The sequence below is a fragment of the Equus przewalskii genome, chromosome 1 (assembly GCF_037783145.1).
Source record: "Equus przewalskii isolate Varuska chromosome 1, EquPr2, whole genome shotgun sequence".
Taxonomy (NCBI): Eukaryota; Metazoa; Chordata; class Mammalia; order Perissodactyla; family Equidae; genus Equus; species Equus przewalskii.
In genome coordinates, this window is record NC_091831.1 from 44,206,312 (window position 1) to 45,312,412 (window position 1,106,101).

The 1,106,101-nt window shown below is 35.2% G+C and overlaps 1 protein-coding gene and 1 non-coding gene across 4 annotated transcripts; both read right to left on the reverse strand.

The window, feature by feature from the left end:
- Nucleotides 1–16,608: 16,608 nt before the first annotated feature.
- PCDH15 (protocadherin related 15) lies at nucleotides 16,609–970,833 on the reverse strand. Of its 3 annotated transcripts, XM_070611305.1 has the most exons (36): nucleotides 884,247–884,385; nucleotides 754,340–754,458; nucleotides 630,635–630,649; nucleotides 630,051–630,116; nucleotides 499,199–499,359; nucleotides 477,097–477,252; nucleotides 452,286–452,405; nucleotides 440,386–440,496; nucleotides 428,358–428,528; nucleotides 352,639–352,747; nucleotides 334,379–334,491; nucleotides 315,373–315,579; nucleotides 306,556–306,690; nucleotides 304,900–305,049; nucleotides 292,538–292,731; nucleotides 279,620–279,752; nucleotides 258,065–258,144; nucleotides 246,747–246,840; nucleotides 235,911–236,039; nucleotides 189,425–189,730; nucleotides 186,574–186,798; nucleotides 175,858–175,974; nucleotides 155,682–155,822; nucleotides 153,811–153,923; nucleotides 126,953–127,062; nucleotides 124,843–124,983; nucleotides 98,852–98,979; nucleotides 70,209–70,424; nucleotides 67,205–67,293; nucleotides 47,996–48,172; nucleotides 39,389–39,607; nucleotides 37,167–37,175; nucleotides 35,841–35,993; nucleotides 33,379–33,384; nucleotides 18,607–18,715; nucleotides 16,609–17,578 (listed from the first exon to the last, which is right to left on the reverse strand). In XM_070611305.1, the coding sequence occupies exons 2-36, from the start codon at nucleotides 754,428–754,430 to the stop codon at nucleotides 16,715–16,717; spliced, it is 5,358 nt and encodes a 1,785-aa protein (XP_070467406.1). In that variant the 5' UTR covers nucleotides 754,431–754,458; nucleotides 884,247–884,385; the 3' UTR covers nucleotides 16,609–16,714. The 3 variants fall into 3 exon arrangements, with proteins under 3 accessions (XP_070467406.1, XP_070467391.1, XP_070467397.1); XM_070611290.1 differs by lacking the exons at nucleotides 16,609–17,578; nucleotides 18,607–18,715; nucleotides 33,379–33,384; nucleotides 884,247–884,385 and adding an exon at nucleotides 970,783–970,833 and having other exon boundaries at nucleotides 35,841–39,607; XM_070611296.1 differs by lacking the exons at nucleotides 16,609–17,578; nucleotides 18,607–18,715; nucleotides 33,379–33,384; nucleotides 630,635–630,649 and having other exon boundaries at nucleotides 35,841–39,607; nucleotides 884,247–884,629.
- On the reverse strand, nucleotides 21,372–21,509 carry LOC139078619 (U4 spliceosomal RNA). Its single transcript, XR_011531638.1, has one exon. It is a non-coding gene; the product is annotated as a U4 spliceosomal RNA (small nuclear RNA).
- Nucleotides 970,834–1,106,101: the final 135,268 nt, after the last annotated feature.

Below are 1,106,101 nucleotides of genomic sequence, written 5' to 3' on the forward strand. Positions count from 1 at the left end.
AATATCTTCAGCGTCACTAATAATAACTTATCTTGGGTCATTAACCAGAGCATCTCTGAGCCAAAGATCTCTGCTACTTCCATCGATATAACAGACTAGTCTTATTCATTAAAAGGGATTCAGAACTGGGGCTGGCCCCGTGGCCAAGTGGTTACGTTCGCGCGCTCCGCTGCAGGCGGTCCAGTGTTTCGTTAGTTCGAATCCTGGGCGCGGACATGGCACTGCTCATCAGACCACGCTGAGGCAGCATCCCACATGCCACAACTAGAAGAACCCACAACGAAGAATACACAACTATGTACCGGGGGGCTTTGGGGAGAAAAAGGAAAAAATAAAATCTTTAAAAAAAAAAAAAAAGGATTCAAAACTGTCTTTTATAAATTTGTCATTAGGGTAAATAAATATTTAATAAGATTAGATTCTGCTTTAAAAGAATAACTACTGTCTTTTTTGTTAGTTGTAAAGGAGGCAATAGTAACAATATTTACATTTTCTGGGCTCTCTGAGAAACGTTTTCCACTGATTCCCTCAAAAGGTGACAGCATAGATCATTAAATACTCAAAATCTAGAGAGTTTCTGAAGATTTCCAAGGGAAAAAAATAAGTGTGTGTCTGTGCGTCTCTATTTTAATCAATGGAGATTTTAAATGAAGGGATATAATCACGGGCATTCATTTCCTCATTTGAATGTCCTCAGTTCTGGAATTGCAGAAATGAAAACTTTGAGATCAGAAATACTGTTAAACACATACAAGGCAGATGGTTTGCTTTGAAGTACTTTCCTCAAAATTTTCCAAGTCTCCCTCTGGCACCCAGGCCTAACAGTGCATTTCTGGCAGGAAACCTTAAGCCTGAACCAGAAACCAGCTGGGCCAGGACCCCATTTCTCCCTTTCAGGGAACATTCTGATCTTACATCGTCTACATCAATGGGGTTGACCAGATACCCCAAAGAACTCTGGGATTCAAACCCATGTAGATTGTTCCCATGGGTCATACTTTATTTCTTTTGAAAAATCTCATGATGTTGGGTACATAGAGTAGTGACTAACAGGTTGATGTGAGTAATTCATATTGTTTAGTAGATAGGGCTCCCATACTAAATGTGTTCTTGGAGCATGCTATACACACCCTAGGGATACCTCTGTTTGACGTAACTAAGACCTAATCACTTAAAAAAAATTTTTGTTAAACTAAGGCCCCAACAAACTAAATATATCACCCAAGGTCATACGGCAAAAAAAGAGCCTAGAACTAGACTTTGGTCTCTTGACCTCAGTTGATATTCTTCCCACCAGGCCACACTGAGTAATGTTTATGTCTCTCACTCTTACAGATAACTAAAGGCACATCTTTAGGAAAAATAATAAATTTCAGATGTATTATGAAACATTTTTAAGATTAGAATAAAGTTTAGGACAATGTTTGTTGGACTTAAGCATGGGGAAAACTTCTGTAGCAAGCACAGAAAATCATGTGGGGAAATAAATATATAACAATTATATCTTTAAATTGTAGGATGGGAGTTCCTAAGCAAAATCAAAAGGCATGCTGTACATTGGAATAAGTATTAACAACACAACCTTTGCAAAGATTTGACATTCTTAACAAACAAAATTTATTTTTAACAATACAAGAAAGAGATCTAACATAAAATTGGGCAAAGTATATAAAGAGGAACAGCACAGATGAAATAATGTAAATTGCCAATGACAACATGAAAAAATGCTCAATCTCATTAATAAACAGGGAAATGTAATCTAAAACCATGAAATATTTTTTTATCTTCTATCAGATTGACAAAACTTTCAGTTTGGTAATGTCAAATTTTGGAAGTTAAAGAATTAGAATTCTCAGGCACTCGTGATGTGGAGAGGGGTGATGCATTCACCAAATAAATCAGTAGAGTCGATACAGGAATAAATACAGTATCATTTCTATTTTGTTATAGGAATGAGATAATCAAGGCTTCATCCAAAAAAATCCTGTTGTTCACTGTTGCGAACAGATAAATCCAGATAATTCAAAAACATTAAAAATATTAGCATCGAATCAAAGCTCCTCCTATTATGCATGACAATTTCTTTCTAAGTCTTATTGTTCTTTTTGCCAGTATAAGAACACTATTTTCATATTATTTAGACTGCTTTGAATTTTTTGCGAAAAATGGAAATTTGTTTCAATTGTTTATGTTTTTTCTAAGTTATTTTTTATGATTTGTTTGTCCCTGTTCGCGTGTTTAGCACCTTCTAAATTAGTCATGCTAGATATTTCATTAAATGCCAGGTTTTTCTCTCTTCCAGATCATAAATTAGAATATTAAATAAGTTCACTTTCAAAACAATGTTCCCTGGGCACCCATTAGCATCTTTGGTCTATGAAAGTTAAACTATAATGAATAAAATTATAAACAAGATTTCTTTTATTTTTTTTGTTCAGACCAATGACCAAAATAAAAAATCTCAAGGATTCTGTTCACCACATTTAACATAAAGAAACATAAATAGAGGGCCGGCTCCGTGGCCGAGTGGTTAAGTTCATGTGCTCCGCTGCAGTGGCCCAGCATTCGGATCCTGGGCGCGGACATGGCACTGCTTGTCAGGCCACGTTGAGGCATGTCCCACATCCCACAACTAGAAGGACCTGCAACTAAAATATACAATTATGTAAGGGGCGGGGGAGGGGGTGATTGGCAACAGTTATTAGCTCAGGTGCCAATCTTTAAAAAAAAAAAAACAAAAACATAAATGTAAAAAATATAAATATACGATCAGACTTTTCCCCTCAAAATTATATATGTATATATACGTATGGCTAGAAACCTACCATCTGTAACTTACTATCAATCTGCCCTCTAGGGTGCTGGTGAAAGCTATTCTCAGGGAGATGTCTCACCGGAAGTACCTCCAACAGGTAAAAAAATGTCCTAAGGGGAATGCAAGGCTTTGATTGCTCTTTACGCAGGGCCATTTCTCAAGGTTGTGTTTGCAGTGGGCAACTATGGCAGGTGCTCAGGAAAATTGGCTGATTTCCTTATCAACAATCTAGCCCTATGCCTGATGTGTTTCGATTGAATTTGAAAATCACTGAAGTATACCACTCCACTGGCCATTCTAATTAATCTGATTGACAAAGGACAGGAACAAATATGTCATATAGCACTTAACTAAGGCAATTAACAGGATTTCAAGTAGAATTATGAAGCCAATCTGCAGTTTTACCTAAATTTATGTCCCCCAGGTTACTGGACACAGACAACTGTGAGTAAGTCCCACAGAGGACCAATACTTCTCATTTAAGACAGCCAAGATATAGTCTGAGCCTAGGCCACTATCTCTTATCTGTGCAAAGGAATTTAGATTGACCTTCTGATCTTTGGTGTCAATGACAATAATAAGGGGGCAATAGATGGGCTAAAATGAACCTCAGTCCTAATGGAGATATTCTGTGGCCAACACTTGCCCACAGAGAAACACATAAACTGAAAGGGAAAAATTAACTTTGGGATTTGTTGTAAAATTTTATTTGGACCACCAGCACACTAGTTTGGTGAAGAAATATGTGCACTATCATCAAGAAGTTGCAGAGTTGATTGTCATGGTATTAGGAAGAGCAGAATAATTTAGGACCAGCCATGTCCACTTTTTTTCTATTTTATGGCACATAGGAAGGGTTGACTGACCCAGCAGGAGTTTGGAATTCCAGATGCAGCTGCAGTTTGATTTAGGCAATAGTTTCCGTCTCAGGCTGCTTGTAACTTCTGGGATCTAATTCCAGGTACCAGGGATGTTTCTCTTCCACTATGACTGCAAAATTGGTGTGTTCCATTCTACCACCTATAATATCAACTTTTCTGTAATCACCTCCTCTTTGCATCCAGGCTTTCAACAGGAAGTGTCAAGTGCAAGAGGAACAGGGGCGTTTTTAATCAGATGGTTCAATAGGAATTAAATTTGAATCGTTCTGGCTCCTTTTGGTCATGCTGCCACCTGGAGAGTACCAGGCTGGCCTGGGGTTACTTTTACGGGTAAGAAAAAAGTGTTAAGTCCAAGAACTGTCAAGGCAAAATCTCAAAATTTAAAATACATTTATGTAGTTCCCCATCTCTTTTGTTCTGTTCCTTACTCAGAAAGCAACCAAGAAGAGATGACCCTTTGAGGAAAAACAGACACACTTAGTGACCAAACTGTCTTTTCAAAGTATGTGGACCAAAAGGAGCTGAGGGAAGTAGAATTAGAAATATTTTTATGTTGATTTTTGAGTTTGCCATCCCAATATGCCAAACAATTCCAGATGTCTGTGAGTGGTAGGGAGCATAGAATGTCCATTGAATATCTTGACTGTTGGATAGTCTTTGTGAGAAAAAGTACAACATTGTCAGATTGTGAATGGTTCAGAAAATCAGAAACATGACATTGACGAGTTTCAAGGCCCACAGTGCTGTGTCTGGAATAGACTGATAGGGCTAGAGTAGTAGCACTGTAACCTGAAAAATGTCAATAGTGGAGACATCCCATTTATAGCCCTGAGAGGGAGGTTAAAAATCTGATATGATCAATGTATCAGGAATGGGGAAGTTCACTCCCCAGGCCCTGTATTCTTACAGCAAGACAAATGCAGCAACTTTTGGCAGGAGTCAAGTTTGACTTGCAGTGATGGCTTCTGTATCAGGATTACAGCTCATCAGGAAATGGAACCATAACATGGAAATCTACTTGAGTGAGCCAGACAATCCCATCAACAGATATGATTCATTTCCCTAATTTGAGGCCACAACTAGAGGTGTGTTTCATCTGCCAACCTATAACCTCCTTACCCCAGTCAGTAATAATATAACAAGTCTTTTCAAGGGGAGTATTACTCCGGGCTGTGAGCATGATCTTGAGTTCTGCCCCCTGGACTGAGTGACCACATTCATTTTCAGTTCTGTGTAGCTGGTAGTGATTTTGAACAGCTGCAGCAGCCCAGTGGGAACAATTGGCTCTCAGCATACCCAAGCTTAGGTGAACCAGACCCCACATTTGGGGGAATCTCTGTGTGTTGAAAGCCTCATTGAGCTCGGGGTGGAGGGGGGCATAAAGTTTCTCCCAAGAGAAACTGTTTAAAACTAAGGTGGTGTGTGGCCATATTAGTGGAATATATCCATTTCATTTGACTAGCAAGGACTACGGATCCTTGCTAGTCATTAAGTCTGAGTGGAAACATCAGGCCAGGAAGTCCCAGGGCATTCATGCATCAGACATTCAGCTATGAAAAAAAAGGATATACTAGGGACCTCTCTTAGGCAGGCAACACTGCTGTGCTGTGAGATAACCTCTCTAAGTACTCAGGCAGCCACCAAGTCTTCAATTAAAGCTGTTGTTTTCTTTTCTCTTCTGGGATTCTCTATAGTTATTGTTAGACCACAGGGGAGAGGGCAGGGATCACTTCTCTACAGGCAGCAGTCTCTAAACAGAAGCATCTCCTCTGACCCTTTATGAATATTTACAGTAGAAACATGTAAGCTGTTAATACCAATTATACACTTCTACACAATAATATGTTGAATTAACCTAGAGGTCCTCATCCACTCATCAGTTGGATTCAGCCACTACATATCCCCTAGAAGTCTCTGCAACATTTGTCTTCTGCCCCATTCTTCCTTACAACACTCTAGCCTTGCCATGCTGACCTATTACAAGGCCCACTAAAGTTAGATTCTGTTGCCTTCTCATCCCTTCCACATCCTTGAACAGAACTGTGGGAATATCTGTGCATATTCCATACAGTGTGGGATTAAGAGTGGACTACCAGGAGGTAAACACAGGCCTCTGGCTACTGCCACAGGTAATGATTTTACTCCGACGAGCTTGTCCATGTTGGCATGAACCATCCTGCCTCCATGAAAAAGTTCCCAACGTCTCAAGCAAGAAGCTAGACCGGAAACTCTTGTCTTCTAACTTGCTTCACTATTCAGTGACTTGTGGGCAAGGGTGGGAAAGGCGAAGGGAAATTGTGATATGGACATTTCACCATCTTCTCACAATCCATCCGGGGCTGGAATAAATAGATTTTCTGTTTTCTCTTCCTGTCTAGGCAGAACTGATCCCTATGTCTATCCTTTTCGTTCTTGAAGTGATTTTTCCCCCCTCCACACTTCCGTTTGTTTCACTTACTTAGCATCTACAATATGCCTGTGTTGTTCTAAAGGCTTTATGAAAATTGGCTCATTTAATCCTCTCAACCCACAAGATAAGTACTGCTGTTGCTTCTACTTAACAGATAAAGGGTTTAGATTCATAGCGGCACAGCTAGGATTCAAACCAATGCAGTCTAGCTGAAGTCTAAGTTATGCTTCTTCTCTATCAGATGGTTAGGTGTATTGACTGAGCAACATGAATTGCACAGGAATGAAATATCCACTAATTTAATATTTTCAAAATTTTATTCATGCTACTTTTGTCTTGAGTATGAAAATGAATGCGAGGATCTGGGAAGACTACTTAAGTCCTACAGATGATGAGAGATTAAATAGAAGAGAAAAACCACATTATAAGAGCAGGTGATACTAATTTAAACAGGAAAAGGAAGAGTGAGGAATAATAATATTGTTAGTGGTCCTTGGGTTTAACAATAGAAAGGTCTATTTGTGTGTTCATTGGCAAACTGAAGTTTGAACCCGGGCTTTCTATGTTAAAATTTTCTGCTTTATCACTCATAATCTTTTCCTTATAAATCTTGTCTTTCATTCTTAAATACAAAACTTCTTAAGTAATCGCTCCTGTTCAGATATTTTTAAGAGGTTGCCCACTCTCTATATGATGAGATGGAAATAGGTTATTTGATGATCTAGTTCTTGCCTGGCATCTAGCCTTATCTTTCCGTTTCCTGACCCCACCCCGCTCTATTGCATTTTATTAAAATGTGAAATAGAATTATTGATAGTTTTTTGAATATATAATTTAATTCTCTTATATTTCTGGCCTTTGCAAGAATGGTCTTCTGTTTGACTGGCGTCCTCCTGTATTCTCTTGGTCTCTCCTCTTCTCCATTGTATGCAAACACTTGATGTCTATTTAATCATTTTCTATTCTCCTTCAGGCATGTCTGTAAAGACTTTTTGACTTTCAGAGGCAGTTTCTGCTGCCTTTCTTGAGAGTGAAAGTAGGTGCTCTTAATAATCGCTCTAGTGCAAAACAGGTAAACCAGATCCACACCAGCGTGTGAGAGCCAATTGCTAAATTTTTAGGAATTTGGCAATCTGGTTATTAAGCCGTGAGTAGATGACTTTGGTAGGAGTATTTATGTCACAGAAATGTGAAAACACACCATATCATTTTGATTTGCTTTTATTTATTTTTTCTAGAGAGTTAGTTTACCAGGACATCATTGAAAATAACACTAATTATGCCCACCTTAATGTCCAAATATATGAGTATGAAATTCTGATATACTGGATACAATTAGGGTAAATAAGTCAAGCAATTAAGAGGACAGCATACTCTTCATATTTTTACCTATTTTGTAAAAGTCCGTTTCACTGGTCTAAAAAAATGTTCCCTAAATTCAGGCTCAAGCTTCAAGGGGGATAAACAATCTGTATTCTGAAGAAATAAAGAAATAGTCTGCATTTACATATGCCATCAGTGAACAGCACAGCTATAGAGCTGTGGAAATTGCAGACCCTTACAACCCAGCCTTTGATTAATGACTTAATTAAAATGGGATTAATATAAAACTGTTGGCAAGAAAGAATGCTAACGAAAGTAGAAAATACTCTGGCAATCTACCCTTCCAGGACTCATTGCGGGAAACATTGATAACAGGGTGACAGAATCAGTGACTTAAACATTTGAAGATCTCCTGGAAGAAAGGCTAATGTTTGGGAGCCATGCAAGGGAAAATTGAGAAAGAAAGAAATAAAATTGAATGACTACAACACAGCCAATATACGATACGGTGTACTTTTTATAAAGACTCCTAGGAAAAATTTCTCTCACGTCTTCGTAACAAGCAAAGCTGATTTCTCTTCAATAATTGTTTTTTAACTTTATGCATGCTATGAATCTTGTAACTAATTCTACTTTCGTTTTTCATCTGAGAGCTGGGGGAGATTAGGGCTAAATTTGTGGCCTAAATAACTAATGTATAGAACCATGGGACACATAAATCTGGGTGTTAATGTAAGCACTATATTTACTCTTCCTTTATCTTGTTTCCCTTTTTCTCATTCTTTCAGCCTTATTTCACCTCTTGTAATCTATTCATTTTTGTAAATTACCATAAAGCCTTTTTGTTCTGAAATGGGATATATATAATAAATAACACAGGCAGGGGATGGGCATAGCAGTTGGTTCTGTAAAGCACAGTTGCACTTACTCCAAGGTTTGCTTGTTTCAAGGTAATCTTGTGCCCATTATTTCAGCTTCTATTCAAAATGGCCCTAGGACTCTTACATCCAAACTCATTTTGTAGGCATAGAAACTGAACCAGGGAGTTTGGGATTTGACCAATGTAATATAGTAACAAAGGCATCACTAAACCAAAATTTATGCTTCAAGTTCCCTTTTAGATACAAACATTGGGAAACGACTAGATAATGATGTGTTGATGGCTTAGGACCCAAATTGTTTCAGCCCTAAGGTCAAGACAGAGGGTTCTTTGAGTAAATTTGTCTCTCAGTACCAAGGACCTGATATAAACCTAATAAGGTTATTTGGATATGTATTTCCAGGCTATACTTAGTGATCACCAAGCAAGTTATGGTTATGATATCTCAATTATACATGATAGCATAAGTAAGCCTTTAAAGGTTAATTTTAAAGGCATACAGTATACATGCCTCACTTTTAAAAGACATACATTTGTTGCATCAGGCATATAGATCTTCAGTCTCCCCTTTTCTTCCAAAAAAACCTGTCTTAATACTATATGAATGAGTACCTGTACTTCTGGAAAAAACAAGTAGTGGTTGATATTGATGATGAATTCAAAAGTATAAATAAAATTATGTGACATGTGAGAGTCTATAAAAGTGATATTTTGATATTAATATATTGTTATATATATATAAGTTTAAATATGTCTATGTAACCAAAGTAACAATTTAAATATGAGTAGACATTGGCTCATACTATTTATAAATAAATATATTCAAGCTGGCTAAAATTTCACTTTCTCTCCTCCTTGTACTATGACTGATAATTTTATAGAGTTAGAAAATTCAATATCCTTTAAAGGAGCTGGCAAAGATAAAGAAATCTGATGGGGAATAGACAGTAAAGAGAGGAAGGATGTAGAGTCGCAGATATTACATTTTTCAAACCATCTTTTGTCATTACTCATTTATGTAAATCATCCTGTTGAGGTTAAGGAGAAAGCTTGAGGTTTCTATGCTAAATTTAGGCTGATTTTGACAAAAACTTAGTCTCTTCCACAACAAATTCAAAAGAGCCATTGTTAATTTAGTGATTATCCTACACGAAAGGAGTATTTAGGGTAAGTATTTAGAGTAAAATGGGACATATTGCAGATGAGATTTCTCAGTATTCTCTCGCATGCATACCTGGGAAACTACTGACCAGTCCTCTTGCATTGTATGATGCTCTTTAATTTTTTTTTTTTTTAATTATACAGAAGCTAAAGGGAGAGGAGAAAAAAAATTTATAGGTTTCTTTTGTCCTATAAACACATACCTTTTCAGTAGCATGGGGAAAATGCATTTTCTAATAACTTAGAATATCTGCTATGTGGGATATGTCGGTCAAATTTACACTGGCACATAGGCAGTAAAATATTAGAATCTGGCCATATTTGTGAAAAAAATATAAAAGAAGCTTCCTAATCTTTTATTCCCTATGTATAGCATTATAGAGATGGCAAAATACATTCAGATTAAATATCCAACTTTATCTTGTGACAGGGCTAGAATAAACCTATTCTGTTTGATGAAATATTTTTCTCAACTGCTGTTGTTTATGTAAGGAGGTGTGTGGGCACTGGAAATACAGGGATAAATAAAATTCTGTTCTATGATACGAAGAGCAGAAGGGCAAAAGGCCAAGAATTCTGTCTGTATTCAAGATAAGTCTTTTGGAGAACTTATCCTTCCCAATCTTGATTGTTTGACACAAAAGACAATGGAAATTATTATATAATCAGCTGCATTATAGGGGTAAAGAAAGCTGCATTGTGATCAGGGAAATATGAGCATATTTCATTTGCTAGATAGATGGATGGATGGCTGGGTGAATAGATAGATAGGTATAAATATACAAACTATGACTCTCTCAAACATTCGACTGAGTCATAGAAGACAATGTAACTTCATGTTGACTCTGCTTCTTCATATATCAGCATTTGTATGAACATAACTGATTATATATGAACATCTCAGTGTTTATGTGATTATAATTTTTTTAATAAATGAACAGGCAGTATGTTAGAAAACACTGTCCACTTTTCTTAGAACTTGGTGCATGTGTACTTGACTGAAATGTATAACAAAGGGAGAGAGCTTTAAAATACACTTCTTTTCTCCACATTGTTCTAAGATAAGAGCTTGCAGAGCAAGCTTTTCTTTGTATTATCAAACTGAAACACCATACACATAAATGGGTTACTGATCTTTATCCCCACCTGACAGAATAATGAGAAATCATTTTTTGAATGGAAATTTATTTTTGAAACATTGTGTAGTGAGTAACAATGCATTTCAACTTAAATTTTCTAATTCATATTCTTCATACAGTAACATAATATTTGTTAAAGAAAAACAGGTGTTTAGACAAGGAAATTGGGAAAGCAGTGAATGTGTTGATAATTTTCCAAACTATAGACAATGTTCAAGTCTTCCATTTATGTGCTTAACTTACCATAAATTTAAAATAGATTGCAATGAAAAACGTATCCGTCTAAAAGAGCAAAGATTGTTGTAAAGACTGAGGTCAACAGATGCAAAAACAAGAGGAAAAAAAGTAGAACCAAGGAATTCATGTTATCATTTGAGAAGCGGGAGAAACTATCAATAAAAAATAGAGGTCCTAATATTATTTTGAACATACCCCTCAGCCTTATCGCTGTGTTATTTGCAGGCACCAATGGGCATCTGCCCTGAGAATAGATTATTAGCACTTTCTGCCTATTTTAGTAATTAATTGAAGTGGTATATAAGCCCCATTTATGGTATAAAGTGCAGAAAGTGAAGCAGAACAGGAGAAAAAGCAAGGCTCAAGAAATAAAAGAAAACGTTTTCCCTCAAGGATCAATATTCAATTTTTTTCTGGCTCTATGATCATAAATGCAATTAATGATGTTTTAATAGTAGCTATCATACCCCATTTGGAAGAACCACTTAGGATAAATAACATGTTTTAACATCCCTGTCAACAATGTCGTCTAATAACATGAAAGATACATCACATATAAAATTCAAGGCAAACTTTTTTTCTGGATTTAAAACGATGCTTTTGGCCAACCTCCAGATATAATTCTATGACAACTCTTAGAGTCTGTAATTACTGAAAAAGAGAAGTCTAGAGAGAGAGATTAGCATCTGTGATTTGATAGAATTGAGTCACAAATGTCCTATGTCACACTGACTATATTTTTTCATTCTTCCTCCCCTTGCCCTTCATGCCAGGAGACCCTCTCCTGAAATCAACAAGTTTAGCAATATAGTCATATTAGTCAGATCTCATCTTAATCAGCCAAGATCTGCTGTTTCTTCTACCTGATTGAAAGGTGGTGCTCATTAAGAACAACAACAAAAAAATTGCTATGCCTATCTAGGAAAAATAATTACTGATTTCTTCATAAACGTTTACTTAGAAACATCATTTATATGAAGTATTCTTAAGATTAAACATGCTTGGATATCTCCCCTGGTTCCACAGTTTTAATCCTGAGTCAGAGTTTTATAGAATAGTGAAAGTCCCATCAAAGTAACTATTCAGCTGGTCCAGATTTATGTGGTTAGTGATACTTCTGCTGCTGTGCATTCTTTACCCTGAAATATACTGACTAAATATTTGATTTGGTTGCTCTGTGTAAGTACTGTTTATCTTTATGCCATCTCCATTAACTTATAGACAGATCAACTTCAGGATTGTGTTTACTGAAATGACCAACAGGAAATTGCTAAAATATGTCTGCTAAGTAGCTTGTATATTTTGCATATTTCCTTGTAGAAACTGAACTTAAAATGCAGTGACATCTCATATATCAGGGCTTTAGTCTTCTGCCAACTTCAGCTTTCTAGAACGGTGCTGAGATCCCAATAGTGACCAAAAAATCTTGTGAGCATCATAAAGCTTTTGCTTAAATCCACATATCTGATTCCTATCTGATGTTTAATGATTTTTCAATAACAGCAAGCAAAACAAACAAAGACACAAACTTTCTCATCAAGAGATTAGAAGTAAACTGGAAGATAAATTTCAAAGAGAGGCACAGTGACGAAATTAGTTAATTATCACAGTCTGAAATTGGAGAAAGAAAAAAAGATATAAAGTTGTATGCAGAAAGAATATTATGGGATGCTAGCTGAGATGAGCCTAGGACATCAGGAAAATATGAAATTATATTTAGTGATCTCTGATTGAGAAAGTAGGAAAATATAGTATGCTTAATCTAACTTCTATCCAAAATATTTTATACTAAAAACAATTGCTTTGGTCCTTCAAGGAGAAAGCCCTGGAGTTCAATGGTATAGATAATTACTTCTCAATTTAATATGTATACAAACCACCTTGGGATCTGCTGAAAATGTGGATTCTTGTTTAGTAGACTTGGGGGTGTGGGCAGGATTCTATGCTTCTAACAAGCTCCCAGCTAATGCTGATAGTTTTCCTAGCAAGGGTACAGAATGCATTAATTTCCAATAGTGTAGGATAAATGAGATGTTGCTGTATTTGATCTCAAATACTTTTTGAAATCTGAAATTAAAATATACGACTCACATAAATTGGCAAGTTTTTGTTACACACTGTTCATTCACCTTTGAAATAAGGAAATAGTATTATAATTAAGTACTTTAAAAATATGAAACATGAGAGGGTAATAAATAATAGCTGTGCATTATTCAATCTTTCAACCACTAATAAGCATGCATGAGAGAATTTTATTGAAATCTGAACTTGGTCAAAACTGTGCAAAATTTGAGGTGAGCTTTATCTACATCATGCTAAGTCCTATTCAATAAAATTCTGAATTCTCTTAAATTATTTTCTCTCATCCTTTTTACATCTGGAGAATATGCAATACACAAGGCAAGTTTTGAGATTTATTTTTGAGAAGATATTTTGTTTTTGCTTCTGTTAATGATGAGACACTGTGCTTTCTTCAATGGTGAAAAATCAAGACAGTCTTCTTTGATAAAAAATGCTCAGGTGAGGGGCTGGCCCCGTGGTCGAGTGGTTAAGTTCGCGCGCTCCGCTGCAGGCGGCCCAGTGTTTCGTTGGTTCGAATCCTGGGTGCGGACATGGCACTGCTCATCAAACCATGCTGAAGCAGCGTCCCACATGCCACAACTAGAAGGACCCACAACAAAGAATATACAACTATGTACTGGGGGGCTTTGGGGAGAAAAAGGAAAAAAATAAAATCTTTAAAAAAAAAAAAAAGCTCAGGTGATCATTTTCGAGTTCTGAACTTTATGCACATAAATATTATGTGCATTAAAAAATTTTATAAATAAACTGGAGCTGGGAGAAGTGAAATACTATAATACACTTGAAGCTATGGATTTATAGCCTATATAGGCATTTCACATGTTATATAAATTCTTGACCCTGCCAATTCCTTTATACTGAGTTTATAAAATATTCATGTCCAGTGACATTAATGTGACACTTCTCTGATCTGACTATCTTTTCCACACATACTTGTGGTTCTAGATGCATTATTGCCTGTTTGAACTTTTCCCACCTCAGTAAGCTTTTGCTGAGGGTGAGATTTCTATGATGCTCCAAACAAATATTTAACTTCAAATGGCTGAACTAAATTATTATGTTTGGTATGGATAGAGTGTGTGTGTATGTGTGTGTGTGTGTGTGTGTGTGTGCTTGCGTATGTGCAGCCACAGGGGAAATTGTAAGTGATATTTATAAAAGAAAGATATTTAAAAATTTGAGAAACTCTATATTGGACAATAAGGAAAACAGGCTCATGATTCTAAATAATTTACAGAAGATTCCCACGTTTACTTACACTTTGCAATTCTATATTTCATTTAAAAAATCAGGATGGTACGGACAGCAACTGTATAAACCCATTACCTGAAAAATTCTCTAATATAAATTTTTTCCCATTTTTTATGAAAGTAAATTACATGTATCGAAAAAAGTTCTGTGAAGCTAGAGATGAAGAGTAAACTATGTTAATCAACAAAATATAAAGGATTACTTAGTAAACTATTTCTTGTTTATTAAAATGAAAAAATTTCAACATCCAACAAAACAGTTAAATGTTTAAATGTGTTATTTAGTGAATTGAGAGTCTGTCCAAAAAGATTTTTGGGAAGGACAATTTGTTGATACAAATATGAGTGCAAATTTGCTTCTTTTTAAACTTTAAAGCATGTTGTTCAAAGATTTAACTTGTGTGCATGATATAAATTCCATACATTGTTTTCTCAGTGACAATAAAAAGCTCAGTTTATTAAAAACTGACGTAAAAATTAAAATAACTTTTTAAAAAATCGGTCACAGTTTTGTCATTGGTATATGGAGGTTGTTCCAGGGCCCCATCCAAAGCTCCTCCTCATCCGACTGCGTGTGGTCACCATGGAATTCCAGAGTCTCCTTGATGTTCTTACTGTCAGCCATGGACTCCTGTTCAACTGTGCTTTTCAGTCTGTTCTCCATTGACTTCACTGCTGTACTGTCAGTCCCCACAGGGCAAGGGGCAAATGTCACCAGAGTTGGTCTTGTGTTCATTTTCTCAGTAGAAAATGGCCCCTTCGATAACGTGTTCAGGGGAACATTCTCTTCATGTGTCACTGCCAACTTGTCTAGTTTCTTAAAGTGCCTCCCCAGTCGAACAGGGGAAGTAACTTTTAAGTTATCAGTGAGGCAGGCACGACGGGTTCTCACCACAGAACCATTCTGTGCAATATATATATTGCCATTGATATTGCTGTGGATGTTAGGATTGTGAAGACGGTATCTCTGACATTCAGGAGCACTGTCTTCTCCAGTTGAGCTAGTTTCATACTCTCGATCAACAACTAACTTGATCATTCTTTTTCTTGCCCACTGTCAAAATAAAAATAACAATAGGTGAGTCATTATCAAAGGAATTAAAAGGGCAAAGATTACACTGCTTGCGAAATTCAAAACCTTTGATAGAAAGCCATCAAAGGTAAATAACTCAAGAGTGGAAGAGGGAAGCAACTCTTTATTAACGTCAGTTTATTTTCCACCAATTCTTCATTGATTTTAGACCTCAATATCTTCTGGAGAAAGGGTTGCTGAGTTAAGAAGGAGACATTTCAGAAAGTACTTGTATTCTTTTAGATCAAATTACTGCTCTACATGAAAAAAAAAAGCATATTATTTATATTTAACCAAGGATCTGACCCATTGTTTCACAGTTGTTGCACTCTTCAGGAAAGTTAAGGAATGTCCAGCATTAGCACATTCTGTTCATACTAATATTTCCATTCCCAATATTTTAAAGATATTTTTAAGCCCACATTATTCTAATTCCTAAATAATCCTCCATTGTTAACGAACCTTTCTGTGTAATTTAATGCATTTTTTACTTGAAATATTCTGGTTTTCTAGGTCATCCCACTTGGATATATGTCAACTTATAAAAACATCTTCCCATCCTGCATAATTTATTTAGTAGTACAGAAAGTTGAAAACTCATTATTGTTAACTTTCCTTTAGTAAGCAACTGGAACACAATGGACATTTTCACAAAGTTATTTTTCGTTTATCAATGCACGTCAGAAATGGCAAAGAGAAGAGGTCAAACACTTCTAAGTTATTTTAAAAATAATATTACATTTTAGAGATATGTGAACTACCACTGCATTGTAGTAAGTAAACCATGCTTTTTGATTTCCAGATACATATTTCAAAATTATTATGTTTACTTACCCAGAAGAATATTTTATAACTCTTACAGTTCAATTTTTTTCTAAATTCACTTGAACTCATATCCAAAATAGAAAATAAAGGTATAATTTTTAATTTTGAAAAATGTATTTCATTTAACCCTTAAGATTTGAGAGTGCCAGCTACAAACTGCTTGAACATGTTCATGATATTTTTGCTAATACCTTTGCCAGCTGAAATGTACATATATGCAAAAGTAGACTTTTAGAGATCTCATTTGTTGCAGCTTGTCCTAAGGATGTATTTTGTAAAGATGATATAAAAACCACATATAAATTCATATAGTCTATTCTAATAGGCAGGGCATCATGGATAATACATAATGCCACACTGCATTAAAAAATCCCACCAGAAAATATTAAATATTGATTAACTGATTGCATGTCTTCTAAATTACTAATATAGGAAAGACTAGTCAGTTTTACCCTAACATATTCTAATATACAAATTCATTTAGATAGCATATATATTCACTTTTCTGGCATGCTCCTAATCTTAGATCAAAATCAGGATCAATTTCCTCCCCTTCAAGTGTCATTTCATAGAGCACACAGAAGGCACTGCACACAGGAGCACTCGTCACAGCAAAACCCCCACCTACTGTGATCTCTTTTAAAGTGCTGTGTTGTAACCTTCCGAGCTTGCTCTTGGAGACTTCTTGTGCTTGGCATTCTTGCTTGTGTCATACTCTGGTACCCGAAAGCCCCATGGACCTCCAGACTGACTTTCACTACTACTGCTACTACTGCCTGATTCTGACTCTTCCTCACTTTCTACACTCCTTTCCACTGAAGCTGATTCTGCACTGCCCTCCTCAGTGATGTCTGGAGATTCCAGGTCTCTTGGTTCTTCCACGGGAGCCAGCTCACTTGCCTCTCCTTCTGCTGGGTGTTCTTCTTCTTCATCCACCTGCGGTTCTTCTTCTGGTTCTTCAGGTGGCTCTTCTTTTCTCCCTTTGACTTCTTTGACCTCTTCAGCGACGGGCCTTCTTCTTGCAAGAAAAATGTTTTTCCTTGCCTTTTCTCCTTCTGACTCTGTGGATTCAGATTCTTCCGATTCAGGGGTAGAACTTTCTTCCTCCTCAGAGGGTGTCTCTGACTCAGACTCCTCTTCCGTCGTCTCAGACTCGCTGAACTCAGATTCTTCTTCACTGTATTCAGTATAGTCGCTTGAGGATTCCTCCTCTGATTCCACAGTGCTTTCTGTAGCTTCATCTTGGTCCAGAGTTAGTTTCAAATAATCTTTATCTTCTTCCTCGAGGCGTCTTTGCCACTCTTCCCCCTCAAGGTCAATGACGCCTCTTCTATCAGCTAGGCCTCTAACTTTCTTAAAAATCATGGGGAATATTCTGGCTCTCTTCCATGTTGTGTACGTAGGCTCGGCTGCTGGTGGCTTTTCAATAGTGACAACTACTTCTTCCTCCTCACTAGGCTCTCTAATTTCAACTTTTGGTTTTTTAATTTTCTTTGCCTTTTCCTGAAAATCATGAAAATGCAATTGAAGTGTCAGCTGAGAGATGGTTATGATGTGACCTTGTCCCACATAAGTTAAGCATGAATGAAACTGTGGGATCACAGCTTCATGCAAGTTATATGACCAGTTTCAGAGAACCCATCTGTTCTCTGCTGTTTAGAGCAGTGGTCTAACATACAGACAGAAGGTGATTAAGGTAGTGAATTATTTTATTTGGGTTTGTACTTTATAACACCAAAACCCAATGCTTTCTCATATTTTTCTTATTCAAAATTTATTTTGTATCTTAGATCAAAGGAGAAAGAAATAATCACTACTTCTTCCCTTTCTGAGTCCCATTTCTCAACTTTGATTAATAGTTTTATGTATTTTTTTAACAATATTTTAAATAATCAGGGAATTATGATAGCTTATCTGAATAGCTTATGTGAAATTTGACTATTTTCTTAATTTTGAACAGGGTAAAGCTACAGTGACATTTACTTGAGTTTTGTTTTTGGATAAATGTTCAAAGCAAATATTGCAGGCAAAGTAAAAGAATTTGATATAAATGACTCATGCTAATTTAAACATAAATGACAAAATTTCATTAAAAATATTAGTGGTAATATTTCATTTTTCTGTAGATAATTGAAAGATGGAGACTATAGTTTTTCACGAGTTTTAGGTATGCTAGACAATATGGAAACAAAAGTAACTGTTGTTTTCCAAAATACTTTTTAATATTTTTGATTATATTATTATCTTTATGGAGTAAAATGTAGGATTTTTAAAAATATCAATTTTATTGTGGCTTTATTGCAGGTGTTTGACATTTTATAGAAGAAAATAAATTAAAATTATATAAAAGTTAATTTTCTTCTATAGACAAGGCAATAAAATGGTCTACATTATCAAATTTCTATGGGAAATAAATTCTAAGTGAATAAGATTTCTGTTTTTTGAAGTATTTTGTAGCCTTCTATTCAAATAGGGCTAAAAAATTATATTCTTGGAATACTCAGCTTACATAAGAAAATTACAGTAATTACCTCTTCCTCTTCATATTCCTCCTCAGCTTCACCAAGCACCTCACCATATTCCTCGTGTCCAGCTGGTGGTAACAGACGACGGCGACTTCCATACTGAGGCATTTCATACCTGTAACAGAAACTTACAACTGTAAAAACTCTTTCGTGTGGTCCTTGTAACCACGACTGATTTCTGTTTTCTTCTTTTTCTTCATCATTCAATCAACAGATATTTATACAGCACCTATTGGGCTCCCTGTAAACTAGCTACAAAACCACAGGGTAAGAGCTACAACCTGATGACCAATGATTTTTGCCATAATGGTACCCTGGAATAACAATAAAAAGAGTCCAGTTATTACAGATTTAAGTTTTTGGAGAGACTAGAGTGAAAAGAAAGGCATATTGTTACTTAATTGAAGAATTTAGAGTACAAAATAGGTTCTTTCTAAAATTTTAATAGCTTATTCAGAACATAAAGTCTCTATCTTTATAGGAAAGACCTGCTTTGAATATGATCTGTAATGCTCTTACATTCCTCTACTGTATTTTTAGAAAGCAGTTAACTTATGTGTGTAGAAGTGACTTTTGAAATGCTTATTACTGGATTCTAAAGTATATTTTCTTAATTTCTCTTGGGCAAATCAGAAGGCTGACTGGTTAGATAAAATGTTGAACATCTCATGGGAAAGAAATGGCGAATTCAGGAATTGAGCAAATATGTTTGACTCTTGTTTCTCATTTAAATAATTTTGAGTAATTTTTACTGCATTTTTAGAATTGTAGTCAATATCAATATAGAACATCAAAGTAGAACTCAATATAGAAAAATGGTTAAAACTTGATTGACACTGAAATTAGGTACATAATTCATTTTCAAAGATGAAACTGATGAAATGACATTTATAAAACAAATGCTAGTAATAATATCATTTAATAACTCTTTATTTCATTAAAATATCAAGATACTGAATAAAAAATCTAAAGATGTACCCATGCTCATAACTGTAATAATCTTGTCCATATTCCTGGCCAGGATCAATTCCAGACTCCATGGATAACTCCTATTGTTCAAAAAGAGAAACCGCATTTGAAAGAAATTCTTATCACATTTCAGCTCAAAGTCATATTTCCAGACCTAGAATTCGATGACTCTCAAGACACTCCTGCCAAAATAACTTTAATTACAAATGTTAGCTGAACATATTCAAATTTTTTTTTTTTTGGCTGTAACTATTTTGCAAGAAATAAATTTACATTATTAGAACTGAGGGAGTCGCAAAAGTAAATTTTTTCTAATGGTAAATCTGTTAAAGATTACAGATGAGCATATTACTTGTTCTCGGATAACTTTTAAAACTATCAATAGGCAGTTAATATTTCACTCTATTCTAGCATACTATTAACAGACTTTAGCCCTGAGGCTAAAATTATAACATTACTTTCAACCTTGTTTCATCTTCCTGAAAAACAGTTTTCTAATACCCAGAGCACTTCTGTTCATCAAAACTACTCTTATGAAAGGATCTGATAACAATCATTTATCCTAATAAAAATTATGTTATGTTATGTGATATATCCCAAGGATGTTTACATTTTAAACATACTGCTAATTCTCGATTTAATTTTTTTTTTTTTAAAAAAGAAATTTGTCAGAACAGGGGTGCTTTCAAGGTTTACAGTTCTAAATTCTAGACAATAGTGATTTTTGTCATTCTACTCATAGAAGGATGTTTTTCCTTAAGCATACATAGGAAACTGGTTTTTAAATAACTATTAAATTTAATTTCATTATTTTTCTCTTTTTAATTTTATTTTAACATTTAAGTAGGCTGAACTGCAAAGGTTAACCAAATTAATTTGGCTTGAAGTAAGAAAAGGGAAGGAGGAAAAATATAGATATCCACAGGAAAATGGTTATCTATTTCTAAGATCATCTATTATTTATAAGAATTAGTTTTGTTGATCCAGGTACAGTAACGAGTCAGAAAAACAATGTCCTTAGGGGGCTCAAATGTATCATTTAAAAAGTGTGCAAGTTCACAGTCTGCATGGCAGATAAGGACAAAGACCCTCACTTGTGCTTTGACTGGCAAAAATCATTTTAAAAAACTTGAATTACCATAGTTGCCAAAATCCTAGTCAGAAAATGTTATCAAAAGTCTGGATTTTGATTTGAAAAATAAAAAGATAGCAAGACTGGGCTCGTATTTTTCCATGTCATGAACTTAGTTGGTGGTACTACTCCTCAGAGTAATCATATTTTCTCCTGGGTATTACTGTGTCCTCAACCACGTTGTTTTCCATCTATTCTCATAGTCATCATAGCATCTCCCATCTGCTCTTTTTTTACATCTAATAAACTCTATTCATTTACATGACTTCCCTCGATATTTCTTTAAATTTGCAATCCCTCTACTCTGCTAACGCACTATCTGATGACCTTGCAGTTTGGCATGCTTTGGCAGGGACATGGAGCCACTGGAACTCTCACACACTTCTGGAGAGATAATAAATCAGCAAACTCGTTGGAAAATTTTTGGCAGTAATACTAAAGTCAAATATATACATATCCTTTCACAGAAATTCAATACAGTGGAGTTTATATGCCCAACATAAATGTGCACAATTGTGCACCAAATTGTGTACATCATTTGTAGCCAAAAACTGGAACCAAGGAAAAGTCCCTGAGATAAACACACTACTACATCATACAACAACAGAAATGAATCTGTCAAACAGAAAGATGAGCAAAAAAAGTCAGGGACAAATGAAACATCTGATTCTATATTATTCTATTTATACAAACTTCAAAAACACACAAACTAATATGTGTGTTAGAATCCAGGTTTAAAGTTTTCAGTTCACAATAATTGTGCCTTGGATAAACCTCATTGGCTCCAATATTGCCACTGTGCAACAAATGCCTAAATTTAGAAAGAAGCAGTCCTGTCATTTGTGACAGCATGGTTGGAACTTGAAGGTATTACGCTAAGCGAAACAAGTCAGACGGAGAAAGACAAATACTGCATGGTATCACTTACAATGGAATCGAAAAAATATAAAAATAAAAAGTCAAACATAGAAACACAGAGTAGATAAAAATGGTTTTCAGGGGCTGGGAGAAATAGGGAGAGGTCAGAAAAAGGGTAAAAACTTTAGCTATAAGATGAGTAAGGCCTGAGGATCTAATGTATAACATGGTGACTACAGTTAATAACACAGTATTATATAGTTGAAATCTCCTAAGAAAGTAAAACTTAAATGTTTTCACCAAAAAAACATGAATATGTGAGGTGATAGGTGTTCTAATTAGACGAGGGGAATCTTTCACAATGTATATGTCTATCAAACTTGCCACAATGCACACTTTAAATATCTTACAATTTTATTTATTAATTATACCTCAATAAAGCTGAAATTGAAAAATATATATATATTGCATTAAATATGTATCTGGGGGGAAAAAAGGAAGACACGTGAGTGGTTAGGAAAAGGAGAAATAATATCTGAGTGTTGACGTGAAGGGCTTCTGGAGAGCTAGCAAGGCAAGTGCCCTTTAAAAATTCACCCAGCTGCACAGAATGATTTATACACATTAATGTCTGTAGTTTTATTTCAACAAAAAATGTTTATTATAGGAAAGGGGGTGGGAACTGAGGTCAAGAGACCAATAAGAAATTGGGACAAAGATAAAGTCTAAATTTAAGTTATTCAAACTAAATACCTTAATGTAATTATACTGGTTTAAATGAAGCAAATAGATCTCAGAACCAATACTTTTAAACTGCTTGGCCAATGCATGTTTAATCTAATGCATACAGGGACTGAGAAAAGGCTGCCAAATGATTTTGAAGTTGAAATGTAAATGTCCATCAACAGAAGAATGGATAAAGAAAATGTGGTACATACATACAATGGAATATTATACAGCCTTAAACAAGAAAGAAGTCCTGCCATATGCCACAACATGGATGAACCTTGAGAAGATTATGCTAAGTGAAATAAGCCAGCCACAGAAGGACATATCATGTTGCATGATTCTACTTACACGAAGCATCTAAAATAATCAATCCCATAGAAGCAGAAAGTAGAATGATGGTTGCCAGGAGATGGAGAGAGGGGGAAGCAAGATGAAAAATTTCTAGAGACCTGCTGTGCAGCATTGTGCTTAGAGTTCACAATACTGTACTACACACTTAAAAATTTGTTAAGAGGAAAGATTTCAAGTTATATGTTCTCACAACAGTTAAAAACAAAAATGGTTTTGAAATTGAATTCTAATAACTTTTAGCAATAATAAAAAACGAATATTTATGGAAACACAATGCAACCTAGTGGATTTCAGAGTTTAAAAGTTAGAATCAAATAATTTTCTTTATAGACATATTCTTTTTTCATAAAGGCAGGACAAAGTTCAGCTCTTGTGAACTACAATATGTATCTGGCATTAGATGACTTAAAAATCATAAGAAAAGGATAGAAGCAACTGGAAAGGAACCAGTAAACTTGATGCTTAACTCAGTCAGTCATGTTGCGGTCTGAGTTGGGCAGGGAGAGGTAGGAGCTAGTAGAAGGGAATAATCTGAAGGGTCCCACTTGGATTCTCATACCACCCACTACTGAAGGGCAGGGAATCATCCTTTCAGGAAAAAAAAAAAAAAAATTGTTTTTGAGGAAGGATGTGATAACCGTTAAGATCCCTGAGTCGGCCTGAACGGATAGTATGGGCCAGCTGGCCCTTTTTGCTGCCCCAGGCAGTCCCTTGTTGCCCTTAGCAGGTGAATCCTAGATTTAGAAAATCATGCTAAGTAACATCCTAAAAAGTGATTTTATGGGCAGATCAAACATTTAATGTTATTTTCAAAATCCATTGTCCCCAACCACACAGAGAAGACATAGAATTAATTTAGTATCTTATTGACCAAAGCATAAATATTTATATTGATGCAAACCAAACCAACAATGACTACCATTTACCTAATTTCTTTTTATTACATTCCACTTGCTGAGCTAGGAGCTGATAGGTTTAATATTACTGCCAACATTCCACAGAGGATGAAATTGATGCTCAGCAGGCTGCGTGTTTTGACTAAGGGTTTGCATCTAGGAATTGGCATTTGGACTTTTGAGTTATCTGATTCAATAGTCTATGGAGATGTCTCCATGGAAATTTTTGCTAAAAATTTACAAAAGTTGAATATTCCTGCCACTCAACCTCCAGATTTTAGGAAATAAATTCTAACCACAAAATGCCTCTCTTTAGCAAAGTTAAGATTCTGTGGTTAAGAAAGAGGAATAATTTTTTGTAAGTGGAGCTTGTAAAATAATAAATTTGTCAAAGGAAAAAGACATTTAAAGTTAACATTACTTTTTAAATTTTTAAATTTAGGCAGTATATAAACATGATAAGTGCAAATGAAATGCAGTCATTATATAACTCTGAATATCTTTTTCTCATTGCAGAAGAAAATGTCATGGACATTTGAAATAGACACATGCCCAAAGCCAGTATTTTGAATCACATGAAATGATTAAATAGCCCAATTTCTACTTTTTGTTATTTGAGCACTGATGTCAGCATCCTTTCTTCAAACTTTTCCTAATCTAAATCTGATCTCAGGAACAGTTCTGATGAATCTAGGTTCATTAAGACAAGTGACTGATCAGGTTCACGGACTGATTTATTCAAGGATATCCTATTTTTAACAGGAGCAAAGTTCTTATTTGTCTCATTCCCAGAGAGTGAAGCTAAAAATTTGGAATTTTAGCCACCAGCAAACAGTAGGGAAGAGATTTGCATGCCTGTTTATTTATTTAGTTTAGTTTAAAATCCCTTTTCTCTCTCGTAAAATTATGCCATGTTGGCCGCCACCCACTCTGCTACACGTAAGATGAACTTTAAAGTCACACGAGTTATTGTGAAGACTCAGGTTAAAAAGAGAAAGGAAATTGATACCTCTGGTTTAAGAAGAGAAGGTCTCAGTAGTTGTTGTTGCTGCCAAAGGAAATTAAAATAGAAAAAGATTTAGAAAATAATTCAGGTGGAAAAAAGTAGATCATGATTGAAAAGAGAGAAAAAAAGGCGACTGGTTAAAACTGGTTACTTTGAGATTATGACTTATTATTCATGTGATAGCTACCAACAGCTTTAAATAATATTTTGACTAATTATTTACATTGAAACCTAAAATATTAAAGAATTAATCTGTTTTAATTGCATCATTGTTTTAATTAACATCAAAGTTAACCTTAATAAATAAAAATCTATAAATAATTTTTTGGATTAAGCTTCATAATGCAAAGAGTCATTTATGGTTCTAAAAGCACCGTAAGTGTCACACAATTCTCTATAACAAGTTTAACCTTGTTTTATATTATCCCTCTTTTTTTCTCCCCAATCACATCAAATGTAATCAGGTTCGTTAGGAAGAACGGGTGAGCGCACAAAATAATGATACAGTTGTAACATATTCGTCATATTTAAGACTTCCTCCTCATTTTTCTTTTTATCAAAATGTGGATTGCTTGCACTAAAGAATTAAGCGTGTTTTCAGAAACTTTTTTTGTATTTAAGGAAATTGTTCTTCCTCAGATTTTACAGGCATCAGTGCCCACTTCACCCATATTTATCTTCAGGAAACAGTCTCTATTGGTCTCTTTCATGATAAGTTATTTTAACCAGATGGAAACAAGATACACAACTCAAATTTTAGGTTATCAACTCTTTGGGGGGCAAGTAGTTACATAACACAAATGAAAAAGTAAGCATTGGGAAGGTTGACAGAGAAGTTCTAGAAGATAATCCCACCAATGAACCAACTGTTTGAAATGGCCAGCAGAACAACTATTTGACCAAAGGGATAGATTTTCCATGACACAGCTGTTAATAAGTTAATCTAGTTAAGGTATTCATTTGAAGGGGGGGAAAGTTGAAGTTAGAGATATTCTGATTCACTCTGTTAGCTATTATAATTACTGCTGAAAACCAGTTATTTTTAAAGGCATTCATCTTGATTTCCAAATAATTTGGGACTTAACGCGTTGTAAACTATCAGCCAATTAGGTCATATTCTTATTTCATTCTCTTGACTGAGAAGCTGTATGCTAAACTGTACTAGCTTCTCAGCGACTTCATGGATGACACCACTTACAATATGGCTAGCCCAATATGTTGGCCGGGATGCCCAATATGTTGACTGAAAGTCAAATTAACACAATAAAAAAACCAAAGCTTTCTAGTGGTCCAACTTTTTTTTTAACTCTTTAATGTTGTCTTAAGCTCTAATATGAGGTAAGATCCCTGGACTGATAAAAAAGTATAAAAGTTAAGTAATCTTACAGTTTCTAAATTGGGTTTATAGCCTTAGAAAAATAAATTTGGGAGAATGTCACAACATTGAGTAACAGTAATTCAGGAAAAATAAGTTTATCCTTGAAAAGGTAGATCCTTTGTTCACCTGTTGCATAACAGACTTCACACCCCCAAACAAAGAAGCAAGAAATAGGAAAGAAAATAAATAGCATAGCACACGTATAAGATCTTTTGAAATAAAGGAAAATACCTTAGTTTTGAAAAAATGTAAATCAGTCCTGCCTATAATGCAAATATTTTCCTAGTAAGCTTGACATAACATAACACCATAAAGCCCTTACCTCGGATGCATAACCTCTCCTGCAAGGCAGAAATGAAGAAATCAATATTAAACATCTTGGATTTTCAGCGTCAATAAAATTATAGATAAAGGTGTTTAAAGAAATCTGAGAAAAACTGAGAAGGTCATTTTTACCAAAAGTTGTCTCAGTGAGAAATATACTTTGTGGCAGTACTAAGACAGGAGAATCAAGGTTTCATGCCTGCATTACTAAAAATAATGGTCACCCCAACACTCATTCCATATGAACCCCAAACCATACAAATCTATTTTATCTCAATGGTATGTAATAAAATGCTTTGATTATGTTATGATCAATTGGGACAAAAAATATTCTATATCATCTCTGCCCTACACAAGTCTTGATACATATAACATACTCATTTTGGGAAAATATGTGTTACATACGTGAAAAACATATCGGCACAGGGAAAAAATTCTCTCCACGACTAGAAGATATTCTTCCAAACGTTTGTAAGGCCTTTTTTCAGTTTGTGTCAATTTATTTTAAAAATAATGAATGCAAAATTTTGATTAGCTTTTAAGGGTCAATAACATTATTAGACACGAAGTGAAAATGCTTTTAGATATACAACAGGCAAACATTCAATATTATATCAAGATTGAAAAAGCACATGGACTACAAGTTGGTGAAACATTTGACTGTACTTGAGAGGGAAAAAAGTATAGAATGTTTTCAACGTTGAATGTCACTAATTATGAAGACCTTTTATTTATTATTCATTAAAAAATTGACCTAAAGTATTAAAACTGTGGTGTGGATCATGCTATACGAAATTAATGGACATCTGTGACGAAGATTTATTGTGAAGAGTTACATATACTTTCACACTCCAACCAAACAATCTTGGTGGAAAATTTCTTTAAAAAATTACAAGGCCTTCTCAAGATAAGTCTACTTATCTGCAAGCATCTTAAGTGGTTAAGGCATTGTTGATGGAAACGGTTGGTAATAACGGTAATGTAATGCATACTTAATCTTATCTGCAATTTATTACTTGAAATGGTTCTGTGGTGAGTTTTTCAGAGTTCTTATATGGTTCTGTCAATAGTTATGGGAATGATAATTCTTCTAGAGTATTTAGAAATGTAGACATTTTTAACTTTCACTTAATGTATCCTACAGAGATAAAGTAGAGAAAGCTCATATTCAGGTTTTAATAATGACAATTGAGTCACACACATAACATAAAATGTCCAACTGAAGTTAGATTTTAATTTCTTGGGTATTTAAACTGCCTCTTTTCATTAGCAATATTTTACAAAAATGTGGAAAATAAAATATCAACAGATGCACTATACTGTTTCCATTAACTTTTTGTTATTTGTTTTCGGTTTTTTTCTGTTTTAGCTCAAAGGCAAAAAGTGACTTTGAAGAGGTACACAGCAGAGTCAACATGTATAATTATCCATGTGCTTTCAATTAACATGACTTTCTGTTAGTCCTTATCAAAGCAGTCATATAATGATGTATATTTTACATAATTTATATCCAAGATGTAAAAATTATTTATTTTATACCATTTGTATGTATCACAGTTTACTTTTAAAAATAAGGAAAATGAATGGTAACCCGTTTACGTCTTTTAAGAAAGTATCTAATAACTTCTTATGCATTAATTGGAACCTAATAAATGCAGAAGAAAAAAAGGTGTTCCTTTTCTAGAGGCCAGATGCCAGGTTGTAGGGTCTTAGGGGTTGAGGGGAGGAATAATATTTTGGCTTGTGTACTCAAAGAATATTTGCAGGTCTCATATAGAAGATACTCAAGTTGACTTTTATGATGATGCTGGGAATCTCTAAATATAATGTGTCAGTAAAAGACTAGATTAAATATAAAACATGGGTATGGATATTTCATTTTAAAAGTTTAAAATGCACATAAAGTGTTGGGGTTACACAAATATTATAAAAATGTTATAGAAAAGGGCAGTGTAACAATTAGTAAGGCTATAGGTATCTACACAAAATTGTTGTTTGGATTTCTTATAACATTTCTTTGGTAATTATTTAGAGATTTCATTTTCAAGAAATTCTAAGGAATTATCAGGGAATTTCTTTCACATTTCGAAGAAGTTGATAGAAAGTAGCTTAAAAAAAACACACACTCATATTAGAGGCTTACACAATTGTCAATAATACCTTGTCAGAGTCCGTCAAATAGCACAAGTTCTCATGCATATGACCAGAAGCCAACAAAAACTCCAAATGAAGTTTTTCAGTGAAAGAGAGAAAAAAATCACATTCAAGAACCCCAAGAAAGAAATGACTCTTGATTTGGATGAAAAGACTCTAAAGTGGAGGAGCCAATGACAATAATTAAATTTACACATTGCTTTTTTATCTGATATTGCTAATTAGGGACACCAGACCAAATTCTTGAAGAAATGTCACATAATTTAAGAGCTGAACTAAACCTTTGAAATGATCTGTTGAAGTCCCCTGAGCCTTTATTAATATGCCTAGAATAGTAATTATCAAGCAAGACTTTTGCCTATATTTTGGAATTGTGCTTTTTTCTGTGCAGACATATCTTCTAAAATATTAAAACTGCAGAGCAAAAGAAATATGTAAAATTGTATTCAAAGTGAAGATTTCCAGTAAATAAAAATTATTCCATGTGTTAGATGGGAAAAGCAAAGTAATTACTTGGCGGTTAAGTGTAGCTTTCATTAAGAAGCTAGGAAGATAAGAGTCAGCTTAGCTGATGCCTTTGAGAATTTAAAAAGTTGAGCTCTAAGATACAGAACAATTACAACAATAGAAATTGCCTCCTAGAATACAAATTTTTATCTTCTTTGCCTGAAATAAAGAGTAAAGGTGTATATAAAACTGGTGACAGTTCACCAAATATATTCTTTCTTGATTTTTACCAAAGTTTTTATATTTCATTTATATACTAATGGCTAAATTTGGATGATTTATTCATAGTAATTAAAAATAACTAGGAATGAAGTCAGTAATGCACTTTTCTAAAATTTTAATGGACAAGTATTTTATATTACAGAAAATATTCATAATTTTCATCAAATGAAATAGCAGTAACTGAATTCATATGAGATAAACATTTGTAAACATTTACTTAACCTTCTTTTGATGAAACTGATTAGATTTCTTTTATTAAACTGGAGATGAATATTTTCTTGGAAGGATAATTGAATGATAAAATTATAATTAAGGAGATGATACAGTAATGTGGACAAGCAAAACTAAACAGCACTTTCGACATCTTTGGGAAGAATGAAATTTCTTATGAAAGTCAACAACTCAAGATTTATTTTCATTAGAAAGAAGGGAAGGGAAAGCACAATGGGAAAAAATAGATTAAAACAGCAATTGAAAAAAGTCAAAGATTTATCAAATGTATAAGCATACTAGTAAGATAAAAGCAAGCCAGAGTAAAGGATGTTCTGTAAGAAAACAGATAAATACATCTCATAGCACCTGGGGTTTATTTTGGAATCATCTTGTCTGTCATCTCCTACATTTCTAGACACATAACATTTTACTTTATGGTACTTCTTCTGATCAAATACATAGGCATCAAGGAAATAACAGAACCTATGATATTATTTTTAGCTTATTTGTAACAGTTTGCTTTTTTCCTGGAACACTCATATAAAACTATGATCAAAAAGTTAATGTAAAAGTTACTGCATTAACATGAGAAATAAATCATTGGTTTAAACTGGATGTCTAACTTTCATGCCCATATATTCCCAGAAAAATAGATTGAAATTACTTACTTTTTAAATAAATGTAGACAAATAATGCTACTTCGTAGTTAAGAAAATTAAGGTAAATCTATAATATGAGTTAGTAATGATGAAGTTAATAATCTTTTAAATTAAAAATGAGGAAAAAACAGTATTGCATTGAGTTTCGGGTAAAAGAATGGAATCTTCTTCAATGTTCGAATTTGCCTTCACGTGAAGACTACAGTTAACAAAAGAATTGTTCAGTTAAAAGAGGAAAAGCAACATTAAAGTGAAGTAGATTGACTGTGAGACTGTTTTTCAATTCCCTCGACAATATTGTGCAAATTCTCCTGGTTTTGCTTAGATGCCATTTCCATATTTGTTACCTCTGAAGGGCAACTGGTTTGAAGTTTTGAGATGTGCGTTGGTGGATAGTTTTTTTCTATTCGACTGTACATGTTAGCTACGGACTTTTCAAGTTCTGCTAAATTTTTAATATGCCTGAGGATGCCTTTCGGTTCTCTTTGAGGATCGGCATTACACGCTGTTGTTGGTGGTGATAACCCTATCACAGAGGACTTCATTTCCTCGGCTGGTATTACGTTGACAGTGGATTTAACAGCTGGCACACAAACACACTTAGTGGATGGAACTGAAGTTGAAGGAGGTAGTGGAGAAGGAAAAGGAGGAGGTGGTGGAGGAAGAGAGGGAAGTGAAGGTAGAAGAAGTAGAGGAGGAGAAGAAGTAGGGGGAGGAGAAGGGGGAAATGAGAGCGGGAGAAGTGGAGGGGGAGGAGGAGGAATAGGAGGAGGAGAAGGAGGACAGGAAAGAGCAAAAGGAGTAAAGACAAGAGGAGGAGCAGGAGGAGGAGGAGGAGGAGAGATGTTTGGTGGATGGGGAAGATTTTCGAAAACGTTCCTTTTGGTTTCACCAGTCAGCGTACAAGTGGCTGTCTCTCCCCTAAAGAGTGGAGAATTTAAGATGCAAGGCATTGAAGGAGAAAGTTCCAAGGAACAGTCAGCAGGAGAAATGACGTTAGGTTCTGATTTGAGTTCCACACTTCTTGAAACAGTTGGCAAAGTAGAAAATGAGGAGTGAGACCAAGGAGAGGAAAATGAAGAGTCTGAAGACAGAGATTTCAGCTGTTCTGTTCCCGGTATAATCAGTGATTCACCTTGCCTTATTTCCTCTTTCTCGGTCAAATTTATATCTTCATCTGTAAGCACGGGATTACTGCTACCTCTTCTGTTTGGATAGGTTCCACTGCTTTCATTTTCAGCTCTCTGCCTGTCGTTTCGTTGTTGCTCCAGATCTATGGTTTCTGGTCTATTGGGAAGTTCCCAAAGTCGTCTCCTAGGTAAGCAGACTGGCTGATTCCACATCCTCTGAACCTTTTCTCTTGGGCCCCTCAAAGACTCATTCGTGGCTTGTGTTTTGGGTAAAGGTGAGTCTACAAAATCCGTCTTTAGTGAAAAGTCTGAATTTGTTGATCTTTCATCTATATTTTCCTTATAAAGGGTATTGTGAGTACTTAAGGCGTCCTCATCAGATATCAATGTGAGTTTTCTTGCAGACGTGGGTTGGTTATTCTTAAGTGATCCATCTATGAGAGCCTGCTTGTGAGCCTCAATAGTATTGGAAGAAAAGGGCATCACAACGTGCTGATGTTTCCTGTCTTCCGAGACTGACTTATTTCCCCTGCTTTGTTGGAAATGGTAGAGAAGGAAAAGACTTGAAAGAAAAGAAGATAATGAAATGTAAGGAAACAGGCCGTGACATAGCTTTCAAGAGAAAGATGTTTTCATGGCTCTCATTACTACTTCAAAATATAAAAGGCCAAATAATACTAATCTATCAAAGCAAGACATTACTTTCATGCCCCTGTTCTCAAAAACGCAGGGCAGGAAAAGCTTGAAAGCTGTGAGTAGCATGAGAAATTTTCATTTTTTAAAAAATGTGTCAATCTGTACACTGATTTTTTTTCAGTTAGTTTGATACAGCGAAGTATCCATGACCACACATGGCACTTCCCTTAAGTATAAATCACTATTCTCCAAATTGTGCCAGCATTTTGGCTAATGGATTCATATCCTTTGCATTGGTTGAGGATGCTCAGAGCTGACTGTTTTGGGGAAAGGATCCTTAGCTGTATCTGATTCAGTAGCTGTCCACTATCTCTCATCTCAGTAACTCTGTCCTGGAGCTAAAAGTACTCTCCTAACTGAGCTAAAGCTTGCAAGAGAATACAGAAAGAGCTTCTCTATTCTCCAGATTAAGAGAATTAAAGCCCCCAACGACAGACGGGAGAATTTCTCTCCTAGAGTTTAAAATCACAATTGAGAAATTGAATTTCTGCTAGAATCTTGACAGAGATAATTTTCTTCTATTTCAATTTTATGCCTAATCAGTTTTAAAATATTATAAATATTACAAAGAGGAAGAGGGGCTGTTGGTGTTTCTTTTGAACGTGATCTGGATCAAATTATAGTCAAGACTCACTTTAGTGAAAAGGTGTATGTTAATATCACATAGTTGTGATATCCTTGAAAGATTTGCTCATACGTGGACACTGAGTCATAGTGGCTGTGAGTCATAAATAAAACAGATTAAGGCAAAGAGCACAAATAAGTGCTTCTAATGAAAGCATTGGGACCTCTCCCCCAGAAACGTTGGGGGACTTGTGGTTTTGAATAGTCTCTCATTAGACTTTGCTCTCAAGCTCAAACAGAATAACAGATTTATTATTATTATTGCTTAATATTTACCCACAGAGCATGAAATAAAAGAGAAATATGTTGAATAAAAATTTAACAGCCACATTGAAAAGTTAGGAATGACCAGGGAGGCAAGAAAACAATACATAAAGCCAAAGTTGTTATTGTGTCATTTTGGCAAAGATGTAAACTGCACGAGAGAATTCTCACAGGGCAACCTAGGGTATCAGGACCACCTGAGTAATTCAGAAAGTGCAGGCCGTTTGGATTAAACGGACAGCAAACACTTACTTTTCCTGATCTTGAAAAGTCATTTTTTTTAAAACAAGCTTGACATTATATAGCAGTTGTTTTTGTGTAGATCTGTTCTTGGTTTAATTTGTCTTGGAAAGAATTATCTATATAATGATACCACATCCCTTTTGACTGAAATATATCTATAAATATTTTTAACAAATTAAAAAGAAGTTCGAAACGCCTCTTGGTAGGCACAGGTGCTCTCACTGCGAACATTTGTTTAAACTCACGCGATTTCAAGATATCAAAAGAGAATGAAGTGTGGAAGATATAACCTTCTTTTTAAAAGGAAATGACTCCAAAATAAAAGATGAAGAGTATCGTATACAGAGTAAAAAAGCACTTAATCTATGCTATTGCATCTTTCGTTTCTAATGCCCTTGTATTAGAATGATATTATTTACTTACTTATGCCTACGTATCCACAGGTGAGAAAGAGAAAACATGTGATAGAAAAAAAAAGTTTTAACTATAGTTAATTTGAGATGATTATGAAAATACTAACAGGAAGTCTCTTTAAACACTTAATATGTATATCCAAAAAAGAAAATTCATGTTTTTATATTTTCTTTGTATTTATTCATAAGAATAATATATAATGTTTTAGATTAAATCATATGACATTTATTTGGTTGTCTTACCACATAAAATTATACTTACCTATCTATTTCCTATACATAGGTAAAATTCACCTCTATTAAACAGGGATAATTTCAATCCCAAAACAGAAATTTTAAATGAGATTCTAAGAATTGCTTCTACGTCTTAACAGAAAAATTGGTTCACACTGATTTATAAAGAAGATGTAAGTATCGTTTGGAAGAAAGAAAGTAAATATACAAGTACTATGATGATTATTACAGAGAATTGTTAAGTTCACATGAAGTAAATAATTATTTCATGAAGCTTAATTTTCAAAATAACCTTTGATTTTTTTTTAATTTTAAAAAACATTTGACAACAATTTATTTGGAGCTAGTTCATTTTCTAGTAACTTACAATTAGAATCCCTGTAAAAAGGTTTTGAATAGATTAAGTTAAACATTTGCTAAAGATAAGTAAATGTGTAGAACTTAAAATACTTCAATAAACACATATTAGAATTCCAAAACCTCGACCAAGTCTACCACGATATTTCAAAATATAAATAGTCCTTAAGTGTTGCTATTTGAAAATTATCAGCATCAGACTACACTGATTCCAGATGATTTTGCAGTATACTTGCTTTTGTTAAAGAAAATGAATATATAGCCCTCACTAATTTCATGAAAAACACACAACTTTACATATAAATCTTTTTTAGTTTATACACATTTTTGCTGGAAAGCGGTGGTTAACATAATCAGTGAGAATCAAATGATATTGGCTCAATTCCTACATTCACCAAGAATTCAAAAAAACACCATCATTTTCAACTTATAAAAAAATGAAAACAAGCTATATTTAAAACATGAATGCTGTATTATATTATTATTTTAGAAATAGAATGTCAAGCAGTAAGTTCAATTTTAGCATTAAAATATATAACATTAAAATCAGTTTTAACATTTTTAAAACTATTCTTAACATAACCTGGTATAATAGTATTAATATAGCAAATAATATTGATAAATACGTTTAAAACCAGTTTTCCTATTAAAAGGTAAATTTCATAATTTTTGAGGCTTGCTTTATTCCTACTAGTAAATGCTACAAGTGTAACACATTAGAACAATGTGTTTTAGTCCCTCGACTCCACCAAATTCCAGTTAATAAAAGGTTTACTGAATTTAAGTTAGTCATATTCAAAATTTTATAATATCCTTGGTTGTTTTACTTGTTTTTTTTTAAAGATTGGCACCTGAGCTAACAACTGTTGCCAATCTTCTTTTCTTTTTCTGCGTTTTTCTCCCCAAATCCCCCCAGCACACAGTTGTATATTTTTAGTTGTGGGTCCTCCTAGTTGTGGCATGTGGGACGCCACCTCAACATGGCCTGATGAGCGATGCCATGTCTGCACAGGATCCTAACTGGCACAACCCTGGGCCATCGAAGTGGAGCGCCTGAACTTAATTAACCGCTCACCACAGGCCAGCCCCAACACTTTATATCCAGAAATAGTTACTCTTGAATCTTAAAAATATACACAAGTTAAATATCTCCAAAAGGAATCAGATTTTGAGGGCAGCATCATAGACACAGCTGTGAAGTCTTTTAATAATAATTTAAAAGTCTCTTTCAAACATGATGATTTAATGTTGCTTAGAGATTCCAAATAGTATCAGAGAAATACTAAGCCATCACAGCAGTCTCTTTTGAGGTGAGTATAACGAAAAGAACATTCTCTAAGTGGCTGGGTAGTTAACATTTAATTCTTTATTTTCATTCAGATTTTAATTACTCTTTTGTGACATCCTAAAATAATATCTTAAGACAGTCTATGATTTTGGACCATGAATTGGTTTTTGATTGCCAAGTAGGAGTTGGCTTTTGATACCAAATCAGGAATTACTATTTCATGATTGTGCTTTGTTCTCCTCATTTCCTGGAGGAAAAAAAAAATTCAGAATCTATTTTTAATTGTGGGAAAAAAATATCTGCATGATTCTGAAGGTTTAGAATTTAATATAATATTTAAGATATTCTATGCAAATGTGCCCTCAAATCGAATATTTCCTTCTCTTACTAGTTTTTTTTAATCTTCTTTTTTTTTTTTTGTTTGGTTTTGGTTATCACTTTTCAATTTAACTTTTCTTAGATTCTCATCTTAACAATTTCCTGTTTAAAAAGTGTAATAAAAGTAACTGGCTGTAAATTGTACTTCCACATCAGGGTGAAATTCAATACTCACCACACATTTACTTCTAAAAGTCCCCAGATGGTCTACTTACATTGTGCTGTCCCCAAGTTCTTCATAGAGATGCACACCTGGAGGTGGCGGGGGTGGTGGGGGGGCGGCCACGGGTGCGGGGGCAGGCGCTGCTGGTTTAGCCGCGGGCATGGCGGACTGGATTCGTGCTGTCTTGGTGCACTCAGCCTGGCGTCTTTGGTAAAGTAAGGATGTTTGGGAAAACTCATTTTATAAATCACATGCTTGTCAATAGGCTACCTTTTAATAATAATGTACAGTTAAGGAAACAATGTTTAAAAAAATCTTTTACACAAGTATTTGAACTTATAAACTGATGGAATTACAAAAGCATCCCCAAAGGGTATCATTTCCTGGTACTCGGTTCCCCATAGTTCTTTAAAATATTTACCCCTTGAATAACAGGTAGAATTCATTAGAAATATTTGCAGATTTAAATGATAATAGGATAAAATACAGTTTTCCTGGGCTGGCCAGTGGTGCAGCGGTTAAGTGCACACGTTCCAATTCGGCCGCCCTGGGATTCACTGGTTCAGATCCCGGGTGCGGACATGGCACCGCTTGGCACACCATGCTGTGGGAGGCGTCCCACGTATAAAGTAGAGGAAGATGGGCACGGATGTTAGCTCAGGGCCAGTCTTCCTCAGCAAAAAGCGGAGGATTGGCAGCAGATGTTAGCTCAGGGCTCATCTTCCTCCAAAAAACAAAAAACAGTTTTCTTAAAAAGATATACTATTTTATAAAACATAGTATAAATAATAATAGTTTCAAAGGGAGAAGGGAAAACATGTATAAAAATGTGATTGATAGTTGGTAGTTGTTTAATGGGTCTCTTTCATAATGTGAGGCATACAGAAGATAATTTGCCTTTATCATTCATCTTCCATCTATTCAAAGCTATTTTATTTAAAGGTGATTTGAAACATTTTTGACATTAGTTTACAGAGGCTGTGTACATTTAGGAGTGAGATTTGGTTGTCTTTCATTTCCTTTGGATTCCTAGAAGTGTCTGTGATTCTTGCATCAGAGATAGGATCCTCTTTTTGACTCTCCTGGATCTTGATTGTTAATTCCTTCCTTAAAACCAAGATCTCAAAAGGTAGAAGCTACCAGGCAAACCGCCTTTTTCACATTGCCTCTCCTTGTATCCAATTGTGTAAAACCAGCTCAATTCTATACACGCTAAACCACAAGGGAATTTGAACTAAAAAGTCTATGCCTACTGCAAATACAAAACAGATGAATAATGCATGGGCCTGCGCAGGTTGACTACTTTATCAGTATTACCCAGAGTTTCTCTTTTCACATTACATAAAATCATGTACAGAATATTAGTAATTATACTTACACTTTAAACCTGTTTGGGAAAGCAATGAGTAAGAAAAAAAGAGAAAGCTACATTAGAAATATTGCATTCATAATATTTTAGCATCTGATTTATTCTAAATTATGAATAATTTACTGGTTAAACACATAATGACATAGACTTAATGACACAGTAGGAAAACTAAGTATTTCAACTCGTAAGTAAAAACGGTGGGCATTTTATTATTACTGTCACAGTCACACAAGCTGTTAAAACATTCATTACAGGAAAACAAAGACATGAACTAAATGGAATAAGAAAGACTGGATTAAAACATGGATATGGGAATTTCAACCCTCTATCATGGATAGAGAAATGGAATATTAAAGATGATTCGATCTTTATCATTGGCTTCTTGGTTTACTGAGCTTGAAGAATATTAAAGGAATGGAGTCAGGCAGCAAGCTCTCGGCCTCACTTTGAAGCTGAAACTGGAATTGGAAGGTGCCACTCCTAGGTAGTGAATTCATGACACTTTTTTTCATGTTTGTTTCTTAGTTTTGCATGCATAGTGAATTTCAAAGATATATCTTAATATAAAGAATAACCATCCATTTCAATCTTACTTACAAGCAGCATATGAGGGTACAAAACTTAGATTTTTATATATTAGAATTTTACTTTGAAACATGGGCAGTGCAAAACTCATTTTGTTTAATTCTGTTAATCCATCAAAAGCAGCAACTAAAATTAATTCACAGAGTATTGAGCTGATTACTGAACTAAAAAATAAATAATGCATCCACAAAATGTTCAAATATTAAGCATCTTCATTCTTTTTGTTAAATTTCAAGCCACTGAGTATAACATCCAGGGTGCTTCGGTTTTGATAATTGCATTAGGAGCCAAATGTAAGAAGTTTTCTCACTGATATTATTGCTAGCAGGATATAATAAAGCTGTTTTGGGAAATAGTGGGATGAATAAGAATAATATAGATCAGATTTAACATGAAAATTAATATTGGGTTGATGACAATAATTTAAAACAATTTGTCCAGTATTGTTTGTTCATTGGCTTTAGATTTGATATATCAATTGATTTTTTAAGGATATTCTGGACTGTAATATATCAACCTAGATGTTATATTTGCAACTTCACATTGCTTATGTGATGGAAAATATTCCTACAGCATTTTCATGCAGAGCGTAATTTTTAACTTTCAGGTTGGAATTACCTTACTTTAATTCAAAAGAAAATTTTCAGTGTTAGGGAACAAAGATAACAGTATAAGAATACATAAGGACTATTTTAGTCCTTTCCCTATAGATATTTTAAATGATGAATAGCAGTTCTACCATTATTCCTTACTATTTGTTATGTCAGTAGTTTACGTGATTTATGATTCCGTCTGTTATTTATTTTCATCTTATGGCACCCTTGAGCTACCTCTCTTCTTAACCTATTCCCCAATTTTTTCACCAATCATTGTCAATAGGGGTACACTTAAAATGTATAGCCCTCTATCACAAAGGTGCCCCATACCTCAAGTCAAATAAGGAATAGCTGAGTAGCCTACATCAAATGTAGATGTTTAAAATAGTTATAATTACTTGACTACTTTGAAAGGCCTAAATAAGAATAATACAAATATTTTAAATGGACGGATTTGCCTATAGGAACCAGGAAAACTTAAGGCATGTGCAGCCAAAATATGCTGTCAGATGTTACGATATAGGTTCTAGTGAAGCTGCCCAAGAAGGAAGAAGCCATATAGAAAATTACATATGGCGTGCTATAATTTTTAAATGATTTTGCCAATGCTGATCATCTGCACAGAGATAAATTTAACAACATAGATAAAAAAAACTATCATGACAATGCAGTTCTGTTACAGACCTGCCTTGGGAACTGGCCGAAATGAGTATCTGCATATGACATTCTATTACCTTTCCCCCAAGATGCCCATTACTGTCTCTCCCGAGGCTCTTAAACCTGACGAAGAGCATAAACAAAGCCACAGGAGCTAACCTAATATTCCCATTGGATGAGATTGTATTAAGAGCACAGGAACACTGAGCCATTCATGAAAAAATGTACTGGAAGTTTGTATTGTTTCTCCTTAAAGGAAACTCATTTGGCACAAGAAAGATACTGCCATCTCAGAACAGTTGCACCAGCAATATTTTACAACTACAAAGCCATGTTACCAGAGATGGTTCCCTATTGAGAAACTACCCACGTTTAGCATCCATGAATACTTACTGTCTGTAGCTGACCAGAACCACCAAGATGGCAGGAATACAGCAGAGGATGATGATGAAGGCCAGAGCCAGTAAGGCCCCTTCTGTGTAGCCTAGACTTTCTCCTCGCTTTTTAATACTGGTCACTGCCTCTGGAGTCCGGATCTCCAGAATGCGTCCTCCTTCGCCATAATACGGCTGAAAGTCTTTGTTGATATCCAGCAGTTTGCCATCCAGAAATCTTTATTGGTAGATAAATAGTAAAATCAATCATGTTAGCAGAGAAAGGTCTTTTTTTAAATAAAATCTTTTTGATAATATCTTTTAATATTTTCTTCAATTGAAACACAAGCTGAGACAGAAGTCTTACAATAAATAAGAAAAGCATACATAAAAAGCAAGAGCAATTAAAAGACTAATTACATGCCCCAAAAGTATCAATAATAATGATCCTTAATATGCTTTCAGTTTTGAGAAAAGTAATTACGAATATCATGAACTTAATAGCACTATGTTGAGATTATTTACATTATCAAGTTATTCAGGTGGAATAAAAATACAATATTCTAAATTATATAGCATAATTTAGAATTATATTCCTGCATTTTATCTCCTTGGGTCCTCAGAATAATCCTGTAAAGCAGAATATTACGACACTGAGTTACTGCAGACCACAAAGCTACTTGGTTATGGAAACAAATCTGAGACAGCAACTCAAGCCTTCAGACTCAAAGTCTCTATTTGTGTTCCACCAGACCATCTTAATGTCGACACTTTCAAACCTCAAACCAAAATAACGTTTTATGGGCAAGGGATGAACAAATTAAAAGGTATTTTCTCTTAGAAAGAGAAAACCGAATACATGATACAGTTGGCAAATCAGTGTAGGCAGCCGGGATGACAAGAATTGGTGGTCAGTTTATCCAGTAGTTCTTGCAAACCCTTCCTCTAAATCCTGCAATTCCAGTCATGGGCATTGCATTGGGGAGAAGAATCAAGAAATAACTGTTACTAATTTTATTAGAATGAACAATTTTGTTACATATTTTATGCTGTGATTAACACGTAATTATTTTTTCAAAATTCCTTGGGAATGTTTGAACAATTCCTTACAAATCCTACAATATTGATGCAACAATTATGTTCTTAAAACCACAAAACCAGAACGTGTCTTAGGTACTTTTCGAATTTTTAAAGATTTTTAGCTATAAAGGTCAAATGTCTTGCTATAGAAAATTGGAAAACACAAAATAGTTCAAAAGCAAAGTTACTCAGAGACCCACAATGCAAAGACAACCACTGCTAACATTTTGGTGTCTGCAAGACTAATCTTTTTTTTTTTTGCTATTGATAAATAGTTTATATATTTGTGATTTTACAGCATACATAAAGTAAAAAGGATTATTTTAGAAATTTATTTACTAATATAAAAATACCATATAAATGTTGGAAATATGGAAAACACAAATAAATGTGAAAGAAAAAATTAAAATGGCCCCAAATTTCATCATTAAATGATAACCAATGATGCCACGCTTGTGCATCTTAGAGTCTATTTTATGCTTTTTAATACTTTTTATTCTAATTTTCCAAGTGCATGATGACTTTAAATCTAGTTAACACACTGTTCATAGCTTATAGCTTCCATATAGAAAAAAATACAGAAGCGCCTAATAGATATGAATTCCACTGGGTGGTGTATTTGTCTTGCAGTTGAAGAAACCTAATGGCTCAGATAATTCAATTTTAGTTTTAAAGCTACAAACCTTCTAACTTAAGTTTCCATAGTAGAAGGCAATTAGAATGCTTTTCCTCTTTTTACAAATATCCCTTTGTTGATGAAAAATATACTTTTTATAGCAATTTTCCTAGGTCATTTTTAGAAGTGTTAATAAATACAATAAAGGTTTAACCATTTTTCCAAGTCCCAGAATAAAACAGTAAAACTTTTTGTTTGAATTGTTTATCAGACAAAGAAAGAAATTCCAAACGACGTAGATTGTGTTATGTCACAAGAAATATATTATTAGAAACTGGGAAGGATTAGAAACAGAGGAAGACCATTAATTGCAGGAAAAAATTTACCCCTGTTGTGAAGAATCCACTTGATTGATCACAATTCTATTGGATTCATGCATTTGATATCCAAACTACCTAAAGGAAAATTTGTTAGTCTTTTTACACTATAATGGCTCCATCACATTACAATGGCTCCATTATATGCATTTCAGTAGATTTTTTAATTTAGGTAAATGTCATAAGTATCTGTTTACTAGAAGAGTTGATCCCTTTTGTACGTATACCTGATCCAGAATATCTTTCTTTTTGTTTTACACGTGCACAACAATTTGCCTAGGTAAAATTTCTTGTCATAACATTTTTCCTTAAAGTATTATGGATTTGATTCTATCACCTTTCGGCATTTTATCATGCAGGTAAAATGTGTAAGCCTTATCTAATTTTTGTTCTTTTATAATTGTCATTTTTATTTCTGTTTCAGTGGTTTTAAAACATATTGAGATACTTTTCCAGGACACATGATAACCTTTTCATTGATTTTGCCTGTAATGGAATGAAATCGTTTTTTATGTTTTTTTTTTCTGCTTTATCTCCCCAAACCACCCCTGTACACAGTTGTATATCTTAGTTGCAGGTCCTTCATTTTCTGTTTTTATTTCTGTGATAACTGCTACAATTTTTTACCTCAGAGAGACCTGCTATTATTGGGTTGTATCTTGATCGTCCTCTAAATATAGTTTTATCTCTTTCATAATCTTTTCTCTTTTTGTTCATTTTCTTAATACGCTATGAGCTTCTTATGTGTATCCTTCATGCTGCCAATTTATTTTTCAGATGTTTTCTCAATTCAGGCAAGGTTGAATCCAGACATTCAGTGGGTTTTAGGGAGATTTTCTCCCTGAGATGGAACAATTGGTCTGAAGAACCTTCAGGCTTTTGCTTTATGCTTTTTGTAATTTCAGAACTGAGAAGTCTACTGTCTCCTAACATCCATGGAGTCCTTGAAGAAGAAATCTAATTGGTGATCCCTGAAATGTGTGCTAACCCACACTCAGTCAGTGTGAGCAGAGGAATGACATACTCCAATTGGCCTGAGGGGGGAGGCACTTCAAAGTGCACCACCATGTTGGAGAGTGTCAACTATTACCATTCTCTCATGGAGTTCTTTTACCAGAATCAGGGGAAGGATTCAGGGCATGTAAAACGCACCCTCCATTTCACTGTCCCCTACTGTCTTGCTTTCTACTAAAAATGTTAAACTGTTTTCCGTAGGAAAATATTTCCAGAGATGTATTGTACCTCTGAGTCATCAGGATGTTATTTCCTTTCCTTTGTTTTTCAGTATTTTTACTGATCCCATTTTCCCCATGCTTACTTATCCTAGAAAGGAGGTAGATCCGTCAGATTCAATGAAGACATGCGATTTTCTCTTTATTCTCATCCACAATTTACTTAGCTGCTGGTTGAAAACCCTTGTTAAGTCTAAGGGCGTGGTGCACAGATCCCTTCCGAATATCTAGCCAACGTTAATTGATTTCTGCTCTGTTTTCCTGAAATGAAATAAATTCCTACACCAATTCCATGTGTTCTGATTTACTCAACTGATGGAGCACATGCGAACACATATTCCTGCCTCCATTAACTTGTGATGAATACAAGTTTCAAAGTACAATGTGTAACCAGCAGTTTACTCCATTTTACCTTGATGATTTTGCTGTTGCCATGTGCACATGGATGTGGAAATAAAGGGGAGGGTGAGCAGGAGAAGGTTACTCTGTAGTTCATAAAACCCCACAACCAGATGTTAGAGTGGCAGCTGCCTGTTTTCCTGGTAGGCACACAGTCTGGGTCTCTGCCCCAGGTTTACAGAGTGGGCAATGGTTGACACACCTGCCTGCATCCATTTCACTTAGAAAAGGTTGTTTTGCTTAATAAAGCAAATCAAGGGTGGACCTCTATTTCCTCTATACAGTTCCACAATTACTTTAACTAGATTCTAATAATTAGTTTTCCATTTTGAATTTTCAGTATTCTGAATTTTTATGTTTTTTTCTGGACTTAAGAAGTTGAAAGAAGCTTTACCATAGCTTGGTAGTCAGATTCCATTTTAAAGTATAAGTGTATTTTTAAATGCTGTATCTTTAAAAGCAGTTTGTAAAGTATTCAGGCTTTCTCTACTTTCTTCTTCATCTCTCATTTACCATCAGGATCAACAAATGTTGAACAGGTTGGACATATAAGAAAGGTGCACAAGGTAAAATTGTATTTGGTTTTCAAAAAATTTAATTAGGTTTTAGTTTAAAGTAATATGGTCTGTTTCTGTTTAGGATGAAGATGTTTCTGTTTAGGATGCCACACTTAATGACAAAAAATTTAGGTAATGTTAAAATCATGAATTTCTTGTGAGCAAAAAACCAAATTCCAAAGAATGACAATTTCATCCACAGTGAGATAAGACCATGCATTGTTTCACCTTTCTCAGATCAAAGTAAAGGCGACATAAGATCAAACAAAAGAAATCAGTTAATATTTTAATATATACATATTTTTGTGTGTGAGGAAGATTGGCCCTGAGCTAACATATGTTCTAATCTTCCTCTACTTTGCATATGGGACACCACCACAGCATGGCTTGATGAGTGGTGTGTAGGTCTGTGCTGCAGATCTGAACCTGCAAACCATGGGCCACTGAAGTGTGACACATGAACTTAATCACTATGCCACCAGGCTAGCCCCAAAATATTTGAGCAAATTTTTAAAAGCTAAGGGTGTACCAGCATGTAAGGTTAGAACAAGACATCCACAAACACACGGCCGGCGGGGGGCAGAGGTTGCACTCAGTCGCAGACTCTTTTCCATGGATCTCCATAAGAGATTGGGAACAAGGTAGGAGGCAAGAGAGAAATCTCCTTCATAGTGCAGGGACATAGGAAGTAACCAGCTAAGGCTGGGGCACTCCCCAATTCCCTGGATCTGAATCTCATACGAAGCATACAAAGCAAGAGCCTTAAGCCATAGAGAGGAGAAAGACAAAGTATTCCCATCCTTAGGGCCCCGGTGAAGGTCCTCTGCTTCTGGGGAGATGTATAAGCAAAAATCCACTGCTCCTGTGTTTTGGGAGCAAGAGCCTGCTTGGGCCTAAGACTCTGCACCAGTGGAAAGTAGAGGTCTACTGCTAGGTAGGGACTGTTGGGGAGAGACAGGGAACTCTCTTAAACCCAAGTCCTAAAACCAATATGAAGTGGAGTATGGCTGCCATGGGAAGGAGGGGAAGAAAAGCTGAAAAAGCCCACCCCAAGTCCTAGGCAGACTGGAGGGACAAGGAGAACAGAGCATTCCCTAACCCCTCGCTGCATTCCCACCGTGAGAGCAGAACCAAGCAACAAGCAAGAGCAGGCTACCACTGGGGGAAGAAAAGAGAATAGAGAGAAACCCCTTCCATGGTATAGACATGCAGGGACTGCTGAAAAGAGAAAGAACACAGCAGAATCACAGACAGAGATAACGCAGGTTTTAGAACCATCAGACAGGGACTTTGATGCAACTCTGATTAACCCTTCACAGAATCTAGTGTAAAGTGCAACACATGCTTGAACTGATGGGGGAATTCAGTAGAGTGGTAGAAACTACAAGAAAAAATAAAATAGAAATGCTGGTATTTAAAATACGCATCTAAAGATGAAGAATTCTTTCAATGAGCTTATCAGTAGGCTAAGAAGGTGAATCAGGGAACTTGAAAACAGGACAACAGAAATTATATAAAGCACAAAGAGAAAAGAGTGTGGGGCAGGGGTAGGGGAGAACAGGAACAGAGCATCCAACAGATATGAGACAAAATGAATTTTGGGGCCAGCCCCATGGCCGAGTGGTTGAGTTTGTGTGCTCCACTTCGATGGCCCAGGGCTTCGCTGGTTCGGATCCTGGGTGCAGACATGGCATCGCTCATCAGGCCATGCTGAGGCGGCATCCCACATGCCACAACCAGAAGGACCCACAACTAAAATATACAACTATGTGCTGGGAGGATTTGGGGAGAAAAAGCAGAAAAAAAGAAAAGAAGATTGGCAACAGTTGTTAGCTCAGGTGCCAATCCTTAAAAAACAAAAAAATGAATTTTAATTTGTGCCCCAGAAAGGAAATAAAGAGAAAATAGAGTGTAAGAAATATTTGAAGAGATAATGTTTGAGACTATTTCAGAAATAAAAACAATAACAACAACAAAGAAACAAATAAAACATGCAGATCCAAGAAGCTCAAAGAGGCGCAAGGAGAATCATATCAGGATAAAAGTAATATATATTTATTGCAGAAAATCTAAGCAATTCAGATAATGAAAAATAAGAAAAGTCAAAATACCTAAAAAACTTGTGGTACAAAATAATTAATATGTCGTTAAAGTCATTCCAGTCTTGTCTACACATTTATAAGCTTTCAAAGTTTTTTTGATGTATTTAACTCAACTTTTTTTTAATCAAAGTGAACTCCCTGGAGGAAACATTTTTTTTTTCTCCTAATTCTTTGGCCTGAGAATGTAAACATCCTCAGAAGCTTAGGTTTTAGGATAAGGAGAAAGTGGGAAAATAATCCTGTTTCCATTGATCTGGGCATTAGTCAATAATCTTAATGTTCTGGTATATTCTGTGTTAAAAACTAAACTTTTATTGACTTTCATAACTACAGAATAGATAATATCTGTGCTTTATCAGCCTTGGATTATGAAATATATCTATATATTTTCATTATAAAATATTTCAAGAAACTATTCTAGGGTTTAAAGTACACCAACATTTCTCAGCTACTAGTCCAAGATGAAGACTGCTAAGCAAAATTTTAATATTTCATGGCTATTCCATCCTCTCCTCAACGTAAAAAGTTGATTTATAGTTGTTCTTTATTTTTTCCCTTCCTTCCTGGCTACAATAGTTATTCAACTGAATTTTGAACTTTACTCTTCTCAATACCATCTAGGTTAGGAAAGTTTTGTTTAGAATAAGGATGTTTATCTTGCACTTCATCGAGTCATTTGAAACTCAATTGGCTTCAGTTTCCAATTCTTTTATTCTAAAATGTTTACCAGTATAATTCAAATTATAATCATCATCATTTTACTCTTTAAAGCCAGGCTAACAGCCTAAAAATATAGATGTTTTTACATTTAAGAAAAATACTCTAAATTCAAATTATCATCAAATTTAAAAATGAAACCAATGTTTGTAAAAACACAGAACACAGATGGATTTATACAAAGATGAAAAATGTTAATAATGACAAGTAATAAAGAATATTTGAATTACTTATAAAGTATATTCCTAAGTAAAATTTTTTAAATTATTAAAATATATAAATATTGGCTAGGTAGATCTAAATGCTGCTTTATTGGGATGCTGATTATAGAGCCCAAGAGGAAGCCATTGCTTCAGTCATCTCTATTTACCCACAATGATTAATATGCTATCTTGCATATGGTCCAAATATCTATTAAATATAAATTGATGAATAACTACTTAATAATCATGGCTCTTTTAAAAATAACTTGAAATTAAACCACTATTTCATTGCTGCTAAAATAAGAACAGTGAAATTTTGTTGATCAACAGATTTAAAGTAAAACTAAATTCAGAATTTATGTATTTTAATAAATAAATGAATAAATAGAAATTTACTAAATAAATGCATACATACATATATAGATATACTGCATATGTAAATTTGTATATGCATGTACTTATCTGCAGCTTAGTATATATAGACAAAAACTAAATCCTGGAATTATGGATTTTGGTATATATGTGTGTGTAAGCTATCTGAATATATAAGCTATTTATAATATATATAAATATAATTAAATATCAATATATATATTTAACTAAAAATGTGTTTCCATTTAGATAGGAATTGCATTCCAAGAATCTGTTGAACGCTAGGTGTCACTAGAGTAAAGCAGAAACTATCAACATTTAAAAAAAAGTATTAAGCTATGCTAGAGTAATTTCCAAGGGAGAATGTGTAGTGGCATTTTGTTTAAAATTCTGTATTTTCTTTATTTTTAGGATTTCTAACTCAAACACACACCAGGACGAAATATCACCTAGGGTGTGGACTTAGACAGAAGTCATTATCCCCTCTGACCCCAAGCCCAAGTCAAGGGAAAAATCAAATACTGATTTTTGCTGATTCAATATTCCTGGAAGAAAGCTGGATTTATTCTCAAAATTCAAGCCTATGGGCATCTTTGCAGGCAAACTGCCACTTTAAGAAGGAATCTGTGCTTTCCTTTCAAACAGCCAGGGCCTTGGAGCACGAGTGGGAGCTGACGAGCAGTGATCTCAATAAACTGCTCCTTGCTCTTAAGTATAATGGACACTCTGATACCATAAGGAGAACAGACCCTTTGAATAAATAAAGTCACTCTACTCCATGCTTGGACCTCAAAACTTCTAGATGTGAGGACCCTAGGTATCATCTCTTAGATTTTTTACTTTTGTTACCCTTCCAACAACAATTTGGTGGATTTTAACTTTAAGTATTTATATTCATAGCCCTAAATCAGAATTATCTGTGGGTGGTATGGTAACCAGACAGCTGTTACAGATAAAAAAAAAATACTTACTTAAAAAGCTCATTTCTGTCAATGGCTCTGTTGGTTTGGGGGTCGATTGCATAGACAGTCAAGTCACATTTGGTGTAATCTTCTAGAGAAAAGGCATCTCCATGCCGGCGAGCACCGATGGACTCCACCACAACCTTGGCACCAGGAATTTGCTCCTGAACATAGCGATCCAAAATCCTATAAATCAAATAAAGAACAAACATGACATTCTGATGGGCTTGCTGGGGGAAAAAAAAATCACCCTCAACTTGAAATGACATTTAGTAAATGAAAAATGATGACAGCCTGGTTTTTGCTAATGTTTACTGCATATGAACCCCTGAAAAAAGTCTATTTTTTTTAGCACTTAACTCCCAATGATGCTGGAAGCTGAATAAGGTAGAAAGAGGTCATCAACCATGTCCTATTTAAGTCTAGACTTTTTGAATTTATGATACTGTTTGAGCTTTTACATGCCTCATGGGAAATGCCAAATGTGTTGTACAAATAAAGCTGTCTATGCTTTATAGGAGCCGTGGGGTCTTAGAACTCTTGAGTTCATATGGTTGATGTTATAAATTACACTCTACTAGATTTTGTGATACATGGTGCATTGATATATGCCAAGGTGCGGATCTAGGATACTCGTCTTTCAAAGGGTATAGAGACTCTTAGAGCATTATAGCAATGGGAGAATGTGGAGATATTTTGCTATGGCAGGCTTACCAGGTAAGATAAAAATGTTTCACACAAATCTCAGAAGCTATTTAGGTGAATAGGAGCAACGAAAACATATTATTTGGGATAGAATCAGTAATATTCAATAGAAAAGAAAGAGATAATGTTAACCTATAGGTAACTTTCTGGAAAATACAGTACTTTTTTAAATTTCATAATGATTTTTATTGAGAATACAAATTATTGCCGTATAAGTATTTATCTGTATTATCACAAACAGCAATTTCCTTAAATATCTTTTTCCTTATTAAAAACTCTATTATTAATCCTTGAAGATTAATATTAAAATGCATATTATTAAATACTTATTGACATTTAAATGTAAGTGAACTAATTTTAATAATTATACATGGCAAATATTTTAAAATATATTTATAGAGTCAATGCTCCTTTTGGAGTCCATGCTGTGAGCCATTTTTGGGGAGAAAGGGGTTACATATTTTAAAGTCTTTTGATACATCAGGAAATAACTTTTACTTCAGATGCCAAAATTGAGCTCTGCTGTGTTAAAAAATGTTGCCTTAAGAGTCTGGCATGTGCCTCGTTTGTCCTTGTTAAAATGATAAACAGAATACTAAACTTTGGAGGACATGGCTGTACCACTGAACACAAGTCTATTGTGTGCACACCAGGGGACACGGCCAATGACAATGAAGTGTTTTGTTTGTTTGCTTTTAAATTTGCATAGACCAGCATAGTTTAAGGCTCTCTTATTGAAGTACTATTCATTCTTCTCTTCTTCTTTCACCACTCCACACCCACTGATTTCTCTGCCTTACAGTACCTTTTTTGATGAGATCCTTGCTGTAGAATAAAGAAAAGAAGATGGAAAAAACAGAAGGAGGAGTAAGTCCACTCAGCAAAGACCAGTTGGTAGTTGAATGCGGCCTCCCTGGGAACCCAAGAGCACGGCTGTACTAGGAGACTTGGACTGTCTAATATCATTCAGCCTGTTTTAGGATTCTTTTCCTGAGAGATTTATGCTCACTTAACAAAAATGAGAGGCCTCAGAGTCAAACGGCATTATACTCTTGACATTTTGTAGGAGGCACAAACAGTAATAACATAGTGGTGAAGAGCAAGGAGGCTTGGCTTCAGTTTTCAACTCCTTAACTTATCAACTGCATAAACTTAGGCCAGTAATTTTGAGCTCTCAAAGTCTCAGTGTCCTTAACTGAAAAATGAGGAAGTCATGTACTGCATGGAATCGTTGTGTGCATTATGAGCTAAAGCTTTTGCTCAACTTCCCACGGTTTTTAGCACATAGTAACTGTCCCATAAAATATGACTAGGGTTATTATTAATTTGGCTTAAATGTTTGCATTAATAAGCTCCTTCTCTGCCTCCAATTCATGCACGACATTTAACGAATTTGTGGAATTAGTAAGAATTTGTTTCTCACTAGTGCTGTTAGTTCACAAACCAAAAACAAACAAGCAAATCCAAGTACATTGTTAAATATATTGCAGAAGGTGCCTATATGTCCCCAAACCGCAGTTTAACAAATTACAACTGCTGGAGTGCATTTACATATTGATTAAATACGTTCCAGGGAAATCCTTCATATATGCATAGATAAACTATATGTTCTCCTACAATGAAGAAACCTGTCTATTGAGCTTGTGTCTTTTTCTATATTTCTGTGCAATATTGCAGAATCATATGCGACTAAAAAATTGATATGGAATGAAATATAACTGTACTAATTCCTTTGTCATAGCAAAGAATCATAAATCAATGAAGTCTAAAAATGAGTTATGTCATTTAAAAATGTGACAATGTCTTCTCCCTGAATATTTCTTCTTAAATGTTGACAGATCTTTGGGAATAAAATATCTCTTATGATAAAGAGAAAGTATGTCCAAGTTTGAATTCCTTCTGTATCTTTTTCTGATAAAAAGGCAATTCTGATTAAATTTTATGTAAAACTAAATTTAATACTTTTAAAATCAGAAAATATTTTGTAAAAATCTATCTTTCCATTCATCATCTATATCTGTGTATCTAAGCATTTGTACAATGTCTATCTCTATCTCCATTACATACATGTGAATTTCATCGAGAATAGAGTTTTAGCCCTTGATCTTCAAATTCATATAGGTACAAGGTTGCTTCCTAAAACTTTGTTGAGACTTCAGATTTTTGAAAATATAGCTAGCTGGTCACGGCCCTTGAATTGACTCACGTAAGTTAATACCAATGCTTAAATTGCCCTTACATTCAGTTTTTACTTTAAATTATTATTCATGCCAAGCCAATTCATACATACATTTTGGAATCAAATGTCACGAGAATTTACTGCATATAAATTCACCAAGAACGAAACGTGCCTCTCCAGCCAAAAGCATTTGTGTGAGACCCTGACATTGTCAATTTATGTTACTATATTCTTTGGTTTAAAGCTTTTAATTAGTAAAAAAATTGTTCTGTAATTATATATTTATAATTTATATTATATATGTTAGAGAAAACATCTACAATGATGTTTAATCTATAATATCTGTATCCTACAGATCATCAAGGGAGACGTCTGTAATGATGTTTATATAACATCAATATTGCTTAGGTCCAAGTGGTTGATTTTGAGTTTACCATAAAAAGTTTATAAAATTTTTCTTCTTTATACATTGTTGCTTGAATTTCTTATAATGGGCATAACAAAGAATATAGTCATATTTTTAAAAACTCTTTAACTCCTTATTTCCTCTTTCCCATCCTAAAAATAGAATCTTTATGTAAATCTCTATTTTCAGAGTTTGAAAGTGTAGAAAATTAAGTTGGACTCATAGTTGTCTAATAAAGTTACAGCAAAACTCAGGAGAGTGTCAAGTGGGAACATTTTCATTCACCCATTCATTTATTCACACAACAGATATTTACTGAATGTATACCATGGACCAGGGCTTGCTCTGGACACTCGGAAGACATCAGTAAACAGGATAAAGATCTCTGATATCATAGAACTTGCATTCTAATCGAGAAAGACAGGCAAGGTCATAAAATGATAAAATTGGTAAGAGTTTTCAGGAAAAGTATCACTTAGAAGTTGATATTTGAGCAGACTTTGAGGAGATGATGAGTGACGTGGATATTCTCAGGAAGACTGTTCCAGAAAGAGGAAATTGCTAACTGGTTGTCCAAAAGCCCTGATGCAGAAGTGTGTGGCTGCAGCAGAACAGGTTGAGGCAGATCACACAGGGAATTTTAAGACTTGTAAGGGCATTGCCTTTTGTTCTGAGTAAAATAAGGACCCCTTGCTGGATTTTAAACATTGAAGTAATGTGATTTACTTTACATTTAAAAGAAGCACACTGGCCACTATCATAAGAACAAGCTGAAGTAGAATCAGGACAACTAATTAGTAAAGACTTTAAGGAGATGAGGGTTTTATTAAATGATCAATCTACTCAACGATTTGGAGAAAGAGAAGACACAACATAATCCTTGATTATCAGCCATATATGAATCGTATAATCAAGTTCTATCGTATGCATTGTCATTATGCCTGATTAAATATGTATCCATATGCAAGAGGCATACATTTTATAAAACAAAGAAATGAAATGTTTAACTGGAAACATACTTACATTAATTAAAGCTTGACCTAGATAAGTGCTGGCCTCTTGTGGTTCTTCATTTTGAAAGAGGTCAATTTTTATAGATCATTCTTTGTTTAAAGAAAACATAAAGGAGCGACTAAAGCTTAGAGATCAATTTCTGTTGCTTCATTATCTTTCTTGAGGTGTGCATCTAGGCACAAATGGTTTTTCTAAGAGGGTAACATCTTTTCAGAGTTCAGGTTGCTTTTTGCTATTGCCTTTTGTATTGAGTTTGGAGCACAGAGTCCTTCTCTGCTTAGTCTCAATTACCTTGAACTATCTGAATTGTTTCTTTGTGAAGTCCAGTGTTTTGTACATGAGGAAAAGTTTTATTGGTAGCAGCGGTATCCAGGGTATTATACAATATGGTATTAAGCCTGGTTAACATTTCAAGAAAAGTAGAGATTATGCACGACCACTAGGTACTATAAGTACTGTTTGATGATACTTTGATTTATAATGTGGGGAAAAATGCACTCTCATGCAAAAATAAAAATAATAACAATAGAGAAGCATTTATTGACTACAATATTATGTGAAAGACCCTGAAGGACCGAGAATTTTCCACTCTAGACCACACATGTCCTAGTCCCCACAGGCATTCCTCCCCTACTACCTCTTGCACACAACTTTGGTCCCTATCTGCTCCCCTGCACCCCTCTTGATGACCCAGACTATCCAAACAGGCTTTTAATCCATAAGAACAGTCCTTTTGTTCTCAAAACTAGCTGAACTTCAGCCAATCATCTCCTGCTAATGCCCTGTGAAACACTCCTCTCTCCTTCCCAAGGTCTTTGGGAGACCTCCTCCTGTGCCTGACATTTTCAAATGAAAGCTTCCACTAATAGTACTCTCACTGATTTTCTTCTACAATGTTTAGTCACATTCCCTTCCCCTCACATTGGCTTTAGAGAAGAATTATTTTGAAGATGTATGTCATACAAAAATTTTAAAAAAGGAAATCTAGGGTTCTGTTTTGGATCATGATGAGGATCGGGCCTATATTTTATAACATCATAATTGCCAAGTGGTTTAATACCTGACATAAACTGCATAATGTTTTGGGACCTCCAATGGACACAAAACAAGGAAATACATATACATACAGATGTATTATAAAACAAAACAAGGAAATACATATTATACATACTAAAGCATATTGACTAATTACGTTCCTGGAAATATAAAATTTGGGTTCAGACAATACTCCTTTTACACTTGACAGTGTTGAATTTTACCTAAACCCCGAGATCCTGGAAAAGAGTGGTGGTTCAGAAGTCCCTCCACCCTGTTGTGTTCCAGGAAACTGCCGACTGCAAAGAACCGTCCTTCCCCTATGGCTTAGAGAAGACTCACAAAGACTCATGGATGTCCCTCTGTTTACCTGGGACAAAGCGAGACACAGATTCTGCAAATTCCCATTTTTTGCCTCATAAGTGATTAGCTAACTTTGACCCAGAACTTTGACCCACCCTTAGCCTGAGACAGCATGCAAGCCCTTCTAAAATGCCCCTCCCAGAAGAGACTGACGTCTGGGCAAAACATCCTTTGATCCACTGCCTGGTCATCCCACTCCCCCACAGCTGGTTCTTCGCAGGCTTGTTTACTCCTCCCTATAAAAGGAAGGACTTTTTCTGCCTAAACTTTGAGTGCTGGCAGATCTCTTGGTCAGCGAGTGCTTCCTATTACAAGTCCCCCTCCTTCTAGTGCATTAATTGCCTTCCTCCCTATTAGAATAATCCTTTTAAATAAAGTTCTTTTTCTTCTTCCTTTTGTTTTTTTAAGATTGGAACCTGAGCTAGCAACTGTTGCCAATCTTTTTTTTTTTCTGCTTTTTCTCCCTAAGTCCCCCCAGTATACAGTTGTATATTTTAGTTGTGGGTGCTTCTAGTTGTGGCATGTGGGACACCACCTCAGCGTGGCCTGACAAGCGGTGCCATGTCGGCGCCCAGGATCCGAACCAGCGAAACCCTTGGCTGCTGAAGCAGAGCTCATGAACTTAACCACTCGGCCACGGGGCCCGCCCCAAGTTCTTTTTCTTCTAAATCTAGATTTGTTTTTATTTGACCCATGGTTCATCTAAGTAGCTAAAGGAAATTGCTTCTCATGCTCCTATGTAGTCTTATTAAATGAACCTGTATTACCAGCCAAAGCAGGTGATATGAAAATAATTTTTAGTAAACTGTGCATGAAACAAAAACTTATTTGTGATTCCCTTTCCTTAATTTCCTATTTCCACTGGGAAACAGCCAGGAGGCCTCAAAATTTCCAGTTGCATTTGTTGCTTTTTGCTCAGTTAATATGTGTGAATTTTGGTCAACATTGCTTAATTATAATTAAAAACTGCTCAAATAAACTGTAAAATAATAAATAATCTCTAAAAGTTTTTTTCTACCACTAAAAATGACAAATAATAACAAGCAGGGCTTAACGAAGTTCCCCCATTCCCCATTTTGCTAATGAAATGTCACCCTGTGGACTGTCTACTCATTGGTGAATGGAAACTACATTACTCTTTTGATGAATTATTTCCATTGTGGATTAAATTACACACTTGGGACTGTGCTACTTATACCACAAGAATTGTATTTAATCCTCATTAGATCCAAGGAAAGAAGTCATTGATAAAAAAAGGCGTTGATATCTCCCTTTCACAAGTGGACTTTCTTGCTTTTTGGCTGCAAAGCATTCATGTTCTCTCCCTGAAAACACCCTGATTTTGAGGAATTAGCCTCATCTCCAACAGTCACATCTGGTAGGACTTTAATCAGTGGTCCTGTCCTCCTGTCATCCATGCCAAACCAGACTGAATGTGACTCAGACCAAGCCAATTTCTCTGGAATTTGGTTATTGAGTCAGACACAAGCGTTTAGAATGGTTGGAACTCATCCACTGGAGGTCCTACATCCTCATCAGACTGAATTTGCATATTCACCTCTTCCTGCAAATCAGGCTTCCCAGGCCTCTGCAGCAACCCTTGTTCTTGATTATTTCCCAGCCTGTTTTTCCATCCTCTTACTGATATTGTCAGCTCCCAACAGCCTTCCAATAAAGTCCCCTTTGCTGAAGTTAGCCTCAGTTGATTTCTAGCACATTAGAACTAGTATTATGCATGTTTCATTTTAACGTCCAGGGGTACCAAAGTATGAGTCATTTTTCTAATTCTCTCTTGGTAGCAATATCCACCTTATCGTCCCAGTCTAGGACTCATTGGCCTAGGAGACCTTCTGTAATTCTATTGATCACATATTTTGCATTCTTCTTAAAGTTGGAAGGTTGCTTATGATAAGTTTGATAATAATTTGTAGTATGAAAAAAATCCATTTAAATTTGTCCTGAATCTAAATTCTTGGGAGCAATAGATCAATCTGAAATACAAGTAGTATGATCAAATATATCACAGAAGGTTATTTGATTATGACAAACTTTCTCAAAACAAAGAACTGTCTTTGATCTTCTAAGAAGTGAATGTAGAGCAAATGAATTAGTGTAATAATTATAATCATTAAACAAAAATTAAATTCTCATTTAGGGTTTATTATTCTACTTTAAGTGATCTGTAACATATTCATAATATTTAATAATATGTTACTATGTCATCTTTAGACAAAGTTTCAAAAAGTCTAAACTTCTAGGGAAATATGTTATAATTAGCATATATTAACACATACATTTTATATGTATATAGTATATACTATTATGTTAATATATTAACATATTTCTAATGTTAATATATTTATATATACGTAAATGTTTATATGTGTTATATATGTGTTTATATGTTACATATGTTACATGTTTATATATACATATTTCATATACGAATATATTCATATGAACATGTTTTACTGTGCTACCACATGATAACTAATTAATTTAAGCTTAAACTAGTTTCTAAATTAAACTAGCAATAGTTTATCTAAATAGCTTTATTATAATAAATGTTGGAAAGCATATTTAACTGAAACTTTTTCTGCGCAGAGAACACTTTTTTATAAATCACAAACTAAGGGTACCAATAAAGAACTGCCTCAGCTAATTAATTTATTCTCAAACCAAGTTATTTTTGGTAGATGTCCCTAATTTTTAATTTACAACATCACTTTAACCAGTTACTATACGCCCATCTTCGAATAGTTTCAACCAGTAATTCTGTTATAAAAATTCAGTGCAGAGGTTTTATTGAGATAGTTTTGTAGCTGAGACAGCTGTTTGCTTATGGATGATTTAACTTCTCTTTTTCACACTAAAATTATTAAAGCAGCCATCTGCTTAGTTACCTATCTGAGGGAATGAGCCAAGCTGAAATTACCATTTGAGGAGACTTTCCGGCCTTGTGTGCTACAGCAGCTCACTGTCAAGAACAGACGGGTTGGATTTTTAGTTAGGTTTGCCCCCAAGAAGCATCATAAAGAGGGAGTGATTAGGATTCCAGCCTGCTGCAGGCCCACAGATGTAGATTCAAATGGAACCTCCACCACTTGCTATCCATGTCTTTGTGGACGTTTCTCAACCTCTCAAAGTTTTAGGGAACTCATCTGTACAATGGGCAGAGTAATCAGACCTACCACAAAGGGTCTCTGTGAGAAGTTAAGTAGATAGCACAAAACCCAACAAAGAAAAAAGCACCACAAATGTTAGCTATTTGCAGTGATAGTTATAGAAACTCCTCAGGTTTCAAGATTGTAAGTCCTACTTAGCCTTTTGTTGAGGTAAAAGGTTTATGTATAACTGGTAATGCAGGGAGTTCCAACTCAGGAACTTGTCAATATTTTTTCAAAAGCCTGATTAAAGAATCAATAGGCATTGCAGCTGGCCGGAGGGATATGCAATACAGGCTTTCCTGATCTCCTGAACTTATTTCCTCTGTTAATGCAGACCTGTGCAGACTCCACCCAGACCATACCTCAGTAACGCTCCAGGTGTCATGGACCATATTGTTCACGACATTAGGAGTTATCCTCTCTAGGGTGTCGCACAGGATAAAAACATGTTCATCCAATCTGGCAGTTGACTCAGAAATAATTCTGCCTTTTGAATTTTGTAACTGATGCTTTTCTTTTTTGTTTGTTCGTTTGTTTGCTTGTGTCACCTTGGCCCTGATGAAATGATGATGAAATGACAGAAACCAAGTTTGTGACCACTCTCCAGGGACTCTGCAGGGCTTTGTAGCATCTCAATTACTAGTCTCACTCTGACTTCTTCTGAAATTTCTTTCTATTCTCTTTGCTTTATTTTTCTGACTCATGTTAAATGTATTTTACCTTGCTTTATTGTATGAATCACTATATACTGCCTTAAATTCTCTTTGAATAAGGTGGAACATCAAAAAAGAATTAAATTTAGCCTCTAATACAACTTAGATATAAATGAAAATATCTAAAAATACCATTTCTGTTGCTGCTGATACAAATGGAATTTTCTTATATAAACATGTGGTTGAATTTATTTCTCATGTTAAAAAAACAGCAGCCCAGACAGAGGTAAATTGTGTCTAAATTGGAGAAAGTTAAGAAAAGAACAATCAATGCGATCAAAAGAATACAAGAATTGGCTCTTGTTGATCAGATATCTGAATTGAGTGGCTACACAAGGAAATGGTATATTTATCTTGTACCATGGGTTGGAGAGAATTATAAAAAATAATAAGCTTTTCTATTTGGCAAAACTTCTGGACTATAAGACATAAAATAATATGATAGAAGAAGTTTGAGAGAAATAAATGCTCCTATGTATTTTGGAAATCTTTATAAAGCAACTGTGATTCAAAGGTTTTAATGGAACCATATATCATGACCTTATTTTTACCCTGCAACTGCTTTCTAGTTATTTTCTATTTGGTGCAAGCAAAAGCTCTGAAAAATAAAGTGAACTTAATGATGTGATATTTGGGAAAAGTAAATCAGAGATTATAACACTCTACCTTTTCTTTTGCTTTGTTCTTCATTTTCTTCATCTATGTTTCTAAAGATTTTTTTGATGAAAAGTTAAGTGTAATAGGAAGCTATAAAATGCCTTTTTTTCACTGTTTTTATTAATGGATCTCACATTTGCAACATGAATAATCACTTCCCTTTCAAATCACAAGATAGAATATATCTGTATATATTAACTTGTTCCTCCATTACATGCTAGTAAGTACTTACTCAAATTCTTTAAAAATATATAGCACAAATCATAAGTTGAAATAAGAATATTAGAACCAATATATGGGTACCTTCATTATAATTGCCTCTTATGAAATAAGTTGATTTTTCTTTTCCATAATCGATCTCAATTTATTCTTCAAGTTGCTATTTTCTTGAACAGAATGCTTGCTCCAACAGTACTTTATTCTTTAATGCTTACACTGTTCTCACAGCGCAAACACAGGCAATGTGAGAATGTCTCTACCTGCTCAAACACTCAAAAAATAGTGTTTTTCATTGGTCTTTGATCAAAGTATATTTTCAAGTAAGGAAGATCCTACTTATCTCATCTTGAAAGCAACGGCAATAGTTCAAATATTTCAAACATTATTTTTAAGTAAAAGCAAAATTAAAGCATCCTCAATGGAATTATAGGAAGTAGTTTGTTTGGTTTTGGCTTTGTTTTCATTGTTTCCAAAAGTCTGAGTACCAAAAAAAGCAAAAAAGAGAAATAATCTTGATTCTGACAAGACATACCATCTAAACGTAACAGCTAAGCTCCATTCTTTTTTTTTTTTAATATGTTGCTGAGAAAGATAGATGAGGGGCACAATTATGTATTTACATTTTTCTGTATCATATGACTAAACGGAAAATATTAACTGAGGAAGTTGATTTATTATCCTTCAATACTTTTTTATTTCTCCCAATAGAAACTGGTATATTTTGACTGTAAGCGTTCAGATATTTGTTAATTAATGAATGATGAGTATTATGACCATTAAAATAGGAAACAAACCTATTGAAGGCAAGTACACCAGCATAGATGACTCTTTACTGAATCAACATACAATGGAATCTTAAGAAAAAGTAAAATATAGCTGAAAGGTCATTTGATTTTGGTTAGTTCTGTATATAGGAACATACATGTAAATTTGGGAAATCCAAGTGATGGAAAATAAGAAAAGAAAAAATTAATATATGTGAAAGATATTATCAGAGACAAAATACTAATTATTGTGAATTTGAGCCATTTTGACAGAAGTTTAATCCTTAGTGTAAACAATTTATTCTTACTGTGCTAGGATAGCATACCTTCAAATAACAAGTAAAAATTCGTTAAAAATGAGACTCTGTGAGCCTCTAAAATAGAACAACAGAAAGTGAGAGTCATGGAACATCCTGCTTTGTAACTACTGTTCCATGTTGACACGTTGGGAATAATTTAAAATTCTGCCATATGACACTAAAAACTAATTGGATTTTAAATTTCGACTTTTTTCCACATTTCAAGGAATTAAGCATTAAAGATACTACTGCAATGTGCATGAGTATCGATATCAAAAACTATTTTGTAAAAGTCTAATTGCATTCTGCACTATCTTCAGTTGTGTAAAGAACTATGACTACTTATAACAGAAGTTGAAAATAAGTATTTCTTCTTGCAAAGAGAAGGGGTAACTTCTCCTTCTCTACCAAAATAAATCCCAAAACTATTTCAGAAAAATAGCAGGTGAATTACCTTTGTATTGAAACAATGAATCACCATGACTTTGAATAAAACCAAATCACATTTATCTTTTGTTTAAAGAATCATGAATTATACTTTGACTATTAAAAAGCAGGATTTCATTTTATATTGACATTGGGTTTTATTTTTATGACAAGTGTAGCTGCTCCTGACGCAGGAAGGGTTAATAATCACTGGAAAAGGCTTGCCAACAAACTGTGACCTGGAGGTGAGAAGGCCGGTTAGCCAATGACGGGTAAGACTTCCAGGGGGAGGCAACCTAAGCCAGGCATCAGTCGCCCGGGGGGCACAGATGGAGACACGATATCGATATTGGGAGCAGGAGGAGCCGTTGCCTAGGAGGCCTTGCCTGCTCCGAGATAAAAATATACGAGCACAGCAATAACATGATAATATCAAAACAGAGGCCAAGGGAGGGCTCCTTGAGAAATCACTAAGAATTCTTGGCATTCGCTAATTACTTCATCCAGAACACTTGTGTATGTTTAACAGGTGTGAGCTATGTATATATTGAAACGCTGGTTATAATAAACTCAGAGTGGCCATCAGCCCTCTCCGCATCTATCCTGATGTGTACATTGGATTGCAACGCCGACAACAAGTGTCAAAATATTTTACAGATATTATGAGCCTATTACACAAAACATTATTTTCAAAAGTTGTATTATGGAAATGTCTGTGTTTCATTATCAGATAAAATTTAGATCATTTATGATCACTCTCTGTTGATAACCTTTTCAGCTTCAACTTCATCTTTGTGATAAGTACACTTAAAGGAAATTGGTATGTGATTGGCAATACTTACAGCAATTTAATTTAGAATACAGCAGACAAAAAAGACTATACAACTAAAGAAACTCTCAGATACCATAATATATTTCATATGTTCCAGCTTGGCTTATGTATATATGTATATGTGCGTATATATATATATATATATATATTTTAACAGATATTCACTAGTTTCATAGGATAGGAGCATACCTGATGTATATCATATACTCAGTTTATGTGGACATAAACGAGAAAAAAGAAAAGAACTTAAGTGTAGGGCTAATAAAGTGCCTGTGGGGAGGAGATAATGGAGTTTTAACCCATTGCCAAGTTGAGAAATCAGTAGGATGATGGTGAGAGAAGAACCCGACATCCAGGGCATTTATCGATGTGAATCAAATATTGCTAAATAAAATCAATCCTCCCCAAGAAGAGAATACTATTACTTTCACATGTATAATTTTATCAATTTACTCAGTTGCCAAGTAAGGCAAACACTATTTTTGTTTTGTCCATCTGCTCAGACACAAAATCTAGGAGTCATTATTATGTCTTCCCTTTTCTTATACAGCCAATCCATAACAAATTCTGCAGGGTGTACCTTCAAAATATATCCTTAATCTAATCACCTCTCCCTATGTCCACCGCAAACACCAGTCCAAGCCACAGTGATGTCATTCCTGGACTATTGCTATAGAATCATAACTGGTCACCTGCTCTCCAGTCAACAACCTTTTAAAACAGAAGCCAGAAGGTTATTTCTTTGCATGAAATTTCTAAGGCTACACTGTCCGAAAGAAATATAATGCAAGTCACATATGCAAGTTCAAATTTTCTAGTACCCACATTAAAAAATTAAAAGTAAAAATGGTGAGATTAATTTTAATATATTTAACTCAATATATCCAAAAATGGTCATTTCAATATATAATCCATATAAAAATATTAATGAAATACTTTCCTTTTGTTTTTTTGTATTAAGTATTTGAAATCTGGTGTATATTCTATGCTTACAACACCTCTCACTTGGACCTGCCACATTTCAAGCACTCAATAACCTCATGTGGCTAGTGAGTACTATATTGGACAGTTCTAAAGACTTTGTATCTTATACAGAATAAAATGTTAAATCCTTCAAGTACGAGGTCCTATATAACTCATTTCCCTTATTGATATGACAAATATGCTCTTACATCTGAGTTTTCATATCTGCAGTTTCCTCTTTCTTGGATAACTTCCTCAAGCCCTTCTCCCACTCCTGCAACATCATCATAGCCACATGACTTTCTCCATCATTTCTTTCAAGTTTCTATTTAGATTTCAGATCATTAGACAGGCCTTTCTCAAACATTCTATATGAAATAGTGCCTCTCTTCCATGATCTCATATTATGTCTCCTATTTGTCTTTATTGCAATTATTGCTACCTAACATCGTATTATACGTTAACTTATTACTATCATTTTATTTGCTGTTTCCCTCAATAGAATGTAAGCTCCATGGGAAGAGGGGGTTTGCTTTGTTCACTGCTAAATCTCCAGCGCTTACCACCAGGAAGGACTCTTTATTTAATGAATAAATCTCCACCTTCAGGACATGGATATTAGGACTCACAGAGTTTAATTAACTGGCCCAAGACCTCCTAGCTAGTCATTGATGGTCTGGGGCTAGAGCCTAGGTCTTCTCAATTCAAAAGGAACAACAGCCTTCCTGGGGATAAAAAGTTAATATATTGCTTAGAAATTTCATGTGAGATTTTTCCCAAAGTGGTTTCTTATGGGAATTTGAATAGAATAAATAAGCATTGTAACTTTTTTCAATTTAGAAAATCTAATATTCTAAATTAAGAGTGACGAGTTAAAGTCCACAGGCTAAATCCAGCCTACTACCTGTTTTTTGAAATAAAATTTTATTTATAAATTTTTATTTATAAATGTTATAAAGTATGTTATTATTAAAATTGCTAATTTAAAATTATTATTTTTAAATTTTAAATTATTAATAACATTTAAATATTATAATAAAAATAATTTAGTAAAACATTTAAATATTATTAAAAATTATAAAATATTATTTTTAAATTTATTATTAAAATATTAATATCTGCTCCTTTACAGAAAGTTCCCTAACCCCTCCAACTCTAAAAAAAAAAGAGAAGGTAAAAATGATCAAAGATAATGTGCTTATTGATTTGCCTTTCAACTTAACCTTTCTTCTCAATATAAAGTCTTTATTACACTGATTTAAGAAAATATAAATGTTGGCATTTATTGTTTACTGTTTCATAGAGTCTATTCCCAAGACAAGTCATAATTCTCCTCTAGAAATACATATCTTCATTAGATTTCTAAGTGTGTTTTGCAATCATTCCAGGAGGTATAAGTTAACTTCACAGACATATTTCAAATATTATATAAATATTTCATGGAGATGGGCTCTTCCACACCAAAGCAATAACTGCTTCAATAAAGTTCTACTATCACTGAATTTTCATATTGTATTTAGAAAGTAAGAGAAATGTTTGAGCAACTCTGAGACTGAAATTATCATTTCCGATTCATATCGTAACACAGAATTTCTAAATTCTTTAATTTATACTTTTCAAAAATACCATTTCTTCAGATTCTTAAGGATTTGAATTTTAGAATCTCAAATTTCTTTTATTCGTTTGGGCTTCATGGTGAAGTGGAAGGAGAAAGGAAGAAGACGTTATTTACAAACATTTCTCAGCTGCCTCTTTAAACACTATTGCCAATCATTTGTTGGTTACAGTAAAGTGTCCCTATCCTTATGTTCACAGCTGTTTCTCCTCCTCCTTAATCTCAAGAATTTATAAGAGAAGCACAAGACTCACAAAGAGATAAACGCTAAAGTCAACCTAAAATACTTTGGAACATAGTTATGCAAGGCCACCTGTAAGTGGCAGAAATTCCCATTGGAATTTGCTGAATATATCAATATAATTTAAAAAGAATGTGCTTCATTACAAAGGTTGCATTGGTTAAATTCATAAGAATAAAATAGCAAAAGTAATTTAAAAAATTCAGTAGAGTCATTTTAGCCAATTCCAGGGGAGTGGGGAGTAATCATTACCATCACTTTGGCAGCTGACATGTGCTATGAGCATTCTATTTTTCAGACACTGGCTCTTAGCCATCAAAGGATACTAACTCTCTTTCTAAAACTCTCAAACCCTCCCCACTGTGAAATGGATATATTAGGTCATTAAATTTTTCTTTCATCAACTCTCCCAGTTTGTACTGGTTTCGTGCTTACCAAGGAAACTTTGGATTATGATCTGGTCTCATATATGGGTCTGCCTAAAGGAAAAAATAAAAGTGATGATCATAAGGAATTCAAGTTTTCTACCTCATAGGGTAAGGATGTCTCATGGGAAATATATAAAATGGCTTTGATGATGATGTGATTTGTCATCTGAGAATGTCTATAGGAAACGAATGGGCTGGTTAGTCTGGCCACTGGTACAATACATTCTTATTTTTAATTAACAAATTGGTACTTTGCTGTCTAGCTCGGTTATGTGTGTATTTTTATTATTCAACCCTGGACATTAAGAGTGAGTGCTTGGGGCTTCATGATGCTGAGTCAGGTCTAACAGTCCTTATCAATACCACTTCTGTCTACTAAAGTAGCTTTTAAAGAGGGGTCAGAAAGGCTACACACTGTATGATTCCAACTGTATGACATTCAGGAAAAGGTAAAACTATGGAGACAGTAAAAATGGATTAGTCTGGAAGGGAGAGATGAATAGGGGGAGCATAGATGAATTTTAGAGCAGCAAAACTACTCTACGTAATACCACCATGATGGATATATGTCATTATACATTAGTCTAAACCCACAGAGTGTAGAACACCAAAAGTGAACCTTCATGTAAATTATGAACTTTAGGTGATTATGATGTGAAAATGTAGGTTCATCAATTGTAACGTGTGTCACTCTGGTGCAAGATGTTGATCGTGAGGGAACCTATGTATGTGGGGGAGAAGAGGATATATGGGAATTGCCTGTATCTTCTGCTCAGTTTTTCTGTGAACATAAAACTGCTCTAAAAAATAAAGTTCAGGGGCCTGCCCAGTGGCAAAGCGGTTAAGTTTGCATGTTTAGCTTCCACAGCCCGGGGTTTGCCGGTTCAGATCCCGGATGCACTCATGGCATTGCTTGGCAAGCCATGCTGTGGTAGGCGTCCCAGGTATAAAGTGGAGGAAGATGAGCATGGATGTTAGCTCAGGGCCAGTCTTCCTTAGCAAAAAGAGGATTGGCAGCAGATGTTAGCTCAGGGCTGATTTTCCTCAAAAAAAAAAAATAATAAAACATAAAGAATAAATAAGTCCATCTTTTAATAAAAGGATCAGAAATTTTTGTGCTTAATAATCTTTAAATTAACACAGATTTTTAAAAATCTTCAAAAAGGAATCAGACATGTGCCTGCTATGCTTACTGCACTAGCAATTTATATTTAATTATATCACAAACAACACAAGATTGACATCCTTATTTCAATTCTCAAGACAAGGAAGTGTGGCCTTCAACGGTAAATATCTTGCCCAGAGGTCATACAGCTATAACAGGATTCAGACTTGTCTGTCTGAATCCATAATCTGAGGTCCATTACTAAACCATGCTCTTTGAATAGAATGAGCAAAAACTCTGGCATCTCTCTGCCGTACCCTTCTGACTTTGGGTCACTAACTTCATTTATATAGAATATCTTATTATTCACTGAATGTTCATCATTTCCATCGTCTGAGATGGCTTGTACTATTTAGTTCTCACAACAATCCTATGACATAAGTTTTAATAGCTCTCCTCAACAAATGGTGAAACTGTCCGGGAAACTTTAAATTATTTGCCCAAGCTGGTGTTTCAAGACCAACGTTATATGAAATCAAAGCTCCTTTCACAGTGTTGTATTTCTTTCAAGACTTGAAAGTTGCCTGATTTTTCTCATTCATATCTTCATATCCACTTAAGAGGAACAAATCATATAAATTACTGTGAAATTACTTTTAAGTTGCCATGTTTTTTTCAGTTTTCATACATTTTGTCTCATTATGAAAAAAAGGCATCATGATTTTGTGTGTATAAAATTTTCATTCAATAAAATGCATAGAGTGCCTACTATATAACTGGAATTATAGCAGTAAAAAACAGATTTCCTAGACTCATGGAGTTTATATTCTAGTTGGAAATTGACATGACATGTAGTAAAAATATTAGAAAATGCTTTGAAGAAAAATAGAGCAGAATAAAGGCTTAGAGGTTGAAGAGAGCATCACCTGTTTTGGGTACTGTAATCAGAAAAAGCCTGCCTCAACAGACAACATTAAAGCAGCTAAGAGACAGGCATAATTCTAACGTTTTTCAGGTATAATCAGCTATTATTTTGATTAAGGTTAAGTGTATATAAACTGTCTTTACAGAAGTAAACAAGACACTCTATGATTGATATTCTCTGCATAAATGTTGATAATCACTTCCCATAGGGCATTTTATGTGACACCCAAAGGTTAAATTTGTGAAATATCAAGAAATAATTGTGACAAAGTAATATGCTTTTATTACAGGAGAATCACTCATGCCTTAATCAGTGTCTATTGTATTTTATTTGACACATAATTACTAAAAGGTTAGCTATCTGATTATCTGAAGCTTCTTCTGGAAACTTAGAAGTAGAAGATATTTTGCTAGAGGCAAATTGACAGCAATAATTGACGTCTGTCAACCTGAACTCAATAGAAAGCGCAGAATAACAAATACATACCAATATAAAAATTATGAAATGACGGCAAGCTGGGTTAGAGTAGTTAAGAGTGAAATAGTAAAGACATTTTGATAATCCCTGATAGCTTTCAGAATATTAGAGAACTACAGCTTAAAAAGTAATCACCACTTTGTCTGAGTCAACAGTAACACATTCAGCCATGTTCAGTGCACACTGCTCAAAAGGCAAAGTGGCATGGAACATATTCTAGAAAAACTAAAATACATATTGTTTAAAATTAGTTATCTCTGTTTTTAAAAATAATAAGCTTTAGACATCGAGACACATCACTTTGAGAAACAGCATTCCCTGAACAAGCTAGATTGCTGAGATAATGAACTTTTTAAATGATTTGGGGCCACAAAATCAAGATATATGCTCAAATAATGAAAATTATGGTTTATTTCTTATATGCTGCATTTTGAGGTTATGTTGATGCAACAAAAAAAGCACTCCGCATGATAAGATCTCATATCTAATCTTCATCCCTGTTTGAAGGTACTCTCAGAATCTGCTTATTTCAAACGAAGCTAGGAAAAGGCTAAGCTAAATTATTTTTAAGACAGTGTATTAATATATATATTTAATATGAATATTGCAATGATTAAAATGACCTAATCCAATAAAAATTATAGCCATATGAAAATAAATATATAAGTAAACAAAAATCCATTACTCTGTAAGTTCTTCGATCTTTTTTTCCACTAGAGTAGGGGGCACGTTAGAAACAATGACTTGCATATCCAGCTGATTGACCACAGAGACCTGAAAGAAGAGAAACAGAATTCATTTGGCTTTTACTAATTAGCATTTCTATAATCAAAAAATAACATTTTATTTCTTCCCTGGTATGTATAGACACAGTGGTTTCCTATCTTTAAATTTAGGAATAAATGATATTTTTAGTGACACAATCTCCACTAGATGTTGGGGCACGTTGGGAATGGAAAACTATTTGTTATTTACTTAGAAGTTACAAAACTTAAGTGACTTTGACTGTTGTTGGTTTTGTGTTTGTTTTCCTGGTTATTTACTAAGGTATGAAAGAAGGTATTTTTGTTTGTTTTCTAATTGGGTTAAGAACACTCAGGAAAAACTGGCTTTTAGATTTTCTAAGTCTCCAGGGATCATTTATTCATTATGACAAAGAATCTGGGATATTACTAGTTAGAATACTTCATTCCATGGGATCATCACATATAGCCTTCATGTCTGCTTTAGCCAACTTTATGTTTGTGTAGATAAAGAGAAATACACATGTAAACTTACATGTGGGGCTAAGATGAGCTAATTTAACAGCTGCTGAAGAGTCCGTCCTATTAAGTTAACATTTACAGAGTTCCTTCCATGTTCTTATTTAGAAAAATGGAAGAAAAATAATAGCATTTATTATCTGCTTACAACATACCATTTACCTTTTTTCTCAATACTCTCTAGGCTTTAACTCATTTAATTCTAACAACTGCCATATCAGGTAGTTATGACTATCATTCCAATTTTTAAATAAGAAAACTAATAAAACAAAGAGACACCAAATAACTTGGTTCCAATTTAAGTGCAGGCTGTCCAACTCCAGAACATGTGCTCTTTCCTATTACCCAAAACTGATATAAAAAATGTAAAGTCAAGTCATATATTGTTCTGCACATACATCACACAGTATTAAAATTGTGAAAATGCATATGCACCAGGACCATGAATCGAATACTCTGGATTAGCTATACTAGCATCATACAACTGAATATAATTTATATTAGGAAATAATTTCGTGATGACATGTAGATATAGGTTCCTTGTTTTCTACATATAGTTGCCCACAGCTGCCTGAAATTCCAATGTCTTCAGGGCAGGCAAGTAACCTAAACGAACGACTGTGGAGAAGGACAACAGAAAAGAATACAAACAAAAGCCACTGCTTGAGAAGGCAGCAGCATAAGTAGTAGTCTTAGGTTTCATCTAAATTAAAAATCTTATCTTCACTCACTCATACTAAAAACTTTTCAATGATCTCCCATTATTTTTAGGAAGAAGTTCCAATATTTTTAATATGGCCCATGGCTTTTATATGAACTGCCTAGTTCCATCTCCAGTCCTGGCTCTCATTCACTTTTCCTCTCCCACTCTTTCAAGCTGATTAAATACAGATCAGTTATCCAGACCTGTATCATTTCTTTTTCTTCTTGGTCCTGGCACATGTTTTTCCTTCTGCACAGTCTTATTTCTCTTCATATCTCCATTCTCTTGACTGAAAGGATTTCAGATCTTATCATAAATATCATTTTGTTAGGAAAATTTCCTTGTGTATATGTTATGATTTATAAATATATCACACTATGATTACTTTGAATTGAATCTTTCTAAATATATTTTGGATAATTTTAAAAGTATACTTTTTAATTTCCATACAATGGTTTATAGAGTCCAAATAAGAAATCCATAACCTTCACATTGCCTAAGTACATAGTACATATATAATATGAATACTTATATTTTCTTTGTGTTACTATAACACTTAAATTATAATTAATGTAGTGACCTTATTGTTTAACCTTAAAGTACCACAATGTGCATATCTTAACTAACAGGAAGAAAAATGACATTATTTTATATAAGGTTTACAGATTTTAACTTGATCAAAATTCTATGTCAACCTTAATATTTTCTATGTCAAAAGCTTCTTGGCTTAGATTGGCCTTTTTAAATTCCATTGCAGCTTTACTCTTATAAATGAGGATGTTCATGTCTTCATGCCCACCGCAATCATGGAGATTTGTCTTCACCGTTATTTAAGAAGAAAAATATTTGATCATTGATGTTTGCGTATATATAAAGGTTAAACTTGTCCAGAGAACTAAGTGAAGAGAACTGTGAAAAATGAAGACTTAATAAGACGTAAACAGCAAAAGAAAAATTATACTTGATTCTGTCTTTATGTGACAAATATTTCCAATAATAATTATACTTAGATTTTTCATTAGATGCATCAGCGAAAAGTCCAAATAATCCTCACTTCCAAGTTGTTGGAGCTTCCATGGGATAGATGCATTGGTGTTGAATATTTTGAATAGACATTAATATCAAATTATCCCTAGGAACAATCTACCACTGAGCTTGTGTACAGCCTATGAAAAGGTCAGGACAGAAAAGTGATATTATTGGGTGAAGTCAAATATAACTTAGTCAGGGATCACCAATGTCATCAATAGGGATTTTGGTCAAACAAGGGAGTCACGTCTATTGGAACATTAATTTGCTCCACAACACTTTCTTTTGTTTTGTTAATTACAAAAGTCCTTAAAGTAACTTAAACAAAAATTTCTTCCATTTTAATTTCTCCAGCACAACTCTGTGAAGCCTTTTAAAATCTTAAGAGGCTCCAGTCAATTCTCTATTAAAAATGAGATCTGCAAACCAAATAGAAATCCAGTGCTTATGGCGCTCTATCATAATCATGTATAAAAACATATTATCATGTGTTTTTCAAACATCAAAAAAAAACCCATAAAGCTATATTTTTAATATCCTAAATCATAGCTATTAACAACCTAGATAAAAATTAATCACATATATGTTTTAGAAAACCTATTTCAAATAAATTGAAAAGTTCTCTGAGCTGAAAACACTGACACTGGGTGATAGTGCATAGGTCTACCCCCTTATCTGAAGTCTTAGCTACTCACAAGTACATCTGCTTTGCCACTTAGTCCCTTCCCATAGTCGTCAGTTGCAATGACTTGAAACTTGAAGTAGGACCTCCTCATATTATGGAAGAGCATAGCAGTTTTGATAAGCCCTGTATATGTTTCCACCACAAATCCTTCTTTTCCCTCTTTAATTGGTGGTATTATGAGTCTGTATGCCATGGCACTATAATTGCCGGTATCTTTATCAGTAGCCTAGGAGAGAAAAAAACACAGAGTATAAATAAGCAGGAAGAAAATAACCTTTTATTTCCGTTTGTAAGACTGATGTTTCTTGTGTAATAATAACACAATAAAACCCTCCTAAAAGTCTATTTTTCGGGATATCATTATGTAGATTTATAGACTTTGTGTCCACAGGTTGAATGGTTGTTATTAGAATGATAATGACTACTGAACTGTGAATACAAAGGACATAGACACTACTGCTAATAGTGAAGTCCAGTCAATGAATCAAGTGTTTTGATGGGCATGTCTGATGGGTTCCGCTCTGGGATGTGATCCAAATTGGTTTAAGGAGGCGGTGGTTCTTTACCTAACCATTCTCTTGTATAATAAGCATAATATGTGGTTGTGTTTTTGATCTAATCTATTTCCTAAAGGGAAAAAAATAAAATAATGAACTAAAATATCTCAGATGGCAATAAGATAAAGTTCAAAGCTTTTAACCAATAAATCTAAAGATGCACAAAAATATTCTAATTAGCTAATGCCATATAATAATTAGAAAGGGTTAGAATACTAATCCAGCTTCAATTTTCATAATTCTATTTCTAGATTAACCACATTTGTTCCCGGTTGAAGGTTCTTAGGATCTACATGTTAAGATTTCTTAACATTTACAATTTAAAAAGGTAAACAGTTGTTCAGAATACATTTTTTGTTTTTTTTTTTAATAAAGCTGTGAACATGATAGATTAGCCTGGCTTCATGGCTTCTTCTTCAGGGATATTTTTCAGAATGCCAATTTAAGAATTATTTCACAGTGACATATCTGGAAGAGGATTGGTGGATAGAAGAATTTTAGTGAATTTATACAAGGCTATAGATACACCTGATTCATAATACTAGATATGTAAGTTTTATATTATTATTATTTTCATTATCTTGCTATTCTTACTTTTACCAAAGATATTATTATTATCATGTATCAAGCGTTTAAGATTTGCCATTACAATGCTAAGAATTCTAGAAAAAATCTTATTTAATAAAAGTCAAACTCTGAGGAATGTATTAATCTAATTACGTAATTTATTGCTATCCAGTAGAACTTTCTGCAATGATAAAAATGCTTAAATGTGCTTTGTCCAATACAGTAGCCACTAGCCACATATGACTATTGAACATTTGAACTGAAGCTAATGTGACTAAGAAACTGAAATTTCAGTTTTAGTTAAATTTAAATAGCCAAAGGCTAAATAGTAAGTGGTAAGGTAGGGATATAAATAATGACAAAGTAGTAAATAATAGCAAATGTGTAGTAAGTTTCAGCATGAGCTTGACTCTCCAGCTTCAAATTCTATGTAGTGCTTAACCATTTAAAACATTTCAGAATAAGTCTATGCACCTGTTAGACAAGGTAACTTAAAGTAAAAAACTAGATATTTCACTTCAGGATAAAATGTTTCTTAAACTTTCTAAGTTAAAATTCTCAGCTTTAGAATAAGACAAGCTCCAGCTAACAGCTCATCTCTTCAGATGGTCTGTATGGTTTACATAATGGCAGAGCTTAATTTTCATGTTAGAGGAAAAGTAATTCGATTTCAACATGAAGACACATTATCACTAAAAAGAAAAAAAGAACAAAGAAAAAAATAGTTATCAAAGTGTGTCCTTTTAAGCTTTGAACCAAGGAGTCACGCAGCAAAGTGTAGCATAAGAAATAAAAAGCATGTTCCCAACTAAAATTAAAATCAGAGTTTGAATCAAGGAATCAAAGACATTTCATTTACATACTATGAGCACATTTGGAATTAACACCAAATCAGTCAAAGATTTGGTTGAAAATATCCTTTAACTTATGATTAACATGAGCATTTTCCCTGAAATAAACTTTTTACCGTTAATGCAAACTTTATTGAGGTATAACAGACATGCACAAAAAAATGTACAAATCATAAGTACATAGCTCCATAAAATCTTGCAAAATAGACACACTTGTGACCAGCATGTGCATCAAGAAATAAAACACTGGTGGTGTAGCAGTTAAGCTCACACACTTGGCTTCAGCAGCCTGGGGTTACGGGTTCAGATCCCAGGTGTGGAGGTACACAACACCTATCAAGCCATGCTGTGGCAAGAGTCCCACATATAAAATAGAGGAAGATGGGTACAAATGTTAGCTCAGGCTGATCTTCCTCAGTAAGAAGAGGAGGATTGGTGGCAGATGTTAGCTCAGGGCTAAGCTTCCTCAAAAAAATAAAATAAAACATTACCAGCATCCCAGAATGTCCTTCACGCTCTTCCACTCATACTCAGCTCCCCAGGGAAACCACTAGCCTAATTCTGACACCACTGATAGGTTATGCCTATTTTTAAAGTTCACACTGATGGGATCATGATACGTGTTCTGTTTTCTGTCTGACTTCCTTTGCTCAATTTTGTGTCATGAGATTCCAAACCCTTATATTTTAAAATAAACTCTTTAACAAAATACAATCACATTTAGGAAAGAAAAGGCAGTTACAATAAAACCCTTGTGATTGCTTGGTACATTAAGTTTCTTTGCACAGTTCTTACTGATTAACTTCCAATTTCAATAAACAAGTAATTTCACTTTACACTATTCCTAATTTGTTAAATTATGATAATCACAAAGTAGCCATATTTTAACAGTTTTAGATGCTTTTTAAACATCCCTTTTCTGAAACAAATAATCATTTAATGCAAAAGTTTGGGTATGGAATTAGTAATTATAACTCAGAAAAATCTATTTTCTTCTATGATTTTTCATAGCACCTTTGGAGCATCATGTCTACTGGTCCTTTTTTTCAGAAATATAAAACTCTACTGTCACATATATGTTGTCAGTAACGACTCCACTTTAAATTTCTATTTCTTTTAGTGGGCTTGATCCTCTTTGGAATCTCAAAGATCTCATTTCAGAAAACACTCATTGAGGATAGTTGACAGAATCATTAGCATCCTTTCAAATCTCCCCCCTCTCTCCTAAGTATACATAGTTGAATACTAGTAAGCTAAACAGTGAATGATACAAATTCCAATTGGTACTGTACTGATGAGCAATTTAAAGGATTTTCAAGTTCAATTTTGGGTCTATTCAATTTTCATCAAACATGATTTAAGACCAAAGCTTATTTATAAAGTGTGACTCTGACGAAAGCTGAGTATATTCATTCACAATTAACAACTGAATGTTCTTTTTATGAAATCAATTACAAGATATGATATATCTAACTACATGCCAAGTCACACCAAAAATACTGATGAAAACATTAAGAGCACAATTTTACATCTGGTTCAAGATGTGGAAAGCAACCAGGAGTTTCAGCAAAGAGTTGTATCTCTTTGCTTCCTACTTTTTTTATTTGTTTAGGTCACATTGGTTTATAACATTATATAAATTTCAGGCATACATAATTATATTTTGACTTCTGTATAGACTACATCATGTTCACCACCAAAAGTCTAGTTTATCACTAATTATTAGGGAAATGCAAATAAAAACTACAATGGTGATATCACCTCACACCTGTCAGAATGGCTATTATTAAAAGGACAAGAAATAACAAGTGTTGGAGAGGATGTGGAGAAAAGGGAACTCTCATACACTGCTAGTGAGAAGGCAAATGGGTGAAGCCACTATGGAAAACAGTATGGCAATTTCTCAAAAATTCAAAATAGAAATACTGTATGAAACAGCTATTCCTCTTCAGGGTATTTATCCAAAGAACATGAAGACACTAACTTGAAAAGATACATGCACCCCTATGTTCATTTCAGCAATATTCACAATAGCCAAGACTTGGAAGCAACCTCAGTGCCCACCAACAGAAGAAAAGATAAAGATGTGGTATATATATATACAATGCAATAGTACTCAGCCATAATGAAGACAAAATCGTGCCATTTGTGACAACATGGATGGACCTTGAGAGTATTATGCTAAGAGAAATAAGTCAGATGGAGAAAGACAATTATTCCTTCCTACTTTTAACAATTTTTTCTTTCTTGAGGAAGATTAGCCCTGAGCTAACATCTGCTGCCAACCCGCCTCTTTTTGCTGAGGAAGACTGGCCCTGAGGTAACATCCGTGTCCATCTTCCTCTAATTTACATGTGGGAAGTCTACCACAGCATGGTATCAATTTAACCATCAACCTACTCCTGGGTGACTGAAGAGTGATGAAAGAAATTAAATAATCAGGCAGACTATTGTTGCTATGAGTCCATGGTCTCTGAGTTCAACTGTGCCTTTGATTTATTTGGAAAATCTATGTTATATGTGTGAGTTTTCTACCTCACTCTAAAATTCACCCTTTTCTTCAAATCACATATTTTTTTCCAGAGTCTCCTCCAGAGATGAGGAAGCTTTAATTTACATAAAAATTGATGCTATCAAGTGTGAAGTCTCTCAACTACTCATCCTATAACTTAAAAAGTACCTGTATCTGCACTTACTCTTACTGTCTTTCTTCATATCTCAGAGGAGCAACTGACTCTTCTCTCTCATTGAAGGTACTTATGCTTTGATCTGAATTCCTCCCATATCTTCTGCATTTAACACTTCATCGGCTCTATTTATGTCTGTTCTTTTAAGCTTTACCTCTACAGACTATAAGACATCTGTCTCTCTCATTAAAACAAAATGAGACTTTTCTTTTACTGTATACCCACTTCTAACACTATTCCCACAACTTCTATGCCTATTTGTCACAGTTTAGTTCCTCAGAAAATTTTTCTACAATCAGTCTCCAATTTCTTACCTCACAGTCACCCCTTAACGGCAGCTAGAATTCTGTCCCTATCATGCCACCGAAGCTACTAGAGTCAGAGACTGAGTCTGGTTCATTCTCTGCAACTCCCAGTCCAGTGCTCTTTGAACCTCAAAGCCCATTTACATTATTTATATAATGTTATTGCTGCTGCTGCAAGCTAACGTTTATTGAACTCTTACAATTTTCCAAGTGCTATGTAAATACTTTATAAATATCATCTCATGACATCCTTTCCATTGCCTAAATTTTCTTGATATTATTTTATAGGTGAAGAAATGGAGGCACAAGAGAGATTAGTGACTTGCTCACAATCACAAAGATAGTTGATAGCACAATGTAGGTCTCATTCTAAAACCTGTACTATAACCATCATATTCAATATGTCAGACTAAGCACCAGGACTAACATCTCAGTGAAAATAACAGCAAATTCCAGATAAACAATCTTAAGAATTCTTCATAAATATATCAGGGAGATCAAAAGCAAACATTAAATATGCAATTTGAAAACTAAGTGAAGGCAAGAATACAAAAATCTTAGTGCTGATGGTGGTTCACTTAGACGGCTTTTTGATCATCTAGGTGAACCTAAAATTTAATTTATAAGATCTCGAGTGGCTCAGAGAGTAGGAGGCAAGAGCCAAGGCCCACTCATGGAAGTGGTCTAATAAGACTTCCCTCCTCAGAAACCTAAATTCTCACTGTAGGGTAAAGGAGAAATTCATCTCTCCTTTCCAGCCATGAGGGCCACCACCACCCCAACACTGCATAGACAACTGCCTGGCTTAATACTTGGTGTTGAGTGCAGTAGGGAAAAAACTTCCTTGAGAATCCATAACCAAACACAAACTCTCATTGGTGTTTGCAGCCTTTATTTACAGACCACCAATTTGCCTAACTCAGGGAGAAACTCCAATAATTTTGAATCTGTAAATGCAATGGTCCTGGATTCTACCTGAATGAATAGAAAAGCTACAACCTGAGAATTTGAGAAAAGTGATCTTTAATTGATAATGGCATAGCCTTCTGACAGAGCAAGTATTTTTCCAAAAAAGCCACCTTCAAACTATGCCTCAAATAATTCTAACGAATGAAGTTCCAAGAATGATGAAAAGTTAGAGTAAAATAATTCTCAAAATGAAAACAAAACAAAATATAACAAAAAAGAGTCTGTTGAGGGGCCAGCCTGGTGGTGTAGCAGTTAAGTTTGCACGTTCTACTTCAGCATCCTAGGGTTTGCTGGTTTGGATCCTGGGCGAGGACCTACACACCACTTGACAAGCCATGCTGTGGCAGCATCCTACATACAAAATAGAGGAAGACTGGCACAGATATTTGCTCAGTGACAATCTTCCTCAAGCAAAAAGAGGAAGATTGGCAACAGATGTTAGCTCAGGGCCCATCTTCCTCACCCTCCTCCCCCAAAAAAGAGTCTATTGAGTTAAAAAAGCAAAATCATACCCACAAAGGCCTTAGAATTTGAATTAACAGACATAGAGTATAAAACAAATACGTTTCAGTAAATAATAGAGATATTAAAAAATATGAAGAAAGAGACTAGTTGAACACAAATAAATGTATCTTCTAGGTGTGAAAAATATAAATGAAATTAAAAACTCAGAGATGAAGTTGTTAGCAGATTAGGCACAGCTGATGAGAGAATTAGTGAACTGAATGATAAGGCAAAAAGAATCATCCAGAATACTTCACAGAGCAACAAAGATGAAAAATCAAAAAACATGTTTGAGATATACAATTAAGAGTGAGAAGGTTTAGCAAACCATCAGAGTTTCAAGAAAAATAGGAGAAAGAATGGAACAGAATTTTTTCAGAACTGATTAAAGATAACTATCCACAGGGGCTGGCCCCATGGCCAAGTGGTTAAGTTTGGCGCTCTGCTTCGGCAGCCCAGGGTTTCACCAGTTCAGTTGCTGAGCACAGACCTAGCACCACTCATCAAGCCATGCTGAGGTGGTAACCCACATAACAGAACTAGGAGGACCCACAACTAGAACATACAATTATGTACTGGGGGGCTTTGAGGAGAAGAAGAAGAACAAAGGTTCCCAGCAGATGTTAGCTCAATCTTTAAGATTGTTAGGCCAATCTTTAAGAAAAAAAAAGATAGCTATCCAAAGATTGAAGCCCAATAAACTACAAACATGGTAAATAACAAGTAACCAAACCTAGAACCCACACATCACATAGAAACTGCGAAACGTCCACATCCCACCCCAGCCCAAAAGCAGTCTTGGAAACAGTAGACTGACAATTGACTTCTTAACAGCAACATTGCATGGCAGATGGTAGGGGAATTATATCTTCAAAGTGCAGAGAGATAATAACTGTGCCTTTAGAATTCTAGTCCTAATGAAAATGTCTTCCAAAGCCAAGAGTGAAATGAACACTTTTTCAGACAATCACTGAAAAGATACCCACGAAAAATTCCAAATTGATTATTTTAAGTGAAAGGAATGTGATTCCAGATGGAAGATCCAAGATTTAGGAAGAAATGGAAAAGCAAAGAAAGTATTAGCGTGCACTCTACAACACAACAATTACATTGTTTTATGTGGTTAAAAAAAGATAGAGTAAAATATCCAACCACAATAATATATAAATTGGAATGGAAGTGACTGGTGTTAAATGTTCTAAGTCTCTAAAGAATGTTCAGGATGGAGAGGACATTGATATTTGTAGGACTGTGTATGTTAAAATTTCTAAGGTAATCCTTATTTGTATATAACTTCTCAAATATGCTAGAGACACACAGGGTAAAAAAAAAAATATATCCATCCAAAAGAATGCTTTAAAAGGAGAGAAAAAGAAATATAGGGGGGAAAAATGAAACAGGATAAATGAAAACCGAAATAAAAGGATAGGGATAGAATCTATTATATCTGTAATTACCACAAACATAAATCAATCTTCCACGTAGACTTTATATCCATTATCTCAAGTATATAAAGGTTATTCACACTAGATAGAACACACTCTACTTTACTATATAAAATATCCTCCCTATAAGAAGGAAAGTGATTGGAAACGTAAGCCAAAATTCATTTATATTTTAATTTAGATCTCATTTTCAGGTAGAATTTTGGCTTTCTGGCTTTTTGACGGGAAGGAAAGAATGATCTGACATTTTAAACTTCTAACAGTGTTATAAATTAGTCCTTGACGCATACTGTGTTGCTGAGAAAAACCGGTTTGAAAGGAAATTATTTGCCTAAAATGTCACTAGTCAAATTAAGCATGAATAAAGCAAAACAGTGATGTGGTATTTTTTACATAAATAAACTATTATGAAGATAGCCTGCATTGTTTTCTTAAAATTTGGGGAAAATTCATAGAGATAGTCTATGAAAGGGAAAAAGTAAATAAAAGTTATAAATCTCTTCCTTCATTTCTTAAAGAGACATCTAACAAACTTAGTTAAATTAATGCCTAAAAATTAAAACTGACTCATCATGGAAACTCTAAATAAATAAAATTTACTAAAGAATCAGTGTCATTTTACCTATTCTGTCAATTTCTTTATAATCAAAAATTTATACTGGGGTCTTGACATAGTCATCATTATGTGAAAGAGGTTACCCTGGAAGATTTGATTCACTGACTTGTGAATTTCTCTTAGTGAGCAAAATCAAGAAAGGTATGTGTAGAGTTGTTTTAAAGAAATGAAAGTCAGAAGTGACTACTGTAATTATAGTTGCTGCAATTATATTTTTAAATGAAAGTTAAGACACAGGCAACCACTTACACATTTCTAAGGCCTCATCTGGAAATTTTAATGCACGCAGGTGCCCAACATTAAGAGAAAATCACCAAATAATTGCCTATCTCATAGAGGGGAGTAGGTGAGCCCACTGATTTTCTAACAGCCTAAATAACTGTTGCCCTCTGTTGCCTAAATGAATACTATGGATGCAGAAATATTAGTGGAATAATTAGTGTTGTCCTAAGAGCTTCCAAAGCCCATTAAAGTGTAATAATGCTAACTTTAACTTTAGCTTCTCAGTTAGACCCCAATTTTAACATGTAACAGCACTGAAGACTTGAAAGAGAGTGCAAAAACACTTAAATCTCACATTTCTACCTACCAACGTCAGCATGTCAAGCTATGTTTGCAGGAGGCAAAAAGAAGAGCTTTGTCTTCTTCAACTACTTTAATTTGCTCTTCTCTTTTAGGAACTACAAAGAAACCATCATTTTAAAGCTCTTAAAGACAATACATACAACATATGATAAAACATGAATAAGGAAAATGTCATGTAGCTTGATCTATTTATAAGATTATTCAAAGCTTCAGCAAAAACAAAAAAGAGAGGAAACATTTTAAATAAGAGCTTAGTGTTTGATTTTTTCATACGATTGTCAAGAAGGGACCACAGTTCAATATTAAGAATTCCTAATTTCAATACGTCTATTTACTATTTACATTGTTAAGTAAAAGTCTACTGTAACTCAGAGACATTCTAATGAATAAAATAAAACTTGGTGTAGAAACAATTTAACAATGGTATGTAAAGACATGCAACACAGTTGAATTACAAAGACTTTTACAGGGCTTTTATTATTATTTTATTCTATGTAGTTAGAATTTGCCAAGGTTTACTCTTAATTTAAAGAGTGGTGCCAAATATGACGGAATAACATCATTTGAAAAATTAAAGAAAGAAACTGAACTGAAAATAACAAAATCTTCCTTTTATTGTTTTTTAAATTAACTCACTGAAACATTCTGTATTACGGAAGGCATGTGAGTTCAAAATAAGCAAGACTTGCATTTATGTGCTAATCAAAGCATTTTTTTTTTTGTAGTTTTATTTTCTTTGCCTTGTAGAATATTTTGGAAAATAAACATTATTATTTCAAAAAGTCATTGTTTTGATCTTTTCCTCATTATTGATAATATAATGACTGATCATACATTCGTCAATCTTGCTTTGAAATGAACTCTGAAGTCGTCTGTCCTAATTTTTCATTGATGTGGAAGAGAAAGAAACTGTGCTCTACTCAATAGATGTAGTAACAAAACGAAACACATAAACAATTTGCGCCCTCTTTTGAGAGAGGAAACTCCTTTTCTTTTTTTAAGATATTACTTTTCCTTTTTCTCCCCAAAGCCCCCCGGTAGATAGTTGTGTATCTTTAGTTGTGGGTCCTTCCAGTTGTGGCATGTGGGATGACGCCTCAGTGTGGCCTGACCAGTGTTGCCATATCCACGCCCAGGATCCAAACCAGCGAAACCCTAGGCCATGGAAGCGGAGCGCAAGAACCCAATCACTTGGCCATGGGGCCGGCCCCCCCAGGAAACTGGTTTTTAATGTTGATTTTGAATCACAAAATTTTCTGGATTTTTACTGAAAACTTACTTGTTATTAAAATGTTTAAGAAATTTGTACTTTTGCAATAATTCTGTAGTTAGCCTAAATCCTTCAGCTTTCAAAGCAAATTAAATGATGTATTCATTATTTCAAACTCTCTGGTTCTTCCTTAGTTATCTTCAATAATCTAAACCAAATTTAGTTTCTTCTTCTCAAATCCCACTCTCTTGTGCCTCTTTTGGCTGCTCTATGTGCTTCTCTTTCTGTATTCTCTTTGCGTGGTAAGGGCATCACTACCTATGGAATGAATTGAGCTAAAAATCTCAGTATCTTCTCCAACTATTTTATCTCACCCCATGCCTCCTAATTTCCAGTCCATCAGCAAGCCTTCTACATTCTACCTCTGCAATACTTCTCAGTTCTGTGACTGTCTATGAAGCTGGCAGTCCAATTTCAGGCTCTCATGTTTCATTTTTGACTCCAGCAATAGCTTAAAAACCACTGATAGCTCCCATCCGCCAGAAGCTGAACATTAAGACAAGTCCATGAAATGTTCTCAGTCTGATCCCAGTTTACCATTTCAACTTCTTGCCCTACATTTACTCTATTGATATTTCCCCAAAACCACATTACCCAGTTTTTTCTGAACAATCTATGTTCTTTCATGATTCTAATTTGCACACATGGTTTCTTCTCCTTTAACATGTCCCTTGTCTGCTAGACCAAATGATGTGCACTCTTGGACTATACTATGGCACACACACCACACACATGTTGAATAGATGCAATGTTGAATAAAACAATCAAACCTCAGCTTACATTCCTCTAATTCTCTGAAGGCTGTCTTGACTCCCCTAGGGAGTACTGCTTCCACCTGCATGTTTCCAGTAGTATATTTTATATATTTTTCACTATAGCATTTACCTTGGCATATTACAACATTTATATGTCTCCATTACACATAAAATTTGTTTCTGTTCACATTTTTTCACTGTAGCATCATGTCCAGTAAGCAGTCAAATAATGTTTGGCTTAAATGTCAGTAGAAGAATATCAGAATGGTTTAGAAATCAATATTTACAATTGACAGATGTGAGCACAGTTCTACCACTTATAAGATATGTGAGTTTGGGAAAATAATTCTCTAGGGCTTAGTTCCTCAACTATAACAATGAGGAAAATAGGACATGCTGAATAGGCTGGCTGTGAATATTCACTGAAGTGTAAAATGAAGCGCCTGGCACAAAGTAAACAATCAAGATTAGTTATTATTGTTACTATACCGTTGTCATCTTCTCTATAAATACTTTGTAGCTGCAGAGCTAATCTCTTTTGTTTCTTGTCACTTACTGTAGAGTTAAAGGCACACTACTTTCTACATTTTGTACTTGGCTGTAAATTCATGGGAGCAGGACTAGTTCTAACTCATTTTTATATCTCAAAAGACTCACTGGCCAGTGCCTGCATATAGAATGTAGTTAGGAAATATTGTTGAGGAATCAATCTGCTACTTAATATATTTCTGCATGTCTTTTTAACGAATGCTGTATTTTTTACTGACAGCAAAGCAAAAATATCTAAATAGGGAATTTTTGTAGTTATATTACTGTAATAAGATGCTTATCAGAGATCAAACTTGCCATTTTTGAAAAGTTCTATCAAGAAACAGCCAGAATACTTAAGAACGCAAATCAAATATCTGACATGTATATTACATATAACAAAAGCTGCATAGTTTATAACCAACATGTATCTCAGAATTACATGGCCACAGACTTAACTCATGGGCCCAAAACTTATAATAGAGAAGACGATTTTATTTTAATATATTTAATTGTACAAGTTATTTGACCTTGAGATAAACCAATATTTTAAGAATACAAGATTTATGAAGTAAGGTTAATCTTATATTTGTTTTTTATTTGGATTATTTTAAATTTTCTGATCTTTTATATTTTTTGTCACTTGGTATCCAGATTGACCAGAAAACTCTATTTAAAAATGAAAATGAAAATTTAAAGTGGAATATATAACATGTTTTTTAAAAAATCCCCTTTGAACATAAACTTTTTTTCCCCATCTTTGGATTATTTAATACAGTGTGTCCTTCATTTGTTGATGAATTTGTACCACCATTCTCCATAAAAAGATTTGAATATATTTCCATTTAAACATCCTCACATATATTTTTGAAACTTTAAAGCAAAGTTAATGTTAAAAGATTAATGGCATGTTCCATTATTGAAAAAGATTTAGAATATGAATAATGTATAAGGAGCCCACTTATCCTTCAATTGCTGTTTAATAGAAAATCAGGGGAAACAAATAGCAAGATGTTTGAAAATTAAATCTGAATGTTGAACTCTCCATACATTCTCTCTGATAAGTTTTATTGTCTATCCAATAAGAAATTAACAAGCACAAACAAAAAGCTTTACTAGAAAAAGCAAAACCTTTCCATTGCTTTTATAGGAAAAAGAGTATGTCTAGGAAAAATAGAATTCAATTTATAAACCTTTTACTTGGGAAAATAAATTGAGAACTTTCAAAAATATATTGAATATAAAGTGCTATAATGAAACTAAGGATTACCACAAGAAAAGCCTTTAAAGTGACACTAATTGTAAAGAAGGCTATATTTACAGATAGGAATGGTGCTATTTGTACATGGGAAATAATATGTGTCACCTTGAATAAACAACACATTCAACAAAAAAAGTTCCTCTCCACAATATCCTTCATTTAACTTGGTATTGTTTTAGAACTCTCTCTATATATCTACACCTACACACAAACACACACACATGCACACACCCCCTGTATATTTATACACACATATATATGCAAACATGCATATATACAGACATACATATATACACTTATTCTTTCTATTTTATAACATAATGTATTTTATGTCTACATGCACCATCTAACAAATTTGTTAAAAGGAAACAATTGTAACACTAAACTAAAATTCCTGTGAAATAGTCTTTTGTTGGATGAAATTCTAAAAAGAGTTGGACCCAAAACAATATGCTGTAAAACAGAGTGGCCAACATTACAATTCCATTTTGAGAAAATTTGCTAAAACATTAATATTCCCAATTACTGGTTTTTAGAAATATTTTTATTTTTTGAGAACCATGGATGGAACTGTAACAATTTATGAATCTATTTTTGCAAAATTAAAATGTTTTAGTTTTTCCCTCTGTTTCCTTCTTAAAAATTCATAAATAATTTTCATCTAATTATTCTTGCTCTGTTATTTGTAAGGATGAAAAGTTATAGTAAGTTGAATAGCCAATAGTCTTTGATAATGTGCCTAATATATAAAGCATTTATTATGTCTTGCTTATTAGAAAAGTATAAGAAAGCTAAAATTAACAAAGGAATATTAAAAACTCTATAATTATAGTCATTTATAGCCATTATTGATATCTTTATATATGTCTTTTTATGTTTACAATATATATACAAAGTATATATACATATACTTTCTATAACCAAGATCATACCATCCTTATGGCTTTATAAGCTACTATTTTCAGTCATTAACCAACCACTGGAAATTTTGTTTATTTCAAACAAAAGAGAGTATATTTCTATTTCAAACACTACACAATAGAAAAAGTAGAATTAAAAATATAATCAAGTAAAATTATTTTTAAAAATAGAAATATTCTTAAAAGGATGAATAAAATCTCTAAGCTCTAAAAGCACCCCACAGAACACCATAGCATTTATATTTAATAAAATTGCTAGTTTTTGTTTGGTTTGTTTTGGCCAAAAAAATAACATTGCACGTTATCTTTACCCCAATTGCCACTGGCCAACCTGCTCTAATGTAAATAGCTCTTCAGCCAATGACAACCTGGCACTGAAAATGATCAGGATGATTAAATGCAGGTTGAGCGTCAGTACTGAAAAAGAATAATGAATAGAAGGTTATATTCAAGAAAGATCTGGGAAAACATAAGGGATAATCTGAGTGTGTACCCAGTGTCTTGCATTGGGCTAAGCACTTTATGAATAAAGGATCATTTAATTTTCGTAACTCTGGTAGGTAGATCGAACAAAGGCCATTCTGTAAATGCCATTCCCTAACCGTGGAAGACTGGGTAAATGACCCCAAATCACACAGTTGGTGAGCAGAATCTGTAATCTTTGACTCCCAGGCTCACACAGGGTTTGCCAGTAAACTGGCTGTACTGAGAGGAGTATGTGGCAGGCTGAAGATTATTCCAGGGCTCCTTGCGTCAGAGAGAGATGACACCTGTACTGAACTGATAGATTTCATTAAAAATCGCAATTTAATATTTGTAATTTTCTCTCCTTCTGTGCAGATACTATCAGAGTCCAGTGGGAATTAAATTAAAACAAGGAGCTTCATCTCGACATCTCTCTTTTAGGACAAAGCAGAACACAAACACTGGTAGGAACCCGAGTTGTTTATAACTTTATCCTAGTGGTGCTGCTCCATTAAATGACATGTTGAAAGAGAATTCAATGTTTTAATTGCATTTAGTGCTAATTAGACCCTTATATTGTAGGTGAGACACGCATTTTCATTGTGTTCTTTTCCTTTTCTCATTAGTTATCGCTAATTTTCAGGATGATTATTAACATAACACAACGTTAATATGCTCAGGAGGTGCCAGAGAAGATTATGTGTCATGCTGCGATTCATTAAAGCCAGAGAAAGGACTGCTTCATTTTTCAATTTTTTAACAGATAATTCATTTTATAATCTTGAAAGATAAATTTTCTGCTGTTCAGAGCTTTCTATTAATACTTTTTCTTTGAAAAATGGCAATTCAACCGTACCTATCTACCAGGGGGAAATTTAAGGGATATCTTTAACATTCTTAAATTGCTTGCCTTTTCCAGCGTGGAATTATTTCTTCATATGGCTTCAGCACCTTCGTCCTGAAAAAGCCTATTTAAGAAATTTTACTGACTTCTTGATTATTTTTGTATTTTATTTAAGAGAACTTCAAGATTTTCTCCCACTTCTCAGACATATATTAATTGTTAGAAGATAACCTCACCCAATTTTATGGTTTTTCTGTGGTATGATGTGATGAAGACCAAAAATCCCCTTATGCCCTTTTTAAAAAATAGTCTTCTGAAAATTGTTCTCTGGATGAGTTGATACTGGTACTACCTGAAGGCTGAAATTTTTCCTAGCTGTGCTATTCGGGTTTGTTGCTCAGAACCTCACACCCAACAGAGATTATTTATTCCTTAAATTTGCTGTGACTTCCTGAAAGGAAAATACCAAGCCATTGATAATTAGTGAAATTATGCAAATATCAAGTCATTCATAACTATTAAAGAAAATATATACAAGAATACTTCATAACACAGTGTTAAGATCATACTCATTTAGAACATATAGATACGTCCCATAAATATTAATCTGATCATTGCTGATATATGAGAAATGACTACCTCATTTAAAATATGCAAGTTGAAAAAGATACATTGATTATTTCCCAATGGAATAATATTTTAGGAACAATAGTACACTAAAGTGTATTTCAAAGATAGAACTTACGTAGTCGTTACACATTAAGGAAATGTCAGCATTCTATACTGAAGAAAAACTACTATTCTATACTGATGCTAAAGGTGAGTTCTAGAAATGTTGGCTCACTATTTGGTTTCAAGGGCAACAGCAAAATGCCTGAGCATCTAATAGAATTGCGTTTTTGATAACTTATATGCACTATGCGTGCTGAATTGAGACTACTTTGAGAGTGAGATTACTAGGTAAAAAGAACTACTCAGATAAAATAACTAACAATGACTGCGAACTTTTATTGAGAGATTTCAAGGAGCCAGGCACTATGCTCAGTGCTTTATATGCATTTTTTTCATTTATATTCATAACAAATTTATTTGATGGTATTCTCATCACTTTACAGGCCTGATGCTTACAGAAATTAAGGAAACTGTCCGAGGTTATGCAGCCCAGGACTGTTAAAGGATAAAAATCCAGGTTGTCTTTGTCATTATGCTTTTGGAAAAGAAAGATAAATTTAAATATTAAAACTTTATATTTTGGCCTTTATGTTTTGTATTCATTAACCTTATGTTTCATGATCTTGGGATTTAACATATTTATAACATTTGATTAAACTTTAACCAATATTGCCTTAAATGAAAAGCTCCCCAGTTCCCTTAGTAATTCCTGTCATGGCAGAAGGAGCAGGGGCTACTATTCATTTTCTGCCTAGAGAGGGGCCTTTTCCCCGACTTTGGTCTCAGCCTCATCCCACTCTCTAACTTTAGCTCTAATCCAGAGGAGTAAACCCACAAAGAGCCCCTCCCTCAAAAGTGGACTCAGTATCACCTGGCCTTGCCCTATTGAGCTGTTACTTAATCCCTAGGTGAGAGTGTTCGGAGCTGCCCCCAGGGCTTACTAGGTCTGGAAGGCACATTGTTCTCCTGAGATGCCTGTTCTCTGCTGAGTGCAGAAATCCTTCTTCCACTGGCTCTTCTAAGACTTCAATCTGTGCCCTTTCACTTATTCTTCCTGCCCAGCTTGGATTCCTCATCAATGCCCTATATCTTAAACCAACAGTGAGGCCTTTGCCTGTGCTCATGTGTCCTGTAAGGACTTATCAATCTGTTTCTGACGTGTGGACTTGATTACACAGTTTTCAGGTCCAAATCTCATCTCTCTGGCTTAAAATTCTGGGTTCTGAAACCAAGAACTGGATAAACTCAAGTTCTCGTTCATACTAACTTGCGTTCTCTCTACCAATCCCATCTTCCAGCCAACCTACTGTATTTGATTACCAGCATCTCTCAGTCACTGCCACCCATACTATAGTGTTCCATCTTCCCCAAACATACTTTTTTGCTAGAAATCATAAAAAAAAAATGTGGCACTGTTTCACCAAGCATTAAAAATAGATAATTCCTAAATATTAACTAAACTGAAGACTAACAAGAAAAATATGAACCCCTCCCCTTTTATCAGATAATTATTTTATCTTCCAAGAAGAACACCTTAAAATTACCAGAAAGCTAAATAAGCTTCTTCCTTTCATCTTTATGAATTTAGAGCTTTTTAAACATTTTTTTAAAACTTTATTTTTCGAATGATGTCTCTACATTTAACCAGCAGCTAGATCAAGAAATAAAGCGCTATCAGTCTCTCCCTAAGAATAACAACAATTTTGATCGGATTTGTCTTTCTTGTTTTCGATCTCTACATAAACGAACTTAGGAAATTTGTATTTTTTGTCTGAATTCTTTTGCTCATATTATATTTCTGAGATCCCTCCATGTCATTGCATGTAGCAATAATTTATCTGTTTTCATTAGTCTATAGAACTCTATCATATAGATATACTACAGTTAATATATGTACTATTGCTGGACATTTAGGTTGTTTTCAGCTTTTTAAAATTTTTTTACATTTTTTTTTTGAGGAATATTAGCCCTGAGCTAACATCTGCTGCCAATCCTTCTCCTTTTTTTTTTTTTTTTTTTTTGCTGAGGAAGATTGGCCCTGAGCTAAGATCCGTGCCCATCTTCCTCCACTTTACATGTGGGGTGCCAGCCACAGCATGGCTTGCCAAGTGGTGCCATGTCTGCATCCGGGATATGAACTGGTGAAACCCAGGTTGCCGAAGCAGAACGAGTGAACATAACCCCTGCACCACCATGCTGGCCCCTGTTTTCAGCTTTTTGGTATTACAAATAGTGAACATATCTACAAATAGTGGATTTTTGTACATATTTTGTATGTACATGTATACGTATGCATTTCAGTTGACTAAATACTTAGCAGTAGACATTCTGAGTCAAGGGCTATGCATATGTTCACACTTAATAGATGATGTCAAACTGTTTTCCAAAATGCTGTACTAATTTATACCCCACCAGCAATATCTGAGAACTCCAGTTGTTTCAAAATTTGGTTTTGTCTGTCTTTTGTATTTCAGCCATAGTGATGAATATGTGGTGGTTTCTTATGGTTTATTTTGTAATTCCTTAGTAGTTCATAAAGTTGAATGCCTCTTTATATACTTTTTTGCCAATTTTTATATCCTCTTCATGTAGTGCTTATTCCAATCTTATTTTTTCAGGTTTTTTGTTTTGTTTTGTTTTCATTCATCAATTTGTTAGAGTTTTTTATATAGTTGGGATTGGAAATCTTTGATATTAGCTTGCAACATATCTTTGGGTCTATTGGTTTTAGGTGGTAATAAAGTCTTTAAAATTACTATGAACCTCATTGACTTTGTCTTTTTATAGTTTACTGGGATCATAAAAGATCATGACTATCTAGGAAAGAAATCCCGGGCACAAATAAAATGAAGCACTATAAAAAAGAGATTTAAGTTTACAAAAACTAGTAGAGCTACCACATAAAGTTTCAGGAATCTCCAGTTTAAAGTTTTATTGTTCCAGTTTATTAGAATGTATTTTTGTGAATCCAGCCATTGCTGCTCCTGTTTTTGAATAATTAGAAAAAAGTCTTTTTAGAATTCTCGGATGTACAGTGACTTAGGAGCTAACCGATATAAATTATATTTTCTTTGTGTACATAATCTTTCCCTAGGCCTGCTGGTTTTCATTAATGTAAATTAATTGGAACCACTAGAGAAAGCCATCCATTGTTTATAACTTACTTGGAACTAAATTTTCTTCCTAACACATTTTTTAAAAATCTAGTAGTTTACTCTGTTTACTTTTAATAGGCAATTCAAAGTTAAAATGTATTTGTAGAAATATGAATAAAAACATTTTTAAAAGCTCACTTTACCATTTTCACTTGGATTGGTGTTATAGGTCTGCTGTGTCAGGTCAGCACAACACAAAGTTAAATGGAGGTTTAAGAAATTACAGGACATTTTCAAGCAAAAGTAATTCTTATTTGCCTGAATTATCTTTGCAATTGTGTTTTGCCATGCATTTCAGGAGAACTCTGAGATTTTTAAACTGAGTGTCAATATCCCTACAAGATGATGGAAGGTACCATCCTGGAAGCATAATGTGAAAGCATATACACAGTCACCCCTGCTCTACGACATAGAAAATTGTCTACGAGAAAATGCAAGCTTGACTCAAAAGATAATATTCTACATCCATACCCTGGATTGTTACACATTTAATCATCTGAAAGACATGCAGCCATTAAATAAATTCTAATCCCTCTAGAGTATGATCAGACTTCGAAATATATGAGCCACCAATGAATTTAGGAAAGGCAAAATGATTTGGTCATTCACCAAATACACTACTTTCGCTTCATGTATTATGTCCAACGGATTAACACAAGATGTCCTCAAAGTTTCTACTTTAAAGTAAATTTCCAGCTATGAGAGCCAATTTCCATCTACTTTTAGGGATCCAAACTTTCCTCATTCTTCAGACATTTATAGTCTGGAAAGAATAGTCCTGTTTCTATTTTAAGTAACAAAAATTAAGGTAATTCTTAATTAAGTTACAATCAAACCAACAATGTAAATTGAGTTACTATTATGTGAATGAGATGATTTTAATTCTCCCTTCAGTGACAATAAAAAGACTGATCTGTGTACAGAAGAGGAAGAGAAAGAGTAAAACTTACATATGCAGAATTATTTTATCTGGACACTGCAACGGTGGCTACAAAAACAGATGTGGTCTTCTCCATTTACACTAATAACAACAAAACTTTAATTTTGCACTTATCTGGACCAATAAGGATAAATGTTATGTATCAAAAACTCGTGATGGTACTTCACATCTCTCAACTTGTAGAGGGGAAAATTGCAGGCTTAGAATGCATAGACTCTTAGAGTATTTAGTAAGCGTTTGTTTGCATATACCCCGCAGAATTTCAAAATAGATATGAAATCTTTTCCAAAAATACATAAGATATAATAATACAAAAATAGTTAAAGGGAAAGATGACAGAGAATAAAAGTGGAATATCTCAAGGAAACCAGAGAGAAAATGAGCATGCCACATGTGTATTGCATTCATCTTCTAAAATTGCTAAAGATGGATCAAATATTTGACTTTGAGGGTCCTGCAGACAAACCAAAAGGAAAACATTATTAACTACAACATAATCTGTGACCATATAACGAAAATATACCAGTGGTTAGGATATAACAATTTTCTTGACGTTTGGTTTCTCCAGTGGGGTTAAATGAATGGGAAACTGTAACAGATGCAGAACATTCATAAGGATATCATCAAATCTAAGCTCCTAATTTTGACAAGAAGGGAAATCCCAGGGAAATGATAGATTCTGTTACTCTCAGTGTTGTAATCAGGTCCGAGAGAGTTTAACTGAAAGAGTATTTTACTTATCTGAAAATCAATAATGCACTCAAATATTACATGGAGAGTCTTGATTAAACAGGTTAAAAGGCAAGGCAATATGAAAAAATAAACAAAATTTTAAACAAACACCAATTTGAGATGTTAAGTCCAATATAGCTATAATATCATTAACTTTGCGGGGAAGCATGACACCTGCTTACACGAAGTTTAATTCTTGTAGAGAAAACAGGTACATAGATATATGATATGACAGTATATGTCATATACTATATATGTCATAAACACAGTATAATGTATTTAAGTGCTATTGGCACATAGTAATTCAGTTATGTGGTCATAGCCAAGAAGGCAATGAACCCTCAGGCATCTGTGTGCATTCATTTTGTTCAAAGTACAAACCATGTGAGGTCAGAAGCCATGCTAATTATGAAGGAAACCAGTAGTAAGTAAGATTTGCTAAGAAACACCACTCTCTGGAAACAATGCGAAGTGTTTGTATAAAGCTGGATTTCCCATAGATGGCAAAGAGGAATCACTGTTAGTACTTAATGATACTTTAACTGAACTGATACTAGTTTGCATCGCTATTGTGAAGAGCAACTAGGGAGAAAATCGTCATAAAATAATGCACTAGCTTCAAGTGACATAAACCACAAAAACTGCAAGACATAAACGGTGCTTTGGGTTGCAGAATTAAGTAACCTAGACCCTTTGACCTTTAAAATGTAGCTCTCAAATATAAGAGCTCTCTTACGGCACTCGGCATTTCTTTTTCCCATGCCATTATTTTCTTAAGGTAAATAACATACAAATCATCGGAAATGGTTAAAGACGTTAAAGGACGCCTAGTTTTAAAGCAATATTCGTGTAAGAGAACACAACTGTGGCCCAGAGTGATGAAGTGTAACGGACCATAGAGAGTTAAGAGCAGATCTGGGACTGAATCCAAGTGATTTGACCCCCAGCCCACTGCTCTGCCACCTGGGAGGCAGTAGAGTATTGTCTCTAGCCAGAGTGCCTGGCTATGAATGCTGGCTTCACTACTGACTAGCTGTACACTTTGGGCAGGGCATGTACCGTTTCTGTGACTCAGTGTTCTTATCTTCAAACTGAGAAGAACAATGGTAGCTACCTCATGGGGTTTCTGAGGGGAATAAGTGAGTCAATTGCTTAGAAGTGTTTAGAGTACCTAGCATAGTGTAAACAGGACGTAAGGCTTTGTTGTTAATACCACTTCTTCCATGAGCCAGGCATGAGTCTGGCCTAGCAAAAGACAGTACACTGGGGAAACACACACTAAACCCTCATGAATGTGCTGGAATTGTTTTTCATCAGATCCACATGAGCAGGCATAGGACTTGGGACCAGGAGCCCTCAGAAGCCCTAACCTCTGTCTAGAAGCAAATTATAATGCTCTCTGCATGGTTAACCTTGCATATTTCTATACTTTTTGCCACCAAGGAAATCTGTGCCTCCTAACCATGGCTGTGGCTTATTCGTCTCAACAGTATCATTTTGCTAAAACCCCTTGCCACCATTTCATGCTTATTTAGAAAATGTAATAATGAATTAGAGATTTGAGAGTGAGAACTCTCCCTTTCTTGATGCTTTTTCAAGATATTATTTTCTTTTCTTCCATACATTTCTTATATCTGGCTCTTTAATAACTCAAAGACGCGATGGTCATAATCTTTTTGACTTTCAGTAGACATCAAGTCAACATGTTAATTCAATTTTTCTGACACTGAGTTTTTCATATCTGCAACTTGCAGAGAGAGGGATTAATCCTTACTGAATTAACTTCTGGAAAATATCTTTATAATTCAGAGATTTTAAACTAATCTTTATCATATTTAACCTCTCCCTGTGTTTGCATTAAATTAGTCTTTTAGCTGCAGTTAAAAAGACATGAAATAAACTGAAAAAATTAATTAATAAATTGAAAAAGCTTTCTAAAACCAGATCTGACTTGTTACCTTAATAGAGAGGATCATAATTCACAGAGGCCAACTCAATTTGAAAAGCAATTAGTTATCTTGTTAATTACTTCCTAATTTTTCTTAGAAACTGAATACGTTCTCTTATTTTCTGCCAACCTTCTACTTTTGCCAAGAGCCTAACTCTAAACTTCCCATGGGAAGCAACAGGATGTAGACATTCCAAGAAAAAGCCTTGATTGGAGGTAAATCTAACTTTGAATTCTGACTTCACTGGATTGGCTAAGCGATACCTGGAAAGGTCCTCAATCTTACTAATCTTCCTTTTTTCCAACAATACAATAAGGAATAATTGCACCTAACTCGTAAGTAAGTGTTTTATTTATTTATTCATTTGTTTTATTTGTTTGCTTGTTTATTCATTTAAATAAATTCTGTAGGCTAAAATAAATAAAGGGTTTTTCACAGTTCTCAGAAAAATAACAGACAAATAGATGGCAGCTACTGTTATTAATGAGGAATATTCATTGATTAATATTCCCAAAGGCCCAAGAGGAACAAAAATACTAATGTTCAAAGGTCTAGCTTAATCTTCATTACCTCATGCAGAAAATTATGAGTAATAGGACAAATATTTATGACTTTCAAGCTTGCTTTAATTGGCTAAATAGTTGCTGTTTTAAAGTTCTTTCTATATTCTAGACACTGTTTTTGCATTTTTAAAAAATATATGTTGCAAATATTTGCTTTTAGCTTATTGCTCGTCTTTTAGTCATTTATAGGATCTTTTGTCATAGTACTCTGTTATACTGATGCGACAAACTGTATCAGTCATTTTTCATTAGCTTAGGACATTTCAGTTAGTGATAGTCAACTAATGGCCTAACCAGAAAGAAAGGTAGATGAGAATTTTCTGGGTTTTTTTTTCCACATACAAGGTACTGTAGATTCTGATGTGTCCTCTTTGTAGGCTGAGAAGGGGTGATAGAGCCCACAGTGAGCATCACTGCCAAACTATTGAAACTGGCCCTGATGTCACTGATGATGTGTTAGGGAATAAAATGTTAAAAACCACAGTTACGTAATCAAGAAAAATAAAGAAACTAACATAAATCTTTACTTCTGAATCTGAATGTAAGATTCACTTTCAAATCAACTTAAGAGGAATAATAGCTTTGAAAAGAAGAGTTTTCATGTTCTACCAATATTGGGAATGCCTCCTCCACTTCGGGTTTTTTGTTTTTTTTTTTTTTTTTACCATGTAAATTGTACATCACATAAAATTTACCATTTTAACCATTTTAATGGTATAATTTAGTCCCACTAAGTACATTCACATTGCTTGGCAACCATCATCACCATTCATTTCTAGAGCTGTTTCATCTTCCCAAATGGAAATTCTGTAATGATTGAACAACAACTCTCCAATCCCTCCACCCTGTAGCCCCAGCAATCACTATTCTACTTTCTGTCTCTATGAATTTGACTACTCTAGGAACCTCATACAAGTGGAATCATACAATATTTGTCCTTCTGTTTTGGCTTATTTTACTTAGCATAACGTCCTCAAGGTTTATTCATGATGTAGCATATGTCAAAATTTCCTTCTTTTTTTAAAGACTGAATAACATTCTGTTGGATGTATATACCACACTTTCGTCATCCCTTCATCCGTTAGTGGACGTATGAGTTGTTTCAACCTTTTAGCCGTTGTGAGTAATATGATGAACATTGATGTAAAAATATCTATTTGCATCCCTACTTCCAATTATTTTGAGTATATACTAAGGGTGACACTTTTAACTGATGTTAATTCTTGTATTAAAGACTGAAGAGAAAAATTACCATTTGATTTTCTTCCCCCTCTTTCTGCAATGAAAATGACTGGTTGCTTGTGAGCAGTGGAAATCAATTTGGTGGAACCAGTTGTGACACAGATATCAGCATTGAACCATAGTAAATGTAGCAGATATTCCCAAGTTAATTTTTGGTTCTGTTTCCTTTTGACAAAATCCAAGAATTACTTTAACATGACATGAACATGCAAATTGTGGAACCAGAAACCAAATATCTACATGTCTGTATAAATAAAAGTCTTATTTATTTATATCTTTTTGGTCTAGTTTACTAGAATTTAACTCTATAAGGGCACAGGGATAATCTATTTTGTTTGCCTCTGTATTTTCAGCACATACTAGGAACACAATAAATATTTTCTTAAAAAATGAACTTTGAACAAGTCCCTAAGCACATTTGATACTCCACTTCAGAGCATATATATAACTTCCTTTACTATCACTTATATTGGATAATTAATTGAAATGATGCTGTCATTGTATTGCTTTTCCCTAACAAATTTTTTAATAATGCCCTTAATCCACTATCCATATTTTAAGCCAGTAAGTATAGTTTTATTCATTGATATTTCAAAGTCTCACCTTTGTCAGTCAATTCTATAATATATTTCCTCTTCCCCTTCCTACGTACAACACAATTTTTTAATTTAAAATTTATCATTATGCATTTTATAATGAACTAAAATAATTAATTTGTATGTATGGTAGATGACATATTACATTACCCCAATATTATATAGTAAGTGATATAAAAGCCTCTTTCACAATTGTGGGCTGCTTTCCCATTATTTGAATCATCTTTCCATCAAGCACCAGAGCTTGACCGGCCCTGATTCAGTGCTGTTTCCAATAACATTTTCGCTACCCTAAGTATGAATTGAGAAAAACTGCTTAACTTGCTTTCATTCTAATTAAATTTGGAAAGAAGATTCCAGGCTTCAAGGCTAAAGGCAGCACTTGAAAATGTTCACCGTTCAAGATTTATGACTCCCATCACCTCCTAAGGTCCCCACCTCCTGTCACTGTTCCACAAACACACCCTGCACTTGGTTTCTTCTAAGTCCTGGCTCACTCTGCCTCCTCTACTTAGACCATCCTTCTCATCTGAGCTTCACTTTGAGAAAATCTAACCACCTTCAGTGCCACTCAAATTCTTCATCCTCCGGGAAACCTTTCATATTCTTTCACTAACTGAAATGTCTCCCTCCTTTGAATCTGAATGGCGATTTGTGCTTTCTTAATTGAACTGATTATTATAGCATATACTTGCATCAATTCATTGCTAAACTTTCTCTCGCTCTGTGTGTGTTGTCTCTCCCCTCTAACCTACATAGAATATTACATTGCACGACATTGGTTTCCCTAGGTGATAGCTGATAGATCGAAGGGGCTGAGTACTTCTGGAGAAACACTCAATCCCATCCTGTTTACCTCATTAGAGGAAGCCCATGTGTTCACTCCAAGACATCTCTCACCACCCAGATACTTCTTCCCATGCAGCTCTTTACACTCCCTAATATGACTCAGTTTCCCATCTCATCATTACCTCTAAATGCCAAACTTTCCAGAGGAGCCCCTGGAATTCATACCATCATCAGCAATATCTCCTAAATATTCAAACTTCCCTCTAAACGTTACCTTTACTTTCTGATTCCTACCCCTCTACACCTCTCCCCGACAGAAGACACTGCTTTCTGCAGCTACTTCAAACAGTGGCTCCCATACTTTACACAGCACAGAGACTAGGTAGGTAGGTGGCAGGTATCGTTCTGTCTCTGAATTGGTGTGTCTAGAATAGTATTCTGTCTCCTTTGCCACCTTCTCCCAATTCCTCTGAAATAAATGCCATCATATGACTACATCACTCACTAAATTCTCTTACTACAGTTATCTATAGACCCCTTGAATAATCCCTCTCATTAACAGACTACTTTAGCATCTGGCTTATTGGGTTTTTTTCTCCACTACTACAACATACTCTTATTATCATAAGTGGTCACGTTAAAAATCCACAGGGACATTCTATTTGTAGGAGCATTTGGTAGTTGATCACGCTCTCTCTTACCAGTCTTGTTCTTCACATGGCGCCCAGACTGTGGATTTGCCTAGTATTTCAGCTACCTCCTGGCAGCCACTTCTCAGTACCCTTTGATGGATCCTCTTCCTGGTCTCTAAGTGTTGAGTTCTCAAGACTTAGTGTTTGGACTGTTTTTTTAATCAACATCCATTTTCTAGGTGATTTCATCCTGGCCTGTGATTTCTTTCCTGAATCCAGATCAGCATCTGCAATTGTCTTGCCAAGAACTATGCTTGTATACTGAAAAAGCCTCACACACATAAAATCTCCAAAAATGAACTCTTGATTCCTGCTACACAGTATCTGGGGGAGGGATGGGGTTCAATCCAGAACAAAAACCTCAGAGTCATTTTTGATTTTTTCTAATGCCCCACACAGAATCCATCAGCAAATCCTTCGGCTGTCGTTTGACTCCCTTCTCAGCATCTCCCCAGCCTACCGTGATGCTCTAAGCCACTATCAAATCATGCCTGGAAAGTAATGCATCAAGTTCTGTTCTCACTCTTGTCTGAAAACACTGTTTTCACACTCACCCCCAACCCTGCACAACATCCTTCTAGAACAATCCTTTTATATTGGGTTATGCCTCACCTCTGGAAAAAAGCATTTAAAGACTTTCTTTTTAGCACATCTAGAATAAATCCTATATTCTAGTCCAGGGCTACATTTCCAATCTCCTCTCCAGTCAGTCTTCTACAGTCACAATGGCCTCTAAGCTCCCTCTAGTTTTAGGGTCTTTATATTGGAATACCCAGAATGCTCCTTACCTACCTGGAATCCACAAGTCTTGCTCTTGACTAAATGAATTTACATTAAACAGCTACTGATTTTCTCGAACTACCATTTGTTTCTTTCACTAGTTTGTATTACTAGGGTGATAACTTTAGTTTTCTTATTAGTTGGATTGTTTTTTGAATTGCTCTATGTCCAACTTCTAAAACAGTGTGCACTACAAGTATTCCAAAATATTTACAGACTAAATCAATGAACTGACCCAATCAATAGTTAGTGGGACTAAAACATAAAACAAGATAAAAATCAGCTCCGAAGGCCTGTTACTTGAAAATCATAATCCAAACAGGATATAATATGATTGACTTAAATTTGTGGACCACTTTTAGCTGTAACTGGTGATTTAGATCAGGAGTCAGTATTTGGCACTGTGGAAGAGCTATTTTGCAAGCACAACTCACATGCTTTATTTGCTTGGTTGATTTTTCTCTTTCTTACTTAGGGTATTTAACGTGATCAAACTAGATGTAAGAAGAGTTTTAATCATGGTTCTCCTGGTAAGAGGGAAAGAAAGACAATAGCTCATGTGCAAAACTACAGGCGATCAACAGCTGGATTTGTTCAGGAAATTTAGGTTTCACATGAGTATGTTAATAGCTATTAAAAAAATCGATTATTAAAATACTTTCAGAAAAATAACTCTGTAATTGAGAATCTATAAGGCTCTAGCCTCTAAACGTTTCCCAAACTGCAACGCAATATATAAATTTATTTCTTAGTAATAAAACTTGCAACTTTATGTACTGCCAGTCCTTTAAAAAATCTTTAAACATATTTGATAATAACTAACTAGAGGAACATTGAAAATTATCAACTTTCATCTTAGATATTGTATTTTGTTAATTCTTAGTAGGTTAGCAATTTTTTTGACATATCCATTTTTTTAACTTTTAGTAAAGTACTAAAATTAGTAGAGTTTTTCACATTTGTTTAACTAGCATTTGGAATTCTTTAAATTATTGCAGAAAAAAATAGAGAATTTGGTTACATTATTTCTTCTAGCAGAAAACGCTAATTTTATATTTGCCATTAGAAAGTCCATTTTGAGAATCTTTGGAGTTATTCTGAATTAAACCTATTGGATGCATAAAAATCTACTAGGAAAACACATTTTAATATCTTATTCAATCTAAAACATCATACATATTTTATTCCTACTTCTGTAGAAAAGAAAAAGCACAAAATGTTGCTTAGTATTCACCTCATAATTAATCTATATTTAGTTTGGCTAATTAAATGCATATATCTCCAAGTTTCAGACTATTGTTCAAACAACATGAATAACTACTCAGTCAAGGCAAACTACATGGTTATAGTTTATCCGCAAAATCTGAGCTTTTGCATTTACTTTAGTTCTGCATCTTAATAAATTTTCTCATACCTTGACTCTGAGCACAGAAGCAAACATCCTTGCATCTTCAGATACACCTCCAATGTAGAATTTTTTCTGAAATACTGGGGGATGATCATTTTCATCCTGAATCTCAATATATACTTTAGCTGTATTGCCTGGAGGATAAAAAATAAAATATTTTTTATTGGTGGTCATTCATTAGAAAAAAATGCACTGAAGTAAACACTTATTGAACTTTTTTTTTGAAACAATGGAAATAGCATAAATCAGAAGGTCATCCCTAAAAATGGCATGCCTAATATCCCAAAACCCACAGAAGACTAAGAATGATACTTCTGGCATAATAATGTTAAGCTTCTGCTATTTCTTTTAATTACAAAGTCATGGTGATTCATTTTGGCTGACTTGATAGGCACTAAAGTATTGTGTTCTGCTAATTTTAATGAAACAACTCAACTGTTCATGTTCACCAACACTTTACACACATTACCAATTACACCAAAGTGACACAAATATATAAACACCTTTTGTGATCATAGAAACTACCATAAATTAAAAAAAATATATATTTTATTCTTAAGCATAAAACTAGCAAAGATGTTCTCTTAGCTTAAAATGTACTATAATATTTTTATTTTAAGATTAACAGTAAGCAATGGTTGGGTGAGATGCTTAATTCCACAAAAGGGAAACAAGCTTTGTCATGCCTTAGAGGCTATGAATCATTCACTGAAAAAGATGTAGCTGGAGAGATAATTGTTGTATGACTCATAAATTCTGGGTTTTGTAATTTAAGCCATACTAAATGTACCACACAGAAAACGTTTCATCATCAAATGTTGGATTTCACCCTCTCAATCATTACACCTTTAATGAGAAATGCAGCACTTGTCACTAGTCCAAGAATGACCCTTTACAAAGTTGTAAAAGTAAATTACAAACCACATAAAATGAGGAATAAGTAATTCATCATTTTGCAAAAAGTAGATTCAAATAACATAAGTATTCTAATATATTACCTAAGTGAACTTCTCTCATACATTTCAATTAGGATCAAATATATGGCAATTGATCTACAAACTATTTATCAGGGACACCTTAATTTTGTTGCTTTATGGTATCCCCAGCTCTAACTAATGAACACCAACCCACTAGCTCAGTAGGGACACCAAGGGTGTACAATATGTCTGTGTTGATTGAATACATGCAAGAATAACCTGCATTGTCTTAGTAAGAACTTAGAAACAGGCTGCTCTCTGCTTCCTCTGGAAAAGGTCAGAGAGACAAGAGCATTAGCTCTAAGATTTTACCCTATCCTGCAGCTACTTATTTAGTTTCCTCTGATCTGTCTCTTTCCCATCATTCCTGAAGTGGAAGAGGAAAAACGTGCCAGGTCAACAGAGAAGGGGACCAGCAGGGAAGTAGGGCTAATGGCAGATTACACCTCTCTATCCAACGGTGCCAGAGCTCCAAATTGCACCCTGGTCAGCCACCAACAATCAGAGGTCATCCAAAATGAAACCCATTTTTATCTTAGTAGCACACCATTTTTATCTCTGGAATCAAAAGAGCTATGAGCTCTAAATTTAGTATTTTTTAAGAAAAGGAATCCTAGACTATAATATCACTTTTCCGACAACTTTTTTATGTTCTTAATTGATGACCACATCAGTTATGGCCCCTATTTGCAATATTGGAAAATGTAAAGGTTGATTTTCAACTCACTGTAAAGGAATAGATTTATGCTCTGAAACTTACCTACCTTCCTCCTGGCACTTTAGAAAATGATGCCAGAAGGTTAGGCCCAGGCAAAAATGTGTTATGCCATTAGGAACAATTTGTAGTTTAGCAAATCTTTTACAAAGCTAATATTTCCATAGGTATTGAGAAAAAAATGTGAGAATCAGTGCTGCAATTTAAGGCAATGCTTAGACGTTATATAAAAATATTATAAGTATATATTTTATAAACTCCAGAGAGACTGCAGTAAAATAATTCTTTAAAATATGAATTTAGCATTTATTAAAAATCTCTAAAATTTACATTGGAAACATCTAGATAAATATCTATTTACACTATTGATATTCAATGAGTGTAAAGCTTCTATAAAATAATTTATCCAACTTCAATAATTGAACTAAAGTTTTTCAAGTCTTTCTTTTATAAAATACTCATCTTACAAATATCATTATTACAATATAAAATACCATATTTTCATATCAATTGTGCTTAAGTCCATATTTATTATGAGACTGATATAGAATTTAACCATGTTCAATTTAGTGCTTTAAAGAAATCACAAAATAAATTATGACAATATTTCCATGACATAAATTATATTGGGAGAGTATGATTATAGAAGACCAATCACAGTACTTAAATATGTATTTAATAATTTTTTATTTTAATTTTCACCTGCCAAGTTTGGCTATCTTTAACTTTATACAATAATATTAATAAGAATAAATATACATATATTTAACATATCTAATGATCTCAGTTTTTAATTGGTTGCTCTTCTTGCCTCTAACTTCTTTGCAATATGAGTTCATGTTAGTTTCTCCTCTTGATTTTTTAAATATTTGCCTACCAACTCTGTAGCATAATCAAATAGTATTGGAATTAGGTCATAAATTTGCACTGCTGAACTACATAATTTCTAACTAATCTGCCAGAAAAAGAAATGGAAAGAAAATAGTGCAATTATTTTATGTATACTCAGTTATATAATGCTACTGCGTTCCATTTAAATCTCATCCTGGTCTATTTTTATACCAAATAACTTCATAATATTCACTACTGCCTTACTGCATTTTGTAAGTTTGAGTTTTTTGAATCACAATTTTATTGAAAATAGAAAAAAAGAAACACAAAAGTGTAGTTAATAGTATGCATAATTCTTTTTTGCATCTACATGAACTAATTAAAAATGTTTTTCATTTTAATCACTTTGTCCAAATTCAAAACCATGAACATAAATAATTTATTTTAATAGTTCCTTATTTCTCTTTAAAAGTTGAAGAATTTAAACACAAGTCAACCTCTTCACGTGTTCTATGTCTAGCTAAAATTCAATATTGGTAGCTAACAATTATTGAACGGTATGTGGCAGAAGAATTCAATGCTGTGAGATGAAACTAATATTGTAACGATTATTATTCTCATTTTTACAGAAGAGTAAAATGAGAAACAGAGAGGTTAAGTTACTTGTCCATATTTCCTTGGAATACATGGTATGGCTGAGATTTGAACCCATTATCTGACCACAGAACCCAAACACTTACATATGCCTACTGTAGCCTCTAACTCCTTAGGAAAAATGTAAATTTGTGTACCTTAACACGAGTGAAAAGAAGTTTTAGACTTTTTTGCAAGCATGACTTTAAAGATTACAATCATAAACATCTTGACTTTAACTTTTCATAAGGAGTCTATTTACCGTGCAGTCACCTCCATCTCGGAGACCTCTTCACTGACTCCTCCCCCACCCCAGTCATTTCAATCCCACTGCTGTTTTTATTTTCTACACAGTCCTTACCTCTCTCTGAAATTACTTTAGTTGAATGTTTATTATGTGACTCCTCAATTAGAATATGAAGCACTTGACAGCCTGTTCTATATCATGTTTTTATTGAATAAGTAAACAAAAAAATACATTAACTGATTCATAAATCTTAATATTTAGCTTTTGCTGTTGATGATGTCAACCTAGTCATCCCTCTTAAGATAATACATTTTATGAGTTTGCAGTTCACTGTGTGAAACAGAAGTCCTTTTATTTGCCCTGCATTTACCCATATCCACTTAAGAAATGTCCTCAGTTGTCAGTCATCCGATTTGGTCAGAAAATAAAAGACTATCTTAAAGATACAGTAGCTAAAGCAGAAAATGAAGGGCAGGGGGACAAGAAGAATGAACCTGGAGGGCATTAGGCTAAGTGAAATAATTCAGACAAAGAAACACAAATACTGTACGATTTCACTTACATGTGGAATATAAAAAATTAGAACTTGTAGAAACAGAGAGTAGAATGGTGGTTGCTAGGGGCTGGGAGCATGGAAAATGAGGAGATGTTGGTCAGAGACACAAACTTTCAGTTATAAGATGAATTAAGTCTTTGAGGATCTAACATACACCATGATGACTAGAGTTAAAAATACTGTGTTGTATACTTGAAATCTGTTAAGAGAGTAAATCTTAAATGTTCTCACCACACACACACACAAACGGTAACATGTGAGTTGAGGGATGTGATAACTAACTTGATTGTGGTAATCATTTTACAATATATATATGTATTTTCAAATCACCATATTGCATACCTTAAATAGATGCAATTTTATTTGTCAATTATACCTGAATAAAGTTGGGGGAAAAATTGCAATGTGTCTAATCAAAGAATGTAAAATAAATGTTGGCTGGTCAAAACCAAAACAACATGTACTCATATAGCCTAATCACTAGAATAGTATTTACTTCGATGTTTTGATTCATTAACACACAACATGCGTGACACTGTAGATTTTCTTGGCTCACCCACTTTCCCTGTGTGAAAGGGCTAAGGACTGTATTGTGATCTTTCACCAAATTTGAGTTTTGATTATTTCAAAGGCAAAAACTTGGAGGAAAATCTGATTTAAATTCTCTAAGAGAATCTACTTATTATCTCCTTAAGTATTCGAAGAATCTTTGGGTCTTTTTAGGTCCATAGCATATTCTTTATTTAAGGTAGTTATAAAGTTCATAACAACAACAACAAAAAGATGCAGGGCAAGAGAGGGGGCAAGCAGTGTTGACAAAATGGATAAGAGAACATTGCAAAAGAAAGGACACAAGTGCTTGATGTTCTGGTATCATCCTAAGTCTTCCTTCTGTTTGGGTAAGACAATATAAGCTTTCGAAGGAGATCCACAGGAGATGAAGGAAATTACAAGGTGGACTGTGTTTTTATTACTGTTATACAGTCTTTATGGTCTAAAGCACTAAATGGATTTTTTGAATTGTATCATTATGATGGTAAATGGTTTATATATTCTCCAATGAGTCTTGCAGAGGACTTTCAAGATGCTTGGAACATCAGACTTACATTTGTTACTTTGCTGATGCCAAGAGATTAAAGTTCGTTCTTCACTAAAACACACAGACACACCCACAAATATCTTTTTATGCTGTTTTTCCTTTAATACTATTTTTGCATATGCTCTACTGGCAAATTAATTCTTTTGAAGCCCTGTGACTTCCTCACAGTAAGTGTTTAACAATATTGAATTAGACTGAAATTGCTACCACATCCTCACCTGGTGCCCACTTAAATAAAAATGAATCCCTCTATTTTATCCCCATAAATTAAATAAGATAACGTATTTTAAGCCCTTAAAAATCACAGAGCCAAACAACTACATGTCGTTAAGCACACCTCTCTTAAAGATAACAGATTTTTTTAAAGTTTAATACTAGGAAAATATTGATTCTGAAACCATTTCATAATTCTATGGACTATTTGGAATTACCTTGAAGATTCTTGGTATTTATACTATTGTTAATTTATTCTCTGTTCCTTTGCCCTAGTTTACATATCTGATAAATGACTAGTTGTATAAAGCAATGTTTAGAATAGAAGGATCATCTAAATAAACACTTAATCTGATCTTACTAAGGGGTATAGACAGTTATTCACTAAGAAAAAAAAGTAGGATTTGAAAGAAAAGAAAAAATATGCTAGAAATATGTTATAGTGTGTTTATTAGATAGAATTAGCAGAAATATATTTACATGATGTTTTGAAAAATGAATTACTAATTATGTTAGAACGGGAAAAGTCCTTTCTTCCTATTTCTCAGCTTTTCACTCTGCAGGAATTGTATTTAGTTATATTTATACACACTATCTATTTTCAGTAGCTAGGAAGCCCAGAGAGATCCAATTTTTTGAGGTTCATTTTAATAGTTTCCTAATTTTGCTTTGACATTGACTTAATTAGCTTTTGCATGATTTTAATTGCTTGCATCCAAAACATACATTTTGTGTATATGTTTGCTGAAGGTTAATAACTAAATTAAGGATATAACTGCATGCAACTATTGGCTTCAAAAACTGACACTCAGATTAGCATAATATATACTTGATTTTCACCCCTAAGTCTTTTAGTGAAGAAAATGATAACATTGGCAATTTTACTACTACAGCGATGAGATAACTGTAAGAATAATATTCTAAATATTAATTACTGTTTGGCTTTGTGTCCATATTAAGATATTTTTCCATTGGGAAAATTTAATGAACTGAGTTTCTCTGTAGATGGTAACCATCAAAATAAAAGCTAAGACCACAACATGTTTCTTTTCATTGGTATTGCTGGCATTTTGTGCCATTCTTGTGAGACCAAACCGATGCTTCTAGAGGCTTTTGCAACAGGATGATTATTATTTTTTTTTTTAAAGATTTTATTTTTTTCCTTTTTCTCCCCAAAGCCCCCCAGTACATAGTTGTATATTCTTCGTTGTGGGTGCTTCTAGTTGTGGCATGTGGGATGCCGCCTCAGTGTGGTTTGATGAGCAGTGCCATGTCCGCGCCCAGGATTCGAACCAACGAAACACTGGGCCGCCTGCAGCGGAGCGCGTGAACTTAACCACTTGGCCACGGGGCCAGCCCCCCATATTACTTTTAACTCAGTCTGTTTCCATCCAGAATAAACAGACACTATTTTAATTCATTTGTATCTATTAGACACCAACTCTCTACACAAAGCAGCTTAACACAGGATCCACTGGGACAAAGCAAACTGCTGTAGCTATAAACTGGGGAATAAAATATTTACGCACAAGTTGTGGAAGCAGAGGCTGGGTCAAATACCAGCAATATCCCGTGTACACTGTGTTACCTTTCATAGGGTACTTACATTTTCTGAGCTAAAGTTTCTCATCAATAACATGGTAGTAAACATAAATAATTAACTAGAACGAGCAGATACATGTAAAATCTTAAATGCTAAATGGTGGTTTCACTATTTCAAACATGACTCAGAGCTTCTTGACTCTCAAGGTGGGAGGGAGAAAGCATTAGCAACATTATTATTATTATTATTATTTATTATTATCATTATCAGAAGGAGGGATAACAGCAATGCCATGAAATTAAGAAAAATCTTAGCACGGAATTATTTCAAAAAATTGTTTCATATGGGATATTATATAGGAAATATCAAATAGTGTAGTAGAAAATACAGTTTTTTACTGCAAATAGAAGAATTTAAATAGTAATGAAATACTATTGGCAAACATAGTAAACGTGCCTCATTAAATAGCCATACTTTTGTTTAAATAACAAGACTATGAATTAACAGAAAATTCATTTTAAAAAGTCAACAGTCTTTGAGAAAAACAGACAGTGTACAATATTTAATGTAAAAATATTCTGCTGACACTACAAGCCTAAAAGAAGCATTTTATCCTAAAATGCAGAGCCATAGCTGTGAAAAAATAGTTTGAATAGACATTAAATGAACTCTGTAATTTTTGACATATACTTAAAAGCTAAAGTATATTTTTAAGCCCAAAGCTCTTTTATTTAAATAGAAGTAATGATTGATAAATTTGGTAACATATATAATAAATGAGCAAAAAAATCAAGCCAACAAACCAAAAGATTGTGTCTTGGAAATGTAAGTCACCAAGAACTTGAAAAGGTGCATTGACTGTAGTGACTAATGTCACATAGGCAGTCTTGTATTTTCATACATGCCCCTAAACATAAACACACACATGTGCAATCAGAAAGAAATGTTTTGGGGCCAGCCCGGTGGTGCAGTAGTTAAGTTTGCACGTTCCGCTTCTGCGGCCCGACGTTCGCCAGTTCAGATCTCGGGTGAGGACATGGCATTGCATGGCAAGCCATGCTGTGGTAGGCATCCCACATGTAAAGTGGAGGAAGATGGGCATGGATGTTAGCTCAGGGCCAGTCTTCCTCAGCAAAAAGAAGAGGATTGGCAGCAGATGTTAGCTCAGGGCTAATCTTCCTCAAAAAAACAAAAAAAAAAAAAGAGAAAAGAAAGAAATGTGCCTTTTTTCCTCGAGATTATAAAGGAGTTGCATCTGAAAAGGTATAGAAGAATTTATCAAGAAGACTTTAATAAGCCTGCTATGGTTTACCCTCTTTTAATGCAAGGGAAGGAGGGGCATTACTCCTTTTTTGAATAGCTTCTCTGCATTGGTTCCTGTACTAGCTGCTTTGTTTACAATATCTCTTTAAAACCTTTTAAATAATCCATGAAATAGATATTGTCACTTCTAGTTCTCAGATAAAGAAACGAGACTTAATGAGATTAAGTCAACTAGTATAAGGCTTTATATCCTGACATGGCTAAAATTCATACCCAGGTCTCTCACCATAACGCAAATAACATCTGTAATAAAAACATGGTTACTCTCCATTAGGGACTAGAGACCATTTTCTCCCAGTTTCTAGATTACAAACAAACAAATAGTAGAAACCAAATAAAAGATTTCTGAATGAAAAGATGTCTATTTCAAAGAACAGACTATTACAGTACTCCTTCTATATTTGGTTATAAGACTAATGGCTAATGTTTGGAAGGATTTATAAATGCCTATGGAATTGCTGAAGGAGGAGAAAAACAGCACTTTAAAAAATACGATAAAACATTTAATAGCAATGCAAATGAAAGCCTTTGCTCTTTAATGCCAAGATAACATGGGCATCAGGTAAGTTTCCAATTGCTTCTCTAAGTTAGTGGCTTAAAAGGATACAAATGTATTATCTTATGGTTCTGTAGGTCAGACTGGGTCTCACTGGGCTAAAATTAAGATGTAGGCAAGCCTGCATCATTTTCTGGAGGCTTTAGGAGTATATCTGTTTTCTTGTCTTTTCCAGCTTCTAGAAGTGGTCTGCCTGCATTTTTTGGCTCATGGTCCCCTTCCATCTTCAAAGCTAGCAATGGACAATCAAGTCTTTCTCATGCTGCATCCCTCTGACACTGACAATCCTGCCTTCTTTGACTTAAAAGGATGCTTATAGTAACATTGAGCCTGTCCAGATAATCCAGGATAATTGATCCATCTGAAATTCTTAATTTAATTACATCTGGGAAGTACCTTTTTCCATGTAAAGTAACATTCATGAACTCCAGAGAATAAGACATGGACATCTCTTGGGGGAAAGAGCATTATTCTGCCTACAAAAGCCATATTAGCACTTTTGTTAAAAAATGTAAAAATCAGAGAAGACACTATATTTATGAAATGGAAAAGTTTTAGGGTGCTTTCAGTCAACCACATTCAGGTCCTAATATAACTTTGAAAAGGTAAAATAGGATTTTCTTGTCTGCCCACTATCCCTTCCTCCCTTATTTTGGACTAAGAACTCCATCTTTTCCCCCTTGGGTTACTCTACCTCCATATTCCCTGTGCTCTTAGTGGAACTGTCAACCACAGTGCTCTGCACTCCACCAGTGGCCAAGGGTCCATGTCTCAACCCGGGGTGATCAGATTCTCTCTCTCAGACACTTGACCCTTGAGCTGATTGCTGGTTGCTTGAAGGTGCATGACCTCAGCTGTGTTGATGGCACTGCCCCAAAAAAGCACTGTTTTGAGTTTCTGATCAAGATTGCTGAAGTTTCTCTCTTTGTTTATCCTTCCTTAGATCCTATTCAGCTTTTTCTTTGATTGTACAAACCACCAAGAATTCTGCTGGTAAGCTCTTTTTAGTATAAGTCAAGCAGAGGTGGTTCCTGTTGCTTCCAACTAAATAATCATTTCAAGTGCTGTTGGGAAGGACCGATTTAGTCCACATCAGACAATGGGGACCATATCTCCCTACCTACCTTGAGTTTGGATTTGCCCTCTCAAGGTATCAAAAGACATTATAAAATGCCAAGTTTTCATTTACTGTTGCAAAACTTAAGTATTATATTTTAGCATATTTTCCCCTTTGTCATCATGAATGATTACATTATTTTGACTTGTTTTTGGGGAGAAATGTCTGTATTTTTGTATATATATTATCTGGTTGCCAATCAAGATAGGGGTACTCAAATCTAAAGATTCCAAAGGACGGTATGACTGCTTTTATAACATGTCACAACCTACAACCATTGGTTACACAAAGAACTTAGAGAGAAACACATAGGATCACATATACACTAATTCAGAGTAGATGAAGCACTTTTAGTATGGCGTCGCTATATTTTTAAGTGTCACTCAAACGTATCACAGCTAGTAATAATAATAATAATAAAATAATAGTAATAATTATTATAGTTTTATTTATTGGATGTTTCCAATGCTCTAAGTACTTTACAGACATCATTTTGATTAACATTCTCCAAAACCCCAAACCTTATAGCAATACTTACCTTGATATTATGATGAAGATTCTAGAGCTCAGAGAGGTTAGCAAAGATCAAGGATATGTATGGAACCCAGGCCTATCTGATACCAAAGTCAAGGACCTTAAACAATTTATTGCATTAAATTTTTAGGTATCTGCCGTTTCTCTGCTATTCTATTAAGGTAATTTTGAATCTGAGCTGTGTCACTAGTAAATCATCTGAGTTATAACATTTTTCTTAATAAATATTTTTTACAAAACTTCCCTTTACCTCTTGTTCTTTGATCTCATAGATATCTTACCATTTATGGAATATCATCTAATAGGAATCTTTCACCAGTGAAATTGAGCTGCTGGACTGTTTAAAGGATCTAACTGTCTTGTGCATTTTAATAAGACATAAACATAGCAATCTCTATCAAGGAATCTTGATGGCAAGCATATGCTATAAATAACTGGTAACAGACTTTCAAAGTTGAAAGTGACAGCATTTAAAATAATGATTTCCTTTACATTATTTGTCTGTAATTATTTTTAAAATATTACAGAGGGGACTAATTAGGTACAATATAGCAAGAAGGAGAAAAACAGGAACACGATTGATTAATTGAACTTATAATAGTTCCTGGGGATAAAAAATGGATTCGCTTCAGAAGAAGAATTGGCTACTAGACTTCAGTTTTGAATAATGATTAGAAAGAATGACAAGCTAAATTTATGTTTCTTATCTCTAAAACATAAAATGCTCAGTTTCTGCTTTTGAATTAATATACTATGTAAATTAAGCTGAAATGAATGCCTCATAAAAATATAAAAATTAATAAAATCGGGGAATGTTGGAGAATACACTACTTTTAATTTTGTGTTTATTATGTAGATAAAACCAAGAAATCCTTTACCTACTACAACCTCCCTGCTTTCTTCTACATACAAGTCTTCTCTATTTATTTGACATTAACTGTAGTTAATGTGTGGCCCTACTAAGTGTCATTCAACTTATTTTCTTTAGCCGTACATTTTCCTGAACGTCTGTAACATTTGATGTTTTCCCCATCCTCTGTCTTTCTTAAAACCCCTCCTCTCCTTTGGCACCAGGCCATCATTACACAAATTTTCTTCCTCTTTTCCATGGCCTCTCCAATGGCTGTTCCTTTCTCTCACTCACTAAATGAAGGGCTTCCCTCAAACTCAACCTTTTGCTCTTCTCTCCTGCCAGTATCTCAGACGGACAAGGCCCGATGGTCCTGCAGGCTCATTAATTCTTTTGGTTCGGCAGATTAACAAGTAACCAGGACTTTGGATCTGGGTTAGCTCAATGGATCCAAACCGCCTCTCTCTGATACAAGCTGCTTAGCTTCATCATCTCCTCTGCTTTAGGACATATTTCCTAAACCGTGAAGCTCTCATTGTTACAGTCATTGAAGTTTTCCTTAGCCTCATCTCCAAATTTCCTTTAAATATGTAGAGTAGCACGATTTTGAGTCCCTCACTTTTACCTCCTATTATGGTGTATTCAGGAATGTGCAAATTAATTTCTTCTCTCTGTGGTTTTTGGAAGCTTGAGAGATGTTTTTTTTCTTTGACTCCTTTCTGCTTCATTTATCCAATTAAATCTTTTTTTACATTTATACCATGTGATGTTATTGACCCTTTGCGTAACAATCCCTTGGCTTAAATAGTCATTCTATATGACTTCTGCCAAAATCTATATGCCCAGTCTTGAACAGCCTTCAAAAGTTCAGTTCCTTATTTCCAGTTACTTTCTCGATTTAATCCATGTTACCCAAGATCAAAAGTATAGAATTATCCTTGATTTATTTCTTTCTCTTCATGGCCAGTCATGAAGTCTTATCAACTTTTCTTTTGCTTATGTCCTACATTTTCCCCATCTTGCTGGCTGTGATGGTTAATTTTACATGTCAACTTGACTAAACTAAGGGAAGTCCAGATAGCTGGCAAAACACTATTTCTGAGTGTGTCTGTGTGAGTGTTTTGGTACTTGAATCAGTAGACTGAGTAAAGAAGATCACCCTCACCAATGTGCTTGGTTATCATCCAATTTGTTGAAGGCTTGGATAGTACAAAAAGGCGAAGGAAAGGCAAATTGACTCCCTGCTAGAGCTGGATCATCCATTTTCTTCTGCCCTCAGATCCCAGTGCTCCTGGTTGTTGGGCCTTCAGACTCAGACTGGGACTCACACCATGACCGTTGGTTTTCCTGGTTCTCAAGCATTTGGATTTGGACTGGAACCACACAGCCAACTTTCCTGGGCCTCCCTCCTACAGACAGCTGATCATGGGACTTCTCAGTCTCCATAAGAAATCTTTCTTCTATATATCTCTCCATAGACTCTATCAGTTCTGTTTCTCCAGAGAACCCTAAGATACTGGCCCAATACAAGTTTAGGTCTACGCTACTCTTTTAACATTCATTCTGTCTCTCTCCAAGTCACCCTACATGCTGAGCTAACTTTTGTCATGTTATTTCTCTGCCTAAAAATAATCCACAAGCACTTTATCTCTGTATCCGTATTTTAAATAGCTCTGAAAAAACACAAAACAAAAACACACAGGGAGCATCCTAAGCATTCAGATTTTCATTTTCTATTTCCAGATATCTGAATTCAGTAGGTTTGGGAAAAAGCAATACAGAAAACATTTTTTGAAAAGCATCTCAAGTGACTATCATCAGGTAGTTCAAAGATCATATTTCGAGAAATACTGCTTTGTGATGTTTCTTTTACTTATCTGCTTCCAATTTCTTTTCTTCATTAATTCTTCATTACCACTATGCTACTCATTGTCCTCTGAACTCCCCTTGTAAATTCCTTTCTCCAGGCTTTTCCTTCTAATTTTCTCCCTCAATCCTTTCTCCTTCCTTCTTCCACCTCCCCTAATCAGAATGCATTAACCTAAACAAAACCAGTTATTGCTTCAACTTAAGTTTTCATTTCCCATCTCAGTGAAGAAACTATTTAGTCCATTGCAGCCATTATTCTCTTTAAACTCAAACCATGCGTGTCTATGTTTCTCTTACATCAATTAGTCATGTACTTCTTTGGTGTTACTACTTATTTTTATACTTAAGCTTCATAGTTTCTCCACTAGAATATAAACTCCTTGAGGATAATGAGCTCATCTTGTAGATACTTATCCCCTTATAGCACTGAGAAAAATGCTTATGCCTATCAAGTACTCAATACATTTGCTAAATATACAGTTTATCATGATCCCTGTAGCATGAATATAATGTTTCAGGAGCCATGTGACAGGAAATAGAATCATGTTACTGTGTTTCAAAAATAAAATGAGCATAGTTGTTGCAAGTAAAATAATAACTGAAAAAGTATTAGTCTGTTTGAAAGTTTATATGATGTATGTATATGTTTGTATATATATATACATACATTCACATATATACACACACACACACACAACCACATATATAATAATTGCTTGGTTTTCTTTGTTCTTACATATTTCTCCATGTATCCATTAGTACAACTTAGGATATTATTCTTAAAAATAAGATATATATATCTTCCCTGCATAATTAAATATGAAATACAGTCCGAGTGTTCACGTGTCTTACATAAATTATCTTGACCCTGCATAATCGTAATTAGGAATACCAGCATTAGTCAAAGAGTAATAACAATTACAAGAGGACTCACAAAGCCTTCACCAATACATGCAATCAAAGATAATAAGAGAGATCTGATCTCACAGTCAGAACAGCACAATCCCAGCATCCCACGCTGCCCGTATATTTACCACTTTTATCTTGGAATGCACTAGATTCTGTTATTTGCCCATATATCTAGCATTTTATTATCACTTCACTTGTTAACTCATAAAATGTCTGTAAATGCGATGCAATTCACAGTCACTGAGAATTATAAAATTACGATTCTATTAATTAATCCAGGTCAGAATTACATACATTTTGGCCAAAGTCAATCATAACAAGAGCTAACAGTAAGTATAACATGGTTTTTTAATATAAATAATAAATGTCCAAAAGTGAAAGTTGGGTAGAACGACAGATCACACAAGAGCATTGCTTTGATGGCACATTAGACCATGGCATCAAACAGAATTTACTAGGCAAATTCTCTATTGTATGGCAAAAAAAACAATCACTATTTTTCACTGAAATAGTTTTTCTCCACCCCCAGGCTGTTATCTATACTATCCTCTCCTTCAGGAGCCATCTCAAATTTTATCTTCTCTGAGGTCACCCACACAGTACATGTGTTCCTGTGATGGGAACAGGATCAATACAAAATTGGATATCACAACTTTGCTTTTGAGAACTCACAGACAAGATGTGTTTGTTCCCCGTAAGACAGGGACAATGGATGATTAAGGAAAGTGTAAAAAGAGGAGAGCCTTGTATTAGGAGTTTATCTGGAAAACAATGAAGAAAGACATTTTTAGGCAGAAGGAATAGTGCGAGCAAAAAGAGCAAGAGGTAATTATTCCTTGAGATTAAGTGAAAATAACTCAATCAATATGGAAATTGAGAAACGCAGTGACCTAGAAAATGCTAAGCAGGATTGAGAACCCCACTGAAGCAGAGACAAAGAAAACTTCTGAAGATTCATCCTATTTAAGTTCCTTCTATGTGGTACTTTTTCCCGTATTTCTTTCTATTATTTAAACATAATGCTGAAATTTATTTTTGTCCAATTAATGGGAAACATTTTTTTTTTAACCAACAAGTTCAGCTGCTTGTTTAAGGCTGGTCAAAATAGAATATATCACTAAGAGAAATGAATGTTCACCTTCCATTCGTTATAAGAGGTAACAATAAAGAAAGTTAATCTAACGGCTATACTGAATCTTCAGTGAAATATTAAAAAGACTAGTGCTGGCTAACTTTACAGTGAAGACCTGACTTTGATTATATAACAACAGACTGGAGATGGCCAATGAATGCACTCATAAATGATATTAAGAATTAATGTATTTAGGGGCCGGCCCCACGACTGAGTGGTTAGGTTCTTACTCTCTGCTTTGGCGGCCCAGGGTTTTCCCAGTTTGGATCCTGGGTGAGGACATGGCACCACTTGTCAAGCCATGCTGAGATGGCACCCCGCATGCCACAACTAGAAGGACCACAACTACAAAAGTATACAACTACGTACTGGGAGGTTTTGGGGAAATGAAGGAAAAATAAAATCTTTTTTAAAAAAGAATTAATGTATTTAGCAGAAAATTCTGATAATTTACCTTCATATTTTTAAAGGCTACAGTGAATTTTATGCGTAAGTTATTCAGATAGCAGCTTCATTTTCCTTTTCTGGGAAAGTTGATATCTATAATGTATGTGATTTAACAAATTTCACTTCTGTGCATAGTTTCATGTGCTTAGTTTGCCTCTATTGAAATGGGAGTTTTCTGAAGCAAAGGGCATAGGGTATCTATTGCATAGCTCTGGGGCTTCATTATTAATGAAATGATTGCTGCCCTCAAAAACAAAATATAAGGTGGCAAAAACATTCGTGAATCACTACATGATCTCTATTTTGAATCCCAATTTAAATGCAGACTAAAAAAGCTAAGAAAAAATAAATCATTAACTCTGTTAATTAAACAGAAATTCCCAAGAATGAAAAAAATTATCTCTTTTGGCTTTAGGCCCCAGGACTTAGCCTTAGTTGTAAGTTAAGGAGAACCACTTTATTCTTTCTTAGACTTAAATATTTTCATTTTGATTGCACATGAAAGCAATATAAAGTATTTTCCTCACGAAATATGATTTTTTCCTTCATATTACATATGAAGAAATATATAGTATAATCTATACTCTAATTTTAAAAGTTCATCACACATCATTGTCGTCAGTTCAACACATCAATTTTGGGGTCAATGAAAGAACATTGCCTCAATGTACTTGGTTTCAGAAATATATTAATAAAATTCTTAAGCCATTTAAAAATTACATTTCCAAGCAAAGATATTTTTCACAATTGAATTGTTTTCTTGAACAGATAAATTATTTCATTGAAAATGTAATTATTTCAACTATGTATTTATATAAGATGCCTAGAATGTTTGGAACAAATGAACCATAAAGAACATTAAGGTATTGGTTTTCATAAAGAAGTCTCCAAGTTTGAAAGTAATCGAGTATGATAGAGTTTCTAAAACTGTGGCCATATATTTATCATGCAAATATAAGGCCTTGAACATACACGTGATTGTAGGACTGAAAATGTAACATGTGACGTGCTGCACTGTTGTTACCTAGGTTCTAGGAGGAATGCCTTTGTAAGTCAGTTAATCATGAGTAAAAGGAGTCATTAGTATTATTTGTCACAGACCTTCTGTTTGGACCTAGAAAAGCCAAGAAAATGAAATGTATTATAAGCTTGTACCCTAAAGCAAAACCATAAGATGAAATCAATAGTGTTTGAGTTGTTGTTTTCTCACCAGTTTAAGGTTTATCTTAATTGCCCTGTCATTTATTCCTCACAGAAAGGCTAATTATTAAATCAAAACACAATGATATATTTATAGAATCCTATGGTTTTTTCTTTTACATTTAAAGATAATTATAATTTTACCATAAAAAAATTGTACTTCGATTGTGAAATTCCATAAATTAAACTGAGCTATAAAGATATATATTATTGCTTTTGTTCTCCATAAAAATAAAAGAAAGTCAATGACTCTGTGGATGTTTTCCTTGACACAGGCTCCTTGAAGCCTCTTTGGGACCAATAACATTTTACCCTGAACACAGGAGAAACTGAGTTGGTCTGGGGTGATAGAGATCACAGGAACAAAAGAAGACTCATAATTTTGAAATAACATATTAGAAACATTAATGCATTCACATTGTCATTCATTCATAAAATGAAGATAATTATTTGATTAAAAATAATGATCAATATGGGAGCCACGGAAGAAAATATGGACACCTGCCAGAATGGGACCAGCAGAAGAGAAATAAAAACTAGAAATCTGGAGAACCAGAGAGTTTGTGATGAAGGAAAACTGAGAAATCAACATTACTTTCCAGCTGTATTGGAGGGTGAAAAATCTTCCAAAGCTTTTCAGAGTCCTTACAATATCAAGTTCTGTGAGGGAGCTCCTGGGCGCATTCCCATGATTAAAAACAGTTTACCAGCTCTGTCTGTCATAATGACTACCTAAATTACAGCAATGAAAAGGCTGGAAGTCTGCTATGGTATAGGGAGTATTGGTGGTACATGTGCTTCATATTTGTATACTGTTATTCTGATATTCAAATCCCTTCACTATCTGGCCTTAACTTTCCGGATTCACTCATTCATTGGACAAATCTTTATTGAGTATATTTATGTGCTAAGCATTTTAGGCTTTTGGGATGTGTCAATAAACCTAACAGACAAAATCTCCTGCCCTCATGCAGCTTAAATTCATTACAAATGTTTCTACTACATTCTGCTCTCCAGCCATGCTGAAACAGTATGCTTAATCTGGACAGATGGAATATAATTATAAAAGTCTGGTTTTTCTTTTCTACTATCCCTTTTATCCTACTGATTTGAGATGGTCTTTTTTCTTGCTGTTGAATGAAAGCTCAAGAAATCCAATCACTTCTTTAAAAAAACCAAGCGATCCTAGTTAATAGAAAGTAATAGATATATCGTAATAAGTTTTAAAATAAAAGACTCTCTAATTCAATGTATTAAACAATATTTCAAATTTCATTTAAAGGTAAAACTCTTTCTCCCTTCCAAGCTAAGATATACTCCTGGAAAGTCTCCTGCCTTTGGAGAAGAGGTTGAAAGAGACTTTTTTCTTTATTAATCACCTCCTCACCCCTTTACTAGCAGCTGATTTTTTAACATTCAGTCTGCCATCATCTGGTGTTGGAGATTGAGGAGGAAAGATTGGTAAGGTTGGTAGGAAAATTCCAACTTAAATATTACTATTGTGGAATGGTTAAATGCTCTTTGGGGTAGACCTGTGTTTAGAGCAGACATTGTCAATGGGGCACGTTCAGCGCTGGTGTGCTCTCCTGCAGTAACTTGATTTTGGAAGTGCATTTAAATTAATCCCATTTGTCACCTTAGTAGAAATTCAGCAGTCCATCTCCAGCTTTTGTTTTTTGCTTTTCATCACTCCTGCAGGTGACCCTACTGAACAGGATTATGAAAACTATCATTCACATGTGTCCCAAATCCGGACCTTGGGTAACATTCAGTGGCTCTTTGACTGCATAATTCCGAGCACGGGCTTACCTCAATGTAGCTGTAACTCCCCTCTGCTCCAAACATCAAAATAGCTTGTCAGCTCTATACTTTTCCCTCTAGATTTATATAACAGGTCTCAGACACAAATTCACTACGCTTCCTGAAACATAGGGACACAATGCTCTCACTCCAGTTGCCAACATTAAACTTGACATGGAAGGGTATATATTCCCACAACACCCCTTTTCTGGGTATGAGCGTGTTGTGGAAGAGAATGCAAGCACAACTTTACAACGTTTTTTCCCCAAAACAATACTTCACACAAAATCCTTTCTAAATCTCTATTCACTGGACCTTTTTTATGCTCTTTGGGAACAAGGGTTTTTTAGAGCAGTTAACTATTGTACTGTTTTCTTTTGTTTTTTAAAAATATCTTTGATAATCTGTCTCTACTTCTTGCACATCTCTTTGCAATCTTAGGTCTATTGTATCTTGGTAACTTTGTCAAAACTTCCAATTTAATGCTTATTTTTTCATCCTTTCTAATATATGCTTACTATGTTTGGAATTGCCCTTTCAAACTGTTTCTACTCATTCTTCAGGATACAGCTCAAGTGCCAACTCATTTGAAAAGTTTTCTCTAGTCACTCATATATTAGTTTTCACTCTTCTGTGCTATACTGCACTGTGTACCAACACCAGCCAGCTCTGTAGGTGCTGGACCAATAGTCAGTGATGTGCTAAGCCTAGAATTTGTTGAAAAGAAAAAAACAAAACAAGGGATATATCATGTTTGTGACTTATTGGGATATTTTTTATTTTCACTAGTTTTATTTTAGCAGTAGGCTAATGAACCAGTAGACGAAAATTACTTTATCTTTCTCTTTATGTCTCTTTTTCAATTCTTGGGAAAATTTGTTCTTCAAAAATGCTTTCCGTTAATTTAGATTATTTTATTCACCATTCATTCCTTCATTGATATGATTTATATTTATTATATAACCCACTACTTCCAAGTATGATTAATGAAGTTTAAAAGACAAAAGCTAGTAGTTAAGAAAGGGGGAAAAAAATGTATCTAGAGGCCCTGAATGAAAAATCTAAAGCACTTGAGTGAACACTGAATCCTAAACTTGTTAACAGCCAACACAGTATGAAAACCCAGGAGGGCTACATAGCTCCTGTTCTCTCAAATTCATCTATGGTGACAAAATTTCACTGATTCAACAAGCATTTCAAATATCCTTGCTTTAAAATACGTATTTAGGGATTTGAGGAAGATGATTAAGGTTACAATGCAATGTTTGAATCTTCCAGAATCTCCTCTCATTACAAAGATTTGGATATCCAAATATTGGGAGACAGTATACCATGGGCCCCTTGCACTCCTACACATCTTGCTGAGGGTGCCAGAGTTGCAGTGCCCTGATCACATTTTTCACCAGGGACACAGGACTGTTTACGCAGCTGGCAGTTCTGACAAGTGAGATAATGTCTTGCAGGAATGCATCACGGAGTCCAGCAAATTCCCTGATCTCTCTTCTGACAGAGACTTGCTATAAAAGTGGCAGAATCTCTAAACTCAGAGTTCCTCTCCTGTGGTACGCTCCACTCATGTGCAGGTTTTACCTGGTCCAACATTTTGCCTATGAAGTTTAGAGCTTAGGGAGCCGCAGGGCTATGCTGATCCTTCTGCTAACACTTTTGTTGTGAATAATAGGTCCTTCTTCTCTGACTCAGTACTTTTTCTGTCTTTTATCAACATCCATGGAACTTTGGCAGGGCTAAATTATTAACCTGTGATAGTTATTTCTGTGGGAGTTCTCCTGCTTTTCTTCCTCACTACCAAATTTATTTAAGTAGGATAATATCCTAGGATCAAACCAAATGCTACAGATAACATCTACAACTAAATAAAGCAACAAGCTAACATCCAAATCAGAGAATATGAGTAGTTGTGGAAAACAAACGACAGAAACAAGATCTCTGCGTTATCAGCAAGTGTGATGATAATTGCTTTTGAGGAAGTTCAGGGAAGACTAAAAGTTTCTATTGGTCCTGAAAGCTAGTGAGCCTCAAAGTTGTCAACATGAACTAAATGGAGAAGTAACTAAGCTAATTGAAAGAAGTAGCAGGACAAAACTCCACACTAAGGAGAGAACACTGAGAACAGACTAGAAATGGAGCAAGACAGGCAAAATAGGGGCAAAGGAAAGAAAATTTCTCCAATTAAAGTTGGAGTGCAGAAAAAAGCAGGCAGATCTCTAAAAGTAGAAGGGTAAACTCTTTAACACAATGAAAAGAACTGAAACAGATAGTCTAGAGCTATGAATTAGAAAAGCTATCCTAGCCCACCTTCTTTTTTGAAAAGTATGGAAAAACTAATTTCACTTAAATATAAAAGACAGAAAAAGATCATGCTCAAAGCCACAAGGTAAAAAGAGATTAGCAAACAAAATAATGGCCCTAAAAAAATGAAGGCATTTGTTTTAAAAAGGTGAAAACTACGGCTTAGTATTTTGAAACAAACTAAAATAATTTATGAAAAAAAAGAGAAGCCATGGAAGAAAAACACACATCAGAATTAGAAAAATCCATAAATGAAAATTTAAAAAAATCCGAACCCTTCTTGCGGGACATTTGGTCCCATCCAAAACATCATAAGACATTTGGCCCACAAGACTTTTGTTCCATTAGACATTTGGTCCACACCAAAACATCCTTGACATTTAGTCCTGTCCAAAATGTCCATTAGCATATTTAGTCCCTGCCAAACAGTTTTGGACAGGATCCAATATCAAGGACCTTTTGGCATGGACAAAATGTTTCCATGGATGTTTCGGACAAAACCAAATATCAATAACCTTTTGGCATGGACCAAATATCTAGTGGACATTTTGGACAGGACCAAATGGTCCTGCAGATGTCAAAGACCTTTTGGAGTGGACCTCATGTCTCTGTGGAAGTTTTGGACAGGGCTAAATGTGACCAGATATCAAGGACCTTTAGGTGTGAATCAAATGTCTAATGGACCAAATGGCTTATAGAAATTTTGGACAGGACTAAATGTCAAGGACCTTTTGTAGTGGACCAACTGTGCTATGGATGTTTTGGAAATGACCAAATATCTGTAACCATCTAAATGAAGAAAGATATTAAAAGAGGTTAGAGAGAATGTGATACAGAAAATAGAAGAAAAAGATTTATTACTCATATGATAGGAGTTTCCTATGACAAAGAAAAAATTAATAAAACAGAAAAAATAATAAAATCTAGAATTCAAAAAAACTTTCCTGAAATAAGACTTGAATGAGGGGCCAATCCTGTGGCCGAGTGGTTAAGTTCCCGTGCTCCCTAGGGTTTCACCCGTTTGGATCCTGCGGGTGTGGCACCACTCATCAGGCCATGCTGAGGTGGCATCCCACATAGTATAACCAGAGGCACTGACAACTAGAATACACAACTATGTACTGGGGGGCTTTGGGGAGAAGAAGAAGAAGAAAAACAAAAAGATTGGCAATAGTTGTTAGCTCAGGTGCCAATCTTTAAGAAAAAAAAAAAACTTGAATGGATATGCCACATATATGCAGAAAATGACCCAGAACAGCCAACACAGAGATGCATAATGTATGTTTTATAATATATAATACATATAATATAAAACTATTGGACTTTAAAGAAAAAGAGTAAATTCTTTGGAAATTCAAAATAAGAGCAACACCCATTGGAACAGAAAACCGATTTGTCATTACGCTTTTTGACAGTAATCCTTCATGGAAGAAGAAAATTGAGCAAAATGTTTAAGTCAAAGAAAGAAAATATGAGTCAAGGCTTTTATATCTAGCCAAATTTATCTTCAATTATAAGGGCCTCAGAGAAACTTTACTTAATGCACAAGAACATAGGAAATGATGTTTCTCTGAGTCTGCTCTGAGGACTCTGCTAGAAGACAAGCTACACATAACTAAATAACTGATTACCTTACTGGTATTAACAGGGATAAAGCAATATTACTTCCAATCAGACGTGTGGGAAAAGGAAGTAGATGAAGCAGAAGCAACGCTCACAGTAGGAAATATACAAACAATAGCCAAAAAAGGGAGGCTAGGTGTATTATGTAAAGTAAAAGTAGGCCTTACAACAAGCGTCAGCAATCTACAGCCCCTCAGTCAAGTCCAGCCCTTGGCCTGTTTTAGCAAGAAAAATTTTATTGGAGCACAGCCACATCCATTTGTTTACCTGTTGGAATATAACCCACACTTTTGTTTACATATCCTCTCTCCTTCCTACAGTAGAGTTTCAATAGAAACCCAGTGGCCCAGAACACCAAAAAGATATTGATCTTAGTAGTCACATTTTGAGTATGATAGAGGATCAACTTATTTTAAAAACAAGTGAATAAAAGAACATTTTTTTTTCCTGCCTTTCCTGTAGGAGCAGAACCTCAGGGTAACCAAATATCTGATACAGGGAAGTCTCTCTTTACAGAAATATTTTGGCTAACAAATATACGAGAAAGGAAAGGAAGGAACTAATAGATAGGAAATGGCTATCCGAGGCTGCATCTCTCACAAAAGGAAGAGCCTCAAAGGGACTTGTGCCCCATTCAAGAGGCAGTGAATATCAACTGCGATTTAGTTTTTCTTAAAAAACCTGGATCTATTCAAGACTCGGGATCTAATTACCAATTTATAGGAAATAAAGGGGACAGGGTAAAATATGCAATGAGAAACTTGGGTCTTGAACAAATAATATCAAGGTGAATAAAAATGAGTGACAGCGGTAAAGCTTATAGATTAAAAGAGACTTCAAAGACTCACCAACCACTTGCAATGTATGAACTTTATTTGGATTTTGATGTGAACAAATTTTTAACACAAATATTGGTTGGATATTTGTTGATATTGAGGAATTTCTGTTAATTTGGGGGGAGTAATAATTGCATTGTGATTAAGTTTTAAGGGTCTTTATATTTAAGAGATACATACTGAAAAATTTCCATATGAAATGTTATGTCTCTGTCCTGATTCAGATTAATGGAATGAGGAAGTAATTGGGAGCAGAGATGAAAGATTTCCCAGGACTTGATAATACTGATTTTGGGTAGTTGATATGTGGACGTTCATTATAACAGCCTGTGTAATTTTATTTGTGCTGGAAATGTTCCATACAAAAATTCTAAAATGTTTTAAATACTGCTGGTGTCAGATTTTGGAAATGAGTTTTAAAACTTTTCTATTTTCATTATTAATTTACATTTAAATATTAAATCCAGTTGCAGTATAGCTGTAAAACTTACTTTGAAAGTTGGCTTCATTAATAAATTCTTGGTAAAGAAACCACAATAAAATACTTCTTTAATGAATTAAATTTATTCTCTGTACTCCTTTATTCATATGATGTGTGGTAGAGCTAAAGACCATTGGGCCACTAATTCTGAAAAAGGGACGAACCTTTAAGCAATTAATTCACCTCAATTTACATAACGGTCTTATTATTTGCATGTATAATGAACTAGGGATTGATTACAACCCATTAACAGTCATTAATAAGTGAAACTGTGTTAGAAATACATGGGTTTGTATTTCACACACAAGAGGCAAAAGGTAGTTATGAAATGATAGTAACAATATTCAAAGAATCAGGCATTAAACAAACTAACATTCAGCTTCTAGACATCACCCATTTCTGAGAGGATAATTCATGAATTTCCTATTTGGTCACCTCTACATACATAACGGGGCACATATAAGTATACACGTGTCCATTAGCTAAACTTTTATTAGCCTTAGATTTACATATAAGCAACAGTCAATGGGAGTTAGTTATATTATATTTACATATGAGAACTCAATATATCTCTATTCCTAGAAATCAGAGCTATTTCCTGAAAAGTGCCAAGTTCTACAACCTACATATTTAGCAAAATTTCCTTCTTAAATCTAACTCTTCCTTTGTTTCAAAGAAAGATGACAAATTTTCAATTAACTTTCACATTTATTTTTATTTGCAAAAAGTAGTTTACATTATGTAATTTGGACCTTCTCTAGCCTTCTGACTCCTGGTCTAGTCAATTAGATTTACAATTCAGAGCATCCTCTATATTTTATAAAAATATAATTGCCTGTAGTTTAAAGATTTCACAGACTCAAAGAACTGTTCTGCTATTTTTAAACAATTCAATTATGCAAGTGATGCATAATCATTGAAGACAACTTAATTCCTTTAATGCCAAAGATACACTGTATATAATCTGATTTTTTCAAATGATTTGGTTGTACCTGTACAAGCAACTGTGCACTCCTCGACACTAGACCTTGAGATTTGAAGTAAATGAAAAGGAGTGGTTTATTTTTACGATCATTAATTGCTGAACTGATAAAGAATATTCTATAATGCATCTTCCATCTTTTCTTCCCATCTTGCTCTCCTTTCTCCCACACTGCCTGGGCTCTATCGTTCTGGCATGAACATGTGTACCTTGCTCTCGCTCTCACACTTTCTTCTGTTTTGCTATCCCCCTTCTAAGATGCTGACTGATGGAGTGCTGAGATAGGCTGTCCAGGGATGGTCCCAGAGTAAAAGACGAATGTTTCAGATCCCGCTTCCCACTTCTCAGTCTATCTGCACCTCTATTCTACTAATGGTTACAATTAAATCTAATTTTCCTGAGTCTTCCAGATTCTAAAAAGTTGATGTGATTACAAAAAAAGTGATGGATTGCTTAAAGTGCAAAGGAGTATTACTACAATAGATGGGAAAGAATAGCATTTACCCCATTATTGATAACATCTCTCAGAATCTGTGCTGGCCCCCTTTACAAATTGGCTTTTATTTGCTTCCCTGTGTGGGTAAACTATATCACACTGAAATGTTGGAAAAAGATTTTGGAGTCAAGATGTGAGCTTGAATCTCCAACTTTTCATTTACTGACAGTGTCATTTTTAAAAAATCACTTCATTTTTTCTTATCATGTCTTTGTAAAATAAAGATAAAAATTCCCATCACCCAGAAATGGCTGTGAATTAAATATAATGCAACATATAGATTACGACAAGTGTTAGTCACTCATTTTGAGATGTTTTCCTCTGCTTTAAGAAAATACATAGGTACCAGAAGCCACATAATTCAGGGAATGTCTAGCGATCATGCACCCATTAACAATACACAGTCCAGAGAGTTAGCCGGAACCTCTCTGTGGAATTAAGAATGAGATTTATTATCTAACACACACAGGTGACAGTATTCTACAATATTGTATACAAAGTTTGGAAATAGTGTGCTACTGTCATGACATTTCAGAGATATGAAATCACTCCCTGATTGCCATATATCAGATATTAAAAAGAATGGGCAAACATCTCTGAGTATTAATAATCCTCCTACCTTTTACACTGACAACTTTATTTTGACATATGTATTTCATTAGAAAATGAGCAGAAACATCATAAAATTCTTTTAAAACCTTTAAGTAAGATAACCTACTTTTCGAAGGAACTCGGAGATTAGCGAGGACCACTTCCAGGGAATCAGCTTGGACTCGAAGTACATAGCTTGTCCTTGTTTCATAATCCAGAGGGGCGTTTACATAGATGACTCCAGTGATGTTATTAATTCCAAACATATCTAGAATTAAAATACAATTCCTTGGTCATTTTCTTCCCACTATAGGGAAAAATCTCTTTAAAAAGCACTGTGATTTGAAAAACATCTATTTGTAATAAGAGTAATGCATAAAAGTTACAAAAAGCTGGCTTTTGGAAACTATGTTCCAGCTCTTTGGCAACTATGTTCCAGAAATTATCAATATCAGCGTTTCCTTAAGTGCATGCCTTGAAGCTCCAGTTTTTTTGAGATACTCCCAGAAATCAATGTTTCTTTGGTCAACAACATTTGGGAAGCAATACATGCTATATCCCTCACTACAGATTCAGATGGTCCTCTTTCATACCAAAGGCTTTCAGAAATTCTGTTTTGAAGAAACCCATTTAATTTAGTTTAACCAAGTATTTTAAGATCTTAATGGATTATTACACTTTTTATTTAATGTATCTTATTATTTTGTAGATTTGGTGTTCTGCTAAGAACATTTCAGAGAAAAACAGATAATTTAATATGTTGGTTATCTAGAAAATATAATTTAATATTCTAAATATCTTAAAATATTTTGTCCTGTCTATTTTTTAAAATAAGTTTGCTGATATATATTCGAATGAAGAGCAAGGGACATTGGTAAACTTCATAATATCCCACCTCTTGCACACTCTTTATCTTTTCCTCTCTTTACTTTTCTCCATAGCATGTATTACTACCTAAATACTACATATTTACCAGTTGAATAATTTTTATTGTCTATCTCCTCTTATTGGAGGATTAAGTTCTACGAAGGCAAGGATCTGTGTTATTCACTGCTCTATGCCTAGTGGCTGGAAGAGTACATAATACATAATAGATGCTCAATAGATATTTCTTGTCTGAATTAATAAATATCTGTTGAAATATTTAATAAATGAATGAGTGCAAAAATAGTCATTGTCGGGGAGAGAGGGTAATAAGTGGAGCCACTTTGCTATCTCCAAGGAAAAACAACAGACAGGATCACAGAAATAAAGTAGCAGAACAGACTGAGAAATCACAGCTTCAGTCAGATTTCGGAAGTCCAAGGAGAAAGGAAGTTTTGTAATATTTAGGGAGGAGGCACAGCAGCACAGAAGAAAAGAAGAAGAAAGCAGTAAAAAAAAGCACAATGTTGAGAACTTGCTTCGGGGGCAGTAATTTCTAGTAATGGTTAGTTATCGAAATACTTGAAAAAGGCCTTCATAATTTCCTTGCAAACTTCTTAACAGCATTAATATTCATTCACTTATTAAATATGTAATATTCATTTATTTATCAAATATATATTAACTATTTTTGGACTGCCTACAATATGCCAGACCATCCAGCTTATCAAAAGGGAAAGACAGAGGACAAGTAACCTGTGGATAATGGGAGAAACAAAGAATGTGCGAGAAAGATTGAGCTATGGACTTACTCCTAGAGACTAGCAAACCGTTCTATTCTCAGGGGAAAATGATCGGTAGACAAATCTCATATTATTTATTTACTTACAACTGTTAATTGTATGTCTAATTTAACTGTTTGAGAAATCATATTATACGACATACGTGGCTTTTATCACAGATGTGTCTCTTTGGGCACTCATCATTTATGATTCTAATATTTCTTCAGGATTAGCTCAGGTATGACATGGAATAAGGGTCATGGATGGTACAGGGAAGGGACTAGTATAATTATGACCAAAAGCTAAAAAAGTATGATGCACTAATTTTGAAGAAATGTCATTAAAATCTCCCTAAATGAATAGGAAGAGAAGCTTTCCAGAATTGGATATCTAGTATTTCCTAAGGGGAAAGAAATCACTTTTGTTAATATAATTGGATATTTAATCAGATTTGGCACCTAGTTAACAATTACATTTCAGTTAGACAGGTTATTATTAGAGGAATAGAGTAAACAATAATTCAATATGAAATTCATTCCAAATCTCAGTTTAGTGGTTTATGGTGAAAACACAGACTAAACAGCTGCTTACCTTCTTCATTTCCTGAAACAATGGAGTACACAATGCTCTGATTGATGGCCGCCGCGGAAATGACACCAACCATAGTCCCTCTGGTGGCAAGTTCACTTACTGGAGGAGGTCTGAAGGTTTAGAGCAAATGATTAATTTTTTATTTTCCATATTTTGCCATGACAGACTTTTGAATTTAATAACAGGATGAGTTAGTTTATGTGTGTACATCTTTATTTGAATAATACTATTTTCTGAAGTTTTTAAGGAAGTACCAACCTTCAGACTCCAGCTCTAACAAATTATGTTCAAAATCATGCAAATGCTCTGTTAAGAATGTCTTGTCACCTGCCTTGTTTTTCGTTTAAGATGGAACACACTGCTATTTTATTATGTTCCAAATGTCATACAAAATTTTCCTCACTTGTCTCTAAAGCATCTTCTGGACTGAAGGTAATAAATGGATACAATTTTCTACTTCAACTTGCTAATGTTAAATGTTGGTTGTGTTGTTGATGTATGTACATAAAAATGTACGTTTTTGTTGTTGATGAGGTACATAAAAATATGTTCTTGATGATGTGCATAAAAAATGTTTACCATATTTAAGCAAATTGCTTCCAAATGTCTTTTTCTAGTCTTTATTCTTGCTCTATTGTAAAGTTCTAACTGTACTAAAAGTATTTGAATGAATGGCACCACAAAATTCACATTTCTTTTGAATTCATTTATTTTGCTTAACTGTAGCCACATTATGTCCCCAGTACTATGATATTCACTTAATTTCAAAAATATATTTTCAACAACACGTTATCTCATTCTCAAAATCTCAATTTTATTGTACAATATTCGTCACTGTAGCTAGGCCATTATAACTTTATCTTCATAAATTAATGCAAAAAATCTCACTTTTATAATTCACTGATGTTTATATCATCCAGCTCCAATAGATCTATAATTAAATATAAGGTTTAAAAAATATCTCTGAGTCTTTTCATAGTCTAGTCAATCTATCTAACCCAACTGATTTCTACAAGATTTGCCTCTTTTCTCAAACTGATAATATAAATCTTATTGTCATTTCTTTCACATGGTCTTTTTCTTTCAATACTTACTCTTTTAATATTATCTCTCATTTTTTTCTTCATCCTCTCAGTTCTTCTAAACTAGATTACACTGTGGAATTATATTGTGCCTTCACTGAAGTCTTTTATAACAAATCCTGAGCTACAAATATAGTCTGAAAACTTAATTACATACAACCCTTCATAAACGTCTTGTCCAAATTGCTATGTTCTTTGCCACTGTAGTCCATATACTTAAATGACTAAGTTACCTAAATGTAAAGTAATGTATCTTACAGATGCTCCAGCACCTAATGGTGGTCCATATATTCATTGCATGGTCAATAACTATTTCCTGATAAAGAATAAGAACTAATGTATAGAATTTTTAATGAAAATTATAAAGTATGTATGTACTTTACTCCCCTGCATCTTTTCTGCTTTCTCTTGTTAACAGCATCCAGATATTGCTTTAGATAACCACACCTCCTCCATTCTCAGTCTAAGTGGTGAGTAGAGCTGGCCCAATCCCCAGGGTATTTGGAAAGGCATATTAACTATCACTGGCCAATGAGGACAATTTATCTTTTCTCAGTGTTCACGTGTGGTACATGTTTCCTACATAGCCAATGAAAATATTGCCCAGGAATTTTACTGTAACTATTAGAAAAAAAGACGTTTTTTTTTTTTTGGCTAGAATTTTAATGTTTGTACCTTATGAGAAGGTTCTTGTTGTTAATGACACCAACATAAATGAAATGACTAAGGTTGAAAATAGATCCCCTACACTTTGCCTAATATTCTAGATGCTGCTATACGTGAAGCTGGTAGGCTCATCATTTCACTTACTGAAAAAACAAATTCTCTTCTTTTTCTCCTTTATCTAGGATTTCTATCACTTCCAATCAAAAGAGTACCAACTAATTTAAAAAAATGTAGATTAGAAAATGATACAATTGTCTATGTAGTCGCTTCTTAAGTAAGGTGTCTGAGATAACACAATTACATTTTATAAACATTTATTTAGTCATTGTCATAGTATTAGTTCAGTGAAATAAAGATGCCTTGAACTGAACTGGTAAGCTTGAACTGAAAATAACAGTAGTCAACCACAAAAAGAAAAACACTTACAGAAGTGACACTAAGCTTGATTTTAATGGACTATTTTTTATTATGAATAGATACATTTCTGTACTATATATTAGATTATAAATTGACATTAAGACAATTTGCTATTTGTCACATTGCTTAATGGCTCTCCATGGTGATTGTGAAATAAAAAACCTGGAAACAGTTAATATCAGAAAGCTATGGAAATACAATAGTCTCTAAAATCCTCAATGATCTCTCCCTTCTGGTATTCTTACCCTGTGTATTCCTCTCCTCTTGCAAGAGGGCTAAATAATGACTTGTTTCTAACCAATAGGATTCAGCAAAGTAGGTGGAATGTCACCTTGGTGATTACGTTACTTAAGATTATAACTTGTAACTTTCTTCTTTCTCGTAGACTCTAAGCATCTCCCTTGCTGGATTTAATGAAGTAAGTGGACATACGGAATTGTCCACGTGGCAAGATACTGGAGGTGATATCTGACCAACAGCAAGGAACTGAGGCCCTCAGTCCAACATCCCACAAGTAACTGAATCCTACCAACAACCACATGAGCTTGGAAGTGGACCCTTCTCTAGTCAAGCCCCAGATAAGACTCTAGCCCTAGCTAACAACTTGATTCAAACCTGGGTGAAACTATGAAATAAAGGACACAGGTAACCAATTTCTGACTTACAGAAACCTCAAGATGATACAGGTGTTGTTTTAACTCATTAAGTTTGTGTTAATATTGTTATGTTGCAATAGACAACTAATATACATGGCTTGAATGTTAAGAGCAATGAACTCACAGATCAAATGACATACAATTTGTTTGATGTAAGAAAACATCCGTTAGTCATATTCTCGGATAATTTTCATAAACTGAATTTCTTTTTGTGGAAGTAGGTATCGCTTAAATTGTTTACTTGTCTATCTTTTTACTATACGAGATAAGAACTAAATTTTACACTTTTCATAGTTAATTTGTTTCTCAATCCTCATAAAGTACAGAAATACGAAGTCTGCAGCTAACGTACCTTCAGCTTTTACATTAGAAAAATGCCATCTTTTTTTTTTTTTTTAGATTTTATTTTTTCCTTTTTCTCCCTAAAGCCCCCCGGTACATAGTTGTATATTCTTCGTTGTGGGTCCTTCTAGTTGTGGCATGTGGGACGCTGCCTCAGCGTGGTTTGATGAGCAGCGTCATGTCCGCGCCCAGGATTCGAACCAACGAAACACTGGGCCGCCTGCAGCGGAGCGTGCGAACTTAACCACTTGGCCATGGGGCCAGCCCCGAAAAATGCCATCTTTTATTTCAAACTTCAAAAATAATATTTTATGGCTATTTCTGTACAATCAGGATGGAAATGATTAATACTGGGAAAAGTAGCTGGCATGATTTAAGAAGGAATTTAAATCCTATGCAGACCACTAAAAGCATTTAAAATTCTATTTGTTAGTAAATGTTTAAACAGATTTACTTCTACAAAATATCTCCTCATTAACCTTTGTCTTAATTGTTCCAACACAGTTTCTACCACAATCAAAACATGCTATAAAAATGCAATTTTCTCCTGGCTAGAATGAAAGGAAACTCTATGATAATGAGCATTAGATTACAAAATTTCAATTCTTTCCTATTTATTTCCAGGCAGGACTCTTATTATTTTTGTTTTATGCTGTGGAAAGTATCAGTTAAATGATTGGGGAAAATTATATATCCCTTTTGGAGTCACATATAACTTGCATACAAAATGAAGGAGTTGGTATAATAAATCAGGATCCATAAAATCAGATGACAGAGAAGACAGAAAGATAACAAAATTGAATAAAATGGGCTGGTCATAAACTAATGGGAAAAGAATGGAAGTAAAGAACTGGACCCTGCATGCTCTATTTAATAAGGGTCACTACCATGCAATAATGCAAGTCTACTGTGATTTTAAAATGGAAAAAAGAAATTCAAATTTTTTGTGAAGTCTATGAGCTTTTACATTTTTGCAGCCAATGGGAATTTATTTTTTAAAGCAGCATCTGACTCAATTTGATTAATGGGCTGACAGTTTATGATTTTTAGAGTAAACTATCCGTAAGGTACTTTCCAGTTCTACTATTCTGAGTCTGATATAATGTGGTTCATCATTCCCTCTCTCCTTTCTGTTGAGTACAATCAAAATCTACTGATTAATTTCAGAAGCAAAGAATTATGGCCAAATCAAGGATTCCGCAAAAGTCTTTTCATTTTTTTTACAAATCTTTCTTTTGCTATTAATTAATATAGTTACAATTCACCTATTTTATAATAACAATGCATCATTATCCCTCTTCCAATTTGACTTTTTAACATCTAATTCAAAACAAATAGTTGTTGGCTGTCTGAAATTCAAGAATTCTACATTTTAAAGCTAGCTTCACTGCCGATAAAATTGAAAAGAAGCACTCTTGCAATAAAAGACACTTGAAGGAGATAGGGCTCCATAGGGGAACTCTACAGCTCTCCTGATGAAGCATAAGCGTCAAGGGATCAACTGGGTTTCCATTCCCCAGAAAAGGATTGATAAAAGAAATGATTTTGTTTTTAACAGATAACAACTTTGAACATTGGAGAGACGGATAGTTTCATATTTTTCAAATGCCTTTGGGAAGGGCCTTCACCAGAGGTTCTTTTACAAGGCTTGATCTGAATTGGGTTTGATGCCCATGTGTCCCGACATATCTCTGATGGCAGCAGAGGCTCCTATTTATCCCCCAAGGGCAACACTTTGGGCGGTAGTCTGACATTTTAAACAAAACCCATACATTTCGACTAAAATTCCCAAATCACCTAAACTACTACGTAAACAGAGCCTAAATAATATTTCAATTAAAAAAAGTCAGTTAAGATAGATATCAAATTTAAGTTTTGTTAGTTCATTATCTTACTATTTGCATTGTTCTCACCACCTCTAAATTTTACATGTAAAACAGCAGCATATTTTTGTTTTAGTTAATAGACTTTGTTTTAGAGCAGTTTTAGGTTTACAGAAAAATTAAGCAGAAGGTATGGAGTTCCCATATGGACCCCCCCAACCCTAGTTTTGCCTATTATTAACATCTTGCATTAGTGTGTTCCGTTTGTTACAAATGATGAACCAATATTGATACACAATTAACGGAAGTCCATAGTTTACGTGAGGCTTCATTCTCTGTGTTGCATAAGTTCGATGGGTTTGGACAGATGTATATTATCATATATCCACCATTACAGTATCACACAGAATAGTTTCAGTGACCTAAAAATCTCCTGGTCTTCCCCTATTCATCCCTCCCTTCCCCTGAAACCCTGGAAACCACTGAGTTTTCACTGTCTGTATAGTTTTGCCTTTCCCAGAATGTCATATAGTTGGAAGCACACAGTGTGTACACTTTAGACTAGCTTCTTTCCTTAGCAATATGTGCTTAAACTTCCCCCATGTGTTTTTGTGGCTTGATACTTTTTATTGCTGAATCATAGTACATTGTATGGATGTACCACCAACAGCTGCATTTCGGTAAGAAGAAAATTGATCAAAATAACTCCAGATTTGTTGTTTAGAACTACATTTTTGCAGATAAGGCAAGTGTGACCCAGAAAAGTTAGCTGCTGCAGAATATATACGCAAAATACGTACAACATAATTTTCTTATAGATGTATAAACTTATTCATAGATATCTGTTTAACATTTCAAATTGATGTTTTTAATATATGGATTGCAATAAATCCCTCTCAATTAAATACTTTTTAACACACCTGAGTCATCTGAATAACGAGTATACTAAAATAACAGAATTTGCAGTTTCCAAATGTTAGACCCAGTTTTTACAGTATAAATATAGATGAAACAATTAGTCTACAATTTAAAATCTACTTTTATTGCTGGGTTCAAGAAGTAACGATAAAAGTAGATGTTATATGTGTTGCATAAAGCTCCTAATTATTTTAAATGCCGTGCAGTTTAGGATATAAAAGTGTTTGTAAATAGATGCTATAAAATTTCACTGGGATTCAATCTGGCTCTACTGCTTTCTTTCTACTGAGAGACAAATCTAATTTATTTTGACATGTTTGAATTCAATATATTTGCAAATCAGTACCAATTAAGGAACTGTTTTTATATCTACTATGAGGGAATTTAATGAAAATGAGAAGGAAAAAAACACCCACTGGAACTCCTATTATTTGTAACCTTGGAGTAATTGCATCAGGGTGATCTAATTTTACATATTTAACTGAGAAAAGCAGTTTAAAAAGTACATGAATCAGGAGAGAGATGCCAGCTTTCCCAGAATTCTTAGATAGATTGCAGCTAAGAAAGTTAATAAAGGACCAAATGGTTAGACCTTGTTTCTTCACATATCTTCCAAAGTGTGCTTGCTGTTGTTAAGAGTTTTGCTTCTATTCAGATTCATGAAGTGACCTCATCTTGAAGACAAGAAAACTGAAGTGTTGAGCAAACAATTTCTCAAGTTGAGAGACCTACTTGAAAGCTAAATTTACTATCTAGAGAGTGTGTGTGTGTGTGAGTGTGTGTGTGTTTCATTTATTGTTTTCATTTATAGAGTTTATCTAATCTCTCTAACTTTAAAATCTTAAGAATTAGCTGAACTTATTAAGAACTTATTTAAATTTTCAGACTTTCTGGATCATGCTTAAAGATTCTGATTTAGTAGGTCGACGGGGTCAGACCAGGAATATCATTTGTAAAAAGTTCCCACGTGATTCAGATGCTGGTACTTTGAAAATCATAATGCACTTCTCTCTTCTGGTTGCCTTCCTCCTTCTTCTCTTTCCTTCCTCACTCTACTCATCCAGCTTTAGCCCTAAAACTTAGAGCGATGGATATCGTTTCAACAGACTAGAATTAAGCTAAGAGCACTCTCCTCTGATTCTAATAGATGTGAGTTTGAATTCTGGCTCTCTTACTTACTACTTGTGTGACCTTGGGAAAATTCTTAACATCCCTGATCTTATTTCTTAATCTGTAAAATGGGGACATTATTTACTTTAGAAGATTTTCGAGTGTACTAAAGGACACAATGTGTACCAAAAGCTTTACTTACACCTGGCATATAGCAGGTACTCCATAAATTATGGCTATTATAATACATTATTTTATAAGCTCTACTTCTAGAAGTTTAGCTTAAATATAATATGCAAGTTTGTCTCATAAACAGTAGGAACAATGACAATTAAAACTTGAATACTTTTAGTAAGTAATATCTATCCTGGCTGATGTTGTAGATTATATCTTATCCACTCTGATTTTCCCTTTCTAGTTCTCAATCATACATCAATTTTACATCTGAAATGGGGATAATATTTTCCTTTTTACTATTTTTACAACTTTAAATCCATGGACTTTTTTTGGCTTTATTCAAAAACAACGACCATGGGGTAGGATTGGTACAGGTAGAGGTTGGCTCTGAGACTTAAAAACAACAAGAAGAAATTCACTCAAAATCCAATTTTTTAATCATGGTGGTTTACTCATATGTTCCATAAATATTTATTGAGCACATACCATGTGCTTGGCGTCCACTAAGCAATAAAGATTCAAAGACAGGAGAGAGGAAGTGGATTGTTCACTCATGGAGCTTATAGCCTCGTAGACAACGCAGACAGTTGTGTAAACAATTATAGTAAAATGCGGTAATTGCATTAATACCAGATCCCTGGTTGAAAGGTCAGTAGTAAACATGGTATGCACTATTTATATTTTATGTTTCCCAAATACCTACAAACTAACTGTGAGTGGAATCGGGGGCTGCATAATTTGAAGGAATGGCTAGACCAGGCATATTCATTTCTGGCTGATTGATTTACTTAATAAAAGCAGGCTACCACGTAGGTATTTATATACTTTGTAATGATCTCTGAGAAAACAGTTTTTTATTTTGGCTCATTTACCTATATAAGAGTGGTTCCTTTTTTCCTTTATAGATGAATTTGTACATTTGGGCTTTCTGAAGGGCATAACAGTAAACTTTTTAAGCAGGATCTCCAATACTTTTATTTGTTATTTTCTATTGACTAGACTAGACTAGATTTTACACCTTTAGTTATGAAATAAAGATAAGAAATCACCATAGACTCTTAAAATATATTTCTATAGTCATACAAATAACATCAAAAAAGAGAAAAAAAGATACTTAGATAGAGCATTTGATATTTCAATTCAATCCTGCTTTAACAATTAAATGAATGTATTACCTCAAAAAGAGCATAATAAAAATAGACATTCAAGGTCTGACAGAATTTTTAGAAAAAAAAAGAGATAATTTTTTCATTGTGTTATTCATACCATAGAAAGATAGTAAACACTTACAATCATGCCATCTAGAAAGGACGATGTATAGTCAGTATTCAATATCTTCAGATAGGTAAATTCATCACTATTTTAAGGAGTACTTCATTTCTATTTAAATTTTTGCTAAAGAAGTTGCAACTAATACATTATTTCTAGATTTAGTTTTTATTATGATGAGGAAAACCATAAGCAAAATTCTTCCCCTGAACAATCACTAGATTGTTAAGCCAAAAACAATGAAGCAATAAAAAGGAAAAAAATAGTTTTCTGTTTTTCTTTAAATGTTTTAAATAATTAAATACTTCAAGCATAATTAAAATAAGGAAGTTACTATAAGATACATATCTGTCTCCAGATTTAACTGATTTTAAATATATTTTGTATTTAGTTAAAAAAATCATGGAAACCATCAACAAAACGAAAAGGCAATGTATGGAATGGGAGAAAATTTTTGCAAATCATATATCCTATAGGGGCTTAATATCCAAAATATATAGGGATGCATACAACTCTAGCAAAAAGCCAAGCAATTTGATTAAACAATGGGCAGAGGAACTGAATAGACATTTTTCCAAAGAAAATGTACAGATGGCCAACAGGTACATGAAAAGGTGCTCAAGCTCACTAGTCATCAGAAAAATGCAAATCAAAGCTGTAACGAGATATCATCTTACACATGTTAGAATGGCCACCATCAAAAAGAGAAGAGTTAACAAGTGTTGACAAAGATGTGGATAAAAGGGAACCTTTGTACACTATTGGTAGGAATATAAACTGGTGCAGCCATGATGGAAAAGAGTATGGAGGTTCCTCAAAAAATCGAACATAGAGCTACCATATGATCCAGTAATTCCACTTCTGGGTATATATCCGAGGGAAATGAAATGACTAACTAAAAGAGACATCTGCATCCCCTGTTCATTGAAGCACTATTTACAATAGCCAAGACATGGAAACACCCTAAGTGTCTAGTGATGGATGAATAGATAAAGAAAATATGGTCTATCTATCTATCTATAGACGTATTATATAATGGAATATATATATTATTCAGCCACAAAAGAGAAGGAAATCCCACCATTTGTGACAACATGAATGGACCTTGAGGGCACTATGTTAAGTGAAATAAGTCAGGGAGAGAAAGACAAACACTGTATGATATGATATCACTTATATGTGAAATCTAAAAAAAACCCAAACTCATAGAAACAGAAAACAGAGTGGTGGCTGCCAGAGGTGGAGGGTGCGGGGTGGGGGAACTGGGTGAAGGTGGTTAAAAGATATAAACTTCTAGTTATATGATAAATAACTTCCAGGGATGTAATGTACAGCATGGTAACTATAGCTCATGATACTATATCGTGTATTTGGAAGTAGCTAAGAGAGCAGATCTTAAAAGTTTCAATCACAAGAAAAAGTTATAGCTATAGGAGCTGATGGATGTTAACTAAACTTGTAGTAATCATTTCATGATACATATATATATAGATAATCATTATGTTGTACACTTTAAACCAATACAATACTGTATGTCAATTATATCTCAATAAAACTAGAAAAAAATTACATCTAGATCTCCCCTACCTAGTTCCTTTATCCATTCTCCATCCCTAGTTATTAAACTTTGAAAACAGCTAAAAAAGCCCAAGAGGTTGTTTTAACAAACAAAAGCGAGTATTGAAATTTCTCCATAAATATGATAATTTATTATTTAGAATCCATCAGCTAAAGATTTTAAATGTTGTTTTACCAAAGGCAGATTCACTGTGCTTACTATACCTGATTGGCAATTTAAACATGATAATTTGAGAAATGAAAATAAATAAATAAGATAATCATGTAAAACCCCTTAATCCTGGAATCAATTTTTTAAAAATTTGAGGTGTTATAAAATTAGAAATAAATTGTGACAAGATCTTGAAGAGATTTAAAAAAAATCATTATGTCATCATGCATAAGAAGATATTTTTCTCAATGAAATATTTGCATAAGATATTTTACTTTTCTAAGCTATCTGTTCTTCCAATTTTGTTGAAGAAGATAAGAGACGATTGGCATAATGTGATAGATTAAAATTAGACAAAATTTCCTTGCACTTCCTCCTATCCAGAGGTGGAGTTTATTTTCCATCCCCTTGTATCTAGGTTATTTCTGCGATTATTTTTAACCAATAGAATGAGATGAAAATGACATTGTAGCTTCGATGAAAGTGAAGGCTTGTAGCTTCAGCTCTCATATACATGGGAAGAATGTTGCTCTGAAACTGCAGGTGAAGAATTCCAGGGTAGCAAATTTGAGTATGAAAAACCACAGGGAAAAGCACATGAAGAGAAAGGCCAGGCCATCCTCATCATTCCAGCTGCAGGATAATGCCCAGGTCCTTGCAACTCAGAGTATCTTCAGAAAACATAAATTGTTTGTGTCTTAGTCATTATGTTTCAGGATAAGCAATAGACAGAGAAATTGACTTTTAGAAGTGGTGTGCTGTCATAGCAAAGATCTGAAACACATAGCATTTGTTTGGGGACTGACTGGCAGGCAACGTCTAGGAAATGAGCAAGCAGGCTATTAATGGAAGGTGGAGGAAGGGAGGACAAACCATTAGTGAAGGCTGTAAAAGTGATGAGAAAATAGTCATTCAAGGCTAGAAAGATGGCAACCTTTGTTTTGAAGCTGCAAAACAATTAGCAAAATTGTCACCTATGGTAACTTCAAAGAGAGGAGATGAGCTTGTGAACTAATGAACTTGTGGATATGGTTAAGCAGATTTCTAGACAGAATGTTGAAAAGGTCTACTGGCTTCTTCTAGCTGAACATAAGGAAGTATGAAAAAAAAAAGGAGCAATGGTTAGGAGTGTCTATTGCGGCTCTCCTGTTCCTGTTCTATCATTGTATTTTTAGGCAGACTTCCCTTTTCTTAGAGTGTTTACTTTCAAAAACTCACAATTGTAAATTCTTTCTCTGCCCCTTGGAGATATAAATCTTTTAAAAAGCCTCTTGCCAACTTTACAAGCCCAGGAAGATGTTTCTCAAGGACCCAAGAGCCATGACTTTGACACATGAAGGAAAATACATTCCCATCTCCTGGTTTCTGTGGGAGAGTAGGAGCCTAACTTTGGTAGGTATCCTGCTTCAGTTGTAAAACTTCCTCCATCCATGAAGATAGGAGAAAGTTTACTTTTCCTTTGGGTAAAGCCAATTAGCAAACACAGATGGCCTATGATTCCCCACCCCAGCTCCTTTTTTTAAAATTATTTTATTGAGGTCATATTGTTTTATAACATTGAGTAATTTCAAGTGTAAATTGTTATATATTGCTTTCTGTATAGACTGCATCATGCTCGGCACCAATAGTCTAGTTTTTATCTGTCACCAAAGATATGTGCACCTTTAGCCCTTTTGCCCACCCCAGCCACCTTCCCCTCTGGTAACCACTAATCTGTTCTCTTTATCCATGTGTTTGTTTATCTTCCACATGTGAGTGAAATCATATGGTGTTTGTCTTTCCTGTCTGGCTTATCTCGCCTAACATAATACACTCAAGGTCCATCCACGTTTTTGCAAATGGGACAATTTTGTATTTTTTAGGGGTTAGTAATATTCCATTGTACATATATATACACACCCCACATCTTCTTTATCCATTCATCAGTTGATGGGTACTTGAGTTGCTTCCACATCTTGGCTATTGCGAATAATGCTGCAATGAACATAAGAGTGCATAAATCTCTTGGTATTGTTGATTTCATATTCTTTGGATAAATCTCCAGTAGTGGGATAGCTGGATCATATAGTATTTCTATTTTTAACTTTTCAAGAAATCTCTATACTGTTTTCCGTAGTGGCTAGGCCCCATCTCTCCAGCCCTTTGTTTCAGCCGAGTTGACTCAGACACTCTCCTATTGAAATAGCTTTGAATGAGTTCTTTCTTTCCTGTTTAAATTTGCCTGGTGCACTTTTTGCTGTGACAATAGTGTAAGTGGCAGCAGAAATACTGCCCAGCTAATCCACAGAATCATGAGAAATAGTAAATTACTGTTGTTTTAACTTATTAAATTTGGAAAGAGAGTTTTGTGGCGAAAGACAACTGGAAAAATCCTGCATTGAATAAAAACTCTGGTCATATATACCAGTCCAGTGGTCATCAAGCGTTTATAGGATACCTATCATGAGCAAAGCCCCGTATTTAGAGGTACCAATGATGATGTGATTCAGCTTACATGTGACAGTCCGTTTACGCTCATTTCCTTAGCTTAATTATTATAGAGTGCCCTCCTTGACTCCTGCTTTAGACAATAAATTACATAGTCTTGACTACATTAGACACTATGTGGATATAGTAAAGCAGAAAATTTAGCCCTCTCACTTAAGAAATTTATATTTTATTTAGTGAGACAAAATACATACATAATCAGAAGTTTAGTTCCTTCTGTTTTGAATTACACATCGTTGGCATTAATACACTAATTCCAGCTTTCCTTTGTTTGTGATTGTCTGATACATCTTTCCTATCACTTTATTTGTGGGCGTGTGATTTGGGCTTAAATATATTGTTTAATGACATAGAACCATGTGTGACAATAAATAGAATAAATAAAAATAAATATGCAGAAATGCAGTGCAGTATTAGAAGAGGGTGAAGTAAATGATGCAGCTATTAAGCACCAGAGGAATGGGGAGATGAATGACCACCATTATAAATTGGTGATAAAAATGCCATGATTGTGAATCAACACTTAAATTGCGTAAAAATCTATTTTCCGTACAGAATGTGGAAGAACAGAGTGACCTTCTACTCACATTGCTTGTCTTTTGAACACCATTCAATGTCCTCAAATTTCTCTGTGATAATGAAGAGTCTTTAAGATGGCTTATGAGTACCTTCACAACCTGACTCTACCTATCTCTCCAGACTCATCACCAACCAACAACTTTCTCCCAGACATCTCTATGCTCTATATTGACTTTGAACTCAGAACATTCTACAGTTCTCCTCCCTCTGAGCCTTTGTGTATGCTACTCTCTCTAACTCATACAATCTTCCCCTGACTAATTCTTTTGGTCCCTCTTTAGGTTTCCACTTTAATACTCCTTTGTCTGGGGGACTGTCTTATGGGTCTCATCCATTTCTTTCCTCCACCACTGTTCCTATTCTAGGCCAAGCTGTCACTGTTCTTTGCTTAAAATACTAGTTTTCTTTTAACCAATTCATACTCATCCACTTTGACTCATTTCCCATCTGACTTCCAGAGAGTAGTCAGTCATCTTTTTAAAGTTCACGTCTACTTACATCTCTATCAGTCTAAGCTTCCTCAGCCCACTACATGCTTACCAGATTTCAATGGCTTCCCAGTGTTCATAGAATAAAACTCAAATCTTTAATATGCCCCAAATTTCTGCCTCATCTTACAGTACTTTGCCCTCATTCTCTCTTCTTTAGCCAAACCGACCTTCTTCAAATTCTTGGAATGGGTCTTCTTCCTTTCCAATTTAAGATTTTTATGCACTCAATTTCCTCTCAATTCCTGAGCCCACTATTCCTTCACCCACAAGGCTAATTACTATTCATTCATATGTCAACTCCTACCATTTCCTGAGAAATTTTCTCGGATATCCCCCAATGCTATGGTTGTGTACTTTGTTATAAGAGCTCATAGAACCATGTTCCTTTCTTTGATATCACTTATCAGTTTGTAATTATAATCTGATTCCTCTGACCATTTGATTAATTTCTGTCTACTACATAGATTATAAGGTCTCTGAGGGTAGGACAGTGTATATGTTGTTCAGCGTTATTATTTCCAGAGCACTATAAGTTCTCAATAATTATTCATTGACAGGATGAGGAAAGGAACAAATACCATTTGAATATAGCAGTCATTTTACCTCATTTGTAAATGTTTTCAATGTTTGTCTTCTCCAATACATTGTAGACTTTAGACAGACCACGTCTGCCCTATTAACCATTCTATTTTATACTCTGTACATAGCATTGTATCTGGATAAACAATGTGTGTTGCAGAAATTAGTGGACAAAGATGCTGGATGAATTAGTAAAATTCAAGGAGAAATAATTTTAATTTTCTCACTTCTTCTAGCTCATCCTATCCTCAACTGAAATCACAGCTCACAGAACATTCTGGGAACTTTGGGAAATAGGCAAGTAAAATATAGCATCAGTGAGATAGAAATAGTCTTCACAAACAATTCTGTGAGGGGCACTTCTCTCTCCTGGCTATGTTCATGCTGGACATCAGGAACTTGACTCTAACATGTGGGAATACATCTCTATATGACAATAGTTGAAGGAGTTAATTTGTTTATGAAGATGATTAGAAGATGATATCAAGAATAACAAATTCATATTTGGTAATGAGAACAATATACCTTTAACCATCACACATATATTCAAGGCATTATTATTTAAATTAACATTCAAATTCAGTAGAAATCCATTTTCCACATTGCAATTAGAGTGATATCTCCCTAAGATTTTTTTTTTTTTTCATCCAGAAACTAGTGATGATCCATTAACCAACGAGGGTAGAGAAATGGACCTGTGACATTTTTGTTTGCTTAACATCTATATTTTCTTCCTCATATCCAAATTTGCTTTTTTGACAGTTACTGTCTCCCACTTCTCTTGTATTGATAACATGGTAAACTTGTGTCTTTCTTCCAATCACGGATGCCGAAGGCTTTTTATCTCATTCCCTGGGGGCAGCCACAGGATTTAGGTAATTAGGATGACATCTTTCCTTTCTGTGTATAAGCTCCTTAAGAACTAGGACTACATTTTAAAAACATTTGCATGCCAAATACCTGACATAAACCTATTAAATAATAGTATTACAACTCCTTTTTAAGCATGTTCTCTGTACTACGTACTTCACAAAACTCTTTGTCTCATATATAAAGTAATTATTGTATCCTTAGACAAGCTGGCCTCAGGGAGCTTAAGCAACTTGCCCAAATTCAACCAACAAATAAGTGATATAGCCTGGATTCAAACCTTAGGATTCTATCATGTTATTTTGCCTCAAAAAAAGTTTGCATCAACTATTAATAAAACAAAAGTGATGCGCCCTCTTACATGTTGCACTTGAACTAAAATTTTCTATACGTATAATGCACTGAAAGAAGAATGGAATCTATCATAACACTCTTTGTATTGGAAAAACTTATTTTAAATTCTAAACAGTAAATTTAAAATGAACTGTTCGAACTCGAGTCCCTTGTTGCTGGAAGACTTGCTTCACTCTGTTATATGAGCAAATGTAAAACTATACGTCACCTTGAAGTTGTGAAGGAGAAATTAAATTCCATGTGGATACAGAGGAAGCCTATGAAAGCTGTAATGAAGTATTGTCAGAGTCATTCTTTTAATAGTTAACGAGGCAAAATCTACTATCTTTGAGACAAAATTTTAGTAGTGCCATAAAAAGACAGGAAAGGTTATCTTCAGATAACCTAAGTTCTCATATTGGACAATAAATCTAAATTAAAATAGAAAACAAGTGATCTTCTCTGTATGTGGGTTTATTTTATATTATATTAATAGTTTACAGACAAGCTTTCCTTTCTTTTTCATTCTTGGAAATCAAAACGAATAGTTCTCCCTAAATTATTGTACTTACTGATTAAAAATCTTTTCTCAAAATCCTCAAGTCCAAACTTGCATGGTTTAAAGAATGATGGCAATGTTCCTCAGTGTAATTTCAATTCTCTTGAACAATGAGATAGTAACTAGAACTTCTCACTCACCATTTCCTTGGCCATTGTGATAACATTGTTTTCATTATTCATAGTATCTAAAAATGGCTTTCTGAATTTTAAATTACACTTTTTCTCTGTATTTGCATATCAGGAGGTGAACTATTAATCCTTTATAGTTCTTATAAAATCTACTCTATTTTTATACTTCAGTATTCAGTATAAAGTCTCTTGAGGAAACTCATTTTAAATATAAATTGCATAAAATTTTGGCATTGTCATTTAATACAAGATTAATTCACATTAATCAGCAAAGTATCAATTTTTTAGTATGACAGGAAAACTGAGAAGATTATTTTCTTCATTCACGGGTATTTGAATTTTTTTAATGTCAAGATATTTATACATATAATATCCTTATTTTGGATTTAATATATTAAATTTGAATAATACTGGAAATTGACTCAATATTTTTCTGAGTTAGCAAAATATCAACTTGTTCAAGAGGTTAATAAAATGCCTTAGAAACGTTTGCTCCTTCTCTTTTCTACATATACAAACATAAATTTTGAATTTCTGTCTAATGGAAATGACATTTTAAAATACATGAATTCTTAAAAATGAATATAAATGTGGCATTAAATCATGCAAAGTTTAGTAATCAATGTTGAGACAATTCCATTTTAAATAAATGCCAAAGGTATATCTATATTGGTAGCATATTTGTTTGGAAAATTTGTAAATAATTCTCTTTTCAAACTTTGATAAGTTGTGTAAGATACTGCATTTCCCACTCAAAATCAATATTCATATTTAGACTCTATGATCCATCCAAGGCGTGTTGACCTTTCCATGATATTTACCTCTAAAACTGATGACAAGTTAATCCCAGTGCCTTTAAGTTTTAGTCCATCAGCCTGAGATGAAGGTCAAACGTCATTCTTCCGAATCCTAATTCACTTGACCTACAGGAGTCTATCTATTCTCAAGTAACAGTAAGTGTTGGAACTACTATTAGGATTTTGATGTTTGTGTCTGGATTAAATGAAAGATACATAAAATGTATTTTCTGACTATGACAGCATAACTATTTTCCAGAAGATCCAAGTAGATAATTGACTGAAAACCTCTTATCGGACATATACACGTGGCATCAATGAGAGTGTGCCTCACAGATCTCCAACTGTAGGAAGCACTTGACTGAGGTCCCAGTGGCTGTGCTCTGAAGTCTATTGCTGTGTTTATATGAAGGTCATGCTTCCTAGTGGCTGCTTGCAGATAATGACTGAGAAAAGCAGAGATGCTAAGGCAGGTCCTTTTCTAGGGGACACAGCACTTCTCTGACATCTGACTATGGATGGAGGATACTCTGATCATCACACAGAACCTTACTTAAATGACACAGCAGTCACTTAAATAACACAATAGGCTAGAAGGTTTCTATACAAGCTTCTCTTCCTCGTCTTCCCTTGGGGTCAGAATGCCTGTGGTCCGAAGCTTCTCCTAGCCTTACCCTGCTTCCTCCTCGTTTCTCTCACAAGTATTTCCCTTGATAAAAGTCTTGCTTTTGGAATTTCATCTTGATGTCTAATTATTAGAGGATGGACCTGAACTAACATAGAACATTAGGGGAATTAAAGTCAAAAAGAAATATTAGTATTTTGAAAGACGTAAATTCAAAATATTCATGAACATTTAGAAAAACAGTTCTAGGGGAAATAAAGATGAAGAAATTTAAGATATTAATGTAAAACTTTAATATACATTAAAATAGGTATTTATATACTGATATATTAAAATAAAGATGAATAAATTGAATAGATTTAATATGTATTTATGTGGAGACAAAAATTTTTTAAAAAACCTTGACAGTTATAAATTACCATTATTTAAATATCGTAAAAATGTAGAAGAGTTTGCCGTATGTTGCAGGATGTATTAAACTAGCATGAGACTGGAATTTACATTACTTTCAGGTCAGCAGCTACACAGTTACTATCACTCCTTTCTTCCACGTTAGCGGCAGACTACCAGGTATGCAGAGTTCTTTTTCCCAGTAAGCATAATCCTTGTCAAGATACTTGCTCATAATTGATAGGACAGCATTATTTGTCACCTGTCTTAGGTAAGGAGTTTAGTTTAGTTTCAATGGAAGGATAGCAGAATATGTCACCCCAAAATATGACTGTAGGAGTTCAGGACATGCCACCTCAAAATATGCCACTTTGGTTTATTGATTATTTTGAGCTGTAGACAGTTACAAAACAAACTATCAGATTTCCCATCTATTCTTCCAAGGGCCCGTTCATCTTTCCTAAAAACCATTTACCCTCCTCTAAGAGGCCTACCTCCCCCTTCCCCTGTCCCTGTTAAGATGATATTTAATCCTGAATTCTAAAGCCATATCTTTGAGTTACTCATTTTCCCTGGGTATCTCCCATGTGTACACGAGGTATACAAGTTAGTAAACTTCTGTTTGTTTTTCTGCTGTTAACCTGTCTTTTATTACAGGGGGCTCGGCTAAGCACTCAGAAGGGTACAGGGAGAATTACTTGTCCTCCCCTACACAGTCACACCACTTGAAAGAGGGAGTGAATGCTAAAATTGATGAAGACTCAGAGAAAAATGCATAGAAAATAATTTAAAAGAATATAGTACATAAAAATAATCTCAGCATAAGGAATGACTTCCCAACATTCACAGTTATCCAAAGATTGAAGAGGTGAGTTCTTTGCTGTAAGTTTTTTAAAATAGCCTAGTCAACTTTGTGGCAAGGGTATGAGAGAAATTGAGTATTAAATGATCTGATTAAATGATCTCTATGGTCTGTTTCATCAATTAGATGATATGACTTTCAGAACAGAATTTTTCTGAGTAGGATTAACCTATTTTTCTCTACTTCCAATGAAAATCAAATTGTGGAAAATGGTTTAAATTAAGATATGAGACTACATATGGATATAGAGAAACTTCTTAATTGCCTGAATGTTAATAACTCAAAATTTATGATTATTTATTTGAGGTATGGGCTATTACTTGGACTTAATTCATTGCAAAAAACTTTTTAAAAATGAGGCCAGCTGGAGATGATTTTGTGAAGGAAGAGGTGTTTCAACAACAAAGAATAAAGAAATGCTATTAACTCTAAGAATTTCATTCTAGGAAAGGGGGGAAGAAAGAATAAAGAATGATGATTTGGGGCATGTAAACTCTACGATACTGAAATTACTGATATTTCCTTGTTTGTCAAAAAGAGAAACTGAAAGAGCCAAATAAAACAGGAATGAGGTATGAAACTAGAAATTTGTTATAATTTTTAAATGTTTGGCTGTGTTTATGCTTCTAAATATGAATGTTTATTTACAATTGTAAAAATGACTATTATATATTCTGAAGGGTTATAAACTTTTCAAAAGTTTTAAGAACTCAGTGTTTTCTGGAAAACGTACATGTTCATCTAATGACAAAGAGATGTTGCAGACGATGTCTTGATCTTCTATTTAACCTAATTAATTGACTCAGCGACAGGTTTCTTTGAAGAGGTCATGAAATTAATAAAATGAGTCAGTTTCAAGTATTACAATTGCCATAGGGACCAAAGAGAATCAAGAGCGTACTTATCTTAAGAATTACTGTAAATGTGGCCATTATAAAAATAAACATATATCTGTATGGGGCAAATTGCTTTTCCATTATGAGAGTCTTCCTTCCCTTAAAAATTACTTGAAGCTAGCCCATTAGGAAACAACCTCAGTTCACAGGATTTGAAGAAAGACAAAATCAAATCTTTTTCCAACACATATAAAATATCCCAACAAAGTGAGTTATAAACGAGAAAATAACATGAGAAATTTCTCTTCTATTCTTGACAAGCTAAATTATTTCACTTAATATAGGGTAGTCTTTGTAGAAACCTTTGAATAATTCTACGAACTTATTTATTTTCCAAGAATGATCAGCAGAAGGTAAGGACGTTTTTAAATATGAAAAGGAAACAGAGGCATAACATAATTAAGCATGTGAAAAGAGGGTTTGGCTATTTGTTATATTGTTATAACAAACAAGATTTGTTTGTTATATTGTTATATAATAATTTAACAATTTTTGTTATATTGTTATTTTTACATTGGTCAGCTAACCTACTAATTATCTGCCATCAAAAATGTAGCTGGCAACGTGGTAGGTTTTTCCTTCAGTAAATATTGAAGTATTTACTATGATGTTTATTATTTGTTGGTTCCTATTTGTACTTTTATAATTTTAGACGAGATAATGATAGGTCTACTGTTACATTCCAGCAACTGAGCAAATACCAGTAGCTCAGAATTGAAATGTTTTTAATTTTGTGAAAAGAATAACAGATTTTGTTTCTCTGTTTAGGTAGAATTGGTACATTGGAAAGTGTTTCACCAAATTGTCAATGCCATCTCTCAAATCTTTTTGATGGTCTCCACAAAGCTGGTTTATAGGTCACAACTCTCATTTACACTCTGCCATAACGTTTCTTTTTCCTTTTTTTTTTAAAGATTTTATTTTTCCTTTTTCTCCCCAATCCTCCTGTACATAGTTATATATTTCAGTTGTGGGTCCTTCTAGTTGTGGCATGAGGGACACCGCCTCAGCATGGCTTGATGAGTGGTGCCATGTCCACACCCAGGATCTGAACCCATGAAACCCTGGGCCCCTGAAGCAGAACGTGCAAACTTAATCACTCGGCCACGGGGCCGGCCCCTATAACGTTTCTTTTTCACTTTCCTTTTCTTTTACTTTTGTGATCAAGACAATTAGAGTTCTCAGGAAAATGAAAAAAGCAATTAGTTGTAATCAAATATGCAAACTTTAGCTTGAAGTCCAGAAAGGCTTGGTTTGAACTGTGCGATATTAATACTTGATGAGCTGAAATCACTAGAAATAATTTAAAACATTCAAAAATGTTCATCTAATGTTGGTCTGAATTCAAAGAAAAAATATTCATTCTCTTACTATTTTAAGAAGTATATAATCTATTTCGGTAATACATATTTAAAAATAAAAATGTTTATATATTCTTACATTATTAGTTCATGTACCTGATATCGTACATTCTTAACAGAAACCAAGTCATTTCAAAATGACCACAGAAATTAAAATCTATAACTTGTCTCAAATTAAAGTGCTAGTTCTCTACCAGCACCACTGGCCTTTTTTCTTCAGTAAAAGAGGTGGAACTGGGACATAGCTGCCTAGCTAGCAAGGAAAGCACTCCTCTGTCCTTTCATAGGTAAGTGTGGACATTTTCACGGATTTTCAAGACGAAAGTTCAGCTCATGTGAAATTTGCATTTCTCATCTCACTTGGTTCAGGAAATCTCTGGATGTGGACTTGTGCCCTTTTTCCCTTTCCATAAGCTAAAACGGCAATCACTGGAGTGATTTTGAAACAGGATGTGAAGGATGGAAAACTGTAGATTGGCCCGGGTGCCTTAACGACAAGGACGAACTGTGTGAAGACAAGCGACCACTACTGCTAACCTGAAACACTCACTCTAGACTGTCATGCAAGCCAAACTACATGCTTTTTTTTGTTCTTTGAACCAGTAAAATTTAAGGATTTCTTTTTATGGCAGCCTAACTTACCCTAACAAATCTTATTTTTTTTCCCTGAGATTTAAAGATTTAATGGCTGGCCATGCCAAAAGTAAGATAAGATAATTGGGTTGAGGGAGGGGGGTCAGGTTAAGAAGTCAGTTCAAAATTCTAAAATAAATGAACATTTTAACTTTAGAACCTCTCTTTAACACCTAGTCATTTGTTGAAAATTAATTTTTCATAAGGAATTCAAAAGTCAGTATTGGAATGTAGACCTTCCTGAGATGTAAAAACAATATGTACCTCAGCTTGCAATGCTGCTTATCTTGGATTACTGCTTTCCATTTATAAACCACGGGCCTCCTCCTCCCCACACCCTACAAAGAACAGAAATCTTGAATTATCATTTTGCATGCCCCCAATGTTTGATCACATAAAATAGAAGTTTTTCCACCAGGAACAATTCTGTAGGGGAAGTGAAATTTTACCACTGTGCCGCTGGGCTGGCCACTGCATCTGCTGCTTCTTAAGTGCCTTTAGCTCAAAACAATCCTTATGTCAAAGTGGTATATTTTTGGGGAGCATATTCTGCCATCCTTCAATTCCTATGCAAGGAATCATCCTGATAATCAAGGATCAATAACATTGTTTAACATCTCCGGGAGTTATGTGAATCCAGCTGAGGCAGTAAATGAATTTGAAAAAAATAAGAGAGAGAAGAGATAGATGAGGTTTGCAGCATTATTCTATAATATATATACTTTTTTCTGTTAAGGAGAGAAACTGTTTTGGCCTTTGCAGAAATCTGAAATGGTGTAGGCATTTTGCCAAAGTTAGTAGTTGAACACATAAAAAGAAAACAGCATCCAAGAATAAAAATATTCCGCCATGAATACTGCTTTAAAAATGACAAACCGAGGGGGCTGCCCAGTGGCGCAGTGGTTAAGTTCATGCAGTCCACTTCGGCAGACCTAGGTTCGCTGGTTCAGATCCCAGGTGCAGACCTACCCACCTCTTACCAAGCCATGCTGTGGCAGGCATCCCACATAAAATAGAGGAAGATGGGCACAGATGTTAGCTCAGGGCCAATCTTCCTCAGCAAAAAGAGGAGTGGTGGCAGATGGCAGCTCAGGGCTGATCTTCCGCAAAAAACAAAACAAAAAATGATAAACTAAGAAATATTGCAATACAAATAAGAAAAGTTTTTAAATGATTAATATATTATGTGATTAGTTGTTTCATTCCAATAAAATGTTGACCAATTATATTAGTTGAAACAGTACTAGCTAATATGAGGGCGGGCAATGTAGTCTAGCTGTATGCCCGGGAAGAAGAGGAAAGGATTTAGGAGGCATCCAGAAACCTCTGCTATGTACTTCCCCCCAAATTTTCAAAACCATGGAGAAAATTAATGAAGAAGATAATCATCAGCCTTAGGTTTTCTCAATAGTTAATTCCATGTTTTATGTATAATATAAGCCTACATAAACATTTCAATCAATTATTTGCATTTAATAAAAAAGTAGTGTCTTCCGACAATATTTGACATGACATTTTTATTATCCAAGTATTCTGGGTGTCTGATAGAAAACAAAACAAACTTGTTCGGTACCCAAGTACTACTGAATCCATTATGGCAATTATACTGGTTCTTACATAGGAATCTCTTCATAAACTGTAGGATGCACCAAGATTACCAAATTGCCTTTATGTGTCAGAATAACATATGAACTGGGATAGTCAAGGGCACTATTTACAATTGTTGGAGCTGTTCTTCTAGAAGGTCAAAAATTCTTCTGCGTGTGCTCATGAGACTCCCTCTTAATTTTAGCACCAAATAATTGGACAGATTTTCTTTTCTAAGTTAACAACTTTATTAATAGAATCTATTTGCAGTTAGTAGTTCTATGCAGAGAAGGAAGAAATGATAAATTATTCGTTGAACAAAACGTTTTTATTTTTAAAAAGCGGCATTAAACAAAGATACATAAAAAAGGAAAACTAAATGAGCATTAGTTAAACAAAGAGAACTATGACCTTGGCCTTAAAGCCACAATATTTTAGTTAAAAGAGTTAACGAGGATTGTGATAGAGAAGTCTGGAGACATACTACTATTAATAAAGAAATGAGCTCCAAATTAAAGTCCAGAGAAACAGGCCACCATTTTTTGAGTTTATTTGAAAGGCAAGGGTTATGCACCACATCACTGTCTGCTTCTCTTGGGGCTTCCAAGAAGTCATTAGGGGTAAGTTCGGGAGCACAACGATGGTCATTTTGTTGGGCTGACCCCTGAGGGATTTTTGAGCCCATCTTAAATAGTAAGTACATTTTTTGTGAGCCTCTGATCTAGGTAAGTTAGTGAGAAACATACGTGAGTTTACATCCGTCTCATTTCTTGAGAAGACCAAAATTAACACATTCAGAGAAGTCTCAAAAAGCAGAAAACTGTATGTCCCATAGAAAAGAATTGGAGTCCATAGGCTACCATGTCAACAAAAAAGGAACAGAATTGGTAATAATGGACATGAGAAAAAGAATGGTCTTTTAAATGGGTTGACCAAGAATATTTATTGTTTCGCATATAATTTACATCTCAACGGTTTATTATGCATTATGTAGGATTTTATGGTAATTATATTACATAATTTAATTTAGTACTTCAATATTATAAAGATGACTTTTTATAAGAGGAGAAAAATATTTGGTTCGGCGTGGAACATGTTTCCAGATGCGTCACCTACCTCCTCCTTCAGTATCTTAGCCCTTGCTCTAGCTTAAAATTCTTAAGTAGTTCTTAGAAATTATGAAAGCAATCAAATCCAAATTCTAGAATGTGATTAAGAGTTCTACTGAATGAAATCTTCATTTTTCTTGAGCCTCAACTAGTATCATTCTTTAGCTTCCAGTTTGTCTCTAGATAGACTGAACTACTAAAATATTCTGAAATTCAATACATTCTCTTGTGGGGACCTGAGATTGGCCACCCCAAGATATGTCTCTTTGGCATCAGGATTATTTGAGGCTCATTGCTTTTGATAAACTGGGACAGGCAAGGAGGCTCTGAGGAATGGAACTTGCCCTTTGTTAGGACACATTTACATTTGTAAGGTAAATCTCTATCTGTAAAAGGTGGCTCCCTCTCTGTACCAGGAAGAAGAAAGGAGATGACCTTCTCTCCAAAAACTCTTAATCAATACCAAAGGCAAGGACTTAAATCTGCATTTTATTGTGCTAGTCTGGTAACCTCCTGTAACTGACTTCCCTCCCCCTCCCAACGTTGGCATTTCTTAAAGATTAAGCATCTTTCTTTAGGCTAGGAACTGATTGCTGAGCTCACCTGTGACCACTCAGCTCCAGACAATCGACTTGCCTCCTGCTACGCCCTCCGAGATAGCAGACCACTACCTGCTGTGTCCATCAAGCTCTGTGCTGACGGGGCAATCTTGTGACTCTTGTGGGAGGGACATTTCAATCACATGTGAAACACCCCGTTTTGGGGTATATAACCACTGTGTGCACCCCACTTCTTCGGTGCCCTTTCTTCCTTTGGGAAGAAAGGCCCCGGGCCATGGTTCCTCATAAAGCTTTGTTTAATTTTCTCTTGTTATTCTGTCTCATGTGAATTTAATTCGTTCTCCGGCCAGACGAACCCACATTTGGGGAGAGGAAATGTCCTCCTCCCCTACACTCTCATATCCCTTATTTCTCTCTCTGTATATGTTGATTCTTTGGCATGGAACATCTTTTCAAATTTTTATGGAGAGGCTAAACTCTTATCTTTCCTTCATGATCAGCTTAAAATTATGCTGATCGTGTTCAGAAACAGTTAACAGTCTCTCCAGCACGCTTCCTCAGTGCTGTGAACTTCTATTATTGCGTTTTCACAGTGTATTGTATTTTTCATGTACTTACTTGTTTTCACTTCATGGTTGTGAGCCTCTGGAATGCAATGACTCACTGCCATTTAATGCTGTGTCCAGAATAAGTAAATAGTAATTATACATTGTATAGTGAACCTCCTTCAAATGTTTGTGAGAAAACCATCTCCTACGGGTCCTAACATACTATTGAAAGTAACTTAATGTTTGAATTCAATGGAGACAAAAACATCATGAAAGAAAATGCTATTATATTTCCAGGAGAGCATTATAAGTCTTTCTATCACTTATATCCAATCATGAAGCAATCATGAAATACAGTAATTTTAATTTCATTATTCTTTCAATCAATTCATCACGTCCTAAGGATGGCGATATCTCTCACACACACGCACACACACATGCCACGGACTGGATTATGTCCTTCTAAAATTCATATATTGAAACCCTAACCCTCAATGGGATGATATTTGGAGATGGGCCTTTGGGAGGTAATTAGGCTTAGATGAGGTCATGAGGGTGAGGTCCTTATCTTGGGATTAGTGGCAAGATGAGAGACAGCAGAAAGCTTTCCCTCACTTTCCTCTATGTGAGGACACAGTGAGAAGGCAGCCGTCTACAAGCCAGGAGGAGACCCTTCCCCAGAGCCCGATTATGCTGGTAACCTGATCTTACACAGCCAGCTTCCAAACTGTGAGAAAACAAATGCCTGTTGTTTAAGCCATCCAGTCTGTGGTATTGTGTTCTGGCAGCCTGACCTGACTAAAACAGTATATATATACTAACTCTATAGCTATAAGAAAATATTACACACATAAACACACACACTCTCTTGCACTGATTATATGGAAAATATTATTTCAGATGCACACGAAAATTAGATGATACAATGTATCTGGCAATAACAAGAAACTAAATGTGTACTTCTCATCACTGAGATCATTAACCAGTTGCAATTTAAATCCAAAAATATAATATTTTTCAAAGCATGCTTTAATTATTATTAAAGGATCCATTATTCATCAACGCATTACTAAAACTGATATTTTTATACTAAATTGTACTTTTAACTATATCAACTTTTAAAATAAATATAACGTTATATTAATTTAGAAATGCTCAAACTAGAATTAGAAGCTCACGTCATTGATAAATTCATATCACATCAATTTCAAGAGGTCAAAACAAAACAAAATGAAAACCTATATATATTACTAAACCTGATAGAATCAATACCTATATTCCTCTTGTGTGAAGCGTGGGATTTCTCCAGGATGTAAGACAAGAATTTTCACTGTGGCACTGCTGGACATCACAGGCTCACCGTCATCAAAAGCAACCACCACCAACTTAGAAAGCAATAAAAATTCATGTTAAAGATTATTAACAAGAAGAAAAATAAAAGCATAATTTTTCTCTGTATACTTTTAATCACGGGATTGCCTGCTTCCAGGAGGGGGAGCAATGACCATTTTCCTCACTGCCTACTAGGTAGCAGACCCTGTGCTAGGAAATGCTACGTGTGGTCTCATTTAATCTTCACAACAAGCCTGTCAGGTGGATGTTATTATTTTCCCTTGCCAAATGAAAAAACTCAAAGAAATTGAGTTACTAACTCTATGATAAAAAAACTACCAGTAAAACAAGTATACGATACTATATCTCTCCAATTATAAACTCTTTTCTCTTCCACAATCCTACTGGTGCCTACAGTAAAAACATGTGCCTTTATAAGCACCAATACTTATTGAAAAAGTGTTAAAGTCAGTCCTGTCCATAGCAAAAAGCTAATTATCTTGCTTAAAAGAAGAAATTAATTTTTCCAGTGAATTAACAGTCTGTAAGATTATAGGGTAGAAATACCTTGCTCTGGAGGATAAAATTGGAAATCTTTATAGCTTAACACACTTTGATATACGCTTTCTTAAAAACAATTAAAATATATAAAACCAAGTTCACACTGTAAAGCAGAAATTGTTCAAATGAGGTAAACTAAAGAAAAGCTGTAGTCTTAAGACGTGACAGCTATGTATTATTTATTACTAAAATAGCTCTTATAATTGATCATTTTCTTTGATAACCTATATGTCAAGAAAAATTCTAATGTCTATTTTAAGAAATGTTAAGTGTTTTCAAAACTATGTGTTTCTCTGAAATGTATGTAATTTGGAAGCTGCAGGTTAATAATCTAACTAATTCGAACTAGATCATGGAACCATAACCAAGGATCATCCTGAGAGCCACGATTTACCTTTGGGTTAATGCTTTACAAACAGAACATTTATTCCAAACAATAGTAAAATTATGTAAGACATAGTACCTATTGGTATTCACAAAGTTAACTGATGTGGTATTTGCCCAGTGTAGGGCAAAGGGCTTCATTCACAGTGACAAACACTTTTCTAAGTAACTACAGAAAATGGAAACACTCAACATTAAATAAAATAAATTACTTATGATAATAATGAAAGATGGTTTTATTTCAAATATTCTGGAAGTATAACATAGCATGACCATGTAAACTTCCCATCCAGTAATTCTGCCTCTAGGTACTTATCTTAAGGAAAAAAGTCAGCAAGTGGCAAATGATATTTGCACAAGGAGTTTCATGATAACAAAGATTATTATAACCAAAAAAATGGACACAGCCTAATTATCCAACAATAAGATATTAGACAAAAAATCCCCATAATAGTAAATTCATACAATAGAACATGATACAACCATTAAAATAATAGTATTAATAGTATTTATTGTCATGGCAATAAATTATTCAGTTAAAAAAGCAGTATGAACAATATGATCATGTTATTTTAAAACATATATTTATGTACTTGTATTTGCATGGAATATTATCAAATGGATAGAGATTAAAATGGTAAATTCCGGCTACCTCCAAGAAGTGAAATATCAAGGGTTTTTTTTTTCTTTTTACTTAAGTGTTTTACTTAAGTATTTTCTAAGTGTTTATGCAGTAAAAATATACTTTTTTGAAATTTTAAAAAATTAAAAAGAAAAATGGAAAGAAGTATGGTCATCTGTTAAACAAAACCCGCAATCAAAAGTTAAACATCAAATAGACAACATAAGGAAAACACTTCACTGACCTTAAAAATTGTTGTAGGTTCTTCATTAAGATTGACTCGAGTTATTACTTTACCAGAATCTTCTTCTACATCAAAAATACTGGCAGGATAAGGAAATTGGACATCATCTACTCTATACCTCACACGACTTGCAGGTAATCCCTAAAATGAAATTATATATTATTTAATTCACTCTCACAAAATGAATACAAACTGTAGTGACAATGTTATACTGATTTCTAAGATGGCCTTTTAGAAGGGAAAAATCATACTTCAACATTTCACACTTTCAGGTTTGAAATGTAGCAGAATCTTTATTTCTTTAGGATAACTTAATATAAATCAATGAAGTGTCTTTCCTACATGTTATTTTAAATTATTTATGTGAAAGAACAAATTAATGGTTGCCTTGGGTATCTTCTCTTTCACTTTCCCTTACTTATATGAATCTCACCTTCCACCTTAAACACCATGTCTGCTTAATATTTTATCTTCTGAGATGATTATAAGCTTTCTTTTATTATACATGTTTGAACTCTGTGATACTCAGAGAATGATAAAGTGTGGAGGATTGTGGTAAAGCGGAGGAATAGATATGAAAGTGAAGGAAACAAAAATTATTTACCACCTGCTCTGTTTACCATGCTAGGTTTTTTCATAAATAATTTAAATTAATCCTCACAATTCTTTAGGATAACATTACTAATAATGACGATAGTAATAATAGTAAAATCATGATAGGTAACCCTTGTTGAATGCTTATTACGTGCCAGAACCACACTATAGATGATAGATGTGTACTCTATCACTCATTTTTTAGTTAATGAACTTGAAGCTCATAAGGAATTAAAGAATGTTGAAGTATCCCAGACACAAACCAATAAGCTGGAATATCAAGCAAAAGATTCATTTTTAAAGAAAGAAATATTTGACAATTTAAAAAAGAGACTATAATGAGAATAGTCAAAATTCATTGGATGTCTTTACTTAGAGTTTAGATTGGTTTCATTTTGAATTACATAGGGTAACACTGGGGTGAGAACTATGATCTTTTCAGTGCTTAAGGCCTGAAAAATTTCTTAAGCCAGTCCTAGAAGTCAAATAAATAATTCAGACACAGAGCTGGTATGTGGTACAGCTTGGCTTCAAACCCAAACTGACACTATATTACACCACTAAACTCTTTACAGATAAACACCTCTATTTGGCATCATTCTGATATGGGAGAAGTAAGGACATTATCCCCGTAGGCTGTGGATTTGGTTGGACTCTAAGGCTACTTTGGTGTAAGGATGGTTCTAAGAACATTGTTCTTTGCGTCGTTGATCTTCTTTGTGACTGTCCTTGAATGGAATCTGTTGTTCATGTTGGTTCCTGAATCACATTTGGACTACAGGTCAAATATGTTAGCCTTTAGGACTTGTATAATTCCCTAATAAGTATCTGGAAGTCCAACCCTTTCATACAATACACATCACAGTTGATTACTACCTCCTTGAACACATTCCTCATTTAACTTTTTTCGCTCTTCTGCCTTTGCTTCTTCCTATCTGGCTGCTCTATCTTAGACTGTGCTTGTTCCCACTCTTTCTGGAGTGTTCCAAGGCTCTATCACAGACACTTATTTTCTCTACCTCTATGCTAGGCCTCTAAAATCTCTTCCAGTTCCATGCCTTTGAATATCTTCTATTCCTTCACAATTCCCAAATTTAAATTTCTGGCTAAATTCTCATCCTTTAAATTCCAAAGTAGTATATACAATTGTCAATTTAGACATTCTATTTTCAACTAAAAAAACCCACAACAAGAATCCTGATTTCCTCTCCCAAACTTGTACCTTTTCCACAAAAGGCCCAATCTTTCACCAAGTTGGTCTCTCTGAAAGCCTAGGAATGACCATAGACGCCTTCTCTTGCTGTCATACTCCACAACCAAATTACTATCAAGTCCCTCCGTAAGACCTCAATGAAAGCATGCCCTTATGTAGACAGATCACTTTTCATCTCTTCCATCCGCTTATTACCTTCAGTGGACTCTTAATTGACTCTCTGCTCTTATTCTATTAAAGTTATCTCTTAAAAATATAAACCATCTCCTAAATACTGTTCAAATTCCCAATTATTTTCCATCACACACAAAAATTAAATCCAAACTCCTTACTAGGGGCTATCATATGCTGATGACATCTGGTTTCTGCTTACCTATCCAACTTCATCTCCTTGCTCACTCCTCTTTCACCACATTGTCCCTGTTCCTACTTCGTTGCCTTGGCCTTTTGCCTGACATGCTCTTCTGCCAGATTTCCAGCTACTAAATTTAACCTCCTCTTCACCAAGCCCTCTAACTCATCATTCTAATGTATGTCTCTTCAGCAACACTACATGGAATCATAACATACATTCTATGTGTTTACTTTTTTATTGTTTGTCTCCCACACAAGAATATAAGCGTCACAAGGGTAGGGGCTCTATGTGAACACCTTGAATGGTACCTGACCCACATAGGCACCCAAGGAGTATTTGAATGAATGCCTGAGTTAGTGAATGAATAACCATGCATCAAGGATGCCCGGACACTCCAATTGATATTTAAAATATTTACATATTTCAAGATTTTGGAAATATCAAACATTGTAGAAATCTTGAAAGAATGGTAAGAAACTGTCAGCTCTGGGATAAATATTTACATATGAACAACTGATTTCCCCTAGCCATGGGTGGCCATTTCAGCCACTGAGTGTAGAAAAGAGGCATATTTATTAGAATACTCTTTTTCTATTTGGACAGAATCAGACCTATTATAATCACACACAATGGCAATTTTGCTTGCATTTTCACAATAATGATAATGACAGGAGTTGTTAGATATCAATTTGAGTGTCTTACTACATATCAGGCAATGTGAATTATCTGTATTCTCATATTTATACTTACAAGAAATCCAGAAGTTGGTATGAATAGTATCCATACTTTACAGATGAGAAAATCAAGGCTTTAAGAATTAACTCATTTCCTGAAATTTCCTCAGTTAGTAAATGGGAGAGTTATTACCTGACCAAACTTGCTTCATACTAAAACACGGATCTTTAAATATTAAACCAACTTAATATTTACCTATGCTATCTCAAAGGCAATAGTCCCTTAACATGACCATACATGGCAATACAATTGAGCAAAAGGACTTGGGAAAGATGCTTTAGGACTGAAGGCCCTAGTAAATCTTGTCCTAGTACACTGCCCAGGAAGGTATGTAGTATATGTTCCATGCCACCTTGGCGTGAAGAGGTGCATGATGAAAGAGCAAAATTACAGCATAAACTGTATCAAGAACAAATTTTAGAGTTTCCGTGAGCATCAGTATCCATTCAGTCTATCTATTCAGTAACATAGTTCTAAAATTCTTATGACTATCACAGAACAGATAGCAAGAAACTTGACATATGTTAATTATACCTAGCATGCTGTCTTTAATAAAGCCAAGGTATTTATGGTACATTTAATTGATAAAATAAAAATAGGTTAACTTTTGGTATTGTGGGTTGTTCTCTCTCAAATGCCTAAAACATTTTGGCATTCAGAACATCTTAGAAACTTCCCAGAAGATTGTTACAGATAAGATTGTATGTATATGAACATAAATATTATATGTTAACTTTATCAATAAGCTTTTTATTTTATGATTTGTTATTCTACAGATTACTACCACATAAAGAAAGTGTGGCCCTGATACAACGTTGTTAGCCCACAAGAGACATTATAATTCTTTTCTTTATCACCCTTGTTATCAATGCATCACATTTTATTTTCTATTACATGTTACAATAACTAAACACCTGAAATGCTTTAGATTTGTCTTTGAGTAAATTCAAAAGGTTTTCTCTCTCTCTCTCTCTTCTCCCATCCTTGTTTTCTTCCCTCCCTCTATTTTTTCCTTCCTTTTCCTCTTTCTTCCTCTTTCACTCCCTCCCCTCTCCTCTCTACCCCTTCCCACTCCTCCCTTTATCCGTCGTTTCCTTTCTTCCTTTCTTTCCAAAATCTTTCTTAAATAGTCTTGCTTTTATAGTTAAATAATTAAGCTATATAATAGGTGAAGATAATTGGCTTTGGGAAATAGCTTCAATTAACATACCTAACATTGTCCCTGGGACATTTAAAACATGAATCAGGTCAAATGCAAGGTTTTTAAGCAGTCATAAAAATTAAAATTACTATGGCTTTAATCTGGAAAACAATGTCATCGTGAAATCCAGAAGTTCACGAACACTAAAAAAAAAGTATCATTATAAACTTCATTTAAAATTACTGCTTATTAAATATCCTTTAATACTTGATTCCATTAAAAATTTAAGAGATATGATCAAAGTATTCTAATCTAAAAAATTCACTCATTAATTATATTTTAAAAACTAAAATAAAATAGTTCATCGAGTTTATGAATTATACATTTTAATGACTGTGATATGACATGAATATTCAATATTTATCACTAGATAAATATTAATTTAACAAATATTTGTTTATTTTAAGTTGTACTAGAAATAGAGAGATTCTTCTTTATTCTTACACTTTCCCAATGAGTTGCTATTCCTCCCCGTTGTATACATTACTTAGTTAGTCATATTTTTTAAAAAAATAAACCAAGCTATAAAAATATACTTAAATTGAGATGAAAATATTTAATTATTACTTTCTACATCAATTATATTGTGTCTCTTATATATGTATTTATATGTTTATTAAGAGAGATTTTTTGGGTCATCAATATTGAAGGAAGAGCTATCCTTTTAGAAAGAAATCAATCTTTAAAATTTTATTACTATGGCAGTAGATTCTTTTTCTACAAAATTTCTAAATTATAATAAAATCACTCTAATACTAACACTAAAAGAAGTTTACAAAAATTGTTTTCTTAAAGTTCATACCAAACTGAAACTAGGCTGTGGTTTGATTTGCAAATAATAAAAAAATGACTTGTTGATGCTACACTCTGATCAACCAAATGTAGTGGTCTTTATTTAGGACCAGAGAAATGTTGGGAGGTCCTTAGTTAGCTCCTTGTCTTCAGACACTACCACTACTAAACCTTAGCATTCAGATAAATTTTTAAAAGATATTAGCAAAGAAAATTCATAACCATTGTAAGAAACCCATTGTAGCATTTGCGGACTTGGGCAATTAGAAAGTATCTTCCTCATCAAAATACCTGCTAAAAACAAATCTCATTTTTTTCCTCAGCAGTGATGGAACACAGTGTCTCCTTTTCTACAGGACAATATAACTCTTCATAGTTTTGAAGACCAGTGTTTTACCCCTTAGCCTTGCTATATTAGGATAGATATTTCTAATTGTTTTCATATCATCCTAGGCATTGTTGTCTTGCTTTTATATCTTTTCTCCAGACCCTTTTAACTTACCATAGTTGTTTTGGAAATGTATTCAAACTGTGGATTCAAAAGAATAAAACAATATTGTTTTAGGTCACCATCAAAGAAAACAAATACTTTAGATATCCACTTAGTGGAATCTATTTAATTTTATTCTTTAGTTCAATTGGCTAGATTACAATGCCTCTCCTTAGCACAGGTTTTTTAATCTAATGAGGTAAAATGTATTTTGCCATTTCAGGCAATGTAAAATTTCAAAAGGAAACTATAAAATAGACTTTAATCCAACATTTTAGTGGAAAGTTAATAGGTAATCTCATAAAATGTATGTAATAGCACATAAAAAAACTATTTGAACAATTTTGGATTTTGCTCTATATACTTAGCCATGATGAAGAGGCATTATCCAAGGAAAAAATTTCAGAAAGAATTAACCAAGACATAAACATTGATTTAATAGGAAGTGATGAAATTGTCTGCAAAGATTCTATCTAGGCAGGGGTGGCAAAGATGGAATTTTTCATCAGCTTGCCTCTTTGGGTCTTTCAAAGGGTAAATACAATGTTTCTTCTTTAAAATTTTATGGAAACTGAGGACATGTGAGAAGCATAGCACGCCAGCTTTTTTGAAGCTTCCTCATTTACCATGACAGTTATTTCTATAAATTCAGCCTACCTCATCAACTGAAGCAAGTGTTACTTCAGATAACTATGATTTAATTAAAAAGACTAATGACTTGCTGGTACAGTAATCCTTCTTAAAGTGAACTTCCATTCACTAAAACCTCCTTTGATATTTTTCCTGAATTTTCAAAGTAGTGACACACTCTCCTTAAGAGGGATGTATTTTCCTGAAAAAAAATGTTTAAAATAGAACCATAATATCACCAGAAGTGTAATCAATCAAAGGGTGCTGAAAACTTTGACTTGGCATCAGATAGACAATGGAAATTAACCACAATTTAGAACAAATCCCAGAAGACTTTTTGTTTTGCCATTGGACAAAATTAATTTAATTTAGTTAGAAAAATGGCATCATGGAACTTCATGAAAATAAATTTATTTCATATATAGCATATTTTTAAGAGAGAAATTTAAAAATTATATAAAATATTAGCAATTGATTCCTAACACATCAAATTATTTATTCCCTAACACTTATCTTGCCCATATGTTTTAATATGGCATATGGCATATTAAATTTGATATTTAATATGAATAAATTTATATTAAATATCATCATATGTGAGATTCATTATATGTGGGACCCATTCATTCCTTTATTCATTCATATGTTCATTCATTTAACATGTTTACTAACTGGACACTGCTGAGTCCTGAGAGTATGAAAATGAACAAACTCACAGCCGAGGCGGGGAGACAGAGTTCATCTCTTATCCCTTCCTTCTTGATGTCCATCAACAATAATTCAGTCAGATTGGCCTGTTAAAATACCAGGTTCACTCCTGCTCAGCACTTTTCATTTGTTGTTCACTCTGCCTGCAACATTCCTGCATGGTGCATCCTTTCTAACACCCAAGTCTCAAATGACACCTCCTCTGCTTATACCTACCCATAGAGCACACTGAGTCAATCCTTATTTTATTTTCTTTATAGTATGTATCCTTATCTGAATTTATGTTACATATTTACTTGTTTAAGGGGCTTGCAGCCTATCTCTGTCCCTTGATTGTGAACTCCATTAGAGCAGATATTTTTTTGGCTTGCCATTACTTCAGAGGTCAATAATAATTTTTTAAGTGAATACTTAGAATATGATCAAAGCTTATGTATATGTGTATGCTGAATGCCAGCATACACAACTCTAGGGGGCATTCTTATATAGATGTGAATGGCTATGTGTGTAATGCCCCATAGTTGAAAATATGTATAATTGTATTCCTCTTTGCAGTAGCCATATGTACATTTTTTGAGAGCAGAAAGTCAAATTTACATCAGTGATTTTTGCTTGGGAAAGAGGCTTCATAAAAGAGACGATAATAGAACTCATGAAAATACAGCTCCCAAAATGTAGAAGATAGGAAGAGAAGAAATATTTTTTCAAAAAGATTCCTGAGTACAGTATTGGAGAAAAGAAACCATCTATCATCATGAAAATCCCTCCATTTTTTTCTAGACTGGCTAAATGTGAAGCACTATCTCTTCCCTACTTCCTGGCCTCTGTCTTTATATTCTATGTTACTTCCTTAATTATATTTAATACATTCTGTTGTTAAGCCAATTCTTTAAAATAACAACACAATCCTCTGGATTTTTCTAATACATAAATCCTTAGATAATCTATATTAATAGGATATAGATGATATTTTCTTATACTGACTACACTGCATAATGTGTTAAATCTGAGTCATATAATGGGTTAACCTATACTTGAACAAGATTGAGATTTCTGAGTAATAATTCTGGTAATTGCAAGAATCATAGCTACATAGGTAATTTTCTATATGGTTTAGAGGACTTTTAAGAATTTATTTATCACAAAATGTGGCAAAATTGTTGGCAAGTTTTCAATTTAAGACTCACCAGTATCTGTTCATAGCTCCTTATCCATAGCTACTCATATTCAACCCTCAAGATGATAGGCAGTGAGGAGAAAGACAGATATACTTCTATACTTATGGGCCTCATAAGTGGTCAGTTGGGGAGACAAAAGGTACACAGGTAAACACAATTATCTACTAACATTTCTGATAAATGCTATAAAGGAGAAGCATGGGTAGCACTAAATGAAGGTGCTAGAACTAGAGCACGGATCTTTGGATTTATAGCCAAGGTGACTTTCTACCTCACTGTGTAGGCACTTGCACATGAACTCTGTCTCCCCCAGTCGGCTGTGAGTTTGTTCATTTATGATGTGCCTTAAAACTTATTTTGATTTATTGAGGCTGTAGCAATTGTGTTATATGTGGAGTCCATACTGGTATATCATTTGAGTATTAAAATGACAAATTAAAATTTAATTTATGTGTTAAGATTTTGGACATTCTATCTTAAACTCAACAGGGTAAAAGTAGATATGTATCATTATGAAGTGACATAAGTTAACGATGTCTATTTAAACAAAATACCTTGCTAATTTTTGGTAAGAACCTTATTAAAATACCTACATATTTATTTTGGGGGGGAATTATAAAGACACTATTAGCACAGTGTTTTCATGAAAACTTTATTCTCAAATCTTACAATGGATGACATCAAATACACAAAGGGCACTAAAATTACTTCCTGAGTCCAGGCACTAGTTTATACTTGATGAGGATATAAACACTGTACCAAACCCGAGGCAAACTTAGACGTTTGCCATCACCCTGAAAGCAAGGATGAAGAGGAGGAAATATTAACTAACATCTCTACTGACATTGGCTAAGTGCTTTCATTCCTCCTTACACTCGAGTACCAGTCCAGGGAAATGGTCTTATCATTCTTATATGGAAGCAAGGTTTCAAGAAATTAAGTAACTGCTGTACAATACCATTGTTCCTAGTTAAACACAAACACCAACACCAGTGACATTAGTCAATAGCTTTGAGGGACTCTGCGGATGTTTGCCAACCCTAAGTGCCCTCAGGAAGGACATAATTTATGACATCTATTAATAAATGAATGAATTCATTAGTTTGTTCATATATTAGGCTTCTTTCCAAATACGAATTGAGGTAGGATGTGACTTATTTAAATACTGTGTGGTTTCCAAACTGAGAAAGGCTTGATTTTAACTTTGTAATGCCCTTTTATCTATTAAATTTGACATGTGGAAGACTCAAGAAATATTAGTATGAGACAAACTACTGGTATAGTCATTTATTCAGTACATATATAGTAATATGGTGATATAGTAATACTCTGAACCAGGCAATTTTTCTAGATGATGAGAACATGACAGACATGATATCCTATCACAATGGTACTTAGATGAGATTTTTTAAATCAAAAAGTAACATATTTCTATACGATAACAAGGCGAGTATAATTAATGTAGCAGAATAAATGTAAATTTATATCAAGAAAATAGAACCTTAAGATTTCAATTATTTTCTTTAGTACTCAGCGCATTTTTTTACTTTTGATTTCCATTCTTACAGTGAGTGTAAAACACAATATGTTTTGACTTAATGATGGTGAGAATGTAATTAATTGCTACAGAAGGTAATTGCAGATTTGTATGAAGGATGTTCTAAACTTGCAAACATAGGGAATTTCAATGAGATTATAATGGACCAAAATAATTAAGTCCTTAATATCAGGGGATATTTGGATTTAGTCATTTTTCTTAAATACATAATCATGAAGAAATTACTTACTCAGACCCCTATAACTTTCTTCATAATAATGGCAATCACTTTATATCAGGGAATACTAAACCTATTATTATCATTACACCAAATATTAAGTAATTTGTTTTCAAGTACACAAAGATTTTTCTCCCTGATGTGATTTCCAAAATTCTTCCTCCCGACATCTTTGAAAGCAACTAATGGGATTTATTTTGTAACAGTGTCATTCACGAAATCTTCCAAATATGATTTAGCATTAAGGATTACTGCAAAGTCATTTGTAGTGTTCTTTGCAGTCATAATGATTTAGTCATTTTTTTTAGTGGATCTAACTGCATTCTAAATTATCCTTAAAAGAGACTAGGAATAACTGCAGGTCAAAATCTCCATGCAACCACTGAGAAGTTCATGTGCTTTTCTTTCTTCCTCTCCGCCTCTCCTCTTTTTAACAACTGGAGTGACTACTATGTTGTGACACTACAGTGAGTCAAAACTCTTATAGGCAAGGTCCTTATGCCAGACGACACTGACTTAATATAATGCCTGTGTATAGTTCAGTTTCTACAGATATGGTATTAACATAACTATACATATCCTAAGAAATGTTTGCTTTAAGATTATTTACCACTAAGTCTTTTGGGAAATATGTTTTTCAAAGGTAAACGCAACTCAATCCCCTAAAGACATCACATAACAAATAACACATTCCTTGTAAAATTTCTTCACTTAGTTACATTTTTTAAATTTATGAAGCTAACAGTTGGCACACATTCAGCTTCCCTCACAAAAACCAGTTCACAAAACCAAAAGAACTCAAAAGTGGGATGAACCTGAATGAGAGCTACTCCTTAGTGATACTGCCCCCTCTGCCCTAAAGCCTTCCATTTTTCTTAGGATGAAACAAGAAATCTTGACACTATCTTCAGGGCCTACCAGACTCCAAAGGATCTGACTCAGATTTACCTCTCTAGTCTCCTAGCAAAATTGCATCCTTTTGGCTGTTAAAACTTTGTTTTCTTCCTCCCACTTGAGAGCATAATTCTGCCATGCCTCTTTGCCTCAGTCGCGTCTCCTTGTCTCTCAGACCTCAGCTCGTTTTGAGTCGCTTCCTCCAGAACCTTTCTTGACTCTCCAGACAAAATCAGGCTCCCTCTTGTCTGCTTTTACAGCACCTTAAAGATTTATTTTCAAGAGCTTTGCACAGTTTGCCATTTCTATTTACTTGATTGAATTTGGATCAATATCTATCTCCTTAAGTTTGAAATTCTAAGGCTAGGAAGTGTGACAATTTTAATTCTTAATACTTAACTCAGTACTCTTAAATAATATTGGATGCACACACATAATAAATATTGAGGGATTTTTATTTCGTTTGGAGCACAGGGACAGAGATTTGTGTTAAATATTATTCCTAGTTTATGGAACATTGTGATCAATGGATCTGGTGAGTATAGTTACTTCTCATTTCTTTATCTCCTTTCATCCTCACACCTGGCTCCTACCTCCTTTGTCCGTCAAAGGCAACCATTTTAATACATTTAAAGAATATTTTTAACTAGACTGTTGTACATTGTATTATTGTTCAGCAACTACTCCTTTTTCCTCTATTTTTTGCCCCATTGATTTTGGGCTTGGCCATATGACTTGCTTTGGTCAGGTCAACAGAATGTGAGAGACTGTGACACACAACCAAAAGCCTTACATGTGATGGTGTGGTTAGCAAGTTCTCTTGTGATCCTGTCTTTCAGTGTGAAGAACAGGTCTGCTTAGTCATGGATCCCTGAAGAAGGAGACATGTGCAGTAGACATGAGCCCAACCTTCCGCCTGAAACCAAGGCCAGCCAACCTCTAGCTGCCTCAAAGACCCATGAACTAAAATATAAACCTTTGTTAGAATGAATTGGTGATATTTTGGTATTGTTTACTATGTAGCACTTTGGTAGGAAAATTTAATTGATGCTATTGGGTGCATTTTTGCTTTTTGTGTTTTTTTAAACTTTATGTAATGGTATTATTTTCTTTTATTATTTTCATTGAGTATTAGGTTCTTACATTTCATTCTCATTGCTATTTGTTCATAAAATCCTGCTGTGCTAGAAGTTCACAGGACACTTCTCACTTCCCACTTCTAGTATATAATCAAAACAATTGAAATTAGAATCTTGAAGAGACATTTGCGCTTTCAGGTTCTTTGAAGCATTACTCACAATAGCCAAGATGAGGAAATAACCTAAATGTCCATCAGTGGATAAAGAAAATGTGGTATATACATACAATGGAATATTATCCAGGCTTAAAAAAGGATAAAATCTTGCCATTTGCAACAACATGGATGAACCTTGAGGATATTATGCTAAGTGAAATAAGTCAGTCACAGAAGGACAAATACTGCATGATTCCACTTATATGAGGTGTCTAAAACAGTCAAACTCATAGATGCAGAAAATAGAATTGTGGTTGCTTGGGGAAGGGGGAAATGGAGAGTTGCTGTTCAAGGGGTATAACATTTCAGTTATGTTATTTTGTTCTCATTTTACAAATCTAAGAACTGAGAGACAAAGCAATTAAGTGAATTGCCCAAGGCCACAGGCCTAGTCAGTAGGAGGTTTAGAAGTTGAAACCAGCCAATTTCACTCTAGAGCTCTTACGCTTGAAGCCAATTAAAACTTTCTTGGGTTGATGAACTATGTGAGTTTGCAGATTGAAAGGGGCCATCATACATCAGACATAATTAATACTGAGAAAAACTCTAAATATATATTAGTGACAACATTTCATTTTAAGAATCAAAAAACAAAAACATCCCCTAAAAATTGAGAAAATTAATATAGCCTCATGCTTGTACAATGTTAAATACCAGAATAGTGGAAAAGCATATGTGTAGTTTTAAAGGGCAAAGTTTGAACCCAAGACTCTAATAGTCTGCCAAGCTGTATGTTACATGTATAAGCAAAAGAAAATTTCATGTGTATAAGAACTCACAAGGTAGATATCTTTCTAAAAATATTTAAGACATATGAATAAACCAAGGGACACAACAAAATGAAGAACTTAAAAATGGATGGTTCGGATGTGAAAGGAACGACATAAATCATGTATAGGCTTAAATACAGACATAAGTATAAGTAAACAAGTCCAGGAAATATAATTAAAATGGTACAAAAAATTTTTATAGGAAGTGCACATAAGTAACTCTTCAAAGAAAATGCAATAAAAATAAACTAATAGGGTCAAAAACACAACATTGACCAATATATAAAAGTAATAGCCCAAAATAACTCAGACATATGAAAAATAAAAGGTTAAGCAAGCTGCCGGAGAGCAGAGGCCAATTTACCATGAAGGATACCCATGAGTTTCTAGTCAACAGAACTACAGTATTTAGCTGGATTTCATTCTCCTTGCCCTGTCTGTAAAAAAAAATCCTTTACCATTTAATTTCCTTCCCTTCACTGAACATGTCTTCTTTCCAGTTGAACCACGTCACAAGCAGAATTTTCTTCTATGCTCTCGGTCTTTCCTTTCTCTGGCTCTTTCCACTCTTCAGCTCCTGGCTCATCCTCAAAAGGGCATAACCTGAGGACTTATTTCCAAGCTTTTCTTTTACCTGATTATGATTTCTCCCTTGGAGAATGTATATACTTTCATAGTTTCAACTTCTATTCATGTGGCTCCTACTCCATGTTTTTTTCCTGAGCCCTCACTCCCGTATTTTCTGCCTGATCCATCTCTGGCCCTCTCAATGTAGCCAAAGGATCCTGGCATTAGATCAAAGCTGCTTAGGCAACCCCGTATCAGCCTCAAGTCTTCCTCATGGCATTGTTGACCTTGCAAAGGAATCTTGGCCCCATCCTGCCATCTACCTTCAGCCTCCTCTCAGACTAGGTGTTATGTACACCTTAGTTCGATGAACCTATAGCTCTGGGCAAGGGATAAACTTCCTGCCAGCCCTGGCACTGTAGTTCCTGGAACGATCTAGTGAGCATTACTCCTTCACTAGCTACGTCCTGACTTAGTTCACTCAGCCTCCATGTCTGGGGGAGGGAATCAGTCAACTATCATTCTGAAGGTGATCGCACTTAGATGTTTTAGAATCATTTAAAGTTTAATTTGATCTTATTATTTTCTCCTTAAAACAGCGTTCTTTTCTGTCTACCTTATTTCTATCAACTAATATCATGAATATGCTTATCACTCCAGTTAGAAACTCTTGATTCACTTTTGATTGTGCTTTTATTATGTTATCTTCAACCTCTTGCCCAATCACTTTTAATTCTTCCACTTCAATGGCTTTTAAGTATTTCTATTTTCTCCATTTCCGTTGTCCACTTTGTTTTGATCATACTTAAATTAAAGCAATAGCTGCTAACTACTCTCCTGGCTTTCGGTTATTATCTCTTCCAATGAATATTGTATATCACAGCAAGTTAATTGTCCTAATATGTAGCTTTGATGTTGTCACTGCCTATTTGTAAGTCCTTAGTAAGCTTCCATTTTCTTAATTGAAAATTAAGATTAATTCTAATTAAATTTCTCCCATTATATAATAAAATGGAATTCATAAAACCATATTTGCCACATTTCCTATCTACAAATGAGTTTCCAAATACAGTCCTAAGGTATTCTTTTAAATAGCTAACACTTACTGAATCAGACAGAGTTCAAATCACATTACACAAATACATGAACATATGATGAAGGCTCTTGACTTGTAATTTTTGGATACATTTCTCTGCCAGTTTTTTCTGCTCTCACTTAAGTCAATCCTCTAACACTTTTTAAAGTTGGATTCCTGACCAGAACAGGCTCAGACCACACAAGAACACATTTATTTCTCCATTCTCTGAATAACTACAGCATTTCTTGGCATCTTTCATATGCACTATTGTGGCTTTTTCTCTGTCTTTATCTTGTCATATTCGTATCTGTTAAGTCTACAATATACATTTTCATATTGATTTATTCATCCAATAAGCATTATGAAGTGTCTATGTTGTGCCAGGCACATGTTTGAATGTAGGTCTACTGCCTAAGTATTGTCACCATTCAAGAATATGGAAGAACCGTGACGTGGATAACAACAAGACTAAGAGTTACAGTGGCCTGGCCTTGAGGGTGTTGAGGCCAAGAATCCAGATCATGAGAAGCCAAGATATTCATTCAGAGAGTCTCTTCCCTTTTTCTCTGGCAAGAAATTCAAAATAAAGCACATCATTTAAGCCATAAGAGAGGCCTATGGGTGAGCCCCAGAGTCTGTTACATTTCTCTCAATTATATAAATATTATATAAATACATATATATATATATAACACACACATATACATATCCTGTTATATTTTACTCAATTCCCTTGGAAATCACTCTTGTTGAAGTGTCTTGGGATCCTAATCCTATGAGGTTTATGGTCAAAAAAAAAATGGTGTAAGTCATTGATGTATCGCTGGGTGAACACTTTTGTAAAAGCTAAAAAGCTCCTAAATTTTATAGACATTTCCATTTACAATGAAAAAAAATGCCCCCTTTCACCCTGGTAAGCATGGCAGTTTCTTAATTAGAAGAGCAACACTTCCATCTGAAACAGTTAAAGCTAATATTGATCTCAAGTAATGTTAACAATATAATGCTCTTGAAAAGAATCTATAAACCACAAAAAAGAAAGTGACACAGATTCTTAAAACACTTAGATAAGCTTTTTCTAGACATTAATCATGTATAAACTTCCTCATAAAACCTTCCCTTTTGTACTCATTTACACTTTCAAATCTAATTATAGCCCATTGTCATTTTAAAGATCAAATCCCAACTGTTTCATGGTGTGCTTTCTTTCCAATTAAGTATTTGAGACCAAAGAGACTCAGGCTGCAGCTACATCATCTCAATTTTCACAAGCTGACATGCATCAGGAAAATACTTCTTGATTATTTCCCTAACAGCTTTGATGTGAAGGAAAAAAAACCCCACTGAGCTGGGTACATTGCCCCCACATGCTCTGGGGTCAGCAAATGTGGCTAGTAGGCACAGATGTTTAAAACCAGAGTTTCTGCTACACTGCTAGCAATAACCTAAATCAATATAGCATAACAACACAAGCCGGTATGTGGTGAGTGATGAAAAATAGCTGTGTAGATGGAAAATGATACAGAACAGCCATGTTATCTGGAGATAAAAATATAATCTTATAACACACCTGGGCCGGAAGTTTTAACGCTTGCACACAAAGCAAGCAAGCAAGAAACCAAGGATAAAAGCAATTTTTGCTTTAACTCTACTGTCATGCCCTCTGCTAATAGGTTGCAACAGAATGACTATTTGGAGGGTTAAGCATTCTGAGAAGATTGCCATAATTGCCTGGCCTTATTTGGTGATGTCATGACATTTATAATAAAACATAAGGTATGCATCACACAAAAGGAGAACTGATCCTTTTTTTTTTTTTTGCTTTCTAGAGATCAACAAAAGTGCCCTTGACTGATTGAGAAGGGTTTTAAAGTTACCTGTGAAAACACTTTAAAAATAACTCCTCAGGCAGCTTGTCTGAACTCTGAAATGTTAGTATAGCTCTCAATATCCCAACAGAGGGGGAAAAAAAAAAAACCTCACACCTGCACTTATTGTCCTCTTTAAAAAATAAATTCTGAAAAAAGTGTGGTGCGAATGCTCACTGATTTTTAAAGCCAATTACTATGGAGAACTTACGGGATCTTTTTTATGGAGCATATCAAACCCTAAAACAAAGGTACTCAATGTCTAAATAATTCTCACTATTACATGCAAATAAGAAAGTTTGTCAAAATTGCTATTACTAAATATGGTCCAATTACTGATTTACTTTAAATGAGAAGCCTATAAATTCCTAAAACGCATTCAATACAAAGAATGATACAACAATGAGAAGGTAAGCCTTCAGGGGTCCCTCATATTTCACATTCTTGGAAATGAGCAAACTGTGAATTCCATTTATTTATTTATTTCTCTCAATTGTTCTAATGTCCACATGCCCACAAAGGATATCATTCTGTCAGACATTTACCCTATCCACAAAGAGAACTCTTGTATCATGGGGTTTGGCCTGCAGTTTTAGAAAGAATAAAAATATGCAAATAGAAATCACACTTGCAGTTTTGTTTTGTGAAAGTCTGGAGTGAGAAGTCTCTGGTGAGCAGAGAGAAAAGGTTAGCAATTTTTAATATCCAAAATGATCAGTCATTCACTATTCACATCTCCGGTGAACTACATAATGTCAATGATGTCACAAAAGCAAGGCAGAGAAAAAAAGTCCTAACAGATTTAATTCAGTGGGAAAAAAAATGCCTAGAAGAATTTTTTCGTCTCCCTCTAGAGCACTTTAGTTTTGCACATCATACATTTTATAATTCTTAATTTATATTCAGTAACGATGCTCTCTCTGGCTTTAAGACCTTACCCAGTTTCTCCATCTGATGCTTCAAAGGATTTTGTTGTTGCTATTTTCTAGTTTAAAAACGAGTGGTTCTCACTTCATTCAAAAGAAACATGATGCCTTGAAGAAGATGTGGCCAACTTCTCGTGGTGGAAATTATTATTTCTGAATAGTAACAATACCTGCTTTATGAGGGTACAGAAGCGGTGCTAAGCATTATATACCCATACCCCAATTCATTCTCACAGCCCTCAAATGGCCAAACTTAGGCTTGGAGATATTGTGAAATTTTCCCAGAGTTACAAATAACTAAATTTCTGAAGATCTGGCACATTTTGTCAATCTTGAAGAGCAGAGAAATAACCATTAATTTACTAATTTATTCAATTATTCAACAAATGCTCCCTAACAGACTACTAAGTACCAACTATAGAGTTAGATGTGGGAATATAAACTGGAACAAGTTTGATTCCTGTCCTTAAGGACTTTACCTTCTAGTTTGGAAGAGAAACCATGAAATAAACATGGTGTTACCACAGATACTTACAGGCCCAAGAAGTGGAACTCACACAGGAGCCCTGAAGGACATGAAATTGAAGCTATCTTCTTCTAATTAACAAATGTTTATACTAATAACAGAGTAGAAAACATGAGGTAAGCCCCACCAAAAAATACTTATTTTGTATTTACGGCACCAACATAAAATAATAAAAGTAAAAATCAATCATAATATTTTTGAAAATTGGGTAATATAATATTTATCTTCTGAAAATTTTCATGGAATTGAGCTTTTCATTTTGGATTGGTGTAGGTACAGCCAAATTGTGATGATGCTAATTTAAGGGATCCTATTTGCTGTAATAGTTGGAAACCTCAATGCTGAATATTAGTTATACCAAAAAATAACTAGTGATTCAAGAATCAAAACTGAATCTGATAAAATATATATTCAGTAACTGAAATAAGCATCTTCATGTTTGCCATTGAATGACTGGCATCCACCTTTCATCTACTGAAAACTCTGCATTAGATATTAAATGTTAAAAACTGCTACTGGGAATGCAAGCCTAAGCACTTCTTCCAAAGAAATTTGGAGTTTGAGCCTGGTAAATTTCCATAAAAGAGCTTCAGGGTGTAAAATCAGGGCCCTCTCTCCAGATAAACACTCTACAGAAGTAATTGAACTTCTTTATAGAACAGACAACAGACAAAGACAACTTCTCTCACATTGGTGGAGTGATCTGAACGTCAAACCAAATACCAAGGTCACAGGTACAAAAAGGTGAAGCACGGATTTTGCCATCCATGCTAAGACTTTGATTTCTGTCCCATATAGTTGAAGAGTAGGCCTATTTTTAGTCTCTCATCATTAATGCCATTACACTTAACACTATCTTAAATTCTGCGCTAATGAAAATTTCTCAGAAATACGAGTGTTTTAAGATGCTGGGTTTGCTTAAGCTCATTTAGTACAGTGTGTTATCATTTCTATGCACAGTTCTCTTTTTCCTATAAGATTGTCAGTTTCTGTAGAGCAAAATCTGGTTCACACAATGATCAACCTGGAGCTGGTGCTCAAAATGTATGGCCTGAATAGAACTGAATACGTATCCCTAATTTCAAAGTATTTTGTACCTTTCATAGTTTACTTAAAAAGCAGACAAGCTACCAATTTCACATTCGCTGCCTCTATTGGTGTGTTCAAGGCTATGAAATTTTGCCTATCACATTTCCCAAGATGCAATAAATCAGTTTCAAAGACATTTTAACGCACTCAAGAAAAGAAGCTTCTGAGGGAAAGGTCATTGCTTTCATGTTAACATTATTATTTTTCAAGACCGTATAGTCACAAAAGACTTTCTATGGCTTGTCATAATTGAGACTGAAAAATTTTATGACTGCCATTCACCTTTTATTAAATAAATAGCATTACATAAATACAATTATATTAGCAATACAAAATAGAACTTCTAAATCACTTATAAAACTCAGGTCTTTTTCTATTCTCTCACTTTCCTAAAATGGTTTATTTAATACTTTTAATATTTTTCTAGAATATATCAGCCACTGACTTAGAGTGTGAGCTCGCTCAAAGTAAAAGTTTAAATCTTCATCATTTGACTATCATGAGAATAAATAACTAATATTTACAAAGCACTCAAGTTATTTACAGAAGGCATTTTTATATAAATACTATTACTTCTACATGCTATTTTTAATACTTTAAGATAACAACATTAAGAAAAATTTACTCACTTCTGCTATAACAATGTTTCCAGTGAAAATCCTCTAACTTGAAAGCCAATTTGGGATATCTCAAAAGAGGTAAAATTCTGAATAATAAAGGAATCTATTAAATATGTCCTTAAAGCAATATTAAGATTTTAGTTTACTAAAATTAATACATTCAATACATTCAATATAAGCATTGTCATATGTTGACTTAGAATTTGCTAACAAAATAGCCATATATGAATAAAATGGAAAACACATAAAGGTAAAATCTTTTTTTTTTTTTTTCAAGATTGGCACCTGAGCTAACAACTGTTGCCAATCTTTTTTATTCTGCTTTATTTCCCCCAAATCCCCCTTAGTACATAGTTGTATATCTTAGTTGCAGGTCCTTCTAGTTGTGGCATGTGGGACGCCACCTCAGTGTGGCTTGATGAGCGGTGCCATGTTCATGCCTAGGATCCAAACTGGCAAAACCCTGGGACACCGCAGTGGAGCACGTGAACTTAACTACCCACCACAGGGCTGGCCCCCTAAAATCTACTTCGATTAAACTAAGCTTACACTGTTCTATAAAGAACGCAAATGATACTGATACCAAATGGAGACAATACCTTCTACGCAGATTTATCATTAGTGCTGGATAAATTGGTGAATAGTTAATTCTGAATTCTAGTATAACAAAAAGCAAATCCCTAATTGTCTAAGTTCAATAATCATCTGAAATACTGTCCCTACCTGGGGATACAACAGGCAAGAGTACACAAAATGCATCGAGCAAATCGAGTGAAACTCCCAGACTGTGTCGTCTTAGGAACTGGGCCATTTATGAGTGTCAAAGGTTTTCCTCACCACAGTTCAGAGTATTAATCAATGTCTTCTACTTACAGGAGGGTCTGCATCCTCAGCATAAACGGTTGTGATAGGCGTACCCTTGACAGCATCTGGAGCCACCATCCCTTTGTAGATTCGTTTACTAAATACTGGAGGATAATCATTCATATCCTGTAAAACACAATTAAGAGTTTAGTGCTTCACTTGAAACCGGGTTAACCGCACAGTTACTAGAACAGCTCCATCTCTTCATATCACACAACCCATTTGCCACTGTCAGACTTCCGTCCTCTCAATTCCATTACTCTCACGTCAGAATGGCACCCAAGAGGAGATTTTGAGTTCCTATAAAATATTAATGTGTGTGATCTCAATTGAAGGCCATTCCACTTGAGTAAACAGTTTGTCACTCCCCTACCCCACCAAATACACCTTTTAGATACTAGAGTGATGCTTAAAATTTTCTCTGAAGATACTTCTAATAGTATGATACAGTTTTGAACTTTGAAAACAAGAAAGAATAAATTTTATAAAAAGTGCCATTCTATGAGACAGGCATAGAAGATGTCTTTTGTTGTTGTTGTTTTTAAAAAGCTTTTTAAAGTTTCTGTTGCAGCCGAAAATTCTTTATATACTTAGCAAATGATATGATTAGAGCATTTCAAATGCAAACTGTGAAATATCCTTTGCTCCCATCTTACATTTTCACAAATGGAAAATGGTTTAAGGATGTTTTCCCTATAGCACAATAGTGTGCTAGGATTAGATGTTCTTATAGACAGAAAACAATGTTAATTTACTTAAGGATTTTTTCAAAATAATTTCTATACATCTTTTTAATTTTCACAAGGCAGTGATATAAGTGCATTGTTATTCATGTAGTGTCACTCATTAAACAAATATTTATCAAATTCCTCCCACTTTTATGACCCAATGCTACCCACTGAGGATACTGTGATGACTCAAGAAAAAGAAGTCCCTGACTTCATGTCACTTAACTGTCATTTGACAGATAAAGAGACCGATTCTGCAGATGGGTTAGTGACTTTGCCTAAATTAATCTACTTGTTTGGAAGAGCCAAACAAATAAATCTGATCACCTAAGAGTAAGACCATTTTTTTCTCAATCATTTTATCTTTTAAGAAGAAGAGTACATCATTATTTTTTTCCTCAAAAATAATGCTCTTTAACATGGCTGATTCATATTTCTTTTGTTTTCAAGATTGGCACCTGAGCTAACAATTGTTGCCAATCTTTTTTGGCTTTTTCTCCAGTACTGATTCATATTTCTTAAATTTATTTATTTTAAAATAACCATAACACCCTGCATTGTTTTGGGCCAAGTATATTTGAATCCAAGGCTAAATTTGATGATTATCTTACTCTCCAAGTCATCTTTTTCTCACTTGCTATTAAAAACAAAAGATAAAAATTATTCTGCATAGTCTTTGATAGTTGCTCTGATACAACAATTTTCCTGCACAATATGAATGGGAAACACACTAATTAACTGATTATAAAACCTCTTTTTGCAAAGAGTTCAGGATAATTATCTATTACAATCAAACAGAGCTCACTTTTATGTTCATAATACAGTTGACTTCTGAGTTACGAACATGAAAAACCCTGCAGACTCTAATAAGAATTAGGAAGTGTTGAACTACGAGCAAAACTGAAAAATAAAAAATATCATTTCTTCTGTCTTGATATATAGTATTCACAACCTCCTCTGTAAAAACAGAAGGCTTTCTTTATAAATTATGAGCTTTTGAATCTAAACAAGTAAATGAACCAAGGAAGCACTGGTTTTCTATAATGAGGGCAGCATTGCGTATTGATCTTGAGGTTCCAGACAGGGCGTAAATATATAAAACGCTTGCATGCACACTTCCTCTTGCTCTTTTCAAGAGTGCCAATTAATTTAACGAGTGAATCTCGTAACCGAAGGGGTAGAAATCCTCTTGTACCCTAAATTGTAACTTAGGTTAGGAAAGGAGCCCAATCGTCTCCTGTGTATGAGTTTCCAGTGTCATAAACTCATTATCTCAATATGTTCCTATAAATTTTCTTCTTCTTTTTTCCCCTCAACGGACATTTAAAACCTTAATGTTACAAGGTACTTTTGGTTTTTTTGCAGGGAAAGATTCCGCCTGAGCTAACATCTGTTGCCAATCTTCCTCTTTTTTCCCCCTCTCTAAAGCCCCTGGTGAGTGGCTATACACCTTAGTTGTAAGTCCTTCTAGTTCTTCTATGTGAGCCACTGTCACAGCATGGCAACTGACAGACAGGTGGTGTGGTTCCGTGACCAGAAAACGAACCCAGGCCACCAAAGCAGTAAGAGTGATGAACTTTGACCACTAGACCTTCAGGGCTGGCTCACAGGGTACTTTTTGCATAATCTGATTCTTCAGGAAAAAAATGTGTGACTTTCCAGTGATCTCAATACAGCTGTTAACAGTGCAGAGTACAGCGACCTTTTCTTGCTGGAAACTATTCACTGGATTCACCTTCTAATTGAATGCACAATGGACGTTTTTATCATCTAGCCTCACAAACTGATTAGATACAAACCTAAGGCTGTAAATAACTGAAGACTATCAAGAGATTGGTATCATCCCCTTTAGTTTGCTTGCCATTGACAGGATGAAGAATAAATCAATACACTTATTGCAGCAGTATTTCTTTTTATGATACAATGTACATATTTTGGGATTAGAATCCTTTACTGTGGCTAAAATATGCAGCCAGTGCATATAGTTCTTGCACAATGCATTATTTCAAATGGGAAAATTTATTGAAATGCAATGCCAACGAGCATAATCAATAGTTCATTATATTTATGCTCCGGGGATGTCTGAAGAAAAACATACATAAATTTGCTTCTGTACGAACGCTCTATTATGCAGCAAATTAAGGATAAGCGCCACGGTCCCATTATTCCACTAGAGGGCAGTATTGGCAAAAAGAAATTTCCTTTTCTGTCCTCTTGTTAACAATTTTATCAAGACCCATAATAGTTTGCTTTCTGCGGTTATAATTTTTGTTGGTCGGAATAAAAATTACTTTTCATGTTTCTAAAGAGTATTCTGAATTTTACCATGGTTCTCAACCATGCTTTTCTCAGGAAAAAAAATGGTGTGCCAGTAAACTTGGAATTTGTTTCCATGTACCATGAAAATAAAAGCACACCTGAAGGTACAGTTAGCTAGGAGGAAGAAAATGAGTTTCATTTATTTATTTTCTAAATTAAAGTGTAAAATAATCACAGAAACCATTTCTACTTTGCAGACCACAGATTTAAAAACCTTTTTTAATGAGCATACTAGGAAAACAGGAACGTGCTGACGAGATTACAAATTAATAGCAAGTTCTCCATAAAACGTAAAGGGAAAGAGATAATGAAAATTTTGATTTTCTGGAATCATGGGTAAAAACTTTTCTGGATAAGAGGCTTTTTTTGTGATAAAAGAGAACTAACTGGTTATACTCTGATCATCTGTGAAAAAATAATGAAAATGTACAGAATGCTGGCCCTGGTCTTAAACAGTCACACGTGCTCCATGGGGAGACACAGACGTGGGTGCCAGTGAGTGGAATGACTTCCGTTACGACTAGAGTACAGTCTCTAGCGTTAGCACTGTCCACGAAGAACTGTTTCGCTGCCCTGTGCTCCAAAATCTCTTGAGGTTTATGGAGCTGATAACTCGTCTTCCTGGCAGAGTACCCAGTTGATTTCTCCCCTGCCTGTTACGAGTTCTGTTTTCCATTACCAGACACCCAGTTGCTGTTTCTTGTATAATCCACCTGTTTGGTCCCTCTCAGTTTCTCTGCTTGTCGCTTTTTCTTTTCTAAATTCTCTCCCTTGTCTTGCGGTTTTGCACATAGGATCAAAAAGGCCCCATCCCTAACCAAACAAATCTTTCTTTGTCTATTTTGCATGAGGCTCTCAATTAAACATCTCATTTTTTTCTGGATCAAAACCTATACTAGAAGCTTCCTTCTTAGCTGCCTAAATTTGTTTTTATTTTGTTTGAGTTTTATTTCTGAGCTGGGATTCTTGGGAGCAAGTATATCCCTGACGTAGAGGTGATCAAAGTCACACTTTGCCACAAGTAGCAAAATGTACACCACGGCTCCAGCATCACAAATATCGATGGAGCTCCTGCTGTGCATTAGGCTGTCCTTTAGATGCTGGGGGTATGCTTACCACCAAGAAAGGCAGAGTGCCTGCTGGTATTGAGCTTACAGCTTAGTGTGGAAAGCAAAAATTAAACAAATAATATTGAGTGTGATGGATGTTATGAAAGAGGAAGTACAAGGATATGACAACAGCATATAGCGAGGAGTTTAACTAAATTTAACATAAGATGCATCTCTGTTATCTGAGAAAATGCCCCATCACTCACGCACTCTGGCAGGTAAAACAGTCCCTCAAGATTGATGGCTGTGTTGTGGGAGGATGACACTGCACAATGTTGACAAACCCAGTGATTTAATACATCATTCCATTCCTATCCGGTCTTCCTGTTTGGGAATGGTAATGTGGGGAGAAAGGAGCTGATAAGTTTTTGGAATTTTTCCTGAGTCTTGACACTGTAGTCAATTGGGAGAACATGTGCATATTCTGAGCTAGAATCTTTGCGCAGATTCTGTCTAACCATATCACCCTATTTCAGACTTTCTTACACTTGCATAATAATTATATTTGTGCATGCATGTGTGTGCATATGGTTTATTTTTACTGTATGTCAGGCATTATTCTAAGTGTGTTAAATTTAGACAAATTAGTTTGTCTAAAATATGTTAGCTATTATTATTACTATTATTTTAAATATAAGGAAACTGAAACTTAGAGAGATTAAGTTGCTCATGGATATCCAGCTAATAAAGGATAAAGCTATGATTTAATTCTGGTAGGTCAGATCCCGAAGGAATCATTCTGATATTTACAGGTGAGGAGAAATGGAACTGGTAAAGTCATCAAAAGATTATGTATAAGATGGCTTGAATAGGATTTTTCACTAAAAACTCCACACACAACGTTTTAAAGATCTCTGTCCAAAAATATTTTACATTTTTAAAATTCTTTCAACTAGTTACTACACTTTTATCTTGACAACCTAGTGAGCATCTAAACATTGCATCATGTTAATTTACTTCCCTGAAGATAATTTTTATAATTATTTATAAAGCTGTTTTTTTTAGGTAAAAAGAGAGAAACTTATAGCAGTTGTACTTGTACATTTAAAACAATAACTTATTCCATAATTAACTTCACCAATAGCTATTTTCACTAAAACCTGAAAAAGATTTCCCCACATTTCATTCTTTGGAAAATTCGTCCTATCAGAAGCTTTATAAACAAAAAGAATCCCATAATGAATTTTAGGAAATGTGGGAAGTTATATTCTATTTTCTTGAGATTCACAGTGTACACTAGCATATTGAAGGCTCCTATATGAAGCCCTGCAGTGTAGAAATCTGTTTACTTGTGCATATCTCAGTGTTTCCCAAATCTGTTTCTTTACGAACTTCTTTGTCTGTGAGACACTCATCACCATCTTGTGGAGCTGGCGCTCTCTGAAATACAGCCTGAGAGAACCTGAAAATGTTGAAATATTGAAGGCATAAACTATCACTGTTTGGAATGTTGTATGACTTTGGTGACTTCAAGTTTTCAGAGAATATATTGAGAATTCCAATGCATTGAGAGTCCCCCCTCCAACCCCCATCCATGGCAGCCAGTTCATCAGGGTGGAGATAGGAGCTACAGAGACAACGCGACTGAGAATAGTGATAGTGCTTAGAAGAAACTGGTATCCACAGGGCACATCAGCATGCGTTGCCCCACTGGGAGGCAGTTCAATCTGGAGATCTGTGGCAATAGTAAGCCTGGTCTCGTGTGCTTTGGCAAGCAGGGGAGAATGTGATAATCACTGAAGCGTAAAAGACTTAATCATGTATACAGGTAAGCCACTTTCCTGGGACTCCCAGAAATCAGTAGTGATATTTGGGGAGCCACGAGAGAGACCCATAGAAATATAAATTATTACTGCTTATGAGATACTATTTTTAACTCTGGACATGGATAATTTCATTTGTTTCCCCTAGTTTGGTTCTTTTTATTTTTTGTGCATAAGAAAGATTGGCCCTGAGCGAATATCTGTTGTCAACCTTCCTCTTTTTGCTTGAAGAAGATTGTCGCTGAGCTAACATTTGGGCCAATCTTCCTCTCTTTTGCATGTGGGACACCACCACAGCATGGATTGATTAGCAGTGGGTAGGTCTACACCCGGGATCCAAACCCGTGAACCCTGGACCACCAAAGTGGAGGGTGCAAATTTAACCACTATGCCACCGGGCCAGCTCCTCTAGTTTCGTTCTTTAAAGGAAACATGTTATATCTTAGGCATAAAACTCTAGAATAGCAGGGTATATTGATACTTAGGAAACTATCTGACTCAGCCTCATGACAAGCTATTCCTGATGTATCCACACTCTTTAAACCTGGCAGTGAATACATTAGAAAGAACACACCAGTGAGAACATGACAATGCAGAACAGAATTGAGGGAAATATTTGAAGGTCATAGTCCAAAACAAGTGTTTTCCCTAAGGGAAAAATCAGCAAATTGTAAAAAAATAATCATCACTCCGTTAGATCATACTTCCCTTAGCTGGTTCATTGAAATCATCTTTTATTCAATTTCCTCCCTCCAGAGCCAGTGAAGGAAGGATGCTGTAAATCTTGAAATGTCCAGTGTTTCTGATTTGTTTGAGTCCAGGACTACTTCTTGGTCTCTCAAACCACAAGTAACATCAAGGCTTCATTTGGTGTCTGACTAAGGCTCTGTTTGGTCTCTGACCAAAACAAAACCAAGATTCTACCAATACTGTCACCATGGAGCATCAATGGCACATCACTGCCCATCAAGTGTCCATGATATGGCAAATGCTGCCTTGGTACTGGGCATTGAGTTGCTATCTAAAAATGTCATCCTCTTTCCTATATTCTATGGAGGAAGCATGTATTGTCTTCCTGGAGGAGGAAACTCCTCTTAAAGATGAAAATGCTAGCTCCATCTTCCAGAACACACTGTATTTCCCATCAACCTCAGTCCTTGTGGATGTTCTATCACTTCTGATCGTTCCACCTATCCCTACCTACTCCCATACCTGCACCTCTAAGATAAGCAAACACAACCAGGGCTAAATCCAGACTCCTTCCTTCCCAGAGGCATCTCCCTGATTCTCTCCTACTCCTATGCAGCCATTCTATCTAAAATTACAATCAGCAGAACGACTTAAGTCATCTGCCTATCTTAGACAAGCCCTTTACAAAGTCCTGTCCATGCTGCCCAGTATCATATATCCATTTACATATTTCAACTTTTTTGACAGTATTCAGTGTTGGGCTTACTATAGAAAACAGACCTTTTCTTTCCATGTATTTTCTGTATTCTATATTACAACTCAGTTTGTAAGGGCAGGTTTTTCTCTGGATTTTATGCTTTAAACTGTTTAGAATTTTATTTTTATTTTCCAGGGATTTACCTACATCATCTAGTTTACTATTATCACAGATTCAATTCTTCTAGATATTCAATAAATGTACAATGAAAACAGCCTTGTTTATCACTGTTCTACAAAGACTTTGCAACAAAAATACATATTATTTTTATGATCATCATTGGTGTTGTTTCAGATCCCTGAAATTTGACACCAAGAAAGCTCTTTGCAGGTGTCTGTGATAAAATTCTATTTTCTTTGTACTGTGAAAATATTTCTCCTTCTAAATATTACTTCAATTTTCCCATTCTCACTTCAATTTTAAATAAGTTGAATGGGCTAGACATTAAGTGCTTGATATTTCTTTTTCTCTTGCGTACAAAAGAAATTGTTTCTGTTCATTTTCAAAGAGAGATCTTCAAGATGCTTTCCCTGTGGTGACTGTTTTGGGCAGAAATATCTCTTAGCAAATACCATGCAATTATGTTATCAGCAAGACAGTTTGTCAGTGCTGCAAGTAAACAGACCAATAGCAGAAAATTTACAAGCTTGGGAAAGATCTGCATTTGTGGAGAAATGAGAATTGTACTCCATTCTTTGCTTCAAAACAAACAAGCATGATATTTTTATGCACCCAATAGTATACAATAGAGTTTTAAAGTTCTATTTGTGATAACCTCACCCTGAGTGATCAGCAGGAAGGAATTCAAGTGTCAGCCTGTGTTTGGGGAAATAGTCTGCAAATCTTGTTATGCTTATATCATCTTGAAAAACAAAAAAAACAACTGGTATTGAAATGTCTAGAATTAAATATTCATTATGTTTTGTTTTTAAATGTACAATAAATCAGAAATAATTTTGTATAAGTCAGGAAGACTGGACCAATGAATTAGTTTGACTTGTCTAAATAAGACAAAGCAATGAGACAACAAAAATCAGATCAACACTGTCCTATTTCTGAAGAAAGAATGAGCTCATCAGTAACTCCTTCCCACAGGCTGGTGAGTGCTACCCCTATATCAAAATAAAGAGGTGGTCAGGGAACATGAAGTGCATTTTAAGAGACTCGAGTCCCAGATAGAGAATGAAGATTATTTAATCCACATCTTACTTGTTTAGATGATATTTTTGACTCCAATTTGACTCCAGTGATTTCTCCTATCAAAAAACATCCAAGAAAACAAACCTAAACTGAATCCAGAGCAGCTGAGTCAAAGTCTAGGAGGGTTTATAACTCTCCATTACCAACCACATCCATCCTGAGAAAGAAGGCTGTTCCATTTGAGTATCCATCTCTGGCTCTGAGAAGACTAGGGGCAAGGTCATTAGCGGCAAGTCTTTTCTTCCCTTATCATCCAAATGGTCAGCAATTGGACCATTTTTTTAAATTTTAAATGTTTTTAGTGTTCAATTCCACCAAACCGTATGGTAGGCAAGGGTCAATCAGAGTAAGATGTCCTAAACTTTTCACCTGGTCCAGAAGCTATTTTGCTATAGTTAGTCCATTTAGATCAGACTCATCTTAGTCTTTTTCATCTTTTTTACTTATCATGACATCTTCATAACCACCAATATTATCATCTTCTAAAATGTTTTTGTAAACAGATTTCCAAATTTCTAAATGTCCCCTAACAGGCCCTTGGTGTTTTTGTGTTCTCCCTTGATTCTTCCCTAGCCTATTAGAAAATCATCGTCTCAGGAAGAGAGATACAAACAAAAAAGCAGGTTACCCAAGAAAAGGTTTTGACTGTTCCAGCTCCTACTCTCAAAGAGGACTTAATGCTGAATAAAACTTTACCTTCCTGAAATATACATTTCCCACTCCCTGAAATTGATAAATTTCTTAGGGTAGAGAGACACTAAAGGGAAGAAGTAGGAACAGAGTTATTGTGGACCCCTGGGAAAGAAGGAATTCAGACCCTAATAAAACTCTGCAGACAGCTTTAGTGCATCTGAGAATGGAAGGGACTTATGTTCCTCTTTCCAAGGTAGTTTAGAGGAGACGGCAGGACTCCAGGGAAAAAATGGCACCATGCGTATACTGGCAGATAAGCCTAGGTCAAGTGTAGAGAAAAGGCAGTAGAATAATCCCTGTGTCCTACTTTGGTCGCAGGATTATCTAAAAATAAATAAACAGACCCAAAGATCTTACAGGCAATAACATTACAGCATTCACCTACATGATAAATACAGTTATGCTAATTACATACTGATGAAATCTTTAACAATCTTCTACATTTTCTATCAATATTTTACTGTCTGAGAAAACTAATAGCATTTATTATTTTTCAGTTAAGTAATCAAATGAAAACTCAAGAAAAGTGATGATTTCTTATTCCATCATTTACACACTGCAGTGCCCTATAAAAATGAGCATTGTGGAAAAGTTTACCAACACATTGTGTACCTTATAACCTTGTGTACGTATTGCCGTCTACTGAAAACACCTTTCAAGAATTGGAGTAATCTCCAGAAAGCTAACTTTCTCTAATTCTAGGGAGAAATGCGTATATGATGCTTTCCCAATGGAAAAGGTACTCCTTTGGAAAGAAGTAGAGGAATCTGAAAGTCAAATGACCTTTATATACACTAATATTTGGGAACTGATGAATCTTTCCTCATGTCTTCTTTTAAGAGTATACTTAAAAATCACTGGAAACCCAAAAGGTTGAAGATGCCATGCTCTTTCAGGCAATCATTTGCACAGGGTATTATAATGAATGACACAGCACATCTAGAGAGGTTAACAAAGTCCCCTAAGTCATAGAACTTGAAAATGGCTGACACAGAACTTTCCCTCAGTTCCATCTGATTCCAAAGCTTATTTCATTCCAGAATCTTGGGTTCCAAACTAAACTTATTAGTTCTGAGGCCTTAGAACTCTTAATCTTTTTTTTTTTCTTTTTTAAATCAAAGGGTTTGGCTGAAGTTATTACCCATAGTGCTGTGGAATTTGGAATAAACTGTAGTCTGGAGAAATTATGACTTGATTGAAATCACAGAGCTAATGGCAGACAGGCAGCCACAGTGTTTGAACTCTTATTTAGTGCTTCTTTCAAATCTACCTTTTACAGTCGAACAATATAGTTATTTCTCAAGCAAACCTTCATAAATACTTCACATCCAAAAATCTATGTTTTGGGTCTGGCTCCACTGTGTTGTTATGAATTGTTGCCCCCAAATATTATGGATATAGTATAAAAACCAGAAGTTACAAGTAGAGAGTAAAGTAGGCAACCAGCAGTCATCTATATTCCTTACCTTTACTATCACTGTGACAGTAGCAATACCAGGTGGCATTGTCCCATAAATATCAAAGGCCTCCACTAGAAAAGTGATACTTGCTTCCTGGTCTGGAAATGACTCATAGTCCAAACTCCTTAAAAGGGAGAGCTCTCCTGTAAATGGATGCAGTGCAAAAAAGTGCTTCACTTCTGGACTTCTTATCCGATAAGACACATTTGCTCCAAGGTCAACATCTTTGGCCTGTAACAAGTGAAACAGAAGAATGGTTATATCAGGTGTTACCAAACTAGAGGAATGCAGGACTCCTAGAAGTCATGTTTCAGCGCCTAGGACAGCCTGAATTTAAGGAGGACCAAAAGACATGTTTCAGAGAAAAGTACTTTTATTAAGTAATTTACCAGAGAGAAGGAGGAGGAGAGAGAGAAAGAGAAAAAGAGACAGAGACAGAGACCTACGAGATTTTGTCATTGTTGATCCTATTACTAGATTTATTTTACCTGAAAAATCACTTATTAAGAGAATCATACCACAGTAAAGAAAATAAATATTGTCATAAATGATTGCTTACTATTTCCTGCTGATTGTATAACCTTGAAAAATGTTTTAAATAAAAATAAATTTTATTGAGTGCTTCCCATAAACATGGTAGATTATTAAAGAACTATAAGAAATCTAAGGAAACATAAGTAGTAATTTCTTCTCATACGCATCTTATAATACAGCTCTAGAGATCACTCTATTGTAACTCCCTCCATTTAACTAATATTTATTGAGTAGTTACTATGCATGAGGTGCTGTAAGGATGCACAAGTTGAATCTAGACACAATTCTTGTCCTGGTAACTGTCTCAAAGAAGAAACATAACACAGATACCAAAATAGAAGGAAAAAAAGTGAGAGGTCAGCTGAAAGCTGTTCAGAATTGAGAGCGAAGCCGTCTAGCCGAGGGACAGGTTTTATGGAAGTCTTCTAGAATGACTGTTGTTTTCAGTGGTTCAGAGTGGCAAAGGCAACTCTGGTAGAAGACACAGAATGGAGCAAGAGTGGAATGGGGAAGACCAGGCTTTGCTAATGTGCGTGCAGAATGCAAACATCTCCTATGTCAACTTTAGTCTTGGCTCCTTCCAATCAATTATCGACATCACAGCTAGAAAGATATTATTAAAGTATAGATTTTACTATGTCATTTTCCTGCCTAAAATCCTGTTGTCTATTCCATTTTGGATCAAGCCCAGTCTCCTTAATACGGGGAGAAGGACCCATACATTTTCCAGCCCTTCAGTCCCTCACTCTCTCCTCTCCTCCACGATTTTGAGCAGGTTCTTTCCACTGCCTTAATAATGTTTCCTCCTCAGTGCTTGAATAACCCTTCCTTGCCCTCAGTTCATAGTTTAGAAAGTAACTTTCTCCAGGAAACGTTCTCTTTGTTCTGAAGATTAGGTTAGAAGCTCTACCTGTGATCTCCTAGGCCCATTGCCTTGAGGACCTCTGTTTTCATTACCAATTTACTTGTCTGTTTGCTACTCTAGACTGAAAATGTCACGAAGGCAGGAAATCTGTCCTGTTCAAGTTTGAATCTCCAAGGTCTAGCAGAGGACTTAGCTTACAATTAACACTGAAAATATGCTCGTTGAATGAAAGAATGAATGCATGAACAGATAAACAGAAGAATCAATGACAACATAATGGCCCTCTCCCTGGTCAGCATCTGCTGCTTTTAGATTTATTAATGTTTATTGCCTAAACATTTATTGAGCTGAATTATTAAATAAATACAATTTCTTAAAATCCATGCTAACAAAATTCAAGTTGTGGATTGCAGGTCAAGGAAGAACTAGAATTTTTTTTTTTTTTTTGAGGAAGATCAGCCCTGAGCTAACATCTGCTGCCAATCCTCCTCTTTGTGCACAGGAAGACTGGCTCTGAACTAACATCCGTGCCCATCTTCCTTTATTTTATATGTGTGATGACTGCCACAGCATGGCTTGACAAGCCGTGCATAGATCCGCACCCGGCCAACACAGGGCCGCCGAGTCAGAAAGTGTGCACTTAACTGCTGCACCACCAGGCCAGCCTCCAGAATTTTTTTTTTTCCAAAATATACTTCGTTGACCACGTGTATCAGAATTAAAGGGATGGTTGCTTAAAATGCAGATTTCAGGGCCAACCTAACTTAATGAATCAGAATGTTCAGAGTTTCTGATAATACTACAGCTGAGAACTGAAAAAAGAGGTTTGGATATAGAAACACTACTAAAAAGGAGAGCTAGACCTACGAAAAAATGCCAGTTGTGTATTGAAAGTAAAAAAAAAAATTACAAAATGATAGGCACAGGGATATCCTACTTTTGTAAAATATACGGAAAATCTATACACATGTATATGTAATATATATATACACATATGTATATATGCACACACCCACATACCTACATATTTAAATGTACGTAAATATTTATTTGATCATTTGTGTGAGAATAAAGATAAATGTGACAGAACACACATAAAAATTTACTTCGGAGGTACGAAGTGGGAGATTATTGACTTTTTCTTTATAACTACTGTATTGTCAATTTTAATAAGTATATAGCATTACTTTTTAAAATTAAAAATCTATTAAGTGTTATTTAATTTCCTACAAGTGCAACTTTCCTTCTCTTAATTTTTGGTGTATCACTGAAGTAGGGTTGTTAGATAAAATACAATATGTAGTATTTAAGAGATACTTATATTAAAAATTTACTCAGTTCACCTGAAATTGAAATTTAACTAGGCATGTTGTTTTTTACTTGCTAAATCTGGCAACCTTGTCCTAATGACTAATCTTATAATGTAGAATTTATGAAATTAATGCTTCTTCCACATACCTCTATTTGAAGGAAGGTAGTCCCAGCTGGCAGATTCTCTTCAACGACAACACTATATGTTGAATTGGTGAACACAGGACTATTATCGTCAATATCCAAAACCTTGATGGCCAGGGTGAGAGTTGAATGGCGAGGGTGTACCGCTCCATCGGTGGCCACAACCACAAGTTCATAGTAGTCCCTTACTTCTCTGTTAAGCTTCACTGCTGTGTAAATGCTCCCATTAGATGTGATGCGAAAAAGATTATTGAAGTTACCCAAACTGTAGTGCACTTGGCCATTTATTCCAGCATCAGGATCTGTTGCCTAAATGAAATTAGAAACAAAGAAATTCATATTGTACATTTTGTTACGCTTTTTCACATTGAGTTTTGTTATGTTGCCCTGCTGGAAGGGACTAGTTAATGAATTACGGCTGAAATATTTCTGACTGAATATTCTTTTTTCGCTAGAGAGAAAATTAAAAAGATAATGATAATGTAATGCAAAAGTCTAAAATAAGAAAAAAACATAGTTTAATTAATATTCTTCATTAAAAATAGGCATAACACAAATTGATATCATTAGCAATATTACATTATGACAGAAAACTTACATTAAAAAATATTGAATTTTCCAGTATTATTTCTTTCACAGATTTTGAATTCTAAAATTAAAAAACATATTTAATTTATAATTAGTTTAACACAACCTACTAAGTGACAACTTAAGATTCTATAGTTTTTTTTGTTTGTTTTAAAGATTTGCATCTGAGCTAACATGTTATCAATCTTCTTCTTATTATTGTTTTTTCTTCCTCTTCCTCTCCCTAAAGCCCCCCAGCACAGAGTTGTATATTCTAGTTGTAGGTCCTTCTGGCTATGCTATGTGTGACGCCACCTCAGAATGGCCTGATGAGCGATGCCATGTACACGCTGAAGATCCTAACTGGTGAAACCCTGGACGGCCGAAGCAGAGCACGCAAACTTAACCACTTGGCCATGGGGCCAGCCCCTCTGCAATTTTTTTTATTCAAGCACTTTATATATATATTACCTCATTTAATCCTCACAATGTTCTTATGACTAAATATAATTGGTCCCATTTTACAAATGAAAAAATAGTGGCTTAGGGAATTTTTTAAAAAATTTAATTAAGTTTTTAATTGAGGTAACATTGGTTTAACATCATATAAATTTCAGGTATACACCATTATATTTTGTCTTCTGTGTAGACTACATCATGTTCACCACCCAAAGACTAATTACCATCCATCACCACACACGTGTCCAGTCACCCCTTTCTCCTTCTCCCTCCCCTCTTCCCCTTTGGTAACCACCAATCTAATCTCTGTCATCTATGTGTTTGTTTGTTATTGGTTTTATCTTCTAGTTATGAGTGAGGTCATACAGTATTTGACTTTCTCCTTCTGACTTATTTCACTTAGCATAATACTCTCGAGGTCCATGCATGTTGTCACAAATGGCAAGACTTCATCTGTTTTTATAGCTTATTAGTATTCCATTGTGAATATATACCGCATCTTCTCTATCCATTCATCCCTTAATGGGTAGTTAGGTTGTTTCCAAGTCTTGGCTATTGTGAATAATGCTGCAATGAACATAGGGGTGCATGTATCTTTATGCATTCATGTTTTCATGTCTTTGAATAAATACCCAGCAGTGGAATAGCTGGATCATGTGGTAGTTCTATTCTTTATTGTTTGAGGACTCTCCATACTGTTTTCCATAGTGGCTGCACCAGTTCACATTCCCACCAGCAGTGTATGAGGGTTCTCTTTGCTCCATATCCTCTCCAACACCTGTCATTTCTTGTCTTGTTAATTGTAGACATTCTGATGGATAGAAGGTGATATCTCATTGTAGTTTTTATTTGCATTTCCCTAATAATTAGTGGTGTTGACATCTTTTTATGTGCCAGTTGTATCTGTATATCCTCTTTGGAAAAATGGTTATTCTGATCTTATGCCCATTTTTTAATTGGGTTGCTTTTTTTGTTGTTAAGATGTATGAGTTCTTTATATATTTTGGATATTAACCTCGTATCAGATATATGGTTGCAAATATCTTCTCCCAATTGTTATGCCGTCTTTTCATTTTGTCGATGGTGTCTTTTGCTGTGCAGAAGCTTTTTAGTTTGATGTAATTCCTTTTGTTTATTTTTTCTATTGTTTCCCTTGCCTAGTCAGACACGGTACTTTAAAATATGCTCCTAAGACTGATGTCGAAGAGCCTATGTTTTCTTCTAGAAGTTTAATGATTGCAGGTCTTACATTCAAGTCTTTAATCCATTTTGAGTTAATTTTTGTGTATAGTGTAAGATAGTGGTCTAGTTTCATTCTTTTGCGTGTGGCAGTCCAGTTTTCCCAACACCATTTGTTGAAGAGATTTCCCATTCTCCCTTGTATGTTCCTGGCTCCCTTGTTGAAAATTAGCTAGCCATAGATGTGTGGGTTTATTTCTGAGCTCTCAGATCTGTTCCATTGATCTGGTGCGTCTGTTTTTGTGCCAGCATCATGCTGTTTTGGTTACTATAACTTTGTAGTATATTTTGAAATCAGGGAGTGTGATACCTCCAGCTTTGCTCTTTTTTCTCGGGATTCCTTTGGCCAATTGGGGTCTTTTGTTGTTCTCTGTTTTTCAAATTGTATTTGAATTCCTCAAATTCTCTAAATTTTAGGATTCTTTGTTCTATTTCTGTGAAAAATGTTGTTGGAACTTTGAATCTGTAGATTGTTTTAGGAAGTATGGACATTTTAACTATGTCAATTCTTCTAATCCAAGATCACAGAATATCTTTCCATTTCTTTGTGTCTTTTTCCATTGCTTTCAACAAGGTTTTATAGTTTTCAGTGTACAGGTCTTTCACTTCTTTAGTTAAATTTATTCTTATGTATTTTATTCTTTTTGTTGCAATTATAAATGGGATAGTATTCTTAATTTCTCTTTCTGTTACTTCGTTCTTAGTGTATAGAAATGCAACTGATTTTTGCATATTGATTTTGTATCCTGCAAGTTTACTGTATTCATTGATTACTTCTAGTTTTTTGGTGGATTCTTTAGGGTTTTATATATATAAAATCCCATCATCTGCAAATAGTGACTGTTTTACTTCTTCCTTTCCAATGTGGACCCCTTTTATTTCTTTTTCTTCTCTGATTGCTCTGGCAAGGACTTCCAATACCATGTGAAATAAGAGTAGCAAAAGTGGGCATCTTTGCCTGGTTCCTGTTCTTCAAAAGATAGCTTTCAGTTTTTCTCCATTGAGTTTATTAGTTGTGGGTTTATCACATATGGCTTTATTATGTTGAGTTATTTTCCTTCTATATCCATTTTATCCAGAGTTTTTATCACAAATAGATGCTGCATTTTGTCAAATGCTTTCTCTGTGTCTATTGAGATGACCACGTGATTTTTTTCTTCATTTTGTTAATGTGGTGTATCACATTGATTGATTTGTGGATGTTGAACCATCCCTGCATCCCTGGAATAAATCTCACTTGATCATAGTGTATGATTTTTTAATGTATTTTTGTATTAGATTTGCAAATATTTTGTTGAGGATTTTTGCATTAAAGTGCATCAGTAATGTTGGCCTATAGTTTTCTTTTTTTGTGCTGTCCTTGTCTGGTATGGGTTTCAGGATAATGTTGGCTTCATAGAATGAGTTAGGAAGCTTCCCTTCCTCTTCAATTTTTTGGAAGAGCTTGAGAAAGATAGATATTAAGTCTTCTTTGAATGTTAGGTAGAATTCACCTCGGAAGCTGTCTGGTCCTGGACTCTTATTTTTTGGAAGGTTTTTGATTACTGTTTCAATCTCCTTACTGGTGATTGGTCTATTCAAATTCTCTATTTCTTCTTGATTCAGTTTTGGAGGTTGTATGATTCTAAGAATTTATCCATTTCTTCTAGATTATCCAATTTGTTGGTGTGTAGCTTTTCATAGTATTGTCTTATAGTCTTTTGTGTTTCTGAGGTGTCCATTGTAATTTTTCCTCTTTTATTCCTGATTTTATTTGAACCTTCTCTCTTTTATTCTTGGTGAGTGTAGCTGAAGGTTTGTCAATTTTGTTTATTTTCTCAAAGAATCAGCTTTTAGTTTCATTGGTTTTTTTCTGTTGTGTTTGCAGTCTCCGTTTCACTTATTTCCACTCCGATTTTTGTTATTTCCTTCCTTCTACTGATTTCGGGCTTTGTTTGTTCTGCTTTTTCTAGTTCCCTTAGGTTCACTGTTAGATTGTTGATTTGAGATTTTTTTTGTTTGTTGAGGTAGGCCTGTATTTTTTTGTTGCTATAAACTTTCATTTTAGTACCACTTTTGCGGTGTCCCACAAATTTTGTCATGTCAAATTTTCAATTTCATTTGTCTCCAGATAGTTTTTTATTTCTCCGTTGATTTCTTCATTGGCCCAGTAGCTGTTCCGTAGTATTTTCTTTAATCACCACATATTTGTGACTTTTCCAGTTTTTCTTCTTGTAATTGATTTCTAGTTTCATATCTCTGAGGTCAGAAAAGATGCTTTGTATTATTTCAATCTTTTTTACTTTATTGAGACTTGTTTTGTGGCCTAATATGGGATCTATCCTGGAGCATGTTCCATGTGCATTCAAAAAGAATGTGTATTCTGTGGGTTTTCGATGGAATGTTCTGTATAGATCTAAGTCCCTCTGGTCTAATGTGTCATTTAAGGCCAATGTTTCCTTATTGATCTTCTGTTGGATGATGTATCCATTGATGTAAGTGGAGTGTTAAAGTCCCCTACTATTACTGTGTTACTGTCTATTTCTCCTTTTATGTCTGTTAATAACTGTTTTCTATCTTTAGCTGCTGCTATGTTGTGTGCATAGATATTTACATGTTGCATCCTCTTGTTGGATTATTCCCTTCATCATTATGTAGTGCCCTTCTTCGACTCTTATTACAGTTTTGTTTTAAAGTCTATTTTGTCTGATATATGTATTGCTACCCCAGCTTTCTTTTCTTTGCCGTTTGCATGGAGTATCTCTTTCCATCTCTTCACTTTCAGTTTGTGAGTGTCTTTAGGTCTGAAGTGTGTCTCTTGTATGCAGCATATATATGGGTCTTGTCTTTTTATTCAATCAGCCACTCTATGTCTTTTGATTGGAGCATTTAGTCCATTAACATTTAAAGTAGCTATTGATAAGTATGTTCTTAATTCCATCTTGCTACTTTTTTTCTGGGTGTTTTAGTAGTGCTTTGTACTTTTCTTCTTCTTTTTCTCTCTTCCCTTGTGGTTTGATGGCTTTCTTTATTATTATGTTTGGATTCCTTTCTCTTAATTTTTTGTTTATTTATTATGGGTTTCTGGTTTGTAATTACCATGACCTACATGGTAAGCATATACAATAACATACGCAAACAGTAATCTATCTGAAGGTGATGGTCTCTTAAGTGTGACTTCTTCCTAAAAATTCTGCTCTTTAACTCCCCTCTCCTCACATTTTATGTTTTTGATATCATATATAACCTCTTTTGTGCTTTTGTGTGTGTGTATCTGCTATCTTCTATCACGGAAATCAATAATTTCAGTACTTTTGTCTCTGACCTTCATATTAGCTTTACAGGTGGTTGATCTGCTACCTTTACTATATATTTGCCTTTAACAGTGTTTTTTCTTCTTTTTTGCTTAGGAAGATTGAGCCTGAGTTGACATCTGTTACCAATCTTCTTCTTTGTATGTGAGTCACTGCCACAGCATGGCTACTGACAGATGAATGATATAGGTCTGTGCTTGGGAACTGAAGTCGGGCAGCCAAAAGGAGTGCCCCAAACTTAACCACTAGGTTAGCCCTTTTTTTTTTTTTTTTGATAATGTTCTTATTCCTATTTGTGTTTTTTTCTTTTTCACTCAAATAAATCCACTTAACATTTCTTGAAAGCCTGGCTTATTGATGATAAGCTTTTTTTGTTTTTTCTTGTCTGGGAAACTCTTTCTCTCTCTTCCCATTCTGAATGATAACCTTGCTGGGTAGAGTATTCTTGACTATAGGTTTTTTCCTTTCAGCACTTTAAATATATCACGCCTCTCCCTTCTAGCCTGTAAGGTTTCTGCTGAGAAGTCAGCTGATAGCCTCATGGGGTTTCCTGTGTATGTAACTTATTGCCTTTCTTTTGTAGTTTTTAGGATTCTCTCTTTATCTTTAATTCTTGACATTTTAATTATGTGTTTTGGTGTGGGCCTCTTCAAGTTGATCTTGCTTGGTGTTCTCTGTGCTTCCTGTACCTGGATGTCTGTTTCCTTCTTTAGGTTAGGAAAGATTTTAGCTATCATTTCTTAAAATAGATTCTCTGCCCCTTTGTCCTTCTTTTACCCTGGGACACCTATAATACAGATGTTAGTGTTCTTGATGTTGTCCCAGAGGTCTTTTAGGCTGTCATCATTCTTTTTCTTTTTTGTGTTCAACATGGGTGATTTCCTCTAGTCTGTCTTTCCTCCTGCTCACTGATCCATTTTTCTGTATCATCTACTCTGCTCTTGAGTCCCTCTGGTGAATTTTTCATTTCCATTATTGTATTCTTCAGTTCTGATTGGTTCTTTTTTATATTTTCCAGTTCCTTCTTGAAGTTCTCACAGTGTTCATCTATTCTTCTCCCAAGATCAGTGAGCATCCTTATGACTATTAGTTTGTACTCCTTATCAGGTAGATTGTTTATCTCTGCTTTGTTTAGTTCTTTTGCTGAAGATTTTTTCTTTTCCTTTATTTGGAACATATTCTTTTGTCTCCTCCTTTTGCCGTTCTCTGTGCTTATATCTATGTATTTAGTAGATCAGCTACATCTTCCAATCTTGGAGAAGTTGCCTCATGTAAGAAATGCCTTATGAGGCCCAGCAATCTGCTTACCTCTAGTCACCAGTTCCAATTGTTCCAGGAATGTCCCCTGTGTGGGCTACATGTGTCCTTCTGTTGCATCAAGGTTGCTCTTACTACAGTTGCATGGAAAGGTGTCTGCGATCGTGGCTGGCTGGTTATAAGCCTCAGCTGCATGCAGCTGCTATGGTCCTTTTAGTCACTTTATTAGGTGGGGGGAGCCCTAGAACATTGGCTGCAATGGCACATATCTGCTGCCATTTTGCTTTTAAATGAGTAGGCCCTCAGTCTGACTGGTTTCTAGGCTCAGGGGCTCACAACTGCTTTAGTCCTGTGGCCTCTGAGGCTGTTATCAGCTTTCTCAGGAGTGCAGTATGGAGGAACCAGCCCTAAGCACACAATTGTTTCAGGTGTTGGAAGGTGGAGCAGATCCCTTATGTGGCTTAAGATTGCTCCTGGCTGTGAAGCACCACAACAGAATGTGGCTTTTTCTTTATTTCTTTCTTTTATTTTTTGAGGAAGATTAGCTCTGAGCTAACATCTGCCACCAATTCTCCTCTTTTTGCTGAGAAAGACTGGCCCTGAGTTAACATCCATGCCCATCTTCCTCCACCTTATATGTGGGACATCTACCACAGTATGGCTTGCCAAGCAGTGCCATGTCTGCACCTGGGATCTGAACTGGTGAACCCTGGGCCGCTGATGCAGAAGGTGTGAACTTAACCACTGCACCACCAGGCCAACACCCAGAATGTGGCTTTTCCCTCTCTAGAAAGAATTTTCTGCCTCTTCCACTTCAGTCAGCACTGTCTCTTGTTGTGGGGGTTCTTTTTACCCAGTTTCCAGTTCCCTCTCATGGGTAATTATTCGAAGGGTAGTTGTAAATTTGTTGTGTCCGTGGGAGGAGGGGCGTTCAGAGCTCTCCTACACTGCCATCTTCCTAGTAATCCTCTGTCTATGGAATTTAATTTTCTTGCTTAGAGTTACACAAGAAATAAACATCTCAGTGCTCCAGTTCTTAATATAATGTTTCAAATATAAAACTCCTTGATAAATATTTGTGGAATTAATGAAATGTTAGAATAAATTAATGCATGGAACTGAAATTTAAAACTAAATCTTCTCCCAAACCCAAATGGGAGTAAAAGTACAGTCACTGTAAAGCACTCACAAGGGGACATTTAATATTAGAATACAATCTCCACATGATAATTGGGAACTGTTAATGTTATAATAATAACACATTAACTGAAAATTTTAAGTCATATAAAATCACTTTGCATCAAATAAAATGCAAATTTTGAGTGAATATTCTTCTAATGGAGTGTATGAGATTTAATCTTATCTAAAATTCAATTGTGATATAAATTATGACCTCTCAGTATCAAATACTGTGCACTTTGTGTTAAATAGTTCTGCATTATTGTCCTTCAAAGAAACTGGAATAAACTTTAGGAGTCATAACATGCTATATAATTATGCCCCAAAATGTCGCTAAGGAAAGAAAGGACAACAAGATACCTGACTGCCTTATGAGCCAGGGATACAATAATCACTTAATATCCACAAAGCCTGGAATACAACATGATGTATTTTAATGGCACACATGCAGACATATATCCAGCTTTACAAACACTGGTGAAGCATGTGGAGTGGGGCTGCTGAATGCTTGTGTCTTGTTTGAAATTATAAAGCCCAAGAGGTGAAAGTCAAGTTTGTGACTGTGCTCCTTCTGTTTATCCTAATGCCAGACAGTTCAGCAAGATTTGTCCCTTTGACTCATCAAAACACAAATGCCCCTGGGTGGTTATTACCTCTCCAGGCTTAAACCTGAGAAAAGATGGAAGAGGAATTACAGGAAAGCCTGAAGGGGGAAAAGAAAATACTGTAAAAAGAGTTGAAGAATTTCCATGGACATATTTTCTTCTACTTTTACATTGTGCCTAGATTTGGCCTGACAAATTTATTGACAAATGAGTCAGTTGGTCATCTTAGTAGAAAGAAACAAATGTCAACACTGCCCTCTCCCCTGAAAAAGAAAAAAACAATATATTTTTTGGTCTGAAATCACTGATTGAACAAATAGAAAAATTTAATCCAATAATGTGATATACATATGTCTTATTTCATAGCACTGACAGTCTTGAAAATTTCAGTGACATTTTCTCTCTGTGGGAATTCTTAAGATCACAAAACCAATTATTTATATAATCAGTAATTTAAGTGATTCTTCTTCAAGTTATGTTTTTCTTCATCCATATAATGGAAGATTTATTTTCATAGAATGATTCAATTTGACTAATGTGGCTGTATGTGTGTGTGTACATACATGTGTGCATGTGTGTGTAGATGTTGTGTATGTATTGTTATATCCATTTCCAGCTGCTTAACTGATATTTTCACTGGGATACCTCATACATATCTACATTAGTTTTCTACCGCTGCCATAACCATGAATTTAGCAGTTGACACAACACAAGTTTATTAATTTAGAGCTCTGTAGGTCAGAAGTTCGACACAGGTCTCACCAGAATAGAACCAAGGTGTAGGCGGGGCTATGTTCCTTTCTGGAGACAATAGGGGAAGATTCGTTTTCTTGTTCATTTGAGTTGTTGACAGAATTCCGTTCCTTGAGGTTGTAGGATTAAGATCCCCATCTCCTTTTTGGTTGTCATGTGAGGCCCATTCCCAGCTTCTAGAAGACACCCACATTCCTTGACTCATGGCACATTTCCTCCATCTTCAAAGCCAGTGATGGTGGGTCAAGTCCCTCTCACACTTTTTGAATCTCTCCTCCTTGTTCTTCTATTTCATTTCTCTGACCCACTCTTCTGGCATCCTCTCCCACTTTCAAGGACTTGTATGATCACATTGGACCCACCTGTACGATCCAGGCTAACCTTCCCATGTGAACCTTAATCACATCTACAAAGTTCCTTTTGCCATGTAAGGTAACATATTCACGAGTAGGATGTATTCGGGGGGCTATTATTCTGTCTACCACAGCATCAGAAGCTTAACAGGCCCCTGACTGAACTCTCAATTACTTCTGTGTCCAAATCTTTTCACCTCAAATCTTCCCTATTTCAGTAAATGGCCTATCAACCTAATAGATTAATACAGAAGGTATTTCCAAGATCTCCTCCCTTTACCCTCTAGTTAGTCATTCATTCAATAATTTGAGAAAAGCTTATTTAATTCTATGTATGAGGCTCAGCTCCAGGCTGTGAGATTTGTGATGTATTGAGTAACAAGGTCCAAGACATAATGGCATTTACAGAAAAATCTCTATCTATAAATAATGTGGTATTTCCACTTTTATACAATATCTCAGTCCTAACCACCTTGATCTCAGCCACCATCAACTGTGGCTTATGTTACTAAATTACTTCTTAATTATTTTCTTTCCGTCATTTCTCTTCAGAGAGAGCTTTTATAAAAGAGAAAGTAATGACCTCAGTCCTCTGCTTAACATCCTTCAATGATTTCCATTGCCTTGGGCAATAGTCAAACCTTTAACAAAGCAAAGAGTTCCACATTAAATTCTGCTTTCACTGTGCTCCAGAATATTGCAAACCTCTCCAACCTCCAAACTTCTCCAAAAACCTCTACCTGGAGGGCTTCCGCTATTGTTTATCAGGCTAATACTCACTCATCTTTCAAGTGCCAATTTAAATATCACTTCCTCAAAGCAGTCTTCTCTGACTCCTGAAATGTAAATTAGATCCTCCTGTTTTACATGCCAATAGATTCGTACACCTGTTAGTTATACGACTTTTTTGTTTTGTTTTGTTTTTGTTTTTTTGGAGGAAGATTAGCCCTCAGCTAACTACTGCCAGTCCTCCTCTTTTTGCTGAGGAAGCCTGGCTCTGAGCTAACATCCGTGTCCATCTTCCTCTAGTTTATACGTGGGACGCCTACCACAGCATGGCTGCCAAGCAGTGCCATGTCCGCACCCGGGATCCGAACCAGCGAACCCCGGGCCGCCGAGAAGCGGAACGTGCGAACTTAACCGCTGCGCCACCGGGCCGGCCCCAGTTATACGACTTTTAATAAATTTTAATTACATATTTATCAGTGTGATTATTTGTTTAATACTTGTCTCCCTTTTTATGATGTTATCCATGAGAGTACAGTTTTTGGTTTTTGTTTTTGTTTTTACTGAATGTTCAGTGTCCAGTATAGTGTCTGGCACATAGTAGGCATGCATTAAATATTTAAATGCAGAAATGAATTACATATATCAACGTATATCAGTGAATGTATTGGTACTGCTATGTACTATTGAATTCCTAAAATTGTTGTATTCATTATGTATCTATTGGTTGGTTTTATTCTGGTTTATATCTCTTGCTTTGTCATCCTCTGAGATTTTGGTAAAGAATCTCACAAAAAACACTGTGAAATTATTAGAATTGCATCTAGGACTCAGACCATCTTGGTGAAACTACTGATTCCAGGTCTATGCTGAAAAACAGCATTTTTTAAAAGTACATAGTGGTATTTTATCATGACCTAAACAAGGGTATGATAACAAGTAAATATTCGTGTACTTTTAATATTCTAGTAGAATGACAAAAAGGCTCTATGTAGGTTAAGACGGCAATTGACCTTTATACACAAAAAGAGATTGCTACATTATAGAAGTGCAGATTAGTTGCAGTGTCTCTAGACTGAAATATATATTTTGATGTCATTAACTCTGGCATATCACTTCTTCTCCTTAGGTCTCAGGTGTCTCAAATATAAAATAAAATACATGAAGTAGCATAGCAGTTTTGAATCTCTTTTCCCACCATTATACATGTCTGAGATGAAATTCACAAACATGGCACAGATCATCAACTACAACATGAATAAGATAGACCACAGCTATTGTATAATTCTTTGTAGTCTAGCTGCAATGCCATTTTTCTGTTTCACTGAATAAAATATATACAAATGTAAGTGAATGGGCATTATTATAGACATAACCTCATAACTAATATTAGAAAAATGTAAATGCATACCTCTATTGGTAGTGAATGACTTGGGAAAGACTTCAAATTTGATTATAACAACCCATGTTTGCAAACTGCTGAGCTCAGGTTTCTGAGGACACTTGCTCTAACAAGAGACTGAAATACGAAAACAAACCTCAGTTTCAGAATGAACCACCTATAGTGCTTGCTTCATGTTGGTATTTCCCAGACTGCTACGTTAACCATATCTTCCCTTGGGAACTTCCCAATGTACTTCAGCTCAGAGAAGTGCTGTATTAAAAAATCCTCTTTACTTAGGGTTATTGAATGGGAACTTCTTCTTTCATGCTTCATTTTGCCAAGAGAAAGGACATTTTAACAATACAACTGTCCTGTTTCTGCTCTCTCACTCACTCATGATTGCTGAATTTGGTAGAAGGAATAGGGTAAATAATTTGCCTCTTTTACAAGGATGTCTTATGATTTGCTTTTCTAGCTGTGTAAGCTCTTCTCCTAAGGGTGAGACAAACAATTCCAGTCTCACCCCTAGGGGAAGAGTGGTGTGGGCAGGTGAGTTTTATTGAGGGGTGCAGCATTATATGACCCATCTGGCTCTCACACTAAGCCTCTTTCCTTCCAATGTCAGTTTCACCCATCTGCCAGAATCCTGTGTCTATCTCTGAATTGGTTTTGAGCGTGGGTGAGGCATAGGATATTTGTTATTATCGTGATTTTTTTTTGTGGTGGTAATATTGGTTTATAACATTATATAAATTTCAGGTGTATATCATTATATTTCGATTCTTGTGTAGTTTACATCATGTTCACCACCCAAAGCCTAATTGCAATCCATCACCACACACGTGTGCCTGATCACCCCTTTCACCCTCCTCCCTCCCCGCTTCCCCTCTGGTAACCACCAATCCAATCTCTGTTGCCATGTGTGTGTTTGTCATTGTTTTTATCTTCTATGTATGAGTGAGATCATATGGTATTTGACTTTCTCCCTCTGACTGATTTCACTTAATGTAATACCCTCAAGGTCCATAGGATGTTAGTTACTGAGATCCTCAAACTCCAGGGCTGTTTTATACCACAGTTTCCAGATGAATTATTGAAAAGTCTTTCATTGCTGTTTGCTTAGCAGAATCCGTACTAATATCTTGAGGGACATACAGCATATGAAGTTCTGCTATACTTCACTGAGCAATGCCAGAATCAAGGCCTCCTTTTAATAGTCTGTCCATGATATTTTTCACACAATAGTTCCACTTTGTACTTTTTGTTTTTCATGACACATCACTTGAAAATGACTATCTTAGGTTCATACAACAAATGGCGCCTACTCTCAACCATGTTGGGGTTCCTAAAAGGACCTAGAATAAATGGTAGAGAAAAGATAACCAGAAAAATATACGCTTTGAACAGGGCCAATGAGGGATTGGGTTTTGTTTGTTTGTTTGTTTTTAGAAGAAGATTAACCCTGAGCTAACATCTGCTGCCAATCCTCCTCTTTTTGCTGAGGAAGCCTGGCCCTGAGCTAACATCCATGCCCATCTTCCACTACTTTATATGTGGGATGCCTACCACAGCATGGCATGCCAAAGGGTGCCATGTCTGCACCCGGGATCCGAACCGGCGAACCTCGGCCGCCGAAGGGGAACATGTGAAGTTAACCGCTGCACTGCCGGGCCAGCCCCAAGGGCTTGTTTTTAAAAATGTTTTAAACTGATAGAAAAGACTATGGAGAGAGAATACAGTATGGTGTTTTAGTTACGACTTTGATAAACCAACTACATTTCATGGAATGTTAGTTCATGTCCCTTATGATACTGGGATATTTTCTAAGGGAAAAAAGTAAGAGAAGGTAGAGAGAGAAGGAGAGGTCTGTGTTTAAATAAATAAAGTTGAGACATTGAGATTAAAGAAAATTTTAAATGTTTCATTACTTCAGAACTTCTCAAGTGTCACTAATATTTTAATGAGCAAGGCGAAATTCTCAAGGGGGATATCGTGTGCATCAGATTTAGAAATCCTGGGTAATAGAAATAGAGCCTTCTTTCATGTTGATCAAACTAAAGAAAGAAGCCCAACCTCCTGTGCCTGATTTAATTCCAGCCTAAGTTTTCAGTGTTCTCCTACTAGTCACTCTCCTGTGTACACTCTCTACTCAAGTTTAATCAACTTTCTACATTTCCCTAGGGTTTAGCATAAACTTTTTCACATTTTCTTCCAAACCTTGCCATGATGATTCCTTGTCCACCTCCCAAATTCCAACCATTCATCCATTATTCAAATCCCAACTCCAATTCCATCTCTTCTAGGAAAATTTCTAGTATTTAGAGATTTATTTTATTTTATTTATTTTTTGGTGAGGAAGATTGGCCCTGAGCTAATATCTGTTGCCAATCTTCCTCTTTTTCTTTTTTTTGCTTGAGGAACATTGTCACTGAACTGACATCTGTGCCAATCTTCCTCTATTTTATGTGGGATGCTGCCACAGTGTGGCTTGAGGAGCCGTGCTAGGTCTGTGCCTGTGATCTGAACCTGTGAACCCCAGGCTGCCAAAGCAGAGCATGCAAACTTAACCACTATGCCACCAGGCTGGCCCCTAGAGAGAGGCTATTTTATGAACCAGAATTTTACACTTGACGAATGCTTCCTTGTATTGCTCTTAGTTTACACTCTTTTTCCACAAACATAAGTCCTTTGGAACAGGACTGCATCTCACAACTCTTCATATATCGAAATTTTTAAATATACAGCAATCTTTATTACTCATTGGGATGACTTGTTGAGAGAAAATATCCAAACACATACTCAAAAGGTGGACTGAAAATAAACATTAGATGGGGCATTCTCATCAATAAAGTTTTATAATTTTAAGTTGGCTTAAGTATAAAATGTAAATAATATGTTCAAACTCAAGTACACACATACACACACACACACACATTTTGATGTGATTTACCACAACTTAATTAATTGAACGCCTAGCTTCCATGAAAGGAAGTGTATTGGATGCTCATGGAAGAAAAGATTGTGATATTCTGTATGAAAATACTCTAAAATTTTTAAGGTAACTCAGACACACATTTAACAGAGACAAAAAACTAGGATGTTCATAAAATGCAGGGGTATTTCCTTCCTTTGCTATCTCCTAATTAATTGAGGAGCACAAATAAGGTCATTTAAGTTAAGTGACATGGGCTGACTATCCAAGGTAGTTTCATCTATTTACTATTATAGTTGAATGTGTAGATGTTAGACAAGGTAAGCAAACATAAAGTCCCTTATTATCAGCAGTATTGTCAAGAAGTCTGCAATGATGTTTATTATCTAGCCAAGAAACTCAGTGTGTGATGCTGTAATAAAACCATTTATCTGCTTAGAAATCAATTAAAAGTTATTTAAAATTGTTAATAAGAAAAATCACACATCTCTTCTCCCCTTATACTACATCAAAGCGATAAATAGTAATAGCTGCACCTTAATAATCATCTCTCCACGGTTAACACATTTTGTAATATACACCTTACTATGGGGCCTGATTTGTGGCTACTTATTTGTGCACGCATATTGCTGGGAAATTTCCCACCGATAGTCTGCGTCAAATAAACACTGCCGCACTGTCCAAAGCTTTGAATATTTGTCTAAAAAACTTCTGGAAAATCTTAATCATTAAAATCAAAATTAGAGTAGATTAAAGAGAATCAAATCATTACTTAAGAAAGAAATCATGAGGCTGGCCTGGTGGCACAGCACTTAAGTTCGCACATTCTGCTTCTCTGCGGCCCAGGATTCGCCGGTTTGGATCCTGGGTGCGGACACGGCACTGCTTGGCAAAAGCCATGCTGTGGCAGGCGTCCCACATATAAAGTGGAGGAAGATGGGCACGATGTCAGCTCAGGGCTAATCTTCCTCCAAAAAAAAAAAAAAAAAGAAACCAGATCATGGACAAGGGCATTTATTGAACAAAAATTTATTGAATATTTGTTGAGTACCATTTTATAGCACTCACTTGAAAAGGAAGCAGGAAATATGTTTCGTACACATTATATTCATCCCTTTTATTCCCTCATTATCCTTTTAGAGTGGTCTAGTTTACATTCTTTGCCGTCAATAAAATTGGAAGGTCATTACCGGGATACCTACACTGGGGGCTACAAATTCTGTAGCCATCTAAAAGCATGTCTGTATGGGTGGAATGTATTGGGATAAAACAGCAAAGAAGGGGCTGACATCTGCACCTTTTCCATGGAGAAGTCTCTGGGTAGATCACTTGTGCATTTTTTCAATGATTAATTGCAATTTGAAATATGTTTTACGCTCATATCCATTCAGATTCATTATTGAGATACAAAATCATTTCCGTTTATTCTCACAAAAATCAAGTACACACAAAGAACTTTGAGGACGAAAACAATATATAGCCATTAGAAAAGTGTGAACCACCACATAGCACCTAATTAGCCCGATGTGAAGTTGAGAGGAAGCGTAGCTCTACTTTTTGCTTGTCCTTTACGGCAATTTTGCGAGGCTGTGCACTCTTTCTCACCTTCAAGAGGGAACCATAAAAGTTGTTGAGCGGGAAGGTCAGAGGAGAAGTTGGGCAGCGTATGTTTAATGACACTACTAATGGAAATACATTGTTCTAATTATCCACCAACTCCGAGGAGATATATAATGGTTGTTGTTTATATTTCTTTAAAGAAGCTGAGCTATTTCAAGGGCTGTGATTATCAGTGTAAAAGGAGAGAAGCAATTTACCAACTCAAGATGCTGGTAAATTTTTCCTCTCTCCACACAAATGCTTCATATTCATTATTGAAAAATGGCAAATAGGCTTAATGGCTAGAAGGTAACAAGTGTGCTTGAGCTCAAATCACTAAAAACATAACCAGACTGAATAGTTTTTCATAAAATATTGGCACTCAAATATTTAATCCCTAGGAATTTAGGAAACCCATGTATAAACTAGGGACTTCTTTTTTTTTCTTAAAGATTGGCACCTGAGCTAACAACTGTTGCCAATCTTCTTTTTTCTTTTCTTTTCTTCTTCTTCTCCCCAAAGCGCCCCACATCCCCAGTACATAGTTGTATATTTTAGTTGTGAGTGCCTCTCATTGTGCTATGTAGGATGCCACCTCAGCATGACCTGACGAGCAGTGTCATGTCCACGCCCAGGACTCCAAGCAGCAAAACCCTGGGCTACCGAAGTGGAGCACGCAAACTTAACCACTTTGCTACGGGGCCAGCCCCAACTAGGGATTTCTTAAGGGCTTAAGATCTAGGTTAGAAGCCCAGCTCTTTCCCAAGCTAACTCTATGGCCTTGGGTGCGTCAATCACTCTAGGTTGCCACCCTTCATCTTTAAAATGATGGTGATAATGGGTATTTAACTCACTACCCCCTTGACAATTGAACACACTTATCAACCTGCTTGGGTCATATTAAGTAAGCAATAAAAAATAGCTTTGTTTATTGTTATTGAGGTTTTCAATATCTACTTAGAAACTATTAAAAAAAACTCAGTTCTGTCCTAAAGCTCTTAAAGACTATTTTTTGGCAGAACAAATCAGCCTATCTTTATTTGACTTATTTATACATCCCATTTTCCTTAGGATCATGTTTAACCTGGTATCATGAGTCTACTAGGTTCTATTAACTTTGTGTTGTCAAGAATTTCTGAGAATTTTGGTGTCTGTATTAATTAAAGAATTCATTTGTGAAAGATCATCAAGCCTGCCCACACAGTGTTTTTAGCACAACGAATAAAAATATAAGGAAAACTCACATGATCAGTCGATAAATAACACAAATGAAAGAGTACTTTCGTTATTACAAGGAAAAATGCTGAATATTTAAGGCCTTTGATGCATAAATTCAGGTAGTATTAAACACACGATAGAGGAATTTCTATGAAAAAGTCCATCTGATGATTTTGCGGGATATTGCCACACGAGAAATGTTTGCGATGTCTGGCCTGAAAAAAATCAGTTATATTTTTGAAAAATAAAAGTTTATTTCTTTTTAAAGTAGAAGAGAAGAGACAATAACTCCCCATTTCATTTTAAAGTAATTTCATCATGGATTGGGAAAGAAATGTGTACGTCAATGGGTGAGTGATCACGACCTGATCGTAAATTGTGAGGCTCTTAAAATCATTATAGTGAGAGCTGAAAAGGGTATAAGAGCTATTTCACACTAAACATTTCCTTACTTGTCATAACTACTGCAAGTCTTCCTTCCAAATCTGTAAAGATAAATTCTACCCAGAGAAATCTGTAAATAGTATTTTCTCAGAAAAATGGTTTGACAGCTGCCCATATTTTTCTCCAAAGTCACGTCTCTTTTAGCATTCTTAAATTCTTTCCACTCTGCCATGGAGCAAACCTCAATCAAACTGTATTTAAGGGCTTGGATATTTCTCTGGGATTCTTTCCCTGGCTCCCCCAAGCAAAGACAGCTGTCCTTTCCCTGAGACTTCCTGTCATTCTGTTTTTATTTAGCTCTGTCACATAACTGACTGCTTACTTGCTTGTCTCCTACACTACACTTCGCACAACTTGAGGACAAAAAAAAAAAAATGCATTGCTCATAGCAGACTTTCTAATGCTTACTCTTCATAAGTGTTGAATGAATATTTGCTAAACAAACGCTGAAGTAAAGAGTTCCTTTTATCAAGTAATAGGTGCCTTGCTTGAATGTTTTCTTGAATCTACCAGTAGCCAAAGCAATTATTCCTAATTACACAATTACATTTTATCCTAACATTCAAGGCTCTACGTGATCTTGTTCTAACCTGTCTACCACAACTAACTCTCTGACACAAACTCTATGTGGTAGTCTAAATAGTTTATTTATAGTTATCAGTCAGCTTTTGAACAACTCCAAATCTCAGTGGTTTGCCATCACTGAAGTTTATTTCTTGCCCACACAGCATCCATGGTGAATTCCCCGCAGCTCTGCTCTGTATTGCCTTTACTTCGGGAAGGAGGCTGAAGGAACAGCCTCTATTAGAAGAGGTTGCTCATGTGACTGATGGAAAAAAAGAGATGAGATAACTAAGCCACAGTTCCTAATGCTTCAACTTGGACGTACACTCCCGCTTCATTGGTCAAGGCAAACTTTACATGACCAAGGTTAATGCGCTGGTGGGGAAGTAGCATCTTCTCACAGTGTAAGACAGCCAAAAATTAGAAACAATAATATAATTTACCATCCTCATTGTCCTTGAAACACACCCTGCTCTCTCTCACCTTCCCTGATAGTCCTCTGTTTTTAAATCCTATCTAATTCTCCAAAACCTACCTCCAGTTTCACTCATCTTTTTTCTGAGAAGTCTCTTCTTTCCATCTAACCTTCTGATTCCTCTTGTGCTTAGCACAAACCACTTTCTAGTGTTATTTATGTATGTTGTGCAATTAAATATTAGTCTTAAAAGTCATAGCTCACTTATCTATTATATAATGGGAGGCACCACTAGGGAAAAGAATCTGTGAACTGTTTGGCAAGAGAAGGTACAATGTATGAGAAGTGGGAAGTTGGGGCAGGCATGGAAATAAGGAAGAGAAGTAACAAAGATAGACAGCAAGCAAATGGAAAAACCTATCTTCCTAGAGTTAGCTGATATTCAAGACAAATGAACTGAGAGTATCAAATTAAGCAAGCCAGTTTAAGCAGCTACAACATAGCCTACAGTTCTCTTAACGATAGAATGTAAATTAACTCCAGGTGATTAAAAAGTAAGCATTAGGAAGAAGCCACGTAGCCTTGCACTAAAAATGTTTACATATTCATTTGTCACATAAGAGTAAACACTCAGAGATTAGGACTTCGATGCTTCCAGAAAAGCATTATTGTCAGGTTCATATTAACATAAAAAACCAAAATAATGTTTCATGTTCGTTAATGTCTTTATATAGTTCTATAGTGAGGGTATCTTTTCCCTTTCTCAAATATTCCCTATTGTACTAGAAGGGTACAGAAAAATCTGGGAGGACTCATTTTATGATTTTCATATTTTTCCCCCTATTGCTTTGCATTTTATAATTCTGCATTGTGGGGTTTGGTGTGTAATATACTATTTTGTGTGATGGTGGTAAGTCATGTATTGGAATTATATTTTGTTTTCTCACCTCTTCTTACTTTTACTTCTCCAACATCTTCAGTCTCATCTTTTTCTATGGACAAACCTGTTTAGCCCTGAATTAAGGACATTTTGCCAAACTAACCAACCATGTTGGTTCATGCCTGCCTTATTCGATCATGCAATCCTCCCCCTAGTTCTCAAACTGATTATTCTTCAGCCTACCTGTCACCTCTCTCAGAAGCATCTGAGTAAGTTAAAAGCCTCATTCCTATGCTCCTGAAACTGAGTGTACATTCCTTTACCAAAGGCCTTAGTACTTTGTTTTTTTCTTTTCTTTTTTTGCAGGGGAAGATTTCCCCAGAGCTAACATCCGTTGCCAATCTTCTTCTTTTATCCCCCTCCTCCAAAGCCCAAGTACATGGTTGTAAATCCTAGTTGTGAGTCCTTCCAGTTATCCTATTTCCTCGATGGAGAAATGAACCCGGGGAGCCGAAGTGGTGAGAGCATCCAACTTTAACCACCAGGTCATCAGGGCTGGCTCCTTATGACTTTTTTTTATAGCCCCCATGAAAGTAAGAGCTTTTTAAGGGAAGCCTGGCTTGTTCAGATCTGTACCATGCCTGTTATTCGCACTGATGGTAGTAGATACTCAAAATTTTCTGCAAAAATTTCATCTGAAGCTATTCGCATTTTACAGTTTACATATCATTCCTACCCAAACCACCCAATCACATGAAGCAATTAAAACAGTCATTTAGTATTTGTAGTCTTTTATTAAAAGTTGATATTTTTTCCTTTTATTAGATGAGATGTAACACATTTTCCTTTTTAGATGAAAATTAAGTGAGCAATCATATCAAGAATTGCTTATCCCTGAATTTTGGTACTTACGTTATTGTTCTCTTGCTTGCTTTTATTTCATTTTAAGTCATCTAGAGTCCTTTAAGGAAATGCATTTCTAGTTCAGTTTGAAAATAAGCATTGTACACACATCTTTGAGTTTTTATGGAATTGAATACAGTAGTTTTATTTTTTCAACACTTTATTCCAGTGTTACTCAAACTTGTTTTCATTATAACCCCCCTAAAGAGGCTTTTAAGATATTTCTTCTTCCTAATTGCACCTGCATGAAATTTTACTACCACAGATACACTGCATATCTGTTTATGTACATACTGTTTACCAGTGTTTTACATACAAAAAGAGTAAGTCTTTTCTTGCCTCTCAAGAACTGATTCTTTCCATTTTGGGATTGATATGCCCTGTTGAAAATGAATACTCTAGTCAAAAGGAAGGTCTCTGTAAGTTGCTAATATACCACTAAAAAACATTTTAATGCAAGCATTGTTCCTTCAAAACTCATTACAATGGCATCACTTTCTAAAACATTCGCCCAAGTTATTATATAGGATAACTCTTGTAGGCTATCTTTGGAGTTGCAGTTAATAGTCATACTTTTTAAGGAATGAAGTAAGAAAAATACCATCACCATGGATTGCATTTTATGTAATAATCTGCTTGGCTCAGGCATTGCTCTTTTGTTTGTGATTACCTTGTCTGTCAAGTTCTGACACTAAGTCTTTTTTTTAAAGTACTTTAAATAGTTTCCTCTATGCTTATTGAAGATGTGATATTTTGCTTATCAGATGTCTTTATGATCCTCTCCACTAATCTCGTTTTCATTTTATCCAATATTCTTTTTGAAGTAAATATAAAGATGCCCACGGATTTCCCTAAACAGCCAATAATAATTTATGCCCTGAGTATTGTCTTTTTATCTGTCACAGAGCTTTACATTGATACATCATGTTCCCTCACAAATGATTTGCTTGTATCAGTGCTGGAAGGAAATAATGACTGGAAACTGGAAAAAATGTGACAACCAGGCTGGAATCTCTGGAAATTCTCCATAATTACATTTTCTGTAGAATATTCAAAATTAGATTATCAGCTCCATATCTAAGGCAAAAGAAATAAAAATGCCTTTGGCTGGTATGGTATCTATTTAATGAGAAAAAAGTATCTCCTAATTCCCAAATACTATGGATAATGCCTTTTACTGGATATAAGCACACATTGTTTCCCGAATAACAACCATAAAATGAAAAGAGCTTTCTCCATTTTATATACATAGTCACAATCTTATCCTATTCACCTACCCTGATAAAGTCACTCAGGCAGAGCAGGATACAGATTCTGATCCATTGGTTTTATTTTGTCATCTGTCATTTCTTGAGCTAGGCCTAAAATCTATTAGTTTTTAGTTATGTTTCATTCCCCTACATTCAATCTGAGATGTCACCAAATTGGTTGACTTAAAAATGCATGTTTTGGGGGCTGGCCCCGTGGCCAAGTGGTTAAGTTTGCACACTCTGCTTTGGTAGCCCATGGTTTCAGAACCTGGGCACGGACCTAGCACCGCTCATCAAGCCATGCTGAGGCAGCATCCCAAGTAGTATAACCAGATGGACCTACAACTAGAATGTAGACAACTATGTACTGGGGAGCTTTGCAGAGAAGAAGGAAAGAAAAAGAAGATTGGCAATAGACATTGGCTCAGGTGCCGATCTTTAAAAAAAAAAGTATACTTTATATTCATTCCTCTGCCAACAATGCACTGAAGTAACTGAAGATAATATTTTCTACTGTCTTGTCTAACACATTCATTTAAATTAGGAGAATAGAATTAATTGAAAGGAATAGTTGCTCTTTCCTTATTTACTGCCTAGCACTGCATTCATGTGTAGAGGAAGGGAGTTAAGATGTACAAAATGTAGAACTTCATTTTGAATCCGAAGTTTTGGATTCCAATTCTGTTGCTCTCTTCCTTTCCAGCTGCCTTCCTTCCACTGTACTTTCAGAGCACATCCTTGTGTGCCAATGATCGTATGAACAGTTGGTAACTATTTTAGAATGATTACCATGCAGCAGGCATCATGCAAGGTGCTGTCTATTTGCTTCCTTTAATTTTGGTGTAACATGGTACCACTATTCACCCTAATATTAGAAAACTATGTAAATTTTTGAAAGTTACAGATTTCTAAATAACTCAGATATTTCATCAACATTCTTAAGTATTTCTGGTTAAATAAGAGAAAACTAAGTCCAAGTGGAGATTTAAAAAGTGGAGGAAAACTTCTTTTGGACATACATTCTTTTATTGTTAACATATTCTCAATAAGAAGGGCATTTTAATATGACCTGTTCAAGCAGAAATTTTCCCTAGAATAATGAGATTTATTCTAGAGAATTATGCTGATTATTAGGAACAGTCTAGTCAATATAACAAAGTGATATAAAAGAACTGGAGTTTGGCATAAGAAAATAGATAAAATTCAGAAGTTAAAATAAAATGTATTACTCTGAGAAACTGAAACTCTATAATCTATCTACCAAGAATCTTTGCAGATAATAAAGAAGAAAGTTACTGACTTATTTCAAACTTCGAGTCTGAAGAATCTAAATGGAGACCGAAGCTACTGTCCAACATGACAAGTTTGAACCACTTTGATTTGGTCTGCCCAGAGGAAGCATTACTCTTGCTACTTTCATAAAGACTGATTGCTTTTGACAGAAATCTGTCTGTGCAGACTTGGATGAGTATGATACGGAGGAGTCATAAAATCATTAGAGAAGACTGTAGGCTCAGAGGAGCGCCTCATAAAAATGTTCAGATAGAAAGAATAAGATGGTGAAAAAGAGACTGCATTCGCTATATATCCACATCGTGAATTATGATACCCAGAGGGAATATTTCCAGTCCTGAGTTTCAGAATCTCAATGAACGAATCCTTTGGAGATATCATAAACTAAATAGTGAGAAAACAAGCCAAAGAAATATTGCTTGCTTTTATTTATTTATTTTGTAGACTGAACTCAGATTTAAAAAAAAAAAAAAAAGCTTTCCATCTTTGATTCTTGTATGACATGAGGAAAAACACTGTGTTATATAAGAGTCTTTGCACGCTGGCTTCCCTGAAGCAGACAATGAGACAGAAATGGGTTGCAAGTGGTTTATTGGGGTGTACCTTTGGGATCAATACGTGTGGAAAGCAGAAGGAAAAAGCAGAATTGGATTAAGAGAGAAATCTAACTCTGTGGGGCCAACAACACTGGCCAACTCCAAAAGGAGAGCTGGAATTAGAAACACATACTAGAGTTACTCTGAACTGAGCTAAAATGGCCAGGCCTTCACACTCGAGCATAAATCAGAATATGGGCTACATTAAGAAGGCTCTGACTTTAGGCAAGGCATCTCCTCACAACTGAGGGAATCCTTGAAGTGGCTGACAGCTGAAGGATGTCTGCCTGCATCACTTGCAGAAGCTAGAACATAACATCCTTCCTGGAAGTGGGATCTGAGTGGCACATCTCAGTCTCCTCTGATGAGGATTATTTTAGACTGGTTACTTTTAAAACTGCAGACGGGAAGGAGGCTCTGAAAAGCAGAATTTACTTACCCTTTGTTAAGAGACATTTACATTGTAAAGGAAATCTCCATCTGTAAAGGTGTCTCCCTCTCTGTACCAGGAAGGAGGGATGACTTTATCTCTAGAAACTCATCAATGTGAAAGGCAAGGACTCAAGTCTGCATAATAACCTAACTCTTGTTTACTGTACTTGGGTGTTAATCTCCCATGATCGACTCCCCCTCCATCTCCAACATCTTCCTTTGTCTTTAGCTAAAAATAATATTTAAGGTGGTGGCTTCAGCCATTTACTTAATTCGGTTTGATTCTTATCTAAAAATTATAGGACCACTCAATAACCAGACCCCACCTGCACTAATATCATTTTAGCAACTTATTTTACATATTCTTTCCTTTGTCTTGTAAAGAGATAATTCACATACCTATGCCTTAAATTTAGCCCTACCCTCAACCCATGTTTCTAGCAGCTCTTACTGCCATGGGTACTGTCCCCATGCTATTCCACACTATTCTCTGAATAAAAGAGCACTACTGCCAGACCTTGAAAGTCCAAGAAATCTTTCTTTCGACTCCTCGGCTCGCTGAGCCTGCATCATCCTCCACTATATCTTTATTGCCTTTTCATTAGACTATAATCTCCTTGTTAACAGAATATAATGAATCATACACACACACATGCATATGCGCCTATTAGAATCATTACAACATCAATCATTCATTGTTCCCAAATGAAATAATCAGCTACAGAGCTACAGTACGGCCTCAAAATAACAAAATCTACGGTTTGATTGTCCTGACCCAAACTAAAAATGGTGTGTTTCTACCCCTGTGCCTAGAGATGTGGCTCATATTTTCTTTCTGCATTTAATTCTCATTTAAGAGCAGAAATCCTAGATATGGTGAGCTTTACATCTTTTCTATTTTTTAGAAAAGCAAGACAGGTTATTATTATTCACATTTTATAATTAATAATATTGCAAAAAAGCTAAGAAACTTGTTCAGGTTCCTGCAGCTAGCAAATAAGAGAACTTGCATTTGAATTTATGACATTAATATGCCATCTATTTGTGATGATTATTAAGGGAGGGGACTGTTATAATTGGTGTAGCATTATAAATTATTCTAGCTGCATGATAGATTGGAGCCCAGAGATATGCAGTAAGATGATCTGGAAAGAATTTGAAATTCACTCTGAGATAGTGAATTTATTTTCTTCTTTTAATTATGGAAATTAAGACCATATCACGGAAATCCACACTTTGAAGATTATTATTACATAGCATCTCAGAATTTACGTGTATTCAATTAGAAAAATAAAAACCTAGGTTACAGAAAATTGTCAGTGGTTCCCCTCATATTCTTCCTTTCTCTGCTGCAAGCTAGTCTGAAGGGATATCAGAGGGGAAGAAAATACTTCAGTAAAATAGCATGTCATCTCGGGAAACACAGTGTACAATGTACCCAGAGATATGAATTTCACTGATTACTTTGAAATACGGAGGTAATCATTTCAAAATAAATCTATAAACCATCCAACACCTATTCCTATCTTCTCCTTTCTCCTGCTACTGAAATTGGAGAGAATTTCCATCAATGGAGTCAATTCCCTCTCACGTTCCCAGGGGCTATGCTTTTGGGTAGATGCTGCGGCATCTTCTACATCTCTCTTTACGGAATCTGTTTCATCTGTTTCCAGCAGCCTTCAAACCTTCTGAAGAAATTATCATTACAGGCACACATACAAAAGAATGAAGAAATAAAAGAGAATCACTTCATACTACATCTGTTGTCTTCCTACAATGCCTTCACATCCCAATCTTCCAGGAGGAAAAAAAAGACCAACATACATCATTTCCATGGCTGCACTCATTCCTTAATGAGTTCTTTAGTTATTTTTTCCCATGATGCCAAACTGTTTTAGCCTTGGAATTTTCTTCGACTTCAATTAGTCTTCACAGCGATCTACTTACTCTTCAGAGCTCCACTTACATAGCTCTCTCTCGCGGGGGACTTTCCTGGGCCTCTCCACATACAGGAGGACCCCTGTTAAACTCGGAGTACTCTCTTGCTTCACTCACAGTGCTCATGACAATTTTTACTTTTGTATCTAATGGTGCATTTATTTATTAATGTCTGACACTTCAGTGTTCTGTGAGGTTCATAAGAACAGAGACCCTTTGGTTTGTTCCAGCATTGTGAGTCCAGTGCTCCACACAAAATAGATACTTTATAAATATTCATTTGAAGAGTGGAAAAATGAAAGATAAAAAGGATCATAATTATCTAACATATTGATGCAATTTATATTAAGCAGAAAAACATATGACAAATGCTACCATTTTCTCTTTTATAACTGAGAAAGAATCCAACTCTTCAGGGGAAGCAAAGCAAGACATTATTTAGACTATAATCAGAAACACTTGTAAATGTTGGCTTTGTGTTGGTTGAGGAACAATATTCTGGTCGAGATATTCTTGCAGTTTCTAGATTTTCATTTTAGCATAGTGCAGTTAAGAGAATACTAAACTTTCGGCTTGAAAAGTCCACTTTTTTATTCCCAGTTCCTTTGCTCATTAGCTGTGTTACAGCTACCACTCATTTACTTCTATCTGAGATGCCATGCCAGTAAAGTGGTAAAATAATTTAGGTCTTAAAGTGCTTTATGAACACTTAATCTGCTACAATCACTGTTTGCAATTAATCTGCAAATTTTGAAAAGGGAGCCCTTCACTTAATTGACGGGTACTAAAGTTGTTACATTGCTCTTTGTTCTTCATATCAGAACTGTTATTTTCATCATTTATTTTACCAGCATGCACTAAAACCTGCAATATTTGCCAGGTGCTATGCTTGGTGCTATATATACAGAAGAGTAAGACATATTTCCTAATACAGCCACTTAATTGTTCTTAAAAATGTCACAATTACTTATTTAAAAAATAAGCTAAAATATGACGCATTATGTCAAGACTTCGCTATATTCCGTTACTAAATATGTTCTGTGAATAAAGTTGGATGTTGAGTAAACATGCTAATAAAGTGCTACGTGCCAATTAGACATAATCACGTATAAGTGTGAACATATACATAGTAACTGATATTTGTTTAGCACTTTCTAGTTTATAAGCTGCTTTTGTGTACATTCTCTCTTTTAATCACCTCAAAACTAGAAGGAAGTTATTATAATCACCTTCACTTTACTGATGGGAAAACCAATGTTAAAAGAACTTGAATAAATTGACCAACTTGTACAGCTAGTAAGTAGCAGAAATAAAACTCCAACCCAGATTTTTCCTATTTTAAAACTTTTGCTTTTCCTAATTCATCACTCCCCCTACTTTCTCTCTTGCTCTGTTTATTATAGTGATATATGCTAATCTATATGATAACTAATATGCTAAGAAATATACAATACCATAGCATACATGTCTTAAATCTCACCCTTCATGCCAATCTGCTCTGATGACCTAAAATTAACTTCATTGAAAACTGACATGAACATGAAGAAAAAATTATAAACTTTGCTCAACTAGTAAGATAGATACTGGTCTCAGACATAAAGTAAAATTAATCTTTATCTGTCTCAAAAAGAACACTACAGCATCTAGAATAAACCAAGATCATCTTCTCTTCCTTGCCATTATTGGTTTTACTTAAGTAGATGCTTTATAAAAGCAGGCTTGTCACCATATAATACCAGGTTCAGAGAGATGATGGAAAAACACGGCCATTAGACTAACAGTCACATTTCAAATGTGGATTTCGAATTCTGTGTAAAATTGTCCCTGCCTCACACACAGAATGTAGTTTTGTCTAGTTATATAATGGCAGGCTTCAGAAAAGCTGAGTGTGTCAATATGTAAAGATTTGGATGCCAGTACTTGCTCTAAAATTTAAGCAATGTTCTGCTGTTGGAGGAAACTTTTAACTAGGCATTTTGGGATTTCACACAAATCGAAATAGGCAAGAAATCTATTTAAAGAAGCCCTAAAGTAGAGGTACACACTTAATACTAAACATTGTTTGAAATTAGAAAGCCTACCCTTGAGAATAATAAAGGAGGAAAAAACACTGCAGGGGTAAAGACACAGGAAATCCTTTTTGCCTCTCAGGAAAGCATGTTATAAAAAGAGCATTTTCTCAATGGAGCACTTTTCTAAAACATATTGTACAGACACAGAAACAATGCTATTTTTATCAAATAAAACCAAATGAACAAAAATAAATAAAAACATATTTATATAATCTTTAAATGCTGAGAGTTCAATAAAATTAGTTTCCACTTTTCTCTGATCCCATAGCACTTTGCACATGCTGGTCTCAGCACTTTTTACATTACATTGTATACAATTATTTGCATTTATTCTTCTGCTATAGAATGTAAATTCTAAAAGAGCATAGAATGTGCCTTGTCCACATGAATGCTTTAGTGTTGAACTGAGATTCCATTTCAGAAAATATTAACTGAACTTTTTGAACATGGTTCTTTTTCCCACTCCTACATTAGAAAGAACATATTGATGCACAAAAATACAAAACAATTGTTTAAATTTGATATGACTAAATTATACACGATTTCATTCACTCATTTATTCACACATATTGTTGAATTGGAGCTGGACAGCATTTTAGGGGCTGGGGCTGTAAAGAAGGGCAGGAGCAAAGTGCTCTTTGATCTATTGTCACTTGAAGCATGGCAGGAAAAGGTAGATATTAAACAATAATTGCCTTTTAAAAAATTACTGGAATAATAAACTCCAGTAATAAAGTAAAGATGCATTGCACAATTACAGCATATAGTAGCTTCTAACCTGCCCTCCTGAAAATTACACTCTAATGGAGAAGATAAAGGTAAAAAAGTCACGCAAAAGGCAGTTCATACCATAGATGGCTGAATGAAGATTAAAATAAATCTCAAGGTAGATCTCAAATTTCAAGCGTAAAAATGTTACTGCTGTTGCCGCTACTATTGTTATCACATTAGCTATTAGAGTTCTTGTTATGCTTGGGGGATTGTGAACTCTCTTCTTCAAGCTTAGGGGACTCTATGAACTACAACTACTCTCTCCATTTTGTAAATGAGGAGACAGATTCAGGGAGATCAGATAATTTGCCCCAAGTCATAGAGTTGCTAAGTGATAGAGCTGGAATTTGAACCTCAGACTGTCCAATGTCAAGGTCAGTGCTCTTATGCAGAATACTACCCTAACACTCCGAAGGTAAACACAGGTTCTTTAGGATTTCACAGCTTGATGCAACTGATTCTGCCACTTGGCACTCAGTCTTGGTAAATAATTCACCTCTTAGAGTCTGTAGGTGTAGAGATAATATTGGTAGCTACCATACCAGATTTTGTGAGTATTGAATGAGGTAAAACACAGAAAGCACTTGGAACAGCATCTGGCATATAGCAAACAATCAAAAATGTTAGTTAATAATGCTAATATTATTTTAAATTTTTTTATAACAAATGTCTTCCTACATTCTCAACTATGGCTAAATGCCCACAAATCTGTGTAGAATCTAGAAAATCTCTCAAAAATTCATTTAGCACTCATTTATTGTCATCTGTTTATTTTAAATAAATCCTAACAAGGTCCCAGGTATTCTCAACAACTCTTATTTCAAAAGCTGACAGTAAGCCACACACAGGACAAATAAAATTGCAAAATATATGATTATTATTCTAAAATATTTTCTATAAATATTTTTATGTATAGTATCTCTTTAAAATAAAAATTGAAAGTACCAAGTGATCCATATTAAATCTGTGGAAGATTTTATGCACTTGTGAATTATTCTTGAGCTCATGGGATTTGTGATTTCTAATTGAGTGGCTATCAAAAAGAAAAATCATAAAAGCAAACTTGCTTAGAAAAGTCAACTAAATTTATGTCACCAATGAAACTTTGTTGAGCTATGTTGAGTCATTAAGTTCTTCCTGTGAATAATGTTATTTCAATCCACTAATATTGATTTTTAGTCTCTTCAGGACTGGGAGCAGCTGCAATGTTTAGTGAGACCATAAATTGAATGTAAAGTTTTCTAGGTATGAATATTTCTACCTGGATTAGATGTCCCATTAGTTTGAGGAGGGTATGGTGAAATCATCCAGGATTTCAGAAGTAAAGGTAGATATCTTATCTTTTTTGGAATTATTTAAAAAATTCCTTATTTGAAAGGACAAAGAAGAACCTGCTCATTGGGATCTTCTCGTCTTTCTATTGTTTCTATTTTACCTTTGTGTCTCTATCCCTACCCCCCCCAAGTCTTCACCTTTGTGCTTACTCCATTCCTCCGATCAGCATTCAACTTTCCACTGCTCAAGAGAGAAGTCCTGTGAAGCAGAAATTGTTCAGTACCATGCAGTCTGATGAAGAGTGCAAATAAATGAAAGTGAAGCAATTCATAAATAACCAATTTTGTGGTAATTTCATTTTATTGTTCTATGTTTAATTTTTATCTACAATGAAATGGTAAGAAGTACCTGGTGTCGATAAATTTCTCCAAATGTGTATTTAGTAATCCCACGATTCTGCTGGTTTCCCTTAATTTCACTACTTTTTCCTGTTTATTATGTTCCTTTTATATCCCATGGAATGTTGATTGTATAATTAAATAATAAGAAAATTCAAAGACAGAGAAATAGATGATACCCTACTGCATAGCTCTAGCTATAAAGATAATGGCCAGGTGGTAAACAATCCCAGCTACATTCTGGGCTTCCAGAGAAAAAGACTAAATTCAGCTCCAAAGGGACATAAGTTTGAAACTTGTTGGGCTGCACAATATGGCATTTTTTTCTTTAATAACCTGGATTTGACTAGTCAGCTATTTGGAATTTCCTATAAAATTTAAATTATTTTGTTATGAACATAATAAGCTCAATAACATTGACATCTCATGCCATTTTAAACTACCTGTTTTATCAGCAGTAATTAGAGATTTTTCCCCTTCGTGGATCTTATATTAAGTTCTAAAAGTGAGTTACACACTTATTGAGGGAATCTTTTCACAATGTATACACATATCAATCATGTTGTATACTTTAAATACTGTCCCGTTTTATGTGTTATTTATACTTCAATAAGGATGAAAAAAAAGTGAGTTAAACATAGATCCTTCCAGCCTGCTTTATAGTACTAACATCTAAACTATTCTCTTAGATGATTTTGGTCAATTTGTTCATTATACATATGTTTGGTATTTTAAAAATAAACTTTTCTAGGTATTTTATGGTAAATTGTATTTTGAAATTTGGTTTATGAAAATCTCTTTGTCTTACTCAAAATGGCAATGTCAGAGATTCCCTAGAAAATACTGGAATTATATTTTTTCTTTTAAAAATTAAATTAATATATTGATAGAGATAAAATACATGAGCAAAATCAGATTTTCCTTTGTATATATGAGTTTTATCATTACAATGGCATATTATGACTCAAGTATAAAAAATAAATGGTATTACTGTAATACAATCTCATATAATGGGATTAACAGGATGAGACATAATTTAGATACTTAACACAGAGTATACCATGAAGATCTGTGAGAATATTCTTACTGGGCACTGGAAAAGTAGATAGATTTCTCTATGTGACGTAGTTGGAAGGACACTAAACTTGAAAATGAAAGATCTTAGTTTGAGCCCTCATTCTAACATGCCACGTGGTCTTTGGTTCTCATTCTCCTAATTCTTAAAATTAAAAAATCATTCTAGAGAAGTTATTTGAATGCTGCTTTCCACCTTTAAGATTTTTTTTTAAAGATTTTTTTTTTTATTTTTTCCTTTTTCTCCCCAAAGCCCCCCGGTACATAGTTGTATATCCTTCGTTGTGGGTCCTTCCAGTTGTGGCATGTGAGATGCTGCCTCAGCGTGGTCTGATGAGCAGAGCCATGTCTGCGCCCAGGATTCGAACCAACGAAACACTGGGCCGCCTGCAGCGGAGCGCGCGATCTTAACCACTCGGCCACAGGGTCAGCCCCACCACCTTTAAGATTTTATACTTTTAAAATTTATTTTAGTTGCTATATTTATATTAACACCAAACTAATGATGATATAGCTCAGATAATTTCTTCAGGGAACAGTAGCCAGTCTTGATAGATAAAAGTTAGACGTGATTTTCTGCAGCATAAGCAACAGTTGTTTGTCAAAAATATAACATATAGGGGTAGGCCTGGTAGTGCAGCGGTTAAGTGCGCACATTCTGCTTTGGAGGCCCTGGGTTCACCGGTTCGGATCCCGGGTGCGGACATGGCACTGCTTGGCAAGCCATACTGTGGCAGGCGTCCCACATATAAAGTGAAGGAAGATGGGCACAGATGTTGGCTCAGGGCCAGCCTTCCTCAACAAAAAGAGGAGGATTGGCAGCAGATGTTAGCTCAGGGCTAATCTTCCTCAAAAAAATTAAATGAATAACACATAAATATAAATATATGTACATTTAAGTAAAATACACTACTATGAACGGACTTACTAAAAGCTGCCTTAAATTCCTCATTAGTCACTAGGACACACCATAAAAGTTAGTTTTCATGATTGGACTTTTTTCTCTGAAAGGATCAGAGTGAAATATGATCGAAACATATGTACAACTGAAAATAAGTATAAAAGTAAATTAAATTTAAAGCAACATTATATATATTTATTTGGCTTAAGGGAATTTCTTTTTATTTTTTTAAAGAATGTTTTCACATCCTTATCCACAAAAATTTGTCTTTACTTCTCAACTGGATAAGGTGAGGAGTGAAGGTTTTCAACATAGGCAGTGCAGTGTGGCAGAAAAATATAATTGGCTTTGGGAGTAGGAACAATCAAATTCAAATAGTAGTTGGATCAATAAATAAATGCCTGAAATGGGAAAGTCACATAACTTTTCCGACCCTTGATTACCTTATCAGTAAAATACACAATATTATTGGTGTGACTTCCCTTGCAGTACTCTAAGAAAAAATGTACTAATGAATATTCATTTATTCATCCACATTTATATTTTAAATTTTTTTGTCAATTGTGGTACACATGCAAATAGATGGCAACCATAGTAAAAATAACAAACAAAACATTTTAAAGTAACAGGATTTTTGTGATCACTTTGCAACAATATACTTTACAATACATATGTAGATTTTTTCTCCTGCATAATTAAGTAAGGATTTAAAGTTACTTTCAACAACTCAAAAATAGTTTTTGGACAATTTTATAAAATCCTCTTTAACAACTTCTACCAGAATGACCTCTCAGAAAGGAAATAAATTTTTCCCCAGAGGAAAATACATCGATTTGCTACTCCTTGGATTAAAAATGAGGAATAGAAGCTATAAATGTTTGCAAAAGTCTAGACAAAATACAATTATTAAAGTGTTGTATAGTTAAAAAATAAATATATACATATTTATTTTTTTTCTCCTTTCAGGGAAGAAGAAGTAAGAAAAGGGATGGAGAAAAGTCACAAAGATGGGCTTACTGAGGGCTATGTGTGATACAGGTTGAGAAGAGAATGAAAAATCATCAGTACTGGGATACTCAGCAGAATCTGAAGACCAGTGTTGAACAATAAGAAGCTATTTGTATTTCCTGAATGCTCCTACCTTCTCTAATTGTCCTAGCATAATCCACTCTCTGATGAATAACTTGTGTAAATAGATTCTAGTGGAAATAAAAAAGGGATTAAGTTAAGTTGAATTATTGTGTTCAGTTTTCCACTTTCTCCGTTATTCACTTTTTCATCCCATTCCATTTGCCAAGTGACATTGTAGTAACTCCCATTAGAGTAGACTTTAAATTTACATATGTGATTAGGCATAGTGTCTTGCATTCCTGACCTTCATGATGAAAACACCTTCAAGGTAGGTGCCAGGGCAAAGAGAATGAGAGACTTGTGAAGCAGGCCTCAACCCCAGCTATCGCCTGGAGCCACACCCATCTGAGATTAACCAAACCCACTTGAACCCCTACCTACCTACAGACCAGAGAGTGAGAAAAATGAATATTCACTGTGGTGTGTCATGAAGACTTTGATGTTACATGTTACAAAGCATTATTGCAATAAAATTGACCGCTGCAGGGATTAAATTTTACACATACAATTTCAGGGTATGAAAGAGAGAGAGTATTCACTGAAGTAGGAACTTAGAGACGGAACCAGCCCGTGAGAACATAACTTCCTCCAATAGGCCAACTCCAACCAGAGATCTTAGATTTCATTCAGTTTTGTTTATGTATCAAGAGCCCTAGTGGCCCCAAGTGACATATAAAAAATATATATACATGTTATCTGTGAAAAATATATCATTTTGTTCAGAAATTCCTATTTATTGGTGTGGCTTTGAAGTTTATCTGAAATCTATGTGTTGTAAAACAGAGTCCCCAATTGATAACGCTCTTCTGTGGTAAGTGGGAGGTCCTTGAAAGAAGGACATGAAACCTTGCATTATCTTTTCTCGAGGCAAATCAAGAATTGTTTAGGCAGTGGAGATTTTTTAAAAAAGATAGACTGACCTAGAGTGAATCAGAAATTCGCCTAACAACGTCAATGAATTATGTGTTTTTCTTTTAAAGCAGAGAGTAAATGTTTAGTAGTAGAAAAGAAAAAAAGGCATTATAAATCTCTTCCTTCAGAAAGAATATAGGTAGTCCAATATGTAATATCGGACATTAAAATGCTAATAAATCCTCTGGTTAAGATCTCTGAAACTTGAATGAAGGGGTGAATCACATGAAGAGTTAGAGATGGAATGTTCTAGGCAGAGGTACAATCTTCTTAAATGTATTAAGACTTGTTTTGTGACCTAATATGTGATGTATCCTGGAGAATATTCCACGTGCCCGCAAGAAGTATGTGTGTCCTGCTGCTTTCGGGTGGAATATTCTGTATATATCTGTTAGGACCAGTTGGTCTATAGCATCGTTCAAGTCTGCTGTTTCCTTGTTGATTTTCTGTCTAGATGTTCTATCCATTATTGAAAGTGGGGTATTGAAATCTCCTACTGTCACACTCATACGTCACTTAGCAACAGGGATACCTTCTGAGAAATGCATCGTTAGGTGATTTCATCATTGTGTGAAAATCACAGTGTGTACCTACACAAATCTAGACGGTATAGCCTACCATACACCTAAGCTATATGGCATAGCCTATTGCTCCTAGGCTACAGGTCTGTACAGCACGTTACTATACTGCATACTGTAGGCAACTGTGACACAATGGTAAGTATTTGTGTATCTAAGCATAGCTAAACATACGAATGGTACAGTAAAAAATATGGTATAAAAGATGGTACACTTGTGTAGGGCGTCTACCATGAATGGAACCTGCAGGACAGGAAGTTGCTCTAGGTGAGCCATGAATGAGCGGTGAGTGAATGTGAAGGCCTAGGACATCACTGTCATTACTGTAGACTTTATAAACACTGTAAGCTTAGGCTACACTAAATTTATAAAAAAAATAATTTTCTTTCTTCAATAATAAATTAACCTTAGCTTACTGAAATTGTTTTACTTTATAAACTTTTTGACTCTTATGTAATAACATTTAGCTTAAAACACAAACACATCGTACAGCTGTACAAAATTATTTTCTTTCTTTAATATCCTTATTCTCTAAGTTTTCTCCTGTTTTTAAATTTATTTATTTATTTTTTCCTTCTTAAACTTTTTTGTTAAAAACTAAGACACAAACACACACATTAGCCTAGGCCTACGCAGGGCCAGGATCACCAATATCACTGTCTTCTACCTCCCTCACTTGTCCCATTGGAAGGTCTTCAGGGGCAGTAACACGCATGGAGCTGCCATCTCTTATGATAACAACGCCTTCTTCTGGAATACCCCCTGAAGGACCTGCCTGAAGCTCTTCTTGAGAGGGTGTCACTCTTTTCAGAAATATATCCATGGTGGGTTTGCTTGGTTTGTTTCTTTTTTTCATCATAGATTTACTTGTAAGGAGATAATGCGTCATGAACATTTCTCTCTATTAATGGAAAACTTTCAGTTTTGGGGTCCATATTTTCAAATTTTTTAAGGAGCTTGTTGACGTCTTCAAAAACTTCTGTTATACCCTTCACTGTGAATTTTCTTGGGGGTTCTTTTTCTTTTTTTTCTCCTATGGTATCCTTTGCTCTTGCGTCTTCTTCAGTTATGCGTTCCTGTTCCAGTTCCAACTCCTCCTTAGTCAATTCCTCAGAACCACCTCTAGGAGCTCCTCAATGTCATCCTCATCCACACCCAGGTTAAAGTTGTTTGCCATCTAAAGCACTCCCTTGTTGATTTTTGCAATCTCCTCATCCTTAAAAAAGCCTTTGAAGTCATGGAGGAACCTCTTGAGTGTTTTCTTCCAGATGCCATTCATACACCCCATGGTGACATCACCCCAAGACCAAGACTTGATGTAGTCAAAGATGCGGTAATCCTTCCAGAATTGCATCAGTGTCTTCTCAGTGTCTTCCCCAGTTGCAGCAATAGCCTGGGTAAAGATCCTCCTCAGATATTAAGCCTTAAAAGCTGCTATAACTCCCTGATCCATTGCTTGGATCAAAGAGGTAGTATTTGCAGGAATTAACACCACTTTGATATTGGGGTGAAGATCACCAATAAAAAGATGATGTTTGGGAACATTATTGACAATAAGCAAAATCTTGAGAGGTATGTTATTCTCCAAACAGTACTTACCTACTCTGCTGGCATAGTAACAAAGGAGGGCATCTGGGAAGAGGAGCTGAGTTTTCCATGACTTCTTATTACTTCTGTAGGCTACTGGCAGTGTGTGCTTACTGGTATACTTGAAGACCTTGGAGTTCTCCCTGTGCCCTATCACAAAGAGTCTCAATTTATAGCCTATAACATTGTCCCCAAGCAGGACTGTTATCCTGTCCTTAAAAACCTTGAAACCTGGCATTGACTTGGTCTCCTTATGTATGAAAGTCGTTTTCAGGCATCTGTTTCCAGAATAGGGAGGTTTCATCCATATTGAATATTTGCTCTGGGCAGTAATTCTCCTCCACAATCAGCTTATCTAGAGTTTCCAAAAATTCTTCAGCTGCCTTCACATCAGCACTCACAGACTCACCACCACCTTTTGCATTATCTACTGAATAACTATTCTTGAATCTTTTAATCCACCCGGAATTAGCAGTAAATTCATCATAGTAGGGTCCAGCCTTTTCTTTCAACATCACAAACAAACTTTGTGCTTTGGCCACGATTGTCATGGTGCTGAGAAGGATGCGCTTCTGTGTCTGGTTTTCAATCCAGGTCATTAGAAGTTTCTCCATGTTTGATATAGGGTCTTCTCAAAATTTTGTTAGTCATGTTGCCTTCAGAAGCAGACCCTTTAAGACCTTTAGTCACTTTTCTCTAGTTCCTCAAAATTGTAGCTATGGTGGAATGGGACTGCTTGACAGGAGAAGAATAACCATCACTGATTTTCCACCTTCATAGTCCTTAATCACGTTTAGTTTTGTTTCTAGGTCAATCACTCGACGTGACCTCTTACTGGCAACATTGGTAGTGGATTCTGTATGCTTAGGGGCCATGACGAACAAAATGACATCGGATTAAATCACGTGCAAGAGAAAATGAGGCAATCAAGAGATGCACTGAACGCAGATAAGTACGAGGCTGCTGCCATCATAACACAGTGCACTGTTTTATAAATTTTTTTAATATAAGTAGAGTGTACTCTAAAATAGCAATAAAAAGTATAGAATAGTAAATACATAAACAAGTGATTTAATCATTTATTGTCCTTATCAAGTATTATGTACTGTACATAATACTTATTAATAGTAGAATATGAAAAGAAATTGTTGCATAGCCACATACAGAAAATAAAATACATGAATAAACAGAAATATGGTTGAATCTTCACAAGATAAAGATGAAGGAAAGAAGGTAAATATGAAAGCAAACATACTTTACAATTCTGTTTATATACATTAAAAAAAGACAAAACTAAACTATACTATTTATGGATACTTATTTAATTGGGAAACCTACAATAGAAAGCAAGAAACTATCACAGTGGTTAATTGTAGGTGGAGGAAATTGGTCACAACTGGGAAGAAGAATGTGGAGCGCTTTCCTGGTGATGCATTATATACCTGAGTTTTACTTACATTTCTGTTTACTTTATAACAATTTATTTAACTGTGCATTTATGTTTAAATCACGTTCTATATATTACAGATGTTTCTCAAAGTTTAGAAGGCAAGATTTAGTCTTAATGAAAGGCTTCAGAAACAGTTGGAATCCTTCCTGCAAAACCTAAAGTTAATTGCCCCAGTTAGGCAGTAAAGTCAAAGTAAGTAATTGTGGTGAGCTATAACATTTGTTGAGAAAGATACCTGAATCCATCTAAAGTGAATAAGCCATGAATTCTCATCTGTCTATGAAACAGGAGGCAAATTTTTATAAAGTTGGATCTCATCAATAAGTAATATAGCATTAAAAGGCACAGCAAAATGAATGGAACGGGAGTTTGGGAGGCAAAAATAGTTGGTATTTCTTCTTAGACAAATGTTAAATAATTTAAATAGTGTATATATTTTAAATGGGTGAATGGGAAACACAACTCCAAATATGGGATCCAGTAGGCTGCTGGCATGTCTGCTACAGTTTTCCTCCACGTAATCTTCTTACACCTGGGAATATCCTTCATTATTTGTTTCCCTGTCTTATGGATGGTAAATATTTTGCCCTTTACCAACATAAATTTTAATTGTTCTTTGCATTAATGCTGCTTTTTAAGTCAACTCTATGTGTACTATTTTACATGCTAAAATTCTAAAAGTATCTATCTAAAACATAGATAACCAACATCGAAAAATTTTCTCTGTTTATCAAGAGAACTTATTTACTTGTGGGTATGTGAGTAAGGTAAGTCAAATACGTACATTCAGATGTGGACATTTATTATATCTCTTTTCTTTCTACTACATTTATGAATCTTCGGTATAAAAATTTACTTTTTGATACTTTTAATTCATTAAGTCTAGCTTAATTTAACATGTTAAAGAGCCAAGTACTGGGCTGGGTAATGAGATTTTTAAGATCAATATGATACAGTCTCTGCATTCAAGAAATTTGGATAAACAGGTAACTTCAGTGGACATTAGTAAGTACTATCAAAAAGTTGTACACAGTATAATATGGGACCATGAGTAGGGGACACTTAGGACATAGAAAATTTCAGAAAAGGTTTTCTGGAAGAGATTATATATGACTAGAATTTTCAAGGATGTGTTATTTAGATAAAGAATGGAGAAAGAAGAAATCAAGGCGGGAGGCATGAGCCGAGGCAGAAACATAAGACCATTATGAGAACATGTATTAGTAATTACATTCAGGTTATTATTACTGGAGGCAAGCTTGTAAAAGTAGTAGTGGGAAATGTGCCTTGTTTGCTGCACTGAGGAATATCTCCTACAATTGAACTATGTTTGTTAGAGACATCATTCCAGCACCTACACTGAGGTGTCAAGACTAGTGTCAAGATGACCAATTAAGAGGCTGTAACAATAGTTCAGGTGAGAAATAATGAGAGCCTCACTGTGATTGTTTGGAGAGAGAAGGAGGGAATTTGAGAACAATTTGAAACATATAAAATTATCAAGATTGGTGATTGACTGGATATGGACAGTGAGGGAGAAAGGGGAAACTGTGGGATATCTCCCCAACATTTGTGTTGGGGAATGATTAACTAAGATTCAAAATTCAGAAAAAGGAAACTTTTCTGGGGAAAATGAAGTTTCAGTATTAAACACCTTGAATTTGAGGTGCCTATAGGACATTCAAGTGGGCTTGTTTTATAGATAAATATCTATTTGAAGCTGTAGGCTAAAGGAGCAGAAGGGGCTAAAGATATAGCTGTGGGAGACATCAGCATTCAAATATAATTATAACTGTGGGCTTTAATGTAAAAGGAATTTTCCAAAAGGAATGTGTAGAATCAGAAGAACGACAGAGAAGATACTTCCACATCGAAAGTTCATTCTGGAGATGATTGGTACATTTATTACCTTGATTGTGGTGATGGTAACACAGGTGTATACACATGTCCAAACTCAAACACACCAAACTATATAAATTAATTATGTGCAGTTTTTTTGTATACCAACTATACCTTACTTAATAAAGCAAGAAAAAAGGAATAATACATTATTTTATTTATTTATGTTTTTGGTGAGGAAGATTGGTCCTGAGCTAACACCTGTGCCAATCTTCCTCTATTTTATGTGGGACACCGCCACAGCATGGTTTGATAAGTGGTGCTAGGTCCATACCTGTGATCAGAACCTGCAAACCCCAGGCCACCTAAGTCGAGTTCTTGAACTTAACCACTACGCCTTCAGGCTGGCCCCAGAATAATACATTCTTTTTTAATAGTTTAAGGAGCAAAAAGATAAAGGGAAGGCAGAGTTCTAACATAAAAACCAGGAGCAAGTAGGTAGTAGAGTCTCAAGAAGACGAGAGATCCATTTCAAATGCAGCAGTGAAGTTATTCAGATAAACATGACATTTAGCAAGAAAGAGGTCATTGGTGACCATGGGATTGGGGCTGGATGTCATTCATTGTACATCTGGGATTATACAACTATGAATATTTATACACACATACACACAAATGCATGCACATGTCCACATATTCATTATAGTAGCTGATAGTAAGACCAAAAGTTGCTGAAAGGGTAGGCGCCAAGCAAATATTGTAAAAATACATGCACAGAATTTTCTAACGTATTTTTAAACTCTTAATTGAACATCTGAAAGTTTCACCAAGTTTCAAAAACATTCACGAGCAACAGAAAAATCTCCTTTCTAAATATTCTTAGGTAGCAGCATTAAAATGGACGTTATCAATTTGTCAAATTGTGTGGGCTTTTTTCTCTGCTCGACTGAGTCCAGTGTTTGCATTATATAGTTCAACTTGACAAGAGAACACATGAAATTCCCCGCTTGTGGCCCACTTAAAAAAGAAGTATTATAGTTTTAGACACTATTGAGTGTCACAGTGCGCTACAAAAAATAAATAAAACACCATAAAGCTCCCACCTCCATTTCATTTTTAGAACCCCTCACAGGGAGACGACAACTACATTAATCAGAGACAGACCACTGAGGTTCAGATTTATTTGGCTTAGTATTAAATCGTATAGTTGAAGGAAATATCAATTTCTTTTTAGAATGACACCGTCACCATCCTACTAAACACTGCCATGTACTAATGATTTTAAAACTGCTTTAAGGGTTTAAAACTGAATCTCTACCACTTCATTTCAGCTAAGATTTAGCATGCAGGTCTCATATTGGGAAAATATTTGTTTCAGGTTAAATAAATTAAACCTCTTTTGTTTTAGAACTGGAAGAACATTTTGTTGACTCAGGGCTCTATTTTTGTTACTTAGAGCTAAAAGAAGTCAGTTCAGCATAAGAATTTCTATAAGGCGTTAATTGGAAGTTTGCCAGGAAGAGGCTTGAGGCTCACTCTATATTGTACACAACTCTAAGAACCTTGTCTAAACTTAACAGGCTATGTTGTTTCCAAGTATGCCTGCTCTGATGCATCTGTGCCCGCCCTCATGCCTAGGGCTACTCTGACAAACAGAGATGAAGAATTCCAGCCCCTAAGAAACTCCTCAACTAGATGCTAGACACCCTTCAAATGAGCTCCAAGGCTTTCTTTCTCCACTGCCCTCCCCTCAACCTCCACTCATTCCAAATTAGCCCACACAGCGGTGTGCTGAAGCCCCTGCTGAGGAGGCAGGTGTGCCAACGTAAAAACACCATCTCATTCTCCCGCATGCTAAATTCTATTAGACAAGTACAAAGAAATTCTCTTTGTGACCCTGAATGGAAGACGATGTTTGCTTAAACAGATCTCCCTTTATCTTCTTCTCACTCCCCAGCCCAGATTCAAGATTGAACCCATCAGACATTAGTTGGGGAAACAAATGGAAATGACAGACATCATATTGGACTAAGTGTCATCATTCCCCACTTTTGAAGACCCAAGGTTCATAATGGGACCAAACTCATCTGCTGGACTCTTACTCATTAGGATGAATTGTTCTCAGCAGGTGCTTCAGTCCCAGGAATAAATAGGATCTGGGAGACACATCCAAGCAGTTTACCAAACTTGTTTAAAATAACATAATCCCAACAATAAAACCAGCTTTACCCTCAACTATTTACCTTATTTAATAATAAGTAAATATATACATACATAATTTATATATATGATATATAATATCTATGTATATATCATATATATATCTTCTCTACTGCATAATCTCTCTCTCTCTTTCATGTTCTGCTTGGTATCTGCATACTCAGAGATTTGGGATCAACTGAGAGTTTGTCAGTAGCTGGTGTGAGGTCTCTTCTATCTGAGACCCACTTTGAAGATAAACTGTCGGTATGCTTGTGGTCCAGAGTCAGAATATGCATACAGACCCTCCAGATTCTATCTCCTGTGAAGTGCTGTAAACCTTACACTGACACGTACAGTCTTTGTACCAGCATCTACTTCATCAGGCCTTTCTGGTCTTCCCCATCTGAACTCAATATGTTTTTAATGAATTTTCCAGAACTCCTCTAAACACATCTTCCATTATCGTCAGACTGTTGACTTGTTCTCAAATTGCCTCTTCAGCTCAATTCTTTCTTGTATCACTTCCACCTGGTATCTTTATTTCCTTTTTATTTCAACCTCGAATCTCACTAATTTGTTAAGGCTCTGTAGATTGATACATTTTTCCATGAACCCTGACATAGCTACCTTAGTCCTTTGCGGTGCTTCTCATTCCTTTTAGTAAATAATCAGTATGACACATTTGACACTTGACACAGCGACACAGAGTCCATTCTTACTGTGTTTCCTAGGTTTTATACATCTATTCTCCCGACTACACTGCTACTGCAAGTGCTTTGAGGCTATAGAGAATATCTTCAAACTCATGTGTGCTATACTATCCCTGTGCAGAGTAAGTTCTTCATTAAAAAATTACTGGTTGTAGTTTATCTTTTAATATGGCAACAAAACTTTTTTTCTCTGTGTAATCCATTAATATAGCTTCAGAAGCATTCCCTCTTTAACAAAGTTTGATACTACAACACTACCTTAATGAATAAAAAGTAAATAAAACTTCCCTCAGCATTTAAAACCAAATATTGGACTATTTATACTAAAACATCATTAGAACAAAACTCAAAGTCAGTAACTCAAATTCAGTGCAATAACTAACCATGCATATCTTGGTTTTAAGTGTGTCTTAATAGTTTTTGGTGATAATTAAAATTAAATTTTATAAGCGGAGCATGAGTCATTTAGTGAAATTAATGTATTACATAATTATCATTAGGTAGCAACAGGAGACCATTATGATGCATCAAAATTCCGTTCTACAGACATTATAACTTCTCAGGAACTGTAGAGTCAGTTGGATGCACCTGCTTTGGATGTTTTCATCTTCCTTTGTACTTTCAAACTCATTTTCGTTTTTATGAAAATATGTTACTGCCTAAAGCCCAGGAAAATTACTGACAAATTATGAGTGCTAAGGTCTATATTTCAGTTCTTAATGCTGAAATAAATTATGGAGACCATTTTTTATCAATTTTAAGAACCAGAGACAGAAAAAAAACTTAACGCTGAAATTTTTTCCAAGACAAAGAATCACTAGGAAAAGTGCCAAAAGCAAGTTAAGAGAAAGGAAAAATAAAATCAACTGAAAATTAATCATCATATTAATGGTTAATTATGTCTTATTAGCTGTATATTCCATATGGGCTTTATCTCTCCAATGATAAGTAAATTCAGAAGAATAATTTTCCTAATTGATTTCAATACTTGCTTATTTTATCTGAATAGTTGATAGATATGATTAAACAGATTTTTCAGTTTTCATCAGTGTGGCATCCTAGAATGACAACTGTAATGTAATTTAATTATCATTGTGATTAGACTATTATATTAGTTCAAGCCTCATATGTCTGGGTTATTATAATTGCCTTGTAATTCAGCTTTTTGGATTTAGAATCTCTTATTACGATCTACTCAGGACTAATCTTTATAAAATAAAAATTTATGTTGCCACACCTCCGACCCTCCAGGGTCCCCCCAGCACCTTCTACAACATGGCATAGAGAAATGTTTAAGATGTGGCACGTCTTATTTACTCTAATTATGACACGTCATGTGCTCTCATTTGTCTATGCTTTTATTCATGCAATTACTTTTCTCTAGACAGCTACCAACCCCTCCCAATTTCCTTCTCACTGGTATTCATCCTTCATGAGTCAACTTCAGCATCAACCCCTTTTCTGTGTTCTCTGCACATGCCCATTTTATAGACTTTATCATCTTGTTTGCTTTTGCTTAGTGTAATTGAAACCATCAGTGTCCCAGACACATCCCTCAGAGCATGTATCTTCTCTAGCCAACTTCCTGCTGGTATCTGCAGTCTGACTGAATGCCCTTATATAAAAATTCCAGAGAGCTGGCTGCTCGCTTGTGCTGGAGGCAGGAAGAGCCAAAAATGTACCCCCATCCATAGCATCGATGACCAAGAACTCTCAGGATTTTGCATATGAATTTGCCAGTTCCATCGCTTCTCAGGATCAATAATTCTGGGGCGTGTGTTTTGTACCATTTCCTAGAATTTGCCCTTGGGTTAAGCTCCAGTTCTCCTAGCGATAGCTGGTTTAGTAGCAATCCCTTCAATGGCTGCCTTCTCTTCTCTGCACCTCTTCCTTCCCTCCCTGTTAGTATTACTTGAACTTCTCAAAAAACTATTTATGCCTGAATCTTTTGTCTATAGATATTTTTCTTATTGAATCCACAGTAGAACTTTTGACACCAGAGATATTATGTGGGGTTCTGGAGTCGAATGGCTTTCTGGCCACATAGCATCAAGGCCACCTGGCATGTTGTATCAGCACAATTACCAAGACACTCCCTGTGGTGAATTGGGAGGGCATAAAGGCATGAGGGCATGTATGCCTTATGCAATCTCTCCAGTGTTTGAGAGAGGTAGCGACAACGATAATAATAAAGACTATGGAGTTGGTGGCTGTTGTAAGTATTGGCAAGGCTCTGAGAGAAAACTGGTGAGTTCAAACCAGCCAATCAAAATCTCAGGGCGTGGTGTGAATGTCAGAAAGCCTCTATGACAGCATTGAAAGAAACCCTCCTCTTTGCCAGCCTGAGAGAAAATTGGACTGAAAACCAGGCCTTTTGTCTGATTGTAAGAGTAGCTGAATTGTAGAGAAGACTTACTTCAAAGCACCAGTAAATCTCCTATTCAAAACTCAAAGCCTTAACGGGGAAAGGGTAGGATCCTGAAACCTGGACTTGGGACACCTCGGTGACTCACTCCTCCTAGTGGAGGATTCTTTTCTTGCCGAGAGATCACATAGATGCCTCATCTGAGGTAGATACTTCAAAATATGTGTACTTCCTCAAAACTTGCCCTCATCTTGCGGCATCTAGACCATTAACTATGTTCAAGACCAAGCATGGCCCAACTGAAGAAGCACTGCCTCTGTTTTAAGAAAAATGGAACTATTCACCAAAAGAAGGACAGAAATTGGCTAATATGTCCAGTTAGTAATCAGGAGAACATTCCCGGAATGAGTGTTGAGTATGCTGGACAAGGGATCTGTGTGAAATATAAGGTACGTAGTTGATGCTAAAGGTATATTCATACAACCAAATGAATTTACATCTAAACATATGTATTTTGAGGTATGCATTTCCAAATTCATATTTCATGACATAGCTAATTACAGATTTCTCTACAAATACTTTATTATAGTTCCAAAAAAATATATATATATATATTAACAAGAAAAGAATACTCTCAAGTGAATCAATGTTTAAATTATATGATGGTCATAAAATGGAAATCCACAAGCTTAATAAGTTAAATCCAAATGGACCCTATTAGATTTACTAAAAAAATCTTGAAGAGTATCCAGCACAGTTACTGAGAATGAATGCACTTTATTACCATCTTGTCTTACACCCAAGTGATCTCACCAATTGCTTTCAAATAACTCTGATGCTCTATCATTTAACACATTGCGTTAGCTGAATATCTTTTCAAAATTAAAATATAAAAAATGTATTCACTTTTACAAAACACATTTCAGATATATATTTTCCACTTACCCTTACTTGACCCACAAAGGCATTCGCTTCTTCTTCCACCACAGATAGATTTCTAGGCAGATAGGGATCAAACACCGGAGCGTTGTCATTGACATCTGTCACCACCACGTTTACTGTGGCGGTTGAGGTCTTAAAGAAAAAATAAAAGATTAAATGTGAGAGGAGTTATTTTATTTTGATGTCATTTAATCGGTCATCTGGCATTTGTCTATCTGCGTCTCATTCCTATTCCTATTCCTTAACTTTCCAAAACAGAAAAAAAAAAAAAAGGAAGCTTACAATTTTCAAACACTTCATAAAACAGACAGAAAAAGCAAATGATGATATTAAAGGGCAAACATCATCTTGAAAATGTCAAGTAAGTCCTGGAGGCTTACTTTAGAAAGTGATTTTATCTTTAACTTGTTCACATTTTATGGGTGGCAAGCTTTTGTTTATACACACATGAACCCCTTTTTCTCTGAAATGCAACATTTCTGTAGTTTTTACTGTTTACATTTTTCACTGTTTAAAAATAAAACTAGTACATTATAAAATAGCATGGTATGTCAGATGGATATTTTCAGGTAGGCAAATGCTGTCAGAAAATACTACATTAGTAATTTTCTAGCTTCACATCTAAACCAAGAGTTTGAGGACCATACACCACTAATTAAATGCTGACCTTATGATTACACAGCATAAGGAAATGGGAGGCAGGTAAAGCTACCGGTAGAACATGCTACCTGGTTAAAAAGACAATCCCTGGTCTGGGGCAACCAGAGAATATTATGTAGGTCAATGACTTTTGCACAATTAAGGAAGGTCTTCATACGTGACTCAAGCTGGAAACTGCTATCTCTAATCAAAGTCTGAGTACAGCACAGTCTCTCCACCTAGCTCTGTCACAGTGTGGGGCAGATCACAGAAGGTTGTGACCAAAATTAGAGAAAAAAAAGAACCCTAGGATGAAAAATGAAAAATCCATTATGCTATGATATTAAATATTTAATAACACACAAATAAAAAGGAGGAAAAAGCATCAAATTGTCGTGAGACAATTACTCAACTTTTGTTTTAAAAAATACAGACACAATTTGTCTTAATCTGTAAGGGATGTGGGGTGAGAGGCTAAAAAGCTGAGCATAAAGAAGTGACTAAGAGGGTGAATCTGAAGTTATTTTGCAGCAGTCATGGGGTCAAGGGGTCAAAAACTGGATTTCCTGGCTACCCAGGAGGAGAGGCCCTGAGGAACGCCCCATCCTTTCTGTTGGGATCACTGAAGTCCTATACTCTATGAGTAATGGTGCTTGAAGTCTAGACCAGCCCTTACTCAGATTAAAACCCAACATTCATACTCTGATTGGATTAAGGTGATCTGCCCCTATTTTAACTGAAGCAAAAGTAAATCCTCTTTTGGGCAATATAACTTTATCCCAAGCCTTTGTAATTTTTTTCATATACAATGACCAGCAGTCATTAAAAAACTACCATGCATAGTAGGGAATTCTTGGGTATCGATACTGGCTTATTTCTTTATTTGTGTACTGGCTATCAGTGGGCTTATGCTGCAAAAATTCATATAGCTTATTCATTATGATGTGTGCATATTTCTATATTTAAAAGTCAAATAAAAATTTTATTTAAAGACATGTGTAAGGCAACCAGAACAGTATTGTAGAGTGAAAACTTGGAAACAACCTAAATGTCCACCAGTAGTATTTGGTTACACAGATTGTTTTTTATGCAGACAATAGAATAATATATAGTACCAAGAGGGAACAAACTACTGTATTGTGTAAAGTAATGATATGGATGAATTTCATGAACATAAGGTTGAGTGTAAGAAGTCAGAAATTAGTTTACAAAATAGTACATACCATATGATTCTAAGTATGTAAATTTCAAAGATTGGCACAATCTCTCCACTGGGAAAAAATCATGATGGTTGTCACATTTGTGAAGAAAGTGGAGTAGGGACTGGCATGATCATACAGCTGTGCTTCCAGGGTGCTAATTAATTTCTGTTTCTTGTTCTGAGCAGTGATTACACAGGAGTGTTCACTGCGAAAATTTATTAAGTTGCAAATTATGGTTTGTGCACTCTTCTGTGTACGCATGTCCACAAAATAATTTATTTTAAAAGATGCATGCACACAAACATATACTTGTGTGTAGATATATGCGGATATGCATAAATTCAAAGGCTATCTGATTAGATGAAACACAGATAATTTTATTTTCTCCTTTTAACTTTTATATGTTTTCCAACTTTTCTCCAAGAAGGTCATATTGCTTCTTTTAACAAAATGCAGTTTAACAAATGTTATTTCTTTATCAGTTGTGTTAGAGTTAAAACCACTAAAAAGATGTGTTTTTACAGTAGCAACAGTTCCCTGTTTGCCTGAGGGTGAACAAGACATTAAAATTGACAGCCTGGAGCCAAAATCTAAGAGTAAAGAGTAGTCACGGTAAAGTTTGCTAACTTTCCTTCAAATTGCCTGATCCTCTTTTTGTCAGCCTATCTGTATTTTCCTGTCAATCCATTGTACTGCTTTTTATCCTATTCTTGAAAATTCCCATTTCTGACACTATGGAAAGGGTTGTTTTCAGACTATTCTGGGTTCTCAGTCAAAGACTGTGGACCGTAACTGATTAATGCAGAAAAGAATGGATCACTAAGTAAACTAAGGAGTTAAATAACATGTTCACCATTTTTGTGCTAATAGGGGCTGAAATTCACAGAACATGTAGATGTCTATCTCCATATTTTAGTGAATTTTATATAGAGTGAATAGTTTCCATGTCTCTAGCAGAAATGTAAAGTAACAAACAAATAAAAATAATATTTTATTAATAATAAGTAATAATTTCCAGCTTATATATTTCTTGAAAAATGGTCTGAAGACCACTTGTGTCAGAATCACTTGGTTAATCATTAAAAATGCAGATTTCTGAGCTACACATTAGACCTGTTGACTTTATTCTTTTAAATCTATTGAAATAGTTATAAGTTAGTTAGTTGTAAAACATAATCATGTAAATATTTTTGGCTGGGTTCAGAAAGGTGGCAACAATATGCTTTAATACCCTGCATCTGTGCCCTACAGAATGTTGATGTCTCTTATTAAGGATAGATTTTCATTCAGCTAAGTTTAAATATTAGGAAATCAACTCAGATCATTTTAAGTAAAGTAGATGAAAAGAACAATACATCAACTAACATATTTTCACAATTAATTTTAAAAATCAATTATTATGCCAATTAAATAAAAAAGATAAGATACCCAACTAATAAACCTAATAAATGAAAAGCTATCTGTTTCCTATTAAGGGAATTTGCCTTATAGCTTATTTTCTCAAAAGTTATATCAACTTACAATTCCACTAGCTGGAAATATTTGTGTTTTAGTAGTAGGATAAATTATCACTTTTGTGGGCATTACCTATTTTAATTATAATATGTCACATATTTTATTTTGTTTTATATCGTAGATGAATGCACAACATATATTCCAGTCTCAACAATGCAGGTAGATATTTCTGTTGTAGCAAGCAATTTTAATTCACATGTATTTTCAGAAACTGATATGGCTCTGAAATACACTAATATAGCATCTTTGGTTTGGTGTAGTATAAAAAATGTGAGATGTAAAGACAGTCAAAAAATGATGCACCTCCATCTACACAAAGCGTTTTTTTTTTTTTAAGATTTTTTTTTTTAATTTTTTCCTTTTTCTCCCCAAAGCCCCCAGGTACATAGTTGTGTATTCTTCGTTGTGGGTTCTTCTAGTTGTGGCATGTGGGACGCTGCCTCAGCGTGGTCTGATGAGCAGTGCCATGTCAGCGCCCAGGATTCGAACCAACGAAACACTGGGCAGCCTGCTGCGGAGTGTGCAAACTTAACCACTCGGCCACGGGGCCAGCCCCTACACAAAGGGTTTTTTAATTCATGAGAATATACTGTAATTAAAAGTATTTTATAATCCTTTTTTGTTTTATATTATGGACTCTGTTGAATCTATCAAGCTAATTTCTTAAATTATTGGAAACTTGGTTTAACTAGAAGATATTTAGGATGTTAAAATTGTATTCATTCTCCAGTTGCTGAAGATAAAATCATGATGATGATTTTCTATTGCTATGAGTCTACACAAAATTGCATACTCATAAACTGTCAAACAGAAAAATGTGTGCTATATACTACACAGCTGAGGAACAGAAAATGGAATGACAGTTGCCTTTTTTTGGTGTTAATGTGAAAATGTATCCAGAGATATATATACAGATTCTTTTAAAAAATTTCTGTAAACAGGTAACATTCAAACTAATGTTTATTAATACCTCTAAAATTCCTTCAATAAAAATGGGGAGTCTGGGACAATGAGGATGTGTTGTTTAGGACTTGGTCATTTTTCTTTTAGGCCGAAAGGACAAGGAAAATGCATGTACTCTGTAATGGGCATACTCTTTAAGCAATATTAATCTAAAACATTTTTGTTCGTAGCTACAAATCATCCTGTAGCTGCAAGAGCCAATTCAGCCTGATTCAGATCATAGAGTTCTTTTTCATGACATAGAGAGGATGCCCCTCCTACCAGTAAGGCTGACGTGGGATGCTTTCTTCTCTTCTGAGAAAAAAAGCAGTATAAAATGTAGAGTGTCTTCCAGAAAGGCAGAGAAAGGGATGTTCTTCCTATTCTGGATTATTGGAAGGAGACAGGAAGACAATGAGGAGACATGCAAAGGTTCTCCTCTTCGCACCCCCCCCATTATTTTGGGTCACATCTTAAGAGAGGGGTCATTGTAAAACCAGTTTGAGGAAAGTGGTGATAGCTATCGAGAAAGTAAGAGAACTTTGGGTAAAACAGGGGCAGAGCTTTGTGGAGCATGTAAATCTCCAGAGGTTCCATGGAAGATCACATCAATAGGATACGACAGCAAATATGCAGCAATGGCAGAGAGAGTTGGCCAAAGAGAGAACCCTGGTTTTTCTGTGGTAGCTCAGGGATCCTAAATTTCCCGAAGACTCTGAGGTACTGAAAGATTGCTATGTGAGAAGGTCTTGGGTGAAGGTAAAGGACCTTGATGGTCAAAGTGAATTCAACATCAGCACTCAGCAATAATGCACACCACTAAATATTCAAAAGGTCAGTAAAGAACCAGACAGAATTCAGAAGCCAGCAGTCTAGAGACCAAACCAGACACACTACACAAAACAGAGACCAGCAGGCATGGAGATCGATGGGCTGCTTGCCCTCCCCCCAGCACCAAGGACTAGGAAACACATCCTACATCTACACAATTTGAGAATAAGGGAAGAAAGGAAGAGCACTATTGGCAGTTTAATTAGTGAATGAGTATTTACCCTGAAAAGATTGTTTAAAACAGAAGAGGTTGAGATACTGTTTTAAGAAAAATGACCAAACCAGCCTCTCCCCACCCCTAGCCCAGACACACATTACTGTCGAGTGGGACTCATGTAGATAATTAGGCCTACAAGACTGGGACTCATGAAGATGATTAGATTAGGCATAAAAAATAACGAAGTTTTTTTATTCTGTGCCCATCTGAGTGTAGTGTGTGGAGATTATACAGTATAATATATTAGTACGACATATAATATAAATAAAATATGTTATATAATGTAAACATAATAGAAAGCAGTAGAGCACTATAGATCATCTCACAATTAAAAAAAAAAATTACAGAAGATTAATTCAGAAAACACTAAAATATCAGCATCTTATTCCCAACAAACAAGAAATATAAATTTGTTTCTCAAAGAGAATGAACAAGTAGCTCATTCTCTTTTAAAAATATATGGCCATTTCTTTTTATAAAATTACATACACAAATAAATCTGTCACATTTTTCCCCTCAAAATACTGAGAAATAAATAAATAGACAAATAAATACAATTTTACTATTCTATAACTATCTGTATTGTATTCTAAAATTTTATTAAACCAACTATATTGAAGTTCAAAATTATTTGAATTTCACATACAATTCTTGCATATATATACATTTTCCCTTCTGCCAATGTTTCCTAAGTTTTGACAAAATAGTTAAATGTTCAACTTATAGATTCTAATTGTCTATTTATATTGTCATATCTAAAAGAAATTTAGGGAATAATGCTGGTTCAAGGACAAAGCAAAGATGCTAAGCTTACTGCCAATCTGAAATTGTAAAGCATTATACAAGCGTTCACTGAAAAAGCCATAACTGAGTAATTCAAGATTGTAATTCAAGAACATCTAGCAAGAATATATAGCAAACACTGTGATAGAATCAAGTTATCTACCACATCTTTTAAGAAGTAAAACAATATTGCTTAACACATAGAATTTGGTCAGAAATATCCTTACTACAGAACAACTTCATACTTTGAATAGGAATGCTTGCCATTTGGGAAATGACAACTGATAAATTTGTTTTAAAAAATAAACAAAAATCTTGATTATTATTTGCATATTTATATCTTTCACTGTGATTTGCATATTTATATCTTGCTGTGCTATTGGTAGATCAATATAACCACAATCCACAAGCCCTACTGACTAGTTATCTTTCACCTTGCTGTGGCTACTCATGGATAATAACACGTAAGAGGAAATCTGCTAGGTGTGGTTTCTGAAAAGCTTTGGTTCCCCGTAGAAAAGAGGGCAGACTTTTCTGGCATTGATCTTCACACTTTGCTCTTCTGGAATGGAGAGCAGATGCCTAGAGTTTCAGTAACCATATTGGGACCATTAGGTAACGAGAATGAAGATGAAAATAAATACGCTGTAAATGGTAGATCAGAAAACAGAGAGCAGGCACCCTGATGGCCTCTTTGAGCCCCTGCACACTCCCTTTCCTGTCCACATCTACACTTCTTTTTATTTTATACAAATAAACCCTGCTTTGTTTAAGCTCCTGTTGTTTGGGCAAAACAAAGCATAGCCATATTCTTAAAGGCTAATGCTGCCATTGATTATTGGATTTCAGTGCATGTCACCCCAAAATATGCTGCTTTGCTACATTTTGAGAGTTAAACTGTCTTGAAAAAAATCAAATACAGGAAAAACACTCCTAGCCTTTCTTCTTTTTCTTAAAATCAAGAGAAGAAATCCCTATGTGAAAGATGTCTTTCCTGTATCAGAAGGAAAGTAACATTCTTACCATTAAGGACAAGAAGTTAAGACTGAGATAATTCTATAAATCAGATCTTTTTTAATTTGTTTCATCCTTTAGCCTTAGTCACTTTTCCATAATTGCCTCTCTTTGCTCAAACTAATATAAAAGCAAGTAGGTTTCCCCATCTTTGTGGGTCTTCATTTCCTTATGGAGGCTACCACATTATGTAATTTACTTTAAGTATATTTGTATGCTTTCTCCTGCTAATCTGTGTTTGTCAGTTTAATTTTCAGACCCAGCCAGGGACCCTAAGAGGGTTGGGGAAAACTTTTTCCTCCTTAACATTGTTAATCGTATTATATCCATAAACATAATAAACTTTGCCCAGATTTTCCAATAAAATGCCTTTTTAGCTCAGATCTGTTGGACATAGTTTAGCTTAGAGGTAAATAAAGTTACAAGAAAACTTCTAAACAGAGGAAGTCAAGTGTACATTCCTTCAAAAGGAAAAAAATGCACTTGAAAGCTATCTTATATTCTATTACTATAAATAAGTAAAATGTAACTGCTTAAAAAACTAACTTATGATACATAAAATTTTTAATGTCCATTTCAGCTAAAATGTGAAATATTAGAATAAAGAATGGTAGGGACTTTCTTAAGGAATTTACATCTTCATAAATTTGCAAGTAATTCAAATAAATGTAAATAATTATTAAAATCTAGAAAATGTGATTTTATCTTTATTCATGATAGATGAAGAAAATTAAATACTTATAATTATGCATTATATGAGATATTTAACTTACATGTGTAGATTTTTACAACTATTACTGACAAAGTGAATGTGGAAAAGGGAAAATATGTAAGAACATCAAGTAAGATTTCTTCAATATTGTCTACAAAAAATTAGCAATGACCAATAGAATATTAGCTCTCTTCTACCCCAACCCCATTCCTGGGGAGGTGGTTTTTCATGATGAGATTTTCAAATTTTATCTTCACAATTTGTTTTATACAAATTGCTGGTAATCATTTTGATGTAAGAAAACTTATTCACCTGGGGTCTGTGCTCATTAAATATCTTTCTTGAAAGTCATAATTAGTGAAGTTAAAGGTTAATTTTACTATAACTATAAAAAGAACATAATTTAAATGTTTAGATAAGAAAACTGCTATCAAAATGTGAGAATATTATTATTTTATAGTTACTTTCTTCAGGAACCCACTCTATGTGTCCACATACAAGTTCATCCCTAAAATTATATAAATAATAAAATTAACCAAAGAAACTTTTGTTTGAAATCTAAATGTTTCTTTCTCCACTGATATTCTCAATACGAACTTTCAAAAAATAAAACAAATTTACTTAAAGGGATCAGAATTTTAAAGCTGAATGAGACCTTATTGAACATAAACATGAAAAAATAGGGAAACTAGAATGTTAAGTGAACTGGACAAGGGGAATTGAAATACACAAGTAAATAACTGAAAAAAATGCTCTAGACTAACTAAACCACTAATTTTAACCCAGAATTTTTCATTTTTTGATGTGGGCAAAATCATAATTAGTAGATTGAGACTATGTCAGATAACTTAATATGCTATTACTTTTCCATCTGTTCTCTTGTCTAAGAAATTTTATTTTATTTTATTTATTTTATTTTTTTGAGGAAGATCAGCCCTGAGCTAACATCTGCCACCAATTCTCCTCTTTTCGCTGAGGGAGACTGGCCCTGAGCTAACATCCATGCCCATCTTCCTCTGCTTTATATGTGGGATGCCTGCCACAGTATGGCCTGACAAACAGTGCCATGTCCACACCTGGGATCCGAACCGGCGAACCCTGGGCCACCGAATCCGAACGTGCGAACTTAACCACTGTACCACCTGCCCGGCCCTAGAAACTTTATTTTTAAGGTCAGACTTAAAATATCCTAGCTAATATTACTGCCATTAATTTCTGATTTATAGTGCGACATATCTCAATGCTATATATTATGTTTTCTTTTTTGTTTTCTCCTAGTGGTTGACCTGAATGTTCCTTATTAATTTGACTTCATTCTAATTATGTTCCTTACTCTATGTCGAATAATTCCTGTTTCTCCTTAGAATTTTCCCACTTAGTTATTTCTTCAAGTTACCCACTAAACTTTCATCATAAGTCAAATTCTTCAATTATTTTCTTCTTGAGACTTTCACTGATTTCTTTACATATATCTAACATAGGCACACTATATTAATCAAGGGCATTGAAAATATAAAAAATAATCTTAGATTTTACTTTTCTTCACTTGTCTAATATCTAAATGCCTTTTTTGCAGCTACTATTTACTAAAACTCTTGTGTATATTTTATTTTTATACATAGCTGCTTATTTAACGTTTGAAAAATAGCAAATAGCTTATTATAGACAGATTATAATTCTCCAGTTTAATTAATTATTCCTATCTATTGTTCTAATTTTTAATTAAGATGATAAAACTGTCCAGCTGCCAATTTTATATGTTTTTTTTTTTTAAGATTTTATTTTTTTCCTTTTTCTCCCCAAAGCCCCCCAGTACACAGTTGTATACTCTTTGCTGTGGGTCCCTCCAGCTGTGGCATGTGGGATGCTGCCCCAGCGTGGCCCGATGAGCAGTGCCATGTCTGCGCCCAGGATTCGAACCAACGAAACACTGGGCCGCCTGCAGCGGAGCGCGCGAACTTAACCACTCGGCCACGGGGCCAGCCCCCAATTTTATATGTTTTTAATCATGGTAAAATTATCTCAGCAGTTCTCCTCAGGTAAGTGTGAGAAAAGCATTATATGCCCCCAACCAATCTGTCATACAAATCAAAGAAGTCAGGTCAAGTAAACTGGAGATATGTTGCTATTTGAATTGGGTGAGCCTTGCTTATACACCCATGCTGAATTTGAAATTATTTCCAGAGAACAGTACTGAGATAGCCCATAAGGACTTGACTAAAGAAAAAACTACCCTGTAATATAGAGATGGTGAAAAAAACAGTCTAATGGCATGTTACCAATTGAAATGTTACAATGCTTAAAAATCAGAATGGCGGTGGTTGTGGGCTAGGTGTTTTGAAGAACACAATCAAATGATTTTAAAACACACCAGAACGACTAAACAATTTATTTATTCTTAAAACTGATTTCTAGGTGCAGAGGAAATAAAATTTATCTTGTCTAGAATTATGGGCCCATTTGAACCACTTCGATCATCAAGAATTAGTCAGCATTCTGAGTGCTGCTTACAAATAACCTGTGAACTCAATCAACTTAGTTTCCTGAGTACTTCACGGTCTGTATTCACAAATTCCTTCTGCACTCCCACAAAAGTGGCATTAAAGGAAATAGGTTCCAACATAGTAAAACTGCCAGAACGCATTTGAGTGCTGTGCTGATCGTGGACACAATGGAAATCTCCTTAGATTAAGTTAGATTTCACTTTCCCCATAAATTAAGCAAGAATGCCAATCACAACTATCTATTCTGTCAAGTCATAGTTGCAACACCATAACAGATTTAGAGTATAGGTTCATCTATTGAAAGATCGTATTGGAGAAATGAGCACTGCTCTGAGTAATTTAAGAAGTTGCTCCAGGTGAAAAACATATTAATTCAAGATTTCATGATTGCAATAAATTGCTTTAGAGTGTAAGACTACAAGTCTTGCTCAGTTTCTTCAAGATTATTTTTAAAAACCCATTCCCAGGGAGGGTACTCACCCCATCTGGCCTGCCGTCTGAAGCCGTGACGATCAGAATGTAGCGATCGGTGCTTTCCCTGTCCAGTGCTTTCCCCAAGGTCAGAATCCCAGTACTAGTGACAGAGAAAACAAAAAACAATTAAGACACAAAAAGATACTATGTCACAGGGAATCTGTCTACTATTGTGAACTCCTTTAGTTAGCATTTTCCCCTTCAGCAAACGTAGCTTGAGTCTTATTTAAGATGTACAGTTCCAGGATTCATGTTAGGGATTGAAAAAGGCTATTAAGGCTATTGAGCTTCCACGGGGCCGGCTCCATGGCCGAGTGGTTAAGTTCCCGCGCTCCGCTGAGCGGCCCAGGGGTCAGGATCCTGGGCACGGACATGGCGCCGCTCGTCAGGCCACTTTGAGGTGGTGTCCCACATCCCACAACTAGAAGGACATGCAACTAAGATATACAACTGTGTACAGGGGGGGTTTGGGGAGATAAAGCAGAAAGAAAAAAAATAATAATTGGCAACAGTTGATAGCCCAGGTGCCAATCTTTAAAAAAAAAAAAATAAGAACTCTTTAAAAAGAAAAAGAAAAAAAAAAAAAAGGCTGTTGAGCGTCTTAGTAATAATGAAAAATTGCCAAACTGAATGAGACAACTTAGTTGATTCTCAAGGCTCCAGGAAAAAAACAAAAACTATGCTTAATTCATTTCAGGAAGAAATATATTTATCTTGTTTGTGACTATTTCAAAGGTAAAAGACTCCATTATTCTTTATTCTCAAAGTCTCATAATCCTTTGAGTTAAGGAATGGTTTCTTATAACTAATCTACATCACCATTACCTTTCATTATCGCATATATCTTCATCATGAAAATGTAAACATCTAAATTCCAACTTTGACAAACACTAGCAATTATAATTTATTTTTTCAACTTAATTTCAAAATAATTGAGGTTTATTGAAGAAAATTAGGAAATATACAGTGGAATATTAACATATTTATAGGTCTTATGGTTATTTTTGTAATTTTTTAAATTTTCTATTATAATCATATTTAAATACATTATAATTGTTTCCAAGAGAGGAACCAAGCTGCACGTTTTGCATTCTATTTAAGAAAATACAATTTTGTGAGCATTCACTCTCTCATATTATAATTTATAAAAACAAAATTCTTTTGTCAATACACTAACAATTTTGCCATTTTACTATTCTTTGGAAATTTAGGTGTTTCTTAATTTATTATGCATAATGGGAGATAAAGAGCCTTTGGACAAATTCTCATACTTAGAATATTTTTAATACTACTCCTTACCTTTTCACTGTTCAGAATAAATGCTTCTAGGTATTCAAAGCTTTATTCGCCAATATAATTAGTTTTATAACAGTTCGCTCACTTATAATGCTCTCTAAAACAAAGTCTACATTTATATCTTAGATATTACCATCAGACATTGTACGTGACATTTTAATTGAGGCCTAACATGCATTTACTATAGAGGAGAGGTTATATTAATATAATAAAACATTAAAATATTTATCAATTTTAAAAACATAATTTGTTTCTGATTGATAAAAGGCTTTTTTAAAAATTTTTTTAGGAAGATTGACCCTGAACTAATGTCTGTGGCCAATCTTCCTCTTTTTGCTTGAGGAAGATTGTTGCTGAGCTAACATCTGTGCCAATCTTCCTCTACTTTATGGAGGATGCTGCCACAGCATGGTTTGATAATTGGTGGGATCCGTGCCTGGGATCTGAACCTGTGAACCCTGTGCTAATGAAGTGGAGCGCATGAACTTAACCACTATGGCACCGGGCTAGCCCCAAAAGGCTTTTATTTTTAATACAAGTGCTTTTATTGTTATAGTGGAATTTAAGAAATTCACACCACATATGGTAGTTGAGTACAGAATAAAATACCAATGAATCAAAATGAGAGTCACAGTTACTCTATTTGTTTTATTTTGTTGCTTTTGTCGATATGGATTTTAAAAAAGTTCTAGACATACGGTATGACTATGAAAAACTGACCTTGCTTCTTGTACATCTTAAACTGTTTTGTCAAAGTAACTGAAAACCAATTCCCAGTTAAGTTCATCACAATCAGGTTTGGATCAACTTCCCATAGTGCAGATGGTTCAGATAATCTCAAGCTAAGATGCCATTCAAAGAGAAAGGAAGACATTTATTGCTTCTGAGACTCATGCACAAGTAACTTAAGAAATAGAAAATTTGAAAACCTAGCCATAGTGCAAGAAGAAGAAGGAAGAAAATTGAGTTATTGTTTTCTATTTTTCCCCCTGAGTGTAAGGTTCAAGACTTTTTATTCTTTCTTGTACATTAAATTAGAAAATCACTATAAATTTATATAGTATTCCCATTTAGAGCCATATTATACATTAACAGCTAATTTTTCCCAGTCTGTTGATTATGATGAAGATAGTTCTTTGCTTAAGATAGCATGTGCCTTGTGTCTCAATGTGGTAGGCAACTGTACAGGATATTTGGAGAAGGAGAAAGATAGAAAGAATAGGTAGTGTTTTTTGGTATTCATAGTCGAAAGACCAGTTTATGGGTATCCACAAGCATCCTTCCAGAAATAACTAGCAAGGAAGACTCTTACTACCTGCTGGACGGAAGCTATCAGACCAGGATATACTGGGCTGCATTTAGGAATGCAGTAAATTTTGTAACTAATTATATTAAAAATACATAAGGATAATTTCTGGGCCGGTCCTGTGGCTGAGTGGTTAGAGTTCGCACGCTCCGCTTCAGCGGCCCAGGGTTTCTCTGGTTCAGATCCTGGGCGAGGGCAGACATGGCACTGCTTGTCAGGCCACACTGAGGTGGCATCCCACGTGCCACAAATAGAAGGACCCACAACTAAAATATACAACTATACACTGGGGGGATTTGGGGAGAAAAAGCAGAAAAAAAAAGATTGGCAACGATTGTTAGCTTAGGTGCCAATCTTTAAAAAAAAAACCCAATAATTTCTAAGTGCTATTTAATCATCAAGGGCTCCTTAAATGTTACATGATTAAAAATACATTTCACAGGGGAGATGTCAAAGAAAATGGTGAGGTAGGCAGCTCGAAGAGATGATCTCTTCACAGAAACATCAAAAAATGAATCAGGAAAAATCAGAACCAACTTTAATAGAATTCTGGAAAATAGTCAAAGGTTGACAGCAAACAAGAGAAGGCAGCATCAAGAAGAATGCAACTTAAAAATGGTAGTCAAAGCTGACCCCATGGCCAAGTGCTTAAGTTCCTGCACCCTGCTTTGGTAGCCCAGGGTTTCGCCAGTTTGGATTCTCGGCGAGGACATAGAACTGCTCATCAGGCCACGCGCTGAGGTAGCGTCCCACATGGCACAACTAGAAGGACCCACAACTAGAATATACAACTATGTCTCGGGAGGTTCTAGGGAGAAGAAGAAAAAAGAAAGACTGGCAACAGATGTTAGCTCAGGTGCCAATCTTAAAAACAAAAAACAAAAAAAAATCCCCAAATGGTAGTAAAGCTTTGTGGCATTTTCACTTGTCCTTGCCCCACCGCTCCTTGGTTTGGAGTGGCCTTGCAAATGGCAGTCAACATTCCCAGTGTGACACCCTGGTCCCTATTTCGGGAAAGAGCAGAATTACCTTTAGTCACAAAAATTGTGTTTGTCTATTTCAGCTGGTCTGGAGGAATTATACATGCTGCTTGACTTTGTTTTGCCTAACTCAGAGCTCACTCAAGGCAGAAAAGCAGTGGGTATTCCTGGAAGACATTGTAAGGCAGGGAACAAGTGGCAGCCACCGGAGGCAAAAAGATTACAAGTGAGGCATACAATAGGGCACCAAAGGCCTGAAGAGAAAAGCTAAGTAGAGAGTTTGTTGGGAAATTGGAGCATTCAAAAGTGCCCATTTATACTGGGGAATACAGACTAATGGAATAGAATTGAGAGTCCAGAAATAAACACATACATCTGTGGCCAATTGATTTTCAATAAGAATGCCTGGAACATCCAATAGGGAAAGAATAGTCTCTTCAACAAATGGTGAAGGGGCAATTGGAGATCTACATGCAAAAGAATGAATTGGACTATCTCACAGCCTACATGAAAATTAACTCAAAATGGATTGACAATCTAAATATAAGAACTGAAACCATAAAACTCTTAGACAAAAACAGGGGGGTAAATCTTCATAACCTTAGATTTAATCATGGATTTTTAGATATGACACCAAAAGCATGAGCAGCAAATTGAAAATAAATATATTAGACTTCAACAAAGTTAAAAACTTTTGTGCATCAAAGAACATTATCAATAAAGTGAAAAAACAAACCTACAGAATGAGAGAAAACAGTCGCAAACCATACATCTGGTAAGAGTCTGGTTTCCAAAATATATAAGGGATCCACAATAAAAAGACAGACAACTCAATTAAAAAATAGGCAAAGGACTTGAATACAGTCATGGTCACTTGATGGGGATACATTCTGAGAAATACATCATTAGGCAATTTCATCATTGTGTAAATGTCATAGAGCAGACTGAAGGGGAAAAAAATTTGCCATCTCAAAACGTGTCACCTTAACATGAGGATTATTTTAGGCTGATTATTTATAAGAAACAAAAGGACTCAGAAGTTTTTCTTCTTACCTCCCCTGGACTGTCTAAAAGAATTTAGATTAAAAACCCTGTCTCAGGGCCGGCCCTGTGGCAGAGTGGTTAAGTTCGCACGCTCCCACGTGGCGGCCCAGGGTTTCGCCGGTTCAGATCCTGGGCACGGACATGGCGCTGCTCATCAAGCCATGCTGAGGCGGCATCCCACATGCCACAACTGGAAGAACCCACAACTAAAAATATACAACTATGTACCAGGGGGCTTTGGGGAGAAAAAGAAAAAACAAAATCTTAAAAAAAAAAAGAAAAGAAAATGAAAAGTGAACTCTAAAAAATAAACAAACAAATGAATTAATTAAAAAAAATGAAAACCCTGTCTCAGGAAGTGGGATAGCACCTTAGCATCACATGAACTAGGTGTAGACAGGGAAGAACCTAGAAAAGCCTGTTTGTTGGGCTTCCCTCTGTATTGTTCTATTTCTGTGTGGCCAAACACTTACGTTCCAAACTTCTGCTTCTTTTCACCTACTTGTGAATTGCCTTCCTTCTGTTTGAAGTCCCTGACTCTCCCCGTCCCCAGCATCTTCTTTTGTCTGTAGCTGACGATGGTTTTTAGGGTGAGGGCTTCAGCCATTTTGGAAAGTTACTTGTTTTCCTGGGTTTCTCCCATGTAGACATGTTATTCGACTGTTTTTTCTCTCCTGCTAATCTGTCTCACGTCAATTTAATACTTAGATCACCCAGAAGAACCTAGAAGTGTAGAGAAAAATTTCTTCCTCCCCTACAGTACTTCACAAACCCAGATGGTATAGCCTACTACACACCTCGGCTATATGGTAGTAACCAATGGGACCACCATCGTACATGCAGTCCATCGTTGACTGAAATGTTGTTACACGGCACATGATTGCAGATATTTCTCCAAAGAAGATATACGAATGGCCAAGAAGCACAGGAAAAGATGCTTAACATCATCAGCGATCAGGGAAATACAAATCAAAACTACAATGCAGTACCACTTCACACCCACTAGGACGGCTATAGCTAGACAAAACAAAACAAAACAAATGGGAAAATAACAAATGTTGGTGAAGAAGCAGAGGAATTGGACCCCTTGCTGGTGGGAATGTAAAACGGTTCAAGCACTATGGAAAACAGTTCGGCAGTTCCTCAAAAAGTAAACATAGAATTACAACATGACATAGCAATTCCAGTTCTGGGTATATATTCAAAAGAATTGAAAATGGGTACTTAAATACATGTACATCTGTGTTCATAGTAGCAACATTCACAATAGGCATACACAGAAAAACAGCCCAAATGTCCACCAATTTCTGAGAGGATAAACAAATTGTTGTATATATACGCAAAGGGAAATTTGCAGCTATAAAAATAAACTAGTTACTGACACCTGCTACAACATGGGTGAACTTCCAAACATTAGGCTAAGTGAAAAAAGCCAGGCACAAAATGTCACATATTGTATGACTCCCTTTGTATGAACTATCCAGAATAAATAAATCCATAGAGACAGAACACAGATTGTTCGTTTCCAGGGGCTGAGGGGAAGGGCAGGTGAGCAAGTGCTTAGTGGGTTTGGGTTTCCTTTTAAAGTGATGAAGATATTTTAGAACTAGAGTTGGTAGTTGTACAAGATTATGAGTCTACTAAACACCACTGTTTACTTTAAAAACGGTTATTTGATATTATGCGAATTTCATGTGAATTACGTTAATTATATTGCGCAGAATTCCCTCACCAAACCTGAAGGCTGTATTTGGAAATGTACTATGCTTGACAAAATCAAGCTCTTTTAGACAATGCGTTGGTTTGCATAACCAAAAAATGGTGTTCAAAGGTTGTTTAAACCATGTGAACAGAAAATAGTAGAGGGGAGCTACTTCCAAACCAACCTGCTAGCATTTAAACCTGCTTCTATTAGTACCCATTTCCCCAAATTGCATTGTTTATTAGGAAATGTTGCAGAAGCATCATTATAGACAGAGAGATTCTCTCACAGGATCCATGCTTTGTATTCTATGCTTCTTTTAAACTTTTTCAATGTGTTCTAGTTGTGATTTAACATCATTTATACTTAAAAGTGTCTGAGACACTTGAGATTTATCATGTTGCTTTTGGGTATCATGTTTCAGACCTTATAATGAATTTTAGAGGGGTTAGGGTATACTTTAGAACATGCGATTGCTTCAAGTTTGACATGGTGTTCCATGCTAAATGGTAATTAGTGATTAATAAACACAGACCAGGAGAATGAATTTGGCAAGGGTAGCAGTTCAGGGAAAAGATGGTGGCACACTGAACTAAGGTGGTAGAAAGAAGGTGTAAGGATAGTTTGATTTGAGTGTGTATTTTGAAAGTAGAGCTGACAGAAAAGAAAATGCATATCATTTTTCTTATACGTTATTTAATCTTCGAAGTTATAAAGTTCAAACTGATGTGAAAAACAATGAAGCTTTAAATTCAAGCTTTAAATTGAAAATAAATTTAGTCACATAGAAAGAAATGAAAATACCAGTGAAGATAAAAAATTTTCAAATAAAATTTTAACAAGGGGCAGAAATAACTCTGGAGGTTCTCTTGTTTAGCACTTAGCCTTTGCGTCATATCACATACCCTCTGCTACAAGGATGCCAACCCATAAGAATTCCCCAACCTCCTGCAGTAAATAACTTAAATATTTGGCCATGAAACTTATAGAAGTTTCTTTACATCTTATTTAAATGTTTACTTATATGTGAATACTTGCTGAATAAATGTTTGTTGAATAAATATTTGCTGAATCATATGCGACTAACCACACAGATTCTGAGAAAAATTATTAAAATAATGCATTATACTACAGAACCATACAGATCTGGCTATTTAATACATGGTATTGAATGATTTTCATAGTGGCTGGATTTTTAAGGAACAAGGCCTTTTTTTTAAAGAGTTTCTTGGCCATATGCCCAATCCAATTTATTAAAATGTATATAACAATTCAATACTTTATAAATTTATATTAGCATTGAATTGATTATTCATTACTATCAATATTTTTTTAAAGAATTACACAAAATTTTTGGCATATTTTTATTTTAAAAAAGGTAAAGTAATGATATTGAAATGATTATTGGTAAGATTTGCATCATAGTATAAAGTAATATAATACTTAGAACAATAAACTTTGTTTTAAGAAGGAAAACATAACCAAAAGTTCTATTTGTATGAATTGAACAGCCTGAGAAAGGAAAACTTTATTTCTTTTCTATTATTTTCTGAAAGAGTACCTAAATTATTCGAATCCTGAAAACTTACAGAAAAGTGGTGGTGCTAATTTGCACAAGTATCCCAGAAGTTTCAAAGAAGGAAGGGATTGATGTTTCAGTTTTTCCCCATCTCAACTGTGTTGAAATAATATTGCTAATTGTCTAGGCTAGCCTATAAACGTCAATGAGAACAACACCAATGAGGTGGCTGAAATAAAGCGACCATAGGATAGAAGGGAATGGGCCCAGTGTGCTGGACCCTGATTCAAGAATGATCATCAAGAGAGACCATGCAAGAATCACAGGCACCCGCTCTACTCTAGCTGTCGTTGAAGCAGTTTGCATTTAAGGAGATGGCCTTCCGAATTGACTTAAGACCTGAAATATTAAGAATCGCGGTTAATTTAGACAAAGAGGATGCTGCATTGACATTTTTCACACCTTAAGAAACTCTGTGACCTAGCCAGTTGTCTCTTTGGTTTCAAAAGCAGAGATGAGAGAAGTAATAAATACTTGCTAGGTAGAAGCAGAAGTGGAGAATTTCTTTGGTAAAACCGCTGGCTTATTATATCTCACAACCAGCAGTTGTAAAATCTTGCAGCATCAAGAGAAAACCTAATAAACACAGGAATGGAAATCCTTCACAGAGAGTAAGACCTGGGCTTCCTGCTTACCTGGGCAGGTGAAAGCTTCACTGTTGTCTTTTATTTAACAACTTTATTAACATATAATTCATATATCATCAAATTCATCCATTTAAAGTGCAATTAAATGAATTTTAGTATATTTGGAGCATTGTTCAATCATCACCACAGCCAATTTTAGAACGTTTTCATCACTGTATCCATTAGCAATCACTCCCCATTCTCCTCCACTCTCAGCCTCAGGCAACCATTAGTCTACTTTGTGTCTCTGTAGATTTACCTATTCTGGGCATTTCATATGAACGGAATCAGACCATATGTGGTCTTTTGTGAAGGACTTCTTTCACTTAGCAATAATGTTTTCAAGGTTGATCCATGTGGTAGCATATTTCAGTATTTCTCTTCTACTGATATATAATATTCCATTGTATGGATATACATTTTGTTAATCCGTTTATCTGTAGCTGGACATTTGGGTTGTTTCCACGTTTTGCTATTGTAAACAACTTGTTAGGAACACTCTTGCACAGCTATTTATGTAGATGTATATTTTCACTTATTTTGAGTACATACAAGTGGAATTACTGGGTTATACGGTAATTCTATGTTTAACATTTAGAAGAAATGACAAATTGTTTTCCAGAGTGCATATTTTGCATTCCCACCAGAAATATATGAGGATTCTCATAGCTCCTCCTCCTCACCCATACCTGTTATTTCCTTTCTTTTTCATTATAGCCTTTCTAAGTGGGTGTGAAGTGGTATCATTTTTATGATTTTAATTTGTATTTCCCTAATAACTAGTGATCATGAGCATATCTCCTTGTGCTTATTGGCCATTCATATATCTTATGCAGAGAAATATCTACTGGAATTCTTGTCCATTTTTATTTGGATTATTTTTCTGGTTCTTTTGAGTTGTAATAGCTCTTTATATTCTTGATATATGTTCCTTATCATATACATCATTTAAAAATATTTTCTTTCAGTCTGTTGGCTGCCTTTCACTTCCTTGATGGTGTCCTGTGAAGCACATTTTTTTCAAATTTTGATGAAATCCAACTTATCAAACTTCTCATTAATCATTTGTGCTTTTTGTGTCATATCTAAGAAAGTATTGCCTAACCCAAAACAAGAAGATTTACTTTTGTATTCCATCTAAGAATTATATAGTTTTATCTCATATTTAGGTCTATGATGCTCTTTGAGTTAATTTTCATGAATGTTATGAGGTAAAGATCCAACTTCATTCTTTTGTATGGTGTCTCAGCTTCATTTGTTGAAAAGATTATTCTTTCCCAATTGGATTGTCTTAGGCCTTTTGTTGGAAAGCAATTGACCTTATATGTTAGGGGTCATTTCTGGACTCTTAAGTTGATCTTGGTAATCTATACATTTATTCTCATACCAGGACCACACAGTCCCTTTAGACTCTTAAAGTGTCCCTTTAAGAAAGTTTTCTATCTTTAAGGATAATTGTAAATTGTAGCTAATTTATGATTTCTACATACCTATGAGGAAAAATTCAAAACAGTTAAAACTTTCGTTTTTTTTTTTAAGATTCACACCTCAGCTAATACCTGTTGCCAATCTTCTTTTTTTTCCTCCTTCTTCTTCTTCTCCCCCAAACCCCTCAGTACATAGTTGTATATTCTAGTTGGAGATCCTTCTAGTTGTGCTATGTGGGATGCCAACTCAGCATGGGCTGATGAGCAGTGCCATGTCTCTGCCCAGGTTCCGAACCAGTAAACCCTGGGCCACTGAAGCGGAGCGTGCGAACTTAACTACTCGGCCACAGGGCCGCCCTGGAACTTTTCATTTTTTAAATGGACGTTTATTCATCTGTGAAATCTAAAAGTCTGGGAAATCCTGTTTGCAGCCATACTAACTCATGGTTTCAACATCTTATTCAATGTAAAATCGCAGGAGTTCCTTACTAGACCAAGTAGCCACACACAGTTCCCTTGATTTGGCATTATGGACCAGCTGTTCCCGAGACTGAAGCAATGCCTAACTCACTTGTCAAATTTTTCATTTTATAATCATGGGCTGAGTTTAGATTTCTTTTCTCTCAGGGAGTAAAACCACTCATGACCACACAGAAAACATCAGAAAGGCAGCAATCACAGCTCTTTAGCAACCAGCCACATGTGACAGTAGAACAGCTACTTTGCTATTGCCCAGGGGGAGCAAATGACCCCTCTGCTCACCTCAATGCAGTCTTTAATGCCTGCTCCAGGTTTTCTCGATAGTTGTGATTAACATTATCTCTGATATGTTCAGAGAAGTAAGTAGAATGACACTGATATTGTGCTCAAGGAGGCTCAGCACGGACATGTAATATTTTTATGTTAGCCTTTTTAGAATATACCCACATTACTCCAAAACTGAAGGATGGCCTTTGGTGGTACTTTAAATGTGTTGAAATTACACTTTGTCTTACAAAATTCCCCTCAAATGAACAATTGAGTGCCAAGTTACTCTTTATAGAAATGGCCTTGTTACTATGAGTAGCTGACAACTTTAAAGAGATCTAATTAATCCCAGGTTATGCCTGCAAATGGGATGTTTCCACCTCAGTGGATTTTACCTGGTAAAAATGTTTAAAATAAATAAATAGTCTCCAGGGGAAGATTTCTGGATTCAGAATTATCCCTCCCAGCTCTCATTAACGTTCAGAGAAAAGAAAAGTAAAATAAAACTACAAACAGCTGAAAGCTTCTGATTAGAAGTCTCTTCTCTTGCTACCAGTACAGTGTTTAACATTTAAAAAAGGAAAAAAAAATCAATTTAGAAATCATTTTTAACTTACTTTTCTGAAAGATTAAAAACTCGCTGAGGATCTCCATTCTCAATGGCATATGTTATGGGGTCTCCCTCTCGATCAGTTGCCTTCAGAGAGAAAATATAATTCAATTATCAAGTAATTGATATGGCTCCTATTCAGAATAGTGTAATATAGAAGCTTGACACTAATAGCACAGAATATCCATGATGTTCTTAAAAAATAAAGCTTAAAAAATAGGCTGATGGCAAGATGTAAAATTAAGAATTTTATATCTGATCTCAGCATTTCTGTCATTTTAGCTCATCTGGATGTAGTAACAGTGAATAAGACTAATATCTTCTGAATGTGCACATAGACTTACCTTGTAGGGAAATATAGCAATGGTTTCCCTAAAGCTTATGTATTTGATTTTACGAGTCTATCTCTACAATTTAAACAAATGTGTTAAACTTTACATAAATGTATAGAGTGTCAAGAAAGTATTTAATGCTCTTATTTTTTCTTTTTCTACTCATAATATATCAAATCATTAAAGCTATTCGATTAAGAATCCTCAATTTGGAGCCAGAAAGCCTTAATTCTAAATGGGGCTCCACTTACAAATTGTGTGATTATTTTTCAGTTTCTTCACTTGTAAAATGAGAACTAAAATTTTACAAAAGTTAATCAATGTTTGGAGGTTTCATTGAAATAATCTATGGCCAGGCACACAGACTAACATCTGTCACATTGTAAGTTTCCAACATTAACCTTTTCTTCTCCCTCCTTCATTCAAGTCAGAGAAGACAAAAACTATAGCTTTTGACTTTTGAGTTCTGAGTTTCTCATACCCACAATAAACACATACACTCTATTTTGTGGAAGTGGAGTATGGAGTTTGACCTTCTAACACATCCAATAATTTCCTTTTCCAATGAGCTATTAAGTTGCCTTATGGGAGACATAAGCAAAGAAAGAAATCTGGATGATACATAAAAGGAATGTGAAAAGAATCCGGCTAAGCATGTCAGTAGGGAGAGGTGCAATATCTGAGAAAGGGCTAGAGGAATTTCATATTTAGGTCACTGGTCTGCCAGAGATTCCAACCTCTCTGACTAACAGGCATTGGTCTGGAGTTGGCAGGACCTAAGAAAGGGATGGATGTGTGAGATGGATGTGGACAATAACTACTCCAGCCGTAGAGTCCAAGTGTGAAATCCCATGTCCAGACCCGTAAGGAGGGGCACAGTTTCTACTGGTAGACCAGATGGCTTTGGCATATGGTATAACATAGAACAGCCCTCTCAGCGACCACAATGGATGGATAGCAACAAGCCTCTCTTGGACTACACAAACCCCAGAGTCCAGGGACAACTGAATAATAACACATAATATTTACTAAGTGCCAGGTTCTGTGGGAGAAGCTTTGCAGGATTATTTAATCTGTGCCTCATAAAAGTATTTCCTCCATGAAACACTTCTTTCACATGGCTTCCACAATATCATATTCTCCTGTTTTTAATTCTACCTTATCGGCTACTTCTCATTTTCCTTTGCTGATTTCTCCTCATCTATAAGACATATTTCCATTGGAGTGCTCCAAAGGTTTATTCTTGGACTTCACTCACTTAGTCACTTCATTGAATTGTATAGCTTTAAAACTATCTGTATGCTGAAGACTCTCATACTAATATTTCTAAGCCAGCAGTTTCCTCTGAATTTCGGACATATCAAATTGTTTACTTGAATCTCCAATTAGATGAATCATAAGCATCCCCAATTTAAAATGTTGAAGCTCCCAAATCTTGATCTTTCCCCGACACTTACCCTCCTCAAGAAAACAGCAAACTGCTGCTTTCGGGGTTCATTATCTCGTTCAATAGTGACCACTACATCCCCTACTTGCTCAGACCTCCTATCTTGACCTGAACTGCTCATTCTTACTTCTCAATGCAAACCATCAGCAAATCCCATCGAATCCATCTTTAAAATATTTGCAGCATCTGCTGCATCTCTACTCCTTTCCTAATACCGTCTTCTCCATGGGTTCATAGCCATTTTACAATGGCCCTGCTTTCTCCCTTGCACCCTCACTATAGTCAGGTTTTTTTTGTTTTGGTTTTGCTGAGGAAAACTCGTCCTGAGCTAATATCTGTTGCCAATTTTCCTCTTTCTTTTTCTTTTTTTTTTAACGTGAGCTGCAGCCACAGCATGGCCACTAACAGACAAATGGTGCCGTTCTGTGCCCGGGAACCAAACCTGGGCTGATGAAGCAGAACACACCAAACTTTAACCACTAGGCCATCAGGGCTGGCCCTAGTAATTTTCAATTAAGCAGACAAAGTGTTTTTTTCAGGTCAAGATTTTACTTCTTTTAGGTAATGCTATTGCATTGTTACATACACACACTCACATACACACACAAACTAAAATAAAATGGAAATAAATAAAATAGTAAAATAGAATGAAATAATAAACCACCCTGGGTAATATCTTCCATTGAAATATTCCATTAATATCTAAATCTAAAATTTTAAATTTTATCAAATTAATTATCATGGAAGTCTAAGAGTAGAGAATAAGAAACAAAAGAATTTTTTAAAAAACACAATGGGATTGATAATAGATGCTTGATATTTTCCCATTGTTTTCTGTTCTTTGCCAGGTAAGTGTTATCAAAAAGGATAAAATGGAACTATAAATAATGATACTCAGTTAACTTTTTTGAAGAAACAGAATTATGCTCTATCTGGAGACTGTATTTTATCACTAAAAAGCTCACTCTAAACTTTTTCTGTTTTTCTCTTTCAATCAATCATTTTTACCTGTCATATTGTTACAGATATTATCAATTTCCTTTTGCCTGTTCATCGGTATGTGGTGGTGGTGGTTGTTTCTTGAAAGACAATTTATTGTCTTATGTTTTCATAACAGCCAGAAGAAACAGATTCTGAGGCAAGATAGCTTTGTGTAAATAATTTTAAGTCTGGATTAATGTTGAACCTTTCTTCTAATGCATCAGATCTACTCGAATATTTAATATTATTACTGTAGGATGAGAGCACTGTGAGTATTGTATCATTTTATTTATATGTCATTATTTTTTATATTACTAAACATAAAATTCCAAGAGGAATTCCTAGAAGATTCTCAATTTTTCCAGCCAAATGAATTACTTTCAATCCCTGAGCTACCTTGAAATATTTCCCTAGTTTTCTTTGACCATTTAAATACCTCAGGACTTCAGGGGTTGTGAGAGCCAATAATTTGCCAACTCCTTTCTTATATGAGGTTGTACCCATAATGGACCCAGGATTTAGAAGGAAATCCTTATTTGATTGTTTTCTTCCTTTTATCCTCTTAGTCAATCCTTTGCCATTGTCTCAGGATCTGTGACAAATGGTGTGGTAATTAGGGAGGATTCATAATTTCTCAGTCAACTAAGCAAGGGGGAGTGGTGCTATGCTATCTAGATCAGAGTTCTGAAATCTACCCATGACATGTGTTAGCACTTGTACAAACACCAGATATCTCTATTTGCCAATATCTAAAGGGAGAAATAATGCATAAAAGGAATAACTGAAAAAATCAACAGAAGCAGTGATTCTTGGAAGTATTAAGATTTGATCACATGCGCATATGTGCCCTAAAACATATTTCTAAAAACATCTTAAAATTTTTTTTTCCTACATAAGAGTCTAGCAAATCTTCTTTAAATGATGGGTAGAAATTTATATATGATAGCAAATAGTGAATACTTAAGTTAATATTTATTTACTATATGTCAGAAACTATACTTGCATGCCTTGTCGCATTTAAGCCTCATAGTAATCTCATAGGTAGGTGGGAAATGCAAAAGACTTCCATTTTATTACTTACTGTCACCATTCCAATTAGACTTCTCTATAATTTACTTAATCGGAAGATATATCTTTTTTATCTAGAGGTAATAGTAACCGTTTCATCTTAAAAAAGGAAAGTGTAGTGTTATTTAGTATTTTCCATAATATAACAGATAGGAATTACACATCCTTAGTACAAAAACATTTCCCATGCCTTTACTTTGGATCAAGTCCAATCCGAGCCCATCGGTCCGAGAGAAGAATGGAGCAGGCATCTTCCTTGGGCTTAACGAAGGTTACTGGCTGGGCTCTGGAGCCAGCCACCTGGCTCTAGCTCTGGCTGTGCCATCTCTTAGGCAGATATCTAACTACAAAATGAAGTTAATAATAATAACACCTACAGTACTCATTAATTTAACAGGTATGTACTGAACATCTACACTGTGTTAAGCGCTGGGACTTCAACAATGAATAACAAAGACAAAAATTCTTCCTTTGTGCAGCTTACATTGCAGTAGGGGGAGACAGAGAAAAAAATTAATTAAAATACTGAGTTTTAAGATCCATATATACAATAATTCAGAAAGGACATATAGGGAGGGCAGGAGGAGGGTTTGTACTTATCTAGGTTATCAGAAAAGCTATCAGGAAGTGAAAATTTGGCAAACAACTTCTAAAAGGTAGAAAGCAACTAGTCTTTCTAGTCTGCTCAACCAGATTACTTGCCACATCTAAATACGAGTCACTCATTTTTCAGAAGCACCAATATGGACACAAACATATTTATCTAAATAAGCAATGTGTTTAGATACTGGAATATAGGAATTTTGAAAAAGAAAAGTCTTCTCTAAACTAATATTCTGTTCATGTTACAGATGAACACAGCTATCAGATACCATCTGGGACAGTGTACTTTATGTACGCAGAATGACTCTACACATTTCGCAGGACATTAAGACGAAGTATCTTCCCTTAGGGATTCTAAAACAGATAAAAATCAACGGATTTAGATGATCTTTTCATTTGTCACTTAGGCAAACAAGTCTGATTTATGTTATTAAACTACTTGAGAGCAAGAGCTGAAGCTTTCAATTCAGCACAGCAACGTTTCCAAAAATGTTGGTGTACACTCCTGGTGTTAAATTGTTGGCCCTTTAACAAAACGTTAATGATGATGAATACATTTCAATATGAATGGATGCATACTTTTTTATGTCAAGTAGTGTGGTTTTTTTCATTTATGATTCTGATATAAAATTTCCTTTTCGAGATAAGTTCATTTAAGTAAAAATGTTTATTCAATTTTCTAAAAAATATAAAGTAAATAATATGATAAATAATATGTAAATATAACATCTGAAACTTGGAAATGCAGCTAATCTAGATTGACACTGTAATACATGAGCCTACCTGAAGACCTTTAATCCTGCCCATTTATTATACTATATTTCGCTACTTCATTCACTCTCGCTCTTTCTTACGTGATTATTGAACATTTTCTCCTCAGGTCTCAACTCATCCTACCCCATCATTATTCTCAGCTGGTGATCCTGATTACTGTTTCACTGAGAAAATCAGAGCAGTTTTCCACAAGCTCCCCAGATGTCATATTTATGCCTTGCTGTAACCACACACTCTTTCTTCCTAGTACTGATAATGTACTGTCTGAACTTCTAGTTAGGGCAAAATTTTGGGGAAGAGTTTTGCATTCTACTTTTTCTCATTGTTTTTGTCTTGTTCTCTGTTAAAACCACTTCAGTTCAGTCATGTTTCCAACCTTTTTAACATCACTGGTAAATTTCATATTAGTCAAATCACTGATCAGTTCACAATCCTTGTTTTGGTTTGTTTCTTTCTTTGTTTGGTTTGATTGTTTTTAATTTAATCTGTCAGTAGCACTAGACACAGTTGATGTCTCTCTTCTCCTTGATACACTTTCCTCCCTAGGCTTTCAGGACATATGTTTTTCTGGGTCTCCATTCCTCCTCTTTGGATGTCTTCTACATTCTCTCCCTTAAGAATTTCATCCAATCTCAACTCTTAGGTTCACTTACAGATCATCACAATAAGCGAATACATAATGCTTAAATGCTCAAGACTTCAAATGCATATTTCTAGCCCATGGTTCTTCCCCAAGCTTATACCAAACTGCCCACTCATCAATAGCTCTAATTAGATGTCAAAAGACATTTCAAATTTACTATGTCTAAAATTGAATTACTCCTCCTGTGACATTCTTTTTTATTCTGGTTAATGAAAATTCAGTCCTTCCAGTTGTTCAGGCTATATCTTAGTAGCCATTCTTAACTTCTATCTTCTCTCCCATATCTAATCATCAACAAATCCTATAGCTTCTACCTATAAAATGCAACGAGATTGAAGCCACTTCTCAGCATTTCCAGGAATATCACTCCAGGCCTAGTCTGGACTACTGAAATACCACCTGAACTAATTTCCATAATTTCTCACATGCCTCCACCATAGACCATTCTCAATAGAGAATCTATAATGATTCTTTTAAATTGTCAGTTTATTCATGGCACTGTTGTACTCAAATTCTTTCATTAGTACCTAATTTCACTCAGAGTAGTTATCGCTGTACCTCCCCCATTACTGGATGACTGTATTTCTATGATTTTCCTCCTCTCTTACCTTCCTTGAGTCCCGCTAGTATCTGCTCATGCTTGAACACACCAGGTGGGCCTGAACATCAGAGCCTTGCACTTGCACCTGAAACATTCTTCCGAGATACCCACATGGCTCACCCTTTCACTTCTCCAACTCTTTGCTAATGTCGCCTCAGTGAAAGCATCACTGATCAAATTGCAATCTCCTCTTCATTTTCCCTCCTGTATTTTTTCCACTTGGCATTTATCACTTTCTAAGTCTACATAACTCACTTACATATTTTGTTAATTTTCTTCTCCTCCTAGTAGAATGTAAGCTCCATGAAGGCAGATCTGTTGTCTATTTTGTTACTGATATGCCTTAGCTCTTAGACTTTGGACCTGCTGTTGCACTTTCTGTGACTGAGAGGATAAATTTAGTGCCATGAAGGAAGTACAGTGATCTAGTTTTGTGCTTCAATCAACTATATTTACAGTAAAAAAAAAAAAACCCAAACAAACTTGTTTTGAACTTCATCTTACATGCTCTCCGTGTGTGTCTCAATTTTTTCCAAACTTGGGACAGAAAAGAGAGAGGGGTGTCTGTTTGTGTGTGTATATGTGTGTGTGTGCATGGGTGTGTATGTTAGTTTTATTCTACATCTTAGGAATAAATATCCTATGTCAAAACACATTCTGAAGGGGTATTAGCAAGCATTTGATTAGGGCCAACTAATTTCTCAGTTATCTTTATCTATAACTAACAGAGGATTTGCTTATTGCATTAATAAATGTTTCTCATGAGCAAACTTGGTGAAATGAGCTGTTCAAGATAATGTGGATTATATGAACAAGTGTAAGAAACCAGGGATTCCTTTGTCATTTGGAATGGTGCCTGAAAGTTGATTCCACAAGAGTATCGGTTGAACTTAATGATTCAGAGGTTCTTATTGCCTGACGCTAACTAGAACACTGAGTTCTGACTCTGAAACTTTTCATTCAAAATCACCCAGCACATGCTGGCTACATTAAAAGGACTGTAGTGACAATCAAGTTTGGCTGTCCTTTCTAATCATTTATTTATCAAAATCAAAATGAACTACTTTTATTTGGGGGCAGATGGTGGGGAATAACTCTGTTGCAAAGCTGTGTTAACTTTTATTGCTGGATAATTCTGCTTCTATCTTTGAAACGTATGTTATTTTAATCTGGAGCTTTTTTAAAAACATCTTTTTTTCTTTTGTGTGAATGGAGATCACAGAAATGAAGACTTTTTTTCCTCTATTTCCTTTTCAAAACTGCTACAAGATTTTGAAATTTACGTAAAATAAAAAGTATTGAAAACCGGAATAAGAGACATGTAATTGAACTCTTCGGTTTTCTTAAGTAATTATTGCAATGCAAACATTCTTTGTTTTTTTTTTTATAATCTAAAATAAATTGTTTTCTTAGCTCCAAATCAACTAATTCCTCGTAGCTCAGTGCAGAATCACCATAGGCACTTCTCAACATCAATTGGATCTCCTGTTGTTTTCTCTAGAAGACTGACACTTATTAGCTGTTTATGGAGTATACCTCGGTAACACTGTTTTTGTTCCTATTTATTGAAATCTCAGGGAAATAACTGCATTTGCATACTTAAGCTTTAATCAACAATATTTGCCAGTATGTGAAGCAATAAACAGCTTCCAGGCACGCAATAAACTCTGAGTTTATTTACAAAACAGCACAGAGAATCATTTATTGTGAAGTTACTAAAGGTAATACTGATTACTGCTATTAAAATACCAGTAGCTATCAAGCAGTTGCCCAAGAAATACTCTACATTCAAACTCAGATTCCAAAGGAGTCTTTCTTTTATTTAACTTTTAGAAAGAGCAGAATGGTTTAATTCTAGTCAATTAAAAAGGAAAAAAAAAACAAGAAACAACAGAAACTCTTTTGGTCAAGCAGGTTTAGAAATTGTAAGCTTTTCTTTGGATCATACAATAGTCTTCTGGCATGAAATAAATAAAAATCATGACTTCCTACTATAGTTATAAACTTTTGTTGAAGGATCTTTTATAAGAAGGAGTTGATAAAAGTATTTCTCCATCATTTCTACAAAATTCGACTAAAAGACACCAAGGTGTATCTGTTGATTATCATCTAAAAAACTAGAAATAGTCCTCCATGGGTTTAAGAGATAGGATAGGAAAAAAAAAAAGTAAAGACTAGAAACACAGCAATAATTAAGCAATAAAGGTCAATTTGAATTGTCTCTTGCCCAGATCTCAAAAATATGGCTTTATTGCTAATACAATTCCCCAGTGGTCGCCCATAAAACTCCATTAAAGATAAAGATCTGATGTTCTACCTTACTGCTATGGTGACTTTACTCCTCTGAGCAAGGGTGTTTTAGTTTTAGTACTACTTGGGGTGGGTAATCCTGCTTTAACCTACCCCTCCCTCACCCCCACCTTAGTTTAGTTTTATTTTGATTATTTTGGAATTTCCAGGGGACATGTATTACATTTCATCATTTGCGTATCTTTTCTTTTAGAAAGCTCTCTATCCATCCATAGCTCTTCACCTCATCTTGAGGCTGCATAGACCCCAAGTCTTTATTTCAGATTTAATCGAGAACAAGATGGTTTTTATCAACTATGTGTCCTAATTACTGAAGCTATCTGAAAATAAAGTCTACACAGAGCTAAGCAATAGAACCAGGGTGAAAAATGCCATGCACTGATGACATTTTTTGAAACCTCAGTTCCAGTCTTTCTTGAAATCAGATCCACTTGACACACAAAGGTTCTTTAATGATTATATAGCAGATTCCAGGCACTGTTCTAATTAATGAGGATACAATCATGAATAAAACAAAGTCTCTGTCATTGTGGACCAAATATAATATTTGACATAGTGATATAATAAACAAGTAAGGGTGCACATGTGAAAACAAATGGAGCAAAGTGGATATGGATCACAGGACACGGGGTATTGTTATTTTTTATGAGGTGGTCATGTAGGACCATTTTGCTGAGGGGAATTAAGATGAGAGGATGAGAAGCATGAGATGATGTCATGTAGGTATCCGAAGGACAGTTGCTTTTATCTTGGGTGATTGGGGAAGCCATTGGAGGATTTTCACAAAGAAGTAAAGTTATCTTCAGTAATTTTTAAAGAACTACTCTGTTGTGTGAGCAATAGACCATAAAGGGAAGGGAGTAAAATCCAGTAGAAATCTATTGCAATAATCTAGGCAGAAGGTGATGATGGCTAGGCTCAGAGTGAAAGCAGTAGGTGTGGTAAGAAATAGTGACATCTTGGAAATACTTGGGGACCAAACAGACTCGTTGGTTGATTGGAAATGAGGATGGGGCTATGGAGAAAGAGAAAGGTCAGAGATGACTTGAAGGGTTTTGGCTTGAGAATTTGGACAAATGAGGTGGCAATTTACTGAGTAGGGGAAAATGCAGGACCAGCTGTTTTGCTTTGGGTGTGGGGGAAGTAAGTACCAGGTGTTGAGATACATCAATTTTGAAATGCTGTGATAACACAGTGCTGTGCTTCCCAAATTCCCCTTCAAGGAATGAAGAAATTATTTCCCTATATGTTGGAAATGTCACCTGCTGAGAGGCTTCAGCCACCGGTCCTATTAGAAGAATGCCTCATCTGAGACAGCTCCCTTGCTGAGGTCAAGCTGTTTTCTGAGGCAGCTTGCATCTGACACATTGATGCAGGCATATAAAGGGCCTACTTCCTTGTAACAACCTTCCAACTCTAAAGGGCTGTCTCAGCTCTAGAACTTTCCATGGGGTCTGCTGAAGCTTTTATTGGGACTGCTTTGAAGCTCAACTTTTCCTTAAATTTAATCCTGTTTCCTTTCTTTCCTTTCTACAGAAGCTGATTCCCAAAACACTCCCTAATAAATATTCTGCAACTGAATCTATATCTCAAAGTCTGCTTCTCTGGAAATTCAACCTAAGACAGCTGCTTATTTAATATCCAAGAGTAAATATTGATCTTCCAGTTGGACACGGGTCTAGAGATTTAGGGTGGTAAGCTAAGCTGGAGATATGAATTAGAAGTTACGAGCATATAACAACTTAAACTCATTAGACCAGATGAAACAATCTTAGGCGTGAACATAAATAGGAAAAGAAGCTTGATCCTTGGGGCATTTCAAGCTTTAATAGTTGGGGAAAGGAGGAGGAACCATCAAAATAGACTGAGACAGAGCAGACAGAGAGGCTGGGGAAAAACCCCAGGAGACTGTCATGTATTGGAAGTCAAATAAATTTTTAAATAAGGAACGAATTGTCAATTCTATCACATCTTGCTTAAGGAGAGAGTAAGATGAGGAATGAATTTGTCAAAGGAATGAGTATTGGGACCACAAATAGAACCGCATCAAAGGATGGATGTGATTGAAATCCAGATTATAGTGGAGTCAAGAGAGAATAGGAGGGAAAATGACCAAGATTTTCTCCAGGCAAGTAGAGATAACATATTTGAGTAGGTTCTACAGTGAAGGGAAGTGCAGAAATGGGTAAGTAGTTAGGGTGGTTTATGGCATCAAGGGCATTTTGTTGTTTTTGATGCTTTGTCTTTAATTGGGAGAGACCATAGCAGATTTTCATGCTGAAGGAAATGATCAGATAGAGCAAGAAATGCTTATGATGCAGGAAAGTAAGAGGGTAATTCTGTAGCCATGTGTTTGAGCAGGCCAGAGTGGACAGGATCCAGGAGAGTGCTATCAGGGTCAGTGCAAATGACTCACACTTAAAAAGTGTTGTGTTTGCATTTGGCACTGGACCTGCAAACTATGCTGCTGGTCCTGACTGCTATTCAAAGTGTGGTTCATAGAGCAATGTCATTCTGCAAAATGGTTATTATGGATCATGAGGATATAAAAAATTTAGAGTAAATTTAGAGTAAAATTTAGAGTAATCTAGAAAATTTAAAGTGATTTGACAGGGTGATTTTATATCTATTGAATCTAATAGGAAAAAATGGGCATATATTTTTTGTCTTTTGCATTGCGTTTTTCTAGTAATTCATTTAAATGCCTCCTTCTACAGAGGTTTGAGAAGCATAGATCTAGTGTGCAAGTGAAGGGAATGATTTAGATAAGAACAAGGAGTGTTAATTTTTAATCACAGAATTAGAAACAAAACATATGATTACAGGTGCAGAGAGACTGATAGATGTAGTGATGGCAGGCTGGAAAAGTCTTCATCCAAGAGTTTGATGAAAATATGGAGCAGGAGAGGTGCCAAGACAAAGCTATTCTTCTTGCCAGTGAATCCCTGCCTCTAGGCTGAATATAAATCACGAATCGCCATCTGTGTTCACCTATCCCACCAGCCACGGCACCTCTTCTGTACGCTCAGTGACAGCAGAAGAGAAAGTTTCATCTTATTAATTTATTTAAGGTCCTTAATTATTTTTTAAAAAACTTGAGAATATGGCTTTATTTCTTGTACTCTATTAAGTTTTCTAACCTACTAGTCCTAAGCGGCAAAGATCATTTTCACCCATTTCCTATGTGCCCTACTTCTTGCTAGAGCAAAAGTCAGAGTAGAAGTAAAGTCAAACTCCCTTAAAAATGTGCAATTAAGTCGTAGCCTACAAATCTTCTGAGGCAAAATCTCACATTTTTTTTTTATCATGTTTATTTCCGTCTTTAAGAAAGAAGGGTCAAAGAAAACACGATTTAGGAGATAACTGTTTTAAATGTCTGATACATTTCTCCTTTCTCTAATCTTCCTGACACTTCTCTGGCCTTATGGTTATGAGCACACTGTTGTCCACAGAAGATTTACATGGGGCTAACTTATTCCTTGGGAAGAGAAAGATATGTACATGAATACATAAAAAATATGTTTTCCTCACTTTTGACAGCTTTATATACCTAGAGATAAAAAATCATCCCTAGACAGTACACATCCCACAGTGTCAAGGGCATCATACATTTTTTGAAACTTAGATCTATCAGAACATCTGCTTTACAGGAGAAAAGTCACACTACAAATTACAAATTTTGGCAAGAAGCAGATGCTTGGCATTGTAAGCCCTCTCTCTCTCAAATTATCTATCTCTCTCTCTATCCTTCATACAAAATATAAATTATACTTTGGAACCAGGTAACATATCAGTGTTCAATATATTTCAGCGTCCTTATGTACATTCACAGTGACATTCTTTTGAGATAATGCTGATGATGAAAGAACCATCTGAAGTCTAGTGCAAGGAAAGATGAGAAAATTTGCTTTCCACCACTTGAACTGAAAATAAAAAGGAAAATGAATGAGACTTTCATTTCTCACACTTATCAAAATCAGGGTAATCTACTAAGTAGAGTAAGTCATATATTATGAAACTGAAGGGAAAATAGTCATCTTTTAGTACAATATGCAATGTTAATCTATGCAGTAACACATTAAAAAATCAGAATGCTCACAGAAAATCTTCTTTGATGACAGAAGAACAAATCTCCAAGTGACATATCTAAAGTGATCCCGTGACATAAATGACATTGCAAATTCTATGACACGTGGCTGATGATTCATGTGCATTGTACCTGCGCCAGCTGTGAAACCTTCATGAATCATAAACTCTTATCATCCTCAGGAGAAAAAATATATCCTATTTTACAAGAAATATTCATCAAAAGAGAAAAAAAAGAAAGAGAAGAAAGAACTCCAAAAACCTTTAGAACATTTGAAAAATGTCAGAAAAACAAATTAGCACCTCTGACAGGACCTAGTTACACAGAGGGACAGGCTATGCGACAGTTTGCATTTCATTAAAACTATTCTGGAAATGGATCAATTCTGTAGTGAGATCAAGGCAGCAGAGAGTTTTATTCAAGACTAAAAATAATAATTCCTTGAGGCACATAGTTTAAATTCTACAGCTTTTTGAAACTACTTAAAAAATGAGAAGAATGGATAAAGATGAGAAGAAATGTATGTTGCAAGTTGACCAAAGTACCATCTTATACTTACACCCAAGTCATTTCATTTTTAAAATGCCTGTTTTTTCTTAGGTAACCAGAGGTGGCAATAGCCAACCTCTTGGGCTGCTTCTCAGCATTTTCTATGTTCTCCTGCTGTGTGTGTCTGAGCTGTTTTACTTGCTACAGCAGTTTTCAGCAAGGAGAAGTCAGGGAAAGGAAAAAGGTTCAAACTGCCAGGACCAGTCAGCTCACTTATAAATGGAACCAGAAGTTCAAAGCAGTGGCTAAATTAAGTTTTCCTACTCTCAGTGGACATTATCTGTATACTATTTTTGATCACTTTTGTAAAGGATCGAGAAGCAACCAAAAGAAAATAAAATCAAGGCAAATCAAGCAGATCTTAGAAAGAAAAGAATGATTGGCCTTGCAGCCAGATCTGCTCCGCTATTGAAGAGATCGCTCAACTGAGGAAAACTGAAGGGACTAAGCAAATCTCAGTCCTTAGGAAAGGCAGAATAGAACAATGGTTCCAGATAGACTCCAGGGTCAGACAGCTTGATTTGGAATCCCCACTCTGCAACAGGGTTCTATATGATATTGAAAAATTTACTTCACTGCTTTGTTGGGAGTATATAAAATGAGGAAGCTTTCAAGTACTTGGGGTAGTTCCTGGCTTATAGTAGCATTCAATTAAAATTAGATGTTGAGGGAGCACACTTTTTTGACATTGGTCTTAGCAGTATATTTTCAGGCACCATGTCCGACCGGGCAAGGGAAACAAAAGAAAAAATAAACAAATGAGACTACATCAAACTAAAAAGCTTCCACACAGCAAAGGAAACCATCAATAAAATGAAAAGACAACCTAACAATTGGGAGAAGATATTTGCAAACCACATATCGGATAAGGGGTTAATATCCAAAATATATAAAGAACTCATACATCTCAACAACAAACATGACAACAATCCAATTAAAAATGGGCAAAAGATCTGACCAGAGATTTCTCCAAACAAGATATATAGATGACCAACAGGTACATGAAAATAAGTTCAACATGATTAACTATCAGGGAAATGCAAATCAAAACTACAATGAGATATCACCTCACTCCCTTCGGAATGGCTGTAATTAACAAGACAGGAAACAATTGTTGGAGAGGATGTGGAGAGAAGGGAACTCTCCTACACTGCTGGTGGGAGTGCAAACTGGTGCATCCACTATGGAAAGCAGTATGGAGTATCCTCAGAAAATTAAGAGTAGATCTATCATATGATCCAGCAATTCCACTGCTGAGTATTTATCCAAAGAACTTGAAAACACAAATGTGTAAAGATACGTACACCCCTATGTTCATCGCAGCCTTATTCACGATAGCCAAGACTTGGAAGCAACATACGTGCCCATCAAGGGACGAATGGATGAAGAAGATGTGGTATATATACACAATGGAATACTACTCAGCCATAAGAAATGATGAAATGCAGCCATTTGTGATAACATGGATGGACCTTGAGGGTATTATGCTAAGTGAAATAAGTCAGAGGGAGAAAGTCAAATACCACATGATCTCACTCACAAGTAGGAGATAAAAACAACAAACAAACACACAGCAACAGAGATTAGATTGATGGTTACCAGAGGGGAAGGGGGAAGGGAGGAGAGGGAAAGGGATAATTAGGCTCACATGTATGGTGATGGATTACAATTAGTTTTTGGTTGGTGAACACGATGTAATCTACACAGAATTCGAAATATATTATGATGTACGTCTGAAAGTTATATAATGCTATAATCCAATGTTACTGCTGTAAAAATTAAAATTAAAAAATAAATAAAATTAGATATTGATGCTATTAATATTGATCTCTTAGTCATCTAACTCTTGGGCTTCCAAAGTGTCACTCTGTTCTCTAAATTGTAAGTGATCATTGCTTCTCAAGAAAAGAGCTAGTAAAATCATAAACTAGGTGAATATATTCTTTGGCATTTTACCTTCCTACTCATTATTCCAAATGCCCAGAACATTCTTGTTCACTTTTAAAATCTAAATCTTAGCATGAGTTAATAGAAAAACAAGAATAGTAATGTTCCTCTTGGAGAAAAGGAATAAAAATAACTACCATTAGTTAAGCATTTTCTTTTTCATTTCAGGCACTGAGTTATACAATTTACATGCTATTTCATTTTTTTTAAGTTAATTTTTATTGAGTTTATGATAGTTTACAATCTTGTGAAATTTCAGTTGTACATTATTGTCTATCAGTCGTGTTGTAGGTGCACCCTTCACCCTTTGTGCCCACCCTCCACCCCCTCTTTCCCCTGGTAGCCACTAATCTGTTCTCTTTTTTCTCATGTTTAAATTCCTCATATGAGTGGAGTCATACAGAGATTGTCCTTCTCTATCTGGCTTATTTCACTTAACATAATACCCTCAAGGTCCATCCATGTTGAGGTGAATGGGACAACTTTATTCCTTTTTATGGCTGAGTAGTATTCCATTGTTTATATATTTATCATATCTTCTTTATCCAATCATCAGTTGATGGGCACTTAGGTTGCTTCCATGTCTTGGCTATTGCAAATAATGCTGCAATGAACATAGGGGTGCATGGGACTTTTGGAATTGCTGACTTCAAGCTCTTTGGATAGATACCCAGTAGTGTGATGGCTGGGTCATATGGTATTTCTATTCTTTGAGGTAGGAGCTTGGAATTTCATATCTTTTTTTACTCAACTCTACCCAGGTTATAGTCTATATTTCATTCTATATCTTCCATGAGAGAGAGGAAAAATGTCAATTAGTATTTCCTTAACTGCTTCTTTCTGGGACCATTGAAATAAGTCATATCTTCCCTCAACCTTTGGTAGCTTTCATCCTCATATAACATCATAAAATTAGCCTTTGGAAAACACAAAACTAATGTAATATAAAACATACCCACCCACCCCCAAACATGGAAAATATAAAATTTAATAGTTTTTCTCCAGCCTCAACTAAAAAAATGGGTTATAGTAGACAGAGTCTTGATTTAGGAATCAAGGGGAAAAAATACACTCTGGCTTACAAACCTTGATGTTTCTGAGTTTTGGTTTCCTTATTTGCCAGATAGTAAAGATAATGGTACCTGCCTATTTATTAGAGTCAGGATGATGACCAAATGAAATGATGCATTACACGTATGTTGAAGAGATGTAACTTTTTTAGCAGTCTAAGGTAGCTGACTTTCAATAATGCATCAAAACTTATATAGGAAATATTAGAAACAAAATCAAATAAATGAGAAATATTATAGTAGAGGAAGACCAATAGTTTGAATTAAGATGATCTGTTAAACACTCTGAGTTATCAAATTCTACTGAACTAAACCCCAATTTTTTTATTTATGATTTTGTTTATTACTAGAAACAATAGATGTAACACAGGATTAAATTAAAAGTTAACTTAATTAAATTAATTTATTGCTAAAAATTAACTAATTGCTGATAATCAAATTAATTAATTTAAAAGTTAAATCTTCAAATTAAAAGTTAATTGTTCTGACAATTAAAAGATTAATTTTAATCTTCCATCTTTGAGAATGAATTTTGTGAAATGTGCACTAATCAGCTATTTCTATAGAGATTGCTTATCAGTAAGCTGTTTATAGGGGAATATATATGTTCTGTTTGTGTAGAAAGTGAAACAGTCAGTGTTCTGCGTTTGGAGGGGTGACGGGAGGGTAATTAACAGGTGGAGACTTTTGAATGTTGAACAATGGTTATCAGCTAGACTATAAAGTGGCCACAGGGAGGCAGCAACTTGAGTAGGGTAAAGAACAGATGGCGGAGGACTTGCAGGGGCACTTCAAGTACATGGGAGTGGAATAGGCATAGTGGGTGAGCATATACACATTTAACTGGACTGTTTACGTTTCTGTCTTTTGTCTACAATTTATTAGCACAGTGAGCTTAGAAAAGGAGCCACCTACTTTTATATGGCTCTGTTTCCTATTTGTAAAATTACAATGATAGTAGCTCCAATTACATTGGGTTTTTATAACAAATAAATGTGGAAACTTACACATGTGCTAAAGAATATATTTACATATTTTATGTAAAATTAAATATATACAAATTTTTAATATTCAAAGTAAGTACTTTGAAAATAGTGGCAGTCTCTTTGCAGGTAAAATAAGACATCCCTGCCCCCACTGACATTTTTCCATGTGACTTTTGGAAACATTTGCCTGTGTGAAGACTATACATTCTTGACCTATGAACTCAGGGGCAGCAATGTGAATTACTTTGGCCAATGAAAAAAATATATGAGTAGATATTACACGCATCACTTCTGGGTAACAACAACAAACTAGGTTTTACTTCGCTTTGTTTTCCACAGCAAACATTGCCCTCAGTCACTATCAGTAAAGTTCTGGATAGAGGCTGTTTCATCAGCTTAGGTTGTGGAGTGACGACTGAATATAACACGGTGACTGCCAACTTGTGATGGGCATTGAATGTGAAATTTGTCAACAAAAACCTAGCTATCTTAACTGATACATAGGTTGGTACTTAAAACTGAAGTGTGCCACAACAAACACTCAAAAAATAAATAGCATTGGCTTCAAGAGAGTGGAAGGTGGTGAAGCCACTTACTGAATCCCGTAAGGAAGAGAAACCATGCTAGCCAGTGATGAATCAGTTAGCAAAGCTGTGGCCTGCAATAACCTGGAAGGCAAATGATGTACCAAAGGACCTCATAGTTCTTGACATCAGACATAGTCATGTGATTAGAGTGTGCTTCCCATGTGAGGATTATATATCACTATGGTGATTAACCCAGAGGCAGCCCTGTGACTTGGTTTGGTGAGTGAAATGTGGGCAGAAGGTTGTATATCACTTCTGGGAGAAGCATTAAGAGCTAGTTTATGGTTTATTATGACTTTCTTTTCCCTCTGTAAGAACAAAATCATTGCCCCAGATAGAGCCTGCTCCATCATTCTGAAGTGGAGTGAAAATGATGAAGAACAGAGCTGGAACTGATCCACAATGGAAATAGAGTGTGAGTAAGAAATAAACTTTTTCAGTTATTAATCATTGAAATTTTGAGTTTGAGTGTGCATGCATAATATAATCACCTATCCTTACTGATACAATAATTAAATAACTTAAAGCCTGTCTGTCTAATTAAGTGCCACATAAGTGTTAGCTCTTAATATGACATGAAGACGAGGATGACAGTTATGTTACTAGATTTCATGTGTAAGAAATGAGGATTATATTAATGGTGATAGGAGTGGGTCAAACAGTCAATGGGAACGTGAGCCATAGGAAGGTTAATTTGGAAGGAAATAATTTGCTTGTGAGGATAAGAGAAAGCTGAGATGTATTGTGTTTGAGTATAGCACATAGTTCTCTTTGGCAGCACTGGCTCATCTTTAGAGAGATGAAAGTAGATCAAAATTGCAGAGGGACAAAGACAGAGGAAGCTGGTGGAATCAAGATATTTTAGTGCTTTAAATCCTTGAGGAAATTGGCTCCACATCCAATGGTGTACTGGTGAAAGCTTAACAATTGGCTCTGCAGCGGGGGTGGAGGGCATACTGAATTGCTGTGTTTGTCAATTTCTGTGGCATAAATACACCCACCACGACAGATTTCAAACTAACAATGTGACATGTGAACATGGACTTGGGGAGAGATGCACACAGCTGGCTCCAGTGCATGGTCTGGCTCCAGCACAACACTCTAACAGGTTTCACTTGCAGGACAGAATTATATAGAATCACGTTTTACAGCAAGATCTGACCAAGTCCGAAAGAAAAAAAGATCCACCTAATACTAACCCTGATCAGCATAAGAAGCTTGAAAAAGCAGAAGTCTGGGTAACATTTTTCTCTTCTGAATACTGTCAATACGCAGCCAGGCAAAAAGCCTTAATACACTGAGGAAAATCACAGCCTCAAACAACTTTTTGGTGGAATGAAAGGAATATGCTTAAAAGAGGAAGAGGAAGGGGAAAAACAAAGATTGTTGTCTGAAAATAAACCACTTTGATCTCAGGCAAAACAGATTATTTCAAAGCCAGTCTGCTGTAATCTTTGAAAACATATTTCCCCACAAATTCTGTCTTTCTAAATTGATCAGTGAGTCAGCAGTGGATAGTGCCATGTATGAAAAAGATGAGGATGCAGCCAGAAGTACCTCTAATGCATTCTGTTATTAGAAGTCCTTGGAAGAGTAATTTGATGGAAGCTTTTCAACTTTTAGGTCACTAGTTTAAATTCAGTCTCAGTTGATCATGAACAAAAGTGGATGGTTGGTGGCCTATGAAAAAATGCCTTGATGGTGTCACCCTTGTTCTTTCTAATGGAGACTGCCACTGCAATTGCCACCCTTTCTTTCGCTTCCACCAGAAGCACACAGGGTGAATAGAAATGTCTTTTCAAGTATTTTTCTCAGCTTTTGTCCTAGAGAAATTTGATATGTGAAAAAGGCCAATTCCTTTTCATCTTTAACTCACAGGTAGAATTATTCTCCTATAATATGGTTCCTAGATTTTTCTGAGATTTATTGAAATGAAACCTGAGCCATCTTACAAGTAAAATTATGTCTCACTTCGTAGAAAGTTAAATTATATAAAGGCACATTCTTCAGGAATATTTAAACGTAAAACAAGTGAAATTTCTTGGCCCGAATCTTACAAATCTAAGATTTAATTTTCTTTTCTTCTTGTTTAAGCAAATATATTCCCAATATATGTGAAGAAAAGATTTTCATTATTCCATTAAATATGCTTGTCTTAATATTTGTTTTTTCATATTTTATCATTTTAATGATTTAACTAGCTGTTTTCTCCTCCTGTAGGTTTTTTTTCCTTTCTTTTATTTTGTCCATTAAAATCTCCCAAATTTCTTTATTACTAATATTTATACTTTCGTATGATTTTGTTTACCAATGTTTTAATAGTAACGGAACAACAGAAGCAGCCTCTCTCTAGTTACCTGGAGAAAAGCAACACTATAGATACCAGAGCAGAGGGCCAGAGAAGTTTCTGGTAATACCAACAAAATTTTTGGCAGCCTCAGACAGTAAGTGGGACATAAGGAAATGAGCGTTATTTTGGAAATGATGAGAATTCAGTCAACTGATCTTAGGCCTCACTTACTTTCTATGGGTTCACTTTCCACATCTGGATAATGAAGTTGATGTGTTTCATGTGATTTACCTCCTTTCCACTACAAACATTCTACGGAATCGTCACTTTTACATCATCAGGATTTGAGTGAGAGGGTGTCAGTATTCAAATTAGATTTGAACGAGATGTAGCTATGCCTGTGTCACCTCATTTGATGGTAGAGATCGATGCTTGGATTTGCTAAATCATTACAATAAAATTTCTCCTAACCTTCAAGGTCAGCTTCCTGAATTCTCATATCAGCAATTCCTGCCATGCCCCTATAATACCAAGAGAAGAGAAATTCTCTGTCCTCTGAACATCCAGAGATAAAATAATATGCCATGTTATGGTCCTCATGATTTTTACAGCAAATGACAGTTATCTGTACTTGTAGTCCAACTTGAAGCTGTAGGTTCAGTTGAAGATGTAGCCTCTTCTGGCCAATGTGCTTTTGTCAGGAATATATAAATAGTGAAAACCAAGCTATCATCCTGCAAGTAGCTCCATGAATCTGGAACTGCAAATGGAAATACCAGCTAAACCTACTCTCTTCTTCTAAACGAATAAATTGAAGCGGAGCCATTACAAGATTTGCCCATGGCCACAGAATGAAATTGCCTCAGAATTAGAGTGCTGTACCATCAGCCAGTGAATCTAAAGATATTTTATCTACACAATACTGTGGCAAAAATAAATCCTGCCAGGGCAAAGAAATCCAAGACACAAAATAATAGTCAGCAGCAGACTCTTTGGATACAAAGTACAAAATATTCAAGTGCCTGTTTACAATCCCTTCATTGTCTCCGGTAATGATTGCAGCTAGGCCCTGCCAGCTAACGTTAGTTCTTCAACTGTAGCAATCAATACAATAGATTGGCTGTGGAAACCCTCTATCCATGTTATCTGTGCTTTCGTTTCCAGATGGAATTTGGTTCACTAGAGTATAAGCAGACATGTGAGTTTTTTTTCCCCATGCACAAATATAAACCCATTAGCCTTCAAGGTTGTCGCTATAGAACATTATATATATACTAAGGGGCATACCTGTAGATTTAATAAAACAGCACCAATCCTCATGGCTTCACTGATTTCAAGGCTGTACATCAGCTGTGGGAATCGGGGAGGGCTCTGATTATTTGGAGGAAGCACTTCAATGTACACAGTGCAGATGGAGTGCCTGCAGACAGAGAGAAGCGAACGAGATGGGTAAAACTCGACATCACGTTTAATGACAGACTCCATTTGGTATTTGTTTGTTGGGTTTACCAGAGAGTATATTTTGCATTCTTATAGCAAATAACAAAATAATTCAGAATGAAAGCATGGAAAAATAAAAGCTACCACCAAAATACAACGTTTTTATGAAATTATCCTAGTGAAAGAAAAGGAAATGCCTCAGGTATTGATTTTTCCTACTTAGATTAATGGTGTGAATTAAAAAAGAATAACTGTACAAATAAAGCTAATAAATTAAGTTGCCTCGACTTCTGACCTTATTTTTCAGTGCTTCTCTAATAGCAAAAAACATTCTATAAATATCTGGTAATATGCACTGTCCTTGGGGCTCTCTTCCTATTAAACCAGCAGAGGGAGTATTGATTAAAATAACACACAAAATAAAATGTAGGCTGTGTTTTATTAGTTCTGTTGCTGACATCAATGGCTTAATGCAAATGCATATCAGAGTCAGGATCATAAAGTAATCATTGTGTAAAATAGTTGCAAACAAAACTGTTTTTAAACCTTCCTTAAAGAGTATAATATGAAAAGCTAGAAATGAGATTTAATTAAAGCCTTACATTGATAGGGAATTTTTCTGAAGATAAAACTCTATTATTATAAGGACAAAAACATTAGCATTGATATAATCGACTTTTTTTGTTATCTCTAAACTCAGAGATTTCTTTATAGAGCAAAAGCTGAAGAAGCAAGAAGTTCAAGGTTTGTACAGAAGAAACCTGCTAAAATATGTTAATGAGATCTAGTAATTTACACAGTTATTCTTCTATAAAAACACACCACCACTGCCTGAGTTGTATGATTTAAATTTATTTGAACAAAATTATAATTTTTTATTCAAAACACATTTGTTATAATTTCTACTTGGGGTCTAGAATTTTCTCTAAGGAGCCCAAAACTCTTTTTATTACATGCTTCAATTAAAAGACATGGTCACCAAAAACATTTTTCTGAGATTATTGTACTAAAATATTCTATTTTTTGAGAAACTTTGAAGGGAAATACAGGTCACGGGTGCTTAAAATAGATTTTTTAGCCTATCACCTTATAATATTCCAGAGTCCAAGTTGTTTCTGAAGATATCTTCAGTAGACTAGATACCTATAGAATATTAAGCATCTCAAAAAGAATTTTTTATTTACATTTATCACGTTATTGTTCCAAAGTAATCCCAGTTTAAATTAACATCTCTTAGACTTTCATAATCAGGTAAAATATCTGTTTTCATTCTTGTCTCTTACTCTACTACTTTATTACTAAAATTTGCCAGTAAAATTAATCAAATTCTAATTGCTTTACTTTTCTTTTCAAAATATACACATATTTTTTACGACGAAGTCTCTAAAGGTAAGATGTTTAAAGTCGTTTAAAATGGATGACAAAATGTTGCTTATAAACTTATGGGTATTAATCATATGGCTAGATGTAAAAGAAAGAATAGTGGAAAGAAAGATATCGGGAAGTTACAAAATTGAACGTGCATTGCAGAGTCCCACTTCTCATACTGTGGGAACAAAGGGATTGTCATTCTGAAGTAGACTTATTATCCTCCCAGACAGTGATCTGGCTCCAAGAGCAGCCCCAAGATGTACACTTGCCCTAATATTAAATATTAATATTAGTGCCTGTTATTTATCAAGTTATTTAAACATTTCATAAATCTGCTCCTTTTTCCTGCCAGCACATTCTCTATGCATAAGTCCCATAACATTTACCCTCTATTATATTAGTAATAACTCTAGCTAAGTGATGTCAAGCACAGGATTTGTAACCACACATTCGTGGGTTAGAATTCTGATGCTGCCACTGTGTTTTGGGCAAATTACTTCTTTCAACTTCACTATTTTCATCTGATAAACGAGAACAATAACATCCAAGGTTAGGATAAGGATTAAATAAGATCAAACATATATACGTGTGTATGTGTGTATATATACACCTAAAAAAACATATTTACCAGTTATTATTGATAATTGTTCAAAATAAGGCTTCTTAGTCTAGTCTATAGAATGGAGTAAAGAAGCTTGCACTTGCCTTATTCATGTCCCTTGTAATATTTTAGACATATAATTGCATCATTTGACTTTTCTAGACTAAATACCTATAGGCGTGTACCCCTTCCCTCTCCCCAGAGTGGGGTGTGGTAGTATGAGGGTTTGGACATGTTGGATCAGAATCTTTTGGTGTAGGGCACAAGAATCTATGTTTTTCCATAGATATTCAAGGTTTTACTTACACACGGTAGATTTTGAAAACCACTGCCCCAGGAGCTCGCGGCGAATGTAACATGTAGACTCACCTGCTTCTTTAGTTAGTAGCCAGGAGATTCCTGTACAAACTGACCTCAAGCTGTCCTCAGTAATCCCCTAGGCAGGCGAGTCTCTCACTGATTAACATTTTTTTGACCTAGAACACAGTGTACTCCAAATTCAAAACTTCCTTTCAAAAAGTGAGGCCCTTCCTGCCTTCGATAGTCTTTAGAGCTTCAGCTCCCTGTTCTGGAATACGTTATAAAATCTTTCCTGGAAGATGAGTCTCTTTCTGCTCATGAGAGTATAGTTTACACTAAACTTTTACTTTATGTATTTCCTTATTCTTCTCGCTTTGACCATTTTCCCACTTGAGGACTAAACTGTTTACATCCACAATGCTACAGTAGGAACTAACTCAGGTGAAGCTTGTGTATCTCACACAGAGAAGAAAACTTTAAAATTCCAAGAAAAAAAAAAAAAGAACCTTATTCCCCAAGGCAGAAGACAGTGAACAAATGTGGTCCAATACCACCGTCTCCTTCACCCGTCCTTGCTCCTTTCCACAGTATTTCAAATGCTAGAATTGCTAATTATGGTTTTCCCCCTCCCTTGGACGTGGATCTTAGAGTTATTTGAGGAAGATCATACTTCAAGCTCTAGCATTTTTCATCTTCAACATCCTGACAATTCCCTGTAATGTATTTAAATAAGCACCGACCTTATTGAGGGCTATTGCCTTTTAAAATGCTATCTCCTTTTTATCCCTGATGTCAGCATGGTGTCAGAGTTAGCCTTCCTAAAACTGAATACCAACAGTATTAACAATAAAATGATAGCATTAATGCTATAATAAATAGCAGTAATTCAACGGCATCAGTTAAGCACATAATAAAACCAGACAGTCACTTGATAAATAATATTTTATTTGAACATTTTATATTTCCATTTTATAGCTAGTCTTAAAGGCATAAAACTGAGCATATATATAATACAAATTTTATTTTTGTAGTATAGCCAGTATGATGTAGATAAATCTCTATTTCTAAAAATGAAAATCACAAAGCTTTTCTCTTTCTTATTTGGTAATGAAGGTCACAATAGAGCCTGAGAGCTGATTTTCTCAGATAATCTTATGATTTTAAAAGACTCTAAAAACCATCTAATTTAACTCTCTCGTCTTACAAAAGAGGATTAGAAAATGAGATTAAGTGACTGAATCAACAATGTTACAAAGTTAATTAGCAACAGCACATAAACTAAAAGGCAAGGCTTCTGAATTCCAAGTTGGCCTACCCTTTCTCCCCACATCCTACAAGAACAAATTTGGGAAGTAAATTGGAGATTTTTTAGTCATCTGTGGTGTGTGTTTCTGTGCGTGAGTATAAAACATCCTCGGTTTGTAATGAAGGATTTTCTCTTTCAGGAAGTCATAAATTATTTCATGTCTTGGACTCAGGCTATGATATCACAATTAATTTTAATTATTTAAACCATGAATGAAAATTCATCCATAGCATTTTTGTCCTATAAGAACAAAATAAAATATGAATAAGGAAGAAGTTGTGAAGATAGACTTAAGGGACTTTAATTTTGGAAATGATATAACTACAGAAAGGTAAAAAGTCAAATTTTTTGGATGTGGCAATAGTACTCAGTAGTAATGAGATGACCTAGCTGACATTTACAGAATTGTACAATCTGTATTGTAATTTTCTATTAAATGTGTCAACATACGCTACAAGGTGTCTATTTGTAACTCTACATTTCTACCTTGTAGTTCTAAGATGAAGGTTATAGGTATTTGTATTGCTTTCACTAGTAGTCTTGAAAACAGAGAAATTACTTTCTTTTTTCTCTTGTCTCCCACCAATATTGTGCTAGAAAAGCTATATTTACAATGTTCACAGGTTCTCTTTTACTATTTTGGAAGTATATACAAGAGTCTACAGGAGCTGAGATTTTAGATTTAAAACCAACATAGGAAGTCAGAGAAACTTCTCAGGGGAAGTTAGAGAGAGAGAGTTTGAAAATGCAAGATGTACTTAGGTATAAAAACTATAGACATTACAGACAAAGGGAAACACTTGTGCAAATTCAACAATAAACAAGAAAACTGTAACTTTTGTACGACTAAAGAGAAGGGTATAAATACAGCAATGGTAGGAGTTCAGACTAGAGAGGTGAGCAAGGACCAGATCATTCAGGGGCTCGTGTGCTATACTTGTTGATTTAAAAACTTCATCTTGACAACAATGGGGACTGGTTAAGCAGGATATCATTAAGCTGGTTAACCACATGCTCAGGTGTGCCAAGTAATATGTAGTTCTCACAACACACCAGGCTTTGTCATTTCTCTGTTTCTTTGCTTGGATAGCCCATTATCATTCCCGCCCAAGTTAACCTGCACTTGTCATTATCTACTATTGCATCTCCAGATTTACCTGTGCCTCCATATGGGGCCATGAGGGCAGAGATCTCAGCTTGTCTTAAATTTTCAGTTCTTCCCCAAGAGGCTAGGAATTGTGGAAACTCAATATTTTTTGTTAAAGTGATTACCTCCATCAATTTTTACTAATGTTAAATATATTACGTGAAGGCATTTTAAAGAATATCTATTCACAATGGAAAAATAATTTCATTTGAGAATGGACGATTTAATCTGTGTTAGAAACAGCTTTGGATTCCACCAAAACAACTGGGATCAAAAAAGTATGCCATGCCATGCATTCATAATTTTATTGTAATTTTATTAAAAGATATTTGGGGGCAGGGACTGCCTTTTATTCTCTGTATCTCCATAAAAGCTAATAGTAGTACTATATTCATATTAAGATTAAATAAATATTTACTTAATTTAATTCAATTAAATAAGCATAAGGAGACCTAGATACACCAATAAATAAATACTATTTAAAAATACCTTATTACTTTTTTAGGCTTTTTGTTTTTATCTGTACTCTTGTGCTTATCAAAGACTAAAACATAACCCAAAGCAAAAATACTATAGACTATTGCGCCTCTTACGCTCTGAAACTTTAGCTAGTTTATTCAATTCGAATAACAAATACATAAATAGTTAATTCATATCACCCTTATTTTGAGAGTCAATGTTATTTACATTTGTGGATTAAAGGCCAATCTAAAAGAATAAGATAGAAAATTGCCATTTTTAATGTCACTATTTAATTAGGTTTATATGTCACTGTTGCTGGTTGGGTCAATTTGCAAAATATAGTGTAATCTACACTTTTATGGTCATAATTTTGAAATAACAAAGGAATACTGAAAGCAAAGCCTCACAACTCTTTAGTTCATTCATCAAGTCAATTTGAAGGATTAATTTTCTTCCAGAAAATAGCAAATTTCTTTATCCTACAGGGAATATGACATTCATCCCAGCAGGTAGAATGGAGGTACATGGATTTAATTCTCTGCAGGTCCCACCTGATGTTTGACCAAACATTATAAGGTGATCTTTTAGTGCCCAAATCATTGCCTATAAAGACAGCAATGAGGCTAGGTCAACCATATGCCTAGTGTCACTGAAAAGACCTGTACATTTGGATTCTGAAGATGGCACTTTGTTTCCTGGAATAGAATACAATTTTACTCAAGTAAAAATCTATTATTGTACCGATTATTGCAGGCAACAGCTTATCTAGGCAAATTAATGACCTGACTTGCAAAGAGGAACAGAGTAAGAAGTGGATTATAAAATCTCATTCATTAAACCATAAAGAGGTTAAATCACATCAATCATAATATATAAGCAACTATAGATTAGATCAGATCTATTGAGCATGGAAATACCCTAAATAAAAAAAGTAACACAATAAATTGTTGACTATTAAAGAGCTTTAATAAAAGATAAAATGATTAAAAACAAAAGGTGCCTTTATTCTTATAATTAGCATCATTAGTATTGCTATTAATCAATTATAGTATTTTTTTCTCCAGAACAATAACTACAAAAGGTTATGGTTATGGTACAGAGCAGAGGATAAAGTTTTAGAATCCAACTGTCCTGTGTTCAAGTTATGGTTCTACCACTTTTTATTGGGTGGGTAGGTGTGTAGGCAAGATGAGAGTTAGCCAAGTCAATTACCCTCTTTTGGACTCAGATTTCCAGTCTGCAAAAATAAATACAGTTATGCAAAAATCACAATGTTGTTAAGACCAGAAATTATGTATATAAAGTAGCTTACATTGTGTCTGGCCCTTGGGCATGATCAATAAATAGCATCAATCATCTTTAACTTCTCTTTAGAATAACCCAGAAAGGATGAAGCTATTATTGAAAATCCATTCAAACTTTGACTCAAATATTTTTATACAGTAACTATTCAATATATAAAAGTATTCTATGTGTTACTTCACAAGAAACAGCCCTTAACTGCCTTCTCACACTCAGTTATATACATCCATTTACTTTTTGGATGTATGAACTATAGCCACATACAACTAAATGCGTCCAAAGTGGAACTCATCTCCTTTACCCAAACCATGTGTGCAATCTTGACATCATCGACACACAGTTAACTCAGACAAAGGGAAGACCTGGGAGATTCTTTTACTTTTTCTTTTCTTTCTTTTTTTTTGAGGAAGATCAGCCCTGAGCTAACATCTGCCACCAATCCTCCTCCTTTTGCTGAGGAAGATTGGCCCTGAGCTAACATCTATGCCCATCTTCCTCTACTTTATTTGAGAGATGCCTGCCACAGCATGGCTTGACAAGCTCTGCATAGGTCCATGCCTGGGATCTGAACTGGCGAACCCCAGGCCACTGAAGTGGAGCACGTGAACTTAACCACTGTGCCACCAGGCCAGCCCCTCTTTTGCTTTTTTTTTGACAATTCCTTTTCTCTATTCTTCCTAAAGTGCCCAGTTCAAGCCATCAACAACATTTTCCCTGGACTCTTCCACTGGTGATGTTCTGCTTGATTTCTCTACAATTTTGTCTGTCTCACATCTGTCTTCCACAGAACATCAGGGTGATTTTCAAGAAATGCCAATCATCTCACATGACTTTCTTTAAAGAACTTTAAAGTCCTTCCACGAATTTCATCCATTGACTGGAGAAGCCCACGCTTCTTAACAAAACAAACTAAATTTTCCATGATGTGGCCCTTAACTCTCCCGGCCTCCTTGAACCACAGTTTACACACTAGTCACACACTGACTGGCTCGTAATTATCCATAAACTCCAAGCGATTTCAGACCTCTCAGTCTGTACAAATAATGTGACGTACTTTTTTCATCTGGTCAACTTCTCATTCTCCTAAACTCACCTGTTTAGGAGGCCATCTAAGTACTCGCTCATTATGACAAGTGCTCTCATCAATGTCTCAGAAACTCGAGAATTTACCTCAAGCCTAAATTAACCATGCTCAATTGAATTTACTTATGTATAGTCTTACTTTCCAATCTTTCCTGTAATTTTTCTCTTCGGCCTAGAATTGACAGTACTATGTTTGTCTCCGTATTTCCAGAATATAGTAAATAGAGTTACATAATAAATAAGTGGTTTGTTGGACTGAACAGAAAATTTACTTTCACAGACACCAATTTTTGACTTATTAGTGACAAAGTTAGACAGAATTGGTGTATGAGGGAAGGCAGAACAATTTCAAATCTGCCTCCTCATTTTGGGGTCTCCTTAAAGATACTGAGTTTTTCATCACACTATCTTGTATTCCAATTCATTTATTTAAAAAACAAAAAAGATGCTTGTTAAGAACCTAGAAAAATGAACGAAAAAAGATGTTTGTTAAGAACCTAGGCCGTTCCAGAAATTGTTCCAGCTTCTGGAGACATGAAACAACCAAAGTACAATGAATCTTGCCCTTGTGAGCTAAAACTGTTGTGGGGAGGAGGCAAGGCAAACGATAAACTTCATACCCTAAATGAAAATACGTAAGAGCGTAGTCCTTAGTGATAAGTGCAGTGGATAAAAATAATGCCAGGAAAGGGGTATGAAATTACTGAGAGGCTGTTACAATTGTAAACAGTTCGTCAGAGCAGCCTTCCAAAGAAGGTGATGATTGGGCAATGACTAGAAGGAAATGAGGCCATGGAGAAATCTGAGGAAGGAGCCATCCAGCCTGAGAGACGAAAGTCAAGTTTAAAGGTTTGAAGATAATTGCAAGCCTCGGGGCAGATAGGAGACTGACTAGTGTGACGACTGGAGTGGACTAAGAGAAGCAGAGTTAAGCAGGAGATGACATTAATATGAAGAGGTGACTCAAGGGAGTGTCCTGAGGCTGGTGGCAGCTGGCAAACTGTGCTGGGCTCCGCTGGCCTTTTTAATGATTCTGCCTTTTACTTGGAGTCAGATGTGAAACCACAGGAGATCTTGAGCAAAAAGAAAGAGTTGTTTTCTATGTTATTAGAATCACTCAGGCTACTGTAGGGAGAAGAGACTGAAGGGGGGCATGGGCAGAAGTCTAATTAGAAGAGGAACGCTCTGGACTAGAGAGAACAACAGCTTGGACTGGGATGTTACTAACAAGAGTGATTGCAATTGTTGGTTTTCTAAATATGTTTTTGGGGTAGAGCTTAGAGGAGTTGCTCAAGATTATATTTGGAGTTTGAGATAAGGGAGACATTGCGGCTGGCTCCAAGGGTGTTTGGCCAGAGCAACTGCAAGAGTAGAGACACCTTAAACCACATGTTGGATATTGAAGCCACCAAGAATTTTCACAAAAGTACTATTGAAGTGAATGCCAGACAGGCAGGAACTAAATTTTTCCAGAGTGACCTGAAGGTCTGTAAACGACCATGAGAGAAGAGGTGAGAGAGAAGAGATGATGGGGAGGGACGTGTCATCGTAGATGACAGTAACAAAGATGGGTAGTGGATAGTACACTGTTACGATATAAGATTCAAAGGGGGAATATTAAGGAGAAGGAGGAAGAATAGTCTAGAAACATCACTGAGGAAACAGGAGTCCACCTACCACATCTCCGTGATTAATGATAAGAAAGGTGTGGAGAAAAAAATCCCCCCTGTGGGTGTGCAGCAGGGGAGACACAGCCTTTTCTCTGCTCTGGGGGAGGCTAAAAGGAAATTTTAAAAACTGGTTTTGTTATAGTTCTCCTGTGAAATTGCTTGACCCTGGTATAGTTTTGGGTAGTAGCTCTTTGAGAACTTTCTCTATTTCCTCTGTAAAATCGATCTCTTAAGATTTCTTAACCTTTGGGATCAATTTTGGTAAATTATATCTTCTTGAAAAATTATCCATTTCACTGTTTTCAATTTTTGCATATGTTAAATAAAAGTTGTTTCTTGTGATCCTTTTAATTTCTTCTGTATTATTTCCCTGTTAGAATTTATTATGTAAAGTTGCACTTTCTCCCTTTTTGATTAGGTTAGCTGGTGGTTTATCCATTTAATTATGTTTTTATGATTCTTTTCAGAGAACCAAATTTGGATTTATTTATTGTTTTTAGAGATGTTTATAACTCAATAATACTTGCTGTTACACTTGTTAATTCTTTTTGTGTTTCTCTGTATTTTTTTGTATCTTATAAGGTATAACAATGATGTAAAATTTTCACAAAAATTTCTCAGAAAGAAAAGCACACAGTACTTCCACTAAACAAAATAACAAACAATCAGGCAGTTTATTTCAAGATTAAAACATCATGGCTTAGTGGGATTCATATCAAGAATGCAAAATATATTTATTTAGGAACTATATTAAGATTAATTATCATACCATTAGCATAAGAAGAAAAGTCATTACTATCTTCATAGATGATGGATATTTATTTGACCTGAATAAACCATCATTTTTATTTTTAAAAGTCAGTCAAACAAGAATAGATAGATATTTTTTAAACATAATAAGTTTTGTTTAAAAAACCATAAACCAATATAATGGGAAAACATGAGAGGAATTTCCACTTGAATTAAAAACAAGCAACCATTTTCATTGGACGGACTAGCAAATAAAATTAAAAGAAGGAAAGAAAATGGAAATAAGGATATAACATTATCACTATTTGTAAAATAGTTTCCTGGATAATATAGGAGAATCAACTGAAAACTACAAAAACATAAGAGAATTAAATAAGAACCTCGGTTAAAATTAATATAAAGAGATTAATACTTTTCATATGTGGAAACATCAACTAGATAGAAGAATAAGGAAAAAGGATTCTATTTATAATAATAATAAAAGGATATAGAAATAGACCAACAAAGAAATGTATAGGACTTGTATATAGAAGATACTTAAAAAATAGAAGCTACTAAAGGATGCAAAAAAAGAATGGACAAATGAAGAGACAGAAAGTTATTTGACAGAAAAATTCAACATCCAAAATATGCAGTTTAACCCTAAGTAACTAATTTATAAATTTAATGTGTTCCTAATAAAAATATAACTAAACAAATCTGAACTAGTTTATATAAATAAAAGAAAAAATTAATAGAAGGAGTAACTAGGAAATTTTTTAGGGCAAAACAGCATTGAGGTGTTAGCATTACTACATTATAAAGCACAGTTGAAAACCTTAACAATTAAAATTGTGTAACAATAGCTCATGAAAAGATACAAGAACTAATGGACTAGAGGAGAAAGTCTAGAATCGAACGTTCAAATTCCTAAGAAAATGTGTGATATAATAAATGTAACATCCCACATCACTGAGAAAAAGATGAACTATCCAACATATTATGTGGGGAAAATAGCATAGTTGTCTGAAAAAAATACTGCTGCATGGATAACCTCTTACTGTACAGTAGGATAAATCTCAAATGCGACAAAGATATAATATGAATATAATATAATGAATATAATATAATATGAATATAATGAAATGAAATATACAATATGAATCCACAAAATCACTAGTAGAAAACATAGAATAATTTTAATCTAGGTTTAACACATCAATAGAGAGATGGACAAAGAGTATGAACACACAATTTACAGAAAAAGTAAGAGAATTGGCTCTTAAATGTAGGAAATATACTGAAACACTCATTAGCAAATGGATAAAAAATAGATGCTATTTTTTTACCTATCATATTGGCAAAAATCCAAATGCCTGACATGACACACAGCTAGGGAGATTGTGTAGAATTAGCCATTCTCAGACTTGGCAGTTGGAATTGAAAATTGTTAAAAGCCCCATAGAATACAACTTGACAGTTATCTCTAAAACTTACAATTGCATATACCATTTGGTCTCAGTTTGAGAATTTACTCTTTTGATATACTTGCACACATTCAAATTGATGCATTTTCAATGTTATTTATTTCTTAATTGGCAGTAAAAGAGAAACTGAAGTTTTTATTTTTCCCCAAAGATCGGCACCTGGGCTAACAACTGTTGCCAATCTTTTTTTTTTCCCCTGCTTTATCTCCCCAAACCCCCCCTCCTCGCTGCCCCCCCGCGCGCCGTACACAGTTGTATATCTTAGTTGCAGGTCCTTCTAGTTGCGGGATGTGGGATGCCACCTCAACGTAGCCTGATGAGCAGTGCCATGTCCGTGCCCAGGATCCAAACCCTGGACCGCTGCAGTGGAGCCCGTGAACTTAACCACTTGGCGACGGAGCCGCCCCGAAACTGAAGTTTAAAAGTCCATGAATAGTGGATTTCTTAAGCAGTATTACATACATATGAAGAATATTATATAGTTGTGAAAAAGGTTTTGAGGGAATTATCCAGTATTCATACGCAAAAATATCCCCAGGATACGTTTTGAGGGGGAAAAAAAACTCCAGCAAGATGCAGGAATGTATTAATATGCATTCACCTTTACTTGAAACGCATACTGAAAATAAGCAAGAAATTAATAAAAGGGATATCTCAGGTGGGGGACCAGAAAAACGCAGTTGTAATAGTAGGAAGTCTTGCTTTTTACTCTCTCTCTCTCTACCTGTCTCCTGTCTATATATTTGAATATGTAAATACATAGATATGTGTGTATATATATAGAATATATAGATATATTCTATAGATAAATGATAAATTCTATAATAAATTCTACAGATTATATATATATATTTGTATACCGGTATATATATGTTTATATATGTATATACTTTTATCTAGAGACAGAATATATATACCTATTTAAATAATTACCCAGACACTGAGAGGTGGCTTCAAAACCCTGAGATCTTACCTGTTTCTGCCACGTCTGACCCTCACTATCAGCAACCTTGCTTTTAAGTAATAAATTGGATACATGCCTCTGATATTCCTCAGTCTTAGAACAGAGACCTGCATCTTTCACATTTGTGAAATCCTAATTATTTTGTGGCTTAATCTTGTCTTTATTGTCCTTTTCCCACAATTTAAACAAACAAGAATATGCAGTTCCTGAGAATCCTGTCTCTCGGATTTTCTGATCTAATTTACACGTTTATAGAATAAAAGAATGCTTGCTGCGCTTCTTAAATTTAATCATGGGGTTAAAGGGAGGGACGAAAAGACGCGTTGGTTCTGGTATCAATTACCTTCTCTCTGCAGGAGGAGCGTTATCCGCTGCTTGGACCGTGAGGGCGTAAGTCCGCCCCACTATCAGTTCCACCCCCGGAGCGATGGTGATGAGGCCTGTTGTTTTATTGATGATGAAGTCTCCCTGCGCCCCGACCAGGATTTCGTATGTGATCTCCCCGTTTGACCCTTCGTCTGCGTCGACTGCAGTGAGCTGGAATTGAAAATCACAACATCAGTCCTCTGGGGACTCAACTTCCCACCATTGCGTCATTTCTCCCCCAACAAAAGGAGCTTACTTTCAAAGACAAAAAATAAGTAAAGAAAGTTCTCTTGGCATTTATCCTCATGTTTTCTTGGACTGAGGCTACTGTGTTCCGTTGTGATACTGACGCAATCACATCAAGAAGGATTGTTTTTCTATTTCTTGTGAGAGTGATAAAAAAAAAATGGAGGGATCTTGAAGACGATCTTTATTTAATTTAATAAAGAAAAAAAGAGGAAAGCCCTAACAGCAAACCTAATATTCCTATAGGAAACTTAATTTTATTCTCTATGCTACCTGCTGTTCTTGATATATAAACACATCTTACTAGAGGCTGAGGCCTGAAAAAATGAAATAGGTGTTTTCCGTTCTTACGCGCCCATCTTTTCTTTCGCTCTCATTCTTTTCATTCATAATATTTTCCTTCCTGTCTCCCAGAGACGCTCTTGTCCTCGAGTCCTCTTTATTTAAACTTGGCTTCAGGAAAGGTTCTTATAATCTTGTTTGCTCTGATTTATAAAGGACTGATAAGGCCTACATTATTACCTTTTCAAAATCAAACAAATGCATCTACAATTGTAGAATATCTAATGAAAAAATTAGAATATTGAGCCCAAGAAATATTTTTTAAGGAAAGGGAATCAACTCAGAGTCCCTGGAATAATACCACACAAGCATCTATAAGGCTAATTTGCACAAATTTATAATCATTTTGGAGCACCTGGTACCCAAGAGTTAAAGACTATATCTGGTTTATTATGTGTGAAAAGAGAATGACCATTATTAATTTCATAAAGTAAAATTAAGGTAATAATGATTTAATAAATACGTTAAATAAGGCTCCTTGACTTTCTGATATATATAAATTCACTTAAGTGGGAAAAAACAAACAAAAAATAGATTTTATTGGGAAATTCTATAATATCCATTTTATAAACATTTACAGAATTTTCTGTTTCCGTCATCCCAGAAATGACAGATGGAGAAAAGAAAGGTGACCTCAGTTTACACGAAAAAGGAAAACAATTAAAAGTTTCTTTTTGAATAAAGAAAACCACATGATTATAATAAATGAAACTGTAGGGAAATATTTCTCCTTTATTGACATTTTCTTATGTATTTCTGATCCCTGAGTTTCACTCCTACAAAGTAATAGTTCTTTATTATTCACAGCCTCCTTTGGGTGGCTACTGGACATTCTGGTGTACCTTCTTAGATAAAACGTGAGTGTGCACATTTACCTTGAAACTCGAATTCAATTTCAGGAATGCCATGTTAATTAATGGCCCATGCAAAGGCTCATGTTTACCATCCTGATGAAATATAAACAAAGTACTTTACACATCCCATCATGCTTAAGGGGATACACTGTTCATATTCTAGTCCTATTTTTATTATCCACTGCATTTAGAGTGATAATATGTGTAGAAATAGCATCAACAAAAATAATTGAGAGGAAAAAAGGAAACTTGAGAAAGTGACATTAATTCAGCTAAGCCTGAGATTGGGTATTTGGGGTGGACAGATGTGGCTGCCAGAAGGGAAAGCATTTCATAAAATGACTCTGGGACTTACATGAGAATGACAGACATAGTCCTAAAGGCAAAGGAGAAGGAAACTATTTGCAGAAACAGTCAAAATGAATGATGTATTTTTATGGAGAACTATCCAAACAGACAAACTCATTTTCTTTTGTGTGTGGATAAAATTAGAAAATGAGAGGATAGGGATAGCCGAGGAGATATCAATTTTGATTATAGTAAATCATTTAACACAACGTCTCACGAAATCTTAATTAAAACTTAGCTCAAATTGGATTCAATATTAACATTCTTCTTGGGACTTAAATTGGCTAAAGGAATTTAATGATGAATGGCAATGCATCAAGTTCAGAAGTGTTGGGGAGCGTGCTTCAGGGATGCAGGTATTATGGCTGGTCTTATTTAACATTTTCATAAATGATGTTGGAAGGGAGGATAAGCCAGAGGATAATTAAATTGAAGACAGCACCCATCTGGGAGGTGCTGTAAATACCAAACATTACTGCAAAGGGAAGGGCATAGAAATACCCCCCAAACTGCAGAGCCGGCCAATCACAGAAAAGCGACTATATTCGAGAAACACAACCAGCTCCACAGAAACCATTAGCAAGTAGGAAATTTAACAAATAAGCCAAAAGTGAATTCTAGATTCAGGTTACTTAAATAGCTTTATACTATTTTTCAGTCTTTTGGTACTCAATAATAAAATAGTGGGTTAAGAATCAACATTATTGCATCACCACACATGCAAACAAAAATACTTTGAAGCAATTATTGGTGGTCAGAGATAAGAAAAGGGAGCTGAGACAGGGACTCTGCATGCCAAGAAAATGGTAACATCTTCCTCGAAAGACCCTGAAACTAAACTATGGTGGGGATTTAATCCAATTACAATTCAATGATTCTGTGATCAGTGGTCTATGAGACGGAGGTATATGAAGCCCCATCCTAATTCAGAGGGGAAATCTACCTCTTAAATAAAAAGAGAATGGAGAGAAGGCTTTAGTTTACATGGAGAAGCCAAAGTGTGCCGTATAAGTTATCAGATGAAAGTAAAATAAAATCTATGATTTCTGTTTTACTTAAATGTTATGATATTTAAATGGTAAGAAACAGTAAATTGTTTGCCTTTCTTTCCTGTAATGTGCTACAGTCCTTTTCAGGAAGCTTAATCTTACCCTCCCACAGTTCCTTCCTCTCACTGTTCTGATATGTACATATTCCAGGAATCCTTATCAGTCACATCTCACTCTCACAAAAAAAAAAAAATTCTGATTTGCCCATAGTATTTCCTTTGTATTCTGGCTGCAGTTTACTTCTCTCTTCAATCTCCCTTTCCTGTGTCTGAGAAATTGACAAATATGGTTTGATGCAAAAAAACAAATGTAAAGAATATTGGATCGTAAACTGAACCAGAAAATTCAAATTGGAGTCTCAAAAATGAAGCAGGGATAGAATAAAAGTCATAGCTGATGAGAAATAATCACCAGACCTAAACTACAATACAAAAGTGTGAACATAGCATATTTATATAAATATGTTTTCACTGAAAATGAATTATGGCTAAATTGATGATGAATAAGTGTGTTACTTGTTTGGCATTTGTGCCTCCTGTGTATTCCTGGGCCCTTGTTTCTAGTAAGAGGCCTTTTTGTTCCTTTGGGAAGCTATCTATCCCCTTCACTCCCATGTTTGCGTGGCTCTGAGCCTTAGCTCCGGCTATGGGAGTGAGGTTCAGGTCTGGACACTGGTTCAAGAATTGGCAGGTTATCTAAGTTCCTTTAGTCAGGGTAACTCCTAGAACTACAGGAAAAGAGTAGTTCTTATTTCCTCTGGGTCTAGATTAGTGAATTTACATCTGATGTTTTTGCTGATCTTCTTGTCTGCATTGGGTCTGCCTAAGACTGAGGAGCGAAGGATACAATACCAGGAAATATGGAGAGAATATCATTGATAACACTGTTTCCAGTTATGCCTGAGCAAATTTACCATTGACTTTTCCTGATATATGAGCCCTAAATATACCTTTTTTAAAAAAAGCTAGGTTAGGGGCTGGCCCAGTGGTGTAGTGGTCATGTTCAGACGCTCAGCTTGGGTGGCCTGGGGCTCGCAGATTTGGATCCTGGGTGCAGATCAGCACACGACTCATAAGCCATGCCGTGGCATTGTTCCACACACAAACTAGAGGAAGATTGGCACAGATGTTAGCTCAGCGACCATCTTCCTCTAGCAAAAAAGAGCAGGATTGGCAATGGATGTTAGCTCAGGACCAATCTTCTTCACCAAAAAAAATAATAATCAATAAATTTAGAAAGCTAATTTAATTTGAAAATATGTTGCTTCAACCAAAAGAATCCTAAATATTATAGGAAAAGAATTTTATGATTAATTATTTTTCTTGGCTTGCTTTATGACTATTTTTTCTTCTAGGATTATTGTACATTGAGATTCTGGTATGTGGTGCCCCGTGGTCATTAATACATCAAACCGTCTTTGATTCAACATATGGTTATTCATTATAGTGGACAAAAGTCATGTTATGAAAGTGATAGAGTATGTAGAAGTGGTAGAAGTATGTAACAAGTAATAAAAAATATATATACACAGATAAATAACATGCAGATATTTTTCCTGTAATAATAGTTGGACTTTTAAACAAAGTAATTGTCTATTGTAAAATTAAGCACTTTTCAAAATACTTATTTCTCAGAAAGTCTTTTTTAATCTCTTTATTATTCAAGTTAACTATTCAAACTTGGCAAACAGGAAAAAATATAGCTACTTGAGTAAAGTTCTCTTTGTCTACATGTTTAACTTCCACATATGAGTGGAGTCACACAGAGATTGTCTTTCTCTATCTGGCTTGTTTCACCTAACATAATACCCTCAAGGTCCAACTCTGTTGTTGTGAATGGGATGATTTTATCCTTTTTTATGGCTGAGTAGTATTCCATTGTGTATATATACACCATATCTTCTTTATCCAATCATCAGTCGATGGGCACTTAGGTTGCTTCCATGTCTTGGCTATTGTGAATAATGCTGCAATGAACATAGGGGTGCATGGGTCTCTTTCAATTGCTGATTTCAATTTCTTTGGATAGATACCCAGTAGTGGGATAGGTGGGTCATATGGCAGTTCTATTTTTAAATTTTTGAGAAAACTCCATACTATTTTCCATAGTAGCTGCACCAGTTTGCATTCCCACCAACAGTGTATGAGGGTTCCTTTTTCTAAGTATGGGAGTTATTAATCTGATTTCAAATTTAAAAAAGCCCTTTGTCTGCTGAATGAGAAGATAGAGAGAGGAGAGAATAAAATCTAAAGAAGGGTATTGCAGTTGTCTAAGTAACAGCTGATGGTGGCTCTTACTAGGATGGTGGCAGTGGGAAGAAAATCAAGTAGATGTATTCAATAAGTATATGAGGAGAAATTAGTAAGACTTGGTAACAGATTGGGAAGCGGGAGTAAATGAGAATGTGGCAAGAATAACTCTCTGGTGTCCAGCTTGAATAACTAAATGGAGGGTGTTGTTATTTTCTTAGCTGAGGAATATCATCCGTTTGAACAAAATATAGATGATGTAACAAAACTTCAAATTCACTTAATGTCTGCAAGATGATTGGGTACCCTATATAAATTAAGAATAATAATTTTGGTTATATGTTTTGATTCTAAAGCAAATGTTTAGGTAAGAAATTGTAGTGTGGTCTTTAGCAAAATTAAATTGTTTCAAATATCAAAAACAAAATTATGTACAAATGTAAAAATTTACATTTTTGTAAGCTTTGCTCAGCAAATCTTTATCTGGTATTTGCTGAAATACTAAATCTCACCAAGACCTTAAATAAATATAACCATCAAACTTTAATTATGATATCACAAACACACCACAGAGAGCAATATCATTAATTGATGTAAAATAAATTGTCAAAAGGTATTAAAATACTGTACAGGCTTATCCTAATTTTAGTCATAATATTGGAAATTATTTTAAGAACTTTTAATATATAATTTTATATGTAATGTTTGTGCATCTACCACAGAGTACTAAATAACGCACATAACACAGAGAGATATACTCAGATAAGGCAGTAAAGGATATTAATAATCATAAATCTTTTATATAACTCATGAGACTGGTTCAATAATAATAATAATAACTAGATAACATTTATACCAGACTATCATTTGCAAAGTGCACATGTGGTAGTAGTTCATATAACCAATTTAATACTCATGACACCCTTGTGAAGCTGGTACTATCATCACCATTTTAAAGATTAGAAAATTGAAGCATAGAAGGCTAAACTATTTGTCCAAAGTCACATGAAGGTACACAGTGGCAGAAGTGGGCAAAACTTGCTGGTCTGGCTCTAGATTCTATCGTATTTAAATGGATTCAACGTCAACTCTGCCACTTGTAAACTTCATGAATTTGGACAAATTATTTATCAATGTATTAACTCAAATTCTTTATAAAATTAAGCAGTGAAAAAGAAATATTTTCAAAGTAATTCCTAGCTGTAAGATTCAATGAACTTTGACAGACACAACTAAGAGAAATGTATCAGGAACGTTTCCAGTGTAAGGTATTTTTCCATAGCAAGAGCGTTAAAGGGGTAGGCGGCTGAAGCTGTGAAGTTACAAAGCATTTTGAGAAGTGGCTGTGGGAGATAACTCTCTATGTATAACAGAGAGAATTCTTAAGCCAAACAGACACATTTCTAGAATGAGACTTTTTAAAACTGATTGCGAGCACATTAATGGAGGGAATAAATTCAACGGATATTTGGTGACTCCATACTGTGTGGAAGTCATTATGCTGACCACTGGTGGTTAGAGATTGTTAAGAGTTTCTGTCCTAAAGGAATTTATAGTTTAGTAGGCTAGACAGACATAAAAGCTGACCTTAATGCAAGGCAGAGTAAAATGTACGATAGACAGGGTTACTAGCTGGATCTGTGGGAGTCTGGTGGAAAGAACAATGAATTCTGACTTGTTAGCAAAATAAAGCCTTTATTAAAAAAGTAACATTTGAACTGTGTACTACAGAATGAAAAAAGGTGTAATGTGGACCAAAACTTAAAACTTGAGAGAGACGTCAATAGGCATAGAACAGGAAAGATATTCCATGCTAAAATTAAACAAAAAAAACCCCCTGTATATGATCTCAGAGTTGAGATCCTCCATGGAGAAATGTTGCAGGAGATGACAAAATATTTGAACTATTGCATAAATCTTCTTGATTGCATGTGCGGAGACTGCACTCTTCTTTGGGTGGGTTTTCCGGAAGAATGGGGACCTGTTCTGAATCTTGCTTCAGAATAGTCATTTTGTAGCAGGTGGTGGAGAAGCTGCAGAAACAGGGTTGTCAGAGTCTACTGTAGTAGTCTAACTTACGGCAGTGCATAGGCACGGAAAAGGAAATGACGACAGACAGATACAGTCTGAAATGGCAATTTCAGAAACTGGATGACCATCTAGATGCATGGTGAAGGAGGGAGAAAAGAAACATGATTCTGAGGTTGCTAGCCTGAAGCCTGTGTAATCTAAGATTAATTGGGCCCTTCACAATATAAGGCCTCCATAGAGGACAGGATATATGTGTTTGAGGCTGTGTGTGTGTGCTTCTGTATTAGAAGGAAGATAAATAATTAGTTCATTTATCTTGGAAGATGTCCAGTTTGAAGTGCCTGTCAAAAATTTACATTGCCATGTGCAACAGATACCTGGAATGTCAGCCTAATGCTCAGGTCATCACAGGGCATTTAACTTTGGGAGACTCAAGGATACATAGAGGTGATGCTTGAACACTTGGTAAAAGATGAAACAGAAGAGAACCAAACAGTGAGAACTTAACAAGGAGGCAGCAACAAAGTCCCTCAGTCACCAGAGAGGTAGGATGAGAACCAGGCAAGTTTTCCATGAAAGGGTAAAATTGAGAGTTTTACATAGATTAAGGACTGGGAAATGCTTCTGCATTTGACAATAAGAGACAGACTCAGATTTATGATTTTACATGATTTTAGTGGTATGATGTGAGGGAAAGTCAGATTATACAACTATTTATTTTAATAAAATTAATGAAATGATATATAATTATAAATAATAACAAGAAATTAATAAATTCTCTAAACTTATCAACCAATCCAAGTGCCTGAATATACCAGAGTGGGATAGCAACATAAAGGTTCATGTAGGGGAAGTGTTTAGGGCAGGGTGTGGGGAGATTTAAGAATGTTTATAGGCCAATGGGAAAGAACCAGTCGAGAGGAAGAGATTATTGTAGTGAAAGAAACTGGAAAGAAATGGAATAATTAGTGGAGCACAGGTGAAAGTGAGGATAAGAGTGAACTTTAAAGCATAAGAAGCATCACAGAAGAAAGTAAGAAGATTGAAGAATGAGAAAAATGGAAAGAGATGGGGTGACACCCAAAGCACTCAGCTCCATATGGGACGCCATCTTCATGAATTCAGAATTCCAATCTTCAGAGGTATAAAAATATTGTCGCAGTTTAAGGCAGTTCTTCTCAAAATTGGCTGCATATTAGAGCTGCTTTGTTCTATTAAATAAAATCTCTCCAAGTGACTCTACTATGAATGGCCAGATCATTTACATGAAACATCTCAGGGTGGAGTCCATGCATCGATCCTTTTAAAAGTTCCTCAAGTGGAACTCTGATATTCAATTAGGATTAAGAATCATTGATTTAAGACAATTGTAAAAGTTTAGGAATAGCATCTATGGAGTACAGACTGGATAGTTAACTACTGATATTAAAATCTACATCTTCAAAATATTAAACTGTGTATCAAAATCTATATCTTTAATATAGAGCAATTGGTGTTTCAAGAAAACTAGCAATGTGTGAAATAAGACCTTAAGACAATAGAGTATGATATCCATTAGTGTAAACCTGTAAGATTTCATTGATGGCCTACAAAAAGGTCTCTCATGCAGCACAAAATATGCTGCATATACTGAAAAAAAATCATTGTCACTCATGCCAGTAATTTCTCCCTAAACCCAAAATGTGCTAAGTATCTGATTACACTTCATTTCTAGTTATGAAAGACGCAGATGCTGTTCTACGCAGTGCTCGTTTTAGGGTGGTTCATGAACCATGTACATCAAATCACTCTCATCCTTTTCATAATAATCAAGCATAAGAGATGTAGATAAAGTCAGAAGACCAATTTATAACTGAGAACTTTTAAGCCGGACCTAGTGACTCACATCGTTATGACCAACCTATGCACTTCTCATAGGCAAGGATAGCTACCTCGTAACAAAAAGATACTGGGCTCAAATAATTAAGTACGTACTTAGATTGAGCCAAGATAGTCTCAAACCACACTGAAAATGATAGATAAAAAATGATCTCATTATGATACTTAAAATCAGTTATCCAAGGCTGTCCTTGCTGGAGAGTTCTCATCGTCACCTTTGTTTCTAATACTGTCACTCTTTTTGACATCAGATTACTAACCAAAAATAAACTAACTGATTTTCTGTTGGGATAATGGGGAAAGGCAGAGTTGATGAGGTCTTAAGGGTGGGTGGAGCATAAGAACCTATTTTGTGACCCTTAAAATCCAGTTGAAGATCACAGTTCTGAATCATTTGCTTTGTTTTAAAATTTTTCTCTCAATGGGAAATCTATTTCCTTTGATTTTTAGGCCCTCGGAAGATGTTTTACAGCTATACCACTCTTTTACCACATACCAGGAATAACATCAAAAATACTAATTATAAAGCTTTATTTCTTGGTATGTAAATAATTTAAAAAACAAAAGGCATATAAACACAAACAACAATCTATCTTCATAATCCTCATAGTTCAGGGAAATATATAAAATATGAATCTTTAAAGGCAAGTCAAGATCTGTTTTATAAAGAGATACATAAGGGAAATTAACTTTTGTAGACTGCAAATGCCAGAAATAAGCTCTTGATCCCCTAAGGCAAATGTTTTTTGAGATACGATTCCACCACATAATTGCTATCGTTTTCTTAGTTACACTTTCCAGTTCCCTGCTGGCTATTTTCCTGTATAAACTTACTTTTATTTCCAATTATGTTATTATAGAGATGGGAATCAGGTCTAATTAAATAAGATCATGACAATAATTGTCATTCCTTTATCTGTACAAACTATAATTTTACTCTTTATGAAAGAGTGCCTTGGTAAAGATAAATAGCTCTCCAGGTTCATGAACTGACTAGAAATAAAGGCCGTTATGTTTCTACCTTCCTATTCATTCATATCAACTTGTCTGCGTGTTTTCCTTTCATCCTCAAATCAACATTTATGAAGCATCTACTACTATGATTACAGATGCTACGGGTACAGAAATAAACTAATTACAATTCTTCTCTCAAGACAAATGGGTAAAAAGGTGCATTTCATCAATATGACAAGTGCCATAACCAAGATATGAATACAATGTATGTTGGCTGTTTGAAACATTTTCCCCCACTACCACCTACACAGCAGAGCATGCTCACACATGAGATGCACTTTGAGGTGCATTCCAGTGCCCAGGCTATGATCTCACCCCTTTCTATATCACTCAAGAAAGCATATTTTAATCCATAAGTAAAATAAAACAGGGATAGTACTGAATTATTTCCAATTTATAGTAACAATTATATCATGCACAGTTGGTAATAATTCATCCTCTCAATAAATATTTACTGCGTGGTTGGTATATCTGGCATGTGCTGGCATTACAGTGGCAAACAAGACAGTCGCTGATCTCTTAGAGTTTTCCATTTGGGGTAGTGGTAAGAAGAAGATAAGATAACTTCAGATGGTCCTAGTGGCTATGACAGTGAGGAGGAAAGGGTGAGTTACAGAGAAAGAAAGTGTGAGTGGAGGCTACTGACTAGTGTCAAAGCTGTTAGCCATGTTTTCTCTGAGGAAGTGACATTTTGAGCTGGGTCTTATATGATGAAAGTGAGTCAACCTTGTAAAATCTGGGATAAGAAGAGTGTTCTTGGTGAACAGAAAATAGCATACAAAAGCCCTGAGGCATTATTAAAGTTTCTTCCCAAACAGCTCACACTGAGAAGGACACACCACTGTATCACAGTATCTTGGCTACAAACTCCTGTGTTTACTGGTGGGTTGCAAGAACAGAAACTATTAAGGAAGAATTACTAGGAACTACCACCTGAAAACTACTAAAGAACGCTTTCTTAGAAGGAAAAGAATCTAAAGGATAAAAGAAAGTAATCAAGCCATAAACAGAAGACAAAGAGATCAAATTAGAGGAGATAATTAGAGAAAATGAGAAAGAGTAAGGCACATTCAGGTAACTGGAAGTAGTTCAATAGGACTGAAGCATATGTATAGGAATAGAGGGCCCAACATGGAGCTGGAGAGGAAAACAAGAAGCATGATGCGAAGATGTGAGTATGTTGTTGAGGCGTTTGGACTGCTGTTTTAATATTCTGAACTATTTATCTGATAGTAAAATATAGAGATACATACATTTATTTATTAATATTTATTACATATGATACTATTATATACTATTATCTATTAGTATATATCATATACAACATATTGTTATATAATATATAATATATGAAATTTAGTAACAATTTGGAGGCATTCAAATACTCTACAAAGTAGAGAAAATCATGGCCTTCTTGGCCTGAGAGTATCTTAAATGTATTACCTCTAACTCTCAGATTTAGAGAAAAATCTAGATCAGTAATCTTTACATGGCTGGGCAACTGAAACGGTTGGGGTTTGGGTTTTTGATATCGATTACCTAAGTATTGCTCATAGAGCTTCAGATCCAGGAAGGCTGAAGTGAATCCTGGTCATCTTATTTCTAAACAGCTCCCTAGATGATTTAAATGTGCAGTCAGTTTAGAAAATACCAGAGTCAGCTACACTTTAGACGAAAATCCTCAAGAAAGAATATTACTTGTTTATGATTTATATGCAGAATACCAAAAAAGATTTTGAGATAATTTACAATTTATTTAAATGCAGTAAGTACAGTTAATGGTAAAAATAAGACTAATCAAAGATGAAGATTTTGCCAGATTTCTGTGCTTTCAAAGATACCATCTACTATCTAATCTTAATTTTCCCTGTTGTGATGATTCCGTTTTACATCTAGGCAACCGATGTCTAATGGTATTATCTGCCAATTTATTAATGCAGTCCTTTGATTCATCACCAAAAGAAATTTAACGCATTTCTACAATAGTTCAAAATAATTTGAAATTTTAAACTACATGTCTAATACTTGAAATTTCAGTATATTAAATATATTCCTTATGTTACATTTTTAAAAGTCAAGTATAAATAGGTCAAAGAGCTGTGTTTACATCTAATAACTAGTTAATTCTACTTTAAAGTGTATATAAATATACTTTTATTTGGAAAGTAAACATAAATTTAAAGCTGTTTAAGCTAAATTATGCCATTCAATAAATCTGAAATTCATTTTCATTTCCTGAGCAATTTCTTAACCAATTTCTTAATGCAGTTGTTAATGCCCATGGAAATAATTGCTTTGAATATATCCTCAGATTATATGGGTATTTACCTGTATGACACTGTCCCCGGGGCTCATGTCTGTATAAACATAGACATCATAAGATATTTCAGGGAACGTTGGAGTGTTATCATTTGCATCCATCACCCGAATATTGACAATAACTGGCTCGCTTTCTTGCACACCATCAAATGCTGTTATCTTTGGAGGTAGAAAAATACATTTAGTAGAGAGTCATGCAAACATAAGCAGTACAGAATTCATCCTTACAATTTAAGAAGGTTCTTATAAGTAATTGACAGTTTAAAAAGAGTGCTAAAATGTTTGTTGATAAAAGGAAGTGATAAAACTGGATTAGTACATATAATCAAAGTGTTTGAATGTGCTAAGAGGCAATTATGGAGGATTCTGTTTTATTTTTAATGTCTTCAATTCCAAGCACATTTTAAATAAGCAGGTATGCAAAATGTCTTAGAAGCTTGAAGTGATTCTTAGGAGTTGACTACTATTTAACCTTTAAAAAATTACTAAAAAATATTTTCCACTTTTGCATATTTTGTATACAATACAATAGCTGCTTTTATAGCCACGTGCTTATATCAGTCAAGAAAGGTGACCTAGATATCTAATATCTTTTTCTAGCAATTCACAAGATGGCAATTTTTAAAGGACTCACTGGCGTTAGTTAATAGTGATGTTTTAATTACATGGTTAACATTTTAAGAAGGTCTGACAAAATCAGTCCTACAACATTACTACTCTTTTTTTGAATGACTTCCGAAATCCACTCGGTATCCAAGTTTTATCACTTTAGGTTTTCTGGAAGCTCTAGTTCTGCTGTGTAAGTTTCTCCAGAAAGAACTCCTATATTAGTCCCATCACCTGTACTTTTCCATCAGCTCATTTTTCTCTTATACCTGAATAAAATCTAGTTCAGGAATTTGGATAATAGATAGAACTTCCTTTTTATCTATATTCACCTCTCAAACCTCTAGTAATGCATATATATATATCTCATAATTACTATTTACAATCACAGCTTTAATAGTCTTCTTTCTTTTTTCTTGATTAATCTAAGCTAAGCTTTCTCCATCTCCATACTATTGACATTTTGAGCCAGCTAATTCTTTCTTGTGGGAGGCTGTCCTGGTATTATAGGATGTTCAGAAGCATCCTTGGTGTCTACCCACCACATGCCAATAGCACCCTCTCATAGTAGTGGCAACCCAAAACGTCTCCAGACAGTGCCAAATGTCTCCAGGGGAAGGACAGAATGAGTGTGGGGGGTGGGATGGGGATCATCTCCATTTAAGAACCGCTGGCCTAACCCTAGGACAAAATTAAAAATGAAATAAAAATCAATAAATAAAATAAAGGTTAGGAAATAACTCTTGACTTTGCAGCTTCTAGTTTATAATATCTTAATTGAAATCAATCATGAGTGCATGGTGAAACATGAAATTCCTGGTTTCTTGTTTCCATCTCAAAAGTTATTTTTCTTCTGTCAGAAAGAATGGTAACAGCTATACAAACTTAAGAACAGAAACGGGAGAAATACACGTGAGAAACATTTTATTACTGGTATTCTCTATGATATTATCTGAAAATATTGCATTTTTTTCTCTCACATCATTGATCTCTTCAATTTTAAACAGACATCTCCTTATTACATACACATATACATATATATATATGAAATCTCTTTACCGAAAAGGTGTAAGTTTGCTGGTCTTCCCTGTCCACGGGCTGAAGTAAGGTGAGGTAGCGAGTGACACCAGTCTGTGTGACGGTGAAGACTGAGGTGTAATCATTTAGAAACAGGTGAAGCTCTGGATCTTTCGTCTTTGAAAAAAGAATGCCATTATTTAAAATCTTGAATAAATAATGCAGCTATTAGTCCATTACCTGGACAGTAATTTTTCAAATTTATTACAAAATATACATAATGGTATTAAGAATATCTAAAAAAAAGAGATTTAACTAGATATTTACTGATAATTGAGCTAAACTATCCAAAGACAATGACTCATTCTGTGGGAAACAAAATACTGAAATAAGTACTAGTATAATTAATCTTAATAAAAGGAAAAAGAGTAGGAAGAAGGATAGGATAGAAGACAATTTAATTGACTATATTCTTATTGATTATTTAATATAAATATTTTCCAGAACCTCACTAGGCTCAAGATATAAAAAGTAAGTGCAAGAAAAGGAAATTGAAGCCCACAATTTTAGATTTTAGCTGTAGGATTTTACAATTACTTCATTTGCAGTAATAAACTGCACATATGTATATTATTATCCTATTCTCACATTTAATGTAAAATAGAAATAAAATTAGTTATGTATAATTCATTACCTATAAATATCATGCATGCTCTTTCTTATTTTAATGCTGTAAAGATTCTCTAAAGGGAAACATAATATTTATGTTAATTAAAATATTTCATATGATTAGATTGAAAATATATGAATTGACTGCATGTGCCTAAGAGTCTAGAAAAAAATAATATATACATAAAAAGGAAGTAATTGCAAAAGTTTAAAACAGAGGTAATTAACTAAGCATTGGAAACCCTTCACTATTTTATTGCCATTGCTGAAAGACAAGACATGAATCTCTGCAATTCAGAGAAGGAACAGAGACACAAAGTGAGGAGGCTTGGATTGGTGTCTGCGAAGTGGAATAGGAAGGAAGTGGAGCAAATAAAAAGGAAAAATTGAGAGAGAGTGGATACCAAGAAGGCTATAAAAAAATAATAGAGATGATACAGGGAGATAAGGTGTTATTATAGATTGTGGCACCTTTTAAAATATTACGCATAGTATGGTGGGAAATGTAATTTAATATAATAGATTACTTTTCTAGTATGGTGTCAAGAGTTGAGGGCAAAGTAGAGAGTCTGGAATTGTTAAATATGTTAATTTGGATAAAAACTAGAATTCACATTTTAAAAATTTCTATGTAAACGTGAGAAAGTTGAAATGCACACTATTATATTAAAAGGTGGGCATGGTTTGAGCCACAAGATAATCTGTCCATCTTTTTAAAGCTTCAATACGTATATATTTCAAATAACTTTGAATTGAATGGTTTCACTTGAACCTGATACAAATTCTGTATTCATAGTATCTCGTATCAGGGTAGCTTCTAAGTCCATGATTTTGATATAAGATCAGTGTGCTACATTTATCTTGGAACAATAAAAAATTAATACTATAGATAATAATTTCCATTGATCTATTTATTGTAAAATAATCAAAGTTGTTAAGAGTTGTAAGAAGTCAAGAGGCTTAACACTAATGTTTTCAAACAGGCAACTTCATTTCAGTGTCATGACCCCAATTGCTCAGCGTGGCTAGGAAGCAGAATATTTTGATTAATCAAATATGTTAGCTAATAAAAAGTTAAATTATTTATTTTAAAAAGTAAATTCAAACATACATGCAACTAAACATATTTTGAGCCACATTTTGAGGATTCTGATGTTGTTATACTTTAGAGTCAATTGTAATAAAATTCAATTATTATTTTTAAATCACCAAAAGTGTTTATTAGCATGCAGTTTCAATTAACAAAAAAACTAAACAAATATGAGTATCTGCCATCTTTTAGTGTTTATTCTTGATTTTACCTATCAAGGTAAAATTACTAGGTTTCTAAGTTCATATTTTTTTTCTGTTCTCTGAGTGTGCCAACAATGGTGCCAACAAACACAGCTTCCTTGACTCTTCCCTTTACAACACTAGTAGTCTAAGGTAATCAAGTTTTGCTATGTGACTTAGTTACCAAATATTTACTTCTTTCCCTTTGTTCAAATCCTTCAGTCCTTCTCTACTTCCTTTATAACTAATCCTCCTCAATTTGTTTTCTTCCTTTCAACCATAGCCTCTGTTAGTAAATTAGTTAGGTATATTCATTCACGTACTCATCACTTGTAAGAACTTTTTTTATGTCAGGTATCGTGACAGTGCAATACTGCAATAAGTGCTGGGCTGTGAACCAGCGTACATATATGTGACTGTAGTATAATATGGTTGTGTCACAAACAACACTGTGAATTTAAGAATTTATGAAAGCCACGAGATTTTCATTGTCAAATGCTTCCATTTGAAGATAATATACACACCAGGACTTCAGAAACAGACTCTCTCAAATTTGATAACCAGAAACATTAAAGACCTTTTGCTAATTTAATTATCTCCACTTCAAATTCTCTTCTAATAACTAGCTAGAGATTAAAACGACATTTCCCAGAACTACAAATTATTTGTTTTATATGCAAAAGATAATGTAATACGTAAAGCTAGCATTGAACATGGCATATTATAGCTTATTCTAATCTGTCCTGCACAGTCAATCTCTAATTAAAATATAACTTTTGAAGTTTATGAATATTTAAAATAGTAACCTTTTATATCTATACACAGCATACATAGATGCAATTGGTGAATTTCTAGGTATTTCTTTAAGTACAAAAAGTTAAGAAGGGAAATTTGGAAATATTCAGCCAATTATCACTCAAAGTTTAATACTTGAGATTTATCTGCAAAGATCATACTAGTTTCAGGTGTGGCATATTTTGAATGTAAATAGAAAATGTTCTGGCTTATTATTCTGATAGGGACAGTAGATTTTATATAGTCTTTGTGTCTATAAATTTATTTAAAATAAATATTAGTTTTCTAAATCAATACGTACATAGAGGGCTGATTAATAAACCTTCTTTTTCCCCCGACATAAGGTAATATTATTTTATTCTAAAGTATACATTCAGTATACATCAAAAGTTTATCACTTCATTGATTTGTGTATTATATTCTGAAAGCATAAAATAAACTCTGATATTCACTTATAGCACAGAAAACTTGAATGTGAAAGTAAAACACATATACAAATGCAAAAGCAAACAAACATATGAATGTAAAATTTAAAAATCCCATCATATAGAAGAAAAACATTCAAATATGATCGTTTATTGGATTTGAAATCAATTTGGGGTTTCCAATGGGAATCAAAATTGCTATCACACACAATATGCATCCTCATATATATACACATACAACACTAAAATGTATATATATTTGCACATAAATATGTATGCATACTTATGTACATACATATAAATTATAAAGCATAATGGGAAAAGTGATGAAAGTTTAACCTCATCTGACAATTTGAATTAGTTGACAGTAGTTGTCTGAAGTAGCTTGTTCAAAATGGTTAGACCTCAAGCTTAGAATCTTTCAGAAATAATGTGGTGATGAATTACTAATGTTTGCCATGGACTAAATAAACTTGTAATAATTAAGATATCTTTGTTTAAGTTCATATGCAATTTGGATATAAATTTAAATTATATCTTTATATACATATATATTTAAACTAGTTGTTGATGTCTTTCTAAGTGATAATTAAGTAACTGCCTACTTATTAAAGTAGAAAAGAAAAAGAACAAGGCAATGAACCACAGCAAGTAACAAAAAGAGCAAACACAAAATTAAAACCTAGTACCTACAGGAACTCCACCAGGTGGAACCTATATGCAAATTAAACAATTAAAAAAGTAAATATAAAGAAGGACAAATATACATATGGCATACAATATACACTAATAACAAGCAAAAAATAAAACATTTTCCAGTACATTTAAACTAACAACCCTTCCCTAGATGTACTTTTTTCTTAGTATTATGACACATTATAACAAACATTGCATAACTTCTGTTGATTATTATCCCCTGTCATTTTTTACAACTAGAATTCAATAATCAACTTTTTAGTGAGTCTGCCTGAAAACCTGGTGATTTCAGACATGCCTCTTAAAAGCCTTGTGCCTTACTGCTCTACCTATATTCTGGACTATTTTGAAACTATGAGGCAAGAGTACTTGAAAAAACATAAATGTGACTGATATATATGTAATATATAGTATGTATGTTGACATCTGTATATCTATAGAAAAGGAACATTAGTACAAATATTTTTGTTTACTTTTTTTCAGTTTCACTGTGATCCTTAAGATTCCTTCTGACTTGAAATCCACCTTGTTAATAACACCACAACTCACCAATCCTTTCTAATATTTCTTAAAACACTGTCTCCCTTTCCACTGAATTGAAGGAAGAAACACAACTTAATTTTTGGACAAATAGAGCCATGTCTGTCCTCTTCTTGGCATTTGCCCTCTGGCATAACTGTTCCTGAAGCAACTCAGGAGAACCAACTCTGCAGTGACAACTGCTCTTCTCATGCCTGATGTTTAATCTCCATTTCTGTTGCTAACACCAGTATGAGGTGATCTGTCTCTGTCTGTATTCTTAAATCCTTTATGCCTATGCTGATTAATTTCACTAAACCTGACACTCAAAAACAGCAAGAATTTACCATGTAGTAAAATCCTTATCTTTGAACTGAAAGGGCCTTAAAGTTTCCTTTTGTTGACACAGATCTTTACTTTCAAAACTAAAGAGTACCTGGCCTGGAAAAAGAGATGATTCAGAAGTGCATAAATCTATCTTCAAATATATTAATGACTATTTCATAGATTGATTTTGTGTGCTGGCAAAAGGAAGATATAAGGAATAACGGCTGTTTTAAGAAGGCTGATTTCAACTCAGTATGATGAAGAACTTTCTAGGAATTAGTTGTTCGACCATGGAATTGGTCATATTGTGAAATCGTTAATTCAATATCATTAGAATTTTTAATGCACATGTTAAATATGCTCATTCCTTTACTCATGTGTAAATTTGTTGATTTATGAAACAGTTACTAGAACTTACTAAGTTCTGGGAACTCTCAGTTCTTCAGGATTTAAAAGTTACTGAGATGTATGACCAATTCTCAAGGGATTTAAATTCAATGAGGGAGAAAGACACTCACTACAATGATGGAAGTATAATTTTAGGGAAATGTACCAAGGAGAAACATGCAACTCAACCGAGAGAATGAAAACTCTGGAAAAGATTCTTGAATGAGGGAATATCTGAGCTGAATTCTAAACACTGAGCATAAGTTATCCAAGTCAGCTTGTGTTATGGAAGACAAAATATTTCAAAATATAAAAAATGTAACAAACAAAGGTAATTCGATAAGAAGCAGCTTGGCATAGGCAGGAAAATACAAGCAGTTTCTAAATGTAATAGGTGAAGCAGGAAGCTTCAGAAAATGACGTTATCAGGTACCAAGTAATAGAAAGACATGCATATGAGCCTGAATTTCCTTCCATGGAAAAATTGAAGTCACAAAAGTATATTAAGCAGAAATGTGATATAGTCAGATTTAAGCTTTTGAAGAAATTGTTCCAGTGGCTGAGTGAAAAAATGGATTTGAATTGAAAAAACTGGAGGCAAGCAGATCAGGAGGCAATTCTGATAAAAGACAAAGAGGGTGGTGATTGTAAGGATTGAGAGGAGAAAAGAGAGTCAAGAAATATTCAGAGGGCCAAATAGGAAGAACTTGAAGATTTATTAGTTGTTGTGAGGAAACAAAAGTCAAGAATGACTCCTAGGTTTCAAGCTTGAGTGGCACAATGAAGTATTACACCAATTTCTGAGGAGTCGGTTTTAAGACAACATTTCACATAGCAGAGAAAGTTGAATTAAATTGTATTTATTATTGTATGGACTTATTTAAATTATAGATATATAAAGCTATATGTGATATTTTAGAAATCTTAGTCACTAGAGGATTAGATATACTTGTTCACTTTCTAAGAATCTAATGACAATCACCCACTGCAGATAATTTTAGGAAGACAATGGGCCTAAGTATTAAACAAATGGCCAGACACACATCATTTAATTACTTGATAGTTTTATAAAACATAGTAATTATGCCATTCTCCATGTATATGGCATCATTTAAGAGAAATTTTCTCTCCTTGCCCGTCTCCTTCAGCCCCAAGTGAAGGAGCAGGCCAAGGCAGCAATGATTGCTACCATATGCCTTTTAGGATCATAGATGATTGAATGAAAGGGGGCAGATGGTGAACGTGAGGCTCACAGTGTCATACAGCTGTCACACGGCAGAACCAAGAGTCAACCCCAGGGCTGTCTAACCCCAAAGCACAAGCTCCTAAGAACCACAACATGCTGTCCCACCCTTTGGAAATATTCAGAGCATTTAATAGCCTAACTGGAATTGTAAATCTCCAAGAGCAGAATTCTAAGTAGTGTTTCCCAAAGGTTTTAGACCCAAGGGCTCTTAACCCACCCTACCTCAACAGTACATTAGAAGTCCCACTGTTTTACACAAAGTCCCTTAGAACACAATTTTAACATTTGTAATTTTAAAGTGAATGGCAATCCAGACCAGTAAGCTTGTACACAAGCAAGCACAGGGCTTAATATGCAGCCATTAAATAATATAAATACCCCAAGCAAGTACAAATACACAAATTTTGCTATTATGAAAAAAATAACAACTCCATTTTTTTTTCTTCAGGATTTTGCTTTTGCTAACCACTGTGTTCATAAAGGTGTGACTTAAATTATTAAAAATTTCCAAATTAACTAGTCACTGCTTAAAGTATGATTATGCATTCAAATTAAAAAATGAGATAAAATCTACTCCAATATTTGTGGGACACCTCCAGGCCTACAACATATATTTGCTTAGCCTGGATAAAACTTATTAAGGTGGCTCCGCGAATTTCCCAGTGAGGATTCGCTAAACGAAGACTTTACCTGTGACTCATGAAATTCATTAAACTTCAGGGGGTCCCTAAACCCCTTGAACTGGGATGTGAAATTGTGTATGTATATGCAATTTTCTAGGAAGAAAGTCTATAGGATTTATCAGCTGATTTAGTTAGACTACAGTCAGACTATATAAAACGGGCTGTCTAGACTAATGCTCACAACAAGGACTTTGTTTCCCATAGACCTTGGCTCAAGGTCCAGTTCCACCATCTACTAATTCTCTGATCATAGTAAGACATTTAAAATAGCTCCCATTTCCCCTTCTGCAATATGGGAAACTGCATCTATTATGTTTGCTGTGAGATTTAAGAGAATTAATTCAAGATAAAGCATTTAGTACATTGTTTGGCAGTTACTAAGAACTCAATTACAGTTAGCTCTTGTTAAAACATATGATGAAAGAAAATGAGAGAGACTAAGGGCAAAAAGGTGGGATGATAGAACAAAAGAAAGCAGAGAGAGATATCAAGAGTAAAATAAAACGTCTGGTGAGAAGTAGAGTGCACACAGGATAGTCACAGCCTCTGCTAAGGGTTTCAAAATTTTTCGAGAAAGAGAAAGAAAAAGTCTGAAAGTGCCCTCTTAATTTATTAAACTGGTGACAAAGCTCCATGAAATGAGATTTTAGGGATATTTTAGAGTTGTGCTATCCAATTAGTGACATGTGACCATTTAAATATAAATTAATTAAAATTAAGCAAACTGCTAAAATTATGTTTTCAGTCTAGTTACATTTCAAGTGCTCCATAGCCACATATGGCTAGTGGCTACTGTATTGGACAGCATAGCTACAGAACATTTCTGTCATCACAGAAAGATTTATTGAAGAGAAAGAAATTGCTGAATCAGGACTTGTTGAGTTGCAAGTGACAGAAATCAAACTCAAAGTATGTTAAAAAAAAGATATTTGGGGAAATACTATGGTAGGTCACAGAATCAGAGGAAAATCTTTAGGAATCAGTATAGCTCTGGGGATTTAATAACCTAAAACACAGGAACTCAGGAGGACTCTTCTCTGCATGTCTCCATCAGGCTTCATTCTCTCCCACTGATAATGGGCTTTCTCCGTGATTTCAGCAGGCTTGGCTACAATGGCTTCAAATACATTTCCACTTCTTTAATACGTGATGCTAAAGTCTTCAAGCTCTATTTTTTCTTCCTTTCAATTCCTGAGAGGACTCTGACTGCCCTGGTATAGATTTTCTGTCCACTCTTCATAGCAATCACTCTAGCTAAGGAGGTAAAATACTCTGATCTACGCAACCTGGACTGCTTCCGACTCGTAGCTAGTGTCAGGATCAGAAAAACAGAGGACAGTGATGTGTGGAGTGGAGGAGTGTTCACATCAGCACAGCCACTGGCAGAAGTGTGAGTGGATTGGCTGCCCCAAATGTGTTTTCTTTAAAAATATACCGTCAGAAAAGTCCCCCAATTCACACTCTGGGGCTGCCTTCATGATTTTTTATATTCATTGTGTAATGTCATTATTTTCTCTGTCAGCAACTATATAAACAGTTTTCAACCCATATTAATAAAAAAAGTTGCTCTTTTAGTTTAGGAAATTACAAGTGAAGCATTCATTTCCTTTCTTATGCTGAATGTCTGTAAACTGAAAAAGAATAGTTGAGGAATTCAAACATACTTTTTAAAATAATATCATTGATACAAAATTAATTATGACACCAAAACTCTCATTTATACTGACTTTGTTCTCTATTCTATAGCTCATGTAACCAGGTCTCAGTAAAATTTCCTATTGACATAACTATAACAAGAGATGTATTAACAAAACAAGAGCAAAATTTATATTTAACTTACATCTTCTATATCCTTGTCCAGAGCTACAATTCTTAAAGGGGTGGTCAAATTTAGACTGTCAGAAATGGTTGCTCCCACGGGGGCAGATTCCAGGATATAGCCTTGATAACTGGGCACTGTGAAATATGGACTCTGATTGTTTTCATCTAGTATTTCAATATGTAGACTGGCAAAGGCGGGAAGAGGATGGCCATTGTCTTGTTCAGCCTGGAAAAGAAAAGAAAAAAGCTTTGAAAATTATATGTTATGAGATTCTTTTGGGGTGTCACTTTCCACACCATATATGGAGATTCTCTTTTGAACTGGTCTCATTACAGAAAGAAATGCTTTTTTTTTTTATTGGCACCTGTGCTAACATCTGTTGCCAATGTATTTTTTTTTCTTCTTCTCCCCAAAGCACCCCAGTACATAGTTGTATACTCTAGTTGCAGGTCCTTCTGGTTGTGCTGTGTGGGACACTGTCTCATCATGGTTTGATGAGTGGTGCTAGGTCCACACCCAGGACCGGAACCAATGAAGCCCTGGGTCAGCAAAGAGAAGTGTGCAAATTTAATTACTCAGCCACTGGCCGGCCCTGAAAGAAATGCTTTAAATTTAAAAGGCCCTTAGAAAATATAAAAGAGGAAATGGAAATTCAGAGAGCCTTCATTAATTGCTTGGTCTCGTCCTCAAACTCAGTGTATATTTCAAAGTAATAATAATAATCATCACTGCAATGTATTATTTTATCATTGCATATTGTTAGAGATAACCATGCTTAAAGATAGAAAATTGAGAAGTGAAGACATTTGAGTGAATTGCTGAAAAAATATTTAATTGAAAGAGAAAAAGATTCAACACTCAAAGTATTATACTTATTTGTGTCTCTTCCACATCTTTTCATTCCACACTAATGATTAAATCCCCAAATGAGTCATAATTCTGTATAAAATTAAAGGATAAAGGCTAGACAGATAGATAATTTCAATTAAATAATTTTAGTAGCTGTGGAATTTTAAATATTATTTGACCACAAATATCTTATTCAAAATTAATATGTACGCATTTGGAATATGTTTGTTTTCTTCTTTTTTTCCCTCTTCGGTTTAAAAAAATGATGACAATTTATATTTGTAATACATTTTCTTAGGAAATATCCACATGGGTCATGTTGTAAGTGGAGAAAAACCAACCTGTGACTTTCTGTTTTTTAAAAATGGTGTCTTACAATATAGCAATCCACAAAATTTAATTAAGGGACAATTTTATCACAATGGACATCTAGAAAATCTCCTCCAGACTTTAGGAGAAACCATTGATATAACTCGATAGTATATACATTTATTGAAATAGATTCAAATTCTCTGTCATAAAATTTTATTGATATTTTTCTTCACTGTTGGAATAGTTATATTTTGAAATCCACTCAAAGTAAAAGTTAGATGGTTTATGTCAAACCCCTGATGCTTTCTTGGGTGAAATACAGTGGCATTTTGGCCATGAAGGTTTATAATTAGTTCAGATAGAAATCTCGGATTGTTCAATCTGGAGGCAAGAACTTGGGCCTCTAGAAGATAGTTTTCCACTTTCTGGTAATTGTAATTCAGTGTCTTCTTCAATTGAGACGATAGGTGATAAATCACAGTGATGCTTGGAAGTGCTGGTGACTTTGCAGCAAGAAAAATCATTCATATTTTTATTAATATTGAAGATATTTTGAAATATCATTTATGCCAATTACTAATATTAAACTATAATAATGAACAACCCTGTTGTGAAATAATATTTTATAAAGCATTAATAGAAACTATCTTTGTTTTTAAATATTTTGATAACTCTATTTCAAGATATTAAATTTCCCTTGTAACGGTATGTAGTTTTTCTTATGCATTTGAATTTTCATTTGGGAGCAGATTGCCAAACTGATCCATGGCACAAAATACGTATGAGCCCCTGTTCTGCACTAAGGAGAATAATGTGTGGCTTTTTCTGGGATTATGTGTCTTTCACACATAACCACATGTGCTTCTGACGCCATCAGTGTGGATAGACTCTTTGTGCATAATGGGTTGTGATTATTTCTACTGAGCCATGGATGTTCTTCTAGGAGTTCCTTCTATGACACACAGCAGGATTTCTAGACAGAGCTGACCAGGGTGAGAGGTGCAGTCTGTGACTAGAAAACGTCGCCTTCCCACTGGATGAAACTAATTGGTCCATATGGGGTTCCAACCCAATAACTTTGATCTGATTAAAGCAGGAGCAGTTCATACACACAAATCACTCTGAACAGGAAATTTTCTCTCTCCTTTTATTTTGTATCTAATTATTCTAAAATGCCATTATGTCATATCCTGGACATACTAATAATATTATCAAACATCTCAAATTTTATTATTTGTCCCCCTTCCCCAATAAACACACACACAGTTTATGGACAGTGAGGGGAAAACAAGAAGTAAATTGTATAACAATGAAAGAAGCTTATATTTTACATTCAGCTCATATGTTGCTAACTTTTACTGCCAGCTGTGAAGCCAGGAAAACATATATTATTTGCATGATGGAAACAAAGTGATCCAACAAAAAGAGAAAGAAAATTCAAATTAAATCTCTGGAAACAATCTATTTCACTATATCTTTAAAAATAACTTGTAAAGTCTCTGTTATCGCCCTAGCATTAGTTTGTTGCCAATATGACTCATATTTTTGGATTGCTGCCGCATATTTTGTCCTATTTGAGGTGTTCCAGATGTGCTAACCAGGTATCTGTCTCCCAGGTTCACAGTCTATGCTATTTTGCCTCTCTAAATGTGAAAACATACATTTTTATATTGATGGAGAAACAAACAGAATAGTTTGATGTTCAAGGCCACACCACATCTCAGTAACAGACAGATGAGGGCCCAGACTCAGGTTTCCTGATTTATGAGAAGCTACACAGGGAAATTCACCACATGTTTCTCTAATTTAGAGAAGGCAAATGAATATCCAAATGTAAGACCCATGGGAGAAATTAGTGGCAGGAATGAATATTAAAAATATAGATACTCCAGATTGAATCAGAGTTAAAATATGGCACTAAAAACAAATTAATGCAATTATACTTTATTCTCTAACAGGTTCATGCATCAAAGCTTTCATCTAATCCTCTCTTCTTCTACATAACATAGAGAGGAATTCTCAAAAATCTGACCTATTCTGTTCCCCTGTAATCACTAGTGAATGAGGCGAGAAGTATAAAAAGTAGGTCAAGTGAAACAAGACAGTATTTCAAAAAATCATTTAATTCCAAAAGATAACCTTACTTATATCTATAAAATCTGTAGATACATGTTAAACATTAGATTTAAAAGCCAGGTTTTGTTTTGAGAATTTCTGGGCATGAGTCCTATTTTCAGTAATGAGACCAAAGTAAAACTAAAGCCAAAATAGCAGAAGTATCAAAAATACACTATTTAGTTACTTTGGAGGGAAAAATATTGAAAGAGACAAACCACTCCATTTTCAGTATTAAAACAAGCAAATATTGATAATCTCTTAGCTCCTTGCACCAGAGGACTGAGAATACAGAATAACTTTGGTCCAGCTGGCTGGTGGCAAGCAATTTAACAAATTTCCCAATCTCTAATATGAACCCTTCCTTGTGGATATGATAATTTAGGGGAAAAAAAGAAAATGGGGAAAGATCACCAAGACGTTTAAATAAATTCTGGGAAAGAGGAAGGAAATTATTTTTTCCTAGAAAGTCACCAATTATTTATTGTGTCTGTAGTGCCCATTTCTTACATATTATGTATTCACTTTTGTCTATACTTACTCTTCCCAATTTTTCCTAAGCCCACTTCAGCCAGGTTTTTACCCCCACCACTCAAATACAGCCTTTCTCAGCAAAATCACCAGTGACTCCTACATTGCTCAAAGTAATATTTATTCTCGGTCCTCATCTTGCTTGACCTATCATCAGCATTGAAAACATTATTCACTAGGGTTTCAAGACAACACTCTCTTTTTGTTTTCTTCCGATATTACTATCCATTTCTTCTCATTATCATTTGCTGCTTTCTTCTTTTTTCCTCAATTTAAAATGAGAGTACCTCAGGAGTCAGGTCTTAGCCGTATTCTCTTCTTTGTACTCACTTCTTTGCTGATCTTGTCTAATCTCATGGCTTTAAAAATGTCGGTAACGTAATGACTCTCAATTTATATCTCCATCCTGGCCCTCTGAATTCCAGAATCTATATCCACTGTGCACATAACTCTCCTTAATTAATATCTATTGCAATAGTTATTTATTATAGCTATTATTTAACTATAATAGTTATTACTTAATAACTATTAACATGTTTATTAGATACTCAATATCTGGTAAACATTTCAAATGCAACCTCTGCAAAAATGAAATTCTCCTCTCCCCCCTTATAAACCTGCTCCAGAAACAGTCTTTCCCACTTTAACAGCAGCTCTATTCTTCCAGTTGCTCAGGCCAAGAATCTTGGAGTCACCTTTACTCCTGATTCTTTCACACCTCACATCTAATCTCTGAGGAAGCTTTATTGACTAAAACTTCAAAATATACGCAAGATCTAACTACGTCTCACTTCGTCTGCTGTTACCACCCTGATCCAACCTACCATGAGCTGTCACTTAAATTATTTTAACTTCTCTGTCAGCTTCTACCCTTGCCAATAGCCCATCCTCATAATTGCAGCCCAGTGATTTTGTTAAATAATAGCCAGATCATGTCACTTGTCTCATTAAAACCCCTCAATGATTTCCAATTTGTTTCAGGCTCTACAGGATCTGACCTCTTATTACTTTTATCACATTACTCTCCTTCTCACTAAATATGCTGTGGCCATCCTATATGTTGCTCCACTAAAATCAGGCACATTCTTGCCACAGAAGCTTTGCACTGGCTAATCCCTCTACCTCAAATGCTTTTTCCATAGATGTCCACATGGATCAAATGGTTTTCTCCACAAGACCTACATTGCCTACCTCATTTAACTTACATCCGCCATGCTGACATTTCCAATGTACTCTGCTATTTTTATAGCACTTAACATTTAAAATTTATTTATTATATTTGTCATTTATTGTCAGGATGATTCCACCAGAATAGAACTTTCAAGAAATCAAGGCTATGTGACTGTTTTGTTAATATCGATTTCCGGAGCTTATTCTAGTAGCTAACATAGTGTAAGCTGTTAATGAATATTGAACGACCGGATGCCCTTTCGGTAAGGAAGCCACATGTTACTGCAAAGCCAACAATGATATGAGAGGCGGCTTAGAGCAGTGTTTGTCTCCCCGTCTACATCCAACCAACTTCACAACCCTCCACAGGCCCATTACCCTCCCTGAGTCACAGTAAATGGCAATTTGCAAGATGTCTTATTAATCGTTTGACAATTATATGACACGATATATTCAAAATATTTACAAAAATGCCTTGAAAGAAAATGCCTTGCTCAATAACTGTTAGTTGTATAACTGTTATTAAAAATAATTTAGAGAAAATCTCCAGCTTCAAGTGATAGATGGGGAAAAAGTGAAAAACTTTTTTAAAAAATAATAATTTTACTTTCCATCTTCTCATTTCATATATATCAAATATTCCATGTCAGCGAACTTGAGATGAAAAAAAAAAGTCCTATTAACGTTATGAATTTTGGTCTTTTTTTAAAAGTTAAAATTAAATTTTGCAACTAAAATGTTAAGGTAAAGGGGCTGGCCCCGTGGCCGAGTGGTTAAATTCGCGCACTCTGCTGCAGGCAGCCCAGTGTTTCGTTGGTTCAAGTCCTGGGCGCAGACATGGCACTGCTCATCAAACCACGCTGAGGCAGCGTCCCACATGCCACAACTAGAAGGACCCACAACGAAGAATATACAACTATGTACCGGGGGGCTTTGGGGAGAAAAAGGAAAAAAATAAAATCTTTAAAAAAAGAATTTAAGGTAAAATCACTTTTTAATCTTGAGAATTCTGATAATTTTACATTTTGCTATATTTATACATATTTAAAAGTAAAAATGGAATCATATTGCATGCAAAGCAAATTCTCTTGCTCTATGCTATACACCTAAACCTTTACTGTAAACAGTGTCTGGGCATCATTCTCCACTAGACTTAAATTCCATGAGAGTAAACACTGCAAATTCACCTGTTTCATTCATTGCTCAATGTTTAGTCAGTCCCTGGTATATGGGGTGAATTTTGAGTATTTTCAATTTCGATAGGCCATGTGCATCTTTGCTTTACATTAAATATTTTCTACAAATAAAATGAAATATGCCATGATGTTAATCTCCATTTGATAGATATTTATAGAGAGTTTTTGGACATTAAAATGAAATAGAAATGAATTTATGTGCGTATATAACATGAACATCTTAAGTTATAGAATGTCTGTATTTGTGCATTTTAAAGGTTTCTCAGATGTGACCAAGCTTACCTACAGATAATTGGTACTGATGCACATTCCTGCTAGTGATATAAAGCCATATAAAGGGCCTCACCCTATCCTCCTCACTCACCAATTGTGGTTCCCTTTCTATAGGGACAAGTGCTGTGAATAAGTTGATCTATAATCTTCCAGAAGTTTTCTATGCCTATATACAATATTTATGTACATAAGCCAATACCTATTTTTAGATTTGGGGGAGTGTTTTTTAAATGGGCAGTGGCTTAAACAAAGATATGTTTGTTCTGATTTACTTTGTTTTTCACTTAACACATGGTTTAGACACATTTTCTTGTCAGACAGCTAAATTGAGGACTTTAGCAAGGTTCTGACTGAATGCACTTTTATAGTGCATTAACACACTTTATTTGCCAATTTTCTTGTCTATCTCTCTTGCTAAATTGCAGGCTTTAATCTCTAGTTCTTAGGATGTGCTTGACCAATTTTCACAAACATCAGATACTTTAGGAAGAAAGGCAGAGAGAGAGGAAGGGAGGGGAGGAGAGAAGGAAGGAGCAAAGTACAGATGGAAGGAGGAGGAAAGGAAAAGAAATGGCAAAGCCATTTCTCTATACATCAAGTTATTGACAAGTAACTCTCAAAAATCATGGCAGCCACATAGGGCAATGGTTCTCAAACCTTAGTGTGCATAAGAACCAGCTGGAAAGCCTGTTATAATGTAGGTTTCCACATCCTACCTACAAAGATCCTGGTTCATATATTTGTAATACAGACAAGGACTCTCCGTTTTTATCAAACTCTCTCAGGTGGTGATAATGTGAGTACTTTGAGAGATATCCATCTGGGTCTGGCTACTTTCTTTATGCTTGGGCTATGCCCAAACTTGAATTTCTAGGAAATCTTTCTTTTTAGCTCTATTGGTGAGCAAAGACGACCAGCAAGGCTCCAGGATAATATATGTCCAAAAGACACTGCTGTCATGTCAGCAGACTTACATAGATTCTGGTAATTGATGCTACATATAATAATACAATTATCAAATGTGCAAGTTGAGTGCCACTAAAATTGTCATCGGACTGTAGCATAACAAAGGATTGCCTGTATATAAGTATGAATATTCCATAAATAATAAATTCAGTCCCAGTTACTTTTCATATGTCTTGGTCTAATTCTCTTGATAGTCTATTGTCCTTACTTAATTAATAAGAATTTAGTTATGCATTAATCTAATATGTATGTATGTGTGTATATATATGTACATACATATTTTTAAGTTGCTCTCAAATGAAAGAGTCTTCCAAGTTTTCTAGGAAAACCTAAGAAGTGGGAATATTGACAAAACCTTCCATCCAGTCCTCCACCTGGAGACACGGGGAGGGTCTCTGACTAGGTTAGTTGACTTAGTTAGGGTTCTGAGACTTAGGGGTATTCATCTGTCTATATGGGCCTATAAATTTTATCTCACATTTCTTCATACCTCAGTGAAAAAAAGACTAAATGTTTTGGTGTGTAATGGAAAAGTACTACCGGGGAAACCTCTATTTAACCTTTAAGGGAAAACTTCTTCAACTGCAGTCCTTTGAAAACCTTGATTCCAAAAAAAAATTCAAAGGAGGCATAATTCACTGTATCCGAAAGCAGATTGTTTAGTAGCAGCAATATAATCTTGGGTGGAAGCATCTATTTTTTTACTTCACTGTTTTTATTATTGTAAAGTAACGAAAAAGGAACTGTAGATTGAAAATGGGGCAAAGGGGGAGAATTTGATATATACAAGGTTTTTAGTACCTCGTCAGTGCGTAATGCATAAGGAATGTACACTGGAAACAGATCATGAAAAAGTTCTGAGTGGTAGTAGGACATTAGTGTTACCAGGGACCGTAAAGACAGATGTAAGGCTAGTGTGTAATTCAGATTCCTCTTCTTCCTCTGTCCTTTTTTGGACACCACACCCCTTACTATCCTCCTCTTCAGGAAAGCCTTCAATACACCAGGGAGGAAATGTCTCAAGCTTACCTCTCCTAGCAAAGTACAAGCTGCTTATTTACCTTCATAAGAGTCTGACTCTGAAACATTGGCAGGTCTATGCAGCTATCCAGGATTCACACAGATCCTTTTATCCCTTTATTTCTAATTCTAACTTCATCTCCCAAGTAGACAATGAGGAGTGCTTGTTTTCATGAATTTTGCTGGAGAACTAAATTTATATTTCCATTTCCTCTTTTTGATTAGAAATTACATTCATTTAACATTTTTCCTAATCAATTTAGATTGTTAAAATAGATTGTTAACCTTTCAACCACTTGATTTATTTATTACTTTTATTACTGTTAACAACAATATTATTAGTTTAAAACTTTAAATAGTCAGGCATTTAGACATGTTTGTCTTGGGATGCAAACATGAATTACTTGGACTTTTATTTGAAAGCAAATGTTTATAAAAGTCGAAAAATTTTCTTGTACAAAGACAATACATTGTTATTGCATTCTTTCACAAGTGTCAAGTGTATGGTTGTGGAACAGATGCCTCCTAAGTTAGTCACAGTGTTTTAAAAAGTGCATAAAACTCTTAAGATTTGGATTAAAAATATGAAAATTTAATCCAATTATAAAATTTTTGAAAAAAGACAAAAAGTAAACATACAGTGGTAGTCCTTGGACATGTGTGAGGGGTAGTTACCAGGAGAGGGTGACGGGTCATCTGGGATGTTTGTAGTATCATTTTTTAGATATATCTGGGTGATCCACTTTATAAAAACTCATCAAGGTGTACACTTTTCTGTATGTAAGCAGCATTTCAATAAAAATGTTACTAAAAACAATTTTATGAACTCAGTGGCCCAAAATGTGCACACAGGTGACTCCTCCCTCTCCTACCACTGTAAACTAGTTTTTGGGAACTCCAGTCCAAATGCTACAGTTTAAAAGGCTGATCTAGGAAGTGACTTGAAAACCCAACATTATTAAGATAGTTTTGCATTACAGATGCTTGCCTCTTCAAGTATATATTCACTAAAGCCAGACTCCAAAAGTAGACTCAGTCTTTTTTTGAGAAGAAGAAGTTTAGCCCTGAGTTCACATCTGCCACAAATCTTCCTCTTTTTGCTGAGGAAGACTGGCCCTCAGCTAACATCGGTGCCCATCTCCCTTTACTTTATATGTGGGACGCCTGCCACAGATGGCTTGACAAACAGTGCAAAGGTCCACACCGGGGATCCGAACTGGTGAACCCTGGGCTGCTGAAGTTGAACTTGTGAACTTAACCGCTACAGCACCAGCCGGGCCCTAGACTCAATCCTTTGTACTTTTTCTACCCGTATTTCTCAAACACTGTTGCTGGGAGCCGTGGCTACATCATTTGATCGGCTGTTTGACAGGGTCCAGCTGATTAACGCTGAGGGGTGCAGGGTCGCCCCTTGGTGAAGAATACCGGCCGGCCCCTCACATAGTTCTGAAACCTGTGCTGCTTCTAATTGCCCTTCATTCCTTTTCCTTTCTTAACCTCCAGTTTTCACTCCTTTGGGTGGCTGCTTGGGAGGCACTACCTCCTGGGAAAATTAGATATCGTAAGAGAATGTGACCACCTGCAGGTAACTTTCAAGATATTTTTCAGTTAATTATTGGAGGAGCACACAGTCCTATTTGAGACAATCAGAAAGGAATCCTGCCCAGATAAGATGTCGAATTAGGTTTATGGCCTTTGTCTGGTTAATGTTTCCTTCTCCCTCCAGTTCTTTGTCTAAATATACATATGCATCGTCCTTCTAAGTTTGCTGGTTAATTGGATGATCAAGAAGTATCTATGTATTATTCTTGACCTTCTGCTTTCTGTTAAAATGTTATAGAGGTTTTCTCCTAAAAGCAATAAATAATAAATAATTGGTGAGTAGAAGGGCCGAGGGGTGCAAGAATGCCCCTCGGTGAAGGATGGCCGGCCGACACCCCTGATATTTTCTGAATTATATGCATGCTTTCTATCAAGGTTATGTGTATACTTATTTCTCTTTTTTATTCTTGAAGATATATAGTTTAGCTTAGCTTTTCAGCCCTTTACTTTACTAACAATATGATACTTTCTCCGGCAGTGTACTTAAGGGACTGTTAGCTCTACAATCTAAAAGACAAAGGAATGCTTCCACCCCCTAAAGGGTGCGAAAATGTAAAGATGTTTAACTGCTCGCTGAGAATGCAGATAGCCCTGGGGATAAGACACCCTGGAGTCGCCTTTTGTTCCCATTAACCATCTACACTAATGGCGTAAATGATTGAGGGAGGCAGGGATGGCTCCACCAGGATGTAACCAGACAGACTGCTGTCCTGTCCGGAGGCCTGGACCTTCTCTCTTTGATTTAACTTTACCATGAATTACAACAGACGCCTAGGTACCTATCTCCTTTAGCTTAGAGACAACAAACACTAGTTAATTGCAGAGAAGACGATCATTAACCTTATGCTCTATAGAATGGAATGCTAATAAATATTCTTGTGCTCGTTTTTTACTTCCTTATCTCTCTGAGAATATTTGTAAAACTATTTCTGTACTAATCCTGAAAAATATATAAACGACACTTGTGCACAGTAAAGTCGGACTTGCTAACACCAACCCAAGTCTCACATCCCCTTTATTTTCCCCCTCCCTCATCGCGCCGACGCCGTCCATCCCTCAGGAACCTGGACTCTGCCAGGGCGGGACCCCGGCACACTGTGATTTCTAAAGCTGTTTCTTGTCTTTTGTCTTAGTAGCACCTGAAGGAATTGTTAGGATAGATTCCTGGAGGCTCACTCAGGATCTCTGATGTGGATTTATTTCTTTATTTGTCTGTTTCCTTAATTGTCATCTTAACTGTACCCTGCCTTTCCAGGTTCTCAAGTGATTTTAATGTATAGTTAGCTCTCAAACTTTAGTGCCCTGAAAATCACACAGGCATCTTGATTCAGTGGGTGGAGCCTTGAAATCTAGCTTTCAAAAACAAGCACATCACAGGATCCCGCTATGTCCAATCCATAGTCCTTTGGGAATTAGTTGGGCCTGGCATTTTGGCTTCTCTCACACAGGCTTGTAGGCAGCTGTTCCACACACAAAAAGCCTAGATTGAGCAGCTTACGCTAACTCTGCTGTAGTCTACTATGCAAGTGATTGTTTCTATTTTTCACCTTTAAGCAAAGTCTCAAATTTCAACTTGGACCTGAGGTTTGGAAATGAAAGTGGAAGAACCTCACTTTTGCGAGAGAGTTCTCGTAGGATCCTGCCTGGCTCACAAAAGCTCTACAAGGGCTTTAGGACTTGGCAAGAGGTTACATTTCCTTGTTTTTTATGTACATACGTTTTTCTTTTGGAATGTCCTAAGGAGAGATGGCTGTGGCGGGCTTGTGTTCCCTGAGTCAAAGATCCTACTAATATTACAAACTAATTAATGATTAAAAATAAGTTTATTCCCTCCTTCTTGACCCTACTTATAAAGTCATATTACCTTAAAACTTATAGGAGCTTCTCTTATTTAAACTTTAATACTCTAAAAATTAAAGAATGCATAGAGTTTGACAGCAACTCTATTTCTGACAGTTACTAAAAATATTTGAGAATTTACAAAACCATGCAAAAATTTATCAGATAAAATACAAAGAATTTTTTTTTTATATTATATAACTGATTTGTTTGTAATGTCATAAATACACCAAAGAGTATAGTCTTGGTTGGAAATAAATACCTTTTCTGTTTGACAAAAAGAAAAGATATCTTCACTAGACAGAATATAGACAACATGTTCCCAAAAAGGGTTTATATTATAATGACAAAATAACATTGACACACTTCCCACCTAGGGAATATTTTTAATAAAATACAGTGTATGTTTTCTTCACTTGAAGTAAGAATATGTCCATTCTGTTTATAATTTATTGTAATGAAAACATGAATTCTCAAAGCTCTTGTATACCTTTCAATAATAAAAATCTTTCTCATTGCTTAGAGTTTGAGATATGAATGGACACTAGAATGACTAAAGCAATTTTGAATGATTTAAGGAAGAAAAATCCAGTAGCTCTGGGGAAGACCACAGATTTAGAAAACTCCTGCTAATCATAGATAGGTCAGACTATTTGGTTGCTGCTTTTAATATGGCAATTATCTTGGCTATCAATAGCAAAGCCAGCCAGAAACAAAATTATAAGAGTGATGAAGTAGTAACTTCTTTCTGGAATGCTTCTAACTTATGATTTATTCCCCTATTTTGCCCTGCTTGTCATCTCCCCAACCAGCAAAGCTGTCTTGGCCTATGTTGGGTTCTGATCTCGTTCTCACAGAGTTTTCTCTCAACCAGGAGAAAACTCCATGAGAGTGCCTTATGTGAATTGGTTGACTGGAATAGTCCATCCTGGAATATTTGAATTTCAGAAAATCATCAATACGCCCAAAAAATCAATCTTCAGAATCTAGAAGGTGGTGAGAGTGAGAGTTTAAGTTTTCTCCTGTGTACCATGCTCTTCTTGGGAAAAAAAAAAAAAAAAAAACCAACAGTGAGTAGACCTCTCTAGCTTAAAAGTTTTAGATACATCCTTTTAGTTTTAGTTTGTCATGCTACAATCAAGAAGCTTATGAAGGAAGATAACTTGGGAACAATGATGCAGGAGGGCTAAGGCAGTTGATGTGTGAAGGGTGTGTAGTAGGAAGACGCAGCCAGGACTGCTCAGAAAGTGGCTCTCATTTGAACATTTTACAACATTTGGACTTTCTGTGCACTCTCACAACGACCTTTGCAGACAAGAGGGCCTTGCCAAAATCAAGGTACTGTGACAAGAATGGATAAATTGCTTTTCGTCTCCGAAGCAGTTGCAGGTCACCTTGTGAAGAAGGAAAGAGGCCAAGTAAAATATCACCTCTGTGTGTCTTTTGTCGCCTCCCTCATTTGGATAGCCACTATGTCAACTGCTAATTTCTATTTCTGTTCTGACTAACCCATCTGGGTGAACACAACATGAAATAAGAGGACACCATACATTCTTTCTTGTTTTAATTTCTGTAATCAGCATACTACTCAATTAATCCAGCTTAGTACTTAGAACTTTTAGAAATGTGGACTACCAGGAGGAAATAAAAGGATATCGTGTTCTTTTTGAGGAAAAAGAATAATGTTTTATGTGGCAACCTACCAAATTTTTTAAAAAATGGAATACAAAATTAAAAATAAAAGATGAACATTGGGCAAATGTGTCAAACATGTCAACGGATTTCTGAAAGTGTATTATTTTTAAGAAATCCATGGAGGGATTGCTATTTCATTACTAATAGGAACTAATGCCTGAAGTTTCTGTAGGATAATTCTCTTTAAAATGTATAAACGACTTTCACTCTTAATGGGCTCAAACTTCCTCACCTTAGACATCTTGCTATTGCGCCAGGGGAAACAAGCTTATTCTTTACTGATCTGCTGAACTAAGATGTAGGGTATGAGTGTGTTTCATTCTTTCAACAAGAATCCAGAAGAATAGGGAGAGGAGCACATGGCTAGAATATTTCCAGAATTATGAAAGTATGTCATCCATAGCATTTGTCTTGTTTCCTGTGGCAGGACAACATCAGCTCTGATTTTTTGTTTTTTTTTTCTTCTCCTAACCCTGGCTCACTGAAGACTTCTGTTCAATCTTTCCCGAAAAGAATCTCCATGCCTTTATTCTTTCCTCTTTGTTTCTCTTTTTTGATAAACTGATGATACACTACAGCAGAAAGAATAGTAACTTATTCTTCACAATCTGCTTAACAGATTTAATGAATTTTGATAGTTCTTTCATTTTCATGGGAGATGCCATTCTTTTTATTTTGAGAAGTGATGACTGATCGTCTGTGACTTGCTACCCAATCTGTCTGCTCCTGACACCCGTGGTTTTTAAAATTGACAAAGTTCTCTGTTGGAAATTCATGTAGGGGGCAAATTGTCAAGTGGCTTGGAGGCAATACAGAGCAGCGTGATCTACTTTTTTTGTTTTAGCAATACTCTGTTAGCAATTGGGGAGATGGGCAGGATGTAAGGAGAAGGGGTTAAGCTTTGAGAGATCATGGTGTGAGATGGCGGGTCATGAGGATGAGAACTAGAGAATTGCAGTGGGCATGGAGAGTTGGGGAGATATTCAAGAGAAATTCCAGAGGTATCTGGATAGGACTTGAAAAGTGACTGAATGGGGACCTATGGGACCAGGCACATAAGAGGAACTGGAAGTTCCCAGCTTGGGTGACAGGCTGATTGTAATATTACTAATCAAAAAAAGAAGTCTTGGCATTTTAAAAGGATGTATATAGTTTACTACAATCTTAATTTGGCACAATTGCATAATACTGGGAGTAGTTATCCAGACAGTAATTGGAAATACAGATGTAGAAATCAGAAGGAAAAGAAGTCCAAAAGCATGGTTTCGATATTTGTGATGTTCTCGAGACAGAGACTTCATACATTTCTGTCTCCTTAACACCAAGCAGTATGTCAGGCACTTAATAAGAAGTGAGAAAGGATTTGGCAAAGTGAAAACTAGCCAATGCCATATGCCTTAAAAACAGTGAATGTGAGTTTTCTATTGAATCTCCATGATGTAAAGGATAATTGATACCATTATTCAAATAGAGGCAAAACATTTTCTAGGGTTGAGGTATTAGAAATTCACGTGTATGGTCAAAGGTTACAGTGGCTGTTCTCCTAGGCTTCAGACATTCTCGGATGCTGTGGTCCTCTGGCTCTCAATCACTAAAGCAAAGTAACTTGCCAGGAGAACTGGCACACCAGCACTAATACTTAAGCTCACCAGTCCCAATTCTGTGGCTCATTTTCTGTGTTAAAAATATATCTTTTCTTTAGAAGGTTTTTTTTAATACAGTCATAAATAGTTTTAAACTATGCCTTAACGTGGGTCTGGACTTTCTTCCAGGGGTTGAGTTTATTTGAGAAGCTCATTGCATCATAATTCTGGATAGAGACACAAGATAAAATTATATCAAATACATACACCTTTATAGGTATGTATTTAAATATGGTGAATATGTAGGTACCAAAATCCAGCAGCCTTAAAAGATTTATTGTGCCCAGGAGAAAACCATTACAACAAATATTTATTGAACATCTTCTGTGCACTGTTTATGGACAGGGAAAAGACCTTGGGCCACAATATAAAGAAATATGTTACAATCTGCCCATCTGTAAAGGTCAGGAGAAAATAAACAGGGTAATTCAATATAGGGTAATCAGAGCCACTACAGAGACAAGCAGGATGCAAGGAGGGGCTTCCAACCAGTGGCCATGCCTTTCCAGAGGAGTTTCTTCTTAGCACATGAGGCATCAAGGTGAATTACTGAAGCATCAATTGAATTAGACTGTTCATAAGAAAAGGGAGTGGTTCAGGAAAAAGGACAGCATGGGCAAATGCCCGGAGGCTAGAAAGAACATGGTGAGTTTAGGGCACTGCAAGTGGTTCAGTATGGCAGGCTGCAAGACAGTAAAGGTAGGTCAATGAGTAACAACAGGAAAATCAGAGAGATCATGATTCAACGATGTCTGTGACGTCATTGTGACCCTTGCTACTAGTTGTTAATCAAGGGGATTTAGAAGAAAAACACAATTACGTTTAGCAACTGAGAGACAGTGAATTATTAATAATTTATCCATTTAAACTTTGTATAGATGCTCAGAGTGTAAATATGCCAACTAACAATCTTTTTAAAAATACTGCATTTATAATAATGAAGGTGAATTTTCTGGGTTTTGTTATAGACACTCCATGCATGAACTAATTCATTATTATCTAGAATCTAAAATGTGCTTTCTTCTTTCTAGCTCATAGTTATTTTTTGCTTTATAACTGTGGTGATCACATAACTTTACATCCAAACTAGGATATTTTTGAGAGTGGAAGAGGTATTGTGAATAATTATACAAGGACAACAGGCATACAAATGAACTGCTCTGGACAAATAAAATGAATGAGTCTTATTCAAAATGTATATTTCATTCTAAAGTATGCTTAAATGATTGCAATTATTTAAAATTTGGAATAGTGTTTTGAAGTGGAACATCCTTTTCTCTTTTAATTGAAAGTGTTTTAATCCTTTAATATTCTAAAGTTAGTGAACTACTCCATTTTGTCTTCCTAGTTCCACCTTTACATTTTTATTTGTCAGTGTATTGAATAAATCGCTGGCAGAAAGAAATGACATGAAGATGAGAAATCTCTAACTTGTGGCACTCACCAGTTGGTCACTGTGCATCTAGCTTTTTGAAGCAGGTCTTCTTCAAAGTCTAGGAGAAGATACTTCATTTTATGTTATTTTTCCTTAGCTTCCATAACAGAAATTGGGATCAAGTCTAATAAAAACTTTCATGGTCATTGAAAAATGAAACATTATTAAAATCAGAAAAAGAGAAGAAGTTGAAAGACTTAGTACAGAGGAGAACCGTGAGATTGTAGCATTTCACTGGATCCCTACACAAAGCCACGATACTCAGCTTTCTTCAAGCAGGTGGCACATTATTATTCTTACAGATTGATGCCGTTGCTTATTATCCCCTTGACTGAACACCAAACACAGTAATTTGAATCTAATAATGTCTGTAAAAACTTCCATTAATAATATAAAATGGTATTAAAACACAAAAAAATGATCTGTGTCTTGTGTTTTGTTTCTATAATTGATGGACTAAGTTTCACTGTAACCAGGTACACCAGGACAACTGACTTTGATAATAAAGAAAAATAATTGATTTCAGGTTTCATATGAGGCAGTTTGGAAACAGCGCTTTGTTGAGTTTCTTAACTCCTGCAGAGAGCAGCACCATGGGGCTCCAGGTAGATCGACAGCAGACAATGGATAAACATTTTTGAGTTTTATATAGTCTCCTGATAATTAAAATGAAATAGTCAATGCAAGAAGATGAATCTTGTGCCTGACCATTTTACACAACTGGTGAAGGAGTCTTTCTTTGTCGAATGACTCCCAAACCCCTAATGAATGAAATCCAAGGAAATTTCGATGTCACAAAAGGCTCTCTCCATGGTCTGGCTCTATGCCTCATTTCCCAGTTAACTACTGGTAGCCTGCTCCCTCATGCCTCCAAGATTTTACCTCTGCTCTTCCTCTCGTTCAAATATATTCCCCACTTTTATTCATTGTCCAAACCCTTCCAATATGGCAACATTTAGTTTGGAGTAGTCTCCAGAAAATCTTTCCTGAGTCCCCAGATTAATTTAAACGACCCTATTCTATGCTTCCTTAGCACTTTTCACGTTTCTTCCTGTTAGCAGTTGATGTGTTATATTTGATTTATCAACTTATATGACTTCTAGACTACAAGTTCTCCAAGAACAAAAGACCACTAAATAAACACTGAATCCAGAATGTATAATATAATTGGTGCTAACAAAATGTGTCCTAATTTGAGCTAAAATTAAATGCATCTACATATTATTTTCTGAAGTTGCGCCGGCAGATAGTTAAACCAGACAACCATTTCTAAGCAACTGAATCTTGATGAAGTGAAAAGAATATGCCTTTAGCTTAGGTAAACCTAAATTTGAGTCTCAATTCTGCTGCTTATTAGTGATGTAATTGTGAGCCAATCACATATTCTATTTGAGTGTTAGTTTCAACATTTTCACCAATGAGCATACCACTAAGGTTGTGGCTATAATTCAATGAAAAGTGTATATAAAACACCTTGCACAATGTACATCTCAGTGAGCTTCTTTATTTTATTTCCTTTTCCTTGAGCACTCTGATATTTTAAAAGAATGCCATAGACCTGCTTTTTTATAGCTATTTCTTTTGTTTGTGAAGATATGAAAAAGTCATACAATACACACAGCATTTACTTTGTGTCCTTGCTTTTTTATGTCAATTCTTTTACTTACTCACATCTCTATGTGATAAATTCCTACACTTCCTTCACTGCCTAGTTCAAATCTTACTTTCTCAATAAAGTCTGTTAGAATGAAGTGACAGATCATCTGAGTTTCCAAAGTACCTTTTAAATGATTTCATTTTAATATATTAGATATTATTAAACCAACATTGTAATGACCAATGGATTCTCCGAGCTTTGAAAATTTTTCCAGTCTAGGATCATCTTTCAAAATAAAGAAAATAATGAGACATACGTTAAAAAGTTTCTAGACAAGTGATATCATTTCTTTTTATGTTAGAGCAACAGCATTTAAAAAATAATACATTATTAAAATAAAAAAGTATAAATCCATGCACATTTTAAATATATTCACTGGTTAAGCTTTTGTGGTCAAAAATTAATTCCTTTTATTAAAAATTTAATGTTAGAATATGTAAAAAAAGCATAGTATATAGAATTACATAATTTGACCATGGCATCTGTTACATATAAGACTATACTGTTTTTAAATTGCATCATAATATAAAAAGTTACTTTGAAGAAAAGTGACACAATGTATTAAAACCGATGCACTTCACTTTTTTTAATGAAAAATTGACGAATTGCCATCCAAATTAATTTTAATTTTTATAAGATAAAAGTGCCTACAGTAGCCTCTAAAGATTTGTTTGATTAGTAGATTATAAACACAAGGAAACAAGAAATTAGTTTAATTTACCTTAATAACCAAATCAAATTTCTGGTGAAAGTCTCTGTTTACGGGCTCCAGGAGACTGAGTTCTGCAGTCCTGGGATGCATGTGGAAAAATCGTGGGTAATCTTCAGGAGTCCCTGAAAGACATTAAGATTTCAGCACATAATTGAGAACAATAAGTAATATGTGTATCTGTTCTATCTATTTCCCTTCATTAACTGAGGAACAAAATCACAATTTCATTAGTAAATTAAGTTTCAAAATTATGCAGTCTAGGGAAAGCAGAGGCAAATGTGGTATATAATTAATTTGCTTATGGGTAAGAGGATGGAAAATATTTCTTGTTTGGTTGATTTTCCAAATATCATTTATTAAGAGAGCTCTTTAATTAATTTGAAACTTCATCACATGAAAAGAGACATTAAGGGTAAAGAGAGCAAATTTTGAATTATAAAATTATATTTTAATCATGAATAAATCTTAATTATAGCTTGCATGGTTTTTCAACATATTTTGTAATAAACTTCGACCAGTAATTTGTACAAAATATCAAGATGCTTGGAAATTAAAATGAGCATACTCTGTTCCAGCTTGGCAAATATTTTTCTTATGATAAATTTCCAGCTAATTACATTAATCATATTAAATAAAAATATTTTGATGATACTCTTAATGTCCGGGGAGGATAGTCCCTAAATACAGGCATTTTAGTGGGTTGAAATATATTTCTTCTTGCAAAAATTTCCTCCAATTGTATCATCTTCCTTTGTTTATTGCAACATTCTTTTTCCCAAAGTGAAGAAACAGTAGAAGTCAAATCATATAACTGTAGAGTATATGCATTCGGCAAACAATAACCATAAGAATAAAATAATATGGCTTCCAATTATGGAAGCCAACTGTGGGCTAAATGCTTTATATAAGTAATCATCAATCATCAATAACTACCATTCCCATTTTACAGAGGAAGTATTGGGAGTTTTGAGAGATTAAATGATTTGTCCAAGGTCAAAAAGACAATGTAAGACAGAGCTCACATTCAAATCCTAGTTGTCAGAAGTCAAACACATCCAAAAATGGGTTAATTGCTACTACTTTTTTGCTTCAACTCTGAGACTAGAAGGGAAATTCTCCTGGGCATTACATGAGACAAAAAAAAAAAACAAAAAACCCCAAAATTGTGCACCAGTAAAATAGACTTGAAAATCCAGAAATAGTCAAAATTGCACATAAAATTTGGCATATGACAAAGGAATTATCTCAAAACAGTAGGAGAAAATGGGATTTTTGAATAGGAGCTTTTACTAAATAGGAGAGTCATACAGAAAATAATAAAATTGTATCCATTCTTTATACAGTACATTAGAGTAAATGCCAAATGGAGAAGATATTCATGAATAATAAACAGTAAAACAATGCAGGGGCTAGTAATAGATGAAAATGTGAATGAATTATACTCTAATGTGTAAGCGAGCATATTTTTCCTAATTATGGCTCAAAATCAAGAAGCAATAAGGAAAAAGAGAGATAAATTTGATGACGTTACAAAATTGCATGGCAAGACACAATAAACAAAGTAAAACCATAAAGAACAAACTAGGGAAAATATTTGCAATTTATATCAGAGATAAAGGTTCCTATTCCTAACATACGGGGATTTACAAATTAGAAAAGAAAAAATTCAGCAGTACATTAAAAAATGTTCAGGTTGGGCCAGCCCCGTGGCCAAGTGTTTAAGTTTGTATTCTCTGCTTTCGCAGCCCAGGATTTCACTGGTTCGGATCCTGGGTGCGGACATGGCACCACTCATCAGGCCATGTGGAGTTAGTGTCCCACATAGTACAACCAGAGGAACTCACAACTGGAATATACAACTATGTACTGGGGGCTTTGGAGAGAAGAAAAAAAAAGGTTCAGGCTAAAGAATGAATAGATAGTTCACAGAAAGAGAAAGGTGAATGACTCTTGACCATATACAAAGACAGCCTTTATATGTAAGAAGAAAAATTCAAATTAAAACCACACTGTGATTCAATTTCTCTCCTTTTAGATTAGCACTGGTCCAAGGTGGACACCATACTCTATTGGTGAGCCTGTTAGAGAACATGTACTTCCAGACATTGCTGGCATTATTAAAGGAGTGTTATAAATCCCATTATGGGGAGTTAGGCATAAGATATCAAAATCATATGAGTATTGGGGGATTCTGGTGAGGTGGCAGAGTAGGAAGCACCAGGAATCTGTTTTTACCTAGACAACAATTATATTGGCAAAATCTGTTTGCTGTAACTATTTTGGAACTCTGGAGTCTACCAAAGTCTTGCAACTTCAGAGGAAGTGTTGGACAATAAACTGTGATTAATTTCAGTCAATTATAGCTCTTAGCACGGTAGCAACTACTCATACTCCACCCCTCAGCCCTTTGGCAGGTAGCTGTGCACATGTTCCTAGAGCAGTTTGCACACTATTTGCGTGAGCCTGGGTGGGTCAAAAGGACTCTGCCCTCCAAATATCAGATATCTGTGCTCTGATGGGTGATTGCTGCTTTTGATTACAGAGGTACAGGCAGCCATTGTTGTTGTGCCTCCCCTATTGTTGCAAGCCCCTTCCCCTAGGCTGAAGTAACTGCCAAGGAATTGAAAGGACCAGCACCCTTTCCCCACTTTCATTTTTCTCCTTTTTTTCTTTTTGGAAGCCAGACATTAAAGACTAGGACATTCAAAAGCAACTATGTATATATATATATTTGCAATCTACATCAAAGATGTAAACTGTATCTAAATTATATTTATATATAAATATACATATATATAGTTACAAATATATATACATGGCGGAAATTAGAAAGCATGCCTAGGGAAAGGTATAGACTCAGAAAACACTTGAGAAGACCTTAAGTTTAGACTTCAGACTAATCCTCAGCACAGGGATAGACTACAACAGTAAGCAAAAATAAAAATAAACAAAAAAAAAAAAACCCCAGGAAAACCTGAGAAAGTGGGGGAATCTGATTTCCAGAGTTCCCTCATTATTAGATTCAGATGTCCAATTTTCAGTTAAAAAACACACAAGCTGCAAAAAGAAAGAGGAAAGTATGGCATTCCATGGGGGAAAAAAAAATCAACAGAAACTGACCCTGAAAAACACCTGATGGATGACCTACTAGACAAAGACTTTAAAACAACTGTCTTAAAGATGCTTAAAGAACTAAAGGAAGATGTAGAGAAAACTAAGAAAATGATGTATGAACAAAATGAAAATATCAATAAAGAGATACGAAATCTAAAAAGAAACCATAAAGAAATTCTGGAGCTGAAAAGTAGAATAACTGAAATGAAAAATTCACTACAGAGGTTCAAAGGCAGATTTGAGCATGCAGAAGAAAGACTCAACGAACATGAAGAGAAGGCAATAAAATTATTGAGTCTGAGGAACAGAAAAGGGATTGAAAAAAGTGAATAGCCCCTAATGTATCTGTGGAACACTATCAAGCTGACCAACATACACATTGTGAGAGTCCCAGATGGAGAAGAGATAGAGAAAGGGGAAGAGAGAATACTTGAATAAATAATGGCTGAAAACTTCCCAAGTCTGATGAAAGGCATAAATATATACATCCAAGAAGCTCAATGAAATCCAGGTAAGATGCATTCAGAGATTCACATAAATACCCATAATAATCAGACTCAAAAGACAAACACAAAGAGAGAATCTTGAAAGCAGCCAGAGTAACTTGACCCATAACATACAAGGAATCCTCAATAATATTAATAGCATATTTCTTATCAGAAACTTTGGAGGTCAGAAGGCAATGAGCCAATATATTCAATGCACTGAAAGAAAATATCTGTCAAAAAAGAATCTTATATCTGGCAAAACTGTCCTTCAAAAGTGGTAGAGAAATTAAGACATTCCAGGATAAACAAAAGCTAAGAGAATTTGTTATCACTAGACCTGTCCTGCAAGAAATGCTTAAGGGAGTCCTGCAGATTGAAATGAAAGGATACTAGACAGCAATTCAAAGCAGGAGGAAGAAATAATGATCTCAGTAAAGGTAAATACAATGGCAATTATAAAGGGTAGTGTTATAGTAACAGCAATTTGTACTCCACTTTGTGTTTTTCTACATAATTTAAGAGACTAATGCATTTAAAAGAATTATTAGTTTATATTTTCAGGCATGCAATGTATAAACATATAGTTTTGTGACATCAGCAACTGAAAAGGGTGGGACTTGAGTTGTAAAGGAGTAGAGTTTTTTTTTTAAGCTGATGTAAATTAAATATTTCGCTACAAAAGAGCAAACACAAAAGAAGATAGTAATACAGGAAATGAGGAATAAAAAGCTATAAGACATATGGAAAACAAATAGCAACATGATGGAAGTAAGTCCCTCCTTGTCAATAATTACTTTAAGTGTAAATGGATTAAACTTTACAATCAAAGACAGAGACTGGCAAAATGGATAGAAAATGTGATCCAACCATATGCTTCTACAACACTCACTTTACATCTAAAGACATGAATAGATTGAAAGTAAAAGGCTAACATATACTACAATATGGAGGAAACTTGAGGATATTATACTAAGTGAAATAAGCCAGTCATAAGAAGACAAATACTACATGATTTCACTTATATGCAGTACTTAGAGCAGTCAAAATCACAGAAACAGAAAATAGAATGGTGGTTGCCAGAGGTTGTGGGAAAGGGCAGGGGGCGCAGGGGAATTATTGTTTAATGGTTAGACAATTTTAGCTTTATAAGGTAAAAAAGAGTTCTGGATCCAACATTATGAATGTATTTAATACCACTGAACTGTACACTTAAAAATGGTTAATATGGTAAATTTTACATTATGTATATTTTACTACAATAGAAAAATTGGGAAAAATCATATTAGAATTTACTTTTTGACCAAGAAATCCCTCTACTAGGAAATTTTCACTTTATAATAATAAAAAATAAGCAATCTGTTGCAGGAGAGCATAGCAACATTATTGCAAGGCTTTAAGCTTAGCAAGAACAAATTACAAAATGGGTGACTGAGAAATATGCAACTTCCTGATTCTCATAAATTACTGTGTTAGATTGTTTGTGCTTTGGAATCAAAGGCCGGAAGGTAGTATCTTATCAAACATGAAGGCAAGGGGCTTAAGAATGCTGGGCCCTTGCAGGAATGGAAGGCCATCTGCACAACTTGCCAGATTGTTTGTTCCCAGGATACTTCCTCAGAGAATGGCCTTGTGTAGGGCCGGGGTACAATGAAGGGGGGAAGACTAGAACTGCTGAGCTTTGACTTGCATATTCCTGCTGGCATGAGTTCCTGCTATGCTTGTACTTCTTGGCCTGCAAATAAATACGTGGCAATCAGAGGGATGTCACCTCAGTCCTAGAGGCTGATGGTCGCCTATCCCATTAAATAATATAGAGTGTGTTGTGTCTATTATATACATGTGTTCTGTACATTAATTCCATCCGCCCCTTCAGCTGGCTGCCTAGGTGGTCTCGGCATCAGCCATCACCGTAATATAGATCAATAGTGGTCTGGTTCAATAAATGGTGACACATCTGCAGTGGATGATAATTCAGTTGTGAAAATGAATGATGACTATCTTTGCCCATTACTATGGAGTCATCTTTAGACATATCAAATGAAAAAGCAATTTGAAGAAAAGGACATATGGTATGCAAACTTGTAAAAAAAGAGGATATACACACACACAAAAATATAAAAGAACATATATAAGAATATTAGAAAAACAAAGGTAAATCATAACATTAAAAAATTGTTGCAAAAAGAAAGAGGCCGGCCTCATAGCCCAGCAGTTAAGTTCATGCACTCCGCTTCAGCAGCCCAGAGTTTTACCAGTTCAGATCCTCGGTGTGGACCTAGCATCACCCATCAAGCCATGCTCAGACAGCATCCCACATAGCAGAGCCAGAAGGACCTACAAGTAGAATATACAACTATGTACTGGGAGGCTTTGGGGAGAAGAAGAAGAAAAAAAGAAATAAGATTGGCAACAGATGTTAGCTCAGGGCCAATCTTTAAAAAAAAAAAAAAATTTGTTACATATGACAGTGAGAGAAGAGGAGTAAGTTAAGGGAATAGGCATTGAAACTAAATTTAATTAACTATACCACTATGTTTTTATTTTGGAGCCATATAAATATATCATTATGAGACATTAAATTTAAAGACATCTGAAAAAATAAAATAAATCAATATAAATGTTTATTTAGTTGGTGACATAAATGCAAACTGAAAAGAACTATCTCAGATACCTTTAAAAGATAGTAACTAGAGATCGCATCCTTAGTGTAATATACCTTTAGAACAATAGAAATTACAAAAAAAGTATTAAACTGTCTATAATAATCATAGTGTTGGTGTTGTTATTCTATGATTATTATGGGAGCATTTTGCACTAAATGAAATGAGTAATTCTGTGGTATCCTAATTCTATCATTCTCAATATTGAAAACTGGATTTGTGTCATAGAATACTGGATTGGCAAAGAAATTTAGGAAAACATATGGCTATTCCTCAAATTTTGACATCATGGACATGTAAAAATATATGCTCAGTCTTAATCAAATGTTATTGATGAATACACCTATAATTTCCTTTGGGAGAACAAAAGCAATTATAACATACAACTTATCTCCACACGATTTCAGTGAAAACCTTCAAGTGACTCCTGAATGTTAAATCTCGTGTAGAAGTCAAGTTATGACTGAAGTACAAAAATGTTTCCCAAGAACAAAGTACACGTCTAAGTTCAAGGACTGTACAGATTCACTTAATTTTCTCATTTAGATAATGTGATATTTATTCAATTTAGCGAAGCTACTCTTAATTCATCTAAAAATGTTGCTTCTTCCACAATACTTCCAAAGCTCTGGGTTTTCCCCATCTAGTTCTTGTCTTCATTTTAATCTCAGGGATAATTGTTTTAAAATTCTACTTCTCTGATATTCAACTCATCTGCTATCCCTCACATAACTAAAGTTTTGTCAAAATTTTTTATTTTAACCATGTTTCCTTTATGCTTTAAAAGTACATTTTTTGTAGCAAATTATCCCTAGGTTCAAATCTATATGATAGATACCACCTCTAATTTATTATTCTCTTCCATTTGTTTTAAATTTATCATTTTGCCCTTAGCTATTGAATTTTCTTTTATAATTCTAACTGAAAACAGTAAACCCCTTTTGTCCCAATTCCACATTTTCCAAATCACCTCAGTTCTAAATCCATTCCTTTTGCAAACTACCTTTTAAGCTATTTCTGATGAATAATAAACTCCATTTTCTTATCCAAAATATTGCTAATAACTCTATAATCCCCCCTCCAAAACAAATTACCAAATTCCCCTCTTCTTGTCTCTCAAGAAAACCAAATTAATATATTAGTAGCCAATTTCTCAACTTGGGAAAATTCTACAAAGATTTGCCTGGGTTGTTATTCTTATGCAGTTTTATCGCAGTGCTTCTATGAGTGTAGTTCTTGGCCCATCTGCATCAGAAAGACCAAGATCTTAGCCCAGATCTTCTGAATCACAATCTCTGAAAAGGAAGGTCAGGAATGGACACTTTGGATAATCTCAGGTGATTTGAAGGTTTGAGAAGCACCACTTTAGGGTATATGAAGCGTTCATATCTGTTTTTGTTGTTGTTTTTTGCTGAGGAAGATTCGCCCTGAGCTAAACATCTGTTACCAATCTTCCTCTTTTTGTATGTGAGCCACCACCACAGCATGGCCACTGAAGAGTTGTGTGGGTCCATGCCCAGGAACTCAACATGGGCTGCCGAACTTAACCACTAGGCCACCAGGGCTGGCCCCATATCTATTTTGCAGACATAAGAGCAAGTACAAAAACCAGAAACTGAATTTTTGCTAATGGTGCCACATTTTTCTGACTATGCAGGTTCAAATCCCCAAATTCCTTTCAAACAATTCTCCATACATTGTTCAAGTGATTCTTCCCTTCGTCATTGTCATTCTCTGCTATGCTTTTTTGTTTGTATGGTCCTACTCTCTTTCCTATTCAGAGCCTTGTCCTTTCATACTTGTACCACTGTGATAGCCTCCTAAATTTTCTGACATTTCATTCACTTATAATCAGTGAAGTAAATTTCCTAGAATGCCACTTCAATTTCCCAGTATCTAGACAAAATTTTACATAGTGTTTACTGACATGATCCCCAAGGTGGGATTGAGGGAAAAACATGCCAAATTTCTATTTTTTATTTAGTAGTGCAATTTACATACAATAAAATGCACAGATAAGTTTCAATGTTTTTGGACAATTGTATAGACCCATGTAATCACCACCCCTATTAAAACTTTAATTTTAGATTTATTTTACCTCCCAAAAATACAAAAACAAGCTTAATGAATATTTAAATTCAGACTGACACTTGCTGTTCTTGGTATGTTTGTAGGGACATAGGCGAGGAGTCTAGAAGGAAGCATGGCAATTACCGTACAGTGTGGCAGGTTTAACAGAAGCCCTCTCTCTTGTCTGTTCGCTTTCACCACACTGCTGTGGATTTTGGTTTTCATTTGGCCACTTAAAGTGACTGTTGTTTTGTAGTATTCATTTTTCACCAAACTAATATTCACAAAAATGAGTGAATAGCTTAAAAATATTTCTTCAAATGAACCTGAGATTAAGATAATGCTTATGATGCATGCAAAAGTGAAGATCAAAAAGGGACGAGACACTCACTTCCCATGCTCCTAGCATAAGGGCTTAATCAGTCTGTTATTAGGTCAAACCATGAAGATCCAAGCAGACCTGAAATGGAGTCAGACTGACCATTTTTAAACAATTAATAGAATTATTTGAAATGTGGACTTATATTCTATATAATTAAAAATAATCAGGGCTCCATGCAATTATTAAGTATGGACATTTTAACTAAAGATAATAATCTTTATTGAATAATTTTTAAATAGTAGAGGGCTCACTCAAACATATTTTTTCCTCCCCCCGAGGGCTTTATTTTTTTAAGGTACACTTTTTTTTGGTGAGGAAGATTGGCCCTGAGCTAACATCTGTTGCCAATCTTCCTCTTTTTTTTTTTTTTTTTTTACCTCTCTCCAAAGCACCAGTACCTAATTGTATATCCTAGTTGTAACTCATTCTAGTTCTTCCATGTGGGATGCCGCCATAGCATGGCTTGACGAGCAGTGTGTATGTCTGCGCCTGGCGTACAAACTGGTGAACGCTGGGTCTCTAAAGCAGAGCATGCAAACTTAAGCACTCAGCCGTGGGGCTGGCCTCCTCAAACATACTTTTAACTCATGGGATGAGAGATCAAAAAAGTTATGTCTTCAATTTAAAATGCAACTGTCTTCCGCTAACATACACATGAATTACTGGCAGTAAATCAGAGATAGCTACAGATGTTTTTGTTTCCCATTAAGAAGCAGAGTCTACTTTCCCTCTCCCTGAATCTTGTGCTGGCTTTGACCAATAGATGATAATGGAAATGAAACTGTTCCAGTTCTGGGACAAATCTTTGAGAAAACTGGTAGCTTTCAGTTTTACACTCTTAGAAGCCAACAACCAATGCTGTAAATCAGGTAAGGCCAGTGGAGAGAAGGGATGAGTAATCAACTTGGATGTCTATTCCTGTCTACTCCCAGCTGAACATAGATATTTGAAGAAACTCAACTATATCACATAAAGCAGAAGAATTGCCCGGTTGATCCCAATCAACCCACAGAAATATGAGAAATAATAAATAATTGCCATTTTAGATCACTAATCTTTTGTGTGGTTTGTTGCACAGCAACAAACATCTAAAATACTACCCACTGTCTCTACAACTTCATGTTTCGACGTTTCGACAAATTTTGGTTCATTTCCACAAAGTTACACTGTGACTTTGTTATCTTTCCCACTGGCTGTGATGTGCTAATGACTGGAGCAACATAGTAAACCAAGAATTGGGGATGGTGAAGCCACTCCACAAACCCATGAACATAAATTTGGGGTCTGTTACTTGAGAAAGAAATAGACTTCTATTTGATTCAAGCCACTGTGTTTTGGAGGGTTCTTGTAAAAACATTTCAGCTTGTACCTTTACTAATAAATACCGTATCCATCCCATTACTACTGATAACGTATTCATCTTTGAATTCAGTCTAGGCTCTCATTTTTAGGGAAATCTATTTTTCCTTATTATTCTGAGGCTTATTATTCTATACTATGTGATCCTTATGGTGGAAAAGACAAAAAGTTCAATATGATTGGAAATGAATCTTTTGGAACAATTTTCAGGGGAAGTGATAAACATATTAATGATATTGACACTCAGTAGATATGACTTGCACAGTGGGAGAAACAACCTCTGAATAATGTGTGTCATGAAATCAAACTTCTCTCAGGCCTAAAAGACAATAATGATAATAATAATAACAATAATAATAAAATACAATACCCTAGCTTCTTAGCCAGTAATAAGTTTCTGATAAAAGAAATATAGGGGTGGGCCTGGTGGCGCAGCTGTTAAGTTTGCACGTTCTGCTTCTTGGCGGCCGGGGGTTCAATGGTTCTGATCCTGGGTGAGGACATGGCACCGCTTGGCAAAAAGTCATGCTGTGGTAGGCGTCCCACGTATAAAGTAGAGGAAGATGGGCATGGATGTTAGCTGAGGGCCAGTCTTCCTCAGCAAAAAGTGGAGGATTCACAGTACTTAGCTCATGGCTAATCTTCCTCAAAAAGAAGAGAGAAAAATAACCCTAAAAATCCAAAAAGGAAAAGAAAAAAAGAATTTCAGAATTGGTGGAGGTTATTCAAAATTAGAATCAACATTTTGGAGACTAGAAAGGCATGAAAGAAATGCACCTAATAGACTATATATGAGGTTACTTAATGTTTGAAAGGCCAGGATGTGGAAAAGGAGGCAGTTATAAGCTGTGTAGCACTGGGAAAACAAAACAAGAAAAGAAAAAGAAAACGAAGAATCTAGATTCTCCCTCTGGTATTTATGAAATCTGATATATACAATAGAAGGAATTTGGAGCCCAGAGCATTCCTTCTTTAATTTGAAATATGCATTCAAGTCAGTATCTTCCTCACGACTTTTCCAACATCAGTAAACTATACACCTGACCATTAAAATACTAATATTTAATAATACTTATCAGAGTTAACACATATTTGTAAAAGAAAATGTAAACCCAAGATTTCTGGCTCTAGCAGCTCCATTTTTTTTTTCAAAGATTGGCACCTGAGCTAACATCTGTAGCAAATCTTGTTTTTTTTTTTCCTCCTCCTTCTTCTCCCCAAAGCCACCAGGTACATAGTTGTATATTCTAGTTGTGAGTGCCTCTAGCTCTGCTATGTGGGATGCCGCCTCAGCATGACCTGATGAGCAGTGCCACGTCTGCACCCAGGATCCAAACCCATGAAACCCTGGTCCACCTAAGTCAAGTGTGGGAACTTAACCACTTGGCCAAAGAGCCAGCCCCTAAAGGCTCTATTCTTAACCAGTGTATGACACTAAGTCTTTAGTTGCTAGAATATTCACAATATTATCATAATCATCAAACTTACTTTAAACAGTAAGGGAAAGTAGTTATTAATTATGCTTTAATATTTATATTTTACTTGGTAACATACATCTTGTCTATGAGTTATATTTAATACATTTTACTTGTCACCCAGTAAGTGCTCAGGTCAGAGTACCTAGCATTACAAGATACTAATATTACAGGCTAATATTATAAGCTAAAAGTCAGTAGACCTTTTTACATTATTAGAAGTAAATAGATATTCTATCATGTCTTTGTTAATGATGCTGCTGGAGCAGAGCTTGATAGCTGTTAACATAATTTTACATGAAAAAATGGCCAGACTCAATAACATAATTAAGATCAGGAAACTCATATGCACATACTATTAAGAAGTCAACAGGTTATGCCTGTCTTGGCATTTTTGTCTCTTGCGTGCATAAATTCCCTAGGGCCTCTTTGATCATCATTTCTGGATTACCTTCTCTGTCATTTGTCTACCAGACACTGATATTTCATATCCAGCATCCAACTTAACATAGATTTGATCAAGGATTCCACTAAAAGTACTCATTATCTTTATAAAAATCAAGAGAGTCACAGTTTTCCACTGGACTCTAGAGGAAAAGATGCACTTGTTTTTTAATAGTTTTTAATTGTCTTTTGTCCTTCTCAAAATACACAATAACCTATAATTCATAACATGCCTATGCCATAGAATGTGCAATGATTAGAGTATGACTTAGGGAAGTCACTCATTATCCCTGCAAGGTGAAAAGATACTACAGAAATGAAAGCTGAAAATTGAAGTGATGTAATTAAGTGCTCAATCTTCCCTTATCATTATTTAATATTTTACATTACAGTAATGTGGAACACAATCTCAAAAGATATCTGGATAAAGGATATTTTAATATAAAGGTATTCCCCTCAATTTAAGAACAAGTGTTAAGATTCTGTAGGTTGAATGAATTTGACTTTAAAATGGTTGAGGAAAAGCCAACTGAGAACTCTCAAATTGACGTAGACTTTTCTTGCATAACTTTCTGTAATTCTTAACTCTCTAGATGGAAGATCGGCTCTTGTCCTTCTGTAAACAAATGCACATTATCTTGGATTTACAAGACTAGCTGCCATTTTCACATTCTCAAAAGCCACTTTTAAAGCTCAGTCATTTTTTCACAATGGCATTGCCAAGTAATTTTGAAAAATTACTCTTTTGGAAATTATTACCAATATGAAAGCTTATCATAGGATTTTATCAATACCTCATACATTATTCTTTCCATTGAGAAACAGAATGGAGAAGAAAACTGAACACAAATTTGTCTTGAAAAATGGACAGACTTCAAAATCAGGATCTTTACTATTAGGTTATAACAGTAAAATACATATAATAATTTCTCCTTAACTCTTAGACAAGGACCATTTTTAGCATCATGGGCTTCTGTTATATAATTATTTTGAAAAAGCAAAGATTGTTTTATGAAGAAATATTATAAATTTATCATTTTAAAAAAATATGTACACTGCATCTTCTCCATAACGTTTAATAGACAGTAGTTAATGATGGTGAACTAATGATATATTTACAAAAGTTTTACTTGTATTTTAATGTTCCCTAGGAATCAATCATCAATTCATCCATAAACATGCAATAAACACAGTTAAGAGCTATTACTCTCATAATTTAAATAAGACACTGGAATAAATCAATGTGCCTGTACCCATAACATAAACAATTGTATGTCAAGTAGGATGATTAGCCATAAGCTGAGGGACTAGGGATGGTGGAGGTAAGACCCGATGGAAAGAATGCATTTAATCTCCAAAATTAATCCAACATCTCAATTTTCTGTTGTGTTCAAAGGAAATCACTGGCAATATTTACCTCAGAAATGGAGGAAAGGAGACCCTCCCATCCACTCTCTAACTCTCAATTTTTTCCATAATGCCCAAAGAAAAATGGTATGATAAGGAAGATCAAAGAATTTTAATAATTTTTTTTCTTATCAAGTGTGGATTTTTAAGTTTTATATTTTTCTCTCCATTAAAACATACCTGAGTCATAAAGATATTATGTGTTAATCAGTTAAACATATGCAGTTTTATAGAGGTAAAGAAATTATGGCAGCAGTAAAATAGATACATAATATTAAAAAAGTAACATCAAAAGTCAGTGGAACATCTTTTAGTATTAGAAGTAAATACGTATTTTATCTTACCTGTGTTAATTAACTTAGCGCTGGAACAATGCTTGATAACTGTTAATATGATTTTCCCATACACTAGTTCAATATATCCCTACAAATTGTGAGCAAGGCTAAGTGAAACTCTAATGTCATGCATCACATGGCACTTCGATGGTTCAAAAAGGCAGAATACCACTGTCTTTCTCCTATTCTCTGGCTAAGATCTTCAAATTGGGATGGTTCTGAATGACGTATACATACTTTGGTTTTTTTTTACAAAAAGGCAGAATACCACTGTCTTTCTCCTATTCTCTGGCTAAGATCTTCAAATTGGGATGGTTCTGAATGACGTATACATACTTTGGTTTTTTTTTACACACTTGGAAGCAAGAAATCTGGCTTTTTTTGAGCAGCACTTTGTGCATGTTGGATTACATCTTTAGCCCTCAATAACTCCATCTTAGACTTATCTTTCTGCTTTGCAGAAACTCAAGATCACCACAGATGAAAGCTTAAAGCCTTCTCAGGTGTTTTCTGAGAATATACACAGCACTATTCCTGCTATTGTCCTTCTAGATTCCTAGAAATATGTCAAAAATTTTATAGAGACTCTAATCCCTAATTTTCTTTTTAAGCGTTTTGGCTAACCTACTGCTTGTCCCAACTGTTATCCACCACTTCACTCTGTGACAAAGTTAAAACACTTGCCTGCAATTGTTTTTGATAAATGCACCCCAAGAAGAATGCTTTTTGCTCTGGTTGAGATCTGAGTAGCATTTTATGTGAGCTCTTGAGGGAATCACCAGCCAGGTCACATGACAATTCTTTGGAAATGAGGCTTTGAAAGAGTTCCAGTTTTGTTCTGCCCCTTCCAATGGCTGCCAAGCTACCTTGGAAATGTAGGCTGTCATTTTTTAATGCTGCTGCTGAACAAAAGAGCAGGCAATGACACTCAGGAAAGTGAAAAATGCCACAAAGCTCAAAGAAAAGAAGTTATTATAAGATTCAGCTGTTTTTCTTGAAAAAATACTCCCTGGATTGCTGTAAGCCTTGGTCAACTCTGCAATTAATGATCAGAGTTCAGTTTGACTTTTTTACCATTCTTTTCATTGGTTTTATAGAAGGGCACATTTTCAGATGTCCTTACTGGACTATTGTCAATGACTTCACCTGGGATACATCCTTTAAGTACTAAAACTTTTATCTAACCTTATATCTACTATGATTTTGTCATACTGAGTATGCCAATCTTGAGAGACTTCCTTGAAGATATAACTGATTTTACTGTACTGAGAATAACAATCTTGAGGGGCTTCCTTAACGTTATAACTCAATGTTTGTGAAATCATGAGTACCCAAATAAAAATAATTCAGTCCATTTAAGTTTATGTCTGTTTGATGGAAAATTTTGGTTCACCAGAAAATTCTATTTCGTATTTATCAGTTGAGATTTTATTGTGATCTTTTTTCCCTTCAGTATATGCTCCAACTTACACCTAAATTTCATCCTCCTAATAGTTAGACATGAAAGGAACATTGGTCGGATTGGTTGGGCAGATCATCAGTTTTACTCACCTCCCCCTAAAAAGTCACCCCATTTGGGGGTAAAGCAATTTTCCATTTAAAACAGGAGCCAATTTTGGGTTTTTTGGTTTTGCTTATACTGTGAGTATCTTTACTCAGATTATCCCTGTGAATCCCAGCCCCCACAGATATGATGATATCATTTTTCAGCAAAGAAAGCCAATGGACACACCAAAGAAAATAATGGATCAAGGTGACATAGGGTTGGCTTAGGTTGCTGGAGGTGATCAATAGCAGTGACAATAACTCCACCATTGATGATAGTGATGGTAGGACCAGTGAAGAAGTTGGCAGCAGTCCTTGGATGATCTTTTTATATACATCAGCATCCACATCCTCGTATGTAGTAAATAGACTATCAAAAAGTGTGAGAGCAGCAGAGCTCTCCACATGATAACTGAGAAAACTAGCTCTAAGGAACATATGCATTCAGAATTATTTTATTCAATTAAGGAAAACAAATAGCTCTAGCAAAGGAAATAAAGTCAGCCCCATGGAAATCCTATTTGGGTGTGGGGGTGGGAGTTGTGCTTCTATTCACACCAGACTTCTGTGACTTGGGAAACATGCTTTGTTTTTCTTCCTAATGGTAATAACAACATCAATTAACATTCATTGAACGCTAACTTTTTTCCAGGCACTATTACATATTTACATATATTAGATCAAATCCTCAAAACCCTTTTATAGAAAGGTTTATTTTGATCAACCTCACTTTAAAGAAGTGAAATCTGAGCAGAGAGGTTAACAACTTGCCTAACATTATTATGACCAGTAAGTGTTAAAGTCAGGATTTGAACATGGACAGTACAATTTCAGAGGCCATACTCTCAACCTCTACAATGCTTTGTTTTCTAGAAATGTAAACACTAGGAAAGAATATCATTTTATTTAATTTAGCTATGAAAGCAAAGTTAGCATTAGAGGTTATATCTATCATCCTAAAGTTGGAGCTTAACATTATGCTGTCTTTTTCTACTCTAATTCCTGCATTGGCTCCCCATTTCACTGAGTAAAAGACAAAGTACATCAACAGTATACAAGACTCTAGATTTTCTGACTCCTTCTTACATGCTCTTTCTACATCCCCCACACTTACTCCTCTCCAATGCTACTGGCCTCTTTGATGTTTCTGAAACCCACCAAGCAAGCTCAGCTTTTATTTCTGCCTAGAAACTCTTCCTTCGGACATCAACATGGCTAAATCTTTCAACTTCTGCAAGACTTTGCTCAAAACTCACCTTTTCAATGGGGCATATCCCCATCATCCTATTTAATACTGCAACTTAGACTGCAACACCCCTTCTGTACTTCCAGTCCCACTCATCCAGCTCTATTTTTCCCATAGCACTGACCACCAACTATTTATAATGAGTGCATTTCTTTATTTATTTGTTATATTAATTGTTTATTGCCTCTCTCTGCTGCCAGAAAATCAGCTCTACAAAGTGAGAAATCACCTTGCCCACAGAGTAGGTGCTCATTTATTGAAAAGAAAGAATAAATGTAATTTTTAAAAGTGAAAGAAACTTAGGAATACCAATGGTTATCAGCCCACTCTGAGCAGCATGCTTCCCCAAGACTGTCTTTAAATTTCATCCTTTGGACTTTGCACATACTGAATCATCTATATAGATAATTTCTCTCCAGTTTTCTACCTAGAAACTCTAGTCTTTCTCTCAAAATAACTCCTCCTCAGCAATTCTCTTAGAAATTCTTAGCCTTCTTCTCCCATGAGGCCATATGATATGTGGCTTGTACTTTACTTATAGTGCTTAAAACTATATGCTTTAATTTATCTCTTGATATGTTTCTAACTATACACTCTACCCCTTCCTAACTTAGAATATTTATCTCTCATCTTTGTATCCACTGCATCTCGCACAATGATTGACATATCATCAAGCCTTAAGTTAATGAAATGAACAATGCCTATTTCCTTTTATCTATGCCAACGTCCCTCTTGACTTAAAAGAGGCTTATGCCTATGTTCATAAGAGCTTTTTAAAAATGTGATAGTCTAATCTGTGCAACTGGTTTATGATACATGTGTAGTTCTAGAGACCAAAGGCTTGAAACAGAATTACTTGAATTTTCTTTACAGACAGCATTTCTAAGCAGGCTATAGTGTCATATTTTGAAATCCGTCTAATGTCTGTAGGTTGCGGTGTTGTTATGAATGTGTGCATACACACAGGCTGGAGCCATGGGGATAGGAAGGGATTGAGGATAATGTCGAGTTCCATTGAAGTTATTTTCAAGCACACTTCAAAAGCAACACCTTCTTCATTAAGAGATGTATGGTCTGTCTCGCACACATCTGTCTCTCTAGAGACTATAAACCATGCAAATCAGCAACGTCCATATTTTAGCAAAAGCAATTTGGGAAGAGTAGCATAATCAAATTCTCATCATTTTTGCTTTTGGTACAATTAGCGGTATCTGCACAAGGATGGATTAGACAGCGTCTGTGAATTTTTCAAGGAAAAATGAGCCAAGGGTACAATGCATTGTGCGCCCTTGGGCTAGTCATGATGCTTCTGGTTCTCCCATATGGCTCCAAGAGCCCTTATTTAATTCAGTCATATATTTTCAGAATTACGTAATTACATCCAACCAATTATAAAATACTAGTAGAGCAAACTGTAAGTTTTTCAACTGATTTTTGCATATTTTCTTAAAGAATTCTTTCCAAGGTGATACAAAAAACACTACCGATATGTAAATTAACATCCTATTTTTAAAGTTGTTTTGCTTCTTCAATAAAAGTTTTCCTATTTGCGCTTCTACACATTTCACTGAATTTAATTCTGAGGAAGAAAATGTCTTATTTTTTACTTTATTCATACATAAAAATAAAAATTTCCGGGAAGAAACTCTTTGCTATCAAAGATGTTACCTCTGATTCGATACAACTTTTTTCTACATGATTCTAGAGCGACAACTGAGAGTGTAAAATGTTAGCAGATACAAACCAACAAGGATGGAATAGAGGACGCCCGGCCTATCTGACGGTGGCTGAATATTCCGGTCCTGGTCAATGGCCTGGATGGGTGGAGTAACGATGATGGGGTTCAGTTCTTCCTGGAAAAGAATTCAGAGAGTTTAGTTCAGCTTCATTACTAACACGTCATGGAGAACTGGCATTCAGCTATTACAGTTTGGACAGCTAGATAACCTCCGAGCCAGTACTTAAAATCAGGTTTCAAAATTCATAATTTGTATTTTAACACCTCAGACTAGTTAACTTTGAATCTGAAGCGGGAGCAAGGTGTCCTCAAAGTCAAAACAACATGACATTGTACCTGCATACACAGAACTTTATATCAGAAATTTCTCCTAAAAGGAAAGCAAAGAAGAAAGATATCAATAAATTTTAGAAGAAAGATATCAATAAATGTTGAATCTTCTCTAGATGATTTAATCAAAAGAAATACAATGCTACCAAGTACTTTTTTTTTTTAAAGATTTTATGTTTTTCCTTTTTCTCCCCAAAGTCCCCCCGGTACGTAGCTGTATATTCTTCATTGTGGGTCCTTCCAGTTGTGGCACATGGGACGCCGCCCCAGGGTGGTTTGATGAGCAGTGCCATGTCCGCGACCAGGATTCGAACCAACGAAACACTGGGCTGCCTGCAGCAGAGTGCAGGAACCTAACCACTCGGCCACAGGGCCAGCCCCCCAAGTACGGTTTTTATCTTTGACTTTAGACGAGATTTGTTAGAGTATTTATATTTCTTTCTTCTTAAGTCATGTATTAAAGTTTCACAGAAATTGATTACATTAAAACAAAACCTTTAAAAATGGATACTTTAATTCAATAGAAATCAAAGCCCTATCATTGCAAATATCACCAGGTTAAAATTAATTTACATATCATGCAGGTATGTACATTTAACTTATAAGGATCTGCAAGAAGATTTCATTTAAATTATAATATATTTCTGTAAGTCAATGTTTCCCAATTTGAAGTCCTGTGACATTTTGTTCTGCTATCAGATTGGCAAACATTTTTCAGTGAAGGACCAGATAATAAATATGTTTAAGTTTTGCCAGCTGTACAGTCTCTGTTGCACCTGCTTAACTCTGCCATTGTAACACAAAAGCAAAGTGGGCATGACTACATTGCAATAAAACTTTATTTGCAAAAACCAGTGGTGATTAGGATGCAGCTTGTTGATCCCTGTGCTGTATTACATCATATATGCTGAAAAAACAAATGTGCACTCTGCACAGTTAAGCTTGGGAAACACGGTATTAAATAAAGTTTCAAAAGCTAATCTATTGAGCTGCAGCTCTTTTCAGAGACTTAAATGTGCTAATTTGCATGATGACTGTCTAAGAAGGGGCTATTATTTGTACATTTTCTAGAATCACCCATTAACATCTCCTTGAACCAATACCCTTAGAACACAGTTTGAGAAATACTGCTTTACTTCTTTGCCACCCTCATTCCAAATACATAAGTGGTATTCTAAGGGAAAATAAAGTCTATCTCGATATCTGACAACTTCATATTCTAAGGAATTACTGCAGTGCTCTTTTATATTATTTCTTCTCAAATAATAAACCTCGAAACATGTCACATACTCATACAAAATCAGTGCTTTCTAATCTCAGCAGAAATGAATAGTGATGGTATGCAATAAAAAAGAACAATGATATTAAACTGTTATGTACAATACTTAAATACTTAATTTTGATTGCTATTAAGCTATATTATTAATAAGTTATATTAAGTGTATTATAAAGTTATATTAAGCTATTGAGGTTGTAATAGTAAAGATAATCATTGACCAATAATTTGGAGCTTACATACATCTTAGGGGCTCTGTTGAGTTCGTAATCATAATGAGCTCTCAGTGGTATAAATGCTATCAAAATTTTCCTAAGAATAAAGAGCTCTTGGTAGGGATAACTTATGATATTCCATTCACTTCTTTAAATGTGGATTTGGAATCATGAAAATGTCAAATCAATATCAAAATTACTCCATTAAATTCAGGTGAATACTGTTATTCTCACACAATACAACACTCTTCCTAAACACTTTCCCCCATTCCCTGTTTCTGTCTTTCTCTCCCTTTTGCTCTCTCACCATCTCCCCCACAGCTCTCTATCTCCTCCCCCTACTCTCACACACAAACACACACACATATACACATGTAACTTCCCAATAGCCGGTTTACTTCTTATGTAATACCTGTGTTTCTCCCTAAGCTGAAAAATATCTGAGGCCCTTTAAAGCGCATATGTTTGAATGTTGGTTGGTTAGCTCTTAGTCATTTCTCAAAGGAATCTGACTATATCAGCCAAAGTCAGCTTACGGCTAAGCTTCTTCAGTCCTGGTTTAACTAATTAAATCTACAGTAGCTTTCCCAAAAGTGTGGTTCTACTCAGACAGTCAGAAGGCATTTCAAATGCAGTATTTTCCAGAATCTGATCCTACTTCCCACGGTTAGGGAAATAAACCAAGTGATCCTAAATGGTCTCCAGTTTTTTGAAATTACTTAATTACATTCCTAGAAGTTTAAAAAAATTGAATCTGAGCTCTAAAAGTGAGCAGACCATGATTTTCAGGGCATCCCTGCTGATCACCTTCATCTGCTTGTTTCTGTGGCCCTGCTAAGTAACTAACACACAAGTGGTTTTAATTTTGGTAATTAGTTATGTAGTTTAAAACCCTTTTCCTATACTATCTAAAGTTATTGGAACGAGCGATGGAGTTTTAATCATATTATTGAAAGTTATATAAACAATAGAAAAACTAAAATTAACACAGCAAACAAAGCCAAGAGGGAGGGAGAAGTGCTAATTAAATTCCTCATTTTTCATAGTTGGTTATTAATAAATATCGTATAGTGAGAACTGAAGAAATGAAAAGAAATGTGTGCACCATTTAGAGTTATGTTGGCAATCATCAGAATTAAAAATAGAAATAGCAAAATGTAAATATCTCAAGAAAGTGGGTCTGGAAGTAAGGATAGATGGGATGAAAGATATTTATTTAAAGCCATTCAGTTCTGTTTGACTATGTAGTTACTACATTCTATACTATTTTTAATATTATAAAGAAATAAATTGCACTAATGAGAATAAAATAAACTCTCTTGGTAAAGGCTTCAATAAGTTTCTGAAAAATTGGGAGAAGTATAGTTGTCTTAAATAACTTAGGACTAAACCTTTGTCTTGTCCCATAAAGACTAGCAACTTAAGAACTTTTTTTTTTTTTGCCATGGAAGGCTGGCCATGAGCTAACATCTGTTGCCAATCTTTCCCTTTTCACTTGAGGAAGACTGTTGCTGAGCTAACATCTGTGCCAATCTTCCTCTATTTTATGTGGGATGCCGCTACAGCGTGGCTTGATGAGTGCTGCTAGGTCCACACCCGGGATCTGAAACTGTGAACCCCCAGGTGCTGAAGTGGAGTATGGGAACTTAACCACTATGCCACTGGGTCAGCCCCAGAACATTTTTGTTCTTATGCTACCATTAATGAGTTTTTCAGAAAATCTAGATTTAAAGGTGAAAGGAAAAAATTCTCAGATAATGATTTCTAAGATTACCTCCCAAGTAGATTGTGATCTTTGAATATTAAGGAATTTTACTATTAGTAATATATATCATTAAAGGACACTGTGTTTTGTTTAGGATAATTCTGTTAAATATTTAATACAATTTTTCATAAAGATAAGTAGCATTTAACTCAGAGTTAGAAAATTAAAAACATATCTATTAGGAGAAACATTAATGACATGCATCATTTTTTGAACTTTTCTCTCCCACCAAAATCTCTATATTAGATGCAACCAGGTATGGGAAGAGTATACATATAAGCAAGAAAAACCCAGAGAGAAACAATTCCTTAGAATAAGCAACAATTTTATAGAAAGAACACACAATTATTTATGAGATTTGGCAAATATTATATATTTAATATATTTTTCTCAATTTGTATTGTTTTGAATTATCCAGTCTGGTCAGAGATCACTACTCTCAAGTAGAATTTGTGGTACCCTCTACTAAGGAAATAGTCCAGCAGTGGTCGCTGCCGGAACAACTTCACAGTTCTTGTGAAAAGGCAAGCAATTCAGAGATGTACTTCTCTCGAAGAACCGATTCTTTCCAAGTGGATAGTAGTTACCGCTCCTTATTCTTCTCCTTTCCCCCTCATTTCTCTTATATTCTAATTTTACTATTTGGATTGTAGAGGAAAAATATGCTGAAGAAATTAGCAATTCACCCATGGCTCAGATAAGCTTGGGTATCCTTAAAGAAAGGATCAAATTGTTCCTCCATCATAGTATAATTGCCTTAATTATCTCTTTACTTAAAGCTTTATTGGCTTGTGGGACGAAAATACCTATTTGTGTTTACAACCCACAGCCTGGACTGACACTTTTCAACATATTTTCCTAATCAGGTTGAATCCCAGGAGACACATAAAAAAGCCACACAAACACTGGAAAGCTCTTTGGTGTCTTGCCTCTAAAGCAAATCTGCTTTCTTTGCAGTCCCGTTTTCTTTGAGAAGAAGTCACGTCTCCTGAATTCTGTTCCAACTAATGGGTGTACATTTAAAGCATATCAGATAGCAGTCTTGCATTTCACTGCTGTTTGAACCATCAGTGTTAAACTCCCTGACATATTTAGTAATGGTGATTCACCCCTAAAATGAATTAGGTCTGTGTAAAGAGATTCATATTGTGAAGATATTCATAGAAACTATTAAACAATAACAAAAAGATTGTCTTCAGTAGAAATACTGTGTGATTCTATGATTATAAAACCCAAGATTATTCCACCAGGGATATATGCTTCATCTTCATTAGCTTTTCTGGAGAGGTGCCTTCTCTTTTGAATTGACCTAAGACAATGTTTTATGCTCGAGTGCTAAATTTTTCTAGGAAGATAACCGTAGGTAAGTAGAATTTTGAGGTGAGTGAGGATTAGTTACTCCTTCTACAACTAACTTACAACAAGATTGAAAGCAAGTTTCAACCCCAATTCTGTTATTTATACATAATAAATAAAAATGTCTTAGCAAGCAATAAAATATTAAGAAAACTGTTCTGTAGGTTTAAGGAAGTGCCAGCTCTTTGTTGGTTTAGGTGTCTAAACTATTGCCTTGCATAAAAGGTACATTCAAGGGAAACACTGCGATTTCAGGCATAGGATACTGTCACCATTTTAGCTAGCATCAGACAAACAAGAGTCATCGTCCCTAGAGCTTTAGGATTTAGCCTATGCTATCACCCCTAAAGTTAAAATGGTTCATAATTCATTTGATTCTTAAATCTGTTTCATGCATGGGTAGACTGTCTGTAAAATTTTAGCCAATCCTTATATCTTAAGTAGTTTTCATTTCACCAATGGAAACTAATATCTAGCACTTGTCGTAGAAGTCAATGGGGCAGTAAATTTTAAAAATAAAAATCCATAGTGGACATTTAGTAGATTGATTAGTAAAGCCTCCAGCCTTGGCTGAGAACTGGATAACAGAAACACTGTTTAAATTCTAAATGTCCTTCAACTCAGCATTGGAGTGATGTCTTCATATGAGTAACACACACATAATATTACACTGAACCTGCTAAAGTATTTTAAATTAAATGAGATCATTAGAACAATTTCCAAGAGTGGCCTATAGAAAGTCTTGCCTTGTTATAGTAGAAAACCCAAGAAAGAATATATTTGGAGACAACCCTGGGAGGGTAAATTGAGCTCATAGAATCACTGTGTCTCTGGCATAGAAGCCAAACTTGGATATTATCTTCAATTACTATAATTCTTAATTTTGACTGTTGCAAATGTCTGCTCTTCTATTTATATAATATTAGACTCATCATTGCTTAGATTTGTCATCTATATTTTAATTAAAAAATAATCATAGTATTTAGAAAGAGGATAGTTATGTCAACATAGTAAAAACTTCACCATCAACTATAAATACATTCCAGCACTGGTAATTAAGTAATTTGAAAGTTTAGCAAACTATATAATTTAATACCTAAATTACTGAATTTATTATTTACTTACTATGAAATTACTTTCATTAAATTTGTGTTCTTTATACTTAGACACTTCTATTTTTCAATATTCTTTAAAAAAAAACTCTTAATATCCAATTTGTGTTTTAAATCTGTTATACACTTCCTTTAGCAAAAGAGTGAGGTTTAGACTATGGAAAGAAAATTTGGTGGCCATTGTTATTGTCATCTTATATTTGTAAATCTACTATTTTCCCAGAAGCTTTGAAAATGTTTTGCCAGATTTTTGTTTGTTTCTGAATATTAACTGACACGGACACAAAGGAAGGACAAATCAAACATGTTCACACACACTTTTGTATAGACACATATAGTTACACATTTTCTTAAGGGGCCAAGCCACCATTTCTGTTTTTGCTTTGATTAGTTTTGCTTTTTCAAGTGGCAGAAATATCAAATTGTTTGAAAAAGTGTCAGATATTTTGAAATGTTCTCTTCCTGTGAACATTTCAAAAAATGTAATATTAGGGTGGGTGACATGGGCCAAGCCATTTCTTCAGACATTTTATGTTGTCACAGAAGAAACACTACTGGAATATTTACATCCATCTTTGAAGCTTACACGCTACAAGATACACGATGCCTAATTTTTTCAAAGTCTTCCAAACAGTTTTGATAATTATCCTCCCTAGAATGAGAGAGCAAAGAGCACACATGTGGAATACTCGTATAAGCATGGCCCACGAAAATCACATCAGCTTCTGCCTGGTCACTGGAACTTTATGTCACACATTAAAACAAACATACAAACAAACAAAAGCACTTCAGGAAGCTAACAAAAAATACTCCTGTTTTATTATTTCATGAGCAAACTTCATGACCCCTTCCATGTGATACTCCTCTTTATTCCAATATGTATCTGAATTATTCAGACATATGTTTTTACCTTATGTATTGTGACTGTTGTATTCAAAATGTGCATTTAAATATCCTTTCAATTGCATATTTGACCTTTTTTGCTAACATTTCCCTTGTTTCCAAAACACTTCTTTAAATCTCTTTGCCTTTTAAATTTGTTTATTTGCTTACATATAAGGATTGTGGTTTGAGCTGTTTATTTTACATAAATAGTAAGATATATGTTCAGAGATGTATTTATAAGAATATTTGTTGCAACAATATACAACTTGCTTTTTTAAAAATAAACTTTGTATTGCAGTACAATATATGGGATACCATCATAAATCATAAGTTCATAGCCTGATGAATTATCAAGTTATATTTCGTTCATGTAAACATCCTTGAGATGAAGAAATAGAATACCACCTGTATCTCAGAAGCCCACTTCTTATACTCTCCACCAATTGCTACCACTCCTTCCACCCTAGAGATGACCTGGTTTCTAATATCATAGATCAGTTTTACTTGTTTTGAATTTTATAGAAATTGAATCATACAGTAATATTCTTTTATTATTGGCTTTTTTCATTCATTACTACATCTTACATGATATGCATGCACGTGAAAGTTATGTACATCATTAAGTGTAGTATGAGTACGTTTGTTTTAGTGGATGTACAGTATTCCATTAGACGAATATTCCCAACTTCATTCATTCCTTTGTCATGACTGGTGATGGACTTGGGATTGTTTCCAATATACGCTGTGATGAAGACTGCTACTATAAATGCTCTTGTGCATGTCTCCTTACACACATGAATGCATTTGTGTTCAATATAAGAAGAAAATTGCTGGATATGCACATGTTTTGATAGGCTAGATTACTGCCAAACAGTTTTCTAAAGCGATTGTATCACTTTACATTTTACCATAAATGTAGGAGAGTTTTAGTTAATTCACACCTGTGCCAACAGTTGGTAATTTCAATATTTTTAAGTTTAGTTTAGCGTATAGCTATCTCGTAGTGGTTTTAATTTGCATTTTCTCAATGACTAATGAGATTAAACAACTGTTTTATGATATTGGATATTTGTGAAGTGTTGGTTCATGTTCCTTTGTCTGTTTTTCTATTGAGCTGTCTATCTTTTTCTTACTGATTCATAAGAGTTTGTTACACATTACAATGTAAGTCTTTTGTCAGCTTAATGTTTTGTAAATATTATATCCCACTCTATGGCTTACATTTAGGCCCTATTACTATTGTCTTGTTGAAGAGAAGTTCCTCCTTTTACTATCCTCTTTATTCCTTTCTCTTTTCATTTATACTTGGCTATGTCCTCTACTTGTACACGTAGTCTGACCACCTGAGGTATAGTTGATAATTTCCCTTATCTATTTCTGTACAGAGAATATTATGCTCATCCATTGAAAATTTATCAAACACTCTTGTTAACTGTGTGTCAGAGTTTCCTTACCTGTAACCTTCTCAAGAGCAGGGATAAGGTCTGTTTACTTTTCCACCTGTAGCACCAGAAACATTTGTGGCACACAGGCACTCAAGAAGTGTTGGTTTCTCAGTTCTAGATTATTTAGGGTATTCTTGAGTCTCAGAGACCCTAACTTTGCTCTCTGGCTTCCTGTAGGATATCCAAATACACACTCTCATATTTTATGTTATAACTGAGATCTTTGTACTCACAAAGTCACTGCACCCAACTAGAGGGAAAAATAATGTGGCCATGAGAGTGGATCAAAATATACAGATAGGGGCTCAAAGTGCTTCACTGAGATGGCCTTTGGGTCGTACAATAAACATTCTCATAAACAATTGAGTAGACTGAGTGATAAACTTCTGCATCCTACAAAAAAAAAAGAAATGCCAAACTTGCTAATAAGTCGCAATGAAACTTTTTAATAAACTACTTAATCCCTTAGAGCTTGAATCCTAATTTTCAAAGTGAGATTAATAATATCTATGTTTCATAATTGGTGGGAGGATTCATGAAAGAATGCATATAAATAAACAGTAGTGGCACGCTTAATATGTGGAAACTATTATAGTCAGTATTTAAAATTAATTTTATTGGTTTTCAGTTATGTAATATTGGCATTAAAATTGACTCCCATTTATAAGCAGACAGAGATGGAAAATTTTTTATTTCAAGGTGCAAGCTTATTTGGGACCATATCTTGTAAAGTTTCCTGAAAATATTACACTGATGTGAATTTTGAAGGTTTTATTTAGAATTGGGTAATTTATCAAATGTTTAATTTTAAACCAATATTCAGATGTAAAACTTACAAAGCAAATTATTTAACGATTATACTTCAACATAATTTTAAGATAGTGTATCAGAGAGTCGAATAGCACTTAAAATGAACATTTTATTTTACTTTAATAAAAGGAAGCTTCAGTGAAATTGTTTTCTACAGACTCAGACAACATTATAGTTTTACATCCAATGTATCAACTCATTCCCTACTCTTTTGATTACAGAATTTTTTGATAATATTAATTTATTAATATTCAGATGAGCTATATAAATGTATTAAACATTTGGTATGTGCAAAAACCTCTATTAATTGTTCAAGCAGTATAAAATAAATTAGATAAGAGTTCTGGAACTATGGAGAAACACACAATCGTGGGGCTGGGAACTCAAAGTACATGTACACAAGCTAATTGAGAGAATTTACCTATAAAGACATCTGTAAATAAATATTAAGAGAGAGCTTTGATTAAAACTCACATATTCAAGTATTATGAGTGAATCATTCAAAATAACAAAAATCAGAGATATTCAAGCATATGCAGCTTGAATAAAGCAAATTTTGATCTATATATCAAAGGTGAGATTGGTAGAGATAAAGGATATGCTTGCATCTGATAGATGCTGGATAACAGAGTAAAAAAAAAGCAAATTGATGATAGATAAAAAGGTAGATAGACAGATAGGTAGATAGATAGATAATCTAGGGATATCTGTAGGTAGATAGATAGGATAATCCAGCAATATTTAGAAGAGAGTCATTAAAAAAGAGTAGTTTAATTTTCATTTAGTTGACAAGAGAAAACTATAAGTAAATAGCAAATATTAGTTTTCATCTTTCTGATAAAAAAATTATCTTAGAGTATCTTCTAAGTACAGAGAAATAAAAGAAAAATATTTAAAACCCTACAATCCAGTGATAACTATTGTTAATATTTTGAGGTATTTTCTACCAGTATTTATCATCTATGTATGTATTATCTATCTGTCTGTATTTACACACGTGTTATTCCACCACTCTGCACATATAAATTTTGTTGATTATTTTCACCTCACTTTATGTCATGACCATTGTTCTAAGCCAATAAATATGCCTCAAAAACACAATTTGCAATAATATGCCACCTCCACTAGTGTTTAAATCAGGCTCTATAGTTGAACATCTAAATTGCGTACATTGTTTTCACGACACATATAATGTATTCATTACTGTGCTGTGTCCTTAATTATATTCATAGGTTAGATTCCTGGATGTGGAATTTTTGGATCAAGGAATGAGAACACGTTGAACTCTTCTGTACAAATTGCCAGATGGCTTTCCAGAAAGAGTGTAAAGATTTATTTCTTCCTCAGTAGTGTGTGAGTGTTTACAACAGCACATACTTGTCAATACTGAGGGTGATATATGTCTAGAGTATTGCTAAATAAATGTGGAGTTTAATTTTGCATTTCTTTGGTTGCTAGCATAATTTATTTGATGTATTTATCTGTGTTTCTTCTACTCATTTATTTTGCCTATTTTCTTTTTTAATTTTGGCGTTTTAAAATTTTATTTCCATGGCATATGTGCATAGCACAAAAATTAACACTTTGTCATCAGTCTTGAAAATATTTTCAGCTGGTTGTTTGTGTTCTAATGTTGTTTTTGACATCTAGAAGCTTGGCATTATTATGTATTCAAATATATCCCTTTTTCTCTTTTTTGATTTCTGCTTAGTCTTTCACCATCTGAAAGTTAGATAAATTATATTTTTATTTTTACTATATTTGCTTTCAGGTATTATGGTTTCAACATTTTAAATTTAATGCTTCAATCTATCAAGAAGGTTGAATAGTAAAAACTTAATATTCATCAAACTGTAGCTGGAATTTTAACCTTTTTTTTAAAACAGAAGTAAAACTACTTTTAAAAACTCTCTGCGGAGTGGCCCAGTGGCACAGTGGTTAAGTTTGCACGTTCTGCTTTGGCGGCCCAGGGTTCACTGGTTCAGATCCTGGGCGCCGACCTATGCACAGCTTGTCAAGCCATGCTGTGGCAGGCATCCCACATATAAAATAGAGGAAGATGGGCCTGGATGGTAGCTCAGGGCCAGTCTTCGACAGCAAAAAGAGGAGGATTGGTGGCAGATGTTAGTGCAGGGCTAATCTTCCTAAAAGAAACCCCAAAACCAAAAACTCTCTTTGCTGCCCCCCAGTTTGGAGACATCGAGGATCTATTGACGTGGATCAAATGTGTTATGGACATTTTGGACAGGACCAAATGTACTGCAAGGCTTTTCCCTTTCTTCTCTGTCTTAAATGAACATCTGTATAGAATTTAATCTCCTTTGAAAACCTACTGATCCTGTTTCTATTGTATTCCATTATTCTGTTTTAAAAATTTTAATTTGTGGGAGCCCTAATCACAGCTAGAGGATGAACCCTGATCCCAACCACAGTCTGAGCCATGATTCCAGTAGCAGTGTGAGCTCTCATCCTAGATATAGGCTGAGCCCTGACCCTACCCACAAAGTGACCTGATCTAAACTCACACTGAAAATTACAAATGGGGAGTTCTCATCAAGATGGCGCTGTGAGCAGACCTTGAACTTGCCTCCTCCCACAAACACAACCAGGTTACAACAATTTTAGAAAGAATCACCCTGGATCGAAAACTGAAAACTGGATAAAAAGAACCCCCACAACACGGGACAGTCCTGACAAAAGTAACTCCAGCTAGAGAGGAAAAAAGCCACCTTTGGGAGCAGCGGAGCTTCCCAGCTGGCCAGGCGGGAGCCAGCCTAAGGTACGAGCCCTCCCTGGAGAAGTGAGGTCCAGAGCGGGGTCAGTACTGCTATAACCATCCTTCGGACTCAGCCAACTGAGAGGGGGGTCTTACTGTCTGGCTTTGCTGGCTATTAACTGCAGCGAGGACACCCCAGAAAAGCTATCGGCCGAAAGCCGAAAAGATCCGGGTCTTAAAGGGTCCACGCACAAACTCACTCATTGCAGCAACCTGAAATCACCAGAGAGAAGGCTGACTGTCCTTTGGTGAAACGAGACTCACCTGGTGGGCTCTGGGGTCATCTTGGTGAGAGGAGGGTCCTCTCCAGAGACTGAGACATTGGTGGAGGCCATTGTTCTGTGCAGGTCCAGGCGTGCTGATATGGACACAGGTGGGGGCCATTGAGGTGCGTCCCTTGGGCTGTTAGCCCAGGGATCTGCCACACCCACTAGAACACAGATTTAATCCAGTTCAGCCAGGGCAGGCAACCCACCCTAGGGACTGGCCCCACCTAACAGCAAGCCCTCAGGCTACTTTTCAGCCTGCATTGACTGAGTGCCTTTATCCTCTACAGGCAGGCAAAGGTGTCTGCCTCTGCGGGGCAGGGCTTGTGTGAGGACCTGGTGAACTGAGGGGGGCATGGGGCAGAGGTGGGGGCCTCTGCAGTGTGGCGGTGGGGTATGCTCCAGGGCATTGAGAAGTGTGCTGACAGTGTATGTGGTCCAGAGGGGGGTGAGGCTTATCAGCAGCAGAAGACTTGTGTTTCACAAATAGCCATAAAAAGGATCAGCCCCACCTTCCAAAGCCTGAAACAACTGAGCGCTTCCATGGCAAGGGCTAGCCCTACTCAGCTACAATTCTAAGAGAACTGACATCAGCCTTGTTGGCCTCAGGCCTATCACAACTGTACGCCCCTGAGCCTAGCAACCAGCTACACTGGGTACCAATGCAATTAAGAGGACAATTGCAATAAGAGTGTGCTAATAGGCAGGACCAAGATGGCAGAGTGAGTGGTCTTCTTTGTCTCTCCCCCATCGAATCTACAACTAATTGGGCATTCACCAATTAACAAAGGATATCCAGATAGCATCTCAAGATGCCTAAGAGTCTCATGCTACTATGCATCAGAAGGTGGATGGACTTCCCCCTGGGAGGAGGTGGAAATAGATGAAAACTCTCTGACTCCGGACCCCTGGACAGCTTAGTTCCTGCAGGAGGCTCTCTTCCAGCAGACACCCCCATAGCATCGCCACACACCAAGGGTGGGAGTGTGCACTCACCAGCAGAGCGATGGTGGAAACAGGTGACAACAGCCCTACTCAAGCCTCCCGCAATTACACCTAAGCCCAGTGGGAATCCCCAGGGTCCCACACCCACCGGCAGGGAAGGCCTCCACTCGCCATTAGCCGGGAGGCCCCGCCCAGAATCCAGAACAAAGGGAAGTTCCCGGCAGACAGATTCCCCGGCACGGCACCAGACTGCAAGCTGCTGCTGGGCCCACGGTCTCCAGTGCACGGGTTGGTGCAGGGGGCATCCAGACCTCCTGTGGATGTGCTTGGGGACATGGTTGGAGGTCCAGCGCCTGGCTCTGCAGCCCCGGGGGAGGCTCCGGGTCCCGCACATCCCCGGCAGGGAAAGCCTCTGCTCACCATTAGCAGGGATTCTACGCCCAGAATCCAGGACAAAGGGAAGCTCCCGGTGGGCGGATTCCCCAGCATGGCACCAGACCACAAGCTGCTGCTGGGCCCACAGTCTCCGGCACATGGGTCGGTGCAGGGGGTGCCCGGACTTCCCGTGGACGTCCTTGGAGACTGGGTGGAGCTCCAACACCCGGCTCTGTGACCCGGGGGGATGCTCCAGGGTCCTGCATTGCCCCAGCAGGGAGGGCCTCTGCTCGCCATTGGGAGGGAGGCCCCGCCCAGCATTCAGAACACCTGGAAGCTCCCTAGAGCAGAATTCCCCACAAGGCAACAGCTTACAAGCCACTGCCAGGCCCACAGACTCTGGCCGTGTCCCAGACGAGGCAAGGGGCTCCCAGAGATCCCGTGAGAGTGGAGTGGGGCAGAGTGGAGCTCCGGTGAAATGGCTACATAGTCCAGGGGGGAACTCCAGGTTCCTACAGCAGCCTCAGCAAAAGCCTCTGCACAGCACTAGTGGAGAGGTCCCGACTGGCAATCGCAAGGCGGGAAGGCCCTGGTGCAAAAGTAGCACAGCTAGGTGAGCTAACGACAGGCTGCAGAAGATACCCATAGCTCTGGTGGGACCTATAGTGGACAAGTGTGATCTTGTGGGCTCTGTTAGGGACAAAGCAGCGATTATAGGTGATCCTGCTCCTGGCTGCTGGGAAAGCCCACAACACCGCTGCAGACCACAAGGAGGGAGCAAGTCTAAGTAGGGTGCAACAGTAGGCACCAGCAGCCTGATGCCCCCTTGCGATTGCCCCCACAACCGACGAGGGACCCCACAGGACCACTATGACAACGAAGAGGGGTCCAGGTCCAGTCAGTAACAGCTGACAGGGTTCCTGCTTGGTGCAGTCTAAACAGCTGCCCCCCTCCCACACAAGTCACAACAAGTGGAAGCAGTGACTAAACTCTATCTCTAGGCAGAGGCACAAATCCATGCCATTAAGCAGTATGAAAAAATATATTAAATCTCCAGAACAGAAGGAAAATGATAAGCACCCAGAAAACAATCCCAAAGACAATGAAATCTATAACCTAAATGACGATGATTTCAAAACTGCTATTATTAAAAAACTCAACGAGTTAAAAGAGAATTCAGATAGACAACTCAATGAGTTCAGGAGCTATGTCACAAAAGAGCTTGACACTATAAAGAAGAACCAATTAGAAATACTGGAGATGAAGAACACAAGGGAGGAGATTAAGAAAAATCTGGACTCTCTGAACAGTAGGGTCGATAATATGGAGGACAGAATTAGCAATTTGGAGGATAGGAATATAGAAATGCTGCAGACAGAGGAGGAGAGAGAACTAAGACTAAAAAGAAATGAAGAAACTCTCCGAGAATTATATGACTCAATTAGGAGATGCAACATAAGGATTATAGGTATACCAGAGGGAGAAGAAAAGGAGAAGGGGGCAGAAGCCCTGTTCAAAGAAATAATAGCTGAGAACTTTCCAAACTTGGGAAGAGAGATGGAACTTCATGTGACAGAAGCCAATAGATCTCCAAACTTTATTAATGCAAGAAGCCCAACCCCAAGGCATATAGCAGTGAAACTAGCAAAAGTCAACGACAAAGAGAAAATACTAAGGGCAGCCAGGCAGAAGAAAATAACTTACAAAGGAAACCCCATAAGGCTATCAGCAGATTTCTCAGGAGAGACCTTACAGGCTAAAAGAGATTGGAATGAAATATTCAAAACTCTGAAGGACAAAAACCTGCAGCCAAGAATACTCTACCCAGCGAAAATATCCTTCAAATACGATGGAGAAATAAAAACTTTCCCAGATAAACAAAAGTTAAGGGAGTTCATTGCCTCAAGACCTCCTCTTCAAGAAATGCTCAGGAAGAACCTCATTCCTGAAAAATCAAAAAAAGGAAAGGGGTTACAAAATCCAAAACAAAGGAGATAAGCAGAAGGACAATAACACAAAGTAACAGCTCTCCATCCAACTATTAGAAACAATCAACAACTACTGCAAAGTTGCAGGGTATAAAATCAACATACATAAATGCAAAAGAACCAGAAAACAAGTGATAAAATGGCAACAGTAGGCCCCCACATCTCAATAATCACTCTAAATGTGAATGGATTGAACTCTCCAATCAAAAGGCACAGAGTGGCAGGATGGATCAAAGAACAAGATCCAACAATATGCTGCCTCCAGGAAACACACCTCAGCCCCAAAGACAAACATAGACTCAAAGTGAAGGGATGGAAGACAATACTCCAAGCTAATAATGAACAAAAGAAAGCAGGTGTTGCCATAGTTATATCAGACAAAGTAGACTTCAAAGCAAAACAGATAAAGAAAGACAAAGAGGGGCAGTATATAATGATAAAAGGGAAGCTCCACCAAGATGACATAACACTTATAAATATGTACGCACCCAACACAGGAGCACCAAAATTCATAAAGAAACTATTAACAAAACTAAAAGGAGACATCAACAGCAATACAATAATAGTAGGGGACCTCAACACCCCATTAACACCAATGGACAGATCGCCCAGATAGAAAATCAACAAAGAAATTATAGAATTAAATGAAAAATTAGATCAGATGGACCTAATAGATATATATAGGACACTTCATCCAAAAACAGCAGGTTACACATTCTTCTCAACCGCGCATGGAACATTCTCAAAGATAGACCATATCTTGGGAAACAAAGCAAGCATCAATAAGTTCAAGAGGGTTGAAATAATATCAAGCATCTTTTCTGATCATAATGCTATGAAACTAGAAATCAACTACAAGAATAAAGCTGGGAAAGGGCCAAAAATGTGGAGACTAAACAACATGCTACTGAACAAACAATGGATTCTTGAAGAAATTAAAGAAGAAATAAAACATTATCTGGAGACAAATGAAAATGAAAACACACCACACCAAATGATTTGGGACACAGCAAAGGCAGTCCTAAGAGGGAAATTCATTGCAATACAGGCTCACCTCAATAAGCAAGAAAAATCTTACATAAACAACCTCAAACGACACCTAACGGAATTAGAAAAAGAAGAACAAACAAAGCCCAAAGTCAGTAGAAGGAGGGAAATAATAAAAATTAGAGCAGAAATCAATGATATTGAAAGAAAAAAGACAGTAGAAAGGATCAATGAAACAAAGAGTTAGTTCTTTGAAAAAGTTAACAAAATCAACAAACCCTTAGCCAGACTCACTAAAAAAAAGAGAGACAAGTCTCAAATAAAATTAGAAATGAGAGAGGAGAAATCACAACAGATACTGAAGAAATACAAAGGATCATAAGAGAATACCATGAAAAACTGTATGCCAACAAATTGAACAACCTAGAAGAAATGGATAATTTCCTAGACTCATGCAACCTACCCAAACTGAATCAGGAAGAAATAGAGAATCTGAATAGACCAATCACAAGCAAAGAAATAGAAACAGTAATCAAAAACCTCCCCAAAAATAAGAGTCCAGGACCAGATGGCTTCTCTGGAGAATTCTACCAAACATTCAAAGAAGATTTAATACCTATCCTTCTCAAACTATTCCAGAAAATAGAGGAAGATGGAGCACTCCCTAATACATTCTATGAAGCCAACATCACCCTGATCCCCAAACCTGACAAGGACAACACAAAGAAGGAAAACTACAGGCCAATATCACTGATGAATATAGATGCAAAAATCCTCAACAAAATTTTGGCAATCCGAATACAGCAATACATCAAAAAGATTATACACCATGATCAAGTGGGAGTTATACCAGGGACACAGGGATGGTTCAACATCCGCAAGTCAATCAACGTAATTCACTACATTAACAAAACGAGAAACAAAAACCACATGATCATCTCAATAGATGCAGAGAAAGCATTCGACAAGATCCAACATCCATTTATAATAAAAACCCTCAATAAAATAGGTATAGAAGGAAAGTACCTCAACATAATAAAGGCCATATATGACAAACCCACAGCCAACATCATACTCAACAGACAAAAACTGAAACCCATCCCTCTCAGAACAGCAACAAGACAAGGGTGCCCACTTTCACCACTCTTATTCAACATAGTACTGGAGGTTTTGGCCAGAGCAATTAAGCAGGAAAAAGAAATAAAAGGAATCCGTATAGGCAACGAAGAAGTAAAACTCTTGCTGTTTGCAGACGACATGATCTTATATATAGAAAACCCCAAAGAATCCATAGAAAAACTATTAGAAACAATCAACAACTACTTCAAAGTTGCAGGGTATAAAATCAACATACATAAATCAGTAGCATTTCTATATGCTAACAATGAACTAACAGAAAAAGATCTTCAGAACTCCATCCCATTCACGATCGCAACAAAAAGAATAAAATACCTTAGGATAAATTTAACCAAGGAAGTGAAAGATCTATACAACAAAAACTACAAGACCTTCTTGAAAGAAATCGATGACGACGTAAAGAGATGGAAAGACATTCCATGCACATGGATTGGAAGAATAAACATAGTTAAAATGTCCATACTACCTAAAGCAATCTACAGATTCAACGCTATCCCAATCAGAATTCCAATGTCATTCTTTACAGAAATTGAACAAAGAATCCTAAAATTCATATGGGGCAACAAAAGACCCCGAATTGCTAAAGCAATCCTGAGATAGAAGAACAAAGCTGGAAGCATCACAATCCCTGACTTAAAAACATACCACAAAGCTACAGTAATCAAAACGGCAATGTACTGGTACAAAAACAGATGCACAGATCAATGGAACAGAATTGAAAGCCCAGAAATAAAACCACACATCTATGGACAGCTAATCTTTGACAAAGGAGCTGAGGGCCTACAATGGAGGAAAGAAAGTCTCTTCAACAAATGGTGCTGGGAAAACTGGACAGCCACATGTAAAAGACTGAAAATCAACCATTCTTTTTCACCATTTACTAAAATAAACTCAAAATGGATCAAAGACCTAAAGATTAGGCCTGAAACAATAAGTCTTCTAGAAGAGAATATCGGCAGTACAGTCTTTGACATCAGCTTCAAAAGAATCTTTTCGGACACCATAACCCCTCACATGAGGGAAACAATAGAAAGAATAAACAAATGGGACTTCATCAGACTAAAGAGCTTCTTCAAGGCAAGGGAAAACAGGATTGAAACAGAAAAACAGCCCAGTAATTGGGAAAAAATATTCACAACTTATTTATCCGACAAAAGGTTAATCTCCATAATATACACAGAACTCACACAACTCAACAATAAAAAATCAAATAACCCAATTACAAAATGGGCAGGGGACATGAACAGACATTTCTCCAAAGAAGATATACGGATGGCCAATAGACACATGAAAAGATGCTCATCATCACTAATCATCAGGGAAATGCAAATCAAAACTACACTAAGATATCACCTTACACCTGTTAGAATGGCAAAAATATCCAAAACCAAGAGTGACAAATGTTGGAGAGGCTGTGGAGAAAAGGGAACCCTCATACACTGTTGGTGGGAATGCAAACTGGTGCAGTCACTATGGAAAACAGTATGGAGATTCCTCAAAAAGTTAAGAATAGAAATACCTTATGACCCAGCCATCCCACTACTGGGTCTCTATCCTAAGAACCTGAAATCAGCAATTCCAAAAGTTCCATGCACCCCTGTGTTCATTGCAGCATTATTCACAATAGCCAAGTCATGGAACCAACCTAAGTGCCCAGCAACTGATGATTGGATAAAGAAGATATGGTATATATATACAATGGAATACTACTCAGCCATACAAAAGGACAAAGTCGTCCCATTCACAACATGGATAGACCTTGAGGGTATTATGTTGAGTGAAATAAGCCAGACAAATAAAGACGAACTCTGTATGTGTCCACTCATAGGTGGTAGTTAACATATGGACAAAGAGAACTGATCGGTGGTTGCCAGGGGAAGGGGGGTGGGGGGAGGGCACTAGGGGTGAAGTGGTATACCTACAACATGACTAATAATGATGTACAACTGTAATTTCACAAGGATGTGAATTTTCATAACCTTAATAAAAAAAAAAGAAAATTACAAATGGGCCAAGCACAATGTTAGAAACTATTATTACCAAATGTGAAAATGCGAGAATAAAATACATTGTGAAGTGAAAAAAAAAATTTTAATTTGTCCATGTCTATAGTGATTAAAATACAAATTCAGATTGCCTCTATTATGTAAGATTTATGACGTTTAGGATTGTGTGTGTGCCTGTGTGAAAACTAGATATTGAAAAGACACACAATGACTTAAAATAAGGAATTAGGCTCCAAATAATCTGGACTTATAATAAAAAACTAGATAAAGATGGTGGAATGCCAAAGAAGAAAATACTATCTAATTGCATTTGTTACCGTCTTTAATTTGTCATACTTAACTTACCCTCCCAGTCCCAAACACACACTTAGAAACACAAGCACATGCACACACACACACACACACACATTACAAAACTGCTGGCCTTATTAACAAAATTTGAGAATTGAGAACCACATTACTAGTTTTTATATTTTACATTTCCTTTAAGAATTATTTTAGATTTCTGCATTGTTACAAACATATATATTTAGATTTAAGTTTTATTTAGACATTTATTTTATATTTATATTTTATTTTATTGGTTTTAATGCTCACATCTAAGTATTTACATCATGATTTACTTGTTTTTAAATTCTTTATTTTTATTAAACAGTCAACTAACACATGTCCTTGAGTATTTTTTTTCACTAAGAATATGTGAGTCCTTGTGTATATAAGAATGTTAATTGTGTCATACCTGAATGAAAATTTGACTAAATTTTAAGTTCTCTCTTTACAAACTTTTCCTCTATTCACAAACTCTATTATCAAATAGCTTTGATTCCTAAGGAGGAGAAATCTGAGTTGTACCTAATATTAGGTTTCTTTATGTTTTCTCTTTAACTGCCTGGTAGAAATTTGTTTTGATCTTGACATAAACATACCATACTCTAAATTTTGTACGTATCACTCTCTTTACCTTAAACGTGTTCATGCTCTGAACACTTTCCATTTGCAAACATAGATGCTTTATAAAATCCTAAAGGCTTTTCTTTTTTCTTTTTACAATGTCTTCGTTATTGCATTTGCTCACTTTACCTGTTTTATTTATCAACACAAATTGATTATATTTTAATTTGGCCATCTGATTTTTATTGTTTTATTCCTCTTGTCAATTCCTCAGTAGTTGGGAAGATTTCCCAAACAGGTCAGGGAGTACTGTAAGATGGTAAGAGTATTCTTTTGTTAACCAGAACATTACAGACTGAGTCTTGCCTCTCAAGTTAACTAGTTTCTGTGAGCTTCCCTCTTTGCTGATCTATAAAATAGAGCAATATTACCTTTTTAACTAAAAGGTTTGTAAAATATCTATCACAATCCTCCTAGCAAGTTCTAAATAGGTATATTATAATGATTAGTTATGAGTAATATTGTGTTCTTCATTTTCTGCATCTTCAGTTATGTATTTTGTCTTTAATTTTTTTAGTTTTATTATTTCGATTCTATTTTCTTCTCTACCAGGATCAGTATTTTTATTTCACCTTCAATCTCATTTTTATATATTCTATTCTTTGAGTTTATTTTAAACTCAAAGTTCTTTTTATAAATAACTTGTGTTTCTTCTAATAAATCTTCTTAAAGACATTTTTTCCTTTTTATCTTGAATATAAAGTGTTCTCCTCTAATGTTGGGGAAACTTTCATGGGATTCATGGGTGTCTGAACCAGCATATTAGGTGGATGATTGATGCCTTTGTGACTGTAAAGTTTCCATATTTCTGTGGGGGGGACCTGAAAATCTATCTTTATCCCTGGCTGTACATTTTTCCCTCTCTCTTTCAAGAGCGCAGCAATATTAGCCTAGCCCTGGCAAACATCTCACTTAGACTCCTTGTTTCCAGTGTCAATGCAACTTTTCATCTCTTTTTGTGTCTCTACAAGTATTTCAGAAAGGCCACAGATAAAGATAAAGTAGGTACCCAAAGCTACCTGCCATTTCAATCCAGACCTTTCTACTCGAGGTTTATGTGCAGGAAAATGACAAGATAAAAGAGGTTTTAAATAAAACTATGTTTTCATCTGTGAATAAGAGTGTCACTTTAAGGGAAAGTCTTCTAGAAACTTTCCAGATCAAAGAATCATTGCTCTTTCCTTACATGGCTATACGCTTTAACCTACATTAGACTGCTGTTTAGAAGCCTCCCATAGTTCATTGTAGTATATTATAGAGCAGAGAAGTCCAAAGGAAAGAGCTAGAGAGACCAAGTTCTGAAACCATGGTCCAAAACTCATTAGTTATATGAATACCTTGTGAAATTCAGCATTCTAAATGTATAATAGAAACAGTAATTTACATCAAATTATATCAATTCATATCATATCAACTTAATCACCAAGATTTTCTCAGCTTAAAAAAAAGTAACTTTTGGCAGCCCCTTGTAGTAATTGTCCCAAATTAACATTCGATAAATGTTAGTTTTTAAAAGTCTTATCATTCTATTTATGTAAAAATTTATTTCTGATCTAGAATATAAATACATTGAAGAGAACAATCATGACTGTTTCTTTCATTGTTAGCCTTTACTTGGTGTCTTACACATTGTAGATACTCCAATACCATTTACTCAATGAGAAAACCAAATTTTTGGCTATTGAATGAATTCCAGGAGTAAATAATTACAGTATGATAGAGATGGTAGTTAGGGAAATCCAAAGAAAGAGACAAACATTAGGGAAAAAATGACAGGTGATCAATTTTATGGTGGGTTGAGTTTACTGAACAAAAATAAACTTTAAATTCATGATTCAGAGCTAGAAAAAATTAAAAAGAATAAGAAATGGAAAAAAATTGAGTGGAATTAATTCAATATTTTTATATTAACTTTCAGGTATTGATTAGACCTTGAGAAAATTGATTATTACATTTTCTTACATCTTTTTGGATTGTCTTGTATACCAAACTAACACAAAGTAGCCTTTACTGTCAGCATATTCAAATATTGCTGTCAATAGTAATGATAACAATAATATCTTTCACTAAGCAAATTGCCTGGCACATTGAAGATGCTTCAAGGACATTGAGAATATTGAGAATTCTGTGACAACACTGGGTCATAGCTTTTATTGTCTTATATAATAATTGCTCCACAAATAGACTTCCTTGCTATATAATTATATGTATGTAAAAATGTAATAACACTTTTACAGCGTCATTTGTGGAATAATTTCTGAACTTTGCCACAAATATGGACTATGTTATATACCTGCATTTAATTCCTGTATTTTTTCCCCTTGTTTTCAAATTCTACTGTTGAAGATGTCATTATGAATTTAGACTTATAGTGGAAAGTCGAATTTCAATCAAAAAGAATTTCATGATCAGATGATTCTAAGAAGATGGATATGTTTGTTGTAGAACATTTATTATTAAGAGTAGTAAGTTAGAGCATTATTTAGGTATTTGAGCCCTATATATTCCTTTCTTGCAAGCTTTTGTCAAATGGAGACTTGTCAAGAACATCAATAAACTGTTTTATTAATTGAAAACAGAAATATTAATTAACCATTTTTGCTTTCTTGTAAATCTGTACCAGTGAAGAAGAAACATTAGTGATTAATGGCTTGATTATATACAAATAACTGAAGCTTTAGGAATATCTATTAAAATAATTTTGCCATCTTACTATTTATATTAAAATATTCATATATTTAATTATGCTACAAATTAAATAATATAAATCAATTTTGCTTTTCTTGATTTGTTTGAAAAATATTGTTGTAGTTCTTTTTAACCAGGATTTCAGATATCAAATACTCTATTTTTAACTTAATAGACCACATAGATATTTAATATTAGCTAGAGGAAAAGATGTTAATGGCATTTTCCAGTTATATTTAATCCGACATATTGAAATTTTAAACATAGAATCCATTTGTACATCAGCTTTAGGAAAAGTACACTAACAGTAATTATACCCACACTCCCATTTTGCTTTGTAGAAACGCTCCTGAAATTAATAAAATGCAGAATACAAAATAAGTAGTTTGGGATGACCAGTATCATTATATATATATATATTATATCCCAGGTATTGAAAAGACTAAACTTATCCTATTGGATGTTGATTTGGCACACAAAATATCTTAAACTTTCAATCTGTTTCTTGTTGTTGAAAGTCAAGTGAAGAAAAAGAAGCATCTTGTTACCAAAAGGACCTACTGTCTCACCCCAAAGTTCTTCTGTGTGACTTAAACAGCAAGGAGAAGAACTTATAAAGATTAGGCAAGACTCCTCTTGACAAACAGAAAATTTAGAAAACAACACCAAAATGGAAATGCAAGCCAGGACACACTAGTACAATAAGGTTCTAATGCTTTCTAGAACTCATATCACCTGAATTTCCTGAAAATAGAAGGTGAGCAAAAACAAAGTTTCATGTTTTAATAGATGGGCATGGTGGGCTTACATCTGCCTCACTGAATAGTATAAAACACTTGCCAGAGCACATATAAGAACAGTCTACAGTGTGGGTGAGCCAGCCCTGCGGTCTAGTGGTTCAGATTCCCACACTCACGGCTGCAGCCCAGGTTTGTCTCCCAGTCAGAGAACCACACCCCCTCATCTGTCAGTTGTCATACTGCAGTGGCTGCATGTTGCTGTGATGCTGAAAGCTATGCCACCAGTATTTCAAGTACCAGCAGGGTCACCCACGTAGGACAGGTTTCAGCGGCGCTTCTAGACTAAGATAGACTAGGAAGAAGGACCCGGCCACTCACCTCCAAAAAAAACCTAGCCATGAAAACCGTATGAAGAGCATTATCTGATATAGCATCAGAAGATGAGAGGTTGGTGCAAAAAAGAAAAACACTGGGCAGGGTTCCCTTCTGCTGTACACAGGGTCACTAGGAGTCAGAATCCACTTGAGGGCACTAACAACAATAGCATGGTTTCCTGAGCACTTTTGCCCAACTCCCACAGCTAGCTTCGGAATCACAAACAGAATAGCAACTTCCCCAAAACTAAACCATTAGCAGGATTGAAATTCCCAGCATACAGAAGGGGCCTGGAAGATCTGGTTCTTTTTGTGGAAGCACAAACTGAAACACTTGGTTTTAATATTTGAAAGAACTATGACCCAGGCTTGTTTCCAGACTTCTATTTTGTCCTTACAATAGAGGCTACTACTTTAAGCCACAACAGGGGAGCTGCTGATAACTCCGAATGCTGATGCCTGCGGGGCACTGAGAGATGCATCATAAATGTTTTCCAAATGGTATTCTTGATTATTTGCCCACAGGGTCTCTGGAAACCTCAGCTAAACTTTTCAATTTTTCTTCAAAAGTTCTATGTAATAGTTTTTTCTCTTCCATTCCTGCTTTGGTAGCAAATATGTCTTCCACATAGGATGTTCTTATTTTCTACCTTCTTAAAATTTTTCAAAGTGTAGGTACCATTACACTTGCATTGGAAGCATTGGTGAAAAAAAATCACAGCTGTTGGGCCTGACCTCATAAAACAAAGATAATCATAACAGGTGAAGGTAGCTCTAGGTAATCTGCATTTTGGAAAAACATCTCAGGACATTTTTATGTACAATATAGATTTATGCAAACCACTTTATATTCTTTTAACCCTTTCTGACAATCTTTCCCACTTCATGACCTTTATTTCTTTCTCCATACTCTTTAAAAGGGAGAGATGATGGACAAATTCTCATGCCCATGTTACTTCCTTTGTAATTTTGCTGAGGCAACTCTTTATATTGCATTTGAACTTACATTGTACTGGCTACCTCTCATCACTTAGGGTATCCTTAGGTGTTCTTTTGATTCTCATTATTGAAAACCATAATTATACTCTAGTGATGAAATGTTTCCAAATATCCAACCTTGACTAATTGGGCAGCCCACTTTCAGAATCCTATTGCTATATTTATACCCCAAAATACCAGTTGAAAGTATTGAAACTAGTAGAAACGTATCATAAGACATCCACAGATCCACAACTTAACTGAATGTATGTGTTATTTCTCAACTGAATTCAGTTAACTGGTGAACAAGCACAGCAACAAGTAGGCTGGTAATTAAATATGGGGAAAAAGTGGAGTACAAAATGGAAAAGAATTTGCACTATTCTTCACAATGACCCAATAAAGAACAAAAACATTAATAAATATTTTTTTAAATGAAGGGGAATCATATAGTCAGCTTTATTTACTTAGAAAATATTTGAGTTAGGTCGTCCTGATCAGTTAACCCACATCTACTCATTGAAAGAACGTGAAAAGATGGGAAGTAGAATAACACTTATTGATCTTCTACTTATGCCTGGTTCTATGTATTTAATTATCACAACAGCATTGCTATGAAACCTGGTAAAAGACCCAAGAAATGAGTGGTATAGCTTGAGTCAGAATCTGATTTGAAAGCCTATGCTTTGTGGAACGCTTTGACTTTCCACCGTTATGTGAGCAAAGCCCCTGTTTCTAGTCTTTACTTACCTGTCTGAGTGCATCTCCCACTATTGTATTTCTCATTCCCTGCACTCTAGCATCTGTGACTTTTTCTTATTTTTTCCCCAAAATTTGTATTGACAAAATTCAGCATATAATAATGAGTACTTTTGTTGTAATACAGGTCTACTAATGAGGAGAATGGAATTCTTTTTCCAAGAAATGTAAGATTTCACTTATTTGGAGTTCAAAGTTAGTGTTCTCTATCATTAAAACATTGCAAACGTTCATCTGTAAAAACCATTTTTTTCTCACAGGCCTAAGCAAAATAGGTGTCAGTCCAGATTTGGCCTGTGGGCTGTAGTTTGCCAACCCATGACCCAGTTCCTGGAGTCTATATAGCTGAAGCTTGTGTTCAAAGTGTTTCCAAGATTTGGCTACAACCTACTACCTTTCCATCCATAGTTCTCACTATTTCCATCACATACTGCTCTAGTCAAACTAAAATACTTATGATTCACTGTAAATCACCTACATTTCCCCAAGTCCACTCCTTTATTCATGCTGTTCCCTCCATGAACTCTCAATATCAAAAAAGTTCAAGCTTCTGCTCAAATGGTACCTCCTTTTTGAGGTTCTTTCTGAACTTCCAGTTGGAACTGAACCTTTCTTCCTTTGAATACTCATAGGAAAGATGTTGTCTATTTCTGATCACTTGCATTTATTTTATTTCTTATACTAGACTCTCAGATCCTTGAGCACAAGTACTATGTCTGGTTCATTTTTGTGTCTCTCTCAGTATATAACATGAAGAGATATTCAACAGATAGTTGTAGAATTCAAGATTGAACCCTGAGGGACAATGATCCATATGAGAAGCTTCCTGCTGTTGCTTAATTCTGAGTTGCTTTCCCATGCCCTCTTTCACTTCCAATCCATTTGTAACCAGCTCCCTGTATTAAATTCCTTCTATTTAACTACGTGGCATGGGCTCTGTTCCTCTGATTGTATCCTAACAGACATAATTAATCTAAGCAGTGTGTATAAAACATGAAAATAAATACCACTCAATCATCCATCTAAGTACAAGAAGGAGAACACTGAGACTAAAAACTTCCTGAAGCAGTTAGTTACATAGGAGTTTTCCATACAGTCCTTATTTTTCTTGTTAAAATGTGCCAAACATTTCTGTTTCTATGGTTTTTGCATTTTCTGTTTCTTTAGTCTTCTACCTCATAACTCAGGTCTCAATTCAAAATGCTCTTGCTTCAGAGAAGCCTTCCCTGAGCACTCTAGCTAATAGAATCTGTTCATTCACTCACATTCATATCACCCATTATATGTTGTGTTCACCATAGCATGCATAAGTACCTGAAATTATCTTTGTTATTGAAGTTTTAACTTTCTGTCTCTCTACACTAAAATGTACATTTCCTGAAGGTGTATGATCTCAATCTCTACATTCCTACCACCCAAAACACTGTCTTGCAATAAAAGTCTCTCTCTCGTTCATTCTCATTCTCTCTCTCTCTCTCATTCTGATAGATAATAGATAGACAGATAGATAGATAGATAGATAGATAGATAATATTTATCTATAACTGATGAACTGATTCTTTCTTGGGTAATAAAAAAGTCAAGATTTCCCTTGTCAAGGAGCTTAAAACATAATTGTAAGAGAAGATCAATTACTATATAGTATAGCGATAATTAAAAATAGTGCATAAACTGTGTGGAACTTTCTACTGAATTATTCTGAGGGCCAAGATTGGTTGATAACTGTGAACCTGAGTAATATGAATATTACTTTACAGTTTTGCAGAGTTTTACAGCCTATCATATATTTTATTTCATTTGAGCCTCACTGCAGTGGTGTGATGTACAGAGAATTATCCAATTATTTTCACAGAGAGATTAAAAGACATCAAAAGCCCAAATCCAGTGGTAAGATAAGGCTGCTGAAAGAAGATAGAACTTGTAGAAAATACTACCCTCTTTTGTTTATTTTTGAGAAATAAATTAATGGGGAAAAATAGGCCAAATGAGGAACTAAAATTAAAAAATCTGCCACTGTTATGACATGCATGATATTTGTTGGTATTTAGCTTGCTGAAATCATCATGGATCTATTTCCTACAATAAGAAAATTTGTGGGTTTATATGTGTAGCGGTGGAGGGCATATACCTGTGCTTTCAGTACATTCTAGTAAATCAATGGAGTTAGAGTGAGATGTCATACAAATATATTTAGCCACTGATCTAAAATAAATCACACGATGGAAGCATTTGTTTTCAAACAACATACTTGCCAAACTGACATCATATGGAAGAAACCCATACTAGCCCATTTATATGTACAGATAATCAATAGAAAGTGTTAAGGAACAGCTTCCATATGCAAAGTTCTGCGCATGAGGCCTGGCCCTGAACTGACCTATTAGATGGCATCTGTTCAGTATTAAAAGAGCCTAGAGATGAAAACAGTCTCAAATGTTTCACATGTGAAAGATAATTGGTAAATTGGTAAATTCACAGTCTTTCAGTGATTCTTTTCCTTTTTTGGGACATCCTTCTGTGCTCCGACTTTTGCCCAATATTCTAGAGCTATTTCTGACAGTGATGAAAGGACTGGAGATGAGGTTACTTAGATACAGCAAATCTCATGTAGCCAAGGGGAAGCCAAAGGTCAAAGAGTGAATTAGATTGATGTCTTGTTCTTGTTTGAAAGCAAAATTTATTTGTTTTACTGATGCAGTAGGAAAATATGGACAGTCAAGGAAGAGAAGACACTATTTTACTAATAGAATGAAATTCACTAAGATATAATAGATATCAAGAAAAGCACAGTGACTATTATTATAGTAATAATCCATTTGGACTTGAGAGACTCTGAACCTAAACATTTACTATTCTAGTGAAATGGACCAAGTAATAGTTTCTACTGAGGACAAACCCCAAACTCACCTTAGATAGAAATGACTCCTAAAGGGCAAGCGGAATCACGTCATAATGCTGATTTTGGGGCAGAGGCAAAAGTACACTGGAGCTAGGCCCTGAACTCTCTATATAAAAGCAACCTTTGTGTATAAAGTGAATAATACCAGTATCTTCTTAAATTTATTTTGAAACTCTTTTTTTTCTGCACTTAATTTTCTTCTAATAAAATAAAATAGTTTGATAGAAAGAAATAAGCATAATAAAATAATAATAACCAATATGACTAAAATATCAAAGGTAAAAGGGAAAATATTTTTCAATAACTATAATAGCCATATTTCTCCAAAAATCTTATCTGGCAAATAATGTTATGGAACACTAATTTTAATGCTTTGGCCTACAATACAAAATATTGATATAAAACATAAAAAGTCTATTTTCCATTTAGCATTTGTGTTTCTTGTTTCATCTTGAAATAAGAAAGGCGTGCTTTCTAATATGAGCAAATTAAAGTGACATTTTTACTTCTTCCACGTATCCTTTAAAATTTTCTTATTCACTTTCAATCTTGTAAAATGCATGCATTATAGAAAATTTTCTTGAAAAATTATAAAACTTCTTCATTTGAGGACACAGTGACCTAGAATTACTTTAAAAGTAGTCTTCACCATAATGGAATGCTGCAGGAGGGCTAAAAGTTTCACTTTTAGAAAATAACAAATTGCACAGCATTTAATAGGCTTTGACTAAATAGGCCACAGCTTGGAAAGAAAATTATTTTCAACACTGATCCTCTTGCCAATGTTTTGAATTCTTCTACTTGCCCCTGTCAGAGGTCACTTAAGCTTTAGCTGGAGCTGTGTCCTGAGGACCCTGAATGGGTTCCGAATCAGGATTTATCTTGCTTGTGGTGGCAGCATAGAGAGATGAGAAAAAATTGTCATGAATCATACAAGAGAGTAAACCAAAGAAAGGGTAAAGTGAATGTAACCAATTCCAACTGTGCTATATCAGAAAAGTAGTAATCAAACAAAGCCAAATGAGATGGAGAGAGAGAGGAGATGATAAGAGAAGAGGTATGAATCAAGTAGAGGGAGAGTAGCATGGCGTACTGGCTGAGTAAAGGTCAGCAATTTTTTACTATAATTCTTATGACTCTTCCCATTAATGTGATAGGCCAGCTAAATAAGACAAAGTGGAATGGACAAGGACATTGCTATAGATTGATTCTTCTCTGAGAGTTTCCTGAAACCTAGAGGAATCTGTAAGATATAGACTCAGTTTTGTCCTAGAAACTCATTCTCTATGTTCTATTCTTGTAAACTCTACCACTTTCAGAAATCCCTGGGCCCAGGGGCAATAAACTTAACAAAAAATAAGCCTTAGACTTTTCCAGAGGAGGTCAAGGAAATGGAAATACTAATTATTTGTGTAGGAAATGTAAATATGACCTTAATCTAGACTAAAATAAAAATTTTTCCTATGAATTTTAAGAATTAAGATAGACTTTCTGTGATAGTATCAGGAGAATGGCTGTTAAATTCATGCCACTAGAAGCAGGGAAGATCATGGGAAAGACAGAAACCATGAACTTTGATTCATTTTGATGAACCATCACTTGCCTAATGACAGTAACGATATTTATACGTAAAATAAAATCAATAAGCTTGTAAACAAATACTGAAGAATAAAGTAATATTTTAAAACACAATGAATATCAGATTACCGTATATCAGATTAACTTTGTGTTAAAATTTATTATTGTGATTTATATACATGTCTATTCCTAGGAAAGACAGTAGGAAGCCTATTAAGTTTTTTTTAATTTTAATTTGTATGCAGCCAAGGGGTACCGTATTAAGGTCATTGTATTCATATTAATTTTAGTAGTTTTTTTTTTATTTAACAGAATCTTTTGGATATTCAGATATGCCACTATATCATTGCCAAAATTTTCCTCTTTTTTCTTAATGTTTAAAAGAATTATTTTCATTTTTTTATCTTACATATGAACTTCCAAAACATTCCTAATAATTGTTTTAGTGGGCATCTCTGTGTTGATTCTTACGTTCTTATGTTCTTAAACGGCTTTTGGTTTCATCATTAAAAACGATGTCTACTGTTGGTTTGACAGTTAACCTTCGTAATATTTAAGCAGTTACTTTATTTATGAGCATTCTTTTTATCTAAAAGTTGACTATTTTTGTGGTCTTAGTCTTTCAGAGATGAAAAAAATCTACAAAATATTTGGAAACAATTTAGAGAAAAGCTGTAAAGAAATAAAATTTTAGAAGGAAACATAGATCACTACATATGAAATATAAGATCTATGAGTTATCTATAACCAATGAATAAGATAGATATCCAATAGCTATTAAAAAGAGAGTTTTACCTACATAAGAATCGAAACATTTGTATGAAAAAGATATTAATACAATTAGTGAATAACTTACATATTACAGGAAATATTGTCATTTATCAGAATAAAGCCTAATACCTTAATAATACTAATATAAAGTTAATAATAATAACAATACTCCCTCATATAGGTAAGAAAAAGCAAATGACTAATTGTAAAAATGGACAAAATTATGAATAGACAAATCACAGATTAGTAAATCTTACGATCTATAAACATTTGAAAAAATGCTCAGATTCATTAAAGTTTGGGATGTAAGGGATGCAAGTGTTAAAAAAATGTATTAGATCTGTACCTGAGAACCTGGAGGGATTTCCAACAGGTATTTTTTAAAAAGAAAAGGGAGGTTCTTAAAAATGTATATAGAATGATTATATTCTTAAGAAACACACACACACACATAAAATGCATTTTATTATATGAGTATTAAGAATTGAATGTTAGAATATGTATCAGTCAGTGTCAGGACAAAGAATAAAGGAGGAGGACAGAAAGCAAAAAGGGAAAATATACACAAAAAAGATTTCCATGAATAAAACAGCAGGTATAAGTATGTAGGAAATTATCCGATTTTATTTACTTATTCTTTTATTTTTTGTGAGACAGATTGGCCCTGGGCTAACGTCTGTGCTCATTTTCCTCTACTTTATATGTGAGACACCTGCCACAACATGGCTTAATAAGTGATGCATGGGTCCAAACCTGGGATCTGAACTGGCAAACCCTGGGCTGTCGAAGCACAGTGGATTAACTTAATTGTTACACCACTGTGCCGGCCCCAGAAATTATTTGATTTTATATACATAAATATAGCAATGAAAAGACAGCTACTGCTGTGTGTAGGATATCAAGAAGTTTTTATTTCCTTCCTTGTAACTGTTCTTTCCTTTGTCATAATTATAAAATGTATAATTAATAAGAATGAAGAAGGAGTAACATGGTGTTGAGATCGTTTCCACCCAGAAGAAGGATACAAGTATTTAAGTTTTCTTCTTATTTAAGTTAAAGTCATTTAACAAACATATCAAAGTCATTTACTTACTCTCCTCTTCATGAGTCTTAAGAACCCATATGCCAAGAACAATAACATCTCTTCCCTTCTCGTTACCAGGGTCTTGATTTAACATTTTTGGGTAGAACAGAAATTGGTGAAAAGGTCATTCTTCTTTATAGGCAAGAGAGGAAGATGGGTACTTTGCATGGTTTGGGACTCAGAAACAGACTGAAATTTTTTTACATTCTTTACTGTTCTGTTTAGCACAGCATTCAACCTGTCAAAATGTTGGATACTGGCCTGAAAACTGTTCCTACATTCATCCTGTCAGCATGTTGGATGTTGAGAACAATCTCCACTCAACTGAGCCATGAGCCAGAAAGACCACTGATTTATGTCCTTCAATGCTGCCAAAGCAGAGAAAATCAAAGAAGGTGGATGTGGTATGGAAAATTAGTGTCAATTATATCTTTTCTTCTTTGTTATCTATAAATCGATTAAATACCCTGTATTAGTTAAGTTAATATTCACTGCTATAAAAGATGAATGTCCACATTTCTGTGGTCCAAAACAGATGTTTATTTCTCTTTCAGAGAAAGTTCAAGGTATCACTTAGTGACCCAGGCTGGGGCTCTCCCATTTTCTATTCCTGACTTCCCAGATTGCCCTGGAAAGAGAGCGAAAGATTTCCTAGGAGGCTGTACACAAGAGAGAGAATTTTGTCCCCAGTAACTCAGTTCCTTATTTACTCATTGAATAAATATTTGTTGGAATCTAGCATACTAATCACTGAGCTGGATGCTAGGATACAAGAAAAATCTTTTATCACATGCTCCAGTTTTTTCATCGCTCGTATTTTATTTAATGAAACAGTTAAGAACATCACTGGTTTTGTCTTGTGGTCAAGAAAATCTCATGGACTAAACTATTCCTTGATTACTAGGATTTTCCAAAGTCTATGAGGGGAAGGATGTCTACAACTTATTTTTTTAAGACCATTGCCTTACCTGCTGTGGATATCTGACACTTTCATCTCCTATCTGCCTTGAATACAGGCTAGTACCTGACACTCCCCCCACTTTCAAAGATCCTTAGAATATATCCTGCACTAAAACTGGGTATCTCTCAGTAATTGTTCTTATACTAGCCAACATAGCCGCATTCTCTCAATATCATAATCATGGAAAAGTAAGCAACTGGAAACTTAATTTGGAGTACACAGAAGAAGCATATTCAGTTAGTTCAAGTTGTTGTTGGCAGCATATGTTTAGCTTCCAGTGAGGGTGAACAAATGAAGATAAATGAAAAACTGAAGGAAAGCAAGCCCATATGTGTTGTTAAGAAACAATATTATTAAAGAGCGTGTGTTTTCTACAGAACAAAAGCAACTGACCTTTTCCTCAAATTGGTAGTTAGTGAGGTGTACCAAAACAATCTTGTAAAGAAAAATGAATAGAGTTAAATGAATCAAAGTGAAGAGGGAATAACACGCTTTATTCTAGCAATGATCTTGTAGGCATTGAAATATATAGAAAAAAAGATGAAAAGAATTGCATAGGTATCTGATCATAGTGTTTATTAAATTGTTTTTCTAAATCTGACAAGCTTTACAGAAATGTCTCCAACAGAATAACTATGTTGGAAGCCAAATGAAATGCACTATAAAATGTGACACTTCACCTGGAAGTCAGGAATAATCTCACGTACAATTCAGGTAAAAGTGAGGAATTCAACTGAAAGTTCTATTTGTTACAATTTGATGATTGTGATTAAAGAACCATAAGAATTTCCTCTTCGGCATTTCATTTTTCCTGTACAAAAGCAGTCTACTGCAATCTCTTTAGTTTTCTTTCCTCTTAATTACGGTATTATCTATAAATGTTGGATTTCTCTTTTTTTTAGGGATAAAAAACCTACAATCAACAATTTCTGAAGAATGCCTTGATCTTATCAACAAGGGCCCTTAAATGTATTAAAAATTCAAAATGTTTTATAGAAACTTTTAAATGATACATATAATAAATTTGTCAATAATCATTAGTATGATCATGCCTGTAATTTTAAAATATGTCACCTGAAGTGAAATTATTGCACATTTTGTCTCAGATATGTTCATTCTCTCTTTGAATTATTTTAACGCAATGTACTGAGAGGTAGTTAAATAAACTGGCTTATCGAACTGTCATTTACCTTTGGCCTTATATTCATTCCTAGATTGTTATTCCATTGAGAGAGGGGGGCTTTATCTGTATCACTGTATCCACCACAGCAATCAGCACATGCTCAGAGCGTAGTACGTGTTTGGCTATTGTCTATTGAACAAATGAACATACCAGAAATGTTGCCAGTCATCATCCTTGATGTCTTAAACGCTCCTTGAATAGTGTCAACTATTTTCTAAGTAACATTAGGAATTCTTTGGAAGAGGGTGGGGATCAGCGTGTGTGGGGGATGAAGCTGTAAAAGCACTGTTTCTTCTCCCAAAACTTCAAAGTATCTTTATTATTGTTTGTCTGTCTTTAAAGGAGCCCTAGCTATAGTATAATAAGAATTGTATCGATTTGGTTTTCCACGATTCTAACTTATTTGGTGCATAATAATAATATATTACTCTCTATCACTTTGTGAAAAAACACAGACATGAAAAATTTGACTTTGCTCCCTCCTTTCCTCCTAATAATCGTTGACTCTATAAAGAATTTCCTGGTGACTGCTTAATGTCAGGACCTGTTTTAGGTAGTTGGGCTATAATAGTAAACAAAATAGGCCCTGAACCAATGAAAAGTCCATTTTAATGAATTTTATGGGTGAAGTCAGAAAATAACAAACACAAAAAAGCCATATATGTCAGATGTTAATGACTGCTGTAGGAAAAAAAAAATAAAAGAGGGCAAGAGGTGAAAGCCATTCTAGAAAGTGAAGGATTATTTTATATAGTTTGGTCATTAAAAGCTTTTTTGTAAAGTTTACATTTGAGAAAGTTCTGAAGAAAGAGAGAGAGCCAGCCACAGGGATGCCCTGAGAAAGAGAATACTATATTTGGTATATCAATCAAAGGTCCTGAGGGGAACATAAGGTGCAGTAAGGTGTGTGGCTTAAGTGGAACGAGCAGTGACAGGAGAAATACAGCAGAGGAGGTCAGAGTGGTATCCAGGGGCAAGCTCGTGAAGGGCCTGAGTTTAAGAACAAATGGCAAGCCTCCTTGTTCAGAAGAAGCTGAGATATCATAGTAAAGTTGAATTGTGTTCTCTCTAACAATGGTCTATGATTATAAACTCCAACTGATGGAATCTCCAATGACTCTTGTTTTCACGAACATTGGTTAATACTTAAAACTTGCGTATATATCATCAAGTATTAGTTAGCCAATGTTTTGACAAAAACCACAACATCAACCGTTACCATAGTGCAATCTTATATATTGGTGTTTCCATGCATCATCTCATTTAATTCTCATATAAAATCTGTGAGTTAGATCAATGGTAGTATACTTTTTACACTATAGATGAAAAACCAGAGAATTTAGAATGGTTAAACATACTTGCCTAAGATTACAGCTCAAAAGTGGCAGAACAAGGACAGAAATTAGGTCCGTCCGATTGAAAATGCCTAGGGTTGGGGGGAGAGAGGGAAATAGAAAGGGAAAGAAAGACGGAAGAAGGGAGGGATGGAGGAAGGAGAGAGTAGATCATATCATTATATCATTTACTGATGACATCTTGTATGTTAGGTACCATGACAAGATTTTATGCATGTTATCTCACTCACCCAGGCCTGAATGTGTGAGGACTGAGTTTTTAGTCTAGAGATTTGATCAGAAGCTATCTACTAAATTTCTAACTAGCTCTCAACTACCTAAGATTAACGGCATTTGACAGTGATTTTTTAACTACTCTCTGAGAAACATTAAGATTTCTTTGTCAATGGACATGATGGTTGGGAAAGGGGGCACTATCAATGGCCTAGGAATGATTGCTCCTGTTTTATCCAGATTCAGCTTTACATCCAGGGGGTCCTTATAAGATCTAATTAAGCAATGTTTTAAAACATATGGCCTAATAGAGCCTTCAAGATCTTGCGAGTATCACAAGTATGTCCTGCAACGGCAGAGAGTTCTCTCTTTTGAATACATAGATAGAATTCTCAGTGCAAAACTCCCACTTCAAAGACTTGCATTTTGTCAGCTCTGGCTGCCATAACAAAACAACATAGATTGGGTGGTGCCTTCTCACTGTGAACTCACAGGGCAGAGAGAAAAACTCTGGTCTTTCTTCTTTTTCTTAGAAAGACTCATATCATATCATGGGGGCTCCACACTCATTAACTCATCTAAACCTAATTATCTCCTGATAAAATTACCTCTTGATAAAATATTATCACATTAGGCATTAGGGCTTCAGTGTATGAATTTGTGAGGGGACCATAGCACATTTACTGCTTCAATTAACACTTAAACTGAGTGCGTACCCTTTATAATGATTATTTACAACTTCTGTCTACATTTCTTCTTTTTCTAACATTTCCTTTGGATAAGTAGATTTCCTTGCCTAGCATTTTCTTTCATCATCTAGACATCATCTGTGAGTAGTCAAGTTGATTATAAATTCTTTTCCAGTGATCCCTAAAAGTTAACAGATGATCATAAAAGGAACACTATTTAGAGGTTAGTTACTGAAAAAGGAGTGAACTTACAATTTGATATAATTTCCTCTCCCTATTTTTATATATATATTTTATTTAATTTCAGCGACATTGTTTTATAACACTATACAAATTTCAAGTGTACATCATTAAATTTTGATTTCTGTGTACATTAAATCATGTTCACCACCCAAAGACTAATTACCATCCATCACCACACACGTGTCTAATCACCCTTTTTGCCCCCCTCCCTCCCCACTTCCCATCTGATAACCACCAATCCAATCTCTGTCTCTATGTGATTGTTTGTTGTTGTTTTATCTTCCACTTATGAGTGAGATCATATGGCATTTGTCTTTCTCCCTGTGACTTATTTTGCTTAGCATAATATCCTCAAGGCCCATTCATGTTGTCACAAATGGCAAGATTTCATCATTTCTTATGGCCGAGTAGTATTCCATTGTGTATATATACCACATCTTCTCTATCCATTTGTCCACTGGTGGGCACGTGGGTTGCTTTCAAGTTTTGGCTATTGTGAATAGGCCATAAAAATAGGGGTTCATGTATCTTTATGCATTCATGTTTTCATGTTCTTTGGATAAATACCCAGCAGTGGAATAACCGGATCATTTGGTAGGTCTATTCTTAATTTTCTGAGGATATTCCCTACTGCTTTCCATAGTGGCTGCACCAGTTTGCATTCCCACCAGCAGTGTATGAGTGTTCCCTTTTGTCCACATCCTCTTAACACTTGTTTCCTGTCTTGTTAATTATAGCCATTCTGATGGGCATAAGGTGATATCTCATTTTAGTTTTGATTTGCATTTCCCTGATAGTTAATGAGGTTGAACATTTTTCATGTGGCTGTTGGCCATCCATATATCTTCTTTGGGGAAATGTCTGTTCAGGTCTTCTGCCCATTTTTAATTGGGTTGTTAGCTTTTTTGTTGTTGAAATGTATGAGTTTTTTTATATATTTTGGATATTAACCCCTTATCAGATACATGGTTTGCAAATATATTCTCCCAATTTGTTAGATTGTCTTTTCATTTTATTGGTGGTTTCTTTTGCTGTACAAAAGCTTTTTAGTTTGGTGTAATCCCATTTGTTTATTTTTTCTATTGTTTCCCTTGGCCAGTCAGACATGGCACTTGAAAATATGCTGCTAAGACACATGTCCAAGAATGTACTGCCTATGTTTTCTTCTAGAAGTTTCATGTTTTCAGATCGTACATTCAAGTCTTTAATCCATTTTGAGTTAATTTTTGCATATGGTGTAAGATAACGGTCTTCTTTCATTCTTTTGCATTCTGTCCAGTTTTCCCAACACCATTTATTGAAGAGACTTTCCTTTCTCCATTGTGTGTTCTTGGCTACCTTGTCAAAAATTATGTCCATAGATGTGTGGGTTTATTTCTGGGCTCTCAATTCTGTTCCATTAATCTGTGTGTCTGTTTTTGTGTCAGTACCATGCTGTTTTTGTTACTACACTTTGTAGTATATTTTGAAGTCAGGGAGTGTGATACCTCCCTGATTTGCTCTTTTTTCCCAGTATTCCTTTGGCTATTCAGGGTATTTGTTGTTCCATATAAATTTTACGATTGTTTGTTCTATTTCTATGAAAAATTTTATTGGATCTTTGATAGGGATTGCATAGATTGCTTTAGGAAGTATGAACATTTTCACTATGTGAATTCTTCCAATCCAAGAGGACGGGATATCTTTCCATTTCTTTGAATCTTATTCAATTTCGTTGAACAATATTTTATAGTTTTCAGTGTACAGATCTTTCTCCTTTTTGGTTAGATTTATTCCTAGGTATTTTATTCTTTTTGTTGAAATTTTAAATAGGATTGTATTCTTAACTTCTCTTTCTGCTACTTTGTTGTTAGTGTATAGAAATGCAACTCATTTTTGCATGTTGATTTTGTATCCTGCAACTTGTAAATATTCATTTACTATTTCTAAAAGTTTTTTAGTGGATTCTTTAGAGTTTTTCCTATATAAAATCATGTCATCTGCAAACAGTGACAGTTTCACTACTTCCTTTCCAATTTTGATCCCTTTTATTTGTTTTTTCCTGCCTGATTGCTCTGTCTAAGACTTCCAATACTATGTTAAGCAAGAGTGGTGAAAGTGGTCATCCTTGTCTGATTCCCGTTGTTACAGGGATAGCTTTCAGTTTTTCCCCATTGAGAATGATATTAGCTATGGGTTTGTCATATATGGCCTTTGTTATGTTGAGGTACTTTCATTCTATACCCATTTTATTCATTTTTATCATAAATGGATGCCGTATCTTGTCAAATGCTTTCTCTGCATCTATTAAGATGAACATGTGGTTTTTATTCTTCATTTTAATCTGGTGTATCACATTGATTGATTTGCTAATGTTGAACCATTCCTGCATACCTGGAGTAAATCCCACTTGATCATGGTGTATGATCTTTGTAATGTATTGTTGTATTTGATTTGCAAATATTTTCTTGAGTATTTTTGCATTGATGTTCATCAGTGATAGTGGCCTATAAATTTCTTTTTCTGAGTTGTCCTTGTGTGGGTAATGTTGGCTTCACAGAATGAGTAGGAAGCTTCCCCTCATCTTCAATTTTCTGGAACAGTTGAGAAGGATAGGTACTAAGTCTTTGAATATTTGGTACAATTCACCAGGGAAGCTGCCTGGTCCTGGACTTTTATTTTTTGGGAGGTTTTTGATTACTGTTTCAATCTCCTTATAGGAGGTTTGTGTACTCAAATTCCCTATTTCTTCTAGATTCAGTTATGGAAGGACGTATGATTCTAAGAATTTATCCGTTTCTTCTAGATTGTCCAATTTGATGCTGTATAGCTTTTCATAGTATTCTTTCATAATCTTTTGCATTTCTGAGGTGTTCATTGCAATGTCTCCTCTTTCATTTCTGATTTTATTTATTTGTGTCTTCTCTTTTCTTTTCTTCATGAGTCTAGCTAAAGGTTTGTCAATTCTGTTTATCTTTTCAAAGAACCAGCCCTTGTTTTCGTTGCTTTTCTGCTGTTTTTTTAGTCTCTATTTCACTTATTTCGGCTCTGATTTTTATTATTTCCTTCCTTCTATTGTTTTTGGACTTTGTTTGTTCTTCTTTTTCCAGTTCATTTAGGTGCACTGTTACATTGCTTATTTGAGATTTTTCTTGTTTGTTGAGATAAGCCTGTACTACTATAAACTTCCCTCTTAAAACCGCCTATGCTGTATCCCATAAATTTCGGCATGTTGTGTTTTCATTTTCATTTGTCTCTAGATAATTTTTTATTTTGCCTTTGATTACTTCAATGACCCAATTGCTGTTCAGTAGCATTTGTTTAATCTCCACATACTTGTGGCTTTTCTGATTTTCTGCTTGTAGTTGCTCTCTAATTTCATACTGTTGTGATCAGAAAAGATGCTTGCTATTATTTCAATCTTCTTAAATTTATTGAGACTTGTTTTGTGGCCTAATATGTAATCAATCCCGGAGAATGTTCCATATGCATTTGAAAAGAATGTGTACTCTGTGGTTTTTATATGGAATGTTCTGCATATATCTACTAAGTCCATCTGGTCTAATGTGTTGTTTAAAGCTAATGTTTCCTTATTGCTCGTCTGTTTGGATGATCTATCCATTGGTGTAAGTGGAGTTAAAGTCCCCTACTATTATTTCTCCTTTTATGTCTGTTAATAATTGTTTTAGATCTTTAGGTGCTCCTATGTAGTGTGCATAGATATTTACCAGTGTTATATCCTCCTGTTGGATTGTTCTCTTTACCATTATGTAGTGTCCTTCTTTGTCTCTTGTTACAGTTTTTGTTTTAAAGTCTATTTTACCTTATATAAGTATTGCCACCCCTGCTTTCTTTTTATTGTCATTTGCAGGGAGTATCTTTATTCATTCCTTCACTTATGGTTTGTGAGTATCTTTATGTCTGAAGTGTGTCTCTTGTATGAAGCATATATTTGGGTCATTTTTTTTTTATCCAATCAGCCTCCCTATGACTTTTGATTGGAGGATTTAGTCCATTAACATTTAAAGTAGCTATTGATAAGTATGTACTTATTGCCATTTTGTTCCTTTTTTTTGGGGTGTTTTAATAGTTCCTCTCTGTTCCTTTCTTCTTCTCTTGCTCTCTTCCCTGTGGTTTGATGGCCTTCTTTAGTATTATGTTTAGGTTGCTTTCTCTTAAGTTTTTGAGTTTTTCTTATAGGTTTCTGGTTTGTGATTACCATGAGGTTCATATATAATAATGTTGGTATATGGCAATCTGTTAAGTTGATGGTCTCTTTAGTTTGACCTCTTTCTACAAGCTCTACTCTTTTACTGTCCTCCTTCCATATTTTATGTTTTTGATATCATATCTAACCTCTGTGTGTGTGTGTGTGTGTGTGTGTGTATCTGTTACTTTCTTATCATGGAAATAGGTAATTTTAGTACTTTTGTCTTTTGACTTTCATATTATCTTCATAGGCGGTTTATCTGCTACCTTTCTTGTAGTTTTACCTTTACCAGTGACTTTATTGCTTTCTGTTGGTTAATTTTCTTATTCCTATTTACGGTCTTCTCTTTCCCACTTAAATATGTCCCTTTAGCATTTCTTGTAAGACTGATTTCTTGATGATAAACTCCTCTAGTTTTTGCTTGTCTTGGAAACTCTTTATCTCTCCTTCCATTCTGAATGATAACCTTGCTGGGTAGAGTATTCTTGGCTGTAGGTTTTTTCCTTTCAGCACTTTAAATATATCATGCCACTCCCTTCTCCCTTCTTGCCTATAAGGTGTTTGCTGAGATGTCAACTGGTAGCCTTATGAATTTTCCTTTGTATGTAATTTCCTCATTTCTCTTGTGGCTTTTAGGATTCTCTCTTTATCATTAATTCTTGGCATTTCAATTATAATGTGTCTTGGTGTGGGTCTCTTTGTGTTTATCTTGGTTGGTGCTCTCTGTGCTTCTTGTACTTGGATGTCTGTTTCTTTCTTTAGGTTAGGAAAGTTTTCAGCTATTATTTCTTCGAATAGATTCTCTGCCCCTTTGTCTCTCTCTTCTGGGACACATATAATATGAATGTTAGTGTGCTTCATATTGCCCCAGAGGTCCCTTAGACTGTTCTTGTTCTTTTTAATTATCTTCTATCTATTCAGCTTGAGTGTTTTCCTCTAGTCTTCTGTCCAGCTTTCTGATCCATTATTCTGTATCATCTTCTCTGGCATTGAGTCCCTCTAGTGAATTTTTCATTTGCAGTATTGTATTCTTCATTTCTGATTGGTTCTTTTTCTGATTGGTTATTTTCTAATTATTTGTTGAAGTTCTCACTGGTTTTATCCATTCTTCTCCCAAGATCAGTGAGCATCCTTGTGATTTTTTGTTTGAAGTCTTTATCAGGTAGATTGTTTATTTCTGTTTCACTTAGTTCTTTTTCTAGCATTTTGTTCTGTTCCCTTACTTGGAACATAATCCTTTGTCTCCTCATTTTTCCTCTTTCTCTGTGCTTATGTCTATGTACTGGTAGGTCAGCTACATCTCCCGATGTTGGAGAGGTAGCCTTATATAAGAGATACCTTATGAGGAACAGCAGTGTGCTTCCCTCTTGGCACCAGTTCCAAATGTTTCTAGAGTGTCCCCTGTGTGGGCTACGTGTGTCCTTCTGTTGTGGCAGTTTTGTTGTTTCTGCAGGTGCCCAGGGAGGCAAGGCTCTCCATTTGGCCAGCTGGTTGTAATGTTCAGCTGCATGTGGCTTCTATGGACCTCTCAGTCACTTTATTTGGCATGGGGAGCCCCAGTATAGTTGGCTGCAGGGTCTGATAGCACATTCCTGTTGCAGTTTTTCTGTTAAGTGAGTAGGCCTGCAGGGTGGCTGACTTCTAGGCTCTGGGGATTACAATTGCTGTAGGCCTCTGGCCTGTAAGGCTCTTTCAGCTCTCTCAGGATTTCAGCCATGTGGGGTGGGCCCCCAGGTGCAGGAGCACTCAATTGTTTCAGGCTTTGGAAGGTGGGACCTATCCTCTCTGTGGCTGTTTGAGAAGCACATGTCTTCTGCAGCTGACAAGCCCCACCATCCACAGTCTTATTTAGCAGTTCCTTGTCTTTATTTACTTAACCAATAGAGGAAGTAAATACAAACGAATAAAATGTAATGACTTTCCTACTCCTATTTACTCTTACATCATATAATAGTTCAACTATACATAGTTTTTATATTTCTAGAACTGACCTACAAGGGAAAACTGAAAAAAAACTTTAAGAAACTATATGTTACATCTTTGTCCTAGAATATCCTGGGGGCATAGGCCAATACAAATAAAATCCTTGCTCTGGTAATTGCTTGCCATATAATCTTATTATCGTCCTTAGAGCCAGGTTGTCTCATTCTTATTCTCATGTAAGAAAGGAAACCTGCTACCAGACCTCCTACCCACTAGCAAAGAAATGTGAATCATCATTTAAAATCAGCCCTGCTGGTCTTTGTAGCATTTAAGGCCCGCAGGGATATTAAGGATATAATTTTAATTTTGTTTATAGCTATCCCCTGATATATTTTCTATCTATAGCTCACTCAGATTCAATTAGGTAGCCTATTATTTGATTAATTATATAGCTATCAAATCATTCAGGGCTCTTGCTGTTTCAACAACAGTGGAAAATATTCTTTAATGACTGTATATATGCAGCTATTTGTATTCTAAATTAATATTCTGGCAATTGATATTGAAATTTAAATTATTTCTACCAGAAACAGTAAGTTTATTACAGAGACACATTCCTAAAGTAAAATCAATGGATAAGTTTTTATTGTAAAAATATTTTTAAATGTAATTCTTTAATTCTTAAAATGTCACTTATGAATGAAACTAAGGAGAACAATTTTGTTGACTATTTTAAGACATGTCCCCATTTCCATGCACTGTCTTTCTAGCAAATTATCCTGAAAATAATTTTGAGTATGCACTATGAACCTATTATGATGCCAAGTTTTTTTTTTATTTACAACTGATGAACATGAAAGAGAAGGAATATTTTGAGGAAGATGGGACAGTTTTCAATAACTTAATGATCATTCAAAGGATGTTATCGAGTAAACACAACATAGACCCCTATAGACAATAGAATCTAAAATTAAAATAATTTGATAATACAGTAAAGGAATACAGTTTAAAAAATAAGATAGATTGTCTAAAGTGGGACATATACATAATGATGGTATTTCTTACTATCAGGTAATTCTAAACCTACGTGATCCAAATGTAAGACAGTTAAAAACCAATAAGAAGAGAGAGTCGGATACTGTTATGTTTGGAAGCTTAAATAGATACTTGTATGTAATTGTATTTCTAAGAAAAATTACAATGGAAATTATGCTATAGTTAAAACTGAATGACAGTGAAAATGCCAAATACGAAAAGGAAAACCCTACTTAATACAGCAAAAGCTGAAAGCATATAGGAAATATAAACACACAAAGTAAGTGGAAATAGTAATGCAGGAGCAGAAATAAGTGAAAGAGAAAAAAATGAAATATTACAGCAAAAAAAAGGTGATTCTAAAGGCACAAGTTAAATAAACAAGTTTCTAGCCAAATTGATTATTAAGAAAAGAAAAAAGGAGAGAGGTTGGCAATGGTATACAAACTGATAAATGAAAAGAGAGTCATAACTATTGGGATAGCAGAGATTTAAAAAAAAAAACCAACATGAGACTACTTTATCGTCAAGCTACTTTTGAAAATATAGATAAAAGTTATTTTTACAAAAACAATTGAACAAAAATGACTCAGGAAGAGTTTGAAAAGAAAAAATTAACATACACTTATCGTCAACACAATGAATGAATGAATGGCCAACATCTACCCTTCAAAATATGGGCCCAGATAGTTTGACAGTTGAACATAAAGCACACTTTAAGTAATAACTCTGATTTTTAATTGCTTGTCAATTTTAGAACAAACCAGCTATACTCTTGACTCAGAGCTTCACACTGGCTATTCCCTCTGGAACATCCTTTGCCTTCCTTCTCTAATATTTATTTCAATGTCACATTCTCAATGAAGCCTATGGTCACTACCCATATAGGACTCTATCATTTTCTCTGGTATTCCCAAACCCCTTAGACTACCTAAAATTTCTATGACACTTTCCATCTTATGCTATAACATATAATTTGTGTATTTTTCATGTGTATTTTCTATCCACTCTGCAAGAATATGAGCTCCTTGACTGTTTTCTGTTGTCTTCACTGATGCATCGCCAGAGCCTAGAACAGAGTCTGGGACATAATAACAACCAATATAATGTGTTGAATATTTTTTGGTGAGCATGCAGATCTTTGATTCTAAACCTGAAGTAGATAGTAAAAAAAAAATTAAATTATAGGTCAATTTAACTCTAGTTCATAAGTACAAAATTTTCAATAAAATAGCAAATTCAGTTCAATAATGTGTGCTTGTGTGTATGTGTGTGTGTGCATGTATGTGTGTGTAAAAAGTCACCATAAGCACATACTTTTTATGCCTGGAATTAAGGGTGTGTTAAATTATATAATGCATTAGTGTCTTCATCATATTCAGAGAACAAGAGATCTAAGCCCTAAACATTCTCAATACATGCAGAAAAAGCATTTATTTAATATTGTTCATGATAAAAATTTTTACTAAATTGTAAATAAATGGAACTTTGATAATTGCCTTTAACTTGTTCATGAAAAATCTATAGTAATATAATACTTAATAATTAAATATTAGAAACTTTCTCTTTAAAATAAAGAACAAGGCAAAGATGTCTGCAACATGATGTCTTTTCAAATAATATAGTGTAAGAGATCCAAGCCACATAAAGAAATAAAAGACATACAGATCACAAAGAAAATATAAAATGTCATTATTTATAAGCAATAAAATTGTTTACATAGAGATTACAAGAGAAACTACAACCTATTACAGTCAAAAAGAGACATCAGCAACTTTAGTGAAAACAACATGTAAAAATTGTCAATGTTACTATGACTCTGTAATAACCAATTAGGAACAAAGCAGACATTAAAAATGAACATTCAGAGGCAATAAAAATACATTTTTTTCTTAATTTAAATTGCATGTGGTGACATCAGTAATAGGGTGGAGCAGGAGATACCAGCCTTCATCTCCCCCACAAAAAACAATTACACAGCTATCCATGAATGAACAGCCTTGGGAGGACTCTGGAGTCCAACTAAGAGCCTACAGTAACATAATGGAGCAAAAAACAGAGAATAACCCCATGGAAAGTATGGCTGTGGAAACTGGCACAGCTGAGACATCAGAGATGGCAAGGAACAAAGAAGAAGGGTGGGGGCTATCAGGATCAGCCACTTGGTGGGTGCCATCTCGGTCCCCAGTGGCCTGCTCTGTGGAGAACCCTGACAGCCTTTGCTGCTGAGGACGTCAACAGCCATGGACTCCTGGCAACTTTCACAGAGAAGGACCCCACAGCGTTCATCAGTGTGGACTGCAGTGGACTGTCCTTCAGATGACGCCAACAGCTTTTGCCACTTAGATAACAAACAGTCATCATTGCTGAAGACCCCAAGGGAGGGAGGCACTGCCACACCTCCCTTAGAAGGAGCTGCTATTGAGCTGCCCTGGGATTATGGCTGCCAGCTCCCACTGCCTTGTTCATGTCCCAGAACCATGGCTATTCCCTATGTCTTAACTTCAGATCTGGACCCCAAGACCCTTCTGTGCACACTCAAGCTCCAGACTCCAGCTCTGCCACTGCTCTACATATGTCTGTGCTCCAGACTCCAGCCCTGCAGCTGCTTCACATGTTTCTACGTTTAAAGCACCAGAGCCAAAGTCACTTCAGGCTAGCCAGTACCCCTGATCCCAGAGTTGCTCTCATTTCATGTCTGTCTACATTCCAGATCCTAGCTTTGTAGCCACTTGGCACACACCCGCATCTCACAGTTTATTGCCACTGTGGGCTAGTCAGCATCCTGATCCTGGAGCCACTGACACTCTGTAAACACGCATGCAACAGTCTCTGGCTCTGCAGTAGCTCTGCACATTCCCATGCCTTAGACGCTGTACTTACCACCACTATGGGCTAATCAATACCCTGGACCCCAGGATTGCTGTCATTCTGCAAGTGCCCCTGCTCTAGTCCCTGGATCTGTTGCTGTACCACAAGCACTATGCATCAGCCCCAGTTCCACTACCACTGTGATGGTGCCTGTAAGCTGGACCCAGCACTAAGATGGATCTCCTTGACTATGACATACTACACGGGAGAAAAAGAGATCAGATGGTCACTAGCAGCCTTTGTCATCAAAGACCCCAACAGCCCTCACTGCTGCTGCAGACACCCACAGTCTTGGTGGTTGAAGACTCCTGAAATCTTTGCTGATGCTGACCTCAACTGATAGAGCTGCATGGAGACTATGCCATCGAGCTTCCCTAGAGCTGGAACTGACACAACCCATCCACCAGTGCTCTAAGAACTGCTGCACCAAAACCAGTCTACAAAGTCCAGAAGAAGTGATAGCTGTGAACTGCACAGACATCAGTTCAAAACTACAAGAAACAAAAAAAATCAACGAAACATGACACTACCAAAGGAATCCTGGAAAATTTTTCCAATAACAGATCCCAAAGAAGTGGAGATCTACTAACTGCCAGATAAAGAACTCAAAATAATTATTCCAACAAGCGGAGTGAGCTACAAGAGAACACAGACAACCCAAAGAAATAAGAAAAACAGTACACCAACAAAATGAGAAGTTTGACAGACAGAAATTACAAAAAAGAACCAAATAGAAATTCTGGAGGTGAAGAATACAATTAATGAGATGAAAAGTGCAATAGAGAGCACAAAAAGAGACTTGATCAATCAGAGGAGAATCCAAGAACTCAGAGATGAGTCATTTCAAGTTATCCAGTCAGAGAAGATCAAAGAAAAAGAGTGAAGAAAGCCTACATGAACTATAGGATACCATCAATCAAAACAATGTTTATATTATGTGAGTCCCAGAAGAAGACAGGGAGAAGGAGTAGAAAGCTTATTTAAAGAAATAATGTCTGAAAACACCCCAAACTTGGAGACAGACAGAGACATACACATACATGAAACTCATAGATCTCCATACAGGTCCAACTGAAAGGAAACTTCACTGAGACACATTATAATAAAACTGTCAAAAATCAAAGACAAAGAGATAATTTTGAAAGCAACAAGAAGAAAAATCTCATATCCCACAAGGCAACTCCCATAATGCTATCAGTGGATGTCTCAGCAGAAGATATATATCAGAGTGTGATGATATATTCAAAGTATTGAAAGAAAAAAATCCGCCAACCAAGAATACTTTACCTGGCAAAGTTGTCCTTCAGAAACGAAGGAGAGAGAAAGATTGTCCCAGACAAACGAAAGCTGAGAGAGTTCATCACCACTGTGCCTGACTTACAAGAAATGCTAAGAGAGTTCTTCATGTAAGGAAGCTAATGAGTAATATGAAAATATAAATCTCACTGGTAAAAGTTAATTTATAGTTGAACACAGAATATTCTCACAGTATAACGATGGTGTATAAATAACACTAGTACTAAGATTAAAAGATAAAAGTATTAAAAATAATTATAGCTACAATAGTTTAGGAGCACCTAAATATAATAAGCAAATACTAATAGATCTGAAGGTAGAGACAGACAACAATACATTAATAGTTGGAGACTTCAATACTCCATTTTCAACAATGGATAGATCATCCAGACAGAAAATCAATCAGGAAATAACTGACTTGTGCTACACTTTGGACCAAATGGACCTAACAGATACATACAAAATATTCCATCCAATATTAACAGCATATATATTCTCCTCAAGCAATCATGGAACATTCTCTAGGATAAATCCTATGTTAGTTCAAAAAAACAAGTCTCAACAAATTTAAGAAGATTGAAATTATATCAAGTATCTTTTCTGATCACAATGGTATGAAACTCAAAATCAGTTACAGGAGGAAAATTGGAAAAATGCACAAATACGTGGAAATTAAATAACACTCTCCCGAATTATCAATGAAACAAAGAAGAAATCAAAAGGGATCTCAAAACATATTGAGACAAATAAAAATGGAAACACAACATATCAAGACTTATGGGATGCAGCAAAAGCAGTGCTAAGAGAGAATTTTATAGTAATAAATGCCTAATTAAAAAAAAAGCAAGATCTCAAAAGAAAACATAACTTTACACCTCAAGGAACTAAAAAAGAAGAAATTAAGCCCAAAGGTAGCAGAAGGAGGGAAATAATAAACATCAGACTGAAATCTTTTTCAGCCTTAAAAAGAAGTAAATGCTGCCATTTACTGCCATCCATGATAACATGGATGAACTTTGAGGGCCTCATGCTAAGTAAAATAAGTCAGAGAGAAAGACAACTACTGTATAGTATCACTTAAATGTGGACTATAAAAACAAAACAAAACAAAACAAAAACCTCTCCTAGAAACAGAGAGTAGAATGGGGTTGTCAGGACCTTGGGGGTGGCGGATATGGGGAGATGTTGGTCTTAGGGTACAAACTTTCAGTTATAAGATGAATATGTTCTCAGGATCTAACATACAGCAAGGTGATTATAGTTAAAAATGCTACATTGTGTAATTGAAATTTGCTGAAAGAGTAGGTCTTAAGTGTTCTCCCCACCCTCCCAAAATAAATGTAACTATGTGAGGTAATGGATGTGTTAATTAAATTGATTATGGTAATCACTTCACAGTGTATATGTACATAAAATCATCACTTTAAATACATACAATTTTGTCAATTATACCTCAATGAAAAAAATTTAAAGATAAAAATAAAATGCACATACATAGTGCTTATCATGCCAGACTCTGGTTGAAGTGTTTTACTCATTTAAGATTAAATGTTAACTTCTTTAACCTTCCCAGTGACCCTAGGAGGCAAGTGACACAGTATTTCATTTCAATAAAACAGGAAACTGAAGCACAGAGAGTAATTGAGTTGTATAAGCTAAAAAATTAGCACGTGGCACAAAGGGAATTCTAACACAAGACTCCAGATCCAGAGTATGTGCTCCCATACATGACAACATGCTGTGTCTCTACATACTGTGAATAACTATAAATGTTATATAAAAGCTTAAGAGAAAAAATAAACAGTGAACGGTGGGAAATGTCAAGTTCATAAAGAGTAATTTTTTTCCCCAATTACTGTTAAAATATGGTGTCATTACAACCAAAATTTTCAAAAACTTTGCAAGCCGATTCTAAAAGTAACGTGGAAGAAACTCCAATGCTATCTTGAGAAGAATAAAGAGCAAGATACATCTCTTCTTAACACCAAGACTTGTTGTAACTACAATATTCTTACTGAAATGCTAGATTGGATCTAGCACTGAGGAACAAGCCAGCACAAATTAAAAGCAGCTCAGAAACAGACTCACATAAGGGTATTTGTTTTACGACAGACGTGGAATAAAAACTCAGAGGGTAAATGAGGAAACACACAATAGTTGGGACAATTGATTATTAATGTGGGAAACAAACAAAGTTGGATCATTACCTCACACAGTACACAAAACTCAATTCCAGGTGGACTTCAAACCATAATACCAACTTGTAAAATCCTAAAATATTTATAAGAAAATATAGAGAACTATCTTTATGGTATCTGAATAAAGAATGCTTCTTACACAAGACACAAAAAAATAAATAGATTAAAACCTTTGATGATGTTCAAAGTTAAAACTTTGCTATATGAAACAATGTCAAAAGTAAAGTGAAAAGGAAGCTGCAGAGAGGTAGTAGAAAATGCTCTCATATTGAACTAGCAAAGCTTTTGTGTTCAGAATACATAAAGGAAATACATAAAGGTGTTCAGCTATCAATTATAACAGCACTACAAATTGAGATGCTAATAAAAAAATTTTATTCCCATCATATTGGCAACGTTAAAAATTCTGAATACCAGACGGGAGTGAGAATGTGAATAAATGACTACAGCATATCTCGGAGATAAGTGTGAATTCGGTTCCAAACCACCAAAATAAAGCGAATATTGCAATAAAGTGAGTAACACTAATTTTTTGGCTTCCCGGTGCATATAAAAGTTAGGTTTACATTATACTTTAGTCTATTAAGTGTTCAATATGTTTAAAAAAACATTTTAGTATTATGTGTAAAAAAGCAGCGTGCATACCTTAATTAAAAAATACTTTATTGCTAAAAAGTGCTAACTATAATCTGAACATTCAGTGAGTCACAATCTTTTTGCTGGCAGAGGGTCTTGTAAAAAACACAGGATCTGCAAAGCACGATAAAAGGAGGTACGCCTGTTATATAGCAATTTGAACAGCAAACTAACAGCATGTAAGATATTTAAAGAGGTACATATTCTATGACCAAGAAATTCGGCAACTAAGTATCTATCCTAGGAAAACCCCTGCACATGTACACAATACAATCTGTATAAAAATGTATATTTCAGTGTTGTTTTTTAATTCAATGAAAGATTAGAAAACTTTAAATGCTCCAAAACCAAGAAATGGACAAACGGATTGTAAATACCTTCATATAGTGGAAATCAAAAAACTGATAAATCACAAAAACATAACGTTGAGTAAAGAAAGCAAATTGTAGTAGACATCTTCAGTATATTATTTACACAAATTAACAAAGTAAATATATTTTTATGGATATGTGATGGACAGTAAAAGTATACACATACAAAAGGAAAATGAATACCAATTTCAAGATAGTTGCTGTCTCTCAAATCTGAAAGTAGAAAGAATTGGGCAGACAGGGTGATGGCTACACGTATTTCTGTAATTAATCTCTTAAAAATTAAAATGATCTGATTCAAAAGTTTAAGAGCTGGTTGAAATTTAGCACATTTTTTTTTCCTGCTTCAGCAATAGAGGTGCTCTCTCTTTCCTCCTGGGTTCCCGAGTGAGCACAACAGAGAGAAATGAGGTAGTGCAACATAGCACAAGTAAAAATAACCTGGAATTGTTTTGAGCCACTGAGATTTAAGAGGTGTCCTTATCACAGTATAACCTAGCATATCCTGACTGATACTAAAATTCCTACCACGAGTCCTAAAATATGTTTGCATTGCCTTAATGGTCATTGGGTGAGTTGCAAAGTAACAATTACGGAGGCTGGAATCATGATGATCCATGTTCTGCAGTGGCAAAATACTTTGGTAAGATTTTCGCCTGCAAGAATATGGAAGGCAAATAACATTCCTAATGAACTTGTAGTTCCAGGGGTAGGATTGCTGATTTAACAAATAAAAATGCAAGGCACCCAGTTAAATTTGAATTTCAGATAAGCAGCAAATAATGCTGTTTACTGTATGCATCATGCAATACCATACTAAAACTGTACATACTTATACTAAATGAAATACTAAATTGTACATACTCACACTAAAGAAAAAAATGTTATTTATCTGAACTTCAAATCTAACCGGGAGTCCCATATTTTACCTGGCAACATTATTAAGGGGAAGATGTTCTAAGATAGAAACACAGTAATATCTCTTTGTTTCTATTAAAGTTATTTGACAAGATTCTATGAAAGACCACGAAGTCAGAGAGGAGGGGGCCAAAACACTAGTCATTTTAAAAACATGAGATTTTCTTTAATGAGATGGGAAACAACTGGAATATTTTGAGCTGAGATGTGACATAGTTGAATTGTATTTTAAATGGATCACATCAGTAGCTGTTTGAAAAGAAAACAAATAGGGTATGACAGACGAAGGGAAACCAGTTACAAGGCTTTTGAAATACTTCAGGTGAGAAAGGAGGCAGATTTAGGTAATAGTGGTTTAGGTTGGTAAATTTTGCAGGTAGAGCTGACCAGATTTCACAAAGGATTGAAGAATGAGAGGAATATTCTGAAACCCAAGATAACACCAAAGTTTATGGCTTGAAGAATTGGAAAGAAGAAATATCTGTTATCTAAGATGGAGAAAACTGTAGCCACATTTAATTTGAGATGCTCATTAGTCATCTAACTGGAGATATCAAATTGAAAGTTGGATATATAGGTCTGGGGCTTAGGGGAGAGGTTCCAATTGAAGATATAAATGTGGACATTGTCAGCATATAGATGATAGGATACTAAGATGATACAGATAAAATAATAATAAAAGCCCATATTTATATAGAACTTGTTATGTGTGAGTCTTTGATTTAAATATTTTCTATATTAACTCATTTAATCCCTACAACAATCCTACAATTTTAGTTCTATTATTATTATATTTAAAATATCATATTACAAAGTGGGACTCAAGCTGTATTCATCCTGAATCTGTAGTAATTGGTCTGATCTCTAAGATAATTTTTAGCAATTGCCTAGTCAGTGAATCCTGCCATTGTTCCCAGTGTTGTAAATTTCTTTCTTACGTTGTAATGCTCTTTCATTATCCATGAATCTTAACATCCTGTAAAATATTTGATCTTGATGGACTTGTGAATATTTAAAGAGCCTCTTCCAAGTTTAAGGTCTAGAAAGGGATAAAAGAGCTCTTCTCCCCTCATGCTTCACTGCCAACATGATGGTAAACCAGCAGCCCATGAGATCATGGTCCTTAAAGTGCAGGAAAAAAAGTAAAATGGAGTTATTTGACTTAACTAAGAAGCACAATTGAGACATCATCATCCTGGGGACCTCTAAAGAGATACTGGAGTGAAAGAGAGCTGAGATCATTTTGTCAACTACAGCACTATATTTTGAGCATGAATGTCAAAGTAATCCCATACAAATATATAACCCCTGAGGAGGCTGGCAACATGCTGACTGCATACATTTTAGAATGAATTAATTTCCATCCATGTACCGTTTCTCGTGTTATTATATTTGCTCATAATGCTCCAAGATCTCTTTCCTACTTCAAAAAATTTGCACTACAATCTTAGTTTGAGACCCACTTCAATCTACCTCATCCATAGTTTTCTGGACTCACTTGTTATATATCTAGAATTATACATTCATATATTATCTGCACAGTAAGACACAATTTTGATCTTGCTTCTAAGTCATCCTGTTTAAACATATTCCCATCATCTTTCACTAACAAGTGTTAGTGAATGGCAAAATGAACTAAAATAACAAGTTAATATTAGTATAAAATATTTATATTAGATATTAATTAAATAAATATAAATAAAAATAAATGAATGCTTAAAATAGCTGGGCATGCTAAGTTGGGCAGTTTTTTTCTGGGCAAAATCTTATGATTTCAACTTAAAGTTCCATAACAAAAGAGCATGTTTAGTTGGCAAAATCATCTCTTGTTTACAAGATAAAATTGAGTATATTGATATTAAGATGACTCCAATTTCTAAATGTTTTTAAAAAGATTTATTTTAAATTATGTCTCATCTCTCTCAATAAAGCATAAAATATATAGTTTTGTGCTATATTAATAGTTAAGTAACTTTGGAAACTCAACACTTCGAAAAAATGGTTCTGCTTGTGGGAGAGCCCAACAGAGGAGAAGGGCATTGAATGATATCTGTTTTAGATAATAAGAATAGATAAAATAGATAAAAGTAAAATTACTTTACTATTTTAAGTCAACACTAGTATTTTGTTGTCCCAATATGATAGAAGATAGCTCTCATTCCTAATAAGTATTTCTAGACATAACACATTTCTTAAAGAGGATGTGATACTGACTGCCTTCTCAAATCTCACCCACTTTCCCATTACAATTAGCAGTAGTTTCTTTTAATTATCCCTGCCCTTCTTAGAGCAGTCTCAGATGTATAAAAATTAATTACCTGGAACTCACATCTTTACAATTTTAACCTTTTTATGCTTCACTTGTTTACAGTGACATTTATTTAAAAGACTTATCAGATGACTGCATATAGTAGACATCTGATTTATCAAAAGAGGGGAGAGAAATAATAAATGTACACCATTATGCTTTCTATGGTGCTTTGAGACTTTCCTAAAAATTATTAGGTCATCAAAACTTGTTTTGATATGGCTGAAAGACGTATCTCATTAAAATGCTATTAATGCAAGATCACTGTTTTCATTGTCATCATATCACCTATTGCACATTTCTGGTAAAAAAGTGCTCAAAGTTCCAATTCCCCTACCTTTTAATTATGATACAGAACTTTGAAGATTACAGCCAGCTAATTCAAAATAATAAAATCAAGGTCACCTACAAGCTCACAGGATTTAGTATAACCCTCTACTTGATTTCCTTCTAATTTCCTTTGCATTTTAGGAGCAAATTAAGATCACCTATTCATGTGCTTACTATATTATTGTTAGAAATTAATTAGCAACATTTCTAGCTGTTTTTTACTGCTACAGCAGCTCAGTGGAATGAAAGACCTTCTCTAAGTTATGCCTTGAGCCACAACCAGGCATCTTTATCTTAAAAGATAGTTATCAGTATGCTCCACGTTTCCTTCTCTACAACATCCCTGCTGTCTTCACCAAGCCCTGGGTTCTGACCCATGATCTCAACTCTTGACCCTTGATTTTCAGTATTCTTTTTTTTTACTCCTACATGTTGGAATGAGTGGTCTATGATAGTGCCTTTATCCATTTCACTTCTTGTTCTTTAGCTCTTAATCTGCTGTCTTTGCTCTGAAATTTTACTCTCAGTGGCCATATATTATCTTCATATAGATAGATTCTTTTATCTTTTCTTACATTCCTTTTCAATTTTCTATAAATCAGTATTTTATAAAGTACGCAGCTCTATTGATTGTGCTCTTATCACCCTTAAGGGATTGTCATTTTGTAGATGCTCCTGCTGGAGGGGAGTCTTGCATATCAGCATCTTAAGTTAAATAACTGTCCAGTTTCTCAATTTTTCCTGGCCTATAGATATAACAAATATAAAAGTAATCATGGAAGTATAGTAAATGCATTGTCTATAAAAACTCAATGTTTGCCTAACTGACTTGTAATGCAACCCTCAAGTTAAGTGAAATATTTAAAAAAACTGCTTTTGCTTAAAGTAAGGGTGATTGGCTTTATAACTTTAAAAAGCATATATTTATAAACTATTGGATGCCTCATGCGAATTTTTACCTTGCCAGTATGTCAAGTTTCCCAAAACTTGACTTGAAGTTAATTATATGAAGGGACACAGCCTTGTGTTCAATTAGGTAGAGAATTTCTCAGCCTACGTAAATGGATGGCTCCCAAGTTGGGGAGTGGGGGCTAAATTTCTTACATTAGCAACAAATTTGCAAACATTTTAAAGAAATTAGCTATAATATCTACTTTTATATTTTCCGCAGTGTGAAAAATAAGAAAACAAAAATTCCGGAAAAGTCCACAATTAAAGAACGCCACCTGGAACAGTGAATAAAAATGTATGAAAGTAAAAAGAAAACATTTATGAATAAGACGACAATTTTATTTGCTTCCAAAACTTAATTTATGTTGTTCATTTTTGGCAAACTTAATTAAATGAAAACATGAGCATTGGTTCTATTAATATCCTCTCTTAAACATCTAAAACACTATTTTAAAGTAATGATCTTTGGGATATTCGCTATGAATGAACTTCACGTGGTGAATAGGGACATAAGTCATAACTAAATGCATTCAGAACGCACAATGGGAACAGAATCTGTCTCTAGGAAAACTTTGACCTTTTGTTTTACAGTTTATTTTATAACATTCCTCAGTGTAGTATTTTTAAATCATGTTTAGCTATACCAGGTGCCAAGATAACTGTATGGCGGGAAGAATAATTTTAGTACTACTATCTTTAAAAGAGCTTAATAAATCTGGAACGATGTTAGTCTATAATTAAACTGTAACTCTTGCCCATGCCAACACAACATAACTATTATATAATTGCAGATAACTATCAGGCCCTTAATTTAAGGTAATATTACAGGAATTAAAGAAATAAAATATCTAGTAACTCATCAAACATATTCTCTTGTCAAGGTAATAAAAGCAATAACATCTGCCTGTGTCAGTCAAAATAGAGTATAATTCAATTTTTTAAAGGTGTTAAAACCACAGTCTTAAACAACAGTTTAATTTCTGGAGCCAACCACAACATCTGACTTTCTGGGCAGGCCCAGTGCTCTTTGACATTTACTACTGAAAACTTTTGTTAAGTTCAGACTTCAATAAAACTCTTATATCTGCTTCTTCTATCAACAGGGGAGATTATCTAATTAGTCATTTGTAACTAGATGAGCAGTTTTCAGTTTAGTCTCAGCATCACCTAGGAACCTGAAAATTCTCAGGCTTCACCTCAGTCCTTCTGAATCAGAAACTCTAGGAGTAAGGCCCAACAATTACTGTTTTATTAAGCTCTCCAAGTGATTCCAATGCACGCTAAATTTGAAAATCACTGGAAAATTAGGGTGAGGAGTCTTCTGGCAGAAATAAATATTTTATTATACTTCTGGTGAATTAGAGATTTTTTGACCCTACTAAAAATGAGGTTGGAAGTCTGAATGACTATTTACCAAAGATAGACCCAAATGGCTATTTTGTAGATGTAAGTATTGATAGAATTTAGAATTAGAAAATTTACCAAGTTGTATCCTGCTTATCTTCATGATTTTTGTGGGTAAACAATGGTCAGTGCTTTTTTGGGGGACAAATATGAGAAAGATTTCTGTTTGAGATTGTGAAGAACTGTTTATGATAAATAGATTGAAAGATGGATGAGAGGATGAATCCACTGGATAAAGTTAGAATATGTAGACCTCACTAGAAGAAAATATACCGAAAGACAGAAAGTATAGTCTTTACCAGTTGAATCAGTGTGAAGGGCTCCCAAGATGTTTGCCATAGGTAAGCGACAGAGGTTGATGAAGAAGTAAAACTAGCATAGATATTTATGCAGTATTTTGGAAGGCTGCAAAACTTTATTCCATCACTATCTGATGGTACTTCAGTAAAGCTGGACTCTGCAGTATCCTCAGTTTGTTTGACAAGAAACAGGAAAAGGAGTATTTCTCATTCTTATTTCATGTTAACGTCTCATTTTTTACTCATCTACTCTCCTTTTATACTTCTTAGGAAATAACTAACCTGAACCTCTTGTCCTTCTTGCGAGTAATTTAACGATTCATACTGTTTAAATTAGGCAGTCACCTGTCAAGCTGTGTAGAAACTACAGATCCTGGCAGTTTTATGAGCTCAGTGTAGGTAAGAGGCTGGGTTAGAGGTCAAGTGTCACTAGAGCACTGAGATCTTAAGATTATTCTCTGAGAAATGGCTGGTATGTCTCAAAAATAACAATATAGGTAATTATTTCTTTGCATATTCATTATATTAATCAAAAATATTGACTGAAAAACAAGAAAGAAAAAATACTAACAAAAAAACTCCTGCATAGGGTAGTAGTATATCAAAATCAAAACCAGGAATTTAGCATTTCAATGAGATGACATAGATTAAGTGATACACCTCATTTGATGCTTCAGACCCCAGGAGAACTGGGAGAATAAATGGATTAAGTAAAGAAATGCCAAAATTAAAACCATAATAAAGGATTTAAAATGATTTTAATAAAATGGATTAGAATGAACCAGAGAATAAGACCAGTAATTCAAAACCTTGAGGAGATGTAGTTATGTATGTCTGTGTGTGGATGCTTGTTAAATCTCTTCTTCCTTTTCCATCAGTGAAAAAATTTGAAAACATTCTTTGAAAGAAGCTACCCCCTTATTTTAATTATATTTACAAATAGCAGAATCTAGTTCTTCAAGTTTTTCAGAAGCCAGTAATTATTCTCAAGTCATTATTCTTACAACTAGGTATTTCACAGCACATTTTAGGATTCTTCTCCAGTGTGTCATAAACATATTAACAGAAGTGATAGTCTAAGGATCTAAGCAGTACTGAAAAAAAGTTACCTGAGGAATTCACTACTCTATCCCATAGATCGCTATTTGATACTCAAGTCATTCAACTTTCATAAAGGGTTGAAATAAATTGAAGGTTGAATCCTTTACAGGAAAAGTAATACTGTGATTCTTGAGATGTCGTTCAGACTCCTCTGGCTTGGCTGGCTTTTCTGTTCTCACAAAGCTGCCCATTGTGGTCAAGTTGGCCACAATTAGAAGTTGATGCACAGTTCCACCACAGCTAGGAGCCTCAGCAGGCCTTCCTCACTCCAACTTGAACATTCATAATATAAGACATCATCTAAAACCTTTTGCCTTGAAAGGGAAAGTAGGCAACTAGTCAGGAGTAGAGTGTCTGAAGATCCAGTTCCCTGGTTCATGTGGTAATGAAAGTCTCTTCACCACCTCCACATTTCAGTCTACGCAAAAGGCTCAAAGAATGAAGAAAGTGACTGATACATAGTACCCATCAAAATAACACAAATGAAACACAATTTTATGTGGCTCATGAAAATTTTGTGTGAAAAGGTGTTCTCAACAAATTAGTCAATAAAATTTAAATAATAAATAGTTTTCAATAAATTTTATTCAGTAAATACTTATTGAGAACCTACTACTTGCCTGGCCCTGTTCTACTTGGTCAGAATTCATATGAGACATAAGTCATCTATTTTAAAAAAGTATCTTTTGGGGGCCTGCCTGGTGGTGTAGCGGTTAAGTTCATGTGCTCTGCTTCAGTAGCCCAGTGTTCACCAGTTCAGATCCGGGGCGCGGACCTACACATCACTTATCAAGCCAGGCTGTGGCAGGTGTCCCACATATAAAGTAGAGGAAGATGTTAGCTGAGGGCCAGTCTTCCTCAGGAAAAAGAGGAGGATTGGTGGCAGATGTTACCTCAGGGCTAATCTTCCTCAAAAAAAAAAAAAAAAAAGAAGTATCTTTTGGCTCCTAGATCCATGTTTTTTAGTCCATTTTGCCAAAATTCAGGTTTTGAATATAACAAAAATAATTTATTGTATCCTTTCAAAATATTATATTTCAATAGCATCTGTAGTTTCATCAAGCAGTGACAGGATAAACACAATAAAAATTTGAATAGTTTAACTATTTTACAATAGAAATTTGTACTATTAGTCCTCTGAAAAATATGACTCTTCTTGGTATTTGAGAAAAGGAAAGGCATTTTAGGTGTGAACCTCTACCATTATATTTTCTCATTCTTTTTCAATATGCTTAGTGCAGTTAGGTTTCCTTATATCTTATTTTAGAATATAGACAAGATGAAAAACAAACCAATAGTACAAGGCCTGACACAGATCAATATGTCATAGATTAAATATTTTGTTTGATTTGTGCTCAAGATCTCTAACACTTCTAAATCTTTTGTTGTTGCTGTTAGAAATACCACATTTTCAAAATTTTATGACACTTTTGGTTAAGCCTAATGACTTCTCAAAACATTATTTCAAGCTTTAATGAGCTATACACCCAGGAAAAATATTTTAGAAAATTGTCACGAAAGTATGAACTTGGCATCTGAAAACAATTAGGCTTCCCTCTAGCTATTCATCAGAATTTTTTACGACAAATAACAATTCTACTATTTTGTTTATCTGTTTGCTTTGTAGTATGTGAGGACATATTAGAAATATTAAAGTTCTGCACGGTGTAGCACATTTCTTTTAAAATGTGTTTTAAAAAGTCTTCATTCTGCAAAGCTGAATTCTAATGTTTAATTCCTCTATTTGTTAACTTGATGGGCCTGGAATCCTTCCTAGGTGCGTACTGATGTTCTCCTCATCAGGGGTCTTTTATAACCTCAGGAACCCAATTTATCCTAGGGGTATCTATTTACCTTTTTATAAACAAAACTCATTTTTGCCTATTTTTCTTGCTTTGAGGCTAGTTAGTAAAGACATGATGTTTTAAGGACTGGGGATGAGAAAGGATGTTTATTGGTACTTCCTGTTGTTTTTATATTCATGAAATTCTGACAAGATTAATACCACTAATTTCTATGCCATTAGTTTCATTAACAGATATTACTCCTATCTGAATCTAAATACCAAATGAATAGAAACTTGGGATTCAATTCTATTTATGCTAATTGAAGTTCAGTCCACATTCACGGTTGGAGTGACATAGATACCATATTCTGGCTAGAGACGAACTCTGGGCACTTGATAAAATGCCTAAGATTAAAAATTGTTCTGAGATTTCAGCCTCCTAGACACTTCTCCACATAATGAGAAAACTGAGAACTGAACTGTCATTCGTGATAAGCATTTTTGAACATTTCATGATGATAATGATGAAGAGAGAGAGAGAGAAGGAGGGAAAGTCTTTTTCTCAAAGAATAGGTGTTGACGGGTACTGTTATTATGCTGGAAGGTAAAGGTTAGTGAGAGAAGCTCTAATAACAAATGAAAGGGTTGTAACTGACCAACCGACCTATCCTAAACTTCTCTGGTAAAGTTTGAAGATTGTTATTCTGTCTCACAGGGACTTTATGCATATTAAACTTATTAAAGCAGAACTCATCAAGATGGCAAAAGATACAAATTCACTAAGTCACAGGTATAATTACGAAAAATCAACATGTGTCATTGATTTTATGACATGACTAAGTACACACTTGGCATAATTCAAAAATGCCCACCTGAAAGCAGGAGTAATCACACACACGCACACACGTTCAGGCAAGTCATCTAAGAATTACACACCAAATCTTTAATTAGTTCATTGCGTCTCAGTATTTCTGGATCACTGGAATTATTTTGACACATTAAAAATACAAACTCTTAACTTTAACCTCTTTTATTTGTGATTATATTTTAGCATGACATCATTTCAAGATACACGCTGAAACATATTCAGATAAAATGATGTGATATGTGAGATGTGTTTCATATAATGGGGGGAGAAGGATGAAAGGAGATATGGTTGAACCAAGAATGCTCATTAATTGATAACTGAGTAATGAGTTCATGGGTGTTCAAGATATTCTTTTCTCTATTTTTGTATATACTTTAAATTCCTGTATTAAAAAAAGGTTTTAAATACAAAATCGTAGGCCCCATCCTGGACGTATTGAATCTAAATTTCCTGGAGTTGAAGCCTCAGATTCCCAGGTGTCTTCCAAACATAGAGAATCAGAATTTGGGGAGCTGAGGATGTATATTAACAAGCTCATTACATGAATCTTATGATCCAGTTAAAATGCTAGTCAGTCATGTCCAGGATATAAATCTTCCACCGTTCTTTTATACAAAATAAACTAATTCTTTCAAGTATTTTGGAGGGGACAACGTAAATGTAGTCCACTGTCTTAGAATGGTTTCCTGGGAAACAGACTCTCAGATATATGTGCATGAGGGAATTTATGGGGGAGTAAAGCTGTAAAGGAATACAGGACATAGGATTGGGCAGGGGGAGGAGTTGAAAAGCAATACAGTCCAGGCAGACACAACAAAACCAGTGAAGATCTCAGCAGGGGGACATCTAGAGTGTTCACGCATTCAGTCCAGATAATTGGATTTTTGTACATGTGCCCCAATTCCCTTGACAAGTCACTGGATGCGGGGGCTCCCAGGGATGTGGCGTGAGGTTGGGTAGTCGTTCTCTTTGAACAAAGGGCAATACCTGTAGAGGGACACAGTGATTTTCATTGGTCACCAACACTCCTAGCACCTGGGGAAGGAGGTATTTTGGAATGGAGAATTAAGTGCCTCAGTCCTGAAGAGGGGCACTTAGGTGAGGCTTGAGAGCATCCACTACATCTAAAAGAGCTGAAATATTTTTACTGGCATTGTTTTTGATCTTTCCTCATTTTTGCTTATATACACACTCTTTCAAATCAATACGGAAGTGTTGCAGTGGCCATTACAATGACTACATGGTAGTTTTGGGTTGTTTTTGTAGTAGCTAAGTTAAATATTATTACTGTTAAGAATAAAATACAAAACTAATGTTCTTGAATTTCCTTCAAAATCAGTGCAACCTATTGCTTGTCTTAGCAACAGAAACATCTGTAACTGCTCAGATAATGACAATTAGCAATCTGAATTTACACAGAAATCTCTCTGTGTTTTATTTCAAGATGATATTTACTGGTTAGATACATGAACCCTAATCCCTACTCACCTACCTCCTAGAAATGTGTTATTGGTCATGTTACTTAAAGACAGTAAATGCCAGGTCTACAACTTCTGTTGGACCCTTAGTTACTAAGACAATAGCATATATAGAGCATGCGTGATACATGCTTCAGTTATGTTTCTCTAGATTGTGAGTTTTGACGATTCCCATGTCGTGATCAGATATTTCATACAACATACCTAACACAAAGTGGCATCCTACTAGTTGGCTCCTCCTGTGACTCTGGGCCACCTTTTGGGTGAATTTTACAACTTTATTTCAAAATGCTTTCATTTTGCTTTTAAAATTAAAAAAAGAAAAACCAAAGTAAACTTTTTTTGCCCCTGTTCAAATTTAGTTCAGTTCCACATGGGTAATAAGAAAAAGAAGAAAAACTTATTGAATAATGAATTAGAGTTAGTTTCTATGTATGGTTCCCACTGCTAGGATCAAGGCTTCAGAGGGAAGCTGCTTTAAGAAATGGTACCATCCTTGGCTCAGAGCCACTCCCCCGCCTCCAGCAGGCAGAGCATTACGGTATAAGGACAATTACCGCTCAGAGAATTGCTGAGAAGGTCGATTTACTGCTGTCACTCCAATCTGAATGTCTATATGGTATTTTCTTTCCCCAAAGAAAGATGCCTCTATATTTCTACAGATCAAAAAAATATTACAAAACAAGTAAGCTTTTGTGTTTTAGAAGGTTTCTCTAGTTATCATTAATAACATTGTTTCTAAGAGAAACTATTCCACGTTACAAACAACTAATTTACAAACTAATGTATGGAGCACAATTATTCTGAAAATAGATAATCACCTTTACTCTCTTTTGTCCCTAATATGGATGAGCACCTGAATTCCTCTGCAGATTTCATCATGTAGAAATGAATTGCTATTTTATAGTGAAAATAATTAGAACTCAAAATCTAGAGTCACACAACTGAAAGCTATATCACACATGCTTTGTAAGTAAGATATTTTGCAGTATATACAACACAATATAATTTATAAAGACCTAATGTGAGTTATCAATCTCGTATATACTGTCTTTAAATCAATCTCGTGTATACTGTCTTTAAACACCGTGTGGTACTAAAGTGCTTCTGAACACAGAAAATATTTATAACTTAAGTGTACAATCCAAGAAGTTCCTTATTTCTGACACTTCATATCAAGCAAAGACTGAGAAATAAGCATTCTGAGTAGAAAGTAGTGTTTAAAATAACTCTTGAACACAATGCGTGCATGCCATACTGATAAATGCAAACTCTTTTTATGACCCTCAAATCATATTAAAGAGATGCTTCTTGGCAGAGCCACACTTAAATCATCCTACATTTTTCTCCTTTTTCTCTCATGTGAAAATGTCACCTTAAGAATAATTTTTTAGGAATGAGTGTTTTTTCCATTCTGTATGTCTTTGGATAAATTGTCTGCCAAGATTTTACTGACTGAGGATTTAGAGTTTTTTGGTATTTATTATAACTCTTTGACATTATCAGTATAAATGTTTATAGTACTTATAATAATTATTCTTTGATTATCTTAACATAGAGGATTTTTCTCAATTTCATTAAGAGGAAAACAGCTATCTTTGTACTATTTACTAACCTATATGATTCTCACCTTAAATCACCAATATTGCCACAAAACAGCTGTGAGCTTTAAGGAAATATCACTGAAAATATAACAGGGTTATTATCAACTTTATTCACCTTTCTATAGTGACTGAAAACAAATAAAATCCTTCTGTTAATCTCTGTGAATTTGCTGTTGTTTTCTAAAGAAAATCTACATTAGGGAGAGTTGTCAGGAAAGGTCTCTGAGGATGGGATGTTTTTGCTGAAATCTGGATTTGATTGATGAGAATGTGCCAACCATTGGGAGATCTGAGAGAAGTGTTTCACAACAGAGTAAACAGCAAAAGCTTGGACATGAGAAGAAACTCAGAAGATCCATGGAACAGAATCCAAGTGCTGGCAGTAGAGCAGAGAGAAGGCAGGAGTTAAATCACGTGTGGCCATATTCTTCTGCTGGGATTTTATTCTCACCATAATCAGAAGCCACTGGAGGATTCTAAAGCAGGAAACTAACTTGAACTGATTTATGCTTTTAAAGGTTATTCTGACTGCTGTGTGAAGAATGGGTTGTAGGAAGCAAAAGTGGAAGCAGAGACAGCAGGTGACAGTGGCTTATATCAGATTTCCTCTAAAGGTCTTGAAGGCATCATGAACCAACATCATTTGGGAAGTAAATAAATCAGTTGCTTTGCCCATGGTCTATTTATTTCCCTTCTTCCAGTATCTTTGCAGATGATGTTGGTAAAGTGCAAATCAGAAATATTACTATTAGGCTGCCTACAAATCAAATTGGTTTAGAGCTATTGTAGTAGAGAAATAATATGCTTTCAGAAAAAGCTTTACCAAAAAGCCGACTTCACTAACTTATGGTTTCTAAAAAGCAAAGCTGTATGTGAATAATCTGACAGGTTGCATTTATCACTTTTCCTAGTATTATTTACTCGGTTATTTTTGCGATGACCTTCCTGAGTTGAACTACCCATTTTATTATCATCTCTTGGCCACACATTAGCCTCAACTTAGTTTAAACTGTTAAAATATATTACCATGCCCTTCATTATTTATTTCAATCAAGAGGAACTGAACAAAAGAATATGTGATATAAAATTGATTTTGGTAAGAAGAAAACATATCAGATGAAAATATATTTCTTATAGTAGAATAAATTTTATGTAATTTTTTAACATAGGAACACTTTTTTCAAGTAATAATTTACACAGAATTCCAAAATATAAAGAAGATAAATAAATTTACTTACATTCATACAAAGACATACTATGCAGCTATTATTTCTACACAGCTATTTATAAAGTAAGAAATATATTCATGAAAAGGAAAATTTCAATTTATTTCAATTAAGTAAATATTGATCATCCTTCATTTGAGCACTGTTCTAGGAGTTCGGGATAAGATAGCAAAGAAGATAGGCAAGGCTCTTGTTCATAGTGTGTTTATATTTCTGAGGAAGTAGACAATCAATTACACAAATAAGTGTACAAGAAATTTCTACATATTAAACTGATCTGCAGAAAATAAAACAAGGTCATGCATTACCAAATTCATGGAGGAAGCAGGATACCAAACATTGTGTGGTTAGGGAAGGCTTCTTGGAGGAGGTAACATTTGAGTAGAAACCAAATAACTAAAGAGGCCAGATGCAGGAAAATATCAGAAGAAAACATTCCAGAAAGAGGCAGATAAGGGCATATGCTCTCAGTTGAAAAACTATGGCATGTTAAAGGATAGAAAGGAGGCAAGGGAGCAGGTAGGGGATGAGGTCAGTGTCAGTCCTTTCGAAGGGTTGTAACAGAATATCTTTAGACTGAGTGGTTTACAAACAATGGAAATTTATTTTCCACAGTTCTGGAGGCTGGGAAATCCAAGAGCAGGCACTGGTAGATTCAGTGTCTGATGAGGGCCCATTTCCTGGTTCAGAGGTGTACATCCTCTCACGGTGTCCACACTTGTGGGAGAGAGGAGGGGGTCTCTCTGGGTCTCTTTTATAAAGGCTCTAATGCCACTAATGAGGGCTCTGCTGTCATGACCTAATCACCTCTAAATAGCTCCATTTTTAAATATCATCACACTGGGGATTAGGTTTCTTCATATGAACTTTGGGAGGACACAAGCATCAGTCTATAGCAGTCAGTGAAAAAGGACGGTGTAGGACTGTATAGGGCGCCATAGGAAGACACGTAGATACAACCATTTAATGAGAAGCCATCACAGCTTTGAAGCAGGGAAGTGACATGATCTGATGTCTTTTTTTCAATACCATTCTGAGTAGACTTCAGGCAGACCTGATAGTCAGCTACAGTAGGACTTTAGGCAAAAATTTGCAATGTCTTGATTATACATTTGCCTTACATATTTGGGTTTTCAGCTGTCTAAGATTCATTTCCCCTTTAACAGTATCTCTGTTTTCTTAGAGAAATTACCTTTGCCCATTGGACACAGTTTCATCAGGGCCTCTGTATTAGGGCTGTCCAGAGAAAAGAACCGATAGGATATATGTGTATATTACTCTCTTTCTCTAGAGAGATTATAAACATATATCTATCTATCTATTGAGAGATAGGGATGGACAGAGAGAGAGAGGCAGAGAGGGAGAGATGAGAGAGAGATTTATTTTAAGGAATTGGCTCATGCTGCAATGGTGGAGGCTGACAAGTCCGAACTCTGCTGGGTAAGACAGCGGGCTGGAGATCCAGAGAAGAATTAATTATGTTACAGTTCAATTCCAAAGGCAGTCTGCTGGCAGAATTCTCTCTTCTTTGGGCAAAGTCAGTCTATTTTTCTTAAGGTCTTCAACTGATTGGATAAGACCCACCCACGTTAGGAGGGTAACAGGCTTTACTCAAAGTCTATTGATTTAAATGTTAATCTCATGTAAAAAAACACCTTCTCAACAATATCCAGACATGTTTGACCAAATATCTGGGTACCATGGCCTAGCCAAGTTGACACATAAAATTAACCTTCACAGGCTCTATCCCCTCTAGTCAAAGAATGAATGTGATTCAGGCTAGGTCAATCAGATGCTGTCTCCCTTTAGCATGCATTTGAACAGAAGGTCAAAGAAGTACTCCTATCCCCATGGGCACATCGAGACCATGTGATCCTGCCCCTCCATCCACACACATAGTCATGACTTGTGTTTCCCAGTCTCTACTTACTAATCCCTTTAAACGAGTCACCAATAGATTCAGTGAGGCCCCAGTGAAAGTCTAATACTTCACATTTACCTAGGTCAGAGTCATTTAGTTTGTTTGAAATAATAATTTAAAAAAACCTGTAATTGCCTCAAGCAGGTTCCAGATGTTTGGAAAGACATGCATCAAATTAATAATGATTGTCCTGGAGATTGGGCTTTGAGATTGAGGGTTTCCAATTTTTGATGGGTATAATTTTTTAAATTTTCTTGCATAATTTACAATTACCAGCCAATCTTTTTTTAATTAAAGTAAATAATGAAAAACTTTCTAAATTAGCAAGCGGGACAAAAGCAGAATTTTAAATGTTACACGGAGTAGGAGTCCTATCTTTAACTGCAGTAGATGCCCCAGGGGGGCCTCTGCAGAACTGGAGGTTTTATAGGACAGTTTGAAAAACTTCAGTGAAATCCATTGTTTTTGTATTCATAAAAAAAGAAAGAACGGGAGCAGGATAGTTGCTTCCCTTGAGGACATTTAGAACTTGATTCATTGATATATTTTTGGCTCACAGTATTACCTTGTGGCATTTTGCATCAGCTGCTGCCTCTTCCCAAAGCAATAATATATTACATAATTAATTCAGCACAAGCGGTGACTGTGCCAAATCTGTTTATTTAAAAAACGACGCTACTGTTCTTCTCGATAAAGGTATTGCATTCTCTTAAAGGACAAAAGTTAGACTGAAGTAATTAGGAATAGCACAATCACAATAAATTAGGTTTTATCGACATTTACAACTGAGTTTTCAAAGCTGATATTTCAATTAAAAATAGCTATATATTTAGTAACTAACTTGACTTAGCTACTTCCTCCAATAAATCTCTAAGTAAACACCCAGTCAGATGAAGAAATTCCAGTGACAATGATAATATTAATACCAATAACTAATATTATTAAATCTTTAGTATTTGCTAGGAACAAGTTAAGTGTGCTGCATGAATCTTCCTTTATAGTGCTCATAAAAATTCCACATTTTAGATATTATTATCCTTATTATACAGATGACAAACTCAAACTGAGGTTTAGAGACATTATCAGCATTCGTAACACGACACAGGTTTCAACTTGAATTCTGAGTTCTTAGAAACTATCCTATATTGTGATGGTAAGCATCTTTGCAAAATTTTTCTACATAATTTACTAAGCCATCAAAGAGTTCCAGTTAAATGTTTATGAAATTATAAACATCAAGTCCAACTTGAATGACTTACTGTCTTTTTTCTTTGTGTGTGTTTCATAGGAAAACACATCTCCAGTGTTGATTTAAAATAATAATTTGAACAAACTCTTCAACAAGAAGAGGTAGACTTCCATCTTACTACTGAGCAGAACAGTGACTTTGTTCGTTTAATTGAAATTGATAAACTCAATTCTTCCTATTGTTTCCATCCCTAACTGTTCCATAAAAAGTTGAAAATATCTTCACATTGTCTATAAATGGAGACATGAGACAGTCAAGCCTATTCAACATAAACATTAACCAATGATGAAAAGAACAAATGATTTCTTTGCTCTCCTATAATTTCACACATAACTTTCAGAATTACCATAATACAATTTCACACTCTAGACAATATTTGCTGAATTAAAGTTTTCGTTTGTTTGTTTGGCTATTGTTTCCTCAAAATGAATCTGAAATTTCTTTGATCACTTGCTGCTGGTGGCATGTGGGTGTGATTGTTGGTGGGAGAAAAAACAGAAGACAATGCAATATGTTGACTCTAGATGTATTATTTATCATTTCCCCTTCAAACTTCTTTGACAAACAATCTTCTCATTAGAAGGTTATGGGCAGTTTGACAGTTGCCAATTTTTTATTCCTTCATCCATCACTTTGTGGGCTCACAGGACACATTTTGAAAATAAGTCGCCTGAAGACTGAGGGAGGATATAATTTAATATTTGGAAGATTATTGAAGGGGAAAGGAGGCAATATGAACAATGTGCTGGGACAAAAATGACAGACTGAGACTCTCCATGGCAATGGGGAAATCAGCTGACTTTATCTAGACTATCTATTACAGTCCTATTTGAAGGTCATCCTTGACTAGACAATGACCAAAGGTGGTAGTGCTTGCCATTCTATTCTTATTTGAAAACACCAAAAGTGTATTAAAATTTTATATATATCATGGATAATATTTGAATAATCTATGCTTACAATAAATACACACACAAGTGTGTGTATTCATCTACACTTTTATATGTATATATAGACACTCTTTACATATGCATATTTATGGTAAATATACTATCACTGTGAGTGAGAATGCAAGAGCCATGCTTATTCACATTTATATCTGGTATCTCAGTGTCCAATATGTATTTCTTGAAATGTTAATTGATCAATTAATTCAACATTTACTGAACATTTACTATGTGACGTGAATGGGGTCCACCTTAGGATATAATGACAAATAGGAAATTAAAGAACTCATATTTTAGTGAAGGAGAAATGGGTGCAGGACTGTTACACAATGAGAAGTCCAGTACTTAGAGTAGGAAAACATTGGGACACAGAGAAAAACTTAATTTTGAAGACCTATCATTTCAGATTAACTGAGATGAAACTTGAATAACAAAATTAGCTTAAAATATGAAACAAAGTGGGGAGAAGGGAGGGTAATTCTCAGAGAAGTTCAAGTACATATGCAAAGCTCTGTGTTTCCTGATGAGTTGAGTTAGGCAATTTAGAGGAGATGAGACTGGAAAGTGGCCAGATATAACATTACGGTAAATGATATGTTAAAAGCTTTAGAACTTATTTGGCCTATGATGGAACATATTGAAGCTTTTTATTTTAAACAGTGAAAGATCAGATCAGAATTGTATTTCAGAAAAATGCATGCCTTCAGTGAGATGATGGCTGAAGGAGGGAGAGACTAGAGGCTGGGGGTCCAGAGTTCAGAGTATGTTTTTAAATGAGTATTTTGGCAGTGGAAATAGACATCAAACATACTGAGTAACACTTCAGAGATAATGCAGAAAGTGTCTTTGGAGAGTGATTGAGTTTGAGATAGGGGATCATTGAAGTCCAGGTCCAAATCAACAATGACCCCAAAGGTAACAAGAGGTAACATGAGAGTAGGCGTGGATGCATTAGAATGCATGAGAAAGGATAATGAGGAATCTGTGGGAAATACACGTAAAAATATCTAGAAAAAGTGAAAAATGTAAGCTTCGAAATCAGGAGAGACTTCAAGTCAGAAAACAATTCTACAACACACAGATCATCCCTATTTGGAAAAAAATAGAACTCAATGTAAGTTTGGTGAATCTTCATGCAAACTACCGTTAAGAAAAAAAGCTGCAAAGAATAGAAGTCTAGAAAATCCCTAAGATTTAAGAATAAGCATGAATAAATAAATAAACTAACAAACAAATAAAAGAATCCAGCAGAAAGATTCAGTTAAAAAAAAAGACCATCAAAGCTTTTAGAGGAGAAACTTAGGGCCATCAAGGGGGAGGGAGTTCCCCGATTATAATACGTTTAATGAATATGAGGCAAGAGGAAATTTTAAATGTTATACATCTCTGCAAATCACCACCACCCTTGTAATAACTGAGAAATCTTCCCTGGAAGGAGAGAGCACTATAAATATAGCAGAGGGCTATCTTTGACAGTTACCTGAAAACTAAGTTCTTTATGACAAAGACTCTAGAGGAGGTGTTTGTGGCTAGCCAGTTCTAGAATACAACGAACGTTTTAAACACAGATGGGGAAGAACTCATTAAGGTGTGCATTCTAGCTACTACATGACTATGTCTGCTAAACAACAATTGCTGAAATACTGAAAACTGTATGGCACAATAAAGAAAGAAAAGTATAGATATAGTGAAGACACAGAAAATATGTTAATATTATCAAATTAATAATATGTTAATATTATCAAATTAACACTATTAATATTATCAAATTAATACAGGGACAAATTATTCAGCTAAAAACCAACCAACCAAACAGTATGCAAACACTGTGTTCTGAAAAAGACGTGTAAGGATTTACTGTGTATTTGTGCTTCAATACAAAATCGAGAAAATAGAGCCGTGGATTCTATACTCTCCAAATTTCATAGAATTTTTCCATAATACTAAAAGATGTCCACTAGACAGGCATAATAACAATTTTAAGAGAGTCAGAAAGTGAGAACAAATTTACACAATATATTGGAAGGATTTTATGTCATCCCCGTTTTCAAGTCCCCTCAATTAGCATAGAGTTCAGCATATATTAGGGTCCAGTTGATGTTTATCAAATTAATAGATAAATAATAATTAGCACAGGACTATGAATTGCTTTAGGACCCCTGAGACACCAGATTTATATATTTACATATTCAATACAATATTAATCTTAGTGTTTGTGAGGACATTAATTTGTGCTGGAGGCAGTTTTCTGCAGTAGAAAAACAGAAAACATTTATTACGTAAGTTTATCTCTAAACATGATTATTTGCATTTCAATAAACAGTAAATTTTTATTTTCATTATATCCTAGTTTATGAGCTAAACATTGTACTACACTAGCTTTTAAAGTTTTTCTGAGCTGATAAACTCTGCACACCTTGTAGTAGAACTAAGAATGTTTTCTCAAGACAAGAATACTACTGAGGTAATTGGTGGAAAATTTCACATCAACACAGAAGGTAAGCAGATGTCAAAGCTTTCAAAATTTGAAGAATTAGTTCAGGAAAGGCTTGGCAAGTATGTAATTAGAGTCCTGTTTGCCTGACATAAATGGCTAGTTCTCTCACTCTGAATAGCAAGATCTCATTGAAATTTCCAGAAATTTTAACAAAATATATAAAAGAAAATAGAAAGAAAGAAAGTTTTAAAAAATGAAAAGACAGACATAAACACAGCAATTTGAATGTGAAACTCAAAAACTAGCTCCGGTTCTTAACCCCGGCCATCCAGATGGTATCCAACATGACAGGTGGAACACAAGGAAACCTGATGTCAGTACTATGGCTGATTTTACTTTCCAGTGGTTGCCACAACAAAACTTCCTTCCCCTTATGTTCTTCTTACAATGTGACTTCTATACTCCTCTCATCAGAAGATGGTATGTACTTTTACTCCTTGAATCTGCCAGAGGTTTGACTACAGCAGACGCTGCGAATTACAAAGCTAGTCCATAAAAAAGTTCTGCCTAATTCTCTTGAGAAGTTTTTTTCTTGGAACCCAGGGCCTTGCTGTGAGGAAGCCCAAACAACCTAGGAGAGGCCCATATGGAATGCAGATGAAGCCTCCAGAGCACAGGCCTCCTTGAGCTCCAGGCAACAGCCAGAATCAACTTGGTTTGGTTAAGGGTTCTGAAAGTGGTACCCAGCCCCCAGGCAAGGTGGTCCAGCCAAAGATACGTGGAGCAGAGATGAGATGTTCCCTGAAGTTTGCTAAAACTGCAGTTTTATGGGCAAATTTAAAGATTGTAGTTTAAAGTCACTTAGTTTTGATGGTTTGTTATGAAGCTACTGATAATGAGAACTAGTGCCTAATTTTGCAAGTAAACATATTTGTTTTTTTCTACTTGGCAATAAAAATATACCCTTTTATGAACAAATACTTGGCATAATTATTTGAATACGTAAAACTAAAATCTTTTTTGTTTCACAGAATGGTAAAGAATGGGTCAATATGATAGAAATGATTATGAAGCATACGTTTGATCATTCTGGAATTTACAGCATAACATTTAATTCAAGCTACATGCTTTAAAAGAAAACATTTTTTACTTATTAACTGTAAGACGATGGAAAGTTACTTAAACTTGTTGTACCTCAGAGATCTCATCTGTAAAATGACTATAATAATGCTAACTAGCCAAAAGGATTTCAATTAATATTTTTATAGAGTTTAGCAACAGTTCATGACAAAGTGAACAAGCTATACAGTGATTAGTCATTATTATCATTTATATTGTTACCCCAAAGCTGGAGGATGGCCTTGTCTCTAGCATGAAACTGCATGGAAGTGAGAAAGATACTTAGTCTGTAATCAGGAAAAGAGAGGAAGGGACACTCAAAGATCCTTTATAAAGTCAATGCATTCTGCTTCTTAAGCTGCAACATCTGGCTTCCTTTACTTCTCTGACTACATCAAGTTCTGCTAAACAGCCACCAGACTGATTCATTGATTTTAGTCTATATTATACCAGTATATCCCTTCTGTTGGGATCTCACTGGCACACAAGCTACATAAATTAACTTGGAAAAATAAATTAATACTAAAAATATTTTTTTCTCACCATGTTCACCGTCACTAATAATCTTCTTATCGGCATTCAACAAAATAATATCTTGAAATATAACCTTAGATAATCTACAACTATTTGTCTAGATAAGTTCTTTGTTAGCCTTTTGGTCTGAATAATTACTCCATTGAGCTGAAATTTACATTATTTTCTTCATTCAATTCACATCATAACATTTATTCTTTTTTTCTCCGGCTTTTTGGTTATGCAAGTCAACTAGACCAGAAATTATTTGTGCCAGGAGACGTAAAAGTAATTCTCAACCATTTAAGATCTACTACAAGTAATGCTGATAGATATAACATGGATAAGAACTCTTTGAAGTGAATAGAATGTAATGCTATTGATGTTTAGGAGAAGGAATTTCTGTTTTATTCTTAAAAGAAATCTCCAATACAGAGAAGAACCCCAAAACCACAGTTCTCACATGTTTGACAAAAAAATTCAAATACTTTCTAACAAATTCTGACATCATGAGCCATGTTACTAACCCAGAAAGATGAATGCTTTCCAGAGGGACAACAAAAACATTAGTCAAATAGTCAACTCCTAGGAATCTGACTTCTCTAAAAGAAAATTAATATTTTTTTACTTTTATAGGAGACATTGATATTTTGGCCTAAGCAGGATATCTATTTGCCTTATAATTTTTATTCTTAGGTAAAAATATTTATCATCCAGGCAGATCCAAGATGTGAATTCCAAGCTGGTAGTAATTTATAGCTCGATTAGAATTAAAAAAAAACAAAACATGTGGAATCAAGTGTAGAAAATATGTATTCATGCCTTACCTTTCTGCTTCTTTATAATACATCTTTAAGGGATAGATATTTGCATTCAGGATTCATTAGCTCCCACTTTCAAACAGCCAAGCATAATCTCCAATAATATTTCAGGACTCTGAGAGGCTAAAGAGTATCCTATTGACCTGTGTATCCTCTGACTTGTGACTGAATGTTTATATGTGAATTTCAGGAAATGTTGGTTATTTCTCTGAGTTTCTCAGAATATGTTGGACACTGAACTCTGTTACGATGTTTCTTTTCCTTTTTTTTTCGGTGAGGAAGATTAGCCCTGAGCTAACAGCTGTTGCCAATCTTCCTCTTTTTTTGCTTGAGGAAGATTAGCCCTTAGCTAACATCCATGCTAATCTCCCTCCACTTTACATGTGGGTCACTGCCACAGCATGATCGATAAGTGGTGTAGGTCTGTGCCCGGGATCCAAATCTGAGAACCCAGGCCACCAAAGGGGAGCACACTGAACTCAACCACTATGCCCCAGGGCCGGCCCCTGAATTCTGTTATGATTTATAGGTAGAAAAAATAAAATGCTCAGTGTTAAGTGGATTGTTGCTTCATGACATACTTTCTATTTTGTAAATCATATAATTATGCATTGTGACCAAAAATTTGCCCATATTCTCTGAAAATGATTCTGAACATAAATATTTTTCAACACCCTTATAGTGAAGTTTGCTGTTCTCACTTAACATGTCTTCAAAATATTTGAACAGGATCTCATTAGGGTTAAAGAGGGGTAAGAGAAGGGGAAAAAGTGAGAGTATACTTACCGGAGTTCTCAACTCAGGTATGGCAGCTTGATAGGTGAGTGGGCGACAATCACGAGTGTTTGGCACAAGGACACAAGGAAGAAACATTGGACCCAAGTCATCTCCATCCAGAACATCCACTGTGAGGGTGGTGGTGGTGGTTCGTCGTTCATTCAGATTTTGTGCACGGTCCTGTGAGAGAAGAAAAAAGAAAAAAGACAATGTGATGGACTTACTCTTCCCTTCATCTTGACTAAAGTGTAGGCATTGACTAAAGTGTAGGCATTGACAGGTTTCTTCCTCACTACAGGCACCTGACCTCCCTTTTCTTAAGAGCTTTTACTTTAGGAACCTTGTGATTATAAATACTTTCTCTACCACTTTAAGATGTAAATCCTCTCCCAGCTCAAACTGCCACCAGTTTCATAACCCAAGATTCTTTCTCAAAGACCTGGGAATCATTCTTTTGAGATGTAATCATCATGGAAGACAGAGCTCCTCCCAGTCACCTTAGTGGGGTCGGAGCCTAACTTCCACAGGAGGCCTCCTCCAAACTGTGAAACTATCCCATCAGGAAGATACAAAAAAGTTAACTTTTCCTTTGAGAGAGCCAATTAGCAAACACTGATGGCCCCTGATTCCTCCACCCCCACCCCAGATCTTTTGTTCTGTTTTTTTTTTTTTTTTGGATGATACTTCAGGCATTTTAGGTTTATTAGATAAATTTTAGTTACTTAAAAAAGTACCTCAGAAAAGAAAAATGAAGAGGGAAATAAAGAGAAGGAAAGAAGCGGAAAACCCACCAGATCTGCTGTACTCTTATTAGGGAAGTATTTTTTCATATTTCACATAAGCTTTTCTATTATTAAGTATTTTGAGAGCATTCTGTGTCTCCATGTAGTCTGCTGACATCACTAAAATAACCTAATTTTCCAAGTTTCTAAATGAGAACTGTTTTATTTTGTTTTTATTCTCTGATATTCTAAAAAGCTACAGTTTCTGAGAAGAGTGACCTTGCAGCAGTTTTGGGAATTATGTTTGAACTTTTTTCCATTAGACATATTGCCAAGAGAACAGAGGTTTCTTTTTTTGTTTTTTTGGCTTTTAGCTTTGATTTTGGTTTGTTTTCTTGTTTTATTTTATTTTCCAGTTTTATTGAGACATAATTCACATACAGCACTGTATAAGTTTAAGGTGGATAGCATAATGATTTGATTTACACATATTGTGAAAAGATTACCACAATAAGTTGAGTTAATATTATCTCATATAGATACAAAAAAAAGGTTTTTGCTTTGTGTTGAGAACTCCCACTCCAGCTCTTAACAACTCTCCAGTCTTTCTTTTGAGCCGAGTTGAGTTCAGACAGCAATCTGGTCTCCCCATTGCCACAGTCTTGAATAAAGTCTTCCTTCCCCATTTAACTTTGTCCAGTGAAATTTTTGCTTTGACCATACATTGCTATTAACTAAAATGCATACTTATTGAGATTTCCCTAGTTTTTACCCAGCTTTTACCATTTTTTTCTTTCAGGATACCATCCAGGATACCAGCCATCATGTCTTCTTAGGCTCCTTTTGGCTCTGACAATTTCTCAGACTTCCCTTGTTTTTGATTACCTTGACAATTTTGAGTACTAGTCAGATATTTTGTAGAATGTCCCTCACTGCAGGCTTTGTCTGTTGTTTTTCTCAAGATTAGACTGAGATTATGCAGTTTAGGGAGGAAAACCACAAAGGTAAAGTGTCATCTCTTCACCTTATACCAAGAGTGTATATTACTGATCCCGGGTGCGGACATAGCTCAGGGCCAGGCTTCCTCAGCAAAAAAAAGGAGGACTGGCAGTAGTTAGCTCAGGGCTAATCTTCCTCAAAAAAAAAAAAAAGTGTATATTACTAACATGATTTATCTCTTACGTTAACCCTGATCACCTGGCTGAGATGGTGTTCGTCAGATTTCCGCACTGTAAAGTTACTTTCTTTTTTCTCTTTCCATTTCTTTGGATAGAAATCTCTTTTTTGGAGCAGGAATGATTTCATTAGAAGGAGCAGCAATGATTTCATTAGAAATTTACATTAATTATATTTATCTAAAGAATATCTATCACAAGGACACAAAGAAGAAACATTGGACCCAATCATCTCCATCCAGAACATCTACCATGAAACTGGTGGTGGTAGGTTGTCACTCATGATGGTAGAATCTGGAAATGCCTTCCTTTCATAGTATTTAATTATCCTGAAGAATCATTATATTTTTCTATCTCTTTAAAATTCTTTTTTGTACAACTCTAAAAAGTCATTATACTTACATGCATGTTCATCGCAGCAGTATTCACAATAGCTAAAAGTTGGAAACAGTTGGAATATCCACCAGTGAATGAATGGAGAGACAAATGCATATATACAATAGCACAGCCACAAAAAGGGACGAAGTACTGATATATATACTACAACGTGAGTGAATGTTGAAAACATTATGCTAAGTGAAAAAAGTCAGACAAAAAGTTACGTATTGTACAATTCCACTTATTTGAAATATCAGACTAGATAAATCCATAGAGACAGTACACAAATTGGCAGGTGCAAGGGGCTGAGAGAGCAGGGATGGGCATGAGAAGCCACTGATTAAGGGGTACAAAGTTTCTTTTTGGAGCGATGAAAATGTTTGGGAAATAAACAGAGGTAGAGAGTGAACAATAATGTGAATGTGCCAGATGTCACTGAATTGTTTACTTTAAAATGGTTAATTTTATGTTATGTGAATGTACCTCATGAAAATTTTTTTAAAAGTAATATACCAATAGACTGGTATTTGTTGATATGTTGCTTATAAAATGTTTTCTCATGTGACATTTACCAGACATTAATATTTGCTTACCAATTTAAAAATATCCCTCTTTATTGAGCTTGGTGCACAATACTGCATTCCAGTTATGCTTGTGCCCAATCTAGTTGCTCAAGAAAGGTTGTAAAGAAGTGTTCTAAGGTAAGATCTCAGAAAGCAGGAAGCTCTATTGGTGGAATTTTGCAAGTGCAACCTTTCTGGAATGTAATAACTCTGTGACTCTAGTATTCTTTGATGTTTGGATTCATTATAAGATACATTGTGGCCAAAACATGGGGAAAAAACCCTTAAATTTCCAAAGTGTGAAACTCACTGGAATCCTCAGAGTGGATATAAAAATTATTTAAAACTAAAGACATTTGAGATTGAACATATATGGAAAGAAGCCTTCTCAGAGCTTCCCCTATCTCACTAAAGACAGAAACTTCTGGAAGTGAGTCTGCCATGAATCCTTTCTCTGGGGGCATTTTATGGCCATGAAGAAAAAGAAAACAATTAGCACCTGCATAAACATACATTACCACAAACTATAAAGTTGGGTTTGTATACCTAACTTAATGAGGAATAGGGGAAAAAGGCTTCTGCAGAAAGAAAAAATGGGTTTCTAGGGAGAACAACCAGGAGATGATATTTATTATATCTAGTACAGTTGAAAGTACAGTAGGGAACAGCATGTAACACATGAGATAATTTTGGTGGTCCACAAACAAACTTTTAAAATTTTACTTTAAATGTGAATTTTGAGTATGTATAGAATAACATAATTTAACATAAATTTATGGGTTTATTTTCAAATTTTAGAAAACACAACAGGCTCATCAAACTTACCATTTTAAAATTAAGATTGCTTAGGATAAAGTTTTACAAAAAGCTGAATCAATCTAAGAAAAATTTTAAATAAATAACAATTTTATGTGATATTGGATGTAGGAAAAATATTTTAATATCTCAGAAGTAGCATTTCTACAGTTTGCATGTTACTCAGCCTCCCACCTTATATGTCACCCTGTCACTGTAATACACAAAGTGGAGGATTTCTATCCTGTCTTTCTTTCACTCTGTCAGCAACAAATCCCTCACTACTTTCTGCTTTGTATCACTGTAACTTCACCGTAAAATGGATACAAGTGCATAAGAGATGGTGTACATTTACCAAAATACATAATGTAGGCTTTTATCTCATAATGGGAAAAGATATTGCTTAGAAAGTGTTGATATATGAAACATAAATTTTTAAGTGGAAAAAAAAACAAGACTAGAGATCCTACTATGGGGAAGGAAAAATAATTTACCCTCTACCTTTCTAGGTTCTTGGCTGAGATCGCCCCCCTAGGTAATAAAAGGCAGATTAATAGGAGAAAAATAAACATAAGTTTAACAATATGTATACCTCCTGTATACATGGGAGATACCCAGAAAAATTGAGTGACCCCCTAAATGGCCCAAGCCATCACCTTAAATACCATCTCTAGCTGGGAACAAAGGAAGGTGTCTGGTAGGGGGAGCCAAAGTTTCAGGCAGAGCACAGTAAACAAGGGTATGCAGTTATGCAGATTTTAGTGCATGCCTTCTCCAATGGTAAGAGTTTCTACAAATTTAGTTATCTTTCTCTTCCAGGTACAGAGAGGCAGACACCCTTACAAATGGAGATTTCCCTTATAAGTGTCAATTGCTCTTACAAAAGGGTCACTTACACATGATTTTCAGAACTCCTCTGGTGTGTGCTAGTTTTTAAAAATAATCAGCCTAAAATAATCCATATGCCAAAGAGGAACATTTTGGGTTCTGCTCCTCTTCACTACTTTGAGCAGAGAGGTAGCAATGAAAAAATATCAACATGGTTTCCACACATGTGGAGATTCCCCATGATTTGACACCAATACATGCAACATAAAGAGAGATCTGAAAATAGGTCTCATACACACTCCTAACTTGTGAGCCCATGGAAGATGTTGCTAATCCATGATGCTCTTCTCCCAGTTTGGAACCAAATTTGATCTTAAAAAGTTGTCTAAAACAAAGCCCCTGGCAATTGAGATAAAAAACAAAATGACAAAAAACCTTTTGTTCTTTCTAGTAAAATGCTACTGCTCAAGACTGCTCTGGGTAAAAGAAATAGCATTCTAAATTGGGAGTGATAAATAAAACATAATTATTTGCATAAATATTTTATATGATTTCATTAAGTTTACATTTTTGTTCATTGCTATGTGAAAATCTAATACATATTAAAAACTACCAAAAAAATTCCTTCCTTCTTCTCTCCCATTTTCCTTCCTCATTTCTCTTATTTCCTTTTTTAAGAAATAAGATAATATTTTAAATTTTAAACATTTAAAAATAAGATAATATCTCATTAATTTAGGAAACTGTACTGTAACTGGAAAGCAAGAATATTCCTCTTTTAAAACTTATCTAAGTCTGACTGGTAAATTTGTATTTTCTTAATGTGCATATTATTTCACATATTTATACATTTGCTAACATTAAACATTTAATTACATGAAACCTTTAATTAACTTCCATAAAAATAAATCACTATTTAACTGTTGCGAGTACAGTTATGCAAGGAATTGCAGATGATACAAAGAATAATCCAGCATAAAAGCTTATATGCATATTTTAGTAAAACCAACACAGCAGAGACAAAGCAGATAGCCATTGGTAGTCTTTTTTTTCTTTTTTTAAAGAGTGGCACCTGAGCTAACAACTGCTGCCAATCTTTCTTTTCTTCTTTGTGCTTTTTCTTCCCAAATACCCCCAGTACCTAGCTGTGCATTCCAGTTGTGGGTCCCTCCAGCTGTGGCATGTGGGAAGCCGCCTCAGCATGGCCTGACGAGCGGTGCGGTGTCCGCACCCAGGATCCCAACCAGTAAAACCCTGGGCAGGGCCAGCGGAGTAGGAAAACCCAACCACTCAGCCACTGGCCGGCCCCCATTGGGAGTCTTGATATCAAGGTGAGCTTCAATCATGGTCTGTCACTTTTTGACCATTGAGCATATTTTGTCATGAGTAAGATCACTGCCATGGAAATTAGTTATGCAGTTTTTGCCCTGAACATCCTCAGTAGTTAGCTTGAGTTTTCTAAATGCAACATCATCATTCTGCAGATCAGCAAGGCTTACTTCAAAAACACAACGCTTAAGGACATCAGATGCAATTTTGGGTCCTCGAGTTCTTAGTGAGTAATGTTTTTCCAATATTTCTTACATTAGACATAGCTGGTGATTTCACATCACACCAATCTTTCTTCGAAAATGGATCAACCACTTTCTTCTTGGCTCCCTTTGCACCGCCTTTTGTAACAAGGAGATTAGGAAGATCTCTTACACTCAGCATCAACAAGTCCACTAAATCCAGAAGAAGATGATGGAAGTCATGACCCAAGAGGTGCAGACAAATGACTTGAAAGAAGTGGTCAATAAATTGATTTCAGGCAGTATTGGAATTAATGTAGAAAAGCCTTGCCAAACTATTTATCTGCTCCATGATGTCTTTGTTAGAAAAGTAAAAATGCTAAAGAAGCTCAAATTTGAATTAGGAAAACGCATGGAACTTCATGGTGAAGGTATTAGGTCTGGAAAAGCTACTGGGGATGAGACAAGTGCTAAAGTTGAACAAGCTGATGGATATGAGCCACCAGTTCAAGAATCTCTTTAAAATTCAGACTTTTAATGGAAACAAATAAAAAGCTTATTTGTAGGGGGGAAAAAAGCACTTTTATGTAAAAATTTAAAAGCCTACATGTATCTTCAACACAGAAGCAAGAAAACCATGGGAATATTCATCAGAGTGTGGGATTTGACCTAGCTGAAGCATTCTGTCAATGCCTCACAAGGAAGTGGTATTGACCTGGTCCCTAAATCTTTAGCATCTTTATTCAAAGCCTCCAATCCTCTGGCCCCGTCCAACGGCAACACAATGTTCAAGTCTTCAGAATCATATTGTAACCTGACATCTGGCCTATCAAAGACACCTGCTGTTTTTGAATGAATTATTTATTAAAAAAGTAGAAATTTTCATGAATACATTGCAAGAAAGAAACAATTTCTTTTTTAAAAAAAAGAGATACGTGCCTGGTAGAGCTTTATAAAAGAAAATTACTTTTATAGATAACTCAGAGATAACTAACTCATTGTCACAATCCACTCTTTACAAAGCACATTTTTATGAAATTGCAAATATTTCAACTGCGAAAATGTTAAGGCAATAAAACTCCTCTAACCGGCAGATGATAAGTAAGACTTCTACTCCTTCAACCCAACTGAAAGGCTTTCTTGCTATAAAATAGTTTAATTACCCACTATTCTTTGATCAAACTAGAGGCAAATGCTAATTTCTAATTACCTGCTCTGTATTTAGAAGTGGATTAAGTTAAATATTAGTTGTGTGAAGTGGGGTCAGAAAACACGTAAAGTCTAACTGATACTATGAAATTATATGAAACCCGGATTTAGAATGAGTATGAGACAGACATGCTGATGTTCTGATTTATTTTTAAGGCAGTGTCATAGGAACCTTGGAATACAGAGATTTCTCACATTTACATACTCGGTATTCAAGCAGTTTGTAGTTTAATAAAATGGCTAGAAGCACCTACTAGACTTGCTCGTAGATACAAATATTAAAGACTCTTTCATTACATTATCAAGTATTTGCAGTAGAGAAAGAAAAAAAAAGTTGCCATAGTTACAGAGCTGCCCTGAGTCTTTTGATCTTAACTCAGTTACTTAAGACCATTGAGGTGTTTTTTTTGCTTCTGTTCACTAATGATAGATGGAATATCACTGACAGAAATTTTAGAACTTATCCCAGTAACTTGATTCTGTTAGATTTCTTTATTCAGAAAAGAAAACAGCAGCAAGATTGAGTTGCTCTAAATCACTTTGGAAGTGAATTCTTTTTTTTCCCTTGAAAGTCTGTCTTTGAGACATTTACCTACTTTTCCTTAAATTTTTATGCATACTAGTAGACAGAATAGTATCATATCTTACATCTCCACATGCTTACATATCTTCATTAACCACTATCCTCTCATTTCAGTCCCACTCTCTAGAATACGCCCGAGAAATTGGCAGAGCAATAAAGGATGGGTGTAAAATTAGCACTGGTTCCACATATTGGTAAGGAACAGATATAAGGAAAGGTCAGGGTGGGTTATTTCTGAAAAGTTGTTTACATAGGTTGAAATCCAAAAGTATAGAAAGTGACTTTTATATCCAAATCCATAGGATCACGATGTTTACACACATTTTGAGTATGCATTGCCGTTAAAAGACAAGACTAGAGCTAAAAAAGAAATAATAGCACTATATTTTAAGGAATTATAATATCTTATCATGAAAGACAGCTAGTCTCTAGATTTTTGATATTTGAGAAAATGTAGAATATATTTAGAGAATAGGAGAAAATATTGAATAGCCCTACTATTGTTAAGATAATTCAGAAATTGCTCTTGCAATGATTCTAAATTAAACGTAAACTTTTTCTTTCTGACAATTATTTAAGGGCTCTCGAGTACTTAAGAGTCCTTAGTATTTCCCACAGGATGACAGTAATGCAAAGGAGAAGTGGATTTGAAGAAAATGTATGGATGGGGGAGTTTGATTCTTTTGTGACTTAGAGTAACATACCAAAATTGAAGCTTTTGGTCACGGAATGTATTGGCAATTTCAACAAAATGAAAACTCCTTGATCTTTGTACTTCACTGAACTTCCTTTCCTGGATTTTTTTCTCCTGTTTTCTAGAATTAATCATTCCCTCGTTGGATATTTATATTTAAAATAAACACAGTGGGGAATGTTGCTGCACATATTCTCAAGATAACAAGTGATATGTTTTCTAACATTGATCAACCAAAACTCTTCCATGTTATTTAAGAATCACAGCGTGTTCACATGGATAAAAAGAAACCTCCCAGCCACATGAAATTTGATGCCTCACTTTGCAAATCAAACCTTTGTACCATAAGCAAAGCCAGGCCCAAGCTGAGCAATGTTCAGTAATTTATCATCAGACCTCTTAGATTCCACTGACTTTAAAGGCAAAATTGATTGCCCGTATTTCAATTCTCCTTATGACTCCAAGATAATATGTAGATTTTTAATGTACATAATTTACATTGTACTTTGGTTTACATACCACCAATAAAACAACAAAAAACAATGAAGACTATAAAAGAATAATTAGAGAGATATTTTAGATATGTGGATGTCATTATCCTATATACATATAAAGATATAAATTATATAGATATTGGTATATACAAAGCAGTAAAGGTTTAACAACCAGCTGTCTGAGACAAGAAGCCCTGATTCATAGCATTTGTCACTTTTCTTACTATAAATACTCCCATCATGGCCACAAATGTGAGGAATTGCGAACTTGGAATTGGGAAGAGACACCCACAATCAGCCCTCAAGCAAATAGAAACCAGTTTTCTGGTTCCAATTACCCACTGTTTTAAGTAAAGTATACATCTAAAATGTGAAGTCAATGGGCATGCCGCTTTATAATTTGTGGGGATGTGATGTGTTATAACACTTAGAAAATAATATGGCATTGTCTACTAAAATTAAAAGTATCTGCATACATATACATATATACATATATATGCATACTTTTTCTCATAGTAGTGCCAGTTTTTAATTATCCACTTTTGATTCTATAAAGTACCAGCATTTAGTGGTTTATGTAACACTGTAATGATATCAGAATATATTCCAAGCATTAGTCTAAGTACATTTATATTTGCTAACTTGCTAATACAAGAACTCTATGTGGTATATTTCACTAATATTTCCATTTTATTAGTTAAGCAACCAACATACAAAGTATGCCCAAAGTCACACAGCTAGTAAATAGCAGAACTGGGATTTCAATCCAATCAATGTGGTTCTAGAGGTTTTTTTACCACCATACTGCATTCACAGCCTCTCATAAGAGTCATGAGGGTAGCCATCAATTCCAGTTCAAAAAACAAAAACAAACAAACAAGCAAAAAAACCTCAAAGTATAGTTGAATAAGTCGTGATACATCCTAATTTTGGTATATTCTACAGCTATTAAAAGGATATAATTCTGAAAATCTTCAAAAACAACAAAAAGCTTATAGTCTGTATTCAATATTCACATTTTGCATGGTATAATTTAAATTTCTTATAGAAGTTATTATTACAGATAAATTCAAATCTTCCTTCAACTTCTCACCAATTCTATTCCATCTGTTCAATCATTCATGTATAGCCTTCTATTTCATAATTTTATCCCTCAGATGCTAAAAACGTATCACTCTCTCCCTCAGTTATGAGTAGTCTAGCAAACTGGATGCAAATTGTTCTATTTGGCTTTATAAACATTTCAAATTAGACAACAATTCAGAAGATTTCTTTTAGCTTCCATTTGTTTACAAAAATTAGCTCATTTTAAATAGCACAATTAAAATTAGCTTTCAAATACATTCCACAGCAATCTGACTTTTCCATAAATTATGTTAGAAATTCTGAGTCAGACAGGGAAATTAAATACTTCCTTCACATTTTTACTTATGTAGAAATTTTTTTTTTTTAAAAGACTTCAGTGTTTTGAGTAGCTCTGAAAGGCTCTTCTCCAGTAGATTTTACTTTTTCCTATAACAACAGTTTTCACTCTAGTCTCTACCATTGGACACCAAGACAATCCACATTGAATTGAAAAAAAGAAATTGAATGAAAGCCTAGAATTCGGGTTTCAAATATTAGATTTCTGTCTTTATTTACCCATATACATTTTAGATATGCATTTATAGATATATGTGTGTATACACACACACATACACACTTTCTGGTGAAGTATCTCTAAGAAAGGCAAAATATGGCCATTTAGTGACAGTTTGTTGCCTATAAACTGGCTCAGAACAGCTGATGGAGGATATTTACCTTTGCCTCTCACGGCTGTCTTTCTGTTCTGTTGTATAAGTAAGATTTTAATACTTAGGCATCATTAAAGGCACAGACTGCCTTCAGGGTCTGCCTACCTTTCGGAACGTGGCCCTGTCACTTGCTATGGGAGTTTTTCAATGTTAGATGCTATCTGTGGCCAGCCCTGCTGGTTTTTTGCAAAAATGCCAGCTCCATTCTTCTCCTTGCTGTTGAATTTTCTTTTCCAGGTCATCAATGTGCCCAGCCCCGGGAGATGAACCATTCCTGGTGTCATCCAGAGATGATATCTCATTCTTCTTTACCACACACAGACTTCCTCAACCTTCCTTTCCACTATGCTGACTATGTGATCCAGTTCTGTAGGGGGAAGCTGGGTGGGAGAGGGCTCTGGGAAAGAGTTTCCTCTCAGATAAAAGAAGACAGAATCAATAAACATAAAAAGAGTCCTAGTTTTTCAACTCTTTCTTCTTGCTTACACTCAGACTTGAAATACAGCTGTGATGCTCATGACTGTGGTAGTCCCCAGCACCCAACAGATAAGACATTGGAAAAATAGCCAAACTTCAGGGAAGGGCAGAGTGGAAGGAGAGAAGGAAGTCAAGTCTTTGGTGATATACTTGAGCTGTCAAACCAACCCTTGAACCACATAAATCTAGGGATTTTATTAAAATAATAATAATAACAATAAATGACCATGTTATATAAGCAACTGTTTTTCAGGTTTTCTGTTACTCCTGTCCACATATCACAGTTATGGTTATAGTAGTCGATATCTGGTGAGCAGCTAGTCAATAAACGATAGGCATGAGGGAAAGGTTACCAATTCAACAGCTGTTCTCCACCTTTAGTGTACTTTGGAATCCCCTAGAGAGCTACTAAAGAATGCAAGTATTCTACTTCTGCCCTCTACAACTTTTCTTCAGACGGTCTGAGGTTGGGTCCAGAAATCTGCATTTTTAATATGCTCCCGAGGTGATTCAGCTGCAGCTGTTTGGTGGACCACACTTTGAGAAATACTTCAGTTTGAACTAAAAACAAATTATTGAAGAGTGGGTGCAAGTGATTCAGAGAGTGTAGAACACAATGAGTGGAAACAAGCCTCTCACCCCATCCTATCCCATTCTTCAGCTGGAACGATATAATATATAAATTACACAGAGGGCAGGACGACCTTGTTGAGGTTGCAAATTACACTGAACACTCTACGAGCACTTACACATTTTGCATAAGGTTTTTACCTCCTAAGTTCACAGGAGTAAAGTAAGAGAAATTCAATACTCACATTAGCCTGGATGATGACAAAGTAGCGAGTCTTATCTTCATAATTGAGCCTCTTTCTTAACACTACGTTTCCAGTCAACATGAGGGGAATTTCAAAGGTGTCATTGGATGTCTGTGAAAAGGTAAAGATACATATTTCGGATCATTTGAATATAAGATGAATTAAAGAATTCGATATTGTAGTTTAGTCCCCTTGAAAATTACAGTTGGCATTCTAATCAGCTGAAAATAGAATGTGAGCATAAGTTTCAGATTGAATATTCTTATCATTTCTAAAAACTTTCCATTTTGATCAATGGGTTTCACCAGAGTCCTTTGATAATAACCAGGAAACTTGTTTCCTGTGATAGTTTTTCATATATTACTAGGGTTATCCATCAACAGCCCTGGGATACTTCTAAGTCAAAGTGCAGGTATCTAGAAATCTTCCTGGTTACCATATTATCTTTTCATCACTTGTTTTATCAACAAAGGATTTAAACATTGCAATTTGTGATTTCTACATAACATCCCTTTTCAACAGTGGTGCCTATTCTGTTTTCTCAGCATTTTCAAGTATTAAATACGACTATTAACTTGAAACAGCATGCTTTTGTGAAAAAACAATCTGTTATAGGTTAATCTTTTTCATGCCTCAGAACTGCTGCAATTGGTTAAGTCTCCTACCCTGTCCGAGATTGAGTTTCTTCCTGGTGACATGCTGGTCATAGGGCAATCTCTAAAATGCCTTCCAGCATTGCTCTGGTATAAGCAGCCCTCAGTGTAAGATAGTATATTCACACCTTAAGAGAATATAATTTATAAGATCAGTCTTTTATCCTTGAAAAAATCTTACATCACTCCTGTGTTTTAGTGCCATTTTGAAGACTCAGAAAATAGTCTCTCAATAACTACAACAAATCAGGTTTACTTCCAGCACTGGAATTTTTTTTGCTTCATTAGTTGTTTTATGTAGTTATTATTGTGCATATGATTTTGGGCACAGGTGAAATGCTTAGCTTGGACCTACATTAGAGTGTTTCAGAGGAGGAGGAGGAGGAGGAGGAGGGGAGAAAAAGGAAGGGCGGAAAGAAAGGAAGGGAGGATCAAAAAAGGAAAGGAAGTAGGGGAGGAAAAGGAGAAAAAGTGAAAGGGAAGGAAGTGTGTGTGTGTGTGTGTGTGTGTGTGGACACTTTCTGCAGATGACACAAGGAGAGTCACTCAGGATGTGAGACTTAATGAGAGAAAGGCGACTCAAATCTCCCATCTCAGGCTCATTGGGGGAATGTGGGTGGATTAACCTCCAATATCTAGACTTATGATCTCTCCCTCTTCCTCTCTCTTCTTCCGCCCTCCCTTTCTGGTACACATGCACACACGCATACAGTACATAATTGATGTATATGTTTAGATGATTTACTCTGTGCCCATATAATTGGCTTTGCAGATCTTTCTTGGATACAGTTATTTAAAAGTAATACTTTTAAATATAAGTACATAAAATGTATGGTGAAGGATATCTACAATTAAAAACAAGCATTTGACATTTTCCCTAAATTTTTGCCTATTTAAGCATTGCTGGTATCTCTGAGTGGCACTCTCAACTATGTCAGGAGAGAGTAAAAATGATTTAATCTGAACATCTATGTTAATTATGGGGAAAACTTTAGTTAATAATTGCCATTTACATGGTAAAACACAATTCAATGTGTGGTTAGAGGGTTGTTAAATTTTAGAGATTCAATAACTGTAGAGACATGCCAATTTCTAGCATATATATGGGAGATACTGTGGGTTGCTTACCAAAAAACCACCTCATCCCTCCACGCCGGACTCCAAATGAGCTCAGATAACTGGTGGCTTTGTGCTTTAGGGGGTGTGATGTCCCTAACAGGGATGAGTCTTGATTAATCTAACTCAGCTGTGGTAATTCCATGGTTCTTACCAGTGATAGTTTGGGAAATGTACATGAGATCTAATTCTAAGTAACATGAAGAATTTTTCTTAATTGTAGAGAGCGCACCATTAAAAAAATGTTCCCTTTTCTGCTTATAGAAGCTGCTGTAAGGATGTAAGACCTGGGACTTTAGCAGCCATTTTGGGACTATTGATGAAATTAATCTAAAAGTAAATAATACACTGAGGAAGGCAGAACAGATGGAAAGAGACTAGATCTGTGTTGTCTCTGAATTACTGAGCAAATCCTGACGCCACCCCATCTCTGAACAAAATATTATGAGAGATAATAAATGACCTTATTGGCTAAGCCACTTTCAATTTAGTTTTCTATTATTTGCAGCTGAAAGCACTTTGATACATGACTATCTCCTGTCTACGTGTCCTCATCCTGTAGTCTCCTCTCCTTTCCATATGTGCCATTACTCTTCACATCTGACAGTTGCTCTTATTTTCTCCTGCCTGAACAGCCTATCCCTCATTTCTCTGGGTAGTAAATCTTGCAAATCCTACCCAGTGAAAGCTTCTTTGTCATCCAATTTAGGATTAAGTCTTTGATCTCATATTACATGACTTTTTCCAAACAACACTTGTTATTTGTGTATTTTCTGCTTCTCCTCACAGATTTCTCAAGCATCTCAGTCTATGATCTGGAGATACTGGTATTTATGACTCCAGCAAAGTAACTTAATGGATGTTTGTGGGTTTTTTTTGGTGAGGATTGGCCCTGAGCTAACATCTGCCCCAATCTTCCCTGTATTTTGTTTGTGGGCCACAGCGTGGCTTGATGAGTGGTGTGTAGGTCCATGCCCAGGATCTGAACCGGTGAACCCCGGGCCACCAAAGCAGAGCACGTGAACTTAACCACTATGCCACCAGACTGGCCCCTGTGATCTTTTTCCAGTTGATGATTTTCAATGGACATTTGTAGAATTATTACAAATAATATACTTAGTAATTAGGTAGTTTATTCATCTTCAAAACACTTTTTAATTGAACATAATTCTTATTAGCTAACTCCATCTTTCACAGGTATCCGAGATTTTCATTTTGCTGGGTGTTTCATAAATACTTCTGTTTTAAGAAACATAGAAAGAATATCTACTTTATGATCAATGTTGCTTATGAATTATTGTATATGGAAAGCCTTTGTACTAAAATTAACTAATTTATTAATTAAACAAGTATTTGTGGAATATCAATTGTCTCGAAAACTATAGAATCATAATCATGAGAAGAATTAGAAGCAAATATGAAATGTGTCTTTAGGGTGCTCTTTATTTTTCCTCTAGGGAAAAGAATACTGGATTAGATCAACTTGAAGTAAATCTCCCATTCTAGTAATATTTCTAAAGCTTTACCTAAGTTTAAAAAATGATTCTTTTTTAAAAAAAGATATTATATGATAAGGCTATAAAGGCATGTGACAATTATTCTCAAAGTTTAGATCATATAAGGATCACAGAAATGTATCATTTAGATTGCAGATTCCAAGCATATATTCTCTCAAATTTCAGAAATCCTCAGAAGTCTACATTTCTAACAAAACTCTCAGGTGATTCTCATGTAGATGGTCCAGGTTTTACTTTGAGAAATACTGGAATAGGAGATGGCTAGGACCACGTTAAGCATATAAGTAAGAATTTTGGCATTTGCTTATAGCCTCAACTCAAAAATAAGCTTCTATAACACATTTTTAAGATTCCATTCAAACTCCCTGGCAGTTTAGTGACTCAACAACTGTCAGACAAAGGTCAATTCTCCATTTAGTAAATGAGGGCATAGTACAGTTTGAATGATTTTATCACTGTTGGAAGTAGGGGAAAAAGCGTAAGAGGCATGTGTGGTACCCACTTGCCCCCCACACACTCACACTGACTTAACCAAAGAAGGGAGATGGAATTTTGATACTCTATCAAATCTGTGTTTCTCCAGAGATGACTCCATCCCCTGACAACCCTCTTGATTAAATATGCGTGAAGCTGAGTTAGTACCAATTAGACAAAATGACACCTCTCTGCTAGTCTTGTAAGGAGGTGTTGGGCCCCACAGTTAGAGATCCTCTAGAAATGGAATATGGGGTACTTAGTGCTATTTGTTCTCAGCTGAAAGCTCTGGTCATTCATCATTTCCTAGGAAGCAGGAAAGATTCTTTTTGACCTCTCACATCTATGCTATATTTAAAAATATTGTTTGTGATATTCTCCATTCAACAGTAAGGACTAGATATTCAGTTCAAAAGAAGACCCATTTATTTTTAAGACAAACACGCACACACAGACACACACACAGACACACACATACAAATAAACACATATCTTTATATCTATTTCCTGGTGATCTAAGGGCAGAACGAAGATGTGAAAGCCTCACTGGGCCTGTAACTGGGAAGTGGTAGGAATTTAGGTAACAAGAAAGACTTCTCTCCCTGTCTCTCAGAAGCTATAGATTCTCTTATCACTGTTTTTCTCCATCTTTTTGAAGTCTCTCCCCTCCTCTCTCAACCTGTCTGTCTCTCTCTGTTTGTCTCTCTCCATCATCCCCAACCTCTTTCTCTCTCTCTTCAGGCTTTCCTCATTTGTTCATCTGGAACATGGCTGTGACTTTATCTCTTAGTTCCAATAAACAGCACCAACTCTGTGCCCTAATCAGTCCCTATTCAATCTTCCGCTTGTCACTGATGAAATCAGGTCACCATGTCGTTAACCGCTGATTCATCCACAGGTTGGTTGCCACTGGTGGGGTGTCTCCTCTAACTAAATTACCTGAAGTGAAAAGCGGATGAGTAAGCAGGGTCATGTGGCCCGTGTCCACTCAAAAGGGCCTGGGATTTGAGCAGAAAGATTAATTTGCTCCTAGTAGAATATCGACACTCTGATGATTGTTTCTTTGTTTCATACAAATTTATTCCTCCCTGCTACACACACACACACAAATATATATATGCACATTTAAAGATATATTAAAGATTACAATGTAGTTCATTTCACCTTGTTCTAACCAATTTCCTAAGAAATTGTATTTAGAAGTTTTCGGTTGGCTTCAGAGGCATGTATGTTGTGAAGTTAAAATGTTACAGACTTACAGTGAAAAGATCTGGGCTCAAAGTTTTACATAAAGAAGGACTTTAGACAATGACTTAATTAAACATGAGTGTTCATTGTAAAATATGAATAATATGACTTTATGAGGCCATGAGACTGTCATGATACAATGCACCCTGTAAAAACATTACTATAGTATAAAACGATGTTCTTAGTGACCTATCTAAAAGTAGCAATATTGTTTTTGCTTAGCCCAAAATATTTCAACAATATTTGAAATTTTGACTTTGACTTATAGACCAAACTATTTTAGGATAATAATCTGCTAAAAATCTTTTGCATTTAAACTGTAATTTTCACTTCCTGACTCAGGAAATTCAAAGGTATTACATGCTTACACATTACAAAAGAATGATGACTCTTTTTTGTCAATTCTTTCAAAACTATAGGGAGTTAAGCATAAAAGAACAATTGACTCAGCAGGACTTGTTAAAAGACGTTACCACCCACCCACTGAAACAGCACTCTGCTGCCCCCAGGAAAGAAGCTGCCTGTGCCAACCACTTAAATGTCCTCAGTGCTTTTCTGAGTAACATCAGTAGATAAAGGAAATGCTATACTGCTTCTTTAGTTGGCTGGAGACTGATGTAAGGGATATGTCATCAGTTCGCTGGTTACCACTTTAGTTCAAGACATTTAAAATGCTGAATACACATCACTTCAGTCTGCCATTATAAAAAACGATTAAGATAAGGAAAGTGATATGACAAGCTATTGGATGAATAGTCTTATCAATCTGACTTAACAATGGGATTTAAAATATCAGAATGATATCTATTATAATTGCCTTTTTCCATAAAAGATAAACTCCTCAAGATGGAATTTCTGCACATATGTGATGACAAATACTGACCCATTTTAAACATTTTAGAGTTTTTCTTATCTCTCTTTTTTCTTTTTTAAAAATCTAATAAGTTCAAAGCTTTATGAATGGTCTTATTTTGTATTACCATGAGGAAGCAAAAACAGTATTTCACAATAACTATGATGGGCATAGTACAAATTCTTCTAGTTCACTGTCTAGAGGCCATGACTTGCAAACAGACTAGCTCCAGACTCTCTACTTGCAGGTTTGATGGAGTAAGAAGCTAAGGGACTAAAGGTGATCTCTAAGAATTAAGAGCAGCCTCTGGCCAGCAGACAGCAAGAAGCCAAGGCCCTCTGTCCTACAACCATAAGGAAAGGAATTCTGACAGCAATCTGAGATGACTCAGAAAGGGACTCTTCTGTGGGGGATCAGAATTTGCCATCAGGAAATGTGTCTCTTTGGCTTGATTATTTTTTAAATTTTTTTGAGGAAGATTAGCCCTGAGCTAACTGCTGCCAATATTCCTCTTTTTGCTGAGGAAGTCTGGCCCTGAGCTAACATCCATGCCCATCTTTCTCCACTTTATATGTGGGATGCCTACCACAGCATGGCTTGCCAAGTGGTGCTTTGTCCGCACCCGGGATCCGAACCAGCAAAGCTCGGGACACCAAAGTGGAACATGCCCACTTAACTGCTGCACCACTGGGCCGGCCCCATGGCTTGATTATTTTTAAGAACAAAAGACTTAGGAAGAACATTTGACCTTCCCCCAAATTGCCTAAAAGAGTTTAAGGTAGAAGGGCCTGTCTCAGGAAGGAGCTATCACCATAGATAATTCTAGGCATGGTAGACAGGAAGGCTTCTAGCAAGGGCCATTTCATCGAAAGATCTCTTTGGGTGGGGGGGATTGTCTATAGATGGCCCAACAAACACTTGTTTACCAAACATTTGCTTTTCCATCTCCAAGCAAATTGCCTTCCTCCCTTTTCAAATCCCAAACCACTACCCTCAACGTCCTCCTTTGTCTTTAGCTGAATAATTAAGTGGTGGCTTTGGCCTTTTTGGAGAGTTACACAGTTTTCCTGGGTTTCTCCCACGTGTATGTCTTATTAAACGTTGTTTGATTTTCTCTTTTACTCTGGTTCATGTCACTTTAATTCTTAGACCAGCCAGAAGGACCTAGAAGGTAGAGGAGAAGTTCTTCCTCCCCTACACTTCCCTAGCCAACTCTCCCTATGAGGACTAATCTGGTCAACACCTAGAATGCATCCTTGTGAGAGCCTAAGCAGAGGGCCCAGCTCAGGCTGTCCAATGATTCAGCCACAGAAACTGTGCAAAGATAAGCATGTGTTGTTCTAAGCCAACAAGTTTGTGATAGTTTGTTATACAGCAACAGATACTAATGCATTATGCTATTCCCTAAGACTTGTCTAAAGGATATATTTAGTACTGGTAATTGATAACCACTACATTTGCTGAGTCTTTAACTTAGTAATTTTAAGTGATGCTATATTTTTACTTCTCTGATATTTAGGAACACATTGACATGAGAGTATCCTCACATACGTTCTTGTATTCGAGAGAGTGATCTTCTCTTTTTCTAGAGATAAATGAATAGACATCTCAATTCTCCTTCCCTTTCAATCCTTTCTTCAATTTTCCCTTTCTTATAGAGAAAACAGCCTGAAGTAGATTTGAAATGTCAGTATCTCTGGTTACAAACTAGTGTCAGTGGCAAACTAGCAGACAGCGCATCACTGCAGATCCATAGTCATGGATGAAATGAATGCATGTTTTTTTCATTCTTAAAACTTTGAAATGCTATCATTGTTGCTATTGCCTAAGATTTAGGAAAGTAAAAATGGTTCAGAAGCAAAAATGAATGAGTATTATTTTTCTAAAGATATATTGAAGATAGGAACTCACGGGGAATCAATTGTTCTGCTTCTATATGGCTGATTAACTCCTACTAGACTCAATCTTTCCACAAATAATACTTATAAACTCTGGAAAAACTACAGAGCAAACAAACAAAAAAATACCTGACATCCCCATAGAGGTAACCAAAGCAGGCATATTCTGGAAGAGATTAGACACTTGAAAGAAGAGACAACATGGGTGAGTTTCCTATTTTAGGGTAGTTAGCCTGAGGGAAGGCTGAATTTAACACCTCATGGAGGCAGTTAAATCTGATGGAAAGACTGAAGTCTTTCTGACCTGAAGAATCAGGGGATAGATTTGGGGACAACTAAAGTTGATAGAAAGTGAGGGGGAATATTGGAAAGGAGAAAGCCAGAAAGAGAGAGAACAAGATTCCACTTATAAACTATGTCCACATCTCTAGTTGCTTGCTAAATCATATCTGCCTGGGTCATACAGCAGATCAACTCAGAAAAAATATATACTGAATTGAGATTTGAGCTGTACCCAAGAGAAAGTTTTCAATTTGAGTTCAACCAAATTCTCTACTAAAATTAAAGACAAACAAATAAACAATAAAATCTCCTCAGGGGAATATAATAGAATCAAGAGTCTCTCCACAACATAATATTCACAATATCCCAGATAGAGTCCAAAACATTTTGACATAGGATGAACCAGGAAATATGATGCCTTTTCAAGAGAGAAAAATCAAAGAAGACCAAAGTTAGAACAAGCCCAAGATTTTAAAGCAGCTACTATAACTATGCCTGTGCTTAGAGATGTAAAAATAATATGCTCACCATAAATGAAAAGATGAGAAATCTCAGAAAAGATATGAAAAATATAAAAATATGGAAAATTTAGACCTGAATAGTATGCTAACTAAAATTAAAAAAAAAAAAGAGAGACCAATGGATACATTGGATTGGTTTAACAACAGAATGGAGATGGCAGAGAATGCAGAGACCTTGAATATAGGTCAATAGAAAATACCCAGTTTGCAGATAAATGAGTAAAATATATTGAAAATATCTGAACCAAGCTTATACCTGTGGAGCAATGTTTAAATGCCTAACATACCTGTAATTGGTGTCTTGGAGGGAGAGAAGTCAGGGAAACGGGAGTGAAAATATTAGATAAATAACAAGTGATAATTTTTTTAACTGGTGAAAGGGAAATTCAGAGATTATAGAAGTTCAGCAAAGCCTCCCCAAAAAGGATAAATACAAAGAAAACCACACCTTGGCATGCCACAGTCAGGTTGCCAAACACTCAAGATTAAAAGAAAATCTTGAAAGCAGCCAGAGAAAAACAACACATTACATAGGGGGAAATTCAAATTTCCATTGACTTCTCTTATCAGAAACACTGAGGCCAGTGTTTAAAATGATGGGAAGAATCAATTAAAAATACTTTGTTTTACTGTAAGGGAAGAGTTACATTTGTAAATTTCTAGAAGGATGAAGTAGATAATGTAAATTGAGTGAAGCAACAATGGTATAAGTGGATGTAGAAATATTGCCTGGGTAATAGAAGTTTGATCTTAATGGGAAAGCTGCAACTCAACTCTAGCTGATTGCTGTCTTCAAAATTAGGATCAGTGTTGTCGTATTTCTCTTTCTTAAGAGAGAAGAGAAACCTAAATTTGAATGTGAAATTTCATGATTTTTAGATATTGGCTCAAAAAATTATTTAAAATAATTTGTGGCCAAATGAAATGTCTGTGAGTTGAATGAAACTCCAGGTCACTAATTTGTGATTTCTGCTAATGAAAAATGCAGCATCAAATGAAAAAAAAACCGAAAACCTAAGATTTTTAAGTAGAACAGACCAATCTACACCTTTTACCATTTACTATACAGTGTGAGACTACTTTGAAAGAAATATGATTTTGGTTGCAAAGGCCAGATGTAGTCACGTTTTCAGGTTACATATGTTCGTAACACATACAATTTTCTTTTGACATTAAGAAATAAGCAGAAGAATATTATGATGCTGTAAATATGAGCAGAATTACTAGAAATGTAACAGTGGCAGAATATAAAAATCATTTCTCTCTCATTGATCTTACAAGAGACAAAACTGATACTGAGGTTTACACTAAGTTTCTGCGATGGCTAAAGATGGATTCTCTGTAAGGATGTGACTTGGTTAATACTTTCTCTCCAAGATACCCTTAGTTAGGTGCTGTCATGATGTCTTGTTCTTTTGCCTCATTGAAATAGCACCACGCCAGAAAATTTCTTTCTTTCTTCCGCAGTAGTGCTAGCTTGCTAAAGTACATTTTTCTTTTTTTTGCAATTTGGAAACTGCATGTGACTGATTGGCTTATCCAATCTGTAGGTAGTAAAAGATCCGTATTGTATTTGATGCCAAGCCCACAAATCCTCGAAAGAGGGAAGAATTCAGAAGGAATTACTGGACAGCTCACAAGGAATTTCAGCCTCACAAAACTTCTAAAAGCTAGTTTCTAAGTAACACATTTTTGTCTCGCATTATATCTAAACCTTGGATAGGTTTTTCTTTTATGCAATGTAATAAAAATTTTCCTAAAATACATAGCCTGGCTATTCTATACTCGCTGGGAGGTTGCATTTTTACAACTTAACAAGTAAAGATTAGGAAACGATCTTCATAAAATGTAAGCTAGAGACATGGCACATGCATATTCTTAATTATTTTGAAACCTAAACAGTAAAAAAAACAAATGGTTTAGAAATAGATTGTGTAGTCAGCTGTCTGTTTCTACTTTTAAGGAAAAAGTGTTTCTCTTGCCCTTTTCTCCTCTGCTTTTTCTTTGCTCTTTTCTACTCCATTTCTTGTGTAACCCCTCATACTTACTGTCCTTCTCTGTCACATTCTCATTATCTCCCTATCTCTTGGTTTCATTGTCTCTGCCTACAAACATGTGGAGACATACTTTTTAGGGGAAAAACTAAAACAAAAAAAAATCCCCCCAAATCTTCCCTTGACCCTGCTATGCCCATGGACTCTTTTGGTTCTCCAAATTTTTTGAAAATTTTAACACAATCACTACAACTATTTTGTTAGAACACAATAGAGGAAGAGTGAAGCGCATGCTACTTTGAAATCGGAGTCTTGACTCTATGGCTTAGAATTGGCTGTGCAATACTAGGCAAATTGCTTCACTTATGGGCCAGCTTTCTTGCCTAAGCAATAGAGATATTGCTACTAATTGACTTGTGACAATAAAATGAGAAAATGCATTGCAATCCACTTACTTCTAACAATAATTTTGTAAGGTAGATCTTACTGTGAGTTCTTAGTCTCTGAAAGCTCAATAGTTTTGTTTGTTTGTTTAAAGCTTATATAAGAAATATGTAACTTAAAAATGAAGATATAATGTTAACTTTACCACTTTTTATATTTCTAACATTAAACATAAAGGGAAAGCGTTAATTTAGAAAACTCACTTAAGATGTGATTTTAAAACTATGCTCTGAGGAGCCCATCGTGTTCTGAGAAGTTTCCTTGGGAAAAGAGGAAGGAAGATAGCAGCACAATTTCTGGCTTGAGCTTCAAGAAAACAATTCTGATTTTATCTGTACTGTTTAATATATCATTAGAAGAAATAATTTCACAGCCTAGAAAACAATGTAGAAATCCCATGGTCTAATGCAAAAAGGAAAAAAGCCTATGGCTAGAGGCTTTGTCCTTTTCTCTACTTTAGCTTTGATTGGTGGGATGGTTGGGATTTTCAGGGATTGTCATCACCAGAGATGTGTCTGGGGTGTGTTTATGTGGAGAAGTGGCATGGTGATATTAATTTGTGAGCTCCATAAAGCATATGCATCATATTTTTTATATCTCCATTGATTTGTTTAGAATGCTTAGGGGTCCACAAGGATCATGGCAATTTAGTAGAAATGGCATACTTTACTTATAAATACATTTTAAACTTTTACTGACAAATATCACCAAAAATTAGCTTTCAAAAGTACATCACAAATATTAAAAAGAATGTAATTTTGAGATAATGTTTAATTATAGTATGATTACTAATATGATTCCAGAAGCTGAGTAACAGAACAATACAATAAATATCAGCTGAAGGAAACATTAACTTTATTCCTCATAGTAAAGTCCTACTGCAAGTAGGTATTTACATACCGGATCAGCTGGATTATACTGAATAACATATTCTATCTGTCCATTTGGGCCATCATCTATGTCTGTAGCTCCATTGTCTCCTGCAAATCCTGTAAATATTGTGGTGCCAACTGGAGTGAGCTGAAAAGAAAATGAAAGAAAAATTGTCAATTCTTATTTCATCAGCTGCACGCTAGAAGTGTTCCAGCACAAAAACCAGCCCTTTATTACACATATAGGAGTTCTTATAAAGTCTGAAATTTCCAACATCATGGGCCTTGCTTTGGGTAAAGAAATGGAAGGCCCTGATTCAGTGGGAAGCACATTTGGACCAATTTATGACGATTAGCATCTTAGCCCCCATGGAGAAAATGTGTCTGTTGTTCCTCCTTTAAAAACCTTGATGCACTAGGTTACCTACAAGCTAGAATTTAAATTGTATGAGGAAGTTAGTTACTTTATTTCAAAATCAAAATCCACTTCAGAGAGATCAATGAAATCCAGGGTGTAGTTACACGCAAGTGGCAAGTTTGAGGAAGAGCTTTGGAGACAATGGATTCCCTGTCTATCAGAGGAGAGAGAAAGCTGGAAATTTCTTCAGTGATTGCAATATTGGTTGAGTAGAAAGCCATCATGTGACAAGAGTTGGAGAGAGTGCTCATATCTTTTCATTTTGTATTAAAACAACAACAAAACTAAATGTGGCGTCTAAGACCATGATTTGGCATTTGGACTAAGTGTCTAGCTTTATTTCTTATTGATCTCAACCGGAGAATCACTATTTTCTCCTATCTGTACGTCTTTGCATAATATATTCCTACATCCAGAGTCTGCAGTCCCTCAAGCTTTAGCTGGAATCCTACTCATTAGTTACATTTCAACTTAACTAGGTATCACCCTCTTCTAAACCATCCCTGATATATCACTCTCCACCAACGTCAGAATATGGTGCACGTTTTTCTTGTGCTTACATTTTACACTTTTCTTCCCTAATCATTGTATTGTCACCATGAATAAATAAGTTTTGTCAATAAACATAAGCCCTTTGGCTCTAAAGAGCAGAGATTTTTAAATTTTGTTGTGAGATATGTTTTGTTAGTTTTTAAATGGGATTCCTTCACGGACAAACAGTTTCCAAGAAAGAAAAAATAGTCGTCTCATTGACTTCTATTTTCAGCACTACAGACTCAAATGTCTACAGGGATCCATCAGGTAATGTAAATGAGTGAAGCAAACCTGATGGGAATGATGGCGACTGGGGAGCACATGCTCCTTCTAAAGTGGCAGCTGCTCCTCGGCCCTAGCAAATACTTGCCATAATGGGATGTGTTGCCAATGTTACTAGGTCTTCTAATATTCTAATTTTATGTGAAATCTCTTGGTTCTAAGGTTGATGGCAGATTTTAGAAAATTAAATTATGACTTTAATGGGCTAAACAAAATACGTGCATTGGCACAGCAACCACAGTCGTTTTCAACTTCTGATTTAGAAAAAGAATTCAACTATGAGTAAAGAAATAAACCATAAGTATAAAGTGGTGGATCTTTATAAAGTCAGCCCTCCTGGCAGACAGTTTTAAAAGGCAAACTTTGACTACAGCTCAAAGAGAGTGGAGAATGAAGTGAGAGAAGGTGGTTTAACTAGACACGTAAGAACACTGAGAGACCAGAGCAGGATGGGTTTCATGGAAATGTTAGTCAATTAAAAGGTTTCCAAGCCAACATTTTAAGATTTTTTAATGGAATCTCGTTCCAAAAGTCATCGTACTCTCTTAGAAAAATTTATCCATTCTTATGTAGCTAGGCTTTGATTTTTAAATTATGAAATTTTAAAATTGAATGAGAATGATTTGTTTCTCGATATCTAATACAATAAACAAAGTACTTAATCAAAGATCCTTGCTGCTAAAGAACATAACTGTATTATGGGGTTAAATTAAAAAATCAAAATGAAGCAAAACAAAGACAAAATGAAACAAACAGAAAAAATTGGAACAGTAAGTGTCTGGAAATTTTGAAACAATGTGTCCATCTCTTTCAACCTACTCACTGAGACAACATATACTATTGTACTTGATTCATTACAGAGCAGGATCCTGAAGTGCCGTAGCCCAGGCAATAAAATTGGTGTTACAGGGAAAGCATAAGAGGTCCAGGGATTGCTTAGACCATGTACCAAAATGTTGAAGTTCCTGAGATCCATGAGCAGCTGGAAGCCAGGGAAACAAGAGTTTTGCAACAAAAAGTGAGCAGAAAGAGTGCTGAAAGAAACCACACTTTCCCTACTTAATCAATTCTGCTAGCCCACTTAATACGTACATGAAGGAAAATTTGCTATAACATTGATTTTTTTAATATCTACTCATCATTACTAAAACCAATTTTCCTTTTTTTTCAGTGAGGGAGATTAGCCCTGAGCTAACACCTGTGCCAATCTTCCACTATTTTGTATGTGGGTCGCCATCACAGTATGGCTGATGAGTGGTGTAGGTTTGCACGCAGGATCCAAACCTGCGAACCCAGGCCACCGAAGCAGAGTGCGCTGAACTTAACCACTCACACCTCAAGGCTGGCCCCCGGTTTTTTTTATTTTTTAAGAGGTTTTCTAATTTAAAGAAAGGTTGCAACAGAATAAGCAGTACATCATCTATACATTGTGAAATTTTGGGACTTCAATTAGTGATCACATATCAAAGTTATTTAAAATTAAAACAAACAAACAAACAAAAGCCTTACCACCCTCTCATTTGATAGTATGACAGTTTCTCTAACGCTCAAATGCATTTTTACTACACAATGATAATTTTCTTTGGGAAATTTTAAATTATGTAAAGACAGGTAGATGATTTTCTTCATGCTGGTTTAATAACATAAATTTGATCTGACCTGATGTAAAGTTTGAAGTATTACCTATGTGTGTAGAAAAAAAGAAAAGAACTAACTTGGCATTTGAGTCTCAGAATCCAAGACATAAATGAAACCACCCTGATGATTTGGTGGAAGTAATAGAACGGCAATTGTTGTAAGAAAAGAACTGTTTTTAGTAAGGGAGAAAATAAAGTATAATATTCTCTAAATCTCAACATTTTCTAATTTTTCCAGTCTTATTCAAGATTAAGTTTCTGGAAATAAACATTATATGACAGTATTTGGCTGGAATAGATGGTTTGAAGGATTTTATTTCTTACAATGTAATATTTGCAAATCCAAAGACACATTTGCAAAATCAAAGACTCTAACTATGAAAAATATCTGTATTTTTCTTTAGCTGTCCAAATGTTTTTGAAACTCAGAAAAGTCAACATAGAAGTGCTTTAACATATTGTCAATTAATGGTTTTCTTCATCACGGACAGTCTCTCACCATTTAAAAATCACATTTATAAATACATATAATTTTTAATATCTAGCTGTTTAAAATAAACCCCACATTATTTTTCTTTGGTTGCCTTTAAAAAATACGCTTGGTGACAAAGTTCAACAAAGATTGTCATTGAAAAAGGACTTACAATGCATTTGTTTGTGGTTGCTATTTATGGTTAATTAAAAAAGTAATTCAATTCCAATCCCTCTCATTTTAGGATTTTAGCTTATTTTGGGGTACCACATATAATTGTCCCTCAAAGAATTTATATGCTTATATATTTTTTATTATTCCTTGAAATTACAAGTAGAAATATGATTCTATAATAAATTCTTTTAGTGTATATTTTTGAATGGAAAATAAAAGAGAAACAATTGCCCAGCTGTGGAAATAGAGAATAAACCTTATCATTTCTATAATGATATCAAATAAGGTTATGAATGATCTCTAAATAGAATTTTAAGCTCTGTTTTCTTTTTTTTTTTTTGGAGGGAGATTAGCCCTGAGCTAACATCTGCTGCCAATCCTCCACTGTTTGCTGAGGAAGACTGGCCCTGAGCTAACATCCATGCCCATCTTCCTCTGCTTTATATGTGGGATGCCTGCCACAGCATGGCTTGAAAAGCGGTGCATATATCTGCACCCGGGATCCGAACCGGTGAACCCCAGGCTGGTGAACAAGAACACGCGGACTTAACCGCTATGCCAATGGGCAGGCCCATTAAGCTCTTTTTAAATAAAGACTTTATATCCTTGAAAATTAAATGGGCAGCATTAGGATAGCAGTAGTAGATTTCAGCATCCTATTTCATTCACAGTGCTGTATCTGTTTACAATTTCAGTAAAAATTAGATTAAAGATTTTTCCCCCAACTTGGAAAATGTGGTATTTAGTTGTTGACAGCAGAGGACTCAGGTAGTACGCCAAGTCATTAGTTCAGTATTTGTATAGACTAGCGAGTTTTGCTCTCTTCCACAGTTGTGCATTGAGGCCAAACATCTTAGCACAGATTATTCCTACTCATTTGTACTATGAGAATAAGCAAACGTCCACACATAGACAAACCCATGTAAAATGCAATACTAAAGTGTTTCAGAAACTGGCCTGCACACATTTGTCAATGATCTGCCACTCAGATGGTGGACCTGTTCCAATAAAAGCTAGGGTTTGAAGTGTTTGAAGCTAATATAAGAGAAATAGCTAAAAAAAAAAAAAAAAAAAAGTAGAGAAGGCATTTTGTGCTAATGTGGAAGGTCTTTCAAGGCTAAAAAGGCTCCAATGAGATGGCCCATACCAGATGCAAACAAGCAAAAGAGAGTTGGAGCACACAAAATGCTTTCCAAAAATAGTAGATTTCACCATCCTATTTCATTAATTTATTTTTATATATATACCCAACAGAAATCTATACATATCTACGCACGCATACAAATGCACACATATATTACATAAAGATAAATTCACACATGTCACCATTATTTATTCTCATTACAAGAGACGTAGTACACTGGTGCTTTATGAATTTCTGAATATTACATGGGCGTTGAAAATCTTCACATGATGGTCAGGTTGTTTATTACAATGTCTTGCCTTATACATGATTATTCACAGTTTTCAGGGCACATCTGCCGTGCAGGTGGCCATGTTCTGTGTCCTTTAACATTTCAACAAGTCTCAAACATATAAATTTAGTTTTTTGATGAGCATTCCATGCATGAGATGATTATCAGCATGGGCAGCTGCCTGAGGGTATCTCTTCCTTATTTAGTTCATGTCTTTTTTTCACAAATGATTTTATACAGCTACTGGAAAATATAGAAAACACATAGATAAATGCAAATGTAAAAGTTAAAGATAATCAGAGCAAGGAAATTCAGTATTTCAAGAAGATGTATAAGAGAAATTAGAGTGTAAATGTAAAAGGTGAGCGGTTCTCAGTAAAGTGTCTGGATGTCTTGTGAGCCATAGCTACTCAAGCCGGCCTAAAAATTATGAACAATGCTCTAAAAAGAGAACATTTGTTTTCATTAAGCTTACTTACAATACTTCCCCGCAGAAGCATTGTATTCACAGGTTCATATAAATACAGTTGATTCTCTCTATTCATGGTAGTTATGTTCCATGAAGTCGCTATGAACACTGAATTCACAGATACTGAACATGGCTCCTCAGGGAAATACAAGGTTATTACCTTGCTAGGGGGACACAGAGTTAGGTTCCTACAAGCCTCTGCTTCCAACGTTTTCATCAACTGATCGATGCATGACCTTGTTTTATGTGTGCTTCTGTTTAAAAGCACTTTATGTAATATATTTGGTCTATTCTACTATAGATATTCTCTATCGTATTTTTCATGTTGTTCATTAAATTATTCAGCTCCACAACTCATTTTGTTCATGTGTTGTTTTCCCAATTTCCTTGAGCTGTCTTTCTGTGTTTTCTTGTAGCCCATTTACTTTCCTCAAAACAGTTATTTTGAATTCTTTATCAGATAAGGCACCGATTTCTATGTTTTTGAGTTCAATTCCTGTAGAATTATTGTTATCTTTTGGTGATGACCTGTTTCTTTGATTCCTCATGTGCCTTGGAGTTTGGGGCTGCAGCTTTTTTATTTAAAGTAGCAGACACTTCTTCAAATCTTCCCTAATCATCATTGAGTTGGAGATATTTTTTGTTGGTCCTGCTCACATTTGGGATTTTCTTCAACCTTACATGAATACACCTGTTCCACATTCTTGCTACCTCGCGTGGCTGAATTCTTAAGCTTGTACGTCTTTTACAGTCGTTACAACTCACCAGGCTGGCTGCTGGAAACTTCTGTTTTCTCAGAAGGTAGTGCTACAGTCAAATTTGTGTTTTCTCCCTTGCCCACAGTCCCTGGCCTGATTTTCTGAACATATTTGCTGTTGCAAAGCTCAATTTCACCACCACATTTAGGAGTGTGCACAAAGAGTCGAGCACAGAGAGGGAGCAGTGTGGGTTTAGCACTTGGGCCACTGGGCATGCCCACAGGCCAGTTGGGGAGATCCGTGTATGAGGTTCTCTAAGCAGCCTGTGGACTGGCATCCTGCTGGAGTCCTGAACAAAGTCAGTAGGAACCTCATCCCTTTCAAGACCTTTGATATTCCTATCTGTCTCTTTCCTAACCTCCTCCCTCCCTGAGTAATGGGTTTCTCCAGCAGCATCAGACACAGCTTGGGTAGCAAGACACTGATTTTCCCCTGCCAGAGAGGTCCCACTGGCTAGTATAGCCCCAGGACTCTGTCACCTTGGAGGGAGGGGTGGCACTGGCAAACTTCCTCTTACCTTCAAACTCGTATTAAGTTTTGTTCCAATGGAGTGCTAGAATCTCTCTTTGAGAAGCCTTCTCCTTCATAGGTATCTACGCAAGCCAGCATTCTCCAGGTTTCCCTAGACCATGGTTGAGAGCAGTTAGGGCTGGTTCCCTGGCTTCTGCTGAATCCATGGCCAAACTGAGGTCTGTCCGCCTGTTACCCAATACACAGGTGAGTGGGACTACTTCCAGGTCCCTTGGCATATAGTGCTAAATCCCACAACTACCAAAGAGGTACTTTTGTTCATGGATGGATACTGATTTTTATTTGTTAAAAGGGGAACTTAAAGGAGGAACATCTTATACCACCATGATGCTGACTTCACTCTAGACCAAATCTATATTCAGCAAAGAAATGGTATGCTGCCACTTTGAATAAAATATTGGGAAGGATAAATGTTGGAAAGCACTCCATAAATCATAATATTTTGTTAAATATATATACTTAGTGATTGGAGAATGCCACTGGCATCAATCCCCTTATATTTATGGGTAGCAATAATCTCCTGGTATTTGCATACACTGAATATTTCCTGGAGTCTAATGTAATATATCTACATGAAAACAAACATTTCAGTAGAAATAAAATGCTAAACTATATAATTTCTGGTTATCTAAAATACTTTTTCACATGTATTTCCAGCCAACGCCTCTAATAGACTTTGATGTTTTTAGTGATTAAAGAGACACTTTACTAGAGTCCAGAAGAAAAGTACATTTTACAATAAGTATAACTAAAATAATACCACTTTAACTGGGAAATCATTAATAGAAAATGATGGTATTATCTAGCTTTGGACACCTGCCCAAGGAAAAGCCACCATAAGGAATGATTTAAAATGCAATCGATGAGATTTTATTTTCTTACATACTTGATCAAGAATCCAACTGTTTTGTTTTTCCCTATGCCCTAAAGAGAGACAGAACATCTGAAGGGGTGTGGACAATAGATAAGCTGAAATAGGATTCACTAGATAATGATTTTGCTATAATAACAATAATTTAGTGACAGAAACACTATCAATGGTAGCTGGTGATGGCTTCATATCAATAGAAATGATCAAAGCAGAAACATTATTTTTAGTGGAGTAAGATTACATATCAGTCTATATTAGACTAATACATGTTTATTTTTCAAATACCAATATCGTTATCTGATATACTGTCTACTAGATAGCCAATTCATACCAATTATGCTCTTAAGAAAAAAAACACCCATCAGAAGGTATCATTTTGTAAAAGTTATCGTTGCTAGTGAAATGGAGGCACTCTCTCATGTTTAATTAACAATGAGACTTCAATTTTATGCTATTCTCTTGCATTTGTGTAGTATGGATCCATATCCCTTATGATGGTTAATTTTATGTGTCAACTTGACTGGGCCACAAGTTACCCAGATACTTGGTTAAACATTATTCTAGGTGTGTCTGTGAGGGTGTTTCTAGATGAGATTAACATTTGAATCAGTAGACTGCTTAAAGCAGAGTGCCCTCCCAAATGTGGGTTGGCTTCATCCAACCCATTGAAGGCTTGAATCCAATAAAAGAAGCTGGGTGAGAAAGAATTCACTCTCCTTGCTTGACTCTGAGCTAGGACATCTGTCTTCTTTTGACTCTGATTTAGATTCAGACTAGAGGTTACACACAATCAATTCTCCTAGTTCTCAGACTTGGGTTTTGGACTGGAACTATATCATCAGCACACCTGGGTCTCCAGCTTCCTGACTGTAGAGCTTAAGATCTCTCAGCCTCCAAAATCACATGAAACAGTTCCTTATAATAAAGCTCCCTTGCTATATCTTTGTCTATCTATCTATCTATCTATCTATCTATCTATCTATCTATCTATCTACCTATCTACCTACATATCAGTTCTGTTTCTCTAGGGAACTAATAGATCCCTGATCTAGTTTCTCATTAGTGAAGAAAAAAATTGAGTATTTGATTTTGCAGTTGTAAAGATTAGATTCCCATGTTCTAAATGACCAAAATCTGTATACCCACTATGTAACACTCTGTGAAAAAATTGCTGATTTAACTGCAACAGGGACCATACAATCTTTTGGTACTTTGATCATACTTCATGATCCTTTGAAGATTACCCAAAGTGCTTCCATAGTCATCTATGCAAGAAGTTGTAAATTCCTGGACTCTAATTTATGTAGTCCTGGACGACAAACCTATTTTAAAATGATTACTCTCTTCTCTCCTTACACTTATTTTGAGGGTCTTCTCAATTACACTGTATGGTCTGAAGATCAGCTTCCATAATAACAATCTTTCCAAATTAGAAGCCATTCATCCTTTGCTATAATTCAGCCTTTAACTTCCTCCTCAAATAAAGTAATTTCATGACTCTATCTTACAAGTTATTCCTACATTGGAAACATACTTTAGAAATAGTGATACATTTGAAAAGCAAGGGGGTCTCCACAAATGAAGTGGGGTGATGAATCTATACACAGGTACACATTGTTGAGAACTCCAGTTTTTTCTCACAATGATGAAATTACATTATCTCTAAATCTATGATTATTTATTGAAAGATTATTATGGGCAAAATCATTGTTTCTGTGACTATTATGTTGTTTTTATATTAACTTGTTAATATAATATTTATTTTATTCAAAGATTTATCCAAAGCAAGTGACTATTTAACATTTATCTTAAAACTTTCTAGAATTGATGGCAAAGAGTACACATTCTTGAATTCACATTCAGTAGATGTTATCTTGCAATGATTTATTCAAATCCAAGAGAAAAATTAAGAAAGGAATTACATTTGTTCTTCATATTCCCATTTACATAGTATGGTTTTTACAACTGTGTATAAAATCTTGACTCCATTTTTTTATCATAAAAGCTAAACAATTAATGTTGAAAATCATTTCCTGTGAAGAAATTATTAAAGGCAAATTCACGTAGATAAGTATTTTCAAAATAAGATAAAGGATTATTATTAGAGAGAATGACAAGTGCTCTACTCATCTTAAGTAAAAACTTAATTCAGTGAAGCTAAAATATATGTGTGTGTGTATGTATGTGTTTACACATATACATGCAGAGAGAGAATACATGGATGAAAGACTTTATTAAATTTGAAAGTTGTTAAATAGTTGAATAGTTGAATCTTTTAAAGCAGCTGGAAGATTGAATCCCATTTACATGCTTAAAGTAGAAAACACATCTTCATGTGCTTCTTTCCCTTGCCTTAATCTCCTTCTCTTTTTTCCTCTCCTACTGTACCTGTCTCTTGCTTCCCAGAAAGAATGTGCCTAATCTGCTGAGGAAGAAAATGAGGACAAGTAAAAGGAACTAGGAATTAGTCTCCTTTCTTTCTTCAGAAGCTTTTGTGAGCTGTAGATTAAATGCTAGCACTGTCTGTTCAAAGAAATTCTGTGATGGGAATGGCTCTGAAGGTCCAGTGATTTTTATTCCTTGAGTGGTTGAAAACATTTATCAAGTTTCCAATATGATGGACCACTTTTCTAAAAAAAAAAAGAATTTCTTAACTTGTATTTAAAAATCACCTAATTATATCTAGAGAATGTAAAGAAAACATATAAAATGTATTTAAAAAATAGTTAACTGTATATGGAATCTCACTGTTATGCTTCTTCATGGAGACCATCTGTGCTCTTAGATCTATGAGAATGACTCTGATAAGAACAGATGTTCAAAAATGCATGTGTTAAATGGAAGGAGATGATACAGTCCTGAGGAAATGTGAAAGAAGAGCTCAAAACTAAGAGAGGTTGATTACGAAAGTGAAAGCTCAAATTGAATAGATTCAGAGATAACATCATTTCATCACTGTGAGTAAAAGCTGAAGTTTTCAATGTTGTTCCCCTAAGTACTGCCTGTTTACAAATCTTTTTGCAATTCAATTGTGGAGACCCCTTTGGTTTTCAAATACATTACTATTTCTAAAGCATATATCCAAGTCAGAGATGACTTGAAAGAAAAGATCACCAGACCCTGTACTAAGTACTTTAAAAACATTCTCTCTCTCTCTCTTTTTATTTTGTGAGGAAGATTCACCCTGAGCTAACATCTGTTGCCAATCCTCCTCTTTCTTTGCTTGAGGAAGATTGTCCCTGAACTAATATCTGTGCCAATCCTCCTCTACTTTGTATGTGGGATGCCTCCACAGCATGGCTGATGAGCAGAGCAGATTCGCACCCAGGATCCGAACCCATGAGCCCAGGAGGCCAAAGTGGAGCATGTGCAACTTTAACCACGTGGCCAGGGGGCCGGCTCCAAAAACTTTATCTCTTTTAATCCTTAATGCAACTTTGTGACATTATTTTTTGTTGTTATACTTATTTTATAGTTAAGGAATCATAGGCTAAGGGAGCTTCTGTCTGATGTCATAATTCTAATACTTGGTAGAGAAAGACTGCAGCACAGATTGTCTAACTTTAAAATGTTAATTCTCAGGAACTGTGAAATGTATTATTTCAGAAATTTCATATTTGTAGTTATTAAACTTTTGAGAAAAAGAGAAATGAAAGGGGAAATAAATATAACTTGGCACATAATAGAACCCAAGATAAACAGATAATCTGAAATGACAGAATTTGGATTATGTATTCCACCAAAGATAAATTAGGTTTGGCCCTAAGGAAAAATACTTTTGAGATATTTTACAGAAGGGCAAAGAAATTCAACTTAGCTAGTCCCTGCATTATAGACATCTCATATTAAATAATTATTACTATTGAAAACAGATTGGTTCTCAATAAGCAAATTATTTCATGAATTCCCAAATTCATCATGATTTCAAAATGCTAACTTTTTCATTAGTAATCAAATCTTTATTGCTAGTGCATTGCATAATGCCTGAAAAAGCACTCAATAAATGCTTGAAGGGCAAAGAGAAGAAGGAAGAAAATATATCCAACCACAGTAATTTGCCTTTTCATCAATGGTTTTGCAAAAAATCAATGTTTCACAAATCAGTAAATAAAATGTTGGGTAAAGGTTTGACGAGGATCAGGATATTTACAAAGTCAAAGTCATCTTCCACAAAATAGTTTTAATTACTTATTAGTTGTTAGGTACAAAATAACTAGTAAATATAGTGGAAAAGCTGGCAGATACTCTTACCAAAGTAATAAAAACTATCATTATCAGTAACAGGACACATTGACATTGCTTGTCTCTTTATTATGGACTATGCAGAAGACGATATCACTTTTGTGGTATTCATAAACAAAATCTATAATCATGAGGAAATATCAGGTAAATCTAAACTGAGAAATTTTCTATAAACTTTACCACTCTTGAAAATTATTAAGGTCATTAAAGTCAAGGAAATACTAAAGTACTAAGATTGAGACTGGAAATACATGGTAACTAAATGCAATGTTTGATCCTAGATTGAATCTTTGACCAAAAAAGAGTTTAATGGAAAACTCAGAAAAATTTGAATGGGATCTAAGAATTATATACTAATACTGTATTAATGTAATTTCCTGGTTTTGATGATACAGTTATGTAGAGCAGTGCCTTTGCTTTTAGGAAATACATAATAAAGTATTATGAATTTAAGTGGTTTCATTTGTACAACTTAGTCTTCACTGATAGAGAAAAAATAGTTTCATATATCTATATATGTGATATATAATATATATTATGTATATGACTATATGGTATTTGTACACATAAGCAATTTATAGTATAAATTGCTATATATATAGCATATAGTATATATATGTTAAAAAGAAAGATTTTCTCACCAGTACTCAAAACCGTCAAGGTCACCAAAAATACAGAAAGTAAAAAACTGCCGCAGTCTAGAGAAGACTAAAGAGACATGATGATTACAAGTAATATGGGATCATAGATGTGGTCCTGGGACCAAAAAAAGGACACTAGGTAAAAACTAAGGAAATCTAAATAAAATATGGGTTTGAGTTAATAATGTTTCACTGTTCATTCATTGGTTGTTGAAAATCTGTGCCATCTTAATGAAAGATGTTAACAATAAGGGACATTGGATGTGGACTATATGGGCAATCCATTACCTTTACTAAAATATCACTTAGGTCTAAATAGTTAGGAAACTGTTTAAATAAATAATAGAAAATATGGTCAGAAACAGACCATTTCCATGGCCACTCTCATTATAACAAAGTCCAACACTTGAACATATCATTTATTATAAGAAAAAGTTTTTTAAAGATAATAAAACTTTACTCATTTTTATTACATTTAATTTGTATAAATATATAACATACATTTGAACCAACTCTTACCCAAAAAATTAAATGAGGTAGACTTGTGCGTGTGAGAGAGAGAGAACGAAAGAGAGACCAAGGGAGAGATTCTCATACTTCGCTATGGTTCAATTTGGCTAAAGTTCAGCTTTTGGTTCCTGCTGATTGATAATATCATTAAAATGTTTTTAATCATTCATTTAAACCTTAAAAAAATACTAAAATATTTTAGAACCCAATTTTTAAAAATTAACGAGCGCATTAACCTAATGGGTATTGTTGAAGGACATGATTATGCCATGTCAGGAGAAATAAGTATGACAGCATTTAAAGTAAAGTAAAATAAAAATCCTAATTTAACCTGCATATGATACCAGCTAATGTGAAATACCCTCTATGGTATGCCAACTATTGTACATGAATAATATCAAGATGCTCATCTTGATTGCTCATCTTACATTACTTTTTATAATTCTTCATGAACCTATAGACATTCTATAGAAAAAGTATTAAAAATATATATACACACACATATACAATACCAGCAATATAGTTAGAATGGATATAAGGTGTACAACTATTATCCTAAAAAAGGTGGTAAAGTTAAAATTAAATTAATAAAACATTTCAGCAAAGAGAACTGTTTCATGGTGAAAATATTCAGGTATATCTTACTTTGCAAATTAAGTTTTGGGAAGCAGGATTGGATAGAGCTGGAGACTGCTGGATATAAGCAGGAAGTTCACTATTGTCGCCATTCCTACCATTCACTGAGTCCCTAGAATGTACCCAGAACCACAGGATTCACTCTAAATTTTCCATGTCCTATAGTCTTCAATCACTAACCTAAATACAGTGGGTTTTTTTCCCTTGAGGAAACTAAGCCTTTTAGAAATTGATCAATTTTCTGTGATTATGCATACAGAAAGTGATCATCCTGAAATTGGAACATAGGTAATGCTGAGTCCAAAGGCTTTGTTCTTGTCTCATAACTCTACCTAGCACAAAATTATTTTATTAAACTGTGAATCAAGGTGATAAGTTAGACCAAACAGCACATGTGACTCTTATCGAATTAGTGTTAGTAGTATTCATGTTAATGGTCTTATTTTTTTATTCCTTACTTTTCAGAAAAACCTTATTTTAAGACATGGGGAAGAAATAAGTATTTTCAAAACTGCATGGAATTTTCTATGTATATCTGAGCTCTATTATTCTCTTGCCTTTGTACAATATGGTGATCCAGCACTCAGTTTTGGAGCGAGGCTGCCTCAGTTTCTGGCTTAGATCTGCCACTTATTAGCACTGAAATTAATAAATGCTTGGGCATTTTAATAAATATAAATTAATAAGTGCATCTCTATTTCTGTACTTTCTCGTCCATATAATGAAAATAATATACATAATTTGAGTCCATGCATAGATATGAATGTTTTAAATGAGATATTTCATGGAAAACACTTAGCATTAAAAAATGTACTCAATAAATGATAATTGTTAGAATTAACCTACTACTAATATTGTAACCCGTCCTTATTCCATTCAACTTCAGGAGATATGCTGCCGCTAAATTGGCAAGAAGATCTGTGCAAAAATCTTTCTATGAACAAATTTTGGTGAGAATAAATTTAAAATTGATCTGATATAAAGTTAGTTCCTAAAGAGTATGCCTAATAATAAAAGAAGAAAATTAAATACAAAATTATCATGAATCTAAAGTTCACAGATATTTAAGTTCTTAACCAGGATATGATTTTCATTATACTTGTAATGTCAATAATTATGAGACAACTAGACTGTTCCTGAAACCCAAGGTTATTTAAACTGCTAACTTCACCTTCCTAAATAGTAAATGGCATTTTAAATTTAGATTTATGAAGCATCCTCTAAAGTTTCCTATTATTAAGAACTTCAAGAACTTGATCAAACATCGATTTAATGAATTGACTGTGATGCACTTGGGACCCTCTGCACTGAGCCTCGTAAAGCTGTGCATGTAGGAAAGTCTTGTAGAAAAAATAGGGACATCTGGTCAAAGGGGACTATATTAATGTAACTTAATCAATATCACTTTAGTTTTCCTGGGACATGAAAAGTAGGGTAAAACTTCTCAAGCAGTATAATAGTCATATCAGAATAAATACATAATTTCCCCCTAGAGTTATGTAAAAGTGTTATAATTCACCCAAATACATAATTTCCCTCTAGAATTATGTAAAAAGGACTATAATTCACATATCTCATATTTACCAAGTTAAAAAAAAGTGTTTCTTTTGTTGTCATCACTGTTGTGTTAACCTATGTAATTTATCACAATAATCCAGAAAAGTTTTACGTGTTTCTTAAAAATCTTTACCATGTACGAGCTTCTTTTCAAATTTAACTCAAAACAAACTCTCACTCTTTTATCTCAGGAAAAATCAAAGTGAACACATATGTTAAATAACACTTTCCTGTTTCATGACTGTACCATTCATAATTCATTGATAGGTCTATTTATAGATCTCCTACAATGTGCCAGGCACTGTCAATGAACAAAACAAAGTCCCAGCTCTAACAGTGATTCAGTTCTAATAGGGCAGATATACAAGTAACAAATAAATACATATATGATATCAGGTGTAGATAAGTGGTATAAAGAAAACCCATTTCAGATAGGCTCTTAAAATAGTTACAAAATATATAGGAAATGTGTGATACACTGAAAATCTGTGGGGTGTTTTTTCTTTTCTGTTTTAAAATTTATTATATGTATTTATTAAACTTTATAAAGTAGATATTCTAATATTTGCATTCTCATTTTTTAGGTGAGAAAATTGAAGCAGAGAGAAAATTAAAAATTCTTTAAAGCTAAATGCAACTAGTAAATGATAAACCAAATCTAGATGCATATTTGCTCTGTCTCCAGTTTTTGAGTATTATGGAGAAATCTCCATGAACCTTTTTGCACATATATTTTGGTGGACATACGTACTAATTTCTTTGGGGTATATATACAAGAGCAGAATTGCTGAGTCATAAGGTATCTATCTGTTCAACTTTTGTAGACAATACAAATGGATTTCCCAAGTAATTGTGCCAACTTACTCATCCACCAACAATGTATGCAAGTTATGGTTACTCCCTATCTTTACCAAGACATGGGATCTTATTTCCTTTAAATTAAAAGCCTGAGGGCCGGCCCCGTGGCCGAGTGGTTAAGTTCATGTGCTCCACTTCAGTGGCCCAGGGTTTTGTGGGTTTGGATCCTGGGTGCAGACATGGGACAAGGCACTGCTCATCAGGACATACTGAGGCAGCATCCCACATTGCGCAAGTAGAGGCACTCTCACCTAGAATATAAAACTATGTACTAGTGGGGTTTTGGAGAGAAGAAGGAAAAAAAAAAAGAGTAGATGGGCAACAGATGTTAGCTCAGATACCAATCAATTAAAAAAAGCTCAATTTAACTTAAAATAAATGGATTAATTGAAACTCCATTTTGCTAGGTCCTAGGATCAGGGGATTACTTATTAAAATTCATTTTCTACTTTTTGCCAGTTTATAAAAAATTACTTCTTTTTTACAAAATATTGATCTTGTCTCCAGCAAACTTGCCAAGTTCATTTTTTAACTGTAATAATTTCTATGTAAATACTCAGGTTTCTACATATACAATAATGCCATTTGTGATCATGAGAGTTTTATGTCATTTTCTAAATATATGGGAAATTTCTAGTTTGTTTCTGTTATTTTTAGTGATTTTTAAGCTCAATCGCACTGTGATGAGAAAACATACTCTGTATAATTTCAGTCATTTGGAATATGTTGACACTTCCTTTATAGCCTAACATTTGGTAAATTCTCTTAAATGTTCCATGTGCTTGAAAAGAATGAGTTCGGTAGTTGTTGAGCATAGTGTTTCTTCCATAAGAACCTACCAGCTCAATTTTGTTCAAATCTTCTATTCCCTTACTGCTATTTTTTCTTTACCTATTTTGTCAATTACTGAGTGGTTTTGCATTAATTTTCTACCGCTGCCATAGCAAATAATCATAAATTTAGTGGGTTAAATTCATATCTACTTTTCTATCTCAGAGTTAGATCAGTCAGAAGTTGGAGGCAGGTCTACCAAGCTAAAAATCAAGGTGTCTGCAGGCTGGGCTCCTTTCTGGAGACGCTGGGAATGAATTCACCTCCAAACTCATTCAGGTTATTGGCGGAGTTTATTATTTTTGCCATTTTAGGGCTAAGGGACCTAGGAGCTCCCAGCTGGTTTCCTTCTCAGCTCTTAGAATGTGCTTGCAATCCGCGCTCAAGGCTGTATTCATCTTGAAAGCCTGCGAAGGCGGGTTGGGTCCTTCTCACTCTTTGATTCCCTTTGCTCTCTCCTTCTGCTCCATATTTTCAGCTGCCTCTTCCCTTGATTCTCTGTGGCTCCAGCCAGAGAAGGTTCTCTCATTTTAAGGGCTCATGTGATTAGATAGGGCCCACCAGGATAATACAGGATCATCTCCTGATTAACTTCCATACCTTAATCATGTCTGTAAAGTTCTTTTGCCAAGGATTAGTGTATAGACATCTCTGGGGAGCTATTTTTCTACCTATCACATGTTTTAAAATATTCTTTAATGATAACAGATTTTTCTATTTTTCTTTTAATTCTTTCAATTAATTTCTACTTTATTATTTCTGAGGCCATATTATTAAGCTCAGTTGAATTCACAATTGCCATAACTTTGTGGCAAATTGAATCTTTATCACTATGAAAAGTTCCTTTTATTCTCAACCAATGTGTTTTCCCATAAAGTCCATTTAGTCTGATAATAGTATAGCCTAAATCAGCTTTTGCACGGTAACTGACTATATGGTATATCTACTTCCATCTGTTTATATTTAAGATTTCTGAATTCTTATATTTAATTGTATTCCATGTCAATTGCCTACATTTGGCTTTGTGTTTTTATATTCTTAGGAATTTGTATATCCTATAGGAAAAATATCACCTCATTATGGAAATTTCAGAAACCATAAAAATTTTAAAAATCACCCATAGTTTTAGAACTCTCAACCGCTTTTGTCCCAATGTAAGACAATTTTATTACACATATAAATTTTATTTTTTAAAAGTAATATCCAAAGCAAAGATGTTATTAATTAAATAACCTAATTAAATAAACAAAATGAAACTATAAAATAACAAACCATAATTAATCTAAACAATATATAGACTAGTGAAATATGAAGAAAGGTACATTTTCTGGAAAGCATAGGCAATATCTGGACTAAATCCTTTCCTTTCCAAAGTGGAAAGAATTAAATAGATTACAAGTAATCTCTATTTGAGTAGAAGGATGGAAAATATCACACAAATAAAGCACATCCTACATAATACAATGAAATTGTGTACTACTTTTAATCTATTAAGAATTACAAAGCATATTGCAGTAAGTACATTTTCAAAGCAAAGTAAAAGAAAATGAAAAGCTATCTAAACTATAGATTATAGGCTTAAAATAACTGAAAATTTGATTTTTTTTTCTCTCTCTCCCTTTCTCACTCTGTCTCCCTCACTCTGTCTCCCTCTTTCTTCCTTCCCTCCTTCCTTCCTTTCTAAGAGACTGTAAACCATCTACCTGTCAAGAGAAATGCAAGGAAACATTCTTCCAGAAAGTGCCAACAAATTATCTCCAATAAATCACATCATGTCATAGCAGCAAAGTACATTTAAGGTGATATTCAAGGTGATAAAGAGAAAAATTAATATTGACAAAAAAATTACCCCATCTGTGAAGAGATCATTAAAGACCAGGACAAATATAACCTATATATTATCTTGAGATTAATTCTTCATAGGCCCAAGGAAACATTATGTCTGCCTTGACTTGCCCTTGTTTACTTTTTATTAGGTCAAAAGGAGTTTTGTGCGATGGGATGCATGTGTTAGTAAAGACATTGCTGCCAGAAAATATTTATCTTCCAAAAGTTGCTTAAGAATGATCAGTAACAATTTGACTGTGCAATTTGCTCTTCAAACCAACTAGACTAAGTACTTAATGAAACAATTGTCCAAAATTAATTGAGAATTGCCAATTACCCAAAGATACGAAAATACTTGAGAAGTCTTACAAACAGGGAAATAGAAACCTTGTTATAATTCTTGCTCAACATTTAGATACAGCCATTGATGTTTTAGCGAATTCTTGACACAGTAATAGAAGAACATGATTACAAAGAGTGTAAGAGACTGATATTTAAGGCATTCATAAAAGTACTGATTGTGATTATAATATTATGATATAATACCATAAGTATAAAGCTTGATATTTGTTTTCAAAATCCGTTACATGAAAGTGGTTATAACTTAGCATTATAGGATGTCTATTAATAAGTAGTGTAAGGATGCTTGAACTAAGGACTTGCATTTTATTCTCAACTTTGTGACCAACAGTTTACTGTGTAACATAGCCAATTCACGCTACTGCTCCCATCTTAGTTTTCTCATAGTGAAGAAGGAGGGTGACTAATCAGCACTTTAATTTTGGTGACTTCTTTTATAAATCTGTGATAATGACATTATACCTGTCTTTTGGATTGTAATGAAGTGTAAAATATTTTGACACCAACAATCCGTTAAACTCTGCATAATCTTTTTTTGAAAAACTTTTAGATTTTTCTTGTCTTAACTGCATTAACTGCATGTCTTGTACTACAAGGGGAAATAGCAGGGAAAAGATCTTTCAGTCTTTCACAGAGTGAAATCGATTTCATTTAATTTATTTTACAGAAAGCATTATAGTTGCAGGAGATAGATACGCACACACACACAAACACATATATGCGTATATAATTGCAATGTATTTTCCCAGTGAATATATAGCTATACATTAAAGCCAATTAAACTAAGAGCTACGACTACAGAAGAACTGCTCACATAAATGAAGGACGAGAAAACTTGCTAAACTTCACTTTTTACTTGTGATTATGTTTTGAGGTTTAAATAAGCTTTTGCTTCTTTTTGAGAAAATAGATATGAGAGAGTAGGAGCAAAATCAAAGGGGGAAATATGATCATCAATTACACACATTCTATACAATCAAACCATAGAAGATATGTCCATAGTATCAGTGGGATAAAATTGCCTTAGTTGGCTATAGGGAAATGCCAATGCAATGGTTTTTGCAATGGAAAACCATTAGGGTTTGGAGAAATTGAAGATCAATGAATGTAAATAGTCCAGGATGACTACAGAAATAGGAAATGGAAACAGGGCTTGAGTTAAACTTTAAAAGATGAAGAAAACTTGGAGACTTGCAAGGTAAGGAGGATCCTATTCTAACTGAAATGAACAGTGTGAGCAAAGCCCAAGTAATGGAAATATTTGTGAGACACGATGAAATTAATCTGAACAGAGTGAGGCATTATCAGAAAGAATTTGAAGTTAAGAATACATTGACAAAAGGTCAAACTATGGAAGGCCTCGAAACTCAGCTGATGGAAATATTTGACCTTTTTCCTGACAATAATGAGAAATTACACAATTTTTGAATAGGAGAGAGACATGATTAAAATAGTATTTGAAAAGGTTATTTTTCAGCAAGGTGCTGAAATTATTGGAGGGGGTAGTGCAAGTAGTCAAATCACATGGGATAATTTGAATTTCATATTGAACATTATAAGTTTCTTTATGAAAAATGAACTAAAGATAATTATCCAGGAACGGTTAAATAGGGTACAAGAACTGATTTTACAATTAGATCTACTGCCTAAGATAATTCATCTGACTATCATTTTATACCCAAATGAAGTTAGCACTCAAACAAACAAAGCAAAATTTCATTCAAAGAGTATACTTCAGATGCTCAAATAAGATGCTAAAATAATTAATCATGTATCATGATTAATTACACTAATTAGAATCTGCCTGTTTTAGCAGAAACCTGTTAAAAAAGTTAGCTCAAAAAGGTTAAGCATTCACTGAACAGTAACTCATCCTGTTAAATTTAAAAGAAGAGTTTGTGTTTTTAGGTAATAAAATCTAGGAAGTCTCAGAGTATGAGCAGCATCAGTTCTTCAATTTTTTATGAATAGAAGAATGTTGAGATAAATGAGAGATATTTTAAATAATTTCAAAAAGCATGTAGAGGTTAAAGGCCTAATGCTGTGTTTAATAGCCAAATCAAACTGATTTCCTCCTATAAAGTAACTACATATTTTTTAAGATTAAAAAAACAACTTGGAAGTAAAGATGATTTGCTAAAATATGGACTATTAAAAATATGATTCATTTTTGTGCTTCTAAAGTACACATAATAGGTGATGTTAGAGGTGCTTTAGAAATATTTTCTAACTTGATGGAATAATAAAAAATTAATAAAGTAACCATTGTTTAAAAAAATAACATAAAAGGAGTCTTTGGCTCAAAGAGAAAACATAACAGAGCAAAACAGTAAACAGCAAAAAGCATGTTTAATAAAAGCAATAATATTACTTTTAAAATATTTTATTATAATTTGATCAGTATTTTCTTATCAGAATTTAGTTGTGCTTTATATTTAAATATTTTGAATATGCTGGAACTTGGTTTTAAAATTGAGAAAATGACTTTAGTTAATACAATCTCAAATAAATATTTTCTTCCAGTATTTACTTACCACCTCAGAGATACAAAAAAAATTAGTTCAATATCTTACACTGAGAATAAATAGCTCCTATTGAGCCTCAGTAAGCATGTATGTGGATTCAGACATTAAAGTGTCCAATATAATCAATCATACCAATACTTTTCAAATAAACAATCTACCATTATACCTAAAAGAACTAGAAAAAAAACAAATGAAGCCAAAGTCAACAAAAGGAAGGAAATAAAAACCAGAGCAGAAATAAATGAAATAAAGACTAAAAAGAAAATAGAAAAAAATCAATGGAACTAAGACCTGGTTCTTTGAAAAAATAAACAAAATTGACAAACCTTTAGCTGGACTCACTAAGAAAAAAAGAAGGAAGGCTCAAATAAATAAAGTCACAAGCAAAGTGGAAAAATTACAATGGATACCAGAGAAATACAAAAGATTATAAGAGAATACTATTAAAAGCCATATGCCAACAAATTGGATAACCTAGAAGAAATGTATATATTCTTAGAATCATACAACTTCCCAAAACCGAGTCAAGAAGAAACAGAGAATCTGAATAGACCAATCACTAATAAAGAGGTTGAAATGGCAATCAAAAATCTCAACGAAACAAAAGTCCAGGGCCAGATGGCTTTTCTGGTGAATTCTACTAAATATTCAAAGAAGACTTAATACATATCTTTCTCAAACTCTTCCAAAAATTTAAAGATGATGGGACACTTCCTAACCCATTTTACCAGGCTAATATTACTCTGATGCTAAAACCAAATAAGGACAATACCAAAGAGGAAAATTACAGGCCAGAATTGCTGATGAACATATATGCAAAAGTCCTCAACCAAATATTGACAAATAGAGTACAACAATACATTAAAAGGATCATACACCATGATCAAGTGGGATTTATTCTAGGGACACAGGGATGGTTCAACATCTGCAAATCAATCAATGTGATACACCATCTTAACAAAATGAAGAGTAAAAATCACATGATCATCTCAAGATGCAGAGAAAGAATTTGACAAGATTCAACTCCACTGTGAGGAAAACTCTCAATGAAATGGGTATAGAAGGGAAGATATCCCAACATAATTAAGTCCATATATGACAAACCCACAGTCAATATCATATTCAATGGTGGAAAACTGAAAGGTATTTCTCTAAGATCAGGAACAAGACAAGGATGCCCACTTTCACCACTCTTATTTAACATAGTATTGGAAGTCTTAGCCAGGGCAATTAGGCAAGGAAAAGAAATAAAAGTTATTCACATTGGGATGGAAGAAGTAAAACTGTCACTATTTGTGGATGACATGTTTCTATATATAGAAAACCCTAAAGAATTCACCAAAAAAACTATTAGAAATAATTAACAAATACAGTCAAGTTGCAAGGTACAAAATTAACACACGAAAATCAGTTGCAATTCTATACACTAACAATGAACTAGCGAATACAGTAAAGTTGCAAGGTACAAAATTAACACACAAAAATCAGTTGCATTCCTACACGCTAACAATGAACTAGCAGAAAGAAAAAACAAGAATATAATCCCATTTGCAACTGCAACAAAAAGAATAAAATACCTAGAATAAATTTGACCAAATAAGTGAAAGAACTGTACACTAAAAATTACAAGACAATGTTGAAAGAAATTAAAGACATAAAGAAATTGAGAGAAATTCCATGCTCATGGATTGGAAGAATTAACATAGTTAAAATGTCTACATTACCGAAAGCAATCTACAGATTCAACGCAACCCCAATCAGAATCGCAATGACATTTTTCATAGAAATAGAACAAAGAACCCTAAAATTTATAAGGAACAACAAAAGACTCTGTATAGCCAAAGCAGTTCTGACAAAAAGGAGCAAAGGTGGAGGTATCATACGTCCTGATTTCAAAATATACTACAAAGCTATAGTACTCTGAACAGCATGGTACTAGCTGAAAAAGCAGACCCACAGCTCAATGAAACAGAACTGAGAGCCCAGAAATAAACCCACACATCTATGGACAGCTAATTTTCGACAAATGAGCCAAGAATATATAATGAAGAAAATAAAGTCTCTTCAATGACTGGTGTTGGGAAACTGAAAAGCCACATACAAAAGAATGAATGTAGACCATTATCTTGTACCATACAGAAAAATTAGCTCAAAATGGACTAAAGACTTGAATGTAAGACCTGAACCATAAAATTTCTGGAGGAAAACATAGGCAGCATGCACTTTGCCCTCAGCCTTAGCAGTATCTTTTTGAATGAATGTCTCTTCAAGGTAAGGGAAATAAAAGAAAAAATTTAAAAATGGGACTACATCAGACTAAAAAGCTTCTCCAAGGCAAAGGAAACCCTGGAGAAAATGAAGAGACAACCAACCAACTGGGAGAAAATACTTGCAAATCATATATCTGACAAGGGGTTAATTTCCAAAATATATAAAGAATTCATACAACTCAAGAACAAAAAAACAAACAACCCCATCGAAAAATAGGCAGAGGATATGAACAGACATTTTCCCAAAGAAAATATACAGATGGCCAACAGACACATGAGAAGATGTTTAACTTCACTCATTATTAGGGAAATGCAAATCAGAACTACAATGAGATATCACTTCACTGCTGGTGGGAATGTAAATTGGTTCAGTCACTATGGAAAACAGTATGGAGATTCCACAAAAAAATAAGAAAAGAACTACCATATGATCCAGCTATTCCAACTCTGGGTATTTATCCAAAGAACATGAAAACAGGAATGCATAAAGATACACGCACCCTTATGTTCACTGCAGCATAATTCACAATAGCCAAGACTTGGAAGCAGCCCAAGTGCCCACTAACGGATGAATGGATACAGAAGATGTGGTATATATACGTTTGTACGTGGTATATATGGTATATATATATAGACATACACAATGGACTACTACTCAGGTGTAAAAAATATGAAATCTTGCCATTTGTGACAACGTGGGTGGGTGGACCTTGAGGGTATTATGCTAAGCAAAATAAATCAGGCAGAGAAAGACAATTACAGTATGACTTGACTTGTGCAAAAGATAAACAAACACATAGATACAGTTAACAGGTTTTTCCTGTAGCAAAATGAACTCCTGAAATCATATCACGAGTCATCCAGACCTTATTTCTTCTACACCACTATTCCTTAAAGTGTTCTCCTCACATTTCTAAATAGTTAAGCCTATTATTATAGAGCAATCATTTCAAACTGTTTATAGTATACAGTTAGTTACATTTATCAATAAAAAGGACACAGAGAGTAAACAGAAACTGACCTCATTCACTGTGGCATAGTAGCTTTCATGCTTGAATGTGGGTGAGTTGTCATTTCTGTCTCTCACCACGATTCGAACTTCATGGTAGATAACAGTGCCCACTTTTTTGTTGATGCACTGGACTTGCACCACGATGGAGTGGATGTTCATTGGTGGCTGCAATGCAGAAATTGCATCTTTATAAAATCAATTGAAACTGAAGCTTCTCATTACTGTCAAATCACTTTATTTAATAAAATTTTCTATTCTTGTTCATTTTTAAATGATAACATACTATTAAAATTGATCCATTTTGCACTATTTTAAGGACAGGGGAAGACAATCGTGATTACTCCATTGTTCAATTTTGTGTCTCAAAATATAGAGTCTCAGGTAGCATTATGTTCACAATTAGAGGACTGAGATGAATACAATCACACAGAATTAACACTGAGATTTGATGGGATGAAACAAATTCTGTGCCTTCAAAAGTTAAAGAAGCAACAATATGAACTTCTAATTTATAAAAATGTTAATGATAAAATCCTTGGAGAAGAGAAATTGTATAACATTTGTGTTCATCTATATTTTTGCTAAAATATTATATGCTCACATTTGATAAAAATTAAAATATAACCAAAAGAAGAGAATTCATTCACAGTCCAACCAAATTTACTCATTCTATACATTCAAATGCTTATTGTGCTAATCTATTCCTCTCTCCAAATATACACCTATTATAAACACATACACAGTGAATATCATCCCATATTTGTAAATATAGATTTACTGTCACATTTTGCTGTATATGACTATGAAGCTACGTTACGCGATTTAATAGCACTCCATTATGAGTCTATAGCAGAATTTGTCTAGGTAAAAAACTTATAATGAGATGTTTTATGTTGTCAAGTTTTTTTGTGTGTGAGGAAGATTGGCTCTGAGGTAACATCTGTTGCCAATCTTCCTCTTTTTGCTTGAGGAGGATTGTGCCTGAGCTAATATCTGTGGCAATCTTGCTCTATTTTGCATATAGGATGCCACCACAGCATGGCTTGACGAGTGGTACATAGGTCCGTGCCTGGGATCCAGAACCTGCAAACCCTGGGCTGCCAATGTGGAGCATATAAACTTAACCACTACACCACGGGGCCAGCCCCTATTATGTTGTCAATTTTTGTCATTATAAAAAATACTTCAATAAAAATTCTAGACATAACTATGTGATAACTTGTGTATTTTTTTTTTTGATAAATTCCTGAAATGGGAAAAGTGTGATCAAAGGGGCACTTATTTACTCAGATCCCTTGGGTAAGGGCTTGCAAAATTGAGATGAACATCTACACCTGTTTGACTCTAGAGTTAAAGTGTTTAACTCTACAAAATATTCCTTTGTGTGATATTTTAAATCTTTTTTGACCTTATAAAATTTTTCCCTAAATATATCATTTTAGCAGAATGATCTATTCAGACCACCCCATCTAAAATGTCACAGCACCAGCCTGCTCTTTCCTTTCAACTTCTCTTCTCCCTATTTATTGTTATTTACTGCATTTCTCATCTACCACTTGGCATATTACACATTTTATATATTTGTTTTATACATAAAACAAATTTCACTAGACTGGAAACTCCATACAGCCTGGGGTGTCGTTTCAGTCATGACTAAATCTCTTTACTCAGTAACTAGCACTGTGCTTAGGAGAGGTGATCGTGTACTACCCGAGTCAAACTAGTTGACTTCCAGTCTTAGTTTCATAGTCTACTAACTATATAATCTAGATGCAAAATCTCTCTGTGCTTAGTTTGCTCATCTCTGAAACATGGATAATAATAAACACTGATGATATGTTAGAATCACTCTAAGTATTATAAGAAATTATGACGTGCTAGGCACATATTAACACATAATGGATGTAAAGTATTTTTTTACTTATAAAAAGCTAAATTTCCAAAGAAGTGAAAAATGCGGAATCTATAAAATATGACCTATCCTAGATTTTAAAATAAATTATTAAATATTTGTATTAAAAACAATTTAAAGATATAGCAATTATTACAGAAAGCTAGGATAGATTCCTTAAAAATGCCAGTTACCACATTTCTAAATGAGCAAAATGTTGTCGAAACTATATCCAAACTGAAGCAAATAGTGTTTAGTCTCTAGATATTTTTATGGCCAATAAAGAAAAAGTAGTTCAATTGATTTGTACCTGGTTGAATAACTGTACCTAAAGAGAATATATTGAAACATTATTATCATATGGAGGAAGGTATCTAGTGAAGCATCACATAGCTTTGTGTTCTCATATCTAACATCATTTCACTTTTAATTGCTGACATAAATAAAGGCTTTAAAGTCAGGTGTATAAAATCTGTGAATATCACAAAGCTAAAAGGAACATACAATACATTTAATGACAAAAATCAAGTTTCAAAATCATTTTAATGTCAGAATAATAGGTTACAAAAATGATATATTTTTACAGTAATAAATTTTTCACCTTATTCATATTTGAAAAAAACTTAATTACCCAAATATAATAAATGGCTACAAATATTAATGTGAAAACATAATTGTGAAATTTTGATGAATAAAAGATGAGTTTACATCTTTTATTTACAAGTTTTACATCTTTCCAATACTGCAGATGGACCACTGGAACATAATACGAACTTCATATTCATTAATAATAGCTGCAGAGATCAGTGGATTATAATAAGCACCATATTATGGGCAAATAGGATGTGCAGTCTGAACACCTTGAGAATGTGTGATAAAATGTGAGGGTGTTTGGGGCTGGGTTGGTGACATGGTGGTTAAGTTTGAATGCTCTGCTTAGGTGGCCCAAGGTTCACAGATTTGGATCCCGGGTGCAGACCTACACACTGCTCATCAAGCCATACTGAAGTAGCGTCCCACATATAAAATAGAGGAAGATTGGCACAGACGTTAGCTCAGTGACAATCTTCCTCGCCAAATAAATAAATAAATAAATTGAGGATATTCAAGCAAAAAAACACAAGATTAACCAGACCTCTGAATGGTTCTTATGAAAAGATCCATTAGTTTATTCACTGGAGTCCCAGAGAGCAGAAATAAGAACAATGAATAAAAAGTATTATAAAGCGTATATTTTCAATATAAATAGAGGTTTTCCACTAATGCAAAGCAGCACAGAATAAAATGGATGATCCTATAAAGCAAGCTCATGACTGAAAATCTGCAAGCTTGAGGCTAAAAGATCATTTAAAAAGACTAGGTCTTTGAAGATTTCTGGGAGGAATTCGAATTAGATGACCTCCATCTTTACTATCAGTTTAAAAGTGTTTGCTTTAATAGGCTTTTTAAGAAAAGTCCTGCATATTTCCATTGTAAAGTAAAAAACAGAATAAATACTTGTACTTTTATCCCTTGGCAAACCTCTTGGAAGACAATCAGGTGAATTATGTTCTTCTAAAGTTATTTATCTTCTAAATATTACAAGAGAGACCTATAAAACCATTTCCTCTCAACTTCTAATTGTATATTGAGTGGTAGCACTGGGACAGAAAGGTCACCATCTTTGCAGGCAGAGGATCGGATGCACTGTGCACTGAGCTCCCACTTAGTTCTGCTAAGTGCCCATAAATTAGATATAACCCGGTCACCTGGAACTCTCGTCACTCTCGACTTTAGCTCCCTATGCAACTGTTGGTAGCATGGATAGAACTCAGCTCACCATAAATTCCAACCATAATGGATCACGTTGAAGGCAAGAATTCCCTGTGGCTAATATATAACACACATTGTAATTTCACGTTGGAATAGATTCTATTCTGTGGTATAAGAAGGTCATAAATATATCAAGCGTAGTTCTACTAAGTCGATTAGTGAGAGTTTAGGGACTCCAAAATGCTTAGGAACATGTTCGGGAAATTTGGTTTATTGTTCATAACTGGTGGCATAAATAAGTTATGGTAATTTTATTTTCTCTAATTCTTTTCAATTGCTTCATTCATGAAACAAAGAAAAAAAACTATGTATAAATTCTTTTGGGGTAATTATTTAAAATAATTAGCATTCATATACACCTAGACATGCAAACGATTCTTCCAATTTAAAAATGCATGTGTAACATAATACTCTGAAAGTGTATTTGCATATTTGTATGTTAGTGCATATATGTGTGTAGATTTTGATATGCAGAGATAAAAGTTCAAGAATGATACATACCAACAATTGATGGAGGTTATCTTTGAAAAGCAGGGCTGAGAGTAGAAAATAAAGGAAGAAAAATTTGCAACAAATACGTATGAATTTTGTAATTTGAAAAAAGACAAAAGTAAAAAATTTTGTTATGAGTTTTTCAGACAATCATTTAGGATTTAACAGCAAGCAAAATTTTTATAAGGAATTTATTGATGTAAATGGTGTCGATTATGACACACATCTTCAATCTTAAGGGAATTGGAGTTTTTTCTAGAAACTGCATTATTTGGAGAGCTTAATGATCTAGGGGGAAAATAAATTTTTAGCAAACCTGTATAAAAATCGATTTTATTTTTCATTCAGCAAAGGCAAAGTTTATTCAATCCTCACAGGAATGAGAAGTTTTTGTCATGATTTTTCTTCCTGTGTACTTACTGCCTTTACAAAATGAAAAGTCTTCATCATTTCACAAATAAGCTGGAAGATGGTGAAAGGAAATAAGACATGACGTGTTGTAGAAATGATTTTTAAATAATGAAACAAAGGAAATGGCTGGCCAGGGTTATGAGTGTCCTTCACAAATTAAACTTTGAAAATGAATGATATATTTAGAGAACTTACCCAAAGAAGAAAGTACTGACTTGAAAATATAATTAAGTACCTATAATAGTTGATAAATTTGTAGATTTTTCACAATCAGTTATTAAGGACATTCAGCTTATTTAATTGTATTTATTATATGCAAAGTTCAACTTGGGTGGGATTAATATGATGTTGTCCTTGTGCACTAAGTAAATCCTGTAAAACCGACGGGAGGTGAACATGAATAACTATAATTCAAGTTAAAAAAGAGTTTTGGAGACTTTGGAGTTTAAAGCAAGGAATTACACATTAGTGTTACCATTAGGAATTATTTTACGTAGACAGTAGCATTTAAGACATGTCTTGGTAGTAGATGACATTCATCTGATAGTAATGGATAAAGGGGATTTCAAAGCATAGGTTCAAAAGTGTATCAGGGAAGCCATGATTAAAAAATAGATTGAGGGGAGCTGACCCAGTGGCACAGTGGTTGGGTTTGTGCACTCTGCTTCAGTGGCCCAGAGTTCACCAGCTCGGATCCTGGGTGCAGACCTAAGCACTGCTTATCAAGCCACTGTGGCAGGCGTCCCACACATAAAAAAAAAAAAAAACAAACAAAGAAAAAACAGATCATGTATAGAGAACAGCAGTTAGCTCAGTTTTCCTAGATTAGAGTCAATATTTTCCAAATAAAAAGAAATGAGATAGACAAGCTGCAGCTTGAATCTAGGAACACTCAAGGACCAGATAAACCAGGTTGCAATGAAAAGTCATCTACTAACAAGGTCAGAACTGTGTTGGGCACTGAATCTAGAATAGGTTGAATCATGAAATATGGTAAAGAGAACGTTAGGAGATAGTTCCTGAGCCCAAGTGAGAACTAAGAGTGCTTGTACTGGAGTTATGCTGATGGATACAAGTGCAAGACACACTGTGGAGATAAAAACAAAATTTAGTAGGGGCCAGCCTGGTGGCGCAGCAGTTAAGTTCACATGTTCTACTTTGGCAGCCTGAGGTTTGCCAGTTCGGATCCCAGGTGTGGATCTGTGCATCGCTTGTTGAGCCATGCTGTGGCAGGAATCCCACATATAAAGTAGAGGAAGATGGGCACAGATTTTGACTCAGGGCCAGTCTTCCCCAGCAAAAAGAGGAGGATTGGCAGCAGATGTTAGCTCAGGGCTAATCTTCCTCAAAGAAAAAGATCACAAAAACGAAACTTAGTAGTTAAATGGATATTGGCCAGGGAAGAGGAATCGAAGCTCTTTGTGAAGCTACCAACTTACAGTCTGAAAGAAGAGAAGTTAAGATGTTTGGGATTGTCGAGAATACAATTTCTCTCTACTTCAAGCTGTTAAAGTTTGCCCAGAGTTTTAAGATAAGTATAACAGAATTGTGTCCGAATCATATTTTTCTTTCTATTACTATTTTCATTATTGATGTTATCATGATCATTATTATCCCATACTCAAGAGTGATTAGAGAATATTGGTCAAATGAGTCAATAATTTGGCCTTTCAAAAATCTTATGTGGTGCTCCTTCATTATTGACATTTTTCATGCTAGACAACATATTTTTTTAAATCATTTGTGGCTCATTTTATACCCTCTCTCTTTTTCTTTTATTGAAGAAAATTTATGTAACTTTAGTGAACAGAAACAAAAATGGGGAATAAAAAAGTGATGACCATCAGGGCAAGTCTTATGAACCAAGCTTGAAAATGTCAACAGCTCATATTTATACAATGTCATATCAAAGTTTTCTAATTAAATAGAAATATTTGGAGCTTGGGAATTTTTATGTTTTACTTTTATCCTCAGAAGTTTTCATGAAGATTATGTTATTAGCTTATTTTTTTAACATTTAATCTTAAAAACATTTATTATTTACATTAAACTTTCTTTTAGTTCTTTGTAGCCATAATTGTTCAAATGTTTCTATTCAGAGATGATAGTTTATGGGTTCAATGAACAAAGTATAGAAAACATAATTTGGAATGCCTCCTCTGGAAAATACACTTTCTCCTAACTGTTGTTGAAAGGGCAAGTATCATTGAATGTGGATGTACCAGGTGATATCACCCCCACTTCCCTGGCGATAATTGATTCAAGCCAGTTGGTATTTAAATAATCTCTCTCACTAATTGGAAAAAACACAGAGACTATGGTCAGTATGTGGTAGGCATTGCGTTGAAATCTTAGAGGCAGCTAGAATGGAGTGAACATCAATAAAAGACAAAGCTAAGTGCAAACCAATGAAACAGAGGAGCAAAATTATAAATGGACAAAGGAATTTGATCTGCAGGGAGAAAAATAGAGCATCTTCACAGATAAAGCTATAGCTAAGATACCATGTGGTCCAAGACCAAGTAGTTCCCTCTGTCCCTGGTCAACTTACAATTTTGATAAAATGAAATTGCTTTTCCCAGCTATGATATAGAAATTCTTAAAACTCTCCACCCATTGACTTAAGATTATTTGAAGGCATTTTTGTGCCTTCCTTATAAGCCAAATAACTTTGATTAAAATTAGAATATTCCTATTCTACAGTCTAGATGCTTATGTCCTTCCAAAATTCATATGTTGAAATCCTAGTGACCAATGTGACAGTATTAGGTGTATTAGTAGTAGGTGGGGGCTTTGGTTGACTTGCAAATCTATTTCAAAGCAGAAAATATTCAACTTTATATCCAGTATGATATAGAAAATGTCCCATTTCAAAAAGGCAAAAATATATTTGTTATGCTATTCATAAAAAGTATTTTTGAGAGATGAAGGTGGGAGGCAGAGATTCACACTTGTTTAGTTTCATCGTCTATTTCTTATTGCAGTCCAATATCCCTGATGAGCACAGATGTTAAAATCCTCAAGAAAATATTAGCAAACTGAATTCAACAATATATTAAAGGGATCATATACCATGATTTCAGGTGGGATTTATTCAAGGGATGCAAGGATGATTCAACATCCACAAATCAATCAATGTGATACACTACATTAACAAAATGAAGGATAAAAATCATATGATCATCTCAATAGATACAACTCATCATCCACTGTGATAAAAACTCTTAACAAAATGGTTATAGAGGGAATGTACCTCAACATAATAAAGGTCTTATATGTCAAGCCCACGGTTAGTGTCACAATCAATGGTGAAAAGCTGAAAGCTTTTCCTCTAAAAGCAGGAACAAGACAATGAAGCCACTCTCTCCATTTTTATTCAACATAGTATTAGAAGTCCTAGCCAGAGCAACTAGTCAAGAAAAAAAAAGGCCTCCAAATTGAAAAGGAAGAGGTAAACCTGTCACTATTTGCTGATGACATATTATATAGAAAAAACCCTAAAGTCTCCACCAAAACTGTCAGAACTAATAAATTCAGTAAAGTTGCAAGATATAAAATCAATATACAAAAATCTGTTGCATTTCTATACACAAATAACAAACTATCAGAAAGAAAGAATAAGAAAATAATCCCATTTAAATACAATACAAAATGAATAAGAATAAAATACAATACAAGAAGAATAAAATACCTGGGAACAAATTTAACCAAGGAAGTGAGAGATTTGTACACTGAAATCTATAAGATATTAATGAAAGAAATTTAAAAAGAAACAGATAAATTAAATTTAATATTAAATTTAAAATAATGTTTTGGATAAATATCCAGAAGCAGAATAGCTGGATCATATGGCATTTCTATTCTTAATTTTTTGATAAATCTCCATACTGTTTTCCATAGTGACTGTACCAGTTTGCATTCTCACCAGCAGTGTGTGTGATTTCCCTGTTCTCCACATCCTCTCCAATACCTTTTATTTCTTGTCTTTACAATAATAGCCATTCCAATGGGTGTGAGGTGATATCTCGTAGTTTTGATTTGCATTTCCCTAATAATTAATGATGTTTGTGAAGTCGATATAAAAGTTGAAATATAATGATGCACATCTGAAATTTATATAATGTTATAAACTAATGTGACCTCAATAAAATGTTTTTAAATATATACTTTTTATTATTATTAACATTTTAATATTAAATTTAAATAAATGGATAGTCTGTACTCATGGATTGGAAGAATCAATATTGTTAAAAAGTCCACACTATCCAAAGCAATCTACAGATTCAATGCAATCCCTATCAAAATTCCGATGACATTTTTCACAGAAATAGAATAGACAATCTTAAAATTTATATGGAACCGCAATAGACCCCGAATAGCCAAAGTAAGCTTGAGAAAGAGGAACAAAACTGTAGATATCATGCTCCCTGATTTCAAACTTTATTACAAAGCTATAGTAATCAAAACAGGATGGTATTTGCATAAAAACAGACACATAGATCAATGGAACAGAATAGAGAGTCAGCAATTACACTTCTGGACACTTATTCAAAGAAAACAAAAGCACTAATGCAAAAATGTATATGAACTCCAAAGTTCATTGCAGCATTATTTACTATAGCCAAGATGTGGAAACAGCCTGTGTCCATCGATGGATAATTATCTAAAGAGAATGTGGTATATATATATATTATTTGAAATATTATTCAGTCATAAAAAATGATACCTTGCCATCTGTGACAATATGGAAGGAGCTTGAGGGTATTATGCTAAGTGAAATCAGTCACACAGAGAAAAACAAATACCGGATGATCTTACTTATATGTGGAATCTAAAAACAAAACAAAAATATCCATCCCCAAAATAAACTGATAGAACAGATTAGCGGTTGCCAAAGGCAGGGACTGGGAGTGGGCGAAATGGGTGAAGGGGGTCAAAAGATACAAACGTCCAGTTATAAAATAAATAAGTCATGCAAATGTAATGTAGAGCCTGGTGACTATAATCAATATTGTATTGCAAACCTGAAAGATGTTAAGAGAGTAAATCTTAAAAGTTCTCATCACAAAAAAGAAATTTTGTAACTACACATAGAGACAAATGTTAACTAGATGTTGTGGCAATCACTTTGCAATATATACAAATATTGAACCATTATGTTGTACATCTGATGCTAATATAATGTTATATGTTAATTATACCTCAATTAAAAAAAAGATTTACCTTTGAGATAAAGACCATATTTTTTAAAAAAAGAACTACAAATGTTTTGGTATCCATAATAATATAGTTATTAAACAATAATGTATAATTTATCACTATTTGGTTTTTGAGTAGAAACATGTTTGAAATTAAATAAAATTTGAAAGTATTATAAATATGTACATATATATATTTATATTTGCAATACTAATAAGTTAACACATGACGCATTATTTATAAATGCAATCTATATAAAAATGGCCACTTACACTTTTTCAAATGAATTATCTGTTAATTTTTTGTAGAAAATGTTGTTAACTAGAAGCATAGAGAAGCATACCCACATACACACAAAATCTTACTCCAAATCAATATAAATGATGGTAAAACAATAAAGTAAACAACAGCTCTCCAGGTAGACTAAAGTCATTTCAAATGTTTAAAATGTATTATTACTTTATTTCAAACACTGCAATGATTTAGCAATATTGATATGGACACATATAGCTATAATATATCTAGATGACTGTTTAGTAAAATGTGTATTACTCAGTATCCCAGTAATTTAATGCAGATAAGTGAATTTATCATCACAAATAACTGGACAAGTACACAAAGACGCATATACACATTTTTCACTACAGCATTTTTATATTCATCAAGAACTGCAAATAAACTTGATATCCAAAATAGGAGGTTGGTTTGAAAAATATCCCTGATTTATTCATCCAATATAACACTATGCAGTCATTAAAAATGATTATATAAACATATATTCATTCACTGGAAAAAATTTATATTACAAATCACATTTAAAAAGTAGGTTGAAAGCATTATGTACAGTATGATCCAATTTTATAAGTATTCCGAAAACACCAACACACATATATGCTTGAGAGAAAATATGGCTGGATATATATTAAATATTTTCCCTAGGAGGTAAAATTATGGTTATACATATGCTTTTTATTTTCTTATATGTTTACCGTAAGCTTATATTATTTTACAATTAAATGAAACCATAATTTCTAGTTGTGATTATGTTGGAATCAAAGCACTGATTTACCACACTACTTTTATAGCAGCAATGGTCTATGCTTCACATAAAACATATGGGCACTGGGTTAAGAATTTTCAGAAGAAAAGCCTTTATACTTTAATGAATAAAGCCCAAAAAGCAATGTGGCAGCAGCAAGAGCAATTCACAACGATTCAGAAAATTCAAAGGTAATATAGGACATAGTGAACTGCACTGAAATAAGAGGTGAAATTGTGATTTATTTTTTCCAAGTCACATGAGGATAACTTTCTATTATAGAGAATGCAGCAGGTATCTAATATCTAAAAAAATCATTACTACTACAGCAAGTTACTCCAGGGAGACGGGATATGAAAGCACATATGTGCTATAGAATCATTCCTTCTCTTAGTTCTACTTAGAATTACTAATTTTGTGATGCAAGATTCTCTAATAATTTGAGACTAAAAGAGAGGAAGATTATATACCCAAGGTAAGATCTGTAACCTGGGGTCTATAAAACCTTGGTAGTTAGTGAAACTCTTGAAATTGATTGCAAATGATTATTCATGTGCAAACAAGCTTCTTTTCCTGAGAAATGAGTCCGTAGATTGATCAGAATCTTGACTAAGTGCTCCATCCCCCAAAGGTGAAGACTTACTGACAAATCCATAAGTCAAAAAAGTACATTTCAGCCTATTATCGTTAATTCCTTGACTCATGGAAATTTAATACTGCTTAATATCAATGGAGTGCGTCTCCAAAGAAATATTTCTTAATGGTGCAATTCATTCCTGATATATTATAAAGATTTAGCTGTTTCTTTACACCAGCCTTGTCTTTTTTCCCTTGTATCATTGCTCTTTAACTCTCCGGAATCCACCAGCCAACAGGTCATTTTACACTATCTTACTCTTCTTATTCTTCTAACACTTCTTGCTGCTGCTTCTACGCTCCTTCTACTCTTCTACTTCTAGTGCTGTTGTTACACTTACACTTCTAACTCTATGCTTAAATTCAGTTCACACATTTATCCAAGAATTCCCTGGTATTAAAAATCAAATATTTGGCAAACAGGCTTCCTTGTTAATTAGCTGTGTAGACTTCATTTATAGTTTCTAGATTAAGCTTTCTTCATCTAAAGGCATAATACATTAGAGCAGTGGATCATTAAAATGTGTAACAATAACAACTACAACACATAACAAACAAACAAAGAACACAAGAAGGCTCACACAGAGTAGATAACCTTTTATTTCTCTAAAAAGTGACTTTTAAAAAACAAAAGCCACCTATGATCTACAAGACCACATAAATTAGGAGTATTTATAATACCTAAAAATGTAAAAAGGGCATGATATCAGAGTAAAATGAGTACATTTAGCTTTGGAGGAAAAAAAAAATCACTCCATTGCTTTATTTTTCTAATTTCATCATAGAAAAATGTTAAATTTTAAAGACTGGCTATCTAAATCTACAGCACAATAGATTATGAAAAAAATACTGAATTAGCAAAATTTTAATGTTCCTTTCAGCTCTAAAATTCAATAATTCTGTAAAACATCTGTACTCAGCAAACTTTAAATAATACTATATTAAAAATATGCACCATATCTAGTTAACCTTGCCTTGATCTTACATTTGTTATTACCATCTGGCTTTTCCTCTCTTCTTCATGAACTCTCTCAATAAGGTCTTCACCATCTTAATTTTGTAACAGAAAGCTACACCATTCATTTAACTTCACATTTCAATATTCTAGATTGAGGAAATTCTTAACGTCACTATTTTTTGCTCTGAACTAAAAGCATCTTCCTCCACAGTTTCTCAATTAATGCTGCCAGGAAAGAAGACAAAGGCATAACATCTTACTGTTTATCTGTGACTCTTTCCTCTATGATTATGAATTCTATTTGAAAAAGAAAAAAGTCACAAAGTGTCCCTACTCATGGAAGTTTCAAGTCCCTTTTTATTTAGGTTTTCTAAGTCCCACCACCAGGTGAGAGTACTTGGACGAGATGGCAATGTTAGATCTTTGGCATGACATTCTTTAACTATACAAACTTAAAATCAAACATTACTAAGGTTTAAGTATATTTTATTTAATGTATTGCCATTATTTCAACAAGTTTATTTGCCAAATGGTAAATACATTGCAAGTATGTGAGCATGTGTTTTTGTTTCGTTTTTATTTACAGACTTTCCTCTGAAATATTCACTTAACATTTAACATTCCTGTGTCTCCAGCATCTTTAGCTAATTTCAGTTACGTTTCCATTGACAACACTTTAATTTACAAACTATCTTTGCAAGTTTAACTTGATGGTAGCATTCCTAATCTAAAAGAATATTTTAAATGGAAAGGAAATTATTTTTTATTATTTTGTTAAAGAACTAGCCTGGATGGTTCTTTAAATAATACCTGTGCACATTTTTACATTTACTTTCAGGTCAAATCAATTTTAAGTGTACTGCCATAATACTGTCTCAGTTGAGCCAATGTTCAATAAATTGCCCTTATCAGAAATAAAAAAGAATGCTAAAAAAAAGATACTTACCTTAAAAAGTAAAGATAATTTTTGGTAAGTAATTAAAATTAAAACACTGTTACAGGCTGGAGTGATGGGACAGCTTCTTTATACTGAAGGATATACTTTCTCTCTAGTCATAAGTCAGACCTAGAACTTGTGCTTTTAATATAAAATGAAGAAAAAAAATACTTCCAGGTTTTCAGATGTCAGCAACATGGCAGAGTTGGCTGTTCCCTGTCTCTCCCCCTTTGAACTAAATCTAAATGGACATTCATTGGCCAACAGAGGAAGCACACACAGCACAACAGGACACCTGAGAGACAAACACAGCTATACATCTGAGGGTGGATGGACCGGCTCTCCAGGAAGTGATGGAGATAGGTTAGCACTCTCTGCCCTACCACAGCAGCCCGTGCATGCACACAAATGCTTTCCAGCCTGGCATGAGCCCCCAGAAAGTGGGAACATGTCCCAGGGTGACTGTATGAAGAGGCAGGAGCAGCCCTTAGTATGTTCATGATTGCTTTCCCAGCAGTAGGGGTGCCCATGATGTGCTGTGGCCCCTAGCAGTATCCCTAGCTTGGTCTCCAAGAGGAAGCCCTGCCCATAAAGCACAGTGGCCAATGGGACCACAAACATGGGCAGTGGCAGATTTACATGCTGGGGTGAGCACATTCCAGGTCTGCATGAGAGCCCATAGTACCACTGAGCCCTGAGAGTGGGAACACACCTTGGGGTGACAGTAAGAAGAGGTGGTGGCATAAGAAATGATGAAATCTAGCCATTTGTGACAACATGGATGGACCTCGAGAGTATTATGCTAAGTGAAATAAGTCAGAGGGAGAAAGTCAAATACCATATGATCTCACTCATAAGTAGAAGATAAAAACAATGACAAACAAACACATAGCAACAGAGATTGGATTGGTGGTTACTATAGGGGAAGAGGGGAGGAAGAAGGGTGAAGGAGGTGACTAGGCACATGTATGTGGTGATGAATTGTGATTAGTCTTTGGGTAGCAAACATGATGTAACCTACATAGAATTAGAAATATATTACAATGTACACCTGAAAGTTAAAAAGAAAAGGAATGAATACTTCCAGTCTAACCCAGTTTTCTTCTATATCATAATAAAATAAATGTTTACTTTTAATATTTAAAACAAAAAGAGGTGGTGGCAGCCCTTAGCCCACTTGTGATCACTTTCCCAGCCATGGGGGAGCCCGCTGTACCCCTGCAGCCCCAAGGCTCACTCCCTGCGAGGAAGTCCTGCACACTAAGTGCAATCTAGACAAGCTCCTGATTGCTCTCCAGGCCAATGCAAGTGCCCACAGTACCCCACAACTTACAGCAGACAGGGTGGGATGAAAAAATCTGCTCCCGAATCCCCCTAGCAGTAGCAGCTGGTATCTACAGGCTGATACTACCACAAATGCATTGCCAAAAGATTAGTTCACCAAACACCATGAGAAACTACAGCAACAATTCAGACCAAAAGGAAAATGACAATTCACCAAAAACCAACCCTGAAGGCACAGGAATTTACAATCTAAATGACAAAGAATTCAAAATAGCTGTCATAAAGAAACTAAATGAGTTACAAGAGAACACAGAAAGATAGTTCAATGAGCTCAGAAACAAAATTATTGAGAAGAAGGAATACTTCGTCAAAGAGATTGAAACTATAGAAAAAATTCAAGCATAAATTCTGGATATGAGAAACAATTAATGAAATAAAAAGTAATTTAAAATACTTAGAAATGCAGCTTATGTTAAAGAGGAAAAAATTAGTGATTTAGAGGATAAAAACATAGACCTGCTATACGTGGGGGAGGAGACATAACTAAGATTTTTTTTTAAATGATAGAATTATTTGAGAAATATCTATCTCAATTGGGAAAAACAACATAAGGATAATAGATATTCTGGAAGGAGAAGGGAGGGAGAAAGGAGCACAGAGCTTGTTCAAAGAAATAATAGCTGAGATCTTCCCTAACCTGGGGAAAACTAGATTTACAAATACTTGAAGCTAATAGAATGCCTAATTACATCAATGCTAAAAGACATTCTCCAAGGCATATAACAATAAAACTGGCAAAAGTCAACAACAAATAAAAAATATTAAGGGCAGCAAGGCTGAAGACAATACCCTATGAAGGAACCCCTGTCAGGCTTTAAGTGGGTTTCTCAGCAGACATGCTACAAGCTAGGAGAGAGTGGAATGATATGTTCAAAACACTGAAAGACAAAAACTTCCAGCCAAGAATACTCTATCCAGTGAAACTTTCCTTCGGGTACAATGGGGAAATAAGAGTTTCCCAGATAAACAAAAGCTGAGAGAGCTCATCACCACTATGGAACTCACCACCCCTACAAGAAATAATTAAAGACCACCTCACACTGGAAACAAAAAGGCAAACATCTATGAAGCTTTGAACAAGGAGATAAATAGACAGACAAAAATCAGAGAACTGCAGCTCTCTATCAGATCATAGAAGCAAATACTCAATTGAAACTTAAAACATCAAGGTAAGGAAAATGTCAAAAGTAATTATAAACACTTCAGCTTAGTCACAAACTCACAATATTAAAAACAGAATAATTTGTGACAATAAAAACTCAGAAGGGGAAGAAGAAAGAAAGTAAACCTGCTTAGGTTAATGGAGATAAGAGGCTATGAGAAAGTGGACTATTTCATATACTAGATCTTTTATATAAACCTCACAGCAACCACTAAACAAAAAATAAGAGGAGAGTCACAATTCACAAAAAGAGAGAAAACATCATGCAAACCACCAAAATGAAATGGCAGTCAGAAACATGAAGGAAGAGAAACAATAAAAACAGAGGACAACTGGAAAACAAGAGGTGAAATGGCAGTATTAAGCCCTCATATATCAATAATCACTCTAAATGTAAACGGATTAAATTTTCCAATCAAAAGACATAGATTAGCTGGATGGATTAAAAAACAAGACCCAACAATATGCTGCCTTCAGGAAACACTTCCTAGCTCTACATGCAAACATAAGTTCAGAGTGAAGGGATGAAAGATGATACTCCAAGCTAATAGCAAACAAAAGAAAGCAAGTTTTGCCATACTTACATCAGACAAAGCAGATGTCAAGTTAAAGAAGACAATGAGAGACAAAGAAGGGCAGTATATAATGAGAAAAAATGACATTCCACCAAGAGGACATAACACTTATTAATATATATGTATCTAACACAGGGGCACCAAAATACATAAAGCAACTATTAACAGATCTAAACGGAAAAACAAACAGCAACACAATAATAAGAGGGGACCTCAATACCCCACTTACATCAGTGGACAGATCAGCCAGACAAAAAGTCAACAAAGAAATAGTAGATTTAAACAAAACGCTTGATCAGATGGACTTAATAGATATATAGAGAGCATTCCATCCAAAAACAGCAGAATACACATTCTTCTTAAATGCACATGGATCATTCTCAAAGATAAACTATATGTTGGGAAATGAAGCAAACCTCAATAAATTTAAGAAGATTGAAATCATCTCAAGCATCTTTTCTGACCACTAGAAATCTACAAGAGAAAACTGGGAAAGTTTCTCTGAAATACGTGGAGACTAAACAAGACACTACTGAAAAACTGTTGGATCAATGAAGAAATCAAAGGAGAAGTTTAAAAAGGCCTGGAGACAAACGAAAATGAAAATAAAACATACCAATTCTTATGAGATGTAACAAAAGCGGTCATAAGAGGGAAATTCATAGCAATACAGGCCCATCTCAAGAAACGAGAAAAATCTCAAACGAGTAATTTTAACCTGCACCTAACAGAACTAGAATGAGAAGAACAAATACAGCACAAAGTCAGCAGAAGGAGGGAAATAACAAAAATTAGAGCAGAAATAAATGAAATAGAGACTAAAAAATTACTAGAAAGGATTAATGAAACTAAGAGTTGGTTCTCTGAGAAGATAAACAAAATTGACAAACCCTTAGCCAGACTCACCAAGAAAGAGAGAAGACTCAAAAAAATAAAATTAGAAATGAAAGAGGAGAAATTCAGATACTGTAGAAATACAAAAGATTACAAGAGAATACTATGAAAACTATAAGTCACAAATTGGACAACTTAGAAGAAACAGATAAATTCTTAGACTCATACAACTATCCAAAACTGAATCAAGAAGGAATAGAGAATCTGAATAGAACAATTACAAGTAAAGAAATTGAAATGGTAATCAAAAACTTCCCAAAAACCAAAAGTCCAGGACAAGATAGCTTCTCTCCAGAATTATAACAAACATTCAAAGAAGATTCAATACCTATCCTTCTCAAACCATTCCAGAACATTGAAGAAGACAGGGGTCAGCCCCATGGCTCATTGGTTAAGTTCACATGCTCCACTTTGGTGGTCCAGGCTTTTGCTGGTTTGGATCCTGGGCATGGATATGCACTGCTCATCAAGCCATGCTGAGGTGGCATCCCACATAGCACAACCAGAGTACTCACAACTAGAATATGCTACTATATACCAAGGGGCTTTGGGGAGAAGAATAATAAAAAAAAAGTTTGGCAACAGACGTTACTTCAGGTGCCAATCTTTAAAAACAATACGTAATTTTTTTTTAATAAAAAGAAGACAGAATGCTTCCTAACTCATTCTATGTGACCAACATTACCCTGATACCAAACCAGACAAGGACAACACAAACAAGGAAAATTAAAAGCCAATAACACGGATGAACATAGATGCAAAAATTCTCAACAAAATATTGGCTAATCGAATATAGCAATACATTAAAAGGACCATACACCATGATCAACTTGGATTTATACCAGGGATGCAGGGATGGCTCACCATAAACAAATCAATCAATGTTATATACCACATTAACAAAACGAGGAATAAGAATCACATGGTCATCTCAATAGATGCAGAGCAAGCACTGGAAAAGATCCAATATCCATTTATGATGAAAATTTTCAATAAAATGGATATAGAAGGAAAGTACCTCAACATAATAAAGACCATACATGACAAACCCACAGCCAACATTATGCTTAATGGTGAAAAACTGAATGCCATCTCTCTGAGAATGGGAACAAGACAAGGATTCCCACTCTCACCACTCTTATTCAACATAGTACTGTAGGATTTGGCCAGAGAAATTAGGCAAGAAAAAGTAATAAAAGGGATACAAATTGGAAAGGGATAAGTGAAACTTTCACTATTTGCAGATGACATGATTCTTTTATGGAAAACTCTAAAGAATCCATAAGAAAACTAGTAGAAATAATCAACAATTACAGCAAACATGCAGGGTACAAAATCAACTTACAGAAATCAGTTCCATTTCTGTACACTAACTAGCAGAAAGAAAAATGAAGAATAAAATCCCATTTATAGCCACAACAAAAAGAAAAAAATGTTTAGGAATAAACTTAATCAAAGAGGTGAATGACTTATACACTGAAAACTGTAAAACATATCAAAAGTGATTGAAAAAGACAAAGAAATGCAAAGATATTCCTTGGTTATGGGTTGGAAGAATCAACATAGTTAAAATGTCCATATTACCTAAAGCAATCTACAGATTCAATGCAATCCCAATCAGAAGTCCAATGATATTCTTCATGGAAACAGAATAAAGAATCATAAAATTTATATGGAACAACAAAAGACTCCAAAGAGCCAAAGCAATCCTCAGAAAAAAGAACAAAGCCAGAGGCATCACAATCCCTGACTTCAAAATATACTACAAAGCTATAGTAATCAAAACAGCATGGTACTGGCACAAAAACAGACACACAGATCAATGGAACAGAATCGAAAGCCCAGAAATAAAATCACACATCCAAGGACAGTTAATCTCCAACAAAGGGGCCAAGAACATAGAATGGAGAAAGGAAAGTTTCTTCAATAAATGGTGTTGGGACAACGGGACAGCCACATGCAAAAGAATGAAAGTAGACCATTCACTTGCACCATACATAAAAATTAACTCAAAATGGATTAAAGACTTGAATGTAATACCTGAAACCATAAAACTCCTGGAAGAAAATATAGGCAGTATACTACTCGACATTGGTCTTAGCAGCATCTTTTCAAATACCATGCCTACTTGGGCAAAGAAAACAGAAGAAAAAATTAGCAAATGGGACTACATCAGACTTAAAAACTTCTGCAAAACAAAGGAAACCATGAACAAAATGAAAAGATAACCCACCAATTGGGAGAAAATACTTGCAAATCACTTATCTGACAAGCAGTTGATCTCTAAAATATGTAAGGAACTCATACAATTCAACAACAACCAAACAAACAACCTAATCAAAAAATGTGCAGAGGATATGAACAGACGTTATTCCAAAGAAGACATACAGATGGCCAACAGACACATGAAATGATGTTCAACATCACTAATTATTAGGGAACTGCAAATCAAAACTACAGTGAGATATCACCCTACACCGGTCAGAATGGCTATAATTACCAAGACAAGAAACAACAAATGCCAGAGAGGATGTGGAGAAAAGGGAACCCTCATGCATTGCTGGTGGGAGTGCAAACTGATGCAGCCACTATGGAAAACAGGATGGAGATTCCTCCAAAAATTAAGAATAGAATTACCATGCAATCCAGGTATTACACTGCTAGATTAGTTGTAATTTTATTTATCCAAAGAACTTGAAATTAATGATGCAAAGAGATTTATGCACCCTTATGTTCATTGCAGCATTATTCTTAATAGTCAAGATGTGGAAGTAACCCACATGCCCTTCTATGGATGGATGGATAAAGAAAATGTGGTATGTATATATATATATATACATATATAACACACACACACACAATGGAACACTACTGAGCTAAAATAAAGGAGAAAATTATCCCATTTGTGACAACATGAATGGAACTTAAGGGTATGATGTTAAGCGAAATAAGCGAGACAGAGAAAGCCAAATACTGCATGATTTCACTCATATGTGGAAGATAACAAATACATAGATAAAGAGAGCAGATTAGTGGTTATTAGAGGGGGAGGGAGTTTGGGGGTGGGTGAAAGGGGTAAAAGGGTGCACATGCATGGTGATGGACAAACGTTAGACTACTAGCGATGAGCATAATGAAGTCTATTCAGAAACTGATAAATAATAATGTACACCCTAAATTGCACAACGTTATAAATCATTATGATCTCAATAAAATTACTGGAAAAAAAATTTCCAAAAAGAAAATAATTTATCATTAAACCAGTAAATTATTGCAATCAGCTATAGGTGCTTTTGAAAAAAAAGGAAAAGAATATAAAATGGCAGTGGTCTAAAATAGATAAATATTCTATAATTGTTCTCCTAACATGTTACATTATAAAATTCATAGGACTTGGATATGAATGTCTCTAATTAAGACCAGTAAAGGATGTCTGTGAGTAATGCAGCTGGGGGGAACTCCTGCAGCTTGCCATTTGTGCCGTTATCCAGATGACTTTCATAAAAGTAAGACTTAAGATAAATTCTAAGATAACAACTGTTCTTATTCGATTTTATACCTTCTTAGTCACCCAGTCAAAACTGTAAACTGGGGTATAAAGAAAGTTGCTGTGAGAAAAGGACATAGTGAGTGGGGAGCAGTGGTGGGGATGAGGCCCCATCAGGATGACTTTTTTCCCCTACTTTGAGCCCAACAGTCCCATTCCTATTCTCCACTGCTACCACATTTCACATCTGCCACCACTACTCAGTCAGCTGAATTATGGGCCTCCCCAAGTGCACAAAGACACCTATGCTGGTGGGAGAGTCCTAGGTACTCCCCACTACACCACAAAACTCATAAAGACTCTGAACTTTAGATGTGAAATAGATTAGGAATCATCTACTCCACACCATGCTGTAAAGTGGATCATAAATCCTCAGCGACGTAGTGAGACGATTCAGGTTCACTAAGGTGAATATCTGCCATTTGGATTTCATAAAGTGGAAATTTGGGAGTAGGCATGTTTAGATGCACTCCTTAGTTTTCCCAAGGTCCTGCACAATTACTGGTTATAACCCTACCTCCCCGCCTTCTCCCCTCCCACACTCTTCTGTGCACTCAAGACTGCAATGCAAATAAGTGAGATTAAAGTTGCTTTAGAGAGCTGCTTAAATCTACACAAGTTTTTCAACCTTTCAGAAATAAGACATTCGATGACTTTGGTAACTTAACTGTTATTAATAACTAAACAGGTTATGCTGCCTGAGAACAATAGGACTGGGACATTGCCAGGAAACTGTGCTCACTTTCTTTTAATTTTTTTACAGCTCTGTGAGCACATTGCTACAAACTCATCTCTCCACCAATGCTTACTGCTTGTAAGAGCAGCTGCCTGTTAGTATTCCACCCAAGTCTGTCCTGGAGCCAACACCTAGTTGTACTCTCCAACTTTTTCATGGATTATCGCCATCTTTATCCTGCTTTTCCAAGGTTACCACGCCTTCATTCTGATCACTCTTTTCTCTCCTTGTTCAGAAATCTGACAAGCTTCCAGAATGTCAGAAGCAAAATACAGTGGTTCTCTCAGACACAGATGGTCCCTTGCTTTCCTATTCTTCTTTCAAGGAGTTAAAAAAAAATGTTTTTGTTAATGAACACAGAATATAAACCCAAATTATATATAAAGAAAATTTGATGTTCTATCAACAAACATATGCAGATATTTAAATTATAACAAAGCTGTAATACAGGGGCAAAGAAAAAAAAAATATCACTAACATCTCTATCCAGAACTCTGCCCGTGCTGTTCAGGAAAAGCATCTGTTTAACAGGATCCAGCAACACCCAGTAATCCACGTTGTCCTTTAAAGAGAGTTCTATGGTTGGGTCTGGTCCTCCAGCAGTCCCTTTGATCAGCATGTTATCCACCAGAATCGTACCTGCAAACCAAAGAATGTTATTTGAAAATACATTCTACTTGAATGCATCCTTTACAAAGACCATATGCTTAAACCCCGGCTGACTTGCAAATCTGTTCTTAAAGCAGAGAATATTCAACTTTATATCTGGCATAATATAGAAAATGGCCTGTTTGAAAAAGGCATAAATACCTTTATTATGCTATTTATAAATGATAATTTGGGGAGATGAAGGTGGGAGGTAGAGAGTCAAACACTTGGTGAGTTTCATCATCTATTTCTTGTTTCCCTTTATCAACATGAATCTGTTCCTCTCTCTGTGCATCACTTCTCATAGGAGTTATCACTGAATTCTATCCTGAACAAAAGGAAATGCTTGTAATAACAGAGGCTGATACTTCAATTCACCCAGCAAGACTTCTGATATGAAAGCAGATATCTTGGAAAAAAAGAGAAAGGAAGAAAAAAGAAGAGATACAGAAGCAGCCGAGTCTCCCATGGTGAGAACTGTTTCTTTTTCTTTTATCTTTGGGCAAATCCATAAAACATAAATCTTAATGTGAAAGACAAAACTCGTGTGCAGACACACAATAGAAGCCATTCTTTAAGACAAGTCTGCGGTACTCGACTAGAATAACACACTATTCCAATGTAACATTTCAATGCTTGCTTTTTTTATTTATTTTTTCAGCAGGCTGAATTGTAGACATTTGTTGAGTAAGAGTTGAAAGAGAATACATCTTTAATCTTTCCTACTGTTAAAGATTCCATGAACTTTTGCAAGTTGAATGCAAACGCATCTGATACAATTCAAATCCCATTTTTCCCCCATACATCACTGCTCGCTTTGCCAACAATAATGCACTATAGCTTAGGGCAATCATTTTCAGCTGATCTATTTTATTAAACTTATGGCGCATAGAAGAGCTGTGGCTATGCAAACAAAAATGTACCCTCCTGAGGACATTAGAATAAATGGCATATATTTAAAGGACTCATTGCGCTAAGATAGCATATAAGAATATATAGATAATCCATAAATATGAATCTAGCCTGAAGAATAATAATGTAAAGTGTATCTGCTCATTTTCTTAAGGCATGGAGTTCGATAAATGTTATATCATTGTGTAATTACAAATAAAAGGGGGGTCTCTTTGGAAGATTTTTTCAGCACAATAATAATAATAATAAGGAAATAATATTTATTTATCATATTATTACTAATGAGCTTTATCTGCCTAGAGAATCTTGGAAAGATTCTTTTGTAACAATAAATCTAAATAATGTTTATACACAAACATTCTCCTACAAATGTGCTTTTCTAAATGGTAGATTTTCTTCTACTTTTTCACATAGTGCATATATATGTAAATATTGAGTGAAACTGACCTATTTTTTAGTGAAATGGTAAATAGTTAACCTACAGATAATACGTCTAAAGTACAGCTCAGACAATGATGGCATTTTCTGACCTACTAATATTTTCAAGGCCCAAGTACACACATGTTTACAATTACTTCACATACTAACCTTTGAAAAATTGTTTTGTCTGTATTTCAATACGTAATTAAGAAAGTAAATGGGATTCTATTTTCTGATCAAGAAAAAAATAAAGAAATGTGCAAGGATAGGTCAACTAACATTAACATTTATGCCTTGACTCATGTTGTATAACAGCAGGTCTTTCTATAGTATATGTACACACCACACAGGCACATGAAGGGAAGTGGCCATGAGCTCTCCTTTATGATGCAAATGGATTATAATCAGAGAAAGTCGTAATAGTTATTTTAACCACTATTAAAGCAGTGAAACTAAAACACTGTCTGGATTTACATTTTATTTAATGATTTGTTTCATTTTCATGGAGAAGATCTGAATACGTTTATCTTGCTCTCTCCTCACCCCTGTGTTCTTCAGTCACTGAAACTCAGCAGTGTTTCTAGCATTAGTGTGCTGAGAAAGAAAGAACTTTGCTTTTCTTTCAGCAGAATACTCCATTCACATTGCCAAATCTCTCTCCAGATTTTCATATGACATGTTACTTTAGACCATAAGTTTGGAGGAGAGAGAGAAGAGAGCACAGCTAAGAGACATATGATGTAAAGGGTAATATTTTTCAAAAAAAAAAAACTTTTTTAACATAGGTGTTCACTCTGGCTTGCTTCGACAACCCTGTCCTCCACCCTTCTCCCAGAATAATAATTGCCTTCCAAGCTGAGGCTAACTTTGAGCCAGGCGCACTTCTCTGCTCTCTACCCCAGCAGTGGGGACTGTATTTTCCCACAAGTTCAAGGATTTCCAGATCTGGGCAGCTGGTGTTCTGAGACAATGCCGGTAAGCAGCTGTCCAGCAGAATGTCTGGGCATACTGGGACAGTGTGATCCCTTTGCTTCCTGTCTTCTTATGAATTCTTCCCTTTTCTCCAGTAAAACCTCTTGTTTAATCTCTTCCATGTGATGTGTAAAATCCATTCCCATCCCGGACTCCATTTTAAAAGTAAAGACACAGATACATATAAAATAAAAGGATTGGATACACTACGCAACACTAACAAGAAAGCCAGATGGCTCTGTTATTGCCAGAGAGTATACCAGAACAAGGACTATTATTAGAGGTTAAGAGACATGTTTCATGAAAATAAAGGGGTCAGTTCATCAATAAGTGTTAACCCTGAGGAGACCTGTCTTGAAGAATCGGTGGTACCCAAGATGGGATTTCCCTTGCATGAAAATTTCCTTTCATCATGATAAAAAATGCTGTAATCAGGAAAAGGAATCAAACTTAGTTTGATCCTCATATGGTAGAAATTAAAGAGAGCTAGTCCTAGAATTTACAGACTTAGACTCCAATGCTGTATCCACCATTTACCACTGCATGAAAATGGATAGATTACTTAGCGTCACTCGCCCTCAATTTCTCTGTTCTACAAAATCAGTACCACAATAGAACAGGGATTTCTACTACAACACCATACGTGTGTACCTAAAAAAAAGTTTGTGTTCTTGTATCCAGAGCACTAACAAACATAAAAACAATCACAATCACAAAAAAATACTAGCACAGTTAAATATTTAATGATATTTGCACCAAGCATCACACTCAGTCAAGCTTTTACAGCCTTAAATATTGCAGTTTGTGCTTCTTCCTTCAAGCAAAAGTATCGAGGGTCATTTGCTTCTAAATAGAAAGCTTTTTCATCAAAATTGAAAATTTGGTTCCGTATTTAGTGTTTCTCGTGAATCTATTGTTTTAATTCAGAGACATAACTTTGCAGCTCCTTCATCTGTACACACAGCTTCTCCAGATTAGTATGCTCTCAATTATAGCCACTAATGTAGACTCTACTTGCACTAAATAAAGGCGCTATAGATTTTTCAGCTTTTTTCTTAAAATCTTCTCACATAGTTAAGTCTTTTCTTTTTAGTTATGAGAAAAACTTGTCCAGAATATTTCAAAACGTAAATATACTATAAAATAACTTATGAATCAACACAATTCCCTCATTATATCAACTTCATTCCCCTACTTACCAATGTATATAAGGTAATTTGCATAAAAGAGGGGCCTGTTGGGTTACTCTGATAACTAAATGAGATAACACATGGGTAGTCCTGACTGCAGGCTCTGGTGCAGAATAAGGACTTGAAAATGCGAATTATGGCTACTGTTGTTGATGTTATTAACTCCACTTTGGAAGGGAAAGTGTTTGAAGCTAAAGCAAAATGACTTATTTTATGTCCCAAAAGTCATGACAAACCAAGTCTACTTACTGTTGGGGTCACAAAGCGAGATTGATTATGTTTGGTCAATGCATAGTTAAGGCAAGCACTCTGGAAGAATTACATGGGCTCGAAAGACTTGAATCCAAAATAATCATTCTAGGAAGTTAGAAGGTAGGGAGAGAATGCTTGCTCTAGATAAATTGTAAAGAGAAGCCCTTGTCTCCAATGGCGAGGTTTACCTACACTGCATTCCAACTGATAGGCAATCCATCCAGGCCCCATATCACTAGGGAGCGAGGCCCACTCTTTCCATTTACTACCTCAGACAACTTTGATTTTTCTCGTAGAAACTCAAATTAAATTTGATGTCAAGAAAAATATCTTATTCAACAAATTCATACAAGTAGAGATCTTTAGACTGAACACTTTTTACTCATCTCCAGCACATGTTTAGTTCTATTGGGAACTGAACACACACATACACATATACAAATACATATATGTAACTTATATGAACTAAATTTATATATGGTATAAATCATAATTGAATATTTAACGTTTTCCTGCAAAACTTATTTGCTTCTTTAAATAGGCAGTTATAACACAAATGGATTACTCTCTAAAAGTGCTGTGGAGGGGCTGGCCTGGTGGCATAGTGGTTAAGTTCGGGTTCTCTGCTTCAGTGGCCTGGGGTTCACAGATTCAGATTCTAGGCGTGGACCTACACCACTCATTAAGCCATACTGTGGTGGCGTCCCACATACAAAATGGAGGAAGATTGGCACCGATGTTAGCTCAGGGCCAATCTTCCACACCAAAATATATAAATAAATAAAATAAAAATTCTGTGGAGGTGGCAGTGGAGGGGGGGGTGGTCCATTGCTTTTCTAATTAACCTAATTCAATGAAGCTGGAACAGTAAGTTCTACAGGGAGAGAGAGAGTAATTGACTGTTTGGGTTCATTCCAAACATTAAAATAAATAAAATCATTCTCTGAACAGAATCCTATACTTGTTGCTATAAAACAATTAATTACTGAAAGGTGTATAACCAATGTGAATTGCATAAAATCTCCTGCAACAATCTTTCCCCAGTATAGGCCAACTGGAAGAACGTTCAGCTACGTTATGTAGCCAGAAGCATCCACTGCTTTCTCTTTGCATGTTATTCCTTGTAAACAAATCATAAACAAAGCTGCCAAATGTACACTATTTGCTTAAAACAATAAAAATAAAAGTGAAAATGTAGCTGATATGTAGCAGTTAAACAAGCATGACCGTTATATGGTTTTTATTGAGTAAAATCTAGATTCCAAGAATAACAGACCAACCAAAACTCTTCTCATGCTTAATTCCTCTTCTTTATTGAAACTTTCTAGGGCTTTCCTGGAAATAGTCTCTTTATTTTGATATTTCACATTTCTTGGTTTACAATTATATAATTTCAGCTAAGCATATGTTTATAATGTATCTAGATAACTACTTGGTAAACTTTTATAGGGCAGGAAATACATGTGTATCCAGCAACTTTCTAAAGAAAATACAAATTTTATTTCGGCTTTGTTTGAATGTTAGGGATATATTAACCACACGCAATATTTGCTAAAGATGGAAAATTATACCGATCAAGTCAACAGTGGGAAAACAAAAACTTACAAAAATTAAAACCATGCTGCTTTGTAAAACAATTTTGATCTTTACAATTTATACTTTATTTAACTCAAAAGAACAAACTACTACAAAATGGGCAGCTTTGTTCAAGTGTACTTCACTCACATTACTTAAGTAACAATATCTTTTATTATCTTGTGATTTTTACTTTATGTTGTATGATAGGTGATATATCAAGCATGGCATAGACATCCAAGTATAAAACGCCAGGAAGAAAAGGTCTTTTCCTGCTATTCTTAACTCTTTTTTAGAAATTGATATAAATACCTTGACATTTAGAAAAGTGCTAGTATTTGTAGTCTGTTGTGAATAAAGTATTAAGTAAATGCATGTATATTATGCTTTTTGGTATTGAAATGATGCTTATTTTGTTTATATGTCACTTATCAACTAAAAATAGAATCACAGAATTTTAGAACTAGAAGAGAACCTACCATCCCGTCATAGTATTTGTACGAGGAAAATGAAGCCAGATGTCTGGTGTCTCCACCTCTTGCTGTCCCAAGCATTGAAATGACCTGAGCAAGGTGGTATAGCTAAAAAAAGCATCTCCAAGACCAAAACCCAGGTTTCCTACTTCACACTTTAGATCTCCCTTCCCTATATCTTGCTATCACCTTGGAAATAGGCAAACAATTTTGAAAAATATGAAATGCTGAAGACCTTGTTTGTTTTGTTTTGAGTTGATGGGAAACGCATGCAAAGATCCTGTAGATGTATAAATTCATTATTTGGAATTTCATATCCTATAATTTTCTTGCAAAGATTTACAGTGTTAAAGTGGAAACAATTTGAATTAAGATATATGGAGAAGTGTACAATGGAATCATCAGTGACTTGCCCCTAGAACTAATTTTCCCAAATTACAGATATGGATACAGATATAGTCTCTGACCTTATAGCTTACCACTGATAAAAGAGAATAGATAGTTGGCATTAAGGATAGCCCAATAAAACTTCAGGTCAGACTGGGAGTATCAGTTTAAGAAGTGAAACACCGACAGAGAGTCCTTTGGAACAACTATGGTACCTTCCTTCTACTGTGGCAGAGGGAAGAATCCTGGACACAGAAGCTGGATCCTGAGCTCAGGGAAGCTGTAAAAGCTCCATGGTGGACAGATTCTTAAGGTGCCCCCATGATGCCTGCCTCCTGGTTTTGTGCCTCATGTGAGTGCCTTCCCTTCAGTGTGGGTGGGACCTGTTACTTGCTTCCAGCCAAAAGAATATGGCAAAGGTGATGAGAAGTCATATTTACATGTACATTATACGATTACATCACATAAGATTCTAGTGACTATTTTGTTGAGGTTCTTTCTCTCTCTTTCCCTTGATGGCTTTGATAAAGCAATTAGCCATGTTAGGAGATGCATGTGACAAGGAGCTGTGATGACCTTTAAGAGCTGAGGGTAGCCTCAGCCGACAGCTGCCCAGGTATAGAAGACTTCAGTCCTACAACCACAAGGAAGGGGATTTTGCCAACAGCCTGAATGAGCATGCAGGAAGATTCCTCCCTACTCAAGTCTCAGCTGAGACTGTAACCCTGACGATTCCTTGACCACAGTGCTGGGAGACTAAGTAGAGCACCTAGCAATGCTGTGCCTAAACTTCTGGCGCAAAGAAATTGTGAAAGAATGTGTGTTGTTGTAAAACACTATTAGTTTTAATATTGTTATGCAGCAACAGATAACTAATACAGCTCTAAAGCCAAAATATTCGTGTTCAAAATCTTGACCCCACTACTTACTGACTCTGTGATCTTAGGCAAGTTCCCTAGATTTCTGTGGTCAGCAATATGTGTTATTATGAAGAATAACCTAAGTAATGCATGTAAGTAAAGGCACGTAGTTACTCAATAAGTAATACTTTTCACCCCACTGCCACTGGAAGTTTATATAGATTCAAACATATAAGGGGTTATTTATTCTATTTCATTAAATTGGGAACATTAGTCACAATATTTTAAAATGTAATATCACTTTATTTTTTACAATTGAGCTAAACCAAGAAGAGAACATATATTAAAACCAACAGAAAAATATCATGCATATGCACAACAGAAAATAAAACGGGGGAGAGTAACCATTTATTCACAGTTATCACTGAGAATTTGTCATGAAGCAAAAAGCCATTTCTTCCTGGCAAAAATAAAAGTGAACAAGATAACAAGCAAGGGAGGTCATATTACCGAGGTCAAAATGTTTATGAACATTTGCTTCCTATGTCAGATGGGCTAAATGATGAAATGTAGACTTTAACTGATTACAATGTATCCAATTCTCAGGCATATGAAAACGATAAAGGTTCATACTCTCAGAATACTATAAGATTTCATTATTTTCAAACCATCAAATTGATGCAGTTGAAATAAAGAAACAGATCGTACCATATATTTTTAAAAATGATTATAGAAATATACTTTAAAAACAAGGCAGGTTCCCCCTTTCCCCCCACCGCTGGAAAGATTATAGACTCTGATCAGGTAGTTGCTGCTCACAAAATATCTCACTGGTTGAAATGAGAGAAATAAAAATCATTGAAGATACTGTTTTAAAACACATAGGAGGAACTGAGTAATTCGAAAAGATGAAAACCAAAAAGTTCTTGAAGAGACTCAACCTGTCAACCTGTCAACCTGTGGCTCCTTTAGAATCAATTAGAAACCCTGAATCCTGGAGAGTTCTTCAACTCTAACTATAAATCAAATCACTAGCAAGATAAAGATCCCAATTTTTTACCAAAACTTCAGTTGAGAATGTGAATTTGTTTTTTTTTTTTTAAGTGAACTGGCAGCTATAGGAAGTTTTCATTGTTGTTAGATGTTATTTAAGATAAAGATTAGACTAAGCTTTTAAATAGTGTTTCAATGTTTTAAAGAATTCAATTCAGTACATTTATAAGTGTGATTGATTAGATTAAAAGAGTTACTTAACCATATAGGTAAAAAAGTCTGTTGGCTATGTTTGTCTATTCCTTTAGATGTTTGAAGAGTTTATATCAAACCTATAAATGTAATTTAAAATGTCACAGGAGTTCAATTATTAAAGACTGCACATAAAATTAATAGTGTAGAGGAATTAAGTTTATTAAACTTATGAACTAATAGAACATTAATCAAAAAATAAATGAAGGTGTTTTTTCTTTTTATTTTACCAGTTTCCTACATTTATTACAGAAATAATATGATTTATAAGTTAAATTTACAGTCAAATATGATTTTGATTTTAAGTGTACCACTTAAATAAATTTTAGTTTAAAACCAAGCAATTTTTCATGCACAACACTCAAAGTGTTAAAAAATAAATAAACAAAAGCACCTCATTTAATGAAAGACCACAGAAAAAGTTACAAAAGAGAAAGGAGATGGTAAAAAGAAATGGGAGAAAAATTAATGGTAATAATGAAACAATGAACATATCTTCCAACAGCTTCACTTATTTTTTTATATTTTCTGAGTTTCCAGTTGATTCAAGAGGGATTTACTATATTCTAAGCAGCAAGGTAGATTTCATTGTCTTCTGTCATTTCTAACTTCAGATTTAGTTTTCAATAAGTTTTTAAAATATTACACTGTGTGTAGACCAATTCTTACAATAGCAATGCGGCTTTCCAATACCTCTGGGAGAATTCTGAGTGGTCATAACTAGAGTTAAATCTGTTTTCTCACCTCTAAAATTATTCAAAGAAACATGCCATAAACAATAAGGCAAAGTTCTTTAAAGAGAAATTGGAGTAAAAAATAAAACATGAGGATCTTATGACTCTACTAGGTAACAATTAGAAAGATATCACAGAAAAATATTTTGTTTCAACAGGTAGTTTTCCCCTGGAAGCAATTAATTAAATGGAGGGCATATTAACACTTTATGTGAGCAAGCAGTTTACTTTTGTATATAAAAGCAGACGTGTATTAAGACAATAAATTCTGTCATTTTTTTAATCAAAATGTCTCTGCACCAGAAAAGTAAATAAGCTTCAATTTGATTATTAAAGAGCCACAAATGCACTCAAATGTTAAGTTTTCTAAAAAAGATTACTTCTTTAAAGTATTTTCCTTGACATTATATTAAATAACAGATTGAAAAAAAAAAAACTCTAACAGGTATAGGAAGATAGGCCCATCATACGAAAAGCTGATTCAGCTAAGCAAATTTAATTTATATGCTTTATGACTACTAATGAAATAAATTTTCTAACTCTTATCCCTTTTCCATACTATAGGCAGTTTTCATTTTTAAAAAATCAAATAAATCAAACTAAATCAAGCAAGCTTCTCTCAGATATTTTTAAAAGTTTTTTTTTTTTTTAATCTGGTTAGTCTCTATGATGAACATCAAGGAAAAGCATTTTACGTACTGAAGAAGCTATTTTAAAGTCCCAGAATCTGTATTACCCTATCACTTTCTTATTTAAGTGAAAGTTTTTCAACTTGAATTGAGCCTATCTTAAGCAGAGATCCACTTGAAAGTGTCCACTTTCTACATTTGGCTTATTAGCACTATAAATAAAATTAAAAGCTGTATAAGCTGAACTAAGACTACAAAAAAAACCCTATAATTTTGCATTTGTATCTCTTAATAATCTAATATTAATTAATACCCAAGAGACTACTAATAGTCTTTCCTGCAAAGCTGTACTTCAATTAAAAGACAGAAGTGCTGAAGGCAGGTAATGCAAAATCCATACAGAACAATGTGTTGTCCTCTCCATGATAAAAGAGGATCTGTGTCACTGGACAGCGACCCTGGTTCCCCTGGGGAATGACACCATATTAGTGACTCAGATTTGGCCTGTGTTGCAGGCAGCCAGAGCAGCCTTAGTGAGAACACCTTGTTGAGCCAATTATTAATCCCATTCCTATTATTATGGCCACTTTGTACATAGAGTCATTTCTTTATTCCTATTGAGATCAGAAAACCAAATTCCCTTACAACATCTTCAGTGTCATCCCTAATCTACAGAGAACAGTACGTAGAGCTCTTCAAGGAAAATGGATACTCCCTTTATTAATACATTTGCTAAACCTTGTTGCCATGGATGTCCTCTGGGAACCCTTGAAGGGCTTGGATAAAGTGTGGCTTATCAGATTATTCATAAAAATAAATCCATTTCACTTTTCCATCACCCTGAGCCTTTATTCTCCTTCTCTAAAGTAGTGCTTCTCAATTTTAATATGCATACGAATCTTCTAGGGATCTTTGTTAGAATTACAAATTCTGGTTTAGCAGATATATTTAGTATTTATAATAGATGTATTCTTGTTGATGCTAAGGTTGCTTGCCTGCACAACCCACCTTAAGTAACTAAAGTTTATCACAATGACTCTCAAAGTGTGGTCCCCAGGCAGGGTATCAGCTTTATATGGGAACTTTTTTCCTTATTTGTGTCTCCACTCCAGACTACCAAATTACAAACTTGGAGGGTGGCATTTAGGAATATGTGTTTTAACAAGCCACCCATGTAATTCTGATGCTTGCTAATGTTAGAGACCTTCTGTTTTATAATATGCTGGGAAAGTTTAAATATTTCGGCCTTGTTACGTGTAAACTGCCATTGAGACCCGGCTTCAATTAGCCAATCTAGCAGGCTATTAACACCACTTTTCAGAGTGCCAGCCAACACATTACACCATGAATCCAAGGTGAGTGAACTCCTGAAAAAGAAGTCAGCCTAAGCAAGAATTATATTTCATTTTCCCTTGTCTAACATTGTTAGAATTCACTCTCATACATGCCCTCTGGCCCCTGTCAATAGAGTTTGACAATGTCTTACACCTATTTTGGTGTATAGGCTATGTTGTTTTGAAGCTGGTCTTATTTTTCTGTTTGAGCTGTCTGAAACTAACTTTTCTTATGAACCTAAAGGCAGCGAGTGATGCTAGGTGTGGCTCCTGAGAAGCATCATCATTAGCTTTTGAGACAACTATGCAAGGACAGTCAGTGTAAGGCTATTAAGTAGAAGAGGGCTGATTCCTTGGGGACTAGAGAAAGAGGGATGGTTTACCCTCGCTGACCAAAGAGCTTCATGGAATTTAGAGGTTCAATGTTCTGGGCCTCATCATTTTCCCATCTTGTGTCTCAACATCTCTCTTACTCCCATGCAGTGCCATATTGTTAGCTTAAGAGACCAGAAAGTGTTGAAAACTGAGGTGGCCTTGCATCTCTGAAAGACTTAAAATTACAAAAATGATATAAGCCTTCTTCAATGCTGCCATTGAGAATTTCTGGTTTTCCACATGTAGTTTTACTGTATTTCATAGCTGTTAATTTGACATTTTCCCTATGACTATTTTCTGGAGTTGTCCGGAGAAACCAAATGTAATCATAATTATTACTGTTGCCATGGTGATTAAACGATTCAGCCACTTCCTTGCCCAAACTCTACACCTGCACTTCATTTCATGCTACTACACATGCTAATTTGAATAATCGTCATGCCATGCTTGGCATGGATTAGCCATATGCCATTTGGCTCTCCCAACCCCCAGAAATGGGCATAATCCCTTACTTCTCAAATATATGCACAATCCAATCCGATAATTTCATTCTGAATTTCCTTTTTCTTGGGAACAATTCAAGTACCAATTACTGTATTAGTTGATGTACCGGCAGGAAAAAGTCATCACCTTCAAATGAGGCCAGTCTAATGTGGATTTAGTAAATGGATACATGATAGAGGTGTGGACAGGGTATAAGGAAACAAAAAAGGGTAATGTCATATACCGAAACAACAAGAAATCCAGAAGGTAAAACTTACCAGAAAAAAAAAAAAATACAGAATCCAAAAGGAGAACATAAGAGCCACATTTAGAGAAGAAGGCAGCAAGGTAGGGGTGCACCTATAGAGAAGCACCAAGGAAACACGTATCTACCACTTACTCCTCTCTCCTTCCTTCTTCTCTTAACCTTGCCCATTGGTGGAAGCCAACAGAAAGCCAGAGGGCTCAGGGGCCTTCTGATGTAATCCACAGAGCACTATGCAGGTGGAAATTGGCTATGAAGGGCAAATGGTCTATCTCTGTGCACTGATCCACCTTATATCATGGAAATCTCTCCTGAATATATCTTATTGAGAAAATCTAAGAGCAGTGAATTATGGAACATAAATTCATGTGAAAATAAGGAGAAATTCATGAAATAAAGTATGAGTGATTGGCTTTGGACAGTAAGGACCATATAATAAATATTAGGGATGATAAAGTTGTGGCATTTGACATTATTTAGTTATGGTTTCCTCTATGTGTCCATGTAAAATCAGCTCTAAGTTGTTTAATTTGCATTACATGTGCTTTGTTTCCATTTCTCTCTATCCCCACTATCAGAAGCGCAAACACCTTTTTAACCTAGCTTAAGAAAAACAAATTTATTAGTTTCTATAAAGAACAAGGTTCTATTGTGAGTAAAAAAATGTTATACTTATAAGCTTAGATCCTATTGACAGACCTTATGGCATTATATAATCTACATTTTGCTCCATGTCATAAATATCAAATACCTCATTATATTCCTTTGAAAGAACATACAATACTCCATATAACAGTGCTGCTATAAAACTTTTTAAAGTTAAAAAAGAATTCATAGGCTACCATTAAAACAGTTTATTTGTTCTCCAGTGAATGTCATGGAGGATCCTCATTTGCTGAGTGTTAGGCCAACTCCAGAACAGGGTAATGGACTCAGAAGTCTGTAGGCTTAACTTTCTAAAGAATAAGTTAAGTAGACTCTACTTTGGACCAAGTTAGTTTGGCTGGACACGTGTGGGATACACTCCACCTTAGGAAATCCTTACCTTCAGCCCTAAACCAATTCTTTTACAACTTTATTGTGTGGCCCCATAAAGGTCCCTTAATCTAAGAAAAACACATTCAAAACAGAACACCTATTACATGCCATGGTTGTGTTAGTAATTGAAGAATTTTTTCTTCACAGAAAATCTCCTCAAAAAAAGATAATATTCCTTCTTCCACAGCTTCACCTTACATGCTTTTGAACATATTCTAGTCCAGCTTTCATCCCAATATCCCATCAAAAGCTCTTGTCTAGGGTATTAATGGCCCCCATGTTGTTAAATTCAGTAATCAGTTATCAGTCTTTACCTCACTTTATCTGTGAGCAACATTTCACATAGTTAATCACTTTGTCCTCTGTATACTTCTTTTCATTTATCTTACAGGATACCATACTCTTCCGACTTACTTCAACATCATTATTTGCTCCCTCTTGGTCTCCCCTGCTTATTCATCCTTGTCTCCATGACTTTATTCTTTGTGTATCTTCTTTCTTTTTGATTGTCTCATTCAGTCCCATCTATACTCTTGACTCAGGACTCCCAAATTTAAATCTCCAGTCTAGACCTCTTTCCTGGACAAATAACACACATCCTAACTGTCTCCTCCACATCTCCACTCATATGTCTAATGAGCAAATCAAACTGAGATCTGATCAAAATGAGCTCTGGACCTTTCCACATACTTCTATGCCTAGTCCTCATGTTGTCTTTCTGAGATGAGTTAAAGAAAACTCCATCTTTCCAATTTTTCCAGGCAGAATTTTTTTTAGTCATTTTTGACTCACTGTCCCTCATGTCCCATATGCAGTTTGTGAGAAAATACTATTATATACAGAACATATCCAGATTTGATCTTTTTTATTTACTATCTTTATGGTTACCAACTTGTTCTTGACCAACATTATCTCTTGCCTGGACTTAGCACCTTTGCCTTGTGTCCTTGACCCAGAACCACTTTCCTCAGAAAGATACAAGATTTGTTCCTTTACCACTTCTGGTTTTTTCTCCAATATCACTTTTTCAATGAAGCCTTCTCTAACCACTCTATTTATAATGACTTCACATACCACATACAAGATACTTATATTCCCCGCTCCTTCCAGGAAGTGTTTTCTCCTGGATTAAAACCTGTATGATCCATTACGAATTGTAGTTCTCTTAAGTAATGGATTTATTTTAAACTTATAGACATTTTGAAATTTCTGACTGGCAATGTTTCTCTTTTTTTGCTGGCTATCAGAAAGCTTAGATCTAGAAGCATATCTCATCACTAACGGGTAAATATATTATCATAACCTGCATTTTTTTAGCCTCAAGTATTACTCCATTTTATTCCCATCTTTATTTCCTTCTTTCACCTCAGTGAAATGCTGTTATATAATATTTTATACATTTGAAAATTATCCAGAAGAACAAGTATGATATAAATACACAAATATAATTAGGCGTGTGCATTGTTTCTTCTTGCTTTTTTGCTGTTCTCGTGGCTGTGGCACCAGATATGTAATTAACTTTTTCAAGAAAGCAAAATTCTAATAAGTACAAAGCAATTAAAAGAGTGCCTCAAATACTGTTATGTGTCAAAGTCCTTATTTTTTCATCTGCTCTAAGAATTATTACTTAGTATAGCAAGAAATATCTCGCGTTTGTCCAGAGGTCTCTGTTAGAAATGTCCTCCTACTGTGAGCACCATTTGCACCAAGAATCAGTTACTAAAATTTATCATCTCTCTTTGTAACTTAGGTTACAATTAGGAAGAGAAATTCTTGCTCGTGTATATCAGAAGACCTGTATTAGTGTGTGTGTGTGTGTGTGTGTGTGTGCAAGTGTGTATATAACAAAGAGAGAGCCAAGTATGGGAAAAAAAATTTTATTTGAGTTTTTAGAAAAATGAACATATGCACATACCCACTCACATGTATTATTTGTTTTTGTTAGTGGAATGGATTTGCTTCCAACATCTAGCAACCCTGTGTACAACAGAGTGGAAGTCTGCCCGGTCTTTCTGCACCATCCTCTCACCTTCCGGTGCTACATCAAACAATGCTCTGCTGCTACTCATAGGATTTTCATGGGCAGGTTTTCCGGAAGTGGACAGCCAGGCCCTTCTTTAGTCTGTCTTAGTGTGGAAGCTCTGCTGAAACTTGTCCACCACGGGTGACCCTGCTGGTATTTGAAATACTGGTGGCATGGCTTTCAGCATCACAGCAACAAGCAGCCACCATAGAATGACAACTGACAGAGGGGTGATATGATTCCCTGACTAGAAAACGAACCAGATATAGCGCCGAATCTTAACCACTAGACCACCAGGGCTGGCTGCACATGTATTATTAGAAACGTATTTACAGGCAAACAGCTTTTTCTGCTTGGAAAGTCGAATTTAACAATAGGATACATTTAAGAATGAGTAATGCTTCTCTCTCATGTCTTTACAGTTGTGCAGGAGTAGCCAATTCATACAGCTTGATCCAATATTCACGGATCATCTGGGCTTCTGGCACACGGTTAGCAATCAGAGAGCTCTGTCCTAGAATTATGCACTTGCATCCCAGAAAGAAAGCTCAGCTCCTTTTCATGTGGCTGCCATTTAAATATAAAGCTCAGGTTTCCTGCTTTTGAAGAAACTTATTTTAGAGGAAAGGAAACAAAAGCTTCTATGCACAGCTGTGTGATACTACAGATGTAATAGTATTAAGTAGTAGAGATGAGAGAGGAGGTCCTAACAGCGTTCGAGACTGTAGTTTGTGATGTTCATTGTCAGGCCTAGATTATTCCATGTAATAGTTCTGGATCCTTCCAGCAGACTCTCATTGTAACTTAGGCCTACTCATGTTTATATACTTCCAAGGAAATATTCTAATATTTACAAAATAATTACAAAAATACTACTTTTGGCAATGTGCATTAAGCTAGAGGTTTTCTATTTGTAAGTATATTCAGCTAATTTTATTCAAAAGTTCATTTATATAATGCTATATGTCCACTAGTAATTAGATGAGGGAAAAAATTATTAAGATAAATGAAATACATACTAAGCCACATTGTCGTTTCTTTATTAGCTTTATTTACAGGAGGAACACACGGGATTCAGGAAGTAGTAAGTAAAAGATGCTAATCAAGACTATTCACATTATACATAGTTTATGTTCCTTACCCTCAAGCTAAGCATATTTGGCTTAAACAATAATTCTCATATAGCAAAGTACTAGAAGACCATGTAACAGATGTTGGGAATTAATTGTACGTGGTTAAGTATTTCTCTCTCATTTGCTTTGGAGATATTCAATGATAATCACTCTGCTACTACTCTTAAATTCTACATATTTTTCTCATTTCCTGTCTCCTCAACATTTGAGGCATGAATGAATGTCATTGCTGTCATTGCAGTCTCAGAGTTCATCACTGGAACGCTGGACCCTGTGGCTTTTATCACACCCCATTCCATCTTTTAAACCTTGTCTGCTTTACCTTCAGGCTAAGAAACTCATCCAATAATGGAAAACTCTAATGTTAACAGTACTAAATTCATCTATCTAAGCCTTAAACCTCTACATGGACATGAAATGTTTTAAGTATACCACATTACAAGGATACACATATCACAAGTGACAAATATAGAAACACACAGACACAAACAAACACACACACACACACACACACACGTGAGCAGAGAGAGAGAATGAATGCTGACAAATGAAGAAACCTAAACAAACTTCTTTTCAAACAAAGAAGTATGAGATGTGAATGTCAGCATGGATAGCAATGTGACCGAGAAGGACATGCAAAGACACGAATGGAGTTCTCACTTCCTCAACATAATAGTGAATATTCATAGATATGTTGCTAATCTCACTGCTACTTTAAAAGTTTTGACAAGGCAGAAATGTTATCCTGTTGTGTAAAGGAGGAAACATCAGCAGGGTGAAAATGAAGACATCTTTTTCCTCTATGAATGTTACCTCTTTATAAAAGTATTAAGCTTCTTCAGTTCTATAATCTCACATATTCTCCAAATTGACTTTATTCATACAAAAAATGATGACACAGCATGCTAAGTCGTTTCTCTTTTTCCTGTGTCCTTATAAAATGTAATGAGATGCCTATCAAAAAACTTGCGTTTTTGCAAAATGAGAAAGCTTTGAATCCAGCCAGAGCACAGCTAAAGGAAGTGCATCATAACTTATCATCAATATGTGATTGAAATTCTTAATACAATTTTTAAGTTCTGAGAGCATTTTAATTAATAATTTAAGATGTTTGGCTCATTTCCTCTTGAATTTAGATTCAGACATTCTGCAAGCCTGGTTCAGTCGTATATTTGAAATCTGTATGGAATCAGCCTCACTACATGCAATTTGTGAGCAAACTTTTTACTCTAATCAAACTAGAACTATGAAGCCTGGACAATTTCTTTGTAAAAGTAGTCAAAAGTTATTGAAAAAGTAGTATAAAGTTATTGAATGGGGCAACATAACAATCTCCCTAATTGTTATAATATAGAAATTGAAATGCCTATCATTTGAACTACTGTGTTGGGTGGTGAAATTGTCTTTCTCAGGAATATTTCTGGTAAGATAGATACACCACCAGGAAATACTATCAAGTTTTTTTAGCACTTACAAATTATTTGCAGGGTGAGAGACTCAGAAAACTTGATAGTCACCATGGAAAGTAGTGAAACAGTAGGACTGAACAAAATGGAATACAAAAGAAGAATATCAGATTTGGAGATGAACTCTAGGGAAAGAGATATAGGAAAATATACCACTCAGATCATCTATAATCAACTTATTTTTCAAGTTTTATTTCCTTAACATGAGTTTTCCATTCACAAACTTTTAAAACAAAACTAGAGGGTCTTCCTTTTACCTTTAAAATATAATCTGTACTTTCTTCTCTCAAGACTTTGCAACAATATTCTATCCACCATTTGTGATTTATATAAGAGTCCTTTTCTTCATCATGCTTGGCCTCATATTGTCAGTATAAAGAGCAACCTCACTTCTTCAAAGAGAAAACACAAATAACACATCAACATGATTCTTAATGCTCTAATTATATATAAACCTGTAGCTATTAATGCACATGTAATTTCAACTTCTAGATTGTCCAATTTTGAGGGTCAGAGCTGTTCTAAAATACGTTTTTGTACTCCTCCGTAACATCTAATATTATGCTTCCACAATATGGCTTACTGTGTGTTCTAGGATGAGGAAAAGGAAGGAAGGAAGGAAGGAAAGAAGGAAAGGGGAAGTAGCTGAAGGAAAGAAAGAGGGATGAAAAAAGAAAGGAAATGGTAATGTAGGTAAGCAAGTCTAGAACTTTGACATACCAAAGCTCTGCAATAGAATATAGTTGCAGCTCACACATGATAACAAATGAACAGATTATAAAGAAAATTAAAAATATAAAACTAAGTCTGGTGTTAAGACAGAGAATTACTGCCATAAATTATGTGAATTACATTAACCTTTACATTCTTTTTACAATATGTGATATTGTATACATTATATGATATGTAGACTTTTTGAAGATACACATAAATAAAAAGAAAAAAATAAAAACTGCTTTTAACTTTTTGATGAATATATTTGAAGATATGTTTACATAAAATATACTGCCATGTTTTTCTATCTTGTAATATATGAATACCCCATTTTCAATGCATTCAATTATGCATAGGATGTGATTTATTAAGTCCCATAAAGATATCTAATACCTTTCAGCATATGAGTGCTCAACACATGATTGTATGATATGAAATTGTGTGTATGTGTGCTGAGAGGAGTCATTTAAAAAAAGGTTCTTCTTGAACCAATATGTCTATTTAGTATTTTCCTGCTGAGAGAGCAATGGTATTAACACAGAGTTCATATTTCATTCTCTTTTCAACACTGTTCCTTTGATGTGTTTTCATTATAGTTCTTAAAATCAGTTTCCCTGTTAGAAGCTGACATGAAACATGGAAAAAAGAAGTCATTTTTTAAATTCTGGAAATTAATGTGCAAATACAAAGTAAGAAAAGGCAGAGAAATATCTTGAAATATTTTTCATGTCAAATGCACAGATATATCCTAATAAAATGTAGGCATTAAGGAATACTTAGACTGGTGGAAAGATGATGTTCAGAGTTCAAAATATGAGTTTAAATAAAAGAGAATTTGAATCCAAGTATGGGATTGCTTCTGAATCACAATGAGAAGTCAACTGACCAAGATGGCCTTAATATCCCTATTCCCCTCAGGTTGACTAAACTTGAGATAAAATTTCTTCCTGACTCTATGCTCCTGATCTCCCTTTTCTCAGAGCATTTACTTTAGAAAGCTTCCACTTATAAATTCTCTCTCTGCTTCTTTGACATATAAGTTTTCTCCCAGCATCTTGCCAGTTTTACAACCCAGGAATATCTTTCTTAAGGACCTAGTAGTCATCCCTTTGAAATGTAATCATCAAGAAAGAAAATGTCCTTATCTCCCAGTCTCTGTGGGAAGATGGGAACCTAACTCCCCAAAGAAACAAATAGCAAGCACACATGGCTTAGTCACATGGACCAACTTCCCTTTAACTTTCTCCAGTACTTTTCCACTAGTTCAACCCAGAGTCTAAAAATCCTCTTGTCTTTTGTTTCAAAAGAGTTGAGTTCAGTTTCTCTTCTCTATTGCAATAGTCTTGAACAAAATCTTCCTTGCCTGTTTAACTCTGCACTGTGCAATTTTTCTTTGACAGAACCTTTGCCAAGTCTTGTCTTGCAAATGAGTTCCATTTTGGAACCTATTTTCATTTTACAAAAAAAATCCAAAATAATCACAAAAGTAACATAAAATTCAAATATGTGTTTCTACAAACGTTATATACATCAAACCAGGCACTGGATATCAAAGGTATAAAAAGTCATAATAACAGTTTTTGTGTTGGTGGAGATTTGTAAACATACTGGATATGATGATGCCCTTAAAAATTCCTTATAGATTTGTCCTGAAGATACTTCCACAAAGCAGAAGTTTTAGTCATTATTGAAAGGATTTTAGACTTTCAAACTTAAGACAATCTGTTTGAACGTCATTATGCAAACTAACCTAGGTTCTTAAAAGTCAGAAGCAAGTTTCACGGTGACCTGTTCAATGACCTGTTGCCCCTTCTATTTCAAATACTCTGCTGAGTGAGGTTTTATTAAATCAATATGATGTAATATTTTAGTTGGTCATAAATATGATTTTTTTCTTATCACTGAAACTATCTTATTTATTGCTTACTAGAAATAACTTTAAAGTCTTAGCTCAGGCAGAAGTTAGATGGTGACATTTTAAAGTAATTATTTCCACATTGGACTTATTCCCACAAAACTTGCTTTAACTACTATTTAACCAGATTTCACATATAGAAAGTCATCAAACTTAATTTTTAAATTTATTCTTAAAAAAGAGAAAAAGATTCTTTAGGGTTTTCTATCTATAAAATCATGTTGTCTGTAAAGAGTGACGGTTTCACTTCTTCTTTTCCAATATGCATCGCTTTTATTTCTTTTTCTTGCCTGATTGCTCTGGCTAGGACTTCCAATACTATGTTAAATAAGAGTGGTGACAGTGAGCATCCTTGAGCATACGATGGAGAAAGGAGGGTCTCTTCAATAAATGGTGTTGGGAAAACTGGACAGCCACATGCAAAAGAATGAAAGTAGACCATTACCTTACACCATGCACAAAAGTCAAGTCAAAAGGGATTAAAAACTTGAATGTAAGACCCAAAACCATGAAACTTCTAGAAGAAAACATAGGCAGTATGCTCGTTGACATCAGTCTTAGCAGCATATTTTCAAGTACTATGTCTGACCAGGTAAGGGAAACAAAAGGAAAAGTGGACAAATGGGACTACATCAAACTGAAAAGCTTCTGCACAGCAAAGGAAACTATCAACAAAACAAAAAGACAACTTAACAATTGGAAGAAGATGTTTGCAAATCATATATCAGATGAGGGGTTAATATCAAAAATATACAAAGAACTCATACAGCTCAACAAAAAAAACCCCCAATAACCCAATTAAAAAATGGGCAAAAGATCTGAACAGAGATTTCTCCAAAGAAGATATATGGATGGCCAACAGGCATATGAAAAGATGCTCAAAATCATTAGCTATCAAGGAAATGCAAATCAAAACTACAATGAGATATCACCTCACTCTGGTCAGAATGGCTATAATTAACAAGAGAGGAATCAACAAGTGTTGGAGAGGATGTGGAGAGAAGGGAAGCCTTGTACACTGCTGGTGGGAGTGCAAACTGGTGCAGCCACTATGGAAAGCAGTATGGAGTATCCTCAGAAAATTAAGAATAGATCTGCCATATGATCCAGTTATCCCACTGCTAGGTATTTATCCAATGAACTTGAAAATGCAAAGGCATAAAGATACATGCACCCCTATGTTCATTGCAGCATTATACTCAATAGCCAAGACTTGGAAGCAACCTAGGTGCCCACCAACAGACCACTGGATAAAAAAGATGTGGTATTTATACACAATGGAATACTACTCAGCCATAAGAAATGATGAAATCCGGCCATTTGTGACAACATGGATGGTCCTTGTGGGTATCATGCTAAGTGAAATTAGTCAGAGGGAGAAAGTCAAATACCGTATGATCTCACTCATAAGTGGAAGATAAAAACAACAACAAACTAACACATAGCAGTGGAGATTGGATTGCTGGTTACCATAGGGGAAATAGAAGGGAAGGAAAAAGGGGTGATTAGGCTCATATGTAAGGGGATGGACTATAATTAGTTGTTGGGTGGTGAACATGATGTAATCTACACAGAATTTGAAATATATTACAATGTACATCTGAAAGCCATATAATGTTATAATCCAATGCTACTGCAATTAAAAAAATTAAAAATGTTAAAAAAAGAGAAAAAGTGCTTGTGATTTTATTTTGTTTTATTTCATTTTTTATTATAACCCCAACACAGAAATATTATCAAAAATACTTCTTTAAATGTTATGCTATTCACTTGAAGATGAGTTATAAACCAAAATTTGTGAATCTCAGTATAAACTTTCTCTCCATCTCTGAATCTCAATGTAAACTTTCATCAGTCAAAAAGTATCACTTGGGGCCAGTCCCATGGCATAGTGGTTAAGTTCAGCATGCTGCGCTTTGGCAGCCCAGGTTCGTGGGTTGGGATCCCAGGCACAGACATATGCTACTCATCAGCCATGCTGTGGTAGCAACTCATATACAAAGTAGAGGAAGATTGGCACAGATGTTAGCTCAAAGCTAATGTTCCTCAGCGAAAAAAAAAAAAGAGTATTACTAAGAATGCTTAGGAACAACGACTAAAATTTTCATATCTATCAACTTGATGCCCAATATAATTTTCCAAAAATGATAGCCAATGTATTACAGTGTAGGTATAAAATGAGAAATGATATAATTCATTTGAAAAGGGTATTTTTAGAAAAGGTCAAGAGTCTTTAAATGACTATACCTTCAACTTTCAACTAATAAAAAGTTACATAAGGGGGCTGGCCTGGTGGTGTAGTGATTAAGTTCTCAAGCTCTGCTTCAGTGACCCGTTGTTTATGGTGTCAGATCCCGGGTGCAGACCTACACATTGTTCATCAAGCCATGCTGTGGTAGTGACTCATATACAAAAAATAGAAGGAGATGGGCACAGATGTTAGTTCAGGGCCAATCTTCCTCAAGCAAAAAGAGGAAGACTGGTGAGAGATGTTGTCTCAAGGCCAATCTTCCTCACCCAAAAAAAAAATGCATATGGAATTTCACCCCACGTCAATGTGTCCTTCTCTTAGAGAAACTTATACTTCTTATGCAATCTGAAAAAAACAACAGAGAAAACCATGATATTTAGAAGGCACATTTTGTTTTTGTTTTATCTTTTGTTTGTTTTTTAAAATCAGAAAACCAACAAGTCTTCTGACAGCCTACGTATGCAAAGAATCAGGGACCTGGGTTGCATTATGAATAAAGCATAGGGTAGAATTAGACTAGACAGTGCCAAAATAAATGAACAACTTTTAGTTTTACGTACACAAAGCTTAAAATTCAAATAGTTTAAATGGACTTCGTACTTTGAAAGCATTGTCTAAGCTGCAGAAATTTATACTAAACAGCGTGTTCTTCTGCCACAGTGAGATGTTTCCAGTTTCCTAAAAAAATGCTAATGATTTAGTTTAGACTGCTAATTATTTTGTCATATGCATTTGGTGTATATTTTTTCCTTTCAGATTTTCTGAGCAACTGGCACTCAGAGGGAAAGCATTTTCTTCAAAATAAAGTTGTTTACATGGCTGCATAGAACTTTCCAACACATATGTGACTGAACATAAAAAAGAAACTGTTTCAACTGAAACTGCTACCTACTCACCCAGTGAAGATATTGCCAGACAACCTTTATAGGACAAGGAAAAGAAGTGACTGAAAATCAGTGTGTAATGTTAAGCCCTTCACCTACTTAATGGGATAAAAAGATCAAAGATGGGAAGCTCTGAGAGCTTGGAAGCTTGAGGATTTGAAAGGAAAAGGATACTAATGTGTGGTCCAACCTACCAAGAGTAAGGTTTCAGACTGTTTACAATTCTCCATAATCTTGATGAGAAGAGGTCCAAGGAGATCTCTGAGGAGGACTGAGTTTATGGGACTTTAGAGAAATTAGTTGCCTGGTGTCTGACTCACGCTCGAGGATTCTGAAGGGTGAGAGTTAGAGTCTAGATGAGGGGCTCTTGCAAGAGATTAAGAGATTACAGTTGGGAGGTAACTGCATTCCAAGTAGAGAGGGGTGTAAAGTGAGTATTTCTGACATCAGATGTGAGCCACACAGAAGAGTGAGAATGAGATGATCTTAGGTCTTGCCCAAGAAAGCCACCAGGAGTGAGGAGACCTCAGTAGTAAGGTTTTAGTCTGTACAGCCATATCCACAGCAACAGCAAAAGTAAGCGACCAGATGGAGCATGCCCCAGCTTGACCAAGAAACTGCCAGTAAGAGCTATCCAAAGTTGGAGGTCTCCGAAGAATCTACCAAAATGGTTGACAAATTGGTTTCAGAGGTAGTCAAACCATCCCAGGATAATATGGCAATAAGACCCTTCCTTCCTCTTTACTTCTCCTGCTTCTCCCAGAGTCAAACCTGTGGAGGTGAAAAACAGTACTTAGCAAGCTGGAGGAAGAGGCAGAGAAGAATAAGGTAATGGGAGAGAAAGTCATCAAACCTGAGAATCCAAGGCAAACAAGGAAGGATTAGGCTCACAAAAGTGATATTCACAGGGGAAATAATAAAGTTGAGTTCTGTTAAAACTTACAAGTTCTATATGTTTAATGTATTTCAGAATAGAAAATAAAGTATTTGTTTAAAGAAAAGTATTAGCAAGAAAATTAAGGAAGGAATATTTGTGTAATGATTAGTAAAAGCCAGTGATTCCCCAATCCAATAGTTAGCATGGACCCTAATTTGACAATAAAAGTTGCTTTAAGATGAAAATTATGAAGGTGGACAATACATTTCTGTTCCATTAACAAAACACACAAAGCCTCTTCTTCTATCTTTTTCATCTTTTTAGTTTTTCATTGTGCTAGTCCTAATTATTTCACTACAAATTCACCATCAACTGATAATTATAAGATGCATATCTTTCCATCATGTCACATGTATCATAAAAGATGGTTATGCAAGTCGCCCTTGGTTAAATCAAGTTTTTGGTCAATATACAATTATGCTATGAATATGCATTAGAAATTAATATTCTGAATAATATGTACTCTTCTAGTTCCCTCAATAAGGCTGCAGTGGGAGTCTAATATAATTTATTATTCTTGCAGAGTATAAATTAATTGAAAATTACTTATTCAACCTCAAAGTATCATTCCCATGACAAAGATTAGATGAAAACAAACAAACAAAATTGACTCCAAGGCCATATTTCTTCCAGGTATCTGCCAGCAAAAAATCACCAAAAATATAAAATGAGAGAGAGAATATGTTCCATGCAAATAAAAGCAAGTTGAATTCCTTCAATTTATTTTTATAGAGATCATGTATTTTTCTTATAGTTTGCAGTGAATGTAATAACTATACACAGGAAACTTCCACTAATGAGAATTTGGTGCTTAGAAGTATTCAGTGATTTCCAGGGCAGCACATGCATACCTGAAACAATTGATAATTAAGAAGTTAAATACATTTAGTCACATTTGCGAAAAATAGAAGGAACATATTAAAGTGTCTTTAATTCTCAGAGATGTTTCCTAGCTTTTATAGATTCCTTTCACCTCTATTCTATATTAAAGGCTTACTTTGTATAAAAATAACTTTAACTCTAGATGGTCACTGCCCTTGAAGGATTTTCTGAGTCAGTGTTATAGAATTACAGAATAATGACATCACCTTACAAGGAAACACTGTATATGAACTTTGGGGGAAAATGAGAGATTTGTGGCAAGAAAAATAAAGTCATTATATATTCAGGAAAAATACATTTTAGGTTAATTATGTTTTCAATATTTCAACCGGATTGTAAAACCATACATACAGGTGGATGCAGCCTTATAAAAAATAACTCGTTACTCTAATAACAAAAAGAAAAATAAAATGCTAAAACTGACGTCGCTCATAATAGCATCAAAAAACACCAAATATCTAGTAAAAAGTACAAAGAATATGCTTAATGCCTCTAAGCAAACAAAAATAATAAATAAACAATACATGAATGAGAGAAATTAAAGAAATCTAAACAGTGGAGGAATATGCCATATTAACGGATTTGAAAACTCAATATTTTAAAGATGTTAAGTCTCCTGAAATCAATCAATACATTCAATGCAATATCAATAACTATCCCAGCAATTTTGAAGAAACTAGAGTAATGCCAAAATTTGTATAAAATGTCAAAGTGCCAAGTATATTTAAGATGAGCTTGAAGAAAACATGCTATATTGAAGGGCTGCAGTATTAGATATCAATATGTATTCAAAACCTACAGTAATTAGGACAACTTGGGAATATGCAATGATTGACAGATAGTCAACTGGAACAAAATAGTCTGGAAAGAGATTCATTCATAAAGATTCATGATCCTGAGTCAACTGAATATGGAAATTTAAAATAAATGAAATTTGACTGCTACTTGATAAAAGCACAAAAACAGTCAGATTGTGGAAATAAACGTGAAAGATAAAATAATAACACTTCTAGATGATAACTTAAGAGAGAATTTTTAAGATCTTGGGAGAGGTAAGAGTTTCCTGAGCAGAAAACAAAAGGCACTAAATCCAAGGGAAAGATAGATAAACTGTATGGTATTAAAATGAAGAACTTATCAAAAGTTGATAACGCTGTCAAAAGATAGAATTATGAAAATGAAACATCAAACCCCAGAGCATGAGATGATACATATAACTGACAAAAGTCTTATGATCAGAGCATATGAAGAATTATAGTTTAATAAGAAAAACGAAAGAAAAAAACCATGTGATTAAAAAAATAGAAAAAATATCCTAACACATATGTCACAAAAGAGGATATCTACATGGTCAATAAACATATGGAAAGAAATTCTGCCTGTTTGTTTTTAACCACATACATGCAAATTAAATTCACAAGAATATATTATAAACAACTATCAAAATGGCTAACATTAAAAAGACTGGCTATATTAAGAATTGACAAGAATGGCCTGCTTTATATAATACTAATGGGAGTGAAAATTTGTAAAATTATTCTGAGAAACAGTTTGGCATTCAGTACTAAAGTTGAACATAGGCAAATCTGATGGCACATACATTTTATTGCAAGGTATATACACAACTGAAATGAGCATCATGTACACCAAAAGTCACGCATATGAATGTTCATAGCAGCACTATTTATATTTGTCCCAAACTGGAAACAAGTTATTAAATATCCATGAATAGTAGACTGAATACATTCATTTTTATAGTCATACAGTGGAATTTTATACAGCAAAGAAATGAATATAGAGTAATGCACATTAATATATATAAATCTCACAAACAATTTTGAGCAAAAGAAGCCAGACACAGAGAACCCATACAGAATAATTCCATTTATGTAATACAGCTGTGATTAGAAATCAGGATACTACTCACCTTTGTGGAGGCAGAAGGAGTTAAATTTTTGGAAGGAGCATGAGCAGACCTTTTAGCTACTTCCTGAAATGGACGGTGGTTTCAAAGTTACATACATTTTATGAAAACTCATTGAGTTTTGTATATTTGTTCATATGTAAGATAAAATGCAGTTTTAATTTAATTTTTTAAGTTGATAATGTTAAAAAAGAAGAAAAACATAATGTGCTGTATCTCCTGCTGCCAAGTCACAACAAATTATGAGTGATTTAGCTCAATAAATGGTGATATAATGATATTTGGAATAACATTACCCTGAACAATCTCACATATTTTAGACCACAATTATAATATCCAAAAACCAGTTATGGTTATAATGGTCACAAAGTTAAGAATGGATTTGTACATATGTTGAAAATGAAACAAGGGGAAAAAGGGCAAAATACTTAGGATAAAACAAATTATTTCATAATATATCATTCAATTTTTAGGTGATAGATTGTTGCCAATAATCATAACTGGCCATTAATTTATTTCCTAATTACATCCTCTCAGAAAACCTTGCATAGAATAAGTGTTCAATAAATATTTGCTGTCTAAATCTTGCAAGTAACATGCTTCAATTCAACCTGAGTCCCCACTTAGAAATAACTGCTGGAGGTGCAGAATACTTGAAAATTCCACTACATCTCTAATTCCGGACTACTAAGCATATAGGTATTATATGAGCAGTCCAATCCATGATAAACGTAGGCTGTATTTTAAGTAAAATGGACACTCTTGAGTTCCATCTGAAGCATGTAACCTTAGTGAAGTTCATGCTTCCCACAGTATTCACAGTGCCAGCCTGGACAATTTCACTACAGTAATTAACTTTGAGCCCAGACTGATCACTTCCTAATATTTCATTTAAAGAGAAAGTCTCCTTCAAATTAATCAAATCTATTTGGTAATCAACTCATTCAATTCCTATTATCTCATCATAGAATTTTCCGGGCTTCAAGATCACATCTACAGGGCAAAAGGAAATTTAGAAAATCCTGTGGGGGGAAAAAAGGCTTCTCAAGAACATGAGAGAACTTAAATCTCTGGTAAAAAATGAACGTCATTGGGAAATGAAGAGCTGACAAGGTCAGCAAAGCAGTCCCTGTTGCTAGCCTTGAGTCTAGTGGTTGAGGCAATGCCTCTGATATAATTCCACTCCCCAGCAGAGAAAGACGAACACTCAAGATCAACCTTAATAACAGGGCTTTAACGTTCTTATGGGTTTCAACTCAAATTCTTAGCAATCGGTTCTTTTAACTCACTTACATAGTCATTTAGTACACAAGTGTGCCTTATGAGTACTGGGCTAGAAAGTTCTAGAGGCTGCTATCATGAATGTTCAAAAATATCTTTACCTAAGACCAGAAACCAATGTAATAGGAAACAAACAATTATGACAAAAAACAAAATCAAACTTTGAGTAGTTAAAAAGAAAATAATATTGAAAAACTACTAGTAAGGCAGATAAAAAAATAAAGAAAATACAAATTACTAATGTCAAGAATGAAAGACAGGCTTTTACTACAGCTCCTACAAACATTAAAAAAATAAGAGACTCTCATTAATAACTTTCTACCAATATGTCTGACTCAAAAAACAAAATTTACCAAAAGAGACAAGGTAAAACAGGAAATCTGAATAGTTCTATATTTAACAAAGAAATTGAATTTTTTCACTACGATTACTTCACAAAGACGACTTCCAGTCTGAATGACTTCACTGGTTAATTCCATCAAAACATAAGATAGTATTCTTCACTTGTTAAGAGATAATCTTAAACAAACTCTTACAAAAATTGGAGGGGGAGAAAACATATACTATCTTGTTTAATATACCAAAACTGCCAAAGAAAAATAAGTGTTGACTAACATCCTCATTACCTTAGAAAGAAAAATACCTAATCATAAAATTATTAGAAAAAATATTAGCAAATCACATCCAGCAATATATAAAATGGATAATACCTCAGGACCAAGTTGGTTTTATACCAGGAATGCAAGGTTGGTTTAATCTTTTTCATTTAAATTTTTTAAAGTATAAAAAATTAAACAATTAAAGTAAATCAAATCCTATTAACAGAATGAAGGAGAAAAAAATTACTCAAACATAGAAAATTTATTTGTCAAATTAGACACCTATTCAATATTAGAAAAAGAAAATTCAGCAAACTAGGACTAGAAGGTAACTTCTCACTCTAATAAGCAACATCTTTAAAAAAAAAAACAGAACACTACAGCTAACACCTACAAGGTGGAAGGGTATTCAATCTTATCACTTCTATTCAGCATGGTCGCTGGAAATCCTAGCCCATGCAATAAGGCAAGGAATAAAAAAAAAAAAAAGGTTAAAAAGGAAGAAGTAAACTATTCCTATTTATAGACAGCATGATTTTTATGTACAAAATCTTTTTCTTTTTTTTAAAGATTGGCACCTGAGCTAATATCTGTTGCCAATCTTTTTTTTCTCCTCTGCCCCAAGGCCACCCACTTCCCCAAGTACAGTTGTATAGTTGTATATTCTAGTTGCAGGTCCTTCTAGCTGTACTATGTGGGATGCTGCCTCAGCATGGCTTGATGAGCAGTGCCATGTCCGCACCCAGGATCCAAAACAGTGAAACCCTGGGCCGCTGAAGCAGAGCATGTGAACTTAACCACTTGGCTGTGGGGCCTGCCCCACAAAATCTTAAAAAAGCATCAAAATAACAACTAGAACTTTACATAAGTTTATCATGGCCTCAAGACACAAGATAAATATTTAAAACTATAAGATGAGGAAAAGATTCTAAATGGAAAAAATTGAAAATTAGACTATAAAAAATTTCATTTACAATAGCACCAAAACCACATAATAATTAGGGACACATTTAACAAAAGATTGCTAGAACCTCAACATTGAAAACTACAAAATATTTCTGAAATAAAGTAAAGAAGATCTGTATAAATAGGAGACATGCTGTGTTTGTGGTTTAGAAAATTTAATATTGTTAAGATGTCAGTTTAACCCATATATTTATAGGCTCAATGAAATCTCAATTGCAATTGCAGCAAGATTTTCATAGAAATTAGTAAACTGACTCAAAACCTTACAGTCATGTGCTACATAACAATGTTTTGATCAATGAGGGACCTCGCATATAATGGTGTCCCAAAGGTTAGCACCATATAGCCTAGGCATGTAGTAGGCTATACCATCTAGTTTTGTGTAAGCACTGAAGAGGAGGAAGAAATTTTCCTCCACCCTTCTAGATTCTTCTGTCTGGTCTAAGAATTAAATTGACCTGAGACAGATTAATAGGATAAAACCCCCAAAAGTTTAATAACATGTATACGTGGGAGAATCTCAGAAAAACTGAGTAACTCACCAACATGGCTGAAGTCCTCACCTTAAATACCATCCTCAGCTAAAGACAAAAGAAGATGTTGTGGGTGGGAAGGGTCAGGGACTTCAAAGGGAAGGAAGGCAATTCACAAGTAGGCAAAAAGGAGTAAACGTTTGAAAAAAAAGTATTTGTTTGCCCACATAGAAAGAGAAGAACACAGAAGGGGGCTCAACAACCAGGCTTTACTACGTTCTTCCCTGTCTACCACCTGGTTCACGTTATGCTCAGGTGACAGCTCACTTCATGAGACAGGTTTTTCTTATCTGAATTCTTTCTTTGTTTTGCTTTGTTTGTTGTTGTTTTATTTGAATTCTTTTAAGCAATAAGGGGGAGGTAACAAGAAAAATTTTCTGAGTTTTTTCTTTCTTAAAAATAATCAGGGGCCGGCCCAGTGGCGCAGCGGTTAAGTTTGCATGTTCTGCTTTGGCGGCCTGGGGTTCGCAGGTTCAGATCCCAGTTGTGGACCTATGCACTGTTTGTCAAGCCATGTTGTGGCAGGTGTCCCACATACAAAGTAGAGGAAGATGGGTACAGATGTTAGCTCAGGGCCAGTCTTCCTCAGCAAAAAGAAGAGGATTGGCAGCAGATAGCTCAGGGCCAATCTTCCACAAAAAATAAAAATAAAAAAAAATAATCAGCCTAAAATAATCCTCATGTTAAAGAGACACATTTTTGAGTTACAAATTTTTTTCCCCTTCAGTACACTCTACCTTGTGGGCACAAATGACAAAAGCACCTAACGGTGCATTTCTTAGAACATATCCTCGTTGTTAAGTGACACATGACTGTATATGGGGATGCAAATGATCTAGAATAGACATAACAATCTTGAAAAAGAATATTAAAGCTAGAAGTCTTACACTATCTGACTTTAATATGTACCGTAAAGCTACAGACATAAATAGAGATTGGCAAAGAACTAGACAAATAAATCAGTGGAATAGACTAAATCAAGGATTGGCCAACTTTGTCTGTAAAGGGCCAGATGTTAAATATTTTAGGCTTTGTGGGCCACATATGAGATGCCTGTTGCCACTTCTTCTTTTTATTTGACAATCCTTTAAGTATTCATCAATCATTATTAGTTTGGGGCTCATGCAAAAACAGGCCATGAGTCATAAATTGGAAACTGATGGAATAAAGTCAAAATATAGTTTTTGACTCTACAGTTGCCTTTTGACAAACTTCAAAGGAATTCAGTGCAGCAAGGAAAATCTTTTCAGCAAGTGGTGCTGGAACAACTGGGTAGCCATATGAAAAACAAAATTTAACCTCAACACTTGCCACTTACCAAACACAAAATTTAATGTAAGAAAGATCAAGACCTAAGCATAAAAGCCAAAACTACAGAGCATTTAGAGGAAAACAGAGGAGAGTATCTTCGCAACCTGAGATGAGACAATTTTTAGGCAGGACACAGTAGCAACAATCATAGAGGTAAACTTTGATAAATTAGACTTTCATTGAAATTTAAAACTTTTGTTCTTCAAATGATATCTCTACATAAACCATATAATGGGAGGAAATATTTGCAAAACATATATCTAACAAACAACTTGTATCTGAAATACACAAATGTTCCATATCCTGATTGGAGCAGTAGCTATACATTGTGTATATATGTGTCAAAATTGTATAGTTAATGTTTGCGTATTTCAATGTAGTACATTTAAACTCAAATAGTCATAAAAATAATAATCACATGGGAGGTGGGGAATAGGTGGGGTTATAGTTGAAAAAATAGCAGAATGTTGATCATTGTTAAACCAGGTAATGGCAGATGAGAGTTCATTATGATTTAATTTACGTTGTATATATTTGAAATTTTATGATTCCTCAAGTGAAAAGTATTTGTTACATAATTTTGATAGACTACTGCTTCTTCTAGCTTCTCATTTAACTAAAAAGACTTATAGAGGTGATTTGTCTTTTTGCCAGAAAAATGGGCTTCTGTCATCCACTTGTGTCACTAGGGGAAAAAAGACCCAGGATTATTTTTTTCTTTTCTGAACGTTAAATTAGCTTCCAATCCCTTTTGCTAAAGAAGAGAAGGAGCCAAGGAGCAAAGAAAATGGCAAACTTGCTTTCTGGAGAATAACTCTGAGGAGTTCCCTTCACTATATTTAGGAACATAACTAGATATATTTAAAAATAACTTACACATGCTTGTTTTCTCTATGTACAGAGGCACATCATGTAGAAGTTTTAATGATGTTTACAAGATGACAATGTTTTTCCATAATAGTACAATTTCCTCTCTTAAAAGTACTATCACAGAGATGAACATCTCATAATGTCAAAATATATTGTGGTAAATACACAATCTCATTCAAATCACAAGGATGATTATCCCATTTCTATAAAATATACACTGGAATCATTTGGTGTAAAACCAAAGGTTATAAATTAAATGTTAATAATTTCCTAATATATTTCACAGTCCACAGTGATTTTGAAAATAAAATCTATTTCCATAAGTTTTAACACAACGTTACATGTTACTTGCACTCTACTTATATTACCATACATGAGACAGACGACAACATGCCAGCCTGGAACAGTTGTGGCTGATACTGTGGATAAGCTGACACAATATTTATTGTAACCACCTTCTTTGCACATGTTCCTGAAATGCATAAACTGGGAAGCTAAAAGCTATTCTTATAAGATTCAATTGAAGCTAGGGTTCTATGTCTTATTGGATTACATTGACAAGATGCTTTTGCCTGAGACATTGTTCAGAATGAATTATACGGGGAAAAGCAGGTATTAGGCATCTGTTTAGGTAAGTATAGATCATAGCAGAAATGTGTGGTTCTGGAGTTAGCAATCGTGGCAGCAGCTTTCTGATTCGACTCTTCTGGATCACGGCAAGGGCAGAATTTCCTATGGCCGTCTAGTTTCGTTGTAGTTTTGAAAGGTCGAAACAGAGTCTACCTTTTCTAACCTTTCAAGAATAATACGTGAGCTATTTACACCACTTATTAAATCCTTTCTGTTTAAACAAGGTAGAGTGTATTCTGTTTTTTCGTAACCAAGGTCCCTGATCAATACTACAGATTTCACATAAAATCACTGCTGAAGATGACTAACGAGGGTAGAAGATTCTTCCCCCAGCAACACAGGATATGAGAGAGAGTCAGCAATCTTGGCAAAGTACTTGATTCCCAGGAGTAGCTGTTCCCTGCTATATACGTTATCAACCTCATACTCAAATCATTATCATAGTATTTACTGCTACAACCACTTATGACACATTCAACTGTTTTCTCAGTCTTAGTGAAACCATCGCCCCATCTCATATCCAGTTTTCTGTACACCTTATGAGAATGCCAAAACTGCAATCCTCTTGCATAAGGCGTCTTATTAATTTAGAATTTAGACAAAATTTCAGCTATTCCAGTAATCAGGAGAGCAGGGTTGGGTTAACAATACGGCCATAAACTTTGCTGCCTCTTTGACTCTGGGAAAGGATGGATTTGAAGCATCTTCTGCCTGCATATCTAGTTTTTGCTTCTATACACATAAACCTGAGGGGGAAAATCAGGCTCCTCTTTCCTTTGTGATTGCTTAAAAGCACATCGCAGCTCTCTGACTTACCTTTCTTAACAAAACAAGCCAGGATGCCGAATGATCGTGGCTTTGAATTTGGCTATGACTTTTCATTTATTTCGTTTAGCCTCTGCTTGACTGTGAAGCTCTGGGAGCTAGAGTTCAGAGGCAATCATGTGTTCAAAGAAAATACTTAGCTGGGAATATTCTAACAGAAACAGATGGGTTTGGTAATTCTTGTAGATATTGTAAAAGCTTTTGAAATGCTAGCACTTATATAAATAATTGCACAGAAACACCTTTCTTTTGAAAGAAATTACTCAGAGTCCTGTTTTTATCTATTTCCAAATAGTCTCGTTCACTTTTTGATGAAATTCACAATATACAAAATTTCTGAGGAAAATGAAAACAGGAGGCCTCTTGAAGATACAATAATATGATTAGCTTTGCTTTCAAATCCTGAAGGTAAGTTTCTGCAAGTTAGGCTAACATGCAAATTTTAGTGAAGATTCTGTTAGAAATGCAAAGGTAACAATCACTTTCAAAACTGACAGACGCACTGTGAGCAAAAGAGAAGATAATGAGCCTGGCTGAGCTGGCGTTGTTGAAACAGGGCTCCGCTTTGCTACTCCACAGTTGACTCTGCAGGCTTCCATTATAAGAATAGCTGGAGTACTCCCACTCTACAACATAACTTGTAGAACTTGCAAAGAAATGATATATAGAGTCTAAATGTGTGTGTGCACGCACGCACACACACGTGCATGCAAGCACTGTGGAAAACTTTGAGTTATTCAAAGGAGAAGTTCCTGGCCTTATCATGAAGTGCATCACCTAGGTTAATTCTTGCTATTTGTGCAGGTAGCGGGGCATTAATAAAATAATATTTAACCATAGACATGCTCGTATTCCAATCATATACAGGATCCACTGTGCTTCTGAATTAATGTACTAGACTCTTTCTTTTGGCAGATTTTAAAAACTAATTCCCAATATATACGCGGAATCTTTTTTAGTCACAAAATCAAAACTGAAAGGATTTTGAATAACTATAATCTCATTGGTTTTTTAAAATAAAATAAAAAGACTAGTATAACTGTAGGGCATAGTTTAGAAAATATTCCCTAAAGTCCTAAAGATCTAGAATCAGACTGCTGTGTTTGAATCACAACCCTATTATTCACCAGCAATGTGATCCTGAGAAGATTACCGAATCTCTGTTGAGATTTACAAACTGAAAATCATGATATCATGCATACAGGTACATCTCTTGGCACTTTATCTGAAATAACACTTAAAAAGTGTTGGCTGTTTGTTAGTATCGTCATTATCAGTATATTTCTGGATAACTACCAATACTTTTCATGTAAGACTAGACAGTAAGCTCCTTGATTACAAGAATTGTGTCTTATTCACTTCTGGGTTCCCAGTACCCAAGAAAATGCCTGTCACACAGCAGTCACACAAAACGCTTAGTTGAATTGATATGACTCATCGGAGAGACCAATATTGAGTCCAGCACGGCCATATCCTCAGCTTACCCTCATTACTTTGACTAGGTAATTTATTTCATTCTCTTTTACCTCTTTCTACTTCTACGTCAGCTAATGGAAACAGGGAATATGCTACATTAGCCTTTCAGCTCTTGGGGCTAAATCGGTTGTTTATTTTCTACCTTTACTTCAGTGAATGACAGTAGAGGGAGTATGCTGCATTGACTATTTAGCTCTTAGGGGCCACATCTTTTACTTATTCATTTCTAATGATGACCCGAGGACATGTGAAGTGATTAAAGAAGGAAAACTCTAAGGTGCTTAGCAGAAGAGTGTGTATTGCAGATTGAGGGCATGTGACGGGCAAAGGAGACCGAGGAACTCAGAATAGATAGAGGTCAGTAACTGAATTAAAGAACAAAAGTGAGTGAAGGCATTTGATAAAATTAAAAATAAACCTCTAATTAAAATGTATATACATATATATAATCTTAAATAAAATAGGAATTGCTGAAGGAAGTTCCACTTTCGTGGGTCTGCTTTAATATCGTGTCTTTAAAATGGCCTTCACCAGAGTTGCCCCACAGAAACTTGATCCGTGCTACTATAGATTTCTCTAAAGTGCCAAAAGAATGATACTCAACCAAGCATTCTAGACAATTTCAAGCTGGGGATTTGGATAAGCAAGACATATCAGTTCTCCCAAATTCCTCAAGGGACATGTGCTGAAGTTAGATGTGATGGTTGATTTTTTTTTCTTTTTCTTTTGAGGAAGATTAGCCCTGAGCTAACATCGGCTGCCAATCTTCCTCTTTCTGCTGAGGAATACTGGCCCTGAGCTCACATCCATGCCCATCTTCCTCTACTTTATATGTGGGATGCCTGCCATAGCATGGCTTGACAAATGGTGTGTAGGTCCATACCTGGGATCCGAACCAGCAAACCCTGGGCCACCAAAGAGGAATGTAGGGGAGAAGGACATGTCCTCTCCCCAAATGGGGGTTCGTCTGGCTGGAGAACGAATTAAATTCACACGAGACAGAATAGCAAGAGAAAATTAAACAAAGCTTTATGAGGAACCATGGCCCGGGGCCTTTCTTCCCGAAGGAAGAAAGGGCACCGAAGAAGTGGGGTGCACGTAGTGGTTATATAGCCCCAAACAGGGTGTTTCACATGTGATTGAAATGTCCCTTTTACAACAGTCATGAGGCCGCTCTGTCAGCACAGCGCTTGATGGAGGCAGATAGGTCTGCTGTCTCAGTGAGCACCGCAGGGTGGCAGATGTGTTGCCTCGGGCTGGGGGGGGTGGGGGGGGGTGGTCACAGATGAGCGCCGCAATCGGTTCCCAGCCTAAAGAAAGATGCTTAATCTTTAAGGAGATGCCAACGTTGGGAGGGGGAGGGAAGTCAGTTACAGGAGGTTACCAGACTAGCACAATAAAATGCAGGTTTTAAGTCCTTGCCTTTGGTATTGATTAAGAGTTTTTGGAGAGTAGGTCATCGCCTTTCTTCTTCCTGGTACAGAGAGGGAGGCACCTTTTACAGATAGAGATTTACCTTACAAATGTAAACGTGTCCTAGCAAAGGGCAAGTTCCATTCCTCAGAGCTTCCTTCCCTGTCCCAGTTTATCAAAAGCAATCAGCCTCAAATAATCCTGATGCCAAAGAGACATATCTTGGGGTGGCCAATTCCAGGTCCCCACAGGAACATGAGAACTTAAGCGCTGCACCACCAGGCCAGCCGTGATGGTTGATATTTTGCCTGTCCAGAATGCGTTCCTTCCCAGCTTACCTGTCCTCTAATACCCTCAGACTCAGGACTCTAAAACTCTAGCGTTACTGCCTATTACTGAGAAATCTGCCTTTATCAAGCCATTCACCTGGATTTACCATCCAGGTTCCAGCTACCAACATTATCTTGTTCAACTGTCCACAGCTATGTTATAAGGACTAGGCTACATTTGTGTGCCATCATATTGCATATACATAAGGATGCGCAACCTGTTGACGTGCACTACATCTTCCAGGCCAAGGAGGGAACAAGAAACTCAGACCTGGCCATGGCCTACATACTTGTTTACTGAACTGTGAGTTCTGTGAGGACAGGGATCATGGGTGTAGGTTCACCAGGAAAATTAAAGCTTAACATGTTGCCTGGAACACAGAAGATATTTTAATTATTTGTTGAATGAATGAATAGGCTTAATACAATATAGCAAATCTCTCACAGCCACCAGGAAATAGTATTGTTAACAGAAAAATAACTAGGAGTCTTCTCATTCAAATGAGAAATAATACATGAATGGCTAGCTGTTGAGAGAGGCTCTTTGTGACTACGGTTCTGCAAGATTAAAGCCAATGTTTCTCAAAGGGAAGTCCAAGAACTATTTGGTCAAAAGACACTTAGGTTGCTACTTAAAATTTCAGATTCCTGGGACCCCTCAGCCTCCCCACTCTCCCCACCCCTGACCTCTAACTCTGACAACAGCACCTAGGAATCAGCATAATTAAGAGTCTACTCAGGTGATTTTACACACAATACATTTCAAAATCTTTGTTAGTTTACACACTTAGATAAATAAATGCAACAAGCTGTATAAATATGTTCAAATGATCATGTTTACACACGAAGTGATGTTCTATTTAGGAAAATGAAGGAATCAACTTTAAGAAAAATTCCTTTTGGAATCAATGTAAGTTTAGTTATGTAGCCAGTTGAAAAATAAACATTCAAAAATGTACCACTTTCAATTGACCTTGAGGGTATTATGTTAAGTGAAATAAGCCAGGTAGAGAAAGACGAACTCTGTATGACTCCACTCATAGGTGGAAGTTAAACATATAGGCAAAGAGAACTGATTGGTGGTTACCAGGGGAAAGGGGGGTGGGGAGAGGGCACAAAGGGTGAAGTGGTGTACCTACAACATGACTAACAATAATGTACAACTGAAATTTCACAAGGTTGTAAACTATCATAATCTTAATTAAAAAAAAAAAATCAACAGCAGCAATGCCCTTCAGGCAGCAGCTGTCACTACCAGCAACAAAGAAGGACTGGAGAGAGCAAGAGAGGGCTTCTCTGCTGACAGGGAAACAGCTGATGCATAAACATTCAGACCAGGATGAAATTAGCAACAAGTAGCTGACTGTTTTTTCTTTTTGTAAAGTTCATTCAACTGCTAAGATTGCTGTAAATTAAACTTTAGAGACAATGTGGTATCTCAAGTGGAACTGTGAAGCAATCACAACCCATAGGCTGAGGACAAGTTTGATTTAAGATCCCACTGCTTTCAGGCTCTATTTTGTGACTAAGGTGCACCACATATAATGAAACTGTTCAGGAAGCAGATTCAGCTACCTATTAAACACATGACAGTTTCAAAAAAAGTATCACTTTCTTATATCTCAGCAAAAATTATTTTTTTATTTAGAAAATAAAATTTTTAAAAGATCATTTATGAAATATTTGCAAATTGTATATCTGACAAAGTGTTAATCTCCATAATATATAAAGAACTCACACAACTCAACAACAAAAAAATCAAACAGCCCAATCAAAAAATGGGCAGGGGATATGAATAGACATTTCTCCAAAGAAGGTATACAGATGGCTAATAAGCACATGAAAAAAAGATGCTCATCATCACTAATCATTAGGGTGACGCAAATCAAAACCACACTAAGATATCACCTTACACCTGACAGAATGGCTAAATAACCAAGACAAAAAATAACAAATGTTGGAGAGGTTGTGGGAAAAAAGGAATCCTCACACACTGCTGGTGGTGATGCAAATTGGTGAAGCCACTATGGAAAACAGTATGGAGATTTCTCAAAAAATTAAAAATAGAAATACTATATGACCCCCACCATCCCACTACTGGGTATCTATCCAAAGAACTTGAAATCAGCAATTCAAACAGACTCATGTACCCCTATGTTCACTGTAGCATTATTCACAATAGCAAAGATGTGGAAGCAACCTAAGTGCCCATCGACTGATGACTGGATAAAGAAGATATGATATATATATACAATGGAATACTACTCAGCCAGAAAAAGGGATGAAATCATCCCATTCACAAAAACATGGATGGATCTTGAGGGTATTATGTTAAGCAAAATAAGCCAGATAGAGGAAGACAAACTCTGTATGACTTCCTGTCATATGTGGAAGATAAACACGTGGATAAAGAGAACAGATTAGTGGTTACCAGGGGAAAGGGGGGTGGTGGGTGGGCACAAAGGGTAAAGTGATACACCTATAATACGACTGACAAATAATAACGTACAACTGAAATTTCACAAGGTTGTAAAATATCATAACCACAAAAAAATACAAAAATAAAAGACTAAAAACAAGATCTCATTTATAATAGCAACAATAACTAAATTCACACGTCACAAGGTATGCATAGGAGATATAAGAAGAAACAATAAAATGTCATAGAAGGCCAAAAAGAGAAGACTTGACTACAGTGAGAGACATACCATAATCCTAGATGGGAAGATTGAATATTGTTGATGTTGTCAGTTTACTCCACAAATTGAACATTAATCTCCAACTTTAACAAGATTCCAATTAAAACATTTTTGAGAGTTTTTAGAACTGGAAAAGTGGTTCTTATGTTCATATGACAGAATAAACATGAAAAGACACTGGACAATTTCATAAAATGAGAGTAATTAAGACAGACTTGCCTGCTTTTGAATTATAAACCTAATATAATGGTGAGCTATAGCACAGAAATAGGTATATAAATGTGGAACAAAATAGGAAGTCCTCACATAGCTTACATTGTACTTTGAAATTAAATTTTTGATAAAGTTATAATTTCAAGTAAAAGGATAATTTAATATATCTTTATTTAAAACATACTTGTCAGGGCCGGCCCAGTGGTGTAGTGGTTAAGTTCACACACTCTGCTTCAGTGGCCCATGGTTTGTCGGTTCGGATCCCGGGCGTGGATCTACACATCACTCATCAAGCCATGCTGAGGCTACATCTCACATAGAAAAAACATAGGAGGATTGGCACTGATGTTAGCTCAGTGACAATCCTCCTCCTCCTCAAACAAAAACAAAAACAAAGCAGACTTGTCATGGTATAGGATTTAGGCTAGCTATTTGAGGAGAAGAATTTAAAACTTACTTAAATTCTTATTCCCAAAATAGATTTCAAATGGAACTTCATTTCATTTAAATGACAAACATAAAACCGAAAGCATATTAAGAAAAATAAGAGGGTAAATATGTGCATTACTTGAGGTAGTAAAAGGTGAAGTATGATATTAAAGATACATAAAGGAAACGATAGAAAAATTATTCTACATAGAAATTTTAAAATTCTTCAAACTCAAAAAAATCTATGAAAAAAAGAAAATCCCAAAATATGAAGAGAAAGTATTTTGCTTTATATATTATAAGATATGGTAACGTATTTGGTTTATGCCTCTTGTCCCAGAATAATTACTAAGACTGCCTCCAAACACCCCTAAAAGTGTGCCAACCTGAACAATAAATTACTTGGTCACCCTATTTATAGACAGAAGTTAATACCCTTATTAAACAAGAGCTTAAAAGTCAATAGAAAAAACATGGATGTTTCAATAGAAATTGAGGGAACTTTTAAAAATCAAATGGTCAGTAAATATCTGAAAAAAATAACGTTCAAACAGAGAAGGAGGGAATAAAGAGAGAAAAAGAATAGGGTAGAAAACAGTGGGAGAAGGAAAGGTGGAAAGAAGAAAAGAAATACTCTATGTTGGCAAGAAGGCAAGGAGACCCTCTAATTTTAGTTGAGAATACAACTTTTAGTACAACATTTATGAGGAGCTATTTGGCAGTAATTCCCTTTGTAGGAATTTAGAAAATAGTTAAGTTTATACTAAATGATATTGACTGAAGTCATATATGTTAGAAAAGAAAGTTGTGCACAATCAAAATATTCAAATGGATACTAAAATTCATTGTCAAAAGCTAAATATAAGTACATTATATGGCCACTAGAGATTATACAAGAATGGCTCTATTGGCATGGACAAGCAGGGAACATGTTAGAACTGGTGGTAAGGTGTCTCTATTGGCACAGGTAAACATTACATGATAACGTTAAATTGTCAGAACAATTTAAATTTTAGACACCTAGAACACACATACATATCCATATTCATATACCATACATACGCAGATATGCATGTGCTCATGTATATAATATACATATATACATATAAACAGCTCGAGTCCAACTCCAATCCTTTCATAAGTCATACTTTGTTTATCATACACATTTCTCCCAAGTTCTTCTTGACTTTTCCCCAATATAGAGCCAGCAGTTGTACCTGTAACTCCACCTCTGATTCCTCCATTTGCATTTGCTTTTTCTTTTGGACCCTTATAAGCAGCAAATAGGATTGATGCCTGAACTTTCTTACCTAGACTCATTGCTTTACTTGGTCAAACTCTGCTTACATTGTTCAACTCAATCTTGTGGGTTCAAGAATTTAAATGTGAATTCCTGTTCTATATCACGAAAGTGTTTTCCAAAAACTTGCTGAATTCCTGACTCAAGATACTCTATTTAGCAATGTGTTTCTCTCCTCTAGACAATAGATTTGCCTTCTGATAAATACTACCGAACACTCAACAGTTATTTCTCCCCAGTCATCAATTCCCCTTAAGCAGAATTTTACTAGAAACAGCTTTATCCTGCTGGGGACAATCAGTAAAAGCGGCAATTGGGGAATGAACAAAGAAAAGAATAGTAAAAGCAGATGGCCGAGCAGGAGTGCAGATTTTTACTATAAAGCCTTGGATGAGCAAAAGGAATTCAGGCAGAGGAAATGTCCAACAGCCCTCCTGTGGCCGTGTGGAGGAGAGAGCAGAGTTGTGTTTAAGAGGCACGGAGACTCTCATGCTCTAGGACCCTAAGGGAAAAGGGGTGCAAAGCAACCACTGTGAATCATAAAATAAAAGATATTGAATAGAATTTGGCGCAGAAGGAATAAACTCTCTTAACATATACGTTGTTTACATGGAAATCCTGAGAAGTTTCTAGCCAACAACAGGTGGTAGGTACATAGAAAATAATTGAGGAAATTTGTGGAATTAAGACACCTATAGTGTTCCTTTCATCTTACATTTACTTAATGTATTGCTCATAATGTTTATTTCAAAAAATACCAAACTGAAAAAAAAAAATAGGTTCTTCATGGGTTTCCCTGCATCCGACTCTCCTGGAGCTTCTATTCTACTTCAGGAAAGATGCCAAGGAGGTTTCATTTAAGCCGAAACCTCAAGGGTGTCAGCAAGAAGATTTGGGAAAAGAATGTTTCTGGCAGAGGAGAGACCTAGTATAAATGTCCTATGGCAAGAATAAGCTCAATGTTTTAAGGAATGATGTTTGAGAAACAACAACAAAAAAAACATTTTGCTGGAGAAAAGTGAATCAGGAGTAGAGCTGTAAGTGATGAGACCTGAACCGGGTTCATGGGACAGGTCACACTAGGGAATTTGGCTGATGTTCTAAGTGAATGAGTAGCATGAGACGGTCTTAAGCAGAAGTGTGGCATGATTTGATTTACGTTCTTAAGAGATCTCTTTGCTCCATGGAGACCAAAATATAGAGGAGCAGAGACGGAAGCAAAGAGAGAGAGTCAGAGACTTGCACACTTATCAAGAAGACATGATGGTGGCTTAGACTCTAGTGGTAGCAGTAGGTACTGAAAAGAGGAAGTCCTGAGGCCAGTTGACTGGATTTGCTAAAATTCTCAGCATACGTAGAAAACAAATATATTTTCCCAATAAATATTACATCCAGAAATATTTTTTAAATAAACACTTTATATACCACCAGTGGGACATAGATACACTTCAAGAAACTGGCGAATATAGAACCACAAAACATGATCATTGGTAAATATGGGCTCTAATAGGCCTTTGACTTAGAATACCACAGAAAAAGGTGGAGCACATTGCTCCACATTATTAATAATGCTCTGCATTATTGCTATACTCTGTAGCTTTCTGCCATTTCCAGTTATTTAACTGTATGTTTTGCCTCACTAAATAATAGTGTTGTCTATTGTTAAATATTGTATCCATAGCAATTATTATTGAAGATTTCAACACAATTATCACATGTAAAGGGAAACAAAATTCTTGCTTGTTTTTTTTCCACTTAAAAAATGGGATGACTATTACAAAAAAAAAATCTAAAGTATGATGAAAAGATTTAAATTAGATGAAACCATAAGCAAAATACTTAGAAATAGTCTCTGACTATAGTTTTTCAATACTATAACATGAAATCAATATATGGATTCTGGTTGGAGTCTGCATCTAAAAATTATAAAACTAAAGAAATTGCTTAACATTATCACTTAGGCATTAATGCATATTAAAATACTAGACTATATAAAATAAATTTCATTACATTTACAATTTAATTTTTATATATGAATATTATAAAATGAATATAGTAAGTAAATATTGCAATAAAATAGAAAAAGTAAAATGTTAGATAATTAGTGTAAAATGTCTACAAACTCACCTCCCTAAATTTTGGACCTATGTAATTTAAATTTTAATAATTTGAGTTTGAGATTATATTTTCTTTTTTAATCTTATTATTCATAAATCTGAATTAATCCAGTCTTAGGAATGAGGGAATAAATCAGTTATGCCTTAATTAAGAAAACAAAACAAAACTTTGCAGACAAAGCTTGGTACACCTGTGGTGGAACCCTGTATACAGCATAGAATACTTATTTTCTAAGAAGCTCCCAGAATTACAAGCTCTTCTGTAGATGGAGATCTGCAGAGGTCCTCTTAGAGCTGCAAGCTCATGGGGAGAAGTAAAGGGAACTAACTTGCAGAATTTCGTTCTTTTCAACATGGTAGCTAATAGCGGGGTTCTATCTATGTGATCATCAGCAAGTTACCTCTTCGGTATCTCAATTTCTCCATCTGTTAAATGGGGAGTATAGCATAACTCATTTTATAACGTAGCGAAGACAAATTAACTTAATGCACGTAAAGTTCTTAGCATGACATATCTTAAATAAACGCTCAGTAAAATATTGTTTACTATTAGATATGTGACAGTCACTTCACACAATAATATGATTGACTAATGAAGGACAATTTAGAGCACCACTTGCTTCTCAGCATTGGCACTATTAACATCTGGGCTGAATAATTCTTTACTGCAGGGGGGTTGTCCTAAGCATTGTATAATGTTTAGCAGCACCTCTGGCCTCTATCCACTAGATGACAGTAGTGTTCCCCCTAACTTTTGACAATCATAAATGTCTCTAGACATTGTCAAATATCGTCTGACTGATCAAAGTGCCCCTGGTTGAGAACCATGGAATGAAAATGACAATTCAAAGACAAAATCAAACATTTCTATTGAATTTGACTAGCATTATCCAATAGGCGTAAGTGGAAGCTTCTCGACTTGATTTTGGCACTGCCAACTAGGGAAGCAGAGACTTGCAGTTCTGCAAATCCTGCGCATGTGCTAATAGTCTACTGTATTGTTAAAGCATTGATCATTTGCATTCTATTTCTTAAAAAAGTGGAAATTTTCATTAAACAGCACCTTGGAATAAGAAACTTATAAACCATTAGAAACGTATATACATAGATCCCATTTGCCTAATTTCCTCTTTTTCAATCCTTTTTTGCTATATGTCTTCTGTGATTGGCTTTAGTCAGAGCCATTTTTCTCTAAGCCTAAGGTTTCTTCTATGTAAGCTTACTAAGGTGGTGCCTTATGACTCTTCTAAGTTTCTGTAAAGCTTCAGCAACCAGCAGCAGGTTGAAACTTATTGATAGTGTCTTATTTACCAGGTGATATTTGCAAATTCAGGGTTTGACTCACCCAGGCCAGATGCCACCCTGCCACTAGATCACTGGGAGACATTCCACACATTTCCCTTGGTTACTAAATTATCCAAGGATTCTCAGCTAAGAAAAGGGGAAAAGTAGGATGGCACAGTTCAGTATTTAGCCTTATTCCTTACCATTATTCCCTTTGAATGAATTAGGAATCTGACATTAATATAACTTGCTAGCGTAATGGAATTAGAGGAGACAGAAGACAGAATGGAAAGAGCTAGAGAAATATGGGGAGGAAGAGATAGAACGAGGGCCTACCTGATGGGATGTGGGAGGGAGATGGATCATTGCTAAGGACTTTGGCCCTAGTGAGGCTTTCATAGGGAGTCTGAGCTTGGAACCTCAGTCTGAAGCAAACAGACCAGAGTACAAGTACTCAATCAGTCTGTACTTTGTCTTCTTTGCCCAAGGAAGCTATTACCAACCTACCGTGGGGGAAGGAAATATCTACAAATCTTTGTTTGTTAGCAGAGGGACCATCTGGGTTGAGGAATGTTAATGAAGAGTGAGATTAGACCTGAACAAGTGATCAACCTCAGCTGGATTACCATCAAACAGGCTGAAAATGTGCTTCAGCATTTAGGGTACCAAATGTACCCATACACACAGAAAAACAGAAAGGTTTGACTTTCATGGTCTTATCCAGAACTTTGTAATTTAGAATTAGCTATTTAGCTTCTGCAAGTGTGTATTTTAGAGTTTCAAAATGTTTTGTTTTGAATACAAAATTTTTTCAGCACTCAGAGCCTTTAAATGTCTTAATTTGATATTGTAATAAAGCAGAGAGCTTAAAGCAGGTCCTATTTGTGCCACATGACCTTGCTTTCTGGTTACAGCTCAGTAAAGTAGGAATGGAAGTCTGACTCAAGGAGAAGCAAATAATAGATAAGACTTTTTCTCAAGAATTTGATTTAGGAGACTGGATATTCCACTGTGTTAATTACAGGCATTTAAAGTAGGAGTCCACTAGCATGAGACCAGATGTGGCGCCATGGCAACTCAAAGCCGTAAGTCAAGTAAGCTAAGAGGAGAAAGTACTAAGAGCCTGTACAAGAATCTCATCTCAGAGAGGATAGTAGCAGAGACGAATAGAGACCAGAAGCCATATGAGACTCAGAAATAGAGAAAAATGAGCAGCGATCTAATGGTTTTCCACTTCCAGGGAGTGCAAGAAATTCTTTTCTTTTCTTTTTTTGAGGAAGATTAGCCCTGAGCTAACTGCTGCCAATGCTCCTCTTTTTTGCTGAGGAAGACTGGCCCTGAGCTAACATCCATGCCCATCTTCCTCTACTTTATATGTGCTACACGTACCACAGCATGGCATGCCAAGCGGTGCCACGTCCACACCCAGGATCCGAACCAGCGAAACCCAGGGCCCCGAAGTGGAATGTGCGCACTTAACCGCTGTGCCACCGGGCCAGTCCTCAAGAAATTCTTTTATCCTTTCAGTTGAACTCCTGCTTTACTAAGGCCAATTTAAATCTTTTTCTACCTCTTGCAAGAAAATGATATCTAGGGCATCTTCATTTCAGTTATGACTGCTTTAACTATGTTTTACACTATAACATTTTCAAATTGGTAATGACACTGAGTCTCTGATGGTCTCTCTCTTAAGAGTTATAAATTGCTTGTTTCAACACAAGTCTGGCTACCTGGGAAGTAGATTATTATTTTCATAATGGAATTTGAATATCTTTACATTGACTATGCTGTCTCCGCTTCTCCACAGTCCTTATTGTCTTCTGTGTTATCTGTCTGACCTGGAGGATAATTGACTTTGAATTCACTTCTTCTGTTTTAGGGTAGTTATTTTATCTTCAATATCAAAACATATCTACTTTTAGATACTTTAACTTGATAAAACGTAGCAAGCAATTACAGAATATTTAAAATAGTACTTTTTCCACATGACGATAGTAACAGTACAAGAACCAAAAAAAACCTTTGCTGAGTGTTTAAAAGTGCCAATACTATGCAATGTGCTTTACTTAACAGAATTTTTGACCAAACAAAAGGTTTTTAAAAGTTCCATCTTTCAGAATTGATAATCATATAAGGATAAGATTGGATTTTATATTGAGCTAGTATTTTTGTGAAATTAGACCTTTGTTGCTACACTGTATCTCATGAAACCCAGGTGTTCATTTTACAGAGTGTCTATTACGTGTCACGGCTATCAAGTGTATTTTCTTTCTTTTTTCTTGTAAGCACCTCTCCTTCTCCTGATTTCTTCCAACTTGTTCTCTCTGTTTCCTTAGGGGATGTCAAATTAAGCCATTTATATAAAACAGTCTATAGTCCTTTAAAAAATTAATTTTGTTACAGAAATATTGAATATGATTTTTCTTCTTTCACGATAAAATAGGCCATAATTATAATGTCTTTTACTTTCACCAAGAAATTCAATAGACTGAAATTGCATAAATGTATACATTTTTATGATTTTTTTTCCTGACTTGTTAAAAGCTAAAGAGAAGAAGCCCTCCAAGGAGGTCAGCAGAAACCTCCTTCTCTCTAAATTACAATCATCATCTGTATCTATAATTCGTCAGCTTTCTATATTCACACAAAGGTGGAAAATTAGTTGTTAAGAGAATAAAGCCATAACAATAAAAACAAACAAAAATGCTATAAAAAATATTACCAAGCCATCACTGTGGAAACTGACATAAGAGAAATTCTTGTACCGGATAGTGTGATTCACCATCCAGGTCTCCCCTTCTTGGGAACACATCCATCCCACAATCATAAGGAATGTCCTCAGTTGACTTTCACATCTGTACCCTTCACGGAGCATTGCCCGAAGGCAAACTAAGAGAAACTAACCCTCCCAAGATTCTGCCTCCTTCAAGAGGGGAGCCACTGGCCCATGACTGGCTAATGTAACAATACAAAGGCTCACCCCCTTTGCCTGGATTTGGGACAACTCTAAAGGGCTCCCAGTAGCACTGGCTGAGGACTCAGTTTAGGGTTGCCAGATAAAATACAGTATGCCCAGCTGAATTTAAATTTCAGATATAAAACAAATAATCTTTTAATATAAATATGCCCCATGAAATATTTGGGAATTACTTATACTAACATCATTCATTGTTTGTCTGAAATCTAAATTCAGCCGAGCATCCTGTAATTTTATTTGCTAAATCTAGTAACCATACCTAGGCTGCATCCACATTGTAGGTGAGCATCTCCCTCTGCCAGTTCTGCCTTCCTCACTTTCTTACACGTATGTATCCCAAGAGCATTCCAGTAAGTATTTTGCACATATCCATCTCAGAGCATTTTTCAAAGGAACCCAATATAAGATCGAAATGGTTTCTAATATATCTCAGATGAAGAGATTTATATATATTTATTTGTATTGAACTAACATCTCTTCTTACACTTGCATTTTAGTAGCATTAATTACACCTTAATTAATAGCATAAACTATAATACAAATGCTGATGCTTTAAGGAGACCTTGGTTGTACACACGTCTATCCCTAACACATGTATCAAACCATCTTACTTATCCAAGATCAGCCTTCTGACAACTTCACCTTCCATAACAAAGTTTTAGAGTTATCAGTAAGTAAAAAGGATCTCTTCACAAAAAACTGATGCCACCATTTCCCTGCACGTTTTACTCTTTTAGGTCAAAGATAAAAACCATATTTCTTTTTATTAATTACTGTAAGCAGTTGGAATTGCTTGGGGTACTTTATACAGGTCTATGAAAATACCTGTTTTACTAGGACGAAATTGATGTGAACAGTTAAAAATATCTTCCACAGGATCATTCAGTGAGAAACAATATATGTATTTATTTGCTGCACCTCTGTGTTTTAAAACTTATATACCTTATTTCTCTGTTTAAAACTTTTTAAGATTTCTCAATGATTTTAGGATTAAATATAAAATCTTTATGACGGACTGCAAATTTTTGAAGAACTTATGTAACTTCTCTTCTTTCCTATTTCTCCAGTTCATCTCACGCCATCCATCTCGTCTCCCTCTATGTCCCAGCCACACCAGCCTTATTAGAGGGTTCTTACACAGCACGAAGTCTTGAGCTATGATTCCATCTGCCTGGAATTTGCTCTCCCCACTGTTCCTCTTTTAGCTAATTTTTATTTATTTCTTCAATCTTAATTAAATGTCCCTTCTTTAAGGAAGCTTTATCACATAGCCTAGATTAGGCCTCATGTCACCTCTAGGACTTCATGGCATTGTGATTTGCCATGGTGCTGTCTGCACTAAATTGTAAGCTACAGAGAACAAGTACCAAAGTATATGCCCAAAAAATATCTACTGAAAGCCTAAAGGATTCCTTATTTTAGACTCAGCTCTGGGTCTCATTAACCTTGGGTAACACACAATTCTTCCAAGTTTACTTTTCTTATTTTTCTAACCTGAGGCAAACTAGAAGCTACAAATAGACACAAAGTAGAAAGGGAATGTTAGAGTTAGGTACAGCAATGGGAAAGAAAGTCAGTCAGAAAATGAATTAGAATGCAAACTCAAACACAACACACATCCTGATCGAATGAGGTTCTTATAGTTGCTAATTTTTTTTATTTTACAAATTTCACTGAGGAAAGTAATTTACCCTGGCTTATAATAAAGTTGGATATTATAACAAAAGACAAGCCAGTGACCTTTATATACTGTACGTTTTGGTTTACTAGTCAGATAAAACATTTTATCAGTAAACAAAAGAAATAAGAAAAAAAGCAACATACAGAAAAACCTAGAGCTTAATAGCACGGTTCTCTAAAGTATTAATAAGTTAAGGCATATATACCAATAAGAAATGATGTGAGAAGTTTTAGTCCAAGGGCCATTATAGCTCCAGAAATTCTTACAGGATTCATTAAAATTTCAAGCACACAAAGTGGTTCATTTAATTGATTTTTATGCATGTTTTTTCATCTTTTATGCTAGTTCTGACTTTCTCTAACCCACACACCAAGTATGCTATAATGAAAAAAAGAAAGCTCACACACATTTTGTTTCCCAAACATGTGTATTTATTAAGTACTTAGTAAGGTTAAGATGCCTTACTATGTGGAACTTACGAAGACATCTTTATGACTAAATAGATGACCTATTACAAACCCAAGATTCAAAATCTCTTTTTATTTGTGGGAAAAACAAAGTATGGTACTCCAATAATTTAAGATAGTAAACACAACGCACAACTTTGTCTCTACTGCAACTACCCTTAGCCCCGGTCTGCACTCGGAGACTTTGGTTGCCAATTGATCCACAGAGAATGGTTATTAAAAGTGGACCAGAGAACAATTATGTCAAAACCCGTAAAGTCCTGATTTAAGACGTGAGAAATTTGAACAAGGCCTTTCTTCTCCCTCCTGGCTAGATAATATGGGTTCCAAATTGAGGAGGGAAGCCCTGCAAAGGACTTTTGTTGTTCCTGTAAAAATTCATGCTCTTTACCAGCAATCACAAAAATGTGATTGCCCCATATCTTCATTTGAACAAGATCTCTTCTCTGACTGGGATAGTGAGTGAACACCGCTACACATATCTTGCAGAGTTAACAGGCACCCAAAGCAAAGAATATAGGAATTGCTTAATGGGAAGAATGGCACAGATTATGAAACATCAAACCAAGAACATTCATCCAAGATGATGAACAAAATCATCTGTAGCTTATGTTGTGGATGCACATATTACCTCTTGGACCATATGGGGACTGTACGGGGCGGCGGGGGGATGCTATAGATATGAACCATTGCTTTAATGTCCAATATCCTAATCTAATCATCTTAATAAAATTAGTTGCTTGCTTTTAGAAAATTCCTCACTAGTCCATAAAACAAGCTTTCTGTCTGTCGCCTTGAACAAAACACAATTATTGAAATGCCTGATGTGGAAAAAGCAACCATCAAAATAATAAACTCTAAAATTTGGCAATAGCCCTGGCAGCTTTGTTTATTATTAGCTACTTCAACAGCATAACTGGCTAGCAAATGGCTTCTGCATGTGGACAAAGGAGGAAAAACTGCCCTAATTAATGTTTCAGATATTAACTGAAATCCATTATTGCCAAACATGCAACATTTTCCCCCTCATTCTGAGTATCTCATTTGACATCTGTATATGGACTCTATCCAAATCCGCAAAATGTCTTAGAGCTTATTAGATTTAATTGTATGCCAGATTAAAATCATGCCTAACTTGGCATTAGAGGCACTTTTGATGAGAAGACCTCATGAACTGAGAAAGATTGAATGGTCAAAACTAATGTAAAGATTGATCCCTTTTTATAACATTATCTCTCTACAGGTGTAGGCTTTATTGTCCAAAAGTGACAAGAGGATACTACTACTACTACTACTACCACTACTAACAGAAGACGTTTGTTGGGTGCTTACTACATACTGACACTTTTCTAAGCAAGCTTACATATATTAACTCAGTCAATACTCAGAGCGATCTATTATTCACTCCATTTTCAGATGAGTAAATTGAGACACATAGAGTCAAAGAAAGTAAACAAAGTATTTCAAGGAAATATTTATTTAACCTATTTTGGTTAACTATGCCTAACATTGCATAGCTATGTGCCGTCTCTTTCCCTTCTCTTGCCCATGACATCATGAGTCTTGATAGAGCAGCAGAAACCTTTTCAACATAGAGATTCATATAAGTCTCTATCAATAAGAGTAGTCTAATGGGGTAAAAATCTATTTAACAAGGCTGTTTTAGTTATATATTCCTTTTTTCAAGTGGGCTTTATAATTGATATCCTAATCAGAAAAAGTGACTCTTCCTGAACTTGACCTAAGAGAACATTTTGAGCCTTGTGGTATCAGGGAGGTAATAGAAATATAGAAACGAAGTGCCTAAATGGAAGATAGGGCATGGGGAAAACCAATTGTCAAAATAAGCAAGAAGATGCTTTTTTATACAGAATTAATATAAATCTGTTTCTTAATCTTAGATTGTTCTTTTGTTTTCTATGCCGTGCCTTTCTGCACACTCCCCTTGGATAAAGCAATCTAATGCTAATTCGACTTTGGTGCTGGCATGCCTTCAAGTTCTTAGAAAAACTGAAGAAGAGATTGGGAAATATATTTAACTAGATTACATGTAGTTCCTATATAATTTGAATAATTTTATGTCTTTTGACCTGATTAGGTATATTCATTAAATCTATATTTTAATATGCCTATTAAGAAAACAAGTTAAAATGCTATATTAGAAATCTAGTAAAAGACATCTTTTGTTATAATGCACTCCTTAATAATTATTACTATATTGCATAATCTCAAACAGTAAATTTACCACTTCATTATAAAAGCAGCCCACAAACTAACACATTGAGTAGTAAATTAAAAATATTTCGCTTTCTGAAAATGTTTAATTTCTTATTTATTATCGAAAATATGCTTTGATTCCAGAGTTGACTTCCAACTTTCTTTTAGTGGTGAGGGGTCACGCTCACCTTTGTGGGCCAGTTTACATAGAAGTAGTTAACAGACCATGAGATAGTCAAAATTGGCTGCTTATTTTATAAAATAGCTCATTCAAGGAAAAATGAAGAACATTTCACTCTGTCTAGAAGTGGAAAATATGCCATAAGTTCCAAAAGCTAAAGTAAATAAGCCTTTGTTACTTTTTTGGTTATGGTTGTAATTATTGTGTAAATTCATATGTAAGGGATTTCTCTCCTTTTTTTTTCCCTCTGAGTTTTATTTCTCATGTGTTCTGCTCCAGTATGCCTTTTAATTATAATTTACTGCTTGTTCAAGTTTCTGTGCATGCTAGCTACATGGTTTTGGCCTCAACAGGCATACTAAAATGGGTCTAAAATAAAAATCATAAAAAAGAGACCTGACAGAGTGAGGTTGTGGTTGAGTAAAAAGTGAAGGAGAAAATGCTTTCCACTTGTATAACAATTTTTAATTTGCAAAATCCTACATACATTATACCAATTAAATGTTTTCAAGAACTTTGACAGTATGGTAAGGCATAATATCTTCTCATTTAATAGATAAAGAAACACAAGAAAAAGAAAAAGTGAAATACCTTAATGTCACTCAATGTAAGGAGATGGAATAAAGAGCACAATTTTACAAATTAGTCTTTTTTTTTTCCTTTAGCAAACTCAGGGAACAGCCCATGAGCATAGAAAAAGATATGGCTTATCTTTATTTTTGAGGGTTATTTTATTTTACTTCAAAAAAGAAAACAACAAAAAGGTCCTACTCTGACTTATTTTTTCTCTTGTATCTCTAAACAACCCAACTCTCACTGTCCAGTGCCAATTTTCATTTTTCACCCAGTCTTCTACTCCAAGAACCCAAAATTTCTTTGCACTTCTCCTTATCTATTTCATAATCCTTTCAGGGCATTTCATGGGATAGTTAGTGGATGAAGAGGCCACGGTAGGAAGAGAAATGAATACAGCTACAGAGAATTAGGGCCTCTCCTTCATTCATATAATTTGGACCTCCTTGTAAACCACATGTTTACATTTAGAAGTAAAGCAATGTTTTATTTTGTTTTTAAAATCATTGTGTCCTCTCTATAATCAATTTGGAAAAACCATCAACAAGTTCTATATTTATTTCCTTAACCAAATATAAGAAATAGATTTTGCACCTAGCTTTTTGGGGGACTTACCTCCCAAAGCACAGTTTAATTCTATAAGCCATAAATACTATAACAACAACAAAACGCAAATACATGTACACACACACACAGACACACAGGTGTCAGACAAATATAACACTTCAATCTTGAAAATAAACATATACTTGAGGAAAATGGAGATTTATTTTAGCCTGCAGTGATGAATTAAACAAAAGTCGCATCCAAAACCATGGATGAGGGTACTCCATTCTGTTTTTTTCTCATTGGCCTTTAACTAGCTTAGGACTTTCCTGAGAAAGTAGGTACATTATGCATTTAGATCCTAATCCTTTGCCATCTATAAGAAGGGAAATCAGGATGTACTTTTACTATACATATTGGGGGAAATATATACATATATATATATATATATATATATATACACACACACACACACATACAGGAAGAGAGAGAGAGAGATCATCCTTACTATATAAGGAAGAAGAGATAAACAACTTTCAAATAATGTCAACATGCAGATGTTTGAGAAAGAAACAAGACTAAAAAAGCAAATGAGTACTGGTTAATATTTTCATAATTCTTATATAGCAGATTCATCGGTCAGTCTGAACTTATTGGTGTAAAGGAAGAAATACTTTTACCCCACTCTCATCACTGCCTTCAGACACACCCATTGGGATCTCATTTCCCCATTTGGTGACAATAGCTCCAGGTATCTAGTAATTTTCAAAAGATTTTTCAACAGAATTTTTATGTTACATAAACAAATTTAATTTGGGTAAATTTGACTTATTTTCAGCTTATAAAAGATCTAGTTAATGTTAGACCAAAACTGCAATCTTGTCACCAAATCAAAACATTCTCCCTCTTCACTCTTCACTCCCAGCTCAGAACTGATACGCAACAGGAAGAGGTGAGGTTGGTTCTGCCACGGTTCCTTGCTTATCCAGCTTTCCTTCCTTAGTGTTTATGGCTCGCTCACGATTGTAGCAGGAAGTGCAGGAAGATTATAGCAGGAAGAATTAAAAGAAAAGAGCAGGAGGCTTTTTAAACAATATGGCCTTTGCTCTCTTGAGAGGTAGACATCCAAATGCTGGTTCTGTCATAGAGAGGATTTGTGAGCTTTTTGGAACCCAGCCCTTACACATTTTCTAACCCATACAATTTGCTCTCTCACTGACTTCTTACAACATCCTGCCAGTGGATGCAAGCTGAGGGTATATGCCTCTTCCATCTTCTGTGGCATCTAGTTGGCCTAAAGGATATTCACTCATCCAAAATGTGGAAGTGTAATCTGATGACTTTCCTCTTTCCTTGCCCTGCCATTACAGAAGGCTTCAACAGGCATTTAGCCTTCAGAATTTTGAAAGCAAGCAGCAGATACTAGGACTGATCTAGCCATGTTTGGCTTTATCCTCGAATTCTTGAGGACACATATCAAACTTTCCTAAAATCATCTCATCATGCATGCTTCCATTGCACCACAGGCAACCTATACGGGTCTGCAATTCAACAGAAGAGAGATATCTCATTCTCTCCTTTTTGAAATCACTCCAATTTCTTTGAATTCTCTTCCTACCTGTCCATAAAATGGAAGCTTAGTTCTCCACCCAAATGAAGAAATGATTGAATGAGCCCTCACATAAGCAGACAACTCATTCTCTGTTTGACTCCTCTTTACATAAAAGAGGAATCTCAACCTCAAGTTGATTGAGATCAGTGAAAGTCTGGGAGTCACAGAATTCATCTGGCTACTTTTTATTAAATCCTGCAAAGACTGGTCCATTCCTCTCGAGAATCTAAGAGTATCCATCATTCATTCGGGATGAAATAAAAATTTGGAGACATGAGAAAGCATTCTTCACACCTTCCATGAAAATTATAAATTCCAGATAGGAAAAATAGATCAATTATTAAAGAAGTTAATATTAATTTTCAGATCACAGTAAGCTGGGAGTGTAGACAATAACATAAAATATGTATAAAAATTCAACATAATCTCAGTTTGAAAAAGAGGCTTGAAGAAACTTGAAGAGATTTAAGAGTGATATAAGACGAACTCAAAAAGAAGACTTGGGACAAAGCTATCCATGTTTTACTGTTACAAGTACAATGGGGGTCAACAGTTTGATGGGGCTCCTAAAAGAAAAACAGGCTGTCCTATTATGAGGCTCTATTAATAAAAGCAAACAAATTGTGAGAACAACAGTCTGGTATTTTATGGCTGCATCCAATCTGCTGAAGTATTTTAATGAGGCATTGCTATCTATTCCATTACAAAAAGAGTTTGTTGATCCCTGCTCTAGTGAACTTTTATGTAGTTACACTGATAGATATTTCCACACATCTGTGACTAATACCTCTATTTATAGGCAAGTGTTTTGAAAGTTTAAGGTAAGGAGGATGAGATCTATTTGGAAGCAGTGGGAAAAAATGCTAATATTGGACGTTGAATTTTATGGATGCGGGAGATGTTCTTTATTTTTCAATTAAATATACTTTGTAAATGCCATACCCTTTAGCTGTTGTGTTCAAATTGCCCTCATCCTCTTCGCCCAGCAGAAAGCCATTAAGATTTCATTCAGGTTGATTCTATATTCTTCATAAAATTAATAACTTTGCTGTAAGTTTCTCAAAAAGGAGTAGAAATTACTTTTCAATGCAAATGCTAGTTTTGATACTGTGAAAATATTCTGCCTGTGGTAGCCATTTTAACTTTTATGGGTAATTGGACATTGGGAAAAGATTTAGTATATGAACTACAAATAAATTTGTCCTTAGATGATCTAATAAATGTTTTCCACCCTGCATCATAAAATCCGATCTCTTTTTAAAGTCTTGGTTGTTCTGAAAGATAAAATGCACTTATAGTAAAGGGCAATTTGACTGAGGGGGGGAGGCTCTCATTTTTAAAGAATGGATGCTGGCAATGGAATGTCTAGTGTTTATTCACAGCTTATAGATCAGCAGCCAGATGTGGCAGAGTGTTGGCTGATTCTTCATTTATAACAAAAACGATGCTGTACTTCATGAACGGAGGTTTGTTATCCAAGCAATAAGTAAAAGGAAGATGAAGGCCCTTGTGTTTTATCCCCATGCAAATAAGCTATTTGCAGGTGGCGTTTAGATAGGAGGTAAAATATCAATAAAAAACTAGGTCAAGTTTTCTACACTTAAAAATGAACAGTTTCAGGAAAACCTCCTTAAAGTTTATTATGCTATTTCCCAAGTAAAGTGAATACCAAATCACTTGCCCTTTAGTTCTGCAGTCGCTTTGAAAATTCTTCCCATTTTGACTTAATCAAGAATTTAGGAAATTCTAGATGATTCTAGATTTATTTCTCTAACGTCTATCCTTCTAATGTGCTATCAAATTTCATCTCCATTCTTTAATTTAGAGAGTGAAATTCTTAGAACAGCATTGAACATTTAATTTGAAATACCTTTCTTGAACTATAGCTTTCTTTCTCCTACATTCCCCTTATTTACGTTATCCATTTTTTAAAAATCGCATTTTTATAAATATCTTGATCACTGCTTATCATTTCGGTCATAATTATTTTTATCAATTCATTCAATAAACAACAAAAATACCACACTTTGTAAAACTAAACATATAGTCATAACGTTGCTTTATATCAGAAAACAAGAATTTAGGGAAGTTTATATTGGGGAAAAAAAAAGACAGGGACCAGAATCACAAAACCATTGCCAAATTTCCACGTGACATCTACTCTCCATGTGGCCTTAGGTATCTTATTCCCTTCCTTTAACTTCTCTTCCATTACCTGTAAAAAACATTTGCTACTAAGAATCATTCTAGCTCTAATAGCTTTGACTATAAAATTAAGCACTCAGCTCACGAAAGGTGCTTGAAGTTTACTTGAAACACTTGAAATATCAATTAATAACTTAGCAATACACAACTGTCTGATCATATTCTAAGACAGTGTTTCACTCTCAATCTCCTCTCCCTTTCCTGTCTTCCCCAAGACTCATATAGGCATGCGGTTGGCAAAAGATATGAATATGTAGTAATTCAAGTTTTCTCATTCATGAATCACTTCAGCGGGACAAAGGATGTTGAAAGTCTTTCTACTGTATTACTTCTTCCACTATACACTAGTTAACAACAAATTCAACTACATCTGGAAAATACCAGCATTGTTATTTTTAAGAAACTAAAGACATAAGAACTACTATTAAACTCAATGTGTCCTTTACCTACAATGAGAATGTTCATGAGTCAGTTCTACTGACCCTCTGAGCAGTCTTCTAGAGTCACTGATTCCAACCTTCTAATTGAGTCCCAGCTTGATACGTGAGAAACAGCTGTGGGTGAGCCATTGGAGGGCGGTTGAAGTCCCTGTATTGTGATTCACAATTCACTAGCTGTACCCTTCAACAAGTTATTAACACATGTAATTCTGGCCACAGAATTCAGTGAGATAAACTAAGCAAAAAAGATCTTGTATCAATAAATGTTTGTTAAATCACAATTTGTAATTGTAGAGTTTATACATGATTATACAAATTTGAGAATCCTTTTCTACTCAACACACATTTCTTGAGTTTCCAGGATACATTTTAGTGAGGTAAATCACTGCAGACACTATTATGGTGATAAGACATAATAAGCAACAGGGATTGAGTGACAGGGAGACCTAGAGACACAGAAGCAGAACCATCTTTACTGATTAAAGAAATAAGCTTGAGGGAGAAGGTGAGTAAAGCTTAAAGGACAGCATTAGAGGGGGTTTGAGAGAAAGAAACATACATTCCTCTCCATCTGCGTTCACCACCAAGGGATGAAAGCATATTGTATGATTCCGTGAGAGCTATTAATCTATCATTAAAAATTGATTAAAATGACAACTTCTCAGGATACAGCAAAAATTTCTAAAATGAAAATAAATAAAGAGGGATTCCCTTGGAATGTGGTATTATATTTTCCTGCATGTCTGTCTCACTGCTGTAATCCACTTCATTGCAATGTACTTAGGTAAATTATTCTTCTAGCAGAAACTTCTGAGGTACGGTATTTGGTGGAGTGTGGAAGTCAAAGGTGGGCTGAGAGGGAAGCCCAGGTTCTTTGATCTTGAGCTTTGACCATATTGGACTTGGATTCTCTGAAATCTTGGAGGAAAATAATGCATTCAACACTTCAAAAAGTTTTGATTACACAATAGGTAGAAGCTACAACTCACTATTGAAGGGATACCAATCTTTGATTTTGTATTAAAAAAATTACTTTAAAGATCATTTGTTTATAGAAAGAGATAGCAAAAACCCAGTTAAGGGATAAGGAATTTCTCCATAATTATGTCAATAGTTGCCTTCCTTCAGAATAGAGTTGTATCTCTGCAGATTGCTTCATTTTAGAAAAAGAAAATCTTGTTTTCTTCCTTGACTAACTAAAGTGTTGGAGTCCTAAACAATAATGTAAAACACAGACCGAGTCTCTGTCCTCATGGAGTTTAAATGTCTAGTAAGAGATTCAGACCTTAAGCAAAGAATTACACAATTACTTCTTTATTACTGTGATAAATACTAAGAAGAGAAAGACAGCCCATTTTGTTGGCTTTTTCTCTATCACCAAACTTATGGTTAGGAAATAATATTAGCCAAGTTTCATCCTGCATCAGGTTTCCTGTTATCAACTCATCTCTTCCAACTTCTAGAGAATTCCTTGAATTGTAAGGGAGAAACCTGGCACTATGTTTCCAAAGCTCTCTTGACACCAGAGTTCCAAGTGAGATTATGCTAATAAAGAGCTCTAATGTGAGATGGGCAAGGAATAGAGAATGGGTTTAGAGCATTTTTCTAGTGATCTGTTTAAGTTTGAAAGGCACCTGAAATCATTGGTATCAACTTTCTCCTGCATTTTCAGCTTTCATAAAAATAGCAGCATTTTTCTCCTTTCTTCACCTACCCAGACCTTTCAATCACTGGATGTCCCCAAGTCCCTATATTAAATACCTTTTTACTTGAAATACTTAGAGTGGGATATTTTTCTGAGTGTTCTTGCCTGCCTGATACATACTCCTCCCTCTAAGATGACTTTATACTCATCTTCCTAAGTCCCTTGTTAAGTGGGATTTTTTTCAGATTTGATGGCGGAGCAAAAAGAGAACTGTCATTTAATGAACATCTGTGTGCCAGGAAATATCCTAGGCACTTACATTATTCATGTAACTCACACAGGTACATTAACAACAAAGCAAAAACTATATGAAATAATTATTATTAAACCCTTTTTATGAAAGAGGAAGCTGAGATTCAGAAAGGAAGATAAACTAACCCTCATAAATAGAAGGACTCCAGAATTAAACTTCCATCTGTTTGACCACAAAGTTCTGTCTCTATCCATAAAATGCTAATTTCTCTTCTGCCTCTAATTTTCATATCAAAAATTGTTGATTTTGTGATGGGGCCATAGCTGGGTAGTGACTCCTTGATTTCTATTTTAATAATCCCCAGGATTACCATCTCATTTATTTTTCTTCAAGTGTTTATTGAGAGTCATAGTTATCCTGGCTGCTTTGATCTACATCAGTTCACCACTGTCTCTTGCCCTCTGCTGGGAGTTTTCTTTTACAGGGCTCTACGCTCTGTTACAGCTCTCCTCTGTGCTACTCATCTCTCCAGGCGCAAGTGGCTTGTGTCTGCCAAGTACACATGCACATGTTGAAAACCTCCTCATTGAACCTATAACAAAGTCCTCACATGTCTTTTTCCTCAAAATAATAGTATTCTAACAAGAAAATCTTTACATTTCTCACAACTAACTCAGGCCGTCTAGATAACTCATTAACACTCTGCAACAAGCAGGAAGTAGGGACATATTTACCTGAAAATTCTTTATCTCAATATCATTTTTGCTCATAAAAGTTTTGCCTGAATGAATCCTTGTTGTGAAAAAATAAATAAATAAAGTATAGAAGACATAATGAAAAAGACTGTCTTTACATCTTAAGCATTACCCATCGCACCTCAAAAAACGCAAGTTGTGCATTGAGTAATTGCAGGGAGCATCATTCACATAGACTATGATATGAATGGCACAAATAACAGCCACACATCTGAGCATCTTATCTGCCTTCTCCTCTTTGTAGATACACACAGAGATGATCCCTGAACCCTTACCAGTAGCCAAGTAAAAAGTAGAATTAATTTAATATCTTTCTTTAGAGCCCATTGTATAGGCATTCCCAATTTACCTTCCTTCAGATAGGAGGATTTTATTCTGTAACTAGTATCATACTGTACATATTTTTCTGAAATATGATTATGTTAATTTCATACAATTTCAACCCTCTGGAAGCACCTGACACACTGATCTAACTGTCTCTCTGAGCTAAAAGAGACTAAAACAGAAGCTTGTCCTATCATTAAATGTTTAGCCATTTATCTAAGCCATGCAGCCACTCTCTCCTTAAGCATCTTTTAATGTTTTATTTATTTGAAATGACTGTGAGCTTATTATACACCAGTAACAGCACGAATGCCTTGCTTTAAGTGTAGTAGCTGGCATTTAATGGGACCATTCTGTTTTGTAAACTGGCACAAATTTAGCTCCTGGCCTATTTTTGATCAGCAACGTCTTCCATGTCTAGCCACATGTGAGAAGTACTCCTTCTTGTACTACGTTATATGTCTTTACATGGACACAGAAATCCATACTTAATCTATATGGATATAGTTTTCTTTCTCCTGAGGTCAAGGGAAGAATCCTTCTTTGCTGTTTCCATGGAGCTGTATCTCCTTTTCTCAACTGTCAGTTGTTTACTCTGCACCCTGGGTTCCATCTTTTCATATCTCTTGAGGATTCTTACTGCAGCATTCATCTTCTCTGAGTCAAAGATCTTGTCCTTTCATTTGTCAACTGTTTTGTGACTTTTTTCTTTTCTTTTGTTTTTCTTTTCTTACTTCATACTTACTACAAGACTCCAAATGAAAATTTTATCCATCTTTTATCTTATATTTGCCCTCATCCTTTATTCATATGCCAAACCATGCAGGAAATGAATATAAACAGATCTCTCTTTGCAGGAGTTAGGAGTAAAATTTTGTTCAGAATATAAACAGGAAATCTCACCCTGAGCCAATGATAGCACCGATTTGCTCCTGTAACCCCAATATCTTGGGGGTAAGCTATAGGCTTCTATTTATGAGCTTGCAAATGTATACTCAAGAGCTTAAAAAGAGCATAAGGGATGGTAGTGGGTGATATGCTTTAGGCTAGATTGCTTTCAGAAAAATACCATCACTTCTACTAGCAAACATCTCCTTCACAATCCAATGTACCATAATTATTAAAGTTGAGTAAAGCTAATGCTTCTCTCCATTCTCTGGTTTTCCTCATAAATACATTCTCTAATGAATACCTAATATTTTCCTGTGAAATTAAGCTATTAAGTATTACTGAATGTCTGTATGCTTCTTACTTTTCCAAGATCTTGCTCTTAATTACCTTCAAAGAATACTGTCTTGTCCATTACTCGTGATAATTGGTCCACATGAAAAGCATGCATAATTAAAACATATCATTTATTATTTCCCCTTATAAGAGTGGCATCTGCCTCCCCAACCTAACCTCAGACTATGGATAGAAACAGGTAATAAAGTGTTCTGAAACATTATTGTGGGTTAATTGTCTCACATATACTCTAAGATGATTGTGAGCTGTGACATGCCCAGAGGAAGGTAATCAGAGGAGGGAAGAGAAGAAGCCAGATCCTGGAACGTCTATTAATCATGCCTTAGCTGATTAATCATTTTATTACTTTCTCAAGCAAGTTACAAGGTTGCCAATATTGTAGAATCATTTACTTGCCAGTAATCAAACATTCAATTTTTAAATTGGAGGGGGCAATTAAGTTTTAGAGTAGATTAATGGAATCAATTCTGGCCCCTCCTAGTGGCCATAATTAAGAAGAATCCAATAGAAAACATAAGGTCCTAAGATTCTTATGGTAAACAATGACCAGAATCTTATGAACTCTTTTAAATAAAACCAAAAAGAGAGAGGAAATATTAACAATAGAATTTATTGTTGAAACTGTACGTTACAACAATATTATCTCTGCATGCTGACTGTAATCCTCTCTAAACTTCAAAGGCAAACACGGATAGCAAAAATCTCCTTACAAACTTTTCTCTCTGAAAGTCTAGAAGATGTCTATATGTAGCACTCATATTGTCAGTTAACCAAACCCAATTTCTATTCCTCTTTAACTGATAAATGAACGGATGCTTAGGCTCTCTGGCACAATTTGAAATTCTTAAGTTTCCTGAGACAACATCTCTTATTTTACTTCTGAGAGTTTTTCTCTCCTGTGATAAAGAGTCTTACTTCATTATTGATGTTGACTGCTAACAACTTTCAAGCCCATCCCTCTCCCTTTCCCTTTTGCCTCACATCTAGGCAAGCAATAGGAAAACCCTGGGTCTCCCTCCTTTGGCTATGATGGGGAAGTTCAAACCATGCAAACCTCAGCCCACTGCAGGAGAGGCAGGGAGGCAGAGGGACTCAATCAGATTCACTCCTTGACTACATTAAATACCAGAACCATACACTTCTTATGTCTCACTTCTCATTGAATCTGAGGCCTTTTCATTGAAGAATGCTTTTGCTGTTTATTATGTAACAACATGATGTAAATAATAAATTTAATTCATATCCATTGTTTCCTTTGAGTCATTCACCTTGAATCCATAAATTCCTAGGTATTATAGGGTGTGGGGGTGGAGTTATCCAGTATCCAGCAACCAAAATAAATAAAACACTCATGAGCACACACACACACAGAGAAACTTAGAAGAATATTCCCTTATTGTCATACAAAGATTTCTTGCTTTTTCTTGGTAAATATGCAGAATCTACAAAACTGTATTACTTATTTGATCTATTATTGCTGATTTTAGGGAGAGTACATGCTTTACCCTTGGTATTGAGAGTCTTGGAAAGCCTAGATCTTCCCAAGATTTGAACAGGTGCTGGAGATAGCAAGATACAAAGAGCTCAAATCAACCAAACAGAATTTCTTTGTCTCTAGGGACAAACATTCCCATTTTTAGAAGCAAGTTGAAGTGACAGATGATTGTTCCTTCCTCTACTGAAAATATTTCATGGCTTTCTGTCAGGTAATGTTGCCGGAAGTCATTGAAGACTGAATCGACCAGTGTAATGGTACTATACCATTTAATTTTTTGTTTTTCGTTTGTTTTCCTTTAACTTATATGAGCTATCTTCCAAAGAAAGTTAGTCATTTAGATAACTAGTTACTAAAGACACATATAGGTAATCATAACCAACTTATGAAGTTATCAGTAAGGTGAACAAAGAATAATTTTGCTCAGATCTATAGAGATATTCATAAACAAAGGGAATTTACCTGCTTCAATAAAAAGAATTCTGTGTAGTTTACCATATTTCCTCTGGTCTTCACATTCAAAAGGAAAATCAAATAAACTCAAATTATCCACATATTTCATCACATATTTTATTTTACTAATTCTCCATAAACAAAATGTCTCTTGGACCTATTCAATACAATTAAACAACAGCAACACAACTCTGCCAAAATGTACATTCCAAAGTTTTTAGTTGGATTTACCAATTAATGAAGAAAGATGAGCAATTTTCAACGTGAAGTTTTCCTTGAGTGAATATACAAAATCTTGTCAATAAACTTAAATTACTCAAGATACCTAAATTTACCTAACACCTCAAAAACCTAGAATTCTCATACTCATTTTCTGTACAATGCTCACAAACACAAATATAATTTAAATGTTATTTCTAACAATGTAAAATTTGTTCCTATTTATCTTTTTCATTGCCAAGATCCCACTGGCTTTGTAGAAATATAAAAGAAAAACAACATTAAATCAGCTGTGATAAAATCACCTTTTTCTATTTCTCTCTACCATTGGCATTTATTGGCACTTGGGAACTATTTATAACCTCATACTCTTACTGCTAACATCAATTATCATGTAAATAGTTGAAATTTTTACTGACTTTATAAATAATGCATGAAGGCCTATAGACTTCACCAAGTAGTATGCATTATCTTTTGTGGTTCATAAATACAGAATACAGAATAAGGTATAGCTTGGATGAATCTGAATAACAGATGTTTCTGTTTTGTGGATTCTGGTCAAATTATTTGGAAAGAGTTTTATTTATACAATTAACGTCTGTGTTTTGAAAAGTTGAACTGGAAATTATTTTGCCACTTTCTCCAGTAGTTTGAGAACTAGGTGGCTACTAAATTAACCTTAAATAAAACTGATGGGATACTAGAGAAGATCAAAATAAGTTTGAATAGCTCTTCCACTTGTAGTTCTTTAAGCTATCCTCCCCAATGTCAACTAGTTAAGACGAATTAATGGAAACTACAGAGTTATTTCTACCCTAAAGCTCTATGATACAAATAAAAATATATCACTTAGATGTTACTTTACATTTACTTTGTTTAAAAGTCTCCAGTAGACTTTGGAAGAGATTTCAATAAGAATGTTCCCCATTACATTGTAACAAGTTGAAAACTGATCCCGCAACTTATTCAGATCCAGAGCAAATCCAGTCAATGTAATTCATGATGATCAGTCTGATATTTAAGAATAACTATCAAATACTCCCTTAAGACTTTTCCTGTCCAGGCTAGAAACACTCATTTCCTTCAAGTTATTGTTAGATTGCTTAATTCAAGAGCTCTAAACTATGTAGAACTCATTTTACTAATGTCCATCATAATATAGAATACTTATATAACAATTATTTCCTCAAAATCTCACAGTTCAATTTTTGGCACCTGGTTTTGAGGTATATTCTGACTTGGCAGAGAGACAAGGTCAGGTTTAACATTCTTTTTGCATTAAAATAACTGAATGGTATTTGAGGGGAAGGGGGCATATGAACATACATTGTTGTTGACTCTTGTCTATCTTTGAGGCAAAGAAAGCATGAGTAATTTTCATATGCCACCTGTAAAATGATTCTCTTCCATCCTGTACTTTAATCATGAAAATTTTGAGTATCTATGTAGAATTTCACAATTGTCTTTGTCTTGTTAACTTCAGCAAGTTCTACCACCTAGACACTGGCTTTCTCTGTTTCTTTCATAACGATTGATAGAATTTGAGTCATATTTTATCCTAATAAATGAATTAAGCAGCTATAGTTTAAAGAATTTATATATACTCTTAAGATCACATGATCAAGAAAATCCTAGGAATAAAGTCAGTTGGCCCAAACTCCTATACTTCTTATCTTTCCCTTCACTTTTTATCTTCCACTGTAGGGTCGATGCACAGCAATCCCTCAAACAGTTGAATAGATTCTCCTGGAGTCGCCCCAAAAGCTCTTGTTTATAGAAGCACTGAAGGTGTGAAAGGGATGGAATTTTTCAAGGGTTCAATTCTTTTCTTGGAACTCAAAGCAGAAATAAGGAAAGAAACTAGATTGAAGACTGGGACTATATTCTTTACAAAAATTAGATTGTGTACCAGGTTGGATAGTGCCTGCCACCCCCAAATTCATATCCATCCAGAATCTCAGAATGTGACCTTATTTGGAAATAGGATTTTGCAGATGGAAGTAGTTAAGAGGGGGTTATGGTGGAGTAGGGTGGGCCCTAAATCCTAAATCCAATGGCAGGTGTCTTTACAAGAGAAAGGAGAAGGAAATTCAGATGCAGAAACACAGACACACAGGGAAGAAGGCTACGCGAAGACAGAGGCAGAGACTGGAGTGATGTGGCTACAAGAAGCAATGCCAAGGATTTCCAGGAGCCACCAGAAGCTCAGAAGAGGCAAGGAAGATTTCTCCCCTAGAGCCCTCAGAGGGAACATGACCCGCCAACACTTTGATTTCAGACTTCTAGCCCACAGAACTATGAGAGAATAAAATTCTCTTGTTTTAAGCCACCAGTTTTATGGTAATTTGTTATGTCAGCCCTAGAAAATTCATACAGATGGTATTGTTCTCTCCAAGCTATTGGTCTTAAGGAGGTCATATATATATTTATAAAAATGTGAACATACATGTAAATGTAAATATATTTAAAATTTATATAAATATAAATTATATACATTTTATTTTTTAGTTACTAAAATTTTTCAAAAGGAATATCAATTAATAAGGCCAAACCAATGACCAAACAGGATAATACCTATTCTTTATTATATAAGATAATGATACTGCTTTTCATTTATAGATTATAAAGAGTATCCATGGACAATTATATAAAAAAAATTTCCAAAAATAGCATCATACTAAATATACAGCATTCAAAGATTATTATGGAACATTTCTTGTTTGAACTTATTCATCCTTTTATAATTTATATAAAATGTAGGGTTTTATTGTCATTTTAATATACTAACTGTTTACCTCCACACTCAATATTATTGAAATGTGTGTCTTTAATTTTATTTTTTTATATTTTGCTGAAGGAGATTCACCCTGAGCTAACGTCTGTGCCAGTCTTCCTCTATTTTTTAGTATGTGAGTTGCCAGCACAGCACGGCTGTTAACAGAGTGGTGTAGGTTCATGCCCAGGAACCGAACCCAGGCTGCCGAGGCAAAGCACACCAAACTTCACCACTGGGCCAGCGGGGCTGGCCCATAGGTCTTTATTTTTAATAGGTGTTTTTGTCTGTATATGAAAAATATAAGTTTAGAACTTAGAATTCTCAAATTCTAAAGCATGAATTACAGAAGAGAAAATAGCACATGGTAACATTTTAAAATATTTAACATAATATATTCAGAATTTAATTCAACCAAGGATTAAGGAGTATTTGTGCAAACTATTCCTTTAAGGTTTTTTTCCAGTATGCACATGTGTAGACAGACCTGTACATATATGCTTCAATACGGTGCTCCATTCTTAGCCTATCATTTCCAGGTAAAAAGAGTACATATTTATGTTGAAATAAAACACTCTTGCTTTCTAAAAAGAAAACCAAACAAACAATTCTAAGTGAAAAGAGAGCTTTTACAATACATTTCCTTTCTTTTATTTTCTCACTCTTTCAAGCAACCTTGTGCTTGGACATCTTGCAAGGATATCTTGGCTGCATCTCATTAGTTTTAAAATATTTTAGTATACTTGACAATTTTTGCTCATATCTTTTTCAGCTTTTATTCTTAGGGGTGCAATTCAAGACAAGGCAAGAATAATGAAGTGTAAATCAGCCTCGCAAAGACTTACATAAATCGTGAATTCAGCAGTTAATTCAGGTCTCAGTATTGTGCATAGTACAACACGATCTATTGCGGATGACTGATGTCAACTCCAACTGTCAGTGATAAGAAAATGAGCTGTCAAAGTCAGCCTTCCTCACAAATGTATGCACTGTTTTACTAAAAAACAGTAACAACTAAACAATGAGCAACATTAGGAAGATTGAAAACTAACATGTAATGTAGTGGTGACAGCCAAGGACTGATGACATCCTCTCCTCTCTTACCTCTGGACACTTTACTCTTCAGTTAACTTTTGCATCTTCTTTTCAAGAGGAGACGAATTTGTGCTGAACCACTAAGCTCTCCTTAGCCTTCATATCTCATTCCTATATTGCACCATTTCACAATTTCCTGTCTCACAGTTGGAACGTTATCAGATTATTCCCCAGTGTGTGAACCACCTGCTGTTGCTCTCAGCTCACGTTTAGAAAAAACTGGATTATCTAAAATTTTATTTTTTTCTTCTGGTAAGTAAAAGCTAATTAGCAATGTGTTTTGATGGGAAAATTCTAGGGATAAAAAATATACAATCACATCTAAAATTGCTAAACAACATTTTAAAAATATACTTAAAATTTAATGATAAATCATAGTTGTAAGGATGTAAAATGAAATAGTATCAAAATGATAATTATGAACACGAAAGTGTGTGCTATAGGGAAAAACGTAATGCAAAAGTTCTCTCTTTACAAAGTCTATAAAACCTATGTGTCGAGTTTCTACTATGCATTCAGCACTGTTTTACATGTGAGCATAACGCAATATTCCTGTTTCAAAGCAAGTAGTTTGGGCTGTATATGGGATGTTGATAACATATATCAATGGCCACTGAATAAAACTGAAACTCATGCTCTGTTTTCATGAGGGCATGCTTGCAATAGGTACTGCCAAATGAGACTTTAGTTTGACTAGTATGCATGCTCCTTATGCGTGTTTTATGTACCTCTATTATTTAAAGGATGTGTCTTTCCATATGCTTGTCTCGTATTAGAGTTGTAGATCCTGTTCTCCTTTACTTTTGGACAATGATATTTTATTGTTCACTCTGTAGACTCTCTCCATCTGTTTCTTACCAATCATTGTTGGACATGAAGGCAGTTCAACAGCATCCCTTAGTCCATGGACAATTACTTTCTCTCACACACTATAAAAGTTATTGTCTTTAGAAATTCAAAATGCATGAGTGCAGTGCTTAGAAAACTTTAATAATTCCACATCGCCTTTGGCATTAAGATTAAATTCCTAGCCTGAAAGATAAAGCCTTTCACACTCTAACCTAACGCAAGTTTTCTTCTTCCCCCCATGTTATTCACTCAACCTCAAAACCTAATATTTTATTTCCGTTCACGGTTCCTTGCCTTCTCTTGACTTTTCTTCCACCTGTCAGGCTGTCTCTAACTTGTATTTAGCATTGGATAGATGGCTCAAGTGTCGCCTCTTTGAAAACACACTCTGATGCTTGCAGAGTGAATCTTCTCTCCTTGTTACCTAATACTTTACATAACCATCCTTTATCGTAGATTATCTCATGTTTTAAAATATTTACATGCAGGACTTACTCTTTGATGACAGGCATCCACCATATGTGCCTCCCTTTGACTCCCTTCGAGAAATACCTCTGTCCTTGAACTCAACAGGGAGAGTTTCCTAGTGGTTAGGACAACACATTCTGGGGCCAAGATTCCTGCCTTTGAATCCCAAGGCCATGTACTAGTTTTGCTGACCTTGGACCAGTTACTCAACCTTTCAACGTCTTAGTTTAGTCAACAACATACTCATGGTAAGACATACTTTTTTAGGTTATTGTGAGGAATAAATGACTTAATCCTATATAAAGATCTTAGAATTGAGACTGACAGTGTTTCATGAAGATTATCACTGGGAACAAGCAGTGAGGGACAGAATAGAAATAAGGGAAAGAAATACAAGAAACATTATTCCTATGAAAGAATAATTCTTTCATAAGTAATCATAGAATTCCACTACTGGAGGAATTTCATACAAAATCTTCTCCAATCCCTAGATGAAGAAACTGGAGCCCTATAATGTCACACAAGAAGTTTAGACTAAATTTCTGTTTCTGTGGTCTCTTCACTCATACTTTTGTATTATCCTTGGCTAAAATCTGCAATATATCTTATTTGTGGCAAATCTTGCTACTAATATTTTGGGGCATTTTATGACCTTTCATTGGCCACTTAGTTTAACTATCTTCCTTTACTTTTATTTTACATGTATCATTATAAGGCTGTGTTGAAGTCTTTCAAAATAAAAACATTCAAGTCTGTTCCTTTTTCCACAGATGGTTGAGGGAGTAATGAAAGTGGAATAATAGGGTCTAATCTCAGTAGTGAGGGAGATGGCTGTTGGACTAAAACAGAGGAATAAAATGGGTACGAGGAAGCCTAATAAGACTTTCATAATTCCATACTGAACTATCTGGGAATTGTGATTTCCTGCCTAGATTCAGCCACTCATTTGTTTGACAAACTTTGACTAAACACTTGCTACATGTCCAGCCCTGCTGTTGGTCAAAACATGGTGCTCGAGTCCTGTCTGTGGCAGAAGAAAAACAAAAATCATCAAGAGACACAAAGTAGCATAATAGATAATTATCCTACACAAAAAAATAGACAATTCGATTCTATTGCACTGAATGTGGGAGATGCGGGAATGGAAGGCATTGGAAACAACTTTCATCTGTCTGGCTTGAGGAATTAGGTAGATGGTGGTGACATTAATGACATAGAGAAAGTGGAGGAAAATCTTTTTGTGTGTGGGGGCCAGGGGATGTTGAAGAGTTATGTGATTTTGAAAAAATGAACTTGAAGTGCACTTGAGAAATCCAAGGTGCGGGTGCTAAATAGTTTTATACATACTTTTAATCAAATGTAATTAGCAACTTTCACTGAAAAACATATTTCTATGAGAAGGAGTAAAGATAAATCAATGTCAGTTATAGCAGTGCCTGATAAACAGATATAAGGTGCCTAAATGATTGCTCTTTGCGTATTATTAATTCATTAGTTAAATGATGTTATAGTATAGAATTGCTACTTAATATCACCTATTAAAAGAGTGACAAAATAATTGCCACTGGCATTCATGCTTAGCTATGCATTTCAGAAGCAATACCAAAGAATTTTTTTCATTGTGTTCATGAACTTGCTCATGAATAAATAAATAAATAAATAAATGTAATGCCTGACAGCATCTTCCAGCCAGCATTCTTCTACAAAGAATGAGTATAAGTTTGGGTCATTTTAGCACCAAGTGCAACATAAGCTCAGAAAAGAATTTATGTGCCATAGTAATGTTTCATGTATAGCACATCACGTTTATTTTCTTTATCTTTTTTAGGCTTTTTACACGGATTTGCCAACAAAAAAAAGACTTTTCTTAGCACTGCTGCTAATCACATTAATGTGAGTACCTCCATGTGGGGCTTAACTGTGGAGTCTTAACTGTTGGGATTAGACCATCTCTTGGATTTATGACTCAGTGCCTAGAATACTCAAGCTTCCTGAGATTTTTTACAAGCATACACAGGAACATATATTAACAACAACAGCCCTTTATGTGTCACATACGTGGGGACTTCTGGAATTAGATTAACTGTGTGCAGATCTTAACTACTGACTGATACCTTGAAAAAGTTTTTTACAACAGTCTGTGTATCTGTTGCCTCAACTGTAAAATGAAACCAATGATAACACAGAACCTCCCTCATAGGGCTATTGTAAGAATTAAATAATTTAGCACATGCAAAGCTCTTAGAAGACAGATTTGTATATGATAAAAACTTAGTAAAGTTTAGTTATTTCTGTTATACAGTAGTTTGCTTAATACATAAGCATTTTACGTGAGTTGAGATATTTGTTAACACAAAGAAAAAATAACCTTAATTGGGATTCCTTTATGTTATTAGGCTCTCTACTTCTCAGAGTCTCAAAGCGAATACAACTGGTAGTTAACTTTTGGAATCTGAGAAATCTCCTTCAAATATGTTATAATTCTTGGCAATGTTGGCAAACTTTAGGACTTTCTGTGAAGTTAGATTTTAATGAGCTAAACTACTATATTTAACATTTGTATACCAATTTCTGGAAGAAAATATATATATTTTATGAGGTCCTATTTTATTCAAACCAACAGTGCACGTTGGTTGGATATTTAATGTGTGTTTATTTTGCATTGGTCATGTCAGTTCTCTTTCATCTGAACATGAATATTTTATAAAACTACTCACTCCCAGATTCTTCAGCTCCTGTTTGTAAACCTTGATGTTGTTACATCTCAGCTGTTTGGGTTGACATATTTTTCACATTCTTATCCTTCAGATTCTGTTGTGTTGATTCACTTTTTTTAAAATCTTTTGGTAAGGAAGATTGGCCCTGATCTAAAATCTGAGCCAATCTTCCTCCACTTTTTGCATGTGAGATGCCACTGCAACCTGGCTTGATGAGCTGTGTGTAGGTCCACACTGAGGATCCAAACCCGAGAACCTCGGACTGCCAAAGCTGAGCACGCAAACCCAACTACTACACCATTGGGCTGACCCCTGTTGTGTTGACTTTTTACTATAGTACCAAAACTTTTCAAAGCCTTTTAAAACTTACATTCAACGTAAGACAATATTCTAAGTAGTTTAACAGCAGTTTCAACACACATTGGATACTAAAAGAAATCAAATGTGCCAAAAGATCATTCCGGCCATGTTAGAACTCTGTAAGGAGGAGAGGCTCATACCCAACTCTGCTCACCCATTAAAGAAGCTAATATATAATATATATTACACATAAAGGAAGTTTTTATAGATGAAAACTTATAAGGTGAATACAAATAGGTCAGTAAATATTAATGTAGGAATGTCTTAAAATGTTGCTTTGATCCTACTAATATTGATTTTAGATATTGTAATGAATTCACTTATAGGGTAAATTTTAAAATATATAATCTAACAAAGATAATTTAAAATCTGAACCAATTAACAATAATTATTTTGCACGAACGATAATATTAGTAAGAAGAAAAAAATTAGCTACTGTTTATCAGTGAGAAAACTGAGACCTAGTGAGCATAATTAACCTAACCAAGGCCACACAGTTAACTGGTCTGACTTCAGAATCTTTGCTCTAAGAGTCTAGAAACTACTTTCTAACCATATGCCAAATCCTTGCCAGGGAAAACTCACTATCTTCTGGTGGGAAGCCAAGTAAGCATACTCTTTTAGTAAAACTGTCTAAGTATTGTAAGAGAGGAATAAACACTCTCACCAGGCAGTGAGACTTTCACCATACTTCAAGACCCTCAAGGACAGGGATGATGTTCTATTTAACTCCTTATTCCCAGAGCCTCCCACAACGCCCACCCCGTAGAGGACCTCATTAAATGCATGTTGTTTTTTTATGGCAAAGTGGTGACAAAGCATTAGCAGAGCTAGAGAAAGAAGGCTTTATATATGAAGGGACGTTGGAACTCCGTCTTGAAAAGTAAACACAAGAATTCAAGGAACTGATTCAGGAGCAAAGGGCATTTTAGATGGAAAAATAATATGTGTGATCAGAGGCCTGAAAATGGGAAAACACTTGATATATCTAGGTAATGGGGGTTTGGATGTAGGGGAAGTCAGAGACAGTGTGGGAGAAGATTCTGGATGGGGAGTCTTGGTGGTTTAGGAAGGAGAACCTTTGTGCTGGGTGCAGGGCTCCACCAGCCCAGCCATGTAGCACAGTCCTGGGGCACCAGGATCGGTTGAGAGAATGGGTGCTATTTCAGGAAGCTAGATATATCAAGTGTTTCTCTCCGGGAACAAAAAGTCAAATAGAGCTTGCCATAGAAGACAGAGAGAGTAAGCAGTTAAAAAAGAAGCTTCGTTAAGCTAAGTGAGGGAGGAGGGACTAAACTTAGGTTTGGGGACTGAGGTTACTGTACATGGTTTATGGACTAACAGGCCTTGACTTAGAGCTTGACTTCTAGCTTTACTCTTTTACCTTTTCCTTCCTCTGTACTCTTGGACACCAATCACACTGTTGCTTTTCTCTGCAATGTTCTTCCCTTATCTTTTTACTCGTCAATCACATATTCCATTCTATCTAAAAACACTTTCCAAGCTCTCCAAATTTGAATTAATATTTCTTTATTTTAATTACTACAGCAATTACTGTCCATAACATTATTTAGCAATTTCTCACATGAAGCCTTAGAACAGTTTCTCTTTCATGTGAGCCGCTATTCCAATCCACTTTTATTTATTTTTCTGAAATTATTTGATAGAAGATTTTATACCCTTGGCACGTAGTAGGCATTTAACAAATGGTTGATTTATAGAAACAAGAACAGAAGGGGGCATTTAAAATTTATCTTTTTAGAAATACATTTGTTTGCTATAGAGTATGGTTTCCTATATGTTAATGGTAAAAAAACGTGAGGTATGATGAAAGTAGAGGGCTATGTTTATAATTAACCTTGAAACAATGAATTAAGTATAACCCGGTATTTCCTTAAATCAGAAACTTAAAAGACTTAATTTCATAAATTAAAAAGATGTAGTTTGATAAATATTGCAAATTATTTCTTTTTAAATTAGTGTCATATACTTTTGAACATTTCATTCCTTTCATAAAAGTAATTATGCTGTTGCTTGCTGAATAATACTCAGCCATGGCATAAAAAAAAAAACATGATTTTTATAGGACAATCTATTTTATGACAGCAAAAATGGATTTTCAGCATTAAGCCAGTGAAGTTATGCTGCTCACTTTCCAAACATAAAGACAGAGAGAGGAAAAGGCTAGGCAACTTAGTAGGACATGAATAAGGTCTAACAAAAATACGATCTTATGTTTATCTCATAAAAATATTATTTAAACATTAATATGAAATGTTGTTTACAAATATGAAACGTATCTTAAGAGATTCTGCATATTACCCTGTTGCAGAATATTCTATTTATTTTCTAATGTGCTAAAGTCTGGGTTGTATCAACATGCTTTGCCTAAACTGGGTAACTTTGCACAAAAAAAAGGTATTTGTTGCTGTTACACAAATATCATGCAAAAAAATCATTTTGATGGGAAAACTAGTCAAATCAGTTACTTGGTATTAGGTTTATTAAGAGTTTTCACCTAACTTCTGTCACCTTCGATAGCCACAGTCTTAGTGAGTGTAAAGAAAGTTGCCAAGGGGTCTTAGGCCGCATGTTCTTTTATTTCGTAAGCTCTAGCCAAAAAGCCACTGTGCTAAAAAATAAATAAATAAAATGACCTGTGTATGAGACACAAGAAATTCCTGTAATAAATGATTATTGACACCTATTAGGTGCTAGCCAATGTGCTAGGCATCAGAACCCAAAAGAACTTCGAAATCTAGAGAGATGATAAGATGGAAACAAAACCAGAAAAACAAAAATTTAAAAAAAATGTGTGTAGGTCAGGGACAGAAGTGTAGGCACAGTAGATTATAGTATGGAAAGACATGGGGTCAAGAGAAGCTTCCAGAGGTGGCAATGATTGGGCACAGTTGGAGGATGAAGAGGAGAGTGAACAAGTGTGGAAAGAAAATCACATGGAGAGGCACATAAACAGAATCACGGAAAGAGAAGAATGACCAGATGGTGAAATATATCATATATATAGAAGACTCTATAAATTACCTGTGTTGTTTGAAGAAGTAATTTTTAAAATAAATTCCCATGTAACAATCCCTCACTGCTTTCAGGGGGAAGAAAATTATTGACAAAGACATATTGGAAATGCAGCCTATTAGGTAACTGTGTACAGTGTTTTACTGGAATGCAGAGAACAGGTAAATCAGGGTGAGGTGCTTTTGCTTTTGTTACGCAGAATTTTTCTAGATCAGTTTTTAGTGATTGCCAGAGGAATGATCAACAGCTAAAAAATTTAAGAAGCACTAATTTAAAATGAATGAAATGAAAACATATGCAAATACTGATTGCTGATTTGGCCAGATATATGTCAAAGATACCTTTTAAAGGGGGAGGTTCTAAGAAAGTAAAATCATAGTAAGCAAAAATTTCTTTTTAAGGGGCTTTCTGGAAACATATCAAGTGAAAAGTTGCCAACCAAAGCATAAACAAAGATATGCCCTTGAGAAGAGAGATTTTCAGAAACTCATTTTAGGACTTACAAACATTAGGTTAAGCAATGGAAAAAGAGCTGGAGAGAAAAATTGTAAAGATCATTCTATTTGAGACGGATTCTCAATGTTTTTTGAGCATAATATTACTTAGATTCAAGTTTCACTTTTATTTTATTATTAACACATCAATTCTCACTAACATGCTTGGTAAGATAAGTGCTTTAATTATTTGCCTGCATGTTCAATATTTAAATCGCACGCTGTTCTTCAGTTTATTAGAAGACCTTGGATTTTCAAGATACTGTAGAAAATAATGTAACAACCCATTGAAAGGGTATCTTTCAATATTTTGTCCTTAGTGTATTGTTTTATCATCTCCAAAAACACAAGGAATGCATATATAAATCTTAGAGCATATAAAAATGTGTCTCTAAATTTATAGGAAATTTGTAAACACAGAATTCTAATTAATCACTTTTCTGTATATTGGACAATTATCTCAAATTCTATTAGATTTTCCAAGGCATTAAATATTTAGTTATTTTATAATTCTCTATATTGGGGAATAATGTACAGTACAGTGACTATAGTTAATAATATTGCATTACACATTTGAAAATGGCTAAGAAAGTTGTCATCACAAGAAAAAAAATTTGTAACTATGTATGGTGATGAATGCTAACTAGACTTACCGTGGTGTTCATTTCCCAATATATGCATATATCAAATCATTATATTCCACACCCAAAACTAATATAACATATATCAATTATATCTCAACAAAAATAGTCTCTATAAACATAATTGTAAAACTGACAATCAAATTAAGTGGTCACAATAATTTGCAAGCTAGCAAGACAATATATTAAATTAAGTATATAAACCTTTCGAACAATTAAAATCTAAAGAGAGATTCTTGCCAAAGCAAATTTACTGTAAACAGAAATACAAAGAAAGGAGACTTTCATTTCTACGTTTAAATTGCAAAGAATTTGTCAACAATGAATATGCTATTTGTATTGCTTATGAAATATATGGATACAGTATATTAGGCACAAGACATCTGCTGAACTTATCACTTTACAATAGTATCCATATTTTTCAAATAGAATAAATCTTAGGGATAAAAACACAAAGTTTGAGAGAGATCTAAACTTAGATTCTTAGAAGTGAAAAAAAAGTCTCAAATTATTCTCTGTTTCACAGATGAGGAAAAACTGGATCCAAAAAGATTATGTGATTTGCCCAAAGTCACCAGGTAGGAATTTCAGGATCAGAACAAGAAGCAGAGTTTCTGGTGTTAAATCCTATGGTAAAGCCACTAGAGTAAGCTTCTCTGAGGCCATTGAGTCATCTATTTGAAAGTATTTAGCTCAGTTGTTCACAGGATCACCAAGCTTTTTAAATCAAACCAACTAACACAATATTCCCGAAAGGCAGGGTTTAGCACATGACAGGCTCTCAGGACAGGCTGCTGATGAATAGACAGAGATCTAAAGCCAGATGAGAAGGGAGAATATTCTGAGACTGAGTTATCTACCCAACCCAATGTTATCCACAGGTATTGCTTCCATACTCTGGAAATATTTGATTTATTAACAAAAAACAGAACAAAACGTAAACATCTCTCCAGCTACAAATGACAGATGACTGAAATTCTGGCATACTTTATTAAATAGATTGCAGAACAGTTAATACTGATTTTGATAGAGTGTCTTCATCAGTAAAGAAATTCTTTAAAAATGTAAAAATGAAGTTTAATTTCTTTTTACAGATTATTCTCGACCTCTTTTACATGGAAGATAGTATGAAATTAAGCTTAGACTGGTGTGTTTTCACAACTTTAAATAACCTAGGAATTATTCTTCTGGAATGTTTTTTAAAAGTATATTAGTTACATTTTGGACTGGGGTATTCATAACAAGGAATATAATGTTTTATTATACTTAATTTTTCAAATATTTGGTATAAATGTTGTTTTACCATGCAGATTTAACTTGTATTTCAGCAATTAAGTTAGCTCTGAACCTTTGATTTTACTTATTTAATATTTTAGTGACAAATAATGCCAATGATTACTGCACTGTATGGAAGGTAAAAAAATTAAATTATTATAATAGTCACCATTTCTTTTAACTTTAATCTAAATTTCATCTAAAAGCGTGACCTGCTCTCGAAGTTTACCTCCTAACTCCATCATTGTTTCAGCTGTAGAAATTTGGACAATTGATTTAATACCTTTAAACCCCAATATCTTTATAAAATTCTGATTATTCCTATCTGCAAGAGCCTCACGTATATTTCAGATAATGCATATGAAGTAACTAGCAAAGTGCTTGGCACATAGTAGATAATAAATCTTAATTTACTTATATTTCATTTTGCTGAACCTATAGAATATTTAAACATAGCAATTATACAATATTTTTATGAAATGTATCTTATTTATACATACTTACACAGACAAGCAAAATGTAAGTCAATTAGCAAAAGGAAAACCAGTGTAATTTATTATCATTTCTGCATTGCTTCAGAGGAGAGACTAGTAATAAACAACAGGTGTCTGTGAAATTTGTATACATAGCTGCAAGTAAAAGAAATGATTATTATTGTCAGGGAATGCCACAGGCATTATTTCACAAGTGGTAATAAACTTACACTGATCCATCTGTATGTAAATTTTCGACGAATTCCCTCAAGGCCAGGTCTTAACATAGCATATATATACTTACAGTGATAAAATGTCCAGGGCACTTCCACGGCCTGTGCTGAATGCTGTAATGCTTTCACTCATAATGTGTTATATGTCCTTTTCATAACACGATGAGGAGGCTGTTATCCCAATTTAGGGATTGTTATTCCTACTTAGTAAATGAATTACTTAAGGACCTGGTCTAAGATACATCGCAGAAACAGATTGCATAAGTAGGCATTTCAGACTCCACGGTACCTATCCTTGTTGGTCTCTCATGCGACCTCATGTGGCTGCCACAGAAAAGAAAACTGGTAAATAGAAACTACCATATTTAACTGTATCTCTATGTTCTTTTTTCTCTGTGTTCTGAAACCAACAGACGGGATTGAGAGGGCAAAATTTCCTCCTTGATGTAGACCCCAATATTTTTCTATGATCTGGGTTCTTTTTGAGGTCATCTGTGTTTGTCTATTGGTCTGTAGCCATCTCTGAATGAACAAGCCTACAGGTCTATAAACACTGAACCTGTAATCTTGGCTCCATCATCATTCTTCTCTCCCATCTTCAATTTATCATCAATTCCTAAGTATATGTGAAATCTGAATACTTTTTTCCATTCCCAAACTGTCATTAATTTATTTCAGATACTATTTCTCTTGCCTGGTTTCTGTAACAGGCTCTAAATTGTTTCCTTGACTCTAGCATTAACTCGTTTAATCTGTTCTCCTTAGTGCTATCTGAGGGAGCATTCAAATCCACATGTGGGATCCTGCTACACCGCTGCTAAACCCTTTACATGGTTACTTTCACAATAAAGTGAGGCCTTCATGGTTCAACTCTAACTTATCACTCTAGTCTTATCTCCAACAGTTTATGAACGTAAATGCCACAGTATAGGCTGAACAATCTGCATTTTTCTCAAAGCACTTCTTGTTCCATTTTTCTGTAAACTTTCTTCCATTTCCCCTCCCACATACATACTCCTCCTCTTTGGCAAACTCCTACACGATGTGCAGTTCTCAGCTGAAAAATCACTTCTGTCAGGAAGCCCTCCTAGATCCCTAAAGTCTGGGTTGGTTGCCCTTATCATGTGTTCCTTTTATTTTTATTATTACTGTTCTTATAATTGCACTCATAGCAAGCTGTTATAATTGCCTCTCTATACATCTGTGTCTGTCATAAAACATAAGACCTTTGAGAACAGTGACTATGTTTTGCTCACAGAATGTAACAGGGCCTGCTGCATACTAGATGCTTATAAAGCACTTGAGTTGAATGAATAAACAAATATAATACAGAAAAAACTGAAATGTTCACTTGGCAGAGACCACCTACCGTTAAGCAATCAAATCTTCCTTAAAACCTGACATTAATTTTAGATATTGAAGTTCATGTTCATAGATTTTTGTATTTTTATTGCTGTAGGGTACTTTAGAGGAGGTCAAGTTCAAAGGGCCCAAATAACTAGTCACCCTAATAATGTTCCCATTATTTTACAAAAGCCTAAAGATATTGACCATTTATTTACTAACCACTCCCCACTGCTCAGCCACAGCTACACACACTAACAAAAACATCCACTTTTTTCTTATAGTGAGGCCAGTGGTTGTCTCATTTTGATGAGAGATTCTCATTGGCAGGCATATGTAGATTTGAAAATTTTTTGAAAGAATAAAATGAAAATTTTAAAGTATAGGGTCTACAGAGAGGAAATAATGAAGACATATCTTAAGGAGAAAAGCTTGAAAACCAGTAAGCTGTAAACCCTAAAAATTAAATGCTCAAATTTGTAATGATAGCTAATAGCACCAAAATTCAGTCTGTTATTCACGTTTTATTTTTTCGGGAAACAAAATATGTTAACAGCATGTATTGTCAAGTTTGAAATGTAAAGATCTATCTCATTCCTTTAAGCCATATTGTGACAACAGAAGAAATTTTAGCTACTACAGTAAGTGACATAAAGCCCATATTTAATACAAAAATAAACATTTGCTTAATTTCAGGAGAGCACATTAACTCATTAGTATAAGTCATATTTTGCGCCACACCATCTTTCCATCATTTCACCTAAAAACAAACTCAATAAGCAATTTTAAAATAATTCGGGAATTAAACCCTCATTGGTGGTGTCATTTTCCTTTCTGGCCTATGTCTTCCAAAGAGTTATGCTAGCAGTTCCGTTAATAAACTGTTGCAAAAAAAAAAAAAAATGGAAAAAGCTGTGCAAATGGCATATTATAAAATTAAATGGTAACATATTGTGTTGCTTGGGATCATAGTCAAGTCTAGAGGCAAAACAGAAATAACAGATGCAATATAAATTCAGAGTCATCATGTGTGTCATACTGGAATCCAGTCTCACGAAATTAGCACAATATGTTCTACCTGAAGAAACAAAAGAGAGAGACAGGAAATTGTGCCAGCAACGTAAGCGGAAAGACAGCAACATTTTAATCTTGATCTGGTAATAAATTTTGGAAAAAAGTTGTACATTAACTGGATTTCTTATTAAAATTTCAATCAAAGAAAAATTTCTTCTATATCAATACGGGCCTGTAAAATGTTTTGGATTGTGAGATTTTTAAAAATCCATTTTACTTTAGTGAATTTATCAGTTTGAATGGACCTAATTAAATTCCACCCTAATGCTGTTCATAGAGGAGCTTCCTTATCTGGCGTTTCAGGTCTGGTTGGGGAGGAATCTAAGTCAAATGCATTATATTTGTGGTTGAAATTTAAAGATGTATGAATAATTTATTGAACAAATAATTCAATGCAATTCTCTAATGACACACTTTATCAATCAGCTAAGGTGTGTGATACGTTATATAATCCACTAAGTGCCTGAGTTTCTTCTAGATTGTAATCCAGAAGGAATTCTCTCTACAGAAATAACATTTTTACATGAAAAAGTGAAAGAATCCTCTCTCTTTATGGAAGATGATAAGCAAGAAAAAAAGAAATATAGGTAAACCATGTATTTTTTGGTAAAACTACTGACTCTATCTGTTCACCCTCCCACTACTCACGCCCTTTGAAGTGCAACTTTGCAATTCCTTCACTAAAATTTCCCACTTCTCTTCATGATCAAAGGAAAAAGACCTCACCTCTCCCCAGCAGAAAGGAGACTTTGAAAAGAACTCAAATTATTTAAAGACATAGTCAGCATTTTCTTACAACTGTGACTGTAGGTGATGTCATATGACACTTCCTATCCACAGTTTACTCCCTCAGCCACTACAGCTTGCAGAATCAGTACCAGTCTCCATAAAAACTTTCTTGAGTCTCTGTTCTTGGTGATTTGGTTTAATTAGGTGCTGTGGACTGAGTGTTTGCATTCCCCCAAATGCATATGTTGCAGCGTTAATGTCTAACATAGTGGTATTTGGAGCTGGGGTCTTTGGGAGGTAACTCTGTCAGGAGGGTAGAGCCCTCATTCTGTGCCTCTTATAAGCACAGGATTAGTGCCCTTGTAAGGAGAGACATGAAGAGATGGTCTCTGTTGGCTGCGTGAGGATATGAGAAGGTGGCTGCCTCCAAGCCTGGAAGTGGATTCTTACCACACCCAAGACCTGCCGGTGCCTTGATCCTGGACTTCCCAGCCCCTAGAACCATGAGAAATAAATGTCTGTTGTTTAGGCAGCCAGTCTATGGAATTTATGTTATAGCAGCCTGAGATGACTAAAAGAGTGGGTGTGAAATTCTCTGGCTCAAAATAGAACTGTGAAGCATTCACCATTAGTCAGAATAAAAGTCACTATTTTTTTTGTTTTTTTGAGGAAGATTAGCCCTGAGCTAACTACTGCCAATCTTCCTCTTTTTGCTGAGGAAGACTGGTCCTGAGCTAACATCCATGCCCATCTTCCTCTACTTTATATGTAGGACACCTACCACAGCATGGCTTTTGCCAAGCAGTGCCATGTCCGCACCTGGTATCCAAACCGGCGAACCCCAGGCCCCTGAGAAGGGGAACATGGGAACTTAACTGCTCCGCCACCGGGCCAGACCCCAGAATAAAAGCCACTATTAAAATCAACTGAAAGAGCAAAACTATTAAGTCCACATACTGTTGTAAAGCATAGCAATTTTGCTAACTATTTGATAGAATAGTGATCAGGTAACAGGATGTCATCTTTTTCTGGGGGTTGCGTTAAACAACAATTTAGTTTTTCTCAGGATTATGAGCATTGCCTGAGCTCTGCTGGGTCATTCTTCTCCTTGATATGGTGAGGACTCAGTCACTCATTTAACCACATTCTGTTGGGAGCTCAGCTGGGTTGAAACACAGGATGCCATCTTGACCAGCCATCAGCAGACCGTAATAGCCAATGTCGATAATTATAAATAAAAAATTTTAAATTTATTGCATAATTAAATCTTCATTGGTGGCCTTGAGCTGTTTTTGGAATTTACATCAGTGAATAGAGTAAGAAGAAACGATTCGACCACTAGAACATACTAACTAGTCCAGAAGCTTGTGTACACTTAAACACTCAACGGAGGAATAACAGCCTATCAGTATCAAAGAGGTTCTACAGCAATAGTTGACCTGACCAAAACCAAAGGTGGATTTGTGAGATTGTGAAACATTAGTGCAACTGAGAACTCATCATCTTACCTAAATCAAAGATCTTGAACCTATATAAAAGGGCTATTTACCACTCAAAATCCAAACAGATTCTCTGCAAAATATACAAAGAAAGAGGTCTTATCCCAAGATAAAATGTGTCACACTTGCAAAATATCAACCTTACCACAGTCAAACACTTACATGAATGCACACTGAGACTAGGGTGTATCCCATCCCCATTATCAAACCGAAATGGAGGAGCTTAAAGCTAAAGATTGAAATTTCAAATATTATTAGGCACAGAGGTGTTTCCTAGAGTTTTCTGGAAGAAGTAATTGTTTGGCAACTTACTAAAGTAAGAGATAATATTAAAATTCAGTAACTATGATTATTATGATGACAGGCATTCTTTTTTCAGAGAAATGTCAAAAGTATTTGCTAAACATAAGAAAACATGTATTTCTAATAAACGTTAGCAAATACTAGACATTGATTTTCAACTTTTTCTGTTGACAGTGTGAAACTTGAATAAAGGTATGAGAGCTCTACATATTGTCCATATTTGGAGACATTTGAAATGATGGTTCCTTGAAAATAAATATCTATGTTCTTTCCAAATCTAATAATCTATGATTTTATAATTTGATATTAAACTCAGATTTTAGTATCACAGAATCTCTGAATTTAAAAGAACTTTAAAGACTCTTATCCACTCATTCAGTATTTAATTTCCTTCTAAAATATAATAAAGTAGTCATGTTCATCGTGCTTTAGTCAAGTTAAAATCGTCCTAAATACTTTTTGAAGAAATCTTTTCTTGCACAAAAATTCTTATATTGTACATTTTTCTCCAATATACATTCATTGTACTCTAAATTGGTCTGGTTCTACTGGAAATTCATTTCAAATTATATTAAAATTAACAATAAATAATAGTGATTTGCCTGAGCTAACCATACTTTTTATATAAATAAATGCTACTTATATATAAATATACCATGAAATTTTAATTAACAGAAATATTAAAAATTTATTAAGAAAATGAAAATAATACAACTAATTATAAAGATTCACAATATGATTATAAGATTGTACATTTTTTTGTACCAAAAACTTGCAATCATAGCTACTTTTTTTATTCCCCCTCAAGGAAGATTAGCCCTAGGCTAACATCCGCCACCAATCCTCCTCTTTTTGCTAATGAAGATTGGCCTTGATCTGTCATCTGTGCCCATCTTCCTCTACTTTATATGTGGGACACCTGCACAGCATGGCTTGATAAGCAGTGTGTAGGTCTGCACTGGGGATCCAAACCAGCAAACCCCAGGCCACCAAAGCAGAGCATGAGAACTTAAGCACTATGCCAACTGGCCAGCCCCCATAGCTGCTTTTCATTGGATGCTCACTAGTCTAGAGCTTACTGTAATAGCTACCATATATTGAATGATTGTTTTTTCTGGAAAGATATATATTCATATGCCAATATTGGTAATTTCTGAATGATGGGACTGCATGTAAATTTATTTTATATTTCCTGATTTATATGATTTTGAGGTGTTTAAAAATTAAATTATCCTATTTCTCTTTTGTTTTTATTATTCAATACTTAACTTTTATCCAAGCTTTGATAAGTGAGTAATACCACTTCCATAGAGCTCCTGGATTTCAATACCCAAAGCAAGTTAGTGTATAGTATATTTATATAAAGTTCCATCAATTGGAAATTAATGTTACTGCAGAGGTAAATGTTAAAACAGAGGAAAAATGAATCATCCTATTTAGGCCCAGACTCCAAATCTCATACAGTACTAGAAAGATCACCACTGCACTGCAGAAATAAACTCTCCTTAAGCAAAACAGCTATTTTCCAGAGTATGGTTCACTGGGAATAAACTGACTTTTGGCAATAAAGTCCTGCACATTTGAGATTTTTAACAAAAGATTAGGGGCCCGCCTGGTGGTGTAGCAGTTAAGTGTGCACATTCCGCTTCTCCGCAGCCTGGGGTTCACTGGTTCGGATCCCGGGTGCGGACACGGCACCACTTGGCAAAAGCCATGCTGTGGTAGGCATCCCACGTATAAAGAAGAGGAAGATGGGCATGGATGTTAGCTCAGGGCCAGTCTTCCTCAGCAAAAAGAGGAGGATTGGCAGTAGTAAGCTCAGGGCTAATCTTCCTCAAAAAAAAATAAAAAGATAAATTTAAAAAAGATTAAAATGTGCCAATCATTTCAATTTCCAACACTTATTAAAGAAAATTTATTAAAAAATTTTCACTTGGAAATCTAACTCTGTGCCAATATTCCTCTACTTTATATTTGGGTCACCACCGTAGTATGGTTGACAAGTGGTGTAGATCTGTGCCTGGGATCGGAACCAGCACACCCTGGGCTGCCAAAGTGGAGCGCACAAACTTAACCACTACACCACCAGGCTGGCCCCAGTCTATGCATTTTTTAAGTTATTAGGAAATCATTCATAGAAAAATATCACTCAAATTTGTATAGTCTCTACAGTAACAAAATAATGTTGAAAAAGTGGGGGAGGTGCAACGTCAACTACATCATATGACCAGATGTTATATTCTAGAGAAAATATGAATGTAGGTTCAAGAGCTACAGATTGATACCCTAATTAAATTACAAGACTGACCTGAGGATTACCATAAGTTCCAATTAAAAAAAAACTCTTTTCCAAGCTTATTCTGGGTAGATAAGCAGAGAATGTATTTATTCAGATGCACCCCATTGGTGTCCCTGTAGAAATACATGCCATTTAATATTCACTATGCCTCCAAAATTACAATAAGAATACAAACCACCCACTAGGAAAAAAATTTGATATTACACAGTTCTAATAACCAGTGCTGAGACTCTGCATATATTCTGGAACACAGAGCAAATTCTAGTTTGGTAGAAATGTACACAGTGTACTATAACTCTACCTTTCATCTCAAATTTTTCTTTGCTTATATAACGAAACAATATTTTAAAGAAATTTCTAACAATTATGTTTTGAAAATAAAGTAAAAATACATAATAAAAGAATCTCAATAAACAAACTGAAGCAAAATACTTTCTGATGAGGACTTTAGGCCGGTTAATTTTAAACTGCACATGAGAGGCAGGCTCCGAGGACTGGAATTTGCTTGCCCTTTGAGAGACATTTGCATGTGTGAAAGAAGGGAGATGACCTTGTCTCTAGAAACTCTTAATGGGGAAGGCAAGAACTTAAGTTGGTTACTGTCTGGCAACCTCATGTAACCAACTCCCCCCCCCCCCCCCCCAAATCCTCCTTTGTCTTTAGCTGAGGATAATATTCAAGTGTGACTTCTGCCATTTACTCAATCTGGTTTGATTCTTATCTAAAAGTTCTGGGACTGCCAAATGGTTGGACCCTATGGGCACTGATACCATTTTAACTTTTTTACATATTCTTTCCTTTGTCTTGCAAAGAGATAACTGACATACCTATGCCTTAAATTTAGCCTTACTCTCCACCCATGTTTGCAGCAGAAGCAGCAGCAGCAGCAACACGCCAGCAGCAGCTCCGCCAGCCCATGGGTCCTGTCCCCACGCCAGCGGTGGCAGCAGCAGCTCCCCATGCCAGCAGCATCTCTGACTGCCTGTGGGTCCTGTCCCCATGCTATTCTATTCTCTAAATAAAAGAGCACTACTGCCAGATCTTAAGAGTCTAAGAAATCTTTCTTTTGACTCCTCGCCTCACTGACCCCGCATCACTTTCTACTGAGTTCCCAAAGCAAGAGCACATTTTCAGTGGGTATGGGCTGTGTTATATAATTAACATCTAATAAAGGAGTTAAATGTGGATAAAGATTATGAAAATACAGACATAAAAGTATACTTATATTAAAATCACAGAAAGTAATCTATAATAGTTTCAGATGCAGAATCCTTAACGGACTATCTCCTTAGAGTTCCAGAAAACATGAAGTATTGATGTGAACTTATTAGGACTCCTCCAAGAAGCCCTATCTAATCGAATAGAAAGATCTAATTCATTAGAACAAAGGCACTTGGAAAGAGATAATCAAGATTGAGAGATGGCAACAAAATTAAGGAAGATTGGGAGATAATAACAAGTGTGTAAATGATTTAGCAGAGCTGAGAGAACCAAAACCAAAGGTAACTACTGGGATAGAGTCAACAAGAAGCACTAGTATTTGCACCTCAATTTCTCAGGAAGGTCTCAGTGTCTTAGTACAGAAGGCACTAAATACTTCAGTAGGCAATGTGGGTGAGGTTGGGATTTCTTTTTTTAAAAGATTGACTGAAACATTCGTAAGAAGATTTTGACAACAAATCATCTTCCCTAACTCTCATTGAAGTGACTTTAGATTCCCCCTGTCTATATATCCCCCATCCTACAGAGATGAGAAACAAGTATATATGGCGGGAGGAAGAGGAATAAAGTGGTGAGGTAGTGAGGTGAAGGTAGTCAAGAGTCGCAGAATATGCCGCCCCACCAAAAATGCCACTTTGATACACTGATTATTTTGAGCTGTAGGCACTTAAAAAACAGTGATACTGGTAGAGGCTTTCTCTGAACTCCCCTTATCTGCCTAAAGACAAATCCTTTTGTTTCCTCTATAAGGAACTCAATTGTCACAAATTCCCTCCCAGGGAGTTTATCAACCAGGGAAGACTGACTCTTAGAGGAGATTAGAAGTCCACACCACACCCAGACAAATACTTTCTCATAAACTATCAGACCTCCCATCTATTCTTCCAAGGGCCCCTTTATCTTTCCTAAAAACCATTTGCTCTCCCCTAAGAGGTCTTCATCCCTCCTTGCATTTCCCTAAGATGATGTTTAGGCCTGAATTGTAAGCCACCTTGGGGAGTTACTCATTTTTCTTTGGATATCTCCCATGTATACATGAGGTATATATGTTATTAATCTGCCTCTTATTAATTTCTTTTTAATCTGTTTTTTTCATAGGGATTGTTTTCTCTTATTAATCTGTCTCAATTTATTATAGGGATTGCAGCCAAGAACTCAGAAGGGGAGTTGGAAAATTATTTTTCCTCCCCTACAGAAGACCTTGGGGACAGAAATTTCTTAAACATCCACTGCCCGTGTTATGAGGTTATAAAAAGAAAGTTGTATTGTTACTCATGATTCACAGATGAGAAAACAAAAGCTCAAGGAGGTTAAATAACTTGCCTGAGATTACATAGCTAGTGTGTAGGAGACCCAAACTGTGTTGCTTCGGCAAAATTATATTATTTTTTGATCTGCCTCCCATGCACATGCTCTAGGGCGTGCCCCATATTTCTTAATAAAGCAGAAGCAAAATGGTGAGTTCATCAAGGCATTTTAAAATAAATGAATACAACGATTCTTTGGAGGCAAAAGGACTAGGTTTACGGAACAGCATATGTTTGTGGGAAAAGTTCACATGGACTCACCTGTTCTCCAAACATTTGTGGCTCAGAATCAGAAATGTAGGAAGCAGACCAGAGAATAAAGCTTGGATTTATAGTTGGCAAGGGGGCTGCACAAAGGAGTAAAGCATGAATTGCTAAGCAGGTGCCAGAATCAAAACAATGATAAGTAGCTATATAGTTAGCAGCTATCAGAACCATGCATGGCAGAGATTCGAGGTTTAATGGCCGGCAGATTAATAAAAGGCATCAGCAATCAAATACCATAAAGAGAATCCGACAATAAGAAATGATCCTATTTCTTCCAGAATCATCTTCCAGATTCTTATATGTGAGAGAAAGTCTTAACGGAAAGAAAATAATATGAGAATTCTAAAACCTGATTCTTGTCTCTGAAAAACAGTCATCAGGAACAGAGAGATATGGGAAGAGCAACATTCGAGGGGGTTGTCCAGAGGATCCGTCTGGGGCCAAGCGAACGTTGAATTAGAATGTAGGAAGAGTCAAATGCCTAGAGATCATGTTACAGACAAAGAACAAGTTACACTGATGTGGGATTCTTAGCAAAATTTTTCCCGAAGGGAGAGGACTGAATATTAAATTTTAGTTGAGTCTTCCCATTTGCAGGACTTATGAGTTTTCTGTTTTGGAAGCTTCCATCAGGTTGTGTCAGCCCCTAACACCTTCCGTCCTTTTGTGACTTTGTTTCTCAATGTAACTTCCAAGATGGCACTGAAATTGAGAGTCCTCCTGGGGTCGCACTGTAGTGGAGGAGAAACAGCTCCACAAGCAAATTGTAATGTCTACCGGAAGATGACAGGACTGTATGGAAGCGGATAGAAAGAAACAGAAAACAAGAAGAAATGAATGCTACACTTCGGTTCTCTCCAGTTTTTCCATTCTTTTTCTCACTCTTTCTTTTGAAAGGTACCCTTCTAATTCTAAAAATGTGAGGAAGCGAATGAATGTTTTATGCCAGGTACTCTAAAAACATTTTCAGTTTAATCCTAACATCCCCTCTATCAAATAAATATTATGAATTTATTTTGACAGATAAGGAAATTGGCATTCAATTGTTTAATGATGCAGCTAGTAAGTAGAAGAGCTGGTTTAGAAACTTGAGTCTGATTCATTTGTAAATGAGACTGATGTACCATGTTAGGTTTTAGATGATTTCCTTTACTGTTCAAAATCTTTTATGTTCTCCATAATCTTCAAAAATGTTCCCTTGCTCCTTTAATGAGGAAAACTAGCTTATACAACCCGAAATTGAAATTTTGCTGTTGTAATGGAACCCCACACGTGATGCCAGCCCTTTGAATTGAACAGAAGGGCAGTAACAGTTGTCTTAGAGAGAGAGAGAGAAAAATAACCTCTACCATGTGAACAGAGCATAATAAGTGACATTTTTGCAAACTGGCTGTTTGTCAGTACCTGTGTGGAAAAGCACTGAAGTGTCCTTATTTGAGCGTGAAGCAAAGAGATTGCTTTTCCTTCTCACGCTCTCAAGGGACTGACTCAAACACCTAATAGTGCTTTCCAACCTTCAGTGCATTCGTAATGGAATTCCCCAGTTAGTGTTTTCACTTGACGGGGTAGAGGCTTCAGCTGCAGCCTCTACAAATATGCTTTTTTTTTTCTTTTAATACTGTTCACATGAATTGGAAGAATCTTCAAAGGAAGCTGAAATATCTCAAACGGGAAATTCACAAGTAGTAGCAGTCAGGAAGGCACTAAGCAGAAGAGGGAACAGTAGCCATAAGTCAGACTCAAGTCACATTAATGAACTGAGATAAGAAGCAGGAAATAAAATCAATTCCAGTTCCCCAGAGGATGAAGAAAGGGTTTCTTTTAATCTTGGGATGAATTTAAAAATCAATAAAACGTATAATAGACTCATAGTCAGAAATTACACGATAATGTAGGGAATTAGAAAAAAATTAAAAACAAAGAGAAAAAGTATCTACTTCTGTAGTTGAATAGTCTCTAAGTTCCAAGAAGTCTTAACTGATCGTGTTAACATCATCATAATGACATGTCCAAACAGCTTTTTCAGACATCTTATCAAGTACTGCACAGTTGTCTGTGGCCACTCAAAGTATTTGAAATAGCAAAGAAGAATGTATAAACAGTAATTTCTATGGCCAAACATCTTAGATATAAAAGTCAAGGCCATAGGGAAAGCGAGGCTTCTCCCTGTGAAGAGACTCCTAATTGCAATAGTAATAAGACAAGGCTGAAACTGGGAAAGGATTGTGAGATTCTATAGTAAGAGAAGAACCTTTTGTCTCATAAATTTTGTTCAGAATATACATTTTTGGAATCAAACAGAAGTAATTTCTGCCAATAGTGATCATAATAGTCAGAACTTTTGAGTAATAAAATTCTTCTATTTTAAGTAATAAAAAAGTTTCTATATGCCAGAATCTTTCATTTTCTTTGTTACCCTAGGAAATCAAAGGATCCCATTAATTGAATGAGTTCCTAGAAAGGGTTTCCAAAATATGTTATGTGGGAGGCTAGCTCCTCAACCAAGCAATTGAACCTCTTTTTTTTTTTAAGGATTTTATTTTTCCTTTTTCTTCCAAGGCCCCCCGGTACATAGTTGTATATTTTTAGTTGTGGGTCCTTCTAGTTGTGGCATGTGGGATGCTGCCTCAGCATGGCCTGATGAGCGGTACCATGTCTGTGCCCAGGATTCAAACTGGTGAAACCCTGGGCCATGGAAGCAGAACTCTTGAACTTAACCACTCGGCCACAGGGCGGCCCCTGAACCTCTTTTTTTAAATAAGCAGTGTATTGGAGTTAGCTAAAAGTTGAATATTGAGAAAGAAAAAGTGAGTGGAGTCAATTATATCTAATGTTTAGGAAAAACATGCAAAATTGCATACAGCTTGCTACATTTTATGTTTGCCTCTTTCTAGGAAAAACTTTGTCTCTGTCCCTTGAAAAATGAAAACAATAGGCCACTTGGTTCTATTTTTCATGAGGCTAGAAGTTAGCCAGCTGTTAGACTTCAATTGTGATATATTCATGAGAAGAAACAAGCTGGAGAATTTCAGCCTAAGGAAACAGAACAGATGGAGTTGCTTTTTCACCTTTATAGACCACGAATTTTTTAGCCATTTATTTTTCAAAAGTCCAGTTCTCAGCAGGGAGCATCCATATCAGTGCATGCAATTTACATTCAGTTCTGAAACACGACTGTTTGCCCATAAATTTGGCAAAACTATATCCTTGAGGTATGCCCTGGCAACCAAGAGTTTGAAGTAATCCTTTAAATTTCTCTTGTAATAGAATGACGTTAGACATAGGGACAGAGACAAAGCCATGAGAGGAATAGATGCGTAATGGTTATATGGGAAGACAATTGTAAAGTTCAGCCACTGATGTAGCATCATGGGTGGAGTTTGCTGACTTTCGTCTTCCTGGAGTGGTCAGAACGATTGGCTAATCAGTAATTCGAGTCTAGGTAATACAGGACATGAAGCCACGTTGACATAGGAACAATAAACGGTGCTCAGTGAGTCCCATCAGTGTCACAGAGAACAATCCAGTCACAGGCTGGTCGAGTCCTGGCTGGTCATTAAGAACTTCAACAAGCTGAAAAGGCAAGTACAAACATCGCCCAGGGAGGTCATCAAAAACACTTAATGTGATACAAAAGGGTTTCCTTAACGAGTATGTATCTTTTTACCCTGGAAAGATTTGAACTCTGTGTATACATAGTGAAGAGAACCATACTAGAGTATGAATGTTTGAAGTCTTTGAGTATTTGCTATTTTATGTTCTTAAAATATTTAAGAAAATTTGTCCTTTGGGAGTAACATTTCTACTTTGTGATTCAAATTTAAAACATATAATAAAGTCATTGATTTACATTTGTGGTGTTAAACTTAGATTTAACTTCAATGATTACATGTGGTACAGGCTACTAGTTGTCACCAAATATCTATTTCTCCCTTTTTTCTTTAGCAGTAAAAATCACAATTTTTAGTCATAAGTCTAAAAGACCATAAAACTCTTCACTTTCTGCTCAAATTATTGGTGACCTTGGAATTAAGTTTTAACTACTTTGATGTAAGCACAGTGTTGTGTAAAAATTCCAGAAACTGTCTTTGGAGACACAGGAGTTTACTGTTTTTCTTCTTTTCTTTATTCTCTTCCCTAGTCTTTGACTCTAGTAACTCTAGAGTTCCTAGGCTCCAGCGGTCTTTGCAGACCAGGAGGATAAAGGTCAGACCTTAAGGATGGAAAAAGGGGAAGCTGGGAAGAGTCTGAGTTAGTGAGGACTTCAGGGAGCTGCAGTATTAGCTGCTTGCTTCCTATATCCAGGTGTGCCTCCTAGGAAGCAAATTGCCATTCTCACCTAAGTTATTATTACATGGGAATTTTCTGTTTCATGAAGCTAAGTAATTTGCTAAATTAGTTTATATTATAAAGTCAGAGCTTTTCAAAGATCTTAAAAATCACTGCAACAACTTTTACTTTATTAGCTTTATAAGGGTTAGGTACAAATGAAGTGGGTCTTTTAGTCAAAATAATTACAAAGGAAATTATATATATATTCAATTATTTCTAAAGGTAATTGAGTAGTCAAGTTTGTAAAAAGATCTATATATTAATCAAAGTCCTCATGCCCTCTTAAAGTCATGGTCAAAAGTTGCTAGAAGGTGCTAGATGTATAAATACCTAATATGGTTTTGTTGATTGAATCTAGAAAATAAACTGAACTTCTAATACTTCTAATGTGCTAGCCGTTTTTGGAAAACAGCAACAAAAATATATATACACACAGAAACCTTTCTTACTGAAAATACTAGCTGATAAGCATTTTCTTACCTAATACTATCTTTGTGATGTCTCAGACAGAAAAATCATAAATGTTTGTTCTTTTACTCTATAAAAAAAGTAACGCTGAAAATAATTATAGTTGTTTGATATGCTCCACATTTCTTACACAGGTCTACACTATTTGAGAGCTATAGGAGAGGACTTGTCAAATAAAAGCCTTTCCTAAGATAATTTTTTTCAGCTAAAATGTATATTTATAAATCTCTAGAGTATACAATTTTTAAAATACATACACTACACACACACACACACACACACACACACAGATATGCATATTCCAAAGACTGTACACTCTGGAGATTTAGAAATACTCTTACTATGTACTCTAAACCTCAGGGAAACATTATTACGAATTCTTATGAATAGTTATATAATATATCATAATAGAAGATTCTATTATACTCTATTCTGATATATTTTGTCCTCTAATAAATGTAGCACAGCTGTATCATTATGTACCCAACTGGAAAGTTTTGCTTTCTTTTCACGCTTGCCATTTAAAAACAATAGGATAGAAATTAGATCTTCAACACAGGACAGTTTCAGGATCTCTGCAGAAAAACAGGAAAGAGGAATGCTAGAAATTAAACAGAAACAAACCAGAGGTAACTGTTAGATTGTATTTTTCATTTCGCTCCTGAAGAGGCTAAATTTAGAGGAGGGAGATCAAGGTTTGGAATCGTCTGGAATGAGGCTGATATCTTTCTTCTGCCCTTGTTAATGAATGTGAACTTGGGCATTCTCTCAACAATCCTCAACTCTACCACCTTCACTTTCCTGACATATCAGATGAGGAAAATAACATCCTAGGTACTCTACGTAAAATGTCTAGTTCAATAACTGGCATGTGATAAGAATTAAATAAATTATAAATCTGATCCTAAAAAGGAAATTCATAATGGGGAAGCATTACGATTATATCTCAGCTATTATGACTCATCTAATACTATTTACACTTAATTACAGAGAAACATTGAGTTGTCAGGAGCCAAAGGAACAAAGATGATTGTAAAAGTATTAATACTTGAGTATCTTTGTACTTGTGGATCTTTACTTCCTAACTTTTCATATGAGAACTTTAAAAGTCAGCATATGCTATGTCTTCAAGTTTATGTTGAAGATGTAAAAACAAGAGATTTTAAACTTTGATGCATGCCAGGACCAGTCATGGCGTTTTAAAAGCAGACCGTTCTCCCCCAGATCTGTGAATAAGAATGTCTGAAGTAGAGTATTTTTACAAATCTCCACCAAAGAATTTGATGAGGAGTAAAAGTTGAAAGACTGATCACATTTACAGAAGACTTCATGCTAAGAACTCTGCCAATTTTCTCATTTTCTGGCTTTACTGAAAAAATGGGTTTATGAAGACAAAATCAGAAGAGAATATTTTATCTAGATGCTCCAAAGATGGCACCTTTCCCTAAAACAAGTAGTGAAATGATGCCTTGGAACCCAAGAATTGCATGAGAATCCAGATGGCTTGCCTTCAGTAGCATTGGGTGGTGGCTTTATTTTTAGCCCATCATGGCCAGAGCATATTTCCTTAGGGACAACAGTATGGTCTTCATCAAAGTGTGAGCTTTAGGAAATACCTGTGCATATGAAAGGAAGGCCGCTCTCAGCAGTCAATTTCTTCTTGGGAGGCAAGTATAGCAAATTCAGCTGGCCAATAGAATTCCAAGATGGTAGGAATTAAGATATCACTTCAAAGTCATCAGAAAAAAGGCACCTTATAGGACTGGTTTAAAGTTGATGATTGAATTTTAATAGTTACCATGTATTAACTGCTGGGCTCTGTATATTTTGGAATCCTTAACAAAATCCAAGTATTATTCCCACATGGTGACTGAAAAACAAACCCTAAGAAATTTGTTCACGTTCCCACAACCAGCAACTGGTAAATTCAGGATTTAAATTTAGCCTTATTCAAGTTCAAAGTTCTTTCTTCAACAATCCACATAGTTTTAAAGAAATCTAAACTACTCCGTAGTAATCCTCCCATGTGTTATATTTATAGAGTAGATGCTTACAAAGTAGTAAGTTCTTAAGAGTTTAAGAAAAGGAAGTTATCAAATTCCTTTGAAACTGTGAGGGAAAAAATATAGAAAGCAGTGGCGATAATTTCTTGTAGTTGGAATCAGGCATAACATTTTAATTTTTATTTTTCAGTCTCAAGAGTAATGCAGAAAAGATTCAGCAAGCAATGTTCTGGTAGTGATTGGTTTTTACTACTTTAGAATCCATTTCGCTTAAAAAAAAAAGTCCTTTCTCAAAGACTGCAAGTCTCCAAATGCTCATTTGAAAATAATTGAACCTCAAAATTCAGTTCAGTAGAATATTATTAAGTTCATCTGTAAAAATCAAAGTGACACTGGTATAATTTTTATGATGTTTTCTGATAAACCAAAATTCTGGTTTTTACTATCACTTTTAGGGATATATTGTGAAAGATCCTCTATTGGCTCATTACTAATTTCTCCATAAAAATGAAGAATGAAACTCTCATTGAGAAATCACTATAACCAATTGAGAATCTAATTTTACGTTTGAAAAGGTTGGTTATAAAAGCAGATAATATAATACAAGCTGATATTACACATGCCCTGATTGTAAAATTTAGAGATATGTAATTTATTCTCTACTATCTAGTGTTACAGTACTTTAATAACGACTGTTGCTGTTTCCCATTAGGAGCAGGATAGCTGCAATAATAGCAAAGCTGCATATTTTAAGTGCAATATACGACTTCAAGTTGAACCCTATTTCAAGGAGTAGCTTAAATGTCAGTTTCACGCAGAGCCCCTTGAATAATAGAAGAGGCAAGATGTGTCAACATGAACACACATTCATCTCGATGCACATTGAAGTGAGAGATGTAAAGACCTGTACCACTCCAAGTGGACAGATGTGCTGAGGCACTCAAGCGTCAAAGACACTTAGCTGTCTGAGATAAATACTGTGAGTTTTCAGGTCTCAGTAAACTGTTTCCCAACTGTACGTGGTTCAAAGTAAAATTTACAAAATGATCATAAAGAAATAAGGCATGGTGGACCATAGTAGCTATCGTCTCTGGCTGCCCGGCAAAATTTATTATCTCACTAGTTCTGATAACTGTATTTTCTTTCTGTTAGGAAACGAAATCCTAGAAGAGATGAATTGTGCCATCTCTCACTTTTACCCAACCACGTGCAATCAGCATTTTATATCATTGTACCCTATTTTCACTGAGCACAGATATTGGCACATGGCATGTTGGAATCCTTGCCTAGAATTTTCTAAGTCAGAAGAGAATAGCTAAATTTTTCTTGCTCTTTGAAGCTAACTTTAAGAGTGTGTGTCTGGGGAAAACTACTCAAAGAGAAAACTTATCTGGAATAGATGACAATGTTGGACTTCACCGGAGTCCTGTGATCTTGGAAAATAGTGATGGTTGAGAAACTTTCTCACCCTTTTGTGTCCTAGGGAATGGTCCACTGCAGAGAACCACCCTTCTCCACGACCTAGATAAGAATCACGGACACCCCCTTATTTATCTGTGCCAAGGACAGATACAGACTGTCCAAATTCATGCCTCGTACATGATTCGCTGTACTTTTCTATCACCACGGATCAATTGGAGACAGTGTTTGTTGATAAAACTTTAATGAAGGTTCTCTCCTTCTCCCAGACACGCTAACTTTGACTCATCTTCAGCCTGTTCCAGCATACAACCCCTACTGAGAATAAGCAGGTCTCAGGGTCAAACATTTTTGACCTACTATCCAATCTTGCCTTTCATCCCATTTCCAACATTGTTCACTCCTCTCAGTAAAAGAAAAGCCCCTTTTACCTGACCCTTGTGAAGCTTGCAGATCTTACGGTCAGAGCATTCTCCCTATTGCAATAGTTCTTTGCCTCTCCTTGCAAAACTCGTTTTGAAGAAAGTCTCTCCTTACTAAGTCTGGATCTCTTATTTAGTTGACTGAGAGAATGAGGGCCACAGTCAAGGAAGAGCAGAGGCAAGGAAGGATGAGAAGTGGCTTGTCTTGGTGGTACTGAATCCAGGGTTCAATTCTGGAAGCCCTGCTTCCTGAAGTTCCTTAATTGCATAATCCACAATCTTTGACTTTAGCATAAACTTCATGGTCCAATAGCTTTCACCCCCACCAGCCACTCTCTCCTCTTACCAGCTCTCTGCTTTCTCTGGTGGTCCTGACAATATTTTGTATCTGAGGTCTGCAACTTTCCAAAATTCTAATATCATGGATCAAAGTTCCTTTTGTTCTAGCACAGAGAATATGAGAGTCAGGGGGAAAAGAGCTAATAGTGGTCATAGATCCCTAGAAAGAAATTTCTCTTCCAATGTACTTTCCACATCCATATGAAAATTTAGAGATGCTTCCATGGTTAAAAGCTAGTCTACAAAAATGCAAATATATGTGGATATGAATGATAAGGTACGTGAAGCAGTATAATACAGAAAGAAGGACATGTCCTTCATAGCAATGCAAATTTGAGCTTAAATCCCAACTCTGTGTTCTTTTCTAAGATAGCTTCTGCATCTGGAAGAATAGAATATATTTCCATTCTTATTACATTATCGTGATGATTAAATGAGATAATGTTGAAATGGTTTGCATGGAACTTGGCCCATGATAAGTGCTGAATAAATAGTATTTCTATTACCATTAACGTCCTTTGTAAATTGAAGAGTAGCATTCAGAAGTGGGAGAGTATATTACTATTTCCTTGAAATGGATGCACTTTATAATCTCAGTTCCTTCCATAAAGATAATAGAAATTATAGAGAAGACAAATGGAGAACTTGCCTTTTTCTATTCATCACACATTTAAACCTTGGCATAACCTTTGGTTTTTCTCTCATTAACCACCTCTGCCTGGTATCCTGCCATCTATTCAATATTTATTAGATCTAGTGAGGTCTATGTCCAAAAATTTTCTTTAACATTCCATACTTTTGGTTCAGTCTCACATTATCTAACTGTCTCTCATCTGGATTTTTCAATAGCCTGCTACTTTCTCCTTTACAAATCAGACTTTTCTTCAACACACTCTTTTGAATGTACTCTCCCCTTAACAAGTAAGCTACAAGCATTCCCCTACTATCTTAACAAAATTATTGTAGAAATCTTGACAATAGTATTCTGTTTCAGATAAGAGTAAACTTCTGGACGTTTGATGAGATATGAAAGCTGGATTAGATTTCAGGCCATCGTCTCTCACAGGGAGGTGAGAGGAGAGGATTATGCTCCATGTTTGGGAAAAAGTTTGCCTGGTGATGTCGTCTAGACAAAGAGGTGGACTCCAGCAGGTACTGTTGCCCACCTCCCCAGTGTACCTTCTTTGCTTCCTCACTAGTCTTTCTTTTATTTGGCTGGGAAGTGGCAATGTTTCCAGCTTAAAATTAAATTTCTCCATTTCCCTTGAAGCTAAGAGTTTCCACATGACACAATTCTGGACAAGGAAGCTGGAGAGGAAGTCTCTGGGGAGAGTTCTATTTTCCTTATGTGGGCACTACTCTTTCCTTCTTGTTGCTTCCATCTTCCTCTTAGTGCCTGAAATGTGGTCGAGGCGCTTTGAGATATAGGAACTATCTAGTGACCATGAAGACAAGGGCCACACATTAAGGACAGCAGAGTAGAAAAAGAGGAGACAAGTGGTATGATAGCGCCACTGCACCAGCCCTCAGCTGCCCCCCTCCAGACTTCTTTCATCTGTTAAAAGATAAACCTTTATTTGATTAAGTCGTTGTTTCTGGAGGTTTCCTGTTCATACATTTTATCCATAACTTTACCCACTCTGCTCCCACTCCTACCACTGGATTTATTTTTTAGGAAATTAGAAACGGTTTATCTTAAAAGTGCAAATTAGAATAAAGTATTATTTTACATAATGTATATATTTTACTTAAAGTATTATTTTATTTAGAGTAATGTACGTACGTATCAGCAATAAACACACTGGCAAGGAACACTTAAAGCAATTAACCCAAAAGTCATTTACTGTCACTGAGGAGAGGACAGGAGTCTAGGACAAGATGACCTCCCCAGAGAAGCTTCCATATGGTACATGCAAAAGCAAAGCAAGAATGGTTTTAATGGAAGAATTGTACACTGTCTATCCAAGGGTTTAGGGATGATAAAGTCTTGAGAATAGTGGAAAATTACAAAAGAAGTGATGTTGAGAACGGATTAAAAATATCTCCCTAATTTGCCTGGAGCAGTCTGCAAATCCATAGTGCTTTGTTAACAATTCATAACCGATAAAGTAAATGCCAAATTATTCCATCAAAAGTGATAATTACTTTGCACAGTGTTTAACCCACAACCTTGAAAAGACTCTTATAGTCCAGTCTAATGCCAAAATCCTTACGCTTCTTTCTGTTTTTTGATCCGCTATATATTTTATGAACATACCCAATGACAGATGAGAAGAAAGGTCACTTGTGTTTTACATTCCCCTTTCCACTTGCCTATTTTTCTATTTTTAACGTCTTTTTTAATATGGTGTTTTCCAACTCCTTCTCTAGAAATATCCAATGTTATTAAATTTGATGTATATGTTTCTCCATTGTTATATACATTCAAGCATATAAGTACAAATTTATATATGATTTGTTTCCAACCTTCCTCTCTTTTTTTTCTCCCCAAAGCCCCAGTACCTAGTTGTACATTCTAGTTACAAGTCCTTCTAGTTCTTCTGTGTGAGCCACCACCACCGCATGGCTACTGATAGACAAGTGTTGTGGTTCCATTCCTGGGAACCAACCCGGGGTCACCAAAGCAGAGCATGCTGAACTTCAACTGCTAGGCCAGCAGGACTGACTCTTTTTTAACTAAACAAAATCATTCTATACATATTAGTCTGTGACTTACTTTTTAAAAATATGTTATGGTTATCCAAAGGTAAGCAAATGTTTATGTTTTCCAATTTCTGCATGTAAACATGTCCATATGTAATTTCGCACAAATTGAAGTATATAACACGTGCTAGATTGGTTTTCTTAATGTGATCTTTTTGCTGTTTCTTTTTCCTCTTCCTTCTTCCCCTTCACCCACTCCCCTTCCTAGTCTGTCTCCTCCTCCTCTGTCTTCTTCCCCTTCATCTTCTTTAACTGAACTACTCCTCCTATGGTCAGCAGCATCAATTTGGAAGCAGAATGCTTAAATTCAAATCTTGGGCCCATCAGATATGTAGCTTAGAGCAAGACACCATTTCCTCACTTGTAAATAAGGATAATAGTAATTGCTACATTATGGGATTATTTTATTGAGTATTCATATATGAAAGGTGCTTAACACATTTTCTGGTAAAAATAAAATTTAAGCAACATAAGCTGATATTAATTGTCTCCTGCTTACCTTTCCAGCCTTCTTGTTGCATTTTTCACCTGTATCACAGTGTTCCAGCCACACTGGCCTCCTCTCTGCTCCTTAAGCCACAGGCCAAGCTTTTTCGTAGGGCCTTAGCACTGGGTGCCTCACTCTTGGAATTGTATTATCTATTTATTTATGCATCTTTTTTTTTTCTCATCTTGCCCACTAAAACTTAAACTCTAAGAAAGTGGGAGTCTGGGTTGTCTTGTTCTATACTGTCTCTATTCCCTAATATCACATACAAGATAGAGTTTCTCCTTTAATATGTACTTGTTGAATGAATGAATGATTTCATTTTATATTTAGCCTCAGAATAACCCATAAAGAAAGATAGGTATTATTCCCTCAATTTTACAAATAATGAAAGTGAGGCTAATTGCTTTCTTGAAAGTTCTGGTAAGTTGTTGAGTTGGGCTTGAATCCAATTTTCCTTTCTGTATGTCGTATTCTTTCCACTGTTTCTCAAATGTTATTTATCTTTTCCCACACATTCAGCCCTTCAATGAGATTGTAAATCTATTCATATCATGCATTTTATTGTCTCTAGTTTATATAACAATGCTTAGCTCACAATAAGCATTTGTTGTTAGTAAAGATTCTCTCTTTCCTGTGGATTTATGCTTTTGCCTTCTGTATCACACATATAAAATGACTTTTTCTAAGCTTACTGTAAAATCTTACTTGTTAGTGTAGATGCTTGTAGTTAAAATTAATTTGGCAACAGGAATGCAAGGGATGGTGATGGCACTCTTAGGAGACACTGATGGTTTCTGAACCTCAGCCTGCATAGCGCATCAAAAGTGGATCTCAGGCAAGGAAATGAGAGGCAGAAGACAATGGAAAGAAAACACAGTTAATGCTACAGCAACTCAGGAGCTGGAGACAGCTGCTGCTTGAGAAGGAAGGGAAATTAGGGGAGATGCTGGGCTGGGCCTGTGATGACCGAGGGAACTTAAGTAGGATATTTCAGCCAGAAATAGACATGGATAGAAACAGAGTAGAGAGAATTAAAAAAAAAAATCTAGAAAGCTAGTGCTTGTACTAAGTTTGACTCAGATGGTTATATGAAGTGAAACTAAAGCAAGAGATCTCTGAAACTTTTCTCCCAAGACACACTAGAATGTGCCTAAATATATATAGCATGCACTCTTTTAAATCATCAGATTGGCAAAATTATGGTTTATGTAAAACTTGACATTGAAAGTTAATCCCTTCTTATATTTATAGCCAGAGAGAAATGAAGGGGAACTATGTAGAATGTGAGGCAACAACAAATGAAACATTCTTTGATCATATATTTTAACACTTAAATACCTGGCATGTCTGTCCGCTTCTCTCAATTCCTACTGCAATGAATGCAGTCCAAGTCCTCATCATTTATCTCCTGGATCAAAACAGCATCCCACTAATTGGTCCCCCTGACCAATCCACAGTCTCTGGAATTATCCTCTTAAGTTCAAACTGATCATGACACTCCACTATTAAAATACACTATAGGGGCTGTCCGGTGGCATAGTGGTTAGGTTCATGTACTCTGCTTTGGTGGCCCAGGGTTCATGAGTTCTAATCCTGGTCGCGGGCCTGTGCACCACTCATCGAGCCATGCTGAGGTGGTGTCCCACATAAAAAAAGAGAGGAAGATTGGCACAGATGTTTGCTCAGCAACAATCTTCCTCAACAAAACAGAGGAAGATTGGCAACAGATGTTAGCTCAGGGCCAGTCTTCCCCACCAAAAATAAATAAATAAAACATGCTACAAGCTCTTGGTGAAGAGCAGTCAGTTCTTAGCTCTCATCACATGTATCTTGGGCTACTTACATATTCATAGTTGTCCTCTAACTTTAAAATACATAGGGTCTCTCAGGAGCTTATAAAAATGCAAATATTTGGGTCTTGAATTCAAAGATTGAAATTCTATATTTCTGAGATGGGACCTAGCAATTTGATTTTTAACACATGCCCCAGGAAGTGAGATAAAATACCATATAGTCGTGAAGAACTACCAGGTCCCCTATTTCATGACTATTTGGCTAGAACTTCTTCCCCTCCCCATCTAAGCTTTTCGTCTTGGAAAAATGCTATCATTCTTCACAGTCCTGCTCAGGTATTGCTAAGGTATTGCTCTCCTCCCCAAGTTTTCCCCTACTCCTCCTTTTTTCTACCAGACGGTTAATCAATTTCTCCTCTGTATTAATTCTGTGCCTTGGAGACACTTATCTTAATGCCTTCACATTGTCTCTTTATTGCTATCTTCACAACTAAAGTGTAAACTCCAGAAGAGTTGATATGATGTTAATCACTTTTTGTATTCTCAGTGGTTAGCCCACAGTGCTTGGTACGTGTTAAGTGAATAATAAATGATTATTGAACCTCATTATTTCTTATGCTAACCCTAAGACTAAAGTATAAGTCTCGGTTCTATATTTTTTTCATCTCCGTCACATACATCAGTTTCTACATAGGGTTCTCTAATCCAAGTCTTAATTTATAGGGAGGAGAGAGGGTTTGCATGGTTGGAAAAGTAGAGTTGCCATTATCTACCTTCACTCATGATTTTTCAGTCTAGAAAAACATATGTCTGGATCCTCACCATCAGTAAATACATCTGACTGGAGAAAAATCACTTATGATAAACTAACATAATACAAAACAAATTATTAACTTACACTGTTGACACTTCAGGTCAAAAAAGGGTGTTAACTTGGGAATTAAAAAAAAAAAATACAGAGGGGCCGGCCCCGTGGCCAAGTGGCTAAGTTCGCGCGCTCCGCTGTGGCCACCCAGGGTTTCGCTGGTTCAGATCCTGGGCGCGGACATGGCACCGCTTGTCAGGCCATGTTGAGGCAGCACCCCACATGCCACAACTAGAAGACCCACAACTGAAAATACACAACTATGTGCTGGGGGGATTTGGGGAGAAAAGAGCAGGCAAAAAAAAAGAAGAGTGGCAACAGTTGTTGGCTCAGGTGCCAATTTTAAAAATAAAAAAAAGAAATTTAAAAAAAAAAGAGAGAGAGAGAGTAGGCTGCTTGATGAGTTGTGAGATCACAAAAAATGAAGATGCCTTAAAATAAAAAAATGGACATTTATCCTTTACTGTTTTTCCTAAATCTCTACCACTCCTTTCAGTCATTGTCTCAGAACCATGGGTTATAAATGATAACTCAGTACTTTCCAAATTAAGATGTTGTAGCCACATTCTAAAATGGGTTGCTTTAAGAAAATCCTTCTCATCTCTTTCTCTTATCCAAGGTCAAGGACATAGGCCCTTTATCAAGGGAATTATGCATATATTCCAAAGGTCGCTTCAGTTCTTCATATATATATATATATATACCTTTATATATATCTATATATAAAAATGTATTTACAATAAAGTGAAGGAAGGAAGGAGATATTTCCCTTGGTCCTAAGTATAAAACCCACTTGCCTGTTTATAACATGAAAATCTTTACATGCTACCCAGACAGACTTTCATTTTATGCCAATACATTTTCCCCTCCAAGTTCTATCTAGTTTGGTCATACAAATATAATTCAAATAATTTGAAATAGCTTTTATGGATACTAGAAAGAGCAATGACATTTTGTGGGTTTAAAATATTTTTTAAGGAGGTACAAAATCAAATTGTGAAAGTTGACCTAATTAAACTGCTATAAAAACCGAATTCTCAGTGATATGGGAGGTCTTCCTTCTCCTATAATAGTGATATTAGTTAACAATGTGACTGTTTCGGGATAATAGCAGTTAGTTAAAAAGCATATTTGGACTACCATTTGGAAGAATTTTACTGACACTGAGTAGCAATGTGTAACTTATATTGTTAGACATTTTCCATCTTACACTGTCCATCATACTATTTGCTATGTCAAATGCATAGCTCATGGCTCAAATCAGCTCTTTTAAATATTCAACAAATCAATATTTACTAACCCTAAGACTTTTCTATGGGAGATCACATCTGAGCCACTTGGAGATGTGAGAGAATAGTGAGGCTATGACACACTGATTTTTTTCCCTCAATCCAGATAAAGCATATTGGAAATATACAGACTGGCTTAAAAAATCATTTCTATAAAGTTACTGGTTTGGTGGATAATTCAAAGGGACTGTACCTTATATAAGATGAATACTAAGGACTAAGGAAGCAAGTAGGATTACATTGAGTATCTCAAGTTCAAACATTTTAGATGAGTTATTCTTTGAGATATTAAATGGAAATCAAATCATTTCCACGTTACATAGAAATGTATGTGAGAAAGTACTGATGTTTGGTTTTTAAAAAATATTGGAACAATATATACCAGAATGTAAAGAATGCTTGACTTTATACCTAGGAAGTCATTTCTAACATAGAGCTGGATTTCTGTAATAAATGGCCATTGCTCCACCCTAAGGTTTAAAGGTTGAAGGTTAATACCTTTGAGTTTAGTATAATAACAAAGCAGAAACACTTTTATAATTTTTTTTAAAAAGTAACTAAACTGTGAGTAGATACTAAATTGACTGCAAAAGCTGGGCTAGAAAAATAATTTTTTCCGTGTGAACGAAATTAATGTAAAAAATAAAGCCAATTATTAACTCATCAGCATTCTGCAGCAATGCTTCCCAAGGGTAAGAGAAAATTAAAAATATGAATAAAGCACATAGAAGTTCCTGTTCCTATCCTAATGATTATGTATAGGTGCTAGGACATTACAACATTTGGAAACAAATAAATATGTAGATGTAAATTCAGTAGACATATTTTTAAAGCCTAAAACATGTTTTTTATTAACTCATCTTAAAAAAAAATAAGCAAAGCAATGGTTACTTCTAAATATCCAGGCTTTTTCTTAATAAGAACATAATTCTAATGCATGCCTTTAGGATCCCTTTGATAATTACATGGCTAATAAACTTGCTTTTCTTCATGCATACATAAAGAAAAATAGCGAGTTGTTCCTCATGAGAACATTTTAGGGTGTTATTGGAAGCAATTGTTTTGCGCTTTACACTTGCAAAGTACTTTAATAATCTCACATTATTTGGGAATCTCAATGTGCTTTTGATGTAAGTCTCTTGCTTTTTCATCTTACAGACTTCCATTTAAGTAAGAATAACAAAATATGTTTATTTCTGCATAAGTATAATATTATATATATATACACACACGCATCTTATGTGCATTCAATTTAATACTTTTACATGTTTTCTTAATAGAATTTTACTTTATGATCACAGCTTTGTCAAAGTATATGGAATAGAATAATGAGAAGCTGGCAATACTGATAGCTAATATTTATTAGGTACGTTTTATGTTGCATAAAGTATATAGTAAATTTGCATGCATTTTACTCATATGATCCCTCATATCTGCTCCTTAAGGTAGGTGTATATTTTTTCCCATTTTACAGATAAGGATATTGAGGCACAAAGAAACAAAGTTTCCCACTCTCTTGGTTAACACTGGCTTAACTCCCTACAGTGCTAGTTTGGCAACTAACTATCATTTTGACCTGTGAAAGTCACTTCCTCTCTCTGAGCTTCAGGCTCTTCACAGGAAAACTTAGGTAGGAGTATTGCAACTTTCTCGACACTCACAATACAAACATTCTGTCGGGATGAATAGTAGAGGTCTTGGTAGTGGGAGTAGTGCTGCTAATAATAATAGTTTCCGTTACTGAGCACCTACTGTGTACCAGAAGCACTAGGGACATTAATTCCTCTAATCTTCACAATCATTCTCCAAGACAAATATTGTATCTCTGATTATATAATTGGGAAACTTGAGTAGCAGAAAGACTAAATAGGGGGCCCTCCCCGTGGCCCAGTAGTTAAGTTCTTGTGCTCCAATTCAGTGGCCCAGGGTTTTGCTGGTTCGGATCCTGGGTGTCGACCTAGCACTGCTCATCAAGCCATGCTGAGGTGGCATCCCACACAGCAGAATTAGAAGGACCTACAACTAGAATATACAACTATGTACTGTGAGGCTTTGAGGAGAAGAAGAGGAAGAGAAGATGGGCAACAGATGTTAGCTCAGGTGCCAATCTTTAGGAAAAAAAGAACAAAGAAAGACTAAGTAATTCTCCCAAGATCATGCTATTAGGAAATGGAATACCTGGGATTAAATTTCTCCTTGATCTGACAAAGAGATTTGTTGTTTCTTCTTCTAGTGGTGGGAACAATTAAGATCTAGTCTCTCATCAAGTTTAATGTTTATAATACAGTTTTGTCGTCTAAAATTGCTGTGTTGTATATTAGATCTCCAGTATTTATTTATCTACAAGTTGCAAGGATGTATCCTTAAACAACATCTCTCCCATCCCCCCACCCCCCAGTCCTTGGTAATCACCATATCATTCTCCATTTTTTGGAGTTGAGTTTTTTTTTAAATTCTCTGTATGAGAGATATCACACAGTATTTGCCTTTCTCTGTCTGACTTATCTCACTTTGCATAATGTCCTCAAGGTCCATTATGCTGTTGCAGATGGAAGGATTTCCTCTATTCTCATGGCTAAATAGCATTCAATTGTATATATATGTACCTCATTTTCTTTATTCACTCATCTGTTGATGGACACACATTGTTTCCACATCTTGACTATTGTGAATAATGCTGCATAAACATGGGAGTGCACGTATCTCAATAACCTGTTTTCATTTACTTTGGATATATACTTAGAAATAAGATTGCTGGATAGTATGGTAGTTCTATTTTTAATTTTTTGATGTACCTCCATACTGTTCTCCATAGTGGCTGAACAAGTTTAGAATCCCACCAACAGTGTACAAAAATCCCTTTTCTTACATCCTCGCCGACACTTGTTCTCTCTTGTCTTTTTGATGATAGCCATTTTTACAGGTGTGAGGTGATATCTCATTGTGGCTTTCATTTGCGTATCCCTGATGATTAGTGATATTGAGCACCTTTGTACCTATTGGCATTTGGCTGTCCTCCCTGGAAAAATATCTACTCAGTTTCTCTGCCCATTTTTTAATTGGATTATTGGGGGTTTTTTGTTATTGAGTTGTATGAGCTCTTTATAAATTTTGGATATTGACCCCTTATCCAGTAGATGGTTTGCAAATATTTTCTCCTATTCCATAGGTTGCCTTTTTGTTTTCTTGATTGCTTCTTTTGCTCTGCAGAAGTTTTTAAGTTTCATTTAGTCCCACTTGTTGATTTTTTCTTTTGTTTTTTGTGCTTTTGGTGTCATCCAAAAAATCATTGCTAAGAGTAATATCAAGGAATTTCATCTCCATGTTTTCTTCTAGAAGTTTTATGGTTTCAGGTTATAAAACTTAAGTTTTTTAAGTTTTTGACCATCTTGGGTTAAATTTTGCAAATGGTGTGAAATAGGAGTCCAATTTCATTTTTCTGCAGGTGGTTATCCAGTTCTCCCATCACCGTTTGTTGAAGAGACTATGCCTTCCCCATTGGATGTTCTTGGTTCCCTTATCAAATATTAGTTGACTGTGTATGTAGGGCTTAATTCTGGGTTCTCTATTCTATTCCATTGATCTACATGTCTATTTTTTTTTTTTTCTTTTGCCGGTACCATACCGTTTAATAACTATGGCTTTATATTATTTTTTGAAGTCATGAAAATTGATGCCTCTGGTTTTGTTCTTCTTTCTCGCAATTGTTTTGGCTATTTTCAGTCTTTCATGGTTCCATACAAATTTTCAGATTGTTTTTTCCATTTCTGTGAAAAATGCCATAGAATTTTGATAGGAATTACATTGGATCTATAGATAGCTTTGGACATTTTAACAATATTAATTCTTCCAGTCCATGAACATGAGATGTCCTTCCATTTGTGTCTTCCTTAATTTCTTTCAGCGAAGTCTTGTAGTTTTCATTGTACAGATTTTTCACTTCCTTGGTTAAATTTATTCCTAGTATTTTATTGTTCTTGATGCTATTGTGAATGGTATAGTTTTCTTCATTTCTTTTTTCAGATATTTCATTGTTAGTGTAGAAATGCAACTGATTTCCATGTATTGATTTCATATCTGGCAACTTTACTGAATTCATTGATTAGATCTAATGGTTTTCCAATTGAGTCTTTAGTATTGTCAATACAGTCATGCGTCGCTTAGTGATGGGAATACGTTCTTAGAAATGAGCCATTAGGCGGTTTTGTTATTGTGGGAACATCATAAGGTTACACAAATCTAGATGATATAGGCTACTACACTCCCAGGCTATACAGTACTAATCTTACTTACCACTGTCGTATATGTGGTCCGTTATTGAGCAAAACATCATTATATGGTGCATGACGGTATATAAGATGGTATCATCTGTAAGTAATGACAATTTTACCTCTTCCTTTCTTATTGGGATGACTTTTATTTTTTTTTCTTGATTGATTGCTCTAGCTAGGACTTCCAGAACTATGTTGAATAAGAGTGATGAGAGGGGGCACACTTGTCTTGTTCCCAACTTAGAGAAAAACCTTCCAATTTTTCTCTGGTGAGTAAAATGTTAGCTGTGGGCTTGTTGTATATGGCCTTTATTATGTTGACATATGTTCCTTCTATACCAAATCTATTGAGGATTTTTATCATGATAGAATGTTGTGTCAAATGCTTTTTCTGTATCTATTGAGATCATCATATGATTTTTATTTTTCATTCTACTAATGTGGTATATCACGTTTATTGCTTTGCATATGTTGCACCGTCGTTGCATCCCGGGAATAAATCCCACTCTGTCACGGTGTATAATCCTTTCAATGAGTTCTTGAATTTTCTTTGCTCATATTTTGTTGAGAAATTTTGCATATATGTTTATCAAGAATATTGGTCTATATGTTTCTTTTCTTGTAGTGTCCTTATCTGGCTGTGGTATTAGGGCAATGCTGGCCTCATAGAATGAGATTGGAAGTGTTCTCTCCTCTTCAATATTTTGGAAGAGTTTGAGAAGAATTGGTATTAATTCTTCTTTGGTAGAATTCTCCAGCAAAGCCATCTGCTCCTGGAGTTTTCGGTGTTGGAAGTTTTTTAATTACTGATTTAATCTCCTTACTTGTTATTGGTCTGTTCAAACATTCTATTTCTTCCTGATTCAGTCTTGGTAGGTCATCTGATTCTAGGAAATTATAAATGTTCTCAGGCTATCTAATTTGTTGGCGTATAATTGTTCATAGTGGTCTCTTATGATTCTTTGTATCTCTGTGGTGTCAGTTATAATATCTCATCTTTCGTATCTGATTTTATTTGAATCATCTATTTTTTGTCTCAGTAAATGTTTGTTAATTTTGTTTATCTTTTTTAAAAACTATCTCATTTCCATTGATCTTTTCTAATTATTTCTGGTCACTACATCACTTATTTCCAGTCTGATCTTTATTATTTTCCTTCCTTCTGCTAATTTTGGGTTTACTTCGTTCTTCTTTTTCTAGTTTCTTGAGGTGTAGAGTTAAGTTGTTTATTTGCGATCTTTGCAATTTCTTAATATATGCACTTATCATCATAAACTTCCCTCTTGGAACTGCTTGTGCAGCATCCCACAGGTTTTGGTATGTTGTGTTTTCATTTTCATTTGTTTCTAAATATTCTTGATTTCTCTTTTGATTTCTTCTTTAGCCATTCGTTGTTCAGGAGTGCATTGTTTAGTTTCCAGAAATTTGTAGATTTTCCAGCTTTCCTCATGTTATTGATTGCTAGTTTCATACCATTGTGGTTGGAAAAAATACTTGGTATTATTTCAGTCTTCATAAATTTGCTGAGACATGTTTTATGTACTATCATATGATCTATCCTTGAGAATGTTGCATGTGCACTGGAGAAGAATCTGTGTTCTGCTGTTGTTGGAAGGAATGCTCTAAAGATGTCTCTTAGGTCTAACATATGGTTCAAGTCCACCATTTTCTTACTGTTTTTCTGTCTGGATGATCTATCCATTCTTGAAAGTGGGGTATTAAAGTCCCCTATTATCACTGTATTGTGGCCTATTTCTCCCTTCACATAAGTTAGTATTTGCTTGATACATCTAGGTGCTCCTATGTTGGGTACATACATATTTACTATTGTTATATCTTCTTGATGGATTGATCCCTTTATCATTATATAATGACCTTTCTTATCTCTTGTTACTGTTTTTGGCTTAACGTTGTCTATTTTGGCTGATATAGTATAGCTACCCCTGCTTTCTTTTGGTTTTCACTTGCACGCAATATCTTTTTCTATCCCTTCACTTTGAGTCCATGTGCATCCTTCAGTCTAAAGTGGGTCTGTTGTAGGCAGCATATAGTTGGGTCATATTGGTTTATCCATACAGCCACTCTGTGCCTTTTGATTGGTGAATTCAATAAATTTACATTTAAGAATATTTACTAATATGCAATGACTTACCTGTGCCATCTTGTGAATTGCTTTCTGATTGTTTTTTACTTCCATTGTTTCTTTTTCCCTCTGTCTCTGTCTACTTTAGTAGATTGGCTATTTTCCATGGTGGTATGCTTGGTACTCCTTCTTTGTCTTTTGTGGATTTACTCTAGGTTGTTGTATTATGGTTACCATGGGGTTTACATAAAACATCTTATAGATAAAACAGTCCATTTTAAGCTGATAAAAACTTATATTTGGTTTATTTGATTGTCTATAAAGACTCCAGCCTCTTCTCCTTCCTTTTATATTATTGATGTCACCATTTACCTCTCTTTATGCTGTGTATTTATTAAACCTTTATAGTAGCTACAGTTATTTTTACTACTCTTTTCCTTTAACCTTTACACTACAGTTGAGTGGTTAACACACTATCCTAATTTAGAGATAAATTTTAAGCCTGACTGTATACATTGTTACTTTTACCAGTGTGTTGTCTACTTTCATATGTTGTCATGTTGCTGATTAGTGTCTTCATGTCAACTTGAAGAACTCCTTCCAGTATTTATTGCAAAATGGGTGAACTCCCTCAGCTTTTGTGTGTCTGGGAAAGGCCTTATTTGTTCTTTATATCTGAAGGATAGCTTTGCCAGATAAAGTATTCTTGGCTGGTAATTTTTGTCCTTCAGCACTTTCAATGTTATTCTACTCTCTCCTGGCCTTTGGAGTTTCTGCTGAGAAATCTGCTAATAGACTAATGGGGGCTCTATTGTAGGTTACATCCTTGTTTTCCCCTGGCTGCCAAAAATATTTCGTATCATTGATTTTTGATCATTTCATTATGATATATCTTGAAGAAAGTCTTTGCATTGAGATAATAGGGTGTTCCCTTAGCTTCATGGACTTGTCTGTGCAAGTCTTTCCCCAGGTTTGGAAAGTCCTCAGCTATTATTTCTTTAAATAAACTCTGTCCCACTCTCCCTCTCTTCTCCTTCTATCTCAATTATTCTGATGTTTGTCTTTTTGATGGATTCCAACAGGTCTTGTAGGCTTTATCTCCTCTTTTAAAATTTCAGCTCCCCTTTCTCTGCTGTGTTATTTCAAAATTCCTATCCTCCAAGTCATTTTTCTTTCTTCTATCTGGTCTACCCTGCTACTGATGCCCTATTGCATTCTTCATCTCATTCATTGAATTCTTTAGCTCTAGAATTTCTGTTTGGATCTTTCTTAAAATTTCAATCTCTGTGGTGAATAACTCATTTTGTTCAGATATTTTACTCCTGATTTCATTCAATTGTCCTTAGGATTTTTTATCCAACAGCAGTGAGAGGGGTGCAGGTAGTTTTACTGGCTCTACTGGTTCAGTAACCTGTAGAGAGGTTTGTCTGTATCTTATTGGCTGGCTGGTGGGCAAGATTCCTCACTGGTCTCTTGGAGTAAAGTGCTAGGTCCAAAAATATCTGCAAAGGTCTTTTTCTTTGTGTATGATTGTCTAATTCATTGATTAAAAAGGATGAACAAAAGGAAGAACATCTTATGTCATCATGTTGCTGACATCACTACTGACTGCATCTTTCATATGGCAATAGCCTCCTTAGTGGAGCTCTCCTGGAAGTTTGGTATGATGATGTCTTTCTAAGTCCTTTCAGGTAGACTGAGTTGATCCATTCTCTTTGTTTTTATAACATAGTGTCCGTATCTTTATAATAGTTATTTTTTATATCACACTGTAATTTATTGCCTTACTTTCTGATTCCTCTATCCACTTGAGGAAAAGAACCATTTCTTGAGTGATTTTGTGTCCACCGTATCTAACTCAGTGCCAAAGTCAAAGCAGAGGCTAAACAAGTGTTTATTGAACAAATGAATGAAAGAATTCTAAGATGGAAGTATTAGGAACATTCTATGATTTATGCTATTCCTCCATGGGAATATATTGCTGGACCTATATATGTCAAGAGAAAATAACTATCTGTGACAAAAAATATCCACAGACTATCACAGAACTCAACCAAAAGCATTCAGATATGTTTTTGAGCAATATTGTTTTTCCAAGGACCCAAAGTCTTTCTTTTGCAATTCAGAGATTAAGATAACAGAGTAATTATCTGCTCCTCTTTCACACTAGGCAAACTAAGAAACATGGTTTCTTTGTATTGCTAATGACATTTATCAGAGAACAGGGCAAATCTCTTTTCCAAATTTGCCGTTGGCAATTAACTGTGTGAAACTTTTCTTTGAAGACTGAGCAAAAGGAAACAACATGACAGATAAGGCATGTTATAAGGAGAAGATAAGAGAATATTTTCCAAATAGCCTCTAAAATTTGCAGGATTGTGTCAGCCATTCAGATTCTAAACTGTGAATAGTATGGAAAGTATTGATTTTTAAATTTGTATAAGTAAAACTGCAGATGGAAACTAGAAACTGAGGTAACTTGGACACACTGTGCATGTGAATTATTAGTTTTTAGATTTAGTTTGTTTTTGCTTTTATCACTTTTCCTGACTGTCTTTCTGCAAATCCTTCATAGGCCATTAAAACTATAGAAATGAATATTGTGTTCTTTACATAAGACTCTCAACCAATTTTACAAAATCTAGTTACAAATGCCTGCCAAACATTTTGGTTTACCTAAGATAATCTCAGTTTATGCCTATATTTCTGGCATAATTTTACTGATGGTTGCTTTTTCTCAAAAATCTCCCCATGTGGGGGATTTGTACCATAGATTCAATAGTGTTATCCCTAACAGATATCCCTTTGGCAGGTCCCTATAAGTAAATCACAGGACAAAACCTTAGAAATGTGTAACCAAGTCCTGTCATTCTATGCGGAAAACGGTTTCCCTTATGGTTTGCTATTGGACTCTAGCAAATTTATACACTTGACCATAGGTTATCAGTACCTATGAGACCTAAGCTGGCCATCATCAGCAAGGTGTTGTGTCATAAAGCTGGGTGTGCATAGAAGTTCCCTACCACCAAACAGAAGTGCTGATATATAAAATTAGGTTCAAGAAGGTTTTTAAGGCAGATGCAACTGCATGAGTAAGTTGCTCATAACTATAATCCCCACTCCTGCTACATTTCTAATTCTGCCTTAATCAGCATCTATGGGCTCATGTGGAGTCCCTTATAACCGGTTGACTGAAGAATTATAAAACTATCTGTTTTCGAGATAATTCTGCATGATATGCTGGTACCATCTGAAAGTAGACAAGTCCAACACTATGAACTCACTAAGAGTGGCCCTGAGGATAGTGGTGAAGGCAAACGCTTGAAGTCAGCAGAACTGTGAGCAGCATATATAGTTCTTCATTTTTCCTGAAAGGAGAGATAGCCAAAGTACACAACCATATGGATTCATTGGGAGGAGCTAATGGTTTGGCTAGATAGTTAGGACTTCAACACAATTGGAGCATTTGTGACAAGGAGGTTTAAAGAAGATTTATGTCAACTCTCTCAACCTGGGTATGGAGCTTGAAGATATGTGTGTCATATATAGATGCTAATCAAAGGGTAACCTCAGCAGATGGTAAAGATGACCCACTTAGAGGATATCAGTCAGTCTATTTCCACAGCTATTCTTTGCCTGAATAGCAGGCAATCCCAACTGTGAGCCTAGATTACCTGCAGCTTCTCCATGCCTAACACTAGATGCAGAGGTGGCATTCTTTCATAGATTTCTTCACCAGTTCCTCAGTTTTCTAAAGTCTATTCCTTTCAAGAAATCTCTTATTCCATACTGATTTTTGTAGCTTGGCTTCCCATATCAAATCCCAACTGAAACATTCAGTTTATATATGAATGGTGTGAAAATTAGTAAAGGGAGACCTCATTTAAAATGGGGCTGGGAATCTGGAAGGCGGAGAGCCCATGCAGTACCACTCAAGGTCAATTATAGGAGAGATTGTCAATTACAGACGACAACAGAAAGAAGTCATCAACAGGAAGATATTCAATTACAGACCCCAACAGAAAGAAGTCAACAGGAAAGAATTGCCAATTACAGGAAGAAAATGTACACTGCATCGCAAACAGAAAGCAACTCAGCAATGAGAATTACCACCCTGAGCTCTTGGTTTTCTCTACTGGACTTTCATTCCAAACAACCCCTCCCAGTTTATTCCTTTTTTATCTATAAAATAACGTTCCTTTCCTTTGTTTGTTGGATTTGCCTATGGTCTGCCATAGCATGCACATCCCGAATTGCAATTCTACTATTCCCATATAAACTTGTTTCGCTGGTAAAATAACTGGCTGTTTTATTATTTTATTATTATTTTTTTTAGGAAGATTGGCCCTGAGCTAAACATCTGTGCCCATCTTCCTCTATTTTATATGTGGGACACTTGCCAAAGCGTGGCTTGATAAGTGGGATGTAGGTCTACGCCCAGGATCCACACAGGCTAACCCCAGGCCACTGAAGCAGAGCATGTGAACCTAACTGCTATGCCACTGGGCCAGCACCCTGTTTTATTTTTAAGGTTGACTATAGTTACTTCATATATAACCCATATCAGGCAATCACATGATATTTGAAAGGAACTTTAAATTCTATGGATATTTAACTCTCAGCCACAAACCAAACACATATTTAGCCTCACTCTCTAAGATATGATTGAAATATACTTATAATGCTATTATATTTCAGGTATAAATTATCTCCATATTTTTTTTAAAGCTTAGCACCTGAGCTAACAACTGTTGCCAATCGTCCCTTTTTTTCCTTCTCCCCAAAACCCCCCAGTATATAGTTGTATATTCTAGTTGTGAGTGCCTCTGGTTGTGCTATGTGGGACGCCGCCTCAGCATGGCCTGACAAGCAGTGCCATGTCCACACCTGGGATCCGAACCGGCGAAACCCTGGGCCGTGGAAGCTGAGCGCACAAACTTAACCACTTGGCTGTGGGGTCAGACCTCCATATTTTTTAATAGCAATATTTAACAATGTCTCTAGACATATTTACTGTGACCCCAAAATGCTATAAAATTATAGGTAAGGTCAAATATGGGAGGGCTTCAATCTATTTTTCCTTGGGAGAGTGTTCACAAATGAATTTTAAAGGCAAGAATAGATACTAACCACATGTTTAAGAAGCTATTTCATAATAAACCCTATTTTGAATATATAAAAGAACTAACACCTGCAAGCTTAAGAGGTGAGAGCCTAAAGGTCTATGTCATTTGTCTAAGTCCAGGTGGACCTTTGATGTTGCTTTTAATTTTTTAAAACAAATAATTTTTTTAAATGACAAAATTCCCAGCAGTCTTTCTAGGCTTTTTGTTCTCTAAATATGCTTCTCTCCGCCAGCACGTCCAACAAAATAGAGAGTTTCCATAATATGCACTTAATGCAGATTTCTAAAATTCAAGTAAGAAATCTATTAGAATCCAGAGTATACTTTCTTCACTAGTAGATACGCAGGCAAGGATTTAGGAAGCCTATCATAGCCTGAATATTTTAAAGCTTCGTTTCTTTTTAATATGGCACAGACGTTTCTGGGTATTGTGTGTGTTGGTACGTGTGCAACTGATATTATTGGTAGATTACATGTATCTATTCTTTTTCTGAACATATCATACATTGCTATCCTACAAAAAATGGCATTTCAATTTTATTTTATTTTATTTTAGTGAAGAAATGGGTTGTCAAAAATCAGTTACTTGGCTGGCCCAGTGACATAGTGGTTAAGTTCGCACACTCCACTTTGGTGGCCCAGGATTTGCAGATTCAGATCCCTGGCACGGAACTACACATTTCTCATCAGGCCATGCTGTGGTGGCATCCCATATACAAAGCAGAGGAAGACTGGCACAGATGTTAGTTCAGAGTCAATCTTCCTCAAAAAAAGAAATCAGTAAAATAGTCACTGTTTCTAGAATTTTAATTTTAAACAATTGGAACTGTAAAATTGGAAATGGAGATGTTTTTCCAATTAATGAATTGTAAACTCACATGGCAAATTGACTTGTTTTAAATATTTTGTGGTTGCTTGTAGGGAGGTTTAAATAATATTTACTTATACACAATATTTCTTGTTTTAAAATTACTGACACATGATGAGTACATAGCAAGCTACCAGCGAAAGTATCACATGACCCTCCATTATCCCCCGTAATTCAAAATATTCTATTTTGCCTAATTATGCTCTTTGAAAATGTCAACCCATGACAGACGTGTCTAATTTATTCCGTTCCCTTAAAGGCTAATAGATCTAAGTAAAGTTTTTTACCATCAAATATTAAAAACTGAAACATAAGATTTTTTCCTAGAATTAGATGGTAGCTTTACATAAACACCTTGATATCATACTAAATCAGTAGACTGATAAATTTTGGTTACCCCAAACTATCTAACACTACAAAATAATGAAAATAAGACATATTTTTGTAAATTTAATTGATTGATTATATAATCAGGTTTTATTTTATGAAATACATTTAAATGTGCAAAAAAGTAAAAAGTATGAATACATGAAATATGTGTATTTCATACTTTAAGATGACACAATGTAGACTTTCTAAATTAGATTTATTTTTTTCTTGGATTTGAGGTAACATTCAATATGGCTTTTTATATGTATATTAGCATTCCCTATTTTTGAATATTATCATAGCTATTTCCTATTATTTTAGATAAAATCCTATTGAATACAAAAATAAATTTATCTCATCATTGTAGACGTGGTCATGCAGGCAAAAAGAACACTTGAAATTAAAAAGGACACTATCTAAGGGCCGGCCAGGTGGTATAGTGGTTAATTTCACCCGCTCTGCTTCAGTGGCTGGGGTTTGCAGGTTCAGATCCTGGGCGTGGACATAGCACCACTGGTCAAGCCACTCTGTGGTGGCATCCCACATAAAATAGAGGAAGACTGGCACAGATGTTAGCTCAGTGACACTCTTCCTCAAGCCAAAAGAGGAAGATTGGCAACAGATGTTAGCTCAGGGCCAATCTTCCTCACAAAAACAAACAAACAAACAAAAAGGACACTATATTTTTATATAAGCACAGTGAATTTTGATGAAAGGCTGATTTTGCTAAACAATCTTAATGATAATAATACTCCAAACTATCCTAAATAGACGGTAATTGCCCTTTAACTCTGATGGTAGCTGTTAATCTCTGATGGTGGATGTTAATCACATTAATGACTCACTCAAACAATGCTTTTCTAATGCCTACTATGCATCAGGCATTTCACTACATTCTGGAATTATAGTAATGAATCAAAGCAGATATAGTCTTTGCTCTCACAAACCTTGCAATGTAATATAATGATCCTAATATTCCTCATTTTGAGTTAAAAGGTACCATGCTGTTGGTAGAAAAATATTAGCCACAGGCATATTTGCCTTCCGTCCTTCCCCTAGACAACAGATTTTTATTTACAGGCAAACTGAATTCCGTATATTTGCAGGGATTCTCCTTCTTTCTCAACCACTGTTAAAATAAATACCATTATATGCCTTATCTGTGTAATAAGACTCACAGAAGACAGAAATTTCTCTTACATATACCAGGAATATTTGTGCCATCCCTGAATGACTGTGTCACAGAATGAGCCTTAATTTTAACTTATAGTCAATAATTTAAAAATTAAGTTAAAATTTAATTTGAAGATAGACATACCATGGAAGAGAATGCTAAATTCACATTAGTACTTAAAATACTAAAACATTTCAAAAATTTAAATAGCATGCTTTTATAAAACTGAAGCCTAAAATATGATCTGCAAAGCCTTCTAAACAAAAGCAGATGTAGAGCCAAAAGACTGTTTACAGTTTCCTATTAATGTTTCATTCACCTAAAATGATAAAGATTTCTATGGCCAAAATAGGAATTTCCAATCAGAGAAATACAAATGGTTAGCAGCTTCATTAGGATTCTGTGGGAAGACAACAATTATTTTTTATTCAATATCCAATTGCTGGTATTTGGTCTCCTCAAAGTCAGATATCAATTATACTCATTTTGCCTCAATTGAAAAAATAAAAAAGCAAGGAGTAGCATAAGGTGAAGAATGAAAAAGTATGGGAAAAAACGATATTTTATGAGATTTATTTGGCATTTTGAAACAGACTGAAATCAAACTGAAATACTGTTCTGGGACTCAATAGATTTCAAAAACCAAATGATATTAACCGACAAGAACCTATTCATTATGAAACATCATTTGAGAGACATCAAGATTCAAGGAGTCAAAAGAGTGTGCAAATAATACAAATGATACTTTCACTTTCATATTTGCTACTTACCATAGGATGGAAACGTAATAGAGGTATTAGCTGGTCATTAGTAACACAAAATAGAAAGAAAAACTGAGCTTGTAACAGGGTTCCATAGAGCTTACTCACTACAAAGAAATCTTAACCTGACTATTTCTAAGACTTGGGACAAAGTCTCAAGGATAGCATTTAAATTATTCACTTTGTTTTTTATTAATTTATAACCTCTAACCTGACTATTGTCAATAAGTGTCCTTACATCATCCCTAAATAAACACTTTTAAGGATAGGAAATGGACCCTATATGGATTATTAACGGGACGCTCCTTCTTCACTAATAATGCCCACACCTTGCCTGTCCTTGAGTATTAAGATAAAATCAAGCTCATTAATCAACATTTTCAGCAAAATATTCTTGTATAAAGATGACCATTTTATCAAGTAAAGTGAATATGTTTGCAAGGATTTCTCTGAAATGTGAATCCACTAGCATTAAATCTCCTCTTTTTATTAGTGATGTTTTGAAAACAATGTAATATAACAAAACGATCACTGATGATCATTTTGATGGGACCACACTATCAAACTTTCAAACACTCAGTATTCATTTATGATTGAAAACTATCATGTTCACGTTGACCTGTGGAATGATTGCAGTAGTCTCCTATTGCGTGTTAAATGAGACAGTGATACCACAGAGTCAAATTGCATGAGTTAAGGTATTTTCTAATTATTTTTTTTTTAGTGGAGCAGATTTCTTTCAAAGGATAAGATTATCTGAGATTTTAAACAAACGTCCATACAAAACATAGCTATGTATTCAAATTTTGAATTACGCCAAGCTAGGACATTGAGTGAGGGATGGGAAGGAGAATTATCTTTACCAAACTATAGGTTGCTAGATGAAATCACTATCAGCTGACTTACTGGCAAATCAGTTAAAAAAATTCTGATTAACTACAAATATTCAATCAATACCTATCTTCTTTACATTTTCAACCACTTTTGTTATCACTCATCTTCTCCAGCCAACTATTTGCCACATCTTAAACTTGCCAACCATCTTCATCCTTGGAGCCTTTGAATGTTTTTTTTCTTTGTCTGTAATGTAAATTTCCTCGTAAATGCATAGCTCACATCTTCAGTCTCAATTTTGTACAGGGCCCTGCTCAAATATCATCTCCTGAGAGAAACCTTCCTCTACCTGGAACAGCACCACTGCCTCTCACTTTCCCATGACTTGCAGCTCTCTTGCTCCACGTTTTCTCCCCAGAGGGCCTGCCCCTGCCTTCAGGTGGAAGAGGCTTTTCCTGTTTTCCTCCTTGATGCATCCTTGGTGCTTAGAATAGGACCTCACACCACTTACTGTCAGTAGGTATCTCTTGAAGAAATGACTAAATAAACAAATGGTTGAATATAATAATGATTGAATAACCGAGTGATTGATTAAAATAGCAGCAACAATAATTATGTGGGCATGTGTTACAGGTTGTTTGTAATAGTGGGAGAATTGCAAGCAGGTGGTCACCACTTGTGTAATAGTGCACCTGTTCTACTGTAAAGTAGGAGAGAGAGAAAATTGGAAGGATAATTTTTCTAGAACACCTTCCTTCCCTACTCAAAACCGTTTTAAGAAGCAACCCTCTCAACTACACACAATTCAAATCAGTGTTTCGTAAATTTGTAAATTTTCAAAAGCAAACAAACAAGGAAAAAAATACCACCCAAAGCATGAGCAGATAAAAGAAAATTGTTTACTGCTCTTAAAATGGAAAGAGCCTTGTTCCCAGGGTGTCATGAGTTAAGAAGGAGAGTTCAATGCTAACCAACCAGCATTTGAGACTTGAGAACTAGGAATTACTGTCTGGCAAAATGCAGAACATAGAAAAGAAAAATGAGGACTACTACTAAAAACCCTTGCCTCTGGTCACCAATGGCTAGTAGTTTGGGTAGATTAAAAAGAAACCAGCTTTGGGGCTGGTCCAGTGGTGCAGCGGTTAAGTGCGCACGTTCCACTTTAGCAGCCCCAGGTTTGCCGGTTTGGATCGCAGGTGTGGACATGGCACCACTTGGCAAGCCATGCTGTGGCAGGTGTCCCACATATAAAGTGGAGGAAGATGGGCATGGATGTTAGCACAGGGCCAGTCTTCCTCAGCAAAAAAATAAAAAAGAGGAGGATTGGCAGCAGATGTTAGATCAGGACTAATCTTCCTCAAAAAAAAAAAAAGAAAAGAAAGCAGCTTTAATATATCAGTATGTCTCCACATTCTATTTAATAAAACTATTTGCATTTTAACCAAGCTGAGTGTTCTTTAATGGTGCACAGCTATAACAATTCTCCAAACCTTTTATTGTTGAATACAATTTAGAGATTCATTTGTATTTGTTCTAAGGAATCAGTATGTACTAGTTGCTTACATTGTACCACCTGATATAAATATAAAATAAATGCTAACTCTCGTGCATCCTTCATAGTTTTGTGACATACCCATAGATGAAGGAATACCAAGTACCTTCATATTAGTTAATACACATAGCACACTTATGAGTATTTTTTTTACGGTATGCTTTTTGGTGAGGAAGATTGGCCCTGAGCTAACATCTGTTGCCAATCTTCCTCTATTTTTTCTCCCCAAAGCACCAGTGTAGCTGGATATCCTAGTTGTAAGTCATCCCAGGTCTTCTATGCGGGATGCCACCTCAGAATGCCTTGATGAACAATATGTATGTCTGTGCCCAGGATCTGAACTAGCGAACCCCGGGCCACCGAAGTGGAGCACACGAACTTAACCAGTGGACCACGGGGCCAGATCCTTATGAGCAAATTGAATTGAATTGCATTAGCAATTCCAGTTAGAAACACATGGCATTTGAACATTTGTTTTGAAAACTGCGGGAGGCAGTATTTTAAGACCAAGAAATGTTTCAAATCATCTGGAAATTACAGTTTTCATCCAGTGATTGTTAAGAACCTTCATACTGTGGATGACTGTGCTTTATTCAAAAGTGAGAGTAGTGACCCGTTTCAGATTTCAACTGTCCTAACAGAGAAGAAAATTCTTAGCTCTACAGCCTCAGCAGCAAACATCAATAGCGTAGCAACCAATATTTGATCATGAGGAACAAAAGAACTGAGAGAACCGTTTATGCTAAAAGGCAATTTGGGAAAGAAAGTCTTTGGCGGGCAGGAGAATGGTGGAATTTAAGGCCTCAAGAAAGCACACAGGAGGAAAAGAAGAGGTAGACATTGCTTAGGAAGGTTCTGGACTGAGAAAAACCCCAGAAGCTTTATTCTAAAACCAGTCATTGAACTTTGGTGCTTCTTCCATCCCCAAGTTCCTAAATAACATCCATCAGGGACTCATTCCCCGCCTAAACGCAAAAACCACACAACCTAAGTATAAACAGAGTGCTGGATATGCAAAGACAGCTGAAAGCCGAGTCCCCTCACTGCCTTCCAACAAAAGTGTCACCCTATGGATGCTGCTCCCCCGGTAGAAGAATCTCTGTCTTTAACATTATCCGAATTCACTTCTCTCATCTTTGTCTTCTAAATTAACAGTCAAAATACTGTTAGCCTGTAGGCTATATGAGGCAGACAGATGTGTTTTGTTTGGCTTAAAAAAAGGAATCAAAATTTAAATTAGGATGATTTATCTTTAATATACAGAATTTCCAATTATTCTGAAAAAAAAAAAAGGAAAGTTCTTCTTTTCTACAAGTTTACAAGTGGATAGACCCCAACAGGCCTTTCCTCCTTATATTACACAGGCCCATTCTTACTGCTGACCAAGCCCACGACCCATGTTCCAACAGGCTATGCCAATGAAAATCAATCATAGCTTCAGTTGTTTGCCTTACTGGTTTACGATTTTGATAGTCTTTCTATCGAAAAATGGGTCATTATAACAGCAGAATTGGGATTAAGAGCATGTGTATGCACGTGTGTGGGGGGCATATAATTTAATTCTATATAATTCAGATTTACTCCTATTAGACATGAGATTAAAATAGAGGATTTAAACAAAAAGGAAAGATACAATTAGAATAGAATTTTCCTTAAAGGTGTTTTTCATTTCCTTAGAAACCAGGGGTTACTTTGCACAATTTAATCTTTTCATTATCATTAATAACATTAGCATTCTGAAATTTAAACAGTAAATGAGAGGCTGGTAACTTTTACAGAGTTGTTTTCCTTGTATAAAATGCCCTAGCTTGCTGGCCTTTTTGACTTCTGTCTGCTTTGTGTACTTCTTCTGTCCCTTGTTTTATGATCATTCCATTATCCCCAGCAATCCCATTGCACATTGGGTGTTATTTAGTCAACAAATGAGAAAAACATCATAAATGTAATCTAATATATGGCTAAATGTCAAGAAAATTCTATACAACTTGATGTGTTAAGTAACAATCTATTTCCTTAATGCCTGGAAACTTTTCCATCTACTTATCATTTCACAGTTGTATATTCAGAAGGTTTGCAGCTGCTGACCTTTTAGAAAATGATTCTTTGGCACAAATGAAAAGAAATGGAATGCATCACTGCCTACGTAGCTTCAGTAGTAATGAGCAGAGCCAAATTGTTTTCTATTACAACAGTTGTCTTACAGTCACAATAATGAATGGATTAAAATACATGAGGAATTGGACATGATTATTTTTTACATCAACTTAGGCCTAATTTTGGCAAATGTATTTTGGATAGTTTCATTTCCTCCTTCATAATTTATGGAAAAGTTCTATTTCCTCATCAATCTGTGTACTTTTCACTGGAAATAACTCAGAATGCCTTGATGATGACTGGGAAAAGAAAACAGTAGAATGGCAATAAAGAAGATTGTAATCATTATTTTGGTGCTATGCAACATCCACAAGCAATCTAGCCAGAAGATCGCTAATGTCATAAAAGATTTAATTTTTTGGCAATTAAGAATCAAGTTAGGATGTTATAAAATTATAGAATTAAAAAAATATGTTTCCTATTTAACCAGAAAAATAAAACTGCCATCTTGGGCTAAAGATCATCTGCCTGATGTCAACACTGATGATGCTATATAACTTCATATAAAATATTAGTCTCATTTTATAAGCTTGTGCAGCCATCCATTATTTACCTTAATCTTTATAGAATTTCTATTATTGTTAGAGTTGCTGTGTTTCATAAGTGTGTAGTCTGCTGCATAAAGCCATATTTTCATTTATTTGTTTTAAATTTGCCTTTTAATTTTTCATATTTTGCATATCAAATTATTCTGAGATTTGGTGATGAAAATGCCAAAGAAAGAGATGCTGTCTACCTTAGCAATAAAACAACAACGCAGAATAGAGGCAGGACAAAAGTGCCTACGGAAAGTAACTGTTTCAAATCAAACACTTAGAACTGTCCCCCCATAAGACATATACTAGATCCCCCCCTCTCCCTTTTATTTTCATGAGTAAAACTCTAGACAATTTTTCAAAAGCTTAATATCTTAGGAAGTATCTTATAATTCAGATTTCATTTAATATGTAAATTATGTAGGCAACACTCTGTTACATGCCTTATTTGAAATAACCAAAATAGTTACTTATAGAACTGATGGAGAGAGAAAGAATCAAAGAGAGAGAGAGACTGAAAATTAAATCTAGAGACATCTTAAACTGGTGTCCTAGTTTTGACACATTGCAAAAGGCATGGCCCAAGGACAGGCCCAGAGAAAAATTTCAATCGTTAATAACATTTCTTCAAATATTTACATGAGCCAAGGACTCTGTCTATGGCAACTATTATTGAAACATTCTTCCATCTACTGTATATTCCTAGCATCCACAACTTCTTGAGAGTCTTTTGGGTTACCCCGCAAGAACACTGTCATCCAGGCTGCCTGATACCACCATCTTGGTTCCTCAGTCCCCTCCCTTCTGAACACCTTGTTCAGTCTCACATCTGAGGTTCTAGCCATCTTCTACTCTGAGCTATTCCATACAGACTCTACTCTTCTTCCACCCTGATTCTTCTCGCAAAAACCTTCTGCAAGATTTGACTCTTCTGTCTTTAGAGAAGGAAGAAGAATGAAGAAACGTAGACAAAATGGGGAGGGTTCTGAACACTTAGATGTCAAAAATTTTACCACATCACACTTTGTTTACACTTTGGGAGTTGTCATAAAAACATATTGGTTATTTGAGGTTTTCCTGTCCATGAGTGCAAGGCGTTTTTCACTAGGAGTGCATGCATTTTCATTTGGGACCCTTAGAGGTGTGCAGGGCAGAGTTTGGCTAACTCCTTCCTATAAACCAAGGGGTATGTAATTGGCAACTATAAGGAAGGAAAAATATCAATATAAAAATTTAGTCTCCTGCTCCTCCAAGCCCAGTGGTTTTGACAATGGAAGGAAAAGAATGCTGAGGAGCAACCTCAGTACCATAACTGTTTCAAATAAAGGACCAACCTCTCCATCCTTTCCCACCCTCCTCTAACTGTGTGCCTGGGTCAGAGAAACTCCAGGGAAGGAGTGACCAACTGAATCCATCGCTCCTTTCTAAGACCTCCCCTACCTCCCTGAAAGCATGTTAGGGTCTGTAATTCTCAACCTGCTTCACACTCTGGCTCATGTGCCCTGACAAGGAAAAAGAAAGTTCTTCACTGAGTCAGCTGTGGCTTCCTTTGTCAGTGGCTGCTTTCAAACTGTAGACACTCAATATCATCTTTCATTTCTCAAATTTGCTGCAAGCCCACAATATCTTTTTGACTCTAAAACTATAAAGAACCTTAAGGATGGGCCTTCTAATCCCTCACATGAATAATGCTATCCTTTTGCCTCTGAACCTGTCCATTTTTGTACAATCACACTGTTATGTTTTAATCATGACTTCAAATCATTTTCTTGTCCCCTTGACTCAGCACTACCTATGTATTTATTCAGTTGCTGAGAATTAGTCTGAACCAGTTGTTCCAAAGCCTATTTGAATGCCATTCGATAATTGTTGGAAAGCAGCCAGGACTTTGGTTTGGCTGGCATTCAGAGGCGGGCTTGAAATAGCCCCAGTGTAACTGCTCCTCTCTCCTTCCAGGGAGGACTCAATGCCATAAGCAACTCAGAGTCCAGTGAAACTAGAAAATATATTTCAAAAAAAATTTTTAAGAGTATTTTTTACAGCAGTTTTAGTTTTACAACAAAAATAAGAAGGAAACACAGAGATTTCCCATATACCCCTTTCGCCCACACATGCATAGCTTCCCCCATTATCAACATCACTCGCAGGAAGGGTACTTTGTTTTAACCAAGGATGACCCCACATTGACACATCATAACCACCCAGAGTCCATAGTTTACCTTAGAGTTCACTCTTGGTCTTATACTTTCTATGGGTTTGGACAAAAGTGTGCTGACGTATATCCATCAATAGAATATCATACAAAGTATTTTCACTGCCCTAAAAATCCTCTGTGATTTGCCTATTCATCTCTCCCCTCCCATCCCTGGCAACTACTGAACTTTATTTTCTCCATAGTTTTGCCTTTTCCAGAATGTCATATAGTTGGGACCATACAGTGTGTGGCCTTTTCAGATTGGCTTCTTTCACATAGTAATAGGCATTTAAGTTTTTCCATGTGTTTTCATGACTTGATAGCTCATTTTGTTTTAGCACTGAATTTGTCTGAATATACTGTAATTTATTCATCCGTTCCTGTACTGAAGGACAATTTGGTTGCTTCCAAGTTTTGGCAATTATGAATAAAGCTGCTATAAATATCCATCTGCAGGTTTTTGTGTGGACATAAGTTTTCCAGGAAGAATATTCAGACATTCTCGTTTTATTAAACAGGATAATATATCCTAAGTCTGTTTCTTGTATACATTCTCCCCTCCAAATGTAATTACACACTAAACAGGCTCCGCATACAAGCTCGAGAGCATTCTGATGGTTGTCAGGAACCAACAGGTGTCTCTTTATGTGTTAACTTTGTGTCCTCAGAAGATAAGCTTGATTTTCTGTTAGTTGTCATAAAAATGAACTCCTGGTTCAGATCAAAGGTGATATAATAAATCTGTTATCAACATGCTGTTGAGGACAATAATCAAGGAGAAGAAGGATATAACAGGGACCAGGCTGAGAAGGAAGTTTATGGGTTGCCACCTGTTAAAGTTTTAATTCTTTCAAACATATACATGCATGCAAATGCATTTAGCATAGATATTCACAAAGAGGAAATATTTCCATCTCACAGAGTGTAAAAACCTTGAAAGACGCAGATGCGTGTGACAAATAATGGACATTCTATAAATGCACCTCAGTGACTTACATCAGAAATTTAAGTATAGATTTTAAAGAAAACTGAGTTATTTAAAAGCTATACTTTGGTAGAGGGTGTATTTAACCATAGAGATTGTTTAGCTGTAGACATCAATAAAGTAAGCCAAAGGCAAGTTGACACACAATAAACATACTAGTTTGGCTTAATAAAGGATTTGCTATGCCTTACTTTTAAGAAGCTCCAGAACCTTTAAAAATGAGCACTTATTATACCAGTAAAATAGGATACCCACGTGTTTTCTTGCTACCAATTGAACTATTTCAGAAAAGAGAAATTAAGAGAGTTTCAGAGCAGGACTAGAATTAACTGTCTAATTGGGAAGTTTCTTAGATTACCTGAAGAGAAATATGAAAAACATTTTTATGGATTGTTTCTTTTAGAATTTTAAGACAAGGAGAATTACATACTATATTGTAATATCTGGCAGAGATTCATTTGATCACTATATTTTTCAAAATTTAATGTAAAAGAAAAATGTAAAACATTTACTCTCTACATCAGTATTTATGCTCCTTGTGATGACACCCAAATAATTTGGCAGGATTCTGAGTAGTTGGCAGTTTCTACAAAATATACCAACTAAAGAGTACAAATGACCACACTGTATCATGTCACATTCTTCTAAAACACAAATATCGAACTTTCACCACATGCCACCACACAGCACTGCTAGGGCAACATCTTTGCAGAGTTACTGAGCTCCTCTGAAATGGGGGATCTAAGCATGACAAGGAGAGATCAAATATCATCATTACCATAGCTATAATTATCTGTTTGGCAAAATAAGCTCTGTATAGAATCACTCATTAAAACAAAATTATTTACTAAAATTAAATGTTTTAGTTCAGCTCAGCTTACACATTCAAGGGAATTGGTTATATATTCAATGGAACAGTAAGAAAATCAAATATAGATTGGCCTTTATCATGTTTATTTTTTTGTCCCTGGTTAAAAAGGCAAACTGTTTTCATTGTAGAACATTTAGAAAATACAGATTTATTTTTTCTTTTCTGCAGACACATACAAGATTTATTTCTAATTTATTTAAATGCATCATAACCACTCATTAACTTCATATGCTTTCATGCTCAAAAGGGCCTGACTTTTTAGAAATCATCAAAACTCAAATTTTTATGATTTTTTTAATGTTTCTAAAATTTAACATAGACACTTAAATTTGTTTAAACAGGCACCAGCAATGCTGTGGGCATTTTTGGCCAATTCCAAAGTATGTGCCAGAAAAAAAAAGTTTATGCCAACTCTTCAAAGGAGTAAAGGGAACGTTTCTAATGCAGCACAATAAATCCATGATGAAGTGAACCAATGAAGGCATCCTGTATATTATAGGAGTTTTCAAAAATATGTAGGTTGAATTCCAGGAAAAATGTCATTCTCTAACAAGCCAATTGATAAATTCTTTTTTTTTAACAATATAAATCTGGAAAACAGTGTTTAGAATAGACAGAAATCATAAATCAGACAGGCCTAAGAGAAGCTCCACATGGAATTAGTAGACAAAATGAGCCACAGTGCACATTCTAACACTTAGTTTAAAATAGAAACCAAGACCCAAGAGATTATCATTTTACTGCCACCTAAGAGAGACTGAGAATCTTTAAATATTTGTACATTAAAGTTTAGACAGGTTAGGAGAGTGTTGTGGAACAAAAGTGCTAATTATGTTTATTTTGGGGTTTGATAAAGAAAATTACCTTTTTGAGGAAGAACTTAATATGAATTAGGTATCAGTTGTTAATTGCAGCTGACAACCTAAATGAAAATTCAGACTTCTTCCTCTGCTCTAAACCTTTTGTCAAATTCTCTATCTCTAAGAACTTTCCATTTTCCGTTAACCATTCCTCAATTGTCATGTCTAATAAGCTATGGATCTTAATCCTTATCAGATTCCAGTCAATTGAACTTAGCAGTGTGTAAGTCTTACCTTGTGGTCCACTTCTTTTGGAGGAATACTACAAGTCTCATTTAGATGACTAGCTGACTGTATGCATGATAGTCAACTCTGCCTTTGACAAAGAAAAATTCCAGGAGGCATCTGGATGCATTCTTAGATTGATCCTGAATCAAATGACTCCCTCACATGCAAAACTAAACAACACTTGTAGTCTTTGAAAGAGTTGCGATCAGAATATAATTCAAGTAAAGCATTTCCAGGGAATGGCGTAATTTAAATGCATACGGGGAAAAAACTAAAGGTGAACTGTTTGTAGATTTGGATTGAAGCTTTCGTTTAGTACTTCCACACATAACAGATCTAGGGTTGAAATTAGCAGAAATCCCCCTTAGATAAGTCATTCGTAAAACATAAAGCTCACTCACCATTCCGACTCTCTTCATCAATAGCAACTATGGTAGCTGGTGGGCCTCCCCTCGCTAGTTTGCAATCTAAAGAGAGAAAACAACCAACGGTAAGAAGTCCCAACTGCAGGGGCGCTCATTCTGGGATCAAATTCATTGAGATGTATATTGATATTTAAAAAGAAAAATCCTACAATCAAATTAATATGCATCATTACTTTTAACAATTCTTTATTTTTAAAAAATTTTCGTAAGAACCACATAGATTCCTTACCACACTATAACACAGTCACTCTGTACACCAAGAAACTATTCAATTCTTACTAGAAAACACCAGTAGAGACCACTGGGGAGCAGAAGTCCTTCAGGACAGAGATAATGGGATGGTAATTTAACCCAAAGAAATAACATAAAGGAATGATTACCATGGATAAATTGTAATTAGAACTTCACAACAGAAACAAACATAATTGGACTTTAATTGTGATAAAGGGTCTAATTAAAGAGAGCGAATAGAATTCTAATAATGTTCTAAAGAGAATAAAACAAAGACAGACAAGCAATGCTCATGAGGTTGTTTGGAATTTTTATTTTTGTCATCTTACCCTCATATTGCCAGTCTGGAGTCAAAAGTATAGAGTCATCAATGGAAGCAGATCAGAAAAATGGAGGAAAGAAAGGAAGAAAGAATATATGTATATATTTAGCACGGATTTAAAGACATAAATAGCATTATACAATAACAGATACATCACCAAATGATTTGTGGAAAAGAAATATATAAAATCCTTATATCAGATATTGCAGTTCTAATATAATATAAATATATTAACTTTATAAAATATGTTTTTAGCATCTTAAAAATTTATTATAGATAGACTTGAAAATAACACAAAGTACATCTATATGTTTGCTATGAAAAGGTAAATACGACTTACTTATGAATAGTCTATTGTCCCTGTGTTGAACAAACCTTAAGAATACTGCCTGTCAATCAGTGGTGACGACTAATTCATTATTTCAAACACTGCTAATATCCTGCCATTAATCTCAGGATAACGAACATATAAATATTATAAAGAGCTATAATATCCATGATAATTAAAACATGAACGCTTTGCCTGTGAGATGTCAAATGTACACTTCTGAGAAGTAAGGCACTCTCCTAGGAGGTACTTGGTGAGTCTTACGGGGCTGTGTTATGCAGTTAAATGTACATGGCACACTTTTGTGACTGCAGTGTAAATCAAATCTGCTTAAAGCCATCCAAGTATATGTGTTATTTGAAAGGTGATTTCATGCTCCATTATTTATTTGCTTATTAAAATTCTATTTATTATGCACATGGGCATGACTAATAAGACCTTTGACAAGGACTATTCTACTTTGTAAGGTATGTGGTCTTTCACATGAAGCTGAAAATCTTGGAGATCTACAATTTTTCTTTCTTCATCCTTGTCAATAATCAAGGAATTTCAAGTTACAACATTTTTAGATCTAAAATATTTCATACTCATTACACTCCTTCCTCCCCTTCCTATATCTGCTGCCATGGCACAGGTGCTCACTATTTGTCATCCCTAATTTTAAAAATTATTTTATTGAGTTCATATTGGCTTATAATATTGTGTAAATTTCAAGCGTACATAACTATATATCAGTTTCTGTCTAGACTGCATGGTGTTCACCACCAATAGTCTAGTTTTTATCTGTCACCATACATATGTACCCCTTGGTCACCTTTACTCTTGCAATGATTTCCTCACCTATCTCCCAGAAGCTTTGTTCTTATCCTACATTCATCTATTCATTCTACGTGAATTATGTTCATGCACCATTCATGCATAAATAATGACACTTCTCTACACAAACACCTGGTATGTTTCCTTTGGTGTAAAAGAAAAAATTGGGGGGATACCAAAGTTTTTCAAATCTAAATAGTTTAGGGTAACATTTCAAAGGATGCTACGATCTCATCATCCTTTATGTAGAATTAAGCACCATGCCCTTCAATCACATCAGACTCCTTACTTTTGCTGGAACATACCTTGTATTTTTAGGGAAGTTTTGTTACCTAGGTTCATTTCTGCCTCTACTTCTGCCTGGCAAATCCCTTCTTCTCTTGGTAGAACTAGATTTCACATATTCCTTGAAAACTGGTCCACATCCCCAGTCAAGAATTTATATTTCACTCCCATGTTCTCATAATGTGTTGTTCATCTAGTTTCTTATTCCTTTACGCATTCAAAAATTATTCATGATTCAGTCAAATTTGTAGATGAATTACTCTGTTCTGAACATGGGAATAAAAAATAAATAGCTCCTTTCTTCAAAGATCTCAGGTGGGGAAGGTTAGAGAACAAATAGAACATAGACACATAAACAAACACAGGTATAGTACAATGTGCTGTATGCGAAGTCAATTGTTTAATAAATTAGCTAATGATACAAATGATTAAAAGAAAGAAGAGACAATATATATGGAGAGTAGAGATGGGATAACAAGAAGGCAAGGGAGGATTGTGAAGGAAAGAATAAAGGAAGCGTAACTAGTTCTTACAAGAAGCAATTCTTGGATTACCAAACATCTCTTCCATTTGTATTTCAGAGAGAACTTACTTTTCAAGACTATTTGTTTCCCCTATATATATGGCCACTGTCTTAGTTAAGACCATCATAGGTGCAGAGAGTAGACATAAAGTGTTGTGTACTTGTGTGTGAATATTGGTGGAGGAGTAGATATTTAACCAATAACTTCACGGGCAGGCAGGGTGAAGGAAAAGGAAAGAAGGAGGAAGTTGGGCATAAGTATTTAAAACTTACCAATTGGTTACTATTAAATTTATGGACGAACTTTGTCTATACAGCTAAGCCAAGTACAGCTCCCCATATCCCAGCGCTGCCTAACTAACCCTCTTACTCTTTCTGCTCTCATAGTTCATTCTCCAGCCACAACAAACCAAATTTATGTTTGCTGTGCCATCTGCTGAAACACCCTTCCTCCTCTTCTTCCCCTGGTTAACTTCTATTTCTCTTTCCAGAACCTGGCAAGGCTTCCCTTCTTCTAGAAAATCTTCCTTATTTTTAGTCTAAATTAAATGCCTCTTCTCTGTATTCTTTCAGTACACACTAAATTCCAGGAGAAAATAGCGTGTCTTTCTGACAACAGCTCCTTCACACCAAGTCTGTGTCACATTCTTCTTAGTAACCTCAGAACCTGGCAAGGGTTGATCCTGAAAGAAGGTGTGTGGGATTTTTCAGAACTATGGTCTGCCCAGCTACAATCTCCATTGGACATGTGAGAGCTGCTCAGAAGTCTCTGTTCTCATTATGTCCTCACCAGCAGAAACAGCCCAGGAGTAAAGGCTCAGCTACAGTTCCTCCCGGTCAGATTTCTTTAGATGACTTGCACTAAGCTTTATTCCTCCAGCAGGTTCCAGATCTCTCCAATAAGATGTTTTCACGTCCAACAAATACTTTATTTACTCTGGATCAAACAAAAAATAACTTAAAAAAAATTTTAAAGACTCACAGGACTAATGAAGAGAGATTAGTCAGATACAGAAAAATAAACTATTAATAACATTGTTCACAACAGCCAAAGTGTTTGTTTTGGATGACACATTCATGAAAGTATAATTCATTAGTTTTGAAATGCACAAAAATATTTTTAATAACAAGTATATTAAGAATTGTTTTGAAAAAAAGTAATTTTGAATGGAATAGCCAGGGAGGTGTTGTGAATGCAAAATATCCAAATGGAGATCAAAGTGAAGACTAGAAAGCAATTTGGGGGCCCAGAGATCCTGTTCTCTCTGGTCTGTGGATAATCTGTCTGCCAAAGGAAACACAGGTTAGCTGACGACTCCTGTACCTTGAAAATGGACTTCATTAATCTATTTAATTTCATCCTTGACTGTTCTGGTTAAACCACAAATTCATTGTTTTTCATGCCTCAAATTTCTAACTTCTCAGGCCCCTACCCGATTCCCATATCCAATTTGTTGTAAAGCACAACACGTGAATACGAATACCTGAACACTCAGTGTGATTTATTTCTGCATTTTTGTCATCAAGCTAAAACTAAGCCATATATTTTTAAATAATCTCAGACACAGGTTGGATTTAAAACCAAAAAGAAGTAATCGAAAGATATGTAATGATTGGTTTCAAAGGTACTAAGCCTGCAATACTGTGTTGTTATCATAACCTGAAGCTTAAGAGCAGGTCATAGACAGGACATCTGAGAGACTTGACTGCATGGCAGGGAAAACATTTATTTACCAAACATTTCCTCTTCTCATCTTCCTATGAATTGCCTTCCTCCCCTTTGAAGTCCCACACCCCCATCCCTTTCCTTAGCTCAGGGTGGGATATAAGCCTCAACTGCCCGGCTGCCTTTGAGTGTCATATCTTTGTACATAACGAAGTTTGCTTTCCTCCTGTTAATCTGTCTTGTTATACAGGGGGATGTCAGCCAAGAACCTATAAGTATACAGGGAAAAGTATTTTTCCTCCCCTACAAGTGAAAAGCTACCACTAAAGTAAAGAAAGGCATATGAAACTGGTAAACAGTTAGCCATTAATGATTAGGTAGCTAGTAACTGAAGTTTTTTTTCTTTTTTTGCATTTACTGATTATAGCCTTTAGCTGTTCTCCTGCCCACTGTTAACTGTGCTGCTTAGGCAATATGCTATCTGACTCTCACCAGGTTCCTATAGAGAAAATCTCCCTGGCACCTGGGTCACCATGGTAATGGGTGTTTGAGCTGTTTTTCAGGAATTATGGTCCCCTTCTCCAGTTCAGGCCAACTGAGACCATGAACCCACCAACTGAGCCCATGCAGATGCCTGGTAAGTGACCTTTTGACATTAAGAGGCTAAAAACTCCACCCTCAGATCATGCTAACGCCACCATTTTGTGAACATGAGTCCTATGAAGAGGCATGAAGTCTGACTCCGCCCGTGCAGAGCATCAATTATGTCACATCTCTTCGCCTCCAATCACCTATTTCCACACTTCAGACCACCTTGCCCGCTAATGCATAAATATCCCTGAGTCCCCATTTTCAGGGAGGCGGATTTGAGACCCATTCTCCTGTTTCCTCGTTTGGCTGCCTTGTGATTAAAGCTCTTTCTCTGCTACAATCTCATCATCTCAGTGTTTGGCTTCCCAGGCGGTGAGTAAAAGTGAACCTGGTTCAGTAACATATAGATGATTTTGTAGGAATTGGGGTTTCTTTGGGATTAGTTATGAAAAATTGAGAAAGAGGAATAATGAAAAGAGAAGGAAGGAGAAATTTTTCATTTGCTTCCTATTATCTACAGTTTCTATTAGAATTCTACACTCTGATCATCCAATTGCCTAGCCTGAAGAACTATTATGGAGCAAGATTACTCCAATATCCTATTAATAGCAAGGATGCATTCTTAGCTCTTTCATGACTTTATCAAATTGCACCTTAAAGAAATAAAACTCAAAGACCTCAGATACCAAAGCTTCCATGACATGAAAAATCACAAATACTTTTGCGCCACCTTAGAATTTTTACTCGGCTATTTCCTTACCAGCTCCCTATGATTATCAATGAATAGCACTCAGCAGAGTATTTGATGTATTTTTTTTTCTTTTTCTCTCCAAATCCCCCCAGTAGATAGTTGTATATTTTTAGTTGTGGGTCCTTCTGGTTGTGGCATGTGGGACGCTGCCTCAACGTGGCCTGACAAGCGGTACCAAGTTCACGCCCAGGGTCTGAACGGGTGAAACCCTGGGCCACCGAAGCAGAGCGCACAAACTTAACCACTGGGCCACGGGGCCAGCCCCCTATTTGATGTATTATTATCATTCAATATATTTGGTGAACATGGGAATATCCTCCTACATGGCAAATGAATAAAATAAATAACCTATTAAATCCTTAGTAGTGGTCATTCCAAATCTTATGCGGGAGTATTTTAGGATGCTGAAGGAATTGATTCCTAGTATAGTATAGAGGTTAAGAACATGAGCTTTGGAGTCAAAAAACCTAATTTCGAGTGCTAAATTTGGCTTTTAATAGTTGTGTAATACTGAACAGACTATTAACTTCTCATACCTCAGTTTACATAAATAGGATAATAGTAACTATAACTACCTCTTAGATTTATTACAACAAGGATACAAGAAATAATCTATGATAATTTCTTAGAATAGTGCCTGGCAAAATGTACAGGCAGAATAGATAGATACACCTTTAATTTTTACACTATTATTATTTTCAGAAGAAATATATTTGGAGAGTATTTCCTATTTTTTTCCTTTAATCAAAAGACAGTGGAGAATCCCTTGGCTCTCCCTAAGTATTCAGCGAGGGCTGATTTTATTTATGTACATTGTTGTGAAGTGCATTCTCATTAGGAATAAGGGGAGTCACATGAAATGTCACTGGTGGTCTGCATGGACAGAAATACGTTGGAATTCCTATTCCAGATATCAATCTAGAGACACTAACCTTGATTGAATTTACTAGAGGCAAACAGAATCCTTGAACCTTAGGTTTAAAAAAATGATGGCGTGCTCACTGTCATCCACTGGTCCCACTGCGCTAGTCTTCATATGTGCTGATGACCAAATGATCAAGCAGAAAGATCAAGAAACAGTTACAGATTTCCTGAAACCTTTACTCTTCTCAACATTTTTCTATTATCTACTTGGATATTCAACGTCATCTAGTCTCTCTTGTTTAAAAGCTTGCGTTTGCATGCACATGCACACACACACACACACACACACACTGAATCAGTTGCTTAGTTCAAAGCAATTTGGCCTCTCATTCAAAGGGTTAATGTACTCTCCTTAAATTTCATGCTGCACAAACATTTTACTTTCAATTTGCTTGTCATGAGCAGCAGCAGAGGGACTATTCTCATTTTTTCTATTGATCTTCAGAATATTCATTTCCAGGAAAATACACATAGGAGTGAAATCTTAAGACAGGAATTCCTTGTTTTATATTTCAACTCTCACTCAAAAGAAAAGGAGTTTGACCTTGAAATTTATAAGATCAATGGAACCATACTTTAAGTTACATTGTCTAAAACTACAGTCAACAAAGATGTGGCCATGACTAAAGAAAAGCAAAACAAAATGGGTAAACTAAGACATGGCAATAAGTCAATACAAGAATAAAATATGTTCTTGGTGATTACTCTGTCAGCACTGATATTTAGATTTCAAATCTTACCATGGAGGGAGGAAGGTATATTTTATGATGCCTTAGTGTCATCATTAATTGGATTATATAATTTGATCAATATGTTCCAACAACATGGTCTAGTAATGACCACTGAAGTCATTAATGGTTATTGCTGTACAACACTGCTTTCATTAGCAATGTTTACTGTAGTGGCTATGACTCCGCCAGGCTCTACTTTTTTTTAAGGTTACTACTTACTTCATTTTATTCTAATTGTCTATCAGCAACAGTAAACTTGTACATGGATGGCATTTTGTGAGAGAGAGAAACCTATTCTTATTCTCAAGAAGTTAAAGAATCTGAGTAACCCAAGAAAGATAAGTCAGGGCTGCAGGAAGAAGGCAGGGCAGGAAATAAATTGTCAGTGTAAGTCTAATTAGAAGAGCAAATAATTTTTTTTCCTTGGTGAGGAAGATTGGCCCTGAGCTAACATCTGTGCCAATGTTCCTCTATTTTGTATGTGGGACACAGCCTGAGCATGGCTTGATGAGCAGTGTGTAGCTCCATGCCTGGGATCCAAACCTGCAAACCCTGGGTTGCTGAAGTGAAGTACGCAAACTTCACCACTACGCTACTAGGCCAGCCCCCAAATAAATATTTTTAAGGTTATTTTTGTTCACCGAATATATTACTATACTTCATTACTTTATAATTTCATGTAAATCCATTGTCAAACATGTTACTCTTTGGAACCAAATGTAATTTTCTTATATATAATTTACACTGCGTGAGTTAGAAGATGTTTGGGATTTCCTTCCATTGATAATGACAGCTTTTCCTTACTTGTCTAAACTTCCAGGGAGCAACCATGACTACATTTGAGAAATTTAAGATAGAAGGAATAATTCTTAGTCCAAGGTGTAATGTCACCACCGACATCAGAAGAAGCAGCATGGTATTGTGGTTATGGACGTGGCCTTGGGAGACAGACTGTCTAGGTTCAATACTAACCACATTTTACCACCTGTTAGCTTTCAGGGCCTTTGAAAGTTACTTAAACCCTCTGGAGCTCAGTTGCATTATTTGTAAAACACAAGCTGTTTTATAGAATTGTGCCTGACATATAGAAGTACTTTATATGTTATTGTTAGGTAAATTCTATTTTAACTAAATGACCTAATCACTTACAAAATGTGTCCCTCTCTACATTTTAAAAGCAATGACTTTTACATATTTTTAATGAAGTAGCATTTTATTACATTTTCCAACATTCAAAGGAAAGCCATATTTTATTAGCAGATCAAAATAAGTTTATGATATGTTAGCATTTTTGATAGGCATTTAACCTACTGGAATAGAAACAATACATTTAATTATAAGGCCGCAGATTGCTGAGGGTAACTGAATCATGGAAAGGATCTCTATTTGAAAATTATCAGAGGAATGCTTGCAACTAAAATAAAATTCAAAACTCTGTTTGGACAATCCAATACAAAGTAGATCGTGTACTCCTTCTAAAAGCTCTTTGCCAGACCTTGCTTTCTCTTATTCTAAAATCTTCCTAAACAGCTTTTTCTCTTGGTTATTTTGTTTTACCATGTTATCGAATTTGTCTTTATATTTTATAATTGAAATATAAAGGAGAAAGAAAGGGATAAGGGTTTGTGTCAATGAGGAAAAGAAAATTATCCAAGGAACACTATGAAAAGCAGTTAAAGAGTTTGCATCCGTGTTATTTCCAAAAGCTAATTTGTTATTTTATTTTCTAATTATTCTCAATGAGGTAGCTCAGAGGAAATTCTCAATCATGAGTCGTACTAAGATACTCAACAAGGTCAAAAGATAGAAGCTGCAGCATCAACGTCACTTTTGAAATTGTATTCATGAAACAGGAATTCTTAATAAGTCTTTGTTTACAGCCTACTTTGCCTATTTAAACCAAATTCTTTGCCGCATGCCAATTACCAAGGCTGTCAACAAAAAAGCAAACTCTATGGATTAAATTATAAGGAAAAAATTTTAAGGTTTAATTGCTTATAATATTAAAGGAAATATTCATGTAAACATCACATATGTTTTCTTATTTCTTATTTTCCAGCTTTATTGAGATATTATTGACATTTAACATATGTAAATTAAAGATGTATGATGTGATGATTTGATACATGTATATATTGTGAAATGATTACCATAATAAGGTTTATTAACATCTACAAACTCTCATATAATTAACATTTTTTAATGGTGATAACATTTAAGAGCTATTCTCTTAATAACTTTCTGGTATATAATACAGTATTATTAATTATAGTCGCCATGCTGTACATTAAACCCTCAGAAATTATTCATCTTAGAGCTGGGAGATTGTACCCTTTGACCATTATCTCTCCATTTCCCCAGCCCCCCCACCACCCCTCCCCACCAGTCCCTGGCAACTACCATCCTACTCTCTGTTTCTATGAGTTCAACTTTTATAGATTCTATATGTAAGTGAGAACATACAGTATCTGCCTTACTCTGTCTGCTCATTTCACTTAGCATAATGCCTGCAAGGTCCATCATGCTGTTGCAAAAGGCAGGATTTCCTTCTTTTTAAGGCTGAATAATATTACATTGTATACATATACCACATTTTCTTCATCTGTTCATCTACTGATGGTCACTTAGGTTGTTTCCATGTCTTGACAATTGTGAATAATCTTGCAATGAACATGGGGATCCAGATATCTCTTCAATAGCGATGTCATTTTCTTTGAATATATACTCAGAAGTGGGCTGGCTGGATCATAAGGTAGTTCTATTTATAATATTTTGAGGAACCTCCATATTGTTTTCTAGCATGGCTGTACCAATTTACATCCCTGCTGATGACACACAAGGATTCCCTTTCTCCACATCCTCACCAACACTTGTTATCGCTTGTCTGTTGGATAATAGTCATTCTAACAGGTATGAGGTGATATCTCATTGTGGTTTTGACCTGCATTTCCCTGATGATTAGTGATGTTGAGTATCTTTTCACGTACTTGTTGGTCATCTGTATATTCTCTTTGGAAAAATGTCTACTCAGCTCCTCTGCCCATTTTTTAATCTGATTGTTTGTTCTTTTGGTATTGAATGGTATGAGTTCCTTATATATTTTGGATATTAATCCCTTATCAGATAGATGGCTTGCAAACATTTTCTCTCATTCCATGGGTTGACTTTTTACTTTGCTGATAGTATCTTTTGCTATGCAGAAGCTTTTTTGTTCAATGTAGGCCCACTAGTTTAGTTTTGCTTTTGTTGCTTGCACTTTTGGGGTCATATCCAAAAAATCATTGCCAAGGCCAGTCAAAAAGCTTTTTTGTGTGTCTGTTTTTATGCCAGTACCATACCGTTTTGATTACTATGGCTTTGTAATAAAGATTGAAAGCAGGAATCATGATGCCTCCAGCTTTGTTCTTCTTTCTCAGCATTGCTTTGTCTATTTAGGGTCTTTCGTGGTTCTATACAAATTTTAGAATTGTTTTTCTACTTCTGTGAAAAAACGCCATTGTAATTTTTATAGGGATTGCATTAAATCAATAGATGGCTTTGTGTAGTGTGTACATTTTAACAATATTAATTCTTCTGATCCATGAGCATGAGATGTCTTTCCATTTATGTGTGTTTTCTTCAATTTCTTTCATCAATATCTTACAGTGTTCAGTGTACAGGTCTTTCATCTCCTTGGTTTAAATTTATTCTCAAGTATTTTATCATTTTTATGGTATTGTAAGTGGCATTGCTTTATTTTTCAGGTAATTCATTGTTAGTGTATAGAAATACAAGTAATTTTTGTATGTTGATTTTATATCCAACAAATGTACTGAATTTGTTTTTTAGTTCTAAAACTTTTTTTGTGGAGTCTTTAGGAATTTTCTTATTTAAGATCATATCATCTGCAACCAGAGACAATTTTTCTTCTACCTTTCTGATATGAATGTCTTTTATTTCTTTTTCTTGCCTAATTGCTCAGGCTAAGACTTCCAGTACTATGTTGATGGAATGGTGAGAGTGGGCACTCTCATCTTGTTACTGATCTTAGAGAAAAAGCTTTCAGCTTTTCTCTATTGAGTATGATATTAGCTATGGGCTTGTCACATAGAGTATTTTTTACATTGAAATACATTCCTTCTATACGCAGGGTGTTGAGAATTTTTATCATGACTGGATGTTGAATTTTGTCAAATGCTTTTTGTCTGTATCTTTTGAGATGATTATATGATTTTTATCTTTCATTCTATTAATGTGCTATATCACATTTATTGATTTGAATAGCATCCTGCATCCCAAGAATAAATCCTACTTAATCATGGTGTATGATCCTTTTAATGTGCTGTTGGTTTCAGTTTGCTAGTATTTTCTTGAGAATTTTTGTATCTATATTCATCATGGATATTGGCCTGTAGTTTTCCTTTCTTGTAGTGCCCTTATCTGGCTTTATTAACAGAGTAATTATGGTCTCATAAAATGAATTTCAAAGTGCTCTCTCCTCTTCAACGTTTTGGAAGAGTTTGAGAATGATTGGCATTAATTCTTTAAATGTTTGGTAGAATTCAGTGAACTCATTTGGTCCTGGGTTTTTCTTTGTTGGGAGGTTTTGGTTCAATCTCCTTACTTATTATTGATATGCTCAAGTTTTCTATTTCTTCATGATTCAGTCTTAGTAAGTTGTATGCTTTTAGGAACTTATCTATTTTTTCTAGGTTATCCAATTTGTCGGTGTATAATTGTTCACAGTAATCTCTTGGGATCCTTTGTATTTCTGTGGTGTCAGTTGTAATGAGTCCTCTTTCATTTATGATCTTATTTGTTTGAATCTTCTCTCTTTTTTCTTAGTCTAGTAAAATGTTTGTCAATTTTGTTTATATTTTCCAAAAAACAGCTCGTAATTTCATTGATCTTTTCTATTGTTTTTCTGTTCTCTGTATCATTTATTTCTGTTCTGATCTTTGTTGTTTCCTTCTTTCTGCTAGCCTTCAGCTTAGTTTCTTCTCTTTCTAGTACCTTGAAATGTATAGTTAACTTGTTTATTGGTGATTTTTCTTTCTTTCTTTCTTTTTGAAAAAGATTAGCCCTGAGCTAACGTCTCCTGCCAGTCCTTCTCTTTCTGATGAGGAAGACTGGCCCTGAGCTCATATCCATGTCCATCTTCCTCTACTTTATATGTGGGACACCTTCCACAACATGGCTTGACAAGTAGTGCATAGGTCCGCATCTGGGATCTGAACCAGCAAACCCTAGGCCACCAAAGCAGAACATGCAAACTTAACCACTGTGCCACTGGACTGGACCCTCTTTTTTGTTAATGTTGGCAGTTTTCCCTAAACTTTCCTGTTAGCATTGCTTTTGCTGCATCCCATAAGTTTTGGTATATTGTGTTTCCATTTTTGATTATTTCAACTTTTTAAAATTTATCTTTTGATTTCTTCTTTGACCCCTTGTTGTTCAAGTGTGTGCTGCTTAATTTCCAAATATTTGTGAATTTTCCAATTTTCCTCCTGCTATTATTTTCTTGCTTTATACCATTGTGGTCAGAAAAGATATTTGGCGTGATTTCAGGCTTCTTCCATTTGATAAAGTTTGTTTTGTGACCTAACAAATGAGCTATCCTGGAGAACAGTCTATGTACATTTGAAAAGAATGAGTATTCTGCTGCTGTTGTGTGCAATGTACTGTATATGTCTGTTAGTGCATTTGGTGTAAGGTATGATTCACATCCAATGTTTCTTTACTGACATTATATCTGGATGAACTAACCATTGTTGAGAGTGGAGTATTGAAGTCCCTGCTATTATTGTATTCTTGTCTATTTATTCTTTCAGATCTGTTAATATTTGCTTAATATATTTAGTTGTTCCGATACTAGGTGCATATATCTATGCAATTGTTATATTTTCTTGTTAAATTGATCCTCTTTTTCATTATATAATAAACTTCTTTGTCTCTTGTTACAGTTTTTGACTTACAGTCCATTTTGTTTGATATACGTATAGCTATACATGCTCTCTTTTGGTTTCTATTTGCATGAAATATCTTTTTCCATCACTTCACTTTGAGCCTATGCATGTTCTGTTTTGTTTTGTTTTGTTTTTTGAGGAAGATTAGCCCTGAGCTAACATCTGCTGCCAATCCTCCTCTTTTTGCTGAGGAAGACTGGCCCTGAGCTAACATCCTTGCCCATCTTCCTCTACTTTATACGTGGAATGTCTACCACAGCATGGCTTGCCAAGCAGTGCCATGTCCACACCCAGGATCTGAACTGGTGAACCCCAGGCCACCGAAGCAGAACGTGCGCACTCAACCGTTGAGCCACCAGGCCAGCCCCCTATGTATGTTCTTAAGTTGAAGTGAGTCTCTTGTAGGCAGCATATAATTGGGTCTTGTTTTTTTAACCACTCAGGCACTCTATGCCTTTTGATTGGAGAATTTATTCCATTTACATTTAAAGTAATTATTGATAGGTAAGGACTTATAATCCTTTCTTATTAATTCTTTTCTGGCTGTTTTCTAGTTCCTTTGCTCCTTTCTTCTTCTTTTGCTTTATTTATTGTGATTTGATGATTTTCTGTAGCGAAGCATTTTGATTTCCTTCTCTTTATCTTTTGTATATCTCTTGAAAATTTTTACTTTTTGGTTACCATGGGGTTTACATAAAACTTATAGATATGGCAGCCTATTTTAAGCTGATAACAACTTATATTCAATCACATACAAAAACTCTACACTTTTACTCCCTCCTCACCGTAATTTCACTATTTTTTTTTAAAGATTGGCACCTCAGCTAACATCTCTCGCCAATTTTTTTTTTCTTTCTTCTTCTCCCCAAAGCCCCCAGTACATAGTTGTATATTCTAGTTGTAGATCCCTCTGGCTCTGCTACGTGGGATGCCACCTCAGCATGGCTTGATGAGTGGTGCTAGGTCCTCACTCAGCATCCGAACCTGCAAAACTCTGGGCTGCTGAAGTGGAGCACAGAAATTTAACCACTCAGCCATGGGGCTGGCCCCCATAATTTTACATTTTTGATCACAATTTACTTCTTTTTCTATTGTGTATCCATTAACTAGTTATTGTAGCTATAATTATTTTAATACATTTATCCCTTAAACCTTTGCACTAAAGGTTAAGTTATTATAACTTATACTATGATCATTTAACTTTATACTAAAGTTAAATGATTAACACATCACCTTATTGCAGTACTATAATAATCTTAATTTGACTATATGCTTACCTTTACCAGTATTTTTTAAATTTTTTATATGTCTTATTGTTACCAATTAGCATCCTTTCATTTCAGCTAAAAAACTCCTTTCAGCACTGCTTGTAAGTCAGGTGTAGTCATCTCTGCTTCATTTCTAAAAGACAAGTTTGCCAGGTATAGCATTCTTTGTTGGCACTTTTTTCTTTCAGGACTTTCAATGATCATCCCACTCTCTCCTGTCCTACAAGTTTTCTGCTGAGAAATCCACCAGTAGTCTTATGAGAATTCCCTAACATGTGAGGAATTTTTTTGTCTTGCTGTTTTTAAAATTCTCTCTTTGATTTTAGATACTTTTACAGTAATGTGTCTTTCAGAAGACTATTTTGGGGTAAAATTTTGGGGGTGATCTACTAACTTCTTGAACATGAATGCACAACTCTTTCCCCAGATTGGGGAAGTTCTCAACCTTTATTTCTTTAAATAAGCTCTATGCTACTTTCTCCCTGTCATCTCCTTCTGGCACTCCAGTAATGCATAGATCATTTCTTTTTATGGTATTTCATAATTCACTTAGACTTTCTGTACTCTTTTTAATTCTCATTTTTTTATTCTCCTCTGACAAGGTGATTTCAAATAACCTATCTTCTAGTCCACTAATTCTTTCTTCTATTTGGTCAAGTTGACTATTGAAGCTCTCTATTGAATTCTTCAGTTCAATCATTGTATTCTTCAACTCAAGGATTTCTTTTTATTTTCTAACAGTTTCTCCTTTTTCATTGAACTTCTCATTTTATTCATTTATTATTTTTCTAATTTAATTTAGTTTTTATGTGTGTTTGACTGAATTTCTTTAAGAGGATTATTCTGAATTCTTTGTCAGTTCATAGATCTCCATTTCTTTAGGGTCAATTATTGGAGTTTTATTAGTTTCCTTTGGTGATGTCATGTTTTCTTGATTATTCCTGATCCCTGTGGCTTTGCATTGGTGTCTGTACAATTGAGGAAGTAGGCACCTCTTCCATTCTTTAAATAGTGGCAAAGCCTTGCACCAGTCAGCCCAACCAGAAATTCCGGTTGGGTGGTCTGGTGGTGTCTGTGAGAAGGCTTGCTGGTTAGAGTCCTTGAGTGTGCAGGTTTGCTGTCCAGAGCAACAGGTGGGCAGGCCTGGTGCTTGAGTACACTGGGACCAACCCAGTGCCTGGGCCTACAAGAGTGAGCTGGAGCCTGGGTTCACTGGGGTAGGCTTGCCAATTGAGTCTGAAGTGATATCCTGGGATCTGGGTCTGCATAGATGGATCTGGATTCTGGCTTCACAAGGAACAATCAGGTGCCAGTTACCACTAGTGTGGGCTCAGCATTTGAGTCTGCAGCATCCAGTCTAGTGCTGAGATGGGCCAGGAACATGGTTTCATAGAAGCTGCCCTGTAGGCTGGGGGAATGGGGCCCAGCCTGGTGCTAGTGTAAGCCTGGAGACTGGTTCTGTGGTGGCTGGTTCTGTGGGGGACTGTGTGGTGTTGGGTTGGGCTGGGAGTCTGGGTCCACAGGATCTACTCTGGATTCTAGGTCCGTGGAGGCTGGTTTTTCACTGGGGTGGACCAAAATTCTAGGTCTGTAGCAGTGGCCTGATGCTGGCCTGGGCAAGGAGCCTGGGGTTGTGGGTACCCACCTACTGCCTGAGTTCATGGGAGTTAATTGGGAGCCTGGTGCCACAAGAACTGCCTATGTCAGCAGGAGACAGCTGAAGTTGGAACGAGCCAGGAGCCTGGGTTCATAGAACCCTGCTGGATTTCATGGGAGCCAGCCAGTGCCAGGGTGGGCCAGGAACGTGATATTTGTTTTCCGTGTATAACAGACTTTCATTTAAAGCAGATCTGCCAAAATTATAAGATCCTACATGTTGAAATAACTTTCTTACTTAAATGAAACAATATTGGCTTATATTTCTGGAACCTCAGAAGAGTGTACCAATATTTAACTTCCTGTTTCATCATTTAAGATATAACTATTTTTATTAACATATAAAGCAGGGGAGTTGTTAGAGGAAGCAGGAATAAGTTGGTTTCTCTGTCTGGCAGAAAAACTTTATATATTTGAATATATAAAGATAACAGGAAATCCAGCAATATTTTTCCATTACCTTATATTCTCATTTCTCAATGCCATGGAGAAAGTTAGGTCTGAGGTTCTATTATCAAAGGGGAAAGTCTGAGAATGAAATGGGTAGAGGCCTGAGACTGAGAGTTATAGAAGAAGAAGAATGTAAAAGATAACAAAAAACACAGAACACTCATTTCCTACTTTCTCCATGTATCTCATCTTGCTTTCAGAGCTCTTCCTCAGATACAATTCCATCTAGTAACTTAATTTGCTTAGGATTATACAGCCAGAAGTCATTCCAGAGGAAAGCTGAACACAGAAACACAAGCTTCATATGAATTTATGTTCTTTCCATTACTTCACAGGGAGCACAATGTGTCAGAGGGGTAATGTCTGCATGTGTCAATTATTTTTAAAATGACATTTTTTTGGTTAACACATCATCCATTTCTGCATCATAAGCCTTGTAGAGAGTGATATCAAAGCCAAATCAGACTTGCAATATGATCTTACATATGTTGGGTAGAAAGAAAACTTTTGCTGGCAAGTTTGGCGGAACATACTATGGCCCCAAGTTGAAAAGATGCATGTGCGCAAATTAACTCTTTCCAGAAAAGTGAGCTAAACCTCACTTTTTTGACCATGGCCATAATAATAAAAACATATCATTCATAAACTGAGTTTTGGGGGAGATTAGAAGTTTTTTTCTTTAGAGTTCTTCAAAACTGAAAATACTAAAGTACTGAAAGACAAGTATTTTACTACCCTTGGCATTTACAGATGATATTTTTGACAGTTTGCTCTTCACATGTGCAACATACGATGAAAAAAGCTTTATGTGCTGCACAGTTTATCATTCCTAGGTTCATTTTTAGACTATCTTCTCTATACAGATACCTGTAGTTTTGAAGATCTGCTGCTAGTTAAGAGGCCTTCTCAAGGGTAAGATTCCATATTTTCTTTCTTTGTGTTTGCTCATATCACATATCTTGCCAACCGGGAGCCCAAAGAACACTTTATAGTTATAATTGCTTCCCTTGTTGCTTTCCAAGCTACGAGATTTTATATTTTACAATCAGTCTTCCATTTTCAGTATTGTATGTCTAATGGACTATACATAGGAGCTTTACATATGATACCCCAAAAGAGGGCAACACTACAAAAAGCCAAAATCAATCTTTTCAGACTTTCGCTACATTAAGAGAATTTTATTATACTTCTCTTCAAATTAGTTTACTTGAATACAGTGATGGACTTGTTATTCTATTATTGAACAGTTTTTTCCCATAAACTTTCGTAATATTGCTATCATCAGGAGGTCTTTTTTTTTGAAAAATTTCAATTATCGTAGTCAGAGTCAAGAACCAGCAAATAACCAAAGAATCCACAGAAAAACTATTAGAAATAATCAACAACTACAGCAAAGTAGCAGGGTATAAAATTAACGTGCATAAATCAGTAGCATTTCTATACACTAACAATAAACTAACAGAAAAAGAACTCAAGAACTCTATCCCATTCACAATCGCAACGAAAAGAATAAAATACCTTGGGATAAACTTAACCAAGGAAGTGAAGGATCTATACAATGAAAACTACAAGACTTTCTTGAAAGAAATAAGCGATGACATAAAGAGATGGAAAAACATTCCTTGCGCATGGATTGGAAGAATAAACATAGTTAAAATGTCCATACTACCTAAAGCAATATACAGATTCAATGCTATCCCAATCAGAATCCCAAGAACATTCTTCACAGAAATTGAACAAACAATCCTAAAATTCATATGGGGCAACAAAAGACCGCGAATTGCTAAAGCAATCCTGAGCAAGAAAAACAAAGCCGGCGGAATCACAATCCCCGATTTCAAAACATACTACAAAGCTACAGTGATCAAAACAGCATGGTACTGGTACAAAAACAGGTCCACAGATCAATGGAACAGAATTGAAAGCCCAGAGATAAAACCACACATCTATGGACAGCTAATCTTCGACAAAGGAGCAGAGGGCCTACAATGGAGAAAAGAAAGTCTCTTCAACAAATGGTGCTGGGAAAACTGGACAGCCACATGCAAAAGATTGAAAATTGACCATTCTTTTTCACCATACACCAAAATAAACTCAAAATGGATCAAAGACCTAAAGATTAGGCCTGAGACAATAAGTCTTTTGGAAGAGAATATAGGCAGTACACTCTTTGACATCAGTTTCAAAAGAATCTTTTCGGACACTGTAACTCCTCAGTTGAGGGAAACAATAGAAAGAATAAACAAATGGGACTTCATCAGACTAAAGAGCTTCTTCAAGGCAAGGGAAAACAGGATTGAAACAAAAAAACAGCTCACTAATTGGGAAAAAATATTTACAAGCCACTTATCCGACAAAGGGTTAATCTCCATAATATACAAAGAACTCACACTGCTTAACAACAAAAAAACAAACAACCCGATCAAAAAATGGGCAGAGGACATGAACAGACATTTCTCAAAAGAAGATATGAATACGGCCAATAGACACATGAAAAGATGTTCATCATCGCTAATCATCAGGGAAATGCAAATCAAAACTACACTAAGATATCACCTTACCCCCGTTAGATTGGCAAAAACATCCAAAACCAAGAACGACAAATGTTGGAGAGGTTGTGGAGAAAGAGGAACCCTCATACACTGTTGGTGGGAATGCAAACTGGTACAGCCACTATGGAAAACAGTATGGAGATTTCTCAAAAAGTTAAAAATAGAAATACCCTATGACCCAGCCATCCCATTACTGGGTATCTATCCTAAGAACCTGATATCAGATATCTCAAGAGTCCGTTGCACCCCTATGTTCATCGCAGCATTATTTACAATAGCCAAGACGTGGAACCAGCCTACATGCCCAGAAACTGATGATTGGATAAAGAAGATGTGGTATATATACACAATGGAATACTACTCAGCCATAAAAAAAGACGAAATTGGCCCATTCACAACAATGTGGATGGACCTCGAGGGCATTATGTTAAGCGAAATAAGTCAGTCAGAGAAAGACGAACTCTATATGACTCCACTCATAGGTGGAAATTAGTATATTGAGAAGGAGATCTGATCGGTGGTTACCAGGGAAAAGGGGGGGTGGGGGGAGGGTACGGAGGGGGAAGTGGTGTACCCACAACATGACTAACAAAAATGTACAACTGAAATCTCACAAGGTTGTAATCTATCATAACATTAATAAAAAAAAATAATAATAATAAAAAAAAAAAAAAAAAAAGAACCAGCAAATAAGAAAAACACATTCCCCAAGATTCCAAATGTCTGTATACTACAGCTCATGAACTTGACACTTAGAGCAAGCCCTCGGTCATCAGGAGAACCAAATCTACTTTTCGATATTATTATAATATAATTTATTTTCATCTTTCCTAATCCAAAATAGATTTTTTTTTAAAAAAAAGTAGGAAATGTGTGAGAAAAAAAGATGCTGAGAGGAAGGCACAATTTCAATTTGAAAGCAAGGACAGAGAGAACAAAAATTATTAAAAGTAGATACAAGAGCTTACAAAGCTTAGTTGCCTGGAGTAAATAATACCCTTCTGTGCTAAAATAGCTCCACTGCGGCTTTATGGCACATTGTATTAATTAATAATTATGTTAATCACATTAACTCATCACCGTAATGTTTAATTTATGCAAACTCTTAAAGTAATGGAAAAGTATACAATATATTTTAGAGAGATTTACATCCACGAGGCTTATAGTAAAAACAAATGCTAATTAAAATTAAGTGATATTTTTGTTCTGTCAAATTTTCAAAAATTTTATTAAAAGAATAATAGCCAGAATTGGTTAGAGCATAAGGATATAAAAATTACTAGGTGATTTTGGTGAAGCTATACTTTTTTTTAAAGAAAGAAAATATCATAAAGCAATTGGTCAAGAATTTTAAGAAAGCACCCTTTGATAGGAAAATTTTATCTTGGGGAATACGCTAATATAGAAATAATCAGACAAGTATAGAGTGCTACTAAAAATATATACTATAGTAAAAGATTATACAACTCTGTGAAATTATTATGATTCAAACATACTCTACAAATATTGTAGATTGGTCCACCTACTCCAACCCCTTTTCTAGCACGATTTTTTGTACTACAGAGGCTGTGATGCTTAAATTTGCACTTCCTAGAATAATTTGCTGGTGGGTTTTACCTGATAACCTGCCAAACAGAGCACATTCTCAAGACACTTGGTAGAAAGAAAAGATGAAGTGAACGAAAGGGAACTCAGGTAAGCAAAATATAGAAAGTGTGTGGTTCTGCGGGGGCAGTTGTGGTAAATAAATTACTGTCAGGCTTAGGTATCCTGGGTGCCATGGTGGGTGGTACACCACTGGGATTTCCACTAGAAAGTCCAGAGTTGTAGTTCAGTGTTCCTCCAGCTCTTTTGATCTTGTGTCTGTAGCATCCTAGCTTAGTTTTCTGATCCTTCTAAGTCACCTGATACATGTTAATAAGTCCATTCCAGATGAAAGAGGCTAGTATAAAATCTAACAATTTTAAATCAGCCATCAAAAAATATATTCACATTGTTGAAGAAATTCTGATGTCATGAGCAATGATCGTAAAAAGTTAAAAATAATAAAAAGCAGGTTTTAGAAGTGTGTAAGTTATGATCAGTTTATATAAAACTGTCAATATTAAAAGCTAATAGATGACCACTGTGTTTATTATTGTTATTGATATTAGGGCTTTCCTATTGCTTTAAATTCCTAAATTGTTCATGGGCATTGCATTTATAATAAGAAAACATGTGATAAACCCAATTTGGAAGGTAAAACAAGGAACTACATTATCTAGAAAAATACTTATGGGGAATATCACAAAGATTCTAAAGAGAATAAATAAGCCTATAAACAATATAAATACAGAATGCTGTAATAGTGAAATCTGTTATATTATAACACATGTAGATTTAAAATTAATTAATGCCTTGAGAGTTGACTTCTTTTCACTTGCCATACTGCAGACCTCCAGAGGCTGCCATTTCCACATGAGGAGTAGTAGTTATTTTTTAATGCCTCCTTCAGCTCAGCATGATCCCCATCAATTCAGATTTTGAAATTTGGTATATGGCACCAATGGCAGCATGAAAGATAGGATCTCAAAGGATCAATGATTTGGTATTCACCGGGGCAGCTGAGCTAGAGTAGACCACTCCATGAAGGCTGCCATGATGTTGTGGGAAAGCTATAAACAGGAGATTCGTGTTCAAATCAAAGGCCAGTACACACCAGGGAAGAGCCATCATCCAGTCAGTATTTGTTGGCACTCACTGTGTTCAAAATACTTCAGCTCTCCTTCCTCTACTTCTACTCTATTTTTCTTCCATTTATCATGCAGTGGGATACCTTCCACTATGAACAAAGTAAGCTAGTAATATTTTTGAAAGAGAAAATAAAATACTTGTCCATGCAGTTTAACATGACATTTAACACTGCTTAATGTTTCTCAAGCAAAAAGTTTTATTTACACAGCAAGTCATCTTGCCATCCATCTTCTGTCACTATTCTCTTTGTTTACTATTAACATTGTTTTTCCTTTTTAAAAAGTCAACTATGTCATATACAAAAAAGGGGCACCTACTATATTTGTAGAGCTTTAAAGTCAATAATATTATAATAAAATGAATATTTATGTCTCTACCACCCACAATAAGAAATAAAATATTACTAGCATCTCATAAATCTTTGGTGTGCCCTCTGATGGAATTTTGCAAGGTTTTGTGCTTTGTATAATAGAATTACATTGAATGTGTTCTGCAACTTGCCTCTTCTCCTGCAATATTATCTTTTGAAATTTATCTATACTCATGCATGTACCTTTATGGACTTGATGCTATAGATTAATCCATTGTATAACCAGACTACACTCCATTTACCTATTCCCCTATTAGTAGGATTATTATTCTAAGATTTTTTTGTGTTCTATGAACAAAGTCCCAATACGTATTATGGCATATTTCTCTTGGTGTGTAGTAGGAAGAGTATTTTAGGTCATATTCGTAGGAACAGAAGTTCTTGGTCATAAGTATGGTACATATTTAAATTTACTAAGTAATTTCAAATTGGCTTCCTAAATTGCTGTACATTTACCAGCAATTTCTGAGTTCCTCTTTCTCCTCAGCTTCCATAATATCTGATGCTCAGTTTTTGTCATTTTGACTGTTGTGACATGAATGTGCTTGCATTTACATTTTTTCTGACTACTTGGAAACTTCTCATGTGTAATGAACTTGAGTGTCTCCTCTTCTGCGAAATGCTCATTCAATTTCCTATTGCACTGCTTATCTTTTTTTAAATTGATGTATTCTGGTAACTAATTGAATGTTAGTTACATGTGTCAAAAATATCTTTTACCAGTTTATGGAGTATACTAACATCCTCTTTTGGGTCTTTTGACAAAGAAGATTCTTATATTATGTAGCATACTTACACATTTTTCCTTCACATGTCTTATTTAAGAAAACTTTTGTCATAAGGTCATAAATGTATTTTTCTACAGTTTCTTCAAACAGTTTTAGATTTTTGTTTTTTACTCATAAGCGATCGATGTATTTGAAACTGACTTGTAATTGTTTAATAAGTGTTGAAGAATAGTTTTCAATTTCTATATGAGAAATCAATTATCTGGGAACAATTTGTGAAAGAGTTAATTATATCCCCATTGATCTGCAAATGCCACCTCTGTTTACACTTCTATTTATTCAGAGCATATGTGTGGATTAGTTTCTGCATGTTCCATTTGGTTCTTTGGTCTATTTGGTCTCTGCTTGCACCAATATCACATTACTTTATTTACTACAGCTTTCAAAATGAGTCTCCAAGACTGGTAGGGAAAATCCACCCATTTTATTCTTTTTCCTTAGGAATTTCTTGATGGGCCTTGATTTTTTTCCCCCTCTATTAAATAAATTTAGAATCAGGTTGTCAAGTTCCAGAGAAAATAACTACTGGAATTTGAACTGGAATTGCAATTTATTTGTAGATCACTTTCTAAACTAATAGCTATTGGCTTTTCCTAGACAGTGTAAATGCCATCTATGCATTCACACATACGTTTAAGTCTTCTTTAACATCTTTCAATAAACCTTACTAATTTCAAATAATGATCTCACTTATATTTTGTTATATTATTTTATGGTAACATACTCTGGTTACTATTTCAAATGAAATCCTTATTGTTACATTTTACACTTGCTGCAATAAAAAATACACACACAACTGAATTTATCATATTGATTTTTCAACCAGCAACTTTGCTTAACAGTTTTGTTAATTCTAATAATTTGTGAATTACTGTTTTTTTAAGGTAGAGTCAAATCTGCAAAAGTCACTAGTGACTCTTCCATTCTGAAGGAAATGATTTAATTTTTCTTGCCTTAATGCACTAGCTTAGCCTCCAATGAAATGTCGAACGAAAGTAGTGAGATGCTATCCTCTTCCTCCTGATTTTGAAGATAATCCTTATATTGATGTATTATTAAATAAGATGGTGCTTTCAGCTCTTTGTAGATAGCTATTATCAACTTAAGGAAGTTCTTTTCTATCTTATTTAAGAGTTTTTTGTTTTGGCGTAGTTTTGAATAGTGGCTAAATCATTTCAAGTACACTCATTACAGCTTTTGAGATAAACAACACTTTTCCTCCTTTAATTGATGAAAGTGAGAAATTACATCAATAGATTGTCATATAATGAAATGACCTGTCTTCCTGAAATAAACCAAATTTGTTCCAGAATGCTGTATCTTTTTTTACACTGCTGAATTCAGCTTATTAATGATTTGTTAGGAAATTTTCATCTCTCTCTTTGTGAGATTGGTCTTCAACTTTCCTTTTTCATACTGCCCTTCTATGAATTCAGTGACAATATTTTCCTGTGTCTCTCTGGAGTCACACTGTAATTTGCTTTTTCCTGGATATTTCTTGGATCTCATGTGTAAAACTATTTGAAACTGGGGTTTTCTGTGTAGGGCAACTTTAAGTACCACCTCTAGAATTCAAGTTATTTTGTCATATGTTGATATCTATAATTAATATTTTTCTAGAAATGTACTTATTCCTCCAGTGTTTCAACTTATTAGCATACAGTTTTCATAATATCTTCAATTAAAAATCTTTTAATCTCTTTTGCTAGTTTCTCCCATATGATTCTTAATATTGTTTAGTTGGCTTCTCCTGTATTTGTCTCTAATTTTTTTTGCTTATTTTTTCATAAATTGATCAAGAAACTCATTTTTGGGTTTGTTGATTCTATGTTATTTTGGTATTTTCTGGTCTTTGTTATTTTTTCTATCTTCTTTGATAATAGTATCTTTTAATTACACACACACAATTTCAGATGGATGCTTAGTTCACTGACTTTCAGACTTTCTCATTGTGAATATAAATATTTAAATATATAAATTGCCCTCTGCATACTTTTATAACTACATTCCAAAAGTTTTAAAATTAATTTTTATTATCATTTAGTTACAATTATCTTCTAAATATGATTTCTTCTTTACCCATGAATTATTTAGGAGATAATATTAAAAATTTACAAATGTATTTAATTTCTATTATTTTTGTTACTGAATTATTCAACAATTTATGTTGATGTCAGAGAATGTGGATATACTAATAGATTTTTTTGAAATTTACTGAGATTTGCTTTAATGCCTAGCATATAAATGTTTAAAAAATGTTTATGGATTATTAAAAGTAGTGTATGTTCTACAATTTTTTGGGAGCTGGCTTTTATAAATGCCCATCAGAGATCTTAGATATGTTGTTGAAATATTCTACATCCTATTGATAGAGTAGCTATTGATCTGCCAATTACTGATAGAAATGTGTTTATATTTCTTACTATGATGGTTAATTTCCCTCTGTATTTCTGTGAATTTTCTTTATATATTTTTAAGCCATGCAGTTAAGTACATGCATGTTTAGAATTGCTACACCTTCTTAGTTAATTGAACTTTTTTTCCCCAGCTTTACTGAGGTATAACTGATAAATTAATATTGTATAATTTAAGGGTGTAAAATATAATGATTTACTATACTGTACTATGTGAAATGATTCCCAAATCAAGCTATGAATTGAATCTTTTAAATCACTGTATGATGGCTATCTTTACAGCTAATATATTTTTGCCTTAAGGCTTCACCACCTAGTCAGGCACCAGATTTTATCTTCTGAATTTTATAATCACTCAAAACTCAAAATCTTAAAGCACAGAATCCAGACAACAGGCAATTTACAGATGCTCCAAAACAAATGTGGACTTCAAAACTTGGTTACATCAATAGACTCATGCGTTTTTATTTTACCTGGCCTCAGGGTGATTTTTTTTTTTTTTCTTTCTCCACATTATAGCCACATTTTAGAAAGAGTTCGATTTGTTCTTTTTGTTATCAGAATTTCTTTTGAAGAAGATTAGCTCTGAGCTAATATCTGCTGTCAATACTCCTCTTTTTTTTGCTTAGGAAGACTGGCCCTGAGCTAACATCCATGCCCATCTTCTTCTATTTTATATGCGGGACACCTGCCACAGCATAGCTTGATAAGTGGTGGGTAGATCCTCACCAGGGATCCGAACCAGTGAATGCTGGGCCACCGAAGCAGAGCGTGCAAACTTAACCGCTATGCCACTGGGCTGGCTCTAGTTATCAGCAGTTTTAAGGAGTGGTTTTCTGAAATTCCAGTCAACATTTATCCTGGAAACAGAAAGCCCCTGTTACTTCTTACAATTTCTACTACCTCCGTTTAGTTAGAAATGACCTCTCTTTAGTTAGAAAAAGGGTATTTGTAAGTATCAAAATACAAACTTTAGGGGCCTGCCCGGTGGCGCAGTGGTTAAGTTAGCACGTTCAGTTTCTCGGCAGCCCAGGGTTCACAGGTTCAGATCCCAGGTGCAAACATGGCACCGTTTGGCAAACGCCATGCTGTGGTAGGCGTCCCACATATAAAGTAGAGGAAGATGGGCATGGATGTTAGTTCAGGGCCAATCTTCCTCAGCAAAAAAGAGGGGGATTGGCAGTAGTAAGCTCAGGGCTAATCTTCCTCAAAAAAAAAAAAACACAAACTTTATTCCCACTGCTTCATTTGACTAGCCTAAAAAAAATTGCAATACAAACTTTATTTCTGTTAAGTCAGCTGCATGTAATTAGACTATACATAACTTAAATTTGGAAAACTCTCCTTTGCCATTCTCCTCTTGAACCAGTGATCTCCATTTTCTGTGTTTGTGTGGTTTTGTGTGTGTGTGAGCACGCGTGGCTTTTTTGTTGTTTTCTTGTGAACTGTGACTAAACTTGAAATTGGCCTTATGTAAAAGTTACTTAATGATGTGATGTAAAGACAGATTGCTTGCTACATCAGGTTTCTATGGAAGTGCCTAAAAATATGGGATGACTAAATTATCCTAGAATTTTTTTAGAAAAAAATCAGCATTTTTAAAAAATATATGAATTTTTAATAAATGACGTTGCTATTTATGATCTTTTAATACAATGCAAATCTAAACGAGGTGTCTAATTTGCATTGAATGGTACAATTAAATTTAAATTTTAAGACAAAATTCAAAATTTCTCTCTGTTTAGAACAAGTTAACATTAGTTCTCAAAAACGTTTTTAATACCACAAATGTAGTAAACATCAAAATTCTCTAAATGCTAAAAGAAAAAAAAAAACATATTCACACAAATATAAACAGGCAGTGGGGACAAATTTGAATCCATATTGAATCAAGGAATTTATTTTCCGCGCAAAAACAGGATGTACTAATCTAAATGGAAGGGATGTTAATCTAGAAATCAAGTGTATAACAGCTACTTTTACTGCATGGATACTTTGGGCATAACGGCATTAAGCAAATGTTTATGTATCATAACCAGACAGGAGCATATTAAAATGAAATAAAACAACCCAATTGGAATATGATTTAAAAGAATAATTTTTGAGCAAAATATAATAAAAATAAATACTTAGACATTAGAAAATTTTGCGACCAAAATTCAATTTTTACTCCAGTATACCAGCATGCCTCCACATCCTAACTCGCATCCTATTCTCTTGTTTTAAAAAAATGTGCATACACTGATTGACTTTAAAGCGTATCAGGCTATCATTTTCATTACTGTGTTTGCTTCAATCACATTTTTAAAAATATTTCATTCCTGTTGGTAACAATGCCTTTCTTTCAATTCTCCTCATTTACAGTCACTTCAAAAATGGTATGTTTTCCTAGAAAAAAAAAGTACAAATGTATTTTGTACCTCAAAAGAATTTGAACTGACCTACAGCTCACACATAGAAGTTAGAAATACATTGATTTTAATGTCTGTAAGTTTTTGTTGAATCCTACACAGCTTATTCTTAAATAAAAAATAAATATAAAGTATGCTAATATAATTTGAAAGAAGAAGAAATGATCGAAACTTTATTTGGAGTTTCCCTTTCAGCCACGTCAATTAGAACTTCCACTAAATGATTTCAAGACTCATATAATGGGACTACTTTGACACCAACTACTTCTCCCTCATGTTACCCAGCATGAATATTTTATTCAAGTTGGAAATATTTTTTCTGAAAACTTTGGCTTATATGCAATTTTGAATATTTGATGATTAAACTCTTCCCTTCCAGAACGTTCTCTTTTCTACCCTCTATACAACTAAACCTTTTTTATTCTTCATGTACTAGCTCCATTATGAAAACTTTCAAATTTCTAGAAAAGTAAAAATATTATCCTCAGTTTATAGTTCAAGGGAAGGCAGGTCGTACACATGAAGGAAATTTTCCACTGTTATGCCAATTGCAAGCAGCAGAGTGAGAAGTCAAGCCTCTCTCTGAAGTATATGTCCATGCTTTCTCTTAACATGAAACCCTTTAACGACATTGCCAGTTCTCTATTGTCTCTAAAACTTAATTGGAATTATTAATATCTTAGAGGCATTAAAATTTAATAATTAAGAACACAGCCGCTAATAATCGTTTGCTTGGTTTGAATCCCAGCTGAGAGCTCTCTCCTGCTTTGTTTTGGGAAACTTACTTACACTTTCTGGGTCTCAACTTCCTTAACGTAAAAAAGGTGATAATAAAGGTATCTACCTCATAGAGTTGTTGCAAGAATGAAATGATGTAGTTATAAAGCAGGTAGAACAATATCTGGCACATTGTATGTGACATGTAAGTGTCACTGACTACCTGCCTGGAGTAATTCAAAGGAGGTTTCAGAAGAATTTAACTGCTTTTCCAAATTGTTTTTTAGCTATATTAAGAGATGCAATCACCAACCTCCCTGAACTGGTCCAAAGCCCACCACAAGAGCAGCACCTGCCCAGACGGGCTGAGAAGTGACCAACAGATTACCTTTGCTTCATTTTAATTTTAAGATCTCTGCTCCAAGAGGAACTTAATCCTTATTACCATAACATGTAATGTATGTGGAAGCATATTTTCCAACTGTTCCTGCACAAGTGAATACCCACCTCAACATGTAATGATGAAACTTCCCTTTTGAATATTCATTCCCCAGGCGAAATAAAAGGCCCCTGCTTTCCCTTGATCAGGGAGTCACGGCTTGGAAATAATTCCCTGTGGGCTCCTTATTTGCTGCAAATAAATTTACTTTGTGTGACAACTACTTCTGGTGAAGGCTTTGATTTCAACTCACCAAGAAGTGGACACACTTTGGCTTGGTAAGATAAGCATTAACTGTTCATACCTATTATGTAGGATTGTTAAGAGGTGAGGTCAGGTGATCAGCTATGTCAACATTACTCAAGTAAGTATATGACAATGACTTAGTTGTTGTCAGGAAACCTTTGCCCATCAATTTATTATAAACCAATCAAAAGCTTCACTGTTGTTTATTTTTCTGTGAAATTCCTACAGATGAATTTTTTGAAGATAAAACTGTCCGCTCATTTGCGCAGACAGTTCACTTATCAAACAATAGTTTACTGCTTCAAGATATGACCTCACAAGATATGACCTCAATATCCTAAACTATTATACTAACTTTCCCTAATCCCAATTATTTCCTTGCCTTGAGAGATCTACATTAAATTATTTCAGCTCAGACTCTAAGGCCCTATAAACCCCACTCTGACTTACACTTCTGAGACATTGCTAAGATTCTTTCAAGGTGATGCGTTCTCTGATTACCATACACTCTAATAAATTTAGGTATGCTTTACTAACAGATTATCTGGTGATATTTTGAGATAAATGACCTGGAAGCACAACTGTGATTCACTTGACACCTCCTCTCTATGTTGGCTCAAGACCCTTGACTTGGAAATATCATGCACACTGGAGAATCTTTGAGAAAGTCTCTTCAACTGTGGGAGTGGAGTGTAAGTATTGATATTGAGTCTGAACTTTGATTTGTTTTCCTCAAGTGCCCAAATGCTAACTTTATTTTATCTACTAGGAAATAGAATCTATTTTAGAACAACTTGTGTAATCTAATCAGGTTTGAAAATTTAAATGCTTGATAAAAATATGCCTTATTACCAACACTACTCATTGTCTCCTTCTGTCCCCATCATTTTTATGAGTCTATAACAGAAAGTTTCTAGGGAAAAGGTCAGACATTGGTCCTGATAAATTGATTCCTAGAGTCAGCCTCTGGGCAGACAAGTTCAAAAGATTCCTTCTCAGACTGGTATCCTTTGGACAAACTTTGCCAGGGATAGCTTAGCAAAATTTCATATGAATGTTCCTGGGTCTTATTTTGTTTGGTCCATGAGGGTCTGGTTCTGTATGAAATCTCCTGTAAAAAGTTTCTGTTTGCCAAGAATCTTAGATTATTGGATCTGGGACAGTTCATTGTTAGCCTTCATCTCAGTCTGAGCTAGGAATCCTTGTGATAGACTTTCCAAAGCCTAGACAAGATTGACAGAAATTTATAGAGGAATTTAGAATAGTTCTAACAATGTACAATCTATGGTTCACAGATATACATAAATTCTTATGTTAGTAAGAAAATTATATGTTAAAAATATCAGATGAAAAAATTCATAGTCAAGATAATCCGAGGGTGACAAAAAGATCCTAAATTTTATAGAACACCAGAATTATATAGGAATTCTGTACATAATGGAGAAAATATTTTGGAGTCTACTCCAAACACTTTCCTGTAAAAATAGATTGGACTTCCATCCATGCCTAAAAAGAAAGGATGAGTCCTCTGGAAATTTTAGGAATAGGATCTAAAATCTTTAGAAGATGGGGGTAGATCTTGAAAGAGATGGGACTTTAATTCTCTCCTCACTTTTTGTGAAGAAATCAAGTCTGAAATTTGGGTATGCAAGACACATGAAAAACTGAAATTGGAAATGGCTCCATTGACAGATAACCAGTTCCTCAGTGAACATTTTGAAAAAACCTTGGAACAAAAACAGCATTCAATTCAGAATAAATTAATAACCTTACAGATAAAACAACTAGATATTTCCACCCAATTCTTCAAGCATCAGAGGAGGAAGCCTATTGAATAAAGACATTGGTAGATACTGTAAGCAGAAAGGGCATTGAACAAAACAGTTATTCTGTACTAACTATGAAAATAAAGGAAAACAAATAAAAGAGGTTATGATCAGGGAAGATGATGCTGATCTGAGGGGTTATTATGTGCCTGGTTTCCCATTTTATCCTTCAAGTCAAAAGGACAAATTTCTCTAAATAGTAAAAGACAGTTTTGAAGATTTTAATTGATTCAGGCATAGTAACAAACCTCACAAACCCTGCCCCTGTCATATGATCTCTTCCTCAGAGCTAATGAAGTACTTAGGAGATGGACATCTGCAAAAATCCACAGACGCCCCCCTTATGTCAGTCTGTATCTTTTACCCTCAGACATTTAACATAATTTTCTCCTCTGTGGCAGCACATCTATTCATTTAATGAGTATAGGTGTGATACAGGCCCTGATATCAGTTCCCCTACATTAAACTCAGCATATATGGGGTTAAAATCAAAGCACTCATTCCCTGCTTACTCCCTCCTTACTGGCTCTAGAATCCACTATCTGTCACGGGGAGACAAACTGCCAAGGATATCCACCTGCAAATTCCCTTATCATCCTTCTCTCTGTAAGCAGCCTCCCAAGGCTGAATGCAGGCTGGCAGGAAAGCTCCGACCAGCAAGGCCTAGATCCCCCCCCCCAGCCCCCCAGCACAAGCAGATACATTCCTTGCAAGCTTTAAAACCCCTTACCTCCCATCTTTCAGGGAGACAAGACAAATGGATTTGAGGGCTCACTCTTGTCCCCAGCTGACATCACCCGAAATAAAACCCTTTCCTTGCCATATGCTTTTGGTTCCAGTTTTTATTTGGCCCCTCTTGTATGGTGGGTGGGGAACCTATGTTTGTAGCCCATAGCAGATGACTGTGTAACTAGAACTGTAAACTTAAATAATCTCCAGATGATCTTTCTCTTGAGATTTCTGAAGATCACCTATTCTTAATCAAATCATACCTAACTTGGACAATGGCTAACCAGTAGTCTTGTGTCTAAATCAAGCTTAAATTGAATTTCTCTGGAAGGTTTTAATTATTTGTGGGCAAAAAAAAAAAAAAAAAAAACCTACTGATATTGGCAGAATAATTGAAGAAGAACCCATCACATTCTGATTAACTCATCTAATTCTCTATCCACATTTGACCCCTAAAACCAAAAGCAAAAGGAGAACAAAAGCCAGCAGTTAAAAATCTAATAAAGACAGAAGTAAATGTACTTTGCACCAGTCCTTGCACCAATCCTCTTCTTCCAGCCAAGAAATCCAATGGACTGGAGTATCCATTCATTTAGGACCCTGGTATCATCAATAAAATATTCGTCCCTATTCCTCCGTGGTCAACGAACCCCTATATTACTTTGATTTGCATGTCACCTCAGGTTATGTATTTTATCATTCTAAATCCATGTTCTGACTTGCTTATTGTCCCTTATAGATCAAGATAGTAAATACTTGTTAGTCATTTCCTGGGACAATCAATAATATACTGGAGAGTTTTACCTCAAGGGTGTATTGGGGCACCCTCCTACTTTTCACAAATCCTCAACCAGAATCCAAAGGACCGCGGATCTCTCTAATTCTACCTTTATTCAATATGCAGGTTAACTTTTACTATGTTCTAACAATCACATGGGCTTTGAGACTGAATTTAATTACTACTTATAGCTCAGAAAACAAACAAATTTTCCAAAGAAAAGTCATTATTTTGTCAGAAGAAAACGTACTGTCTAGGAAATAATTATCCCAGGGGAATAAATCCATCACTCTTCAGGTACCACAAACCAATGAAAACTTTCCTAGAAGTGTTAAGATTTAAAAAAAAAATAACAGATTTTTGGATCTCATAAGTTACTGCATGTAAGACGTTCCCAACATTTCTGAAATTGCCTCACCTATAACATTTAACTTAGTCCTCGGTAACTGAATCTCTTCCCTCAATTTCTAACATAATCAGTGTCTGTGTGTGTGTATTACACATGCATGTGCAGGATTTTAAATTAGCTCTTTGGCCTTTCTAATTATCTTGAATCTTTTTGCCAATTTGTATATGGGCAATCTGAACAAGCCATTGTTATGCTGACTTAATCTTATCAGAATCTTTAAAGGCCAATTGTATTCCATAACCTTTTCCTAGACTTAGTGACAAAAAATCTACTGACCTTGCGTAAGGGCAGCAATATCAGCAATTATCCTAGTAGAGACTTCTACGGACTTGATTCCTCCTGCTGTGCAATACTTGCTTTTTTTTGGTTCTTTTTGCTGAAAATATACATTTCTCAGCATGGAGGCTTACCTCCTATGAACTTTTATGAATTTTTCCCTTTCTAGTCATCCCTGTACTATTGAAAATCTTGCTACCCTGTTCCCGTTTAAGAAGGGGAGTTCCATGACCGTCTAAGTCTGTCCAAAAACTGACTTTCCCTTGAATAATCATGAATAAAATCACCCCAGGCGGCAGAACTTATCCTAGTAACCTGAGCTTGTCAATTAGCAAGTGCTAAGAGAGTGTACAGATGTATCTTTGGAATACTCCATGATTTTGGAATGTTCCGAGAACAACAGGGCTTTTGACATCAGCAGAAACCCCAACTAAAAGAAATCAACAGCTTAATGAATTTCTCAAGTTGGTGGGTATCATAAATTAGACTCTCATAAAAAAGTTCATATGCAATTATGACCAGTTTGCTTTTGTCTTTAAACCATACTATGGCTCAGATTTTGTCAGCAGCACTGGAGGATATCAGTAAGGACATAGAATGCATCATCTGAGAATTTCATAATATTGGGCTGGTGATGCTTTATAACAGAGCAGTCCCAGAAATAGTATCAGCCAATCAAGATAGAATATGAGGCATTTTAGAGGAAGAATGTTCTACTCATACCCTACAGATCATTCTGGTGTCTTTTATGTTACTAAGACAAGAGGAAATAAAAAATAATAATAAAATTAGATACTTTGACTAATATCCCCACATTGCTTGTTTTAATTTGGACATTTTTGGCTCGTGGCTTAGAAGTGTAAAATACTCTGGTCATAATCCTTCTGTTGGTATCTGTCGGTAACTCAACATTCATGTGTGTGATCTCCATAGTCTTAAATGTTTCTGTGTAGCCACTGTGCCATATATGATCCACCAAATGATCATCCAGCAAAAGAACAGAAAAATCTGATGTACCTGATGGTCAAAATGTTCCCCACCTGAAACCTGTTATGCAATCAGGATCCTTCAAATAGTGGTGTGGATCTCAATTGATCCTTTATCCAGATGATAATTGCTCATCCTCCAGATTACGCTGGACCACAAGAGAAGTCTGAGAAATGAGACCATCTTTGTTAACATAACTTTGTTTGCTTTGATTCAGAAAAATTAACTTGAAATGGATTAGAGACTTGAATGTAAGACCTAAAACCATAAAACTTCCAGAAGAAAACATAGGCAGTACACTCTTCAACATCCAGTCTTAGCAGTATTTTTTTGAATACCATATCTCACCAGGCAAGGGGAAAAAAAGAAAAAATTAAGAAATGGGACTACATCAAACTAAAAAGCTTCTGCATAGCAAAGGAAACCATCAATAAAATGAAAAGACAATCTAACAATTGGGAGAAGATATGTGCAAATCAAATATCTGATAAGGGGTTAGTATCCAAAATATGTGAAGAACTCATACAACTCAATAACAACAACAAAAGCAACCTAATTAAAAAATGGGTAAAGGATCTGAACAGACATTTTTCCAAAGAAGATCTACGGTAGGCCAACAGGTACATGACAAGATGTCCAACATCACTATTAGGGAAATGCAAATCAAAACTACAATGAGATATCACCTCACACATGTCAGAATGGCTATAATTACCAAGACAGGAAATAACGAATGTGTGGAGAGAATGTGGAGAGAAGGGAATCCTCAAACACTGTGACAGAGAGCGATGATGGTGGCTTTAGCGAAGGGTGGGAAGCCCAGAGGGACAATTGCCTAGGGCCTCATCACTCTACCACTGAGTCAGGAGCTGCTGTACAGGAACTTTCCAGCAGCATGCCAGCCAGTGAAGACACAGAGGAAAGGGAAGTAAAACTTGGATTAAGAGATTTCATTTTCCACAGTTTCCAGTTGGTAAGGCTTCCACAACAGCCAGTGGAGACTGGAACACAACCATAGCCTATTTTGTAGCCATATTATCTGGTTTGTACCTTACATTATTACTCCTTGCCTTTTTCAAGAAAGCTTGAAATGCTTTCAATGAAAGCATGGGAATGTAAACCGGAGCAGACACTATGGAAAACATTATGGAGATTCTCCCAAAAATTAAGAATAGAGCTACCATGTGATCCAGCTCTTCCACACCTGGGTATTTATCCAAACAACATGAAAACACAAACATGTAAAGATATTTGCACTCCTATATTCATTGTAGCATTATTCACAATAGCTAAGAAGCTAAGTGCCCATCAAGCAACAAATGGATAAAGAAGATGTGGTATATATACATAATGGAATACTACTCAGCCATAAAAAAGATGAAATATTGCCATTTGAGACAACAGGGATGGACCTTGAGGGTATTATGCTAAGTGAAATAAGTCAGACAGAGAAAGTCAAATACCATGTGATTTCATTTATAAGTAGAAGATAAAAACAACAACAGCAACAAACACATAGATAGAGATTAGATTGGTGGTTACCAGAGGGGAAGTGGGGAGGGGGAAGGGAGAAAGGAGTAATAGGGCCTACGTGTATGGTAATGATGGTAATTGGTCTTTGGGTGGTGAACATGATATAGTCTACACAGAAATTGAAACATAATGATGTACACCTGAAATTGAAATGCTGTTATAAACCAATGTTACCTCAATTAAAAAAACAAAAACAAACAGAAACCTTTTCCAAGGAAAGATAAAACCATAATCGAATAAATTATTATTTGCTTTAGGAAATTCCTATAGTCAATTTTTTGGAGACAACATTCTGCTCATCAGAATAAATAGCTTATTTATCAAACAACAGTTTACTTATCAAGGGTCTCACTTCACTACTCCCACCAATCTTAAGGTATTATATCATGAACTTAATCCAATCTCAATTAGTTCCCTGTCTCAGGTAACCTAGTTTAAATCACTTTAGCCCAATCTTCAAAGCTCATAAGTATCTTACTTCTGATTTCCCCTTTCTGTGACACTGGTAACTTTTGTCAGGGTAGTGTTTATGCTTGCTGCAGTAAGTTCCAATAAAGATAGATTTTCTTAGCACAGTATCTGCCTCAGAGTAAACACAAATAGTTGTTATTATGCTATTATTTTTATTACTAGCATTATGATATTTTTCCATCATATACTTTTGCCGAAAGATGTGAGAAAAAATCATTTGTATATATTTTATTCACTAAAACTATGGTGTTTGTTTCCTCTATATATATCTCCAAAGGCTTACCCTACAATTTGTCTTTCTTTTTGATGACTTTTCCATATGCTATTTTATAAAAACTTGTCTGTTTTCACCTGCTTATTTAGTCCATTTCTTTTTTCTTTTAATTCTTGCTATCTATACACAGATTAGACGTGAAAATCAAAATATGTAACAAGGGTAGAGCTTAGCACAGGACCTGACACACCCTACATGCTCGATAATGGTCCTCATTATTTTGAAATGCTCCTGTGAGGCCAAAGGATAATGTATTTAAAATTCCTGCTGTGTACTCTTTTAACATTAGCTATTAATCTTGCTATTGATATTAATACTCCAGGTGGATCAACAACCTCTGTATAAATGAAACCACTTGTAGAGGTCAAGTCTCAAAATATTTCACAAAACTTCAATGATGCATCTTCAGCAAGATCGAGTCATAGCTCTAAAAATGCCAGTACAAGGCATTGAGTATGTGTTTGTGTATGTGGTCTGATTATTACTCTGAAGATAAATGACCAAGGCCATATTTTCTGAATCCCCTTCAGGGAATGAAATATAAGATTGAATATTTTTTTCCACCAAAAGCTCTCATTGACTAAACAAAGATGGATATGGTCCAATAACAAATGTCCTGCAAGACCACCAATGAGAAACACCACTTTAGATGTACAGATTTTAGCGATGACCTCCTCTTGAAAACAAAACAAGCATGCTTTAGACAGAACCAGTTTCTGACTTTAGAGATGATTGGCTTAAAGGAGAATTGTGCCCCTGCTGCGATAAATTTACTTAACATCCTAGTTGTCTTATAGTGAAAAATTTCTCATCCCATGCTATTAAGGCAATTTAAATTAATTCCGTAAATAAAGTTCTGTCACTCTATACAATGCTGCATATATGTCATTAGTTATGTCATAATGTCTATTGAAAGAAATCCATTTAAGTGACCCAGTTTGTTGCCTTTAATCAATTGCATTACTGCATTTGAGAAAGAAATTGGTAGCTTTGAGCTTTTAGAATTTGGGCTGACTCATCATATAACCTTGTAGTTATATAACTTGAAAAAGTGCCCTTGTGTAAGCCTTTGCTCTAGTTTTTCAGGGAATAGTCCTAATGTCTGCTCATAAGGTATTTTTTGCACAGGATGACCTGAGGATTAATCTACATCAGGAAACGCATAAATTATGGTAATTTCCTCTCCAAATTCTTAAGTATGATTAACATTGTTTCTATTTCTTGGCTTAGGTGAGGATTTCTAAAAGTGAGTGTTCTTGAGAGTGTTTTGGATGATATTTTGCAAAGCACATAGATATGAGAATAATGCTTTAAAATCATTGCATAGCATTGAACTATTTTCCTATTGCTACATACTTAGTTTGTTCCCAATTATTGACTAAAACAGTGCTGCAAGGAAAACCTTTTATGTATGATACTTTGTAATGATATACAAGCATTTCTGTAATAATGTACATCAAATAATATACAGGTATAAAATTTTGTTAGAATCTTCCAAATTGCCCTTTCAAAAGGATGTACATATTTCATTTTTCATGAATCATATGTAAAGATGTCACCTGCATTTTCACAACAATTTCAATAAAAACAGTCACTTGCATTATAGTTTTCGCTCTTTTATGCTATAAAGAAAATCTCTCTAATTTTCTGCTATAAAGAATACACTTTGCATACTTAATTTAAAAATTTACATGTTGGGCCGGCCCAGTGGCCAGGGGTTAATTTTGCACATTCCGCTTCTAGGCAGCCCGGGGTTCACCGGTTTGGATCCCGGGTGCGGACATGGCACCACTTGACAAAAAGCCATGCTGTGGTAGGCATCCCACATATAAAGTAGAGGGAGGTGGGCATGGATGTTAGCTCAAGGCCAGTCTTCCTCAGCAAAAAGAGGAGGATTGGTGGTGGTTAGCTCAGGGCTGATCTTTCTCAAAAAAAAAAAAGAGAGAAATTTACATGTTATGATATTAATGAAAATTGTCCCTCTTTTATCCCCCAGATAAGCAAGAAGTGTTGTATTTTTTAAAATTGATTCACATAAGCTGCCATTAAAGACATTGGATAGCTTACCTATGTGTTCCTGCCAATTAGTAAATATATTGGAAAATCTCTAAATCCATTACCTTCTGCACAATGATTTTGAATAAGTTAGAGTTGGAATCCTTTTCTCCCTCACTGGTTTAGAAATTCTGACAATGTGAGCACTGTAACGGAACCTAAAAATTAGTCAAAAGTAAGATGATGAAAGTAAATAACCTACAAAAACAAGTTGACAAGCCAGGTTCTATGAAAAAAATTAAAAGATGCTTAAAAATCTTAACTAAAATCCCAACATGCCTGTTTTAGCTGTTACCACGTGTCAACACAGAAGCAATCCAGGGAATAATCAGTGTGGACACTCATAACATCCAGGCACCAGGAAGTTTATTTTCATAGTATCTAATGCAATTTTGATGCCATAATTTGGGGAAAAAAACGCATGATTTTCCAAGTGAGGGCTTACAACTTGAAAACATACATTGTAAAATGTTAATTGTAGAAATGTAATCTAATAATGAGCAAGAGCCAAAAGCAAGGAAGGCTGAAAGGAGCAGGATGTGTAATCTCTATCAAAAACCAAAACATCTGGCGGCAAAGACTACTCTAGTTAAATGGGGACATCTGGCTTAAAGAAAAAAGCAACTGGTCAGATTGAATCTGATTCTGGCGACTCTAATAGCATTGTTTTGTTTTGTTTTGTATTCCCAGATACACACACCGATGAGCAGGGGCTATGGTGATGACTTTGGTAAAAGGAAGGGGTGGAAGAAAAGTCTGTTCAAAATTGACATTATTTCACTTTCTAGGTTTCATCTTCTCTATAAAACTTTCTTAATTTAAATTGAAAAGTCACTATTCACTTTATGCAGTAATTGACATACATAAGTAAATTGTTTAGTATTTGTTATCAAGTATTTGTCAGTCTTTGGTCAGTGATCCCTTTTCCTGAAAAAAAGAGATTAACTCACTGATTTTTTTTCAAAGATCTATCTGATGGTAATTTCTTATTATATCATGCAAGGATTGTATCATCACATTGAATCTTGTAAGAATTGTAAGGATTCAATGAGATGCATTAAAAGAAATCCAGGAATTCAATATTGTATATCAAGAAATGTATATCAAGGAAAAGGCAACGTTATGCATAATGAAGTCAATGATTACTTTTACAAAAAGTCCCTCATCATGTACAAGGTCATGCAATACAGAACAGCCTATCTCTTATATATCAAATATCTAGGAAAGTTTATTTAAAAACAATGAGTATGAGGAGATATATACATATATACATATACATATGTGTAACACAGTTATACATATGTATAAAACTCTATATATCTCTATACAACTCTCTAAATATATCAATAGATATAGATATATATATAGAGAGAGAGATGGACATGGAGATAAAGAGAGAGAGTTACTGAATGATTAGAGGTCCAAAAAATGAAAGGGTCATTTTCCCGTTCAGATAGGTCAATATTACACTCAATGGCCTATATGAACTTGTCTATATGAATTGCAGAAAAGTAACACTTGGAAACCTAAAGTTTATTGAATCTAGGCTTTTAAGAAACAGTATTGAAAATTATTATTTATTTATTTACTCCTGTACCAGAGAGAAAAGATTAATGCATTAGGTCTTAGTGGGCTGAGAAACTCACTTTTGAGCTTGAAGGTGTTTATCACAATTGACAAATGATACAAAAACAAGTGCTACCAAGATTGCTTTTAAAGCAACTTATGTTTTGGTTACCATTCTGATCCTTCTTTTATCACAGATACATTTCTTTTGAAAAGTTTTTTCTTTTTTTAATTCAAATTATTGCCCAGGATTTGAAGTAAGCCCAGTTACTGTTAATGTCGCCAGCTTCATGCTGGGTCTACTGTGAACGTGAGCCATGGACCCACAGTCCATGGCTTTTGTACCACTTCCATTCTGGTACGATTGCACATGCAATTGAACGAAACCATGGATTTACATGTGTAATTGCATTAGCACTTGGATTTGGCAGGTGTCACCGACAACAGATCCAAATGTAAATCCAGTGAAAGTACTATGTTACTTTTTCCACCAAAGAAAGTACTTAGGCCAATGAGATATCTTGATACCTGGAAGAGTCCAAGCTATCTGCTCAGCTGGCAAGGAGTCACGGATTAATTGAACAGTGTAGACAAATTCTCAGACAAAAGTTCTCTAGAAATAGTTGTAGGAAAGTGTCATTAGGTCAGTGGGATATAGCCCAATTAGCAATATCTTTGAAAAGACAGACCATGTGCTTGCTTCAGCAAGGGAGGGAAATTGTCTAACTGGGGATCCAGCTTGAGATCTGAGAATGTGGCAGGTAGAAGATCCACTTCCTGTTCCTGTCGTGTGTCTTGCAGCAATAAAAGCAACACAGTACCAAAGCAAAATACTTTAAAAAGCACAACCATCACTCTGAGAAATTAAATGTTTAACAGATCTTGTTCCTCTGGTCAAGGTTGAGGGAAAATAAATATTCTGCTGGTTATTTTACAGGAAAAATAAATAAATAAATAAGAACAAAGCAAAACAAATGAAAACGCCCAAGAGAGGCTCACTGGCTTGTTCTCAAGAACACAGAGATTAAATAGTAGAGAGGACAAGAGTGCTGTTTCTTAATTACGAATTAATTAATTAATTAATGCTGAATCACCCAAAATAAAATAACTCACAGTAATTTTCTACATTTGTTATTTTTTCCACATGCTATTGAATCCACCAAAATTATCACCAAAATCTTAAAGCTAGCTCAACTTTTTGATCTATTCATTCCAAATGATTATATATAAGAAAAGATTACTGAGATATTAAATTGAGTCATATGTTTATATCTGAAAGTCCTAAAATGTCCAGAAAGAGTGGAGTTTTGCATCACCTTGAGAGGATTCAGAAGTTCAGCTAATAGGAATTAGGGTAAATCTGGCATAATTTTTACATTAACGGAATTGTATTAAAATTGTGCCATGTTAAAAATAACAGAAGATGTCTTGTGAAAGCTATTTTCAGATTTACCTTTAGTGTAATAGATAGAGACTATTTTAAATAGAATGTTCTGACTAAAATGACTGTAAACTTTAGCGTGTAATAATAAATTTTTTAAAAAACTATAATCCCACGTACCACCCACATTTACCAGTTTCATTTGCATACTGAAGTTGTGACTCACATTTTAGAATTAGGTGGTCAATCCTTTATTTATTTATTTATTTTAGCAAGAAAGCCAGATGCCAATATAACCTATAAAAATGAATATTTACTACGTCTTAGGGCAAGATGGGCAAATGTTACACTAGTTACTTCATCAATAAAATGGGACTATACTTCTATCTCTTTGGGTTGTCATGAAGATTAAGTTAAAATAATGTATGGAAAGTCCTTAGCATAGAACCAAATACAAAGAAAATGCTCTACAAATCATTGTTTATTTCCATATTATTGCAAATGTCACTTACTAATAATTATTTTTAAATGTGGATATTATGTGTTAGCAGAAATGCTACATACTTGAAAAAAACCTACAAAAATTGAAGCAAAAAAATTATGTCAGTCCCTTTTCAGCAGTGTCAAGAGAAAGGATGCATAAAAAAACACCTTGAAATATCTATTTTCTATAACACAAGTGGATGCATGTGGCTATCAAATTTGATGAACCCAAATCATTATCAGCATTTCACTAAATCTGATTCTAATTGCAGTTTTTGAGTTGAAACTTGGCTTCCTATTTCTATATTCCCACAGGGAAAAACTGTATTACCTAATAGATTCAAACATTCTACCCCCTTTGTCAGTTATATTCCTTATTGTAATCAACAAATTGGCACTTTGTCACATGGATCAGTCTGAAATGGGTTTGGCTAGTGTGATCCCTTCCCCTGAGTCCACTTGTGTCTGGGTATGCAGACAAAAATTGCATTTCTAGAACAATGGATCAGCCTCTGGCCCTTGATTTCCCCACCTAGGTGCTTCCATCCGTTGAGGTCTGGCCTGGTCAGCCAGCAAGCCTCTCTGGAGAACAGCTGTAGCCAGTCTTTCTCTAATTGCAGCACTAAGTCTATATCCTAAGAAAATGTTGAAACAGAAACTGAGCATCAATATGGCTGCATAGGAGATTTCGGAACGATGATCTCGATGATGATGATGATGATAACAATGGAAGAGAAAATTGGCTGGGAAGGCATGATGTTACTTTCTGGAATGCTGAAAATGTTTTATTCTTTGAGTTAGTATTTGCACAGGTGTATGCAATTGTGAAAACTCATGAAATTAAAAATATAATTTCTTGCATGTTATTTTATGTAAATTATACATCAGTAGGTTCATTCAGCAGAAATATCTACAGTAGTTCTTCTGCATAAATAAAATGGTTCGTGAAGACTTGGATAAAGACTGCAATTTGTGGCATAATTGTTTTCAATAAAAACAATACTTTTGAAAAAGAAATATAATTAATTATATTGTATAACTTCTCCTTTCACATTTTCTATTCATGCTTTTAATTCTTCAAAACCATTATGAAGTGGTCATTTTTTTTATCATGTTATGAAAGCAAATGATTTACCTTTTAAAAGGCCAAGGATAAAAAAAAATCCCACAGTAAATTAGCGTAAACTTTTGCATCTATTTTAACAGTTCAAGGACTCTATGCTATATAATCAAGTATTATAATGTTGAAACTGCTATTTTACTGTCTGCAGAATTTTCTAATTATTCCAAAAAGATTTTTATACTTTAGTTATAAGTATATTTATAGAGGCAACGATAAGGAAACCAAAATAGGTCAAGATATATAAGTAATCTTATTAAGATGTCAAGAGGCACCCGGCAGAAGGTGAAGAAGTTGCAGAGTTTTATCATGAAGGGCACTCCTGCTGTGCTATTTCCTTCAACATAAAGAGAAGCCTTCATCTTGCATGGTTTCCAGCAGTTGCTGAAACTACATAGAGCGATTCTATGTTGTTAAAATCATTTCTGTTACATACAGTTACATAAGCTCACTTATAAGCAATAGAGCCTTGTGCCCAATTGGAAAGCTAAATTACATCTAACAGGGAGAGGACTAATTGTGCACTTTGGTTCATAAGATATTGTGTTATATTTTAAAGCATATTTTTAAAACTTAGTTTTAATATTTTTTTCCTTTCACTCCCTTGGTTTCAGCCCTTTTAGAGCTAATTTAAAAATGATAAACATTTTCCCATTTTAGTTTGGCCTTTGTATTTCGCTTTCGCCTGAAAAGCTTTGCTTCAGCTGCCTGCATGCCTCGGGCCTCATTTACTTCCTGTCTCCACTCAAGGGTCACTTTCTCAAAGAAGCCGATTTTGCCACCCTCTAAATAGCCCACTACTCCTTCTCTCAGGTCTTACATTCCTCTTTTTTTAATTTAATACTACATATCACTACCTGACATATTATATATTCATTTATTTGTTCAAATTTGGACTTTTTAGACTACAAAATCAGTAAAATGTAGTCTTCAGCTAAGATTATGTTTTGTTTGCTTCTTTTTTATTATCATATAATTATCACAGAGTAAAGTACATTGATCTTAAGCATTACAGTTAAAAGTTTTGACAAATGTGTACTCCTGTGGAACTCACCCCACTGGGGAGATACAGCGCAATTCATCATCCCAGGTCTGCTCATACTCCTCCCTAGTCAATATCTTCCCCTCCCCACAGAGGCATACCATTGGTCTGATTTATTCCACTATAGACCTTTTGCCTATTGTAGAACTTTATATAAATGGGATTTTACAGTTTGTTCAGTGTGTTGAGTTTATGCAACATGTATATCCTCTATTGGTATTGTTTTCTATTTTAATTAAAGAGATTTGGAAAAGCAAATATGAGAATTTTTTAAACTTACCATTACTCTTCTAAACTATAGAACTCAACCATCAGTGAAAATTAAGATCTTAGTAAACTTCATAAATCATTTTTTAAAAAAATTACATATTGTAATTTTATATTTTGTAATATATAAATTTTTTTATCTTCATGTGGGACTCAGATCTGGAATCTGCGTTTCAGAATAATCTGTAAAACCAGATCGCTCTAATGTAATTTTAAATCGCTTTTTATATTGAAACAATCATGTTTGCAGAAAACATGGACTTTTAGCATGTTTTAATCCTCACATAAAAAAAACCACAACTACACATGCTGAGGTGAAGGCAAATAATTTGGTAGTGTCAAAATTTTTCACTAAAATATATATTAAAAAATGACAGAAAATATACAAAAAATTATATTGTGAAGAAAACCTCTACAGCAATATTCCTGCACAAATGCCCTTCAATTATGTGTGGGTTTTAATCTCATTTTTACTTTACCTTGCTTGATAGTCATTACATTTTCATTTATCAATTTTCACAAGAAAATTTTTGGCACAAAACTCTCTAAAATCAACATTTCTTGGATATTTGCAAAAGAACAAAGATGTTTATTTTTCTAAGACATTAATATCAATAGCACACGAGGATGACTATTATTTTAGTTAATTTATTTTAAAGTGTTCCATTCCAGTAAGCAGATGTAGGGGAAGTTGGAATTGGGGTAGATAATTGTGCCAAAATAAATTCTTAATGCAGTTTTTACAAAACAAAATACAGCAACTGTTCTAGCCCAAAGTTGGGTTTTGGGGATTTCCAGATCAAGTTAGAAGCCAGACGCTTGGGCAATAGGTCTGACAGGAATAATTTCTACTCCTTGGGAACCATCAATATGCTGGCGACACTGCAATAAGAAAGCTTTAAAAAGAAAATGAGAGTTCTGCCATGAAATAATTTGTCACACACAAGGTTCTTTCAGAGTTTCTTGCCTAAGAGGTTAAGATACACAACAGTCTTGCTGTAAAATGTCTTGTAGTTGATGACTTCAATACACACCAGGAGTCAGAGATTATGCTGGTTCTAACACTCCGGGTTTTTAGATAAGCTCTGGAGTTCAAGATTAGTAATTCAGACTACTAAATGGACATGAGGGCCCTGTCAGGTTAATCTTTCATAAGCAGTAGAATCTCTTTGTCAATCCTACAAGGGTTTCTTTGTGTTTACGTGTGTATCTCACTATCCTAGGAGTGGGCAATGAGGTGACAGGTGGAAACGCATAGAAGTGATGGAGGAATTACAAGTGGTGATCAGTAGTGCCATGTGCAACCATATTGGATCCTGAGGCAAAAGGAAAAATGTGTGCTGCTATATACAAGTTTTCATGTTTTTTAATAATTCTTTTTTCCCAGCACATTAAAATAGTTAAAAAATAATGAAAAATTGAAAAGTAGGATATTAAAACATACAATATTATTTTTAAGTTTAAATATTTTACATATACCAGAGCCAGGATATATTATAGTTTTACTTTTCTGTCTTTCATGAAAGCAAATTCATCAATACCGTTTTTCAAATCCACTCTTTGGCTCTGCACTTTCTGAGCAAGAGAAAGTCAAAATTTGTTTAACACTTAAGGTTTTTTCTAGACTCTTTTCTATATTATATTGTTTGGGTTCACCACAGCAAATTCTTCAGTGTTAACACTTCTGTTTTCACATTTGAACAACTTTATGGGTTTGGGGGATTTTCTTGTAGTTCTTATATATCCCTCAATATTACTGTATATCTATGCCACAAAATTTTGGCTGTCAGCTACATGTTGGTAAGTCACAAGCAAAGTGTTACTGTAACTGTTATTTTTAAAGTTAAAATATATTTTTATGCGCCTTTGGCTTTTTATTGCAGAGTCTACATTTTGTAGACATGACATCAAAGGTTACCATTTGACTTGTTTCCATTGGGGTTCCATTGTAAGCTGTGCGTATGTATGTCTGGAAAAGTGTATTCATAATTAGCTCTTTTTTTCTTCATCTGTTATCATACTTTTCATAGCAGCCAACAGTGGATTGTAAACTGTAAAGGCACAGCTTACCCATGATGCTACTGCAGAGAGTCTGCACTACACCACATAATGTTATTTGGAAATATGGGTATGTTAGTACAGTATATACTTGCATTACATAGGTACATATTACAACACAAAGAGTAAATGCTAAAATTAAAAAATAAAATAAAATAAAATCTACTCCTTTGCTCATCTCATTTTCAACTGATAGAATTGTTATGTTTCACAATTTCTTTTGACCAAGATCTTAACTATTAACTTCAATTTAATGATCCTGACTTTAATATTTTAATAAACTGTTTCATATGGAATTCTAACTCACTTTTTCATTTTTTAAATACTGCATTAAAATACGACTTATCTTGGGGCTGGCCCCATGGTGTAGTGGTTAAGTTTGGTGTGCTCTGCTTTGGTGGCCCAGGGTTTGTGGGTTCGGATCCCGTGTGCAGATCTACACTTGTTGTCCATGCTATGGTGACCCATGTACAAAATGAAGAAATTGGAACAGATGTTAGATCAGGGCGATTCTTCCTCACACACAATACACATATATATGACTTATCTTGATTATTGAGTTTTATTGGTATCCCTTAAATTTTGCATCTTAAATGAGTGTCTCTAAGGTTAATAAATTCTAAGGTTTGACCTTGGATTGTGGGTGCCTAAGGTGGAGTAAAGGCCATTGGAAACAGATCAAGGAACTGAGGGCCCAATGCATCAGATTATCAATGTAGACAGGCAAGGCGTCAGAATTACGGGAGAACTTGGGGTAGGGAGGATGACCTTTGAGCTAGAGCTTTGAATGAGGAGGGACTAATAAGAAGTTGGGAGCTGCATCAACAACAAGAGATGGAGAAATTGGGCCTTTAAAAAGCAAGAATTTTAGCAAGTGGGTAGAGGAAAAGGATACCAGTTCGATTTCCTGGCTCTGAGATGCAGGCAGTAGGAGAGAATAACTGTAATTTCAAAGAGTTGCAGAGAAATGGTTTCCTGGTGGAAAGCATGATTATAGTAAGTACAATGCGTTTTCTGTTAAATATTTCAGTGTCTGATAAATCTCATCATTAAAAGCAAAGCAGAGGATTAATATTTTATCTTCACAGTACCCTCATTAAAACACAATTATAACACCTGGAAAGGCAACACACTAACCCGTTAGCACTCACGTAACTCTTCAGTACAGTTTCGTGAGCTAGACTGAGCTAAAAAAATACTGAAATGGGAAATAGTGGAGGCTCTGAAAAATAAGCTTTCCGAAGGTTGAGAAATAAAACAGGATTCATGAACAGCCAGGTGCAAAGAGATGGGTGCAAGCTTTGTACCAAATGAGAAGTTACAGTTTTACTACGTACATGCTTCACCTTTTTCACATTTTATTAGGTCTGGCCTCAAAAGGCGTTATTGTTTTAAATCAGACAGAAATGCTTAGGCTCTGGATTTATGTACCAACTTCAAGAATCAAAAGTCTGAAAATTTCCAGAGTGAATGATGACAGGACTTCTCAGCAGATAGGAAAACAGAGTGTGAGGTGAAGAACAGCGGTTAAGGACAAAGGCTTTGGAATAATACACACCTGGTCTCAAATACTTTCTGAAACTTATTATTTGGGGAATTTGGACAAGTTACTTCTGCTCCTAAAACCTCTGCTTGTTCACCAATAACCGTGTCATAGTAATGGCACTCAGGTTTATTATAAGAATTAAATGAAAAAATACCATGTCTATCATATAGGAATGTGTAATAAATTTATTCATTTATTAACAATTACTTATTGCGTACCTCTTATGTGTTAGGATAAAGCAGTTAGAAAATCAAGCCAAAACTCTTGCTCTTTTTGGTGCTTACATTCTAGCAGGTGTCAGCTATAATTACTAATACTGCTTATAACATCAAAGACTAGGAGAATCACAGAAAATTGGCTCCATCTCATAGCCCATCTTCTAGAAACAGAAGAGCAGCATTAATCCTAATCTCTATGGAATAGAAGAAAGAACTCAATTTCCTACATTTAGAAATTTCCAAACAAAATGACAATTTGAAAGGGAGGCAAAAAGAGAATCTAAAAGGGAGGTCATTCCCTGTGCAAATACTTAATCTTGTCGAGTTCTCTCCAAATATGAGTAGAGACAGACCTCTTGAGGTCAAGCACTCTGCTTGTGGAAACATATAATTGTGTTTGATGACAGTGACAATGATCATGGCAGACACTTCCAAATGGAACCCATTATGCTGCTGATTCAAGTATAATTACAATGAGTTCTAGTTCCCTTAGTACTTAATAAATTAATGAATTCTAATACCGGCCTGTGGGAGACATTCTGAAAATTCATTATGAAGATAGGCTAAATTCAAGCAGATAAGTACAGAAGTAAGAGAGAAAAAGAAGTATTCATTTCTCTATTGTAATTTCTGCATTTCCTGTACATGGATCAGACTCAGCAAAACTAGAAGAGGTAATCCAAAGTTCTACCCTGGTGCTAATTTTGTATCCTTGAGGAAATCACATACCTTTTCAATTCTTCATCTGCAAATCAAAGATTATAATCACAACCTGATGTTCTACTTGGCTATATTATACATCAATGTTTTATTTCTTCATGTTTTGTTCAAATTATACCATGGCTTGCACCTGCTGGAAAATTTTATATATATATGTATACATACTTGTGTGTGCATGTGTATAATTTTGTATACATAAATTTCCCCCAATTTCAGGAAGAGCGGATAAATGAGGACCCTGACCCATGTTCTTATCAAGTCTCTTCCTAAAAGAAGTACTACCCCACATACTCCAAATTTGAGAAACTGTAGCTTTTGTTTAGTAAAACAGAATATACTCTGTCTCTCTTTTATTTTTCTTGATTTTTCATGAAAAACGTTTAATGTGAATGCTGAGGCTGAGTTTACAGCAAGCTGTTTTTCTTTTCTCTCTACCATCAAACACACACACTTAGAAGGAAAAAGATAAGGTTAGGTAACACTAATTTGGTGCTCATAAAGATTCAGTATTTAGTATTAATGTTTTCTGTGTCTAATAAAGCACATAATTTGGACAATTTCCCTTGGCTTATTAGCCTGAGGGTAAATGCTGATTTTTGAGCCATTTGCTCAAAAATAGTTTCTAACTCTCTGCATTACAGTGAACTTCTCTAAATTTAAAAGGCATGTAAAAACACTATAAACAGTTACACAGACTTCATTAATGTATAAGTCAATATCTAGGCCACAGCACCTATTAGGTGGCCTTCTCTTTATAGCTTTCTCTGACTTCAGATCCTGGTAACTGCACCTTATCCTTCCCTTTCTGGATTACAGGCCCGGATTCAAAGATGGAAACAGCGTCCTGCTAACAGTAGCCTCAGGTACTGATGGCATCATCCTTTGTAGTGGTCCCTGAACTCTACCCTTACCTAGAAATAAATCCTTACTTATAAAAATAGGTAAATAATCCCTTTATTAGCTCTAATTAGCTAATAAATAATCCTAATTAGCCCTGTTTTATAATTTCATCTCTTTCTTTTCAAATCTTTGTCTAATATAATATCCTAAACCAAATCTTATTATAGCTAATTCCTAAATATTAACTAAGTTATTTTATTGCAAAGAAATATTATAGCCAAGACATTTGGCTTCAATATTTGGGCATAATATTTAAAATACTAGATATGAAGAAATTGTACTGTATTTATGCTGTAATAACAAGATTTAGCAATATATCTTGGACAGAGAAAGCTTTTCCATCTATATCTGATCGATATCTACATGCTTTTATTTTCCCTAGTCTTTTAAAGTTTCACCTTAAACACCTTGCTGTATTGTACTTACTCTCAAAGCGTATTTAGGTAAATTGATAATTCCTAAGCAGAATATAAAAAAACTGAAAGAAGTGAAAAACTGAACAAAAGACCATTTATGTTGTAAGAAACAAGTGAGCTGCTTGCTCACGAGAATTCTAAAGTAGTTCTCAGACACTTTCACGTGAGACTTGCTAATTTTAACAGAAGGCTGGCCCTGGAGTAATGACCCACGTTTTTGTACCACATTTAATTCTATACAACACTGATTTTAATGAGACTTGCTAGTGAGTAACTACACAGTTTTGCCCATGGTCATTAGAGTCACAACAGCATTTCTGCCCGAGCAAGAGAGTTAATTCATTGTCCTGGCCAATGGCCAATTTTGAAGTTATATAAACATCTTTTACCTCACTATTTTCTTCTTTTTTCAGCTTTATTGAGGTATACTTGAGTGAGAAGATTATAATATGTTTAAAGTGTACAAGGTGATGATTTGAGAGATGTATATATTGTGAAAGGACTGCCATCGCTGAGTTAGTTAACACATCAATCACCTCACATATTTACCTTTTAAAATTTTTTTGTTGAGAACACTTAAGTTCTACTTTCTTACCAAATTTCCAGTATATAATACAGTATTATCAGCTCTACTCATCATGTTTTACATATTTTACATGTTTACATAGACCTTATTCAGATATAAATGTAAGTTTTTATGCTTTTATTAACCTCTCCCCATTTCCCCCACCTCCCAGTCCTTCGTAACCACCATTCTATTCTCTGTGTCTCTGTTTATATGAGTTTGACTTTTTCTTTTTTTAAGATTCCACATATAAGTGATACCATGAAGTATTTGTCTTTATCTGGCTTATTTCACTTAGCATAATGCTCTCCAGTCTCATCCATGCTGTTACAAATGACACGATTTCCTTCTTTTTTAAGGCTGAATAATATTCCATTATATTTGTTTGTATGTGTGTATATATCTGTGTGTGTATATATATCCCTTATTTTCCTGATCCATTCCTTCATTGATGGACACTTTGGTTGTTTCCATACCTTGGCTATTGTGAATAATGCTGCAATGAACATGGGAGTACAGACCTCTCCAAGACAGTAATTTTTTTTTTCTTTTGGGTATATACCTGGAAGTGGGATTGCTAGATCATATGGCAGTTCTATTTCTAATTTCTTGGAGAGTCCATATACTGTTTTCTACAGGGGCTGTACCAGTTTACATTACCACCAACAGTGTTACAAGGGCTCCCTTCTCCACATCCTCACCAGCATTTCTCTCTTTTCTTTTTGATTACAGCCATTCTAACAGATTTGTGGTGATATCTTACTGTGGTTTTAAATTGCATTTCCCTGATGATTAGTGATGTTGAACACTATTTCACATATCTGTTCACCATTTGTGTGTCTTCTTTGGAAAGATGTCTATCCAGGTCCTTTGCCCATTTTTTAATGGGCTATTTGGGTTTTTTGCTATTAACTTGTACACATTCCTTGTATATTTTGGATATTAACCCCTTATTGGATATGCGGTTTGCAAATATTTTATCCCACTTCATAGGTTGCCTTTCATTTTCTGGATGGTTTCCTTTGCTGTGAAAAAGCTTTTGAGTTTGATGTAGTCCCGCTTGTTTATTTTTGCTTTTGTTGCCTTTGCTTTTGGTAACAAATCCAAAAAATCATTGACAAGACCAATGACAAAGAGCTTACCCTCATGTTTTTCTTCTAGAAATTTTGCACTTTTGAGCCTCACCATCAATTCTCTAATGTGTTTTGAGCTGAGTTTTGTGTGTGGTATAAGATACTTGTGGTATAAGTTTCTTCTTTTGCATGTGGATATCCAGTTTTCACAGCACCATTTATTGAAGAGACTGTCCTTTCCCCATTGTATATTCTTGGCTCCTTTGTCCAAAATTAATTGACCATATATGGTTGGGTTTATGTCTAGGCTCTCTATTTTGGTCCAGTGATCTGTGTGTCTGTGTTTACCCCAGTACCACAGTGTTTTGATTACTATAGATTTCTAATATAGTTTGAAATCAGGAGTGTTATTCCTCCAGCTTTGTTCTACTTTCTCAAAATTGTTTTGCCTGCTATTCAAGGTCTTTTGGGCTTCCGTATGAAGTGTAGGATTGGTTTTCTATGTCTGTGAAAAATGTCATTGAAATTTTGATAGGGATTACACTGAATTTGTAGATGACTTTGGTTAGCATGGCTGTTTTAACAATATTAATTCTTCCAGTCGATGAGGATGAACTATCCTTCTATTTATTTGTTTCTTCTTTTGATGCTACTGTAAATGGGTTTGCTTTCTTAATTCGTCTTTCTGATAGCTCTTTGTTAGTGTATAAAAATGAAACAGATTTTTGTATATTGATTTTGTATCCAGAAATTTTACTGAATTTGTTAGTTTCAAGTATTTATGGTTTTCTATAAAATATCATGTCATTTGAAAATGACAACAATTTTACTTCTTCCTTTCTGATTTCGGTGCCTTTTGTTTCATTTCCTTGCCTAATTGCTCTGGCTAGGACTTCTATTACTATGTTGAATAAAAGTAGCGAGAGTGGGCATCCTTGTCTCATTTCTAATCTTAGAGGAAAAGTTTTTAACCACTGAGTAAGATGTTAGCTGTGGGCTTGTCATATATGACCCCTCTTATGTTGAGATACAGTCTATCTATACCTAACTTGTTGAGAGTTTTTATCATGAAAGGATGTTGAATTTCATCAAATGTTTTTTTCTGCATATATTGATCATGATCATACTATTTTTATCCTTCATTTTGTGAATGTTGTGTATTACACTTTTTCGTCTGCATATGTTGAACCATTCTTGCATCCCAGGAATAAATTTCACTTGATCATGGCCTACAATCCTTTAATGTACTACTGAATTCACTTTGCTGATATTTTGCTGAGGATTTTTGCATTTATGTTCTTCAGGGATATTGGCCTGTAACTTGCTTTTATTGTAGTGTCCCTGTCTGACTTTGGTATCATGGTAACATTGGCCTTCTAAAATGAGTTTGGCAGTGTTCCCTCCTATTCTATTTCTTGGAAGAGTTTTGAGAAGGAGTGGTATTAATTCTTCTTTAAATGTTTGGTAGAAATTATTGGTGAAGCCATCTGGTCCTGGAATTTTCTTTGTTGGGAAGTTTTTGATTACAGATTCAATCTCCTTACTTGTTTGTTCAGATTTTCTATTTCTTCATGCTTCATTTTTGTTATGTTGTATGTTTCTAGGAATTTATATAGTTCTAAGTTATCTATTTGCTGTCATACAGTCGCTCATAGTAGTTTCTTGTGATTCTTTGTACTTCTGTATTATGAGTTGTAATGTCTCTTCTTTCATTTCTGATTTTGTTTATTTGAGCCTTCTGTTATTCTTAGTCTAGTCAAAGGTTTGTCCATTTTGTTTATCTTTCCACAAATGGTTTGAAATTTTTGTTTCCATTGATCTTTTCCCTTATCTTTTTAGTTTCTATTTCATTTCTTTCTGCTCTGATATTTGGTACTTCCTTTGTTCTACTAACTGTGAGCTTAGTTTGTTCTTCTTTTTCTGGTTCCTTTAGGTGTAAAGTTAGGTTGTGTATTTATGATCTTTCTTTTTTCTTATTGTAGGTGTTTATCACTATAAACTTCCCTCTTAGAAATGCTTTTGATCCAACTCATAAGTTTTGATGTGTTGTGTTCCCATATTCATTTACCTCAAAATATTTTTTGATTTCCCTTTTGATTTCTTCTTTGAATCACTGGTTGTTCAGGAGCATGTTGTAGAATCTCCACATATTTGTGAATTCCAGTTTTCCTCTTGTAATTGATTTGCAGTTTCATATCATTGTGGTTGGAAAACATGCTTGATATGATTTCAGTCTTCTTAAATTTATTAAGACTTGTTTTATGGCCTCACATATGATCTATCCTTGAAAATATTCCAGGTGTGCTTGAGAAGAATGTGTATTCTGCTGCTGTTGGATAAAATGTTCTATATATGTCTGTCAGGTCCATCTGGTCTAACACGTAGTTTAAGTCCAATGTTTCCATATTAATTTTCTGTCTTGCAGAGCTATATATTGTTGAAAGTTGGGTATTGAAATCCTGTACTATTATGGAATTGATGTCTTTTCTTTTACTTCACAATTTAAAAAACAAACAAACAAGCCCTGAAGCTCAAAGTGAGTTGCTTAAATTTAATAATTTGCTTTACTTATCTTGTTTTGCTATGTAGAATTACTTTCCCATTTTGACAACTATCTCCTTTGAGCAGTTTTTAGGTGTAAAAGTTGCCATATAATATAATATGTTCTGTTAGCTCTTCTATGTGTTATTGATTTAAAATATTGCACAAACGGTGTCATGACCATAAGTACATTATAGTGAAAGGATGGATGCTAGTAGTTTTTTGATGCTTAATAATATTTTGAAAGAAAAATCTTCCTTTCTATCCTCTCACTTCATGAATTAAAACAACTAAAACATATGGCTTGGGTACAAAATGGCCCACTCCCTATAAAAATCAGCATTGGATATTTAGATTACTCCTTTGGTTAGGTGTTAGATTTAGCACCAGAGCTTGAAGAAATAAATATTGACCTAAGATGACAACACTGGACTGGTGGCATCTTCTTTCAAAAGTAAGACTATGTCTTACAGAATGATAATTGATCATGTAAAGACAACTTTTTGGAAACGAAAAAGGTAAATAAAGCCACTCATTGCCATGCTTCAGGGTAAGGCTTTCTTGGACTATAATCTATCTTGCATTTTTGGGGGGGGGGGAAATTCTCTCTGCTAAGGTCATAAAGTTATCAAAGAGAACTAGAAAGTGATTTGTAGGTTATAATTGTGCTTTTCCTATGATTTTTCAAGTAAAGAGAATTCAATCAGACTCAGTCTTAAAAGATGTCAAGTCTTGGGAGGTTGCATCCAGATCCTGAGAAAACTTTAGAAACTGATGAACACATTATGATCAACATCACTCTCCAAAATTATAGTATGGTAACATATCAGGATGTTTTCCATAAGCATTTTAGTTCCATTAGCCATCAGTGTGATTGCCATGTCTTAGATTTCTCTCCTTCCTAATTTCATCTCATCAAATCAAAACCTTGACTTATATCCCTTTGACCCAAGGTGTGTACATAAAATATTTAGTACAATCAAGAATTTTACACTTTAGTGTAAAGAGTTCATTCATTCTTTCAAGTGACAAATAAAAATGGCAAGCAATAGGATATATTGGAGAATATGAAGAAGCCATTTGGTATAAACCTAATTCGGCCTGACCTTGTCTTTCCAAAAGGGCCTGACCTTGGCTGTTGAGCATGCATTGTATATCTGCTTTAGAGATTCCCTATGGCAAGAACAAAGGCCCTTGAAATAAAGGTGCAACTTCCCTCCCCCTGCCAACGTTGGCGTCTCCTTAAGGATTAAGCATCTTTCCTTAGGCTAGAAACTGATTGCTGTGCTCACCTGTGACCGTCCAGCTTGAGACAATAGACTTGCCTCCTGCTATGCCCACCAAGATAGCAGACCCACTACCTGCTGTGTCCATCAAGTGCTGTGCCAACAGGGCCATCTTGTGACTATTGTGGGAGGGACATTTCAATCATATGTGAAACACCCTGTTTGGGGGTATATAACCACTCTGTGCACCCCACTTCTTCAGTGCCCTTTCTTCCTTTGGGAAGAAAGGCCCTGGGCCATGGTCCTCAGATTTCAGCTCAGAATAAACTCACCCAAATTTTCGTTTACAGATTGGTAATGGATTATTTTCGTCGACACAAGTAATATTATTGAATATCTGCTCAATGGCAGGCATTTAGCAAAAGTTATATTAGTAGTCCTGCCTTTGAGAAGTTTGCCTTTGGTGGAATTAACTAAGATATTTTCCTCTTGAAAATTTGATTCAAAGGTAAAGAAAAAATGTCTGGATTGATGCCTGAAAACCTGGGAGACTGAGATGCAGCCAAGATAAAAGGGGGCAAAGAAAGGAGACCTGGAAGATCTGAAGAAAAAATTTAATTTTCTTGACTCTTGTTCTTTGGTGCACTCTCTTCTAAGCATTTCAATGCTTTCAAGATTCATGTGGAGGCAAGTTACTATGAAACGTCAACAGTTCTCTTGTTAGAAACTCTGGGCTCAAAAAGTGCCTTCAGATATTCTCTGATCATAAAATGCTTTGTTGGAGAGAATACAGAAAAGAAAATAATATCAAGATTAATCTATCACATATCATTACTTCATGAAAACTAAGAACTTTCAAATTGTAGAGATGAAGTTCAAAGCCGATCATTCCTATGATGGTTTCTCATCATAATCACGTTACTGGTTATAGCCGTTACAGGAACCAATAAACAGATTAGATTACTCAACCCATATGCATCCACTCTTTGCATAAGGCCTTCTCCTCTACACATGGTCCTCACTCAGAAGAGCTCCACTCAGTGACAGGATTCTTTGGCTTCCGGCCTCCAGAATAATTCCACTTCCAAGAGTTTGCTAGCAGCTTACCCACAGCCCTGATGAATCCTTCCAAAGAGCATGTCATAATTAAATTAAATAAGCCAAATTAAATTAGTATAAACTAAAATTGCACAACATTAATTCATGCATTATCTTGGATGATTTATAGACACTTTGAAAATTTTATACTTGACCACAGTGGTTTGCAACCTTAGGGCGTATTAGAATCCTCTGTGGAGCCTTTTAAAAATATTGATTCATATACTCCTTGTACTTTCTGAAGTGCTTTCTGAATCCCTTAAGTAAACTCAGACATGCCTTTCTTGAAGAAATCTCTACAGGCAGTTTTCATGCTCCCCAAAGATTGAGAGCCGCTGGTCTTGGGCATACAAATCAGCCTTTGCTCTGATTAATGTGGTGTCATCAATCATTCCTACAAATGTGAGTATGACACCCTTGATTGTAAAGAAACTGCTCTTTATAATATTCTGATACATGGGAAATTGTATTTAACATTCTGTATTTTAATTAAAGGAATTATTAACCTTATAGGAAATCCTAAAGGGAATGATTTTAACAGATCTTTTTAATAAATACTCCCCTGAGGTTTAATAAATAACCAGCGTGGTTAAAAATAATAATAGTAAACATAGCTTGTTCAAATCAAGAAACTATTTTGTTCTTCTAAATCAATCAATCGGTGTCAGTTTCCTGTTCAGAAAGATGAAAGTGTATAATAGGATTGTGAAGCTCCTTTACCTGTTGAAGACGAACAGGGAGCAGTCAAACTCTTCCATAAGAACTTAATCTAAACCATTTTTTAAATCCTATTTATCCTTCCCTCTTTGTTACAAAATTAGAAAGGCATAAATGATTCAGAAATACTTAAATAAGAACTTCAATTAGGATCAAAAATTGAATGACCACAATAAATCCACTTGTGTAGTAAATTTCATTCTTATTTTGGAAAATATCGGTGAACAATGTGATCCATCTTCTGTTGACCAAAGATGCTAATGAAAAATGACGCTTCTTTATAAATGATTTCAAATTTTAACTATTTTTAATTCTGCTTTGGAACTATGTAAGTACAAGCTTTCCAAATAAGTAGCCAACTAACTCAATGCTAATAAATCTATATAAAATCAAATTCTAGCATTTTTAATCTCAAAAAGCTACATTTTACATTTGATGTAGTACTTTTGAAAGTTCTACTCATAATGATTATAAAACTGGAGAAGACCCGACTCTGAACCATTTCTTGGGTTGAAAGTAGTCAAGAATGTCTTCCTCTGACCTCTTCCTTGTGGCACAAATGTCCTGCTATATAATAGTTATATTTATTTATGTCATATATCTGTCTCTGAAAGAAGTGCCTTTAAGCAGATACCCTATCACTTATCTTTATTAATTATTCATACACTTATTTTGTCAATCAACAAACATTTAATAATTAACACTAGGTGCTAGGCACTGCACTGATTGGATAATAGATGGACCTGGACGGACAGTAGCACAGTCCTTGAAGAGCTTGAATTCTATTGAAGGAGAAAGATAAGCAACCAAATAATTTAATACAGTGTGAATAATAGAAAAACTTAAATATAAACTCAACTCATTGTGAATAGTACAAGGAATGACTGATTGTTCAAGGGGATTGAGATTGGGAAGTGGTAGCTGTGAAGGTTTCAAACAGATGTGACTCAGCTGAGACTTGATATATGAATCCAATTCCCCAGTCACCAGCAGAGCAACACCTTTCAAATATGAATGGATGAATGAAAGAAGGAAGGAATGGATGGATGACAAAGTAACCTCAACTGAAAAATTCCCTTATAAGGTTTAGGGAAATTAGCATTTTATCAGATAACCCTGAGGAATCAAGGAGATCTTAAGAAATTAAATGTTAATGGTGAGCAACAGACAGCATGCCAGGGAGAGAGCTATCAGAAGCTCAGAGGCTGGGCATGTCCTTCCACATCTCATCATATTGCCTTCTCCTATTCCTAAGGGTAGTCCTGCTGCTGATACACTGGATTTAATAGAGTAGTAGACTGACTGCTATTATGCAGTTGTAAGAGACGTTGACTGCTTTCATAGTATCATCATGAAAAAGATAACGGTAAGACTGCTGATCTACTGGAAAAATATAGGGCAGAAACAAAATGTCCCTAAGTGCCTACTCTAACCCATTCCATCATAGGCGCCCAGGGACTTTGGCCTGTATCACAGTCATACTTCTCTACAAACTTGTTTTGGTAGTATAAAAATACTAAGCAATATTTATGGAGTGAAATGCACTCATAGTTTTGTTAGCTGCTCTCTACTTAGTTACGTATTTATTTTTAATAACACCAAAGTGCCCTCACTCAAGATCTCACTCATACACGATGTAGAGATATAACCTGCTATTTTTTCCTCTAGGTGAATCATGAAGAACTAAATTAAAAAGGAGTAGGGGAAAGTGACATTTATAGAACATTGATCACGATAGAGAAAACAACATATTTGAAAAACAGATGTAAAACGATTTTATTTTATTTTAGCTGCCACCTCTTCACAAAGAAAGTTGTTAAAAGGGTAGTTTTTGAACTGTCTATTTAAAAAATACTGAGTAGATGTTTTCCAGTTTTGTTTCAGCCTCAGAGGCCCCAAAATAGTTCTAATCATTGAACATGCATTGTGAAATGTGAGAAGTGTGCTGGTCTCTTTCAGTTCCCAAGTTCTTGTTCTCAACTGGCCTCATCTCTCTGTGCAACTTTAGTCAATTTTTGATGTCTGACTCAGGAGAGTGAGAACAAAAAAATCACCTGGGGAACGACTCTTAAATAAAATGTCTTTATGAAGTCATTAAGCTTTATGGATTCTTGAAAACCCAGAGTTAAATACATTTTCAGCAGTAATTTAATCTAGTTTATACATTCATTCATTCACTCAATATAGATTTATTGAGTGCCTACTAGGCTATCTCTCATAGATAAAGCTGTGGGGGGGGGGGTGAAGGAGGATTTCCTGCTGTTATGGAGAATTAATTCTTGTTTTATCTTGAAAATTAAATAGTTTGGGTATCTCAACTCCACTGCCATATTTTGGTCGTTTAATTTTTTTCCCCCATTCTCTCCATTGTTTTGAAAGTGAGAGTTAAAATAAACAAGACCTGAAGCAAACTGCAAGAGACCACAGTATCCTTAGGTTGTGCGTATAAGTCAGCCTACAGGGGAATAAAAGAATCTTTGAAAAGGTAGACCCATAGTTCAATATCAAAAAGCTTTCTGTCTAGAGTTGTCGGATTAAAACAACCAAGCTGAAACTAAAACAGAAATCTCTCCAAAAGATATAGCAAGGTCTATTTACACCCATGAAGGGTCTCAAGGGGTTTTTAAGGAAAAATATATCCCCTTATAAAAATTGGACTCTAGGACAGCATTGTGAAATCTAGGGCCTTTTTGGGATAGGTGGAGTTAAATAGATGAGATTTAGTTGGGAAGATGGAAACATTATGCAATTTAAAATTTTATTTCTATATTCTTTTAAAATATAGGTTCTTCACTTTAGATATAAGGAGATAAATGAGTTTAGTAAACATTTATTCTGTTATTCAAAGATTACTGAATAATTATATTTTTATCATTGTATCCTAAATAGTAACATATTTTAAATACTTGTGTTTACTTGTTTACATTTAAATTATTCCCTTTACTTGCAATGCAATGTACAGTATTCATTTCACCTCCATTTGTCTTCTGTGCAACGGGGATTAAAAGACTTACCTACATAATACCAGATATACTGTATTGATCTGGAGATTAATAATACATACACACACAGAGTATTTGATGAACTATGTACCAATACAATACATAATAATATTAACAAACCTTATTACTTACGCTATTTTCCAATCATTTTATTTTTCCTTACATATTTCACTATTTATTTCATTTGTTAGTGTTATTTTTTTTAGTGTCCTCTTTTAAAGATGTAAAATTTCTGTTTTCTACCTTTGTAAAGAAAAGGAAAATTCTTATTACTATATAGGCATATCCTTACAATTATATAAAACAACTCTAGTCTGCTTTCATAAAAATTGTTAAATTCCCTTTGATCATCTGATTATTTCATTGAATCTGCAATTGGTAAAAGACATAGCCTCAGTGACATCAGATGTGAAGTGATTAAGTAGTAAACGTGGAACCTAGTGAGAGACCTATATGTCGTTAGCTCACAACCAAGACATTGCATTCTTGTCATAATTACACTCTTTTAATCATTCTTTTTCTTATGAAAAAAAATTTACACACACAAAGTAGTATGCATATTCTATTTACTAAATAATAAAAGTCAAGTTAAAAATGTACATATGATGCCACTCAACTTAAGAAATAGTACCTCCATCCAAATCTCTTACATACCCTTTCCTATACTATCCTGAATTTTGTGTTATTTATTACTTACTTCAGTTGATAGATACACTACAATGTATACATACCTAAACAATCTATGGGCTAGTTTCACTTTTTTCAACTTTACATACATGAAATGCTTTTGATAGATCGAACAGACCAAACACTCTGAATATAGAATATTTGATCCATGCAATTAACAAATTTGACCCAGTGGGCATAATATATAGATTACTATACCTAACAATTAAAGAAGTCAAATGTTTTGTAGAATTTCTTTTATTTGTACTGTTCTACTTGAATAATTGTTCTTTTCCCCCATTTTACTTTACTAATTGGTATACTATTTTATGTTACCTTTTCACAGTCAGGTCAAAATTAAGGATCACTCATAGCCAGAGTGTGGGTATGGGCATGAAGAGAATACTAAATTGAACATAGGGAGGGGTATATGTCAATAAAGGTATTACAACTGGCAAATGCTTTAATCATCTGACCTACAGACGGAAAGGGGACACGCAGAACTGTAGGTGTAATAGTATCCAAACACACATAAATTCCAACATGTAGTAGGTGAGATCATCGGCTCTCAGACACCTTCTAAAATAACGTCCATATGCTAATCAACTGCAGCAGTTGCTTTCATTAACAACCATATTTACAAGTCTGGAAGGGAAATAAATTGATTTTGTTTTCTGCTATCACAATGGAGACATGTGAAAACAGACACTGTCTAAAGTAGATTCAACACCTGCACAACAACCCTTCTGAGATAGAGCTACTCAGCTATAACTATTTATTTGAAGTTAAAACAGTAGACAAGAACTATTGCCTAAAAGTAAGTACCTATTATATTGTTTTAAATTAAAACCAAACTAAAAGGTTAATAGGAAAATATTTGATCTTAAGATATTAATATCTTATGTGCCTTTGTTTAGGATATGAAGATGTACAAACAAACAAATAACCATACAGATACACAACTTGCCACAACTGGAAGGACCTGCAACTAAGATATACAACTATGTACCAGGGGGGATTTGGGGAGATAAAGCAGAAAATAAAAATAAAAAAGATTGGCAAAAGTTGTTAGCTCAGGTGACAATCTTTAAAAAGAAAAAAGGTACACAACTTTTAGAATAAGAAAAATGGCTTCTACTTTTAATTTCTTCAAAACTTATCTTCTACTTTAATTTCTTTTAAAATATATCAATCACTTCATTATTATTGCATAAGAAATGATTTTAGAAACAGAATTGCTTCTGTTCAAAAGTTTGCAAACACTCAGTAGCATTATCTCAAAGTTGAGATAAATGAAACAAATCTTAAAAATTCTACAATAGTGATAAAAATTATCCCCTAAATCTTTCATCATGGGAAAAATATTATCCACAATAACGTCTTTTTGCTTCTTTTTTTCTTTTACCAATTAACTCTTTCTCCTGCTTTAGTGACTTGAATCTTTTCTCTTTATTCTTCCTTAATTCATATCTCTTTTCTACTGATACCCTCGTTACATTTTTCTTCTCTGTTTTCCTCACCCCAGTTCATCTTTCTCCTCTCTCTTTCTTCATCTCCTGCCTGTGGAGAAAGCTAGCTGTGCTGGCAGATGTCTTTGTGTGAAACAGCGGGAATCAAGTAGTGAGTGAATATATATTAAAATTATGGCTATAAATAAAATGAATTTGGCCATTTCCCATTAGGAACGATAGTCTAGTCATATAAAGAAAAAATATGGCTATTTTCAAATAATAAAACAAACCAAAGGAAAACATTGGAAGCAGTTACAAATATAAAAAGGTATTGATGAAATAGGTTTGTTTCCATTATATGAAAATCTAATTAGCAAATATATATTTTATAGCATCCACTTATAAAATATACCAAATTGCAAACCTAAAACTATCCCAAGAACTCCATGCACATGTACTTTAATCTAGGGCCTGATTGAAGAAAGCCACTTTTCAGGAGCTCTAGATATACAAGTTCTCTGTCTCTTTAAAGCTGTCTATGACTCAAAGAAGCTGGCTGCCCTAAAGGTTTACTTTAAACAAGCCCCCCACTGTACACCCCAACTAAGAGCTAAACTACTTTAATTGGGACATCAATCCTGCGAGGTTTTCCAGTTCTTGATTTTGGTACTCCCAATATAGCAATTTCCTAAGAATTACCATTTCCCAACCAAGAGAGACGGAAATTCCCAGTTGTTTTAGGGAGCTGAATATTTCAAAACTCAGCCTTTATTAAGTTTTGAACAAAAGTTCTCATCAATCTGTACTTCATTAAATGGCTTACCACTTACCTTAAAATAAGGAAAGTTCCCTCACAGTAAATAAAGCTGACCCTCAGAGCAGTAGCTAACGAAAAGAATTTTTTTAAAAATCTACTTGCCTTCTTTAATAGTAATCTGACAGTTGTAGGTCAACCGATAGCTTCATTCTCTTACTATCAGCATCATCAGTCCTCCTAGTATTATACATTTTTAAAAAGCCATTTTAAAACACGGGGTACCAAAGCTGTACAATTACTAGTTGGTGTTCTTCCACCCATTAGAACTATCAACTTAACAGATGACCCGCAGATAAGAGCTTCAACCAACTCCAGCGGGTTCCCAGAGGCAAGCTCTTGCTTTTTGCTGATTAGCTTCATTCAATTATATCTTAATTGTTCATGTGCTAAAGCTCATTAAACAAAAAATAGTATTGCTTTCCAGTGGGTAGACCACTTGAGATTTGAAAAATAGCCACTTCATCTCTGCCTCAAAGGCACGAGTGAGTTAATCTGATGGTATCTGGAAAAGCCCAGTAGATTTGTGCAAAGACAGTACTGTCTCAAGAAGAGAGAATAAGATTAATAAAACTAACTGTTAAATCAAGTTAGAAACAAAATTACTCCCAGTTTTTCCTCTACGGCTAGTTTTCAGGAAAATTAGACCTAGTTTTGTAGTATTTATTATGCTCACACAAGTCATATAATTTTCATTTAAAAAAGAGAAGTTATCGCTATTCCATTAGATACTGGAAGTGCAGGAGAGGAGGACATAAGATAAATCCTGAAATTTTCCTGAAAATAAATTTTGACATGATAAGAAAAAAAAATGTGTCACATAATTCTGTTTATTGATAGTGCTGTTCTAAGACTGGAGAAACTAAGATTCATTCATTTAAAATAGCTTGATTGAGTGCCTACCTGTTCTAGGTCTTGTGCTAGGTAATAAAGATAACATAGTCCCTGACCTCAAGGGGCTTACAGTCTGGTAAAGTGGAAATAATAATCCAGATAACTAATACACATTGGATATTTATTCGGTGTCCATCAAGTGCTTGCTCTACATGCATCATTGGACTTAATCTTTTTAACTATCTTGTAATATAAACCACATTTTATCCCATGTTACAGGTGTGGAAACTAAGGCTTGGAAAGGTAAAGTTTCTTCCTGATGTCACATAACTAGTAAATTCTAAATTTTAGATTTGAGCAGGATCTGACTCTATAGTATGAGCTCCTAATTATGGGTAGTTGTTAATTTGCACGGTTCCCATAAGCACAAATTTCAGTTATCAGGAGCTATGGATTGAATTATGTCTCCTCAACATTCTTGTGTTGAAACTGTAATTCTCAATGTGATGGTATCTTTATAAGAAACGCTGAAAAGCTTGCTTCCTTTCTCTCCCTCTCTCTCTCCATGAGAGCACAGAGGAAAGGCCACGTGAGGATGCAGCAAGAAAGTGGCCATCTGCAACCCAAGAAGAGAGCCCTCATCAGACACTGACCCTCCTGGCGCCTTGATCTTGGACATCCTAAAAGTAAATTCGGTTGTTTAAACCACCTAGTTTATGATATTTTGTTATGGCAGCCTGAGCTGACTAATACACCATGGTCTAGTTTGATTACACTAGTTCCCAAGAACAAAGTTCAGATTTCAGTTACCACAGAATGCTAACTGTGAGTAATTACATAAAGTACCATCTTTACTCCTTGCCCTTTAGCCAAAAATCACCATGTAAACGAGATGTGCCTCATGATCAATGACCACTCATGTCATTCCTTTCAAAGTCAGTCTATGATTGATCATTGCACGTCTATTACTCACTTCATGCACAGGCAGAGGAGTGTGCAGTGATGTTGTCTCCTTGTCTTCCAGTGACAAACCCAAGTGACATTGTTCAAAAATGAATAATCAAGAGAATCAGAGAGAAGAGGAAAGTACAGTAAAGACAAAAATGATGGAAAATGAGGAAGTAAAAATTTGAATTGAAGGCAAATAGAATTATAGGAGAAATAGCTGACTATAGGAATGTTGACACTGCTGTCATTCTAGAGACCCTGGATTTGCAGCCAGAGCAACTTAGCGAAGATGAACTTATCAAACAGCATAAGTGAAGAAAGTGGTTGTGATGAAAATGATGAAGATGCTCCAGATAAAGTGATGCCAGCAAAGACCTCCAAAAAGCAAAAACCAAACACTTTACATTAAAGTTATTCACAGAGATACTTCATAACACTGAACTTGAAAGGACAAAAGATAAGGAAGATGATGCAAACCTATAATTGTAACAATTTGTCAAGGCACAGAGAAGGTGCTCGCTCCATACAACAAACTATAAGATGAGAAGAGAGCAAGCACTATCCAAACTGCTTTTAATGTGGTTTTTACAAAAAAACTTTAATTCTTTAATTTCAATGCAATCAAAAGAGAGAATTGGCCAGCAAACATGAAAATGCAGCAGAGAGACATAAATAATAATGTAATAATAATGCTGGAAGTAAATTTTGAGTTGAATGCAAAGAGTTATAGAAAAAGTAGCTGACTTTGATTCTTTAATTCTCAATGTAAATTACAGTGTGCCAAAAATATTAATTTTACTACTTTAAAAAAATTTTTATATCTTTAATTTTTAAAAAACTTTTCCTCTTAAAGCAGTGTGCCATACTTTGGAAAAAGACTGAGAATGTTTGCTTGCTAGTGGAAGAAAATGTTGATATTATAAAGCTGGGACTATTTTCATAAGCTTTTCAAGAGTTCAAGAAAGTAATAGAATCTTTGTCTGTTTTGTTGACTGATATTCTTCATTATGATAATGTGATGTATCACGTTGACTGATTTGTGGATGTTGAACCATCCTTGTATCCCTAGAATAAATCCCACTTGATCATGGTGTATAATCCTTTTAATGTATGTTGAATTTGGTTTGCCAATATTTTGTTGACGATTTTTGCATCTATGTTTATCAGGGATCTTGGCCTGTAATTTTGTTTTCTTGTGGCATCCTTGTCTTCTTGGTATCAAGGTAACGTTGGCTTCATAAGAGTTTGAAAGAATTCCCTCCTCTCTTATTCTTTGGAAGAGTTTAAGAAGGATACGTATTAATTCTTCTTTGAATGTTTGGAAGAATTTGCCAGTGAAGCCATCTCTTCCTGCATTTGTGTTTGTCGGAAAGTTTTTGATAACTGATTCAATCTCCTTATTCATAATCAGTCTGTTCTGATCTATTTCATCATGATTCAATCTTAGTAGGTTGCATGTTTCTAGGAATTTATCCCTTTCTTCTAGGTTGTCCAATTTATTGGTGTATAATTGTTCATAGTAGTCTCTTATGATCTTTTGTATTTCTGTGGTATCAGTTGTAACATCCCCTCTTTCATTTCTGATTTTATTTGAGCCCTCTCTCTTTTTTTCTTAGTGAGTCTAGCTAAAGGTTTGTCAATTTTGTTTGTCTTTTCAAAGAATCCGCTCTTAGTTTCATTAATATTTTCTATTGTCTTTTTAGTCCCTATTCATTTCTTTCTGCTCCAGTTTTTGTTCTTTCTTTCCTTCTACTAACTTTGAGTTTCATTTGTTCATTTTTAGTTCCTTGAAGTGTAAAGTTAGGCTGTTTGAGATTTTTCTTGTTCCTTGAAATACTTATTTGTCACTATGAACTTCCATCTTAGAACCACTTTTGCTGCCTTTCATAAATTTTGGTATGTTATATTTCCACTTTTGTTTGCCTCAAGGTATACGTATACCTTGAAGATATTGTGGGCTCAGTTTCAGACCACCAGAACAAAGAAAATATTTCAACAAAGTGAATCTCAATAATTTTTTGGTTTCCCAGTGCATATAATTGTGTTTACACTCTACTGAAGTCTATTAACTGTGCAATAGCATTATGCCCAAAAAAACAATGCACATACCTTAATAAAATAGTTTATTTCTAAAAAATGTTAACCATCATCTAAGCCTTCAGGGAGTCATAATCTTTTTGCTGGTGGAGGGTCTTGTAAGAAACACAATATATGCGAAGCTCAAGAAAGCAAAACGTAATAAAACAAGGTATGCCTGTACTTTTTAATTTCTATTTTGATTTTTTCTTTGACCCTTTGGTTGTTCAGTAGCATGTTATTTAACCTCCACATATGTGTGAATTTTAAAGTTTTCTTTGTGTAATTAATTTCTCGTTTCATATCATTGTGGTCAGAAAAGATGCTTGATATGATTTCAGTCCTCTTAAATTAACGACTTGTTTTGTGACCTAACATATGATCTATCTTGGAAAATGTTCCATGTGCACTTGAGAAGAATATGTATTCTGTTCCTTTTGGGTGGAATGTTCTGTAAATACTGGTTAAGACCATCTGGCCTAACATGTCATTTACGGCCAATGTTACCTTATTGATTTTCTGTCTGGATGATCTATCCATTGATGTAACTGGGGTATTAAAGTCCCCTACTATTATTGTATTGATGTCCACTTCTCCCTTTAGGTCTGTTAATAATTGCTTTTTATATTTGGGTGCTGAGTGCATAAATATTTACAAGTGTCATATCCTATTATTGGATTGAGCTTTATATCATTATATAAAGCCCTTCTTTGTCTCTTAATACAGTCTTTGTTTTAAAGTTTGTTTTGTCTGACATATATAGCTAGTCCAGCTTTCTTCTGGTTTCCATTTGCATGGAATATCTTTTTCCAACCCTTCACTTTCAGTCTATGTCCTTACATCTAAACTGAGTCTCTTGTAGATAGCGTATAGATGGATTTTGTTTTTTTTAAAATCTATTCAGCCACTCTATGTGTTTTGGTTAGTCCATTTACACTTAAACTAATTTATGCATAGGTATGTACTTATTGTCATTTTGTTTATTGTTTTCTGGACGTTCTTGTAGTTCTTCTCTATTCCTTTATTCGTCTCTTGCTCTCTTTGTTTGTGATTTGATGACTTTCTTTAGTCTATGCTTATATTATTTCCTCTTTATCTTTTGTGTATTTACTGTAGGTTTTTCATTTGTGGTTACCATTTCAGGCTTACATATAACAACTTATGTCTATAATAGTCTATTTTAAGTTGATAGCAACCTAAGTTTGGCCCCATTCTAAACCTCAAAATTTTTACTCTCCCTCTCCCCACGTTTTATGTCTTTGATATCATATTTTACAACTTTTTATCTTGTGTATCCCTTAAATAATTATTGTAATCATAGTTCTTTTTATTGCTTTTGTCTTTTAACCATCATAGTTTTTTTTTTTTTTTTTTTTTTGGTGAGGAAGATTTCCGTGAGCTAACATATGTGCCAATCTTCCTCTATTTTGTATGTGGTATGCTGCCACAGCATCGCTTGATGAGCAGTGCATTAGGTCGACATCTGAGGTCTGAACCAGGCTGCAGAGGCAGAACATGTGAAATTAACCACCATGCCCCTGGGCCAGCCCCAACTTCCATAGCTTTATATGTGATTAATCCACTATCTTTATTACATATTTATCTTTCCAGTGAGATTTATTCTTTCACATGTGTTCTTGTTACTAATTAGCCCGTTTTCTTTTCAGCTTAAAGGAGTCCCTTTATCATTTCTTGTAAGATTGGTTTACTGATGATAAACTCCTCTAGTTTTTGCTTGTCTGGAATGATTTTTATTTCTCTTCAATTCGAAATGATAACTTTGCCAGGTAGAGTATTCTTGGTTGGAAGTTTTTTCTTTCAGCACTTTAAACATATTATACCACTGCCTTCTTGCCTACACAGTGTCTGCTGAAAAACCTGCTGATAGTTTTGTGGGGGTTCCCTCATACATAACATTGTTTTTCTCTTGCCATATTATCTACTTGTCTTTAACTTTTGACATTTTAATTCTAATGTGTGTTGGTGTGGGTCTCTTTGGGTTCTTCTTATTGTTTGGAACTCCTTGGGATTCCTGGATCTGGATGTGTTTCCTTCCCCAGGTCAGGGAAATCTTCAGCCATTACTTCTTCAAATAAGATTTCTGCACCTTTCTCTCTCTCTTCTCTTTCTGGGAGCCCTTAATGTGAATGTTAGTCCATTTGATATTTTCTCACAAGTCCCTTACATTATCTTCACTTTTTTTCATTCTTGCATTTTATTGCTGCTCTGATTGGGTGAGTTCCACTGCCTTGTCTTCAAGTTGACTGCTTTCTTCTGCTTCATCTAATCTGTTATTGAAACACTCTAGTGTATTTTTTCGTTAAGTTATTGTTTTCTTCAGCTGTGTGGCTTCTATTTGGTACTTTCTTATATTTTCCAACCCTTTGCTGAAGTTCTCACTGTGTTCATCCATTCTTCTCCCAAGTTTAGCAAGCATGTTTATGACTATTACTTTGAACTCTTTATCAGGTAAATTACTTCTCTCCACGTCATTATGGTTTTAACTGAGATTTTATCTTATTCTTTAATTTGGAACATATTCCTCCATTTCTTCATTTTGCTTGACTTTCAGTGTTGATTTCTATACAGAAAGTGAGACAACCACCTCTCCCAGTCTTGAAAGATTGGCCTCACATAGGAGAAGAAACTTATTATTCAACCCTGCCTCAGGTCTTGGTCGTCTCTCAAAACTTTGTGCTTGTCCTAGCAGCCTATTTATTATATTTTTAATCTCCCCATAGTTAAGGATATACCAAGACCTGTCAATGTCCCAAAAAGGAATATCTTAGCACCTAGATTCAGGCTGACTGGAAGCCAGAGCCCCAGGCAGCTGCTTTTAAAATTATGTAAATATATATATAGTCTTGTGGAACCACAAACATAAGCCCTGATGGCCACCAGAGCCAGGCAATCTGGAGGTGTCCCCTGGGTGGCAGTCACAAAAATTGGGGTTCCAGATGAGTATTTAGCTCTTTCCTGGGAGACGCTGGCAAGCTGGAGCAAAGCAGAAGGAGAGTGTCAAGATGGCATCCAGAACTTACGTTCCTTGAGAATATTTCTGTAGACCACTAGATGTGTACCAAACCTGAAGCCGACCTCTCAGGCCAAAGCTCCAGGACAAGTAAAAAGACCTCCTTCACAGAAAGGGTGGAAGTGTGTCTCAGTCCACTGTCTGTGCAGTGCCCTGAGAGTGCTGTCCTGCCAGGAACCACCTCTCCAATTACCACAATCCTGTGGGACTCAGGAATGCAAGTGCCCCCCTCCCCCCCAGCCACAAGAGCCAGGTGATCAAGGGGCATCCACTGGGTAGCAACTGCAACAACTAGGGCACAAAACATAAAAACCAGGGCATCAGACACATATAAAGCTCCCCTCCAGGAGAGACTGGCACTTTGGAGTGTGGCAGAGGGTAAGCACAAAGATAGCACCTGCCCTCCAAGGTCTCTGGAAAGGAGTAGAGTCAGCCCCTAAAGGTATGTTTAATTAGTAGCCTGCCCTTCAGGCCACAGTCATGATGATTAGCTCATAGGCCTCCTTCACAGAAAGACCAATCTCCTGGGTCTGTTGCATCTTGCTGTGCCCTGGGGATGGTAGCTGTTTAAGAACGCTTTCTCTGTTGGTTATAGTCCTGTGGGATCCATGAGTATAAGCCCCACTGGCCACTAGAGCCTGGTGATGTAGAGGTGTCCCCTGGCAGCTGTCACAAAAGTTAGGATGCCAGATAGGATTATGAGCTACTTTTTGAACGACATCAATTGTTACAGTCCCATGGGACCAGAAATGCTAGCTCCCCTGGCTTTTAGAGCCAGGTGATCAAGAGGTCCCCCCTGGGTGACAGCTGCAAAAATTGGGACACCAGATGCATGTAAAGCCTCCTTTAAGGGAGATATTGGTGCTCTGGAGCTCAGCAAGGGGACACTGTGAAGATGGTGCCCACCAGTCTCTGTCCCCAGAGAGAGTTCCAGCAGGCTTCTGGATGTGTGTGTTCAATTATATGCCTGTCCTTTAGGCTAACACTTTAATATAAGCAGGTGAGCCCCCTTCACCTTAAGTCACTTTAAGCGAAATCAGCTGCCTCTGAGCTGGGCCCTGGGGTGGGTGAGTCTGAACACATTAGCCCTTTAAGAGGCACCTCTCAGATCATTATAGTCTTGTGGGATCACAGAATGTGAACCCTATCGGTTTTAAAAGTTAGATGCTTTGAGGTCTCATCTCTCAAGAGCATGCCTTAAAAGTTGGGGTGCCTGATGTGGGTTTTGAATCCTTCACTCCTCAGGGATAAGCTCCAGGTTTGAGTTCCTTCCTGGTTGTGGTTTGCCATTCCAGGAGTGGGGTTTACGGCAAAATTGTGTCCCAGCCTCTCTTACCTGCTTTAATGTGGTTTTCTTCACATTAAAGTGTGCAAACTTAACCACTATGCCACTTGCCAGCCCCAATACATATGTTTTTGAATGGATAGTTTGAAGGAAACTGAGATATGATGCTCCCCCAATATCCCAAAAGATTCTACTTCCTCTTTCTCTCTGATCACATCTCCTAGCAGTCTACCTTTCACTCACTCTACTCTAGTCATGCTTATTTCTTCATCAAACATATCTAACATTTTAAGAACTTTACATTGCTGTTCCCTCTCCCTGGAACTCCCTTCTCCAAGAAATCAAATTTGGTAATTTGTTTACCTCCTTCAAGCCGGTACTTCAACATCTCATTCTCAGTGAGGCCCAGCTGTCCAATTTGTCCTACCCCCCTCTCCCAACCCCCCATGGCCATTCTTTTTTGTTTTATCCATAGCACCTAGCACTGGTTGGCATATTAATAAACTCTTTATTATCTAATTTTTGTCTCTGTTATCTATGTCTCTCAATAGAATGTAGACTGTAAGAGGGCAGACAGTTTTTTCTGTGTTATTCACTGATAATCCAAGATTACAGAAAAGTGTCCAGCCTATAGCAAACATTCAATAAGTGTGAATGAAGGAACAAAGAAGCATCCCTTTGAAGGGAAATTCTGGGTATTAGATTAATCCATACACCATGGCAATGGGCATTGTTATTATCTCAGTTGCCATTAACTGTTTACTCCTAGACCACGAGAAGAGTCTTAAAACGACAAAGGCTGCTATTCACTTTTCCAATTTGGTTTGGTTATTATTTATTTCCTAATAAAAATGTTATTAAGTGTTATTAAACATTATTTTAATAATTTTTGCCATTTAGGGCACATATTTTTTTTTAATCAAATGCCTCTGCTTATGTTATTCTGCATGCACACAACAACCAAGTATTATCATACCCATCTTATTAATAGAAAAATTCAGGCTGAAAGAACATAACTGAATTGCCCAAAGTCATATAAATAAAAATTGATTGAACAGTAAGTTGAAACGTATTTACCTGACACCAAAACTTGGGCTGATTCCATTATGTCTCAAAGTCTGTTAGATCTGCTATATTGGTCCAAAAATTATTTCCTGCTTAAATTAGGTGTTTTGGATGACTTTGATAATTTTATGGGTTCCATCATTTATTAACTCTGATAAGCAAAAGATTATTTAGAGTATAGAGATTTACAAATATTCAGGGCCAACATTATGAAAATGGCTTAAATATTTCTGGCAGCCAAATTTCATCTTTGGAAAGTTGTCTCTCCCAGGAAAGTTAATTAGATACGCTCTGATGATAGCACTGAAAAGTCCCACAACATTAGATGCTTTGTGACTCTAAGTCATATTTCCTGATCTGTTAAAGATCTGTTAAAGACTCTGCTCTGTTAAAGGCAGAGAGGAAAGCACCATAAAACTTGCTTTGCCTTCCTCAAGGAATTGTTGTAAGAATCTGATGAGTTAATTTGCACAAAAGTGCTTTGCACCTTGTATAGCCATACATTCGATGTGACTACCCCGTACTAAAACACAAAAACAAAAATAAAACTAAAAGCAAAAACAAACACAAAATATCTTTCTTTTACTACATTTGGAAAAATAGTTAAAAACGCAAAGGGAATAGTATTTATAGATATACATAGTTGGTAAATATTCAATGGCATAACCAGTAGATAATTTTTAATCTCACTGATAAAGGGGAAAGTGTGTGTGTGTGAATATATATATATATGTATATATATACATACATCTTGATTCTTCTCTATTTCAGCCCTAGGACACAGCCACTAGGCAGATACCTCAACCCCCTAGAACCCAGATGCCTTGTGTGGTAGGAAGAATAACGTTCTCCCAATGTCCATGCCATAAGCCCTGGATCCTGTGAATATGTTACCTTACATGGCAAGAAGGACTTTGCAGGTATGATTAAGGTTAAAAGAACCTTGAGATGCGGAGATCTTTCTGGATTATTTGGGTTGGCCCTAAGCACATGAGTCTTTAAAAGTAAGAAGTCTTTCCTGGCTATGGTCAGAGAGGGAGATGAGACTGCGAAAGAATAGTCAGGACAATCTAACATTGCTGGATATAAAAATGGAGGAAGGGAGCCTGGAGCCAAGGAATGTGGGCAGCCTCTAAATGCTGGAGCAGCCAAGAAAATAGATTCTCCCCTAGAGCCTCAAGAAAGGCACACGGCCCTGCCAACATCTTGACTTTAGCCCCTTCATACCCGTGTCAAACATGTGACTGATGGAACTGTAAGATAACACATTTATGTTGTTTTAAGCCACTAAATTTGTGGTAATTTACAACAGCAGCAATAGATAACTATTATAGCTAGGGACTATTTTTTTTTTAATTTTCTTTTTAGGTATGCTTTTTGGTGAGGAAGATTAGCCCTGAGCTAACATTTATTAACAATATACCTCTTTTTATTTTTATTTTTCTCCCCAAAGCCCAAGTAAATAGTTGTATATCTTAGTTGTAAGTCCTTTTACTTCTTCTATGTGGGGTGCTGCCACAGCATGGCTTGATGAGCAGTATGTAAGTCTGTGCTCACGATCTGAACTGGTGAACTCTGGGCCACTGATGCAGAGCAAGCAAACTTAACTACTACACCACCAGGCTAACCCCAACTAGGGACTATTTTTAAAATAAATTTTAAAAAACACACAGCATGCCAAAATCTGATGTACAAAAATGAAAATACGATGCAAAAATAAAATGTAACCTAGAGTATTTCTATATTATGTATTTGAGAAATTTGAATTATTTAAAAAGTCTGTGGGGTCCGGCACCATGACTGAGTAGTTAAGTTCACATGCTCAGCTTTGGTGGCCCAGGGTTTCTCTGGTTCGGATCCTGGGTGCAGACACGACACGCTCATCAGGCCACACTGAGGCAGTGTCCAACGTAGTACAGCAGAAGGACCTACAACTAGAATATACAACTATGTATCAGGGGGCTTTGGGGAGAAGAAGAAGAAAAACAAAGAAGATTGGCAACAGATGTTAGCTCAGGTGCCAATCTTAAAAAATAAATAAAAAATAAATCTGTGAAGGTTTATAATATGCTCTCAAAAATATGAAGAAATATATAGCTTGCCTAATCATCTTTCACCTGAAAACTTGTCATTATATCCTTATAAAAAATGATATCACTATGTCTCAGTCAGTCCTAACTACGCTCAACACAAGCCAGTCTCATCAGAACCCAATTTAAATCTAACAGCAGATGCTCCACAGAATGTATGATAACAATGAATGTTCCAACAAGACAGCTATGACCTGAACTTGAACCTATGCCAAGGAGAGTCAAATCCTTATAGCAACACTCTACATTTGTGGACATAATGGGAGATATACAGTGTATGAAACCATGAAGAGATATATCCCTCTCTTGTTGATAGGAAGGAATGGTGAATAAATGTCAAAAGTGATATTCAGGATACCAATTGGAGGTCAAAATTAAATACACAAAAGCATAGAAAGAAAAGTATTCATTTCAATTTGCAGTTCACGTTTCTTTGGGGATTTATTATTGCTGTACCCTAGCTTGTCTGCAGGAGCTGCTCATGAGTGTGACAACTGTAATTCCTAACAGGTGGAGACTGCTGCCTGCGAATGCCTGGCATGGATAGAAGGATGGAAGAAGACAAATTAAGAACTCTAAAAGCAACTCCTAGAAAGCCTTCACAGAGGACAAGAATCAACTTCAGTTTTGAGATACAGGGGAATAATTTCAACTCTCTTGGCCAGCATTCACATACTGCCTAGAGGTGTTTCCCTAGTCTGCATCTCTCTTGCTGACAGGAAGACTGAAGGAAACTGAAGAAAAGTTTTTGTCCCTGTAGGCTGCTTTGAACATGGAAGAAATGGGTCAGGATCAAGATTGTGTAAAAAGGCCGAAGTTTAGAGCTGAAAGAGGAAAATCAGGAATGCCTTAAAATAGAATCAGCAACCAAAATCCTAAGTAGAGGAGAAGGGATCAGAAATCAGGCAAACAGAGAAGCCGGGTCAGACTTCTTTCCTGTTCAGAAAGCACAGAGCAGGGAATACAGATTGGTGAAAGGATGGTCAAAACTCAAGGCAAAGTCAAATCAGAGCTAATTAGTAACCAAGAGCACAGCAGAATTCCTGAGGGAAGGATGAGGCAGGAACAGAGAGATGTGAGAAAAAGCTTCAAAAGCTCTGTCTTCTGTTATAGAGTCTGACTAGTCTAAAGCTTTTTATCCACAATTGCCGATGTCATCACCCTAAGGTGAAATGATGGGTAGTTACAAATACCGATAAGAAGACAAGGTATCAAACAAAAAAAGATATAGTATACCAATGTGAGTTAGATAGGAAGGTTTATTAAGATCAGTAATAGGATCTTTCAGCTGTTGAGGTTATTCGTATTTTTAAGATTTAGTGCAATTTTTAAAAGTGAAAATAATGCTGAAAAATATTTGTGAAAATGAGTTGTTTTCAATGTCTATATTTAATAAATTAACACTTTTTACACACATCAAATCATAAAATATGACACAATATAATTGATCTAGTCACAAGATAATTATAGGATTGAATTATAGAATTTATGTGTGCAACATGTGAAATACCATTGATAACGTGATATAACTATACAACTTATCTAAATTTAATAATTTTCTTCTTTGAGGATCTTGGAGCAAGTTTTTTGGTCTTTTGTGTACCCCCTCCCCCACCTAATATATGATAGTGTGTGAAATTATTAAATATGGAACAAGTATGGGAGAATGGCATAAGTATATGGGGAGAAGAGAGTTGGAAAACATACAGGAAATGCAGGTCCCTCCCCTCAGGGACCTCTCAATTCCCAGCATATGTTTACTTCTTGCATATTTGTCTGCATGCTAATTTTATTCTAGTTTCAGGTTCGGAATAAAAAATAACCTCTGATCCTTAGCATTAGAATTGCCTTAGCATAAAAAGACTTCACTCAGTGAGGAAATAGACTGGAGAGTAACGGAGATTTTCAAATTTATATTATCTTAATATATATATTAGAACTAAGATCATTTCGCTAAATCAATAGTAACTTTAAAAAGTTTTACTGTCTAGGGCAAAGGATGCTTACAGATGTTTAGGAATGATGGTGGGGAAAAAGTGCCTTGCCACAAGGTCTATTGACTAAGTGAGGCCAGACTGCTAATCACGCTACTTCTGCACTCAATATTTCTCTTTGGAAAGGTTTTGCCCATATCATTGTGGTTTCTTTGAGCAGACTCGCAAAAATACTGAAATTTTCAAAATAAAAATTTTAACTCAAAATCTTTTTCTTTGACAAATTGTGTAAAAGTCCTAAGAAGAGCTAAAAAGAGGAGCGAGTACAGCTCTGGTCTGGGAGGGACTCTATGTAAAACTTCACTCAAAAAAAAAGGGAGAGAGGCACCATATAAAGTGATGTCATCTAGTCAAACAGTATCCTTTAGGAAACCAGGCATTTAAATTGTCTTAAAACTCCAACTTCCACATTGAATTAAATTAAGAGTTAACTTATTTAGTGTAGTTCAAACACAAACATTTGTTTCTACAGCTATTGCTTTCTATAAAAAAAACTTCAAAAAACACAACAAAAAGTTGTACATTAAATCCCTAAGTAGAGATTTTAAAAGTCAATAATGTTTGGGAAATAAAAATGTGCTTTGAAGTAATGTACTCATACCCACACTTTTAGACTTTGAACTCAATCCACAAGACGTATGTGAGCAAAATATTATTAGAACCAAGATGAATGATAATCATGTATTACAAGCATGTGAATAATGCTACCCTCAAATGTTCAATAAAGAAGTATTCTCTGTGAAACAAAACATTAACTGCGACCGCTATTAAAACTCTCACTACTGCACTCACTATATTCAACAATATTAAAACATTTGGAAAATATTAATGGGCACTTCTGTTTTTGTTCATTTTTAAAAAATGAAAATTGTTGGTAATGTCTGACCTGAAGGCAGATATTCATTATAACAGTCAAACATCATAAAGCAAATTTCAAATGTTGTGTATTCTACATAAATTACTCTGGAGCAACAGCAAGTAGGTTCATAAAGTTGCACACAAGCAGAGAAATATTTCTTAGGGAAAAAATTGTACGTTTAAGACATTCCACACTAATGCTTCAGGAAAAGGCATTTGAGCATACTGCTCCATTACCTAGGCTTCATGCAGAATGCAGCCATCTAATTTAATTTAGCTGTGAACAGATTTCTCAGCAGCACAATTTGTATTTTGAGAACATCTCTTAAGAATCGTAGATCGCAATGTATGGCGGTTCAATGAAGAATAATCTGTAAACAAAATCTCCATCTATCAAGGAAGGCCATTAAAGACCATAAAATAACCCATCCTTGACTGATTAATGCTGCTACTGAAAGGAATTTCAGGCTATTAACATCCAGAAAATATACTGCCGTGGTGGTTGCGTTCATTATATAAATCACATAGTTATATGTGCTAGTATAAGGCAGTGTGTTTTCTTAACCTCCTCCCCCGACCCTTGCAGTTAATTTAACATTCTTATAAGAAAGACACTTTGGAAAACAATGAATATCTAGAGAAAGTATATAACTCTATTTGCTCCCCAGAGAAAAATCTGTGCAAAGGCAGAGCTATTTACAATATATTAGATAGCTAAATATTAGTTTAACTCTTCTTATGTAGCTTAATTATCTTCATATACTTATGTCATTAAAATAAGTTCTGTAAGTGCTTTATTTTCATTTGTATTTATGGATAGTTCCATCAGCGATACTGAGGGTGTGTCATGGGTAAAATCGCCACAGGAAATTGTTAATTACTACCTTTGTGTTTATCTTATTCCATCAGTTTTGCTATCACTATAACCATCACAGTCCCTACTCCACCTCCTAGGGCATGTAAAAATAGCCTGATCAGATCACGGCTTCAGATGCTGAAGGACCCTGTTTACTAGGACAGATTCTGATTGTTTCAAAGAATCTCTTCAGAAATGCTGTGTATTAGCTCTTATGGCTTAAAAACTACTGCCTTTGTATTTGTCCTATGGTTTTAACCCTGGAACTTGCATTTCAAACATTTGGCATCTCAAAAAATATTTTCTTATACTGAGTGTACAGTGCAAGGCACTGTCTAACCTTTAACTCACATTATCTCCTTCCATTTGTATACCAATCCCATGAGATAGGTACATTTTAGCCATCTTACTATCAAATAAATTTGGATTCAAGAGGTTAACTAACTTTTTCAAGGTCACATAACTGGTATGTTGCAGAGTATGATTCAAGCCCAGGTCTGTGTTGAGTCCAAAATTTATATCATTAACTCTGTATTTCTTCTACCCTCACTTTTTGGTCTTTTTAGCCAAGAGCACTCCCAGGCTTTCCTCTTCCTCTCTGTAAAATGTTCTAGCTTAGCCTACCTAAGTTTTCCATTCTTTTTGGCCTCTGAGTAGAGTTATGTTTTGCTATACTGGTTCTTTTGGGCTTTCGTAATAATAAATAAAGTAAGAAAAGAGGGGCATAAGAAGAATGAGTGGCAGTCAGGCTTGGGACCTGGGAGAAGATTTTCTGAAGATGAAGTGGATTGAAGAGAATGGGTTAAGGGAGCAGCCAGTGAATGCAAAAGAAATGAAAAGTTATATTCTAGAACAATGCATCCTGCTGGTAGTAATCAAAAAGTACATGTAAAAGGGGCTGGCCCCGTGGCCGAGCGGTTAAGTTCGCGCGCTCCGCTGCAGGCGGCCCAGTGTTTCGTTGGTTCGAATCCTGGGCGCGGACATAGCACTGCTCATCAAACCACGCTGAGGCAGCGTCCCACATGCCACAACTAGAAGGACCCACATCGAAGAATATACAACTATGTACCGGGGGGCTTTGGGGAGAAAAAGGAAAAAAAAAAAAAAAAAGTACATGTAAAAGACACAATACTATTTGTTTTGCTTTTTGTTTTGTTTCATTTTGTTTCTTTTTCTTTGTCATTCCTCTTTGCTTTTTTAAATAACAACACAGCTCTAGGATGGAACAACATGGGTTCATGACTTCTGGAGATCTTTGTGACTATCACTTTATTAGATTACCTAAACAGTCTAAGTAACCACAGATGCAAGACATAGGTGAGCATAGTAATGGACAGTGTAAAAAATTCAAATGAAAACAAACACAACATAGTATTTTTTCTTACACTTTAAGAGATGAAAATTTGATTTTAAGTATTTGTGATTCCCATTTTGTAATTCTCTGTGTTAACTCCCATTTTCTCCCCAAGTCATGTGTCTTTAGACACTATCGGGTTCCTTTGCAAACATTAGCAAGGAAGTGATGATATAGATCAGGAATATTGATGTTTTTATGCTTTTTTGTTAACTTCTAGACAATTTAAGTGGAAGGAATGAGAGTGACTGAAATAGGAACAAAGGATACAGAAGCACTTCTCTTCAAAAGTATCTCCTCTGTTTCTTTAGAATCCTATTAGCACGTACTTTAAAAGTCCTCTTTAAAATAAAAATTACCATTAGATGTTTAAGCTTATTCATACCTCAGGAGAATTATTTTCCCCAGATAATTAGATCAAGAGCAGACTCTGTAAGCTGAGATAATGGCACACCCGCCAATAAGGAACAAATATGTTAATGAGAACAGAATTTGAAAGGTCTTGTCCTTTCGCCCGGAGATAGAACACAGAAAGCAGGTGGGTATCGGAAGAGACAATGAGATAAATGTAGGAGAGCAACAAAATCAAGCTTTAGTTACTCTGCATTTAATCCAAGCAATTTAGGGGCAGTCCAGACGTGATACCTAAAGCAGATTTGTGAATAGCCTAGTCAATCAGCATCTTAGCTTCCTGTATTTGACATCAATCTCCCTGGTATAGACATATTCCTACTCCTTTTGTACTTAAAACTTTCTTCAACCAGGAAGAAGAGAGTAAGAAGAAAAATGACAAAAGAAGAAATTATATGATTGATTAATAATCTCTCTTCTTAGTCACCCCCCTTCTATAGTATTCTACCCTTCAAAGAGTACAGAGTAAACAACCCCCAAAACAAACGGAAAAACTAAAATCAATAATAATGAATTCCGTCTTCCTTTATTAAATTTCTTTTCTTAAGGTATACAGTTCTTAAACCTCTCTGGCTGTTTTTATACAGTGGCCCTTGTATCTTTGGAAGAGGAGGAACATAACAAATCATTTTTTAAACAGAGATGAAGAATTAGATAATCCCCAAAGTAGCAGAGACAAAAAATGAAATAAAATCAGAAACCCTCAGTTTAACAAAAAATACCTAATTGGTGAAGGCCTTTTGTGCATAATGAAACGAGACATATTTCTAAAGCTCTACAAAAATACATTTATTCAAATAAATTGGTATTACAGAGTGGCATGGAAAAATGAAGTACTTAAACTCAGCTATTCACTAACACAAAACTCGATCACCTGCAGAAAAACTACTCCCCTCTTTGCATTGTTAAACGTTTAATAATTGTTATTCCGTCAAATAAAACAACTAATTTTTATTTTCTTAGACTAATTTTAGATCAAGTTGTGTTGGGAGGATAAATGATACCTTCTTATCGATATACCCCACAAAGTAAAGACAGTAATCTTTAGAGAAAATCATAATTTAAAAATTTGGAACGCAAACAGCAAAATATATAGTTTGTGGTTCTTTTTATGTTCTAACATATGAGATGAAAATTTTGCCTTTGACTTACTTCTGTGAGGTAAATAAAACTGGTTGCAGAAACACACTTTAATATATCTTCTGTGACCTAAAAATTGGGTAAAAAGTTGTACGGAGAGAAGATTAAAGTATTAATTTACACAGCATAAAAGCCTATGTGAATACATTCTATTATGAGTTCTAAGCAAGTTTCTTATTGCTATTAATTAGATTTACTTTGCAATGTCCATCTTGATATTTATGTTTTTAATATTTCTTTTTACTATTAATTTTCTTGCCCTTTAAGTCAATAGCATAAATGGAGGAACACATTGTACACTAATAAATAAACTCTAGCTCTTTGCAAACCAAAAGAGAGCAGGAGGTTTTATCTGATTCATTGTTCTACCCCTAATTCCTAGAATAATGCTGGCCATACAAATGAATTAAGTCAGTTAACAAGGAAGATATATTTATTTAACCTTTAACTAGAATATTTATTCTATGCAAGATGATCAGATTTCTATATTAAGGAGTTAACTGCACCTAGTTATTAACAAAGTCACCTGGAGACAATATTTATTTACCTAATCTTAGTTGCTTCCTTTAAAACGGCAGCAGATACTTAAAAATTAAATACGTCCATTTAAATCATTTTTAGCTTCTTATATGTTTCTCAGTTGCATAAACAATACCACTGATAGACAAAAAAAAGTGTATGTTTTCATTTAATTACACTTTAAACACGTAAGTGGCACAGTATAATTTTAGATTTTAATTCAAAGCAGTCATTATATTTGGGAAAACAGAAAATCAAGATGATTAGAAAAAAATACTGATTTAGGCCTAGAAACAATAATTATATTCTGTATTGCTTATTTTAGGTAAACATGGCATTGCTATGTCCCTAAACGGTATATTAGTATTACAGAAAATAGTTGCTTAGATATCTCAAATGTTACAATAAAAATCCTGAGCCATCGCTAGCCTAGAGGGGCTGTGAGGTCAACAGTGACTTTGAGTTTTACCATCTGTCGGATCATTCAAGCATTTCCCAACTTCCTGCCAGTAGCAAATCTATGCTATTTTCCTTCTTCCAAGAACTTTTAAAATCGATGTAAAAGCCCTTGGAAATGTTGAAAGTTTTATTCATCTTTAAAGGGTTTTTATCAAGGCAATATTGCTCTTTAAAGAAATTTTAATGACTTAAATTTTAAGGCATTTGAACGTCAGAACTTTATCCTTTTGGAAGCTTTACGCAATTTAAACTTGAATAATTTTCATGATCAAAATAACCACAAAGCAATGATTTTACATCACAATTTTGCCTGCACTATCTGACCTCAACGTTAACGCTTTAAACAAAATAAGCACCGATGAAGTTCTCTGTCACCATAAATGAATATTTTGTTGGGGTGTTCTTATTCCTCAACCTTCTCCTTGTGTTTTCCTGAATTCCTCCCTGCTTTTCCACAGGAAGTGTCACCTGGAGGTCAAGTCCTACTCCAGAATACTATGGGCGGAGCAAAGGTTTGGGATCAAAGAGTTTGCCATTCCATCCTGGGCTCTGACAGTTACTACCTGTTCCCTGAACCTGTATCTTCTCCTCAGTGAAGGAGGAATAATCATGCCAAAGAGTTGTAGCGAGGATCAAATGGGATACTGTTCAGAAATTTCTTAGTGTAATGCCTAACGTAGAATAGGTGCTAAGTAAATAGTGATTGTTTTTACTACTGCTCACTCAGGCTTGGATTTCGTTTAATTTTTACTATGTGCTGGACATATATTTATCCATTCACACAATGTTGTCTAAGTGTTCATCACGCTTGCTAAAGGTAGGGATAAAAGCACACTGGAATGTGGCTGTTATCTAAAGGAATAAGCATACATTAGGTGAGTGATTAGATAATATGAATTAAGTGAGAATAAACATGCACTAGGTAAGTTTTAAAGTAACATGAATTGAGTACATAAAGTAGAAAATGGGAAGTGGATGATTTCTATTGGTAGCCGTAAGGCTATAGCAGTTGAGACATGAGATCATTATTCTGTACTCCATACACTGTTCCATGTGGAAGTAGGCTTGATAGATTTTTTTACTTTGTGTTCTTTTAACTAAAGAGAAATATTTGGAAATTATGGAATGAGGTAAGGAACAGAAGGAATAGAACATGCAAAAGACAATTTAACAGGTATGCAATAGATTGGAAAATATGGCAAAGAAAAAAATAAAATAATTGGACTAAAGCAATCTATAATGGTGATACAAAGTTCAAAAAACAATGATATTGGGGCAGGCCCAGTGGCACAGTGGTTAAGTTCGCACATTCTGCTTCTTGGCAGCCTGGGGTTTGCCAGTTCAGATCCCAGGTGTGGATATGGCACCATTTGGCATAAGCCATGCTGTGGTAGGCATCCCACGTATAAAATAGACGAAGATGGGCATGGATGTTAGCTCAGGGCCAGTCTTCCTCAGCAAAAAGAGGAAGATTGGCAGTAGTTAGCTCAGGGCTAATCTTCCTCAAAAGAAAAATAAACAATGATATTAATCAATGAAACACACATATGTTTATCTATTCTAAACCAGGTTTTTCAGAGCTAGCTTGGTGCTTGGGGCACAGAGATGAATAAGAAGTAACATGAGTCTGCATAAAAACATCACAGAGAAAATATGCAAACCAGGAATTGTGAACTCAAATGACTACAGATAACAAAATGAGTGAAGCGTTTCGGGTTTACAAAATGACAAGTAAAATACTGTACTTTCACAAAAAAATTATCTCCCTCATTTATCTTGAAATATGCAGTCTTTTCGCTCCAATTTTATGGTTTATGAAGTTTTATAGAAACATGAGTACAGAGAGAAGTTTCTCAATAACAAAAAATATTCTCAGTGAAAAATAACCATGGATATTTGGTCTCAGTGTCAGAGAAATTACAAGGAGCAGTAGAGATACTAGTATACTAGATATACCACATTCTGTTTACAGCAGGTGGCTTCAACTCAGAAATCATTGCCAAATACAACTACAGACTCAGTATTATCAAATTATCTCATACTTTTAAGAGAGGAAATAAATCTAGAATTTTTTGCTTTTGCAAATGTTTTAACGATTGGTTCAATTTAAACACAAACACTGAGTAGGCAAAAAATTTAAAAATAAATAAATCCCAAAACTATGTCTGTGGGTGAAATCAACTTTCAGGCTTCCAATATTTGATCTTGAGCTCAAGGGTTATAACACAAAAGAGAAGTGTGAAGGAGAGCTCCGTGGAAACTATAGAAAGTTTGAAAGCACAGGAAGAACAATAAGAAAGAGCAACTTTCTTTAAATTTTCTATGCAAAATTAGATCAGTAGTAAAGAAAATATTCTGAGATAGATGAGAAACTTTTTTAAATGAGTGAAATCATAGAAGATCCTGCTTGGGGAGGCCTTAAATTTTAATATATTTGGGATTATTTGACTAAAATCTGTCCAAGTGTGTCCTGATGGATAAGCCTATTTTTAAGAGTATGTCTATGGATTCCCAACAGTGGAATCACCTCATGCATTTGTTAAAATATATGTTCCTGAACACCATTCCAGATTTACAGAATCAATAGTTTTGGTTGGGCACAAAAATATGGCTTTTTATTTATTTTTTTGAGGAAGATTAGCCCTGAGCTAACATCTGCTGCCAATCCTCCTCTTTTTGCCTGAGGAAGACTGACCCTGAGCTAACATCCATGCCCATCTTCCTCTACTTTATCTGTGGGATGCCTAGCACAGCATGGCTTGCCAAGCCGTGCCATGTCCGCACCTGGGATCCGAACCGGCGAACCCCGGGGCTGCCAATGCGGAACATGCGCACTTAACTGCTGCGCCACTGGGCCGGCCCTGGATTATTTATTTATTTATTTATTTAACTTTTTTAAAGATTGGCACCTGAGCTAACGACTGTTGCCAATCTTCTTTTTTTTCTCTGTCTGCTTTTTCTCCCCAAATCCCCCAGTACATAGTTACATATTTTTTAGTTGTGGGTCTTTCTAGTTGTGGCATTTTTAAATAAGATTTCTAAATAAAAATCTGGATTTTTAAATAAGAAACTTTAATTAATTTTAATACAAAGTAAATGTTTGTAACTATACCACTAGACTGAGAGCTTCTCAAATACTGATCCAGAAACTAGCCACCAAGGACACTTTTTAATTAGAAATTCTGAGCCCCGTGTAGACTTGCTGGAACTTCCAGGGAGTGGGCCCCAAGAGATCTTTGTTTATAACAAGCTTAACTAGGTGATCTGAATGTATGTTCAGATCCATGACTCTATATTTTATCGCATTATAGTCCAGTCTTATTTTTAATGTTTCTTGGTTGCCCACTTTTATTAATAAAATTAGTAACTTGAAAGTATTTCATTTTTTTGCAAAATGGCATTTCTAGACCTATAGTTTAAGTTCAGCATAAAAAAGAAAACCTAGTTAATACGCAATGAATCATTATTGCAGATTCAGTTTCATTGTAACTTTAAAAACATGAATATTTGATAAAAGTCGCAAAAGGCCTAAGAGTATTAGTAAGATTATTTCTAGTGCCATGGCAACCACTGAACAACTCATGGATAAAATTTTAGCTCCTCAAGATGATGTATTTAGCAATTTTTTACTTATCTAATCTATATGTGAACCTGTCTCTGAAAAATAGTAAATTTGTGTCTTAGAAACAATTTTATTCAGAAATAAATCATATTAACATAAGATAAAGAGAACCCGCACTTTTTTATATGGAAAGTAACTACATCATAGGCTCATATAGCTAAAATTTTGTGACCTGGAATCTGGACTTCATCTAAGTGAGAAAATTAGAGATTATAAACCTATGTGATGAATAAGGAATGCAATATATAATGTAACTTGCCATTACCATTTATAATAAAGCAGGATTAAGAGAAAAAGAGGGAAAAGAACAAAAATAGGAGGAGGAAGAGGAGGATGAGGAGCTAGAAGAAGGGTCTATAAATCATCCAAATAAACATCTGAAATGAGTTTTCAGCCCAGCTGTAACTTTCCATTTTAGGAGGTATTGAAGTATTAAGAAGTTCATCTACATAAGCTATTTCCCACTATAAATATGTGCTAAAACCCCTGTCATTTTAGCATGATATGAGAATAGACAATGTATATTTTGATATCTTTAGTTTTGCTATAGGCAGATTACATATATTAATAAAACAGATCAGTATTTGTGGTTGAAATATATTTATCAAAATAAGAGCATAACCACCTGTTTGGCTGAAGCAATGAACACACACATTCTTCCTAAAGTGATATTTAGGCCACAACGATAGCTCTATTGAGTTCAGCTCTTTCCTTATTTGGTACATTTCCCACATGCAAATATTCATAGCTGGCTAGCCTCATGCTAGGACATACATCATGAGGGAGAACCAGGGAAATATTTCATGTAAACTCATTCTTAATAGCAATGAAGCAACGATAATGAAGTTGTGTTTCATCGACAAGATTGCTGTGAGCACCAAATAAGAAAATACAAGTAGAGTGCTTAAGAGAATGTCTGGCACACAGTAAGAATTCAACTAATGTATTACTATGACTATGATGATTATCATTATTATTATTTCATTAGCTATCCCTGTATGTAAATAAGCATATATATTGTAATAACATATTATCCATTTAGCATATGTGCACATTATTATTATTTCATTAGCTATCCCTGTATGTAAATAAGCATATATATTGTAATAACATATTATCCATTTAGCATATGTGCATACACACAGATGCAGGCTGGGTGAAATCATGAATTGCTACATGTTATCTACTTTTATAATTAGAATACATGATTATGCTTAAATATCATTATAAAAATTTATGTGCCTTAACAAAATAAAAAAGACTTAGATCTTTGGTGTCACAATAACCTCACTTGAAAGCAATTGTACATGAAGATACACAAAGGTGGCTTTATATGGAGATATAAGTAGCATGTTATTCTAAATGACAAAATATATCCGTAGATAAAAGGGCACCCCAAGAAGATATCAGAGTATCAAACGGATATTTTCATTAAAACAAAATATTCACATTGAATTTTTAAAATTGATTTTTGGTCCATGCTGTTAATTATTACTATTATTTTTAATGAAATGTTCCCTTTTGCACAGAGAAAAGAGGGCCAAGCACTGATCTTCAGTATGAATAGTTAAGAGCCTGGAAAAATTTCACATTTCATCTTACAGGCTTGATTCAATTAAAAAAATAAAATGTTCAGGTAATTAAAAATGAAGTCCTCTCCTGGAGAAACCAGTGAAGATACTAAGATGGGCCCTGAGTCCTCAGAATTAATATTTTTAAGAAATTTAAAATAAGAATCCCCAACTCCCTTGCATGGCAGACTGCTAATTAACATCTGTTAATAATGACTAAAAACTTTTAAATAATTTAAAGGAAGGAAGGTTGATAATCATTGATTGGTGTAAGAGAAGAAATGAAAGGGAAATGGATGGTTTCATAGTGACACTGAGAGAAGTCTTAGGTTGAGGATTTTAACACAAATATTACACATGATGAAACTGATGAGAAACACATAGATTTACCATTAGTTTTCCTTTCTTGTGTACTCTTGTAACAGATTGCTCATGTTTAAGTAAGCACTGGGGGTGGGGAATGGAGGGGACAGGGATGACAGGAAGAAGGATTGGCTCCCACCAAAGACACCCTAAATGAACACAGGATCTAAGTATGTTTACTTTGCAAAAAGTGGCTTCAAAACAAGTGTCTAACTGCTGACATTGCCATTATAATCCATTTCTACGTATATTAGCATCTTTAATTTACTAAACTGCCACAGTGAAGACTCTCCTTCATGGAAATTCTGGAGCCATTGCTGTGCGGACCAAGTTTACAATATCTCCTGCTTCATACTTGTATTCTTCTACATTTGTATCCTTCTAAAGCTGTGACTGGGCTTCTAAGAGTAGGTTTGCTCATTGTGTCATCTGGGACAGGGGTGGGCAAGCTATGGCCCACTGAACAAATCCAGCCTCCTAACTGATTTTTGTACAGCCAACAGGGTAAGAATGATTTTTACATTTTTAAATAGTTGGGAAAAGATCAAAGAATGAATAATATTTCTTGGCATGTGAAAATCACATAAAATTCAAATTTCAGTGTTCACAGTCTTGTCCATTCCTTTATATATCGTTGATGGTTTTCCATGCTACAATGGCTGAGTGGAATAGTTCAACAAAAACCGTCTGGCTCACAAAGCATAAGTTATTTAATCTCTAGTACTTACAGAAAAAAGTTTGCTGACCCCCTGCTCTAGGAAATTCTTTTAAATATGCATAGAATGGAAATGCTTTGGAGAAAATCAGGCTGTGAACCTACGATATAATCATGGAGTAATGAGAACGTTATCTAGGCAAAGTTTGATAAAACATTCATCTTATTACTTTAAATAGGAAAACTCTGATACAATGGATTTATTCTACTACATAGATATTAGGGTGGTAAAAAGATTCTGATACTTCTAGTCTTATAAATGAAACTGAGCCCAAATAAAGCTTTTGGGGGGAAATGATCATGTAAAACAAATTATATGGGTTGGGCTCTAAAATTGATTCTTTTTACTCTCCTGTGAAGGTCAAGGATACTGAATACGCCAGGGCACTTTAGCAAGAAGCCTGTATCAGCACATTTAAATCTGAATGTTTTCATTGTCTGCTTTCCTGGGAAAGCTGAAAAGCACATTTTATGATAGACGCCACTGTGAAATTGAGGCAGAAATTGTTCTTATTAGTATATAATTACAACAATGATAATAGAATACCTTTTATTGCAAAATTGTATCTTACAATTGTATCTTACAATTGTGTCATCTATATGTCTCCAATACATCCTGTAGGATTGTCTGTATTTGGAATAGAATTCTGTTTGCCAAAGAAAAAGAGGCAGTCTGTATGAATGCCATCGCCATTTTGAGGGGAAAGTTGTCCATGCGATGTTCCCACTATGCCCCTCTTGTGAAAACTTGTTCATAAAACAATCTACCATGCTTTGTAAAAATACAATCCAGTAAAAGATCTAGTACTAATTTTATTGAACAAGTAAGAATAAAAATATCTAATCTTCAAATATTCAGTGGACAGAAAATACATCCCTTCTTTGAAAGACACTAAAATAGCAGATTTAAGTATAGCCTGTTCCCTAAATTTCACTGCATAGGTGGAGAAATTATTATTTATTTTAAATGATACAGCGGACATAGATCTAATTCACTCATAAACGCTAAATTTGGTTGTAATTATTTACAAAACAAAAGCAACATTCATCTTAAAATGGATTAATGCCAGGATTCTCTTATTTCAAGTAAATGAATATCTATTGATTAGTGACCTTCCTAACCTTGTGCCAGCAGCAACAATTACGATTATTAATAAAATACATCCCCTACTGTATCGTAAATGGTTCGATTTATTAAATATGCTGATATGGTCGTATATCTCCAAGATTGTTGCGTAAAGGAAGTGTACTTTGCTTGAGAAAACCAAGATCACATGTGCAAAGAGTAAGTTTATTAGGGCTTCACAAAACGTGAAGTCCCTACAGGCCCATTTTTCTGAAGTCTCTCATCCATCTAAAGTCAGACATTTTAAGCAGATAATCCCATGTACTTTATTCAGACGACAGAAAATACTAAATATCTTCTATTTCCCCTGGCTGTGAATACTCAGTTCCTACCCACTTTTCTTATTTTTAATCTTAAAAGAATCATTTTTTTTCTTTTTCATAGTACAGTCCTTCAGCATTGTTTTTACTTTCAAACTCCTTATCTTTTCTCCTCAAATCCCAATCTTCTCTGGGCAATCTTATCCTTACTTAGCCAAAATCACCTACCTTATAAGAAAGACTGGTGATTCAATAAAAGAAGAGTCACATGGAAAACTTAATGAATGCTAAAATGTGAGGGGAAAGAAAGAGAAGGGGAGGAATGTTCCTCAGGAAAGGGAAGAAAACAGGATATTTGACATGGGTGCAGCCAAGGAGAAGTGAAATTAGAGAAAGGGATTGGTTGACAGCGTCAAATGCTATAAGGAAAGGAGAAAAGAGGTATTGCTTTTCCATTAGCACGAGGAGAGTCATTGTTTTAACTTTGAAAGTTAGAGTTATTAGTGAGGGATGAGGATTTAAGTTTTCTATGCAAGTTATTTGTTTATTCAGTCACCAGTCTTTCTTATAAGGTAACTGATTTTGGCTAAGTAAGGATGAGGTTCTGTGGAGAGGGGTAGGCAGCATACATAGATGAAAAAGGAGAATATTATGGAGTAATCTCCCTTTTGTAAAAAGAGATAGATTATTCTTTACATTGATAAGGGTGTGTGTGGAGGTCAAGGCCAATGCTGTCTGTATCTACTGGAGGAAGTTTATGCCTGTCTGTGTGTGGGGGCAGGGGTGAAGTGAGGAGGGAGCAGTTAGGTGTCAGATGTCCCTAAGCTTTTCCTATCTCTGAAAAGAGGCATTGTAGCTGCAGGGAAACTGAATGCTAAAGAGAATTTATTGATGCCCTTGACTTTGAAAAATACAATAATCAGTGACAAGACTTTAATCCTACTTTGAGGAATGAGACATTCTGGCTGGTTTGGTGTCATTTATCCTACTGCTTTTAACCTATTCTGCAAAATGACTTTAAATGCTTACTTTCATTATCCAAAATCCTACTGTCAAGTGTCAGTGTAATCTGTGTATCCTTTTTTCTTTTCCCATTACAAATCCATGAGTTAATCCAGTAGTTATTTCCTCTATAATGTCTCACACATCTATAAGTTCCTCTCCATTCCTATTTCTACCAATGCCTTCCGTAATCTCCTCTTTCCTTGTGGTTTCTTTCAAAGTAATTTCTTTATTTTCAGTTTCCCAAGACCTGAGGCATCTTGCTTACTACTCTCAGGAACATTTTCTTCAAACATCATACTTCTTTTCTTAGCTCTTTGATTGAATTCCCATTACTTCAGAATAAAGTCCAATCTCATCAGCCTAATTATTCACAGTTTGGTTCAATTGATTTTACTTTCCCTCCCTGACTTTCCATTAGTTTGTTTTAGGTAGACTAGTTTCCCCTTTGTGTTGACTTCTTCCCTGAAATCACTGTTTCCAGCCCTACCCCTCTAAGCAAATAATGCCAACTACTGGAGTAAAACTCAAATCTCCAGTTGTCTATTGGCCTCCTTTGACCCTTCAGATGTGAGGGTGGCAGAAGCTCTGCACACTTCCATTGTGCCTCATGTTATACGTGCTATCTCATGGATAACTTTATGAAAGTATCTGTATTTTCAGTTTTTTTAACCTTATTTTACACTGTTTTGGGAAAAAAAGCATTTAGCTTATATTGATGTTTTAGCAGAATTAAAAATATCACTAATGCAGCACAGGGAAAACTATGCCCCTTTAATTAAATAACGTAGAATATATTTATAAATGAAGAAGAGAATCTGAAAAATACAGAGTTTATTATAAGCTAAAAAATCCTTATTTTCCTTGACAAAAAACTTATATTTAAAAATTCATAATAAAAAATTTAAATAAAATATTAAATATTCAATACTGAACTTTACTTGTAAAATGCACAAGGATTCTAAATTATAATTGAATGGATATAGAAGGAGATAATAATTTAGAGTTGAAATAGAATTGTAAAGTCATCCAACATTTGCTGTATTTAGTAGCATGCCTGGTAGTTTCACTGCAAGCATCTTTGCCACAAACGTTTTGCCCATATAACTAACTGGCCACAAGGCAATTTTGCCATAAGAGATAAGATCATGAAAAATAAAAGAGGGAAATTTATTTAAAAGAATATAATAAAACATGAACAAATAAACAACAGAATTAAAAAGAATTTATTGTGAAATACAAGGTATTTGAATACACTTAAAATGTGTATATGTAGATTCATGGCAATATTGCATAAAGAACTTTTTTTTTTTTTTTGCTGAGGAAGATTCACCCTGAGCTAACATCTGTGCCAATCTTTTTCTATTTTGTATGTGGGTCACCGCCACAGCATGGCTGATGAGTGGTGGAGGTCTGCACCTGGGATCCAAATCTGCGAACATGGGCTGCCGAAGTGGAGCATGCCAAACTTAACCACTATGCCGTGGGGCTGGCCCCACAAAGAACTGATTTTATTTTATTTTTTTTGCATACATTGTGCCTTTCCAAGCACTTCTCCCAAGCACTATGGGAAATATTGGTTCAACTCTGTGACCTCAATGAAGAGGCCCTTGGCTCTCATTCTCCTCCAATGCAGTGTTGCAAAATATGGCGTCAACTCTTGGGGCAAATCATCATACCTGTCAGCTTGATAAAACCATCACTAAAACATTGCTAACTGGAAGAACTGCTATTTTAAGACCACTTCCACCACCACCACCGTCAGGTCTCCTCCTCAATCCATAGACCATTATGAGGGCTAGCTAAGATTTGTATCATATAAAAATGGGAGTAACTGCTAGAACTTCATCAATGGAGAAATGAAACCAAGCTTCCAAAAAACAACCTGTCCATCAGTTATTTTTTAATCTTTTACAGCAAAATTGCCATACAGCCAATTAGTCATGTGGTGAAAATGCTTGCGGCAAAGATGTTTATGGTGAAACTACCTAGAACCATTTAATAGATGCAATTAAAAAAAAGTAATATCCACAGAGAAGCTTACGTGACCGTGAATCTACTATTTTGTTTTTGTATGTTTGTTTATTACCAATAATTACAAAAATAGGAAAGAAGAATTGAAAGATTAAAGAGGAGGGGCATAGAAAAAAGGAGGGAGGGAGGAAGGCGGGCAGGCAGGCAATTGGAACATACTTGTAGGCAACTGGAGACCTATGGTTGCTGTGGTGGGCAATAGAGGTCATGAACTTTGGTGTAAGATGTGCCTACACTTGTATCTTGTCTGTCTCATCTAATAACCTTGGATAATTTAGTCTCTTTAAGCCTCAGGGGCTTACATGGTTTTAATTAGGATGTTAAAAGTCTAGTAAAAAATCCTTTTTTTTGTGATTACAATAGTAATCTTTGATCATTAAGTCCTATCACCACTGTATTTTTACCTAGGATAGTGTCTGGCAGAATATAGAAGACAATTAAGTGTCTGTTGAATACATGCATTGATAAATTAATGAATAACTACTAGGATACAACGTATGTATCTGGGTATTAAAATGTTAGTGAAATTTAAAGTTTGGGAAGAGTCCATGGTTCCTAAATAGCTTTTGTAAAACTTTCAAAAGTTGACCTTATGAGGTGTTTATGTTGTAGACAGTATAACGGACCTTACAAAGTATTTATTTGTACATAGTAACAATCTTGTTCTCATTTACTATTGCCTTTCCTACCTTTTGACAATTATATAGGTTGATATTTATGTATCCATATATCTATATGCATATATTTATGTGTGTATATTTTTTTCATAGAATTAGACAGGTTTAATGTTTATTAAAAGTTACTAAATTTTACTTGAAAATATTAGTAACTACATAACCTGAATTTGAGAGCAAGCTTTAAGCAGGTTGGCACATCTTAGCTGTTTTTAAGGTCTTTCTTAGAAAAAGAAATCAAGTCTAAGTTATAGATTAAAATTATTAACTGCCATATCCATGCATCCTGTTATCAATCCTATTATCCTATTATTGGCTTTCCTTAATATCATTGAGAGATTTATATTTTCACAGATTAATGGAATTTTGGCATATCCTTTGGAGGAGCAAATGACTGGAAAAGCAGAGATTAAAGGATTAAAGAGTTTTGCATAGAAATCAACATACTCTTTTAACATTTGGAGAACATGACATTGGGTGGATTCTAGGTAAACGTGTCCTGTTTTTCAACCTACTTGATCTTTTCCTAGCAATTTTTCACACTGGATATATGCCATCACCTATGCTCCTTTTTCTCAGAAACCCACAAACAAACCAGTTAGGGAAATTAAACAACTCTAAAAGCAACAGATAGGGAAGTTCATTCTTTGCTTCCTATAGAGAGAAAGAGCACAGAATTGCTTTGCATGAAATTACGTGTATTCCTTTCCCTTTGCTAATTAGAAACAGAGGCAGCTGTTCTTCCTTAGAGGATGTCAGGAGCTGATGGCCAGCATGTTAGGACAAAGCGAAGAGCACCACCCATTGGCAAGGTCAAGAGGGCTCACGTTTTTTGCCACCTCCTCAGCTTACTCTTTTTTTTTAAATTTTTTTTATTTTTTTCCTTTTTCTCCCCAAAGCCCCCCGGTACATAGTTGTGTATTCTTCGTTGTGGGTTCTTCTAGTTGTGGCATGTGGGACGCTGCCTCAGCGTGGTCTGATGAGCAGTGCCATGTCCGCGCCCAGGATTCGAACTAACGAAACACTGGGCCGCCTGCAGCGGAGCGCGCGAACTTAACCACTCGGCCACGGGGCCAGCCCCTCCTCAGCTTACTCTTGATTAAAAACAATCATTTCTCCTTTAGAGGTCTAGTACCTTGCAAAAATTCATTGATTATGGCAAACTGAGTGGTTTTTATTTTTTTATTTTTTGTGAAAATCAACCTCTGTCTTTGAGTATTCCTTTTGCTAATGCTGACAATGGCCAGACAAAAAGAGAAGGAAAGAAGAGTTGGATGGAAATACAATAAGTCCTAGAATTTTACAAAAAACAACTGTCATTTATGAGGAAAAGAAACTGTCAAAACCTGGCAAAGAAACCAACCACAATAAAAAGATAAAAGAAACTACATGTGAGGAGGAGTTCATAATCTTTTGTTTTATTATTGTGTTTTGGAGGCACATTAGCAGAATATTTTTATGAGAATGTTTGCTATGCTATTTTCCTCACAGATAATGCTTCAGACAACTAAAATCAACTTTGATTAATTATTATTGTTTGTTTTCTATACTCAATGTTTGGAATGTCATAAAGCATGTCTAAAAAATAAAACTAGAGATTTGATATTCGTGCAGTTTTCTCTCAAAGGAATAAGGAAAAATATAAACTCAGAGTTTAAATGATTTGTACTTCTTCTCATTCACATATTGGAATAAGAAGAATTTTTAAAGGAAGAAAAATAACATTGTTTCCAGAATTAAGGAAAATATTCAAATATTAAGATATTTTTAAACATATACATATTTTCATCTAACCATTGACTCATTTAACATTTATTTATTGGTATATTTGTGGATGCACAATTTATCCACCTAGCAATGTGATGAGACTCAGGCTGAATTTTATCTAGGAGTAAAAATGGATGTACGTGGCCATGTTGGCAAGGCTGAACATTGGAAGTCTCAAGAAAAAGAGACAGTCTAAGTAACCATGTCTAAGAGGGCACACCATTAACAAGAATTGAATCCAAATTAAAGGGTCTGCTAAAGAAGACAGGTGCAAAACGCAAGCAATTTTATGATTCCAACCATGGAGATGTTGGCCGAATCAGATAGAAGGAGTCTTTAATAGAGAGCTAACAGCCAAGCCCGCAGGCAAAATAAGTAGTCCTTAAAGGCAAACTACCAGGCTGGAGAGTCAACTTGATAAAAAATACCCATATATACAGATAAATATGACCCAATTCTTACCTTCAAGGTTTTGATAGTCTAGTTGGGGAAACAGATTAGTAATTCAATGTGATAAATGCTATGTTGCATGCAAAGCATACTAGGCACATACAGCAGAGAGTAAATGACTCCACAAGGGATGAAGACGAAGGGAAGCTTCCAGGGAAAGATGCCAGAGGGGGTTCTTCAAGGATGAGTAGGAGCTTTCCAAGTGAGATACCGGACAAACTCTGTGAAAGATACTGAGGCATAAATTCCTTATTTTGTTTGAGTAACTCTAAGTTCTTTGGCATGTTTGTTAATCAGGTAGAAGTTGAGTGAGTGAGTTTGAAATGAAGGCAGGGTAAATTCTGGAGCACTTACAGGTCAAGCTAAAAGGTTTGATCATTTTAAAATTCAAATTGCAAAGCCTTTCAGTGGATTATCTATTTTGATTATATTCCTTCATTTTTCATTATATTTCTTCAATTTTCTGCCATATTCCACAATTTATTTTCACTTAAAGGAGTTGAAACTATCACCAGAGTGGATAAGTACTATTATATTACATGATTTAAGAAAACAACTAAAAATATAATGCACCATATTACTTTATCAATTATTTACATGTGCATTCAATCAAAGAAAAATTATACGGTCAATAGTTACCTGAACGACACCCAGTACAGCTGAACTTAACATTCTAAAATAATTACAACAGGCACACTCATGATATTATTGTGGATGTTCAAGCTATGAGGGGAATAAAATTGCATCCATTTTTGCTAGTGGTTTGCTAGTGGCTGGCATACAATTATTACTGGTTTCCCCCATCTGTCACAACATTATGTATGAGCTATGGGCAATTGGAAATGACTTTCTTATCTCAATAATCGAGCATTAACAGGGCTTTAAGTCCACATATTTAAGTGATAAAGAAAAAATAGTAAGTGGAAGTTCCTTTTGAGGATTTACACATATTTTCTCTTACACACATACAAATTCATTTGACATGAATTCTTCCATTATTCATTTCTTCACTTCATCCATTATTCATTTCTCCTCATCTATCCTAAAGAAGCAGGTTAAAAATAAAATCATAATTTCATTTTTTTCCTCACTTATACTCTATCTAATTGGATGTGTAGTGCAATCTTAGATAATAATGTGTAAATTTTATTATTATTATTATTTTTAACATTAGTGAGGAAAAATCTTGACTCATCTATTTTTTTAGTTAGAAATAAACAATGCCATATTTTGGACTCTTAAAACCAAGCTTCTATTCTCTAGAACACTAACCTGCATAAGTTGAGCCTTGTCAGTTAAAAGGCGAGTCACACTAAAAATCCATGTTCTTAATCAGGATGGAGCTGAGATATTTTGGTTTCTAAACCATTACAATTTGCATAATCAATTCTCTCTAAAAGCATTTATTGCTGGTTGATTCAGAATTACACATTGGACTCTGTTAGCTACCTGCTCTGATATTTACTGTCACAAACATGGAAAGATGTGGAAACTATTTGATGGTTTATATATGTACAAGGTTGTATCTCTTGAAATTGAATCACTTTAAATTAATTTGCCAGGATCTATTATAGTGATCGCAAAGAGAAAAAGGTAGATGCATGTTTGGGGCTCTTAAAAATCTTTTTAAAAGCCCAAAGAAAATTAAAATTAAAATGTTTAGATTATAAAAGCCCTTAGGTAATCAGACATTTATTTGTTCATGCTGAAATTGTGTTCATTAATTTTGTGATACTGTTTCTCTATAGAGATACTTGTATATGTATTTGGCTACTTAAAACAGGGTAAGTAAATTCATTATAATTCTCTAAATGTAATTTGGCTTATGCCATCTTTTAAACTTGGAGTTTATAGTGGAGGAATAAAAAGAGAAGAGAAGTATGGTAAAAAGATTTAGAACCATTTGTCTGGGGTTTACTTGATATTTTAAAGGATAAGTATTAAAACTATTGCAAAATATAAAACTGCCCATGGCTTTGAATTTGCTATCTGATGACAAATTACAAACATTACAAATGTCAAAGAGAAACAAAGCTGAACACGTGAAAAACGGCAAGAAAGATTTTATTCAGACTGCTATAGTTTGGGAGAAAGATTTCAGTATAAATTGGGTTTAACTCTACTGAAGCAAAAGGCAGGAGGCTTTTCAAATGCTGGGTATGCTGAAGGAAAGGCAATGAAGGACTTTAAGGGAGGTGGGCAATGTGATGAGGCCACCTGTGTTTAACTCGTACTCATCAAAGTCAGGCTCCTACCCTTCCACGGAGACTGGGAGACAGGGCTCTATCTTTCTTGATGATTACATTCCAAAGGGATGGCTCCCAGGTCCTTGAGAACAATATTCCTTGGTTGTAAAAGACGCGTCTCAAAGAGACAGAGGAAGAATTTTCAATTGCAAGTTTTCTAAAGTAAATGCTCTAAGAAAAGGTAGATCAAGGGCTTTTCGTCAGGTTTGGGCTGGAACAAAGGTAAATTCTTTTGGTGGTGTTGAGCTTTCTCAGACAGGCTCTTAAGGGGGCTGTCATAGTCAGCCCAGGGATGTAGTCTTCAGCTCTTAGGAACTAGGCTAGTGTTTGTTCAAGCCTCTTAACGTGTGGGGTGCCCGAAATCATTTGAGCTGAGAGTCTGCAGTTCTCATTGGCCAAATTTGAGGCTTGGTTGAAAGGAAGGCTGAGAGGAACCTGATTTAAGTTTGATCAGGGAGAAAGTCTTTGTCACAAGAAACCGGTAACAATATAGACCAGTAACTAATATAGACCGCTAAGCATGTGTCATGTGCTGGGCTAGTAGATTACAGCATTCTTATCTAATTCCCATGCTGCCCTCTGAGGAATATGCTATGATTACTGACTTTACTGGAAATGTGGTAACAGGTTAAAAGAGGCTAAGTAAAGACTAAGTAACTTTTTGATGAATTAACGTTTTCCTCATTTCTTTAAACTGTCTTTTCATAAATTAGCACCATGCATAGGAATCAAAGGAGCAAGGGTAGGTGCTGGAAGCAGCTGAATACGTGGGAAAAGCACAGAACGACTGCAGACATCAACCATAAGAGTCACTGTGTGTAAGGAGGAGCAGGGAGACAAAATTTCCCATGTTGGCATTATATTCTTCCCACATGAACTATAGATTAACCTTTTCTCTGTTTTTTTTTTTTTTTTTTTAAGTTTCCCAGAGGCTTGCCAACTTGATCATTCAAGTAAGTTTTTCTTATTCTGGACTTTCAGTGAAATAGAAATTTTCCTTTATCATATGGGCACTAAAATCACATAAATCCTATTTTTTTAAAGCCTTTATTGAATTTATTTTTATAAGTCTTCACTTAGAAGTTATAAGGAAGCAGACAAATCTTAAACCTAATGATACATGGGAAATGATGTTATAGGACATCTTAGAAGTTATACTTCTAAGAAATTAGTCTAAATTTAAGTGTCAATTGGAATAGGTATAGACAATTATCTGATTCGTTACTTGAAGTCTTTCATCAGTTCATGTCAGAGAAACCGAAAGCCCATGGTGGCTCTTGTGTGTATTGGATACAAAGGATCGAACAAAGAATATGACATTATGAGATCACTGTCCAAGAGACAGTTGGTTATGGTTGGAGATGGTGAGAATACTAGATATTCATGAATATATTCACTAAATGCAAGGAGGCATACCTTCTGCTCTTACCAAAACTTCCGTCTCAGTTCTTTATTTTCCCCTTTGCTTCCATTAGGAATGGTCTAGATTGGGTAAATCAACAGGTGGTGCTGATTAGTCAATATTACCTTTAGATAAAGAACACAAAGAAGTTTACTCACCTGACAGTAGAAATGCCCCCTTTTTCCCTCTTGATATCCCTCCCACTTTATTTTTATTTATTTATTTATTTTTGAGGAAGATTAGCACTAAGCTAACTGCTGCCAATCCTCCTCTTTTCACTGAGGAAGACTGGCCCTGAGCTAACATCCCTGTCCATCTTCCTCTACTTTATATGTGGGACGCCTATCACATCGTGGCTTGCCACGCAGCGCCATGTCCGCACCGGGGATTTGAACCAGCAAACCCTGGGCCACTGAAGCAGAACATTCACACTTAACCGCTGTGCCACCGGGCTGGCCCCTCCCTCCTAGTTTAAAATGGAAGCCCACACAAGAACACACACAAACAATTTTTACATAGGAGCCAAATTTACACCACATGTCAAGGTCTTAGGATGATGAATTCCTGAGTGATTTTCATCTTAACTACCCTGAAAAAATTCAGTCTGAAAAAAGTGCACTCAGGTATAAGTGCAAAACTACTAAGTGGTACTCTGAGAAAACAACATCATTTTTGTATGTGGAAGTCAGCAAGTGTTAATAAAATTTTTGCTAATACTTACGTATGTTACATTTAATTAAATATTTAAAAACTTTAGGGGCTGGCCCCATGGCATAATGGTTAGGTTTGTGTGCTCTGCTTTGCTCAGAGTTCACTGGTTCAGATCCCAGGCGTGGACCAACACACCGCTTATCAAGCCATGCTGTGGCAGCATCCCACATATAAAATGGAGGAAGATTGGTACAGATGTTAGCTCAGGGACAATCTTCCTCAAGCAAAAAGAGGAAGATTGCCAACAGATGTTAATTCAAGGCTAATCTTCCACAGCAAAAAAAAAAACCAAAAACCAAAAAAAAACAAAAAACCTTTATGAAAGTATATTAAAAAGACAGAAAGGAAGAAATGCAACAACCCAGCATTAAAGAAAAGACATTTGAAATGTGGTTTAAGGATTGGGGCATTGGCATCCTTATTCTTCTTCCATTTTTAGGAAGACTCTAAGACATAAGAATTTGTGCTTTCCCCAATATTGGATCAAAAGGAGAGTACAAACAGGTTTATTAATCACTTATCTGAAATTTCCAAATCAAAAAATATGCCTTAGACTCTAAAATCAGACTTGGATCCTGCCTCAAAAGTATTTGGACAGTATGTTTCAAGAAAAAATATTACTATAGTTTTTTGTGAGAACTGTCTATGCTTTATAAGTCAACTAGGATAAGCACTACATAGCCTGTACTCTCACTAACGGGAAGATTAAAAAGGAAGCAGGGAATGAAAAGTATATTCTCACTTGCACAAATGAAATTATAGCTCAATGAGAATCTCTGGTTACCAGACTAAAGCCTGAGTTTTGACTTCAAATTCTATTTGGTCTAAAACCATGAAGGAGTATGGAGATTGAAGAAGGTCCCAGTAAATGTGATAACTTCCTGCAGAAGGAGTTAGACCATTTTTTAAAAACACAGTAATCTGAAGAAGGGAACATGGGTAAACCTGAAGGTCAGAGAGCCAAGTAAGAAGCGAAGGCTTATCTATTGTGTATTTTCCCCTGAATGCCTTTGTTTTCAGATGTATTCTTTTGTGAGAGGAAAAGAATATTGCGTTCTAAATAGAACTTCAACTCTTTTCCCTCTAAAATTCTAATTCTTTTCAGAAGTTGATCTCATCATTCAGCATAGAGATTTGCATGACCCGGAAGTCTGGTGAATTTGTTTTATAAAAAATAGTAATGTCAGAGAGTAAAGAAGGTTGGTTGTTTATCATATTATTTCTCTCGTTCAGGCAGAGAAGGGCAGTAGCGTATTGAGTGGGGCAAGTCTGAACCCAAGGAGGAGACTGGAGAGAACATAGAGCAATTTACAGTCAAGAACTCCTTGACTCTGGAGAAAAGAAGTGTTTATAAGAGGATAGATGCAAAATGCAAAACAATGCAATGAAACAGTGTAAATTCCCACTCCCCGCACAAACACTGACCCATTGAGGGAAACGGGACTGTGATCTCCAAGCTTTCAGAATATAAGGATCTATAAATCAGTTATGCCTCTAACCTAACGCTAATGAATATGTTCACTGTGGAGAGATCTCTTACAATAAACATGTAGATCTGAAAAACAATCTAAATCATAGAAAGAGTATAGGTATATAGAGAGATTTTATAAAAATTTATAAATGACGCAGCCAGAACTACCCATGAATCCGGGCATCCCTTGATATTCCAAGATGCCCACACACAAGCCCTGCAGCCATCTCCTTCTCTGAGAGCTACTCCTCAGCCTCACAATCCTTTCTATATATCTGGTTTCCTTGTGCCTACAGACATATAACTAAGTTTAATTCACCAACGCTCCTCATTCTCATATCCTTGTATCAGGAGCAACATTTATTCTTATTAAAGACAAAAACAATAGAGCATTTCAAGAGAACTGAACTTTTACAAGTGAAATTATGAGATTCTGACGCTGTTTTCTACACTTAGGAATGTTATTTATATGATCTGTCAATACAGCAAATAAAAAAATTAAAAATAATTAAAATCTCAAAATGTTCCTTCATTGATGTCAACAGTAATTCCACTTTGTTGTAGCTATGGAAAATGAAGAATATTTTGCTTATTTTAATATTTGAATGAGAAATAAGTCCTTGGACTTATTGCATTTTCTCCAAAAGTATACATTTTCATTTGGAAAAGTGAGAGTTATCTATTTGTTAATCAAGAGGTAGCTGTGCTCTTACTGTATGAGTCAGGGTTCTGTAAATATTCTTAAAAGAGGATGAGGAGAATGGAAAGCAACATAAACAACAGGAAAAGAAGCTAAGAAGAAATTTTGTATATTTGGTTTTAACTTTGGTAATGAAGGCAGTTAATTTGAACAATGCCTATGCATGTATGCTATCTTCCAATGGCTTCAGCTCTGGAGATATAAAACAAACATTTTAAGCTCAGTGAAAAAGAAAAGACACATGTTTGGGCTTCTTTACAATCATAAAATTACAGTTCATTCTTCTCTGCACTTCTAAAATATCACATAATATCTGCTGTCACTACTTTGGATAACAAGCCGAAAAATAGAGATTTTTTTTTAAAGAGTAAATTCGTAAGTGTGCGTGGCCTCTTCAGGCAGAAAGAGATATCCAGCCATCAACTCAAATTTGAACTTTTATGGCCAGATGTAACCACTGACTGGAATTTTATGGTTATCTTTTCCTGGCTAAAAAAGAAAAAAAATCACATATATAAGTATACCTAAACAATATACTGTTTAGTTTTGCTTGTTTTTGAAATGTATAAAAATGATCTCATATTATAAATAAGTAAATTATTCTGGGACTTGCTTTCCTGACTCATAGTCAAGGCAAAGCTGGAATGAAAATAATCATTTAAGAAATTCATGTGAAACACCTACTTCTTTAGCTGAACTTTGCTTTAACAATTCAAATGATAAGAAACAGCTCCAGGCAAAAAGTGGTGACAGAATTGTATTTAATGCCTCTTGATTTATCATTTGGATACATATATATCTCCATAAACTGGGAAATTTTCTAATCTTTTGCTCACTATAATTTACCTATTTTTTGTGGTATTCTGTCAGAGCTCTGTTACATAAGTGGAATTCACAATATAATTACCATTATCTGTCAATCATATATAATATATTAGGCATTGTGCTGAGTGCTCCACATTATTTTATCTCATTTAATAAAAATTTTATTAGTTAAAATAGGCAAAGATATGCTGTGGTAATAGATAAAAAATAAAAGAAACTGAAGACAACAAAAACTATATATTCTTGTTCATTCTCCATGTCCACATGGTTCTGCTGTTGTAGTTGCTCAGAAAAGCAGGTTGACAGAAACGAATAATGACACCCAGCAGATGGAAGGAAGTGTGGTAAATTATACACTGGCTCTTAAAGTTGTCCTTCAGAGGTGACTCTCATAACTTCACTCTAAATTACAAATATCATGGTTGTGCATCAATTAAATAAACCAAAACCAAAACAAAAAACCCCACAGAAGTGCAATCCTGTAACTTGCCTGTATGGAGAACCAAAAATATTTGATAATAGATCTAATGGCTAACCTCCCACAAAAAAACATTTTGAGAGACTCATTATTAACATTTGTGAAATAACAAAACTGAAGCTTAAAGAGATAATGTCAGGTTAATTGGCATGAAGTCAGTAATCCAGTAATTCTAAGAGTCAAATACTAGTCTGTTTCTAAAGTCTTCTTTTCCCATTGCTAACGTTTTAAATTGGATCTTAAAGGTACTTTATTAGATTAATTAGATTATTCATTAGATTATTAGGTCAATCATATGATTAATCAATGAATGGTGCTTTTCTTAAAAGGTGTTTATTTATATAATGTAATGAACATTGCCAACTTGCCTAACCCAAGAACTACAACATTACTGATACTACACATCTGAACCTTTCTGGTCCCCCATCCCCCTGCCTCACCACCCCCAGAGGTCACCACTCTCCCGGTGCCAGACAAAGACCATCCTTCTAAGCAGACCCTTCTATGGTCAGCAGTCTCAGGTCTCTTTTCTGCACACTGTATAACTAAATTGCATTTTTTTTAGATATATCACATTTTCCCTCTGGATCTGAAATTTATACATATCACAAATGATGACAAACCATGACGCTATCTCAAACAAATATATTTTCAAGAAGCCACATATGGTAAAAAATACAGTGTGCTTTACGGTTTTAGGTCAGGTCTCTGAAATGTACAAAACAGAATGAAGGGGGAAAAGAGCAAAATCGATAGAAGGACCTAGGTAAGGGTGCCAGGTTACAGCCTAGCATTACTGTTTAATTTTTCAGAATTAATAACTAGAATGATAGAAAGATACAAAGAGACTCAAGTCTATACAATGTAAAATTTTTAAGGCCTTTAATTTTATAACATTAATAAAAAAGCTTAGGTTCTCAAATATTATCGTCCTATTGTTTTCTTATTTGTTGAGGAAGATTAGCCCTGAGGTAACATCCGTGCCTATCTTCCTCTACTTTATATGTGGAACACCTGCCACAGCATGGCTTGACAAGCAGTGTGTAGGTCCCCACCCAGGATCCGAACTGGAGAACCCAGGCCGCCAAAGCAGAACATGCAAACTTAACCACTGCACCACCAGGCCAGTCCCCCTATCATTTTCTAATACTAGAAAACAGGGCCAAATTTTTGGTTGTTTCACCCAAAATCATGTAAAGGAAAATCGTAGCTATATTGAGAAATACTAATAGCAAATAGAAGTAAAGAGGATTTCAGTAAGCTGTGATTCTCCCAAGTATGTAAATGTCTTTCAAAACTTTGTTGTAGCATATGCTATTTTCTTTGTTTGAGCTAATTTTTTTCCCTCTACCACATATCTCTGCCTCTGCCTATGCTACTCCTATTCAAGACTCAACTAAGAATAATTCTTTAAAAAAAAATTTTATTGTGGCTAACTCCAGGATGATTTAGTTAGCTATTTTGTATTTCCATAATACTCTGCAAATGACACTTTGACAGTTTCATGAGTTTTCTTGTTTGTGTCCCTAACTATGCTGTAAAATCTTTAAGGGATGTGTTTAGTTTTCTATGGCTGTTGTAACAAATCACCACAGACTATGTGACTTAAAACAACACAAATTTGTTACCTTATATTTCAAGTCTCACTGGCCTAAAATCAAGGTGTGGACAGGGTTGTGTTCTTTTCCTGAGGTCTAAGGAAGAATCCATCTTATTGTCTTTCCCGGCTTCTAAAAGCTGCCCACTTTCCTTTGTCCATGGTCTTTCCTCCATCTTTGAAGTCAGTAACAGTCATATAAGTTCTTCTCACAGCACATCACTCTCACTTCTTCCATAGTCACATTTTCCTCTGATTCTGAATTAAATGCTTTAGTTTTCCACTTTAGTGACCCTAGTGATTATACTGGGCCCTCTGAATACTCCAGGATAATCTCTTTATTCTAAGTCTGCTGATTAGCTAACAATTTTATCTGAAATCTTAATTGTCTTTTGCCATGTAATGCAATATATTCATAGGTTCCGGGAATTACAACGTGGGAATATTTGGGGAGCTATTATTCTGTTTATCCCAAGGGGCACAATGAATTATTTGGTGTGTGTCATGAGCTCAATAAATATGGTGCTGAAACAATCAAGTTTCAGGATACAGTTAGCTGGTTCTGTTCCTGACCTTAAAGGAAAACCTTTAAGCTTTTTGTTGGCTGTGTTAGATGTTAGCTGTGGGTTTGTCATATAAGGCTTTTATTCGGTGGAGGTGCATTCCCTCTATACCCACTTTGTTGAGAGTTTTTATCATAAATGAATGTCAAATATTGTCAAATTCTTTTTCTGTATCTATGGAGATGATCATACAATTTTCATCCCTCGTTTTGTTAATGTGGTGTATCATGTTGATTGCTTTACGGATGTTGCATCCTTGGGATAAACCCTGTTCAATCATGGTGTATGATCTTTACAATGTGTTGTTGAAATCAGATTGTTAATATTCTGTTGAGGATTTTTGCATCTATGTTCACCATGGGTATTGGCCTTTAATTTTATTTTTTTTGTGGTGTCTTTGTCTTCTTTTGGTATCAGGGTAATGCTAGTCTTATAAAATAAGCTTGGAAGCAATCCTCCCTCTTTAATTTTTGGAATAATTTGAGAAGGACTGGTATTATCTTTTCTTGAAATAGTTGGTATAATTGACCTGTAAAGACATCTGGTCATGGGCTTTTGTTTCTTGGTAGTTTTTTATAATTACTGATTCAATTTCATTACAGTCATCCCTCAGTATCTTCAGGGGGTTGATTCCATGACTCCTTGCAGATACCAAAATGCACAGATGCTAAACTCCCTATGATTGGCCCTCCCTATTTTTGGGTTTTGAATCCACAGATCCAACAAATTGTGGATCAAAAATATAGTGTACAATCATGCATCTCCTAAAAATGGGGATAAATTCTGAGAAATGCATTGTTAGGTGATTTCATCATTGTGCAAACATCATAGGGTATACTTACACAAACCTAGATAGTATAGCCTACTACACACCTAGGCTATATGATACTAATCTTATGGGAGCACTGTTGCATACATGGTGTGTTGTTGACCAAAGCATCATTATGTAGTGTAGGTATGAGTATTTTTTGACCCAAGCTTGATTGAATCCATGGATGTGGAGCCCATGGATGCAGAGAACCAACTATTCTAGCAATTGGTCTATTCACGTTTTCTATTTCTTCCTGACTCAGTTTTGGAAGACTGTATGTTTCTAGGAAATTATCCATTTCTTCTAGGTCATCCAATTTGTTGGTGTATAATTGTTCACAACAGTCTCAAGATTTTTTTGTGTCTCTGCAGTAAGTTCTCTTCCATTTGTGATTTTGTTTATTTGAACCCTCTCTTTTTTCTTGTTTAGTCTAGCTAAAAGTTTGTCAATTTCATTTATCTTGTCAAAGAATGAGCTCTTAGTTTCATGGATCTTTTCTGGGGTTTTTTTAGTCTCCATTTCATTTGTTTCCACTTCAATCTTCATTCTTTGATTCTCTCTACTAGTTTTGCAGTTTGCTTTTTTAGTTCCTTTATATATAAAGTAAGATCTTTTATTTTAGATTTTTCTTGTTTCTTGAGATAGTCCTATCACGATGAACTTTCCTCTCAGAACTCCTTTTGCTGCATCTCATTGATTTTTGGAAATCTATGCTTCCATTTTCATTTCTCTTAAGGTAATTTTTGTTTTCTTCTTTGATTTCTTCATTCACCCATGGGTTGTTCAGTAGTATGCTGTTTAGTCTCCATGTATTCGTGTTTTTTCCAGTTTCCTTCTTGTACTTGATTTCTAGTTTCATATTGTTGTGGTTGGAAAAGACTTTTGATATAATTTCAATCTTCTTACATTTACTGAGAGTAGTTTTATGGCCTAATGTGTGATCTACCATTCTATGTACACTTGAAAAGAATGTGTACTCTGCAGTTTTTGGATGGAATGTTCTGTATATATCTGTTAAATCCATCTGTTCTAGTTTGTCATTTAAGGCCTATATTTCGGTTTTCATTTTCTGTCTCGATATCTATCCTTTGACGTAAGTGGGGTATGAAAGTCCCCTACTATTATTGTATTACTGTCAATTTCTCCCCTTATGTCTGTTAATATTTGCTTTGTATATTTAGGTTCTCGTATGTTGGGTGCATAAATATTTAGAAATGTTATATTTTCTTGTTGAATTGACTCCTTTATCATTATGTAATGCCTTTCTTTGTCTTTTGTTAGTCTTTGTTTCAAAGCCTATTTTTTCTGATATTAGTATTGCTACCCCAGTTTTTTCTTTATATTTGAATGAAATATCTTTTTCTATCCCCTCACTTTCAATTTGTATGTGTCATTACATCTGAAGTGAGTCTTTTATAGGCAACATAAAGATGGGTCTTGTTTATTTACACATTCACCCATCTTATGTCTTTTGATTGAAGAATTTACTTAATTTACATTTAAAGTAATTATTTATAGGTATGTACTTATTGCCATTTTATTAATTATTTTCTAGTTGGCTCTGTAGTTGTTCTCTGTTCCTTTCTTCTTCTCTTGCTCTCTTCCCTTGTGGTTTTATAACATTCTTTAGTGCTATGTTTGAGTTCTTTTCTCTTTATTTTTTTGTGTGTATTATTATAGGCTTTTGGTTTGTGGTTATCATGACCACATATATAACAATCTGTATACATATAGCAGTCTATTTTAAGTTGAAAGTCACTTAAGCTCAAATGGATTATAAAGGCTTTAAATTTTTACTCCCCCCTCCCACAGTTAAAGTTTTTGAGATCATATTTTACATCTTTTTGTGCATCCCTTATCTACCTAATGTAGCTAGAGTTAATTTTACTACTTTTGTCTTTTAACCTCATAGCAGTATTATAAGTGGTTGATTCACTACCTTTACTATATAATTGCCTTTACCAGTGAGGTTTTTTCTTTCATATGTTTTATATTTCTATCTATGGCCTTTTGTTTTCCACTTAAAGAAGTCCCTTTAACATTTCTTGTAGGGCCAGTCTAGTGGTGATGAACAACTTTAGTTTTTGCTTGTTTTAGGAAACTCTTTATCTCTCTTTCAATTCTGAATGATAACCTTGCCAGGTAGAGAATTCTTGGTGCTAAGTCTCTACCTTTCAGTTCTTTGAATACCTCATTCCACTCCCTTCTGTCCCATAAAGTTTCTTCTGAAAAATCAGCTGATAGCATTACAGGGCTTCCCTTGGATGTGGCTAGTTGCTTTTCTTTTACTGCTTTTAAGATTCTATATTTTTAACTTTTGAATTTTGATTATAATGTGTCTTGGTTTGAATTTCTTTGGGTTCATCTTGTTTGAGACTCTCTGTACTTCTTAGACCTGGATGTCTGTTTCTTTCCTCAGGTTAGGGAAGGTTTCAGTCATTATTTCTTCAAATATTTTTCTGCCCCTTTCTATCTTTCTACTCCTTTTAGGACACCTATAATGCAAATGTTAGTAAGCTTGATGTTGTCTTAGCCATCCCTTAACCTATCCTCATTTTTTAAAATTCTTTTTTCTTTTTGCTATTCACATTGTGTGATTTCCACTACCATGTCTTCTAGCTCACTGATCCCTACTTCTGTATCATCTAATCTGCTGTTGATTCCCTCTAGTGTATTTTTCATTTCAGTTATTGTATTCTTTGGTTCTGATTGGTTCTTTCTTATATTTTCTAAACCTTTGTTGAATTTGTCACTGTGTCAATCCATTATTCTCCTGAGTTTGGTGAGCACCCTTATAATCACTACTTTGGATACTTTATCAGGTAGGTTACTTATCTCCATATCATTAAGGTCTTTTTTCTGAGGTTTGGTCTTTTTCCTTTGTTTGGAGCATATTTCTGTGTTTTTTTCTTTTTCATTTTGCTTGGCTCTCTCTGTGTGTTTCTATGTATTAGAGGAAACTGCTACCTCTCTCAGTGGTGGTGACCTTGTGTAGGTGATGATCCTTCCCGTTCAACTCTGTCCTAGTTCTTGGTTGTCTCTTGAACCTTTGTGGTTGTCTAAATCACCTGATTTATTCTTGATATGCCCTGGTTGTTGAGGGCATGCCAAGACCTGTCAGTGTTCCAAGGGGAGGAATCTCATTTAGCACTTGGATTAAGGCTGACTGGAAGCCAGATCCTCAGGGAGCAGCTTTTAAATTATGCAAATATATACAGTCCTATGGGGCCAAAACTGTAATCCTTGCTGGCCTTCATACCAAGAGATCTGGAGGAGTCCCCTGGATGATAGTTGCAAATATCAGGGTTCCTGATGAGTATATGTTTTTAGATTTGCAAATGATTCTCTTTCATATGTAGTCTCTGTACTTTTCAAAATGCTGTTATTTCACTGGCATTATTCAGGGCTAGGGAGACCACACACAAACACTTCAATAGGGGAATCTCCCTTTCCTATAGCACTTTGGGGCCCTCGGCCATCAACCCCATTGGTTTTCTAAGCCAGATATTTTGGGGGTTCATCTTTCTGGTGCAAACTCCAGGGTCTTGGGTGCCTGATATAAGGCACCAACTCCTCACTTCTCCCAGAGAAGCACTCATGTGATGAGATCTCTCCCTATTATGTGCCGCTGCCATACTGGGTGTGGGGTATTTGGCCAGAGCATTTCTCTGCCTCTCCTACCCATCTCGATGCACTCTTTTTTATCCTTTGTATTGGAGCAGGGGTTCTGCTAGCTCTCAGTTTCTTTCCTGGGGAAACTGACCCATATGTAGCTACATATTTGTTGTGTCCATGGGATGAAGTAAGTTCAGGCTCTTCCTATGCTACTATCTTGAACCACTTCCAGGTTCTAGTTATTCTTATTAACAATTCTATCATTGGCCTATTGTTATTTCCATTAATCTTCTCTAGTGATGGGATAGGGCTAGTACATAATCCAGAATTACAGAGTTTCTTTGCAAGGATATTTGCATGATGTATCTTTTAACATTGCCATGGTATTGCTGCCAGAAAACTCTTAGATAAAGAATTTTCGGTAAATAGAAACTGATTATCTTACTGTTTTTAATATGTAAGTTAGCCTTTCTGTGTATATTTTGGGTATGCTATGGAATGAAGCAGTTAATATTACACAACAAACAGAAACGCATCATGATTGTCTTCAAAGGTCACACTTTTGAGGGCCTGCTGTCAAAAGCCACATTTAAACTGGCTGGAGAGAGGGACTGCTCTATCAGGTTTAATGGATCCAGGGAACTCTCAGTGATAAATACAGATTGCATGCGCTGTCTTGGCTCCAGTGTCGGTAGGTCACTGGAGAATATTCCTTCTAGTTTTCTTTTTCTGTGGGTGTATTTCACCTTACATATTCAAACGTACTCCCATGGAATTGATATTTAACAATCGCTATTTCACAAAGATCCTCGTTTGAACTTAACTCTTAGAAATTTAGAGAATAAATTGAAAATCTTTCAAACTTCACTATCATTGGGAAGGAAATTGGATGGCATCTCCTTTAAAGTGTTCCTCATCTAATAATAGAAGGAGATTTTAGAGGCATTGAAATATGTGTGTGTGCACTCTGGGAATTTTATATTATAAGAAGCTACTGTGGGAATTTTCTTTTCTTTTTTCTAAAGTGCTATCCTATTTCTTTCTGCAACAAGGGAGGTTAAAAGTCTGATTAAGATTACCTTTATTAAAGTAGACCCAGCAGTGAGAAATATGAAATAACTGGACTTGAGAAAATACTTATTGTGCTTTCTAGAATTTAAACTAGCTAAAGGGAGGCACAAAGATAACAAGAGTTGAGCAAGTGCTCCGAGAGAGGGAGAGAGAAGACAAGACAAAGACACAGGAAGGAGATAGAAAAATTAGAACAGAAGAGAGGTTGGGCGAAACAGACTAAAAAAAATGAGAATAAAGTGATAAGAGAGACATCCACTTATAAGCGAAGAAAGAGTAATAAGAAGGAACTAAAGGCAGTTCCATTATATAAGAAAGAACTAATGAAAATTGACAGAAAGTTGAAGGAGGTAGAGGAAATAAGAAAACAATAGAAAACGTACAGATGCCAAATGGTTATTGAGTTTCTATTCTATGCCAGTTACCTTAATAAATGCAGCTTAGATATTCACTGGCTAGATGGGGAGAAAAGCACACAAAGAATTACAGTACACAGAAAGAAGTATCTAGAAGGTATAGTGATTGTTCTAAGAAAAGTGTGGTCAATTTAACATATACTGTGTGATTGTGTGTGTATATTTGTGTAAATGTTTTCAGACAAAGGAAACCTAAAGAAACATTGATTAATGATGAGGAAATATTAAGTCTACCTTACTTTCATTTGCAAATAGTAATAATTATTTTAATATACCAAAAAACATGGATTTATCACTACCTATATGCTAGAAAGCATGCTAAAAAATTTACATACATAACATCAGTTAATCCTAACAGCAATCTAATCAGAGTTGTTACTGTCCTTTTTTAACAGAGAACTGAGTCTTAGAAAAGTTTCATAACTCATCATAAATCATATATTGATTTTGCCCAGATTTGAAAAAGGCCCATCTGATTCCAAAGTTCATGCTTCAACTACTGTGCCATAGATAATCTTTCATATCCACGCACTACCAAGGCTTTATCATCTATTAATCCTCTCCTGTTCCATTTTGCTTTGACTGCACATATGAATTTATAACATATCGAGTTTGAATTGAATGTAGCTCCTCGGTCATTTTCCAAGACACTCAAAACTATCTGATCCTAAGATCTTTCTATGACTAACTACAACTAGCACAAACTTTAACACACTTCTCAGCAGGCAACCTCTTAACTCCAGATGCTCACAATCTACAGTATATTGATTTATACTCGTGATCTCAATTTGTCCCTTTTGCTGACGTTTCTTGTGAACTAGGCTCTAACATTCATAAGGTCAAAAAGCATATGTTAATGGGCTGACCCGGTGGCGTAGTGTCTAAGTTCACATGCTCCATGTCAGTGGTCCAGAGTTTGCAGGTTCGGATCCTGGGCGCAGACCTAGCATTGTTCATCAAGCCACACTGTGGGAGCATCCCACATAAAACAGGGAGATTGGCACAGATGTTAGCTCAGTGACAATGTTCCTCAAGCAAAAAGAGGAAGATTGGCAACAGATGTTAGCTCAGGACCAATCTTCCTCACACACACACACACACACACACACAAAATGTATTATATTTGTATCCCCAGATCTTAGCAAAATGCTGGCATATGATAGATGTTGATAAATACATATTGAATAAATGGACATATAAAAGGAATTGATAATAGCTTCCATCATCCTCCTAAGGTCCCATGGATCAGGGTCCATAGTATTGTACTTTCACGAGTCCTGTAGTACTTTATACTAAGACTATAAGATATAGTGGTTAAGAGTGTGACAGCCTGAGCCAGGCTGCCTGAGCTAGGATCATGGTTCTTAGATGTAGGAGCTGTGTGCCCTTAAGCAAGATGGCTCGATATCTTTAAAGCTTTAGTTTCCTCATCTGGAAAATAGGAATAATTTACCTCATGGGACTTTAGCGAATTTAACAGAATTTATCACATGATATTTTAGTGAAGATTAAATAAATTAGAGAATGTACACTTTGCTGAACATTCCTTTCTTCTGTCTCTACTAGAAATCTGGCTCTTCCCATAAGATGCTATTTTTCGGGAGTTCTCTCAGGGGTGGTGGTTGTTTTACCATATCCTTGCACTACCAGCACCTGAGGTGGAGTATATGATTTTGAACTTTTACTCCTGCTCCTCTATTAACACTGTCACTCTAACTAAAACAGAGAGAAAAAAAAGAGGAAAGGAAAAAACACTTTCTGGGAAAAACACCTTTACATCTTATATCTTCAAACTGCCTGCTTTTCCTCTTCCTCCACTCTCTCTCAAAACCTCTATAAGGGTCTGGTCCTGTGGCTGAATGGTTAAGTTCACACACTCCACTTCGGTGGGCTGGGATTCACCAGTCCAGATCCTGGATGCACACCTACACACTGCTCATCAAGCCATGCTGTGGCAGCATCCCACAGGGAAGAACTAGAATGACACAACTGGGATCTACAGCTATGTACTGGGGCTTTGGGGAGAAAAGAAAAAAAGAAGATTGGCAACAGATGTTAACTCAGGGCCAATCTTCCTCACGAAAAAAAAAGTATAAAAGAAAAAATATTTAAAAAGAACACTACAAATTTTCACCCTCAACATTACACCACAACTATTTCTGTCAACGTCAGGAACGAGTGCCACATTGCTAATTCAATATTCACTTCTTATACTTCACCTTACTTGATTCGACTTGACAAAGCTGATCACTTTCCCCTCGCGATGCTCTCTTCTTTTGGTTTTTAGTAAACCACCCTCCCCTGGTTTTCCTCTCATTAACTGTCTCTCCAGATCAATATCCTTTTCAATTTCTCCTCATCTTCCTGGACTATATTTTTATGTGTTCTTATGGCTCAGTTCTAACTACATTTATTCCTTTGATGAGGTTGATCAGTCTCTCCTGAGAGTTAGACCAAATATATCGATAACAAACCTTAAATGCCATCTTTGTTTTCCCTATATCCAATGCACTAGCAAATTCTATTGGGTATACCTTCAAAATATATCTACAGTCAACCATTTTTACCACCTCTGTCATGAAGACCTGGTCTAAGGTATCTTTATTTTCTGCCTGGAATATGGTTAACAAACTTCTCACTGGTCACCCTGATCTTGACTGCTGATTCTCAATATGAGGGCCAAAGCAATTTTGTTAAAATGAGTGAAATCCTTTACTTGTCTGCTTGAAACACTCCAGGAGCTTTCCTTCTCGCTCAGAAAAAGCCAGTGTCCTCAGAATTGCCTACAAGGCCTTGCCCCATCTGCTTCCTCTCTCATCTCTCTGATTATCACTTTTGCCTCTCAGCTCACATCTCACCCATCACAGCTCGCTTGCAAGATTGTGTTCTTCAAACACACTAACATGTCCCCATCTCAACTCTGTTCTGAACTCACTGTTCCCTGTTTTCCCTGCTCTTCCCCTAGGAATCTATACGGCTTTTCCCCTCCTGCTCTTCAAAATTTTGCTCAGAGGGTACCTTCTCAGTAAGTCCTTCCCACATTGCCCTGTTTAAAATTGTATCCCAACCCAGTATTCCTTTTATCTGCTGTATTTTTTGATATAACCCTCTTCACATACTAACACACTACATAATTCTCTTATTGATTTGGATTATTTTCTATCTTCTTCCAATATAAAGCAAACCCCAGAAAGATGAGAATTTTTGTCTATTTGGTGGTTTGTTACATCTGCAACACCTAGAACAGGGCTTGACACTTAGCAGTCACTTAAAAATATTTGTATAAAACTATGTAAGCTTGTGTAACTGAAATGTAATGGTACATATACTACACATGTCAATATAATTATGGAATGTGAGTAGAGTGTGTAGTATGTGTAAGGTGTTTGGCACATGCAAGTCACTGGATAAGTGTTAGCTATAATTATTAAAAAATTAATCTGCACATAATAGATGTTATATATATTTGCTATACCTAAATAAATGAATGAATGAAAGAAAATAATGAGTATAAAGCATGATTAATATACCTTTAAAATGCTGTATATTTTTCCCTATGGGGATATCACCAGAATTGCATTTTATGTATCCAACAGGCCAACTGTGGCCAAATCCTGGATATAACTGCATAAAATATTGATGACTGAGGGACCAGCCCAGTGGTGCAGTGGTTAAGTTCACACATTCCACTTCGGTGGCCTAGGGTTTGCCAGTTCAGATCCTGGGTATAGATCTATGCACTGCTTGTCAAGCCATCCTGCGGCAGGCATCCCACATATAAAACAGACAAAGATGGGCATGGATGTTAGCTCAGGGTCAGTCTTCCTCGCCAAAAAAAAAAAAAGAAAAAAAGAGGAAGATTGGTGGCAGATGTTAGTTCAGGGCTAATCTTCCTCAAAAAAATAAAAACCAACAAAATATTGATGACTGAGTTAACATTGTCTTTTTCACATGTTATCTAAGTCTGAGGCTGAACAGGTCTCATCAGTATTCCAATTGCTCAATAAAGACACTTAATAAACTCTGAGTATCTGAACCGTAATCACCTAGCAGTCTAATTGAGCAGCCCTGAGGGGCAGTACAGGATCCTACCAGAGTGGGGAAGATTAGTAGCACGGACTGGGCTGCTAATCTCAGGAACCATAGCTGCAGTGTGATCTGCCAACCCTAGGAACAAATGCCCAGAACAGCAGCTGATAATCAGAAAGAGAAAGACACCTGAAGAAAGGAGAGTTCAGCCTGAGTTTTCTACAAAGACTTTTCTAAATGAAAAGCAGCTCACCAACTTGCTTCTATATTATTAAAGAGAGCTTTCATCTCTCAATCTACTTTTTTTAATTTAATGCTTACTTGTTTCAATAATTGCTAATTGGGTCATTCTGCCAAGGGCTGGGGGAAACTAAAGTAAATGAGACAGTCTCTGTCTTCAGGATTTATAATTCAAACATCAAAACAGGCATTCTATGACATGTTATAATATAAAGGGGAAGATGGACATCAATTTTTTCTAGCTTGATTGAAGTATAATTCACAAATAAAAATTTTATATAATGTGGTGGCTTGATACTTACACATTGTGAAATGATTACCACAACAAGGTTAATTAACACATCCATCGCCTCATATAGTCACCTTTTTTTTTCTTTTTTAGTGTGATGAGAACACTTAAGATTCACTCTCTTGGCAAATTTAAAGTATACAACACAGTATTATCAACTATCATCCCCATACTGTACTTAGATCTTCAGAACTTACTCATCTTATAGCTGGAAGTCTGTACCTTTTGACCAACTTGTCCTCATTTAATTTTTATTTTTTTAGGAAGATTAGCCGTGAGCTAACTGCTGCCAATCCTCCTCTTTTTTCTGAGGAAGACGGGCCCTGAGCTAACATCCATGCCCATCTTCCCTACCACAGCATGGCTTGCCAAGCGGTGCCATGTCCACACCCGGGATCCAAACTGGCGAACCCCGGGCCACCAAGAAGTGGAACGTGCACACTTAACCACTGCGCCACCTGGCCGACCCCTGTCCTCATTTAATTTTGATTGAGTGTCAATAGTAACAACATCGAAAAATAATGAAAAAGTTAGTATCAAGGAATAAGTAGAATTTGAGTAAAATTTGGAAGGAAAGGTTAAGATCTTGATGTCATAATATAATAGCACTGCATGTGATTATTGCATATGGAGCTGAGATAATCGGTTTGGTCTCAGCTTTGCCACTTAATATTGGGATTAATATCACAACATGAAGTTAACTTAACTTCTCCGTGCTTCTGCAGTTTCCTGACCTATAAATGAGGCATGACAGTAGTGAAATGGCATGCAATTATTATTAGAATTACAAGGACTTCATAGAGTTCTTGTGTAGATTAAACAATTTGCATGAAGGGCTTAATTAATAAATGATAAATAAATATTAGTGGTTATTACAACGAGATGCTGTTTTCACATAAAATACATATCGATATGATTCATGATTTCAAGAAATTTGTTGAATATGTAGGAAATATGTGTATGAAATATGAAGGAAGACTTTTAATAGTGTATGAAAAGACGTTAAATAAAATCACTTACAAAAATGAGCACCACAAGCAAGTGATGGATAGCTTCTAGGGGTATAACACAGAGAGAGTCAGACAGAGAGACAGAGACACAGAGAGAGACAGAGATAGACACAGGCGTGATTGTTTTTAGCTGGAGTTCTATGAAGGAGATGAGCTTATAAATGAGCCTTGGATAGACGGTGATCACAATCAAGTACACGTTGTTTTGTTACCTTTGGATACTTTAAAATCTAGCCTTCTTTGAATGAGATTATAAAACAGCATGTACAACCCTCCGTGCTGCACAGAGATAACTGTATACATCCTAACTCAGAACATTAGTTGGGTATTTTTCAGTTTGTCTAAAATTTTCATAGTCTCCTTAAGTTCCTTAACATGAAAACTCAAAATTTGTCCTGCGAACATTTTCTCACTATCTCTACCCCAAATTCCTTGTCAGATTTTCCATTTGTTATTCTCCCAAAACATATACACTGTATATATTTCTATTATTATATAGATCACATTGTATTGACTGGCCTTCTCATTATTATATTTGAATGAAGAGACTGCCTCATTTTGTTTCCCTAATATTTTTGCCAGAGTTAATATTCAATAAAATATTAACTAAATAAATATTCTACAGAGAATTGAAAATGTGGACTGGAGAAAAAGTAATTATATTCATTGGATATGCAGTTAGATGACTGCATTATGTAAGGGAATTTAGAGGGAACAGAAAATGACAAAAGACAGGATCTCTTTTAAAAATCAGAAAATACCCAGATTTGTTTATTATAGAGTATGGCTCCTTATGGAAATATAAACAAGAGTGGGACAGTTTGAAATCATAGAGTAGGAAAAGGTAGAATATTCACCAAGAAGATGAAGAAGAACTCTGATACGTAGACAATCAGAGAAAGTCAGTACAAAGAACGTCTGAGAAAAAGGAAGTTACTGAAAGGAAGATCAATAATGCTGTTTGCTGAAATGGTAGAAAATTACAGGATTTGTGCAAGAAAGTAGTCATTGAAGACCTTAGAGAGTGCAGTTTTAGTAGAGTTGTGAGAAAAACGAAATTGCAGAGCTTAAGGGAATTGGTGAAGAAGTGGTGGTGACAAGTAGAGAGATCTGACAGGAAAAGATCCAACTAAGAAAAGCCACTCTATTATGAGTTGTACGAGTCATTGATGACTCAGAGCCAAGCAAGATTATAATTACATTTTTGCTCAATTTCTGTTTCTATTAAGAACATTTAAAATGAGTTCTGCCTTTTCATGCAACGAGGATGTGAGCATTTTATTTTTCAATGGGTTCAAATTTTTCAGGTTGTTAAAGCACAAAGGGAAGTATCTACCATACCAGTTATCATTAATTTTATCTGCACAGCTTAGACACTGAATTAGACCTTTTACTTCTTTTCCTTGTCTCAACAGGACAAATGAGAGTATCTGAAGCATCAGTACTTTGCTATTCTAAGTTATCTGAGAAATAACCTTTTTGTGTGTGCACGCACGCATGCATGCGCATGCTAGCAAAGAATCTTCTAAGTACGATAATTGGTCTTCTGTTTATCAGAGTTTATTTATTTCTGGTTCTTTAGTTCTCTGGCCTTCCAGGATATGCAAATACGTTTTGAGTGAGCCTACTACTGGTATATACAAAAGCTATTGAAGTAATCCTTCTAGCCACAAGGTCAGAGCTTAGAGAAGACACAGAGTTTATATTTCTGAACTTGCTTAGTGGGAAATTGTTGTTGAAACAAGAAAAGACATATCCTTTCAAACCTTTGCTCTAAAACTAAATCCATTTTGAGGGTACAGTCATCCACAAGATTACCCACCTTCAGAAAAGAAGTGACGAGAAATACAAGTGTGAGTACAACCTAAAAAAAGGAACAGCCAAGCTTTCATCTAGAGATGAAAGTTAGATTGTTTAGGAAAGCTTTATTGGAGTAAGCATTGAGACTAACAATGCTCTTTCTTGTCATCCCATTCTAAATGTCACATTATAATGTAACCTAGACAATGTATATAAATCTAATAGCTTACAAAGCTTCAAAAAATAAAGACAAACATTCAGGATTTTAACTAAGCCTGTAGGGGAAACAAAACTTGAATTTAAACTCTCAGAATAAAAATTCACTCTATAAAACGGAATACCTGAAAGGGGTATTCCTTTCAATGAAAAGATGTCTACAACATATTAAGATAACAATTTGCATAAAAATGTATGCAGTACATGGTTTTATTTTTGTCTAAGATGTGTATTATCTATGTACTATATACATGTGCGTGTCTGTGCACATATATTTGTTCCATTTCTATGTATGCTATCTGAAGAATCATATTTAAATGAGGGATTAAGAAGTTTCAGAGACAACCAAGTTCACTGAAAATTACTTAGGTACAGTCTCCAATAATCACCTTTAATTTAATTTGATTATAACTGAAACAGACTCATAAGAAATTATTGCATTGTCCTATGTTCAGAGAAAGATAAGAAGATGAAGATAACCTACATTAAGCTTATAAATAACAAAATCAAGGGATAAGGAATTTTTTTAAGATTTTCAGCGTAATGCAGGGGAGACGGTGAATGTCCCACAAATAGAGCACGCAGTCCTCGAGGCACTACAGATATTACCACAACAGTGCTCCATGCGACAGTCTATGACAGCCCGGTGACAGGGATCTTTAAGAGCATTGAACTATTCTTGTAGAGCTGTTACGTTTGTTTAACCATCTCTTCTTAAGGCATCTAAAGGGCTGAAACATCTTGCTCAGAAATATGTGTTTCAGCTCACTGGGTAGTGAGGTTTTCCTTATGATTCTATGATCAGCATCATAATGTGTCTGTCATTCTCTTCTAAGTCTAATTAGCATAAGCCAGTGGCACTCTACTTCATGACCTCTGGATGCATTGATAAAAATGAAAGGGTATAGTCATTAATACTTTTAAGAATAAAATGTAATTTAACAAAGTTAAGTCTTCAAGGTGTTTGGTAAATTTGGAGAGAGATGAAGAAAGAATACACATATAGTGCAGAGGATCACAAAGTATTCATTTATAAATAAATATCTAAATTTATTTTTAAAAGTATAATAATTTAGAAATAATGAGAAATAATAATAGCAATAAAAAGAATTTTTTTTCAGTAAACATTAGCCATATGTCAGGTGCAGCACTAAACTGTATAAAATCAAGTTTCAGAGAGTTATTATTATTTATAAGGGCACCAAGCCTCAGGAAGTGTTGTGACTTTCGAGGTTATAAACAAGGTCCCCCCATATAGTTGTTCTGGTTGTGCACTATGTGAGGGTTCCATTCACATCATAGATATATGCTAATTTATGTAACAGCTCGAGGGCAAGATGAAAGATTTTTGGCTTCCAGGCTAAATGCTCCAGCAGCCAGGGAGAAGCCTTTCCTTAATAAACTCATGTTGGCTTTTGTGGTTTGCGGTCTGCCCTCTCTCTTTCTCTCTCTGTCTGTCTTCAACACACACTCTCTCACACACACACATACTCATTGGCACATATATCTTTTTAAAAGTAACACTCTAACATTTTGGTTCAAAGTTGGGCATAATGTTATGACATAAAGTTGTTTTTCAACAAATACCTTTCCTATCTGATTATGGCAGTAATATATATTCAATATGGACAATTTGAAAATGCAGAGGAAATAACAAAAATTAAAATAAAACATACCCATTACCCATATATAATTTTACTTTCTTCTTCTCTCTCCCTCCCTTTCATCATTCATTCATGAACTCAAAATCAAACCAAAATAAACAAAAACATAAACCCCGTGGACAACTTGGTTAATTTACCTCACTATGAATAATATGTTAGAACAAGGTATATATTTTACATATCTTTTATCTCACACAACATACAACTTAGCAGATGGCCCTGCTTCTCATGACACTTCCTTCTCATGCTCCCATTCGAATAAAATTGTCATGATTGGTAATGCATAAAACTATACGCTAAAATATCAATCCTAAGGCTTTCTTATGGAGAGGAGGAGAAAAATACCATAAACTTCTAATCTATTATGTTTTCTAATTTTCTATCAGTTGGCTAAATTCTGACTTTTTAAATTTAATATAATACTATCAATCTCACTTACATTATTAGTGCTTGCTTAGATATGTAGTAATCAAAAAAATGAAATGTCCATTATGGAATAGGCCATCTACAAATTTTGTTACTGAATCTAAAACCTTATCCCAGCAATTTGAATGAGAAATGTAAAAAGACTGAAAACTTAGCCAAGTCCTCAAGTAATTATAAAATATTAAAAATAATAATTATACAGTATGTTTTTCTTGGAAGCAGTTTCACACATTTGGGTAAGACTAGAATATTCCATTTTAGGTTAAGATATTTATTAAATAAACAGTATCTTTTTTTTCCTTCCAACTCCCTTTTGCCTAATTAAGGAAATGCATAGAAAAGCATAGGAAACTATTCTTAAAAGTCCAGAAGAATCCTATTATTTAATATAGGAAAAATGTAGACTGTTATACTGATAGACTTAGGGTAGTTTAAAATTTTTCTCCTTCATTTTTCTCTATCTGAAAATCCCAACTATGAACATAAATCAGTTGTTAACTATCCTAAGAGACTAATCCAACCAGTGGATTATCTATGGCAAAAGTGTTCCTTTCATTTTCACTTTTTCTCTCATATTTCTATCATGTTTGTGATCATTACCGTTGTCTTCCTTCCATCTAACCACATCCCTGCATTCCCAAGCATTTGGGTAAAAAAAAATTGCTTCAAGAAATTCTTATCACATATTCCAATTTAGTGTTATTTTGTGTTATCCACGCTGTCCTGAATTCTGATTTCATTCCTATATAGTATGGGCTCACAATTTTATACGGATTCAAAAAAATAGTAATTATGAAAACCATTTTCAGGCACCCATACCTGAAAACTGAACAAAAGTGATGTCAAGAGTCCCTAATTGAGAGGGGTCTGAGAGAAGAAAGGCCTGGGGAGTACCTAAGTGAATAGACTGTGTTATTACCTCTGGGGGCACATTGGAGGATGCAAGTGTGGAAGGAATGCTGAAAAGCACATACAATTAAGAAATCTCTATAAAACATTGCAATAAGTTTACATTTCTCTGCCACAGCGCCTATCCCTTCAGTCTTCTTAAGAACTGAGTCACCTACCTCGAGGAGGAGAGAATTGAGAAGGCTTTCTAACTGTGGCTGTAGGGGAGTCTTCACCGTGCAGGACTCCAGGGGGCAGCCCACTGTAGCCCACCCCTGGCAGGTGTGAAGTGGCACTCTGCTTCAGAAAGCAGACTGCTTGATGGCCAAGAGTGACCTGGTAATCTTCTTTTGCAGGCTACTTGAGCACATTTAGGAAGACTAAGAGCTATAATGAACTTGTTAAGGAAGCCAATCCATCACATTACAGGTTAAACCAGGAGTGATTTCCTCTGATAACCTAAATTACATCGCTAAGAACTAAAGGGTTTGTGACTGTCTAATGTGTACACTGACAGCGACCCCTTCCTTGCTAAGTGTGAACACTAAATATGAACAAAAATAGAATGTCTGATGACAAAGAAATCTCAACATCCCGATTTGTCATCTGTTCCTGGGGTACCACTTAAAATGCATTCTTTTAACATAAAGTCACACTCTTTTAAGTTTCTTTGATTTTTACTTTTGCTTCAAAGAACTAGTTACATTATTTTTTAAAATTTGTTTTTAGACTGGAGATTCACAATCTCCATAAATGGTAACAACATGAGCATTAAATTCAGATGCACTTGAAGTGAACACTGTGCTAATTAGCAGAACTTTTCAGGGTGTTGACTTTATGAAAATTGTTGTTATTGTGAATTATTCTGCAAATCCCAAAAGAGGCATAGTTTTCTAACTGTGGAGGACTGGGAATGTCTTAATAAGTGCACAATTTGAACATTGTTTGCAATAAAGTCAAATTAAGTCATCTATCCTCAGATCATTCAATTCAGCCCAGCAAAGCATAAAAAAGTTCACATTCTTTGCTACCACTAAGAGCAACTATAAAAAAGATCAGGAAACCGCCTATGCACCCTGAATGTTGAACAAATATTGAGTAAAAATAGTGAAAAATTTTTAAAAACAATGAAAATTTTTTCAAAAACATAGAAGAGTACAAAACTCAGTTTTCTTGAGCTCTAGGATGAGGATATTTGTCCATTTTTTTTCTTCCTTTAAGCTTAGAGTATTATGTATTTCCTAACTCTCATTATGTGGTATTCAAAGACAGATTCCTCCAATATGAAAATATCCAAGATGGGCACATTTGGGCCACTGAAGACATGATGTAAGTGGTCCCTAAGTAGCTGGATGACTGATATATCATTTTAGTGACTGACTTACTGGTAGGAAATGACTTACAAAGTCTGATTGCCAAGTCTTTTACATGTTTTCACTCTTTCCAAATAAAATAGTGGGAGACGAAATAACACATTGCCAATTAAAGCAATAACACTAAAAGCACCTACGGTTTCTACTTTTCAGTCCTTCAGAGATCTTTTCTCATAGGAAATCGTGGTATCTTTTCCACTGCTAAGCTTTATTTGAGACCACTGTTTGTGTTTGTTTGAGGGTTAGGCACTAAAATTTAAAATTTATTTTTTGCATAGCAGTTAAGCATTCCCTTAGTGAGAATGAGTAAGTGTCCATGTAGAGCACTTACTTGTGTTGAATTTTCTACCATTCTGCAGTCCTTATTAACAAACAAAGTACTTTGGATGCCACTTTTGTAAGATTATTTTAATTAAGGTAAATTATTGCATGGAGCTACTAACCTTTAGAAATGAACTACAAATTAGCATTATTCATTTTCTGCAGTGTGTTTCATTTTCCGTTTAATAACAGAAATCTGGCTAACTCTAAAGGTCAGACTCAAAGCAGCCTTACCATCATCATACTGGCCCAAGCTGATTGCGAAGAGAGAGCCAAGGATAATCCCTGAAGCTAACCATCTCCAGAGATAAAACTGCTGTAACATCTTCTGTCAAATTCCACTCAAGGCTGATCTGAAATAACAAGAGAGAGAAGACACATTTGACAGGTTCATTAATCTGTTACAGGTAAACACAACCGTCACAGCGTAGAAAAGCCTTAATGACTTCATAGTTAATTACCTGTGCCACGCTATCCATTAACAAAGTAACACACTTGTTTAATGCGCTGGAATCCTTTATCTACATGAATTTGCAGACCAGCAATTTCGAAGTAAGGACAGTTTTCTGTTATTTATTTTTCAAGCAAGTAAGTTGAGAAGTTAACATACTGATAATATTGGAACCACACCCTCTTTAAAACTGAGACCCAGTGAGTGAATCAAATGTTAATCAGTTTGTTACTAAATTTATCTTGTCTATACCATAAGTTGTTCTACAGTAATTTAAGATGGTGAAACTACATGAAAATTTCAATGGACATTTGTTTTACACAATCAAGTAGAAAAACCCATCAGTGAAATGCTAATTCCTTTCTGGTAGAGTGATAAGAGAGTGACTTGACTATGCCAACTAAGAATAAGGATAAAGCATCAATTTTTACCACATCTGTCTTTTGAAGCATTTGAATTAATTTCAGTTTAATTCTTTTGTTTTTCTTTGCTAACTCCCAATAAGTAAAGAAACTCAATGAGATATTAGCGGTCAGTGAGCACACCAGAAAGTCATGCTGAAAGAATGATGTGTTCAGTTTCCTTGTAAATTGAAGAAATTATTCACATGGAATTGCTCAAAGTGACCCTGATTATAGATCATAGCATCACAGAGATAGGAAGTCTGTTTCTCTGATTCAGAGGTTCCAAATTCAAATGCCTACAGGGGACAAGAAGACAAAAGGGTGAATTAGCCTTAAGAGACAAGAGGGACGGTGAAGGCTGTGCTACACTGTGTAGTCCCGGGTTTATCTGAAGGGAAGAGCAGATGCTCAGCATCCTTCAATGGCTGTCATATGGGAATGCAAACCAGTGTTGACAAGTCATTCTGGTTTTCCAGAAGATGGTATAAGTCCAAATTTCCATGTGAGATTGCTCAGTGTTTAGATGATTGTCCAATCCTCTTTATAAACTAAATGCTTCTGGCAGGCCATATTGTTCCCTGAGATCCTTCAGTTTATGACTCCTGCCCAGGGTTCTCTCTCCTAGACCAGTTGTGGATAAGGTTCACAAGAATGTACAAAGGAATACTTGAATTCTGTTTTCACATGCATTTTATTCCATCCATGTTTCTGTTTTATTTTTTGTGTGTTTTATAAAGTTTATTTGCACAACAGCATATACAAATATATGTGATTTATTTTAAAATTATATTAAAAGGGCAAGCTCAATTTTTTTTTTACTCATGGAATACACATTCCTTAAATCTCAAAGGTCACTCCACTAGATCACACACATTTAAAAATAGAATCTATTCTTCTTGTGTTTCTTTATCTAAAAAGAAAGCCTTCTTTTTACCTGGCTCTCACACATTTTTTCCCCTAACTGGTAAAGGACGCAGACTCTACTTTTATAACTTCCAGGCACAGATAGCCCAAAGAAGAGCCCATCGTTAGATATCAAGAGAACATAATGATCTATGCTCACTTGCAGGAAAAAGAAAACTAAAACTGACTAATGTCAGTAGTTGTCAGAGCAATGGATGAGAGTGTGGCTTCTTTTTAAATTCAAGTTCTTCAGCTTACCAGTTATATGACTTTGAGTACATTAAATAGCATCTCTGTCTCACTTTCCTTGTCATTAACGTGGAGATAAAATAGTAACTACCTCATGTTTATTTTGAAGATTAAACAAGTAAATGGCTATAAATATACACTCAGAATAGCGCCTCAAACAGGGTGAGTACTCCATAGAGCTTAATATGGGTATTTTTGACTCAGCATCTGCAGAATCTTCAAAGTGCTTAAACAAATATTTTCTCTATCTGTCTTTAGCACAGTTTTTAAGGTAGGTGTTATTATCTCGGTTCTGTGGAGAAAAGGTCATGCTCACCAGCTCAAGGTTACCAAGATGACATCCCATCATCTCATCATTCCATAACAGAATGGACCTGCTCATTCCATAACAGAAAAGGACCAGAAAATTTCCAAGAGGACACGTGGTTCAGAAGGTTTCGAGGGATCTGAGGCCTAGACGGCCAGCTGTATCGCTGCCCTGTACCCTTAGGGAGCAATATTGCTTCCCTCCTCCCAAACCTGGAGCAGAGCCCTACTAAAATTTAGGCAAATAATGGCTTCAGTTCCTTTTTTTTTGTAAATGACAAGATTAAGAAACAGAAAATAGTGCTTAAAATTAAAAAATAAAGAAAAAACACTTAAAGGATATTTATTAGAAAAAACTTAGAGGAAAAGCAATATCTTTACAAATGACAAAAAGACTAAGTTGTGTTCCTTGGTGGGTCCTTAACTTACCACCTTGACTTCCCTCTTACCAGCTTAGTTTTCACTATTATGTTTTTACAAATATGCTATTTTTTTTTTTGCTTCTGATTCAAACCATTTGGTTTCATTTAACAGCCTTCAAGATGAAAACAACCTGATGGGTCATAATTTTAAAATCATTAAAGCCATTGTTTTTATTGTATCTCCAGAAATAGAACGTCTTGATATGTGATCCTGTACATTTTTCTTAGAGGATCATATTTATATTTTTGAGAACATTACAATAAAAACTTGCATAAAAATTCATTTAGAATAGATACAATACTTACCACCTGGAGTAATAAGAATATTCTGGAGAATGTGTTACACTTGTTTATTTTGGAATAATGAGAAAGAGAGTAACTTTTCTATTTTTTCTACTCTTCAATTTGTCTGCATTATTTCCAAAGCAATTTTAATCATTTTCTCTTTTTTTTCTTTTTCCTAAGAAGACTAGCCCTGAGCTAACTACTGGCAGTCCTCCTCTTTTTGCTGAGAAAGCCTGGCCCTGAGCTAACATCTTCCTCTACTTTATATGTAGGACGCCTACCACAGTATGGCGTGCCAAGTGGTGCCATGTCCGCACCCGGGATCCTAACTGGCGAACCCCAGGCTGCTGAGATGCAGAATGTGTGAACTTAACCACTGCGCCACTGGGCCAGCCTTGCAATTTTAATAATTTTAATGGGCTCAATATTTATAGCAACCTGAACGAAAGTTATGACTCACCACATCAACCTGATACCCCAAAACATAGAGCACATACTGACTTAAGAAAATCCTGCCTTCTAAATAAAGACATAATGAGAAGATACCTCCTGGAAAGATGCTAGGATTCTCCAGTCAAAAGACTAAGGACCAGCATGTTCAATAGACTTATTGTGCCACTCACATGACAGTCTACTTTCCAGTGGTACTTCTGTCATCAAATAAGTTGGAACAGATAGAACACTTTAGACAAGCAACCATTTCATTACTAGTTTTACAATCTCTAGAATTACAGACAAAGTTCTTATGGGAGATGGAACCCCAAATCTTGTTAAATGATTGTAGGTAAATGAAGGCATTTCAAACAACACCTCCAATGTTGTACCTTTATAATAAATTCCATATCAAACTCTGCCATTGTTCTCTAAGTACAAATTTTCCCCCCAGATCTCCTTGGCCAATAACATTATGCTCTGGCAATCTAAAGCATGTCTAGTTCTTAAAAGGAATGTAACTGACCCATCAGTAAGTTCATTGCACTTGGTTTTCAGGAGATAATTTAATTGGCATATTCAACACTCTGGTATAGCTAATAAAGATATGGTTTTGCAATAGCGATTTGGGAATAGTATTGTCTTGTTAAAAATATTGGGAAAGAAAACAGCTTTCCCAGTTACGTTATAGTAGTACATGTAAGTGGCTTGAGTTTCCTGAAATTTTCAAGGTGTTTTCTGTAGGCTTAAGAATATTTTACCACAATTATTCAGGATGCAATATACCAAGTATGAATTTCACATCATTTGTATCCCCCACCAGATAAAGCTCACATTCATTTCCATGGCATTCCATGCTCTCAGAAATTCATTTGTTCAACAAGCATTCATGGAGAGTCTATGAAGTACCACTCACTCATCCAGGTAGTTGGAAAATATCAATATAAAAAGCCCACTCATATCTCTGCCCTCAAGAATCCTACATTCAACATGAAGATAGACAAACACTACGCATAAACAAGTTACATAACATGTTAAAAGGTAAGTAACATGAAAACATCAGTTTGCATTTTAAAAATTTTATACTGTCACTTTACACTTGATTGTCGTTGAGAAAATGAAGTAAGATTATATGAAGAAACCAGAATGTTTTCTGATAATGTAACTGAAGGAGAACTTTACAAGGAAAGAGTGCTTATTCCAACAGCCCTGGCTGAAAGCACCCTTGATGGCATCTACTGCCCTGAGTACAGATTGCTGTTCATCTCTTGGAAGGAGAAAAAAGGTTTTTCACCACGTTTTACTTTCAAGCAGCATAAATTTCAAGGCTGGCAATGCACAAAGCTCTGCCCTTCACGTGTTTATCTCTGATCGCTGCATCCGAGTTGGTTGTGGTGGCACATGACAAAAGCAGCCACAGTTGACATCACGGTGGTTTTCCCACTGAAATATTTTTGACAATGTCAACTATCTTTTTAGCTTCTGTCTCTGACTGCTATGTGAAAAACCACTAATTTCCTTGATATATCAAAGTTTGGAGCCTGCTGCCAATACTGTGTTGAGAAATCCCCTATCAATACCGTGTCAGGCAGGAAGCTGGAATCTCTCTGTGAAGCGGGACTTGGACACATGCATCTGCCCTTCAACAGTCTGTTCACTCAAACTCTGGTGCCTCCTGTCTCTGACAGCATCTAGATAGAGCTATAAAAATGAAACCTGTCACAGTTCAGTATTCCTTACAAGAAATATATACTGTCTACATGCTAGAATAAAGCAAACTTCCTTCAAAGCAGCCTCAGCTATCAGATTGAAAACACGAGGCTTTCCAGAGTCACCACATCTCCCCACACCAAATATGAATTTCCTTAACTGACTGGTTGGAAAGCTCTCCTCCACCTCACCATGGTGGGAAACATCAAGAAGATTTTCATTGCTCCAGAGAATCGTTATCACTCATATGCATGACTGGATGAATCTTCTTTTGCTTCTTTCTTTCTCTGTAATATGAACTTCAAGAAATAAATTTCAGAGATTCTTTCAGATATATGCCCTCTTTCTAGATTACTTTATACTTTTTCCATTATTATAATTTATATGTAATTTGTATTAAATATATCTAGAATATATTTGTTTATACTTTTATATTACATACCTACATATGATATATTTATAAAATATACTCATATAATATAGAAGATATAATGAAATATGTTTCTATGTAATACAAAGTATATCATATTTTGTGTAATATAAAATATAGTAAAATATATTTATATAACTTTATATCACATTTTTACACATAAAATCTATGTACAGAAATACATTGATATTTTATTGAAATTTATACTATCCATATACAAATAATGATATTATCTCTCATTTATATTTTCTTTCAGTCATGAGCTGGATTCTGCTTCAAGGACAGAAATGGCCAGACTGTAGCTAATTCCAGGCAAGGGCAGTAAATTAACCTATGTTTTCACTGGGCACTGTGAGATCTAAGGCTCCTCACCAGCCTGGCCCAGACAAATCAGGCTTATCTGATCTTTGCTGGAGCTTACAGCTTGTTGACATGCCACAACGTCTGAGTATACCTTGGCTGTCCACTTTAAAATGTATATTTATTTGTGCTCTTGCTCTCTCTCCGTATATATACATATATATAAACACACATACACACACTCTCACTATATATATATATTTATATATACACATACATTCTCAATGTGGTAGAATCAAAGAAAGCTGATGAAAATAATTTCAAAATGCGGAAGAGAAGAAATCCATAGGAACTAATCTTGCCGTCACTGCAATTATTTATAGACAATGTGCTGAATTTCAGTTTTAAACATTTTAATTATATACTCAATAGTTGTAAACATTAAACGAGACTGATTTAACTGAAAATACATTATTTCCTGAAACCACATGATATACATAAGGAAAGTCCAAGTTTGGACATTCTTCTACAAACTTTGGTGCACCTTTAGAAAATTCAATCAGTAACAACATAACAGCAAGGGTCTACCCTTTTTTAAATGGTAGTTTTAATCATAAAACTCTAATAAAGGAGGAAGAGATATTGGTTTTCTTTTTGGGTAATACTCCTCACCAAGAAAACAAATTACTGACAAATGTAATTAGCCTATTTACATTTATAGATTGTATCCTACTAGAAAAAGGTCAATTTTTAATTTAATCAATACAAGTATAAACCATTATTTTATAATAATAAGCTAGTCATACTAGTTTGCTTAATAAAATGTGCATAAATCAAAATTTTAAAAAGAGAGTGGATTTCAATATGTATGTCCACTATTGCTATCTTATTGCATACTCTTTCTAGTGTTTATACATGCATTTACTCAATAAGAATTTATTGTATGATATTGAGTACACGTCAGACTCTCTGCTTCTACTGCAGAAATAAATCAGTTTAGTTTCCTTGCAATGACTTTGCTATTGAGCAAGTACCATATTTCATACTTGCCATAACATATCATTTCAAAGTACTTTAGGAAAATGATTCTAAATTAGGGAAGCAATGAATTTTAATTTCCAATTTTAAGGGATTTCCAATGAATCCATGTTTTCTGAACTATAATCTAAAAGCTAGTCTTAAACATAAAGATATTTCTCACAATTTCTTGGAAAAATAACAAGAAAAAGCTTAGTTTGAAAGGAGCCAGCACTCTGAAATAGAAAAAGCTCAAGCATTATTTTCTCTGTGGGGTGCTTAACATAAAAATATAACCAAGTAAATTTAAAACTATATTTGAAAGCTCAGGAAAGTGTATGCATGGTTTTAAAAGGAAGCCTGAAGGAGAGTTCTGTGTAATATTTCTGTCATAGGAAGCAGATTATGACTAATATTATTGTTTGATGAGGGTTAAACATTTCAAGAAACACAAATAGATTAATGAATAAATTATTTTTCTCTTAGAGTAAATCCATTAACAAAAATCAAAGTATTAAGACAGTCAAGAGAGATTGAAGGTGAAAGTGTGAAAACGCCAGTGACTTTTCTTTTTTCTTTCTTTTTTTTAAGGCAGATTAGCCCTGAGCTAACTACTCCCAATCCTCCTCTTTTTGCTAAGGAAGACTGGCCCTGAGCTAACATCCATGCCCATCTTCCTCTATTTTATATGTGGGACGCCTACCACAGCATGGCTTTTCCCAAGAGGTGCCATATCTGCACCCAGGATCCGAACTGGCGATCCTTGGGCCACCAAAGAGGAACGTCCACACTTAACTGCTATGCCACTGGGCCGGCCCCGCAAGTGACTTTTTTGATGTATTATAGTAAAAAGTCCTGACTTTGTGATGAGAGAGACTCATGGCGCATTCCTAGCTCTGCACTTCTTTGCCATATAAATGGTAAACTAGTGAGAACTTGTGAGACTTTTGTTAAAATTAGGATAATAAAATCCATTTTATTCTGCTGTAGTTAACAGATGAAAACCTGAACGACAAAAAAAAATCATAGGAGCACTAAAGAATATTCATTTTCAAGTTTTACTGTGTACCTGTTTATTGAATGCTGATTCTGGACAGTATAATTTATAAGATGCAGAAACTACAGACGTGTGAGAAAAAAACTGAAAGAATGAATAATGAATGAATGAATGAATGAATGAATACATAAATAAATAATGGTCCATGTGGAGTTTCCAGTCTAATGGGGTATGAGACTCACACCCTAAAGTGGCCCACAATGAATTGCACGCTTTTATAATCCCCTCCTATAGTATGCAGGTGGAATCTGCGACTTCCCTATAACTAATAGAATATGGTGAAAGTAATGAGATGCCATCCCCCGATTCAGTTAAGTTGTTTAAGACTCACTCTTAGCACATTGGAAAAAGAGACATTTTCCATCTGAGCTTGAAGATGCAAATATTTATGTTGAGAACTGCCTATGGAGAGGGACATATTACAGGTAACTACTTGTACCTGAGAGTGGCCTCCAGACAACAGCCCTCAGTCATACAACCAAAAGCAAGTGCATTCTGCCAGCTATCTAAATGAGCTTTATAAGGGATTCTTCCCAATTAATGCTATAGATGAGAATGCAGATCAGCAGGCACTTGATTGCAGCCTTGGAAGACACTAAGCAGAGGACACAGGTAAGTTGTGGCCAGACTCCTGATGCATGGAAACTATGAGATGATCCACGTGAGTTGTTTTAAGCAATTCGTATCTAGCAATAGAAATTAATACACAGAAGGATCTAATGAAAAATGTATGTATGCAAAATGTCAATCAGTTCAGTGTTTGTTCTAAATCTTTAGATGATGGTTACTTCTGGGATTGAGGATGCGAATGGAAGTATTAAACACAATTGAAGCGGGAAATATACACGCAACAAAGAAGAAAGTCATCTTGCACAGACCAATTGTAGTTTCAATGAAATAAGTGTATGAACAACACAACCTCCAGCACTGTGGTACAACAATTAAAAATTCTATAAGTGGTGCCTGTGGTGAGGTATACATGGAAGTCTCATGCACAAACACTGTTTTCCTGGAGTTACTTGTAAGTGATAAGATCACTAAAGAATAAAAGGCCCCAAACAGTCAATTTTAACTACCTTATTCTATTTCTTGGATCTTGAATTAAGTTCTTTTAAGAAGATTGTTTACAAAACAAATTAACCAGAATGATATAACTATATCCTTAACTGCCAAACCTTTTAGAGTAAAATATATTTTAATTGTATTTATATTACTAGCATAATAACAATTTCAGTAATGATAATATAAACCAATTTACAGGTATAAAATAAAAGTAGGAAGCACAAATATGTTCCTTAATGCTAGAGTTACAAAGAACTGCTATACGCCATAACTAAAAAGTTAGACAATACACACAAATTACTCTTGTGTTTTAGACTATGGAAACTTGAATGATGTTCCAATTTGCTTTTAAAAAACAAAGCACTAATATTTTATTTAGATAAGTAAAATTGGAAATCGGTTTGCTATGTGCAATTATGTACTAAAATAAAGTTGGAAATTACAGAAATTACAATAATTCTTAATATTTAGAAAATTGCACTCTGCACTATAAATTGCAGTTTGAAAATAAATGGAAACACTAAGATTTAATTATTTTATATATGATCAGTTACACACAAAATTCATTTTTCCTGATAAATCTCTTTATTTTTCCTTAATTGAAAAAATCTGTCCTAGAATTCAGTCATATTACTTTACTTGATTTGCAATTGCTAAAGCTTGGTAAGAAATATGGTTTTAAATAATAACTTTTTAAGTAAGTGATAGATTTAGGATGAAAGTTTATGACAGTTCTAATTTTAAGAAAAAATTACAAGTGTTTAATGACATGTCAAACGGTAGTTTTTAAATTTTTCATTTGTTCTTCCAAACCTGCCTGCATTAAGACCATGGAAAGTCATTTAATAAAGCATGCCATTTTTATTACATATAGTTGGTGATAATAGGAAACATCACTTAATATTTACTTAAATACTAAAATGTTATAATAGAGGCTAGAGTAAACACTGATTGGGAAACAGGACTTCTAATTAATAAAATGTTTGTTTACTATGTAGCTTCAATATCTACTATATAAATTTTATTTATAACTTTTATTTAATGTGCATGGATTAGAAAATATGTTTTAAATAATTTGCTAAGTGAGGTATAAGTAGAATCAGTGAAACTAAGTTCATCTTCAGTTGCCCCCCTTCTTATAATAATGGTCTTAGAAGTTGCGCCTTTTCTAGGCTTTATTTATAGTTCACATTATATGAATGCTAACCAGGGATCATAAAGTTGCATACTATGTCAGTGTATGTACAGAAACTACTCCATATCCTCATTTTATTTTGTATTGTTTTTGCAGGATTTTTTAGGTAAGATCCCTGGCACATTGAAATGAAACTACTTCATTTATCATATTTTAAAATTGAAAAATTCTATTAAGAGCTAAATCTGTATGTTTGATACTAATAAAAATACTGTTAAAGATGAATATTTTGAGTATAATAGATATTACTATTATTAACATCGTTAGACATATTTTACTAATTTTGATAAACAAATGGTAGATTGTTCTGTTTAATTTCACTTTGTGCTTTTCTTATTTATACCAAGGAATTATAAGCGAAATTTATAGTCTTGGATATATGCAAAAGTATTATCCCAAAAATAGCAACACAAATAATAGTTTAACAGGGAAAGACATACAGATAAGAAAGTGTTTTTTAGAAATATGTCAAAGCTTTGTTTTGACGCAATTATTTTAAGCTTTTTGCTTGTATCTTATAGACCTATATGATTAAGGAAGTGTTCAATCTTCTCAAATGGCAAAAGTCTGAAGATGAGCAATTTGACTTAGAAAAATAACTGACTATGTAAGGGCCATGTAAGGCCTTCATTTACACTACAAACCCATCAAAGTCATTGTGATCTTTCCTAAAGAGGCTGCATTTTAACGTAATGCTGAGTTTTATTTTATTATACAGAAGTTCTGGTAAGCAGCAATTTCTCTAGAAACTAGAAAAATAATCATAGGACAATTTTATATCAAAATATATCTAATTTATATGTGGCTGAAAGAGCTGACAAGAGAGATAAGATATAAAATATTTTAAATATTTGGATGTTTGCAAATTATAGCACTGAATTGAGAATGTAAAGTTTTGAATATTTATGTTGATGATAAAATGAATACAAATTAAATTATGGCTATGAAAAGACTGTAAAGAGAAAACAATATTGTATTTTCAATCAACCCATACATTGTAAATTCTTTAACGGTCATCAAGTCACTGCGGCAGATTTTTAAAAAAATTGACAACTGTTTAAGAATTACTAGCTTGGAGAATAAAAGATATACAAGTCAAAACATAATAAACAATAGTATGTAGTATAGGAAAAGAGTAAAGATGGTTCTTCGGTAGTAGTATGGATGCAAGTGTCAGCTGACAACTGGAATGCCAAAAATTATTTCACGAATATAATGGAACTTCCACAGGGCATCCAAGTTTGAATAAGATCTAGGTGGGAAAAAGGAAGGAGGCAAAATCACTCAAGTAGGACGAATAAGGTTAAAAAACAGAGGAAAAAGAATCTTAAGAAAAGATTACCTGGAAATAGAGTCTACATAGTGGACGAGCAAGTGACAACTTTGAAAGCACATATTAATAAACAAATCATATGGGACTGGAAAATCTAGGCTAATGAAGTGGGGTTCTTTTCAATAGCAATAGTGACCCATTGAGATGTTTAGAAAAGAAGATGCATGAAGAGGATGATATGTAGATTTTCTTGGTAGAGATCTGTAGAATGGATTCGAGAGGGGAAAGATGAGTAACAGGCAAACTAAGTGCTATGGAATGTTGTCATTACTTCACTTCTATCCTCTGTTTAAATCCTCTAGCAGGGTTGCTTAATATTTGCAGGACAGATAAACATAAAGGAACATTGGCTGATCTTAGAGCATTCCTTATAAAAGATAGCTAGCACCGTAATTTTAAAATTCTGCTGTATCTAATAGTGGTAACTTAGTACAATGATCAGAGTCTTTACTTTTAAGGGGCAAACATGATTTAAATAATTTTCTTTTACTCATGCAGGTTAGGCTTTTTGAGTAATAAAGTGAACAAATTCCCCCGATATCTGAGTATGCTGATATTAGCAGAGCCTTCTGTAACCTATATTAATGTCTATTTTTGATATGGGTCTTCATAGAAAAGTCAATTTAAAAAGTGAACAAAAGCCAGATAGTACTATTTTAACATTTTTGTTGACATGGAAAAAGTAATGGAAAGTGACAAGTACCTTCTTTAAGAAGAATTTTTGGAAAACAAAAGCAAAGGCTTGAACAAAGCATGCATGGGAATATAAATTATAGGGCTTTTTCCTACTTAATTAGCATTCTTGTCCAATTAAGCAATAATCATTTTATAAAGTCATGCTTTCCCCTCAAAAATTATTGCAGAAGTTTAAAGGTTCAAGTTTTTAATTACTAATTATAAAGCATGCAATGTAACTTTCAAAACTATGAAAAGTCCCCTATTTCACATGATTTAGCAAGCTATTTCTCTTAGAAAAAATATCATTAAAAGTGCTAACTTTCATGCAAATTAATAGCTGGACTTTTTTTTCTCCCACTTTCCCCTTTCAGACATGGGTGAATAAATCAGAATCAGGAATTTTTGTGGATGAAAGGAAGTAGAAGTCTTAAGATTAGAAACTTATTAATGTGATCCCCATGGGCAAAGATGAAATCAGATATTATGGATGACTTTGAAGTTGCAATTTTAATAATGATAACGGTAGAGTGAAAGGAAGACTCGAAGAAGAAACAAATTCCATACCTCTGTCTATATCCAGCAATGTCATGCATTTCAAAAGTATATTTTGTTAATAGCTTGTAAACAGCGGCTGTATGAAGATTAAAAAATGATAAGATATAATTGTGGTGGGATGAAAATGAACGTTAAGTTGTAGAAAAGAGAAACTGGGGAAAGAAGATGTGTGTGTGTTTATGTGTGTATTAGGTCACATGCATTATTTAATCTAAGTAAGCACAGTTGTTTAAAGAAGGGATCACAAACAAATAAAACTACGAGGTTTGGGAAGATATTGTAAATAAGCGAAACTGGCAGAGAGAAAATGGAGAGCTGGAGACTGCTGAATTTAAATTGATACTAGCTTCTTTGAGGAAGGACAAATATTTCCTTTTTTTTTCGGTCTTCCAATATTTTAGATAAAGCAGAATGTCTAGATTTTAACGTGAATTTTGCAACAATAAATTATTTAAGTTAAACTATTTTTAACATACAGTGTTGGCCAAAGAAACCATAACTGCTTCTGCTGTCCAGCCCGTGGTGCAAGTCTGAAACCTCAGGTTTGAGAGTCTGTCATGGATGCCAGTTACATAATCACAGCTGTCTCTATATAGTTAGGGCAACAGTACTATCATCATGTCCCACAAAACCTCTTTTCATAGTCAAATTCTTTGAGAATTATAACAGTTTAGGGTGCACCAGTTTGCCCAGGCTCCTAGGCGGAAACTTTAGGACTGTTATTGTCAGAATTTTCTCAAATGAAATTTTCAGAAATGCCATGTAGTTACTTTAATAACTAATACACATATAATACACACATACATATATATTCACAAACATTTTCTTGGCTGCACGGCTACTGTATCAAAGTAAGTGTGCCTTTAGGGCACAGTCATCATAGTGAAGATGTTGTTCTTGTCTCGTGTCAATTTATGCTATCATTTTGTAATCACGTGAGCAGTTTTAAAAATCATACAAAATTCCAGGTTAAACTCATACAGATGACATTTACCTATGCTTTTTCTATAATTTTTAGGATTTATGGATGATTCTAGACAACCTTTTAAACTAGCTTTTGGTGTTTTCTGCTTACCATTTTGTGAGCATCAATACAAATGGCATCTCACCTTCCAATGAAAGCGCATACTTAATTGTAAAGTTATGCATATTGCTCCCCCACTTATTAAACAACAACAAAAAGAGAATGAAAAAGAAGTAAATGATTGCAATCATTAAGACTTGTTCCCTGTAGGTTTTTCTATTTTTCAATAAATTGGACTCAAAGGAAGCCTTTCTAAATGACTTTCAGAATGTTATTAAAACCACCTTGAAAGTTATCTTGCAGGTGATTATAAAGATGAAAGGAGGGACCAGCACATGGCCTAGTCATTAAAATTCCACATGCTCCGCTTCAGCGGCCCAGGTTCACAGGTTCAGATCTGGACGCAGACCTACTCCACTCATCAGCCACGCTGTGGAGGCACCCCAAATACAAAATGGAGGAGTATTGGCACAGATGTTAGCTCAGGGCAAATCTTCCTCAAGCAAAAAGAGAGGACGATTGGCAACAGATGTTGGCTCAGGGTGAATCTTCCTCACCAAAATAAAAAAAAAAAGAAAGGAGAAGGCCTATATAGTATTATATTTGGAGAAAATATAACTTTTAAAAGCAAAATAATATCTAAATATGGCAGGAAACAGTGCCAATATAAGATTGAATAGAACAATGAAGCCCTGATGACATAGTTAGAATTGTAGAAACATTTGGTACAACTTTTGTCATAAATGTGAATTTCAAAATATATATAGATAGTAAAATATATGATATAGTGGAATTTGTTAGAATAATCTTAGAAATTTTCTCTGGAGTTTACTGTATTCAAGAGAAAAAAATCGCTTGTATGTCGTGATGCTTACCAAAAGAGGATTTAGACAAACAAAAGCACTAGCAAAGCATACTGTTTTATGAGGCATTGTTAATTAAAATGGGAAATACTGTGTATAGAGATTAGCTTCTAAAATATCACTTTTCTTGAAAATATATGAGCAATAGACTAATTTTAATGCTTTGAGTGAGAACTAAAATTGAGTCCTGCACTATCTTCTACCAGTCAAGTAATACATGGAGGGAAAAAGCTATTCTAACTGTCATGTTAAACAACTTTAAGTGTGGCTGATGTCTATAATTTTCTGGTAATTTCTTTCTGAATGAAGCTTTCTTAAGCAACAGTAATCACAGAGGAGGTAAGAGTCTGGCAATAATGATTTGTTTATAGAATGAACAAAAATCTAATAAGAGAATGAAAATACTCAGCTTGATAACGAAAGTTTTATTTAAACTTTTGCATAGAAGCAAAATACTACTGCAAATTGAAATGAATCCCTGTTGCTTATTTTTAAAAAGTATTGTTACTTTAGTTTCTTAAAAACAAATTTTAAGACAATCATTTTCTAGTAACTTGTAAACTTCTGAATTTGAGTATAATTTTAATTCTTGAGGGAAACACATACTTGATGGATTGAGAACATTTTTCTAAGATCACTGTGTATGTGTTTATTTGTGAACATGATATATTAAAAGATGTATGTTAAACTGCCAAGATAAAATATACCTAATCAAAACATATGTTATTGAACTTTGATGAAATATATTCACTTCTTTATACGTTTTGCTCCCTTTTGAAAGCAAGTTAGGTTTTCTCCCCAAGGACAATAGTGATGAGTTCTCTATTTCTCTTGTATTGTGTGGCAAATGTAGTGGTAGGAGATGAATGAAAATAAAGAGGAGCTTCTAACCAAACAGAAATGAAAGACCAACAATTCAGCAGTGTGTCTGCAGAGACACTCTTCAGTGTCACTGTTTAAGCTTATTTTTCCTCCCTTCTACAATGAAATTCTACAACTTAGGAAAACAAACCTGGAGTGTTGACTTACCATCTCATACTGAGATGCATTCCTCCTTATATTAAGTATTAAAAATACAATAGTCAGACATATTTGTCTTTTTTTAGCCTCTTTCAACCTCGTTTGAAAACCATTATGTAACAAGGACTTTATGGGGGTTGTATTTTTGTGAGAAAAGACAAAATATACAAATATAATGTAAGTAGTGTTACTACTTGAAGATAGATGTAAGGGAAAAGAAAGAAGGTTGGTGTAGGGAGAGGGTTGCTAGCTATTTAAGGTATTCAGGAAAAGCTCTTTGATAAAATGACAATTGAACTGAGATCCAAAGAAAGCAAGTGACATTTTAAAGAATCTTATCCTTGGGAAGCAGAAATACCAGTTTCAAAGGCTCTGAGTTGGGAGCGTGCCAGAAATGGTTAAGAAAGAGCAAATAGTCCAGTTTAACTATAGCACAATGAATGAGAGAGAATTAGTCGTAGATGAGATGAGAGAAGTAGCTATAGCACAATGAATGAGAGAGAATTAGTCGTAGATGAGATGAGAGAAGTAGCTGACTCGGGAAACCAGGAAATTAGATGTGCCACCTTCTTGGATGTGTTATGCTGGAGGAGGAGTAGACTCAGAGTAGAAAGCCAGAGTTTGGCTTGTAAAGTTAAAGAATGAAATATCTATTAGACTACCGAGTAAACATGTCCCACAGATTGATATCACTGAATTTGGAAGGCAAGAGAGATACAAAGTTGGCAGTCATGGAACTGGTATAGACTATCTATGGAGTGAGTATAAAGCGAGAAGAAAAGGGACATGCAAATATTTGGAGATCAGAAAAATAAAGGGGCTCTAGCTAAAGCAACTGAGAAAGAGTGAGAGAGAGTCCCTGAAGCCAAGTGAAGAAAGGGTTTCAAAAAGGAGAAGATGTGAATGTGTCAAGTGTTGCTGACAGGTCGAGGCAGATAAGAACTGAATATTGACCATTGGGTATTTGGCAAAACAGAGGTCACTGGTGTCCTGAACAGAAGTAGTTTCAGTGGAGCAGTGGGAACAGAAGCATTCATAGATATTTCGAAGAAATATAGAGAGTTTAGACAGTTCTTTGGTGTTTTTTTGCTGTATAAGTGAGCAGCAAAATGTGGGTCCAGGAAGAGAGTGGTGATGGTTTGTCAAGGAATTGGGGTGTATGTGTGTGTGTGTGCATATGTGTATGTTTGTGTGCGTGTGTGTCTATATTGAAAGACAGGACTGTTACTAATGGGAATACTCCATGGGAGAGGGTAGTGCAGGCAAAGTAGGAGAGAGTGGGCAAAATTGCAAGAAAGATGTCTTTAGTTTGGTAAAAGGGAATGAGTTCCAGTGGCCATTCTGAGTCCCTTCATTATTTCTGGAGAGAAGGCTAAGGGTATGTGGAAGTTTGGGGATGGGAAAGGTGCATTGGATGTTTGAGGAAAAAGAGAAGGTATGAAGTATTCATTTGGAAAATAATACAAAAAATTAATCGAGAAAATGTAATATAGTTACTGCAGAGGGATAACAGGTTGCTTGAAGTTTGTTTTTTCTTTTTTCTCTAGCCACCATCAGCTATCGGGATGCAGGATTAGAGTAGGTAAAATGCTACTAATTTCGTTTGTTTCTTTTACATTTAATTTATGTTGAAATAATCCCTTTAAAATCTTTCTATTTAACAAAATATTTTAAATCTCATAACTGAATCCTAAATAAACATTTTCAAAGGCGGTAGTCATTCACCACATTTGGATACCAGCAAATAATGAAAATGCTTTTTCTCCTCTGTTGTATTAACCACCACTTTGGCCTAAACAACTGAAGTAGTGCTTGGAAAACTGACGTGAACTATTTATCAAGAACTATGAGTCTCATCCATCATCGTATGCTACTAATAAGTTAAAAAACTTCATTTATACAATAGACATTTACTGAGTACATGTCAGGGACAAGATATTGGACCGCATTCAGAACGGACTCCATCATCAAGTTTCACGTGTTACAGTAATTCTGCATCTATATTTTATTTTTAGATACTGAACTAGGTACTTTAAATAGATGTTGTCTTTTAATTCACACATCAAAATTATAAAAATAAGTGTTTTTCTTTCTTTACGAACAAGGCAGGAGCTGACACAGAGAGGTTTGGTGGCCTCACCTAGATCACACATTAGAGACAAGACTAGAAGTGAGTCTTCAAGTCCATGTCCATTGTCTTTTCACAACACTTTGAAGCCCAAGGTGTCTCCAGTACTGGCATATGCAATGATTAAACGCTCAGAATCTGTGTCTGACTAACCTGACATGTAATCCTGATTCTGCCCATTTCATGCTGCATCACCTGGGGTGAATTTTTGAGCCCTTCAATGCTTTAGTTTCTCCTTTGTAAACTGTTAAAATGGTAACTAGAAAATAGTGTAGGAAGAGGTATTTAATACACTACGGCACAAGAAAAAATTTTCAGTGTTATAAGAAAAATAAAAAATATAGGATTTTTTGAGTTAATAAGAACACAATCCTTTATACCTGGAAGGGAGTTCAGATTTCTTGGGAAAATATCTGAGATGAACCTTTAAAGTGAAGATAATATTTGGATGAGTGAAAATATATGGGTAGTTATTTTCAAAAGCAGACATTGTGAGTAATATATGCACAACATCATGTTTTAAATTTTAATTACTATCATATTTTGGGAAATATTTTTTCCACTATATCATGGTTCTTACAATGGGACCCATAGGGTTTTATTTTAAAGTTTTTATTGAGTTGAACAGTGGTCCCAAAAAGATATGTCCAAGTTCTAACCCTTAGAATATATGAACATGACCTTATTTAGAAAAAGGGTCTTGGCAGATGTAATTAAGTTAAGGATCTTGAGTTGAAATATCCTGGATTAACTGGGTGGTCCCTAAATCCAATGATATGTGTCCTTATAAGAGATGGAAGAAGAGGACACAGACAGAAAGACAGGAAATGCCATGTGAAGACGGAGGCAGAGGTTGGAGTGATGCTGTGGGAAGCCAAGGAATGCCTGGAGTCCTAGAAGCTAAAAGAGGCAAGGATGGATTCTTGCCTGGAGCTTTCAGAGGAAGCATAGCCCTGCTGACCCGTTTTCAGACTTCTGATCTCCATAACTGAGAAAGAATATATTTCTGTTGTTTTAAGGCTCTAAGATTGTGGTGATTTGTTATGGCAGACCTAGGAAGCTAATACAGTGCTTGAAATGGAATATATTGGCAATGTATTTTATTTGATATTCTCAAAATTGTCTTTACAAAAAAGAAATACTATATTATAGTGTTAAGGTAAAGATTCATATCTAATAGAACTTAGGATGTTATTTTGTGCTGTAAGATAAGATACTTTTATTGTTTTGTGCTATAATGAATATATTATTTTCCTTTTGATAGGAATTAAAGAAAACGACACTATTATTAGGAATGTGGACATCTATCTTCATTTAAAACAGACCTCATTTAAGTTGGAAAATGAGAAAGGAAAAAATATCACAAAAATTTGGCTTTCATATGTCAAATGTAATGGTATAAATATCCAATTCATGAATAGCAATTTCCTTCACAGTGCAGGAATGAGACCAATGAAGGAGAATGAACATATTACATATGTGCATCCTGAAAATAAATTAAGCAGTGCAAGTTTTTTAAAATTAAAATATATTGTTAAAGTTATGTGGAAATAAATGAAAGAAACCTTAGCTAACTTGGAGTCCGGAAGACCTGTTGAGGCAGCTCTCACATCCTTCCATACATAGTCAATTGCACCAAACAGGAAGAGAGCTACACTTGCATCTTGGACAGGAAATAAACTACTTTACTACTGAAGAAAGACTTCTCTCTCCATCCGCAAGAGAACAGCCAATGAGAAATGCCGCAGCTCAGCCAATGAGAAGCTGTTGCCACTCTGAACCATTTTCCCCCAATGGACTTTCATTTAGAACAGCTCCTCCCTATTCCCTCTTTTTCTCTATAAAAACAGCTCCCCTTCTTTGTTTGCTTGATTACCTGTGGTTTCCCATAGCATGAACATCCTGAGCTGCAATTCTTTCGGTATTCCCGGATAAACTCATTTTGAAATAAAATAACAGCGAATTTGCTTTTTAAGTTGACAGCTGTAATCACACTAAAACTCGGATTTGTCCTATCTCTAAAGCTTAGTTTTGAAGCATCATAAAAATCCACGTAAGTGGAAAGATATTGATAACGTGACACACCAGGAAATGTCCAAACCCGTCAGCAGCTTTCAAGAGGTAAAGAAAGGATGATGTCTGCTAAAAGACTGCTGATAGCTCATCCAATATTTTGAAGCATGGCTTGGAAGGGCAAATAGTTAATGCTATTTCCCTTTAGCATTCATAAAAAGGAAATTACTATGTTTTTCAACAGTTCACTAAAGAAGCATTCTATCATGGAGCCTCCTTTGAAATCCTCAAAAATAGTTAACATTTTCAAATAGGAGGTAGAAAGTATTTGACTGAGTATTTTTGGTAGAAGCTGGTGTATAGTGGAAGAGTCACTCTGTACGACAGCTCATCTGGTTTTGCTTCTTTGGTGAAGAACTAAGTTCCCTGTTGCTGTGAAATGTTGTTTTCTGCTGACCTCATGGCCTCTACCAACTACTTTAGAAGAAATGTTAAATTTTTTTCTCACTGACGTGAAGAGCAGCACCAGGATTCCAAACCACCACATTGTCAAGGGGCTTAAACAGCAAAAGAAAGCTGATAATAGTCCTATCACCTAGGAATTACTTGATTTTTCTGGAGGCTCTTTTGAAGTAATTAACTAAATTTCAAGAATATATTTGAAATTAATCGATAGACTGGATGACATAACAGAAAAGCCCTCCCTTGGAAGAATTTGACGTGAAGGATTTCAATGACTTGACGTATGGCAGTTTCTAATATGGATTCTGTTTAAAAAATAAAAAAATAAACAATGACCAAGTAGCCACTCTTAAGAGAGGCTACCAAATGTTCTAACGCTGGAGAAAGTGCTCCTGCAGCTTAGGGCTCAGTGATGATATTTTAGCAATATTCTTGAAGCAATCTACTTAAGTTCACTGTTTTTGGATGACAGATTTTAAGATGAAAATATCAATAACGTTGGAGAGTATGGCAATAACAGCATTCATTATGTAGTCTTTCCCAACAAAGAAAACAATGTGATAAAAATGGAACTGGAAAATTCTAATGTTTTTTAACAAAGAAAATAAATCTCTTCTAGCAAAGAAAAGTACAAAGTTTGCATTTCCTTTTTTTTTTTTTTTTGAGGAAGATTAGCTCTGAGCTAACTACTGCCAGTCCTCTGAGAAAGCCTGGCCCTGAGCTAACATCGTGCCCATCGTCCTCTGTTTTATATGTGGCACGCCTACCACAGCATGGTGTGCCACGCGGTGCCATGTCCTCATCCGGGATCCGAACCGGCGAACCCCGGGCCGCTGAGAAGCGGAACGTGTGAACTTAACCGCTGCGCCACTGGGCCGGCCCCATAAAGTTTGGATTTCTTATGCTGCACAAACTTTTGTTAATTCATGATTTTGGTCCCATGTTGCCATTTAAAAGAGAAATTATAAAAATTTGGATATAACAAATTCATGAGCATGAGTCTTTGTCATGCCAAAAAACTACTGCATTTCAATTTCTCACTTCAAAAAAAGTAATTTTATTGCAAATCTTTTTAATCAAAATTTACAATTGTAAAAATATGTGGAGCTTGGATTTATTTATTTTCAGTAAGAGGACATGAGTGTTTTCAATAAAACAAGTTTGAAAGTACCTAGCATGTTGGAATACAACTTTATTTTCTGTTTGAGTAAAATAAATCTTCAATTTCAAAATACAATAGAATACTTTGTTTATAACATTTCTTATAAATGGACTTATGTGAATTATGGAGGAGGGTCATCTAAGTTCCCAGAAAGTGGTCATTACTCATAAAGTTTATAAATCTCTGGTCTAAAAAAAACCTTTAATTGTTGATAACAAAATGAAAATACTTCTTCAGAATTTTGAATAAACAATTTTTAGTATTTGAAAATGAAATAAACTTTAATATTTAATATATTTAGTGGCACCCAACCTTGCAGGCAAAAGCTATTTTATTTTATACTTTTGATATAGGTTGAGTTTTTAACATGTTAATGTATAATATGTGTAAAAACGAAATAAATATGTGTAAAAAACCTAAATAGATAATTACATATTTTATAAGTTCAAGATAGTGAAAGTAGAGCCATTTGTCAATAATGTCCATGGTGGTTACAGGGATGTAACCCTCAGGGTAAGGAATTCTGGTAACCACAACTGACAATGTTAATCTTTTTCAAAAGTATTCCAGAGGAATATCTAGCAACAATGTTATTATTTTTTCACATGACAACAAATGTAAACAAAACAGGAAACACACTACACCATCTCTAACTGTAAATTTGAATAGAGAAACATGTACGTTGACTGAACTGCTGTTTGTTTTTTTTTTAATGTAAAGGCATTATAAGATTATATCCAGTTTTGTTGTGGTAGCTAAATTAGGACATGGAAAATTTCCCTGGAAGTTAAATTATCTAATTTTAGTGCCAACTATACAAATGCCACAACAACAAAAATCAGTTTGACTTCAGAAATGTTGCTTGACAAATTATTGTTTTAAAGCAAAGAAGAAATTCTACAGGGTCCGGCCCTGTGGCTGGGTGGTTATGTTTGCGCGCTCCGCTTCGGCGGCCCAGAGTTCAGAATCTGGGCGCAGACATGGCACTGTTCATCAGGCCATGCTGAGGCGGCATCCCACATGCCACAACTAGAAGGACCCACAACTAAAATCTACAACTATGTACTGGGGGCTTTTGGGGAGAAAAAGAAATGGCAGGGAAAAAAAAGAAGAAGGAGATTGGCAACAGTTGTCAGCTCAGGTGCCAATCTTTAAAAAAAAAATGAATTCTATAATAAGAATTTTATTTCCCCATGGGCCTATTATAAAAATAAGTTAGATTGCATTTTCTGAGTAAAAGAAATTCAAGATGGTAGAAAATATCAGTTTGCAACTGTACATTTCTCCCCTCCTTCTTGGGAAAATGGAATATTTTGCTTCCCACATTTGTCAGGATCATGTAAGACAATTGGAACCATGAGAAGAAGTGATATACATCATTTCTGGACAGCGGAAGTAAAAAGTCCCCTCTCAGCTATCTAGTCTTTCCCTTTCCAAGGATGGCAATCATGGAAGGAGCCTGATATGAAGCCTTAGGATCAAATCCGGCCTGGTTTCCTGAATCACAGATGAAGTATGGCTCCCATAAATACAGGATACAGAGAAGATTTGCATGTATTAGAAATAAAGCTTTGTTCTTTTAAGTCATTGTAATTTGTGGATTATTTGTTAATAATCCCTTTAGTGCACATGCTCATGCAGACACAAACACATACACACACACACACACTATACATTATATACACATGAAACACATAGTATATATAATATATATGTATACATGCACACACTATATCTGTGTATCTAGATATACGCATACACAATTTATGTTGAAGAAAGCGTGGGGAAACAGGGACTCTCTCATACATTGCTAATGTCAATGTAAATGCTACAACTTCTACTGAACATAATTTGGTAATATCTATCAAATATTACAATACGTGTTACATTAGATAGCAATTCTATATTTAAAAAGTTGTCCTACAGATATGCTCATATATATCTCCAAATCGCTTGGTATGAGGTTTGAGGATATTCACTGAGGTATCATTTGTAATACCAAGAGACTGGAAACAGTCGGAACACACACTATTAAGGAATAAATAGATAGATGAAATTCTATAGTATGGATGGAATATATTATCTGTATCCATTTTTTAAAAATTATATTTATACACTGAAATGGAAAGCTTTTCTAAGACATATTATTGAGAAGGTAAGGAAACCACTTAGTTTTATAAAACCTGATTGTTTATATTGAATTTTCAAAGTTTTACATTTTCTTGAAAGAAAATCTAACTACAGTTATATGTCCCATTCAATAAAATACATATAAATATGTATTTTCATGGATATTTTATATGAACATATATATGAGATGTTTTACCTGAAATCACAAAAAATAATTTCCTTTTATTTTTCCCTTAATAACACAAGTTGAAACCATTACAAGAGTCAGACATTTATCAGTTAAAGCAAAAATTCTTTCACACTCCAATAGCAGGTGCATATTCTCTGAACAGAAGAAATTTAATATCTCACCATGACAATAAAAGAAGCTTATTTTATTTTTCCTCTTAATCTGTACACATTAGGATATATAATAAGAAAAAGTAGCTTTAAACATGTTAAACTTATTGAAATGAAATTGTAAGAAAGATGTTCCAAGTTTCACTTTTATACTTAAAAAATACCCATGAGGCAGGGAAAACATTTAGGACAATACCACCTGTGTATTTAAATTAAGTCTCCAAAGTTTGCATTTTCTTTATAGAAAATCTAACAGCAACAATAATTTACACCTTATCCCCAAATCAAATAATTTTCACAGTGCTCTCCCATAGAAAACAGAAGTACTTATGAGAATAGTATGTCAACATACATTTAAACAGAGAAATGAAAAAATGCTTATCTCTGCAAGAAGTAGCAGAATAAATAATTCAGCAATTCTCTTTTCATGTTTTTATACTTAAATTTATATAACTTTTATCATTGAAAAATATGTTAATGTTAAATTGTTCAACATGAAACAACAGAGTAGATAGAAAAAGCTAATTAAATGTCCTGTTATCCACAATTCGACTGCATTGCTTACCATGCTGGGTATGCACTCATGTCTCACTATTTGGTCCTCTGTATCCTCATCTCCCTGCATCCATCTTTTGCCTCTATCGTTCCATCATCTTTTCCCCTATTCAATCTATTCCTGAAGTTCTGTGGTTTCTCCTTTCAAAGTATCCCTCGGCTTCATCCACTTCACTCCATTTCCAAATATGCCACTCTCTGTGTATGTGTATATGTGTGTACATGTGTAGATAAAAAAATACACACACATATATATACATACATATATTTCATATAAATAATCAATATATAATTGAAATAATCTGTATTTATATATATATATATATATTTCAAATTAATGTTCCTACTTTTCCAATTCTTGTATGGAAATCCAAATCCAAGAGAGCAGGGTATCCAATTTTAATAATGACCCAGGTCTATATTTTCTATGTTTTAGAAAACTAAAATTGTCTACTATGAATTGAATTATTGTTATAAATATACAAAATACCTCCTAGACAGAGAAAGGTCAAAGTCTCTTTAATACTTTGGCAGGTTTTCTGGGGGTATTATTGAAAATTTTAACATAATGAGTTGTGCTTTAGATTGTTATTTTTTAAGGAAATACTAATAAGACATGCTTTACTGAGTTATTTTCAACTAATTTCATTTATTTTGTTTATTTGTTTTTTTTTTCTGAGGAAGATTCACCTTGAGCTAACATCCATGCCAATCTTCCTCTATTTTGTATGTGAGTTGCTGTCACAGCATGGATGCTGTTGAGTGGTGTAGGTCCTCGCTTGGGAACTGAACCTAGGCCGCCAAAGCGGAGCATGCCAAACTTAACCACTAGGCTACTGGGGTCAGTCCTCAACTAATATTTTTTTAGCAAAAAGAAGTCTTCAAAATATTTAAAATGATTTTAAAGCTATTTCTGAAGTTTCAATTTAATCAAAAAATTGTGAGCTTGATGAAGATGTAATTTTAAAAATTAGGATAATTGTGTGAAGAGTAGAATAATGGAAATGATGGAATTTGAAGTTCTAAAACTTATGTTTGAGCCTCTCAACTGCACTTACTAGTTAGGTAGGGTTGGGCCAATTACTTACTCCTCTAAGCCTTAATTTCACTCCTTCGGAGTTGGGCTACTCATATTAAACCAAGATGATTGCTACGATGCTAAAACAGTCACTAACAAATGGCAGTTCAATCTGACTCTGGCTAAAAACATTTTGAACTAAATGTTTAATAAATTTCCATCATTCTTATACAAGTAGAATTACAATATAACCTTTACATTTCAGGATCCAAAATTTAATAGGTCTAGATGTTAAAGGTAAATGCTGTATTGTCTGAAGAGTATACACTTGTGAAAGATACAGAGAGCTCTTACTGAATGTGTCGGAAGGTGCTTAGATTAGCATGCTTACATTGTTTTCTTCTTTCCTCTTAGTTTTGAGAATCTAGGCATGTGGAATTAGAGTTGCTAGTTAGTGATGACGCAGAGATAAGCTAACCCCTATTAAAATTTCCATTACAACTCAAGAACTGCACAGAAGTTAAACTCTAAAAGCAGCATCTCTAAATCAACTATGAAGGCAATTACTTTTTCAATAAGAAAAATTCATGAGGAAAATTTGACATAGCAGTTTCAAGTTGTGTCTCCACAGGAAAAAGAACCAAGGCTTGTATTTATACTTGGCCATTGTGAATGAGAAAATCTGGACCAGTTCAGTCAATATTTATATTAAGAGCATTTAGAAAGTCACAATAAAGTTAATGAATTTTGTAAAAACTAGATGACTCAATAAAGCGAACTTAGCCTGCTTAAAAATTCCAGAGCTCAAGAGTAATTCAATATTTTTATCTACTAGATTGACTTCCGGCTTTCTCAATGACATTTCCAAAATGTTTTCCTTCTCTTCTAATCACATTTAAGTTTTTTGTCTTATTTTTAAGATTGGCACCTGACCTAACATCTGTTGCCAATCTTTCTTCTTCTTCTTCTTCTTCTCTCCAAAGCCCCTGCAGTACATAATTGTATATTCTAGTTGTAGGTTCTTCTGGCTCTGCTATGTGGGACACTGCCTCAGCATGGCTTGATGAGCAGTGCTAGGAGCCCAGCCAGGATCCGAACCGGGGAAATCCTGGGCTGCAGAAGCAGAGTGTGAGAAAACCACTCGGCCACGGGGCGGCCCCCACATTTAGATTTTTTTTTTACTACAATTGTGTAATCAGAGTTACCAAAACCTTAACAGAAGAATCTCTGCTAATATTAGTATTTATATCTCTTTATCTATATAAATGATAGATTCAAATGGGTATAAAATAGATCTTTTTTAAGTTTTTGAACTAAATGATGGTAATATAAGCAAGTCTACAAATAAATATGGGAAATGTTGGATTCTTCATTTAAAAGATTCAAATAAGAAGCACTCTTTTTTGGATATGGTAATTACAAAATTCCCAGAAACGAAGAGCTTAAGCATTATGTAAGCACTTTACGTAAGTTAATAATTTGCCGATGAAGAAAGGATCGAGGAGATAAATATATTTGGATATCTCTGACATTTTTATAATCCATTTATTAAATGACATTAAATAATGATGTCTATCCCAAATATCAAATAATAGTTGCAGAACGATGTTGGGCACAGACCAGATAGCAGTGAAGCTAGAATCTTGCCTTTGAGCACTTCTCACCTCTACAAGCAGAGGTAAATAATAATATAACAGAATATGTATTATAATACAAACAAATACCAAGTCCCATGGGTACTGGGGAAAATGTAAACAATTGTTCTGGATAAGGGCAGGGTAGTAGATAGAGATTTCGCAGAATAGGTGGTCTTGGAGAATATTCTTGAAGGATGAGTGACAGGTCATCAGACAGACAGAAACATTCCTGGTACACACTGTAGACCACGTGAAAACACGGAAGTATAAAGAACACAGTGTGATCCAGAAATAGTGTACATATCAATGGTCTTTAGGACATTTGGTTGTGAGCAGGTTGGAAGAGCAGGTTGAGGCCAGATCGTAATATATGGAACAGAGAGCACAGTTATTGGGAAATTTCTCAAAGCACTAAATTCATTTTTTAAACTATGTTCCAAGCCAGCTACCAAGTCATGAGGTAGCCTTGTGGAAAGGCCCGCGTGGCAAGGAGCTGAGGCCTGCCAGAAACTAGTGAGGGATCCTAGAAGGAGATTTTCGGAGGCCTGCCAACAGTCACATTAGTGAGCTTGGAAACAGATCTTACCGCAGCGACACAACTAACAGCTTGACTGCGACATTTCAGAAATTCTTATCCATGGGCTGTTTGAAGGAATATGTGTTTGTTTTATAGGCTGCTATGTTTGGGTAATTTGCAATAGACAATTTATACCCAGTTAAAGTGAAAAGCACAGTCAAAAGCAGTCGTGAAACAGCTTTGTTCATTGATGGTACCGAAAGTCGTGTGCGTGTGTGTACACACATGGCTGGAGCTGTGGGGGAATAGCACGGGGAGATGGTGGTGGGGTCTAATATCAAAGTTCTCTTGTGCTAAGCCAGAGTATTCAAATTATGCATTTTAAGATATAAGAAGTTTCCAAACCATTAATAATAATAGTAGATCAACTAAAGTTCTTCAGGTCAGTTAACATCATTCATTAACTTCTGAAATCACCTATTACGTTTGAAGCTCTGCTTATTCACTCAGTTTCCCTAGAAAAGCAAGTAGTACAATAGGTACATAAGTTATTGTCCTTCATAGCATCTGATAATAGGTTAAAGGAGATGAAAATCAGTGAGAAAAATGCCAGATTTTCCCCTCAAGTTTCTGCCCGTGAGAGAGAGGAGTTCCTCTAAGTAGGTAGAGTGGGGTCTGTACTCATGATTTGCAAATGGTCCCAAGAGAGACGGTATATGGTACGGTGGAAAAGAAAGAATGAAATAATTCACGACTGCATACAGCAGTTTCATAACAGCGCATAGCAGAAGAAGAGAGGAAACTGTTTTTCTAATCCATTTTACTAACAAAATATTCTTAATAGAAACTTCAGATAGAAGAATCCACAAGTCAAACGCATCTTCATTGAAAAAGCAGTCCCTTCAGTGTCTAGATTTGTAGATATGTCTCTGAAAACACTACATTCCCTGTTTTTATGTGTTATTTCATTTGCATTTAGGAGCAGCCTACAAATAATCCTGTTCACTAAAAATAGTTAATGAGTGGTAATCTACTATATATCTCCTTGCAGTGTGATATTTTAGGTGCGATTGGTATAGTTCATAGCCACTAGGAGCTTTCAAACTGTGAAATTCTCCTGCATTAACTCTTCAACCATAAAACCCCTGGGGCTGGCCCAGTGGCATAGTAGTTAAATTCGTATGTTCTGCTTTGGTGGCCTGGGGTTCACTGGTTCAGATCCCAGGTGCGGACCTAGCACCACTCGTCCACCCATGCTGTGGCAGCATCCCGCATAAAATAGAGGAAGATTGGCACAGATGGTAGCTCAGCAACAATCTTCCCCAAGCAAAAAGAGGAAGATTGGCAACAGACGTTAGCTCAAGGTCAATCTTCCTCACCAAAAAACCCAAAAAACACCTTAGCTGGGAACCCATAGTGTTCCTATAATTCTGCTTCAATATCACAGCCTCCGATTAAACTATTACAAAGCTCATGACCAATAAATTTTAAGTTAAGCATAGTCTTTTCTAGGAATTTATTAACTGTGAAAACTTTCTTCTGCAGGAGCTGGGAAAGTACTCTTCCAGGTATGGAATTGCGAGCATTGAAATGGCAAGTAATGACAATGCTAAACTTTTCAGCCACATGATCATCTAAATTTTGGTATTTTATAGACACCGTAGATATGAACATCATTCTTCAAGGAAATTGGATTTCTGAAGGAGAAATTTCTTTATACCCTTCCTGTGAGTCTTACGTGAGGCTCAGAGAAACAGTTTGACAGCTTTGGAGAGAATACACTATGTTTTCCGTAGGCTTCCTGCTTATGAAGTTTAAGTCCCTCAGAAATTTAGCTTTACTGACCTTACAATCTTTTTTGAGGGGAAACGGAGAAACCATCAAATTTAAGAAATAGAAATTGCATGTTCCTTCACATATGGAGTGCATAAGAAAATTCTTCAGCCATTTTACAGGAAAAAAAGGAATACATTTAAAAATTCATGTGAAATTCAAAGTAATATTTAGTTATAACTATATTTCAGAGATGATGATTTTAAATGTCTCCAATAATTTTTATTTCTTCCAAAAACTTGCAGAGAGAGAAATAACGATATATAATTTTAAACCATGATTCAGGGTCTTTTAGCTTCATTTTTGTATTCATCTGCATACATTGAACTGAAATTGTAGACTACTTTCTTCATTTAGATCAAGCTCACAGGATATGCCACTTGTAAAGAGCTGTATTTCCAATTCTTATCTGTGCATCTTCTTACAGAGCTAAATATATTCACTATATATATTTATATATAGTGTATACACAAACACACACACACACACATACATACAGGTGAAGACCACCTCAAAGGCAAGGTCATATCTACACAGCTACCTGCTCTGTGCCTAATATAGTCATGTATATATAAGGTAAAATGTAATGATGGGCCAGCCCGGTGGCACAGTGGGCTGTTAAGTTCACATGTTCCACTTTGGCTGCCCACAGTTCGCCAGTTCGGATCCTGGTTGCAGACCTATGCACCGCTTGTCAAGCTATGCTGTGGCAGGCATCCTACATATAAAGCAGAGGAAGACCGGCACGGATGTTAGCTTAGGGCCAGTCTTCCTCAGCAAAAAGAGGAGGATTGGCAGCAGATGTTAGCTCAGGGCTAATCTTCCTCAAAAAAGAAAGAAAGAAAGAAAGAAAAAATAGTAATGACAGATTCAATTTATCTACAGAAATTATCACTGCTTTTCAAGTCTTAAACTAGTATACATTTGTTTCTGGCAGGATTTTAATTCTACTAATATTCAGTGACTCAAATTATGTCTTACTGCTTAAACTCTAAAAATGAAAATAATTTCTTAGGCATTTAAATTTGGGTTTCCTCTCAAGTCAGATGCGTGGTAGATGAAACCTAATTGGATTAAACAATCTTCTTTTTCTCTGGTTAGCCTTTCCTGAACCAGCTCACATGTAGAAAATAGCCCACAAATAAGAAATGGTTAAAGCTTATGATTTCAGCTACTTAAGATCTAGAAATATAAGTTCCATAATTTCTAAACTGTCATATGCTTAAGCTACCGTTAAACCTAAAACAGAATAATTCCAAACATCTGTGATAAAGAACTCAAAACAATAAGCTCATCAATCAGGTAAGAACTACAATATCATGTATATCACGAACAAAATAAAAATGGTATAATAACGATTAAATGAGATGATGTCCCATGTTTAACATAAACAGAAGCACAAAGTAATTATTCAAGTAAATGAGAGCAATTCTTATCACAACATTTCTCCTTCTCTCTCTCTTTTTGCACCAGGAAGAATTACAATCTTGAAAATCGATCTTCTTTTTATGTTTCTTTCCTTATAGTTAGTTACATCTTAGTTTATGTAAGTAAATGAGCTCTTGATGTGAAGTGTGCAATTCAAATACTAAAAGATGTAGCAACACTGTATATTAGTTATTTCTATTTTAAAAAGCAAATGATCAAAGCCTAAATTGGCAGCATTTTCTGAGATCTGGGTTTCTTAACCTTTTGGGTAGAAACAAACACTCTGTCTGACCCTAATGAATTAGAAGTATGTGGAAACGTCAGAGCTGTGTCGGATTATTGATTCTCTAACCTGGTTTCTGAACGAAAAATGGGCTCTAAAAGTGTATTGCTTTTCCAGTAACTCAACTTGCATTGAAATCTATGTTTTATATCACTCACCTTTCCCCAAAGAAGTATTTTCAGACGGATAGAGAAAGACTATCAATCTGAGATCTAGAATTGACTAGATTAAGGAGTGTTGGGTGGCAAAGGGACCATGTCCACCAGAACAGGACTTAATGCTAAGATAATTACTGGGGGCAATTCTCACACTTCATTGATTCACAGCCAGCCTGCATCACTTATGGAGTGAAATTTCTAGGGTTCAGAGATTGGACGAGAGAGCCAAGAAAATAAAAACAGTAGAGTTCTTTCTCTCCAAGAAACAGTTTTAAGACCATGAATTCAGATTCAGCTAGACCTGAGATTCAGTCCAGGATTTTCATGTGAATAATGTAATGTTCTCCTTTTCTCAGGTGTCTCACTTATATAATTGGGGATAATCGTAACAGTTCAAGGATTAAAATGAAATGATACAGATAAATATTTTAGCACATAAATTCTCAATAAGAATGAACTTTTGTGTTATTATTATGATATGCTTTGAGACTACAATTAAAATGATCTGAATGGGAATAGAAACAGTCCATTTTGGAAAGGTTTATTCTGTTTGGAAGAAGTAATGGATACAGTCAAATTAATGCCAAGATGCACCATAAGGATGTCAAGTAATAAGTGCAAAGTGTAAAAATCAACATGGGCAATGTCGAGAGTGAATGGGACAAAATAATATTCAACATTTTTACTCAATTTCTAAGAAAATTTCTCCATGTTTAGGAAATCTGTGGAATAAATGAGCCAATACTTTAAATGAATCCTCAAAATAAATTAAAAACCTACTATGTTATATGAGCCAAGCATTATAAGAAGGCGTGGTCTCTGTCCTGAAGGGAGGAAAATGTACTGAGGAGAAATGTGTTCAAATCTAACGAACTAAAAATAAATAAATCAAGTCATCAAAGTAATAAAACAAGTGCTATAAAGGATAACCAGTGTACTTGCCAAATAGGTTATATTAGCAATAAATGATATATATTATTTTTAAGATAAAGTAAGTTATAGGAACATATCCTCTTTATTTAATTAGCTACAAAATACTGCATTTAAAAAAATTATTTTAAATCTACTATAGGTGTCAGAAAAAAAAGTAAGAAGAAAAATACATTGGCAATTGAAAGCTAAACCCTTCCCTGACTTCTGACCTAACAGAGACTATTTCCGATAATTAGCTCAGTATTCTAAATTCTGCTTTGGCATGGTCGCGTCTTATGTTTTAGTTTTGTTTTGATTTTGACTTCTATAACTATTCCAAAAGCTTTTAGTTCCTTAAAAAAAATAGTGTAGTTATAAGTCTTCTCAGGGATGTTTTTATCGATGTGTTTTTCTCCCAACATCTTTCCTGTCTATCAAGCTCTGGTCTTACAGGATGCAGAGGGAATTTTTGATGCTGCTGTTTTTGTCATTAAGTCTTTGCAGAGATGACTTTATTTTTTATTTATTTGTAGTTATTACATAGGGAGTGACTTTTTGATAGATAAGCTTTAGTAACCACAGATTATCAAATAGGATGAAAATGGTAAGTCATCTAAAATTTCAGATATAGCCTCTATTATTATTTACGTATCCTTGAGAGTTTGAAAAAGTAAGTTTTGCCCTCAAAATAGCATCATACCAGATATGCTTATCTGCTTTGAAACTCTTTTTGTCCAGATAACATGATCTTTAAAATTTAAGCTCATATATCCAAAGATATATTCACATATAAATTTAAATCTTCATTAATAATTAAAGTATATGATTCTCTTGAGAATGCAGTTCAATTTATTTAACCTATTGTTATATTAGACATTTATGTTGTTTCTAATTTTCCACTATGTACAAGGCTATGAACATTGAAATACACATATTCACATCTTTGTACACTTGCAATTTTCAACCCCTGTAGAAATGTTTATGCTTATTTATGCTGATTCCATTCATAACCTCTCAAGATATATCAAAAAAGGAAGAGAGAAAGAGAAAAAAAAGTTTTCTTACTTAAAACTCCTCTTCCATTTATTGGTCATTTCTTCTTCTGTGAGACAAGTAGATACAAATTAGGCACTTGCGACGTTCTCTATTTAGAGGCTTCTGCACCTCTTCTTTTCATCATTAGCAGAGAGACTCCTAAATCAATACTTATCTGGGAGAAAGTCTTAACATGGGGTGGATGATGCTTATAAGTGATGATGCAAACAAGAGGAAAAACAGGTCCATCGTGTTTTTTTGTAGGGAAAGATTCGCCCTGAGCTAACATCTGTTGCCAATCTTCCTCTTGTTTTTTCCCTCGCCAAAGCCCCAGTGCATGGTTGTATATCCCAGTTGTACATAAAACAGATCCGTGATTATCTGGAACAATCAACCTTTCATTCAACCTAGTCATAAGCATTTAGAGTAAGGGAAAGTCAACCAAGTAGAGAATTGTAAGGAAACAGAGTTGGCATTCACTTGGCTAGAAATCACACCCAGATAGATTGATTTCATGGGCTAGAAGAAAATTTAGTCTGGAAAGTCTGGAAACTAGAGAGGAAGAGAATATTTGAAGGGTTGGGATAAAGTAATATGTAAATAAGCTTATTGAAATAGTTAAGAAATCACTCACAGATACAATGACATGTGACCACTCAAGGAAAACTGGAGAAGACTATTTGGCACATTTTGATAGAATGTTTCCTTAGGTTTTATCAGTTGTGTTAAATCTAGTCAATAGATAAGTGTTACATAGATTTCGGGTTTAGAAGGATTTTAAGGGAGTGTGTTGCTGAGCAGAAACAAAACCTGTAATTTATTTGCTATATCTGCCAGAGGAAAGGAGAAAGATGGATATTTGTCACGCATGGGGTCGTGCAAAGATCCTCAGCTGTCCTGCCTGCAGAACGTGGTTTAAGTCTCCTCTAAGTGACTTAAAAGCTCTATAACTTTGCTCAATTACCTAACCTCTCTAATTCTTTATTCTTAATTGTATCACTTGTAAAATGAAGATAATAGCTACTCTGATTGGCTACAGTGAATTCAGAGATCACAGATGAATATTTTAACACGGTGCCTGGCACATAATAGCCAACATTTATGAGTACCATCTATTGTTATTTCTTCCATGACAATTGAGCCACCTTTTCTTTTGCCTACAGAGAGCAGTCATACTTTAACTATTGCTAGTGCCATTTGTGTAAAAGTTTCTTATTGAAACTATGGTGATAATTATGGTGATTTTTTTCATGCTCTTGAGAAAGGACTCCCTCACTAAAGAACTAAACAGGAAAATCCTCTTCTTTCCCATTTAAAAGGGAGTCAATATTAATCAAGTAAGTATGTTCATAAAAGTAGTATCCTCTTCCTCAGAAGAATAAAAAAAAAGAAAAAATAAAAGGAGCCTAAGCTTGGCCAAAATTTGTTTCTCTTCGTAGGACAAAGATCTAATGTCTGAAGTGGTAATAACATTTGACAAAGGAAAATGAGCTCCACATAATATAATGCACTTGTATGATATTTCAAAATCTTTATCAGTGATGTTGCCACTTTTAAAAGGACAGGGTTTGGGGGGCCAGGCCCATGGTATAGTGATTAAGTTTGCAGTGCTCTGCCTCAGTGGCCCAGGTTATCAGGTTTGGATCCTGGGTGCAGACCTACACAACTCATCAGCCATGCTGTGGTGGTGACCCACATACAAAGTAGAGGAAGAGTGGCAAAGATGTTAGCTTAGGGTTAATCTTTCCCAAGCAAAAAAAAGAGGAATATTGGCAACAGATGTTAGCTCGGGGTGAATCTTCCTCAGCAAAAACAAGGTAAGGGTTTTGTAATATGATTTGACAATTCTGAAATATAGGTTATGTGTAAAAGTATGATATATCTTCATCAAATTGTTAACTCATATGTTACAGAAGAAAAAGTTTGCCATATTTTGGAATAAAAGTTATCAAGGTGTCATGAACTGGATGCCATGCAAATTTCATTATTCAGATCCTGTCTTACGTGAATACAAACAGCTGTAACAAGAGTCCTGAGGAGAAGGATTTCTGCATGTTTTCCTTTGTGGCTAATATGATTTTTACTGTATTATAATGATAATGATAACTCTGCATTCCCATCTCACATTTATTAGGGAAAAATTCTAATTCTAATTCTAATATATATTCTTAATGTATTCTAATAATATACTTGGAGTGTTACACAATTTAACATCTTAATGGAGGTAAATACTTCTTAATTTCTTTGTCCATTTAATATTTTGTAAAGGTATCTTACTAGTCAACTAGGTCTTATATAGTTGAAAACAAATGGACAACATGAATATATAAAAATCAGCTATGTCTTAAAATTATTTTGTATGTGTTTTTATTTTTGTAGGTTAATTCTAAACACATTCTTTCGGGGCTGGCCCCGTGACCGAGTGGTTAAGTTCGCGCACTCCGCTGCAGGCGGCCCAGTGTTTCGTTGGTTCGAATCCTGGGCGCAGACATGGCACACTGCTCATCGAACCACGCTGAGGCAGCGTCCCACATGCCACAACTAGAAGGACCCACAATAAGGAATATACAACTATGTACCGGGGGGCTTTGGGGAGAAAAAGGAAAAAATAAAAAAAGTCTTTAAATACATTCTTTCAACTAATGCTCAGTAAAAGCCTTAAATAGTAAAAATTTCCATCTTGGTTTAGAGAGGGAAATAGGGCATTGAATTGTTTTCTGTACGAAGAAAATTTCATCTTCAATATTGTTTTTAATGGCTACATAATACTTCATCTAATGCTTTAAATACACTATGGCTGGACATTTAGATCTATTCTAAACTCACTGTCATCTTTTCCCTCTGTTTTGTGGTACTGAGATCTCTCTCCTTGCGTAGAGCCTATATTCTATTGCAAAGATAGAAATCAAAGCAGAAAATAAATAAAAATCCAGATAGCAATAATTCCTGTAAGAGCACTAAGGAAATTATGATTGAGAGTGTCTGGAGAGACTTACTTTATATTGTAGCCCCCTCCTTTTGCTCAAAGAAGTGTATTCAGGGAAGTGATATAATCTAATGTATCTTTGTAAAGATCAGTCTTTTGAATAATGGATATTAAGAAGCATTGAGTGGAAGCAGAGACGACCAGAGATGATGAGAGGCTGGAGTAGTGAACAAGTTAGTAGTAGGTACAAAAAGAATGACAGCTCTGAGAATGAATTGGACGTGGGATTAATGGAAAGAGGAAGACAGAAGAACAATTCATGGGTTTAGGGCTTGAAATCCCAGGTAGATAATGGTGTCATTTTTTAAGATAGGAATGATTACTTCTATCAAGTAATACCAGGATGTACATTCTTAGTCATAAATATCAGTGAGGCAATGATCATTTCCTTTACACAAATTCTTAGAAATAGAGTTTATTAATACTATTTCTATACTCATTATGCACATTACATAGTTTCCCTTCATAAACATTCTTACCAACTTAAATTCATACTAACTGCATGTGATAATATTGGTTTCACCGGACTCTAAAGATATTTAAAACCTTTTAAATATTATGTATTTTAAGTATAGCATATGTTATGGTTAATTTTATGTCAATTTGGGCTAAAGGATGCCCAGATAGTTGGTAAAACATTTTTTCTGGATGTGCCTGTGAGGATGTCTCTGGAAGAGACTAGCATTTGAGTCAGTAGACTGGGAAAAGACTATGGAGGCCAATGCAGGCGGCCATCATCCAATCCTCTGAGGGCCTGAAAAGAAGAAAACGGTGGAGGAAGTACAAATTCACTTTCTCTGCTTGAGCTGGGACATCCCTCTTCTCCTGCCCTCAGACACTGGCATTCCTGGTTCTCCAGATCACAGGCAACACATTGTGGGATTTCTTGGCCTCCATAACCACGTGAGCAAATTCCTATAAATAAATCTCCTCTTATACCTCTCTCTATTTATATCCTGTTGGTTGTGTTTCTCTGGAGAACTATAACTATACAGCAGACTTCACAAAAATGTAGAAATTTAAGAGTACAGTTCAGAAAATTGACACAGTATGAACATACCCATGAAAATACCACACAGGTGAAGAAAATAATATCAAAACCCACCAGAAACCCATGTCACATCTCCTCCCCTTTGGTTTTTAATAGCATAAAATAGTTTTGTTTATTTTTTAATGTTCTGTAAATGAAATAAAGCAGTATTTTTGTGTGTGTCTGGATAATGCTGCTCAGCATTTATCAATAAGATCAATCCATATTCCTGCAGGAGGCTGGAGAATATTAATTTAGTTATATTGTAATCTGTGGGTATAAATTACTCACTTATCACCATTTATGTTCATTTATACCACCATTATTCTATTGCTGATGGTCATTTGAGTTGTTTCCAGTTTGGGGTTATTCAAACAATGCTGCTAAAAACATGTTGATATTTTAGTTCAATCTTGATGACTATCCTCCTAGGAGGAAAAGTTTCAGATCATAGGATATGCATTGATTTAAATTTAGAAGATAATGTCAAACCATTTTTTAAAGTGATTTCACACATTTCTACTAGAAGCAGTTTTTGAAAATTCTGAGTGCTTCACACTCTACTTTGCATTACTTATCTTTCAATTTTAGCCCTTCTCATGGGTATGCAGTGGTGCCTAGTTGCAGTTTTAATTTGCATTTTCCTGATAAAGTTGGCCTCCTATTCATAAGTTTATTCCCTATTGGGAAGGTCCTCTTGTGAGGTTCTAGTTGAAGTCTCTTCCCCATTTTTCTCCAAGATTTATCAATAATTTTCTTATTGACTTGTTGGAATTTCCCATGTATTCTTTATACTACCTCTTTTGGGGTTATATGTGTTACAACTATATCCTTCCATTCGATGAATTGCCTTCTATCTTAATTATGTGTTCTGATAAGCACTTTTAGTTTTAATATGGAACAACTTATCTATATTTTCATCACAATTAGTGCTTTTGTTTCTCATATAAGAAATAATTCTTTACCCAAGTTTATGAAGATACTCTCCTATGGTATCTTCCAGAATCTTTATTAACTGTACAAACCCCTTGAACTTGATTTTTGTGTAAAGTGAGAGGAAGGGAGCTGCTAAAGGCTAGAAATACTTTACAGCATAAGTGATTTTCCATGTACATATGAACGAGCTGATGTTAAATCCCAGGGACGTGGGAAAAAATAGTTTATTAGAGGAACTGAAAAGATGAATTATGGCTGAAACAGAGTTCGAAGCAGGTGAGTAGAGAAATTAAACTGAAGAGAAGATGATGACTAGATTAAAACATCATAATAAATCTGTAATATTATAATAAATTATATTACTTAGATGTATTACTTTTGAGGATAATTGAATCTCGATTGCTCTCAGAGGTAGTAGTAAGTGAAAAAGTAAAGAGTATGAGAGATTTACACTGAACTCTGGTTTAAAATGCAAAAGTCTTGGCGCCCGCCCCATGGCCGAGTGGTTAAGTTTGAGCACCCTGCATTGGCGGCCCAGGGTTTCACCGGTTCGGATCCTGGGCGCAGACATGGCACCACTCATCAGGTCGTGCTGAGGTGGCATCCCACATGCCACAACTAGAAAGACCAACAACTAAAAAAAATATGCAACTATGTACTGAGGGGATTTGGGGAGAAAAAGCAGAAGGAAAAAATGCAAAAGTCTCATTTAAATAAAAATTCCATAATTTTTTTAAACAAATTCATTCTAAATAGCAATGGTTTATCAATAATTGCAATAATGAATTGATTAGAAACCAAGCTTTTTTTTTTTTTTTGAGGAAGATTAGCCCTGAGCTAACCACTGCCAATCCTCCTCTTTTTGCTGAGGAAGACTGGCCCTGAGCTAACATCTGTGCCCATCTTCCTCTACTTTATACATGGGATGCCTACCACAGCATGGCTTATGCCAAGCAGTGACATGTCCACACCTGGGATCCAAACTGGTGAACCCCAGGCCACGAAAGTGGAACGTGCAAACTTAACTGCTGTGCCACCGGGCTGGCCCCTAGAAACCAAGTTTTGACACTTGAGGATTTAAAAATTTTATTTTTTAAAATGTCATATACGAATGGATAAAGAAGATGTGGTACATATATACAATGGAATACTACTCAGCTGCAAAACAGAACAAAATCATTCCATTTGCAATAACATGGATGGATCTTGAGAGAATTATGTTAAGTGAAATAAGCCAGCGAGAGAAGGATAATCTGTGTATGACTCCACTCATATGAGGAATTTAAAATTATGGACTAAGAACAGTTTAGTGGATACCAGGGGAAAGGTGGGGTGGGGGGTGGGCACAAAGGGTGAAGTGGTGCACCTACAACATGACTGACAAACATTAATGTACAATTGAAATTTCACAAGATTGTAACCTATCCATAACTCAATAAAAAAAAAAAATAAGGAAAGAAAAATAAATAAATAAATAAAATGTCATATAATGTGAACAAATTGTTTCTTAATCGGCTTTTAAAGTGATATGTAGATGACTACACAAATTTGGGGTGGGAGTCTATTAAAGAATTTCACCTCCAGAGAAATTTTAAAAATAAAAAAAAACATTTTAAGAAACAAAATGTAATATTTTTTTCACCAAATATTTTTTGGCTTTGGAGCTTTAACTGAACAACTACTTTTCCAACATAAACTAATGAGATTAAGTCTCAACCAATGACTTTAAAATATAGTGCTACTGAATGCGTCTTGTGCATAGTGAGGTATGAAATTGTTAAGGTCATCCCCACTTGCTGATAATGGAAAAGGAGAATAAGGATAAAAATGTGTCCAAAGCATAAGAAATGCAAAACTATTTGTAGTCACATCACTTCCTAAAATTAGTCCCCAAATATATTGGAGAATATTGGGATATAATATTAGATATTAGAAACGTATAGAAGAACCCAATGAACCAGTCCCTCAGATTTCAGCCATACTGAACAATAAGAGCTTATTTTTCTAGAAGAACCAAGTTAGTAAATATGCATTTAGTCAAAATCTCTGTTAGTTGCTTTGTAGGACTGATAATAATGTCAAACTTAGTCCCCGCCCTCAAGGAACTGGTGGTCTAATTGAAAAAGGTAAGATCTCTAGACATGAAAGTTCAATATTAGTCTACTGATTAAACACTACCCAGAGTCATTATTAGAATTTACATTGCATTGAAGTCTCGAAGAACTAGAGGATATGCTGAGCTGATCTTGATAGAGGAAATGCCTTAGACGGGTAAGGGAGGATAATATAATATTTTGGAATTAGTGCTATATTTCCTAATTCTTCAGTTTTTACCCACCATCCCTGGGGAGCATGCAGGTATTTGAGGCTTGACTCTCAGGAAATGAAAAATCAGAGGATATGTATTAGACCTTAGAACAAAGGAAGCAGACAAACCTACTAAGAACACAGAACCTAACTACATGACGGTATACAGATCTACTTCTCTAATGCAATTCTAAAAGGGTTTCAACATGTTTATAATAAGAGCTATGGAGCACTGTGGTGTACTCCTAATTGCTGATCTCTATAGGCTATGAATGGATTGGATCTTGAGCTATCTACCTATGCCATTGACCTAAGAGCTATTCAAAGTGGCAGGCAAGCCTGGTCAGCCCTAAAACAAGACCAGAGAACTTGTTAAGTAAGACAGTTGATGCAATTTGTTGCAAGCAAACTTCAATGAGAGTAGCTTGCCCTAGGAGAAACAAATAGTGCCTCAGGCAGCAATATCTTATTACTCCTCCAAGCCCATATGGGCTTAAGGAATAAAGGGGTCTAAATATACCATATTTTGGTATATCTCCTATTGGAAGTAAGTTGCTGGTATAGAAACTGGTGACAGTTTGAAACAACTACAGAGGCCTGGACCCCATCCTCAGAAGTTATGTAAATAACAGATGAAGACCAAACAAAGGAATGAAAAAATGAAGGAATTTTCTGAAAGCAGTAAAAAAAAGAGTATGGTGTGGATTTATGATTACTGGAAAAATCTAGCCTACCTTGCTCTTTTATGCATGCCTTTATTTCAAAATATTGCAAGATTACTTTGTTGATACTCAAACTGGTTTGAGGCAAAATTCTGATTTCATGAAAAGCTTTGGCTATTTCATTTCAACAATATGCGTTACCACCTAAGTCTGCCAGACACAATGCTCAGTGATGAGCATGCAGAGATGAAAAACACATTTGCTCTCCCATCAAAGAATTTGCAATCTAAAGGAATAAACACATAAACAGACAATTTTAAGAAAGGAAAGAGGTGACACTACGTAAACTCAGAGCAAGGGCACTGAACCCTTTGATCTAGTCAAGAGCCTTTTTAGAGGAAACAATATCTAACATAAACATTAAATGTAGGTAGTGAAGTTGCTAAATAAATGTTACGGGCTGTCATGTTTTAGGCAAAGAAAAAAGCACGAGCAAATTCAGACAATTGTAAAAGACAGATGTGTTTGAGGAACTATAAACAGTTCTATATTATTATAACATAAACATCAAGTTGGAGAGTGCTGGAGAAAAAGGTCAGGTTAGCAGGCCAGGACCATGATACAAAGGACATGTTGTATGTCATATGAAGGATCACAATGGAGCCACAGCCATGCTAAGTAGAAGGGTGATAAGGTTAGTGTCATATTGCAGATAAATCGCTATGGCAACAATGCAGAGAGAGGACTTCAGGGATGCAAGATATAAAGCAAAGAAATATGGCTTATATTTGCTATTCAATTTGCAATCAGTAAAGCAGACAAACCCAGGTTAGAATATGGAGAATACAGTATGCTGAATCTTACAGAGTTGAGTAGTTTTCATTGAGATGATAGAATATGTAACTTGCTAAATGGCATAAATAGCATCTACGTAACTATATACAAAGTACAGAAAGGTTTCAGTTTTGATGCTAAAAAACAGCTTATAATGAATCCATAAATACTACAGAAAAAAATGACTGCTGACTTCATAGTTGTGTTTCAACCAAATTTCTAGTCGGTGCCCCCATACACTTATGCAATTGTCTAGAATAAAGTACTTGAGTGTGTGTGTGTGTGTGTGTGTGTGTCATGTGTGTATATGTGTCTATGATGCATCACCTTCATTTTTTGAGTGAGATTTTCTTGGATAAGGTATCTTCTTGGGAAAGAAGTCTTATATGCATCAAAAAAATAAAAACCTGTTTATTGTGTGCCAACACCTAAAAACTTTAGAGAGAAATAATGGAAAACTGTAAAAATTAAACTGTAATAAATTAAAATGTGCAAAATGGAGGAAATAATTAAGATATGAATGTAGAAATGTCAGTAGCTTTGGAACAAAGTAGTTTGGTAATATTTCTGAGAAATGCCTGTCTAATTACTTTTATTAGTATAATAAAATAATGGTGACAGTTTATCGTTTTCATTTTTTATATTTTACTAGAGTCAGGTGTCCATATATAAAAAATAGAGATCTAAATTATCTTCAGGGAGATTTCAGAGGTAGAACTCCTTTTCCTTTCCACTCATTCTTTCTGCTTCTCCTTTCTGCCGTTCTGCCAGAACTGTGAATTTTGCTGCTATTCATTTTGAAGTTTTTCCTCTCCTCTTTGTTTTCTTTTTCCAAAATCAAGACTTTTACCTGATTATCCAGACTATCTTTCAGCTCTGATTTTACCTATTCTCACAGTATTGGCGTCCTTGTAGGCTCTAAACTGAACTACTTCAAATATTTTCCTCCTATTTGCACACCATTAAGTTAGTAAGCATCACCCACATAGAGGTCAGAATAAAGTGTATACATATGTGTGAGGTCACCTTCGTTCTTTGAATGCTTGAACAGAATTTCATAACTGTTCTCTCAGATAATGAGCTGTAATAATTCTAATTATCACTAAAAAATATTAGGAACAAAGTCTCTGAAGCACACACAAGTTTTTACCATTTCCTCAGAGGAGTTTGACGTTTTCACCTCCTTGAGCTAGGTATCGTGTTGTGAAGTGCCCTGGCTTTGGGGAAGAACAATTCTAGGTTGACTATGGAGACATGGCTGGGGAGTTTTGCTTTAACTTTTCACAATCATTGGTTAACTTCTTTCATTCCAAAGAAAAAGAAAGGTAAACAATGCATTGTATGGAAGTTACCGTTCTCTCCTATTAGAAATTAGTTGCTTAACCAGTGAAACAAGATTTTTGCAAGCATATTCCTCATAGTGCCTGAAATTTAATCACATGCTATAGAAAGAGCTTATTTATTTATGTATCAATCTACTTTTAGTAAATTAAGAATCCTATGCTTGGTTCCAATATTCTACATTTATTTTTGGATGGATTGAGGAGAGTGGGAAAAAAATCTACTCCATACATTATTATCTACTAGTAAACAAATACACATGCCCTTCAAAAGATACATTATTTAATCTCTTTAAGCCTCAATTTTATTTGCTGTAAAATTGATACGAGGATAATAATATTAATAACTATTATGATAAAAATAATAGCATTTACCTGTATTGTTGAGAGGATTACGTGAGAAAGAACCCTTAGTGATATGCCCGGCACAAGGAAACACTCAAGAAGCCTTTGCAATTACTAACAATCCGTAATTGTATGTGATATCAGTTGCATAAAATAGCCATTCAGAAAGATATTGACATGATCTTGCCAAGCAAGCGTCTGAGTAATCCTTCTTCCTCTGATGGCACTGATTCCAATCGATGCTGTCAGTCCCCACTCCAGAGGAGGATCATGAGATGACTCTTTATAAAACTAGTGAGGAAAACATCAGTTATCTAGTGACAAGAGCTTGCCTCTAAGGGTTACCAACACTAAGAAATCAATAAATAGCTCTGGAAAAGTATTGTGATGGATACTGCTGGTTTCAAAATTATTCATGTTTAGTTTAACGTTATTTAATAATGATGATTTGATTCTTACTGTTGGTCAAATTTCTGAGTGAAACATTCCTCTCTCAAGACTACGCACCACTCAGAGCATTGGAATAGTAATATCTTATGTATTATTAGCCTGTTCATTATCTACTGGCTGCTGTAGAAAATAACAGCCTCTAAATGGCCACAGACTAGAATTCAGCCTGCATGTGCCAAAAGGATTTTGAATTATACTTCCCTTCTAGCTCCTGCTCCCACCCTGCCATAACTTGTTACCACGAAGTGGAAGAGGCAGGACAGAAGTGTTTCTCTAATTGGCATTGCAAGAAATCCTTAGTTTAGAACAAAATGAAGCTTTCATTTATAAGAGCAGGAAAAAAATAACAAAAAACATACAGCAAAAGTTTTGATCATATTTTGCTTACTTCTTTACTGAATGACCAATTTTTTCAGGAGTTTTCTTAGTCTACCACCTAATTGTTATCATTTCAAATTTTCTGATTAGCAGTAAGGTGACTGTTTCACTTATGTTCCAAACTAGAATCCTTTTGAGAGTGAAGGCAGTGCTGTAAATGATTGCCCAGCAGGCATAAACTGGAGTTGCTTCGAGGAAACCAGGGTTTTGGATCACCTGTATCTGAGGAACTCTATTCCAGTGTTTGACAGTGTGCAAATACTGTATTTAGAAGCACCTTGGGATTCTTTTAAAGTTCACTTTCTTGACCCACGTGATTATTGGATCTGCTAAACAGATAAGAGGCTGCCTGTTGTGACAACTCAGGCTATTCACATTCTGGACCTGAACAAATAGTCAGAAGAGTTTAGTTCTATTGATTAATCTATTTATCACTCTAGAGAAAGAAAATGCCTTCCCTCTGATACTTCAAGTCATTGCAACATATAATTGAAGCAGCATTAAGGAGGTCCTGATACCATTTTTTTCAGTAATGATGTGAGCAGGTCTAGTGGCATTCCCTTTCAGAGATTTAATCTGACAAACTTGCACTTGTAACACTTGGAAACAAGTGAGCTTCACTTTGAAATGGAATAAATTGTCATCATGAGTTTCTTGAACACATACGGCTTTCTACAAACCTTAAACATCCATTCTCAGGACACTACAATAAGGAAAACACAAAGTCTCTCAGCTATTGCATGGATGAAAATTAAAGAACCAAACAATTTTGAGTAGGTATATAGACCTTACAGTCCATTATATAGTCCAACATTACACTAAAAAAAAAAAAAATCACCTCTACCATATCTGTGATTTCTAGTAAGCTTTTCTCTGCATGCAAATGTCCAGAAATGTCAGATCACTTTTTCAAAAGAAAGCCCAATTAAAAATATATACATTTATTAATTATATAGTTTACCTTAATTCGAAACCCAAATGTATATTATTATTTTTTCAACCTTAGTTCTAATGTTTGTAGTCATACAGTAAGAGTTTACTCAATTTTTAAAACTTTAACCTTCAAGAATTAGAAACAACTGAATTTGCAATACAGTATCATTTTTATGTGCAATATCCTCTGTTTCTATAATCGTTTCTCACAGTTTAATTTTCAGATCTTGTATCATTAGTGGTGTTTAGATTTGTATGATGTTTAATTGGTTCTGGCTTTTCTGTCCTTGATTATGACACTATGTGTTAAACATTGTTGAACTTTGAAATACCTACAGATATTTCCTTTTCATGTATTATCAGGGTAACGGGGTCTTCTGAGGCACTCTTAAATTTGAATGTTGAGAGAATAGGAATTATTTTTTCTTTAAAGATATTATGGAAATCATCTGATATGCTTTCCACTAGTCTTCAATTTGAAACATAGGTCTTAGAGAAGACAATAAAAATATACTGAGTATAACCCAGAAACCGCCAGTAAGAAAATGGAAGAAAGAACTAAAATCTTTTTGGGCATTTAGGCTAAGAGAAAAGATCTGTATTCCAAGTATAAGCAGTGGAGGAAACACATGGAGAAATACTACACAGGTAGAAGAGACAATGACAGGGAAAAGATACACTTTAAGAAGGCTTGAGATAAGAAGGGATCTATTGAAAAAGTCCAACTACTATAGACAATGTCTCAGAAAATTTCTCCTATTTATAGTAGAAGAAAGAACTCCGCATGTCATTACAAATAGGGAGAACAAGGTTGATGGGTGGAGCCTGTTCTGTGGCTGGGAGAGATTTCACTGGGGCTCTGGCGCTGAAAACCAAGGTAGCCGTAAACTAGCATTCATATAGCTGTGGAGAACAACATTTGAATCCAGCAACATTAAACCCAGTAAGATGGTAAGAATAGAGATAAACAGTTAATCAACTGGAGTGCAGATTAATATAGGTCTAAAATAAAAAACTAGACAGAATTAATATTCTTCTGAGTTATATTGTATCAAGATTCACATCTGCAATTTTACCTATTATGATAATCATAAAATAGATGGATAGTTTAGATGAACTTTGAACCTGATTATGCAATAAAACAGATTTTAGCATTCCATGCTTAAAATAGACATATATCAGGTGTACAACAGAAGAAGGTGGCATGAATGAGACTTTCAAAGATAACTTTCAATTCCTACTTCAACATTTAAAGAGATTGTCCCTTTATGCCCCTGGGTACTGGTAACATAAGTCACCAGTAGCAAAACGGATACATTTGAAAATTCCCTCACTGCACTGGAGTAAATTTAGAACAGTCATTTAAATTTTTTTTTATATAGAATTCATTCAATTTGACATGCTTGCTTAGACATAGTCATTTGTAACTGAATAAAGTTTCAAAATAACGAAGGGAATAATTTAAAGTTGTTTGCATTTAATAGTCGACATCAAAGAAAAATTTTCAATACCATCAAATTACAAAACTAGTTACACATGTCATTCTGCAGCTTACCACTGCAGACAGAAGCAGAAGACTAGCATATTCAGGTATATAAGATTGGTACAAGGTAGAAACTATCCCATTTTGTATACAGTGTAGCAAGTATTGCTCAAATTGCTAATACATGCTAACTCTTTCCAGCTGTGTTGTTGTGGTTTTCTTAGAATTGAAGAAACAACAGTTCAAATACAATCTGGATTGATTAATTATTCACAATTCTACAAACCATGGAAGATTTTAGAACCTGGTATATGTTTTAGCTCATGAATATAATCAGTGTCCATGCAAAGTAGCAACATGCATAAAACTTTATTATGAAATACTTAAATATTTCTTGATAAAGCTCTAAGAATATTTGAATTTATTTGGCCATATCTCTGTTAGGTTGTATTTTATTCTATAGGTGTGTTATTTATTTAAGTTGAGAAATTAACTAAAAAATAATTTGCCTAACAAATTTATTTCCCTTGACTCAAAGAAGCAAAACGTACTAGGTGTATTAAAAAGATTAAACTCTTTTCCTACCAACTTCAAGTTGAATTTTCACTTGAAGACCTTTGAAATAATTTTTCATATTTTGATTTCCCAGAAGAACCAAGCAGCTCATCTTAATTGCATATCTGACACTTGTCAATGAAGCAGAATAGCATCATGAGCAGAACAGAAGCTGTGTGGTTGACAATGTCTCCCACTGAAGTTTCTTAACTTCGCTTAGCTTCAATTTCACATCAGAAACATTGACCATGTAGCAGCCTTTTTTTTTCTTTGGTTTTATTTTCGTTCACGACTTCACAGCTATACGCTACATAGAAAGAACAATGTCAGGCAGACTAAAGTGGGACACAGCACTGTAATCAGAGAAGGAGATCTCTTTTTGAGAAAGGTGTCAGGTATCCTGTGAGGTGAACTGTCTATTGCAAACATCCCCGGTTTCTGTAAATAGCTTCTCTAGCCACAAACAAAGGGGAACCTTTTTCAGTGGTGTAGAGGTGAGCAGAGAGAGATACGTACATAAAATAACAGAACTTATAGCACACTCTCAGATTTTGTTTGTGTGCAATGTGCTATGTACAAGTTCAGGTGTGCAAATATCATACACATATGTCCTATAAAATACTCACTGTTTATCCTCAGTAAGACTCAACATAGTCATTTCTAAAAAGCCTTAATCACTGAATTTAATACTAATAGCATTATGATAGAATTCCAGTATAGGAATCATAACATTTGAAAAGCTGCATTTGACTGAGTAACTTTTTCCGAAGTGCATAATGAAATGATCTCATAGGCTTCTTAAATAACTTAAGAAATTCCTTAAAGACAGCACTTCATTTCATAATGATTTGGCTCCATTAACTGGCCATGGGATTTGGGAAGTTAAATTCTTCATTCCATGTCTAAGAGGGTTACCTTTCAAGGTCAACATTTGACATCTTTTCAAATTTCATAGGCGTTCTCCTATCATTCCCGAACTATAACCTTTCTAGGTCACACACATAACTTTTGCAGTGTTCATATTTTTCTGTTCACTTAATGTTACATATTTGTAACTTCTACGTTTATGATGTAAACAAGAACATTCAAGTCCAAAAAATGTTAACATGATGTCATGTAGTATATGCTTTTATATTTATTTTTTGGGGAGAAGACATTTTCTTAAAAAGTGAAAACCCCAATGTTTTCATGATTAAGCTAATAGAAAGTACTAAGTACATATTCATTAAGACAAACCTTGAGATTGGTAATTCCTACTGTTTTTTTCTAGGCCTGTTCCCAAACTAAAAATATACCAGAAACTACAGTGAGTCTCACAAGGGCAGGAACTATATCTGTCTTAGTCCACCACTTTATCCGTGGTACACGCTTTATTTGAACTTGAATTAAAATAATTATCATCTCAAAAGGTAACTATATAAACTATCTGAATAGACTTGACTTTCCTATCCATTAATAAATTACTGTTAGCTGTAGAGAGTAGTATACTTTCACTGAAAGATTATGGGTAAAATTTGTATGTTTCAACAAAATATACAAAAAATATGAACAAGTATAAAAATAATAGCAAAATACATATAATTTTTACCTTCTTAAAATGTTTTCTGAAATAAAGTACTCAACAGGAGAGAAAAGTCAGACAGAGGGTCAGCAAACCCGTCCTCCAAAACTATCACTTATCTATCTATCTATCTATCTATCTATCTATCTATCTACCTTCTTAGTAGCTGCAAACACAAAAATGAATTTTATATGCTTTGAATGTCAAAATAAGACACATCACATTGAGTTGTGGAACTCTTGGGATTCATGGGTCATTTTGAAAAATAGATGATAATAAAGGATACTACTACTTTGACCATTTCTAATAAAAATCCCTATGAATGAAGGTTACTTATTTGCAAACACGTATTTAAATTACAGATGTATAAGAAGACATTATTCAGCTGAAAAACATTGAAAAGAATATCCATGTTCTTAGACAGTGAATAAAGACAAATTATAAAGAGATGAGCTAGAGGGACTATGGCAAAGCAAAGGATTTAAGTTTGATACAGTTAAAGATACAATTTAGTGGCTCATTTCTCTGATGTAAGGAGAAATATAATTAAGACTACAACTGTAGTGTTCATATGGAAATTGTCCACAGCTTGCATTTCACTCTAAGTCCATTAAGAGCTTATTTAGAAACTTGAAAATTATATTTTTACAGCTTTGCTTTCTTTCTTTCTTTTTAACTCAAAAGAGCAGTCTCAAGCTAAAACTGAGAAAGAAGGGATCATAGCATCCATGTGAGTGGCTGAGCTCAATAACAGTTGACAGGGAAGATGAGCACGAAAGCGTGGGCCCAGAATTCTGAGGAGTTGCCTGTCAGACTTCACTTCTGGGGACAAATACTGCTGATATGCACTGACTTGGTTGTCACAGGTCAGCATGTCAACTAAGGGAGGTTTAAACAGAAATCTGTCTGAACTCATGTAGGCAACCGTAACAAGTAAGTATAACCATGCAAACCTCAGGGCATAACTCTTCCTTTTTAACAAAGACTTGCCCAAGATCAGGCTACAGAGGAAGAGTTTTCTAGTTGATCAACATTTTAACTCTTTTTCTTTCTCTTTTGTAAGGCTGGGGGTGAATGACAGTATTAAAAGACTTTTACATCCCTTTGTAAAAAAAAGAAATATTGGTGACAAGTTCAGAAATATTTAATAAGTAAGCAAATTCCACAGAAAAACTTACTTCAATCTCTCAAGAAAGTAAGTATTATTACAGGTAAGCACTTATGAAAAAAGAGATAAGCATATTCTATGTTTATAAAATAATGAGATTGACTCTACAGGACAAGCTTCAAAATAAATCTCATTATTGTTATAATATAATTACCCACGTAGGGATGTGTGTGTGTGTGTGTGTGTGTGTGTGTGTGCTTGACTAGAGAGTGAATAGGTATAGAGAGAAAGTGATGGAGAAGAAGATAAGAGAGAATTCTAGAAAGAGAGTGAGAGAGCATGAGTGGCAAAATTTATACTTAAAGTAATTGAAGCAGGACAGTATACTATAGAGAGCATGGAGTGAGAAGCAGAGAAACTTAAGTTCAAAAATCCTATCAGCTGATATCAACCTAAATGATCTGGAGCATATTAAATCAATAAAAATGATTAACCTACAGCCAGACTGACAAAAGTGAGAGAAAGAGAAAAACCTAAACTTAAGAAAAATATAGATAACTTAAGACATGTCCTACATTTAGTCAAGAAATTAAATTTAGGGTTAAAATATCTTCAAAAAAAGAAAATTTTAGTCTAGATGGATTCACTGGGGAATTCTACTATGCATTTAAAGAAGAAATAATAACAATTCTATACAACCTCTTACAGAAAATAGAAGAGGAAGAAACACCTCCCACTTGATTTTATAACAGCCACTGTTGACCCAATACCAAAGTTAGACAAAGAACCTTGGTGAGAAAAGAAAACATCTAATTAATATCTGTCATGAACATAGATGCAAAATTTCTTAACAAAATATCAAGCAATTGGATCCAGTAACACGTACAAAGCTTATTATATCACAGTCAGGTGGAATTCATTCCAGTAATGTGCACTTGCTTTAACATCAGAAATTAAGTCTACATAATTCTTTTGATTTGTTTGTTTTGCAGGGGAAGATTTGCCCTAAGCTAACATCTGTTGCCAATCTTCCTCATTTTCTCTTCCTTCCCTCATCACCCCAAAGGCCCAGTACATAGTATACATACACATACTTGTGTACAGTTATAAGTTCTTCTGTGTAACCCATCACCACAGCATGGTTACTGACAGACAAGTGGTGTGGTTCTGTGCTGGCAAACTGAACCCAGGCAGCTGAAGTAGAGTGCATGGAACTTTAATCGCTAGACCATCAGGGCTGACTCCACATAATTCTTGATATTATCAGAATATAAAGAAAAATCAATAGCTCTAGACAAAAGCATGTGACAAAATTCAATATTCACTTACCATGAAAACTTTCAGCAAACTAAGATAGTTTCTTAACCTGATAAAGGTCATCTGTAAAAATCTATACTTAACACCTTAATGGGGAAAGACTGAAAAAGCAAGGATGTCTTTTCTCATCCCTACTATTTAACATTGTATTGGAAGTCCTAAACATTAAAATAAGGTGAAATAAATCAATAAAACACTCCCAGATTGGAAAGAAAGAAACTCTCTTCAAAGAGAACATGATTTGTTTATGTAGAAAATCACAAGGAATCTACAAAAATAAATAATTTTTTAAAAGCTCCTGGGATAATAAGGGAATTTTATACAAGGACAATATACAAAACTCAATTGTATCTCTACATACTAGCAATGAATGTCTATAAATGAAAGAATTTAAAACTACATCATGTACAATATCAACAAAAATGAATTACTTAGATTTAAATCTAACAAAATATGTGTATGATCTATATGTTGAAAAGATACGAAACTCCAAGAAAAGAAACAAAAGAAGACCTAAACAATGAGTATAGAATCAGCCCTCCAAATGTGAGGGTTCCACACGTGAGGATTCAGACAACTACAGATCCAAAGGCCTATGATGATTGCATCTGTACTAAACATACATAGATGTTTTTCTTGTTATTATTCCCTAAAAAATATAGTACAACAACTATTTACATAGCACTTACATTGTATTGGGTATTATAAGTAATCTAGAAATGATTTAAAGTATACGGGAAGATATGTGTAGGTTATATGCAAATACTATGCTATTTTATACACGGGACTTAAACATCCCCAGATTTTGGTATCCTTGGGGGTCCTGGAACCAATTCCCCTGAGGATATCAAGGGACAACTGTATATACTGTGTTCACAGGCTGGAAGACTCATAATTATTAAGACTTCCCATAATTATTAAGACTTCCCATAATTATCAGTTCTTGCTAAATTGATCTATACATTCTACACATTCCAAGTTGAAGTACTAGAAAGGAAAAATAGTTAAAATAGCTAAAACATTTTTAAAAAGAATATATTTCAAGGCCTTGCAACATCTGATTTTAAAAGATTATAAAGTTATAGTAATCAGGACAGTGTTTTGCTGGCAAAAGGATTGACACACAATTGAAAGGAACAACAAAGATAGCACAGAAATAGACTCACAATAATACATTTATTTTTTGAAGAAGATGCTTTAAAGGCAATTATTAGGGGAAAGAATTGTTTTCAATAAATGGTGCCAGAAAAATTGGATATCGATACGCAGAAGAATGAACCTTGACCTGTGCTTCTCATTCATACAAAATTTAATTTTAAATGAATCCTAGACCTAAACTTACATTGTAAAGCTATAAGACATTTAGAAGAAAACGTCAAAGAAAACCATGACTTAGGAATGGGCCAAGCTCTCATAGATATGACACCAATAGAAAAAAAGTAATAAAATGGACTTTACGTAAAATTTTTAAAATTGTCCTGTGAAAGAACTTATTTAAAAAGTGAAAAGACTGGGCCGGCCCCGTGGCCAAGTGGTTAAGTTCTTGCACTCTGCTTCTGCGGCCCAGGGTTTTGCGGGTTCAGATCCTGGGCGAGGACATGGCACTGCTCATTAAGCCATGTTGAGGCGGCGTCAAACATGCCACAACTAGAAGAACCCACAACTGAAATATACAACTATGTACTTGGGGGATTTGGGGAGAAAAAAAAAAAAGGAAGATTGGCAACAGTTGTTAGCTAAGGTGCCAATCTTTAAGAAAAATAAATAAATAAATAAAAAGTGAAAAGACAAGTCACAGACTGAGAGAAAATATTTGCCAATCACTGATCTAGTAAAGTACATGCATCCAGAATAGGTAAAGAACTATCACAACTCAATAATAAAAAAAGAAAAATATGGACAAAGCCTTGAACAGACATTTCTCCAAAAGTAAAGATAGATGACAATTAAGTAAATAGGAAGATGTGCTCAACAACAATAGTCACTAAGAAAATACAAATTAAAACCACAATGTGATAGCATTACACACCTACTAAACAAGCTAAAATTCAGACTAAAATAAAACAAAACCAAACCTGATACCATTAAGTGTTACCCGGCCCACCAATCCCGTAAGACATTAACCACAGCCCTGCAACGTAAGTCCCAGTGAGGATGTGGAACAACTGACAGTCATGTATTGCTGATGGAAATACAAAATATACAGATTCTTTGGAAAAGAATTTAGCAGTTTCTCATAAAGTAATTATTTAATTACCAAATGACCTCGCATCCCTACTTGTAGGTATTTACCCAAAATAAATGAAAACTTATATTCACTCAGAATTGTGTATGCAGATGTCTGTAATGCCCTTATTCATAATGGTAGAAAACTAGAAAAAATCAAAATGCACCTCAACTAGTGAGCAGATGGGTGAACTATGGTAATCCATACAATGGAGCATTGTAAGGCAATAAAAAGGAATGCACTATTGATACACAGTACCCACATGGATGAACATCAAATGCACTATCCTAAATGAAAGAAGTCAGACTCAAAAGACTGCAAACTGTGTGATTCCATTTATATGGTACTCAGGAAAAGGCAAAACTATAAGGGAAGAGAGAGTTTTGCTACAGAGCAGCAGAAAGAAGAGTTTCTTTGAAGTAATGGAACTATTTCAGTATCTGTATTGTGGTGGTGGGTATAAAACTCTATATGTTTGTCAAATCTCATAATACTCCCCACTTCAAAGTATGCATTTTACTGTATGGAAATTAAAAGTACAATTTAAAAGAACTCATCAAATTGTATACCTAAAAAGAATAAATTTTATTACTCATAAATTATATCTTAATACAACTGACGTAAAAAATGTCTGGTATACTGTTAGTTATTTTACTATAGTATCCCTTAGATGGATCTTTGTGTTAAAATCTATATAAGTTTTGTGCATAGGAAAATAGTACAAGAACAAACAGTTTCAAAACCATGATTATGTACGAAGTTTTTATTTTTGACCAACTTCATCCTAATATTTTATTATTTTAGAACTTTCCAAATCATTTTGTCTATTGTCTAAGTCATATGGATAAATGGTTCTTTGTAGCCTTCAGGTCCCCTATATTGTTTTGAGGGGAAATTCCAAGAGAATGTCCAAGAGAACTCAATCACATTTTAAAAAACATTAAAAGGGAAAGGAAAATAGTGGCGTATTTACAGCCACACATGTATTGACAAATATTACTTTTAAAACAAATATACAAGCAAAGTTATATTTTCTTCCTATACTTTGATTTTCACAGCATTATGAAGAGAACAGATATGGTTTTCGGATGGACTTAGGTTTTAAACTAGTTCTGCCACTTAACTAGTTAGCCTTAAGTTAGCCTCGAGCAAGTCACTGAATTTACCTTTCTGATAGTCAATAATAAAATCTGAGAAATGGTGGTCATATCACATATTGTATAGAACAGAGGTGGAGGTTATATGGGATAACATGAATAAAGCAACTAACATTGACCCAGACTCAAGAAAGCCACCCACAGATTGCACCTTTATCAGGTGTGCATGTTACTGTCAACAGATTTGGGGGAGAAAACAAAACAAAACATTATCTTCACAAAGTTTCTTCTAATCTTCATGCTATCAAATTATTTATCTGGTTTTATTTAACAGAAGTAGAAGTATCTGTTTAATAAAACACGTTGAAAGTACTCGTCCATAGCCACTATAGACAGAATCACTGATAGGCTGACAAATAAATTATTTAAATATTTTGATTGATTTAAATCTCAGGAGAATGAAGTGTACATGTTGGCTGGGGTGGGAGCAATGGAGAGATGGTAAAGATTCCGGATAAGTAAAATAAACTAATGATGTACTACCATTGTTTTCTTGTTCTCAAAGCTATAATTGTGAAATATAACTTGCCTGTGACAACATAACCAGCAGCCTATAAAATCTTCACTTTCTCATCCCTCACCGGTTTTCGTGATCACAACACTCTCAGTTAATGAGGAGAGACTTGGGCAAGGAGTCGGTTAAGAGGGACACACTGTAGGAAATGTAATTCAAAAGTCCCTCATCTGATTTTGAGAGAATGTATGTACTTTAAGATAACATTAAACACAGCTAACAGATATATGAACCTACCTGTAGCATTTTTAAACCTTATTTTGGGCAACCATTCTGATTCTTGTTATTTTCATGAAAATATTCAAATGGTTCATTTTAAATGACTTAGGTTGAAAGATCTTCTGAGATTTTGACCCACAAATTATTCCTTCTTCCAACTTGGATTCAAACTTTAAAATCCCAGACAAAATTTTAGAAAGTCTGTGAGGTAATCTTCATTTAAATTCGAGTGTAACATATTCAGTTTAATGTTAAATAATGTAAAAATAGACTAATGAGACAAAGCATACACTTAAAAAATAATGTGAAGTTGCATTGCTCCACAAAAACCATGTAAACCATAAATGAGAATCAAGATAGCAAATTAGCTCTCTCTTAAGAAAATACCTATAGTCTTTCCAAGCATATTTAATTAAGAAAGGCTACTCACACCTCCAGGTAGTTATTCATTGATCAGACATCAGATCCACTAAATCAATTCCTGATTTGGTTTTGTCAGCCACTAAAAGATATGAGAATGTCAATCAGTCCAGTTTGATTTGGAATTCATTACAGGGCCTATCTAATTTAGTGGCTGTTAAGTTTGCTTATTTCTGCTTTCCTTTGTTTTTCATCTATTTGAAGCACTAAACATACAATTGTGTAATGTAACAAAAATGAACAGGAAATGGAGAACCATGCTTTCTGAACGTCAGGATCTTGAATTTCCTCAAGTCAAATCCCATTTTAAGATTATCTGCCTCGAGCCTATAGAAGGCACAACAGTCCTGGCCATTCACACACTGGGGATTGCCTCTTGCTCTGTAGCATATAAACATACGCAGTGGTATCAATGTATTATTTCTCTGAAGTATGGCCACCTGTGTACTTGATAAGTGCTGTAATCCCTAACTTACTAGAGGATACAAGTCGCGTTTCAGAGTCAGGTCTGCAAATTTGTTTTATCAATCTAAAGTGTCTAATGATCAATTTTTGTCTAGAAAGTAGCTCTTGAAAGATGATTTCAACATATTTCTCCAACATACACACACCCCTCTCTGTATTTAGAATTGTAATCAGCCCTAAGTAATTGCACTCCATGCTCAAATCCTGCACACGCCATGACCATTCCCAGTGTTATAGATTTTGTTGTCCTTACCTCTCCCTTTCTAGCAAAAGCCAGTTCATCTCTCAATACCTAATGAAGTTCACCTTCTTAACAAAACCTCTTCTACATCTCAGTCAAAAAAAGAGCTCTCTTTTCTCTGAACTTGCGTAGTCCTTTGCATGTGTTTGTTAAGAAATATCCCATGGTACTTTGTAGTAGTCATGTATGTCTGAATATACCTTCTTTTACTAGGTCTCAAGGTCCTTAAAGGCAGTTTCTCAGCCATTCCCAGAAAGCAGAGCCTGAGGCAGAAGTTTGTGTCCCATCCATTTTGTTAGGAATACAACCCCAGAGCAGCAGGAGGAGGGAAAAGTAGAGTGAGGCAGGGAAGGAGGCAGAGCCAACATTACAGTGTGTTACTGAGCTGGACACTGCTGGCGTCACGGGTGATGGATCACTTGGTTTTAAAGGACTGCATTCAAAGAGGTCCAATAAGCTTTTTCCAGGGGCACAAATCATAGGCCAGCTCCCGTTTCCCACTGATCAAACGTTTATCCAATGGAGCAGTAACTCCCTGTGCAACTGAGCTGCATTCATATTGGTGCTAAGAAGGTCCCAAAGCATCACATGCCTCAGTGGCAATACTGAAGCCCTACATGAAGAGGGGAGAGAAATGCAGCAAGAGTCTGAGGTAAGCCTTGTCGGGACCTGCACCTGTGAAATTGGTCAGAAACTACCGAGAGTTTTTGTTCCACGGTCATCTGCCTGAGAGACAGGTGAGACCGAAAGGATCTGAGGTGGCCATAAGAGGTGTCTGATTTAGTATATATGTATCATAAAGCTGTAAACATAAAGCTAAAATCCATCTTTGAAATACTTACGGTACTATGGGAGTATTTTACACATTGCAGTTATAAAATACGGAATAAATAACAGTGTTAAGAAAGCGGAATGGAAAGGTTAAGAGTGAATGTCACATTAGAAGTGAACAATTCCATTAAGAGTAAAATAAAATACAATAAACATAATAGGTTAGTCATTTCTAAATGTTTAAGGTTGGAAGGAGTTTTAGGCTGCTGCTATAAGTATGTAGGTGACTTGTACTCAGTGTAGTTAAGCAGTTAAGAAAGTCAGGGCGGCTCTCTAATTCTACTTCTGGTGACAACAGCTGTGTGACCTCTCTGGGCCTCATTTATTCCATCTGTGATGTTAGAGAAATAAATTTTTTTCAAACTTTGAAACTGATTTGTTTAAGATCATAATCTATGGCAAAGAAGTAACTGAACATTAATAACTACTATCGAGCACAAGTCACGTGCTAGGCACCTTTCTTCTTGCTAACAAGACACAGTAAAGAACAAAAGAGACTTATATCCTGCCCTATTCGAGTTTAAATCTAGAGTGGAAAGTCACAAAGCAAAATAAACAAGTGTGTAGTAGGTTAGAATGTGATCAGTCACGGAGAAAAGGAAGGGAAGGTGCATAAGAAGGCCAGAAAGGTGGGGTACAATATTCAGTAGGGTGTCCAGAGTAGTTCTCATTGAAAAGCAGAGGTGAGGGATCCAGTCAATTGGATAGTGGGGAAGGAGTATCCTAGACAGAGAGAACAGTACAAGTGTTCTGAGAAGGGAGCGTACATCATATGTTCCAAGAAAATGAAAAAGAGCTGTGTGACTTGAGCCAAGTGACAGAAGTGGAAACTATTACGGGATGATGGCAGAGAGTTAAGAGGAGGTCAGAACATGTAGCACCCATAAGATGTTCAAGGAATTTGGCTTTTATTCAGAATGAGATAGGGAGTCACTGAGGATTTTGAGCAGAGAAATGATGTGATTTGACATAGGTTTTTAAAAGGATCACTTTGGCTGCTGTGTTAGTATAGATTATAATGGGGCGAGGAGGTAAACAGGGGTATGGAAGTAAATAGTTTCTAAAAGATACAACTCACAATAATGTCTGTAAAATTAATACCCTGGCTAAAATGATTCCACGTGTTTTAATTTAGATTTTTTACATTGTGACCATCAGGGTGGCTAAAATATTCTACCTATCCCAGAGTAGACTAGATGCCCACAACACTTTCTCCAGGGATCCAGAGGTAAAACGCCACTATCGCAGACAGGTGATTTATGGCTCTAAGTAATATGATAAAAAGGAAAAAAAGATAAATAGGATTATATATTTTGTGTATTAGTTATTAAAATTTTTTTCTTTCCAAGTATTATGTCATATATTCTTCTCAATGTCATGAGATCATTAATGTCCCCCTTAACAGAGGAGGTCACATGGTCAAGTTCACATAGAAAGTGAAAGGGGAGACTTACGTATTGGTGGCAGAGAAATATGAAGAATAGTATGTTAGTTTCCTATTGCTGCTGAACAAATTACTGCGAAACTGGTGGCTTAAAACATACATTTATTATCTTCTAGTTCTGGATGTAAGAAGTGAAAAACATATGTTGCTGGGAAAAATCAAAATGGTGGCAGGGCTGTGTTCCCTCTCTAGGCATGAGAGGAAAACCTGTTTCCTTGCTTCTGCCTTCTCAAGGCTAGCCACCCTTCTTGGCTTCTCGCCCCCTTCTATCTTGAAAACCAGTAATGGTCAGTTGAGTCTTTTTCAATCTGTGCCGCTCTTGCACTGACCTCTTCTGCTTCCTTCCTCCACTTTAAAGGACGCTCATGATTATATTTACAGAGTCCACCTTGATAATCCAGGATAATTTCGCCATTGCAGTATCAGATTAGCAACCTTAATTCCCATTTGCCAGGTACCATAACATATTCATAGGTTCTGAGAATTAGGACATTAGCATCTTTGGGGGCCCATTATTCTGCCCACTACAAATGGTGAAATAGGCTTAAGGTGATGACTGCTAGATAAATCTTCCCCTTTAATCATAACTTTTGTCAGAATCAATCTGAATATATGTAGTAAAATATATATGCTACCACTTATTTCAAGACTATCCCACTTAATTACTTTTTCTTTATAGAAACCAACAAACATTTTACCACTCTGCCCTTATTACCGCATTTCTCTGTGTGATCATGAGAGAAGTTAGCTATGCAGCAGACTTCACAAATTACGAACCTAGAATATCAAATACATGTTTAATATCACTTATTCTTGGAGTGTAGGTATGTGTCTTATTTTTGGGAAGGGGACTAGGGAAATTGGGAGTAGAGGACATAAAGATGGGATGTGCGCAAGCCTCACTGTTAGTACTCGTTAGATGATAAGAATACTTAAAATGAATGATGATGTTACTCAAGACTGCAGAAGCTAGACTTGAAACATATACATTGAATAGTGAAGACTTTGCTGTGTGAAAGACAGAGAAAGGGTATCCACCCATGCTTCTGGAACACTGGTTTTCTCCTGAAGAGATTATAGACTTCCACTGTAAATTTCTATATTAAGAGTGACATATCCTGGGTAAGAATATTAGGGCCAAGGAGGCAGGTCTTATACCGGCATGAAGTCCAGATATATTCTTTCTTCAAAGACATGTATTTAAGACCTGCTTACTAGATAGGAGAGGTGTGCCCAAGGGCACTTCCATAGTGCAGTGGTACGTTAGCTCCTGTGTTAGGGTGGCAGCTTGGGGCTAGGTAAGAAGTCCACTTCTTTCACAGGTGATGCATTAACCAGTAGTGGACAGCTATAGAGACTTATGGATTTACGTTCTTTGAGAACAGCCATGTTGCGTGCTAAATTTTAAATGTCCTCGTGTTGAAATTTTCATCACTCTCACAATCTTCAGCATAACTTTGTTAAAAGTTACAAACTTGCCTTTTTTCTAACTGTATCTGCAGAAAGGTTGGAAAGATGTCTAGAATTCAGCGTTTAGAAAAGAGTGACATGATCATAAAGAAAGCCAGAAGTGAGTAACCTCCAGAAAAGTGGTTAGAGGTTCTGTTCTGGAACCAGATAGCAAATGGAGGTGGCAAGTGAAGACCAGGAAAGATTCTGGAAGAGATACCTGTCCTTGGAAATCTCAGGACACTTGGTAAATAAACTTTTATATATAATGAAATAAGATTGGGGCAGGCTTTTTATTTAGGTATTTGAGGAAAATATGATTTCAGACTAGTGAAATCTGAGATATATGTGCTGGAGACATGAGGAGAAGGTGCAATACTTTGGAAGAACTTAAAAGTTTATTTAGGGCTTATCTTTCAAGCCAGACCTTTCCCCTACATGTTGCTATATGACTCCTTCACAGCAGTATGCTATAATTGATTTCTATTTTATCCGAAAGTTCCTATTTCAGATGCCATACTCATACAAATACAAAAAGATGACACAATAGGAAAAAAAAGTTTGGAGATTATGAAAATGCACACAGCGCCACTTAGTCATACTTTAATAAGCTTATACTAATACCCTAAAGTACAGTTCTTAATTTGGTTTGTAAGTCTATTTTAATCTAGTCATTATAAATGACCACCACTTGAGAGAAAAAAAGAGAGCAAGAGATGAATATATCCTTTCCAATATAATATATGGGCGGAAGCAGCATCCTTAACATATGTGTTATGCTGTGCTTCTACATATTGAGCGTGACATGGTGTACACTAAAATTTACTTTTATCCTCTTGTGTTAGTTTCTAAAATATTTGGTGTATAAAGAAAATAGAGAAAATAAAATCAAATTTCTTTAAAAGAAGGAATTTTGGGGGGCCGGCACCCTGGCCCAGTGGCTAAGTTTATGCACTCCGCTTCAATAGCTCAGGGTTTCACCAGTTTGAATCCTGGGCACGGACCTAGCACCACTCATTGAGCCATGCTTAAGCAGCGTCCCACATAGGAGAGCCAGAAGGACCTACAACTAGAAAATATAACTATGTACTGGGGGCGGGGCTCTAGGGAGAAGAAGAAGAAGAAGAAGAAAAAAGGAAGATTGCCAACAGACCTTAGCTCAGGTGCCAATAAAAAAAAAAAAAAAAGAATTTTATTTTCATAAAACACACACAACACACAGACCCACTGTGGTAGGTAGTTTCTGAAATGGCTCTCTGTGATCCCCTCCTGATATTCATGTCCTGTCCCCTCCCCTTGATAGTGGGTTTGAGATTAATCACCGCCAAGATTAGATAACAAAAGACTGAGACATTTTTCTTGTTGCTTTTTCTTGCCCTCTTACTTGCTTGCTCTGTTGAAGCCATGTTTTGAGTTGCTTTATGGACAAGACCCATGTGATCAAATAGTGAGGGAGCCTCTGGCCAATAGCCCTGGAAGAACTGAATCCTGGCAACAACCACTTGAGTGACAGTGGAGGTGGAAGTCGATCCACTCACTCCCTGGTTGAGTCTTGGGATGACTAGACCCCCATTGACAGCTTGACTGTAGCTTGTGAGATATTCACACCCAGAGCACATAGCTAAGCATCACATGGATTTCAGACCTAGAGAAACTGTGAGATAATACATGTTTGTTGCTTTAGTGACTAAGATTTGAGAGAATGTGTTAAACAGAAATGTATAACTAAAGCATAAAAATATACAAACACACAAGAGAGAGAACACAATTTTTGAGCAGAAAAAACTAGATGCAGGAGCTAGTAGCAGTTAACGTAAATTATCAGATTTCAACATGTTATTTGATTATAGCACGTGAAAATCATAAAGTATCTTTTCCTTATATTAAACACTCTAATAGGAAGCTAGAATGTGGCAGAAATCTATAGACTGTGAAGTTAAGAAAGACACAGAAAACAGAGAAGTTATAGGAAGCAGTCATAAAAATTATTCAAAGATTCAAAGTCAGAATTTGTATTTTAAGGAAAATGTAAAGGATTCCAAAAGAAAGGTCTTCTCTCCCAGTAATTATTACTCTAATACTATTACAATAAATAAAGTTCTGAGTAACAAATTTGTGGCAAGACTAAGCAACAACCCAAGTGAATAGGCACCTGTCCTTCAATGAGGGAACAGGAAATGACAACCCCGTACTTCAGTAAAAACATCGTGTCTGCTAACAAATGTTTCTTCTGTGAATGATTCCAAGAAATTGCAAAGGCCTCTATTCTTAACAAGGTTTAAAATCGATCACTAACTGAATTTTATGAGTAAAATTTCCTTCATGACATAAAATTATGTTAATTTTTGAATGTAGACTTTTCATTTTGTTAATAAGTACTTCATAAGAAGGCGAAAAATCAAAAGTCTTTCAAAAGTGATCATACTTCAATGATTTACATCAACTCACCAGGCTTATGACTGTGGTGGATAAAAACAATTAAATTGTCTTTCCAAAGCTAAGTTGATGACTACTTAGTACCTACCCGTGTTCCTCTAAGATTTTTATAAATTGCATGTGATTAGAGTGCAGATGAAACTTTAGATTGCTGATTGCCTTTAACCATAGGAAACACTCTTCAAAGAAAGGTGAGATGAAAACCAAATCCTTTACATACACAGTGAAACAACATAAAAGGGAAAGAAAGTGATCTAATCAGAAGTATTGCACAAAACAGACAAGAAGAATCAACAAGTACATAATATCTGTCACAAGGGTAAACAAGTTCTCTCTCATAAGGGTAAACAAGTTGTCTGTGTAACCAGTCAGGAGTCTATTGAGATATGCTGCATGAATGCATTGCTTTCACAATGTACCAAATCTCACATTGACCTTGAAATCAGTTAGAAAGATTGGCAGGGAATTTCTGGCTGGATTCCACATAGTGCTGTTACTTCATGGGATTTCCGTGCTCTAGGCAGGTTTAGAAACACTTTTTTACTTCCTGGGATTTCCGTGCTCTAGGCAGGTTTAGAAACACTTTTTTACTGGTCAATACAGCACTTCATTAAAAAAAGTGTGTGTGTGGGGTAGGGGGGAGGGAATGGTGAGCAGAACTCACTGATTTAGAAACTGGCTAATACATAAAAGGAGAACGTAAAATCAATCTGCAGTGAAGGCACGAGTGGTTTCAAATATTGGCCAGCACATTTGTTTAACAGTTTCTAAATGTCTGGGAAGCTTAATCACTAGTTAATGACATTGTTGAGTGAGCCAGGAATTACAGAAAAAAAGAGATATTTATGAGATATTTTCTTGCAGATGTGGTAGTCTAGCACGGAATTATTTTAGGGAATAGGAATATAATGGGTTGGAATGGTAGTCAGAACATCTTCTCTGAATAGTGAGATACATACCTCCAAATTCACTAAATCCTCCTCTTTAAACTCTTTCAGGCAATGAAGCATAATCACAGATTTTATAATTAAATAGAAGAAGATTTTGGTTAATTTAATTGTGCCAGATTGAGATGCAGTTCCAGAAAATCTTCAAACAATTCAATAGGCCACAGAGGAGTCCATTTTCAGTGAAAGGGAAATGGCATATAGTAATGTTCTGGTCATATAATTTCCAAACCCAATCTCTAAGAGAATGAGGAATTTACATTGAATCTAAAACTACATCAACAACCATTTTGTGCCAAGAAGCCTAGGTCATTTTTAAAGGTAAAAATCACTCGATGCTTACCTTCTTTCTTGGGACTAATTGAGTTGTATAGTGTTCGTCAGTCCAGACAAACTGCTCTGGATTAATAGGATGGTTTGAGAAAATTAGCTTCATCTGATTTTTAAAAAATTCAAATGCACCACTCTTTTCATGACAATGAATGGCAAAACATCTCCCATGACCACGTGATCCTCCTTTGTAACTACTGTCCTAAGGGTTAGTTTAGGTTTTACTATTGGATTATCATCTGCTCACCACCCCTCCCGCCACACGAATGTCATCTTTAATAAGAGCCAAGTCCTTGCTCTTCTTTTCTCACCTTGGTCTCCCCAGCACCTTACATAGTATGTGGCAAATACCATTTAACAAATATTTGTTGGAAGGAAATTTAAAAATAAAAGTTTATAAGGATCATAGTCCAGAGTCTATGTGTTCCCAGGGTTTTTAGATCTTTAGTTTAAAGGCAAATGGAATTTCTTTTTTTAAGTGTAATAAAGACAAAACAGAATGCCTTATAGGAATTGTTTCCTTGATTCTAAGCTGAGCTAAGAATGGGTTTCAGGTGGACCTTGATCTCATTCAGAAGATTCTAAAGAGGGCTTGGTAAAGCCGTAGGTTGCCGAAACACTGTACCAGTCACCTCTAATGTAAATAGGCACAAACATTTTCCACAGGGTGTGCAACAAATTTATCATCTTCTGTGTTTGCAATTTTTCAAAACAGAGCTGGAAAGCATTCATTAGATGGAGTACTTTGCTTTTAAATGCCATCTTCATTCCTTTTAATGTACCATTATTCCTGGTTAGACAGCTAAAATGCATTGGCCCCATGCCCATGGCCATGAGTTTGTTTGTGTATTATTCATTCTAACACTCTCTGTTGAGCTAGCTATCCTGGTTTCTTTGTGAAAAATTGTACCTTAAGGGTACTATTCTGACCCATTATTTTTCAGCAGGTGAAAAGGGCTCAACAAATGCTCCTGTCTGCAAGGGTACCTTGACTGAGGTCACAAAGTTAAGGGAAGAAACCTGATAGAGCCCCAGGGAGTAAGGACTAGTTAGATGTGCCAATAAAAAACAACCTTCTAATTCCCAGACGAAAGTGTTTCCACTATATGCAAAGGTGCTTCAGTGACTACTCGGATAACAACTTTTTATTTAAGAAGTTTAAACTAAATGTAATGCTTTTGCAGCGATATAACCATATATTTAATAATGACAATTTGCAGAAACTGTTACTTTGAGAACTAAGAAGAAATACATTATGAAGTAGTTGGTTTTAAATAAACTGTTTCCTGGATCCCAAATGGTGATAAAAGTTCACCCAGTAACACTAAGGAGCATACTAGAAGAATCCAAAACTCTAGCTATTCTTTGGCTGGATTACAAGAAGATAATTTATGTTTGAAATATTTTAATATTATAGCATCTCCAGTTCCTTTTGTAAAATCCAGAGCCCCACTGACTCATTTTTAATGGCTACACTGTTTTGGAAGCTCTTCAAATTGGCTCCACACGTTCTTCTTAGATACGAACAGAAATCAGCCAGTTACTTCTTTCCAAGTACTTTTGCTTATTATTTGATATTATTGTGTCTTTAAGCAAAGGTCACAAATGTCAATGCAACTGACAAATGTGTGGTAGAAGAGTTTGAAGTTTAAAAAGCTAGATGTTTGTCTGGTTTTGTTTTTCTTGAGTAAATGATTACGACCCAGCCTGCAGTGTCCGGCAAGAGCACGAGCTCTGAAGTAACATAGATCTGGGTTTGAATCACGGGTTTGCCAATACCTAGATTAGTGACTTTGAACATCTGTTTTAACTTCTCTGATCTCAGTTTCCTCACACATTAAAGAGCGGCGGTGTGTGTGTGTGTGTGTGTGTGAACGTTGGGCAGGGGGGATGTTAGTGCTCTCATTAGTAATAAACATTAATCTTATTATCTCATTATCAAGGTTCCTACTACCCAGATGGATGCAATGTCTTTCTTCTTTTTCTGTTTCCTTCCTTCCTGCTTTTTCTGTCTTCCTTTATTTAAGGGTAATTTAAAATACAGTTGGACAAATTAATTTCCTTGTTCTCCCAAGTCTAATTTTATTATATCTGCTTTTACAATTATTCCTTTTCACTTCTTTAAAACTCTTTTATTCTATTAATAATTTGAGAGAGATGGTTCATATTGTTAATGTGAAATTCTCAGCTTATCCACAGGATCTAAATAAGTTAAAGACAGGATAAATAACTAATTATCATAGCTAAATTCTTTCCTCTTTAACCACTCTAGTCAACCAACAAAAGGAAACAGTCTCCTCCATGAATACAGGTCAATTAGGGCAAAGATTTGGTAGCGAGCGTGTAAAGAATCAATTTCCCCCATGATGAATCAAATTGTAATGATTTACTACAGTGTGTTATACAATTCACCCTCAAGGTTTTTCCTTAAATTTTTAATTTTTTTATTTTAACTTCAATTTCTTTGAAAACAAATTTTGGAGAAAAGTCAAACATTCTTTGTTATGAATTACCCTCTTTCTAACATTATTTTAAATCAAGAGTAAACATTTTTCTGTACTTAATGTAGGTTGAATACTATTGAATTCAGGATAAAGTGCAAATACATAAGGAAAATTGCTTGGTAAAAATAATATTAGAGGCTTATATTTATTTCATAGACACTAATATCTAAATTTTTGCCAGCTTACATAACAGAAGACTGAAAATTGCCAGCAGCAAATTCAATGCTACCTAAAATTCAAAATGCTCTTCCTAATTCAAACGTCATTGCTAGCAATAAAAGTTTAATAATTTCTCAATTTTATTGATGGTGGTTGTATCTAGTTTATATTTGCCTAGAAATGCTAGCTCTACATGCAATGGCAACAGTGGTAAAAAAATGTATGTCTTTATAATAAACAAATATGAGTTAAAAGCATATTGGAGAGAAATAGCAAGAGAGTTAATAACATTTAATGGGGTTACATTTCTATCAAATACTGCAGTAAACACTTTTGAAAACTATAAATATCAATAATATTAAAATATATTTGCATTAGATAGATGGTTTTCAAAGTTTTACTAAGAATTAGCAGGAAGTATTCCATGTATAAGCACTATACACAGGAGCTCATTTATTCTTTACAACCCCGTGAGATAAGAATTATTAATCCTACTATGCTGAAGAATTAAAATTTAAGTCCAGGTGGTTAAAAATTTTCCTGATATATTTAACTACTTCATAGGAGGGCCAGGATTCACAACTAGGTTTGTGGAATTCTGAGTCCATGATCATTCCACTACATCTTGCTGTTGCTCAGAGATGTGCTTTTAAAATTGCTTACAAAATATGCACAAACAGATGGCATCTGCTAAACATATAACAATAACATCCTGATATTTTCAAGTACTCAAGAGTATCCAGCACAAGGAAAGAAAGAGTTTGGAAATGTGCAACATGATATATTTCACCTAGTAAGAATCTTAAAAACCAGTCTAGTCCAACACCCTATGTTAGAAAAAACTTTCACAAAGAGAGTTAAACGATTTAGCCAATTTGCTACCTAGAAAATTTCAAGACCAGATTCAACGCCAGTTTCATGAATCCTTTTCTAGAAATTTCTGGATTATATCAAGAATGTGGATTTAATTATAATATTTACAGTTTCTTTTCTCAATCTAAGATGAGAAAGATGCTAATTCTCAAAAATAAACAAGAAGAAAATATTCAGAACTATTGCATCTTTTCATCTTCCACATTAGCAAAAGCTTTTAAAAAGAGAGAACATTTAGTTTTAAAACTTTTTGCCTAAAAATCTTTCCCAATATTTTAATAAGGATATGGTTATATGTTTCTAGTTAGTACCATTAAGAAAACAAAACCTAGTACCAATAAACCTCATAGCCCTCTTTCAAAGTCTGTAATTAATGAAATGCCTAGAAAAGACTTGTTTTGTTATGAAACTATTATTCAAAAATTTTATCCAGAGAAATGGAAATTAAGAACATTTCCAGTACTTATAGTTTGCATTGCAAGCTACATCTGTATTACCAGGAATATGTATAAGCGTTAACAATTGTTGCAGAAGTTGTATAAAGCTAATGCCATCTGAAACACCTTGAAGAATAAAACAATCTTTCCTATGTGTCACACAAATCGTTTTTGCTTTATAGTCTTTATGGGGTATATAAATCCTTGAATGAATACATTGAACTGGCTGATTCTATTACATTCTTTGATTTCTTCTATGCTTTAAAAAAAATGATGCCGATGTATCTTTAGGATTTGTAAGCAATGAAAATGTCATGTAGTCAACTGACAGGAAAGTATCCTGCTGGTTTATCAGCAGTCATGAGGAATTTGCAATCATTCAAACTCTCCCACCTATCTTCTCTTGTAATCAGTGGCACACGTGGTTGAAATACATGAAGGAGGGTGCACAGTCTGTACATGTGGAAAAGGGTAAAAGTCAGTGATTCATATAGAGTTAAACCCACTCATTTGGATTCAAACAAAGTAGCAACAGAGACACCTGAATAGAGAAAAAAGAATAAAAAATCTTTGAAAATCAACCACAAAATATACTGACAATATGGTTCTCTGTCAAAGATTAGTTTTGAATTAAGCAGCTATACACTGTCTGTCTAATATTTGTCACATAGCAGAGATACCGATAAGTAGGGAGTTACCCACATATAAATATTGCATTGACATATGTTAGATATATTAGATAGGTATTATTCAGACACATATAGCACCTGAGGATGTTGGCTGGCATGGATTAATAAAAAGGAGGTGTGGATTAAAAAATTCCTTAAATTACATTCTCATCCCAACTGCTTATTTGATCTTACCAAGTCACTTAATCTCTGTTTGAATTTTTTTTAACTGCAACCTAAGAAAAACCTATATCTTTTCTTTCCCACTGTGCTATTTTAAGAATGAAATGCTGTAATATATGCAAAAATTCTCTGAAAAGCAAGAAGGAATAAACTAATACACTTCAGACTAAGAAGAGACTAAAATGGTCTCCCTTAGTGGCATGTCCCTGAGCAGAGAAAGGTCACCTGCACTGCAGAGCGCTGGCTCACTTCCCTAAATCTGCGTTGTACTTGGAGTTTATTACCCAGATCTTTGCTGCCAAGCAAAGTGGCAAATTGAGTAATTTACTAGTGGTTTTGGACAAGACTGGTCATCAAACTTCTTTAAGATAGAATCTTTAGATTAGATTCTTTAGACTAAAATCACCAGGGCATTGCTAACTCTTCATAAAACTCTAGTTTAAGGGTGATATTCTAGTGGATTGAGACAGTGCAATCAACAAACATTGAGCCAAGGACGCATTATTGCTATTCTTGGTAAATACTGTTTTGCAAATAATGGATGAAATCTTTCTTTCAATGGCTTGCAATCTGTATTAAAAATATACAGTATCACATCAAACTAAAATGTAATTTGAGCCCATGATGCTCAAAATTAAATTCTTATTAAGTTTTGGTAGACTAAAACAATACACTCTATTTATATGATACACATAAAATTATTTCAATTAAGGAAGTTTTACCTTAATTTTTGCTTGGTAATACAGAAATAGATTTTTACTAGAAAGAAATTCTAAGTAAGAAATCTAGACACTGATATTTGGCATATCATTTAACTGTTATCAGTTTAACAAACTTTAAGGTATATTTAGTGGATTTGATTAATTTAGATTCCAATTCAAAGACAGCATTCTATATGGATATTTCAGTTCTTTTCAAAATGTTTTACTTAAAGAAACAAAAACAATGATGGAAATAACCAATTTAGTGTTGTTCACACAATAATTAGATTATTATAACATGCCAGGAAAAAATCACAGCCAATTCATATATGTATGTTCTTCTAAGATTCAAGCTACAATCTCTTAAATATTTTAAGTAGATTAAGGTAAAATTATTTGTCATGTTTGTTCATGCTTATAGTTTCTCTTTATGTGGAAATCAACATCAATGTTTTAATCTTCTCATGAGATACAAAATACAGGAAATGATTAATACGATTTTTTCTTAAAACACGGCTTAATGTTATACAGATTTGTGTAGAGAGTAAAATAAATCAACCAGTCATATGCACTAGTTAGTTATACCTTAGTACAAAGTATAATAATTGGAGAATAAAATTACTTAAAATCCCAGGCAGGTTTTACAAAAAAAAATAGAAAAAACAGGGAAAAGGAAGATACATGTTGTTAAGATATAAGTAAGGTAAGATACTACAGGTCTTATTGACACCATATTAAAAATTATGGCTCAATCTAAACAGAGCCCCATATATAAAGATCCCGCTGTGTATTTTTCATTTTAAAGCAGTTAAGTTAGTTACATAACAAACTGCATAAGATTAATAAGAATGAACTAAAGATATTTGTTGGCTCATAAGGAGAATGCACTACTTTCCTCATTGGGTTATTATAGATAGTATTCATAATAATAAAGGCATGTGAAGTGTTTCTTTAGTACAGTGCATAGAACATAGCAGATGGTAAATAAATGCTACTTGCACTCTCCCTGTGATGTAAACTCCAGGAGTGCAAGAACAAACGCTACCTGTTACTTCTTAGCACCCACCCCTTACATAGTGTCAGGTACACAACAGGAGGCAGTAACAGTCATTTTTTGAATAGGTATACACAGAAAAAGATCCTGACTGCCGTGCTGGACTCCATGTTTGTTTGGCTCTCTGCTCCGGTTTGACTTTTCTACTGTAAGTTAAGAACAAGCCACACATGGATGTGAATTCTTAAAAAAAAAAAAAAGAAATAAAAAAACCCAAACTAAAAGCCTTAATGGGCTAGATGGGTTCACATAGATCTTAGAAAAAACTCAATTTAATGGACCTGGTGGAACAGTAAAGGGCTTATTCAGAGCTCCACTGCAACCCATCTGCCAAACCAACGATTTGTTAAACAAAACAGTCACTTTTCTGTGTGTGAAATTTTTTGGATTTTGTCTGTGTGAGTCTTTTGACTTATAAGTCTTGGTGTTGCATTTGATCAGGGTGAAAGATTTCAGAGAGTTTTCCAATTTATATGTAAGTAAATACTCAGAATTTTAACTAATTGTCTCTGAGTTATTCTTTCATATTTGCATTGTGAAATTTATGTTAATAAAAAATAAAATTCATAAGTGGTAGGGAGGAGTGTTTGAACATGTTTAGGATTTAGAATTCCTTTTATTTGACGATAGACAATGCTTTGGTAAGTATCGGCTTTATTAAGCAACTTGCATTCAATAGAATAACCATAGTCTCAATAAACATGATGGCGAACACCTTTCAGATAACATGAGAGATAAATGAGAAGTATAAAATACAGCTTTGAATGTTATCCTTCTAGGCAGGGATAATTTCAGTTGTATTTGGGATAGTTGTGTTATCCTAGGTGGGGGCAATTTAAAATTATCTCTAATAGAAATAAATATATGTATGTTAGGCTATCAAAAATTGAGAGAGAGAGAGAGGTACAGTTTTTCCCTGTCTAGCATCTGTTCTTTTATTACTTTAAATGATTTTGGGGGGGGGACCACTTCTTTTGCCCTCTTTGTAGTAGTCACAGTGCCATACCTATCACCAATGATAACTAAGGAACCTAGATACCACCAATTGGATTATTCCCTGAAGATTTATTTACGCATGCCAGGAGGGAGAAGGCCTCCTTTCCTTAGTAATTATAGTCATGAGTTTAAGGTTTGGGCTATCAATAGCTTTAACATATATCTGGGTGGACAAACCTTGACTGAGAATAAAAGCCCAACACCATGGGACACAAAGGAGAAAAACATCAAAACAGGAGTCTGTTTGAGTCCCAGGATGTAGCCATGCCTGAAGAATTCCCTGGAACATTCTTTATTGCCTAAGCTTATTTGAGCTGGTTTTCTCTTATAACCAAAGAAGCCCTAAATTAACACTAGTTGAGTAGATTATTGAAGAGGACATCTATAAAAAATATAAATATGAATATGCTTTTGGTATAAAAGAAGTCAATTGAAATTTTTTCCTTCTTATATATGTTTTTTGCATATATTTTTTTTGGTGAGGAAGATTGGTCCTGAGCTAACATCCATGCCAATATTCCTTCACTTTATATGTGGGATAACTGCCACAGCATGGCTTGATGAGTGGTGTGTAGGTCTGCACCTGTGATCCAAACCCATGAACCCCAGGCTGCCGAAGCAGAGCATGCAAATTTAACCACTATTCCATTAGGCCTGCTCCTTAATTTTTTTTTTTAATGTAGCTCTTTATTTTACTTTATTTATTTATTTATTTATTTTTGAGGAAGATTAACCTTGAGCTAACATCTACCACCAATCCCCCTCTTTTTGTTGAGGAATACTGGCCCTGAGCTAACATCTGTGCCCATCTTCCTCTACTGTACATGTGGGATGCCTGCCATAGCATGGCTTGACAAGTGGTGCCTAGGTCTGCACCCAGGATCGGAACCGGCGAACCCTGGGCCCCAAGCAGAACATGCAAACTTAAACACTGTGCCCCTTGGGTGGCCCCTGCCCCTTAAATTTTTAAACTACAAATTATATACTCTGTAGTCTATTAACGGTAATTAATAGTTCCTCACATTAAAATTTCTTAGTGTGTAAATAAATCGAATCACTCAATTTTGAGTATCTTCATATATTAATATAAACCGTTCTTTTATACTTAAATTGTGGGTGCTTTTCTCCTTCATGTAAAGGAAGTAGAACCAGATGAATGAGAATACTCAATTGATTCAGATTAGAGAGAAGCTTGGATGATATCATTACAAAGGAAATCCAAATAAAAACCTAACCATTGAACTTTTGGCTTGAGTTTTGAACTGTCCCTTTTCAATGAAATAACATATTTGTTGTTGTTGTTGTTGTTTTTAAAACAACACAAATTTATTATCTTACACTTATGGAGGTCAGAAGTCTGAAATGAGTGTCACTGGGCTGAAGTCAAGGTGTCTGCAGGACTGTGTCCCTTCTGGAGACTCTAGGGGAAAATCCATTTCCTTGCCTTCTCCAGCTTCTAGAAGTTGCCCACATTCATAGGCAGGTAGCCCTCTTCCTCTGTCTTCTAAGCCAGAAGTAGTGAGTCAAATTCTTTTCACGGCACACCACATTTCTTCTTAAAGACGGATCTTTTTTGTTTTTATCTTTTTTTAATTTCAGTAACTTTGGATTATAACATTATATAGTTTTCAGATGTACATTATAATATATTTTGAATTCTGTGTAGATTACATCATGTTCATCACTCAACAACTAATTATAGACCATCACCTCACATGTGAGCCTAATCACCCCTTTTGCCCTCCCCCTTTCCCTAGGATAACTACCAATCCAGTCTCCATTGCTATGTGTTTGTCGTTGTTTTTATCTTCTACTTATGAGTGAGATCATACGGTATTTGACTTTCTCCCTCTGACTTACTTCATTTCGAATAATACCCTCAAGGTCCATCCATGTTGTCACAAATCGCCGGATTTCATCATTTCTTATTGCTGAGTAGTATTCCATTGTGTATAAATACCACATCTTCTTTATCCATTTGTCCCTTGATGGGCACCTAGGTTGCTTCCAAGTCTTGGCTATTGTGAATAATGCTTCAATGAACATAGGGGTGCATGTATCTTTATGCATTTGTGTTTTCAAGTTCTTTGGATAAATACACAGCAGTGGGATAGCTGGATCATCTGGTAGATCTATTCTTAATTTTCTGAGCATACTCCATACTGCTTTCCATAGTGGCTGCACCAGTTTGCACTCCCACCAGCAGTGAACAAGGGTTCCCTTCTCTCCACATCCTCTCCAACACTTGTTATTTCCTGTCTTGTTAATTATAGCCATTCTGACCGGAGTGAGGTGTTACTTCATTGTAGTTTTGATTTGCATTTCCCTGATAGCTAATCATGTTGAGCATCTTTTCATATGCCTATTGGACATCTGTGTATCTTCTTTGGAGAAGTCTTTGTTCAGATCTTTTGCCCGTTTCTTAATTGGCTTGTTGGTTTTTCTGTTGTTGAGCTGTATGAGTTCTTTGTCTATTTTGGATATTAACCCCTTATCTGATATGCGGTTTGCAAATATCTTCTCCCAATTGTTAGGTTGTCTTTTCGTTTTGTTGATGGTTTCCTTTGCTGTGCAGAAGCTTTTTAGTTTGATATACTCCCATTTGTTCATTTTTTCTTTTGTTTCCCTTGCCCAGTCAGACATGGGACTTGAAAATATGCTGCTAAGACCAATGTCAAAGAGCATACTGCCTATGTTTTCTTCTAGAAGTTTCATGGTTTCATGTCTTACATTCAAGCCCTTAATCCATTTTGAGTTGATTTTTGTGCATGGTGTAAGGGAATGGTCTACTTTTCTTCTTTCACATGTGGCTGTCCAGTTTTCCCAAAACCATTTATTGAAGAGACTCTTGTTTCTTCATTGTATGCTCTTGGCTCCCTTGTCGAATATTAGCTGTCCATAAACGTGTGGGTTTATTTCTGGGCTTTCAATTCTGTTCCATTCATCTGTGTTTCTGTATTTGTGCCAGTGCCATGCTGTTTTGGTTACTATGGCTTCATAGTATATTTTGAAATCAGGGAGTGTGATACCTCCAGCTTTCCTCTTTTTTCTTAGGAATCCTTTGGCTATCCGAGGTCTTTTGTTGTTCCATATAAATTTTAAGATTCTTTGTTCTATTTCTGTGAAATATGTTGTTGGAACTTGGATAGGGATTGTGTTGAATCTATAGATTGCTTTAGGAAGTATGGACATTTTAACTATGTTAATTCTACCAATCCAAGAGCACAGAATATTTTTCCATTTCTTTGTTTCTTCTTCGATTTCTTTCAATAATGTTTTATAGTTTTCAGTGTACAAATCTTTCACCTCTCTGGTTAAGTTTATCCCTAGGTACTTTATTCTTTTTGTTGCAATTGTAAATGGGATTGTATTCTTAATTTCTCTTTCTGCTACTTCATTGTTAGTGTATAGAAATGCAATCAATTTTTGTATGTTGATTTTGTATCCTGCAACTTGACTGTATTCATTTAATATTTCCAAAATTTTTTAGTAGATTCTTTAGGGTTTTCTATATATAAAATCATGTAGTCTACAAAGAGTGACAGTTTCACTTCTTTTCCAATATGGTTTCCTTTTATTTCTTTTTCTTGCCTGATTGCTCTGACTAGGACTTCCATTACTATGTTAAATAAGAGTGGTGACAGTGGGCATCCTTGTCTGGTTCCTGTTCTTAGAGGGATAGCTTTCAGTTTTTCTCCACTGAGAATGATATTTGCTGTGGGTTTGTCATATATGGCCTTATTTTGTTGAAGTATTTTCCTTCTATACCCATTTTATTTAGACTTTTTATCATAAATGGATGATGTTTCTTGTCAAATGCTTTCTCTGCATCTATTGAGAGGATCATGTGATTTTTATTCTTCATTTTGTTAATGTGGTGTATCACATTGACAGATTTGTGGATGTTGAACCATCCCTGCATACGTGGAATGAAACCCACTTGATCATGATGTACGATCTTTTTAATGTATTGTTGTATTCGATTTGCTAGTGTTTTGTTGAGGATTTTTGCATTGATGTTCATCAGTGATACTGGCCTGTAATTTTCTTTTTTTGTGTTGTCTTTGTCTGGTTTTGGTATCAGGACAGTGTTGGCTTCGTAGAAGGAGTTAGGAAGCCTCCCCTCCTGTTCAATTATTTGGAAGAGTTTGAGGAGAATAAGTCTTAAGTGTTCTGTGAATGTTTGGTAGAATTCACCAGGGAAGCCAAATGGTCCTGGACTTTTATTTTTTGGGAGGTTTTTGATTGCTATTTCAATCTCCTTACTGGTGATTGGGCTATTCAAATTCTCTACTTCTTCTTGGTCCAGTTTTGGAAGGTTGTATGTTTCTAAGAATTTATCCATTTCTTCTAGATTATCCAGTTTGTTGGGTATAGCTTTTCACAGTATTCTTTTATTCTCTTTTGTATTTCTGAGGTGTCCATGGTAATTTCTCCTCTTTCATTTCTGAGTTTATTTATTTGAGCCTTGTCTCTTTTTTTCTTGGTGAGTGTAACTAAGGGTGTGTCAATTTTGTTTATCTTTTCAAAGAACCAGATCTTGGTTTCATTAATTTTTTTTCTATTGTTTTTTAGTCTCTATTTTGTTTCTTTCTGCTCTGATTTTTATTATTTCCTTCCCTCTGCTGATTTTGGGATTTTTTTGTTCTTCTTTTTCCAGTACCCTTAGATGTGCTGTCAGATTGTTTATTTGGAATTTTCTTCTTTGTTGAGGTAGGCCTGAATTGCTATAAACTTTCCTCTTAAAACCGCTTTTGCTGTATCCCATAGATTTTGGCATGTCGTATTTTCATTTTCAATTTTCTCCAGGAATTTTTTGATTTCTCCTTTGATTTCATCATTGACCCAATTATTGTTCAGTAGCATTTTGTTTAATCTCCACATTTTTGTGGCTTTTCTGGTTTTCTTCCTGTAGTTGATTTCTAGTTTAATACCTTTGGTGTCAGAAAAGATGCATGGTATTATTTCAATCTTCTCAAGTTTATCGAGACTTGTTTTGTGGCCTAATATGTGATCAGTCCTGGAGAACGTTCCATGTGCATTTGAAAAGAATGTGTATTCTGTGGTTTGGGGATGGAATGTTCTATATATATCCACTAAGTCCATCTGGTCAAATGTGTCGTATAAGGCCAGTGTTTCCTTATTGATCTTCTGTTTAGACGATCTATCCATTGGTGTGAGTGGAGTGATAAAGTCCCTTACTATTATTATGTTACTGTCTATTTCTCCTCTTCCATCTGTTAATAATTGCTTTAGATATTTAGGTGCTCCTATGTTGGGAGCATAGATATTTACAAGTATTATATCTTCTTGTTGTATTGTTCCCTTTATCATTATGTAGTGCCCTTCTTTGTCTCTTATTACAGTTTTGGTTTTAAAGTCTATTTTGTTGATATAAGTATTGCTACCCTTGCTTTCTTTTCTTTGCTATTTGCATAGAATATCTTTTTCCATTCCTTCTCTTTCAGTTTGTGAGTGTCTTTAGGTCTGAAGTGTGTCTCTCATATGCAGCATACCTATGGGTCTTGTTTTTTTTTTTTTATCCAATTGGCCACCCTATGCCTTTTGATTGGAGCATTTAGTCCATTGACATTTAAAGTAGCTATTGATAAATATGTATTTATTGCCATTTTGTTACTTTTTTTCTGGGTGTTTTAGTAGTTCTTCACTGTTCCTTTTCTCTTGTTCTATTCCCTTGTGGTTTGATGGGTTTCTTTAGTAATATGTTTGATTTCTTTTGTCTTACTTATTTGCTTACTTATTATAGGTTCCTGATTTGTGATTACCATGAGGATCCTAAATAATATTCTATGTATATAACAATCTATATTGAGTTGGCTGGCCCTAGGCACTCAATTGTTTCAGGCTTTGGAAGGTGGGGCTGATGCTTTTTATGGCTATTTGTGAAGAACAGGTCTTCTGCTGATGATATGCCTCGCCCCCCACAGGACCACAGACACCATCAACACAGTCCTGGTCCGTGCACACTTCCCAACCCCCTGGAGCATACACTGATACCCCACTGCAGAGGCCCCCACCTCTCCACCAATGCCCCCCACAGTTCACCTGGTCCTCACGTATGCCCTGCCCCACAGAGGTGGACACACTTGCCTGCCTGTAGAGGATCAAGGCACCCGGTCAATGTAGGCTGACAAGTAGCCTGAGGGCTTGCTATTGGGTGGGGCAGGTCCTTAGGGAGGGCTGCCTGCCAGTGGCTGAACTGGATTAAACCTGTGCTCTATTGGGCGTGGCAGCCCCCTCAGCTAACAGGCCAGGGGAATAACCTCAATGGTGTCTGCTGGGGTCTGTTCAGCATGCCTGGACCAGTTCAGAACAATGGCCCCCACCAAAGTCTCAGTCTCTGGCGAGGATCCTCCTCTCACCAAGATGCCCCCAGAGCCCACCAGGTGAGTCTCTTTTCACCAAAGGACTGTCAGCCTTCTGTCTGGTGATTTTAGGTTGCTGAGGTGGGTGAGTTTGTGCATGGGCCCTTTAAGACCTGGGTCTTTTCGGCTTTCAGCTAATGGCTTTTCTGGGGGTATCCTCGCTGCAGTTAATAGCCAGCAAAGCCAGACAGTAAGACCCTTGTCTCAGTTGGGCTGAGTCTGAAGTATGCTTATAGCAGTATCGGCCCTGCTGCATGCAGACCTCACTTCTCCAGGGAGGGCTGTATGCCTTAGAGTGGCTCCCGCCTGGCCAGCTGAGAAGCTCCGCTGCTCCCGAAGGTGGCTTTTTTTCTCTCCAGCAGGAATTTCTGCCCCTTCTGCCTTCGTCAGGACTGTCCCTTGTTGTGGGGGTTCTTTTTAACCAGTTTTCTGTTTTCTATGCTGGGTAATTTTCCCAAAAATAGTTGTAACCTGGTTGTGTTTGTGGGAGGGGATAAGTTCAGAGCCTGCTTAAGCTATCTTGATGAGATCCGAAATAACATGTTTTTATAAAATTTTTTTCTCTGGTAAATATTAGATTATATTTTTTAAGTCTTCTCTTTAGCAGAGGCTTTCCTAGTTATATTATTTCTCTGCATGATATTATCCTTCCAAGTTTCCTGGCTCTTGCCTGAATTTTTTTTATCCTAGCCTCCTCCAGGTCTGGCTTCTGCTCTCTCATTTTCTGATCTCCCACTGACCTTTCCTCTCTTATCTCTCTGGCAAATGCCCTCAGGCATCTCTTTCACTACCTATTATTTTCCTTTTACTTCTATTCCTGACCCTTCCTTCCTTGTCCCTCCATCTATCTTACTTCTTATCAATATCTTCATGTACAAACAGAAAAAAAAATCATTTTATATAATAAATTAGATTTTCAGAAGGCATTTGAAAGATATTACCATCATTTTCTTTACAATGAAGAATATGATATGTGATATTCAAAGCAAATCACTTCCAGAAATGTTCAACTCCATTCAAACACTACCAAGCAAATATCTGAATTTTCCCTTGTTTAAGTTGCAAAATGTGAGTTTTTGAAATTTGCTATCAATTTAGCAATAAAGCAGAACACCATTTTCAAAATATGAATGAATAATTTAATAGGAATAAATATGAATTAGCTTCATAGAAATGATATTACATAATAAAGATGTTTACCTTTCATAAAATATATAAATCCTAAAGAAATTTCCATTTCCATACTTCCCTTTAATATTTCTGTTTTCTCTCTGTTAGTACAGAAACAATTTGCATGTGTGCAGTTAAATTCTTTAACCGTATATGGCCCTATTCTCTCCCTGTCTTCATTTAGAAAATATCAAGACCATGCCTGGGAACAGAATTAGGACGTCATGTGTCTCTTGGCAGAGTATTTTTTAAAATCTCCATGAATGAGGAAATGGACAACATCCTATCTAAGATGCATACTTACCTTCAAGCAATAATACAAACCACCAAGAAATAAAATCTTCTCCAACTATTAGAGAAATCCTAAAGTTGTCTCCAGGGAATAGATTTATGTGTAAATTCTCTCATCTGTCCTACACTTATCTCATTTTGGGGTTGAATTTGTTGAACTTATTGGTGCCTCTGTGTAGCTGCACCTCAGAATGATCCTGTCTCTACTATTCCTCAAGCAAAGACAGCCTTGGGTTACAGGAGTGGATAAACACCTTCTCCTCTGCTCCTGCTTTAGGAGAAGATACTCTTCATCTTGTGAGCTCCTCAAGTGGGGCAAAGGAGAGTCAGTTCACACTGAGTTCAGGTGTTAGCAAGACAACAGAGACTTGATAGATAGCTTGGCTTATAGGCCATGGCTTATATTTACTAAAAAATGCTCCAAAAAATTTGGTGAAGTTTGCCTGTATTTAGTCTCAGAAGGTTTCATGAGTACATACTTAGAAAGTTTTGAAAACCTTGATCATAATTTGTGAAGTGGTAAATGCTAAAATTATACAGTGTATCAGGGGACCAATACCTTGATCTGTTTTCCGAGAATATCTTTTACAAATTACCAAATAACTGATCACATTTCCCTGTGAGTTTACTTTGCTAGTTCTTTGAAGTTCTATTTGCCATGGCAGTGAGGAACATCTTCTCCCACACATACCACCTCATGCCTCATCTAACATGTTAACACTTTGGATAATGAGAAAATCAGAAGTGGCTACTAAATATCTTACTCAAATTAACTCACATCCAAGTGTAAATGTGGAAGTATCCATGCAATTCACAAACTGCTGCCTGAGCCTGGGTTTTTAACAGCAGTGTTTGATGATGTTGGCACTCTTGATCATTTTCTGTCTTTGAAGCTAGTGAATTCAATGATCCATACTTTGTGTTTATTTATCAGGACTGTGAACATCATAAGCAATTTAAGATGTTTAGAATTAAATGTTGAGTTCAGACGGCAGAAAAATGCAAAGTTAGGGAAAATTGATAAGCATAATTCTCATGTATCTATTATCTCTTTATTAATAGAAGTTCTCTTTCTCAGACAAAATGGAAGTGGTTGGGGAAGGTGGGAATTATGTGAGTTCAAATTTGTGAATGCTAGGGTAGAATAATAAGCATGCATGTTTTGTGTGGGAATATCCAATGTCAAAATAGTTCATAAAACACAGTGAAGCTATTAACTCAAATAACTGGTAGTTCTAGTAAATAGTAGTTCAAAGGAAGAGAAGCTACATTCAGAGCTTCAAACAATGTCATTAGGGACTTGTCTTTCTATTTCTCTGCCGTCCTCCGTGATGGCTTAATTTTCATGTTAGCTTTCCCAATAATGGCGGCTAAAATGATCATGAACTCTCATATCCTACACCCCCTGCCCTCCTCCTCATGACCTTCTCAAAAGAGAACTTCTTAGGAATTTCCAGTAAAAAATCCTAAGATTGACTCTACTTTTGCCTAACTTGGGTCATGTTTACGACATAGAAACTAGTTGTTATCATGGAACAGAATGATCTAGATAATATACCCAACTCTGGATCTAGAGAGCAAGGTTTTGAAACTAATGGACTAGGAATAAGGGAGAGGTAATTCTCCAAAGGAAAACTAGCATTCTTTTACCAAAATAATGAAGGAAGGATTCTGGTCAGTCAAAAACAACTGCTTTCTATAATCAAAATGTAAGCATTGCAGAAAAATCTTTAAAACAGAACTAAAACATTCTTCAGAAGAAGTTGGAGCATTCCCCGGATTGGACAGTAGTAAAAGTCAAGGAAGAAGAAGGCCAGGCAGTGATAACAAAATATGTATATCCTAACATTAGTCCAAACACAGTATGCCTACCACTGACAGCAGGCCTTGGCCATGGTTGGGAGACCAATCTTCTTACTAGTCAAATGAGGACTCAGATAAACTATTCAACTAATTTAACTTTGAATCACATTCTTCCTACTTCTGAGTTACAGCAAAATGTCAGAAGTATATATAAGTATACTCATATAGAAAGAATATCACAGAGTGAAATTTTCACAGCTCATTGTTTTTAGCTTGCTAAAATGCTAATTAGAGTGAAAATTCATGTTGAAAAAGTATTTACATGTAAATTAACTTCAAGAAAAATTTTCACTGGAGATACTAGCCAAATAATGTTGTACTTCCCTGTCTCAGAAGAAAAACAACAACAATGCGAGAATTTGGTCTAGGCTGGGTTGAATACGGTTATGAGTAAGACAGTCATTTGAAGGAAAGTTAGGTTAAAATCTCCTGAATGATATCTGATGACAATGAAGACATTAAAATGTTCTCACTGATGGGCTTGAGGACACACTACTCCAAAACATGGCAGCTTGGCACACTGCATATCTTAAGCTGAAGGAGTTTGAGCAGAGAGCAGATGCAGGACGATCGCTCTATTCTTCGCCCACCCTTGTCTCCTAAAACAGGTCATAAAACCCTCTTATGAAAGGTGCCCTCTCTGCAGCATCTTTATCAATGGAGAAAAAGTGACATGGAGAAAAATCTGAACAAACAGTCCTTGCTAAGTTTCCCCCAGTTTACTACACTTACCTCAATACTCCTTGACTTATATCATATTTCTCCATGACTGTCCACCCTTCATCAAACAAAACTACTCAGGTCTGTTTCTTCGGGTCTTCATTTCCTTATGAAGACTCCCATGTCATGTAAAACTTGCATGTGTATATTTTTCTGAAATCTGTCTTTGTCAGTTTAATTTTTAGACAGCCAGGGACCCTAGCCAGGGACTCTGAGGGTCAAGAAAAACTTTTTCCTCCCCAAATCACAAACCCAAGAGTTTATATTTCTAATTATCATGGCATATTTGATAGATTATTCAGTAAAACAAAAACAAACAAAAACTTTCTTGAATCTCTCAAAGCAAATGCCATACTATTGAGATCTTAGCTATAAGTTTATGCTTGTCTGCTTTAAAAAAAAATCCTTTGAAAAATCCAATATATATTTTTTACTAAACCACTCTAATAGTGAAAACATTCCTCTTAGAGTAAGCATTTATAAAAGTCTTAAGAATTTTAACCAGCATTTAAAAAAAAAAATCATGCAAACTAATGTTTTTGAAATGGAACAGGAATATTTTTCAACTGCATTCACACATTTGAGCTGTTTAGACATGTTGCAGTGAAATGAAATGCTATTGCCAAACACACATTTCAAATAGAGGATAGTTGCCAATGTTGTCATCTTGAAATAATCTTTTTGCTCTTTGCTTTTCCAGCATAGGTTTGTGTCACAGTTGAAGTTGATTCTTGCAACTTGCAGTTAATCCTTGACTACTTGTCATGATTAGATATTCAACTAAGGTATACATCGAAGACCGTCTGTGAGAGGACATTATTTCATCTGTGTCTCAGGGAATAGGGAGAGTCATTTTGAGGAAGGGCCCACCCTGGCTTTTTGTGAAAGCAGGAGAGTGCCAGGTGGTTGGTACAGATAAACACAAAGAACTATACTGGAGGAAAAAAATCCAGGGCTCTGCCAGCAAACCTTTGCAATATTGCTGTGCACTACAACAGGTGGCAACCACTGAGATCCCTATGGTATACACGAGTACAAAGCCAGAATAGGACTCCCATTTTGTAGCTCAGATTCCATGAGACACTGAAAACACAGATGTTAAGAAGTTTCAAAGTTCAATAAGGTCAGAATCTAATATTACCATGAAATACTCCCCTTTTCAAAGTGCCTGCATTTATATTGCTAACTGCAGAAAAGAGCTCTTGAGAGTAATCATGGGAATGAGTGGCATTTAAGTTAAAATGTTAATACAGAATGTTTAGCCTTTTTTTAAATTTAAAAAGAAACCTGTAGATTTCCTAGGGGAACTGGACGGTGGCCTATTAACATGCAGATATGATCTAGTAGACCCAATATTTAAAAGTGAAAAGAGGGGGGCTGATCCCCTGGCCGAGTTGTTAAGTTCCAGAGCTCTGCTGCATGGCCCAGGGTTTCGCTGATTCTGGGCACAGACATGGCACCGCTCATCAAGTCACGCTGAGGCGGCGCCCCACATGCCACAACTAGAAGGACCCACAACTAAAAATACACAACTATGTACCCAGGGGCTTTGGAGAGAAAAAGGAAAAAATAAAATCTTTAAAAATAAAAACAGTGAAAAGATATCTTTAAACCAACATAAAGGAGAGAGAGAACTTTTACCAAGATTTCCTTGTCCTGAGCTCAACACATCATGATTAAAGTAAATTGAAGTGGAAAATAAGACAAAAGGAAATAAATACATGTTCTTTCAACGGTCTCTAAGCATTTTATGATCTTTATGACTCAAAGTATCTAGCTTTGTTTCAGGCACAGAGGAATCGAGAAATGATTCACTGAGTGATATTGCCATGCCAGATACAAAACTTTTGAGATCTGCTAATGCCAAAGAGAAGAAAACAATAAGCAGTAATAGGAGGCACAGGACTGTGGTATAGTAAACGTATTGGCAAGGTTTTTTCACCTATTTCCCTTCAGAATTTATTACACACCTCCAAGGAGTAATGACTTCTATGAACCACTGTCAAACTCATTTAGCAAAAAAGAACTTGAGATAAAAAGTAAAAGGACTAGCGATAATAATCATAAATAGAACAGAAGGGCAAATGCAAAATGACGTGAAACAAACACTGGAATATAATTTTTCATGAGAGTAGGAATGATTTTCTTCTTTTCTTTTTACTGCTGTGTCCCCACTACTCAGAGTTGTGTTTGCACAGAGTGAGTACTCGACAGATTTATCAAATGACTGAACAAATTTTAAAAGATTGAAATAACTTGTATTAGAGTGAATAAATGACCTAATGACCTTCTACTATGCGCCCTTCTCTCTGCAAAGTATTTTATACAAGTTAATCTGTGTACAGAATCACTACGAAAACCTTGGAGAAAGGTGGTACTATCCTCATTTTATAGAAGACAAATAGGAGTTTCAGATATCTTAGTAAATTGTCCAAAGCCACAGTGACATCAAAATACACACTCTTTCCTTTACAACATGGCATAACCCTCCAGAGGGTAATGATACTGAGAAAACGTTGTCAATGGAAACACACAATTTCATGGAAGACAGGAGAAGGCCCTGTTCACATTACCTTACCTGCTTCACATGGCAAGGAAATTCTGCTCTTAGTTCTTAGAATTCACAACTTCATGTTAAGTACTCTATGCTCTGTTGTCTAAATAGTAATAAAAGAATCATGACTTTTTCTCTGCAACGGTATGTGCAGTGTCTTTGTGTGAACTATAGTCTGAATACTTTGAATATCTCCTAGTTGAAGGAAAATAATCATGCAATACACCTGGAATAAGAGAAAAATTATATCAAAAATAAAATATAGGAGAATAAAAATGAGTAATATGTTAAAGTTTCTATTGAAAGAAAAATGTGCAAAAGAGAACAGGTGAAAGAGATGAGTAGAGCAAAAAAAAGTGGGAAGGAGTAATGATCTATGTGTCTATCTATCTGTCTATCTACCTATCTATTGAGAGATATCTACCTATCTATTGAGAGATATCTCAATGTAGTGAAATAAGATAAAGAAAGAGTTTCATTTTGAGAGCATTGCATTCTGTGAAATATTTTACACTTTCACACTCAAGAGTTAAAGAGTATACTGAATTGAATTCTCCTCTGACTTGATTCTACTTTAAATTATTTCAAGGCTAAACTACCTTTTAAAACTTATTACTAATTAATTTATAAATCACTGATGGTGTTAGCGTCTTGTCACGCATAAAATCTAAGTATAAATTTCTATTACCCAAGTGAATGTGATTAATGCAAACTATGACATTACTAATCAAGAAAAAGCAGGTCCCTTTATACAAATCAATCAAACAGTGATAAAAACTTTTGATATATTATAAACAGATTGAGTCAGAAATTAAAGAAAATACTTTGATTTGGAAAAAAATTCAAATTAGTATTTCACTAAGAAAAACAAAAAGCTGGATGTACTCAAATTGGAAAAACGACGGTGAATCAAAACATTTGCTCTGTTACGTTTTCAGTGGAGAAAATAATGGCAGGAAGTGATAGGAGATTTTCTGGTGTTTTATTACTTTCTATGAAGTTATTCTAGATGCTCTTATAATTAACTTTGCTTTTATCAACTTAAGGATATTACTCCAGCAATTGTTCCTTTATCTCAGCATCATAACATCTCCTCTCTATTATATCATACTCATTGGCATACAGTCTCATATCTTTATTCCTTTGCAAACCTCACAGGATTCATTTACAGGAGCCTCTGCAACTTATCTATAATATTTTATTTCAAGAGCTCTCTATACTCTCTTTTAAATTTCTCTATTCTCTTTCACACTTGAACCCATTCTAATCAGTCTCTTATCTCTATCACAATCCGAAAACGGCACTATTAATCACCAGATTACTAAATCCAATGGCCAGTTCTCCATAGCCATCTTACTTGAATTATTAGCAGCATTTGATACAGTTGATTACTCTCTACTTTTTGAAAACTATCTTCATTACACTTCCAGATCTCAACACTTTCCAGAATTTCTTTCTATCTAACTTCTCAGTCTCCTTTGCTGGTGCTTCCTCCTGTCTCTGATCTCTAAACATTGGGTACAAGGAGTTCAGTGCTTAGATTTGCTCTTTTCTCTATCTACGCTTACTCCTCTTTGTAATGTCATCTAGTCCTATGACTTGAAGTCCCATTTATAATCTAAAGATTACCAAGGTTACATTTCCAATGTGAACCTCTTCTCTGAACTCCATATTCATACTCATACTCTACTCCTCATTTCCATTTGGATGTCCAACAGAGATCACAAACATTACATCCAAAACCAAGTTCCTCATCCTTCAAACCAGATCCTTCTGTCATATTCTCCACTTTACTCAAAGGCAACACCATATTTCAAGTTGCCAAGGCTAAAATCCTTGGAGGCATCCTTAGCTTCTCTTTTTCTCTTATGTTGTGTCCTATCTAAAATGATATACTCTTGATTCTCTCTTTAACTTCAATAAATCCACCACATTTCATCACTTCTACCACCACCACTCTGGTCCAAGTCATATGACTTCCTCTTTGAATTAGCCTTTTTATAGGGATCTTTCCATTTTTGCCAACCATAGAGGTTATTCATAATGCAGTAGATATAGTAATTCTGCCAAAACAAGTCAGATCACGTCACTCCAACTCACTCAGATCCGCAAACTAGAACATGATTTGGTTCCCCGAAACACTATGTCATAATAGTATACTTCTCTCCTACTCACTCATTCTGATCCAACCACACTTTTTTGATATTCTTCCAAACATCACAAGGACACTCAGGCTTCATTTGCTCTTCCTTTTTTCCTGGAAAGCTCTTACTTCAGATGTCCAACTAGCTTAATCCCTTACCTTATTCAAGTCTCTGTTCAAATGCCACCTCACTAGTAAAATCTTACCTGACCAGCATTTTAAATAGCACCCCTATTCACCACACTTTATTTATCTGATCTGCTGTTATTTGTACCAGTTGTTACCATATGATCTACTATATATTTCACTTGTTAATTTGTTTGTCTATCACTTCACACCAGACCCAAAGTTGAATATAAACTTTCTGTGGGCTATTTCCTGCATATTTTTTCACTGTCGTATGCTCAGACTTAAACTAATACCTATTACACATTAAATGCTGAATAAAGATGTTTTTGTATTAAAAAATGAATACTTGTTCACAGAATGTATACAAAACCAAAAATATTTGACATTATGCTTTTTTTTAAAAAATGAGAAAATTAATCTAAATCAGAACTATTTAGCACAGAATGCTTTATACTTAGTGTTCAAGTAAAATATTTGAATCACTTTTCTATTATTTAGTAGATAGAAATACCACCAAAGCCCAAACCCACATTGGCTATTTGGAAAGCAGGAAAAAACAGTGCTTAGAAGTATGGACTTTGTCTTAAATTCTTATGATTTAGAGCATCAGCTCTTCTACTTAAATGGGCTAACTTCATCGGGCTTCAGAGTTCTTATTGGTAAAAATGAGAAACTAATGGAATTTTCTTCATAGTCTTATTAAGATTCTTCAATGTAAAGTGCTTAACACATTGCTTAATGTATGATTAGTTTAAATAATTAATCAGCTACTCATTACCATTATTGATGACAAAGAAACTTCTATATGGAAAGGCCGTCAAATGAACTGGGAAGAAGTGGGAAAAGAGCATTAGCTCTTAGCTCTTAGGCTGAATTACTACTTTTCTCCAAGAAAGTCAAGGAATTAGCGAAGAGCTGCTAAGAAATAGAGTCATTTTTGAAAGTTCCATTAAAATAGAATGCTACTAATATCAGGATTGCACTTCTATTGATGTAAAGAATGCAATGATCACCTTAATAAAGCAACTCACCAGCACTCTAAATAATTTCCATTTAGACAAAATAAATGGAAAAATTTTTTGAAGATTAAATATGACTTAAAAATCATGAAATTTCTACCATACTCATAATCCAATATTCCTCAGCATGAGAGCAAATGGGCTGACAAAAGACTGTTGAGTATGTAACTTTTATTTAGGAATTTTGAAAAGGTTATTTTATTTGCTCAGTGACTTAAGTATCCTCTTTCCTATCTCATGTCATTAAAATGAAATAGCCCACAGTACATATTTATTTGAGATTATTTGAATGGAACAGTTTAAAAGAGTAACGATATCTTATTGATTTAATGGAAATCGGCAGATGCTGCTTGTATTAGATTTCTATCACTGCCATAACAAATTACCAAAACCTTAGGGGCTTAAAACAGCACATTATTTATTATATCATAGTTCTGGAGGTCAGACATTTGGGTTGGATTTGCTGATTTCTCTCCTCTGGGTTTCCCAGGGCTGAAACTAAGGTGTTGGCCAGCAAGGCTCTGAAAAGGAAGCACTGGGAAGAGTACGCATTCAAGCTCATTCAGTTGGTGGGAGAATTCAGCTTCTTGTTGTAGAACCGTGGTCTGTTTTCTTGCTGCTGTCACTGGGGCTGCTCATTGCTTCTAGAGGCTCCTTTCTGGTCCCTACACTTGTCCTCCAACATCTCAGAGCAAGCCTGTTGAATCCTTCTGACACTTGGAATCTCTCTGACTTCTGCCACTGCTCTCTTGTTTCCACTGAGAGAAATTTCTCTGCTTTTAAGGACTCAAGTGATTAGACTGAGTAAACTCAGCAAATACAGAATAATCTCCTTATCTTGAGGCCTGTAACCTGAATTACATCTGTAAAATTCCTTTTGTCACGTAAAGTAACAGTCACAGGTTCTGGGGTTTAAGGTGTGGATATCTTTGGGGGGCTATATCCATCACAGTACTATATCCAATCTTGGGAACTTCTAACACTTCCTAGTAATAATAGGCTTCATAACAACTTAAAAAATATTAAAATAGAAGAATAAACACTGACCAATTATATCATTAACATTCATTTTCTCCTTTGTACTCTTTGCCTGCTTCTCAATCAAAAACATATTACAAATAAGTTTCCTCAAACGATTTCTGGCTACTGACTTTAGTGACATAGACATCTGTGTTGATAATTCTATTTTGTTATTGCTTTTTTGGTGAGGAAGATTGGCCCTGAGCTAAAATCTGTTTCCAATCTTCTTTTTTTTTCTCAGGAAGGCCCCAGTACACAGTTGTATATCCTAGTTGTAAGTGATAGTTCCACGTGGGATGCCTCCACAGCATGGCTCGATGAGCAGTGTGTAGGATCACTCAGGATCCAAACCAGTGAACCCTGGGCCACCAAAGCGAAGCAGATGAAATTAACCATTTGGCCACGGGCCCAGCCCCCTGATAATCCTATTAAATCAAGAGTATATCAGAGCACTAAAGATTACATTGAATAAAACAACTTGAGAATTTTTTTTTTAAAGATGTTATTTTTTTCCTTTTTTTCCCCAAAGCCCCCTGGTACAAAGTTGTATATTCTTCGTTGTGGGTCCTTCTAGTTGTGGCATGTGGGATGCTGCCTCAGCATGGTTTGATAAGCAGTGCCATGTCCGCGCCCAGGATTCGAACCAACAAAACACTGGGCCACCTGCAGCAGAGCGCGCGAACTTAACCACTCAGCCACGGGGCCAGCCCTAACAACTTGAGAATTTTTGCTAGTAGAATCTATTCTTTTCTCAATAATTAAATATAACTCTGCATTGCTCCCAAGGGATCAAATGAAGTAAATCACAAAAATATAAGTTCAAGAGAAGTGAAATGAATTAAATATATAGAGAAATTATATGATAAATTAATAATCTCAATTACTGAAAATCATTATTTAATGAATTTAAATTAAAATTTATATTAGCAGTACAATGCATGAATTAGTTTCTTGGAAGATAAAGATCATATAATCTATCTATATATTAATCCACTATGGTAGTTTTACTTCTCAGTTTTTACTAAACACACATTGCAGCGTGATGGGATTTATGTAAGTAAGCAATGATTGGAAAACATTCCCACTGGAGTGATAGGTTACCAAGCCTTTTGGAGAACAGCTACTTTCTAAAACAGCCTAAAAAATAATTCATTCAGCTGCCACTATGAACTATCACACTGTCTATAAAAAACAATATAGAATATTTTAATATTTTCTTTTAAAAACCTCAGATTTTTTTTTTTATGATTTTATTACTTTTCTTTCTTTATTTAAACTTCTTAAATTTTCTTGCCAGTATCAGGTATAAAACAGGAAAGAATCCTATTGAGGATGCATTGGTTCAGGTCTTGACTCTACTTAGACATTTCCAGATTAGCCATGTCATATCAATAAAAGAGAGACTACATTTGGCTTTTATTAGAGGATTATTTTAAGGGCTTTATTTCAGGATTATACTTGGGCTCTATTTGCTCATGTCCTCAAAAATATACAAAACCTTATGTAATAAAATGAGGACTAATTAATTGGTTTAAAATAACTTGATAGGGCCAACCCAGTGGGGTAGTGGTTAAGTTCCCGTGCTGCACTTGGTAGCCTGGGGTTTGCAGGTTCGGATCCTGGTCGTAGAGCTACATACCACTCATCAAGCCGTGCTTTGGCAGTGTCCCACAGACAAAAAAGAGGAAGATTGGCACATATGTTAGCTCAGGGCCAATCTTCCTCACAAAAAAACCCAAAACAACACTTTATACGTGCCATTCTTACTTTTTAGCACTTTTTTGCTTTGTCTTGTTGCAGTTGAATGCAGAGATAATATTTTATTATTCAAGGTAGATTAGAATTCATGAGAAGAAAAACCTCATGCATGCATCCGGGAGCTTCAAAACCTTAAACATCTCCTTTCCTCTGGCAGACCTTGTAAATATTTTGTGGCAGGTCAAATTGGAAAAATCCTAGCACATCTTTTGCTATTTTTATTTAAGAAGTTGAACATTACATACAACCAACTACTAGACCCCATTAACTATACCTCAAAAAATATAATTTCAGGTCCAAGAAGAAAAAATTTATACAATTTAAAAGAAAACGGAAAACACCGACTTGCATATATTATACAAGATCAATATATGGAATTTTGAATTCAAAGAATCTTCATTTTAATGGAATCTCATGGGCTATCTAGTAGAACTTACGTCTCAGAAATTATCGTATCCAAGAGCCTGAGTCCTATGATGATAAAAATAAAAGGAGGATTTTATTCAATTATTTCATGAGAAGGACGTATGTATGTTTATAGATTTTTTGATAATGTGTTTAAAATTTGGCAAATATGTTTTTTGAAACAAATAAAAGTGGATTCGATTTAGTAATGTGACATATAAAATATAATTCCTTAACAGTGGAAATAGGATGACTCTCTCCTGCAGCAAGCAAAGATGTTACATGTTGGGGAATTATTGGAAAACAAGGTTAATAAGAGTAAACATGGCAGTCTAGGTCTGAAAATTTGATTAAAGATGTGTCAATTTAATAACTGTATGAAAAGCTAGCATTACACTCTTACAATTCCTGTGTTGCATGATTGGTTTTTGTACCACTGGAGGGAAACCACCGAACTATGACAGTGTTCTTAGCAATCAAACAGTATACAAGTTAACAAATACAAAGAAATTAGGTTTTTCCATCTATTCCCATTCTTTTCTTTTTTTTTTTTTTTGGTGAGGACGTTTGGCCCTGAGCTAGCATCTGTTGCCAATCTTCCTTTTTTTTTTTTTCTCCACAAAGTCCCAGTATATAGTTGTATATCCTAGTTGTATGTCCTTCTAGTTCTTTTTTGTGGGACACCACTTCAGCACGGCTTGATGAGCGGTGTGTAGGGTCCACACCCAGGATCTGGACAGGTGAACCCTGGGCCACCGAAGTGGAGCATATAAACTTAACCACTACACCACTGGGTTGGCCTCTCTTCTCATTCTTGACCTTTACATCAGTCTGATAATACGCAATGGTTAAGCTTCAGGAACTTCAAAACAAAATGTACTAAACACAGAGGACAACCCTTGTTCTTTTTTTATACGGTCCTAGGCAACTAAGTTCCTGAAATGATTCTTACCCAAGACTCCAACCCCTGTTTATGACATTCTCATTTGAAACTTAGTCTTTGTATTTCTGTCCTTTAGATTTGACTTTGGATCTAGACAAGATGTATGTTCAAATCTCACCCCTGACACTTAATACCTGCACAGTCTTAGGCAAGTTGCTTGTCTTCTCTGAGCCCCCAGTTTTCTCATCTGTAAAATAACGATAACTTCAACAATAATAATAGCTGCTAGTATTTATTGAACTAATAAGCAATTTATTTTAATCCGTAAATCTTCCTCATTTTAGAGTTCAGAAAGCTGAGAGAATTCAAAACCAGTTATGAAGGGCAAAATAAAATTCAAATATTCAAATCCATCATTGTTTAGGGGCTGGCATCCTATTTATATGGGCTGTTTGGAGTTGAGATAAATGAGCATGAGGTACCTGTGACATTGCCTTAAAAACTCTTAATAAAAATAAGCAGCTGGTACATAATAAGTTCTTAGTACAGATTAACTCTTGTCATTAAGTTAGGACAATGATTACTACTAGTAAAACAGTTATTGTATCTCCATTATGGGAACTTATGCTGTGAATCTGGCAGGTCTGGCTGCTCCAGTTGAGTTTTATCCCTGGCATTCCCACCCTCAGCTCTGAACATCTATTCCAGAGCCTCCTGTAGTCCGGCACTAACCACGCGCGAGAGGGAGCTTCGACTGATATTTGTATTAAGCATAGAAACTTCTTGTTTAATAGGAAAATTGGAAATTCTTTTGGTCTTCATGAGAATAATCTCAACACTACAACATAGGTTAAAAAAAAGGCAATAGAAGTTAGGAACCCACACATAGTAATAGGATTTCAAACATCTTAAATTTCAAACTGAAGTTAATCCCATAATCACAAGGGGAAATAATCCAAAATGTCATGTCTCCAAGTAATTAGGATGACATCAACTTGCTATTTTTAAAAGTGATTTCACAAAGTACATAAGCCTATGTGTGATCTGCAGTGGTGCATCAGAAAGTATAAATAACAAGAGATGCTCCATTTTATCTCTAAAAAGATGGAATCCTGCTTGAATTGGATATTGTAAAGTGCATTACTTTATACATTGTTTAAAATGTTATGTATGCACTTTTGTTAAATATCTATGCAAACCAACCTTTATATAACATTTGTTCTTTGTATCATTTGGTTAAAAATATAAAAGTTTTTATTTTAAGGTTTAAAACCATATGCATGTAATAAATTATCATGCTTTATTATCTGTAATAAATTATCATTTTTTATCATCAAAACAGTCAACTTGGTGAAATAGGGACCCCACTCAGCTGTTATCTGATCTGTGATACAAGACAAAATTACAAATTCCTTTGTTCTCTCAACTTATCCTGTATGTTATCGTTTATATAGATGGTTGTAATTAAAGTTAAAAATTATGACACAGTATGATATCCTCTTGTAATTTTTTACTTTAATGAGAACTACAAAGATTAGATCCTCTTGTGTAAGCGTGAGTTTGAAGGATTAACGAAGAGTGCTTTAATTAAGCGGTCTTGGGGAAAATGTTTGAAAATAGCAAAACAACTGAACTAAGTAAGCCAGGTTAAAAACAAACTTCAGAAAACTATTACATAAGCACTTTGCGCGCTCTTCAGTAATTGCCCTTTTATATCTGACCTGAGATTTTTAACTGTAGCTGAAATACGGCATGAGACTCATCAATCCATTCATTCATTTTTTGAACAACTATGAGGTATCTAAAACAAGCTATATTCTAATTAGAAGAAAAAAATAGCAACAGCAACAACAAATCTCTTTTGCTTTGATTAATATCATGATAAAACATTTATAACATTTCATCTTCTTAATACACACTTTGTACCCAGGTTATAGAAGTTTAAAGACTTTTAGCAGGGATTTTGAATATCTTTGTATTATACCACTTATCATACTATAAAAAGATTATTTATTTTAGGTCTCTCTACACTTATGAGCTTTTCAAGGCCAGGGACCATACTGAGTATTTAATGAATATTTGCTGGATCAATGATATGTATTAAATTGATACGAATCAGTTAATTTTAAGGCTGTGAAAACATCTTTAAAAATCTATCCATTATACTATATTTTGTTCTTAATATAAACTTCCTATCAACATGTAAGCATATTTACTAAATTTTGCAGTGATAAATGCTAAATTTTAACATTATAGATTTAATAGCATTATTACTTAAAAAGGACACATGACAATGCTTTCATGTTCTTTACCCTGTAGATATTGTTTCAGACTTTTAAAAAATATGAACTAACTGGCTCAAACTTCATTAAAATGATAAAATATTTTAAAATGTTGAATGAAAATTTAGTAAACTGAAAAGAATTCTTATAAATATTAAAAAGGACTAGGGAAAGCTCCTTTAATTCTAATAAGGAAACAAAAAAGAACCTATTAATATTGGGTGATAATCCAAAGCATAAAACAACTATCTATGCATTTATTTATATGAATCCATATTGACAAAAATAAATGATTAAATTAACTAATAATTGGAAGGAAAAAAGAAAAATTTCCCATTAAGAAGAATTCCAAAAAATTATGTAGCTACTCCATGCTAAAGGAAGGAGAGCATAACCCTCAGTTCTTAAGTGTCACTGTGTGAGGTGACTTCCTTCCAAAGAGTACAGTATGGAAAGCGATAAGAAAGCGTGATTTTACAGTGGAGAAATCCCACACTACTTCAGCCAGGTGAGCAAGGTCAGTATCAACAGTCATAAATCATGTTGATAGGACATAGCCTTGATATTATGTGACTATAAACATCAATGCGTTTATGTGCAAATATTAGGTGCATAACAACATAGGGGCATAGAAATAACACAAAGTACACAGTCTAGTGAACTTGACAGGAAGCCATTCTCTTCTTGTTCTGCACAGCTGCTTGTGTACATTTAGGAAAGGTATTCAATTCCTCTGGTCCCCGGTTTGCTATGAAATGAATGAACAGAACTATAAGAGTTCTAAAGCCCCACCTAGCTCTGTTATTGTATTAATTTATCCGTAAAAAGATGTAACCTTCAGAGAGATTACAATCTATGTGAGAAAACTACACTCACCAACATTAAACCAAAACAAACTTAGGAGAAGAGCTAAAGTTGAGGTCATATTCTGCGGGTTTATATTCTGAGGACCCCAGAGAAACTGAGCAGCTTTACAAAAGAATTAAGGAGTGGGTAAGACTGAAGGACCACTTTAGAAAACTAATGGGTATGGATGAGGTGAAGGGCACGCTAAAACCCAAATAATTGCAATCCGACTCTTATGTTAATTTCTCACTTCACTTTCAGATTTTAACAGAGATCAACCATCCCTTCAAATCCCTCAGTGGCTCACCATCATCTATAGCACCAAACCCAAGTGACTTGCATGGCATATCCAGCCTTCCCTGACCTTGTCCTTGTCAGCAATCCAAACCCCTATCATGCCACTTAGGAACTGATTTACACAGAGAAATTCTGAGCAGCTTTAAGTTTCCTGCACAAACCATACTGTTAGATGCTCTTGTAATTTTGAAAACTCCATTCCTTCTTCTAGAATTTCCTTCCATCAAGAGCACTAAATACCCTCATTTACCCTCTCACAGGGGTCAACTAATACATCTTTCACTAACCTCAATATTGCAAGCGCTGGCTAACTTCCCTGCTCCCATTCATTGAAAGAGGCCATGTCAAATAAATCTTTGCATTTAAATCCAAACCTAACCAATGATAATGATCATGATGATGCTGATGGTGACGGTGGTAGTGAAGACTGATAATCACTTCTGTTATTGGGTGTCTGCTTTGTCTCATGCAACACATTTGAGTTTTGAATTAAAACTAGGTTGTGTGACTCTAAGTTCATTTTATTTTACTTGCTTGTTGAACACATATATGTGCCCAATAAATATGTGTTTTGGTTGAACTGAGGAAATTCATTGCACAAAATCTTACTGAAATAAAAAAATGTAATGGGAGTCTAGGAGGAACAAAGTGAAAGTCATGATGAATCGGATATGGCTGTTCATCACAATAATGGATAGATATCGTAGATAAACATGGAGATGACCCCTCTCCATGATGCTGTGATCCATTCATAATAATATTTTTAAAATCTTTGTGTCTTTCAAGTATCTACATTATTCAGTCATTCTGTAACTACACCAATCAGGAATCAGCAAATACCACAGAAGTTAAACGAATACCTGTTCTGTTTTCCTCCTTGCCTTATTCTCCCTGAAAGGTTATACTTTCAGTGATCTTTTCTTTCCTACGACCTACAAGCCAAATGCAACTTTCTTTGGTTTGCATCTTAAATTCCTGTTTAATCGTGGTATTTGAGAAGTTAGGAGAGAGAGATTAGTTGAAAGCAAAGACTTGTCCTTAAGTCAGCAAAACATTTTTTCTTTATGCACCAAAGAAAGATAGAAATGCCACTGACACTATTTTCTGTGTTGATTGCACAGGGACACTACTCCTCAGCTTAATCCAGGGAAAGAAGCATATCACATTCTTATAGAGAAAAGCATTACATTAGAGTGATACCTCCCCACCATCTATTCTAATTATTTGCCTTCTTCAACATCTCCTTCAACTTATCAAACACAATTTAATTTTCTAAAACTGTAGTTGTATCCTAGTTACCTTATGTACATGGAAGATGTGTGTTTCACATAAAATAGATTTTTTTCTAGTTAGATGATTATTAAACATATGTACATACAGTGTTCCAGGACAAATTGTAGTATATACAGTGTAGATTGTAATCTTCTGAATTTGCATTTCTTTGCCTTTGTACTGTGGCATTATAATGTTTATGGTAATAAATATAACGCATTTTCAGCTAAGAATTCTTAAGATTAGTACCTGTAAGATCAGTTACAATGTAAATATATCTTGAAAATACCAACTTGGACTTCTGTTAATGGTGGATTAAATAATTTGCATGAAACTATCTCCTGAGAATTATCAGAAAAGCTAGATGAAACATTTAAAACATCTGCTCGAAGGCATCATAGAGTTAACAAAATGGTGAAGAATTGCCAGGCCAGGATTTGGGGACCAGGAGGTATGATAGAAATCCAGGAAGGTGAGCTGAGCTTTTGGGTATGTTTCACTCCTGAGGACATTTTCCAGTTCCACAGGGGACCATTGAGAGGCTGAGAGGGCGAAGTGAGATATTTACCATTCCTGTGGATGTAAGGAGAAAGAACTTGCAACCCATAGCCTGACAAATAGGAACTGCTCAGTCCTTTACTTTTAGCTGGGAATCTGAAAGTTCCTACCCACAAAGTAGAGTGAAATAGAAGTATAAAGCCTTTCACATAGTTTGCAGTTCAGCTGTTAATTTTGTCACTTCCAGAAACTGGATTAATGTGATTCTGGATTGTTGGTGTCCTGGACTGTTTTCCTGGCAGAAGCAAATGTAAATACTCTCTGGAGGCAAATATCATCTTTCCAAGCTTCAAATTCTCTCTACAACAATTTCATAATTATTATGTCACATACACACACACACACACACACACACACACACACAGTCAGGCACATGAGGAGAAAAGACAACACAAAGAAAACAGAGATAGTCAGATGTAGACCAACAAACATTGGTCCTAGAGCACTTCCTAACACACATCCTCCAAGATAATCTCCATTTCAGAGTCTCCTTTATGGGGAAACTAAGTAACAATTTTTGGTGCCACAAGTGAGAAAATTGACATGAAGATAAGATTCTGGAGCTGGGTTACTTGCTGCCTGGCAGGCAATGAGAGTCCTATCACTGGGGTGTGGTAGATCACAGAGAACTCATGGAACAAGGTAGCCTATGATTGTAAAATTTTCACTGGTGGGAATGAACTGAGACAGGGTACTAGCAGAAGGAAATGCCCTAGGAGGGGGTAAGTATCAAGTATTTGGAAACTATGTGAGAACAGTAGTTATTAGAACAATGAAATGGCATGGTTCTTGCTAGGGCCAACTAGTACTTTGAGATACACAGTAATAGACTGAGGATGATTAACTGTCCTTTAAAGACTAAAGACTATGTGTGACGGCTCCTAGTAGCATACAAAGAAGAGTTCATCTCCTGCAGCCAGAAAGCGGAGAAAGTTAAAGAGTAGGACTAAGATTTCAACTTAAAACTCCAGAACTCCAGAAAAGGTTACATTTGAAATCTAGACAGTCTGTTATACCGAGGACAGGACTCTAGCTGGGAAAAGATGAAGCTTTGAGACCTGGTATAGAAACATTCATTAATTTTAATTCCCCAGATTATCTGCATCATCTGAGCCCACAGAAATGACAAATTCATCGTTTCTCTCAATCAACCAAATGATCTGAAGACAAATGAAATTTCTGTATATAAGAAATCAGATTTCCATGAGTAGTTAGCTCCTGTATAGAAGACAACTGGAATAAAAAATAACTATTTTAAACAATAGTCATAATCAAAGTTGCAAGATCCTTCATGTTGAGAGCTACAGGAGACAGCCATAGATAAAGATAACAGTGGGTTCATATTGCCAGTCCCTCCAGAGCATACACTTATTGAATAGAATGGCAGGAACATCTGCCAAAAGAATATAAACGTATTTTTTAAAATTTCCACTACATTTTCTTTTTTACCAAGCACATATAATTGAATTTTTGTAAGTTAAAAATACTTGCAACATCTGTAGGGATGTTTCTCAGGATATGGTGACTGAGGCTATAATAAAGTTTTACTCATTCTTATGTTTGTGAAAATTGGTGATTTTGGAGAACACAACACTATGCAAACTCACCTCATGAGTCTGTGCATCCTGAGACAGAACAGGCAAACTCAGTTATGTAGATTTCCTTATGGCTAGGATGCTAGCATGCAACCTGGGATCCACAAATGTTGCATAATTCACAGGAGACATCAATTCAAAATGGTATGAGAAAGGAGATTCTGTACAGAATCCATTCTGGTGAAGGCAAAAGCAGAAGTAACCCCCTTTGGAAAGCAGTTATGACAAAGTTTCTGGAATCCAGTGCCCAAGAGTCAGCAGGCAAGCTATATCCCTCAATAATATATTTTCCTATATAATTTTCTTAGTGTGAGATCTACTTTTTGCAACTCAGAACACTGATAGATACAATCCTTCTCTTATTCGGGCAATTTACAATCATGCCCTGTGTAATGACATTTCAGTCAACAACAGACCACATATACAACGGTGGTACCCTATAGCCTAGCTGTGCAGTAGGGTACACCGTCTAGGTTTGTGCAAGTATACTCTATGATGTTTGGACAATGACAAAATTGCCTAATGACACATTTCTCTGGACATACTCTGTTGTAAAGTGATGCATGACTGCATTTCTTGAATTCCTTAGCAAATACAACTTTTTTCTGTATGGGTCTCTACTTTTGGTTTGCTTGTCTGACGAAAGTGAACACTGAAAGTCTCTGCTGTCCAATATTGTAGTCAACATACATATCTAGCTATTTAAAGTAAATTAGTTAAAATTAAATCAAATTAAAAATTAACTTCTTCAGTCACATTAGACACATTTTAAAAGCTTAATAACCACATGTGGCTAGCAGCTATTGTATTTCACAACACAGATATAGAACATTTCCATCACTGAAGAAAGTTCTATTAGACAGTGCTGCTCTGAGGCATAGACAACTTGACTGGAACATAAGTGACTCCATTTAGCTTAGAGAAGACTTTTTTAATGGGTTGATTGATTCTGTTAACAGTTTTAAGTTAGGACCTTGATACCATGTGATATTATATTCATCCTTCACTCCATTATTCTATTTGATTTTGCTAGTAAGGCTACAAGTGATCAAATTAGATACAGAGCCCACTTCATTTCAGAGTAACAAAAATCAAATCTCATTAGCACTCATTACCAAACATTGAAGGCTTCCTCACAGCTACCTCCTCATGAATGATATTAAACTCTATTAGTAAAATCTAAAGGCTGACACTAACAGACTCATCCTTTTAGAAAAATACATTCAGCTTATGTTTGAATGTTCTTTTTGGTTCAATGATGCCTAAAACACAGTGAGTGAGGTGGGTATTTACTGTTTGTACCTGCCTAGCATATGCTTCTCTTCCTTTTGCTAAGGGTACTATATTTTTTAAAATCTCCCTACATGCAACCTTGACAATTCTGTCAGTCAAGGTGATCTGCCCATCCCCCCCGCCAGCCTAGAACTTGACGTTGGAAACAGGTCAACCAATTGGATCATACTGCAGGAATTTACAAGGAGCAAAATCGAACGGAATTAATTCATCACAACAGAAGTTACCTGGAAGAGATCTTCATTAATTTGTCTTCTCTAGACCCCAGAGCTCTGCTCACATTGTCCTTCCTAAAATTTGATTGCTTAACCTGTCTTCTGAATACGTGTCTTTCTGCAAGCTTCTAATCATTTTTAGAAATATTTTGCTTTTAACATAGCAGGTTGGTTTCTGGGAAAGTATTTAGAACTGGAGGGAGCCCTAAATATTGATGTGTCCATATTGGAACCCACTTCGGATATCTACTTGACATTCTGAAATGCCATTCGTGCCTCCCTGCCCTCTGCCACGGTGGCTTCACGCACTGGTGACACACCCATCATGGCCCAGAAGGGTAATTTGAATTCAGCAGCTTAGGAATGATTTAACCATCATGGTCCTGCCCACTCCTGCCAGAACATTGCTTTAATCTCCCCCACAATTGTTAATTCTATCTGAAGTTAAACGTTTAGCCGTTTGTGCTATCAGAGACATTGGCAAAGAGAAGGGAAGAAAAGAAATGACTATTTTAGATAGATTGAACCTTGTCAAATCTGTTGGAGATTTTAAAGAAACCATGCTCCCAAAGTGATCAATGTGGAGAAAACATATATTTAACTCTTATTTTCTGTGTTAGCATGTGAGCCAATATCTTTAAGTCATACATTTAATAATGTAAGATATTTTCCCAAACCATTTTTTGCAGTTTATCGTAAGACAAATAAATCACTCTAAAACCTAATGGTTTAAACTAATCAGGATTGAGTGATGAAATTATGGGGCTTAGTTTGTAGGTAAATTTTACCAATAGGCTTGAATTTGTTCAGACATTATGAAAAATTTGGTATGCTAAGAATAATTCCACAAACTCTAAAGGGCTTAGACCTTAACTAAATTGCCATTGTGAAATAACATCAAGCAAATATTTATTTTGATAAATACAAATTAGGCATAATTGTAAGTATTGGTTATACTGATATCTAAACTCAGGTTATAGAAGACAGGTTAACGTTTGATTTAAATTCACACAGCCATCCTAAAAAGTTTACAAAATGCATCTTCTACTTACACATGTAGACTGGTCTATATCACCATTTGAATATAAATTAATAAATGAGAGGTATCTGTACATGTAAAATCAGGCAAAGTCATGTCTAAAAATCTTCTCTATTGTATCACATTGCAAACGAGACAGCGTTTGGATTCTGCAAATTAAGTATTTGGCAGAATTAAGTATCACAGTATAAAACATGCTATAAATGCCAGCCATTAAATGTAAAACATCTAACAGGAAAAGCCACTCAGGCGTCTATTCAGATAGTGTGTTTTCCTCTCCCCTGTTGTATGAGATATTCGAGGAATATTAGAAAGAAATAGAGGCGTAAGAACATGAAATCAATGAAATACCCAAGTTTTTATAGCTAAGTATTATATAAATTTAAGTAATTACTTCTCATTCATCAGCCTTTCCGTTACATTCCAAAGCTAAAGCCAAGTTTATTTAGGAAGAGACATTAAATGCACATTCTCAAGCACATTTTACTCTTTGTAATGTTCATGTCCAAACATATATCCCAATAATTAAAGATTTACTTCCTGGAATAAATAATTTTAAACAGCTCTTGTGTTATAACTACATTCAGAATGTATAATATAATTATAGCTTAGAAATATTGTCTTAGAGGGAGACACTGGATATAAATGAGCCATTGATTACAAATGAAATATAAATATATACAAACGCTCAATTCTCCTAATCTGTAGTTCTTTTCCTAATAAATTAGAACTGTGCTCATCAGCACATGTGGGCCATCCAAAAATGTAAATGAAAGATCTTACTTTTCCATCTTCACAATGTGGGTACAGCTAGCATCCATGTCCCTGATACTTGGCTGCTGGGACCTCACTAGATTTTATCATTAATCACCCACATCTACAGATGCAGTCTCAACCCCCAGTCATTCCCAGTGTCATATTAGGAACGAAGAGATCTAGTTAAATCTTTCAACTAGGAGTGCTTTGGAGGTGGCAGAGATAACTGTTATAGTGTCACATGGAGACTTGCTGCTTCTTGATTCTTCTATAAATATGTTAGTTCATTACTAATAGATCAATAACTTGTCCTACTCACTTCTGACTAGAAAGACTATTTTTCGAGTTCTTTGTTGACTGTTTCTAGCTGTTTTTATTTTTATCACTTTCAAAAATACCAAGAAAATATCATGCAATGCTGCCAAAATTATCTATGGAAAAAAAAGCTAGCAGCATCGTACAGTAAGAAGAAGTTGATTTCTTATATAGTCAGCTGTATAACTGTGTAAGACCTGACTCTTATCTCGGGCGATCTGTTGCTTAACACATGCTGCTTAATGAGTCATAACCGTCACGTCTAGATGACCTGGAATTCTTCATAGTCTTACAAATACATTCATGTCATAAACATTGAGGGCAGTGAAAACAGTCAGGGTTTACTATAAACTGACAGATTGAAATCTAGAATGAATGAGCTTATATGCATCTATTATATCATGAAACTAAAAACAATGGAGAAGAAAGCATCACAAATTTTAAATATACATTTCTCCAAGAATAACCACCCCCACAGGCATATTTGTGTACACACACATATAAATTAATATTAAATCTTATGTTTAGCCAACCCCATATACTTAAATTCACCAATGGTTACTTATTCCAGACATTATTATCTACTAAGCCTCAGAGAAGACTATTTTCATTTAAATTCCGCTAGTAGGCAAAATCTAAATGTCAAAATGTAGCAGAGTGTTTAATGAGTGGATAAATATTACAAACCACAGCTCTTGAAATCTTAGATAAGTCATTATCAGGGGCTTACTACTTTTAGTATCTGACATTTACTCCTTTTTTCATATTAGTTTTATTTCTTATTAAATATCCTCTTGCTTTCAAGATAATCTATTTAATAAAGAAGAAAAAAAGTTATTTTTTCTTTGAGGTTTACTTAAATACAAGCTTCACCTTTGTAATATGCCCTCTAAGGCAAGTGGACTGAATCATATCAATGTTTTATTAAAACCTGAAAGCAATTTAGCAGAACAAAAGTATAATCTAATTATGTGGGAAATATACAGATGTTGTTTCTGTCTGCTAAAAAATACATCTTTTAACTTATTAAGAACCCAAGGGAGAGAAATGCCTCAAAAACTTGATAATAAATAGCTTACAGAAAGTCTTGGGTAGAAGGGTAATCCTAGAAATAATGTGATTTACTATTGTTGTTATATTTTTATCTTAACAAGATCGACTTTACATACTGAAGTTTTATTGGTATTTCTGTTTATAGGATCTCAACGCAATGAAATTATTTCATCAGCTGACATTTTAATTCAAGGGATGATTCATAAAACTGGCTGATAAAATTGACCAGTCCCAGCTGAAGTTATACGGGATCTAGAAGCCCAGTTCATTTACCTACTGTTGGACAAGACCCATAATCATGCTATCAGAAAAAAAAAAAAAAAAGATTCAATAGCAGCTCATACCTGCAGGCCTCTGACTTCAGTCTACTCTAATATATTTGAGGACAATGACTTTCTACCAATATTTTATAAGACATCTATGTGGAGGTAAATACTGATGGTGGAGTGCAACTGGGGAAGAATAGGAGCCTCTGGTAAAAATTCATGGGCGAGTACCTCATGAAAATCTTCAGTTTCCAGTTCAGACTAAGGGAATGCAAAAAATAACATAAAATAAAATAAGCAAGGGAGGGAGATCTAAAATATTCCTACAAGCAGAATTTTCGCTTAAAAGAAGGCTTGAGTTTGTTAGGTGTTAGGCTTGGTTTATTAGGTTTGTTGTTTGTTTCATATGTCTCTTACAGGTGGGGGTAGGTGAGGCCACCACTGGGCATGACGAGGAGCAGAAGACATTCCAAGTGTAACAACAGAAGGAGATTGGAGGCAGTAGGAGGGATACAAATGTCAAAAGGAGGTCTGTAAGGAGAATAAACAAGGGAGTGGAGAGAAGAAATATATCTTAAGAGAAAAAAAAATAAGTCTATGCTGTGTAGAGTATGATATAAATCCCTTTCTCAATCATTTTGCTCAAGCCTCATTAAAATATCAATTTCTGGTAGATGTGTTGGATTTGTTGTGGGAGATACCATGAAGGATGACTTAGGTTGGTTGCCCTGGAACAGACTTTCAGAGAGCTATTTGCATGCAATTATTTCAGAATTAACACCTATGAGCTGTCTCACCTTGATGAAGTTGTTGTAGATCTTTATATAAAACCCTCTATCTCATCCCAACACCACTACCAGGCCAGTCATTGGATGCTGACTCCTTGGCAGAGTGTGGGTGTGATCTTGGTCACAGTGGCTCTCTTCTGTTGAAGACAGTTTCTAAACTGGGAATGAGTTCAGATCTATCAGCAGAGTTGACAGGTTAGAGAAATGAAAAGAGCAATCTTGTTGTTTGTTTTGCTGTGCAGAAGTTTTTAAGTTTGATGTAGTCTTGTTGAATTTTGCTTTTGCTTTTGCTGTTTGAGCTTTTCATCATACCCAAAACATCATAGCCAAGAACAGTGTCAAGGAGCTTCTTCCTTGTGTTTCCTTCTAGGAGTTTTATGGCATCAGGTCTTATATTTAAGTCTTTGATCCAATGTGACTTAATTTTTGTGACTGGTGTAAGATAGCGGTCCAATTTCATTTTTCTGCATATGGTTATCCAGCTTTTCCAAACCATTTGTTGAAGAGACTATCCTTTCCCCATTGGGTGTTCTTGGCTCCTTTGTTAAATACTAGTTGACTGTATATGCAGGAGTTTAATTCTGGGATCTCTTCTGTTCTATTAGTCTATGTGTCTATTAAACAAACTAAGGGTCCAGCAAGGGATGAATGGATAAAGAAGATGCAGTACCTAAGTGTATATATACAATGAAATATCATTCAGCCATGAGAAAAATGGAAATCCTGTCATTTGTGACAACATGGAGGGAACTTGAGGACATTAGCTAAGTGAGATAAGTCAGACAGAGACAGAAAAATATTGAGTGATGTCACTTACATGTGGAGTCTAAAAAAGGCAAACTTGTAAAAACAGAGTAGACTGCTGATTACCTGGGGTTAGGCAATAGGAGAGATGTTTAAGGGTACAAACTTGCAACTAGTAGGTAAATAAGTCCTAGAGATCTAATGCACAGTATAGCAATTATAGACAACCATACATATTATAAACATAAAACTTGCTAAGAGATTAGAGCTTAATTCCCCACCACAAAAAATAAATGATAATTATATCAAGTGATAGAGATGCTAGCTAATACTACGGTGGCAATCATATTGCGATATGTAAATGTAGCAAATCAACACGTTGTACACTTTAAAGTTACGCAGTGTTATATTTCAAATATATTTCAATTAAAAAAAAGAGCAATCTTAGAGGTATCCATTACAACAGGTGAAGCAGATCTCAAGGAGAGGTTGAAGCAAGAGCCAAGACTGCCTATAAGAGGGTCCCCTCATCTGGGTTAGAGGAGGATTTCAAGGATATGGGGGGGTTCCCCTCCAAATAAAACAGACGGAAAGAAGGGAACGTGGACTTATACAAGCTTTGTTGCTTCAGTTTAAGCATCCGTCCAATTTAAGTGTACTTATCCTTTTACAGTTTCAAGGTGCTCTTTCTCCTCTATCATTGCTCATTTTCACACAAATTTTCACTCAGAGTTTCTAACTTTAAGTAATTTCTGTGACTCTTTTCTGTACTGATTTGAAGAACAATTGAAAAGGAAAAAATGAGAAAATTCAAACAGATTTACTTTTGCTAACAGATAATATAGGTAATTTACAGCAAAGCTGGAAATGAGGGCCCCTTATGAGTTTTCCAAAGTACGTCAGCTAGTAGCATGCGGTTTTAGACCTTTTATTGCAGTCAATCCTGCTGGAAGTAAGGAGTCAGTTCAGGAGATCAGTAGAGCTGAGCTAGCAAAAGAATGGAAACCTTGAAAAGAGTTATTAATTATGTGCATACTGCATGCACACAGGATCAGAAGTTACTGGCCAAGACTTTGTGAAACAAGGAAGGAGTCATTAGTAACACCTCAATTGCCACTCGCAAGAGGTAACTTCTCTTCATTAAATCTTGCAGTGATCTGCTGACACCGGGCAAAGCAAAGGAAAATGTTGTTAACACAAATGCCGTATGTTTGCCTGGGTAAGTTCAATATGAGGATTTGCCCTCAGGGTGATTTAGTGATGAATTCCCTTGCTTTTACCAGCATGAATTTGATAGGTGTTTTCTGCACACTCCCTATGTAGACTACATTAGCCAATTATTTTGAGGATATTGTGGTTGCATTAAATTTTAGTCACAAAACCCATTATAGTTCCATTGGAGGTTTGGCAGCTAGTGCTTCTCTGGGTAAGTATCATTAAATATTTTCTGCTATATGGAAGCGCTGTGGAATAAAACTAGAGCTAGGTAGTAGCTTATGTTCTCGTTCATGTTTATAGAGGCTGTAAGGTCAGATTTCATTTCATTTATGCTTTTGTTTCTGATTGGTGTTTTTACTCTAATTTTGGAATAATATATTATTCTCCTTAAAATTAGGATATATCTGAGGGCTGGCCTGGTGGCACAGCAGGTAAGTTCACACATTCCGCTTTGGTGGCCCAGGAGTCACAGGTTCGGATCCCAGGTGTGGACCTACACACTGCTGGTCAAGCCATGCTGTGGTAGGCATCTCACATATAAAAATAGTAGAGGAAGATGGGAATGGATGTTAGTTCAGGGTAAGTCTTCCTCAGCAAAAAAAAAAAAAAAAAAAAAGGAGGATTGGCAGCAGATGTTAGCTCAGGGCTAATCCTCCTCCTCAAAAAAAAAAAAAAATAGGATATATCTGGGATATTAAATACATCAAGTTTCATTAAATATGATTCTAAAATAAATTCTCCTTAGTGTTTCTGTACTCTTGATTGGTCTGATTGAATCTCATAGTAATGAATGAAATACGTTTAAAAGCCCTTGATAATTGCAGATCAAATACATAGTCCCAATTGGTACTATTTGTAAAGAGGTCAAAGGCGTCAGCATTTGATTTACATTAAATTAAGCCACCAGAGTGAAAAAGTGCATGGAAAGGGACCACTGGCAGTGCTGGTGGTGCTACCCAGAGGCAGATGTGGGTTTCATCCTCCCCTTGACCCCAGTGTACTTATCGGTTTTAAGGGACTAAGATGCTGCTGGTGTGTGGAGAGATTTTCTCCTCTTACTTATATATTTACAACTTCTAATTCAGGAGAGACAGAAAAGTCTAACACTCTTTTAAGTAGCAGGACTTAAAAACAAAACAGACCTCACTACACCTTCCTAAGACCAGGTGTAGGAAAAGATAACTATATTCTAGAGCCAAAATATACGATGATGAAATAAGGAGCCTAGCCTGGTGAGCAGAACTCTACATCAAGGACAAAGCCACATACTTTATAATATCAGCTCTGCCAGGGTTGGTAGCAACAGGGACCAGGATTCAGTCATAAACATAAGCACATTTAGCTGTAGTTAACTTTTGTTTTTGCTACTCCAGTATTTCTTTCACTTTCTGATGATAACAGGACCCTGACTCTTCTCTGCTATCTGATACTCTTGCTGGAATGTAAGTCAAGAGGCCTGCCCTCAACTTGCCAAAAGGTGGACACAACAGATAATTAGTCGAGCGTGAGTGAATCCTACTCTCATTCCCAGGAATTTGAATTGCGAGTGCAATGACACAAGAATGGGAAACATGAACGGACGTCATTCATTCAATTGGTGGTGCTCTGACAACATTGTCAATTTGTTTTGCTACTTAGACTTGTCAGGTTTTACTGCAGCATTTTCATATACTAGCCTCATTCTTCAGCATTCTCACCAACACTGTGGGCTAATATGCTCCAGATAAGTTCCTTTTATGATTAAAGTAGATAGTGCTCATTTCTGTTAGTGCAACCAAAAAAATCATAATTAACAGAGCATACCAAACAAATGAGAAAGATTTGCACTTATTCTTATATAAAGCAGCAGAAAAATACTAAATTGTTTAGCCCTTTGATGTATTTTGCTTGATTCCAATAATAAATGTACAACATGTTCCCCAAAGTAGTTCTCAAATATGCTCCTTGTCATCTATGTAAGAGAAGTAAGAAAGTCATTAGTTTAACATGCCACAAACTAGTTCCAGGAAAATACTTGATCACTTTTGAGTAAGCAATAAAACCCTTACCACAAAGAGAACATGCTTATGATAGGTAGAAATGTGAGTAAGCTTGTTGTTATAGCTTGAATGTAATGGAAAGTTATCAATCTGATCTCTAGTACAAATAGAGAAATCTTTGAGACATGGTGAAATCTTACCGTTAGCTGACTGTGGGCCAAGTGTCTACTGCAAAATCTACAGGCCTTGAAAACCAGGACAACTGTTTGCTCTCAAAAGGAGATGTGGAACCAGAAATGTCTCCCTTGAAGATGGGGAATTTTTCATGCATTATTCTTTATACCCTTTCTAATAAACTATGAGAGATTTCATTGCATAATCAGCATAATCTGGCAAAAGTTCTTGGAAACATTTTGAGAAAGGAAGCCTCTGAAAAACTCTATCAAGCTTCTAGCCAAGGAGGGGGTTTAAGGTACCAAGATACAAGATGTGAATAAAAACATGGCCTCCTTTCCACGTCTTGGTTATTGTGAACATGCGGCAATGAACTTAGAAGTTCAGATATCTATTCATGCCCATCAATGAATGAATAGATAAAGAGGACATAAGATATATATATAGATATTTCACACACACACACACTGGGATATTATTCAGCCATGAGAAAGGAAACCCTGCTGTTTGCAACAACTTGGATGAATCTTGAGGACATTATGCTAAGTAAAATAAGTCGGACAGAGAAAGACAAATACTGTATGATATTATACTATACATGGAATCTAAAAAAGCCAAACTCAGACAAACAGAGAATAAAGTGGTGGTTACTCTGGTGGGAGTGGGTGGGAAATGGGGAGAGACTGGTCAAAGGGTACAAACTTCTAGTTAGAAAAGTAACAAGTTCTGGTGATCTAATGTACTGCAAAGTGTTTATAGTTAATACTACTGTATTATATACTTGAAGGTTGCCAAGAGAGTAGATCCTACATATTCTCACCACAAAAAAGAAATGGTAATTATTTGATGGGATGGAGGTATTAGCTAATGGTATGGGATAATCATTTTGCAATATATAAGTGTATCAAATCAACACCTTGTACACCTTAAACTTGAATAATTTTGTATGTCAATTATATCTCAATAAACCTGGAAAACAATGACCTCTTTTGTATTCATTAGTTGATAAAGCAACTGCCAAAGAAAACTCTGGAATGTAAATTATCTTTTCTAAAGATATTTGGTAGCTGATTAATCATAGTAGCACTGAAAGATATAGATGCTTGATTGGGAACAAAGGTCAGTGTCATAGCAGAAATCTAAAATGCTGCAGCAAAACGGAAATCTCCTTAGGAAAAAAACAGCATTGCCATAGTGTCCCAAATATAGAAATATAGAAGAAGAGAACTTGACATGCATTATCCACGGTAAGGGAAAATGACAGCTACATTATGGAAAAGTCACTTCAGATCCTACTTTCTCTCTCACTTCTAACTGAGCCTCTTTCTAAGTAAATGCCGTTAGTAGTTTGCAACATAAAAAATTTGGGATCTGGCCCATATGGGAAATGTGAAACATATTTTACATGACGTACATCACTCACAAAAATTAACACAACCATGTGGATAATTGTCAACCATAGGAAGAAACTTACCACATTCTTTTAAAATAATGTGTCCTTTTCATATTTTAATGCCTTTGTGATAATAACGTACTTATCATCAAAGTACATTTATACTAAATGTGTTTATTTTTCCCTGTAATGTTGTTATTAAAATGATGCTGTATTTTACAACTAATGGAAAGTTATTCATTGAAATGAAGTAATCTTTATGGAGCAATCACATTAACATATTTTTCCAATAAATGTGCTATGAATTATTGAGCCCATGAGAAAAATATTTTAAAAAACATATCAGTTTTTTTCAGATAAACTTTATTATTTTTCTATATTTGAACTACTGGGTATCAGTTCTCTAAATCTTTATATTTTCCACTGAGTTTAAATATGGTAGCTAACTAAACATCTTTACCAGCCGCTTCCTCTAAACACATCCTTTGTTCTGGAAGGAAGACAGTGCTTTGAAAGAATATTACCCATATGAAGACATGTTTCAAACACAAGGTTCCTTCTTTCAATTACCTCAACAGCTGGTGTTGTGTGTTTACACTTAGAAAGAAGAAAGCTTACAAAGATATACTTAAGTATGTGCAACATCAGGTAATTTAGATTTGTCATAGTGCAGCAAAAACACACGTGCCAATAATTCAAATAAGCTTGTAAGTCTCAGAGATAAGGCGCTTTTCAAAAACAAAATGTGGGCCAGCCCAGGTGGGTGGCCTGGTCACTAGCTTTGGTGTGCTTCACTTCACTGGCCGTGGTTTGGTTCCCAGGCACAGACCTATACCACTCGTCTGTTAGTGGCCATGCTGTGTCAGCAGCTCACGCAAAAAGAAAAAAGAGGAAGATTGGCTACGGATGTTAGCTCAGGGTGAATATTGCTCAGAACAAATAAATAAGTAAGTAAGTAAATAAATAAATAAATAATAAAATGCAAACTTTAATCGGCTAGGTTATGGAACAAATCTATAAAACAGAATTGACCAGCCTTTGGAAATATTATGCATAGCACTGAAGATTTAGTCAACTGGTGTGAAAAGAACTATTGATACTCACTCAATAGTAGTGATTATGCAACCAGTGGAAATGTCAATTTGGAGGATGCCATATGACTATCTGGTCTAGTAGTATGATACTGTGACAAAGCATGGACTTTGCAGTCAGACATACCTGAGTTCTAATTCTGACTCCAGAATTTACCACTGGAGTTATTCATTTTCTTAAACTCTATGAGTTTCAGTTTCTACATCTTTGAAATTAGGCTAAGCTAATACTGCCTATGTAAGCATTTTGTGAAATGCTCAGAAAACAATCGGAAAACCATCGTTTTCCCATCATCTGGCAAAGAGCATTGTTCAATTAATACATGTTAAACAAAGTAAAAGGACAAAGTACTAAACCATCAAATCTTTCCTATTTCTACTTAGTTACAGAAGAATTCACCATTAGTAACAAAGAGGTCTGGTGTCTCTCACTTGGTCTCCCCCTTCCTACTGAACTTTTCCCAATCTCGTGGAGGCTCAGGTAGTCCAAAAGAGAATTAGTCTAGCTCCCACACCCAAGCAGAGAGCACTCTGGTCTGATGAGATGATGCTGGCCTGCTCTAGGAAGATGCTTCAGTTGCCCAGTTCCCTGGAAGGATCTCCAGTTTTCCCTGAGGGACAAAGAGCCCATTCTCTCAATTCCACTTTCTTCCAAGAGTGTCCCATGATGGACTTCACAATTATAATTCTCAGTGCTTCTCTTTCAGACCTACACCTAGCCATCCCTAAGGACACAGGCATCCTCAGGAGACCAAATAAAACTAGTTTTAATTTTATGAACTCAGACTCATGTTCTCCTTGGGGTTAGGCAAAGAAAAAAGTAAAATTAATGTATACCTATAGAGGACAGATACTGAATTTACAACACTGGCCTTGGTTGCACCGTAACTAACCAACAATTCTAACCATGCCCTGGTACATTTTTAAATAAATATGTACAGAGAATGCACTCATTATTTTTTAGAACATGGTGTGAGCAGATAATTGTGTGCATATATTCCAGTAGAAATAGTGACATTCTCCTGAGAGTTAAATTCCCAGGTGTGATATGTATTGGCTCTATTTAGCTTGGATTAGAACACACTTCCTATGTTGGCCACTCACTGCGCTTCTGAATCATCATGCTTGTTCCTGTGTCTACACATGGAAAAAACTTGGTGGGATATCACCAATCAAACTCCATAAATTAGAATTAATGGTGGGAGAGGGGTGTCTTCCAAGGAAAATTTGAGTGCTTTTACTAAAAGAAGAAAATGGATATGGGACAAAAAGCAGCAGCTATGTGCACAAACATTTATTAACGAAAACTAGAGCAGGTTACTGCTTTTTACTTTCTTTATATCCTAATACCATATTGGTTTTGGCCTTGAATAATTAGAAGCTGAATATAGGTGATGAATTCATTTGTTATATGAGACGCTATTTTAATTTTTCTGCCTCTGACTTCATTCAGTTTCCTCTTACCCCATGCCCAACTCATCAATGGCTTTCCACTGTCACATAAGTCGCTAATCCTTCTCTAAGCCCTGAGACAACCCTGACCAAGAAAAGAAGTATGCCTGCACTTCAGAACAGAACAAACCTTTAGCTACCCAAATGTGACCAAAAAATCAGGTCAGAGGAAGACACAGATCAGGAGAAAAAAAAAAAAAAATAGGAAGCAAAGACAGCATAAAGCTGTTTCAATTACATAAAAATATCTTTCTATCTTATTTATTCCCCTTGGAAAATAACTGTTTCTTCTAGCAACTTCAGTGCTCAGAAAAATAACTGTTTAATCCTTTCTGATCCACAAGAGCCTGCCTCAGCCTCTCCCTCCTTATTGTTCTACCTGGCCCCATACCTCAGAATTGTACTGGAGTAGAAGGCACTTTTTTTTTCTGCCCCAAACCCCTCACTTTTTAATACCTTCATTTTCTAGCCCCTTAATAAACTCACAGATAAGGTAATGCCTAATAAGCATCCTATACCCTTCCTGAGAGATTATTTAAGAAACAATTGATAAAGTTACTCCCTGCACACCTGTGACAAGTGTAGCTGGGTCCCCTGTTGGTCCGGACAAACATCCCTAAGGGAGAGCTGATTCCCCAACATTCTTTAACCCTCAAGGCAGAATCTCACAATTCTTCTGTAATCAGCTTGAGTATCAACATAAACGTAAATGGCTGCTCATCTTTCATGCCTGTCTACTCCAATCCTTTGCAAACTCAGGCTGAGGCAAGAAAATAAAAAAGTACTCTCTGGAGAAATTGTTCTCTGGAGAAATCTCAAATCCTGGCATCAGGGCTAAAAGCTACCTCCATCTGTCTCTTCATGGACAGAAATTTTAGAAAAGACATCCTATGCTCCAATCTCTACCCTCATTTATTTTTCTCTGTTTCCATCTTGTGTGGAGACATCAGACAATTTCCTCCTATGAGTAGAAACCTAGGAACAACTGAACTGGAAAGAGCATGGGGATGAAAAATTCAAGGAACCCTATATGCCCTATCAGTAATTTTAACATCTACCACACCCCCATCTCAATTCCTTTCTTGAGTTAGGAAGAGGGTACTATGTGATTCTTCATTATTCTACACTTCAATCACCACCAACAAAAAGCAATAGCCTTAGCTTCCTCACCTCCCAAGGTTTAGAAATCGATTTCTCATTCCATTCTAGAATCCGGTGGCAGAGTTAGAACTGATGAGGTGATTAGTTTTTCCCAATTTTCCTTGTTGCACGAGCAGTCTGAGTGGTCTCTGGCAATCCACATCTACTTTTCCATATCCTCCAGGTCCTGGTGGCCTAATCTGGAGTACTGCGATGCCACTTTGCCCCAATTCCTAATCTACTATCTAGTGGTCACATAGGGTATGCCAACTGTCCTTCAGGACAAGACCCTAAACTCTATACCTAGGCAGTTATTGGGGTTCTTCCATTCATGGAGAGATTTCTCAAACGTGCTATCCACCTGACTCCCAAGTATGAATCACCACCTAAATTCCTTGTTTCTTTGCTTCACTGCTGAAAATGCTATATAAGCCCACTAAAAGATATATAATCTTTTAGTAGGAATATTTTGAGGTAATTAGAACTAAATTTTTAAAAAACTGAGCTGCCCAAATAGGCTGTATTCTTCACCTTTCCTTGTGTCCTCTCTTTTTGCCGTGTAACTTTGCAGTATCCTCACACTCTGACTCTGAGTTCAGCCGTGCGACTTGCTGTAACCGGTGAAAAGCTTGAAAAGCACTAGAGCGTTTGAGCTGGCCCTATCTTTTGTGCTTTTTTCCTCAACATGATAATATGTCATGATAGACTAGTTGATAAGACATGTGAAGCACAGCCAGGGAGCCCCAGTATTCTCAGCTAAAGCCAGTCTAGATCAGCGAAGAGAGCCAACACTTAGCTGAGTATGCGCTCAGTCCAGTCAACAGAGCTGTCATGTCGACTATCTCAGATGCGTGAGCAATAACTGGTATTGTTTCATGCCATTGAGGTTTTGAGGTCATTGGTTACACAGAATTATTTTAGCAATGGATGAATGATACATGAGTCATACACCAATTTTTAATATCTGATCACCCATCCCACTTCAGTGTCCATATTCCTTAAAATAACAACAGATTACCATGTCAGATTCTCCAAAAATTTGTTGAAAATATAAAGAACCAATGTTTGGGTGCAATTGTGAATCAAATTACATAAATATGCATAAACAAGAAGACAATAGCATAATGATAAAACATATAAAGACAAAAATAATTCTAATTGAGATCACTACTTGCAAAGTTTGTAGGTATTACTCTATGCACCATTCAAGATACACAAATTATATTAGGAGCATATTTATGGCAAAGTTTGTTTAATTTTTTTCCTCAACATATTCATATGATAATACTAATATATTAATCAAAATGCCAGTAGATATGTAAAATGATAATCGACTGCAATAAATATCAATATCTCCATTTGCACAGAGATGTGTATCATTCATACTTATTTTTCTCATATCCACAAAAGAATCATTAGTAGGTATACATAGAAAATCTATTTTTTCTTTTGCAAACTTTTATCAACTGAGTCTGGGCTGGGCTTGGGTGAATTTGATATGGGTAAAGGAGTAGAATGGGGAGAAATACATAATATTCGTCTCATTCAAATGTATTGTTTGTGTTTTCGTGGGTTAAAAAAGATTAGACTTATTCAATTAGAATCCCTGGGAAGCTCAGAAAAAATATATATATATTTTTAAACATCACTATGAGTTCCTTTTTTAATGAAGTCCCTTTTTTAAGTACCACTGCACAATAGAACAGCTTACCTTAGATGTTGACACCTAGTCAATACTTCAAAAGACATCAAAACAGTCAATATTCCAAATTTTTGCAATAATTTATATAGAGTTTAATATCTATTTATTTACATTTTGATTCACTAAAACTAAAAAGGATATATTTCTAATATTAATAAATATTGACTATAAATACCAAAACTGTATTACACCAAACTTTAATTGAAGTGAAAAAATAAGTGATATTGACATCGATGTAAGAAGATAATACATTATTGCTAAAGATTTCCTTCCTTTTTTTGTGTGTGTGTTCTTGAGTTCCTAGAGACTTAGTCTGAGGTACTTATTGTAGATTCTACATGTATTCATTCAACAAATGTACTGAGTGGCCACACTTATGACATAATATGCTCCTCTCACTTCTCCAGGTATATCAACATAAGAAACAGTGACTGATTTCTGAGATTACAAGAAGTGAAAGTCTCATCACCATCAGTCATCATTCTGTGATTTTAAAATGTATGAAGCAAAACTGGCAACAAGATGAGAACCTGACTTCTGTGCTCTCATCAATATATCAGTTAGGAGATATTTTAAAATGATTGCATCATTTGGGAAGTCCACAGTTACACCTTCTAATGTAGCTTTTGAATGAATCATATATGACATGTATAATCACCAAGAATAGGCACTTGATTCTGATATTGCTTCACTGCACGCCACCAACTAAGTCAGAGCTTCTAGAAAAATATCTTCCATAATACAAGACTCCTTCAAAAGACCAGATAAAAACAAAGTATTCTCAACAATATTTTCCAAGAAGTCAAGCAAGTCAGATTTCAAATGTGTATAATAATGCTCTGTTTATAGAGATCAAAGATATGAGGTATAGATTAGTCACAAGAAACAGCTGTCTTGAAAAACAAATCTGATTTATTCATTTAATAAACATTTATTGGCACCCTACAGGTCACTGCTGTTGGGAATATAAATATGAAAAATATAAGTATAGTAGCAGAATTTCTAATAAGGAGGATGCTGTCTGGAATATGATGAGTTATAAATTCCTAAATGTATGTTAATATAGTGAAATAACCATAGTTTCTTATCATTTATTCTTTACTATGCGACTTTGGAGCTTTCTTCCCCTCAGCATGTATCTATTACTAAGATAACATTTCTTATTATTTTAAAACAATGAATATAAAATCAACATGGAATAGCAGGTCCTGACATTATCTTACTGCTACAATTGTGCTTTTACAGTTTGTACCTATTGCAATTAGCTTTGCTAACTCCTTCCAAACTCAACTGTGTAAAGATAATTATATTGCTATGTAACATCACTGGAGTTGTTTGGTCTAGATTTTGCTTGTCTAGCCCAGAAGTGTAACATCAAAAACTGGTGCCCTTAAACTATCTGCCTTTGAAGATCTTACCTTCACAGAGAATGTCAATTTTGATATAAAAGTAATACTTGATCTCCCTTTTACAAGTGAATCATCACATTAATTGTTTAACTAAACTGTTAATTTTGAAAAATAACAAAAAGTCTCTAAAGAATTAATGACAAATACATGCTAAGAACAGATTGCGAATTATACATCAAAGTTTAAAAAGGTTTCAAAAATATTCTACATAAAAATGGAAAGAGAAAAAAATCTATTATACAAGAATCTGAATGATCACACATGACAATCTATAACATACTTCTTAATATATGCTATTTGTGACTCTTATATAGATAAATATATATGATTCATGGTACAGTCCTTTGCTTAGAAAGTAAATATTCTGAATCTTTACATTTGACTGTTTAGAGAACACGTCTAAGGAGTCACACATCATGATGTGATAGTCAACATTGGTGTCAAAAGACCAAACAATTTGGTTCAATGTAAGAGACTATTAAAGTGTTTACCTCTTCACTTACTTTCAAGTATTCTCCTTTGAAAGCCAAGTCACACTGTGTCTATCCTACCTAGAAATGATCCTTCTCCAGGAACCAAGAGTACAGCATATGACTTAGAATAAGCCAATCTATATTTTTCATCCTCTCCTCCCCTCATACGGCACATGAGCTAATTCAGGTAAATAAGAGCCAAACAGACCCAATGTAGAGATTTTCGGTTGAATTATCAGAACGTGAACTTTCCTGTTTTCTCTTGCACTAGGTGCTGTAATAGTCTCAAAGCTGCCAATAGTCAATATATGAATTCTGAGAACAGATTCAGCTAGCAATGAAGGCAAATGAAGAGATGCATCCCAAAGTCATATTTGAGCCTTAAATCCTTGTAGCAAGTCAGATCTACATTTCTGGGTTTTCAATTACATAGAACAATAACTTCTTTTATACTATTTTAAATAAACTTGATTAGACAGAGACAGGATCCAAGGGACAGCCTGGATACATAGAAGGAGAAAACATTGAAATATCTTAGCAAGGCAGAGATATGATGAGATTAGCAGCATTGTAGAGATACAATGGAGGCTAGAGAAGGGAGAAAAGTGGCACAGGAAGTAGAGAAAGGGAAGTCAGGTATGGTGGGTTTCAGGTATGAAATGATGAGGGCCTGAAGGAAAGGATGGGAGGAGAGTTTGATTATAAAGCTATTAATAAGGTAGAATTGACAGGAAAATTGTGGCGTTTGATGAAATATGAACAGAAATGGAGGGGGAGAAATCAAACTCTGCTATATAAGTTTTGAGTGTGTGCAGTTTGATGTTGGTTGCCATCAGTCACTGAAATAGGAATATAGGGAAGCAGGAGAGTCTGGGAAGCAGGAGTGGGGAAGAGATCATGAACTGAGTCTTGCACTTAATGAATTTGAAATACTCATGGGATATCTAAACGGAAGTTCCAAGAGGCAGTTGGTTTTGCAGATCTGAGCTGAATGAAAGTAGGAGATGTTAGAGAGATAATTTTAGCTGCCATCTGCAGACAGAAATTAGTTAAGAATTTAACAGTGCATGAAATAAATCAGAAGAAATATGAAAGAAGGGATGAGAATAAAAGTAAGGAAGTATATCTGAGCACATTAACATGAAAGACACACATAGAGGAAGAATTAACTGCCTGAAAATGAACCTGAAATGTGTCTTGAGAATTAAGATGGAAAAAATGAACAACAACAACAATAAAACAGAACAGAAATTTGTGCCATGAAAAATAAGAAAGGAGAGAGTTTCAAAGACTAAAAAGTAGTCAGCAATATTGAATAATACAGATGGGTGAAAATAAGATAAGGCTTGAAATCTTCCATTGAATTTTTAGCTAGCAGACCAGCAGTGATACTGGTATTAGGCATTTTAGCTAAGTAGTGGGGCTTGGAGCTATACTGCAATGGAAACAGTGAAACTGCTATGATAATTCACTTAATGGGTCATTGAATTTGAAGCTAAATTTCAACTTATGAATCTAATTCTTTATAGAATCAAGCTCATGAGAACCTGATCATTTCCTATACGAGACTCTCAAGAAAGAATATAACTTTCCCCATAAGAAGAATCATAACTATGCAAGACAGGAGGCAACATTGAAAGTCTCAGAAATTGTTGCTGATTTTTCCCACATGAAAAAAATAAGCACCTCTAACACAGTGAGTGGCTTCAAAAACATTCATAATTTAAAATTGATTTGACAACCAAAATTTATTTTACAAGATTTACAAGAATCTCTTTGATATGACCGAAAAAGAAAAAAGAGAAAGAAAAAACCACCCTAAACATATTCTTTGCATGAGTGCTGTGCTTTATCCAAAAATCTTATTTCTATTTTGTTCCTTGTTAAATTCCTACCCTGTGACTTGCTGAAAAGCTGCAGGAGAAAGAATTTCCTGATGAGATGTGTAACAGCTTATTCCTTCCTCCTGCTATGTCTTCAACATCCATGTTCAACACTAAATTGCACTACAGCAGAAATGTGTGATAGTAAGCCTGGCCTCAAGCACATGTGTATGTGTGTGTGTGTGTGTGTGTGTGTTGCGCTTTAAGCAAAAGATAGAGGCTTGAAGTGACTTAATAGCTGCAAATATAATTCACTGACAAGGACTTAACATATACTTAATACTTTCAAAACCAAATCTTTCCCAACAAGCAATGATTATAATCACCATTTTACAGAGCGCAATTGATTACTTCTGGTATCTTGTCATCAAGAAAGGATATTCAATGAACATTTTAATTTTTAGATTCCATGTTTAAATGCAACTGTTTACAAATCTATCATTCCACAAAACACCTTTTCTTAACTTAATTTTGAAGCGTAAATTTGAGATATTAAGACGTAAATTGATCAAAAGCAATTATCCGTTATCCTTCACAAACTCTGCTCACTATAGGAATTAAAAGAATTCTTAAACCACAAGGACAAAGAAGTGGCAAAAGCAAGTGTGTGATTTCAATAAATTTGTTGAAGTTTGAAAGTGGGTGGAATACCAGTAACTTATTTAGCTGAGTTCAGAAAATTTCATTGCAAAACGCAAAAGTGGGGAGATAGTGATAATATCAAACACTCGGTTGACTGTGCATAACATATGAGAAACTTAGTAAATGGAAGTACCAGAAGAAAAGGCTAGCATTGTGGTGTCAGCAGAGATACCTTAAACAAGGGTGTTGGTTAAGTTACCAGGATCCCCCTCTAAGTGCTGAGCATCTTTCCCCAAACCTTCCCCTGCGCTAGCTTAGAGTTTTTTCTTAAGACATTGTCACAGAGCCCCAGATTTCGAGTCATCAAACACAAAGCCACCTTTTTGCTTGAATACATCACAGTAAAGTTCACCTGTTGAAAAGCCACGTACATACACAGAAGACTGCCAAAGAGTGTTTCAGTGCCTTGCCACTAGTGACACAGGCACACATCTGTTCAAAACAATCCATTTCCCTCTTCTGTCTGGGTAAGCATCAAGATTATGTCTCAACATTCCTGCAGTTAAAAGTGGCCATGGAACTGAGTTCTAGGGAAAGGTATGTGAGAGGAAGTCACATGTGCCTCATTCAGCCCAGTCTTGACCCATAACCCCTCCCTTGCATGCCTCTTCTTGTTTTCCACAGAAGGTTGTCTGGATGACAAACCCTCAGAGAAAATTTGGAAGCCACATGTAGAAGACTCCAACATCCTGTTGATATGCAAACCACCTGGAGATAGTTACATGAACATAATATAAATGTGGAACAATTACATGTGAGGGTGCATTTGTTTCCATGGCCTACACACCCTAACTAACACATTCTTGAAAAGGAGGAAAGAGGCACGAATAAGCAATCAATCAATCTCTTTGAAGAAAACCTGGGACCTGAAAAAGGGAAAACAAGGCAACACACATAATGAAAGGTGCAGATGAGAGAGGAAATATTACAGAGGGAGATAAATAACATCCCATTAATAAATAAATAAACATAACTATAATTAATAGCCTCAAAAAGGTAAGAGAGAATGCTCATAAAAAATAAAATGAGGTAACTGGAAACAAAGAGGAGCTCTTGAAAGTGTAAAATATTAAAACAAACACTCAAAAATAACGACAATAACAATGACCAAAATATTTCCAGGCCAATTATCTTCCAGTCAATAACATAGCACCTGAACTGCTTGTCATGGTCACTAATGACCTCCAATTGTTACAACCAATGTTTATTTCTCAGTTCTTATCTTCCTGGAACCATCAATGCCCTTTAATACATAGATCCTTCTAAGCTTTGTAGGGCCCCAAAGCTCAACCCTCAGACCTCTTTTCTTCACATGTATATCCAGTGCCAACCTCTCCTCTGAGCTCTAAACGTACAGAGTCATCTAATTTGTATACACTATAGTCATCTCAAACACAACAGTCATCTCAAACACAACATGTTCAAACCTCAAATCTTGATTTGCCTTTCTAAACATATTTCAGGCTTCCTCATCTCAGTAACTCCAAAAACCTTGGAGCCGTCCAAGAAAATTCTGCTCTTTCTTTGACATCCCACATTCAAGCCAGCAATACATTATGTTGATTCTGTCTTTACAATCTATCCAGAATGAAATTATTTCTGACCACCTGCATTGTTAATACTTTAGTCTGAGCCACCATTTTCTCTTGCCTGGATTATTGCTTTTGCCCCTTAATTCTTTGCTTCTGCTCTCATCTGCCTGTAGGCTGTTTTCACAGAGCCTCCTCGGGCAGATATATTGAATGGCTTCAACATGATAGTGAGCCCTCTGGGTTTCTTTATTTGGTCCCATATCTCCTTGACAAGCCTCCAACAAGGAATGGCCAACATACAAAGAACCAAAAAGCTCCAAGAAAAGTCTCTCCCTCCTAGCTAAAGGACTGGGAAAAGGCTGGCCTGATACAACAGACAAAATTTTTGGCAATCCCTGCCCTACTTCAGCCTAACACCAAAGGGAAAACTGCACTTCTTCCTTACCACCAGGTGTTTCAGCAGGGTCAAGTAGGAAGTTGAGTTTCTACTACCGACAACCCTGACCCTCCCCAGAGAAGCAGGTAGCCACAATCCAATTTCCCTACCAAGGTAGTGGTGATGGTTAATTTTATGCATTAACTGGACCATGGAGTACTCAGATATTTGGTCAAACGTTATTCTGAGGTTGTATATAAGGGTGTTTCAGGAAGAGATTAACATTTGAATTTGTAAACTGAGTAGATTGCTCTCCCTAATGTGGGTCAGCCTCATTCAATTTGTTGAAGGGCTGAATAGAACAAAAAGGATGAAAAAGGGAGAATTTGTTCTCTCTGCCTGACTCCTTTCAAGCTGGGACATTGGTTTTCTCTTGCCTTTGGATTGAGACTGGAACTGGAACTTACATCATTGGGTCTCCAAGTCTCTAACTTGTTGACTACAGATCTTGGAACTTCTCAGCCTCCATAATCAGCTGAGCTAATTCCTTATAATAATCTCTTTATATATATAAATGTCTCTCTCTCAATAGGAGATACATATATCTTCTATTGGTTCTACTTCTCTGGAGAACCTTGATTAACACAGCACTGTTTGCCAGGCTCAGTCCTGGTAGAATCTTCCATTCACAACCAGACAGAAGCAGGAGGAGCTCTGATTCCCCAACTCCCACCCCCTGCACGCTGTAAGAGGGATCCTTCACTGCTCAGCCAGGTGAGCCTCCACTCACCTGTCCAACCGAGAATCAGGCAGATTTCATTAGGGAGGCAGTGCAAGGCTGAGCTTGTTAGCTGTAGACTTCATGCTCCCCTGACCCACTGTCAGTGCAGCTCAGTGGAGCTGAGTTTCCACCCCAACCCTACGGTAACAAAGCAGTGTGACTTGGCCATCTACTCCCCCCGCCACCTGCTGTGACTGCAGAGTCTCAGTGAGAAATTGATCTTACATCCCACTCAGAGGCCATGAGGTAGTAGAAGTCTGTGTTCCAATATTACCGAAAGGAGGGCTGCCATTTTGGGAAAACAATGGAATTGAGACACCAGTATTCCTGAAGACTTGGGAAAATTAATTGACTAGAATGATCTGTGGAATGGCTTGCAAAAAAAATTAAAGACAGATATTCAGAAAAGTAAGAACAAAAAGCCATATGTTCATGATGGAAAAACAAAAATTGGAAAATAAAGTAACAGCCTATTTTGGGGATAGCATCAGCATATTAAAGTAACTAGAATTTATGATATATTACTGTATTGGGAACTTGGGATAGGAGAAAAAAGGTGGTGATGGCATAAAGCAGCCAAATGTTTAAATACTGTAATAGGAAATAAATAGTGCTTTGAATCAATAAATCAAAAGATAGCATCATAAGCATATCATTTAGAAATATAGATATAAATAAACACCCCAAAGAAGCATTGAACAAAGTTGTTTATGGGCACTTAACTAGAGAAGTAGGAAATTGTATATTTAATTATACACATAATTTGATTTTTTAACCATTCACACCCACTGCTTTGGTTAAAATAAACATGAGCTCTAAGAAATTTCTTTGATTTGTGTATGTGTATATAAATATATATATACATGCACATATGTATGTATGTATGTATGTGTGCGTGTATGAAAAAGTAATCTACATCCTAATGGCCACTGTTTACTAAATATTTATTATCCTCCATAAATACTAGAAATGCTCCTTGCTTTAGCATTTTCTCACTCAAGCAATATTTTCCATTGAAGATGCCATCATTTGAATAAATTATTTGCAACTATAATAAAGTTAAGCCTTATTATCCGAAGCTCTGTTGAATTTTATTCTATTCTAAACCCTGATTTATGAATACAAAACAAGAGTTCATATAATCTATGCTATTTAGAACTCAGTGTTTCCTGAGTGAAAATTTCTCAATAAACCTTGTAAAGATGCCTAAAATTTTTGCTGTCATTTTCTGTAAACTATTGGCACACCACTGTAACAATAGCTAATGTTCCAAAACAGAGCACTCTATGCCATGCTCATAGCATCAGATAGAAAGTAAGGTTGTTTAACAGACTGTCAACACCTTTTAGATGAAGAGACTCATGCAGAGATATTCAGAAATCAAATTAATCAGGGAGGGAAAATCTTTTCTATATCATCTGCCTTGCAGAGGTTAAATGGATGCCATAGTTAAAAGCACCGTGAATAATTTCTGGCACCCAGTAGGCACTCAAAATTTATTCTTTTCTTCATTCATTTATCAAACAAATTCAACAGTACATCGAAGAAAACAAAGAAAAAGCATTCAAATCAAACTCTTGCACACATTCTTAGACTGCTTTCCTACAAATATAGCTGTGTATATGGAATATACTAGTAAAGAAGCTCAGTATTTAAAAATTCCAGAATAAAAGAAAAGTTCAAACAAAAGAAGACATAAAACTGAAATTGAAATTTTGAGCCCTTCAATTATTTTCTGGCAAAGTGCTTTCTTTTCTCATAATCTACCTTACAGCTAGGAATAACTTTAGTGCTTTTATAATGTACATTTTCGTTTATAAACCATACACATTGTTTTTTATGCTCCTTCTTCCCATCTCCTCTGGGAACTCAGGAAAGTTAGTCCATATTTATCTCAGTTTTACAAAATCCTCTGTCTCATTTGTCAGTTTTATAGCTTTTTTTTTAATGTACTTGTCCACTTCTTTGTCCTTCGTTCATTTTCACTCTTCCTACTACACACTCACTTCCTCCAAATTCCTACCACCTCTCTCTTCTACAAATAGTCCCTGTATTAAATAAAGAAATAAATAAAAATGACCAAAAGTCATCAGGAGGACAAGACAAATGTTCACGGTCAAAACCATTGTTTTAATTGTTCTTGAGGAAGTAGGATGGACTGCAGGGAGACTGCCACAGCAATTCTGCAAATCAGTCCCACCATTCTCCTCTAAGCAGACAGGGGGAAACTGGCTATTTTATTGTAGTGTTTCCTATTAAAATACCAAAACATCATCTCAGCTTCTCCTTACTCAATGGAAACTAATATTGAGAGCAAATATGCCTTCATTGATTAAATATCAGAGTACTTACTAAATTCTGGACACTGAGCCAGTTAGTGGAACTACTAAAACACATTGTGCAAAGCCTCAGATGAAATATGCTCTTTCATTTAATTCATAGAGCAAGATGATGAGGTAGAAAATAATATCTGACTTTTGCCGGTGAGGCTACTGTAGCTTATTGATATTCAATTATTTACTATATTGCATGTGCAATAAGAGGTGAGACAAGGAATTGACTCTCTCGGAATTCTACCTAAATGATGATGTTGATGATAAATATCAACCTCTATTTACTGAGACATTCTTTTGTTCCCAGTCCTGTGCTTTGGTCCTTTACATATGTGAATCATATGCTTTTGTCAACCTTTACAGAAATCAGGGCTGAGAGGTTAGATAACAAGCTCGTCACTAGAAGCGGACTGGAGCAGAAGTGAAGCTCAGTTCCGTCTGCTCCCCTCACTCTTCTCTCACACACTTTCTATCTCATTTCTCCATCTCTGGATCACAGGCTCTCCCCTCTGTCTTTCTACCTGTTTTTCTGTCTTGCTGTTTTGTCTGTCAGTCTGTCTCTGTCTGTCTGTCTCAATCTCCCTTTCTGTCTCTGTCTTCAGATTTTTTGGCTCTACTCCCCCTTGCCCTATCTTTTTCTTTTTTAACCACTTGTCTTTCTGCCAGTATGTCTGTCTATTTTCTGCCCATTTCTCTCTGTCTGACTCTCTGTCTTGCTCCTTTTCTCTCTCTCTAACTGTACCTCTCTCTTTCTCCACCTCTTACTTTCTGTCCTTTCCTCACTCTGTATCTCAGTTTCTCTCTCTGCCTCTTCTTTTTAAGCCCATCTTTCACTCTGTGTCTCTAACTTCCTTATGTCTGTTTTTATGAGTCTGTTTTTCTTGTTCTTCATGTGGCTATCTCTGTGTTTCTCTTTGAGTGTATATCTCTGGGAGTATCTCTCTTCTAAAGAAATAACCTCTCATCCAGTTTTAATGAACCTTCTCCGGATTCCAGTGCAGTGCCGCAAAGTTGAAGACATCGGTCCCTTAGATGATAAAGCAAAAAGGAAAGTCACTGTCCTTGGATAAACAATTTGCATTTCCATAAGGATTCAGTGATGCAGAATCAGAAAAGGCTCATTCTGACACCTCCATGAAAACAACAGGGAGAGCATTCATTAACTGGGCTCCCGTTTGAATGATGCACTTCATTGCACACAGCACTGTCCTCCCCTGTTCAGGAAACAGTGCCTAATTCTATCTGAAACCCGCCCTTTCACTAGGCATTAGAATGAATGACTTCTCAAAGTGATAGCAACTACACATCTGCCATGGCCTAAGAATGCTTACACTCTAAAAGCCATTAAGAAAGTTACACCTCCTGTCAATTTCTTATCCATCAAAGAGCACAATAAACAAGCTTTGAACTTTTCTATTTACCAGTCTGAAGGAAAGAAATGCTTTATTTTCTTTTGTTTCTTGAAGTAATAACTGCTTTTGCCTTTTACATTTATAGTTTCAATAGCAATGATCTGATATGTAAGGTTGAATGCAACTTTTAAACAACTTGTGAGATAAAAGGAAATTTGTCCATCACAGTACTCAGGTAGAAACTTTTACTCTTGAGGGTGGAAATTATCTTGTTGTTGCTATGGTTTGTTGAGAGAAAGACACACACATATGATCACCTTGAGAAGTAATTGCTAGAAGATTAGAATGGTTAATTATACTTTATTTAGCAATTTCCAGGTTTCTTCTTCACTACCTTGGCTGATCCTTACAAAAACTCTCATAGGCTGAGTTTTATAGATGTGCACACTGAGGCAAAAATGTTGGGAATGTGTCGTGCCTTATACAAGGAAAATAACTGTCATCTTTGTACCAAAATCTGAGGTTTCTATGCTCTTTATACCAATTAATAAATTGCGTGTGTGTGTGTGTGCGTGTGTATCTTTTTCATTAGTGTGTGAGTTATTTGCAGGCTGAGACCAAGTCACACTGATCTTCATAGTCCTGCAAATCTGGCAGTTTGGTTTATGCATCACAGGTGGAGTCTACCTGAAGGCCATACTATTCATACTCACATTCAAAATTACTTCCTCAGCGCCCTCCCCAAGCATATGTGCAAGGAAGTAACAGTTGCATTTGAAATTTCTGTGTATATTTTTTCATTCTCTGGTTCTGTGACCATTTCAATCTAAATGGCTCCAGTATTCAATTTAAATGAAAGTTACATATTAATTCTGTTTCTGATTGCTTTGAACTTTTGGAATTTATACAAGATTCTACCAGGAGAACATAATCTTGCAGTAAATTACTCACAGTAGCTCTTTTTTCTCACTTGAAATTGGCTATGAGCACTAATGAATTCCCACAGTTTCTTCCAATATCTCCTTATGCAACCAGTGATATTTGAGCATGAAAATAATACATGAAGCCTCATATGTCATCATTAGTTTTGAATCTACAGTCTGCCATATTATAAAGTAGTAACAAATAAAAAGCCCATTACAAAACATATCTACATCAAGCCAAATTTTACTTGAGAGTAGCAAAAACAGTTTTGGAAAGTCACTCCTGTCAAACAAAACTATGTTTTCAATATTATAATTGTATAGCCTTCCATAAGCATGCATGTGGAAGCCATAGAGACACAGAATGAGAAAATAGTTCAAAGATACCCATGATCCCAATGGTAAGAACAAGTCTTTTAAAAAAGTGAAAAAAGAAAAAAACGAAACGAGGGTGACCAAAATCTACTCTTAACATAGAGTCCCAAGAAATTTTAAACTTTTAGATGATAAACATTCCCACTCCGTTTAAAAGTAATGTGGTCTCTTGGTTGAGATTATTATTTCTGCCAGCTTGAATTTACTCACAGGTTGGGATCCTGAGTAAAACTTAAAACCATATATTTCTCCCCAGTGTTGAAGCTACAATGAAATGTAAATGTATACAGGGGGCTTTTGTGCTAGAAGAAAGTTGAGATAACAGCTGGTTTATGAGAGAAGCTTTGTATTATTTTACACTATGTAAGTAGAAATAAGAGTTCCTGTTGTCTGAAATTATACCTGCACATTTACAACAAAGGGGAGTACACACATACACTCTTAAAAAATATTCACATTTAGGGGATTACTTTATTATTATTTTTGGTTTTACTTTTTACTATCATTGTAAAGGCTCATTATTTATTCAGGAAGCAAAAGCCCACACGATGAAGTGATTATGGAAGGGAATCATTAATTACTCAACACACATTTGCTTGACACAGATTTGGTGATCAAAGAAAAATAGTGATTTCTTTTGACAAGAAAAGTAATAATTACCTTCTGCATTTAACTTCAAACTTAGGCTAAGGATCAAAATCCTGGGGAATTTTTGCAAATGGCTTCAGTTTATGTCTCTCTGTCCATTAAAATTGCATGATAAAAAGACAAAATGCATACTATGCAAAATTTAAATGTGGAAAGACCAAAGAACAAAGTTTGTAATGGATATTTAACTTGAACTCTGAGTTCTTTTTCTCTTAGATTTATTACTAGTGTTTTTTGAAAACTACTTTTATAGTTCAGACACTCATTAAGTTCATCAACTAATATTATTAATGGATATATTATAATTTTTAAAATCTCTCAGAAAATGAGAGGTTTTATTCAAATCTCTTCCAAAAGAATACTCAAATTTTTACCCCATAATAATGTAGACAAGTAGCAAACAGTAATATGGCACACACTCTGATCTGTTCAGGTCTCCTAATGGTTAATGTTTAGGGGTCATTTTTGTGGCAAAGCGACGGGGATTCACACTCCCTGCTCAGCGCATCATTGCAACAGCTGAGAGGTGACTCCACTCAATGCAACTGAGCACACATTCAATTGCAGTTTTATTTCATAGGATAATGAGTCTACAGCCAAGGAGATCAAGTTGCTGAAATTTGAAGACTCGCATGTACAGATAAATGCACTGACTCACACTTAGCCGCAACTAAAGAAAACTAAAGAAACTGAAAGGAGAACCAATTCGCAGTGAAAAATAAGTTCATACGAGCATAAATAAAAAGCTTCGAACTTGCTGTGAAAACTACAGGAAGCATTCCATGCTTAAAATACGCTTCTTTTACAAACTATTTGTTTCTCTGATGTTAAGCAACACAATAACTCTACCCCTTAAGTATTTGGTTACTAGATTTGACAATTAGCTCTATTTGTGAAAGCAAATGAGTACTGACTTGGAGTTAACCTTACATGAAGCTGTCATATTATACTCTAGTTAACAATGGTTCTCTGCATACATGCTACAACTCCATCACATTGATGACCATCTGTGCATTAGAGAAACACAGAGTACCGGCAGACTGGGCCTGAAACTTGTCACTTAGGGTCCACCTTCCCTAGAACTACCAAAGTATGTTTTTAAAGTAGAGGCCACATCACAAAGCAGGAAAGCTGTTAGTATATCTAGTATTAATTTTGTATTAAAAGGATAAAGTCCACCTGGATTGGAATTCTAAATGCTTAATGATCCCAGATGATTTCATAAAGGAGGAGATATTCTAATACACTAAAACATCTGTAATGAAAACATCAGAACACTCTATAACAAAACACAAAACGTAATACTGTTAATTATGAGCAGCGTTAGACACTTTAACTTACCCACTAACTATAACCTCTAGCAACTACCACACACAAAACAAAACATCACACATGTGTGACTTGCACACACAAAAACATAACATAGCTTGTGAACCCTGATGCCTTTTTTTCTATATTTTGTCAAGGAGAAAGAAGCAAAGAAAGTGGTTGCAAATTAACACTTTTAAAAGATGACAAACAATACAGAATCATAATTCAAAAGCATGTGTCTTTCTAGATAACACATTGACATCTCAACAAAATTCCAGTACCACACAGTAATCAGGACGACTGAGAGGACAAGGACTTGCGTTTGTTCCTCCAGCAGATAATTACTTGTACATCATTCCTACTCTTTTCTTTGAACAAGCGTGACAGAAAGTGATATCATGACAGAGACCCATCGTACCGAAACAAACTCTTAACTTTCTCCATACTTCCCTGCCGCCTTCAATTTGAAAGATTAAGAAAAGGGAAGAGAAAAAGAAAAAGAACTTACTTGCCAGTTCAAAGTTTCATCTTTAGCCCATGTAAGATTATGCAGCAAGTTTTCTTGCCAAGACTGCCTCCTGCACATCCCTTTCAAAACAACTAATGTTCATCATCTGGGTCCAAGACGATTCGTTCGCACATTACTCTTCTCGTTTCTGTGAGGCATTCATATCCAGTCTCGCATCAAGAAAATGCTACTAGAGAAAAACAAAACACCTCAACATATTCAACCAGGAGGCATAGTATCTTTCTCTCCGTTCTGAAAGGTATGTCAACTGCCTTAGTTACCACAAGCAACTAACTCTGAGCTGCTAGCAGGAATCTGTCTGCCCTCTATCTGTGGCTGTTAGCTCAGCTCGTTGATTCACTGGCAGTGAAGCAACAGCAATTAGCTGTCCTGCTGCTCACAGCGCACACACAGGAGAGAGCTCAGGGCGCTAAACCACTCAGTGACTGGTGAGCTCTTCGCACCAATTAGGAGCATGTGCTACAGCCCAAAAGACAAATGGATGCCCCACGGATCATCAGTGTTGGCTGCTTTATTGTACTGTGTCCTGTCAGCCTGTGTGGTGATTCTCTGTTCTCTTTTGTGTGGTTGTTTTTACTGTTTACCTCATCAGTACTAAGAAGTTCAGCAGCTTACATTCAATGACAATATTATTGACAAGCCAAAATAATCTCTTAAGCTCCTTTCATCATTCATTCCCTCTCTCTCTCTCTTTAAATTCACCCTCTTAGATCAATCCCTCCACATCTCCACATCTTTTGAGCATAAGGAAACTTCACACATTCTATAGAAGCTAATAATAGACTTTTTAGGTTTTTATAGGCACATATGACTTATATAAGGATGTTAAGGAGAAACATACTATAAAAAAGAGCATATTTCTTCAATACTGTGATATATGAGATGCCCACAATAAAATTTCGAAAACGAGCATGTAAACTTATGACCAAAAAACAGTTATTCAGTTGTCTAAATCAGCTTATACATTTCTTAAGGAATCTACCATGCCTAGGATTTAAGCAAGTTCATACCAAATTTTGCCCACGTGTTCATCTGAGCCTCTAAGAAGGAAGAATCTAAAAACGCAAGCAATATCAGACTGTATGATAGCAGTGGTGTGACACAGCAAAGATTCTGAGGTTAACAGTACAGACAAAATCCCCACAGCATGTGTTTTCTTCATGGGCAAAGTGGATTATTTATCATTATGATACATTCACCCTATTTAAGAAAAAACAATAGCACACAATGCCTCTAGAGTGTTGCCATATTTGTACACATACATTTGCAGAGAGGAACATCTCATTTAACACAAAGTTCACTTATCTTGCAAGTTCAGTTTTTCAGAGGAGAGGGAAAAACCTTGAAGAACGTGGAAATAAGGTGGGGTCAGCCAAATGTGTCATAAGCATCAAGCAGTAAAACGTGTGTGGGCAAACAGTAGAAAAATCATAGGTGGACCCCCCCCACCCCCAGGTCCCTCAGGCAGAGCCTCATGCTCTTACTTTTTCGTACAAGTCAAACAACGTAAATCATTTGCTTCCTTCAGAACACAGAAGATTGGGGCACAGTGGTGCGGACTTGTAAGAGACAGACACAGTTTATAGTTGTACGAATTGATGTTTTAAAAGTTTACAAATTGATGCTTTCCTGAATACGCCTTTATCAATAATGTTTAAACAGAGTTGTGAATATTACGTTTGGGAAGACTTTTTTCACTTCAGTGAAACATCACGTATGTGAAACAATCCATACATCAATATTGGTTAAATAAAGCAGCTGGCATTACAAAGACTGTTCCAGTAACAATAAGAATTATTAAAAGCAGTTTTTCTTAATAAAGTCAGTTAATATAATAAAAGTAGTTTTATTAAGAAACATCATCCCTGGCGATGTTCAATTATAACTTTGATGACACAATAGACAGATAGCTGGAATACAGAAAATGTCATCTTTTCCTCACCTCCTACAAGGAATTAGATCATTACTGATTGAACTCTTACACATAACAATAGCTGATTTTCCTTTTTTTTAAATCACCATGTTTAGATTTAGGAAAAATATATTTAATAAGATGCAAAACATGCACTAATTATCCTGCACTATAGGATGAGTATAGGCAAATTTTAGGGAATCAACTTAAAAGCCACAAAAAGCAAAAGGGAAAACGTCACTGAAAAATCCACTACCTTGAGATAAATTCTGTTAACAATATGATGTATAATATCCTAGACTTCTCTAAAGCTCTCTTTCTCTCTCTTTTACATACACATTTTGAGGCCAAACTGAATCCTGCTCTTTGCACTACATTTTAACTTCCTTTTTTCTTTTAACAAAATATCATGGACATTCTGTTTGTCAATAAATCTATATTTAAATGTTCATTATTAATGATATTTAATTATATGTACATATATAATTTATTTAACAAAACGCATTTTGACATTTAGGTAATTTCTAATTTTAATATATTTGTAGAACTACTTTTCATTCTATTTTGAATATCATTAGCAGAATTCTCTAGGAATGGAAATGACTGGTCCAAGAGAGTTGTTCCTACATTATTATCAAGTGAATTCTTATAGATGGCACAATGATTTTTGTATGTATCTTAGTATCCCTAATCCTTTAAGTTCCATGAGAGCAGGGATTTGTTTAACTTATCTTTGTATGCCTTAGTGACTCTAGCCAAGAGCCTCACATATATAGTAAATATTTAACGAATTTAATTATTCTATTCACAAAGTACATACCTAAAACTCCAATATCTTGCTTGCCTAATATGCCCTTAAAATAAATTATTTGAAACACTATAAAATGGTCCTTCCATAGTAAAGAATATGAGACTTCCCCTCTCCTTACCAATACATAAAAGAGTGGTGGAGCTCCTGGTGCACAGAAAATGGAGGAGACAGATTTTAATGGAGCAGAAACAACAATCCGGGACAAGCAAGAGAAGACCAGACAGAGAGAACAAGAAAGTCTGTGAAAGTGAGAGACATACATGGGAACAAGAACCATTATGTATTAGGTACCTCTTACTATTACGAGAATTCATAAAGAACAAAGGAAATACTTGTGCTATATATGTATAGAATGTATTCTCACAGTTGAACTGTGATTTAGGATGAACCTCAGGTTTGGAACACAGCAATAGAAATATGAAAGTAATTCAAAAGGGAGGATTCCAGCAAAGTGGAATGAGTGGCACCATGCTGTGCCAAGAACATGCATCAGAGAGGCTGGGAGCTGTGAAGAGTTAGGAACTGGACGTGGATTTGATTTCTGGCTTCGCCTCTTCTAGTTAGCTAGTAACAAGGGCAAGTAGCCTGACTTATTTAAGTCTCAGTCAGGCTCCTTATTTACAGTGAGCAAAACAAATCAGAGAATTGAAAAAGCTGTCTAATTACATTGAGAGAGCTTGCTATTATCTAAACACATTATGCTTTCTCATGCTTCTGTGAATATGTCTATAATTTGGGAAACACATCAGCATCACATGAAAGAGTGTCAGGGCTGAGCTCTCACGGTTGTATGACCTTGACCTAAATCCTTAATCTCTCTAAGCCTCTGATTTTTAACCTGGATACTAAAGTAGTAACAATACATACCCCAAAGGCTTTTTCACGTATTTAAATGTGATATATTTTGCAGATACTTACAATAGTAAATGGAATATTGTGTATATTTTGGAATTTTTAGGTATTAATATTATCATTTTAACATAAACTTTGTTATGATTAGACTATAGGTGCAGACAAGAAAAAGCCAATATAAGAGTGGCAAGTTCCAGATAAAGCCAACCCTTGTAAGGCAATGCTCTAAAGTTGAGTTTTTATCATGTAGACAGAAGGGACTCACTATAGAATTTCAGGAAAGGGAGTCCTGTGATCAGTTATGTCACATGTTCTAAGTTTTATTTGCCTAAGGGTCATGGTGTGATTGTTAAAATGCAGATTCCTGGAGACACTCTGAATCAAAAGCTCTGGAGTGAGCCAAGGAGTGTTGAAGCTAAGTCTATGCCCATTCACTGTACACAGTAGAGCAGTGAGATCCGTGGTCACAGCTCCAGCTCTTAAAGTTCACAGTGATGCTACACCATGTCGTGGTTAAGCACTAGTATTTTGGAGCTGACCATGAGAATTGGAAACTCCATCCTGACATTGACCAGCCTGTTGACCTACACCAATTTGCTTGATTTCTAAGCTTCAATTTTCTCATATGAAAAATACAGATGGAATTAGTGTTTTCAAATTACATAGAATGTTTGTATAAGGCATTATTTCACAGCATGTCTGGCATATATTGTATGCATATAAAGCATATAGGAAGAATTCTATAAATGTTAATTATATAGTGACGATCTCTTTCATGGGAACAGGAGAAAGAGAAAAGCTTTAAAAGTTAAAGAAACTTGGGGGGCTGGCCCCGTGGCCGAGTGGTTAAGTTCGCGCGCTCCGCTGCAGGCGGCCCAGTGTTTCGTTGGTTCGAATCCTGGGCGCGGACATGGCACTGCTCATCAGACCACGCTGAGGCAGCGTCCCACATGCCACAACTAGAAGAACCCACAACGAAGAATACACAACTATGTACCGGGGGGCTTTGGGGAGAAAAAGGAAAAAATAAAATCTTAAAAAAAAAAAAAGTTAAAGAAACTTGGGTTTGAATCCTGGTTTGAGACACTTAACTTCCTGAGCTTCCATTTTACTACCTTTAACCGTGGTCATGGGTAAAGTTGCCTGGGAAGGAGTCAACTGGGGCTGAAGTCCAATGTACTCAGCTCATGAGTCCATGTGTTCCGGCTTGCGGCTGTGTCTGTCCAGAGGAAGAGGCATCTTTTTCTTCCCACAAAGGCAATGTTGTGCTACCCACAGTCCACATCTACCCAAAGATGTCTTTTTCCAAATCTCATGGTGGTATAATTGGGCTAGATAGCTTGTCTGTAATAGAGTGCTCTCTTACATGGGATAAGATGTATAAACTGCATAGCACAAAGTCTGACAAAGACATTCTTTAAAGCGTAGTAGTCAATCACATATACATGAAATTAGGTTTAGTTTATGAAAGAAGAAATGGTTATATTAGAAGCTTTAAAAAGATTTTAAACTTTGAAAACACTTTTCTATTTAAAAACATTTAAACATTGAAGATTAGAATTTCATTTAGTTTAGAAAATGAAAAAAGTGATATATACAGTTAAAAAATGAATCATCAAATATAAAGTCAATCAACAATGGAGAGGTAGGTATGTAAATTACATTATAAGTCTTTAAGGATTGTTATGCAGCCTTAAGCTATTCAAAAAATCTATGAAAAACATGGAGAAATAAAATAAAATGTAAAACTTTTAAAGCTGAAGAAAAATGGTATTCATTCTTTCTTAAAGACTTCGTGCCACTGTGCACATATACACATGTACTGGCAATATCATGTTGAATATAAATTTGCTGGTTATCATTGAAGAGATTGTGGTGAATTTTTTCCTCCAATGTCTCTTTTAATGAATTTTTATTTCTTAAATTCCTTTTAGCACCTCTTCCTCGCAGTCACTTTTGCTTCCATAGATAATCATTTGTATATGTTACATGTATTTTTGTTTGTGTTAGTACAAAATGTATATTTTGTGTTATTCTAAAAATTCATTAGCATTTGGTGAGAATTTTTCATAAAAATGAATTTTACACATTTTACAGAGCAATAAAATAGAAAAACATACTGCTCCAGCTGTATGTCGTAAATTGGCCACATCCTACATACAGCTGTGAAGATTACCATGAACTTTTGCATTCATGCCAGTTCATCGGTGCACTGGTATTTAATGAAAAATAAAAAGCAAATATCTGGTCAATTTTATTTTCTGTATTTAAAGTTTTGGAATCTTGGGCTGTTTTAACTGTAGATTTACATCATATCTATAAACAGTAAGTTTATATTATATTATAATGCAAAGCTACTTCTCTTGTTATCAAGAGACTTGAAATGCTGCTTACTCCATTCACTAGCTCTGGCAAATTTATAATTTACATACTAACTAAATAGAATATTTCTTATGGGCTTTGGACTCCAGTCTGCTGGTAGGGAGCATTTTGAAGTATCTGATTAAAGTTAAGCAAACCAATACTAACTCATATATTATTCTCAACTATATCTCATTGAGAAAGGAAGACATAAGAAGATCTGGCTATCCTTCCAGAATGAGGACTGAGTCCTTGATTCACCATGAACTGCAAAGTAAAGAGAAGTAGAGAAGGCATTTTTTTTTTAAACCCAGATTAAAGCTTTAGTGAGCAAAAGCTTCCACAGTATTATCAAAATAGCCTTGCTGATTACAAGCAGTGTCTCACCAAATTGCCTGGGATCAAGCCGTTCTAGGCTTCTTATTGTCAGTGGTCAGACTTGAGATTCACAGCTGTTGGGTATCACCACACGATAAAACCTCAACCAGGGACCTGGGGTTGGGGAGACATCTGTATTCTCACACCAGTAAGTCTTTGTCATGATTTCATATTGAGCAACTTTATTTTGATTCGAGGTAGCTATAGTTAACATAGTTTTTTGCCAGCAACATCTTTCTTTCTTTCTTTTTTTAACCTAGCACTTGCCTGTTTTATAGTGACAGCTCGAGGGATAAGGAACAGTCTAATCTTCATTTAATACTTAGCTGTGCTGAGGTTTCCAACAGGCAGACTATTATTTCAGAAGAGCAATTTGGGGATATAATACAGTAGTTCGAGGGCAATGCTGAAAGGAATAACCAATTTCATAAACATATCGTTGCATATGTACATATATAATGTGACTAAGGTACGTGAAGAGGATGCTGAACTATTCACACCATTTTTTAAACAATTCTTAAGGAATATTGAATATAGAATGAGAAATTTATCTCCATGTACATCTGATGGACTTTCAAATATAGAAACTATTTTTAAGCTTGGATGAGATTAGACATTATAAAGTCAAATTATTTGACTATTTCACATAATCTAAAATCTTTTTAACTAGGAAAGTAAAACTAAGAAGAAGTGTAGATAATAATTATTACAAAATATTTTCTAAATGCCATGCTTGTCTTTTACCTATTTTGTACTTGCCTTAGGGATACTTTGCTTTCTAAAGAGAAAATTTTAGACATTACAATATAGTTTAACAGGTTTGAATAGAAAAAAATGCAACACTTATGCTGCTTCCTCTCAATTCCAATTCTTATATGCTGGATGTATTAGTATTGCATCGTTGTATAACAAATCACCACAAGTTTAGCAGCTTACGCAACACGACTTATTACCTCATAGTTGGTATGGGTCATAGATCCAGGGCAGGGTTCCACAAAGCTGTAATCAAGGTATTGGCTGGGCTGAGTTCTCTTCTAGAGGCTCGGCTAGGCAAGAATCCATTTATATGCTCATTTAGGTTGTTTGGCAGGCTTCATTTGGTTGTGATTGTGTGACGGAGGGCCTGGGCCTGGGCTTGACTTCTGACTATTGGTTGGTGGTTGGCTTCAGGTGTTAGAGGTTGCCTTTTGTTGCCTCTGCCACGTGACTCTATTCTTAGGTCACAGCATGGCTGTTCACTTTTTCAAGGCTGGCAGGAGAAGCTCTCTGTTGACTAGCAAGACAAAGCCTTACATCTCTCTTGTGACATAATCACAAGATTGATATCCCACAACCTTTGCCATATTCTATTGGTTATAAACAAGTCACCAATTCCTCCCACATTCAAGGAACTGGTACCTTGAATGTCTCTCCTGGATATACAGGATATAACCATACAGGACAGAAGACTAGATGGTGGGGATCATGGGGCAAGCTTGGAATTCTGCCTACCACACTGGATTAACTCCTCATATATTTAATATGTTCAGCTAGACACCAAATTATATCTATCTATGCATAAATAGTAATTTAAAAAAGTAGTTGAAGATTCTAAACAAAGTTTACTTTCAATATTTTTGCATACCTTAGAGGACTTTTTAATATGTAAAACTGTACATTATTTTATCAGAGAAGAAATAATATCACTCCCACTAAACCACAAGCACTCTGATTATTAATTAGTTGACATATTTAAAACCAGAGTTGTTGAGGAAACTATTTCCAAAAAGAAAAAGAAGTTAGAATCTCGATATAACCTAAGGATACCCTTGGCAGAAGTACTGAGGGATGGTGTCTTGTAGGTAGGTAATGCCTTCTATGAATTGAACTTTGATAGAATCAACTAAGGACTGGGAAAGTTTTTTTGTTAGTAGGTAAAATAAAACTTCAATCAGCTTTGTGTTGTCTCCCTGCCTTTAATAGAAACTCCCAGGGAAGATTACCAAGATATCCTCTTAGATTTCTTGAGCCTAAAGCCTATTACCAAGCACAGGTTATTTATATATAGCATAAATACACACATAAACACACACACAAAGCTATTCAGTAGGCAATGATAGTTATTTTGGTCACTTACAGCTTTCATCATTAGACTTTAGGTGATAGGGAAAAAAAGAGAATTTTACAAATCACCTGCATCACTCTGCTGCATCAAGGACTTACGACAAAATCCTCAGCAGAATATTTTGCTGACTTTAAAGTGATCTCAGTGATGTATATTTCTAAAATTATAATTTTAAATTTTATACAAATTTATAGTCCTTCAGGAGCCCTCGTTTCAACAAATATTAATCAGCACTTTTCTATACCAGACGCAATATTAGATGCATTTGTATAAATATTAATTTTAGATGAAATAAGACAAATGACTAGGGTTTACCATAACTGAGACTTATATTACTTCAATTTTTTATTTATACTGGTTTCCCTTTGATTCAATAATCATTATTTTAGCCCATTTCAAGAAGCAGAATTTGGGGAGGAAAACTTGTCCCCCAAGTTTGTAAACAAATTTATCCTGTCTTTTGGCCCTTCTCCACCTCTTGCTCTCTCCTCCAAAGGCAATCAAAGACAAGTGGGTCGAAGGAAAATTGCCATTCATCCAAAGCAGACAGCATACCTGCCAGCCTTTCCCAAACAGCCTCACAGACGGAGGGAACGCAGAGGCTGAGTTACTTCTAAGCCCAGTGAGCTGCTTTTTCACGTGGCAGAGCAGACTCAAACGAGCTAACAAGTGTGGAAGTCAAAACGCAGTCCTTTTGTTCACTTGTACTATACTAAGCAAGTCAATAACCCAGGCAGTCTCATCTTTAGCTCCTACCTTCACCTTTTAACATCACCATGAGCACCTGGATCTTAAAGGATTATAAACAGTTGATTTATTTCTTGGCAATTATTCAAATCTCTCCAAAATGTATATTCTTCCTTCAAATCCATATCCTGCTGGAGTGAAGGAATTTATAACTGCTTTATAGCTTCATTTAAAAGAGCTTCATAATTTCCATAGCAACAGATTACCATGTCACATATTTTGGAACAAGGTCAAGTTCCACTCCAGACTCAAAGTGATATGATAGGATAATTCTACAGTTAATGGAAACATGTAGAAATATAGAAACAGGGATACCTTCCAAGACACATACACTTTTAACTATGCTCACCTTCATTTTTATGTTGATTCAGCTCTAAACAGAATTTAAGCGATTGAAAAAACAAACAAATAAATTGCATTCAAAAGCTATACTAACACTGACAGCCTGAGAAACAATATTTTTCTATCTGATACAGGTGACAAAAACTGATATAAATATGGCCATAGTAGGAGGGTATAAATTACAGTGGGGAACACTCTGCACATTTTTAAGGTGTGAATATTAGTTATAAGTTATTTAACCACAGAGTCTCTTGTTCTAGCATGCTCGGCAAGCTGTTAGATTCTGGAACTGTCCGATAATGCTATAATCTTAATCAAGCCCTTATCAACAGGCTCTGCTGGTAACATCTTTCTAGATTTAGCTCTACTTAAATTTATAGGTGAATGTTCGGTCACCTAATGTTAGTTTCGGGGAAGCTCATAAGGGGTGTTCTGGCAAGCAATAAAAATATGCAAATACCACAATACTTAGCATAGCTTTGTTAAATGCCAACATAGTCAACAGGAAATTGAGTTAAGCAAACATATTTCAATAAAAATATAGTGTGAATCTAGTCTCGTACAGAGGTAGCTTTATTACATACTACATTTACATGGTATTATCATTTTATTTTCAAAAGTCTCATCTCCTCTTAATCCAGAGATACTCTATCTGAAAAAGGAGTGTTGAACGTTTATTCACTCAAAGTTGAGTGCTAATAATGTGCCAAGGAAAGCTGGAGGAACTGGCAACACAGTAGTAAGTAAGACTGGCATGGATAAGGCATATGAAAGAACAGATATTCCTCAAATGAGGAAATGAAGGGAAGAGAGTGTGGTAGACAAGGAAGCCAATGATACTGTCAATCTGCTCAAGCTAAAATGCTCCCTTTGAAAAGCTAGAACAAGTTTGGATAATTTTTCAGTCATTTCCGCAGCTAGAGAAAATATGTTAGTTCCAACCATTAGTTATTTAAGAGTTGAAAATACATTTTGGGGGAAACAACTCATATTCAGAGCAAATATCTCCCTCAGTTTCAATCTGATCATTTAATATTCTTTCTACCAAAAAAATAATAATTTGTTGAATGTTTTCTCAAACAATCTGTGTGTTTTTAAATAGTCCCAAAATGCTCCCTCCAAAAATGAGCCCTCAGGAACCTCTAGTCAATTTTCAAAAATCAATGATAAACACAGCTCTGGATTTGCTTCACTGTCACTCTTGGGACCTCCCGTGACAAGGAGATCTGTGTGCTATATTGAGGCATAATAAGTCTCAGATTCTCATTCTTCATCTCAGAAACATTATTATTAATTTTTTACTTCCCCCTTGATATTCCCAAGAATAATTCCACCTATTATCACAACTTTGGTACATGATCTAGAATTTTCCTTATCCCAGGGGTGGGATGCCTCTAATGGACTATCCTAGGTATTAAGGAGTGTGTGCCTCCTGCATCAGTGTGTTTTGTTGGTTTAGCTGCTTATCTACCAGACATGGACATTCTTCATCCTTCTAGACATAACATTTACAGACTTCCAATTCATACACTGGTTAAAAAATATTTGATAAGCATTTTTCATTATTAAGAGAAGCTTATTAATACATATACAACAAATTCCCCCTCTGAAGGAACATATACATACTATACTACAGAATTCATATATTAAAATATATCACAAGAAACCATATAATCTTAAAAATTTTGCTGGTGCCCAAATCATAACTCAGTGATAATTACATGATTAACATTTTAAAAATCTATTGAAACTCTTAGAGTTATCTCAGTAAAAAGTAACTAAACTTGATAGTCATGTGTGTTGAAAGAGATGAATGCAATCAGTTGTTTTCAAAATGGTAGTTTCTGAAACCATGGTCTCTTCAGAATAGAATTTTTTTTTTTAGCCCTGAGCTAACTGCTGCCAATCCTCCTCTTTTTGCTGGAGAAGACCCGCCCTGAGCTAACATCCATGCCCATTTTCCTCCACTTTATACGTGGTACGCCTACCACAGCATGGCTTGCCAAGCCGTGCCATGTCTGCACTCGGGATCCAAACAGGCGAACCCGGGGCCGCCGAAGCGGAATGCGTGCACTTAACCGCTGCACCACCAGGCCGGCCCCCTTTTTTCATTTTTAAAAAACTTCACCTCCAATCCTATCTAGCATTTACAAACATACTTGAACACACTCCAAAATGCTAAGGAAGCTTAACTATGAATCCTCCTCCGAAGATTAAGTGCTTCTTCACAATTCTTCATTTGTCAAGGCAGTAAGATAGGTAACTAACAGAAATGATGAAAATGTTATACCATCAGTTATAAAACATTCTCATATCACAAGCCCAAATATCAAAAATTGTACCCAGTTAGTTTTCTCTGCCAGATCTTCAAATTCTCTCCCAATACCAAGTCAAAACCAAAAAGATACAGTAAAAAAAATAAAATCATTGGCTTCTTCCAACTATCACTCTCCTTTCTCGCCTTAAATATCAAACTTCTTTTCGAGAAGATTGTCCTTACCTCCCGCTTACTGCTCGAATGCTTTCTTACCACCAAACAAACGTTTCATTGCTTCTCTTAGATGTCTGAATCCCCAATCTTCCCTTTCCTTGCCCTTTCAATACTCTTCTGAATCTCTGACAACCTCTCCTCCTAGAGTCTATTCTCTTGGATTGCCAGACACCACACTCTCCTGGTTTTCTCATGTGCCTGTGGCTGTTCCTTTTTAGTCTCTTTTATTAGCTCTTTTTCTCTACCTTCTTTATTTGAAAAACACTTAGATTCTTTCCTAGGCACTCTTTTAGACATACTAAATCTTTTATTGCTCCATAGGCTTCTATCTACTCCAATAAATGAATTTATCACTGAAGCACATGACTCCCAAGTTTTTATCTCTAGAACAGAACTCCCTTCCCACATACCATCTGCTTATTAGATGTCACCCTTTACTAACTCAAAAAAAATTGAAATTCCTCCACCATCTCCACTATTCCCTACAGTGTTCATGTGTTCCAGTGTTTTTCCTTTCCATAAAAGATATTCCCATCTATACAGTTGCTTGAGCCAAGAATCTGAGAGCCACTCTTGATTCTTAATACTCTCTCACCTGACTTCCAATCAAACACACAATGCTGTTAATTATAACTCCTAAACATATCTCATATGTATTCTTTATTCTCCATCACCCCTGTACCACAATCGCTGCTCTTCAAGACTAGAGGAAGAGTATCTTAACTTTCCACTTCCATTTCATTCTTGCATGCCCTCAATCAATTCTGCATAGCACAATCAGAGTGACATCTGAAGAGTATTTCTGATTAAGTCACACCGCATTTAGAATCCATTAATGTTCTCTGAAATCTCTTAAAATCTGGCCTTCCTCTCTTCCAGATTTATTTCATTCCCTTCTCCTCTTGACTATCGGCATGTTAGAGACTCTGAGCACTATTTAATTAATAAAGCAGGGCACTAGCACTCCACATTCAGGGCCTGCTCACATGCTATTATTTCTGCCAGCAAGAACTAATTTTTATCCCCAGCCCATACTCCACATACATTGTTACAGCCAGCTAATTTTTGTGTTCCTGAAATCTCAAATATTGCAAGCTCCTGAATAATTAAAATAGCTTACGTTAATTTATGTGCCTGCATAACCTGGTATATTTTTTATTTATTTCTATATTTGTTGCTCGGTGTTGATCTTGTCTGAGGACCATAAGTCTAATGAGATCAAGACCCGGGTCTCTCTTATACTATATCCTGGCATCTAGCATAATGACCGGCACAGAGCAGATGACTGATAAATATCTGTTTATTTGAATTTACTTTTAAATAATAGTTTCACTTGATTGAGAAGTACAGAAATGACAACATAAACAGAAATTGAACATGTGTATGTAATATGTAAGGCCTTGTGCAAAAATATTTATATATGATTTTTAATTCTCAAAGTAATCATTCATTGACATTGTCTTAGTTTCAGCTGCTATAACAAAAATACCATAGACTGAGTGACTTAAATGACAAACACTTATTTCTCATAGTTCTGGAGGCTGGAAGTCTGAGGTCAGGGTCCCAGTATGATGAGGTTCTTGGTGAAAGCCCTATTCCTGGTTTACGGTCGGCTACCTTCTTTTTTTTGTCCTGGGAAAGATTCTCCCTGCGCTAACGTCTGTTGCCAATCTTCCTCTCTCTTTTTTTCCTTTTTTCCTCTACAAAGCCCCAGTACATTTTTGTATATTCCAGTTGTAGGTCCTTCTAGATCTTCTATGTGAGCTACCACCACAGCAGAGCTACTGACAGAGGAGTGGTGTGGTTCCATGCTCAGGAACCGAAGCTGGGCTGGTGACGTAGAGCATGCCAAAATTTAACCACTAGACAGGTGGGCGTTTTCTTGCTGTGTCCTTACATGGTGAAGAAAGACAGAGGGCTCTGGTCTCTTCATCCACTTATAAGGGTACCAACGCCATCAGAGGAGCTGTATTTGCATGACCTCCTCTTACCCTAATTATCTCACAAAATTCCCACCTCCCAATATCATCACACTGGGGGTTAAGGCTTCAACATACGGATTTCGAAGGGACAGAAACATTCAGTCATTACTATTTCCATTATTAGAGAAGAGAAAGCTGAGTTCAGAGAAGTTAAATAATCTTGCAATGCCTTGTAGCTAATAAATGGCAAAGTCCTTTTAAGAGCATAGAAGGTCTTTTTTGATCTGGCCACCACTTTCTTCAGCGGAAAATACCTCTTCCTGTTGCCCCCTTCATATTCTATACATTCAGCTGTAGTACATTACTGCAGTCCCTCCATTAAAAATATTCTTACTTCTGAGTCTTTCTATTTTCTTTCTCTTCCGCCTTGGACACTTTTTCTCTTTTGACCTTCACCCCCACTCATAGGCATTGAAAATTTTGCTTACTCCTTTGAATCTTCTGCATCTCAGCTAGATTCAACATTGTGACAGTTTCTTTATCACCCAATTCTAAGCCACATGCCCCTCCTGTGCACTAGTAGAACCGATACTCACCTTTACCCTAACATACATCACTGCATAGTAAATGTTTACTTGTCTCCATGAACTGCAAGCCACTAGAGGCCACAGACTATGTATTCTTCAGCATTATATTCTTAGCATCTAAGGAAGCATCCAACATATGGAAGCTGCTTAATGTATATTTATAAAGAATTAATAATTGGGTACAAGAGCTAGTATTTAACCTCAAATCTGTCTCTTTCATAGCTTAAGACTTCAGAGTAGATGCAGAACAATTGGTAATGAAGGTAACTGAAATCTGGTGGATCATGTGATGCTCTAAAAGATGCTGAGTGAGGAAGAAAGACCTAATTATTAAGTTAGAAGCATTCCAAGGCACTTTATTAGTTGTTTAGGAAACAACTATTTCACAGCACCAGAAGGCTAACATAAATCACTGTGTCAAAATACCAGCCATGCTGTGGACGTAATGTTTTTCCAAAGGGAAATGAGAAACTAAGGTGTTTTTATGCCCTTTGATTTATGTGAGCAGAAAAAACAACGTGTTTTCAACTCAATAATCTATTTGATCACTCCTAAGAGAATAAACAAAAGCCAAAGGGATTTACCTTTTTCAGTCCAAAAATAATGAAATAAAAAATAATATATAAAATTAATGGTAAGTACATTTGCATACCTCCCCACAGACTCAAGCAGATCTGCTATAGCCCCCATGCTACAATACAAAATTTAATTAGAAATATATACCGAAGGTCTAGAAATATTCCTTATATGGTCTTAGGATGACGTCTCTGTCCCTATATGGCTTTACTATCTAATGGTACAAAATGCAGTAATTTGCCAGGTCTGAGCCATACTGACCTTACAGCTCCCTCCTCCCACTGCATGGGCTGCAGTACTACCCAAGGGAGCTTGTATATTTACTTTTCTCTTAATGAAAATAAGTCTATCATTCTGTGTATTCTTTGAATTAATTTGTTGGCTCCTCTGTACTTAATTGAAGTGAAAGCAACCTAAACCTCAACTATCATTTATGCCAATCTTTGAACCAGGACCAGGTTTTGCTGTGATATATCTCATTAAAATATTATTTACTATACTAAGAGAACATAGTAAAGTCCTAGCATTAAATATATGGAGTATATTAAAAGAGATTTCCAGAAAAATTAACCTGAAAATATAATGTAATAAAACCTTTCTGTGAGAAGTGTTTGTAGTATACTACATTTAAAGAATAGTCTTAGAAGCCATAATAATAATAGCATAGCTACCTTGTATAGAACAATTACCCTGAATCTTTTTAAGTAAATATTTTCAACTCCAATCCGAGAATGAGGAAATTGAGCTCTAATGATGTTGTTAACTTCCTGAGATCATACAGCCGCTAAAAGGTAGAGCAAGATAATCAATCTGCCTGTCTCTAAAAGCCACGTTCTTAGTCATCTCTATCAACTGCCTCCCTATTAAAGAAATCCAAAATGAGCATTCATTTGTCAAAAAGAGAAAATAAATTCTGTGGCCCAGAACATCACTTAACATTGCTGCCCTGGATCTTTACCACTGAGATAATTTTATTGGTAAAATTATACATGAAATAGTATTAAGATGAGAAACTTATAGTAATTTCAATCAACTCGTTTATCTTGAATTCATCTTACACTAAATTATACACTATGCTTTTGGGGTTACTATGAGGCCCACATATATCATTAACATAATGTGTTCTTATAAAGTACGCTATCAACCCATTTTGATACATGAAATGCTAAAGTTACCAAGAGTGTTAAAACATTCACACAATGACACCAACACCTGGAAAGTCTTTTCATTTTACTAGCTTTATCTACGTCTATTACTAATATGACAATCTGTCTTATATTCATATATATGCTAAAAGTATACATTTCATTCTCTCTTGAATTATATTTATGTGCCTAAATACCCCAGAGGATGGTAAACTATATTAAGGAAGAAACAATGTTTCATTCTTATTTATATCTTCCTAGCTCCTAGCATACAACTTTGTATGTAGTTGCTACTCCAAAGTTTGGTACATCAAAATCTATAATGCACAACCCATAGTTCTTTTTTTCTTCATTTTCATTTTTTCATCCATCCCTCTTTCCATGTAGTCTAGATTCTTTTTCTTTGATTTAATCTACCTGTTCATCATAATACACTGAGTAACAACTAGCTTAAAATGTTAATGTGATACATCTCCATTTAGAATGGAAAATTTTTAAGGGAAAGGCTTTCATTTATTTAGGAGAGAATCAAATTCACTGATTAATTATTAGGGTCTGTTCAGCAAAATTATTTAGTGATTACTAATGTGCTTTCATCGTTCTCTTACAATGTCTTTGGCACTCTTCCTAGAGTGTATGATCTCTCCCCTTGGATCTATCCTGGTTTGTTACTCTAACTCCAGTGGAAGTGACATTATAGAACTTCTGAAACTAGGTGATAAAAGGCTAACCAGGTTCCGTCCAGTTCTCTTGAGATGCTCACTTGGAATCTTGAACCACCATGTAAGCAGTCTGACTACCACCATGCTGTGAGGAAGCCCAAATTAGGCCAAGCAGACAGATTCTATTAAGAGGCTGTGAGATTACTCGAAGAGAAAGATATACCTAGACATTTCTCTCAATTGCTTTATCCTCCTGTTATTTTAACTCCATCTACCATCTGACTGCAACTACATTGGAGACCCTGAGCCAGAACTGCTAGCTGAGAACTTCTCAAATTCGTTGACTCACAGAAACCATGATAGTTAAGAAATTTTTTATTGTTACTTTAAGCCATTACGTTTTTAGGTGATTTGTTACACAACCTGAGTAACTAGAACACTGATTTTTCTTAGAATATAAATTCTTGCAGAACAGCATCTAAGGACACAAGTAGGTACCTGCAGGTATTAAAAAAAAAAAACTTGGGGCCAGCCTAATGGAGTAGTGGTTCAGTTTGCACACTCTGCTTTGGTGGCCCAGGGTTTACAGGTTTGGATCCCAGGCATGGATCTACATACCGCTCAGCAAGCCATGCTGTGGTGGCATCCCACATACAAAGTAGAGGAAGATTGGCACAGATAATAGCTCAGGGCCAATCTTCCTCACAAAAACCAAAAAACTTGCCTGATGGTTTGATCAGATCCATTTCATTTAGAACATGCATTTAAAAAATTCATGATAACTAACATAATAAGGAAATAGAAACTCTCAAAATCTTATATGCAAAAAAAATATATTCAATTAGTGTATCTTATCTCCCTTGCTCATATTTTGGGTCTTTAACTCATAATGCTTGTTCATATTCAATCATGTCCTGTTAGTTTAAATTTTGAAAACTGAACACTTTTCATTCTTACAAGTGATAGCTGATTTTCATTTAACATCATTTATTGAAAAAAATAAAAGCCTATATATTTTCCTCTTGTTTAAAACACTTTTAGATATTATACTGTCCTTGATTTTGGAGGCTATTTTCTTATAAAGATTTAGTAATAATACAGAATTCATTAGGTAAGTTGTTTTATACACAGTTTTTAAAAAAATATTTCTTAGTTTCACTAATGCTTTCCTATAATTTTTACACTTAGTGTAGCATCCAACAATATGATATAAAAGGCCTAATTATTAAGGAGATTATGTACCATAAGACAACTATACCAAGGTACTACTCCCAAGACAGGGCATCACCTCTCTTTATTGCGGGACCGTATGTGCCTTTGGGAAGTGATTAGTTCAATATATTCACATGTCAAGCGCATACTATGTGATTAAAATCAATTACTCTTTTTCTCCACAGAGAAGGAAATACTACAGATTTTTTTAGAGGGCTTTTTCTATTCTCCTTATTTTATGCCTTTGTAATGGAAATGACTGCCCTCTAACCTTGTGAGAAAGCATTCTTTGACTGCGGCCAAAACCAGTTTTCTGAAAAAAGTTCAAGTGATAGCCAGGAAAACATCTCAAGGTCTATGATTATGCTAAATGTGTGAAAAATTTTGCTATCTTCCCCACAGAAATCATTCCAACAGTGACAAGGAAAAGAATCTTAGCAGGGCAAGAGAAACTTCCTCAATAGACCCATCTGATGCTATGAGAGGTATGACAAATTCAGTGTAGACATGTACCTAAATATGCATTCTCACTCTGAAACTCATCCTTTTGGCTTTCATGAAGTTAGTTTTTCCAATCACCATAGTCTACATGAAATGACTCACTCACCAGCATGAAGAAGTTATTTCTTAGAGCACATTGAGATTCCTTTTGCTGCCAACTTTAATTTACACTGATGTTCTCACTCAGTCTTTTTGGATGCAAGAATGTGACATTTTTTCATTCTTTTCTTTGATTTTTTTCCTTCTTAAAAATTCTTCTTAAAGCTGAAAGATATCATGTTGATTAAAATTGGTCCTGCATGATTGAATCATTTTCACAAGTTTTCAAGATAATAAATAGATTTTAATATTTTATTTCATTGACTTTATAAGCTATCTTTTTATCATATAGCTTTTTAAAAATAAAACTATATTTTATTTCAAATGTTACTTAAATATGGTGCTATTCTATTCTTTCTTCAGTTCTTATAAGCATCATAAGGCCATATGCAGTCTAGAAAACTAAAGTTTGTTGAACCTGAAGTTTAGGGAGGATCATTGTATTACGGTGTTCAAATAGGTAAATCTACATTTGTAAAGTTCCATGTCATCAATTCAGTTACCCCCTCCTGAATTAAAGAGATATATTAATTTTATATATAGTAAAATTTGCTCAAAAAGAAGAGAAAAACTTCATCATTTTAAAAGCATTTTGCTTAATGTTTCTTACACGTGTTAAAAGAAATAAGTAAATACTTACATGGAAAATGCTACATATAAATAAAATGCATTTGACAAATACGTACCTTTCCTATGAAACTATTATCATTTCTTTGTACTTCTATTTAGCCAATCTTAATTAATTCCAGAAAAATATTGACAATTAAATACAATGCAACCATCTTATGCTTTCCAATGAAGAAATAGAGAGAAGATGACTTTTCCATCGGCATACAACCCGTGATTGATAAAATCCATATCCATATTTTCCAGTTCTTTGTTTGTGTGTATATTTACAGTGGAATTCTAGACTAAGCATCACAACTCCTGTTGAATATCAAAATGTGTTATGTTTTCAGCACAACCCTATGCAAAACACTGACATACTTTACATACAACCTCAATATAGGTATGGTGGCAGTTTCATTTTTTTAGGTCCTAAAACTGATACAATTTTCTGATTCTCTTTAAGAAAAAATAACACAAATTTACAAGTATAAAATTAAGATCAAAAGTGAACATTTATTTAACATGAGAAAACAAATCATGACTAGTTCTATTATTTTAATAGTCGGCTTATACCACTAAAATCACAATATCCAGAATTTGCAAACTAGAAGGGCACACATGATACAGGTCTATGATACTTATTTTTATTACATGTCTTAGCTTCATTACTTTTGATGACTTCTCAATAGGACAGCATCTTTATAATTTTAATATCTCTAGTGATAACTGAAAGATCATTCAGCCTCCTAGCTATCATGATTTATCTTTTTGTTGTTCTATTGATAGCTCAGAAGTTTCCTTAGCTTCACAACTATAAATTTTGAGTGTTGTTGTCAAATTTGGTAAATTCTCTAACACATTTCCATTTTGTAGGAATTGTAAGATTTTAGGGCAATGAAAGTAGGGTGGGTTTTTTTTTGGCTTGATGACTAATCTTAAATATTCTTTGCATTATTGATATTCATCAAACACTTTGCCACAGTCCTTGGAAGGGTCCATAACATTAGGGCCAGGATTAGGTAAAGCGCGTGAAGCATTCTCCTTGAACACAAAATTTGAGTGCCTCCAAATAACTTACTAATCAAAACAAATAGGATAAATAATATTTTAATACAATATTTCGAATAACACAAGTAGATACACATGTGCGCATGCATGTACACACACGGATACCCATGGGTATACTTTTCATTCTGCTTCTGAATCTCATATGGTTTGGCATGGCACTGCATGAGAGTAAGATGCTCTGAAATTCAACTTGGGTACTTCGTGTTAACCTCTGAAGAGATAATATTACTATGCTTATTTTATAGCTGAGGAAATAGACTCAGAGTGGCTAAGTAATGGTTAAAAGCTAATAAGACTGGTGACATTCCAGCACTGTTCTTAGCATGTCATAGGTGTTTTGCACTTACTTCCTGTGACAACCTCGTGAAGTAAGTACCTTTTATATTCATATATTTCATGTTAAATTCAATGAAGCATAGAAAGGGTGAAGTAATCATAGGTAGGAAGTATCAGACTTGAATTCAGTTTTCTCTGATCTTAAGTCAGAGCTACTAATGGCTATACTATCCTGTTGTCTAATAATAATCTATTTTGTTAGTGAAAATTAAGCCACATGATAACAAACCTTATACCAAATTGCACTATTCTACCTCATTTTGTGAATGGAAGCTTACTCCTGCAAGTAATTTTAAAATTAGGAAAACCTAACAGAAATTGTTTATGTCTCAGAGGAAGAAAAATATTGAAAAAAACTTGTTCTTACAACCCAAGAGATGATGCTTGATTTAGATTTTTGTAGACTCCTCTTTGAACGGTCTATGCAATTTCTCTTCCCTGAATTTCCAGGGTTATAGCAGAAAAGACAAAAGAATTTACTTTCAATGCTTATAAATCTACAACTTGTCTAGAATACTATCAAACCCTGCCATATTCCTCCTATCAAAGTATATTAGCACTATCTCTTTACTGTTCCCAGGGTTCCAAGGAAAGTCTTACATCTTCTGTCTAAACGCCTGTGGAAGAGTTTCTGCAGGGGTGCCGTCATAAAACTCGAGAGGTTTTATTTCCTTTTTCCAGTTCTCTCAGTCTCTGTATAAATTTATCACTTGTTTATGGATTCTAAAGTGCTGCCACAGGATTTAAATGTGTGGATATGGACACATGTTTTGAAGCCCACTATTGCAGGGACTAGTAAATTGTAATCGATATAATGAACAAGAAGCCAGAAGTAAAATTCCTTGCTTGACGCAAGTTACTGTCATTTTTCAAGATCCATCAAAGAAAAAGGAACAACAGCAACAGCGCTAGAAAAGATGGCAGGCAGCGAGTGCCTAGAATCGTTAATTGGGGCTTTTTCCCACTTGCCACCTTGGCAAAAGAGAACAACTTGGCCTTATGAGTATGTCAGGAGGCACTCTTGCTAGTTGCTGTGATCTCCGGTCTAAAGATCAAGGCCTCTGCTATTTCCTATCAAGTGTATCAATTGACAGCTCTTAGAATAGGAAGAAAGGGGAAAGAGAAGATATGTGAGGCCAGAAAGTAGTAGATGTGGTTCTGCCTTACTTACCTGATCTGTGGACATGACTGAGCATGTTCCAGCAGCCCAGATGTGCTTCTATTTGTCTCCGTGGGAAAGAAACACACAAACGATAGATCTTCATTTAACCCAAAATCTTAGGAAAAAATCCAGAGGGACAGAATATATGGGTAGTAATAATATCACCACATTTTTCCCCTCAAAATATGAAAATGGCGTGTTTTGATTTTTTTTTAATTTAAAAAATACCCTATTTGTACAATCTAAATGTTCTTCATGTCTGGTAAGATCCTAACCCCAGCCATCTTGATTAATCAGCAAATATCACTTAATTTGTGCTTTTTTGTACTAAAATATGGAATTAATAATGATACTATAGACATTGTACATAGTGCACTTAACATAGAAAACGTCACTAAACATCATATTCTGCATAATACGTTCACAAAGCTTAGATCTCATTCTTACGGCCTCTTATCTTGAGTGATTTCTTGAATGTGTATGTCTATCATGGCATAAGTTTAAAATCTTTCAGTGAGTACTCCCAGCTTTTAATTAAAAATTCTATTCCAAGGCAGAGGATCCTTCTTCAATAAGACATTGCTTGATGTTTTCACATAGTTAGTTCCTTCTGTATACTCTATGTTATCATTTGAAATCTTTACCCCTTACTTGGTGAAAGGCCCTAGCAAAGGGCCTAACTCAGTTAATGTTTGTTTACTGAATAAGCTAATCAATCAATTTGTGGGTCTGATATCTGGGAACTTTCAATAAGCCTAGATCACCTCTTAGAAATTCTTCCTGACATTAAGATAGTTTAACAAAAGTATGGTTAATCACATCAAAGTTAATTATGTTCATCATAGACTTAACATGGTAGATGTGTGAGGAGACTATGAAATGGCAAGACACAAATGAAACAAGAATATTTGAAATGAGATTAATTCGCTCAAAAGAAATAATTTGTGGATCTTTTGAAGCACTGTGCCAAATCCTGGGGCATATATTTTGAATATGGGAAAAAGGGAGTTGTAAATCAAATTTAGTTTACACTTAAAAACAAAATTACTGTGTTGAGGTAAAAACTTCGTGTTAGGCAATGAGTTATAATTTTTAATCGCATCATATGTATTTGATTTTAAGCATGTGAAGACGCATCTTAAAAATAAGTCTACACTAAAAATATAGGGTGAGGCAATAAAAGGTCCTCATTTTCCCCACTTGCTAAATCATAAAAGATAAGATAATCTATACCAGGGAATGCAGATATAAAGTAAGTATATGACCACTCGTCCCTCCCTAGAAGGTGTAGCTAATTAATGCTAGCATTCTTTCCTACTGAACTTGGATGCAGACTCAGATTATTGGATGTAGCAAAGCAAACACAAGCAATCACTAGGGATCATTGCTTGAGATGAAAACTATTTGCTTTTCCTACTGAAAACACACCAAGACTCTGCTTGGACTTCTGAGCACGCCAGGAGCTGGATTCCAAGTACACATATGGGAATACTTGTGTTGTAGGGAATGGAAGCCAGGGAAGGTCTTATGGTAGCAGACGGCCAGATAGCCAGTTCACCTCTGGAAGACAGTGGCTTCTCGAGCAGGATAGTGGTGTCTATACTAGCAATGTCATTGATACAGCTCAAGCGGTCAGGAACAGCTACTGAGTATGAAAGTGCTGCAGTCTCTTGAGTCCACTAGCCAGAATACAAATATTTATAATTGTTTTAAAATGTTTGCTCAAGAAACACTGGAGTGAACGCTTCCTTCTTCATAAACTGTCGAACAACAGATGGCAACATCCACTAATCCTAACTGGGCAATGTTTGAACCAGTGACTAGAAGATGATCCATTGAACATCTTGTTATGAGATTCCCAAGTCTTGGTCTTAAAAGTAACTTCATTCTGCTAAATTTGCAATATTGTACTTTTTAGTTTTAATTATTTTTGTCCTGAAGTCTGCAAGATAGACAGTAAGAAGAAAAGCAATTTTCAGTACATAGTCAGCTAAATCTACTACATTTCATTCCTTTCTGTCCATTGGGAACAGAGTCCTGATTTTCCACACAGAAGACCTGGCAGAAAACAACTGCCTCTTATTAAATTGCCTGCTGGGCTTATTGAAACCTTCAAAATTATTATAGAGCTAGTCGCCATTTTCATTTACTTGGCAAAGACAACAGATATTTATTGTATCTACCATGTTCCAAGTTCTCTAAACATGATGCTCAAGAATGTATGAGAAAGCAGATTTTTAATATGGGTGTTTTGGGAATGGGGGTTCAAACAGCTTTGCTGCAGGGGAAGAACGAAGCTTTCATATAGATCAATTATACTTCCCCCAAATAGTACTCTTTTTAGAATACATATATATATAAATACATATATAGACACATATACAAATATATACATATAAATATACACACACACATTTGTAAAACTGAATAGATTATTTGGAAAACTATCTTCCTTTTGCTCTGGATATTTCATAAACCCTGTGGCTTATGTTACACCTACCATTGCTAGTAATGCCTTAGATTAAATACTTTGCTTGGACCCATACTACCTGTTCATGGAGTGTGGGAGGGATCAGAATGTCCAGTGATAATATTCCACTGTTAAAGAGACTTAGAGAATGAGGGGATAACATTCTCAGGGGCACTAAAAACAGTAATGGCAGATCCAGAACTAGAATTTAGGATCTTGATTATCTGTACAGCCAAGCTTATAAATTCACTATAATGCAGCTTATGACTTCTATAGGTCTTTTTGCACTTGACCTACATTCTGACCCTTAGCAAGAGACACAACTCCTAATTACTTATAATTATAGATTGTAGTGGGGGAAAAATACTTTTCAAGTTAGAGCCTAACTATTCCATCAAATCTTCTTCTTAATGTTGCAAAAAAGTATATGTATATATGTATGTGTGTATATGTGAGTTTGTATATGTATATATATATATATTTCCTCCAGAAAATGATCTAGCCTTTAATGGAACTGCTGATGATAACGTATTTTCTATTCTTTTCATTTGTTCCTTTAAACATAAGTCCTCCTACAAATGCATTCTTTCATTCAATTATTTCATTCATTATTCATTCAGGCATTCATTAAACAAATAATTTGTTCCAGTACCTCCTATGTGCCAGACAGAGTTCTATGTACTAGGATACAACATTCAAACACAAGTGACATATTGAACCTTACATTCTAATGGTAGAGACAGAAAATAAACAGAAACATAATATTGGATAGTGGCACATGCTACAAAGAGAAATAAAGCAGGGGAAAGTGTAGAGAGTGATCAGAAGGGACCCAGGGAAGTCCTGACTCAGAGGGGGATTAGAACAGAGACCTGAATGTAATGACTGGTTTGGGGACCTGAAGAAGAGATTCTCTGTCTGAGAGAACTTCAAGGGCAAAAGCCCTGAAGGTCTGTGACTTTAGCATAATTTTTAAAAACCTCAAAAACACAGGGTATTACTTGCAGAGTTGAGCAAGGGAAAGAGGGAGAGGAAATTAGATTTCCAGGACTGGCTTTTGTACACAGGCCTTATAAGTAAAGACTTAGATTTTACTTCAAGCATGATGGATGGGCATTGGAAGGTTTTAAAGGAATTACTCTGGCTGTTTGTAGCGAAGAGAAAGTCCAAGTGAATAATAGTGGAATAGTAATAATGGCAAAAATGAAAACAGAAAGACCTATTATGAGGTCAGTTCGGAGTTTAAATTCTCATTCTAAAGCTCTAATTACAGAACAATACCAATAATAATAATACTACCAAGAAAACTATTTTGGTGGAAATAAATATTGTTGATTGAATAATTGTTGCTTTGCGTTGTTCTAAGTGCTTCATGTGTACAATCTTATAAAATCACCCCATGATAGCAGGAGATAGGAACTCTTCCTATCCCCCTTATTAGTGACAAGTTTGAAGTACAAAGACATTAAATAACTCGCCCAAAGTTGAATATCCAGTAAGGGGTAGAGCCAAGAATTAAATTTAGTCAGCCCAAATTAAATTTCTGTGCTCAACTCAGATGGTATGTATTGAGTGCTTACTCTACAATAGAAAAGAGCATCTGTGCATTTGATCACCAGGCTTCCAAATGTCCATGTGTTTCCTAGCTGTCTGAAGCAAAGAAGACAATATGGACCAGTTAGACAGTCCTGGTTTGCTCCTGTTAATTAATAAAGCCCTCCCTTTCTTCTCAAAAGTACCCAGATTGATCCTAAATTATATGGCCATTGTATCTAACGCTCCCAGAGGCTTTTTTTTGGCTGTGCATTGTCCCATCCAAAGATGGAGTACATTTATCAGCGTGCCTTCTGAAAGTGGAGAAATCTCGCCCTTTATCTGCAAACATTTCTTTGTTCCTTTGCTCCAGCATCTGTAGCGCCTCATAGAGGAAGATTGCAGAGGGGCAGTTTTATCAGTTCCACTCAGGTCATCCAATTCCGTCATCTTAACATTAAAACACTGAAATCTATTTTACTTCTAAATTGTAGTAAAGCTTAGAACCTCAGAAAAAGTGCTCGAAGCAAATAGCAAGCTGCGCCATACAATCAACACACATAAAAATATTCTCTAATAATGGGGAAAAAAATCTAGCAAATTAATTGTCTGTTTTTCCTCAACTTCTAGTACCTCACAAAATGAACAGGCAAGGACCGAGTAACGGAGCAACTACCAAGAAAATCAATACAGTTATGCACAAATATGAAATAATCCGTATACCTTAGCAGAGGGTTACTGTCCTGATGGAAGTTTAATTTACCCTCGGAAGAAGCAGGTTATCACTATGCAAATGTATCCAGTGCTTAATTTAAAAAATTCTAATAAGTATATGTTCACAATATATTTGATAATATAAATGTATGTTATATAATATTTTATAATATGAAAACTAACTGTAATTTTTTTTCATTCTTGAGCTAACAAAAAATTATTTATGTCGTCTTTTTTCATGCTCTTAAGATTTTATTTTTTGTGGGATTTATGGGAACACAAAATATAAGAACATGGTTATGGAGTCATAGAGAAAATTATTTTTCACACTTGAAATAATTCAGGCAGCACAAACATCAAATACACGTCAAAGGAAACACAAACATCTTGATAATTTCAACAAGAAATAGCATTAGATAATTTTTAAATTGTCACTATTTTTTCCGTTTTAGCAGGTCTTCACAAGGTGATGTCTGCTAACTTGTGGGAGTACATTTACAACTTGTTCTGAGTGCAGATTTGGTTTACAAACAACTCAAATTTTCAACACTTGTATGAATTATATACTGTAGCTTTAGAAACAGAAAACAAACTGGCATTCTGTGAACACAGCATCATAACCAAAAGCTGAATCACACAAAAGGGAAATGATCCTGAACTCCACATGTCAATAGATATGTTTTCACTTCTGGGCACGGCACAAATTACATTTGAAAGAAGATAAGTGGAATTAAATGCTCTTTAGTTTGAAGAGTTTAGGGGTTTTATCATCATAAAACATTTATTTCACTAAGCGATCAACTGGGGAGAGTACTTCACTAGACCCCGTTAACAGAAAAAAGATATTATATAAGGATTTTTCCCAGAGAGTCTCAAATCTAAGACAGATATATTGACTTATGTCGGCTGAGAGAAAAAACAAAAACAAAAAAATAGTTGCCTAATGCACAAGCTGAAGAGTGGATATTTGTATGTTCATTTAGGTGTAATTTCATTGGGATGTAAATACTCTGAATTCAGGAAATACGAACATTTTACAGGTTTTTTTAGTGCTACTGAAGTGTCTACACATCTAAAGCTTCTTTCATGTTTCCATTCTCTAAGCTGATGCCAAACTGGGCTGATAAAAAGCCTATTCACACAGCTGATGTCCCTGCTGGCTGTTAACATAAAGAGACTGATTTGGAGAGGCTGAGGAAGCCCAGGAGAAGCTTTGGCAATGATACTCCATGACTGCCCATCTGAGTCCACCACAGTAGTCTAGTTAGTCCTGAACGAAATCTGAGCACAAATAGTCACTGGAATATGGGCACCATTGACATTTTTTGGAACACGTCTATTTTAAATGCCAATTTTATTTTAGAGGCATAAGTATGGAGAGATTGTGTGGATATGTTTTAACCCGCAAAATGAAAACACTAGAAGTGGTAAACAGCTGTATTTGTAGTATAAACCTATTATGAAACATTTAGTTTGCTTTCTTCTTTTTCATACATTTCCACGCCCAGGCACAACCCATCCTGAAGAGCTAATATGCCACTCAGTCCTAATCCTGGCCAGCACATTTGCATTGAAATAAAAACTTGTGTTCTCTGGGTACTGACCTCATTTCCCACAAATGTATGACTTTGGTCGCCAGGGCAACCAGACAAGAAAAGGTGGATGGTCTGGCTCAAAACTCTTCCCACTACTAGAAAAATGAGGACCTTCTTTGGCCTGATCATTAGTGCCATATGTCAGCAACGTTCCTTCTGTCAACAGGTAAATACAGAGATGAGTTAAGAGTTTTATGAATGATGAGATAAATAAATGTTACTGAAGTGGTGATACCATAGGCTGATTAAACATTACATTGGGAAGAGATATATAATCTATGTCTCTCTCTATCTACTCATCCATTCATCCTGTTAGCTTTTCTCTGGAAAACCCTGAATAGTACACGGGGTAATATAAAATTGTTAGCAATCAATATATTGTGAGCACCCAATGATCAGAATGGACTCCAGTCTTAGTTCATGGGACTCCTGAAGACTTGCTTTCAGAACAGAACTTTCCCTTCAGTGTCTGATTGTGGGTAGACCGGGGTCTTGGAGAACCGACCGTTCGTTAACTAGTGCCGAAATCTTTTAACAATCAATATGACAAAATTGCAAGAATCTTTGGCTCTAGAAAGAGAAAAACCTACTTCGATGCTTTGAATGCCACTTATTAGTCAGATTACTTAACGTCTCAGAGTCTTTATTTCTTCATTTGTAAAATGGAGATGTTAACTTATATATTAAATACTGTAATGGATATCCAGTGTTTTCCACAGTACCTACCATCCATCTAAAACTCAATAAAATATGTCTAGTATTATTATCACCAGGATTTAAACTCAGATTCTTAATAATTCCCTGAGAGAGAGCAAAAAGAAGGAAAGAAACAAACAAACAAACAAACAAAGAAAAAGAAAGAGGACAGGGAGGAAACTAGTTAGTTTAGGAAAAATTTAAACACTAAACTTAATTTTCTGTCTTTATATGTTCTTGGAGAGAGAATATGTAGCATTTTTAAGGTATAATGTTGAAACAAATGTTATATACTATAGGTTGTATACATGTATAAAGTGTCGCAGCTTTTATGGTCTGTTTAGACAGTATTCAATGATTAATAATGATTGAAACATTGAAATATGCTACTATTGTATTTGTCCTTCATACTTATGCAAATTAACTTTTTTAAAGCTGCAATATTGGCTCCATAAGTGTTTGGGGCTTTTATCATGGCATGAATTGTATTAACCTCTGACCATTTTAGGTTCATACTGATACAGCACCCAGTGTATTTTCAACTTCTAAAAAATCTGCTGAGGACTTCTAACTTCATGGAGCACATGACGGGAGAGTTAAACTCATTGTTCATGATTCATGCCTGATGGTTTCTTACTGAAGAATGCTAAGGTGCAACTAGAAGTGAATAACTACCTTGAGAAGCTCTATGCTATTAGAATCTAAAGAGCAAAAAGGATGATAGCTTAGCCAGATGCTGAATTATAGCAGTATGTTGAACAGACACAACAGCATGATGAAGAATTTCAAAGAACACTGTCAGTAGACCTGCACTGCAGAAGGGATACAAGCATATCCTTATGATCACAATTATGAGGTTAATACTAGCATTGTTAACACTAGCATTGTCAAAAGTGTCAACATGTATCTCCAAACCTAGAAATTCAACACTTATAACATGAAATTTACTTCTTAACTTTCTGTTGGTTTTGCCAATATTAGAAGTTTCCATTCACACAGAAATTCTCTCTCTCTCCATCTCTCTCTCTCATACACACCAACAGCCCTCCACATACACATCCCTATGTATGCATATGCAGACATAGCCCCCACACAAAATATACATATACTCCCACACACATATCCCCACATACTGATACACACAATCCCAACAACAAACACATCTTCACTAACCAATATGCATACGCCCGTGCACACATACCCCCATGCTCACATAGCACTCACTCACTACAAAGCAGAAAGAATGACAAAGGAATCACAACATTTCAGCATTCAGCATTACAAAACTCATCAAGGTTCAAAGATGTTGTTATCATAGGATTCTATATAAAAATCACATGTATATTTTTAAACCACCTGGAAGGAAATGCTGAGTAAAGATGTTTGACTGTAGGTAGGTCATAAAATCTTCTTCCCCCAAACATGGTGAAATAATCTGTCACTTATAAAAGAAGAAAAATAGAGTAAAAAAAAAAAAACAAAAATAGAAACAAATAGATAAAAACCTCTTTAAAAGACCATCAAGAAGAATTAACAAAGACAAGATTACAAACTAATGTGATAGTCTTCAAAGAAACTGAGGAATCGATTGGTGCAAGAAACTAAAGATTTTATTGGAGCACAAGAAGATCCTAATTCCATTCGCACTTCTCAGAAATAATTCTGGTAAGTTCAAAAAATTCCTGAGATTCATCATCAGTGTACTCAAATCTGGAGAGAAGAAAATTAGAGTTCCTGGGAAGGAATGATTAACTAGGAAGAATTGAAGAACAGAGGTTGACTCAATCTGACAGAATTAAAAATTCCATGGCTTCAAAGTCAGTTGACTGAATGATCAGAAATGGAGGGTATTCCTAACTGGAGCAGAATAAATACCAGGGTTAGTGAAATATTTTATAGCACATTTAACAAAATCTTAGAAGAAAGAACGGAAACTTGGTCTTGTCTCTCTGACACACATATACACAGGTGCATAAAACTGCAGTGTTTTAGCTGAGCTTTATCTTCCAAATAGAGAAAAATATATTTCATGTTTGTTGAAAAAGAAATGATATGATCTACGGAATAAAACATTGTTCTCAGAACAAAAGAAATTATCTCACCAGTATTTTTCACATTACTAACTACTTTAATAATGTCATGAATTAAACACGTCAATTCAAAAAAGGAAATAATAACAACAGATATCAGTAGAGAGAAAATTTCAAGGTTAATAAACGGTCTAAAATGATACCATTGCAGAACTAGTAATTAACAAACAGTATGACAGACTGAAAATTAAATTACTAACACAGAGGAAAAGTTTGAGATCACCAGAATGAATATAAAGAGCAGAATATAAGATTTGAAAGGACAGGTCATATCCTAGGAAAATGTGGATATAAATGACATGTACAATAACATAGCCACATTAACATACTGCACATCAGGGATAAAGAATAATTTTTCTTCAGTTTTCTAGACCAAAAGATCAAATTTCCTGGAAAAAGGAAATTTAACCAGCTTGAGAATTTTCCAAAGTGACAAACAGTACTGAATTTAGCAGACAATGTCTACGGATTTCTAAAGGAAAGAAAGTATGTCCTAAAGATATATTGAGCTAAGATACTGCTTATGTATAAACAAAATAAATTAAACCAATAAAAATATCCTAAATGTGAAAAAACTAGCCAATACAATCACCATGAGTCTTTTACACACACACACACACACATACACAGATTGAACCAATTAAGAAGTAAGAAAAATAATGAACTCTGGCAGTATTGGAAGAACCATATTTAAATGAGACGTGAGAATTGAATGTAATTAAATAAGAATAAAAACTATGGGAATATGATTGAAAAACTGAAGGTAATTATTATGAATTGTCACAAGATTTTAAAAAGTGTGATTCCTAAAATTGGGAGAAATGATAATTGACTGTCTTCTCAAATTTTCCTATCAAGGAGTCAATCTATACTACGCAACATTAAAATGTAGTTTAAAACTTAATGGCTTTAACTTAGCAATATTTTCACAGTCTTCCTGTTAAATGAATCTTTAAAAAAATTATCTGAAGTTCATCAGTTGCTTCAATTTCCATTTAAATTATTTTCTTTTCTTAAATAAAAACAGAATTAAATTTAGTATTTTAATTAAATATAGCATGCAGATTATAATCCATTTTTATAAACACATTTGCTATTCTAGTTAAGCAGCTAAACTTGTAGCAGTCTCTTTTTCTACTTGCATATATGCCTATAAAGATGTGTAAACGCAAAATTGTCTGACGTAAACCACGCTTATTTTGATATGGCAATATATTAGTTCTGCACTGCTTGACCTCATTTTAATGAACATATATAATTTTTACCACAGGGAGAAAAGGGTCAGAATTAAGATAATATCATGTCACAGATGAAGAGCTTTAATTATACCAAGCAACTTGGACTTCGTCTCTTTCTGTCACTACAAAATTCATAACTTTCTTGGTAATGTCAAATCTGTAAGGCAGCAGAAAAGGGAAAGAGGAATTGTGTGTGTGTGTGTGAGAGAGAGAGAGAGAGAAGGAGACAGAGACAGCGAGACACCGACAGATGGAGACAGAGAAAGGCAGAGAGAGAAAGAATGAACAAATGAGAACGATATAATTGATAGAGCCCTTATAAATACATAGTTTCTCTCTATCCAGGCCTATTCTTAAAACTATTAGCATCCTCTCCTTCTCCAAGGTATCTTTTCTTCAGTGCCTTTCTGAACATCATTTTCTCGGGTTCTAGTAACTCATGCTTAGTAATTTGTGATCTGCCCTTTATTTCTATTTCTTACAGCAATGAATTTTTGCTAACAATATAAAGGTTCAAACCTCAGGAGAAAACTTTGTCATTAAGCCCCACAGGGACTCATCTAAGGTTGTAGTTTTAAAATACATGTTACGGAATTCTACTAAGATAACTCTTTTTAGATTTGAGAGGTAAGCATAGATTAGGAATAACATGAAGTGCCACAGCTATAAACAAAGTCAACTGATCTTAATGTACGTGTGACTTTGCAGTTGTGAACCTGCTTACTACCCCTGACCCAGTTTCTACAACATCAGAGAATCTCTTGTTTCTGTTTGTATATAATCAGTAAAATTAAACTTTTATTTTATATGATGCTATCTCATCTAAATGAATCTCTTTGAAACAGACTGAAGCATCTTTTGGATAAGTGAAACTCTTCTTCTTTTCATAGTACAGAATGAGACCAGAGGATGAAGACTATTTTAGCTATTTTATAGCAAGCAGCTGTCATCCGGAAATCCAGAGTGAATATGGTTGATACAGCCAAAGAAAGAGGAAGGCAGACGCTATTGTGAAAAACAAAATAAGTGCCATGACATGTAAATGTAATGAAAGTTGATGACTGGAGAGAGGACCACAGAAAGCATAGCTGAAAGAGCCCTTACCAGTTTGTACAATCCTGACAGAGTCAGGGAAATCTATCATATATTTCAAATAGTTTTTGAAATGTACTACTGGAGCCTATCTCCTCAGCAATATCCAGAAAGCTCTTAAAAAGAAAAAAGTCTGAATAAAGCATTCCTTTCATTGTTTTTGCATCGTTTGGCTTCATGAACTTTGGGGAGAACTGAACAAGTAAGCTGTGCCCTGCCAGCTGAGAAACCGGCAAGGAAAATAATTGGCATCGTGCTTCAGGGGAGACGGATCTGAGCCAAACAAAGGTACATCCTATATTAATATGTAAGCTCCACAGTCAGGCAAGTCTAATGCTGCCAGACCTCTGGGTCAGAATATTAACATTTCTTCCTGACATGCTAGAGCTGGTGTTGAATGCCAACGAATGCATTTATAATTAGAAAACAACTTAATTGTGATTTATAGGTGTCTGACGGGCTGACACTTGATCTTTACTTACTCTTTCACTGGCTTAACGTTCTTTCTATATCCTGAGAGAGATAACTCAAATGGAAGATTTTACTTATGGACTTTACACTCTAATAGTTATTAAGTTTTTCTATATATGCACACCTTGCTTTCACTCAATCCTTATATTTTAGTGTTTCCGTAACATAGAGTGAATTTCATTAAAATATTTTGAGGATTGTTGAAATGACAAAGCTTATTAAACAAGTTTGCTTCGATATCTATAGTAAAATTACTAGATAAGCAATTGAAGTTTCAGAAATACTCCCTGACGTATCACACACTCAAAACATGGGGATCAGGGTTATGAGTCCCCAGTTTGAAAATACGTGTAAACTGAGGATGAGCAAAACAATAATAATTTAATATGTCTTGTGACTGTGAAAACAAGCAAATAGTTTTAGTATAGAATCCAGTATGTTTGTTTCATAATAGAATATAGAGTATGGCTGGGGTGACCTTTCATACATATTTCAGTGTTCCTCCACAAAGATTAAAAAAAACAATTTAAAAGAAGTAAAAATAAGTCTATATATTCAATCAGTCATGACTAAGACTTGATACATGATGAAGCATAATAATATCTAAAGAGCCCATCTGGCATACACATACAATGAACTTAGCTTAGAGAAAAGGTATTATATCATTTAGAAGACTTAGAAAGCTACAATAACACTGTTGGAAATCTTAATTTCATGAAATATGCATGTTTGTGTTTCTCGAGAGAGAGGGGGACAGTGATACGTGTGTGTGTGAGAGAAAGAGAGCAAACTGTCTTCTCTGAAGTCAAGATATTAAGACACGGTTTGCGGGGGGCCAGCCCGGTGGTGTAGCAGTTAAGTTCGCACGCTCCACTTTGATAGGCTGGGGTTTGTGGGTTCAGATCCCGGGTGCAGACTTACACACTGCTCATCAAGCCATGCTGTGGTAGCATTTCATATACAAAATAGAGGAAGATTTCACAGATGTCAGCTCAGGGCCAATCTTCCTCACCAAAAGAAAAAAACTATACAGTTTGGGGAGAACTGAACTCAAGAACAACATCTTGTGAACTGGAGCCCTGACATTTATATACTGCTTTCCTTATCCTTTCAAAAGAAATTCAGACACGTGCCTTCATAATGCCCTCACACCTTTGTGTTCCCTGACTCTCCTTCTGCTGTACGCATCTGTCTAGAGAAGGTCTTCGTTATGCTTTTTTGACGAATGTTTACAATAGCTGTAGAAATACATATCCACATCCAGCAGTCACTGGTAACACTATTAACATTAAGAAGTTTAGAAATAAAGTTCATTCTTATTGCATCAGTTTTTTAATTATTAAAATATCCAATAAAGTTTATAAATTTTGTGGGAACTTTTTAATAAATTTCTTCTATTGGCCTGATGATTATCACTTTATGTACTTGATGTGTTCCAGAAAATTGTGTTAAAATAATTATTTTTAAAAATTTGAGCCTAATTTAAATGTGTCAGAGCGATTGTTTTAGTTTTAGCCTCAAAGAGCAGGATAAAGAGTAGGGTTCGAATTATTATGGTTCTCTTTTACGTTTTTCTGCTTCTGTGTATTATTTTTAATTCAAAAATATGCTTGGATAAAGATTTATATTTTTAACTTAAAATCACACTAACTAAGGGTTTTTCAAGCGATTCCTCGAATCAAAGTGTTTAGGAAAGGGAAAACTTTTTTTTTTTTTTGGCAGTGTGCTTCATTACCTCCTTGAAAATGTTTTGTTAATTTTATAATTTTAAGTGATATTTAATGCATTGTGGCAAGAAAATAGTACAGAAACAAAGTGGAGTAGTTATTTCCAAATTGCCATGTAATATTTGTGAGGAAACCAAGGATTATCTGGCATGGTAGAGCAGTTTGGGCACTGCACAAAGGACTCTGGCTGACAGGGCAAGTGGATACTGAAATCTAAATGGAGATTCACTCCCTAGTGCTTGCTCCCTGAATCAAGGCTGAGTCAAATTAGAGGATGGAGCACTTTTTTTTTTATTTTGGCTCACCCAAAAGGATGCCCTTTTAAACTTTAACCAAAAGTGCTATTGGCGCTAACTGCTGTACTGCATGATGTGGTCAAAATTCTGCATATACAGCTGAGTGAATAGCCAGGGCTTTATGAGAGCATTTACTATCTATTATGCTAATATTATCTATTATGCTAATTTATTATCTATTATGCTAATTTATTTATTTATTTTTTGCAGGGAAAGATGCGCCCTGAGCTAACATCTGTTGCCAGTCTTCTTCTCCAAAGCCTGAGTCCACAGTTGTATATCCTAGTTTTAAGTGAGCCAACACCACAGCATGGTAACTGACAGACAGGTGGTGTGGTTCCATAACGCAGAAATGAACCCAGGCCACCGAAGCTGTGAGAGAGCCGAACTTTAAGGACTAGGCCATCAGAGCTGGCTCTATTGATATTCTTTATGACGTTACAAAAGCACTCTACTGTGGCTGCTCTGAATGCCATGTTGAATAGACAGAGAAGGACGCTTACTCTGCTGGAGTTTACATTCAGATGGAGGTAGCAAAGTGTAATGCAAACGGTAAAAGTGGTCTAACATAAACCACAAGAAAAATGAGACAAATAGCATAGAGTAAAGGGGATCTGTTACTGTCTTTAATATACAATATTTTTGGAAGTCAAAATAGCTGGAAATTGACCTGAAATAATTAACTTCCTCAATACGATATTTTAACCACTTCCAATGCCCAAGTACTAGGGAAGCAACTTGAAACAGGAATTTTTCCAGACTGCAGAAATCTTACCTGAAATGTATTTGCAAGCTAGTGCCTGTGTAATATTTACATAAAAATCAAGCACATACGTTATTTCCTAAAAAGCATTCTCTACAGTTTTGTATTCACTACTAATTTATTTACTTTTACTGCAGATTAAGTGTTAACACCAGAGAAAATCTAGTAATGGCTGGAAACGCTCTTTTCTCTAACTCAATTGTTGATGTTGTTACTACTAACCACATCACTTAACACCACCACCACCTCAACCTGATAGGCTGTGTAATAAAGCTTCAATATAATTACATCCAGAATATGATGTGCTATCTTTTATTTCAGTACTCCATTGTTGAAAGGAATGGATGATAGTCAAATGGAAAAAATTTGTGAGTTCAACTATGTAAAGCACGTAAATATGTGTGTTTTTGGCCTGTTCAATTCAGGATTCCTCAGGGTCTGCTAAATCTTTGATGAATGAATGAATGATGAATGGAAGAACCTTTCTGTTCCATCTTAAAAATGACTGTGCGCCTCACTTATATTAGAACCTAATTCTTCTACATTTTGAAAGTCTTTTGGGGGAGGAGGGTCATTGAGTCATAAGGAGAAAAAAGATTATCAACAAAGTAATTTCCAGCAATCTGACACCAGCTCATCATGTCAAACAACTTCCTCTTCAAAATATGAAAAATTTGGTTTTGCCTGTCACTTGGTTTCTAACAGTGTAGCTTTTTTCCACCTGTATCTAATTATTAAGCCAAAACCCTTCCCTGCCCATACACTAATTGCTTTAGGTGACAGGTCTTTTGTGATCCCTGCCCAACTTAACTACCTCTTCTGAAAAACAAAAAAAAAGTGATATAAAACTAAGTTAAAACCTACTGGAACAAATGTGGATGTTACATAGCATTCAAGTCTGATATAATACTCAAAGTACATACTATCCATATGTTATGTATTACTTCATTTATCACCCATATCATTTATCCTACTCCACATCAAAGCTTACTGATTGAAACACAATTTGTGTAAAGTTTATTGCTTAGAATTCATGTCTCAGCTTCAAGTTAGTGAATATCCTTAAATAGTTTTGTCATGGATCTATGCTTTCAGCATTTTACTAACTGCTCTCTATCTCTATCTTGTTCTTCTTGAATCTGCTAAAAATGCAAAGACCTTTTCTGACCTTCAACATTCATAACTGTGAAAACTAAATCAATGTTTGTCTTCCGATATACCTTTTAATCTGAGTGATGCCTGTGCTAAAAGAACCGAAACCTCACATTCTCTAAATGCAGTCTTAAAAAGAGTTTTGCAATAATGTGTTACTTTGATAGACAGATAGAATGTTTCATATGTATGTTATAATCTTGACATGTATTTTAATTTTCTTATATTTCCATTTATTTTCTAGAATTATATTAAGTTCTTTTCTTAATATTCTATCCTCTCTTTCCCATTAAGACTGATCTTCCTTTCACAGTTTAGTTTCAGTGTTTAACTACACTCAGAGCTACCCTGATCTTACAAGTTCATACCCTCTACCTAGAATCTGAGGAAGAGCATTACAATTTACCTGGAATTAAACTGAACACTCAAGGTGTTCATAACATTGAATACCATAAAATACACTCAAGTACATTCTTATTTTTTTATTTCTCTTATTCCTCAAAAACATTCTTATTTTCACTCCTCAGTAAGTGGCATACAGAAATTGTATTAATTTTTACTCTGCTGCAACAAATTAAACATACTAAACCATTTAAGCCAATGGTGGAGAGGGCTAGCAGAAAGGTATTCGTGAATGAATATTTATTGAGCATCTACATATATGTCTTCCACTTTAAGTTGTAGAATTAGGTATAATTCCCCTGACTCCTTTACAGATGAGAAAACTGATGTGCAAAAATTGCAAGAAAATTGCTCAAGTGGTGGATTGCTACCCCATAGCAGTCAAGATTTGAATTCACTGCTGTCTAATCCTCAAATGCATGTACTTTCTATGATACAATATGGATTCTGATAACCACACTACTACTAATAAAACATTTTTAGTGCTCACTACGTGCCTGCATGATCCTACAAACTTCAAATACATCTGTCTCATTTAGTCCTGTGAAATCTGTCACGAAATTGAGATATCAGGACTAATTTAGACAGAAAAGTTATAGGAGATCTTGCTGAAAAAATAATATTTAAGCCAAGCTGAAGAGCATTATTAGGATTTAGCCAAGCAAAGACTGAAGAAAACTGAGAGAAATAGATTCCAGTGAGAAAATGTTATGTAAAACTCTTTAACGATCCACATGACATTGATATGGCCAGAGCGTAAAATGTTTTATTCTCCTACATATCCTAATTTGCTGTTATCTGCAGAATTCTTTTAAAAAGTCAAATTACGTTGGGTAATTTATTTTGCCAAAATTATAAATTTTTCCTTTGCTTATTAATATGTGTGTTAAGGATTGCTTTTTCTTTGTTTTTAATAGGATGCTCAGAGAAATGTGTAGTAAAGCTTAGTAAATTTTATCTTCTTTTTATAATGAGAAAAAGTCACTTGCTGAATTTCTGCCCATGTTGGTCTTTAGCAAGCTGTTAAATCCTCGCAAAGACCTTTCGATGTCTCCTCCTGCTTACTTTTGAGCCCTGGGATCTGCACTGTTTGAGTCAAGTCTTTGTGAAAAATGATGGCTTAATTATCTTATCTACTTCCTTTTTATCTTCCCTAACCTCTCTCCAAGTCTCTTGGCTGTTACTCTCTGTTCCTTCTGTGACTAAATGTGAAGCTTTAATTTAGGTCATTAGTAACATCCAATGTACCTACTGCTAAGTTGTCACTTACATCTCCAGGTTGTTCTGCCCTTTCTCTAGCTGGCTATTTTCCCAAAAAAATCTGTGCTGTTTCAGCTGGATCTTTTGATTCATTGGCCATCCATATAATACTAAAAGTAAAAATGATTTTCTAATTATTGCTTTGATCGTAGGTATATAGATTTTTAATTTAAAGTCGTACACCTCCCAAATCATACTAGATTGGGATAGAAATGAAGCTGACTGTAAGTTCCTGAAAAGTAGGAGCCTTGATTCATGTGTCTTTGTATCTCTAATATCTATCAAATATTTATAGTGTGGTTGAGTTGATGTGTGTTTTTATTTCAGTTAATATCATTTTATATCCATAATTACTAAATGATTCTATGACTGCTTTGTAGGGCATATTATGACCTGGTCTATGTTAGAGTAAAATAAATGGTAGGATTAGGAGAGGTATCAAACGTTAAGACAGAAAAAAATGTTCATAGGGATTCTAGGCCAATTAGCTAAAAGTTTGTAGATAATAAATTTCCTAAATTTTCAAAATTTATATTTCCAAAAATACTTTTTAAGTGCTTAAAAATTTAATGCAATTCATGTGGCACAAAATGGTTTTTACAGTTTTTTTCTTTGTGTTTTTTTGGCTGAGGAAGATTTACCCTGAGCTAACATCTGTTGCCAATCTTCCTCTTTTTGCTCAAGAAAGATTTGCCCTGAGTTAACATCTGTTCCAGTCTTTCTCTATGTTGTATGTGGGTTGCCACCACAACACGGCTAATGAGTGGTGTAGTTCTGTGACCTGGAACTAAACCTGTGAACCTAGGCCACCAAAGCAGAGAGTGCTTTGGTGTTCCTTCTGTGACTAAATGTGAAGCTTTAATTTAGGTCATTAGTAACATCCAATGTACCTACTGCTAAGTTGTCACTTACATCTCCAGGTTGTTCTGCCCTTTCTCTAGCTGGCTATTTTCCCAAAAAAATCTGTGCTGTTTCAGCTGGATCTTTTGATTCATTCACAACCGCTAGGCCATGGGGCTGGCCACATTTTTATAGTTTTTAATAATTTCTATCAATTATTGTTGACAAGATTTTATCTAGTCTTATTATCATCATTTATATGAATATTTTATTTGTGGAACAATGAAAATCATAAGGTGGTTTAATCTTCTTATAAATATATTTAATATTTGAGAATGCATATCTCATAATGTATATATAACCTGAATTTTTGCATAAGACTGGCACCCCAGATCTGATATTTTCATTATAAATATAAAATTGAAGAGACAGATTCCAGTTGAAGATGCTGACATAGGAAGCTACTGAACTCACTTCCTTTCATGGACATGAGGAAAAATTCCCTCTGAAAGAAATCCAGAAACTAGCTGGCAACTCCTACACATCCAGTGAATGAGAAAATACCCACATTCAAATGGGTAGGAAAGGCTGAGACGCATTCTCACCGTAAACCTCACTCCTGGCACAGTGACATACAATTGGGAGGGAACTCACAACTCCCAGCTTTACGCTGAGGAGGGAAGGATTTTGACTCAATATCTAGCACACCAACATTTAACACTTCCATGACCAAACACCTAGCTCTGAAAGCCAACAGGGCTTGCGTCCACGAGACTCACAGGACTACTGGAAAGAAAGAAACAGTTCTTGGCTGTCTCTCAAGGACCCACTGTGCTACCTACCACCCCCCCCCCACCCCCCAGGGCTCAGCACAGAGGGAGCAGATGAAACACCCATCTCCCATCCTTTCCCTGAAAGAGGCCTATTTGCATATTTTAAAAGCTGCAGCCTGAAAGTCAGGCAGCAGGTATCTAGGAATAAACAATGATCCTTCCCAGGGTCCAGGAAGCCATCAGACACCATCTCCATATTCTCCCTTCAGCCCACTCCAAATCATCAATATCTTCCAGGAAGGAGCTTTACACACATCTGACACTTGGACTTTTGAGGCTGCCACCTAAGGGATGTGCCCCTTGATTACCTGGATCTGGTGGCCCATGGACCTTGCGTTTGTGGGCCCCATGAAGTGTAGCAAACAAAGAAACAGTTCTTAACCAGCTATCCCCCAGGACTCAGCACAGAAGGAGCACACAAACTCTCAGCTCTCAGTCTCTCCCTGAAAGAGATCTACATACATACTTTAAAAGCTGCTGCCTGAGGATCTGGCTTCCAACCAGCCTGCAACTAGGTACTGACTGAGATGCTCCCCTTTGGGACTCTGACAGGTCCTGGCACACCCTCATTAGGAGCCACTACGACGGCAGCTTGGATAATCACAAAGGTTTGAGAGACAACCAAGAGCTAGGGCCCGGTTGAACGATAAGATTCATCTCCTACATGAGCCCACTCCATGAACAGTGGGAGAGCCGGTTGTTTTATCCAGTGCACAGCAACCAACACAGAGAGTCACAGAAAATGAAGAGACACAGAAATACGTTCCAAACAAAAGAACAAGATAAAAATCCAGAAACAGATCTAATGAAACAGAGAGAAGTAATTTACCTGATAAAGCATTCAAAATAATGGTCATAAAGATGCTCACTGCGGTTAGGAGAACAATGCATGAACCAAGCAGGAATTTCAACAAAGAGATAGAAAACATAAGGAAATATAAATAGAAAATCAAAGAGAAATGCTCTAACACCACCACATCAAATTGCAATGCCAGTTTTGGTTACCCATCACTAGGAGTATAAAATCAAGTCAGAGATGCTGCTTGAGAATTTGGCAAATTACAATGTAAGTGGTTACATTTAGATTCCAAGTAAATGGTCTCCAAAAACCTCTGAAAAAAGCAGAAGTGGTTGAAACAACCCTATTTCAGATGAAATGTTAAAATGTTGATTTTTAACAAGGAGCAATTAGAAAATTTTGCCTTCATAATCAACTGCAGAAAGTTCTAGTGTGAAAGAGTAGGATGATCAAAGTAGAAAAAACGAACTGAGAAAACCTAAAAATACTACATAGTAAACTGTGATTAGTACTTTAACTTATATATCATCCATAAATATGCTCATATGATAAAAGGGTAACAAATTAAGTAAAATAAAAAGGCTGAGAATACTAAAAAAGAGGCAAGTAAGATAAATTAGAAAATGACAAGAGGAATATCATAGTAAATTTTGACTACTAGTTATTATAAATGATGAACTAAGGTTGATATGCTGTTTGGAAATTTGGCAAAAGAATTCTCAGCATAGTTGAAAAAACCATAAAAATGGCATTATAGAAATTGTCTTCAGAGATTATTTAACCATAATCAATGTAAACTAACATATTACCTTATGACATTCTGAATTTTTTTATTACTGATCACAAAATATATTTTTCTCAGTATCATATGTATTTAATATGTTTGTATTAATCAAAATCAATATTGTGGTAACACATTTTTTTTGGAAACTGGTAAATTGGTCATTTTGTGAATTGGCCTGCTCTCAGACTGAGCTAATCCCCCTTTATATTGCAGTGTAGCTGTAACAACAGCCTAAATGGAATGCACACATTGCTGTTAATCCTAGTGGTAATACACTTTACTCTTTTCCCAGGCTCTGTTCTGTTAGCAGATGTAGGAAAATAAGCACTGTAGGTCAGCAGTCACAAAGGACAAAGATTAACATCACTGAACTGTTTCTCACTTCTAGTGAGGTCACGAGGTAGGAATGAAGAAGCATAACATTAGTATTAAGTGAATTGTTTCTAATGGTTCTGCTCTCGTTGAGTAGTTTTCATAAAGAAATTTCTCTCGGGGGCCGGCCCCGTGGCGGAGTGGTTAAGTTCGCGTGCTCTGCTGCGGCCGCCCAGGGTTTCGCTGGTTCGGATCCTGGGCGCTGACATGGCACCGCTCGTCAGGCCACATTGAGGTGGCATCCCATATGCCATAACTAGAAAGACCTGCAACTAAGATATACAACTATGTAACGGGGGGGATTTGGGGAGATAAAGCAGAAAAAAAAAAAAAGAAACTTCTCTCAACTGATTGACATGGTGATGGCTCATCCTATCCCTGGACTGTGACTCTTTGGGAACACAAAACCTGAAGAGACAGAAGCATAAATAGACTGGTATTATGGAAAGCGGAAAATACCTCAGAGAGAGGATATGAGAACACAGAGGAGGTGAAATAGCCCAGGCTACCCGCTGATGTTACAAGGAAGGCTTCCTGGAGAAAATAATGCCTGAGCTTTTTATTATAACTCTTATGAGAAAAAATATATTGTGATAAAGTATTCAGAATAAGTTTCTTTTTCAGTTTTATGAGTTTTAGATAGTATAGAGATAAATAAAAATATCTTAAGATGCCACTATAACAATACTTTCTTTGTATTCCTGAAATCTAAAAGGCTATGAAAAATCAAAAGTTGTTTTTTTCTTTTATTTTTCCCTGATTGGTTTAAATGCATTTGGCAGCAAAACCTGAACTAAATAGACATCTTCGCTGGAAAAATATTAATGTGCTTGAGGATGGAATATTTGTCTAGAACCCACCAGGGGTAATACATAATTTATTGGATATGCATCATATTTCCTTTATAAATTTTTTAAGTCTGTTTTTTGGCAACAAATGTTTAAGATAAGAGATTGTACACTTGTGTGACACCATGGCATCCTGCTTCAAAGTGCCCTTTGTCATCTTTATTTCTGACCAAAACGTTTCTCAAATGTGCTGAGGCATGACGGGCTCAACTAAGTTTCCAGTCCACAGAATTCCTAAATTACTCTGAGATTAATTCAAATGAAATATCACAAATATTACTATCAGAGGATCTTTTTATTTCAAATCATTAGCTTTGAGTTGTGACTCTTGCAGTAAGAGACATAAAAAAGAATTTAAAATTTTATTCTAAGAATAAATCTTCCACCCTGAGAAATATGCTCAGTCAAGAAAGGTCCAGGACATTAATGTGAACGTTTCATCAAGGTTTCTTGGCCTTTTTCCATTTGTTTACTGCATAGCATCACATAGGTTACATTCTTTTCGTATTTCTCAATATCTGAATTAATATGTGGCTCTTGAAAGCAGAAGACGTGAACTCTGGTTATACATGGGGTAGCTATATCAAACTTAATTATTGACTATTTTCTGGGAAAAAATATTGCTTCCCTGTAACAGTGGTATCTTTTCCAGGCAAATAAATTGCTTCATGAATTGAAACATTATCACCTAGACATCCTCTCTTCTCTTTTCAGTATGGGGTAATTGAGAGTCATACACAATGATTTGGGGACTTTTTAATATGAAGATTGGGGGCAGAGAGGTCTTCTGACATCAAGACTTTTAGTAGAAAAGGTACAACATCATCTTACCTGTAACTCAGGAAGCATATAGGGCAGGCACCAATATAGAATAGCTTGCAAGATCATTTGCTTAAGACCTAATCAAAAGACTTCATCACTGTAAAACTAAGAGACTATCCCAAAGATTCAGACCCAAAAGGGCTTTATATGGCTTCAAAATATCTTTGAAAGCAAATAATTGGATCTTAAGTGGCAATTATAGAAAATTTACACTTAGTTCCCAGCTTCCTTAATATTCAACCCCGTAAGGAACCAGAGCTTTTGTTCAAGCAAACTTTGCTTTCCCTGGAAATGCATTTAAAAAATAAATAAATAAAAAGCTGAACGATTGAGACTTAACAATATAATGTTCCTCAGGGTTTATGCCATGATCCTTACTGATCTCTATGCGTTGACACTTGACCACCCACCCCAGCCTGTTCTTCGCTTTTATCCCTAACAAACCCATATGGTTTTGATTCCAAAATTCTTGATTCCTAGCTCTAGGCCTAATACCAGCTTCACCAAATGTCCATCTGGTGATTGTATGCGTACTTTCACAAAAACCTCAGTGCCTGAAAGCAGCATTTTTGGATCTTTGTGATGTGTCACAACCCCAGGTGTCTCCATCACGTGAATAAGCAACATCGCAAGAAATCCAATGACAAGAACTGCCGTGGCAGATCCTGGACTTTATCATAATGGGTTTGAATGACATCTTCGCTAAAAGTGCTTTTTCCTAATGCTGAATGTTCCGTTCTCATCCTTGAATCTGAAGAAAAGTCTTGACATAAACCTCTGAGGACTTTACCAGGAGGTTAAATCCCGGTAAAGGCTGTCAGATCTAACCTGCAGATCTGAAGTGTGCACTTTCTGTACAGTGCTTGTCAGCCACTTGTTGCCTCTGCACTGTGGGCTTAGTGGACAATGAGTTCCCCCCTGCACCTCTATCACTTACATTCGCATCTTTCAAATAAGCATTAGGTATTTGCTAGATAGAAAGGGAATCATAAAAATATATTTTTAGAATCATATACTGTTAAATTCACGTCGTATCATAGATATGAGCTAATCCAAACCCTGAATTTCACAGAGAATAAAAAATAATGACATTTTAAAGGATTTGCAAAAGGTCTTCCATTTAATAACAGCTAAATCAGAGTTATTATCTAAAATTCCTGAATCATAAATCTAAGATTCCTCATAAAATGTTGATTGGTTATTTCATTTGGTTTAAATATGTTTTAAAGTTCTATTTTACAAATAATTCTTCCACTCTTAGAATATACTTGCTTTTCCTAATTTGTACAGCTATCATGAAACCATTTTAAATCCATTTTCAGTCCCTTCCTTTAGTGACCTAGTTTTCAAATCTGAGTTTGGACCCTGGTAATGGGGATGCCCAGCAAATTGCAATCATTTTTCTCACCTGCAGTATATTTTTACAGTGTTACAGTCTACTTTTTGATGTTCTGTAGGATTAAAGTTCCCATGATTGGATGGGAGCCCTTCTCTGAATATCAGCCCTGGACTGTGATGGCAACAGTCAGTGGACCGTTCGAATGTATATGCAACCTTCACATTGTTATTCTTTTATAAGTGATGCAAATCTCTGTGGCTAAGTAACAACAAATTTGTTATACCAGGTTTAGCTTTTTAACCCTTTTGATAAAATAGTTACGCATATGTATATAAATGTGTGTTTAAATATATAATTTGCAATGGATAACAACATTTTTTTGTGGTGAGTGGCATGACGTTATTCCACATATTTTAATTTAAGAATAGGACAGCTTACTTGAAAACAATAACTACTGGAGAATTTCACATACACTGAATAAGAAAAGAAAATGATAGGACCATAATGGGATAATTCCTCCATTAGCATTTTCCTCTTAATTTTAAAAGAGATATATACATGTAGCTTTATGTATTATGTGATATTAATATGGTTGTTAAACCAGCATGGCCACAGGTTAGGAGTGTATCATTATTCCTAAGGGCAAAGCCTTCTTTTTATTATCTTCTTCTAGCTATGTCTCAACTGAATTCATATCACCACGTTTTCTCTTTATGGCTCTCCGTCACCTTCTCGTTTTTCTTACACGGGAAGAAATATGAAGCTGCTTCTGTTTGTAAAGACACCTTAATAAGTCTCATTTATACATCTTACTTTCCTCCAAATTAATATTCATAAATCCCAAATCTAACTAGTAATAGTTCATTTCCATTACAATGAGCATAATCCTTTCATATTTGTCCTTCTCACCCACACTTTTTATATCTTCTTTCTCCTTCCCAGTCCCTCTGTATACTTGTCCCTAGAAACAGAGTTTAAATTCCTCCTTATAAGGCTTTTCTGTTTTCTTTCTGAAAGTTTTTTCAGTCCCTTACTGTGAGATTTGTCTTTTTACCCTAAAACTTTTCAGTTAAAACTCATCTCACGTTGTACCTGAACTAAATTGAAAAAAGATTTGCCAAGCTCCTTGCAGCTCACCTCCTTCTTCTCTCTTGCTGGTTCTCAATAAGATAGTTTCGTATTTTAGTCAAATATAGAGAACATTAACATTTATTGAGCTACGACTGTGTCCCTCATGTGCTTGTGATGTAGACATCTTCATTTTACAAAGGAAGGTTAAGTAATTCGAAACCTCAGAAAGATTAAATAAGTTGTTCAAGTTCCAACGAACATCTAATGCTGAACACAGTAATATAAAGCTGTGATGTTATTCACATTTCTCTCTTTTTTATGTAAAAGTCTCAGTGTTTTAAGTTCCAACTAATGTAATTTTCTAGCCTTCTTCTAATCTTGTCATCCTCTTCAGTGTGCATTCCCATTAGTCGATGCGTTTTGTAAACTATGACTCTCGCTATGATTTGATCAGGGCAAAAACAATTTGTTTCTTCACTAGTTTCAGACAACATAAATTTATTAAGTATTTACCATTTTTTTGTATCTTTTTTTGTTTTGTTTGTTTTTGTTTTTGTTTTGTTTTTTTAATTTTTATTTTTTTTCCTATGTACATCATATTTCGAATTCTGTGTACATTACATCAGGTTCACCACCCGAACACTAATTATACTGCATCCCCTCACATGTGAGCCTAATCACCCCTTTTGCCCTCCCCCCTCCCCCCATCCCCAATGGTAACCACCAGTCCAATCTCCAGTGCTACGTGGTTTTTTTTTTTTTTGTCGTTTTTATCTTCTACTTATGGGTGAGATCATATGGTATTTGACTTTCTCCCTCTGACTTATTTCACTCAGCATAATACCCTCAAGGTCCATCCATGTTGTCACAAACGCCTGGATTTCATCATTTCTTATGGCTGAGTAGTAGTCCATCGTGTATAAATACCACATCTTCTTTACCCATTGGTCCCTTGATGGGCACCTAGGTTGCTTCTATGTCTTGGCTTTTGTGTATAATGCCGCAATGAACATAGGGGTGCAAGTATCTTTATGCCTTTGTGTTTTCAAGTTCTTTGGATAGATACCCAGCAGTGGAATAGCTGGATCATATGGTAGATCTATCCTTAATTTTTTGAGGATACTCCATACTGCTTTCCATAGTGGCTGCACCAGTTTGCACTCCCACCAGCAGTGAACAAGGGTTCCCTTCTCTCCACACCCTCTCCAACATTTGTTGTTTCCTGTCTTGTTATTATAGCCATTCTGACCAGAGTGAGGTGATACCTCATTGTAGTTTTGATTTGCATTTCCCTGATAGCTAATAATGTTGAGCCTCTTTTCATATGCCTGTTGGCCATCTATATATCTTCTTTGGAGAAATCTCTGTTCAGATCTTTTGCCCATTTTCTAATTGGATTTTTGGTTTCTTTGTTGTTGAGCTGTATGAGTTCTTTGTATATTTTGGATATTAACCCCTTATCTGATATGTGGTTTGCAAATATTTTCTCCCAATTGTTAGGTTGTCTTTTTGTTTTGTTGATGGTTTCCTTTGCTGTGCAGAAGCTTTTTAGTTTGATGTAGTCCCATTTGTTCATTTTTTTCTTTTGTTTCCCTTGCATGGTCAGACATGGGACTTGAAAATATGCTGCTCCAGACCAATGTCATAGAGTGTACTGCCTATGTTTTCTTCTAGAAGTCTCATGGTTTCGGGTCTTACATTCAAGTCTTTAATCCATTTTGAGTTGATTTTTGTGCATGGTGTAAGGGAATAGTCTACTTTCATTCTTTTGCATGTGGCTGTCCAGTTTTCCCAACACCATTTATTGAAGAAACTCTCCTTTCTCCATTGTATGCTCTTGGCTCCCTTGTCGAATATTAGCTGTCCATAAACGTGTGGGTTTACTTCTAGGCTCTCAATTTTGTTCCATTGATCTGTGTGTCTGTTTTGTGCAGTACCGTGCTGTTTTGGTTACTATGGCTTTGTAGTATAATATGAAATCAGGGAGTGTGATACCTGCAGCTTTGTTCTTTTTTCTCAGGAATCCTTTGACTATTCAGGGTCTTTTCTTGTTCCATATAAATTTAAGGATTCTTTGTTCTATTTCTGTAAAAAATGTAGTTGGAACTTTGATAGGGATTGCGTTGAATCTATAGATTGCTTTAGGAAGTATGGACATTTTAACAATGTTAATTCTTCCAATCCAAGAGCATGGAATATCCTTCCATTTCTTTGTGTCTTCTTCGACTTCTTTCAACAATGTTTTATAGTTTTTGGTGTACAGATATTTCACCTCTTTTGTTAAGTTTATTCCTAGGTATTTTATTCTTTTTGTTGCAATTGTAAATGGGATTGTATTCTTAATTTCTCTTTCTGCTACTTCGTTGTTAGTGTATAGAAATGAAACCAATTTTTGTACATTGATTTTGTATGCTGCAACTTGACTGTATTCCTTTATTATTTCTAAAAGTTTTTTAGTGGACTCTTTAGGGTTTTCTAGATATAAAATCATGTCGTCTGCAAAGAGCGACAGTTTCACTTCTTCTTTTCCAATGTGGATTCCATTTATTTCTTTTTCTTGCCTGATTGCTCTGGCTAAGGCTTCCAATACTATGTTAAATAAGAGTGGTGACAGTGGGCATCCTTGTCTGGTTCCTGTTCTTAGCGGGACAGCTTTCAGTTTTTCTCCACTGAGAATGATATTCACTGTGGGCTTGTCATATATGGCCATTATTATGTTGAGGTATTTTCCTTCTATACCAATTTTATTTAAAGTTTTTATCATAAATGGATGCTGTATCTTGTGAAATGCTTTCTCTGCATATATTGAGATGATCATGTGATTTTTGTTCTTCATTTTGTTAATGTGGTGTATCACGTTGATAGATTTGCGGATGTTGAACCCTCCCTGCATCCCCGGAATGAAACCCACTTGATCATGATGTATGATCTTTTTAATGTATTGTTGTATTCAATTTGCTAGAATTTTGTTGAGGATTTTTGCTTCGATGTTCATCAGGGATATTGGCCTGAAATTTTCTTTTTTTGTGTTGTCCTTGTCTCGTTTTGGTATCAGGATAATGTTGGCTTCATAGAACGAGTTAGGAAGCCTCCCCTCCTCTTCAATTTTTTGGAAGAGTTTGAGAAGGATAGGTATTAAGTCTTCTTTGAATGTTTGGTAGAATTCATCAGGGAAGCCATCTGGTCCTGGCCTTTTATTTTTTGGGAGGTTTTTGATTGCTGTTTCGATCTCCTTACTGGTGATTGGTCTATTCAAATTTTCTACATCTTCTTGGTCCAGTTTTGGAAGGTTGTATGTTTCTAAGAATTTATCCATTTCTTCTAGATTATTTTCCAATTTGTTGGCGTATAGCTTTTCATAGTATTCTCTTATTATCTTTTGTATTTCTGAGGTGTCCGTTGTAATCTCTCCTCTTTCATTTCTGATTTTATTTATTTGAGCCTTCTCTCTTTTTTTCCTGGTGAGTCTAGCTAAGGGTTTGTCAATTTTGTTTATCTTTTCGAAGAACCAGCTCTTGGTTTCATTAATTTTTTCTATTTATTTTTAAGTCTCTATTTTGTTTATTTCTGCTCAGATTTTTATTATTTCCTTCCTTCTGCTGATTTTGGGCTTTGTTTGTTGTTCTTTTTCCAGTACCTGTAGGTGCACTTTTAGATTGTCTAATTGGGATTTTTCTTCTTTGTTGAGGTAGGCCTGAATTGCTATAAACTTCCCTCGTAGAACCGCTTTTGCTGTATCCCACAGATTTTGGCATGTCGTGTTTTCATTTTCATTTGTCTCCAGGAATTTTTTTATTTCTTCTTTGATTTCTTCATTGACCCAATCATTGTTCAGTAGCATTTTGTTCAATCTCCACATTTTTGGGGCTTTTCTGGTTTTCTTTCTGTAGTTGATTTCCAGTTTCATACCTTTGTGGTCAGAAAAGATGGATGGTATTATTTCAATCTTCTTAAGTTTATTGAGACTTGTTTTGTGGCCTAATATGTGATCAATCCTGGAGAATGTTCCATGGGCATTTGAAAAGAATGTGTATTCTGTGGTTTTTGGATGGAATGTTCTGTACATAGCTACTAAATCCATCTGGTCTAATGTGTCCTTTAAGGGGAGTGTTTCCTTATTGATCTTCTGTTTGGTTGATCTATCCATTGGTGTAAGTGGTGTGTTAAAATCCCCTACTATTATTGTGTTACTGTCTATTTCTCCTCTTATGTCTGTTAATAATTGCTTTATATATTTATGTGCTCCTATGTTGGGTGTGTAGATATTTACAAGTGTTATATTTTCTTGTTGGATTGTTCCCTTTATTATTATGTAGTGCCCGTCTTTGTCTCTTATTACACTTTTTTATTTAAAGTCTATTTTGTCTGATATAAGTATTGCTACCCCCAGCTTTCTTTTCTTTGTGATTTGCGTGGAATATCTTTTTCCATCCTTTCACTTTTAGTTTGTGAGTGTCTGTAGGTCTGAAGTGTGTCTCTTGTATGCAGCATATACATGGATCTTGTTTTTTTATCCAGTTGTCCACCCTATGGCATTTTATTGGAGCATTTAGTCCATTGACATTTAAAGTAGCTATTGATAAATATGCATTTATTGCCATTTTGTCACTTTTTCTTTTTTGGGGGTGTTTTAGTAGTTCTTCTCAGTTCCTTTCTTTTTCTCTTGTTCTCTTCCCTTGTGGTTTGATGGCTATCTTTAGTAATATGTTTGACTTCTTCTGTCTTACATTTTTTCCTGCTTGTTATAGGTTTCTGGTTTGTGGTTACAATGAGGATCCTATTTAATATACTATGTATATAACAGTCTATATTGAGTAGACAGACTCTTTAGCTTGACCTCTTTCTAAAAGCTCTACTTTTTCACTCCCCTCCCCCCACATTATGTTTTTCACATATATATAGTCTTGTGTTTAGTGTGTGTCTATCCATTACCCTCTTATCATTGAAATAGGTGATTTTAGTACATTTGTCTTTTAACTTTCATATTATCTTCACTGGTATTTGATCTGCTGCCTTTACTATACTTTTACCTTACAAGTGATTTTATTGCCTGCTTTTTGCTGTTGTTTTGGATTTTTTTGATAATTTTTTTATCTCTATTTGTAGTCATTGCTTTCCCACTTAAGTAAGTCCCTTCAGCATTTCTTGTAGAACTCGTTTCTTGGTGATAAACTCCTTTAATTTTTGCTTGTCTGGGAAGCTCTTTATCTCTCCTTCCATTCTGAATGACAGCCTTGATGGATAGAGTATTCTTGGTCGTAGGATTTTTCCTTTTAGCACTTTAAATATGTCATGCCATTCTCTTCTTGCCTGTAGGGTCTCAACTGAGAAATCTGCTGATAGCCTGATGGGCTTCCCTTTATACGTCACTTGTGGCCTTTCTCTTGCTGCTTTTAGGATTCTCTCTTTGTCTTTAATTTTAGACATTTTGATTATAATATGTCTTGGTGTGGGCCTCTTTGGGCTTCTCTTGTTTGGAGCTCTCTGTGCTTCCTGAACTTGGATGTCTGTTTCCTTCCTCAGGTTAGGAAAATTTTCCTCTATTATTTTGACAAATAAATTTTCTTCCCCTTTGTCTCTCTCTACTCCCTCTGGGACCCCTATAATCTGAATGTTAGCATGCTTGATATTGTCCCAGAGTTCCCTTACACTGTTCTCATTCTGTCTAATTGTTTTTTCTCTTTTCTGTTCTGCATGGGTGATTTCCTCTAGTCTTTTGTCTGGCTCGCTGATCCGTTCTTCTGCTTTCTCTACTCTGCTATGGAGTCCCTCTGGTGAATATCTCATTTCGAGTATTGTATTCTTCATTTCTGATTTTTTTTTTTAATATATTCCAGTTCTTTGCTGATGTGCTCACTGTATTCCTCCATTCTTCTCCTCATATCTGTGAGTGTCCTCATTATATTTTGTTTGAATTCTTTGTCGAGGAGGTCACTAGTTTCTGTTTCACTTAGTTCTCTTTCTGGGGTTTTGTACTGTTCCCTTGCTTGGAAAGTATTCCTTTGCCACCTCATTATGCCTCTTTCTCTGTGCTATTTTCTTTGTACTAGGTGAGTTGGCTATGTCTCCTGATCTTGGAGAAGTGGCGTTATGTCTGAGATGCCTTGTGAGGCCCAGCAGTTTGCTTCCCTCTCGTCACCAGACCATAAGAACCAGGAGTGACCCCTTTGTGGACTACTTGTGTTCTTCTGCTGTGGCAGGGTTGCTCCCACTGCAGGTACCCAGGGAGTCTGATCTTTCCTTCCCTGGCCAGCTGTTTGTAAATCCGGTTTGGGGGGTGGGGGGGCTCAGCATTGTTGGCTACAAAGTCTATCAGCACATTCCTATTGCAATTGTTCTCTTAATTGGGTTGGTACGCAGTGTAGCTGGTTGCTAGGCTCAGGGTCGTACAGTTGTGATAGGCCTGAGGCCAACAAGGCTGTTGTCAGTTCTCTTAGGAGTGTAGCTGAGTGGGGCCAGCCCTTGGCATGGGGGCACTCAATTGTTTCAGGCTTTGCAAGGTGGGGCTGATCCTTTTTATGGTTATTTGTGAAGTACAAGACTTCTGGTGCTGATAAGCCTCACCCCCCACTGGACCACATACACTGTCAACACAGTTCTGGTCCATGTACACTTCTCAACCCCCTGGAGTGTACCCCAATGCCACACTGCAGAGGTCCCCACCTCTGCCCCTATGCCCCCCACAGTTCATCTGGTCCTCACACAGGCCCTGCCCCACAAAGGCAGATGCCTTTGCCTGCCTGTGGAGGATCAAGGCACTCAGTCATTGCAGGCTGAAAAGTAGCCTGAGGGCTTGCCTTTAGGCGGGGCCAGTCCCTAGGCCGGGTTGCCTGCCCTGGCTGAACTGGATTAAATCTGTGCTCTAGTGGGTGTGGCAGACCCCTGGGCTAACAGCCCAAAGGATGCACCTCAATGGCCCACACCTGTGTCATGTCCCTATCAGCACACCTGGACCAGCTCAGAACATTGGCCTCCACCAATGTCTCAGTCTCTGGAGAGGACCCTCCTCTCACCAAGATGCCCCCAGAGCCCACCAGGTGAGTCTTGTTTCCCCAAAGGACAGTCAGCCTTCTCTCTGGTGATTTTAGGTTGCTTCAGTGAGTGAGTTTGTGTATGGGCCCTTTAAGACCCGGATCTTTCGGCTTTCGGCTGGTAGCTTTTCTGGGGGTATCCTCACTGCAGTTAATAGCCAGCAAAGCCAGACAGTAAGACCCCCATCTCAGTTGGGCTGAGTCTGAAGGATGGTTAGAGCAGTATTGCCCCAGCTCCGGACCTCACTCCTCCATGGAGGGCTCGTACCTTAGGGTGGCTCCTGCCTGGCCAGCTGAGAAGCTCCGTTGCTCCCAAAGGTGGCTTTTTTCCTCTCCGGCAGGAGTTACTGCCTCTTCTGCTTTTGTCAGGACTGTCCCTTGTCGTCGGGGTTCTTTTTATCCAGTTTTCAGTTTTCAATCCAGGGTGATTCTTCCCAAAGTTGTTGCAACCTGGTTGTGTTCATGGGAGGAGGCGAGTTCAATGTCTGCTCACAGCACCATCTTGACAAGATCTACCATTTTTTTCTTATTTTGCTCTGCTAGAAGGATTTGAAAGATCTTATCAATTTTGTCTAATATATTGATCATTTTGTCAATCTATTGCTATTTTGACTAATGTTTTGATTATTTGCAGACTCAAAACATTGTTTCTTTAAATTAACCTTATGGGCAATTGAATTTTCTGGGTACTTTTATCGCATAAATGATTATTAAGGTAATTCTCCCTAGTTTTTTTCCATACAGAATTGATTTATTAAACCCAAATATAAAATCTTCTATTTAATGATATCTTTTCAGTTAAGTGTTACATTCCAATATTTTAAACAAATTTGGTCAATCTGTCTAATTTATTTTATAATATTTATTGAGAATTGTGCATCTCTCACCATAATCTAGAGAAAAGTAACTGAAATCACTGTAATTTTAATGTCATTTTTCCCTAAAGGACTTGAAATTCATCCTCCCCTATAGCTTTCATGCCCTGGTCTTCTGGAGTAACAGATATATGGAATTGAAGCAAAGGCAGCTTGAAACATCCTTTGTAATTGCTCATCTCAGGAAATGAGATTTTAGTGTGGATCTGGAGGACATTTCAGGCAGTTTCTAGTTAAACACATTTTTAGCTAACTTTAGGAGTAACCCTGATAGGACCGGCTACAATGACATTAAGTTGTATGAATGTCGGTATCTTAGGGAGTCAGTTTGCCCAAGAACTAAATATGTAATGACTTTTAAAGAATCTTCAGAAGTAGACCATGTATAGAATTCGGTACTACTAATATGTCTTTATACAATGCATTTGCTTTGGTGTGAAAACAAGGTTTAAACGATGAGTGTAGATAATCACAGGCAAATTCAGTGAAAATGCAAGTATTAGGATCCACATCCATAACTGTTTCTACAAAATATTTGACTCAATTTGTTATTTTCTGTCTTGAGTAGATGGAATTGCAAGATATAAAATAATTTGAAAGTTTGTAGCATAAGCTGGTAAAAGGCTAGAAAAAACATATTAAGTACAAAAATAGAAATTTTGGGACTGGCCCTGTGACCGATTGGTTAAGTCCGCGTGCTTAGCTTTGGCGGCCCAGGGTTTGGCTGGTTCAGATCCTGGGCGAGGAAATGGCACCACTCGTCAGGCCACATTGAGGTTTCGTCATGCATAGCACAACTAGAAAGACCCACAACTAGAATATACAACTATCTACTGAGGGGGCTCTGGGGAGAAGAAGAAGAAAAAGGAGAAAAAGATTGACAACAAACATTAGCTCAGGTGATAATCTTAAAAAAAAATGAAATTTCATGTACAGTCAAATTAGTTGTCAATAGGAGGAGAGGATTTAGTAGAGAAAACTTATTTTAGATGAGGAGAAGTGAGTAATTTTGATGCCCATTTTAATTACAGTCATTCATTTTTTAAAAGGGCAGAAATAAACTTTTATCAATTATAGTAATTACACACATATTATAACAGAAATACCTAAACATTTCACATAATTTTTTATTTTCTAATTTCTTATCTTCTTGTCATTAATATTCATCAAGATATGCTTAAGTCATACACCATGAAATTTTTTATCCTGTTTTAATCTTTCATAGATGATCAAAGTATAACAATATCTCTCATTAATTTTCTGATAATATTGTTTTCCCGTAAATGATCAATAGCTGGCATTGAAAGAGGTCCCTACTTTTTAAGATTCATTTTTTTAAAATATCAGATTTTATTGAATGTTGTTAGACAGATAAATATGTGAGCCATCCATTTTCCTTAATCAGAAAATAAGAACCAGAATAGAGAATAGCTGCTGTTTATATCCAAAGGGGACTGAAGCATTGGAGGTGCAATAACTTTAGGAAGAGGATAGGGAGAGTCAAAGCTGTACTTGTCAAGCTTCATTATTTTTGATGGGCGATGTCAGAGTCAGGGTTAGTAGCGGCACTCAGCCTTCAGTCGAACCTCCAATGAAATGAAAAGCCATAAAGTTATTTTGGAAGGCTGTATCCAGGATATAACTAAGTTTTTGAGGGGTGTAAATAATTTTTTATGTAATATTTTTTTGTGTAATAATTTTTAATGATGTCAAAAATGTAGCAGTTGTGTTTGAATACCTGCTTAATTGAACTTAATCAGTTAAATAAGCTATCATATGTAAAACTCTCCTTAATGAAGTCTCTAAAAATCCATCATGCCATGTAGAACAGTGCAAATTCAGAGAAATATTTTCAAAAGAGTGGGCAGCTCCTATAAAGTTTAAAAAATGAAAGTTTTATAAATTCTGTAATATATCTGATGCTATTTAGAAATAGAGAGAAATGGCATATCCATGATACTTTCACACACATGACATTTTTTTTGCCTATAAGAGGTAAATAAGTCAGAAAGAAAAACCTAATAGTCAGAAAACTAGTGGCATTGAAAATAGGAGAAGATATAGGTGACCACAAAGTGTGATGTGTAAATTAGGAGAAAGTAGATAAAGGACAAAAAGGGAGAAAACCTAAATCATTTTTTTCTAATAGAGAGAGTTTTCATATGAAATGTCACATATAAAATTGCTGAAGAAAATCAGTTTGCTCTTCAACTCTACAACTTACATAAGTAGAAATGAAAGAAATTTGTTAAAATATAGAGCGGCTACAGCAAAATACAGGGAAGCTCTACATCAAGGATAGATGTATTGTCTACTGCTATGCAACAAATTACCCCAAAACTTAGTGGCTTCACAATGACAAAGTTTTATTATCTCACAGTTTCTGTGGATCAGGAATTCTTAGTTGGGTAAATCTGCATGAAGTTTTCCCAGGACGTTGCAGTCAAGCTGTTCACTATGGCTGCAGTTTCATATGAAAGCTTGACTGGTGGTGCTGGTGGTGGTGGAGAGGACACTTCTAAATTCATTCACATTATTGGTTTCAGTTTCTTGTTGGCTGTGCTTCTCCACTGTGCTGCTTCACAACATGTCAACTGAATCTCCCAGAGAAATAAATTTGAGAAACAGCAAGGGAGAGAGAGTACCCAAGACAGATGTCATGGTCTTTTATAAACTAATCTCAGAAGGGACATCCCATCACTTCAGCTGTATTTTGTGCATTAGAATCAATTCAATATGTCCAGTCTACATGCAAGAGGAGGGAACTAAACATGGTGCAAATACCAGGAGGTATAAATCCCAGTGGGCTATCATAGAGCCTGCTTTCATGATAGACATTAGTAAATATCTCTGAATTGTGCTGTAGGCAATCCAATCACTTAAGCTAAGAGGAAAACCAAAGCCAAAGGAAGGAAACGAACATATTAAGATGGGTAGCACATAAAGAATAATGAATGCTAAATTAGAAAAATAAACAGAAAACTAACTAGATTGAATCGAGTAATGTAATGGTTCGGGCACTTGAGATAAGGAGAGAAGAAAATTTAGAGCTATTCTGAAGTAACTACTGAAGGGTAATCTCACTGTATACTTCAGTGAGGCAAGGAAAAAAGTTGGGGGCAGAAAAATAATACTTTTGTTAAATGAAAAAAGGCTTGATACTGGAAATAGGAAGATGGAAGATGGTGAATAAAAACTATAGTAGTACAAACTAGGTGTGATTAGGATGTTTATGAAGATTCCAATAAATAAGAAATTTCTCTCAAAAATGTGAGTCAACAAAACACAGAATTTGGCAGTCGATTGGATATGAGTTTTGAGAATCACAGAACACTTTTAAGAATACAAACCATGTATTGAGCTCTGATAATGTTCCAGGCATAGTTTTGAATATTTTAGTTCTCTAATTTAATTAAAATAATTCAAATGAATGTGATTATAGAAGGCATTGTGTTCAACTTCCTAACACCCACTATTACCCCAGTAGAATAATTTAAGCCAATTATCGTAACTCCAATCCCTTTGCAGACAATCTGTTCAGAAGTGGGTTAAGATCCATTTTTGGAGAATGATTTGTGAGAAGTCTACTCTAGTTGTCTGGAATACCCTTTTTCTTTCCTAAGAGAGACTCAGAAGGAAAAACAAGATGTCTCTTCTTCCCCTGGATTTTGTGATATTTGTACAGAAAGCTTTAAAAAAGCTATATCTTGTTACTAGCCAAAGGATGAGGTCAATACCAAAGATAGCAAATCTTTTCTAATTATTAAAGCTCTAGTAATATTTTCAGGATAAACTCATTCTAAGATAAAAACATCTCTTGAATTCTCAATTTTGCCAAAACATAGAATTTTTATTTAAAAGTTATTTTTCTTTCCTCCTCTTTTTCACTATTTCTAGAAGGAAGAATATTGAATAGAATCCCAGATATATTAACAGTTTTTTCTCTTTTCTTGTAAGACAGAAACATGTTACATCCCTTTAACCTCTAAATTGAGAAAGAAATGCAAAAATGGAAAGACAGTAGATTGGTGGTATGAAATTAACAAGTTGGCATCTGTAGCAGATATCTACTTACTGCCAAACATTTACCCAAAGAAAAACATTCTTTGCTGTCAAATTTTATTAGAGTTTGCACTGAACAAGGTAAAGGTCTCTCAGGGATATTTCTTGTTTGACAAGAAATGAACACAGTGTCATTCTGCTTTCTGTTTGTGGGAAGACAAAAATAAACACTTATTTCAGTAATTGTGGTATCTTCAGAGTTCAGGCATTCTGCCCATCAAAAATAAATTGTGGGATATGGTATAGCATCAAGTAACAACTGCTGCTACCCACTCCTAATTCTTTGGAATTACTATAAGAGGCAAAATACTGAGCTGGGGGAATATGGAGAAGCCAATCCTGATGGCAAAGTGGGAATCAAAATAAATAGTGTGCTTTCTGTAGCACTTCTCAGAGCTTGGGTGGTACAGCACTGTGCACTGAGGTTCAGTCTCTGGAGAATTTGAGCTGTCATCTCTCCAAATCCTATCACTAGTGGCCCTTGTGTTTGCTGTTCTGCTGGTGATTGTTTATCTTCAGATTGTTTTCAACCATTCAGCAAATAGTTATTTGATGTCTACTATGAGCAAAATACTGCAATAGATATACCCCGGTTCCAGGCAGTTCACATTTTGCTATTCTATATTTCACCCTAATCTTATTTGATGTTATCTAATAGACACACTCATTTTTGACAGTGACAATGCACAGATCTAGAGTATAGCAAGCGGAGTTAGAATTCAACTTTAAATTCTTTATTTCAAAGGATATGTGGACTGTAAATAGCACATACCCTCTAACTAATAGGGATAGATATCATGGTTATTGAATTACCGTACCAGGCATTTTAATATATTATGATTAATTCTCTCATCCTACTCATTTCTAACCAAACATATGAGACTGGGAAGCAGTTAAGGTACAAAAAAACTAAGCTAGTTTTTCTATAGTTTGCATCTAACACACTGGTCCTTTAGTGCAAAAGTATGATGTAGGCTGAAAACGGCTGTCTTCATCTATAGTCCCCAAAGCTCATGGTTCCCAACCATAAAGCTTGGTTATTCTAATACTTTCCACTCTATCTGTCTTCCTAGCATCACTGCAGTTCATTTGCAATCCTAGGTTTGAGGACTATACACAGACACCTTCTCTAAAGCACCTAGACTATTTTTTCTTGGATAAGCAATATTCTTGGAGAAATGACTTAATTCCATCTTTCTTGAATTCCCTTCCCCTCCCCCTGCCCCCTGGTGCTACAGATCAACTGTGCCCTTTCCACTTCTTTTCATCTTAGAGTGTTAAAACACTAGGTTCTTCACCAGACCGCGTTCTATGTTCTAGACCAACTTCAAACCACTTCGATTCCCTCCCCTCCCCATTTCACCTCACCAACTTTCTGTTCTCCACCCAAATTTGTAAATCCGACCTTCTCCTCCTTCATACAGTAAATCAGTCCATCCTTTTCTTTAAACCTCTTGCACAAAAAATTATGTCCATATTCTTATCATGCATCAGTGCATCACAGAGACAGCATAGCTTAGCAGAAAGAACTTGAACATGATCTTTGGAAAAAGCTATGGAGTCATCAATGTCATTATGGTTGTTACTATTAAGCAGACCTGTTAGTGAAAGTCTGCCATACACAACTGCCTTGTCTTGGAAGATCTATAAGATATAAATGAATTGAGACATATTCTAACATATAGTGAGTGCTCCCCACTCTCCTCTTCCTAAAAATGTTACAGAAATCACTGGAGACATGACATGGAAAAAAGACTAAAATTTCAGCGGAAATGTGAAACTGGAGCTAAGGATGAGTAGGAGAAATATAAGCCCATTCATCATTATAATTCCAAAATGTGTTGTCAGATGGCTTCAGAGTTTTCACAAGGCATTGACGACTCCTCTATGATTTGAATAGTGCTCCTCCCACTCTCCTTGCCCCCAACACAAAAAATCATGTCTACCTGGAAAATGTGACTGTGACCTTATTTGGAAATAGTTTCTTTGAAATGTAACCAAGTTAAGAGAAATGTAACCAAGATAAGATGTGGTCATACTGGATTAGGGTGGGCCCTAATTCAATGACTGGTATTCTTATAATAAGAGGGAAAATTTGACACAGATAGGGAAACAGGGAAACTATATGATGATGAAGGCAGAGATTGGAGTTATGCAGCTGAAAACCAAGGAATCAGAAAGATTGCCAGGGAATTACCAAAATCTGGAAGAAGCAACAAAGGATCTTCTCTTAGAGGCTTCACAGAGAGCATGGCCTTGCCAACACCTTGATTTCAAACTTCTAACCTCCAGATCTATGGGACAATAAATTTCTGTAGTTTAAAGCCACTTAATTTGTTACAGCAGCGCTTAGAAACTAATACAAGTGTTTTGAGTTATTCTATACCATAGAGCATGTAGTATATCTACAGGATAGGGGTTCACATTCTGAATCAAAAAGATGGGCTTATGCCTCAGCTCCACCATGAAGTACTGTGGCTTTGGGCAAGTTATTTATGTTTTTCAAATCTCAATTTCCTCACATGAAAAATGAAAATAAAAATTGTATCTTCTTCATTTGGTTCTAGCATGAAAAAACAATAATGCGTATAAAGCACTTGTCACATTGCCTGGACTTTTGTAAGAGCTCTATAACTGACCTATATTATATTTATTCAAATATAATGACCTCATAAGAGTGACCCTAAAAGTCAGAGCACATTTAGTGAAATGACCCTTAGGATATAAGACATAATCGATAAATATCTTTATTCTTTCCCACAGAACAGCTGGCACCTCTCAGATGTCAGGCTGCTCTGCACACTGATGCATTTTCACATTAAGTCACCCCAATACCAGGATTTCAGTAGCACCTGGATGCATATAATTCTCCCTAGCATCACTCTATCCTCTTGAAAATGGGGAGGTACATAATATATTATATATGAATGGGCTTGGAGGTAAGTTACTAACTTTTTTCACCCTTGTCTTCCCTTTGCAGTAACACCACATTGAATTCATGAGACTTTTGTGTTTTCCTGACCTGTATATCTGCCCAGAGAGCACACTGCCTTGCACATGGTTGAAGCTCAATAATTTGTCAAACAGGAAAGAAGATCTACATAAAATGAGGATCACGTAGACAGACTAGCATTGCTCAGAGATGTTAGGATATAAGAAGTGGGAGAACGCTTCAGCAGCCATCAGAGCTTGAGCTGACATCAGTAGTTCTTAAACTGTGTGTGTCTAGTAATCATCTGGAAAGCCCAGCTCCCACCCTCAAGAGATTACAATTCCTAAGGTCAGAATCTGGACCTAGAAATTGAGATTTCTACAGGTTCTCCAGGTGATATTGTTACAGGTGGTCTGGGAGTCGCGCTTTGAGAGATGCTGGCCTGTGTGAGATTTCGATCCACTAGAGCCTACCAGCTTCATTTTAGAGATATTTTTGAAACATATCTGAAGGCATTAAAGTCTAAAATCCCCCATTTTCTTCAAGTTCTCAGATCAAAATTCTACATAAACATATCTCCCATACCACTCTCTCGTTCTTATCCCCCATTCAGCTCAACTAGATGTACCAAAAAAAAATCCTCAAACTGTTATCCATGTGGTTACTTTGCCAAAAGTATAATTTTGGAAATAAGCCTTTGAGTGCAGGATTTACTTGTAACTTCAGGGTAGTCTTAGGACCTGCTCTAGTTGCTGCAGCCCTATTATAAGAGTGGCCCATCACCACTGCTGCACATTAGAATTACGTGTGGAGCTTTAAAATATCCACACCTCAGACCAATTAGCAGAATTTCTGGTTCAGTCCCAGGGCATAGGGATGCTTAAATTAACTCTCATGTGCAGCCAGGGTTGAGAAACACTGCCTGAACCGAATAGATTTATCAGAGGCTCTATGACCATGGTCTCTGCCTGACAATAGGAAGAAAATTCCTGTGATTCTGAATCGTCTGATTCTCTGAACTCATATAACCTCAGAATTCTTCACAGAATATGTGTATAAGCATGAGGCTATAGACAATGAGATGTAACAACTCTTTTGCGCTCCAAATTTCGGAAACGAAGGATTGTTTTTTAAAAAATGGCCTACTACAGAAGATGGCGATCTAGTGCCTAGTATTGAACACGCTCACTGTCGCAGCCGCAGTTCACTTCTCAGTCAGGGAATCACACTACCCGTCTATCGATGTTCATACTGTGGTGGCTGCGTGCTGCTGTGATGCTGAAAGCTACGCCACCGGGATTTCAAATATGAGCAGGGTCACCCATGGAGAATGGGTTTCAGCATAACTTCTAGACTAAGACAGACTAGGAAGAAGGACCTGACCACACACTTCTGAAGAAATTGGTCTTGAAAACCCTATGAACAGCTGTGGAGCGTTGTCTGATATAGAAGGTGAAAGGATGGCACAAAAAGACCTGGTTGGGCTCCGCTGTACTTTATACAGGGTCGCTGGTAGTTGGAATCGACTCTATGGCACTAAAAAGAAACTAGAGAAAAAGTCTAAGAGGAGGAAAATACTATAACCCACATATAATTAGCTTAACATCAAAAGAGAATGGGAGTATAAGCTGAAAAAGAGAAACTTCTATAGAACTCTAGTTTGCCTGGGACCTCTCTTCTAACAGAATAAATTTAACAAATGGGAAGAATCTTCAAAAAAAAGTTTCATGTTTCATGTTTCGATTTAGATACTGAATATGTTTTGGCTTAGAATAAATTGTTCTTATTAAATGAATCAATATTACTTTGTAATAATAAGTGAGACCCAGACTTATAAATTATTTTTAGTTCCTGATTTTAACTGTGTATTTTCATCCTCTTAAAGACTAAACAATTAAATATATCAGGACTGAAAAACTACCTCAGTGTCCTCTACACAAATACACATACATCCTTGCATATCTCTCCATGAGAGTATCTGAAAGAAAATAAGCTAGTGATGAATAAACTACTCCGAGTGTAACACTTTCAAGGTAAGATGGGTGAAAAGAGAATTGATTTTGCTGCAACAAATTGGAGTAAGCACGATGCGGGCATGGCTATGCGTCAGGAAGAACTAGTAGAGCTCCAATCTACTCGATCTAGTGAAATCTAATCAAACCAAGTGGTAATCTTTAAGAAGGTTTGAAATAAACTGTTTGAAACACTTTTATCTACTTTAGAGGTTGTTGGTCTCACCTAACTTTACTTTTCACCCAGAATAAGTGGACATTTATTTACTAGATTTAATTATTAAGCAGAAGGGGGAGAAATTATAAATGTTTGTCATATTTGGTGAGAAAGCAATTGCCTGATGTTTTCACTAGTTTCTTCTATTTACAAGGAAAAAGAGACCCACTGTATCTCAGAAAATACTCAATCTGAATGACTGCATGGAAATATTCTGAAAACAGAAGTCACGAGTAAAATTTTCAAAGAAAATCTATATCTATTCTATGTACTTTAAACCAATATATATCTATTCGATCTATTAATTATAAACATATTAGTGAATAAGTTATTTGGGTTTGTAGACTTCTATATGAAGTATTTTGGCATAACAGAAGTTTATATTTTAATATAACTCTCCATTCATTTGCTCTAGATTACTTCATCTAATTAAGTGATAGTGATTCTTTGACTCATCATCTGACGTTTTATGGAGAACTACAAAGAGCTTCCTGAAGAGGTTCAACAGTCACCATCTTAGCCTTATGATGAAGACAGTATAAACTCTGATCCCCTCATCAACAAATATCCTTGTATCATGGTAGGTATAGATTATGAGATTGTGTTACTGGCAGACTATTTCTTGGAATCACGAAGTATCTTGAAACTATTGGGATTAGAAAAAAATCTCACGAGCAAATCATCAATGTCTGATAGGCAAGATGTAGCAAAGAAGGTACAGTCTACAAAATTTAATCTTTGGCATCTTATTTCTAAGAACTCTGTTGTAAAGAAACACTAGCATTCATTCCCAGCCTAGCAGAGCTCACAGTGTTGATGCACCAAATCAAGGTCTGACAGGACAAACCCATCAAGTTGGAAATGTTTTAGGACCACTTCACAGATTCTAAAAGCTACTAACCATTAAAGAAAAAGATGAGCCAATTATCTAAAGGTGAGGAATTCCTTAAGTTACACAAATTTTCTGAGCAGCTTTGTCTCAAACAAACAGTAAATTTGACATTCTAGGTATCATAAATGCTACAAATTCTGAAATGAATTGAAATACTTTTTATTAAAGTGTACTTTTTTATAAATCTGTAGATTTTAGTATTTTCATATATCTTAGTTTTTTCCTAAAATTATTGTATATTTATATTATTATTACCCAACAAGTTCATGAGTATTTATAAATTTTAATGGAGATAACCAATTGATGAAATCTACCTAAACAAAGATTATCTTGTGAAATACAGTTTGGTAATTTGTTAAAAGAACTAAATGGAATTGTGTTAGGTATCTTCTACAAAATGCATAATCCTCCCGTATGTTCTCTTGCAAATTATCTTGAGGTAATAGTTTTGTGATAGATTGTAAAGAAACCCCTCTTATTGTTTTCTTATATTAGCTGGCTCTGCTGATACAAGTAAAAGAACAATGGTTTATCGAGTGGGCAATCGAGCCAAGTGATCATCTGCACATTTTGGACGATGAATAGATTTGGAAACTTTATGCTAATGAATAAATTATAACCTCATTGTACTCAGTCCTGTTTAAGTGAAATGACTAGAGGAAAAAATACTATGGGAAGAAACTATTGCCTGAAATTTTGTTTAAAATTTAGAATGCAAATCAAAGTATCTTACAAGGTAAAATCACTATCTGATAGAAATAATGACCATCCTAAATTTCCAATGTATTCTTTTGCTTAATTTATTCACAACCGTAGCCACTTATCAATCGATGTTTTACACTTTGAAATAATTTATTCATATGATTCATGTTTTATTCTTCTAATAGAACCACAGCTGTGAGAAATCTCATTGTCTATTGAAATAAACTTGAACATTTCTGGTTATGTACTCAATTTGATATTGTAGTCAGATTTTCAAATAGCTAATTGATAACAAAGCTGATTTACGGTCTACATATTTCCAAATTCAGTACCTAATGAAAATAGCTACCTACAGATTAAGGTTACAATTATCTAACTTCCATAAAACAAATTAAAAATATGAGCTCTATGATATTGGCCCATGAATATGATGCATATTATTTTTGACCAATTTACTTCTTGCTAAAGAACCTCTGCCTGACAAATTGTATCCCTGAGGTCAGTGTACAATTGAAGTTTTTAATAATGCCATTTCCTGCACTATTAAATACTGAATATCTCAAAGAAATAGATAACGTCATATTACTTAGTAAAGATAAGAGCACATATGCATATATAAAACAGTTTGCGTGAAATATATGCATTTTCAGTTCAAACAGAGTTTTGGAGAGAAGATATCTGTATTTTGACCAATAGACAAAATCATTCACATCCTTTCCATCGCCAGCTCCTTCCTCAAAGGCAATCATTGTTAATAGTTTCTTCTGAATTATACTAACAATTTTTTAAGCATTGTATAGGAAACAAAACATACACAGCAGCAATTATTTGTTCTGTGACAGATAAAACAATGAAATAAGATGTTGAATCTTTACCTCAAAGAGCTTATAATAAAGAATTCTAGGGGCAAAGTGATTTATAATGTATTTATCATCTACACATACTTCCTTATCACTTGTACATAGTATTGGTGCCAGTTGCTATTTACAACTACAAAGATATTCCATAGGGCGAGTGTCAGAACCTACACAACTTAATCAGCCTAGCAATATCCTCCATTTCTGTTTAGCCTAGAAGAGTTCATTCCATAGCTTCCACTTTGTCGGGAATTAAACCAACTCTCAACTCTTTAGAACTACAGTTTTGGCTTTGGGGAAATTACTCAAACTCTGTCTTTTGTACATTCTTCTTTTCTAAAATGTGTATAACAATAGCACCTATATCATAGAGAAGTGAGCTGTAGATAAAATAATGTATTTATAATTCGTGAGCGTCATACATATTAAGTGCTCAATGTATGTTTCTATCATTTTACTCTGAATCAATATTATTTATTATTATTATTATTTTTGAGAAAGGTTAGCCTTGAGGTAACGTCTGCTGCCAATCCTCCTCTTTCTTGCTAAGGAAGACTGGCTCTGAGCTAACATCTGTGCCCATCTTCCTCCACTTTATATGTGGGATGCCTGCCACAGCATGGCTTGATAAGTGGTACATAGGTCCACACCTGGGATCCCAACTGGCGAACCCTGGGCTGCTGAAGCAGGACTTGAGAACTTTACCAGTGTGCCACCAGACCGGCCCCAATATTATTTTTATTATAAAACTACATCTTAGCATCAAAATGACAGGTGATTATGAGGAGTAGCAAACAGATTATAACAGTATGTTGATATTTGACAATTGCAATAAATAGGTCTTTGATTAAGAACTTTGGGTTCAAATACACTTACTTTAAACAACTTCCTCTATATCAGGATGCAAAGTAAAGAGCAGACCATATCTATATATATGTGTGTGTTTGTGTGTGCTCGTGTGCACATATGTGTTTAGTTTGCATTTAGGTGTAATGGGAACATTCGTTAGAGATGGTAGTAATAACTCCTCATTTTTCAAGACATATTATATATATGCTCTGGGCATTTTGCTTAGAATATCTCAAACATTTCAACCTAAAGTCCTGGTATACGTTATCACACTCCATCTCACACCTGAAGAAACTGAAGCTCACCAAGTTTAACTGGTTTTTTTCAATGACCATACTTAGAAAGTGGTAAAGATTGGGTTCAAACTAAGAGCTGTCTTAAAGATATGTTTTATTCAATAAAACACGAAAACAGAAAACTGTAGTACTTTACTTAGTAAAATAAACTATAATGGAAAAATGCTATTGGAGTGCAGAAGGAGGCTTGATTTATATAAGTTGATGTTGGAAATAAAAATCCAACAGAATGTTGGTTTTCTTTTTAATACAAAAGATTTAATTCAATTAATTATATTAATATTTTAACATAAAATATAATTCATTAAGAAATGCAGATTGTAGCTGCCCCTGATGCAGGAAGGGTTAATAATCACTGGAAAAGTCTTACCAACAAACTGTGACCCAGAGGTGAAAAGGCCAGTCAGCCAATGACGGGGACCTCCATGGCAGGGCAACCTAAGACAGGTGCAGTCGCCTGGGGGCACAGATGGAGACAGGATATCGATATTGGGAGCAGGAGGGGCTGTTACCTAGGAGACCTTGCCTGCTGCGAGATAAAAATATACGAGCACAGCAATAACATGATAATATCAAAACAGAGGCCGAGGGAGGGCTCCTTGAGAAATTGCTAAGAATTCTTGGCATTTGCTAATTACTTCATCCAGAACACCTGTGTATGTTTAACAGCTGTAAGCTATGTATATATTGAAACACTGGTTATAATAAACTCAGAGTAGCCATCAGCCCTCTCCGCATCTATCCTGATGTGTACATTGGATTGCGACACCAACACAGATTTATATTTTATATATAATTAACATAACTAATATATATTTGTACAAAACCATTAATTAATATTAATATATTGCTTTTAAGTTTATGGCTATAGAGTTACAGATTTATATTATAATCACCACAACTTCTTAATGTTAACATTTTCCAAATTAACTTCAGATCTATTAAAAATAAAAGAAAGAAACAAAGAAAACATTAGAGATTCAGCTAAACTCCAGCTTTTTCCCTATCTCTCTAGTGGTTACACCTTTCTTAAGTTTAATGTATGAAGTAGATCCATGTATGTTTAGGATAAATCTCAAATCTTGATTCAGTAGTTTTAGATCCAGATTCCATATTAAATATCTCACATACCCACCTCTCATTTCCATCAACCAACAACAGCTAAAACAGAATGTGCAGTGTGAAGACCTTCAGACTGCTATTTACATGGCTCCCCTGAGTAGCTTAGCTTATGTTTTCTTATCTCACAGATTAAAATTGGCTATAATAATCAAAATTTTAATGATGGCTTTAAATCAAGAAGAAAATGTTAAATTCACATTGTCATATAAGGAATTAGAGAGGTGCCTACCAGATTTTAGTAATATTTATGTTAAAATGACATACGTGAAAGAAAACTTTTAGTCTTTAACAGGATAAAACACAGGATTTTAAAAAAAACGCACACATTTATCTAACATTTGGTTGACTTCTTATTGATGCTGTACAAATTACATTTTTCTTTATGTAATTTAAGAGCATTATATCTAAAGGTAAAAGAATAAACCTCCAGGTTATTGCCAAGAATATTTTATATCTGTGATAAAAGTTCCACTGAGATTTCAGATGGAGATACATAGCCAGGGTTGAATTTAAATAAAGCATTGACTTCCAGCATCTTTTCTGACTTCTAAAGGGCACTTGAAAAATAAAGAAGGACAGTCGCTGCGATTTGTGATGATTTTAAATGTCTTTGATACTTTGGGTTTTTCTCCAGGGTAAAATGAGAACATGGTTTGGTTGCCATGTGGGCTCAGCAACTTCCTAGCAGGGGCCCTTTGAGGAATAACTCAGCGGGGTCAGTAAGAATTAAAGAGGAGTGACAAACAGACCTGTACTTCCCTCTGGGAGAATGAATGTAAGGAAGTGGCTTTGCCTTTTCTATGCCTGAAGGCATATGAATATGGTCTCTATAGAGTCTTTCAGAAGTAATATTTAATTCACTTTCTATTTGAGTTCAGAGAGTGGGTATTGAACTAATAGCTTAAAGGGTGTGCTTTTCATTTCTTTATCAATAAAATAATTTGGGAGCCTCCCACATATTAGAGTATAAAAATAGCATAGAGTCCCTCAACCACTGTTTAGCAAAAGAATTGTTTCCTTTTTTTTCTTTTTAATTCTTTTTACCTCTTACCTCCTAAAATTGGATTGCTGGTGCAAAGACTTCAAAGTTAATGCTAAATGAAGCACCATAATTAACACTGGGAATCACAGATGATAATTTCCACCTCAAAAGCCGGTGTAACCACCGGCAGCCTAGTAACCAATAACAGAAATGGACTAGGCTGTATCTCCAGTTTTAAGGATTAACTTGAATTATCAGAATATTATGAAATCTAAGTCAATCAGTTGCTGGTGCTTCTTCACATATCTCCGTCTTAAAGCCAAAGTTTAAAAATAATATGCCATTTTAATTTTAAGTCTTTTCTCAAAGATGTGTTGAAATAACAAACAGAAATATTCCCAGTTAAAATTTTTAAACTAAACCTAGTGCATTAGTAATGCAAATTAGAAAATATCAGTATTGCTTAAATGTAAGTGCCATGTGGGCAGGTGACTTTTTAGTTTTGTTCACGACCATATCCTCAGAGTCTAGAATAGTTCATGGCCCCTAGCTGTGCTTGCTTGTCAAATGACTGAATCTTTATTATTTGATTCTAAATCTATAAAACAAAGTTTTATTTTAGCATTAAAAAAGAATTGAAAAATCATTAAAGAGAAGAGAAAAGTTCTCATAATCTTTATTAGTAATAGATTTAAGAAACAGACTTTTAACAGTATCGCTTTTCTTAGTGTTGTGAATAAACATACTGGACAACCATTTTTATTTTTTCACCTCTAATAATTAAAATTTGCTTCATATGGACTGTTATAGTTTATCCTTTTACCTTTGAAAGTAATATCCTAGGAGCCATGTCTTAAATGGTGAATTTTCCCAACAGCTTCATAAACTTGGAAAATATCTTCTTTCCCACAGTTACATTCTTACTAATGTTTGAAAGAGCTGGCAAAGGATCAAAAGATCTCATTATTAAAAAAAAAGAAAAGAAAGTTGCAAAACTAAGTTTCTCCTAATGCCTCAAGAGGATGGTGAATAAAAGAAAATTCCATCACCACCAGCCCCCCAAATGATTAGACTTTCATCTAAGCAATCTAGCATTAAGAATCATATTCTTCCCAATGATATATTATCTATAATTTTATTTCAAATACTTTTAGTAATATTTTCTTTTGTGAAAAAAACCTATGTAAAATAGGTTTAAGAATCTATTGTTCAATGACTACAGTAAGCTTTCCATTGTATCCCTTTACAGTCAAAATGTGAAACGAAGTCCTCAAAAAACAATGCTGTTCAGAATAGTGATAGGATTATCTAGCTAACTGAAAATTTGGCAACCGAAAGATCTCTTGTAGGAGTCTTGCAACATTAGTTAGTTGCCATGAGAGGACAATGGAACTGAAAGTGAATTAGTAGGACTTATTGTCGCAATAGCCATGAGGAGTCAATTTACATGTTTAATCAGAGTGTGAGCTTGGGAGCACTCATGTCCTCAGAGTGAATGTAGTTCCTGCCAAACTGATTTTGTTTGTAATCTAGTTCAATGAGATGCTAGGGAAGCCATAGAAAACCAGCTGTGAATGATGCTGGCAGGAGAACTTCTGTGATATATTTTGACTTCCCAAGTTGGTGCTTAAGACCACAGAAGGTGTTTTTTTTCCTTCTGGACCTAAATTTATCTTCCTATTCAATAGTCATCCAGGGAAGACTGAAGCTAACAGCTACCCTCTTGAATTTATTCTGGCTTATATTCCAAAACTAAACTACAGCCCTAAAAAAGTGCTTAAGCTTCATTTGATAGAAAGCTTTGGAATAAAATAAATATGTTTCAAAATATTACTTCATAGAGATGCAAAACCAATTTCAGAATTTCTATCATACACATTTCATTTCTATCCTAAATAAAAAAATATTTAGAATATATTTCCACTGGATCCTTTTATAGTTTGAATGCTCTAAATGTATATATTCTTAGATTTTAGTATAATACCCTGGAGTCTAATTTAGTTAAATTTGGAGGGTTTTCTCTAGGCAATATGAAAGGAATGAATAATATTTCCAATCTATGCTTTATACTTAGATGACAGAAAGCATCTTGAAGAAAATATGCCTATCTAAAAAGCATTTACCTGCATATTTATATATCCCAACAGACAAAATGTATGAAAACATTAACTTCAGGTAAAGGGAAAGAGTATCATATAAAGTATGAATTCTAGCATTTTTATGTGTTATCAAATCTCATTATACCGTAGAAATTCTCACTCTGGAAAGAAATGGTTTTAAAATAGGTTGTTATATGTAATAAGAAACATATAACTTTCAAATTACTTTTCCTACTCATGATTTTTATTCAGCAATGAATCAGTCAATAAAATTGATTGCCAATTTTTCTTATTTGTCGATTCTAAGGGGCAACACAAAACGAATATTTATCAACATGGTTTTGTTTTCAGCATAATGCTTTTACATAAGTGGAAAGTATGTGAGAAGTAGTCTTTAATGATGGAAAATTATTTTACATTCTAGCTTAATTTATTATGTAAAAATAAATTATTTAGAACTAGAAAAGCAGAATGGATAATCTGGTTACACATTATTTGGATTAAAAATGAGGTAACATTATGAGATTTATTCTCTTGTGTGGCTCAAAACGGTCTGATTGCACACTCAAATCAGTTTTGTTACTATGATCACAGCTTGAGCTCTAGAGTCCTAAGTCTATGAGTGACAAGAAAACAGTGGGAAAGGATGTCCTAAAAACCTCTTTTTTTATGAGTAGTATCTTTATGTCTATGAGATTTCCTATGTTAGAATGTTAAGCAATTTAGTTGACAGATACGAACAGCGCCTGGTGTGAGGGGATAAATGACAATCTAAAAAAAAAAAAGCCTATTGACACTAAATGTAAAGAGACACATTAAATCAAATAAACACACTAATTCATATTCTACCTTATAATAGGGTTTAGAGGAAGAAAGCCCAAACCAATAAAGTACCACTGATTTTTACAACTTGGCTTAAAACAAAAAGTAGAGTGAAAACAAAAAGCATAAAGAGCCATGATGGGCTGAATACTAAAATGAGCATTTGTGTGTGTGTGCATATTTATGACTTTTATCAAATGGCTCTTAGACATATTTAATCCCTTAAGACCAGACTCTCGAGAGAGTAAATTCTTTGCATACTGCTGAATCAGTGATGGGCCAAGGTTTAAAAGTTTCATGTTTCAAATGGTTTGAAGAGAGAAATAGGCTTTAATGAGAGTTTGTAGGACTACAAAGAGATGCACTGAAGTGATTAGCCAAATTATCTGAAATGTCTTGAAAGTAATCGTTTTCTCAGTGTAATATGAATTTAAAATAAATATGATTCTGGTAATCTGAGAACTAAAGTTAAATCTTGGTAATTTGCACATCAATAGAGTTATTTTACCATTTTTCATTTCAATGTTCTTAAATATTTATTGAAAATAGTCTTGATTCAATTACACGTTTGCTTTAAAATGAAGTATTGATTATCTCCATTTTTTTCTTATCTATTTATTTATTTTATTTTATTTTGAGGAAGATTAGCCCTGAACTAACATCTGCTGCCAATCCTCCTCTTTTTGCTGAGGAAGGCTGGCCCTGAGCTAACATCCATGCCCATCTTCCTCCACTTTATATGTCGGACGCCTACCACAGCATGGGATGCCAAGTGGTGCCATGTCTGCACCTGGGATCTGAACTGGTGAATGCCCGACTGCCAAAGCAGAATATGCACACTTATCTGCTGAGCCACCGGGCCAGCCCCTATCTCCAATTTTGTACAAAATAGCACCCTAGGTCTCTATGTACTTTACTCTATTTGCCCTAATAGCTCTAATAATCTTACACATTAAATATATATGAATGTTTTATATATATACATATATATATAACATTATGACATTTATCAATTGATTTACTCTCTTCTCCCCAAGAATGTCAACCCCTTAAGAGCATAGATTTTTGTTTGTTTTACTCATAGTTTTAGTGCCAACAAAGAGTACAATAAATGGATGAATGAACGGGAAAACTAAATAGTTAAACGGATATGACCAAGAAAAAGCCATTGGTTCTTGGGGCGATAGCAGAAGAAGTACTACACCAGTAATGGTCCTATTCCTAGGTTAGGTGTTGGAGAGAAATTTCATACTTGCGAGGGCTTCAAGAAAGAGGAAAGAAAACAAATTTGAGTTTGAGCGCTCGACTCTCATGCAGCACTGAGATGACTGAAATCTCGATAGGGACAATAGAGGGTATTTGGAACACTTTGGAATTTTATCACAATGTGATACTGCCACACCAGAATCATGCTATAGGAAGCTATCGATATTAGCAAGAAAAAGACTTCATTTTGTAACTACTCCACTGGGAAGGAAGTGATGGTTTTGAAAATACGGTTTTTTGCTAGCTTTGGTCACAAGCAGATTGGCAGGATGAAAACAGAACCCAGTAGGGAGGGAATAGAAGAAGAAAGGAGTGGGAGAATTGATGGGCAAAACCTTCCAGGTACTTTAAAAAGGCATAAAAAAACAGGAAAAATAATAATTAATATATAAATAATCTAAAATTTGTAAACAATTGCCTACTCACCTGGACGTTAAATATATTCATATTTGGCAAAATGTAAGACATTAATAGGATCTTTTGGTAGTGGATTTTGCTTCTGACCGTTCCATACATTCTGAATCTTGACAGTAGGATCCTGTGAGAAAAACTCGGGGAAAGCAAGCCCAGGGGACACTAAGGTCCTACATAAAGGAAGAGCAAGATCTCAAGGACAGGATAGTTTGGAAGTTAAATGAAATATGAATGCATTTTTTCTCCCTGGCTGGTGAGGCTGGAACCAGTTATGTTCATCTTATAAACAATAGGAAGAAATGGCACATTCATGAATTTTCCACAGTTTAGAGTGTTTGAGAGAGTTGACTAACTTCATCTAAACACACCCAATCAAAAAACATATACACCCACACAATCTCTTTCTCTCTCTCTCTTTGTCAGTCTGTCCTTCATCACCAGTTGTTTATTTTAATAAGAATTTGTTTTCAGAATAAACAGTTCAATGAACTACATTCGTTAGCATTGTTTTTATATATCGCAAAGACACTTCGCTGTAAGTTAAGTGAAACTCACATGAATGCCGGTAAATTAAAAGATCAACATAAATAGGACTGTTCATTTATAGTTAATAATGGGAAAATATTCCTCCTTTATTTTATTTTAATTTTAAAAATTAGAATAGTTTTTTATCATCCAAGAAAACATTTCTTTAAATTGATTTCTAAACTTATAGAACTAAAAGACTTAGGTTTTCTCATTAACTGTCTAATATCTGACTTAAGGAAAGTTCCAAACTCCTGTTTTTAGAGTTCTGCACAAGGAAAGATATCTAAGAATTATTAGATATTTTGCGGTTATTTCTTCCAGTCGCCTATTTACCTCAAACACGATCTAGCTATTATATTTGCCAGTTTTCTTCCCTCTGTATTCTACTTACTTTGGAAAGACAGATCTTTCAAGGCAATAAACATGTTTCTGCTATTTCTGTCCACATTTCTAAAGTAACAGAGGAAATCATGTGTGTATCTTAAATTATGAATTCTGTGTATACACAAACATGTAATTTTAGCTTGTGTTTTAAATTACAAAATATTCATACATTTGTAAATCTCTTGAATAAGACTTTTTAAAAAGCTTGTTCTATTAAAAATTACAGATGTACTTTGTCCTGCACTTATTAGTTTGGAAGCTCAAATCGCTAACAAAATTGCCAAGAGGGACTAGATAGGGAAGGAGGAGGGGGCAGAGCTCAGCTAAGCACATTGATTCCCTTTATATTGACTGAGAGGTATCAGACGACTAGAAATAGGCTGAAGGTCAAATAGGGCATCACTTCATTTGCACTTCTGGACTGAATCCAATTCTGTCAAAATATCTAAAGTTAGTAAATCAGAAGTCTCTATATCTGCTCTACTTCCTTTCCAATGTTTTCTTATTTTTATTTTTTGAGGAAGATTAGCCCTGAGCTAACATCCACCTCTAATCCTCCTCTTTTTGCTGAAAACGATTGGCTCTGAGCTAGCATCTGTGCCCATCTTCCTCTATTTTATATGTGAGACACCTCCAAAGAGTGGCTTGATAAGCAGTGCATAGTTCCGTGCCAGAGATCCGGACCTGGAACCCCAGGCTGCCAAAGAAGAACATGCAAACTTAACCACTGCTTTACTGGACCTGCCGCCTGCCTTGGGATCTTTTGGGAACACATCATATCAATAGGTCTTTGCAACTATTAATGAAGTCACGTGAAAATTTCTACTGTGAGGAGATAACTTTTTAAAATATATATATATATATATATATATATATTCACAGTTCTTGTTGTGTACAGATTTACATAAAAGAACTTGATATAGACAAAGTGTTTAAGTTTATATGTTGAAATTCTAACTAGCTACATCCTTCTTTCTCCCTCAATTAAGTGATTCATATGCAAGTCCATTAACAGTCATGCCTGATCATTCCCATGTCAACACTATTTTAACAGAATATAAAGAAAATATAGACCAAAGAGTAATGCAATATAATTTTAAATTAAATGGGAATAAATTATAAAATACTGTCTAAATATTAAACATAACTAAGAAGATACTTATTTTGGGAAATTAATAGAAGTTTCTTTTGAATATTTAGAATGTTTCTCATGCAATGCTATTTAAAAGTGATGCATTTTGTCTATAATCATAGAGGGCTGGATTTTTCTTTTGTTGGTTTCAGTCTTAGTTTATTCTTCAGTGAACTATAGGAAAAGCAAATAAACCTGAACATACTCCAGGCAAAATGATAACTCATTTCCATTCAACAATGGAAAATATATAATTTTTTCTTTATCTTGGACATACAAATGGTCCCCAATATACAATGATTCAACTTACGATTTTTCAACTTTACTGTGGTGCAAAAGCGATACATATTCAATAGAAACCATACTCTGAATTTTGAATTTTGATCTTTTCCCAGGTTTGCAATATGAAATACAATACTCTCACAATGCTGGGCAGTAGCAGCAAGCCACAGTTCCCAGTCAGCCACGCGATCACAAGGGCAAACAACCAAGGCGCTTCCAACCGCTGTATCCATACAACCATTCTGTTGTTCACTTTCAGTATAATATTCAGTAAATTATATGAGATATTCAACACTTTATTATAAAATAGGCTTTGTGTTAGATGATTCTGCCCAACTGTAGGCTATGATCTGAGCACATTTATGGTAGGCTAGGCTAAGCCATGATGCTTGTCAAGTTATGTGTATTAATTGCACTTTTGACTTATAACATTTTCAACTTATGAGGGGTTTATCAGAATGTAACCCCATTGAAAGTAAAGAAAGATGTTTATTTTTGAAATTACCAACTAGAAGTCACCTCTGGTCTCCCACAATCAAGATTTAGTAATCAAGGATTTCATTTTGATATTTTTGTCCATGTTACTGATTCTTTAAATACTCTCCACAATGAATACCTTTCAAATAGCTTTGTTGAATTTTAATTTGCTTTTGAGTTTTTATTTAAGGAATGCTATGTATTTCACATATTTAAAGTATATAATTTGACAAATTTTACATATGTAACACTATGAAATTATCATCATGACAAAGGTAATGAACATATCCATGTCCCCCAGAAGCTTCCTCATGCCTCTGTTTAAGCCCTCCCTTCTCTCTGTACTGCCCATTCTCAATCACTGATCTCCTTTATGTCACTATAGATTAGTTTGTGATTTCTAGAATTACAAATCCATGAGAACATAGAGCATGTACTATTATTTTTGTCTGGCTTCATTCACTCCACCTGATTATTTTGGGAGTTATCCATGTTGTTGGGTATATAAATATTTCATTTCCTTTTCATTGTTGAATATGTCATTGCACTGATATACCACAATTTGTTTATATGTTCATGTGTTGATGGACATTTGGGTTTGTTTCTGGTTTGGTGCTATTACAAATAAAACTGCTGTAAATATTCATATACAAATCTTTGCATAAATATATGCTTTTATTTCTTTTAAGTAAATATTTAGAAAAAATACAAAGTCACATGGTGAGCATATTTTTAACAATTTTTAAAAATGCCAAGCTGATTTCCAAAAATAGTTGTGCCACTTTATTAATTTTAGACTTTCTGATAAGGTGTGTAGTGGGACCTCATTGTGTTTTTAATTTGCATTTTCCTAATGATATTGGGCATCTTTTCATGTTCTTATTTTTCATCCATATATCTTTTTGTGTAGTGTTTGTTAAAATATTTTGCTTTTATTTTGTTGGGTTGTTTTCTTATTATTGAGTTTTAAGAGTTTTTTTATATAGTCTGAATACATGTTCTTTATCAAATGTGGGATTTTCAAATAATTTCTTCCAAACTCTGGCTTGACTTGTACCCTTTTAATTGTATTGGGAAAATGCAATTAGAATATGGTCTGTCTTGTTAAATGTTCCACGTGGTGCACTTGACACAATGTATTATAAATGATGTTTCCAATAAGCCATATATATTAATATAACTACATCACAAAGAGATGCCAAGTTATGTGTAATATGCATCAGTGACCTGGCTCATTGAAAAATTGATGACTCTCAAAATTCAAGAACTCCCATACTTTTACTACTAATACAGTTAATCAGTAACAAAGTAAATTTGGAGAGAAATGGTCCTTGATGTGAGAAAAATTTTGTGCAATATCAGTTCTGCTAATCATGTGTAATTTTGTCTACTTTCCTTACATGCATAGAAGGAGAAACAATGCCTCTTTTATGGATTGTTCAGAGAGTTTAAAATGTAATCTGTGTGCAAGCACTCAACACCTACTGAGTGCTACCTTATTATCAATAGCATAGTATTGATGATGATATTGAAAATTCAACCCTGCTCCAAATGTGCACACACAAAGAAAGAATTCACATAAGAAAATAAAGGTCAGATAGATGTGAATTATAAAGTCTCTTGAATAACTAATTGTGGAGCACAGCCATCATCTGGGTACAAGATCAAGATGACACAGAGACACTATAACTCTCTTTTCCTGTATATGAGAAGAGCCTGATAAATCCATACATGGATGAGTCACCCTGGCTTATAATACGACTACCTAGGATAGCTCAAGAACTCTAAAGATTCTGTGATCTGTATGATGTGGGTCATGGAAAATGATTCCGATAAACTTGAGAGGCAAATATGAGAGACTGCAGAGATAAGGCTTTAATGTGTTAAATATATTGAATCAATAGTCATTACCATTTTTTAAAAGAGAATATGATATGAATGATCTGGTTTATTTACTGTTAGGGGAAAACCCCTAAAATTTCACAATACCATTTATACATGGGAGGACAAAGTACTTCATAACCAAACTTCACAGCACTCATAGTATATTCAAACAAAACTGGAGAAAGAGTAACTATTGAGCCAAGGTCACATCATTTTTAATGCTTTATTTAAATTGATCAATTGACTAAAGGGGGAAAAACTCACTTTAGAAATATTGCCCTTGATAATACTGTTTGAACTGAGGGAATGTACACACTCAAAGAAATATGCCATATAATCAGATATTGCACAAACACAGCTCAAGGCAGCCTCTGGTCTTCGGAGTGAAAAGATCACTTTGACAAACTTAGATGATATGCAGTAAGTGTGATTATAAATCCTTAGTAAAGAATTTCAAAATAAAAATAAAATTGCCAATTATTAAGTGACCCTGGGAAAAGATATAACAGCTTTACGTAAATAGAGCTCAAAAAAGGAAAGCTGATGTTTCTAAATATAGTTGTTTAAGAAGTATGATTAAGTTCATAGGATTCCAAAAATATTCAAGAATTGTGAGATATTTTATTGAGCTTAATATCCCATTTAGCAAGTAAAACAAGACAAAGTAAAAACAAAAACGTGTAAATAAAATATAAAATTCAATGAAGAATAAAACTACACTAGTACTTAAATTTATGGATGTCAATATCCACTTAACAGACACTACATGGAATTTCTCTGGGTTATTATGAGGATGGGGAAAGCATTAGAGGAAGGCTGTGAGGCCCTAGGTCCTATACTGCTAATTGAGAGAACATTTCGTTCAGGTTACATGGCTGAACATCACAGATCCTTATGAAGTTCACGACAAAAGAACAGAACACTTCAAGAGACCATGAAATGAAGGGGAGGTAGCACATTACTTGAGATACCATTCATCTTTATCCATCAAAAATATTCATAATATCCCAGCATTATGCAGAATATACAGTGATCAGCCCAGCACAGATGATCATCTAAACTTATTGTGGTTTTGCCTTTGGTGCTTGCAACTATTCCAAAGAGATTTTCATGCAACTCACCTGAACCTAAAATTCTCCCTCTCTGAAAGATTACAGCTGCAAGAAATCCAACCTTAGATAAAGCACACTTTTACTCTTATTTAATTATATATAGATAACATGAAAATAATTCCTTGTGATCAAAAGTCTGAATGTCAAGAAAAGAAAGGGAGTGTATTAGGGAAAATGTTGTCAGAAAAAGGTACAACATCTCATATTGGAAATGAGTAATCCTTTTGACACAGATTCACTAGTGGAAATAGAGGAGGTGATTGAAAAATAGGGTATTAACACACTTGACAAAGTGCAGGAGGCATTTGAAAATTACTTATGAGTTTCTCTCATGTCTTCCAGGTACTAACCATTACTTCTACTCTACCCAGGACATCAGTATTTCCAGGAAAGATTAAGATATATTTTAGAAGAAATGTTGAGAGAAGGAACAAGGAAAATGTTAGCTTCTAACATACAAATCAGCTTGATGGAGTGAGTCAGTATCCATGAGAGTTAGGTCACTGTACTGGGAGAGAATGTTCTGGTCTTCACACTCAATTTAGCATAAAAGTAACTGAACCTATAGATTCAGGTTTAGCTATCTCCCTTTAGATTATCACAGCTACCACATCTGACTGATAGAGAGAAGACGGGAAGTAAAACCTTGCCCTCCCCCTTTTCTAATCGACGATATTTGTGAGGAAAAAATCAGGACGACAGAAGAGTGACAAATGCAGACAAACTCAGAGAGGCAAATTTTATTTTTGTAAGAGAGGGCAACACCAAGGGCAAAGTAGGATCTCTTGCCCTCAAATATTCTTGACGACTCTGGAAGCCCCATCAAAGAAAACTTGTAAACTTATTACTGTCAGGGAGAGAGAAGCTCTGAATTTCGGCTTTTTTGAATTTCGTAATCATCATCTTAGCTGAGACTCTGCCTAAGGAGTGGACCAGAAGGGTTTTTGTAGCAGGAACAGGTGGCCTTGCAGAAGGCCATAGAGCGTGCCTCATTCATCACAGCTAATGGAACTCAGAGTAAGACTTCATCACAGAGCAAGGGGTAGGTCACTACTGGGCCCTCCCCAAGATGAAAAAACATACAGAGGCTCAGACTTCAGAGGAAGAGAATCAGGGAGACCAGGAATGTCATATCAAAGACGAGAGGAAGCTGAGTGCCTAAAACCACAATTTTTTTATATCATCATGAGATCTTCTCAGTTACACTATACTTCATACTTCTCGTCCCACACCTCCACACATATCTGCACACCCAGACACTCCTTTAGGGAGAGAGGCAGGAGGAGGACTTGGCATCACCAAAACATGGAGCATTTTTTTAATCCAAGAGAGACCGAATACTGAATACTTAGGATAATTAAGTTTGAATTTAACTACTTATTTATTTATTCCCTGTAGCTAACAACAACATGGAGGCTTGAGATGTAGGTGAGACTAGTTACAGTCTAAAGAGAAGAAATTTCATTTTCTCTGCAGATCCAAGGTTTAATTTTGTCAACAAAATCATGTGATCTAGTTATAAGAATAATGTGAACACATAAAGGATAGTGTGACAAGGGAAAACAAGGTTGTCAAATCAAAAATCACAAAAAAAAGCAATAAGAATAGTTGGAAGAAAGGACACAATCATCTACATAAGTAGAAGATAATACACAAAAATCTCCCAGAAATTCAAAGACAAAGAGTAGAGAATAAACCAATAAATAAAGAAAAAATAATGAGATGAGAGATTGATCTGGAAGGTTCAATCCACAAATTAGAGAAAGTAAAGGAAAAGGGAGCAAGACAGAAAGAAAAACTAAAATAATTATAAAAGAACATTTTCCTCATTTATAGATCACATTTTAAAAATTAAGAATTTCCAGAGAAACTTGATGAGAAGTGTTACACAAGACATAATCTCCTGGAATTTTCAAATGTTAGTGACAAAGAAAAATAGAAGCTTAGAGGGATAAACAACCAAAGATATAAGAATTAGATTAGCCCCTAAACTGTCTACATCATTAAATATATGAATACATTAGACAATCATATGCAGAACTTACAAGGGAAAAATGTTTCAGCTTAAAATTCTATTCCAGCAAATACGTTGTTATACTCAAAGTAGAACGATATTTTTCTCTTTAGATGAAGAACTTTGGCCCTGAGCTAACATCTGTGCCAGTCTTCCTCTATTTTGTATGTGGGATGCCACCACAGCATAGTTTGATGAGTGGAGTAGGTCTGCCCCCGAGATCCCAACCCATGAACCCAGGAAGCAGCGCTCAGGAACTTAACCACTACACCATGAGCACAGCCCCTAGAATGATACTTTGAGATATACAAGTACACAGACAATAAAGGAAGAGATATCCTTTCTAAATAATCCGAAAGAAGACCAAAAAGGATAATTAATAATCAAGAATTTTGAAATAATTAGAAAATGTGTTTTATAATGCACTGAAAGTGGAATTTTAATAATTAATGTTTCTGTGATTGCTATTAATGGAATATAATATTTATTAAGCCTTTACTAAGTGCCAGACATTTTGTTAAGCTCTTTAACTATAATAATATAGTTAATCTCTACATCATTTGCATGAGGTAAGTACTTCTAGCCCTAATTTCTATCCCAAAACTCTCACTGATGACTTACAGATGTTAAGTAACTTCTCCTTAAGCATGATAATTCTTTTTGGTTAGTGTGTGTGTATGTATTTCTATGAAAAAGTTAATACATATTTGTAAAAAAGAAAAAAGGAAAACAATGACATTTATAACCCCAAATTAATAAATACTAAGAAAGAGTTGTGTAAGTAAATATTCTCTATTCCACATTTTACAAAATAAAGTGTAAAAATTTCCTTGATTATATAAAACGTAATAATCTGTATTTTGAAGGCAGAAATGTTACAGAATTTCCGAATATGGATACAGCTCCAAACAAGCAGTCAAATCAAATCTGGCTCTTGACAGATGCTTAGAATACAACTATGTGAAGAAGAAAACCAGTTTACAAATTCTAGATAAGTTATTTGGTTGCAATATGTCAAATATTACTCCTCTCACTATAGCCTTCCTGCCTGATCACTGCAAAAGCAACATTTATAAGAAGCTCTTTGCCTGGTTCTCATAAGAAGAAACTCTCCTTAATAAATTATCAATTAATTTCTTAGCAACTACTTTTGTAAAGCATATGAATATGACATGACCATTTTTATTACTTGGTTTCGGAACATTTTTGTTTCATTTCTTTCTTCTCATAGAAATGTGGTCAATCCCACTAGAAACTTGCATTCTAGCTTGGGAGACAACATTAATGCAATGCAAAGTCAATGGACAATAAAGTGTATTAATAAAATAATATATTATTCAGTGCACTTAGAAGACAAGGAATTTATAACGTGTGGTTATTTACAGAGTGTATATGATAAGGGTAAAATTACTTTGGGTTAGCAAAGCTATAATGTTCAGGGAAGAATTTATAGGAGTCAGTCTTGAACTAACCTTAAGTATAGAGGAATCTAGAAGTCACTTTATAAACAACATAAACCAAAGCAAAGGACATGTTGACTAGCTAGACTTAGGAGTGGAGGGTATAACAAAGAAAAAAGGAGACACAGAATCAACAAGTAATTCAGATTGCCCTGAAAATTAAACTTCAAAGTCAAAACATTCTAGAGTTCAAATATCTGATATTTGATTGGCTGTATTGAAACTTGTAAATAACACGAGATGAAGATGATTTTTATTTCTGTGTTAAAAATCCAGTTACCCAATGGCCAACTAGAAACCAAGATCCATAAAGAAATAAGACATATAACAGTTGAATGAAGGAAGGTTGTTTAAAATGAAGCATTACAAAAATGGAATAGATGGAACTAGGCAAAGGGGTCATCTTCTGCTTGGTTACTGTCCTTTGGGGTTGCAAGTAAGAAGCAGTGAATGTCAAATATTCTAAAAAGATCTGTAAGCCTGCCTTACAAGCACTGATTAAAAGAACTGAATACCAATGTAACCACCAGATTTCCTTTTCTTTTATCTGCTACTGAGAATACTGAGTATTTTCTTATCTCCCTTACTTTCAGAAGTTCTCTTGCTATGTGCCTATCTATACATATTCATCATTCTGACAGCAGCATCAAGAATAAAAATTCAGATAAGAAAACATGATGTGCATTACTTTATCTTTTAAATATGGGACATACATAAAAATAGACATACAAAGACAGCTTCTTAGAATGAACAGTGAAAATAAGCACAGTGCATCCTCATTTTTATCCTGATAAGCACAGAGCAATGGCATATATTGATCATTTGGGTTGTGGGTATTTTTAATTCCTCTTTCTTCTCCTAAAAGTCAATAATGCACGAGCTCATTTATAGGAAATCCTAGAGTTACTGCCTAGGTGATTATACTTCAACAGATTATTCGTCTCCCACTGCCACTCAGGCAGTGGGAAGATTGGGCCGAACACACGGATAGAAGACTTTTAAAGTCATAGCAATTTTGGAGCTGACTGTCTGAATGAGCCTTCATTGTATACTCGAATGCCTCAAAGACAAGGTACAAGTTCAATGCTTAATAAACTCTTTCACCACTACTGTACTTTTACAACTACTTTTCTCTAAATAACATCTTAGAGAAGAGGGTTGTGCCACGTTGCATTACGTGCTGGACTTCATTTGTCAGGCACTAGTAAAATTCTTTTGAAAATATAATTGTGTTATGCCAACTAATAGGATTCTTAAACAAGGCAAGAAATGTCCTCTGTGAAACCTTATTTTGGTTAATTTGGGATTGTTTTATTGCAAGATGTTTTGCTATTTTTGTTATTAGCTATGGCAGGGATTGAAGGAATAACTAGTTCTTATTATTTAAATGTATATTTCCCTAGAAAAGACAAGCTGAATATGTCCAGGGATTTTTTTTTAAATCCCACATATTACTCTAGTGTTATTTTAAAATTTATATTACCAGCAGTGATAAAGTAATTGAAAAGTATCAAACTACTTTTTTAAGAAACAAAGCAGTTGAAATATAAATGCAAAAGAGCTATCTTTCATTTAACTTTCCAGTTTATTTTACAATATTAAATTAGAAATATGCATTTAGAGTTATACTCATAAAGCATTCACATCCAATTGTGCCTCCTTCCAAAACCAGAGGAGAAACAGCTGGAAATACGAGGCCTGAAAAGATTCCAAATTCTTCTATCCAGCTGTTAACTTTTCTGAAAGTTCTAGTGAGAAGCTAATGAAAACATGACTAAAATAACGACGAACTGCAATGCTTTTTCCTTGATTTATTTCCTAGATTTTTATTTGTAACTTGAACCCCAAGTCACTCCAATGAGGGCTTTCAAAAAAAATATGCTTCCTGTCATTCAACTTTCCTAAAAGCCAGTGCCTTGAGGGTTGGCATTTACTTTCCACATTTCAACATCTCTGCCCTTCCTTCCTTCCTTACTTCCTTTTAACAAGCACTCAGCCAGAAGTACATTGACAAGAGTCTCTTCAGAGGAAAAGAGCAGCAAGTAAACAGATTTCATGTCAAAATGCTTTTGTTGTTAAATACAAAATTTTCCCCAGAATATATAAAGTGATAAACAATACTTCTACCAATAATTTATAGTCTCAGATAACACGAGTTCAATGTAACATTAGTCACTCTTTAATAACTCAGATCAACCATTTTCTATTGAGAATAAAGAGCTATGAATTAAAAAAAAAAAAAAAAGGGACTCTTTCAGTCTCTTAACATCACTCCACACTCAGATTTTAGATTTTATGTTTTTTCTGACATTGATCAATTCATGTTTCTCATGGTTTTGTCCTGGTGGCTGTTGAATTTGGACAAATGTTTCTACATGTGCTCCTTTCAGTGGATCAATTACAGCGTCGCAGCTGTCTCATGATGTTTAGCAAGAAAGTCTTTGCTGAATGGCAGAGAGACTAAATCAATCAAACATTTCTATTTTGCTGAAAACAACTGAGACTTGGGAAAAGCAACAAATGGTAGACATCTCCACATAGGTGGGTTTTCAATAAAACAAAAGAACAATCACCAAGTAATTGCCAACATATAGATGATGGTTGTAATCTGGATCCCCAAACCAATAATTTACTTATGATTCTCTTCATGAGATACAACCCTTAGTTACTAAACTATTGACATGAGGCTTTAAATGTAAACTTCACTATAAAATAGAATATACTATACCTTATTTGTAGATCTTGTGCAGAGTATTCAGAAACATGACATTGCAAATTTCTGTAAATAAAAAGAACTGATAAGTCAAACTCATTTTTCAAATTTTAATCTGAGCAACAGTTACGTAATTAAGGGCACACTATTGTTAACTATCAAATATTTTCTTACAACTTCTGGTGTTGGTAAAATTTTTATACATTGCCCTATATATTCCTACAGACAGAAACAAATGTAATGTGTGTCTATACCATTAAAAAGTATTATTTCTGATTAAATTTTGTATTCATGAAACTTGTGAGTGTTTTTACATCTGGATACTGGATCATTTGGAAGCTAATTCTTTAAATTTCACAACGAATATGGAGATATGCACAAAGAATATTATGGTTAGGTTTGATAAACAAGATGTTTTAACTAAATTGGGCAATAAATATACTTAAATATATATTTATATTTGTATATATATATTAAATGCATATATAATGGTTACACTTGAGGAAAATAAAATACCAAAAAATGTCCTTCTTTCTATACCTATACTCAATACGTTAATTAATTAAAAAATGCAAGGGTAGTACATTTCACAATGCAACATTTTGGCCTTTTGGAGACAATCAAAATAAAGTTTTGGGCAAAATAATTGAAACATTAATAACTTGTTTAGTATTATATTTCACATATTGAAAAAAATAAAATTTATTGTGTGGGCTTTGGCACCAGATATCTAAGTTAATACATGAGATAAAATAACTAAGTTTCCTCCAAGATGATACGAACAACATATTGTGTTTAAATTTGTCAGGTTTTTTAGCAACTCTATCTTCTCTCAGTAAATGAGATAGTGGAAATAAAATGCCTAATGTAGTACCTAGAACTGAATTAGTTCCTCATATGGCAGGCTCCTCATAAATATCAGAGCATTTTCCTTTATAAATTATAGTTCTAAGGGAAATATTACAGAAACATTTTCTGTCTTTAATATATAAAATATAAATTTATAAATATAAGATATATTTTTATAAAATATCTTCAGTATAAAATGTAGTATAATATAAATTATGTAGCGTACTTTAATATAGAGATAATATATAGTATAAGAGATTCTAATTCTAAAACTGTTGTTTCAATATAGCATGTTCACTTTTTTTTCAAATGTAGAAATGGTAAATTAAAAGCAGATCCAGATATATCTGTTAACACTAAGGGTTTTAACATAAAACAAAATCACATATGGTACAATAAGAGACAATCACAGAAGCAGAAGACACGCAGGCATACAGACACAGCAGCAGAAGGAAACACAGAGGTCATGGAGACTGAACCCCACATTTTTGGGGGTATAAAATAATGCCCTGAAAGACAGTTACTGTTTAAGGTCATGGAGCACATTTGTAAAGGACTGGTATTAGAATCCATCATAAAAATAACTATGATCACTTAAAAAAATTTTTACAGGAAATATTCAACTGTATGAAGTTCCTGTAAAAAATCCACTTGCTGGATTAAGAATACTTATTTGTTGACATCAGATGAACATAAGGTGAATTTAAGTTATCTCCTAATATCTTAACCTGATGCAAGGATCTGATGCCGAAATCGTTCCCCCTTAAGATGTTTTAAATGTTGTTAATTTTAAGCTTAATATTTTCCAATTTTATTGTTCATCACAAGGATACAGTGACATATGGTGACTGATTCGATGGTGCTACTTCTGTTCTTCAGCTGCAACTGAGTGAGAAAAACAGATTTATAAGTTTATAAATCTATCACTATAATTGTTTTGGTTCATGACTGAAGACAATTTAATATCTATTTGTATTCTTATAACTTTTATCACAAGATTGACATACTTTCAAATATGTATTCCCATTGAAAGTAGACAAATTTCAGAGTTTCTTAGGATTTGCTATTGTTGCTTCTAATTGTTTAAATGTTTTATTTATTCACATAATACGTATCTATTGATCGCTCTGTGGCTTGTGTAATTGGCATTTTTCTAGGCACTTCGACTATATCAGGAAACAATTTTTTAAAAATCTCATTGGGTGGTAATTTCAATATATACTCAAGAAAGAACTAGTACACAATAAGCATAAAACAAGCAAATCATATATAATTTTAGACGGTGGTACCTTTTAAGGTGAAAAATGGTCAGGGTAGAGAAAGGCAGTTGTGAGTGGAGTGGCAGCAGCTTGCAATACTGAATAGAGTGGACCAGGAGTAGATTTGAGCAACGTCTTAAATAATCTTTGTCTAATTTATCGAAAGTCTATAATAAAGTTTGCTAGCTTTTGGTCAAGGCACTGTCTAAATTAGTGAGAAAAAATCTAACTTGTTTGCATTTCAAAAGGAAGAAATTAATTTTGTTTCATTACTTTTGCACAAAAAAATATCCGGGTATTTTGCCTTCTGCCGACTTCTTCAGGATTGCCTTGGACGTTAAAAGCATTGCCACTACCTTTCTTTTAAAACACAAACACATCACCAAGAGATATCCCCATCGGCCTTAAAAAAAGGGCACATATGGACATAAATAAAATGGCAATAATGCGTTGCTCTAGGCATCAGGTTCACGGCTGTGCAGGAACACGGAGTAGAAGTTAACTTAAGTGGCTCAGTCCATGTCTCAGTCTCAATATAGAAAAGTTCCTCTCACAAAACGCTTTGCTTTCAGATTAACCAGGCTAAGCTTCTTCATAGCACTCCCCTTTAGCTTATAATGAGGGAATTAGGATGGTATCAGTCACCATGGGATGTTCTAGTGCTTTAGGGATTGATTATGAGAAGACACACCACTAGATTATGGCATCCACTAAGATAACATTTGTGCTCTAGGCCTCGTGATTATAAGCATCAAGTAGATGTTAAAATAGAACAAAGCAAGTGCATCGAGGTTGAAATTTTCTTATTTATTTGGTAAGATTTTTATCGCAGAGCATCATCGATCAGCATCGAGTCTCTATGAAATATCTCTAGTACTGCTTTCGAATGTAGATTTTGGTGTTTATAAGAGAAAGAATTTCATTCTCTAATGATAATATACATGTCAATAATCCGATTTACTCAAGAATGTAGATTATCATATAATATCATTCCCTCACTTTTTAGAAAATCACACACATGCGTATTATGTATTTCATGACCATATAATCTTAGAGATTCTTTTCACTTTAAATGTCATATTTTTTCAATATCCAGTCATTGAAATTATCTGGCACCAACAATGAAGCTCTTATGAAGTCCTTATATGAGTGACATCATAATCCATTACTTCTGTAGGAAAAGCTCACTGAAAATGCCTTGATAACGTTCGTCAAATATAAAGTTTAGATCCTTATCACTTCTTCTAATGAATCAGTTTGAGAAGTCAGAGTGAAATATTTGTAGTCACTTTTTTACATCTAATGTAAGTATTATCAAAAGTTCTACAAATAACTTATAGAAAACATATTTAGGAAATATTTAATTTCACTAAGAAGGAGTAGAGATCAATTTCTTCTCAGCAACAAGTCATAATTGTCTAATTATGTGTCCTAAGATTCTGAATATAATTATGTGTTAATAAAATTTCCCAGATATTCATATTGGTAAAACCCAGTCAAAATCTTTTTGACAACATAATACTACACATTCTCCAAAGAACTGATAAAATTCTAGCCACAAATTTACCAACAGTCTAATGTAACTCAAATGAACCAAAAATGCCCCTCTCATTTATATCCCATAAATAGATTATATTTTACATCTTGATATTGAGTTGTTGGACTTCATCAATAAACTTCAAACCTGCTTTCATACATCAACGTGTAGGGTAAGAAAAATAAATGTGGAGGCAGGTCTCGCTACATGATTTGAAGGAACTGATATAATGACACCACAAACCAGGAGATGATGCAACGTTACCATAGTGAAGTTTCAAAATCATTACTGGGGAAGCATAATTCCTCACTCCCCCAAAATGGTTGTAATCTGCTCTTGATACATAATATTGTAAGTTCATTGCACGCCTGAGCCCTGGCGGCACTTTCTCATTAGCTATTTACTGCCTTAAATGAAGGAGACGTAGGGAAAGAGTTTGGACTTTACAGAGAGTCATAGATGTTCATTTTTGTGCTGCACTTTGTGCGATCCCTGGGCTTTGTGCCCTTGGGGAGCAGCTTCACCTCCTGGAGTGACAGGTTCCTCTTTCTGTGTTAGGGGGCTTATCTTCGCAACAAACAATACAGAGCCCAACATTCTCAAAAATAGTGGCCTGTATCTCTTATCCTTCAAATTATACTTTGTTCCCTTGTTGGCCAAATATTTATAAGAATTTTCATTGCCCTTCCCTTACTCAAATGCAGAAAAAAGAGTCCTTCCTAAAGATGTTGGTGGGTGGGTGTGAAGGAAGAGACGGAATGGATGTGAAAGAAGGGATATCCTGGTGATAAAATGAACAGGATTGTACTCCCCATGGGAAGTGGCTACATCATCAAACTGAATACGTGACCATTTTGAAAGTATAGTGTGGAATTTCGTAACCTTCCAAGTGTTTAACTTAGTGGTTGTGAAGCATTAGTCATCTCTATGTAAGCTGAAGCTAAATTCTTTATTCATTGATTAAGGAAAACGTATCAAATTCATGAGCTTTCAGACTTCCAAATATAACAGCTAAGAATACAACGATCACTTTGTTTCCCCCTTCAAGTGTTCTCTGTGTAGGCGAAATATGGTGCTGTTCCTGCAAAAACAAAAATGAAAACTAAAAAATAAAAAGAAAAACGAAAAAGAAAACAGATTTCATGTAATTTTTTTTACGTAAACACAACATTCTGTACCTCTTTATTTTATGGCAGTGTTTCAACAATTATTTAAATGATGTGGTTCGTTTGCCAGGGCAATATGAAGAGCTCGGTCTCTTCTACAACGTCAATAACACAACAGGTTGCCAAGCCAAGCTCTATAATTGGCAACACCAGACCTATTTACTCTACGGGCACTCTAGCCGGTCAAATGGTATTGCTATTATGGTGCAAATAAGAATTGCCTTTTTTGGAACACACTTTTTGCCTGGTTTTAATTATGATGTTTTTCCATTTCTTTTAACAAGATACTGATGCCCTCAGTTGATCGCTTTTATTGAATTTGAAATATGTCAAGGAAGTAATTTCATGCTCTGAAATTAAGCAAAGATAAAAGCAAAGCAAAATCAGAAGTCCTTGCCCTTTGGGCTTTTTTTCTTCTTTTTAACTTGAGCTTTGTAAAATTATTAGAAGATCTGCAATGAAGTATATTTGATGATATTTTCTTAGTATTATTATATTTTAATTTTAAATCTTAAGGTGGAAAGAAATTCTGAAATAGTTGATTTCTGCTCATTTATGTAAGGTTATACTTTAAACAATGCATCCAACAGAATTTTATATTGTATCCAAATATAACCAGAGAAGAGGATACTTAATTATAACATATCTTTGTGGCAGCCAGACATTTATTTTTATGTCTCTTCTAAATATTTTCCTCTACTAGGTTAATTTAGTTTAGGTTTAAGGACATAGCAAACTTTTAAAAATTTCAAGTTGAAACAAAATCTACATTGTAAGGTGTCAAAATCATTTCACAACTACTCCAACCATAGCTTCTATTAATCTATATTTACAATGCTATATCTACATAACAGCATGATGAATGAAAGCATAAAGAAACAGATTCTTTGTCTTTCTCTAACATCAAAGTGGACCATGGCACTTAGCTGCCTTAAAATTAGGAAAAACTGAACATAAACTACCAATCAGGCAAATGAACAAAAACTGAACAATTTTCTAGCAATCCTCAAATTTTATCACATCACTTCAGCCACACCCCACCTTCTTAGCTCTGACAAATTTCTATGTCCCATTGGGTATTCTGGCTCACCAAAAGGACAAAGAGGTAAAATGTGGCGACAAGGCAAAGGGTGGATGTAAGGAAAAAAATGCCAAAAAGATTAGGATAAAATACAGAGAAAATTATTTTTTTAAATTAGCTTTTGTTTATTGAACATCTATTACAGATTAGGCACTTTGTATCACCTATTTCAGTTTCAGCCCCATATCTACACTAAGAAGTAGAAATTACTATCACACTTTCAAACTCATATGAAGAAAGCAATGCTCAGAGAAGCTGTTGGAAGTCCCACAGTTAATAAATGAATGGCAGAGCCAAGATTTGACCTCAAAGTCCAAGTTCTTTTCCCACCTGTATCATGCCATGTTATAAAGATGTTGACGCACTGAGATAGAAAAACAATATCAAAAACATTTCTTTTTCCTTTCCCTCACCAGGATTTAGCAAAAAGTTAAGGTCAGAAGTAGGGCACAGGCTTTAATTCCTTAAATTCTTTTAGCCATTATTTTATCATCATAAACACATACAAACAATGTTGTATTCCTTTCACAAAAATGTATAAAATCCTAGCATATCCAAGGAAGTTGGTTGAGAAATTATGAGATGAACACAACTAATGCAGTTTCCAAACATGCCGCCAAAGAAATAAAATCATGCATTTATAAATTCTTCCATATCATTCTTCATTTCTGATGCAAGTCAATTACTTGATTTCTGGATCATTTCTGAAACTTTGCAACAGTTCACAATGTCAGATGACTTGCAAACCTAAGAAATGCCAGGTCCTAGGACTGTTACAGGAAGTCTCAGACAGCAAGGCTTTTCCAGGAAACTAGGTCACGAATAAGTGTTTGCTATAATCCTTAGAAAGCTGGATAGAGTTGCCTTTTCCGATGTAAATATGAGGTTCAGTGCTCCCCTGTGGGAAGGAACAGGGGTGAAGCACTCTGGCTAATGTAAAACTGTTCTATCAAAACTATGCTGCATGTGTATCATGAATGCAGAATCTGCTCTCTCCTTGCATTCCATTTTGAATATAATAAGCCATTTTTAATGCAGCAGATTAACAGATTTACTTTCTAAATATGCTCAGATTTACTTTCTAAATATACTCAGATTAAGCTAATTTGGTGAATCCCATTTGGTCTCACATGCGGTAACAATGCACAATCCAAAAGTTTACACGGAAGGATGTCTCTAATAAAAACAAAGGAAAAAGAGGCAAATTCCGTTCCTTCACCCTAAGGTCAAAGTAAGCTTCCTATCAGCATTAAGCTACAAAAGAACTAAACCTGCTATTCCCTAAGCAGTAAGGGAGAGAAATCAAATGCTGGTGGTTCAGGAATTTCCCAGGTAGCAAAGAGAATCCAAAGCCCAATTTGTAATTAAACAGTGCCAGAATACTACCTACATCCTTGACAACCAGCACCAGGATTACCAACAGTGGAGGAGAATGGAGGTGTCCATTCTCTCTGGATGTGCTCTTTAAAATACAGCCTTGTCTAGAGCGGGTCAGAAATTGATTAGATCATTTTTGTTTCCTTTCCACTTTAATTTCAACTGCAACAATTAAAATATACTTTCATTCAACACAGCTAGTAATTTTACCGAGCTGAAGTGAAGGTAAATAAATAAATACATGCCTATGGAAATGCATATACATATACATAAAGCAGAGATCAAAGATTTCAAGTTTTATTTTGTTTTTTCCTTGGTTAATTTCAGAATTATAATATTTCTGGATTTGAGTGAGAATTGCAAGAGATAATGTATGTAAAATACTTAGCATAGGGCTAGGCTCTTAACTAATTCTCAAAGACAGTCTTCCTCCATCCTCCCTTTGTCAATTTGCTTGGAAAATAAGCTGGAGGAGAGTGAAAGAGGGTGCAAAACATTTTTGGAAAAGCAAAATAAAATGGGCATTGATTTATAAAGATAAACTCTGGTATAATAGAATACCAGGCAGCAAGGGTGTAGTAACTGACAACCTCACATAGAATATTATGCTATTATGTGTTTTTTTCTTCGGGGGAAAGAACATTCCCCTTCTGTCATATGCATAGCAATAATTCAAATGCCTTTTTTGTTTTCCTGAGAAATGTTCAAAACCCCACCATTAATCCCTCCATCTCTGAAGCAGCGTAGACTCCAGGTAACATCGCCAGTGAAGCAGACAGTTAAGTTATAGGAATGTCTGTTTCCTTAGGTCTTAAGGTGCAGAGGGCATGTCCTAATAATCATTGTCTCCTCAGAACCTGGCATATTGTCTGGAAAATAGCAAGTATCCAATAAATGTGAGTACAGCTGCAATATATAGGCCACAAAACTAATGGATCCACAGGGGACCATGTAGCTTTCATGTTCTGCTTTTTGTAGGTGCACCATCCATCTGCATTCTTTTTTCAAGGCAAAAGTTACAGAGAAAAGAGGAGATGACTCCTTTCCATGAGTGTGCATTGGTATAACACAGGCTACTCAACTAGAATTCAAATGCATAGTTTTCCCTGTGGAAAAGAGGATATAATTACCAAACCAAAATTGATTATATTCATTATTACATGACATGCTAAATATATTCCAAACGTATTCTAAGTATGTTTCCAAAAGGGTAAGCCTGGAAATCTCTGATTTTCACTAAGTATAGTTATATATGTCTTTCTTCCTTTGCTTTTATTCTCCAAAATACACTGAGGAGAAAATGAATGAGAAAGCAACCCTTCCTCCACACACACTAAAAGCCCCCTCCAAACACTTCTCAGCATTTTCATTTTTGACAATTCCTCCCAAAACGCATTATCATGTGATAAAGACTTCAGACATTGAACTCAGTCTTTATTGGAAGTTTTTACCTGTGTTTTCACTATCTCGTCTAGTGGTCTCTGACCTTCAGTCCACATGAACCCTCACCATTGTTTTGGTTGTTGCTACTATTACTGTCAAAGTCCCATGGGAACATTTGCCCATGCGGAGTGGACGCTCTCCAAAAAAACTATGAAATTTACTTTCTTTGCTCCCAAAATTGTCCCTGAAATGTGTTTATGTCTGTTAGCAAAGAAATAAATCAAATGATGCATATTTGCAATTATGCAATCATGCGATTTAAGTATAATTGCTTTTTATACTATAAACAATTTTGGATTCATAAAGACATAATTTTCAAGAACCAGTGGGGATTTTGCACAGGTTTATCATATCCTACGAGAGTTGAGTATTCTCAGTGAAAGGCAGGACAACCCCAAGTTAGCCTCATGAAGTAAAGGGTCCTGGACTCTTTCTGGAGAAGCCCGCTGTTTCATTGCTGAAATTCTCTGACAGAGTTATCCTTTCCCTTCCTGGAAGAGGCAGATCCAGGATGCTAGGGATCCAAAGGCTGTGGAGACACCCCTAATGCCTGCCTCTGTCATCAGTATATTGTCCCCTGCACCAAGTGGGGAGAGTTGTATCTTCCTGAGCAAAGACCTTGATTCACGTTTCATTTACTGTAGACCTGAAGGTCAGGAGAAGCTCTCATTATAAGTATCTTCTGTTTCCCTTATATTTGGTTGTCTAGGTTCTCTGCTTAATGGTCTGCGTGATTAGAAAAAAGCGAAATTATTCTTAGTTTCACCATTGAAGTAATAAATTACTCTTCAGTCGGACTAAAACAGATGTTATCTTTGATAACACATCCCTGACCCTCGGGAGTGACATCAGTATTCTATCTATGTGCTTCCTGTGCACCATATATTTACCCCCACTAGAGCATCTCACTATCATGAAACTTTAGCTGACTCTCCCTCCATTTCACTAAAAATCCCTTGAGAGTAGGTACCATGTCATTTTTCACTGATTTTATTCTCAGTATCCAGCACAAGACATACAAAAGAACAGACCTTTATTAAATATTTATTGAATAAGTAAACTATTAACTATTTATTGAATAAATAAGTGAATGAACAAACAACAGTAATGGCAGAGACAGGATTCTAGAGGTCAGTTCTCAGTAATAAATGGGTCTGCATTATGTAATTGGGGTTCGCCAGACTTCATGGTGCAAGGGCAAGTGGGACTGGTCAGCAAACACCATAATAATTACAGGGTGGATCAAGCTATTCAGAAAGAAGGGAACACAGAGGCTTGTCAGAGGTGGGAAGAGTGCTTAAATAACAGGACAAGACTCATTGAGAAGCATGAAATGGGAAAAACAAAAAAGATTAATCAGGGAATGAGGAAGTAAGACACCTGCTTTAGTACCTAATTATCAAGTCTTTATGCTTCGCTCTACCAGCTTTTTTCTGGCAGCTCCATTCTGAGGCAGATTATTCATGTTTTAAGCTACAGTTCCAGTAGTTAAGCACAGATTTCATAGGAGCACCTATTTCTCACCATGGTTACTTTTGAAGGAAGAGACATGTTCTCTAATGAAGCTGAATTTCAGCTGCCTTGATATCAATTAGGACTAATTTTTGTTAGAAGTGACAGAAATCCTTAAAAGATACTGACTTAAGGAAAGTGCTTGGTGAATATAAATAAAAAGTTGACACATGGCTGGATATACAGGTGCAAAAGATAATACCAAGATATGGTTACTCTATCTCCTTAGAGAAAGTACTAACAGTGAAAAGAGAGCCATAGTGACGAAAATATTGGAGTTTTCAGACACGAGATTTAAAATCTCCACAAAACTGTGGAGATAGCTATAATTTATATTCCCATCTTGCAGGTGGAGAAAAATTAGGTACAGCTAGGTTAACTTAACTTAGCCAGCATTACACAGCTTGAAAGTAGTAGCGCCAAAATTCATACTGGAGTAGTCTCTTAGCCACCCCTCTGCTCTGACTCGCATAATAACTAGATGAGCCAGAAGTGAAATGTAGAGTTTACTACAAAACCCTACTCACCCTTTCCACAATATCACCTGAAGTTTACTAAATGATTATAGGAAGGACATGAAATAAAAATAATAGAAATGAAGACAGAGAAAACGTGAGTCTAGGAAATAAAACACAAGAATGGCTATGATAGTCCCCCACTGTAGGAACATTTACCTTCAGACATCAACCATTACCTATTTTGGTGAGGAAAATTTAACCCCTCCCTCCTCTCACTTCTTCTTACAATTGCACTCCCAATTATTCTGTGCTTGCCTCTATGTATTTTCTTATGGGAAAAAGGAAGAGTCACAGCACAAAAATAATCCAGTCCACAGTATCTTGAGAAATTGTAAATAAACATAAGCAAACAAGAATGGAACTGATAAATTTTGAAATCAGGGAAAAGGAAACACTAAGCACAACAGCCAGAGAGAAATAAGATAAAGCAAGACTAGTTCGCGGTAGCCAAAGCCCAAAGAAAGCTTCAGTATACTTAGCAGGTGAGGTCTCAAAAAAGATGAGGGGAAATGTCTTGAGTGAAGAATATCCACAAGCCTGTAAGCTACAAAATATACACATACACGTGAGTATAAAGAGCATAATTCAAATACAGCAAATAAAGGATAGAAAGACAGAGCACAGTAGCTAGAGGGAGATGCAGTGAAATTTTCCAGTATTTTAATTAATTGTACTGTTTAAAAACAATGATAAGAATTTAATTAAAATGAGTTTTTACCTTTTTGCCGGATGCTACTCTATTAACTATCCATTGGTCTTTCACTGTAGTAAACTATGATTTTTAAAAATTACTATTAATTCGATCAGTGAAGAATGTGAAGAGGATGAGATGTGTTAACCCTAAGCTTTAATAACACTAATTTCGTTTCACTTTTGTCCAGGACCTTTTGATTTCCTATGTTGTCTGCCATGATACAGTAAATACAATTGTACAGTACCAAAAATTTTAAGGGTTTTCATCCTAATATGTTTAAACATTATAACAGGAATGCTATATGATTTTAAAATATGTATTTACCAATGATATGAAAAGTTGCGTTACATTGTACACCTTAAACTTACACAATATTCTATTTCAATTATATCTCAATAAAGCTGGGGGGGAAGATAACAAGAAAAAAAATCTAATAGGCTTTCAAAAACAAAAACCAATAACAGTGCCATGCTAAGATTGGAGCCTGACACAAAAGAACAAATAAATAATATGGTCCTGTCTTTATTTAAAATTCTTATATTTTTCGTATTGTAGATATTTTGCATTAATTTTTTTTTCAAATATTGTATTAAAATGTTATTTTGGAAAAAAGTTAAGAATTTTATAAAGGGATTCTTTTATTAATGAAAAGAGAATTGTTGCTTACAAAAGCCAACACACATGATTAAAGACACAGAAAATGCTTGACCATTATAATAGCAAAACAAAATGTCCCCTTTGAGGGGATTAGGATATTAGACAGTTCTCTAATACATGAAGAATAGAGTGGGGTGAATTGCAGTATGTGTGTACTTAAAAATCTAATTCTATCTGGCATCTTAGTTTACCTGCCTGCACACTATTTTCTTCCTGTTATTTAAATAAATTGAGCTCTTAACTTCCTAACCAACATTAGGCAACATTTGAAAGTGAACTCTGCCACGTGTTGTGAGTTTCGTTTTGGGAAGTTTCATTTTGATTTGGCACTGTGGGGTATGTGTGGGTGTATGCCTCTGCATGAAGGAGAGAGAGAAAGCGAGCAAGAGAGAGAATGTGTGTACCTAGATAAAGAATGCAGGCCAATGAGTAGAGACATTGACAAAAGAGACTTATCTTTGACAAGCTTCCTAATCTCCAGAGTGTTTATGAGTTTACTTTTGAATGATCTTAGTTGTAACCATCACCAGAAAGTCCTATTATCTAATTAAGCATTTGGAGGAAAAGATGCATATAAAGTCTAGAAAGCCAAATGCTGTGCAAGGGATCAGATTTATTGTAGATCCTGCCTTAATTTTGTCTAATGAATCCTGCTTATAATTATTCTCTGCATTTCATCATCCTTAAATTGACTGTCTCGATAAGACAACTCTGTAATCACTTCGCTCTGGGGTAGAGCCTGGGTGGGAGAATTGCAAATCATGGGAAATAGAGGATGCATACCCCCATCTTTTGTAATAGTCTTATATTCAACTACCAGAAATTAATGGAGAAAATTGAAGAGGTGGGAGCCACACGCTGTTCACAGCAGCCCTAAATTAGGCAGTGAAAAGAAAATATATTAAACAGCACATGATCAATGTCAGCTCTCTGAAGCGCTTACATCATCATTCTTCCACTAATCACAGTTGAGTATATTCAGAAACTTTGGAGCATCACACCTCCAATCTAAGAAGCCTCCCAAAACACTGCATATAATGTTTGAATTACATAAACACATGTTCAAATTTGAATTTGTTCTGCAGGGACAGGCCATTTCAATGGCGCATGTGGGACATCCAACAATACGAGCAATTCTAAAAATAATTATGTTTCTTCTAGAAAGCGTACTATGTGTAAAATTTCCCCTTGCGATTCAGATACAAGGGTGAATACAGTACTAGCTTTCTACTAAATCTTTATCTGTACACCTTCTGGCTATAAAATAGATTGAAAGAAATAGTTGCTTTTAGAGAAAGAATTCAAAATCGATAATGAAATATTTTAGGAAATCTATGTGGTAGAATTACAGAGATTGATGCTGTCTAATTTTTTCAAAAAGTATTTATTGCTCCAGTTATTTCACTGTCATGCATAGCTTGAAAATACTTATGTTGAAAAGACCAGAAAAGTTTTATTTTACCCCCATCTGAGCTAATCATGTACTAAAAAGTCTTAATTCAATCTGAGATTTCCTTAATAAATATATACAATCAAGGTCAAAGTTGCTCATTTTCCAAGGACTTCCTAGCAGTCAGAACACATCTGGAATAGTGAATCTCATTCTGGAAAAGTTAGCTCTGTCCCTTAGTTACCCACTGTGGGTCATTAGGAAATGCATTAAATCTCTTTGATCCTTAATTCTTCTTTGAGAAATGACAAAAACTGGGCCTATTTCACAGATCTGTGTTGAAGATAACATTAGAAAATATATATGAAGCATTTGCTAAGCTGTTCATAGAATAGTCAGCTCTTCCTAGATTTTGTTGGAATAACTAAAACCCTTCAAATCCCTGTGAATTATGACAACAAAGACTTTTCATGCATATCACTTGTTGACTGATGCTGACTGCTGTTCTTTTTCATCTGTTGTCTTCGTTCAAAGATCAAGCTGAAGGAGCAGTCGTTATTTGGGGCATGCCATTTTTGTGGCAGCAGAAAAAAAGCAAACATGGAATCTTATGATGGCTTCCTTGGATGTGGCCTATGTCACTTTTGACCCCATATCACTGGCCAAAGCAAGACATTTAGACTAGCCAGGTGTCACAGGCATAATCATCAAATAACATGAAACAATCACACAATTTACCCCAGTATTCAATTAGTTATTATAATTTTTATGGTTAATATAGTATTATGTGCCTAAAAAGATGAGCAGGATCTTATTATTCTGGAAATCATGACATAAGTGGAATAAATTAGACAGAATGTCATCAAAAACAAGGTTCATGTCTAGGATCTGAAGACTCCTGTGGCATACACTGCTGGTTGATTGACCAATAACTTACCTCACAACTCCATTTTGCAGCCAATAAGCCACTAAATGGAAGGTTTTCTGGAGATTCCTGAGCGAGCCTTTGTTTTCTTTGCCTAGGCAAGACCCTTTCTCCTTCCTACTCCTTCCACTAAAACGTAGATTTACTGGAGGCAGTTGCAACAGTCATTTGTACCCATGAAATAAAAACCAAAATAATATGCAAGCTTCAGCCCTCATGTTACTGAGATATCAACCAACACCAGTAACTGCCTAATTCTAGAATACTTAAGGTACTATAGTCAATATTCTTTTTTTTTTTTTTGCAGTTAAAACTATTCCTGATGCATAGAACCTCAGTTCTAACATCAACTCTTTCTATCTAGGGATATAAATACTGGCAAGTCACTTTTTATCTTCTCTGAGACTAGTCATATGTAAGACTGCAGTCTTTAGGCCTTAAATTTGCTAATATAATATAACTGATAATTAAAGCATTAAGAATACTTAGGTTGGTAGAGAAAATAATGTGAAAACTATGACAGGTGTTTCCAAATGACTGCAATGTGTCCAAAGGATGAAGACTTACTCTGTGTCACTCTACAAAGAAAATTAGATTTTATGTAGTAAATTTAAGCTAACTGTAAGGAAGAAACTTTTTGTTTTTTTGCTGAGGAAGATTTGTCCTGAGTTAACATCTGTTGCAGAACTTTTTGCTTGAGGAAGATTCACCCTGATTTAACATCCATGCCAATCTTCCTCTATTTTGTATATGGTGGCCGCCACAGCATAGCTGCTGACAAGTGGTGTAGGTCCACACTCGGGAACTGAACCCAGGCCGCTGAAGTGGAGCACGCCAAACTTAACCATTAGGCCATGGGGCCAGCCCCAAGAAGAAAAATTTTAACAGACATGCTCTACAATAGAATTGTCTGTCTCCTGAAGTTGTAGCGTAGTTATCACCAGAACTAATCAAGCTGATACTGAAAAACCATACATTAGAATTGTAGACCTAACTCCTGGACTTCTAATAATGCTGAATTTGATAACATTTTCAACTCAATATGTCATCCAATCTGTATTTTTCTAAAATAATTATAAAAGGTTAATTATTAAATTTCTCCATTGCCATTTCACATTTTCATTTTAATTAGCTTATTTCCTCAAGAAATTTTTGTGGATCTGTTTCAGATATTAATGATGTAAATATGTGTAACTAAAAACCTTCAAAATTGTATAGAACAAAAAAGTTCATGAGATAGACGAGAGCTTTCACAGATATGAATCTTATGCAACGCTTTGAAGTTTTCCTTCTCAGGGAGGTGGGGAAATCATGTATTCGTTAATTAATTTATGGATTACATGTAAAATGAAAATCGTAATGTGTGAAGCAGAGGAAGCTGGAAAAAAATGCACCTTTGTTGGGATGTTGGCAGGTGATATTGTTATAAGTGGTCTGAGAGCCTCACTTGGAGAAACACTGGCCTGTATGAAATAGGCTTCTGCTAGAGTCTAACTATTTTGTTGAGTGTAGAGTCTACATAAAGTGTCAACACTGATAGAAAATTTCACAGAGAAAATGCATAACTGGAAGAATTTTTGAAAATCATGTATATTTCAAGGACAAGATGCCTCAAAGACCAGCAGAAAAATTTGTTCTTTAAGATGAATTTATCTGCTTTACCAACATTTCTAACCCATCTTGAAACCCTCTAAATCATTCTTGAAGCCGCTAGAATTTGTATACATTAAATGCCTTAAGACTATCAATTTTTTCATTGTCATTTAGCTAAAAACATTTAATCTCTCCTCCAAAGTGCACTTACCCAATCACTAAACAATTTTGTCTCTATTAGCTTCCTCTTTTTAATGCATTTTTGGTATACAGGTGACTACAGTAAAAGTCGAGTTCTAGTTCAAATACGGATGGCGTATAATGTTATTCCCCAGCTGGTATCTATATAAACATCCATATCTACCAAATCTATTCTTTGCCTCAAGTGCATAACAAGTTTAATAGAGTGATTTTTTAAAAAAATGTGCTATGTTTTGAAGCTGTGGCAGTGATTTATGAGTGAAGAAAAGATCACAATTTCCCCATCTTCTTCCATTCTGAGGAACAGAAGCCATCATTACAAATCTTAAGACCCAAGATCACATTATATGTCCTATCTCCTCCAAATAAGTTCTTCATTTTTTGAAGTCCATCAACAGCGATCAAACTGGTTTTTGCAAAGTTGAAAGAGGATGAAAATTGGTCATTTGAGTTGAATAGAGAGTGCACAATCCCTGATTTATGCTTTCTCCTGAAACTGGCAAGGGGTATTCTTGAGATTTTTCTCAAATGATGAGACAGGTAGATGGCTCACATCCTGACAAATAATGCTCGCTACCACATCAGTGAGCCCCAATAGGAAGATGACTGTGAAAGGAAGCAAGAAGCAGAAAAGCAGAAAGAAGATAAGTGTAGAGGGGGCTTCTTTTCATCAAGAGATAAGAAATTCAGAAGATTTATGCTGTAGATGGAAGAGTGATGAGTTGAACTGATCAGAAAGGAAGCCTATTATACTGGACAAAGTTAACGTATTAGGTTGACAATAAGTATGTAACACACATTTGGCTAGAAGACATGTAAGGTATAATGAAGAAGTTACATATGCATGGCAGGAAATATTTTCTACATTTAGTAGACATAGAATATATTAATTTAGAGAATTTAACAAGTACTTTCTTTGTCAGAAAGAGATGAAGATGAAATGCAGAGGAGAGTCTACAGTCCTGAAACTGTAAGAATTGATTATGCAAGGAACACAGCCGACGTCTGAACAAATAAGCAAACATTTCTGCTAAGAACAGAATTAGATGACTTCATTAAAGGACTCTTTCCTCATACCAGCAACATAATGAAGAGTAAAACAAACCACATGCAAACACAGCACATCATAATCTGAAACCTAACTCATTGTGTATTGTGCCACGATTACCGTCCTTGTACTTTGCACTGTTCGGTCAAGCGCACATAGAGAATGCAACTCAAGTAAGATAGTTCCAGGAAAGCTAGAACTATACTCAGTGACTCAAAAAATTAATGTGTCCAAGCTTGCCTCTAAAGAACAAGGAGTGCCAGAACCTGATATGATAAAGAACTTAACCCTAGAGTTGGTTTCCCAAATTTCTAGATGATTTAAATTCAGGATTCCTGTAGAATATCATGGAAATGGGGAGAGTTTTCTGAATGTGACTGAGTCTCTGTTTGCTTGACAGATTGGTGAGGTGAGGCACATCCAAATGGTTTCAAAGATAAAAGAATGTGATAAAATTGTACTTCTATATGTTTGCAGAAGATATCAATACTAGTTACGTCAGTATACATTTCCATGAGGTGGTTATATATCTATGGCTTTTTTGGGGCAAATTGATATTTAAAATTTCTCCCCCCCATGATAGTAATCTTCTCCTTCGTTTTACTCAAAACTTTTCTCTTCCTCCATACTTTTAAGTTATTTGTTGTTCAGTATTTGTCCTAATGGCTTTAAGATCCAAGAGACACGTATCCAAAATTCAGATTTTCTAGCTTTTGTAGCTTATTAAGGCCTTTATTTTGAGGGAGTACCACCATATACTTCTACAGAATCTGCTTCAACTCTTTGAGCCCTTGATCCATCCATGAGTGGAGAATGATGAAATATCATTATCTGAAATTAAAGAGAAAATCAGATATGCCATATCCCTTCAGGGAACATGGGATAAGAGGAACCAGGAGAAGTTACAGAAAACAGGAGCATAAAATACAGGGTTGATAAGGTTTCCTTTAAGGGTATCTCAAAATGGAGAGCTATTCTCCTTGGAAAAAACAAACATGCTTTAAAGAATTATAGAATGTTAAATTTATCAAATAATTTAGAGTATCAGGACCAGCCGTTTCCTTTAACAAATGAGATATCTGAACTTCAGTATCTTGTTTTTTTTTCAGTGGAGAGTGTTACATTCTGTTATTAGCATGGTCACTGCACCAACTCTGGCATGAGCTGTATCAAGCACTCGCTTCTAATGACAAGTAGATACGTTGTTCTCTTACATCCCGATATTCTTCCCTTCTCATAAGAGGCAAAATAAACATACTTGCATTTTATGAATATATAGAAAGTATATACTCTATTCCTTAACGGTCACCTTTTCAAACATATTCCAGTGTGAATTTTTTATTCTCTTCTATAAATTTATATTCTCTGAATATTCTTTTATGGAAACTGCTTGCTCCATTTTGCCATAAACTCTGGTAGCCTTGAATGATTTCACCCTCTCTGTACCTGATTTACCTTTAGTTCTTCTTTAAGAACAACTTCCAGCCATACTGCCTTTAAGGCACTTTCTATGAACCTGAAAATATGAACCCTGAAATATAAAATTCCCCCCAAGTTTTATGAAGTACCTCATGCGTATCTCCATCTTCGCTTTTCCCACACTCCAGTACAATTCTCTATTTTACTTCCTGTGTCTTTCTGTGTCTGTATTGTTTTGATACATAGAAAGCACTCAGTACATGCTTGCTGAATAGCTAGGACATAACTTAAAATTTAGACTGCAGGCATGTTTACATTTCTCTCTGGTGTTTCCCCCACCAAGTGTATGTAACCCCATAGTTTAGAGTTTACACAGTATTTTTTGTGAAATATGAACTAAGATTTTCTTCCAGAAAAGCTTGTCTGAATTTTACTTTACTTTTTTGTTTGTTTCCTAGTTCCATACTCCAAATATATACCTTCATATACATTTTTTCTTATATATACTTTATGATTTCCTGATGCTAAAGAGAGATTTTAGTGTAGACACGAGTCTTCATAGTCATATAATCACTTTAGAAATCCTGATGGGTCTCATATCCCAAACTATTTTATACTTTCTTTGATCTATCATGGTTCCTGACTACAGTAGAGACTGAAAATTGTGGCCTATGGGCCAAATTTGGTCAGCAGACATATGTTGTATGGCCCTTTAAAAATGGTTAATAAAATAATTAGATTAATTGCCAATATTTTAAATGGAAATTTCACACAAAAGTCTGAATATCTGGCTTTTCTGGAAAATATTAGAATATATGCTATTAGTAGGTTTGCATCTTACATGGCAACAATCACCTGGAACTGCGTGAGGAGCTCACGCTTCAGCTCCCCACAGTTTCTCCCACTTTTACTTTCTAATTTATGGCTGCTCCACTCATTTATTTCTAATTTCTGTCTTGTTCCACCATTGGTCCACTCTTGGTCTTTCTTTTACTGGAATTTCTGAGTTAACATAAGTATGACCTCTTTGGCAAGCGTATCTTCACCTCCCTCATTTGGTTTAGATTTTCTGTTAATGACTCTGCATCTAGTACTTTATTTATCATTCTCACAGAAATTATAAGCCTTATAATTACCATGTTATAATTATTTTATATTTACCTATTAATATACTTATATTAATCCTCCATCAATGAAGCAGGCTTTCTGAGGTCCTAGCCTGAGTCCCTCTTTACAATTCAAATACCTGATAAAGAGTAAGAATTCAATTAATATTTGATGCTTGATTTAATGAATAAATCTTCTACCAAGACACAACATTTAATAAGACAGATGTAATCAATTGTATATGGATTCCTTAATTGAGTAATAAAAAGTTTTGGCAATTTTTGTCCCTTATGAATAACTTGCAATGCATTGCTGTCAGAATTATGAGTTAGTAACACAATTGGCAAGATTGAGAGATTATGTATTTACTTAATTTTCTTTGGAAATGCATTCCATTTTTCTGTAGTATTTTATTTTCAAACTATAGGCCCACTTTATCAAATCACAATTTAATGTTTATTTTAGATACACAAAATTATTTCAAAATCACATTTAGGAGTATTTGAAAAGCGTTATGAAGAATTCCAGTGGTGAGCTACATTATCCTCTGACTTCCATCTTTCTGATAGATTTCTGCTTGTCATATTGCAAATGTTTTCTGGAAGATATTCTGTTGAGCAGAAACAAGTGATTTATTTCAAATAAATCATTATGTGACTTTGCAGTTACTTTCAAAATATTCACCAAAACTCATAGAAGAAATTAACCTCTACATTCCAAAGCAAAAGCAATCATAGAAATACTAATAGTAATAATAGCAACAAAACTTCTGATAATTGTAAAACATTGAGCAGCTTATAACATGTTTCCACAAATGTTCTCTCTCTTGATCCTTACCAAGACACTTTGGAGCATTTTAATTATCCCCATTGTGATTGTCAAGGACACTAAGGCAACTCAGGTCAAACGATCTTCCCAGGGTATGGTACATTTCACAAGTAGGAAGCAGACAAGGTCTTCTGATCTCAAAGTTGCTATTCCTTTTGCCATACTACTCTAACTTGATATCGGCAAATTACTGTTCTCAGTCACAATTAGTTTAGAACTACTTTCTTAATTGGGTTCTGAAAAGAACTCTCCTCTTTGTTGTTCAATTGAGTAGTTGCAATTAAGTCATAAATACGTCCCTCCCTTGCAGTGTGGTGTTAAACCCCATGGGGTAACACTTAGAAGTGTGGATTTCTGAGCCCTACACCAAACCTAAGAAATGAGGATCCCTAGAATATTCTTATACACAGGGAGAGTTTTCTGCCTCACATCGATAGGCCACAAGTGGATTCTGGTTGTGCTGTGTTATTAATCCCTCAATTCCCCAGAGCAGATGGCCAATTTGAGTCTAAGCAGCCCAGCCCACTTGCTTCAACACGCCATACAAATAGTATTATTTTTATGTGTCCCACAATCTATAAATCGTTGGGAACCACTGTTATCCATCCTAAACTTTGAGAAGCGCTGACATTAAGAGAGAAATAATGATGCAACTGTTAGAATAATCCTCATTTTTTATGATTATACAGACTTTTACTTTTTTTTTGCAAATATCATTATGATAACTCAGTAAACATGCATGTGCTTTGTAGTTTCAGAAAGCATTTAATGTACCTTGTCTCATTTGTTTCCCCTAGTTCAAAGAGGCTTAGGACATTGTCCAGACTCATTCGGTAAACAGCAAATCAGGAGTTGCAGCCAAGTCTTGGGACAGGGAATACAGCACCATCTTAAAGACCACTCTGCCTTCACACTTAATTTAAACTGTGTATAATTAATTACCCACAAAAAGACAAGTAATTGCAAGTAGTTATGATTGAAGTGTTTGATGGATTTGATGACCGTGGCAGTTTTATATAAATGAAGTGTTTTATGTTGCTTCCTGGTCTTGGCCTCTTTCCTTTTCTTTTCGCCACCAATTGCTAAGAGCAGCAGTTATGAAATAGAAAGACTTGATCATTCTTGAGGGGTAGAATATAAAGATTCAAATTCATCTCCCACACCCTGACACATGCACATAGGAACAGAAAAGTAGAAGAGAGGAGAAGGTATCCCATTGTTCCATCCTTGAAAAATTTTCTGATATTGGAAATTTATCAGTATCAAGCCAATTAGCAGCTTGAGACTTAGCACATATACTTGCTTCCCTTAATTGGTATCCTCTTCCTGCTAAGGAAATCTTGATAAAATCCCCTACAAAGCTGGCCTTTTATAAACTCATGTGCTATAGATAAGCAACATTAATTGGATATTTTAATTATGGATTCTACGTCCAAGCTTCATCAGTGAACAACTCTTATTATATTGTAGCACTCTTACTTTTACATTGACTCTGTAATAACTCTGAAAGCTATGTAAAGCAAAAGTAAATCTTTACCCACAGACAATTGCTTTAGCACTTATTCCTGTGTTCAGGAAGTACCAAGGTTAGGTTGATATCACTCATTATCAATATCTATTAAAAGGTCCATTTATTTGCATTCTTGTTCCAATGTACACTGAATGCAAAGAATTAAGATGTAGAAAGACAATCAAAATATGATTTTAGTAGCAAAGTAAGTGACTTCTTAAAATAACATTTTATATGTAAACTGCAAATCATATTTTTAGGTAATCATTTTCCCATTAGTAAATAAACTTGTGATTTGATATCTATAGTATTTAAAAATTTGTGAGATGTTTTCTGTTCCATTATCTGTCTTTACAGTTTCCTTGTATGGCTTTTACTAAGGACACAGATTTTATCTTTATATGAACTTAAACTTATTGCCAAATTTAAGAATAATTTAAAAAATACGTAGCATGAGAGGAGCACAAAATACCACTGTGGATGCACGAAGACATCATAGTAATAGTGCTATGTTATTGACAGGCTGGCTATAAAGTCTAGAAATGTAGGAAATACATATTTTTTGAACTCTTCTCATTACTTCTGGGATATTCTAAACATGCAATGCATTCAGTAAAAATCAAAGACAAAAATCATCTTAGGTAACACATCACAGGTGTTTATGTAGAGACAGATGAAAATTCTGTCTTAATACACTATGTTCAATGCAACTTTTGAGAGAACACTAACCTATGCATTAGTGCCAAGGGACAATACATCAACCAAATCATTTCTTGTGAACCATTCATTAGATATATTTGCCCATGTTTCTAGAATTAGGCCACTTTGTATAATGGATTTTGTAAGAGTTGGGTTGCTTAAAATACACCCTTCCAATGCATTAGCATTATTAAAACTGAATTGGATCCTAAAAATCAGTATAGTGCCCACATCTGCTACCACCATTTTTCTCTCCTCAAAAACCTTTGCTTGCTCCAAATTACACGTAAAACAAAACATTAACTCTTTCACCTTGGCAGTTTTAGCATCCAAAGTCTACTCACGTATTAACTTCCTGAACTTATATTTCACTATTTTCCTTTCTGTCTCCTACATTCCATCATCAGGATTTCACACTATTTACCACATAATTCCTCTTCATTATCATCTCCGCATTTTTGCTCATATTATTTAATCTAACCAGAATTAAAGTCATTAAGTTAAATTAAGTTACTCTTAAGTTGCATGGCTGTGAAATATGCCCCCGAAGAGATAAAACCACTCCTTTTATGTTCTCAAAGCATTTTTAACAAATTTATTGATATATAACTCACATACCATAGAATTTACCAATTTACAGTGCATAGTTCAGTGGTTTTTAGTATATTCATAGATGTTTGCATCCATCATCACAATCAACTTTATCTCCTTTCCAGAAACAATTCCATATCCATTAGCAGACATTCCTTACTCCCCCTCAACTCTCCCAGTTCTACTCAACCACAAATCTACTCTCTGCTCCTGTAGATTTGCCTATTCAAGATATGGCATATAAGTGGACTCATACAATATGTTGTCTTTTAAGACTGGCTTCTTTGACTTAGCATAAAGTTTTCAAGATTTATTCATGTTGTAGCATGCATATTCATTCATTTTATTGCTATATTCCTTTGTGTGGATACACCACACTGTATTTGTCCACTTATCAGTAGATGGATATTTGGCTTGTTTCCACTTTGGGGATTATGAATAATAATAACATGTACAAGTTTTTGTATAGTCATATGGTTTGCTTGGGTATATACCTGAGTTGAATTGCTAGGTGATATGGTAACTCTTAGTTTAAAATTTTAACTAGCTGCCAAAACAATTTCTAGAGTGTCCGCATCATTTTATTTTCCCACCAGCAGTGTACGGTAACTCTAATTTCTTCACGTCCTCACCAACATTGTTTTCAATTTGTCTTTTTGATTATAGGATCCTAGGGTTTGTGAAGTTGTACCTTATGTGGTTTTGGTTTGCTTTCCCATAATGGATAATTATGAACATATCGTCATGTGTTTATTAGCCATTTTTATTTTTTCTTAACCATTTTATTTATTCTTTGGAGAAATGTCTATTTGTCCTTTGTACATTTTTAATAGAGATAGTTTTATTTTTATTATTATTTCGGCATCTGTTGAGATGCTCATATATATTTTATCTTTCGGTCTGTCAATGTGGGTTATCACATTTACTGATTTGTGTATGGTGAACCATCCTTACGTCCCAGACATAAATCCCATTTGATTATGGTATATGATCCTTTTAATGTATAATTTGATTTGCTTTGCTAGTATTTTGTTGAGATTTCTTGCATCTATATGCATCAGGGATACTGGCCTGTAGTTTTCTTTTCTTGTAGTGTAATGCTGGCCTCTTAAAATGGTTATAGGAGTAATCCTCCTCTTCAACGTTTTAAAAAAGTTTGAAAAGGATTGGCATTAATTCTTCTTTAAATGTTTGGTAGAATTCATCAATGGAACTATCTGGTCTTGTGCTTTTTTTTGTGAGGTGGTCTTTTTAGTTTTGTGTGTGTGTGTGAGGAAGATTTATGCTGAGCTAACATCTGTTGCCAAATCTCCTCCTTTTTTTTTTTTCTGCTTGGGGAAGATTAGCTCTGAGCTAATATCTGAGCCAATATTGCCCTACTTTGTACGTGGGATGCCTCCACAGCATGGGTGATGAGTGGAGTAGGTCCACACCTTGGATTCGAATTTGCAAACCCAAGGCAACTGAAACAGAGCAGATGAAACTTCAACCACTCAGCCATGGGGCCGGCCCCTATTGGGTGTTTTTTGATTACTGATTCAATCTCCTTACTAGTGTTTGTCTGTTTAAATTTTCTATTTCTTCATGACTCAGTTTTGGTAAGTTGCATATTTCTAGGAATTTATTTACCTCTTCCAGGTTGTCCAATTTGTTGGCATGTAATTGTTCATAGTGGTCTCTTATGGTCTTTTGTATTTTTGTGGTATCAGTTGTAATGACTCATTTTTTTTTCACTTCTAATTTTATGTATTTGCGTCTTCTCTCTTTTTTCTTCATAAGTCTACCTAAAAGCTTGTCAATTTTGTTCATCTTTTCAAAAAACCAGCTCTTAGCTTCATTGACCTTTTCTATCATTTTCCCAATCTCTATTTCATTTATTTTTGCTCTAATCTTTATTATTTCCTTTCTTCTGCTAACTTGGGGTTAGTATGTTATTCTTTCTCTAATTTCTTGAGGTATAAATGTAAGGTTGTATATTTGAGGTCTTTATTTTTTCCTAGTATTGGCATTTCTAGCTATAAACTTTCCTTTTAGAAGTGCTTTAACAACATGACATCATTTTGGTATGTTGTATTTCCATTTTTGTTTGTCTCAATATGTTTTTTATTTCCCTTCTGATCCACTGGTTGTACAGGAGTTCTATCATATTTTTGGTTCCTTTGTTCTTCTTTACTGCTTTAATTTTCATTAAGTAAGTATTTTCTAGTATCATTTTTCAATTTCTTTAACAGTATATACACTTTTCTTAGTGGTTATTTTCTTAGTGGTTAATCCAGTATTTCCAGTACATATTTTATTAGAACTTACTGCAATTTTATACTAACATCTCTAGTGATAAAGCAACATTAATCCATACATGTCTATTCTCTCCACCTTTTTTTGTGCTGTTATTGTTCCACATATTACATATACATGTTAAAACCCTTTACTATATTGCTGTAGTTATTGCTTTAAATAATTTTTAAAGTTAAAATTTTTAAATTATAATTATTATTTTATAGAAAAAGTACTTTTGTTGTTTGTTTAATTTCTATTTTGCTGTTTCTGTCTGACAAGCTTCTACCTGGCCTATGGTTTAACTTTTCCTTTCATGGAGCTACTAGCCCCCTTTGAATTGCTTACCACTGAAATCTCCATTGTTTTTGACAGTGCTCTTTTGCTTAAACTTCCATATATTTTGTTCCAAAAATTACATTTCTCTTAGAATGATACACAAAGCTCTCTGTTTTCACAACCCCAAGGCCAAATCTCTATGTCACTGCAGATGTGGACATTGTCTCTCTTCTGCTTTACATGTGGTGTGTTGAGTAGTGGTTGTAACCTCTGGTCTTTTCAGCTTACATCACAGAATGGAACCTCTACCACTCCAGGAGCTGGAGTGAGGACAGTCAAGGCCCAGTATTTCCAGCTTGCCACCCCTGAGATCGAGCTTTCACCCAAGAGTGAAGGCTTGGTGGAGAAAGGAAACCCCAGTCCTCTCATTGCTCTTGCCTCAAGTAGAGCTTCTACAATATGCAGCTGAAGAGAATGGAAATACTGATAATGTGCCCCTCCTGGGGGATACTGCAGTCCTTGACCAGGAACTGTGGAAAGCAATAACTCTGTGCTCTGCACCAATCCAAACAAGACCTTTGCCATGCTAGGGTGGGGGGAGTGTATGGGTTGTGGCTCAATTTCCATAGACTTTTACTATTCTTATCAATACTTAAATTTTCTTGAATATTATTTTTCTATTGGCTAAATATTCTTTGGACAACTTCTTCAGACTTTAAATGGCTGTGTTTTTTAAAATAATTGTGATTATTTTTGTTTGTTTTGCTGGGGATCAAGATCATGGAGTTCCTCACATAACCATTCCAGAAGTCAGTTCTCAAAGAATTTTCATAACATATTTTAAACTTCCTCATTGTTTTGTAGCTCTTTGGATACCAAAAATAATTGAAGGGTGGCTCCTAAACCTTAATTGTATTTTTTATACCTGGAATGACTTACCATAATGCTTTGCACACAATATACTTCAATGAATATTTTTTGAGTTAAATGTGTAGCACAGAATCAAAGGTTTATTTTTACAATTTCCTAGTTTCTTAAAGAGTGGCTGAGCCCTTAAAGAGAATTTCTAATCATTGTTGAAATTTATTATCAATACTGTTTAATAGAATGTCAGAAAACCACTGAAGAATATGTGAGCCAAGTAAAAGTATTGCTGCTATTATTGTCATCAACAAATACTCAACTGGAAACTTTACTTTGTAAGGCACATTAGAGAGTGTCATAGATACTCTATGACAATGTATGATATAGTGCTTTATTTTTCAGAATGAGTTCATTGATTCTTAAGTCATTACTTAGATTAAAACAAAGTTACTGTGGGAGAATATTGCTATTGTGTTCCATGGTTGCCAGATACTGTATTAATTTCCCATTACTGCTATAAAAAATATCACAAATTTAGTGGTTTAAAACATCACAAATTGATTATTTTACAGTTCTATTTGTTAGAAGTCAAACACTGGTCTGACTGGGTTCAAGCTGTCAGTAAGGAAAGCTATGTTCCTTTCTGGAGGCTCAAGGAGAAAATCTGCTTCATTGCTATTCCTAATTTTTGCAAGTTTCTTGTATTCCTTGGCTCATGACATCCACCTTCAAAATCAGCAACATCAGGTGAAATCCTTCTCATATGATATTACTCTAACCTTCTCTTCTCCCTCTTTGTTCCAATTTTAAGTCCCCTTGTGATTACATTGGGCCCGCTTGGATAATCTAGGATACTCTCCTTATTTTAAGGTCAGCTGATTAGCAACCTTAATTCTATATGAAAGATTAATTCCTCTGTGCTTTATGAGTTAACATATTCACAGATTCTAGGGATTGGTGCATGGATATCTTTTGGATTATTATTCTGCCTACACATACTCTCGATGTTTATGTAGTGTTTCTATGGCGAACATGTTTTTTCATAAATGTCCTGTTAAAAATGAGGGCTATAGTAATTTCCCCTTGATCCTGAATTTCACCTATATATTTGGTTGTATTGTAATTAAGTTATTCCTAGCACAATAGTTCTGCAGGTGTATATTGTAAATATCATAAAATTTTCACAAGAGTTTGTCAATATTTCTTCAATAGTCCATAGTTCCTAACATATTTTAACTTCTGAATTCTAATCTTGCTTTAGTGAACATTGTCAGATGAATCATTATTTGAAATATTTTCCTTTCCCCACATTAAATTAGAATTAGTTGGCTACGACTCTACATTTTGCCATTTTCCAGAGTCCTGGACAAATTGCTGCAGTCATAGACTTTTCTCTATGATTTGATTAATCTACTTTGTTGAATGCAACTTTTGTGAAAATATTTTAAGTTTCTTATTTGACTCCCATCACCCTGACAAATATAACATGATGATTCAGGGTTTGTGTTACATGATCATCGTCATCACCATTAACCAATATAGCAGGTAGCTTTTTTATGGAGCAATATGTACCATGAAATATGGTAAGTTCTTTGCAGTTGTTATATCATTTAATCCTTACAAAAATCATAGGAGGTGGGTATATTTTTATTTCCATTTAATCCATGACAAAAAAAAGAGATGTAAACGATTTGCCTCTGGTATGGTATAACTTGAAAATAGATGATTTTCATCCAATGACAATTCAAATATCAAGTGCTACTGAGAAAATTGTCAGCATATGCCAATCGAGTATGTGAAAGAGCATTGTAATGGGTATCATGCATTTGAAATATAAAGCCAACATATTTTTTATATTCTGTAAATCCTGTTTTTCTGTGACTCAACATCTTTTGTATCAATGACATCCATTGTTTTATGGAGAGAGCACGTACAATTTACACCTTAACAAATGTATCATTGCTCAGGTTGAGATTCAAATTAGATATTAGATATTCAAATTAGATTCAAATTGATAATCTTAAGCAAGAGTACCATCCTAGAAGCCAGGGTTTTCTGAGAATAAAATAATTTCTGTAAATCTCAAAGAGTTTTCCTTGGCTAGAAACGAGGAAAGTAGGGTAGTCTGAGTAAAGCACTTTACTATAAGCCATGCACAGAAAGAGTAAAGGATATGGTGTAAAGGGAGTTTCTATTCCACAGCAAGAAGTAAAGCCTTTCTAGACAGTGGGTAGTTTAGCCAAGAGGAAATATTCAGACGGGATAAAACGAGGGTTAAAATTCTGTCTATGCTCCTGAGAAGAATCTATGACCTACTCAACTAGGCAAGGTCCAAAGAGTGAACCTTTGGACTTTGAGGATTAAGATCTCACATAAGTGAAAGGGGTGATTGACAACAAAACATTTAAAACTCTGACCTTCTAGAATGATCTATGACCATGTGAGGTGATTATGGCAGAGTAGAAATGTGCTATCATGTTTTTCAGCTAAGAAAGGGCTTGATAGAATGTCAGCTTTATTCTCCTGCAGCCTGCAAGTGACATTGATAAAAATCCTTATGTTCCTATGTACACTGTGGGATGCAAAAGGTTTCCGTGAATTACAAGTCAGTGACTTGCTAGAGATTTCCTGTGGTGAGGGGCACACTGATAGCAGCCTCATAGTAGGTCTACATTAAAAGCAGGGGGCATGGCATGGTTGAGAAGCATAGAATCAGCATAATTCACTAAACGCCAGTCAGAGAAACTGTCCAGTTTTATGAGACAAAAATCAGGCATTATATAGGCAAAAAATATACAGTTTATACCAGCTGTGAGTTTCGGCATCTAAGCCATGAACACAGAAGTTGTCAACTAAAGACCAGTCTGCATTTCAGCCAGAAGTCAGCAGAAGCCAGGAAAAATATCCACAAAAATCTCTGTTTTCCCAGCTCGGGCTATGATATGAGCTTCCCTTGGGTCTGTATGCCCTCAAAATTTTATTGATGTGGCATATGTGAGGTTAGGATGGGTGCAAGTGTGTGTGGATGGAGGAGGGGAGGGAAGTGATGGAGAAACCATGGAATCTTGAGCATTTATCTAGATGAGATTGAGTCTACCTTAAAAAGACCACATTCAACTAGAAAAGACTGAGATAACTTGAACAGATAAGTTTACTTTTTGAATTTCTTTTTGCTTGTTTTTACACTGTTAAGCAGATCTGGGGACACTAGAAATAGATAAGCTCAGTCACGGAGAATAGAAAAGGTTACTTTTTCTCATATCTGTATCATTGTAAAGTTTGACTCCCTGCTGCATAAGACTTGATCCTTCCCATATATTATGCACCAGTCAAATCTTCCTTGGAGGAAGATAGAATAAGATAGTTACGGGAAGACTAAGAGAACTGAAGAAGGTCTTTCCAACTTGTAAAAACCTGCAGAAGGCTCCTGTGTGATGTTTTACTGTTGTACTTCAGTTTTTTCTCTGCCTGAGAAACTGATATGAGACATTCTATTGATCACTATTTGACAAAGATATAAGTACAAAATCTTGCTGGTAAATAGTTATAAACTGAGCGCTACGTTATTAAACTAAGCTTTACTACTGTTGCTAAGGATTTTTCTTTTTTTTTTTTTTTTGCTGCTCTAAGCACTAGACTTTCTAAAAATGGCCAACCAAGCAGCCGTTGGAGTCTGGAAGATGCCAGAAGTACCGTTTTCATCCATTTTGGGGCTCAACTTTACCTCATCCAGTGGCTGCATTAGGCTTATACGAATGAGACTAAAAGTGTCAGCAAGTAGTGGCACCTGAAGATTCACTTTAAAGCAATGGTTGAGCTTAGTTTACACTCTCAAAAGTGACTCCTTTGTTGTAATGCTTGACCTCTGCTTTTAAATAAGTATAATGTGTGCATCGATTTCCCCAGTTCATGAATTAGTCAAGCATTCTGAATTCACAGCAGAATGCCAATTCATTAACTTACCTTGAGAAATATATTAGCCAATTCCCCTCTGGTTACCCAATTCTCTCTCAGTACAAACTATATAAGGAAGCCAATGTTGTTATTGGAGATGTTCTTCATGAGTCATAGTAAGGGAAATTCATTAGATGAACCAAATGACTAAAGACCTCACTGACTATGAAAGATGAATTCATCTCCAAATATTGTGCAATCAGCAGCATGTAGATAAGAGATGACATAGGCCGGTCTAGGTTCTCTTCTTCTGGATGACTTCCTTGGGTATTCACTTTCAAGTTTTACCTTTCTTTCTCTTACCTGAATGTTTCAGTAATCTGTATTTTTGCCCTGGTTGAAACAATGATCCCAAAGTAGGAGTCTTCTTACTCGTTCATGTGGTTCCTTTGGATAATGAACACAGGGAAAGAACAATGCTCTCGCATTGCATTTTTACATTTGTGACACAAAAAATACCTGATAGCTAAATAACTGTGATCACTGGGTCATTTTAGAAACATCGCTGTGAGCAGCCATCAGGAAAACCAATTTGTGTACCCTCTAAAATTTAAACTGCTAATATACAAAATAATTGCTTAAATACAAAAGTGATTCTTAATTTTGAAGAATGACTCAATATATGGTATCTTTAAATAGCGACTTTCTCTAGTAAATTTAAGCATTTTATAGGTTATTTTACTACTTGATGGGGCAATTACATTAGCAAGATCCTTAAAACTGGTGTTAGGAATCACTGTCAATTGATAGCTACATATAATTTCAGATTCTTTGTGCTCCTCTAACAGAATGAGAGAAAAATATATGATTCAATTCACAAAAGCTTGAATAGAACATAACATTTTAGAACTTCATCTGCTGTGTATAATGAGGTACATCTGTATTAGCAGTGCTCTATTCATAATTACCAGTAAACTCTGTTCTAAAACACAAATGAGTGAAATGTTAATGCAACAACTACATTTCCTTTTCCTTGCAGACCGGCTAATTTAAAATGCATCACTATAGGTCTCCTCTTTATTTATTAATCAACTACTAAACTGAACAGCTATTATGTATAGGGCACTATGGTGGAAAAAGAGAGAATAATAACAAGTGATAAGACATGGCACTAGCTAACATTTCTTGAGTACTTACTGTTATCTCAGCGCTGTGCTAAACTCTGCATGAATTAGCTCATTCAATTCTTGCAGAAATCTAGAAAATTTGAAACACACGTTTTTCTCCTGGGCTCTTTGTAACTCGAGCACGGTCAACTTTAAAAGACTATATCCTAACACCTTCGTACAGGTCATTCCATCCCACCTTCTTATCTCTATTGAATGCCTATCAGCATTATAATATATGTAACTTTCTCATAGTCCTTATTATACTCTTCTTAAAAGATTTTCTCTTCTTGAAAGTCCTACTAAAGTGAGTTACCCTACTAACTTCTTTATAGCAGAACTTTTATCTTTTAGGATTTTATAATCTTATAATTTACCAAAGATATTTTTTACTTGTTTCAATGTTATTATTGCATTTCATTTAAGTTTTTTGGATTATAAAAGAGGAAGTTGGTTAGGGTAGACAAGCCCTCCAATAATTTTGTTTCTTGATACAATATTTACAATAGAATGGAGGATAACTAATTTAGAGAATAATACACTTAAACAAGGTATATATGTGACTTGTGGATATGTTTCATATAAACACATGGACCTTCTTATTTTAATGATATGTATAAAAGACAATCCAGAAAAATCATGTGGATTCTGGTTTGAGATTATTTTTAAATTTGATAAACTATTAACATCACTCATTCCTTTCTTTATTGTTAAATAAAGAATTCTCTGCATTAATTGGTTTCAGAAACTTTATTGGTAACAAAAAACAAATCAAACTCTGGCACTAGAGCTGTTTGAATCAATTAAAATAATACACAGTAAATTACTGAGAAGCTTAAAGGCTAAAACATAGAGATGTAATTAACCCATCAAAGAATCCTATTGCTCCCCAATTTATAGAAATAAAAAGGGAAGAGTTTTTTTATTCTTTTGTGATTTCTTTTTTCCTTCATTCCAAAATTGTACCAATATTTTCAAACAATTATTATATCAGACATCAAAAGAAAAGAAAGGAAAGTATTTTGGTTTTTGTAATCACTTCTCCAGAGTGACTTCTTTGTTTATACACAGTTTCAAAACTTTTAAATTGATGTTTACATTGTTCTAGTAAAGAAAAATAGATAACAACAGTAGACAAGGTCTGTTAGTTCCATAGTCTTCCTTTACAAATGGAGCTATGTTCAACAGAAAAGAGGAAAAATATCCCAAACCATTTATAGAATATGTACTTATATCTGTAAAATCAATTTGATTTTCTCTCTTTTATGAAGCGTGTAACTTTTTATGTAAATAATCAAAAGGTAATTTTGTAAGTCAGTTATAAAATAAAATGATTTTTCACAGCTATGATTTTATAGGTCAGTTACAAAGTAAAATCATTCTTACACATGTCTTGAAACTAAACATGTAGCTTTGCAAGAGTTATGTATAGATGATGCTTTCAGGAGCTCAATTAATTCATAACCTTGAGTAAGTTAGCAACATGCTCTAACTAAACCAAGACTCAAGCAAATTTCTTAAATGAGCAAGTTTACTTTGATTTCTTAGAACCTCCGGTCATTCATATGCCCCTTTGCCTTCACCCCATTGCATCACCAAAATTATATATGTGTTTCCACTGACATCAGAGGCTCCTTACAAATACCTATCCTCTAGCGCTCTTCCTACCTAAAGTGTCACTAAGTACCTATCTACTCCCTTCTTTACCCCTCCTCCATTTCATAGAACACACAGGTTTATTGTTGATATCTGTCTCAGCTCTCATTCAAAGAGATGTAACCTTGCCTCTCTCTCAGGGGCCTACAAATAATGGTCTGCATGACAACTCTTTCTGGTTTCCTGTTTTTGTAGATAAACAGCCACAACCATTCTTTTAAATATAGCTAATGGCTGTTTTTGCTCTAAAAATGTCATGACAGAGACCATATGCCCCCCAAAACCTAAAACATTTATTATTTATCCTTTTACAGAAAAGGTTTGCTGACCTGGTCTCTAATGTAGCAGCCATGCCTCATATTCAATGTAATTTATATTTAAAATTATAAGCTCCATTAGAAATTGTTTCTTAGACCAGACCTTGCTTATTTCAAATTTGTTTCCTGAAATCAGAGCAACCATGGGACAATATAATTTGATAAGCAATGGGTTATATAACTAATGGTTTTTCTCTATGAGTGGGAGATTTGTTTATATTAACAAATAATCCAAGAAATAGCATTGTTTTCAAATTTACAAACTCATAACAAGTCAAAATTCATTTAAATTTACTTAAAATTAAATAGTATTAAAAGCACGAGGAATATTTATAATTATCACAAGTTCATTTTCCATTGTAAAGGATGTAAGTTAGAGAATTCTACTTTTTCAAAGAAGAAATTGTCTTAGATGAAGAACAAAGAAAGAGGTATACTTAATAATAATATGTGAAAACTAACGTCGTCTTATTACACTTGGTCCTGTTTCTTTATCCAAGAGATGGAACTCTTCTTAAAAATTGTTAGCGTTAATATACATTTTTCAGCAATGACACGAGATCAATTGATGATAATAATACCTAACACATATTGATCACTTAGCACACATCATATGCTTGCCATTAGTTAGGATAAAAATAGTTGCATTTCAGGAGTTTTTTGTAGTTCAAACTAATAATTATTTCAATGAAATGGTTAGAATATATTATAGATGAAGAAACTGAGACATCATTGGGAACGTAACATGCTCAAGGTCAGTCAGAGAATCGTGGAGCCCAGAAGAGAATCTGTGTCTGTCCAATGCTTAACCACTAGGCTATACTGTCACCAATTAGATGAAGTAGTTGGTATAGTAGAAAACGCCCCACAGTGGGATATGAATTTTTGTTAGCATTCTGAACCCTGGACAAGTGATCATTAAAATTATCTGACCTCTGTAACTCTCAGTTCCCTCAACTATTCCCAAGGGCATAATCACACTTGTGTCCTCTACTTCACAGACATAAGAAAATGCAGTGGAAACATCTAAGTAAAGCACATGCCTTGTGTACACAGAGTAGATGAACTGAAAGTGAGAGAATTTTGGCAGAAGGAATTGGTACTAAAGAAAAGAGGGTGACATTTAGAGGCTAGTAGAATTCCTCTGAGGAAAATGCAGGCAGAAATTGAAAGAGTGGTATTCATATAACAGTTAATTTATTTGAGATCTAGAGAGCACAAGGCTTGAACTCTTCCTTGAGTTGAATACGAAAGAGAGTATGTCAAAGAAATGTGTTTAGTAAGATAAAAGGTTTTTCCTCTACTTCAACAGAGCAGCTTTAGAGCAGTGAAGCAGTGGCTGAGCAGCATTTCAGGGGGGAAGTCAACAGGAAAAAACCCTGAAAGTAGCATTAGCAGTAGCAATACTGAAATCTCAAGGAGGACATCATTGAAACACAGGAATAGGAAAGAAATATTGCAGCTTTCACACAGAGGTCAAGTGGAATGGTAGCAGAGCAGGAGTTGTCTCCATAGCAGGAAGAGAAAAGTCAGAAAACATGAAGATCAAGATGAGAGAATGTATTTGAATTAGTTAGATTCCCTGGGGAAATCTATCAGAAACCACTTTAAGCTTGCGTAAGTCAAAAAGGAAGATGAATGATAAATATACCAGTGTCTCACGGAATGCACGAGAAAATCAAACACAAACATAATCTGTTAAAACAAGTACACAGCAACTTACCTTAAGAAGAATGTAGAAAAAAATTTTAAATTTTAGCAGACAAAATTGACCTAAAAGCAAAGAAACAAAACAGAAGAAAACTGTCAGATGACTTTCCCACGTGAATTAATATAATTAAACTATAAAGTTGCCAAGAATAGTACAACTGGATGTACAAAAAAGGATATATAAAACAAGAATAAATAGAGCCAAGAGCATGAAAATGATGCGAACAATGAGATAAAATGAATTGGAGAAAAGGACAGTTAAAGAAAAGTCCCCACCTTCAAGAAGGAATACAACTTGAAGTTAAAATTCAAAAAAATGTTCATGACATAATAGATGTTCTGAATACTCATATTAAAATAGTGCACTATGCTCCTGGTAAAACTGACCCAGAATTGTTCATACATGGACATATCTCCTCTAGGCTATAGAAAGAGTTACACACGAGCAGTAACAGGGGAACATACTGTACATAACAGCCCTCTTAGGAAGTCAACTAAAGGACACATTTTATTCAGTAAAGAGTTGATTGGAAAAACTCATAATAATAACTGTAAATCAATGAGTTCATAGTGATAATATAAAGACTTGTGGGGGAAGAAGAGGAAGAGGAGGAGGAGGAAGAAAAAAAAAAACTACTGGAGGTGACGATTATCTAACCATTTAACAAAAAAGTGATTTCTGTTAATCATTTTCTATTCCTTATTATGAAGAACAGCATTTTATCCCTATTTAATGAGGGAAGATACTTCTCAGAAGACTGCCTACTAACATATTTAGAAGGAATGATAGATTTAGAAAAATCACCACTTGTAACCACTAATCAAGTAATTGATTCAAGCAAGAACCACAAATGGATATTACATTTATTAAATTTTGAAACAGGACAGTTATAAGGAGACAAGGTAAAACAGCACAGTTTGCTAATATCTATGGACAAACACATCTTTAAAGTGGACACATCTCATAACACTTTCTTAAGCAAGTAATGAAAATTAACATCACTAATAGTGGGAAAACATGATATTATGTACCTGTTAGTGAATTACTAAGTGCATAATATGATCTAAGAAATTGTCTTGCCAAAAAAGTTTAACCTGTGTCCAGACTAGCCTTTAGACCTACCTTCCAATTTATAGCAAATACAGGAAATAAAGGAACAGTGTAAAAGACCCCAAGAGGAAATAATCAGACAAATCAAAAATATCCTAGAAGAAAAATTGCCTGGTTTGAAAATGTCATGGAAAGATAAAGTGAAGAGATTTCTTTAGAACAAAAGATATTAAAGAGAAAACAGTATCATATCAATTTGTTGATTCTCCTGATACTTAATAAGCCAAGAGGTGAGGCAATAATATTTGGAGACAACGCCTAAAAAAAAGGCTGGGATGATTGCAGTAGTGGTCACAGTCCTCTTGTCTTTAAAATTGGTTGTTTATTTCTTTTGACCCAAATTTCACATTGCCTAGTCCTATGACCTTTGCTCTTCTTTTATTCCACTCCCTCTGGAAAATGTCCTCTTCATATATTTCATTCATTACTTGAATATGAATGACTCTCCATTCTGCATTTATATATTTGACGACTCACATAAACATCACAAGTTCTAATACCATCTCTGTCAGTGACTAGCTAGGCAAATTTAGCCCATAATTTAATTTGTGCCTTATTCCTATTACCTATAATGTAGGAATTAAAATACCAGGCTAATCTACCTGTGAGTCTATTCTAATAAACTAATAAGGGAATATATGAAAGATTCTGCCATCTGTGAAATAATGTACTTAAGATAATTTGCTCAGTGGTCATTTAGGCATATGGATATATAAATTTCCCTCATTGAGGTAGACACTATTTCACAAAGGTGCCAATAAGAAAACTACCTCCATACGGGACCAATAAGCAAAATTAATAGTGTTGAACTTGCAACCCATGCTATTTTATTGAGTTCCATTGTAATTTGTGGTTCTGGTTTAAGTCAATATGTATATTATCAAGGAAGATAAGCAATACTCAGCCCTTTTATTTTTCTCCATAAGTAAATTAAATAATAAATAAGAAATGTCTTTTAGCAACCCACTATTAAGAAGATGTTATTGGCAATGACAAAATAGCTTCAGAAAATTAACTAGACAATTGAATCTCGGACCTGCAGTAGAAAGACATGGCTGAAGGCTTTTTTTTAAAATCTTTGCTCCTTTACAGTAAATTCAGTCATAAAATTAAAAAGGCATGTGGATCCAATTTTCCTGGGAATGTAGAGAAAAGATGGCAATATGTCTATGAGGCTATATATCTGCAGGCTGGTGCATTGCAGATTAACAGATCACAGAGCACCCTACCGATCAGAGGCACACACATCTCAAGCTAGTCACCTCGAATTTAAGTCGGTCTTGATTCTGATGTCATGCTTCTGTTTAAAACAAACCAACAAACGAAGAGCGATAATAACAAAGAATGTAATAAATATTTTTCAAAGTTACAGGAAAAAAATCAAACTGATCTTTGCCTGTAAAAAAATGCACACTTGAACATCTGAGGGGGATTTGGGCTTTACTTATTAAATTTCAGGTCAAATACTTGTGGATATAGATTTTTACCCCAAGATGACAACTCGCATTTTATGTCACAAATCTAAGAGCAGGAAGTTGTTAAATACCATCTTTTTCCCCCCTGTAACAATTACCATACAATTTATGAAATAAGTTCTATGAATTTTATGCTAAATTGTGGTCCCCAGTACCCAGCAAGTCAAACTCATGATTTTCAGAGGAGGTCCTGCTTGCTTGGAATCAAAACAATGTCTGGAGACTCTAGAATGGTAAAGATGTTTTCAAGAACTTGTTTTTCAGTCGTGACATTTTTGGCCTCCCTTCTTTCCTTAGCTGCCACCATAATTCCAGTTTCCACTTCCAATGGCTCTATGTTACAAAGGCAATTCTTCTTGGAAAGTTCCAGAGTCAAAAAAGGAATTTAATATCGGCACAACCATCCTGATACTGAGCAGGAAAGGACTAAGGCCTGCCTTTGACCCAAGATGTTTGTGCCACTTCAGGCAGAAGTAGGATGTTATTTCTGCCTTACGGGATGTGATTATGGGATTTTGATGATGTTCATTTTCTCATTTGCTATTTTAGCATCTCATATATACGTATTGAAATATGCCATTGGTGAAATTCAGATATACTAATCTAGATATAAAATAGTGTTTTTCTGATGGTTGTAACTGAAAGAGACTGGGTTGAGGCCCTTATCCCACATTCTCACCAAAATCCCTGCATATTATTTCAGTATTACAATTTAGTGGCCTCTCTGGCTCTGAGTTTCTAGATCTCACTAACAATTTACCTCCCACAATATTTTGTTCCTATTATTCTGTGGAAACTCTGATTGCTTTGCCCAAAACCAATTCATTCAAGGCATTTAACTGAAGACTTTAAGATGAAGGATTTTCTTTTTTTTTTTTGAGGAAGGTTAGCCCTGAGCTAACTACTGCCAGTCTTCCTCTTTTTGCTGAGGAAGGCTGGCCCTGAGCTAACATGCGAGCTCATCTTCCTCTACCTTATATGTGGGATGCGTACCACAGCATGCCTTGCCAAGTGGTGCCATGTCCACACCCAGGATCTGAACCAGTGAACCCGGGCCGCCGAGATGCCAAACATGCACACTTAACCGCTGCGCCACCAGGCCACCCCAAAGGATTTGTTTACTGTGCAGTACAACAAACAATATAAAAGTGAATATTAAGCAACAGTGTATTTAAAAATCCTTCCGCTACCAACTGAAGGCTATCACCAATCATCTCTCTGCAGGACCCTAGTCTAGCTGGGTTGTTGGAATTCCCCTCTCCAGTTGCATACCCTTCCAATTTTCCTGTTCAGATCAGTTTCTCTTTCCACACTGTGCTCTTTTGGATCTGATCCTTCATTAATGTGTTTGTAAAATAAAGTGCCAGCAATGCTAGCTCTAACATTTATTAGCACAGAAGAACTGGCAAAGATTCTAGAATGTTGGTGTATCTTTGACTCCAAGCCCCAAAACATTTAGAAAATATTAGTGACTTTAATCACTTTTTGTACAATTTTTTGCACTTTCCTATTATAAGAACAGTTCATGTCAATTTTACAGAAGGGAATGATGTTGGTTTGGAAAATATGACAAGTTTTTCAGTGGTCCCTCTGATTATAGATTCTCATTACTAAATTATATGTTCCAAAAATTTTAGAAAGGATGTGGCCTCATTGTGCCCACATGAAGATACAGAAATGAAGAGGGCCTTGTCCCTTTCTAGTCCATCACACTGCAAATATGCCAAAGTCTATAAGATGCCTTGAAACATTTAGAAGACAAAATTATGATAATAATATCATTGCTAGGGTTTGCAAGGGAACTCTGGGATATAAGAGGTCATTTCCCCTGGGGCTTAATATTACATTATTTTTCTGTTGAGGTCAAGTTCTGAAAGGCAATAAAGCCTTTAATTCCAATTCTCCTTAACAATCAGGTGAGAAAAGTTTTAACAACCTCAGAGACCACTAGGAAGGCACTAATAAATGATAATTTATTCCCAGCAATCATAAAGAACGGCCAACTCGAGACAGCATGTTATAAGTTCTGTAGATTTTGCAAACACATGGGAAAGATGTTAATTTGTAGATTAGGAATATTTGAAGAGACATTTCAACTGTATTTACAACATCAAGTTGTGCTAAAGCCTGGCAAACAAAATCTTAGCTATAGTATACATATGAAATATGTACAAATAAATCTGAGCATATTCACTGTAAGTCACAACAAGGAATCAATTTATTCTATTTACAAATGAAACATTATACAGTAAGATAGACATTATCAGCATGCATCTCACACAGTACGGTTTTGTGAAGCTTTGCTTCATTTATGTATGCTTTTGCATTGGTTTGCTTTGTCTTTTGAAAAGCCTCATGAATGTTTCTCCATAACACAACCACATTTCAATTCAAAAATTTTCCTCAGTGAGGTAGTCCTAATTAAAAACAGCTTTTCTTGTGAATCTATACTAAAATAAACTACTTAACATGATTTTACATAGCTTAACTCTTTAATTTCATGAGCCTACTCATGAAAAACAATGTCAGAATTGCTGCCATCACAATGTAGTATGTCTATGTCTGTGAGTGCATGTGTGTATATATAAATACATATTTTAATTTATATACAAAACATGCACATACACACACACATATATCCACACATATATAGTATAGTACAAAGTATATGCGTACATGTCATATAAGCAAGTATTGTATATAATCAATATTCTATAATATATAATTATATTGTTATATAATTGATATTATATGCATACTATTATGCATATAGTATAGATACATATTTATTAGAGGAAACCACATGAAAACAAGTAAAATAGAGATTGAAATCACCAATCATTAAAGGATATTCTCAAGGAACATGGTCAGCAGCATTCAAGGAACTAGTGAGGCTTTAGCTTTCATGAGCTGGGATTGCAGCCTGAGAACAAGAGCTGGATTACTAAGTAAATTAAAGAAAATTTGTTCTATGATATGTTGGGTAGAGAGATAATACAGAAGGCTAGAAAAAACATAGAAAAAAGAACAGAGCTTTTGTTGTTTGTTTGTTTAGTTTCTAGTTTTTGCTTTTTACAGCTTTATCGAGACACAATTGATACACATTAGGTTGCACATACTTTGAGGGTACCACTTGATAGATGTCGACGTACGTATGAACCCATGAAACCATCACAATCGAGATGATGATTAGACGCATCACCACCCAAATTTCCTTTTCTAATCATTTACATCCGCCCCACCCCCACTTATATCCCCAGGTAACCACTGATCTGCTTTCTGTCACTATAGAATAACCTGCATGTTTTTTGAATTGTATATATGTAAATGAAATAACACTGTATTTTCTTTAACTTCTTTCACTTAATTATTGTGGGATTCATTTAATGTCATTATATGTATCAATAGTTCATATTTTTTACTTCTGAATAGTATTCCATTGTATGGATATATCACTATTTGTTTATCCATTTACCTGATGGTAAATGTTTAGTCCGTTTTCATTTTCTTGCTGTTACAAATAAAGCTGCTATGAATCTTCATACACCAGCTTTATTAGTTTACTAGGGCTGCCGTAATAAAATACCGACGAGTGGGGGTCTTAACAACAGAAATTTATTTTCTCGCAGTTCTGGAGGCTTAAGAGCCCAAGATCAAGCTTTTAGCAGCTTTGGCTTTTTCTGAGGCCTCTCGCGTTAGCTTGCCAATGGCCCCCTTCTTGCTGTGTCCAAAGGTGGACTTTCCTCTGTGTGTGCACATCCCTGGGGTCTTCCCTTGTGTTCAAATCTCCTTTGCTCCTAAGGACACCAGTCAGATTGGAGTAGGGCCCACCCTAAGGGCTTCATTTTAACTTAATCACCATTTTAAGGGCCCTGTCTCCAAATACAGTCACATTCTGAGGTACTGAGGGATACGGTTTCAATATATAAATTTGAGGGGGATCACAATCAGCCCATAACACAAGGCTTTGTGTGGACATATGCTTTATTTCTTATTTTATACAGTTGTCTCTTTGTATCTGCAGAACCCATGGATAAAGAGGGCCAACTAAGGGACTTGAGTGTCACTGGATTTTGGGATCCCAGGGGAGTCCTGGATCCAATCTCCCACAGATACTGAGGTACAACTCTACACACACCTAGGAATGGAATGGCTGGGTTGCCTGGTGTATGTATAACTTTTTAAGAGACTGACAAATTATATTCCAAAGCAGTTGTATCATTTACCATTTCTACCAGCATCCCACTGTCTATTTCTTGTATCAATTATGGAGAGAGAGGTCAAGAAATCTCCAATGGTAACTGTCATTTTATTTTTCTTGCAGTTCTATCACATTTTGGTTCATTATTTTGAAGTTCTGTTATTTAGGTTTTTAAATATTTAGTAAGTTTATTGTGACCTCTTGGTGAATTAAACTCTTGTCATTATGAAACTACTATTTAGTCCTGGTAATATTGTTTTCTTTATCGATTTTGTCTGATATTAATATAACCACCTCAGTTTCTTTAGGTTAATACTACCATGGTATATATTTTCCTGTCCTTCTATTATAATATGTCATGTCTTCATATTTAAATGGCTTTCTTTCATGAAACATTATTTCACCCTGCTCCTTTATTCAATATGATATTCTTTGCTTTTTAATTGAGTTCCCTAGTGTGATTACTGATATGCTTTGATTTAAATCTACAAACTTGCTATATATATTCTCTGTAAACATTTGGTCTTTGGATTACCTGAGTATTTTTGTTTTTTAAGATTTTTTTATTTTTTATTTTTCCCTTTTTCTCCCCAAAGCCCCTCGGTACATAGTTGTATATTCTTCGTTGTGGGTCCTTCTAGTTGTGGCATGTGGGACGCCGCCTCAGTGTGGTTTGATGAGCAGTGCCATGTCTGCACCCAGGATTCGAACCAATGAAACACTGGGCCGCCTGCAGCAGAGCGCGTGAACTTAACCACTCGGCCATGGGGCCAGCCCCGACCTGAGTATTTTTAATGATTGCGTTTCATGTCCTTTGTGAGATTATTATCTATAATCCAATTTATAATGGTTGAAGTAAGTTTATAGTATACATCTTTAACTTATCACATACTATTTTGGAGTGATATTTTACCACTTCATAAACAGTATTTACAGTACAATGACATTACAATAGTATACTTAAAATTCCCCATCCTGGCCTTTGTTGTATTTTTTTCATATATTTTACCTCTATACATGTTATAAGTATCACAGTACATTTTCATTATTTTTGCTTTAAACAGTCAATTATCAGTTAAAGAGATTGAAAAAAGAGAAAAGAAATACTTCCAACATATTTACAATTTGTGTTTCTCTTCATTATTTTGTACAGATCCAGACTTCTATCTCGTATTATTTTCCATCTACTTGAAGGGCAGTTAAAATTTTTTTTAATGTAGATCTGATGGCGATGAAAAAGTCTTCATTCACCTACATTTTTTAAAGAGATGTGTTAAGAGTATAGTGTATAGATTGACAGTTATTGTTATTTTCCTTTCAGGATTTTAAACATGCTTTTCCATTGTTTTCTAGCTTGTATAGTGTCAGATGAAATATCTACTCTCATCTTATCTTTAACTGCTTTACTCAGACTGCTTTTAGTTTTAATTTTTATCCTTGGTTTTTGAGTAATTTTACTACAATATGCCTTGTACTTTTCTTCATGTTACTCATGCTTAGGTTTTCTTGAGCTTCTTTAATCTATTGGTATATAGTTTTCATCAAATTTGGAAAATTCACAGCCATTATTTCACAAATTTTTTCCTCTCATTCCTTTTTCAGCTACATCAATTACACACACCCACTTGCTATTGTCCCACAGCTCATTGATGTTCTGTTTATTGTGTCTTCAGTCTTTGACTGCTCTGTGTTTTATTTCAGATAGTTTCTATTATTCTATCAGACATTATCTTTTTTTGTCTACCAATATCTCTATGATACTCAAGCTTTTCTCTACCATCTTATACATTTGGAATATAATTATAATAACTGTTTAGTGCCCTTGTCTACTGCTTCATCATATCTATAATGTAGGAGTTTGTTTCTATTAATTTATTTTTTTACTATATAATGGTTCACAATTTCTTACTTCTTTGAATATCAACTAATATTTCACTGGATGTCAGACATTATGAATTTTACCTTCCATCATAGATGGTTTTGTATTCCTCTGAATACTCTTGAGCATTGTTCTAGGAGGCAGGCACATTACTTGGAACTAGTGTGATTCTTTCTGAAACAGTTTTTTTGATTTCTTAGCTGTGCCCAGAGCAGTGTTCAGTTTAGGACTAATAATTCCCCACTCCTAAGAAGTATTCTTCTGAGTAACCACGGTAGAGTTTTTTCCACTCTGGTTAGGTAGAACATGAATTATTCTTGGCCCTGTGTGAGCCCTGAAGAGTATTCCTCTGTTCTTTTCTGGTTCTTTATGTAGCCTCAGGTAGTTTCCTTACATGCTTGTGCCAATCAATACTCAGCTTAAGACTTGGGGAAGACTCTTCAAATCTCAGGAGCGGTCTCTTTGAGAAGCTCTTTTCTCTCCAGTCCTCTGTCTTGAACTCTAGCTGCCCTGGCCTTCTCAGTCATTTACTTCTGTCTCCTAAACTCAGAGAGATTGCCAGGCTTCACGTGGGTTATCCCTGCACAGTATAGCTTGGAAAATCTCTCCAGACCTTAACTCAAGGCAATCATAGTGCTCACCTAATCTGTTTCCCCTCTTGCAGGAATCACTTTCCTGATATTCAATATATGAAAAGTGTTATTCCACATATTTTATTTCATCTTTTTAGTTGACTCATGTAGGAGGGAAAATCTGTTGTCTGTTATACTATCCTGGCTTTAAGCAGAAATCTCCCAGAGATTTTTTAATTTTTCAAAGATATTTTTATTGTTTGTTTGTAAAGAGTGCAATGTAAAACCCTTCATATCTTCCCATGAAATCTTCAATGAAATAATCAGTTAATAACAAACTGTTGAAGGTAAGAGTATTTTGACAAGACACATTAGGATGTAAAGATGGTTATGGCTAAGAACTAAATAGGCTCATGCAGATATATAAACTTAACTTTTCAGCTTAGTGTAGATTTCTAAATATAACTTGGCATTAAATTTGCTAGAGTAATTGAGAGACGTTAAAGCTACATGTGACGGAGTTGTGAAACTAATAATCATATCCTGCTCCCCACAGCCCCCAAGACACTGCTAAATTGTAGATGTCACTAACTCCAGGTACAAACATAATCAAGAGCAAGAACTTTATAGGTCTTCTGAGGAACTTCTTTAGTTTCAGACTGTTAGCACCACTCTGACAACTACAGACCCCAGGGCTTCAGCAGTGAAAAAAATCTACTTATTTCAAGTTATACAGGGACAGCACTTCAAGATACATAAAATTATAAAATCTCATGATCTGGTGACATCCTAAATCACAATATTGCCACCTATGAGGCTTTTTTAAAATGTGTTCAATATGACTTATAAAAATATACACACATTTCCACCTAGTAAATATAGTCCTTGAAATTATTTTTTTATTGTTTTTAAAGAGTGCCACCTGAGCTAACATCTATTGACAATTATTTTTTAATTCTTCTCCCCAAAGCCCCCCAGTACATAGCTGTATATTCTAGTTGCATGTCCCTCTGGTTGTGCTATGTGGGACACTACCTCAGCATGGCCTGATGAGCAGTGTCATGTCCGTGCCTAAGATCCGAACTGGTGACACTGCGGGCCGCAGAAGCAGAGTGAAAGAACTTAACCACTCGGCCACAGGGCTGGCCCCAGTCCTTGAAATTATTTTAAGGAAAAAAAGATGAGATAGTATCATAGGATATTTAATAACAGCCATAAATTAAAAATGATAGAATTTATGATAGAAATTATTAAATTAGATTATTAAAATCATACTTATGAATGTTTTGTAGTGCATGGAAAAAGGTTAGGATTAATAAACTAAGTAAAAGTGTACAGAACATGAAAATGAATCTATGATGCATGTTAAAATATGTGCACACATGAATAAGAATTAGAAAGGAATGCAGAATAATAAAAACAACTGATTTGTTAAGGTGAATACATGGTGAAAATTTCTTCATACACAAACACATATTTAGAGAAGGAGTTGCTATAAAAAAGGCTCTTTGCATATCAACTATATATTTTAAAGCTTGGTTTAATTTGGACCATATTTGCAGCTATGGAAAATCAGTTTTCACTCCTTGAAATCTCTGTCCAATGCTTGGCTTATGTACGCAACCAAAAATTAATTTTTTTCTAGGTTAAAGGAAACCATTCACATTTGTAACTCAAGGGTGTTTTAATTTGCATCTATGCTTGTGGCATAAGCAACACTCTGATAATTTGCTGCTATTTTGTATAGTGAGCTCTTGAAGGCTTTGAAATTCTTATTTTATGCTCCCCTTTCAGTATGCTCTAATCGTGTCTACTGACAGTAGTTTCAAAATCTCTCAATGTAACTGTAGAAAACAAGGGTGACTAGCTGAGCTTCATCGTTGCTTACACAAGCAGACTGCTGAAATGGCAGAATTAGGACTAACTTAAATGAAACACATGCCACGTCTCATGTGAAGGAAGTGTAAGCCTTACTGACATCCTGACGGCTACAATTATTTAAGGGAGTGACCAGCTTTAGATCACCAAGCCAGATCTTGAAGAAAGAAACACACTCTATTGTGGAACAAATAGCTGAAACAGGTAAATGCACAGATATACACACACACATGCAGACTTACATACACTATCCTGGCCTGATGGATACATACTCACAATTATGTCAAGTTATGAGATAAATATGCCACATTTGTATAATATCTTCCGAGACGAGAAAACAAAGCAAATAGACCAAATAATAAAATACTGGAGAAATTCCTAAATTTCACTCACACCATACATACACACACACATACACACACAAATAACAAAGGGACAATGGCGTAGCCCAAGAGATTAAAGCAAATCTCTTTCCAATTAAAAATCACACATGCTACTTTGATAAGTTTTGGTAAAACTCAGGGAACAAAATCCAGCTAAAGAAGTACTACACAGTTCTGCATAGTATACTGGACTAGGAAAGCTCTGTTTACATTGACACTTTTTGTCTGTAAAATTTGTAAATATCTTAGTGTGAAATATAGATGTTTTATATACATATACGTGTGTGTGTATATAAACGTAAAGCCTGACAAAAGGTTTTATACTCAAACTGTGCATAAATAATATTCCCATGCAGCCTGCTTCTTTCATAACAGTGAAATACTCTGGCCTTCTATTCCTAATGAAATGCTTCTTCTGAACTCAGTAATATATATTTCCATCAAAATCCTTCAGAGTTGTAAAAGGTTGAATAAGTTCAGAATTCTGAGCAGCCACCAAGGACATACATTTTAATACAGATTTATCTTTACCATGTAATGCAGTGTCCTAGAAATACTAAAGTTAATGTTGTACTCTTAATGCATATGGAAAGTAAATCTGAATTTGAGAGATCTTTGCATGAATATTTATTTAGTTTTCAGGTGAATCCTAATTCTTGCATTTAGGGGCGGTTCTAAAGATTGATAAAATTACATAACACAGAGGTATGCTGTGTCACGGAATACCTAAATGAGATCTCAGGTCAAACCTCACAAGGCAAGCAAAGCACAGATCTTCTCAGGTGCAAGCTCTTCTTTTGGACACTTCCTAAAAATGACTACTTCCATCATGGAATATTTGGAGCACCCACTCCATGCTGAGCATTTTCCTCTGGGCACACAACAATGAGTTTTTGCAAGAAAATTAGGAATGTCTCCAGTATATTATCATTGGGTCTATTTGCTTCTTGTTCGGAAAATAACTGCAAAGGGGGTAGGGTATTGTTATTTCATATTTTGATCATTTGGGAACTACTTTTCATTTAACATTAATTAGTTACTAGGTGCCTACAGCAGGGAATTCTCAGTTCATTCTTTGATAGCTCTGTGATCTTGCATGAGTTACTTAAATTTCCTGTTTCTATTATTTTTTATATAAATCCTTCATAGAGATGTTAAGAAAAATAAATCTATATCTATATATGGATATAAAGATAAACATTTATATACTTAGAAATATACATGTTTATATGTATACTTGCACATAATAAGCACTTAATAAATAATAGTTATAATTTTTTCTTATTGCTGTTAGGATTCAGTGGAATTATAGATGTGTGAACTAAATGTTATAATAGTGTGTAATAAGTGTTTCATATAAGTCATACAGAGAGCTATGGGAGTACATAGCAGTGACACTTAATGGGGACCAGGTAGATGAAGGGATGGGAAGAGACGGCATAAGAGACGGCTTCTTAGAGGAAGTGACTGAAGAGATAAACTTTAAAGATAAGTAGATATTAGTCAGGTAAATGGAGAGGGAGAGGGAGATAAAGAGACAGAGAGGGAGAGAAGTTTCCTTCAAAAAGAGGAACAAGGAACACAGTGGCCAAGTCTCTTAATTATGTGCGAACTGGTATATGGTATATGTAGGAGAATTAAATTGAAAGTTTAGTATGGCTGGGAGAGGAAAGTGTATAGAAGAAAATAAAGCGATGCCATGAATTATTTTGAGATGCACATAACTTGGAAATTAGCACGCTGGGGATCCCCGAATTACTAAAATTGGTTGTGTTGTCGGCTATATGCTTTAGAATCCAAGTTTTCTGGAACAACATTGTCCTTAAGTTGAGATAAGATGTACATGATAATTCTGCATCCCCAAAACCATTCCTTCCATTCCTAACTGCACCACAGAACTCCAGAAGTGTATGAAAACACCTGGTTCCTCTGAAAATTTTGAGAAAATGTTGTCAGGATTTTACTAAATCACTAATATTGATATTTGAGGAATTAGAATAGAAGTGCTAGAAGAGTGGGAAATGACAAATATTACTACTTTCACAGAAAGAAACCAAAATGTCAGATCTAGTCTTCAAATCAATCCCAATATTGGTTCTAGAACTGTTTGTTTATGGGACAGTAAGTGATGGTCTAGAAAAATATTCACTGAGAACTTGCACAGCTGCATTAAGAATAAGTTATTACAGATTGAACTCATTCATTTCTGAAACAGGGCTAAGAGATTGGAAGATGATGAGAGTACAAGGGTCCTTACGTATACGATATTCATAATGGTGTATTTATCCTAAAAGTATTTGATAAATTCTTACAGAAATATCATAACTGTCTAGGTACATGTTGGCTAATGTAAGAATATTTAGATGGATAATTTTCAGAAAGACAATGTCTAAAAGTGTCTAAAATATGTTCAGTTTCAGTCTTCAGAGAAGCCTCTCACACATTTACTAAATTTACCTAGCTCTTCTCTACTTTTCTTACCTATGACCTGAGTTAAAGTTTAGAATGCTCATTAATCATATATGCGAAAGGACTTTTATAAATTATTTTTTAAAAAATGTAAATGAATTAAATGATGAAGTCAGGCTCCAACTAAATTTGCTAGGGTGAAATGATGGGCTGAAACTAATAAAAATAAATGTAATACAGATTAATGTAAGGTTCCACACTCAGCTCAGTAAAGCAAGTGTATAAGGGAATCTGAGATTAGCAATTGGGCTTGTGAAGTGGCAGTGGGAATTCAAGCTGGGATTTTAGTAATAGTCAATGAGTTGACTATGTCCTGTAACAAATAAAAATCTTGCATGCTAAACTAGTATTCAGAATGAGAGTGGTGATAATTTTATAACAATAATTGTTATAATAACAGTAATGCCTAACACTTGCATGAGTGCCGTAATAAAATTAACCTATTTAATCTTCCCAACTTTATGAGGTTAAGTGTTATTATTATCTCCATTTTACAGGTGAGAAAACAGGCACAGAGATTAAATAACAGCCCCAAATCATATAGCAAGTAAGCAACAGAGCAATTTCACTCCAAAATTACTACTCTTAAGCAAGACACTACATTTTCAAAGGAGCATTTGGGAATGGCTGGTTATGGTGATAACAATATTACATGAGGAATGGATACCTGAAATGGAAACAAAAGCTTGTAGAAGAAATTACTGAAGTATATAACTGATTTCAAACTCTGAATAGTTCTTGGAAAAGAGGCAGAGTTGTTTCTATGGCTCCAAAGGAAGACTAGGACACAAAAAGAGGTATATTTTTAACACAAATAAAAAAAAGACGTTATAATGGAATACTTCCTTAAGACAGGTTTTCCTTAATGATATATAAAATTGCAGAATTACAGAGTTCAAGGATGAACTGTAGCTAAATGCATCCTCAATAATAGCAACAATATTTTTTATGCTATTCTTAATGTTTGCGAACATCTGCAATTGTTCTCCTTAGACTCTAAATGGGCAATGATATGCGGTCATCCATTATGGATCCGAAACCTTAATACCAATAGGCAATCCATTTCAGAAGGGACATTTATGTCCTCAAAAAGCCAATTAGCATGCTCTAAGTGTAATATTTGCATATCTCTACATCTAATTTTACTTGCTATACTTTCAATGCAGCTAAGGAAGATAAAGAGTCTATGCTCTTTTTTCTTAAAAAAAGAAATTGCTAGGCAGAATATTCCTTATTTTACTTCATAGCTCATGCTATTGAGTTAGCACCAAATCATTTCCCCTAAATTCTTATTTATTTTCTGTGTGTTCCTCTCTCCTTCAGTCTTCTGTGTTTAGTAACACATTTTGCTGCCAATTTGGCTCTACATGTCTGGATAATTAACTACCTGTCCCCCATTTTGAACTATGATTTTGATATAATATAGACATTAACAAACTCACAAGTTTGTCTCATTAGATCTTTTAGATTCTGATTACTTTCTTATGTGCAATTCTCTCTCTTTTTGATTCTGTTAGCCTTTTCTATGGAAGGTATTAAAATATACCCCAGATTGATTTTTATTTTAGCAGCATTATTCTAATAGATAACTTATATAATTTATACATATTAAAATTCTACTATAGCATATCATAAAGGCCTTGAGTTTGCTTTTTCAGGGAAATAGTATGTACAAATAAGTAAAAATCTACCTGATTGCTCATAGAAACAAAGTAGACTCTCTTCAAATATGAAATAAAACACATATCTCTTATTATAACCCAAATCCAGTTGGGCATCTTGAAACACGTTTCTGTCCATCTAGGTTTTCTAAAAATAAATGAATAAAAAATATTTAATATTCACATTGGATTCCAGAAGCCTTGAAGAAAAAATGTATCTACATTATAGGTCTCCTCATTGGTAACACAAAGGAGATTTATACAATGTATTAAATAAATACTTCAACAAATCTGGAGCCAGCCCAGTGGACCAGCAGTTAAGTTCTCATGGTCCCCTTCAGTGGCCCAGAGTTCTCTGGTTCAGATCCTGGGTGCAGACATGGCACCACTTGGATAGCCATGCTGTGGTAGGCATCCCACATATAAAGTAGAGGAAGATAGGCATGACGTTAGCTCAGGGCCAGTCTTCCACAGCAAAAAGAGGAGGATTGGCAGCAGATGTTAGCTCAGGGCCAATCTTCCTCAAAAATAAATAAATAAATAAAAAACTTCAACAAATCCTCTTTAGATACATATCCTCTTTCCAAACTCTCACTCCTAGCAGGTACAAAAATCTCCAATTCCTTCCTTACTGTCATCAATGTAGTCCCTTTGTGGACATGTTGTTCACCAGTTAAAATCCTTTATTTCTTGCCACACTACTCACCTACACTATCACGAATATCTATCTCTACCCTCACTCACCTTGCCCACTCCCTGGAAAATTCTGATTGATAAAGTTCTTTATCTTATAAAACTCTATAAAGAGGTACTTGCAAGTTACCACTAGGAATTAGGCAATTTTTATATCCTGAAAACAGCTATGATATTACTACTAGCTATTGCCACACAATTCAGTATATGCCAAACCAATACTGGCTAAAGTTTCTAAGCAGTAAGGCTTAGTCTATGACAAGCCAGAACACCAAGAGAATTGATAACCAAGAGATACAAAACAAAAGAAAACAAAAGGCTGACTTTTGGAAACCTAGTCTAACTTTAAGAAATATTTCTTGTGTTAATAAATTCTCCATTCTGCCCACAGAATCATGAGAAATAATATTATTGTGATTAGCCACCAAGTTGTGGAATTTGTTTGTTTACATAGTTCTTCATTTTGCCCAGCCTTTTTGATTCATGGATGCTCTTCTCTTTACTTTAATGCTGTTCCAAAACAAATAAATAAATAAACATACAGTACAGATATGCAGAGTGTGGAAGGTGATTACAAAATGGAGTCACACACATCAAGGGCACCTAAAATGGAGCAGGGAGGCCATTAGGGAAGTGGAGCTTTTGCATGGCTCTCCTCAGGAGCAATATAAACTTTAATTTTTTTTAATTTTTATGTTTTTAAAGATTTTATTTTTTTCCTTTTTCTCCCCAAAGCCCCCTGGTACATAGTTGTGTATTCTTCGTTGTGGGTTCTTCTAGTTGTGGCATGTGGGACGCTGCCTCAGCGTGGTCTGATGAGCAGTGCCATGTCCGCGCCCAGGATTCGAACTAACGAAACACTGGGCCGCCTGCAGCGGAGCGCACGAACTTAACCACTCGGCCACGGGGCCAGCCCCAGGAGGAATATAAACTTTTGAACTGAGGTCACTGCTATCATCCTGACCTCTTTCAAAGAAACATACTTCCTTCCATAAATATGAATTTTCTGCCTTGGAGATGGCCTTTGCAACCAATCACGTATAGCCAAGAAGCAATAGATTTTGCCAGCCCCAATCAAAGATCTTGCATGACAACCTAAGTTACCTAACTAGAATTTATCTCTTTTCACTTTCATAAACCCTTGCCACTTCTGTTCTCTTCGGAGCACGTTAATGAGTTTCTACTGGCATCTGTGTCTCCTGAATTGCAATTCCTAAGACTCCAAATAAACATTTTTGATTCTCTTATAATGAATGCCTCTTATTCATTGACATTACATGGTGTCAGAAACGTGGCATCTGGAGAGACTGTTCCAGCCGATTGGGTGGACACGAGCAAGGTGTCTGCAAGAGTACTTTGTGTCTCATGAAAAGATGTTCATCATCGCTAATCATCAGGGAAATGCAAATCAAAACTACACTAAGATATCACCTTACCCCCGTTAGATTGGCAAAAACATCCAAAACCAAGAACGACAAATGTTGGAGAGGTTGTGGAGAAAGAGGAACCCTCATACACTGTTGGTGGGAATGCAAACTGGTACAGCCACTATGGAAAACAGTATGGAGATTTCTCAAAAAGTTAAAAATAGAAATACCCTATGACCCAGCCATCCCATTACTGGGTATCTATCCTAAGAACCTGATATCAGATATCTCAAGAGTCCGTTGCACCCCTATGTTCATTGCAGCATTATTTACAATAGCCAAGACGTGGAACCAGCCTACATGCCCAGAAACTAATGATTGGATAAAGAAGATGTGGTATATATACACAATGGAATACTACTCAGCCATAAAAAAAAGACGAAATTGGCCCATTCACAACAATGTGGATGGACCTCGAGGGTATTATGTTAAGCGAAATAAGTCAGTCAGAGAAAGACGAACTCTATATGACTCCACTCATAGGTGGAAATTAGTATATTGAGAAGGAGATCTGATTGGTGGTTACCAGGGAAAAGGGGGGGTGGGGGGAGGGTACGGAGGGGGAAGTGGTGTACCCACAACATGACTAACAAAAATGTACAACTGAAATCTCACAAGGTTGTAATCTATCATAACATTAATAAAAAAAAAAAAATAAAAAAAAATAAAAAAAATTAAAAAAAATAAATAAAAAAAAAATAAATAAATAAAAAAAAATAAAAAAAAAAGAGTACTTTGTGTCTGTCATCTCCCCTGGAGGCTCTGGCTCCTGCTGGTGAGTCCTCCTGGGCCCAAACCTCCCACTTGGTAGAGGTTCAGACCTTTCTCTGGGTATCCTCTGTTGCTAGTTTCTGTTATGGACTTCTCTTCCTTTGTTCTTATATCTGGTAAGTTCTTACAAACGGGAAGTCGATTTCCTAAGGCGACTACTGAAGGGCAGGTCCCCTTTGGGACTCCTTCTGGTTTTATGTTTAAAGAATGAGGTCCTTCTCCATGTAGATTTTTGTCCTGCTGAACTCACATTACTTGAGATGATTTAAGGCTTCACTGGCCAAAATGGGGCTCCTTTGAAATTCTTCAATTGGTTTACTTGTGTGCTCAACTGGAAAAGTTATTGAAGCAAAAAGTATTGAATGGGAAGCTTATTTCAGTTGGTACCTTGAGGCCTCTAAACAAAACTGAAAAGTTGCTTCACTGCAAACTGTTCATCCTACACTCACTGAGGCCAATTCAGACCTCTCTCAAACGCTTGCAAAACTAGAAACGTCAGCTGACATTTCTCTTGCTATAGTCACTACCTCCACTCCTCCACCCGCTTGTCCCCCTGCCCAATACCCTTTTTTTGGCTGAACTCCCATTTTATAATGATGATCCTGAAATTTTGCTTTATCCTCCTGTCATAACTGCCCCTTTGAAGGTCAAGCCAAGGGAAAGTAATTCTTCTGTAGTCACTTTTACCCCCTGGATAAAATCTGAGTTATTGGCCCCTGCTAAGGGATTCTCAGACCCAAAAGAAGATCCCATTAAATTCATCAAAGAATTGGAGTTAATTATTGAAACATATCAACCTGGTTATTTAGATTTATACCAACTTGTTCCCCTGCTATAGAAGGATGAGCTAAAGAAGGGATTTCTAAAGCGGGTTGGAAAAACCCCGTATCTGAACCATAAAGATTGAGATAGATTTAAATAAACCCTTACCTAACGTTAAATAGTCCCTTTACAGTGGAAGCAAAATAAAGCCTTAAACTTGTCATTGAAAAATATTGCAAATGACAACTTATTATTCCTTGCACAAGTCATGCCATACCCTCATCCTTCCTGGAGCCCTTGGAACATGCCTAGCATCGGTTGCTATAAGCGGGCTTTCACCAACAATATGGTACCTAGATATTAGGTGGAACCACATCAAGTTACAGATATTAGATTATATTTTGACTGACAAAACCAGCAATTTTATATGACTTAACCTAATAAATTGATGTTCAATATTAGATTTGCTGTAATTAATCCCATGCCTTTACTAAATTATGGGATCTATACAGAATTTGTGAAGCTCAATGAACTTTCAAGAAACTGAAAGGGGATAGGGGCTTCTGATAAGTGGGAATAGAAGCTTGATATATTCATATATATATATATATATATGCATGTATACACACGTGTATGTATATATTTAATGTGTAGTAGATCTCACACACGCAAATAGTATATTTACATTTTAAAAATAATGAAGTGGAAACATTTATCAAATCACAGCTTAAAAACAAGCAAATGCTTTATTTAAATATTAAAGTTTGACTCTCGATAGTGTTAGGCCTTAGGAGCATCTGATTTGAAATAACATAAGGCAAAATCTGTGCTTTGCAGGAGAGGCCTATTTTTAAAATCCTCCATGGAATTTCCTTCCTTGGCAGTTTGACAGATGGGAAGAAGAGATTTGGAAGATATCTTTTTGTCTTATGCTCACACACAATGTGCTATATGTTCTTTTTAAAAGAGCGCAATCTTGGAAAAATGCTTTCATCTAACCCCAGCTGAAGGAAGGCGGCAAGGGGAAGTGTGGGGGGAGACGCTTTGGTCCCCAGGATGCTAAGGGACTGCACTGCTGCTTTCTGTCAAGCCAGAGAAGTAAACAGGCAAAACCTAAAATACACAGGTACAGCACAAGTGCAAAATACAGCCAAAAATTCATCAGCACCTATTATTGAGAAAGGAAATATGAAATGTGTTTTGAAATTTTAGAAGGAAAATGTTAATATATTATTTATACCTAGTTTTGTACTTCTCTTTCTACATTGAATTTTCTTACTAGATAAAATTCTGAAAATTCAAAATATATCTGGATTTGAATTGTTTAGTAGGTGTGACAGTATTTCAATATCATTGTTAGGGTGATAAGGTAAAACCATATTAATAGATATAGAATTGGCTAAGTTTATTGAGCAATTAATTCACACTAGATAAGTTTTAAGTGCACATATGAGTTATTTTAATTGATCTTCACAACAATCATGTGAGAAAAGTGCTATGACTAATACAGTTGATAGAAAGATTAAACAAAACACCCAAAATATTTAAAAGGTAAATTCTCCAAAAATTATAAGTAAGCTAGAATTTATTGCAGGTGGAAAATATAAATAGATTCAAGCAAAATGTGTGTCAATACAGTTAAGCTATGAAATTCAATTTGAATGATATGGTCACAAGGTTTCAAATTTGCATAGTAATTTTTTTATGGTGCAATTTAACTTGTTCTGAGAATAAAACTTCTGTTCACATTTTAACTTCTCCTCTACTGCGATGAGGAGATAACCCATTCATGATTAGAATAAAACTCATACACACTAGGACATATGCCTACCTTGTTAAGATAACGGACATCAAGCAACCATCTACTGATATGCAATAGCCTATATGACAGCAAGGCAGACTTAATCAGAGCATCACATTGACCCATTGGACTTACAGTGGACCAAGCATGGGAGCTTGGCAAAGACTGGATAAGCACTTGCAATGTTTTGTAAGTAGTCTAAGCACTAAATAAATATTGTGAAAAGCACGTCATAGATATTCGATAATGAGGTACTCAATGATTGATAATGTAAATCTACTGTTTACAAGGCCTTTATGTTTATAAGATTGGCCAGAAAGAACATCAAAACATTTTGGTTTACAGCTATATTTTGTTTGTTTGTTTGTTTTGTTTTTTTTGGGTTTTTTTTTTTTTGAGGAAGATTAGCCCTCAGCTAACTACTGCCAGTCCTCCTCTTTTTGCTGAGGAAGCCTGGCTCTGAGCTAACATCCGTGCCCATCTTCCTCTACTTTATACGTGGGCCGCTTACCACAGCATGGCTGCCAAGCGGTGCCATGTCCGCATCCGGGATCCGAACCAGCGAACCCCGGGCCGCCGAGAAGCGGAACGTGTGAACTTAACCGCTGCACCACCCGGCCGGCCCCTACATCTATATTTCTTTAAAAGGTGTGTGTGGGGTTTTTTTTAAAAGAAAAATCCATGGTATGGTTCCCATTTGTTTTTATTATTTTCTGAACTGGGAAAAGGGTTCCATACAATATGGTACAACTCCCCTGAAATGCAATTCTAAATGATTTCCAGCAGTGCACAACTAGATATATGTTTCAAAGCATATGGTGCTTCTTAGTAAATTTGTCTAGCAGTCATTTGCATTTATTTTAGATTTATTATGTTTCTTTGGAGAAGAGAAGTTATATCCATGCAAATCGAACAGTCAATAAATTTATATATACATATATATAAATGAAATATGTTATGAAATATTTTCTTAACATTTAATATAGAGATATAGAGCAGAGATTTAGAAATATTCTTTTTTAAAATTAATACTTGCTAAAACACATAAAAATAAAAAATAAAGTAAGAATCAACTGTCCTGGTGGAAAAGTGACAGGGAGTGAGTGAAGGAAGAAATCTGAATTCTATCTCCTCCACTCCTTTTAGGCATGTCTAGTAAATCTTAAAATTATGAGCAATGGAAAACTGTTGATCAAGTCCAAGAAAACGACTGATACGTTTCACACATGTTATTATTTTGATCCTCACAAAAACAGATGGGGTATATTTGGTATTCCCAATTTAGATCAGAAATGAAGGATATGAGAGGTTAAACAACTTGCATATGCATGCAACAAGTAAGAAAGACATGGAGTTATCTGGTTACACAATTTTGAAAAGAACATAGAGAAAATAGTATGTTCTTACTTCTAAACTCATGTAATTTAAATGTTTTTTGGACTGTATTTTGGCATAGTCTTAATACTCTTTGGTGCTTTATTACTGTTTTCAGGTAAAAAATATTCCTCAAATTTTAGTACCCAATTACTCAACAATCTTGGAATTGGCACATAAATTTTAGTGATATTAATTTCATTCTGTATTCCTTTGGCAATTTTGTGCTTGTATCTGCTAAAGTTTTCTTTACTCTCATCTCTTGAATGACCAAAGCTGTTGTTGGAGAATAGGAATCAAATGTACTTCTCTGATTTTATGAATTCTGGGTAACTAGGAAACTCAGTTTAACTATCTGGACATCAAAACCCACCTGATAAATAAATACGTAGGTCAGGGCTATGCCATGACAGTATAAATGAAAGCTAAGTTTCTAAAATAGGATTTTTTGTTTCTTTGTTCAAGAGATTTGGTATGGAGATAGCTAAGAAGCTGGAAACTTGTGGAAAATCATGACTTGTTCAAGCTCTTTCTTCTTCCTCAAGACTTCCCCATCCAATTCAACTGGCTGAAGCCTACATATCATTCAAGTGTTTAAAGTATTATTTTCCATATCAAGATTTTCTTTCCTCCATGAATACTTCCTTACTCCCACGCTAATACTCATGGATGTAATTGGCAACTCCCTTCCCCTATGTAGCTCATTGCTTTGTAACATGCATTGCAGCAGAAAAAAGTCACCATGTGTATTTGTTAAGATGCCTGTTTTCTTCTACTTAGAATCCTATATTATTTATCTTTCTGACTCAATTTATTACATTTGGATATAGGATATCATATGTTTTTAATAAATGTTCAATGATTAGATAGATTAATGAATGAATGAAAATATAAGAACTCACATGTTTTCATTGTTGATTGTAGCAGTAATAGCTACTCTTCCAAAAAATATGTTAAGTATCTTAAGGTGCTTCAAATTATTTATTCTTCAGTTAGAGCAACTAACTTTCCCAGGACTGTCCTGGTGTTAGCCCTGAATGTCCCTCATTCCAGGAAACTTCTCAGTAGGATAATGGGACAGCTGGTCACCCTATCAAGTAGTTACTGTTATGGCTGTCATTTAATAATTAGATTGGGGAAATTCAGGGAGATCAAGTGATTTGCTCGGTGTCACATAGCTAATAAATGACAAAGGTAAGGATTAAATTTTCTAACTCAAGTTCCCAAGCTCTTAACTACTGTACTATATAACATATCACACCTTTTTTTTTTTTTCATTTCCCTCTCATTTGTTTATTTTCACATTATGACAGCAAGGACCTAAGCACAATGTTTAAAGAAGATAATATGTGTAATACATTTGTCTTAAAAGTATGTTTTCTGATATTATATGGCCAAAGCAGATTGCTTTTAATATTTGCATAAAATATCATTAATAAATATCATTGCCCATTTTGTTGTCTACAAGTTGTGCCCTCAGGTTTATGGAAGGCTTCTGAAAACACCGTAAAGTTGACATTTGTTATGATTAGTCATAATCTTATGAATTTAGTTCATTAGCTCCTTTTGTGATTTTTCCATCTAGCCTGATGTTCAAGTTTCTTTCTTTCTTCGTCCTTCTTTTGAATGTTTTCTTTTATCTGAAATAGCTTTGTTTGCCTCCTCATTACTTGATTATTTGTGTATACATTTCTAAGTTAATAGTCTTTTTAATTGATGTTTTGAATTTTTTAACCACTGTCCGTTTTTTGACTTTTACTTAAACTACTGAGATATCTGCTGTTAGTCTATCATCCAATAGCAGAAAAAAATAACTGTTCTCTTTCTTTTGAGATTTATTTGTTTTTCTAGTTCACTATGATATGTCTAAATTGGGAAGTATTTATATTTATTCTATGTGGGATTTTTTGTGCCTCTTGAATCTGAATATTTCTCTCACCAGATTTAGAAATCCTCATCCGTTTTTTCTTCACGTTTTTTCCCTCCCCAATTCTATCTGTTCTCTATTTCTAGAACCCTGGTTAAACACTGGAACCACATTGAATCCATTTTCTAGTCTTTGAGACTCCAGAATTAGGCAGATCATATAATTCGAAACTTCAAACCATGTGACAACAGTTCTCACTAGGAGATTAGTTTTGATGACTTTAGAAGGAAATCTGTCACTTGGGTTAATTCTTAACCATCAAGATGTTTGTTTTTTTCTTGCGATTTGTATGTGTTGAGGGGTGGGAGGAGCAGAGTTCAAATGGACTGTTCCAAACACAGATTTTTAAATCAGTTTCTTATTTTCTCTCCTTTACCTTGTCTTTCCATTTTGCAGTGCATGGTGACTCCAAATTCTGTCTCTTAGTTTCTATAGGTTAAGTCAGCTCACTTATCCTGTTGTACTTTAGGTTGTGACTGCCTCCACCCTACTAAATCATTTATGACTACCCTACCTTCCATTTTTGAAAATGGATTAGTTTCAGAGATTTCATTTTTAATTTTTTTTCAATTCAAAAACAGGTTTAAGAGGTTGCTGATTTTGTATGTGGAAAATTACTTGTTTTAAAATATACTCATGATACCCATGTACACATACAAACACACAGACACACATACACACACACACACACTGTGTGGACAGATCCTATTCAAGTATGGAGAATGCAATTATTCAAAATAACCCCTGCATAACAAGCTGTAGTGGAAGCTGGAATCAGGATAGAGCCAGTCGTAGGGCAGATTTGGAGAAAAGCAGTAAGAAATGGATCAGGTAGGAGAAGAAGCTATTTTACAAATGAAGGCTGGCAACATGAATTAGTAGGAATCAAGAAGTCCTCTGGAAAATGCAGATATTCCAAGAGAAGGGGTTGAATAGAAATCCAAGTTTGACCATCTAAAAACATATAGCAATGAGTTAATGTGACAGAGACATCATCAACGTAATAAAAATTCAAGATTCTATGTTAATAGTAATTTAATATGAGCCAAGTTTTGTTCTACTTTTATTACATAGATTATGTAATTGAACTGTCACTAAAATCCAGAGAGACAGATATTTTTATGTCTCTATTTTCTTTACAAAGAAGCTGAGTTAAAGTTAACTAAGCCCTCCATAAGACATACTTAAGAAGAGGTGATACGTATACATTTATTCAAATATCTATATGTGATCATATAGTGCTCTGATAGTCTTAATACACTTTGAATAAAAGACTTATAAAATGTTTATTGATTTTACGTAAACTGGCCTACACAAATTAAAAACAACAAAGACATTAGAAAGCTTTTATGATAACTAAGAATTTGATTTGAAATGACAGAAAGACAATTATGTAACCTGTACTCTTTTATTGGACGTTTATTATGAAAATTAGCTTCTTAAAGGCTCTAATAAATTATACAACAAATATGCCTATGTCACGTCATTTACTTCAGCATTTCCTAAACCTATTTGAATGGGGAACACTTTTTCTTAATGATATACTGCATCTCAAAGAAGAGTGTTTAAGGAGTATTAAAATACAGACGTAGATTTAGAAACTGCCCCCCTAAATTATTTTACAGTTTACCTAGTGACTGGTAAGATGTTGTGACATATGGACCATGAAGTAGGAATTAACAAGTTTACCTTTCTATATATTTAGCATTCTCAACTTTGAAAGTATAAAAGGAAAATAAATTAATCCAATTAAAATAAGTTACTGGTTTTCAAGTTCCTCTCAATTTCCACCCAGCGTTGTTTATACAAAGATATTTTAAAAATTAGGGAATATATAGTACATATTTATATAAACCATCATTGCTAATTAGAAATTTTGAGATGAGCAACGAGATGTTTATGTTCCAATCTGTTACCATTTACTCAGTTGTTCAAAGTTCTTGGCAAAATTCAAATCTCTCTTCATCCTTTTAGTGTTACTCTGGATGGGTCTCCAGTCAGGTAAATGACAAATGATCAGATCTGAACTTTAAATAGAAAGGAAGAAGAAATCCCCTAGGGATAGCAGTATTGTTTTAGTTCTTTTGTCGTAATTTAAGAAAGAACATTAGGTAGTCCCAGTTGCTTGCTCTAATCTATTATGGCAATTCAAAGCTTCCTGAATAAAATTTAAAAATAAAAAAAAATCCAATTCCTAGCAATAATCATTCATGAAATAACAAAGCTTCACGATATTCTTTGCAAGTTTCTATTTCTTGCTTTGAAGTCCCACTTTATTTTCATTTATCTCGCATTTAAAATGCTATTGAACATGATTTGAAAAGACACTTTGTACTGAATGAGTGCTCAGCAGGGATGGTTATTTGCACATGCGTTGTTTAATCAATAGTATCGGACAGTCTTTTGAAAAGTGCTAATTCATTGCACAAAAAACATTATTATCAACAAATGAGTGTAATTTGTCTTCAACATTAATTTAATGTAACAATGATAACTGGATTCATATAAATATGTTATTCCACTCATTGAGTTGATAGATGTAATTATTTTAGGAAAAGTTCTTTTCAGGACCTTGGAATTGAGGTTATTACAAAAAGAAAAAAGCCAGGCTTATTGACTACTATATATAACCAAATATTTTTAGTTTAATAGGTCTATAAAAAGTAACCTGATATAAAAACTGAAATTGGAGACTATCTTGGCCTTGTGACTAATTATTAATTTCATATACACAGGGTCACAGGCCTAATTAAAAAATGGTAAATCACAAGATGGGTTTTCTGGTCCCCTGTCCTGTGCTTTTTTTATCACAAGGATACTAATGTCTTACTGTTTCATACATTTTTCATTTCAAACAAATAGCTGTGGGGGCTGGCCCCATGGCCGAGTGGTTGGGTTTGCGCGCTCTGCTGGAGGTGGCCCAGTGTTTCGTTGGTTTGGATCCTGGGCGTGGACATGGCACTGCTCATCAAAGCCACGCTGAGGCGGCATCCCACATGCCACAACTAGAAGGACCCTCAACGAAGAATATACAACTATGTACTGGGGGCTTTGGGGAGAAAAGGAAAAAGAATAAAATCTTTAAAAAAAAAATAGCTGTGATATGTATGTTGACTTTCCCAACATATCTATTAGGAGTAAATGACAGGTGTTAGATCATATTGAGGAAGCCTGTCAAAAATTATATGACTTGTTTAGCAGTAGAGCTGAAAATAAAACTGTTGTCTTTTATCAATCTTACCTGAGAGTTAGAACTGGATAATCTACAGTAAACAAGAAGTCATGAATAACTGCTCATCTATTCCCCCCGTGAAGTAGTCTTGAAACATTCTGCTCACTAGCTCTGGAAAGCATGAAGGAATCATGTAAGAATAGATATATTCTTCTATGTAGAGGAATTCCATGCCTGTTTCACTCATGGGAATAAAGTATAAATCTAGGGACTCCAAACTGAGAAATCTATATAAAACGAGTCCTGAATCAATGAATTCCTGCTGTGCGCTGCTGAGGCAAATGCAAAACAACTTCAAAAAGAATCTGCCCACAATCTAAGAACCAGAAGACTATTATGGCAAATGGACTCCACTGTATAGAAGACATTATAAGCCCACAGAGAAATAGGTCAACGATGGGGGAGAATTTATCTTTTGAGAACTGGAAATGAAATAGTCGATCAATCAATTGATAGCTAGATATGTTGGTGTGAATGTCTATGTCTCAAAGGGAACAAGGGAACACTAGAATAATAAGACAATATAAGATAAGAGATAAGAGAGTTTAGGAGAAAACCTTGATGAATTCCAATATTTAAGGTAGTAGAGAAGATTAATTTTAATCTTCATCAGAGAAAGAAAACTAGGGAATATATGATGTTCTGGAAACCATTATAAGACAGTGTTTAAAGAAGGAAAGTGTGACCAATTCTATCAAATTCTGCTGAGAGTTACAGTAAAAAGTCAGAGAAGTGCCCCTTGCATTTGCAATATGGACACAACTGGAATAATGGCATAGACACCAGATTTAAGTGGCTGAAGAATGAACTAGAGGTAAGAAAGTGGTGATGGGAAATGCATACAACACATTTGAATAATTTTGCTTTAAAGGGAAAAAGAGAAGAGATGCTGGAGCTTCTTAAAATGCCAGATACAGAACATGCTTGAATGCACCTTGAAATGGTCCAGTAAAGAGACAGAGATTAGTAATACAGAAATGAGAGAACCTACATTGAAAATACATTGAATTGTGTAATTGAATGAGATAAATTTTACTTTAATGTCATGAAAATATCAACTATCCTTCATCCAACAAAATTAAAAAACCAGAACTTATAACTTACAGCAATAACTGGAAAATGTTTCTTACTTATAGCTATTCTGAAAATAACATTTTTCCAAACACTTTTCCATCTGAAATCCTTCTGGTCTCTTGAGTATAATTTTGGTGCTATTTAAATTCACATTCACTTGAAAGGAGCAAATTTATAAACCTAAATGTCAAAAATATGATACCAAATCCCAAAGAGAATCCTCAGATATTGAGTCTTTTCAAAATTTAAACATATGTAAGCCTTAAAAAAAGATCTCTTTTCTCTTTATTCATAAGAATATTTTATTACTTCAACCTGGACCTAACGGATCTTTTGTCATTCCTAATTAATGTGGAAAAATGTACAACAAATGTCATTTTTACAAAGGCAAATCCACAAAAGTAAGTACAGGGCTTTAAATTGTGAATTTGGGGCATTAACTTCAGATGTCAAAAATGGCATCCTAGCATCTACAAAGCAGTTCCTGATACAAAGAATCATTAAAAAGAAAGACTGATTTATTTCATAATGTAAAAGTATTGGAAAAAATTATTTAGAAAATATAAAATGTAAATATTTTCATAGTTCGTAAATACAGTAAAATTAGTGGAGATCTCTATAAGTTCTTACAAATTTACTCATTTCCCTATTTTCAGATTGTAAAAAATAGAATATGTGAACCCAAGTATTATTACAACACACATTTACAAAATTAGTATTTTGGGGGCCGGCCTCGTGGCTGAGGGTTTAAAATTCCGCAAGCTCTACTTCAGCAGCTCGGGTTTGTGGATCTAGATCCCAGGCATGGACCTACACAACTCATCAGTAGCCATGCTATGGCAGCATCCCACATACAAAGCAGAGGAAGACTGGCACAGATGTTAGCTCAGGGCTAATTTTCCTCAAGCAAAAAAAGATGGGGATTGGCAACAGATGTTAGCACAGACCAAATCTTCCTCAGGAAAAAAAAAAATTAGTATCTTTATCAGAGAATCCTAAAATAAACTGTTTTATAAAATGCATGTGCATGTGTATATAGTTATGGATGTGTAAAATATACATATACATACTTTAGAAATGTATGTAAAATATACATACATATATATTTTTTTTCACAAACCAACAAGCATACATATAATTTTCTTAAACGGGTAGCCATTATCACTATAAATACGCATATAATAGTCATTTATGTGTTATGTATTTTTTAGGAGAAAAAATCTGTTATAACCATATTTGTGTCTCTTCTATTGCTTTTCTCACCTCTTTTCTTAAATTAAATTTTCATGGATTATACGTGATGACTAGTATTTCAATGTGTTCCAGTATAAACTAATCATTTAGAAATAAAAGAGTAAATTTATAAATTATATTCAAGCTAATATCTTTTTTCTGGGAACCAAGTAAAACTTAAAGTTGAGTTGTTTTTTAATGACCACATCTGAAGATATAAGAGTGTAAGTAGTAATAGTAGGTTTTATGGTTATAGTATATTGTGGGAAAAGAGCTTTGGAATTATCTTAATTTCAGTTAGGATAAAATCTTTGTAAAGATTTTAGAGTTTTTTTGATCTGGCATACTACTCAAATCCCATGGTTTAGGAGGGGCCCTTTGGCCCATAAAAACTTTATAATGCTCTGCTAACTAAATAGTGTCACTCAGAATTTTCATTATTCCTATATGCTAAGGATAACAATTTTGAAGTTGGAGTAATGGGATAGGTCCAGATTTTTACAACAAAATGAGGCAATATTTTTATGTCAGGATGGGTGGTAAAGTTTAAATTTGTTGCCCCTCACAATGAACATATTGGTGTTTCCACAGTATAAAACATGGAATCATAGAAATACTGGAATTTTCAAGTGTCATAACAAGGCAATGAGGAAGACTGCGGTGAAATCACTTTTTGGCTTCATCAATCATAATGAATAGAGCTTTGTAGTAGAACTGTATGACTATCCCACACTCCAAATTTCCCATTACTATATGACCACTACTCTCTGAATCAAGGGCAATCATATTTTTACAGGAATTCTCTTTCATAGTATATTATCACATGTTCCAAAATGAGTCACTTATTTTAATCCAGAATAAAAGAAATTTGAATTATTTTAGCAGAAGATAAAAATTCTAGTAAGTTTTGAATCCTCAAACTTGTGTTTATTAAGGTACTCTCTCTGAGATCCATTTAGTATCTACTTGGATATACATCCCTTATTGAATGATCCCTAGAGTCAGGCATTTTCTGAGGGGCTTATCTCTAATTAGTTCATGGATTTATCCCTTCCCGGTTGCCCAGCTACACTGCATTTTAATTCTCTACTCTCTCAAAGTTTTTCTTTCTCTTTTTTCTTTATCCTCAAATCTTCCCTGAGTTCATTCATTATTAATATGCACTGTCAGTAACAGTGTTTTCATTGTTTTCTTTCCTACTGAATAATTGTAACAGTATGTCTAAAGCTGTATCATATGTGATAATTCAACAAAAGAACAGATTGCAATTCAATCAGAAATAAAGGGCAAAATTTTTACCATAACTTTAAAATCTATTTTGTTAGTCACAGAGCGAAAAAGAAACATTGGCAACTAGACTAGAACTACTTTGTTATTATCATATTTCATTATCCTCCTCATCTAGAATTATTTGTTTGTCAACACCTATTTTAACTTAATAATTTATCCACCAAATTTATAGACATTAAGTGACCTAGTCAACGTCACAAAACTGTTTATAGTAGCATGTCATTGATATCAAATTCCAATGTTCTTTCTGGTAAGAGATTCTGCAAAGAATATTTTGAAAAGAAAAATCAGACAAGGATTAGGAATCTCTATTTTTACCATAGGGAATTTATTGGGGAAAAATATGTAAATTTATATTTCCCTAGAGATAATTTTAAGCCATCCAAGTCAACTAGCAAAGGCCTTCTTAATTCAGAAAAAGATAAAACTTTAATTATTTAATGCATGTTATAGCTGTTAGGCATGTTTTAATTTGAACATATTTAAGAAAAGAACTTTAGGAAAGTACTCACAGGTGAAAAGGTAGAATGAGCAAGCACTGGATTTAGAGTCAGAGGTGGAATTTAGCACTGAGGGATAATCCATTTACTGTCACTGGTGCAAACTGTAATATTAACTCCTTATTCTGAAAGTTAATGATTAAGTCTCAAATTAAACTACCACCATTTCTCTTTAGGAGAAACTAAGGGACATTTCTTACTACAGAAGAACACCATCCAGTAAAACTAGGAAGAATAACAGAATTAGAAAATCACATTTTGAAGCCACTAATGGAATACTTGATTCAGGCAAGAATAATCAGTGGGTACCACAACCAATTTGTGAAAGACAGAAAGGAAATAAGATCTCGAAGATGCCCCTGTGAGGTACTCTCAGCATTATATGCTACTTGTAAAGGGGAAACACACTGTTAGAAAGGAGTTACCTGGCTGTCATCTTAATCAAATTCTCAAAAATGGCATATTTCATAGTGCGACAACTTTGATTCCTGAGATAACGTAATAACGTAGTGCCCATTCAACTGATAAACTAATCTTGTTCTAACTTATAAAATGTTTAAATGAATTTAATTATATAAACAGTGGTCAGCAAAGTTTTTATCTAAAGGGTAGATAGTAGATATTGTAGCCTTTTGGGCCACATACAATCTGTATTACATATTCTTTTTCTTATTTGCTTGTTCATTCTTTCATTCTTAAAACAACCTTTAAATTATACAACTCATTCTTAGCTAGAATACTGTATAAACACAAGTTACAGACTGGATTTGGCACACAGGTCATAATTCACTGACTTTGGGTCTAAAGGAACAAGTTGAAAAATCCTACAGGAAAGCAATCACACAAAGCCAAAATACAGGATGTTCTAAAAGACAACTGAGCTTCTCTCTTCAAAAAGTAAATGGCACAAAAAATAAATAAGGGGAGGAGTTGTTCAAATAGAAATGGGACTGAAGAGGTAAAACTATATGTCATGCACGAACCTGGTTTGTATACATGAGATTAGGCTGTGCTTCAAAATTATTTTTTAAACTAAGCATCCCCCATTTCCAAAAATGTTGGTATTTAAAGTTATGATTACTTTCCCAAATTCCTTAATATTAGCAAAACACTATTACCAGAAGGAATATTTGCCATAGATTTCAAAGTCTGAAAGTCTGCTGGTTTTAAATAAGTGTAAACTTCTAAAAGACTCAGCTTGCAAATCTGGACTACTTAGGTCAATATTCTACTTGAGGAACCAGACAATTTAGGCACGGATATTCCACTGATATATTCTGAATCGCCTTGTGGATAAACCTCTTAGAAACTACATTCACCGTCTTCTCTTGATGTTAACCCTATGGGCACCGGTCAGTAATAGGCTTAGTATCAGAACTACCACAGAAGCAGTGTTTCTAGGCAAGATCTTCAGATCACTCGGATCATTTCCTGTGGAGAGTCACAGGGATGTATTGGTTCTCTTGTGCTTTCAACTGTCTGTTAATGACTTCACACAGTTTGGGATAATTTGGACGTTTGCTCAATCTTCCGTTCTCCAAGTATAATCTAAAGAAAGATCGATCATCTTTATAAGATGCCTGATTTCATTATTGGGAGTTAGCCTTGCTAGCTGTAGTAACTGCAATGCGACAAAGTAACTATTCCATACACAAGTCATTGTAAAATGCCACCTGATATGGGGACATAGCATAATACTCTTAATGACAGGGAAGCCAGTGGAGACAAAGGCATGAAGGCCTCTAGTTACCCCTCCTCAGCTACCAGAACTGAGGAACCACTTTTCTTCTTGCCACGGTGCTTGTGATCAGTCAAGTAATTTCTGAAAAAGTGCCCATGGCTAGTTGGAATTAATGAATACTGAAATTACTAAATATCATCAGTTATAATGTTTACTGACACCCTTTCCTTGATCTTGGTAAAAATTCTCTCATGATCCATGCTAATAGCAGGAAGGACACCTCTAAAGAATGTCAACCTTAGCTCCTCTACACAAGTCTCTCTCTCTGAAAGAAAAATAACAAAGGCCTCCCAAAGCCAAGAGAAAGCTATACAACCCAGTGCTATATAAATCCACGCAGGGCCACATGCACAGCAAAGCCCTCCTTCAATCTAAGACAGGATTTTGCAAACTTGAGGTCATTCCCCTAGCACTTTTTAGTTCAGAATAGATTTGACTAAAACATGTCTCATGTTGTAAAGACAAATGTTATTCTTTTGAAATCTTGGATTAATTGCACACACCAATCTGTGTGAGTGTGTGTGCAATACACACACACACGTGCCTATGCATGATCTGGGTGGCAATGGAAAATTTATTATTATACTAGGTTACAGTCAAAAAAGTTTAAAGATTCTAATTCTTGAAGGGATAGCAGAGAACTAGCAAGCCTAGATCCTTTTTCTGCTTTTTCTATCCTAAGAAGAATGGAGGGAGATTTGTAAAATCCATCTACCAATAAAAGTTGAAGTTTATGAAATCTTCTTTTACACTCAGCAGTTATGAAGTTAGAGAAAATTCACTGAAGCCACATTCTCTTTCATTTATTGGGATCACAAACAAAATTAATATTTATTATCAGAGCTGATTCTTTGTGATGTGTAATTTCTCTTTTTGTATTAATAGTTATTTTATGTTTCACCATTCTTCATATTATTTACAAGGGTCCTTGTTATCTATGCATCACTTGCTCTAAGACTAAAAGAAATAGCCATAGTATTACTGAACATGGAAAAAAATTGAATTTACCCTTGCAATCTAAAACTAAAGTTGTTGTTAGGGCCATTGCGTCGATTCCAACTCCAGGGAACCTTGTACACAGCAGAGCATAATCCTGCCCGGTCTTTCTGCACCATCCTCTTATCTTCTGGTACTATATCAGACAATGCTCCGCTGCTATTCATAGGGTTTTCATGGCCAATTTTTTTGGAATTGGGTAGCCAAGTTCTTCTTCCAAGTCTGTCTTAGTCTGGAAGCGCTGCTGAAACCTGTCCACCATGGGTGATGCTGCTGGTATTTGAAATATCAGTGGCATAGCTTTCAGCATCACAGCAACACGCAGCCACCACAGTATAACAACTGACAGAGGGGTCGGGTAGTGTGGTGCGGTTCCCTGATCCAGAGACAAAGCCAGGCCAGGCCTCAATGGTAAGAGCATGGAATCTTAACCACTAGACCACCAATGCTGGCTAAAATTGAAGAGTAAAACAAAATTCTTGATTAACAACCAAAGTTTCTCATTTAGTTTACAGCAAAAATGATTAATTGTCTTCTAATGAGTAAGTCAATACTTTACTTAATTGCATCTGTTCCTCAGAATTACATACCTCTAGTTCATTAACTCTTTTGAATAACAGCCTGCCTGGGAAAACAGCAAAACTTGTTGATGTTTCTTTTAAAGTCTTGATAAATCTTCTGTTCTTTTGTCTCTTACTTAGTCCTTCACTGTCTGCATTAACAGAGTGTTAGGATCCTGACATATTTTATATAAATAATATGAGAAAAAAATTGAGAATACTTTCTGCTTGTTCAAAACCTTACAATGGGGATAAGGTTAGCAATAGACCACTCCGTGATTATGGAAACCCATCCAGCTCCAGGGAGTCTAAAAAACTGTATAACCTGAAGTAAAAAATCATAAAAGGTGAAATTATAAATGGATACACTCAGGAAGTTTGCCAGTATGCAAATAGACTAGAAGGCTAGTATTCATTCATTTAAGAAATATTCATGAAGGCCTAACTATGTGATTGGCTTACATGAGTAGGAGAGACAGACAAAGCCCCTGTGCCCAAGGGAATTACTTTCTAGTGGGTGATTTAAACCATATATAAGCACATCAATAAATTAACAAGATAATTTCATTTAGAGTAAGTGCTGCAAAGATAACAAAGAGTGACTCTGGGTAGGAGGCATAATAAATATTTGGCTTTCGGTGACAGTCTCCCTGAGGAGGTGATGTGTTAAGTGAGTCAGCCTTGAATAACAAGGAGTCTGCTAAGACATTCAGGTTGAGAGGACAGCAAGTACAAAGGCCTCACACAGAAGCAATCTTAGTGCAAATAAAAACAGAAAGATTATAATCTTGCTGATGCATAGCAAATAAGGGGAAAGGGACTGGTAACTATCTTATCAATATTATATTATCAACCCATCTATTACTTCCTTTAAAATATTATGTGTAGTAACCAAAACTTCCCATTTTTTTCAAACTAAATGTGACTCCCTGTCCTCCAATTCACTTGGCTGATGGAACATTCAATCTGTCATTATTAAGGTGTCCAATACATTCATTGAGGTCCCTACAGCTGGCTTTCAGTGAGTTGTCCACTGCCCAAGTTGCACATGGCTGCTTAAGGTCTAGAGACTTGGTTCTTTGTCATACACAGGGCACAGGTTACTCTGCCAAGCCTGGAAACCCAAGGCCTAGGTGACAAGCTCCCTGGATATTTTGCAGCTATTTGTGGACCCTGGCCCTAGATGCCATGAACTTTGTGGAGCTCAGCAAAACAGCGACGCTTATATCACCACTCATCTCAAAATATCAGACCTTCCTCTCCTCTCTAGGCTTCAGGGCTCTCCCTCTTTTTCACGTTGTTCCCCAGAGGGCTTGCTTATTCTTCTTCCCTAGTAAAACTCACACATGACACTCAGCCTTCAAAGAAAACAAAGGCAAGGAATGTAACATTGATGCCTTCAACCCAATAGAATACCCTTCATTTGAAGCAACGAAGTGCAAAAACCCTCCACACTTTTTGAAAGAGAGAATAAGTGGAAATGGGAGAAATACAACAGCAGAGAAAGCACAAATAAATATCTCAATAGATTTTCTTGCCCCCTCCCACACACACATGCAAACATGCATATACGTACATTTTAGGGAACTAAAATATGAGCAATTTAGGAGATTAAAAAAATACAAGACTGAGTATACCGAAAAATTGTTAAATTTATTAGGAGTATGAAAGTGGAGAAGATATTGCTAGAAAATGTGAAATTAAGATCTCAGACATGAAGACATATTATACAAATGGGTAACGCTTCTATTTCTGAACTTGACATAGTATATAACCTTAAAACAAAACTGCTTAGGAAATTATGAAATTCAAATATGGAAAAATTTTCTAAAGGTAAATATATTTAAACATGAAGATTAGTCAATAATTAGAGCTATGAATTATTTTTCTTGACATATAGTAAACTAATATCTCTTCCAATTGTGATGATTTTGGTACTCTCAATTCCTGATACAAACATTTACAAAGAGAGACTTCAAGTTTGTTTGTCTCAAGATTTTAAACACTTTAAATCATGTGTGGTTTAAAACTGAAAAATTCCTTAAAGCTTAAGAATTAATTACAGAGTATTCTTCCTTCTCTTTCTATTTTTCAGTTAAAACAAAATAAACACAATACTTGGAAAGTAATGGGGAATAATTAGAGCTATACTAGTAGAGACAGACCGAGATCTCAGGAGAGAGGATGGGGGGAGAGAATACAATTTGTAATAAAAGAAAGAATGATAGAGATCATTTAATAACTCTGTCACATACTTTTGGAATATGGTATTACAATATATATATTTTTCTAAAAATGTTCAAAATTAGGGAAGCTGGTTATAACTGAACTTTAAAAATTATAGAAGCCCTTTTTGAATGGTAAAGACCTGTTGTGAGGTATTAGTATAAAAAAGGAATTTAACTATCCAAGTAGCTGTTAACATATATCTCTCCTCTATAAAGCCAATATTTAAAAGTTTGTTTCTGGTTAGTGATTCCATTTCCTCAGCTCCAAGGTAGTTGGCAGTCTGTTAACATCCAATGGAAACACTTCTCACCAAGGTCATCAGTGGCCTCTGTGTTTCTAAATTCAATGGTGTTTTTAAATATTATCATCTTGAGCTTCATTCAATGTTTGTCAGAGACAAACACTTCTCTTTACTTTCACTAAATCATGTCTTTTTATTTATTCCTCTCAAATATATGGCCTATTTAAAGCCTCATTCACCTCTATCAACCATTAAATCTTGGTGTATCTCAAGAAAAAGTTCAAGACCCCCTTGTCCTTTCTCTTCAGATTCTCTTCGTAGAAAAATCTGCCCACGATGGTAATATTTACATGGACGTCTTTTCAATATGTGGACCTAGTCCAGACTTTTAAATTAAGAATCAATATAACCAACTGTCTATTAAACATCTTTTTGCCTTTGTCCAAATTTCTTCGAACTCAATACATCCTAAATTAAACATATAGCTCAGCCCTTTCAAAGAATTTAAACACGTGCAAGTGTTCTCTAACTCAATATAGAGAAGGCACTGTGAGTTTATTTAACTCAAGATGAAAACATAAGAATCACATTTGATGACTTCCTCTTCTTTATACAATTAACTGCCAGATCCCTTTGATTTTACTTCCTAACTGTATCTCATAAATCCATCCATCTATTCTCTGTCTTGATTTTCCTTCTGGATGTGGCCTTTCACACAGGCAATGAAACTGCAGCCTAGTGGGCAAATATTCATCCTCCACCAGCCTCTCGAAATAGTTCTGCATATGGCAACTAAAAAAAGAACTTTTGAAAATGCAGATTTGAATGTGTCATACCAATTTTTCTTAAAATAAAGAGCATGATTTTTATCAGATTCTTAAGTTTCTGTAGGAATCAGCACCTGATTACCACTCCAGGCATTTTGAACCTTTTTTCCTATCCATCTCGGTGTTCCTACCACTGTGACCTTCACTGTTCTCACATCAGGACATAAATCTTTTCCTTAACTCAGAACATTTCAGCAACTTTGCCCCCACTCTCTTTGCTTAGTCAACTGCAATACTAGCCCATCTGACCTCAGCTCAGCGATCCCATAGACAATTTCAAGACTCTTTATAGCATCCTTTCTTATACTCATATTTTAGATGTAAAGGAACTATTACTGTGTAATTAAATAGTTGTATGATTATTTGATTAATGTCAGTCTACTTCACTAAATTGCAAGGTCCATGACATTAGCTTCATGACGTTTGCTCAATTTTTGTACCCATAGCAAATAGCAGAATGCTTGGCTCAAAGGAGATGCTCAAACATTTTTAGATCTATTCATTATATTCCTGAAATTTTAGACAATTTAATCTCATTGAATCTTACATCCTTTATGAATTTAATCATGCCACTTAATTTTCTTTCAGATTTTAGTACTCATTTGGATGTTATGACATGAAAATAAACTGAACAGTTTATAATGCAAAACTGCTTAAAGCAAAACACAAAAGTAAAAAGGAATTGGATATCACCCATTAAAATATATTTACCATTTTTGCATAAATGAGAAAGTAACTCAGCATGTTAAAAGCTAATTGGATACTACTCGCCCTCCCAAAAGGGGAAAAACAGCTAGAGATAATATTTCATCCTATTATGAAGTGTAACTTTAATAGCAACAACTTGTGCTACAATTTTTTTAAAAAAAGAGAAACACTTGTCTACAATACAGAAAAAACTAAGTAAGGTGCAACACAACTTTATTTCCTCAGCTTTGGTAATTGTGTCCCCACCCTTACAATATTTACCATTATTGTCTATGGGCCTCTTACTCCATCTTTATGGAAAAAAAATCATATTGCAAATGACAAGTTCTGCTCCTCTTTGCAAAATATAGAGAGAAACTATGTTTATAAAACCAAACAAGGTAGCTTCTCTCTAATAAATTACTCTATTGGTGAACAGCACTTTTCTACAGTGACAAAAATAAAAATATCAGGGAAAGAAAGAATTTATTTTCGATATACTATATTATATTTTCTTTGTCATGAACTATAGTACAAAATTTGTAGTCCTCTCATTTGTAATTCACTCAATAACAAAGAAATCCTCATGTTGATTATAATGAAAAAAAATGTTTCTTCAAAGCATTCTAATCAGATACCTTACCAAACAGAGCCATATGGTCCTTTACTATGTTTAATAACTACACAACTTTGGAAATGCTTTTATAATTGAAATTAGACCTCCAAGGACCATACTATATAAAAGTTTTCTATTATAGAAAATACTTAAAACCAGTATGCCGCCACGTTCTTAGTTGTACATTGTCAGAGCTAAGTTTTCTCAAGTTAACATTGTCTATCTGTTCTTTCTTGGCCAGTAGTCTCCATAAAGAATACACATTTTTTTGTCTTTCTCCTACTACAGCAGATTACTCTACCTCAATGCACCCCTAAACACATTTACGTTATTTATTCACTAGAGAGACACAAAACCTGACAAACACAGATATACTTTAATGACATATAATTAACCCACTGCTCTCAGCAGCATATTTAGGAGGTGGGTTTGAGTACTGACTATGATTCGATATACTTGGGAAGTCCAGTCAAAGGTGAGGAAAGATTAGAGCAACTGCTGGATATCTAGAAACATTATGTCATGTGGCAACCATTACTGACAGAGGGAGTATCCATCAGAGTCCTGGCAGAAAAAAGATAGTACACTCTAATTGGGCAATATGAGAAAAGTTTAATAAGGACACAATTTAAAAGATGTGGGCAGAAAATAAGGAAACCACAGGGTAAGGTGCTGTGCGCTAACGTTAGTAACAGTGGCCCCATTCTTTTCATCTTGCAGCAGACATGCTTGGTGCCCTGTTTTACATCTCCTTAGCCTACTTTTGATTTCAACCCAAGTATGGTAGACAATTTTGTACACATTGCCCGCCATTCATCCCTTGTGCTTCAAGAATTTTTCTGAAGCCCTGGGAGGCTTATGCGGGTAGAAATCGCAGGAAAGTGCAGGGGAGTTAACACTCCAGGAGCAATAGGGTTGGGGTGGGAATTTATATATAAGTATCCAAGCTTTCTATCCTTCAGAGAAAAAATCCTGAGGAACATTCCACACGGTTCCCTAGGGAGTCTCCAGCACACTTGAGCCCCACTTGCTCAAAGTTTTATCAAGTTCAAAAGTTCAATAGCATACTTTTTATTGACTTTTCCTCCTGTCTTGTCCTGAGGATTTGGGGGTAACTCTTGATTAAACTACCTATATACCCAAGTCCTTAATTCAAGTCTTTGTGGGAAAAACCAAATTAAGATACACCTTGAGCCCTAAGAGATAAGAAGAGAGAGCAGCTACAAGAACTCCCAGAGAGAGAACTGGGTACAAAAAGCTATTAGATAGAAGCTCTAACTAGTAATCAAAGGAGTTATGTGTCTGCATCTACCATCAAGAGGAGAATGAGAAATAGACACCTCAACTTCACTTTCTTCCTTCTCTCAAGACTGTTGGTGTTCTCCATTGGCTGAATCAACTGAATTCCAAAAGGCAAGGGGACTCGTTTATGTAGTTCCTATAAGTCAGCCACAGAGCAAAAGGGCAAGTGGAACACTTTCAGCATAAAAGGGAACTCATATTTCAGACCGAAATCAATTTCGTCTCATTCTAGTCTCCCATACCTCCATTTTCCCTCTAGCTCTTCTAACATAGTTTAACTCAGATGATGACACTAATAAGAATGTAGTATGTATCTAAAATACACTTTGAAAAAATAACACAGGAATTTTTTCATCTATATGTATTGAACATTTTTTTTCCTATGTTTTATAATGAACTAAAACTCATTATTCTGGGGGCCGGCCCAGTGGCACAGCAGTTAAGTTCGCACGTTCCGCTTCTCGGCAGCCCGGGGTTCGCCGGTTTGGATCCTGGATGCGGCCATGGCACTGCTTGACACGCCATGCTGTGGTAGGAGTCCCACATATAAAGTAGAGGAAGATGGGCACGATGTTAGCTCAGGGCCAGGCTTCCTCAGGGAAAAGAGGAGGACTGGCAGTAGTTAGCTCAGGGCTAATCTTCCTCAAAAGAAAAAAAAAAAAAAAAAAACCTCAATATTCTCTAGAAACTGAAGAAGAGAAGATGTCTAACGAATATAATAACTGGAAACATTTCCACTGTGTAAAATACACTTTGTTGCCTGAAAGCATAATACTTGGGTGTTTAAAAAAATATATATATGAAAATCATATGCACTCCTAAACAAGAATGTTCAACAGCAGACCATCTCTATTATGGCCAAGAGAAGGTATCTAATAATATGTTTCTGGAGCATTAAATATCAATAAATAATTATTTTGTAGCTACAATATACAGCTTGGCATTGTGGACAGAGTATAAACATATACAGAAATCTTTAAGAGCAAAGTTATAGCAGAATAATGTACCCCAAAGGCCTATATGAAGTGACAAAGAACTCAGTTGTCTATAGGCCAATAGTTCAGTGCTTTTGTAGCTGGAAGAGGAAAAAAATGTGATAGCAATTATCAAACTTGAATTGTACCTCAGTGGTCAGCTGACATTCTTCACTTTGAATTATTGTTATCTCTAATATAACTCTTAATAGCCAAAATAATGTTTATAGAATAAAGTCAAATGAATATCAAAGGAAACATCGATACACTATTTAAGTTTGTACTCCAAAACAACGGTGCAGAGTAGAAACTGGGAAGCTGGCAACTTATGTTGAAACAAACCTGAAGTAAAATGAAGTAAAATAAAATTCATTTTGAATAGTAAGGGATAACATTTTAAGTGATCTAGTTCCAAGAGCACCCCAGGAAAGACAGAGGCAAAGGGAAGCTGATGGCATAGAGAACTTCATAGAAAAACTAAAAACCAGGGGTTTTCACTGATGCATTAAGTCATTGAAGTTTTGGGGTATTTTAAGATTGCCCTGGCAGTGTTGCAAGTTGAAAAAGCCATGAGAAAAAGTTTATCTATGATGAACAGTTAGGAAACTATTGCAATAGTCTGTAGATAAGGAAATAAATGTGCTTGAATGAGGATAAAATCTTGGGAAAAGGAAACTAGCATTCTTTTAGGACACTCTTTAAAGAAATAAAACAATTGTTATCTCTGAAGAGTTTAGACTTGGGAGTTAAATGCTTTTTCAAAATAGAAATTAGAACAAAATGATAAATATAATTTGTTTTGCAAGGACACTCAGAACATTTTGTAAACAGTGATGCTAGACTTTGTGATAGTCCTAGATTATTTTATCTCTGTGATAAAAAATAGACCTTATAATGAATGGAACACTAGGATTTTTCTAAGGGTATTTTAGAACAAAAAAGATGACATAATTTAATATAGTTTTTTTTACTCGATAGAAAACCAAGTATCATAACAAAACCTGCAATGTTATCAGATCACAAGATTACATGAGTAATTTTATTCTTTTAATTAAAAAGAACTTATTTTATAAATCTTAATCACCTTTAAAAAAATGTTCCAAATCTTCTTTTTATTATAAGATTATGTTATCTGTCACTAACACAGAGTCATGAAATTTTAAAGTTACCTATAACCTAAGGGCAAATTCCCTCTTATTATGGATTAATAAATTGATTTCCACTGAAGTTAAATTAACATAAATAAGTTAACATAATAAACTCTAACCTCCACATTCAGACTATTTATGCAAAATTCACATCTAAATATTTAGCTATCACTTCAAATTTAACACAAAAATCCAACTAATATTTTTCTCACAAACCACCTTTATCTTTTAGGAGGCTATTCTCCATGGTTCTCGTTCATTTGCTTGACTTATGATGAGGCACTGACCATCCTTTTTCCCTCACTATTTTTTCAGGTTGGTTCACACAGCAAGCATCTTAGAAGAGAGAAATACTGTTTCGCTTTGTAATGACAGGCAGGCATGCTTACTTTCCAGTTTAGTGATGGTAATATCTCCCTCTGGAGCAAAAGACAGGCATACTTACTGCCAGTTACAAAAGCTTCAGGTTCCCTTACTCAGGGTTCCCTGCCTGAAACACAACCCACTTGGGTGCAAGTATCATCTGGCCCTCTTCATGTCACCCTTTGGAAAGTGGAGCTTGAAAGACCAGCACCAAAATTCTCATGCTATTACTATTGCTATAGTGAGTAATAAATCACCCTTAGTCTCTAACTCAGGAATCTTATGACAGTTACCAGCAACCATGAAACTGTGGTTGACTAACTCGTTAGCTTGAATTCGTGGCAACAACTCAGATCCTTCGTAATTCTTGGCACAGCTCCTCACTTCCCTAAATCAATCCACTCTTGTAAACTTAAAACTAAAATTATCCATAGCATCATGTTGAAGTGGGATAATTCTTGTTCTAATATTCAATGCAATGCCAATAAAATAGATATTAAGAACAAAAATAACTGTAAGATAAACAGTAAATTTGTAAGAGAACCTCTTCCACTACTCTTGGAGTCCCAGTCAAATCAAGGTTACATAAAGGGGTCACAAAAAAGCAATGCAGAAGATCTGCGGAAGATTTCCTTAAAGAGAGTCATGCTAAGGGTTCTTCCTTCTCAAAGAAAAGGGTAGTGGGTTGTTACTTTCTAATTTAAGGCTAAAGTAAATAAGGCTTTTTGGACTCTCTTGGAGACACTTCAGAAGGCAGCTGATTTCTGTGTAGAAGTCTGAAATCAGTTGAGAAACAAATTGCCTTTTTGGCAGAGGCAGGTAAATTCTGTACTTCTTGAGTTGTAGAGACAATTACCTACTTCCCATGAATCAAAACGGGACCTTGTGAAAGAAGAAACTTAACTATTTTAATCAAATATTTCCCAACAAAACCTTCTGGGAAGATAAAGGACTGCAAAGAGAGTCTGTATGGGATAGATCACTAATGAACTAAAACCTGAGGATGAAAATTCAGTCACAGGAAAGGAATGCAACACAAGCACCATAAGAGTTACCGCTGCTGAAGTCCTTGTAACAAGAATCTTTAAATAACTCACAAAAACGCCTCACAAGAGAAAGAATTAATACAAACCTTCTTGAGCCCCAGAGAGCTTAAAGCTTTCAACAAAGAAGAAATGTTCTTGATCTTTTCCTGCTCTCTACCTTTACCCATCCCCAAAGGGGCTGAAGTTGCAACCATTTTAGAGGGAGGCAAGACAAAAAGAAAAGAATGAGGGCTAAGCTCTCTCTTTAACTTCACATACCTGGTTGAGGTAGCATCCAGTTTGGCAGTGGAGGAGGTGGGAGGAAGCTTTAATGATGAATTAGATTTGAGTTTTTAAAATTATGATGTAGCACTAGACATTCTTATTTTCAAATTAAAATCATGTTCATGACAAAAAAGAGCACATGAAGGTTATTAATCAATGGCTTCAAGAAAATTAATGGGCCTGCCAGTTTTATCTAAATTATATCAAATAGCCACATTCCAATGAACAGATTTTCAAGAATCCATGACAGTAAAATAAAATTGCATTTTGATATGTCACCAAACTTGTTCATTCGTATATAGCTTACACACCCACATGGCACCAACAATATGCATCTCTCATTTGTACCATAAGTCAGTCAGGCATTTAATGTCTGTCTTCCTTCCTGCCTTCTTTTCTTCTGTAATCTTATTCTACTCTTTCAATTGATTAATTTGAATAAACTTTTAATTCAAGTTCTTTTACTGAGCACTTACTATGCAAAATATGAGTGGATTTGGGCATGTAATAAAGATTAACTGAAATATATAGTATAGGGGCCAGCCCAGGGGCACAGCGGTTAAGTTTGCATGTTCTGCTTCTTGGCGGCCTGGGGTTCACTGGTTCAGATCCTGGGTGCAGACATGGCACCACTTGGCATGCCATGCTGTTGTAGGCATCCCACATATAAAGTAGAGGAAGATGGGCATAGATGTTAACCCAGGGCCACGCTTCCTCAGCAAAAAATAGGAGTAGTTAGCTCAGGGCAAATCATCCTCAAAAAAAAAAAAAAAAAGAAATACATAGTATAGTAAGTGCTAAAATGAGACATAAATGTGAAGTAATGAGAATGCAAAAGACAGAAGACTTGATTTCAACTGGAGGATATGTGGCAATGTTTTAGGTGAGCTTTGAAAGCACTGGTTAGTTTCAAATGAGATTGGTGTAATAGGAGAGAAAGAGACAAGGAAGGGAAAAGAAAGCACAAATCCAAGCCAGAGGATCTACTTGATCCTCCATTGCTACATTTTTAATTTTATCCTTAGATAATTTCAACAACTTTTGTGTGAGACACTGGCATAGCATGGCTTGACAAGCAGTGCTAAGTCTGTGCCCAGGACCTGAACCTATGACCCTAGGCCACCAGAGCAGAGCACGGGAACTTAACCACTATGCTACTGGCTGGCCTCATCAACAGCTTTTTAATTGGCCATTCTTTATGTCTAATCCCCTTTGTTCAGTTTAATCTGTTTTGCACTATTCCACCAAATTCATCTTCTGAGCTCTCACTTTATGGTATTATTTTTCTCCTCAAAACCTTAAAATGGTGCTTCTCCAATGATAAACAATTTACACTCTTTATAGGGACATTTAGAAACCCACAAAATGACTTCTCTCCCTGTTGTGCTAACATTAATTCCTGTTATTTTCCATTACAAAGTCAATGAATAAGATGAATAAGTTGGAAAGGTGAGGTAGAGATAAGAAGAGACTGAGAGGAGCAACTGATCATGATGAAATAAAGGATGTGTTTACATATTTTTCTGTCCAAGACCATCTTTCAGAATTTGACGTTTTTTCAACGTTTTCTCAGTGGAACTTTCCTTGGTTGTCCTTGAAAGAAGTGTTCTTACCTTTAAAAACACTGGCAAAATATGATAAAATTTAAAAAATATATCTGATATTAAAGTATCAGAGTTTTTTAAAAACAATAACACAAATGTTCTGTTTATTGATGTGGGTGTTGGGTCTGTAGGCATGGTCAATTTGTGAAAATGCAATAAGCTATGCAAATCTGTGTACTCATTTATAAGTATATTGAACATTGCAATGCTTTTAAAAATCTGCTGTCACTTCTGAAGAAAAGTACATTTCAAAGTAATAAGCGGGCCTGTAGATCTTCTGACTATTCCTTTATTACATAAATTAGTTTAAATCAAGTCCATTTATGGCATATTTTAAAATCATTAACTCAAGAAAAAGGAACTTCTTAGGCTGTTTATTTCTATTTGATAAAATACTAAAATGTGAATTTTAACATTTTTCACTGCTTAGAAAAAATCATCCACACTTTTAACAGTAGATGTTTATGGTTTAAAGTAGCAATTGATTTTGAATAATGGTTATAATTTTAATCAATATATAAAAGGTAATTGAGTATATACTACTAATTTAGTGAAGGAAACTAATATTCAAGTCAAACAAAAGTATCATGCATTCTGATTGCAATTTAAGACTATTATCAATAGAAAAGCCATTTTAATAATTTATTTTTATCACAGAACATTTTTGAAATACTGCATCTTTACATGTAAAGGGTAAATAAATTTCCTAATTACAACAAAATAAGCACATATTCTTGAATGATGCTACAATGTAAACATTTAGGATTAAAATAACTAGGTAAACTTTTATCCACTCTTCTCCTCTCAGACACAAATGAAATCAAATGCTAAGCTGAAAGGTAATAATTTTCCTATTTAGATCCCATTATTTGAAATGGAAGACCTATTTGTTTCCTAACTTCAAGAAAGCTAATCATCTAGTTAGTATTACAAGGAATATTCTCTGTTTAGTGCTTTCATGGACATAGCCCCAAACACCCTGTGAATATATTGTGGAGGGGTGTGTGTGTATACGTGTGTCTGTAGTCTTTTTTTATGATTCAGACATAAACCACAGGACCATATATCCAAATTTTTCTTGACGATTATCACTTATACATCTTATATGCACTTCAAATTCAACAGGTTTGGAACTGAACCCTTTTTCCTCTTTCTTTCTTCCTCTATGCACCCCCCATCAACTCAAGAAATGACATTACCATCTATTTGGTCAATTGATCCAGAAATCTTGGAATTATCCTTACTCCCATATATTCCTTAAAGATAACATCTAATCGGCACTTAATCCCATCACGTGTACCTTTATAAATTCACAAATGTGATTTCCTCCTACCACCCCTACTGCTACTGGCTCTGCTTTATTCCAGGCTTTCATTATTTCTCCTCTAGATTGCAGTGACAATCTCTTAACTTGGCTGCCTGCCAACAGTTACAGCTATTCCTCTTCAATTCATTCTCTAGGCTGTGGCAAAACTTTTCTTTTTGCCCAAAAATCAGAATAGCATTTTTGAAATACCTCTTTGGCAGCAGAATCAGATTACATCATCCTCTACTTAAAATCCCCAGCCTGCATGGAATAAAATCTAAACACTTTAGGAGGCGTACAACTCCCCCTCCCTGTATCTCCAAATTCTCTTAACATGCCATTTTTCAGATATTATGCTATACATTCTAATAGTTCCATAGGGGTGTGTGTGTGTGTGTGTGTGTGTGTGTGTGTGTTTGCATCTGTGTGTTGAAAGAAAGTGACAGCAACAGAGAAAGACAGAGAGATGGAAAGGTAGAGAGATAGAGAAAGAGAAGAGAAATGGACTGTCACAGAAACCAAATGTCACTGTAGTTTCATCTGGCTCATGAGATTTCTCATGACTTTTGCTTTCTTCTTTGTGTTCCTCCTATTTTCCAAGATTTCTACAAAGACATATATATATGCCTTTGTATATGTCTATGTATATGTATATACATAGACATATATATGTATTAGTTAGCCACTTGTAAAACTTCTAGGTTCTTATTTAACAGTCAAACATAATTGGTCAGTGAATAAATATTGACTTTGGGACAAAATGTGTGGACTAATCATAGCTTAATATCACTTATATCTTTAGAAGATTTACAAGAGATATATTTTATCAAACACCAAATTATTAGAATTCAATAGCAACCTATTATGACTATTTATGCTTTTATAAAGGGTTTCATGAATATAATAGTTCATCCTGTAGGGGAGGAAGACATTTCCTCTACCCACTGTGGGTTCTTCTGACCAGAGAACAAATTAAATTCACATAGACAGAATAGCAGGAGAAAATTAAACAAAGCTTTATAACATGTATACATGGGAGAGGTTTAGGCAAGCTGAGCAACTCTCCAAAATGGCTGAAGCCCCCACCTTAAATATCATATTCAGCTAAAGACAAAGGAGGATGTTGGGGGTGGGGGGAGTCAGTTACAGGAGGTTACCAGACAAGCACAATAAACAGGAATAAGATTATTATGAAGATTTAAGTCCTTGCATTCTGTATTGATAGGAGTTTCTAGAGATGAGGTCATCCCCCTTCTTCGTGGTACAGAGAGGGAGACAACTTTACAGATGGAGATTTCCTTTACAATGTGAATGTCTCCTAACAAAGGGCAAGCAAGTTCCACTCCTCAGAGCCTCCTTTCCTGTCTGCAGTTTATTAAAAGCAATCAGCCCCAAATAATCCTCATGCCAAAGAGACATATCTTGGGGTGGCCAATTCCAGGCCCCCACAATCCAATACAATGTTATTAGAATTTAAAAATTCATGTATTTGGTGTTTAGTGTATCTTAAATAAGTGCTCTACAAAATAACATAAAAAGATTCACACAATAAAGGTAGAAATCAAGTATAATAGGAAATCAGAATCAATAGATTACATCTAGCTTTTTTTTATTTCTTTCTTTTGCATTTTAACAGGTCTTTGTTAGACTGGCAGAATTTCTGAGTGGAAAGAATATTCTGGGGCAGAAAATTTCCTTTGGAAGTGATACAGCAGAACGCAAAGTCAAGAATAATTACTAATTCAGCTTGAGTGAAATTTGAGGGAAAAAATTAAAAGTAGGAGATAAGCTTGTAACTGGTGAAAATCAAATTATAGAGAACTCGGAATTTCAGGCTAACAAGTTTTTATATTATTCTATAGCACAATGCAAACCATTTCAATATTTTCAATAAGTGGAGAACAAAATTAAAATTGTATTGCAAGAAGATGAAGCCCGTAGAACTATATAAAATAGATTGCAGGATTATGGACATGACATAATAATCATTCTATGATAACAACATCAGGTAACAGCATTTATCAAATGCTTAAAAATGCTCTATGCAGTGAGCCGAAAGATACATATACTGCCTGAGACACATACATACATTTTAGTATTATATATATTATATTATATCACATATGTTACATGATATTCATTACTTAAAACTCCCTAAGAATTAGCATTTTCTTGCTGGTTTTCAGATAGGCATATTGATTTAGCTGGGTTAACTACAAATTCACTAAACAACTTTGCGACTTGTTTGGGACTAAAATACAAACGTATGAATATAAAAACATAGCAGAGATGGTGGGAAAAATAATGGCCCAAGCAATGTACACTTGGCCTAGGAAAATGGCCTTAGGAATGGATGAGGAATAACAGATGATGCAAGTGGTAAGACTTGGTTATTGGTGGCTTTGAAGAGTAAATGAAGAGAGGATTTGGTGCCTGAAAGTTTGAAGGAGAGGGAGTTAATATGTGGGGAATACTTTTTGTGAGAAGAAAGAGGGTATAATCAATTTTCAGTTTCAGGTGCCAAAAGAATATGCAGGTAGAAGAGTTTTACAATATGAAATTTCAGCTCAAGGAGGTGGAAGAAGATAGGATTGAAAAGGAAAAGAATGACAGATTACTACCTAAAATTTTGATTTATGGGATAGACATTGGGATGATAATTAAAGCCATTGTATTCTGTGAGAAGGAGCATATAAAAAAACTGATTAGTATTTTTGAGGGACATCTGCATTTGAAGAGTGGGAGTGGGAGAGAGAGAGGAAACTGACAGGTGAATTATAATATAATGGGTTAAAGGCTCAGTGGTAGTAGTGAAACAGACATAGCAAGACAACTTTCAATAGTGTCTTAAATCATGAAAGAAAGAGAGGGATAATACAATAAGCTTAGAGATAAAAATATATCAGTGAGTATTTTTTTATTTTTTTTCAGTATAAGATAGGTATGTGGGCATGTTTGTTACGGTTACAGAAAGAATAAATTGGTAATGAGAATATTAAAACGCAACGAGAGAAGTAAAAGAGGATCGGTAGAGCAGGACTGCAGAAGAGAAGAGGGCAAACGAGATTAGGAGCAGAGTCATTGTGTCTTGATTTAGTCAGAAGATCTATTTCATTTTCTGAGACAAAGGAGAGTATAACTAAAGATATATTAGGACAGCAGAGAGATGTGAAGAAACTGCTGTTGGATGTCATCACAACTTAGAGACATAGAAATTTTTGACACATGAAGAGAGGATAGGGTTGAAGTGTCACTAAGGGCTTATGTAGGATAGAAAAGACTTGTAAGTGGCATTCTGAGAAATGTAGAAAAGAGTCTTCAGAGTTAAGTAAAGGAATGTAACATAGTTTCAGGATTTCCCTCTCAAGTAGTTACAGGTATTCAACACACATAGATTGTGGTTATAACAAAGTGATAGGACACTATTTTAGGAAAATACTTTTAAATTATTGCTAGCATGTATATTTGTTGTGTTTATAATACTTTCTCAAATAGATTTAATTTCCTATTTACCATAACACAGCTATCATCCAAGAAGGTGAGGTAGAATAGTTTTTTGTCAACATTTTCATATATATTTTCAATTTACAAGTTCTTTTGACAAATAATTATTGAGTGCATTTCTTTTTATCCAACACTGTATTAAGTAGTGGAGATGAAAAAGCAGGTTGTTACTTCACCATCCCACAAAGTTTATAAATATCAGTTCCATACTTGACCTCAAAAAACTCAACCTGTGACAGATTTTACTTTAAAACCCCAAGCAAAGGCCAATATTTACAAAAGTAATTGAATCCCTTTATTGATCACTTGCTTGGTGGCACATTTTCAGTTAACTGTTCCCACCCATTCTCTTATCTAGTCCTCAGGTTGACCTTATGAGGTAATACTATTATTTTCCCAATTTTATAGATGAAGAGACCAACTTAAAGAGTTTAAGTTCTTTGCCCAAGCCAATATGGCTAAAAATGATGGAAGCAGCTTGAACCAAGCTCTTTGTGATTCCAAAAGTGGTATATTTCACTAGAAAAATATGAAAGAAAATAAAAGCAAGGAGACAAAAAAAGAAAATGTCTCAGAAGAAAGGCAATATCTGAGCTCAACTACAATTCTGAAACTAAAAGCAAATGAATAAACAGAATACCTTCAGATACATAAACACATACTTCCTGAAAAGCAAAGGATTTACGTTTATATCAAAGACAAGTGTTAAGTTTGGAAGTTCAACCATCTATCATGACTTCATAAAAACTGTTACATTTAATTTTAAATATAAAAGCACAAAGTGTCAACATACAGGCAAGATCATGACTCCCATTGTTTTCTTGAAATTGTAATCACTATTGAAATTTTCTTGAAGTTGGTGTTCATCTTCCAGGGCTGCTCAACTGAACGTAAAGGTATGGATGATACATGCAAATGCAACCATATTCATGCTTAAGATCCTTTGTAAAATTGCCTTTACCTTTTCTATCTCATCGTATCCTGTTCTATATGAAATTTTTAAAGAAGATGCCACATGTTAATTTGCTTCTAGTGATATCTGACTTCATTTTCACGGCAACTTTCCTATATCTTGTTTATGAAATATGAATCCAAATTCTCTTTTGACACAGTTGCTCTTTTTTATGTGATCATGATGAAATACAGTACTTAACAGTTTTAAAGTTCTATTAAAATGTTTTTAATCTTCACAAGAATTTGGAAAGTGTAGGGGAGGAAGACATTTCCCCTACCAAATGTGGGTTCGTCTGGCTGGAGAACGAATTAAATTCACAGGAGACAGAATAGCAGGAGAAAATTAAACAAAGCTTTATGAGGACCATGGCCCAGGGCCTTTCTTCCCGAAGGAAGAAAGGGCACTGAAGAAGTGGGGTGCACAGAGTGGTTATATACCCCCAAACAGGGTGTTTCACATATGATTGATGTCCCTCCCACAATAGTCACAAGATTGCCCTGTTGGCACAACACTTGATGGACACAGCAGGTAGTGGGTCTGCTATCTCGGAAGGCATAGCAGGAGGCAAGTCTATTGCCTGAAGCTGGGTGGTCACAGGTGAGTGCAGCAATCAGTTCCTAGCCTAAGGAAAGATGCTTAATCCTTAAAGAAATGCCGATGTTGGGAGGGGGAGGGAAGTTGCACCTTTATCTCAAGGGCCTTTGTTCTTGCCACAGTAAATGTTTTAAAGCAGATATACAATGTGTGCTCAATGGCCACAGTCAGGCCCTTTTGGAAAAAATAGCAAAGTCAGGGCGAATTAGGTTTACACCAAATGGCTTCCTCATGTACTCCAATGTATCCTATTGCTTGCCATTTCTATCTGTCAACGTATACCTGAGAGCTGCTCAGGCAAGCTGAGCAACTTGCCAAAATGGCTGAAATCCCCACCGCTGAAATATCATATCCAGCTGAAGACAAAGGAAGATGTTGGGGGTGGGGGAAGTCAGTTACAGGAGGGTACCAGACAAGCACAATAAACAAATGCAGATTTAAGTCCTTGCCTTCACCATTGATTAAGAGTTTCTAGAGATAAGGTCATCCCCCCTTCTTCCTGGTAGAGAGGGAGATATATTTACAAATGGACATTTCCTTCACGATGTAAATGTCTCTTACAAAGGGTAAGTAAATTCTACTTTTCAGTTGCTTTCCTGTCTGCAAAGTAAAGAGCCGCAAATAATCATCATGCCAAAGAGACATATCTTGGGGTGGCCAATTCCAGGTCCCTACAAAAGCAATTAGGATGGTATCGTTAACATTGCATGGTACTGGTAAGGGCTGAGACTTTGAGTGTTTGAGTAACTTTCTCTAAGCCACCCTATATTTTTGAAAATTGACAGCTGTAATTAAGAATAAATTGCTCTGGGTCAGCATTCTTACTCCTCAGTGGCATTCTCCAAATAGGATTTCCAAGCAGATTTTCTGCCCTTGTCCCTGTTTCTAGAACAAAGTTCCACAGGATAAGGATGTTGGGCTGTTCCTTTATGTATTTCAAGGAATACAATAGTGTCTGAGGTCAAACACACACATGTACTGAATTGTCCTAGCTACTGGAAAATTTGCTTCAGCAAATCTAGGGCGGTGGTGGGAATCAGGTTTTAATAAATGGTACACAGTATTCGGAAGGCAAGTATACTTGAATAACTTCTGTATGTGTACTAGACTCAAATTAACAGTTCTGTGCTGAGCTGAAGCGGAGAGAATAGAGATCAAACAATAGAAGAAAAGTTGCAGAGATGGGGAGAACTTTGTTAAAGAATATTAGGGGGAAAAATCTAATGCCCTAGAAAACACCCTAATATGACATTATTCAATCACAAATGCTAATTGCCTTTTACTCCTATTCCTGTTGCTTCTTTTTGTGTGTTTATAATTCAGAGAAATGCTATGCCAGCTTTTCCCTCTCTTTATTCTTGCCACCTCTTTGGGGACAATGGTGGTTAAGAGAATGCAGTTGAGGAAAGATAAGAGACTAAGCAAAGAACAACAGTTGAAGCAGCCTTTGCCCTGGGGGTCTAAAAGAACTTGGCTCTGGGAAAGAAAACTCTGCCAGTAATGATTAATACCTTAAATAAAACTGAATTTCCTTAATCCTAGAGCAGGAAAAGATGATCTAGCTACACACAAGATTTCAAACAAGTGAATAAAAGTTCACATCCAAAGTATAATGTTATTCTCTTTCATTCAATTATTTTCTTTTAAAAAGATCGAGCGATTGTTAGTTTAAAATATTTCGTCTTACAGAAGTTAGGCTGACAAGTTGGTTAAGATTTTATAATGTTTTGGCCACAAAGGAATTACATCTCCTTCCAAAAATTTAAGCCGAATATGTAGGCAGCTGGTGCAAACTGGCACACATGTGCGTCTTTCTCATTTGCAATGCTGTACTTAATGCAAAGGAGAGCCACAGAGCAGTCATTCCCACCATGAGCAAGATTGCAAATGCTACCAGAGGGCAGAGGACTGATTCAGAGAGCAAGACTTTCTGGTTTCTCACGTCACCTGCCTGTTTCACTTTCTCTTTGGGAGGTTTCTATAGTTTCACCACTGTGTGGAGGGATACCTTAAGGAATGACTCCAGAATTCAAAACATTTCAGAGGGTGAAATGAGCCCCAAAGGACACCTGAATAATACAGGGCTTAGCAAACTGAATTCTGACAAGAGAAGCAAGGTGGACTTTGAGCTCAGAAAGAAACGAGCACAGACATAAAAACATTTGTTTGATTAAAACAAAATCATTAAGGAAAAAAGGTCAATCAACTAAGAAAGAAACACATCATAGTTCTCAAATTTATATTTTAAAATAAATCATCGTATTAGAGAATTCTTTTTTTATAGGAAAAATGTTTGAAATAAATAGCAAATTGCCATAGGCAGCAATACAGAAAAGTTCTGCTCTTTTTTCACTCGGGTAGAATTAGAAGTAATGGGAGCAAAACAAATGGATGGATTAGAATGGTAATGTTTGTGGAAGCTGCAGACGACAAAATTATATACACTTGTATGGAAGATGAATGTTAGAACAGGAGGTAAACTCTAAATCTAAACTTCCAAAATAATGCAAAAATACACTAATCGAATACAATTTAGGATAAGGCCAGTGAAAATTAGAGGAAACTCTAACTTACACCATACTTTAAAAAGAAAGGAAGATTTTTTTTCTCAACCACATATTATGTGACTCAAAGTAGGTACACAAGACCTTGCCTGGGGGAGGTCCTGCATCTTAAATAGGTGAAGTTGTTACACTTGCCATCTATAGTTTAGAGGTTAAAGGCAGAGAGAACTGGGTTTGAAGCCTATCTCCTTTTTCTTTTTTTTTTAACTAGTATTTTATTATTTAAATACTGAATTCTGAAGGGGTACATGTATCATAATCTTCCTTATTAAGGAAAAAATGGTTAAAGATTTGTTCAGAATACACTGGTATACATTGTATAAGCCCGTGAATAAACTCAAGATTTAAATAAACTGGATTTAATAGATGTATAGTATCTAGAATACTCCAGATGAGAAGAAAGAGAATCACTGATGAAATAAGTGCACAATATAGAGAATTCAGTTTTTCATATAACTGAAAGCCGGGTGGGCTTCAGTATTAGTTGGTACAAAAATTGGTTGTTTCGAAAATCTCACCAAGAGTCAAAGTTTTACAGATTTGTAGGTATGAGTCATACTAGCATTAAAATGTCTGCCATAGGACTTGTGTCAAATTCAGGAAAGGTGGTATCCAGAGAAAGAAGTAGACTATTTTTTCTTATACTACTTTCTGAGGAAGCAAGTGACTTACCCAATGAACAACACTGAAGGATTGTAATGCATAAAAATCATCTGGTTTTCTGTTTTGTTGTGTGTGTGTGAGTGTGTGCATGTGTGTGTGTGCGCACACATGTGTGTGATTAATTTTTCTGAATGAGAAAGCATTTCCAACAGAGAGTTGAATGCTGTTTCATGAAATAGGGAGGTAGCGCAACCCCTGCCGTTGACAGTGTTAAGGTTACCAGTTGTACACACTGTCACAGATTTAAAGAACTTGAGAAAGCTATAGCTAACTCCTTAGATTACTTTGGCATATTTTTTCTTTCCTCCAAAATCTATTTATCTAACACATATTTGTTGACTCTCCATTACATACGAAGAATTAGGAAGACATTTATCTTTAGGCATAAACTCAAGGAGGCACTGGAGATAGACTGAGTAGATCAATTCCTGTTTGCAATGTTTAGTACTGGAGGAGAGTGTAAAATCAACTGGAGTAAATAAAATGGCACATTTACATTTTGTTTCTAGAAGGAAACAGAGGAAAGAAAAGCTCTACAGAAAACTTAAAATTATATTTTATGAAACCTGTAATATGTAATTTTGATAAACATATTTTTCAACGAACTCTCATGCCATACTCAATGCATTTGTTTATGCTTATTAATGCATCATATATAGTGTGAATTAAATTTAGTTCTACATATAATGATCTAATATTTAGATTCTAAATTAAACCCAGAATAATTCAAAGGCTATTGGAGAGAAGAATACTAATGAAGATGCTGATAATAATAGTCAGTTGCACTGGAGTCAAAATCTAGGAGGACACAGTTGCTTTCCTTTAGGCACAAAGCATTGTGGCAGATTCCTTGAAAAAAGAAATGTCTTTACATATCTTTACATGGAATATATAGATACTGTCTATTAGAATCATAAATTAATTCTAACAAAGAGAGGTTAATATAATGATCTAAATATATGATCTATAAGAATTTTTTTTAATTCAGAAGGTCTTGATTTAAATCTAATTTCAAAATTCAGGGTAAACATGAGCATGCTTAGTTGAAATGGAAGAAAGATAACTGCATTCAGTCCTTATAGCATTCTTCCTGCACACAATTAGCATTCTGTTCTCTAATTACATTATACTACATGCTACTCCCCCAAACGCCACTCCTCCTACAATAAAAACTTGCTGCATATACACTTTCTTATCTTTCCTTATACTGACCCATTTTCTGGAATGTCCTTCTGGATCTTTTCTATCTTTGGAATTCTTTCTCTTTATTTATTTATTTTTTTTTTTAGAAGAAGATTAGCCCTGGGCTAACTACTGCCAGTCCTCCTCTTTGTGCTGAGAAAGCCTGGCCCTGAGCTAACATCTGTGCCCATCTTTCTCTACTTTCTATGTGGGATGCCTACCACAGCATGGCGTGTCAAGCAGTGCCATGTCCACACCCCGGATCCGAACCGGCGAATCCCAGGCTGCCGAGAAACAGAACGTGTGCACTTAACCACTGCGCCAATGGGCCGGCCCCTGGAATTCTTATTGATTAAAGGCCTAGCTTATATTATCCACTCTGTAAATATTTACCTTGTTACCCAAATAAAAATCACTGCTCCCTTCAACGTGTTCATAATACTACTATAACAAGTGTCACATATGATAGAGTTAGCTATTCATGGTCTGTTTTCTCTTCTACTTTGTGATTTCTTTGTGGCAAAATCCAGAAGCAAGATTTCATTTCCATTGGCTTTCTTCTTATCTTATAGAATACTTGGGAAAGAGTAGATGCTCAATACATGTTTATTCAGTAAATGAGGCATACTAATTATGCAAACAGTCAAAGACATTACTAACATTTTGGTTGAACAGAAAGACAGGACAGATAAAGTCTTTAATATATTTTATGGCCATGTATGGTAATATAACCAAAATAGAAGAGAAAATCCTCTAACTAATGGACATAGGTAGTGGCTAGTGTTTTTATGTTCAATATATTTTTTATGATCATTTGGTCATGAGCTATGATTTAACAGATGGATTAATGAAGATAGCGAATGAATATAATGATCCTATTCATTCTCTTAATAATTATTTCTTGTTTCTACATCCTTATATTTACCATGAAAAAAAATTCTTAAAAGGTATAGTGGGTCATTTTAGAACACGAAATTTCTTTCAGGGATTCAAGAGTCTTGACTTGGATGAGATGTGGTCTCCCACTCTTTGATACAGAAACTTAATCTACTTCCAGGTACTAGAATATATGAACGCCGAGCTTGTGGTCCAGTCCTCATTTCATCCTGGACCAGCTTATGGAAGATTTGTGGTAGTCTATCTCCTTAGCCACTCCTTCTCAATCCCTGTACTCTGAAAAGAACTAAAACTCCCTTGACTTGCTCTGCGCCTAGCCATAAAAGAATCTTTGTTCTCAGAAGATCAATTAATCAATGTTTAATTTTAACTTTCCAAGTTCTTTTCAAATAATGTATTTTGGAGCTGTAAACCACAAAGAATAAATTCAAACAACAAAAGCATTGTTAACGAGTTTAGATGAAATATTGTCAATTATTTGAAGTGGATTATATAAAATTCACACTGCATACGGAGAATTAAAGGATGCTTAATCATCTATGTTTATCTGTGTTAGCCTACACAGGAAATAAAGATAGAGCACATTTTTTAAAATTATTGAATATGCACTAATATAATTATGTATCTTATGAATCAGATGTCTGATTGTCAGAAGCATGTGGAGAATTGAAAATTCAACTTTCACCGCTGGAGAGAAATAACTGGTTTGACTTTTTTCACCTTCATAGAAGCAGAAGACATAATCTTACTCCCCATAGAATTGGAAGGTGAAATTCAAGCTTGTTTAAATGAATTGTTCTTTCCAAGTAGAAAGAAGAAAAATAGCACAGAAATCTAATTTTTTCACTTCTACATAAGTAGGTCAATTGTTAATCATATCTTAATTAATTTTAAAAATTAATCATAAATGTCTTTGAAAACCATAGAAATGGATATTTGAAACCATGGATCTGAAATTAAAGACAACTAGCTAAAGTTTTATCTTATGGAAAATGTCTGGAGGACTTGTGGCAGTTCCACCTTTATTCCCGACTCTTAAGAATTATAGTGTTTGTCCTAAACACTTGGTTTACAGCTAGATTATTTTAGTTCAATATCTGATAGTTATTAGCTTTAAGCTAATTATCTGTTTTCTTAAACTTAAAATCCTTATTCTCATCATAGTGATCATCTTGGTACCAAACAAATGATCATATTGATGTTCTGAGAGTTAATGAATGTGATTTTTAGAAGTTTGTTCCCCTGTTATTTAATCTGCCTAGATTTTTAAAGAGTAACATCCAAAAATGTGTGTTAAATTAATTACAAAGTGATTACACAACAGCACAAAAATAATTCAGATAAAATATACTGAACATTTGACTGAACATCAAATAATCTAATATTTATTCTGAATTTACTATCAGATTATCTACGGCTCCTGAACTAGTTATTTACAGCCACCTACCCACCCACACACACACATTACGTATATACACACATATATATTTACTTTTTCAAAATAGCAAAAAATAACTGCAAATATATGCTTGAGTGATACGTTTGGAATTTGATCAATCATTACAGAATAAAAAGTTTCCTGCTTTTCCAAAGCTGATTTTTTTCCATAGATATTTTGTAAATGCTTCATAATAGATTTGTCTGAAGTACCTAATCTTCATAAGAGAAGTAAAATTATAGTTACCCTTTTGACATTGAATATAATATTTTGAATATATATGGATCAGAGAAATCTTCGTACTGCTCAAGGAGAGTCAAGCATTACTAACATGTTCATGCTAACCGAATGGTTGTGGTTGTTGGCTGCTCTCAATAAGTGAGACTTGGATGAAAACATTCAATAAGCCAGAATTTTCCTCTTCTGGTATAAGAGCCTGGTAGTAGATGCATTATCGAGGAATTCCTATTCTGAAGGACAGTTTTGGGAGGTGGACTCTAAAATAATGAACCCCACTGCTCAGTGGTACATCCATCCACTTTGGGTGATGAAATCTGCAGTTTTTCAAGGCAGGAGTTCTGGAAGACAGTCAGAACAATCATTATATATCAAGGCTAGGAATGGAGATTACTGAAATCTCATCTGCAGGAAACCTTATCTACCTAAAGAAGAGAATTCCACAAATGTGAAAATCCTCTTAAATCAAGAATGGGAAGAAAGGAGGAGAAAAAGCAGCTTATGCCAGGTCCTCTTTGTCTACTTTCAGTGTTGTAAAGCCTTCTATTTTCTTTCTTCTTTTCTTAAAGGCTCAGTGTTAAATTCGAATAGTACATGTGATTGTATTTCTCGAATTCTTCTAATTCAGCATTATCCCACATCCCTACATCCCTTCTCTTCCATCCACACCAGCCTTTTGCATGGCTGGCTGACTCTCTCTCTGTCTCTCTCTCCCCTTTCTGTTATAATTAAGGTGTCAGCTCAAAAAGAATTTCTTACAGAGACCTTCCTGGATCATATAAAATTTTGCCTAGTCTAGCTGTCACTTCCCATCCCCCACTCCATTTTACTTCACATAGTACATATCTCTAACTGAGTAATTGCTTATCCTCCATTAGAGTATAAATTGATATCACGGACTTTGCAGTCTTGATCAACTTATAGAAATTTACCTGATCCATAGAAGAAGCTTAAAAATATCTGTTGAATAGATTTCTAAGAGTTCTTCACAACACTTTTCAGTCACAGGCTAAAAGTTAAAAAATTACTTTGCAATAGATATAAAAATTAAACATGACATTAGAAACCTACTAATTTATAATAATAATCTTTTCTTTTCTTTTTATACTTGTGATTGATTATGGTTGAATTTCTAGAGAGAAACCTCTCTTTCAAGGATTAAAATACTTGATTTTAAAATATTAATTCTGGGTTTGGTCATTTTCTTTTGTCAAATAAAAAACGATCCTGTATTTAATTTCTTTAAAATTAGACCCAACAAAAATAAATGGTTGTGACTTTCAGCTAAGATAACAAATTGAGAAAGGACATCTTTTCAGAAGCCAACGGAAATCATCACAGGAATATAAAAATAAGGGACTATCTACATCAACACTGAAACTGAGAAAAGAACACGATCCACATCTAGATATTGTAAAGACATCATGTGAAATATCATACAGATAGGATAGGGTTAAATGAAGCCATAGTTATCTGTGTAAAGCCACATTCCTCAAGTGAGGAAGCATTACAGTGTCTCAGAATGAATATAAACTTTCCTGAAAAGGCACCCTGCTAACACTCCACGATTGAGGTGGAACTAGGGCTTTCAGAAAGAAAAAGCCATGGGACATTCTTAGAGCACATCATTTAAAGTTTCCATGTCTATTCTGAATTACCGGCATTGAAAGCAACTGGTAGCAGAAGCCTGAAATTATGTGGCTATTCCAAACCCAGCGAGGGAGCAAGGCTCCCCTTGAGCATCATAGGGTTTCTCCTTTCTGAAGTAGATTGTGTCACTGGTTAGAAGTCTAGGAACAATCCTGTCTGCCAACTGAAGTAGAGATTGGGAGAGGGACCAGCAGAGGTGCTAGTGAGGCTATTTAAAAGGAAATTTCCAACTTACTCTTAGGATAATATTTAAATGGATAGATCTCTTTTCAGGACAAGATGCGCAAATAAGAAATAAACAAACATACAAGCAATTCTGAAAATAGATTATAATCTAAAAATAAATATTATTACAAATACATAAATATCTATATTATTTTATATTATTTATATATATTATCTTATGTATTGTATATAATATATATTTATTAAAGAAACACATTTTAAACCTAACTTGCTGTATTTTCTCCCCGATTTGAGAAAAATAGCACAATGTTTACAAGCAAAGAAATATTTAAAATAGGAAAACAGACTAAGATAAAAGGTGAGCTGGCTGAGTGTCAAAAAAGTGAAAAGAGAAATGGATGAGCTAATGAAACAAAATAAGGGAAGTAAAAAAAAAAGCAAAATCATAATACAGTTCAGCTTCAGGTCCCAAAATCATCACAGAATAGAAAACTGAATTAGAGAGGTTAGATTGGGACAAACTTGTAAAGATCTAGAATAGAGAAAAGAGAAGAAAAAAAAATAAGAGATGATAAATAATGAAGAAGATGAGAGATACTGAAGGCAGAAAAAAAAAAATAGCTTATTTGATGACAATTTATGTTCCTGAAGGAGAGACTGAAACAAATGAGACATGAGTAGACACGAACGAAGAATAGTTTAAAGAGGTGGGGAAAGATCTGAATATTTATTTTTTATTTTATTTTTTTTATTGCAGTAACATTGATTTATAAGGTTATATAAATTTCAGGTGTACCTCAGTATATTTCCATTTCTGTGAAGACTAGGCCACATTAATTACCCAAAGAGTAATTTACTATTTGTCACCACACACATATGCCCTTTCACCCCCTTCACCCTCCCCTCTCCTTTTCTGGTAACCAAAATCTAATCTCTGCATCTATGTATTTGTTGTTGTTTTTAGACAGTATTTGGCTTTCTCCATCTGACTTACTTTTACTTACCATAATGCCCTTAAGGTCCATGCATGTTGTCACAAATGGCAAGATTTCATCTTTTTTATGGTTGAGTAGTATTCCATTATGTATATATTGCAGCGTGATTCACAATAGCCAAGAGTTGGAAACAACCTAAGAGCCCATCAATGAAAGACCTGATTCTTTAGACAGGTCTCTAAGGATTATTGATCTTCCAGTACAGATGGGAGAGTGAAGCCAGTTCTAACAATCTTGCTCTCCAAAACTTATACAAATGAAAAGAATCAGAAGATGCTGATGTTAGCATAGTTTTAAACCCTTAGCCCACCCTTCAGAAGCTGTGATTTAGGCAAATCTTGAGAAATTCACTAAGATTCCTAAATTTGAAGAGAAGTAGTAGTAATATAATACCATGGCCTTTTTCTTTTTCTAATTGGGAGAGTCTGAGGGAGATGGAAGAGAAAGTAACAGTGGCAACTGTGCAGAGACTAGCGAAAAACAAAGAGAAATTGTACAACCCAGAACAAGTTTCAATGAATGATGGGTTATAGCTCTTTTCAATGATTTAGTAAACTAAACTAAGTCTTTATGGCGAAGTGATACTGAACTGAATTATTGGGAAAAAAGCACAAGGCTCTGTGTACCTGCCACAACTCATCCCAGTAAGTGTCAAATTTACATAAAAGTGCATGGAACAGAAAAATCACTCTTCAAATTGTAAGTATCTCATAGTAGGAAAACAGTAATAGAGAATTCACTCACACTATTTTAGAAGAAATAAGTGTATACAGGATGATGTAAATTTAATATAAGCAAGAAAAAAATGAATGGTATCATGCAAATGTACTAAATATGTAAATAACACAGATAAATAGCAGTCATGAAAATATACTAAAATAGTTAGATAGATCCATTTAAAATTTGAAGAAGGCATAATGCAAAAATTAACAGAAAAATTCCTTCAAATTTGTTGTACTCTAGAACTTAATAAAATAATGAAATCATTAAAATTTAGGCTTACAAAAGATAAGACAGAGCAATAGAATTGAATACAAATTATGATTATAGATCAAAAGGTACAAGCTGATCAAAACAGCACCACATGGGGCTGGCCCAGTGGCGCAGCAGTTAAGTTTGCACATTCTGCTTTGGTAGCCCAGGATCTGCTGGTTTGGATCCCAGGTGCAGACATGGCATTACTTGTCAAGCTGTGCTGTGGCAGGTAGCCCACATATAATGTAGAGGAAGATGGGCACAGATGTTAGCTCAGGGCCAGTCTTCCTCAGCAAAAAGAGGAGGATTGGTAGCAGATGTTAGCTCAGGGCTGATCTTCCTTGAAAAAACAAAAACAAAAACAAAACAGCACCATAAAAGAAATAGTAACTAACTTAGGAAGAGAATAGTCATGATAGAAATTTAAATTATGCAACTGAAGAAAGGATTTTCATAATCACATTAAATGTAAAAGTAACATGCATGCAGAGATAAAAAGTTACAAGGTAAAATCTAATGACAAAATAATACAAAATAAAAACAAGGGTGTTCTGAAATTAGAAAATTCAACAAATGAAATACAAAAAGTCTTCAAATATGTAATAAAAAACAATTTTTCTGAAATGTTGGAAAATGTCATACAGTGTCCAAAAGTTAGATAGATAATAGATGGGCCAATAGATGGATAAAGCTTGATATAAAAGAGCTATGATCATAACTCCAAATTTAGGGAAATTCAAGTATAAAGAAAGAATTCTACAAGAATCCTGATTGGAAAAACAAATCTTTCCAGGGTGAAAAAAGTCAGACTAGTGGCCAGCCTGATGGTGTAGTGATTAAGTTCATGCACTCCACTTCAGTGGCCCAGGGTTCACAGGTTTGGATCCTGGGTGTGGACCTATGCACCGCTCATCAAGCCATGCTGTGGCAGTATCCCACATACAAAATAGAGAAAGACTGCCACAGATTTTAGCTCAGCAACAATCTTCCTCAAGCAAAAAGAGAAAGATAGGCAAAAGATGTTAGCACTCAGGGCCAATCTTCCTCACCACAAAAATAAATAAATAAATAAAAAATCAAGCTGTTCTAGGGGCTAGCCCGGTGGTGCAGCTGTTAAGTTTGCACGTTCTGTGTTGGAATTCAAAAGAAGAGAACTCTTTCAGGAAACCATTTTTATCCTTTTTTCTTTTTAAATTATAGACATGTTCTGCACAGAACAGAGCAGATAGTGAGTTGTCATTCCCCAGGCCCTAAACAGAACAGCAAAATATATAAATCCTTGCCCTTATCTAAGATTGTCACATCTAATAAACAAGCTGAACTAACATACTCAAAATAATAGTATACACTGTATGACCATTTCATTATTCAAGTTGACCTTTGCTGTACACTAAGGCTTACTCATAGACAGAAGAGAGAGAGAGAAATAGTGGCCAGTGTGGTGAGCCAAAGTTCCCTTTGAGTATTTGAGATAAGAATTGAGCTTGGCCTTAAAAACCTGTAAGATTCATAAACATGAAGGTGAGATTTTTGGGGAGCTTCTTGAAAACAGAATTAGGGCAGTATGAAATAGAAGCTAGTGAATAAAAAATATTGGTAAGACATGGCAACTGAAAATAGTGCTTTGGAAAAATTAAGAATGAAGTGGTTGTTGGATGACAGATAAGAATACAGGCTACAGCAAGATCACTGCTGTCAAAACTAAGAGATTATGTAACAGAGAGGAAGAGTTAGTGACACACATTTTATTTCAAGAGATTTATTTTGTAGACACAGAGTAAAAGCAAGAGATTTTATCTATTTTTATATCGAGACATGTATTTAGTCATGCAACACTAGGGTACACTCCCACATAGTAATTCAAAATGCATTAGTGCTAATGGTAGTGGTTTTGACCCAAACAAGTCAAAGAGTTAATTTTATTAAATTAAGTCATTCAAAGCCATGGCTCTCAGGGAATTCATGCATAAGCACCAGCTAGATGAGAAAATGAAGTGCTAAGTCAAGGCAGTGATAGAGCAGAAGCCAACTATGTTTTGACATAATTGTATAAACCCTAGGTGTAGCCTACCTCTCAGGGTTTCAGTTTAAATTTACTAAATGGATTTTGATCCCTGAAGACTACTAGAAGCCATATTTAATTTACATGGAAATTAAATTTGTGGTTGGTCTATAGGCATAAGCTAAACATAATTTTTCTTTTGTTTTTTTGCATTGCATGTCATTCTTGACCTTCTGTTTGTCTTGTCTATTTTCCCCTTTGAGAGCTCATTCATTTTCATAACTTTACTCATCATCTCTTTGCTGGCAGTCTGAAATATCCAATATGTTGCTCTAATAGAATTTTGCAGAAAAGCTTTTTGGAAAGTAGCGATTTTTTTCTCTTCTCTTTTTTTGGGAGGGAGGGTAAAATTTTGCATAGAAGTCAATATATTTTCCTTAGCTTTCTACCCAAATATCTGCTCTTTCTTCATTAAAATATTTTTGTATTTTCACCAGGTTTCTATCTTGAAGTCACTTGTGCTTTTTTATAGATGAGTTGCAGGATTATATCCAGAAGTATTAATCTGTTTGTTTTCTTACTGTTTCACTTCTCTGCTTTCTCATTGATCCCCTGAGGGTATCCTCTGCCTACATGAAAACAGAAAAAGGAAAAAAAAAAAAAAAAGAAAACCTCATAGAAACCTCTTGCCTGAGTGAGGGTCAAAGAATATTTATACGGTTGCATGCATACAGAGCCAGTTGCCCTGCTAGCAAAGAATCAATAGCACTGTGGGAGGAGAGAGACAGCAAAGAGAGGTGGTAAGAGGTGGTAAAATGTGGTATTGGAATGAGTTAGAAAAATATAGAGAAATAAGGTGCATCAAAGAACGAGTAGTAAGAAAAAGCATCTGATGTGAAGACCCAAGGAAAGAGTGAAAGAGATTCAGAATATAGACCTTTCAATAGCTAATCCCTGTGGACAACCCGCTATCCATCAGCTGTGACACTTAAAAGTCCCCTTGAACAAACAGTGTGGAATTTCAATACCTTGTGGAGGGATGGAAACATGAAAAGAAATCTTGTTCCCTAAACAAGGTGGTAATGTCCAGAAGCATTTGACAACCTCCCCATGAGCCAGAGCAACTGTGGGTATACCTCTGTTGTTGCAGAGAGTTACTAGACACACTGTATTCTTCCTTTCTGGTGTCTTTAAATTTTACCTAACTAGTCTTTAACTTTTCTAGTCTGAAATAAATGAATATTTCAATCTATTCTTTTTTGAAAATTTGCAGTAGCCCCTAGTATTAGATGGAAAACTTTATATATATATTGACATTCAAGGTCTTCCAAATTGTGGCTATACTTCCTTTTCAGTATTCCACAAAATGAATTCATTTATTTTAGTCTAGCAACTGTCTCAAAAACCTACTACCTCTAAATAATTTTTCATATTATGTCAATTCAACGAATGCCTACCTCCATTTTCACTAGACTCTGAGCTACTCTAAAAGGCTCAATTCTCATGAGATCTGCACTCAAACATCTCTCTCCCTATAATTGCATAACAGAACAAAATTATACACTGTCCATTGTTCACTATTTTTCACACACGTGCTTCTACACTTAGATCTTCCAACTATAGTTTTTGAATTGTAATTATAAATTTCCCAACATTTTATCCATTTCATCATTAAGCAAATATCCCTTGAGGGTGTGCCATGTGCCAGGTATTACGCAGCAGTCTAGGAACCTATGCAACAAGACGGTCCCAGTGCCTGCCTGCATTGGTCTCATCCTCCAGCAGTAACATTGGGCAGCTACTGCTTCCCCACCGTTATCAGTGTCAAGCAGCCAAGCACTGCTAGAAAAATTCACACAAAAAATAAATTTTTCTCTTAATAGGCTCACCTCTCCCATATTCACTTGCAAATAATACTCATTCTTTAAACATTTTCACAAAACCTGTCCAGAAATCTCTCTACTACATGCAATGCCACTCAACTCTAAAAGCACATAATATTTTGTCTTATTAAACTTTCTGATAAAATGGTTGCTTGCATATTTAGTTTACTCACTTCTCCATTTTGACTATATTTCAACAGCAGAGTTGATGCCCTAGTAATCTAAACATTTCCTTTGCACCCAGTCTCATGTCTTCTAGGACTTAGGTAACTCAATATATGTTTCACCATTGATTTTGTCCTTCATTTATTCATTTCATTTAACAAATATTTTCTTAGATACAAGTGTCAGGTGTTGTTGAAAAATCTATGCTTACTCGCTGTCAATATTCATATCATCTATAATAATAAATCAAATAAATAATTTCATATCCTAAGTACTATAACAAGGTCACAGAAATATAAGGACAAGGAGAAGCCTTTAATTCTTTCTGAAGAAGTCAATCCATTCACAATCTCCTTTTGGGTGGGCAGTTATGACATATCCTTTTATTTCATTCACATAAACTCCTTTGGAGAACAAAACTGTCAACGTGGCACATACAAATGAGTGAATAACAAAATTAATCCACGTTAATATAAAGAACGGCTGATGATAGAGCACTTTCAGATTGCAGAAAAGCTAACTTCCGTTAATTCCAGTTGAAAGGGGAGAAACATTCAGGCAAACGTTGGCTATAATTCCCCTCTATCAGCCTGAAGCCCCCTGACACTCACCATTAAATGTGTTCTTTGGTTTTTGTGGGGGTTTTTGCCTTTCTCTTGGAAAGAGATAGGAATACGCAAGACTACTGTGAAACATTGTACTCTGGTAAGACTCATCAAAAGACATACGCAACTTCCCCAGACATGTAACTTTTACATTGTTGCACGAAGTGGTAATTTAATATTTGCAAAATACTTGTGGGTAAATTTGCCCACAAAATCTACCAGTTTCTGTAATTAACATTAGTAAGCACAGAGAAGGATTTGTTCACTGTGGCTGCCTCACGTTAAGCAATAGAGTTTTTATTGTGCTCATATAGGTAATCATTTTCATTTTTACATTAAGAGTTTACAAGATGCAGTCCACCCTCCTTCAAAGGAGACATTTGTTTGTCAGGAAAACTCTGTGCCTAGCAGCCCAAAAACAGGAGGCTTCAAAACTGTTCAGACTTGTGAAAAATAATATAATTTTCACAAAACCCCTGTGTGGTAATATCTGAGTCACGTGTACTATTGTTTTAAATAGATAATAAAAGAGTAATAGAAATCCATTTTAACTTGCCTCTAAAACTCTGGGTAATAGAAAATTCAATTTCATTATAAATTTTGTAAGGACTCACATTAGGCCTAATCTAAAGAAGAGACTCAATCCTAATTTTGGCAAGCACTTAATAAAAAGTAAGGTCATGAAAAGAAAATAATTTACATTAAATGGTCTAGATCTGAGAAAATTTCCAGACTGCTGACTGCGTCAGAGTTGCAGACTCAGCAACATGTTATAATAAGTGGCTCCCACAGCACAGAAACCGAATCACTTTACAAAAGGCAGATGAGGAATTTGAAACCACTTTAGATTTGACATTTTTGTTGAAATTTAATTCAAAAAGTTATGGCAGTGAAGATAATGTGAGGAACTAGTGCATAAAGTCATCTCTTTCTTAGACTTTTACCACATGGCCTCATCACCTTCCTAGAACGCATCATTGTGATTTTTCTGACATCTTATATGACTAGAGCACTATTGATCACATCCCAATACATTATTAATTTAAAGTAATGAGGTTGAAAGCAAAGAGAAATGCCTCTGTAAGATTACCAATTCATCAATATTCAACGTTGCTCTTATTAGTAAAAACATGGCAGCTGGCAGCATTGTTTTCTCCCTCCCACCTTCTAGACAGCCTCATGCGTCAGTAGAATATTTAAGATTAATTAGCAGTGGTTTAGTAAATTACATGAAGGAACAAAATGTTATATGATTAATATTCATCCAAAGTGTCAAACTGCATTGTCTTTAAACTTTGACAAGCTGGTGCATTATTATTATAGTTGAAATTCTTAAAAAGTGCTATTTGCTTACATGTAAGTATCAAAGATTCATTCATATACAGTAAAATGAAATAGCTATAAGATCAAATAAATTAGAATACTTAAAATTATTAAAATTATCTATGAGTTGAAGTATCATAAGCATAACAAAAAATATCCTTTGCACATCAGGCCGGCCAAGTGGCCTAGTGGTTGGGTTCGCGTGCTCCACTTTGGTGGCTGGGGGGTCTCAGGTTTGAATCCCAGGTGCAGACCTGGCACTGCTTGTCAAGCCATGCTATGGTGGCATCCCACTTAAACAGAGGAAGATTGGCACAGATTTTAGCTCAGCAACAATCTTCCTCAAGGAAAAAGAGGAAGATTGGCAACAGATGTTAGCTCAAGGCCAATCTTTCCCACACACACACACAAAAATACATCCCTTGCATTGATTCTTAATAATAAAATTTTGTGAATGTTTTACAATTATTGCTTAAAAGTGAAGACTTTGATCAGTCTGAATTAACTACATCAGATTATATCTTACATTTACATATTATTTATTGTATTTCAGATATTTTCTTAAATGAATGAGAATCATTCCTACTTTTGAAGAACTCAGAATTAAGCGAAGAAGGACAAGTAAATAACTGATTGAAATGCAGTGAGGAAATGTAATATTGGTTGCATATACAGCATCCTGTGGGAATAAAGGGGGAAACTGACTAGCATGAAGGTTTGGAGAGATACAGGGATGCTTTAGGAGGTACAATTAGGGAAATATTCATGGAGAATTAGACTGGGGAAAAATGAACTGTAGATCACAATTTTTTGCATATAATTTCCCTATCCTTCAAAAAACAAATGTTTTCCTTCTCATTTTTTAAAGATGTCTACTCTAAGCCTGCATTGTTCTTCAGTTTTAGAGTTTACAATTTTACATTGAAAGTCCTTCGTGATTTCAGTTATCAGAGAAATCTAGCAGGAAACTTATTTTCCCTAATATTGGAAACATGAGTTTGGGCAAGACTTTAGTTAGTAAATAATATATTTATTGTATTACCAAGCGAAAAAGTGGTAACCAATAGCTAAATCTTCATCTTACAAGTAATGATTTATCAGTATTATACAAAGTTATTGTAGAAAAAAGAATATTTTTAATTGAAGAACATTAACTGAAGAAAGGTACCATAGAGCAACAGGTGGTCATTGTCACTAGCCCTTTGAATGACCTGACATTTCTTGCATATTTAAGAAAATAAAAAGGTGAGAATAATGAAAAACATAAATCACTCTTCCAAAAGAGAGCCTCTGAAAGCTATAAAACCTTAAAGACAAAGAAATAAACACATGGCCCAATGCATTAAACATGCAACCTGAGTTCTGTTCAATAGAAATACTTATCCAGGCAAACAAACACTTCAAGAAAGAACTACAAGAAAACAAAAAATATAGTTAGATGGTAGATGATAGAGAGATAGATAGATAGATGATAGAAAGATAAAGTGATTAATGGAGAAAATAACATGTTATAGCAAAATTCATGCCTCTCTTAATATTAATTTTATAAGAACTAGTTACACATTATAACTTAGAAAATAAAGTGTCCTAACTGCATACTATGAACTTTCAATCAAATGGTGTGTCATGACCATTTTTAACTCAAACTTCACCTTTTCCTAATTTCTCATATTTAAAATTCATATCTTCAGCCATTTTAATGAACTAAATCTTTTTTTAACTATTTTTATTTTAAATCAGTAAGCGTTTTTGTACTTTACTTTTCATAGTGTTCTAGATTCATTAAAACTCCCAAGAAATCTAAGTTGAAATTTCAGTAATTAATGATTTTTGAAAATCATCAGATGCCGGAAAACAACAAGCTTAATCAGACCAGAATTCATATTCTCATTAATGTTGGTGATGCACTTTTATTTGTATTATCTCCTCTATCTGTGCCAGCTCCTCCAAACTCTGAAGAATGTATTACTTACCATATTAAACAGAAACGGAAATTGAGGCTAAAAGAAGTTAATTAGCTCTCTATGATCCCCAAAGGACATGAAATATGTATATGCCCTGTTGCCACTGTGTGGCTATTTTCTGTTGCATAACATTACCTATGTTGACATACACTTGATATTTATTGAGTACGTGGAAAGACCTCCTGAACAACAAAAATAAAAACAACAAAAATCTTTGCTTCCATTTTCAAGAAGGGATCATGCTACTGTGCTTACTTTAAAATGTCTATTACCCAATTCTAAGAGGAAAAACGCCACCCTCTTCACAGAGAAAACTGTGAAAGAGAAAGGAAAATTTGTTCTTAGGGGGATAAATTTTATATATATATATATATATATATATATATATTTATAAAATTATAAAATTATGTTTAAAAATATATATTATACTATTTATTATATAATATATAAAATATACACACACACTACCACATCTGTAACATCTGGATTTGAAATAAAGTGAACATTTGAAAACTCTAAAATTATCTAAAGTAGGAAGAAAGTCTTATCTTCAAACTGCCATGATCAACATCAACTGACAGCTTGTGAGAAGTGCAAACTCTCATCCTTGCTTCAAACCTACTGAATTGGAATCTCTGGGGGTAGAGCTAAGAATATGCATTTCAAGCAGCTCTCCAAGTAACTCTTGTGCAAGCCAAAGTTTTAGAAACATGGATCTAAAACATACAGATCTCAAAGTACTCAACTAAATAAGATATGTACAATAAGCTCACTCTAGGAATTACCCTTTCTATGCTATAACATATCACTGTTCATTAGCATAATCTTTAACATTGTACTGATTTATATTATATTATTTCCATAAAAATATCTTTAAACTTAGAAGTGGTATTTATTTTACCTTCCAGCACTGTTTTTTATGAAGTTTTGGCACAGCTTACTTTTTATTCAGTTCAGCAAACAGAGATTCCCTTTATATATAAGGTAAAACAAGATCCTGGGGTTTATAAATAGAAATTTTCATTCTGGATTATCTTCATTCATTGCAATTCTGTTTTCTTTTTCAACAGATTATTGAACAAATAACTTTGCACACCTACTAAATGTTAAGTCCTGCTGCCCTAGGAGCTGAGAAACAGCAGAAGACGAGGTCTTCCCTTCACTTATCCATCACTGCCTCATTCTTAAGAGTTACTTTTCAGGGAAAGTATAAATGATCAGAATGAATTTTCAAATGAAACTCTTAGTCCGGTGGTCACAGAGTCTTACATTTTTGATGTTGTTTATATCTTCAAAGAACCCAAGTTGTCGTTCTGACTGAGAGTCGCAAAATAAATTCTAACAGAACACTGATTCATGGCTTTCGTATGCAATAGGGGCACTGAGGTATTGAGTTTCTTCGTGTATTTCACTTTCTTGAACACAGCATAAAAAGTACACTTCAGTCACTTACACTGTACTTTTAGAAAACATGAAACTTTAGCATTTCCTTCTCAGAGATACAGTGAGAGAAACCATGGATGAGCTATATTTCTTTTTCACGAAAAAAAAGCAATATCATTATTATTTCGTGATTATGTGAGTTGTGTTCATGATAAAATTAATGTACGATTATGGTATTCCTCATATCATTTAAAACCTCATAGAGGAAAATAAAGGGCTGGGAAAGAATATGAATAAAGCATTCTTTCATTCACTCATTTATCCATTAAACACATAACTATTGATTGCCAGTTATATGGCAGGCAGTATGCTAGGTAAGGAGATAACAACTTCAGCAAAACAGACAAACACATAAGGTGTCTGTACTCCTAAAGCCTATAATTTAGTCAACCTATGAAAAGCATTACCATAATTTAAAACTTTACTTGCAATAAAATGAAAAGGTTACTTAAAAGAATATTGAATAAAGAGAATGTTAACTTTTTTGTAACTTAAATAAACAATATGAATTATAAAACCATTTTCCATCTAGCAGAAAATCTGATGACATGCCCAGATCCCTGTCAATTTTGTACAATGCAAGTAAGATTATTTTCCTTTGCAATACTTATAATAAAATCTCTCTGTCTCTCTTTTGGATTTTTAATTGGAACTTTCAATGATTAGCGAAATATATGCCTTTTGAATATATCCCTTGCAATTGTTGACCTACCTCCAAACTTGGCTTCAGATATGACTATTTACCTGGGGGTTTAGTAGACAAAATCTTTAGGTAGACTTTATTTATTCTTTTCAGTTTGGCATAATTAAAGGGGAAAACAATGACCATTAAGAATATTTGTCAAAACCATCCTCTAATGTATGAGGATATACAGTTAAACACATATAGAGACAATATGAGCTTGAAGTTAGTAGTAAGACCTCAGAGTCGGATGTCCCAGGTTTGATTCTCAACTTAGCCACTTACAAGACGTGAGACTCTGGCCAACTTTCTTAATTGTTCTAAGTTTTAGTCAGCTTAACAAAAAATGGGAATAATAATTGTATCTAATTAGATGCTCTAATATGATAGCCAGGTAAAGTACATAACAAAGTATCTTGCATAGCAAATATCCAATACATTGTAGTAATTGCAATTAACATCCTTTATGACAAATTTACATAAAAGTGCATCAAAACAAAGCAAACATCATCCTAGGCATTTTACTGCCCTGTATTTCTCCCAAAGCTGTATTGTCAAACCCACTACATTTACTTTGCTTTCTGCTGCACTCATTTTCCTTTCAAATCACTTATTATTTCATTTAAATATTGTCAAATAAATGACTGCGGTCCTTAGGTAGGCAGTCTGAAAATCCTACAGGATTCAAAGTAAACCCAAGTTTTCAAGAGTTTTTCAAATTGCAAATTCATGATGGGGGAGAAATTATTCAATTTACTCTGCTAGCCATTAATATTTGTATTACTGCCAACCTGTAATGCATTAATTATAAGCAATGTTTCCAATGATGGTAAGAAGTGTTTTATTCTTCAATTTTGTTCAGTAAGTTTCACCCCAAGAAAGGCAATAACATCAGAACTCCATGCCAAGTAACTCTTTATTACTAATTGTATACGATATTCCATATATTTACAATAATCATACACCCTAGTTTGCTTGAAATCATAGTGTTTACACCCATTATTACTGAAACAATCTAATTACTGCCAATAATATTGTGATTTGGACAATAAATTTAGGTTCATCTTATATATATTAAATGCTGCAATATTTATAATGATATATTAAATAATACTAACAGAAAAATTTAAGGAGTAATTATCTTCCTTAAAATACAACTGCAATACTGAATCAAGTAATTTTATTTATTTTTTAAAGATTGGCTTTGAGCTAACATCTGTTGCCAATCTTCTTTTTCCTTCTGCTGCTTCTTCTCCCCAAAGCCCCCAGTACATAGTTTCACATTCTAGTTGTAGGTCCTTCTAGTTGTGCTATGTGGGATGCCGCCTCAGCATGGCCTGATGAGTGGTGCTAGGTCTACACCTCGGATCCGAACTGGCGAAACCCTGGGCTCCCGAAGTAGAGCATGCGAACTTAACCACTCGGCCACAGGACCAGCCCCTAGGCAAGTATTTTTAAGTGGAAAAGTTATGTTAAAGAAAGCAATGAAATAGATAGACTGTTTGATGTAGAAGTGTTTAGACAAGTCAGAGAATTAGATTCATGAAAACTTTGTGGTGACTGCTTGATAGTTTTTAATATGGTAAAGAGTAGTTAATACTCTTCTTTCTACCAGCTTTTTTTTGTTTTGAAATCTTTAGTATTTAAAAAATGTAATCCATTTATTTATACAAAGTACAGAAGGATACCAAAACAGTATTAAACTAAAAGAGAATCTTGCCTTTCCCTGAGTCCCAGGTACCGAGTTCCCCTCTCCAGACCTAACCACTGTCACCATTTTCTACTTCTTTCATTTTCACAGGTGGTGTGTTGTTGTCTGACTTCAACCGGAAATAAAATCATAGAATTTTAGAGCATATGGAAACGGTAACAATAACTGACCTCAACTCCCTCTCCTGATATAGGAAAAATACGTGTCATAGACATGCTAAATGATTTGCCTAAAGTCAGCCACTGACAAAGCTCGGGCTTTTCCTGCAGATCTATTCAGTTACTTCTTACACTTGGGTATGATCATTTTGTTAACAACAAGATGGATGCAAGCATATGAACACATATCCAGCATACTTGGGTTCCAGTGCTCATTAGGTTTCTCATTATCTTTCTGGCCTTGGGGAAATAGCCCATTGCCTCACTCAGACTGCTTCAGAGATTGATCTCAATAGGTAGGATCAAATGGAAAAATAAATGTGAGGATATTCTTCAAGGTAATGAAAAAAACACTTTAAAAAGAAAAAAAAGTCACTGTAGAAATGAACAGTGACATTATCAACATAATACATTGGGCTTAAAAAATATATTGAGAATATATCAAAGTATCCAAGATAAAGTTCTTAGTGGTTCATCACAAATAACACTTAGTCTGCTTAATTATAGTAATTTCATAAACCCCAGAAAATAGCACAACTCTTAAGGTCAAAATCACAAGTGACTATGGGGGCATTTGCCTTAAGAGAAAGAACACAGTGTTCTCAGACTAGTCTCAACTGCTAAATGATGAAATCTGATATGCAGTAGCAAAGATTTCAGTAGAATATTTTAGGGAGGGAGCTGAAAATAAATTTGGACATTGCTTAAATGTGCACTACCAAGTTGGTGAGAGATAGAAGGTACCTGATCTCTAATGGCACATGATGAGAACCCAGCATTCAAACAGCACTCACCAAAGCCTATTATAATCTTATTACAAATGCCTGATAAATTCCACACCTTTCTGAGCTATATAATCTACAGGACAAAAAAAAAAAAAAATCTCCTCAACATGATTTCCTATTCAAGAGCGCACACTTGACTGCCAGCCTAATTAGGTACCAGTGTAGAAGTTCATCTGATAGATATGCTCCTACAAAGCAGCGCTCTGAAGGTTTAGAAGGTGTGCAGGGCTCAATTTCAGAGCAGTACATCTTCAATTCCTCTTGTATCAAAGCATGCTAACCCAGCACTGACAGAAGCAGAGCTACATCAAGACAGTACATGAGCAGGATCCAAATAAACCCTCTGACAGGAGATATCGCTGTCTGGTTCAAAGTACTTGTAGAAGGTATTTGACTTCAACATTAACATAAGGTGAGGGACAAAAACGTCTCTGTTAAGAAAGAGAAATGCTGCAATCATATGCACGTGAGCCAACAGACTCTATCTTATTGGCTTTGTATTATTTGCATTTGAATTTTGCTTCTGACTTTTATTAGCTGTTTGATTAACTGACAGGTTTTTAACCACCCTTAGCCTCAGTTTCTTTCTTTCGTTTTTGTTCTTTTGGAGGAAGATTAGCCCTGAGCTAACATCTGCTGCCAATCCTCCTCTTTTTGCTCAGGAAGACTGGCCCTGAGGTAACATCCATGCCCACTTTCCTCTACTTTATATGTGGGATGCCTACCACAGCGTGGCTTTCCAAGTGGTGCCATGTCTGCACCTGGGATCTGAACCTGTGAACCCCACGCTGCCGAAGCAGAATGTGCACACTTAACTGCTGCGCTGCCTGCACGCCCCAACCTCATTTTCTTTATGTGCACAGCACAGGTGCTGACGGCACAAGCACCTCAGAGTTGATGAGGGCTAAATAAGAAAACACACGCAAAGTGCTCAGCAAACAGTGGGCGCTCAGTACAGGCTAACCATTATGATTAAAGCATTCAACAATTTCCAGTAAAAGGAAGAACCGTTGTTTTTATTTAGAAGCTCTTTGTTGATTTTCCTAGAATTAATTTTTTTGTCTTTCTGGTCTTTGGAGAAAAAGGGAGAAAATTAAACACTATGAGCAGTGAGGGGGAAAACAAAACTTCGAGTGGCTGAAAAGCATTAGTTCAGTTGACTGGAGATGTATGTAAGAGATAGGAAGTCAGCTGCCCAACGAACGTGTACGTGGGGAAGGGCCAATGACTGGACAACATTAGTTACTAAATTATATGGCAGGTTTACACAAGAGTGACTTTTACTGTTTGGAAGAGAAGGACACTAGAATTTCCATATAGTCATCCCCTTACCACCACTACACATTTTGATAGGATATACTGCATAGTCTTTTTCTTACATGAAAGGAGGGTGGCTCAGAAATAAAATACAGGCTGGTAAACGCATGTTTTGTTTTAATAATGCCACCGTAGACAAAACCATTTCTAACCCACAGGTTTTGAAAACCCTAGGGGTATCAATCCCTTTCTGTTTGGTTGATCTCATCTCACACCTCTCCTCCTAGTTTGTTATAATCCAGCACAATCATTATAATCCAGCAAACAGGACTTTCCATTCCTCAGACCAGCCTCTAAGCCTTTGTACTTTTTCTATCCTCTTCCCATGAAAATCTCCCCTCTAAAATTCCCATGATTGGCTCCTCATAATGACTTAGCAGATTAAGTAGGGGCTCCTCATGGAAACTTTCCCTGACTTCACAATTGAATTTTCTCTTTTCCATCCACCCCAACAAGCTTCCGCTTTATTTTCTTCAGTTTTTTTTTTCTATTTGAAATGGTCATATTTATACAAGAACTTGTGTATCATGTTTCCTTGTATTGTTCACCACACTATTTCCCTGTATCCGATCACAATTGCTCAGTAAAGCTCAATTAATATATAGCTGGATGAAGGAATAAACAAACGTGTCTGAGGGAAAGGAGTAGAAGATAAATAGATTTTATATTCTCCTCTGCCCTGTGTTATCATCAGATAAATGCCTACACTGTAGAGAGGTCTGGTTCCCACCTAAGTCTCAGATCATTTTTTGTCTTCTTCTTCTAATTTACCATTTGGTCCTTAATCCTTGAGCTGTTTCTTACTTTAGTGATTGCAACTCCCTTTACATTATTTCTGTGTACTGGTATTCTATGAACTTGTTAAGTACGAAAAAAAATCTCCAAAAACCAAAGCAAAAAAAGACCACAAACACTGGATATTTGTTCTTATAATACTGCTATTTGGAGATAAATCTGGATTTTGTCATTATTTGTATTGCCATTTTTAAAGTTACTAGTGAAGCTGAACAATTTTTCTTATGTTTATCAGGAGTTTGTTTTTACCCAAGAGATAATTTGAGCCCTGATTTTTTCCACAGTTCCCTGACTGCATACCTTAAAAGTAGCTGTGGGAAAATTGAAGACTAAAATATGGAAAGGATGGTTTTCTGGCTGAAAAGCCAGCTCTTTCTCTTCCTATCTATTTGCCTCCCACCCAAGTGCTAAATTCTCTTTCTTTTTCTCTGGCTTTTCCTTTTGGCATGAGTTTAAAGCCTTATCCTACCTCCCTGGGCTAATTTATCTTGTTTTCAATCCTATTTTACTTTTATTTTTACTCCACTTTTAAATGATCTTTCATTTTTTAACATTTACACAGTTTTATATCTCATTATCTGTAAATTTCTTGTCCTTTATCCTTTAATTATCATATTATTGACTTTTAAATTCTTTGTTTTATTAACTTGGATCTTGTATCTCTTTTATCTTAATTATGTCTTTATTTTCTATCTTTTGTGTTCCATGCATTTTAATATTCTACTCATTCAAATGTGTTATCATTTATAGAAAGCATTTAGAAAGATACTAGAGATATCTGTGTATCTATATAAAGATATCTATGTACCTATTCAAATGGGTGTGGGTGTAATTTTGTTTCTTTAACAATCGTTTTCTTTTATCCTATTTTAGTCTATTTTAAATTTTCACCATCCACTTATCACTCCTCCTTCTTTGTTCCAATGTATCCTATACAATATATTCCAACATATTCACACATGGACACAACTCAAATTAGTGCACATGCATACATAATAGATATTTCCATATCCTCTTGTGTACATACATTTCAAAAATTCTTGCTATTTTATCACATTGAGTAGGTCTTAAAATGGAGAGATGTCTGCAATATTCTATTGTTTCATATGTATATTCTAGAAAGGTCACCTGTGGGAAGCTAGTATTAATTCTGGGAAGCTTGAGATTAATGTTCTTTAAGCCCCATATTGGATGGATTTAACCTTACAAAATCCTCAGTCTTACACAATTGTATGATTTTTCCTCTAGTTATATACAACATTAACTTTGTGATAAATGTTTGACTCCTAGACTAGCCTGTCTGTGAGAATATTTGTGTTGGGAGATATGAATCACCTAGTGAATCTGGTACTAGAATCACATAAATCCACGGAGTAGAGAATTTCCAGAAGGTAGTTAAATCTTGCCCTCTGAAATCCTGTGCTAGATCTGGAGCCAATTATTGCTTTCTGTGGGTACTACTGCGAAATGGTCACTGGAGTACAGGAATAAAGTCAACATTGCGTTTACCCAAAGTTAAAAGACTTTTAAGGGTAAATGTGTGTGGAGTTCTGAAAGGCGTGGTTGGAGGCAATGTGGCCACACTGATAAAAAGAGGCCACAGTACTTTGAAAATCTTTCTCACTACCCATATAATTGTGAAGAAACGTACTAAAATAAATTTTGTATTGTCATTTTTTTTTTTTTAGAGATTTTATTTTTTTTCTTTTTCTCCCCAAAGCCCCTGGTACATAGTTGTATATTCTTCGTTGTGGGTCCTTCTAGTTGTGGCACGTGGGACGCTGCCCCAGCGTGGCTTGATGAGCAGTGCCATGTCCGCGCCCAGGATTCGAACCAACGAAACACTGGGCCGCCTGCAGCAGAGCGCGCGAACTCAACCACTCGGCCACGGGGCCAGCCCCTGTATTGTCATTTTTAATGTACATCTTGTATCTCTGCTTTAATATCGAAAATTCCCCAAGAACAATATTTATACATGTTCCATTTTTGTACCTGCCTCTGAACTGATTCTGTGCATAGAATACCATAGGCGCTAAAATATTATCTGACAAAAGAATGAATCTTCAGCATGCTAATATCTGAATTTTAATCCATTACAGTTTCCTACTCAGCACCAATTGTGCTAAACGAGATACATGATATGAGGAAGGAAGGGGTCACATGTACAACAGATGAAACCATTAAAATCTAAAATTCAAAGTTACGTAGAAGGTTCAGACTAGGGCATGTCTCTGATCAGCTGTGTAAGGGCCTTCAGATTGTCAGACAATCTGCTTAGGACTTAAATTTTCTTGTTTGTAATTCTAATAATACTGACACTAATATATATATAAAAGGGCTATAATGAGGCTTAAGCAGGTAATATGTGGAAAATACTTAGCTATTCACACATTAGCACCTAATAAATGCTCCTGGACATGCAGTAAGCCCCTAACAAATGTTATTTAATGTTTTTGGTGATATAATTATAATAATATTGCATATAAATTTAAAGTTGCTTTGTATTTTAAAATGTCTATAGTAAAAGATAAAAGAATAGAAAAGTAATATTCATCATGAAACTATTGCTTAAATTTAATCTTGTAAAGCAAATGTTTCTTGAATTTAGAAGCACATGATAAAGTAAAAAAGAATTAGGTAAATTAGAGCGATTTATTTCTTTACTTCAAATTTCCAGTCTTCAGTTCTATCACACATTGTATCACCAGAGTTTAATGTAATAATGAAAATAATAGAATACCCATAAAGCGAAGCATTAATAGTCTCATTTGATTACTAGAGATATGAAGCTTTTTGGAAATTTCCTTTTCAATTTTCTCAACCATTATTGAATTAAATAGTCGCAGTTAATCGATCTGTACAAGGAGAGGTAACACAAGCACTGGCATGTATGAATCATTATTCAAGATGCATGCAAGTATTTATTGACATCATTACTCAAATAGCATTTTTCCTATACCGACTTGGCTTGTTACGTTAGAAAGGCCTTGGATTTGAAATCTGAAGGCCTACCTTTATTATTTCCCACTTAGCATCTGTATAACCTAGAGCAATACCTTAGTTTCCACATCTGTAAATTGAAATGCAAAACAAAACATATTTCAGGTTTATATTCAAAGTCAAGTGAGATAATGCTGTAAAAGCGACAACTGCTATTTAAACATTAGCTATTTTTACACATATACAATACAAATAGACTATGAAAATCTAGAAAATAAAGATAATTCATCTCTTTCTGGATTCCACATATATTTGCACAAAAATAGCAGCCGAAATTGAATGAATAAATTTGACAAGAAAAATGGCAACTAGTGAAAGTTAAATAAAACAACAAAAAAATTACAGGCCAACAATTGCTTTTAAAAATAAGATTTTGGAGACCAAGAGTTTTCTTATAGACTAAGAATATTTAATAGCTTATTTCGTTTCTTTAACAAAAATAATAATAGCCAATATTTGTGGACTCTGTAATATGAGCTTATTGTGTGTAATCTCATTCATCCTCAAAACGATTGAATGAAATGCACACTCTCATGAACTCTGTAATTACAATCTCCATATTACATTTATAATTCCTAAAGTTCAGAATGTTTACTTAAATTTTCCAGAAGCACACTTGGTAAATTGTCAATAAAACCTGGGCTTTGTGACTACAAAGTCCGTGCTTTGAATCATTACAATTTGCCATGTCAATATATATTTCTTATTAAGTGAAAAGGGACGTTATTATCTGATCTTAATAATTTTCTGAATAATACTTCCTATAACTCGGGATATCTAGGTGTGTTATAAATATAGTTCTTTCTCCTAGCCAGTGAACTCATTATTCTAAGTGATGCCATAGTACACCTGGACATCTCTAATCTTCTGTCCTTTCCTTTCACATTTCAACTCTGAAAGAACATATCTGTCACTTATGTTGCTAGTGAGAATATAATTTCATAACAGCATTGAGACCTCTACCCAATATTTTATTGTGCCATTGTTCCCTTGTACTAGTTACAAGGCATCAAAAAACAAGGATGGGGAGAATTACTTTTTTTCTGTACAATGTGTGTGCTTGTATGTTTCCTTTGAAGAGGGCATATTTCTTGTGTTACTAAAATTAATTGGCAGGTTTACTGAAAAGCAGAACCAACAGATATGTGTAAACATTATAAATCACATTAGAAGTGTTCAAATCAACCTGTTTATTTCATTTTATAACATTACAAGTCAATTTCCTCATAAAGCTGTCCAAATTATTTCTACATTCACATATACTTTATAATCCAACGCTCAAATAGAAAGAGTCATGCTTCTGAGACTTCAAAGATATTAGAAGGTAAGCAACTGATATAAAAATAGCCTATTTTCCACAAAAGGTTGTTGGCTTGAATATTTCATGTTTTTCTGGGAACAAGCCAGGACATTAAATATTCTAAGTTTCATGCATTTTAGATGATGCAATCCAGAACCAAGTGACTCAACATGGTGGTTGTGCCGTGTGCAAGTAATAGTTCCCATCTTACTAAGTCTCTAAACCTGTAAGATCCAAGTAGAGGAGCACACTGGTAAGATTCTTTTTGACTCTTTCCAGGACATGACACACAAGTAATCATCTAAGAGTTATTAAAAAAAAAAAAAATTTGTTTAGGTGATTGAATTTATGCTTCGAAAGGATTTTTAATGGACTGATCTTTCTTTTTACAGAGTTAACAGATTACCTAATAACCTGTAGACAAATGCATAGCCTGCTTCTACTCTTCAGCCACGATAGTGACATATAAATGCCGTGTTTGCACATACTCATGGGCACACTGAAAATCACACAAAGACATGTGCACACAAAAGACACACACAGGCTGGAGCACATAATCTCTATCATACAACTTAGAAAAATTTAAATTCAGTGTCATCTGGTTAATAAGTGCTCAGTTTCTGGGTTTCTGTTTCCTAAAATAGAGTTTTTCACTGAGTGGATACCTAGCAATATTACAATAAAATGTAATGCTGTTAGGAGCATATTTTTCTTTGAAAGTTACTATGATCCAAATGACCTGGGATGTCAAAAGCAAATCAAGCATAATATAGTGATAAGTTGTCATTTACTTCTGATTCTCTTTATCAACAAAGCTTTATGAGAGTTTTCATAGTACTAATTTATACCTGCAAAGCAAACGAAAACAAAGGCATTTTAACTGTACGTGAAAATAAAAGCATTAAATTATTCTCGTTTGAGACATCACAAGCACAGTGCTTATTTTTGGATGACTTTTTAACAGGCTCTCAAATCATTCTCATAATAAACAGAAATTTTTAAAATATCTCAAGGAGATGTATTTCCCTTTCTCATCAGTCCTCTCCCTGCAGCCAATAGCAAAACATCTGGATGAAAACTGAAAAAATTCAGCAAGCTAATTGGAAGGGCTGTCCATAAGCAGCTTAGCAACTAGATATGTCTATAGATACAAATGTGAGACACCAAACCAACAAAAATCATAATCTAAAAATATGTCAGATCATGTCATTCCCCTGATTTATTGCTATATTTAAATAAATTCTAATTTCTTATCTAGCCCTAAAATTTCTTTCCTATCACTCTGACCTTATCTCCTACCATCCAACTCCACCTCCCATTCATTAAACTCTTGCCACACTGGCCTGAATCGTCCGTCAAATATGTTAAGCTCCTTTTCCCTTTTCCTCTGACCAGAAACCTTAACGCCAGTTCCTCTCCCCAAACTTGATAAAGCTGACAACCACATCATTCAGATTTCAGCTCAGATGTTACCCTCTCAGAAACATCATGTTGGATGACTCAATAGTTAGTCACATCTGCAAAGTTTCTTTGGCCATATAAGGTAACATATTCAACATTTCCAGGCATTAGGACATGGATGTCTTTGGGAGCCATTATTCTATCTTCCATATGGGGTGTGTCTAGAAGAAGAGAAAATGATCTTCACGTTCCAGGGTAACTCATTGATCCAAGTGATCATTTAGTATTCTCACTCGAGTGAAAAGCTAAGCATAAGTTCTTAGAAGAATCAAAATGATGACCTTATGAGTTTAGGGCTAACATAGATATGGATATCTGTTTATGCGTCCCACTTGGAGAAAGCTAAAGGTAGGGAAGGTGGCTGAAGTAATCTATCATGGCATGGAAGAATGGGGACAGCTATTGGGAAAACGCATTTCAGAATGTAGGCAGATATGAAACACTTTACTAGGGGTCCCCCAAAGTGTAGTTGGCAGGAGTCAGGGGACTATTATCAAGTAGATCTAGGGACAGAATGCAAGAGGATAGGAGGTGGAGGTTATCACAAAAATCAGCTGGCCACTGAAGAATCAAAAGGAAAGTGTAGAGTTGATTTTCCTGGGGAAAATTCAAATAACCGTGAATTATGTTACATGAAGTTGTCAGCATATGGATACCTGCCATAAAAGAGTCACAGACAGCCAGATTATAATATTACCCAGTCCCTCTTCCTCTCATTCCATTCCTCTGCCCATAATTGTAGCCATCGTAGACCAATTCATACCTGCCCAATTGTATAATATCATATCAATAACCAAATATCAAAGTCATTTTGCAGGGGAAATGACCAAAAACTGCAAGTCACGTAGCTGGATCACGATCAGAAGATGGAAATTTTGTCTTCAGATGACCTTGAGCTGTCTAGGAATCAAAAGTTCCCTAACTGTGGAACTCAATGTGAAGAAAAGGTGGTGTGGGGAACCTAATAGGAAGTGAGGGGTCCCTTGATTTGTTGCACCCCAGACTTAAAAGACTGTTACACTGTCACTCTCCAATCATATTCCATCAAGATAGTATTTAGCATAATCACTTCCCTTTTCAACTCCTTAAAAGTCTATCCTCGCTTCAGCTTGGGGAGACAGATTTGAGCCTTGCCTCCTGTCTCCTTGCTGTTTGACCTTGCAATAAAGCTCTTTCTTCTCTCAAAAGCCAGTGCCATAGTATTGGCTTCTATGTGCATCAGGCAGTGAGCCCTTGCTCGGTAACATAACCATGCAGGTTCAAAAACAAAACAGTAATGATTACCCAAAAAAGGAAAGAAGAGATCGTGACCAAATTTCCACTGCTGGTTCTGGCCTATGGATGAGGTCTGCAGTGGAGGAGGAAGAGAATCAATAAATAAATGTAAGAGTGAACTTTTAAAGGGATTAGATTGATGAATACCTAGAAGGTAGTTTTAATTATTGAAAGTGAAAGTGTTCTTACAGTTGAAAGTTATCAGAAGTCTATGACATCTTCCCATAGATATTGTTAAATTACGTGAAAGAAATCAATCAGAGCAAGTTTGAAAGGAGTTATGGATGAAAGGTCTATCGTTTTCTTATTTAAATATACAATCAAATTAAGTTAGTTGATAATATGGTTACAATTACCTCAAACATATTAAGTAAAATCAGATTATTTCAATCTTTATGTGTAGTCATTCATATGACTAAAGATATGTTATATAATGACTATATGTATATACATATGAATACATATATGTATATGATTAAATATTTATTCCTATATTATCTGTCAAGTAATTTGACTATTATTTGTTAGCCTGTCTATTAATAGTCAAGTATTCTTAAATTATATAAATATGTAATCCATTGAAATTATAATTCGGGGGGATAGATTTAACATGTTATTTTTCTCTTTATTTTCTTAAAGAAGAAGCTGGAAGATATTTTTCCCAAGTATTACTAGAGATCATAAAAGTCCTGATTGAATTCACTTTTCTAGAAGAACATCAGGGCTAAAACTCTCTGAGAAATGATTATTCTACTCTACTTAGCTCCTTGTGACCACTGTCATATTTTGAAGTGTAATTTAACATGTTTTTGGATGAAAACTATTTGAAAAATTTATTCTCTAAATACTTGTACAACACATATGAGAAAATAAGCACATATGAGAATGAATTAAGTTCTTGTTGCTTGCATAGCACTAAGATCAGCAAAAAGTTATAGGTAAGTAAGTAATATAAAGTTAATTCTCCATAGTCAAAAAGTGGCACCATCTAATAATGGACATTCCCTGCCCCATCTCACCCCTAAGCTCACACATTCTAAGAACTCAGCCACATCTCTGGGTATGGATATATTTGTCATTGAGCAAACCTACGCAGCCCTGAACCTACTGAGTGATGGAGCAGTCAACCTTCAAAGGCTGAAGCCAGGAGAAAGAACACTGTGAAAAGTCACAGGCCAAGAAGAATTTTTTAAGGCCAACTGAAAGGCCCTAGACTCAAATGAGACTCTGTGAAGATGGAGAGGACCTTCTCTAAAATGACTGACTTTCAATTTCCTGCCATTAGTGGATGCAAAACTAGGTCACATTTAATTTAATTTAGAAACATAAATAAATGCTATATACCTTACAAATAAAAGTTTGATGTTTAGAAGACTGAAATATTTCAATATTCATTTCCTGATTTTGGTAATTATGTATAAGAATGTACTTGTTTATAGGAAATACCCTCTGAAACATTCTATGGTGAAGGGACACTGTATGGCAACTTCTCAAATGGTTCAGAAATAAAAATGTTCCTTGTACTCTTCTACCTGGTTTTAGAGATTTTACCAAACAAAAAGAAAGTTATTCTCTCAAGTGGTTAAAATATTGCTTGGGGTGCCATATAATATACATGAGTAAATTAATTGAGTGCTAATCCCATTAAAAATATGCTTATTAAAGGAATGAAAATTATTTTAGATGGTCTATATGAAACTTTAGATGAGTGGCTTTATTTCTCTCCCCTGAGTTTTAGTGTCTTCATTTATAAAATAGTGGAATATTGTCAATAATATGTTCACATATGAAATCATATACTGCTTTAACATTCTGAATCCATAGGTGACGACAAGTACTCAGGACTTCCGAAGGAAACTAGCTGATCTACGCCTTTAAAGATAACTTGAAAGAAAGAATAAATATATGCACAAAGCAATAGAAGTAGGAAATATCAAAACGCTTGGCTAACAAGTCAGATAAATTAGTCTGAGACATACCAACTAGTCAGCGGCTGTTTTTAGTGAGATGCAATGGAAGTGAGAGGTGGAAAAGCATTGTTTCTACAGAGTTTGGAGAACTAATAGGAAATAGGAAATAGTTTTAGTAAGAGAATGACATTTTTATCCTGCTAGGTATAGGCTTGTTTGGCTTATTGTTGACCTGACTATGTCAAAGAGAAGTTCGAGTCTGTTATGGTAAGCAGGTATTGGGGAGATGAAAGCAAGTGGTAATGGCTCAAAGGGAAAAGAAAGAGTGAATTTTCAATTTTGCAATGGCAGAAGTAGAAGATATTGATGATTAAATTGGAAATGTAAGTAGATCACAACAGGACATCTGAAGCCTTGGAAATCAGAACAGAGATCCTATCATCCAGAGATACATTATAGTTGCAGGAAAAAATTAACAAACTCAATGAGTAATTCCACTTTCCATGTCTAACTATAAAAATCTAGGGTCCACCCGGTGGCGCAGTGGTTAAGTGTGCACATTCCGCTTCAGTGGTGGGGTTCGCCAGTCGGATCCCGGGTGCGGACATGGCACCGCTTGACAAGCCATGCTGTGGTAGGTGTCCCACATATAAAGCAGAGGAAGATAGGAATGGATGTCAGCTCAGGGCCAGCCTTCCTCAGCAAAAAGAGGAGGATTTAATTGGTAGCAGTTAGCTCAGGGCTAATCTTCCTCAAAAAAATAAAATAATAAAAATAAAAAAATAAAAATAAAAATCTAATAAAGTATATGAGTTAATTAGATTAAATTTAGGAAATAAAAGATTTGTATGTATCTATACAGACAAATGTATGTGTATATGTATATGAGCCAATTCAGCTAACTGTAGTGATACATATCATTATTATTACATAAATATATTAAATGATTTGGTATGAATTGATTAAACTGCTACAGAGGCATGCATTTAAAAATAATTTTGTATAAATTATGGGATACTCAAGAAGAAGACTGTCACAGAACAACAGTAATATAAAATTGGAATTTATACATATATATGTATAAACGTATGTACATATATGTGTGAGTGAGTGTGTATATTTACATATGTATTATACGTTTAAGGTGATATGAGTCTATTTATAGCATTAAATATGTAATTTAAAAAACACAATATATAATATTTTGACCAAAAGAACTCACAATTTTTATATCCAATTTCCCAAAGAACAGTACTCTCCATTTAGGAGTCAACTCATTAATATTCATAACAATTTCAACTTTAAATATTTAGAACCCTAAAACAACTATTTTTGAATATTATGCAAAGCTTAAAGCATTTATTTAGTTTCTGTTTTGGAGAAATATATATTTAAGGGAACTGAAAACTTTTCAGTTAAAAAAAAAGATTTTATTCCAAGCAGATAATTATCCTGGGGAAAAAGAGTGAAGACATTAAGAACCTTAAATAAGGTTATATGACTGAAATTTTAATTTTCCTCTAGTCTTATGCTGTCCATTAGTCTAGTCCTTCACAAAGGCAAAGAATCTATTTTTTCGTAAGATTTGAACGTTCAAGCATTAAAGTATATTATGTTGCAACTGGAGACAACTGAATAAAAACTTGAAAACAGTTCAAAAAATAATTCATGAGAGGAGGATCCAAGATGGCACCGTGAGTAGACCTCTTTGTCTCTCCCCCTTTGAGTCTACAATTATTTGGACACTCATCACTTAACAAAGGACATCCAGACAGCATCTCAGGATGTCTGAGAGACCCACGCGACTATACATCGGAAGGCAGACGGACTTCCCTCTGGGCGGATGTGGAGATAGGTGAAAACTCTCCAACCCAGACCGAACAGCCTAGTACCTGCAAGCGGCTTTCTTCCAATGGACGCCCCCAGAAGTTCAACACACACCTAGGGCAGGAGCGAGCACACACCAGAGGAGCGACGGTGGAAACAGGTGACCAGAACCCTACCTAACCCCCCTGCAATTACTCCTAAACGCAGAGGGAAACTCTAGAGTTACACACCTGAGCCTGCGGGGAGAGTCTTGCCCCGCCATCGGCGGGGAGATCCCACCTAGTGTTCACGGCACCCAGAGGGTCCCAGAGAGAATCACTGAGGGTACAGCGGCCCCCCGGCTGCCACTGCCTGCACGGTGAGGAAAAGGATTGCCGGAGATCTCAGAGAGGACTGGGGCTGGGTGAAGCTCCAGAAGACGGCTCCGCGCCCCGGAGGGGAAGCTCCAGAGTTCTGCCCGGGCAGCAGACAAAACTCTCTGTCTGCCATTAGCGCAGGGCGACGCCCAGCATTCACAACTCCAGGAAAGTCCCGGAGAGAATCCCAGAGGGTGAGGCGACCCCCAGCTGCCATTGCCCGCCCCATGGGGCTAGGGATTGCTGGAGATCTCGGAGAGGACTGGGGCTGGGTGAAGCTCCAGAGGCCGGCTCCGCGCCCCGGAGGGGAAGCTCCAGAGTTCTGCCTGGGCAGCAGACAAAACTCTCTGTCTGCCATTAGCAGAGGGGCCACGCCCAGCATTCACAACTCCGGGAAAGTCCTGGAGAGAATCCCAGAGAGTGAGGTGACCCCCAGCTGCCATTGTCCGCCCTGTGGGGTAAGGGATTGCCGGAGGTCTCAGAGAGGACTGGAGCTGGGGGGAGCTACAGAGGCCGGCTCTGCAGCCCGGAGGGGAAGCTCCAGAGTTCTGCCCGGGCAGCAGACAAAACTCTCTGTCTGCTATTAGCGGAAGGGCCACACCCAGCATCCACAACACCGGGAGGGTCCCAGAGAGGAGAATATCAGGTAGGGCAGCAGCTGACCAGCTACCACTGAAATCAGGATCTCTGGCTATCCCCCCAGACAGGGCAAAGGGCTCCCTGAGTTCCTGGGGAACAGGACTGGGGCTGGGTGGAGTTCCAGCGACCCAGCTTTGTAGCCTAGGGGGAAACCCTACAGGCTCACAGCAGCCTCAGGGAAAGCCTCTGCACAGCACTAGTAGAGAGCACCCATCCAGCAGCCACAAGGCTGGAAGACCCCAGGACAAAAGTAGCATAGCTAGGTGAGCTAACCACAGACTGTAGAAGATGCCAATAGATCTGCTGTGACCCATAGTGGACAAGTGAGATTTTGTGGGTGCTGACAGTGACGGAGCGGCAAATATAAGTGATCCTACCCCTGGCCGCTGGAAAAGCCCATAACACCATTGCAGACCCCAAGGAGGGAGCACGTCTAGGTGGGCTGCAACAGCAGGCACAAGCAGCCTAAAGCCCCCCCCGTGACAGCCCCCACGGCAGAAGAGGGAATCCAAAGGACCACTGTGACTACAAGGAGGGGCCCAGGCCCAGTTAGCAACTGCAGATAGGGTTCCTGGTTGGTGCAGTATAAACAGCTGCTCCCCCACCACACCAGCAGAAACAAGTGGAAGGAGAAACTAAACTCTATCTCTATGCGGAGGCACAAACCTACAATAACAAGCAATATGAAAAAATACATTAAATCTCCAGAACAGAAGGAAAATAACAAATACACAGAAAACAATCCCAAAGAAAATGAGATATATAACCTAAATGATGATGACTTCAAAACAGCCATCATTAAAATACTCAATGAGTTAAGAGAGAATTCAGATAGACAACTCAACGAGTTCAGGAGCTATGTCACAAAAGAGTTTGATACGATAAAGAAGAACCAAACAGAAATACTGGAAATGAAGAACACAATAGAGGAGATTAAGAAAAATCTAGATGCACTGAACAGTAGGGCTGATAATATGGAGGAAAGAATTAGCAGTTTGGAAGATGGGAATATAGAAATGCTGCAGGCAGAGGAGGAGAGAGAAGTAAGACTAAAAAGAAATGAAGAAACTCTCCGAGAATTATCAGACACAATTAGGAGATGCAACGTAAGGATTATAGGTATACCAGAGGGAGAAGAGAAGGAGAAAGGGGCAGAAAGCCTATTCAAAGAAATAATGGCTGAGAACTTCCCAAATCTGGTGAGAGAGATGGATCTTCAGGTGACAGAAGCCAATAGATCTCCAAACTTTATCAATGCAAGAAGACCAAGCCCACGGCATATAGTAGTGAAGCTAGCAAAAGTCAACGACAAGGAGAAAATACTAAGGACAGCCAGGCAAAAGAAACTAACCTACAAAGGAACCCCCATCAGGCTATCAGCAGATTTCTCAGCAGAAACTTTACAGGCTAGAAGAGAGTGGAATGATATATTCAAAAATCTGAAGGACAAAAACCTACAGCCCAGAATTCTCTACCCAGTGAAACTATCCTTCAAATACGATGGAGAAATAAAAACCTTCCCAGATAAACAAAGATTAAGGGAGTTCATTGCCACAAAACCTCCTCTTCAGGAAATCCTCAGGAAAACCCTCATTCCTGAAAAACCGAAAAAAGGAAAGGGGCTACAAAACCAAGAGCAGAGGAGATAAGTAGAAGGACAACAACAGAGAGTAGCAGCTCTTCATCAGAACAGATTAAACCATGGGACGAGAAACAAAGGAAACTGAAGAAAACCGGAAAACAAGACACAAAATGGTAGTGGTAGGCCCCCACATCTCAATAATCACTCTAAATGTAAATGGATTGAACTCCCCAATCAAAAGACACAGAGTGGCAGGATGGATCAAAGAACAAGATCCAACAATATGCTGCCTCCAGGAAACACACCTCAGCCCCAAAGACAAACACAGACTCAGAGTGAAGGGATGGAGAACAATACTCCAAGCTAATAATGAACAAAAGAAAGCAGGTGTCGCTATACTAATATCAGACAAGGTAGACTTCAAAGCAAAACAGATAAAGAAAGACAAAGAGGGACAGTATATATTTAGAACTAAAAGAAGACATCAACAACAATACAATAATAGTAGGGGACCTCAACACACCATTAACACCAATGGACAGAACATCCAGACAGAAAATCAACAAGGAAATAATAGAATTAAATGAAAAATTAGACCAGATGGACTTAATAGATATATATATATATAGAACACTTCATCCAAAAACAGCAGGTTACACATTCTTCTCAAGTGCACATGGAACATTCTCAAGGATTGACCATATTTTGGGAAACAAAGCAAACATCAATAAATACAAGAGAGTTGAAATAATATCAAGCATCTTTTCTGATCATAATGCTATGAAACTAGAAGTCAACTACAAGAAAAAAGCAGAGAAAGGTGCAAAAATGTGGAGACTAAACAACACGCTTCTGAACAAACAATGGATCATTGAAGAAATTAAAGAAGAAATCAAATATTATCTGGAGATAAATGAAAATGAGAACACGACATACCAAATCATTTGGGATGCAGCAAAAGCAGTCCTAAGAGGGAAATTCATCGCAATACAGGCTCACCTCACTAAACAAGAAAAAGCTCACAAAAGCAACCTCAAACGACACCTAACAGAACTAGAAAAAGAAGAACAAACAAAGCCCAGAGTCAGTAGAAGGAGGGAAATAATAAAAATAAGAGCAGAAATAAACGATATTGAAACAAAAAAGACAATAGAAAGGATCAATGAAACAAAGAGTTGGTTCTTTGAAAAAATTAACAAAATCGACAAACCTTTAGCCAGACTCACCAAGAAAAGAAGAGAGAAATCGCAAATAAATAAAATTAGGAATGAGAGAGGAGAAATCACAACAGATACCAATGAAATACAAGGGATCATAAGAGAATACTATGAAAAACTATATGCCAACAAATTGAACAACCTGGAAGAAATGGACAAATTCCTAGACTCCTACAATCTCCCCAAACTGAATCAGGAAGAAATGGAGAATCTGAATAGGCCAATCACAAGTAAGGAAATAGAAATGGTAATCAAGAACCTCCCCAAAAATAAGAGTCCAGGACCAGATGGCTTCTCTGGAGAATTCTACCAAACATTCAAAGAAGACTTAATACCTATTCTCCTCAAACTATTCCAGAAAATTGAGGAAGATGGAGTACTCCCTAACACATTCTATGTAGCCAACATCACTCTGATCCCCAAACCTGACAAGGACAACACAAAGAAGGAGAACTACAGGCCGATATCACTGATGAACATAGATGCAAAAATCCTCAACAAAATTTTGGCAAACCAAATACAGCAATACATCAAAAAGATTATACACCATGATCAAGTGGGATTTATACCAGGGACACAGGGATGGTTCAACATCTGCAAGTCAATCAACATGATACACTACATCAACAAAATGAAAAACAAAAACCACATGATCATCTCAATAGATGCAGAGAATGCATTCGACAAGATCCAACACCCATTTATGATAAAAACCCTCAATAAAATGGGTATAGAAGGAAAGTACCTCAACATAATAAAGGCCATATATAACAGACCCACAGCCAACATCATACTCAATGGACAAAAACTGAAAGCCATCCCTCTGAGGACAGGAACAAGACAAGGGTGCCCACTTTCACCACTCCTATTCAACATAGTACTGGAGGTGTTGGCCAGAGCAATTTGGTAGGAAAAAGAAATAAAAGGATTCCAAATAGGCAATGAAGAAGTAAAACTCTCACTGTTTGCAGATGACATGATCTTATATATAGAAAACCCCAAAGAATCCATAGAAAAACTATTAGAAATAATCAACAACTACAGCAAAGTAGCAGGGTATAAAATCAACATACATAAATCAGTAGCATTTCTATACACTAACAATGAACTAACAGAAAAAGAACTCAAGAACTCAATCCCATTCACAATCGCAACGAAAAGAATAAAACACCTTGGGATAAACTTAACCAAGGAAGTGAAGGATCTATACAATGAAAACTACAAGACTTTCTGGAAAGAAATTGATGACGACATAAATAGATGGAAAGACATTCCATGCACATGGATTGGAAGAATAAACGTAGTTAAAATGTCCATACTACCTAAAGCAATCTACAGATTCAATGCTATCCCAATCAGAATCCCAAGAACATTCTTCACAGAAATTGAACAAAGAATCCTAAAATTCATATGGGGCAAGAAAAGACCGCAAATTGCTAAAGCAAGCCTGAGCAAGAAAAACAAAGCCGGCGGAATCACAATCCCCAATTTCAAAACATACTACAAAGCTACAGTGATCAAAACAGCATGGTACTGGTACAAAAACAGGTCCACAGATCAATGGAACAGAATTGAAAGCCGAGAGATAAAAACACACATCTATGGACAGCTAATCTTCGACAAAGGAGCAGAGGGCCTACAATTGAGAAAAGAAAGTCTCTTCAACAAATGGTGCTGGGAAAACTGGACAGCCACATGCAAAAGATTGAAAATTGACCATTCTTTTTCACCACACACCAAAATAAACTCAAAATGGATCAAAGACCTAAAGATTAGGCCTGAAACAATAAGTCTTCTGGAAGAGAATATAGGCAGTACACTCTTTGACATCAGTTTCAAAAGAATCTTTTTGGACACTATAACTCCTCAGTTGAGGGAAACAATAGAAAGAATAAACAAATGGGACTTCATCAAACTAAAGAGCTTCTTTAAGGCAAGGGAAAACAGGATTGAAACAAAAAAACAGCTCACTAATTGGGAAAAAATATTTACAAGCCACTTATCCGACAAAGGGTTAATCTCCATAATATACAAAGAACTCATACGGCTTAACAACAAAAAAACAAACAACACAATCAAAAAATGGGCAGAGGACATGAACAGACATTTCTCGAAAGAAGATATGAATATGGCCAATAGACACATGAAAAGATGTTCATCATCCCTAATCATCAGGGAAATGCAAATCAAAACTACACTAAGATATCACCTTACACCCGTTAGATTGGCAAAAACATCCAAAACCAAGAGCGACAAATGTTGGAGAGGTTGTGGAGAAAAAGGAACCCTCATACACTGTTGGTAGGAATGCAAACTGGTACAGCCACTATGGAAAACTGTATGGAGATTTCTCAAAAAGTTAAAAATAGAAATACCCTATGACCCAGCCATCCCATTACTGGGTATCTATCCTAAGAACCTGAAATCAGAAATCCCAAGAGTCCCTTGCACCCCTATGTTCATCGCAGCATTGTTTACAATAGCCAAGACGTGAAACCAACCTACATGCCCAGAAACTGATGATTGGATAAAGAAGATATGGTATATATACACAATGGAATACTACTCAGCCATAAAAAAAGACAAAATTGGCCCATTCGCAGCAACGTGGATGGACCTCGAGGATATTATGTTAAGCGAAATAAGCCAGTCAGAGAAAGACGAACTCTATATGACTCCACTCATAGGTGGAAGTTAATATACTGACAAGGAGATCTGATCGGTGGTTACCAGGGAAAGGGGGGATGGGGGGAGGGCACAAAGGGGGAAGTGGTGTACCCACAACATGACTAACAAAAGTGTACAACTGAAATCTCACAAGGTTGTAATCTATCATAACATTAATAAAAAAAAATAAAATAATTCATGAAACAGAAGCAGATGCGGTCCTAAGAGACTTAAAAGCAACTCTTTTTGTCACTTTATAATATTAACAATAAGTTAAATGACACTAATTACCCTAATAAAATAAAACAAAAAGAGAGCAAAAATATTACTTTCTCTTCTTAATATAGCCTGAAGTAACGTTATCACATTGATTTTTCCAAGTGTCTAGCAAAAGTTCCAATTAAAAACAAAAGCAGAAGCACACCTGCAATCTGAAGTCTGAAATTAACCCAGGGGCTCTGAAATCTTATTTTGTATTTCTCTAGGATGGAGGATTTTCATTAAAATAAACAAATCCTACCCCTCACAATAATCAGAAGAATTTATATCACTCTAAATTGGAAGTAACTGGGACTGTACTTTCCTCACTGGATTTCTGTGAAAATAAAATAAGAAAATATTTCGAGAAAACCTTTAGAAAACACAGCTATTGTACTGCAGAGTCTGGAGAGCAAAACTACGCATGGAGCTCTGGTCTACACCTCGTGGCAAAGCCTACAGCTCATCCGGGGAAAATGCCTGATGCCTTTTCAAGAGTTCAGTTCCCTAAAAGTATATTTACCCAGAAAGTTAATATTATTATTGCTGGTTATCTAAAAATAATAAAAGTTTCTTCTTTCACAACACAAATCTGGAAGTGATTGTTCAAATTCTTAATAAACTCATATCACTGATAGAGGGGGAATAAAGCCCACATTTAATAATTTAAGTCTTTCACTTTATTAGAAGGTAAAATCATAAAGATACATTTAATTGCTGTTAAAAACATGAAAATTCATTGAATATTTTTAAAGAAAAATAATTTCTGCAAGCAAATTATGCAAGTAATGCTGAAGTCTACAATATTCTGAATAATTATTTTGGTTCAATTAATTTAAAAAATGTTTCCAACATAAAAAATAAACGCTATAGGATAGATGAACCTTTCATTAGTTGCCATGGAAAAGCATCAACGTTTTCAGTTTTTCACCAGTAACTGGAGTCTAGGGTATCCAATTAAAAAAAAAATACAAATACAAGAAGGGCAATATTCATTTCAGCAGAATGTAGAGGTTTAGGGAAAAGTTCTGCAATAATAGTCACATATTTTCCTTGCTATTTAACATAAAAGGATGATATCTTACAGTCAAGCCTGCTCACGATCTAGCAGAGCACAGGGCTAGGATCACACTGCCCTCAGGTCTTACCCTGGAGCTAAATCTGTATTTAACACCGGAGTAAAATTGTTATGATTGTAGGTAGCAGCTTAAAGGGGCACATTAAAGTGATACAGTTGTCCTTCCATAAGCTGCAGGAGATGAGAACTGTTCACCTTCAAGGAGAGAGCACCCTGTTTCATACACTTGGGAGAAAAAAAATTGCCTTATTCCATTAGCACGTTCAGCTCTTTGACCTCACACACTTCTGCACATATATATCAACACAAACACAATGTGGAAATCAAAGAGAATAAAACATTCAGAGAATTTGAAGGAACATAGAGGTCAGCATTTTTGATGTTATTTCAACTATATGCTGCTTGCAAAATGTCTGCATTAGAATAATTTGGAAAACATTGCAGTCTACAGCCTTTTCTCAGGTTAGACATTAGAATATTAAAGGTGCTAAGGCCTCTATAATAAAGAAGCTTTTTTAACCATTTTAAATCTAATATTTTTCTCTTGTTTTTTTGACTACAGGACTCTTTTAGTGGAGACACCTAATACCATCCCACAGAACTGCTCTCTGCGGAACCATCTCTCAGAACATGATAGATAATATTTTCTTTATAAGGTATGGAATTAATTCTTTGTACTATGGTCTCAGAACTTTTAAATGCAATGGATAGTTTTCAAAAATGAAATAGTATTATAATACTCTTGGAAAAGAGTCACAGCAGGTCGGGATTTTGTAATAAAGTTATTCAAAACATAATGGCCCTCATACTTCAGACAGAAAAAATAGCTAATGATCCTATGTTTATTTACATGACTGTTGTTAATTGCACTGAATATTGAAAAATCTCATTTGTCATGGATAATACTAAAGAAACCATTTGGGGCTTCATTAACGTGAAAAGCAGAAAGGGGAAAAAAAACTATGGCCAGTTTCCCATTCTGTACAGTTTGTTAATAACATTTAACACCGTTTCCTATAGTGCTCCTATATTGAAAGTCTTGAAAAGCACCTTTAAAAAATGCTAATGCTACAGGAGAGGTCTAAAGTGAATTAATCATTATGGGTAATGACTTAAGTAGATTAAGTACTCAGTGGTGTGTATCTTTTGAGAGTTACATTACAAAGGGTACAATGATTAAAACAAATATAACTTCATTTCAAAAGACAGCTTCAAGTGCTGAATTTTTTATTTCCCTACTTCTATGAAAGGTAGCGGTAATTTAAATGTAAGGAGTAGTTATGCTATTTCTTGTGTTGCTATGCAGACTAATTCACTCACTCAGGCTTTTTGTCAATTACTTTTACTCCACGTTTCCTAGGGACACTAAGCAACATAAGCAGAATTTGATTCTTAAAATTCTTGTTTCATTTTCTCATTTAATTACCTAATTTGGTTATTACTCCTCTAATTGTGATTCAAATTCTTATTTAAAAAAAGAAAGCTGAGAAGCAAGAGAAATGCATAATGGACAGGCTATCTCACCACTAGGGGTCGGTGTCAGAGCATGCCAGAGACAGCAAGCCAGAGCCAAGCTGTTAGTTTGCTAGATTGTTATTTGATATTAAAATATAAAAATAATTTTACATCATTCCACCTCCCCCCATTTTTCAGAGCATTGTTTGAATATGACTCATCCGAGTATAGATAAAATTTTCTGTTGTATATTATCTCTGGTAAAGCACAGATATTAAAATTTGAATGTATATCACCAGTATAGAATATTTTTGCCTTACTTTTCCTTCCATTAATACTAATTCCAAAAGATATTGTCCAGACAAAACATCAAAGTATCCTTCTCTCCATATAAAGACACCCCTTACATATAACACAAATGCCTTTAACAATCAAAAACAACACTGCTTCATAACAGAGGTAGTAAAGCTTGGCTTTTCAGGGTTCTACAAGAACATTATACACTGCCTTTTTTTTTTAAAGAACAGGTTGTGGGAATTTACTTAACTTTTATAGAAACTGGAAGAAAACATTCTATGCTTTAAGGAATTATAATACATTAACATCAGGTATATCTTAAAAAGCAAATATGAATTCCATACCAATAGTGATGAAAAATATCTACGTCATATTTAGACAGGCATATTCACAGTAGTAGTAGTAAGAACAGAAGTGTTGAGAAAATTATATTAGGACTTTGAGTTAACCATCTGTTTCACCGTAGAAGCAAATGGTTCAACACGGGCTTAACTGACTTGAGAAGAACACAAAAGAAATCAATGATAAAAGAAACATCGGAATGTAGCAATAAAAATCTAAAGATTTATTTTAGGAAACATGCTCATTGGGCGGTGTACTTATATATACTCCTAGTCTGTTGAAGTTTAGAAAATATGTTTATGCAATAAAAATGAACAAATAAAATAATCTCGAGTCACATATTGAAACAACAACAAAACACACACACACATATATATGTGCATATGAAAGCTAGGTACTGGAAAAAAGCATTCTCTTCTCCGATACTGATATTACTCACTGATAATATATATGTCTTAATATAGATAAATATAAATTTAAAAATAATAATAAAGCATTCTTTAGATACAAAATGCTGTTAGTAAATGCAATCTTACAGTTAGATAACACAATGAGGATGAACTGTGGTACCAAAGAAAATCTTGTGGAACAAAAATTTATTTTATATCTTATGTAAATGTAAAAATATAAAATATTCAACTATCTTCAAAAACAAAGAAATCGTGTACGGTATAAGTTATAGTTAGGATTACCAAATTTAGCAAATAAAAATCTCAATCAATACTGGAGACATTTATACTAAAAAAGTTTGTTATTTATCTGAAATTTAAATTCAACTGGGCATCCCATATTTTATCTGGTGACTCTAGCTATAGT

What these genes read in the sequence shown, in the direction of transcription:
- PCDH15 (XM_070611305.1), bottom strand. Translation starts at nt 754,430, where the DNA reads ATGTTACAGCAGTTTTATCTCTGGAGATGGTTAGCTTCAGGGATTATC. An exon ending in CCTCTATTCCATCCTTGTTG is followed by an intron (nt 334,492 to 352,638) that starts GTTTGTATCTGC and finishes AATGTCTTTCAG; the next exon opens with GGACTCCTGAAGATTACCCA. An exon ending in CAGACGGCAGGCCAGATGGG is followed by an intron (nt 236,040 to 246,746) that starts GTGAGTACCCTC and finishes TTTTTCTTTAAG; the next exon opens with ACCTCAACCGCCACAGTAAA.